Source organism: Talpa occidentalis, unplaced genomic scaffold (assembly GCF_014898055.3).
Source record: "Talpa occidentalis isolate TD23 unplaced genomic scaffold, MPIMG_talOcc4v2.1 talOcc4.14, whole genome shotgun sequence".
Lineage (NCBI taxonomy): Eukaryota > Metazoa > Chordata > Mammalia > Eulipotyphla > Talpidae > Talpa > Talpa occidentalis.
The window spans coordinates 16,646,746-17,762,594 of record NW_023601433.1 but is presented as its reverse complement, the minus strand read 5'-3'; the positions used below and the strand labels follow the sequence as shown (position 1 = coordinate 17,762,594).

General features: G+C 43.1%; 8 protein-coding genes, 3 long non-coding RNA genes and 2 pseudogenes across 32 annotated transcripts; 7 read left to right on the top strand and 6 right to left on the bottom strand.

Moving 5' to 3' along the window:
- Positions 1-23,987: 23,987 nt before the first annotated feature.
- On the bottom strand, positions 23,988-24,168 carry LOC119245434 (small nucleolar RNA U3; annotated as a pseudogene).
- Positions 24,169-37,473: 13,305 nt separating this feature from the next.
- On the top strand, positions 37,474-42,280 carry BAMBI (BMP and activin membrane bound inhibitor). Its single transcript, XM_037510149.1, has 3 exons — positions 37,474-37,604; positions 40,760-41,047; positions 41,495-42,280. The coding sequence occupies exons 1-3, from the start codon at positions 37,529-37,531 to the stop codon at positions 41,911-41,913; spliced, it is 783 nt and encodes a 260-aa protein (XP_037366046.1). The 5' UTR covers positions 37,474-37,528; the 3' UTR covers positions 41,914-42,280.
- A 132,704-nt stretch (positions 42,281-174,984) lies between these two features.
- LOC119245203 (uncharacterized) lies at positions 174,985-175,819 on the top strand. Its single transcript, XR_005125207.2, has 3 exons — positions 174,985-175,120; positions 175,227-175,580; positions 175,713-175,819. It is a non-coding gene; the product is annotated as an uncharacterized LOC119245203 (long non-coding RNA).
- A 352,203-nt stretch (positions 175,820-528,022) lies between these two features.
- Positions 528,023-537,211, top strand: LOC119245202 (lysozyme-like protein 1). The gene is made up of 5 exons (XM_037511454.2): positions 528,023-528,140; positions 529,720-529,882; positions 530,404-530,562; positions 535,516-535,594; positions 536,973-537,211. Exons 2-5 carry the CDS (start codon positions 529,744-529,746, stop codon positions 537,046-537,048), a joined length of 453 nt encoding a protein of 150 aa, XP_037367351.1. The 5' UTR covers positions 528,023-528,140; positions 529,720-529,743; the 3' UTR covers positions 537,049-537,211.
- Positions 537,212-557,470: 20,259 nt separating this feature from the next.
- On the bottom strand, positions 557,471-564,101 carry LOC119245201 (uncharacterized). The gene is made up of 3 exons (XR_005125206.2): positions 563,967-564,101; positions 560,102-560,247; positions 557,471-558,045 (listed from the first exon to the last, which is right to left on the bottom strand). It is a non-coding gene; the product is annotated as an uncharacterized LOC119245201 (long non-coding RNA).
- Positions 564,102-564,228: 127 nt separating this feature from the next.
- Positions 564,229-596,001, top strand: TUBGCP5 (tubulin gamma complex associated protein 5). Its single transcript, XM_037510148.2, has 23 exons — positions 564,229-564,393; positions 566,204-566,257; positions 566,374-566,482; positions 567,682-567,778; positions 568,109-568,188; positions 568,577-568,712; positions 570,536-570,650; positions 571,167-571,256; positions 572,285-572,378; positions 572,892-573,138; positions 574,574-574,776; positions 575,864-575,979; positions 578,514-578,782; positions 579,697-579,895; positions 580,492-580,680; positions 582,388-582,570; positions 589,219-589,303; positions 589,688-589,808; positions 590,255-590,433; positions 591,647-591,772; positions 592,363-592,451; positions 594,370-594,470; positions 595,402-596,001. The coding sequence occupies exons 1-23, from the start codon at positions 564,248-564,250 to the stop codon at positions 595,446-595,448; spliced, it is 3,075 nt and encodes a 1,024-aa protein (XP_037366045.1). The 5' UTR covers positions 564,229-564,247; the 3' UTR covers positions 595,449-596,001.
- An 18,808-nt stretch (positions 596,002-614,809) lies between these two features.
- On the top strand, positions 614,810-699,784 carry CYFIP1 (cytoplasmic FMR1 interacting protein 1). 3 transcript variants are annotated; one of them, XM_037510147.2, is made up of 31 exons: positions 614,810-614,919; positions 642,007-642,129; positions 642,203-642,292; positions 643,729-643,806; positions 644,060-644,161; positions 645,565-645,746; positions 652,293-652,389; positions 652,478-652,606; positions 653,792-653,896; positions 655,690-655,781; positions 656,800-656,917; positions 660,024-660,146; positions 661,154-661,279; positions 670,151-670,317; positions 671,478-671,625; positions 672,781-672,934; positions 673,894-674,050; positions 675,211-675,307; positions 676,944-677,020; positions 677,127-677,235; positions 678,943-679,062; positions 681,057-681,256; positions 684,039-684,126; positions 688,430-688,573; positions 690,727-690,817; positions 691,477-691,607; positions 692,901-692,973; positions 693,991-694,085; positions 694,863-695,101; positions 695,574-695,721; positions 698,363-699,784. In XM_037510147.2, the coding sequence occupies exons 2-31, from the start codon at positions 642,013-642,015 to the stop codon at positions 698,525-698,527; spliced, it is 3,762 nt and encodes a 1,253-aa protein (XP_037366044.1). In that variant the 5' UTR covers positions 614,810-614,919; positions 642,007-642,012; the 3' UTR covers positions 698,528-699,784. The 3 variants fall into 3 exon arrangements, with proteins under 3 accessions (XP_037366044.1, XP_054550782.1, XP_037366043.1); XM_054694807.1 differs by lacking the exon at positions 614,810-614,919 and adding an exon at positions 622,094-622,211; XM_037510146.2 differs by lacking the exons at positions 614,810-614,919; positions 672,781-672,934 and adding exons at positions 622,094-622,211; positions 672,370-672,517.
- On the bottom strand, positions 699,694-720,239 carry NIPA2 (NIPA magnesium transporter 2). 12 transcript variants are annotated; one of them, XM_037510134.2, is made up of 8 exons: positions 719,750-719,943; positions 718,797-718,932; positions 715,044-715,164; positions 708,644-708,875; positions 707,236-707,292; positions 705,035-705,125; positions 703,667-703,827; positions 699,694-701,881 (listed from the first exon to the last, which is right to left on the bottom strand). In XM_037510134.2, the coding sequence occupies exons 4-8, from the start codon at positions 708,780-708,782 to the stop codon at positions 701,226-701,228; spliced, it is 1,104 nt and encodes a 367-aa protein (XP_037366031.1). In that variant the 5' UTR covers positions 708,783-708,875; positions 715,044-715,164; positions 718,797-718,932; positions 719,750-719,943; the 3' UTR covers positions 699,694-701,225. The 12 variants fall into 12 exon arrangements, with proteins under 12 accessions (XP_037366031.1, XP_054550785.1, XP_037366033.1 ...); XM_037510136.2 differs by lacking the exon at positions 719,750-719,943 and adding an exon at positions 720,175-720,239 and having other exon boundaries at positions 699,695-701,881; XM_037510135.2 differs by lacking the exon at positions 719,750-719,943 and adding an exon at positions 719,700-719,743 and having other exon boundaries at positions 699,695-701,881.
- Positions 720,240-725,939: 5,700 nt separating this feature from the next.
- On the bottom strand, positions 725,940-756,103 carry NIPA1 (NIPA magnesium transporter 1). Of its 3 annotated transcripts, XM_037510133.2 has the most exons (7): positions 755,941-755,969; positions 755,100-755,296; positions 754,409-754,571; positions 745,809-745,856; positions 744,157-744,247; positions 733,614-733,774; positions 725,940-731,549 (listed from the first exon to the last, which is right to left on the bottom strand). In XM_037510133.2, the coding sequence occupies exons 3-7, from the start codon at positions 754,413-754,415 to the stop codon at positions 731,038-731,040; spliced, it is 819 nt and encodes a 272-aa protein (XP_037366030.1). In that variant the 5' UTR covers positions 754,416-754,571; positions 755,100-755,296; positions 755,941-755,969; the 3' UTR covers positions 725,940-731,037. The 3 variants fall into 3 exon arrangements, with proteins under 3 accessions (XP_037366030.1, XP_037366029.1, XP_054550781.1); XM_037510132.2 differs by lacking the exons at positions 754,409-754,571; positions 755,100-755,296 and having other exon boundaries at positions 755,941-756,103; XM_054694806.1 differs by lacking the exons at positions 755,100-755,296; positions 755,941-755,969 and having other exon boundaries at positions 754,409-754,724.
- Positions 756,104-765,264: 9,161 nt separating this feature from the next.
- On the top strand, positions 765,265-926,114 carry HERC2 (HECT and RLD domain containing E3 ubiquitin protein ligase 2). Of its 5 annotated transcripts, none has more exons than XM_037510126.1 (93): positions 765,265-765,360; positions 765,959-766,060; positions 779,518-779,632; positions 798,877-799,014; positions 799,837-800,053; positions 803,722-803,822; positions 804,290-804,446; positions 805,649-805,759; positions 806,833-807,004; positions 807,616-807,789; positions 809,485-809,673; positions 810,421-810,572; positions 811,444-811,601; positions 811,691-811,804; positions 812,492-812,743; positions 815,942-816,135; positions 818,625-818,825; positions 821,530-821,758; positions 821,859-821,983; positions 825,300-825,478; positions 830,781-830,965; positions 832,146-832,301; positions 832,991-833,176; positions 838,859-839,029; positions 839,423-839,526; positions 840,565-840,715; positions 843,190-843,404; positions 843,648-843,780; positions 843,885-844,012; positions 844,105-844,300; positions 847,022-847,155; positions 847,495-847,668; positions 847,746-847,882; positions 848,002-848,153; positions 848,906-849,097; positions 850,947-851,134; positions 852,694-852,886; positions 854,267-854,449; positions 856,096-856,277; positions 856,836-856,983; positions 857,069-857,265; positions 857,494-857,724; positions 858,893-859,031; positions 860,514-860,657; positions 864,231-864,373; positions 865,566-865,833; positions 865,980-866,116; positions 866,581-866,679; positions 867,444-867,612; positions 867,708-867,833; positions 869,966-870,074; positions 870,199-870,338; positions 875,078-875,268; positions 875,974-876,079; positions 876,164-876,255; positions 877,575-877,750; positions 881,219-881,330; positions 882,565-882,646; positions 882,752-882,895; positions 883,653-883,743; positions 884,318-884,495; positions 884,680-884,761; positions 884,850-885,021; positions 886,344-886,488; positions 887,850-888,075; positions 891,801-891,972; positions 892,869-893,055; positions 893,601-893,741; positions 895,559-895,750; positions 899,375-899,528; positions 899,839-899,946; positions 900,323-900,454; positions 900,869-901,027; positions 901,114-901,232; positions 901,769-901,894; positions 902,336-902,491; positions 903,191-903,306; positions 903,404-903,602; positions 905,056-905,270; positions 907,029-907,206; positions 908,357-908,518; positions 910,368-910,459; positions 910,662-910,801; positions 913,296-913,483; positions 913,984-914,181; positions 917,045-917,128; positions 920,504-920,645; positions 920,766-920,960; positions 921,843-921,955; positions 922,440-922,630; positions 923,475-923,580; positions 923,883-924,095; positions 925,130-926,114. In XM_037510126.1, exons 2-93 carry the CDS (start codon positions 765,989-765,991, stop codon positions 925,400-925,402), a joined length of 14,508 nt encoding a protein of 4,835 aa, XP_037366023.1. In that variant the 5' UTR covers positions 765,265-765,360; positions 765,959-765,988; the 3' UTR covers positions 925,403-926,114. The 5 variants fall into 5 exon arrangements, with proteins under 5 accessions (XP_037366023.1, XP_037366026.1, XP_037366024.1 ...); XM_037510129.2 differs by having other exon boundaries at positions 765,292-765,360; positions 838,874-839,029; XM_037510127.2 differs by having other exon boundaries at positions 765,292-765,360; positions 854,270-854,449.
- Positions 826,825-826,919, bottom strand: LOC119245457 (U6 spliceosomal RNA; annotated as a pseudogene).
- A 5,760-nt stretch (positions 926,115-931,874) lies between the features above and the next one.
- On the top strand, positions 931,875-1,112,502 carry OCA2 (OCA2 melanosomal transmembrane protein). 2 transcript variants are annotated; one of them, XM_037510125.2, is made up of 24 exons: positions 931,875-931,910; positions 937,911-938,176; positions 943,613-943,681; positions 947,049-947,207; positions 949,953-950,010; positions 952,122-952,194; positions 958,872-959,032; positions 960,423-960,502; positions 961,015-961,168; positions 974,247-974,318; positions 976,316-976,381; positions 979,377-979,433; positions 980,797-980,921; positions 982,011-982,149; positions 994,280-994,412; positions 996,114-996,261; positions 997,778-997,835; positions 1,000,598-1,000,706; positions 1,019,936-1,020,063; positions 1,046,427-1,046,486; positions 1,047,116-1,047,220; positions 1,054,566-1,054,659; positions 1,057,703-1,057,796; positions 1,111,976-1,112,502. In XM_037510125.2, the coding sequence occupies exons 2-24, from the start codon at positions 937,956-937,958 to the stop codon at positions 1,112,058-1,112,060; spliced, it is 2,448 nt and encodes an 815-aa protein (XP_037366022.1). In that variant the 5' UTR covers positions 931,875-931,910; positions 937,911-937,955; the 3' UTR covers positions 1,112,061-1,112,502. The 2 variants fall into 2 exon arrangements, with proteins under 2 accessions (XP_037366022.1, XP_037366021.1); XM_037510124.2 differs by having other exon boundaries at positions 943,583-943,681.
- Positions 981,228-991,331, bottom strand: LOC119244373 (uncharacterized). 2 transcript variants are annotated; one of them, XR_005124989.2, is made up of 3 exons: positions 991,173-991,331; positions 990,557-990,712; positions 981,228-981,479 (listed from the first exon to the last, which is right to left on the bottom strand). It is a non-coding gene; the product is annotated as an uncharacterized LOC119244373 (long non-coding RNA). The 2 variants fall into 2 exon arrangements; XR_008551676.1 differs by lacking the exon at positions 981,228-981,479 and adding an exon at positions 986,214-986,272.
- Positions 1,112,503-1,115,849: the final 3,347 nt, after the last annotated feature.

The following is a 1,115,849-nucleotide window of genomic DNA, read 5'->3' as shown; positions in this document are numbered from 1 at the left end:
AGACTTCCAAATTTTGGGGGTGCTGTAGAGTGCAGTCTGCCTGCTAGATCTCATCCAGGCCCTTGGTTTTGAGAAAACCCAGACTTTTAAGTAATTTTTTCTAAATTCCCTCCGGTCCTTTCTTCCCTGAACTTCCAATAATAGTTTAGATAATTGCCTTAACATAGCAAGCTCTCTAAAAAGGAGAAATTCCAATTTACAGTCCAATTAGCCTGTATTCCAGTCTTCCCATTTTCAGTAACTGACACCATTGTTTCCCCATTAAGCTGAGACTCAGAAATTACTTTTTTCTCTATATAAATTAATCCTTAAGACCGCAAGCTCTGCCTTCAAAATGTATTTTGCCTCTGTGAGCTTTCACTATCTGTTTATTACTCCAATCCACAATGATTTTTGAACCCACCCACTTACTCATACAACTTCATATCACAATTTCTACATACAATCTATTCTCCATATAGTCAGTAAGATGTAAATTGCATCATGTTTCTAGTGCAGCCATTTCACATTCAGAACAAAATCAAAAGCTGCATGTTCAAGCCCTCAAATACCAAGGCCCTTTACCAGTTTCTCCCTGGCTCCCCGGAGTATTAGGGATTTTGCATTTTCTCTACTGAGCGCTTTGCTCAAGAGACTTGCACAGCTTGCTCCCCATTCAAATCTCAATGAGAACTCAAGAAGCTTTTGCCTTACCACCTAACTAAAGACCACTTTTGCTATTCCTTAGTTTTCTTCGAAGTTCTGGGTTTGGTCCTCTCACCTTGGGAGATAGGAAGGGAATAACAAAATAATTGCAATTTACAACTGGTTGTCAAAACCTAACAATCAGTATCTCTTTCTAGGAAGCAAGTTTAAGTATTACTGATAATTGTCCTTTTGTGAAGACATTTTAGTACTAGGTAAATAAGTCATTAAGAAGCAGGATGCTACTTCTGATGAGATGAGCTCAGGGAAATGGGCCAGCAGGACTAGGCTGTGTCCTGGCTTTACAAAGTAGACATAAATCAGTCCATCTCTTTGGTTCAGATGGTACCTTGACATCCAACCAGGCCTTTTAGGACAGGGATTTTGTAGGCAGGAAGCACTCAAGAGTAACATTCTAAGATGTGTTACTGAGCATTTGTGCTACATGTATCTATCCTAAAGGCAGTGGATGGGATGTGAGAACTCCCAGCTTTTGTGGTGCATGGGCAGATCAAGATTGGACAGGCACTTGGCCCTGCTATATATCTTTTGGACAGCATTTTTTTTATGCCTCTTGCCCAATTTGATCAACCTGTGTGTGTGTGTATGTGTGTGAGGGTCGGTTTTCTTACCCTATTATTTTTTTTTTTAAAGATTATTTATACAAGCACTGGGTACAGTCAGAAGTGCAGGAGGGTGAGAGAATTCACCAGAGCCAGAGCAGGATGCAGAACAGGCAGACTGACGAAGTACACTGCTGAGGGGAGCAGCGGGCACGGCAGGAGAGGTCTGTGCGCCATGTGGGACCCTTGCCGGCAGCCGGGGATCGAACCGGCGCTGCAGAGGCTGCAGGCAGCTTCGCAGCCCAGCACTCTAGCGCCGCGCCACCGGGGAGGCCCTCTCTTACCCTATTTAGTTGATGACTAAGGCAGACTGGATGACTGCCTTGGATGTTACCTTGGATGACTAAGGCAGACTGCAAGGACAATGATTTTTGAGTATTGTATATCCCCATCACCTAGAAACAAATTAGCACAGAGTGGGTCCTGGACTTACAGTTTTGCATGAAGGAATGAAGTATAGTATACATTTCAAATATGACTGCGCAAACACGTATTTAATGTTTAAACAATGTTTTCAAAATTTTAAAAATACAAGCTTGAGCGGTGACTAAAACTTCAAGTAACCTCTTGCCCTAATGTCACCTTTTCAAATTTTGATGCCATGATGTCTTTATAACCTAAAGCTTAAACTGATAAAATAATAGCCATGTTTGGCAAGAGCTGTAATTTTTTCTTTAATGTCAGTGCATAGTCACAGCCTCCCTTTCTGTACCTGTTTGACAAGTACTGGCGTTCAACGATAACTAAGATTCTGATAAAGGAATTGCAGTGTTAGATACCTATGAAATAACCCCCGATTCTGAACAAACAGGAAAATCCAAAATACTATTCCGCAAACATCAAAACAATGAAAGAGGCAAAGATCTCTTCAATGATCTTTGAAAGGAAATGGCCAGAGAGAAGGGAAGATAAAAATTTTGCATCGAAATCATCCTGAATTAGGATCCAGTCAGGAAGTGGAAATCACCATAGGTATTTCAAAAGGAGAGAATGTGAAACTGGTGGAGGAACCAAGACAGGTCTGATGGGAGGAAGCGGGAGAAATGGGAATCTGGACAGAGGGGCTCCATGGGGGGATCTAGATTCGGGGCAGAGACCAAGCCACTGACGACGATGCCATCTGGCAGAGAGGGAGGGACAGGTTTTCTGTCTTCTCCTAAGGGTTCTGCCCACACTGACAGAACTAACAAAAGCAATGGCTGGAACGTGCCCTGCAATACCGAGAAGGGAAGAAAGGGAGAAAAATGAATCTGAGAACAAACAAGCAAATAACTAGCACAACTGTTGACCCCAATATCAGAACGAGGGGAGAGAGTATGCCAAAATGAACAGCATTTCCTGACAAGATAGCAGAGCACAAAGTCCTAAGAAAATGCATTGTGCTTCTACTGTTAGTTTTTAAATATATAGAAATGGAGAATCATAGCAAAAGTACCGTTGGTTATAACGGTCAGAATGATGGGAAATGTGCTACATGAGCATAGTTCTTTTTTAGTGGGGAGGTACAATGTTCTTTGATCAGGAACTAGAAAGGACTCTACTAGACACATCCAGTTTTTGCTCAAGCGTAGCTTAAATTTAAATGATAACAAAATCTGAAAAGTAAATGCACAAAAAATCAGCAATGCATTACATAATGCACAATAAATAGAGAAGTAATTGCTGTGAAGAAAATAAAACAAAGACATAAAATAGAGACAGGGAGTGGGGCTGAGGGATTTTAGATTATGCATTTAGGAAAAGCCTCTTTGGAGACAAGACCTTTGAGCTGAGACCTGGGTACAAGGCAGTCACACAAAGCACAACATATACCTCTGGAATGACAGAGGACTAGAAGCAGGCCCAGAAAATTCAAGAACAACAAACTTTCAGCGCTTTTATTTTCAGTACAATTTGGAAAATACAAATGCACTTAGACAGGAAAAAGAAACTACAAAGAATGGAAAGGAGGAGGGGGAAATTATTACTATTTTCAGCGATGTGCATCAGTAAATAAAGAAGGAAACAAAAAATAGCAGTCAGTGAGAGGGTTCATTATACGGTTAGCATGAAAACAATAGCTTGGTCACATAAAAAATAGAAGCAAAGATTTCATCTACTATTGCAATGAAGTTTAATATAATCTAGTAAATGGAGCTGGGAAAGCTGCATATACACATGCAAAATAATGAAATCGAACCTCTATTTTAAACTTCTCACAAAAATTAACTTGAAATGGATGAAAGACTTAAACATAAGACCTGAAACTGTAAAATAACTACAAGACAATGTGGGGAAAGCTCCTTGACATTGGCCTTTTTGAATATGACACAGTAACAAAAGCAAAAATTCACAGGTGGCACTAGATCAACCTAAAATTTTCCTGTGGATGCAGTGGAAGTGGCTCTCTTTGTTCTAATCACAAAAGCAAGATGACAACGATCATTGTCACTTGGAATGTGCATCAATAGGGCTACGTGTGCACTGGGGTGCTGAGGGCTCCTCTTTCCCAACTGACCAGGAGCAAACGTTACCCCAAGCAGAAGAGCAAAGATAATGAGTGCCAGGGACGAGGGATAGAAGCCCCAGAACCAATGAAATGAGGCACCTAAAAACGGCAAACCACAGATTTAGACATAGATTCTGTGCAGGAACAACACAACCCTGAGGGTAGCTGGGGCAGCATCCAATTCATCTTTTTTTTTTTTTAATATAATTTAATTTAATTTATTTATTTGTTTGTTTTGTTTATACATGCACGGGGTACAGTCAGAAGCGCGGGAGGGTGAGAGAATTCACCAGAGCCAGAGCAGGGAGCAGAGCAGGCAGAAGGACCGAAGTACACTGCTGAGGGGAGCAGCGGGCGGCAGGAGAGGTCTGCACGCCCTGTGGGACCCTCCACCGGTGGCCGGGGAGCAGCCGGGGATCGAACCAGCGCTGCAGAGGCTGCGGGCAGCTTCGCAACCCAGCGCTCAACCGCTGCGCCACCGGGGAGGCCCAGCATCCAATTCATCTTAATGATTTCAACCACTATTTGTGGAATAGATGGTCTGGCTTGGAAACAAAACAAAACAAAACAAAGCAAAACAAAAAAAACCCTGCACAGCAAAAGAATCAACAAGGAAAAGACAACCTATGGGATTGGAGAAGTTATTTGCAAACCATATATCAGACAAGAAGTTTATATCCAAAATATATAAGGAATTCAAACAATGCAATAGCAAAAAAAAGGAAAAAGAAAGAAAAATCCATTCTTTAAAAGAATGGATCAAGGCCTCCCTGGTGGTGCAAGGGTTTAAGACGCAGCACTATGAAGCAATCCGCAGCACTGCAGCACGAGTTCCATCCCCAGCCAAGGAGGTGACCCACATGGCACAGCAGACTTTTCCTGTCTCACCAGCTGCTCCCCTCAGCAGTGTATTTCAGTAGATCCTCCTGTTCTGCTCCCCACTGTCTCTGGTGAATCCTCTCACACACACCCCCCCCTACACCTCTGGCCTGTACCCCTGTTCTTGTATGCATAAATAAATAAATGTCTTTAAAAAATAAATAAAAGAATAGATCAAGGCTCTGAACTGACATATTTCCAAAGAAGACACAAACTGCCCAAGAATCACATGAAAATGTGCTCTTCGACATTCATCAGCAAGGAAATGCAAATGAAAACCCCATGAGCTGTCACCACACAGCTTTCAGAATGACTCATCAAAAAGGCAAGAGATAATGCCTGTTGGTGAGGATTTGGAGAGAAGGGGACCCTTGTGCACTGTTTCTGGGGGGTGTGAATTGGTGCAGCCACTATGGAAAGCAAAATGGAAGTTCCTCAAAAATTTGAAAATAGATCTACCACTTGATCCAGCAATCCCATTTCTGGGCATCTACCTGAAGGAAAGACGAAATCAGTATCTTGAAGAGATATCTGCACCTCTCCATCTCTTTTACAAGGTATGTGAGAATTTTATTATTCTTCGGTTGTCATTAAACATTGAGAGCAAAATAACTTCCTGAAATAAAAGAAGAAGAGCTGAAGGGGCATCTTCTCCTGGAGAAAGGGGATATTTCCACAGAAACAACATTTCCCTCATTCCATTTGCATCTGATGTCAAGCAGGACATACCATTGGCCATTTAGTTTAAGTGAAATGCGCTCCTGCACACATAGCAGGTAGCTTATGTTCAAAAAAGGAATTGGGGGAAGGGGAAAATGAAAGCACAGAGAGAAAACTACACTGCAGTAGGCAGGATGTGGTGGAACCAAACTGCATCTGTCTAATTAAAACTGCCTTCTTGGTCTGGAAGGACACAGATCTGAAGTAAAGTAGCAGGTTCCTTTTTTAGTAGATACCTCCTGTCTGCTGCGGGAACTGGTCGATTGTATCTTTTTTTTTTTTTTTTTTTTTTTTTTTTTTTTTTATAAATTTTATTGTTATATTCCCCATACAATTGCCGCCCCCCATTCTGACCCCAATCCCTCCCCTCCCGCCCCCGCCCCCCTAAAAGTGTCTCTGGGTCATAGTTTTTGTTGATTTTGATTTTCACTTTCTTATAGTTTTTATTTTCCTGGTCCATTTATTTAAGTTTCTAGATTCCTGCTATGAGTGAGACCATCCGGTATTTTTCTTTTTCTTTTTGGCTTATTTCGCTGAGCATGATCCCTTCCAGCGCCATCCATGTTGCAGCAAATTGCATGTGTTTATCTTTTTTGAATGCTGAGTAATATTCCATGGTATATATGTACCACATCTTCTTGATCCAGTCATCTATTTTTGGGCATTGGGTGTTTCCAAAGCTTAGCTATTGTAAACAGTGCTGCTATAAACATAGGGGTGCAGGTGCTCTTTGGAATTGATGTTTCTGTGTCTTTGGGTAAATACCTAGGAGTGGAATTGCTGGGTCATATTGGAAGCTCTATGTTTAGTAGGTCCAGAAATCTCCACACAGCTTTCCACGTGGTTGGACCGTTTTGCACTCCCACCAACAGTGCAGAAGAGTTCCTTTTTCCCCACACCCTCGCCAACATTTGTTGTTGCTAGTTTTTTTAATATGTGCCATTCTCACTGGTGTAAGATGGTATCTCATGGTAGTTTTGATTTGCATTTCCCTGATGACAAGTGATGTTGAACATTTTTTCATATGCCTGTTGGCCATTTGCATTTCCTCTTCAGAGAAGTTTCTTTTAAGCTCTTCTGCCCATTTTTTGACTGGATTATTTTCTTTGTTGTTGTTGAGTCTCATCAGCTCTTGCAGATTTTGTGATCAGTCCTTTATCATTAGTGTTGGGTGCAAAATGTTTCTCCAGTTGGTGGGGTTTCTTCTTTGTTTTGTTATTGTCTCTTTTGCTGTGCAAAAGCCTTTATTTGATATAGTCCCAGCTGTTTATCTTTGCCTTCACTATCACTGCTTTGGGTGATGTGTCTGTAAAGATGTCTTTGATGTGCAAATCACGTAGTGTTTCGCCTATATTTCCTTCTATATATTTTATGGTTTCAGGTCTTATGTCTAGTTCTTTAATCCATTTTGAGTTGATTTTTTGTGTATGGTGTGAGGTTGGTCAAGCTTCATTCTTTTTGCATGTAGCGACCCAGTTTTCCCAGCACCATTTATTGAACAAACTTTCTTTGCTCCAATGCATAGTCTTTGCTCCTTTGTCAAAGATTAGTTGACCATAAATCTGTGGGTTTATTTCTGGATTTTCTATTCGATTCCATTGGTCTGTATGTCTGTTCTTGTTCCAATACCATGCAGTTTTGATGATTATGGCTTTGTAGTATAGTTTGAAGTCTGGGAGTCTGATGCCTCCATTCCCTTCTTTTTTTTTCAGGAGAGCTTTGGCTATTCGGGGTTTTTTGTGATTCCATATGAATTTCATCAAAATTTTTCTATTTCTTTGAAGAATGACATTGAAATTTTGATTGGAATAGCATTGAATCTGTATATGCTTTTGGAAGGATGGCCATTTTAATAATGTTTATTCTTCCAATCCATGAGCAGGGGATGTCTCTCCATTTCTTTGTGTCTTCTTCTATTTCTTTTAACAGTGTTTATAGTTTTCTTTGTATAGGTCCTTACCTCTTTTGTTAGATTTATTTCCAAATATTTGATTTGTTTCAATAATAAAAGGATGGTCTTTTCGATTTCTCTTCTTCAGATTTATTGTTTGTGTATAGGAAGGCTACTGACTTTTGCGTGTGATTTTGTATCCTGCCACTTTACTGAAACTGATTGATGAGTTGAATTAGCTTTTCTGTGGAGTTTTTGGGGTTCTCTATGTATAATATCATATCGTCTGCAAATAGTGATAGTTTGACTTCTTCTTTTCCTATTTGGATTCCTTGGATGTCTTTCTCTTGTCTTATTGCCCTGGCTAGGACTTCCAGTATTATATTGAAAAGCAATGGTGAGAGTGACATCCTTGTCTTGTTCCAGATCTTAATGGAATTGCTTTCAGCTTTTCACCATTGAGAATGATACTGGCTGTTGGCTTGTCATAGATGGCCTTTATGATGTTGAGGTATGTTCCTTGTATCCCAAGAACTTCAAGGGCTTTTATCATGAATGGGTGTTGCACTTTGTCGAAAGCTTTCTCAGCATCTATTGATATTATCATATGGTTTTTATATTTCTTTTTGTTGATGTGTTGGATAACGTTGATTGATTTTCGGATGTTAAACCATCCTTGTGCCCCTGGAATGAATCCAACTTGGTCGTGGTGAATTATCTTATGGATACATTGTTGGATTCTGATAGCTAAAATTTTATTGAGGATTTTTGCATCAGTGTTCATTAGGGAGATTGGCCTGTAGTTTTCCTTTTTTGTGTTGTCCTTGTTCGGTTTTGGTATTAGTGTAATGTTGGCTTCATAGAACGTGTTTGGTATTGTCCCTTCCTTCTCAATTTTTTGGAAGAGTTTGTGAAGGATAGGCACTAATTCGTCTCTGAATGTTTGGTAGAATTCATTTGTAAATCCATCAGGTCCTGGGCTTTTGTTTTTGGGGAGGTTTTTGATTACCATTTCAATTTCGCTAATTGTAATTGGTCTGTTTAGGTGTTCTATTTCTTCTTTATCTAGCTTTGGGTGGTTGTAGAGTTGTAGGAATTTGTCCATCTCCTCTAGATTGTTAAACTTGTTCCATATAACTGTTCATAGTAGTTACTGATTATTTCTTTTGATTTCTGCTGTGTCCGTTGTGATTTCTTCCTCTTTCATTGATGATCCTGTTTATTTGTGCTTTCTCCCTTTTTTCCTTTGTGAGCCTGGCTAGGGGTTTGTCTATTTATTGATTTTTTCAAAGAACCAGCTCTTGGTTTCATTGATCTTTTGGATTGTTTTTTTAGTTTCAATTTCATTTATTCTGCTTTGGTTTTATTATTTCTTTTCTTCTACTGGTTTTGGGGTTTTCTTGTTGTTCTTTTTCTAGATCTTTGAGCTTCGAGATTAGGTTGTTTCTTTGCGTTCTTTCTTGTTTCTTGATGTGAGCTTCTATTGCTATATATTTTCCTCTTATTACTGCTTTTGCTGCATCCCATACATTTAGGATATTGGTGTCCTCCTTGTCGTTCATTCAAAAAATTTTTTAATTTCTTCTTTGATCTCCTCATTAGTCCAATGGTCTTCCAGTAGTGTGGTTTTTTAATCTCCATGAGGTAGGAAAGTTCCTTGCCTTCTTTTTATGGTTTATTTCTAGTTTGATGCCTTCATGGTCAGAAAAGATGGTTGATATGATTTCAATCTTGGTGTATCTGTTGATGTTTGTCTTGTGCCCCAGTATGTGATCGATCCTGGAGAATGATCCGTGTGCGCTTGAGAAAAATGTGTACTCCGTTTTTTTTGGTTTAGTGTTCTATAGATGTCTGTTAAGCCCAATTGCTCTAGGTCTTTATTTAGAGCTTTGGTTCTTTACTTATTTTTTGTCTTGTTGATCTATCCATTGTTGATAGTGGTGTGTTGAAGTCTCCCACTACGTATGTGTTTTCTCTGATGTCTGTTTTCAGAGAGGACAACAGTTGTCTGATATATTTTGGTGCTCCTTCGTTTGGTGAGTATATGTTAATGAGTGTTATTTCTTCTTGAAGTATTGTCCCCTTGATCATAATGTAGTGACCATTGGGGTCTCTTTTTATCTTTTTGAGTTTGAAATCTGTTTTATCTGATATAAGTATAGCTGTTCCTGCTTTCTTTTTTGGTCCATTTGCTTGTAGGATTGTTTTCCATCCTTTAACTTTGAGCCTATTTTTATCTTTTGTAGCTAAATGTGTTTCCTGGAGACAGCAAAAGGTTGGGTTTTGTTTCTTAATCCAGGCTGCAACTCTGTGTCTTTTTATTGAAGAGTTTAGTCCATTTACATTTAGAGTTAATATTGATATGTTAACATCTGTATTTGCCATTGTGTTTGTCTTTCCTTTGATTTTATTTATTTATTCTTTTAATAACTTTTTTTTTTTTTTTTTGGCCTTCTTTCATTGTTATTTCGTCGCTCTGAGGTTCTGGCTTTAGAACTCCTTGTAGTATTTTTTGGAGTGGGGGTTTAGTTGCAATGAAATTCCGGAGTTTCTCTTTGTCTGGGAAGGTCCATATTCTTTCTTCATAGAGGAAGGAGAGCTTTGCGGGATAGAGTATTCTTGGTTGGCATCTGTTTTCTTGGAGTCTGTTGACTATGTCCCTCCACTCTCTCCTTGCCCGTAGTGTTTCTTCGGAGAAGTCTGATGTCAGCCTGATTGGTTTTCCTTTGAATGTTATCTGTTTCTTCCCTCTTGCCAGCTTCATTATTTTTTCCTTGTCCTGGATTCTTGGGAGCTTTACTATTATGTGTCTTGCTGTATTTTTCCTTTCGTCGTGGAAGTTTGGTGTTCTTCTTGCTTCTTGTATATCAATTTTCAGCTCCTTCTTCACATTTGGGAAGTTCTCTTCAATTATCTCTTTGAATATTTTCTCTGTTCCTACATCTCTCTCCTCTCCTTCTGGTATTCCTATAACTCTTATATTTCCTTTCCTCATGGAGTCCGATAGTTCCCGAAGTCTTTCTTCGTTCTTTTTCCTTCGTACTTCTCTTTCCTTCTCTGTTTTGGTTCTTTTTATTTCTGTGTCTTCAAGATTACTTATTCGTTCTTCCATTTCATCTATTCTGCTTTCATTGCTTTTCCCAGAATTCTTTAGTTCTTCCATTAATTCTTTGATCTCCTGCATTTCTTTTACTTCCCTCTTTAGGGACTCAATTTCTTTCTTCTGACCATTGTTTTCCCTCTCTAGGGACTCAATTGCATTCTTCTGATCGTTGATTATTTTTCCCTTATCATTGTTTTCCTTTATGACTTCTGTCAGTTTTTTAATCACGGCAATTTTAAATTCTCTTTCTGGAAGGCTCAGAAATTCTTCCAAGTTATTGTCGTTGCAATCTGGGGGCTGGCTTTCTTTTTGTGGTGTGCTTTTTCTCTGGAGAGTTGCTAGGTTGCGTGTGGTTCTTCTCCTCCCTACTGTCTGTTTTCTAATTTGCCGTATGCGTTGGGACACTGTGTTGTTGGGACTTGCCGGCATCTTGGGTGGGCTTCTCTGTTCCCCTCTGGTTCTTCCAGGAGTCATCTGTCAGTTTCAAGCAGCCTTTACTGGAGAAAGGTCCCTGTTCTAAAATGCCGATGTGGGGACACACTCCCCTGTGCGCCTGGTCTGCCCCGGCGGTGGGTTCCTGCTCCCCTCTGGGCTTGGACTGCAGGCCAGAGGGGGTCTGGCGTGGGCGAACTTCCCCCGCTCACCTCTGGCTCCTGAGGAAGCCTTCTGCAGGTAGTCTTTACTGAAGAAATGTCCCTGTTCTAAAATGGTGATGTGGGACACACTCCCTGCGCTTCTGGTCTCAGGCACACTATTCTGCGCGCCTGGTCTGCCCCGGCTGTGGGTGCTCGCTCTCCCTGTGGGCTCAGACTACTTGTTCAGAAGGGGCCCGGTGTGGGCTAACTCCCCAGCTGGCCACTAGATCCTTCAGTAGCCTGTGCTGGGGTCAAGTCGCTAGGTGGCACCAGAGATCTCTCCTAGAGCCCTTGGGGAGCTGATTTTCCACCCCGTGGGACAGTGAGCAGAGCGGGGATGGTAGGGTACACCTCAACGGCTTTGGGGTGCTGTGTCTGCCTTGTGCCCCACCGTCGTGGGGAACCCACGCCCCTAATTTCGTGCCCCGGGTCTCAGTTCCAAAGCCCTCAGTTCCAGGACGCGGGCTGTAGCCCGGATCAGTGGAGCGGGAATGGCGCCTTTTGAATCCCGCTCCCCTGCCTGGGCGCCTTGTTCCTGCTCACTCAGGGAGGGCCTCCGCCCGGGTCTCAGTTCCAAAGCCCTCAGTTCCAGGACGCGGGCTGTAGCCCAGATCAGTGGCGCGGGAATGGCGCCTTTTGAATCCCGCTCCCCTGCCTGGGCGCCTTGTTCCTGCTCACTCAGGGAGGGCCTCCGCCCGGGTCTCAGTTCCAAAGTCCTCAGTTCCAGGACGCGGGCTATAGCCCAGATCAGTGGCGCAGGAATGGCGCCTTTTGAATCCCGCTCCCCTGCCTGGGCACCTTGTTCCTGCTCACTCAGGGAGGGCCTCCGCCGTCTCCCCGCAAGCCTAGGTCGCAGGCGCAGGGCCCTGGGCAGCTGCAATCCGAGCGCCGCTTTCACGCAAGCTTACCGGGCGGCCGGGGCTGTGTGCTGGTGCTGGGCTCCTCCTGGGGGGCGGGGCTCTCTTTACTGGCGCCTGGAGCTCACCTCCGCGGCGGATCCTGCAGGGTTCGCCTCAGCTCCCGTTCACGGGGTGTGGTGGCTGAAATAGTTCCTTTCCACTCACAGTCCCACTTGCTGCATCCGTTTTTCTTGTTGGGCGTTTTGGTTTGTTGTTTCCCTCGTCTCTGCCGGTCGGAGAGTGCCGCCTCTGTGGGCGGGGGAGGGGAGCAGGGTTCTGCGCTTCCCTCCCTTCTCGTCCTCTTTTATGGCAACTTTCTTCTTCGGGCAGTTTGCTGGAGTCGTCCGTTTATCTTCCCTGTCTCAGTTCTCACTGGGACCTGCCGCTTTTCCTCCCTATTAACTTTTTTTAATGGGAGATCTTACTCGCAGCGTCTCCTCGCCGCCATGTTGCTCCGCCCATCTCTCTGGTCGATTGTATCTTGATCCTCCATCTCCAACTATTCAGGTGTGTCTGTTCATTTATTGACTGCCTGTCAAATTACAATCTAATCTGCCTCATTGACAAACCCTCTTGTTCACAAGAGGCTCCCATTACTAAGACACACAAACCTGATCTTAAACTCTACCACAGAACCACCCTGACTTGCCACTTCAACTGAATATGATCATTGCTCTCAGTCCAGACTCCTTCCTTAGGTTTTTCTTCAGCCAGATAAAGAGTGTCCTCAGCTGCCACTTCACAAGAGGTCCCAAGTCTGCAACAAATGACCACGTAAGGAGCGAGAGGAGCAGCAGAAGCAAGCTCTACCCCATGTTCATTGCAGCATTATTCACAATAGACAGAACACGGAACCACAGGAATGGATAAAGAAAAGGTGGCATATATAAATCAGAATATTATTCAGCCATGAAAAGGGAGAAGATCCTGTCATTTGCAGCAACATGAGTGAAAGTTGAGGGTATTATGCCAAATGAAATAAGCCAGATTGAGAAAGACAAATACTGTCTGATCTCATATGTGGAATCTGAAACATGTAACTCATAGAAACAGACAATGGTTATCAGGGGCTGGGTGGTGAAAAAGGGAGACATTGGTCTAAGGGTTAACTTCCAGCTATAAGAAGAGTAAGTACTGAGGGTCTATAGCACAGCCAGTGACTGTAATTAACAATATTCCAGTGTTTAGCTAAAAGCTGCTAAGACAGTAAATATTCTTACTACAAAAAAAATGTTACTCATGTGAAGTGATGTTAACTAATTTAGTTATGATAACAGTTTTACAATATATATGTATAAAAACCTCACATTACACAGTGAAACTGTTAAGGGGGAAGGATGTCCTGAGCAAACTCCATACAGGCTTTGTGGACTGCACCCCCACTGCATCAAGACACTGGGAACTACAAATCCCATGACCACCAAAGGGAGGGTTGAGCGGACTTGAGGGCAGAGTTAAGCAGCCATGTTTTCTGTTTAAGATATTTAACCAGCCATGTGAGTGGGGCTCGTGTTCTTGGCCAGGCAGCGCTGGGCTTTTAGCCAGCTCTCTATGGGTCATTTGGGACTCCCAGCGGAACTGGTAGGACGCATTTACAAATTTATCTCCCTTTTTTTTCTCCCTGAGTTATTCATTTCCTCATTTCCCCTTTGCTTGTAAATAAACCTTTGATTAACCCTTTGTGTGTGCCTACAGTTTAAGTCTCCTTTAAGTATATGGGTGAGGACCCACCATAAGGCAACCCGTTTTATATTGGGGTTGCTCTGTAACAAAATTTTTACAATATCGGTGTCAATTATTTTCACTAAAGCTGGCAAAAAAAAAGACGTGTATAGGGTTTGTGTGAAAAATCTTTAAATTTTTTCTGTGGGATATAGAATATGGTTTAGATAGAAAACATGCATGTCCTTGATTGGAAAACTCAATATTTTAAAAAGTGTCAAAGTCCTCAATATATTCAATATAGTTCCAAGAAAGTACCAACAAGATTTTTTGACTGGCGTTTGCTGGAATGCTACCTATGTTGATCTGGAAAAATAAATGCACATAGTATTAGAAAAATCCTTTTTTAAAGGCTCATGGGTGGTATCTTAAACACATCTTAACACATAGCACTATAATGTTACATATATTTTATACATTAACACTACATGAAACACACAAATTGTGTAATAGTAAGCAAGATAACAGAACAGAATAGTCCAGAAAAGAGGGAAGATAAAAATAGGAACTTATGATGTGGTAAAGGATACATTTCAAATTGGCGTAGAACCCAAGGCAGTGATAGTGAAGGCAAAGATAAACAGCTGGGTCTACATCAAATTAAAGAGCTTCTGCACAGCAAAAGAGACAATAACCAAAACCCCACAGACTGGAAGAAAAATTTTGTGCACAACACTAATGATAAAGGACTGATCACAAAAATCTACAAAGAGCTGATGAGACTCAACAACAACAAAGAAAATAATCCAGTCAAAAAATGGGCAGAAGAGCTAAAAAGAAACTTCTCTGAAGAGGAAATGCAAATGGCCAGCAGGCATATGAAAAAATATTCAACATCACTTGCAATCAGGGAAATGCAAATCAAAACTACAATGAGATACCATCTCACACCAGTAAGAATGGCACATATTAAAAAAACTAGCAACAACAAATGTTGGCGAGGATGTGGAGAAAAAGGAACTCTCCTGCACTGTTGGTGGGAGTGCAAACTGCTCCAACCACTGTGGAGAGCTGTGTGGAGATTTCTGGACCTACTAAACATAGAGCTTCCATATGATCCAGCAACTCCACTCCTAGGTATTTACCCAAAGGACACAGATACATCAATTCCAAAGAGCACCTGCACCCCTATGTTTATAGCAGCACTGTTTACAATAGCTAAACTATGGAAACAATCCAAATGCCCAAAAATAGATGACTGGATCAAGAAGATGTGGTACATATACACCATGGAATATTACTCAGCATCCAAAAAAGATAAACACATGCAATTTGCAGCAACATGGATGGAGCTGGAAGGGATCATGCTCAGCGAAAAAGAAAGAAAAAGAAAAATACCGGATGGTCTCACTCATAGCAGGAATCTAGAAAACCTAAATAAGGGACCAGGAAAAAGAACAACTATAGGAAAGAAAAAATCGAAATCAACAAACAATTATGAACCAGAGACACTCTATGGGGAGGGATTGGGGTCAAAATAAGGGGGTTGCAATTGTATGGGGAATATAAAAATACAACAAAATAAAACAAATTGGCGTAGAAACAGTAAATATTCAAAAACGGGGAAAACAGGCCAGCAGCCTCAAAGGTCATAATCTGGACCTCAATCTTTCTGTTACAACAGATGCAGTCAGAAAAAAATCACGTGGAGCCGCAGCCAGACGGCTCCTCAGCGGCGTGGCCACGGGGCTCGTCCCGGGCTGTGCCACCCACTTCCGACACCAGGTGGCGCTGTTGGGCTACATGCGGCCAGAAAATGCAAACTGGGGGGAAGCTCCCCGATACTTAGGGCTGGGACCCGAGAAGGGTTCGCTTTCAAAGTAAACGTCAGCGCTGCAAGCAGACTCCCAAAGAACTGGGAAGGAAGCGGGCAACAACGGAGCTTATTTTAATGAACATACTTCTTTTGCGGGGATATGCAGAGCGCCCTCTTGGGAGTCTGACCCACCGAATTCAAACCCAGGTTGTTCCCCTTCAGGGGTGACTTACCTCGAACCCTCGCTGAGACCCTGGAAGGTCACTTTTGCTGGATCCTGGGGACACTGCTGGGAGGGCGCATGCGGCACGCAGAGGAGCCCGTAGCACAGCACCTGAGGCGGTTGCTATTATCATGATCATTTGGCTCCACCACGGAGGCGCTGGCCGCTTTATCCTCCTGAAAACCTTCTGCCTGGGCTCTAGCCAAACAAGTTTCCACCCGTACCTGGGTGTTGTGGGACAGTGTCGGTAGATGGGCAGCTCCCATGTGTTGAGAGCAGGACTGGGCAGCCTGGGCCTCAGAGCTGTAGCTCCAGTCACTTGATGGGAGCCTTCTAATTTTTGATTCATGAAATAGTGGTGCTCAATCACCTTGGAATGAATTGTATCTGGACATTTCAAGTCCTCTGGGTTGGACCTTTTACCACTCCTCTTAGTGGCTCTAAACTTTTTAAATTATTGCCTCACCGGGGATGATGCCTTTTAAGCACCTTTTTCTACCCCCCCATGAAATTCTAATGCCATCCACATACCATGTATGTTTATCTACTGTCTATATTTTTGTACAAGAGTAAGATTTTTTCATTCTCCAGAATGAATTTCCATCTGCTTAGGATGATGCTTCCCTGTTGGCAATGCCTGCTTTCTCTGCACATGGTTCTGCCTCAAGGTCTAAACCCTCGCTGTCCCTTCTGCCTAGAAACTCTTCCCCTGCAGAGCTCTATGACTTACCCTCTCGACTTCTCCAGGCCTTGCTAAGATAATCACTTTATCAAAGAGCCAAATCTTGGTCATTCAATCTTAAGGAGCAATTTGGTGACTCAGGAATTCCAGTCCCGCTTCTGGGCTCTTTTCATTACAGCAAGTATTACTATTTGGCACATTTCTGTATCTGTCACCCTTCACAACAATGTAAGCTCCAGCAGATATTTGTTGTTGTTGTTGTTTTTAAAGATTTATTTATTTATGCATACAAGAGCTGGGGTATAAGCCAGAGGTGCGGGAGGGTGAGAGGATTCACCAGAGCCAAAGCGGGGAGTGGAACAGGCAGACTGACTGAAATACACTGCTGAGGGGAGCAGCGGGCGAGACAGGAGAGGTCTGCTGCGCCATGTGGGTTCCTCCCTGGCTGAGGATCGAACTCGTGCTGCAGTGGCTGTGGCCAGCTTCACAGAGCTGTGCTCCCTGTGCCACCAGGAGGCCCCTCCAACAGATATTTGTGTTCCTGGATGAATCCCGGCCTCCAGCCCAGCTCCTGGCACCCAGCGGATGCCTGTTAGTACTTGTGTTATAGAGCAGCCCCGATATTAAACGGGTTCCTGGCTGTGGGTCCTCACCTGCGCGCTTTAAAGGGACTTACGAATACTCTACTACAGACACACACAAAAGGTTAATAAAAGGTTTATTTACAAGAGAAAAGGAAATAAGGAAAATGTACAACTCAGGGAGAAAATAGGGAAATAAAGTCTTTAATGTGTCCTACCCGATCTGACGACCTGGAAACCCAAAGTCACTCTCAGAGCTGGCCGGACGCTGCGAGCTGGCGGAGAGCCCAAAAATGGGGGATCCCCAAAGCCCACGTGTCTGCCTTTTGTATCCACCTGGCTGCTTAACCCCACCCTCAGGTCCCAGCCACCTTCCCTGGGGTGGTGATGGGATTTGGAGTTCCCAGTGTCTTTGGCTTTGGCCTGGGGTGGGGGTGGAGTCCACAAAGCCTATATGGAATTAGCTTTGGGACATCCTTTTTCCCCTAACACTTGCTGAGTGCCCTGTGCTGTGCCTGCTTAACATCCACCTGCCGTCGTTATGTGGTTCCATTTACCAGCACATCCTTTTCCTCGTTATCCACCGAGTTCTGTCCTTGCTCTAAAGTCCAAGTAAGTACCAGCTTCTTCCCTGTCCCCTTCATGGTTCTGTGTCCTCAAGAATATTCTAAAGTTCTTATACCCTGCACTCTCTACAGGGATGATAGAAGTAGAATTAATTGTTGAGCACTAAACTGCTTTTCTCCTTATCCTGATCTGCCTCAAAATTAGTCTGGAACTTCCTCGGGCACTCACTGTTAACACTACATTTTCATTCCTGGGGATGCTTGCTTAATCCTGAAATTGTGTATACTGATAGGCCATCAGAAGACGGAGGGGCTTCTGAATTGAATATGTGGGCCCAAAGAAAAGGGGAGAAAAAACCATCTAGTGTTAAGGCTGATTAACACTGCTAAAGTATGCTTTGGGTAGATTCAATTGGCCTTGAGCTACTGGAAGTAAAGAATGTATTTTTTGTTGGTTTTCATTGCATTAGATCATGTTGTTTTAACCCAAGGGCCTCCTCAGGAAATACATAGTAAATTGAAACACTCAATCAAATAAAAAAAGTATGGTTAAACTGAGTTCTAGTTGGTTGCGCCATAAATGCTAAAGTTCAAGTTGACATTCCAGGCTGAGCTCATAAGGCCATTAGTAAGGAGGCTGCAGCGGGGGAGGAACAGGGAGGATGTCAGGCTTCCACACCATGTTGTGACTTTTGTTACTTTGAGAGAAATGGAACCTTGTGATAACTGAGCTCTTTTGTGTTTATTCATTTTTGAGTGTGTTCAAAGGTCAGCTCTGGGTAGGACAGCAAGTGCTGATATCCTTTGTAAAACAGAGTGTGTGCTTGGGGGGAGGACTTTATCTGGTGTCACGGAAGTGCCTTAGGGCACTGGTCATGATAGCCCCCTGAGCCCGCCTCCTCTCTCCTGCGGTGATGAACTAAAAGGGAGGCTCTCACAGGAGTGCAGACCCTGTACCACCTGAGCAGATGCTGTGTGCGCCCCGGCACTGGCTCTTTTGGGTTACCTGTGTGTTGTCAGTCCCAACCCAGGGAATGGGGGGGCAGTGAGTCTAAAACATCTCAATTTAAACTTAGGAGGTTGGAGGTGAGTACGCCTGACACTGCACCTAGATCACATCATTTGGAAGCTCCCCCTTGTTGATTCTGAAGGGGTGGTGCAGAGGCTGGCCTCTCCCATCTGCTGGCAGCTGTCACTTTATACCACCTGTCTGCCAGACAGCTCCTGGGACTTGCTGCTAATGTACTAACTGAAGACAGAAAGGAATCAAAAAAGTGACCAGAGATTTTGAAAATCAAAAATGAGGGGCCTCCCTGGTAGCACAGGAGTTAAGACACAGCACTATGAAGCTGTCCGCAGCCACTGCAGCTTGAGTTCGATCCCCGGCCAGGGAGCTACCCACATGGTGCAGCAGACCTCTCCTGACTCACCTGCTGCTCCCCTCAGCAGTGTATTTCAGTTGATCTGTCTGTTCTATTCCCCACTCTGCCTCTGGTGAATCCTCTCACCGCCCTCCCCACACCTCTGGTCTGTACCCCAGTTCTTGCATGCATAAATAAATAAATCTTTAAAAAAAAGTAAAAATAAAAAATGAGAACTAAGTATTGAACTTCGCTTTTGACACTCTTCTTCAGGGAGCCCTTCACTCGTATATTGGACAGTGCGGAAAAATATTTTATACCACTAATGATGATGACTGAAATACAGTACAAATTAATTCATGATTTCACTAGCCTGTTTGAAAGCCACCTTCCAAGGCAAGACTTACAGCTTCCAGCTCATGTTTCTACTGGGTTATAACAAGCCAGAGAAGATGGCTTTCTGGATACTATGGCCTTGCGTGTATGAAAATGATACCTAATTAGCATGCCCCCAATAATTATTTGCTTAGAAACAATAAGAAATGACCTTGAAGAGTATTCTGAGGGGCGGCTTGGAGAAGAAGGAAGGACACAGAAGTCTCAGATGACCCAGGGAAGGACCGATGCCCCCTCCCTGCTTCTCAGCTGTGCGATGCTGAGCAAAGATCTCTGTGGGAGCAGCAACCCACACCTCCAAAGCTGAGGGTAATATTGTCTTCCCTTCCCACACGCTGGGGACTGATTCCAACAGACAAAGAAGGCAAAGCTCTTTGAAAACTCTAAAGCGCTAGGTGAATATTGGTTATCAGGTACGCTCTTCCATGAGGCTAGCCCTGGGAAATGGGTTATCTAGAAACCCAGGTCCAGGTGTCTGTCTCTTGCCAGCAGAGCAGGTTTATAATCTCTGGCTACATCTCGGAATGTCCTTTGGGGACAGGCCAAAGGTTCTCAAATTGTGGTCCCCAATCAGTGTCAGCACCACCACATAGGAACTTATTAAAATGCAAATACCCAGGCCCCACATCTGACCTACTGAGTAGACACTCTGGAGGTGGAGGCCATTGAAGTACTTTAACAAGCTCCCCAGATGATGCTGAATCTGTTTCGAGTTTGAGAACCACTGCCTAGGTCTTTGGCGCCTTTGCAGACACCAAGAACAAGGGCCGCCTTTAACACTTGGCTTCTCCTCCTACAATATGGACAAGCAGTACAAAAACAGCTTAGAATTCTAGAACCAGGTGAGATTTGAGGAGCCCGTTTTTCAGGTTGCCTCATTTTGTAGCTGAGAATTCTGCAACCCCAAGAGGCTAAGTGAGGCGTGATGCAAACCCAGCCCAGAGTTGGTGTCAAGGTGACTCTCAGTCCAGGGCTCTTCTCCTGTGGCCCGCGGCTTCTCCTCTATCCAGATCACGAGGCACCAGGCAGCTGCTACTCAGAGAAAGAGGTACAGCCTGGAGCGGCAAGGTCAGTTGGAGTAGCTGGGTTTTTGTAGACCTGCATACCTCCAGCCCAGAGGGCAACTCCCCACGGGAAGGAAGTCGCGGCTACATTTCTTGTTCCACCAGAAGGCAAAATTCTCTCCAACTTCTTTGTGATTAGTGGGTTTCCCATCCCTAGTCTTCAAAATGGAACCTGGTATGAGCCTCAGGAGCTCTGCTGTGTCCCTTCTGGGAAAGCCATTTCCCTGACCGGTGTGAGGATCCTAGTCGGTGTAGGCTGTGACTCCTGTTTCTGTACCCAGCGACCCCTGACCCTCAGGATCAGGACATTCACTAGAGCATTTTCCACAAGAGCAGGCTGGGCACTGGGAGAAGGAGCCTGCAGATCAAATGTTGGGGACACAATCACCGCCAGCTACCTGGGCAGCTGCTTCCTGCAACACAAGTGTCAATCCCAGAATGGCCCAAAAACTCATTCCCAGAAATCTTCACGCTCGTAGCAACCAGGAGATGTCTCAGAGTGTGGGCGATTCCATAAACTTATAAACAGCCCTTATCCTCAGCAGTAATCTCTCTGTCTCTGTGTCTCTGTCTCTGTCTCTCTTTCTCCCCTCTCCCTCAAATCTTTCCACTTATCAACAGTTCATTTTACCTTACAAAATCGCCAAAATGGGGGGCCCCCTGGTGGCGTAGGGGTTAAAGACAGTGCTATCAAGCTAGCGCCAGCCTCTGCAGCACAAGTTCCATCCCCGGCGAGGGAGTTACCCACAGGGTGCAGCAGACCTCTCTTGACTCGCCCGCTGCTCCCCTCAGCAGTGTATTTCAGTCAGTCTGCCTGTTCTGCTCCCCACTCTGTCTCTGGTGGATCCTCTCACCCTCTGCCCCTCTGACCTGTACCCCAGTTCTTGTATGCATAAATAAAATCTTTTTTAAAAATTGCCAAAATATTTCCAAGAAATCTTAGCTCCAAGAGACTTTCTTTTCATGTCCCTGTTCGAGAAGAAACCCGCCGCTATCTACCAGTGAATGTGACGACCCTCCACAGATTCTCATCTGTGATCTGGACCAGAAAGATAATGCACTGAACCCAGCGTCTCAGCGCCACCGGCGTGACCCTGGGAGAGCCACTCAATCTCTTCTGGGTTGAAAAGCCAGAGACAGATGTAATCATACTGTGATTTAATTTAAAGAGTGACTGACGCGGCCTCACGTAGCTCTTAGTGCACAGAGAAGCTGTTTGATTCATTTGATTAGTCTAGACTCGAAGCTCACGTGGAGTGGGGGGCTGACTTAGCCTGTTAGTTTCTCAGCTTTGATCTTGACCTGGATAAGAGTCAGATCATCATGTCACATGAGTGTGTGTGTGTGTGTGTGTGTCCAGCCCCAGACCAGACAGACAGGGTGCTGCCATGTTCAAGGAGGATGTCAGTCACCCCCCCATTTGGTGCTACGTGGATCAGGAAGAAAGGGGATCTTTGTTTAATGTATCTGTTTGGGGGCCTCCCTGTTGGTTCAAGGGGTTAAGCACAGCACTCTGAAGCTAACTGCAGCCACTGCAGCACAAGTTCGATCCCCAGCCAGGGAGCTACACACATGGCGCAGCAGACCTCTCCTGTCACCCACTGCTCCCCTCAGCAGTGTATTTCAGTCAGTCTGCCTGTTCTGCTCCCCACTCTGTCTTTGGTGAATCCTCTCACCACCCCACACCTCTGGCCTGTACCCCGTTTCTTGCATGCATAAATAAATCTTTAAAAAAATAATTTATCTGTTTGGAGGCTTTCTGCTTGTTTGCTTTTTAAAGCTGAAGTCTGTCAAAACAGACTGTGGATTTGAAGAAACACCACACACATTTAGAAAGGAGAGATCAGGGGCGAAGCCCTGTGGTGGTTCTGTTAACAGGTTTCCCTTCAAGAAGATTCAAAACCAAGGGACAAATCAGGGCCCCTCCCGCCCCCCGCAGATGAGCACCTCTCTGGGAGAAGCCCTGGTGCGCCGCGGGTGACACAGTCTCAGGCAAGAGCGCTTTATTTAGAACAACGGCCACTGTTGTGCTCCACAGCCTGACTGCCCCCACCTCCACCTTCCCCTGGCCTTACGCACAGAGAAGAACTTGTTCATTATTGTCTGAAACTCTAAAAAGATTCTGGGAACAAGGTTCACAGTCCTCTTACTGAGGTCACCCCATGACATGGGGACACGGTCATTAAAGTACTGAATCTAAATTTTCCTTGGCGTCGTGCATCCACAGCAAACAGCCACTGCTCTGTCTTCCCAGGTGCGTGCTGCTTCCGGATCACCACACGAGGGCGAGAGAGACAAGCCAAAGGGCCGCTCCCTCCGGGTGGCAGTGGTGACACCCTGAAAGTGGAGAGAGCTCGGGGCTGCAAAGAGTAATGCATTTTATCCCTTAGAAATTAGGAGTGGTAATTGATGTGAGAGCTGCAGTGTTGACTTAGGAAAAAGGGCTGCCCTGATGTTTGTTTGTTTTTTTTTTTTCAAACGTGGTTATTCTCTAGAGAATGAACTGTATGTTAAAGAACTTTAACGATGCATGTGTAACAACTCACAGGTGTGATAAAACCGGGTCTGAGGCCTTGGAACAGAGGCCCTACTCCCAGCACTTCCTGTTTCTACTCTTGTTTCCAGGTTGTGTAAAGTACAAGACATTTGGAGAAATTTACAGGGAGGACAGTGCTTTCAAGAGAAGGACAGCCAGGCTGGGTGATGAGATTCTGTTCCTGGTTCTGGGAAGTCCACTTCCAGATGCACTTCAAGGGGTACTTAACAAAGAAGTGAAAATGGTTAGGGAACTGGCTGGGGGTCTCTTCCTCCTCTTTCCCCTGCCTCTTTGGATCTGAAATTATGACATGATATGAAATGATTTCTGAGCCTACCAAGCAGGAGTTGCCTTTATTCCCATAGAAAGTTAAATCCATGGAAAGAAGATGGACGTAAGGTATTAAGACGCCTTTCAGAAAAGACAAAAAGGAAGTACCTTTTGGTAACATGCAGTACAGGTCGGGGAGAATCTTAACAGCTTAAAATGGTTTGGAGAAATTTCTCCTTGGTCTTGTAGGGAACCCAAGCCTGAGTTAAGATCTCGGTTACCTGCTGTCTTCATGTGGGCCACCTGCTCTTGCCGGCCCCAGCTCTCACTCCTACCCACGGACTAGCGCTGCTAGGTGAGTAAGCCGCGGGTCACAGGACGGGTAATGGCCCACAGTAGTCATTTTGGTGTGTGAATTAGAAAACATTCTCCCCTTGCAAAAGTCACTGCAGCTCCAGGGTATGTAGCCTGTTCTGAAAGCCTGTTTTCCCTTCTGCCCTCAGCTGGACATCATCTGGCCTCAAAGAGTCTGGGTCTGGGTTGACCCTGAGGTCCTAACTCTGCAGATGAGTTCCAGAGCCAGCGTTTTCTCTGCTTTTGAAAATTACATGGCATTGTCACCTATAATATTAAAGGAAATGATAACCAGAAGCTGGAGCTGTAATGATAGTGTCTCAGCATTGAGGGGGACTTTAAAGTGTCCGTCGCTCCCACAATTAGTTCCCATGCCTGTCGCAGGACTTCCTGGCCGCCACAGCCTTCGCAGGTGGGCGCTTGTCTCCAGACAGCAATTGCGCTGGGAAGTCCGTCCTTATTTTAATCCTTTTGAACTGGCAACACTGATCATCGCTGCACCCTCTGCAGTGATAGAAGAAGTCTCCTTTATTTTTATTTTTTTCAGCAGCCACTCAGACTGCTTTCTCTCCCTCCTACTGTTCCAAAGGAAGAGCGGAAGCCACATCCATGGCAGAGAAATTGCAGAAGCAACACTCAGCCGGTATCATGCTCAGGACAAATCTCTCTGCCTCTGCACGTCCAGAAAAACTTGTCCAGTAACGAACGATAGAAATGATCCCTGAAAACATAATTTTGAAGCAAGTGTCCTTTCAAAAAAGAATCTGAATTATTCAAAGTCCTTCCTTCACGTTTGTTGTTAAAAGTGGCATGAAATGCTTTTACCACTGAATAGCTGTTTCATCCAAGACCTTTTTAAGATGCCACACTGCCACTCCGTGGGCTCACCATTCTAGGATGGTCTGACAAGTGCTGTTTTCAGTAGAATAATCATTTTGTGCTGGACTTTTTAATGTCTATTGACACTGAATCGCCCTATCAAGCACTTGTGTTATTATTTGCATGTCTTTCAGGGACAGCATCTCTGAAAAAGTTTTTAAATGTTTTCTTTTCTTGAAAAGCAGGGACTCCACTGCATTTGACTTGATGGAGAAGCTAAGGCCAGTTGTATTAGCTTCACTTTGGACTCTCACTTCACTTTTGAGGACTTTCACAGAATTATTCTGCATTAGACACTGTGTAATCATGGAGACATTCTGTGTCATTCATAGAATTATTGAGAGGTTGTTCTACAAGTCATCTTATAGGTGATGAAACATATCTAGAGACATTTAAAGATGTTTGGCTAAAATCACACACTGTTGAGTGCCTGAGCCCCAAGCTAATGTTGGCACCCAGCACAGGGAACCACCCCCATCTTGGCTGTTTGGTGGCACCAGGGGATCTGGACTAGAAGCTACACCCGACCCAGCACAGAAGTTTCACACTTCATTTCTGTACTTTCCTTGTTTTCTGCAATGATGCATTACTTTTGTCATCAGAACAGAAACCCACAATAGTGGATTTAAAAACACTCCTCACTCTCCTACTATGTAGCTTCCTAGGCATTGTGTCTGCACTAGTAGAGTGTCAGTCAGTGGCCGCTCTCTCGCCCTTGGCCTCTGAAAAGATTCTGGGATCTCATTTTGGTCAGAAGTTAAACAATAATAAAGCTCTCTTCTGTCTAGTCCATTCATCCAGTCCCCTGAGGCTCCGCGGCTTGTACTGAAGTTCTGTAAACGAAGGGGGAAAGGAAAAGGGATAATGATGGGACTGAGAACCTAAGCCTGAACAGGGCAGGGGCGCTAGGCCCGGGATGGGGACAGCGTGGTCTCCACCTCGCCGTGCCCTAGCCTGGAGGGAAGCTGTCAAGACTGGAGTGTTTGCCTCGCCCGTGTTTTACTGTGGAGCTCGTCAGTGTCACAAGCGAGGGAGGGGAAGACGGCGGGCGGAGCGGAGAAATGCCGGGGCAGCCGGGCAGGTGAGCCCGGCGAGCACCTGAACTTGCTGTTGGCGACCGGGGCGGCCCCGGCGCGGATGGGGGCGGGGCCTGGGCGAGGGGCGGGGGCGGGGCCCGGGCGGGGCGGGGCCGGGGCGAGGGCGGGGCCGGGCGCGGGCGCGCCTGGGTTGGGGCTGAATGATGTAAAGCAGAGCGGAGCGCCTCGGCGCCTGGGCACCATTACCCTCAATTATAGTAATTGGTGCCTCTCTCCAGCGTTTGCTTCCCCGCCCCACGCCCGCAGGGCTCCCTCGCTTGTTCTCATTATTTCTCTGCCTCGCTCGCGCGCTCCCCGGCTCTCGGCCCTGCTCTGCCTTTGTCCGCCCCTGGCGGCCTCGCTCCGTCCCCGTCTGGTCTTCGGGGGCTTCTCCCGCCCAGGCCCGCCTGGAAAGACAGGGATAGATCGTTGATTGGTCGAAATGGAGCTGCTGCTTTTTCTAATTCCAAGGGAAACTTAGGCATGCATGAGCATTTATTTCATACTTAATAGCTCCAGGTGCCTCTGCTTCCATCTCATTAAACCCGGAGGCTGTGTGTTTTTTTTTTTTTAAAGATTTATTTATTTATTTATTTATTTATTTATTTATTTATTTATTTATTTATACAAGCACTGGGTACAGTCAGAGGTGCGGGAGGGTGAGAGAATTCACCAGAGCCAGAGCGGGGAGCAGAACAGGCAGACTGATGAAGTACACTGCTGAGGGAGCAGCGGGCGCGGCAGGAGAGGGCTGTGCGCCATGTGGGCCCCTTGCTGGCAGCCGGGGATCGAACCGGAGCTACAGAGGCTGAGGGTAACTTCGCAACCCAGCGCTCAACTGCTGTGCCACCCGGGAGGCCCTGGAGGCTGTTTTTTGTTTGTTGGTTTGGTTTTGTTTTTGTGTGTGTGGAGCTGGGAGTTAACTTTCCTGAAACTTCCAGGATCTGTTGATTTATTCCCTGATGTTGCAGGACTTCTGCATGATGGACACAAAAAAGACTTGGGAAGGTTTGATTGTTATAGAGCAACCCTGATATTAAACGGGTTCCTGGCTGTGGGTCCTCACCCGCGCGCTTTAAAGGGACTTATGAATACTCTACTACAGACACACACAAAAGGTTAACAAAAGGTTTATTTACAAGAGAAAAGGAAATAAGGAAAATGTACAACTCAGGGAGAAAATAGGGAAATAAAGTCTTTAATGCGTCCTACCCGATCTGACGACCTGGAAAACCCAAAGTCACTCTCAGAGCTGGCCGAAAGCTGCGAGCTGGTGGAGAGCCAAAAATGGGGGATCCCCAAAGCCCACGTGTCTGCCTTTTATATCCACCTGGCTGCTTAACCCCACCCTCAGGTCCCAACCACCTTCCCTTTGGTGGTGATGGGATGTGGAGTTCCCAGTGTCTTTGGCTTTGACCTGGGGTGGGGGTGGAGTCCACAAAGCCTGTATGGAATTAGCTTTGGGACATCCTTTTCCCCCTAACAGGATCTCAAGATATTACCGCTCACAAAATTATAACAGACACTTTCTTTGGATACTCCGCATCCATCAAGGTCCTGAACTCACCTATTTCTAGAAAAGCCAAAGGTGTTTGCAGAATTGCTCAAAGAACCAGGGAAAAAAAGGAAATGATGGCATCCTCTTCCCTCTGCTTTCTAAAAAGCTTAGTTAAAAGTTAGGCAGTGGCTTAAAAGAAGGGTGGTAGCATAATAAGCATTTTGAGGGCAGGGAACTCTGGTAATCTTACTGATCCAAGATTCAAGAGTATGAGTCACAAGTACGGTTCATGGCAAGTGCATCCATAATCAGTCAGGATTTTATTGGGAAATACTTCCCTCTGGCAGTGAGTAATCAACATCATTCTTCTCTGAAAAATGCTACTGAGTCTGAGATGGGTAATCTAAGGGAATCCTGTTACAGGGTGGAAGGTACTTCTGTTTCCCAGAAGACTAGAGAAATGAAGGATGGTTCCTTGTGAGCAGCTAAATGTCTTGCATAATAAGTTAGCTGACCAATTTGTCTTGGCTGATTCTTGCACTATCACTAGTCATGCAAGCAGACTTCTGCTGGCAAGATTCATGCTGTGTTTAGAGAGATAGTATCACCCTGCCCAGGCTGGATTGGCAAAGGCATCGTTTGTGCTTCAAGTCTTCAGCTCCAGGGAGAAGAAAATCCTGAAACCACCTAGGAAGTCCTGAAGCTACCACAAACATATTCAGATGATTTAAAAAAGTAATTTGATTAAACTCTTTGTTTCTAAGGAAAATTTCCTCATCTACAAAGTTGTTTCTTTTACATTCAAAATTCACTTATGGACATATATTCATTGATAAATAAAAGTTATCCAGGGCAGCAATGTGAAAGGCATCAAAGGGAAGAGAAAGAACGATAGAGATGATTTCTGGTCTTTATGGGTTTAGAGTCTCCTTGGGGAGCCAGAGAGAAAAGTTAAATAACCATGTAAACGATACTGCTTCTTTGGAGATCTCTTTTTGTACTGCTGTGATTTCATGAGTCACACCTAAGTGGTGTGTGTGGAGCAAAGAGGGTGGAAGTCAGAGTAGGCAAGTGGCTACTTTGACTTTTTGGTTGCAAAGTTGATAAAATTTGCTCAGATATTACCTATAGACGGGCAAACAATGTCATTTGCTCAGAGATGGGCAGAGATTTTAGCCATCTATAGTCAAACTACAAGTGGAAAGACAGATAATTATTTACCCAAATAATGATTTTTCTCAGGAAATTGATACCAAAAAAAAAAAAAAATCCTTTTAGGGCCTCCCTGGTGGCGCAAGGGGTTAAGACGCAACCTATGAAGCTGCCCACAGCCACTGCAGCATGAATTCCATCCCTGGCCAGGGAGATACCCACATGGCGCAGCAGACCTCTCCTGTCTTTCCTGCTGCTCCCCTTGTTAGGGGGAAAAGGATGTCCAGGAACCCATTCAATATCGGGGCTGTCCTATAACACCCTCAGCAGTGTATTTCAGTCTTGCCTGTTCTGTTCCCCACTCTGTCTCTGGTGAATCCTCTCAACCCCCACATCTCTGGTTTGTACCCCAGTTCTTATATGCTTAAATAAATAAATCTTTAAAAAACAAACAGAGAAAACCCTTTCAGTTGCCATAGATGACTACAAAGAAAGGCTATTCAAGATTTTTGTTTTATTTAAAATAATCTGTGAGGGCCTCCCTGGTGGTGCAAGGGGTTAAGCATAGCACTGTGAAGTTATCGACAGCCTCTGCAGCATGAGTTCATTCCCCAGCCGGCCAAGGAGCCACCCACTTTGTGCAGCAGACCTCTCCTGACTCACCTGCTGCTCCCCTCAGCAGTGTATTTCAGTCAGTCTGCCTGTTCTGTTCCCCACTCTGTCTCTGGTGAATCCTCTCACCCCCCGTACCTCTGGCCCATACCCCAGTTCTTATGTGCATAAATAAATAAATCTTTAAAAAATTAAAATAAAATAAAATAACCTGTGAATTCTTAGTTGACCCTGGAAAGGTTCTGAGTCTTTAATCTGTATGAGATGGGCTGTCATCTTTTGGTTATGTAAATTTTATTTTGGATAACAGTAAAACTCAAGTGCTGAACTCACATACACTAAGCAATTTAAAGGGCTGATCGTAATTCCACACATGAATATTTTTCTTGTAGGTGACATGCTTTATGGCATTAACCATTTCCACATATTCTTCTTGTCCTATAACATTTTTTGAAAAGATTTATTTATTTATTTATTTATACAAGAACTGTGGTATAGGCCAGATTCGCGGGAGGGTGAGAGGACTCACCAGAGACAAAGTGGGGAACAGAACAGGCAGACTGACAAAATACACTGCTGAGGGGAGCAGCGGGCGAGGCAGGAGAGGTCTGCCCAGTGACAGATGGGTAGATAAAGAAGCTATGGCATATATACACAATGGAATACTACTCAGCTATAAGGAGGGATGAAATCTTGCCATTTGCAAAAACAGGGCAAAGGGATTATAATTAGCAAAATAAATCAGAAGGAGAAAGTCAAACACTGGATCTTTTCAATCATATGTGGACTACAAACAACAACAACAAAGAAACAGACAAAATTACACCAAAATAAACTAGAAATTTGGTGCCAGAGTGGGAAGGGTGTGGGGTGAGGGGCTCAGAGGTAATGGTGACAAATGAACTCTGATGTGGGATTATGGGTGCTTTTGTGGTAGGTGTGGTGTGTTAATATACATTTGAAGAGGTATGGACCTATATCCCTAAAACATATACAATATTGTAAAACAATGTTACCTCAATAAAAAGTAATTCAATAAAATAATGTCAAGGGTAAGGACAAGAATTCTGTCACCGATGTTTTCAGTGCAACTCTGTAGCTCTCTTCACAATCTCTGTCCATAGAATAAATATTATTGAAATACATTATGTATTAGAAGATAAGGTCATTCATCTGGCATTTCATTTAGTGGACTTAATTTACATGTCAAATTTAATGTGTATCTTGATATTTTGTAAATGATAACTACTCTGTAGCTATTCTTTCCAAAATTACTATGAAATAAAAACAATGGCAGTAACAAAAAAAAAAAATGATGGCAAATTGAAGGAACTTCAAAGTTCCACTGCAAAAGAAAACTTTCCACTGCAAAGTTCCACCTCATTTTGTTTTGTCAGTGACATTCTAGTTGGAATATCCACTACCAGAAGAGAATGGCTTAGTAAGTCATTATTGGGCCATGAAAGGAAGAAGAATGGATAGAGGCAGACCACTGGAATACTCAGGTCAATATTGGGCTATGGGGAAAGATACACCACTTCAAGCAATTTTAAGCAAGAAATTAAATGTTGGTTGTTCAATAAAAATATGAAACTTACTGAATTTCAATGGTTTATATGCACTCTTTTTAAAAAAAAATATTTATTTATTTATGCATACGAGAGCAGGGGTGTAGGCCAGAGGTACAGGGGGTGTGGGATGTGAGAGGATATTCACCAGAGACAGAGTGGGGAACAAAACAGGCAGACTGACTGAAATACACTGCTGAGGGGAGCAGTGGGTGACAGGAGAGGTCTGCTGTGTCATGTGGGTAGCTCCCTGGCCAGGGATGGCTTGTGCTGCAGTAGCTGCTAGTAGCTTCCTAGTGCTGACGTTTAACCCTTTGTACCACCAGGGAGGCTCCTGTGCTCATTTTTTTCAAGTCTTGGAAAACACAGCCCAACATTGTTAGCTAAGAAATAGAACTCAAAATACTATTTATTGCATTACTGAACTAGCATTTGGGGTTAAGGATGAACTTGAGAAAGGAATTTGTTTAAGGTAATTTCTCAGTTTTAAAAGATTAATTTACCACTTTAGGTACAAAAGCAAAAGCAATCACACTGGCTATTTGGCAGCAGGTAAGCAAAACCAGGAAGTTATTGAATAATTTCTAAAAGTTTTACAGACTTGGGCCTCCCCCGTGGCGCAGCACTGTGAAGCTGTCTGCAGCTTCTGGAGCACAGGTTCAATTCCCGGCTGGCCAGGGAGATACCCACATGGCGCAGCAGACCTCTCCTGTCTCGCCCACTGCTCCCCTCAGCAGTACTTTCGGTCTGTCTGCCTGTTCTGGTCCCCACTCTATCTCTGGTGAGTCCTCTCACCCTCCCTGCACCTCTGGCCTGTACCCCAGCTATTGTATAAATAAAAAAATAAATCTTTTTTAAAAAATAAAAGTTTTACAGACTTAACTATAGAAATGAAATCTTGGTGTTAACATCAGCACAAGGGAAATTTTCTACATTTTAAACTTAGTTGCTTTAAAAATTCTTAAGAAACCTCAACTTAACAGATACTCTACATTTTTTTCCTAAGAGTCCATAGTATTTTTGCTGGTCTGTGGGAGGATGGGCAATTTGGAATATGAGCTTGACTTCCTTTCATTTTAGGTTCTATTACACTCCCGTCTGGGTTCTGCAGTCTTTATTTCCTTTTCCATTTTGGAGGAAAAAAGAGAAAATATATCACTAGACAACCATTTCTTTGGGTTGGGTTAATCACTCACCTTTCCTCTTGTTCCAATGAAAGTAAAGTTTAAATGTGAACTCCTTACACTGAAAACAAACAACTTTTTTAAAAAGCTGCTGCTGGGAATTCAAAGTGTTACCTAATCTGTGTGGATTGTTAGTAGGTAGAAGATTTATATAACAGGAAGAAATGTCAGATCCTATCACTAGGCTGCAGTGGTTGTTTATGTGCTAGCCAGGAACTTGAACACAACGGCTTCTCTCTGAACAAAATGAATTAACATTTATTGTTCATCTGCATTGTGAGAGGTATTGCTGAAAATGGAGATCACATATAACTCTGGGAAATGGCATTATTTTATTTTATTTATTTTTTAATTATTTATTTTTATACAAGAGCTGGGGTACAGGCCAGAGGCACGGGAGGGTGAGAGGATTCACCAGAGACAGAGTGGGGAGCAGAACAGGCAGAAGGACTGAAATACACTGCTGAGGGGAGCAGCAGGTGAGACAGGAGAGGTCTGTTGCGCCATGTGGGATTCTTGTTGGCCGGCAGGGATTGATTGAACCAGCACTGCGGAGGCTGCGGACAGCTTCCCAGCGCTTGGCTCAACCCGCTGCGCCACCGGGGAGGCCCTGGCATTATTTTAGTAAGCAGAAATTGAGTATTTACAGCTTAATTATAAAATGGGTTGGGACATAAAAGTCCTTTTTTTTTCTTCGGTTGTTGTTATTTACAAAATTTTTTTAAAAAGCTATTCTATGGAGTAGGATAATTATAACAATGTATCATAGTAATATGCTGTGACCCTATACACACATACATATACATACATACACACATACATATATGTCTATGAATAAACCATTAGAGGTAATAAAATAAAAATTTACCTTTAAATATTTTCATTTCGGGGCCTCCCTGGTGTTAAGCACCGCACTATGTAGCTATCCGCAGCCTCTGCAGCCCTAGTTCGATCCCCAGCAGGCAAGCTGCAACAGGGTGGTCCCCAGGAAAGGGGGAGGTTCCCTGCCCCACCCAAGGGAGGGTGGAGCTGAGCAGGAAGAGGAGAAGCTGCAGAGGAGACTGAGGAAGGAAGCAGGATGGAGCCAGGAGACATAGAGGAGGCGCATGGGGCCTAGAGACACGTGAAGAAACTGCGCTTGTCTTTTGGTCATGGACTGGGTGACACAGATGTGGGTGAGACCCATGGGGAGGTGACAATGGCAGCTTTTATCTTGATGTTGATTTTGCTCTTTTCCTTCCGGGCTTGTCTGCTTGTTTCTGACCCTTTTCTGTGGGTCCCCACTGGAAGATGCTGTAGACTCGTGGCAGGCTTTGGGGCCTTGCTCTGGGCCAATCCCATTTGGATGGACTTTTACCCACGAGGGGACGGGTAACTTTGGGTGCTTCATTTAGAAACTAGACTCTTGGCCTTACCTGTATTGTTTCCTAGTTTTACTAAAGTTCCTTCTCATTAAAGTCTCCTATGTTTTGTGTTGATGCGGCGGATGGCAGAACCCATTTAGAATAGGCAGGTTTGCGGGGTTTGGGCTGCCCCTCTCCCTGCTCTATAACAAAGCGAGAAACCCACATGGGGAGGAAGACCTCTCCTGACTCACCGGCTGCTTCCCTCAGCATTGTGTTTCAATCTGCCTGTTCTGTTCCCCACTGTCTCTGGTGAATCCTCTCACCACCTGCACCTCTGGCCTATACTCCAGTTCTTGTATGCATAAAATAAATAAATCTTAAAAAAACCTGAACCTATGAAATTAATATATCTATATTTAAAGATTTATTTATTTATGTATACAAGAACTGGGGTATAGGCCAGAAGGTGCGGAGGGTGAGGAGATCCACCAGAGACAGAGTGGGGAACAGAACAGGCAGATTGACTGAAATACTCTGCTAGGGGAGCAGCAGGTGAGTCAGGAGAGGTCTGCAGCACCATGTGGGTAGCTCCCTGGGTGGGAATCGAACTCGTGCTGCAGTGGCTGCTGATAGCTTCATAGGTTGCCTCTTAAGCACTTGCGCCACCAGGGAGGCCCTTAGGTTCAGTTCTGATAGCTAGTTCTGAGTTTATACTTCTATAATTCCCTTCCTAAGAGTAACTTTAGTTATTAATTTTATTTTTTAATTTAAATTTGGAAGTTTACTATTTACTATTTCCCTCAGTTCTCATCAACCTACATGTAGGAAAGTAATAACAATTATGAATGTAGTGCAAATAAAATTTTGTAAAAAAGCAATTTCCTAAAGCATCTTGAATAGAATTAAAATTATTGCCTATCTCTTAACTTGATATAGCTTCATAATTGCCATATAATTCCTAAAATAATTTTGATTTTACACATTGATTGAAATACATTCACTTAATTGAGAAGTCCATGTTTGCTCAAACATGATTAGGTAAAAGTGCAGGCCTGTGTGTCTTAAAACTAATTTCTAGCCATTTCAAAAGTCTGCCTAGGGACCTCCCTGGTGGCACAAGGGGTTAAGACACAGCACCATGAAGCTGTCTGCAGCCACTGAAGCATGAGTTTAATCCCCGGCCAGGGGGAGCTACCCACATGGCGCCATAGACCTCTCCTGACATGCCCTCTGCTCCCCTCAGCAGTGTATTTCAGTCAATCTGCCTGTTCTGTTCCCCACTCTGTCTCTGGTGAATCCTCTCACCCTCCCGTGCCTCTGGCCTGTACCCCAGTTCTTGTATAAATAAATAAATAAATCTTTTTTAAAAATGAAAATAAAAAGTCTGCCCATCAAATGAATAATAATTTTAAAAGTTGAAATTGTCTGAAAAATGAATGAATCACAGGTTCTTATTCTGAGTTAAGTTTGCAACAACAAAAAAGTATATATCCCAGAAGAATAAAAGCCAGTATTAACTCAGTAAAATACAAGTATCTTAGTTGGACAGTTTGGGTTAAAATTAAAAGAAATAAGAGAAAAGGGAAACTTGTTAAGGTTACTGAGTTAACCTTAATATGCAACCTAGGCACAGGCGGTGAATTCATTTTGCCTTACATCTTTGCCATTCTGCACACCTTTGTCATTTCTCTCTTTATAGATAGGCAGACTCTGAATTTGTATGTCTCGCAGACAGCGATCTCTAGAGACTGATGGGAAGCTCTGTCCAAATATCCAGAAGGGAGAACCTGGTTGGCCCAGCATGGGGCATAGGGACAGACTCCCCTAGTCTGACTGCTAATACCTGCACAATGAAAGGATGTTAGGGGGAAAAGGATGTCCCAAAGCTAATTCCATATAGGCTTTGTGGACTCCACCCCCACCCTAGGTCAAAGTCAAAGACACTGGGAACTCCAAATCCCATCACCACCCAAGGGAAGGTGGCTGGGACCTGAGGGTGGGGTTAAGCAGCCAGGTGGATATAAAAGGCAGACACGTGGGCTTTGGAGGGCCCCCCATTTTTGGCTCTCCGCCAGCTCGCAGCCAGCTCTGAGAGTGACTTTGGGTTTCCAGGTCGTCGGATCGGGTAGGACGCATTAAAGACTTTATTTCCCTATTTTCTCCCTGAGTTGTACATTTTCCTTATTTCCTTTTCTCTTGTAAATAAACCTTTTATTAACCTTTTGTGTGTGTCTGTAGTAGAGTATTCATAAGTCCCTTTAAAGTGCGCGGGTGAGGACCCACAGCCAGGAACCCGTTTAATATCGGGGCTGCTCTATAACAAGGGGACAGGCTTCTCTGAACTGGACTAGAAAGACACACAGAAAATGTGTATGATATACAACTTTCATGAGCACATTTCCCTAAGTGCTCTCCTATTAATTATCTGCATCACAGGTAAATGTAGTTATTTTCTGTTGCATCTCTGCCTTGCTTCCTCAGTTTATGCTCTAGCAACAAAGAATTGTTTGCGATCCCATCTACACACCCATTTCCCTGCCTCCCAAACCCCCATCCGTGGATTTTCTGCCTGAGTTCCTGTAATTCTCAGTGATTGCAATGGTCCCCCTCCAATGCCCTTTACTCTCTGAGAGTCAAGCTCTACGCCACTGCTTCCAAGAGAACTTACCAACTACTTTCCTGGACTTTTTTATGCATCATAACAAAGGGCACATAAATCTCTATCATCATCCAATCCCATTGTTTGTGATTCACTTCAGGTGCTGACATTTGTATAACCCCAGTCATGTGAGCCTGGCATGCTGTGGGCACTGCAAAATAGTTGAATGAATCTATTCTAAAAGTTTCCTTTTAGCTAATAATTGACTCTCTAGAGTTAAGAGAGTGTATCATTACATCAATGCCATTGTCTGCATGAATCTCTTAGAACTGTTAACTTGTCAAAGAATTAGATGTCAGGAAGTTCTAATCACACTCCTCCTCTTAGCTGTCTGCCCAGCCCTCTTTACCCCTAGTCCTAAATGAGTTTAATTTCCTTTTCATATTGCTGGGTTTGTCCCCACCCCCCTTCAGATGCAAATGTGCATGGTGCAGTAATGGTGAGAGCATCAGTTTATGAAATCATTATATATTTTTTGCATATAAATATTTTTCAAAGGATGTGTGTAACTACATCCTACAGCTCTGCGGACCTTCAACAACTTTCAATTACAAGGTTCGGCTGATTTCTCAGTTCCCCAGACACACATTTCCCCCTTAAGGATCACTCTGCACTCTGGTTCTAAGCATTGAACGTGCCTTTCCTTTTTTTGTTGTACCCTTTTGACTTTTTATCAAATAGGGAAATGTTGGCTAATCCTAAAAGGAAATTTTGCAAATGATTGACCTTTGTTAATCTCAGGTTTTGCAGGGAGGGCGAGCATTCCCTCGATAAGTATTTTAAATACTCCTAAGTAAGTAAGTGAGTGAATGAATAAATAAACGAATAAAACAGCAAGCCCCGCAGGACGGCCCTTGGGTGCGTTGGGGGTTGCAAGCCCCGCAATTCCTAATAAATGAATTAGCATCTCAGGGAGAAGATAACTGCTGGGCTGATATTGATCAGGGTCAGCCGGTGTGTTTGCCCGCGATTGTTTGGGGGTGGGGGGCGGGGTAGTTAATTGAGTGTCAGTCTTGGCCTGTGTCGTCTCACTGGCGCCGGGTGCTTTTGGATTTGCTAATTTTCCTTAAGTGTCTCTAGCTGGCTACGCGTCCCTTGTCTACCCAGGAGAACTTAGCGGCTCCTACAGATCAACAGTCTGTCTGTCTGGGCTTTATTGATCACGGGGCGGGCGGCTCGAGGCGGATGTGCTGGGGGTAGGGGAGAGGGAAGAAAGCCCAAAGCCGCTCCAGCACCCCGCCGCCCCCCTTCCAGGCTCCCGACTGGACCCTCTGCTCCGCCACAGCGAGCCAGCGGAGCCGGGCAGGGGCGGCCCCGCCCTCTGTGCTCCCCGGGGGACCGCCGCTCGTGCCAGCGGCTCCCAAAGCGCGCAGCGTGGCGGGGGGTCTTCCGTGTTTCGGGGTGACCAAAAAAGCCACAGGCTGGGGGGCGCTGGGCCGTGGCCGAGTTCCCGGAGGCGCGCGCCAGAGACAGACGCAGAGCCCGGGCTCGACCCACTGAAGGTCACGGACACGCGGGTCTCCGCGAGGGGGAGCGCGGGCCCCAGCAGTGGCCCGGCCCGAGCCGCCGCCGGCCGGCGGGCTGGGAGCCGGAGCCGGAGCCGGAGCCGGGCCCGCCCCGTCGGCGTCGGGCCCGCCCCTGGCTGCAGGGGCTGCGGGCCGGGAAGCGGCAGCCAATCGCGCGGCGGCGGCGCGGCGGGGCGGGGCGGGGCGGGGCGGGGCGGGGCGGCGGGGCCGGCTCCCCGCGCGGGGCGCTATTTACGGCGCGGGGCCGGGGCCGGCCGGGGCGGGCGCAGGCGGGAGCTCGCGGCGGCGGCGGGTGTCCGCGCGTGCTCCGGGGCTTCTGCCTTCGCGGAGAGCCGGCCGAGGGGCGCAGCCGGAGCCTTCCCACCCCGGCCTGCGCTCGGCGCGGAGCGAAGCCCCGGGGGTGGCGGAGCCGGGCCGCCCGCGTCCGTGGCTCTCGGGCGCGCGCCCCATGCGCCGGCCGCCGCGCGGCCCCCCGCCCGCTCGCTGACGCCCCGGCCCCCGGGAGCCCCCATGCGCCGCGCGCCCCGGGAGCCGTAGGCTGCTGCCGCGCCGCGTCCCCGGGAGCGGCCAGGGCGCCGCGGCCGTGGGGGCGTCAATGGATCGCCATTCCAGCTACATCTTCATCTGGCTGCAGCTCGAGCTCTGCGCCATGGCTGTGCTGCTCACCAAAGGTGGGTGCCCGCCGGGCGGCCGCGGGCGGGCTCCGCGGGGAGGGGCGCGCGGGGCTCCCGGGGCAGCGGCCGCCGAGGCTCTGTGCGCGCGGGCGAGGGCTCCCCCCGCGCCGGAGCCCGCAGGTCGCTACAAGTTGCTGTTCTTAGAAGGCGCGCGGGAGGCTGGGCGGCCGCCCCCTCGGGTGTCCCGGGCCCGGCGCGGCGCGGCGCGCAGCGGAGTCAGACCTCGGGGCAAGCGGTTGTCAAAATGTTTTTGCAAGTCTGTCTCCAGTGAACTTCCGAGCGCTCGCGGCGGAAGCCTCTCCCCGCCGGCCTCCCCTCCCCGGGGCGGCCCGCGGAGCCGCAGACTCGTGCCCCGATTGGGCTGTGCACGAGCGTGCTTGTGTGTGTGTGTGTGTGCGCTGTATGGCTCTGCCCGTGTGCGTCTGTGTGTTTTTGTGTGTCTGTATGAGTCCGTGTCTCTGTGTGTGTCTGTGAGTGTCTTTGGCGCCAGCAGGTGAGTCTCCCAGAGGGTGCAGGGGTTCAGGTGTGTATCTCAGCGCGGGGGAGGGTGTTGTGTTGCTTCTCCACTGCTGGAGGGAACAGGTTCTGTGTCTGGTCCCATTTCTCACTCCCTTCACTTTACAAACACTAGTCAGGGGAAAAAAAAAAAAAAAAAGGCAGCGGTTAGTTGTCTCTTTTCCCCCGCAGGCATTCACCCTTTAGGTCGGAAAAATACCAAACTCCCAGTAGATTTCAAGGTTCTACCCCCTCTGCCCCCCAGCCCCCAACCATGAACTCTGCTGCTCTGAGAACAGACCTTTTTTTTTTTTTTAATAGGAAGCGTTATTTAGCTTCGGTACCCCCCACTTTTCTCTAATTGCCATGTAGCAGGCATGAGGTTAAAGGATAAAGCTAGCCCAGCAAGGATGATGTGCTACAGTATTTATTTATTTTGGAAGGAAGGGTGTAATTAACCCTAAATAACAGCCCTCGCAGCCTGCAGAGGGGAGCCTCCTGGCCCTATCAAAGGCCAGCAGAACTGGGAGGGACTGGGCTGACATGAAGTCACAGATACCGAAACTATGTGCCTGATAATGATATAATTAGGGGATCAGAGATTTCTGACTGCTGCGGACTTCAAAAGCTTTAAAAGAAGCCAGCAGACTCTCCTGTAGCCATCTTGACTAAAGCAGACATTTTTGTTTAATCACTACATACAGTAACAAGAAAGGGGGGAAACAGAAGCGCATTGTTCGCTGTTTCAAAATACCAGTCCCCTCGCTGGCCTTTTGCATGCCACAGGAAGAGACTTTATGAAACGACAGAAATATAGTTTTAATACAGTAATACAAAAGTCCATTCTCCTTGTGAAAATGTGGCTCCAATTAAAAAAAAAAAGTTGTTAGAACTTGCCTAGTTACCTGTCAAAATTTTATTAGACTGTTTTAGGTCATTGAAAATACAGTATTTTTAAATAGGTTCTCATAAACATTTATGCAGTATTTTACTTGTATTCAGTTTTCTTTTTTTGTACCAGGTTGGAGGCTAATAGGATCAAAATGGACTTTTAATCTGTTTTACTTCTATTTGAAATCTATATATGGGATTTGTCAGAGTAGGGACATGTAGTCATCCCCACAGGAGACCGGTGAGCTTTATGAGACAAATCCAGTCAGCGTGGAGAGAGGCAAGAAGGCCCTCTGAAGCAAGGTTCTGACTTGAAGGAGACCGGCCCTGGGGGACTAGAGCCCAAACCCAGGATAGGGAGTGCAGATGAGGGAGAAGACCTCCTGTTTGGGATGGTTAAACTGGGTTGCAAAGATCTGTGTTTAGTTGGCTGGTGTTTTTTTTCCTCTATAGCTGAAGCCTTAGCCTGTGAAAACTGAGCATACCATACAGTGGTCTGGAATTTGGACAGATAATTAAATGAGACGCCTTACTGAGGCCTTCAGAGAGAGGGGGAGGAAAGGTGAAGTTGGGAGGAGGTTTGCAAAGCATCAGTCCCCGGGGTTTAATTTCTGCAAGACTTCAGAACTAGACAGAACTCCAGGGTGGGGGAGCTGGGAAGAAGTGTGTGCATTTGTTCAATCGGCAGCAGCCTTAGTGTGACATGTGACAATGACCTGAGTCCATGGGGTTAAGATTGCCTATTGGTGATAACTCGGAGACCCAGGGTGTATCAAGGAGAAATTGATGTTAAAAGCCTCAGATCTCCTGTTGCGACAACATGTTAACAGTGACTTGCAACTCGCAAAATACATTTTATAAAGGAAACTTTTAATCACTTCCTGTAGAAAAATTTGAGGTTTCCTTAAGGATTTTTCATTCAACCAGCAGAGGATTTTCAGTTTCAGTGGTTCCCCTTTTAGACCCCATGTTGAATTACATGTAAGACTGGAGGGTTAGGGGGAGGGGAAGTTAGCCTTGCAATTTTACACCCCCCTCCCCTGCCTTCAGTTTTATGACTTTCCATTTGGGCTGAAAGAAATTGACTTTGGCAAGCAAACCACTAATTGTAAACTGCCTAGTTCCTGTTTTACAATATACTGACTAAAAGCTCCTCTGCATGAAAAGATCTTTATAGGCAAAGTTTGCCTTTTCTAGAGAGGTTGCAAATAGCTGCCCAGTTTCATAGTTTTAAAACCTCCTGACTGGAGCAATTTCTAGATTGTTGTGTTTCTAGTTAATAACTTTATAAGGTGTTAGCTAAAGCTCTTAAATCTTGGCACAGCCCTTCCAGGTAGTAAACAATTCAGTAGTTCCGATCAAATATTTATACTGACAAAATCAAAAGCCTAGCATTTTTATGTTGTATGGTTACGTCGGATTAAAATGAATAAATAATATCATTTGCCTGGTGATGGGAGAAATTATGTCGATGATGATTTTCCTTCAAAAACCAACAGCATTATTCTTGCTTACTCTGATTCCTCAGAAATCTAAATCAAACTTTGATTCTTTGCTGCTGAGATTAAGATTCTAAAACTGTATTGCGCTCGATTGAAGCACACACTGCAGGAAGGACTTTCCCAGGCTGCAAGGACCAACGTGGCCAGCACTCAGCTGAATTGTGTCTAAAAGATGGTGCTTTCGAACTTGTTTTAGTAATTGCTTGAGTCAATGCATTACCTGGTCTCTGCAGCAGAGTTGACTCAGTTTCTCATTGTTTTCAGGTGAAATCAGATGCTACTGTGATGCTGCCCACTGTGTGGCGACCGGCTACATGTGTAAATCCGAGCTCAGCGCCTGCTTCTCCAGACTTCTAGATCCTCAGAACACAAATTCCCCACTCACCCATGGCTGCCTAGACTCTCTTGCAAGCACAGCTGACATCTGCCAAGCCAAACAGGCGCAAAACCACTCTGGCACCGCCATGCCCACAGTGGAATGCTGTCATGAAGATATGTGCAATTACAGGGGCCTGCATGATGTTCTCTCTCCCCCCAAGGGGGAGGCCTCAGGTAGGTAGAAGCCCTTTCTAGACCACATGCTTGCCCGATCTATAGGATTGTGACAGCCGCGACTTTGTATGTCTGCTATTGATTTTGCTGTTAATGTAATTAGAGACACCAGAGGGAGAAGCATGGCTGGATGCAAAGATGCATCACTATTGAGTAGCTTTTATGTCTGCTTGAGCATTAGATGTCTGTCTACATAATAGGTTTTGCTTGCTTTTTCAACATTTTGACGATATTAAAAGGCCATTACTACTCAGTAATGACAGTCTGTAAACAAACGTTTTTGTAAGCTTCTTTGAATCCTTTTGCAATATTTATTTCTGAGTATTGTTGATTTAATTGCAAGCTTTTAAAACATGGGGTTGCCTTGTTTAAAATAGATAGATAATTGTGACTATCTACTGGAGGAGTGAACGGAGAGTTTGATCTTTCTGTTTGTGCCTCCTGTAGGACAAGGAAACCGATACCAGCAAGATGGTAGCAGAAACCTCATCACCAAAGTGCAGGAGCTGACTTCTTCCAAAGAGCTGTGGTTCCGGGCGGCAGTGATTGCTGTCCCCATCGCCGGAGGGCTGATTTTAGTGTTGCTTATTATGTTAGCCTTGAGGATGCTGCGAAGTGAAAACAAGAGGCTGCAGGATCAGCGGCAACAGATGCTTTCACGTTTGCACTACAGCTTTCATGGACACCATTCTAAAAAGGGGCAGGTTGCAAAGTTAGACTTGGAATGCATGGTGCCCGTGAGTGGGCATGAGAACTGCTGTCTGACCTGTGATAAAATGAGACAAGCAGACCTCAGCAACGATAAGATCCTCTCGCTGGTTCACTGGGGCATGTACAGTGGGCACGGGAAGCTGGAATTTGTATGACCGGGTCTTATCTGAATTGAACTTTTGGACGCTTGAAGGTCTTTGAGTTCTGCTGGACAGGAGCACTTTATCTGAAGAAAAACAAACTCATGTAATCATCTTTGAGAGATAGAATGACCTCTGCAAACAGAATTTTGGATATTTCTTCTGAAGGATTATTTGCACAGACTTACATACAGTCAAATGTATTATTTGCGGTAAAATTATAAAAAGCAAAGCAAAGACTATGTACACATTGTTACCAGGGTTATTTACATCTGAGGGAGCTGGAACCGAGTACTTAAATAAACTAAAACATGCTCTATGTAAGCTCCTACATCTTGATTTATTGTAAAGATTTAAAAATATATATATATTTTGTCTGAAATTTAGCGGCGTCTTGTCATAAATTAAAAGCTGAGAGGGAAGTGTAAGAGACGACCTGTTAACTACACAAACGATGATCTGTTGCTCACAGTCGCTTCTCAACTATAGGTTGGGCTTGATTTAAAAAAAAAAAAATAAGGTCGAGATCTTGTTTATTATAATGCACATGTGTAATTTTCTACAGTGTGGAGAGTCTCTGAATGTGTATTGCCAGTCATTCAGTGTATTGCATTTTTGGTTAGGATAATTCCGGTTTTTGCTTTCATCTAAGAGAAATCTTAAACTTATTTATACCAGGTCAGATAGGATCTGTCCATTTCTGAAGTTGCCTTAGCAAAGGTAGTATTTATCACCTTGATCCCTTTGCCCTGGAATACTTTTCTAAATGTGTCTACCTCCACCAAAAAAGACGTACTATATGAAACTTTTTGTATAGCTCAAATTAGTCACTGTCTACTTTTGCTGTTGATTGATTCATCAACAGTTTAGTCTGTCTCAAACCAAATGAAATATTTTGGACCAAAAATTAGCCAAACTTTTCTGTACCATGCTCCTGGTTTTCAAACCTTCCTCACTTAATACAGTGTTATACTTTTCTTTTTTTTTTTAAATTTCTCAAGCTTTAGAAGTGTTGTCAGTAGTAACATTATATGCCAATTGAGATTTAAATAACACAGGGCTACGAGGTGTCCTCCCCAAATGATCCTTTTATTAACACAACCAAATAGAACACTAACTCTCAACCCCTAATCTGTCCAGTGACAGTGCCTCCACTCCTGCAGAGCTCTAGCAGGACTGCCCAGCCTGAATTTAAACTGATGTCACATTTGTGTATTTCCTTCCCAAATGGGTGTTTGTTATCTTAAATGTGAGAATAATTTGCCATGTAGGGTTTTTTTTTTTTTTTTTAATCTCAATTCTTTTGTATATTTCAAACTTTTGCTTAAAAATTAACCTATTGCCTGCATATCTGAGTATGGGATTTTCCTTAATGAATGTTAGAACTTTTTTTTTTTAATTTGGTTATTTTCTGATAAGCATAATTTGGATCCCTTAAGACAGATATACTGGCCAAGTTTATGGAAGACTCTGAGTTGAAACGGCTGGTCTAAAAATGAATACTTAGATTATTTAATAATTAATAGACCACAGCCCCAGACAAATTAGGCTATGGAATAAATATGCATTTCAATAAATGACACATTTGTATTGTGCTTTTTGAGATCAACAGTGCTTATATGCATGACATGATTTATAAAAGGTGTTAAGTTTGATGTGTGTCGATTTTTGAGGGAGTCAAAAAATTACTATAGTTGACAAATAATTGATGAACATCACTAGTTGGTGAAATTTCCACACTCACCTCCACTTTCTAACTCTAGAGCAAGTTAGTCATTTTGCACTACAAGACTCAAAAGATTTCTTGTTCCTTCTACATTCTTGTTTCATGTACAGCATCAGTTAAGTAGACAGTGTTTATATCAACTCTGTAGTTAATTTTCCTGCCTGGTTTTTATTCTGTTCACCCCAATTTTTCCAAATACCAGTTAATTATCAACTCTGCAACTCATTGAGAAATAAAGCAACGAAGCCATTTAAAGCCATAGGCCTTGAAACACTTGGAAATCTGTAAACTCCAGCCTTCAGGAAAGGCTTGAATCAGGGCAAGTTCTAGAATCACAGGAACTGAATGGAAGTTGGAAGCAAAGTGTCTAACCTGCTGCTGCTTTATACTGTAAATTCATGAGGCTGTTGACGCCTCTCTGTTCAGTGGGGCTGGTGGCACTGGACCAGCTCTGGTCAGACTGGGTTTTCTGGGGCTCAAGCTCTAGCCAGGTAATAGATTGAGTCTGTGTCTTTTAATAACAGCCTTTCCCCTTGTCCCCGCATTCAGGCAGTAGCTAAATAGACAGATTCTACTTTTGCTTGCCTCTCAAAGTGAAGTCGCCCAGAGCAGAGATAAAGGACACTCCATGAAACCTACCTGATTGGGTGACCTAAGAATGGTGATGACTGGTTTATTTGTTTTTCCCTCCTAGAGATGTTTACTATTTCGTTGAGGTGTCAGTACAAGGTTGGGTTAACCAGGAACAGCCCCGGTTTAACATTGACATAGAACACCCCCCAAAAAGTAATTTTTCTTCCTCAGTGGAAATTTGCCCAAACTGGAGACAAATGGGACCAAATTTGTTTTGCCACGATGTTTCTGTATCTACACCCCTTACATTCCACCCCTTTTGAAAAAATTGATCTGTACATGGTTATGTCTTTTATGTTCTTTTCCCCCCTTATTTTGTATGGCTCAGAGATTTCCTAGAAATTGACTGGCGTGTCTCTAATTTCTGCTGAATTGATTTTATTAAAAACACTGCACCATAGGGGGTTTGACCTTCTAAAATACCAAACATGTCTGCTTTAGAAAATCACAAAGCTCTCCTCTGAAGAGTCATAAATCTGGTTTCAATATGGGTTGATTATAGGCTAAAAGCTTAAAAGCAGTGGCATCTAGTATCATGAGTTTGTAACTAGCCTTTTTGGGGCCAGGACAGCTTTTTTCCCTTATAAGCTTTAATTGGTCCTCTTCTCTGTCTCCTAGTCCAAATAACTTCAAACCTCCAAAAGTTCACAGTGTGATGAGGCCCAGCCCATGTAGGTGGTTGGCAAGGGTACTTTGGAGTCTCAAAGCCTGAGTTCAAATGCTGCCTTGTCCCTTGCAGCTGTCTGAACTTGACCACATTACTTATGTCCTTAGATACTCAGTTTTGTTACCTAGAAAATGGGGGCAATAATGATAATTTTTTTAAAGATTTATTTATGCATACGAGAACTGGGGCACAGGCCAGAGGTGCGGGGGGTGAGAGGATTCACCATAGACAGAGTGGGGAGCAGAACAGGTAGACTGATGAAATACAGTGCTGAGGGGAGCAGCGGGCGAGACAGGAGAGGTCTGCTTCACCAAGTGGGTTAGCTCCCTGGCCAGTGGGGATCAAACTCTTGCTGCAGAGGCTGCAGATAACTTTGCAGTGCTGTGCTTATCCCCTCGCCCCACCAGGGAGATCCCAATAATGACAATTTATAAGATTATTGTGAGGAGGTATGTTAACCATTCCTATTCATCTTCACAAGACCCTAGACTGAGCTGAAGTTTCAAAATTTGAAACTTGTGCTTCATATACAGAGAGTGGGCATTTCTCCTTGACTTCAGTATTTCAGATCTTTCCGTATTTGAGATTTGCAGGCCCTTCAGTCACCTGCAGACTGATTTAGCATTTTTAGTATTTGTTTTCAGTATATTGCTTTTGTTGCCTATCAATTAATTATGTTGGTTTATAATTGTTTCCTTTTTAATAATCTAGATGGCCACTGAAGATAATATTTTAATTTGATGTGCCTATGTTGTCTTTTTGGTCTTCGGCAGAAAAGTTTTCTTAGAGTTTCAGTTTATTCATCAAGGACATCAAAAGAGCCAAGTTTGAAGACAGATAATTTTTCAGAATTGTTCGTTCAGTTTGTGTCTGTCTGATGGGTACGTTGTGCTGTCAGTTACAATTTGTAAGCCCTAGGTGTTACAAAGAGTTCCACAACAGTTTTTGGAGATTTTGTGAATTTGGGAAGGGGTTTCTAGTTTGTGAATAATCCTCTTCATTCTCCTCAATGAAGTTAATGGTGTTCCTTGAACTGCAGGTCACAGTTATAGTGGAAAAAAATAACTGCTCCCGACACCAGCTCACTCTTCACTACATTCAATTCCTCCTGTCAATGTTGCCCTCACTCTGTCTTAAAAGGCAGATTGTTGATCTGAGAACTTGAGATTCAACGAAATGAGGAAATTTAATGCTCTTTCAAATGTTGACTTTTAATTTTTATTGTATACTCTAAACACATCCTTGCTAATCTACTAACCCTGCATAGTTTTAGAGGGTAGTTGTGTGATTTACTTTGTCTGCCATTCTGGTAATTTGAAGATAGAATTGGGGAGGTAACACAGCTGAGTTTAACCAGAGGTTTTTTTTTTTTCCTTCCAGCAAGGCAGCGATTTTCTAGTGGATATGCTCTGTAGAGTGTTGCACTGTTTGTTAACAGGGGAGGCCTACTAGCCATATTTCTGCAAACTGGAAAGGCACTGATTAGCAGTCTTGGGAATACTCTGGGTAAGCAGTTAGACACGCTCTCAAGGCATTTTTTGGGACTTTTTTTTTCAAAGATTTATTTATTTATGCACACAAGAACTGGGATACAGGCCAGCGGTGTGGGAGGTGAGAGGATACACCAGAGACAGAGCAGGGAACAGAACAGACAGACCGACTGAAATATACTGCTGAGGGGAGTACCTGGCGAGACAAGGGAGGTCTGCTGCACCATGTGGGTATCTCCCTGGCTGGCGAGGGATCGAACTTGTGCTGCAGTGGCTGCGGTTAGCTTTGTAATGCTGTGCTAAACCCCTTGCGCCACCAGGGAGGCCCCATATTTCAGGACTTGTAGGAGATTCAGTCCATCTAGTAACCTGTGGCCGATGGCCCCTCAGGGGCTGTGTTTTTTTTTTTAAGATTTATTTATTTATTTATGCATACAAGAACTGGGGTACAGGCCAGAGTGGGACCTGAGATGATTCACTAGAGACAGAGTGGGGAGCAGAACAGGCAGACTGACTGAAATACACTGCTGAGGGGAGCAGTGGGTGGGTCAGGAGAGGTCTGCTGTGCCATGTGGGTCACCTCCCTGGCTGGGGATCGAACTCATGCTGCAGTGGCTGCGTATAGCTTCATAGTGCTGCATCTTAACCTCAGGGGCTATTTTAAATTGTGTGAAGCTACCTATATTTTACAGATTTCATTATTGTTGGACTAAAGCTGCATAGAGTTCAGGAAATGTTAGCTGACAAGTGAAAGCGCATGCCATATGTATATGTATGTGCCTGCTAGCTAAATAGTCCATAATCCTGGAATGAGCGTACATTTAGCAATTTTTAAGACAGTAGGAAAATAGATGCTGGATTTTGTGAGAAGTCAGCAATTTGTCCTTAGACATGTGAAGACTCAGTTAGCCGTGATGAATTAATAAAGTCAGGCGCTGTTGTGTAAATTCACTCTGAAAGATCTCACATTACAACCTAATGGAACAAAAATTGTCTTAGCAGTTAAAAACAAGAGAAATACACAAAGCTCTTTATCCCTCTGCTCTTCCCTTTGGAATTTCCCTGGGGAACTGATGAGGACAGTGGAAAAACACCACACCTTAGTTCCTCACTTTTGAAGTGTTACAAATTCACATTGAAGCCTTTATCTGTGCCCACTCCTGCACCCCCAGCTAAATTTAGTGAATGTGATTCTGAGACCATGACTTGAATTCATAGCTGTCTTTGTAAAATGGGGTATTTCTCACCTGGATTTAGGGATTTAGCTGAATTCCCAGTAGGGAGGAACTAGGATCAGTAAATAACCTTTGCACCTTTTCAATAATCCAACCAAATGTGTGAATGTGATGAAGGACAGATTAAGGCCCTGTCATCGGGTATCTGTCCTCAGATGGTCAGTCAACACACAAAGCTTGTCTTTCTTGTTTGTCCCTCTATCCTGAACTGAATTTTTTACACAATTATAATTTTTATATGGGAAGCTTACAGGAAAATAAGTTTCTAGTGAAGGGAGTTGAGGAGACCCAGTTTCAGTTGGGTCTGAAAATTAATGAAGCATTGCTAAGGTCAAATGCCTCAGCCCACCTTCTAGATTGGTGCAGTCTCTCAGCTAATGAATTCTCACGGAGAAGTGGATCATTAAAACTTTCATTTTTGTAGTTGTGCTTTCACTTTAGGTATTTTAAAATATACCAACTTTTCAACAAATGTTTCTCTAAGGAGGTAAGAAGTTACTGAGAGTTTTGTTTGTCCAAAAGGTAAAGAACCTGAAATCAGCAGGTTAAGTATTTCATGTTTAATAGCTTCTCCTACCCACATTAGGGTAACTTTGGCAAATTCCTTTCTTTACCCACAAATGAATCTCTGACCAGAGGCTATAATAAAAGCAACAAATAGCTTGTTGTATCTTTCATTCAAGATCATACCAAAAGCTATAAATGATCTACCCCCACAAATGCTTAGCATCTTTATTAAAAGATTACCTTCTGCTGTAAAACTAAAATGACTTTTATGCATCTATTTAAAGTCTGATAATTTAGATTTTTATGTATGTTTCTTCCATTATACTATGTATTTTTCTTAAGATTACTTACACATAGATAACTTGAAATAACAGAAGATAAGATTAAAACATAAAATTTGCCTGTGGGTGATAATTCATAATCCCCAATCCTTATATTGTTTCCAGTTTCACATACTCCTTTTATTTATTCAAAAATATTTATATATGCATTTTCATTTTGGTTATATTCCCCATACAATTGCATCCCCCCCCCTTATTTTGACTCTTGTCCTTCCTTTCCCCTACCCCCCTCCACGTACTGTGTCTCTGGTTTATAGTTGCTTGTTGATTTTGATTTTTACTTTATCATAATTAGGCTTTTTCCTGGTCTCTTATTTAGGTTTTCTAAATTCCTGCTATGAGTGAGATCATCCAGTATTTTTCTTTTTCTTTCTGGCTTATTTCGCTGAGCATGATCCCTTCTAGCTCCATCCATGTTGCTGCAAACTGCATGTGTTTATCTTTCTTGATTGCTGTGTAATATTCCATGGTGTATATGTACCACATCTTCTTGATCCAGTCATCTATTTTTGGGCATTTGGGCTGTTTCCAAAGCTTAGCTATTGTAAATAGTGCTGCTATAAACATAGGGGTGCAGGTGCTCTTTGGAATTGATGTTTCTGTGTCCTTTGGGTAAATCCCTAGGAGTGGAATTGCTGGATCATATGGAAGCTCTATGTTTCGTAGTTCAAGAAATCTCCACACAGCTCTTCATGGAATAAAGATGTAAGAATTATATAAAATAAAATACTTAAATTAAAAAATTTATATATGAAAAATATATTTATATTTCCCCATAAATTCTGGCTCAAACCATTGTCAACCTGCTTCCAGTGGTGCTTGATGAAAATCAGAATAAAGCATGGGAAAAAGAAATCCCATTTCTTTAAAAGCAGCACTGTTGTCCACATTATCAAAGGGAAACTTCTTTGCGAGGAAAGCGGACAACTTGTTTTCCCCGCAAGACCTGGTGGCGTGGATGGGGCTGGAGTGGAAGCCGGGTCACCTTGGGGGTCTCCGCGGCTGGCCACCAATTTCACAGGTTGCCAAAGCTCTGGGGGGCCGGGGGGTTGGGGTGGCTGGCGGCGGGGGCTGCCCGAAGGGGACAGTCCATCCATCCGGGCTCGTTAAACTTCAAGGGTCATTTCCCCACCGGACACTTGATTGTGAAGCAGGTTATGGGGTAAATCTTTCAAGGGGTGAGTGGACAATAAAATCCAACATCCTTCGCCTCGCATTTCACAATGGGAGATTGTTTGTCAGCATTTGTATGCAAATTGGGGTGAGTGGCTAACAGGTTGCTTTGAAATGCTCAATTTGTTTATCCCAACCTGGGAAGGCAGACCTTTTCTTCAAGGGCAGAAGATTTATGGGCCTCTTTTTCATGGCTCTTAGCCATGAATTAAGTCCAGCAGAGTCCCCCGGATTTTCATTAACTCCAGTTGGGCTTCAGGAGCGGAAGTTCTTGGCAGGTCCCTGGGCCACTCAGAGGAGGCGACCTGCTGGGGAGCTGCTGGCCCCCGACTTTCTGCCGTCCCTGGTGCTCCCCCGCCAGGGTGGGACCGCCCAAATAGCAAACAACTGAAAGGGAAAACAAAAACAAAAACAAAAAAAAAAACAACAAAAAAACCCCATCACTTAAATACCTTGTCTGGCAAAAAATAAACTGACCATTTCCTTTGGCTCATGTTCGTTCCTATTCTGGGAAAACACACCTGCCTTTTAGGTCTACAGAAGACATACTGTTGACTCTCCCGGTCAGTCGTGTCTTTCTACGAATTTATTTTGGTCAAGGCATTTGTTCATCCTAAGAGTCCTGTACTTTTTATGGCGGTTGTAGGCGCGTATGGTTTCCGTTTGCAAGGGTCCTGGGTTCAAGTTCAGATGTGACTTGTTTCTAGTAATGTGACCCCAGAGTAATTAGCCTCTGAGTTTCCTCACTTACACAACGGGGATAAAATTATCAGCAAGTTGGGTGGTTGGAAGGATTAGATGAGACTATGCAAATATAGCTTTGGCTCAATTCCTTGAAAAGTTATAAGTGTTAGTGGTTACAACTAGGTATTGTTTCTTTATAAACTCTCACAATGCTTAGAAAAGGGGGAGATGTAACAGGGAATCAGGGGGGCAGTGAGTGGAGGTGCGGGGGTGAGTGTGACCACAGCTACTTGCCGATGGGAGAATTACTCTGCATAGATTCAAAGATCTAGTGATGTTTAATCTTTCATTTGTGAGTGTCTTTAATTTGCCTGATTTAACCTTCCATGTTTATATTTTGCTCAAAAACAGTAGGAAAGCATTTGATTTTGATGCAAAAAAAAATATTGAAACTACAAGGTCCCTTGCAGGAAAATGTTACTTATAAGGAACAATTATAATGTTCACCAACACAGAGAAGTTTGGGCTAATACTCTTTTTTTTTTTATAGAGGCATGTTTTTATTTATTTATTTATTTATTTTATTTGTTTGTTTGTTTTTGGTCTATACATGCACTGGGTACAGTCAGAAGCGTGGGAGGGTGAGAGAATTCACCAGAGCAGAGCAGGGAGCAGAGCAGGCAGAAGGACCGAAGTACACTGCTGAGGGGAGCAGCGGGCGGCAGGAGAGGTCTGCGCGCCATGTGGGACCCTCCTCTGGTGGCCAGGGAGCAGCCGGGGATTGAACCAGCGCCGCAGAGGCCGCGGGCAGCTTCGCAACCCAGTGCTCAACCGCTGCGCCACCGGGGAGGCCCTGGGCTAATACTCTTAACTCAGAAAGAGTATGTTATCTACTCTTTGTTACAACAAATACCTGTTTTTGCACATCCTGTTAATGAATACACACCTGTCGAGTGTGCTAGTTTGCTCTGCTGGCTTGGTTGACACAGGGCCAAGCCACAGTTCACTGCACTAAGCACCGGTGGTACAAGCCCTTGGCACTGCCCACTGTCTTGCTGTTTTGGGGTTCTGGTGAAGGATTGACGAAGGTCACCCCCACAGGAATGCAAGAGGATAATTAAAATCTTATTCCAGATCATACCTGTAACCCATAAACTGAGTGGGGACTGTTCTCTTAAGAATCTGTGCTTCTAAGAAATTTGTTGGACTAGAAACACAAAGCAGCTTCGGTCACAGGAGTGCTAATCACAGATGCACCAACTTGTCATTTATTCCTTATTAAGACTGTTGTGATGTACATGCTTCCATGTGCACCTGTGAGTCAGCCTCATGTGTGTGTTACCAAAGATACTGACATATCAATGGGACACCTCCAAGCCCAGGAATTCATCTGTGTCCCATATCAACTAGCATCTTTAAGCAGGCACGGGCCACTTCTTGGGACACTTGTTAAGTGAGACAGAGAAGGTAGTTCAGCACATTGCTCATCAGCTGGGCAGCTCTTGAACATTTCCATCCATTCTGGGTCTTTCCCTTGCTGTGTTTATTGTACACCCTCCTCCCCCCACTATGCCCCTTCTCACACTCACACTCGAGGATTTTACTTCTGAGGTCAGCATTATATCCTCACTCTCCCCTAGACTTGAGGTGTCTTTTTTTTTTAGATTTATTTATTTATGCATACAAGAACCGGGGTACAGGCCAGAGGTGTGGGGGGGTGTGAGAGGATTCACCAGAGACAGTGTGGAGAACAGAACAGGCAGACTGACGAAATACACTGCTGAGGGGAGCAGCGGGCGAGACAGGAGAGGTCTGCTGCACCATGTGGGTAGCTCCCTGGCTGGGGATCAACTCGTGTTGCAGAGGCTGCGGACAGCTTTATAGCACCGTGCTTAAGCCTTTGCATCACCAGGGAGGCCCTGACTGGAAAGGTTTTAATCTTTCTGACTCTACAGCTCAGGCCATCTCTCTTGGTTCTGCCTCAGGCTGGTTCTGACCCCCTTTGCTCTGACTTAAATCTCATTTTGTTTTTCAATCCTGTATTCTGGTTTTTGTTTTTTTTGCCCAAACTGTCTTCCAAGTAACTTGATGGACTCAGACCTTTGACTTTGGCTTTCACTGGGTGGCATTGATCTCAGATGGCTGACCAGTTCTGCGTCCAGCCTGAGCAAATGTTACTGTCTCCACCTGGAGCCCAACTGTTTGTGTAGAAGCAACCTGGGCTATATACCCAAGAGTCACATTTTAACTCACGTCAACTCAAATTCCCAAGACACATATAGCCCTAGATTTCTTGGTGGGCATTCCTTTTCCAATAATCTTCTAGGAACCCATGGACCTAGGGGTTATGAGGCAAGCTGGAATGTTCATGGCCAAGACGGTGGCTGGGCCACTTCCTGGGCCACTTGTTAAGTGAGATGCTGAAGGCAGTTCAGCACACTTCTCATCAGCTGGGAAGCTCTTGAACCTTTCCAACCATTCTGGGTCTTTCCCTTAGTTACCATGTTTACTGTACACCCCACCTAGGATTGAGAATGCACTGCAGTTCTGGAGCCTCATGGCACCTAAGCTCTGACCTCGTTGTCACCTTAGGAGGCAAAGTTCATTCCTACGTCTTTTCTTTTTCCAGCTAATAAAGCTCTACCTATTTGGAATATTGTCTGTAATTGGATTTGAATATGGGCAAAGGTGGGTAGAACAAGAGAAAAATCCAACAGTATAATTAACAAAAATGGCCCAGCACTGTTGGGTACAGTTGGAAACAAACATGTTATTTTTTCTTAGAAGTTCCTTAATAAAAATCAAACAATGCAAAACACAAAGTTCATTGCCCCCCCCCAAAAAAGGGAAAAAGAGAAAAAAAAGGGGAAAAAAACAAAAACAAATCTTAGAAACAAACGAGCTTAAAAATAACCTTACCTTTGTACTTTTCCCCTACTTCAAAATAAATGTTATATAACAGTGAAATTATCTTTTGTTTTGAAAAATTTCTACAATTAGCTGAAATATTAAATTGAAGAGACTCTCTTCGTCAGGAACAAGAAGGAAGATGCTTGTGTCTTGTTGACTTACTCCTAAATGTTTAATATTTCAATGGAATTTCAACACTGCAAATTTGAGTGTTCTGCCTAATTCAAAGTTGAAAAAAACGGATTAAATGACTTGCCCATGGCAATGCCATGAGCAGGAATTTGTGCCCAGGATCACACAGCTGGGCAACAGTTGCCCCAACATATACTGATAATTTGTTGTGAGAAGTTTAAAATGGCAGGGCTTAGGGGGTTAGGTTACTTTATCATTTTTGAAAATTGCTCCCTCCATTTCCTTGGCCCTGCTGGGAAAACTCTAGGACTAGGTGACTTGAAGTGTGTTCTGCGGGTTGGGACTGGTTCACAAACTGTTTTTGAGCTGATTCATGATGAGCTAAGCACCAAAATTGAGAGTAAGCATCTAGATATTTTTATGGCAATTTGATGGAGTGATTTTATGTCTATTGAATCTAATTAAAAAATGAGGTTTCATTTTATAGATCATCTTTACAATTTTCATTTTGACTCATAACTTATTTTTGCTGTACTTTTTAAAACATCTGTCTGGCTGGGTGAAAACTGGTGTTGTATCACAGATAGTTTGGAGAACCAGGTGCTAGTGTTTTGGGGGAAAGCCAGCAAGGTCTTCCATATGTGAGTGGGGTTTATGAAGTGGAAAAGGGTCAGACATTTCTTACCCTAAAGAATGTGTCAGATGCAATGACCCTCTACTTTGTGACTTCTCTATTATTTAATTTATTTTTTTATTTTTGCTTGAAAAACAACTTCTTAATCAAGTGTCATGCCTGACATTAGTGAAGGTATATATACAAATATACAAGATTTAAATTTTTTTTTTCCCCTGGGGCTTCCCTGGTGGCACAGGGGTTAACGACTCAGCACTATCAAGCTATTGCCTGCTACTGTGGCATGAATTAAATCCCCGGCCAGGGAGTTAACCCACATGGCATAGCAGACATTTCCTGTCTTGCCCTCAGCAGTATATTTCAGTAAATCCACCTGTTCTGCTCCCCACTCTGTCTCTGGTGAATACTCTCACAGCCCCCACACCTGTGGCCTACACCCAAGTTCTTGTATGCACAAATAAAAAAAAAAAAATCTTAAAAAAAATTTTCCCCCCACCATTATCCCTTATATTCCTTACCCTTTACATTTTCCCTTCTCCCTCTTAACCTCAGAACCGTCACACTGTCTATTTACTTTTTAAGATTTATTTTATTTATTTATGAATATAAGAGCTGGGGTATAGGCCAGAGACGAGGATTCACCAGATACAGAGTGGGGACCAGAACAGGAGGACTGACTGAAATACACTTCTGAGGGGAGCAGCGGCGAGTCAGGAGAGGTCTGCTGTGCCATGTGGGTAGCTCCCTGCTCTGGGATTGAACTCGTGCCGCAGAGGCTTGGACAGCTTCATAGGCTGTGTCCTAACCCCTTGTACCTCCAGGGAGGCCCAAGTCAATATTTTTAGATGACTTCACAGATCTCATTGATTGATGCCAAAGGGAGGCTAGTTTCTCAGTTTTTCTGAGTATCTGAGGGTCTTGTTTTGCTTCTTAACAATGATTAATTATGACTTCAAGAATGCAGTCCCATGAAGAATGACATTATAAAATTAATCCTCACTCTAAACTTTAAAATAAAATTTCTTCTCAGGTCAAATTCATAACTCTGCTCCTTGAACATTTCAGATAAGTGAGAAATCAAAAGTATTTGTTCAATGACTAATAAGCACATGGCAGGCCGCTCCATGTGACTCGCCAAGAGGGAAGTGCTAATAAAGCTTAATGAGATATCATTCCACACTCATTAGGATGGTTATTATTAGGAAAACAAAATGAAATGAGAACTAACAAAGAAGTGGACAGTAACAAATGATGGTGAAGATGTAGAGAAATTGAAGTCCTAGTACATTACTGGTGGGGATGTAAAATGCCATGCCCATTGTGGAAAGCAGCTTAGTGGGCCTTCAAAAACTTAGTGAAAAAATTATCATATTCTTGCCATTCTTTTTCTAGGTATCTACCCTAAAGAACTGATAGCAGGGACGCAAACTGCAGATTAATGCTCATAGCAGCATTATTTACAACAGCCAAAATGTGGAAACAACCAAAGTGTCCATCAATAGATGACTGGATGGAGAAAATGAAGTGGATACATACAATAGAATATCATTCATCTAAAAAATAAATGAAGGGGGTTCACTGGTGGTGCAGGGGTTAAGTCCGCACTGGGAAGCTATCGCCAGCCACTGCAGCAAGAGTTTGATCCCCGGCCACGGAGCCAACCACATGGTGCAGCAAACCTCTCCCACCTCGCCCACTGCTCCCCTCAGCAGTATGTTTCAGTCGGTCTGCCTGTTCTGTTCCCAGCTCTGTGTCTGGGTGAATACTCTCACCCTCTGCACCTCTGGCCTGTACCCCAGTTCTTGTATGCATAAATAAATAAATCTTTTAAAAACAATAAAAAAGAAATAAAGCCCGAAACATGCTACAATATGGGTGAAACTTGAAACTATTATGCTGAATGGAGTAAGCCAGACCCAAATAGACAGGTATTGTATAATTCCACTTATGTGAGGGGCCTACAGTAGGAATTCATACAGACAGAAAGTAGAATAATGGCTACCAGAGACTGGGAATGAGTGAAGAGGAAGTTAGTGTTCAGTAGGTACAGAGTCTCTGTTTGAAATGATGAAAAAGTTCTGGAGATGATAGTGGTGATCATTGAACTATAGTGCACATGTATTTAGTGCTACTGAAGTATATACTTTAAAATGGTTAAAACAGGGCCTCCCTTCTGGTGCCAGGGGTTAAGCACAGCAGTGTGATGCTGTCTGCAGCCTCTGCAGCACGAGTTTGGTCCCCAGCCGGCCAGGGAGCTACCCACATGGTGCAGCAGACCTCTCCTGACTCGCCTGCTGCTCCCCTCAGCAGTGACTTTCAGTCAATCTGCCTGTTCTGTTCCCCACTCTGTCTCTGGTGAATTCTCTCACCCTCTGCACCTCTGGCCTATACCCCAGTTCTTGTATGCATAAATAAATAAATCTTTTTAAAAAAAATGGTTAATTTTATGTTTTATATGTTTTTCAAATAAAGAAAGCTTATGGAGACATACATTTGGGGGAAAAAGTGATTATATGTCGGAATGTTTTGCTATCTGGAGGACATATATTCATGTGATTGCCTTTATGTCATACAAGAACTGGGTACAGATCAGAGGCACAGGAGTGAGAGGATTCTTGTGCCACCAGGGAGGCCCTGAATTCCAATTTCTTTACTGATGAATCAAAAATGAGTGATGATGTCTTCTTTAAACTGCTGCACAAAAGCAGGTAAGCTAAATTCACCAGGACATAGATAGAGATTGCACAGTCACAGAGGTCAAATAGGAGCAATAGTGAGATCTCATGAGTCAGAGAAGCCAAGCTCTACTCCTTAGACATGTTGCTTAATCTTTTAAGTCTTCTATCTGCTATTGCTGAGGGTTAAATAAGAAAAATATGCAAGATGCTTGGTAGAATTCCTTGCATAGTAGCTGCTCCACTATCATTATTACTATTATGGGTACTGCTATTACTATTACCTCAGAGCTGAACATCTTTCAACCTAACTCCCATTTCAAGCTATCACAAATAGATACTATTAGCCAACATACTTCTTGAGACGCATATGAAGAAATTTCAACTTCTGATTTATTTTACATTTTTCCCCTTAAGGATGAAGCACTAAGGGGTAGGAATTTTGGTGAGTGAATAGTTTTGGGTCTACTTAGCACCAGGAGAGTTCTGACAATGCCTTTGAACCTTGTTCTGTACAAAGCCCCAGTGGCAATGATGTTCTCTCGTGATAAAATCTCAAAAGCATGAAACAGTCCATTAAAGGAAATAGGCATTAACTCTCCTCCCCAGCCTGGTTACTTGGGACATTAATCAGCCCATAAAAATGGAATTAAGTCAACTCCCAATTTAGTTTCGTAGTTCACCTTTAAAATGTAACCACTCTGTGTTTTAGTGTTGAGTGATCACGTTTTAGATATAACGAAGGAGCAAGATTATTTTCCCACAAATTTTCATGGGGATTGGTGACTACAATGGAACCCTCCCTTAAGACATAGTGAGCAATTACTCATTCGGGGGTGGGGGGGCTTTGGAGGAGTCATTCCAGTTGGAGGTATGTAAAGTGAGTCTCCTAAAAGCTGCCTATGTGGGGGACTGAAGCAACCCTCAAACATAAAGTTACCTAGTTCATCCTTTATTGCCTGTAACATCACGAGCCTATCAATTTGAAACTTTGCTCTTGCTCTGAGTCCCCGGAGGCAAACAGATGGATTTTTTTAAATCCTTCCTCTTAAAGTCTTAGAGGATTGCAAAGCCGTTGCTGAAATGTGGAGCCTGAAAATTTCCTCAATTTTAAAGCATCTTCTTCCTCTTTAAGGGAGCTGCCCCAACCCTTCCTAAAGATTTGCTTATTTTCTTTTTAAATTTTTCTTCTCTAGGATACAATCCTGGAAGGGACCTCAGGGGTTATTTCTGGCCAGAGTATCTACCACTCCCAACTAAAGAGAACAGTTGAGGCTGTAATGAGTTACCCCAAGAAATCCATTTATTCAATTTAAATTACCATACTTCCTCTTCAGATACTTTTAAAGATTTATTTATGTATGCATACAAGAGCTGGGGTACAGGCCAGAAGTGTGCGGGGTGAGAAGATTCACCAGAAACAGAGTGGGGAGCAGAACAGCAGACTGACTGAAATACACTGCTGAGAGTGAGTCAGGAGAGGTCTGCTGTGCCATGTAGGTTGCTCCCCAGGGATGGAACTCATGCTGCAGTGGCTGTGGACAGCTTCATAGGTTGTGTCTTAACTCCTTGCACCACCAGGGAGGCTCCTTCATCTTGAGATTTTATTTTCTCCCTTTTTGGTGTAAAGGATCTTTTATTAGGTGCTTTTTAAAAATAATCTTTCTGAGATGCATTTGGAAAATACATTTCCCAAAAAGAATGTAAGCATTTTTTTTTTTGTTTTAAAATCCAAGAGTGTGGGAACCAGTGGTTCACTGGTAACTTTGCAGCTTTGAGTTCAAGGGCAAGGTCACTGCACTTCCGAGAGGTAGCCCAGTGAGTTGGAGCCAGAGATGCGTCAGCACCAGGCTCTGCCCTTCAGTCTGGTTGCTTTTCCTCCATCAGGCTGTCACTTGGAAGTGGAACAGAGAAAGCCTTGCTAAGCGGACAAAGGAAACTGTGGCAACAGATCCTGGCCATGAGAAAGGTCATTAGATTTCTCCAGAGTCCAGCTTTGGGGCATAATTCTAAAGGTGGTCATGTCATGTCAAGAACAGAGACACATAAGCAGCCCCGGAGTGGCTGTGGTCTGTCGTCGGGTCGGGGCCGGGGAGGCATGCGCCTCTTTCCTCTACCAGCCTGCGATTCCACAAGCGTGACCTCAGCCCCTTCTGTCTGTGGGCCTGTGGGTTAGAATTTTCCCTCTTTAGTTTCCCTTTTTCCCACTACTGAAGAGTAATTTCCCTTAGAGTATGTCCCCATAAGCCCCTTGGGGTCATAAACAGTTTCAGAGCAAACAAGCTCATTATTTTCTTCTTTGGAAGCCAGGGAAGAGCTAGAATTCTGATGGGGAGAAAGGATAATTTTAGGCCCAGGGGAGTTCAGAATGAGAAATAAAAAGCAAACATCGATGTGCAGAGTGGGGAGAGGAAGGTGGTGAGGACAGGGATGTGTCAGGACCTGGCATGGGTGAGTGTCCCGGGGCGAGGGGCCCTACAGGCCAGGGGCGGGTGAACACGGAGGAAGACTCGGCCTCTTCTCTGAAATCCTTTACCTGGCAAGAAGGAGATCGTGAGATCTCTGAGAATTGTGCTGGACCAGGAGATTTCCAGAGCACTGAACCCCACAAGAGAGGTGGGGTTCCCCAAATCCATCAGTTCAGAGCAGGGAGTTTAGGCCAGATTTTTTTTTTTCATCTTAGACACTTTATTGCTAGGAGTCAGGTCTGAAGTTCTAGGGCGGTTCTGAATACCTTGCAGTGAGAAAATGCTGCAATCATTAAAAAACAATTGTCGAGTACATTCAGATCATGATCACAATGAACAAAGATGTGCACCAAACCCACAGAAATGACATTTGTTCAACCACCAACTTTACAAGTAAAATCGGGCTCTACCTAGGAATGACCTGAGGGTACCAGTGAGGCCTCCCAGGGATGTCCCCTGCTGTGTGGCACAGCTGAGAGCCCCCTGGCTGCTGGCGGGGAGCCCTGGTTCCCACCACCTGGCTGAGTGGAAAGGGAGTTTAGGCCAGATCTTTACTGAAAGATCCAGATCAGTATCCTGAAGGCCACCTCAAGGCACTCACGAGCAAACCTGGTAGAAGAAGCCAAGGGCCAAGCATGTACCCTTAATATGGTGGCAGTTCCCACTTGGGAAGGAGACAGAAGAAAAAGGGAAGAGCAGCGCCCTGGGTGGGGCTGGTGGTAACACTGCACAGGCGCAGGGCGCTGCCCTTCAGGGAAGCTTCTGTAAGAAAAACGAGGATGCCTTCTCCTCTCTGTGTCCTAGTAGATCTTCTGAGAGTCTGAATTAGGGATTTTTAAGGCTGCCAGCAAGTCCACGCTCCAGTTCCCTTTAAATAGCTAGGATAGGAGGTATTTACCCAAAGGACACAGAAACATCAATTCCAAAGAGCACCTGCACTCCTATGTTTATAGCAGCACTGTTTACAACAGCTAAGCTTTGGAAACAACCCAAATGCCCAAAAATAGATGACTGGATCAAGAAGATGTGGGACATATACACAAGGGAATATTACTCAGCAATCAAAAAAGATAAACTCATGCCATTTGCAGCAACATGGATGGTGCTGGAAGGGATCATGCTCAGCGAAATAAGCCAGAAAGAAAAAGAAAAATACAGGATGGTCTCACTCATAGCAGGAATCTAGAAAACTTAAATAAGGGACCAGGAAAAAGAATAACGATAAGAAATAAAATATCAAAATCAACAAACAACTATGAACCAGAGACACTCTATGGGGGGTGGGGGGCGGGGAAAGGCGGGCTTAGGGTCAAAATAAGGGGGTTGTAATTGTATGGGGAATATAAAAATAAAATTTAAATAAAAAAAGAATTAATGAAAGTTCTGTATTGTGCACATGTAATGTTTAAGTCATATATTAATTACAAATCAAAAGTAAATGCAACTAAGAATATCTGTTAACTGACAATGTTTGCTCAGATTAGGTAAGCAAACAAAACTATAAGTTAAATGTTATTTATTCTTAAGAAAATAACAAAAGTCTACATAAATAGCCACATTATTCCTCTTAATATTTCACTTATTAACTGATTCTTTGCTATATATAAAAATAAAATGATTTCAAACTTGGAAAAAAAAATAGCTAGGATAGGGGCCTCCTTGGTGGTGCAAGGGGTTAATAAGCACTGCACTATGAAGCAATCCACAGGCTCTGCAGCACGAGCTCGATCCCCGGCTGGCCAGGGAACAACCCACATGGCGCAGCGGACCTCTCCTGTCTCGTCCGCTGCTCCCCTCAGCAGTGTATTTCAGTCAGTCTGCCTGTTCTGCTCCCCACTCTGTCTCTGGTGGATCCTCTCACCCCCCGCATCTCTGGCCTGTATCCCAGCTCTTGTATGCATAAATAACTAAATATTTAAAAATAAATAAATAAATAAATAGCTAGGATAGGACTCTAGTTGGGTCAAATGTGAAGCTCTTGCAACTGCTAAGGTAACTCTAAACTACTCTAGAGTTGTTTGTTGTTTCCAAAGCTTAAGGTAACTCTAAACTACTCTAGAGTTCCACTAGACATAACTTCCGTATTATACATATATCTATCTCCACACACACACACACACAGACCTATATATCTACATATATGCATATATACCTCAAATAGATATGATTTTTTCTTGTTACAAAAATACTGTATGAATACTTAATCAAATTAGAAATTAAGATTTAAAAAAATCCATTGTATTCTCAACACTCAGAAATCTTACTATCCAGAGAAGACTACTATTAACACCTTGATATTTGTTCTTCCGTTTTTTTAAATGCATACACAGAGACACATGCATACAAACACACACACACATACACACACGCATACACGCTTGGGGGAAAACAATGGTTATGCCGAATACATACTCTTTGGAAAGCTGATTATTCAGTAATCAATGTACTATATATCTTTCTATGGAAAATATAATAGAGCTAGAAAAAATACTTAAAGATTTGAATTCACAGGATAGAATTGTTGTGGGTTTAATGTTTGTTTTCCTGGCCCGAGTTGTATGTCGAAATCCATTAGGTGGTGGTATGAGAAAGTGAGAACTTCAGGCGTCATAAAAGAGACCCAGGGAAGCCCCCTTGCTCCTTTCTGCCATGTGAAGTTGCAACAAAAAGCTGCTGACCAGAAAGTGGGTCCTCACCAGACAGTCAATCAGCCGACACTATGATCTCGGAATGTTTTACCTCTAGAACTGAGAAATAGGGCCTCCCTGGTGGCACAAGGTGTTAAGAGGCAACATATGAAGTATCCACAGTTAGATCCCTGGCCAGGGAGCTACCCACATGGCACAGCAGAACTCTGCTGTCTCGCCTGCTGCTCCTCTTGTTATAGAGCAACCCCGATATTAAAACGGGTACCTGGCTGTGGGTCCTCACCCGCGCGCTTTAAAGGGACTTATGAATACTCTACTACAGACACACACAAAAGGTTAACAAAAGGTTTATTTACAAGAGAAAAGGAAATAAGGAAAATGTACAACTCAGGGAAAAAATAGGGAAATAAAGTCTTTAATGCGTCCTACCCGATCCGACGACCTGGAAACCCAAAGTCACTTTCAGAGCTGGCCGGACGCTATGAGCTGGTGGAGAGCCAAAATGGGGGATCCCCAAAGCCCACGTGTCTGCCTTTTATATCCACCTGGCTGCTTAACCCCACCCTCAGGTCCCAGCCACCTTCCCTTGGGTGATGATGGGATTTGGAGTTCCCAGTGTCTTTGACTTTGACCTAGGGTGGGGGTGGAGTCCACAAAGCCTATATGGAATTAGCTTTGGGACATCCTTTTCCCCATAACACTCTCAGCAGTGTATTTTGGTCAGTTTGCCTGTTCTGCTCCCCACTGTCTCTGGAAATCTTGTTATCTACCCCACACCTCCGGCCTGTACCCCAGTTCTTTCTCTTTTTTTAAAAAAGATTTTATTTATTTATTTATTTATTTATTTATTTATACAAGCACTTGGTACAGTCAGAAGCGCTGGAGGGTGAGAGAATTCACCAGAGCCAGAGGGGAGAGCAGAACAGGCAGACTGACAAAGTACACTGCTGAACGGCGCACCGGGCATGGCAGGGGAGGTCTAGGCGCCATGTGGGACCCTCGCCCGGTGGCCAGGGATTGAACCAGCGCTGCAGAGGCTGTGGGCAGCTTCGCAACCCAGCGCTCAACCGCTGCACCACCGGGGAGTATCTATTCTTGCGGTATTTTGAGCTGACAGTACTGACCCCCTATTCTTGCGGTATTTTGAGCTGACAGTACTGACCCCTGCAGGTTACAGTGCTACTGCTCTGTAACCATTACGTTCCCTCTCTGCATTTGTAGGGTTAGACTTTGGGTGGTAGAAGACCTAATCTGCAATCCCTCCGCCCCAGCTCCCAATTCTGTGACCTTGGGGTCAGTCCTCATCATCACAGCTACAGTTTGTTACCATTTACTGGGTCCCTGCTAGGTTCTTTTCTGCACCATTCCCACTTCTTACTGTAGCCACACATTTACAAACATGGAAACGGAGGGCATTTACTAGGGTCTCCCAGTTAGTAAGTGGAGAGCCCATGTGAGGATTGTGTGGTGCCCAAGCCCAGGGGCCACCAGTGTGTCATGCTGCCTTTGGAACATGACAGTTTTCTTAGCTGTAACATGATGACGTAATGCAAACCTCTGACTTCACAGTTGTCGTCAGGTTCTAATGAACAAATGCATTCGAAGGCATCACACCAATCATCTAAAGCTATAAATATCTATATTTGTTGTTGAGATAGAGATTTTGAAAGCTGTGATTCTTCCCAAAAATCCATCCAAGTTGGAAAGCAAAAGTCAAAGTCTGCCAGGCTGCAGGCTAACCTAGCCCACTTACTGGTACGTTGTGTTTGGCACACACAGTGCTTAGTATTTTTAAGCCAACATTTAAAAATCAAATTTCACATACAAATTAGAATTTCCAGCATTTCTTTTTCTTTTTCTTCTTTTTTTTTTTTAGAATTTTACTAGATTTTATTTTTACTTATTTGGAAAAATCACAGAACCTATTGCAATGTTGCTGGGGGTGCTTCAGATGCCAATACCCTACATCTCCACTTACTGTCTTTGGGATAGTCGCCTTGTCCAGCATTTCTTTTAAATAGGTAAGATTTGTAGTCACTGGGTCTATCTTCTGCACGGTCCTGCTCCCTGCAGCCAGCGGGGCGTAGGGATGGAGAGGAAATTTTCCCTCCCTCTGGGTTTTTCTCTGGTGGAGCAATCACATTAACATCAGGTAGATTATTAGGAAAAAAGAACGAATTAATTACACCCACTTGAAGAATCTACATGGATTTGGATTCTAAAGTCAATGCAGCAAAATGAGTGTGTGTGTGTGTGTGTGTGTGTGTGTATACACACACACACACACACATTCTGAGTTAAGGAATGAGCTAGGAGACATCTGGGCCTTCAAGGAGAGTAAAGGGACTCCTCTGAAGAAGACCAAGTACTCTGTAATGGATATTTGACCTGCCGTATAATAGATTTCTCCAATAGAAAGGTTACTTCTGATCAAAATCCTAATTCTGGGTAATACCCCCAATTTACATTCCTCCAGGTAGCTAAGGGAGTGGTAAAGTTTCTTGTGCGGCCATGAGCCTCCACTGACCTCACCTTGACAGGGTCCACCTGCCAAAGTGTCTTGAGAAGTGCGTTCTGGACACCTGGGGGAGGCCGGTCCTTCAGCAGCCTCTCCTTCCAAGAGGGGCACATGATGCAGGGGCTCTCAGGGCATCTCCCCTCATCTACCTCGCTGGCTTCACCTTCTCATACTACCTGGCCGGCACCTACAGGTACTGAGTGTGTGATCTGGTTCTGAGAGGACCGTGTGTGTGCACATGTGCACACAAGCACATGCATGCACTGTTGTCAAGAATGGGGGTGGAGAGGGTGCTTTTGAGGTGCATGTGGGGGACAGTCTGGTTACTTCTTGCAAAGTATTGTGATCCCTAAGCTTAAACCAAACTGAAAATTTGCTGAGGCAGCCACAGCCCAAGACAAAACGATCTCAGCTCAGATTAAATAGGAAAGCCTCCTAAGTCTAAACAGAATCTTCAAGAGACCTATAGGCTCTAAAGGATCTTCTGATTCCAACTCAAATTCCAAGGAGTAAAGAAAGGATCCCAGGTGAAATGAATTGCTATTGCTCTGCAAGCACGAATTAAGAGTCTCTCTGTGATTTCCCAGAGCTCATGCTCTGGACCTGCCACCCTCCTTTTCCCTCCACCCCTTTGCTAGCATGGCCATGTTCTGTATTGATCGGGAGCCAGGTCTACCTGAGTGTGCAGGTGAATAGTGCCCAGCGAATCAAGCTGCCCGCACGTGAGAGGAACTGCAGCATCCGCACAGAGCAGCAGCAATCCGTGGCTGACTGGGTAAAAGGCAAAGGCCTCCAACAGTAAAGTTCACATAAACCCAGGGCAGCTTTTTGCTTTGCATCTGCTTGGAACAGCAGGAACAGACAAACCGATCCATTTGATGTCTGTGATTTCTAATTCAAAATTCTTACACACCTGGGAAAGCTCTCTCATGCCCAATGCCGAGTGTCACCAGGCAAGGCGGTGACAAAAGATGCAATAAGATAAATCCTCACTTAATGTGGTTGGTAGTTTCTGGGAAACCAGAATGTTAAGTGAAATGGTGTATAACCTTATCGAGGACTGGTTCATACAAACAAGAGTTAAATTCCTAGGACATATTTCTGGCTACACTACATCACCAGACTTCTAAAAAAAAGACCCCAGACACTTCCAGTATGAAGCAATTATTTGCATGCATGCATTCATTCTCCACCATTCTAGTCCAGTGCCCACGTGGCCTGAGTCTGCCCCCACAGCTCAGGGTGCAGGTGGGAACCCACTCTGGACAGGGAGCCCCTTCTCTGTGCCCAGGGGGCATCACACCCACTCCAACTGGACAGTTGAGAGGCCAGTGGACCACATGTGCACAGCTGTGGGAGGTGGGATGTGGGACAGCGTGTCATCTCCTCACAGACAGTTCCCAACCAGAGGTGGATTTTCACCGTCATCAGCATTAGCAAGAAGTGATGTTGGATGATAGAAGCCCTGATGCTCTCGCTGGTTTTCAGCTGCACCGTGTTCCCCTCAAGACAGCAGGGCTGTCATCCTGACACCCCATTAACTCATTCTAGCTAGCAGGCTACTTTTTTTTTTTTTTAAAGATTTATTTATTTATTTATACAAGCACTGGGTACAGTCAGAAGCGCGGGAGGGTGAGAGAATTCACCAGAGCCAGAGCAGGGAGCAGAACAGGAGACTGACGAAACACTGCTGAGGGGAGCAGTGGACATGGCAGGAGAGGTTTGCGCACCATGTGGGACCCTCACTGGTGGCTGGGTATTGAATTGGCGCTGCAGAGGCTGCGGGCAGCTTTGCAACCCAGCACTCAACCACTGCACCACCAGGGAGGCCCTACTTTTTGGTTTTTATTTATTTTTAAAGATTTATTTATTTATGCATACAAGGCCAGAGGTGCAGGGGGTGAGAGGATTCACCAGAGACAGAGTGGGGATCAGAAAAGGCAGACTGACTGAAATCCGCTGCTGAGGGGAGCAGCGAGCGAGTCAGGAGAGGTCTGCTGCGCCATGTGGGTAGCTCCCTGGCTGGGGGTTGAACTTGTGCTGCAGTGGCTGTGGATGGCTTCATAGTTCTGCACCTTAACCCCTTTCGCCACCAGGGAGGCCCTTTATTGTTTTTAAAGAAGGTTATTTAGAAGGCTCATCAGAAGGTCATCAAGTTTTTGATTATTGACTGGTTTATTTACTGGTTTTGAAGGTCAGGTTTCCTATGACTAGATGTGGGACTCCAAAGGAGAGCAGACAAGAGCTTGCAGGCTGGCCCTTGCCAAAAAAACTGAAATTCACAAAGTGGGTTGACGGGGGAGGGTAGGCTGTCTTTAAGAGGAAGTATGTGGGAGCAGTATTTAATCCCTTACAGTTCCCAAAGTAATTTTTTTTATGGGGCTGAAACCCTTTAGAAATAGTCCAAGATCCGAATAATGTTCTTATTTGTCGTTTTCTTTGGAAACTGTTCAGCAGTAGATATAGATGTCCAAGCACAGCCCCAGCCCTGTCTTAGAGCCATTCCCAGAGGCTGCCGGGCAGTGGGCTGTGCTTGCTGCCAGTTGCTGCCCCATCTGTCTCCCTTTACTTTCTCCAAGTTGAAACTCTTTTTATTCATGAACTTAAAAACTCCAAGTTCAAGGATGCCAATTCAGATCTGATATATTTGAACAAAGTACACCCAAATTCTTTCTGATCATTCTTTCCTTTTCCAACGAAGACAGGGACTTGAGCATGGAGGACCCGAAAATGGAAGATCATCAGGCCGCTCCAATCCAATCGTTCAAACTCCGCAGTCAAGATAGGGTTTCACAAAGCCCACTTATCTGAGCAGGGTGCATCTAATTGAAGCATTTAGCCTTCAGTATGGGCTTGTGCTTAACAGCATCCAAATGGTTGTTCTTTCTAGTTTTATTAAAGGAGCCGGATCCTTCTCATAAGTTTTCCATTAATGGGATTATAAATTGATATAATTTTAAATCCAAGAATGCAGAACTGGTATGTGGTAAACATAAACATGTGTTTGGTGTTAGATGTAAACTAGTGTAGCCAAAGTGGGCAAGTGTTGTAAACTTCAAACATAAAACAGATGGAAGGTAATTAGAGGCATGAAAGTGATGACAACAGCAGTGAACTGTAGCAATGAAATGAATTGTTAGTTTAGGCAGGAATCGCTGTGGCCCTGGTGGATTTATCACGTTTCTAGCTGCTGTATGAACTGGATGTTACCCTTTTCTAGAACACAAGAATTGCTTTTTTTATTCAGAAGCAGAATCTCTCACTTGCAATTATGGGAAACACAGTCCTTATTTTTTAAGTTCAAAAAAATTGATAGGGATTGCTTGTTGCAAAATAGATTAACTAGTTGCTGAACAATTTTTAAATTTATTTCAACTCATCCTCTAATCTTAGACCACTTCAGAAGAAGTTTGGAAGGATGGGAGGCAGAGTCAGCATGGCAGGCTTCCTCCCACCCACGTGGGAGGGTCTGTTTGCTCTGTGTGCAGGAGATGAGGCAGTATTTCAAGGAGTGCTTTCAGCTTTGGAGTAAGTTTCCCAGTTGAGTAAAACCAAAATTAGAGCGAGGACGCTCAGGGCACAAGGTACAACCCATCCTGGATAGGACACCTTCCCATCACAGGGCAGATCACACAAACTCTCACCCTGGCTGGGACAATTAAGACACACTGATGACCTTAATGGGCATACCTTTGGGATATGGTATAATCATTGTAACTTCCTGATGCCCAGAGAGCAAAATTTTAAGCCAATTAAAAAAAGATTTATTCATTTATTTATGCATACAAGAACTGGGGTACAGACCAGAGATGCGGGGGTTGAGAGACTCACCAGAGACAGAGTGGGGAACAGAACAGGCAGATTGACTGAAATACACTGCTGAGGGGAGCAGTGGGCAAGTCAGGAGAGGTCTGCTGCACCATGTGGGTAGCTTTTTGGCTGGGGATCAAAATTGTGCTGCAGAGGCTGCGGATAGCTTCATAGTGCTACGTCTTAACCCCTTGTGCCAGCAGGGAGGCCTAAGACAATTTTGAGAATCATACACCATCACTGCTGATAAAGTGCTTAATTTGTTTTTTGCATTGATTGATATAAAAACATGTCCTTTGTCTCTATGTCTGGCTCTTGAGGGCATTGGAAGAAGATAGTTATTTAGCAATGAAGATGTGGAAGAGTCTGCAAGTGCCTGGAAGGAAAACAAATAACAGATATAACATCAACTACTGGCTAAACAGAGTGGCCAAAGGCAAGAAAGGCCTGGAGTTAGAATTACCTTTTATTTCAAAGTACAGCCCTTCCAGGGTTGATGAAAGCACTGTTGATGAGATGGTCCCCTTTCTTTTATGACACCTGGATTTAGAGGTTAAGCAGCTGTGACATCCAAGCATAAACCCCTCCTGAGAGAATAACCTTAGTAAGCCCCATAAATTATGGCCCCTTCCACCATCACCAGTTTCCAACTTTGAAACAGAGAAGTTAGTACTTCTAGGAGCAACATTCTCTCTGTTTGATCAGAGGTTGAAGTCTATCTTAGGGTAAAGGAGCACTGGCCCTCAACTTAAATGGTCTGCTCCTACTGATTTCTAGGGAAATGGAATGCTCTGGACTTTATCTTCAGCATCCCGGGGAAGGGGTCATGTTAACAGACAAGACTATGTAGTCAGTTGACAGCAATAAAACAGCATGTCCTGAAGGGTGCCATTCTGTACTTGGGCATCGAGAAGCTCGGCAGAGGAGGAGATATTTTAACAGGGTCTTAAATGTTCTATAGAAGGTTCTATATCTTCCACCTCTGTAAAATGGGGCTGATAATATTTGTCTTTCCCAACTCCTGAGTTGCTCAACAAAACAATAACTGTGATAGTGCTTTTGTTAATATTATTCTTGCTGTGTGTTCACATTGTTGCTTCCATTTGAAATACTCTTCTTCCCTGCTCAATCAGGCAACCTTCTATAGAACATTTAAGACCCTGTTAAAATATCTCCTGCTCTGCCGAGCTTCTCGATGCTGCAGTACAGAATGGCACCCTTCTTGGACTTTCAGCACATGCTGTTCTATTGCTGTCAACTGACTACATAGTCTTGTCTGCTAACATGACCCCTTCCCCAGGATGCTGAGCAACTTGAGCAAAAGGACAGTGTCTCATTCACTCTGTGTCCCTGTCTTCCAACATTAGAGCTGGCCATGGTGGGTGTGTAAGACAAAGTTGTTTAGTTGCTACATCGAGGTGCATCAATTGGATGGGTCACCTCCCATCTTCATCCTTGAATGGAGATTCTGGACCCCTGCACTCCAGTAATGACACATCACATGACTCTGTGCTGTCTTCTGTGCTAGAATTAGCCCAAGGAACAAAGTATCACCAGGTCATGATCGCGTCCAGGCTACTTGGGGTAAACCTCTTGCAAAGCTTCCTTAGAACTGAAGAAAGGAAAACTCCTGAACATCCCTCTGTTGTACTTAAGTTAGATAATATATGCGGAAGGACTTTGTGAATGGTGAAGCACCAGAAAACGGCAGGATATTCTGTATGTACTTTGCCTTAACTTGATGGTGAACTTTTGAAAATCTAGAATCATGTCTTAGACTTCTTTGTATCCCCTTCGGTTTGGAAGACATAGTGATGATCAATACTTATGTATTGAGGGGCCTCCCTGGTGGCACAAGGGGTTAAGATGAAGCACTGTGAAGCTATTTACAGCCACTGCAGCACAAATTCGATCCCCGACCAGGGAGCTGACCCACATGGCACCGCAGACCTCTCCTGTCTCGCCCACTGCTCCCCTAAGCAGTGTATTTGAGTCAGTCCATCTGTTCTGCTTCCCACACTGTTTCTGGTGAATCCTCTCACCCCTTGCATCACTGGCCTGAACCCCAGCTCTTGTGTGCATATATAAATAAATCTTTTCAAAAAATGTATGTATTGAATGAATAGGACCTTAGTTTTGCCATTATAATTTTCCCTCATCGTTAGCCACCATGGTAACATTGAGGTTAGCATGAAATGCATAGTGCTCCTCCCTCACTACTTAATGTATTTTTTTCCCCATGAAAGTCAATAGATCCATTGGGTCTCACTGTAGAATATGGCTAAGGATGCAACTTTTATTGAATGTTTGTAGTTGAGAAGTCACTGGACACTTACGTACCCCCCTTCTATATCAGTCCCAAAAATTATCATTTAATTTTAAAATAAGGTTATTTATTTGAAAACCTCAGATGTTGACTTCAAGTGTCAAAAATGTTGGGAAGTTGTCTGTTATTTCTGGGTGTGTTACAATTCCCTGGATGAACACTGGTTTTTTTGTTCTTCTCCAAAGAGCGAGCTGTGGGGAGCTTGCAAAGAATAGATATGATTTTGTAACAAAGGAGTTTAAGATATGATTCTAGAGATAAGACACACAAATAAAACATAACTTGTAGAAGAAATCTATGTACAATTTATATACATAAATCTATTTATACACATATACATACATGTGTATACATGTATAATGTTAGATATATTGAATATATATATATATTTCTGATTTCAGAGATGGGACCTCTTTGAGGGCAAGTAATGATCCTTCAGTTCTAACAATAATATGGCTATTTGTGTGGGGTTTATTATTTAAAGATGTACAACATTATACATATATTTATAGAAGATAAGAAAGAGGTAAGGACAGGGAGGAAGAGAAAGAGCAATGTTTTGATTTAATAATAGGCTGCTGAGTCAAATTTCCTGAGTTTAAATCTCACTTCTGAGTGGAACTTTGCACATTTTTAATCTCTCTAAATCTGTTTTCTTTTTTGTGAAACATGAATAAGAATTGAAGCCTCATACTAGTGTAGATATTAAATGAGATAATTAATCTAAAGCAGTGGACACATGGCTTACATCCACTGAATTTAAGTATTAATGTTTCTGCAGCACTTCCATATCAGGTGGGGTGGGGTTTTACATGCATTATCTCACTCAACCCTCCCAACAGCCCTCCGGTAAGTACTAGGCCTATTTCCCCAAGGGCCACCAGAGGGGACTGCTTTGAACAGTCAATAAATGATTCATTTGTTCATTCGTTGTGAATTGCAAATTAAATGAATTACAAGCCCAAAGTACTTAGAAAAAGTACTTAGCACAAAGTGAGTGCTGTGTTCATGTTTGCTGTTCAGGGTGCACTTTTTTTTTTTTTTTTTTACACATTTGCTTTTTTTGAAAAAGATTTATTTATTTATACAAGAGCTGGGGTATAGGCCAGATGTGCGGGAGTGTGAAAGGATTCACCAGAGACAGACCAGGGAGCAGAACAGGCAGAATGACCCAAATACGCTGCTGAGGGGAGCAGCGGGCAAGTCAGGAGAGGTCTGCTGCGCCATGTGGGTTGCTCCTTGGCTGGCTGGGAATGGAACAGGGGCTGCAGAAGCAGTGGAGAGCTTCACAGCTGCACTCAACCTGCTGAGCCACCAGGGAGGCCCTCAGGGTGCACTCTTCCTACCTGGCTCCTCCTGGCTCTGGAGGTGAGGTGGAGACCCTGTGGGGAGCTGCTGGGGACAGAAAGGCTCCACTCTGAGCAAAGAGCTGCCATTTTGACAGTCTGCAGATGCTGGGAAGCTGCACATCCCTTATAATTAACCATTTGGCTGCTGAGCTGGGGGTGGCTTTGAAAGACACCCAGGTGACAGTGGGGTGCCTGTGGTCCCAGACTGTGGAATTACCCTGAGTCAAGGCTAAATGGCCTCTCATATCCACTCATTTTCTCTTAAATTACATGTGATTAGGAATATAATTACCACTCCTTACTCTTTCCCCCTAAAACACTATTTTTCTTTGTTGGTATAGTGCTTTGATAGGGATAAGGAACACCACCCGGTGGGGAGGAGGGGGGCTGAGGATGTGCTCCAAAGGAAAGCCAGGCGGTGACAGGGGGGATGGAGCCCACCCTTTGTGGCACTGGTGAGCTTGGAAGTTCAAAAACTAAAATCCCAGGGGCAAGAGTGGTAATTAGAAAATGTATGCAAAACGCTTTGATTATTGAAATCATACCTGCCCCCGGTTCCTGGGAGAGCCTGAAGTGACATGTGTGCTTACCTTAGAATTATAAAGCTCAGCTGTTGATCTTTTTATTTTTGGAATGTCTATCCCTCTAATTACTTTACAGTCCAAATGATTAAAAAAAAAAAAAAAAAAAGGAGCAGAGAACAACAGATGAGCCCAAACTGCTGAGTTTAAAGGAAGCAGGGTTGTCTGTTTGGGGGGCGCATTGGAGGGGGCACTTCTCCCTGTAAGGCTCTAGAGCCACTGCTGGGAGCTGTTTAGACAAACTCCTAAAACCGGCTCAGGAGCCCTCCAGGCTTCTAAATGTGAGGGTTGCTTTTGCCGGGCAGCGTCTGTCGGGACAGGAGGAGGCTTGGAGCTGTGTTTTGAATTAATGGGTTCAGCCTCATTTTGAGTACAAGCGGGAGGCTATTTTAGAAAAACCTTCCCCGGCCGGCCGTCACTGATGTGGCAAACTCAAGTCTCGGGCAGACAGTCTCGAAATAGAAACGTCTCGGTGTCTCGATGGCACCCGGAGCCTCCCTCTTGCGCAGCGCGGCCCTGCCCGGCCGCTCTGGCTGCGGCGCGGCGCAGCCCTTGGAGACGGCGCGTCCCGGGGCGGGCAGGGGCGCGCGGCCGCGCATCGCGCTGGAACGTGATAAGCCGAGCAAGGCCGGGCTGCTCTGGCAAAGCCAGCCTGGGCGTCCTTCCTGGCGCGTCTCTCCAAACGCCTCCTCCACGTCGCGCATTCTCGTGCCAGGTGGGACCGCGATTTGCTGAAGGTGACCTCAGCGGCCACGGGCAATCGCATCCTCGCGCTGCCCCCCACTCCTTTGGGTGAATATTTGCAGCCACTTGGGTCCAGGTTATTTTCCCGCAGAGGATCTGCTCTTAGGGCCAGGGGCCCGCAGGCCAGCCCACCAAAGAGGGACTCGCTGAAGAATTTGCGTTATTTGAGATAGCTCAGGCCTTACAGATTTTCTGCCCCTTGCACTGATTTCCTAATTAAAAAATATCTTTCCTTCCGAAAATACTGGGGGATTTTTCAGAATGGAAATGAATTTGTTCAGAGAGTTTGAAAGAGATTCCTGCTTTTTGATGACTGAAGAATAGATGGGTTCCTTATTTGCAAAATCTTTAATGTTTCTCACTCGTTCTGGAGATGGAATAGCAGATGAAGTCAATACAATCTGGCCATAAATTAATTTTCCAACTTGATGAACTTGGCCACATTTCTACAATTATAGGTTTTACTTTGATGCTTAAAGAATTAATGTTTTCCCCATGTAAACCGGATCCATATGTTATGTTATTTATATAATTATTAAGGGGAATGCTCTGACCTAGCAAACTTAGAATCCAAATGAGTGATATGCTCTCTACAGAAAATAAAATGGGCCCTCTCTGGAATATAATCCTTATTTTCACATTTAATAAGGTAATACATAAATCCTATTTTTTCCCACATGAATTATGCTTTTGGTAGGCATATGGTATCATGCTTTGCAAAGGCCAGTCATGTTTAATATTGTAGCTTCCTACCTTTTCAATCTTCTCGAAAAGTTGGTTTGTGTGTTCAATTCCAATTTATGGAGTGACAACACTAGTGTTTGGTTTACCTTCCTTACGTCTGCGGAAATGAGATTTGAAGTGACGGCGTGATCTGATCTAATGTGGTGGTGGTTGTATTTCCACTTACTTTCCTGTGTGGCCAACCCTGTCACAGGCCAGCACCTGAGCTGGTGACACCCAAGATGGGAAGCAGCTCTTCATGGGGGGAGGGGGTGTTGGAGGGGTGTGATCAGTTCCATAGGTCAATGAAATGTGTGCTGGCTGAACTCAGAAATTAACCAAGAAAGCATTTGTTATTTCTCAGCACTCTAAGATGAGGCATTTAACATGCACCATAAGAGAAACTTAAGCTTCTGAGATGGTGTGTTATCAACTACGACGCAGCAGAAATTTCATTAATGAATTTTCATAGGATATCAGGCATTATAAAATTTGAAACTGAGTACAACTTTCCCCTCGCCTCCCTATCTTCCCCAAACCAAACTGACATCAGTTCTTTTGAATAATGGTAAGAAGAAAATAGTAAGACATTAACTTGGAGTCTTGGAAGACTGGCAAATCTTACAAAATGGATCAAAAGGTGTTACTGTCACCTGATCTAAGTGACTTGGTCCTATGTGGAGAAATGTAGAGAAGTTAGTTTTTGTTTTTTTTTTTTAAAGATTTATTTATTTATTTATGCATACAAGAGCTGGGGGTACAGGCCAGAGGTGGGAGGGGGTGAGAAGATCCACCAGAGACAGAGTAGGGAATAGAACAGGCAGACTGACTGAAATACACTGCTGAGGGGAGCAGCGGGCGAGACAGGAGAGGTCTGCCTCGCCATGTGGGTTTCTCCCTGGCTGGCAGGGATCAAACTCATACTGCAGAGGCTGTGGATTGCTTCATAGTGCGGTGCTTAACCCCTTGCGCCACCAGGGAGGCCCTGTAGAGAAGTTGTTTTTTGGTAGATTTTGAATTTAAAAAAATCCCAAGGTGAACTATTCCCCATTTTGTGGGAACTGTTGTTATGCTAATATGCATGTTTTTGAGGGACAAAACCGGCCCTATCCAGCCCCCTCCAAGTCAGCACCCACACCACACCTACAGCTAAAAATCTACTTGCATATGTGGCCTTCCTCTTCACCAGAGACCTCCTCTAAGGAATTTGGAGCCTTTTTTCATAAGGGAATAGAACATACTATGGTAAAAATGGGCTCAGGTAAATATATCATAAAAGCAGGTCAGAAGCAGCTGTGGGTGACAACTAGTCTTGCAGAGTTTTGGCGATCGAGTCAATAAAATGCCAGCAAGGCTGTCCAGGGGTGCTGTGCTGGCTCTGGGGTCCAAATGGGGCATCCGTGGGTAACTGTCATGGGGGCTAATTCTGTAGGAGACGAGCCTCCTTGTGCCACATTTGCAGTTGGAGGACATTTTCAGGGTTTGGTTTTTTTTTTCTCCCCAGGGCAGCATTAATATGAAGATATTTGGAAACCTTCACTACGGAGTATGATTTCAGAAATAATGAAACAATAAACAAGAATCTGGTATTAATAATCTGTGGGTTTTAAATTTTATGCATTAAAAGATGTAAGGATTAGTAATTTCATGTATCCTACAAAGTAGAACATGCCTTAGGACACACGGATAAATGATTCATGTGGAGCTCCAACATCTGACATGAAGCACAGATTGAGTCCCTGGTGTTCTATTACGATAATACCTCATTAATTCAAACCTCGCAAAGCTGGATTTTGCAATGAATCAGGTTGAAAAGACGTGGGATTGAAGCTTATGCTTGCATATTTTTCTTAGCCTTTGCTAAGAAAGTTAAGAATTGCCCATAGTTGAGAGAAGATTGATAAAAAGAACCTGGGTCCTTGAGAGGCACCAAACACAGATAAACTGTTGAGAGGTTAGTGATCATTTATGTAATCTCGACATCAGAACAGGTTTCCTCCAGACCTTAACAAGGCAACATTTAATAACCTACAGTATGTACTAGAAAAGATAAGTGAACTGCCTTTCTTGTAAAATATTGTTTCTCCAGAGTGTCTGTACTAAAAGAGTTTTCTCTATCCATTCATCTTTTATAAATGTTACAATTAAATAAATATGTGAAGAGATTTAAATAAATAAAACTATGCGAAGAGATTTAAAAAAGGCAATCAAGGAAATTTGCTCCATTGTCTTGGTCCAGCAGAGAGAAAGCTGTTTTTCCATATCCAGATCAGCCACTGCTGGTAAAGACACTCCAGGTACAGCGCCCTAACTTGTCAGTAGTCGAATTTTAAGACCTTTTCTCCATGAGCACAAGCCTTTGCAAGTGGCTGTGAGGAGGAGGGTGATGAATGTGTCTGGACTATTCTGGATCTCTTAAATTTACCTTATAAATTTAAACCCACAACTCAACCAGATACTTCTCTAACTCAGGTAGAGGAAGAGGTAGGAGTACCTGACCCTGATGTCCTGGGGTGTACTGCCTGGTTGCCTGGCAGGCTGGTCTCCTCCCCAGCGGTAATTTGTCATGGTGTCTGTTCTATTCTCAAGAAATGTAAGAGCCTTGGTGAAAAGTTCTGCAAAAACACACCCAGCTCTGTGTTTCCAAGTTGAGGTTGAGGACACACCAAAGCCACCAACGTCCTGTGAAATAGAAGAGTGCTGAGTCTAGCACGGAGAAGCCAGGAACCTGGTTTTTAGCAACATTTCTGAAATTTAAAGTAATTTCTTTTTCCTCCAATTTCCTCCAATTTGGAGCCTAAATGTAGCTCCAAAATGCTGCACAATTGACAGGTGTCATTTTTATGCCTTTGCTGTGTGATAGCGATATTTCATAGGGAAAAACTGTCCTATCATATATCCATGTGGGCCTTTCCAGTGAATTAATTGTGCAAATTCCTGCTCTCTTAGAGAAATAAATACTTCTGCAAAACATTTACCTTACCTAATAGTCTAATCTTATGCCAACATAGCAGTAACACCTGCCAAACAGAAAACCCCTGATAATCCAGGATTGAATAACATTCATATTATTTTTTGTAGACCAGCAGGAGTGTCCAGAAGACCAGTGATAACAAGGATTTATGCATGTGGGCAGACTCTGAAGAAGATAACACCAGAATAACATTCTGTGTTTATATAAAGTGAAGGGGACACTATACAATTTAAGCAAAAGCAAAATTCAGAGTGGAAAATATTAGTACCTTGTATTTGTGGGACATATCATCACTTATGAGATGCTTTTATTTTATTTTTTTAAAAAGATTTTGTTTTATTCTTGCATAGAAGAACCGGGTATAGGCCAGAAATGAAGGGGCAAGAGGTGAGAGGATTTACCAGAGACAGGTGGGGAGCAGAACAGGCAGATTTTTACTGAAACACACTGCTAAGGGGAGCAGTGGGCCAGACAGGAGAGGTCTGTTGGGCCATATGTGGCCCAACACTGACCAAGGATTGAACTCAGGCCATGAAGATGATAGTGCTAAGACTTAATCCATAGGCCACCAGGGGCCAAGAGGCCCTTATGAGGTGCTTTTACATATGAAAACTCAAATGTTTGTCCTCCCCATCTGTGAGGATTCTTGGGTGGGTCTATTAGTCCTTTCTTATGAATGACAAAATTTAGGTTCAGAAATATTGACTCACTTAGTAGATAGGGGAACTGGGCTTAAAATCTAGATAGTCTAAGTCCCACATCAATATATTTTTTTAAATCAATTCTCCATCTTTATTTAACCTTATCATAATCAATACATGAAGTCTCAATGTACTGGTTATATTTACCACTTTATTTTTTTATTTTTATTTATTTTAAAATATTTATTTACTTATGCATAAGAACTGGGGTGTGGGCCACAGGTGATGGGGTGAGAGGATTCACCAGAGACAGATGGGGAGCAGAACAGGCAGATGTACTGAAATACACTGTGAAGGGGAGCAACAGGTGAGACAGGAGAGGTCTTCTCTGACATTTGGGTTAGCTCCCTGGCCTGGGATCGAACTCCTGCATTAGTGGCTGGCAATAGCGTGATAGCACTATCTTTAAGCCTGTCTTTAACCAGGGAGGCCCTGACATCAATATTATTTTTATTACATTTCCAGTAATAGGGAATATGTCAGAATGAGTTTGTGTTGCTATATGAGTTTCTGGTTAAGACTTTCACAATAAAATCTGCTTTGTAGAATGAAGCATCGAGTCTGTTCACAAAACCTCTCGTGGGCCTCCCAGGTGGTACAAGGGGTTGAGACACAACCTATGAAGCTGTCTGCAGCCTCTGCAGCATGGGTTCGATCCCCGACCAGGGAGCTACCCACATGGCGCAGCAAACATTTTCTGACTCGCCCCCTGCTCCTCTCAGCAGTGTATTTCAGTTGGTCTGCCTGTTCTGTTCTCCACTCTGTCTCCGGTGAATCCTCTCACTCCCATACCTCTGGCTTTACCCCAGTTCTTAAAAACAAACAAACAAACAAACAAAAAACAAAAAACAGAAAACCTCTCCTCCAAGGGCCTTTGCCTTTCAAGACCTCTGGCATGTGATCTGGCCTCAAGAAGGAGCATCTCCACAGAGTGAACATTAAAAAGAAAAGAAAAAAGTTTAGACTCAAGGCCAGGTCAGCTAGTAAATATAGAGGCTCTGTCCGGAGATGTACCTGGAGAGTCTTCCCTCGGGCCTCCTGTGGGAGAGGGAGGGTCCCTCCAGCAAGGAAGGGTTGAGGCTGCAAGGATATAGGGACTTCTAAGAATGTGGGTTTTGAGTGAAAATAGAAACTTTTCCTTACTTTCTGACTCAGGGGATTAGAAAGAGTGGATGAATTAGACGAAAATGCTTCAGTTGAGAATTTAATCCTGTTAGGCAACAGTAACTAAACTTTTCTTAAAGGTTCTCTGCCAAAAAGTAGAAAGAAGAAAAACAACAACAGTTCACCCACAGTTTGTGAGATAATTGTTTCTGAAGAGCCTTTGACCTAAGGCCCCTTGAGTGCTCTGTTTTCTCTAGTTTGCATGACTTTCTCTTTTAAAGAGAACAATGGGCTTTCCACTGGGGTGTGAGCTGATCCCCAGCCCAGGGCTCCCCAGCCACGTTGTCCAGTTTGTAGTCTGAGTCTCTGGAAAGAGCTGGGGTGGAATGGGGGAGCAGCAAGTAAGAGATTTTGGCTCCTATTTCTGTTGTCAGAGTTCAGTTATTCAGAGGAGTAAGCTGGAAAATGAAACTAAATGGTTAAACTGATTTTTACTTTTAGACTTGAAAAATGATTCAAACCCTTCCTATTTCTTTTGTTATAAGACTCTTCTTTAAAGGGTACTGACTTTGCTTAAGATCTGTTTTGTGGGGCCACCTTGGTGGCGCAAGGGGTTAAGACTCAACCTATGAAGCTGTCTGCAGCCTCTGCAGCACCAGTCCGAGGATCCCTGCCGGCCAGGGAGCAACCCACATGGCGCAGCAGACCTCTCCTGACTCGCCCACTGCCCCCTCAGCAGTGTATTTCAGTCAGTCTGCCTGTTCTGTTCCCCACTCTGTCTCTGGGGGATCCTCTCACCCCCACACCTCTGGCTTGTATCCCAGCTCTTGTATGCATAAATAAATAAATCTAAAAAAAAAAAAAAGATCTGTTTTGTTTCTGTCCTTTCTTTTGTTCAATTTGAAATGTCCCTTACAGTCACAAGGTGCAGATAAATAATTGGCATGAAAGACCCAGAGGAACACATGTTACTGAGTGGATTTTGACATCAGAAAACCCCAGAAATTTATATAGAAATTGTCCTTGTTTGGCTAGAACCCTTATATTGCAGGTAGAGCCTTCTACAGCAAGAAGTCTGAGGACAGATTTCAGAAAAGAAAAAAAAAAAACAACTTTAAATCTAAGAAATGCTGGCGTCTCATGATTGAAAGCTCCTGTTAGTTACTGAGCCCAATGTCAAGTTCTAGAAAGTTGCAAAAAGTCTTAGATGCAATGTCTTTTTGCAGGCTGTTCAGAATCTAGCTGCAAATATGACAGAACTGATTCTGTACCCACTATTCATAAATGCCGCGTTGAGTAGTAGGTTTCAAAGTCAACTACCAAATATAACAAACCACAGTGCATTTGTCCTCTTACCAGGTCACCCCATCATATTGTCCAAAGATTGCAAGAGGTTGTCCCTTGGATCAACTACCATGGGAAATATATAATTACTATTCACTCTGTGTGACGGCTAATGTTATGCATCTACTTGACTGGGCTAAGGGATGCCCATGTAATTGGCAAAACATTATTTCTGAGTGTGTCTTTAAGAATGTTTACACATCCTTGGTTTGGTGTGTCATTACACAAGAGATTAACATTTGAATCCTTGACTGATTGAAGAAGATTGGCTCATCAATGTGAGTAGAACAAAATGGCAGAGAAGCACATTTGCATTCTGCTTGAGCTGGGACATCCACCTTCTGTCCTCAAGGCTCTTGGTTCTTAGGTCTTTGGGTCTAGAATGGAAGGCCACCCCCAGCTCTCTGGGGCTCCAGCTTGTAGATGGCAGGTTGTAGGACATCTCAACCTCCATTATCATGCGAGTAAATCCCTTATAATACATTTCTTTCTATATAGCTTATTGGTTCTGTTTCTCTGGAGAACCCTAATGTACTCATTTAACAAGGAAGTATATGTATATACTGAGTTGCAGGGGGGAGGGCAGGTGAGGGAACTTCAGGATGGAGTGTGCAAGACATATTGAAGCTAAAAAGGAAAGAAACTACGATTTACTGAGTGAGTTTTACCTGCTGGATACTAGTAAGACACATAAAGAATATTCACAGGTTGGGCTTCCCTGGTGGCGCAGCGGGTTGAGTGCAGGGCTATGAAGCTGTCCGCAACCACTGCAGCACGAGTTCAATCCCGGCCGGCCAGGGAGCCACAAGGCGCAGCAGACCTCTCCCATCTCTCCCGCTGCTCCCCTCAGCAGTGATTTTGGTCCATCTGCCTGTTCTCCCTGCTCTGTCTCTGGTGAATCCTCTCACCCCCCGCATCTCTGGCCTGTACCCCAGCTCTTGTATGTATAAATAAATAAATATTTAAAAAAAGAATATTCACAAGTTGTGGCAAAAAGGATGTTTCCTTTTCATTGGCAATCTACATACAACTCTGGATGTTCATCTGCCCAAGTTTGCAGGAAATCCAGTGTTTCCTTCATTATTCATTCAGCAAATATTTTTGCTTGTTCAGAGATTCAGGTGTGCGGGGATCCCAATCCATTATCCTCAACGATTCCCAGGGATGCTCCCTCATACTGGACCCCCATCTCTTGTTAGGAGGGCAAGCACTGAGAAACAGTTCTTGAGGCTGGTAGAGTCCATAGCCAGGGAATGTTGGTCTCGTGCCTGTTACTCATGTGGTACCACTGCCACTGCTATTGCCCTGGACACTGTGTGCCTGCCTCATTCAGGGCTGGACATGGCTCCTTCCTAGTAATCTTTTCTTTAATAGGGGAGGGAAGAGGGTCATTTACTCTCAACATGTTTGCTATTTTCCAACAACCAAATATATATTTTTTCCCTTTAAATTTATTTCTGGGCCTCGCTGGTGGCGCAAGGGGTTAAGCACCGCACTATGAAGCAATCTGCAGCCTCTGCAGCACGAGTTCGATCCCCAGCCAGCCAGGGAGCAACCCACATGGAGCAGCAGACCTCTCCTGTCTTGCCCGCTGCTCCCCTCAGCAGTGTATTTCAGTCAGTCTGCCTGTTCTGCTCCCCGCTCTGTCTCTGGTGAATCCTCTCACCCCCTGCATCTCTGGCCTGTACCCCAGCTCTTGTATGCATAAATAAATAAATCCTTAAAAATATAAATTTATTTCTGTTTTTATCTTTATTAACTCCTTTTGTCTACTTTGTCTCCTGGGTTAGATGCTCCAGTTCTCTTGAGAACTGCTTGATTTATTTTTTTAAAGATTTATTTATTTGTTTGTTTGTTTATTTATTTATTTACTTATTTATTCATTCAAGCACTGGGTACAGCCAGAAGCGCGGGAGGGTGAGAGAATTCACCAGAGCCAGAGCAGGGAACAGAACAGGCAGACTGACTGAAATACACTGCTGAGGGGAACAGCAGGCATGGCAGGAGAGGTCTGCGTGCCATGTGGGACGCTTGTTGGTGGCCGGGGATCGAACTGGCGCTGCAGAGGCTGCGGGCAGTTTCGCAGCCCAGTGCTCAACTGCTGTGCCACCGGGAAGGCCCCTGAGCACTGCTTTAGATGTGCTTTGTAGATATCTTATGGCTTCATTAAAGCTCTTAAGATTCACATATATGGCCTCTTCTCTATGCATAAGTCTATCATCAGGGTGGTTGAGTGAGAGCATTGTTGAAACCCACAAGCCCAGGGAGAATGCTCAACACTGTTACTCAGCTCTTAACAAGAGAGGGGCTTCGCTTTGTGTTTTATCTCCTCCTACTTTCGTGAAAACCTTATTAACCTGTGCTCTGCGTAATCGGGGTTGGATTGGTGCTTTCAAGTCTATCAGACATATTTTACTAATTTTGAATTGCAAAGAGAAGAGATCTCTTTTCCTTCCAAGGAGCTCCTGTTTCTATCAGGCAAATATGTAGATGGGCAGAAGAGTTTTGTCTGGCTTGGCTGATAGCACTTGTGAATCAAATCCCAATAGGTTGGAGATGTGGCTGCGCCCCTCTCCCCTGTCAGTGTCTTCTTGCATCTATATAATTTTATATTAGTTCCATGATTATTTTGCAACATAGTAATTTTAAACTTTTTTAAAAAAGATTTATTTATTTATTTATTTATATGAGCGCTGGGAACAGTCAGAAGCGTGGGAGGGTGAGAGAATTCACCAGAGCCAGAGCGGGGAACAGAACAGGCAGACTGATGAAATACACTGCTGAGGGGAGCAGCGGGCAGCAGGAGAGGTCTGAGCGCCATGTGGGACCCTTGTCAGTGGCCGGGGATCGATCCAGCACTGTAGAGGCTGCGGGCAGCTTCGCAGCCCAGCGCTCGACCACTGTGCCACTGGGGAGGCCCTGCAACATAGTAATTTTTTTTTTTTTTAAAGATTTATTTATTTATTTATACAAGCACTGGGTACAGTCAGAAGCGTGGGAGGGTGAGAGAATTCACCAGAGCCAGAGCAGGGAGCAGAGCAGGCAGAAGGACCGAAGTACACTGCTGAGGGGAGCAGCGGGCGGCAGGAGTGGTCTGCGCGCCATGTGGGACCCTCCTCTGGTGGCTGGGGAGCAGCCGGGGATTGAACCAGCGCTGCAGAGGCTGTGGGCAGCTTCGCAACCCGGCGCTCAACCGCTGCGCCACTGGGGAGGCCCCAACATAGTAATTTTAATCTACATTTTCACATACAGATACAGGTGCTTAGGGAGGTAAATTTACACATAAATATGAAACAGGTGGCAGAGGTGAAGGTCAAACTCAGGTCCACCTTTGCACATAGACCTCTTCCACTTTATGGCCTTGACCAATAGGTTTAATATTCAGGCTTTAATTCTGAGGTTGTGTCACGAAGTGATGCCTCCTTTCTAAATTGCATTTCTAGATAATCAAAGCTAAGCCATTTAAACACCAACATCTTGAGAAGCCTTGTTATTTCTTGAATGTTATATATTTTTATATATAAACTATATATTTATATATATAAACTATATATAGGTATTTCTAGAATGTAATGTATTTTCTATCTTCTTATTTCTAGACTGTTATATATTTTTCTACCTTCTAAAAACTAAGGACATGGAACAGGTTTTGAATTTTGCTTGATGATTCACATCATCTTTATGAACATCAATTATTATATAATACCATAATATAAGGAGTTTAAGTATGTTGCCCCAGGCTAGACAGCTGTTAAGTAGGGAAGCCATTTAAATGCAGGCAGTCTGGCTCCAAAGCCAGAGTTCTTAGTAACCAGGCTATGATGCTTCACCAAGGGTTCCAGGGAGCTGGAGATTATTGTGGACTGGAAATTACTCGGTCCAGTAAGGCTGGCTGATCTGGTAGTGAGCAGGAGGCAGGACCTCAAGGCATCAGCAATCATTGCAGAGCGGGGAGCTGATATTTCCAACCAGAGAAGTGCCAGTTCATAGCTGAGATCCAGGAAGAATTGGGTAAGAATTACAGGAGTGCTTTATTGAAAAACAAAAAATGGATAGAAAGAAATCAGTGACTAGGAGTCAAGCTGTTAACTGGTGATTTTTTTAAAAAAAGATTTGTTTTTTTATCCATACAAGAGCTGGGGTACAGGCCAGAGGTGTGTGGGGGTGAGAGGATTCACCAGAGACAGAGTGGGGAACAGAACAGGTGGATTGACTGAAATACACTGCTGAGAGGTGCAGTGGGCAAGTCAGGAGAGGTCCACTGCGCCATGTGGGCTGCTCCTGCGGACAGCTTCAGAGGCTGTGTCCCAACTGGTTGTGGCACCAGGGAGGCCCCTGTTAACTGGTGATTTTATCATGCACAGCAACATTGCCTTGTGGCCACTTAGTTATGAGATGAAAAGCAAAGAACTTCCAGTGGGTCTCCCCACACAGTTTAGGCCGGTGTGGTGGGTGCGGAGGAGTTTGTGAGGACTAGCACCGGGGCAACGGTGAGTAGTCTCTTGGCTTTCAGACATCAAAAATATAAGAAAAGGGGCCTCCCTGGTGGCACAAGGGGTTAAGTCTCAGCACTGTGTAGCTATCGGCAGGCACTGCAGCATGAATTCAATCCCTGACCAGGGAGCAACCCACACAGTGCAGCAGACCTCTCCTGTCTCCCCCGCTGCTCCCCTCAGCAGTGTGTTTCAGTCAGTCTGCATGTTCTGTTCTCCACTTTGGCTCTGGTGAATCCTCTTACCCACCCGCCCACCTCTGGCCTGTACCCCAGTTCTTGTATGCATAAATAAATAAAAATAAATCTTTAAAAACCAGAAAATATATGAAAGGATGTTGTTCTCAGCCCCCTTCCCCCAATTGTCTCTCTGTCCTCTAAGAATCGGCACCAAGACTCAGAGTTGAGCCCTTGGATGGAGTAGGGAGCTCACTCTGAGGTTAAACAGCACCTTTGGCCCTTCCCAGGTCAAGTTGGTTGTATCCCAGGAAGCCCTAGGGACAGTCGCAGACACCTCTCTGCAGCCGTGGTCAGAGGTCTCTCTGGGCACTGTCAGTCTAGCCAGGGCCTCCAACGACCTACCCCCCGCCTGGAATTGTGATTCTGCTCCTCTGGGACAAGCTCTCACAGAGTTTTGGAAAGACCCCGGTGACTCTGATGTACCCTGGTGGAGAGTCACTGAGTACTGGGTTATTCTTGGGCTCTGAATGTCTGTGAACCATCTGGGAGGTTGGCACTTGGCTTTGGAATTAGCTCCCTTTACCTGACAACTGATTAGGATCAGCTGCCCTGGTGGGCGAGGATGGTGGAAGGGAGTTGTGTGGAGGGAGTGGGGGCAATTTTGTTACTATAGAGACAGTTAACCTGTCTCCCAAGGATTTGAGGGAGATGCAGTGGGTAGTGGGAAGTGGAGGGCCTTCGAGATCAAGCTCTGAGTCTTCCTAATTTTTCCTGGTTTCCACAGGAGATGCCTGTTAACAGACAGTGCCTTCCCTCAGAGATTCCCAGGGTCCGGAAAGAGAAAGCTGACACTTGAAGCAGTCAGCCATGTTCGATGGAGCCACCTCCTCAACTGTGGGCCACTTCAGGGGGAGATGTCTTCGGGCAGCTGGAGTAGTGGAGGGAGAAGGGGGACAGAGCGACAGTGGCAGAGAGGAAAGGTGTGGAAGTGAGAGCTCAGGAACTTGGTTGGGCCTGGTGTGCAGGGGCTGGGCAGGACCTGGCACCCTCCGCCCCAGTTCTACCATCTGTCAACCGGAGCGTCATTGCTAATTCCCTGGAAAATCACCAGCAGGTACATGAAGGAGGGAAGAACGGAACAAAAGAAAATGAACCAGACACTTCCATGCTCCAAGCTCAGGCAGACTCTGACGGAAGGTATGTTCAGGATCAAGCTGGGTTGTAGCAGTTCTTTCTACATCACAACCAATTTTATCTGATAAATATTTATTTATTCAAGGATTTATTTTATTTTTTTATGCATACAAGACCTGGAGTGTAGGCCAGAGGTGTGGGGGGTGAGAGGATTCACCAGAGACAGAGTGGGGAGCAGAACAGGCAGACTGACGGAAATACACTGCTGAGGGGAGCAGCAGGGGAGACAGGAGAGGTCTGCTGCGCCATGTGGGTAGCTCCCTGGCCAGGGATCGAACTCATTCTGCAGAGGCTAAGGATAGCTTCATAGTGCGGTGCTTAACCCCTTGTGCCGCCAGGGAGGCCCGAGGTTGCTATTTTTAAATAGGTTGATGGAAAAGAGGTTAAGTAGCAGGGGGATTCTGAGCAGAGACCTGGAGGATGTGCAGAACAAAACACAGTATAGCTAGGGGAGGGGGAGTGAGCAGAGGGGGCAGCAAGTGCTAAGGCCTTGGCAAGAGGGCTGGTGTGGCTGGCGGGAAGACTCTCTCCTTCAGAGGGGTGAGGATAAGGGGACACTAGGGGGGAAAGAGTGGTGGAAAGAAAGGGCCGCGAGGCTGCAGAGAGCCTGACCTCACAGGCCCTCGTGTAGCGAAGAAGTAGCCCCACCCAAGGAGAGGTCTGGTCTTTGCCCTCAACTCGTGGGAGGTGATCTATAAGGGCTGAATTATTTTTACCTGGGCCCTTGGATCACACCTAATAGTCTGTGTGATTTAGGATGGGGACTTTGGGTCACATGGTGTCAATGATCTTTGGAGGGGCTGGGGGCTCATGGTCAGCCATGCCTAGTCAATGATGCCTAAGTTATTGCACCCCAGTAACAACTGGGAGCACCGGGACGTGGATGAAACTGCCCTCGTGGGCCACATTCTGTGCATAATGTCACTCGTTACTGCTGGGAGAAGGCACTACTTCCACCCTTCTGGAAGGGGACAAGTGGAAGGTGTGTGTGAAACTCTCCTGGTCTCTGCCCCAGGCAGCCCTTCTCTTATTTGATTTCAGCTGTATCCTTCCACCACGCTAAAATGTAACCATGAGTTTAATAGCAAGTTCTGTGGTCCTTCCAACAAATTATTGTTCTTGGGGACCCTGAATGTGCAATTGGTTTGAGAAGGAGGGTGGCCTTGGAATTGCCTTTAAACTGGGGTTTGTCGGGTGGTTCATGGACTCTGGCTTTTGTTCTGTACGAGCTGTGATCCACTGAAGACTTTAGAACAGAGAGGTGACATGATCTGGCTTATGTTTTAATGAGCTTGCACAAGCTGCTGTGCTAATGAGTTGGGAGGGGTGAGGATAGAGGCAAGGAGAAATGTCTAGCAGGTTATTAAAACACAGTTCAGGGACTGATCGTGGTGGTTTGGACCAGTATAGCAAGAAGTATCATACTTGGGTCTGTTTGGAAGGTACTGCTAATAGGATTGATAATGGAGTGGACATGGTTTGTGAAATAAAAAGGAGTTACAATGACTCTGGGTTTGGGGCCTAGGCAGTTGAGAGTGAGCAGTTTCCTACATGTGAGGAGGCCGGCCGGCCGGTAGGCAGGGGAAATGTCACAATACCGTTTAGATGGTTTTATGAATTTTTATTCCTACTTGAAGCAATTGTTTAACAACTGCAGTTTAATTGTTCCACCCACATGGCCTGTATCCTCAAGAAAGGGGGAGGAAATACATATGTATACCAAGTACACACACAACACACACATAATACACACACATCACATGCACACATACCCCACACATATACCTGCACACACCACACACATACACATGCATAGACGCACATATGCCACACATATGTGCACATCCATCACACATGCACATCCCACACAAAATGCACATGCACCAGACACACATACATACCTGTGCGCATATATGCATACATACATACAGAGATCATATGTGTCTGTCTACAACATGTTTCCTCTAATTTAAAAGTCAGAGTGTGACTCCATCCTGGCAGCAATCATTTGTCCCCAGAAGTGACAAGAGATTGACATGGAATCCTAGAAAAGTGACCTAAAGGGTGACGAGGGCAGATTTCCCAAAGCCTGTCTGGCCAGGGGTGTGAGTGGGGCGCCTGCGCATACCCCCACTCACTGCGCAAGCCCCTTCTCTGTGTGACCACAACTCCATGTGCAGGCAGGCAGATGGAGGCTCTGGACACCAATAAGCAGAAGAAATAAAGTACGACTTAGGCTGTGGCTAGAGACAAAATACATATACTTTTTTTTCACCAGAGACAGAGCGAGTAGCAGAACAGGCAGCCTGACAGAAATACACTGCTGAGGGGAGCAGCGGGTGAGTCAGGAGAGGTCTGCTGTGCCATGTGGGAATCTTGCTGGCTGGCTGGGATCAAACCTGCGTTGCAGAGGCTGCGGACAGCTTCACAGTGCAGTGCTCAACAGCTTGCGCCACCAGGGAGGCACCAAAATACACATACTTTTAAGAATTAAAAGCAATGTTTCCAATTGCCAAATGATGTACAGGTAAGATTGTACCATGGGGGCCTCCCTGGTGGCGCAAGAGGTTAAGACGCAGCACTATGAAGCAATCAGCAGCTACTGCAGCACGAGTTCAATCCCCAGCCAGGGAGGTGACCCACATGACACAGCAGACCTCTCCTGTCTCGCCCGCTGTTCCCTTTAGCAACGTATTTCAGTCAATCCGCCTGTTCTGCTCCCTATTCTCTGGTGAATCCTCACACCCGTCTCCTCCCCTCACACCTCTGGCCTGCATCCCAGTTCTTGTATGCATAAATAAATAAATCTTTTTTAAAAAGATTGTACCATGATGATAAATACAAATATGTATTGCATGCAAACATCTATGTCCCAAATGATAGTCTTTTTTCTATCATTGCATTAGAGCAAAATAAAGGTTGGCCAGAGTCTCTGTGAAGGAGAGTTAGTTGGCAGAGTAGCTGTATTCCACCCACATTCAGTGTGTAGCTGTGACAGGAGGTGAAATAATGGGGTGATCACAGGCTCAGAGCAAGCACAATGAGTTAGGGAGGGCTGAGATCAGGGTGCTGATGGCGCATCTTGCATGGTGTGGCAATGGGCAGCTTGAATTCATGGGAAAGACCTGGAGGAAGGAGAAAGCAGATGGGCAGTCCCAGGGGATGCTCGACTAACGGTTAATAAAAGTAGAAATGGAGACGCAAAGGCTGAAGATTTGAAATGATGGCAGGGGCAGTCGTGCGCTCTTGTGTAAGCAAATGATGGGATGAAGTGGCTATTTGAGAAAGAGTAATTGGTTTCTATTTCCATCGCTTAAAATATGCAAAGGTTGAGAAAGTGATGCCGCATTTGCTCATCTCATTAGGAACAAGTCTGACTTGATGAAATGCTTCTTTTGTTAATGGCAAGAAGTTGAGTGCATTATGCACTCTGCAGGGTCAGAGTGGGGAGAAAGTGAAATTACATGAGAATACAGGGCAGACACGTTGCATAAAGATGTGATAAAGCTACTCAGCAGAGACAGGACAGCAAGCCAGGGGAGAAGCAGCCCATCTGGGGAGCCAGGCAGCTGACTCAAGGAAGGAAAAGGACTCCCCTCCCCGCCCATCCCTTCCCCTCTCCTCTCCCCTTCTCTCCCCTCCTATTTTGAACTGTCTGGCAGTTCTCTGAGGGAAAGAGAAATGAATATATTTTTTAAAAGATTGTTTGTTTGTTTATTTTTCTATACAAGAACCAGGGTACAGGCCAGATGCGTGGGAGGGTGAGAGGATTCACCAGAGACACAGTGAGGAACCGAACAAGCAGACTGACGAAGTACACTGTTGAGAGGAGCAGCAGGCCAGGCAGGAGAGGTCTGAGGTGCCATGTGGGACCCCCCCCCCCCCCCCCGCCCGGCTGGAATTGGACCCGCGCTGCAGAGGCTGCAGACAGCTCACAGCGCTGCGCTCAACCGCCTGCGCCGCTAGGGGAGGCCCGAGAAATGAAGATATTCCCAGATAAAAGCTGAGAGATTTCAATGCTATTAGACCCTCCTTAAAACAACTGCTTATGCGGAGTCCTTCAGGCTGAAATGAAAGGACTATAGAGAATGACTTGAAGGCACATGCAGAAACAGAGAACTTTGGTAGCTAAATGTCCAGTTAGATGCAATTGCTAACCAAGATGCAATTGTTTGAATTATGGACTGCTGTGGTGGGTGTATTTAGTTTTTACTTTTACAGGGAGACAAAACATATCTACATCAATGACCACCAGCCCAAGACCTCCAGGAACACGCAGGAAGTTGAGCAAAGTGAGTTTATTGACTCACTGCAATGTGGGGCACACACCTGGAGAGTCTGAGGGAGAAGGCTAGAAAGGACATTGTGAGATTTAGACTCTGTGATGTGATTTGGAAGAGGATTCCAGAAACGCTACTTTGGTCTGCATTGGGTGCTATCAGGAAGTAGAATTAGCTCTATGACTGAGCATCTTCATAAATCTTATCTAGAAGTCAGGCAGGATGAAGCCATACTGGAGTTGGGATGGGTAAAAACATAGTCACTCTTGTTGAGCCAGGATGGGGGCCAGTGGAATTTAGTGACTTGGGCATGCTTTTCTGTACTCAGCCATGAAGTCACCTTACTTTTTTTTTTTTTGTATAATTAACTTAATACACAACCCTAAAATTGAAGTGTTTATTGTTCATCCCAGTTTCCAGCTAATCATTCTTAGAATTGTACCCTTGTTTTGTTCAGTGACCTCCTGTCACTGCCTTCTTTTCTGACCTACTTTCTTGGTCTGTTCTCAGTTCTTGGAGACCTGAATCATGACTTTCTCTGTCCTCTCTGAGCGCTCCACTACATTAAAGAAATACGCATCAATGATGAAGTGACCTTACTTTCATTTACATCCTTCATCGTCAGCAGGGCCTTGTCTGATGTTGATATTTTTTGAAATTACTTATGTTCCTGGGTTAATAATGAAACCTAATTGTGAATTCCTAGGTAGCTGCTAGCCACACCATCTCCTGACTGATAGTACCAGACCAGCTAGCAGAACATAGCTATAAATAGAGCTTTTACAATCAGGTGATATGGAGCCTTCCTGGTGGCCTGGGGGTTAAGTCTTGCTGCTATCACCTCTATGGCCTGAGTTCAATCCCCAGCCAGGGAACTAGCTCACACATCACCCAGCAGACCTCTCCTGTCTTGCCCACTGCTCCCCTTAGCAGTGTATTTCAGGAAATCCACCTGTTCTGCTCCCCACTCCATCTCTGGTGAATCCTCTCACAACTTCCCCCCCCCTCCCCCTTCACCTCTGACCTACACACCCAGTTCTTCTATGCACAAATTAAATAAATAAACAGATAAAATCATGTGATATGGTAGGACTAGGTTTTGTCACATTAGACATCCCCAAGTACTAGTGGCTAGACAATTAAGATGCTTATCACTCTTTCACATATAAAATGGTTCTAGAAGTAGGTCTTCCATAGCTAGAAACGTTGAACCTGGTTGCCTCCATAAGCACCAGAAAACCAGGCTTCTGTTATCTCTGCTCCATCTTCCTCAGGTTGTGTTCCTTGGACTTAGGCTCTGAGATGGTTGTTGCAGTTCCGCCATCACGTTAACATTCTGTTCATCAGAAAGAGGCAGGGAAGAAGGTCCATTGCTTTCCCTTATGGACACTTGCTAGCATTACACTCTACCTCTCTGCTCACGTTCCACTGGCTAGCATTTGATTACAGAGCAAAGATGTTTGTGAAGAGCAATCATTTAGTTAGTTGGCAGTGGGTTCACTTGGATAATTAGGGTTCTTGCACTAAAAGAAGAGTAATAATTGGCCTTTGGGGCAGGCTACAAGTATCTGGAGTTAAGATAACACAAGGCAAGTCTACTGTGGCTTTGTTGTATGCAAATATCCTTCTCTTTGGTGAAGCAGCAAGCAGCTAATTCTGTTAAAGGATGCCTGCATTTTGGTCTTTCTTTTGTAACAATCTTAAGAGTTCAAGTTTCCAGAGTGAACACTCTTTGCAGTTGTTTGAAGCTTTGTAGCTTGATTGAAAAGAATGCTGTGATTCAGCGCCTGTGTTGCTAGGCTGCCTAACAATTTACCTCTAGCAGCAGGGAAGAAATAGTTGTGTTGTTGGAAATGCTTAACTTAAAAATGGACAGAAATAAGCTTTGTGAATTTATGTTTAAGAATAAATTCCTTTGCTTAGAAGAGCTATAGAATTTGTGTGTGTGTGTGTGTGTGTGTGTGTGTGTGTGTGTGTTTTAAAAGGAGGTAATGAGTAAGGTGAATAAAATTGTAAACAAGAAGTTCAAGTCTGCACTATAACTCTGCAGACATCTGGGCTGGAAATGTGAGAAAATTGTAAAGAATTTGGAAAGGTTCAAAGGCTCAGGTTATTAAAGTTTTAATAATCTTCTTTTCTGCAGGGCTAACCCCCTGCTATTCTTCAATGTAGTAGAAAAACAAAATATGGACAAAATTGTAGTTAATTAGAGCTGAATCTTCCTTGGAAAGCCTATGGCAATCATGGGATTTTTATGGAGGCTGAGTTGGGTGGGGGGGTGACCATGGGTCGGAAAAAGGGCAGCCTCACTTTCATTTAAGGAATTTGGTGGATTCTGTTAGATTTTAGTGAAATAGGATATATTTTTCTTAAAAAAAAAAAAAACCCATTACCTAATTCATATACTTAGTTGGAAAACACTACTTTACAAGGATTATCTATGAAAATAATGCCAAATAGCATTTAGACATTTTCCCATTGATCAGTCAGCAAAACAAAATATTCATTGCTCATAGTGATATGTTGATAAGTGACTTGTCTTCAGTCCATCACCAAACTTTTTTAATTAAAGAAACAGCACCCCTGCATAGTTGAAATGTGGTGAAAATTGTAAAAACAACTTTTCTGCTAAATAAAATACATTTTATTTTTGCCATAGACTTTTAATATCAGTATTGGTATTTTCTCTTTGAAACTTAGTTTTCTTTTAAGGTATCTTAAAAATTTAGGCAATAACAATATATTACGCAGCATGTATTTTCCTATATGTTATACAAGATTTTACTCAGTATATGAAATTTTTATGATAAATATGTATATAAATGGATAAAAATGTGTATATAAAATCACATACGTATATTTGAAATATGCAAACACAAGGAATACTTTAAATTACATTGTATCAAGGATGGTGAAAGAATTTTACTCATTAGGATCCAGCCATGAGCATTGAAATATGATTTGCAAGAGATGAAGTTTGGAGTTGTTTTAATAGGCTAAGTGGTTCCAAATGCAAGTTTAGATCCTAGACTCCCAGGCTCTTTGTGAGACTAATTGACTTTGCTGTAGAGTTTTGGCAAAGCTCTTATTATTTTTACTACATTTTCCTTTTTAATAATGTAAAATTGAACTAACTTCTAAAATTCAAGTTCCCATTTATGAGTTTGTTAGCCCTTCCTTCACCAAATTAATGACTGACTAGGCAAGACAGTCAAGAATTCGTACCGCTCTGGGCATTTGTTAATTGGTTGTTCCTTGGACTATATATGAGGGAAAATTATTGCTACTATAAAGTAAAGAGTGTAAAGAAAAAGCAGTGATATAAATATGGAGCTGGAATAGGCAGGAAAAACCAGTGATGTAAAAGTTCTGCTTTTCTATTAGATGGTTCCCCTAGGATGATTGCAAATACTGGAAATAAAATGCAGCCGAGCAAATCGTAATGTATAAATTCACTTTGGTGACTCTTAGAAAAGAAGATTCATTGTTTTGGTTAGTTTTTAAGGTTCTAATGATAAACTTATTTTGCTTGTCTCAAGAAAATGTGGGTTCATAGAGCAAATAATATTTAGTAAATTCGACTTCACCTTGAAAATTGTTTCAAAAAGAGCTTGACCCTGCACTGGGAGAGTAACTAGGAAGAAATAAAAATTTCAAGACTCTGGAATTTCTGACCCTTTAAAGAATGTGACGTATACATTTATTCCACTTCTCCAGGCCTGATATTCCTTGGAGATTTCCCTTGGAATATCTGGGGGAAAACCTTCAGACCTGAAGACCGAACCCCCTATTTCATTCCCAGAGCAAGGCTGTCTCCTACTGTTCCTTCTAAAGGCCAATCAAGCGGCTTTAACTCATGTTTTAAGCTAGGGAATGAATTCAGGAGTTTGGCTCATGTTGCAAAGGTTTCCAACAGTATCAGGCAATTCACTATTCGTTGGGCTCCATTCAGAATGGTAACCGAGACCTGAAAGGCTGCACGACTCGACTCATTACCAATTACCAATTCCCTGGGCCATCCGGTTCCCTGGCAGAAAGGCTTCCGATGAATTTGCGTTGCAAATTGAAAACATGTTGTCAACAGCAACAAATCCAAAAGATGTTTACCTCCATTTTTCCAAGATAGACGTCTCCATGTGGATGTTTTTGTTTAAGGAACAGCCATCTCGATTCCCTTCTGCTTCTGAGGTTGATGGTGACAGTTATCCAATCTGGTCTTGGAGAGAAGAATGAAGAGGCTGCATGAAGACTTCTGGGATGTGTGCTCAGGCTGTGCACATTGTGCCTTTCCAGTGGATCCTGTGACAAAACTTTGCATTGGGTGTGGGGGTGACAGAGGTTATAGCTGATGAAGACTCACTTTCCCTAAGGGCATCTATAAGGGTGGGGGAATAATCCCTTCAAAGGTCTTCTTTTGCAGATAAGTAAACTGAGGTCCAAATTAGTTATGTCAGGTTCCTGAGGACATAGGGTAATTAGCATCATGGTTGAGTCCAAAAGTTGGGGTTTTCTTGTGATGCTGTGCTTTCTCGTAATTTAAGGCCCCGGGTTGAAAAGCTGTTGATGATTGATGTTATATAAAATAATGTGTTAGACAAAAATTAATCGTAATTTTCTATCACAATTGAGAACATTGGAACACAGATCTCAAAGGAAAATATTTAGCCTTTGAAGCTTTTTGAGTCTGGTTTGCGAGGTGATATCGAGCCACTGTTAAAAAGTACTGCTGGGGGCCTACCTGGTGGTTCAAGGGGCTAAACACCGCACTATGAAGCTATCCACAGCCTCTGCAGCATGAGTTCGATCCCCCTGCCAGCCAGGGAGCAGCCCACATGGCGCAGCAGACCTCTCCTGTCTCGCCCTCTACTCCCTTCAGCAGTGTATTTCCTCAGATTGCCTGTATTGTTCCCCACTGTGTCTCTGGTGAATCCTCTCACCCCCCACAGGGGGGTGAGAAAAAAATAAAAAATTAAAAAAAAAAAATTACTGCTGGAAGTAGCCCACCAGTTCAGTGTAGGTCAAGGTATGTTTGCATGCTGGGTTAAGGTCCCTGCTCCAGGAAATATCCTTTTGGGGCTGGGCAGAGCAGGATTAAAGAAGTGTGCATAACAAGGCAATCCTAGCCAAACCCCAAGGTGTTGCGACCCTCTACTTTTCCTTTCAAGGCTTTGAAATTAAGGGTTTGAAATGAAGAGTCTCCTCTTCACGCATAAGTTAGAGCTGAGTGTGTTTACTTAGATTACACCATCAAATCACAAGTCCAATTCAGAGACAAGCATTTTGAGCAAGTGCAAAAAGCAATTTAACTCATTGTAAACTTTAGGTGAAAAACCCCTAATTTTTCTGTGTCTGCTAAGAGGAAAGGGAACCTGGCTTTGGCCAGACCAGGAAATTAGGATTCCCAGTTAAGGAGTGAAGATTTCATGGAGAGCTTACCAGAGTCCATAAACCAGATGAGTTGTGCTAAATATTTCTCTCAGCCTAGTACGTAAGTGATGGAACAAGTCTCTGAGGGGACCTATGTTTGTGAGGAGTAAGCGCCCCATGGAATTTTCCCAAGATAGAAATGAAAAAATTCAGAAGCTTAGATCTAAGATACCCAGAGGTAACATAATGGGAGAGTGCAGCTGGACTTCAGGTAAAATATTTGAGGGGTGTAGAGTGACTGGGCCAGGGGTAGGGGCTTCTTTTAGTTCTCTCACAGTGGTTCTGGTCACCTTTTGTGGTCTCCACTAGCTTTCCCAAAGAGGTTCATTTGATCAGGAATTTACAGAAAAAGAGATTTTATTTATACATAGCTGTTACACATTCACTCTGGCAAGTTGTTTAAAACTTTGGGTTCCTTATTTTGTTTGTTTACTTAAGAAAAGCAGTAAAATCTTCCTTATCACCTAGCAAGCATACTTCAAATAAATTTCCCACAGCAGGTAATTGGGAGGCAGTGAGGGAAGGTGTTGGGTTTTGGAGTCAAACAGGTTTGGGAGGATTGCATGGAAGACATTCTATCTGTTGCTTATTTTGAGCATTTCATTTTCTGATTAAAAATTTGAAGGTGTTTTTTAAAAAAAATTGAAGTTTTTTTTTTTTCAATTTAAAAAAACAAAAAAACAAAAATGGGGAAGCAAAATATTTACCTGAAAGGCCAAGGAGACATCCCTTAGGGCTGACAATTCTACTCCTACAGGGAAGGGACTGAAAACATTTTTACCAGAGGTGACAAAATTGCATGAGTAAGAAATGTGCTGACTTCTAGATGATGTTTATTCCCTACCAAGTTTGCACGTCATAAAATTTGACCTAGGCCACTTGATGAAGTGTGACTCTTGGGAAAGAGGCATTCACTAGTTCCATCCTCAAGAGGATATTTGTTATCTAGAACAAACACTAAAGGAATGTCTATCACCTTAGAGAACTGGGTCTAGGTTTGACTTCTATTTCACTCAATCAGCTATAACATATCAGCATTAGTTGACTCAGGAGTAACCATGATTAGAAAACTTGGAAAATTTTTATTTTAAGAAATGGATGGTTTTTCGGGGCCTTCCTGGTGGCGCAGGGGTTAAAGTTTCAGCATTATCAAGCTATTGCTGGTCACTGCAGCAGGAGTTCGATCCCCGGCCAGGGAGCTGAACTTCATGGCGCAGCAGACCTCTCCTGTCTCTCCTGCTGCTCCCCTCAGCAGTGTATTTCAGTAGATCCACCTGTTCTGCTCCCCACTCTGTCTCTGGTGAATCCTCTCATCCCTACATCTCTGGCCTACACCCCAGTTCTTGTATGCAGAAATAAATATAAATCTTAAAAAAAAAAAAAAAAACAAACCGGTTTTTGGAAGATTCTGTACCAAATCCGTGCTAGAACTTTTTATGCAATCCAGAGCTGGGAGCCGAGTGTTCTAGGTCCATCTTCATTTTAACTGCACTAGGGGAAGTGGCTCAGCAGACATTATTGCAGGTTGAGTAGCAGTCTCATTTAAAGAGTGTCGAAAATGGTAGTAAGATGATATAAAAGGGGCCCACTTTGGGAACTGCTTTAGATTTCTGAGGACAGAGGAATTGGTGATCTGTGGAGGTGAAAAAGGAGGCACTGAAAACAGACGGGACTCCGGCTCCTTCCTCATGCTCCTCACTGTGTCTGGCATAGATTCGCTGGCACATTTTATTTTGGGGACAAAGGACGGCACTGTTTAATCCTCCTGTCTGTGCAGGGGGTAATTACATTCTGCCTCCTGAAAGTCCCTTTGCAATTTCCATGGCCTCAATGATCTCAATGGCCCCAGGGTGCTGCGGGCTGGGGGACCCGCCATGCTTTATCCTCAGCTCGGGATTTCAGCCTGCGCTGAGTGAGCGGTGCGCAGCTTCATTTTGGCCTCAGTGTATAAGTCAGATCGGGTCTCTTGCTTTAAAATGCATCTGGCAGGGCGGCAGATACGACAGAAGCATTACGAGCCCCTGACTGTCCACTGTGCACAATTGCTTTTACTGATGTGCCAAGAGCGTACAGCCAATTGGCTATTCTCGTTTTTAGAAAGTGTAACTATTGCAGAATATTTTTTTTTAATGCATACAAGAACTGGGGTACAGAAGTGTGGGGGGTGAGAGTATTCACCAGAGACAGAGCAGGGAACAGAACAGGCAGACTGACTGAAACACACTGCTGAGGGGAGCAGCAGGGGAGACAGGAGAGGTCTGCTGCGCTATGTGGGTTTCTCCCTGGCGGGGGATTGAACTCGTGCTGCAGAGGCTGCAGATTGCTTCATAGTGCAATGCTTAACCCCTTGTGCCACCAGGGAGGCCCCAGAGCCTTTTTTTTTTTTTTGACTAATCAGTATAATATGGAATAATGGCTTTGTGTTCAGCCAAAAAGTACAGTTCAAATAATATGATTTGACCCTACTAAAATCATTAAAATTAACTGGGGTTCTCCATGCAAGGCCCAAGATAACTCAGTTTGGTTTTCTTGCAGGCAATTATTCTTTTAGAAATAGTAGTGATAGTAAATGTCATTGTATACGGTATAAAAATTTCCCAGGAAAAGATTATATATGCCTGTTTAAGTTCCTAGAACAGATCTTCATAATAGAAAGTAAATTAACCAAACTTATTAGAATGAGCTCCCGGTGAAAACATTGTATTACTACTATGAAGTTTTTGAGAAATGGTATTAAACAATAATTCCCATTTTCCCAGGGACCTAGGAAATCCTGTATCAGGTATTGATTATAATAATGATATTTCAAACTGTTCCTAACCTTAATTTTAGTACAGAAAGAAACTGTAGCCAGGGAGGGGTGTGTTTAAAACTCACCAAGAGGTTTTAGCATGAGAGTGGAACCAAGGGAAGGAGGGAATCATTAACCACAGAAGTGACTGAAGTGGTTTAATAATTATGTTATTTCAAGGGAAAAAAGGATCTGCCTAAAGTAGAAGGGGAAGAGAAAGATTGATAAATGGAGCTTATTTCTTTCCTAGGTAGTCAGCTCGTGGGACTAGTAGTGGGAAAGGTCTATTAACTAATTGATCTGCTAGGCTGGCTAGAGAGCTCCAGCTGGAGATCAAAGAAAATTCTCTGCTACAAAGGCAAGCAGCAACCTTGGACCAGATGTTTTCCTTCCAGCTCTGTCATGCTTGATAACTGTAGAGGACGGCTGAATCTGGCCATAGGCCTTGTCCATCCAACCATTGATATGAAAAGCAAGGGGTATGTGTACACACACACATGCTTGAAAAAGAGACAACAGAGCTTCAAAGCAAAAAAGCTTCAGAATATAAGATTTGTTTGGGAGTTAAGAAATTATTTCTGTATTTTCAGAGCAAAGGGAACAAAAGAATGTGTCAACTGTCAACTTTTAAAACTGTTTTTATCCCTTACTGATCTACAATTGCCATAATTATTTATACTAATAATTTATATGAGTGCATTTTATTTCTGTTACAATAAAATTAAGGGTATTTTGAATAATTGATAACATTATAGAAATTCAGCTTCTAGTGTTAGCTTATGTGTTGTCTTTTATGTTTAGAAGAAAAGTGAGAACTAAAAATGCAAACATGATTTTTCTTCGAGTCATTGTTTTCTTGTGTTACCTTAAACCTTTATCCTTTCCAGTTCCAACCATGTGTTCTAGTTCTGTGTTTTTCCACATGTGGGCAAGGTATTATTTATGAAGCAAAATATTTGGTTTAGAAGTTTCTTTGAAATGTATGTGGATTAATTAATAACTCTTTTCTATGAACTTCCAAAGATTCCTACAGTTTTTAGCATTTTGAAAAATGATATGCTTAGTATTACCTTGATGTGGTTAGTTTTGTCTGGTCTAAGTCTTTCTTAAAATACTCCATTGCTTCCTCAGCTGATAAAAAATATCACCAAAAAGTCATTAGTTCATCTGATTAGTAGATGCATTGGGGTTCAGGCATCTTAGGATTGAAACGTCATTTATCTCAGGCACAATTAAGTGCCCCACAAAAGGAAAATTTTCATTAAGTATTCAAAGGTTGATATAGTCATGGTATCTGAAATTCCCAAATGATACCCACATTATTTATAATCCTGACTTTTGTTTCTATTAAAATTTAGTCTCTAAAGTTGCCCTCTATCCTTATGAATATATTTAAAAGATTTAGGTATTAGATGAATTATGTATAATTTCCTGGAAATAAAATCTGATAGGGCAGAAGGAATGAGAGGCAGAGATGGCTCCCCAAAAGACCACTTCTCTGTACTTTAAATTTTGCTGAGTGTCTTCTTGTTCAAGATGGTAGATAGAGCATATACAGCAAACTTCACCCCTTCTCGAGATCTCAGTGAAATGACTAAGCGTCCATTGTCTTCTACGTGTGCATTGTTATGACATAAGAACAATCAGAAAACAAGAAGGGCTCTTATATATTAAAATATGATTGTTAAAAACAACAAATTCAGCAACTGGATTGAAAAATTTGTCCATCTATATATATCTGTTCAGTGAAACCACAACTATGCTGGACATCAATAAAGGAAGCACAGCGTGTGAATAAATGCTAGTAGATAGAAAGCAGATGGACTTATATGAAAAGTAAACAAAACTGAAATCAAGAAGGGGATTCCAGAGATAAGGGAGGGCTGGAGAAGCTCCAAGCTGGAGTTATCAAACACAAAGAACAAGAATGCGTGGGGTGGGGACACTCATTAGAGTGTTTACTTTTAAGTTCTGAATTCAGGTCTTTTGGATACTCTTTCTCAACCAAAGCTTCTTCTCCCCTCTTCCTTTTCTAGTCCATGTCTCCATTTCAAAAACAAAACAACGAAAACATGGTCAAATCTGTCACCTGGCTAAAACCAAGTAGCTTGTGAAGAGAGAGGTGTGAGGCAGTGTGGGTGCTGTGGGGGTAACCCCCAGCTTCCTATTGTAAACTCTGGGGTAAGGCAGCTGTGAACTATGTTTTTCACATCCTGAGAAGTTCTGGGAGTCCAGATTGCCACTCTGTACAATAGGGTATCCTGTCTGTTAACACTCCCGCTCACCTGAACACCCCCCTTTTTTTTTTTTTAACCTAATGTCCCTTTTCTGTTCCAGAATTCTATCCTGGGGCCCACATTACACTTTTGTCATCGTGTCACTGAGAGCTCTTCTTGACTGTGACAGTTTCTCAAAATTTTCTTTAAAGATTTATTTATTTATTTATACAAGCACTGGGTACAGTCAGAAGCGCGGGAGGGTGAGAGAATTCACCAGAGCCAGAACAGAGAACAGAACAGGCAGACTGGCAAAGCACACTGCTGAGGGGAGCAGCGGGCGGCAGGAGAGGTCTGCGTACCACCTGGGACCCTCGCCGGTGGCTGGGGATCGAACCGTCATTGCAGAGGCTGCGGGCAGCTTCGCAACCCAGCGCTCAACCACTGCGCCACCAGGGAGGCCTTGAACACCCTTATTAAAAGAGTCTTAAGAAATGTAGGTTGCTTGTGCTGGCCAGTTTTGTCCTTCAGTCATTGATAAAACGCTAGATATTTGACAATCTATCTACTAGCATTCAAGAATTAATATGAACAAGCAGAACAAGAGATCCTGATGAAAGTAGATTGAACTCACAGAATAAAAAAGAACCTAAAAGTTTTTCTTTTTTTAAGATTTATTTATTTATGCATACAAGAACTGGGGTGCAGGCCAGAGGTGCAGGGGGTGAGAGGATTCACCAGAGATAGAGAGGGGAGCAGAACAGGCAGACGGACCGAAGACACTGCTGAGGGGAGCAGCGGGCGAGACAGGAGAGGTCTGCTGTGCCATGTGCGTATCTTCCTGGCCAGCCAGAGATCGAATTTGTGCTGCAGAGGCTGTGGATAGCTTCACAGTGCTGTGCTTAACCCCTTGCGCCATCACGGAGGCCCAGAACTTAAAAGTTATCTTCAGCATTCTCAGAACAAAGGAGGATGATATTAAAATAAGAATCCTTAAAATAAGTTATGACACAAGGACACTCAGAAAACAAGATAATTAAAATATGATAACAATGTAAAAATAGTGTAACTAATGATATAAATAGAATGAAATGAATACTAGTGCAGATGCACAAAATTTCTTTCATACAGAGAGAGGGATCAGGAAGTACAAGTTAGCATACGCTCTTGAGTTACAACAGCCATCATCAAACGAGCTAAAAAAATCTCAAACTGGGCCTCCCCGGTGGTGCAGCGGTTGAGCGCTGGCTTGCGAAGCTGCCCGCAGCCTGTGCGACTCCGGTTCGATCCCCGGCTGCTCCCAGCCCACCGGAGGAGGGTCCCGCATGGCGCGCAGACCTCTCCTGCCGCCCGCTGCTCCCCTCAGCAGTGTACTTCGGTCCTTCTGCCTGCTCTGCTCCCCGCTCTGGCTCTGGTGAATTCTCTCACCCTCCCGCGCTTCTGACTGTACCCAGTGCTTGTATAAATAAATAAATAATCTTAAAAAAAAAAATTAAAAAAAAAAGTCTCAAACTGGTGCCTTCAGTCAGTGACAGTGGGGTAGGCATAAGGAAGATGAAGAATGGAACTTCCGCTTCCGATTTTATAGTTTGAATTTTCTATCACATGAAAGGATTACACTAATATAGAAAACAATATTTAGAAATTCTTATGAAAATTCGTTTAGGATTAGGGACTTTATTACATGGATTTCACTTAAAATTTAAATGTTTTAATCTGTCCACTGTAGTAAAGTAAATTTGTTAAAAAATAATTCTTAGGATTTTTCACTGGGCATATAAATTAAGAGAAAACTGACATATTATAATTTTTTTCTGAACTACTCCAAAATTTAATTAAACCTTTTATGCTGAGAATTTTCTACCTTTAATATGGTGAAGTTTTGCTCCAGCTACTCTCTGAACACTTATGTAAGAATCAGAGATGTTGGCAAACTAAAGCACAAGTCTGGCCATCTGGTTTTGTAAATAAAGTTTTATTGGCACACAATCACAATCCACTTATTTATGTATTTTTATGACTGTGTGTGACCCACAACTCCAAAATATTTACCACCTGAACTTTCAGGGGAAAGTCTGCTGACTCCTTTAGTGCATCAGAGTCACCTGGAGACTTTGGTAGACACCAGATGATGAGCTTCATCTCCAGGGCTTCTTATTTAGTAAGTCGATGGTGGAAGTGGAGATTTACATTTCTTTCTTTTTGTTATTATAATTATTCATTTATACAAGAACTGGGGTACAGGTCAGATGTGCGGGAGGATGAGAGGATTCACCAGAGACAGCGGGGAACAGAGCAGGCAGACTGACTGAAATGCACTGCTGAGGGGAGCAGCGGGCGAATCAGGAGAGGTCTGTTGTGCCATGTGGGTAGCTCCCTGGCTGGGGATTGAACCCACGCTGCAGAGGCCTCAGGCAGCTTCACAGTGCTGCACTCAACTGCCTGGGCCACCGGGGAGGCCCTGCATTTCTATCCAGTTGCTGCTGATACTGCTGGCAAGGGGCCACACTTAGCACAGCAAGGTTGTAGACAAACCTGGATTTGGATTTTGGCTTTACTCATGCAGGTTTGCATGAGCTCAGGCAAGTTAGTTAATTATTATGCTCCTCAGTTTATTCATCTGTGACCGCTCCTATCTTCTGGATGGCAGAGAAGGTCCAGTGAGGTAATGCATGTCAAGGACTCAGCATGGCACCTTGCACGTAGTAACGAGTCACTGAAATGTTTACTATAATTATGATAAAAGCACACCTTGCTGAGGCTGATCAGGTCCAAGAGACAAGGATAGAATGTTAGCGTCTGGGAAAATGGGTTTTGAATCCTTTTCCCAAGACTTCTAGATCTTATTCTTTGCATAAAAATTTTTCTAAGTGTGAGAACAGAAGAAAAAATAAATGACTGGCTTTAAATTGTGTTCCTTGGAATGAAGTACAAATTGAAAAGGATTGGAAAGGAAGAGTTACAGAAGTGTTTTCATGTTTATTGCTCTTGTTTGGAGGGATTTCAAAAAGAAATGTGTGATTTTTTTACATATGACATCTGGGTTTGCCTTTCTCTTTCAAGGCTTATGCTGATCATCAATTCAATCCAACAAGTGTTCACTGTGTATTACTACTCCTTTGCACAGAGTGTGGGGTAACTGATGGGGGGGTCAGGGGGTGCAGATACGACTAAGCAGAGACAAGAAGGAGGTGGAAAATGAGTATTTTTTCCTCAAAGAATCTCTAACTTAACTTCAGATAAAATAGATATTCATGAAGTAATTAAGTGGAATCCCAGGCAATGTCTAGATAGGAGTGAGGATGAGAGGTACAGGTAATATATCCTATAAGATTATCAACAGACATACTGAAAGAGCCAGAGGCCACCTGAAGATCAGGTAGGATTATATAGGAGATCCCCCAAGTGGTAGGAAAAATGGCTTTTAAAAGGTGTGAAGATGAGAATATGCGCAGAATGTTTTAAATTTAACGAGGTGTTGAGAAGAGTGATTTTCATTTTCTAAGCATGCATCTTGTGACACATTTTTCTCCTTATTTTGAACATGGTACTGAAAATGCTGGAATTTTCTTCGTCTTTTCCTCTCAAGGCAGAAAGGCGGAGATAGACCGTGCTTGCAGCCAGAGAACAAGATGTGCAGGGAAACTTGGCTTCAGGTCTTGGATCTTGGAGAGAGCAATTATCCATTGCTTGGGCTGCAGTTAGAGAGGACCGTTTCTGAGGATGGACAAGTGGGCAAGATTGAAGAACATTCCACCTCCTTGTGCTTGGATCCCTAACTATTGGTGCACAATGAAGAAAGCTGTTTTCTGTAGCATGGGTTGGGAGCCTGGGGTGGAATCCAAGCTAGTTCAAGTTTTCTTCACCACCAAAGTGGTGGGAGTTGTCATTCTGATACAGAGCAAAACCAAAATCCCTAATCTCAGTCTGTAAGAGAATCACAATTACATCAGATGATAATACTGAAGTGATTAATGAGCCTGACCTCATTAAAACAGACAGGGAGACTGCCTCCCCTGATTAGAGGCCCAGAGCTATGGCTTAGTCACCACAAGGAAGGTCTTGGTTGGGTCTGTCCTTCACTTATCTCCTTCTGGTTTATACATTGCCTGAAGAGGAGATTTATGGGAAATCTCTGTGATTTCTCCTCCTGGGAGATAATCTGGTCCACAGTCCTCCCTTCACAGCACCCCACTCTTGGGTAATTGCCTCAGCAGTCGGTCAGACAGGATTACCAGAGACCTTGTTTCTTGGAGTCATCTTTCTTTATCACAGAAAACATTATCCAGTTTGAGTGCATTTTGTTCTCTCCATGTTATGTAAATTAACTTTGATTTCAGACTTTTTGTAGGTGTAGGACTGGGATGATTTGGAATCATAACCACAGTAGCAGTTCAATGTCAGCTCATCAGTTTTATATAACACTCCTGTAACATGACAGCTGGTGAATCTCACCGGTCTGGAAGATTCCTTCCTGACCCTCGGTTTGGTTGACTTTCCTGTGGTCCAAACGAAGCTACTGTCTATCCTTTTCAACTTTTGTTGCTCTCAGTTATTCTTACTGACATCTCCACCAACAGAATGGATAGCAAGGGATGTAAAGACCATCACCTGGAGACTTTCAAAACAGATTCTTATGATTCTGTATTTCTGCAGTGTCTGTTGTAATTTTGCCTTTTTCATTTCTGATTCAATTGATCTGTGTTTTCTCTCGTCTTCGTAAATATAGCTACTGGTTTGTCATTTTTGTTTATTTTTTCAAAGAACCAACTCTTGGTTTCTGTTCTAATTTTTTAAATTAGTTCTTCCTTCTACTGTTTCTTTTCTAGTTTCTTCAATTGCAGAGTTAGATTGTTAAATTGAGATCTGATTCTTGTTTTTTTGTTTTTGTTTTTGTTTTTATTTTATGTGGGCCTGTATGCTATAAACTTCCAGCATCTTACTGCTTTTAAAGCATCCCATAGGGTCTGGTAGCTTGTCTCTCCGTTTTCATTAGTCTCCAGATATTATTTTTATCTCGTCTTTTATTTCTTCATTGACGTAAGAGTTGTTCAGAAGCATTTTGTTTAGTCTCCACATATTTTGGTTTGTTCCAGAATTCCTTTTATGGTTAAACTCTAGCTTTTAAGCATTGTGGTCTGTGAAGATGCTTGATATAATTCCTATTTTTGTGTGTTTTCTGAGACTTGTTTTATGTTCTAGTATATGATCTATTCTTGAAAATGTTCCATGTGCACTGGAGAAGAAAGTGTATTCATTGCTTTTAGATGGAAAACTCTATAAATGTCCAGTAAATGCGTCTGATCGAATACTTCATTTAGGGCCTTTATTTTTTTGTTAATTTTCTGTCTAGATGGTTTATCCCTGTCAGTGATGTGTTGTCTCTGGCAACAATTGAATTTTTGTTGATATGTTGTTTTTGGTCTGCTAATACTTGCTTTGTATAAGTGCTCCTATATTTGGAGCATAAATATTAATAAGAGTTATATCTTCTTGGTGAGTTGTTCCCTTGATCATTATATAGTGCTCATCTTTATCCCTTATTACCTTTTTTAGTTGGAAGTCTAGCTTATCAGATATGAGTACTCGAAGAGTAATTCCTAATTTGCTCTTTTGAGTTATTAGCATGTATGACCTTATCCAGCCTATTATTTTCTGTTTGTTTTTATCTTTCAGTTTTAAATGGGTCTCTTCTAAACAAAGTATTGGTGGCTGGAATTTTTGTTACCCATGTCATTAGTCTGCATCTTTATCGGTGAACTCAGACCATTCACATTGAGGGTGATTATTGATAGGAACTGTTTATTATCAGTCATTTTGTTTTTGATTACTTCTTTTTTTGTTGTTTCATTTTCCTTTTGTTTCTTCCTTTCTGGTTGTCTTTCTTTAGTGTTCCTATCAATTTCTTTGCTTCTTCATCTGTGAGTGTCTATTCTGGATTTTGGGTTAGTGGTTACCATAAGGTTTTATTTGAATTCCTATGTTTAGATCCTTTCTGAGCTGGCATCTGCTCTCCAACATTCAGCTATGCTGGTTCTATGTGTTTCTTCCTCCCCTTTAGGGCTTAGTTGTTCTTGCTCTTGCCACTAGTGTTGTGCTGCTGTTGTCATTTTGCTAGGGAGCTTGTGCTTCAGTTTTTCTTTTCCTGTAGAAGAACACCTTTTAGTATTATTTGAAGGGTGAGTCTGATGGTGGCAAACTCCATTTGCTTCCGTTTGTCTGAGAAAACCTTTGTTGCATCTTCATACTTAATTGATAATTTTGCAGGATAGAGAATTCTTGGCTGGCATGTCTTGTCTTTTAGGATTGTGATTATTTCCTTCTACTCTCTTCTTGCTTGAAGTGTCTGGGCTGAAATCCAGGGAAATACTAACTGGAAAGCCTTTATAAGTTAATATTTTTTCCCTTGCTTCCTGCAAAATTTTTTCTTTATTTTTGATTTTTGATAGTTTACAATGATGTCTGGGTAAAGTTCTTTTTCCATTTAAGAATTTAGCTGTTGTCTCTGCTTGCTGGACTTTCATGTTTAATTCAATCTGTAGTTTTGGTAAGTTCTTATTTATTTATTTGTTTATTTATTTTTTTGAATAAGATTTCTGCTCCTATTTCTTCTCCTTCCCATTCTGGGAGCCCTGTCATTCATAGGTTTCCTCTTCTAATTGAATCTGATCTTTCTCATAGATGTTCTTAATTTTTCCTTTGTCTTGATGCTTGCTTCTTTCTAAATGTGTAATTTGAGCCTCCCTGGTGGCAAAAGGGGCTAAGTCTCAGCACTATGAAGCTATCCACAGCCACTGCAGTGCGAGTTTGATCCCAGCCAGGGATCTACCCACATGGTGCTGCAGACCTCTCCTGTCTTGCCTGCTGCTCCTCTCAGCAGTGTATTTCAGTAGATCTGTCTATTCTGTTCCCCATTCTGTGTCTGGTGAATCCTCTCACCCCTGCACCTCTGGCCTGTACCCCAGCTCTTGTGTGCATAAATAAATAAAAATATTTTTAAATCTTTAAAAAAATGTATAATTTGTTCATTGAATCTTTTACAAGTGAAATCCATCTGACATTTTAATGCTATTTAAACCATTTTCTAAATTTGTTGGAGACTTCGAAGCAGGACATGATGTGGTTGGATCTGAGGTGAAAAGATAAGTCAGGTGGAAGGCAGTGTGGCAGAGACTGGAGGCAGCAGGGAGAGCTAGACTGCAGGGCACAGGTCAAAGACCTCTAAGGAGGTTATCACGATAGTCCAGGGAGAAATGATGAAGGCCAGGACCAGGGCGGTGGCAGTGATGTCACCTGGGATAGCTGGTAGAATGCAGGCATGCTCTGGCTCAGGCTTCACACTAGAATATGCTGACTCTCAAAGAGTCTCATTTTCTTTTGAAAAAAAAAATAAGCATTTCCACAGAGTATCTGACTGCATCTACCTGTTTCATGTCTATTTATTTCCACTGTACTTTAATTGCCCAGAGTGCCAGGCCACTCAAGTGTTATACTTTTCACCCCATTTCTTTTATATACAAGCAGCAACAGTTTCCTGTTTCAGGTGCAAAGATAGGCCTACAGCAAAGGGACTCCTGGTGGGTTAAGCCATGTCCTACCTTAGTTCAGCGCCAACTGCATCGTTCCTTCTCATGGGAAAAGGACTGCTACCCAACAGACAATTTGTGTGCATGCTCTTTGCATGTTTTTTGTCACTTAGATTTCTTGGCCATTCCACTTTTATCCTCGGGCCCATCTCTCCTTCCTTATCTGTCAGTCCTGGCACTGTAAGTGCCTCTTTCATCTCTTAGGGTTATCTTTCTCTCCCTAGGACATGAATGAATACTTTTTGCAAGTTCTTCTTGCAGTTCCCAGGATAGAATTCCTGCCCTTTCTACTTTTGTTTCCTTCTCAAAGACTTTATTTGCAACTTCTTGAATTATACCTTCAACAGTGAGTTGCTCATTCTGATTTATATGTTCTCAAATGATTCACATATATAGGACAACAGAATGAATTGACTACTTTCTTTTTCTCTCCTGTTTTATTTACCAAAAATTTGTCCTTGAATTTGGTGGTAGAAGTGATTTCCCTTCAGGGCCTTCCTGGTGGCCCAAGGGGTTAAGACTCAGCCTATGAAGCTGTCCCCAGCCACTGCAGCACGAGTTTGATCCCTGGCCAGGGAGCTACCCACATGGTGCTGCAGACCCCTCCAGTCTCACCAGCTGCTCCCCCCAGTGTATTTCGTTCTGTTCCACACTTGTCTCTGGTGAATCCTCTCACCGCTCCCCTCCCCCCATACCTCTGGCCTATACCCCAGCTCTTGTATGCATAAATAAATAAATATTTTTTTAAAAAGAAGTGATTTCCCTTCAGCTATATTATTACTCTATTGTACTGATTCTTTAGTGGGCTACATTAATACCCTTATTTATATAATATCGACCAATGCCTTCTCCTTTGCCACAGTGATTCTGTTGTCTATGCTTTTCTTTACCATTTGTGTGCTTTATTATCACTTCTATCACCTGGTGATTGTTTAGTGAATTTATCCAATCATAAGAGTCAGATATTTATAGTTCAACCTTAAACTCTTCACCTGAGATGTTATAGATATGATCATAGCCAGGTAAGTTCCTGTCTCTTTCTTAGCCAGGTAAGTTCCAAGTTAGAACATTTTCTTCTATTGCCTTCCTGGGAGTAGCAGAAAATGGCGGGAGAGCAGTGGTGATGGTGAAGACAGGGTAATTTTAGCCAACATTTATGCAGTGAATGACCAAATGCCCGAGACTGTGCTCCATTCATCATTTGTGCAACCTCATTTAGTTCTCATGGAAGCCTTCTGAGTTACAGACTTTTATCATGTTATTTTATAAAGGAAGAAATGGACTTGAATAGAGGAATGGATGTGCCCAAGGCTGGATAATGGCACCAGCATTGAACTACAGCTAGATCATTTGTCACAGATGTATTTTATTTAAGTATCATCAACAGATGTCTCAAAGCATTTAGTCCACTTTGTATCCTTATGGCCCACGACTCCAGGCCTTCAGCGTCTCCCAGCTCAGCCTTCCTGCTTTTTCTCAGATTAAGCTTCCATTAAGGTAAGGAGAGCATATAACCCTCCCAACAGTCTCTGTGTGCAACCGGGGTCGACATCTTCATCAGGGGGCACAGTGCTCAGGGACAGCATTACTTTTAGGGTCCCACGGTATGCTTTAATGTCTTTTAAAATCAGAAGAAAAATTGATCTTTTAGGCTAAAGACAATGTTTTAATATGTAATGCTAATGCATTTGTCCTTATGTCAATGCAATACTAAATGATCATATTTTTAATGGGATAAGAGGCCGGCGGAGGCCCATGAAAGTCTCCGTGTGCACTGCCAGCAATGAACTGGGCTCGAGACTCAACACAGGGCTCTGGGCCTCCTCCCTGTCACATCTACTCTTGGGCTCCTCCTCACTCAGCATGGCAGGGGGAGGCTCTGGAGTCAGACCAGCTCATGGAGCATGAAATTCACTACAATTGGCAAGTTCCTTATCTTCTCTGAGTCTCTGCTCTCACTAGAAGTAGTTCCCAACATATGATGGTTCAACTTAATGATGTTCAACTTCACAATGATGTGAAGAAAACACCGTACTTGAATTTTGACTTTTCTGGGTGAGTGATGAGCTGTACAATACTCTCGTCTGACAATGACCAGAGGCAGCAAACCACAGCTCCCAGCCAGCCCCGCCACTGTGAGGGTAGATAGCCCATAGCTTGTACTGTGTTGCCAGCTTTGGGATACTGCGTTTTGTGTGTTTGCATCGCCTCACGTCTGTTTTTCACTTTCAGTACAGAATCAGTAAATCACAAGAGATATTCAATACTTTATTATAAAGCAAACTTTGCATTAGATGAGTTTGTGCAACTAAAAACTCCTGCAAGTGTTCTGAGCACATTTAAGGTAGACTAGGCTGACCTATGATGTGTGGTAGGTTAGGGAGTAGTAAGTGTATTTTTGACTTAGATGGGTTTATCAAGAAGTAGTTTTGGGCCTCCCTGGTGGCGTAGGGGCTAAGTCTCAGCACTATCACCACTAACACCTGAGTTCCATCCCTGGCCAGGGAGCTAACCCACATATGGCGCAGCAGACCTCTCCTGTCTCTCCCGCTGGTCCCTTTAGCACTGTATTTTAGTACCTGTTCTGCTCCCCACTCTGTCTCTGGTGTATCTTTTCACTTCCTGCACCTGTGGCCTATTCCCCAGTTCTTCTACACAAAATATTTTTTTAAATAAAATAAAAAATTTTAAAATCCTCCTCTAAAAAAAAAGTAGTTTCATCATAATCGAGGAAGATTGTATATAGGATAGAATTCCTGTCAATGGCGAGGTGGGATTGTGGGTTAATCTGCTCTAATTCTCACCTGTCTTGTTTCCTCCTGTTGTCACCTTGCTGCATAAGCCATACCTTGGTCAGATGGTCATAAGCCATATCTGAAATCCAAACCATGGGAAAGTAAAATCCAAAAAGGAAAAAGCAGGGGAAGAGGAAATGAATAATCCAACACAACATTATGAAAGCCACCCAAATGAAAGTGCACTTTATTTTCAGACAATATTGAACTCGTGTCTGTGAATTTTTGAGTATAAAGGCTGTATAGGGTAGTGCTCTATGACTGAGTCATTTGGTTTGGAATCAGACTGCCTGGGGTTGAATTTTGATTCAGTCATGGGACCTTGAGAAGTGAGTGGACTTCTCTGCCTTCCCTGTGGCGGGAGCCTTCACTGTAGCTGTTCCAAATTTCTTTTAGGAGTTCATGTGTCAAGCAAGTAGAACTTCTAGAATAGAGCCCAGCTTGTGGTGAGAGCTCAATCAATTCCTTACATTGTTGTTATTACAGGGATTAACTAAGAAATAGGCAGTTTTCAGAGAATGGGCTCTTGTGCCTTTCCCCCGTCCTTATCTATAGATTGTTTTCTGTATCTGGTTGTTTACACATCACCAGCTTTTGCCTGTCTTGCTGCTGCTCCCCCTCTGATAGTATGTGAGCCCTTTGAGTCTAAATGTTAGGGGGAAAGGATGTCCTGAGCTAATTCCATGCAGGCTTTGTGGACGCCACCCCCACTCCAGACCAAAGCCATCAGGACATTGGGAAAGACAAATCCCGTCACCACCAAAGGGAGGGTGGCTGGGACCTGAGGGTGGGGTTAAACAGCCAGGTTGGGTATAAAAACCAGACACGTGGGCCTTGGGGTCTCTCGCTCTCTCGCTTTCCTCCTGGCTTCAAGGCTCGCGGCCAGCTCTCAGAGTGCCTTTTGGGTTTCCAGATTGGCGGATCGGGTAGGACGCATTTAAAACTTTGTCTCCCACTTTTCTCCCTGAATTGTACTTTCCCTCATTTGCCCTTTCTTTGTAAATAAACCTTTTATTAACCTTTCGTGTGTGCCTGCAGCGGAGTATTGATAAGTCCTTTAAAGCGCGCGGGTGAGGACCCAGAGTCAGGCTGCCCTGTAACGTAAAGACAAGGACCTTGGGCCTCCTGGTGGTGCGAGGGGTTAACATGCAACCTATGAAGCTATCCACAGCCACTGAAACACGAGTTCGATCCCCGGCCAGGGAGGTGACCCACATGGCACAGCAGACCTCTCCTGTCTCCTCCGCTGCTCCCCTCAGCAGTGTATTTCAGTCAGTCTGCCTGTTCTGTTCCCCACTCTGTCTCTGGTGAATCCTCTCACCCTCCACACCTCTGGCCTACACTCCAGGTCTTGTATGCATAAATAAATATATTTTTATTTATTTATTTTTATACAAGCACTGGGTACAGTCAGAAGCGTGGGAGGGTGAGAGAATTCACCAGAGCCAGAGCGGGGAGCAGAACAGGCAGACTGACGAAATACACTGCTGAGGGGAGCAGCGGGCTGCAGGAGAGGACTGCACGGCATGTGGGACCCTCACCTGTGCCCGGGGATCAAACTGGCGCTGCAGAGCCTGCGGGCAGCCTTGCAACCCAGCACTCAACCACTGCGCCACCAGGAGAGGCCCCAAATAAATAAATCTTAAAAAAAAATAAATAAATAAAGACAAGGATCCTATTGCTGCAGGTCTATATCACAAGCCTAACTCAGAAAGATTTTAATGCATTGGAATTTCAGGCTGAAGTTTTACCAGAGAGGCCTTCTTGTCAATGTAGAGAGCTCACCATTTCCCTAATGTTTTAATTTTATTATAATCCTACTTTTCAATGCCGTTCATCCAGCAGACTGCCAATGCAATGCCTTCGGCTATCTCCCTGCCTGGCTTTTGTTGCTGCTAAAAGATTTAGCCTGGAACCTACTGATTAGGGCTTGTTGTTTTGAGGGCTATTTTTCTTTTCCAGAAAAGAACTCCAAATAAAAGAGAAAGTATAGCTACTGTGTTTGGGTTTGGTAATTTTCAGTGTACCTCGCAGTATTTCATTTGAGGATTTGCATCCTTGGTTCCCTCAGCTCCAGAGGGAGCTCTTATGTTTAAGGCGCTTCCCAGAAGAGTGCTCCTCAGAGCGGGACTCTAAGAAACAGTTGCACGAACTCCAGGTGGGAATACTGGGGAACAGGCACCCATGGGCTTCCTTGCTACAGGGATGCTTCTGAGGTTTACAGAACAATATAATTTCTACCAGGAGGATTTAAGAGCTCATCAAATCTGACATGCATTTTATAGATGTGTGTTTTATCAGGTTCAGAATCTCAAGAGTGCTAACTTCCGAGAAGCAGGAGAATTTTACTAAGGACTCAAGCCAAATACATAAAACCACAATATGAATTTATTGGGGGGAATGCACATTTCAATAGTATATGTATACAATTAAGTTGGCAGCAAAAAAGGGGGGAAGGTAGTGAACTTCTTGGCAATGTTTAAGACTGTGACTAGAGTTGGGACGACCCAGTCTGGAGAGCTCTGGGAACCCGTCCATCTAATGGGGGAGGGGGAGCCGCTGCCCAGGGGGAGAGTCCTCCAGGCCTCCTGCCAAACTCTGGAGCAGCGTGAGGACCACGGGCATGGAGTTCATAAGCATCTTATATTGTCTCAACTCCAGTGTCTATATTTATGCCACTCTTCAGAGGCACTTCATCAGGAACATCTGCTAATTAGGATTTAGGCAGGGCTTTCCCACACAGCCAGGTCTTTGCCTTGCACAGGCCTGTTTATCAGTGTCTTTGTAAACAAGTGGCTGCTTTTTAATTGATAATTAAGTCGCTCTATCTCATTTGCCCGATTTTCTGGACAGTCGGGGTCATCGCAATATTATTACAGATGGCATCTTGATCATTACAATATTAACCTATGCGTGACAATGTGGACATAGAAACCCAGAGGGGTGACATTTCTTGGTTAAGATCAAATATTGAGTGACTCCCAGAGTAGGACTTGAAACCTAGGCCCCTAGCTCCCCACCTAGTGTTTTTTACATGTATATGGTCAGATAACACCATTTATATTTGTCTCCTCTTCTTTTTGATCACTGGAAATTTGTTTCTAAACTTTTTTTGGAGGGCCTCCCTGGTGGCACAAGGGGTTAAGAAGCAACCTATGAAGCTGTCTGCAGCTTTTGCAGCACGAGTTTGATCCCCGGCCGGCCAGGGAACAACCCACATGGCACAGCAGACCTCTCCTGCCTTGCCCGTTACTCCCTTCAGCAGTGTATTTCAGTCTGCCAGTTCTGTTCCCCACTCTGTCTCTGGTGAATCCTCTTACCCCCTGCACCTCTGGCCTGTACCCCAGCTCTTGTATGCATGAAGAAATAAATCTTTAAAAAAAAAAGAAATACATAAATATAAACTTTTTTTGGAATACTCCCTGCTGTAGACATTAAGTAGCCACTCTCTTTGCGATGTTACATGTTATTAGTTATCTTCGGTGGTATGTCTGGTTTTATAGAGATAAATAATATAAAAATGGACAATAAAAGTGGAGCCGTTCCCAGTCTGGGGAAAAACTAGCAGCCAAGAGGCTACTTGAGGTTGACGTTCCTGAAGTGTTCATGCAAGAAGAAAATGAAAACACATCAGCAAGCCAAAGGCAATCCAGGGTGGAAATTCACCAATCAACAATTGACAAACTTTCCACCAATCAAAACTATGCTGACTGAAACCTTTATTTGCACAAAGCAGACCTGAGTGGGGACTAGCCCTGACTTTTTGTGTATGTCAGCAGGCTCCCCAAAGCAACCAGTCCACACAGCTCAAGTGTGTCCTGTGTTTGTGTTTCCCAGAAGCCTTGCATAAAATGTCCACTCTAACCCTGTAAGTTACAGGTTTGCTGTAACTCTCAGTAAACTGAAGCATTAGAACCTTAATCTTTCTTAGCTGGAACTTTTAAAATGTTGATTTATAAGAATGCACACCTGGGGGCCTCCCTGGTGGCTCAAGGGGTTAAGCATCAGCACTATGAAGCAATCCATAGCTACTGCAGCAAGAGTTTGATCCCCTGCCAGGGATGTGACCCACATGCAAGGCAGACCTCTCCTGCCTCCCCCGCCACTCCCCTCAGCAGTTTATTTCAGTAAATCTGCCTGTTCTGTTCCCCACTCTGTCTCTGGTGGATCCTCTCACCCTCCGCATCTCTGGCCTGTACCCCAGCTCTTGTATGCATAAATAAATAAATCTTAAAAAAAAAAAAAAAGAATGCACACCTCAAACACATATATGTTACAATCCAAAGTTACTTTTGTAAAAATTAAAAAAGAAATTTTAAAAAGTCTGTTTCTAATTTTGTCTGAAATGGCACAATTTTAGATATATTTCCATGGGAGTTTCTTATCATGTTTACTGAGATATATAAAATGTACTGGGTTTGGGTCTCCCCGGTGGTGCAGCGGTTGAGCGCTGGGTTGCGAGGCTGCCCGCGAGGCTGGTTCGATCCCCAGCCGCCAGGTGAGGGTCCCACATGGCGCACAGACCTCTCCTGCCATGCCCGCTGCTCCCCTCAGCAGTGTACTTCGTCAGTCTGCCTGCTCTGCTCTCCGCTCTGCCTCTGGTGAATTCTCTCACCCTCCCATGCTTCTGACTGTACCCAGTGCTTGTATAAATAAATAAAATATTTTTTAAAAATGAGATATATAAAATGTACTGGGTTCAGGCCTCCCTGGTGGCACAGCAGGTTGAGCGCAGCCTTGTGAAGCTGTCGGCAGCCTCTGCAGTGAGGGTTCGATCCTGCCATGATCCCACATGGCACGCAGACCTCTCCTGCTGCCCGCTGCTCCCCTCGGCAGTGTGCTTCGGTCCTTCTGCCTGTTCTGCTCCCCGCTCTATCTCTGGTGAATCCTCTCACCCTCCCGTGCTTCTGGTCTGTACCCCAGCTCTTGTATAAAAATAAGTAAGTCTTTAAAAAAAAATGTACTGGGTTCAAGTTGGTGCTTGAGCTGTCAAGGTCTTACTGCACACTCTCTACAGATGGCCAATAGGCACAGGAAAAAATGCTCATCATCCCCTATCATTAGGGAAATGCAAATCAAAACCATAATGAGATACCATCTCACACTTAGGAGAATGGCCCATATCATAAAGACCAGAAACAAAGGTTAGTGTGTATGTAGTGAAAAAGGAACCTTTGCATACTGTCAGTGGGAATGTAGACTGGTCCAGACCCAGTGGAAAACAGTATAGAAGTTTCTCAAAATATTAAAAATAGATCTACCATATGATCCATTAATTCCACTCCCAGGTATCAATTTGAAGAATACATAAATATGAATTCAAAGGGACAAATGCACCTCTTTGTTCATTGCAGTGTTATTCATGCCCAAACACTTTGTTCATTGCAGTGTTATTCATACCCAAACAACGGAAGCAACCTAGGTGCCTAATGACAGATGAGTGGATAAAGATGATATGGTGTGTATAAACACAATGGAATACTACTCGGCTGTCAAAAAGAAAAATACAATGAATTCTTGTCATTTTTGAGAATATGGATGGTGCTGGAGGGGATTTGTTAGGCAAAATAAGCCGGAAGGAGAAAGATTAATACTGGATAGTTTCACTCATATGTGAAATATAACACAAAGTAAAGGAATAGGTAAAACCAAACCAAAACAAAACCTTGCAATCTGACTGCAGACCTGAGACTTCAGAGGAGTCGAGGTGTGCGTGTGTATGTTGGCGGGTGGGGAGCAGAGGGAGAGGAGGGTAGGCCAGTAGATTATGGTGCAGGATTATTAGTGCTTTGCTAGTGAATGTGGTGTGGTGACATACATTAGAAGAGGAGAGGCCCTATACCCCTAAAACATATATAATGTGGCAAACCAACATTACTTCAAATAAACAAGTAAATGAGTGACTGACTGTTTCATTATCTCAAGGATTCCATAAAATGGTAGAGGAGCAGGATGCCAACAGGTGACTCAACTGTATGAAGTTTCTCTTTCTCCTGCCCCAGGTCACAAAAGCATGTCAGTCATATGCTGGCCTAACCGTTTTCCATTCCTAAATTCCCTAAATGTCGGGAAGCAAATAGAAGGCAGAAGGAATGGGCTTTGTAGATGAGGACAAAAATTTGGGTGTTGCCAGAGCTAGGGGGTTGTGTTTTACCAAGAGTTAGAAGGTGCTCTTAGGGCTAGCTGATCACTTTCAATCATGGACTTGGCGAAAGAGCTTTTCCTGGCTTAGCTGCTGTATCCTAAGGCCTTTGATTGTGGCGCCATCCTGGCCTTGGGTTTGCTGGGGTGGACTCCTGGGATGTGGAGGTGTATGAGAAACTAACTGAAAGTCTAATGAATGGATTTCAGGTATTTCCAGGAATACATAGTCAATACACCACTTTTTGTTGAAAGATGAATAAATATAGCGTGTGGGATGAATGACGCACTTAGCGCAACGTTTCTCTATTGGCAGGGAGTTTGGACCCACGTGGACCCTTGGGGAAATAAGGAAACAAGGAGGACTTTGTGAGAAGTGGAGACAGACGAGGACGGTTCCTGTGTATCCCGAGCCTCAGCATCATCACTCTGTATTCAGCACATAGATTGTTTTATTTCCAGGAGTTTTTTTCTTTTTAAACTTGACACGGCCCTTTGAATTACGTTAGACCTCAATTTTATGGCCAAATCATACATCCTGCAGGAGTAGTTACCTTTTCTTTACTTAAGACAGAGACAACAGCAGCACACTGGTTGATTCTTGTGTTTATAAAGTGACATTTCCACATCTGTCTTGTGAATTTCTTTCTTGGTCAAGTGATCACAAACAAGAGGAAGATAAAAACCAAAAGAAATGGTAGTAATTTAAGTAAAGAATAACTTCCCTCTCATTAGGTTTAACTTGAAACCAGGTATCATGTTTGTATAAATACTGTGGAAAATATTTAACCTATTCATAAAGGTTAAGTAACTAACCGATAAGCTTTGCAGGGAAAGCATGTTTTAATGCTCCCATTAAATTCGAACTGTGCCAGGCAATTTTTCAAATTTTCTGGTATATAGCCATTAGGAAACTCTAAAGAAGTCTGTGGAACAGAAAGAATTTCTGGTGAGCAAATACAGTTCTCCATTGTAGAAACTGTTGTTACTTTATATATCAGAGGGTGCGAAATGAGTCAGAAAGTCAAAATAACAGGATTTGGAGGAAAGACTTAATGATACAATTTAGTCTTTAGTAAAAGCTAAGATAAATTCCTTCAGCTGCTGGCTGGAGGAAATCAAAGGGGCAAGATACGTTAGCAGGGTTTCTTTCTCTATAAATAACACACGAAATGATTAGAGCAGCAAGGTTGAGAGGTCTGGGGCTACAGAACTTGTAGGAGACTGGAAAAAGGTTCATCAGAATAAAAACCAGACAATGATACTGTAAAGGGCAGGAAGGACGCTGAGCAGGTTTTCTGATCCCATGCAGACCGGGTAAAGGAGGAGTCAGAGTCCTCAGTGGGTTTTTGCAGGTCTTTTATTGGGGTTCACCAGGCATATGGCAGGCAGGGCTGCTAGGGGGCCGGGAGGCTGGCAGGCCTCCCAGCCCCCAGCAAATCCTCACTCTATCTGGGCTCTCTGGCCTTCTCTGCTTCTGCTGCTTCTTCTCTGCTTCTCTCTCGGCTTCTCTTTCGGCTTCTGCTGCTGCTCCTGGCGTCCCCGTGACGCCGCCCTTAAAAGCACAGTCTTAGCCCAGGTGTACCCACTCCAGGCGCCCGCCATCAGGCATGCATTCAGGATCACAGGGTTCCCTCATCTATCCTGATGGTGGGAGGGCAGAAAAGCCTGATATTTTTCCTTACCCTACAGATACATTTGCAGATTTCTTCTTTGAATGAAACAATCATGATCTATCTCCAACCAGGATGCTTTGAGAGTGAACGTTGGCAGTTTTAGGAACTCTGCCGGGGACTGCAGACATAACGGGGGATTATCATGGGAATCCCAGCTCAGGTTATTTGTCTTGCTACACTCTGTATTCCTGAGTGCCTGACTCATGGTAGGTATTTCATAACAAAGGATGGAATTGTTTTCTCGTGGCCTGTTTTTGTCCTCTCCAACAAATCTTGTATGTTATCAGAATTATTTCTCCAAAATACAAACATAATTAGGGGACTTGTAAGAGTTGTCGCTGGTGTCCCATCACCTAGAGCAGGATTTCTTAATCTCGGTGCTGCTTAGATTTGGCCCATGTAACTCTTTGGTGTGCGGGACTGTTGCGTGCATTGTAAGTCGCTAAATAGATCCCACCTGCAGATGCCAGTAGCACCCTCCCTGCCCCAATCATTGGAGTGGGGTGTGCAAAACACTGGGGTGGATTGGCCACCAGTGGTTTATGGGAAAAAGTCCACACTCAGCATGTCACTCAGACTCTGCCCCTTGACTCAGTTTCCCGCCTCACTTATTACTGCTCCTGAACTTCCTTGCACATTGGAGGAACGTAGGAACCCAGCACTGGTGTGAAACTGTGCACTGCGCCATCGGCACTTCCTCAGTGAGGCAAGGCCACGGCCACGACACCCGGACAAAAGTCGACCCAGCTGGGATGAGACATAATAGGAATTTATTTTTGCTCACCTAGTAGCCCCGAGTGGTTGAACATGTTGGTGAAGCAGCCTTTATCCTGTCAGACTTTCAGGAATCTAGACTGGCTTAGATTGGGTATTTTTAATACGCGTTGTCTCTGGGGATCCGCTCCATTCTACCTCAGGAAAGGAGAGAAAAGTATTCAGGTCTGCATGAAGATTTTTATAGCCAGGACTGAAAATAACACACATCTTTCCTGCTTTCATTCTATCGGAAAACTGTTGCAGGGCCACACTTAGTAGCAAGGAGAGCGGGAAAATATGGTCTAGCTGTGTGCTTAGGAAAAAGAGCAGCTTGTGGATTGTAAGCAGGTATCACTCTGTTGTAATCAATTTATCAATTCAACAAAATTCTGGTTATCCTTTCAGTCCGACCTCTAATGGCATCTAGAATTATAAATTCTGATCTTGGGCCTCCCTGGTAGCGCAAGGATGCAACACTATAAAGCTTTCCACAGCCACTGCAGCACGAGTTTGACCCCCGGCCAGGGAGCTACCCACATGGCACAGCAGACCTCTCCTGACTCTCCTGCTGCTCCCCTCAGCAGTGTATTTCAGTCCGTCTGCTTGTTCTGTTCCCCACTCTGTCTCTGGTGAACCCTCTCACCCCACTCACCTCTGGCCAGTACCCCAGTTCTTGTATGCATGAATAAAAAAATTTTTTTTTAAATTTTGATCTTCCTGTTGTCACCTCTTTTACGCACTTTGCTTATACTAGTGCACATTGTAATATGATTCGTAAGGCATAGAAATCCCAAATATTATTTTCTCATTAATAGCTAGGCTACTACTTGGTATATTGTGGGTATCTTTGTTGCAAAAAAAAGGGGGGAATATTTACTTAGGTGTTTACTTTTTTCTCTCCCATCACCATCCTTTGCCGCCCCTTGTCCTGTCCTCTCCCCTCAGCTCTTCCCCTCAGAGCCTCATGGTTTTTGCCGATCTCCACTGGCGTTTGTGTTTTATATTATCAAGTTGCCTGCTTTGTAAATGTCCACTATCTGTTTTTCTCATTCTGACTTATTTTGTCTTGTTCCTGATCTCAAGGGGAAAGCTTTCAGTTTTTCATCACTAAGCATTATCTTAGCCGTTGGCTTGTGATACATGGCCTTCATCATCCTGAGGTAGATTCCTCGTTTGCCCGTCTTGTTTAGTTTTTTTCCTAAATGGGTGCTGACTCTTCTTAAATGCTTTCTCTGCATCTGCTTTTTTCCCCTTTACTCTTGCTGATATGCTGTGTTATATTGATTGCCTTATGAATATTAAACCATCACATCCCTGGGATAAATTCCACTTGATCACGGTGAATAATCCTTGTAATATATGTTGAATTTGACTTGTTAGTATTTTGTGGAAAATTCTTTCCTTGTTGGAAAATATTTAATGATATATTATTTCTCAAGGGCTCACTGAAATATTTGCTGTTGCTTTTGGTCTCTGTTCTAGGAAACTACACTAAAAGGTGATACAAGGTTCTGTGCTCCATGTTGCCGTAACTCAGCATGACATAAAGTGTAGAAAGTCTGACTGTGGGTCTTCTCTCTCTGCTAGTGCCTCCTCGCCAAATCTCCCCAACTCTCGGCAATTCAATCACCTTGTTAGGGGGAAAAGGCTGTCCTAAAGCTAATTCCATACAGGCTTTGTGGACTCCACCCCGACCCCCAGGCCAAAGCCAAAGACACTGGGAACTCCAAATCCCATCACCACCCAAGGGAAGGTGGCTGGGACCTGAGGGTGGGGTTAAGCAGCCAGGTTGGTATAAAGCCAGACACGTGGGCTTTGGAGGGTTCCCCCATTTTGACTCTCCACCAGCTCGCAGCGTCCGGCCAGCTCTGAGAGTGCTTTTTGGGTTTCCAGGTCGGCAGATCGGGTAGGACGCATTAAAGACTTTATTTCCCTATTTTCTCCCTGAGTTGTACATTTTCCTTATTTCCTTTTCCCTTGTAAATAAACCTTTTATGAACCTTTTGTGTGTGCCTGTAGTGGAGTATTAATAAGTCCCTTGTAAGCGCGTGGGTGAGGACCCACAGCCAGGCAACCCGTTTAATATCGGGGCTGCCCTATAACAACTCCCCTTCCCGTGCTGTCCACAGATTAGCTTTCCACAAGCTTCCACAAACCCTACCACCTCCCCTCCCAGCCCAATTCCTTGTGGGCTGTGACTTCATCCTGCCCCAGGAGATTTGCATTTAAAAAGGGGTGATTGCTAATCCTGAGGAATCATTGGCTGATTAGTTGTATTGGGAAAGAACTTGGACCCTGATTCTGAAAATGGCTACTTTTTAAAATCTACATTTGCACTTTAACACATTCTTAGGAAACAAAAGTAATAGGTTAAATGGGGGAAATGCCTACCGAGTTTAAATTCTTAAAAAAAAAAAAAATGTTCACAAATGGGAATTTTGTACTTAGCAGTGAACAATCTTCTTTTGAACCCTGGCTATATAATTGCCAAGGTAAATAAGAGTAAAGCCTGTGGGCCTTTGATGCCTGGTGTTCTTATTAACTAAAACGGGTAAGAATGAAAGCATTTCTACGGCAAATGTTTAGGGGATTTGAGCACCCATTTAAAGCTGTAACCAGGCCAGAATTTCCTTTTTGAGGTCAAGTAGAATCTGGTCCAAAAACATGAACACAACAGGAATGTTCCTGGTCATTTTTCTCAAATCCACCAGAGGGTTCCCACTGAATTTTCTGACAAAGTTCGCCTATACACAGCATCCACAAGACAAGGGAGCATTTATGTAAAAAAATTTTTTTTCTCCCTCTGGTTACTTGGACAATTCCAACCCTCACTTTCTCCTCTGCTCGGATTGACATCTGAGAAGCGAGACCACAACTGCATACCATTTTATAGATCTGCCTGATTAAAACCAGTTCTCCCTATAGGTCACATCATGTATGAGACACACGGTTTTTGTCAAGAGACCAGCTACTAGCAAGAAAGGGTTTTGATGCTATTGCTAGTAAGAAATTAGTAACTAGATCCTCGGTCTGTTTTAAGCCAGCTTTATAATTATACTGTTTCAGTGGTAAACCAGACCCTTGAGCCAAGGGTAATTTAGAAATTCTAGATCTCTATTCTTCCCCCCACTTTCTTTAATGTTCATCTTTACTGCCTCCCTGTCTTCGTCCTTCAAACATATAATTTTCCTCCATTCCTTCCTCGTCCCTAACTCCTTGTTTCTTTGACCCTCTGTCACAAAAGGACAGAGGTATCTGTTCCTCCTCATCATGAGCCACAATCGAGGTTGTGAGTGCACAGATCTAATTCCGAAATGTGTTGCTGCTTGTCGGGTGTTGCTGGTTTGCCTTTGGGGTTCGAGGTTAACATGGGGCCTTCACCCTGTGCTCCGGCTGTCCGTGTGTGCAGGGGTCAGCCTCTCTTTTCTAAGATGGGGAACGTGCTGGAGACTGCTCTTCCAAACTCTTGGACTCTTTCTGATTCTGTAAACCATTTGCAATCAGAACTCTTTGGCCATAGGAAAAAAAAATCATAAAATCTTAAATACTGAAATAAGAACTTCCCTAAGGAAAACTCCCCCATCAACATTTGAGTTTTGTGTCGTGTTTTCTCTTCCCAATTTTCTTCCTGCGCCCTCCCCTACTCTTTTTCTGGTGCCATTGTTGTTCTATTTAAGCTATATTTTGGGATGGTTAAAAAAAAAATCTCTTAAGTATACCTTAAAAGCCCAAATTTTCATTTCAGCTGAAAGTCATCCAAACCATATGCATTTCAGTTGAACATTCTACCAGCTGGTCTCATTCCACCAAAGACCCTTTCTTATACCTGACCGCATTTCTGTCAAACGTGGCTGGAATTATACTGGTTCCTCCAAGATCTTTATGGGATCACTGTCGCCATCTTCCAAAATATTCTTGTAGGCCGCTGCTGTAGTTGTTTCCTTAGATTAAACTGAGGAAATTTCTCTTCCAGAAACGCTGTGTCTTCTTCTTTCTTTGTGTTTCTTTGACTCTTTCTCAGTCAACCTTTGCTCCTCTCCCAGAAGAGCCACTTACTTGTCTCTCTGCCCCTGTCTCTGTTCTGAGCACTGGTTCTGTGATGAGGAATCAAGCTGGGGGCTTGCAGCCCTGTTCCGCCCCTGGCCTGGAGGGGCAGCCAGCGTTTCCTTCAGAGACAGCTGTTTTCCATTTCAGGAGTCTCAACATTGCGGCTTTGTTGGTTGTCTTTTCACCTCTAGGCTTGGTCTTATTTGTAGCTAAAACATAACCATTAACACTAAGTCCTTCAGTGACTTGGTGAAGTCCAAGTCTGTCTAAGCAGCTTCTAGCTGCTCCAGCCCTTCAGCCACCAGCCCTCTGTGTGAGCATCCTACCACCACGATGCCATTGGGTCCCTGTATGCTCCCCCTCACACACACATACACCCCAGAGGAGGAATTAAGGCAATCTCTTGAAGGCCCTCTGGTGAGGATAATTGGTTGAACTACATGGCTTTCTAATCTTCTCTTGTTCTGGGGAAAGGGAGTTAGTGCTATAGACGGTCTGAGCCTGGTGTCTGGCCCACAGACACAGCCAAGTCCGCAGGAATCCCGTGAATGGAGGGGCTTAGAGGCTGTACCTTGGAAACAAACCACACAGCCTAACGAACTCAGCAGGGCTGCCCCTTGGTGACAAATGCAACCAATTCTTGCTTGTTTTAAGTGAAAACATCCCAGGATAAGAAAGTGGATTCTGAGAATGGAATGCTTTGTAGTGACTTGTACTTGGGGAGCAGCAGCGTGTTAATAAATGAGAGTCTACTTAAAAGCCCACCCTTCCTGCTCCCAGGTGGCAGCTCCTCAGGTCACCTAATGATAAAGATCATTAATATTTTTCCTGTAAGGAAGTGAATCAAAGGGAAGTTTTGCTATCTGCTCTGACTGGTTGCCAAATTAGGCTGTACATTTATTAACTCTTTGGTGGTCTTACCATAGAGTCTTTTACAAATATACATATTCATTTATATATGCATAATACAGTTATACAGGGAGGTTATAAATATGCAAACGTATGAAATCTCTTTGTCTATTTCCATCAGTATATTTAACCTGGTTCTGCAAGAACTGTGGGATGGCGGGCGTGGCATTTTCTGCATCTCAGTTTGCCCACATGTAAAATGAAGGAGTTGAACTAGCTGGTGGGCTCAATGGAGAGGGGCTTCCCCTGCCTGTCATTTCCTCCCTCTGTCACAGTTCTCACAGCAAAACAATGGTGCTCAGTGGGAGCTGCTCCATTCCTAGGCTTACATGCAGTCCTAACATTCTATGATTCTAATATTTTTATTTTTAAAGGTTTATTTATTTATGCATACAAGAACCGGGGTACAGGCCAGAGGTGTGGAGGGTGAGAGGATTCACCAGAGACAGGGTGGAGAGCAGAGCAGGCAGATTGACTGAAATACACTGCTGAGGGGAGTAGTGGGCGAGTCATGTGGGCAGCTCCCTGGCTGGGGATCGAACTTGTGCTGCAGTGGCTGTGAATAGTTTCATAGTGCTGTGTCTTAACCCCTTGTGCCACCAGGGAGACCTGATTCTAATATTTTTAGACAGATCTGTCAAGGAATTACTGGCAGTAAGAGGGGAAACAGACATCAGGTCTGCATACATGCTATTCTGAGAGACAAGATGCTCAGAATAGTAACCCCCCTGGCTTCCCGAATGACACCCAGTCAAACAAACTTGATCTCTTCCTTGGAGATCTTGACTGGCCTGCTAGGCTAAAGAGCAGAGCAGGCTTCATCTAGTTTGACTGTAGCAAGACTTTCCATTCAGTCCTGGGTAGCATACTTTGCGATAAACCTCAGTCGATGCCCTTTCGCCTCAAACCCAGATGGCAGATTTACCACTGCTTAGATACACTGCGTGCATGCTGCTGGCTTAAACCTCTTAGCTGTTCCTCTTCTTCATCCACAGGAGTGGCTTCTCAGTTGCCTTTCTAATGATTCCTAAGACCTTCAGCTTGGCATTCAGGGTCTACTGGATTTTTGGTCAGCTTTTCCTTCAGACCTTAATTCCAGGAGACACCAACAAACCCTTCTCTCAAGGCAGAAGAGTCTTCTAATTGCTTCATCCCTCCCAGTGCCACCATGCTTGTTCTTGTCCCAGTGCTGTTGAGTGACAAACCTGCACATGCCCTGATGCAAAGCCGATGCCCCCGCACCCCCACCCCTCCTTTAAAGCCCAAATCACAACCTGCCTTCTCCACTGAGGTTCCTTGTGTGGGCCAGTGGCAAAGGAACCTGTCTTCCTCTGTTACTCCAGGTCACTTACCATCTGCATGACACTGTCATGTCCTGGTTCTTACTGGCCCGGTGACTTCATAGGATTTCCAGGCTAGTCTGATAGAACCTAGAGCATGTCTGGGGTCCCCAAGGGGGTGACGTGAGTCTGGAAACCAAGATGGCTTGAAAAGTTCAGAAAAAGTAGATATATTTTATTTGAAAGCAACAAAGTAGGAGGTAAATTTCACAAGCATCTGAGAATATGATTAAATATCAAATCTGCATGCCCGCTAACAATGAGTTAGAAACCAGAAATGATGTTCCAAGAGAGGCTGTGAAGGAAGCATACAAGAACTGGGGTACAGGCCAGAGGTGTGGGGGGTGAGAGGATTCACTAGAGACAGAGTGGGGAGCAGAACAGGCAGATCTACTGAAATACACTGCTGAGGGGAGAGTGGGCAAGACAGGAGAGGTCTGCTGTGCCATGTGGGTAGCTCCCTGGCTGGCCGGGGATCGAACTTGTGCTGCAGTGGCTGCCAATAGCTTGATAGTGCTGTGTTTAACCCCTGCACCATGAGAGAGGCCCCTCACTGTGTGTATATTGAAGGTCGGTTATATAGAGCCTGTTCCCAAACACAGACTTTTAAAAACATACCCACCTCAAGATCCATTGTAACACCAAGACTTAAGGTTTTTAAGCTATATCAGATACTTGACTTGATAGAGTAAAAATTAAGTTAAAAATTATAAATACACTGGTATTTAGAAATTAATTTCATAACCCTATAAACATTTTCCTATGTTTCTTAAAAGCTAGGAAATAACAGCAATATTTAAATTTCCTTGCAACCACATATTGTATCAATAGAAAGTTATTTATGGAATCTGTTAGGAAGACAGAAAATAAAAGTGGAAGTACTTTGACAGTTATTAAAGTCCCCTCCAAAGATAGATGCTTCTTTTTAGAAATCACCTTTTCTTGACTTGGTTTTTCTTTAACTTAACCATCAGGTAAATGATAGTCTTCCTACCTAGACGGTTAGTTGGGTCCAAACAAGTGATTAACCATTGCCCTCCTCTGTCTCCAGTGGAGAATCATTGAACTAAATCTTCCATCTCTGACAAGCGTCCTCTTAACTCATCTTTTACTGGATTCTTGGTAAAGTTTTTCTTCATCTCAGTTACTTTGCTTCCCTTTTATGGAGCACTCTACTCTGAGATCAAAGACAATCTATAGCAATTTATGAAAACAAAGGAAGTGGGAGAGGGATGCTAAGCTATTTTAAAGCTAGTGGGTGGGGGAGGGGGATGTGTTCTAAAATCCTGAATCTATCAGCATATCTGGCCTCTGCTGTGTCTTTCAGATCTGGGACAAGGCAGAGCTCCTAGATGTGTGGGGGCGGGGGGGGGGGGGGGAGCGGGGGGAGGATTGTGGGGCATGGATACATGAACTGACTCTCTAGGACTCTGGTCTTTGTGGAGTCTGATCTGCCATTCTCAAGGTTGTGTCTCAAGATGACCTGGGCTCCTTGTGAGCAGTACAGAAGTCTGGGCCTCCCAGGTGACTCAACAGGTCTCCAGCAGGTCACATGCCTCCATATTTCAAAGATTTTCTAGTGTCCTAACTCACACAGAACCGCTGATCTAGGCTCCGGATGCTTAGCAGCCTCTTGAATCTTGTCCTCTTCCTTACAAATACAATGACATCTTTCAAAAGGCCCCAAGACAAGCCTCTGGTTAATTCCAATTCCAGTGCATTCACTACTGAACAAAGGGGAAATTTTAAAAAGTGAGGCCTCAGAAATAAAACTACAGAATCCAAAAAAAGTTAAATAAACTACACAAATTAAATTACTTTGGAAATTATTTTTTCTTTTTGTACAATTTTCAGAGGGATTTGGGGAGAAACACACGCAGCCACACATGTGGAGTCAGAGATGAGTAAATAGGAAGGAAAAGATGGACTTTGATTCTTTCCTGTTTTAGGGTGAAAAGAATTTTTCCTTTATATATTGATTCTCCCCCTATTTCTCTTAGAAGGTTATCAAGTTATTTTTAGAAGGGATGGGTGCCTGGTTGGGGGAAGGGATGATGAAAAGCCTGACACTGCCATGCTGCTCAGTGGGGGAAGAAGATGGGGCAGGTTGGCTTGGTTTGACTCTGCGCATTTAGGAGCTGAATGTGTCTTTTTCCAGTTTGGTCTCGCTAGCTGTTATAGAGCGATATTAGGGTCCTCACCCGCGCGCATAGGGACCGCAGCTCTTCACTGGGGATGGGAAGGATAATATTTATTAAAAGCTAATTTGTAAACTTCATTTTCAGTTGAAGGCCTGGAATCTAAGCTGCTATTTTGTTTCTGCTGGTGGCACCCAGAGACTCTCCAAACATTTCAAAGGGGTTCAGGTCTGCACAGGCACCCCCCAACTGCCTGCCGTATTTTAGGTCAGCTGTGGGCTGTGAATTTGGAAAGTAAGTTCTTAACCTGAACTTTTTGTTGCTGATAAGGGCTCTGCGGATAGCATGAACAACGTCGTGATTTATTTAGAATTTGCAGTGCAATCTCTCCCCATGTGTGTTATTGTTAGCAACTCCTATTCTACCATCTCCCCGGCCCCCAGAGGTTTTGAAATGTTCCCTCTGAATCTTCATATGTTCATAACATTTCTTAAATAAAACTCCTCCTTCCTGCCGAACATTCAGCTTCTAGAAAGGGGTCCCACGCATCCCCTTCTCATGCCTGGAGACAAAAGCTCACCTTTGCATTATGTAAAAGCTGCCAATTATGTCCCTCATGCTGTTTTCTCAAGTAACTCAGACACCATTTTATTGTTACATGAAGCATTTTACTCTGACGTCCCTAACCTATTTATGGGTCTCTGATAGATGGTTATTTTTTTGGCAGGCTTGAGATAAGCCTGGGTCAAGGAAACAGCTTGCTCTTGTCTTTTCAAGTCTCGCTCGTCCTTGCCATGTCATTCCATGATTTCCTTTCCTGTTATCTTCAAACATTCCCTAAGGCAGAACTTGACAAGAACAGGAAGGTTGGCAAAGGTCTGGCAAGGAGGTTGTTTTTCTTTGTGCTCTAAAATGGACACTGGCCTCCCCCCCAGGCCCCCACCTTTCTTTATTACCCACTCCCGGTTCCTCTCCAAAGCTGATGGAAAAAAAGTTAAGAACTCCTTTCCCTCTTTAAAGAAGGGTCTCTAAGAGGTTTCTAATCAGCTCGCTGTCAGCCTGTTTCCTCTGATCAGCTTAAATAGGTCCACTTGAAGTTCACAACTGCCAAAACCGGCACTCAGATTGGAAGCGGGAGCATTTGAGAAGCATTTAGGCATTTCCACTCAAGACGACCTGGAGGCTGAAATCTGAGGGACAGTGCTTGTTCAACAGCCGCTTTCTTCTTGATTAAATCAGTTTTCCCCACTAACAGGAGGCGGAATTCCCATTCCACAAGCTGATTTCTTTTCTCTTTCTACCCCTCCCCCTAGTAAAATGTAAACTTGATCCCTGGGTCCTTAGCAAGCGCCAGGCTTTTGTGGCCTACATCCCTGCGAGCCCGCAATAAGCATCTTGGTACAAATGAACTTTTTAACCTCTCAGGGATCGCCTTCTGTCTTAACTATACATGTGAGCCAAAAGCAAGCAAGCAACCAAACAACAGTGGGACGCATTACCCCTGGCCACTCCAGAGGTGGTGAATGGGAATGGGGAGGGGGGAGGAAGCTGGTTTCGCCACTGAGTCCCCCCAGGTCCTTTTCTGAGCTTTCCCTGCTATGTCTGCAGAAAAGAATGGCTTTGTTAACCATTAACGACTGACAAAGAGTGTGTCCATTGCAGCAAAATTAATAAGAGATAGCATTTTTCTTCCTTCTAAATGGCGCATGTCGGTCATTAGCATCGCCTTTCATTCCTCAGCTTGAAAGCTGCCTTCTCAGGCTCTGCATGACCTTGCCCTGGCTTTGTTAAACGGGGGCCTCAAGGCTGAGAGAGACCTAAATGCAGAACTGGCACCTCAAGACCCTTGTTAGGTGCCTTGAAAGAATCGTTTGACAAATGTATATTGAGCGCCTACTGTGCGGGGCTACCAAGTTGTATTCGATGCAGATCCTTAGGGAAAGGAAAGGGTAGAAAGGATGAACTAGGAGTCGTTTAAAATAGCCCCAAGAAGCAGAACTGGTGATTCCTGCAGGCCAAGAGCAGATGACTCTGTGGTCAGGAGCAGGCTCAGAGATGATGAGGTGTTAAGTTTGATGGAGGAGATGACATTAAGGGAGAACATTAAAATGTTGGAATCATTGCAAGAAAGAGGATGTAAAGGTTCAAATGAGCTTTCCTTATCCTTTTTTAAAGAAAGGGTTGATGAGCACTTTAATAAAGAATATACAAGTTTAGGGAACAAAAGAGAATTTTTCTTCTTCTTGGTGGTCGATTTAGCTATGGAGGGGTTGGTGCTTGAAATGTTAATAATGGCACCAGATTCGCCTTTAGCCCACTCCCTCCAAAAGTGCATCAAGTGATTTCCTGTTATTTTCCTCCATCTAGTCTGTGCGCCAGGAGGATTCTTGGTCACAGAGGGAGAACTGTCGCTTTGGGGTGAATTAAGTGTTGTACTTGACATTCCTCACATGTCTAACTGCAAAGTCCATGTTTAACACAGCTCCGCACAATGTCCATGCCCAAAGGGGATGGGGTGGCAACATTTGGTGCCCCCTGTGTTAAGATTTAACAACCACGGCTGGGTGAGGATATTTACTGGTGTGTGGAAAAAGAAAAATGGTGTGTTCTTATTTTGTGAAGAACGTATACGCTGAAAAGGACAGACAGAAAACCAAACAAGAGAACATGATTTGAGGTTCTCTTTCCTGTGATTTTCAGTGTTTTCCAGATGTCTCCAGCACACATGTATTACTCTTGTAGTCAGGGAAGGTGCTGTCAAAGAATGAAGATACAAAAGGAAAATAAGTCTAAGAGGGTGGTCCCCAGGGAAAAGGGAGTTTCCAAGTTCCCTGCCCCACCTAAGAAGGGCAGAGCTGTAGTCATTTTTGGAGTCAGTGGGTTTGGAGTGCGGGGCCCTCGGGTTCCCTCTGGAAAAGGTGTCACCAGAGCTCCCGTAGCAGCGACGCCACGAGTTCCCCAGGCGAGTTTCTCTATCTTTTCAGTCTTTTGATTCTTGTCCTCCATCACAGCAATCCTGGGGTGCCTCTCACTCTGCCCTGTAACAAAGGGACTTCTTTATTAGGGGGAGAGTTTAAATATAGACGGTTATGAAAATAGCTGGGAAGCCAGTGTCTCCTCCCTTGCCACTTTGGACGTCATCAGTTTAAAAAAAAAAAATGAAAAAACCCTCAGCTACCCTGCAGTCAGGACCAAACACAGGAGTCGTTTTAAATAACAATGACTCTCGTTCAAGAAACTCAGAGAGAGACTTTAACTACTTTGGTTGAAAATTGTCAGTTGATTCTTTTAGAAACTTTTGTACTGAAAGAATTATTTCTCTTTCTGTTTCAGAGGGATCTAGCTCTAGTAGTTTCAAGGTTCTGAATTATTCAAGGATCAAAAAAATATGTTACTAAATTTGTCCTGATCACTTTTTTAAAATAATCCTTTGTTATTGTCCTATTGCTCAAGTTTTAAGATATAAAAATCTCCAGGACATTTATTTATCTACTGGTGGCATTCACAAAGGCACAACAATAAGCCCCTTTATTTTTGCCTATTTTGTAGGGTTCTCTTACTCACATTACATAAATCAGATAAGCTTATTTATTTAACAATTGGTGGTAAATGTGCAAGTATCTCATATTGTGATGCAGTTGTGTGCAGATCAGGGAGCACAGGAAATAGTTTCTACCTTTATTCAAATACTCTCCCTCATCATTTGCAATAGAAAAGCTAAGTTGGGGTGTGGGGGGTATGGGTGTTGGGATGGAGGAGGAAAAGGGAACAGAGAAATGGAAAAATGCAAATCTACAGTTTTGGTTAAAATTGGTTGCCAGTTCTTTTTGTGTCACTTCTGCCTCACAACACGAAGGAGCACTGAGTCACAGCCACCCCCTGGTGGCCCCCCCCCCCCCCCCCCCCCCCCCCCCCCGCCCCGCTGTCAGGCCTGGATTGTTTTTGATGTCTGAGTCACTCAAAATTGTGGAGGTGAAAAATATAAACAGAATAAGAAGAGCTGTTTGTCACAAACACACAACTTTCAAAACTATTTTGGGCCTTGAGACTTTCCTCCCTCTTTTCTGTTTACAAACACTCAGAAAAAGTTTTTTTAAAAAAGTAAAGAAACTGAGTTGTCTGTCTTCATGATGAAAGGATTCAGGGCCGTCTGTCCTTGGTGGCTTGACAAGAACTGAGCTGCTGGCTGAGAAGTCTGAGGTAACTTGGGGCTAGAGGAGCAGCGCAGAGCAGAAAGGCAGGAACAGCAGCTCTCCCCCAGTCCCAGGGGCCATATTTTCCAAGGCCCCCCACCCCACCCAGAGGATGGCAGAAATCGCGGTGTTATAGGACAGGGAGAGGGGCAGCCCAAACCCCGCAAACCTGCCTATTCTAAATGGGTTCTGCCATCCGCCGCATCAACACAAAACATAGGAGACTTTAATGGGAAGGAACTTTAATAAAACTAGGAAACAATACAGGTAAGGCAAAGAGTCTAGTTTCTAAATGAAGCACCCAAAGTTACCCATCCCCTCGTGGGTAAAAGTCCATCCAAATGGGATTGGCCCAGAGCAAGGCCCCAAATCCTGCCACAAGTCTAAAGCATCTTCCAGGGGGGACCCACAGAAAAGGGCCAGAAACAACCAGACAAGCCCGGAAGGAAAAGAGCAAAATCAACATCAAGATAAAAGCTGCCATTGTCACCTCCCCATGGGTCTCACCCACATCTGTGTCACCCCGTCCACGACCAAAAGACAAGCGCAGTTTCTTCACGTGTCTCTAGGCTCCATGCGCCTCCTCCAGGTCTCCTGGCTCCATCCTGCTTCCTTCCTCAGTCTCTTCTCCAGCTTCTCCTCTTCCTGCTCAGCTCCACCCTCCCTTGGGTGGGGCAGGGAACCTCCCCCTTTCCTGGGGACCACCCTGTTACAGCAGGTCGTACATAGGTTATGTTTTTTCCTATATATACATCCCTATGACAAAGCTTAATTATGGACTAGGCACAATAGGAAAGTAAAAGAAATAACTAATAATAAAATAGAATAATTACCACAATAGGCTTCACAATAAAAGTTATCTGTATATAGTCACTCTCTCTAAGTATTTTATTGAACCTAATAGTTTTGAACCTCCATTGGCGTGGGTAGCTGAAGCCCTAGGAATGGAAGCCAGAGCAAGGAGGGCTACTGTGCTTAGTCCTGAATGGTTTGGTCTCCCCTAACCTGGGATGGGGCTGGGCAGGAGGGTGTGGGGGAGCAGATGAGAGGGGCTAGAACTAATTGAGCTTGTCCTTGGGAGTCTCAGGAATTTGAAGGGAAAATCTCCTTCAAATCTGTTTTTTACCAATTAGTGTCCTAGATGCTTCTTTTCTTGCCTTATTTCCTGCGATATCAACAAATTTATAGTAAATACAAATTTAAAATAAACAGAAGCAAACACTGGATCGGGTAGGTGAGAAGAATAAGAACAATGTGGTTGATCAAGCAAATTGACCCTGAACTTTCTGGAATCAAATGCAAAAAAGAAAAAAAAAAAGCAGCTAGCGAAGGACATAGCCAGCTGCATATTTTTGTATTTTTTGTGCCAAAAAAACACATGACATGATAATAAAACCTTTCCTACCATTCAATACTGAAGAAATTTCCCTGTGTGACTTCTTTTATAGAAGACACTAGAAATATGGTTGAAAATATATTCAACAAGTTTTTCCAAGCACTTTGCTTTCCTTTTAAGCTTTCTGGCCTAAGTAACTATCTTTCCTAGGTTATTAAATTTTTTTCACTGATATTTTATACTGTAACTTCTCCTATAGAGATTAACAATACTGTTAAATTATTTAAACAAGGGAGTCATGGATACCCTAGTAGGCTATACAAGCAAACCAAACCTAAGCCTGTAAATGCCTCAAGGTCCAGAAATCAAATTGCTAAAGACAACTAATCACAAATAGCCAACTAGACTTCTCCAAATAAGGGAAACACTTTAGCTATGGCTTATCAAATAAATTCCTTGCTTTGCTTCTGAATATGCTCTCTGCAAGTCTTTTCCCTGAGCTCCTGTCAGTGGACCGCTCCTAACCCGCTCTGGTTTGGTACTGCCCAATTTGAGTTGATTGTTGCTCAAATAAGTTCTTAGAAGTTTTTATATGCCTCAGTTTACATTTTAGCTACAAAAATCGATAATTTGTAGACAATTAGGATTGCACAGCATCCCACAGAGTAAGCACTTAACAAATATTTGCTGAATGAAAAGATGAAAAATTACTAATCCAATGTGTTCTCAATGAACAATTAGAACATATTGTGAAAATGTTTTCGTACAATAGTAAAGCAATTGTAGAAATGACCCTAGTATAAAAAACTCATTAGAGTTTATGGAAGTGTTAGAGGGAAAAGGATGTCCTAATTTTGCTGGTGATGGGATTTGTCTCTCCCAATGTCTTTTGGCTTTGGTCTGGAGTGGGGGTGGAGTCCACAAAGCCTGTATGGAATTAGCTTTCGGGCATCCTTTTCCCTCTAACAGAAGGACAAAAGAAAACCTGAATAAACAGACATCTTGGATGGTAAGACTCAAGTTGTGAAATTATCAGTTTTTCCTTAGACAACTATTCATTTGAAACAATACTAAAAATAATTATGAGATTATTTTGTGAAAACTGAAAAGTTGATCTTCAAGTGTATATGGAATAGGAAATGTACAGATTGCTCAAAAGATCACTGAAAAAGAGTGAGCAGTGATCAATTAATTGTACAAAGTAGAGAGTGAGGAAAAGGATTGGGGATAGTTAGCTTTTCCATGTGCCTGAAGGCTGGTTAGTGGGGTTTCATTCTCCTTCAAAGGTAATGACCATGCTTCCTTAACAACAACAACAACAACAAACCCACAGAAAGTTACACTTGGTGGCCTGGTGCATAAATCAGTATCTCACATGCCCCTCCCCCAAATGTGAAAGCCCTCAACAGGAGACACATTTGTAGTCCCCTTGGGTATCTTTGTTTGAATGACCTTCTTTTTTTCTCCTGACCTGAGCTCTCCACACTGTATATCAAATCCAGAAGCCTTTATTTTCCTCCTTTAGGAAGCCATTTTTGTTTCATTCATTCCAAGCAATGCTTGCTTCTATGTCCTAAGCAAGAGAGTTGAGTGTCTGAAAAATAGCCCTTGAGCAAGATAGCATCGAAAGCATCTCCCATTTCATCTACCAGCCCAAGGGGTGAAGCTCTTACACTATACATAGTCATCATAACACAAAGGCTGGCTGAACCGACAGTCAATGAAGTCCCACTTGATTTATATCCCTGTGAAAATGCTTACCCAACACCCTTTGAAATGAATTTTTAAGTTAACACATTTGCTTCCTGCAATGAGGAAACTTCCTTTAAACACTTTATAATACTTGTCAAAATTTTGTGGGATTTACGTAACTATTATGCTATTCCATATCACAGAAAAAAGAATTTCAGGGCCTCCCTGGTGGCACAAGGGGTTAAGCACAGCACTATGAAGCTGTCAGCAGCCACTGTGAATTCGATCCCTAGCCAGGAAGGTGACCTACATGGCACAGCAGACCTCTCCTGTCTCGCCTGCTGCTCCCCTCAGCAATGTATTTCAGTCAGTCTGCCTGTTCTGCTCCCCACTCGGTCTCTGGTGAATCCTCTCACCCCCATGCCTCTGGCCTGTACCCCAGTTCTTGTATGCATAAATAAATAAATTTTTTTTTTAAAAAGAATTTCATTACAATAGAATAAAGACTCGCACAATGGTATCTCTTACTCTTTTTTTTTTTTTTAAGATTTATTTTTATAGAGCCTTCCTGATGGCACAAGGGGTTGATGGCACCGCACTATGGAGCAATCTGCAGCCTCTGCAGCATGAGTTTGATCCCTGGCTGTCCAGGGAGCAACCCACATAGCGAGGCAGACCCCTCCTGTCACGCCCGCTGCTCCCCTCAGCAGTGTATTTCAGTCAGTCTGCCTGTTCTGTTCCCCACTCTGTCTCTAGTGAATCCTCTCACCCCCCGCATCTCTGGCCTGTACCCAGCTCTTGTATGCATAAATAAAAATAAAAATAGATTTTTTAAAATAACAAAATAAAAATAAATCTTTTTAAAAGATTTATTTTTATTTTTATTTATGCATACAAGAGCTGGGGTACATGTCAGAGGTACGGAGGGTGAGAGATTCGACCAGAGACAGAGTGGGGAACAGAACAGGCAGACTGACCTAAGTACACTGCTGAGGGGAGCAGCGAGTGAGTCAGGAGAGGTCTGCTGCGCCATGTAGGTAGCTCCCTGGCCAGGGATTGAACTCATGCTGCAGTGACTGCGGACAGCTTCATAGGTTGGGACTTAACCCCTGGCACCACCAGGGAGGCCCCGTATCTCTTACTCTTATCTGACAGACTGTTCCATCCTTTTGGATTTTCTAGTCTTGCATTCAGTAACCTCCTGGTGGGTCAGTGAATTAAGGGCTTGTAACACCTCTCCCAATATAGGGTGACACGTGACCCAAGTATGCAAGACAGAATTTTTTTCCTGTGACGGATATGGAGGCTGAAAGGGAGTGTTCTCTGCAAGGGAGAGAGAAGCCCAGAGATGTAGAAATCATCTTTCTTACCACCTGGGTAGAATCTGAGAATGACATCAACATGGAAGAAAGCAGAACCAAGAGATGGATGGGTGGATGGACGGGTGGATGGACAGGTGGAGGGATGGGTGGATGGACGGGTTGCTGGATGATGGATCCCTTATAATGTAATGTGAACTTGGAAACAACCACACAAGCAAGAGTCACATCTCCTGACTTCCTAACTGTACATGACAAAAACTTTCTTTTATGTTTAAAGCTGGTATGAGTTGGATTTCTATTCCTTCAATATACAGAAGACTGATGAATTCAGTATATTTCGTATATTTACTGTCTATTATATTAGTAAGAGGGCTATCACTTTTTAAAAAAAATTTATTTATGCATACAACAGCTGGGGTATAGGCCAGAAATGCGGGGGGAGGGGGGTGGTGGTGAGAGGATTCACCAGAGACAGGGTGGGAAGCAGAGCAAGCGGACCAACCAAAATACACTGCTGAGGGGAGCAGCGGTGAGACAGGAGAAGTCTGCTGTGCCATGTGCATAGCTCCCTGGCCAGGGATCAAACTCGTGCTACAGTGGCTGTGGACAGCTTCATAGTGCTGTGTCTTAACCCCTTGGGCCACCAGGGAGGTCCCAAGGGGGATATCACTTTTTAAAGTTGAGTCACAAATACTGCATGCAGAGCATAAATAAAAGGAAATGCTGTGGAATTAGATAAGCTTCCAGTTAGGGGGTCCTATCATTTCATTGTTATTATTGTTGTGGTTTCTATTTTAGTAGGTACCTGATTCCAAGGGAGGGAAGCCCACTCAAACAAGCCTAAGCATAACCAGAATAAATAAATTAATTAAATAAAAAAACAACCCAATTAAAAAATTGACAGCAGGTCTAAATAGACAATTTTCCAAAGAGGATATATAGAAGGCCAATAAATATATGAAAAAATGCTCATCATCACTTTTTAAAAATAATTTTTATTTATTTATTTTAAAGATTCATTTTATTTATTTATGCATACAAGAGCTCGGGTATAGGCCAGAGGTGTGGGGGGTGAGAGGATTCACCAGAGACAGAGTGGGGAGCAGAACAGGCAGACTGACTGAAATACACTACTGAGGGGAGCAGCGGGCAAGACAGGAGAGGTCTGCTGTGCCATGTGGGTAGCTCCCTGGCCAGGGATCGAACTCATCCTGCAGTGGCTGCGGACAGCTTCATAATGCTGAGACTTAACCCCTCATACCACCAGGGATGCCCCCAAATGTTGCCCCTTTTCTCATCAGCCCTGCAGAGTGGAGAGACCAGGCCTTCAAAGACAAGCACCTGATTAACCCCAGTGGAGCAGAACGGGGGTGAAAGCTCAAGATGGGTATAAATTTAGTGCTTTTGAGTGCCCATAATGACTGGTGGCTCTCACAGATTCTCTCCAGCTCTATGTGAATTTTCAGGTTTTACTTTTCTCTGCTTGAAGCCAGGGTAATCTTCATCTGCTTGAATCCCAGGGCTGGAAGTTGGCGAGGCATGAATGTCTCTTACGTGCAGGCTAACAGAGTTAGAGAAAGACAAACAGGGAGTTGCAGAGCGAAACGGAGAGGGTGCAGGCAGGGCTGATGTTCTGAGCTGGAACTGGTCTTAATCAATGAAGAAACCTCAGCAACAACACTGGAATCCTCCCTCAGCTTAAAGTATTTAAAATGTTTTACAACTTCCCTTTGCCCTCTCCTCTTCCAGTCTCCTTTTTACCTCCTTATCTATTCTTTCCAGGATTTAAAAAGTGAGACAAACAAACCTCAAAGATATAGGATTTCTTTCCCCTTCCTCCCTTTGCCAGCCGGGAGCACATTTCTTTCTTTCTTTCTTTTTAAAGATTTATTTATTTATGCATACAAGAGCTGGGGTACAGGCCAGAGATGTGGGGGGTGAGAGGATTCACCAGAGACAGAGTGGGGAGCAGAACAGGCAGACTGACTGAAACACACTGCTGAGGGGAGCAGCGGGCGAACCAGGAGAGGTCTGCTGTGCCATGTGGGTTGCCCCCCAGTCGGCCGGGGATCAAACTGTGCTGCAGAGGCCACAGATTGCTTCATAGTGCAGTACTTAACCCCTTGCACTCCACTGGACTCTCTGCCTCTGCTTCAACATTGCGCTTTCTCCCTATTTCCCTTCTTCTGTCCCTCCCCATGTCTCTACATCCTCTGTTTTCTCTTTCTCTTTCTATCTGGCCCTCTCCCCTATAAATCTGTTGCAATGAGATGCATGGTCTGAAAACCCAGATTGTTTTACAGCATAAATAAATTTGAGGCAAGAGAGAGAAAATGTTTTCATGTCAGTTCAATTTCTATACTCTCTAATACCTTCACTAATGAACATTTTACACAGCAAGAAAATGTTTAATTCCAAGTTTTTTATTCCAAACCGGGACAGCAAATATAATGTTTTTTGTGTTTTTGGTTTTTTTAAAAAATTATTTATTTATTTATACAAGCACGGGGTACAGTCAGAAGCACGGGAGGGTGAGATGATTCACCAGAGCCAGAGCGGGGAGCAGAACAGGCAGACTGACGAAGTACACTGCTGAGGGGAGCAGCGGGCATGGCAGGAGAGGTCTACACACCATGTGGGACCCTTGCCCGGCAATCGAACTGGTGCTGCAGAGGCTGTGGACAGCTTCGCAGCCCAGCGCTCAACCGCTGTGCCACCAGGGGATGCCCCTGTTTTTTTTTTTTTTTTAACCCAAGGTGTAACTGACAGCTTTGTCCAGTACTTCTCACCCATTCAAATGCTTTCCCTAAGGGAGAACACTCACGTTTCTTCCTAAAAATCATCATTTTTCAAGGGAGGAGGAAGATGGTCTTTAATGGAATAGCCTGATGGATAATTGGTTCAGCTTTTCTAGGTTACAACCTTGTGGATTTTCTTTAAGGATGAAAAACAGTAACAGGAGGGATATAAATCCTTTTCCCAGCCCAAAATGATTTTGGCCGATGTCAGTCTAATCAGATGGTCAGGGGGTGTGTTCATCTGTCCCTTCCTCCACTCTGTCCACAATACTGTGTTTAGTGATGAGTAAGGAACAAACTATGGATCACAGAAAGATCCCCACTCTCAAGGATTGTCTCCTTGTTGGTAAGACAAAGAAGAATCAAGTAAAAAAAAATAGATGTACGGAATGATATCAAATGCAGACAGTAAAAGAAGCTGATGTGCCGCAGAGCGGGAAAGGGAGGGCTGATGCACTTGGGACAGGCAGCAGACTCAGCAGAGAAAATAGCAAAGACTTAAATGCTCCAAAGATGAAGAGTATTTACATGTATTTATCTGCTTATGGGATATATACTAGAGAAAACCAGGAGTCCTCGGGAAAAAAATTTGCAGAAATGAAATTTCTCTGCTTTACCAAATGTCTTTCTTTTCCTCTTTGCTCTTTGCTCTTCTTTTTCCTCTCTCCCTCCCCTCATCCCTGTTGCTCCATCCTGTTCCTCCTGCCTCCCCCTTCTTCTTAACTTCCTATGGCACATTCTTCCTATTTTTTTTAAAGATTTATTTATTTATGTATACAAGAACAGGGGTACAGGCCAGGCCAGAAGTGCAGGAGGTGAAAGGATTCACCAGAGACAGAGGGGACCAGAACAGGCAGACTGACAGAAATACACCACTGTGAAATATACTGTAGCCAGTGAGTCAAGAAAGTTCTGCTGCGCCACGTGGGTAGCTCCCTGGCCGGGGATCGAACTTGTCCTGCAGTGGCTGTGGTCAGCTTCATAGGTTGCATCTTAACCCCCTGCACCACCAGGGAGGCCCCATTCTCCCTATTAATTCTTCTTGGTGCTCTTTGTCATTGAATCTTGAGTCTGACCCAACAGACAAGAACTCACTACCAGAATCTGTTTAACAGGCAGGCTGCAGGTAGGAAGGCGTCTGTCTTACTTGATTTCAGGATGATCAGCTGCTCTCAAACCTCCTGGGAGAATCACCTGGTGGGCTTGCTGAAACTGTAATGTTGCTCCTTTCCCAGAGTTCTTGATTTGATGCTTCCCTGTAGGGCCTGAGATATTGTATTGCTAATAGATTCCCAGGGTACTGATGCTACTGACCTGGCCCCACACTCTGAGAGCCTGTGGATTAGGTGCCCCAGTTGACTGAGCAAGTAGGTCCAGCTGAGGTACAGGACAGGGCACCTGAAGTTCCTTTGCTCACTGGCCCAGCTATCCCACTGCTGGGATTTCCCTAGATTCTGCCAGAGGAACTCAGGATGCATTTATTTTGACCATAGATCAAATTTTCCATCAATCTGATCTCTACTGTTTTTATCTTCCAGAAATTCCTCCAAGTTTCTGGTATATTTTTAGTACTTTTGCATGATTTAAAAGCCGTGGGGATTTTATGGTGGTGGTTATTATTTTGGCTTGGTTTTTGGAGAGAGGAGAAACAAATACGTGGGCACTGTCTACCATTTTGAAGTGGAAGTTCATATACTACTTTGAAACATTGGATAAATCAAATGAAAACATTGAGAAATACAAATAAAAATTAATTCCTTCTAGGAAGGAGGCACGTTCTTCCAGTGCTTTTAGAAATTTCTTTCATGGTCAATCAAAATGGTCAAATTAGAGACTCTATATTTTCTCATTTGCTCCTGAATTTATTTTTTAAATCTTTGGACTAGGGAGACTAGGCGGGAAAGGAAAGTGGGGAAATTGAAGAAGATGCTTTAGCTCATGGTATATTGGAACCAAATAACCTGCATACATTAAAGATTGAGGTGAAACTGAAAAATTACTAGAAAAGTATAAATTATTAAAGCTGATTTAAGAAGTAATAAACACCTGAAGGATGCTATAATTTTTAAAGAATTTAGGCCAGTAGTTAAAAATCTTGACACAAAATAAACACCAATTCCAGATGTTTTCACAAGTAGTTTCTGCTATATATTTAAGGAACAGAGAGTTCCAAGATTATACAAACTCAAAGAACAGAATGGGATAAATCTAGAGGCAAGAATCCTTTAAAAAAACCAAAATTTTAAAAAGGAGGTGCATAATGATTATTAATGACTCTATACTGTTCCTCTATTTAAAAAAAAAAAAAAGCCCCAAAGAGGGCTTTGGAAAGTTGAGAGAAAAAAAACTTAAAAAAGTATTATTGTAACAGGGTGGTCCCCAGGAAAGGGGGAGTTTCCCTGCCCCTCCCAAGGGAGGGTGGAGCTGAGCAGGAAGAGGAGAAGCTGCAGAAGAGACTGAGGAAGGAAGCAGGATGGAGCCAGGAGACCTGGAGGAGGCACATGGAGCCTAGAGACACGTGAAGAAGCTGCGCTTGTCTTTTGGTCGTGGACGGGGTGACACAGATGTGGGTGAGACCCATGGGGAGGTGACAATGGCAGCTTTTATCTTGATGTTGATTTTGCTCTTTTCCTTCCGGGCTTGTCCAGTTGTTTGTGACCCTTTTCTGTGGGTCTCCACTGGAAGATGCTTTAGACTTGTGGCAGGCCTTGGGGCCTTGCTCTGGGCCAATCCCATATGGATGGACTTTTACCCACGAGGGGATGGGTAACTTTGGGTGCTTCATTTAGAAACTAGACTCTTTGCCTTTCCTGTGTTGTTTCCTAGTTTAATTAAAGTTCCTTCCCATTAAAGTCTCCTATGTTTTGTGTTGATGCGGCGGATGGCAGAACCCATTTAGAATAGGCAGGTTTGTGGGGCTTGGGCTGCCCCTCTCCCTGTCCTATAACAGATTTGGCGACCACGAAGATTTAGGACAGAGCCATCCGTGGTTAGTCAGCCCCATGGGGAAATTGGGCTTCCCTATGGCACTGGCTAACACAGGTAGATAATTAAACAAAAAACAAAAAACAAAAACAAATTTAAACTATCAATGATCAAGTAGCACCTAATTCTTGAATGAGTGATTTAACATTATAAAATACATTAGGTAATTCATCACATTTATATCTTTAAAAAGAAAAATCTTGTGATCACAATAGATTCAGATAAACATTTCATGAAATCCATCAGCCATTTATGTAAAACTTTAACAGGCTTTGGATAGAACAATCATCTTTATTTATAGCAATCATCTTATTAGAGGAGAATTATGAAAAGAAATCTCTTTAAAATTAGAGATAAAGCGGGTGGCTGCTCTTACCATGGCTAATCAGCTTTGCTCTGGAATATGAGCCAGTGTAGTAAGACAAGCAGAAAAAGTGTAAGAGAAAATATCACTATTTGCAGATGACATGATTTTCTACATAGAAAGCACACCAAAAATATACAAGTAAAAGAAATCTCTCTCTCTCTCTCTCTCTGTCTCTCTGTCTCTCTCTCTCTCTCTCTCACACACACACACACACACACACACACACACACACACACACACACACACACTCTTACATCAGCTGTTGTCTCTACCAGAAACAGCACCTTCAGCGCAGAGTTTAATGACTGGGAAGATGTGGGTGGGTGAAAGGTAACCAACAAAGGTGGCCAAACCTTCACAGTGAGTAACGTCAGAGGAGGGTGGGGTGCCAGGGTGGGGAGTGGTTACCAGAAATTGAGGAAAGTTGTGTTTCTAGGCAAGAGTGGTAAGTAGGAAGTGTTGGTTTCAGAAGAAGAACAAGCCCTGCTGACTACTGTCTGACAGAGATGGGGCTGGAGGATTAATACCTAATCCCACCCTCTTCCTGTCCTCTGCTTTCCTGGCCATTGCAGGTCCTCTATGGAGAAACCTCCACCGTTCCATTTGATTATAATAAAACAAAAAATTGGACAGGTGACCTTGTTCATGATAGGAAGTCTTAAAAAAAGTCATCTCTCCCCTAAAGATGATTTATTTCATGTATTTTGGGGAAGATTTATTTATTTATGAGGTGTAGGCCAGAAGTGGGGAGGGGGGTGAGAGGATTCACCAAAGTGAGTGGGGAGTAGAACAGGCAGATTGACTGAAACACACTGCTGAGGGGAGCAGCGGGTGAGGCAGGAGAGGTCTGCTGTGCCATGTGGGTTTCTTTCTGGCCAGGGATGGAACTTGTTCTGCAGTGGCTGGCGACAGCTTGATAGTGCTGTCTTTAACACCTGCGCCACCAGGGAGGCCCTGATTCTAAAATTTAAATAGAAGATTAAATCGGTAAGAATAACCAAGACATTTTAAAGATGAATTAGACAGGGCATATAGCTCTATACAAAACATCAAGTCTTATAATAAAGTTTCTGCTATTAAGGCTAAGCAGACATTGGGGTAGAACTGTGTGCCTAGAAAGAAGCTCATTAAACACATAAATCCTGTAGATGATTTCTGAAGAGCTGAAATTGCAGGTCAGTGTGGAAATAACTGATTATTCCACAAGCAGTATTGGGATTGGCTACACATGTGGGGTAAATCATAAAAGCTGTCCATACAAGCCGAAAAACTAGCCTTAGACAGCTGACTACAGAACTGAAGCAGCAAGAGGGGGTGGGGGAGAACAAAGACGGAAGGAAGCACAAAGGTCTGTGGTGGTGATACCTGATGGGGGTACCCCAATTTTACCCCAGTTAAAAATGAATGAATGAATTAAAAAATAACTGTTTTATGATCCATATTTAAATAACAACACTGAAGCCAGAAGACAAGGTGGATCAAAATGCAACAAATAAAGGCAAAATTTTAAAATACTTAGAAAAAAATATATAGGCAAGTAGCTATGTGATACCACAATTTCTTAAACAAATACAAAGCACAAGCATCAAGGAAAAATTAATAAATTCAGCCATAATAAAATGAAGATTCCCCCCCCCAGCCATTCTTCAAAAGACACTAATGTGAGAGTGAAAAAAGAAAATCATAATTATGGATATTTTAATACAGGACGGAAAGAAAATTAGTATTCTGAGGATACAAACACAAATTAAAAAGGAAACAATAAACACCCCAATTTAAAAAACAGGCAGGACCCCTGACTGGATCAAGAAGATGTGGTATATACTATGGAGAGCTGTGTGGAGATTCCTCAGTCTACTAAAGATAGAGCTTCCATATGATCCAGCAATTCCACTCCTAGGTATTTACCCAAAGGACATAGAAACATTCATTCCAAAGGGCACCTGCACCCCTATGTTTATAGCAGCACTATATACAATAGCTAAGCTTTGGAAACAACCCAAATGCCCAAAAATAGATGACTGGATCAAGAAGATGTGGTCCATATACACCATGGAATATTACTCAGCAATCAAAAAAGATAAACACATGCAGTTTGCAGCAACATGGATGGAGCTAGAAGGGATCATGCTCAGTGAAATAAGCCAGAAAGAAAAAGAAAAATACCGGATGGTCTCACTCATAGCAGGAATCTAGAAAACCTAAATAAGGGACCAGGAAAAAGAATAACTATAATAAAGTAAAAATCAAAATCAACAAGCAACTATAAACCAGAGACACACAGGAGAGGTGGGGGGAGGAGGGAATATGATCAAAACAAGAGGGGTGGGAATTTTATGGGGACTATAACCAAGATGAAAATGCATACATTGTACAAAAATGAAAAATGATGTAAAAAATATATAAAATAAAAAAATATGTAATTAAGAAATAAAAAAATAAAAAAACAGTCAGGAAATATGAAGAGGTAAGACACAGCAGAGGATATGAGTGACTAATAAACATATGAAAAATATTCAGCCTCATTAGTAGTCAGGACAATGAACATCACATATCCTTCATATTGGCCAAACTTAAAATATCACTTAAGTGTTGGTGGAAGTGTGGAGCAAAGGAAGTTTCAAACATTACTGTGTCTATATTGAAAACCATTTTCATAAACACTTTAAGAAACAACTTATTATTAAATTGAACACAAGCATATCCTACAAACCAGTAACTTGGTGGCTTCTGACTTATAAAAATGACAATTTCATGTGATTCAGCCTAATTCAGCCTGAAGAAAGATTTGCACTTTTTATTTTTTATTATTTATTTATTTATTTTTAAAGATTTATTTATGCATACAACAACTGGGGTACAGGAGGTGGAGGGGTGAGAGGATTCACCAGAGACAGAGTGGGGAACAGAACAGGCAGACTGACTGAAATACACTGCTGAGGGGAACAGCAGGCAAGTCAGGAGAGGTCTGCTGCACCATGTGGATATCTCCCTGGCCGGTCGGGGATTGAACTTGTGCTGCAGAGGCTGCTGATAGCTTCATAGTGCAGTACTTAACCCCTTGCACCACCAGGGAAGCCAACACTTGCACTTTTTAATCAAGACACATATAAAATAACTGATAGTATAATTACTTGGATAACTCTGAGAAGAAAACAACTTTAATGTTCACTGATGCCAGGATGGATAAGTATATTGGTATACACTGAGTAATAGGATTGGACTTTATACGATTGGAAACAGATCAAGTCAAAACATAGCATATGCAGATACCAGATCAAAACAAACAACTAAATTGCAAAAGAATTTACATATTAAAAACAGGTAAATCTTGACAATGTTATTCAGCGATAAATTCACATCTGGTAAAATTTATAAAGAACATCTAGGAGCTATTTATTTAAAGTTCAGTAGTCACCTCTGAGAAGGAAGAAGAGGAATGTGTTTAAATGGAGGCATTCAGGGTAATCAGTCATCTATGTTTCTAGAACTGGCTACATACTTCCATTTATTTTTAAATTATTCTTTTTGGGGGAAAGATTTTGTTTAGTTTTGCAGAGGATATGGGGTGCAGGCCAGAGGTGTGGTGGGTGAGACAATTGACCAGAGACACAGTGGGGAGCAGAACAGGTGGATTTACTGAAATACGCGGCTGAGGGGAGCAATGGGCTAGACAGGCAAGGTCTGCTGTGCCATGTGGGTTAGTTCCCTGGCTGGGGATCTAACTCAGGCCTTTGCAGTGGGTCTTCATGGTGATAACACTGAGACTTAACTCCTAGGCCACTAAGGAGGCCCTAAATTATTCTTTAAAATATACATGTAAGTGTATGCTTTCTTTTGTACATAGTATATAGTATAGTTGATCCTTGAGCAAGATGAACTGGAATTGCTTGGGCTCATTTATACAGGATTTTTTTCAATCCCCAGGTTCTGCATTCATGAGTCAACCAAATGTAGATGCCAATTGGTTGAATGCCTGGATGCTGAAATCCCAATGTAGAAGGGTTGCCCAGCTTCAAATGTAGGAGGGGTGGCTAAATTCATATATAGGCAAATTTTGGCTGGATTGTTCAGGGTCAACTGTATATACGAAACAACATGATTAAAAAAATAGAGATTTCGGACCTCCCTGGTAGCGCAAGGGGTTAGATGCAACCTATGAAGCTATCCATAGCCACTGCGGTATGAGTTTGATCCCCGGCCAGGGAGCTACCCATATGGTGCAGCAGACCTCTCCTGACTCACCCGCTGCTCCCCTCAACAGTGTATTTCAGTCGATCTGCCTTTTCTGCTTCCCACTCTGTCTCTGGTGAATCCTCTCACCCCCTACGCCTCTGGCCTGTACCCCAGTTCTTGTTTTTTTTTTTTTTTTTAAGATTTATTTATTTATTTATACAAGCACTGGGTACAGTCAGAAGCGCGGGAGGGTGAGAGAATTCACCAGAGCCAGAGCAGGGAACAGAACAGGCAGACTTGACGAAGCTGTACCCCAGTTCTTGTATGCACAAATAAATAAATCTTTAAAAAAAGAGAGATTTCAAGAAGAAAAATTGTATCCAGTCTAAATTATTTTTCATATAATAGTTCTTAAAATGGTTGTCTCTTCTAAGTCTTGATTTCTTCATGTTATATCTCTTGGTGTTCCATTATTATTTACATAATTTGCAAACCATTTATCTTTCTCAGTGTTTAGAATTGGTCTAGTAACTAGTAGGCAATCAATAAATTTTTTTGTTGTTGTTGATTGAGGCAACAATCTAGCCAAATGAGAAAAATTTCAATTTTCTTAATAGTCAAAACCACTGTAAGTCAAACCAATGTGTCCCTTTTACCTAGGAAATAAGCAACTTTTTTTCAGAGATCAGTCTTTAGAAGAGTATGAGAAATCACCTTTGTTGATGAAATGTAAAATATAATGATGATTAATTTGGCAATAAGTTAGGAAAGTCCTAAAACAATTGTTCTTTGATATAAAAGAGCTATCTATAAGAGTTTATCATGCTAAAACCATCATAGATATGTGTAAAATTTCCCACATAACATAGTACTTTATGTAACTACATGAAAGGCATATGCTTAACAATGACTGTTTTTAAAAAAAAGCCATGATAGGGCCTCCCCTGGTGGCGCAGCGGGTGAGCGCTGGGCTGCGAAGCTGCCTGCAATTTCTGCAGCACTGGTTTGATCCCCAGCTGCAGGTGAGGGTCCCGCATGGCGCATGGCGAGCAGACCTCTCCTGCCGCCTGCTGCTCTCCTCAGCAGTGTGTTTAAGTCCCTCTGCCTGTTCTGCTCCCCGCTCTGGCTCTGGTGAATTCTCTCACCCTCCCGCGCTTCTGACTGTACCCAGTGCTTGTATAAATAAATAAATATATCTTTAAAAAAAAAAGCCATGATACATCTTTACATTTGATGGTAAGATATATATTCATTTGGCGTAAAATAGAGGATGCAACAAAATATTCTTGATATATTATTTGGTAAAAATCAGGTTAAATCTTATGTGGAAAATAATTCTGTGTTTAAAAATATGCATTTTATATGTAGATAAAGGACAGAAAGGATATACATAGACCCTGGTCCATAATAGTCACTAAATAAATAATTGAGTAATCAAGGAATAAAGGACTGAATGACATACACCAAAATAGATACCTCCAGGTATGTACTAAGATTAGGAATGACAATAGTTTTTCCATTTTGCATATATGTATTTCCTAGAATTTTATATTATGTATTCCTGATACAATAAGGAAGGATTCTGATCATCAGAATTAAAGACTGACTAGTACACATAACCACCTTGTTTTGGCATCACAGCTGGTACAATGTTATCACATATAAGCTTATTCATGTGAGTTTTTTTAAGATTTATTTACTTATGTATACAAGAACTGGGGTACAGGCCAGAGGCCTGGGGGTGGTGGTGAGAAGATTCACCCAGAGACAGAGTGGGGAACAGAACAGGTAGATTAACTGAAATACACTGTTGAGGGGAGCAGCAGGTGAGTCAGGGGAGGTCTGCTGTGCCATGTGGGTAGCTCCCTGGCCAGGGATCAAACTTGTGCTGCAGTGGCTGTGGATAGCTTGATTGTGTTGATTAACCCCTTGCACCACCAGGGAAGCCCTTCATGTGAATCTTTAAAGTTGAGTTTTGCATTAAGATCTGCTTTTTCCTAAAGCTTCTTAAACACCCACTTCTTTAATATCCTATAGGTTCAAAAACTTTTAAAAGAGATGATAATGTGTTCATACCCACATTCTAAAAGTACCCAGTTAAGGTTATTATTTGGTCAAAACATAACCAGTTGGCTCTACTTGTATTAGCTGTTGTGAAGTTGCCAGCCCCTATCAGCAGCTGGGTTATTGCTGGTAGTGAGACAGCTCCTGGCCTGAGCTTCCAGGTTTGGAATGCAGTTCTGGATTTCCACCCAGAGACTGAAAATGGCCCTTAGACTGAGTGTGTCAACACTGGATACCCACAGGATATGGGTCTCAATTAGCACTTGGATGCTGGTTAAAAAACCTTCAGGGTCTAATCTTTCTTAAACTCTCTAGCCTAGATGGCCTTAAAACAACCTGGGTAAATCTTTCCAAGCATGATTTCTATTAACGTGGCTATTGTTTTCAAATATATTTGTGACAAGACTTGAAAAATTTTGTTCCTGTTGAGAATCAGATTATTAGAAATATTTCTGGCCTATTGAACAGATAGATCCAGGAAATTTAGCAAGTCATGGTGGAACTTAAGGGCAGTCCTTTATTCTACACTGTCCTGTGTACATCCTTGGGTGCTACCTCCTTCAGGAATTTTTGTGGGCTTGAGGCAATATCAAATATTTTCACACCACTCACAGTTTTCATGCTCATTAGTTCCATTACATTTGAATCTTCCAGCAATTTACTTAGGAGGTGAGGGAGGAAAAGACAGGGTGTTGTGATACTCAAGGTTAAGGGCTGTCTGGAGTGATAGGAATTTAAGAACCTGAAAGAGCATTATTGTTGAGTGGTTTGCTAAATTGCGCCAAAGGTTGGAGAACTATCAAAAGCTTCTGGCTTGAAGGGTTGCCCTCATACTAAAAATAGCTCAGAAAACTTGACTTTCCTTTGATGATTTTAGTGCATCCTTCCTGGGTCTTAGAACGAATCCCTAATCTGACAGCCAAGTTCAAATAAACTCTTGGAGTCCACTGATAAATTGAAATTGGTACCTAACGACCTCCTTTTGGAAAATCCAGGGATTTTCTGTTATTTGCATAGGCATGTTTCTATTTTGGACATTAAGAAGAGAGAACTTCCGTAGACAGCCTGGGGTAAAACACAAGCTGAAAAACACTTTTGTCTTAATGGCAATACTAAAATCTTTTGTCCTGAAACAGCACCACCACTTTTGGTGAATATCAGGAAGGTAAGAATGGAGTCTCCTAGGATCCTGGTGATCCATAGGGTGGTTTCCAGAATGAAAACAGCATGGATGTGGAGAACTTTCCAGAGGGTTTTGTTTAAAGAAGCTAACTTTTAACAGATTATCTGAGCCCAGGAAAACATGTTGTACAGTTCGTACAGCATGGTCTTTGCAGCTCAACAGGGAATATCATTAAAGTGAGTTCAGACTAGTGGAGACTTCCTAAGGGAAGTGTGGACACGAAAGGCTGGCCATGTGGAAATCTATACTCTAACTTTAGATATCAAAAGAAGTGGTTCTTAGAAATCAACAGATGCAGCCCTCACTGGTGGGGCCGCACAACACTATCAGGCTATTGCCAGACACTGCAGCACCCAGTTCAATCCCTGGCCGGCCAGGGAGCCACCTACATGGTGCAGCAGACCTCTCCTGTCTTGCCCGCTGCTCCCCTCAGCAGTGTATTTCACTAGATCTGCCTGTTTTGCTCCCCGCTCTCTCTGGTGAGTACTCTCACCACCCCACCCCCCCCCCCCGCACCTCCGGTCTACACCCCAGTTCTTGTATGCATGAAATAAATCTTTTTTTTTTTTTTTAAAAAATTAACGGATGCATGAATAGTCCACTTTCCTTTTCTTAATCAGGGCCTTTTCTAAATATTTTACTTTTAGTGACCACTGACAGCCCTGCTGCAAGAGAGGAGTCCAGCCTTGCCTGTAGGCAGATACTTGCAGTCACATCTGGCTTTGCTTTGCCATATTGTTAACCCCCCCTTTCCCCGCTACGTTTGTTTGCCTTTTATTAAATTTCCCGTCTGGATCCTTGCGTCTGCATTTCTAATGTCAACAACTGCTTTTATCACAGATAATAACTTCCTTTACAGAAAGGCTGTATCATCCTACATGCATTTCAAATTACATTTTATGAACAAACACTGAAATACAGTATTTGGCAGTACGCACAATTGAGTATATTTATAGTAATCTAAATCTCAGTTTTGAGAGCCAAGAACCAAGTTGGTTGCAGTTTTCTTAATAATCTATTTCTTGAGAGTATTGTTACTTCCCACCAGAACTTAATTAAGTTCACATTGGGATGTTTATGAAGTAAATTACGCGGCATGCCCCAACATGCTGTAAAAACAATTACCAAAACACCAACAATTCTTTAACACTCCAGAGTTTTCACAACCAAGATCATGAAGTTTCCAAAAATCAGTTGTTTGTTAGCAGACAGGTTGGAATGAAATTACAAATACTGAGGAATAGGAAGAATAACCCAGCTTTTGCAATCTTCGTGACACAGGACCAAGCGCGTGCCAAGGGCCTGGCTGTTCTGCAGGATTTTTTGTCTTTTCCTGGTGGAGAGGCAGGGATGTGGGAGGGTCTCAAGTTCAGTTTCTAGGATCTGCCACTTACTTGGTGGGGGGGGGTTATCCAAACTGCTCCTCCTTGTTGACCGATTGAATCAACGGAGATGACAATTTGGAAGCTATTGGCCAAAATGACATTAAGTGACTTTCTTATCCCTATTACTAAAGGTATTGAGTGTTGATTTACTACATCTTTTATTTCATCTAGTGAATCATTGCTCACAGCTGTATAGGCTGCCTTCATCCCACACTGAAAACTAAGCAAATGACAGGGTTTTAGACTGAAAACTTAGGTGATGAGCTTCTAATGGTTCTAGTTTTGAGATGTGGCCTTGACAATCATCTCACACAAGAAACACCCAGGCCACCTCAGTAAGGAAAAAGAGTTGGCAGAATAGATTGCATGTATTTTTTTTTTAAAGATTTATTTTATTTGCTTATGCATATAGGAACTGGGGTGTAGGCCAGAGGTGTGGGGTTGAGAGGATTCACCAGAGACAGAGTGAGGTGCAGAACAGGTGAATAGACTGAAATACACTGCTGAGGGAACAGCTGGTGAGCCAGGAGAAGGCTGCTGTGCCATGAGGGTAGCTTCCTGGTGGGGGATCAAACTCAGGCTGCAGTGACCGGTGATAGCTTGCACCACCAGGGAAGCCCCCAGATTGCATATTTTAATCTCAGTTACATAATAATGTTTACAATGCAGACTTCGGGTTTTATTGCCATCTTGATAGTATGCAATTCATGGAAAAACTGTCAGAGCGCATGACACTGACCTGCTCTGGCCTCCAGCATCTGTCCTATTGAAGAGGAAATGCAGCTTGGAAGGACTGTCCTGGAAATGGGAACTTACCATCCATGGTGATCAGGTTAGTTCTCAGACCCATTTGCGTGGGCTTCATATTGCACTTTAATGTCTCAGAAATAAGACCTGGCTGTAGCAGCCAATGGTACATTTTTACCATCCCATCCTGCCTCCTGAAACCACTTAGAACAAAATGGCTGAAATTTTCATTTCTTTTGCTGGTCATTCTGGGTAAATCTTTCCTGATGGGGTCTGGTGGCTGTTTATAAGGGCATCCTGTATATGTCTATGCTCTTAATAAAGAAATGAAGACATAACAGCGATAGGACTTGCATGGAGATTTGCTCACCTGGAGTTCAACTGCTAAAGAGGGAATATCTTTGTTTTGTTCTATGGCCTATGTAAGTCACAGTTATCTTTGGTTTAGATTTTAACATGGTCTATAACATAACTGAGTTAAACAGTCTCTCTTGAAAACACATTCCAGTCCACATGGAGTTCTGAGTTGGTTGTTGTAAGGAGATACAAAATAAAAATGCAGTCCCTGCCTTCAAGTTATTTACTGCCTAGTGCGAAATGGCAAAATGGATGTATGTGAAATACATGAAAAGAACCTCACATTCCTACTAAACCACATACATAAATGTTGTTGGGTGCTGGTTGGAAAATCTAAGTCAATCAACTGGATCATGATAGGAATTTGGTGGAAGGAAAGCACATAACTTGTGAATTAAAAAAAATACTACAAGAATGATATTTAATGAAACATAGAAGTACAGATATTAACCCTGGAATAAATCACTTAACCAAAGTTTCATTGTGATGATTGCAATTACTGATTGAACCTGACTTAATAGCCCATTAGAAGATTTAAGTTCAGTAGCAAAAGCTTTCAGTGCCTGGTAGCTGTAGTGATGGTGAAATTGCCTGCTGGGTTGAATTCATCTGCGCTTGGAACTTTTTACCTATCTGCGGAACCACAGGGAACATTGAATCTTGAGTCTTGTGGTGGGGTTTTGAGGGGACCTAGGAAATTCCAAAAATGAAGCTGAAATATTGAACTCTCAGCCTAAGCTAGACTAGTGTCACTCTAGGATTGGAAGCCAATAGTCTAAGAAAGACAAAGTGAGCAAGAAAAACCACTGGTGTTGGAGCTGGAAGGTTGGGAATGGAGGGTGTCCAGACACCACTGCTATAGATGACCCTTTCTTGGAGCATCATTGGATAATTTTCAAAAATTACTAATTGGGGTGTATGCTATTTTTATTAATTATAATTTCCATACTCCTTGCAATGAGTAAGGAATTACTGGGTTGAGATAAATGTACATATATGTGTTCTTTTTTTAAAGATTTATTTATTCATACAAGAACTGGGGTACAGGCCAGAGGTGTGGAAGGTAAAAGAATTCACCAGAGACAGAGTGGGAAGCAGAACAGGCAGACTGAGTTCTACTACGCCATGTGGATAGCTCCCTGGCAGGGGATTGAACTCGTGCTGCAGTGGCTGCAGATAACTTCATAGGTTGCGCCTTAACCCCTTGCACCACCAGGGAGGCCCCCATATACGTGTTTTATTTATATAAAGTCTGTTCTCAGAGAAATGATAATCTATGAGGAGATATCAAATATACTAATGTGAGAAGTAATTGTGATATATTAAGGTAACTGACTGGCTAAGTACTAAATCAGGATGCACTGGGGGTGAAAAGAAAGACTTAGCAACGTATGCTTTTGTCCTATGTCACCTAACATGTGTTCGACCTTTAGCAGATTCTAGCTTTGGCTTCCTCATCAGCCCACCTCCCAGCGTTGTTGCAAGAATGAAATGAGATGATTTATTCCATTTCGATAGATAGTTTTATTGAAACTTAGGTGCACCAGGAGTGTGTGCATTGCTGGGGTTAGAAAGAACCACGGCATGATGTATTTTAAAGTCGAAGCTTCCCATGAGGGGCAGATGCATAAAGAAAGGATTCTATTCCCAGATTAGGAGCCTGAAGCAGAAAAAGGCAGCCTCTGTCTGCAGGAGATAATATGAATTGAGACACTTTACAAAATAGATAAGAAATACTTTGAATGCTGGGAGCTGCCAATGTGTGTTGACTCTATTGGATTATTTTATAATAACATAAATGATTCTTAACATCATAAAGAAGAGGGAAGAGGGAAAATTTCCAGCTGAGATATTGCCTATTTTCTGACAGGTTTTAATGAGTCATCTATAGAAACATGTCAAAATTAACCCCACTCTGCTATTTTAGATCAGAATCTGATCCCAGCTGTCTTTTCACCTATGCGCAACCCTTGGGAAAATTTGAGGGAACACTACCCTTTTTAATTAAATGTGGCACATGTCAATATCTTGCGGTGTGCCCTTTAGTTGAGTCTCTTGATGAAATTCAGAAGAATATAAAGGTTGTTTCTTGAATTAGAAGATCTGAAACAAGAACTAGGTAGTAGGAAGGAACCAGCATTTGTATTGCAATCTACACACACACACACACACACACACACTCCTTGCCAAGTTATCAGCTCACGAGTTGAATAATGTCACATGATATCACAAGGGTCCTTTGGTCAATCATTCAAAAGATTTATTCATTCAGAAATAAGTGATCAGGGCCTCCCTGGTGGCACAACGAGTTAAGCACAGCACTGTGAAGCTGTCTGCAACCTCTCCAGCACGAGTTCGATCTCCAGCCAGGGAGCTACCCACATGGCGCAGCAGACCTCTCCTGTCTCACCCGCTGCTCCCCTCAGCAGTGTGTTTCAGTCAGTCTGCCTGTTCTGTTCCCCACTCTGTCTCTAGTGAATCCTCTCACCCCCCGCATCTCGGGCCTGTACCCCAGTTCTTGTACACATAAATAAATAAATCTTTAAAAAAAAAAAAGAAAGAAGTGATCAGCCTTGGACTTGTTGGGTCCCCTTACTTTCAAAGCTATACCATGGACATACTGCGAGCATTTCCTACGATGGATTCCAGGATGACCCAATAGAAAGTGTTAAGCTTTATGTTTTAGAAGTCATGTTAGAATACAGGGTTTAGGCTATTCTAGAGAAGCATGAGCACTGGAACAGATGTCTCTCACCCTGTGTGGGGAGAATGAAGAGGTTGTTGCTAGTGTCTGATGGGAGTGAAGATGCTCTTGTTGGCAAAGGAGCAACAATAATAATAAAATAGATTTGATCAAAGGCTGTTGCTTCTGAGTTTCCCTGGTAGGCCAGGATGTGGGTTAAACGTGCTGCCTCTATTTATGGAAAAACAACAACAACAACAACAACAACAACAACAACAACGTAGGGCCTCCCCTGGTGGCGCAGGCGGTGGAGCGCAGCTCTGTGAAGCTGTCCGCAGCCTCTGTAGTGCTGGTTGGATCCCAGCCGGCCAGCGAGGGTCCCACATGGCCCGGCAGACCTCTCCTGTCTCACCTGTTCTGTTCTCCCCTCTGTCTCTGGTGAATCCTCTCGCCCTCCTGCGAATCTGCCCTTTACCCCGGTTCTTGTATAAATAAATAAATCTTTTAAAAAATACAATGCAAAAGGGGGCTGAAGGAGGAGAGTAGCAAAAGGAATGGTAGGGACATCAAGCAAGTTTCCTCTGATCTCTCTTGGAGCTGCTATCATCTCATCAGTATCATTTCGTTACACAAACTGAGCTGCTGCCAAAAACCAAAAAAACAAAAACAAAAACAAAACAAACCCCAAAACCCAACACCCCCAAAAACCAAAACCCAATTCTGGACACAAGCTGACTTCTTGATTAGGGCTGCACTATCTGTGAGAGGAACTTCACAGGGAAATGTAGGACTTACTGTTGGAACTTGGGTCCTTGTAAACCACATCCACTGGAGCTGGGACTTATCTATCAGAATTCACAGGGCCTTGTTCCTATAAGCTTTTAAGATTTATTTATTTATTTATGCATATAAGAACTGGGGTACAGGCCAGAGGTGCAGGGGTGGTGGTGAGAGGATTCACCAGAGACAGAGCGGGGAACTGAACAGGCAGACTGATTGAAATACACTGCTGAGGGGAGCAGCAGGCTGCGCCATGTGGGTAGCTCCCTGGCCGGGGATAGCTTCACAGTGCTGTGCTTAACCTCTTGTGCCACCAGAGAGGCCCTCCTGCAAGCTTTTTTATTGGTCACCTTCTGTTTTTCTTCTTGAATGAAAGGATAGGGGAGCTGGTCTCCTGTATCCTGGAATCAAAGTTTCTCAAATATTTCTGGATTTGATGAATTTTCACTACCCTCGTGCTTGTAGAATTCTGTGGAACCAGGGCCCTGCTGTGTAAAATTACTTTTCCAGTCTTCTACGTGGGAAGTCCTGACTTGAAGTTAAGAGATACTAAATGAAGAGAACTCACAATTATTGTTGATTTAAAAATTGGAACTCCGCTCTTATGTGCCTGTTTTATTCAAATTCCATGCAAGACTCTGAGTGTTCTGTGTGCAGAGGCTGTGAGGTTGCCAAGGGAGTCCCTGACCCCGGGAACCCCGTCTTGAGGTGGGACAGACAAGACAGACACATAAGTCCTGAGTCTTTGCGAATGTGTTCCTTCCCCTCAGATGTACTTTAGAAATTCTCCATGGCCTGCATGCTGCATGCACATAAGGTCTACCCATGATGAGGAATGGATTTGAGAAATATCTTCTGATAGATTTTTAATACATTTTCACAGCTTCAGTAGGGGATAATTTCTATCTCATAAAATGAGTTTTAAAGTGATATTTACTCTTTCTTTTAAAAGGTGGAAAGAATCAATGCCTCAGGCATCCTCTGTCAGGCCCTGGACAGAGTTTATTAGGTTAAACTGCGAGTTGTTTACTGGATTTACTTTGTGTGTGTTTTTTGCTTTAATGGTGAAATAAATTTCATCACTTGGGAACTCCAGGTTGGTTCACTGTGGGTAGGTGAGTATTTATCCTTTTGCTGCTTCTGGGTGGTACATCCTACTGCCTTTGCATCCTTTGAGCAGTAGCCTTAGAGTTAAACAACCCTGTGACCTGCTTGTATATGCATCTACTGTGACTTTGTCTTGCTTGAATTTCTGAGGCTAGTCAAAGCAAATACATATACAATCTCGAGATGACTGTATATAAAGGCAACCATCTTTTGTAAAAATTACTGTTAATATATTCCTTCAGACAAAAGCTTTCGAGAATACTAGTTACTAATATTAATGGAAGGACTTTCTTAAAAGCTTAAAAGGAATGACAGGATTTTTGTGCTACTTATCCTGTAACACATGGGGTGGAGGACCTCAGTGCCTGGTAGGACTGTTTGCTCAAAGAGGCAGCATTGTATGAAAATTATAACTCTGCATTATATTGTTAAAACCTAAACAGTCTAAAATAAGCATTAATTTTGTTAGCTCATCAGATACTGTATGTGGCACGAAGTAGAAATATTTGGTTTCATAGACATTGGCAGAAACACAGTAGTGGTAAGGAACTCCAAAACCTACCTTCACTGATGGATGGATCCCTCAGACAGAAAATAAATAAGGAAATAATAGTGTTAAACAAAGAATCAGACTACATGGGCTTAGTAGACATTTATAAGGCACTGTACTCCAGAAAAGCAGAGCACACATTCTTTTCAAGTGCAAATGAACATTCTACAGGTTAGACCATAGGTTGGGACACAAAAAAAGTGTCAATAAATGCAAAAAGGTCAAAACCATGTCAACTACCTTTTCTGATCACAATGTCATCAAACTAGAAATCAATCACATATACAATAAGCAGGAAAAATTTCTGATATGTAGAGACTGAACTACACACTATTGAGTGACTATTGGGTTAATGAAGAAATCAAAGAAGAAATCAAAGCATGATAATGTGTACAGAAAACCCTAAAGACTCCACTAAAAAACTAATTGAACCAATAAATCAGTACAGTAAATTGGCAGGCTACAAAATCAGTTTATAAAAATCATTTGTATTTCCATATCAAGAAAACAATCCCATTTATAATTACAATATAAAGAATTAAACACCTAGGAGCTAACAAAGGCTTGTACAATGAAAACTTTAAGACAATTTTTTAAAATTTATTTAAAAAAAGATTTATTTATTTATGCACACAAGAACTGGGGTACAGGCCAGAAGTGCAGGGGGGAGGGTGAGAGGATTCACCAGAGAGATTGGGGAGCAGAACAGGCAGATCTACTGAAACACACTGTTGAGGGGAGCAGCAGGCAAGACAGAGAGGTTTGCTGAATCATGTGGGTAGCTCCCTGGATGGCCTGGGTTTGAACTCGTGCTACAGTGGCTGTGGATAGCTTCACAGTACTACAACCCCTTGTGCCACCAGGTTCTATAAGACATCTTTAAAAGAAATAGAAGATATAAAGAAATGGAAAGACATTCTCACTATTATGGGTTGGAAGAATTGACATTGATATAATGGCTGTCTCATCCAGTGTGTAGAAGTTAAGAGAGGCAAAGGATTACAATGTTAGGTCATGACCAGATCTAGGTGTGACCAACTGAGTAGTTATTTAAAGGGAATGAAGGTCAAGATGATTGGAGCAGAGGAGTTCAATAGAATGGGTGGGATGTTTGAAGAATTATTAGTCATGTGTATTGAGTAAGCAAAGAAAAAAATCCAGGTGTATTGAAGAAGGTGCCAATGAGCTAGGAACTGATATTGCTGAAAAAGGTTGGGGACAGTGTGGGGCAGGGGTGATATACAATGAGCTGAGATTTAAAGTGGAGGCTTCTGGAAGTGGTGGAGAGGGTCAAAGAGGGCCCTGCCCTCACCTCAGTATTGTAGTGTGAGGGCTTGGAAAGAAAATAGCCATCATGTGGGAGGGAGACAAACTGTGTCCTTGGGGAAGTGCCAATTTTTATCAGAGCAAAAAGGAATATTTGGAGACTAGATTGGTGATACAGGGAATTTAGCTGTTAATGGACCATGAACTCCAGAGGCACAGTGGAAGAGTTTCAGGATTTGGGAACAAATGGGAGAAAGTTTAAATGTGAGATGAGCAGAACCTTCCAGTGTTCTAGTTAGGGTAGGGTATGGAGTGATTTGGGAGACAGAGAGGAAGACTATGAATACAAATGTAAAACACTTAGGCCATGTCTGCAATATCGTAAGCTTTTTTTTTTTTTTTTTTTTTTGGTCACAAATTGATGAATTATTGAAGAAAAGGATATATTAGAAAAGGATCAATAAGTACACTTCTAACTTCCAACCTGTACTTTAGCTTTACATTCAATCAATGTTAGCTCAAAGGATTAGATAAAACCATTTTCTGTTCTAAATAACTTCTTAAAAGAGCTAGGAAATATAAAACCCCAGCAATATTGGACTTTTCAATAATGTTTATCTATTGACTTGCTGAAACAATCTTAGAACATCAAAAAACTTATCAGGGTAAAGGAAAATGGTTTTATTTTTTGCATTTCCCTTTGATTGGATATAATTTTTTTTTTACATTTTACATTATATTTTTTTTTACATTTTTTTACATTTACATTTTTTTTACATTTTTTTAAGAAATGGAGTACAGGCCAGAGTTGCGGGGCAGGGCAGGGGGTGAGAAGATTCACCAGTGAGAGCAGAACAGGCAGAACAGGCAGATGTATCAAAATACACTGCTGAGGGGAGCAGAGGATGAGACTGGAGAAGTCTGCTGCACAATGTGGGTTGCTCCCCGGCCAGGGATCGAACTCGCGCTGCAAAGGTCACGGACAGCGTCACAGTGCTATGTTCAACCCCTGTGCCACCAGAGAGGCCCAAATATAATTAATTTTTAAAAAACTGACAACTTTATAAGGTATTTGGAGAAATAGAAAGGTAAGGGAGACCAGTTTCTGCTCTTGGTCTCTGACAGAATCATCCTTGTGTATAGCAAACTACGGGACACTGAAAGAACCAAGCAGACAAAATGACATGGCTAGTTGACATCAGCCTGCTTTGTAATCAGTCACCCTAGAACTGGCCTAATGGGCATGTGGATGGAGTGGCCATGATGGTAGAGATGGAAAATGCTCAGCCCGCCATCACAGACTGATCTCGGTATTGCTGTCTCTGCCAGAAACAGAGATCAAAGCTAAGCCACACTAAGGCATGTTTTCTTAAAAAAACCAATCAGCCACTTGGTGACAAGTCGGCTATATTAGCCTCTTCATTTCCTGGAAAGGGCCTATAATTAGTTATCATAAAAATAAACACCTGTTGGGCTGCACCCAGTGGTGCAGCGGGTTGTGCACAGCTCTGTGAAGCTGTCTGCAGCCTCTGCAGCATGGGTTCTATTCCCGGCCATCCAGGGAGATTCCCACATGGCGCGGCAAACCTCTCCTGTTTCTCCCGCTGCTCCCCTCAGCAGTGCTTTCAGTCTGTCTGCCTGTTCTGCTCCCCACTCTGTCTCTGGTGAATCCTCTCACGCCCCCACACCTCTGGCCTGTACCCCAGCTATTGTATAAATAAAAAAATAAATCTTTTTTTAAAAAAAGAATAGACACCTATTTGGGGTAATAGGTTGCTTTTCCTATTCATAAAGTTTCAGCCAGCACCACTACCTGGTAGCTTATGGGACGACTAATCCAAACACATGGAATCCCACACAACGTAATCTCTATTAGTGAATCCTTCATGGCAATGGAAGCTGCTAACTGAAGCTTGGAGACCATGTTATGGAAGAATGGGGTGCATTTATTCCAGGCAATGCCAAGACATACTGCATCAGAGACCTCTACCAGGCACTGTGGCCCCAACAGGATGAACACAGTAGGAGCTGGAGTAGCAGGAGCAGCCCCTCTGTCATCATTCACAGTGACGCATTGGGATACTTTGTGTTTCTTCTTTTTTTTTTTAAGATTTATTTATTTATGCATGCAAGAACTGGGGTACAGTTCAGAGGTGTGGGGGTGGTGGTGAGAGGATTCACCAGAGACAGAGTGGGGAGCAGAACAGACAGACTGACTGAAATACACTACTGAGGGGAGCAGCAGGCGAATCAGGAGAGGTCTGTGTTGCACCATGTGAGTGGCTCCCTGGCCGGGCATCGAACTTGTGCTGCAGTGGTTGCGGATAGCTTCATAGGTTGCATCTTAACCCCTTGCACCACCAGGGAGGCCCCACTTTGTGTTTCTTATTCCCAGAAATCTGGGCCTGTCGGGTTAGCATCCCTTGCTAGGGGACACAGAAATATTTTATTCAACTACAAGCTATGGCTGCTGTCTGAACAAGAAAAGGAGCCCCCATCTCATCAGGGATAATTGAGCTTGGTGGAAAGAAAGAGGCAGGACTGACGCTACCCCATGGTGGCCGAAAGTAATGCATGCAGCTCTCAGGTGAAGGACTCAGGTGCCTCTTGGCAATTTTTAGTTCATTTGTGAGCGCCAATAGACAAGAGGTCCAGCCTGAGAATCCTGTGATCCTTTAGGAAAGGGGAGTTTGAGTCATACCACCAGAAGAGCCACCAAGATCAGTGGAAATGATGGCTAAGGGTGAGGGGAATCTGAAATGGGCAGTGAGTAGTGATGGCAGCGCTGAGGGCCACGGAAGGGACAGGGCTGCTGTGTGTCCTCTGACTCCGTCTTTTGGGCTCAGAGATAGAGCTCCCCTGGATATTTTGGAAAGTTGCTCCAGAAACGTGTACAGAGAATTAAATCCCTTAAGGGATGGACGGTGGCAATACTGAGATGAACGACTCAGACGTTCATTCAAGATGGATATACCAGGCAGCTGCTGCAGTCAATGGGGCCTGCAGTTGCAGCATCTTAGATATGCCTAGCTTTGGACCCAAGTCCTTTCCTGGGCAGCTTCTATTGGGAGGAAAGGATTTCCCAAATGAACCCCACAAACACAGGTTTTATGGACTCCACCCCCACCCCAGAACCCAAGAGATCGAAGATACCAAGGACTGCAAATCCCGAAATATCATCAACACCGAAAGGAGAATTGCTGGGAACTGAGGGTGGAGTGAGCAGCCAGGCTTGGTGTATAACCAGACACAAGGGCCTTGGGGGTCCTTGGTTTTCGCCAGCTTTCATCATGCTATTGAGGTCCCAGCTCAGTGGAACTGTTAAGATGCATTCCCCAATTTATCACTCTCTTTCTCCCCAAGTTATTCCTTTCTTCATTTCCCCTTTTTGTAAATAAACCCCTTATTAACCTTTTTGTGTGTGCCTGCAGTCGAGTCTCATTATTAGTCCCTTTCAAGCACACAGGTGATGACGCACAGTCAGGCAACCCATTTCACACTGGGGTTACCCTGCAACACTTTCAGCCAATGACTGAGCACAGTGGTGGACAACAGGGTGTGTGTCCAACTTGGGACACCCTCAGTGGGTGATCTTTGCTCCAGAGCTGCCCATCAGGTAGGCCCAGCCTTTGGCAGGTCTCCCATACTCTGAGGCTCTCTCCATCTCGTGTCCTAACCCCTTGCCTTTGGGAGATGTCAGATCTGAATCTTGAGCCCTTTTCATTCCTCTTTGCATGTTTGTTTATATACTTCTATATGTATCTGTGTATTTATGTGTGACATTTATTTATTTAACCAGAATGCCCACCTTCTGCCCCATATATTGCCCTTGTAACTCAACCTCGTTGTTTGCTTTCCTTGGGTCTGGCTGACACAATGCTCTAGTCAGCTGGTTGTAGTCTGTTAGGCACAGATAAAGCAGTAGGATGCAGTAAATAGCTAGCAGAGGCATGTTAACACATGGAAATATTTATGCCCATTTAAAAAGTTTATTCACAAAGTAGTACCAGATTTTCTTATTACAGTTTTTTTTTTTTTAATGTAGAGGCTTTTACAGTTAAAATATTCTGAAGGTTGAACAGGTAAACTAAACTGAAGATAAATCTAAGTTAATTACAGACGCAAAATTTTTCTTTTAAATGTAAGCATTTACCTTGCTAAAAGAACCCAGCTAGGTTAATAGTCAGTGAATTACACACAATCTTTGTGGTTTTTTTTTTTTTGGCTTCTTAGGGAATTTGCTTTTTATATTTCTGAAGGAACTAAATTCAGGGGTAACAAAACCAAACCGGCCTCACATTCAGATTAAGTACCTCCTGTGGCTGAGCCACATCCTCTTGAAGGCTTGATAGTTGCCCTAAATTGAAGACAGTAGTGGATAAACTCCTTGCATTCCATTCCAACTCTCTCCAGCCTTTCTGAGCTCTTAGTACTATTTGTGACACCACGATCTTGAACTTTCAGTGGGTTCAAATAATGGTATTAAAAATGGCACTCACTTTTTTCTGTATTTGAGATCCTTGACAATAGCGCAATCCTTACAATGCTTGAGACAAGAACGAAGAGACAGCTCTTCCCTCTCTGTCTCCATTCAGATACTTACCGGATAAAACCAGTTTACCAAATAACATTTATACAAAGAATATAATCTCTACCTCAGATCCATCATTCTTTTTTTCCCATCACTTTTATTTTTTTAAAAAATATTTATTTATGCATACAAGAACTGGAGTGCAGGCCAGAGGGGTGTGTGTGGGGATGGTGGGAGGGTGAGAGGATTCACCAGAGACAGAGTGGGGAGCAGAACAGGCAGACTGACTAAAATACACTGCTGAGGGGAGCAGCAGGGAGACAGGAGAGGTCTGCTGCGCCACGTACTTTGCTCCCTGGCTGGGGATTGAATGCATGTTGCAGAGGCTGCAGATAGCTTCATAGTGCTGGGTCTTGTGCCACCAGGGAAGCCCATGTATTCATGACCTTGTATGTACCAGCATAATGACACACGCATTGGTGGGAGCTCATTGCCTCCACTTGAGAGAAGCTTCGGGCAAATTTACCAATTTCTTCTCTTGCATAACTTTGGCCAAAGAACCCTGTCTTCATCACAAGTGTGTGAGAATATCCTTGAAAATCAACATCTAATATTTGTATAGATTGAGGAATGATTTGACTTCTTTGGATTGTACTTGGTAGTACACATTGTTTCTCTCAGAACTAAGGGCTTTATTTAAGTTAACAAGTAACTAGCTGTCTTATAAGTAATCAGAGTGCTGAGCCAAAGCCCTGTTAACACTTCCCCTCCGCTGAAGTGTCTGCTGCTGGTTTCCCTGTGGTTAAAACATACTGATGACAACAGACACTAGGGAACCTCTGAAGTCTTCATATGTTTGTATGGGCTTGTTTGCTTAGCTCCTCACTAAACCAGACCTCTGGCTTCTTCTTCACTGCCTTTGGATTCCTATTTTCCGGTACCATCAGCCACAGGGGGAGTATTTGTGTTGTCCCAAATTTCACAGTGAAATCAAATCCCCAATGGGATGGTATTTGAAGGTGGGATTTTGGGGAGATTATTACGCCTTGAGGGCACAGTTCTCATGAATGGCATTAGTAACTTTATAAATGACCCCCAAAAGCCTCTCTGCTATGTGAAGACAGAACAAGAATCTGGTCCTCTGAGAACCAGGAAGAGGGTCTTCACCAGATACGGAATGTGCCAGCACCTTGACCTTGGGCTCGCCAGTCTCCAGAATATAGGAAGTAAACTTATCTTGTTTACAAACAACTCAGTCTATGATATTTTTCTTAACGGCCTAAAAGACTAAAATACTGTCAAAATTCAATAAATGTGTATTTCTAAATTTTAATTTTTGTCTTTGCTACCATAGAACACTCATTCTTTAAACCAGAATTTTCTGGAAGTCAATTAGAAGCTGAAGGGCAGCGAAGGAAATCTAGATCCCAGAATATTACTTACAGTCATAACATCTGCATCTTGGAAACAGAAAGACTAAGTTTTAAAAGTTCTGTCAGCTGCAATGAACTGAAATGATCAGTCATTCACGGGACAGTTTGGTGGTAGCAGGGCTGAAACTGCAAAGTACACATTTCTGGTTTGTTCTTTCAATTAACAGGTCCCCATCACAGTGCTTTATAGCTAAACTGTTTTCTTCACCTTTTGGTCTATTTTAATAATTGTTGCATTGGGGAAGGACTACATTGGATTTGTGCATGTGACCTGTTTCAGGAGAGGAAATATTTCACTTTTCCTGAGAATCACCAGTCTTTAAACCCCTTAGCAGACAAAGCTTGAGAGCACATGCCTTGGAGAACTGTGTTAACAGATGATGTGCATCTAGAACAGCTGACAAAATGGGTGAAACCCTCCTATTCCACACCTACATTTTTGTTTCCCTTTCTCTTTCAGTCACCTTGAATCCTGGCTCTCTCACTTCTAGCTCCCTGAGTCTTCCCCTCCCAACTTTCAGAAGGGGAGTGGTCCGGAGAAACAAGAGGAGAGAGGACAAAACCATGGTTGTCCAATGAGAGGAGGAGAGAGGCTCAAGATAAGAGAAAAGATCTTTGAGGCCTGGCATTCTTGTGGTCCCTTTCACCTAATAGATGGGCGGGAGGAGGGGGTGGGTGTGCTGTTTCTTCTTGGGCGAGCTATTTGCATGAGTGCTGCTGGATTTGGAGGCCATGGATGAAAATTAGTCTACGAAAATTGTAGAATAATCCTCCTGATGTACCCAACCTTGTGGGTAAGTCAGGGAAAACGATCCATTCATCCCTTGAAAATAAATTCTTTCCGTTGGAAGACAGTAAAAGGCATGGGAAGACACGGAATAAATGTTTTCTGATGGTATGGGTGTGGGCCAGGAGCCACCGGCCTCTGGAGGCCTTTCTAGCTGCGTGCGCGTAGAGACCTTAAATGGGAACACATGTGCTAAGATCCGCAGCCTCAGACATGCTCACTGTAGGGGACGAAGTTACAGCGCCGGGCTCCAGCAAACTTGCTCCTTGCCAGGAACAGAAGGAGGAGGCAGAAAAGACAGCCGCGAGGGCAACCTCCACCCGCGCCCCCCCCTCCCCAAAATTGAAAAAAACAAAAAGAAACAAAAAAACGACCCTGGACTCTGCTTTGGGGCGCCTCTCTTCTTCCTGACTTCGGGACCTAAGGAAATTTGCCTGGTCTCTCTCAGCTTTCAGCGTCTTTATCAATCACCCTGAAATGATAAATCGTGGTCTGCCCACCTGTCAGGGTGAACAGCGTCAAACGATACAAAATGATGTGGCGTGTGGCCTTCCGAGCAGGTGCAAGGGACCCCTGCAGTCTCACCATGACCAGGCGGCCAGGGATGGAGGCTGCTGGTCAGCGCCTCCTGCAGGGAAAAGTTGGAACCGACACAATCTTGGGGTTGTATGTGTGGGGGGGCTTCACTTGTCAGGAGAAATCACTTTGCCCAGCTGCGCCCAGCTCTGTGCTGGAAGTTAGGGGAAGCCTAGACACTACTCAGGGTGGCCATTAATAAAGAGATGACTGCTTTACTGTCAAATTTAAGAGGGGACACTAAGTTTAATACATTTGATATTATACCCAAAAGCATTTTAAATTCAAGAATTATTTTTTTTTTAATTGTAAGTAGGCATGTTTTTGATTCAAATTCTGGTGGCTACTTCTCCCAAGTATTTTATTTCTTATATCTGCCCACTTCTGTCCATCACCACCACTGTTTATTTCATATTGACAGTCATGTCTGTCTCTGGACCCAAAATTCCAGACCCCTTCCCCCATCTAGAATCTTCTCTAGGATTCTAGTCTGATGATGTCACTTCCTTGCTCAACACCCTCCAGAATCTCCCTCATCACCTTCAGGATAAAGCCAAAATTACTTACAATGGCATCCCAGGTCCTTACTTACCTCTCTATGAGGTAAGCATGAAGCTCATCACCTGTCAGTGCATGGTAAGGCCATCCTGCATGTGCTCAGCCTCAGTCCCTCCGTGGCCTGCCTGTCTCAGATAGGGATACACACCTCCCTGCCCTGCCCTGCTGGGCCAAATCCCACCTCTCCTTCCCTGCAGAGTTCCTGTGCCCCCAACCTGGGCTGGGTTGATCCTTTGGGCTCCCAAGAATGCTTGATCTCACTCCCTCTTTACTCTCAGTGAAGGTGGCCTCACCTTACTTCTGTAAGGAGTGGGAATTCTCTCAACTTCCCACCAGATCTAGAACTCAGCTACCTTGTCTCCTCCTGCCTGCAGCTGCAGTGTCAATGGTTGACTCCTTCACTCTGTTCTGTTATCCCTTCACCTTCTCAAAGGCTTCTGCTTTTACTCTTGCCTCTGCCTCCAACCCTGTCAGTTCCTCTTTCTTCTAGATTATTCCTTCCACCAGCAGGCAAACATGATTAGTGTTCTGGGTCCTTTAGGGATTTCAGCTGCCCTTCCATTTCTCTGCATTTTATGCCAAAGTTTGTGGAAGAGTTGTGTGTGCGTGTGTGTGTGTGATGTGTGTGTGTGTGTGTGTGTGTGCTCTCTTCCCTCCTCCCCTCTCCTGGGCACTTTGCTGCCCTTGGAGGCTGTACTGCAGCAGCTCCAACCGAGGGAACCTGTAGCCTCCACTCCACACCCAGGGTGCAGCTTTCTGGCCTCATTAGGCCCTTCTCTTTGCAGAGTCCCTTCTCTGGAATTTCTTCTCTTCCTCAGTCCCCTCACTATCTAGCCAACTTCTCCCTCTAGCCAGTCTGTCTATGCCCTATGTCCTGGTCACACTCTGTGGGTGGTCTCAACTTGACCCATGACTTGAAATAACATTTATTCTCTGTTGATTCCTGAATTGTGAGCCTCAGCTTAGAAGGCTTGTCTGAACTCCAGAATCTGGCATGCACTGCCTCCTCCACGTCCCCATGCCTCTGTGTCATAAGCATCTCAAATTCGCTATGTCCCAGAATGAACTCTACACTCCTGCCACTTCAATCTGCAGATCCCTGCATTCTCCATTTCAGTCAGTCACACCTACATGCACCCGAAACCTGAACAACCCCTCTTCTCTTCTTTTCACTGACCCTCAAAATTATTTTATCACAAATTCCTACGTAGTCACCTCCAAAACATACCTGGAATCTGTCCACTGAGTCCCATCTCATCTTCACTTATAGTCACTTATAGTCAAAGCCACCCTCAGCTTCACGACCAGTCCTCTGCTTCCCCTGGGGAAGGCAGTCTGATCTGTTCTACACAACATCCAGCCAAAGAATGACAAGCCCTATTTGATTGGGCTCTGAGCTTTCTTTATTTTTTATTTATTTGTATTTATTTATCTTAATTATTTTTTACATCATTGTTCATTTTTAAATAGTATTTGTTTCTCCCCACCCCCTCAGGTGTAGTCCCCATAGAGTTTCCTTCCCCAAGGCACCCGTGCACCATCACCTCAGTCCCCTGTGCTCCTCCCTCCCTCCCTCTGATCCCTCTCCCGCCTCCTCCCCTGCAGGATGTCTCTGGTTTATAATTGTCTGTTTTTGTTTTGTGTTGTTATTTTTTTTATGCTGATGTCTTATTTGGTTCCTCTATAATTATCCTATAAGTGAAACCATCTGATATTTTTCTTTTTCTTTCTGACATATTTCACTGAGCATAATTCATTCTAGCTCCATCCACATTGCTGCAAATGGCATGAGTTTATCTTTTTTGATTGCTGAGTAATATTCCATTGGGTGCATATGCCACATCTTCTTGATCTAGTCATCTGGGATTTCTTTAAACCTTTCTCCTCCCACCATGTCCCTGCCTTCTGTATCATACACAACCCTGTCGAGCTCCCCTCCTTGTCTGCTCAGATCACTGAGGCATATTCGGCCTCTGCTAACTGCTCCAGCACCGAGATGGTGCAAGTTAATGTTTGCCTTGATTGTTGAATTTATTGCTTCGTGCTAGGTCCTAGAGGAACTAAGAAGAACCAAAGAAAGCTCTGCCCAGCAGGAGCTCTCATCTACTGAGTGGCTCAAATGTGTCCACTGAGAATAAGTACCCCTTGATGTGTTGGCTGTGGTCTTGAGGGGGAGCCAACTCTGGGGCCAGAAGAGGCTTAGGAAAGGCGTGTCGGGGAGCAGAGCATTTGAAGTGAGTTGATGAGCCTCTACAGAAACTTAAAACAGTGTATAAAAAATAACTTGACAAAGCAGAATAATGGAAAATATGCTAAAATATTAATATTGGTGGTGTCTGACTTTTAGTACACTGAATTTTTTGTTTTGATATTTTCCAATATTCCATCATGAATTTAATGCTTTTTATAATTAAAAAAAAGCAAAAAGAAAGCTTGGTAGGAAATAGTTCTTTGATATATTTATCTACACAAAACAAAACAAAAAAGACTCTGATACGTAATCTCTGGAGCAAAGCAAACACACACACACACACACACACACCTGGACACACACTCAGGTATGTGCACATGCATGTGCACACACACAAGCTCAGACATATGCACACACATGTATGCATGCTCATTCAGGCTTGTGCATGTATATGCATGTGCACACACAAGCTCAGACAGACACACGCATATGCATCATGCACACACAGGCATGTGAATGTACATGTACACACCGAGACTCAGGCATCTGCACATGCTGATGTTATCATACAAGATAAGCTGTGAATTCTCACTGTGAGTTTCCTCATCTATTTTTTTATGCATATAAGAACTGTGGTGTAAGCCAGAGGTGCAGAGGATGAGAGGATTCACCAGAGAAAGTGGGGAACAGAACAGGCAGATCTACTGAAATACACTGCCGAGGGGAGCAGCAGGTGAGACAGGGGAGGTCTGCGGCAGCAGGTATGTTGCCCTCTGGCCAGCCGGGGATCAAACTCATGCTGCAGTGGCTGGCAATAGCTTGATAGTGCTGTCTTTAGCCCCTGTGCCACCAGGGAGGCCCTCTCCTCTATTTTTGAAAGTCAGCTCCAGGTATTAGAAACAAAACTTCCTGAAATGTTCCCCTACCAGAAAAAAAGGTACAAGAAACAAATGAGGAAAAAGCTAAAAAATGTTGAAATCCTTTTACTCAATTTATGAGTTGAGTGGGTAGCAGGCAAGGGACAGGAGGAGAAAAGAAAATAGGACTTTCTTGTGATGTTCCACTTATAAAAGTCAGTGGGTATTTTTACAGGTACCAGCTAGTCCTTCCTGAAAATCCTCTAATGGGGACAGGCTGTGAAATGGCAATAGGAAAGATAAACGCTTTTCTGGAGCGTAATTTTAGTGCAGCGTGGAAAATGTGAAGAGAAAAAAAATGAAAGATCGAATGGAAAATCCATGCACAGGCCAACCCACACCACAGAAGTGTTGAGGACCATGTGTCCTAATTAGCTCCTACACCAGACAGAGGCCTCTCTGGGTGGATGCCCCCTCCCCTTGTGGGGCGCAGCCTGTGGGGGGACAGCATTCATTTATACTCATACCCTGGGAGTGCCTATCATTTGGGGGGAGTTGAAGAATTGGAAAATATAAAAAGCCCAAACCACGAAGTCATGACCCTTTCCCCTTATTCAACACTGTAAGTACAGTTTTCTTTGATGGGTGCTTTGATAGTTCTGAAAGCAGCGTTCAGAATGCAGGCGCTGGGCTGGGGGGCCGCTTTCAATGTCTGATCCTTCTCCAGCTCAGCTTCTCTTTTTACGCTAGTCAAGTCTTTCATAATAGTGGCACAGGGCACAGGGATCTCAGCACGTCGGGCTCCTCCTAGGTTTTTTTCCTCAGAAACGATCCCCATTTAGTCCTCTTCTGAAGTGCAGAATTTTCCATGTTCCTCATGGCAAGCTCTAGTGTTTCCAGTTGCCCTGACTTGTCATCTCCAGTCACCACCCAGCTGCGGGCCTCCAAGGGGAATGTGTTGTCATGAGATAAACATTGTTAGTAGGTGGAAATTCAGAATTTTCTCCCCTCTCCTTTGCTCACACGGCTGCTTTTCTCTCCATATTGGTTTCTAAGTCAGAGACTCTGAATTGCTAGAATATTCTGAAGATCAGTTGAGTGCTCTATGGTTGGACCTGACTAACATATCAAAGAGAAATGTGGGCAACTGTAAGTTTCCTTCTGGGACGGACTCCCTGGGTGATAGGACCCTGTTCCCATAATGGTGGCCGCAAACAAGATTTGGAGCTTTGCCACTTTGAGCACTGAGGTATTTCCCTTCTAATAAAAAAGAGCAGTTTACACAAGCAGTCAGTAAGTTCTAATAGTTAGCTTTTAAAATACTGAAGCAATAGGATCTAGAGGAGTAATTTCATATTTTATTGAAAATAGGAGATAACCCAACAGGACTGGGCATATCAAAATACCAAAATAGAAAGAAATTCAGTGTACTGAAAGTCAGATGCCACCAGTATTAATATTTTTCTCATCTTAAGCCACCTGTGGTAAAATAGCCCAAAGTCGCACTTTAAGGGAGATTGTCCAGGTAATGACTGGGAATGTTTGCTCCTCTTGCCTTTCAAACCCAGCCTAAGGGTTTGCTCATTCCTTTAGTTTTAATTGTTGTCCTTTGAAGGGTTTGATCAGTTCTGGTTACCATTAGAATTAAGTTGGGGGAGTGGTATTTTTTCACTTTGGCTATAATTTAAAAAGGCAGAAGGAGGTCAAGGAAGTGCAGACCAGTTTACTATCTGAGCTCTTGTTGCTAAGAGCCTGGCTTATAAGCCATGAGTAGAGATGGTTACTTTTTTTTTTTAAAGATTTATTTATTTATGCATACAAGAACTGGGGTACAGGCCAGAAGTATGTGTGTGTGTGGGGGAGGGGTAAGAAGATTCACCAGAGACAGAGTGGGGAACAGAACATGCAGATCGACTGAAATACACTGCTGAGGGGAGCAGCAGGCGAGTCAGGAGAGGTCTGCTGCGCCATGTGGGCAGCAACCTGGCCGACTGGGAATCAAACTTGTCTTGCAGTGGCTGTGGACAGCTTCATAGGTTGCGTCTTAAGCCCTTGCACCACCAGGGACGCCCAATGATTACTTTTGAAATCATGAACTCAGATAAGTTTTCCAAGGGATGAGCCCATTCTTGGTCAGATCTTATTCTTGTGTATCTGACTTAGGATGCCCAGAGGTGCCAGGGTATGCCCAGGATCGTGCCTTAGACCTGGGAAAATTGAGATGGTTGGTCACCCACTTGGGATTAAAGTTTGAATAAATCAAAACAATGAGATAACCAGAGAGACACACTTGCTATCTGCTTTCAGTTTTCTTTTTATATGTGGGATGGACTCTGTCTAGGGGCATTATTTGGGGCCCCATGTTATTGCTAAGACCTAGTACTCCCACCCACCCATGCCCCAGGGCTATCCCCTGCATCCTCTGTTGACAAGAGTCAGGCTCCTACTTAATGAGCACACAAAAGCACATATCCCCATCAGAAGAGGGGGTGTCACATTACCTACAACCGTCTTTTAGTTGCCAAAATGCTGGGCATAGACTTTTAAAAACTATAAGTGGAGAAATTAAATTGTTGTACATGTGTGACTTTATCTTACTTAAAATCAGTTCACCCATTTCTTGTGATAAATAGTATAGATGCTATGACCTTGAAAGGTTTTGGAGCTATTCAGACTCCAAGCAGACACTGCAATCTTCCTGGGTGAAACTATTTCCAGGCCGATTAGTTTCTTGATAAATTGTGAAAACATGGCACGACCAATGACCTCATCACCAAAACAAAATCATGAAGTCCTCTTGCCATTGACCTTGGGATGGGGTTGGGGTTGGGGAGGTCTTCTCTCAAGGTGGTATGTATTATTTTAAGTTCATTTAAAGATAATAAAAATATGCTTTAAAATATTAGGCTACCATTGCTTCATTGATCAAAGGAGATAGGAGTGGTTTTCAATGTTTAATCTGCTTTATACCATGTGGGTATTGTGGGTCTGCTCAGGCCAGTGATTTGTGTCCTCAGTCAACACTCCAGACACAGAAAGGGTCTGATGCCCAAAAAGAACAACAAAGTCCTCAAAAGTGGAGTGAATCTGACACCAAAACAGACTGTAGTCACGATAAGACAAAATTCATTAAGCCAGACATGTTTGAAATATGGGAAATCCCTATGGAAATTGATCAAGAGAAATTAGACAAAAGCATTCAGCGTTTGTATTTTAAAATCAAAAGTCAAGTTTGTGTGGAGACTTGGGACATAGTGGAAAGAATAGGTCACAATTTTGGATAATACCCACTAGAACTGCAAAATAATGTTAAAAAGTTAGGATTATTTGGATAAAGGAATGAACAAATATTAAGCTTCTGAAAAATTTGGGGGGACAAGTTTATTACTATTTTAATTCTGTGAGCTCTTTTATTTATTTTTTATTTTTTTCCTATGAGCTCTTTTTTTTTTTTAAGATTTATTTATTTATTTATTTATTTATTTATTTATACAAGCACTAGGTACAGTCAGAAGCGCAGGAGGGTGAGAGAATTCACCACAGACAGAGTGGAGAGCAGAACAGGCAGGCCGACGAAATACACTGCTGAGGGGAGCTGGGGCGGCAGGCCCATGTGGCACCCTCCTCAGGTGGCCAGGGAGCAGCCGGGGAGCAGCCGGGGAGCAGCCGGGGATCGAACCAGCGCTGCAGAGGCTGCGGGCAGCTTCACAACCCAGCGCTCAACCGCTGTGCCACTGGGGAGGCCCCCTATGAGCTCTTTTAAGAAAGGTCCAGTTAGGTTTTTCCTGCTTTCCTCCCTCCAAATCATTACAAAAGTTATTCACTTGTCAATTGTTTTTGTAAGTAAGGTTTTGGTTAAAATTTTAAATAACCTTTAAGAAACAATTTTGCTTGAAGATGTAGTGAAAACTTCGATGACACTCATATTTGTGCCACTTCTGGGTTCAGCAGTACCTGACTCCAGGCAGACTCCAAGGTGATTCTCACTTTTATGTTCTACATCCTGCAGCTAACTTTATTTTCATTTCTGGGCCATAGCATTTATTCTTAAAATGAACTGTTTGACATTGCTCTATAGTCATCAGTTGCTTCTGTAGAAGACACATTTGAGATTAACTTTATAAGAAGTATCTGAATTTTAAAATGAAATTTAATTTTTCATTTTCATTTATATACACTCTTTTTCTTTCTATCTAATTTACAAGTATGGAGTTGGGAGGAAAGGTAAGGTGGAGATGGTTACTTGGGAATCCCCAGCATGGATGCTGTCATCTGGGGGTGAGTGTGGATGGAGAAGGTAGGAGTGGTCTGAGAATCTCAGCCTTCTGCCTGTGCCCATGTTTCCAGCAGTGGCCTTTGCCCCAGCTGCCCAATAGCAACACCTTCAGATATTCCAAAATACATGGTGGTATCTGGACCACCTCCCTCTGCAGGGCTCCTGGCTCAGTTATCTGGTGTAGAATCTAGGTTTCAGAATTCTGTAGACACTTTCCAGAGAGTCCTAACATGCAGGTGGGAGAACTGCTGTCTCGGAAGTTAGGAAGAAGGAAGCCCTCCAACTGAGAGAGAGGAGAAGAAACAAAGAAGGCTGGTGTCTTAGAAACTAAATGCAGAACACTTTCAGGAAAGATGTATTGCTCAGCAGACACACAAATAAGACGAAAACTAACCATTTTTGTCAATGTGAAGGTCATTGTTGACCTTGGCAAGGGCTGCTCTGGAGTGGTGGAGATTCGTGAGAGCATGGGAAGGGAGAATCAGATAATTCTGTAGAGAAGCTTTGTTATAAAAGGGCAAAGAAACATGAAGAGGTACTCGGAAGTGCTTTGAAGTTAAGGACGTTTTCTTTTTTTGCTTGAAGATGGCAAAAATCACAGCATGTTTGTATACCGGTGGGAATGGTTGAATAGAGAGGGGGACGTAAAGTTATAGGAAATGCTGGGGGCCTTAGAGAGGAGGAATAGCAGCTCCTCTGTTGAAATAGGAAGGAAGAGAGCAGAGCAGTTGGGTTGGTGGTAGGGAAAGCTCATAATTCTCATAATGGTAGGAAAACCTCATAATGCGAGACCGCTGGCTGGGGGCACAGAGGAGGTGGAGGAGGGCAGGTGGACAAGGGCAGGAGGAATCAGAGTATGGAAAGAGAACATTGAGAGATGAGAGACGGGAGATGTAGCATTGAAGGACAGCTTTAAGGACTCTTTGTCATGCGTACTCCTGGATTTAAGTGAGAACAGTAAGCACACTTGAGAGATTTTTCTTCCATATGTCCCACTTCTGTTGGTATAAATATGGAGGAGGCAGAGAGTTGAATTTAACCAGGGTTGGGCTTTTTTTTATAGGTGAGTGTGAAGAAGGGCAAAAGAAGATGAGAACTTACACAAGGCAATATGTAAAATAAGAGGCATTAGAATCTAAACTGTAGAAGGAAGGATGTGAGTATCTGAGGCAGATGATGGACAAAGGAAACGTGACAGGAGCAGTGGATTTGCCAGCTCAGTGAGGCAGAAGTATTATGGGAATGAGGCCTGACGGGAGGTGATAGGTGCTTTGCACGTATAGGATGTGGTGTTTGCAAAGTGAGATGCTTAAAATTAAGATCATGGAAGCAGCACAGTGACTTACACTAACATTCTAAGAGAGGTGTTCCTGGGAGTTAACAGCTGACCTGGCCTGGAAGACAAGTTTCACTGGAGGTGAGAAGATTAAGTAAATGATAAGACAAAGCAGTGTAGGAATTGTTTCCCTACATAGGGGGGGCCCCTGAGAATTATGACAAGAGGACTGGAAAAGAGGCAGATGGTTATCCAAGAGTTTATATCTTCAAGGAGTAAGAGGGCATGAATGGAAGGCTACAGAGGAAGGTGCACCGTGAGGCAGGAGGGGTCACCGTAGTCTGGAAGCAGCACTGAGGAGGAAAAACTTAACGCCACCCAGGTCCCAGCTCAGCAGGGCAAGAGGTGAGAGAAAGATGACCATGCATGAAGAAGGCCACATTTATTTATTTATTTATTTAGATTTATTTATGCATACAAGAACTGGGGTACAGGCCAGAGGTGTGGGGGTGAGAGGATTCACCAGAGACAGAGTGTGGAAGCAGAACAGGTGGGTTGACTGAAACACAATGCTGAGGGGAGCAGCAGGCGAGACAGGAGAGGTCTGCTGTGCCATGTGGGTAGCTCCCTGGCCAGCTGGGGATTGAACTTATGCTGCAGAGGCTGCAGGTAGCTTCACAGTGCTGTGCTTAATCTCTTGCACCACTAGGGAGGCCCAAGAAGGCCACATTTAGAGGAGAATTAGAGATACAGAGTTTTGCTATGGCTGGATCAGGAGTTTCAGAAGGCAGAGTGGAAGTATTTGTGGAGCCCAGGGAGGGTGAGACAGTGGGTTGGAGTAGGAGGTGCACAGGTGTGTATGATGACAAGTGTCCAGGTGATTAGGAATGACCTTGGCCTTGTGGTCAATGAGAAAAATAGTGTTTGGGGTATGGCAGAATCAGTTCTGACATTTCTCAATGGTAACCTGGTGTTGAATTCTAGTTAGAGCCTGTTTCTGGAATTGCTGTCTTAGACTGTGGTCCTGAAGCAGCGACATTTAGGGAGAGAGGGTTTTTCAAGCCCACGCAGAACTCTTCGGCAATTCTGTCTAGCTAAGGGTGGTGTCATGATCAGGAAAGACTTAATATTACCTTAAAGCTCTATGGTGCTTTTGGAAAGATTTTTGATATTTTCCTTAAGATAAATTTTCAGAGGTAGAATTATGAAGTCAAGGATTTTTGATATTGTTGTGGCTAGTGTAGTACACTCCGCAATGTACACCCCACTTCAGGTAATTAACCTAAGCCAGTTGAATCAACTGCACAATTCATGCCAATGACTGGTTTAGGATTAGACAAGAGACCTAATCTTAGCTAGTAGATATGAGAGAAGTCAAAGGCATGGGGGGACAGGGGAGCTGTCTTGAGGGACACTTCTGGGAAAAATCCCGATATCCTTGAAAGCCATTAAGAAATAGATTTCTTTTCTTTCTCTGGATGCTTTTGTGTGTGAGTCTTGGCACAGGCTCAGCCATCTTATCTCCAGCCTGAGGTCGATGCCAGTGCACAGAGCAGATCCAGTGCAGAGGAATGTGGAGTCCTGACATCTTACCCCCAGAACACGTGCTATCTTTTGACTTCTTGTTATGCGAGATAATACATTTCCTTATTGTTAGAGCTACTTTTAGTTGTGATTTCCTATTACCGACAGCTGAAAATATCTTACTGATACCAGTAAGTACTGAAAGATTGCTCTTTGGGAAGCTGTGTAGTCTCTACACCCACACCTTAAAAATAGAATGTTACAATATATCCAACTGTCATTTGTAATGAGTATGGAAGAGAACACATATTTTTGTCAGCGTGAGTCTGATCAACTTTCTGGGTGGTTATGGACTGAATGTTTTTATTCCTTCCTCTCTCCTTTTCATAGGTTGACATTCGAACCCCCAATGTGATGGTATTTGAGGGGTGATTTGATGATGAGAGTGGAGCCCTCGTGAATGGGATCAGTGTCCTTATGAAAGACAGCCCAGGCAGCTTTCTCATCTCTTCACCACACAAGGGTCAGGGAGGAGAATGCTGTCTGTAAACCAAGAAATGGGCCCTCACCAGGCCCCTGAATCTGTACCACATTGCCCTTGAACTCCCCACCTCCGGACTGAGAAATAAATATTGTTGAAGCCACTCAGTGCAGCATCCAGCCTGACTGGATGGCAGCCCCAACTGACTAAGACCAAGGTCTTGCATTTATCAGAGGCCCAAAAAGAACTTGCTGGATGAATGTGTTTGCTGCAGTGGATACAGCCACCAAAGACAGACAGTACTGACATTTCTCAATGGTAACCTGACTTTGAATTCTAGTTAGAGCCTGTTTCTGGAATTGCTGACTTAGACTGTGGTCATGAAGCAGGGACTTTTAGGGAGAGAGGGTTTTCCCAGCCCACGCAGAGCTCTTTGGCAATTCTGTCTAGCTAAGGGTGGTGTCATGATCAGAAAAGACTTAATATTACCTTAGTGCTCTATGCAGTGGATACGGAGAAGGTTTTCCCTGTGACCTCTGCTGTCAGGGTGGAGGCAGGATGTGTGACGGCTCAAGTGGCGAAGGCAAGGCCACCCTTTTTCATCTCTTGAATCTTTTTGCTCCTTGCTATACCTTTGTAATGTCTTCCCTGGACTCTAGCCAAGACATGCTAACTGGGCTATACTCACGCTCCCTGCTTCCCTGCCGTCAGACAGCGCTTTACTCCCCAGCGCTCTCTCCTTGTAGTTCTAGTCCTTCCCATGAGGCCGGTCACATCCTCATAAAAATCAGGCGAGCCTATGAATCTGGTCCTCTGATGTTCCTGACATCTTGGACTCTTTGGGTTGTAAATCCTTTAGACCTTCTAGCTGGGTGAAGTTGACAATCAGTAAGATATAGTGTCTGTGAAAATATGCATCCATCATTAGCTCTTTCAAGACAGAAGTTGACAGCTGGAAGCCCGGGGCAGACTCCTCCCTGCATACATGCTTTTTAAAAAATGTTTGTAGTAAGGTGTCAGCATTAAGGAAGATTTTCCATTAACTAACCTGGATTTCTGACTTGCCCATTGGGCCAGCAAAGGCCCCTTGGCTTCCTTCCTTGCATGGTATTGACCCCTTCCTCAACAGCCTTTGTGTCACCAACTTGGTGTGTTCAACTGCAGCTGAAGGAACCCTCCAGTGCTTCCAGTTCTCTACTGTTATGTGCTACTGGTTGAGGTCTCCTTGTTTGGGGTGCTTCCGAGGCCATCAGCGCCCCTGTTTGAGGAGCAAACTGCCCTTTGGAGCCTGCGTGCCTCCTCGCATCCTGCGGTGGGTCAGCACTTGGGCACCTGGTTTCTGATTTCAGCTCAGCCTTCATTTTAGAATTCATCTCACCCTCTTGGGTGTCAAGGTTCTTATTGACAAAAATAAATGGTTTGGACATGACAAATCATCAGTGAGGTCCTTGACATAAGCACTGTGAACTGATTCTGAAATGCCTTGGAGTATTGATGTCCACTCCCTGGGGTCCATTTCTGAAGTGTGGACCCCAGTAGGAGCGATGCCTCTGCCGGGATGACAGCCTGTCCCCTTCCTGTCAAACCCTAGCACCAGTCAATGACTTGGCAGTGAAGGGCATTTCTGAAATACTGGACAAGCTGGCTTGGCAGTGGCTCTGTGTAAGTGTAAAATGCACACTCAACACTTGATACTTTTCATTAAGATTAAAGAAGGCTCAAGTGCAAGTGACAAAGTACGTTGATATACGATTATCCTTCTAACACTGTGCTTTTTTGTCTTCAGAAGAATGTGACAGTCGTGGCTCTAACCTGACATGCAGGCAACAAAGCTCCCTGACTATATTTAATAAGAAAATTTAATAACCCCTTTATTGTGTATTTTTGCTGCAGCCTGGGATTAACCATTAACAAATGAAGGTTTAGTTGCCACACAGTCTCAAAAATGTTCTCCCTGTGATGAATGTGTCTAAGTCTGTGTGTATTCGAGGATGCTGGGGACTGGGAGAGTCCCACTGTGGCTGGAGCTAGCTGAGCTAAGCCCGCACCACTGAAGAAGTCACGATGCTGAAATCCCAGGAGTGACTTCAAGCCCAGAGTTCCACATCATCCTCTTCCACTAAAACCCATTTTTCCAGATATTAAGTGCTGAATACATCTAAACAGCAGAACAGTTCCCCAAAGATTTCTTTATAAATGGTCATCTACTTAAAATACAGGTCTACTGGGGGGGTCACAGCAATTGAGGGGGAGAGGGGTGACTGAGTAGCTGGTGTCAGGGAAATGAATCTACATATTATAGACAGGGGAAAATGAGCAAAATGGTCCCTATTTCAGGTTGTGAATATCTCATAAGTGTTAGGAAACATTTATGTTTCCTATTTATTTATTTGTTAACAGCTGCAGATGTGCAAGCTAGAAGAGAATTTATTATAGAAGAGAATTTAAAAGAATTTTTAAAAAACCTGTAGAAAGAAAAGAGAATGCTGCAAGATTTTTCCAAATTGCTGTTGCATGTCTTTTCCCTCTGGTCTTATCAGATGCTATTACAACAAACCCTCCTACATGATTTTGCCATACTGCTCCCAGTAGATCAATAGAAATTTTGATTTACTATCATTTTTATCATGGCTTTGAAGATCAGTTAAGGAAATGAATGTGTAATGCAAATTTGTATTTTTGAGGTTAAAATAGATAAATATAAAGTTTGAGTTATGCTTAGTCTCTAATATTTTTTTTTTCATTTTTGGGTAAGCCTAGAGTTTTATGATTGACACAAAATGACAGCAAGTGCTTGCTACAAGTTTCAGTGTATCTGCATGTAGATGATATATTTTTATGAAATAAAAATGTTTTCTGACATATATGTATTTAACACTTAGTTGTTCTACCAAAACCTTCTCTCTCTTATGATATACTGGATCTCTTGTGTTAAATTTTCTCTTTGGTGCCATTGTATCTGTGCGAAATCAAGGTCTTTGGCTGCCAGATATACTTCTAATTGACAGCAGATGCAACCCTGGACATGCTGGGTAAATTATTGTTGATGGGGGGGTGTGTTCCTCTGGATTCTGCACCCAGATACCTTTATTCTGCTTCCCAGGGAGGTGGCTGGTGAGTCTTCAGAGGGACCAGCACACAGATCTGTAGGTGCAGTCAACATGGCCCAGGGCTCCCTATTTTACCAGCGAGGCAGACAGCTGGGAAAGAGCATCTAGTCCAGGAGGAAGCTGCACCTGTGAGTCTGCTCTTGTCACATAAGCCAAGACACTGTTGCTGAGACTGGGCAAGCCCTGAAGCAGAGTCCCCCTTATCTTCCAGAGTTCATTCCTCGCATCACCAACTAGGGAAATCTGCTGCTCTACTTTCACATGATGTGCAGAGATCAAGAAAAGATGCAGAGATCAAGCACTGATGCAGCTGCAGAAGGAACATGTGGGGCATGTGGTGATGCTGCAGCTCAGCCACCTTTAGGAAAAGAAAAATAAAACCTAGGCAGGTAGATAGGACAGAAGCTCTTCTGTGGAAGGTGGGCATGTGCTCTGGGCCCCAGCATCACTCTGCCAGGGTCTTTTTGCCAGTCCTCGGGGCATTGGTGTCCAGTTAGGAACTAGAAGAGAGTGACATCTGGGCCTCCCCGGTGGCACAGAGGTTGAGCGCTGGGTTGTGAAGCTGCCTGCAGCCTCTGCAGCACCGGTTCAATCCCCAGCTGCCAGTGAGGGTCCCATATGGCGCGCAGACCTCTCCTGCCACGCCCGCTGCTCCCTTCAGCAGTGTAATTCATCAGTCTGCCTGTTCTGCTCCCCGCTCTGGCTCTGGTGAATTCTGTCACCCTCCCACACTTCTGACTATACCCAGTGCTTGTATAAATAAATAAATAAATCTTAAAAAAAAAAAAAGAGTGACATCTCCCCAACCTGCCCACGCTAGTTCCAACCCCCTTACCACGTGAAGCATGTGAGTGGGGTGTGGGTGTGGAATCTCTCCATCTTCTCTTCCAACCCTTCCCCCACCCCCTTCAGGGGTGATTTGGGTTGGGGGTGGGGGGTGCTGCCCATAGCCTCCTCCCATCTCCTCTGTCCATCTTGGACAACAGTCTTCCTTCCTCCAATTGCACCTGCTGCTGGTCACACATAGTGATCCAGTTTCTTCTTCTCTTTCCCACTTCCTTTTTGAATGAGTATGTATATTATACTCATATATACTTTATGCATTTTATGCATAAAGGAAAAATGTGTTCTGAAGGCATGGGGTGACTCATCTTTGCATCTTTGGGGACATTGTCACAAGTCTGTGGGAGTTGAAGCCCCGACAGAGCTGTCTGAAGTTATTAAATGAAGCAGCCCCACATTCTCTGTGACTCAAACTGTCAACACTCCTTTCCTCAGAAATCCAGCCTCCTGAGCATTAGTCGTGGCTGCGCAGAGCATGGCCAAGTCCTTGGCAACCTATTCAGAGGCTCCGTGGAACCCAGCTGTGCAAATCCACTGTCAGGGTGTAAAGGAAACCCCATGGTGCCTTCCACTCAGCCCAGCTCCCCCCATACTCATTCCTGGCCACCCTGCTGTTTATTAAACAGCCAAATAAAGAAAGCATCGTATTTGAGCAGAAGATCTGCACAAGTCACCAGCGGGATTGTGTCAGCTTGAGGTGGTGGAAGAGACAATGAAGCAAAGCGGGAGGTCCAAGTGGACATGGCAGAGAGATTGAACAGTTGATGTTTCTTTGTAGTCAGGCTCTCTTTGTGGGCCTGGACATTCAACTGGAGCTTATTCAATGGCTTAAAGTTAGGGATTCCAGAGACTGCACTTTCAGGAGACATGTGAAAAATACCTGCTGATCAGGGGAGCACTTAAATTAACAAAGCTGATGCTGCAGTTTTATTTCAGCGTCTTTAACGTGAGGAAGACTGCATTCATGCACCGAAAGGCCTTATCATTAACTCTCCATCCACTACTGATGCAGGTTTATAATGCAGTCTGGCCAAAGTTTTGAAAATGTTTTAAAAAAGAAAAATGGTCAAAATTATGTATATCTGTAGATATACAAAGTTATGTTCCAAAAGTAGCTGCGTTTTTAAAGATAAGCTATTTAAATGGTCAAGGGCGGTCAAGCTTACTTAATGTAAGCTTAACCCCTTAAGTTAATAAATGCTCCCACAGGGGCTATGAATTGAGAGGGTGAAAGGAAGTTGTTTATTTAATAGCTAATTTGATGGCTAATGATTTCCTATTGTATCTTTTTTTGACGTTGCATCATAGCAATTGAATGCATTACCTCAAAAACTGAGGCATTTTAATGTACTGGTAAAAATTCAGTTGTAGGAGAATAAGGAAGAATGCTTGAGAATTCTCTTCACAGTCACGTGACCATTAATAAAACATTTTGACAGCACTGTTCTGAGGTAATTTAAATATAGTGAACAAATCTACAATGTAAAACTTAGTGATGTAATAGGTATGACCACCACACAGATAAAGATTTAGAACCTTTCTGTCTCCCCAGAAAGTTCCCTTCTTCACTTAATATCATTACTCCAATTTTACCACTATTTGGGTAAATTTTACCACTATTTACCATAATCTTACCACTATTTATCATTATTTGGGCTTCTTTCACAATAAATCAGTTTGGTTCTTCTTTTGTCTTTAGATAAAAGGAATTGTACACTGGCTTTCTTTTATGTGTCTGAGGCTCAGTTAACATGAATGGATTTACGTTTACATACAGCTGAATCACTTTTTCTGTGCATACCATTTCATGTAGTTTCCTGTAACTATCACCATAATCGGGATGTGGAAGAGTTTCATCAGCCATCCAAATCTCCATTTACAGTCAAATGCTCCCCGGTCCCCCAACTCCTGGCAGCTAGTGATCTGTTCTCCATTTGTACAGTTTTGCCTTTTCACCATAAAAACCATATGCAAGTAACCTTTAATACTGACTTCTTGAACTTAGCATGATGCATTTGAGAGTCTTCCATGTACAACAGTAGTTTGTTCCTTTTCATTGCTTGGTAGTATTCTATCACATGACTATCACAATCATTCATTCTGCTATTCATGTAATTTGCATGCTTACCACTTTTTGGTTTTAGAAATAAAGTTGCTACAAATATTTCTGTACACGTTTTTGGTGTGGGGACATAGAGTCCTGTTTCTCTTTGGCATATATCTAAGAGTGCAATTACTAAATGCAATCATAAGTTTAGGATTGTTAGAAACTGTTAACCAATTTCCCAAACCAATTACACCATTTTGCACACTTGCCAGCAATGTAAACATTTCTCTGCACCCTCACCAACACTTGGTATTGCCAGTCTTTTAAAATTTTTTCATGCTAGTATTTGTCTTCTGTCTCACTATGCTTTTATTTACTTTGCCGGATAACTAATTGTGTTAATAATTTATTATTGTTGATTTGCATTCTTTTTTTTTGTATTTTTTATATAAGCCTTTTGTTAAATATATGTATTGTGAATCTTTTCTCTCAGTGTATAGATTGCCTTTTCACTCACTAGTTCTAATATTTTGTAAATTTATTTAAGCTTTCTACATAGACAACCATGTAATCTTTGAATAAAATAGATTAATTTTTTCTTTGCTAATATTTACACCTTTTTATCCTTTTCCTTCATTTCACAAAAGAACTTTCAGCATCTGTTTTGTAGCAGCTGTTCTACACTCAGACTGCTCCACAGCAGCAAAAGTAGCACTGCCAAGCTCTTCCCCCAGGAATTACTTTCTACAGGCTATGTATTTATCATGTCATTCCAGCTTTTACTATATATTAGTGTGATTTTAGGTTTTATGTTTTATTTGGTACGATTTGGTAACTTATGTTTTTGAGTCTGGGAACACTCAAAATTTTTCCATATAAATTAATGGTAATTGCTTCTTTGCTTTATGTCATTTTGGCTTATGAAAAGTTTCATAAGAATGCTCTACTTTTGGATAGTGGAGGAAACTTGTATTTGATCAGATATGCTCAGTCATAGAATTAGCAATCTATTCCATGCTTTGGCAAAAATAGGCTGTAACCAGCCCAGTTATGAACTAGCATTTGGACTTCATTTTGGTACCTTAAGAATTTTGAAGGGAATTTTGACTTATGCAACTTTTTGAAAAAAGATTTATTTACTTATGCATGCAAGAACTGGGGTACAGGCCAGAGGTGCAGGGGATGAGAAGATTCACCAGAGACAGAATGGGGGACAGAACAAGCAGACTGACTGAAAATACACTGCTGAAGGGAGCAGCAGGCAAGACAGGAGGGGTCTGCTGCACCATGTGGGTAGCTCTCTGGCCTGCTGGGGACTGAATTTGTGTTACAGAGGCTGCGGATAGCTTCACAGCGCTGTGCTTAACCTCTTGCGCCACCAGAGAGGCCTGACTTATACAACTTTTGCTATAAGGAATGATTTTGCTCCTTCATAACATATGGACTCAGAACAAAGCATTATTCTTTAAATAAAATGCTCCTGCCTATGAAAAGCATATTTCATTGCCTTTGTTTTTCTCATTTTGTTGTAAATGGGTAAAATTTTCATTATGGGTATTCATCAATTCTCAGACTTGCAATAAAAATCAGTAATTAAAGGAAACAGTTCACAAATGTTCCCATTTGTGAAAACACTTGGGATCTTGGTATATGAGTTACTTCCCAACCCAAAGTCTCAGAAGTATAGGTCCTTCTTCTCTGATGTTTCTTAGAAATGGAATTAAAAGAAACAATATGTGTAAGGAAGGGCTGGGCACAGAGCTTCATCACCCTTCCTTCCTTGAACCCACTTCTAAATGTCCCAGCTGTGTTATTTGTACTTGTGGCTAGATTAAGAGATGTCAGATGATGATGGTAGAGATAGTTGCATTGACTCAAAGCGAAGGTCTTTTGGAGGTGTCACAGTGGAGAACACACAAGAGTTCAGGGTCTGCAAGGTAGGTGGAGCTGATGTCTTGAGATATAAGCCAATGGCAAACATAAGCAAGAGAAGGTTCAAGTGATGGTTGATGGTTGTTGATAAATAGGAAATAGGTGAGCAACGGAGTTCAACTGAGCACAGGGATTCCATTCAATGCAACAAACATTTTGAGAGTCTCCCCACTAAATGCTACTAAGTGCTGTAAGATTTCTGAGTGAAGGAAATTTAGCATGTGGCAAGTGTAATTGATGTTTGATTGTTGACCTTGGCCAAGGATACTCAATCTTTGCTCTGACTTTAGTAACCTGGTTGGGCAGATAAGGCTCACAGTGAGGATGCATTGGGGGTGGGGGGGTGGGGAATACTAAATCTCTGCATGTGTTGATTGTAACCAAAGGCATGACCTCTGGGAGACCCCCAATTGACATGCTCCATCTGGGTGAGCTATCCCCATTAGTGTCTCTCTCTTGTGCTAGATTTCCTTGGTTTTATGTGTTTTTAAGAAAGAATCTCTCATTTCTACTAAACTAGAGTTTGGGTTGGAAGGGAAGTACTGTTATATTTTTGGGTCACATAGGACATTTTTTTTAGATTTGTTGCAGATCGTCCCTGACTTACAATGTGTTTATGTTCCCATCCACGCCATTGTAATTTAAAAACATCATGAGTTGAAAATGCATTTAACATACCTAACCCAGTGAACACCATAGTTTGGCCCAGCCTACCTTAAAGGTAATGAAATTACCTTTAACATTAGCCTACAGTTCAATGAAATCCTCTAACCCTGGTGGCACAAGGGGTTAAGACGCAACCTGTGAAGCTGTCCGCAGCCACTGCAGCACCAGTTCAATCCCCAGGTCGGCCAGGGAGCAACCCACATGACGCAAGCAGACCTCTCCTGACTCACCCACTGCTCCCCTCAGTAGTGTATTTCAGTCATTCTGCCTGCTCTGTTCCTCACTCTGTCTCTGGTGAGTCCTCTCACACCCCCCCCCACACCTTTGGCCTGTACCCCAGCTCTTGTATGCATAAGTAAATAAATCTTTTTAAAAAAAGAAAGAAATCATCTAACTCAAGGCTTATAAGAGAGTGTTGGCTATCTCATGTAATATATTGAGTACTGTCTGTGGAGTATTGGTGGTTTATTCTTGTGATTGTGGGAATGAGCATAATGCTAGATCAAGAAAAGGTCAAAAGTCTGGAGATCTAAGGAGAGCCTCCATAAATCAGGAACCCGGTTTCCCCCCACCCCTACCCTGGTAAAGCAGCCACAGACTTCCAGACATTACAGAATATTATGCATATGAAAGAAAAGAGGTTGGTTTTCTTTTCCTTTTCCTTTTTTTTTTTTTTTTCCCCTTACTAGGTCAGTAATTAACTGCTGTGGGAGGAGTAGAGCTGAAGTAATCCCAACAGGAATTGGCATTGGGTTTCTGGGAGCCCCAGATTCAACAACCTCTTTTATATAGTGTTTGTCTAGTAATTGGGGCAAGAGAAGCTTGAGTATTGGTTTATTTTATGTTTCCAACTAAGAGTAATTTCATAAATACTAGAGATTTTGCAGGGGAAAACTCACTTTCACTAAATGATTTATCTAATAGGCAAGAGGTATTTGAATGAGTGGAGACTAGGATTGGATTCCTTATACTTTTGGCATACAAAACTTTATTCAGAAGCAATAACCCAAAGTCTGAGCATTCCTGTCCGGGAAGAAAACCCAGTGCTCGGACTAATGTCACATCCTTCACAACTGGCTGCTCGCTGGAACCAATGAGGGGGTCCTTGGTTTCCACACACGCTTGTGGAGAGCTGGTCGGTGGGTCCAAACTCGTGGGCTCCCGGGGGCTGAGAGACCTCCCTGGTGGAAGGCTGATGCTGCTCTGAGAGGACTGAGATCTGATTCAGGAACTAATAAACCATTTCAGATTATGAAAACGAAATGGAAAGAACAGCATCTGGCAGACAACTTTAATTTTGGGGAGGGGGAGCGCCTCACAAGCCCCGGGCCCTCCCTCTCCAGGCCTCCGAGGGCGATGCTCGGCCCTGGGGCGCGCGTCCTGGCGGGGGCTGGCCTGGGCTGGGGAGCGTCCTGGAACCGGCTGCCGCCCAGGGCCTCGCGCAGGCTTTGCAGGCTCCAGCCAGAGTCTGCGCAGCGTCAACATTCCGCATCCCGGTCCGCACCAGGGAGGCCTGCCGAGGGTTTCCAGGGGCACTTCCGTTTCAGCTTGTTTCTATTTTAAAGCCTGGAGACAATTAAAGACCAGTGTCTGGTGCCAGTATTATTTTTTTCCCCCACAGTTCACGCTATTCTTAGAAACAGTGAGCCAGTGTCGGTGGAGTCTGAAGGCTCTGGAATCTTTTTCGTCGTGTGGCAACAACTTATTTTTCCTGTGGAGGCTCAGTGGTGCTTTTCTTGGGCTCAGCAGTGCGGCTGATGCGGCTTGGATTGCTTGTTCCCCGGCGCGCACACACTGAGCCCTTTGGAAACGAGGCAGGAGGATGAGGATTTGTGGCAGGCGGAGAGGAAAAAGCAGGACTGGTCTTCCATAGGCACTGCTTTATTTATAGTTCTTACAACGGTGTTTGCTCAACTATTCTGAACTTTTGTGGAAGTTCAAATATGGAAATAGTGGTGATAAAAATGCTAATTGTGTTTTTTAAACATTCTTTGTCTGTGAAGGTAAGGCTTTGGTGACCCAATAGGCTGCTTTTAATATAGTCATACGGAATTTTATTTATTTTTTTTTCCTAATGTATTCTATCCTATTTATTTATTTTTTAATCTTTTTTTAATTTTAATTTTATATTTCCCATACATTTGCAAGCCCCTTATTTTGACCCCCAATCCCTCCTTTCCTCGCGCCCCAACCCCCATAGAGTGTCTCCGGTTCATAGTTGTTTGTTGATTTTGATTTTTACTTTCTTATAGTTATTCTTTTTCCTGGTCTCTTATTTAAGTTTTCTAGATTCCTGCTATGAGTGAGACCATCCGGTATTTTTCTTTTTTCATTCAGTCAGACTTTGTTGAGCACTTAGTATGTATGATGCAAGGTTATTGAAGGTGCAGTTTTTGTGTTCAAGAAGAGGAAATGAGCATGCATGCAGATTTCTATGGTAAAAATAGCCAAGGAACATTATTAAGCATATATTAGAAATGTCATTTGCATGTTGAGCAAGGAACATTCTGGAAGGATTCAGTGTGAAGGTACGTTTGCTTTTGTATATGTTTGAAATTCTCCATAATAAAAATTACAAACTAAAAGAACAGAAAAAAAAATGTATTTTGAAATAATTAAAGGAAAACTATGTAAATGATACTTTGTCAACATGTTTAATTTTAGTTGTATATATTCAAAGATGAGAAAGAATTAAAACTCATGGGCTAGGTAATCAACACAATACAATAAAAACACAATCACAGAGCCAGCAGAAAGAAAGCAGAGGAAGGAAATCATAAAGACTAGGATAGCAACTAATGTTCTAGAAAACAAAGTAAAATACAGAAAATCAACCAAACTAAGAGTTAGTTCCTTGAAAAAAGTGATAAAACAGTCTCTGGAGCTACTGTCTAGGGACAGGGCAGAGAGGGGCCAGAAAGAGAAACAGGACATAACTATAAGGGAGACTTTAAAACTTATCAGAGAATACTATGGATAAATTCCTACATATTAATGACAAAATGGATGAAACAAAAAGATTGACTATATGTATAATCAACAAGTGAGTCAAGTTAATAATTTACAGCTTTTTCTTGCCTCCGCCCCTTCAGAAAACAAAGCGGATACAGGCGAGAATAAAAAAAATCTTCAAAGAACAGGTAATCTCTACAACTCCCCAAATCATTGTATATGTACAACCTTGATGTAGGCCACTGTCAATAATGAACATAATGACATTATCATTTCAATGATCTGAAATGAAAGATTTGCAAACCAAATCTATTTTGAAGTACATTTTTGATCAATCAATGTTTATCCTGATGCTGCAGGTGCCTTACTTTAAATCTTTTCATGTAATTTACCATACTTACACATTCAAAGATGGATCACAAGTTAGTACATATGGCTTCCAGATTTATGCCTGTAAGAATATGGAACACAGGCAAGTTACTATCTACTCTGTGAATGGAGGTTGAGAACTGAAATGAGGTTCTTCAACTGTCACTAAAATACTTTATTTCTTTAAAAAGAAAAAAACTAGGGCCTCCCCTGGTGGCGTAGTGGTTGAGCACTGGGCTGCAAAGATGCCCGCAGCCTCTGCAGCATCGGTTCGATCTCTGGCCGCTGGCGAGGGTCCCACATGGCGCGCAGACCTCTCCTGCCACGCCTGCTGCTCCCCTCAGCAGTGTATTTTGTCAGTCTGCCTGTTCTGTTCCCCGCTCTGGCTCTGGTGAATTCTCTCACCCTCCCGCGCTTCTGACTGTACCCAGTGCTTGTATAAACAAATAAAGAAATCTTAAAAAAAAAAAAATTAAAGCAAAGATTCAGGTAAGGTTACTATCTCTTAGAACTAGTGAATGAGCTCATTGGTAGTAGTCATTTTTCTTCTGTTTTTTTCAGGGTTGTTGGAATAGTATACAACTAAACATTTTTAAGAAAAAAGGAAAATTTAAAACTTAAATACAGCCTAAACTGTTCTATTAACATTGTGCATTTTTATTCAGTTATGCACTAGATATGTTCAGTTTAGAATTTATTGGCTTATAAGACTAAGTTACTGAAAGGAAATGTCTTCTCAGATTTGGTTTTTCTTTTTGGTCTTCTACAAAATGTTTTATAACTGTGATTTAAAACAAAGTGATATAGATGTTTGAAATAGAAAAAATGAACCCTTTCACTAACAGCTACAATAACTCCATCGTTGGACAGAAGCCTCCCATACTCTATCCATTTGACTTCCTCCAATTCCCCAGGGTCACCAAGTACTTCTGAGGCTGGAATTTACTGCTCTCTGCTTTCTGATCCTTCCTACAATGTCATCTGCCTTGTCTCTTTTCTATTCCCAATATCCAGTCTCCTCCTTCCCTAGTGATCACCAACAGGAGGGACTCACTCCTCATATATATTACCTAGCCTTTGAGGTGAAGCTTCAGGCAAGCACATTTGTGTATAGTAGTATTTGTATATGTAAGTGTTTACAAAAAAGGAAAATTAGCAGCTAAGGAAAAGATATGATGTAATATGATAACTATATAGGATGCCCAGAGCTGTGAGGATCCATCTCTTTGCCTGGAGAAATGAAGGAAATAATGGGAAAGCAGAGACATTTGGGCTGAAGATGAAACAAGTTGGGCAGGTGGATATGGCAGGAAAGAAGTGTTCCTGTCAGGTTGATAGTGGAAACAACACGGTCAAAGCAAGAAAACAAAATGAAACAATGGACTGATTTGATCAGAGCACTGTAAATAGTTTGGTTTGAATCTTTAGGAGACCTCATTCAACTGCCCAGAAAGTCCATACTTTCTTTGTGATTGTGTTAAACAATTTCTTTTGTTGAGCCCAAATCTGTTTTCCTAGAGACGTTTGGATCTAGTCTTCAGGAACACAAAGAACTACATACAACTGGTCTGTCCTGGTCTGTCCTTCCACACACAGCAGCTCCCCGAGTCCAGACCATCTACCTCCGTAGCTTTCAGCTCTTTCTCAGATGCTTTTAGCTCTTTCTCGTGCTTTCTCATCTTTCCTGAATGCTTTCCTGTTTGCTGCTTCCTATTGTTGTGTATGCCTTTAAAAACATAACACCTTGAAATGAACAGAATCCTGCAGGTACTGGAGTGATGAAGAATGGGATCCCCCACTACATCATTTGCTGCAGGGGGCCTTGCTGCCCCAGCCAGGTTCGACAATGGCTAGCAGCTAAGAAAAAGGGTCTCACACCGCGGGGCTGAAGATTCCTTGTGCCTCACACCGTGGGGCTGAAGATTTAACATCCCTTCATTTTTTGTTCTTGGTCATATAAGAAAAAACTTCTCAGAAAATACATTGGGCAATAAAGTATATGTGTAAGAATATTATAAGCACATGGCACGGAGAATTACCTGCTTAAAAATTAAACACTGTAAATTTGGCGTGCCTGACAATGGGAAAGAATTTGTTATACATGAACATGCCTGACAAGCAACCCAGGACAACGATTATAGTAAGTCCTTCTTTTGCTTTTTTAGAAGTTTCTTAGGAAAGTTTTTAAATGAAGTTAATTGTGTTAAGGAGTTTCTAGGTAGAAAAAGTTCTGATAGCAGAGAAGCAGCTGGACTCCGGCTGAAGGCCATGTGAATAGAAGAGTCTTTTGATGCTTAGGCTTTAGCTGATAGGGGTGTACTGGCGGCTGTCAACTGTCTTAGGTAATTGTCTAGCTGAAATAATAAGTTTTAGTGTAAGGTTTGGTTTTTTAATCTATTAACCTTGAAGGCTACCGTCTAGCTGAGACCCGTAAGAGCCAGAAGTCCATGGGGATAGAATACACTAATTGTTTCTGCTTTGCACATGATGATGTAATTTCTCTGCTTGCTAAAAAATGAATAAATAAAGACCTGCTGAGTCCCTCAGTAGAAGATACTTGCACGTCATTGAGTGTCAGTGTCTCCTCGCTACCTCATCCCCTTCCCTTCAGCCCTTAACGTTTCACCGACGCCGTCTCATCCTTTCAGGGACTCCTGACACGACATTTTGCAGAAAGCTGGTCTGCGGCAATCATTCTAGATTCTAAATACCTTTTTTTAGGTCAGTGACATCACACTGCTGAGAATTTACAGTCATTGAAGGCATATGTCTACTTTTCTTTATTTATTTAAGTGTGACATTAGTGCTAGGCTCAAGCTAGTTTATATGACATTGGCATATCAATTAGAAAAAGGCACCCTCTCTGGGCAGACGATTAGGAAAAAGGCCCCAGTTTGGGCTGATGCAGGCAAAGATGACAGCTTGGCAAGCAAAGCAGGACTGGATTTGGGTTCCTGCTTGCTCCTTGTCCAGGCTCTTTTGTGCAGTGCACATCCTTCCCAACCAACCGCAGCGCCCAGAGTCATCTCCTGTGTTTGTCAGATTTTCTTCCTCCCTCCCTTTCTTCCCTTCTTCTTTTCTTCCCTACCTAACTCTTCTCACTATTTTTTATTTTTTTAATAATATGCCCATTGTTCAGCTTTCAAGACAACTTTGCGTTCTTATTTACGTGTATGTGCATTTTGTCACCTTCCTTTTACCAGTAAACTTGATTAACCTACCTTCTCTTTGTGCTTCTGAACTTTCTGGTTTTGGACTTCCCTTGTTTAAGTGATTTAAGAGCAAAGTAAATATGTTTTGAACGGAGAACATAAATTCTGTCTAAATGAGGTGCAAGGAAACGAACTTTTTAGAAAAGCTTTTTTTTTTTTTTTTTTTTTTTTTTTGCTGAGATTAACAGAAAAACTCTAAATATGAAAAGATCCAGGGGGGACAAAGTATAAAAATTTAAGAAATGGGGGCCTCCCTGGTGGTGCAAGGGGTTAAGATGCAACCTATGAAGCTGTCTGCAGCCACTGCAGCACGAGTTTGATCCTTGGCCAGGGAGCTACCCACATGGTGCAGCAGACCTCTCCTGACTCACCTCAGCAGTGTATTGCAGTCATTCCTCCGGGTCTGTTCCCCACTCTGTCTCTGGTGAATCCTCTGACCCCCCCACACCTCTGGCCTGTACCTCAGTTCTTGTATGTATAAATAAATAAATCTTTAAAAAAAAAAGTTTAAGAAATATTTCAATATTTTTACAGATACGGTTCTAGTCTCTAGTTCCCGAACTGCTATAACATAAGGCTGTCCTGATAGACTTTATTTATTTATTTATTTATTTATTTATACACGCACTGGGTACAGTCAGATGCGTGGGAGGGTGAGAGAATTCACCAGAGTCAGAGCAGGGAACAGAACAGGCATTTTTAAGGTGACTATCATCCAACTCCTCTGTTCATGGAGTGTGGAATTGATGCTGCCCAGATATCCTGTTCAAAATGCAAGTTCATTGTCTCTGAAATATTTGGTCATTTTAAGTTTTCTTAATTGGAGGCCAGTTCTTGAATCTGTGATGTCCCAAACTGAAAAGAAGTGGCCAGATCATCCGCCCTAACATTGATGACAGATAAAGCACCCACCCTTGCCCCAGGCTTACCATGGTTTTAGCAATTCTGTATTTACTTCTGATGGGTGATGATATTTTGAGCATAGTGCTAGAAGAATGGAGAAAAGAGCTTGCTGATGGTGGAAATTTGGACAAGATACTAGACACTCTCTAGGGAGAAGTATACTTTTATTTCTGGAGTTTCAAGAAAATCTGTTCTCTAATCCCAACCTGCAGCACGAGGGTGGACTCCAAGATTCTTACAAGCTCATTGTTCATAAGAAGAACCCGCCATCACTTCGGAAGAAGAATGCTGTGTGTGGGGTCAGACAAGTGCGTGAGTGCCAAATGTTTCAGCAGTGTCCACACTCCTTTGTGTCTTTGCCCTGGGAAAATGCTCTAGTGAAAGCCTTAATTCCTAGCACTGCTATTTAAATGGCTCTTGCACATATAATAGATTGTCTCCTCCCTTTAAACTTCTTTCTTAACTAATTCTGACCCACAGTTATTAATGTGATCCATTGAGTGTTTCCCAAAACTAAAATTGATTGTAAGCTGCAGACTGGCTCCTTTCTGTCTGCCCCACCTCCTTAGAGAATGTTGCCAGTCAGGGTGTTGCAATTGACAGGCTTTTTGATAATTAGTGGGCCCATGGTGTTTTCTGTGCTCCCACTCACTGTTCTGGACTCAAGATCATGGGTTTACTCTGACTTCCTTGGACGCAGGAGGGAGTAACCACCCTTAACTATTGGGTTAATGTGGTGACCGCTGCTCACCAGACACTCAGTGAAACTGTGAACACTCTTCTAACCAGAGTCAGAGGATGGCCTCCTGTGTAGGACAAGCAGGCAAAAGGAAAAGGGACATAGGAATTGGATAAATTTGAGGCATTTTCATATTTTCAATTTCCTAGCTGTTCATCTTTTCTTCCTCAGCCAATACACGGATTCTCCCAATCATTGCACTGGTTCTCCCAATCATAGCTAGGTCTCTCTGCATTTATTAGTTCTACACATCTTTCTTGAGTGTGTTGCGATTCAGATTGTGCTAGATACTGAAAATGTGGTGGAGAATAAGACTCTACCTGGTCCTCAAGGAGTTAATCCTTTTGTGGAGGACACAAACAAGCACTGAAAACTGAGGCCATCTCAGTTACTACACCTTTGTTCAGACGCCAGCTTCTTGTGAAGACTTCCCAGATTTATCTCCTCTGGGCTCCAGCATACACTTTGTTCATGGGCACATGGAGCTGGCTCTTCATTCACCCTTCATGGTTTGGAGGAAGAACTGCATGGGCAAGGGACCTGATTCCACATCCTAGCCATGTGACCTTGCTGCAACTCTAATCCTCTGTCTCTTCATCATAAAAAGGGAATCATATGTGTAACTCACAGAGCTGTCATGAGTATCAAGTGAGATAATGTATCAAGTGAGATAATGTACTCAGATTTTCTGCTGACCAGTAGTCACTCCTGAAGTACTAAATTTTTCCTTTATTTCTTTATGTCTTTATTTCTTCATCTATTAAAGGGTGTGTCATGTCTAATTTCTCGTGTGTCTAATTTCTCGATGCTGAGACTCTGACATATTATTAATTGGTTGTTATAAAAGTAGTTATCTTTTTTTCAAGCAATAGGATCTGTTTATTGAAAGTTGTTATAATTTTGGCATCCCTTACTGTGTTAAGCAGGGAGGGTTCATTGTGTATGAGTGGGCATCATTCTTCCCTGTGTCAGCATGTATCTATCACTTCTGCTAGTCTTGCTTTCATTAGGAAACACAGACTCCTTGAGAAAACTTTGTGGCCACATCCCTCAGTGCCTGGCACTCGGTGGTACACAGGGTATCTGGTAAATATCAAGGGTGGACGAGAACGCCAGCTACCCGCCAGCATAAGTTCCTGCTCTCCTGGGCAGTCTCTCTACAATTCCTTTTAAACAAAACAATTTTTTCCATGAAAACTTTCAGTTAGCGTTAAATATTCCTCAGATATTCTGTTCTGATTATAACATGATTTCCAATTGTCATCATTTTATTCATTTGATCTATTCTTAAAGAATGTGCCCATGAACTGTTGAAATTCAAGTCCTTGCCATAATTGAATTTCAAATTTTATCTCTATTATAATCTAGTATGTATTCCTACTGTGCTCTGACTCAGTAGGAATAAGATAATAATCACATTTCTGAAATCCAAATTTTACCGCAAGGGATATTTCTGTTCTAGTTAATGAATAGTTTGTGTACATTGAGCTTTTTCTGAAAAATTACAGTCAAGTGGTCCTCAGTCTCTTTGAAAACTCATTATAGTACATACTAAATACAAAACAAACAGCAAATCTTTGTTACTAGAAATTCTCCCTGAGGCTCATCTAGCTGAAACTTTCGAAAATGACACTCAGCTCTGGCTTAGAGAAATGAATTCTCTCATAATGTCTTTCCACCTATTGTTTTCCCACAGAGAAAATATGAGGAAACTATTACAGCATTTCCTTGTTTGCACTCAAATAGTAAAAGTGCTACTTCTTAAAAAAAGATCTTATCCCCTGTTAACAATTTAGTTAGTAATTATTTAGTTTAAACATCTCCTAGCACTAATCACTGGATTCAAGTAGACCCTTGGCCCCTGGTAGTCTCAAGGATATATTTGGAGCCTTTGAAAAAAACTAAAGGTTGGGAAGGCCAAAGGAGTGTGGCTGCACATGGCCTTTTCTTCCCTTTCTTTTGAAAAGAGTAACAAAAAGTTTCATAAATCATCTGATTGTATGTTACATCTCTAAGTTGCTTCAAATCACTGGGCTGTGGCAGGGATTAGTTCTGAATTATTTGGTTTCTAATGTTTTTAAGTGATAGCTTGGGAAGGCTGGCTGTGCGTGTGTGTGTGTGTGTACCATTTATTAAATGATTATGTTATATAATAGCTGCTGGACAAGTTTGAAATATTAGGGATTAATTTATGCAATCTAATTAAGCATGCCTACATCAAGTTTGCTGAAAAACAAGTGAGGTCTTAGTTATAAGATAAAAGAAAGAAAAATCCTGACTCATCTCAATCTGCCACCCCCACTTTCAGAACCCAAGCACTTTTCTCTAGGATGAAGAAAGACATGCACTCTTGTCCATGACTTGCCTGTCCTAAACCCCCATGATTTTGCTCCTCATTCTCCTTTCTTCTATGACTCCTTCTCAGAGCACCCCAGGACAGCTCTTTATTTGGTCTTTAAAAAAAAACAAAACAAAACAACAAAAACAAAAACAGGGCCCCCCTGGTGACGTAGGGTTTATGTCTCAGCCCTATCACCCACTATGTCCTGCGTTTGATGCCTGACCAGGGAGCTACCCACATGGAGCAGCAGACCTCTCCTGTCTCTCCCGCTGCTCCCCTCAGCAGTGTATTTCAGTCAGTCTGCCTGGTCTGCTCCCCACTCTGTCTCTGGTGAATCCTCTCATGCCCTGAACCTCTCTCTGGCCTACACCCCAGTTCTTGTATGCATAAATAAAATAAATCTTCAAAATTAAAAAAAAAATGCAAGCTTGAGATATATGGTCAATTAATCATAATAACAACCCTGTGTGTTAGGAATTATTATTTTCCCATTGTGTGGATGAGGGAAGTGAGACTCTGAGAGGTTAAATAATTGGCCTCAGTTACCAAGCAGTGAAGCTGAGATTTTAAAAAAGCAAATGCTGTCTCAAAGTCCCTGATCTCACACATTTTGTCATGTAACACATATCCTATTCTAGCTGAAAATATTTCTATAATGCAATTGGAATTCCCCTGGGTTCCCCACCATCTTATACCAATCCACTCCCAGAAACAACTGCTTTTAGTAGTTTTCCAAATTTGTAATATTTGTGCTATATGTATATATAACATTTGTAATATATCTACAGATGGCATGACTTCCTATTATAAAATTTAAAACTAAAAATCATATCACATAATATTCTTAATCTAAACTTGATTTTTTAAAAAAATGTAATAATATATTTTAGAGATTATTTTTCCCAATATAAAGCAAAGTTTGGCTTAATTTTTTGAATGGATGCGTAGTATCCTGTGTTACGGAAATACCACAGACTACTCATTTTCTCAGATAGTGATTAGATTTTTAAAATATAAAACAAAAACATTGTGATAAGCATCCTTGCGTAGCATCTGTGCACAGCTCCCTTTATTTTCAAGTGGACAAAATGCTGCCATTCTGTAATACGATTCCCTTACAGTCACTGACCACCTCCCCTTTGCTTGTCCTCCAACACAAGAGAAATTCAATAAGAGCTTTAGAAAGTTGTCTATACGAGTGTTTGATTTTTTTTTTAAATCTTGTTCTTTAATATCTTGGGGCTCATAGGATGGGGTTGATGTGTGTCTGACCTAACACAAGGCATACCATATTGTCACATGAAGGTGAGTCTTGCTCTTGATTAAATGCTCACTGGTTTCTACTGCTTGGAGTGGAAAATTACCTGTGAAGGAATTTCCTCCAAGATACTAGCTTTCCTTTTATCTTTCTCCTGTATCAACTTCCTTAACTAGGGAGAAAAACCCTCTTGTACAAATAGATATATTTTATTTTTAAAAAAAGATTTATCTTATTTATTTATGCGTAGAAGAACTGTGGTGCAGGCCAGAGGTGCAGGGTGAGAGGATTCACCAGAGACAGAGTGAGGAGCAGAACAGGCAGACTGACTGAAACACACTGCTGAGGGGAGCAGCGGGCGAGACTGGAGAGGTTTGCTGGGCCATGTGCGTCAGGTCCCTGACCCAGGATCTGGAGATAGCTTGATAGCATTGAGACTTAACCCCTGCACCACCAGGGAGGCCCTTAGATGTACTTTATTTATCTCATGCAAGGAGAACTGGTTTCTGAAATTTTCCATTCAATTTGTGGGTGGTCCACGAACAGCCTCTGACTTCAGTGGTCTAGGAACAGCCTCTGACTTCAGCTATTTCCATGTATCCTTACACTGACCAACCACCTCTCCTTTATTGGTTCTCCAAAATAAGAGAAATTCAATTAGAACTTTAGAAAGTTGTCCATACAAGTGTTGTTTGATTTTTTTTTTAATCTTGTCCTTTAATGTCTTGGGTCATAGGATGTCCACTTGACTTCCTTCCGAATCACACACCCAAGGAGACCATGTGTTTTTGTTCCATATCTTAAAGCCAGAACATTTTTCAAATCTTCAACTTTCACTAAACCTTTCTCCCTGAAATGAACAGTTTTTCACACCAGCTGGACTACTTACTCAAGCAGTTCCCTTTAGCACGTCTTCACACATTAATATAAAGCTGAAGCTGGATTCCTTTATATTAGAGATCTGAGTTAATTGCAGAACTTTCCAGTCCCCTCTTTATCTAAAACCCCTTGCCAATGTCAAATACATTCTAACAGCCTAGATTTGGTCAATATTCAGGGAGTCAGAGCGCTGAAGAGCGGGGCAGTCTTTCAACTATCATTTAATTGACCTAAGAAACTGAGTGGTTAAATGAGTCTCTCTCTCTCTTTTTTTTAAAGATTTATTTTAAAGATTTATTTTTTAAAGATTATTTATTTATTTATTTATTTATTTATTTATTCATTCATTCATTCATTCATTTATACAAGAACTGGGGTGAGAAGCGTGGGAGGGTGAGAGAATTCACCAGAGACAGAGTGGGGAGCAGAACAGGCAGACGGACTGAAGACACTGCTGAGGGGAGCAGCGGGCGAGGCAGGAGAGGTCTGCCCTGCCATGTGGGTTTCTCCCTGGCTGGCCGGCTGGGAATCGAACCGGCACTGCTCAACTGCTGTGCCACCGGGGAGGCCCTAAATAAGTCTCTTAATGAGGGACTAAAACTTAGATCATCTCATTCAAGTTCAGTACTCTTCCATTTCACTTATGGCAACCTGGGTTTCTGAGCTAGAACTTGGTGAGCAGTCACCGTAGAAAGAAATCCTAGAGATCCAGTCTTTGGGCCTAGGGCTTTGGGGAAGCTGGGATCCTGGGGCAAGCGGTTGGGCTTTTGGAGTGAGGGGAATAGATTTGTGGTGATTATAACACACTGCAAATGCTAAACAAAAGCAAAGGGTTTTAGTAATCAGTGGGTATTGCGTGTAGAGCAAGACCAGCCAGCTCTGGCTTATGAGACTTCCTTCCTTCTTACACACTTTGGAATCAGCAACTTTGTGTCCTTCTGCCCAACACAGCCCCAACGGGGTTCCAAGAGCCCAAAGGGGTCATGAAGTGGGGAATGTGTTTCCCCTGACTAGGATGGGGGTGAAAGGGTGGAAGGAGGAAGAGGGAGTGGGGAGAGGGATTCAAGGACAAATTCTGTGGCTGTCCTTACAGACTGGGCCTGACACACTAAAAGGAGAGTTCCTCATAGTGCCCTCCTCGCCTGCAGGGGAGGCAACATGACTGTAACCATGCATTCAAAATTTTGGTGAACAATTTCCTGACAAATTAATCCCTCGGACAGGGAACCTACATTGGTGACTACGGTTGGAGACGACACCTCAGGCAGATTGTGTAAGGTGGAGCCCCCAGGTGGGGAGGGAGGGCCAGAAGACAATCAAATCTCCTTCAGGCATCAAGTCCTTCCCCACTTCCCTCCCTTCTTATGTGCTTCCTCTTCTTTGCTAAGATGTTAGCAGGCTGTTGTGTCTTGGAACTCTTTTTGACCCCACCTCCTCCATTGTACCTGAACTTGTTGACTCAGCTCGGAGAGGTACATCATTTACTTCCAGTGCAACCCGGCCAGCTCAGCCCTGTGAACTGGGCCGCTCCAAGGACAAGGCCACTAATTAAGCCGTGTGTCGATGTACGACTGCCCTTGCACACTGAGGTGGTGGGACAGGGGCTAGGGGCTTGGGGCCAGCAGCTGTCTTTGTTCTTACTAGTGGGAAGTATTGGACAACAGTAAGTATTGAGAAAGGGTGACAAGGAGGTGGGAAATTATTTGAGAAGATGACACTAACTACTGCAGCTTCTCATTTAAACTTTGCTCTGGGATCCTCAGAACCCTGCCTCAGCAGGGATTTCTAGAAGCATCACCGCTAGGCAAGCTCTGCTGATAACTCATCATCCTAAGTTGAGGAGGCCAGGCAACAGCCTAGAGAAAAGGGAAAAGCATATAGAGTCCCTTCCAATAACTTTTTTTTTTTTTTGTGGGACCCTCGCCAGCAGCCAGGGAACGAACCGGCGCTACAGAGGCTGCGGGCAGCCTCGCAGCCCAGTGCTCAATCGCTGCGCCACCAAGGGAGGTCCCAATAACTTTATTTTTAAATCTGTACCGGTTGGCATAGACACGTGAGCATTTTCTGTTTGAAGTTGGCAATATTACAGCTGCATTGGAAGATCCATTTTCCTCCAGAATGACTACAGAAAGAAACCACTCACACTGTGATTTTAAGGGTATTGTGCCCCCTTAGCTTGCTATTCTAATGATTAACATTTATTCTCTAGTGGTGGCCACTACTCATGGTTAGGGGAAGAAGGCCTTTCCCTAAAGCACATGCTATTGTTTCAGGGCACAAATGTGGGCTACAATGAAATGTTTCTTTAATTAATATTAAACCAAGTCTGGTTGTGCAAAACATCTCCTTTTGGGCCTGCTCCGGAGTCTCCATTATTGAGTCCATTTGCTGTGGATCTTTGGCCCCAAAACCCTCTTTTTTTCAATTACTTTTTCCTCCTGTGCCCTCATTTGCAGGAGAGAGTGTGTCCTGTATTCACCAGTTATGGTTTTTGAGGTAAAAAACTTAAATGAAACATGGCTTCTCTGAGGCTCAGGGAAATTGGGTGTATTGATTTGCCTTTATCATGTGGTAAAAGGTTGTGATTTATTTACCTTCTAAATCTTCTTATCTTAATACCAATTAAAGGGTACAAAGAAATGAGCCTTGAAAGGACAGTCCTGGTTCTATAAGACAAACTGGCCCCGGCATTTTCCATCCACTTCTGGGTTGTGTTTGGATCAGAGTCCGTTGGGAATGCATCCCTCACACATGGCATGATGAGGCCTAGGACTGAGAGCAAAGCTGTGGCTAGAAGGCAAAGCAAGGGGCTGTTTAGCTCTGGAACTGGGATTGTCGGGGGCATACGGAAGAAACATTTGGGAGCCATTCTGCTCCCAAATATTTTCCTGATAGGTTCCACAGGGCTTGAAATACTGAAATTTGAGATGAACTCGTCTAGGCTAAGTGCCTTTTTCCCTGCAGGAAATTCAGATATTGAAATATATTGTCATTGATACTTTGGAGTGAATTTGTCAACCTTAGAAACGTGAAAAGAATGTACAAATTTCTCAGTGAGCCTAAAGCAGCCCCTTGTTTTCGTAAACGCACTTGTATTGGAACACAGCCAGGCCCATTTATCTATATCTTGTCGTTGGTGGTTGTTACGCTGCATTTAGCCAGCTCAGTAGTTGTGAGAGGGGCCACATGCCTCAGAAAATCCGAAATATTTGTTATTTGGCTCTTTGCAGAAAAACGATGCCAAACTTTTGGTCCAAGTTGTGATTCTATTGCAGTAGCCACATGTGGCTAGTCAAACGTAAATCTTGTAAAATTAAATATTATTAAAAAATCCAGCTCCCCATTTGCACCAACAACATTTCAAGTGCCACAGTGCACGGTGCAGATGTAAAGTATTACCATCACTGCCGCAAGCTCAATCAAAACCAATACATTAGGTTTTACATATGAACATCAATCCTTTCGATTAGTTCACTCATGATTCTACACATAGAAATGTCCTTGATCTTGCTCACTTTTTTAAATCAAAGATAAAAATCATCTTAGGAAATGATGGTTAAACTCGTTGCTTGTCTATGGCAGTAGGGTGCACCCGGTACTGGGTGAGGCCTCCAAACCCCTGGCTGCAGCCATATGGAGAGTGCAGCAAACTTGCCCAGTGGGAGTTCTAGAGATAGCAACACTAGGGAGGGTGAGCTGCTTTCCTGAGAAAAGATTTTGGAGACTGAGGAACCACAGCCAACCTCCCTCCCCTATGCTATCGTGGCAAAGGTTTGACTGTATGTGAAATGATACGATCTGCTAAAAACTGACAAAGAAGGTGGGACCTGAGGAATTCCCTTCTCATCGGATCTGAGAATTATTTCAGGACCTGTGAGGGCGAAGACTAATTGCTGTTCAAAGGGATCCAACACTGCTGTGGCTTAAGAGACAAAGAAGTTTGTTTCTCTCACAGAACAGTCAATGTGCAGCTCCCACGTGCAGTTATTTCAGAGCAGAGATTCTTCCCAGTCGAGGCTCTGCCATTTCCATCCTGCTCCCTGGAAGAACTGCCATCTGCACAGTTGAAGCTGGTGTAGATATGTCCATGTTTTCTGGTGAGAGAAGGGGAAGCTCTCCTCTGCCTCGGAAGGCCTGGGCTGGGAAGTGTGACTTACCACTGCCCACCATCGCGGGCTGGGAGAGAAGTGCCTCCTCACAAAGGCGGCTGGGAATGTAGTCTGGACTCGCGCTCAGGAAGCAGTGGGGAGTGGGCGCTGGTGGACCGCTGGTACTCTCTGCTGCCGTGTTCTCAGAACTTTATATAGTTTCTTTCAAACATCCCAACTCCGTACCCACCAGAACATATATTGTTTTTCCCCTTGTTTTTATCTCCCCCCACCTTCAAAAATAAAGAATTCCAAGAATGAAAGAAATTGTTTTTTTTGAACTTTTAGTTACTATTTTGAAGATGACAAACCCCCAAGCACATATATTGGGTTGAAAATAGATTATATTTCTACCAGGAGTAAACATCTTCTACATAAATGCTAAATCCAAATGGGAACATTTATATTTTCTGAGAGCAGGGCTGGTGTGTGATATCACCCCCCACCCCCACCCCACAACTCGTCTGCTCTTCAACAGCTGAAACACAGCTACAACCAGAATGTTGCAAGCAGGCCTCCGAGGTCCTCATTACTTTGTCCCTTTATTCCACTAGAGCAGTTCCAGGTCAAGACAACCAGTGGGGAGAATTGACATAAAATGTTCAACCCTAAGAGCCAAAGCTGCCCCCAAACAATTGCTAGATTGTCCCCAACCTATTGATGCAACCAACCCCGTGCTGGGACGTTTGTCCCGTAATTAGCAGCAGCAGCTGTCAAGTCCATCGAATGCTTTTATGTGATGGAGCGCATGAAACAAAGCAGGGTCTTCTCTTGCAGGGAACACCGTTGCTTATTGAGTGGAGCTGACACTTCTCTAAAGGAAACTAAGTGACTATGGCTTCCATTTCATTCTCCTGCTTTCTATATTGATAAGGAATCAAGAAGGCTCTTGACCTGATGGGATGGCATGGGTTTGTGAAGCTCGGGGAAAGCTGTGAATTGCAAGCCCCATCTGCTCCATGCCTGAATAACCCTTCATAAACACTGGGAATTCTCAAAACAGAAATATTTGCATTCCTTCAACGTTGAAAGGAAGTTTGATATATGATAGTTTTAACCTTGACATTGACTTTTTCTATTTGGGGAAATTTGAAATGACATAAGGTGAAACCAAAGTCACTCAGTGCTGCAAGAACACCATTCACCGTATACTGTGACAAAAATAAATGTAAACGTTATCTCACCTTTTATCAGCATTTAATGAAAATACCCTGTTGCAAGGAGACTTTGTGGCTTGGTGGGAAGAGCAGAGGATACGCAGAACTGGGTAGAAGTTGTTTAATTTCTGTGAGTCTGCAAATTGAGAACATTCATTAGATAATCTTTAGAAATTTTTCCAACCCTAAATATAATATGGATTGATGGATCCTTCAGTAAATATTGAAATATATACAGTCATGTTCTTAAAGTGATCTTAGGTAAAATCTCTCTCTTTACAAACATATGTTAATATTTATGTCTATACATGTGTTTACATGTCTATACATGTCTATACATAAACATGATAAAAGTCTGTGGATACACTGAAACACTTTTATCTATATATTCATGCAAGTTAAAATATATATGAAGAAAAAAATATTTATATACACATGATTTAAGATGTGACTCCTAGTTTCCTGAGCTAAATAACAATGGAAATAGTGACTTAGTATTATGCGTATTGCTATCCACATAGTCATGGTTATTAACAGTATCATACCTATAATTATAATGATGACTTTAATACTATTAATGAAGTATTCAAAAAGCAGATATTCTATTGATGTTTTACTTGTCCTAAAGGTGTTGGGAAATCTTTTAAAACAGAAAAATTCCCATTTACTGTAACTCTCACTATAAATTTAATTCTTCAAAAGCCTTCAGTCAATTGTATCATTATAGAATTGGGGAAAATATACTATGCATAACTGGAGATTGTTTATTATATTTTCCAAGCCATGCCAATTCTTGGTTGGGTTTTCTGCTTTAATCATTGAAGTGAAATTAAATCTTTGGCATTAACAGCACAGGATCACCTGTACAATGAATTGAACATGAATACCTACTTGGGGATTTTGTTTACATGTTTGTTTATATGTTTCCTGAGATTTCAGATTACCTAATGGCACAGAATAGTAGTTGCTACAGGACCTCTGAAATAATATGAAGAAAATGTCTTGTTTAGCTTAGAGGATAACCCAATTTGTAGGTTAAAGGAACAATTTTATGTTTTATTTTTCAATTACTGCACATTGTATAATTCAGCCTATTTAGTCTCAATGCCAGAGATGGGACAGGTAAATATTGATTGGAAATAGGTCCTTCTATTACTTCTTTGCCTTTATTTCTCCCCATTATATTCCCAGCTATGTCCTATGTATCTGGCACATAGAAGACATTTAATAAGCATTTGTTCTGCAAATAAATGAATGGAGTTGGGAAGAAGTTCCTATAATGTCTTTCTGAACCTCAATTACAATTTGATGAAAGTCTCTGAGACCATAAAAATGAAGAAATTCTAATCAATACGGGCCTTAGAGAATGAACAGTTTTACCATCAGCTAAACACAGTCCACACAAGTTTTCATTCGTGGATGGAGATTCAGATTCACTTACATGGACTTTGCAAAGATTCTCGACAAGATTGCACTGGGATTAGTATTCCCATCCTGCTTCCCCTGAATCACAGGGTTAATATCCCTATTGGAACTGAACAGCATTTGTTCATTCATTATTTCAAAGCATTGAACACCCACCGCATATCTGAGGCCACTGTGTTATCGAGATTCAGAAATGGATGATTCAGTTGGCATATTTCTACTGAAGAGCCCTCTGTCAGGGACAGCAAGAGGCCCAGTGGTGAGCAGACTGAATTTGGAGTGCAGCGCTGGTCCTTGCTGGCCCCTCGGCCACGGCTAAACCCTGCTGCAGCTTCTTCCTCCACGCAGCTGAGAGGACACCCCTGGTCACAGCTCTGGAATGGCACACACGAACCCTCATCTCTTGCAATCCTGCGTTCACCAGATTCTTTCTATTGGGTGGGGCTGTTTAGAGTGACTTGCGATGGGTTTTCCTCTTTGCCACCATGTCCAGTCTCTTCTTGGTGAGGACTGGTCCCATCATCTCCTCTGCCCCAAGCACCCCACACCAGCTTTTCAACATCCATGCGTGGTTACTGCCTGTCCCTTTACAAAGGCATCTCTCTCTCTCATCCCACTGTGAAATCAGAACACAATCCTGGCAATACTCTCTCAGCCTCCTGTATATGATGCAAATTCATAGTTCATCTGAAATTTCCAGGATTCCCCCCATAGCTGCTGGAAACAGCAGTAAAGGAAGGCTTGTGTGTGCACATGTGTGTTTAGACTTGGGTGTAAAAGCAGGTCTCCTTTGGGGGTTGTTTCTTGGTTTGGTCTTTCCTTACATGTTCATTTTTTTAAGCCATGGTGTTTTTTTTTTTTATTATTTTGTATGAAGGAGAAATCGTTAGTTATATTTCAGAGAAAAAAATAGACATAAATTCAGTCTCTTAAGAGTATTATGGTGTGTGTGTGTGGGTGTGTGTGTGTAGAGGACTTATGAAGAGATGAATTTGAAAGCACTAAGAATATTACTTTTAAAAGATGAGGCTAATAACAGAAGGAAAAAGAAAAATGTCGGATGGTTTCACTTATAACAGGAATATAGGGGAACCAAATAAGACATCAGTGTAAAAAATAATAGTAACAGTACAAAACACAACAAAGCAAAAACAGACAATTATAAACCAGAGACATCCTGCAGGGGAGGAGGAGGGAGAGGGATCAGAGGGAGGGTTGGAGGAACACAGAGGACTGTGGTGATGGTGCATGGGTGCCTTGGGGAAGGAAATTTTATGGGGACTCAACCTGAAGGGGTGGGGGAAGCAAATATTGTTTAAAAAAATTAAAAATTAAAAAAATAAAATAAAATGTCCAATTAAAAAAAAGATGAGGCTATTAAGTGTGAGAGATCAAAAACAACTGCAGATTTGTTGACACTACCCCATTGGGAAGTGGGGGGTTGAGGTTCTCTCTTTTGAAACCTGAGTGGACTTGCGACTTGCTTTATAGTCAATAGGTTGCTGCATGATTTTCACAGCTGGTTTGGGAGAGGCCATACAGCTTTCAGTTTGACAGGACACTTGTTATTGAATCTGTACTGGCTATTTCATGAGGAAGCCAGGCCACATACAAGTGTTCTGGTTGAGGTTTCAACTGGCAGCAGCATCAACCACAGACATGGGAGTGAAGCTGTCTCCAGAAGATTCCAGCCCCCAGCTATGGAGTCATCCCCAGCTGTAGAGCTTTTCCAGTTGGGTGTCTAGATATGCTGAGTAGACATGGCGATTTTCATTGTGTTTTGCCCAAATATATTTTAATTCGGTTAGAGTGTTTCTTATTACAGCTGTCTCATATTTTCTCTATCTTTAGATGCTCTTCCATTATCTCTATGTTTTTTTTTTTTTTTTGAGTTCCTTAAGTGTTATTCTGTTACTTTGAACTCCTCTTGAGTCATGTTCTGTAATTTTTTTTTTTTTAATATTTATTGGCCCTCGCTGGTCGCACAGGCAGTTGAGCGCAGTGTCTGCCTGTTCTACTCCCCACTCTGTCTCGGGTGAATCCTCTCACTGTCCCCACCCCGCATCTCTGGCCTGTACCCCAGTTCTTTATTTATGCATACAAGAACTGGGGTACAGGCCAGATGTGCAGGAGGGTGAGAGGATTCCCCCCAGACAGAGCGGGGAACAGAACCAGCAGACCGACTGAAATACACTGCTGAGGGGAGCAGTGGGCGAGTCAGGAGAGGTCTGCTGTGCCATGAGGGTTACCTCCCTGGCGTGTGCCCCTCTATCAGTAGCTGTCCCTCTATCTCATGGCTTGTGCTGCCCAGTGTCACTGTAAAAACAGTTCACGCCAAGTGTTCCCAACCCCCATCCAGCAGGCCATTGCCGCTAGTATGTGCTTTTCTTTCAGGGATTTTTGGCATTGTTCTGCTGCAATCCAGATGTGAGCATGTGGAGGAGGCGAGCTCAGCTGCTTCGCTCTGCCGCCATCTTGGTGGACTTCCTCTCTGACTGAATTCTTGATCCACAAAACCTCTGAGTATAAAGAAGTGGTTTTAAGCTGTTAGTTAGGTCTAGGGATAATATGTCTTCTAACAATAGTATGTGGAATAATGGGGCATGAGATCAGGATGAGAAGAGGTGGTAATGACTGGCTCCCTGGGATACCTTTCATTTTCCTTTGGCACCACATACTCTGCTACAGATGGTTTTGCCCTGAACAAACACTGGGGCAAAGTGAGAAGACTGGGATAAGGGTCCTGAAGAGGCCTTAGCATCAATCTCAAGGGGAAGAAGGGCTCGGAAAGGAAGTTCCTGTGGCCAACAGCTGCAGGCAGCCATTTTTAGGCAAACCAACATAAATCCAGTGTAAACATTCAGGAGGTACCCCTACAAAAGTGCCTTTATAAGAATCAAAGTCTCAATAATGGGGATTCTGTTTTTGCAAATCAGCGATATAGATCCGTTTCCTAGTCAAGATTTTTCAAAAGGAATGTTTCCATATGGACTGTGGGAATGGTTATCCCCTTGGGCATCTGACAGCAGAGAGGAATAGCATAGCTGAAATAAAACCAGAAATACTCTATCCATGCCAAATTAGGTCGATGGCACTGCAATGGTGCAGCAACTATTGTCCCAGCCTAAGGGGGGTCTAACTGTTGAGGCTTCCACTGTAGAACCCTCCATCCTGAGGTACAACATGGTTGTCTGAAGGCATTGAGATATGCTGCTACACAAATAAAGACTACTTAGAGATTTTGTGTTCACTGTACCCAGTATGAAGTTTTCCCTTAGGATATAATTTATAGATTAATCTTTTTAAAAAAAAATAAATAAAATGATCTCAACTAGGGGAGAAAGGCTTCCAACCCAGTAGGTTTCTTAAATCATTCTAATGAATAGACTGTTTTCTAATTTCTTCCCTAAGTTTGTATATGATATATTATTACACTAGAATGTAAAACTAGCCAAATGAGCCCCAGGAAAGAAATATTGCTCCAAAGTAAATATGGGAACTTGGTTAATACTACATGATCAGATATCTTGCAAATAAGACACACAATTAAAATATCATCATATATGAGATTGGGAGTTATAGATTGTATGAGATAAGTCCCACCATGTTGAAGCAGAAATTTGATATACTTGTGGAGCCCTGAGAAGAATTCTGGGAAATGGAGCTTTGACTCTATATATGGAAGAGAACATGATTATGTAGAAATACAGCTGAAAATTAGGGGGCACAGAACAATAAAAGCAAATCATAAATCTTTCATGGAGAGCAAATGTTTAGCAAACCACTGGAACTGCAGGAAGGGATGTAATACTTGGAGACATGAAGCAACTCTCAAATTTTAGTTAGCACCAGTCAGAACAAAATTGCCAGGTAAAATCTTATTAGGTGTGTACACATATATACATATATACTCACACATACACACAGACGTTTAAAATGTGGACAACTGTTTAACTTTGGACGACTGTTTAACTTTGAATTTGAATTTCTTTTCTATGAGAGGCTGTACCTATATCTTGTCTACTTTTTAAAGCAAGGCAAAGAAACATCCTAAATGAAAGAATTAAGGATACAGTGGTTTTTTTTTTTAACTCATTTTAAGACATTTTTACTTTGCAAAGAATTAAGAGATACATGAGTATAGTAGCTTCTAGCAGCTCCAGCAAAAATAAGTAAAGGTTAAGAAAATGGAAACCACAAACTAAGAAGCAATAAACAAAGTGAAAGAATGTCTTATTATTCTGTAGCTTAAAATAAGCTTTTGCCTGGGATTGGAAATTTTTTTATTGCTAAATATTTTTATATTGTAATATTATTTTACTTTAATGAGGCAGCTTAGACCATTTGGGATACACATTTAGATTAAAAGTTAGCATTGGGATATACAGTTAGATTAAAAGTTAGGAAGAGACTAAAAGTCTTCAAATAAATAAAAATTATTGGGAACAAAAGGAGATTCAAAGATTTCCCTAGAATATCCAGTCTACACCTTTTATTTTGTGAGTGGAAAGTTAATGTAAATTCTCCTTTTTATGGGCGATGATTGACTTAGTTCTTTTCTTAAAGCAGAGGGAACTCTGTCTTCCTAACATTGTGCATTTTACACATTTAGAGGGTTTTAAAGACATTACTGCTTTTCCTTCACTGAGGGTCTTACAGATGATTGACACTAGACCAGCTAAGCGGCAGACCCCGGTCTTAAAGGATCAAAGACTGAAATGGAGCTAATTTCCTACAGTGATTCAACAGCCTGGGGAGTTAGCTAAGTAGGAGAATTCTGCCTATTGCCATTTATTGAACTAATTAAAAATGAAAACATAGCTTTCAATAAAAAGTGTATCTCAGAGAATATACTAATTAGGATTTTTTGCTTTGCCAAAAAAAAAGTAACAAAGTAACCTTATCCTCTTTTGAAGGTCACCAGTGCTCAGTAAAATTTGTTAATTAGTTCATTAACTTTTCTGATCCTGGGGTAATTCAAAATTAGACTTTCTTGTATAGGCTTACATTCATATCCTAGTGTGACCTCTGATCTCAGATTGGGTTTTCTTAGTAAAGACCAACAAAGAGAGTGGAATCTGAGTTTGAAGAGAGCTTGAAAGGTTATTTGGTCTAGTCTCTGTCTTTCAGCAAGTATATATTCTAAGCTAATAAATGAAGACCTGCAGTTTATGGCTGGGGGACTGGTTGAGTTTAGATCATGGAGAGGCAGGTGAGATCTTGATGCCAGAATCTTACGCTAGCTCCACCATTCAGAAATCCATTATCTTCAACTTCAGCAGGAATAATGCCTGGGGAATATGGCATAAAGCCACGATGCAGATTTCGATCAGAATGACAGTTACTAGCATTTCTATAATCTGGAAAGTACATTTACAGTTGTAGCAGCCAGGAAGGGCGCAGAGCAGCTTTTCCAGGATCCAAGCAGAGGGTAAAGGAGAGTCGTGGAGCCCTCGGTGGCTTACTCAGGCTTTTATTGAGCTTTTACATGTAGTGCAGCAACCAAGTACACGGCAGGCAGGGGTGGGGTGGGGGACAGGAGGCCCGCATGCCTCCACGCCCAAGGGAAATTTTCACTCAGGGCTTCTCTCCCCTGTTCTTTCTCTTCTCTCTGGGAATATCTGGATACTGCAGGCCCACAGAAGTACACAACACAACTTATAACTTTGTAACAAATGCAGGTACCCACCATTAGGCAGGGCAATCCTAATAGCAGGAGGGCAGAAAAGCCTGAAAATCATTTACCCTACAATAGTGAATAAGATTGTAGATGCCTGCCCTGAAACAGCTGTGCTATGCGGGCTTCTAGACCTTTTATTCAGCTTTTACAGGAGTTTTTAGAAGATGTTTGAGTTAAGAGGTGCCACTGCTGGCCAGGCTCATCAAACCTGTTATGTTCTATCTTTTGATCTGTCATTTCTTGAAAGGCATTGCTGGTCTTGGGGAAGTCTATGACCTAATGTAATAAAACCATAAGCTTTTGAATAAAGAGTCCTCCCTAATTTTCACTCCCCAAAAGTTCCTAAGAGAAACACGTTTTCATTACCATCTTCAGTTCTAACCAAGTAGGACTAGACTCAGAAGCAAGGTTTTCAGAAATATTTGTAAGGGAGAGAGAAAATCCTAGGACAGATTTTATCTGGTTCACTGAGTACTTTTGAAGTCTTGGGTAAGACTGAACATTTTGTAGACTCCTTTGTGTGTCTGAGAAATTTTCAACAAGGCAGGCAGCTGGATAAAAGAGAAATCTGACCTATTTGGAGATGAAAGTCTTCTAACTGGGGCGTGCCGAATCCTCGGAGAATGTCGCCTCAAAGGAAATGTTTAGTTGTTGTTGTTTTTTTTTTTTTAATTCATTACTCTAAAGCCCATTGTATGATTAGGACAGTTGCGTGATTATTGAGAAACAACTAAACATAATGAATGGATGCCTCATCAAAGGTGTACTAATGCTGGTTCTTCTTTTCTTCTGAAAACATGAGATGGGTATATCCTAAGTGCCTGGCTATCTATGAAAAGGTGCAACATGTTCCCAGCAGTTTCTCTAACTTCTGAGCTCCTGAATAGCTACAGGATAGAGAAAAGTAAAGGTTTTATTTATTTGTTTGCTTTTATGCTTGCAAGCATGGAAACCATTTTACATCTGAATTTCAGAAGAAAATCTATATTTCTGGCTCTGAATTTTTGGCTCAACACGCTGATCCTGCCCTTTGATAAATGGCTGTGTTGCCTTGTTAACCCCTACTGAGCAGATTAGCCACAGACCCTGCCTGGGCTGTGGGCAGGAAGTGGCTTTTTCCCCAGGCCCAATCTCGTTTTGTGACTGAATCTTGTGAGCTCTTGAGGCATTAAATCAATAGCTCTTATTTAGCCAGCCTTGAAAGGAAGGCAGTTATCAAAAGGAACAAAGGCAGGTGACAGCAGATGAAACTTTGTGATTATTTTCCAAAGGGCCAGCAGGCTCTGAAGTCTGATGATGCTTCTCTGACACAGCCCAGACCTTCCTCTTTGAGTCTGTTTTAGTGCCAAATTGTGTCTATCATCAGAACAGACTGTACAGTTTTGCTCTTGAAACAGAGAAAAGATTAATGTCCAAGACCTAATGAAGATGTGCGCTAACCCAAAATAATTGCCTACATTGAAAAGGAAAAAAAATTAAGTTACAAAGATGAGTATTATGTGCCACTGAGCAGAGCATCTCTGATGAGATGTGACATTCTTCAAGAAATATGTTCCCTATCCCCTCTCCCTCCAAAAAAAAGCAAGGAAGGCAAACATAGACGAAGATTCTTCAAAATATAGAAAGGGTTTTGTGATAAAATATACAGAGGAAGGTATGTCCGAGAGAATATGGGATTGGAAATGGAATGATCATTTCCTCCAAGAAGTCATCCTGGATTTGGCAAGAATAGTATTGGAATTTTTCTCCTATCACTATATTTCTTCTTTTTACTGCTTGAAGGTTATAGTAAGATCTGAAAAAATTATACATCATATGGTCCTTGATTTCTAATCTTCAGGAAGCTCAGACCTTAAAATAGCAGCAGGAAAGAAGAAATGGAGCATTTTCAAAAGTCAGATAATTATCAGACCCAATATATCTAAATGGATAGTCAAATTTTCATATCAAAACAAGGCTAAGGTCTTTTTCCCTGTACAGAAAAACTTCTTAAGATAATAGAAAAATTCACGTAAATCTAGTATGTGTAACTTCAATCACATTTTAAATGTTCTTGCTTTTAAAAGAAATTCTGTGATGAATCCTTTTGTGAGAAAAGGATTTTTTTCTAACATACAAAACTCTAAAATCTCTAAAATACATAAGCATTGGGATTCTATATTCAAAAAAACTCCTCTGTCCCAAAGCTTTACCAAATGGATAAGTGCCTCTCCGATATGATGGTTTCTTTTAATTCCTTACATTTAATTCAATAATGCTGGTTGCAGTTTGATTATGTCAAAAGTATATCTACACTCAGTGACCTGTAAGATAGTGGGAGCTGAGCCTTCAGGGATCTTATAAACCAAAAGAACCATCGCATCTGCTTCTGGATTTCTGTGTCTGCCTGTGACAGGTGCACTTACCTTTAAGGACTAAATTTTAATTTAGAAACTATTATTGAAGAAAAGAGACACATGATTCATTCAATCATTAGGAGAAAGGTAGCCAAACACACAGATGAATCAATCTCATCTAGACTGATGATCATCATGCTATGTACTTTTATAGGATTTGGAAGTCAAGATAATTAGTTCAAAACCATTAACACTCAGACCACTGGGAACCGGAAGATACTGGTGCATATTTCTCAAGCATACCATTAAAGCTTGTAACTTGGTGAAGGGCACTTTGGCAACATTTCTTTCCAAATGGACCATTTCCTTCCCCAGATGCACTAGGTCAAGGTTGGGGAGAAGAGGAAGCAGGGCCTTCTCTGCTTTGGGGAATCTGGGCTTGATACTAAAGACAAGGATCTAGGACCTTGGACCTAGATCACTTGGACCTCTCTCGGATGGTGCGGCTAGCCACTGCACACTTACCCTGAAGTGCCTTAACTATAAAAACTCCAGGTCTGGGGCCAAGAGCACAGAGTTCTGACACTGTAGAAAGAGGCTTTCAACCTTCTGGAGTTGATAAGTGGAAATCATTTTTCTTTACTTCCTGTAGATTCACGACTGCAACCAAGAGAGGAATTGATTCATTCAAGGAATCCAATGGGATGTATTCTCTTTGATGAAATCTTTAAAAACAGACAAAAGAAGCAAACAACAACAAAAAAACACACAAGATCCCTGTGGTAGGTACTGGACATTGGTTTCCAGTTAGTTACTCAACCTTTACAAGTCTTGAGGATCCTATAAACTTTGAAGGTTGTAGTAAAATGTTTATAGAGCAAGTCAAAGAAAAGGCTAACAGTAGTCTAGATGAAATTTTGACATGACTAAGATTCCTTTCTACCTCTCTTGCTTTTTGATTCAGAAGGGTATTATAGGTACGTAGCAGCATGAAATATCAGTGCATTTTACCCCATAGGAGGGCTGCCTTCCACAGCTGCTGTATTATTCCATTTCTTTTCTTCCTAGTATTTTCTTGAGAAATCTAAGAGACGATTTTGATGAGAAAAATGACAGTGCAAACTCATGCTGGTGTCACAGTTAAAATATCTCAGGTCATTACCCTTTCTGAATTTTCCTGAAAACTGGCTTTGGAGCTGTTTTTATGCTGTGCATGAAACGCCCTTGAGTAGCAACTGGTGTTTCAGAGTTTTAGGGGAGATATAAAATGAAGGCCTGACTAGTAAAATCTGCCACCCAAAGCCCAAGACACTCTTTATTCAAACAGTCGTCGGCGCAGTGCAACTCCATCTGGGGAAGCCACATTTTTGCCTTTGTGCCTCCATTTCCCGCCAGCACTTGGGATCCTTCCCTTCCTGGCCAGGGTGCAGGGTCTCTAATAATAGAGCGCTATTCAGCAGATGCTGCAATGCCACCGAACAGTGGGGACTGGGCTTCAGAAAGTGATTCAGGATTTATAAACATGCAGGAGGCGGCGGCGGTGGCAGGAAAATGCTATCACATATAAAGGTGTACAATATTATTCCAGGAAAAACATATGAATGTTTTGGAAGTCATAAGGGATTTCCTAAATAACTATGGTGCATGGCAGCCAAGAAATTCTTGCTCAAAGAAAGTTCAGGATTATAACTGAAAGTGTGTTTTGAGGCAAGAAAAGGTCAAGAACCATGGGCAAAATAACGTCTTGTTCGGTCCTGCTACCATAACTCAGGGGGTGAAATTAAGTTCATATGCTGTTATGCAAAAGTATGATTATAAAGTAATGGGGTAGGTGCCTTAAAAAATATATATCTGAATGAACATGTCTAAATAAATGTGCCCTTAAAATTAGCCATGGTGAAAACCAGTTATTATGACATATGTTTGCTTAAAATTTGGGGGAAAACTCTTTACTCTGTCCCTCTTATCCTCTAGATTGTTTAATTTTTTAATTTTTATTTCCCCCCTAGATTGTGATATGCACTACTCCTCTGAGAAGTGTAAGCATTTGTATACAGGGCTGCTGTAAATTTTCCCATTTAACACTGCAATTAATTGTTTTCTGGGTTTGTGCCCCATACAGGAATGTATTCTGGCATGGAGTAAAAATGTGGAAAAAAAAAGTGTTGGGTGAATGGCCTTCAGAGCTAGTTTATGACCCATGTAAGAAAACTTGCCTCATATTTTACAATTGCATTTTGTCTATACCAAAGCAGTTTCACAGAACTTGATCACCTATATTTGCCAGCTCTCTTTTAAAATGATTTTTGGTTGATTTGAAAATTCAAATGCAACTTCTTGGTATAACCATTGAGACTATTTTAAAAGAATGTGCTCTTGGCTCTGGAGGGAAATCCAAAAGAGGAATTTCCAAAATATTTTGAGCCATGACTGCATCATTGTGTAGTGATGCCCAGTGGAAAAATATTTTTTAAAGCAGTAGAACTGTTCTGTAAAAGTTACCAAGAGTTGCTAGAGGCCAAGAAAGCAACTTACTGTTGTGGCAGACTTCATTTGCTTGGAGAAAGTCAGCTTATAGGCATGTAGTTTGTCCAAGAACAGTTGTCTGTAGAATAAGCATCAGCAAAACAACAACAACAACAAAATGACTCTAGATATTATAGGCTGAGATGTGATATGTTCTATGCAATATAAATCGAGTCTCATTTTAGTGGAACTTTGCCCTTGAAGCCTCTCTGACTATAGATTGAGATTTTAGTGATTGTTTCTGAAATTGTTCTAGGAGTGTGTGTTTGTATGACTGTGTGTATGCACATTTGCGTGAATGCATGAAAACACCTACATTTTGTTGAATTATTTATTTGGGGATATTGCAAAATTCAGAAGGTAGTCTGACCCTCTCTTTATTTCTTATTGTGGGGGAAGATCAGGAAGAGAAATTGGACCAGATTTGACTCAGTGCATAGATCCCCAGTCTCGCTGTTAGGGAGACCAGTAGACAGAGATGAAACATTAACTGTTGTGACTGGTGATTGGTGTTTGGGACCACGAAGGCTGCACTGATGCTGGTGGGTGTTTCTAGCCTTCCTTGTATAGCCAGAGGCAGCTCTTGTTGACAGTCATCTTGGAATGAAAATCAGCACGTCTGGCCCTGAGGTTTGGAACTGCAGGGCTAGCCTGGATTGAGGGGTGAAAAGATCTGGAGACTAGTTGAGAGGAGGCTACGCTGGCTCAGTCCTGTAAAAGGTAGCCAAGAGCTAAGGCAGAAGGCCTGAGTCGGTTTTGGAGCTGTGAACCTCTAGAGTTTCCACTTTTAATAAGCATGTAAATGTTTCTCTGAGTTGTAATTGTGTCAACCCCAAGCCTTCAGTAAAATTTTATTAAACAATCTGACTGTTCCTAGCTGTGCTTGGGGGAATTAAAGGCAGAGGTGGTTTCTGCACTTGGAAGGCCTTGCTGTGGGAAGGGCAGAGCTGCCTGGAGAAGCCACATTCCAGCCAGCTCAAGGTGACTTGCAGAGCTTAGGGTCAAGGCAGCTGGGGGGATGTCAAGGGGGTGCTGGGACAGATGGATGACACACCCATCATCTCTCAGGAATTCTCCAAAACATCCATGGAGGAGAACCAGGAAGGAGAATAACTCTCAAATCTTGGGGCTGGACCTCAAAGTCATAACCTTAAGATTCTGTGGGACCTTTTGCCCAGAGAATCACCCCCTCACCTCCCCTTTGTTCCCACTTTGCAACCATTCAAATCTTTTGCTGTTGTTGGGTTTTCTGCTCAGGCTCTTGTGCCAACCACTCTTTCTACTCCCTGGAATGGTTCTTGAGTTTTGGCATGAATGGCTACTTTTTCGCAATCACCTTAATGTCGCCCTCTCAGAGAGGTAGATCTATTTTGACCTTGTGTCCAACATCCTTTTCCTTCCCAATTCCCTTTTATTTCATCATTCTGCTTATCAGAAAACTAAATAAAACATCAATTAATTAGTTAATGTAACACATAATAGGGTTCATTAAATAAGTGCTCAATAAATTAGATGAATAATTAATGTACATGGACGTTGGAAATGCACAACAGAGGAGGCTTACAAAATATAATTTCCTACAGAACAAGTGCATACATAGGGTCAAGGAGGGTGAGCAGAGGGTGTCGAGCATATCCTGGGAGGATATATACACACATGCACACATGCACACACACAGCTCTTTGCTTCAGGCTGCAGCTGTCCCCTGCAATCTGGACAGTAACACTTGAGTTTGGTCCCTCCACCATAGCCAACATGTCCAGAGCTGCTCCCCAGTGGGGACAGTTGCCTCTTTATTCTCCACTCCTCTCCTCTGGGGCTCTGCTTCTATGGTTCCGTCAGGGAGCCTCTCTTCTATCCTCCAGTGTCTTAAACCATTCAGGTTAACACTTGTTTCCCTGCCCACTGTCATTCATTGTTCTATATCTTCCTGTCTTTGGCCTTCCTATTGAGTTCTCCATCATCTTTTCCTCATGTACTCTCCTGGATGGAGATGAGGGTTTGTCTCCATTGTTTGTTGGGAGAATGGGGGTGAAGGATAGCAGCTCACCACCCTGGGCTTCAGCTGAGTCTATGTGACCTTCAGACTTTTCCAACTGCCAAGGACTACTGACGCGCAGAAAAACTCAAGTGTGATCATGCCAAGTTTGCTTGTTTGTTTGTTTGTTTATTTATTTATGTAATATATTTTACATCATTCTTCCTTTTTGTATATGCTCAGTTTAAATGGTATTTGTAAGGACCACCCGGTGTGACCACCCAGAGGGAAAAGTGCATCCCACCTCACTGACATAAACACAGAAGTCTCTCAAAGGTGATAATTGCTTCCTCCTATTTTTGGTTTAACTCTCCACAAAGGTTGGCTACTCCTGAGGTGTGTCATAAACGTTATCCAATACATTGAACTTTTCTGTATCCCCAAGACCTGCAGGGCTGAGGGGGTTTTGGCAGGACAGACACCCTCTTCCCCAGGCCGGGGGAACTGACTTGCCACAGCATGGTTACACTTTTGGTAGAAGTGTGTGGGAAGTACTGCCAGCAATTTCAGAGCATAGAGATTCCCCAACAGGGAGGGAGCAGTTTGTGCATCACCTCATTTTTTATTGCATTACCAAGTCAGAAAATCATCTGGCCTATTTCTACTGGTTACTTAAAAATCCAATACAATTCAAACACCTGTTTATTTTGCAAGACACCCTTTGAGAAAACGACATCCTAGGAAGGGATTAGACAGTGGAGTCTGGAATTACGCCTGGATTCTGTTGCCCGGCCCATCCCTGCAAACGCTGCATGAAGCACTTTGTGGGGCCAAGTGTCCTACCTTCTGGGATGAGGTGGGTGGAGGGACTTGTTAGTGGTGATGTCACACTCAGGGCCCTCTTATGTCCTGATTCCCAGGAGTACCAACTTCATAAAAATATTCCTCTCACTCACACCACCCATTAACCTTTCTAGGTTGGCTAATGATTAATGTCATTAACTTGGGGATGGGAGGATAACTCCCAGAGCTGCTCTGGTGCCCACAGCGGGCGGGTCGTAATAACTCTGTAAACCTGGCTCACTGTCTTCAGTCTGTCTGGGTGTGGAGATAATGGTTTTACCCCCTCCATCAGTGCCTTTTATTGCAGTCATAATTCTGTATCTTTTTGATTAGCATCTGCCCTACTAGTGGGGAGGGAGAACCCAAATAACAATGTCAAGTTTACTAGACTTAAGCATATGGATGTCACCGAAGATGTGGTGGCGTTGTGTTTGGGAAGCAAAGGTCCTGTGGGCTGGGAAGCTGGCCTACCCATTTCTTGGGATCTGTTCTGATTTCCCTCATCCTTTCCCTAATCAAGTTAAACGTTTGTGCTTGCCACTTCTATAGGCCTCCCGTTGTCAAATATCAAAATTTCATAGGGTTCAACCCAATTATTTTGTTTTCAGTTCTTCTAGAGCAGTGATGTAAGTAACAAGCAGAAGGTAACAAACAAGAATAAATGCATGAAAAACCTCGAAGATAGGGATGGTACATCATGAATTTAAATTGCTCTAGAGAAGACTGTTGTGCACTTTTATAATAATGTTACAATACACGCGACTTTCAGCTCTTTCCATTTCTCACATTGAGACGTGAATTCATGAACGAGTGAATGAGCTCATGAAATGACATGTTATTCTAGTGCCTGGAAAAATTTCTAGGAAGTTTCACCTCAAGCATCTTCCTGTAAGCAGTTTCACTGCCACAAATATTTTCACCACCTAACTAATTGGCTGTGAGGCAATTTTGCAGTAGAGGGATATTCAGAGGACATCATGAGCCTTGAAAACTTAATAACAAAACTAAAGAGACAAAATTAAAAATATTCAAATTTGAATATATTGTGAAAGATACAAACAAAAGACACACTTGAATCCTTTACAGATGTGTGTAGCCTCGTGGCAATATTGCTCAAAGAATCAGTTCTCTGTGGGTTGTATCCAAGCCCTCATCTCCCAAATCTTTTGTTTGTTCATGTATTACACATTTTTTTTTTTATTTTTTGGTCATGGAACTTACTTACATATTGAGAATACCTTCTGAAAAATGCGTCATTAGGGGATTTCATACTTGTGGATTTCATAGCTTTAGCAGTGGATTTTGTATGCTTAGGGGTATTGATGAACAAAACAATACAAGATTAAATCTAGCATGAGGGATAATGATGCTCTCAAGAAATTGGGTAAACACGAGATTTGCAGGCTGCTGTGGTATATAGAGCTATGATGTCACACTGACTGTGATGTCACAATGACTGTGCCATTACTAGCTTAAGAATTTGGGGACCACCTTCTTTATATGTGGTCAATCATTGACTGAAACGTCATCTTTTGGATGCTGGACTATACAGTGTATAAAGTCAGAGACTGTAAAGCCAAGATCACATACTACTGTACTAGAAAATACAGCAGCTTGGAGGAGTTGCTTTCCTGTTTTGTGAATGGAGAAATAAAACCAAACTGTCAACCAGTTTTTTTTTCTCTCCTTTATGACAAAATCGCCCTATGGCCAATTATGTTTGTAGTGAAATTGCTCGTTGTGAAGATGTTCAAAGCAGACCTACTGGACACACCTGTAAATAGTTTTCCTGAAGTTATGAGAGACAAGAAGGATGTATTTACAAAAGGAGTGATTGTAGTCAGAGGCCACATGCAACACCGCAAATAACAAAGGATTCCTGCAGCCAGGAAGTCTTGTTTGGATTAATAGTACTTGAAGACAGTAGAAGTCACTACTTGTTCCAGATGTGGAGTAAAAGAAGAAAGGAAGAACTAATATTTATTTTTTTATTTTTATTTTCTTTAAAGATCTATTTATTTATGCATACAAGAATTGGGGTATAGGCCAGAGGTGGGGGGGTGTGAGAAGATTCACCAGAGACAGAGTGGGGAGCAGAACAGGCAGATCTACTGAAATACACTGCTGAGGGGAGGAGCAGGTGAGACAGGAGAGGTCTGCTGTGCCATGTGGGTCAGCTTCCTGACTGGGGATAGAAATTATGCTGCAATGGCTGCCGATAGCTTCATAGTGCTGAGACTTAACCCTTGTGCCACCAGGGAGGCCCAGGAAGAACTAATATTGCTTACTAAACCATGTGACACATCTTTTACGTGTATTTTATTTTATTTTATTATTTTTTTTTAATAGAGGCATGTTTTATTTATTTATTTATTTGCTTGTTTGTTTGTTTTGTTTATACATGCACTGGGTACAGTCAGAAGCACGGGAGGGTGAGAGAAGACACCAGAGCCAGAGCAGGGAGCAGAGCAGGTAGAAGGACAGAAGTACACTGCTGAGGGGAGCAGCGGGCGGCAGGAGAGGTCTGTGCGCCATGTGGGACCCTCCTCCAGTGGCCGGGGAGCAGCCGGGGATCGAACCGGTGTCGCAGAGGCCGTGGGCAGCTTCGCAACCCAGTGCTCAACCGCTGCGCCACCGGGGAGGCCCCGTGTATTTTATTTTTTGTCATTAAAATCCTACGAGATTAATCACCATTTTACAGATCCTGAGAGTACTGAATAAAGTGGCAAGGTCCTTATCGACAGACACTGGAGAGCCTAAATTTATGTCCAGCTCAATCTGTCTCAACCTCATTTCCTTACACCTAGCAGACCAGCCAATCTGGCTCTGTAGATGTTGGGTGTTTATGCGCTTGGTTCTGGCATACAAAGAACCTTCCCAGCTTGGGCCCAGCACATGGCAGGCCCTTCCCTTCCTCCCTGACCCATTTCTCCTGCAGTGTTCGAAGAGGATCCCTCAATTTTCATTGGCATTTTGCCTCTAGCTACTGACGCTCTAAGGTGGTGTTATCCCCCAGGGGAGTTTGAGCTTAGTAGTGAAAGAAGCATATTCTTTTCATAACATCTGATGATTTCATGGGTTGTATTTTCTTGTCAGAAATTCAGTATAGGACCTCCCCTCCTGGCGCAGCGGTTGAGCGCTGGGATGCGAAGCTGCCCACAGCCTCTGCAGCGCCAGTTCGATCCCCAGTCACCGGCGAGGATCCCACATGGTGCAACAGACCTCTCCTGTCTCGCCCGCTGCTCCCCTCAGCAGTGTGTTTCATCAATCTGTCTGTTCTGTTTCCCGCTCTGGCTCTGGTGAATTCTCTCACCCACCCGCACTTCTGACTGTACCCACTGCTTGTATAAATAAATAAATAAATAAAATCTTAAAAAAATATTAAATTCAGTATAAAAAGAATTTCTGAATCATTGTTGTATAAAGTAAAACGGAACTACACTGGAAACTTCAGCCACCAAATTCTTTTCGGATCATGTGATTGCTGTAGGTTGATGAGCCATTAAATCAAGTAACAATTATACCAGGAGGGAGGAATGTAAGAGAGGAAATAAATAGTTTTGATGCTGGCTTTTATGCTGTGCTGATTCTCAGAGTTATTCTGTTTTAATCAGTTCCCATGGTAAGGGGCATGGATAAATACTGCCTTCACATGTACATACAAGTACTGGACTTAGAAATAATTAGGACTAATGCCGTAATTTAATACATATTAATCTGTTTGCTTACTTATTCTGCATCTGTCACAGTCTATAAACCCCAGCAACCGAAAAGCTGCTAATTCTACCCTGGACATACAACATAGCATGGAAACTTAGCTTGTCTGCAGCTCATAAGTGGATCCATTATAGCTTACAATGGATTATCACATCATTCTACTTGAACTTGAGTCAGTTGTATGCACAGAATTTCCTCTGGAAGGAAAACAAACATATATTCAAAAAAGCATTTTCTGTACGTTTTTGGTCATTCGATCATGGATGACTAGCTGTGAAAGACCCTAATATATTCAATTCAGTTCAGCTACTGAGGACAGGGCTTGGTATAGTGGGAATTCAATAAACATTTGAATGATAAATGTTTTCTGGGGTCCTATCCTTGCATTATCTAGAGAGGAAGTATAAGGGACACCATTTTTATGGAAATGATGGACATAAATTAAATGGACATCAAGTATTTAGAAAATAAAGCCAGAGAAGTTCAAATAAAGTGAATTGAAGATAACAAGAGCCAAGCTAATTACTATAGACACCAAAATAATATTATTTGTCCAGTTGGCAGATCTTTTGATGGGATTTGCTTCATGAACCTGCATTCCAGAGCAGGAAGGGAATGGACCACGGTGTTGGATGACCTAGAATGGGACATTTAATGGCCTGGTATACCGCTTTTCTACTGTTCGTATAAGGCCAACAAGACCAGCTTTAAGGAATTGTTGTCGCTAAGTAAGTCATGGGGATGTTAAGTACAGCATGATAACTATTGCACATTTGAAAGTTGCTAAAGAAAATAGATCTTAAAAGTTCTCATTGCACAAAAAAATATTTTTGTAACTACATGTGATCTACGTGTGATAATGGATGTTAACCGAACTTATTGTGGCAACTATTTTGTAATATGTGCAAACACTGGCTCACACTAAAGCAAACCCTTGAAAATTGACCCTAGATCTGAGGCATCCAAGAGGGAGGGAGGAGAGACAGGGATGAAAAGGAGGGGAAGAGCACAACGGACTCTGGTGGAGGATCATGGGTGCTTTGGTTGTGGGAGAACTAAGGTGACCACACCTGAGGGGAGAAATCTGATATTGTCAAAATATTAAGAAAGATGTAAAACAAAGACACTTCATTAATAAAAAAAAGTCAATTAAAAAATAAGTATTTGTTTATTATGTTGTACCTCTGAAACTGACATAACATTATATGTCAGTTATACCTCATTTTTTTAAAAAAAGGAATGTTGAGAAGGAAACAATGGCAAAATAGTTCACAACACAGACTTTAGAGATTTTTTTGCAGATTTGCCTCCAACAGCAAGGAAAATAAAAGAATACAAACAATTGGGACTACATCAAATTTAAAAGTTTCTGCACAGTGAAAGAAACTGTCACTAAAACAAAAAGACACCCCATTGAATAGGAGAAAATTTCTGCACAGCATACATCTTACAAGGGACTGATATCAAAGATCTATGAAGAACTCATAACTCTACAAAAAGAAAACAAATAACCCAATTTTAAAAATGGGCAGAAAAGCAAAATAAGCATTTCTTTAGCAAGGACATACGAATGACCAACAGGTACATGAAAAAATGTTCCTCACTATTGTCAGGAAAATGCAAATCAAGCCATAGCGAAATATCACCTCACACCTATGAGAATGGCCCTTATCAAAAAGGTCAGGCACAACAAATGCTGGTGAGGATGTGGAGAAAAAGAACCACCTTACACTGTTGATGGGAATGTAGTATGAAAAAAAGAAAGGAGGAGTCTCAAAAGATTACAAATGGATCTGCCATATTGTAACAGGGTGGTCCCCAGGAAAGGGGGAGGTTCCAGGTTCCTTGCCCCACCCAAGGAAGGGTGGAGCTGAGCAGGAAGGGGAGAAGCTGAAGAAGAGACTAAGGAAGGAAGCAGGATGGAGCCAGAAGGAGACCTGGAGGAGGCGCATGGAGCCTAGAGACACGTGAAGAAACTGCATTTGTCTTTTGGTCGTGGACTGGGTGACACAGATGTGGGTGAGACCCATGGGGAGGTGACAATGGCAGCTTTTATCTTGATGTTGATTTTGCTCTTTTCCTTCCGGGCTTGTCCGGTTGTTTGTGACCCTTTTCTGTGGGTCCCCACTGGAAGATGCTTTAGACTTGTGGCAGGCCTTGGGGCCTTGCTCTGGGCCAATCCCATTTGGATGGACTTTTACCCACGAGGGGATGGGTAACTTTGGGTGTTTGATTTAGAAACTAGATTCTTTGCCTTACCTGTATTGTTTCCTAGTTTTATTAAAGTTCCTTCCCATTAAAGTGTCATATGTTTTGTGTTGATGCGGTGGATGGCAGAACCCATTTAGAATAGGCAGGTTTGCGGGGTTTGGGCTGCCCCTCTCCCTGTCCTACAACAATATGACCCAGCAATTCTACTCCTAGGTATCTACTGGAAGAATATAAAAACACCAATTCATGTTAATTGCAGCATTACTTACAGTAGCCAAGATATGGGAACAATTTAAATGCCCCCAAAGCAGACAAGTGCATCAAGATGATGTGGTGTGTATACATACACCCAATGGAATACTACTCAGTTATCAAAAAGATTAAACTGTTGCCATTCATGTCAACATGGATGGGACTGGAAGGGACTGTGCTAACTGAAATCAGTCAGGAGAAAGACAAATACTATATGGTGTCACTTATATGTGGAATATAGAGAAACAAAGCAAAGGGTCAGATAAAGCCAAACTAAAAAACTAACACTTGAAACCTGATTATAAAATGGAGGCAACCATGGGGGTGGGGGAAGAGCAGGGGTGCAAACAAAGAGATGAGGGAACGCCGGGAACATGGTGGTGGACTGTGTGTGCTTTGGTGGTGTGTCCACTATGGTAACACCTGAGGGCGGGAGCCTACACTTCTAAAATGCAAACAACAGTGTAAACTGATGTTAACTCAATAAAAAATAGTTTAAAAAATTTTAAAGGAAAAAAAGGGGGCTGTGGTCATAATTAGGGATCAGGTAAGCAAGGCCATGTGTGATGTCTGCCACAAAGCAGGAATCAGTTCAGGGGAGCTGCTATGGTCGTTGTGGGTGAGGTAGAGCCTGACATGGGTCTCAGAGTGGTGAGAATTTCAGGAAGTGGCTAGAGAAAGGCGTGCCCCATGCTGATGTGAAGGGCTCTTATCATTTATGCTCACAATGGCCTTTGTATGCAGATTCTACAGTTTGTTAAGTGCTCATCCTCTCTGGAGGGTTGGCTATTTTTCTGACTATGGCATAGGATGGCAATTCCATTTTCTGGGCATTACAAACAGTGCCGTGTATTCGTTTCTAGGGCTGTCGTAACAAATTACCACAGATTGGATAACTACAGACTACAGAAATTTATTCTTCCACATTCCTGGAGTCTAGTCCAAGGTGTCAGCAGGGCTGTGGACTCTGGAGGCTCTGGGAGAGAATCTATTCCTTGCCTTTCACTTAGCTTTTGGTGTTGTTAACAATTCTCAGTGTTCCTTAGCTTGTAGACCTATTCTCCAGTGTCTCTGTCTCCATTGTCATTGGGGCTCTCTCTGGCTGCGTCTGTATTTTTTTCCTCTGCTTATTGGCTTAAGGGCCCAGCCTATTCCAGAATGACCTTGTCTTAACTTAAACCATTATTTCTGCAGCTTCTTTTATTTCTGAATAAGGCTACATTCAGAGACTCTGGGAGTGCATGAATTTTAGGGGGGCGGTATCCAACCCAGTCCCTATGGCTATGGACATTCTTGGATGTACCTCCTGGTGTATCTTTGCAAGGTGCTTGTGAATTTCCCCTCCATGTGAATGTTCTTCCTCTGGGGTCACTGGGTCATAAGGTTTGTGCATCTTCAATGTTGCAGGACTAAGTCAAGTTACTTTTCCAGTTAGTTGTGCCAAATTACACTCCCACAAGCAGTGTGTAAGAGCTCTTCTTGTAGTTAGAGTTAAAATTTCTGCCAAAGTAGTACATCTGTATGATTTAATTTGTATTTCCCTAATTAATGGTCCTTATTTATGTTCTCTATGAAATATCTGCTCATAATCTTTTGCCAATTTGCTTGTTGGGTTTGGGTTGTCTTATCTATCCTTTTTCTGTTTTTGGAGGAATTCTTTGTCAATTATATCAAGTACAAACATAGTGTTCCAGTCTGGGGCTTGCTTTTCATTTTCTTTATAGTGTCTTCTGATAAAAAAATTCTTAATTTTAATGCTGCAAAACTTATCAGTCTCTCTCTTTAAGTTTGGGGATTTTTATATCTTTTTTATTGGGAGAGGACTGTCATGTTTTAAGGACACCTCTGCCTACTTTATACAATGATTAAAAAGATCTTTCTTTTCTTTTAGAAGTTTAAAGTATTTTTTATCACTACAGGCTACCAGGACGGGATTGTTAGTGACATGAAGTTGGGATTCAATTTCTTTTTTTCACATATGGATAAACAGTTTTCTCAGTTTGTCTCCTTTCCCCATGGATATTTTCTTTCTTTCTTTCTTTTTCTTTTTTTTTTTTTTTTGTGGGACCCTCGCTGGTGGCTGGGGAATGAACCAGCGCTGCAGAGGCTGCAGGCAGCTTCACAGCCCAGCGCTCAACAGCTGTGCCACCAGGGGAGGCCTTCTTTTTTCTTTTTTTTTTTTAAGATTTATTTATTTATACAAGCACTGGGTACAGTCAGAAGTTTGGGAGGGTGAGAGAATTCACCAGAGCCAGAGCGGGGAGCAGAACAGGCAGACTGACGAAGTACACTGCTGAGGGGAGCAGAGGGCGAGGCAGGAGAGGTCTGTGCCCCATGTGGGACCCTCGCCCAGTGGCCGGGGATCGAACTGGCGCTACAGAGGCTGTAGGCAGCTTCAGAGCCCAGTGCTCAACTGCAGCGCCACTGGGAAGGCCCTTGCCATAGATCTTCAATGGCATCCTGTTAGTTTTTAATGATTTATTTTACTTTTCTTATTTTTAATTATGTATTTTTTTGTTAAGGTAACATTGGTTTACAACACTGTATATGATTTAGAAGCACAGGTTCAAACCTCTTCAGATACCTGTTACTACACCACACCCACCACCAAAGCACCCATCACCCTCCTTAAGTCCATTCAGTGTTACCCTGTCCTTTAGACAAGTATCCACATGTCTAAATCTATTTTTTAAAGATTTATTTATTCATGCATACAAGAAATGGGGTACAGGCCAGAGGTTTGGGGGGTGAGAGGATCCACCAGAGACAGACTGGGGAGCAGAACAGGCAGACTGACTGAAATACACTGCTGAGGGGAGCAGTGGGCGAGTCAGGAGAGGTCTGCCCTGCATGTGGGTAGCTCCCTGGCCAGCTGGGGATTGAACTCGTGCTGCAGAGGCTGAAGATAGCTTCACAGTGCTGTGCTTAACTCTTTGAGCCACCAGCGAGGCCCTGTCTAAATCTACTTGTGTCATTTGTCATCTGGGTGGCCACTTGAGATGTTATCAGAATTTTGCTATTAGAAATGATTGTTTGATCATCAATTTTGTATGTGCATATTTGGTACAGCTCTATTATTTACTCCCTTTAAATTTGTTTGTACATGTGATTTTGCCATCCCCAAGAATAAGTACATCTAAAAAATTTTTTTCTATGTTTGGACCCTGCCTCATCCTGCTAATCCCCTCCAGGTGGATCTTCTTACCTCATTCAGGCTCCAATTCCCTGCGCCAGGCCAACCTTTCCCCTGCGGAGACCTCTTCTTGACCCCTAATGGTTCCCACAGCCTACCCTGAGTCACCAGAACTCCTTTGCGCCCCCCTACCCTTGCCTTGTGCTTCACCTTCTGTGCTTCTGTGTTCTGGAAGAAAGGAAGAGAGTGAATGATAGGAAGAGCTTAGGCACATTAAACAATTTTTTTTTAACCTAAAGTAACATTAGTTTTTAATATTACTCAGGTCTCAGGTACACAGCGTCATGATTCGATATTTATATATACTACATAGTGTTCACCACTAAAAATCTAGTTTCCCTCCTCCATTGTACAAATGATCCCTTTGACCTTTTTTACCCACTGCTGTTACGACTTTCTGACTAGTAACCATCATTTTGTTCTGAGAGTCTAAGAAGTTTGTTTTGTTTATTTTACTTTATTTGCCACAGGTGATGAATCATATCATACAGTATTTGTCTTTCTTCATCTAACTTACTTCACTTAGCATAATAGCCTTAAATTCCATCCGTGATGGAATTTAATTGAATGCCAAGATTTCATCTTTTTATGGCTGAGTAATATTCCATTGTGCATATATAACATATCTTCTTTATCCACACACGCATCAATGGGAAAAAGGTTTTTAAATAACACTCTCACAAGACTTTTCCAGTTCCCATTCCTACACCTGTGTATGAGAGGGCACATCTGACATGAGGGAAGCTCTGTGAGGGCAAAGAATTGGCTTTGTTCACTGCTGCATCTTGAGCACAGCCCCTGGTGCATAGTAGATACTCAATTAGGATTTGTTGAGTGAATAACTGTGATTCTTTGTTTTTTCACTAGCTAGTTTTAACCACTAAAAACGATCTACTTTGTCAGTTTCTAAACATACCATCTCTAGTCTAGATAGCATTCCTTTGTGGGGTAGAGCCGGGCTCAGGACTGTGAAGTCTCCAGAGCTTCTAACAAACCTTAACTTCAGTAATGCCCTCGTCATGGTCTAGCACAAAATTCTGTGAACTAAATTTCTTCAGTGATTTCCAACATACCATACCAGTGTTTGTCTTCACAAGCTTCCCAAGTAAAGCATAAGATCAAATTATGCCCAGCATGTAACTGGTTACTTGAGTATACCACAGTAACGGATCATCTTTCTACCCTTGTGCGTAAGGACACAAGCTGCAGGGTCTAATAGACCTGGGTTAAATACTGGCTCAACAGCTAAGAAACCATGGGAAGTGTAACCTCCTCCTCTCTCAACCACAATTTCCTCATTTGTGCAATGTGGATAGTAATATTGCTGTTGGAAGGATTAGGTGAGAGATAACACATATAAAGTGCTTAGCACAATGCTTGGCGCAGAACGTGCATGGCCGTGGCTTTTAGGCTCTCGTAATCATTAGCCTGTCAGGGACATTGGCTTCAGAGAGCTTAGAAGTCTGTTTGCATCAGATTTATTAACCCAGTGGAAATGGAAACACACTTCTGAGGAGCGGGGAAGGAAAAAAAAAAAGCTTTATTTTTAATTTGGTTTAACAAACTGCCTTTTAAAAGTGTTGTTGCTGTTACTATGGGCTTTGATTCCTATAAATTTCTTCTGCCTTGCCCAGGAGTCAGGTACCAGGAGGCCAGTAATGACTTCATAAAGACAAGTGTTATGATTGGGAGCAGGAGCTCAGAGACTAATAAGGCTCCTCACAGGCAGGCGGTGCCCCTTCAAAGCCCCAAATCATCTGGGGTTCATCTCCCCTCCTCCGTGGTTTTGCCTTTAAGCACATTTTGTCAAAAGCCACTATCCTGAACTTCCTGACATACTGCTGGATGATAATAAGGCATGGACAGCATAAACCAACTCAGAGACATCGCTCATTAAAGTTGAGACGTAACCTAAGAAGAAATAAACCAGTAAAGGACTCCTTGAATAGTAAAATAGATGCTCTAAGCAATTAAAGATTTTGTAAACTCTAATATCCTTAGGAGGAATTTGGGAGGGAAGGGGAAGGTGCTTTCTGAAACAATCTTTTATCTCAGGCTGAAAAAAAAATAGAAATTCTCCTTCAGTGTGGCCCAGGACCAACAAGCAATTCATTAGCAATGCCGCCTTTTTCTTTGCCTTAAGGAAAGCAGAGAAATAAGGAGATAGTGCGTGTGTGTCTGCGTGCACTTTTTCATTAGTAGAAAAGTGGTATGAGTTCTAGGAATATTTGAGTAGCTGTTGCTCTGAAGACTTGATTGACCAAAAACTCATTTTGTTCCTTAAAGATTCACTTAACTTTCCTCAATAGTTAGAAAGAATATTATGATTCGTTCCTAGAAGCATAAAAATTAACAAAGACACAATAGTTCTTGATCCGTGTTTTCGCTTTCTGTAGTTTCAGTTACCCCTGATGCATCTGAAAATATTAAGTACAGAAAGATATTTTTTTTCTCTGTTTTTATTTAAATATTTTATTTTATATAAGTCTTACATCTTTTTTCATCTTTGCACAATGTATGCATTTTCGTTTTGGTTATATACAATTGCACCTCCCCCCTTATTTTGACTCTAGTCCTTCCTTTCCCCACCCCCCCATAGTGTGTCTTTGGTTTATAGTTGCTTGTTGATTTTGATTTTTACTTTGTATTGATTAGTCTTTTTCCTGGTCCCTTATTTAGGTTTTCTAAATTCCTGCTATGAGACCCTCCGGTATTTTTCTTTTTCTTTCTGACTTATTTCGCTGAGCATGATCCCTTCCAGCTCCATCCATGTTGCTGCAAACTGCATGTGTTTATCTTTTTTGATTGCTGAGTAATATTCCGTTGTGTATATGTACCACATCTTCTTGATCATATTTTGAGTGCGAGCGAGCATATTCACATAACTTGTATTATATTATATGGCTATAATGGTTTTATTTTGTTATTGTTGTTAGTCTCTCATTCTGCCTGATTTATATTTTTAACTTTATCATGGATACGTATGTAAGGAAAACACATATCGCATATAGGGGCGAGCCATCCCCTGGGGAACTCAGGATGGATAGGAGACTGCTGTGATACTGGCTACCAGTCAGTCTGGAAGTTTCTCCAAAGATCTTCAAGACAAACAATTCTCACAACTATTCTCACATTACCTGTAGAGGTAGTAGACTTTATTGGAGGTTTGCAAGGAAAGGTGGAGGAGGGAATAGCAGTCAGGGACGTTCTTAAGATGTTTTCACACTCTATGCTCCTCCTCATGCCCGCTGGGCTCACTCCCAGCTGCCTCCTTCCCTCTCTGCTTCTCAAAGCCTTTCTCCTGAGCCGTGGTGGGGGCTTCCCATTCTGCTCTCTGCGGGATGCAGGGCCATTCAGCACTTTTCTATCAGAACTCTTAGGTTTGACTCAGTCCAGGGTCCAGGAAGGAGGCAGAAACCCCACCTGCGATTTTAATAGAATTTAACAGAAAAAATAACTGGCATAAGGTTATCTGTTAGCGTGAAAGGTAGTGTGTATCCAGGCATCCAGGACACATTCATTGCAGGGAACAGAGACCACCTTTAAAGCCTGGCGGACCAAGGGGAGGATTTGGATTATGAAAACACAGAAGCTTAAAGGTGGGTCTGGCATAGCTGGTGTCTGAGATTTGTGGAGGGCACTGAGACCCGGACTCTGGCTGACGCTGGCAAGTGTTAATGCTGACTCGGCCGGTGCCTGGCAGCCATCCATTGGGCTAGCCACTGCTCCAGAAGGAACCGGCCGGTTCTGCGGAAGCGGTGTGGGTAGTGTGCATAGACTGGAAGAAATGATCTCCCTTCTTTCGAGCCCTGCAGCCTCCTCTTGAGTGCCCTCGGTGGACCCTCACAGAAAAGAGGCAGACAGAAGTGCTTTCCAGCATCTCGTCCCAGCATAACTGTCAAGTGCAGAGGATTTGGAACTGAGATTAACAGCTTAATGGCTGCAGCTCACATCCAAAGGCATTAGGGTGCTCAGCAAAATCCTAGCCTCCCTTGAACACGGGTCACCTCTTCTAGCGTGTAGATATAGCTACAAACAGCAGCAATGCAAGATACTATTGCCCATCATTTTAGAGAAACAGAATTTTACAATTTAGTTACTCCATGTGGTATTCTGTATCAACTTCTCTCTCTCCTGCCCATCCAGTTTGCTTAATCTGGTTAGATTTAACTTCGCAGATTTCACCCTGTCACATCTCTTTACTGCTAATACTCAAGTCTAAACTCTACAGATATTTTGTGGCCCACTCTTACCTCACACTACCTACTCTCCACCTCCTGCTGATGTTCCATCCCAAATCCACCTTTCCCATACTATACTTCATAACAGGAAGATTCTGTTCCTTCCAACTCTTCCCTTTCTCTTTAGCCCCACATATTTTCTTTTAATTTGTTTATTCTTTGATTAACCTGGGTTAAGAAATCGAGTAAAAGAGAAAAGACTTCTCCCCAGGAAAATACAGAGAGACACAGTGTTTGCATGTCATTCTGGGGGAACAGAGGTACCCCGTAGAGGTCAGAGTAGGATGTCTCCTCCAGACTTCGGTACCTCGGAGAAGTCTCCCCCTTCACAGAGCTGGCCCCAGTCACCAGTTACTTAGTTCTTTGATTCTGTGTTGTATCCATTTGCCCCTTTATTTCAGCAATACCTGGTGGGTGGATTTTATCTACTAAATGTTTCAGGACTGATGCCGACTCCTCCATGAATGTGCAGAACCCCCTCCCCCCCAATTCTCTGCGCCACACACTATTTGGTTTCATGATACCAAGCAACAAATAATATGCATTTATGGATAGCCATTCCGACACTTTATGCACAGGATACAAATTTTATCACCTTACTGCAACTGTGATAGAACTATTTTATTTATTTAAAAACATTCCTCAATTCCTACTTTGGCTCACCAGACAGGCACCCCCTCCCAGTCAATAGTTCACAGGCTTTACAGTATTTCAGAGAAGGCTGTTTCTGAGTCAAGAGACTGGCATCTCAGAGGGACAAAGAATCTTTGCTCTGCTAGATTTTGTTCCTGAGTCTGTTCTGGGCCTTTTCCTGATCCCTTTCCCTGCCCACCCCCCCTTCTCTCTGAAGCCCAGCTCTGTGATTTTCTGCTAGGGCTCCTCTCATTCTTCCAGCAACCTCCTCAACCTGCCCTCCCGCCTCGCCCCCACAAGTTGGTCTCTAGTCTCTCCACTGCCTGGCACACACCCAGCGCTCCCCCTTCTGCTGCTATGGGAGGGCAGATGGCACCTGTGAACAGAGAGCCAGGGAAACAGAGACAGCCTAGGAGAACCGAAGGGAGGGGCCAGACTGTTGCAGTCTCCCGTGTATTTCAAAGGCGACAGCAGTGAAGCTGTGGCTCCTGACCTCCCCTCCCACCCGGTGCCAGTGGGCTTACCCTGTCATGGAATCTTGGCAGGCGCAGGGCTGTGGACGAACCAGCAGTGTGAAGGGGCGGGCAGGGGAGATGGGAGAGGAAGTCTTTAAGTAGGCTTCATCTGCCTGGTGGTGCAGATCCTCAGGTCTGTATGATCCTGTTTTTGAAGGGCTCTTGGCTTTTTCCCAGATTGTATGGGAAAAAAAAAAATCCACCACAGCTGTTTCTGCTCTAGGGAGAAGCATCTGAACTCAGCTCCCCTGCCATCCATTTGGAACTGTATTAGTTACTGGTGTCATCAACTCTTCTGTCTGCTGCTTTGATTTCCTCTGTGCATCCAGCCCTGGCCCTGGTCACCTGTTAGTGACCCACCGCCCCCCATCACCATCAAGATCAGGTCTTAGAGTCCAAGCCTGGGTCTTGACACTCTACGGATGTGAACTCTTTTCTCTTTCACAATAATTTCAAGTAGGACTCCCACTTAGGGATAAGGTCTTCTGAGACGCAGAGAGGTCAAGTGACTGGACTAAAATCACACAGTCAGGAGGGATGCAGTCAGGCTTTACATGCATTAAGTTTGACCCCAACACAACTACTGTCTTGTACATGGAAGGCGGCAATCTCATGGCACCTGTGCTGCGGCTGCCCCTTTCCACCCATCTCTCTGACCCTCAGATGATGTGAGTAGAGGCTGAGAGCTCTCCTTCCCTGTCACTGAATTCAGCCTCAGAAGTTTTCTTAACATGGTACTGCAGGAAGCCACTACAACTAAATGCAGTTGGCCTGCGAGATGAGACTTACTGCCCTCCTTGCCCTATGCCATCTTGTTTTAGATGGAGGGTGATGACGCCCTGGGGTTTGGCAAGCCAGGAAATGAAGCCATCTAGATTCAGCAAGGTGTGTTTCTTTGGGATGGGATTTGAGGCTTGCTGGTGCTCTCAGGCAAGCTGAACAACCAGTGGAGAAGGAGGTGGGAAGGTGGCAGGATAACTGCAAAGGAGAACATTCTGTGGCTCCCCATGCAGGTGCCTCCTGAGGTCTCCCCATGAAAGCTGTGCTGCCTCCAGTTCTTGGGCTCTGGGCAGCCCAAGCTCCCTTCGGTGAAACCCGACGCCAGCGGGTTGGGTGAGCCATCAGCCTGTTCCACTAAAGCTAGCAGGGCAGAAGTAAATCACATTCTGGCAAAGACAGGACGGGCCCCTGCCTCAGCATGGTGGGTACTGAGGAAGGTGCTATGGGAGCCTCTGGGGAGACTCAGGGGCTTTGCATTGCTCAGAGCACCCATCTGTGTGTGCCCATAGCCTCCTTGGCCAAGAGAAATAACATGGCTGGGCTGGGCTGGGCTGCGCACCTAGTGGGAACCGCAGCCCTTAACTGGAGGTTTCCAAGGAGAATTAAGCTGAGAAGCAGCAACAGACCTGCATATTCATGAGCTCATGTCACCCAGAGGTCGTTGAAAGGCCCAACCACTATTTCATTTCAGGAAATGCTGCTCTGACAACAAAGTTAGTGCCGCAAAGCCGTCTCTGATACTAAACTGTAAATCAGGCTCACGTGACTAAAGGCAGCCCCAGGCGGCTGGCCTGGTCTCAGCTTCCCAATCTGACTAGGTAGTGTGGTCCAGGACAACCTGGTTGAGTTTCGAGGTGCAGAAACAGAGGGGAAGCCCCCAATGTGGGCTGCGTGGTTTCTCAAACCCAATTTGGTGCAGAGGATCGCAGTTTTCAATAAGCTGGGGAGTATTAAGCTGGGCGGTGGTCTAGGGGAACCCAGTGTCAGGGTGCACATCTGAAGGAGCCTGATGGACTGTCACCTGCCCCTGTGGTCAGACCCGAGTTATTTATATTCCTCTCTTTGCTTTACAAGCCCTTGGTCAAGTAATTCAGGCTGGTGGGATACAAATGGGGATGACTGCATGGGGGTGTCTGTGCCGACGGTTGTTTGATGACTGCACTCTTTGTGCTTCTCTTAGAAGCTAGAGATGGTGAATAAATAACCCAAATTCCCACTACATTCCACCACTTAGGGAGGGATTGGCTTGTCACATGTGTCTGCTGCCCACCTACATAGACATGAGGAGGGTGAACATGGTCCTGGAGGCCAGCGAGATCATGAGACTCCAGGAACTGATGCAACAGTCCTCCTAACCCACCCCCACGGCCCCCACCTACCCCACCCCCCTGTAGGAAGCAGATGTGAAATATGCTTCCTCAGTGAGTTCTTTTGTCTGATAGGATCTTGTCATTGTGTTTCTTAGAATAACCTTGATCAGAGGTTATTAGAATAACCTTGATCAGTAGAGTATTTTCTCTACTGGGAGTGAAAGCAATTTGTTAGTTTACAGCTTCATAAGGAAGATATCTCCTAATATCTGATATCTCCTAATATCTCTCAGTGTCTACCTCGTTGTATGAATTTTGACAGGATTCCCAATTTGGGGGGCTTTCCTTAGCTCATTTATATATGAACTGTGTGTGTATTTATACATACAGCACATGTATATATGAGTATATATATGTATATACACACATATACACACAAGAACATGTTTGTGTATATAGTTACATGCATATTCATACCATATAAGACAGCTGCAAATGTTACTATGTAAAATCATTAAGTGAATTTGTGTTCTGATTAGACATTCAAGATTAAGAAATTTCTATATACATATGTGATATAAGCATGTTATCAATGTTTGCTGGGGATTGAGATGATGGTTCATCGTGGTTAATGATAGAAGACCAAGTCTCTAATGATCAACATTTCTGACTGCTCTTCCTTTTAGAAAATTAGCCAATGGCCAGAAAACTTATGGAGCGCAAGTAAAATATTAGCCTTGCAAATCTTATTCTTGAACTTCTAGGGCAAAGTCATTTGCTATCATGCTTGGAGAAGTAGAACCAAGCATTTTATGAGGATGGACTTTGGAGTCAGATAAACCTGAGTTTAAATCCTGCTCCTATTGCTAATAGTGTGTGACCTGGGGCAAGTCACTTAATCTATCTGAGACTAAGTTTCTTATCTTGAAGTAGATATATTAATGCTTCAGTTGGGGTGACTGGGAGCTCTAGTAGACAGTGCCACTTCTGGCTGTGATTCCTTGCACCCAAAGGGATCAAGTGGGCCCCTGAAGATGTTGGAATAGAAACATGCCAAGAGCTCAAGTCTTTGAAGCCACTGAAATAACCATCTTGAAGCCACTCAACTTCCAGACTTCTTGATATTGCATGTCATAGGACCTCTTACTGGTTTAAGTCAGTTGACTGGGTGTTGCTTGCAGGTAAAAACTTCCTACAAATACAACTACAAAGGCAGTCATCTTCAGTTTTATTTCAGAAAGCTTCAAAGAGTTGGAATTGGCAAAGGACTAAGTTCGGAAGTTTTCAGGGTGAATTGTGTGATCAGGGAAAATGGTTGGGAGTGAGTGAAATCCATCAGGGATGTTTCCCAAAAGTCTGTTGCTACTGTGCAGTGAGGAATAATGCGAGTCTGAATTGTTCTATGTGAGCGGGACAAGGTAATTTGGCAGCTTGGTATATTAAGAAAAATGTTTCTCAACTTTGAAATGAAAACCAGGAAATAAATCACAGAAGCCAACAGAGAAGAGCAGTGAGAAGTAAAGTCTGTCCCCATCATCACCTCCAGTAACATCCGAGATCAAACATAGAAGACTTGCCATGTGCCAGACGCCATCGGACTATTAACAGATGTTATTCTGTTTAATCTTTGTAAGAAGCCCATGACACAAGCCCTGACATTGTCCCCACTCTCTGACGAGGGAAGCTAGATGACAGAGTGTTCCAGCCTACTGCCCATGAGTAGACCTAGGATTCAGGGACTCGCTGTTTCTGAAACTTACTTGTTTGGGCACAGGGGAGTCCCCACACAAACGGGGATGCAGAAGGTGAACCAGCAGAGTGAGCTGGTGGGCTCAGCAGATGGTAGTAAAATTTGGGAAAAACACTACTTTTTCTCATTTTCTTCATGTTTCCCCCATCTCTTCAGGTGTCCATGCATTTCAACAATAATTTTCATTAAGAAACACTGTTGGGGCCCTCCCCAGTGGCGCAGCAGTTGAGCGCTGGGTTGCAAAGCTGCCTACAGCCTCTGCAGCATCGGTTCGATCCATGGCTGCTCCCCAGCCACCGGAGGAGGGTCCCACATGGTGCGCAGACCTCTCCTGCCGCCCGCTGCTCCCCTCAGCAGTGTACTTCATCAGTCTGCGGGCTCTGCTCTCCCCTCTGGCTCTGGTGAATTGTCTCACCCTCCCGCACTTCTGACTGTACCCAGTGCTTGTATAAATAAATAAATAAATCTTTTTTTAAAAAGAAAAGAAACATTGTGTATCTCTTCTTCAAAGAAATGGAAAGACATCCCCTGCTCATGGATTGGAAGAATTAACATTATCAAAATGGCCATCCTACCAAAAGCAATTTACAGATTCAATGCTATTCCAATAAAAATTTCAACAACATTCTTCAAAGAAATAGAACAATTATTGATGGAATTCATATGGAATCACCAAAAAACCCAAATAGCCAAAGCCTTCCTGAAAAAAAAAGAAGGGAATGGAGGCATCACATTCCCAGACTTCAAACTATACTACAAAGCCATAATCATCAAAACTGCATGGTATTGGAACAAGAACAGACACACAGACCAATGGAACCAAATAGAAAATCCAGAAATAAACCCACAGATTTATGGTCAACTAATCTTTGACAAAGGAGCAAAGACTATGCAATGGAGCAAAGAAAGTTTCTTCAATAAATGGTGCTGGGAAAACTGGGTCACTACATGCAAAAGAATGAAGTTTGACTACTACCTCACACCATGCACAAAAACCAATGTAAAATGGATTAAAGAACTAAACAGAAGACCTGAAACCATAAAATATATAGAAGGAAATATAGGCAAAACACTACATGACATGCACCTCAAAGAAGCAATGATAGCAAAGGCAAAGATAAACAGCTGGGACTACATCAAATTAAAGAGCTTCTGCATAGCAAAAGAGACAATAACCAAAACAAAGAGAAACCCCACAGACTGGAAAAAAAATTTTGTGCACAACACTAATGATAAGGGACTCTCACAAAAATCTGCAAAGAGCTGATGAGACTGAACAAAAACAAAGAAAATAATCCAGTCAAAAAATGGGCAGAAGAGCTAAAAAGAAACTTCTCTGAAGAGGAAATGCAAATGGCCTACAGGCATATGAAAAAATGTTCAACATCACTTGTAATCAGGGAAATGCAAATCAAAACTACCATGAGATACCATCTCACACCAGTGAGAATGGCACATATTAAAAAAACTAGCAACAACAAATGTTGGCGAGGTTGTGGAGAAAAAGGAACTCTTCTGCACTGTTGGTGGGAGTGCAAACTGGTCCAACCACTATGGAGAGCTGTGTGGAGATTTCTTGACCTACTAAACATAGAGCTTCCATATGATCCGGCAATTCCACTCCTAGCATTTACCCAAATGACACAGAAACAGTAATTCCAAAGGGCACCTGCACCCCTATGTTTATAGCAGCACTGTTTACAATAGCTAAGCTTTGGAAACAACCCAAATGCCCCAAAAGAGATGACTGGATCAAGAAGATGTGGTAGATATACACAAGGGAATATCACTCAGCAATCAAAAAAGATAAACACATGCCATTTGCAGCAACATGGATGGAGCTAGAAGGGATCATGCTCAGCAAAGTAAGTCAAAAAGAAAAAGAAAAATACCGGATGGTCTCACTCATAACAGGAATTTAGAAAACCTAAATAAGGGACCAGGAAAAAGACTAATTAATACAAAGTAAAAATCAAAATCAACAAGCAACTATAAACCAGAGACACACTACGGGGTGGGGAGGGGTGGGGAGAGGAAGGACTAGGGTCAAAATAAGGGGGGGGGGTGGGAATTGTATGGGGAATATAACCAAAATGAAAATGCATTCATTGTGCAAAAATGAAAAATGATGTAAGAATTATATAAAATAAAATATTTAAAAAAATAAACACTGTGTATCTCTTCTAGATGCCAGAAATACAAAAGGAATACCCTCAGGTGCTTAGAATCTAGTGACCCTAAGCATTTATTAATAATACACCTGTGCTCAATCTGAGGGGGTGGGAGGGAAGCAAATATTGTTTAAAAATAAATAAATAAATAAAAATTTAAAAAAAATAAATAAATGAATGACCACAGTGTATTAAAAAATAATAAATAAAGGACTCGGTTTCTCTCCGTTAAAAAAAATAATTATAATAATAATACACCTGTAATATATACTTGAATAAAGGTTATGTCTTACATCATTTAGTTAGGACTACGTTACAGTAAAAACAATTCCAATTTTGGGGTAGCTTAAAGGTACCAACATTTATTTCTCATTCATGCTTACGTGTCCATTGAGAGTTAGCAGGAGGCTAGGGGGGTGAGGGGGTAGCGAATGTGTTCTTCATCAATATTCAGGTATCTCCTTGGATAAAGCAGCCACCACCTTGACTATTACTGGTTGCCATGCCAGAGAGAAGAGAGTTCTGGAGGATCTCAAACAGGAGACTAAATCTTCCAGCACAGCAGTGACATGTTTTGTTTCTCTTATAACATTGGCCAGGGAGTGGGAGGTAGAAACCTACCATGTGCCCAGAAGGGAAGAGAACTAGAAGTAGCTCATGAACAGAAATCGCGATTATTCTACTTATAAAAAACTAAAAGGCCTGGTCTCTGGCCTCAAGAAGCTTGCCTGCTAAAACAAAATTTATTTCATCCACAAACTAAAAGTTTTACCTTCTCCTTAAAGGACAAGTTTAACAATGCCTTGGGGAAGTATAATTATTTAGTTATTTACATCATCATGTTGAAACCTCCTGTTTAATTGGAAAGTGTGCCCTCCACTTGCCCTCTACTTCTTCATGGAGTGTTTCCAGATTAAGGAGAAGGAGGGGTAAGAGGAATATAGAGGTTCCTCTCCCCTAGTAGCACACAATACAAAGAAGCATCTTCACAATCATCAAATTCAATTAACAGTCTGTGAACAAGAAGTTGAAGTCACTGGGTCTCAAATCTCTCTCTTAGTCATCTCATGCTAAGCAAGAGGACAGTGGCCATCCTTCCCCTTTCCCATTACAGACTGAACATTTTCCCCAAGGTCAGCAGCAGCATTGGGAGTATCAAGAGGATTCTAACTTTTCAAAAGTCCCAGAAGTGAGCTGGCATTTGCACCAAAACCATTCGTCAGCAATTTTGGCATTTGTGATTGGCTCACAGAGGCAGCAACCCAGCCAGAATCCTTCTCTAATAAACATGGAGCCTGGTTCAACTCAAAGGTGTTGCCCAAGAGAGTCCACCCCACAACAGCAGTCTCAGACATGCAAGTCATCCCACACTGGTCTTTGAGGCTCTCAATTTTGATTTAATATTAAATAGTCACTTGGTTTACCAGACAATGGACATTCAGCATCCATGGGGAGGTGGAGACTGTCATTCCAAATTCTACTAACCAGTGTCTGTAGTGACTTCCCAGTGACTTAGAATTGCTGAATCTCTTATGTAGGACTCAATATAATGAGAGAAATGTTTGCTTTGGGGGTTAAAAGTATTTTGATTTCTTGGGCCTCCCTGGTGGCTTGGGGGCTAGGTACCACACTATGAGGCAATCTGCAGCCTCTGTGGCACAAGTTCGATCCCTGGGCGGCCAGGGAGATTCCCACATGGCGCAGCAGACCTCTCCTGTCTCGCCCGCTGCTCCCCTCAGCGGTGAGTTTCAGTCAGTCTGCCTGTTCTGTTCCCCACTCTGTCTCTGGTGGATCCTCTCACCCCCTGCATCTCTGGCCTGTACTCCAGGTCTTGTATGCATAAATGAATAGATCTTTAAAATAAAATAAAATAAAATATCATTTTTGAAAAAAAGTATTTTGATTTCTTATAGGGGAACCAAATAAGACATCAGTGTAAAAAAATAATAACAGTACAGGGCCTCCCCAGTTGGCGCAGCAGTTGAGCACTGAGCTGCGAAGCTGCCCGCAGCCTCTGCAGCGCCAGTTTGATCCCTGGCTACCAGCAAGTGTCCCACATGGCTTGACAGATCTCTCCTGCCGCGCCTTCTGCTCCCCTCAGCAGTGTATTTCATCAGTCTGCCTGTTCTGTTCCCCGCTCTGGCTCTGGTGAATCCTCTCACCCTCCCGCGCTTCTGACTGTACCCAGTGCTTGTATAAATAAATAAATAAATCTTAAAAAAATAATAATAATAACAGTAGAAAACACAACACAACAAAACAAAAACAGACAATTATAAACCAGAGACATCCTGCAGGGGAGGAGGAGGGAGAGGGATCCGAGGGAGGGAGGGAGGAGCACAGGGGACTGAGGTGAGGGTGCACGGGTGCCTTGGGGAAGGAAACTCTATGGGGACTACACCTGAGGGGGAGGGCAAATATTGTTTAAAAATGAACAATGATGTAAAAGAATAAAAAAAAATTTGATTGCTAAGTGGTATTAGGGTGAACTCTTTCTACATGTAATCCCCAAGCCACCATAATTGTGACTAATAAATACACTAGCAATTCTCGTAACACCCAATGGAAAAAAAGTACCTTTCTCTGACCTTGTCTACCAACTAGGATAATGTACTCTACCCCATGCCCAGGTTTCTCCAGAGGTGGGCCCTTCTACCAACTGCCCTCTCTCATTTTATTGTCACACTCAACACATCCTTTACCTGAAACTTCCCTTACTGTCACTGCTGTGCCGGAAGATTTAGTCTCCTGTTTGATATCCTCCAGAACTCTCTTTTCTCTCTGGCATGGCAACCAGTAATAGTCAAGGTGGTGGCTGTTTTATCCAAGGGGAGACCTGAATATTGATGAAGAACACATTTGCTACCCCCTCACCCACCAAGCCTCCTACTAACTCTCAGTGGACACGTGAGCATGAATGAGAAATAAATGTTGGTACCTTTAAGCTACCCCAAAATTGGAATTGTTTTTACTGTAACATAGTCCTAACTAATACAATGTAAGATATAACCTTTATTCAAGTATATATTACAGGTGTATTATTAATAAACACTTAGGGTCTCTAGAGTCTAAGCACCTTGAAGGTATTCCTTTTGTATTTCTGGCATCTAGAAGAGATACACAATGTTTCTTTTTTTTTTTTTTTTTTTAAAGATTTATTTATTTATTTATTTATGCAAGCACTGGGTACAGTCAGAAGCGCAGGAGGGTGAGAGAATTCACCAGAGCCAGAGCGGGGAGCAGAGCAGGCAGAAGGACTGAAGTACACTGCTGAGGGGAGCAGCAGGCAGCAGCAGGGTCTGCGCACCATGTGGGACCCTCCTCTGATGGCCGGGGAGCAGCCGGGGATCGAACTGGTGCCATGGAGGCTTCTGGCAGCTTCGCAACCCAGCGCTCAACCGCTGCGCCACCGGGGAGGCCCCACAGTGTTTCTTAATGAAAGTTATTGTTGATATGCTTGGACACCTGAAGAGATGGGGAAAACAAGAAGAAAATGAGTAAAAGCAGTGTTTTTCCCAAATTTTATTTAAGCTATCAGATTCCTTTACTTCCACCATTGCTTTCAAAAGAACAGTTTTCAAAATTAAAATTTTACCAAATATTTATTCTGTTTCTGCACAATCTTTGTAGTCTTTAGCAGAATCACAGTAAGTCACAGAAAAATAATCTTTGATTGGGGAAGAGAGAGGGAATAAGGGAAGGAGGGAGAGGAACTGGCTACTGAACAGTTGAGAATTAGCTGTGTTCAAAACAAAAGTAGCATTTATTTATTTTGGATAATAGGAAAGCTTTCAAGATCTATTCTGTACATGAAGTGGTCTGGTTTTATGAATGGTGGCCTCAAATATTTCATCTCACATATTTACCACTCACAGTCACCCAATAATTACTTATGTTATAGGTCAGTTTTCCATATTTCAATCTGATTAATTTAATCAGGATCACTAATTTGGTTGCGAAGAAGAATGAGTTAATAATACCATATCAAATGGCTTTATTTCTAGCCCAAAGCTCAGAATTGCTTTAGTTAACTTTATATGCACAATGCAATTTCTGCTGAGCTTTCTGAAATATTGCAAATAAATTGAGGTTATTCCATTTCTTCCTTTGAGTAACAGCCTAGAAATTGCTGTGGTTTACTCCCTCGTATAATTCAGGTGCCTGACTATACTAACTAAAATAGCCATAACCTCACATCCTGGCCATACCTTCTTTATTCTTCTTGCAGAATTTATGATTTGAAATCATGCTAAATATTTTACTTGGCTATTGCCTCGTTTTCCCTACCAGGGTATAACCAGTGTAGAGGTAGGAAGGTCATCTCTCTTCTTCACCCCTTCAACTCTGGCACCTGAAAAAGTACCTGCACACTCTGATGGTTCAATACATGTTCAATGAATAAAGAATGAATGAATGAATGCAGGCTGCAATGAGCTGCTTGAATCACTGAGTTCACATCTCGTTAGAAGCAGAAGGAAATCTGGGTTCCTCCAGTTCAGAGCCTCATGGATGAACACAGTGGGTCATGCATGGGATCACACTCGTGGTAGGATGGCAACTCACCGTCCAGTGTTCTTTCCATTTCGACATGCGGGTGCCTACTACATAGCCACTGAAAAGTGGGTAGGTGAGATAAAGGTGGAAACATCTGGAATGGATATGGGAAATGTTGGAAACAGAGACCATCAGTTGCTTTAGCATGTTCCATCTCCCCGTGGCTGCCCAACGGCCCCATTAGTGAAGGTGGTGATGGAGGCTTGGAGATCCTGGTGGGGAGGGGAAAGACAGGGCATGTACCCAAGAGAGAGTGGGATTAAGAAGGATGTTCTACTTTTTCTTAACTTTCCATCATCAACTTAAAGGGCCTGTCCTTCTCCTTGTAGATCTTTTTAAAATTATGAGCCACTGAGTATTTTAAATGGGCTTTCTGTTATATCATAAATATTCAGACTGGGGATGGTAATTGTTCCCTGTGATTAATTCTGCTTACTTGGGAAAGTTGTGCAAGGTTTTCACTGGAGGGTATGTCTTTTATGTTTTAATGTTACTCATGTATAATGCAATTTGTCCTCAACTGCAGTTGAGACAGTGGAGTGAGGCTAAGGGCTCATTGGGTCTTTTTTTTCTTATGGCCATGTTTGGAAGTACTTAAATTAGATGGTTTGTATTACCCCTCCCTGGGCTGAGATGAAGGTAATTGATGGGGCGCGGGGCCAGAAGTTCCTACTGGCTGTTCCAGTCATATTGGTCTTGGGTTAATGGAGAAAAACGCTATGCTGAAGGTTACAGCATTTCCCTTTGCTTCCATTTTAATGATACTTGCCTGCCAGTGTTTTCTCTTTGAAGAGCAATTTAATAAACAATCACTGGCGTTTCATGTTGAGGGCAAGATTTGTAATGGCATTCATCTCCCCGGGAGTTCTTCCTTAGCATGTGATTGGATCAAGCCCTTTGCAAAGAATACAAAGTGCTGGTGGCTCTGAATGCACCATGGTTCCCCCCAGTGCAGGATGCAAATGGGCTCAGGCTGGAGGTGGGGGACAATTTTCAGGATGATTTTGGACTCTGTTTAAATGTGTTTGATTTTAAAAACATTTCTCAAGGAGGTCAAACCTGAGCTTGTATTACACTGAGGACCCTTAAAGGCAGGACCAACCAGGCAGTGGGCACGTGAAGTTCTGGAATGTGATCCTGGGCTGACTCTCTGCTGTGGGGTAAGAAGGAAGCTGAACTGCCAAGGGCTTTCATTGTTGAAGATGACAATGGAAGCTCTTAGGCTTGACAAGGAAGATTATAATCAAACGGTGCTTATTAAGCGCCCACAGGAGAAAGACACTGTTCTGGGTGCTCTCCACAGCAAGCCCAGGCAAGGACTTGGGTTGTGTGTGTCTATTTTGATTAAAATCACATGTAAATTTATACAGCCAATTAGGGTGAGCCTCGGGCTCTAAGGAGGGTGCTATGCAGGCCTGAGTGGGGTTGAGCCCAGCATATTGAGAAATGAGGAGCTTGACAGTTTTCCAGCTTCTCTGGTTCCATGATTAACAACAACTGTAGAGTTCTAGGAGCGGGGCACACCCCTGAGGGAGACTGGGCATGACGTGGGGCTGCAGATGGGAGGGCCAGCAGTCACTTATCTGCCGCGTGGGACCATTCTGTGTGAAGCCACAGGGACCCCAGCACTTGTCTCAATGACCATCACCCTGGTTTTCTGTAGATGTGCCATCTCCAATGTGGCAAGCCAGTTTCCTTAGTCCTTTTTCTTTTGGCATGCCAGGACTGGAAAGAGAGGGCTATCACTTTGGGCCCCTTGGAGAGCAAGGGCTGTGACTTTTAACCGAGGGGAGGGCTGAATGTAGCCAACACACAAGACTTCTGGGGAAAGATGATGACCAGCACACTGTGTTGGCAACTCACCCACACGGCCGGCAGTGGCCTTCCAAGTGGTTGGCAACACGCATGCGCTAAGTTTCTGTAAACTGTTTATCTTTGTTTTAATCCCACAACAGAGAAAAAAATTCTAAGCTTTAGCTGTTGATATGCTTATTGTGATAAGTAATAATATAAAATTTAATTTAGAATGACTGCAGAAGAATTAGAAGGCCCATTTGGAGATGGTGGAAATGAGTTTTGACCTGTGGGTTTGAAAGCAGATGCAGGCAGTGCAGGTGGAGGATGGAGTTACCAGTGATCTCCTGAAATAGTGTCAAACACTGAAACTTGAGGTTGCGCAGGCATTCCAGCTCTCATCCACACTGCCACATTAACCTAAAGCCAGCACTTTCCTGGCTTAGCCAGACACGATATTAGATGTAGAATAAGGAATTAATTAAGTCGGGGTAACCTAAGCATCCCCCATCTTCCAACCTCTGTCTCCACTCTCCCATTTTTATATCTAAGAATATGCATTGAGATTGTCCTCCAAGATTCCAGGTCAGTGAACAAACAATAGTTTTTCTTTTCTATGTTTCTGGAAAAGAATTAGTACTAATTCTAATGGATTCTTCTGTGGCAGTGATGAGTGATATGCTCATGAGCCGCCTGTGATAAACGGAAGACTGTTGAATGAGGATGTTCTTAGTGGGATCACAAGGGCTGAGTTTTCATGGCAAACATGATGTCACCGGGCCCAGTAGAGCAGTGGTCAAGAAGTGATTGCCGAACTACTCACCTGGGTTCTAATCCACCATTTACTAGTGGTGTAATCTTAACGTCTTCATGGCCCCATTTCTGCATTTGTGAAATGGGCAGACCCTACTGTAGGTTGTGATGAGGGCTAAATTACAAGAATTAGTGAGTGTAATATGCACTACACATTGAAACTGCCCAGCACATGTATATATTTGATAAATATCTTTCATCCAAAACATCAAATAGATGTATTTATTTCCTTCCCTTACCCCTGTTGGATGAAGCTGACTTGTAACAACAATGAGCTCTAATATTCTGCCTGAAGGGACTTTGCAAATTTACCAAAGAAACAATCTGTACAAAGCTTCATGCCTTTCATTAAAACAAACAAGCAAGCAAATAAATATTTTGTGAGAAGCTCTGTGGATTTCCTTTTCTCTAGGACAGTACATTCCTATTCCAGGTCAAGTTAATAAAGTTAATAGGGGAAAAAAATGTAGATCTCTGTATTTGTCTAGTGAATGGGGAAAGGTATGAGTTACTTGGATTTATCAAACAAACCAGTAGTTCCTCCATAGGGTCGTTCGTGCATCTGCAACAGCAGAAAAACCTTCATAAAAATAGCAATATCTGGGCAAGACCCCAGAATGTGTCTGCAGAGTGTCCCAGCAACTGTATACCTACAAGTTCTCCAGATGATTCTGAAGCACAACCAGATGAACAATGCTGGACTTAACGAACGAGTACACAGCCCACGCTAGTTTAGTTAAGCAGAAATGAATAAAGTACCTCTAATGGAACTGCTTTCATGTTGAAATAAATTATTCTAGTTAGTACATCTCATAATAAAATTAACGATTTCCCCCTGTCTCTAGAGAGGCGTACTTGGCAAAAGGAATTTTAAAGAAATCAAGTATCAAGAGGCTAGGCAGTCTGAGACTCTCAGTGATTACATATGGGTCTGTTGTTATCAACCTGGATTCACATGTTAATTATATTAGAAGTCAAAAGTTTCTCTAAGCAGTACAACATGAACAATATGAGTGGAGGGGAGCAGCAGAAACAAGGTAAATTTGCAATTAGCCAAATACTTTCAGAAAAATTTTCTCATGGGGTGTCAGAGCCCCCCAGGTGCAGGGCGCGGGAGTGTTTGCTGAGTGCAGAATGGAGATGGCCCCTCAGGCAGGTGACTTTGCTGGCCCTACAGGAAGGTGTCTTGTGCCCATGCCCCTGCTCAGCACCTCCTGCCCTAGCCACGCTAGACTTGGATGGCGGGTGGGCAGCAGGGTTGATTCCTGTCCCACTCACCTTCTGCTCCATCCTCTGGCCTCTGCACTACAAACCGTCCCCTTCCGATTTCCTAATTAATCTCCTAACATAGTTATTAGAAAAGTTCAGTCAATGGAAAGATAATTCCTCCATCCAGGAGATGACTAGGATGGCTTTAAGTCACTAAATCCAATGACAGACTCTGGAGCTTCTTTGGGAGGTGAAGCTCTGTTTGGGGGGAGAGTCCAGCTCCTTGGAAGGTTCTTCTGCTATTGTCCGGGAAGCTCCTCCCAGTTAGCTGGAGGCCACCACTCTCGTTAGGTCATGTTTACTGAAGGTGCTTGTTTTCTGTCTCCATTTAGTCGCCACAGGACACCGACAGGACAAAGCGTGTTGTAACTGACCACCAGTGGTGCTGGCTCTGGTTAGGGATTATGGTTGCCTTGGCAACCAGCTTTGCTGAACTCACCATAGCAAACATGGAATGAATGGCTGGGTCAACACCCCAGATAAAAAGAGGGTTATGCAACTGTTTGCTGAACCCTTGGCAGGATATTTTTTTCTGGACATTTCCCAGAATAGCCCCATATTCACAAATTCCAAATGAAAAATTCTAATTTAAACCCATAACCAGTATTTCCATTGTTTGCAAAAAAGAGACTTCCCTGTTGAAAATGTAAATTCATGTTTGCAGAAGGTTTGCACTGGGTGTTTCTTCGGTTTTGGTAACAACTTGAGGGCATATTTAACGATAAGCTTTCCCTAGATAGGAAATCAGGAAGGTCACTCATGTATTTCTAATCACCTACATGAATAAGTTCATCTACTTGGGTTCCCAACTTCAGTCATTAAGTGGTTTTACTCTCATCTCAGCTAAAGAGAGTCTTGAAAAATGAAGGTTAGAATGCAGAAATGAGCTTCTGGAAAAAAACCTCAGAGACAGGACGGAGCCTCTCTTTGTGGAAAAGCAAATTGGCAAACAGGAAAATTTATTTAAGACAGTGAGTACAAAGGAGCAAGGTTCTGGGAGCTCCCAGTTCTCCAAACCGTTTAATTCTACGCAAACAATTAATGTAATCTAATCCAGGTTTCCAGAGTGGTTTGTGTTTATTTTTGTCTCTGACTGGAAGAAAAGTATTGCACAGAGCAAGATAGTAAGTAACAGTTATTCTGACTTGTACCTGGCTGGTTGACACAGTTTCCTCACGCAGTTTTCCCCTGCTTTATCCCCATGAGAATTTCTCATGCTCCTGGGAGTTTCATGTCCTGGTGATTTTATTCTCAACATCTTCCTCCTTCCACTTTCTCACTTGCTTCTTTCCAACGCCAGACCTGGTCTGGGTTTATTCGTGGCAGACATGATTGCTGGTTGTTATCTTCCTAAACAGCTCATCCCAGGGGCCTAAATTGAGGTCGCTCTTCCTTTTCTCCTGTTTGCACAAGAACCAGGTGACACTGCCTACCTGTCTCTACACCCAGGCCGTCCCATCCTCAATAGCATTGTGTGTTTTAAACAACCTCCTGGGAGAATGGAACCAAAGAAGTGTCTGGAAGATTTCTATAATTTTTTAAAAATTACTTTTAGACCAGATAAATTGTTTTAAATTGAGAGATTGGTATGTATAACAAGGTCATTAATAACCAAATATTTTCCACGTCATCCTTTTTAGTGTGATATTATTTTCCATTTTTACCTGGCTACAGTTTGCTTTTTGCAAAATTCTAGAGAAAAGCGAAAGAATGTGGTTTTTTTTTTTTCTGAAGGAAATATTCTAAATAACACTTACTATAATTTTTAACATTTTTATGTTTTAATAATTATAGACTCACAGGAAATTTAAAAAAATAAAAATAAATAAATGTATAGGGAGGGCCCATGATCCTTCACCGTGTTTCCCTCAAAATTAACATCTTGTGTGACTATTTAGTATAGTATCAAAATATGGAAATCGACATTGGTACAATTCACAGTTTGTTCAAATTTTACAAGTTATACGCAGTGTGTGTGTGTGCGCGTGTGTGTGGGGGGGTGTGTGTGTAGCTCTATGCAAGGTTATCACACACATATAATTTTTCATAGCTATCATCACAAACAGGATACATAATAGTGACGTCACCGCAAGGCTCCCTACGTTACCTTTTTACAGTCACACATGGTCATTTCCACTCACTCCCTACCTCTCTGCAAACACTGACCTGTTTTCCATCTCTATGATTCTATTATTTCACCAGTGTATGTAAATAATCATGCAGCATATATCCTTTGGAGAGTTACATTTCCACTCACTCCCAATAACTTGAACTTCATTGCCTGTTGCAGCCATCCCTAGTCTCTCCCTTTTTCCTGTCAACCAATATCCATGACCCTGTTTGTCCAACCATTCACTCACTGAAGGACATTTAAGTTATTTCTACTTTTTGGCTTTGATGAATAAAGCCACTATAAATCTCGTATGAGTTTCTGTATGAAAATAAATTTTTATTTCTCTGGGATAAATGCCCAAGAGTGCTGGGTTCTATGGTAAGTCCATTTTTAGTTTTAAAAGAAACAACAAACTATTTTCCAGAGCGGCGGTGCCATTTGCATTCCCACCAGCAATGTGTGAGTAATCGCCTCTCTGTGTCCTTGCCAGCGTTTAGTGTTGAAACTATTTTTTCACCTTACCCATTCTAATAGGTATGTAGTGATGTATCATTGTGATTGTAATGTGTGCTTCCCTAATGGCTAATGTTGCTGAACATATTTTTCTAAGCCTGGCTGCAATCTCTACAGCCTCTCCAGTGAAACATCTGTGTATGGCCTTTCTCCATTCTAATTATTATTATTATTTAATATTAAGATATGAGTCTTTTGTTGGATATGTGATTTGCAAATACTTTCTCCAGTCTGATATTTGTCATTTGATCTTCTTATAAGGTCATTTACAAAGGAGAAGTTAAAAAAATTTTTTTAATCAGATAAGATATTATTTCAATAGCTCAAAGCACAAAGACACTAAGTCCATAAAATTTCAAGACCCAGTTGTAAGTATAATGAAAACTTGATATGCATAAGTGAAAGGGTAAATAAAGCTCAATACTGTAAAAAATTCACGTAACCTTAAAACCATTAGACTAAAATACTCCATTTATATCAGCTCAGAGTGCTGTAATTTATAGATACTAGTAGTTCACTGCAATCAAAAAAGGAGAGAAGTTTTAAAATTTTGATGAGGCTTATTTGATAAATTTTCCTTTTTATGGATTGTGCTTTTGGTATCAAATCTTAAGAAATCTTCACCTACTCCCAGGTTCTAAACATTTTCTGCAATTTTTGTTTCTAAAAGCTTTATATATTGGCAATTAATACTTAAATCCATGGTGCATTTTGAGTTAATTTTTAAATAAGTAATGAGATTTAGATTGAGGTGTTTTTTTTCCTCTATGGATGTCCAATTTCCTGCACCATTTTTAAAAAAGAAAGACTGTCCTCTATTTAATTGTTTTTGCTTCTTTGTTAAAAATTAAATGGGTGCATTTGTGCAGGTCTATTTCTGGGTTCTCCATTCCAATCTCTGTTGCTGTCCCTCCACTAGAACCACGTGGTCTCAATTATGTAGCCACAGAGTTGATCTTAATATCAGGAAGAGCAGCTTTTCTGCTTTTCTTCTTTGTATAATATTCAAAACTGCCATGGCTATTTTAAGGCCTTTCCCTTTCCATATAAGCTTCAGAATAAGTTTGTCTGTTTATATAAAACTTTTTTTTCCTGAGATTTTGTCAGGGATTGAGTTATTATCGATAGATCAATTTGGGAAAACTGAAATTTTTACTATTTTTTTTACTATTAATGGGTTGAAGCTGTCAACCTGTTAATATGATATACCTTGCCAATTATTTAGATCTTTTATGATTTTTACTTTTATTTAATTTTTTAAAAAAGATTTTTATTTATACAAGAACCAGGGTACAGGTCAGAGGCACGGGGAGGGTGAGAAAATTCACCCAAGACAGAGCGGGGAACAGAACAGGCAGACTGACAAAGTACACTGCTGAGGGGAGCAGCGGGCACGGCAGGAGAGGTCTGCGTGCCATGTGGGACCCTTGCTGGCGACCGGGGATCGAACCGATGCTGCAGAGGCTTCGGCTTCTCTTGATTTATCTTCAGCTTCACTGATGGTGTCCTCTGTTATCTCCATTAAGCCCATCTGCTGAATTTTTTATTTCAGTCATTGTCTTTTTCAGTTCTTTAGTTTCCAACTAGTGCTTATATTCCTTGCTGTTTTTCTATTATTTCAAAAATTTCAAGAAAATTTATACTTGGTCATAGAATCCTATTTACAATGGTTACTTCTAAATCTCCTCAGATCGTCCCAGTACCTGATTCATCTCATTGTAGTTGCTGCTGGTCAGTTGTATTTTCTCATCCAAGTTGTGTTTTTTCCTGGTTCTTCATACAAGGAGTGATGCCGGCTCACTGTATCCTGAATATCTTGAATATTATGTTTGGAGATTTAGGATCTTACTTCAGCTTCTAATTAGCAGTCACCCTCTTTAGATTTAGGTCCTGGCCTATTTTTGTGAGCTTTAGTTTCAATGATAATTTAGTTTTCAGAGTGCTTGTGATGTTTTTCTGGTTGACCTCATTCTTCTGGCACTGCTGGTCTCTTACTCAGTTCCTGTAGGGTTGCCCAGTATAAATGATGGGTGATCTGGACACATCAGGGGGTGGTTGTTGCTGCAGCTGATCCAGCCTGCTACTGCGTCAGGTATGGGGTGGGTTGGCACTCTGCACTAGGTCTCTGATGGGCTACTTCTTTCTTGGGTCTTTGGCTGGAGACACCAGCTTTTTATGTGTTGCCTGTACATGGCTCCAGGTTGCAGATTTCTTTGATGCCCAGTCTGTGATACATGAGCCACAGATAGAAAATATAAGAAACTTATTATAATATTGCACTCAACGCTTGCGGTCTCTAAGCAGTGCATCTTCCTTTTTTGAACTTTTTGGATTGTTTTATTGTTGTTTGGTGAATTTGTTCCAGGGTATTTAGTTCTATTTAGAGAGGAGGAAAGGGAAAAGTGAAGCCAGGGCATCTTGCACCTGAATGGGACAAAAATGACTATTCTAAAAAGAATTATTTATTTATGCATACAAGAGCTGGGGTACAGGCCAGAGATGCAGGGGGTGAGAGGATTCACCAGAGACAGAGCGGGGAACAGAACAGGCAGATTGACAGAAGTACACTGCTGAGGGAGCAGTGGGCAAGTCAGGAAAGGTCTGCTGCACCATGTGGATTGCTCCCTGGCTCGCCAGGGATCGAACTCATGCTGCAGAGGCTGCGGATTGCTTTATGGTGCGGTGCTTAACCCCTTGCACCACCAGAGAGGCCCCAAAACTATTTTTAAAACAGAAAGGGGAAATGCTCTTCTCTTTCATAAGAACAATTTATTTGTTGAAAAAAATGAGGAGATAAAGATAAGCACATAGGAGAAAATAAACTTAAATGCCAGTATTTTCACAGATATGTATGTAGAGAACTCACTAACATTTCAATATATGTCCCTCCTGATCCTCTTTTATGCCTTTGCAAGCTTTGAAAGAATTATAAGGTTTTGAATTTAGTTTTAGAATAATGCATCTTACATATATTTACAGTAATCATTTATTTATGTTCAGTACTTTTAGTTTGCAAAGAAGATCCCCAACTAGGTAGGTACCTTAAGTAAAAAAGCTAAGGTTAGGAGATGGAGGAATCAAAAAAAGTTGTCTTCCCAGCTGTTCATATGTTCTGAGCACCAGACTTCATGGAAAATGGAAACAATGGCCCAAATTCAGGGTCAAGGCCAGCTCGAGGGACCTCCATTTCCAGTCTGTGGGTCATTCTACCCCCTTGATGCTGAGAGTCTTTGTTCCCTGCTACCTTCTATTTCTCTAAGAGAGCAAATCTTTCACATCACTTTTGCCATGAAATAATATGGAGCGAACGTACCATGCAGAGTTTTTTTATTATTATTATTACTTTATACACAATTTTATTTAAGTAACATGTATTTAAGACTTTGTCATCTACCTTTATATCAGATTGGTCTCTAAATTTGATTTGGTTTTGAGCCATGCAGAGTTTTGAGCCCAAAGCCACATGGCAGAAGCTGACCTCCAGTGTCACTCCTTGTACAAGCGCACCTTGTCTCTTGTGGCTCCCAAGTCCAATTGTTGTAGAGCAACCCTGATACAAAACGGGGTGCCTGACTGTGGGTCTTTACCTGTGCGCTTAAAAGGACTTATCAATGCTTTACTATAGGCACACTTGAAAGGTTAATAAAAGGTTTATTTACAAGGGAAGGGGAAATGAGGAAATGTACAGCTCAGGGAGAAAAGTGGGAGACAAAGTTTTAAATGAATCCTACCCAATCCACCAATCAGGAATCCCAAAATGGCGCTCTGAGAGCTGGCTGCAAGCCAGGAGCTGTGTAGCCAGGAGACGAGCAACAGCGAGCCAGCCCAAGGCCCATGTGTTTGGTTTTTATATCCAACCTGGCTGCCCAACTCCACCCTCAGGTCCCAGCCACCCTCCCTTTGGTGGTGACGGGATTTGTCTTTCCCAATGTTTTGATGGCTTTAGTCTGGAGTGGGGGTGGAGTCCACAAAGCCTGTATGGGATTAGCGCAGGACATTATTTCCCCCTAACACAATCTGTTGTGACAGTAGTAGAGTTCACATAGCACAGTATATGGCACTTCACAGGAAAAGGAGCTGCAGATGGTCTATTTTCCCATGAAGGAGTTGTGGGAAAGGAGACACCCAGGTTTGTATATTCCAAATACATAGAAAGTTTAGGTTCATTTCAATTTTTACACATTTTGAATTATGTTGCAGCAAGTAGCCTGTGGTTTCTCTCCATACTCTTCCTTCATATCCTTGCTGACATGGGGGACTTCCAGAGGTTGTAATAACATCAATGTCAATCACAATTGCTGATATGACACAGATACTGAAAAGCAATCAGTCGAAGACATTCACTCATTTTGCTCTATTATTACAGGATTCTTACACCTGAATATCATATTATAAATGATCAACTATCTCTTTAGTGGAAACTCAAAACTATTAGAGTCAAAGAGCTGTATCCAAAGGTCCATGACTGGACTGGTGAAAATTCTAGGGGTAAATTCCAGGTCTCACGATCTCCAGTCCAGGTTTCTTGACACTATACCACACTAACTTTTTCCTCTTAGAAAAAGCATATTCTAAGAAGACTCAGGACATAATACTGTTTAGAAATCCTTCCTATTTATGGGCCTCCCTGTTGGCCTAGGGAGTTAAGTCTCAGGGCTATCACCTCTAAGGCCTGAGTTTGATCCCTGGCCAGGGAGCTAACCCATACGGTGCAGCAGACCTCTCCTATCTTGCCTGCTGCTCCCCTCAGCAGTGTATTTTCAGTCAATCTGCCTGTTCTGCTCCCCACTCTGTCTCTGGTGAGTCCTCTCAACCCCACACCTCTAATCTACACCTAGTCTTTCTATGCAGAAATAAATAAATATTACCAAAAAAAGGAAATCCTTCCTATTCACACACTCTAAAAAGACTTTCCATAATATGGTAAAGCAAAAATTCTATTCCTAAACATTTTGGAAAATTGAAGTTTTCCTATGAATGATGATGTGTATTTGGAGTCTGCTCTATACGAATCTACAGTCTTAACTGCTGTGTCCCTGGGAGGCTGTGGGACACTCCTTTTGCTGAATCATTAACTCCTCGGGCTGTATATATCCAGGAACTCTGATGCTAATTCTCTTGACTTATTCCCTGAAGTACCTGCTTTAGGAGAATCTCAGGTACATTGCTTGAGGCATAAAAACTTACAAATGAAACATTACTACCTATATTTCAACACATCAGATAGATATCCTGAAATAAAAAATTTTCTATACATGAGGCTGCGTTAATAACACATGATTCTAGCTAAGCTTTGGAAACAACCCAAATGCCCAAAAATAGATGACTGGATCAAGAAGATGTGGTACATATATACCATGGAATATTACTCAGCATTCAAAAAAGATAAACACATGCAATTTGCAGCAACATGGATGGCACTGGAAGGGATCATGCTCAGCGAAATAAGCCAAAAAGAAAAAGAAAAATACAGGATGGTCTCACTCATAGCAGGAATCTAGAAAACTTAAATAAGGGACCAGGAAAATGAATATAAGAAAGTGAAAATCAAAATCAACAAAAAACTATGAACCAGAGACACTTTTTGGGGGTGGGGGGCGGGAGGGGAAGGATTGGGGTCAGAATGGGGCGTTTGCAATTGTATGGGGGAATATAAAAATAAAATTTAATATTTAAAAAAAAAAAAAAAAAATCCTTCAGAAGAAAAAAAAAAAAAAATAACACATGATTCTGAGAATCAAATAGTTTAGCCAAAATTCATTTCTGAGAGCTTTAAGTGTTATGTAGAAATGTTCTCTCCTTATTCAGATGTTTGGTGTCCTGCGGAGTTCACCTGCTGGATGCTGGGAGAAAGTGGAGGCAATAATCCAGGTGGCACAGAGGCATTGTCAGAGACAGAAGGGGCGGGGCGAGGAGAAACAAACATTCCCTGAGCACCTAGTATGTGCTGGGACCTGAGCACTGTTATCTCACTCCACTTCAGAACCTCTCTGGCTCAGCTCTTTCCTCATCAGCCCATCGTGCAGATGAGGAAATTGAGGTTTGTAGAGGCTTGTTGGTTGCTGCAACTTTCTTAGCAATTAAGTCACAAGGGGAAGAGTAACCAAGGCCTGCATCTCTCTGAAATATGGATTTCTTTTTCTACAAAATCAAACTGCTTCCTGGAGGTCCTAGGATTAAAGCAGACTGAATTCTGGAAATCAAAGCTCCCTTCTTAAATGCATAGAGGATATATCCACCCAGGATTCTCCTTGGTTGGATTCTAATCGGCCCATCTTTAAAACACATGCAGGTTAGAAATTTGAGTCTTTGGTGTCATGAGAGCACAACAACCTGGGACTGGTTGGGTTTGTTGCAAGACTTGAGGCTAATGTGCTTCTAAATCCCTCAAAGGCACATTAGTGGGTAATTACAACAAATAAAGGCTAATGGAGAGCCACATCTGTTTTGCTGATTTGGCTTAGATAAGAACTCTGGGTTAGGAGACTTAGTCAAATTCCTTGACCCTCTGTAGCCACCCCCACCACCATTCCAAAACATGCCTGCAATGGGCCCATTGTCTCCTGGAAAGATATCTTGACCTCACGTGTGCATAGAGAAAGCACAAGCGGTCACATACCGATTCTCATCCTCTTTCTGACATAGTGACCCGGCTGATGACTTTAGACAAGCCATGTGTTTTCCTGACCCTGGAGACATTATAGAATGTGCCTAGGAGGACAAGTATCATAAATAGGTTTTTATCTTTGCTGTCTCACAAGGGACCCAAAGTACTTTCCAAATGAACTGACAAACATTCATTAGAGCGAGAGCTTTCTCTGCTTTAATGGCTCCCAAGGTATCTGTAGTCCAGGTGCAAATGGAGTGAAACTTTCCAGGTGGTCAAGTTTTCATTTTTTTGAGTTGGTGCAACCAAATTTTCACTTGGTACACAGAAGACCCATTATTAATTTTTTTTAATGTGTCATTGAAAGTCTGTTGAAAGTCTGTTCTTGTATGTTTTCCCTATTATGTGACATGTTCTATAAATTCCATTTCATCTTTTTCAACTGGAGCATGAAGTATGACTACATTTCCCAGGCTCCCTTTCAGTTAGATTAGGCCCTGTGACTGGTTCTCACCAATGGAACTCAGTCCTAAGAGTTGTAATTTAGTCCCACATCTGATATTAGATCTAATACCGCCAAACACACACTCTGTCTTCCTGACTGAGCAGTCATGGAAAACGTATGTTGAAATAACCTCATTAAAAGATGGAGGCATGATGCCCTCAGGTGATCTTTCCTATCAGACTCTGTTAAGCCACTGAAATACCACGGAATAGCCAAGCCTATTCATATGTGCTTATACTACGTATTTCAACTGAGTCTCACAGAAGCGTGGCACTTAATTGAGAGCAAAATGTCTTCAGTGTAACCATTCATCTAATGTTTGACTCTTCTCTACAAAATCCTAGTCAGGGATTTTAATCTCCTCTTATAACAGCAATACTAACTTTTATATAGTCTCTTTACATTGAGATACAGCTATGACATGGTCTCTGCTCTATGTGTGGGCCATTAAACCAGGAACATTCCCCTCATCCCCAACTAACTGCTCTCAGACAGCCCACAGAAGAAAGTTCCAACTGCTACAGGATATTTTAAGAGTTTGAAAAGGATTCCTAAGTTAATTTCACCATGTTTGAGCTTGCCCTCTTCGCCTAAAACTCTGCAAATATTAACGTGTCTGCTCTTTACTTATTCTAATGCCCTACCCGTCATTTTAGGCTGGCTCTCTGGCATTTTTTTGTTCTTTCCTTTGACTGCAGCATCTTCTGTTGTCTCAGCTTGATAGAATCTCACCCCACTGGAGTGCAAACTGGCGCAACCACTAGGGAAAGCTGTGTGGAGTTTCCTCAGTCTACTAAAAATGGAGCTACCACATGACCCAGCAATTCCACTCCAAGGGATCTACCCAAAGGACATAAAAACATTAATTCAAAGGGACACCTGCATCCCTATGTTTATTGCAGCACTGTTTACAATAGGTAAGCTATGGAAACAACTCAAATGCCCAAAAATAGATGACTGGATCAAGAAGATGTGGTACATATACACAATGGAATATTACTCAGCAATCAAAAAAGATAAACACATGCAGTTTGCAGCAACATGGATGGAGCTGGAAGGGATCATGCTCAGTGAAATAAGTCAGAAAGAAAAAGAAAAATACTGGATGGTCTCACTTACAGCAGGAATATAGAGGATCCACATGAGGGATCAGGAAAAAAAACTAATTATAATAAAGTAAAAATCAAGATCAACAGGCAACTATAAACCAGGGTCATTCGGCAGGGTGTGGGAGAAGGGAGTAGGATCAAAACAAGGGTGGGAAGAGCATAAGGGACCATGGTGATAGATCACAGGAGAATGGGGGGTGGGAATTTCATGGGGAGTATACCCAATATGAAAATGCATGCATTGTACAAAAATGAAAAATGATGTAAACAATATACAAAATTAAAAAAATTTAAATTTGAAAAAAAAAAAAAAAAAAAAAAGCGTCTCACCCCACTGCCTCCTGACCTTACTGTAGTGCCCTGGTCAGATGGCACAGGTCTGTCTGCCCTTCTCAGTCTCACTGACACAAAACAGGAACAATTTAAGATGTGAACAGACAGCTGACTTTACATGATGTCCAGAAGTCAAGTCTAGTTAGATACCTAACAAAATAGATCCATCAGGATAGAACATTAGGGCCTAGCAGAGGCTCCCTATCCTGAGGAAACCTCTTCTAAAATCATCGGGCAAAGGGCCTCCCTGGTGGCGCAAGGGGTTAAGCACCACACCATGAAGCAATCCGCAGCCTCTGCAGCACAATTTCGATCCCTGGCCCGCCAGGGAGCAACTCACATGGTGCTCCTGACTCACCCACTGCTCCCCTCAGCAGTGTATTTCAGTCAGTCTGCCTGTTCTGTTCCCCACTCTGTCTCTGGTGAATCCTCTCACTCCCCCGCATCTCTGGCCTATACCCCAGCTCTTGTATGCATAAATAAATAAACCTTTAAAAAAAATCATCGGGCAAAATTTTAGGACGTTTTTGTGCCTTGTCAGAAGTCACCTCTTCCGAGAGACTTTCCCTAACCATCTTTCCTACTTTGCCCCTTCTCAAATTCTACCTCTCTTCCCTGTATTATTTTTCTTTATAGCATATTCTGCTACTTGATATATATTTGTTTATTTTTCAACTCCCATTAATAGAAGGCAGACTTCTTTACTTGTTCACTGTTGTCCCTCACGCCTAGGACGGTACCTAGCACGTTCAGCTCAATCAATATTTGCTGAATGTTGAAATAACAGCAGGAAGTTACTCGTAGAGCTGAAAAGAAGCCAAGGTATTTTCCAAGAGTACAGCACAAAAATCACAAGGGGATAGAAAAAAATGGGAGAAAAATGAAGAGATAAGGAGGATCGTTTCTGAAGTTCCAAACACATCAAATTAAAGTTCCAAGAAGAGAAGACGGAAAGAATGAAGGGAGGGGGGGTAATTCTCAAAGGATCTTCATTGGGATTGCATTGAATTATAGATTCGTTTGATGATGAATGAAACTTTTATTGTAATGAATTTCTCATTTACATGGGTATTTCCTGTTGGTTAGTAAAATTATAAATTATTTTTCTTAAATACACATGATTTTTGAGATTTTCTTTGAAGATTTATTCCTAAGGTTTTAATAGTTTATGCCACTATTACAAATGAAAGATGCCCCCACCCATCTCCAGCTTCACTTCTCACACATTTATAGTTTTAAATGGTTGTTTTGGTGGTTTATAGTAATATCGTGGGTATTCTTAATGATGTCATAATCCTGCCTCACTGCTGAACTCCCATATTAGCTCTAATACCTTGTCCTTTGATTTTTTTTGGATCTCTAAGTGATTTTAAATGCACATAATGGTGTGGCATTTATTCTATAATATTCTTGCTCCTAATTTATGTTTGAGTGTGTGTGCATAGTATATTATTGATTGGCATTACTTTTAAAAGGTGAATAAAAATGACTGATGGCAAACATTGCAGAACTTTTTTTCGCTAGTAGGAATAATTCTAATGCTTTCACTTTACTTCTTTGATTTGCTTTTTCTCAACTTTTCTAGTCAGAAGTCTAGTTCATTCATTTCCATTCTTCTTAGTTTCAAATTAAGTCTTTGAAGCTTCTAGTTTTTAGAACTCTTTGCACCACAGAACTTTCAACATGTAATCTCATTGTTAATATCTAAATGTTTTGTAATTGCCACTTCTTTTCTATGTAGTCGATAGTAATTACGTTTTTTTCTCATTTTTAAGTATATAATTTTTTGTGATATCTGCATGTTATTAACATGCAATTATGTCACATTGTGTTATTAGACATGGGCGACAGGATAACATTTTGAAATTTGGTAACATTTCTATTGTGGCTAATATTACATGTGTGGAAATACACATTTGGAAAGGTTGTGCTGTCGTTTACATTGGAAACAACATTAGTAAGTCAAATTCTCTCTTCTCTCTTTTTTTACATAATTTTTGTCTACTGTGCCGATTTCTGGCAAATATTGTTAAAGTATCCTACTTTAATTGTAGTTTTTTTTTAAGATTTATTTATTTATTTATACAAGCACTGGGTGCAGTCAGAAGCGGGGGAGCGTGAGAGAATTCACCAGAGCCAGAACAGGGAGCAGAATATGCAGATTGACGAAGTACACTGCTGAGGGGAGCAGCGGGCGTGGCAGGAGAGGTCTGCGTGCCATGTGGGATCCTCGCAGGTGGCTGAGGATCGAACCGGTGCTGCAGAGGCTGTGGGCAGCTTCGCAGCCCAGCGCTCAACCACTGCGCCACCAGGGGAAGCCCCCGTAGATTTTTTTAATTGCTTCTCGTTTTTCTGTATGTATTTTGAATCTCTGCTCTCCAAGGCATAAAGAGTAAAACATAATTTTTTTTGGAAATACATTTCTTTTTTGTGAGTATGAAATGAGGCTGAATCACTTTTCATGTTTTCCATTCAGACTATAAGTTGAAAACCAGGACCAGCTTTTTTACCTCTTTAAGTTTCCTATAAAAAGCGTGTATAGGGACATTTCTAAAGGCACTCTGAGAGTTCCTGTATTTTTAAAGAGTTAGCTAATCTGTTCTTACTATATTTAATTTTATTTTTAAGTATACAATAAAGTGGTTTTTTTAGTACAATCATTTGGCACCCTTTGCTGAAAGACTATTCTTTACCCTGTGAAATTGTTTAGTATCTGTCTAAAATCAACTGACAGTAAATGTAAGAGTTATTTCTTGACTCCCAATTCTATTCTTTTGATCTGTATCTCTCTCCTTATACCACTACCACGATGTGTTCATTCAAAATTTTGTAATAAGCTGGAGGTCAGGAAAAGTGAGTTCTCCAAATTTTTTTCTTATTTTACAAATTTATTTTGCTATTTAGGATCTCTTGCATTTTCACATCAATTTTCAGATCAGCTTGTCAATATCTACAACAACCAGAGAAAGCATCTGGAACTTTAATAAGGATTGTATTGAATCTGTACTTCAATTTGGATAGTACCATCTTATTAATATTGAGTCATCTAATCCATGAACATGGAATGTCTCCATTTCCTCATCTCTTAAATTTCCTTCTATGATTGTAGTTTTCAGTATACAAGGCTTATAATTTTTTAATTAAATTCATTTCTAAGTATTTTGTTCTTTTGATGTTAGTGTTACTAGAACTTTCTTCTTTATATCTTTATCAAGTTAGTATAGAGAATGCAATTGATTTTTGCATGATGATCTCATATCCTGTAACCTTGCTGGCTTCATTTATTGTTGTTAATACAGTTTGGAGAGTTTCACATCTTCCTCCCCAGTTGGTATGTTTTTTTATTTCTTCTTCTCAAACAATTTCCAGTTAGAACCTTGAGTACAATATTGAATAAAAATGGTGAGAACAGACATCTTTGTCTTGCTCCTTATTTGGGGGGGAAAGCATTCAGTCTTTCACCATCCAGAATGATTTAGCTGTGGTTTTTGTAGATGTCCTTAATCAAGTTGAGGAAATAGTTCTTTATATCTAGTGCTTTTATAATGAAAGGGTGTTGAATATTGTCAAATGTACTTTCTGTTCTATTAAGATAATCATATGGCTTTTGTCCTTTATGCTATTATTCCGGTATATTACATTGATTGATTTTGTATGTTGAATCATTCCTGGGATAAATCCCAACTGGTCATGGTGCATAATCCTTTTTATATGTTCCTGAATTTTGTTTTTAAGTATTTTGTTGAGGATTTTTACATATATTCATAATATAGATCAGTCTGTAGCTTTCTTATGATATTTTTAATTTTGGTATCAGAGCAACATTAATATAATAGAGTGAGTTTGAAAATGTTTCCAACTATTGTACTATTTTGAAGGAGTTTTAAAGGATTGGTATTAATTATTTTTTAAACATGTGGTGGAATTCAATAGTGTACCCATATGGTCCTAGGATTGTGTGTACATGTATATAAGATTTTTGATTACCAGTTCAATCCCTTTACTTGTTATAGCACTCATATTACTTTAATTATTGTTTAATTTGGACATATTCTTGCCTTCTTAGTGTGTGTGTATATGTGTGTGTGTATGAGCGCGTGTGTGTGTGTGTGTGTGTTACATGCTAACTTTTACGTTGTCTTCTGCTTTTTGTTATAGGATTTGATTTTTCTTTGGTCTCAGTCTCCCTCTCTCCCTCTCTCTGTCTCTCTTTAACCCTTTCTCTCTCTCCCTCCCTCTTTTTCATCCTTTCCCCCTTCATCTTTCTCCACTCCTTCTAGTTTTCAAAGTTGTAAATTTTCAAACCTTTCTTCTTCTATAGATTTTTTTTTCTTCTATATATTTTAAGGCACATACCTAACTGTACTTAGATTTAATTAACATTCCTCTAAGACAAGAAGCTGGGGTATTTCTAATCATTCTTCTTGTTTCCTTACCATCTCCCTCTATCACTTTCCTTTACTACCATCATCAGTTAAAATTTGATACTATAGGGCTTCTACAGTATACTGGTATAGTATACTACACTGGTGGCTCAAGGGGTTAAGCACAACACTGTGAAGTTATCTGCAGCCACTGCAGCACGAGTTCAGTCCCCAGGCAGGGTGGTGACCCACATAGCACAGCAGACCTCTCCTGACTCACCTGCTGCTCCCCTCAGCAGTGTATTTCAGTCAGTCTGCCTGTTTTGCTCCCTACTCTCACCTCCCACCCCAAACCTCTGGTCTGTACCCCAGTTCTTGTACGCATAAATAAATAAATCTTTAAAAAAATTTGATACTATCTGAAATTTTGGCCCACAATTCTATAAATTTAAAAGATAATTAACCCTTCTTAAGAATAACTTCTACTGGTTTTCTTCACATTTCTGCTTCATTCTTCTTATATCCCTCCTTCCTCTTGAGTATGCTTTTCTTCCTGTTGATATTTGTTCTCTGGCAGCTCTCTTAGAGATAGTGATAATATTTCTTCCTGTTTGTACATCTGAAAGTCTACATTTTTGAATTATAAATATTTCAAATATAGCAAAGTATAATAAAAAGAGTGTAATGTACTCTTTACTCAGTACTTAGATTTAACAAATTTTAAATTTTGTCATAATTACTTGACACCTATTGTTTTTGCAAGGGAATTAAATCATTGCAGACACAGTTGGAGCCTCCCCAAATTCTCTTAGTCTCACTTACCAAATGTAATCATTTTTCCAAAGTTCATGAAATTAGTTATTATCACATATATTTTCTAACTAAACAGATACAGATAAATAGATAAATGGATATGTAGATAGAGGGATTAGATAGGCAGATGGATGGATAAAAATAGTAATCTTTGTGGATAGACAGATCCAAAAGTAACAATCACAAAAATGAAATTGATTCATGTGCTTTTTAAATCTGCATGATATTATTGGTATCATCTTGAACTCATAACTGCTTTTTCAGACTTATAATTTTCTTCTTATTTATTTCTATGCGGCATTCCATTATATATTTATTATATATTTGTTATGTATTATATATTAGTATGTAGTTAATATTGTTGTGGAACTATATTATATACTTTATTGCATATTTGTATTATGTTATTTTCTCATTTTTCTATCAATAAGTTATTTTACTTCTGTAAGTATTCTACCTCAGTGAACAGTTATAAAACATGGTTATATAATTTGATGTTAAAAAATTCAAATATTGCCCCATTTTCCCTTGCATAAGTGTCACCAAAGCCCATATAGATGCTCATCTTACTCTTCCTGCTTTGTAATTTTCTGACATTTTTCTAGATACTTAGAAGACTTGGGTTTTTTGTTTGTTTTCTTTTGAATGTTCTGGAATTTATGAGACATCTTTTCATCCTACTTGAAACTCAATGATCACTTTTAATCTCGTAACATTGATTTTTTTCAGATATGGGGAATTTTCTTTTGCAAGCGTTGATTAGTTTAGAGATCCTCTAAACAAGCTTAGGAAAATTGTTTCAACATGAATTTGGCCATATCTTAATTAATTAGTTTACTTCTCTCTACACTTCCCTCCTTTTACATCATCCTTTCTTTTCTTAGAAAATATCACCACTCCATCTGTGCTCTCATGTTTATTCTGTAGGCTTCTTCAAGACCCGTGTTAAGATCTTTGAAGCATTTCCTGGTGTCCTGCAAGAGAGTCAGGGTTATTTTCAATTTAAAATGGAAGAAAAGATGAGGAAGCATTGTGCCCAGTGTGGGAGATGTCAGTTGGTCTGCAAAAACCAGAGTCCATTTTCAATGTGAGAACTCTAAGGCAGACTAGTGTAGTTCAAATGTCTGTGTTTGGCTGTAACTAGCTTAGATCAGAACTGATGGTGGAGAGAGATGCTCAGTCAGAATGACTTAGCAGGGACTGATGATAAATTGAGAAAATTCACTCTGTCTTTATAAGGAAAATGTCAGCTTGCTTAGTAAGGACAATTCTCCAAAGGAATAGTTCATTTACCCATTCACACACATTAACACACACAATAGGTTGATTTCTATGCTAAGCACTTCTCTGAGCACAAGAAGTTGGGCCAGTTTGTGAGACATATTTCTCTTCACGAGACTTCTATTTTCAGTCTAGAAGGGCAAAATAATACACACACAGGCACCATTGAGATTGACACAGATTAAGCGAGATAAATAGCACAACACACAAGAATGTAAGATTGTGAGGGTTGTGAAGAAACAGAAATGGGCATTCATTGAGCACCTGCTATGTGCTGAGCATTGTCTTGATACTTGTTCAACTCTTGTTCTCAACCCTTGTTCAGGGTTGATGACATTCTTCAGGAATCTTACCACCATCACAGAGCAGAAGGGACGATACAATCTCTTGTTTCTCATTCATTCTGTCCCATAATTGGATCTTTATGTCATTTTTCAGGGGATTGAATTTGAACTTTGAAATATAGTCTAAAACTTTTCCATAAATATTTGTATTTATGGCATTTTATGTTTTATTGCTGATGACTTTCACATGTGTTTTAATGAGGTGGGAAAATAGTCTCTTAAAATGTTAGAAATTAAAAAATAATAGTAGGTTAACAACAAAACCTTTGGTTGGGACTCCTTTTTTTCATTTCCTTTTTTAAAAATATTTTATTTTATATAATTCTTACATCATTTTTCATTTTTGCACAATGTATTTTTGCATTTTCATTTTCGTTATATTCCCCAAACAATTACACCCCCCTTATTTTGATCCTAATCCTTCCTCTCCCCACCTCCCCAGCCCCCCGTAGTGTGTCTCTGGCTTATTGTTGCCTGTTGATTTTGATTTTTTCTTTATTATAGTTAGTCTTTTTCCTAGTCCCTTATTCAGGTTTTCTAAATTCCTGCTATCAGTGAGACCATCCAGTATTTTTCTTTTTCTTTCTGGCTTATTTCACTCAGCATGATCCCTTCCAGCTCCATCCATGTTGCTGAAAATTGCATGATTTTATCTCTTTTGATTGCTGGGTAATATTCCATTGTGTATCTATACCACATCTTCTTGATCCAGTCATCTGTTTTTGGGCATTTGGGTTGTTTCCATAGTTTAGCTATTGTAAATAGTGCTGCTATGAACATAGGGGTGCAGGTGCCCTTTGGAATTAAGTTTCTGTGTCATTTGGGTAAATACCTAGGAGTGAAATTGCTGGATCATATGGAAGCCCTATCTTTAGTAGGTTGAGGAACCTCCACACAGCTCTCCATAGTAGATGGACCAGTTTGCACTCCCACCAGCAGTGCAGCACAGTTCCTTTTTCTTCACATCCTCTCCAACATTTGTTGTTGCTAGTTTTTTTAATATGTGCCATTCTCACTGTTGTGAGATGGTATCTCATGGTAGTTTTGATTTGCATTTCCCTGATTATAAGTGATGTTGAATACTAATGATAAAGGACTGATCACAAAAATCTACAAAGAGCTGATGAGACTCAACAAAACCAAAATAAATAATCCAGTCAAAAAATTGGCAGAAGAGCTAAAAAGAAACTTCTCCAAAGAGGAAATGCAAATGGCCAACAGGCATATGAAAAAAATGTACCTTTTTTTCGTTTCTTGATTGCTCTACTGCTGTGGATTTAGACACATCCAAACCGTGACACTGACTTATTGTGAGTGGCCTAGAATTTTCAAATGCAATCTAGAGCGGTAGTGATGTAACTCTGATTCTAAAATGTTTGAGACCACCTGAAAAGAGAATTGAAGAATCACCAACTGGATGACAGCAGAGGCTCTAGAAATGGGTCTCCAACTTGGCTACATCTCCAGCCAATTAGATAAAATCTGTCATGGTGAGATACTGCCTGCAGTATTGTTTAAAGCTCCAGGTAATTCCGGTGGGCAACTGATATTAGAGAATGCCTCTAGACAAGTCATATTTATTTTTTAAATTTTTTATTTATTCATTTTTTTAAACAATATTTGCTTCCCCCCACCCCATAGAATTTCCTCAGGTTGAGTCCCCATAGAATTTCCTTCCCCAAGGCACCCGTGCACCATCACCACAGTCTCCTGTTCTCCTCCCTCCCTCCCTCTGATCCCTCTCCTTCCTCCTCCCCTGCAGTATTAGACAAGTCATATTTAAATCCTAATCTGCAAATGAATCCCCTGGATATTGTTAAAAATGCAGATTCTGTTTCAGCTAGTAAGGGTGGAGGGAGGCCTGAGATTTTGCATTTCTAATCCAAAGAGATGTTAATGCTACTTGACCATGGACTACACTTTGAGTAACCAGGGTCTGAGTGCAATGTCCCTTGTAATGAGAATCACTGGGTGAGGGACTTGCTAAATGCAGTTTCTTAGACCACACCTCATATCTTCTCAATCAGAATATCTGGGGGTGGAATGGGGAACTTTTAAAAAATGTTCATATCATGTTTAACCATTCATTCTACCACTCTCTGGATTGTAACTTAGTTGGTTGGCTGAAGCCCAGACATTTTAAATGCATTCACTTGTTTAGGTGGTTCTAGTGTGAAGTCAGAACCGAAAATCTAGGTGAAGGCAGTGGTTCCCAAACTACTCTGAACATTGGAAGTACCTAGTAAACTTAAAAATCTCCCAATGCCTGGGTGCCACCTCCAGACACTGGGATTTCATGGGCCTGGGGTGTGGTCTAGGCTCAGGAATCTTGAAAAGTTTCCCAAGGGATTCTGATGTACAGACAAGCTTGGGAACCACTAAGTCAGGGTATCCATACTTGAACACACTGTCCAGGCAATTCTCATGCATGTTAAAGCTTGAGAGTGTCTGCTCTTGGAAGGAATGTCAAAGTCAACTCTTTCATTAGTATGAGAGGAAACTGCCTGTAAGAATTTCAGTTATAATTCTATAAGCAGTCTTAGAACTATGACTAAATCTTCAAACATGTGCTGTGGAACCAGGCATAAGTATTCTTAGCCATTGCTTTGTCATTTTGTGTATAACTGCCATTTTAGAATTTTAGGTTTTGCTGTCCCGGGAATGACGACTGCATTCCAGAGATAGTTTCGACAGTTTCGACCCTCACTCCACCCTCGCCCTCCGGTCACCAATGAGGGCGAACTTGCCATAATTGGAGCTGCATCTCGGCCGGACAAAGTTGAAGAACGCGAAGTTGAAGAACACATCCTTGTAGCCAATGAGTGACTACCAGCATGATTTAATTTTCTAAATCTGCTTGTAACCCTATAAAAAAACCCTGCTTCCTTTGTTCGGGGTTCTAGATATCTGCCACTGTGTTGGTAGGTGCCATGAGCTGGGACTTGAGTCTGTAATAAACTCCCTTTTGTGTTTGCATCGGCTGTCTTTGGGTTCTTGGAGGCTATGCTCACCGAATCCACCAATCTTGGGCACAACGGTGTTTGATTCACTGGTTGTAGGAGGATGCAGGTAAGAAAAAAAAGACAAGGTAGAAGGAAAAAGAATACACATACTCTGACCCTTCCAGACAGATTTATTCTTATCTGTTTGTACTGCATAGCTGGTGGATTGCTGGAGGGAATTAATATGATAGATGATTAATCCAGAAAGTGTCTGATTGTAACTAGGTGCTTTTATTCCTTCCTGAGTTAACTTTTCAATCTTCAGATTGGAAGACAATTATCTTCAGTGATTACACTGCAATTGTTTTAGGGAAGACTTCTGCTTTTAGAGGAGAAAAATGAGAAAATAAAAGCTATGAAATATATAGCGGTTGCTTTCAACTGCCCAGGAGACCTTGCACGCTTCTGGAAAATCACTCCCTTTTTGAACCAATTGTTTTGTTTGCAGGTTTCAAGGTCACACTTGAGTTGATTACCCAGCCTTGTATCATAGAACTTGAACTCATTTCCTTAGTACTGGACTTTACCCAAGCTACGCAAAGTCCTTCTCTATGGTTTCTCAAAGCAGAGTTAGTTTCTAAAGTCAGAAGGTGATGTGCTCTGGCCACAGGGAAACTGCCTGCAGTAGGAGAGAACTAGGTCACTTCACTGACAGAAGCAAGTTGAACCCAGAAGGGAAGCGCTCCAGTTCCCATCCCCATGGTCCCTGCGAATGCCTGGCTATTCAGTTTTATCTTCAGTTCTTTCAGCCATCCTTGTAGTATCCTCTAAGTTACCTTTTGTACTTAGAGGGTTTGAATTAGGCATCTGTCACTTGCAAGCCAAAGAGTCATGCCCAGTTCAAAATGGCACTATTCCCTTAGTACATTGCTCCAGAGTGCAGGATGAGGTGCCAACTTCCCACAATCAACAAATCTTGATTACTGAAAATAGGGAGCCAGGTTATTGCAGGGCACAGGAAATTGTTTTTTCCATCAGAGATGGAAAAGGGACAAGTGACTGGAAGCAGAAGAAAAACTCTCAAAATGTGAAAAAGGAGGGAGAAAAAGCCTGTGTAGACACCAACAGGAAGTAGTCTTGGGTTTTCCATGATGCTTACCAAAGCCATCAGTTGCATAACTTGGGGTCAGAATTATTTAACAAGTGTTACTTGTGTAGCTTGCCACATGCTAGATTTTGTTGGACTTTCAAGGTAATAAGAGCCAATATTTATACCACACTTTACAAAGTTTTTTTTCAGAGATATTATGTCATCCTCCAGATGAGGAAAATCATCCGGAAAGAGACTAAGATTCCCTCATGATATCAACTCCAAAGGATTGGAACCAAACTCAGATCCAGGATATTCCAAGTCCAGTTCTGTTGGCTTTTCTATGCACCACTATGTCTTCCTGCAGGGGCTGCACCAAACCATTGGTGGAGACATGAGCAACTCACCCTACTAGGGAGATCTTTCCAGGAAAATATTTCTCCAATTTTATAATGAAGCCCAATAAGAAAACAGGAATTCTTGCCACTGTTATGTGACAGATGCATTAGACAGCAGAAGTGGGCAGTAATTGTGATCAGTCTCTAAGTGACTATTTCCAGCCTATCTGGTTCACCTGCATTATGTAAAGTCAGTGGGTAGCTTTCCAATAAGAAAGAAAACAAGACAAGGAAATTAGGGATGTGGATCTTAATCCAGGGCCATTACCTAATTGCTTGTGTAAACTGTCGTCAAATTTCTTAACCTTTCTGGACCTCAGTTTCTTCATCTATAAAATGAAAGGGCTGGACTAGATGATCTCTGAGCACTCCTCCAGCTCTATAATTCTATGTTATTTACTAGAATGCTCATAGCAAGTATGCTGCACCGGGGTTTATAGCTTGCTATAATTACAGGGTTCAGACAGGAGAGAAGTCTGAATCCTAAATCAGTTCAACGACTAATTCCTGTTCAGTCACGTCAGGCCAGATTGTTTTCATATACATGAAATTTATAGTATTGCCCCTTTTTAGAGAAGGAGGTGAGGAAACTTCGGGTAACCTGTCCAGGTGAGGAAGACCAGACAGCTATAAATAATGGTGAGAGTATGAACCCACTAGGACACCTTATACTTTCAAGGTATGCTCACAATAAATCCATCAGATAGATGGGGAAATGGTTTGCTTTTAAAAAAAATTACCTTTTGTCACATGAGGTAAAACAAAGCACAGACAGGTTTGCTTGAGTTGACCAAGGTCTCCTATATTACAGCCAGGACAGATTTGATTTTCTTCCAACAGTTGAAGAATGTTTCCTTGGGAGAGGGATAAATCATTAGATTCTCATTAGTCCAGTGCTCCTTCTGATGACTAGAAAAGGAGTTGGCAAGTATCACTTTTGCTGACAGGTGTTGGGAGAGATGTATCATTAGGGTGCAAAGACCATTCTTGAATGTCCTCACTCGATATTACGGAGGCAGAAGATATGTGCATCTGAGAGCCCTCATCACATGAGCTGAAATAAAAAGAAAAACTGGTTGGATTTATATAGGCCTATCATTATTTCAAATTGCATCTGGCCCAAAAGAAATGGGATTTTTAGAATGTCGTCATCTGCTCTATCCCTTCATTACAAGGCTTGGTTGTAACTACTGCTGACTCTTTCATCTGAGCCCATTGCAGTTTGCTTCACATGACTCACCTTGAGCTTTATTATCACAGTCATTGTAATAATGCTGGTTGACAACACTTTAAATACTTGGCTTCCCATGATACAAGGCAATTAATTTTATATAGCATCTTTAATGCAAAGTATCGAGACAAGGACTTTAAATATCAAACCAAAGAGGTAATGCTTTGCAGGAAGGGGTGGAGGTGGGGGAGTACAGGAATTGGATCCTGACAATATCAGGAAAGTTGCCATGTAAACATAATGAAAAGAGAGACAGTTCAGATGAAGGTAGTTAAGCATTGGGGTGGGATGTTGAGGGAGGTTAGTCAGGTATTTTGTTCTAAAAGCTGTGAAATGTTGGTCTGAGAGTTTTTTTAAAAAAAAGATTTATTTATGCATACAAGAACTGGGGTACAGGCTAAAGGTGAGGGGGGTGAGAGGATTCACCAGAGACAGAGCAAGGAACAGAACAGACAAACTGACTAAAATACACTGCTGAGGGGAGCAGCGGGTGAGACAGGAGAGGTCTGCTGCGCCATGTGGGTAGCTCCCTGGCCGGCCAGGGCAGGCGGCGGGGTGGGGGTGGGGGGTATCAAACTCATGCTGCAGTGGCTGTGGATAGCTTCACAGTGCTGTGCTTAACCCTTGTGCCACCACGGAGGCCCAGTCTGAGGGTTTTTATGATGATGACACTAACATTTACTTCACTTTGTATTTTTCTAGAAAAGTGATTTTTAAATGACAAAATCTAACTTACAGGGATGCTAGTAAAATGGGGAAACATGAGAGACAAAGGTATGGATTATCAATCATCCTGGATAGATGGGGATTTTAAAAGAGATTTAGGGCCTCCCTGGTGGCTGCAAGGGGTTAAGCACCGCACTATGAAGCTATCCGCAGCCTCTGCAGCACAGTTCCATCCCCAGACAGCCAGGGAGCTGGTGCAGCAGACCTCTCCTGACAAGCCCACTGCTCCCCTCAGCAGTGTATTTCAGTCATTTTGCCTGTTCTGTTCCCCACTCTGTCTCTGGTGAATCCTGTCACCCCCCGCATCTCTGGCCTGCACCCCAGCTCTTATATGCATTAAAAAATTTAAAATAAATAAAAGACATTTAAAGTCCAGTCCAGCCAGAACCAGGTTGGCCCGGGCACGGTGGCGTGGTGCTTGCTAAGAGCACGGGTGGGCGGTCGGCTAAGAACAGAAGTGGAGGCAGATGGAGGCTTGCAAGGGTAATTACACCAAACAGACGGAAAGGCATGCTTGCTAGACTCAGAGCTTTCCAAAAAGAAAGGGAAGAAGGTAGCGACATTGTCATCCCAAACACGGCATCAGTGCTACTGGGCAGGCTTAGGACAGAACCACAGCCGGACGCCTTTTGTCGTTTCAGTCACATCCCTGCCCGCTGACCTTTTGTCAGTCCCCACCTTCTCCCTTCAAACCAAGTGCCCTTGAACTTTCTCAGCTCAAAGACAATCCCAGAAGTTCCACGGTTTCATGACTAGATTTGATTCGGACTCTCTGGTTTTCTCATCTGCTTCTAAGAGCGTATTTACCATCAGCAGTTTTTATTTTATTTTATTTTATTTTTAAAGATTTACTTATTTATTTATACAAGCACTGGGTACAGTCAGAAGCATGGGAGGGTGAGAGGACCCACCAGAGACAGAGCAGGAAACAGAACAGGCAGACCGATGAAATACACTGCTGAGGGGAGCAGCGGGCGGCAGGAGAGGTCTGCGCGCCATGTGGGACCCTCGCTGGCGACCGGGGATCGAACCAGCACTGCAGAGACTGCAGGAGGCTTCACAGCCCAGCGCTCAACCGCCTGCCCCACCAGGGGAGGCCCAGCAGTTTTTATTTGAAATGTAAGGTAGATGTATGAGCATGTGCCCTCACGCAGGGGTATTCGTATTTTGATTGCATGGTTAGAATAAAGTAAAAAGTTTTGCCTCTTGTCCAAGTGACCTTCTCAGAGGCCCTTCAGTGATGCATCCCAAGTGGTGGGCGCTGCCCCCTGCGGTGATCAGAGGTGTTACGAAGCTCAGGGGTGTAGAGCTGCTTCACCTGCCTCCTGGGATGGTATCAGCTTCCCTGGACACATTCTCTGTGTGAGGACAGAGTCCCAATCGCTTGTCCCCTTGGTCTCACACTTTGCTGCATCCTCACTCACTCACCCCGCTGCCCTTGAGTTGACTTGATGTTTTGTATCTGACTCTGCCCTTACCTTGTCTATCCAGCCTTTCCTGGCGGGGGCTTTGACTTCCTCTAAGCTTCCCCTTCCTCCCTGTCCCAGCAGAGGCTTACAACCTGTCTGTGACAACACCCCCTCCCTGGAGCTCCGCCTGTGGGTGGGGGTCCAGCAGTCACCCCCATGCCGGTGGCAATGATCAGATGGCAGAGACACAGGGGTGCCCTAGCCGCCTTCCACAGACCAATTTCATGAACCCCAGTCAATCTGCGGACTGGGCCAGTGGTTTATCAGAAAACGTTTTGCGTAACAGACTCCTCTGTTCAAAGGAAACTAATTTGGAAGGCTTCATTTGTAAATTAGCAAGTGTTGATCTGCTATATACAGTACTTGAAATGGAGGGCTGGGTCTCATCTGCTCACCCCTCTCGCTCTCCTCCCCCCTAAGGCCATGACAAGTGCAGCTTTGAAAACTTTGACAAGGAGACTCTCAGACCGATCATCACTTTATATAATGTCCATCCCCCCTCCCAGGTCCTCGCCTCCCTCGCCCCCTCCCCCCACCGCCACTCCAACACCTATGAACCAGCAAAATCACCCTCTCCCAATCTTGACCTAAACTTCCAGGGCCACATTTCCAGTTCCTTGGGAGAATTTACCCTTTGAAGGCCCTTATCTTCCTCGACGTGTTCTCTTTTGTCTAATTATCCTCCTGCCATGTCTGTCCTCCACTTGCCTCTTCTATCTCTTACTTCTTATATAATTAGTGGAATTTCAAGGAAGTTTGGAATTATCCTAGAGTACTTCTGTGTTCTCCACTCCTACATAGCTGACCAACCACCAATTCTTATAATTCTACCTGCAAAATCTCTCTCAGATCTATAACCTGTAATCTACCCTCACTCCCACTGTCTGGACAGGGCTTTTGCTATCTTGGGTGGGGATCATGGAGTCCTCTATATCCTGATTTAGGGCGTCACCCTGCCTGCAATGAACAGGATGCCATCACAGTAGGGAGACTTGGAGCCCCCACTGACAGGTGAATAGGATCCATATGGAACTTTCTTTGGTCAGGAATCATGGTCTCATCCTTTTCTAAAAGTGTGTTCAGTGAGTATAAGCTCACTTGAGAACAGGTCTCATGTCAAGGGCCCTTGCAGTGAAGGCAAATATAGCTGATTGCCTCCTGTGTCTCCTCCCCTGCAGGCATCACTTTTTCTTCATGCACAGCACAGGGATGTGAAACAGCTGTTCTCGGGAGCAAGGAATCCCCTGAGCGACCCACTGCCCGTGCCGTTGTACAAGAAGACAATCTGACTGTGTTTGTGTGCTTTGTGATTCACCCACTGCAAGAAAAGCTACACACAGAAGCGATTGTTCTGTCTCCCATAGGGAGGTCCTTATTATGACACAAATGTTATTTTCTTTTCTGTGGTTTCTTAAGGATTCTTTAATTGGGTAACCCCCTGCTGACCCCTGACTATAGTAGTCTTTATATTGACATCTTTGTTCCACTACTCACAAACCAGTGCTAGAAACGAGTAACTCAGACCAGTGCAGAGTGTGAAATAATGGGGCTCCGTAAAACACCAGTATTGAAAAGACAGTGACCCCTTAAGTTCACTGGTGTTCTCGTCCATGAGGAATTTTTCTCACCTGCACATAGCATACAGGGTATCTGTTATGGCCCCATGTCCATCCTGGGTGTATTGAACTTCAGGGGCTTGAATCTGGATATCTTTGGAATTTAGTCACCTCACACACTTGGATAACAACTCAAAACCATCAGAAAAATTTGCATTTTTTCTTTGAGGAAAATCTAGAATGTGAGAAAAGAACAAAGGTTAATGTAACAAAAACTCTATTTGCACTATCTAGAATATTAATTTTTTTCAAATTTTGTCTTATTTGCTTGCAGTGTTTTATAAGGCAATAAAACATTAAAGAAAAGACTAAAAATACCTCTTTAGTCTTGACTGCCTGGCTCAGTCCCAGGCTCCTCCCCAGTGGCCAGTGTCATGGGGCTGTGTACTTATGCTGCCCATTCATTTCTTTTTTTTGATCTGTATGGAATTTATTTATTTATTTTTAACATATATTAATTTTTAAATTTTTTTACATCATTGTTTGTATGGAATTTATTTATGGCATTTCTATTCTTTTAGTGGCAATGCAACTCTAATATGCATACTGATGTTTGTCTTTCTCTTTCAAAACCTAAAATTTTTCAATGTCTATCTTAACCAGGCAACCTAACAAACACCTTCTGCCTTCAAGCTTACTCCTTCTCAATATTACAATTCACCCACAACAGTTCAAGCTTGCTTTAATCACACCAACATTACTTTCCTTTCTTTTTCTCTTGTTTTTCTGTTACTTCTCTTGCATGTATTTATTAAGAGATGTCTTCTATCTTTACAGACACATCACCCAAAGGAGTGATAGTGAAGAGAAAGATAAACAGCTGGGACTACATCAAATTAAAGAGCTTTTGCACAGCAAAAGAGACAATAACAAAAACAAAGAGAAACCCCACCAACTGGGAGAACATTTTTGCACCCAACACTAATGATAAAGGACTGATCACAAAAATCTGCAAAGAGCTGATGAGACTCAGCAACAACAAAGAAAATAATCCAGTCAAATAATGGGCAGAAGAGCTAAAAAGAAACTTCTCTGAAGAGGAAATGCAAATGGCCAACAGACATATGAAAAAATGTTCAACATCACTTGTAATCAGGGAAATGCAAATCAAAACTACCATGAGATACCATCTCACACCAGTGAGAATGGCACATATTAAAAAAACCAGCAACAACAAATGTTGGCGAGGATGTGGAGAAAAAGGAACTCTTCTGCACTGTTGGTGGGAGTGCAAACTGGTCCAACCACTATGGAGAGCTGTGTGGAGATTTCTGGACCTACTAAACATAGAGCTTCCATATGATCCAGCAATTCCACTCCTAGGTATTTACCCAAAGGACACAGAAACATCAATTCCAAAGAGCACCTGCACCCCTATGTTTATAGCAGCACTGTTTACAATAGCTAAGCTTTGGAAACAACCCAAATGCCCAAAAATAGATGACTGGATCAAGAAGATGTGGTCCATATATACCATGGAATATTACTCAGCATTCAAAAAAGATAAACACATGCAATTTGCAGCAACATGGATGGCACTGGAAGGGATCATGCTCAGCGAAATAAGCCAAAAAGAAAAAGAAAAATACCGGATGGTCTCACTCATAGCAGGAATCTAGAAAACTTAAATAAGGGACCAGGAAAATGAATATAAGAAAGTGAAAATCAAAATCAACAAAAAACTATGAACCAGAGACACTTTTTGGGGGTGGGGGGCGGGAGGGGAAGGATTGGGGTCAGAATGGGGCGTTTGCAATTGTATGGGGGAATATAAAAATAAAATTTAATATTAAAAAAAAAAAAGGCTAAGCACAAAGATACATAATCCACAGCCCATCAATCAGAGAATTTAGTGTCTAAAAGTACAGAAGAAACCAACTCTAAAATAAAGTTTCATTAACGTACCCTAGTACCCATAAAAAAGAGGACTAGATAACTAAGACATGTATATTCATAAAATGGAATTCTGTATTGCAACTGAAATAAATAAATTAGATTTATATGTAAAAAAAAAAAAAAGAGATGTCTTCTGCTATTTAAAAAATAGGTTTTTGGTTCATAGTTTTTATTGATTTTGATTTTCACTTTCTTATAGTTATTCATTTTCCTGGTCCCTTATTTAAGTTTTCTAGAGACACTCTATGGGGGATGGGAGGTGGGGAGGGGAGGGATTGGGGTCAAAATAAGGGGGTTGCAATTGTATGGGGAATATAAAAATAAAATTTATTTAAAAAAATAAAAATAAAAAAAATAAAAACAAACAAACAAATAAATAAATAATAGGTTTTTGTCCTCACCATCGCTTCTTCTAAACTATCCCTTGACTATGGATAGTTCTCTGCTGGGATGGTACATTCTTCAGTGGATGTTCTACTAAACACCTGAGAGAATATATAATCTGTCTCCTTTCATCTCTCAAATGTTTTGATCTTGTCCTCATTCTTAAAGGACAGTAGTGTGGGCATAGAATTCCAGGTTCACAGTAACTTTACCCCAGCCCTTTTAAGACATTACTCAGTTTTCTTCTGGCATTTTTTTGTTGTTCATGAGAAGTCTGCTCTTGGTGATTCTTTTGGGTGCAATCTGCTCCCCCTCTGGTATTTTCTAGTGCTTTCTCTTTCTCCTCAATGTCTGCAAATTTAATATGGTACATGTTGATAATATTAAATTTACTAATCCCCAATGGGTATTTTTATTTTGACTCACATCTTCATTTTTCTCTAAAAAATTCTCCAGTTTTAAATTTGCCTACCTTCCTTTTTTTTTTTCCTGTGCTCTCACTTGTCTTTTTGAAAATATGTTCACCAAATGCTTGTTCTATTCTCCACGTGTTAAAAATAATTTTTTCATAATTTCCATGTCTTTGTCTTCAGTGACATGACATTTTCTCAGTTCTAATTCAATTCACCATTTTTCACTTTAGTTGTGTTTAGTTCATTGGTTACAACGATTTTTCTATGGAGCAAAGATTATTTCTTGCTTTTCCTACTTTTGAATACAACTGTTTTTTTCTTGCTTGAAGTAAAATTTTTCTAAAATATTTGTACCCTTGACACAAGAGGCATTTCTACATATTAGGACCAGAAGGAAGAGGTTTAGTATATACTCAATCCACAATCTTGATTACTTTTCTGAAAAACAGTAAATTTTACCACTTCCTGAATTACTCCATTTGCTATTCTTGTGATGGCCATATTTCCCAAACTGAATACCAGGTTTCATGTTCTGGCCACAGGATTGTTTTATAAGTTGTCAATATGTTTAAATGGAAAGTTTTACAAAAGCATACAATGAAGTCACAAATGCCAATTTGTTGAAAATAGTAAAATTCCATGAACCATAATGATCCTATCAAAATCCAGACTGAAAAAGTCACAATGAATAAACATTTCTGAATCTATATTTATGATGCAAGTAGCTACAAGGCCTAGAAGATTCTTGTTCTGTTAAATTTCAGGATATAGGAAGTAAAGATGAAATGAAAATGTTCTAAGTGGACATATTTCTTGGGGAGGGGGAGCTTCTTTAAAAATCTCAAAGCAAACTGTTTGCTTAGGATTTGCTGAACTTTGCAGTTATCTGAAATTCCTCTGCAAACTAATGGCGATTCTAATGGTAGATTTTGCTTGTATTTGCAAATTAATCAAATTTATAAACCTACAAGCTGTGTTAATTTTGAAATTCATGTCTCTTCACTCAAAGAAAGTTTATAGAGCATTTATTCATCATTGCCTCAAAATTATTTTTATATTATTGCCAAGGCTCTAATTCAGTAGCATAAATAGTTAAACAAAAGGGAGGTAATTCTTTTTTTTTTTTTTTTGTAAATAGGGAAAGGGATCAGATTTTTGTGACTTTGAATACTCAAGTTTGAAAGTTTTGGTTATAAAGTGAGGGAATTATATTACACTTAAAAGCAAATATCATAGATTAATCTTCCTCTGTCTTCTTGGTTATTAATTAATGTGCTAATGATGCCAGGAAGTTTCTTAGCTGGAACTTGTGGTTTAAAGTAGCTGTTCTGGAGAAAAAAACAAACCTTGGCCAGATTCGCTTTATAGACTAAAGACTTTAGTACTTACCATACAATGAATGATCTGTCCTCATTTTGGAAAACTAATGAAATTAGTGACTTATGACTCAGGTCAGCTATATTTAAGAGAAGTTACAATAAGTTCTCAGGCACCTTTTCAAAAGACAAATTACAAAAATTGCAAACAAACATCACAGTCCATGTAATGCTTTCAACATCTCCGGGATAACAAGCTCTTTCAAATTAAAATTATTTATTGTTTAGTGTTCTTACAAGTGAGGCACCAGTCTATTAAACCTGCTTCACATGGTATATTGGGATCATAAGAGGCAACAATGCCATCAAGTCTGTACTGGGGGAGGTCAAGGAAGGACACATAATTCTTCCCAGCCCCTCAAAGTGATGAACTGGCTGCAGGTAAAATTCTCTAGATGTCGCCTTTCTGAAAGGTGTGGGGTCAGAGATCTGCTCAAAAATTTGGAAAAAGAATAAAAACCCACCAGTGGGGGTGGCATTTATGTGGGTAACAGTTCAATCTGTATTCTTGTTACATTTCACGATAGAGAATAAATAGACAGCAGAATAGTCCTTTTAAGAAAATTAAAGTGAAGCCCAAACTAGAAAGAAGGAGTCTCTGCTGATATTGATAATTGCTTAAATCTTTAGTCACTGGGGTTTAACACTAAATCACCTTAGTCACTAAGCTTTAACAGTTGATACAAACTGTGGTCTCACCCCGGCTCTTGAGTGTGGAAATCTATACAGATCAACAATACAGCTGCTGTTTTTGCTGCAGGTTCCAACCCTACAATATTCAGGATAAATATCAGCAAGATTCGATTTCCTGTGGGATATTGGTACTTTCCTCTTTTCATCTTAGTAGAAGATAAAAGTTAAATGAAAGTAAGCTAAATGTTAATATCAAGGGGAAATGCTTTGAAATACATGAAGTCATTATCTTTCAAGACTCTTAGTATTTTCTGTACATAAATCTATTTTCTGTTCCTAACTTTTTATAGATTTTTGACCTTGGGAGCAAGAAATTTCAATCTTTGGCACACATATTAGCAAGCTAGGGTATTCAGAAAAGAAATGATTTCTAAGGGGAACACCAGGATTCAGGGAAAGAGCTAAATATTCAAGTCGGGTTTCAAACACTGCATAGCCAGAGCAAAAGTTGAGAGACTGGCTCCTATGCAAAAAGAAAAGGAAAAAAAAAAGTCAGTGAGATGGTGACACTGCTACTTGCAGTATCTGAAAGCAGGTTCAATTGAAAGCATTTCATGCAAATCAACTCTACAATGAGATAACATCTCACACCAGTGAGAATGGCACATATTAAAAAAACTAGCAACAACAAATGTTGGCGAGGTTGTGGAGAAAAAGGAACTCTCCTGCGCTGCTGGTGGGAGTGCAAATTGGTCCAACCACTATGGAGAGCTGTGTGAAGATTTCTTGACCTGCTAAACATAGAGCTTCCATATGATCCAGCAATTCCACTCCTAGGTATTTACCCAAATGACACAGAAACAGTAATTCCAAAGGGCACCTGCACCCCTATGTTTATAGCAGCACTATTTACAATAGCTAAGCTATGGAAACAACCCAAATGCCCAAAAATAGATGACTGGATCAAGAAGATGTGGTACATATACACAAGGGAATATTACTCAGCATTCAAAAAAGATAAACACATGCAGTTTGCAGCAACATGGATGGAGCTAGAAGGGATCATGCTCAGCAAAATAAGTCAGAAAGAAAAAGAAAAATACCGGATGGTCTCACTCATAGCAGGAATTTAGAAAACCTAAATAAGGAACCAGGAAAAAGACTAATCAATACAAAGTAAAAATCAAAATCAACAAGCAACTATAAACCAAAGACACACTGTGGGGGGTGTGGGGAGAGGAAGGACTAGGGTCAAAATAAAGGGGGCGGTGCAATTGTATGGGGAATATAACCAAAATGAAAATGTATACATTGTGCAAAGATGAAAAAAGATGTAAGAATTATACAAAATAAAATATTTAAATGAAATGCATTTCATGTGAAAACTAAGCAAACAGAAAATTAAAATCTTTTTTAGGAGAGATTTAAAAGACTATTGGAGCAATTTCCTGCAGCCTTGATATTATCGTGTGGACCAAGACCTCCTGACTTGAATTTTATGGTATTTTTCCACCTACATGGAGTTGCTCCCACTTTAGTGTAACACCAGATTTGAACTTCCTACATGCGTAATTTTAATATATCTGAAAACACTGGGTTGGTGCAAACAGATCACTTTGTGCTGCCAGTCCCGGGTGCAGCTGAACTACCAGGGATACCACTTCCACTTCCCGTTGGTTAACCCATTGCCCAGGGCAGCCAAGAAGAGGCCAGAGTGAGCGCACAGCAGCCTGAAAGTTTTACCTCCCACAGCATAATACCTTCATTATTAAAGAGGAGCCGAATGTTTCCCAAGAGCTCGCTCATTTGTGTCCAGGCTTCACAGCGGTAGGTTGTAGAGATGGAGTGAGACTATGCCAGTGACCCCCTTAATGAGGACTTTGGAAAACATCCCCAGCCTTACATGCCACATTTATTTATTTTTTTAAAGATTTACTTATACATATAAGAACTGGGGTGCAGACCAGAGGTGCAGGGTGTTGGGGGGAGGGGCGTTGACAGGATTCACCAGAGACCGAGTAGGGAGAACAGGAGGAATGACTGAAATACACTGCTGAGGGGAACAGGGGGCGAGACAGGAGAGATCTGCTGCGCCATGTGGGTTGCTCCTTGGCCAGCTAGGGGTGGAACTCATGCTGCAGTGGCTGGCGATAGCTTGAGGGCACTGTCTTTCACACCTGCACCACCAGGGATGCCCAACATCTCACTTTTAGATGGATACTTCGAGAATAAGGATGAAAAATTAGGAAATCAGTGGGGTTAATGAAACCCATGTCCTATTATTCCTTATTTTTATAACACTTAAGGGTTGGTTTGTTTAGTTTGGTTAGGGTTTGGGTTTTATCTCATTAAGCACTTGGCCGAGCTCTCTATTACAATAGGCCCTAAGTCCAGATAGGACTGTCCATGCTCTATTTAAATTTTTGGCTCATTGGTTTTAAATGTTTCTTTAGCAGTACAAGAGTGAGCATCAAATCACCTCCCCTGGAAGGAACCGGCTTCAGGAGAAATTGTACTTAGACCACCTTTGTTTTTTGTTTTTTTCTTAAAGATTTATTTATTTATACAGGAGCTGGGGTATAGGCCAGAGATGCAGGAGGGCAAGAAGATTCACCAGAGACAGAGTGGGGAACAGAACAGGCAGACTGACCAAAATACACTGCTGAAGGGAGCAGCGGGTGAGACAGGAGAGGTCTGCTGTGTCATGTGGGAATCTCCCTGGCCGGCCAGGAATAGAACTAGCACTGCAGAGGCTGCGGACAGCTTCACAGTGCTGCGCTCAACCCTCTGTGCCACCGGGGAGGCCCAGACCACCTTTGTTTTAAGCATGAGATTTCTTAGAGCCTCCTGTATTCTAGTCATTGTCCCAAGTTGACTAGATTTGCAAATTGCCCTGTCCCGTCTGCATCCATGTCACCTCCTTCATCAGCTTCTACTGCATTCGCCTGCAGCAAAAAGCCAAGACGCAGAGAAACAGACAAGGAGCTAGGAAAGGAGAATGAGTAAGGAAGCAGGAAGGAGGCGTTGAAGTTGGAGGCTGCATTTTGTGCATTCTGGCTTTTTGTGCATTCTGCATTTTGGCTCCATTCACCTAGCTTGATTTCCTTGAGTCCCCGGGAAGGGGGTTTATGGGGATTTATGTTTTTTTTCTGTTGTTGTTGTTATTGTTAATTATCTTTAAATACATTGAGATAATTCAGAAACTCTGCTATTTCAAGACCTCAGGAATGATGGAGAAGAAATTGGGGAAGATAAACATCCACAACTCAAAACCCTGTCATTTCCTATAGAAAATAATGTGGACGACAGAGACATAAAACAAAAAGTCAGATAACACCAAGCCAGCAACAAACCCTGGAAATCTCACTGAAGAAGTGAAGTTACCAGAGGGAAGAGCCGCGTGGGGAGGGGGCACCGTGGACTGCGGCGGAGGACTAGGGGTGTCTTGGTGGCCGGTGGGGTGTGAGAACAGACACCTGAAGAATGTGATCCCAAGTCATACATGATGCTGTGAAACAATGTTGCCTCAAAAAAGGAAGTAAAGAGGTGGGGGAGGGAGGAAAAGAGGAGGAAAGAAGGGAAGGGGACTATCTATAAGCCGGGCCTTGCAGCAGCTGAGGTCCTGTCTGCTCGACTAGGCCTGCTGAATCTGCTCTCACCTCTCCCCAGAGTGTAGGAGAGGAAGCTGCCAGGGCCCGCCTGCATTGCTCACTCGCTGCACCTGCTGCTCTGGCTTTCTAAGACCCCCGTGTTACTTTCCCAGGGCTGCTGTGATCAACTACCACCAATGCATTGCCTCACATTTCTGGAGACCAAAAGACCAGTCAATTTCAGTAGGCCTCAATCAAGGCATCGGCAGGGCTGTGGTCCTTCCAGAAGGTCTCGAGGAGAAGCTGAACCCTGTCACTTCCAGCTTTGGAGCGGCCTGCATTTTTGATGTGTGACCCATCGCTCTAATCGCTACCTCTGTGGTCATGTCACCTTCTCTTCTGTCTGCCAATCTCCTGCTCTCTCTTATAACACTTGTGATTGCATTTAGGGCCCTCCCAGATAATCCAGAATAATCTCTCCATTTGAGATGCCTTCACATGATCACACTGACAAAGTCTTTGCCATATAAACTAACACTCGCGGGTTGCAGGGGTCGGAGGTGGACTTCCCAGGGGGTCATCATTCAGTCAACCATGACACAGGTTGTTTGCCTGGCACTCAGACTTCAGGGAAGTGAGCTGGTTCATCACTTCTCCAAAGAGTCATCTAATTCCAAATTTTGTGAACTCAGCTTAGTAGTTGTAGTTTTCAGGCCAGGTGGAGGGATTACATGATGATAATCTCTACTAGGATTTCTCAGGCTAGGATTTCATTTGGAGAATGTGTGTCAATTGTACTTACTGTAAGTCTCTTCCTAATCTCCTGCGTATGAAGCTGCATATTTTGAAGGATTCAGAATTATGGGAGATTTCCTGTTGTCTGGAAGTCAGTCCCTGTGCAGTGCTAAGACATGCGAGTGAGAAGGGGATACCTCCTGGGAAGCTAGAGGAAAGGTAAATGAGATGTGGAAAACAGGAGGTGGGCACAAGAAAAGGCTTCTGTGTGGACTCTGAAGGGTGGGTTTCTTTTAGGAAATGATTCAAGACCATTTTCCCACCCACGACTGATGTAAAGCTCCTTCTTCTGTACTTCAGTACCTGCCTCTGCTTTTCTCCCTCCTAATCCTCTTCACATGGTTTCCAAAGACCATTATCCTGGCTGTTTCCTTCGTCAGGCTGAGGACAGAGGCTTCTCCTATCGGTTCATTCAGGGATCGCCAGTGTGAGCATGGTGCTGGCATGTAGTAGCAGCTCCAAAAATATGTGTTGGGTTAAATGAATGAGGGAGAGGAAAAAGGAAGACATTCTGGGCATAGGGTTTGAACAGGAAAACGCTTGGAGGCAGGGCAGTTTGAAACAAGTTGATGCCGTGAAAGTCCCAAGGAGGAGAGTGGGGCGGTGTGACTAACTTGGCGCGTGGGCTGGTTTAGGCGAAAGGAAGTGAGGAAAGGCTGCTCTGTTCTCACCATGGCTGGCAGGATCCTGGCTGTTCTTGGCAGGTGTAAAGGAGATGGCGGGCCTTTGCTGGCAGGGCACACCCCACTGATGTGAGGGGCAGGGTGGCAGAGGGGACAAGAGTGTGGACCCTGAATTTCAGGGCCCTTTCTGCCACCTGGCCACTTGGGCATGTGCTCTGCCTCCCTGACATTGGCTCTCTGGACTCGGAAATGAAGATGCAGCCTGCAGCCTTGACCAGTGGATAAATCAAACAAGTCATAAGTGGAGCACAGTGCTGGGCTAGAGGTGGAGCGATATTATCATGATAAATCATCTCTGCCTGGGGGATCTTCAGTTGTGGGGGGAGGAGGTTCCTGGCTTTGTGGCTGGGGGTGTCTTAGCAACTCTGATTGGTGCTGACACCTCAGCTTATAGTCTCAAGAAGCAGAGCACAGGGGCACTGGGAGCTTGAAAGCATCCTAGTTTCACCTGAGAACAGGGGTGAAATGTGACAGCTTCGACGCTGATCTCATTTTAGAGCCAGGTTAGTTTTGGATCTAGCCCTCAGAATACGAAACCAGGGATCACAGGCAAAGGGACCTTCTCCGGTGATTAAAAAGAACATAGAAGCCCCTCCAGTCATTTTCCTGGTGTCTCTCTTACAAGCTGAAGTATAGAATTTGAATAAAAATCTGAAGCCAAGCTAGCTGGCTTTAAGGTCTCTGCCCTCAGGGCAGGGGTTATGAAGCAGCTCTCCTCCTTATTAAGGGGTTAAAGGTCAGAGGGAGCAGTACATTTCCAATGACTTGATGGACTGGGTAAAACCCATTTACTAGTTGGAATAATTTTTTAATAGACAAGGCCCTTACCAGAGTTCTAATTAAAAATCAATGTGATATATAATTAAATTCTAGTGATCACATATGCACCAGCCTGTCTCTTTAGCTTTTAGCCAGAGGCAGGAGAGGAATGCTGTTATTGATCAACTCAGGAGCCCTCCGGGCTTGTCAATATGAGATGTCTCGGCCTACGCGGTGGCTGCTCCGAGCTCGGCGGTGTCCCAGTGCCAAGCCTGAAGGACACCACGCTGACTCCAGGGTAGGGCCTGATGTCCTGATCTTTTAAGTGCTCTGCCTAGAGGACCCGGGCCTGGCCCGCAGTCTCTGCCCAGATCAATGTGGTCATTGCAGTTTCCTTTTCCCCATTCACCAGGGTCAAGCACCCCTTGCTGTTTTCAAGGAGGTGTGTCAGGTACAAAAGGGGCAGCTGAGTCAGAGTGACTAAGGATCAAACTGGGCTAAGACAACCCTGAAGGGGTGTCCATCCTGCCCTTTCTTGGTGGAAAAGTATTATTGATATTTCCCAATTGCTTCAGAGACAAGGACGTCGGTGTTGCTGTACACGTGCTCACATGCTGGGGGCACCAGGCCCAGAAATCCACTAGCAAAAGCTGCCCTATATAAAGTGTATGCTTCTTTTCAAAAGACTTCATATTTTTGAGTTTTCTCCCCTCGTCTGAGCCTGGTAATGTGAGGTACCGTGTATTGATTTATTCCTGTTCACATGAGTCTTGTCTGAGGCTTGGAGGATGAAAGAAGCTTCCGAGTCCATCCGCCCTCACACACAGGAGGGAGGAGGAACCTCCACCCAGGTCCTCACCGGGTGCGGCCCATGGAGCTTCACGCTGCCCGCCAGGCCTGCCAGGCTCTCCAGAGGCCTGTTTTTTTTTTTTTTTTTAAGATTTTATTTATTCATTTACACAAGAAACCAGGGTACAGGCCAGCTGTGCGGGAGGATGAGAGGATTCACCAGAGACAGAGTGGGGAACAGAACAGGTAGACTGACGAAATACATTACCGAGGGGAGCAGTGGGTGGGACAGGAGAGGTCTGTTGCGCCATATGGGTAGCTCCCTGGTTGGTCGGGATCGAACTGGCACTGCAGAGGCTGCAGACGCTTCACAGCATGGCACTCAACCCACTGTGCCACTGGGGAGGCCCCAGAGGGTTGTCTTTTTTAAAGCTGAAATTAGTTAATATATTTTTTTTAATTTGTGACTGTCCCCCTTTTGTCTTTAGATTTTTTTTTAGGGAAGGTACATTTATTAAAAATACAAATAGTAGTCAGTCTCTGATAACAAAATCACAGAATCCAAATATATCTAATATACATTGTAACAATGCACAAAGGAAAAAGACCCAATAAGTAACTTTTTTTAGAACTCTAGAAAGGAAAAAAGTATTCCTGCTCCTTCCTGCTAGAGATCTGCCTACAACATAGCAGGAAAGATCCTCTTTCAAGTGGTACTTGCTGCAGAATAAAATCTCAGTTTCTGTGGGGATGAACCAGAACACTAAGTCAGTGGCTCCTTCATAAAAAATATTCGTAGAGCAGTGACAAACATTTTCCAAGGTCCTCTAGTTTTTAACAAAAGGTATAGAACTATTCGATCTGGATGCGTTCACATTTTTTTGCATGAATATCAAGGATGTGAAAAAATTTATGTAAAATCTCAAGTTACCCAAAACCAGTGTCTGTCTTTAAATTTTATGTCACAGTTCTTCATGCTTAGCATGGCTGATAAATCTTTAGGGTTTTTTTTTTTTGACAAATATTAATGTATTTTTTCCTTTAAAGCATTTTAATTACCTAAGACCAGTATAAGGCACAACACAAAAGGAACCTTTCAGGCCTTGGAACGCATTTCCTCCCACTGCCTCCTGGGCCACCAGGGAGTGAGTCCTCCACCTCCGCCCTCCTCCCCCCATGAATAAAACAGGAAGACCATTTTGCACAAAGAAGATAATAGTCTGAGAAGCTTACCTTGGTGAAAAGCAAGATTTTTGTCAGTCTTTTTTTATACACAAAAGAAAAAGACTGAAGGCTGCTGGTCTCAGAATTCTCTCCTAGTATACAGATGGGGCAATGGTGAGGAGGAGGGTATGGCATAGATGGAGGGCAGGAGAAGTTCCGTGGCTCAGCCAATGTATGTGGGGGAGACATAGGGAACAAGACGAAGCCCCATGAAGCACCATGTTTACTCTCTTCTCCCCCCCTCCCACAAGCAGTCCCCCCGCACGTCTTCTCTGCTCTAGCTTCACAGTTTGTTCAGAATATGACCCCTTCCCACTACCGCCCAGATCCTGTCCCAGCGTATGGCTGTCTATCCCCTCAGTGAGTCTCAATCATGTCTCCGAGCTGGCTTCACAGAACTGATTGCCAAAAGTCCAGTAACTTCGCAAGTAGGTTGTTAGGTACAAGCATGATTAAGAATTAAATAATATTTATTGATGGATGAATGGATTTAAAAAATGAACCATATTTATGTAATGGAATATTATTCAACCATGGAAGTGAAGGAAATTCTGTCATTTGTCACAACAGGGATGAATCTTGAGGGCATTCTATTGAGTAATATGTCAGACCCAAAAAAGACAATACTGTATGATTTTACTTTTATATGGAATCTGAAAACATTGAGCTCATAGAAACAGAGAGTAGACAGGTGGTTACCAGAGGCCAGGTGTGAGGGAAATGGAGAGATGTTAGTTAGTCACAGGTTACAAAATTCTAAATATAAGATATATAAGAAGTAGGGATCTAAAGTAAAGCATTGTGGGGCCTTCCTGGTGGCCCAAGGGGTTAAGACACAGCCTATGAAGTTGTCCACAGCCTCTGTAGCATGAGTTCAATCCCCGGCCAGCCAAGGAGCTACCCACATGGCACAGCAGACCTCTCCTGTTTCGCCCACTGCTCCCCTCAAAAGTGTACTTCAATCAATCTGCCTGTTCTGTTCCCCACTCTGTCTCTGGTGAGTCCTCTCACCCTCCACACCTCTGACCTATACCCCAGTTCTTGTGTGCATAAATAAATAAATCTTAAAAAAAAATGAAGTAAAGCATGGAGACTACAAATAACAATACTCTACGATAATTGACAGTTGCCAAGAGAGGTATTCCCAGTATAACAGCAATAACAACAAAATGGTAAATATGTGAGGTGAAGAATGTGTTGACAAATCTTTTTGTAATATAATGTTAATGTAAACATTTTGTAATATATATATATGTCTAAAATCATCATCGTATGTCTGAAAGTTCTACAATGTTACAGGTCAATAAGCTGGAAAAAATTAAATAGCAAAAACATTGTTATATAAAAAGGTAATAAATAGTCAAACATCATCACTTTCAGATTTCACTCTATTTTACTCTGACCTATATGTACTCTTGAGGTTATTGGCATTTGTGTATTTGTGGTGGAAATATTATACAGTAGTGGCCTTTCTGCATTGCTTCCCAACTCTGCTTTCACTTTTATTGGCAGCTTGAAATCAGCTAAGAGTAGCAACACTGTGGAAACACTACAAATTAGTAGTAATCAACACTTATGAACAACTAGTATGACTATTTCACTCTGAATGAAAAAAGACCTCATCTTCTGAAGTAAGAATTTTTCAGACCCAAAGTCATCCCACATTCCCAGCATCTACCTGCTCTATCCTGGCTCAATTTATGCTACTTAAATCCTACTACTAGAAGTCTAGCTAAAGTCCCACCTCCATAATAAAACCACTTCATTATTTACCCTATCTCTTATCCAGTCTTTTCATTTCACAGACTGGTCATAGCACTAACCTATTCCTTTATGTCTATGACTTCACTAAATTATTGGGACAGAGTCAGTATATAGTAGGTGCTAACTAAATGCTTACCAAATGATTCAGAAGTAGGGATCAGCCCAAGAGAAAATAATATTGCCAATAGAGGTAACAACAGATTTAAATAACATCATTATGTTATTATTATCAATTGATGCAGCTAACACACTTTGTCTTTTGTTTCACTCATTTGCATGATATTCAACGCTATCTCCACTCTACAGGTGGGGAAGTTAGGAAACTTGCCCAGAGACAGAGAGCAAACAGGAGGCAGAACTGGGATCAAACCTGTACTCTTTCAAAGAGGAGGAATTTTCAGCAGACTCTACTGGAGGAAAATACCTGTAGTCTCCACAGGAAGTTGAAATGTTGAGGAATTCTATACAAATGGAGAATGATTATGCAAGGTCATGGAGGCCTTGCATTTGAACACCCTTGCTTTCCAGATAAAGATACTGCAAGGAGGTAGAGTGATTTGACTTCCCAGAGTCCCAAAGTCCAGGTAAGGCTTTCTGGGTTCCAGACATTTGTAACTAGGGGAGTCAGTCCTGTCCTATTGAGCTGGCATATTGAAAGTGACTTGCTGTGACTTCTCAGTGAGGATTTCAAATCAGGGGTAAATGACACCAGGGAAAGCATAGCCTTTCTTCCATGGGTGATAATACATGACCAAAGAAAATGTCTATTATCCCCTCCACCACTGGAACAGGGGTTCAAAGGGACTTCAAAAGTTGACTTAGATGTGGACTTAGATGGGCTTCTTCTTCTGGGCCTGTTGGAATTACACTGAGATGCTGGTGGTGGTACCAAAATCAAGTAATACAAGTCAATTCAGAACATCTCAGAACATCTCATTTGATCTTAAAATTTTGCATCTGTCCTGATAAATTTAGGTGGTGTGTTAGCACTACAGCAAGGAATTACATGACCGTTGAGATTAACAAATTTAAGCTTTAGCCTTGGCTTTGGCCCCTTCTGATTGTTGTCATGGGTCCAGTTATTTGGCTTCTCTCAGCCTCATTTGACCTTTGTACAGTGGATAAAATTGGGATTAAGTGAGACAAAGCACACAAGAGTCTACTAAAATGCCTGACCCATAGTCAGTGTCCATCAAGTCTAAGTTTTCTTCCAGAAATCCAGGCATGGTCCCTCAGCAGGGACTTGGCTGGCCACACCTGATGTCATTCTTCCCACCAGTTTCAGACTGGGCTGCTTGCCTGTGGCCAGGGAGTGTATTCCAAAGCATTCCTACTTGCCAGCTCAGGCCTCCGGGCTGCTGTGAAGCTGAAGTTCCTTTCATGGAGCTCATGTGTGTGACAGGGTGTGCCCTGCTCTTAAAGTGCTTTGATGAAAATGCCTTTGTGCTAAAAGCTCTATAAATATAAGGAGCAGACCTGGGCGTGGTAGTTCCAGAATACTCCCAGTGTTACCCATCATCAAAGACTCAGGTCATAGAAAAGTTGGAAATGGAAGTAGTTTGCCAATTAGGGGTTCTCCAAAGCAGAGATGGTTTTCTTTCTCAGCTTCTATTTCTTGACTCACTTTGCTTGATTGTACAAGGCCCATCTTGCCTTAGGTCTTCAGAGCTACAAAAAGCTCATTTCAAGTATCTTTTGAAAGAACTGCCAATTGCATATTGTCTGTCCACCCACCCTATTCCACCCAACCTACCTACCATCCAACCTCACACAACAGCACCCCCTGGTGGCCAGCGGGGAACTTATTGATCCCACAGTTCCCTCAGTAGGGAATGCAATCATCCTTTCATTCATTTAACAACACTTTATTGGTTAAGTTCTATGCACCAAACCTGGTAGATATTGGAAATTCCAATATGAACAAATGTGGGTTTTGCCCTCAGGGAGTCACAATTCAGTGAGGAAATGGATAGACGAATAAGTGATTGTAATAATAAAATGATAGGTCCCTAACAGAAGTGAACAGAGGATGCTAGAAAGGTACCAGAAGCATATTTGTCTTCAAGTTAAAGAAACTAAAGTTTCAAGGTCTATTCATTGGCATGGGCCACTTCTGAGACCCTAGAAGTATGTTCATGTGGTGATATATTTTATAAAAGTAAACTGTTTTAAAGGAATCAGTTAAAATTAGTTTTCTTCCACACTCACCTTCTTCCCATCATATTTCTCCTTGTAATAGATAGCATGGAAAGAGCCAATGATATTTTTGAAACTAGCAAAAGGAATGTTGAGTTTGGGATCTATGTTGTTTGGGTTTATGAGATATTTTTATGCGGTTGATAGTTAAGTTATTGTTAGCCCTCCCTGTGCAGGAACGCTTCCAGAAATACCCCTCGCACCCACTGTTCTGACTCACCAGAGCCGCGACAAGAAGCTTCGTAACCAGAGGTTACATCACAGTCCAAACGTGTGTTGTAGCTCCTGGCACCAGAACAATGTGAACTAAGGAGGAGAAACATGATTTAAATGTATGAAGCCAGAAGCCAGTCTCTGGAATGTTCTCCAAGTTATCAGACATGTCGTGTTGTATTAGGGGATTTGGTTATGGAAAAAATTCAGGGAGCTTTTGCCAGATTTGACAGCAATCTTAAATTTTTTTTATGCCAACTCTCATACTGAGCTGTGGAGCTGAAAGAAATGTTTGCCAACAATCTGTAATATCAACCAAATTGCCATCAATTATGTTACAGGATAGTGAATAGGTCTTTCTAGTCTCTGTGCAAAAAATAGAAGATATGAGATTGTCTTGTAAAGAGGAAATCAAAGAATATGCAGCTAAGAAGTAGAGGAAAGAAAAGTACTGCAGAGAGAAGTAAGACTTACAAAAATAGTGTAATGTATGTGTTATTTGTCAGATTTAGATATATAATCGATTTTGATTGTTTTCTCATTGTAAATGAATGTTCACAATCACGCCTAATATCTCTGTAATTTGGTGTTCTTTTCTGTTAAGAGGGGCCTCCCAAATTTTATCAACATCAGACCCTATAAAACTTGGATCAGACCCCAGATAGAGATTGTGAGTTTGCTCTGGGGAGACCAGGGAGGGCTCACAGAAGGTCACTGTAAGCAGAGAGATGGAGGAATCTCTGATCTCACCAAGCAGAAAGTGATAAGGGGAATTTCCAGGCAGAAGGACAAAGGTGAGAGGCATGTGAGAGCAAGACATTGTGACAGAGGACACAGGACACACAGAGGCCCAGAGGCCAGGTGGTAAGAACTGCTTCACTGTCAGGAGAGTTTAGCAATAAAACCACCTGAGAGGAGGGGCAGAAAACAGACAGAGCCAGATTTGGGGACTTTCTAACATTCCTCTGTTTTTGTCATTTGCAGCTTCTGGTTTATTCAACTATTTATAATCTTTCTCTCCTCTATGTACATGTCCCCTTTAATCTTCCTCCTTTCTCACACTTTTGGTTAATTCAGGAGTCTATTTCCCTGATGCACCCTCTTCTCCATCCTGTGCCCTCGAGTCCATCTCTCCCCATTCGTTTGTGATAGGAATGACTACAGTCATCCAAAGAGATAGAACAATATCAAAGAATATTGTTTCCTCCCTGTCTTAGTCAAGTGTGGGCTGCCGTCACTATGGGTTATATGCTAATATCAACGTCACAGACTGTGTTGCTTATGAACAACAGAAATGTACTTCTCACAGCTCTGGAGAGCAGAAGGCTGAGATCAGGTTGGGGTCAGGGGAATAGTGTGGAAGGGTGAGGATCTTCCTCCTGGTTCAGAGCCAGTGCCTTCTTGTTAGATCCTTGCATGGAAGAGCTCCCTGCAGCCTCTTTTACAAGGTCTCTGTCCAGTCATGAAGGTTCTACCCTCAGGACTTAAGTGCTTCCCGAAGGTGTCCAGTCTAAGACCATCACCTTTGTGGGCTTAGGATTTCAACATATGGATTTGGGAGGGGGGTGGACAAAAGCTCTCAGAAGATAATATTCAGGAGAGAGCACCACTCTGTATGAGGTGTATAGTAAGGAACTGAGGATGAAAACAATAAGGACCCTGGCTTCAGGGAGTCTGCTGTTTAGTGGCATTTAGCTAAACAAACAAACATCGGGTTTGTAATAAACTCTGAGAGAGAACCCATAGTCACCATCTGTTTATCCATTCATACTTCGAGAGACAGTTGGGCTCCGTCTGTTTATTGGCAACTGTGACTAGTGCTGCTGTTCATGTAACTGCATTTGAGTGGCCGTCTTCAGTTCTTTCGCATACCTCCTAGAAATGGAATTGCCTCCACTTGTGTTTGCTGCTTTCTTGCTCTGATTCTCTCTGGCTTATTGACGACTCCCTCTGTTTCTTCCATCTTTCCATTTCTGCTTTCCATTTCCTTCTCCCTGGTGTTCAAGCACCTTGTCGATCCAATTGGAACTAAACATTTAAGCACCTCAAAGGAAAGTTACTATGATATTTTGGTACAGGACACCTCAGTGTCAATCAAAATCTTCACAAAGGAATCTGAAAACTGTGGTGAGAATTGAAAACAAAGAAAATCTCAACAACTGCAACTACAAGAAATGATCATCAGTCTCATTTCTAGAATTATCACTGTGAAGTTTCCATTTCTGCGTTGTTTCATTTTTTACCACACTCACGGCCTTAGGAAAACAAAAGTTGCACACAGATTCACAACAACTTTTCTGTCTTTCCAGATGTGATGTAAAATCTGCATTCTGCGAAGGTCCTGCTGCCATGTGATGGAAGTACAGGGTCTGGGGAATTGCAGACAATATTCCTGGATGAACTTTGCAGAATTCAAAAATATCTTTTCAACAGTGTCCAAGTTGCTTTCTAAGGTTTCCTTCCATGTTAAAGGCATGAGATACTAACTATATTGCTGACTTTTGTCAAGTGATCAGATATAAAAGCAGCACCACACCTATCAACCTTTCTTACTCAGAATCTAAACACAAGATTTGTTGAAATATAAAAGTGCTCAGGGACACATTTCCACTTCTTAAAAGTACATTTACTTACTTTGAATTTGTAAGTTGTCCATATTTCGTGTCCAGGGTTTGGTAAAGAATGTCTCACAAAAGGGTCCTATTTTTAGCAACTTGAGGAAATTCTACACTTGAAACTACATATAGTTCTCACCAGATACGTTTTCAAGTCCTAAAGGAAGGAGGAAGGTATCGTAAAGTTTTAAGAAAACTCTTAAAATTCAATCTGGTAAAACTGCCATCTCATGCAACTACTGCATTCTTTGCATTATCTTATTTAATCTCAGCGATATTTACTTCCCTGTAAGTGACTTCATATTTTTTGGTTCATGCTAACATTTCTCTCACTTTTCCTTATTTGGATGGAAAGTCCATACTCATGATGTTTTTAAGACGCATGCTCAGGCCTGAGCTGCTTATTTTACTTCAGTACTAGGTGAATCTTTATCCATTCAGGCTTACCTAGATTGCCTATTTTCTTTGCAAAGTCAAGTCTGTTTTCAGAGACTGTCTACTCATGTTTACTTATCTTCCCTGAAGTGAATCAATCTGTTGTACCTTGTCTTAATCCTTTCATCCAATGAGACTTAGTCTTCCTGCAGTTTGTGATTCTTTCTTCCCAAACCTGTGTCCTCTGCTGTGGACACTGTTACAGGGCAAGGTAAGGGGTACCCCAAACCTGCCCACTCAAAGTAGGCTCTGCCATCTACCACATCAAAACAAAACATACTCTAGTGCATAAGACCTTTATGGAAAGAAACTTTAATACAATCCAACAAAGAGAAGATAAGAAAAAGACAAAGAGTATAGTTTTCAAATCAAGGACCCAAAATTACCCATCCCCTTGTGGGTAAATATATCCAACCAAACAGGGTTGGCCCCAAACAGGGCCTTGAGGCCCAAAAGTCTGCCACAATCTAAGGCACCTCCTGGTGGGGACCCACAGGAAAAGGACAGAAGGGACCCAGCATGTCTGGCACAGAAGGAGCAAAATCAAAATCAAGATGAAAGCTGCCATAGTTAACCTTCCCACAGGTTTCTCACCTGCGTCTGTTCAAGTGTCTTCTTCCATGTCCCCCAAGTCCCTGGGGCAAGTCCCAGGCCGAGAAGCAAGCGTGGATTCTTCACACATCTCTGTGCTCCATGTGCCTCCTCCAAACCTCCTTCTTGCTGTTCATCCTCTTTCTTTCCTTCTTCCAGTCTCCTCCTTGCTGCTCAGCTCTACCATTCCTTGGGTGGGACAAGAAACCTGGAAGCTTCCATTTCCCCGGGGGCCACCCTGTTACAATTCTACTTCACTGATCCTTTCTTGCAGAGTTTCTATCACTTCTTTATGGGCTGACTTTAAAGGGACTTGCTCAATCATACATAACATGGAGGTCTTAGTCACCTAATCATTTCCTGCCCATGTGCTTTCCAGGCTTTGAAAATGGCTGCCTTATGAGTAAACTGTTCTCACAGGGCCAGTGGTTTCCGCATCTTTAGGGGTCATCTTGTCTACCAATTAAGCCATGGAGATATTTTAAAAACGTATTTGCTTTGACTTTGCACTGCATGAGAACATAGATTGAGCAACTTGAGTACATTGATGTTCGAGTTGCCCTAGCTTTTCTACAGAATGATGAGATGGGAAAAAAATCTGCATTTTCTTATTGAATCCCAGTCAGATTTTTTTTTTTTTTTTTTTTTTTTTTTTACCAGGCCAGTTAGGTTTTTATTGTAAATCATTTCATTTAAACTTTGATGGTACATATAAATTTTAAAAAGAAAAAAAAGACATTGAAAGCAAAATTTTGAAGGAAAACTTACAGAAATCTGTCTGTCATTTGTTTTGGCTAGGCATGTAAATGTGCACAAGAAAGGGAAATAACTGTTCCATCTTTTAAGTGAGAGCATTGATACATTAATTGATATTCAAAGAATTTGAATAATAGCATACCAGAATGTACAAATACTATGCCTTCATGAGACTATTACATATACCAAGTTTTATTTATTTATTTTTTTTTTTTAAATATTAAATTTTATTTTTATATTCCCCCATACAATTGCAAACGCCCCATTCTGCCAGTCAGATTTTTTTAAATGACCAAACAGTTTATAATCTTTGAGAGTGGGGTTCTTAGGAATTGTGCATCTTGGCAATAGCACATGTGTTTCTTCACCTAAGAAGAATTTGCAAGTACAAATTCACATGAATGTATTTGCAATTTTTACCCCCAAATAACATGCTCCCTTTCTCAAGAATTTGTTCACTCAACAACTATTTAATGACAGTCCACTCTATGAGAAACTCCATGCTTGCCTTAGGCACACACCAGTCTACAGTGAGGCCTTGTGTCCTTAAAAAGCTTGCAAAGTTGCCAAAGGGAAAAAGAAAAGAAAAATGTAACTGTGGGGCTATTTGCATACAAACGCTAAGTGCCTTTGCTGGCAAATTTAATATTGGTGCCCCCAAGTTAATAGTAAACAACTTTCCAGCCCCAGAGGCTTTGCACCCCTGCTGAGGCTGGATAAATGATTTCACCACACAATATTGGATTAGAAGAAATTCATTTATGGTTTACATGGATTATAACAAAAATGTGAGTGCCGTTAGAATGTGTTTTACTAGTCTAAATGCTGAAAAAAAAATCTCTGAGCCTTTTTCTTTCAGTAAAGAAGTGAATTTTCTTTTAGCTTCTATTGGGACCTTGATGACACAGGATGATAAGGGTCTCCTCTTGTTCCCCTCTGTTCCCGTTTTCAACCTTTTAAGGAACAGAGCCATAAGCCCTTGATTAGAGGTTACTTCACCCTAGAGGGCTGGTCTGAAATGAGTCCAAGATCATTGGCCTTTAGATCAAAAGTCCCCATGAGGAAATGTAGAGAAAAAAGAGTCAAAACCCTCTTATTCTCATGGCATGAAGGCTGTCTCTTTCCTGGGCATCAATGCCACTTTCTCGGGCATCCTCGAGTTTTCTCCGCTGTTCTGCCTCCATGCCCATGAGAAATGTGATGTGGGTAGGTCAGCCGTTTGTCCCCATTTATTTTTACAAATAAATGTGAGGCAGTTAAATGTGAAGCAGTGAGATGAAGACCTCCCTTTAGTGCTTCGTTCATCTTGTTAGGGGGAAAAGGATGTCCCAAAGCAAATTCCATATAGGCTTTGTGGACTCCACCCCCACCCCAGGTCAAAGCCAAAGACACTGGGAACTCCAAATCCCATCACCACCAAAGGGAAGGTGGCAGGGACCTGAGGGTGGGGTTAAGCAGCCAGGTGGATACAAAAGGCAGACACGTGGGCTTTGGAGGTGTCCCCCATTTTGGCTCTCCACCAGCTCGCAGCGTCCGGCCAGCTCTGAGAGTGACTTTGGGTTTCCAGGTCGTCGGATCGGGTAGGACGCATTAAAGACTTTATTTCCCTATTTTCTCCCTGAGTTGTACATTTTCCTTATTTCCTTTTCTCTTGTAAATAAACCTTTTATTAACCCTTTTGCGTGTGTCTGTAGTGGAGTATTCATAAGTCCCTTTAAAGCGCGCGGGTGAGGACCCACAGCCAGGAACCCGTTTAATATCGGGGTTGCTCTATAACAATCTTATTAACATTTCTATTCTCTGATACATTAGATGTGACTTGTTGCAAATAAATTCAGTATTTTGTCATTTGCCCTGAAGCTGTATTTAGTATGCTTTATTTTTGACATACAGAAAATTTTAACTTTAATGCTGTCAGAATTGTTATTGGAGAATTCTGGAAGGATGGCCTGTAAGTGACCATTTCTGTCTTAAAGGAACCTACAATTTAATTGTGGAAATTAGATAAGTGGGTAAAATAAACGTGATATTTTAAAGCCGCACTTTTTGTGTAGAAGGGGGTGGTCACTAGGAGAGGGAGATGTCGCTTGCTGGAAATTTCAAAAATCCTTTACCCACTACAGATCACCTCTGCCCCCTCCTGAGAGGATAACCACAGATTTCACTAGCAGCCTGGGCCAGAACAAAGAGTATATCCAGGCAGCGTGTGATTAATCTCACGGGGCTCCAATAATACACTTGAGCTGACCCCCTGACAACACTAAGCTATTGTCTCTCTTCTGGGTGACTGGCCGCATGTTTGTGCCAGCACCTTTGATAATGTCAGTAATAAAGGCCGTGTTTATCTCTGGTCTGGGGACAAAATGAAAGAATGAAAATGAACATTAACTTCCATTATTTTCTGTTTTGTGACTTTCAAGTCATATTGTATCGTGTTTCTGAGTCAAGGTCTGGCTGGTTTTGGGTCTCTTTAAGCACCTCTCAGAGGACCCAACACATTTTTTTGTGAGTCTGAAGTGTATTTGAAAGACTTCATGAGTCCTCCGTGTTTGTGTGTGTGTGCGCGCGCATGCATACACATATGCATTTGTGGTGGGGAGGACATAGGGAAATAAGACCAGGATTGAACAACCTAGTTGCAGAAGCCAGAATGAGAAACTCAGAGGAGGCAGCTGCCCAGGTCTGGTGAGGGGTGGTGAGGGGTGCTGGGGGAGGCCTCACCCTGGATGGTATACAGAGCAGCAGGGGACACCAGACAGCAGCAGCATTTCCAATGTAGGTGGCCTTCAGACAGTGGGGTGCTGGTAAATATTAAACAATCAGGATGTTGGGGGAACAAAGTCCTAGCACTTGCTGATTTATCTGGTGTAAATATCCCCACTGCAAGGTACCACCATGAAGTCACTGAATATGGAGTTAGAAAGAGGTGCATGTGGGCTCTGACGAGCTGATGGGGTTCCATTTCTGTGCAACCCATCTATTCAGTCATGGTAGGACCACAGCCACTTTCTGAGATAGGGTCCAGAGGGCAGAATCCCACAAGGGATGCCACTTGCCCTGTTAGGGGGAAAGGATGTCCTGAGCAAACTCCATACAGGCTTTGTGGACTCCACCCCCACTCTATCAAGACACTGGGAACTACAAATCCCATGATCACCAAAGGGAGTGTTGAGAGGACCTGAGGATGGAGTTAAGCGGCCATGTTTTTCTGTTAGGAGATATAACCAGCCACATGAGCTGGGGTGGCCTCTTGGCCACAAGGCACTCGGCTTTTTGCCAGCTTGGTGGGTCATTGGGATTCGAGGTCAGTGGAATGGGTAGGACATATTTACAAATTTATCTCCCTCTTTTTCTCCCTGAGTTATTCATTTCCTCATTTCCCCTTCCTTTGTAAATAAATCTTTTACTAACCTTTTGTGTGTCTGCAGTTTAGCATTAATAAGTCCCTTTAAGTGCGTGGGTGAGGACCCACAGTAAGGCAACCCGTTTCATTTTGGGGTTGCCCTGTAACAGCCCCACAAGCTGGAAGTGGCGTGACCCATCACCCCTCAAGGTGCTGTGCTAGTCTGTGGGGACTGCTGTAGCTAATCCCACAGACTGGGGCCTTCAACAACAGAAACTTGTTTTCTCATAGTTCTGCAAGCTGAAAGTCTGAGATCAGGGTGCCAGCTTGTTTAGGTTCTGGTGAGAGCGTTCTTCTGGCTTGCAGATGGTGGCTTCTCAATGTTCTCACCTGGAAAAGGGGGCAGTGAGAGAAAGAAAGGGAGAGAGAGCTCCTTTTTCCACCTCTTCTAAAGTCACACAATCTTATTAGATCAGGGCCCCGCCTTTGTGACCTCAGTTAACTTTAATTACTTTCTAAAGACCCTACATCCAGATAGTCACACTGGAGATTAGGGCTTCAACATAGGAATTTGGGGAGAAGGGCACAATTCAATGCATAGCCTGTGCATTGCCTCTTTGAGCAGCAGTGATCTAATATTAGTAATTCTCAAAATTCAGTGCAGATGTGAATCACCTGAGGCTCGATGAAGCCCAGATTCTGGGGCCCCCAGGGATTCTTATGCAGTTGACCTGAATCTGATTCAGTAGGTCTGCTCAAAAATTTGCATCTCTAACAAGCTTCTAGGTGGTGATGATGCTGCTGGTCCATGATCCAGACTTCGAGCACTGAATTAGGCAATATATTCTGGTCAGTCTTCAGAGTGGAAATAGTATAAAAATAATGTAAACCACATCTTTTTTAAAAAATTCAGTGTTCTGAAGACCCTTCATATTTCAATGCCTCTGATGAATTTTACATGTCATTTATTAAAAGATATGTTTAAATGTTTTTAATGTATTTGGTGTTATTCTGGTCAAAGGGAGCTTCCCTTACCACCTTCCCTTTGAAGGTGTTTTTGCAAGTATATTGTTAACCCCCAAATATACTCCAGAATAGCGAAAAAAATAGAGAATAGCAAAAAAAATATTAAATACAGAGAAGATCAGACTCAAGATACAAAGAAACTGGTGCCTTGTAGGAACCCGTGGAGGAGGAGGCAGGAAAAGGGGTTGTCACACACAAATCTGTCCTTGTAAGGAGGCCTCAGAGGGTGTGTGTGTTGGTTGAGCAGTTTTTGGAATAAGCAATGAACCTCCTGGTAATGACCACATAGACAGGAAGTTTCCTTTTCAAGTTTCCCTTTCTGCAAAAATTAACCGCAGCTTGGATCTTATTTCTGAAACCGTGATAATCAAACCAAATGAAGATGCTTATACGTAATCAGTAGCGATTCCTCCTGGTAATTTGTAGCAGCTAACTAAAGACAGTTGTTAAACCCTGAAAGTTGTGAAGTTTAGCAACAATCCAATAATGAATTATAAAAGCTGTATTGTTTCTATTATACCACCATTTTACCTAATTATTTCTGGTATAAACCCAGTGGAAACAATGCATATTTTGTTATGAAACTCCAAAGAGAAACATTGGATCTTAGACAAGGAAACTTTGGCAAAGACTCCAGAATAACACTGTGGTATGTATATTCCCACATAAAGAAAGTGAAGAATTAACATAAAATATCATGCCAAGAACACGATACTTAATATTTGTACACTTTCTACTAGAACTTGTTTTGAGGATAACTGATTTCCCCCTATGATTCAGAAAGGTTATTTTAGTAATTGGAAGATACAACTCATTTCAAAGCTTATTATTTCAAAATTCGCTCCATTTGCAGGAGAAAACATTCTGTCTTTCACAACCAAGTATAGTGAATGTAGGTTTTTGGTCAAGTTGAGGATGTTCGCCTCTAAGCTATTTGTTTATATCAAGAAATTTAGCCAGTTGGAATATGCAAACATTATAGGAGGTTTGCTTTCCCGTTAAAAGTTTTTGTGATCTGGGCCTCCCCAATGGCACGGCACTGTGAAGCCGTCCATCAGACTCTGCAGTGTGGGTTCGATCCCGGCCGGCCAGAGTGTTACCTATATGGCGCAGCAGACTTCTCCTGTCTCGCCTGCTGTTCCCCTCAGCAGTGTTTCAGTCCATCTGCCTGTTCTGCTCCCCACTCTGTCTCTGGTAAATCCTCCTGTGCCTCTAGCCTGTACCCCAGCTCTTATATAAATAAATAAATCTTTAAAAAAATTTTTTTTTGTGATCAGGGCCTCCCTGGTGGTGCAGGGGATTAAGATGCAACCTATGAAGCTGTCCGCAGCCTCAGTAGAATAAGTTCAATCCCCGGCCAGGGAGCTACCCACATGGTGCAGCAGACCTCTCCTGTCATCCGCTCCTTTCTCAGCAGTGTATTTCAGTAGATCCGCCTGTTCTGTTCCCCACTCTGTCTCTGGTGAATCCTCTCACCCCCCACACCTCTGGCCTACATTCCAGTTCTTGTATGCATAAATAAATAAATCTTAAAAAAAAGGTTTTGTGATCAAATGGAAATTATATTTTTCAAATGTGCAAAAGAAGTTTAGTCACAGCTTCCCACTGAAAGGATGTTGAGTTGTCATTTTATCTTTTCTGGACGTGTCATAGAATGTTCCATTTACATACAGAAATGTTTACTGTCCATTTCAAGCTATCACACCCAAAGTGAAAATAAATCTCTTTCTTCATTTGATTAGTGAAGAACCCACTTCTTTGTGGCATTGGGTACAACATTTTACAGAGAAATGGCAGTAGGCTCAGCCAGGCTCTGCTCACCGAGGCTCTTCTTTGTCCAGGGCCTTCCAGGCCTGCAGAGAGTCCTTGCCCCAGCCTGTATCACAAGCTCAGGAAGACTTCTTTTTCTCACTTTTAATCTCTGCATGGCCAGGTGGCTCAGTGATGCCTTCTTGCAAGATTGCCTTCTTGCCCTTTCCTTCTAAGACAGTCCAGGCCTGAGGATTTGATGGTGCATCCACTGCCATCCACTTGACTATTACAGAGTCCCCTGGGTATGAGATTTCTGCTCTAAAAAGAGGAGCCTAAATATCAAGCTGTAACTATCATCAACTGAAAAATTAAACAAAAAATCTCCCAGATTATGCAGTTCAGCCCTGTACTGTGTATACTGTGTACTACAATGAAGGGAGAGTGCTCTTGTTCATTTAATTTGTTTGCCTTAATTATTCAGGTGTGTTATCTACATTGATCAAATCTCAGTAACTTCCAATTTTTTTTCTTTCTGTATGTCGTTGAGGTCATTTTTGTTCTCCTTTCCTATGTCATCTCTTTGATGCATCATGACCCCTATTGACATCTGGCCTTTTTAGTGACTTTCCTCTGTGAAACAGCACTTCACAGTCTTTATTCTCCTACTGGCCAATTTTATAAGCTGGAACATATACCAGGCTTGACAGATTCCATGTGTTACTCTGTATTTTCCTGATAGGGCATTTTATATAATTTTCAATGAAAACATTCTCATGCACATTAGCCTGTCACAGACAGTTTAAACAGCCCTTAGCTCTGAGAGGAGTTGCTTTTGCTACTAATATTTCCCCAGTCACTCAAAGTGATTTATATTGTTTAAGATCATTGACAGAGTTTGACTTTATCTTTGTTAATATTACTTCCAAAATACAAACAATATAAATCAATGTTACCTCAATTAAATATATATATATATATATAAAATATATGAAAAAAATTCAGAAAACCAAAAAAGCAACAAACCCCAAATGTTAACAGAGACTTCCACTTTTCAGAACTGAATAGAAATATAAAAGAAATGACCTGCCACTCTCAGTGAATACAGCTGGATAAGAGAGCTCAATGCTGGTCACTGCAACAGAGTCTTAACACCATTTGTCTCCATGAAGCGGCATCTACCAGGATGGGTAATTTCAGATGTTACTTTGCAGGGTCTGTTTCATATAAGAAGCTAATAGAAACTTTGTCTGAGTTTTAGGAGATTAGAGGGGAAATACCACTGACTTGTCACCAGTAATACATTGCTGCCTTCGAGGAAGGTTAGAGCTAAAGACAGTCCAGCTCTAAAACAAGGAACATTCTTACAACTCAGGGCAATGGAATGGTAGCCTGACATTTCTCGGTCATTGTGGCCAACTTGACCATGGAATGTGAGTCTGATGCACCGTCTATGTGGACTGGTCCTACCTTTGTATCATCAATATATTGTAATTGAACAGAAGTGATGTTAGTGGTTGACTAATTCACAATGCTGGGACAGTAAGAAGAAAGTGGCTCCTGCAGACAGCTAGTCACCCATGAGACCTGTCCATTTATCCATGTTCCTTCTACCAGTGAATAATACATAGTTATGAAAGTGGCATACAAAAAGGATCCTTGTGGACACAATTCTATCTTTGTATCAGATTTTCCATTTCTAGAAAAATAGCTGCTAAAGCTGGCATTTCTAGTGTTCCAAAGTGGGGCAGGTTGGCATCGTGACAATTCAAGTTTGTGCCCAAGTACAAAGACATAGCTGAAAAGTTTGTGAAAATAAAATTCAAGAAAGACAGAAACTTAGAAAAGGTAAAGGATAGAAGCGTGAGAAGAAATAATAGGTATACCCATCCATACTAAGAATTAGAATGCGTATCTGTCTTCTGTGAAAAGTAGAAATTACCATTGTATGTTCCATTTCCTTTCTAGAAATATACCAGCACCATCCAGAGTCTACCCATTTCTCAGCACTAATGGCTTCTCCCCTGTGTGCTGACCTTGAAATGCACAAATGAAATGGGGGCAGATTCTGGACCATGAATCTAACTCTAAAATAGACTGTTTGGGGTAGATAGTGACAGTTATATTTTTATGTTTAAATCTTATTTTTTTCTTTTTTTAAGATTTATTATGCATACAAGAATTGGGGTACAGGCCAGAGGTGCAGGTGGGTGAGAGGATTCACCAGAGACAAAGTGGGGAGCAGAACAGGAGGATCTACTGAAATACACTGCTGAGGGGAGCAGCGGGCAAGACAGGAGAGGTCTGCTGTGCCATGTGGTTCATCTCCCTGGCTGGGGATCGAACTGGTGCTGCAGTGGCTGCGGATAGCTTCCTAGTGCTGACGCTTAACCCCTTGCGCCACCAGGAAGGCCCCTTATATCTTATTTTTTCACCTATGTTACATTCTTCTTAAGGACAAGGTCAGTGTCTTTCAGTTCTTTCTACTCTGGCACTTTGCCCCCTGTAAGTGCTGATCAGTGTTACAATTGCTGATGGTTGGGATCAAAATGAAGGAAAATAAAACTGAGAATTTAAAGAAAAGGAAAAATCACTCAACCCCATTATTTATAAAATTTAATATTAAAAACTGCAGTGTGTGAGAGTTAGAATGCTGCTTACATTCTGTCTCTGTTTGGACTGTGTTTATACTGTGCCCATAAAGCAGTTTAAAAATATCACCGCTACTCCTTTTCATTAGGGTGAATGTTGCTGTATGCTTTCTGGTATGCATGCCAAGTTATAAGATCAATTTAAATGCAGTGATCATATCTTGAATAGTGAACGAGTAATTGGGGAAGGCAAGATGGCTTTGTAGCAAATGATTACAGGAAATCTTACCTGAATCTTTCCAGGTTATCATTTTCCTATGCAATATTTCACTAGCTAATTGTTAGAGAGACAATGAATGGGGAAGGTTCCAAAACAGTCAATTACTTAGTCTTGGGTAATAAAAACATTCTATGAATTGAAATATAGTTTACTTTGAAAGGAAACTGTGTCTCCCTGGAGGCTGTTAAATGGTTTGGGGAAAATGGTTCAACTGCTTGCCTCTTTGTTGCAACATTATATGTTGGAAAAATATCCTTAATTACATTTGGTTGGCTGTAAAGACTTTCTGGTGCAAACTGCTAAGATATTAACATAAGAAATACTTGCATTTGAGAGGAATACAGAGGAGAAATCTGGGTCCCAGGGAGAATGTAGGACGGTGCCCAAGTGCTTCTAAAATGTGGCAGAGCAGACCTGAGAACTTGGATCTTGACTTTGCATCTTCTGGAGTTCCATCATGCTGTGCATCATTATGTTAGGATGTAACCATGCTGAGGCCTTGGGGATTTCTAAGTAGACTGCTCTTTTTTAAAATTAACTCAACTCCTGTTTTGTAGTAGTAAAAATACATATTCTATTCAACAGTTACACTAAATAAGCACACCAAGTATTCTCCACTTTAAAAAGCAATTGAGTTGCTTTCAGGAAGGGCTCCAAATGAATCATTGTCATGAAACAATGTGGTTAGGAGGCCTCCAAGTTCCTGAAAGGTTTTCTTTGCCACTATTGTCTTATCTGTCATGCACTGAAGACAAATTCCCTCTCCTGAAGCCTCAACCACTCACCAAGCAGCTTAGAAGGAAGATTTTCTTGGGACAGAAAAGTGGTGAATGTGATGGCACAATTCCTTATGCTTTTTAGAAAAGTTAAAAATATTTCTATGTCTCTTCTTTTAATTTGCTGCTTCCTCTAACTGTAGAAGGTGTACATATAAAAATGTATGTGCACATACATGCACACATGCGCACTATAAGGAACATGGAATAACTCCAGCTCTTTTACATGGAGCAAGCAACAGATGGCCAGTAACTTGGCAAGTGCCTTGCGCTCACAACAACATATCAGTTATGAGCAGATAACTGATATGAGCATGTAACAGTAAAAAGGGTCTAGGAGGCTCAATTGCTGCCTGCCTCCCTGTCTGCCGGTCTGCCTGTGTATCTGGTCCCCTGCTTCAGTATTAAAGGCCTTTCAGATATACTGAAGACTTCACGATTCTTTTTTTTTTTTGTATAGGTTTATTTATTTATGCATATAAGAACTGGGGTACAGGCCAGAGGTATGGGGGGGTGAGGGGATGCACTAGAGACAGAGCGAGGAGCAGACCAGGCAGACTGACTGAAATACACTGCTGTGGGGAGCAGGGGCGAGACAGGAGAGGTCTCCTGCGCCATGTACATTGCTTCCTGGCTAGGAATCGAACTCCTGCTGTAGTGGCTGCTGATATTCTCATAGGCTGTGTCTTAACCCCTTGCACCACCAGGGAGGCCCTGGCTCCACAAATCTTTTTCCATTTGCCCAAGTAACAGTGTACCTGCCCTGCCTGGGAGTGTTGCACAACACACACACACGCATCTGAGCCCTGTGTTGATGTTGGACCTGAGGCTCTCTCTGCTGTTCTTTGGGACCTGGGTTGGTTGCACAGGAAGGATCTAGAACTGCCTGTGCCCTTTATCTGATGTCCCACCTAGGGTTGTGTTTGCTCAAGAGGGGTGCTGTCTACAAGTGACCTGTTTGCTTAAGGAATCAGAGGAGTTAATCTGGGCATAGAGTACATGATCCAAACTCTGCTCTCAGACTCTGTAACAGGCACGCAGCACTGCTCCCCATGGGGCTCCCTCCTCAGTGACGTATTCCGAGACACATTTTCACCTGGTGCGATAAAAAGTGCCTATTAGTCCCACCTTGGTGAGAGATCAGAACTACGCTTCCAAAAGAACAGACGCAGTTTCAAATAAATGACAGTTTGTTAATCTGATGCAATTGAAAGCAAGTGTAGCATTTAAGGCAATTATATTATTTCTCCATGCCACACCCTTTCATACTGCTGAGCACACAGTACATACTAAATTGAATGTTCTTGACATTGAGCCATTTTAAAAGTAGAAACATGTTCTATGTACAGAGTATGGCGCTTGCCACGTTTCAAAATGGTCTAATATGAAGTCGTAAGTAGATAATTAAGCCTGTAGCTCCATTCATTTATGCCTTTTGCAATGTGCATCTGCAGGTTTCCCCATCAAGAGAAGCAAAATATGTTTTTCTCTTGCTTAGCTAATGGGATGTTATAGCTGTGAAGCGAGCATATTTTGAAAGGCTCACACATTTCTGCTTCTTCCCTTGGTACTTCCTCTGACTTCCCCATGAGAACACGCTCAGGCTGGGAAATGAGACAACTCATCCTGTTGTCCCACCCAAGGCCATTCTCCCCCAGCTGACAGCTGGGTTCCCTCCCAGATGCATGTGAGAGCCCGACCAAAATCAACAGTCTCTGAGACTCGTTGGATGACAGCAAACCCAGCCACGTTCATAAAAAGTGCTCCATAGTCACCAAGACTCATGAGCTAAATGCAGTCTGTTGTACACCACCAACTTCTAGAGCATTTGTTTCCCAGTATTATTGTGGCAATAGATTACCAATAAAATATTAAACACCATAAAATCTTTCTTTGCTTTTGGAGTCCTTTCAGAATTCTTATCAGAGTAATTATTATGAAAAGTGAGTGTTTTTGTCCAGTTTTGGAGATAAGGGGAGTATAAGGATCTGAGGGGAATCTGTGTTAAGACACTCTTAACATAATGGCTGCATATTTATTTCTGGAAAAAGATTTGGGACATGTATAATAATAAGCCTAAGGGGGTGACATGGCAAAAACATTTGAATTGTGGTCAGATGCAAAAAAGCAGTTGTTCTGTATACCAAGTTACATAAAAATAAACAAACAAAAAACAAAAGTAAAATAAAAAACATGTTTTGGTTTATCATCCTTTATCTTTTTCTTGTAAAAAAATAAGGCACTTGAATTATTTAATGTTATACTTACATTGATTTTAAATTAATGGTGTACATTTGCATATTTAATATAAAAAGTGCCATGGTTCTATATTTGCAAATAGCCAGCACTGATGATGCACAGTGGGGAGAGCATGGAAGGAGAGGAAGCCTGAGGCCCAGCACAAAATGGACAGAAGGTAAAGTATTGTTTAGGATTAAGAGAGGGCACCTGCACCCCTATGTTTATAGCAGCACTATTTACAATAGCTAAGCTTTGGAAACAACCCAAATGCCCCAAAACAGATGACTGGATCAAGAAGATGTGGTACATATACACAAGAGAATATTACTCAGCAATCAAAAAAGATAAACACATGCAGTTTGCAGCAACATGGATGAAGCTAGAAGGGATCATGCTCAGCGAAGTAAGTCAGAAAGAAAAAAAAAAAAAATACCGGATGGTCTCACTCATAGCAGGAATTTAGAAAACCTAAATAAGGGACCAGGAAAAAGATGAATTAATACAAAGTAAAAAGCAAAAGCAACAAGCAACTGTAAACCAGAGACACATTACCGGGGGGACGGTCGGGGAGAGGAAGGATTAGGGTCAAAATAAGGTGGGGTGCAATTGTATTGGAAATATAACCAAAATGAAAATGCATACATTGTACAAAAATGAAAAATGATGTAAGAATTATATAACATAAAATATTAAAAAAGAGAAAGTGAATGCAAAAGCAAAAAAAAATTAAAAATTAAAAATCTACCGTATATTCTTTTGTTTTCATTTCAACTGCAGGCCCAGCCTTAGCTTCCTGTACTAGGAGGAAAGAAGGTGACTTGGTGGCTTATTGGTGATGGAACAGTCACTGGGGGTGTTGTGTAAAGGTAAAGAGTAACTAATCTTTGACAAAGGAGCAAAGACTATGCAATGGAGCAAAGAAAGTTTGTTCAATAAATGGTGCTGGGAAAACTGGGTCACTGCATGCAAAAGAATGAAGCTTGACCACTACCTCACACCATGCACAAAAACCAACTCAAAATGGATTAAAGAACTAGACATAAGACCTGAAGCCATAAAATACATAGAAGGAAATACAGGCGAAACACTACATGATATGCACATCAAAGACATCTTTACAGACGCATCACCCAAAGCAGTGATAGTGAAGGCAAAGATAAACAGCTGGGACTACATCAAATTAAAGAGCTTCTGCACAGCAAAAGAGACAATAACAAAAACAAAAAGAAACCCCACAGACTGGGAGAACATTTTTGCACCCAACACTAATGATAAAGGATTGATCACAAAAATCTACAAAGAGCTGATGAGACTCAACAACAACGAAGAAAATAATCCAGTCAAAAAATGGGCAGAAGAGCTAAAAAGAAACTTCTCTGAAGAGGAAATGCAAATGGCCAACAGGCATATGAAAAAATGTTCAACATCACTTGTCATCAGGGAAATGCAAATCAAAACTATAATGAGATACCATCTTACACCAGTGAGAATGGCACATATTAGCTCCATCCATGTGCTGCAAATTGCATGAGTTTATCTTCTCTGATTGCTGAGTAATATTCTCTTGTGTATATGTACCACATCTTCTTGATCCAGTCATCTATTTTTGGGCATTTGTGTTGTTTCCATAGCTTACGTATTGTAAATAGCACTGTGATAAACATAGGGGTGCAGGTGTTCTTTGGAATTGATGTTTCTGTGTCCTTTGGGTAAATACCTAGGAGTGGAATTGCTGGATCATATGGAAGCTCTATGTTTAGTAGGTCCAGAAATCTCCACACAGCTCTCCACAGTGGTTGGACCAGTTTGCATTCCCACCAACAGTGCAGAAGAGTTCCTTTTTCTCCACACCCTCGCCAACATTTGTTGTTGCTAGTTTTTTTAATATGTGCCATTCTCACTGATGTGAGATGGTATCTCATGGTAGTTTTGATTTGCATTTCCCTGATTACAAGTGATGTTGAACATTTTTTCATATGCCTGTTGGCCATTTGCATAGAAGTATTTATGACTTTTTGCAATAATGTTCTTGGCCAAATATTTTCAACTCTGGCTACATTCTTACTCTGTCCTTCCAATTGAGAGAATTTGGGGATGGAGGTGGTGAGCAGGGAGAATGATTGCTATCATTAAAAAAGAAGGAAGGAAGGAAACAGAGGTGGGGAGGGAGGAGAGAAAGGAGGGAGGGAAAAGGACGGAAGGAAGGAAGGAAGGAAGGAAGGAAGGAAGGAAGGAAGGAAGGAAGGAAGGAAGGAATCAAAGAACTTCCCAGAATGCATCAGGTTCAAGTTCACCAAATCAGAACTCATGTCTGGAAGACACAGTGTTGGATTGTCTCCAACCTACATCAAAACAAAGCTGTCCCTGCGTCTCCACAGAGACCACTCTTTGTGGTAAGTGTGCCCTCCCCTTCTGTTCACTCAGTCTCTCACATGCTTTCTCTCTCAGGAGAGAGAGACTTTTTAGACAGGACTTTTTTAGACAGAGGAGTTTAAAAATGTGGCAGGTATTAGTGTAAAAGCAAAGAGCTCTATTTGAGGCAAAGCTACTGAGTGAAAAGATAATGGAGCTTGGGAATTCTGGTCAGTTTAGAATCTGTGATTCATTCAAAGCAAGAAGACAGGCTCTTTCTTTAAATAAAAACAAAACAGTAATTTGCTGAAATAATGGTGTTTCTCCTTATGTGCATCGGATGGCAAGGCAGCCCAGGGGCTCTGGGGACTATCCTGACTTCTTTGTTCCACTGGTTTGCCAGGCAGCAGGGGAGTCTCTGGGCAAAATAGTAGTTAGTTTGACTTAGTTTAATTTGACTCCATATATTGGGTGTCTCAAATAACAAACTGATAGCTTCAGTCATTTAGAAAACACATTATTCGGAAGGCTCATCACCATTCAGCTCCAATCTCTTATGAATGTTAATAATAGCTAAGATTTACAAAATCCTTTGAGTGTTTATTTTGTCCCAGACTCTGGTCTAAGTGCTTTCTGGGTGATAAGTCATTCTAATACTTGGGATTGCCACAGGAGTTTGCTGCTTTTCTTTGTAGATGTATCCCAAGGGCCTGAACAGTGCAGGACAGATAGTTGGTGTTCACAGTGTGTTTGTCAATGAGTAGAAATCCCTCATTACAGTCCTGTAGGGAAGGTCATTCATACATGAGGAAATAGGGAGCTCAGGGAACTAAGTGACTGTCCCAGGACTGTGTACGTAGGAGGTGGAGGACTGGTCTGAGGCAGAACCTGGCAGTGGGCTACAGAGTCCATGACTACTGTGAGGTTCACTTTTGCTTCTCCTCAACTTGCTCCAGGAATGAATGATCCAGAAAGACTGCCTCCTGCATGGCAATTCACAGTGATGGGAAATTCCTGCCTTGAGCATATTTCCCTTCACTTTTTCCCCTCTCATCTATTCCTCCCAACCTCTCATTATTTTCTCTTCCCTCTCTCCTGCTGTTAAATCTCACCTGTTTTCCCCCAAGTGCAGACTGCCTTTGCCCTCAGGTGTGCCTCCTGCTCTCCCATGCCCAGGTACCTTACAGCCTGCAAGAGTAACCAAATTGAGCTACTCTTTTTTTTTAAGATTTATTTATTTATGCATACAAGAACTGGGGTGCAGGCCAGAGTTGCAGGAGGTGAGAGAATTCACCAGAGACAGAGTGGGGAGTAGAACAGGCAGATTGACTGAAATACACTGCTGAGGGGAACAGCAGGCCAGTCGGGAGAGGTCTGCTGCACCATGTGGGTAGTTCGCTGGCCAGCTGGGGATTGAACTCATGCTGCAGAGGCTGCAGACAGCTTCACAGCGCTGTGCTTAACCCCTTGCGCCACCAGGGAGGCCCCAAATTGAGCTACTCTTGATGAAGAGTGTGTACCTCCAGTTCGGCCACAGACTTCTATTGGACAGTGACAATTTTGGATGCCTTGCACTGGGCCTTGATCAAGTAACCACCATGCTCTCCCATAACCCCTCACCCCCACTGTGTGCTATTTTCTGCCCCATGGAAAAGAGAGATCATTTCTAGAGGTGCTGGGGACTAGATGAAGAGCTAAATAAAACTAAAGAGAAAGTTTAGTGTAGGGGAGGTGACTTAGGACAGCAGTGAAGAGTATAAATTCTGCCCTCAGTTTGCTCAGATTTCAATCCAAGAGACAATGTATTAATTATCTTTTGCTGTGTAACCAATTTCCCCAAAGCTTTGTGCTGTAAGGTCACCACAAACAAGATTATTTCTCTGGGGTCTCTCATGAGCCTACAGCAAAAATGTTAGCTAGGGTGCATTCATCTGAAGGCTCATCTGGGATGGGAAAACCCACTTTACACCTCAGTTCCCTGCTGTGTGGGCCTCTCTATAGCTTACTGGCCCCACTCACACAGTGTGTGATGGGAATACACAGGAGGCAGGGATTGTTGGGGACCCTCTTGTAGGCAGACCACCCTTCCGCCATGTATAGCTGTGTCAACTTGGATAATTTGCTTAACAGCTCTCATTGCAATCCATCGTCTAGGTTCTTCCTAACCATGAGGTTTTTGAGCACAACTAAAATAGCTCAGCACCTGAGCTTCTCCTCAGTTCTTGCAGCCCCTGCCTGTGCACATGGAGGGAGAAGAGAGAGTTGGGAACGGTGTGGATTAGAAATCTCACTGCTGTGGTGAGGAGAGTTGCGTGAGTGTAACTTAAATGTGGGTTCTTTGCATGTTGGTTGCTTGGCAGGTATTGATACAGCCTGATATCTGTCACCTTTGATCTTGTCATCACTACACCTTTTGCTAACCACACGCCTATGACTGAAATACTGTCTCTATGCCACTTAGACACGTGATCATTGCTGTGTCGGTGCCTGCAGAATTCCTGTCTTTGGGAGGACTGCACAGAGCAGAATGATGCTTCGCTCACCCAGGAAACCAGCGATCAACCACACCCACATCTGATGGCTCCATTGTGAAAACCTAAAGAGAGAGAGAGAGACCCACACACTCACAGTCCAAAAATGCCTGCCTTTTGCATAAATGTGTTTCTAAAATGCTGTGAGTTCATCAAGTGTTTTGTAAACCACATAATATATTTTTCTTTGACATTACATTCTCATTTCAGAGATAATTTATGCTGATTTATTTTCAAATGATGTTTCTTAATGTTTTGGGCTAAAAGTTACTTTCTTTAATCCTTCTTTCTCCTCTACTTCCCCCACCCCAACATTTTGTCAAGAACTTAATGATCTAAAAACACTTAAAGCCATTAGGAAGTTACCATAAGGAGAAGAATCCTTTCATAATATTATTAATTCATGGCCCTGCTGGGGCCCTTAGGTCCAGCAAGTGTTTAGAGGACAACCTTCTGGAGACAGGGTGTCTCAACGCGTGCACATCTGACTTCACAGCACAGCCGAGTTGATGATGCAGAATAGCAAACATGATTTCTCATCTGCGTTGATTACTTGATGTGAAAATTTTCTTTCTAGGCCTGGACTTACGCTGCAATTTAGAAAAGGAAGTTCTCAAAGACACACACACACCCTATATTATAGTCACAAAGATTGGAAGAGCGTCAAAGGGAAAGAGACAAGGAGTCAGGAAGTAGCAAGTTAAATTGAAACTTGAGTCCTAATTCACCATTTCATGCCTTGGCAATGTAGTTGATGCAACAATAATTTGTCAGGGGGACTTCCAATAGGGGGTGGGAGGGCTACAAATTATGGGTTAGTGCCATTTCCTTTGTACCCAGAAGGGAAAACTGGCCTCGCTTAAGGGTGATTGGCACTGTAGGTGAACTAAAGACAGTTTTATTTTGGACCCAACATGCACACATATAAAAATTGAACTTTTTTCCAGTCAATTTTCTGAGCATTTTAAACATAGTTAAGAAGAGGCTATTCAAAGACATGAGAAATATCTAAGTTCTTTTTGCAAATGGAAAAGAACATGAGGCTATCAGACATGGGAGTCCTCACAATTTGCATTTTGGGGTTCAATCTCTGTGCAGCTTCTGCTAAACAAAAGAGCTATTTTGTGTAATCACATTCCAAGCAGGAGTAGAATAAAAAATATTTATGTAAGAACTTTACTGCTATAAAGTCCTCTGGATTCCATTCATCGGTTGCCTAAAGAAATCCTAAAATTCTAATTCTGGACCCTTTCCCTTGAAGTCCCTTGGAGCAGGCTAGAGTTGGCTGAAAATCCCTTGACACTTCTAATGAGAAATGGAGTCTGTGATTTCTCCCCTTGAGCCCAGGCAGGCTCTGTTACCATTTTGACAACTAGACAACAGTGAAAGTGACACTGCACCAAATTTCAAGTCCAGGTCTTAAAGGCCCGGCAACTTTCCACTTTGTTTTTTGAATCCCTGAGTTGCCAAATAAGAAAGGTGCCTACTGGTGGAAGACTATGTACAGAGGCTCGGGCCACATGGAGAAGAAGAGGAGCCAGCTGAGAACAACCATCCTAACTTTCCTGCCCAAGTGCCAGGCTTGTGTGTACACTATCTTGGACCTCCAGCCCAGCCCATCTGCCTCTGAAAATCTCGTGTACCCCGTCAATGCCACATGAAACAGAGGAAATTGCTAGTTGAGCCCTACTGAATTTCTGACGCATAGATCCTGAGGATATAATTTTTGTCAAGAAGCAGGTATCTGAATATACATAGAGAACCCCAAAAAGTCCACAGAAAAACTAATTCAACTCATCAATCAGTTCAGTAAAGTGGCAGGATACAAAATCAACACGCAAAAGTCAGTAGCCTTCCTATACACAAACAATAAATCTGAAGAAGAAGAAATCAAAAAAAACCATCCCTTTTTTTATTGAAACAAAAAAAATCAAATACTTGGGAATAAATCTAACAAAAGAGGTAAAGGACCTATACAAAGAAAACTATAAAACACTGTTAAAAGAAATAGAAGAAGACACAAAGAAATGGAAAGACATCCCCTGCTCATGGATTGGAAGAATAAACATTATTAAAATGGCCATCCTCCCAAAAGCAATATACAGATTCAATGCTATTCCAATCAAAATTTCAATGTCATTCTTCAAAGAAATAGAACAATTATTGATGAAATTCATATGGAATCACAAAAAACCCCGAATAGCCAAAGCTCTCCTGAAAAAAAAAGAAGGGAATGGAGGCATCACACTCCCAGACTTCAAACTCTACTACAAAGCCATAATCATCAAAACTGCATGGTATTGGAACAAGAACAGACATACAGACCAATGGAATCGAATAGAAAATCCAGAAATAAACCCACAGATTTATGGTCAACTAATCTTTGACAAAGGAGCAAAGACTATGCATTGGAGCAAAGAAAGTTTGTTCAATAAATGGTGCTGGGAAAACTGGGTCGCTACATGCAAAAGAATGAAGCTTGACCACTACCTCACACCATACACAAAAATCAACTCAAAATGGATTAAAGAACTAGACATAAGACCTGAAACCATAAAATATATAGAAGGAAATATAGGCGAAACACTACGTGATTTGCACATCAAAGACATCTTTACAGACACATCACCCAAAGCAGTGATAGTGAAGGCAAAGATAAACAGCTGGGATTACATCAAATTAAAGAGCTTCTGCACAGCAAAAGAGACAATAACAAAAACAAAGAGAAACCCCACCAACTGGGAGAACATTTTTGCACCCAACACTAATGATAAAGGACTGATCACAAAAATCTGCAAAGAGCTGATGAGACTCAACAACAACAAAGAAAATAATCCAGTCAAAAAATGGGCAGAAGAGCTAAAAAGAAACTTCTCTGAAGAGGAAATGCAAATGGCCAACAGGCATATGAAAAAATGTTCAACATCACTTGTCATTAGGGAAATGCAAATCAAAACTACCATGAGATACCATCTTACACCAGTGAGAATGGCACATATTAAAAAAACTAGCAACAACAAATGTTGGCGAGGGTGTGGAGAAAAAGGAACTCTTCTGCACTGTTGGTGGGAGTGCAAACTGGTCCAACCACTGTGGAGAGCTGTGTGGAGATTTCTGGACCTACTAAACATAGAGCTTCCATAGGATCCAGCAATTCCACTCCTAGGTATTTACCCAAAGGACACAGAAACATCAATTCCAAAGAACACCTGCACCCCTATGTTTATAGCAGCACTGTTTACAATAGCTAAGCTTTGGAAACAACCCAAATGCCCTAAAATAGATGACTGGATCAAGAAGATGTGGTCCATATATACCATGGAATATTACTCAGCATTCAAAAAAGATAAACACATGCAATTTGCAGCAACATGGATGGCACTGGAAGGGATCATGCTCAGCGAAATAAGCCAAAAAGAAAAAGAAAAATACCGGATGGTCTCACTCATAGCAGGAATCTAGAAAACTTAAATAAGGGACCAGGAAAACGAATAACTATAAGAAAGTGAAAATCAAAATCAACAAAAAACTACGAACCAGAGACACTTTTAGGGGGGCGGGGGTGGGAGGGGAGGGATTGGGGTCAGAATGGGGGGGCTGCAATTGTATGGGGAATATAAAAATAAAATTTATTATTAGAAAATAAAATAAAATAAAATAAAATGTTTTTGACAACTTTAAAAAAAAAAAAAAAAGAAGCAGGTATCTGATAAGAACCTTTGAACCATCCAAAAAAACAGTTTTCCTCTTTTAGGAACTTCTTTCCCAGACACATGACTCATTTATAGCCACCTGCAGATTACCATCTACATCACAAATTCCAGGCAGCATTGGGGCATCTAAATTTGATTAGGCAGACAAAAAATTCCTATATTAAATTCTTATCTGGTTTTGAAAACTTTCTCATAGATGCCTTGAGAACAGATGCCATTCATTCTTACTGACCTTTGCTCTACTGATTATAATCACATTCCCTGCCAGAAAGTGCAGTAGATTAGAACAAGTCATCATTTTTAATAGGCGATTTCAGGAGCAATATATTAGATTTGTAGAAAACTCATTCCAGAACATCAAGGGCAGTTTTATTGAGGAAGCATAAGGACTAAGCCCTTCTACCTCTGCAAGAATGTAAAGGTATTGGATGGCTAAAGTTACAAATTGATTTGATATACATCATACTTGGAGATACTACTCTTCTGTCTAAAATAAATCAATAATTTCACTCAGTTTTTGCTCTGTCTTTAGTGTGCTCCCTACAGATGGACAAAAGTGTGCTTCCCTAAAATGGTCTATTAATAGAAAGTTCTGTTTATTCAAATATTGGATACTTAATTGAGAATTTCTATCTATACCAATTACATTGGATTTCATTTACCAGTTACAATGGAGTTCAAGTAAATGAAATAATTTATAACTTCCACTGAAAATGATTTGTTCTTATCTGATGATTCAGAAGCCCCTTGCATATCCACAGTGGCCAGGAGCCCTGTTAGGAACTTCCCCCTTCTGATAAAAAGCCAGAAACTGGGCAATCTGCTAGAAAATCTATTCCAGTTCCAGATTCCAGAGGGGTGTAGAATTTAGCCCTCAGAGCAAGTTGTTCATTTATCATCTCCTGTTTTTATAAATGGAGAGCTGGGGGAAATCTACCTGCTCCGTTCATTTTTCTTGTTCTAATTTGGCATCACTCAGTGTTTTCTATGCCTAAATAAGTGCCCGTTCACTGGAGACAATGTTTTCTGCTAAGCTTCTGGAAATGGCAGGCATATTCTTAGGGGAGCCTTGTGTGAACAGTTTAAAGACAACTTGGCAGGAGCAAATGCGCTCCTGGGAACTAAGCAGGAAAACCACCAGGGCAGCAGCAGCAAGACTGGAGGATGAGCACACGCTGCCTCTTTGTTGCTGCACCTTCGGGGGTGTTCATTGGGGGTTCATTTTGGGGGTTCATTGCTACTTACTCTGCAAAACAATACCAGCTCTCCAGGGTTCTACCCTAAGTGTGCCTGTTTGGTCTGAACTGAGCAGTTACTGTTGGGATTGTGTAATGCCACAATTCCCTTCACCTTCACAAGTGGAAATGGAGACTGGCGTCAGGAAGGCAGATACCTCTGCCCCTTCTTCTGTAGGAGGAAGTCTTTCAGGCCAAGTGGAGCCTAGAAACAAAGCCGCCACTTAGAATAAAAATCAACATGAGCTGCCAGCGAGGGGTTCAGTGAGAAGGGGAGGAATCTGGTTCCCTGCAGTCTACCCAGAGATTTCTACACACAACCATTTCCCTGATGACCTTGGCCAGAGTGTGGGAGAATCTCACACCTTAAGCAGCCTGGGAGGCCAGCCCTGAGCAGACCATTTCTGCAAATACATCCCTGTGTTCACACATTCAAAGATTCCACAGACAGGGCCAGGCAGCCAGAATGGTCAGCATTCACATTTAGGCTTCTTTTCTGAAGTTTGGGAGACAGTCTCTCCAGTTGGCATATGTAAATCCATATGGACCCAAATTTCTAAACAACCTGGACCCTCTAACATGCAAACTGGATTTGAAACACATAGAACCTTGACATTAGTTCTTTTTCATGGACATCTATTTTTTTATGCAGAAAAAATTATCAAGCCAAAATCTCCTTGTGTCTCTCAAGCACTTGCCAACATGAACTCAGAGAATGTATGAATGGCTATGAATGTATGAATGGTTATTCCATAGGCTGAGTCAGTTCCCTCTTGTGAACCCCAAAACAGCTGCCAATAGGAAGTCAGACTATGTATGAGTAAATGAACAGGTAAATGTCAGAGTGTTTAAGTCTGTCAGATGATTGAGGTGATTAGTTACTTGAATGACTTAGATCTAAAGGCACAGGATTTCCCCAGACTAAACTTTCTGAGTCTGAGAAGCCTTTTGGATTGCCAGGCACACACTTTCATTCATTAACTCATCTATTCATTATTCATTCAACAAATATTGATTGAGCACCTACCATATGCCTGGCTCTGTGTGGAGTGCTGAGGCTGAAGAATTAAAGAGATAAACAAGGTCTTACGCCTGCATTCACCATTGTCACTGGCTGTAGTCTGGGAGGCTGGGAGGCTGGGAGGCAGTCGGTCTGTATCCAGAGAAAGCATTTTAACTGACATCTCCTTGAAGTACATGCATCACCAGCTGGGCTCCATCTCTGCCTGAGAAGTCTCAGCAACAGGAGGTGGGATCAAATGGCAATATGAAGGATATGCGTTGATCATGGTAAAGAGTAAAAGCAAAGTTGAGGGCCTCCCTGGTGGCGCAGCGGTTGAGCGCTGGGTTGCGAAGCTGCCCGCGGCCTCTGCGGCGCCGGTTCAATCCCCGGCTGCTCCCCGGCCACCAGAGGAGGGTCCCACATGGCGCGCAGACCTCTCCTGCCGCCCGCTGCTCCCCTCAGCAGTGTACTTCGGTCCCTCTGCCTGCTCTGTTCCCCACTCTGGCTCTGGTGAATTCTCTCACCCTCCCCGCTTCTGACTGTGCCCAGTGCATGTATAAACAAAACAAACAAACAAAACCAGCAAACAAATGAATAAAGCATGCCTCTATAAAAAAAAAAAAAAAAAAGCAAAGTTGATTCACAGGGAAAGAATCTGACAATTCACCCAGCCCAGGGCATAGAGTCCAAGATTAGAAAAAAATTTGCCCTGAAAATATCTTTGTGGTTCTGGAAATGAGAATAATCACATTTTGCTACATCTAATAGTGACCTTTCTGTCTATTTCTGACAATCTGGACTTCCTGCACTCAGCCCCAGAGCCCTGGTCTGCCCAGGAGCAGTTGGGGTGGCATCATCAGAGAGAGTGGAGATGAGGTGGCAGGTCTGAGGCGGGTGACAGTGTGTAGATGACAGCGGTGGTCTCTGGCCCTGTGAAGCTAATCAGAGATATGCTAACTTATGGCACTAGATTAATTCTATCTTCTTTCTCCAAGTCTCACTTCAAAGGATTGTAATTTTGAGTATGAAATGAATCAAAATATTTTCAGGAACCCTTTCAAACCTAAGATAAAAAGAACATCAGTTAAAGGGAGGAGCTTCATTTTAACAAAGGATATTGGGAGAATTTCAGGCTTAGCTTTAGGTTAACAACACTTGCTCTCATCCATGCTTCAGAGGTGTCTGTGCTTGTGTGTGCGTGTGCACGTGCACACGCTTGTGTGTGTGTGCGTTTGTGTGTGTGTGTCTATAAAGCGAGGAGGAGGTTTGCAAAATTGGTTGCCCATTTCACAAGAACATCTTAGTTAATCATGATATAAGTAGGAGAGACATCAAGAATCTCTCTGACATTGAAACCCCTCTCCTGCCTTGAGCATTAAAGGCAGAGGCTGGCGGCCAATGGGACTTGCCATGAGGAGGTTTCTTAGAACCTAAGTGGCTGGGAAGGAACCTCCAAGCTGAAGCACCATGCCTCTCCCCTCCAGTCCCCACAGAGGTGTTTCCCTCTACCAACGATGAAATGAAATCTCAGGCATTAGAGTGTTAGAGCTTATATTTTTTTCTCACCTGAAGGAGAACATGGAATACTTGTTGGAGTCATTTCTCCTCAACTGTGATGTCAGGTACTGAAAAAATGATCATAAGAAGCTCCATTTTTCAGAGTATAATTGCCATTAATGACAGAAATCAAATTTGTAACACTGGGGAAATCTGGTTTTAATTCTCACCATCTTCCTGGATAGTGGGTGGCTTGGTTATTAATGCTGATCTCTCACTTCTGGAATTGGATTGCGCTCCCAAGCTGAAACATGTCTGTATTTAATTTTGGTACACTCATGTATTCTGGATCTGTGCTCTCCAAGGAGAAATGGGGCTTCTTGTACAGGCTGGGAAACATTTTAACTTGTTATGGGTCTCCTAAGAGGAGAGAATTTTAAGCTGTTGCTTTTCAAAAGTTGAGTTGATTGTGCCTTTGCCAAAGGGAGAGTGGGGGCAGAGGTGAGAGTTACCACACACACAAAAAAAAAACCTTAAAAATAAAGTTACGTTTAGCCAGGCAATTCTCTTTTTACTTACAAATCTAGCAAATAGACTAGAAACTTAGAAAGAAGCAGCATGATTACTGATACTGAACAGCTAAAAACTGTCTCCTCCATGAAGTTTGTCTTCTGCCAGTTGAAAACAAGGGAACTTATAGTCAGAGGTGGCTGTTTATATAGGAAACAAAATTCCTGATGTGTATTAATTCAGTTCATCATATGAACAGTGCTAAGAATAAAAGTTATGTGACCATCTCCAATAATGATCATAGAGCATATTTAATGAAATTTATCAATAATTCATCTTGAAACATAGGAATTGAAAAAACTTTCTTAAGATGATGTGAAAAAATAATTATATCTCAGCCTAAAGTCTGCCTTTTTCTTATCAGTGGGGAACTTAAAGACTTTTTCACTGAGTCAGTAACAAAACAAGGTAGGCCATTACTCTGTTACTATTTATCCCTGTATTGGGGATATAAGCTAATGTGACTGGACAAGAGAAAGTAATTAGAGGGATAAAAATTGGAAAGAAAGAGGTAAAAGTATCCCTCTTTACAGATGATATGATTATAATCTGGAAACCCTTAAAGAATCAATGTAAAAAATCTACTGTTAACATTTTAGTACAAAGGCAGGATATAAAATTCACCTACAGAAATCAAAATCAGACACATACACAAATAATGGAAGAGAAACACTTTCAAAGTAGCAAAAATACAAAGTGCATAGGCATAATCAGAATTAAAAATGTGAAAAATTATATGAGGAAAAAAAACTATAAAAACTCTTGAAAGCAATAAATGAAAGTTTGAAATAAATAATACAACACACTGTATAGGCATAGTTGCAAGACCCACTAGATGTCAATTCTGTCCCAACATATAGGTAGGATTCAAAGAAAACTACCCTGGTTGTTTTGCTTTATTCTGGAGCTAGATAAATTGATTTTAAAGAGCTATTTTGGATATTTATTTATTTTTTAAAGATGTATTTATTTATGCATACAAGAACTGGGCAAAAGCCAGAGGTGTTGGGGTGGGGGGGTGGGTGAGAGAATCCACCAGAGACAGAGTGGGGAGCAGAATAGGCAGATTGACTGAAATACACCGCTGAGGGGAGCAGAGGGCGAGTCAGGAGAGGTGTGCTGTGCCAGGAATCTCCCTGGCCAGGAATCGAATTCATGCTGCAGAGGCTGCGGACAGCTTCACAGGTTGTGTCTTAACCCCTTGCACCACCAGGGAGGCCCTATTTTGAATATTTAGAAGGACAAACAAGTAGAGAGGGGAAGGATGGGATGTGAAGACTAGTCGTCCAAGATAGTCAAATATTTTTTGAAGTTTTTATAATCATAACAGTATTGATGTATGAATAGTCAGGCTGATGGAACCAGATAGAAAATACAGAAATAGGGCCTCTCCTGGTGGCACAGGCGGTCGAGCACCCCGCTGTGAAGCTGTCCGCAGCCTCTGCAGCGCAGGTTTGATCCCGGCTGGCCAGCGAGGGTCCCACATAGCGCCCCAGACCTCTCCTGTCTTGCCTGCTGCTCCCCTCATTAGTATACTTCTTCAGTCTGCCTGTTCTGTTCCCCACTCTGTCTCTGGTGAATCCTCTCACCCTCCCACGCATCTGGCCTGTACCCCTGTTCTTGTATAAAATAAATAAATAAATCTTAAAAAAAGAAAAAGGAAAATACAGAAATAGATAAAAGAATATATGGAAACTTAGTGTATGATGAAAGTAGAATCTCAACAGTGAAGGGAAAGAGGGACATTTTTATATAAAGATTACTGGAAAGTCACATATGAAAATATGAAATTTAGATCTATTCTCACACCATACACCAGGATAAAATCCAACCTCAAATGCAAAAAGTAAAACCTTTTGAATACTAGGATAAATATGGGTAAATTCCTTGATAGTCCTTGAGTTAGGAAAACCTTCATTATTATACATAAAATCAAGCAGCAGCAAGAAACAAACTATATTTGACCACATCAAAATTTTAAAAAGTACTTTGTACAGGAAAAACAAATAAACAAAATAGCAGCTTTAAGTCAAGTAAGAAGATAAAACACCAACCAGGAAAATCTTTGCAACTTATGTTACATGAAAGGGCTATTCCTAATACATAGTTTCCAAAAAATTGATAAGAACATCCGCAACCCCAAACCCTAGATAAGATCAACAGTTTGCTTTGTTTGGTGGACTATAACCTTTAAGGACAGCTCTCCCTTGTAGCAAACAATAAATCCAGGTCTTTGTTTCAGATAACGAACTGTGATAAATGAAAATAAACCCATTCAAAACAATCTTTGAAAGTCTGCTAAAATCTGCAAGATTAAATTCTGGGACCTTGAACTTATATTTGTAATCAGTTCAGTTGCACTGGCCTTTTGAAGGCAAATTGTAAATGAGGCTCAGTCTTTGAACTTGAACTCCCCTCTTCCTGTTCCCTGAACAGGAAGATTCGAAGATTCGATCCGCTTGGCACTTCTAAAGAAGGGTTCCAGGGTAGAGCAAAGTGTTGTTTCATGACATTCCTTAATTATAATTTTTAACCTTCTATCCTGAAACACACTGATAATGAATGTTTTCAAAGGGTTTTGCCTTTATGTACTTTTAAATAGATTTCAGTGTGCCTGTCATAAAATGAAAAAAAGGCTGAGGCCACGCTCTTAAAATGTGCATTCCACCTGTAATTTTTAAACCAAGTGAATAAAAAAATCATGTCCCAGAACACGTTGTTTGATGTGTGACGATTCCCGAGATCTATAGTTTACAGAAGTGCATGCATAAATGTTGGAACTCCAAAGGAATTATTCTCTGATTTATGATCTGAGTAATACTTTTCATTTGAGACCTCAAACAGAGAAGATAATATACATATAAACATATGATGTAGATGACGCTTGGATGAATTCATTCAAGATATGTTATAAAAGAGCATCTTTTCAAAACTCCTTTTTATTACAGCTATCATTAGTATATTTGTTCAGGAGTCAATATCATCTGTATCTTATCAAACTGTGCAGGATTTCAGGATGGTGAATTAGGGAGTTATTATTCAGGATTGTCATATAGCACAGGACTTTGCTGCTATTCCTTAAGTAAGAACAAATGACTTCATAGATTTCTCTGGTGACTCCAAATGGAGTTGTTTTTAGTCTGCCAAATTGTTATAAAAACTTACCACCATCTTGAAGTGATAAAGTATTAAATACTCAACTACATGTAATTTGAGTAAACCACTGAAAAAACAATCCCTTCGTGAATGAATTCAGTTTAAAAGAAATAATATTGGAGAAGTTATGCTTGATGTCTTTGAACACTGATGTGTATTTGTGGATAAAGCATTCGATACTTTCTTCTGTGGTTCTATTTCTGGAAGCGTCCAGAAGGGTAACATTTCAATACGTTGTTCTCTATCTTGAACCAATGTGCCATATTCCATTTTGTTTTTAAGTTCTATTTTCTTGCACTTTGTCGACTCATAAATAGATAAATTGACCATACTATGTGTGATCATAGTACAGTTACTGAGACAACTAAACCAACCAAATCTTCCATAAGAGCATCTTAGGAGAGTCATAATGATGAGGAAAAGCCATTTTTAGACAGAGTTCTTATACTTTGGATGGAATCTAAACCTTTCAACCAATTCTCTGGATATTTATCTAAACACACCACTATTTGATAACTGGACAACTGTTTCTAATGTTTAACTGGGTATGCTAACCACTTTTATTACTCTAACATTTTCTAGATGAGGAAACTGAGGCACCTAGTGTTAAGTAATTTCTGAAAAGTCAAGCTAGGATCCAGGCTCAGGCAGTCTGATCCCAGAGTCCACTCTTTCTTAACCACTGTGCAATTTTGTGTGCCCTCAAAATACCTTAACCTCAGGTTAATATTTGAAGACTTGTTATGGCTTTTTCATTCTTTATGCTTCATGGTTCTTGGTTTCCTGTTCTAGAATTTTCTTGGCCTTTTCTGAATAAAACATTGGAAATAAGCCGATTTTTGGTGATTTGAGCAGCTTTCCAAAGAACACTATCCATTCTATAGAGTTAAAGGCTCAAAAGTCTCTTTAAATTTTGATGATTCTCTGTCTATGTCTTTGAAGTTGGCAATTCTTACAGCTCTTTATTAATTTACAGTTAAAAATAATCATCTCATGCTTTAACACTTCAAAAACTATCTAGCCCAAGTTCATAAATCCACTTAGATACCTGCCTATCTTCCAAATTATCACGGGTAATAGTCTTGCCAAGTACTTCACCATACATGTGAGGTCACCATTGTTTCAATCTCCTGTAACAATTTCTTCACCTCCTGTCACCCTTTCCTAAAGCCAGTATCATAGATGATGACTTTGGCTATGGAAGCACGCCCTTTCCAGAAGCAATTCCTATATTGGTTAGCTTTAGCTACAGAACTGTAACTCTAGAACTCAGTGGCTCAAAATTAAATAATTTATGTACACCCCCATAGTGTTGGCTAGCATATAATTGGTCAGGCTGTACTTGCCTGCACACTCTGAGGTCATGGTTAAGATGTAGGTGCAGAATGTGTACTGATCACCATGGTTTGTGAAGAAGAGTAAGAGTAGACTTTGGGGGAGGAAGATAAAGAGCTTAATTTTGGATCTATTGATCTTCTGATACTCAGGTAGAATAGACATGAGACTGGAACTTAGGACAATGGTCTTGGCAAGAGAGAGAGTGAGCGAGAGAGAGAGAGAGAGAGAGAGAGAGAGAGAGATAGCAGATCATCAGATTGTAAATTGTAAATCAGATCATCAGATCATCACCTGGGAACAGATGATTGGCGGATGATCATATAATGTGACAAAAGTTTTTGATACAAAACTTCAGGGTGCACCACATGTGAGAGGTGTGGAAAGGAAGCAAAACTCACCGAAGGCTTCCATGGAACAAAGACGTTGGAGAGAATTGTGTTGTGGAAGCCAAGGGAGGAGAGTTTCATTATTGCAGGAGCAAATTACATTGCCAAGTGCATGAGCAGACAGAAAAGAGGTTTGGGATTTGGCAATTAGGAGATGGTTGGTAGAGTGACCAAATAATTTATCTTCAAACTAGGACACATTTGAGAGTGAACAGAGGTGCTGTTAATAATTACAGCAGAACAACACACATTCTTAAGCAAACAAGGACATATGGCCACATTAGTATCTGGGGATCTTGGCCAGACAATTTCTACAGCATGAGTGGAATGTCAGCTTGATAGTCTGTAGACAGAAGAGAGAAGTATGCCTTGGAAGAACTGAGAGAGTTAGAGACACACCTTTCTAGGAGCATGTAGGTGAGGAAGTCGGAAGAAGAAAACGACAAAACCACAGGTTTTGTACAGATGTTTGAACATTTTTCTAACGGGGAGTCCTCGAACAGCTTCTAGGATTGTGTATTTATGTATGGGGTTTCTCAGAGGATTTAAAAAGTACATGAAACAAGTGAAACCCACTCTACATTTATTCTTTTTAGAAACAAAGGGGGAAGTCCTGTTGTTCTCAGAGTAACTGTGAGGATTCCAGACAATGGAAAGAAAGGAGCACCTGGGCTCAGGCTGAGATACGTTTTTGAGCCAAGAACAAAACCGTATTTAAATACATGACCTTGAACTATTCTATTCTGAGACGTTACAGCCATAAGCACTGTGGGAAAACCAAAACAGATCTATTATGATACAACAGAGTTTCATACTGTGCGGAGCATTAAAAACAATTCAGAATATTCTGTATAGCTGAAAGCCACAGAATACTTCGTTCTCTGCATTGCTAACTTCTGCTCCCCGTTACTCCACAGCCCCCTACGCTCTCCATGCCCAACCTACTGTTAAAAATTATTCTGAAACCAGACTGATGGCGTGGGTCCCGGTTTAACAGACCCTCTTTGTTAGCAGCATCGGTTGGCTCAGGAGTTCGTGTGAGCACATCAAGAATAACCCCACGATCATCTAGCTCGAGTTTTCTCGTTCCCACCAGCACAGAGAGTGAGCGAGCCTGCTCCCTCGACTTCAGGAGTCAGCACCTGCACAGAGGAAGGCTTTATCTCTGTGGTCGTGTTTCTTTGACTGGGCTCTGCAGGGAGAAAACAAAACCCGGTTCTCAGGCAACACAGTGAACGATTCTGAGTGCTTTACTTGATCTCCAATCCTATCAGCTTATTTCTGCGCTTGTTGGGTCTTTTTTTAGAACACCCTTTCAGTCCACGAGCAGCTAATAGAATAACATTACATTTTGGCTAAGTAGAATGTGAGAAGCCAACTTAGATTTGAAATAGAATCTTTTAAGGACATAAAAGTAACTGACTTAACCCACCAGGGTGAAACCACTTAATCTATAACAGAATCCCAAACATGGGAACCAAGTGATTTTAAAAATTTCTTATTTCATTGAAATTTTAGGATTTTTTTTAATTGAAAGAGATTTAAAGGCATATTTGTTTGTTTACTTGCTTGCTGGTTTTGTACTCTCTTAATTATATATTTTAAGTTCTTTCCAAGACCCTAGGAGCCTCCTGGTTCAAGTCTGTCACTAAACTTGGTCCACTGCCTTCTTGCACACCTGTCTGCCTGGGTTTTCGTTCACCCTCATTAAACTTCACGGCATGATTTCTTTGCTTATTACAGAGAAGGTAGCAGAGTCCAACATAGAAGATACATGGGAACTTCTTCTTGGAACTGGGTTTTGTTTTTGGTTTTTTAAATAATTTTTTTAATTTAAATTTTATTTTTATATTCCCCATACAATTACAACCCCCTTATTTTGGCTCCAATCCCTCCTTTCCCCGACCCCCCACCCCCCATAGAGTATCTCTGGTTCATAGTTGTTTGTTGATTTTGATATTTTCTTTCTTATACTTATTCTTTTTTCCTGGTCCCTTATTTAAGATTTCTAGATTCCTGCTATGAGTGAGACCATCCGGTATTTTTCTTTTTCTTTCTGGCTTATTTCGCTGAGCATGATCCCTTCCAGTGCCATCCATGTTGCTGCAAATTGCATTTGTTTATCTTTTTTGAATGCTGAGTAATATTCCATGGTGTATATGTACACATCTTCTTGATCCAGTCATCTATTTTTGGGCATTTGGGTTGTTTCCAAAGCTTAGCTATTGTAAATAGTGCTGCTATAAATATTTAAATAATTTTATTTATTTTTAATATATTTTTTACATTGTTCTTCATTTTTTTTTTACAATGTATGCTTTCTCATCTCAGTTATAGTCCCCGTGAAATTCCCATCGCCAATTCACCCGTGTACCATCACTACTCTCTCCTCCCCCTCCCTGCAGAATGTCTCTGGTTTATAGTTGCTTGTGTATTTTGATTTTCACTTTGTTATAATAACTTTTTTTCTTCTGATCCCTTATTTGGATCCTCTACATTCCTCCTATAAGTGAAACTATCTGGCATTTTTCTTTTTCTTTCTGGCTTATTTCACTGAGCATGATCCCTTCCAGCTCCATCCATGTTGCTGTGAACGGCATGAGTTTATCTTTTTTGATAGCTGAGTAATATTCCATTGTGCATATATACCGCATCTTCTTGGTCCAGTCATCTATTTTGGGGCATTTGGGTTGTTCCCATAGCTTACCTATTGTAAATAGTGTTGCAAGAAACATAGGGATGCAGATGTCCTTTTGAACTAATGTTTTTGAACTAATGTTTTTGTGTCCTTTGGTAAGATCCCTAGGAGTGGAATTGGTGGATCATATGGAAACTCCATTTTCAGCAGTTTGCGAGCCTCCACGCAGTTTTTGGAAGTGGGCTTTGGTAAGAACGGCCTGCATGAATGCTGATATCTCTCTCTGACTCTTCCTCTCCAGTTTCTGAAGATAAAGCAGGAAATTATCTTCGAAGATATGGATAACAATTCTGAAAAACAAACACATGCTTCCAGTGCATTGTGCTTTCAGACATTCTGGGCTTAGTTCAGATGCTGGGAGAGTTGACTGATACCTTCACCTCTATAGTCAAATGAGTCCATCTCCTTGAGGAAGCCCACTCTGCTCTTGGTAGCATAATGAGTCACTGAGAGCTGGAAAGGGTACACCTGGGATCACCTGGAATTGCTTCTCCAGGGAGGCAAGTTCATGAATGAGGTCTTCCAAGCAGATGACACCAAATTTAAGACAAATACACATATACCTTAAGGATGTTCTTTTGAAGCTTTGTTTATAATACTGAATTGGGAGCAAGGGAAATTGATTGAAAATTACAGTGTATCCAAACAATGGAATACTATTCAGCCATTAAAAATGATACCTGGGGCCTCCCCTGGTGGCGCAGTGGTTGAGCGCTGAGCTGCAAAGCTGCCCGCAGCGTTTGCTATGCCAGTTTGATCCCCGGCCGCCGGCAAGGGTCCCACATGGCATGTAGACCTCTCCTGCCGCGCCTGCTGCTCACCTCAGCAGTGTACTTTGTCAGTCTGCCTGTTCTGTTCCCCGCCCTGGCTCTGGCAAATTCTCTCACCTCCCGCACTTCTGACTGGACCCAGTGCTTATATAAATAAATAAATAAATCTTAAAAAAAAAATGATACCTGCACATTGCTGATCACGCTTGACTTTTTTTCTTCCCATAGTATTTATCTTTCAAACATACTCTGTACTTTAACATGTTTATTGTTTTTTATGCATGCCCTACAAGCATACAAACTCAGATGATGGTGATAAATGTCATTCTTCTTAGGATAAACTCCTAGAAGTCTAAATTATTAAGTCAAATACTATAAACTAATTTAAGGCTTGGCTGAGAGAAAACCTGAATCAATTTACACCTCCTCCAGAACTTATACTTTTCTTCTTGACCGGTTTAACCTCAGTTAATGCCACCATGTGATCTGGCTCTCTTCTTTCAGAACACTTGGAAACTGAAGTGATGGGTAAACAACTAGCAAACAGAAAAAAAAAAAAAAAAAAAAAACAACTGCCATGTGGCTGAGACATTGGAGAATAGAAATCATGAGAAATAACAGGAAAATTTTCTTGAAGCCTGGAGAGATATCAGTTATGTCTCCCATTTTAGCCACACTGATTAGCCTCCCTTTTGCTTCCCCTCCTACATCTTTGCTTTGTAATTCTTTGGCTAATCCCCAACTGTATTTGAAACACCGTCCAAAACAAATAACCTTGACTCCTACATGTTTAGAAAATGTCCAAGGTAAAATTTTTTTTTGTTTTTATTAATGGTGATTTTGTGCCCTTGTTGTCACTATTTGGCAAATACTGATTTTTTTTATTGTTGAAAGCAGCACATTTTATGTACGGAGAATAGATGTTACCATAAAAGAACGCTTAGCATTAAGAGTCTGTTTACCTTATGGGTAATTTACAAATCTTAATTACTATATAAGCCTCAGTTTTACTGAATTTCTTCATTCCTTCCTGCTCTTACTTAAATATGTAGTTTATTCCATGCTCATAGTTTGCCCCGTGAATGCTTCTAAAGCAAGCATGTCAACTCTTTGGGAAATAATTGTCTCTGTTATAACAACAAAGAGAATTAACAATGTAATGCAGGGGAAGAATAAAAGGGATATAATAGTAAAGATGATATGATTTTTTTATAATGTGAAGGAATTTCCACCCAAAAGTCTCCAGCAGTTTAACTTGGAATTACAGTCAACTTTCTATTTTCTAATAAAGGCAGCAAGGCATGAAGTTTCCAAACTGGCAGGTAATCCCAGACTCATGTTTCCTTGCATTGGGATATATATTATTAGTGGACATTTGCATGTCATCACGGCTGGTGTTTTGCATTAGTAAGTCCAATAAAATAAAGGCAAATGATGATTTAGGCTGCTGGGAGGGTATAGATTATGTTTCATCATATTGATTCTATCTAAGTTTCTACCTGTCACTCCCAACTACCAAGACTTTATCTCTTTGAAACTATTTCAACGAGCTCTCCCTCAAACTGTGCCTGAAAGGTAGCAGCACTAGGAATATTGGAGATTCTCGATAAATGCTGACTACTTAAATGAACTGAAACTTAAAGAGTTAACTAAGTCTGAAGATTGAATTATAGTAAAGGTAGTACGTGAAGTAAAGGGAGGAACTAAACAGGACATGCTAAGTCTTGACGGAAAGTGGTGTGTATGTGACTTCTCAGGAAAACAAACTATCAAGTGCCCACACTCCACCCTGCCCCAGGCACCCAACCTTATTACCACTTAACAGAAGCTAGTGCATGACGTCTGCCCGAAACAGAGACAGAAAATAAATCTCAGCTGTATTTATAGTCTCAATTGAAACATTTAAAGAAAATGTCTACAATTACTGGCAATTGGATTGCAAACTGGTCATTTAGTCTGCTGCTGCCCTGCCTTTGTTGGTGAGTGTACATAGCCCTTGGAAGGTGCCTCTGTCCCTGGGTATTTAAGGATGGACCCCTCTGCCATAGCTTCTCTGAGGGAGCAAAAAGCCAACCTGATTCAGGTCAAATGCAGAGTGGCTTGGCTGTGGCACCGGTCTGCAGCCAGAATCACTCGGGGCACCGTACACCAAGTACTTAACCCTTCTCTCGCTTTTGAAACTTCTTGCCTTTCCTGATTCCAACCAGTACAGGAAACAAAAGGGCTTTGGTCTAGATGACTTTAGAAATTGACTTTGAAGGGTTCTAAGCTGTCCTGATGTTCCTGTGTCTTCGAGAAAGCTTGTTTTTCTTTGGCTTCGCTCACCTGATATCCACTGGGGTATCAGAACATACCTTGGCTCCCCAAATCCTTTTCCTATCCTTGAGGGCATGAGATGTCTCCAGCCCCTGTTTTAGATCCCTCTGCTCCCAAGGTTTACCTGGAAAATGTGTCTTACAGTCCAGCCCAAACTCTGCAGGCTTAGCTGAATACATTAACTTTTATACAGGCCTTGCTGTCTTCTCCAGAAATTACTGGGGACAAACAGGTTTGTCTGGTGTCATGGGTAATTGCCAGGTCACTGGTGGCCATTCTGCTGAGGATAATGAGGGTGGAGGGTTGATAATATGACCTTGCTCAAGTTTCACCAGAAGAGGAAGATAGGCTCAGAAAGGAAAGTTAAAAAGAAGAACGTTTCTAATTATTCTGGCTAGATAAGAAATCTTTTCTCCTTTTCATGTTTTAAGTTTATTTAACATAAACATGAATATATACAGATTTATATCTACATGTACAGATATATCTATATATCCATATCTACAGCTATATATATATCAATCTATCGATCTTTCCATATTTATATTAAGGAAATCTCAGGCAAGAGTTTAAAGCAGAATGCTTGGCTCATTTGTTACTGTTTTCAGATTTAGCCTGTGTGCTGAGTATTGTTCTCTCCACCTCCACCTGTCTAGATTCTACACATCCTGAGATCTTCCATGAAATTTTATTGCTCACTGTAGGAAAAAAAAATATGTGGCGAATGTATGTAATTTTCTCCCTGATATATTATATTATATCAGTTCCTTTGTCTGTCTCCTATGGAATAAATGTACAGTAAGCAGGAGATGAATTGAGTGTGATGCTCTGGGTGGCATGAAAAGAGACTTATCTGTACATCCTGGTGGGCTCCATGTTCTTCTTCAGCTGTCTCTCATTAGTGGTTTCGCCAGTCTGGTTGCTCATTAATATAACTTGAAAAAAACAACAACTGTGTGTCCAGATGCTGCCTCTGATCTAAGCATTTGTATTATGTTCAATCAAGAAAGCAAGTGATTCTAATTTACATCCAGGATTGCAAACCTCAGCAGTAGAGAAGGAGACTGCAGAAAAGCTTCCTAAAGGTTTGCTTGGTGATGATCACCTGGGGGATGAAATGCAGCTTCTGCTACTGTAGTTCTGAGGTTGGGTCCAAGAGTTTGTGTGGTGGAAAAAATTCCTAGGTGATGCTGGTAATTCTAGTTTGCACATCAGAAGACCTATCTATACCCTGAAAATTCTGATTCAGTAATTTGAAGGGAGAGCATGTGAATTTAGATGTTTAGAAAGCACCTGAGGTGATTTATGTTATTGGACACATCTTGGAAATGCTGAATTTTAGCAGTGTTTTGCAACTCTGAATGTTCACTAAAAATCACCTCCTTGCTCATTGCTTTGATTAGCTAACCCCAACCACACTGCAGGGTTCTTTCCAGGTTCTGGGGGTAGGGGCAGGACATCTATGCTTTAAAAATCCAGAGCATCCCCAGAAAGTAGCAAAAGTGCTCTGCATTGCAAGGGACAGGAATGTCACAGGGAAATAATGAGTGAATGGAGTCTGCAAATAGAAGAAATCTTGGCACCTGGGGAATAATTGGCTTTACCACTGTCACGTTTTATAATATGGAAGGTTTGTTTTAGCACCTGTTCTTCATTAGTTAATTTCTTGGGTTATCATTCCACTGAAGTAGTTCTACATCCATCAGTTCATTTACCTGACTTTTTTTCCAATCCATTCCCTGTTGATCTATGTAAAAACAGATGTTAAAAGCCCGATAGTAACTAATGACCTATCTCAGTACCTTCTTCTGTGCAAAGTCTGATTTTATATTATCAAGTACTTTTGTAGGAACCCCTTACCCCAATGTGATGTCCAAATTAGCTGATATGGTTTCAGAATGTGATCAAAATCACCCAGTCCATTACTTCTTTCTGATGAAGACAGCTGGACCTGGTTTTGATGGAAACAGTGATCATTTTATTTTGTAGATGAAACAACTGACCTCTCTGAAGTCCCCTGGTCTTGAGGCATAAAGAGGAGAAACAAAAATAAGAGTCTTAAAAACATTTCTTCATCTCCCCTTTCTAATCATCATGTGTTTACCTACTAGATATAAATAATAAGATTATGGACTCATTGTCTTTGGATCAATTATAATACTAGGATTTCCTCCCAAATAAGAAAAATAAAATTTTTCGCTAAGAGATCATCGTTAATTATTGAAATTTTCTAGAATACTGACAAGAGCCCTTCAATGGCCAGTTGTTTAGTCTTACATTTATTTGAATTCTTTTTATACATTGATAAGCCAAATTTGACTTTGGTTCAGACTAAGATGACCTTTCCAACAATAAGAGATACTCAACACCAGAATGGCCATGCCCTTTCAAAAAAAGAGAGGTTTTCTTGCATACATGGTGCTTCATTGGAAGTTAGCTTACTGTCCTGAGATGAAGATAGATTGTGTGTGGTTTCTAAATCTGGCTATTCACCCAAACTACACAGCGTACCAGGGAAGCACAGATTCTTGGATAATATGGAGCTACTGAATCAGATTTTTTAGGGAGAATTCATTCAATTGGATTTCCCTCCCAAATGTTCTCAAACCTACCAGTGGCCTGCACCTCCGAAAGTAGACCCTAGAATATCCTTATGACTCTATGATTGTCTTAATGCTTTTCTGCAAGTGTGATAAGTGCTTCATAAACATGATATAAACAAACATAAGGTGTTAATAGTTATCACCAAACACTCCTGAGTTTTTACCCTGTGTCTATATAGGGTTGAACTTACAACCAAGGAGAAGAAATCAAGACTAAGTCTAATAAAAGGTATTCCCCTGAGTGGCAAAGCTGATGAGCCCCTGGAATTTAGGTTGCTGTGGATATAGGAAGGAAATCATAAGCAAAGCAGGTATGAGGATTAGCGGGAGATGATAACTCACCACTGGCTCTAAGACAAAGATCATGAATAAGGAAAATAATTGGACAGAAGCTCGGCAGGTGGAAAAAGACCTGAGAAGTGAGGGCATACTTCTCAGAAGGCAGAATGAGCAACCTGATAACAAGAAACCAGGAGACCCTTAGGAGAGCCATGTAAACTTGAGGTGCATGGCAAGCAAACAAAGCATTGTTCAAAATATCAGAATGAGGCAATTTGATGATTGAGGCAAGGGTTTCTCAGTGAGAGCACGCCTCCCCAAATACACTTGGTTGGAGAATTGCCAAAAAAAGTATTCAAGTCAGAAAAAGTACATACACATGCACATGTTCTGAAATAGGGGAATCCTGCTGACCAAATCTCATCGTGTCTGCTATCTTCAGGTCTGCAGGTGGGAAACCCACGCCCAGAAAGATCTGTGAAGCATCTGAGTCCCTTGGCAAAATGGGTCATTGCCTGAAATTGATATCTGGGGCAAGCAAGCTGTGCAACCTTGAGCCAACTGCATGTCACTACAAACATCTCCATTTCTCCAAGTTTAGTTTCCTCATTTTAACATGAAGGTCTAGGAAGGAGGGATGACATTTCCAGATTTACAATTCTGGAAATGAAATGGTGATTCTGTGGGGAGCATTTCATACACAGATTCTGATTCTGCCTATATTATCTCCACATCAGACAGTGGCAACATCCAGCCAGACTGAACAAAGGGAAGGAGGCGTGTCCCTCCCTAAAAGTCATGCATTGTTCATGAAATTGTTGACCATTGACTTCTCAATAGTGCATGCACTCCAGATGGCACATGAATGATCAGCCATGTTCCATCATGATCACATGATAAATTGACCTATTTACCAAGATATACAGGCAATGTAGACAGAGCATGTGTTCCAATTTCAGCTTTATAAATGCTTCATCTTGAACCTCCTCTATTTATTATTAGAAGGAATCATATGAAATTGCCAATGTTCCATTTTAGATAAAAAAAAAAACAGAAATTTCAGAGAATTCAGCTTAATCTGAAGAAAATGGTCTAACCTCACCAAGGATGGATGGATGGATCTTTCACTTTTATTGTGATATAATTGATATACAACATTCTAAGTTTAATGTGTACAGCATAATGACTCATGTAAATGGTGAAATGATTACTGTAAGTTGAGCTTAATTTTAAGTTTGTTGATTTGCTAATCAGTGACTTTAATGCAGAACCATAAAGAAGTTTCATTCTGTTTTGTTCAATATTTATTGAACTATACTTACAGGTGTAGGTTCTATACCTAGATTCTGCATAAACAACATTGACCAAAATAGTCTCAACAGCTAACCTCATAGAGCTAACCATCTACTGGAGTATAATTTCACAAATCTTTGGGCAATTAAATTTAAGTCTGATGATTAGTTGCTCCTAAGGCATCATATTAGTTACATATACGTGAGTGAAGGAGAAACCTACCACCTGGGGAAGAGTTATTAACTGTTATTCAGATTCTAATGGGAAGATAATTAATACCCTGGTCTGAAAATATAGTTCAGGTAAGAATTTCAGCATGAGCAAGCAATATCCTTGATGAATTAATTCAAAGGCTGACATAATGAGACATTTTCACAATTCAGCTCTTAGAATGAGGGAAGATTTGACATATTACTGCATTTCACTTTTGGCATGGTCAAATAAATATGAGAAAATTATTATATTGGAAAATGTGGTCTATGTGACATGTTTATTAAAGTTGTGTTCCTTTTAAAACCTAAAAATATAAACAAAAAAATGAAGCTGCATATCGACAGATATAACACTATGTCAGGAGGAAAAAAATGACAGGAATATTGGCTTTGATAAAAATTCAATGCAGGACCTCCCCTGGTGGCACAGCGGTTGAGCGCTGGGCTGCGAAGCTGCCTGCAGCCTCTGCAGCGCCGGTTCGATCCCCTGCCGCCGGAGAGGGTCCCCCATGGCACGACAGACCTCTCCTGCCACACCCGCTGCTCCCTCAGCAGTATATTTTGTCAGTCTGGCTGTTCTGTTTCCCGCTCTGGCTCTGGTGGGTTCTCTCAGCCTTCTGCACTTCTGACTATCCCCAGTGCTTGTATAAATAAATAAATAAATATTTTTTTAAAAAAAAATTCAATGCAATGAGTTTAGTCATTTATTGATGACATTTTTTAAAACTGTTACTTAATGACGTAGAAATGATGGATTATACTACTATTTTATTTCAGGCTTTTCAGAGTGATTTGTCATGACATGGAGAGCAGACAAGTTCCATGTTTTATCAATGAGCCACATGAAATTGAAGGTCTTCGACTCTTTTTAACCTGAAAAATTGACTGTTTCACATGGATCAACTGCTACCTTATATCAAAGTTCATTGATTGTTCATAGAAAGGTGATGGTATAAATTCCTGATGAGAATCCCTCTGACCAATAAGGAAATCTCAGTCATGAAACAGCTCTTAATTATGTGATGTATATATCAGACATTGCTCATAGCTTGCTAATATTTTCAATAAACTGAATGAACTCAACCAGCCATGCTAGGCTGCAACTTCATGAAACATGAAATTGAAATTGAAATTTTACACTCAACAGGGAAAAGAGAATCAATTTCACTTTTCTGAAGTTGAGTGAAAGTCTGATGGGGTTTTTTTTGTTGTGAATTATTAAATCACTGAAAATCTCATTAAGTTATAGGATACATTTGAATAATTTTTTTCTATCACAAATAAGCATATAAAATATGTTTATATTCCATCCATTGACAGTGTCTAAACTAAATACCAACAATAGAGAAGGATACTTACAGCTGAAAGTAATAGATGACCCAACGAATATCTTAAATTATGAGACTATTTCTCCCTCCCACGTAACTGAAAGTCTGGACACCTCAACACTGTGATCATGCACCCAGGTGCCTTCACTCCTTCTGCATCCTTAAGTCCTGTCCCTGAGTCTATGCAATTATTATATTATTTGCAATGAATGGAAGGGACAATTAATGAGGAGCCTCATAAGAAGGGAGGGATTGGACTGAGTGGGACAGACGCAAGGCAGACACGTGGTTGATGACAATACTGTTTACATAAGAAAAGAACATTCTTCAGGTTTAGGTCAAGCATTTACTTCCTGGCTCTGCAGAGTTCATGGTTAATAAGTTTGCTATGACTTATTAACTTATTTACATTGTCCGTGGTTACTTCGTAAATGGTGTATATTTCATTCTGTGTATGGTTCAGTTGAATTTTGTGTTTCCTTTGCAAAATCCTCAGTTAAAAAACAAAACAAAATAAACAACTCCTTCAGGGTTGTGACATGGGTTCATTGAAATGAATGTTGTGACTGCAAACCTGGGCAAAGTGGGCAAACAACTACTTGCCATTAAACGAGGCACCTACTGGCTCTGCTTTTATTTGCTTCTGCCATGGAGATACATGTGTAAATGTATAACCTGACCAAGCTTTGCATGTGAGGTTAAAAGAAGACAAATAGCCCCCCCTTTAAAGAAACTTTTAAAGAAAGCTTCCATATTACTTGGAAAAAAAAAATACTGTCATATCTAGCTTTATTCTTTGGGACTTGTATTTTAACTCATGCCTCAGTTTTCTTGCCAGGCTTTTTACAAGCTTCCTCATGCCTGTCTGACATCCTTTCACTCTCTCTTCCCCTAAGTGCCTTCTTTAGTTGTGCACGTTCTGATAGCTTTTCTGTCGTTCCAACAGCGATGAACTGATGATACTTCCATGTCTCTCCTTCACAGATGTCTCCATCCAGATTCCAAAAGGGTCAGTGCTGGCCCTTTCATGGACAAAACGATTCTTCTCAGGCTCAGCATTGTTCTTTCTATCCAACAAAATGAGACTGAATCTAGCTGCTTTTAGAAAAAAAAAATTAAAGTACAGCAATTATTGGAGTTCAAAGGGGCTATAAAGACAACGGACAAATGGAGGAAATAACATATGTGTTTTACATATAAGCAAAAGAGATTTTTATTACATGTAGAGTTATCACAAAAGATCAAGGGCAAGAGACCCAACACAAGGAACAAATGGGCAAATGTTGGGCACAGAAATTCTCAAAAAGACATGAAAATCCAAATAATAACTATATAGTGCTTTAAATCACATTATCAAGCAATGGAATGCATATTAAAGTGAGACTATTTTTACATATCTGACTGAAAGGATTATGATCCCTAGTGTTGGCAACAGTGTGATGAAATGGGTGTGACTTACACTACTGCCGAGTCTACACGTGCACAAACTTTCCTGAGGGTGTTTGGCAATATCTATCAGAACTGTAAACGTGTTTATAGTCTTTGAAGTAAGAGCACTTCCAGGATTTTATCCTAAGGAAATAATTAGAGAACCATGCAGAATCATTACGTGCCAGAAGGCTCTGTGTAGTGTTACTTGTAACATTAAAAAAAAAATCAAAACAACTAGACTCACTAACTGCAAACATGAGAGTTCAATAAATTGTGGTATGTCCACAAGATGAAAACGAATGCTTGACAAAAATTATTCTTATTTCCTTTTCAGTTTTACCCATGTACGCTTTCAGAGGTACGTGGCAACATCATTATCGGAGTTTGGGGGGCCTTTTTGGTACAAATATAGCTACCTCTGCTTTTTCAACATAAGCTGTTCTTTGGTCTTCTAAGTCAGGCACCAGTAATTCCTTTACTTCTCAGCTTGCAACATTCAATCACTAGCATTACTTTTTCTACTCCTTTTTCCTTATGCATCTTTGGAACAGTCCCTTCTCTCTCTTTTTGTGGGTGATTTGGGAATGAATTGGGTGAAATGTATATTTTCAATCTGTTATATTTTAAAAGTTCCAATCTTAAGATTTTGGAGAAGATGCTTGGCAGAGGCTGCTTGCAAGTTTTAAATGAGAGAGGTTTTCATTTTTTCATGTGTGTATTTAGTTGGAGTAAATGTTCTGGGGCTTTCGGGATACCAAGCTGCGCAGTGTGCTATGGTGGGAAAGAGGGAAGAAAATCTCCCTTCCCATTCTAAGTTAAACATTTTGCAGTAATTTTATGGGATATCTCTTTGGGGGTTTGTTTATGGCTCTCCCTGTTTACAAAGGATTCTCACATGAGTCACTGGAAGTTGGGATTCAAGAGGAAATCCAGGTGATAGAGACCATGAGTCTGGCTGATTGCATCTGACTCCTTCTTCCCTTAGGATTCTCCAAGGTTTGTTTTCCTAGTTTCCCAGACATGGCTAGTCATATTTGAGTCCCAAGAGTGGACACAATTTAGGCTGAAGCTGAGATTCCCACCACATTTATTTATTTAGAAGGAGACTTTCAGATCATCTAACCAACTCTTCATGTTACAGGAAAGCAAACTGAATTTCAGAAAGTTTAAATGACTTAATTAAGGTCACAGGCAAGTAAGTAATAGAATCTCATGACTGGAGCTATAAGCAAAGACGTAGAGCACAAACGTGACATTAAGAAAATGATATTAAGAAAACAAGGAAAGTTAACTTATAAAATAGAAAAGGCAAGAGTAAATTTGTTTAACTGATCCTAACTCTCTAAAAGCCACAAATATGACTAACACGTTTTATCCATGTCCCTCCATCTAGCAATGAAATCTTAAAAAAAAAAAAACAAAAAAAAACTCACATTTACCAAAAGTTGAAAAATTCAGTCTATAGCAGTACTAGAGGAAAGGAGGCTTTTTAAGTATTTTCTAGTCCAGGATATTTTGAGTCCTTAAATTCAGTGCCAATTGAGCTTTCCCTGTCTCTTCATTCTTCCTGATCACCCATTGTAATCCATTTTGGGTGACTTCCTTATTTGCATTTTTCCATTCATTTCTCTTCATCTAGCAATAGCTAATTTTGGCTTTGGAATTCACCTCTAAGTCTGCCCTGTCTGGGAAGCATGTAATTCAGGCATCCCTGGCAATGTTGGTTGTTAAGAGGTGGGCATTTGATGTCAACCATTACAATCAGAGCACTTAGCACTTGCACTAGTAGGGTCAAGAGATGAAGAGACTGACACATCATGCTGATGATTTTGTCTGGACTCTGGAGCAAGCCAGACCTGAAGTCAGACACTTCCAAGTTATAAAGCAACAAAATAATAAATTTACTCTCCCACTTTAATTGAGTGTTGCTTCTAGACCGACAGCATTAGCATCACCTGGCAGAAATGCACACTACTGGTCTCCACCCCAAACCTCTACAAATGACAGGGAGTGGAGGCTGCAGTCTGTGTCTGAACAAGTCTCAAAGGGGATTCTCACACAGCCAAGTTCGAGAACAGATGTCCTAAGAGCCCATAGTTGCTCCTCTTCAAGGAAGAAGGCGGCCATCAGCACCTGTGTTTTAAAACAGATTCCTTCTGAGAGAATAGCCTGATGAGTACAGGCAGAGCCACTGAGGCCACACCTGCAAACAGGCGCCAGGATCTCTTGGATTCAGGGTGACATCAGCATCACTTCAGACTCCTGGAATGAATAAGAGGACTGTTCATGATCAGAGCTTCTGGAGTTCCAATGAATCAATATTTTTCCAAACATTTCCTAAAAAAAAAAACCAAAAATTCAAAAACCTATGAAATTTGAGAAAGACAAACTCTAGTTACTTTCTTCAGTTCATCATTTAGTCCCTGGGCCTTGACTCCGTGTTAATAGTCATTTACAGTTTTCCTACTCTTGCTTCACGGAAGCTGCAGGAGGGGGATGTTAATAAATAGTGTCTCTACTCAGGTTTCTCAAATTGCGAACCTTGGACAGCTTAGATTGACCCTCTGCTGTGTTTGCTAAAATGATGAAAAGGAACTCTCCCACATTGCTGGTGGGAGTGCAAACTGGTCCAACCACTATGGAAAGCTGTCTGGAGGCTCCTCAGTCTACCAAAAATGGAGCTATCATATGACCCAGGATTCCACTCCTACGGATCTGCCCAAAGGACACAAAAACATTGATTCAAAAGAACACCTGTACCCCTGTTTATTGCAGAACTATTTATAATAGTTAAAACCTGTAAACAACCCAAATGCCCCAAAATAGATGACTGGATCAAGAAGATGTGGCATATGTACACAATGGAATACTATTCAGCAATCAAAAAAGATAAACTCATGCCATTCGCAGCAACATGGATGGAGCTAGAAGGAATTATGCTCAGTGAAATAAGCCAGAAGGAAAAAGAAAAATATCGGAAGGTTTCACTTATAGCAGGAATATAGGGGAACCAAATAAGACATCAGTGTAAAAAAATAATAAGCGCAAAACAAAAAGAGACAACCTCTGATCTAATCATCACACACTCCCAGTGAGGTAGTGATTTTATCATCTAGATTGTACAGATAAGAATCACTTATAGCAGGAATATAGGGGAACCAAATAAGACATCAGTGTAAAAAAATAATAAGCGCAAACAAAAAGAGACAACCTCTGATCTAATCATCACACACTCCCAGTGAGGTAGTGATTTTATCATCTAGATTGTACAGATAAGAATCACTTATAGCAGGAATATAGGGGAACCAAATAAGACATCAGTGTAAAAAAATAATAAGCGCAAAACAAAAAGAGACAACCTCTGATCTAATCATCACACACTCCCAGTGAGGTAGTGATTTTATCATCTAGATTGTACAGATAAGAATTTACAGGCTGCTGAGAATCAGAAAAATAAGAGAAGCAATTCCTCAACCTCCAAACCTTGGGGTCTCTGCAGTTCCTTAGAGGGCGATTCCCACCATAATGAACTCCCGCTTCCACATAACCCTGTGGGGATGCAAACGAAGCCCCTGGAGATGTGAGCTCCACAGGGGATGCACCTGTGAGGTCTCAGCCAACAGGACCCCAGAGTTGAAAGGCACCATCTGTCAGGTTCCCTCTACCTGGCCTCCTCAAATTGCAAGGTTTTTATTGCTGCAAAGGATGACTCAGCACTTTACCACTTTTAGCCAAATTAACCATGTTCCCATTATCATACAACAAGCATGTTGTCTGAAAAAAGAGACCTAAAAAACCTGTCTGACCTTTGTGGCGACAGAAGTCCTGGTTCAACATTTAATGGCCTTAGTCATTCTATAGGACATACTTTGTTTTGAATGTCAGACTCGATTCCAGCCTTAGATATGGCACCAAGGACAAGCCTATTAAAACTTGACTTGATGTGTGTTGCAAGAACTGGAATCAGTGCTTTGGGGCCCAAGAGAGCTGAGATCAAATCAAATGCCCAGGTCACTGGTTACGTCGCATGCACTGAACATGGAAAACAGTCCTGGGAAAGATCTAAATCCTTGTTTGGAATATTCTAAGTCCATTTAGGGCAAAATACAACAACCACTTCCCATGCAAACCTCTGCGGAAGACGCCTTTCACAGACGAGGCAGAGTCTAGGAATTGGAAGCAGACACACTCGATGCAAACCAGGATTCCAGATCTTTTTTGACTGGTTGGAGAAGCCATGGAAAATAAACAATTCCTGGATAATTTAATATTGCAACAAAATTAACTGTATCTTTTCTTTTCTTACAACGACAAAGCACAGAAGACAAGCTTCTCTTTCCCCTGTGGAAAAGCCAAATAATTAAAAAATTCCCAAAGATATCAGTTTCTTGGTACACAAGGGCCTTCCACAAATTTGGCTGGTCGTTTCAAAGTGCACACACAAAGTGATAATATTTCATAGGTAGGTGTGGCCATCATTATGTCAGGGTGTGTGCATAATCACCCTAAAGGTAACAATTTCCATGGAATAAATGGACTAAGAGCAATGAAAGAAGACAAGAAGACGCCCTGGTAATATAATTTTTATTGGCTCTTTCCTTCACTCACTGCCTTGAAAGAAAAATATCTGTCTAATCTCACAGCACCACTCCTGGTGGAGACCTCTGCTTAGATGAGTTGGCTCTGTGGTCTTATCTGTCATCTTCGAGCACCCCTTCCCCACCACAGCCAGTCAGGTCAGAGGGGATCCACTTCAGGATAGCAGCTTCTGGAGATTTCTTTCTGGTTCACTTCTCCTGAGAATTTAGGAGATTCCTGATCTAGTGGTCCCCACTTTGAGGGAAAACCTTGTTTAATTATGTTTAGAAAATTCTCTGTAGGCAGGAAAAGAGCATCTCAAGGATTTAGGGGGGCTTTCCAGAATCTCTAGAAACGGCCTGGAATTCCAGAAAATGTAAAGGCTGTGAAGAGACTGCTGAGAATTATTGAGTATGAGGTAAAAAATGAACCCTTGCCATGCTAACATCCATCATTAAAGCAAATGAGATGATTTATGTTTTCCAGAAATGACTTTTTGGAAAGATTTGATGTTCAGCAGTCCTGGGCCCAAACTGACATTTGTCTTACATTATAAAATATCATCTCAAAGAAACATCAGTTCATGACTTAATGGAGAAATAGTGTGTATTTAAAAGTTGAAATAATAGCAATATTCTTGCTGGATTTAGGATACATCAGAAGCCAACTGCTTGGGATATGCATTCGACTTAGGGTTGGTTAAAAAGGGAGAATTTGGGCCTCTCCAGTGGTGCAGTGGGTTGAGCACAGTGCTCTGAAGCTGTCTGCCGCCTCCACAGCACGGGTTCGATTCCCAGCCCACCAGGGAGATACCCACATGGAGCAGCAGACCTCTCCTGTCTTGCCCGCTGCTCCCCTCAGCAGTGTATTTCAGTCAGTCTGCCTGTTCTGCTCCCCACTCTGTCTCTGGTGAATCCTCTCATCCTCCTACTCCTCTGGCCTGTACCCCAGTTCTTCTATAAATAAAAAAATAAATCTTAAAAAAAGGGAAATTTTTGCTGTGTGTCGTTTAGCATTCAGCTTGGATGTCCCTTGCTCAGAGATGCATTTACTATTCACTAAATCTCAACAAGAATCCCATGTTCATCTTCTCTCTAGACTTTTTATTTTTTTCTTCATAGCAGATAAGATTTTGTATTTATTTTGCCTTTTTAATAATTTTCCTCTCTAGAAGGCAAAAATGCCCTATGAAAGTAGAGGTGAAGTTTTGTCCCCCAAATTGGCAGAATACCTGCTACATACATAGTAAGCACTCAATAAATATTCATTGAAATTAATGGTCAAAATGGAGCTGACTCTTTGGGGGTATGATAGACAAAAAGTAACTGTATGATAGTGTGTACCTTTGCAGTAATGTGTCTTGAAAAAAACATGAGAGGAATAAACTAATTACTAAAGTGAAGATTAGATCAGTTCACAAATGAAGAATAAAACTTATACAGAGCACATTTGTTTAAATCTGATTATTAACGATATAAGGAGAGACTGGAGAGTAAAATCTTCATATTATCTTTTGAGGGCATATATATATATATATATATATATATATATATAGTGTAGTGGAAAAATCACAAAATATGTCTACTCCTGGGGCCTCCCTGGTGGCACAAAGGGCTAAGCATCAACACTATGAAGCAATCCACAGCCACTGCTGCATGAGTTTGATCCCCAGCCAGGGAGGTGACCCACATGGCGCAGCAGACCTCTCCTGTCTCGCCCACTGCTGCCCTCAGCAGTGAATTTCAGTCAGTCCGCCTGTTCTACTCCCCACTCTGTCTCTGGTGAATCCTCTCACCCCTTCCACACCTCTGGCCTGCGCCCCAGCTCTTGTATGCATATAAATAAATCTTAAAAAACAAGATATATCTACTTCCTATAGCGATGAACCCATGCCAATCAAGGGCTGGCATGCCTGGTGTAGCGTGATTGCATTGCACAGCTTCTACATTCAAATAAGAGATGCAGTTTCTGTTAACAATAGCAGTTTGGGGCACAAGGAAACCACACATGACCTTTTAGGTGAACCAAGGGCATCGGACATAATTAGCTTGTCCTGAGCCAATTCGCAGTATAAAAGTAAGGAGAAGTAACTTTTCATTAAACCCATAGTGTGTGTTAGGCATTTTTACTCTAGTCATTTCTCAAGGAAGAATCTGAAGGTCATTGCCATCAGCCCAAGGCATCTCAGAATAAAGTGAAGCCTCTCTGACCCCAGTCTCTGACTTTGATTTGAGATCAAGATGAAGCCATACAGAGAAACCGTCTTTTCTGGGTGTGAGGCAGAAGGAGGCGGGTGGGGATTCACACTGTATGATTTCCAAGGAAAAGAACATCTTTACAGATTGTCTGGAGTGTTTGTTTTGGTTCTTCTAGAAGCCAGCCAGCTTCTAGCTCTACTTTTTTAACTAGTTCAATCCCAGGAAGCAGATTAGAGTCAAGCATTCAGAGAGCAGCAGGAGGAGGGTTTGGGTTTGAACTAGAAACTTTGTTTTCTCATCTCCATAATGGACACACTTGCACCCACTTCATGGGGTTCTCAGGAGGTTCAAATGAAGATAATAGGACCAAAAGAGTTTTGAAAGCATTGTGTCTTACCCAATAGCAGATTATTTTTTCTTCCATCTAAGTAATTCTCGAAGTTAATTGAAGACAAAAATACTTAAGTTTTCGTCCATTATTTCTACAGGAGATCAAAGGTTAGTTTCTGTAGTATTAAATTTGAAAAAAAAAGCCACTTTCTCATCAAGTGTCTTTTTATTTGCAGTTTTTGATTGTCTAATAAATACATGTCAGCATTTTCTTCACATTAGAACTGTTTTTCTTTTTTTTTCTTTTTTTTTTTCTGGTGGCCTCTTACAGCGAATTGTGTTTAAGGAGGAGAAATCTGATGTTCAGAAATGCTCACTGGCCCAAAATCATTAACAGGCCCTTCTTATTCTATTGTATCCTGTAGAAGAGTTAGGAGCATATATATCATTTCAGTATTCCCCTTGCTTTTAAAAAACTTTTGACAAAGACCAAGCCTCAAGCACACATTGTAGATCATCAAAAGCCAGCACCAATTTGGCTAATGGTGTGCACTTTGTTTTCAGATTCTCTTCATACTTTAAGCACTTATCTGGAGCCTCTGTTCATTCCCAGCTCCAGCCTGTGGTTTCCAGGCAGAAGCAGCCCACCTGACATTTAGTGCCCCTGTCTGTGAGTTGATAAGACTGTCTGGAGTCTCTAAACTCCTTTAAGTGCTAAATGTCAAGCTGGAATTGGGTGCCTCCTCAGAACAATGTGTGTTGTTTTAAAATGATGACTTAATATGAAGAAGTTTGCAAGCACACTAATGCTAGGGGTGTTTAAACAGGGTAGTGGGGTATCTTTAAAATGCCTTTTATTTGGCATCTTAATAATCTCCCTCTTGTTCAAATTTATTTACACCACAGTACATCTGATACTCTCTGCAAGTTAAACAAGCCATTCAGGAAAATGGGATTGAGTTGTGACAAGCTGAAGAGATGCCCTAAAATGTCTCAAGCTCATTTCTTCATGTATGGTAAAATATACCTTCTTATATCTTTTGTCAGAAGAAACAGTGAGGAATCTTAAGTGTAGATAACAGGAAAATGGACACACCCCATTTCATCTATTAGGCAAGACCCTAAATATACTTAAAGAGCAGTTTCTGCATAAAATTCTTTTTTTTTTTTCTTTACTTAATGGTCTGGTAAAGAGGAGCTAGGTGAATTACCACCTATGTGAAAATAGTCCATTTAAAGCAAAAGATTTTAAAATGTGGTGTAGAGAGAAGGCAGGGAATGCTTCCGCTCCTAAAGTCTGGGGGTGTTCAGGGAACAGCTGCAGCCTTGGAGGCCTGAGCCGTCCAGGTCTGTGGCCATGAGTGTGTGAAGCTGGCCAGCAGTTGCTGGGTCACCACCTCCTTCTGTGGTGGCCCCCACACACACTTATAGTGGTGACAACCACACCCCAAAATATGTGCTCGCTCTTAACTTTCCTCCTGAACTATTTATACTCATGTTCCATCACTCTGTGATTCCTTTTGTTTTCACTAGTTGGCTTTAAAATGTCTCTAATTAGGGAAGAAAAAGCCTTGTGATAACAAGATCAGAATATCAGAACCTAAGAGCATTTTTAGTAGAGTCCAGGAGATGCTTCAATTCTGAAATTAAACTGAAAATAAATTTCCCATCAGACTCAGACATACGTATGTATACATATATATGTATCTGTGGGTACACACACACATACAGTTGATCCTTGAACAACATGAGGATTAGGAGCACCCAGCCCCGCCCCCAATGCCCACCATCAAAAAGCCCCAAGAACTTTTAGTTCCCCCAGAACAGAAGTATCATCTCCTTCGGTATCCACAGGGGATTAGTTTCAGGACCCAGAGCTGGGCTGCACTCTAATGTGGAACCCATGTATAAAAAAAAAGAGTGTGGTTATGGATGGACCTTAAATTTGACACATCTGTTCTGTGTGTGTGTGTGTGTGTGTGTGTGTGTGTGTTTGAGTTTCAAAAGAGAAACTAAGAGTTTCGTGACACTCATTTCTATGTGAGAGGTGAGTGGAGTGTAAAGTGAAAAGTGTTTCCTATCTCTTGGGTGTTTTAGAAAGATATTTGACATTTGCTGGGCAAATTCCCTGGTGCCCTGTGGGTGTGAGGAAGGAGACATGGAAAGGAGGGGATGGGCGTGAGGGGACAAGCAATCCACCTTGGGCCTGGGATTCCCAAAGGCACATCCATGACCTTGAGGAAATCACAGGAACTTGCTTTCTTGTCTGTCAAATAAGGAAGATGGGGTCATGAAAGCACGCGCCCCCCAGTGCCTGCAGAAGCCCTCGCCCAGTGAGCACAGAAGGGGAATGCCGCGGCACATGCCTCGAAGACTCAAGGTGCATTGCTGTTTTAATCACATCCCTACTGGATAAGCCCAAGCATCTGAGGGGTGTGGACATTCAAGGACATTCAACTCCAGCAGTTCTAGGGTTGCAGCAGGTTGTAAAGATGCCAGTCTTCCTGGGAGCAAGCCACTGTTGATGTTCCTATTACGTACTATCTCCACAGGAGGTGCCTTCAGAATTGGGGTGCTTTCATACTTGCACCCTATTCATGGCCCTCCAGCCTAAGCAGACAGACAATCCCCATCATGTTCATGGGCCAGGTGGGCCAACACCCCTGGGGGTCAGGGCTTGGGTCTAAATACCACTGAGTCCCTTCCTTCACACCTGTGACTAGACAGGGAACTGGGAGTGACCAGGAGGCTAAACCCCATACCCCCTCCTCAGGTCAAAGCTCAAGGTCACTTTTCCTGTCCAGCAAATTGAAGAGACATACCCAAAGTTCTGCGTGGTCAAGACCAGGGCCCGGGTGTCCTGCTTTCCAAACTTCTGCTCTCTCCAGCTTGGCATTTATCATAGCACTAGAGTCACTACAGCGAGGACCTAAGTCCCTGTGGCCATCATCACCAGGAAGATAGGATTAACGCGGAATTGTTCATGCAAGAAAAACAGTGTTGCCTCAGGAAAGAGGGCAATTTTCTACTCTTTGGCACCTAGAAGAGGCCTCCAGTGATGGCTGGCAGCCTTTGTAAATCCTCCCCAGCTGCTGGCTGAGAATGTACCCAGCCCGCATAGCAGTCATTTGATCCTGTGGACTGGCGAAGCAATTAGGAAAGCAGTCTCAGCAGTCCTCAGGCACCAGATCTGTTTCCAGTTTGTAAATCAGGTAGGAGCAAATTCTAGGCTGGCACTGTCCCTTCCTGTAGGGAGCTGTCGCTGATGCCCTCAGCAGGGCCTAGGCCTGGCATCCGCCCTCGCCTCCTCTAACTCCAAAGATGCACATGCCCTAGTTTTGCAGGCCTGCTGTCTGTGGCCTATCTACACCTGGGCCCACACCAGTACCCACGCCAGGAAGCAGCAAGCCAGGCCGGACTCTTGCAGTTGCCCGCGGTATTCCTCTAAGTCCTTTCTGCTCGGGTCCCCAACTCCTCACAGGGAGCAGCCACTCAAGTGCCTTGTACTCAGTTCCCCACAGCTTGGGCCTGCCCAGTCCAGCCAGCCCAGGCCAGCTGTGTCCAGGCCAGCTCAGGGCCCTGGGAATGCAGACAGTCAGCGTGCCAGGGTGGCCATGGCAGGGCCGGGGTCACATTTAAGAGCTCATGAGATTGCAAAATGAGCTGTTCGGCTTGTTGAGGCACATTTCTATGTAAAACATTAACGCAGGGGTGATTTTTAACCGTAAGATACAAGAAAACATTCTATGAATACAGTTAAAAATTCCAGCACCCTTGATTCATTGCCCTGATGATGCTCCTTGGCCCTGAAAGTTGTTTTGCCCTCATCTGGACAAACAGCTCTAAGCAGGACAAGCATCACTTTCCATTCATTCTATCTCGTTGGTGTCAGCTTCTGTACCAAGGAGGTACAATGTCTCCTTTATAATTTTCTCTAGTGGCCCGACGCTGCCAGCAAGAAAAATTATAGCCTCCCCCGTCACTAAATCCAAAAGTCTGGTCCAATGACCTTTTCTTGGAGACAAAATTTCTCACCACTGCCCCAAAAAAATCCAGCAAAGGGCTTTGATCCTAAAAAGCATTAAAAGAAAACAACACGCAAAACAAACAAACAACTCAGCGCAGCCCAGCCTGGGTGAAGGGAGTTTCTTTTCATGTGGTTTCCTTTGCGCCTACATGCTGTGACAGGTTCAGGACTGCAGAACACAGAGATGTGATGTTTGAAGAGAGCAGAGCTGACCGCCCAGCACAGAGCTGTATTCAGAGTCCGTGTAAAGGCCCAGCCCTCCCTGGCAGCCCGCCTCGCCACACCGGCCGCTCCCTCCCGGGCTCATCACTGCACCAGGCTCTGTCAGACGGGCCCCAGCAGAGCAAGGCCCAGGAGGGGACAGAGCCCAGGGCGGGCATCCATCTGTCCCAGCTGTTCTGCAGCTGCACTGGGTGCTCTTGTGTGTCCCCCAGATGCTTTCTACTCCAGACCCTTGCCCCTCAGGGACTGTTCCCTGCAGAAATGAGGGTGTGGGAGGCAGGTTGATGAGGGGTTGCCAGGAACCTGAGAAAAAAATCATGAAGGAAAATTGAGAACTCTACCAAATTTTGTAATCCTTAAGTGGAGGGGAATTTCAAACTTGTGCCTGAGTTCTATGACAAGTATATGTGCTGGGATATGCAGAAAATGTTCACTGAAACCTTGAACGTTAGCTGCAGCCTTTGATTCTCATTCTAGAGGGTGAGCTCCCAAGGGGAAAAGAGGCATCTGTTCTTCCTGCTATCCACTCTACGTTGCTATCCACTCTAGGTTCCTGCTATCCACTCTAGGTTCTCAGAACCTCAAGGTGATAGGGAACCTCAAGGTGATAGGGGCCAAGGGTAAGATGCCCATTTGTGGTCTGTGCCCACCACAGCTGCTCTCTGCTGTGGCAGGACCAGTCATGCTTTCTTTCACAAACCTGAACCTTCTAGAGACTCTCAATATTTGAGGGGACTCTTCAGAAGGGGAAGGCCCTCCTTGAGCAGGCACAGCACATTCAGCAAGGTTGTAGGTTCTTATTGCTGATCCACCTGAATCCACACACACCTGAGGGCTGGAATGTGTCAGCTACAGAAATTATGTCCTGCATTTTGAGATACCATAGGCCAAACTGGGCCAGTGGATCAGCTATTTACACCCAGACCCAGAGAGCAGGCTGCGAGTGTGCCTCTGCTGCAGAAGCCATGAAGGTCCTTGACAATAGACTTGATGCCAAGCACCCCCACATCCTAGGAGACTATAAAGCTGCATTAGAGTAAAACCAACAGCAGCCTATGAATGATGAGAAACTAAAATGCTGAGAGGGGAAGACCTTTTCAGAGAAGGATGCAGTGCATACCCCCAGCATGGAGAAAGAAAGGAGTATTTCCCCTTAAGTCAAAGCAAGTGATGGGGGTGAGGAGCTTCCAGAAGACTCCTTGAAGTTGGACTCATGTCCTCCGGAGTTTGGTGGGCGTGTACTTGATTCTCCCCGCTCTTCAATCCCGAGGGATTATGTCTATGCTCAACCGCTCTGAGAAAGATGGTTTCACTGGGATGTGAGTTTACATCCATCAACAGCATGACAAAAACACTTGTTTGCCTGGAGTCCCACTGGATCCCCAAGAAGGAGACAGCTTGGAGACATCTTGAAAGGAACATGCCTTGCAGGGGAACTCTGCTGGAAGGGTGAAGGACTTGGTAGAGGAACGGGAGCTCCAAAGTCCCATGGCTGGGCTGCATGAAGGAGTCACAGGAGGAGGCTCCCAGCCACAGAAAAGGCAGACACTGCACAAATGCTCCCTGGAGTAGGGGCGGGGGAGGTGACAGACGACACCAGCCTGTGGCATTGCCCTGAGCCTAAAGTCTCACTGTTGGCCCAACAGGGACAGCACAGCATCTGAAACAGCAGCTGAGAGAACCAGGAGGGTGAGAGACCAAAAACAAAGACTAAAGGAAGGCCAACCAGCCCAGCTCCTTTGCCTTGGACTTTAAAGGGAAAGCCCTTGAATTTTAAATGAAGTTTGGAGTTTTGATGGTTCCACAAGTCTGAATATTTTAATTGCTTAATTGAAATGGTCATGGCACTAGAAAAACTTGAGAAAGCCATGAGATCTGCTTGTGAGTCCACCTGGGACATTTAAGAACAACTTCTTAGGATAAGTTGAAGGGACAAAAGTGGAAAAGAACACGTTTTTATCCTTTTGCATCTCTCAAGTTCATCTCAAGAACAGTGAAGAGAAGGCCCCTCGCCAAATCCTCACAGTGGTCATCCTGGGCAAGGAAAGAAAGAAGGAGGCTCGTTAGGTCACTAGGGGGGCCCAGTGAAGTACCACGGGTTGGGTGCCTTCAACTGTGCAAATTTATTTCCTCACACTCCTGGAGGCAGGAGGATTGAGAGAGAAAGGCATCAGCAAAGTTGATTTCTCCTGAGATCTTTTTCCTTGGCTTCTAGTTGGCCATCCTCTCCCTGTGTCCTCACCTGGTCCTCTGTGTGTGTGTGTCTGTGTCTAAATTTCCTCTCCTTATAGGACACGAGTCATATTGGACTAGAACCCACCCTAAGTGAGCTCTTTAAAGGTAAATTATGGTTCTCCCTGGTGGCCTAAATGTTAAGTCTCAGCGTTATCACCCCTAGGCCTGAGTTCGATTCCCAGCCAGGGAGCTGACCCACATGGCACAGCAGACCTCTCCTGTCTCACCCACTGCTCCCCTCAGCAGTGTATTTCAATAACTCCACTCTGTCTCTGGTGAATCCTCTCACCCCCCCTCCAACCCCACACCTCAGGTCTACACTGCAGTTCTTCTATGCCAAAAAAAAAAAAAAAAAAGAATGCATGAATACTGTATTCATTAAAAAAATAACTAAAATAAAATAAAGGTGAATTACTCTTTACTTATTCCCAAATACAGTTCCTCTCTTTATCACTACCCCCATTAAAATCATTGGTGAGTTTAATAACCCTCCAATTACATTTTTTTAAAGCTGAAAAGAGAACTTTTATAAAAATACAGAAAAAACACAACTCTAAAAGGTATTAACTTATTAACAAAGAAATCAATACAATCTTCTAGCTGATTTTAAGAATGCATTGAGGATCTGATCATATATAAATATTTGGCGGGGGGGGAATTAGAATAGGATTTCTAGGTTAGATATAAACTGGTTAATATACTACAAGGCCAGAAAACTATTATCTTTGGGGTTATCTCTTCCCTATACAGAAATCTGTAACTCGATGGGTAAATTTACAGCATCTGGGTTCTAATCAAATAATAAATAGAAAGTCAAATACAGGTACATTCTCCTAGATAAGTGAATGGTGTGTGGGTGGACTTGCTAAACATGTTCCAGTATGACCTTGAAGACATGTCACCCCAAGCCTCCTTATTTCAAGTTTTCAATAAATTACTCAACACTTGCCATGAGTGAGTCTTTGCAACTACTGGAGCCTCTAAGCCCCCTAAAGACCTCGTCCTCCCATTGGCTCAGTCTCCTCTCTGGACTGTTCTCTTTTTTAGATTTATTTTATTTATTTATACAAGCACTGGGTACAGTCAGAAGCATGGGAGGGTGAGAGAATTCACCAGAGCCAGAGCAGAGAGCAGAACAGGCAGAATGACAAAGTACACTGCTGAGAGGAGCAGCGGGCGCGGCAGGAGGGGTCTGCACGTTATGTGGGACCCTCGCCCGGCGGCCAGGGATTGAACCGGCGCTGCAGAAGCTGCAGGCAGCTTCACAACCCAGCGCAAAAACGCTGCGCCATCAGGGAGGCCCTCTGGACTGTTCTTATTTCCCAGACCACATCATAACTTATCACTGTAACCCCTCCATTAGCCCAGGGGCACAACTCCCATTTTCCCAGCTCACTCCCTCTAATTTCCCAACTCCAACCGTTTTCCAGCTTCAGTAGGAGCTGTAAGCCATCATTTCCACCACCTTTGCTTGCCTCTCCTCTCCCTCCTGTCTTCACACCTCTCCTGACCCACTTTAAGTTCCGTGATCAATCTCTATCAGCACTCCCTGTCTCAGCCCATCCAACTATTTGCTCAGTTCTCATTTTGTTCCACTCCCTTGGCACAGTGACTTCTCCCACTTGAAATTCGTGGTCATAACCTTGCATAGGCCCTTCATGTTGCCAAGTAATCAAGCTACATGTCCCAGGTCCATTCTCACCCCACTCTCCCAGGCAGGGCTGGGCCAGTCAATGATCTCAGCTTATTAGGCCACAGCTCCTCTAGAACCAGCACCTTGCTTTGTGTGTGCTGTGAAAGCGGTGCAGGCTCTAGGTAAATAAAGGGAGGTGGCTGGTCATTTGCCAACCCCTGTGCCCTAAATAGATAATTTCCTCTCTCGCCTCGAACTTCCAACACTTCCTCCCCTTGTCACTCTCAGCTGAAGTTGTATTCCATAGAGGAAATAAAGACATGGGACTTCTCTCCCTTTACTAGGAATGCACTGCCTTTGCTCCTCGGGAAGGCCACCGCTCCCCTTCCTACTTGCTTGTTCTGTCACTATATAAATAAAATATTTCTCAATTTCTTTTTTGTTTTTATTTTATTTATTTATGTATTCATTCATTTATTTATTCATTTATTTGCATAGAACTGGGGTGTAGGCAAGAGTTGGGGTGGGGAGTAAGGGGTGAGAGGATTCACCAGAGACAGAGTGGGGAACAGAACAGGCAGACTGACTGAAATACACTGTGAGGGGAGCAGTGGGCAAGGCAGGAGAGGTCTGCTGCGCCATGTGGGTAGCTCCCTGTCCGGGGATCAAACTCAGGCTGGTGATAGCACAGAGGCTAAAGACCTAGGCCACCAGGGAGGCCTCATTTCTCAATTTCTTGACCTCACGTTCCCTTCTGTCTCGTCTCTGTGCTCTCCTTTGCAGCAAAAATCTTTGAAGTCATGTATTTGATCGTCTTTGGATTTCCTTCTGTTCTCCTGCCAAACAGCTACCACCGCGTTCTTGTCCTGTCACTCCACCGAAACTACTGGATCCTTGAGCCTCCTATGACCTCCGCATGGCTAAATCCACGGCCGTTTTCAGTCCTAACCTCACTTAAGCCATCACACTACTGGCACTGTTGATGAATCCCATCGACCCAAAACACTTTTTGTTTTTCATTTGGCTTCCAGAACACAATACTCTCGGTTTTCCTCGTTTGTTTGTTTGTTTGTTTGTTTGTTTGTTTGTTTGTTTTAGCTTTTCCTTTGTTGTTGAACATTTCAGGAATATCCCTACCTCGGGTTCTTATTACCTGCATGGAGTGCTCTTTCCCAGGAATCATCATGGTCTCCCCCTCACGCTTTATTACTCCCCTGACAACTTTTTGGTGACATTTTCCTCAAACGTCTCTCCAAAGTTTCAACCCTGCCTCTCACAGAATTGCCTAGTCTTCTTCCTTGTTTTATTTATTTAATACTTAGTTACATTCAACATGATGTGGACGTTTTTTCCTTTTTTCTTAAAAATATCTAGGAAGTAATGGAGCTCTTTTCAAACATATCAATCTGGAGAGATGTAGGTTTCCTTTTATTGAGCTTCCTGATTCCCTGAATTTTTAAAATTCCTCCAGGATTCAGAGTAGCAAGAATAAGACTCTTCTGTTCAGACTCTCTTGGGGAACCAAAGTATGATCCCTGTGGCTCCTTTCATTTTCTAAATCACATGCTAGACAAGGAATTTGCTTCCAAGTTACTCTATGCAATTCTAGAATAATCTTTCTATGGCTTCAAAAAACCCATTCAGTACTCATAAACTCAGTCCATGGATATTTAAATTCCACAAGGAAATTTTGATTCAAATCAGCTACGTCTGTTTATGTAACATGTCCATCTAGGAACAGGTTTCTCTGTTTTCTCAGTTGTTTGGGGGTATGGCTACGAAGGTCTGGCTGGGACCTCTAGAGAAAGCCTATTTTCCAGTGCCATTTATATTGGCAGAAACTTTATTATGCCAATCTAAATGGGCTGAGGAAATTATTTTGAAAATAATCTTTAAAGGTGATCAGTAATACAGGTCTGACTTTATGTAGATCACTTTTCTCACTCTTCATCTAGCAACCCATGCTGTCCATCATGATGTGAAGATCATACATGTTTTTTGTACTAGTAAGAAGAGGAGCCCAGGGCCTCCCTGGTGGTGCAAGGAGTTAAGATGCAACCTATGAAGCTATTCGCAGCCACTGCAGCACAAGTTCAATCCCTGGCCAGGGAGCTACCCACATGGTGCAGCAGACCTCTCCTGTCTCACCCGCTGCTCCCCTCAGCAGTGTGTTTCAGTCAATCCACCTGTTCTGTTCCCCACTCTGTCTCTGGTGAGTCCCTCACCCCTCCCCCACACCTCTGGCCTGTACCCCAGTTTTTGTATGCATAAATAATAAATATTTTTTAAAAAAGAAGAAGATGATGATGATGATGAAGAAGAAGAGAAGAAGAAGAAGAAGAAGAAGAAGAAGAAGAAGAAGAAGAAGAAGAAGAAGAAGAAGAAGAAGAAGAAGAAGAAGAAGAAGAGGAAGAAGCCAAGTAGCAAAACAAAAATTTAAAAAAAACTTTGACTTCATTCAGGAGAAGTAAGCATCTTTTCATTCAAATATCAGCATGAGGGGTATAGATCCCATGAAAAGCTGAAAGGAGCCTTTATGTGTGTGATTTGATCCCTAACACAAGCTGGCCATCTGGCCTGTCCCAGGTTGAACTATCCCCTACTCTTTCCCATTTGGGGGTCTGCTTGTTCCTGATGTGAGAGGCCGTCTCCTCAAACACTTGCAGATGTGGTGTGAGCTGGTTTTACAATGACTAAAACAGCCAATCCATTCAGAGAAAGAATCACTCAACATGGCCGTGTGAGATTTTGTTGCCCAAAGTAACTTTTGGTTAACTGCATTTCTCCATTTTCAAGTGACTGCGCCAACAGTAATTTCCCTGAGAATTTTTAACAGCAATTTTCTGATGAAGAAAGATGGCCTTTTGGTTGAACCTGTTGGAAACCACTAACATGGTGTTTGATGGATTCTACAGTTTTTTTCTAACTCTACCACCAAAAAAAGATGACTAAGATGTCATTTGTGAGTCACATCTTCACCAACCAGATACCAAAGGTTGCGCCTCTATATTTTTTAAGGTCCTTAATAAGCAATAGAAAGCAATGCTGGGTGACTTAAATAAAAGGGAATTGTTAGGAAAGTCCTGTTCCTACCATCCACCAGGGGTGCATGTAAAAATCAAAGACCTCAAGAGGGACAAGAAGCAGGTACAAATTAGGTGTGTTGCAACACTGGTGTGTTGCAGTGTGTCTCCCACTAAAGTCGTCCTGCCCCTTCCTCCTCATGCCTGAGTCAACAGCCCATGCTCTGTATTCCTTTACCTCCCACTTTTAAAATCCTTGCTCCAACTAATATCTTCCTTTCACTATGTGCTCTCTATTGCCCTTGAGCATCATTATGTTCCAGTCTTACCTAAATTAGACACACACACACACACACACAAAACCTCTCTCAATTCTATGTCTCCTCTATCGTTTTTTTTTTATTTACTTTGGAACCAAAAATTTTGAAAGACTCTTTGTCCTAAGTATTCTATTAAGACTGCTATCACCCACCCCTTTCCAGTTTCCTGGGAGGGGCAAGCTTTTCTAAGCCAAAAAATTTGTTCCAGTTACCCCTATCTCTCAGGGGAGTGTAGACCTACTCTCCTGACATGTATGACACTGACACTGATATTATTCTGCCCAGGACAGAAAACATCTGCTTTGACATGATGGTAGCTCTCAAAGACAAACTTAGGATGGCTAGCATCTTCTAAAAACAGTCCTCTCTCTCTCTCTCTCTCTCTCTCTCTCTCTCTCTCTCTCACACACACACACACACACACACACACACACAAATCTCTTGTGCTTTATACCATCAGACTGCTCTTTTATCATTTCTTTTATCATCGAGGACTTCTGTTGATGTTTACTTTTTAAATTTGATTTATTTTTTTTAACTGAGGTAATATTTGAATATCCCCATCAGGTATTAACACAGTAGTGCATCCACCGCCAAATCACCCATAGTCCACCACCATAATCCATTGTGCTTCCTTATCTCTTTGTTCTTGCCTCTCCCCCAACCTCCTCCACACCCCTCCTCTACATTCCAGCCTACCCTACTGCACTCCAACCTCCACCCTACCCCACCTCCTGACCACTATAGGTCTGTAGTCAGTTATCAAGGGATAGTTTTTTAGCTTGTCTTTGATTGACTCTTAGTTAGCTACTTTATATTCCACATTTTGGTGACACCATTAGGTATATATCTTTCTCCTTCTGATTTATTTAACTTAGCAGTATCCCTTCCAGCTCTATCTTTGTTGCCACAAATGCATGAATTTATCTTTTTGATCGCTGAGTAATAGTCCATTGTGTATATAGACCACATTGTGTATATAGACCACCTCTTCTTGAGCTGATCATCTGTTTTGGATCACTTTGGTTGTTTCCATAATTTAGCTATAGCTTTAGTGATGCCTTTAAGGAGTCGCACCCAACAACAAGGAAAACAAGAGACTAACATCTGGGTCTACATCAAACTGCACAGTGAAAGAAACCATAACTAAAATGAAAAAACATCCTGATGTTTACTTTAACTCGTGTGTGTGTGTGTGTGTGTGTGTGTGTGTGTGTGTGTTAGCAGGTGGGAAGGAAGACAAGGACAGAAACTAACCTTCTCTAGTTGGGCTGGTCTCAATTACCCATAAAGAGGACACAGCCAGCTACCCCCTCCTTATTGAAATCTTGCTTAGCCACCCTTAAAATCTTTCTCAGGCACCCTGACTTGCACTTATCTTGCTTTAAAATCGACACACGGGAAGGAGGCACCCAGGTCAGAAACAGACTGTTGTGTGTCGTATTTATCATTTTGTGTCCAGATAGACAGTGAACCCTTTGAGAAAAGGACCATGACCTCTGCTTTTCACTCTTCCATCCTTAGCGCTCTGTCCCCAACATAGTAGGAATTTAATTAAAATATGTTGATAGATTAATTGCGTCTGTTACCTGGTGCTGTTATAAATACAGAAGCTTGTCTCTCTGTGGTCTTGCCCTACTCCAGAAGTTACCCCAGCTAGACAGTGAGAGAGGAGGCCAGAAGCCTAACTCTCAGCGACCCCCACCCTGCCATTTGGAAGACAGACCAGATAGAGGCTTGCCCATTCTCTTTTCCAGATCTGTGTCCTCTGTCTTCACCCCGTCCCTGGGCCAGACCTCTTGTGGTAACAACATTTCTCAACCCCAGGTACAAATACTGCCCCTCACCATCTTCCCAGAGCTCTGCATTCCTTCCCCTTCCTCACTGCAGTGAGGGTCAGAGCCGGAGCTCACCTCATCAGGCACAGTGGGAATCAGGAACTCAGGTACTGGCCCGAGTCTGAGGCTGGACTCAGAGACTTGTTCCTACTCCCCAACCACACGATCAAGCATGTGGATCTGTAACAGGGTGGAAATGTTTTTTCATTTGATATGGATGATGGACTATTTTCCAGTAATAAAACAAACCATCATGTTGGCTATTCATCAACAATGTTAATGACTGATTGTTGCTTCTTTTGCATACACTGAAAACCTGAAGAAGACTGTCTCCTAACACTGCACCCTAAAATCTGTGCCACCATAGATATGGTGGGATAAAAATTAAAAGGGGGGATTGTAACAGAGTGGTATTCGGGAAAAGTGACGTTCCGGGTTCCCTGCCCCACCCAAAGGAGGGTGGAGCTGAGCAGGGAGAACAAGCTGCAGAGGAGACTAGGGAAGGAAGGAAGCAGGATGGAGCCAGAAGGAGACCTGGAGGAGGCACATGAAGTCGAGAGACACGTGAAGAAACTGCACTTGCCTTTTGGTCGTGGACTGGGTGACACAGATGTGGGTGAGACTAGTGGGGAGGTGACAATGGCAGCTTTCATCTTGATGTTGATTTTGCTCTTTTCCTTCCAGACTTGTCCGGTTGTTTCTGATCCTTTTCTGTGGGTCCCCGCCAGAAGGTGCTTTGGACATGTGGCAGTTTTCAGGTCTTGCTCTGGGCCAATCCCGCTTGGGTGGACTTTTGCCCACGAGGGGACGGGGAACTTTGGGTGCTTGATTTAGAAACTAGATTCTTTGCCTTTCCTGTATTGTTTACTAATTGTATTAATGTTCCTTTCCATTAAAGTCTTATGCATTTTGTGTTGATGTGGTGGATGGCAGAAGCTATTTAGAGCAGGCAGGTTTGGGGATTCTGGGGTGCCCCTCTCCCTGCTCTGTAACAGTTCCTCTGAGAGTGTGGGAACTAGGTCCGACCTAAACACCCTTCTCTCTGCAGGTCACGTGTCAGTGCAATTCGTTGGGATCCCCAACCCTACTCTGCCTAGAGATTTTGGTTCAGTGGGATGAAGTAGAGCTGGGATTTGTGAGGATAACAAACATACAAGCCTTATCAGGAGGATTTGGGGACACTGGTGTAGATGACTGCTCTGACAGGGTCTTGCCCCAGGGCTTTGACTGGGCTTTCAGAAGCCTTCCCAGGTAGTCAGCTTTATCTACGTCTGGACTTAATAGTGGGCCTACTTTCCTTTAACAATGTTGCATTTAAAAAATCTTCTTTAGTCTGTTATCTGTAACTTACCAACTTGAGATACTGTTTCCCCCACATACATTATAATTCAAAAGCAAAATATTCACTCCCAAACCAACGTTCCACCCGGATGTGTTGTACACTTTGGAGACACTGCTTAAAGAAGGCCACCCCACAGCCAGAAGGGGCCCCCACCCCCTGAGATCAGCATGGGCAGAGCGTCCCCTGGGGGAGGGAGCCGTAAGGTCAGGACCGGGCAGGGGCCTTCCTAGCAACGGGCTGGCTTTCTTGACCTGGGTTTTGGGTACATGGAATTTACTTATTTATTTTTTGTATGGTACATTGTGTCTCATTGAGTCCCCTTTATTTAGCTCAATAAAGAAAATGTAAAAAGAATTTCTTTTAATGGCGTGGTTCTAAGAACAGTTAATTTAGTTGGTTTCCCCTAAGTGGATATTTGAGCCCTTTTCATCCTGCAATCAGAAAACTGTAGCCAATAACCCCAGGCTGGGGTGGGGGCCTGCTGGGGAGGGTGAGGTCTAGGCAGCTTCCAGAAGCTTTAAGGCACTGTGTGCTTCTGACCCTTATCTCTGGAATTAAATTGCTGAGCTTGAATGAGGCTGACACAGAAAAGCTCTGTTTGAGTGCAGTCCCCAGCCGCGGCCCTAGTGGTGTTACTTTGGGAAAAGGGGAATGTGTGCCAACTGTGGCGTTCCACACCGGTGTGTCTGATGCCGCCACATCCCTGTCTCCTTCCTGTTACACACACTCTCTCTCACACACACAGACACACACACCTATTTTTAAAAGGCATCCCAGCTAGGTAAGCATGAGCCTTTAAAAGCAAAGCCTTATCTCTGTTCTCCATCAGGCTCCCTTGAAAGAGGGCACTCACTGGCCAGTAGCTCTCGAGGAATTTGTTTTCTTTGTGGCAGCTGCTGAAGCTAATGAATCAAGCCAATAAACTATTTTGACAGCATCTGCTTCTTTTATTCTTCCCTCTCTCCCATCCTGGCCTCAATCTAAAAGCCTCCAACACCACCCCTTCCCACCCCCACACTAAAGGCAGCCAGCCTCTGTGACTAGTTAATGGCGCCATTCTCCAGCAAATCAGAAGGCTTTGGCTGGGGCCCAGAGGCCAGGGGAGGAATCAAGTTCTGTTTTCCAATTGACACACTTTATGAAGGCCTTCACAGGGCTGACCCCCCCACCCCTGGGGAGAGTGCCTTTGTGGAGTCCTGGGCGGGGCTGGCTGCCCCCAGATATGTCCTCTCCTGTTTGTCTCCATCTCTGGCATTCAACTATTTATTCTCTTGAGCCTTGTTTTAGTCATCAGTGTTCAGCCTCTGAGTTTTACATCCAAAGCTCAATCCTCTGAGAGATGTAGAAACACCTCAACTTGACACCAGGCAGGGTGAGTACCTGGCTAAGTCCCTGGGACTGAGGGGAACAGGTCCCCTGGGAAGTGGCATTCAGAACAAGGTTACTGTGGGGAGAGAAGGGGCGCACAGCACCTCTCCTGGCTCACCTCTGACAGCCTGGGTCACATAAGCAAGACTCAGTAGGGCCACCAGTGTGGGAGGATGGCCCGAGGTCTGGAGGAAACAAGAGTTATAACTGAGGTTTGCTGGTTAAATGAGTCTCAGATCCTACATACAACAGAGAGAAAAGGGGGAAAAACACATTTATACTTTTCTCAGAGACTTGCTTTTACAAATAAAGCAGTGTATTGAGTAACCTCGAGCTGAGCTCCAAGGCCAGTTGGAGTTGAGAGACACCAATCCAGAGGAGGGGGGCTTCATGAAGACAAGGGCCCCAGTTATCTGCAGAACTGCCCCTTCTGCCTCTCCATGTATGGACTCCTGTAACTGGCCAATGAACTTCAGCCAAGTCCACCTATCTTTGCTCCTAACCGTCTCCCTAGCCAATAAAATTTAATTCCTTTGTACTCAGTCCCGCCCCTAAAACCTATCTAACCTCATTCCCTTTCTTAGGGGGGTGTATTTGAGTTCACCTCCTTCCTCCTTGCCAGTGGGTTAGCAGTCCAGCTGTTTTTCTCTTCCCAAACCCTGAAGTCATGGTATTATTTTCTGTGAGCAACAATTGCTAACATTTTTTTAAACCTGAAGAAAATGCAAATCATTGTTACAACAAGAAAAGGCAAATCATTTCTTCCACTTCTAAGAAAGTCTTTGAACAAGCTAGTAAGGCAAGTCGTACATAGTATTTCTGTTCCGTATGTGAACTTACAGATTGATGATGGAAAACAAGGGGGGAAAGGGAGGAGTAAAAGGAAAGCGAGAAGGCTGGAGAGAAAGAGAGAGGACGGAAGGAAGACTAAAGAAAAAAGAGAAAAGCACATCTTATCTCAGGGCTCAAACTCAGCTGTGCCACAATCAAGGTAAAGATGCTCAGGAAGCTTGGAGAAATTTTTTTCCAAGAGGGTGGTGATGTGATGGACTTTCAGGGAAAATATATGAATTTGTTTTATCTATCGGTCAATCTATCTACCTACGTATCCATCCATCCATGGATATGTATGTGTGTGTACCTAATCATCATCTATCTATCATCTATCATCGTTATTTACCTACCTATCACTCTGCCTAACTCTGATTATGTCCTTTTCTCATTCCCTAAAGTCAGTCAATACCTTCCCCTAAAGTCCTGCATTTAATATCAAGTCAGTTAAACAAGGAGGCCATTAGGCTGAGGTAGAGCTAATACCTTAGTAGCTTGCGTAAACAAACTAAAACCTTAGCTATAAATGCCACAAGGTTAAGAAATCAAAACCAGAGGACAACCTCACAGCTCTCACCCGGGAGACCAACTAGACTTTTCCCAAGTCACATAACCTTGCAAACTTTAGCCAATCAAATTATTTCCTTGCTTCGTTTCTGCCTCTTCTCTGTAAAAGTCTCTCCCCCAACCCAATTCCTGTTTAACTCCTGTTTATGCCTCAGTTTTGACTGTATATTACACCATTTGGACATCGTTTATAGACTTTATTCTATGGTGATTTCCAGTATTTGGTCACTTCTGTTACTCCAACCAAAAGGACCCACTCTTTTTTAGCCAAATTCTATAGTCACTCTGCTCTCATCATTGAAATTCACTTTTATAAACACTTCCCATTTCTGATTTGCAAAAATTCTCTCAAACTTATTTACAAACCAGATCATTGGCCAACTCTACTTTGAAGCCTCCTCAAAGATCCCCACAAAAGAAAATTCTGTTGTTGCACCTAAAACTTCTTTTTTAATAATTATTTATGTGATATACATTTTCCCTCCTAGACCAAAAGTTCTTTGGGAGAAGGGGTTGTGATTGTCCTGTTTTTGTATATTCATATAACTTACACAGAATGCCTGATCTATAATGAACACTAAATATGTTCTTGCCAGATTGAATAAATTTCTGAGAGAATTAGTCTTCAGTTTCTATGATGGCATTAAACAAATACTCTTTTTCAGGTTCTCGTTTGATACAGACACCAACTTTCAGCTGAGTTCTGGGTACCTGGAAATCCTCACAGTAAGAGTTTCCTTGAGGAGACTGTGAGTGACATGGTGTCCATGGAGCTAGATTCCTAGACTGGGGGGACAGGAGTTGCCATAGAGCAGCCCCTTCCACATGTTAAGTCTTCCAAACACTGATGGGCGGCTATCGCATCCAGGGTAAGCAGAAAAGGAAAGAAAAGGAAGGAAACTTTGTTCTTGACGTTGAGTTCTTGACCAGTTAAAAAACTGGTCCTGCCAGTTCCAACCTTGTTGGGGCCCCTTTCTCAGGAGAACTCACCTATGGGGCTCCTGTCACATTCCAGCAAGCACAGTGCCAGGTGCAGGGTGGCAATCAAGTGGTGTGTGTTTGACATGAGAGGCCTTGAGGCCTAAAATAGATGCAGAGAGCAAGGAGGCTGAGGGAACTCCCTTTGCCTGCACCAAGATGGTCAGCACATATCTCTCCAGGACAGGTTGACCGTGGCCATTATTAAGGTATTAAAATCATCACAATCCTGCTTGTCCCCAGAGAGTGGCGTGGGCATCCATCAGCATGTCTCCTCATGATACAACTTATTGATGTAGCCCATGAAAACTGATAACATCCGTAAGGTAGAGGCCTTTCTTCTTTGTCTCGTACTCATCCAGACATCTGTGAGAGGAGGTTCTGAAACACAGAAAGTTAGTGACGCAGACAATAGCATATTTGTGCCGTGACCGAGCAGTGTCCATGTTAGGCTAACACCAAGTCTGTTCGTCATAAAGTAGTGGCCCGTGAACAACAGGGCTCGTCAGGAGTATTAGTTTCAGGGCTAAAGCCCCTCACCCCGCGTGGATGCCAAAATCTGCTTGTACTACAGTGTTCAGGTCCCTTATAGTCAGTCTTCCACGGGCACGGTAGGTTGAATCCTTGAATGAGAACCCAGCAGGCATGGAGGGCCAACTGTGTGCATTGAAAAGCATTGCCTGTAAGTGGACCTATGCTAACTCATGGTACTCAAGGGTTAACTGAAGTTATTAAGTTAAGATCATATTTCTGAACTTGGGAAGTCAATAGGCTTGGATAGAAGCAGAGCTTGGAGGAAGTAGAAGCAGGCAAGGAGGCAAGAGCACAGGCAGATTCAGCTGATATTAAACCAAGAAGGCATCCATTGCTCTTTCATGTGGCAATGTTCAGAGGGACAAGTGGAATTAGCAAAGGTGTGAAGATGACATGGCTCATCCGTCCATAGGATTGGTCGGAAGCTGAACAAGGAGAAGTGAGACCAGGTTAGGAGGTACTTTGGGACAGGGGTACACGTCCAGAGTTAACGCAATTCAAAAAAAGTAGATTCCACAGGCGTCGCCTCATAGCTGCAGTGGTTAGACTTCACCTGTTGTGCAAGACTGATGATGAATGTGGGGGCCCCTCCCAAGGGGAGCAGCTGATTTGGCTAGGTGCCTGGACCAAAGAGTATCTGGGACTTCTGTGCTCCTTGCGCTGTTACGTGATTGAATGAATCCATTTGACCAGCGTCTCCAACTTCAGAGGTGAGCAAGAGTTTCCGTCAGTCGGAACTCAGAGATGTCTCAGTCTGAGTGCTTATTTTGAATGAGAAACTGAAAGTAGATGTGTTCACTTGCTGTGGTGGCCATATCAAAATATCTCAGCCTGGGTGGTGTCACCACCAGTAAAAGTCCAAGATCAAGGTGTCATCAGGTGAGCTTCTTCTGAGGCCTCTCTCCTTGACTTGCAGCCATCCACCATCTCACTGGTCCTCTACGATCTTTCCTCTGTGCACATGTGCCCGTGGGGTCTCTGCGTGTCTCATCTTCTAAGGACACCAGTGAGACTGGGTGAGGGCCCACTCTAGTGCCTCATTTGAACTAATGGCCTCTTTAAAAACTTCATTTCCTGGGCCTCCCTGGTGGCACAAGGGGATAAGCACAGCACTCTGAAGCTGTCCACAGCCTCTGCAGCATGAGTTCCATCTCCGGCCGGCCAGGGAGCTACCCACATGGTGCAGCAGACCTCTCCTGACTTGCCCTCTGCTCCCCTCAGTCTGCCTGTCAGTCAGTCTGCCTGTTCTGTTCCCCACTCTGTCTCTGGTGAATCCTCTCACCCCCTGCCCCATATCTCTGGCCTGTACCCCAGCTCTTGTATGCATAAATAAATAAATCTTTAAAAAAAAAAAAAACTTCATTCCCAAATACTGTCATACTTTGAGGTATGGCACTATGGGAGTTATAAGGGGACCCAATTTACCCTAACAGTAGGGGGACTATGGAAGGTATCAGCTGGGCAATTATTTTCTCCAGTATCCTGCTTCTCCCTCAGGAGCTCCTTCCCTTGGTTGTAGAAAGATATTTTCTGTCTCCTGGTGAGCTTGCCCTAGACTCTCCCTTCACATGGATCCTTCCTCATGCTTTTGAAAATGGCTAGTGTTTCCAACGTTCACCAGGAAAAACAGCACAATATAAATACTGTATACATTTTGTGTGATGTGTAAATATTTTATGGAATTGAAAGTAAATAATGCATATATTTGAAATGTCAGTATAAATATTTTATAGGCTGCAGTATGACTGGCAAGTGTGGAAACTGGTCTGTTCAGGGAGCTCCCCATAGGACACGGCAGGCAGGGTCAAGGTCAAGGAAAACCAGAATAGAATGACCTGTTTGTGATGCATCAGAAAATACTCTTTTTTTCCCCTCACTCTGACCATGGACACACAACTGTCAACATTCAAATATTGTCAAATGACTTATCCATAACCTGTTCTATGCACCCCCTTATCCAGCACAGGTCCCAGTCCCCCAGGACCCTGATGTGTATCTGTGCCTGTGTATCAAAAACTACAGAGGTCAGGCCTCCCCTGATGGTGCAGCAGTTGAGCGCTGGGCTGCTAAGCTGCCCACAGCTTCTGCAGCACCAGTTTGATCCCCGGCCACCGGCAAGGGTCCCACATGGCGCACAGACCTCTCCTGCCATGTCCGCTGCTCCCCTCGGCAGTGTGTTTCGTCAGTCTGCCTGTTCTGCTCCCTGCTCTGGCTCTGGTGAATTCTCTCACCCTCCCGCGCTTCTGACTGTACCCAGTGCTTGTGTAAATAAATAAATAAATCTTAAAAAAATAAAACAACACCACAGAGGGCTCCATATGGCAGTCACCCTTTCCTCTCGTGGATTGCACTGCCCTGGTATCACTGTGAATGCAGTTCAATTAAAGTTTTTCCTGCTCCTTTATGCTGGCCCGTTGCTCCCGTTGTAAGCTGTGGTGATCTGCTTACCTTCCAGGGGGTGTTAGCTTTGTTCTGCTACAGACTAGCTGAGAATATACAGAGGATAGTCCAGCATCTTCACTCTGTCACCATCTTGCCAGACTCCTCCAATCCCAATCTTTTTAAAGATTTTTCTTTTCTCAGCTTTAAATCAAAGTCATGATTTCTCTGCACCAAAGCACCAACCCGTACTTCCTGATCACGTCCAACATGATTTCATGTTCAAAAGAGTATCTTTTCCCCACATCCAGCCCAGTGATGTTCTGAGATGGTCTTGGAATGCCGTTCGAGCAATAATATGCTTATTACACAGGTCACGCCGCTGTCAAGAGTACCCAGTGTCTGTGCCACTTTACCCACAGCTCCAGGGTGCTATAGAAGACCCCAGGGGAGCTGGATGAATGGGGAGAGAGGCACGCTGTGAAACAGTGTTCAGATGCCAGAAAAGGAGAGGGGACCCACAGAGACCTGCCAGCACATCAAACCTTTCTCCAAAGCCAGGTGTTGGGGAATAGGAAGCAAGGGGCACTGCTCCCCCAGACCGTGTGACCAGACCCTCACGTTCTGCCATCAAGTCAAGGCAGATGAAACACATTTCCTCTCCCTTCCACGTATAGAGCACTGTTCTGGGAGGGGGTCCAGTGCCTCCTTTGTGCATATTCAAATCAGTCTTAAGAGGTTCTAACTCAGAATTCTAACCAGGCACCTACATGGACAATCCACATCATTGCCAGGTGACAGAGAACCCACAGTCAGAGCAGAACTGAACTCTGTTAATAATCTGAGCCCTCAAAAATGTTGAACTCTGTTTCAATGAGCTATACTTGGAAAGCATTGCATTTAAAAAAAAAAAAAAATTTGCATAGAAGAACTGGAGTATAGGCCAGAGGTGTGGAGGGTGAGAGGATTCACCAGAGACAGAGTGGGGAGCAGAACAGACAGAGCGAGACAGGGGAGGTCTGTTGCACCATGTGGGTTAGGTCCCTGGTGGGGGATCAGGCCGTAGTGGTGATAGAGCTGAGGCTTAACCCATAGGCCACCAGGGAGGCCTGGAAAGCAATGCATTTTAATGAGATTCACTACCAAGGAGTTGAGCACAAATTGTTTTCTTTCCTTTGGGTTCTTATTTCTTGCTTTGTCTTATTTTTATTGGCTTTGTCTATTTTGTTTGTTTCACCTTGGAGGAAATTCAAGGAAGAAGAAAATTTGCTTTAGTTTGAATTAAACGAGAGACCAGGGCCTCCCCTGGTGGCACAGGTGGTTGAGCACTGCGCTGTGAAGCTGTCTGCAGCCTCTGCAGTGCCCGTTCGATCCCCGCCAGCCGGCGAGGATCCCACATGGCTCGGCAGACCTCTCCTGTCTCGCCCGCTGCTCCCCTCAGCAGTGTATTTCAGTCAGTCTGCCTGTTCTGTTCCCCACTCTGTCTCTGGTGAATCCTCTCACCCTCCCGTGCATCTGGCCTGTACCCCGGTTCTTCTATAAATAAATAAATCTTAAATAAATAAACGAGAGACCAATTTGCTAGACTTACGTTTCCTCTATGGTTCAAGAGATGAATAAAACATCCAACTGAGGCTTATATAGATAAAAATATGCATATATGAAGCAATAGGAGCAAGGACAAGAGGATACCAGCTCACGGGAGTAGGAAAGGTACCTGGAGAAGGTAGCACCAAGGTTATGATGGCTGATTTTCTGCATTTCAGTTTTTAATGTATTGCTTCTTATAGAAAATTTAGCAAAGCCCAGAGTTAGAGCTAAACAAGGCTGGGTTCAAATGATGGCTCTGTCTAGTTAAGGTAAACTCACTGCTGTAACAAGTGTCCCCTCATCTCAATGGCCTAATCTATTAAATGTTTATTTTTTGTTCAGAACACAGTCCAATGCAAGTCTGTGGGATTCTTTTCCACGTGGTCACTTATGCTGCTTATATGGCTCCTATTGTAGGGCCTCATTTCTGTCAGCATTCAGTTGCAGAGGGGAAAGAGAGAGACAGAGACACAGAAGCAGAGACAGAGAGAGGAGAGGATGCATTTGCTTTTAAGCCACCTCAGTCTGTAAGTGACCTGCATTGCTTCTGCCCACTTACTTTTTTTTTTTTTTTGAAAGATTTATTTATTTATGCATACAAGAACTGGGCTACAGGCCAGAGGCATGGGAGGTGAGAGGACCCATTGAAGACAGAGAGGGGAACAGAACAGGCAGACTGACTGAAGTACACTGCTGAGGGGAGCAGCCAGCGAGTCAGGAGAGGTCTGCTGCACCATATGGGTAGCTCCCTGGTTGGCCAAGGAAGGAACTCATGTTGCAGAGGCTATGGACAGCTTCACAGTGCTGCACTCAACCCCTTGCACCACCAGGGAGGCCCCTCCCCACTTTCTATTAATGAGACCAAGCCATGCAGCAGGCCTTGACGCACAGAGACCAGGCACTGTGCTGTGGGTCCAGGAAAAGGAGTGGCTGAATGTTAGCAATCTCTGCTGTACTAGTAGCCTCACATCAGACAAGTCGCCAAACCACTGTGAATACCAAACACTATAACTGAGAGCACAGCTTCTACCTGCTGGGTAAAGGGAGGACTATGTCCTGGGCACCTGCATGCTTCTTTGTTACCCGGGAACATGTCAGTCACGTGCTGTCACAGCTATACCCATCGGTGATTACTGCGCATGCTGCCAGCCCCGGCTGCTCTGGGAACACAGACATGGCTCCAGTCCTGACAGAGACTGACACACATCACATCCTCAGAAGAGATATAATATATTGCAGGGTGTTCTTTGTATCCTGATTTTGAGAAATTCTTTATTATTTTTTAAATTTTAATAATTTTATTTCTTTTTTTATATATTTTACATCGTTCTTCATTTTTTTTTGCAATGTATGCTTTCTCATCTCAGTTATAGTCCCCATGAAATTCCCACCACCAACTCACCTGTGTCCCATCACCATAGTCCCTTGTGCTCTTCCTACCCCTATTTTGATCCTACTCCCTTCTCCCCCTGCAGCAGAATGTCTCTGGTTTATAGTTGCCTGTTGATTTTGATTTTCAACTTGAATACAATAATGTTTTTTTCCTTGATCCCTTATTTGGATCCTGATTTTGAGAAATCCTTTAGAGTAAATTGAATTTGTATTAAGAAGCTATAAAGTATTTACCCCAGTCTTTAAGCAGATTAATCCATGATTGCCTCTAACCTTTGGACCCTATATGGGTTTGGGGGATTTTCAGAGGTTTGGATTGGTTTTTGTTGTTGTTGCTGCTTTTTTTTTTAGAGCCCTGAAATGTTATCTTTTTTTTCATGCCTGAGGATAACAAAAGACCAGGTCATGAGGAATGACCTTGCCCTGCTGTTTGCCTTCCAGTGTGAGTTCACCCAATATAAAATACTCCAGATACATTTCCTGGTACAACATGCCCTGAAAATTATATGCTTTCAACTCAAGGCATAATTGGGTACAAGAAACTAATGTTCATGCTGTTTTATAACATGTTTCTCATAGCCTGTGGCCTTTTGTCCCACTCGCCCTCCCCCTCGTTGAGTGCACAACTGTTTCAGAAGAGATTAAACCTCAAAAGAATCCCAGTGTAATCTCTGAACAACTATGGAATCGTCAGGAAAACCCTGTCTCCACAGTGGGCTGGATCCTGTTACCTGCACCACATTCGTCACCAATTCAGACTGGCAATGTTTTTACAGACAGTTGGGATAAAAAAAAGGGGAGGGGGGGGAGATAAAATTTATGGATGTCCTGGGGTCCTGCAGTAATCTGACGATGCTAATCTTTGGTGTTAACGTTGTGAAGCTAGAGTGCCCTTCTGGAAACAGAAAACGAGGACATTTAAAAGGAATCAAAGAGCAAATATCAAACAAGCGCTACCTCTTCCATCATCTGTCCCGTTGTCTATGTAATCCTCCATACTTTAGTCTGAGAGATCACTTGAGATTCTGGGGGCCTTTCAAGAGATTATCTGTATCAGTTAAGGCTTTGAAGTAGGAGCTGCTGGTATCTCATTACTGACAGAGATCAAAAACTGAAGCGGGAGTGCAGTCCCCGGTCTGTGGGGCCTCATCCGCATATCACAGAAGCACTAAATTATCAAAGTTTGCAACAATCTTTATGTGCTACCTATTTGGCCACAAATAGCCCTTCCCAGCCCCTTGTAGCCTTCCTGTTTTGTTCTTGCTTTTCTTTCAGCTTTCACTGATAACCTCTGTTTTTTTCTAATTTGAGGAAATCTTAAAGGCTGTAATGGCAGTTCTTTTCTAAGTTTTGCACATATTTTCAACATTTTTGAAAACTGAAAAATTAAGACTCCATAACATTGAATCATTTTGATGGAAAATTTGCTTTTGATAGGAAAAATGTTTTAGCAACAGGTCTCTCTGTGATTCATTGGTGCCATGGTGGGTTAGCCCTCAAGTGAAATTGTTTCCCTCATGGTCTGAACATGGCATTGCAGAAGTCCAGAGAGTACAAAAGCTCTACTTCACAATATTTGTGAAAAGAGATTGTTCATTACCACACACTCTGCTACCCCCAATACTGTGGCTGGGTAGGAAGTTTTCTGGGGTGGTAGGATTCCTAAGCAGCTCTCCTGATTGTTGCTTAGATTTTCCAGAAAACTTCCTACCTCTTGGGGAGGTAAGATGGCATGCAATGAAGCTGGAGTCATCATGAGAAGTCTTTCTCTCTCTTTGGCTTTTCTCTTCTTGACCTCTCTGTCAGTGCCTGCTACTCTTTGCAAAATGTCAAAACAACTGCCCTAGAACTTGGGTCAAATTCATTCAATAATAAGCCAAACTTAAATGAGTCCATTTACCTTCTCAAATCCCATCCCATCATTATTAATGTCATATGACTATTTTCACAGCTTCTAGTATCAGCTTGGTTTTACAGTCTTTGTGTTGATCCAGTCACATCTCTACCATTCCCCACTTTTAAAAAACTGTTCTCTCTCCTAAGTTTCCCTCTGCATCCTCCCTCTGTAGATCTTCCCACACTGTGCCCATCTTTGCTCCCTACTCTCAACTCTACCTCTGTTCTGTATCTTTATTCTGGCACTTTGAAGACACTTGATTTGCCTGTGGTCACAAGAGGAAATGATAGCGCAGAGAAGTGCACGAACAACACATCTGAATGACTAAGGGTGGACTTTGTGCCAAGAGACATGCTGGTTTACGCATAGTCTGATCTTCACACCAACAAGGTCGGTTTTATTATAACCATCTTACAAATGATGAAAGTGAGGTTAGAGGGGAGCCTTACCCACGACCATGTACATGGCAAGTCAGGGCCAGAATTGGAGACTGTCTGTTGACTCCCACAGTTCCATGCCCCAAAGTCAGCACTGACCATCACATTGATGAACCCACCAGGTACAATATCTAGGAGCAGCAATATTTTTCAATCAAATATATTGATTTTCCATTTGTCTACTTAACTATAGAACATGTGGAGGACAGCGTCACACCTCGACATGTGCACAGACTTCATTCATTTTCTACCAAAGCTCCAGCAGCAACCACCTACCCATACCCCTCTTCCCCTGTTCACTCCCTCCCTCTGGTACCCACTCTGTTTTTCACAGAGTCTAAGAATTATTTTTGTTGTTTATTTTGGTTGTTGTTTTATTTGGTCAATTATATTCCACAAATGAGTGAAACCTTTGGTAATAGTCTTTCACTTTGTCTTATTTCATGTGCATAATCATCTCTATAGCCATTATTTTTAACCCAGAAGACACTTTTCTGCTTTTTAATAGCTGAGTAGTGTTCCATTGAGTGTCTATTCCATAGATTATCTATGCATTTTGTGGTAGGCATTTAAGTTGATCCCACATCATGGCTGTTGTGAATAAAGCTGCTATGAACACAGTGTACATAAGCCTTTCCATATTACTGTTTCCAGATTCTTTGGGTAAATGCTTAGAAGTGTAAATGCCTAAGGAATCCCCATACCATTTTCAATATAGGCTTAGATGCAGCAATATATTTTTTAGTATGAGATTATGAGTTTATTTTGAAATGAATTGTTTTACCAAATCAATGCAGATTTCTTTAATTACTTATTTGAGGGAAAATTTGGGGAACCCCATCAGGAATCACCACTGTAGTGCACCAACACCAAATCACCCAGAGTCCACCACCATGGGTGCAGCAATATTAAACCAGAGGTGGGGATGCGTTTGTACTAAATCAGCACAAATGTTACTTCCTGAATTGACCTGTTCCTCTATATGGAGGGTACCAGAGAGCAAGTAAAAAAGTAAATGAAGGAGGAAGAAAAAAGGGAAGAGAATCTCATTATCAATCCTTTATGCAGTCATTCAACAAAGTCATTTATTGAACAAGGCATTTTACAAGGTGTTTGGGTGATTCAAGATGAATAAAATCCCATTCCTACCCTCAGGGATCTTGCTATTAGAAGAGGAAATAGGCAGGTATCCAGAATCACAAAATTATCGTAGGGAAATGCCAAAGAGAAGTTCAAAGGTTTTTAGCAGTAAGACAGAATTCTTCTTATGCTGTGTGTGAGCATAAGGAACTATCCCACAGAGCAAGTGCATCAGGATCACATCAACAAGAATGGAAGTGTCAAGAACATAAAACATTTCTTGTTCTTGGGGGAATGAAGAAACCATAGATGGAAGCTGGATATAGTGGAAAAGAAAATGGAATGGAAAGGGAAAAAAAGATACTGAGTATGAAATAAAGTTCTATTTTACAATAATTTCAAAATTTGTCTTTTCTCTTTCTTTCCGTGGGCCTGGAAAAAAAAGGTAAAAAAGAAAAGTCAGGGCCTTCCTGGTGGCGCAAGGGGTTAAAACGTAACCTATGAAGCTTTCTGCAGCCTCTGCAGCACACGTTCCATCCTCAACCAGAGAGGTGACCCACATGGCGCAGCAGACCTCTCCTGTCTCGCCCCCTGCTCCCCTCAGCAGTGTTCTGTTCCCCACTCTGTCTCTGGTGAATCCTATCACCCCCCCCACACACACACACCTCTGACCTGTACCTTAGTTTTTATATGCATAAATAAATAAATCTTTTTTTAAAAGTCAGAAATGGAGCACAAGGACAAGCATGATCTGGTTCGGCATAATGCTTTGGCCACAGAAGTCATGTAGCTTACAGGAGATGCCCCAGCCACTTCCTGGCTTGACTGCCACTGGGTGGGAGGAGGGGCACGTGTCTCAGGAATGTGTCACCAGGAGGAAACAGAGCCTGGCTTAAATAGCTCTAAAGCCAGATTTCATCTGAGATTGCCCTGAGGGTGCCTGGAGAAATAGGAGCAGAAGGAGATAATAAGCAAAATGGCTTGGCATTTTTTCCACCCCTTCTCCTATCACTGAGCTCAACACAGGCCTTTCTGTCCCAGCATATGTATATATTTCCTAGAGTCTAACAGGAGAAGGTGGGCTTATTAAACCATGATTGAATCTGAAGTGTATGCAGTTTCTATTGTGAAGTTGCAGGGACAATGAGGGTGAACAAAGAGGAAGATAAGGGGCATCCGGAATATTTCCTGAAGCATAAAGAAGGGCTAAAAAATATCCATACTGACTGCACCCCTGTAGGATTTGTGCCTCTATCTTAGGTCAGAGTCACTTCTGCTTATTGAACCATAAACCCCAGACAAAGTACATGCCCCTTGTCCTGTTTTGACTGCCTGCAGGGTTGTTTCCAGGATGGGGCCCCAGATATGGAAGGCACCAGCAATGGTAAGAGTAAACACATTTGCCATATTTGGACTTGATGTGCAATTTTTCAGATTAGTGGGAAAATATTTAAGTAGGGGAAAAATAGAATTCCTCCAGAGCTACATTTGAAATTGGGCCTTTTTTTTTTTTTTTTTTTTTGTATTGAGGACAGACTCTTTTTTGTCCCCACTACATAGGATTTTAGGGGGAATATAGAGGGATTGCTGAAGTATGATGGTTTCATTGGCTCAAAATTCAGCGTAGCCAATAAAAAAAAAATGAACCAATTATGAGATTGTCCTTGGGTCACCAATTCTTTCCCAAAAGAGAATTACATGTTTTGTTGCTGTCATTTGTTTGTGTTCCAGACAATGTATCACTCTGGAAGGCTCACTTTGACAAAGGTGGTTGTTCATGCCTAAACCCCTCTCCAGGGGAAGAACAACTTTTATCAAACTGTCTGATAAACAAGGCCAATCTTTGAAAACAGAACCAGATCCTCAAAGCCTCTGCTTGAATTGTGGTCAGACTAATGTGCAGGGCATTTGGACCAAAATCTAACCTCATCAGAATTTCTGGTGTGATTCCAGTCCTTCCTGCTTCCCTGAGTGGCCTCACCTGGCCACACCTCCCAGACTGAGAGCTGACTGATGGGAGTTTAGAGTGGAAAATTCAAGATCGATGCTTCACAAGGCCAGAAATCAGAGGTGGGCTTAGAAAAAAACGAGTTGTTAAACCGGCAAAGATGGAAATCAGAGGTGAGGACATGGAGAATTGTCGGTCATTACGAAGGACCACCAGTCTTTACAGTTTAACCCAACCAGACCTTAAAAATGATAGATTCTACAAAAAGTAAAATTCCACAAAAAAGATGAATCCCTCCCAAAGAACACTTTGGAAGGATGCCTCCTTGCCCTGGAAAAATGCAGCTCTTTGCCTACCTGAGTCTATGAAGGCATGTCTTTTTCTTGATAAACCTGCTTATAGAAAAGCTATAAGTTCACTCTTTCTGGCAGGCAGATCTTAATCTTCTTCTGGCAGGCAGAAGAAATACTTAATTGAGTCATGTTTCGAGTAAACTTCCTTCTTTGCTCTTCCTCCACCTTCTTCTCTTCCTCCTTTTCTTTCTTTCAATAGGGGAAGGAAGTGGGAATTGTAAGTCTGTAGTTAGTTTAAAAATTACCAAACAGGGCCTCCCTGGTGGTACAGCGGTTGAGCGCTGGGCTGCAAAGCTGCCCACAGCCTCTGCAGCACCGGTTCAATCCCTGGCCGCCGGCGAGGGTCCCACACGGCGTGCAGACCTCTCCTGTCTCGCCTGCTGCTCCCCGCAGCAGTGTACTTTGGTCACTCTGCCTGTTCTGTTCCCCGCTCTGTCTCTGGTGAATTCTCTCACCCTCACACGCTACTGACTGTACCCAGTGCTTGTATAAATAAATAAATAAATAAATAAATAGATCTTTAAAAATAAATAAACAATTAATTGATTAATTAATTAATTACCAGGCATTAACAGTATCATTTTGTACACTTTTTCTTTAGGTTTCCCCACATCTTTACCATGTCCATTGTTTTCCTTTTCCCTACATTTCCATCATTCTACTTGAGATTATTATCTAATCCTCCTTGTTATATTTTCCTTCCATTTGATTCTCTGTTCTTTATTCCATATATATTCCTCTTGGTTTATCCTCCATTTCACTGGTACTTTCTTCAGTTGTATCTAAACAACCTTTAGACCCATTCATCAAGACCACAATTATAGTTTTATGTTTTTCAATTATAGACTTTATTGGTATCTATTCAAATCTTTGCAGTTTTTCATACTTTCCAATTCTCTTCCAAATTTTTCAAGCTTTTCTTTATCATCTTGAACATGGGGGGAATACCAAACAAGGAAGAAAGACAGTGCTGTGGTATTTTAGGACCATGGTCTCTGAAATTACGTGGTTTGAGTTCAAATATACACTATCTCAATTAGCAATGTGGCAGATAACATTTTCCAAACACTGCTACAAAAATATGTCCCATCCCATTGTTATTCTCGAATCCTCTTGAATTTTGGCACTTTCCCATCAAGTGAAAGAGGCAATTTCCCTTGCTTTTGAACCTGAGTGGGCCTTTGTAACATCTTGGGCCAATTGTAACACTTTGTGACTTCTGAGAAGTCATAAAAATATTATATACTTGTAGCCTGGTCCTCTAGGGACACTCCCTCTGGGAATACAGCCACCATACTGTAAGGAAGCTATGGACAAGCTGACACAGACCCTTGGCTCACAGTCTTGACTGATCTCCCAAGTCGACAACCTGCCAGCCACATCAGCCATCTTGAAAGCAGCCATCTTGAAAGCAGATGGTCTAGTCCCCAGCAGACTTGCCCCCACTTGGCGCCACATAGAGAGGAAACAAGTCTTTCCTGCTCATCCTTGCCACACTTGTAAGCTAGTGAAAAAACAAAAATTGCAATTGTTTTGAGTCACTCAATAACAGTGGTTTGGACATAACAATACATCATGAATAAAGAGATGAGTTAATTATTCCTACCTGGCTCAGTTTTTCTGCATGGTAAATGAGAATAATAACTATTAACCTCATAGAAATTTAATTCCACTTAGTAATTATTGAACTTGTGAGAATTAAATAAGTTATTTTATTTAAAACACTTAGAAAATAGCCTCACATAAAATGTTATATAACTGTTAGTTTGAGTGAGGGAATAAATGTGCATGTGAGAGCAAGACCAAGGCACCTTTTATATATCTTGGCTGTGTGACATGTCACCACTGGCAATATTCTATTTGTCTCACTGGAACAACTCAGTGCAGTGTGGGGTGGGACTGTGCAAAAGCATAGATACCAAAAACCAGGAATCACTAGGGCCATTTTTTTTTTTTTTCAGAGGAAAAGCAATTCTTACATATTTTTGCTAACAGCATCAATTTGTACAAACTTTCAAAAAGCAACCTAATGGTTAGCAAAAAGAATTTGGATCAGGAAGACCTAAGCCACTTTTGATTTTCATTTTTTATTTTTTTTTTATTTATTTTTTTTAATAATAAATTTTATTTTTATATTCCCCATACAATTGCAGCCCCCCCATTCTGACCCCAATCTCTCCCCTCCCACCCCGCCCCCTTAAAAGTGTCTCTGGTTCGTAGTTTTTTGTTGATTTTGATTTTCACTTTCTTATATTTATTCGTTTTCCTGGTCCCTTATTTAAGTTTTCTAGATTCCTGCTATGAGTGAGACCATCTGGTATTTTTCTTTTTCTTTTTGGCTTATTTCGCTGAGCATGATCCCTTCCAGTGCCATCCATGTTGCTGCAAATTGCATGTGTTTATCTTTTTTGAATGCTGAGTAATATTCCATGGTATATATGGACCACATCTTCTTGATCCAGTCATCTATTTTTGGGCATTTGGGTTGTTTCCAAAGCTTAGCTATTGTAAACAGTGCTGCTATAAACATAGGGGTGCAGGTGTTCTTTGGAATTGATGTTTCTGTGTCCTTTGGATAAATACCTAGGAGTGGAATTGCTGGATCCTATGGAAGCTCTATGTTTAGTAGGTCCAGAAATCTCCACACAGCTCTCCACAGTGGTTGGACCAGTTTGCACTCCCACCAACAGTGCAGAAGAGTTCCTTTACTCCACACCCTCGCCAACATTTGTTGTTGCTAGTTTTTTTAATATGTGCCATTCTCACTGGTGTAAGATGGTATCTCATGGTAGTTTTGATTTGCATTTCCCTGATGACAAGTGATGTTGAACATTTTTTCATATGCCTGTTGGCCATTTGCATTTCCTCTTCAGAGAAGTTTCTTTTTAGCTCTTCTGCCCATATTTTCCACTGGATTATTTTCTTTGTTGTTGTTGAGTCTCATCAGCTCTTTGCAGATTTTTGTGATCAGTCCTTTATCATTAGGGTTGGGTGCAAAAATGTTCTCCCAGTTGGTGGGGTTTCTCTTTCTTTTTGTTATTGTCTCTTTTGCTGTGCAGAAGCTCTTTAATTTGATGTAGTCCCAGCTGTTGATCTTTGCCTTCACTATCACTGCTTTGGGTGATGTGTCTGTAAAGATGTCTTTGATGTGCAAATCACGTAGTGTTTCGCCTATATTTCCTTCTATATATTTTATGGTTTCAGGTCTTATGTCTAGTTCTTTAATCCATTTTGAGTTGATTTTTGTGTATGGTGTGAGGTAGTGGTCAAGCTTCATTCTTTTGCATGTAGCGACCCAGTTTTCCCAGCACCATTTATTGAACAAACTTTCTTTGCTCCAATGCATAGTCTTTGCTCCTTTGTCAAAGATTAGTTGACCATAAATCTGTGGGTTTATTTCTGGATTTTCTATTCGATTCCATTGGTCTGTATGTCTGTTCTTGTTCCAATACCATGCAGTTTTGATGATTATGGCTTTGTAGTAGAGTTTGAAGTCTGGGAGTGTGATGCCTCCATTCCCTTCTTTTTTTTTCAGGAGAGCTTTGGCTATTCGGGTTTTTTGTGATTCCATATGAATTTCATGAATAATTGTTCTATTTCTTTGAAGAATGACATTGAAATTTTGATTGGAATAGCATTGAATCTGTATATTGCTTTTGGTAGGATGGCCATTTTAATAATGTTTATTCTTCCAATCCATGAGCAGGGGATGTCTTTCCATTTCTTTGTGTCTTCTTCTATTTCTTTTAACAGTGTTTTATAGTTTTCTTTGTATAGGTCCTTTACCTCTTTTGTTAGATTTATTCCCAAATATTTGATTTTTTTTGTTTCAATAAAAAAAGGGATGTTTTTTTTGATTTCTTCTTCTTCAGATTTATTGTTTGTGTATAGGAAGGCTACTGACTTTTGCGTGTTGATTTTGTATCCTGCCACTTTACTGAACTGGTTGATGAGTTGAATTAGTTTTTCTGTGGAGTTTTTGGGGTTCTCTATGTATATTATCATATCATCTGCAAATAGTGATAGTTTGACTTCTTCTTTTCCTATTTGGATTCCTTGGATGTCTTTCTCTTGTCTTATTGCTCTGGCTAGGACTTCCAGTATTATATTGAAAAGCAGTGGTGAGAGTGGGCATCCTTGTCTTGTTCCAGATCTTAATGGAATTGCTTTCAGCTTTTCACCATTGAGGATGATACTGGCTGTTGGCTTGTCATAGATGGCCTTTATGATGTTGAGGTATGTTCCTTGTATCCCAAGAATTTCAAGGGCTTTTATCATGAATGGGTGTTGCACTTTGTCGAAAGCTTTCTCAGCATCTGTTGATATTATCATATGGTTTCTATATTTCTTTTTGTTGATGTGTTGGATAACGTTGATTGATTTTCGGATGTTAAACCATCCTTGTGTCCCTGGAATGAATCCTACTTGGTCGTGGTGAATTATCTTATGGATACATTGTTGGATTCTGATAGCTAAAATTTTATTGAGGATTTTTGCATCAGTGTTCATTAGGGAGATTGGCCTGTAGTTTTCCTTTTTTGTGTTGTCCTTGTTCGGTTTTGGTATTAGTGTAATGTTGGCTTTATAGAACGTGTTTGGTATTGTCCCTTCCTTCTCAATTTTTTGGAAGAGTTTGTGAAGGATAGGCACTAATTCGTCTCTGAATGTTTGGTAGAATTCATTTGTAAATCCATCAGGTCCTGGGCTTTTGTTTTTGGGGAGGTTTTTGATTACCATTTCAATTTCGCTGCTTGTAATTGGTCTGTTTAGGTGTTCTATTTCTTCTTTATCTAGCTTTGGGTGATTGTAGAGTTGTAGGAATTTGTCCATCTCCTCTAGATTGTTAAACTTGTTTCCATATAACTGTTCATAGTAGTTACTGATTATTCTTTTGATTTCTGCTGTGTCCGTTGTGATTTCTCCTCTTTCATTGATGATCCTGTTTATTTGTGCTTTCTCCCTTTTTTCCTTTGTGAGCCTGGCTAGGGGTTTGTCTATTTTATTGATTTTTTCAAAGAACCAGCTCTTGGTGTCATTGATCTTTTGGATTGTTTTTTTAGTTTCAATTTCATTTATTTCTGCTTTGGTTTTTATTATTTCTTTTCTTCTACTGGTTTTGGGGTTTTTTTGTTGTTCTTTTTCTAGATCTTTGAGCTTCGAGATTAGGTTGTTTCTTTAAGTTCTTTCTTGTTTCTTGATGTGAGCTTCTATTGCTATATATTTTCCTCTTATTACTGCTTTTGCTGCATCCCATACATTTAGGATATTGGTGTCCTCCTTGTCGTTCAATTCAAAGAATTTTTTAATTTCTTCTTTGATCTCCTCATTAGTCCAGTGGTCTTCCAGTAGTGTGGTTTTTAATCTCCATGAGGTAGGAAAGTTCCTTGCCTTCTTTTTATGGTTTATTTCTAGTTTGATGCCTTCATGGTCAGAAAAGATGGTTGGTATGATTTCAATGTTGGTGTATCTGTTGATGTTTGTCTTGTGCCCCAGTATGTGATCGATCCTGGAGAATGATCCGTGTGCGCTTGAGAAAAATGTGTACTCCGTTTTTTGGGGGTTTAGTGTTCTATAGATGTCTGTTAAGCCCAATTGCTCTAGGTCCTTATATAGAGCTTTGGTTTCTTTACTTATTTTTTGTCTTGTTGATCTATCCATTGTTGATAGTGGTGTGTTGAAGTCTCCCACTACGTATGTGTTTTCTCTGATGTCTGTTTTCAGAGAGGACAACAGTTGTCTGATATATTTTGGTGCTCCTTCGTTTGGTGAGTATATGTTAATGAGTGTTATTTCTTCTTGAAGTATTGTCCCCTTGATCATAATGTAGTGACCATTGGGGTCTCTTTTTATCTTTTTGAGTTTGAAATCTGTTTTATCTGATACAAGTATAGCTGTTCCTGCTTTCTTTTTTGGTCCATTTGCTTGTAGGATTGTTTTCCATCCTTTAACTTTGAGCCTATTTTTATCTTTTGTAGCTAAATGTGTTTCCTGGAGACAGCAAAAGGTTGGGTTTTGTTTCTTAATCCAGGCTGCAACTCTGTGTCTTTTTATTGAAGAGTTTAGTCCATTTACATTTAGAGTTAATATTGATATGTTAGCATCTGTATTTGCCATTGTGTTTGTCTTTCCTTTGATTTTATTTATTTATTCTTTTAATAACTTTTTTTTTTTTGGCCTTCTTTCATTGTTATTCGTCCCTCTGAGGTTCTGGCTTTAGGACTCCTTGTAGTATTTTTTGGAGTGGGGGTTTAGTTGTAATGAAATTCCGGAGTTTCTGTTTGTCTGGGAAGGTCCATATTCTTTCTTCAAAGAGGAAGGAGAGCTTTGCGGGATAAAGAATTCTTGGTTGGCATCTGTTTTCTTGGAGTCTGTTGACTATGTCCCTCCACTCTCTCCTTGCCCGTAGTGTTTCTTCGGAGAAGTCTGATGTCAGCCTGATTGGCTTTCCTTTGAATGTTATCTGTTTCTTCCCTCTTGCACTAGGGCCATTTTTAAGACTGGTTATCACAGTCAACCTTTCTTGAAAAGTTCTTTCCTTTGTATTCTTTTTAAGTCTCCCCTCAATGTTTATCTTAATAATACTTCATTTCTATCAAAATATGGGAGGTGAGTTAGAGGAAGCAAGAAGCACTGCATTCAAGTCACACCAGTGACTCTTCAGGGTCACCATATAATATACAAGGACTCTGACCTGGACACTACGTGGGCTGCAGAGACAGATGCTGTGATGCCTGCCCTACTAACCTGCCTTGAACTGCAGCAAGGAAGCAGCATCCTGCATAATTATGGAACAGGGAAAAATACAGCAAATATAAAACAAAGAAGTTGTGTTTACATCAAGAATGCAGTCAAGTTTTACTTATATCATTTAATTTTTAATTAGTAAATTGAATGAAGAGGTTAGACTGGGTGATCTCGGGATCCTATTTTGCTTTCAGTTATCTAAGAATTGCGTGCTAAGGACAGAGTTGAAGGAAAACCAATCCTGGTCATGATCAAGCTGCTTCCAAGCATGGCCTCCTGGCCCTCACAGAACCGTAAGTTATCTCTACGAAGAAGGAAAGAGGTCCGAGGGGTGATGGGGTACAGTTAATTCTGAAGATGAGACCAAAGTTCACAACTTCCTTGCAGTTTAGTAAAATTTGAAGTGATTTTGAATTTCATGTAGTTTCTTTGTGCCCATTTCAAAATGAAGACTTTCATTTTGAAAGTCTCCTTTTCCTTTGAAAACTAAGTTATTCTGGTGTATGTTGCTATACAGTGTCTCCTGAGGGTCGTAGTTCCCTCTTTCTAGCAAACTGTATTTGTATTACTCATCCTGAAAAGTCAATCCACTTTATTTTAAATGCTCATTTTTTGTTTCTGTCAGTGAGGGCAACATTCTGCCTGGTGGGCTCTAGACAACATCCCAGTGAAATCCATATCTTCTTCAAATTGCTTCACACTAAAAATCCAGCCAACCTGAAAATTAAGCATGTTGGGTGAGTAAAAACAAGCTGAATTTGAACTTTTTCCTTCCACTAAGCTACTATTTAAAAAAAAAAAAAGTGGTGTTTTTAAAACCTTTTAGTTTTCATTTTATTATTCCCATGTATGCAGTTTTATAATCTATTTTTCACCTCTTTATAGAGATGGCTTTAAAACAAGTAACCTGCTGCACAGGTTGTGGTCTCCAAGTGCCTTTCACTGGGTGTGAAGTCAATGTGCTCCCTGCGGAGAGAGACCCCCAGAGACTGGGACTTGGGAGTAACACAGAACTGCCAGTTCCACCCCAGACTTACTGACTCAGAATCTGCATTTCTAACAAGATTTCCAGGTGGTTACTAGGCACATTCAAGAGACTTTGTTTTAGAGCCATTATTGAAAGTATGGTTTTCTGAATGGTGTGTTAACATTCACACCTGGCTGGCTGTTCCCGGTGAGTATTTGGGACTTACTGAGACTGACGTGTATCTCCCTCCCTCCCTCCCTCTTACCCTCCATATTTCTCTTCCTCCTTTCCGGCCTTTCTTCCTTCTCCCCACCCCACTCTCTTTTTTTCCTACCATCCTCCCTCCTTGGTCCCTCCCATCTTCTCCTTCTGCCTTCCTCTCCTCTCCAGTCCTTTTCTCCCTCTCTCTCTCACCTACATCAACTCTCTTTTTATTTTTCCATGGAAATATTGAAACAATTGAGACTTGTTTTTGTTTTTCCCCCATCACTTAAAGCTGATTCTTTTCATCTTTGATTCCGCCAATTTCCTTCAAAGCTAAATATTAAACAGATCTGTCTCCTGACAGCTGACCCCAAATAGGGACATTCAGTGGTCCTCCCCCCAGGGGGTAGAGGGCTGAGCCTGAGCCGACAAAGGTAGAGGAGAGACAGGATGGAGCCAGTTCCCGTCCCCTGGGGAAGCCCAGAGTTGTGTCTCTGCCTTCACATCAGCCAAACAGCCAATAGCCAAACAACCAATAGCTTCTGGAAGGCATTCTTGTAGAAATTCCTTTTTTGCCAGAGGGTGAAAGGGTTGCTAATTGATTTTGTCTGCCTTTCAGATGGACTTAGACAAGAGTTTGAATTCGAACAAAGAGGTAACATTTTTAGATATAGGAGCAAAGGTTTCTATGTCCATCATATGACCTAGTTTTGCATGTTAGTGAGATTATTTTTCCACCAGCTTATCAGTTAAATGAAGAAGGAGCAGTAAATTGCATTAGTTTGGCCATCTTCTAAAATCATATTTATTTGAAGAATCATTACTGATTCACAGCACATCAGTGGGAAAACTAACTCTCCCCATTGAAAAATCAGTGCCCTTGACCATCATGCTCTTGCTGAACATCTCAGTCCTGAAGATTCCTGGCCAAAAAGAACCTACCTTGGGCTCTCTTTACTGCCACCAAGGCTTGTGTCTAAGGGCAGTGTGCTCTTGGCCTCATATCTCATATGCTGTATGTAAAATATATGAAAATATGGAGGAGAGAAGGTCAGTAAACAGAGAAATGACAAAATGCCACTTTTCAATCTTACCATTTTCACCTTACCATTTCAAGCTGAAATGAGAGAGCAAAAGAGAGAGATTGTCCTCATTCAGAGCACCAATTATTTGTTTTTCTACATCACCTCCCTGTGTTTCAATAATTTACATTTTTCTATATGGGCCTGACCTATTTCTGGAAGAAGCAAGAATATAAATTCATTATTTTGATAATTGCCTGTTCAAATTAATGTTTACTTTTTTAAACCTGAAGTTATCCTTGAGTTTAGTACTCCATGGCTTTGTAACTATTATTAATAAACAAGAGCTCCTCCTAGTGATACTGCTACATCAATGCAGTGTGCTAATTCTTGGTTCACTTCCTTTATTTATTATGCAACAGCTTCATTATCTTTCCTAAATATAGGCTGAGAATCTATTGAGTTTTCAGAGATCAAAATGAACATATATATTTTAGGAAAACTGCAATAACTCCTTTAGGCTACTAAGGACCTGTGACTAAATTATCTTCCCAGTTCAAGGAAAGTTCCCCCAGTGACCTCTAGGGGGCAAAAAAAGTGGGTTGTTCTGAGGCTGGTAGAGATGGACTCGTAGTATTCAATAGTTCAGTATTTGTTTGCTTATTGTTCAAAATCTCTTTGAAAGGAAAAAAAAAAAGATGTGCCCTCCATTAATTATACACTGGAACCAATTACTGTACATTATGATGCTTGTAAAAAAAAATCACTCCGGTTTATTTATAATAGTCAGCCAAATGGTATAGCATGAAAAAAAAGTCCCCTTTATCTGTTAAGTCAGATATTGCTTGCCTACTTTTTATGTTAAAAAAAGAAATGTAGCTAAAATTCCTACTTCCCCTTCCCATCAAACCTCTCCAATAGGACTCTTAATCCTCTTGCGTAAGACGAGAAGGCCTGTACCAGTTGCTGGGAGGGGGAGTAGAGGGAGAAAGTACTATTTTTTTTCTCCTTCCCTGCCTGCATGCATCTCTTAAGTAACACCATTCCAGATCGGGGCCCAGGCACCAGGCACCATTGTCTTCTTGAAATCAACTAGCAGAGTTTGGAAGACTTGACCATCCTGGTTTTGCTGATGTTGAGCACCAGGAAAGACCGCTGGACACAGCCACCTAACCCCACACTCCCTGCTCGCTCAGGGGGCTGTGTGGTGTTGGACACAGCAGGACCAAGGCCTGACTGACCGCAGCAACCTCTTTCCTTTTGATGAGACTAGAGGGTGGTTCATTTGGTAACTGGTGACAATAGTTTTGCAGGAAAGCACTGCAAAACTGGTTTGTTGTAATTGGATTTAAGTACTGTTGAATATACTATAACAGTGACGCATCTGCCTAATAATTAAAGTTGTCATCTGCTGGTTTGATTCAAAGTTTTAATCATGCTTGAACTCGCAGATTTGCCTTCAAACTTAGATGCTTCATCTCAAAAGGAAACTGGCTGTGAGAGCATCACAGGGAACCCAGGAGCAGGGTCTTTTCCAGAAAGTGCTGTGTTCTTCACTTGCAACCCTGGCCCTCTGGACTGTGTGCTCCGCCCATAGGGTGATCTGTCAAAAAAGGGTTTCAGAATTGGTGGACATCTCTCCTTCTAGTGCAAAGCGTGTTGGGGTGTCAGAGCAAGAGCTGAACTTTCTGGGTTGGAGTCTTTCTTGATTTCAGCCCTCTTATCCTGGTAAATGAAGCTGGGGGCAGGGGAGCAGGCAGGAGGAGCGGGAATCAGATTTGAGCTTGGGATGTGGACGGGAGGCTTTGCTTGTAAATTACAACAGAGTCTGAACACACGGGGCCTGGCATGAAGACAAAGTGACCACGATTGGCTTGGGCCCCTGCGTCAGGGCCCCTACAGAGCAGGAGCCAAGTTGGGGCTTCCTCCCAGGGCTACCACAGCTCTGCCTAGACTTGGATGACAGACAAGCTTTTGCTGCTTCCCCTGAATCATGGAAACAAACAGGCTGGGCCAGGATGTAATAAATGAAGGCAAAGATTAAAGAAATTTTTAAGAGGAGACATGAATTAGAGAGTTGGAGAGGCCTGGGTTTGTCTTTCCCATTTGCTTTTATTTCAAAGCATCGCCTTTTCTACCTTCTCTTTTCAGAAGCAAGATCAGGGGTGACTGGTTAAGCAGCTCAAACCCCTACAGGGGCCTCTGGAGGCAGAAGGGCAATGAGGACCTGGAGCTAGTGGGGCACAAGTGGGTCATAAAACCAGAACCTTCTCTGTAGGATTGCTTCACCCATATTGAGAAGATGCAAGTTTGATTCTGTTTTAATCATGCTTGAACTTGCAGGTTTGCCCTCCATTCCAAAACACAACTCCACCATGGTTTCATAATAGGGAATCCAGAACCAGGGTTTGTGCTTCCAGCAGCCCATCTTTTCCTGGAGAGCTGAAAGTAATCACCAGAGGAACACACTCAAGACCCATAAGTTCCCAGGTTAGTGCTACACTGCATCCCACTCCCCCCCACAAACTCTAACCCGATAGATATCGGGTTCTTCAAGATCCCTTTGAGCTCACCACAAATTGCCCAGGGCAAGAGCATCAATCCATTTGTCTCTTGAGACATCTCTGGTATGTTTATGAAATGAGCACTGGAGACTCCAATTTCACAATCAACAATATACCTAAAAATAGAGGGAAAAAAATTGTTCCAAGATAATTTTGTCTTTAAACAACAAGATCAACAAAAGATGCCTCCAGGGAACTGGTACTCCTGCTCTTGAGTCTAAAGAGGCTAGGTTGCCTCTCAGGCAAAGCAGAGGGATGTGATTCCAACATGATTCTCTTCCCATCACCTCATGCTGCCCAGCAATGAGGAGGAAGCCCTGAACAGCAGCACATTATGACTTTAATCCATGAGGATCCTCTTAACTGCCCTAGGTGGAACTATTTAATGAAGTATCTCAGCAAAAGGCAACGCACCCAGTCTAATTGGTAGAAAGCTTTTTGTGAACCCAGAATGCTGGTTGACACGCCTCTCTTCCTCAATGTTTAAATCCCTGGATAATTCCTTGGAAATGTAATCCGGATGTTTCTGACTCATGTATATTTAAGTCCATCCCATTGTTGTTTTCAAAAGACATTTGATGGAAATTCAGAGTGAGCTTTTAGTCTTTATCCAATCAAGCCTCCTGTAAATTAGACTAAAAAAGTCAACATGGGATGACGTGAAGACTGACGACTTCCGTCTTTTGTTTGCTTGCTTTGTTTTCACTGGTCTTGTTAAATTTCCTAACACCACGGGAAAGAGAGGTAACTATACCATACTATCTTCAGGGTGAAGCTTCCTCCCTCTGAGCTGGCAAATTGGAAACACATCAATAATTAGTGAGGTAGGGCCTCCCTGGTGGCGCAAGGGGTTAAGCACAGCACTGTGAAGCTGTCCTCAGTCTCTGCAGCACAAGTTCGATCCCCAGCCAGCCAGGGAACTACCCACACGGTGCTGCAGACCTCTCCTGTCTCTCCCACTGCTTTCCTCAGCAGTGTATTTCAGTCAATCTGCCTGTTCTGTTCCCCACTCTGTCTCTGGTGAATCTTCTCACCCTCTGTACCACTGGCCTGTATCCCAGTTCTTGTATGCATAAATAAATAAATCTTAAAAAAAATAATTAGTGAGGTAATATTGAGTTTCCAGCAAGTCATCTTAGGAAGAGGAATCAAAAGTAATAAAACAAAAAGACTGAAGAGAGCTAGGTCTGAGGAGCAATTCATAATTTAAGATGTGCCAAATAATTCACTATGAAGTCAGAACAATGGCTGCCCTTTCCTCTGCCAAGGACCAGGAGCAGCTTCCCCATGTTTCTCACCCATGTGTATTTTCCAAGCATCTCTTCCAAGAGTTCTTCCATGCCTCTTTTCCATGTGCTGCCTTCAATCCCTGGGTGCCAGTCAAAACCAGAAAAAGCAAGACAGTGAGCCCACCTGCCTTCCATGTTAATAGTCTGCTGAGCTCTGGCCCCAGTTCCCAGGAGTGCCCCTGCTCAGGAAGTACAGTTCATGACTTAATGGGACATGTAATCTAAAGTGACTGTATGTACATGGGGGGAAGTGAGGAGAAATGGTGCCCATTCAGTGCTCTGCAATGCTCTTCCCCATTTCACAGAGTGTCCCTGTAACAATAATATTAAATAGTAGAGAAAGCCTCAGAACTTAATTTCACAGTTTGACAACGACACTAGTAAAATAATGAGTGGAATTCAACAAGAGAAAGCATGAAATTGTGTTAGAACACACCAAACACAGCTAAGGGAGACAACAGAAGAATAATCAATGGTCATAGAAAGAGGTAGAAGGTAACCAGTTTTAAAGAAATTAGTTTGGGTTTTATATTTGAAAAGTTAATTTAATAATTATTGAGGAAAATGCTTTCATAAACCTTATTAACTTGCAAAGTGTTGTGAATGGCAGGAAATCAGTATGCAGTAAGAGACTATCTCATTCACTAGAAGAATGACTGTTCTTAGAATTTAGACAAGGAATCATTAAAATAGGGCAGCTTGGAATGAAGAGACACTAACCAAACAAAGAAAATAGTGGAATTATATAAATATTACAGACACTTAAGTCAATATGCAACAGGGAACCTCCCCCAATATACCTCTTTTTTTTTTAATGAATTCTTACTTTCCTTAGTGCTCAATCCTGGTGTACCATTGCTGAGTAACTTTGTTACACAAGATGGTAGATCATGGAAACTGAGGCTAAACTCCTTACCTCTCAACAACAGTCCTGAGTTTACACGAAGTACACAGTGTGGGCTGATAAGTGAAAAAGAAGTTTTCCCACAAATGCCAATTAAGTTAAATTTGGAGGATCCAGTCATTTTCCTCCTCTAGGATTTAGCTTGAGCCCGCAGGCAATGACCTTTTGATCCTTAGACATCTTGCATTCCCGCTGAATAGAAATAATTGTTCTCCTATGACGGCGCCATACTGCTGACGTCATCAAACTGCCGACCACTCACAACTGAGGCGCTTCCCTTTTCCATGTGAACAAATCCTGGATAATGATTTTCATTCTTTCATTACACTCTTAAAAAGAAAGGAGGCCAAAAAAAAAAAAAAATTCCAAACATGTATAATGCTGTAATTCAGGGTTCCTCATACCAATTTTATTTAAAAATAGTTCCAAAGAAATTGTTAAATATACCTCAATAAAGCTGGAAAAATAATGACTACCCACTCTAAGCAGCCCTGAGTTTTGTTTTGCTCTATCTGCTGTTTAGCTGTTCCACAGTGGGGATGTCTATTTGCATCTTCTCTCCACGCCCATGTGTGCATGGGTTTTCTCCGGGTGTTCCCATTTTCTCCCACAATCCAAAAATGTGCATGCTAGGTTCCTTGGCCTATCTCAATTGTCCTGGTTTGAGTGAGGGGGGCAGCAGGGATGTTCTGTCCAGGGTTGGTGTGTTATAGAGCAACCCCGATATTAAACCGGTTCTTGGCTGTGGGTCCTCATCCGCGCGCTTTAAAGGGACTTATGAATACTCTACTACAGACACACACAAAAAGGTTAATAAAAGGTTTATTTACAAGAGGAAAGGAAATAAGGAAAATGTACAACTCAGGGAGAAAATAGGGAAATAAAGTCTTTAATGCGTCCTACCCGATCCGACGACCTGGAAACCCAAAGTCACTCTCAGAGCTGGCCGGACGCTGCGAGCTGGTGGAGAGCCCAAAATGGGGTCCCCCAAAGCCCACGTGTCTGCCTTTTGTATCCACCTGGCTGCTTAACCCCACCCTCAGGTCCCAGCCACCTTCCCTTGGGTGGTGATGGGATTTGGAGTTCCCAGTGTCTTTGGCTTTGGCCTGGGGTGGGGGTGGAGTCCACAAAGCCTGTATGGAAATAGCTTTGGGACATCCTTTTCCCCCTAACAGGTGCACCCTTGTTCCCTGAGCTGCCAGGATGGACTCCAGTCACCCATGATTCTGATCTGGAATAAGTGGGTTGGAAAAGGAAGGGAGAAATGGAGGGAGTGAGGGAGGAATTCAAATGATTGTTTCATGTTTGATGTGTTTGGGACGTTTATTTAGATGTTTGGTGTTGTTTTTGTGACTAGAAATATGCCGGAGAAACTGAACTCTTGTTCGAATCCACTACTTCATGGGAAAATTGGTATTATTAATATTGTTTTGCTTTAAGTACATTAACTTTCGACAACGAGAACCGTATGCCAATTCAGAAAGTGAAAGTCATGATTTGGTTATTTAAAGCAAATTAAAATAAACCCTCACATATATTTAAAAAGTGATGTTAAAGATGATTCATCTTGTAGGAAATATAAATCCAGAATATATGCAGACTGGTGCCTTGAGATGGTTTTGAGAACACACCAATCTCATTCCCCCGCCCCCAACCCCCTCCTCCGCGCCCCCAGCTGCCAGGAGTTGGTAGTGCTTGACTTTCCTTTGGTGTATTTTTGGTATTGTGCTCCCACTGTTATAGAGCAGCCCCGATATTGAACGGATTCCTGGCTGTGGGTCCTCACCAGCGCGCTTACAAGGGACTTATTAATACTCCACTACAGGCACACACAAAAGATTAATAAAAGGTTTATTTACAAGGGAAAAGGAAATAAGGAAAATGTACAACTCAAGGAGAAAATAGGGAAATAAAGTCTTTAATGCGTCCGACCCGATCCGCCAACCTGGAAACCCAAAGTCACTCTCAGAGCTGGCCAGACGCTGGGAGCTGGCGGAGAGCCAAAATGGGGGATCCCCAAAGCCCACATGTCTGCCTTTATATCCACCTGGCTGCTTAACCCCACCCTCAGGTCCCAGCCACCTTCCCTTTGGTGGTGATGGGATTTGGAGTTCCCAATGTCTTTGGCTTTGGCCTGGGGTGGGGGTGGAGTCCACAAAGCCTGTATGGAATTAGCTTTAGGACATCCTGTTCCCCCTAACACCACGTTTTGTTTGGGAATGAAAAATATTGGGGAGGGGGCACTTTCTGTAAAACATGTAAGGGCCTATTGGATACAGCCCTCTCGAAATTGAGTAACAGGCAAAGTGAGCATCCTCTGAATCAGTGAAACGCTCCCCTTCACAGGGGCTGACAGCAGTGCGACTCATTGTGTTCCCTCTTTCCCTAAACTGACAGGAAGCTCTGAATTAAATTTAATGTTAAGTTACAGTAACCATTTTAAATCTCCCTTTTATAAGGTTTCTGATTTTCTAGTTTAACCACCTTATTGTGAATGCACATCTTGTTGAAACTGACCTAAAGTTTTCTGGGAAAAGGAAGAGTCTAAGTTATTCTTTAAGAAAACACAATTCTAATAACAGTGGAATGTCTGGGTTATTTCTGATGAAAATCCATAGGTCAATCGCAATGTCAGTCAGTTGGGACCTTTGTCTCCAGGTCTTCCCTGTGCCCTTCAGCATAAAAATACACACTGAAAAAAAAAGTAGAAAGGCTATTTGGAATTTGACTTCTTGATGAAAATCTACTTTCTGATTAAATTGTTTCCTGAGCATGAAGAAGAGAGAAAACTCCATCTAAGTCTCTCTGTCTCTCACTTTTTTTCCTAAGAGATTCCCAAGTAACAATGGAAACGGGTTCCTTGTCCCGGACTAGTACTTGGTGGATCCTTACATTGACCCAATTGGTTCTGGGGATGAAAAACTGAGCAAAGAGCTTATTAAATGTCTTCACCAAGAGATGCTTGTTCTACCTGGCTCCTGCGAGGTATAAAAAGTCACTGAGTTTAACTTTCAGCAATGATATTAGTATTCCAATGTCTGGTACAAATTCCAAACAACTAAAAAAATACAGTCACAGAAAGCCAGCCAAATTACTCTAAAACTTTAAAAATAAACATTTGCTTTTCAATTTGAGTAAAGGTCTGGGAAAGAGAAAAAGCTGCAAATGTCTTTAAATTAAACCAGTTTGTCCCCCTGGATTCGCATTCTTTGCCAGTATCACGCAATGTTAGGGTGCTGAAACCCTCCTCAGTGTGTGACAAACAATAATTTTAAAAGATCTTGGGATATTGTTATTAAAATTGGATGCTGAAGCCCAACACTTACTTTAAAACATAGAGTCAGGGAATCATTCTTGATAACAGTCTGAGAGAAAAATCCAGAAAGATCACACAGGAATTTGAGGAATTGGTAACCAATCAGAAAGCCTCAGATAAAAATAATTTGCATTTAGTATGATCTGGAGAAGATTTGAAATTTAATAAATCTGGAGCAAAGTTATTTGACATCCCAATAATAAATAAAATGGTTGCATTCCATTCATTCCTACATCCTTGCTATGCTGATGGTAAGGACCTTATCTGATGGTGGGGGTCTTATCTCTAAGCACAGATGCCAAACACTGAAATCTCAAATCCCTATCTATCACCCCCGGAGGGCAGGAAGGCAACAGGAGAAAGGAGAAATCTACGAAAAGTCCTTACCTTTTATGATCTGTGCTTTCAACCAAATCTGTCATCTTTTGCTTCTATCCAAACTGGAAATTAAGGATCAGGTCCTCCCAGATGGCAGGGGCTACTGATGTTGGCCACAAATATATAAATGAAACAAAAACAGAAGCCAAAAAATTAAAACAAGCTCCTGAAATATATAGCTCCCTCTATCCTCTCAAAATTGACAACAGATGTATTAATTCAAAGTAACTTGCCAGAAGCTTGAATTTCTTTTCAAAAGCTTAAAACCATACTATATATTTTAAAAATAAGAGCATTTGGTCTATAGTAAGGAATACTTCATAATAGAAACAAAGTCATTTCAAACACAACTTTATTGCTTTTAATACTAAAGTGATGCCACACCAACAAGGAGCCCATCCTTGACCATGTTTCTATTGTGATCTATAGGTGTGATTTCTCTTTGCTCTTAAGAAGGTAGTGGAAGCTTGCTCCCAGAACAAGGAGAGAAGTGGCTGTTTTCTGTGCCTGAAAATGAATTTTCTTTGACTGCCTCTTTCTCTGCTGTCCATCCATGTCCTCTCCAAGCAGGCCACTGCTGCCTTCTCAGTCACAAAGTTATTCGGAACTAGTTTGTGTCACAAATCTCATAACAGTCTTCCATTTTGTACAACTCTTTGCACCTTTCTACTTGCTGAATGGGATGCTGTCTGAGTCTTCAATCATCTACTAAAGTCACTGAGATCTTTAAATTTGCTCAGATGAATTTTGTTTTCTCTCTCTTTTTTTAAGATTGATTTATTTATACAAGAACTGGGGTAGAGGCCAGAGGCGCAGGAGGGTGAGAGAATTCACCAGAGACAGAGCAGGGAGCAGAACAGGCAGACGACCAAAAACACTGCTGAGAGGAGCAGCAGGCGACACAGGAGAGGTCTGCCCCGCCATATGAGTACCTCTCTGGTGGGCCGGGAATCGAACCGGCGCTGCACAGGCTGCGGACAGCTTCACAACGCTGCGTTCAATCTACTGCGCCACTGGGGAGGCCCAAATTTTGTTTTCTAACAAAAGTTTAAGTGGATTTTGATTCTTTGGGTAAAATTAAAAGAAAGGTGTTGCAAGTACTTTCATATGCAACCCGTAGTTAGGCTCTAGACATAGAATCCCCTCAGAATAAATTCCTGACTAGCGTTGAATAAGATATACAAGCAGTCTCAGTGTTGAGGCAAATGAACCCATGAAATGTAAGGTATAAAAAAGTAAGTCTTCATGGAAGCACCTTGCTCCTAGAGCCTCTGTAAACATCAAAGAAACTATTGGATGTTTTGAAAAGGAGACGGGCAGTCAACATTTGTACTCTGTACCTATCATTCGGCATTCTTCCCAGGCTTTCAGGCCTCCCATCACCCACAGATGCAATGCCATTACCTTCTGCAAAGTCCCCCAAGTTACCAATCACAGAGCTAAATAGGATCAGAGTCTGAACAAAGAATATGCCTCTAAGGACTCTTCTGCAAGGGGACATCTATCAACATCCGTTGTGTCCTTTGTTCTCAACCAGGTATTAACACACCTGAGTAGTTTAGCTTTCATTCAGCGATCTCTACCTCATCTACAGGACAGCATAAAAACTACTGTGACCTGCCTTAGGAAAGGTCAGGTTCACTGTGCTTGTCCCTTCACTCCTGCCCTGAGCAATGGTCTAAAAGCTTGTCTGTCTGAAAACTTGTCCAAAGTAGAAATTAAAGAGGTCGAACTTGCCCTGTCCATAGTGAACAATGATTTCTCTTCACTTTCTAAGATTCACCTTCTGTAAGAGCTTGTCTAGACTCCTTCCCTGATCGTTTAGGTAGAAGCAACCTTAAATCTGGGATCAACCTATTTTTACATGGGATTTGAAAGGGCGCTTTGTTAACATATTGGCTTTCATCAACTTTCTCTTTGACGTTTCGCAATTTTTTTTTAAAGATTTATTTTTTTATTTATACAATAGCTGGAGTACAGGCCAGAGGCGCAGGAGAATGAGAGGATTCACCAGAGACAGAGTGGGGAGCAGAACAGGCAGACAGACTGAAAGCACTACTGAGGGGAGCAGCGGGCGAGACAGGAGAGATCTGCCGTGTGGCAGACCATGTGGAAATCTTCCTGGCCATCTGGGAATTGAACCCATGCTGCAGAGGCTGTGTACAGCTTCATGGCGTTGTGCTCAACCCGCTGGGCCACTGGGGAGGCCGCCTTTGGCAATTTTAACCAGGATCATTTTGTTATAGGACAGGGAGAGGGGCAGCCCAAACCCCGCAAACCTGCCTATTCTACATGGGTTCTGCCATCCGCCGCATCAACACAAAACATAGGAGACTTTAATGGGAAGGAACTTTAATAAAACTAGGAAACAATACAGGTAAGGCAGAGTCTAGTTTCTAAATGAAGCATCCAGAGTTACCCATCCCCTCGTGGGTAAAAGTCCATCCAAATGGGATTGGCCCAGAACAAGGCCCCAAAGCCTGCTACAAGTCTAAAGCATCTTCCAGTGGGGACCCACAGAAAAGGGTCACAAACAACTGGACAAGCCCAGAAGGAAAAGAGCAAAATCAACATCAAGATAAAAGCTGCCATGGTCACCTCCCCACGGGTCTCACCCACATCTGTGTCACCCAGTCCACGACCAAAAGACAAGTGCAGTTTCTTCACATGTCTCTAGGCTCCATGCACCTCCTCCAGGTCTCCTGGCTCCATCCTGCTTCCTTCCTTCCTCAGACTCTTCTGCAACTTCTCCTCTTCCTGCTCAGCTCCACCCTCCCTTGGGTGGGGCAGGGAACCTCCCCCTTTCCTGGGACCACCCTGTTACAATTTCAGACACTCTGTGAATTGACCCCAAGAAATATCTCTATGACAAATTTACATCTTTAAGTGGGATAAATTAAAGTTTCTCATTCAGAGAATTCATGGTTTTCCCAACAACAGAAGCATGAAAACACACAAAGCACACATCTGGGAAGACAGATGTGTGTCTTCCCTCTGTATATTTACATCATCTCTCCTCCCTCTTTCTTCAGCAGGACTTTTCACTTTATTTTCCTTACCTCTCTCTCTCCAGGACCTCTCCTTACCCAAGCTCCTACATTTATTTCCAATCTTTATTGAAATTGTTGTATTGCCCTGGCTGAGTTTTTCCCTCATGCCTGGTTATTTAGCAGGGAGGCCACAGACAAGACTTCAGTCTCTTATCTACTGATTTTTATGGGCCAGCGGTGCAAACCAGTTCTTTCTTAATTTTATTTTCTAAAGATCAAGGACTAGTATCTGCTAATTTTGTTCCTATTGTCAGAGAATTTTACTATTACTTTGTTTTCAGTATCCGTTCTAAAATAAATGCAGGATTTTGCTTTTGTTTTTGTTTGGATTGGGAGTGAAATATTGTCTATTAGTATGTGAAGTTCCACGGACTGAGAAGGACAACTTTGGTTTTCTTTGTTTTTCTGCGTTTTCAACATAAATATCACTATTAAAAAAAAAAAAAAAAACAGACAAAAACAGTCTGCTAAGGGTTAATGTGCCCCTGACTCCTGATGATGCCAGAAGAAACATCTAGTGTGAGCAAGAAGCAGAAAATAGCAAAGACACCACCATCTGCCTAGATCTGGAAAATGTAATTGCACATCCCTGATCTGCTATAAGGGAACTAGCTTACCCTCCAGATAGAGGAGCTCTCCTTTTCAACTTCTTGTTTTATCTTTGTGGAATTGATAGTGCTGGTCCAGTCCATCCCAGGATCAACTTCTGAGATTTCAATGCCAATTTGGAGAGCACCACAGCAGTGAATTCCAAGGGAAGCCCTGAGGTTATCGCCAGCCCTGAGGCTGCATTATGTTGCCTTGCCAACTTCAACAGAGCTTGACCTCAGGCTGAACTCAACTTTGCCAGGCTGCAAAGAACTGAGCTGAGCAGCTATAAAAAGCACAGGCCTTCCCAGCCAAACAGGAGCCTCCTAAACAAACCTATAGCCTGTTCCCGAGATAACTTTCTGAGTGTTTATAAATAGGGTGATGGTGCAGGCCCCAGACTTCAGGTTCAGAGGGTTTGACAAGCTGTGCTATCACACTCCCAGAGAACCCCTCGAATGTTCTTTCCTTGGGCCTCCTAAGACTCTGAAACCCAGGCAGAGAGGGGAGTGACCCCAATTTACTAGTGTCTGGTGGGAGTCTGACTCTTCTGTTAAATTAGTTAAACAAGGAGACCATTAGACTGAAGTGGCTCTAAAGCTTTGGCAGGCTACATAAGCAAATAAAAATCTAAGCCTGCAAATGCCTCAAGGTGACGAAACTGAAACATTACTGACAACCAATCATGGTCAACTAGACTTTAAGCTGGAGCCAATCACTGAGTTCCTTACTCTGCTTCTGCCTCTTCTCTATGAAATTCTATGCCCAGGCTCCTGTTGATAGGAAACCAGCGACCACTGCTTATTTGGTGCTGCCCAATTCCAATCGATTTTGCTCAAATAAACTCTTAAAATTTTTAATACGCCTTGGTTTATTATTTTAACACCTTTTAACACTTCCTTTTCCCCTCTGGGGGGAAGAGTACCTGAGTTTAGGTTCCAGATCTGATGTGTTAGGATGACAACTACCCTCACTGTGTACCCAGTGCCCAATAACACATTGGCACGTAGCTAAGCACCAACAACATAGGTTGCACCAATAACACATTGGCACATATTGACCCATAGGTTGTGTTATAGAGCAGCCCCGATATTGAATGGGTTCCTGGCCAAGAAAAATTGCTTTGGGCTGGTCAACCACGGGTGAAGCTTGCAAAGCATGTTGGGCGCCAAGCTGTTATAGAGCAGCCCCGATATTGAACGGGTTCCTGGCTGTGGGTCCTCACCCACACGCTTACAAGGGACTTATTAATACTCCACTATAGACACACACAAAAGGTTAATAAAAGGTTTATTTACAAGGAAAAAAAAATAAGGAAAATGTACAACTCAGGGAGAAAATAGGGAAATAAAGTCTCTAATGCGTCCTACCCGATCTGCGGACCTGGAAACCCAAAGGCACTCTCAGAGCTGGCCAGACGCTGCAAGCTGGCAGAGAGCCAAAATGGGGGATCCCCAAAGCCCACATGTCTGCCTTTATATCAACCTGGCTGCTTAACCCCACCCTCAGGTCCCAGCCACCTTCCCTTTGGTGGTGATGGGATTTGGAGTTCCCAGTGGCTTTGGCTTTGGCCTGGGGTGGGGGTGGAGTCCACAAAGCCTGTATGGAATTAGCTTTAGGACATCCTGTTCCCCCTAACAGTTGCACCAATAACACATTGGCCTATTAGTCCATAGGTTGCACCAATAAATGCATTGGCACGTATTGACTCAGAATCATCCTCAGGGCCACCTCAAGGGCACACCACCAGAAACTCCATCCACATTTGGGGAAATTCAGGCCCAGAAAGGTGAGGTAATTTCCCTGCTAACAAGTACCAGAGGCAGAGAGTGGTTTGAATGTGACATTCATTCTATTCAACAATAGGTCACAAAGCAGAAGGAAACTGATCTCAGAATCTTAAGTAAGTAGACAAGGAAATTTCCAGATCTAGGTATTTCCAAATCTTTAAGTCCACAGGAATGGGGGGGAAATAACAAAAGGGACCACAGCAAGGACTGACCAGAATTCAGGCCAAACTAGGAGGGTTTAGAAAGTGGAGTCCCCTCCTGTTCACTATCCCATCTCCAACCCCAGCCTGCAGGCAGAATTAAATTGTAAAGGCATTCCCATTCAGAGGCTTGGCCCCAATTATGTTAAATTCCTGGTGGCCATCAATCCTGACTCATCTAACCAGAGAAACCAGCCCTTTCAGCATAAAGAATGCCTTTATTCTTTGTGATAGTCTACCTGTCCCTGATGCCTCTGCACCCCTAAACCCCCTCCCCCCTGCCAGCTCTCACTGCAGCCGGCTCTGCTGCCCCTGCCTGGAACTGCAGCAGCCAGGATGCTTCCTGTGAGAGATGCACCTCTCACATCCGTACAAAGCAGGCTGAACTTCACGAGGTGACTCTGACTACCCTGCAAGGTCTTCTCAACCCTCAAAGGCCAAAGAAATTCATTTGCAATGTCATTTTATTATTTGTAAGGGCCTTTTATTGCATTTTGAATATTCAAAAATCCTCAACATGTTCATACTCAGTGAAATAAGTCAGAAGGAAAAAGAAAAATATCGAACGGTTTCACTTATAGGAGGAATATCGGGAACTAAATAAGACATCAGTGTAAAAAACAATAATAACAATACAAAACACAACAAAACAAAAACAGACAATTATAAACCAGAGACATCCTGCAGGGGAGGAGGAGGGAGAGGGATCAGAGGGAGGGAGGAGGAGCACAGGGGACTGTGGTGAGGGTGCACAGGTGCATTGAGTGGGCGGGGAAGCAAATATTGTTTAAAAATGGACCATGATGTAAAAAAATTTTTTTTTCATTCTCAACATGTACAATACACTGAATGCAGTTGCCGGATTATTTTCTTAATCACTTCCCGCTGGAAAGTTTGTTCCTTGAGTCCAAAAACTCCCAATCAGGGAGCAAATCATGATGGAGGCTGCTTATCAGATGCTCAGAGAATGATTCCAAATACCACCTGGCCAACTATCTCCAGGTATCCCTCCCTAGCAGAAACATAACCCAGAATTAATTTCTCTATCTTAAAGGCGTCTACAAGTGACTAGGATCTCGTTAAAATGCAGGTTCTGAGAGTCTGCATTTCTAACAAGTCTCTGAGTGATGTTCCTGCTCCGGGACTACACTTCATTGTTTGGTTGTTGTTTTTTTTTTAAGATTTATTTATTTACACAAGAACTAGGGTACAGGCCAGAGGCACGGGAGGGTGAGAGAATTCACCAGAGACAGAGCAGGGAGCAGAAGAGGGAGACAGACCCGAAACACTGCTGAGGGGAGCAGCAGGAAAGGCATGAGAGGTCTGCCATGCCATGGGGATATATCCCCATGGATATATCCCCATGGATATCTCCCCATGGCCAACCATCGAACCCACGCTGCAGAGGCTGCAGACAGCTTCACAGCGCTGCGTTTAACCCACTGCGTTTAACCCACTACGCCACCAGGAAGACCCTCAGGGACTACACTTCAAGGAACAAGACCTTAGTGTAGATAAAGACCTGGTGTAGGATAAATGAAAAGTGCTCAGTCCTCTGTGGCTATCACCTGCAGCCTCTAATGCAGGAGGCACTTGGGCACATGGGCTCGGGGTACGCATGTCTGATGGTGGACACCTGGAATATGGTGTGGGCATGCGTGAGTGGGCACACCTGAGCTGAGAGACTGAGCATATAAGGGTGGCAGAGGACCATGAGGTGGAGTGGAGTGGAGAGCACCAGCTATGATAGGAAAGAGCATATAAATATTAACAGGGGGCCCAAGTTGCTGTCTCCCTGCTGACTTGTTTTCCCCTAACCTGTGGGGATAATGCCAAGGGCTCCACGATTCTTTTTTTAAGATTTCTTTATTTGTGCATATAAGAACTGGGGTATAGGCCAGAGATGTGGGGCGGAGGGTGAGGGGATTCACCAGAGACAGTGGGAAGGAGAACAGGCAGATGGACTGAAATACACTGCTGAGGGGAGCAGCGGGCAAGACAGGAGAGGTCTGCTGCTCCATGTGGGTAGCTCCCCGGCCGGGGATTGAACTTGTGCTGCAGTGGCTGTGGAAAGCTTCATAGGTTGCATCTTAACCCTTTGTGCTACCAGGGAGGCCCTCCAAGTGTCGCTTTTAAGCTGACTGAACCAACGATGAGCCTACCCGGACTGGGATGGTTGCAGAACAGTTGGCTTATCTTGAGTCTCTGCTTCTGACACTGCTGCATCAATGCATACTTCCCAGAACCCTCTGGAAGATGTGCTTTTTTATTAGGAACATTTCTGAAAAGAAAAGGAACTCATCCTGAGCTCTTTGGATGGGAGTGTCTCTTTAGATCTTGATAGTTTTAAATTTCTTGTCTGAGAACTTTCCATCACTCAGAAAATATTTCTTTTTTGGCTGTGTCTTAATATAACCATCTCCACCTCAAAGAAATGCCCTGTCTCTGGATGTAGGCAGAATAAGACTTTTCAAGGTTTGTGGTTGAGTTATTTCACAGCTCTGTATGTGGGTTACAGGAGGATACTGAATTGGACTGAAACAAATGTCCATTCTGTTAAAATTGGAGTAGTGACTGGAACAAGAACTTTAAGCTTTTTGAGGACAGCCACCTCATCTAACTCCAAGCGGACTAGCAGGATAACATGCAATAGAGCAGGGAGGTCAGACGTAAAGTTTTACAGAAACAGACATCCCCACTTAAACATGAGCTAGGGAAACCACAGGTGTTGTCTCATTGGACAAATCATCTAAGTTTAGTGTCCTTAACCGCAAGGCAAGTCTCATGAGCAAAAGAACACAGTGAGAGAAGAGGCAAAACCTAGAAGGTAAAACTTGCATCTTGACAGTTTCCTGAGCCAAAGTCATGATGGGCCCAGAAAGGAGTCCCCACACCACAGCTTGTCAAGGTCTCTTGATGAGAACCTGGTTGTTGATGTTCTTCACAAGCCTTTTTCATAGTGAGGAGAGTCTCGGTTGTGAGCTCTTCTGACAGAATCCATTTGCATTTTCTCTGTCAGCCACCTCTACCCCTTTGGCGGATGAAAGGTGTACGGACAATCACAGCCATCTTGCCATTGGCTATATCCTACATGTCCACTAGCTGCTGGTGGTTGATTGCACCTATCATAGGAGAAATATGTTTAAAAGGCCATCTTTGGGAAATGAAAATTAAAAACATGTCTCCCTGTTTAAGCTTTTTGACGGAGGGCTTCCCCGTTCCTTAGAAAATGTTTCCTACTTGTCTTTTTAAAAAACCTCAGTATAAGTATCTCTACCTCAGTGGAGTCGATTTAAGTATAGGCTGAACTTCATTCATCCATCCCACCACTTACAACCCTGCTAAAATGCGGTCTAGTTCAGTAGATCAGGGGCAGTTCTGAGACTCTACTTCCAACCAAGTCCAAGGTGACAGTGATGCTGCTGGGCCACAGGGCACACACTCTGAGGAGCAGGACACAGCAGTTATTCTTGCCAAACTGGATAGCAAATGTTTTAAGCCATTGCTCAGCACTCCCTCCAGGAAAGAGCCTTATCTGCATGTGCTTTTCCCTAATTAGGAACTCTCTGCCAAGTCCCTGACTTTAATCCCCATTTCCTGTCCCTCCCTGACCCTATGTCCTTCCTGCCTATTTATTCGGCAGTTTTTGAGTTCTCCTGACTGATTTATGGTCAATAACCTCCTCCCCCAGCCTGGCACTTGATTCAGGGTCTCACTGAAAACTCTCCATCCCAGAAGAGCTCTTCAGCCTCCTTGCCAGTGTCTTGGGCCAGCCTGTGCTGAGTGCCTAAAGAAAGTTCGTTAGGACCTCCATGGTCCCTCCAGCTAGAAGAAACAGAAAGGGGTTCTCCTTAACAGGGCTTCTAGAAGCAGGTGTATGTTTTGAACTCTAGAGGAAGAGGATTCTATGATCCTGAATATCATAGGATTTTAATATTGAAAAGATTCTGGAGCTAGTCTTTTTTTTTTTTAAAGATTTATTTATTTATGCATACAAGAGCTGGGGTACAGGTCAGAGATGTGGGGGGTGAGAGGATTCACCAGAGACAGAGTGGGGAGTAGAACAGGCAGAATGACAGAAGTACACTGCTGAGGGGAGCAGTAGGAGAGTCAGGAGAGGTCTGCTGTGCCATGTGGGTTGTTCTCTGGCTGGCCTCATGCTGCAGAGGCTGTGAATTGCTTCATAGTGCAGTGCTTAACCCCTTGTGCCATCAGGGAGGCCCTCTGGAAGTAGTCTTGTACAAAAACATCACTGTGTAGGAAATCAAGGTCAATAACAACAATAACAAAGACTTACTGACACCTACTGTGATCTTTCATCTTCACACAACCCTGTAAGGTAGAATAATTATTACGCCCATTTTACAGGTGATTAAAACTAAGGCTTGGAGTGGTGAAGTAAATTGCCCAAGATCTCTCAGTTTATAAATGATACAAACCTGGGTTTGTTTGACTCCACACTTGTGCTTCCAGCTACACTTGAGAAAGGCTTTCAATCAAGAGAAGCTGAGGGACAGTCTTTGCAGATACACAATAGTGTCTGGGACTAGGGCCCATGTTATCTGATTCAAACTTCTTTCCCCTTAACAATAAAATGGACTTAGTAAGCTTAGTGGCACCTGTTTCTAGCTCTAAACCTTGAATTGAGCACAATTACAATACTGACAAGATTTATTATCTCACAAAGCATTTAGATTTGGACATACAATGGTACAGAAACACTACGTAAAGCACATGACGACACATAAATAGCTTAATTCTACAGGTTCCTTTTTGAAAGGTCCCATCAAATTTCCTATCATGCCTGAATTTTTTCCACATGTTACTCAATACCAAATACCAAATGCCTCAATGATGCAGAATTTTTGATAGTTACTCCTCTACATAGATTATGTCTACCTAACTTCAAAAGAGTTTGAAGAGGAGAAAATTTTTCAAGTCAATGAATCACTTGTTTGATGTTGTACTAACAAAGACCTCCTTGAAACTGACATTCTAAATAAAATGGACTGGCTTTTTGTACCACCATGTCCAGTTCTTTCTTAGGAACTAAAATTCTAGTTGTAGGTGTTAGACAAACTATTGATTTATCCAGATTATTAAAGCAATTGGAGTTTAATGGGCTGGAAGGAGGGGCAATTAGGAAAAAGAATTAGAGATTTTTCTGAACTTGTGAGGAAATCCAGAACAAGAATTGTTAATCAACATGCTACAACAGTACATTTCCTTCTGAGTACCCCACCTCCTGGAATGTCCTACAGTCACTTTAGTAGGACTTGGGGGCTGCAGAGGTGGGGAGATGGGGAACAAGTATCTGAAAAGACTCTTCACCTATGCTTTCAAAAGTCATCCATTTTTTCCTTCTCAGAAGTGAAGTTTCAGCAGGAAGATGGAGTTTAATTAAGTTGTTTACTTCCTTAACAATAGTCTTCTTTTAATTCTGCTATTATCTGCCCTCAAACCTGGCTGCTTCCATTTCATTTCACCCTGTGTATCCCTGCAACCTCTTCCAACACCTAGCCTTAGCTAGAGGGTGTATCCATCTGTCCCTCGGTGAAAATTCAAGTGATACCCCAATACAATCCTTCAATACAGCTATACTCCAATAAAACTATAAGGTGAAAAAACTTTAGAATGCTAGAATGGGTCAAGACCCTTGAACGGATCTAATGCAGAAGTTTTCAAACCATTCTAGAGTAGTGTCATATACTGATGAAAAAAAAATTTATTTTTTACAAATCCTACTCAACCACATCAACAAAAAATTAAGTAGGAGAAATGTGGGGTGAACTGGAGGGTAGATAAAGACTGACCTGATCTCTGACAGCCGTGAGTTCTTCCAAATCCACTCCCTACACACACACACACACACACACACACACACACACACACACAGCTTCCAGAACACTGAAAAACTCTAATACAATACAAACTTCAAAGCCAGAGAAGGCCTTATGAAGACCCCACAGCTTGCTGGGGTCAGCATCTGAACAGCACCTACAATTCCTATCACCGAGTCCTGCGTTTATAACTGTGTAAATTCTAGTTCTCTTGAAGAACCACCACATTTCTACCCAAGGCTGAGACGGCCCCTTGTAGATCCATGGCAGCTTCCTCCTCAGCACAGTACACAACCACCCTGAGACCTGGAGCCCCTTTTGGTCACTGATGCCCAAACCATTGGTTTGAGAAGTAGCTGTTATGCTCTTGTGCCCAATGTGCAATTATTTGTTTAGTTAATGATATAAAAACAAAGCTAGGACTTTGCTAGATCCATTAGCTGATAGATACATTAGAACTATATAAGAATGTGTAGAAATGCAGAAACTTTAGTATCTCTGGATAGAACTTTTCTGCTTAAATACACGGCCATCAGCAGTGTTATTTGCAAGCTGCAAGGCAGATGTTGAGCAATGCCAGTTGACATAGATTGACCATTATTGGCACAGTGAGGAGAAAATATGTGGCACTTACGGTAAATGTTAATAGTGGTGGCTGAAACACCACAACAAACACCCTGGATGCCAGTGGGTGTGGCCCAGACAGTGGTGGAGGAGCGTGACATGCCAGGGCCCTGGGTTACAGGAAGCCAATTGTGCTTGAAGCCCCAGAGTGTTCCTTCACAAAGGCCCCACTCAGAAGGCGTTGTTTCAACACCCTGAACATTTTTACAACATATTCTGGTTTAAGACAATAACTTAACTACGTCTTTAAAGCTCGACAACAAATGCCCCCAATATCTCCATGGCTTAATAAAAGGTGACATGGCAGAGCTCTGTGTGTGAACGCATTGTCTGATCAAAGGCACTTTGAGCTGGAGCCTACATGTCCGCCCCTCACTCATGGGACATGAGATATGGCCGGGGGTTGAATTCTTGCTTCAAGGCCCAGATCCACCTCAGTGTCTCTGAGAGAGCTGGTGTCCTCAATCAAATGTGACACCTGAGGAGGTGGCAGGAGAATGGGTTGTCCACTGAGTCCAGGCAGTATGGACTCCATCATGGAAAGTTAAAGTTAAAGTGAATAACACTGGGCTCAGCATGACCAGTAGGTGCTTGTGGGAGGTTCCCAGATAGAGTCCAAGATGTTAGAATGAAGAAGCAGAAGGCATACAAGACATTGGCATGTACGATTCCTAAGTCTGCAATAAATAATTGCAGTTCTCTATACTTCCAATGCTTACAAGAGACTGAGCAACAAAAATTCAAAGTCTCCAGAGCGTCCTCATGGCCCCTTATTCCAAACTTGAGGAAGTTTTTACACTAAGAGGAACTTAGCATTCCCTTTTTGAAGGCAGCACTAATTCAGTTTCTTCCTAGGAGGAGGCAGGAAATAGGGGAGTCTCTAAGGGCACTTTTAGAAAATTGAACATAGAACCTTTTATCAGTGAATGCATAGACGGTTTCAGCCCACAACCTCACATTCATCAGAAGCACTTCAGGGAGAGAAAATTAATGATAATCCTAAGTACATAATGACTTGCTGGAGACCAGAAGTCTCCACTCTGGTGGTTTGACTGGAGGCTGGCCCCGCAGTAATGAAAGATGCCGCCTATGTTCTTGACCCAGGACTTCAGAGTAAAAAACTGCAAAGTTCTTTAGACTTCTTCATCTCTTTCCTCGTAACTGAAAGCAAGTCTGATTGGGATCACTGGTAATAGTGTTGTATTTGCTCATTTAAAAAAAAAGAAACTCCTTCCTTTCAATATTTCTTTGCAGGTTTAATATAAAGTTTCACAGAGCCCTAGGAGAATGTTATACTGATCACAAAATAACAGGTTATTTTGCAAAAAGGAATCAAACCTGGGTGCAGTCTTCCTGTTGAAGCACATTCGTTCAATAGCACGCCTGCAGACAGAAACCAATTATATCCAGCCTAGTGTGCAAGTGAAATTGATGCCTTGCATTTTCCAGAAGACGAATTTTGCAGCTATTACCCAGCAAGAGAGTTTGAAATGGCTGTATGATTCTACTGCCTCTCTCCTCGATGCTAACATGGGTGCGATTGCCTTAATTCACTTCTGTAGACCTAGAGCCTAGCGGAGTGCCTGTCACATACACTAGACTCGAAGTAAATTATTATTAGAAGAAAAATTCTTGCAGGACTGATATCATAGTTCATTCCTGAAACCAAAGAGGAAAAAAGAAGAAACCTGGAATGGGGCAAGAGCTTCATGGAGCCCTCAGAAATAATGTCTAAAGGGGAGTCTGGAGACAGGTAGGGCTTCACATTTCTGCTGAAATGGCCCTCAGTGAGGTATTTTGCTGCAAAGAAATGACCTTGGGAACAAAGGAGCCACATCCTAGATGGCCTGCAGCAAACTTCTATTGCTGGAGCTGGTTGACTCATCCCCCTCGGCCTTCCTAGCTCTGCAGAGACGGGGCGAGGCCACTTAATGTTCACTTCTAATTACTTTTGTCTGTATTCTTGTTATTAGAGTGGAAACAGGTTTATAATGGGCTTGAGTGTTCTGTGCTAAGATCAAAGACAAGCCAGTGGGGAGACGGCAAAGAGAGGGCGAGGGGAGAGGAACACAGAGGGCAGAATGGTTCTGGCACCTCTGCTCCGCGGCAGGGTCGGGCCTGCCTGCCTGGCCCAGCAATGCCAATCAGTTCTTCAGAAGCCAAGGTGCTGGCTGAGTGAGGGCCACCCTTTCCAGGGCTCAGGAGTTGGTTTTATCTGGAGCTGCTCACCTCCACCTTTCAAGCGTCAGGGTGTCTCTGAGGTGCGAGAAGCAGCATTTCCAAGAAAGGAAGAAGACAGGACAATGGGGTGGAAGGAGGGAGAGGGAGGTTAAGCTTCTTCATGGCAGAGTCCAGTGGCCAGATGTTTGGGAAATCACTGTCCATGATCCGTGCCATTGGCTGTAAGAAAGTTTCTAGAAAAGCACATCAGGGCTGGCCTGTGCTATCTTGACTCGTGATTGGGAACAGGTAGTGGCCTGCTCCAGGTGACATGCTCATGACTCTATCGTGTCTCCCTCTCCCTTCAGGAGGGCAGGGGGTTGGTACAAAGATCCTTCTTTGTGTGCTGTGCTTGTCCTTAAGTTACAATAGGGAAAGAAATGCTTCTCTCGACCATCTTATGTTTCTCAGTGGGATCCTGCCAATAGACCAACAGGAGACATGGAAACAAGAAAAAAAGTCATACAGATTTGATATGATATTGGTATTTTGATGGTTATTTTGAAGTCTCACAGAAATGCTTAAAATCAGGGGACTTAACTGCCATATGAACAAAGGGCATTTCATTGTATAGAAGAATATGGGACAAGGGGACCTCCCTGGTGGCTCAAGGAGTTAAGTCCCAGTGCTGTCAAGCTATCGCCAGCCACTACAACATGAGTTGGATCCCCAGCCAGAGAGCTGACCTCTCCTGACTTGCCCGCTGCGCCCCTCAGCAGTGTATTTCACTCAGTCTGCCTGTTCTGTTCCCCACTCTGTCTCTGGTGAATCATCTCAACCCCCAGCACCTCCCAGCTATACCCCAGCTCTTATATGCATAAATAAATAAAAATAAATCTTTAAAAATATATATGGGGTAAGGGAAAGAGATTTGGGCTTCTTGGGACAGTCAACATTGGGATGGTAAGTATTGGGGAAACAATTGGAAGAGAAGAGTGAGTTAGTAAGGTTTTGTTTAGAACATTTCCTCTACCTGTTAGTCTCCAGGTGGCCTTCTTGTCGCCCCCCATCCCTGAGCTCTGAGGTGATCACTGTTCTGCTTTCAGTTCCTGACATGCTTTGTCTACCTGGGCAGGGCTGTAGTGGTGGAGTCTCCACACTCCATCACAGAAGTGGGCCCCATCATCCACCTCTCTGTCAAGGCTGAATTCACTCAAAAATGTCTGATATGGAATAGAGTTGGGGAGAAGAGGATGGCTCAGAGAATAAATGGAAAACTAAGAGGGGACATAAAGTGCTACTGATCTGCGCGGGGCAGGCGCTGAGCTGCATTCAGATTGACCAGGATGGGAGATAGATCTTGCTTGATTCAGGAGTGAAGTGTACAGAGAAAAAGGAGGATGACCGTGAAAAAAGGCTTTCCCAGAGCAGGAGGCAGCACAGTCTCTAAAAAAAAAAGGTGAGGCTGGCCTGGCTGGGGACCCTCCTCGCAAGCTCCATGATCTTGGGATGCTCTCAAATTCTCATCAGTTAAACTGGGTTGGGCCTCCCCTGGTGGTGCAGTGGTAGAGCGCTGGGTTGCGAGGCTGCCCGCAGCCTCTGCAGCGCCAGTTCGATCCCCGGCCACCGACGAGGGTCCCATAAATAAATAAATAAATAAATAAATAAATAAATAAATAAATAAATAAAAATGAATCTTTAAAAAAAAAAAAACTGGGTTTATCAAGGATATAATAGAGTTTAAATGAGAAAATGTATGTAAAAGACCTAACTCAACTCCTGACTTATAATAGGTACTTAGTAGATACTAGCAGTCTTATTACTGCTGCTAGGTAATCCCAACTTTTAATAAATAGTTAAATTGTTTTGAGCAAGAGCGCAAGATGGCTAACAGGATACGGGTCTTCTAAGAGCAGAGAAGAGGTTCTCCTGCTTTACCATGATACATCAGAGACACTCTTTCTCTCTTATCATGGAACAAATTACATAGCAGTCACAGGATGTGCTAATTTGTGCCTTACAAATGAGTGAAATCACATGTTTCTTATTAGTATTTACTGCCACTTGAGGAAACAACTAACATAATTTTGTATAACTACATTAACCACAGTACATTTCCACTTGGCCAATTAAATGACAAATTATTTAGATTTATAGGTCCTGTTTTTAAATATATAAAAAGTCATTATTAAAGAATGTTTGTCTGTTCCCATCTCCGCTGGGCTTCCTCTAAACTTTTATTGCCACAACAGGCTACCAAGTAAAAAACAAAACAAAAACTAATGGATGTAGGGTTCAAAAACAAAACCCAAACCCCAATTAAGTAACTTAGTAATCAAATAAGACTAGGGAGACTGGCTTCTTAGAGATTGATCCATTCTGAAAAAAAGATGGCAAGGCCCAATTTCCACCCCACAGCATAAGCCAGACCAGACAAAGCTGGTTGGGCACATGGAAAGTTTTCTGGATGTTGGTTTGGTTTATAGTTCAAAATTCAGAGGGAAAAAGATGGCCATTCAATGGGAATTGCCGGGTCAACTGCAGTCAGAGACCATCACACATAGACACATAAACAGTAAAACACCAGACACAAAACCAACTTGGTGGGCAAGTTCCCAAGTAAGAAGCAACAGCCAGGGAACTGGATATGACGGCTCCTACATGTCCTTCCAAATGCAGAAATCTGTATTCCTCTATCCCAGAACTCCCAATTCTCAGGGACGTCAGGCAAACACAGCAAGAAATGGAATTTCGTCTATGACAGAAGAACCAAACGTCTGTTGAGAAAGAAGCCATTTTCATTTTTATAAAGTGGTGTTCAGAGATAGGTTTTAAGGATCTCTGTTCTGGTTAAATTGTAGAAAGGGAAAAAGGGCTGTCACTCTTGCTCTAACAAAACAAGATAATCACTGGGAAGCCAAAAAACATATGCTAGATGGTAGGGAGAAGCCCACCAATCTTGTTAAAAAATTATAATGCTGTGTGTGAGATAATGTCAAAAATGAGAAAGCCAGGGTACCCGGGCACAAGGTCAGTCTGTACTCACTCATCAACTTTTTAGTATTTGTTGTTGCCTATCAAATACTAACTGTGGTATTGAAACATTGGGGGTAAATTGCTGAGGCAGCAATTGGTGGCTACAAAAAAAGCAGCACACACTTGTCAATAATCGCAACAGGCCCACCTTTCTGAAGACTTGGCCCACCAATGATAAACAGACAAATTAACTTAAGAACCAATCCCAGGGCCTCCCTGGTGGCATAAGGAGTTGAGCACTGCACTATGAAGCAATCTTCAGCCGCTGCAGCATGAGTTCAATGCCCGGCCAGCCAGAGAGAAACCCACATGGTGAAGCAGACCCCTCCTGTCTCACCCGCTGCTCCCCTCAGCAGTGTATTTCGGTCCAACTGCCTGTTCTGCTCCCCACTCTGTCTCTTGTGAATCCTCTCACCCACCCTGCATCTCTGGCCTGTACCCCAGCTCTTGTATGCATATATAAATAAATCTTAAAAAAAAAAAAAGAACCAATCCCAAAAGTTTCACAATAAATGACAAATCAGACCACGTCCCTAATTGACGCTTTGAAACTATCTTGGGACAACCCCTTGGTTGTGGGCCAGAATCATTTTCCCTATTTTTGAATAAACACTTTCCTGATTATTTGGTATTTAGTTATTTCTATTGGGTTGACATGGTCTTTACCAAGTTCATGGGTAATATACTGAAGGTTAGAAACAGAGATCTGGGAGAACCCCACACACATACACACATCCCCCAGGCATGAGGAACCACACTCAAGTGCAGAGTATTGCCCTGTAAAGATGGCTGGCAGGGCAGGAGAGCTAACATAACACCTAAGGCATTGTGGGCTTTCAATGACCAAATGCTGGAGCCACAGTCAATTTAGGCTTTCAGATACCAGGACATCAGAAATTTGGATCTCAGCTCCAAAGAGCTCATTAGGAATCCTGGCAGCCAGGCTTTATGGCAAAGAGAGACTTCCTATGGTTTGGAAAACTGGCAGCTTTGTGTAAACATTAAGAATTTCTGGATTCTCTCTGGTGCTAATATTCTAAGACCTGCTGAAGAGAAGGAACTAACCTCTGAACCAGACTAAAATAGAAACAAAGTTCAGATCCAGACTAACTAGATCAGATAGATTCAGTCTTCCAGTTTTGAAGCCTCACAGAAGAAGGGGCAAGACTCTTCTTAGGAGTACCATTTACTTCTTTCTTTAATGTTCTTCTTTACAAAATGTTCATTATACCATAAAATTTATGAGACATTTGAAGATACAAAAAAAATGAAAAAGCCTAAGGTGGGCCTCCCTGGTGGCACAGGGGGATGAGACACCTATGAAGCTGTTTGCAGCCACTGCAGCTCGAGTTCAATCCCCTGCCAGGGAGATGCCCACATGGTGCAGCAGACCTCTCCTGACTGGCCCACTGCTCCCCTCAGCAGTGTATTTCAATCAGTCTGCCTGTTCTGTTCCCCATTCTGTCTCTAATGAATCCTCTCACCACCAACACCACCCCGCACCTCTGACCTGTGCCCCAGTTCTTGAATGTATAGGTAAATAAATAAATCTTAAAAAAAAAAAAAGCCTAAGATTAAGAGGACTAGTCAATACAAACACACCTAGAGATGGTATAGATCCGAATTTCAAAATAGCAGTGGTTAAGTATGGAAAAGGTAAGCAACACAGAAGGGGAAATGAGCATGTAAGTAGAGGGACGGGAGCAAGAAAAAGAAACAAACAAAAGAAATGCCACTTCTGACCAAGATGGAGTAAGAGTAACTATTTTACCCTCTGTGTAGAGCAACAAAAAACTGGACAAAATCCATGAAACAATGGTTTTCATGATCATTAAGCAACAGAAAAAAAAAAAAAAAGAAACAGTGATTCTTCAGACACAGAAATAGAAGAGGCAAATCCTATGAATGTCACATGCAATAAAATAGGCTATACATATATCCATTTGGCCCTGGGCCCTGGCACAGAGCTCCTATAACCTTTGTAATTTTCTAAGTAATGAGAATACTAGGAATATCTTTTGCCTTAATATATGATCTTTGACCCCAATTCCTGATATGAAGTCCTAACTCCCTTGGATTTTCGTGGGTAATAGGGGTATATTTTGTTCTAATAGGGTGCAATGGGTGGGCTCCTGGATGACTTCTGGATGGGGACTAGTCACCAGAAAGACAAGTCATGATGTAAAGTCTGGAATTTTCAACCACAACACCTACAATCTTCTAGAGAAGGGGGGGGAGGGGCTGGAAAATGGAGCTAATAATGGACCATGTCTGTGTGATGAAGCTACCATAAAAATCTCCAGCGTATGGAGTTGCAAGGCTCCATATAGGTGAATACCTCCATCGACCAGGAACATGATGTGTCCAAAATCCACAGAGACAAAGTCCCTACACCAAAGGCCTCCCACCTAGCCCAATGTATCTGTTCATCAGGCTGTTCACTTGTATCCTAAAATGCTTAGCGTTTCCTAAGTAATAAATGATAAAGATGTCTTTTTTTATGTTAATAAGGTAACTTTTGGAAGCCCTTCAGTAACCAAAAGCTATAGGGGTTGATTGCCACGGGAGTTAACTACAAGATTACAGGGTTGGAACTTTCAATACCATCACTTGACCTCCTAGGAAGGGAGAGGAACTAGAGATTGAGTCCAAAAACCAATGACCAATGATTTAATCAATCATGACTTTGTAATGAAGCCTCCACAAAAACCTAAAAGGACATGGTTCAGAAAGAGTCCAGCTTGAGGAAAACATGGCGGTTTGGGAAGAGTGGCGTGTTTGGAGAGCATGGAAGTTCTGAACCTTATCCCCATGCCATTTTCCATGCATGTCTTCCATTTGACTGTTTCTGAGTAACATGATTTAATAATAAGCTGATAAACTAGTAATTAAAATGTTTCTGTGACTTCCGTTAGCTACTTTAGCTAATTAATTGAATCCAAGAAAGGAGTTGTTAACCAGTTAGTTAGTAGCACTGGTGACAACCTGGATTTATGACTGGTATTTGAAGTTTGTGGAAGGGAGAAGGTTTTATGGGATGGAGCCTTCACCCTATGTGATCTGACACTGTCAGAGAGAGAATGTCAGGATAGAGTTGAACTGGAAGACACAATTGCTAGTTGAATTGGTTCCCCCAAGCCCCCACATTGGAATTGGGTGTAGAATCATTTCATACATATTGGCAGCTGAGTAGTGTTACTGAACTACTTCTTACCAGTAGAATTTAGGATTACAACAGTTTCCTCTTTTTTTGTCATCTGTTATTTTTAGTCCAAGATGGCAGTGTGGCTTCTTAAACAATTGAGAAAAATTGTGGGTCTTTGTGAGTCTTTCATGGATTTTCCAGGGTCCACTCCATTAGACAAAAGTTGCATCCACAGATCTTTTTTTAAAAGTCCTTTCCTATCTTGGGCTTCTGAGATATCTGAGGGACAATGGCCTTAAATTTCCTAGACTCCTGGGATTTTATTGAGATCTAGGAGACGTGCCCTTAACCTCTTGAAAAGACTCTTTGTGTGGCTGTATGCTCTGATCTTTTGATCTTTCTGTGATTTTAGCAGAAGATTGCATACCACACTCCCAACTTTTTCTCTAGGGTGCACTTATCTGAGAGTGCTTGGAAGCTGTCTCTCAATATTAGCATTTTTGCCATTTGGAGACGCTAAGGTTTTTCGAAAACATCAAGACTTGTTTCCTTTTAATTCAACAGTTTTTCCCTCAATTGATCTCTATCTTCATACATTTTATTCCGAGCAGCAGAATAAACCAATTGGCACCTTCAACACTTTGCTTGGAAATACCCATAGATGACAAAGTTCAGCTCATTGTGCTTAAACTGCCTGTTACTATTTAACAAGAATCCACATCTTCCAGTTTCCAGTAGCATGTTTCTCTCTTCCTTTTCTCACTAGAGGCAGACTTAATATCCATATTTCTATAAACAGAACAATTTAGTCTTTTTGTTTCTGCTCTTCAAAATGCTTCTGGCTTCAGCCCAGTTCCAAAACCACTCCTACATTTTTAGGTATTTGTTGTATTAGTTCTCTATTTTCATTATCTAAGTCTGTATCATTTTGCAATGTAATATTACCACAAACTTAGAAACTTAACACACACAGACACACACACACACACATTATCTTTCAATTCCAATGTGTCAAGAGGCTGGCAGTGGTTTAACTGGGTTCTCTGCATTCAAGGTATTGGTCAGGGCTAGGTTCATGCATTTGTAGGAAGAATTCAGTTCTTTGTGGCTATAAGATTGAGGAGATCGCTTTCTTGATGACTGTTGGTCAGAGATTGTCCTCAGCCCCTGGAGGTGAAAACTTTTCTGAGATTTTTTTTAGGTTTCCCTTTTCTGGAAAGTGTAATTCCAAAATGCTCTCTGGTCCTTTACTCTCTAGAACGATGGAATGCCAAATTTGACAGATTTGGGGGGAAATTTCAGAACATAGATAGCTCCATGCCTTTTCTCTTGGGAGCAAGCCTCTCCCTAGAGTGCATGAGTTCCCACTTGTTCCTGTAGTCCTTGTCATCCTGGAGCAAGACTCCCACATTGAACCGGGGACCTATACCTGTTCAGCTTTGCCTTCCTGGGGGGTAATTCTCCCTGGTTCTGGAGTTCAGTGAGTAGGTCCATTAACTCTCACACTAAACTACCTTCTCCAATTTAGTGACATCAATAATGAAAGCAATGTTTTAGATTCCATATTCAATCTATAATTTTTATTTTCCAACAAATCCTGGTGAATAGAGGGATGCTAGTTTTGAGGATTTCCTTGGAAACTCATAAACCTATATCTAACAGAAATTTGTGAAAACTCCACAGAACAGACAGGCAATACAGGTAGAGGTTAAAATTTTCTGGTATCAACTTAGCTTAGTTTTAATCTAAATTTGAGTCTTTTCTAGCTGTAAACTTTGGCAAACTATTAAGCCTCTATTCCTCAAACCTATCTGTAAAATGAAGGAAAAAATAGTTCCTGCCTGATAGGATGGTTTTGCAGGTTATAAGGATTAGTATATCTAGCACTTAGAATAGTGCCTGGCACATTGTCAGTACTCTGTAAATGTGAGTTGCCACCATTAACTATCACAGTGTAGTTATGTGCAATATCTGCGTTCTAGTACGTATCCAAGAACTTACAGCTATTACCATTACCATTGCAATGGCCAATAGGGAAGACACATTTTTATTGTTATTTACAATAAGTGAGTAGAGAATATACATATGTGGTAACAAACAAACATATCCAATGGCTAAGAAAGAAGCTTATTTTGCACCTATGTAGTAGTGCAGAGAAATGAAGACTTAAGTGCACACAAAACCTTTACATAATGTTTATGAAAGCTTTAGTTATAATGGTCAAAAACTAGAAAGAACCCAGAAATGGGTGAACGTTACACAAACTGGCACATCCATAACACAGATTACTATTCAGTAATAAAGAGGGGTGACCTGCATGGATCACTCAGTGTACTGAGTAAGGACAATCCAAAAATGTCATATTCAGCATGATTCCACTTATACATCATTCTTGGAATGACAAAGCTATAGAAATGGAGAACAGATGGATGTGAACCAGGAGTCAAGGAGGAGTAGATAGAGGAGGGAAGGGTGTGTGACTAACAGAAAGGCAATTTGAAGGATCCATGTGACAGTAGCTTTGTCAATATCCATTGTGATGTTGCATCATAGTTTTGCAAGATGTTGCTCATAATGGAAACTGAGCAATAGATACCCTGGTTACTTTATGTTATTTCTTACAGCTGCACGTAAATCTACAATTGTTCAAAAACTACTGATTTATCAATATTTCCTTTAAAAAGAGAGAAAACATTACTGGCATTTTAAACTTCTACCTGATTTTAAAAGACAGTTGAAAACTGTTTCCTTTTTTTTTTTTTAAGATTTATTTCTTTATACAGGAACTGGGGTACAGGTCAGAAGCACGGGAGGCTGAGAGGATTCACCAGACACAGAGCGGGGAGCAGAACAGGCAGACAGACCAAAAACACTGCTGAGGGGAGCAGTGGGTGAGACAGGCGAAGTCTGCTGCTCCATGTGGATATCTCCATGTGGGTATCTTCCTGGCGGGCCGGGAATCAAACCTGCACTGCAGAGGCTACGGACAGCTTCACAGCACTGCACTCAACCCCCTGTGCTACCGGGGAGGCCCCCAAAACTGTTTTTTAAAAAACTCCTCACTGAAAAGCTTATTCTCAGTGGGAAAATATACATGCGTTTGTGACAACTCGCAACCATTTTCCTCCTACTCTTCAGTATCAACACATCTGAAATCAATCTAGACTGCATTTGCTGTGTATTCAGATTACCACTCTCCAGACCAGCAATCCAGTTCTAAAAGACAGAGATGACCCACTACTGGTTTCTAGTGAGAAACAGAAAAGTGGAGCATCTACCGCTCTTGATTTTAGTGGTTGTTTTTGTGGATTTAGGGTCTTGAAGATTCTGGGAGACGTTCAACTGGAGAGAAGACTTCTGGTATACCCAAATAGCCAAGTCTGAGTGCTTGCAGCCAGCATGTAAAGACAAATTGGGGAGAAGGACTGGGTCTGACTACCTGGTCACAGGAGCCATTCCTTCCTCTTCCATGCGTCACCCTCCATAATTTTATTGGTCCCTCTTGTATCTCTTCCTTTTCATGAATTCCCTTTATATCCATTTTAACCAAGTTTTTTGATCTCATTAACTAATCATTTGTTCAAAAGATAGTCATTTAGTACCTGTATCATGCTAAGTATTGGTGAACAAGGCAATCCTTACATTTTACCATTATAACCTCCCTTATTTTCATAATATATCTTTTTTTTGAGTGATTTCTATGAGCAAAACATTATGCATATAAAGTTGGCACACTTGCTTGAAGAAACCTGTGAACATCATTGCCCTTTTCCCATCAATTCCTTATTCATATGAGTGAATAAAATGCCTGCACTACCATTTGCCAGTGTGGTAATTTTTTTTTTTAATCCAAAACTCTTCAAGAAAAAGAATGATGATAGTTAACATTTATGGAACATTGTGGTCATCCCTTACTTAATCCCTGCTCCCCTGTCCCATGGAGTCCTCTGAGATATTTACTATTGTTATCTTTGTTTTACACATGAAGAAACTGAGGTTTAGAGAAGCTATATAATATGCCCGGGATCACACAGCTAATGTCATACAGAAGAGGCAGAATTTGAATCCTGGTTTTTGGTGTTGCTACTGCATGGAACTAAGCTACCTCCGGAAAAGTGGTTTTCACCAACTGAGAGAGAGCATTGCCAAGGTCTGACCGCAGCAGCACCTTGAGTCTGCTTCACTCTTGAACTAGTGGATCAGCAGGAAGGATTACTATGATGCAGTTATTCCCTTATGGTAGCTACCAGCTAGTTTTCAAGAGCAATGATCATATAGAAATAATACACGGTAATTAAAAGCTTGGGCCTTGGAATCCAACCATGTTCACTTGAATACCCACTTCCTCTATTTACAACTCTGACTCCAAGCAAGTTACTGAGCTTTTCTACATCTCACTTTCCTTCTTTGCAAAATAGGGTTAGCAATGGTAACTCTTTCTAACAGTTGTATAAGTTTATAATTGGACTTAAATCTACCATTCCTGTAGTTCATGAAGCGTTTCTTTGTTGTGTTTTGCAAAAGGTCAAAAATGGATCATTTCATTTTCACAAGCATTTTCAAAACTCTAAATACCTTTTAATCACACCCCCTTTAACCCATCTACTTTCCAGACTAAACTGTCCTAATCTTGGAAATCTTGCTTCCCTTGGAGCTAGAATCACAAGTACTGAAGTAGAAACAAAAACACTCTTTAGCATTTATGAGGAAAAGTGCTGTGGAGTGCCTGTTCTTAGCAGAGGCTTCCTGTGAAAAGACTGAAAAAGTAATGCAGGGAAGTTCAAAGACTCAAAGCGGCTGAATAAAAACAAAATCCCTTAAAATTACACTGATGGTTCTTCCAGATAAGCAGGTAATTCTTCGAGGGAATTTGGAGAGAATTCAACAGTGTTTATTACAGGTTCACTTAAGAAAGCCAAACATTCAGCCTTAAAAGCAATTTCAAAGCAAAACTCTAAATAGTATTTTAGAATAAGGAGGAAATTATATGCACAATCTTACCTCCCAGGGGTTTTGAAGGATTAATGAGGGAAAATAGAAGCTATGGGGAGAAAATCACCAAAAGAATGGCAGGAGATAGAAGAAATTCATCATAAATGAGACAGGTTGACAGGGCATAATGTCCATAATGTGATTTTTTTTAATAGACATTAAATAAATACCTGTGGGTAGACTGACTTTCTGTCCAAAAGTAAAACAATGCACACAGACTCAAAAGTCTCTACAGATGGAAGCCTTGAGAAGTGTACAGTGCTGTCTTCCCAAAAGCGTCTGGATGGAGCTAGACCTGTAGGAGAAACAGTAACAGTAGTTTTTGTAATCTCTCATGAGAAATCTTGAAAATAAATAATATTCTTCACAGAGAAGAAGTTGGATTGCTGATCATATGTCCTATCTCAAGATGACGACAGAATCCAAGAAAGCTGCATCTCAGAAACTTCAGGCCCTTTAGGAGGGTAAAGAACAGAAGAAGAAGATTTTGTATAGAGACAGGACACTTGCATACAGAGAGGTGATTCCTTCAAGCAGGAGCTCTGCCAGCAGATTTTCAGGAAGTTCTGCTACCAGGATTCCTCTGGACCCCGGAAGACACTGACCCAGCTCAGGAGATCTACCAGCGGTGGCTGAAGCCAGAACCCACACTAAAGGACAGATCCTGGAGCTGCTGGTCCTGGAACAGTTCCTGATCATCCTACCGGGGAATCTGCAGTCTTGGATCCATGAACATTACCCGAGAGTAGATAGGAGGCGGTGACCATACTGGAGGATCTGCAGGACACCAAATTCCAGCCATAGACATGGATGAGAAGTATTTGGAAGAAAGGTGGCACCTCCTGGATGACTACTTAGTGACCAGTTCCAGTCAGTGAACAACAAAGGCCCTTCGTGGTTCTTTAGAATCCCAGATTCTGGAATGTGACAATGAGAGTAAAAACAGTGGATCCATGTCAATGCTGGACACTAGTGAAAAGAAAGAATCACAGAGAATTATGTCAGGAAGAATCTCAGGATTCATGTCAGAAGGACATGCTAAACCTCAAGATATCTCTTATTCTGCAGGGAGGATAAAAAGCAGCAATGGAAAAAAAGGACCAGGGAGACTGGGAGACCATGGTCTGCTCAGGATGGAGGTTTTAGTAAAATCCTCACCCACAAAAAGACACATAAAGATGAAATAAGCCATGATGGATGGATATGAAAGATGTTTTAATCATAGGCAAATGAATTTATACACCAGAAACCTTGTAAACACAGTGACTATGACCAAAGTTTCAAATGTAATTCAGAATTTATTTAGCATCAAAAATCTTATGCTGGAAAAAAAATTTGCCAATATGGAAAAATCTGACAAGAGCCCAAACCTTATTAAACCTTATGCAGCAATTTTCCATAGAGAGAATATAATGAATTGTTGGTATGATGAATGTAGGAATGACAGAGGGCTAAGGAGGAAGGAAAGGGCATCATACCTAGGATGGAAACCTGCACACATAACATAGGATCTATGTACACACTATCTGACTAATGATCTGTTTTCTTTAAACTAAAACTCTTGCTTTGAACTGAGATTCCTGCCCCAATGAAGCCTGAATGAATGCCGGACATCAACACCATCAGATGGGCTTATGACAGTCTTTGTCTCATCCATTATTAAAAAGCCAGTTGGAGATGAGATGTCAGAATGGTTTCTTCAAGGTATTATGCCCACCATTCTCTCAGATCACTGGCCATCTCAATAAAGGCACTTCCCATAGATTTAATTCCTGTCTCTGCTCATTAGCATCTGTAGTGACAGGCTGCAGGCCCAAGTCAATTCTGGTATCAGGAAAACTTTCAGACACAGCTCAAAGTTTATTAGGCCTCAGAGAATCCACACTGTAGAGAGACGGTGTGAATATATTGAGTGTGAGAAAGGCTTGGGGTGGGGGAATTATAATCATCTGTGTTGAAGAACCACTGTGTTTTAGAACTTGTCTACTGTCAACTTGCCAACAATGCACACCAAAGATGAGGACCCCACTGCATCAAGACTCCATGCCCTTTTTTATGACACACTTAAGGAAATTTCAGAAAGGGACATATAATACATGTAGAGTAGAAGTGTAGAACTTTATTAAATGAGATTCCTCATTTTTTAAGTGCATATTAGGTTTCTCAATGACTTTTTTTAGTTGGCCTGGTTGATGTGAAGAATTCTCATGTCCAAGTCCTGTACTCAATTACTCAGAACTGTATTATTTCTCTCTGGGAACCATACGAAGGGTCTTGACTAAACACTTCACTAGAAGGGAAAATATTCCTTTTGTGTTATAATAGTTTTTCTTTCCATTTGATTAAATATAAATATGAAGCAAATGTGATTAAGAGGTGCTTCTCAAGCCATGGCTAATTGGGAACAAAATTCTCAAGAATGAAAAATTTTTGACAGTTCTCAGCATGGGAGGTAAAGAGAAGACTGCGTGGTAATTATACTTATTTGAAAGTTACTTTTCTCTCATGCTTTCACATCTCATTTTGTTAGAATGCACACTGAATGCATAGTCTCTCTTTTGGAAAAGATAAAAGTAGCTTGTTAAAGGAACATTATCCCCTAGGATAAGACCCAGCACTGAAGCATTATCCCATGAGGAAATAAGAAAGGAAGTCTGGGGAAGGCAAGTGAGAGCCTCATGGCTACCAGTCTCATGGATTGTACTAATGTTGCTTCACCGAAGATGTCGTTGTCATTTTGTATATGACAATATAAATCTGAGAATCAACTGGTATCTAAACTCCATTTATTATATATCCACTGTTTCCTTGGGTGGCCATGGAAAATACAGTTAGCCTTTTGATGATTTAGTTTCAACAACTATAAAATGAGCTAATGACTTTTATGTTTATAATGGACTTGTAGCAGTAACCTGTAGCTGCATAATAAATTGCCCCCAAAGTTAGACAACAACAACAAATATTTATCATCTCACAGTTTCTGAGGGTCAAGAATGACATGGTTTGTTTGGGTAACTTTGCTTCAAAGTCCCTCAGAAGGCAATACAGATGCTAGCAGGGACTGTCATTTCATCTGAAGGCTCAACTGAGAGAGAATCCACCTATCAACTCACTCATGGCTTTGGATTAATTCAAATCCTCTGAGACAATTGGATTGAGGTCTCTGGTTCTCTGCAGGCTATTGGCTGGTGGGGCTGCCCTCACTTTTGGTCACATGACCTCTCCATAAGACAGCTCACAACATGTCATCTGGCTTCTATCAGAGCAAATGAAAGAGTGAGATCAGGTTTGCAAGACAAAACTTACTGTCTCAGAAGAGACTCTATTCTTAGAAACAAATTTCTGGATCCAGTCATACTCCAGGAGAAGAGATTACACAAGGAGATAGACAAAAGGGCAATACAAAAGACATAGAATATAACACATAATATTAGGGTCATCTTGGAGTCTAACTCCCATAGATTTATTCATAACCAATCTGAGGGGGCACAGGGAGTTATGCATCTAGTCATAGGGACTCTCTGAAATTTCACCCTTTCTCTAAGTAGGACAGCATATATTCATTTATTCAAAGCTATATTTTTCAAAAAATGCTTTTATTCATTTGAAAGCATTTATTTGTTCCAGTTCTTTTAAAGTCACTGGGAAGTCTGCTTTGAAAAAGCCAAAAATAAAGGAGTTAATAAATCAGTATCAGTATCGTAAAGCAACTTTTGACAGTGAAGTCACCTGCCTCAATGAAGTATAACACCCCACAGTGACAACCAGACCTGCATTAGGGCAACATGGAGCAGAAGTGCATTGATCTTAGTGCACCCACTCACTCTCCTGCCAGTTGAAAGAGAAGCTCCAGAGAGGGAAAGATGGCTGACCCACCTCATACCACTTTTAGGAAAGCTTAATGTGAAGTTTTCGACATTGTCCCTGGGTAAGTGCCAGGCGGCAGTTGTTTGCAACTCTCTTCCTCCAGGGCTGAAGAGTGGACTATAGTTGCTGTGCACTGAGAACTGCAGACAGCGGCCTCTCCTGGCACAGCCATCCATTGCCTAGTTACGTTTCTTGTATTACGTCATTGTTACTTAAGCCTGGACACATTGTTTGACTTATTGTGTCCTTCTGGCTCCTCAACTAGCGGATGACTCCCCTAAGAGAAAAGCTATTTTTTATCCTTCCTTGCATCCAAACAAGTTTCATTACTATAGGATACGCAGACTAAATAATTAATGCATGGATCCCTCTCTCAGCGGGGCCTGATTTACGCATAAAACCAATTTGGGAAGACCCAATTTAGGATTATTAGTTGAAGGGCTTCTAGAGACACAGTTTTATTGACATTGGCCCCACTTTTGATTCTTTCCTTCCTCCCTGGCTTTACTTGAGCTTTAAGTTTGCTTTTCCTTCCCTCTATCCTTTTTCTTTTTTAAAGATTTATTTATTTATACAATAGCTGGGATACAGGCCAGAGGCACAGGAGGGTAAGAGGATTCACCAGAGACAGAGTGGGGAACATAACATGCAGACTGACTGAAACACACTGCTGAGGGGAGCAGTGGACGAGTCAGGAGAGGTCTGCCACGCCATATGGGTTGCTCGCTGGCCGGCCGGGGATTGAACCCACACTGCAGAGGCTGTGAACAGCTTCACAGCGCTGTGCTCAACCCACTGCACCATGGGGGTGGCACCTTCCTCTACCCTTTTTCTTTACTAAAACATATATTTCTTTCTTTCATGCTTTGCCTGAATTCAGCCTCTCCTCTGCAGCTGCCCCCATGGGAGTGGGGGGTAACGGGCATCATGGCCTCTCCCAAGAAGGAGGGCAAAAAAGGACCATCTTCAGGGAGACCGCCCAGAGCCATATCCTGATGACAAATGTAGGCTTTTTTGTTCTTTTCTTCCCCCTGTGCTTTTTCCAGAATTTTTTTAGTTAAACATAGGGATACAGGTCTCTGATGGTAGTGGTAGGTATTTTAACACATAAGCATCTTTATCTGCTTTGGGCATGTGTTTCCTGTTTTGACTTGTTCTCTAAATATATATAATTTTTAAATTATAGGTTTACGTCAGAAGGACAATTTAGTCAAGTATAACTTTCTTTGCAAAACATGTCTTGGTTGCAGCACATAAACTGTGGAATGTGAGCAGACTCAGAGGACAGCCCTCCTAGGCCCTCTCCTCTGCCCCAGCATCCAAAATGCATATCTCTTCTTTTTTCTAATAACTATGTCTATAAATGGATCTGCTCCCTCAGCAAAGGTGGTAGGTACCAAAACCTTAGCTGATGTCGCCCAAATAGAAAAAAACTCTAAAATTCTGTCATTGAGATAGGAAGGTTTTTTATTTGTTTGTTTGTTTGTTTGTTAAGTAGGAGGATCCTTTAGGTACAGGGAATGGCACAGCAGTATCTGCAAGCCCTTGAACCATTTGATTATTGGGGATCTGGGTTTCTAAAGCAGAGAAAAGAAAGATGGCTGACTGGAGAGTGGGGCTGTGTTCTTCCTCTATGACTGCTCATGAATGCAACACAAGAACATTGTTTTTTCTGCATCTCATTCTATTTCTTCAGAATCAATTTGTGAAGTCAAAAGCAGAGTTTTTGTCTCATCCAAAGACATAGGTTTTAAAATTGGGGACACTTACCTCAAATTGGAAAACTGCCAAGTAACTTAAATGGATTTTTTATGAAAAGTTAAATCAAAGCAGAAACGCATAAATAGGTTCATGTATATATAGAACAGATGAAAGATGGGTTTCCTAGAAACAGACTCATACGTGCCAATGGTCCAGGGAACAAGACCTATAAGAGACAGAGCAGGCGGTTGAGCACCGCACTGTGAAGCTGTCCGAAGCCTCTGCAGCGAGGATTTGATCCTGGCTGGCCAGCAAGAATCCCACATGGCACAGCAGACCTCTCCTGTCTCACCCGCTGCTCCCCTCAGCAGTGTATTTCGTCAGTCTGCCTGTTCTGTTCCCCACTCTGTCTCTGGTGTATCCTCTCACCATCCCGCGCATCTGGCCTGTACCCTGGTTCTTGTATAAATAAATAAATCTTAAAAAGAGAGCTAGAGAGAGAGAGGAGCAGAAATGGGCTCCAATGTAGTAGTAGCTGGGCCCCTGGGGGGGGCCCTTCAGGGCTGTTACTCACTGGGCACAATGGCCAGACCCTGTAATCCCTTTCCCATTACCCTCACTCGCTTTGCCACTGGGCTGTTCTAATGCAGGGTAGAAGCCTTGGGGAACACAGCCCCATTTAGGCTGAGGGTGATTCCTTGAGAGGAACTTGGCTGTGAGCCAATGGCAGCTCACACTCCCAGCAGCTGAGAGAAGAATTACCTCAGTCCTGGAGGGTCAGATCCAGGCAACATACCACAGAATTTGCTACACACTCTATTTTCAAAAATAATCAGACAAAAATCTGAAACTCAAAACAGAAATAAAGTAAATGCTTATGTCATTTAAAATGTAATTATTATATAGTACATTAAAGAATTAACACATGCCCAAACAAAACTTAGATAACTAAAAAAAAAAGAACTCACAAGTAAAAAGTGAGGAACTGGAAAATCTCCAGTGATGTAGCTCTCAGTTGAATGGAGATAGTTTCAATCCCAGCCACTGCAAGCAAAGAAAAATTACTTTGGGCTGGTCAACCACGGGTGAAGCTTGGAAATCACGTTGGGCGCCAAGCTGTTATAGGGCAGCCCCGATATTGAATGGGTCGCCTGGCTGTGGGTCCTCCCCCGCGCGCTTAAAAGGGACTTATTAATACTCCACTACAGGCATACACAAAAGATTAATAAAAGGTTTATTTACAAGGGAAAAGGAAATAAGGAAAATGTACAACTCAGGGAGAAAATAGGGAAATAAAGTCTTTAATGTGTCCTACCCAATCCGCCAACCTGGAAACCCAAAAAGCACTCTCAGAGCTGGCCGGATGCTGCGAGTTGGTGGAGAGCCAAAATGGGGGGACCCCCCACCAAAGCCCACGTGTCTGGCTTTATACCACCCTGGCTGCTTAACCCCACCCTCAGGTCCCAGCCACCTTCCCTTTGGTGGGGATGGGATTTGGAATTCCCAGTGTCTTTGGCTTTGGCCTGGGGTGGGGGTGGAGTCCACAAAGCCTGTATGGAATTAGCTTTGGGACATCCTTTTCCCCCTAACAAAAGGAGAACTGTAAAAACAGGACAATGTAAGCAATGGTGGTAATGAGAGAACTTCTGAATAACGCATGTGTGTCCTTCCTAGCAACTGTCAACAGGAAAACCACTTTTTCATGCTTAAATTGGGAGAGGAACAATGAGATGCAGGTAACATAACCACATCCTCAGAGTGTTTTACAAAGAACCTTCACAAGCATCTGATCAAAGGCACAAGAGGGTACATTCATACACACAGAATTTCCAGTATTTGCAGTGATTTGTGCCAAACAGAAAAACATCAGCAATAAAAATTGAAAAGTCTGTGTCACTGGGCAGAAATTTTCTGGATATATAAAAGTTTTGAATTTTAGTAACTGCAGACTATTAGAATTCAGATGTTAGTGAATCAGGCTCAAAACATAGATGTGGGAAGAAAAGTGTTTGGACTTAGCTAAGACAGGCGCCATCAGAAGTCATCTCTGGAGAGGAATTCACCCATACATGAAAAGAAGGAGCTGGTAGTTTCTACCAGAATTGATTTAACTACTGGCATTTTTACTTATATATTTAAGAAATGGTAGTGTTTATTTCATAGAGTATATGCAATTCTTCTAGATGAGTTTTTTATCGTTCCTCTTATAATCAATAGAACTTTTGTGGGCAGATACCAAGGAAATCCACAGGCTATTGTCAGCACTATTGTCACTCTCTGGCGCCCCCTATGGAAAGAACAAAAAGTAACATCCTTTTAGAAAATGTCTCTTCATTCAACATCCCTTATAATCAGGGAAATGCAAATCAAAACCACATTGAGATACCACCAGTGAGAATGGCACATATCAAAAAAACTAGCAACAACAAATGTTGGCGAGGATGTGGTGAAAAAGGAACTCTCCTACATTGCTGGTGGGAGTGCAAACTGGTCCAACCACTATCGAAAGCTGTCTGGAAGCTCCTCAGTCTACTAAAAATGGAGGTACCATGTGACCCAGCAATTTCAGTCCTAGGGATCTATCCAAAGGACACAAAAACGTTTGATTCAAAAGAACACCTGTACCCCTATGTTTACTGCAGCACTATTTACAATAGGTAAAACAAAGTACAATCACATTTCAGATACAAAAATAAATAAAATTCTGTATCAGGATGTGACCAGGGAAAATCCCCAAATGCCCAAAAATAGATGACTGGATCAATAAGATGTGTGTGTGTGTGTGTGTGTGTGTGTGTGTGTGTGATGGAATATTATTCAGCAATCAAAAAAAGATAAACCCATGCCATTCGCAGCAACATGGATGGAGCTAGGAGGAATTACGCTCAGTGAAATAAGTCGGAAGGAAAGAGAAAAATATCGGATGGTTTCACTTATAGGAGGAATATAGGGGAACCAAATATGACATCAGTGTAAAAAAATAATAACAGTTCAAAACACAACAAAGCAAAAACAGACAATTACAAATCAGAGACATCCTGCAGGGGAGGAGGCAGGAGAGGGATCAGAGGGAGGGAGGGAGGAGCACAGGGGGCTGAGGTGATGGTGCACGGGTGCCTTGGGGAAGGAAACTCTATGGGGACTACACCCGAGGGGGCGGGGGAAGCAAATATTGTTTAAAAATGAAGAATGATGTTAAAAAGAAAAAAAAAAGAAAAGAGAAAAAAAGAAGAAAATGACTCTTCATAAGGCTATATTGCTTTGTAGGTGTCACCCACATATTATGTAATTTTTTCATACACACCCTCCAGACCAGGAAAAGAAAATCAGGACTATGTATTGGAAGTGATTCAAATTCTTATACAGCTGATATAAGCCCTGGGGATTTTCCCTGGTCACATCCTGATACAGAATTTTATTTATTTTTGTATCTGAAATGTGTTTGTACTTTGGCTAAAAGCTACAAAATAATGAATACAACTTTCAAGTTTTAAATTGTAAATAGTGTCTTATCGAGGGCTCAAAGATCTCATTTCAAACACCAGAGGCTTGAAATGAGATTCATCTCTGTCACTCTATTTTAGAGGCAAGAAAAAATGCAATAGCTTGAACTCTTGACCACTTGATTTATAAGCCAGCTCTCCTAATATTCTCCCCCATGGACTGGGAAGACCCTCCAGCCAAACTTGAACAGACTAGGATGGAGACTGAGTTCCAAATGAATGTCTTATTCAAGTAAAAGTTGGGCCTGGAGTTGGAGGGCTGACTCTGCGCCTCCAATACTACTTGTCCTCTGGCATCGTCCACTGTGCCTGCCAGCTGAAAGGGATGCCAATGTGGCCTCATGTGTGCCTAAGGACAAAATAAAAATGAAAACCTAACAAAGGCTTTGTAAATTTCAGAGTTGAATGCAAAAATGTTAATATAAATCTTTATCATTGTTTCCAGAGATACTTCGAAAATCACATGGAGGAGTGAAGGAGTAAGAAGGCCCCTTCCACCCCCAGGATTCACCCAGTTGCCTTTATCTCTCTCTCTTCTGCCTGACTCAGCACTTGCAGCATAATGAGCAGTCAAATGACTGAACCTGGGGCTGCAGTTCCAACACTTGGGCCAGCTGTGATTTTCCTAGAGCTCCTACTTCCAGCTTGCTGTTTTACACACAGGGTTCTGACTTGAAGGTAGCAGCTAAAGTGCCCATATCCTCTGACTTTCTCTGTTACAGAGTCAGCTGGGAGAGGGCACACAGGCACACAGAGAGGAGGACAGGAGCAAGAAGACGTGGAGACCAATTCACACTGTCATCCGGCCTCAATGCTCTGAGTCCAGAGACCTAGCCCCATTATTCCACAAGCAGGATGGAATTCCCAAAAATAAAGCGAAGGCAAAAAGAACTCTCAACAAGTTTTCATTTCTGATCCAGAGCAATAACCCTCACTTTGCAATATCGGTGCCTCTTAACTCCTATCATTTTACATTCATAAAAATTAGTCACTTTTAAATTTCCCTTCCTGGAAGTGTTTATATCTAAAAACTATTATTATTAGCTCTACAACACTCGTGTTTCAGGTTGGCAAAGCAGTCCCAGGGGTATTAGAACTAAAAAAGATATGTATTTCTTCTCTAACCAAAGAGAGAAGCAAGGCCTGTTCCTCTGGATCCTCCTCCCCTTCCTCCAGTGACACCCCATATTGCCTGCAGGGGCTTCGTTCACTGTGATGGGTAAACTGCTGAGCCCAAGCCCGGAGGTAGAGTCCTGGGATCTAATCCTGACTCTGTCATGGCTCTAAAGGCTTGAGCCACTGCCCTCTGGCTTGGTTTTCTTTGCATCAGGAAGAGTTGGGTTGGACTCCAGTTGTGGTTCTCAAATTTGTTTGCCCATGAGAATCACCCCGGGGGAATTTTAGTCTTTCCCAGTGCCCTACACTTTCCTGCCCAATAAATCAGAAGGCTGAGGGTAGGACTCAGGCAAGAGAAGTTCTTAAAGCTCTCCAAGTGATCTCCATGTTCAGCCAGGGCTGAGAACTATAGTTGACCCTTGAACAAAAGGGTTTGAACTGCAAGAGCCCACCTACATGTGGATTGTTTTCTTTCTTTGGTTCCAGAGTTCTGGAACCACCAAGAGCAGATGTTGGTTGGTTGGTTGGTTGGTTGGTTGGTTGGTTGGTTGGTTGGTTGGTTGAATCTGCAGGTACTGAACCCCACTAATAAGGAGGGAAGATTATAAGGAGATTAAGTATCCAAGAAATTTGGTATTGCTGGGGTGGGGGGGAGGAGCCATATCCTGAAACCAGTCTCTATGGATATCAAGAGACAATTGTGACTACATTGTTGAAAAGTCAAAAATTATATCAGATTTTTGACTGCGTGGGGTTCAGAGCCCCTAACCCCTGTGTTGTGCAAGCATTCTCCACCCTGACTGTGTAAAGAAGAATCACCCAAGGGGTTCTCCTCAGAGACCTACCACAGAACAATTACAACAGAAATCCCTGGGTTTGGCCCCAGGCTTGATATGCTGTCAAAGTTCCCCAGGTGATTCCAATGTGTAGCTAGGCTAGTAGACCCATGGGTTTGATGATCTTCAAGGATGTGTCTTAATTAAGGTTCTAAGCTTCTACAAGACTTCCCTTGTGGGGCTTTAATTATGTGTCCCATCTTTTCAGAGAACACGTGCTCCAACTTTTCTATCAGCTGCCAGGGTAAGTAACTCTGTCTGAGTAAGACTTCAGATTATAATTTCTCCCACATCTGACAGTTAGAAGACCCCTACCCTATTTACAGTCTATAAAAAGGTCACCCTAGACTTGACCTCATCCCATCACAACAGCACAGCTTTGAGGATCTCCTGAAAGATACAGATCCTCTCACAACAAAAATTCTTTTCCACATAAGCATATGTGGAATACAATTATATATGAGCATACAATTATAATGGGTCCCTGAATCCCTAAAGCAAAGAACATTTTTTTCCATTTCATCCTAATATAAAAGTCAAAAAACTATATAACCCAGGATAACCAAAATTGCAACACAGTAAAAAGAGCCAGGACTAAGATCCAAGTTCTAATTCTAACTCCACTTCTCACCAATTGACATCGACATTGAGGAGTCACTGAATCACTTCATGCCTCAGTTTACTCAGATGTCCAATCATGAATCATGACGAGTACTCTGTCACGTTTCTGCTTTCCCTTCCACTCTCCTAAGAAGGGGTACGTGCATCACATACAAATACTCTGTCCAGACTGAGTCACTGGAACCACAGCACCAAAGTTGCTTGTTTATTTGGTAAGTTATTCTGAGTGCCTGTGTTGACCAAGAGGCAGTGGGGATAGCAGTATATACAGGTCTTGGAGCCTGGAGGAGATTGGGCGAAGGGATTGCATGCCGTGTCCTTCTATTTGGAGTATGACTCAGAACCTGACCTTGGGAGGGCCAACCAAAGAGCCTTTGAGCCCCCCCATGCACCAGCCACAGTCCTTGGTGGGGAAAGGCTGGAACTGGAACCAGATGTCTGAGAAGCAGTCTCCCAGACGTCACAGTAACTGCCAAATTGGCCACTGGCTTGGCATGAACCATCCAATTGGGCAGTGCTGAGTGGTTTGGAGCAAGAGGGGTGCTACCTCGCCTCCAAGTCCAGCATTGGAGAGAATTTGTGTTCCCAGCTCACAGTCACTCAGGCTGCTCAGCTCTAATCCAACAAGCATGCTAAGGACAATGGACTCCACAGCTCTGGGTGGGATGGTTGGGGAGGGAGATGCTCCAGGTTGCATCACCAGGGGAACACAAGAATGATTGTTCTACCAATTGGCCTTTGGTGCAGGTTGGCCTCCAGAGAAGAGAAAGTACGGAGACTGTGTTCTTAGTCCACCACCACCCTCTAAGTCTGCCCCATCCCACTTTCTGACTTCTAGACAATCCTCATAAAAACACAAAGAAGGTAGCCACTTCTGTTTGGGGCACCAGGCCTCACAGAGAGTTTCCTTAGGAACAATATCATGTAAACAATAAAAGGTGTCTCTGGGGCCTCCCTGGCAGCACAAGGGGTTAAGCACAGCACTGTGAAGCTAGCCGCAGCCTCTGCAGCACGAGTTCAATCCCCAGCCAGCCAGGGAGCTACCCTCATGGAACGGCAGACCTCTCCTGTCTCACCCGCTGCTCCCCTAGCAGTGTATTTCAGTCAATCTGCCTGTTCTGTTCCCCACTCTGTCTCTGGTGAATCCTCTCACCCCTACCACACCCCCACACATCTGGCCTGTACCCCAGTTCTTGTATGCATAAATAAATAAATCTTTAAAATATATATATATATTTTTTTTTTTTTAAAAAAAAAAAGGAGCTTCTGACCAGAACGGATGATGTGTGTGCAGGTGGGGAGACTGGAGAGTCCCAGAACCCTGAGGAATAGCCGTTCAGCGGGGAAAGGGGGAGCAGAGGAAGAGTAAAGAGAGAAAAGGGGCCTAGAGTGTTGACAGAGCTCTGTCTACAACACATTAGGAGTGTGTACACATACACATTACCTCCTCCTCAATCCCTCCCCCTCTCTCTCAGGAGCCCAGTTATTAGGTATACACCACATATGTGTCAGGTAAGCACTGCTGGATAAACTGGGTGGTCTGGGAGCTGCCACGTCACTTAACAAGACAGTCCCCTACCCCTATCCGGAGAATCAGAGAAAGCCCTATGGATGGGAAGGGAGTTGTCTGGGAAGAAAAACACGTTTCTCAAGTTCTACACCCTACATGGCTTGGGTCCCTCTAGCCTTGGGACCCTCAGCAGAGCTGTCCCTCATGGTTCTCTCGCTGTGACAATCACAGAAGTGACAAGTGAGGTGACAGCACTAGCAGCCACAGCTTTTCACACCTGGCTACCCCAGGCTTCAAGGAATGACACGCCTGTGCTTTCACAGCCCTCAGGCATGTTTTCTTGTGTTCCCTGCTAGAAAGGAGTCGCTCCCGGCCCTGTGCTGTGTCACAGCCAAGCAGTGTGGCTTTCTTTTCGATTCCCTCATCATTCCTCCCTTGCTGCTCATGGACTATTTTGCAACTACTGTTTCCAGCTGGGACAGAGGAATATACACAAGCTGTATTTTTTTTTTTAAATATTTACTTCACCAAAAATAAAGATAGGTATCTCAGCGTTTCTTCCCATAAACCAAAGACTTATGTTTCCAAGCTGGGGCATTTCTGCCTTTGTATTTGACAAATGGATGCTTTTCTATCATAGATTCTTTTTTTAAAAAAAAAAAAAAACAACTCTTTTTTGGAGGGAAACTTCATGTGCTTCACAAAATTGCTTTTTGGCATATTTGAATGACAGAGAGACAACATTAATAACTGTTGATGAAGGTGGCAGGAGATGAATTTGAGGCAGCTTTGATTCCCTGTCTTTCTGACTTGGCAAAGTTCAAATGGAACAATTGGCTAGAGGAGACCAAACAAACCCATTTCTGACCCAACATCTCCCAGTTTTCTTGCTTGCAACGCTCAGCCCCACAGTTCTATGATATCTTAGCCTGGATCATTCCTTTTGTGGGGCTGTCCTGTGCAATGGAGGGTGTTGAGACCCCCACACACACAGACACTTGTAACACCTCTCCCTCTTCTTGCTCCCTCCCCAGTCAACCCAAAAGTCCCCAGATTTGCCAATGCCCCAGGGGAACAAAATCTCCCCAAACTAAAAATCACCACTCTGACCTCACCCAACATTGTCATTCTGAATTTTCTGGCCCAACAATCAGAATAACAAGATGCCTGTGCATCTGAGCACTATAGAGCTTTCAGAGCCTTTTTCTACTTTATTTAAACATATTTTAATAGCCCCCAAGAGGTAAGGAGGGACAGAGATGATAGCCTCCATTTTACAGGCTCAGAAACACCCCTAGGAAATCCCACCCAGGCAGAAGCTGCCCGACGAAGGACAGCCCTCGGCCTCAGATCTTTAGAAAGGAAAGCGGTGGTTGGTCACCTCGCTGGCAGAGAAGAGGACCTTCCCCGGCCCCGACGCTAACAATGCCGTTCCTTTTATTTTTCTTTAAAAGTGTCCAGCTTTTGCCAGGAATACCATATAAAACATCTTTATGAAGTGAACACAGGCCCCAACAGCTTATACGAGCTGGCTCTGTCAAGGGCACCAGTGTTTCTAATTAATGCTTCGGCCCGTGTTCCCGCAAGCCCCACCTGCCCCTCTCCCTCAGGTCTGACTTTTGGCTAACCTGCACCAGGCCCTGGTGCCTATGATGAATAAACACACCTCACGTTTCTCACGGGGTCTGGGAGGGCAGACAAAAAAGTCATTTCCAACCAGTTGTGCTGCAGCCTTAGCATGGACCGTCTGCAGCGGGCAGTAGGAGAAGGCCGCGCCCTGTGCCGTCCAGCTGAGCAGTCTTCACAGAGAGGCCTCTGCGTGGCTGGGCCTCCTCAATTTGGAGGTGCTCAGCATCAGGTGCGGTTGCCCTGCAGCCTTTGGGGAACTGCAAAAGGAGTTACCTTGCCGGCTTATAGAGAAATCAAAATAGTGTACGGGTATCTTCATACCCCACCCATATAGAAATTTGTGGGACTCTTAAAGGCCCAGCATGAGAGTGCTGTCACTGCATCGGACAAAATAGGAGTGGGCATAAAATTTTTTGCACACCTGTGCATGCATGTGCGTGTGTGTGCACATGTACAAATGCACGCCCGCTTACCTATTTACCCGGGAAGTCTCATGTGGCGCTAATGGAAACCAGCGCCACGGAAGAGCAGATCTCTGCAAAGCCCCTGGTCTGATTGGCTCACTTTTTGACTCATTGATTACTTAGAATAACAAGGGCATTAGAGCTCAAAGGAAACTCAAAGATCCTCTTGCCCAACCTTGTCTTCTTAGTAGTGAAGTTAAGATCCAGTGACACCAGATGGCAAATCAAGCAGAGGCAATTCATGGAAAAGCTTAGAACGAGGGACCTCTTGCAAGTGGGCAGCTTCTCAGGCCATTCCACAGGCTGTGGGCAGAGTTGACGACACTCAGACATGCAGATGCGGAGCTGGGCTCCCTCCTTCTGGGACTGAAGGGTCTAGCGCCTGCCTGAGTCCACTCCCGTCCCTCCTCCCTTCTCCCTTCTGCTGAAGGGCACTGAGTCTCACCCTGAAAGATCAGATCCTGGCCACTGAGTGAGGCTGAGCCTGAGTGAGGAATCATAATTCACAGCCCAATCTTCACATTCCTAGTGGAGAAGACAGCCATGAAAAGCACCTAAATGTGTTATACAAATACTTGGAAATAGTCAAATAGTTTACCACATGTCCCCCTACCTAGGGAAGTATTTTTTACATAAAATAAGGATTTTTTAAGTCAAATCTAGATCTAGATCTTTGCAGCTCAGACTCTCATAAGTAAATAGGAACTCTTGCTTTGGCCCACACTGGGTTATAATTTTCTTGAATTTTTCATGGCATTTAGCTTAATTCTGGAGCAGCAATTGAACTTGCCAATCAAATGGCTGGGAAAATGGTGCAAAAATAAAAAGACTAACTTTTTTTTTTTAATGTTTTTTTTTTATAGAGGCATGTTTTTTTTTTTATTATTTATTTGTTTGTTTGTTTTGTTTATACATGCACTGGGTACAGTCAGAAGCGCGGGAGAGTGAGAGAATTCACCAGAGCCAGAGCAGGGAGCAGAGCAGGCAGAAGGACCGAAGTACACTGCTGAGGGGAGCAGCGGGCGGCAGGAGAGGTCTGTGCGCCATGTGGGACCCCCCTCCGGTGGCCGGGGAGCAGTCGGGATCGAACCGGCGCTGCAGAGGCTGCGGCAAGCCTCTCAACCCAGCGCTCAACCGCTGCGCCACCGGGGAGGCCCAAAAGACTAACTTTTTAAATGGCAAATTGACATGTAGAGTCAGGTCTTTCCGAAGCAGTAAGGGGATATTCTTTATCTCACTGTTGAGGATCACAGCACAGCAGAAAGGGGTTCTGAAAGGGGGCAGGTTCCAAAAGGAAGGACAGTGGTGACCTCAGACTTGATACATTGTCAGGGGCTTAGGAGATGATCCTGAGAGACAATGAAGAAGCTTTGACTTGGAGTTCACTTCCTAACTAGGTGAAAAGGAAAATGGCAAGAAGCTTCTGAAGTGGGGTGAATCAAGTCAGCGTTCCCATCCCAAGGTTGCTGGTGATGAAAACAAGCAAGATAATGTGAGCTATTCTGCAGACTCTAGGGTACTGCCCAAGAAGAGGTCATGCTTAATATGGACTTGAGTAAAACAACCTAAATTCTGGCAAGTGGGCTCCTTTTGCATTTGAGGAGCTCTCCCAATGCCACAGGAACCGTGTACTCAGGCACAAGGTGTCATGTGATGACAGCTAGGAGGGTCTGGATTTGGGCGGTGCCACTGCAAAACAAATTTCCTAATTCAAATACAAATTCCAGTTAATGAAATCATAAAGGGTAAGGATGAATTAGCTGTGATTGGTGTGTCTGGAATTATAAAATAAATATTCTTAAACGTTCACTTACAAGGAAACCAACTCACAATAAAAAAGAGCAATTCATTTATTAAAGGAAAGAAAAGTACTGCAACATAAAAGAAAATAATCGCTCGAGTTCTAAATTCCCCACAATCGTTCCTCTTTGTTTTGGGATACCTGTTCCCAGACATGTTACATAATTTGAAATAGATTAAAAAGTAATGGCATACGTTATGCATAGACAAGGCAAAGATCATAAATGTCAGTTACAAGTGTCTGAAGTGAGGGAAATATTGGACTAGATAAAAAACCTTCTTTTATGGTTAGAAGTAAGTCAAGATTGCCTCAGTCAAGGGCGAGGCCACAAAGTGACAGCTTTCCTGGGATTAATCCCTCTACATCCACCGGTCTTGGGGGGTGGGGAAGCCCTTCCACACTCCACGCCATGGGGTACTTCTCTGAAGCATGTCTGCCTCAGCACCCGCCGCAGGTCTGTGAGCACGCCACTGGGGCACCGAAGCACTGGACAGTACTCCGTGTAATCTGTGTTAATACCTGCCCTGCTAACATGTCCTGCATTCCTCTAACACAGGTTTTGCCAACACCGCAGCCCACGTTTACTCTTTACATGCGAAGACGGTCCTTTGGAAGCACAAACTTTTTACCAAGTCCCTGAATCCAGGAGGGTGGAGAGAAATGAGGCCCTGCGAGGCTGGGCTCACCGTGGCTGAACTGCTCCCTGCCCAGCAGGATGGGAGTCACAGAGGGGGCAGGGTGGGCCCCAGTACTGTGTGAGAACCTGCTCTTTCTGCTGGAGTGGCCTTCTTCCTTCATTTGAAAGAAAGTCTCAGAACCAGAATCACACTCCAAAGAACCAGGTAATCACCTCTTTGCACCTACTGGCTGCCTGGAGTCATCCATGGCGCTGCTCCAGTTAGCACAGACAAGCGCTATCTGCTCAAGGACGACTTATTTTTCACTGTTCCAAAGGCACCAGGATAGAGAATCTGTCTTGCTTGCCTGGAGAGAAAGCAGAATAAACAAACTTAGAAAAAACAATCCAGAGAGCACATAATGACTAAAACAAAGATAAAGTATAAGACACTAAGTCAGAAATAATGTCTATCACTTTGAAGTCTAAGAATATATTTTTGAAAGACAAAATGCAAAGCAAGCAAGGGTAGGCGTAAATACTGTAATATATGATATCCAATTTGCACCAACATATTGTGGGGAAAAACTCAACAAATGGAAATTTCTCCTAAAGTCTGGCAAAAAGCCACACTCTGCTCTGATTTGGGGAAGAAGATTATAAACAATGTGGTGGTGTCTGGTTTTACATTACAGATTATTTGCAGATATCCAACTTTGATTATAGTTTAGCTTTTTAGATTTTTATCACAGAAACATATTTCAAAGAGCCCAGCCTGCAGATGATGGTAGAGAAGCTTGTAAAAACAAACTCTTGGCCTTCTTTAAGCCTAAGAAAATCAAAATAAAAACACCAGACAAGCTGAGAAGCAGCCCCGCCCCATTTATGTCCAGGGTTTTGTTCTGTGCTGTGCAGCTCTTTGTGTCCTGCAAATGGAATGCTCCTTACCAAGGATAGTTGCAGATTGCGGGACCAGCGGGATGAGGGAGGTATTGAGTAGCACCCCCAGCCCCCACCCGCTCTGGAAAGGGAAGGCCAACCTTGCTCCGTGGAGGTAGAGACGCAAGCAGAGACAGTTTTGCTCTAGTGCCGAGAGGCACAGGTCATTCACGACTGGGCACGATGCTGAGCGCTGAGGGCAAGTCACACCCGCCACTTTCATGTGTGCTGCAGAGGGCACGTGGGCCCGAGAGTAGGTCTTTCTCCCCCAGGAAGAAGGGCAGTCACAGAAACACAATGCTTCCAGCAAAAGGTGGAGGGGGGGGTGCTCCCTGTTTGCACAGGGTTAAAGACACGGTGCTGTCAAGCTCTAGCCAGCCACTGCAGCACGAGTTCAATCCCCAGTCAACCAGGGAGAAACCCACATGGCACAGCAGACCTCTCCTGTCTCGCCCGCTGCTCCCCTCACCAGTATATTTCAGTCTGCCTGTTCTGCTCCCCACTCTCTCTTGTGACTCCTCTCACCCCCCCCCACACCTCTGGCCTGTACCCCAGTTCTTGTGTGCATAAATAAATAAAAGTCTTAAGCTCAAAGATCTAGAAAAAGAACAACAAAAAAAACCCAAAACCAGTAGAAGAAAAGAAATAATAAAAACCAAAGCAGAAATAAATGAAATTGAAACTAAAAAAACAATCCAAAGATCAATGAAACCAAGAGCTGGTTCTTTGAAAAAATAAATAAAATAGACAAACCCCTAGCCAGACTCACAAAGGAAAAAAGGGAGAAAGCACAAATACACAGGATCATAAATGAAAGAGGAGAAATCACAACGGACACAGCAGAAATCAAAAGAATAATCAGTAACTACTATGAACAGTTATATGGAAACAAGTTCAACAATCTAGAGGAGATGGACAAATTCCTACAACTCTACAATCACCCAAAGCTAGATAAAGAAGAAATAGAACACCTAAACAGACCAATTACAAGCAGCGAAATTGAAATGGTAATTAAAAACTTCCCCAAAAACAAAAGCCCAGGACCTGATGGATTTACAAATGAATTCTACCAAACATTCAGAGACGAATTAGTGCCTATCCTTCACAAACTCTTCCAAAAAATTGAGAAGGAAGGGACAATACCAAACACGTTCTATGAAGCCAACATTACACTAATACCAAAACCGAATAAGGACAACACAAAAAAGGAAAACTATAGGCCAATCTCCCTAATGAACACTGATGCAAAAATCCTCAATAAAATTTTAGCTATCAGAATCCAACAATGTATCCATAAGATAATTCACCACGACCAAGTTGGATTCATTCCAGGGGCACAAGGATGGTTTAACATCCGAAAATCAATCAACGTTATCCAACACATCAACAAAAAGAAATATAAAAACCATATGATAATATCAATAGATGCTGAGAAAGCTTTCGACAAAGTGCAACACCCATTCATGATAAAAGCCCTTGAAATTCTTGGGATACAAGGAACATACCTCAACATCATAAAGGCCATCTATGACAAGCCAACAGCCAGTATCATTCTCAATGGTGAAAAGCTGAAAGCAATTCCATTAAGATCTGGAACAAGACAAGGATGTCCACTCTCACCACTGCTCTTCAATATAATACAGGAAGTCCTAGCCAGAGCAATAAGACAAGAGAAAGACATCCAAGGAATCCAAATAGGAAAAGAAGAAGTCAAACTATCACTATTTGCAGATGATATGATAATATACATAGAGAACCCCAAAATCTCCACAAAAAAACTAATTCAACTCATCAATCAATTCAGTAAAGTGGCAGGATACAAAATCAACACGCAAAAGTCAGTAGCCTTCCTATACACAAACAATAAATCTGAAGAAGAAGAAATCAAAAAAACCACCCCTTTTATTATCGAAACAAAAAAAATCAAATATTTGGGAAAAAATCTAACAAAAGAGGTAAAGGACCTATACAAAGAAAACTATAAAACACTGTTAAAAGAAATAGAAGAAGACACAAAGAAATGGAAAGACATCCCCTGCTCATGGATTGGAAGAATAAACATTATTAAAATGGCCATCCTACCAAAAGCAATATACAGATTCAATGCTATTCCAATCAAAATCTCAATGTCATTCTTCAAAGAAATAGAACAATTATTGATGAAATTCATATGGAATCACCAAAAACCCCGAATAGCCAAAGCTCTACTGAAAAAAAAAGAAGGAAATGGAGGCATCACACTCCCAGACTTCAAACTATACTACAAAGCCATAATCATCAAAACTGCATGGTATTGGCACAAGAACAGACATACAGACCAATGGAATCGAATAGAAAATCCAGAAATAAACCCACAGATTTATGGTCAACTAATCTTTGACAAAGGAGCAAAGACTATGCATTGGAGCAAAGAAAGTTTGTTCAATAAATGGTGCTGGGAAAACTGGGTCGCTACATGCAAAAGAATGAAGCTTGACCACTACCTCACACCATACACAAAAATCAACTCAAAATGGATTAAAGAACTAGACATAAGACCTGAAACCATAAAATACATAGAAGGAAATATAGGCGAAACACTACGTGATTTGCACATCAAAGACATCTTTACAGACACATCACCCAAAGCAGTGATAGTGAAGAGAAAGATCAACAGCTGGGAGTACATCAAATTAAAGAGCTTCTGCACAGCAAAAGAGACAATAACAAAAACAAAGAGAAACCCCACCAACTGGGAGAACATTTTTGCACCCAACACTAATGATAAAGGACTGATCACAAAAATCTGCAAGGAACTGATGAGACTCAGCAACAACAAAGAAAATAATCCAGCAAAAAATGGGCAGAAGAGCTAAAAAGAAACTTCTCTGAAGAGGAAATGCAAATGGCCAACAGGCATATGAAAAAATGTTCAACATCACTTGTCATCAGGGAAATGCAAATCAAAACTACCATGAGATACCATCTCACACCAGTGAGAATGGCACATATTAAAAAAACTAGCAACAACAAATGTTGGCGAGGATGTGGAGAAAAAGGAACTCTTGTGCACTGTTGGTGGGAGTGCAAACTGGTCCAACCACTGTGGAGAGCTGTGTGGAGATTTCTGGACCTACTAAACATAGAGCTTCCATATGATCCAGCAATTCCACTCCTAGGTATTTACCCAAAGGACACAGAAACATCAATTCCAAAGAGCACCTGCACTCCTATGTTTATAGCAGCACTGTTTACAATAGCTAAGCTTTGGAAACAACCCAAATGCCCAAAAATAGATGACTGGATCAAGAAGATGTGGTACATATATACCATGGAATATTACTCAGCATTCAAAAAAGATAAACACATGCAATTTGCAGCAACATGGATGGCACTGGAAGGGATCATGCTCAGCGAAATAAGCCAAAAAGAAAAAGAAAAATACCGGATGGTCTCACTCATAGCAGGAATCTAGAAAACTTAAATAAGGGACCAGGAAAATGAATATAAGAAAGTGAAAATCAAAATCAACAAAAAACTATGAACCAGAGACACTTTTTGGGGGGTGGGGGGCGGGAGGGAAGGATTGGGGTCAGAATGGGGCGTTTGCAATTGTATGGGGGAATATAAAAATAAAATTTAATATTAAAAAAATAAATAAATAAATAAATAAATAAATAAATAAAAAAGAATGCATCTAATGAGATAGCACAACATGACCCATCAGAGCTAGGAAAATACCTGAGAAACTTGCTACATTTGCAATTTATAACATTGATTGATTTATTCACCAAGTAAGTGTTGTGTCTATGTGCAAGCACCATTCTCACAGAATGAAGTGACTGAGACCCAAAGACGTTTAGTAACTGGTCCAAGCACACCAACTAATAAAGGGCAAAATCCAGAATCTAGACCATGTCTCCATTGTAAAAAAAAAAAAAAAAAAAAAAAAAAAAAAAAAAGTCTTAAAAAAAAAACTCTTTAAAAAAAAGGTGGGGAATGTGGGCCCTGCAAGGCTGCCCACTTTCCAAGAAAGTCAGGCAGGGCAACTCACATGCAGCACGCTGGCAAGGGGCACCTCGGGGCCAGCTCTCAGACTACTTCCTGGGTTTTCCATCAGGGGGTCCCTGATTCCACCAATGAATACGTCTCAGGATCTGGGGCCTGACTTCACTGTGCAAAGCACCAGGAAAAGGAGATAGGGCAGTGGTGAGCTGGGCAGGCAGGTGGCAAGATCAATTTTGGGGGCTGTTTGAAGGCCTTTCCAGACCCCTGCCCCTTACCTCTCCCCCTGCTTGGCCCTGGCCTCCCCTCCCCTATGAGCCAATGCTTTGACCTCCTTCCTTCCTAAAACCATCTCTCTGGAGACCTGCAAGCTTTCCAAAGACTCATGGATATTGGAATTGTGGATTTCAGAGAGAAGATGTTTTCTACTGGAGAGGCCCACTTGGTGTCTGTGAAATCATCAGCACAACAGAGGCCACCCTTCCTGGAGGAGCCCTGGGTAAATGTGGAGCTCAGGGGCTGCCCTGAGAGCGCTGACAGTTCATCAGGGTCAAGGAGGCCTGGGGAAATCTAAGCAATGACCAGCAACCCTGCATCTCACGTGGCTGTTCCTACCTTCTCTAGCCCCGTGAATCCACCGAGTCACTGCCCCACTCTGAGTCTTATTTTTCTCATCTGCAAAATGGAGCTGCTGATCCTGTCAGTAAGTGCATAGGAGATCGTACAAATAAATATGTAAGGGCAGAACTACAACCTATGGAAACATCAGATGTTATCAGTCACGGGACACTGAAAGGTTGAAATGTACACAGAAGGCCGCAGTGGCCCTGTGCACGAGCACAGAAAGTGGAGGATTCAGCTCAGTTGTTGTGAAAGAGGACTCTTCGCCCTTTGGGACACCCCAAAAGGGCGGGGAAGCAGCCCTCTCCAGGAGCAGGGTGGAGCGCCTGCCAAGCCCGCCACACCCACTTCCTCTCACGATTTTGAGGAAAGTGCCTCCATTTTCTGTGCAACCAGTGATGAAACACACATCACTCTGTGCCAAGTTCTGGGGGCTTGAGTTTCCTTTCCTCGGGGCAGTGCTCCCATGAGTCACTGGGAACCGGATCAGCGGGAGCTTAGTGGTTTTACTTGAGGGGAACCTACAGGAAATAATTTAAGAAGATAATAAGGGGGATTTTTCCTGTCTAGAAATGAGGCCCATGGGTCTTTGCAGATGACATTATTCTCCATATTCAGAAATAAGTGTAGAAAAAGTGCCTCAGCTGTTATTTAAGTCTGTACAACAGCCAGACACAGTCTCTCTCAGTGTGGAGTGTTGCTGCCTTGGGGCATCGGCAAAGCCCCAGGCCCCACAGACCAAAGAGACTCTCACTACTTTCTGTCCCAGCACCCGGGTGCCAGTTGCCTGAGCTTGCACCTCCCTGCTCCCCCAGTTTCCTCTCCACCCTGTTAGATCTGTCCACTTGTTCAGAACGTGGTAACCTTTGGAATTAAAATGAGGTAGAGGGCAATTACTTTGTGTGGTCCTCTTCCTCATAAATAATTTTCATTTAACAAATGCTTAATCCAAAAAAAGGGGTGATTAGTTTCAAAATTCAGCATTCAGAGCTGTCTGCCTAGGCCCCTAGGATTTTTGTCCAAGAAGGGAAAACCATTGATTGGACAGATACTAGAAAATTAAATAATCACAATATTATTGGCACATGGAGTAAAATCTAATCTAATCTCTTAATTGAATAGGCCCAAGTCCAATTCATTTGTTGGATGAATAAATGAATTCATGGATGAATGAGGGATTGGCCCCATGAACCTGGAGTTGTCCCTAAAGTTGACCTATGTTCTAGGCCAACCCCTTAATTTTCTACATGAGGGAGCTGAGGCTTAGAGAGACTGCAGCAACCCAAGTGAAATCACTCTCAGTGGCAAAGATAAGATTAAATCCCATGTCTCTGCAGCCCCAGCGTCTCTGTGGAAGAGTCCCCCCAACTCCCAGCATGTCAGGCAGCCGATATCCCAGGGAGAGGGTCCCCACAGGCTTAGAACCAGGCTTCTCTCTCTGCACCCCAGCACCATCTGTATAATATTGTTTTGAAGGCTGGCGGGCAGCTTTCATCACTCCCACGACTAATATAAGGGAAGCACAATAATATTAGTCTGGGAGAGGAGCCCCCTTGCTTGGTTCTCACGATTCCAGTTTCCGACTCCCTGGCTGCTGTCCTATCTCTGATCAGTGTCCAGTAAACAGAAAAGAGCCTGCTTTATGCCATCACAGATTAAGTGACACCAGTTAAGGACTCCATCTTTCACTCTTTCTTTGAAATAAATCCTCCCATCACTGTTTTTTGTCCCCTGGGAGGAATGCTTGGCCAGGGGGAGGGTTTCTTCACATCCAAACACAGAGAAATGGCAGTAGCAGCACTTTTGCTGCTGGCTAGGGGGGCGGGGGGTAAAGACTCAGAAAGGGTGTGTTGGGCAGACTGCAAGGATTAAAGCAACTCCTCATTTTAGAGGATTTTCATCTTTATCGTGATGTCTTTTTAGCCACAGAATGATCATCCCAGAGGGAAAGCAGCAGCCTCCAGAGCTGTCCCAGAGATCAAGCAGCAGGATGTGGGCACAGCGCTCTCCAGGGAAGGGAGGGGAGGCTGTTGGCTGCATTTCCTAGCCTGGTGCCATTTCTTCCCATCATAAATTGCCTTTGATATCCCTGGTTTCTGAAATCCCTAGTCCGAGTGGTTGCAAAGACTAGAACCTTCATTTTCCAAGTGTGGTGGGAATACCAGAAGAGCCCAACCCCCACCCCTTCGTCTTTTTAGGGCCTTGCAGCCCCCTAGGAAAGGCAACGTGCAGCTGCTGGAAGGAGCCCGAACCTCACATGCTTGGCCTGATTCTGAGCCACCACTTTCTGCAGCATGTGAAAGCAATTCCTACTTCTGTTTGCTGTTAGAGCCCCAAACTCAACTTGGTAAATTGTACATTGAATCCATTCATACAAAGAAATAGCTTCCAATTATTGCACTGCTTAACCTCACTTGAAAATTCCATTTCCGCCTGGTTTTCCCCGTTCTCAACATATGGTCCAGAAAGCATCAGCCACAGGGAGACAGGCTATGCCGAGAGACCACGAGTGGGTATTGGGAAAGCTAGAGAGGTTCGGGAAGCTCCAACCAAAGCATCTGAAAGCAGCAGCCCTGCACACAGTGACAAAGTGAGCATACTTTAAAGAAATTAGGGTTCCCTCAGAGGAAATGCTTGGAATAGGGAATATGATGGATTATGTATCACTCGATGGTCAAATCACAGCTTTAGAGCAAATGGAATTTTTTTTTCTACAAGGCAAGTTTTCATAATGTGAATTGGTTATAAGTCAGTTCGTTATGGAACATGTTTGCTCATGAGACTTACAGATACTTTATTGGCTAACAGTGTGGTTCTGGCTGGGAAGGAGTCCTAAGGGTGGCATAGACCAGGGTACACACACACACACACACACACACACACACACACACACACACACACCGCCACTGCCAGAAAGCAGTGTTATCTGCTGGCATTGTCAGCATCGCCAATTCATTTTTCTGGCCTGAGAACATGTTGATTTTTATCTGAGCTCATGTGCAATTCGGGATTTGCTCAGTGTTCAGCAATTTTTCCCTTCAGTTTTGATAAACCTATTTGTTATTTTGGGGTCGCAAAAAAACAACAAACTTAGAGAGATCTTTATTGTTAAAATTCCTGCTGAAAAGAAATAACTTGTAGCTGCCAACCTGAAACTCTTAACTACTAACCACTCCCTCCCACTACCAACAACTTTTTTTCGTTGAGATGATCCATATACACGGTAATTTAAAAACAATAAGGTGAAGTGTTTTAGGAACACAGTTATTCTATTAGAGCAGAGGTGGGCTGGGGGTATTATAACTTTGAGATTTTCTTTTTTGTAATATATTTTATATATATATATATATATTTTACATCATTGTTCACTTTTTTTTTTTTTTATAGAGGCATGTTTTTCTTTATTTATTTGTTTTTGCTTGTTTGTTTGTTTTGTTTATACATGCACTGGGTACAGTCAGAAGCACGGGAGGGTGAGAGAATTCACCAGAGCCAGAGCGGGGAGCAGAGCGGGGAGCAGAGCAGGCAGAAGGACCGAAGTACACTGCTGAGGGGAGCAGCGGGCGGCAGGAGAGGTCTGCGCGCCATGTGGGACCCTCCTCCGGTGGCCGGGGAGCAGCCGGGGATTGAACCGGCGCCGCAGAGGCCGCGGGCAGCTTCGCAACCCAGCGCTCTACCGCTGCGCCACCGGGGAGGCCCCATCATTGTTCACTTTTAAACAATGTTTGCTTCTCCCCCCATCCAGGGTGTAGTCCCCATAGAATTTCCTTCCCCAAGGCACCCGTGCACCATCACCTCAGTCCCCTGTGCTCCTCCCTCCCTCCCTCTGATCCCTCTCCCTGAAGGATGTCTCTGGTTTATAATTGTCTGTTTTTGTTTTGTTTTGTTTTTTAAAAACTTTGAGATTTTCATAAGCTAAAGTGAATTCAAAGACCATAAAGGTAGAAGGTCTAGAAATCAATTTGAGGAGCAGGAAAATGTTGGGTTCACACAGGAATCACAGGTTTGTCCTCTTATATCTAACCTGTTTCTACAGCACACAGAAGCCAGCCCACAAGGTCAATGTTACAGGACTCAGAGCTCTAATAATTAGAGTTCAAAAAAGAAATGGAGTGAGCCTATAAGGAAGTGAGCTCCTCATCAATGAAAGAATTCAAACAAAAACTACAATAGTTGGCCTCTTGCCTGGAAAGATAGAAAGGGACTCTTCCAGTAATGCTAAGATGTGACCTTCTCCAGTAGGATCTTAAGACTGTCAGGGAATGCATGGACGATGGGAACCCGTCCGAGGCAGACAACCGAGGAGGGATCCATGACAAACACCAGGCAATGGACACAGGAGCCCTGAAGCTATCTCCCACAGAGAGCCTGTCACAGGCACTCTCCTCCTGCAAGTTCAGCCTCTCCAAGTTCTCTTATCCTTTAGCCAAATACCATCATTCTCCTATGCTTCCAATTTGATTTCTACACCCTTCTGGCCACATTTTGCATTCACTTTAGCTTATCAAGTCTCTCCCCTGGCAGAGTCTGAAACATCTCCTCCACCTGGCTACCACTGAAAGCTCCATGCTCTGATCTTGCAGAACAGACCCCACTGGGGCCACTAGTTGAAGATACATGTTAAGGAAAACTTCCCAGAAAACCTGACCCTATCTCATGAACTCGGTACAAAACTCCAGCTTGGTCTACAGAAAACCTCACTGGCCTGCTTGGTGGTGTGAAAGGAAGCTCTGATGTGTCTGCATGTGACACTCCAGTGAGTGGGTTTGAGAAACTCCAACCACATAAAGGCAATTGCTTGGCCTTTAGGTTTTCTCAATCCATCTGTGCTCCCAGGGACTCCTAATCCACATGCGTCCTGCTAACATATCCTTGATTCATCAAAATATTATTTTGTAAGAGTTTTTTGATGTCTACAAAGCTTGATGTGTCTCTTAATCCCTGTCCTGTTTTGTATAATAAAATTGTGTGTGCTCATAGTACTTAATGGCACCAGGCGGCAGGGAGGCTAATGCCTGCCCTTTGTATGCCAGAAAGTATAAGAATACCCCTTGTAAACAGCCCCATACCCAACTGCAGGTCAACTGTGATTATGTCAGTGGAAAGAAGGCAAGTCACTTTTCTTTACATTACTCTTTGGGTCTGGCCTCTAGGGATGGTGCAACTCCATTAGAAATCCAGTAACTCATACAAGTTCTTCACTTTCTCCTTTAACAGCTGTTTAATGAGCACCTAATGTGCACTGGGCATTGTCCTGGTGTCAGGCATCCAAATATGAAAAATGCTCAGTTCTCTCCCTAGAATGCACATCCTAGTGGAGAAAATGATTTCATAAATACACCATTCCAAAATGGGTGGTAAGTATAGTGTGGATAGAGTATAAGGTTCTATAGAATTAGGGGCCTCCCCAGCGGCGCAGCAGGTTGAGCGCAGCACTATGAAGTGATCCACAGCCTCTGCAGCGTGGATTCAAGTCCCAGCCAGCCAGGGAGATACCCACATGGCATGGCAGACCTCTCCTGTCTCACTCACTACTCCTCTCAACAGTGCTTTCTGTCCATCTGCCTGTTCTGCTCCCCGCTTTGTCTCTGGTGAATCCTCTCACCTTCCTGCACCTCTGGCCTGCACCCCAGCTCTTGTATAAATAAAAATAAATCTTTAGAAAAAAAAAAAGAATTGAAGAGGCATCCAACTCAGACCTGGGTGGAAAAGAGCTTGTCAGGGAAGACTTTTGAGGTTGTCCAGAAACAATGAAGTTCTCTTGAAACACAAGATATAAATTCTCAGATGTTTGTTTAAGGTGTTACCTATCAGCAAATTGCAGTATTTTATAAATAAAGGAAGGAAATCAGGAAAGGAGGGACATGGAAATAACCTGGTGGTCAAGGCCTAATGTGGGTGCTTTAAATATGAGATACTCTGGTATCTAAATTTCATCTAAGTACTAGTCAAGCTGAATTTTTTTTTCTTTAAGAAGAAATTTGTGGTCCTCTCCTGCAGGGGTGTTCCAGTGCTCAGGCCAGTTCAGGCCAGGCATAGTTTTCTGAGCCAGCACTTCTGTGTTGGGGAGTTGTTGGGGGGCTAAAACCACCTGGGTGTTTCATATGCTGGTATATTTCATGTAAAATTCAAAGGTAGTTTTATGAAAAATAGTTTATTCTAACCCACATAAATTAGAAATGACAATAGTTAGTGCAGATATCAAATTACATTTTTACTCATTTGCCTCCGCTAACAGATTTTCTTAATTATTTTTTCAGATGATAAAAACAACACCTTTCTTGTAGAAAGTTTAGTCTGCTAAATAAAAATATAAAGAAGAAAATAAAAATCATCCATGTCATTGCCCAAAACAAGCAATTAAACATTCTGAATATTTGCCTCTCAGATTGCCTCTGATGAAGCAAAACACTGTCAAAGTATGTGTGTGTTTCAGGTTTCATGATAATCTGCAGAGGATTTTCTTCTAATGACCGGACCTCAGCTCTCATGGTCAAAAATTGCTCTAAACCAACCATGAATTCGTTCATCAAAGTAATGACCAGCTGATCAGTTAGATGCAACGCCAAGAGAGACAAAGCATCTAGGTAAGGTGGTCTGGGTTATAACTGTTAGATCGCTGGATCCAATCTGTGCTCTGCCCATGTAGGGACTTGAGGGAAATCCTCTAGCTACTGACACCGGCCTTTCAATTATGGGAGAACAAGAGCATTCCACCCCAGTTTAAGTACTCAAATTGTTACCAGGTCTTAAGAAAATCTAGAAAAGGAAAATACAATTTTCTATTTCAAATGGAAAGAATCATGAGATTTTCTTGTGATATATGAGGTTAAGCAGAACTTCCTCTTTACTAAAAACCAAAAGGAAAACAAACCAACTTCGCTCCTTTCAAATCATGATAAATTGCTGTATCAACTTTGTCTCAAAAGAGGAATACCATTTTCCCATGTACTAGTGTACAGGTATGCTCTTTATGGGTGGGGTCAAAACTTGAAATAGTCTTACAAATACATTTGAATTTAACAAGTTTCATCTTGTTTCACTCACATATATATTCTGAATAACTCAGAACTGAATATCACTCAATGTATATCCTTCTTTTAAAGTGGTAGGTAAATAATAGTGACCAAAGAGAGATAAAATCAGGGTTGGTGGGAGTGCAAACTGGTCCAACCACTACAGAGAGCTGTGTGGAGATTTCTTGACCTACTAAACATAGAGCTTCCATATGATCCAGCAATTCCATTCTTAGGTATTTACCCAGAGGACACAGAAATATCAATTCCAAAGGGCACCTGCACCCCTATGTTTATAGCAGCACTATTTACAATAGCTAAGCTTTGGAAACAACCCAAATGCCCAGAAATAGATGACTGGATCAAGAAAATGTGGTACATATACACCATGGAATATTACTCAGCATTCAAAAAAGATAAACACATGCCATTTGCAGCAACATGGATGGCGCTGGAAGGGATCATGTTCAGCGAAATAAGCCAGAAAGAAAAAGAAAAATACCAGATAGTCTCACTCGTAGCAGGAATCTAGAAAATTTAAATAAGGGACCAGGAAAAAGAATAAGTATGAGAAAGAAAATATCAAAATCAACAAACAACTATGAACCAGAGACACTCTATGGGGGGTGAGGGGCAGGGTAAGGAGGGATTGGAGTCAAAATAAGGGGGTTGTAATTGTATGGGGAATATAAAAATAAAATTTAAATTAAAAAAAATACATTAAAAAAAAGAAAAGAAAATCAGGGTGCTGTGTGACTCTCAATAGGATTTATAACCTCTCTGAGCCCCAGTTTCGTCTTTGCAAAATGGGAGTGATAAGAATACCTACTTGTGGTAGATTGCAAAAATGTACCCAATTCTTCATTCCTTATACCCACACACTTTACAATGTGAAATTGCAGCTCCTTCCATCAAGCAATGAAATCTATTTTTGCACCTGTAATTTGAGCTAAACTCGTGAGTTGCTTTGGACAATAAAATGTGACAAAATGACAATGTGCCAGCTCTACTTACTTAAGCCTTGAGCTGTTTTGCTGCTTCCACTCTCTCAGAACGCTGCCTAGCCACCATGTGAACAGGCCCAGGCTAGTTTGCTCAGAAATGAGTTACCCCATGGAGCAGAAACAAGTTATCCCAGTTGAGGTTGACCTGGACAGTCAGACTCCAGTCAAACAGCACCTGTCCACATACATAATCAAGACCAGAAGAACCATCCAGCTAAACCCAACCGGAACAATGGAGGAGCAATACAAGTGTGAACAAAAATATGATCATTGTCTTACACCATTAAGTTTTGAGGTAGGGATATCTCACTCAAGACTCTCTCCCCTCTGGAAACTGTTTTTTCCTTTTTAATAAATCTCTGACCTCTTCCACACACACAAAAAAAAAGAGCTTTGAGGTTGTTTGTTATTCAATAAATGCTAATTGATATACTGTCTCATACAGGCTTACTGAGAAGTTTAAAAGGTTAATATTTATAAAATATTAATAACTATTCCGAGATATATGTAAACTCAAGTGCTTGATTATTTCTCTTTCTTCCTCCTCCCCTCTCCCTTTTCTTTTCCTCTCCCTTCCCCCCTCCTCAGCTTCTTCTTCAACACTATCATCATTGTTTTCAAGTTTTAATAAGTCCTCAAGAACCCATGATCTATTTTTTTATTTTATTTTTGAAATAAATTTTATTTTCATATTCCCCATACAATTGCAACCCCCTTATTTTGACCCCAATCCCTCCCCTCCCCGCCCCCCCACCCCCATAGAGTGTCTCTGGTTCATAGTTTTTTGTTGATTTTGATTTTCACTTTCTTATAGTTATTCATTTTCCTGGTCCCTTATTTAAAGTTTCATAGATGCCTGCTATGAGTGAGACCATCTGGTATTTTTCTTTTTCTTTCTGGCTTATTTCGCTGAGCATGATCCCTTCCAGCGCCACCCATGTTGCTGCAAATGGCATGTGTTTATCTTTTTTGAATGCTGAGTAATATTCCATGGTGTATATGTACCACATATTCTTGATCCAGTCATCTATTTTTGGGCATTTGGGTTGTTTCCAAAGCTTATCAATTGTAAACAGTGCTGCTATAAACATAGGGGTGCAGGTGCTCTTTGGAATTCATGTTTCTGTGTCCTTTGGGTAAATACCTAGGAGTGGAATTGCTGGATCATATGAAAGCTCTATGTTTAGCAGGTCCAGAAATCTCCACACAGCTCTCCATAGTGGTTGGACCAGTTTGCACTCCCACCAATAGTGCAGGAGCGTTCCTTTTTCTCCACAACCTCGCCAACATTTGTTGTTGCTAGTTTTTTTAATATGTGCCATTCTCACTGGTGTTAGATGGTATCTCATGGTAGTTTTGATTTGCATTTCCCTGATGACAAGTGATGGTGAACATTTTTTCATATGCCTGTTGGCCATTTGTATTTCCTCTTCAGAGAAGTTTCTTTTTAGCTCTTCTGCCCATTTTTTGACAGGATTATTTTCGTTGCTGTTGTTGAGTCTCATCAGCTCTTTGCAGATTTTTGTGATCAGTCCTTTATCATCAGTGTTGGGTGCAAAAATGTTCTCCCAGTTGGTGGGGTTTCTCTTTGTTTTGGTTATTGTCTCTTTTGCTGTGCAGAAGCTCTTTAATTTGATGTAGTCCCAGCTGTTTATCTTTGCCTTCACTATCACTGCTTTGGGTGATGTGTCTGTAAAGATGTCTATGATGTGCATATCACGTAGCATTTCACCTATATTTCCTTCTATGTATTTTATGGTTTCAGGTTTTATGTCTAGTTCTTTAATCCATTTTGAGTTGGTTTTTGCGTATGGTGTGAGGTAGTAGTCAAGCTTCATTCTTTTGCATGTAGTGACCCAGTTTTCCCAGCACCATTTATTGAACAAACTTTCTTTGCTCCAATGCATATTCTTTGCTCCTTTGTCAAATAATAGTTGACCATAAATCTGTGGGTTTATTTCTGGATTTTCTATTTAATTCCATTGGTCTGTTTGTCTGTTCTTGTTCCAATACCATGCAGTTTTGATGATTATGGCTTTGTAGTATAGTTTGAAATCCGGGAGTGTGATGCCTCCATTCCCTTCTTTTTTTTTTTCAGGAGAGCTTTGGCTATTCGGGGTTTTTGGTGATTCCATATGAATTTCATCAATAATTGTTCTATTTCTTTGAAGAATAACATTGAAATTTTTATAGGAATAGCATTGAATCTGTATATTGCTTTTGGTAGGATGGCCATTTTAATAATGTTTATTCTTCCAGTCCATGAGCAGGGGATGTCTTTCCATTTCTTTGTATCTTCTTCTATTTCTTTTAACAGTGTTTTATAGTTTTCTTTGTATAGGTCCTTTACCTCGTTTGTTAGATTTATTCCCAAGTATTTGATTTTTTTTGTTTCGATAATAAAGGGGATGGTTTTTTTCATTTCTTCTTCTTCAGATTTATTGTTTGTGTATAGGAAGGCTACTGACTTTTGCATGGTGATTTTGTATCGTGCCACTTTGCTGAACTGATTGATGAGTTGAATTAGTTTTTCTGTGGAGTTTTTGGGGTTCCCTATGTAGATTATCATATCATCTGCAAATAGTGATAGTGTGACTTCTTCTTTTCCTATTTGGATTCCTTGTATGTCTTTCTCTTGTCTTATTGCTCTGGCTAGGACTTCCAATATTATATTGAAAAGCAGTGGTGAGAGTGGACATCCTTGTCTTGTTCCAGATCTTAATGGAAATGCTTTCAGCTTTTCACCATTGAGAATGATACTGGCTGTTGGCTTGTCGTATATCGCCTTTATGATGTTGAGGTATGTTCCTTGTATCCCAAGAATTTCAAGGGCTTTTATCATGAATGGGTGTTGCACTTTGTCAAATGCTTTCTCGGCATCTATTGATATTATCATATGGTTTTATAATTCTTTTTGTTGATGTGTTGGATAATGTTGATTGATTTTCAGATGTTGAACCATCCTTGTGTCCCTGGAATGAATCCTACTTGGTCGTGGTGAATTATCTCATGGATACACTGTTGGATTCTGATAGCTAAAATTTTATTGAGGATTTTTGCATCAGTGTTCATTAGGGAGATTGGCCTGTAGTTTTCTTTTTTTGTGTTGTCCTTGTTCGGTTTTGGTATTAGTGTAATGTTGGCTTCATAGAACGTGTTAGGTATTATCCCTTCCTTCTCAATTTTTTGGAAGAGTTTGTGAAGGATAGGCACTAATTCGTCTCTGAATGTTTGGTAGAATTCATTTGTAAATCCATCAGGTCCTGGGCTTTTGTTTTTGGGGAGGTTTTTGATTACCATTTCAATTTCACTAATTGTAATTGGTCTGTTTAGGTGTTCTATTTCTTCTTTATCTAGCTTTGGGTGATTGTAGAGTTGTAGGAATTTGTCCATCTCCTCTAGGTTGTTGAACTTGTTTCCATATAACTGTTCATAGTAGTTACTAATTATTCTTTTGATTTCTGCTGTGTCCGTTGTGATTTCTCCTCTTTCATTTATGATCCTGTTTATTTGTGCTTTCTCCCTTTTTTCCTTTGTGAACCTGGTTAGGGGTTTGTCTATTTTATTGATTTTTTCAAAGAACCAGCTCTGGATTTCATTGATCTTTTGGATTGTTTTTCTAATTTTGATTTCATTTATTTCTGCTTTGGTTTTTATTATTTCTTTTCTTCTACTGGTTTTGGGGGTTTTTTGTTGTTCTTTTTCTAGATCTTTGAGCTTCGAGATTAGGTTGTTTCTTTGAGTTCTTTCTTGTTTCTTGATGTGAGCCTCTATTGCTAAATATTTTCCTCTTATTACTGCTTTTGTTGCATCCCATACATTTAGGATATTGGTGTCCTCCTTGTCATTCAATTCAAAGAATTTTTTAATTTCTTCTTTGATCTCCTCGTTAGTCCAGTGGACTTCCAGTAGTGTGGGTTTCAATCTCCATGAGGTAGGAGAGTACCTTGCCTCCTTTTTATGGTTTACTTCTAGTTTGATGCCTTCATGGTCAGAAAAGATGGTTGTTATGATTTCAATCTTGGTGTATCTGTTGATGTTTGTCTTGTGTCCCAGTATGTGATCGATCCTGGAGAATGATCCGCGTGTGCTTGAGAAAAATGTGTACTCTGTTTTTTTGGGGTTTAGTGTTCTACAGATGTCTGTTAAGCCCAAGCGCTCTAGGTCCTTATTTAGAGCTTCAGTGTCTTTACTTATTTTGTCTCGTTGATCTATCCATTGTTGATAGTGGTGTGCTGAAGTCTCCCACTACGTATGTGTTTTCTCTGATGTCTGTTTTCAGAGAGGACAACAGTTGTCTGATATATTTTGGTGCTCCTTCATTTGGTGAATATATGTTAATGAGTGTTATTTCTTCTTGAAGTATTGTCCCCTTGATCATAGCATAGTGACCGTTGGGGTCTCTTTTTATCTTTTTGAGTTTGAAATCTATTTTATCTGATATGAGTATAGCTGTCCCTGTCTTCTTTTTTGGTCCATTTGCTTGTAGAATTGTTTTCCATCCTTTAACTTTGAGTCTATTTTTATCTTTTGCAGCTAAATATGTTTCCTGGAGACAGCAAAAGGTTGGGTTTTGTTTCTTAATCCAGCCTGAGACTCTGTGTCTTTTTATTGAAGAGTTTAGTCCATTTACATTTAGTTAATATTGATATGTTAGCATCTGTATTTGCCCTTGTGTTTGTCTTTCCTTTGATTTTATTTATTATTTATTTATTTATTTAATAACTTTTTTTTTGGTCTTCTTTTGTTGTTATTCATTCCTCTGCAGTTCTGGCTTTAGGACTCCTTGTAGTATTTTTTGGAGTGGGGGTTTAGTCGTAATGAAATTCCAGAGTTTCTGTTTGTCTGGGAAGATCCTTATTCTTTCTTCACAGAGGAAGGAGAGCTTTGTGGGATAGAGTATTCTTGGTTGGCATCTGTTTTCTTGGAGTCTGTTGACTATGTCCCTCCACTCTCTCCTTGCCCGTAGTGTTTCTTCAGAGAAGTCTGATGTCAGCCTGATTGGTTTTCCTTTGAATGTTATCTGTTTCTTCCCTCTTGTCAGCTTCATTATTTTTTCCTTGTCCTGGATTCTTGGGAGCTTTACTATTATGTGTCTTGCTGTATTTTCCCTTTCGTCGTGGAAGTTTGGTGTTCTTCTTGCTTCTTGTATATCAATTTTCAGCTCCTTCTTCGCATTTGGGAAGTTCTCTTCAATTATCTCCTGGAATATTTTCTCTGTTCCTACATCTCTCTCCTCTCCTTCTGGTATTCCTATGACTCTTATATTTCCTTTCCTCATGGAGTCAGATAGTTCCCGAAGCCTTTCTTCGGTCTTTTTCCTTCGTACTTCTCTTTCCTTTTCTGTTTTGGTTCTTTTTATTTCTGTGTCTTCAATAGTACTTTTTCGTTCTTCCATTTCATCTATTCTGCTTTCATTGCTTTTCCCAGAGTTCTTTAGTGCCTCCATTAATTCTTTGATCACCTGCATTTCTTTTACTTCCCTCTTTAGGTACTCAATTTCATTCTTCTGATCATTGATTATTTTTCCTTTATCATTGTTTTCCTTTATGACTTCTGTCAGTTTTTTAATCATGACAATTTTAAATTCTCTTTCTGGAAGGCTCAGAAGTTCTTCCAAGTTACTGTCGTTGCAATCTGGGGGGTGGTTTCCTTTTGTGGTGTGCTTTTTTCCTGAGGAGTTGCTAGGTTGCGTGTGCTAGGTTGCGTGCAGTAGGGAGTACTGTCTGTTTTCTAATTTGCTGTATGCATTGGGACACTGTGTTGCTGGGACTGGCCTGCATCTTGGGTGAACTTCTCCACTCCCCTCTGGCTCTTCCAGGAGCCATCTGTCAGTTTCAAGTAGTCTTTACTGAAGAAAGGTCCCTGTTCTAAAATGCTGATGCGGGGACACACTCCCCTGGGCGCCTGGTCTGCCCCGGCTGTGGGTTCCCGATCCCCCTCTGGGCTCAGACTGCAGGCCAGAAGGGATCTGGCATGGGCGAACTTCCCAGCTCACCTCTAGCTCCTCAGGGAGGCTTCTGCTGGTTTCAGGCAGTCTTTACTGAAGAAATGTCCCTGTTCTAAAATGGCGATGCGGACGCACTCCCTGAGTTCCCGGTCTCAGGCACACTCTTCTTCGTGCCCGGTCTTCCCCAGCCATGGGTGCCCGCTCCCCCTCTGGGCTCAGACTGCTGGTCAGAAGGGGCCTGGCATGGGCGAACTTCCCAGCTCACCACTGGCTCCTCCGGGAGCCTTCTGCTGGTTTCAAGCAGTCTTTACTGAAGAAAGGGCCCTATTCTATGGGGTGTTGGTGATTTTTTTCTGGCTGCTAGGTGGTGCCAGAGATCTCTCCTAGTGTCATTGGGGAGCTGTTCTTTTCACCCCATGGGACGGGGAACAGAGTGGGAGTGGTGGGGAAAGCCTCAACGGCTTTGGGGTGCTGTGTCTGCCTTGTGCCCCACTGTCGTGGGGAACCCATGCCCTGAATTTTTGCCCCGGAGTCTCAGTTCCAAAGCCCTCAGGAACGCGGGCTGTAGCCCAGTTCAGTGTCCACAGAAATGGCGCCTTTTGCACCCTGCTCCATTGTCCGGGCGCCTGGTTTCTGGTTACTCAGTGAGGGACATTCACCTCAGTGAGGGCCCCCCGCCTGTCTCCCCGCAAGCCTAGGTCACAGGCGTGGGGACCTGGGCAGCCGCAATTTGCGTTTGCTTTTCAAGAGCGCTGCTTTTCCACACAAGCTTCCCAGCTGGCCTGGGGCTGTTTGTAGGTCTCCGGGAGTCTTTGTTTTTCTCTAATGGCTCCTGGAGCCCTTCGTGCACCTTCTTGGCAAATCCTGCAGGGTTCTCCACAGCTCCCGTTCACGGGGTGTGGTGGCTGAAATAGTTCCTTTCCACTCACAGTCCTGCTTGATGCGTAGTTTGTTCTTGTTGGTTGTTTCAGGTTTTTTTTTGTTTGTTTTTTTCCTCCTTTCTGTTGGTCAGAGAGTGCCGACTTTGTGGGTGGGGGAGGGTAGCAGGTTTCTGAGCTTTCCTCTCTTCTAGTCCTCTTTTATGGCAACTTTCTTCTTCGGATAGTTTGCTGGAGTTGCCCGTTTATCTTCCGTGTCCCAGTTCTCACTGGGACCCGCTGCTTTTCCTCCCTATTAACTTTTTTTTAATGGGAGATCTTATTCGCAGCGTTTCCTCGCCGCCATGTTGATCTGCCTCTCCCATGATCTATTTTGAAAGAACAAAAAAGTCTCAAATGTTGGCTTTAGTAATTGATTTCTATTTTAACTCAACTCCAATAAAGATCAATAAATTAGTAAATCTAATACTTATGCTAACCAGAGTGATTGGAATCTTTTGGCATCAGAGCAAGTATTTTTTCTGAATGACAAGGCTTTAACCTTTTAAGTACATATACTTTTGCTAGAGAAATTTTAATACTTAAAATTTTTTAAAAACAAGAATCACTACTTTGATTTGCCTAGACCTCCCCCACCAACCTGAGTTAGGAGTGTACTATGTTGACACCAGACATGTCATAAGCAAAATCTACTCATTTCACTATGTATGCTGGAAATCAGCTGAGTCATTCAGAGCAAAGTTGAATATCATTTCAAAAATTTAAAAAAAAGTTCTTTCCTGCAGTAACAAGTACTTAATATATATTTATATTTTAGTATAATTATTCATAATGTTAGATTATAATAATTACTGTTTTATGAACATAACTTTCCTACAACTTGTTCAAAGTGATTGTATATGATTACCTGTATAACCAAAAATCTAGAGAATAACAAACCAGCTCAAGAAATTACATACACAGGATTGCTTTTTCATAGATTCTGGAGGCTGGAGACATCCTTTTTGCTTGTTTTTCAAAAATATATATGAATGCCAAGGGTTATTAGAATATATCTCATTTGCCTAGTCTTTCACTTGAAATTTTTTCTGTCATCACATGTTAGTAAAGCAAACTTTATAAATAATAAGACCTTATAATTGTCTCATGGGTTTTTTTGTCTATATCATGTCATCGCCACTTTAATCCCCCACCTATCTGGATAGGTAGACTAGGTTTATGTGATTAACTACATTTAGTTGATAAGTAAGAAAGTGAGAGAGAAAACTTGTGTATTCAAAGTAACCTACTAATTAAGCATAATACGTGGTATCTCATTAAGTGACATTTCTAAGTTCAAACTCAGATTTTCTGATAACAAGTGTTGGGCTCCTTCAATAGCATATTTTCTAGCTCTCCATAATGCCACTGAATGATGAAAAGACATGGTCAAAGAACAGTTAGATACATCTAATTTCAAATCCTGATTTGTCCATGTATTAGCTCAGTGACCTCGGACAAATTATTTAACCTTTCTGGCCTCATTTTCTAAACACATATGGAAAAAAGATAACATACTTCCTGGAATTTTAGTTAAGATTAAACAATCTTTGTGAAGTGCTTAGCACTAGAAACATTTAATAAATGTTAATTGTTGTTACTATTTTGGTAGTGTTATTGCTATTATTCGCCTGGTAATAAGTTGAGGTAGCTAAATTCCCACTTTAGATTTCAAGGTCTGAGATTGTTATTAGAATTCTTGTGGGCATGCCAATTTTTCCTATTCTCTTGAATTGATGCTTGGCTCACTACACAATGCCACCTCAAAGTGTAATTCATGAAGACGAAACTTAACATAGATAGTGTTTATTACCTTTTGTGGTTGGTTTGTGGGGAGTGTGGCAACAGTAAAAGGGTAATGTGCAGACATATCTCTCCTAGCTGCTACTGTTTACTTACATGAAAGATGGCATCTTCTTTTTTTTTAATTTTTTTTAAAGATTTATTTATTTATACAAGCACTGGGTACAGTCAGAAACATGGGAGGGTGAGAAGATTCACCAGAGCCAGAGCTGGAAACAGAACAGGCAGACTGACGAAATACACTGCTGAGGGGAGCAGCAGGAGAGACAGGAGAGGTCTGTCGCGCCATGTGGGACACTCGCTGGCGGCCGGGGATCGAACCGGCGCTGCAGAGGTTGCCAGCAGCTTTGCTGCCCAGCACTCAACCACTGCGCCACCAGGGGAGGCCCTGAAGTGGGCATTTTCATTGAAAATTGTGTAAATTGTCAAAACAAAGAGACACCCCACCAATTGGGAGAAAATTTTGGCACACAACACTAACAATAAAGGATTGATCACAAAAATCTACAAAGAGCTGATGAGACTCAACAAAAACAAAGTAAATAATCCAGTCAAAAAATAGGCAGAAGAGCTAAAAAGAAACTTCTCCAAAAAGGAAATGCAAATGGCCAACAAGCATATGAAAAAATGTTCAACATCATTTGTAATCAGGAAATGCAAATCAAAACTACCATGAGATACCATCTTACACCAGTGAGAATGGCACATATTTAAAAAACCAGCAACAACAAATGTTGGCAAGGATGTGGAGAAAACGGAACACTCCTGCATTGCTGGTGGGAGAGCAAACTGGTCCAACCACTATGAAAAGCTGTGTGGAGATTCTCAACCTGCTAAAGATAGAGCTTTCATATGATCCAGCAATTCCACTCCTAGGTACTTACCCAGAGGACACAGAAACATTAATTCCAAAGGGCACCTACACCCCTATGTTTATAGCAGCACTATTTACAATGGCTAAGCTTTGGAAACAACCCAAATGCCCAAAAATAGATGACTAGATCAAGAAGACGTGGTACATATACACAATGGAATAACAATCAAAAAAGATAAACACATGCAGTTTGCAGCAACATGGATGGAGCTGGTAGGGATCATGCTCAGTGAAATAAGCCAGAAAGAAAAAGAAAAATACCGGATGGTCTCACTCATAGCAGGAATTTAGAAAACCTAAATAAGGGACCAGGAAAAAGACTAACTATAATAAAGTTAAATCAAAATCAACAAGCAAAACTACAAATCAGAGACACACTACTGGGTGGGGGGAGGGCGGTATGGGTAGGATCAAAACAAGGGAGTGGGAATTATATGGGGACTATAACCAAGATGAAAATGCATACATTGTGCAAAAATGAAAAATGGTGTAAAAAATATATAAAATAAAAAATAATAAAAATAAATTTTAAAAATTTAAAAAAAGAAAATTGTATAGGTTGCAAGCAATGAAAGAAGATAGTGCTGTTTGTTTGTTTGTTTGATCTCCATCCTATTTCCCCTCTTCCTACACCTACATAGAACTTAACTATTGATGTTACTCTCATCTTTAAAATACCTTAACTGCTTAGAAAATTTTCAACTAGAACTGCTTACAACTAGACACTGTGCGTGTGTGTGAGAGAGAGAGACAGAGAGAGAGAGAGAGAGCTCATTGCTTAGAATGTTCACCCCATTCTATTATCTTGTTCGTTTCACCTCATTCGAGACAGAGTTCAGGCATCACTTTCTTTAGAAGTCTTTAGAGACATCATCTCTGTTCCCTGTCCTCTCCCCACCCTAGCATGGGTGAGGAAAATGACTTTAAATTGAAAACTTTTTTCTTAAAACTTCCTAGACCTGAATGACATTTTTTAGAATGACACCAAAGACAGAAAGTTGGACAAAAACCCTACGAAGTATTAAGGTTGAAGACCAGAACTTCAGCCTCTTCAAAGGTTTGTCATGTGCTCCCCAGAGGTAAATCTAATTTTATAAAATAATAACTCAATGTCCACAAGGGTTTTCATTTTCTGATTTTTTCTTTCAGTGAAAAAAATCTTAAGTTCTACCACCCTTTTAAATCCTACTACCTTCTTATGTTTCTAACTTGAGAACCAAATCTGAATTTTCACTTTCAATATTTCATCAGCCATCAGTAATAAAGAGCAGTTCTGTGTCTGAAATTTTGTGTCCTGATGAAACTGAGGCAATGGACAGCACGTGTGTATTTTTCTAAGTGATGTTATAGTATCTGTGACTTCGCTGGACCTTATCTGTAACTACTCACATTGAGTTCCAAATGTACTGCAAGGATGAGTTAAGAGTAATGGTCTATGTGAGAACAGCTGCCTTTTTTAGTTATTAACATCTTTTTATGTCAGATTTCCACAGATAGTTTTTTAACTGATAGATATTTAAGACTGTATTAAGAAGATTGCATCGGTACTCCAAGGCATGGCATGGAATTCTGGAGTTCATTTGCTTGGTTGTAAAACTGCTGAATATGATCATTTGAGACCTCAGTGTGGTCTAAGGTTTCAGGTCTTTTTCCCAAAAGATATAACATGAGAAGGATTCCCGGACAAAGAGAGACAGGGCTGGGATATACATAAGTTTTTACATGCAAATAATCCTTTTCCTAAAGCGTCAAATTCAGGTGAAGCATTTTACAGTTGCAATTATACTAAAAGACTCAGGCAAGGATCATCAATGAATCACAGTGGTTGGGGAAGTGATAATTACTGGGTCTCAAAATATTATCCCTCAGATTTTTAATTGTTTACAGAAAAGTTATCTTCACAATGGAGAGATCTGCTTGACAAAGTAACTAAACTTTGCAAAGGAATATATTTCATGTACTTTCTGCTATGATTCATTTGAAAGATTCATCATTACCCAAAATTTTCCTCAAAATCCACAAGCTGAATCTAATCAAGAGAACAGCCAATCAGACAGCCAAATTCTATGTGATTCTACATATCCAAATTCTATGACATGCCACTAGCCAACCATCAACTGTTGCATAATGCCAACATCAGACAATAAAAAGAAATGCAAGGGAATTTTCTGGATTAAAAGAGAATAAGAGGCATGGCATATAAATGCAATCTGTCATCTTTGATTGACCCCCCCATAAAAAAAAACTATAAAAAATAAGCCATAGATTAGATAATATTATCAATCCAACGTTAAGTTTATTGAATAATAACAGCACTGTGATTATGCCCTTACTCTTAGGAGACACATGATGAGGTGTTTAGGGGTGAATTTTCATAATGTCCAAATCTTATTTTTAAATAGTTCAGCATGTATGTGTGTGCACATGTGCGTGTGCGTGTGTGTGTGCATGCATGCACAAAGCTGTCTATATGGGGGAAGAGGAAGGAAGAGAAAGGAGGAGAAGGAGAAAATTCAGATGGAAAGGGGAAAGAGCAAAGAAACAAAGTGGTTCTGAGTGTGCCGGTGAAGGAGCTCAGTTAACAGGGTCTCCACAGAAGTGATCGGGGCTAACTCCTAGAAGTCAGATGGTCAACTCCAGCCTGCACGCTGTTTCTTCAAGATACTCTAAATTTTGCCCATAAAATGAAGCTCATGCGACATTTAATTTTTCACATATGGGTTTTACTGAAAGAAAATTATTTTATTTTCTATTATGGCCCTGGAGCCAAACTTCTCAGGTTTTCATCAAGGCTATTAACTTATTAATTGTATAGATTTGGGCAAGTTACTTAATTTCTTCTGATCTCAGTGTCCAATTCATAGCAGGGTATAAAAGTAATAGCAATCCATAAGATTATTATGAGGAACAGACAGGTAAATAATTCTCGTGGCAGAGTGTCCTGCACAAGGTAAGACTGAAGAAATATTTGTTATTATTAAAGTTGTTTCTCATGCTGCTCAGAACTCACAAGTGAAAACCACAAAGATAAAAGTAAGCAACAAACTGAATGGGGTACCTACTATGTACTAGATGCTATTTTTTTTTAAGATTTATTTTATTTGTACAAGAACTGGGCTAAAGGCCAGAGGTGCGGGAGTGTGAGCAGATTCACCAGAGACAGAGTGGAGAGCAGAACAGGCAGATAGACCAAAAACACTGCTGAGGGGAACAGCGGGCAAGACCGGAGAGGTCTGCCGTGCCATGTGGCTATCTCCCTGGTGGGCCGGAAATCGATCCCTCGCTGCAAGGGCTGTGGACAGCTTCACAGAGCTGCTCTGAAACTGCTGCACCACTGGGGAGGCCGATGCTATTATTTTTTAATGAACAACATCGAAAGACTCTTGCCCTAACGGACATTACTTTGCAGCCTGCACTTACCTTAAGCAAAAATAATTCTAAGTTTGACTCAGTTAGTTCTCAAAACATCTCTGAATCTAGAATCTTAACTCAAACATTCTGCCTAGTGACCTAACTTGGAATTTTCTGGGATTTCTGAAAAATAATTGAGTTAACATTGGTATGTGGGTGTGGATGGAGGGAGAGTTTGCTTTGCTATATTTTGTTGTTTTCCCAACTCTGTAACAGTATTTAAAGATAAAAATATTTCTGGTTGAGCCAGCAACTAAAGATTCAATAGAAATAATTGAAGAGGACTTATTTTCAGATAAATGGTATTCCTTGGGATAAGGTAGAGGCAGAAGACAATAATGGGAAATAGGTAAAAAGAATAAAATCAACTTCCCTTTCTTAAAGAGAAATTATAAGAAGCTCAGTTCACAAAGTTGAGGATTTCCATCAGATCTCCCCACTCTGGTCAATATTAACAGTTTCTGCTGGCTGGAGAAGTGAAATCATTGGCTTCTAAAGGAATATAATACTCTCTACCATATTCCAAATTCTGAATTGCTTCTCCTCACCTATTCTTGGGTCTCTGATTAAGAAGGCCATGTGTGATTTGTTCCAGCTCTTCTCCTGTGAGTCTCTACTCCACCGCACAGTTAGTGAGCACCATCATGGCCCATCTATCAGAAGGGAGAATCTATAAATGTCTGCAGTCTATCTTCACCCTCTAACCTGCAGTTCCAGACTTGAAGAAGTGCTTTTGCTGATCATTCCTGGTTGATTAATGTTGTACATCTCTAGAAACTTTCCAAGACTATCTCAAACCATTTTTACCACCATAAAACCTCAAGACAGCTTTCCAAACACATTTCCTTTTATTTTATAAACCCTCAAGTATTTCTAGGGAAATGTTACCCATATGTTTCTGCTTTATGTCCATAAACCTCATCCTACTGTTTAGTAAGAAAAAATTGTTATTATCCAAGAAAACTCATGATCTTTTCTTTCCATTGAGAGAAAGGAGGCCACAGTCTTAACCAAGTTCAATTCTGAAGATTAAAAGCCACAGGCTTTTAATTTTGCAACTATTTTTCTTCCTAATAAAAGAGGGGAGGCTGATGATCGAGGGAAGGCAAAAACATTTTAATGGTAGGATGAAAAAATCAGAAGTACCCAACAAATTAACCATCACACAAATTATGTTAACAATGTTTTCTTGAGTACTTAAAATGTTCTATCCTCTAACCCCAAAATTCTACTTCTAGGAAATTTCCCGAAAGGCATGGTCAGAGATATGCAAACAGATTAATATTGCAATATCGTTTATCATGGTGGAAAACTTTTAATTTTCTTGAAACTAAACATCCAACAATATATTATCAAAGACAAATCATACCATGTCCACAACAGGAAATACTATGATTTAGGAAAATAGTGATACAGAGAAACTCGAATAACAGATTAATGAGATAAGTTGCACAAAGGGGGCAAAAAGGTTATTTAAACTAGTGATACAGACTTAGAAAAATAGTGATACAGAGAAACTCTAATAACAGATTAATGAGGTAAGTTACACAAAAGGGGCAAGAAAGTTATTTAAAAATTAATTGAAGAGAATAAGCTGATGAACTGGGTCTTTTGTTGCCACCTGTAGGATTTTTGCTCCAGAATGAAAGGTAATTCCTCCACTCCCATGTCCCAAGAGTGAGGCAGAGCTTTTGTTTCTGGATAGTTGGGATTCTACACTCAGAGAACAGTTAGATCATTGTCTGCAAAAGTCCAGGACTTTTGGAAGGAAGCAGTTTCACTCTCCTGGAGAAACTGGAGACCCCAGGGCTGGAAGGGGACAAAAAGTAGCATGTTTGGGGCCTCCCTGGTGGCGCAAGGGGTTACATCTCAGCACTATGAAGCTACAGTTCGATCCCTGACCAGGGAACTGACTCACATGGTGCAGCAGACCTCTCCTGTCTTGCCCCCTGCTCCCCTCAGCAGTGTATTGCAATAGATCTGCCTGTTCTTCTCCCCACTCTGTCTCTGGTGAATCCTCTCACCCTCTGCACCTCTGACCTATAGCCCAGCTTTTGCATGCATAAATAAATAAAATAAATCTTTAAAAAAAAAAAAGTAGCACGTTTTTCACAGGGAGCAGGAGCTCAAGCCTTGTTGATATGTGGCTCCCAGGAACAGGGGCCAGGTGACAGGTGACTCAAGGGGCCCTCAAACATAAGTATTCTGTGCTATGGCTTATCATCACCTCCATCTCTTCTTATACCAAATTATTCCTGGTGGGATACAAATATATTCTGGTATCTCCCTCACCTGAGAACAGCCTTCCATAACTCCCTATTTCTCCTCATCAGCCTATTTCTAAAAGTTGACCAATAACAGACTACCCCATGGTCTTGATTCCACACTCTTGCGTCCACTGCCATCTCTTCCTCGCCATGCCTTCTCATAGGACGTTCAGGATCAAGCGACTCCTGGCCAAGAAACAAAACAGAATCATCCCATTCCCCAGTGGAGTCGGATGAAAACTGGTAATAAAATCAGATGCGATTCCAAAAGAGGACACGGGAGAAGAACCAGCTAGGTCTGTGGGGGGAGCCAGGCGAGGTGGCATGTGTGGCTGTGCTGCATGGCCAGGGGCACCGACCACATCACACGGAAAACCTCAGGGACATGTTTCTCTCAGTTGGCTTCCATGGCTTCTGTATCTAGCTCAGCAGTAAATATGTGAGCTCTTTGGGGAGAAAAAAAAAACCTCTTAACTCCTCCTTGCTTCTGTTCTTACCCTTCTAAAGTCCATTCAAAAAGCAGTTCATGGTTTCTTTGAGCTTTGCATCATCTCAGCTCTGAAAACATCTCTTTAGAAAGACTATCTCTCAAAAATCTCCTCCTTCTTCCCCGTCCCTGACTCCTTCAAGTAACTACCAAGTCACCCTCTTTGGGTTTGTTCATACACCTATGAAGAATTCCATAGCATTGATTGTGTTTACATATAGTCATTTGCTATTTATTTGTTTATATCTTCTCCCTTCTTAAAAATTAGCCTCATGACAGCAAGCTCCCCCTGTCCCTAATGCACGGGATACTTGGCAGAGTCTATGACCTCAGTAAATATTTATTGATTGAATGAATGACTAAATGAACATTTGTGTGGTTGAAAAGCTGCCCCCAAAATTGTGTAAGCAAGACAGCTGTCCTTAAACACTCTACCATTGCTCAGAAAAGGCAGGAGAAAATTGAGAAATGCTACAGCAGTTGGGGTTATGCAGACTGGCAGGCTATTGTTGATGATTTCAAAATCCATCAATATATTGAGTTCAAAACCTCAGTGCTGTGGAAATTGCAGTTGGCCCCTGCCTGACAACCCTGGTTAAGACGTTGGCTTTCATCTATGCTGCCCGGGAAAGAAAGACCCCTCTCCCTGCTCCCTCCCTGTTGCCTTGTTTCATTTCTCTGCATGTAGAGTGATAGCCTCCTAAGCACGTGCCAGTGGGGAGCCCATGGTGAGGGGGAGACAAGTTTCATGCCGGGGAGGAAATGCTTCAAATCCGCTTAGGCCAGTAGGTTCACCTGAGGCACAGCGATCCATTTGGCTCCCACATCCTGAGGAGGAGACCAGCCAGCTCATTTGGAGTGAATATTTCCTGCTTCAGCAATAAATTTAGGTACTGATCTAATGATGGATATGGTGGGTGGTGGGTAATATTTGGCACATGGGACCAAAAGCAAAACAGATTTATGTTTTTTAAGGAAAAGAGATTTTTCTCAATAAAGAAACCTAAAGGCTTTGTTCTTCAAAGCAAAAGAAATGAAGTGAGATTTTCTGTTCCTGATTGAGAAACAATGGTCCAAATAAAATGTTTCTGTCCTGTTCTGATAAGACCAGAGCTAGCCTTTGGTGTTAATGACATATTTAACCATTCAGAGAATATCTGATTTCTGAAGGATAAAATTACTTGAATGAAAATGTGCTTCCCACTCTGAGCAAGAGTTCCTTAGGCTGCAGCTGAGGGAGGCCTCATTAAGGAGATGTATCTCTGTTCCCACATAGTCACGGCACATATGTGTGCAACCTCACAGATCAGAGAAAGCCTGTTTATCTCATCAGGCATCACAGTCATCTGGACAGCAGTCATGGAAAATGGCCACCAGGACTGGCAGGATGAAATCTAGCTTGTGTGTGACACTTTTTCACTCTGCAGTCATTTCTCTACCTATCAAACATCAGTTGCACCTGCAATGAGTGAAGGGAAATAGGCCAGGTACAGAGTGGGATGATGACTGAGTCACTGAGTCCTCACCTGGAGCTTTTCACCTGGAGCCTCCCTGGTACCACAAGGGGTTAAGACGCAGCCTATGAAGCTGTCCATAGCCACTGAAGCATGAGTTCAATCCCCGGCCAAGGAGGGGACCCACATGGAGCAGCAGACCTCTCCTGTCTCTCCTGCTGCTCCCCTCAGCAGTGTATTTCAGTCAGTCTGCCTGTTCTGTTCCCCACTCTGTCTCTGGTGAATCCTCTCACCACTCCCACCCCCACACCTCTGGCCTGTACCCCAGTTCATGTCTGCATAAATAAATAAAAATCTTTAAAAAAAAAAAAACTACATAGAATTAAAAAAAAATTAAATTTAAAAAAAAAAAAACTTTTCCCTTAACTACAGAAGAGAAAAGTGTGTACAGGTTTCCCAGGCTACTCAGAAGTAGAGCATTCTGAAGTGGTGTCAAGTGAAGATGCAATTATACTTATTTACATGGAAAAAAAATTGGAGTATTCCCAGACCCCAAAAATAACCTACCAAACACACCAAAAAAATTAAGATAGCACTAGCAGGAATGATGGGATCAATACAAAGCCTGTGTAAAGCAGAAATAATGTATATACAGTTTCACTTATCAGAATTGGGAAGCCAGTGAGCACACTGGAAGACTGAGAGTTGGTGATGGCGGTTGTTAGGCTGAGGTTAGCTGTTGGGGTGTTAGGAGGTACAAGAGACTGGGATACAAGGAAAGAGGAAGGGTCATTAATATCTCATTGTCCAAATCCAATAGGGAAGACAGGCACCGGCATCTACACCTTCCTCAACATCTGCCTGCCTCCATGTCACTGTCTGTTCTGGGGGGTGAGAGAGGTTTGGACAGTGTGCTTGACAGCTGAGCCTCATACATTTTTCTATCTTTCTATCTTGCAATTCTTTGTAGGCACTCAAAAATTCCTGCCAACTTGCCCTAACCCCATATGCCCTTACAAAATTAAAGTCATACTTTTCTGCAATAATTGCAATATTGTCAATCGTCACAAAAATTTCATGTAAGTACTTCACATTCATTTCTTACACTACCTTGCTAAGGTATACTCTGCCTCTAGAATGACTGCTGCAAAACCAATGCTGAATGCACTTTTCACATTTTATCTCTTTGTCCTCTTCAGATTTCTTTTAGTTAGCATAAACAGTTATTTACTAAACAGTTACTGTAGGTTTTTAGCAAGATGGAATAATATTACCTTTAAAAAAGTAGGGGATATTTTTATGGATGACTGTTAAGAACTTGTGGGGAAAAATCACAGGAAAAATAAAGCTAAAAGTTTATGAAATTCTGGAAAAGATAGAACTTATTCCACCTGTTGAAAGAGGAATTGACTAAAAGGGGAGTGGAGGCGAATCAGAAAATTCTTTGTGGAAGAGGTGATATCTGCTCAGAACTTTGCAAGATGGGCAAGGCAGCGTGGGGGGAGGTTGGCAAGGAGGGGATACACTGAAGAGAAATTCCTGTCAGTGAAGGGACCCACAAACTCATCCTCAAAGCAGTATCTCCCTGAGAAGGCAGCAGGGAACATGGAGAAAATTGGTTTGATCTGTTCTGAAAAGAGCAGAGAAGCAACTCCAGGCAAAGACTTGCAATATATAGGCCAAGTCTGTGTATGTATACAGACTTACATAATACACATATATACAGACTTATATAATGTCTATATAAGTCTACTTAGAATGTTCAGTCCAGCAAAATACAGTTCAAGAAGATAAACCATAAATACCCTGAAGAGGTTTGCATTCTAGGTTCAGAATTGCCTCAAACTAGGTGTGCACTCAGCAATTTTACTGCTTCACCCAGATAACTTTTTCTGAGCTACTGGTTTCTCCCGAATAATATTAATTAAAATTCAACTCTGGGAACATCCTAGAGACTTAGAGGCAGAAATTTATGGCTTTTGAAGTTAGTTCATCCATATTTTCATCTTAACTCCTCCTCCTGCTTGCTTGGTAAACATGGACAAATGATTTAGCCTCTCTAAGCCCATTTTCTCACCTCTACAAGTAGGGATAAAAATAGTATATAGTTCATGGGCCTAATGTTTAAAGTTTAAATAAGAACATTTTTATAAAAACTTGAACCCAATTTGGGCACCTAGTAAGTTAGCTATGTGTGAATAAAGAGGTAGTGGCCCCTAATCAGAAAGTTGATCTTGTATTATACGCTCTACAGTTGAAAGCCTGTGATAAGGGTAATTAACGGACCAAAGAGAGCTAAGTCATCAATGCATCATTCAATGACAGAATATAGAATAAACCAGCATAAAATTGATCAAGGTTGAGTTGTTGTTGTTGTTGTTGTTGTTTGTAAAGATTCCATGTGAACTAAATACAGCAACCCAGAATTTCTTCAGACTTTCCCTGAAGAGTCAGGAGAGAATACATTTAGAAATCTCATAGAAAATACTCTCAGCTAGAAAATTTTAAGGAGAATCCCCCACTCTCCCATCAACATCCTGGAAAGTGGTTTCAATTTTTGTTGGGACATTAAGGTATGTTCCAGGAGTAATTATTTCACTCCTCGTTGGAAGCAGCCTTTCCAGCATTGCTGATGGGGTACCATTATTTATGTCCTTCAAATAAAAGATAAAGCTCCCAGCACTTACTTGCCATGAGTCTCTTGCGGTGATTTTCTCATCACCCAGAATGTATGCTGAATAATCAGATAGACTCTTCATGACATGGGCTCATAGAAAGTGACCCTCCAAACTTTTTATAACTCCCCACACCTGGGTCACTTCTTGTAATATTCTTTGTCACTAGAATCTTAACACTTTCATTTAAAAGAAGAATTAAGCAACTTCACACAAGATATTTTAAAACCCATAAATGTCTCACCCAACACTCTCCTTGGAATTCACTTTCTCTTGCCTATGGAAATGGGATAAAATATACAGTTTATCCAGGCAGGGACATGCCAAATGGAGGCATAGCACTTTGTTTAAAAAGCAGATATCTTATTACTTACAACCCTCACCTTCTGGCCCGGCCTAATGCCATAATTACTCTCTTAAATTTCCCTTTATTTAACATCATCCATCCTGTCTTCTTTTGTTACCATTATTTAACTAACTAAACAGACCAAATACAAAACCAAGGGCTAAAGGAGGCATGGATCCAACTTGTAGAAGCCTGCTTTTAATTTAGAATTATGGGGGCAGTTTCCTAGAAATTGCCACATTTTAAAGAAAATGGATTTTCCTTCTTTATGTCAAGAGATGACTGGTCTAATTAAATTCAGTATAATCTAATAATGAGTCCTGTTAGTGTTGTCTTCAAAATTAATATTTTAGTCCCAAATCCAAACTTTAATCATCAGATTCTTATTCTGGCTAGTCTAAATAAAAAATTGAATTATTGAATTCCCATAAGAACTTTCTCCATTCTCATAGAGACCTGTTAAAAGGTACTAAGATGAAAAGATAAAACAAAATTATACTGGCCACCAAGTGGACCACTGTGAATTATTTTCTGTTCTAAAGAGACACTGAAATTCAAAAACTACTGGGCAATTAAAAGCTCTTTATAAATGTAAGCTCCTAGAGAGAAAGTGGCCTGATTAATTCTTGCATGCCAGTTCTTCACAGTCCATCACACAAAGAGTTCAGTAAATAAGTACTAAATGCATGGGAACTTCAACTCTGAAAACATTAAGTTAAAAGTGAGATTAACCCAAGAGGGAAGACTTTACTATTATGTTCTCTATTAGACATAGCAGGTGCTCAAGAAGTATTTATTGGATGGATGGATGGATGGATGGATGGATGGATGGATGGATGGATGGATGGATAATGGATGGATGAATCTGAAGCTGACCTGATTGGGTTGCTGTATTTAGTTAATATGGAATCTTTCAGCCACATGGAGAAACCATACTGAGATGCTAAAAGACAAATACTTGAGTGGGATATTAGACCTGCCCCCCAGTGTGCTTTGTTAGGCAACCAAGCAAATAACAAAGATAATTTTGACATTAGGAAGACCAAGAATTCTTCTAAGCTTGGCTGATTTGAAAGGCAATTGGAAAGCTAGATGCAGGGTCTCTCCGGTGGCGCAGTGGGTTGAGTGCAGTGCTGTGAAGCTGTCCGCAGCCTCTGCAGTGCGGGTTCGATTCCCGGCCAGCCAGGGAGATGCCCACATGGCACAGCAGACCTCTCCTGTCTTGCCCACTGCTCCCCTCAGCAGTGTATTTCGGTCCATCTGCCTGTTCTGCTCCCCACTCTGTCTCTGGTGAATCCTCTCACCCTCCCGCATCTCTGGCCTGTAACGCCCCAGCTCTTGTATAAAAATAAATAAATCTTAAAAAAAATGAAAGAAAGAAAAAGAAAGCTAGATGCCATGAAACTAAACATAAGCATCCATATTCAAAAAAATAAATAAAAATCTAGATTTCCCATACTGTCCTGCTTGTAATAAGAAGATAGAAGGACACATATAAACATGTCATATGACTTTAGAACAGTCTATAGTTGGCATATGACCTGGCCCAGATCAAATTCATAGGGAAGACATGACTTTCCCTGGAGAGGTTTTGCAGCTCCCATGAAGACAACTTCTCTCTTGGTCTGACTTACTCAGAGATATTCTTCTTATTATTAATGTCACAGGAAAGAAAAGAGGGATACTAAGCCACAAGAGTGAATAACACAGCTCCCCAAAGATGCATGGACCTTGCAAGTTGTTTAGACCAATCAGAAGCAAAAAGCATCTTGCTTTTTGTTCATGAGATGCAGCTAGCCTGGTGGCATCTAGCTTTGTAATTGCCTTTCTAATGAGTCAAGATTAAAAGAATTCATGGTCTTCCCAATGTCAAAATTATCTTTTGTTTTGGACATACCAAAATGAAAATTCTCTACCTCCAATTTTTCTTGTCTTCCCCAAGTCTGAAGAACACCATCTTGACCTGCGTGGCATGATATTTCAGAGAGGAACTGGAAGTGCAATAGAGAGAAAGGAACATCAGAATCTTCCTAGATTTAAGCAGAGCCTAAAAACAACAACTACTACAAAATCCAACAATTATTATAGAAATGTGGTCACTGGGATTGACTCATCTATCTCAACTGCTCATTAGCAACACTGACTTTGTTTATGGAAACTGGATTTTAATAACACTAGTCCTTCAAGTGTTCAAATAATTTCATAAAGATAAAAGTTGACTAACATGTGGAATATATACATATTTTACCACATATTTACATGGATTTGTGTGCAAAGACATGCACAGCAGGAAAGGAGGCTGGCGTTCTTGGCCTCTAAAATGAAGCTGTGTCTGGGGAGAAACACAATAGACATTGAACTGAGCACATCAAAACTGCTTAATGGTTTTCTGACGTGCCTGCAGGCAGTGTGGAGCAGCATGTCCAATTGGAAGTGCAGGGAGAATTTTAAAGCAGTCAGAAAAGAAATGAATCCTTCTTTTTCTCTTTTTCTTTTTGAACTCTATAATATAATTTTTCAACATTGTCCTTTTGAAGTCTGACATTAAGATGAAAATTCCTTGAGAATTGTGAGACCCTGGAATGCATTACAAAGGAGGGCACGGAATGTCCTTTACTGCGGATCTTTAAGAAGAGGGTAGACAGCAGACATAATTTTTAGATCCCTCTCCACCCTCTAATTCCAGCATCCTATGAAAATGAATTTTAACTCAGCCTGACTAGAACAAACAGAGCAAAAAAATTTACTCCCTAATTATTTGTGCTCGTACCCCACAATTTAGAAGCAAGTTCTTAGAAGCAGGGACCATCTTCATCCTGTTCTGTTCCCCCCTATTCTTTACACACAGGCATTCAAAAGCCTTCTGAATTTTCTTGTTCCTCTTTCTGGTGTTCTTGTTCACCAGCCCCACAGCCCCAGAGCGGGGCAGCACCCAATTTCCCTCTGGGAAGCCAGCCGACCACAGACTTGGGTCTGCATCTTACTGCACAAGCTGATGGCCCATTATTTGGCTCCTTCTTGTTCAATTCTGTCTCCCAGTTGCCTTTGGGATTCTTCCAAGTCTTCTTGAGTTTTCTGGAGTTGAAATTAATGTCCAAGGGATAGTGGCACCAAGCTCTATATCCAGGTCCTGAGTATCCCCACCTCTGGGTAGGACAACATACCTTTGGTTCACTCTACTCTCACCCGGGCGATGTCCTCCCTCTTTGGAAGGAGACTGAGACCTCTAAGTATTTACTTCCTTCTCTTCTGGACTTTTCTACAAATTCACCTACCTGCATGCCAGGCCTGACTAGCTAGCAATATCAGGAAAATGCTTCTCTGCTCAAGGTCAAACAACCCCTGGGCCTGAATCCCAGCCCTCCTCCTGGACTTGCTCAACCCACCTCTCTTCCTTATTTCCCTTGATGCCCTCTCTCTTTTCAACCTCTCTGTTTCTCCATGGCTCAGCTTGTTCAAATAGATCTCTTCCATGACTCTAAAGAAATCTTGTTTCATTCGTCTTACTCCCCTGTCTTTATCTAAACCCTCTTCTTGGCCAAGCTTCATGAAAGGAGAGCTCTGAGCTTTCTGTCTTCTTTGCAGCATTTCTCACTCACTCCTCAGCCACTACTTTCTGCTCACAGGTGCACCCTCTTCTGTCCCCACAAGGCTGCCACTTCTCCTAAGGACATCAGGAATCTTCCTAATAATCACTCCTCATATTACTGAACATCAACTTCATTTGACACCATTGATTACTCCTCGTTTTTTGAAATGCCCTTTTGAGTTCCTTTAGGAACTCATGACCTGAACTGAATTTCTTTCCTATCTTTTCTGTGGGTTCTTCTCCCCTGCACCCCTCGCTTTCAATTGTGGTATTCTCCTGCTTTGTTCTTTGGTCCTATATTCACTCTATTGGTTCCTTGGCTGAGCTCACCAAATCTCATAAAATTGGGCGTCATCAATATATAAAAAATGGGTAAGTCCATATTTCTCTTTTTAAATATTTTTATTTATTTATGCATATAAGAACTGGAGTGTAGGCCGGAGGTTCAGGGCTGAGAGGACTCACTAGAGACAGAGTGGGAAGCAGAACAGGCAGATCGACTGAAATACACTGTTGAGGGGAGCAGGGGGAGAGACAGAAGAGGTCTGCTGCGCCTTGTGGGTCAGCTCCCTGGCCCGGGATTGAACTCATGCTACAGTGGCTGGTAATAGCTTGATAGCGCTGAGACTTTAACCCCTGTGCCACCTGGATGGCCCCGGGTAAGCTCATATTCCCATGTACATCTCAGCTTCACATTCCTATGTATTGATATAACTGCCTTGTGCAATTTTCCTTTCAGTGTAGATTAGCATATCAAACTCTGCATATCCAAAACTTCTCAACTCTGCTCCTCCTGTATTTTTGCCTTAATGAGTGGCAGTATCATCCCTGATTGCTCGACCTAGGAACAAGTAAACTGCACTCTTCGCTCTTCATTCCACGGCTTTCTGTTGCCACACTGCTAACCAGTCACTAAATTCTTCAGTTTACTTCTTTTTTTTTTAAATTAATTTATTTATTTATACAAGCACTGGGTACAGTCAGAAGCGTGGGAGGGTGAGAGAATTCACCAGAGCCAGAGCGGGGAGCAGAGCAGGCAGAAGGACCGAAGTACACTGCTGAGGGGAGCAGCGGGCGGCAGGAGAGGTCTGCGCGCCATGTGGGACCCTCCTCCGGTGGCCGGGGAGCAGCCGGGGATCGAACCGGCGCTGCAGAGGCTGCGGGCAGCTTCGCAACCCAGCGCTCAACCGCTGCGCCACCGGGGAAGCCCCAGTTTACTTCTTATATTGATCTCGAATCTGCTTCCCTTCCTGATAAACAATATCCTTGTTTAGGTCTACATTAGCATTTAGTGCAATGGGCTTCAAATGGATCTTCCTGAACCTAATTTTGTCTCCCTATTCATTACACCTCACCAGAAAGATCCTGTCATTCACCTCCCTATTACCTACAAGATAAAGTTCAAACTCTTCAGTTGGCTATATATGGAAATACGGCAGAGTAGTTTCAATCAGGAAAAGCTGAAGCAAACTATTTTGGGGGATCACCTCTATGGCAAAAGCCCAGTAGTCAGCACAATCCTCTGGAAATAATAATAAAATTATTTGCATAAGTGCTTATCTCCCCAAGAGACTGTCCCCAAGGCCTAGTACAGTGCCTGGGAGATAGAAGTTAACAGGTATTTGAGGTGAACATGAGAGATTTTACTGGACTTGCTAAGGTCTCTTGGATTTTTCCTGGAAATCTGAAGAGTGAAAGGGAGAAATGGCAGGCAGATTGTTGAAGTGAAGTGGTAAAGGAGACTCTGAGGTGGGAGGAAATAAAAGAGGTATGGGCATTGGGCTCCATGAGCTAAAAACAGGGTGCCTCTAATGAGTGTGATGGCATCACCTGCACAGAAGACAAAGAGGGGCAATGAGGGGAAGGGAGTCATTGCGGACGTGACCTGACCACTGACAAGGACAGAATGTGCACTAGAGTCTCTATTTCCATCACTGGTGGAGCTGACTGTCCTCCTGGTGGATTTTCCCTAATAAATCAGGTGTTTACTGTAGAGGTGTTAGTATTCGGGGAACATGATTAAGTCCAAAAAGTGTCTGCACTTAAGGAATAATCAACTGCTGGTAAGGGGACCCTCCCACGAAATCTGGAGAACCTTTCCTCAGTTGGGAAACACCTCTCCTTTCTCTTTATACCACTTGGAGAGGAGTAGAAGATACCACCTCTATCTGTGTTTACTGAGGCTCCAAAGGGTCCCCCAAAGGCCAGCAGCTTTGTCCGGAAAAGGAAGTCCTGAGCTGTTTATCACATCAATGGCATTTTTCTGCTTATCTGCATGGAAAGAGCCACATGGGGCTACTACCCTTCTGCATTCTTCTTGAGTCCATGTGAATATGATCTGGGAAGCTAAAATTGTGGACAAGAAATCTCAGGCATCATTTTTACTACTATTATCAATAGCTTCCTGTACTCACACGCAAACAATAAAAATAGACCTCTTTTGAACCTAACTACTTTTAAGAAAAGAGGTTTCTTTTGCTTATTATTTCCCTTGTCTATTAATTGAATCCTTCTATTTTTGGAATCCTGATTTTCTGATCATTATTAAAATCCTCAAGGAAGTTCTCTGGTATTATCCATAAGACCCAATTTTTATGCTACCTTAGAAAAACATTGTGTAAAGGCGACTGGATTGTTGTATTTTACACTCTGGCCTGTTTTCTTGCTTGTTTATTTCTACAGTGAGGAGTTATGTACTCATTGCCCAGATCACAGTAATTCTTTTTTATCTTGATTCCACCAAGTCGCTCCAAATTCCTAACTGAAGGTGAAATTCAAAGAAGATTCAGATGAAGATGTAGGAAGCTAGAGAAGAATCTTCGTCTTACTGATAGTGGCCGTCGCCTGCTCCTTTTACCCAGTTATAGTGTAACTGGCAGGGGGTGGGGGTGGGGGAATCCTCTGAATATGACCCTAAATATTTTTGGTGAGAGTAGCAAATGCTATAACCACTTCACAGGTTAAACTGACAATGAATAAAATGTTTAAATGCATTTATTTGTCCTTTGACCCAAGAAAAATGAGAAGAATTTGTGTAGAAGGATGTTCTTCAATCATAGCATTATTTATTTTTTAGAAGTATTTTTATTTATATATATTTTATATCATTGTTCATTTTTAAATTATTTTTTAATACTTACTTTTTTATTTTTTACATCATTGTTCATTTTTAAACAATATTTGCTTCCCTCCCACCCCCTCAGGTGTAGTCCCCATAGAATTTCCTTCACCAATGCACCCGTGCACCATCACCTAGTCCCCTGTCATAGCATTATGTATTAAAAAATCTGAAAACAACCCAAAGTGGGCACCAGTTGGGGTGGGGGGGTGAAAAAAAAACACACCAAATTCTAGGCAGTCATTTTAAGTACTGACATTGTTGTGTAAAGATCCTCATTTACAGGAGAAAAAGTGATCACAAAACCAGAGAGATATCGTAAAATTTGCTTTTTGTTAAATTGTGTGTGTACCTTCTTAAAAGTTCATAGGCTATTCAAAATGTTGGCAATATTTATCACAATTAAGTGGAATGTTAGCTTTGAAAAGTATCTTTACCTGCTGCCTGAGTATATTATCATGAGCAAATTGGGGCGGGGGGCAGGGTTGTTCTTGGGTTGTGTTTATTTTTTCTGCTTTCCTTTCCCAGTTTTATTGAGAAACAAATGATACAGAGCATGGCATAAGATTAAAATATACAGCATGATGACTTACACATATGTATTATGACATGATTACATTATTTCTCACTTGGGAAAATGAAACATTGAATTTTGATACCTACAACTTTGCAAGGGCCAAGACAGGGCATGCTCCTAAGCCCCCAAAAAGAATGCAAGAGACATGAGAGCCTTCCCATGAACCTGCTGACTCACAACTTTCCATCAGTTATCAACGACACCAAGCCACTGACATGCAGAATAGCACACCCAGTACTGAGGTCACTAGTGCCAGTGGGTTCCCCATGGGAAGGGCCATTGTCTTTGACTCAAAACCAGTGTGGATGCAATGAACTAGCTTTTGTTAATGTCAAAAGTGTCACACCACGAAATCAATGCCCAATCCAGAACTTTCCTTGAAAAGCTGAATTCCACTTGAGGCTGGGGTCCTAAGAACCTCTACTGGACAGGTTGACCTGCACCCCCTCTGTTCTTGGCCTCACCCATTGGTGCTGTTGCTGACTCCCAATAAACTCAAGAACAAACCCTCTCTGTGAGGGGAGACATCACCGGGTTTACTGGCGTACATGTTCTGTGCATGCGAGACAGCACTTTCAAAATAAAACAAAGCTTGATTCAAATAAGAAACCTTCCACTGTTGTTGATAATAAAGAAGATATATCACTAGGTCTTGCGTAATTTCGGAATCTTAAATGTAATTCTTAGCATGTGGGACTAGTTATTTTATAATAAATAAATGATTTGGGCTACTCCTACTTAGACTCCATAACAAGTTCTCTTTGGTTTGGGTTTTGTTTTAACAACAGTAGCATGACACAACTCCCTAAGACTTCTCAGTCGGCAGGAAGCAGTTGCTTACTAAATCTGGATACAACAATTCACCCCAACAATGGACAAACTGCTCATTCCCAAGGCTCTGCTTTCCTCAAGTGTGTCGATCACCATGGGTGTCAATTGTTCCCAGGTGTGTAAATTCTAAGAGCCTTTGCTTCCAATCACCTTAATGGGATGGAGAGAGTAGTATTTCAACCTTCCAGGCCAAAGAGACCTTTAACGAAAACACAAAGCTGTTGCCTACAGGATAAACTGACCTTTCTAGGAAATAGCAACGGGCCAGCTCTTAGTTATGGTGAGAAAGGGGAAGAACACCCAAGGATGAAATAAAGGATGGGCTAGGTGACCCTTGGCTGGACCTGGAGCCACACATGCTGGTCACAATGGAGTAAAGCATGGCCAGGAGCTGGGGGAAAGTATTAAGTTCCACGCTCACTTTCTATGTGTATAATGCATTACTAGTGTTGGTCAAAGCTAGCACCTACTGAGCATCTACTATGTGCCTGGGCTGTGCTTTACAAACATGACTCTTGAGTCCAGCTACAATCCTATGCGATCAGGACAATTGTGCCCATTTAACAGGGAATAAAACTAGCGCTTAGAAGTCACACAGCTAATGATTATGGAAGCAGAACTGAACACCAGTCTAAACCCAAACATTCAGCTTGTGACCATTAACTACATTACAATGCTTCTCATTCACTCTATTGGATAGTTAGACTCAAGGAGCTGAGTCTGAGAGGCATTAAGTAATTTGCCCCAAGAACCATGGTTAAAAGCAGAGTGAGGATTTGAAAGCAGATTTACCTAACACCAAACACACAGTCTTTCAGCTACATGTGCTACTTCCCCAGACTCTCTCAGTGAAGGAAGATTCTCGGCCCACTTAAGTAATGTTGATAACTTGGCATCTTAGTAACTGGGTCCAGTCTTAAACCTAAAACATGACTGAGAAAATAAAAAAAAGGATTTATGGGTTTATGTGACCATTAAGATACACTACCCAAGATCACTTTAGACTAAGTTTCAGAGATTGTAGGAAGCATGTTACAACTTTCTTGGTATTTCCCCTTGAATTTTGTTTCACCTTTTTTTTTTTTAACACACCTTTATATTGCTGACTCCACCAGCATCAATGCCAAGAAGGAGGGGAACAAATTACTAGGCCAAGAGTCAGCAAAAGGCTCAGGCCTGAATGCAAACCTGAAGCAAGGATTTTTTGCTTACTTACTCTTGCTGGGAGGACCTCCTTGGGTCCTTCCTACTCCGGAAATCAACTCACTGGCATCTTGGCCACCCCAGGGGTATAACTGATACCACAGTGTATCAACACTCCACACTGCAATGTCAGACCTCATCTCAAGTCTCCCCACTTGTCTCTGGGGTGTCTCTTTCACGGTATGTCAGGTTCTTAATGGGTGGTGCCTTTGGCTTCATTTTTGCTTTCTTGGCTTGGCTCCTGATGGTTGATGCTCGCTGGAGAAAGCTTCACCATTGTCACTAGGAGGATCCCTTACTTAGGGGCAGAAATTCCAGAGCCTCACTTTCCAATGACTTGCTACATTTTGTCACCAGAGCTAATAGGCTCTAATAGGCTGAAGTTCAGTGTCTACAAAAGGTTCTCAAACAGGGGGCCTCCCTAGGGCAAGGGGTTAAGCATCAGCACTATGAAGCGATCCACAACTACTGCAGTACGAGTTCAATCCCCAGCCAGGGAGTCAACCCACATGGCACAGCAGATCTCTCCTGTCTTGCCCACTGCTCCCCTCAGCAGTGCATTTCAGTCAATCCACCTATTCTGCTCCCCACTCTCTCTGGTGAATCCCCTCATCCCCAGCACCTCTGGCCTGTACCCCAGTTCTTGTATGCATAAATAAATAAATCTTTAAAAAAAAGTTTCTCGAACAGTTCCTTTAGTCGCTGGTCCTCATGCCTGCCTGGGTGAAAGGCGGAATCTATACCACCAACCTCCATTCTCGCTGCTCTCTCTTATTCCTCCTAAATTCTGCATGTTTCCTTCTGCAGGGATGAACAAAAGGCCCTGCCCTGCTTATCAAGAAAACATCCTTGGGCCTCCCCGGTGGCGCAGCGGTTGGGCGCTGGGTTGCGATGCTGCCCGCAGCCTCTGCAGCGCCGGTTCGATCCCTGGCTGCTCCCTGGGCACCGGAGGAGGGTCCCACATGGCGCGCAGACCTCTCCTGCCACCCGCTGCTCCCCTCAGCAGTGTACTTTGGTCCTTCTGCCTGCTCTGCTCCCCGCTCTGGTTCTGGTGAATTCTCTCACCCTCCCGCACTTCTGACTGTACCCAGTGCTTGTATAAATAAATAAATAAATTTTTAAAAAAAAAAAAAGTAGTTTCTCCCCCCTCTTTTAAAAAAAAAAAAGAAAACATCCTTGTGTCCATGTGGCTGGCAGTTACTGTGAGCCCCCCTGGGCCCTTCTGGGTCCTCCCGTCCTGTTATCTCTTCCCAGTGTGTGACAACCAGACCTCATGACTTGCTCCTATTCAATAAACTATGGCAAAAGTGACAGATTGTACATCTGTGATTTTTTTTTTGGGTTATGATATGGACTAAATGATTGTGTTCCCCCCAAATTCATCTGTTTAATCCTTTGTGTCCATTGTGTCCAATGTGATGATGTTTAGAAGTGGGGTCCTTGGGAGGTGATTAGGCTATGCCTTCATGAATGGGTTCGTGCCCTTATACATGAGGCATGAGAGAGTGCCCTTGTCCCTTCCACCAAGTGAGACAATAATGAGAAATAGCCGTCCATGAGGGAGCAGGTGCTCACGAGATGCTGAATCTACCAGGGCCTTGACCTTGGACTTCTCAGCCTCTAAAACTGTGAGAAATAAATGTCTGTTGTTAATAAGCTGCCTGGTGGATGGTATTGTACAAACAACCATTGGAATAGACTCAGACAGGGAATAAACATCTGCCCCCTGTCTCACTCTGTCCAAGTGTTCGGAGTTGGCCTGTGAAGAAGCCCAAATGACAAAGACCTGATGGACACCAGCCATCAACCCACAAGGAAATGAACCAGAAGCAGACCTTTCCAGCTGAGTTTTGAGATGACTGCACCTGCAGAGGTGCAGCTAAACCACACCTGGATTCCTGAGCTTTAGAATCTATGAGATATCAGGTTTTTGTGTGAAGACTCTAAGTTTGAAGGTAACATGTTACTCAGCCATGTGTAATTAAGATAGAGCAGGGGGTAAACCTTCTCTCAGGCCCATTAAACTTGTTTTTCTAGTCAAATTCTTTTGGAAAAAAGTCCAACTTTGTTTAGCTGAGCTGGCAGGAGAGGGGATCTCCTATATCTAGGCAAATGCAACGGAATTTATGAGGATGCCCAGGCAATGCAGTCCTGAGGATTTCCATGTAGCCATTGGCAATGGAGACCTGAAATTAGGGTGGTCCGGGAGCTGAGCAATGGTGCAGTGAGCTAGCATGTTGCTCCTCCCACCAAAATTTTACTGCCAGGAAAGTGTTTGACAGGGACCTTGTTTTAATTCCAGAGAGAAACTTCAAGTTGAAGGTGAAGATGGAGGCTCTTGATCCACTTGTTTACATCCCAGACCCTGGCAGTCTTACGGGCGAAATGGTTTTAAGAATTTGCTATATGCCAGGAATTTTGCTGCATCTGATACAAAGTAGGCATGCAATAATACTGTTGACAACTATAATAGATATGATGTTAGTTGTAGTGACAGTAAAAATCACCATAATGTAATGAGAATGATAATAAACTTTTTTCTGTGCCTCCTCTTTTGCCAGGTGATTTAGATCCTTTCAAGTGATTTGGATTTTTTCTCTTATTATTCCTTACATCCATTCTATGAGGTAGACTTGCTAGACCCATTTTTCAGTGAAATAAACTGAGCACAAAGTATGAGAGTTGTTTTTTCAAGCTCACACTGAGTCTCTAAGAGCAATAATAAGACAACAGGTTCTGGCTCCACTACCATTTTCAGTGAGACCCAGGAGAACCAGGGGTCTTTCCCAAATTCTGGCCAATGAATGGGAGGGTCATGGATAGGAGGGTGCTTCTCTAGGACTTTCCAGAACAAATAGCAAATAAATAGCATCAATAGAATAAATAACATAAAAGCTGGGTCTGTTTACATCTGTATCTTATTCCTCAACCTTGACAACTTCTTACAAAGCTTGTTAATGCTTTCTGTGCCTGCCTATTTCAAGGAACGTGTTGCTGTTTCTGCAGGTCTTGTACCTTTCAAACAGTATATTGGGTGTGCTTTGAAAGTGAATTTCATTTGCTACTCTTAATCCAGCAGGGCATTTGGTGCTTTAGATAAGTGGACCGGGACATTCCAGGGGCCATCACCATGGTTACTGACTGAAAAATCTCATTTATTTCGGTCCCTATCTATACCACTTTCCCATGTCCAAAATATCTAGAAACACGTTTAGGAAGCTGAGAAACAAAAACACCTTCTTGAGATAAGGAATACTTCTGAAGGAGCCTAAAAATAAAGTACAGTTATTATCTGCTTGTGCCCATGTGTCAGACTGACCTGTTGGAATGTTCTCTGAAAAGTACTAGCTGTGTGATGTCAGGAAAATAAGTAATTTAATCTCCAACTCTCCGTTTATTCATCTACAACTGCACCATCCATCCAATATGGGGGCCATTAGCCACTTGCAACACGTTCTAGGGGTCAAATACACACTGGACTTCAAAGATTAAATACAAAAAAAAGCAAAATAATATTATCACATTATCATGAACTACACATATCATCAATGTTATTGCTATTAACGTTCTTATTGAATATATGAAAATATAAATACTTTAAATATATCCGCTTGAAATAGATTAAAATGTTTAAATAATATAATCACAATTTGGGTTTAGATTATTCTAATGTGTTTAATACAAGATGATCCTGGCCCAGAAGGACGCTCACAGGATCCCAATGAAATGCTATGCTACTGTGCACATGGTAGATGTGATTCCTCAGAGGGGTACCTGGGGTCAGGATAGTGATTTTGCATCCTGTGGGCATATTTAATCTTTTGAATTCCTTCTGAATTCACTACCAAGTTCACTACTTGTTTGTTACCCTCTAGGCAGAAGAAATTAAAATTAAAAAAAAAAAAAGAAAGAAGGAAATCTCCAGTGGAGAAATAGATCAAAGGCAGCTGAACTTGGTCAGTGGCATGCAGGATAAATATTATTTCATGGCTCAAACAAATCTTCTGGCTGCCTGGGAAAGACATGTTGGTAAGACACATTTATGTCTTTTCTCTCCTCTCCCTGTTTCTCCAACCCCAGTGACCTCTTCTTTTTAATTCTCTGAAGGGCCCCTTGTGATATTTTAATAATCAAGACACAAAAGCAATTATTTCAGTTGTGCAGGAAGACTTGAGACTCCAGGAAGACCAAGATGAGTTTCAGGTCCCTTCCCTCCATACTAACCACCAAAAGGGTTAGAAGTTTGATGTGTTGTTAGGTTGGAAAGCCAGTTCTTTTCGGTTTGAATTTGGTTTCCCATGGGCTATGTAATTCTCTCACTCAGTCACTTTTTTTTAAAGATTTATCTATTTATGCATTCAAGAACTGAGGTACAGGCCAGAGGTGTAGGGAGTGAGGATTCACCAGAAAGAGAGTGGGGAGCAAAACAGGCAGACTGACTGAAATACACTGCTGAGGGGAGCAGCAGGCAAGAGAGGAGAGGTCTGCTGCGCCTCACTCAGTCACTTCTAAGGAGATGACTATAATGCACATTTGAAAGTACCTTGTGAAAAATGGAATATCATAAGGAACTGCCTGGAACAGCTTATGCTAATTAAAATCCTGGACACTCTAGACTGCAGGGTGCTGCACCAAGAAGTTAGTAGATTCTCCAATCTGTAATAATAAAAACCATTTCCGGAGCCTCCCTGGTGGCGCAAAGGGTTAAGACACAACCTATGAAGCTGTTCGCAGCTTCTGCAGCACAAGTTCAATTCCCCAGCCAGCCAGGGAGCATCTCACATGGCACAGCAGGCCTCTCCTGACTCGCCTGCTGCTCCCCTCAGCAGTGTATTTCAGTAGATCTGCCTGTTCTACTTCCCACTCTGTCTCTGATGAATCCTCTCACCCCCCCGCCCCGCACCTCTGGCCTGTACCCCAGCTCTCGTGTGCATAAATAAATAAATCTTTAAAAATAAATAAATAAAAACAGTTTCCATTCATTAGGCAGTTTTTTCTTTTTTTTTTAATTAGGCAGTTTTGCCAGACACAATTTTGATTGCCTTAAAGATATGTTTCAGGGCCTCCCTGGTGGCACAAGGGGTTAAAGCACCGCACTGTAAAGCAATCCACAGCCTCAGCAGCACGAGTTCAATCCCCAGCCCACCAGGGAGAAACCCACATGGTGCAGCAGACCTCTCCTGTTTCGCCCGCTGCTCCTCTCAGCAGTGTGTTTCAGCAGTGTGTTTCATCAGTCTGCCTGATCTGTTCCCCGCTCTGTCTCTGGTGAATCCTCTCACCCCCCGCATCTCTGGCCTGTACCCCAGCTCTTGTATGCATAAATAAATAAATCTTTTTTAAAAAGTAAAGATATGTTTCAATTGATCATACAACCGTATTGGGTATTGTTCTTCAGTTTTACTGATGACATTATAAGCAACTCATTCAAGGTTATACAGTCACTGTTTGACAGTATCAGAATCAGAATCAAGTCTGCCTGAACTTCAGGGCCAGGCTATGAACCATGAAGTTATAGAGATCATACTCCCAGTCCCTTGTCAGGAGCGCCTACACTTTTAGTTAAACTGTCAAACTCTAAAAGTTTTCCAGCTCTTCCTGATAAAGAAATATTTCTAACCAGGCCCTGCTCTTTTTAGAGTATTTGTTGTCATCTCACCTCATCTCACTGGAATTTATTTAAAGGTTGATAAAATCTTGGCAAAGTGAATCCAGCCATACATTAGGAAAATCATATATCTTGACCAAGTGGGACTCGCACAAGGGATGTAAGGATGGCTCAATACACATAAATCAATAAATGTAATTCACAACAACAGCAAAGGGGAAGATATTACATAATCATACCAATAGATTCTGAAAAAACATTTGACAAGATTCAACATGGATTATGAACAAAGCTCTTAAGAAGATCATGCTTTGACATAATAAAGGCCAAATATGACTAACTCACAGCTAACATCAAACTCACTGGTGAAAAACTTAAATCTTTTTCCCTGAGATCAGGAACAAGACAAGGATACCATTCTCATCCCTACTGTTCAACATAGTTATGGAAGTCCTAGCCAGAACAATTAAGCAAAAAAAAGATATTAAAGGAATTCAAATTGGAAAAGAAGTAAAGCTATCACTATTTCTAGATTATATGGTAATATACATAGCAAATCTTAATATTTCACAAAAAAATACTAAAAATAAATACAGTAAAATGGTTGGCTACAAATTAATACAAAAGAATCTGTGGCTTTTCTATATGCAAACATTAAGTTTACATATAGTTAGAGGAAAGAGAATTTAAGAAAATGATGCTGTTTATAATCACATCAAAAAAGACAAAACATCACAGAGTAAACTTAATAAAGGGGATAAAAGATACATACATTGAAAACTGCAAGACATTGTTAAAATAAATGAAACAGTATACCGCATTCATGAATTGGAAGAATAAACATCATTAAATGACCATATTACTTAAAGCAATTTGCAGATTCAAATGCAATCCCTATCAAAATCCCAGGGGTATTTTTCTTTTTTTTTTTTTAAAGATTAATTTATTTATTCATACAAGCACTGGGTACAGTCAGAAGCGCAGGAGGGTGAAAGAATTCACCAGAGCCAGAGCAGGAAACAGAACAGGCAGAGTGACGAAATACACTGCTGAGGGAAGCAGCTGGCGCAGCAGGAAGGGTCTGTCGTGCCATGTGGGACCCTCGCCAGTGGCCGGGGATCGAACGGGTGCTGCAGAGGCTAAAGGCAGCTTCACAGCCCAGCACTCAACCGCTGTGCCACCAGGGGAGGCCCCCATGGTATTTTTCAAGGAAATAGAATAAACAATTATAAAATCCGTATAAAACCACAAAAGGCCATAGGCAACTAGCCAAAACAATCCTGAGAAAAAAAAAGAAGAAAAATGAAGGAATCACACTCCCTGATTTCAAACTATATTACAAAGCAATAATAAATCAAAATAGTATGGTATTGGAACAAAGCAAACACAAAGGAAAATGTAATAAATTGAGAGTCCATAAATTAACCCATGCTTATATAGACAGTTAACCTATGACATTTGAGCCAAAACCATGCAATACAAAAAGGAAAGTCTCTTCAATAAATGGTTCTGGGAAACCTGGACAGTCACATGAAAAAAAATGAAGGAAGGAAGGCAAGGAGGATGGGCAGGAGCGAGAGAAGGAGGGAAGCTACATTATTATTTAATATAATATACAAAAATGAGTTTAAAATATGTTAAAGTCTCGGATATAAGACTTGAAACCACAAAATATGTAGAAGAAAACATAGGCAGTACTCTCTTGGATACCAACCTCACAGATGTATTTGGGAACCAACACCAATAACAAGGATAGCAAAGGCAAAAAATAAGCAAATGGGACTACAGCAACCTAAAAAGCTTGTACAGCAAAAGTTACCACCACAAGTGCCTCCCTGGTGGTGCAAGGGGTTAAGACAATCCCCAGCTGCTCCCCAGCCACCGGAGGAGGGTCCCACATGGCGCGCAGACCTCTCCTGCCGCCCGCTGCTCCCCTCAGCAGTGTCCTTCGGTCCTTCTGCCTGCTCTGCTCCCCGCTCTGGCTCTGGTGAATTCTCTCACCCTCCTGCACTTCTGACTGTACCCAGTGCTTGTATAAATAAATAAATAAATCTTAAAAAAATTAAAAAATAAATAAATATTTCAAAAAAAAAAAAAGAAATTGTAAGTTTAAAAAAAAAAAAAGACACAACCTATGAAGCTCTCCACAGCCACTGCAGCTCGAGTTCAATCTCCAGCCAGAGATAAACCCACATGGCACAGCAGACCTCTCCTGTCTCTCCCGCTGCTCCCCTCAGCAGTGTATTTCAGTCAGTCTGCCTGTTCTGATCCCCACTCTGTCTCTGGCCTGCACCCCAGCTCTTATATGAATAAATAAATCTTTAAAAAAAAAAGAGGTGTGAAGTAGCACTCTCGAAATTATATAATTTTTAAATAAATGGCAAATCACTAAAATTTGATTTATAAGGTAAGGTGAAATGATCACTATCTTAAAAATATATATCTTATTTCTTTTTTCATCACATCTGTCAGGAGAGGCTAAGACAGAATTGGAGACATTCTGCTCCTCATCACACACAAAAGAATACAAGGTAAAAATAAATGAAAATAACTACTCCAAAATGTTAAATTGTACTCTGTGGCTTGGCATACAATTTAGGACTTATGTTTAAAAACTTACTTTGAAAAGAAAAATAATTCAAAGAAGGGAGAAACCACTGAAGCAGTAGTTCTCCTGCCAGCTTTAGCTCCTGACCATCAAGATGCCTGGCAACCAAATGTTCCAGAAACTGCAAGTGCCAAGTAGTAGCCTTGCAGGCTGCCGCTGAGCTCACACGCACTGACTCGCACATTACGCACTGAGAGTAGAGCCAGGTCGTTGATGCATCCGTCACACTGGCTTCTGCTCCGCAGGCATAGGCGGAGGGGAGGAAGGGGCTGTAGCCACATCACCTGAACCCACAGGTGCACAGCCATGGGAGGAACAGGCCCTGGCGTTCCCAGGAGGGTGCCCCGGGGAAAAGGGACAGGGCTGAGCAGCCTAGTGACTCTTTCTGAATGTGCTAGGAGCCGGATTAGTGAGGAAGGCAGGCCGGTTTATGACTGAGATGGAGGTCCCTCCACTGGAACAGAAATATTAGGGGTACTTCTTTCTGACACTCGCGTGGGACAGCCTGCAGAAACTTGGAAGTGGCTCTCCCCACTTCCCCAGCTGACTGCTTGGACCAGCCCCTCAACAACATGCCTGGCCCCTAGTGAGTAACACTAAGTGTTCGTTGTTACAGTATTATCTTGAGGCCCTGTTTCTTTCTCTGCAAAATGAGCTCTTGATGTGACTTTCTCAGAGGTTCCTCCCAGTTACAGAATTCGAAAACAACTTGCTGTTTGACTAAAGTCGTTTATACAATAAATAGCCTGGAGTTTGACTAAATTAAACTCCCCCATCCCAGCCCACTTTGTATAAACACAGTCTAGTGAACCCCCACCCCCGCCATGCCTCCCCAGTTACAGTGAAGTGGTGTCTGGGAAGCTGAGAAAAAAATAAGCTGGTGCATGGGACCGATTTGGGGGACAATTCAGTATATTTGGAAATTGAATTAATCGTCTAGAGAGAAAGCAGGAAGAAAACCAGTAAAGAGAAAAGGAAAGAAGAAGGAAAACCAAAAAGCAAACGGTCAAGGCAACAGACACAGCAGCAACCTACTAGCAAGGCGCTGTGAGCAAATGAACTTGACCTTCCAGTACTGATGAACAGGATAAAAACGAGCCATTGGGTCCCTCACTGAGGACATTAACCTAGACCTGTGGCTCTCACGTGAGCTCCGGGACAGTTTGGAGGCATGTTGGGTTGTCACGCCTGGAGCTGAGGTGCCTCTGGCATCTGGTGGGGAGAGGTCAGGGAGGGTGCTCAGGAGGCTAGTCCCGACAACAAGGGGTCACCCAGTTCAAAACACCAGTAACACTGAGGTTGAGAAACTCTGGTCTAGACTGGGGCCAAACAAGAGCAAGTTGTGTAGCCTTGTAATGCCAGTGGTTTTTCAGCCTTGTCACTGCCATCCAAAGTAAGGTGTCATATAGTCATATATTCCCAGGGACCCTGGAAGATGATAGCTTCTGAAAAATCTGTTTGTGAGTCTGATTTCCACATACACAGGGTTAACTCTTTCAAATGTTGGTTTATGCCCCGCAAGGGTGATACAAAGCACACCAGATAAATGCATTCCATGAATTTACAAGCTGAAAGAGTTCAGTCTTGAAGGTGCAGGTATGTAATAATTAGTCTCTAAAATCACTTCCCTGTAGAAGGAAAAGGCTAGTGATGGCAGAAATAAGAAATCAGGAGGGTACCTTGCTGTACAAGCAAAACCACATGAGCCTGCGTGACAAGTATGTGAGTCTAAGACCCACAGCCTTGTTGGAAAAGGTCCCCTGTGCATTCTAAACTGCTCCTCCCAAAGCATTAGACAAAACTGGCCATCCGGCCTAGATAGAAAAGATTACTTACCAATGGGAGAAGGAAAAGTTCTAGATGGCCTTGATGTTACCGAGCTATCTACATATTGTCATTTCTAATATGATCTAAATATATTGCCCCAGGAATTTGAAGCATAGCTTTAGTCCTTGAATAAGCAAGAGTACACTCCCCATGGACACAGTCCCACCTCACCTTCTTTCTTGGAATAAGTGTCCCTGTATTTCTCTTTGTCTGCCTGCCCTCATGTCACCCAGATGGCAGGGTCACGAAGCAGCTGCATCAGGCAGAGCTTCCCAATTTTTCCACCTGCTGCAGAGATAGGAGCTGGGTTTGGATGGAATCCACCCCCTTAGCAAAGAAGCCTCACTCAGGAGTGCCACCTACTGGACAAAGGGGAAAGGGCAGAAAATTGCTCTGGAAAAGTTAAGCAGAGTTCTGTTTATATTCATAATTCCGAATTCTGGTCAGTCATGTTCTAAAACCATTCATATGTGCCCACATTTAGCAAAGCTTGCACTATTTTTATTGTTTAAATCATGATATGCAGCTTGCAGCAACATGGATGGAGCTGGAAGGGATCATGCTTAGCAAAATAAGTCAGAAAGAAAAAGAAAAATACCGGATGGTCTCACTCATAGCAGGAATTTAGAAAACCTAAATAAGGGGCCAGGAAAAAGACTAATTAATATAAAGTAAAAATCAAAATCAACAAGCAACTATAAACCAGAGACACACTACGGGGGAGGGGGAGAAAGTGGAGAGGAAGGACTAGGGTCAAAATAAGGGGGGGTGCAATTGTATGGGGAATATAATCAAAATGAAAATGCATACATTGTGCAAAGATGAAAAATGATGTAAGAATTATATCAAATAAAATATTAACAAAATAATAAATCATGATATGTCAGCATTAAAATACATGGGTGCAGGCCCTGAGCAGTGAACTAAACCAGAGATAGAAATGAGTGCTCATCTCTGAAGCCAAAGTGGTGAACTGACAGGGGCCACCTGGAGGCTGGAGAGAGAAAGATTCTGAAGCTTGTCCAGTGTGATTAAGAAAGACTGTGGCAGAAACAATTGCCAACCTGCAGTGGGAAGGAATGTCACTCTCAGCCCCAGAGTTCTTGCCTTACTTGAGTTGAGTAATGGAAACGCAACTGGGCTTTGCCATTTGTTTCTGCATCACGAATTTCTGTCTGAAAAGAAGATTAGGACCTCTGATCGACTTGAACCAATTCAGGGTTTGGAAAATCCGGATTTTGCTCATGTTTACGGAGGTTTCCCATTGCCGTGTAGGACTCTAATTTTAAAACTAGCAAATTTTAGAACATAGAGCTTGAAGGCTATCCTTTTGCAGCCCCAATTTATACCCAGTAAAGAAAATCAAGTCATTAAGTAGGTACTTGGCATTGAAGCCCTTATCACACCTTTTCTGGGGGAGGGGAAACTCGGGCTTTCAAATCCTATTACAAATTAGCCAACACAACAATCACTATCACTGAGTGCCATGTGCAAAGAACTTTACTAAGAAAGTTAGCTTTCTAGTATAATCCTCATACATCATCTGAGGTATTGTACCACTTGGTAGACAAAGAACGTAAGGACACCCAGAGGAGCTGAGTGACGTGCCCAAGATAACACTGGGGTTTTTGTTTATTTTTTTATGTATTTATTACATCATTCTTCATATTTGTACAATGTATGATTTCCCCATGAAATTCCCACCACCGTTTCACCGGTGCACCAAAGCACCCCTTGTGCTCTTCTCACACTGTCCAGATCCTTCTTCCTCCTCCTCCCCTACAAAATGTTTCTGATCTATAGTTGCCTGTTGATTTTGATTTTTACTTTATTATAATTACTTCTTTTTCCTGATCCCTTACTTGGTTCCTCTACATTCCTCCTATAAGTGAAACTATCCGATATTTTTCTTTTTCTTTCTGGCTTATTTCACTGAGCATAATTCCTTCCAGCTCCATCCACGTTGCTGTGAATGGCATCAGTTTATCTTTTTTGATTGCTGAGTAATATTCCATGGTGTATATGTACCACATCTTCTTGATCCAGTCATCTATTTTTGGGCATTTGGGTTGTTTCCATCTTCAAGATAACACTGTTAATAAATGACTGAGTTTTTTATAACGATGTTGTCTTGTCTCCTGCATATAGAGTCAGATTCCAGTGCTTGAAATGAGTACCTGTATGGTCTGCTCAGCAAATTGGAATTATAAGCGAATGGTCTGCTCAGCAATTGGAATTATAAGCGAATCATCAGGGGTGCTATTTCGGGGGGAAGCTAGGCTGGAATCTCTCTCCCAGAATTTGCTAAATGAGAATAACTTGACAGAAATTTTCCACTGCCCAAGACAGCAGCCACAGAGACCAGGAAAGTATCCTGTGCTTTGGACAGGGCAGGAAGCAGAGACAAGGGGTAAGTTTCCCTCTTCTCTTTTTTCCTCTTTTTTGTGGTTCATATATTTGAAGACTCATTAATAAATATCAACATAGTAAAAGTCCATTTACTAAATATTAATAACTCAGCAGATGTGTAAATTCAACCTCATGCCTTTAACAGACAAAACGGAAACAATGACGCCAAAGGGAAAGAACAGTAGATGGAGGGGAAATGTGCGCTAAAACCTCATTTTTGGGTTTTTTCCCCCAAAAGAGCACCCGGCCAGAATGAACTTCAAACATGAATACCACAAATAATGCGTTTTCTGTTCTTACCTCCACGCCTTAGTGAAAACTCCATTCACTGTTCCTCCAGTAAGTTCCTTCCTTCAACAATCGGGCCACTGTCCCTGAGATTTGGCAGGGCCTTTGACATAACCAGCAGTAAAGGAAATGTTTTAACAGCTCTGCTAATACGGCAACAGAGGTGTATTGTTATCAAATAGAGGCTTCGGCAAAGTTGCTTTCCCAGGCCCACCTGCTCAGCTCGAAGGACCCAAGACTGAAAGGGCCAAGTCCCCCCAAGGATTAACTTTTCCAGAACCATGGAACACAGAGACTTGGGGTTTGAGATTTGGCATCAGCAAGCGCTCAATTTGAGGCGAGATTCTCTCACAGAGTCTGAGAGAATCTGTCACCCATGGCAAATTATTTGATATTTTTAAAGCCTCGTATGCTTAACACTTTACCTGGCACTCAGTAAGCACTCAATAAAAAGCAATTTTTATTCCTTTAATTTTGTTTTTATAATTTGAGTTGTAATATATGTAGTACATAAATTTTAAATGTAGACTTGGATGATTTTCTACATATCTAGATATCGCCTAGATCAAAGTATAGAACATCTCCAGCCCTGGGGGGCTGCATCCTGCCCCTTTCCCATGAAATCTGGCCCCTCAGAAAAAAATACTTTCCTGATGACTATTACTAAATGTACATTTTGACTATTCTGGAACTTTCTGAAGATTTCATCGCAGAGTTGTGCTCTTTTCGTGTCCAGTTCCTTCCACTCAGCATTATAGACCAGTCAATGTTGTGTGTATGAGCAGTGGCTTGTTATTGTGTTGGACAGTATTCTGTTGTGTGAATACATCACAATTTATCCATCTTATTGGTGAGGGATATTTGGGCTATTTCCAATTTGGGGCTATTATGAACAAATCTGCTATGCACCTTCTTGTCTTAGATACAGAAATATAACGTCTGCTTGCCTCATTACTGGTAGACAAACTGTTCCCAAAATCACTTTTCTCTTCTGCCTTTCTCATCTATCACTTCAGTGAAAATATTCAAACTCTGACTGAAGCCATTCCAGTATTTTCCTTTGCTGTATCTATCCCTATACTGGGTTATGTAGCTTCAGAAAAAAAGTATCACTGGTAGCGGGAACACCTCATAAGAGTACAAAGAATTGGGGGCCTCCCCGGTGGCGCAGCGGTTGAGCGCTGGGTTGCGAAGCTGCCCGCGGTCTCTGCGGTGCCGGTTCGATCCCCGGCTGCTCCCCTGCCACCTGAGGAGGGTCCCACATGGCGCGCAGACCTCTCCTGCCACCCGCTGCTCCCCTCAGCAGTGTACTTCAGTCCTTCTGCCTGCTCTGCTCCCCGCTCTGGCTCTGGTGAATTCTCTCACCCTCCCGCGCTTCTGACTGTACCCAGTGCATGTATAAACCAAACAAACAAACAAACAAACAAACAAAGAAATAAAGAAAACATGCCTCTATACAAAAAAAAAAAAAGAGTACAAAGAATTGGGACTATGGGGGGTTGGTTTCTGACAGGAAAAGGAGTAACTACTGCAGCTAGTTTTCAAGATAGAACTGGGGTCTTTGGCACATAAATATAAAATGGCTTATTTCACTTAATGTCACAATTGTCTGTTCTTTCAAAAAATACTTCTTCAGGCAAAAGTCAACAATGAGTCTGTTATGAATCTCACCCTAAAATCATATCATCTACGAGGAGGGATGGGGTCCATGCCCAGGAGTGTGCTTGGTACAATGTGCTAAGTGCGGCCAGAGGGATCCAGATACAATCCCGCAGAAGTCACAGGACGAAATCTCAGGAGCCGTCTTTCCTAAACAAATCATTGTAAAGAGGCACACAACCCCTAGCAGGTTCCCTACCTGTAGTAACTGTGGTTGGGTGGACTTGAAATCTCTCCACATTTATCGAGCTCAAGAAGACATGTGCGAGGCCACCCGTGGCATGTTTGAGAATACAAAGAGCACAGAGTGCTTCCAAAATACAAATCTAATTAGGAAACTCTCCAACTTATTTGCCTGGAATAAATACTTTCCGTTTTATGTTGCCTTTACTATCAAGTAAAAAACCTCATTTATCTGAAGTTCTGAGGCTCCTGAGGAAGGGCCTTAGCTTTTCCCACTGACAAGGCAAACTGAGGTACAAAGAAGCTGGATGCATTTAATCTAAAGCTAATCTAAAAGCTTTATATATAAATATACATTTGGTTTAAAAAAAAAAACAAGTAAGGGATGCTGTACAGGAAGCTAAGAAGTTTTGCCTCATGTCTCAGACAGAAAGCCTCGCCTGAAAACAGTTGATTCTGTGCCAGCACCCGACAGAGAGGCAGACGCGGGGGTGGGGAAACACAGAGAAAGCCACCACTGAAATTTGGTCATTGGTTACCAGATAATTCCTAAATATATATTTTCCTGTATTCATGTGCATAAGTCTCGATGGGCTGCTATTCAAAGCATAGGGGGTGCTCAGATGTGGCGCCGAAATGCCATCGCTCCTCTCTCTCCCACGCCCCTTAATAATCAACACGATCAGCAGGCAGGGGAGCCCGCTTTACCCATCATTTCTCTGATCTTCCAGAAGTCTAGAAGTTGTAAACTAAATGTCTTTTAAATAGAAATATTTATGTTTCAGGTTTATTTTTTTAAAACAAATTTGCTCTATGAAAGGAAACAGTAATAAAGATCAAAACAGAAGCGTGCAGTCCACAGGCTCAGACAACACCAGCCCTCTCTTGTAGCAAAGCTCCCCGCTCCGCCCTGCTGTTTGAAGACTTCTGTGGGTGTGGGTGTGCGCGGGATGCGTGCCCTCCACCTGCCCACAGGGTTTCCACTGACGTCGTTAGGATCCCTGTGTCCAAATATATAACCCCAAATAGGTCAGCAAAGAGGCCGGAAGCAAAAGGGAATCTGTTTTTCAAATGCCGGTGTGTGACGACTCCCAGGACAGAAAGTCAGGGGGACCCATGTATTTAATCCCCTGCTTTCCTTATTTCAATGCTGCGGCCTTAATTTGCAAAGTCATTCGGCAGCAACGTCTTTGAGTTTCTCTCCATGGCTGTAGGGATGTTTCATCGAGAGAAATCCTTCCTACCTTGCTTCAAAAATGAAGAGATTAGCATAGCATAGAGTACAGACGTTGCTTCCAATCTGTGCCAGAAAGGCAAGGAAAAAAAATGCAAAAGCCGTCAAGGGACAATTCAACTTGTGTTGGGGGGTGCCTGTTTGTCAGATCCAGCATTCAACAAATTTGACCTGACCCTGCCACGTGCCCTGTGCTGGAAACTCGTCACATCCTCACCCCCTGCATCCCACACAGGTCTGAAATGTCACTTCACATGGAGGCTAAGTTATGTTCCCATTGAAGTGAAAGTGTCCCTTCTCAAGGTGGAGATGATGCCAGTAGGTCTGTCTCCACTGGATAGTTAGCCACAGGTAGATGTTGAAAGGAGTTGAGAGGTGGGATGGTGATGGAGAGAAAAAGTGCCTATAAAGGTTCCGTGGATTGGGGCCTCCCTGGTGGTGCAAGGGGTTAGGCACAGCTCTGTGAAGCTGTCCGCAGCCTCTGCAGCACGAGTTCGATCCCCAGCCAGGGAGCAACACACATGGCGCAGCAGACCTCTCCTGCCTCACCCGTTGCTCCCCTCAGCAGTGTATTTCAGTCAGCCTGCCTGTTCTGCTCCCCACTCTGTCTCTGGTGAATCCTCTCACTCCCTGTACTTCTGGCCTATACACCAATTTTCGTATGCATAAATAAATAAATCTAAATAATTAAATAAATAAAGGTGCCGTGTATCTGTAATTGGGAGAAGAATGCTCTAAGGAGAATGGGTGGGATCTTTCCTGTCCTCGAAACCTGACAACATCCACCCTTGCAAATGGCCTTGAAAAGGTTTACGGAGCTGAGACTTTTCCGGTTGCTGTGACACCAAGCACATCATAAACGAGATACTCATGAGCTCACTTGATTCACAAAACATCTAAAAGACAGGGATTAATCTGTTTTATGGATTAGGATTTTCAGCCCGACCTGCCCACGTGGAACAGGTGCTGAGTGGGAGCGTGTGTCCTCTCACTGCACACCACAGCAGTGCCGGACACACGCAAAGACCACGTCCAGTCATGCAAAAGCAGTGCGTGTGGGCGTCAGCCAGCATCATGCCCAGAGGAGGTGAGGAAGGAGGCTTCATCACCACTCCTGTCCTCATCAAGTGTTTGTGGTCCGTGCTGGAAATAGCGCGTGCATCGCCAGCAACAGGGTCCAGGGAACAGCAGTGAAATAAAAGAGCATCTTTGTCATCCTGCCAACCTACCACAAGCTTTCTCCCAGCCCTTTCTTCCACACCAGTAACACCATGCAATGGAACCCAGAAATAACCTCTTCTGTGTCACCACGCCCCAGACAGGACTATACCTGCCTGTGGAGGCGGGGACCCCAAATCACACCTGGGGGGCGATGAGGAAGCGAATTAGAGGGTGGAGCCAAGCGATGCTAAGTTCAACCCTGTCTTGGCTGTCACGTCAGGTATCTGATTAATCTCTCTTTTCCCTTCATCAGTAACCAGCTTGCATTGTGTAGAGCCTTAGCCCTTACAAGGGATTTAATTTATCTCTTCATTATATCCCAAGAACAATCATGAGAGTTAATTTCTGATTCTATAATTAAAGAAGACAAGGGACTGACTGTGCAGCACGTGCCAATGAGTGTCGGCATCCGCGTGGGATCTGGGTCTGTTGCATCCTTTCACTATGAATTTTTCCAAGGTAAGAACTGTGGCAAGGATAGATGGCACTCTCTGTGCCCATCAACTGGCTCTGTCATTGTTAACATCCCTCCAGATTGGCTTCAGCTAGTTTCATTTTTCTGAAGAAATTTTACAGACATCCTATGATCTCATCCCAAAGTGTTGGGTGTGAATCTCTAAAAAACAAGAACACCTGTATCTTCTTACATCCAGTCCAGCACACTTCCTAATGCCCGATGGATGGGACGCCCTTTCTTTACCTGTGCGTGCCAGCACATGGACAAGGGGAGCTTGAAGGCCTTTTTCATCCTGAACTTTCTGGTTTCTGGCTTTTGCGACCAAAGCATCATTCACCGTAGGCCTTTCCTTTCTGCACACTGGCCTCACCTTTCACAGGTATGCTTTTTCTCACTTGAGGACTTTACAACTCATCAGCAGGTGAGCCAGGAGAGTCAAGTGATGGTGACTGGTAAAATCCGAGCCAGGTTTCCCTGTATAAACAGACCAAGCACATCCTTCTGGAATCAGCAAGGCAGAAATACTAGAAAGTTTTGGAAAGAACAGATGTGGAAAATTATAGACCCAACATCAATTTATCTAGAGAAAATAAGTCTGACTGCTCTTTCTGACACCTATTTTAGAGTTCAGTGATGGCCATGTGATTTATATAATTGGATTTTCAGCAAGTACTACAACTTTTGTGGTAATTAGATCCTCGAAAGGGCACCAGTTCACACTGTATAGAGAACGAGAATTAACTATATTCCAGTAGTGTGCTGAAATTCCTACGAATTTTCTCGGTATTTGGAAATTGGGAGATGGATGGTCTAAGACAAGTGGGTGGGGTAAGACTTCCCTCCTCACCTGGCTGAGCACCAACCCTTCAAGTAAGTAGCTGACAGAGAGGCTTATGACACAGGTTTTCCTGTTTGCTGTGACATCTTCTGCCTCCCCAAACCCAGTGACATATTGTCATGATCTCTTTGCTCATGCATTCATCCTATGAGACAGGTTTTAATAGTCCCACTTGGTGGCTTAGGACTTTCAGTCTAGGAAGTTCAGGTGAATGGCACCCCAGGCTCTCCTGGGTACATCTCACAAATAAGGACAGTGGGGTGTGAGCGGTGCCTGTTTTCAGAATGTGGAAGAAGGTATCTCACTGTTCCATGGCAAGCACACTGCCTAGAAGATACTTCCTGCCTTCCTCACTTCCCTGGGCAGCAGCATCTAAAATGTCTCATGTGTGGGCACACTCGGGGTGCTGCCTCCGGGAGCTTTCACCCAGAGCCCCCATCTCTAAAGCAGGAGCGCGTGGGGAGCCTGGCCCGGTGCCTCAGCCAGCTGGACTAGAAAGCCTATTGTAAGTCTGGGCTGTTTTCAGCCAACATACTTATTACCGTGCAGAGAATCTATACCAGACGCTGTCTTGAAGAATCCAGTCTCAAGAAACAGTTTATTGATCTGGCAGATGATTAAAAGACAACAGAGATGAGCTCAAGTGATGCTTTGGTTTTTCCATCCTGAAAGTGAATCTAAAATATCCTGGGGGGATCATTAGCCCATCTGCTGCTGCAGAAGAGGCAGATGGCTCCTGGGTGCAGTCAAAGGTCACAGAGTGCCCCAGTCAGTGTCTCCTGGCTCTGTTCTGTCCTCAGCGAGACTCCCTGGAGAGTGGCATGTTCGTCCTGGACACGTCAATTCCATGCCCGTGCCAGAAGGAGACCTCATGCGTTCCATCACCCAGGCTCTGCCCTCTTCTCTCTCTCTTTATGGGATGAGGGAAATCATTACTGGAATAACTGTAAAGTTTTAAGACTGATCCAAGAGGAAAGGGAGGAAAAATTGGCTTGCACACATGGCAAAGAGCTGACCATTCCAGCAGTCGGGAGAAGGGTCGGAATTTGGACTGATGTGTATGAAGTCACCTGGAGTTGTCATTTGAAACAGACATGGCTGCTGCCAAGCCTCGGATGACCTAATGTGCTACACAGCACACTGCTTGGACTTGTCACTCAGTCGATATGCTGTGGGGTTTGGGGAGAAATGACAGGAGTTTCAATACTCAGGCAGCAGATAATTTACAACCTGTTCCTAATGTGAGAACTTTTATAGCAGTGGTTTCGTGGACAAAAGTACATATTAAAAGGCTAATGTAATCGCTCATGTTGGCAGTGAAATATAACCAGATTGGGTTTCACCAGGACACCTATAGCAATGAAGCATGCCTCAATCTGATTAGAGAGTGAGCAGCTCTGTGCTGGAACAAATTATATACTGCCCAGGCCAGCAACAGGAGAACTTGAATAGCAAACGAATCCTGACAATTAACTTCTTTCAAGCAAACTCCCCCTTGCTCCTCTTACACACTTTCTGATGCCATTGCTGAAATTGTATATGTACGCTCTTTATACAAGTCTCAGCATATCTGCTCCTGGGCTACCAAAGAAAGCTGATTCTGCTTTGGAAAACTTGAACAGCAACAACCAGACCTAAATTCACTTTCCTGCCTCGAAATTCTCTACGAAATTAGCCTATGGTAAAAATGCTTTATCCCAGAACAGCCTCATACACATAATTAGATTGTGCTGCATCGAAGGGGACTTCCTTAGAAATTTTCCTTGGGGGATGTTTTTATAGCTAAAAAATGAGCCCTCTTTACAATCCCCATGCCCAACCCCCTAATCCTGCAGCCCACTGTTTTTTGTCAAAGATAGCTGTAGCTACAGCTCATTAATCACCCAGGCAGACTCTGCCAAGAATGCTGATAGCATGGGGGTTTCAGGGGACAGCCTCAGAGGCAGGACAGGAGGGGCAGGGGTGTGGTGACTCTCTCCAACCTAGTCTGTAAAGCCCCCGGCCCAAGAGCTTCTAATGCTCAGTTATTTTTTCTAGACTGAAAGCTCATCCCCTAGTTCAGATCAGCTAGTCTAGGTGAGTGTTGAGACAATGGGATCTTTAGTACCTGAATAGTCCAGCACCCCTAGGCCATCTAATTAAAAATAATTAAAAACAGTCAGAAGTGATAAGAATCCTCTGTGAAAGGATGCTGTATGCTTTAGATATGCAGATAAATTTTTTCCATCATTCTATCACCAGTGCCATTCTATTTCTGGATATCAGAACCATTTGTAATTTATGCAGTGTCTGTGTGTATATGTGTGTGTCTTTGTGTGTGTCTCTGCGTGTGTGTGCATGTGCACAGACACATGCACTCATGCTTGTATACTCAGAGGAGGACCTGCAGAATCTGCATATCAGTCATGGTTTCTTTTTTTTTTTTTTAAGATTTATTTATTTATTTTATACAAGCACTGGGTACAGTCAGAAGCGCGGGAGGGTGAGAGAATTCACCAGAGCCAGAGGGGAGAGCAGAGCAGGCACACTGACGAAACACACTGCTGAGGGGAGCAGCGGGCGCGGCAGGAGAGGTGTGTGTGCCATGTGGGACCCTCATCTGGTGGCCGGGGATCAGCTGCAGAGGCTGCGGGCAGCTTCGCAACCCAGCGCTCAACCGCTGCTCCACCAGACATGGTTTCTTAACCCAACACTGGGATATGTGGTACAGAAGCAAGAGTAAGATTGTTTTATCTGAGAAAAATACATCTATCAAAGAACAAGTAACTTGATAATTACTTTAAATGCAAAAGGTTCCAGATCAGAAATTTCAACAAGCCAGTGATGTTTGCTCCTCTCCTAAAGAGAGAGAATATGAAGTCATCTCATTAAGACTCAACAGCAGTTTTTAAAGAAGACTAGTTTGTGCACAAATGTCCTTAAGGAGTCTAGAGAGGCAAAATTTACTGCATTTTAGAGGTGAAAATTTGAAGGCCATAAAGATGAGACGCCTGTCTCATGTCACTTGGGGAAGTCTCATTCTGCGACACCTCATTTAAAACACATTCCATGGGTTACCCTGTCAAGACCTTCATTTCCTTCCTTGGACACTGATTCTAATAGACATCAAGTTGAATTCTGGCACATGCAGACTTTATTTCCTTTACCAGTTCTTTCTTTCAGGGAGATGATGAGGGAACCCAGGCAGCAGGGGCGGGAGGCTGGGGCAGGGAGCGGCGTTTAATGCTTTAGATCTCCCTAGGTGAGAGGTCAGGGCTTGCTACCTGAAGTTCGCAGGGATCTTGTGGATACTGTGAATCAGACTAGGAGGGGGTTGTGTGAGTCATGGGATTTTTAAATATTCAATTAAAAAAAAGATTTAAGGGATAAATGTAGCTCAACTCGTTTTTCTTTATACCATTCTCTCTGTCAGTCAATTTAATGGCCTCGTTAAGAAACCATGTGACCCCTGGATACACAGCAAGCGTAGGGAGTGTCACCCACCGTGTCTCTACACAACTTACTCAAGGTCATTAAAAAAATGTTGCAAAGAAAGTCACAGAATTCAGTTTACTCAATCCCACAGAAGCCGTCTTACATAGGAGCATTTATAGAAGATCTTAGGCAAATCAGTAAGACAGCAAAAGCTGCTTGCTGAGAAGGACAAGGGATGCACAGGTGTGCCATGTTAGGCACTGCCCCCTTCGCCCAGTATCCCCTGCTTGAACACCAAAGAAGTTCTGATCAGAGGGAATTTAAATAAGAGTTTTCCAATTAAGAGCATACAGAAAGCCTCAAGTTGATGAGTGGGGTTTTTTGCCAAGGCTTCTGACAAGTCACTTTCATTAGTGTTGCTGAGCTGTACTGCCAATAGCCAGCCATTAGGCAAGTTGAGTAAATAACCTCAAAGGCATGAAGCAAAGTCTTCTCTCTCTACCTTTAAAAGGAGAAAAGAAAAATGCAGCAATAGGGTCCAGACTCTCTCCATAAATAACAGGTTGTATTTCAGAGAGATGATGAATTCTGGGCCTCTATAATCGTCCCTCACTACGAAATAAATGCTACAGCATTTGTCAAAATAAAGCTTACTGAGAAGTCAAGACTTTGCTTGTCAAAACAAGGAAATTATGTCCCAGCAACCAAGTTCAGTCTCTTTGACCTACCTACCATCAGGGCAAAGGAGATGATAAGAGACAGAGCGACAGGTTGCATGGGGTAGCTAGTGTGTGAGAGTGGAAAAGGTATTTCAATTTCTCCTAACATGTGTCAAGCCCAGGAATTTGGCACATTGATCAAAATGATGTTTTTGAAAATTCTGCCCATCTAAATGATTCCAGTAAAATCCATTGCTTCCACATGCATTGCAATGATGAGACGAGTTTAGAACCGGCTTTTGTTTTTGTTTATGATCTAGAGGTGGCAACTGTTACATTATGGCCTGCTCCCAGCTCTATCTGCTGCATGCTTTGGTTCTGTAACTGCAGATATGCTGTGCTCTGGAGTAGAAAAGGCCACGCTATGAACACTCAGCTGTCCCTTTCTCCGATGTGCTGGCAAGAAGAGCCCTGACTTGCCTTGTAAAAGTAGCTCCAAAGCAAATCATTAGCACATCTAACCTCAATATTTTGAAATCCAGAAACAACATTGAGTCATGCTGCTCATACTGTAAAGTTTTACTGCATTTTTTAAAACAGAGTCAAAAACAAACTGGAGATCATGTGAATTATCTCTTCACATGTGTCAAGCCCAGGAATTTGGCACATTGATCAAAATGATGGAATGGGCAGGGAAGCCACCAGGAATATATCATGAGAGGAAAATCTCCCAGGCCTGAGAATGTATGGCACTTCAGGAGGTGGGCTCCCCATTGTTTGAACCACACCTGGCCCAATGTCTGAACTTTGAAAAAATGAGACTATAAATACCCTTCATCCTGTACTAAAACTAGAGACTCATTTAAAGCAAAAGAATTCACAGAGAGTATTGGCCACTGCTGACATCAATGTTTGTCTTCCAGTGTCTGTGTTGTCCTAGCTGTGCTTTCTGAGCCTGTGCAGTCAGGGATCTAAGACTTCTGGAGAAAAAAAGGAAAGTTTGTGATTGTTGGATTTGTCTGTTGCCTTGACTATGGTGAAGGTATCACTAGCACTTGCATCTGTCCAAATGCATCAAATTGTTCATATTACCTAAGTACAGTTCTTTATATATTAATTGTATCTCAATTGTATATTAAATTATATCTCAATAAATATTGCATTTAGAAAATAAAGTTCAAGCACAGAATGTTAAAAAAATAAATTAATAAAATAAAAGGAAGAGGCTGTCCCACTTTTTGCTTCTTGCCTTCTTCTTGAAGGAGGATGTGAAGTCTGGAGCTAGAGCAGCCATTTTGTGACCACGAGAGAAGGTCAAGATGATCACGGAAATCATAGTGTCGACACAAAGAGCCCTCTGCAGCCCCCATTCTCCTGGTTATTTAAGAAAAAATAAGTCCCATTTGTCTAAGGTAACATAAACCTGTTTCTCTATACCTTGGTAAAAAGTGCATTCCCAAAAATTGAGGTGGCAACAAATGTTAAAAAGCATAAACACATAATATACATGCAAACCTCTATACACAAAATGAAATGCGGGGGAGTATTGCTAACCAGAATAGCATTTTTATTTCATTTTTCAATAACTGCTATTTGGAATTAGATGCTTAAAATCTAGAAATACCATTAATTTATAAACAGCCATACCTGAATAGTCTGGATACATACCCTTTTACTGAACAGCTAAGAAGCCCTTAGGATAGCCAATTGTGATCTCAAACCAACAAACACATAATAGAAACATATCATAAAATATACATTTAGGAATGTTCATTTCAATATTGTCAAAATAAAAAAGTTTTAAAATCTAGCTATCGAACTAAAGAATTTTAATTAATGAATAATTATAAGTCTATAAAATGAAATACTATGTGGCCATTATCAGATTATAGAAGAATATTTAATGATATACTAAAATTGATGCCATATAATTAAGTAAAAAGGCAAAGTACAAGATGGAATACACAGCACATAATCCTTTTTGTTACTGAAGACTGAAACCACATCAGTCTTTATCACATACTAATGGGCGCTTTTTTTGCCTTAAGTGAATTAATGTGTGAAAGAAATGTGGCAAACTGTTACTAATAGTTTCATCTTTTTACTTTGATTATTTACACATTCTTTTTCTATATTTTCCATTAAATACATATGACTTTTATAATTAGGAAAAAGTTAAAAGACAACTACTGAAATAATCCGTTCTTTCCTCCAACCCGTTGAATCTTCCTTGCTCATCTTTGCAACCATAAACATGAGATTTATATTCTTTTGAAAACTATTCCAGTTGTGAATGGGAGAACACAGAGGAACACTGGAGAACAGAACAAGGGGGAAATTTTCAACAGATTAAGGAAAACAAAGAAAGTGATTAGAGAGCACAAGTAGTCTAATTAGCATGGACCCTTACTTTTTTTGCCTCTAAGGCAATCTGGAGCCCTGGACATTAGTTTGCCAAGTGAAATGTTTTTTCTGCTCCACTATTGACCCAGCAAATTACATGTCATAGTTTTATTGAAAAAACATGTGCAAAGTGTCTCCAAAGTAGCAACAAGGATGAGATGACTTGTTCCAGTCTCTTTGAAACAACCAAGAGTGGAGAGCATGTGTTGGTTAATTAATGAAATCATGTGCATGCCAGGCTCCCTAATCATCCATTTTCAAAGCAGCAAACACTAGTCAGAATGTTGCAATGAGCCAAATATAGTATTTAGCCTGACTTACCCTCAGAGTGTCTGAGTGTGTGTCTTGTTTTTGTCCTCTGGTCCTGGGGCCCATCTTCATTTTCGGTACTTGTTTTGTTTATATTTCTAAAATGCAAATTGTGACTTTCTGCCTGGGAACACTACAAAGCCCTTCCTCACAAACATTGAGGAAACAGGAAATCAGAGATTTCCCACACAAGTTGCTTTCCACTCCTATTAGATGCAATGGTTTTCATAACAGGTTCCCACAAAATAAAATACCTCTATTGCAAAGTGAAATAGGAGACCACCTGAAAGAATAAGAGAAGCAGGGGCTGGGGTCTTTTTACTGACTTATAAAAAGTGCTTATAAAATCTCTTGAATTTCAGCAGAACTCTATAAATTTTCTAGAACTTTCTGTAAGGTACACAGAGTCATGGTATCTTTGATTATATAAAAAATTATGATTCCATGAATATTCCTTTTTTCTACAAAATAAGTTAGAGGCCATTTTTAATAGGTCTTCCTTCCTAAATAATCTTCATAAAAAGCTAACACAAGAGTCACACAAGAAGGTCTGTATTAGGAATAAATGGCATCTTCCCGGTACTGCCCCTCTTTCTCCCCACTATCTAGAAATCTCCAGCTAGCACACGTCAGTTTAGATATGTTCAGACACAAAAATTCTACTTTATTCTAGAAATGAATGTTCCACTGTGGCAGGGATATTGATAGCATCTGTCTATTGCTCTAGTATGAGGGGATTTTGTCCATGAGCTCCTTGATCCTTAAATGCTGGGCTCTGTGTTTGTATACCTGGTTTACTTTGCAGGTGAACTGAAAAGAATAGCTTAAACAACTTCCAATCAAGACTAAGTAAACTTTGGTAAGAAAGGTGAGTATTTAAGAAATGTCACCAACAGCCTCATTAGTAGTCTACTTTCTACTTGTGAGGTAATTTGAGTTCTTCTGTAATCAAAGTCTCTTCTATGCTCCTCCGTTTGGGGAGTGTGATTCACAACACTGGTCTTCCCTTCAAGGATAAATCACAGAAGACTCATTTTTAAATGCAGCTACTTTATTGAAGAGGGACCAAGATTAGTGAACCATAGTTAAACTTGAGCACGAAGAATAGAGAATAGGCCTTCAGGAAAAGACAGGGGGCAAATGTCAATACCACTTAGGCAAAAGCAGAGAGTCAAAGAATGTGGCTCTGCTGAGCCCTGTGGGACAAGGCAACCTGGGGCAGCAAAGCCATTATTAGGATGCTGGATACTTCCCCGGAGGGAGAAGGGGCGAGAATAAGAATGCTCCTAGAGAAAGGAGTAGGTAATGAGACAGTAATAAAGTAATTTAAGTATTAAGTAATTCCACCTGGAGCCAAGTTTATGTTGTTCAGCTAATGGCATTGTCTTTGAGAGTCTGATAAATCATAATTATCTATGTACAAACTTGGAGACATCTGACCCAGGAAGATGAATATGGTCCCACCACCCTTTGTACCAGCATTTACCACAGATATGGTTGTCACTTTTCTGGGATAGCCTGAAAGAGCAACAAAGAAGACATGGATGACATACCATTCCTCAACAGCTTGTTCAAGTTGTATTTCAAAATAATGAGACCCTCCAGAAATGCATAGTGCTATAAAATATTTGGAAGAAAACATCTGAGGAAAAAAATGACTTTATGCATCTAAGAAAATAATATTCCTGGCAATGCATCAAAATCTACCCATTTAAAAGAAAATATTGACATGAGAACATCAAATACTAAACAAAATGCCTTTTTTTAAAGATTTATTTATTTATGGATACAAGAACTGGGGTATAGGCCAGAGGTGTGGGGGGTGAGAGGATTCATCAGAGACAGAGCGGGGAATACAACAGGCAGACTGACTGAAACACACTGCTGAGGGGAGCAGCGGGCAAGACAGGAGAGTTCTGCTGTGCTATTTGGGTTGCTCCCTGGACATCCGGGATCGAACTCGTGCTGCGGAAGCTGTGGACAGCTTCACAGTGCTGTGCTTAACCCTTTGCGCCACCAGGGAGGCCCAAAAGAAAAATACCTTTTGAAGGAAAAAAACAAAGGCAATGACACAGAACTAAACCTTTTATGTGTTTTGATGGGGTTTTAGTATTGGGAGTTGAAGTATAAGATTTTCTCGAAAATAGTAGAATCATGATGAAGATATCTTAAATTCAGTATATTTATCTCTCAGTTGGTAAGCAGCTCCCTGAGAAAGGATGTGACAAAGATATTTCCAGTTTCAGAAAATCTACTTCTGGCTTTCCTCACTTGATATTTAATCAGCAATGAAACATTTTCCACAGATTGAAACAGATACCTCAGAATCTTATTTATAAACCATTGGGTAGGAGAATAAATGGCAGTAGAATGACTCCGGCTTCCTTAGAAATGCAGAAACGAACAAGGTTTGCCAAAGAAGAAGTGTGCTGACAGCCATCTAATGTGGAGATTCATTAGGCAGGCCAATGTCAGGCTTCAGGGTGAACTCCCAGTGCATGTTTACATATTTAGTGTGACTATACATTGTTGTAGGGCTATGGTTTTCATCATCTTCTGAGGAGACAACCCAAAAAGGTTAAAAACCATTGGCATAAAGTAAAATAAAAGTGAAAAAGCCAGTGAGAAACAGAAGAGTATTTTGGAAAGAACAACTATTGTGGAACTGAATAATTACAGTAGAGGAAGGATTTGTTTACTCCCACATTTTACTGAGGACCTGGTGTTGGGAAGGACTGAGGCAACGCCTCAGTCCTAAGGGGCTGGAGACAGTCACCCAGCAGTCTTAATATCCCTGAAGGCAGGTTTACTTTTAGAATTTTACAAATGCGTGACAGCCTAAAAGGCACTCACTGTGCCCAGAAACTGGTATGAAAGAATTCAGAAAAAGGAGAATAATGTGTGAGGGTGAAACTGGCACAGAACAATTTCCACAAAATCAAAATCTCTTAGCAAGTCACTACAAACAAATTACACACAAACACACAGAATCTTCACAAAGCCCAAGCCAGTTTTTCAACAGCAAATCTGTTATATGAAACAAACACACTGGAGAAACCAAAATCGCATTTGCGCTTATGGTAGCCAGTGCCATAGGGAAGCCCAATTTCCCCATGGGGCTGACTAACCACGGATGGCTCTGTCCTAAATCACGTTGGACGCCAAATTGTTATAGAGCAACCCCGATATTAAACGGGTTCCTGGCTGTGGGTCCTCACCCGCGCGCTTTAAAGGGACTTATGAATACTCTACTACAGACACACACAAAAGGTTAATAAAAGGTTTATTTACAAGAGGAAAGGAAATAAGGAAAATGTACAACTCAGGGAGAAAATAGGGAAATAAAGTCTTTAATGCGTCCTACCCGATCCGACGACCTGGAAACCCAAAGTCACTCTCAGAGCTGGCCGGACGCTGCGAGCTGGCTGAGAGCCCAAAAATGGAGAGAGCCCCCCAAAGCCCACGTGTCTGCCTTTTGTATCCACCTGGCTGCTTAACCCCACCCTCAGGTCCCAGCCACCTTCCCTTTGGTGGTGATGGGATTTGGAGTTCCCAGTGTCTTTGGCTTTGACCTGGGGTGGGGGTGGAGTCCACAAAGCCTGTATGGAATTTGCTTTGGGACCGCCTTTTCCCCCTAACAAGGGGAGGCCTAGCATCAAGAATGGATTTCAGACCTCCCTGGTGGCCTATGGGTTAAGTCTCAGCACTATCACCCACTATTTCCTCCCTGGTGTCACAGGGGTTAAAGTCTCAGCGCTATCAAGCTATTGCCAGCCACTGTGGCATGAGTTCGATCCCTGGTGGGAGTTGACCCACATACAGATCAGCAGACCTCTCTAGTCTCACCCGCTGCTCCCCTGCTCCCTTTGTCTTTCAGTAAATCCTTCTGTTCTGCTCCCCACTCTATATCTGGTGAATCCTCTAACCACTCCCACCCCCCATACCTCTGGCCTACACCCCTGTTCTTCTACACAAAAACTAAAAATAAAAATAAAAAAAAAAACAGGTTTCCAAGGGACTTGGACCAGCACTGCTTCATACTTCAAATCTGAAATGAGATTGACAGAAGAGAATAATTCACAAGCAAAATGAACCCTTTGTGATCAGGTTGAACTCCAGGTCTGCAACAAGATTTCAGAAGACCTGCAGATATTAATGTTAATATTTTTTAACATCAGTAAGTCAAGAGCCAAGAATAAAGATAATGCTTGACACAACCTAACCAACACCCTACATACTCACACACACAGACACTCAACAAAAACACACCAGAAAATAAAGTGTATTAGTCAGGTTCTCAGAACCAATATGCTATTTATATACTTTGTTATTTGTTATAAGGAATTAACTTATGCAGTTATGGAGGCTGGCAAGTCCCAAACTTGGGATTTGCAGTTAACAAACTGGAGACCCAGGGAAACTGATGGTATGTTTCCAGTTAGAGTTTGAAATTCTGAGAACCAGGAGAGCCAATGGTATATGTTCTAGTCCCAAGGTTAGCAGGCTGGAGACCCCCCCAAAAAAAAACTAATGTATCAATTCACATCTAAAGAGGGAAAAACCAGTTTCAACTCAAGGCAGTCAGGCAGGACCAGTTTTCTTACTCAATCTTTTTATTCTAGTCACTGTCTCCAATTGAATGCAGTCCACCCACCTTGAAGCTGGCCATCTGTTTTACTCAGTCTACCCATTCAAACACTAATAACATCCAGAAACACCCTCACAAACACACCAGAATAACATTTGATCAAATATCTGGGCACCCATGGCCCAGACAAGTTGACACATAAAATTTATTGTCACAAAGAAATTGATTATTTTTAACAGCTACACGACCTCCTACATATCTAAAAGTCAACTGTCCTCTTCAAAACTACCAATTCAGTAGTTGCTGCAGATCTGATAATAATGCTGGTCTTCTCTGAGCACTTACCCACACCAGAAATACATGAGCACATCACACAAATAGACTCACATGATCTTCACCACAGCTCTGTAAAGGTTCCATTATTCTCCCTATGTTACAGATGGGGAAAAAAGGCACAAAGAGACCAAGATTGTGTAAGAAGTAGGAAAAGGAGCTGGGATTCAATTCCAACCAATCTTGGTCTTGCTCCCACTATTATGCTCCCAACTGCTCCTCATTCTTTCTCTGGTGTCCACTCTATCCTGTAATGCTCCATGGCTCAAAATGCTTTTTGTAACTTTTATTTCCAGAAATTCAATCAGTACCTGCATGTACTAGCTTACAACTAGTTTAAATTTGACTTTTCCTAAAGGTATACACACACATATATACACGTATATATGCCAAACATAATTCAATACCTTATCTAATAAACTCTAATACTACCAACTATAACCTAACAAGGTGGGTTCTCCCTCTAAAAACAACAGAGAAGTTGATCAGTGATTCTAAGATGCATGCAATTGATCTGAAAATTTTCTATCCTAACCAAATATGAAAGTAAGAACATTTAATAATTGTGCTTCCTGGAATCTCCACCAAAGAGATGTTGTGGTGGCACATTTTAATCTTCTGTCTGTATTCCAAGCACACAGTGCTATTAGATTAAAATAAATTAATTTTTTAAAATTGTAATCATGATGAATGACTGCATGGGCAGACCATGAATAGAACAGGATACACAGCTAAGCAGAATTCAAGATTGAAACCATGAATGAAGATGGGTATCCACCACTTGGGTGGGGACTTCATGCTGGGCTGTTACAGGACAAGTAGCTACTGCCTGATCAATGGGAGGAAGTACTATAGTGTCTTGATGTGGTCAAGTGCTTGCTGACTCAGGAAAGGGAGCTGTGGCTTCCCCACAGGACACACCAAAAGAAGAAATGGTTCTGAACCAGAGACCTGGGAGGATGAAGGCAACATTAAGTGATCCACAGAGGCATCGACACAGAGACAGGAAAAAAAATCATGCCTGCACATGCCTGCACACACTCACACACACACACACACACATCCTCCTCAGCGTGAGCTTGAAAGCTAAAGCAAGAACAAAATACTATGGAAACAAGCAAAACAGAAATACTAGACTTTAAAACAGGAAAGATTATGAAAGACAAGGACTAGAACTCAAACAAAAATACATAAAGTGAAATATAATACTAAATAGAATGGGATAATAAATATTAGATTAGTCAAACTACAGAATTACAGAGCTGGAAGATTTCACTGAGAGATTCAGAGTGAAGCACAGACAGATGAAAAATGTGAAGTATGGAAGAGAAGTCAGGTAATCTGGAGATAGATTAAGACCCTCCATAATGAACTCAATGTGAATTCCAGAAGTTGGGAATATAAAGATGGGGGTTGGCAATTTTTGAACAACTGACTTAATGAGAAAAGAACCCTCATCTATATAGTGCATGCCAAGTGTGAAAGGATAAAGAAAAATAAAACCACACCTAGATATGCTGCAGTGAAACTATAGAACATCAAAGAAAAAGAGACAATTTCCAGAAGTCCTAAGGGAAGAATGACAAATTACCTACAAATAAGCAATAGTTGGTATAATGTATTAGTTTTCTATGTTCCATAAAAAATTAACACAAACTTGGCAGATTAAAACAGCACACATTTCTCATCTCAGTTTCTGTGGGTCAGAAGTTTGGACACAGCTTAACTGGGTTCTCTATGAGGCTACAATCTAGGTGGGTTATGTTCTCATCTGGAGACTCAGCTGGGAAAGGACTCACTTTTAGACTTGCTCAAGTTGCTAGCAGAGTTTGTTTCCTGGCATTTATTGGGTTCATGGTTGCTTGCTCTGCAGCCAGTTTGCTAGAAAGGCAGTCTGATATGACAGAATGTATTTCTAGCAGTGACAATCCACCTCCCTTGCCTTTCTTTTTTTTTTTTTGGAGGTGGGGGCAAGTCACCTTTGTTCAAATGAGATTATATAAGAGAGTGAGCACTAGAACACTAGAAGGTAAGATTCTAGAAGTCATCCTAAAGCCAGTTTGCCCATAGGTAACAGTGAACATCTCTCCAACTCTAGATACCAGATGACAGAGGTATAATATCCTAAAGAGATGGAGAAAGGAACTGTCAGTCTGTTCCAGATGAAAGATCTTTCAATCATGAGAATCCAATACGACTCTCATATAAAAATAGGATGCTGACCATGCACACACCCTTTCTGAATTTCTAAGGAATATATAGTTCTCAGCAAGTGACCTATATTGGTAAAATATGTTCATAGAGCTAACTATTGATAGTAAAATATTAATAATTGATGGTATTTTGTCTTTAAAAAGATAGGCCTGAAATTCCAGATGGCAATAACTAAAATCCTGTGAGTGCACTAGGGAGATAAGATGGAAATATGCAAAGCTTACTTTCCTGTTAACAGCATCTGTGTGGTCTGAGAGGTAGACAAAGATATCAGGAGGAAAATGCTACATCTGTAGTTATTTCTACCCAATTTAACCCAGAAATAAAGGATTGCAAGCTATAATATTCAAACTGAGATAAGGGAGAAAAAGGCAGATCGAAAACAACCAACACCACCACCACCACCAAAAAGCTTTATCAATTCAATAATTGTCAGGAAAGTACAAAAAAAAAAGTCAAAATAAAATCAAGGTGGTAGAAAGAAGCCCAAATGTGTCAATAAATATAAGACATGTAAAATGACCACCTATTAAAATATGTTGCTTTTAAAGAACTCATTTAAAAATTAAAAGAAAGTTAAAAATAAAAGAACATTTTAAATTCTTGAATTTCAAGTCTCTCTATTCTTTTAGCCAATGATTCTCTACCTTCTAATGAATCACTTGAAGTGTTTGCTGAAAATGCAGATTCCTAGGCCCCGACCAAGAAACAACTGATTTGGTAGCCCTGGTCTTTAAACCCAGTAACCTGGAGGTTTAACAAGTCAGCCAGATGTTTCTGACAAAAGTGATCTGAGAATCAGACTCCAGGACTTCAGATTTCTCTACCTTCAGCCTTGCCATCCTCAGACAACCTGACTTCTCTCAACTTAACTTCCCCTGATCCTCCAACAAACAGTATTTTTTTCCTCTTCTCCCACATGAATAATGTTCATTTCCAAGAGAATAGGCTTCCGTCAGGCTGAACTCTTCCAGCACTTGGCCTGGTAGGCTGAAATGTTGGGCTCTATCATTTTCTGGTTTATGAATAAGTCAAAGAAAGTGTGGGAAAAAGTAAGAGAGATAAAAGCAAAGATAAAATGCACACACACGCTACGAAGATAGGGGACTGATTGGCAGAGACTGTTGTACAGACAAGATGGGAGGAGATAAGAGGAGACTCAGGATTGCTAAGAGCTGACTGGCCTGACTGGTCTTGTTTATGGCTCCCAGGCCCCTGCTCCTCCGGGTTAGGTCCAGAGTGCTCGGAGCGCAGTCTCTGCAGCAGCAAAGATGAAAGTCAGACAAAACAATCCAAAAGTGCTGAACTATGACGGCTAAGACCTCAGGGGTTTATTAGACTTTACTTTCTTCAGACATTGAGGAAAGTCTTCAGCTGAAGTCCATTAAGCAAATTAAAAAGCAGGAGAAAAATAAACATAGATTGATGTAGATAGCAGTTTTATGAGGCAAAGGAAGCAGTTAGTTCTGACAAAGCTCCCGGCTGTTACTTATACTCTTGGATCCCCAGCCTTTAAAACTCTATTTAAGATATTATTCTTTCCAAGATACCCTGCTGGCAGTCATAAAAGAAAGCTAATAGAATTTTTTCTCCACAAAGACAAGGGCTGGTACAAAATAAAGTAAAAATATTACCCACATTGTTTCTCAGTACAGTTCCTGACACTAAGTTGTTTGACATTTGTCTGCAAGCAGGGAATTAATTTATAAATCCAACAAACATACATATGTGTGTGTGCGCACGCGTGTAGTTGGACTGCAAATGAAGCCAAACTACATTAATATGTCTTTTTCCACAAATAGAAGTATGTGTGTTAAGGAATCACTTCTAATTCATACCTTTTTATAATTATCAATAGTATCTGAATGTTCCGAATCCTCATAAGGAAAGTCAGAACAATATTTCTTGCATACACGATGTACAAAGTCAAGCTTGGACTTGTGATATAAAGAAGAGAAACATTCAGGTCACCCTCCATGCGTAAGACTTTGTGACTCTATTTTAGATACTTAAACATAAAGTCACCCTTGGACCTTGTCTCCAGGGCAAGGAACATTCCCTTGGGGCACTGACTGCTCTCTATGCATGTTTTCCTCCTCGGGGGTAGGGGTGATGCCAAGCATTAGATTTTCCACTTCATATTCTGGGGCAGATTCCCAGGCCATGCTCTTCCTCACCTTGCCCTGAGGTTATGGAAACCCAGCCCGGGGCCAGCCTAGTTCCCTAGCAGATTCACATGTGTCTCCTGGTTGCTCTCCAAGACCCAGGGCTGCAGAGGTGGAGGGAGAGTGCCTGATACAAATTTAGTCCTTGGATGGTTTAAGCCAAATAAATTTAGCATTTCAAAACATTCTTACATTTTAAAAGTCTCGGGCTTTCCAAAGACTACAAAATAACTTGACTTGCAAACTTCTCAGCATCCCAGCATTTGCTTCATACTGAGTGTGCATACACACAGCCACAGACACCCGTATGTTTCCAAACAAATTAAAGGTGTGAAAAGCAAAACCCTGAGTCATCAAACCCCCTCAAAAGTGAGAAGTATTGTTTTGCAAAAATATCACAGTGTTATTTTAAAGGGGATAACAAGTAAGTTGTGCTAATTTTTAATAAACAAAAGCACATGTTATGTTATTAGTTATGTGCAATTAGTTATAAAAGAACGTATCTTTAAAGCATAAAGGGCCAAAACCCCTTGGCCCTAGTAAGTATCTTCAATTAATCTCCCAAGCCAGTGGCTCGTTCTGGACAACGAAAAACAAATGAAATCTGATTATCCTTTCTAACAGGAAAGGCATAACCAATTAAAATCCACAGGAACCCCAAACTTCATTGTTAGCAATCATTTCAAAGTCTCCTCCTTTGAAATCTTTTATAAGAACTGCCTTAAAAACAAAACAGACCAATTTGGTTTCTCCTTTCCTACCTTTCCCACTGGTTAGTGGAAATGCTAATGACCAGGAAAATGCAGGGATGGTATAGGAACTAGGAACAGGAGGTTTAAATACTCCTCAAACCAACTTACCAAAGGAAAAAATATAAAGGAGCAAAAGTTTCCTCAAATCCCCAAAAGAAATTAGAAATAATAACCTTCTAGAAGTGCCCATGATTTTTAACATTCATGAAATGCTTGGCTGAGTTAATATCAAATATTATTACCACATCTGGGTTAGCAAATGGAATTTCCATGCAGTCTTGGATTCTTGACTTTTCTTATGCAACCTCATGTATGCCATAAATTCTACCATGAAAACCCATCCAGGTTTGCAACCAGCACTATCTTCTCATCAAATGTTAAGATATGTAAGACAAAGTGTAAAAGCCTGTGCCAGGTACTTATGGGGAGTAGTTATAAAGTGAGGAGATGGCTATGTGGGTGTACCTTATGAAATCAGTCTGCTGGCCACCGCTCTCTGAGGAGAAATGGAGGCTGGCATGCTGAGTACTCAGGGGTTCAGGAGGAGCAAAGGGTTCTAAGAAATAGTGGAAGAGGGCCTCCCTGGTAGTGCAAGGGGTTAAGCACAACACTATGAAGTTATCCGCAGTCTCTGCAGCACGAGTTCGATCCCCCGGCTGGCCAGGGAGCTACCCACATGGGGCAGCAGACCTCTCCTGTCACGCCCGCTGCTCCCCTCAGCAGTGTACTTCAGTCAGTCTGCCTGTTCTGCTCCCCATTCTGTCTCAGGTGGATCCTCTCACCCCCCACACCTCTGGCCTGTATCCCAGTTCTTGTATGCATACATAAATAAAAAAGAAAGAGAAAGAAAGAAAGAAAAGAAAGAAAGAAAGAGAAAGAGAGAGAGGGAGGGAGTGAGTGAGGGAGGGAGGAAGGAAGAAAGCAATTTCTAGGGGCCTTCCTGGTGGCCTAGGAGTTAAGTCTCAGTGCTATCACCACTATGGCCTGAGTTTGATCCCTGGCCAGGGAGCTACCCACACGGTGCAGCAGACCTCTCCTGTCTGACCCGCTGCTCCCCTCAGCAGTGTATTTCGTCAGTCTGCCTGTTCTGTTCCCCACTCCATCTCTGGTGAATCCTCTCACCCCCACCACCACCTCTGGCCAGCACCCCAGTTCTTCTATAAATAAATTAATTAATTTTAAAAAAGAAACGGCAACGTCTAATGGGGACAGAATGCTCTTAATCAAGATTGGCCACTGTGAACAAAAGTACACTTTGCAATGAACTTCTGCAAAGGGTATTGGGCAACACAAATGATTTGCCGTTCTTGCTTAGAATTCCCCTATGCTTTGCTATGTTCAGAAAAGAAAATGATGGCTGACCACACCAGTGACAGCGGCTGGTGTGTGGAGAGTGGTTTCCCTTCACAGTTCATGTCTGGATTAAATGGTAGTTGATTATTATTCATTTTTAAGCTAAACTTCCATAAATCCTACTCATTCAATATTTATTAAGTTCTGACCAGGTGCCAAAACACTGGAAAACTCTTTTATAGCAAGATACTTAATCACAACTATTCATTCAACAAGCACTTACTGAAGATTTTCTTGGAGTCAATCTTTGTGCTCCACATTAAAATGCAATGAGGTAACTTTGCAAGCTTCAGTTTTCTGATCTGCAAAAGGAGGCACTGGATTACAACATTCCTAGAGTTTCTTCCTGTTAAAAAAAAGTCTCATTTTGATTGGTTTTGTTATTTGTTTATAAATAGTTTCTCATTCATTTATAAACTTCAAGAATCCAGATTCGTTACTGTGATTTTTCCTGAATCTAAATTATACACTGAAAAGGTCAGCAGACGATCTCGTTCTCACACTAGAGTCTGCCAGTATTGAGAATGAAGATAAACGTTAACTGGAATTTTAAACACAGGCTTACAAATTACTGCAAACCTCAGATATAATAAATAAATGACAGCAAGGGAATCATGATCCTTAGAATTATTCCTGTAAAGCTTCTTTTCCACTTAATGGCAACAATATGATCAGATTCCAGCAGAAATGGGGCCCTCCTGTAGGGGGACGCGTTCCAATACAGAGGCGGGGTAGCCTGTGCCCCCTACCCTGGTTATGTGATGCACCATAACAACCACTTTGCATTGACCAGAACCAGCAGTTGCAAACCTGCTAGTTTTCTGCTTTTCGTTTTTCTGAGAGTGCACAGTTGGATTAAATGATGGAAAAAGTCATGCCACACAGACATTTTCCTTTCAAGACGTTAAGGAGAGTTCAGCCACAGTGCAAGTTCTTTCTGCATTTATCTTGGACTTTAAAATAATTGGAAATGGCTATAGCATGGCATGCTGACATAGGAGAGGAAAACTGGGCTTTGCAAAGATGATGACAAAAAAAAAGAGGTCTACCAATGGGGAGGCATTTGTGAGAGAGAAAGTAGCAAAAATGTGGTGGGATGGACTGAACACACACAGATTCTCCCAGGGTTAGAGCTCAAGCAACTAAAGAAATTCTTGGGGTGCCCCAAAGCTTAGTAAATTTGTGTTTCCTGGAGTAATCGATGTTATCCTATGGTCCTGATCCATGCCCGAAAGGATTTTGGAGTGTCTGAGAACACTGCAGAACTTTCATTGTACATTTGGCAAGTGTCAAAAATGTCGAGGGATAGAAATAGTGAGAAAGACTCAGTGCAAGATTAGTGTGACCTATAAGACAATGAAAGCTCCACGGCCTGTCCTCACACATGTCTGCAGCAGGGACAGATGAATGCTCCAGGGAGGCCTGGCTAGCCTCACTTGAGCAGACTCTAAAGTAGCAGTTCTTAGCAGTGTAGAGAAGTTCTAGATTCTTTTGAGGATTGGGTCAAATTTAGAGTCTATCCTCAAAAAAATGCATATAAATCACTCTTCATACAATTACAGGAGATCTTCAGGCCTCCCAACGCACTGGACTAAGAACTCTAACTAGAAAACATGTCAGGGCCTTTCAATGAATGAATCTTTATGTTAAATGGCCTCACATTTCTTCATCAAGATAATTATCAAACCCGCCAGATGTTTTTGCTTAGACTTCACCTTTTTTCACTATGGTAATGATAGATCATAGCAGTGATTCCTACAAATTATGTAATAGCCACTAAATTCTTGTTACTAGTTCTAATACTAGTAACTAATACTATTAGAATAGTTCTAATACTATTCTGATAGTATTAATTTATTAATAATTGCCAGTTTTGGTCTTCACTGCTGCTCTGTCAAAGCAAGTACTATTATGATCCCATTTGTTAAGATGACACAACTAGGGGATAAAGAAGCTAAAGTAATAATAAGTAGTTGGCAGGACCTAAGTTCAAAGCCTGGCAATCTGATTCCAGACTTTCTATTTTTTATTTTCCTCCTACCACCATCCCTTATAATTCTTTCCCTCCTCCATGCCTCTTACCTCAGAGTCCTCATAGCGTTTATTGATGTCCACTGAGTTTTAAAAGTGTTTTTTGATCAAATTGTCCGGTATTTGTTATTATCATTCTGACTTCTTTACCATCCATAATGCTCTCAGACTCTTTTCATTTTGTTGAAAATGGCTGCATTTCATCCTTTCTATGGCTGAACAAAGACCTTACATTCTCAACTTTCTAGTTTCTTCTACTCATGACTTTTCACACCTAGATATGGCAGAGGAAACTGTCAAAATAAACAAACATATGGTAGAAAATGATACACCAAAATTTTTTTAATTGTTCTATCCATCTTCCTTAATATTTCAAAGGAAGTACTGTGGGTAGCGGTCTTAGACTCTTGATCAAAATGTCCTCCCTTTGTGAAGCCAGGCTATTGACTCTAATTTTAGTGGCCAGTGTTCACCCAGCAAATTTAGACTGGAGTCCTACAAACTTATTTTGTGAAAATAATGTGATATTGAGCTGTGTCTATATACATAAACACACACATGTGAGTGTGTGTGTGTGTGTACTCAGTTGGAAGAGATGCCTACAGCAAGGGTGAGTTTATGGGAAGGAATCAGAGCTCCCCACTCTTCACTTGTAACTCTCTCCCATCACCACCACATGTTAAGCAACCAAGAAGCTCTCCAAACCCAAAACCCCATCCTTTTTGGGTTTTTATGAAGGCTTCATTACATAGGCACGATAATTAAATCATTCAACATTGGGAATTGAGCTCAACTCCCAGGCTCTCTCCCCTCCTTGGAAGTGTAGGGAAAGATTGTTAAGTGCCAACTCTCTAACACCCCCCCCTCCTTTCTTAGGTGCTTCCAAAAGTCATCTCATTAACATAAACTCTGATGTGGTTGAAAGGAATTTGTTCTGAATAAAAGGCACCTTTATCGTACTTACCACTTAGGAAATTCCTAAGAGTTTTAGGAAAGCTATACCAGAAATAGGGACAAAGGCCAAATATATATTTCCTATTATAAATCACCATATCACACAAGTATTTAAAACTTGCTCAACTTTTCTAAGCAGCTCTCAGTAGTATGTGAACTAACTGATTTTTAGACTCATTTTGGAATAATAAATAAAAGCGCTTCTTCTAGCCCTGGCATCTCTGGCAACAGATGCTGGCATCTTTGTCAAATGAAGAAACTGCCATAGGTGCCAGCATTGACTACAGGCTTTGTTTGGATTTACCAGTTTGTCTAATATTATCCTTTTTTATTCTAGGACCCAATTCAGAATACCTTGTATCTACTCACAATTCCTCCTTAAATTCTTCCAGGCTGTAACATTTCTTAGTCTTGTTTTTCATGAGGGACACCTTTGAAGAGTACCAGTCAGGTATTTCATAAAATACCTTCCTTCATTTGGGGTTTGACTTATTTTATCATGATTAGACTGAGTAATGGTTTTGGGGAAATAGAGTCACAAAGATGAACTGTCCTTCCCATTACAGCATATCAGGGGGTATATAACATGACTCTTTCACTGATGAGATTAAGTTTCTTCATGGATTAATGTGGGGTTCACCAGGGTGCCCCACAATAAAGATACCATTTTCCCTTTCCATAAGTAAATTATAAGCAAGTCACTAAATCCAAACCCTACTCAAAGGGAGGACAATTAACTTCCATTTCCTGGAGGGAAGATTATCTACATAGATTACTTAGAATTCTTTGGTAAGATTCATACCTTCTCCCCATATGTTTATTTATTCAATCATTTATATTTGTGTGTGCTGAAAGATATTTATAGCTACAAATATTACAACTCTGAGTTAAAATCCAATAAATATAGTTATTTATCTTGATGCTCAACTTGTCACAGCTTTAGTCATGAAATTCTTTCCATTTGACTCTCAGTTCTTTTGATATACACACCCCCCTTTTGTTTTCACTTTTTTGTTGAGCACTTTCTTAACTTCTAGCACTAAAAAGATGCTCCAGACTTGCCTTACATTTTCCTGCCCCAATCCTAAAGTAAGCCAGTTTTCTAAGGAGTCCTGATTCCCTTTGTTGAAGAATGATACTTGAAGCAAGATCTGGATGCTAGTGTACTCCTGGTTGTGGAAAGTCACACTTCCTAGGTTCTCTCAGAAGATACAGTTAAGAAATACCTGTTTTGGCATATGAAAAAATGTTCAACATCACTTGCAATCAGGGAAATGCAAATCAAAACTACCATGAGATACCATCTTACAGCAGTGAGAATGGCACATATTAAAAAAACTAGCAACAACAAATGTTGGCGAGGTTGTGGAGAAAAAGGAACTCTTCTGCACTGTTGGTGGGAGTGCAAACTGGTCCAACCACTATGGAGAGCTGTGTGGAGATTTCTGGACCTACTAAACATAGAGCTTCCACAGGATCCAGCAATTCCACTCCTAGGTATTTACCCAAAGGACACAGAAACATCAATTCCAAAGAACACCTGCACCCCTATGTTTATAGCAGCACTGTTTACAATAGCTAAGCTTTGGAAACAGCCCAAATGCCCAAAAATAGATGACTGGATCAAGAAGATGTGGTACATATATACCATGGAATATTACTCAGCATTCAAAAAAGATAAACACATGCCATTTGCAGCAACATGGATGACGTTGGAAGGGATCATGCTCAGTGAAATAAGCCAAAAAGAAAAAGAAAAATACCGGATGGTCTCACTCATAGCAGGGATCTAGAAAACTTAAATAAGGGACCAGGAAAATGAATAACTATAAGAAAGTGAAAATCAAAATCAACAAAAACTATGAACCAGAGACACTTTTTGGGGGGGGGGGGCGGGAGGGGAGGGATTGGGGTCAGAATGGGGGGATTGCAATTGTATGGGGAATATAAAAATAAAATTTATTAATTTAAAAAAAAAAAAACTTCATGCAAAGTGAAAGAAGACAGTCACAAAGACCACATATTATATTATCCTATATACATAAGTGTCCAGAAGAAGCAAGTCTATAGAAAGAAAGTGCATTTGTGGTTGCTTAGAGTTGGGAGGTTGGGTGGTTTGTGAGAATTGGAGGGGTGATAAAAAGGGTACAGCATTTATTTTTGAGATTGTAAAGTGTTCTAAATTGACTGTGGTGATGGTTACACATCTGGTTACGTACCTCTGAGAATATATTAAAAACCATTGAATTCTAAAAAAAAAAAAAAAAAAAAAAAAAAGAAATACCTGTTTTTTCCTATTGAGGATAGAAGCCAAGTATATTGTTTTATTTGCTGATATATAAAGGATATACCCATCAAGGATATCAAGCATAGATAGGGGAATAAATATAGGTATGTCTGTATACATTTATGTATGAATACGTGTATTGTGGGTGGGTGGGTGGATGGGTGGATAGATCAGAGAGAGAGAGAGAGAGAATCTCTAATTCAGGGCCACTGGGTTCATTCCAGTCTTCCTCTTTTACTTATGTGTAACTTCTTATTCTGACAGTGTGAAGTTTAGCTCCCATTATCCATAATTTAATTGCTCATTTGTTTAAACCTAGTAAACATGTAGCTTGAGAACTGCTAAGTCTTCCTCCTATCAAAAGGGTATTTACTAAATTATAATGTTGATATACACATCTTTTTGCCCTTAGACTTAAATATCTAGACAAAACACTGTTTTCTAGTTACCCAGATCAGAAACTCTTCCCTCAACCCCATTCAATGAGGTTATGTCATGCATTTGTAATACAATTAGGTTTCTTTGTCACAGTCTGCGTTCTATCCTGGCATCACCCAACATCCTGGTTTTTTGGTTTTTTTTTTTTAATTTGCATGCAACAAAGTTCATTCTTTGTGGTGCATGGTTCTATAGGTTTTGACAATCATAGAGTCATGACTCCAGTACCATAGAGAATAGCTTCATTGATCTGCAATTTCCCTTGTGCAGTTCCTTTGTAGTCAACCTCTCCCCTAACCCCTGGCAACCAGTTTCCATCCCCATGGTTCTGCTTTTCTCATAATGTCATATAAATGGAATCACATCATATGTAGTCTTTAGGGTTGCTTCTTTCACTTAGCCAAATGCATTTGAGATTTATTCATGCTGTGGGGATCAATGGCTTGTTTCTTCTATGCTGTTGAGCAACTATACTACATTTGAATAAATATTATCCATTGAATAGATACATTTTTATATTATCTTGTTAAAGGACTTCTCTTTGCTTGCAGTTTTCATTAATTATAAGTAATGTTGCTATAAATGTTGGTTAACTTGTTTTTGTGTGAACATAAGGTTTTGATTTGCTTGGAAAAGTATCTTGGAGTGTGATTATTAGTTTGATTGCTAAGTCTGTGTTTAACTTTGTAAAAACTGCTGACCTGTTACCCCAAGTGACTACAGTTTTTCATTCCGCCAGTGATAATTGAGATTTCTTGTTGCCCTGCATCTTCAACATCATTTGGTATTGTCTGTTTGATTGATTTTAGCCATTCTAATAGATACGATGGTATTTCAATTTGGTTTTAATTTACATTTCCCCAATGGTGAATGATGTTTACAACTGCTTGTTTGTCATCTTTATATTTTGTTTAACGAAACACACTTTCAGATCATTTACCTACTTTTATTTTTCTTTAAAGTTCTTTTTTTTTTTAAGATTTATTTATTTATTTATACATGCACTGGGTACAGTCAGAGGGTGAGAGAATTCACCAGAGCCAGAGCGGGTGGCAGAGCAGGCAGAAGGACCGAAGTACACTGCTGAGGGGAGCAGCGGGTGGCAGGAGAGGTTTGCGTGCCTTGCGGGACCCTCCTCCGGTGGCTGCGGAGCAGCCAGGGATTGAACCAGCGCTGCAGAGGCTGCGGGCAGCTTCGCAACCCAGAGCTGCGGGCAGCTCAACCGCTGCGCCACCGGGGAGGCCCATTTACCTACTTTTAATTGGGTTGTTTGTGTGCTTGCTTATTGGTGCAACTTTAAGACTCCTTTCTATATTCTATATTCTGGACCCAAGCCTTCCTTAAACAGGTGATTTGTAAATATTTCTAATATTGTGTTTTTCATTCTCATAACAGAATCTTTCAAAACCAAAGTTTTTAATTCTAATCAAGTCTAAATTATCCATTTTTTTTCCTTTTATGGATGATACTTTTGGTGTCATATTTAAAAACTCTGCCAAATTCAAGCTAGTACAGATTTTCACCTAAATTTAGGTGAAAATCTAGAAAAAATTTTATAGTTTTTTATATTTTATATTGATAAATTTGAGATGATTTAATATAAAATATGTCATTCAAGATATCTTGTCTTATCTTTATCATGTTATTGTTGGTTTGTTTTTGTTCTCTTGTTTTGCAACTAGACTGCCAACTTTTCCAGTACCGCTTGTTGAAAGGCTTACTTTTCATTAATTTCATTTGTACCTTTGTAAAAATTCAGCTGCCTATATTTGAATTTATCACTGGGGTTCAACTGTGCCCCATGGATCTATGTGTCTATCTTTCCACCAACAGCACTCTCTCTAGATTAGCAAAGCTCCACATTAAGTCTTAAAATCAAGGACCACAGTCTTGGAATCACAAGATAGTTGGGTCACAAGATGGTAGTGCCACAAAATGATGGAGTCACAAGATGGTAGAGACTCATCATAGTGCAGCAACAAGATGGTGGGGCCATAAGATAGTGGAGTCACAAGAGGGTGGGGCAACAAGATGGTGGAGCAATAAGATGGTAGGGCCACAAGTTAGTGGAATCACAGGATGGTGGGGCCACAAGATGGTGGGGTGGTAAACCAGTAGAGTCACAAACTTATGGGTCCACAAGCTGGTGGGGCAGCAAGATAGTGGAATCACAAAAATGGTATGGTCATAAGATGGTGGAGCAAAGAGATGGTGGAGTCTCATCTTGTGTTCTTTTTTTTTTAAAGATTTATTTATTTATTTATACAAGCACTGGGTACAGTCGGAAGCATGGGAGGGTGAGAGGATTCACCAGAGCCAGAGGTGGGAGCAGAGCAGGCAGAAGGACCGAAGTACACTGCTGAGGGAAACAGCGGGTGGTAGGAGAGGTCTGCGCACCATGTGGGACCCTCACCCGGCGGCAGGGGAGCAAACGGGCACTGCAGAGTCTGCGGACAGCTTCGCAACCCAGCGCTCAACCGCTGCGCCACGGGGGAGACCCTCATCTTGTGTTCTTAATAGATTTTTAAATGTTCACTTCTATCTCATCCTTGTTTTTTTAATTTTTTTTTATATTCCCCATACAATTGCAACCCCCTGATTTTAACCCCAATCCCTCCTTTCCCCGCCCCCCCCAAAGTGTGTCTCTGGTTCATAGTTGTTTGTTGTTTTTGATTTTTTGCTTTCTTATAGTTATTCTTTTTCCTGGTCCCTTATTTAGGTTTTCTAGATTCCTGCCGAGTGAGGCCATCCGGTATTTTCCTTTTTCTTTCTGGGTTATTTCGCTGAGCATGATCCCTTCCAGCTCCATCCATGTTGCTGCAAATGTCATGTGGTTATCTTTTTTGAATGCTGAGTAATATTCCATTGTGTATATGTACCACATCTTCTTGATCCAGTCATCTATTTTGGGGCATTTGGGTTGTTTCCAAAGCTTAGCTATTGTAAATAGTGCTGCTATAAACATAGGGGTGCAGGTGCTCTTTGGAATTAATGTTTCTGTGTCCTTTGGGTAGATACCGAGGAGGGGAATTGCTGGATCATATGGAAGCTCTATCTTTAGTAGGTTGAGGAATCTCCACACAGCTTTCCATAGTGGTTGGACCAGTTTGCACTCCCACCAACAGTGCAGAAGAGTTCCCTTCTCTCCACACCCTCGCCAACATTTGTTGTTGCTAGTTTTTTTAATACGTGCCATTCTCACTGGTGTGAGATGGTATCTCATTGTAGTTTTTATTTGCATTTCCCTGATGGCAAGTGATGTTGAACATTTTTTCATATGTCTGGTGGCCATTTGTATTTCCTCTTTGGAGAAGTTTCTTTTTAGCTCTTCTGCCCATTTTTTGACTGGATTATTTTCTTTGTTTTTGTTGAGTCTCATCAGCTCTTTGTAGATTTTTGTGATCAGTCCTTTATTGTTAATGTTGGATGCAAAAATGTTCTCCCAGTTGGTGGGGTTTCTTTTTGTTTTGCTTATTGTCTCTTTTGCTGTGCAGAAGCTCTTTAATTTGATGTAGTCCCAGCTGTATATCTTTGCCTTCACTATCACTGCTTTGGGTGATGCATCTGTAAAGATTTCTTTGAGGTGCATGTCATGTAGTGTTTCACCTATATTTCCTTCTATATATTTTATGGTTTCAGGTCTTATGTCTAGTCCTTGAATCCATTTTGAGTTGTTTTTTCTTTTTTTTTTTTTTAATAGAGGCATGCTTTATTTATTTGTTTGCTAGTTTGTTTGTTTGTTTTGTTTATACATGCACTGGGTACAGTCAGAAGCGCGGGAGGGTGAGAGAATTCACCAGAGCCAGAGCGGGGAGCAGAGCAGGCAGAAGGACCGAAGTACACTGCTGAGGGAAGCAGCGGGCGGCAGGAGAGGTCTGCACGCCATGTGGGACCCTCCTCCGGTGGCCTGGGAGCAGCCGGGAATCGAACCGGCGCAGCAGAGGCCGCGGGCAGCTTCGCAACCCAGCGCTCAACCGCTGCGCCACCGGGGAGGCCCTGTTTTTTTCTTTTTTTAAAGATTTATTTATTTGTTTATACAAGCACTGGGTGCAGTCAGAAGCGCGGGAGGGCGAGAGAATTCACCAGAGCCAGAGTGGGGAGCAGAGCAGGCAGAAGGACCAAAGTACACTGCTGAGGGGAGCAGCGGGTGGCAGAAGAGGTCTGTGCACCATGTGGGACCCTCCTCCGGTGGTCGGGGAGCAGCCAGGGATCAAACCGGGGCCGCAGAGGCTGTGGCAGCCTCGCAACCCAGCACTCAGCCGCTGCGCCACAGGGGAGGCCCCTTGAGTTGGTTTTTGTGCATGGTGTGAGGTAGTAGTCAAGCTTCATTCTTTTGCACCATTTATTGCTTCATTCCCAGCGCCATTTATTGAACAAAATTTCTTTACTCCAGTGCATATTCTTTGCTCCTTTGTCAAAGATTAGTTGACCATAGATCTGTGGGTTTATTTCTGGGTTTTCTATTCAGTTCCATTGATCCATGTGTCTTTTCTGGTTCCAATACCATGCAGTTTTTATTATTATGGCTTTGTAGTATAGTTTGAAATCTGGGAGCATGATGCCTCCATTCCCTTCTTTTTTTTTTTCAGGAGAGCTTTGGCTATTCGGGGTTTTTGGTGGCTTCATATGAATTTTATCAATATTTTTTCTATTTCTTTGAAGAATGACATTGAAATTTTTATTGGAATAGCATTGAATCTGTAGATTGCTTTTGGTAGGATGGCCATTTTGATAATGTTAATTCTTCTGATCCATGAGCAGAGGATGTCTTTCCATTTCTTTGTGTCTACTTCTATTTCTTTTAACAGTGTTTTATAGTTTTCTTTGTATAGGTCCTTTGCTTGTTTTGTTAGGTTTATTCCCAAGTATTTGATTTTTTTTTTTGTTTCAATAATAAAAGGAATAGTTTTCTTGATTTCTTCTTCTTCAGATTTATTTTTTGTGTAGAGGAAGGCTACTGATTTTTGTGTGTTGATTTTTTTATCCTGCTACTTTACTAAACTGATTGATTAGTTTAATTAGTTTTTCTGTGGAGTTTTTGGGGTTCTCTATGTATATTATCATATCATCCACAAATAGTGATAGTTTGACTTCTTCCTTGCCTATTTGGATTCCTTATATGTCTTTCTCTTGTCTTATTGCTCTGGCTAGGACTTCCAGTATTATGTTGAAAAGCAGGGCCTCCCCGGTGGCGCAGCGGTTGAGCCCTGGGTTGCAAGGCTGCCCGCAGCCTCTGCGGCACCGGTTCGATCCCCGGCTGCTCCCCTGCCACCAGAGGAAGGTCCCACATGGTGCGCAGACCTCTCCTGCCGCCCGCTGCTCCCCTCAGCAGAGTACTTCGGTCCTTCTGCCTGCTCTGCTCCCCGCTCTGGCTCTGGTGAATTTTCTCACCCTCCCGCGCTTCTGACTGTACTCAGTGCATGTATAAACAAACAAACAAACAAACAAATAAATAAAACATGCCTCTCTTAAAAAAAAAAAATACTCCTAAAAAAAAAAAAAAGCAGTGGTGCTATCTCATCCTTTTCAAGTTTAGTTTTCTCTATGTTTATCACTTTTGTAACATATGAGTGCAGAAATATGGGTTAATGTATTATCTGCTATGTACCTACTGGGGTACATGCTCAACCATCTCTACTCATGGGATTTGTGACAGTTTGGAGACTGCCACTTCCTATCCCACTTGGATGAGGAGGGACATTGAGGAGAAGAAACAAGAGAGGGAGGAAGGATATTGAGAAGAAACGTGAGGGAGGAAGGCCCAAGATACAGTTATCAACTGCATTAGAGTACATGAGTGCAAGATTTATGGCCTACAGTCCAAAGAAGTAGGGTTCTAGAATCTCTAGGAAACAAAAGAGTTAAGAATCCTTCCTTCTCTGGGGCTCTAAAGAAAGTTTCTTGGTTGAGGACAGGATTACTTGTGCCTTGTAAGAATCCGAAATGGCTTTATGGGACACAGGAAGCTCACGCCAGCTGCCAATCGCTGATTGAGTAAGTACAGTAGTGTGTCTTCCACAGAATCACCTGTGAAATGCCTTTGAGACAGGCAACAGGACTTTGACTATTTTAATAAGACCTAAATTAGTCTGGTGAAGGTGCCCATCCCAAAGAGCCACCAGTGGCAACCCCTAGATTTAGGGATGTAGAACACTGCACCAGGGGTTTCCATTGCTATAGGATTTCATTTCATTTGCTTTGATTTGTTTGAAACCTGTAAAATTCTAAGGAATAGGATGTAAATCAACTTAATTTGTTAAATCTATGACTAAAACCTTGTCTCCCACTCAGTGACTGGTACAATGCGAGGGTGTGCGATATCTCAATGCTGTACACCAGGGCCATTTTCTATGATGAGCCAGACAATAAATATTTTAGATTTTGTGGTCTGTTGGCCTCTAACATAACTACTCAACACTGAAAAGCAGCCAAACACAATAAGTTACTGAGTGGATCTATGTTCTAACAAAACTTTATTTATAAAAGCAGGTCTAGTTTCCCAATCTGTCCTATTACCAGTATATACTTTCCATACCCCAAATGGCATGCTTAGTTTCTCAAGGCCTCATAGTGAGTCTCTTCTCTGACCTTGCTCAATACTCAGCCCTGTTTTTAGCCTTGTCTTTCCATTGGGGAGCCTATAGGTAAGAGAAGAAACTAATATTTTAGAAATTTCTAGGCAGGTGCAAAAAATGATACTGGATGAAATTATGTTTGAACATCAGTATCATTTTCTGTACCTGCCTAGAAATTTCTAGGGAGGGTAAAGCAGATTATTTGAGAGGAAGCACTTCTGAAAAACCAGTAGCCAGCAAAGAATGGAGTTCTTGATCTTCCTATCATTTGAAACAATTCAGGGAGGGACCTGTATGACCTCTCTACTCCCATCATTAACACTTTCCTCCTTTGAGACCCATTATCTTCCAACCCCCCCCCCTTGCTTATCAATTGACACCAGGCTTATAGGAGAACCTCCCCATGGAGGAACTAAAAAAAAAATCGCCTTTATTGTACAACAGATATTTTTGAAGCAACACTCCCACATTTCAAAAGTATCAAGAAAAGAGAATGCAAGAAAAAGAAGGTGCTAAATCTACTCCCTTCAATAAGCCCACAAACGATAAGTCTTTAAAGTTAACAATGCAGATGCAAATATATTTCATCTCTGATTGAAATCGGGGTATCAATTTCCATATATATAGGCAATGCTTAAGTCTTTGTATTTCATCTTTTTTTCTATCCATAGAGCAAAAATGGGAATTCTAGAAATGGATTTCCCATCTGGCTGTCCATGAAGGAAAGTTTCTGTCTTTGTCTGATCCCAGGAATATAACATTTACTTGAAAATATCCATGTTGAAAAGTACTAAGAAAAGTGCCTGCACCCATTCCTTCCCTGTACCGTATATTCTCTATACTTTGTTTTGCCCTGAAGCTGGCTCTGAATGATTAAAAGTGACAAGGTCACCCATCACTGTGGATGGCACATTTTGAAGTTCTTATCAGCAATAGATTTAATCTCAGGACTCAAGACAAAGCAAGGGTGTCTGACCTGGTCTCCCAATCTCTGACAGGTTGTGCCTCCAACAGGCCTGGGGATGAGTGCTACCAGCATCTTGGTCCTGATCGGCTGCCTAGTCACAGTCACTGAGCCCAAAATCTACACTCGCTGTAAACTGGCAAAAATATTTTCAAGAGCTGGCCTGGACAACTACCGGGGATTTAGCCTTGGAAACTGTGAGATTTCTCCTTTCGCGTTCTCTTTCTATTCTTAATCTCTGCTCCCCCTCCTCCAACCACCCCACCCCCAAAATATTAAAGTTCCCACCCAAACTCCCTTCAGTTTGATTGCAGTTTTCCATGTTCTGCTCCACCAGGCATGGTTGCTAGGATTCACATGTCCTCAGCTCTCAGCGGTTCCTCTATTTCTTCCCTGACTCTCATGTCCTCATTCCTGGAATCCTGTACTAATGAACCAGCAACAAACAGAAGGAGAAAACAATGCCACTCTTGCTGCCATTGGTGGGGGCAGACCTAACCCAGTCTAGCCCAGAGTCAGCCACTGACTAGGGGTGCTGCTTCCAAGGTGCCATCCCTGTACTTCGTGTGACCCCATAGGTGCACTGCTGCCCTGACCTTCCCAGAATTTTGTTGAAAGCAGAGCATTGTCATAACATGTAAAAGAGAGCCCTCCCCACAGAATAGGTTTGCAAAAAAACAATGCTTTTCTTTGGCTGCCATTTCTGGCTTTCCCCTAGGGATCTGCATGGCGTACTATGAGAGCCACTATAACACCACAGCCCAGACAGTTCTGGAGGATGGGAGCACTGATTATGGCATTTTCCAGATAAACAGTTTCACGTGGTGCAGACATGCAAAGCTACAGGAGAAGAACCATTGCCATGTTGCTTGCTCAGGTACAGTTTCGATTTTCTAAAAATATCATTCTCATGGACAAAGACAGGAAAGCTGGTAATAGAATTTCCACCCATTTTCTGCTTTCACTAAAATGTGGAGTTCATATGTGCAAGTAGGTCTGTACAAAGCCAATAAATTATTCAATTGTTCCCTGAGGTCACGCTCACAATCCTGTGGCCTACTTGTCCAAGGAATACTTATTCTTACAGAATGGTTTTTATGAAGCCTGGCATGAAAACAGGGTGATGAACAAATGGTCTTTTCTACCCTTTCCTACATAGACATAAAATACTTAGATAAGTAGAAAACTCTTTGCCAACTAATTTCCATAAGCAATTCACTCAAATGATGTAGTATATGCTTCTTTGTACAGAACGAGACAAATACACTTTATGGTGCATTTCTTAAACACTGGAAACTAAGCTGGAATCCACTTCCAAGTCTTCTACTTCAATTACTTAAGAATAGAATTGAGGATAGCAAAATGTATCAGACATGAACTCTTGTATAGTTTTCCCCCATTGTCTGAAAGTAGAGCATTCCCATAAAGTCTTCATAAGAGGAAATGGTATAAATCAAAGAAATAATTTCCATTAATTTATATGGGAAATTGTTTGTTGAGGTAACATTGGTTTACAACACTGTATGTATTTCAGAGGTGTAGAATCATATGGTCCAGATATATGTCACCACATCACACGCATCACCAAAGGACCCAGAGTCCTCCACTACAGTCCATTTTGCCTCCTCTATTTGGGAAAATTTTTAAGCATTCTAAGATCCTTTTAGGACTCTAATGACACATGCGTTATATTACTTGATGTTGTCACTGGATGTCTTCAATTTTATGACTCATTTTCTCTTTTGATATTATATTTTCAATAGTTTCTATTATTATATTTTCAAGTTCTTTAATATTTTTTCTGAAGTGCCAAATCTATTAAATCCATCAATTAAATATTTCATTTCAGATAGCACATTTTTTAGTACAAGATAATTGTTTTATACCTTTCATTTCTCTCATTCAGTTCATGCTTTCCTTTAAGTCCTTGATATAAATAAACACATTTATAAGCATTGTTTTTAAATTTCTTTTCTGCTAATTCAATCAATTCTGCCATTAACTGATCTTTCTCCTAGACATTGGTTACATTTTCATGCCTCTTTGCACATCGAATAACTTTTTATTAGATACTAAGTACGCTGTATGTTATATTGCTAAGTGACTAGACTATGTTGTCTTTCTTTAAAAAGTATTAAATTTCATCTGGTTCAAGAGTAGTCTTTATGTTTGGATTAGCTTAATCTTACTACCAAGGTATCGCTCGTTTAGTGTCTCTGTATGCACCAGAGGTTCAGGAAGATTTCTCTCTGCCTAGTTAGAAATCAAAAGTTTTCCAATTGTGTGTGAACACTATTATTTGGGCCCCTGGTATGCGCCCTTCAGCTAGCATCATGGAGTTTCACATTTGCACACCAAATTTAGCCTTCATCCAAAGACTGAGTGGAATCCCTATACAAATTTCTACCTCCAAGATGCTATTCTCCACAAATTTTAGCTGCCTTAGCCTCTGGTATGTGTATCCTACACTTAGATTATCATCTCTTGCCTGCATTCTACCTTCCTGGTCTAGAAAGTGGCCTTGGGCAGAAATTCATGGCAAGTATAAGGCTCACTTCATTTGGTTTCTGTCTCTCCTGCATTGCCTGTTCTCTTATGCCTGAAAATAATGTTCTCATAAATTGTGTGTCCTTTTCTACTTGTTTACAGTAGAAGAGAAAATCTGTTACTCCATTATGGCCATGCTTGACTTTACATACACTTTACTAATTTAATATTGTTCAATTTAGTTCCAATTAAGGAAGTCTGGGGCAAATGTATATCTGCAAGACAATCTTGGATTCTAGGAAATTAAAATGTTGGACGGTTCATGGTTAGAGGTGAAGGAACACTCATATCTGGTTTCTCATCATAATGAACATGGGATTTTTAGGAACAGTTTTAAAATAGAAAACAGACTTTATATCCTAATCACTTCTCAGAGACTGGTCTCCCTCACCCTCAGGCCAGAGAGACTTTAACTATGGTCAGTGTCATTCTGTCCCATGTATTACAGAAGTAGGGACATTTGTCATGGAAAGGTGGAGAGACATTAGCTTCAGGGTATGTTTATGAGGTATGTGACATATCATATCTGTACAGGCTACATGTACTTCTGCCCATCTTCTGAAGCTCTGCCATCTCCTCATTCCCATACCAAACTGTATTCCTAAAATTTCTGCCTACCTTCCCCAACTATTTGAGCAGAAGTTATGTTATTTATAGAGATAGAGGTAGATAGATAGAGATATATACATATATATACACATAGGCACACACATATAATAATAGAAGCTATCTTCATTTTCCTCCAACAGCATAGACCTCATTAAAATAGGAGACATTTTAAGAAAGATGTGATTGCTGCTTCTTCTATCTAGTTTAATTCACTTATATAAATCTCTGTTTCTCATTTCTACCTGGTATCTGAGAGAGAAAAGAGATATAAACTGTGAGTATGATAGTGATATTTTAGTTGGGAGGCAGGAGGATACTGAGGAGAGACAAAGATTTTGGAAGTAGAACTAACTTACCTGAACATAAGTAGCTCTTTTTATGTAGATTGCTGCTGATTTCTATTGCTGGATGTGGAAGGATAAACTATTCAATTAAATAATACTCTGCTGTTTAACATAGTCTTTTTCTTATTCATGTTTGGACAGAACTGTTTATTTAAAGTAAATTGAGCAGAAAGAGCTCTTGGCGAGATCATAAATACTGGCTCTCAGAACTCATTTCTGCCCCTCTGCTGCCCCTCTGTGGCTATTTTACTGTGTTTTCTTCGCTTCTCGCTCTGCATCATTGTCACTTCCCAGCCCCCACCTCCTTTAATAATGTTTTTCTCAATAAATACAAAGTCATGCCTAACTAATATTTTTAAAACATCTTAATTATAAACAAAATGCTATAACAAAGTAGAAGGCTGACTTTACATGGTCTCCACCACCGGGGCCTGCAGCCCCTAATCCACTTATTGTGCTGGTGTGTCTTCCACTTAGCAAACTGTCCTATGAGCCTTGCTCCAAGCCTACCTTTTCTCTCTGCTTCCTCCCTTCCATATATGCAATCTGTGTGTTTCCCACCGCTGAAGACCCTACTGAATCCAAGTCTCCTAAGAAATTGGCCCTGGCCATTTGCAAACACAAACCACAGTAGCTCAGCACTTAGTAAGCTCTGATGTACATGAAACGAGGTGTTTCAAAGGATTTCAAACCTGTATCAGATACCAAGAACTTAAGTTTGAAAAAATCTCCCAGATGAATAATCAGTTGAAAATTAATATAGTATTTATAATTTTATTACCAGCTTCATTAGCATATAGTATTTTGTAAGATGCAGTCCTTGTTAAGTGCATCTATTGAATCAAAGATTCAAAGAATAGGGGCCTACCCGGTGGCGCAGCGGTTGAGCGCTGGGTTGCGAAGCTGCCCACAGCCCCTGCAGTGCTGGTTTGATCCCCGGCTGCTCCCCGGCCGCCGGAAGAGGGTCCCACATGGCGCGCAGACCTCTCCTGCCGCCCGCTGCTCCCCTCAGCAGTGTACTTCGGTCCTTCTGCCTGTTCTGACCCCCGCTCTGGCTCTGGTGAATTCTCTCACCCTCCCGCGCTTCTGACTGTACCCAGTGCTTGTATGAATAAATAAATAAAAATGAAAGATTCAAAGAATAGAATTTAAGCCTTAGGTTTGAATGCGACTCATTTACTAGGTGTGTGATCTTAATTTATAGGGGAAATACTGGTACTCATCCATATGGCTATTCTGAGGACTAATGGAAATAATTTATAAATCTATTGATAGAGCTAGCATATGCCTGACATAAAGCAAATTCTCTATAAAAGTTAGCTATTAGTAATAGCTATTATTATTCTAAATTTTTATCTCTCTAGAAACAAAGTGAATGACTTCTAAAGGCCAGTACAGCTTTATTTTTCATTGAGTCCCAAATGCCAATGATTTTGCATATATTGCTTCAATTTGTTATTTATAGATCATATCTTTTGCTAATTTTTTCCCAGTTAATAGGGTTTTGTTTTAATTTTTTAAAGCCACGCTTAGAATAAATTTGTTTACAAGAAATCTATTACTGGGCCTCCCTGGTGGCACAAGGGGTTAAGACGCAGCCCGTGAAGCTATCTGCAGGCACTGCAGCATGAGTTCAATCCCCGGCCAGGGAGCTACCCACATGGCACAGCAGACCTCTCCTGACTTGCCCACTGCTCCCCCCAGGAGTGTGTTTCAGTCAATCTGCCTGTTCTGTTCTCCACTCTGTCTCTGGTGAATCCCCTCAACCCCTGCACCTCTGGCCTGTACCCCAGTTTTTGTATGCATAAACAAATAAATCTTAAAAAAAATCTATTACCATCTTTATCTTCTAGTTAAGCTTATCTGAGAAAACAATGTAATTAGCAAATAAACCTGCATACTTCATTTTCAAGAGTTTACAAAATAAGTTGGTATTATAATGATCCATAATATGCAATCTTTCTATTTTCATTTATGTATTTTTACATAATTGTTCATTTTTGTACGTTTGATTTCTCCTCTCAGGTGTTGTCCCCATAAAATGACCACCACCAAGGTACCCGTGAACCATCACCATAGACTCCTGTGCTCCTCCCTCCTATTTTGATCTCTCCCTCCCCCTCCAAGATGTAGATGGTCTAGAAACAAAAAATAAATAAATATAAATGTTTAAGCTCAACAACAAGAATAACAAAAAGGATAACAAAAATACCATGGCTCAAAATTTTTCCAACAATCCTGTTCCAAAAATCAGTGAGAAAAGTGAAGAAAATGTTAATTCCTCCCAAATAGCAAAGTCTCAGCTAACCCTATATTCCTCTCTCTTACAGCCTTGATCACCGACGACCTCACAGATGCAATCATCTGTGCCAAGAAAATTGTTAAAGAGACAGAAGGGATGAACTATTGGTAAGAGTCTTTCTTGGGAGATATTGACTGCCATGGGCCAAGCCTACAGTGTATCTGTTTATCACAGCTGCAGCAGAACATGGACATATTCACCTCTGCAGAGTGGTCCAACAATTTTAGTGAGATCTTCTCTATTCCTTTTGCCATTGGTGTGTGGATGAGCAGTGAACATAGTAGAAAGGATTCTTACAGAGAGGAGAAATAATATTGAATCATGATATTACATGATTGCTTTCTCCATCTCCAGACGATGGAGAGCTGCTTTCTAATGTGAACTGAAAGCATCAATGACATCAGTGCACAATAGGAAGAAAGCTTGAGTTTGCTCGAGATTCAGAGAAGACTTTGTAGCTCAGGGCAACATTCTGTGGGAGACAGAACAAGCAGCAGCGAGAGAAAAATACTCGTATCTGCTGCATGACGATTTGGCAGGAAATTTCCCTAGGAAGTACACAGCTTCCCTCGGATTGTGCACAAGTTTAGCCACTGCTCATAGCCATCTCTGCAGCTATATTTCTCATGAACATTGCTAATAAGGTCACCCACTTGGAGAACCCAAATTTTCAGAGATTTGAGTATTTAAATGACCCATCTTTATTTTTTTAATCATTTTATTTTTTATATAGATTTTTACATCGTTCTTCATTTTTTTTTTTTACAATATATGCTTTCTCATCTCAGTTATAGTCCCCGTGAAATTCCCACCACCAAGTCACCAGTGTCCATCACCATAGTCTCTTGTGTTCTTCCTACCTGTTTTGATCCTACTCCCTTCTCCCGTCTGCAGAATAGCTCTGGTTTATAGTTGCTTGTTGATTTTGATTTTCACTTTATTATAATAACTTTTTTTTCCCTGATCCCTTATTTGGATCCTCTACATTCCTCCTTAAAGTGAAACCATCTGGTATTTTTCTTTTTCTTTTTGGTTTATTTCACTGAGCATGATCCCTTCCAGGTCCATGCATGTTGCTGTGAATGGCATGAGTTTATCTTTTTTGATAGCTGAGTAATATTCCACTGTGTATCTGTTACCACATCTTCTTGGTCCAGTCTTCTATTTTGGGGCATTTGGGTTGTTTCCATAGCTTACCTATTGTAAATAGTGCTGCAATAAACATAGGGGTGCAGGTATCCTTTTGAATTAATGTTTTTGTGTTAAATGACCCATCTTTAAAGAGTTGCTTGCTTATTGCTAAAATTAATAAGGACTAGGAAAAAGCCAGGGAGAGAAAAGCAAAAGGATGGAATCCTTGGATGTCAAAGCAAATGAAACTAAACCCTGGATGCCCTTTGTTATTTTGGTTACTATTTTTCAATCTAAGAATATTGGATTATCTTGGTTTTTTTTCTGTTATTCTTGCTTCCCTCTCTTCCTCAGGCAAGGTTGGAAGAAACACTGCGAGGGGAGAGACCTGTCTGAGTGGAAAAAGGGATGCGAAGTTTCCCTAAGCTGAGACTGGACCAAGGGCCAAGGATATTTTTGCAACAACTCATGAGAATTTGTAATGAACGTCAAAATGCTCATGTCATCTTGTCCCCCATTCTCCAAATATCCCTTCTCAAAGTTAGAGTGGGAAACTAAGCTATCTTTTAAGGAAATAAATATTTTAATTTAAATGTCTCACTTCATCCTGACTTTGATTCAAGCATTTCAAAGAAGCACACTGTTATGATTTGAAAGTCACCACAAAATGTTGCAGCCCTGAAAGGAACAAAGTTTCCCTCTTTATTATAAGGAGCCGGGTTCCTATGGCCCTGAAGTAGCTATTGATTTTTTGAAAGTATCTCTGGTCTCTCGGGCCCTGGCTTCCAAGTTGACCAAGAAAAGAAGGAATAATGGTTGTGCCAAGAAGGACTATGGACACATATAGTCCATTTGCTGTGCCACCTGCACCCAGTGTGTGCCTGAGGAAAAGTTTATCTTGGGTATCTATCCAGAGGATATGAAACCATCAACCCAAAAAACTTCACATACTACAATGTCCACAGCAGCATTGCTGACAACAGCTAGACCATGGACACAGCCTAAACGTCCATCCATAAACAACTAGATTTAGCATCGCCACACTGTGGAGTACTATTCCACCATAAGATAAAGTGCAGCCATTTTGAGCAAAGTGGTAAGAGTTTGAGAGAATTATGTTCAGCAAAGCAAGGCAGATCAGCTTGCAGATGATTTGATAAAGTAAAACATTTATAAAGACTAATGGACATTATTAAACATAGTAAGGGCATTGAGGTGAATAGGGAGTGGGAGAAAAATGGACAGGGGGGAGTAAGTAATGTTGGGGGCCAAACAAAAATAAACGAAAATCATAAACTGTTCAAAGGAGCATCATAAATATAGAGGTATGTGTTAAGACCAAGTGTGGAGAAGACTCTAGACCACTGTGGCAGGTGATGAAGTAACTCAGCAATTGACCTACCAGATCTTTTGCCTTGAGAGGAGCCTGGACTACTACAATTGATCCATCTCAATTTTGAAAAGGCAAAATGGAACCAAGTTTAGTATCTATAATAGTCCAAATAATGGTAAGGAGTTCACCCCCCATCCACAGAGGATATGTTCAAAAGCTCCCAGTGAATGCCTGAAATAGAAGAGAGTACTAATTATTACAAAAATAATAATTAGTGGCCTGAGTTTGATCCCCAGCGAGGGAGCTACCCACATGGCATAGCAGACCTCTCCTATCTCACCCACTGCTCCCCTCAGCAGTGTATTTCAATAGATCCACCTGTTCTGCTGCCCACTCTTTCTAGTGAATCCTCTCACCCCCCCACCCTGCCACACACACACATACACCTCTGGCCTAGACCCCAATTCTTGTATGCCTACATAAATAAATCTTTAAAAATATAATAATGTGACCCAAGTCGAGGAAAAGTACTAGATGAATCACCAGAGTTTGCCATCCTCTATCCTGGAGCATTAGGTTATGTTTTCTCTGATCAGTGCACACAGATTCTTTCCTCAGCTCAACACTGCCAGAGAGAAATCCCCTGCTTCCTCTACCGTCCTGCCTACACTAATGGGAGTAAGGCACAGAGCTGCTGCTCTTATCCCCAGTGGTCAAAGTTCCAAATTGATCCCAATATCCATTTAATCTATCAAACCCATAAATCAATTTTTGAGGGAAAATGAGTCTTGCTCTTCTCACTGCTTATTCTCTTCTAAACTTCACCAAAAATCTTCTATACATGTTTTCCACCAGCTATCTTTCCATAGAAGCTTTGACTGATTGGGAGATGACTTGAATCAAGACTAGAAATAAGACATCAAGCCACATTATTGAACAGTTTATGATGCATTGTCTGCCTTCTGCTCAGATATTATAAGAGAATGTTTAAACTCAATACTCTACTGAAAAATCCAAAGCATGTGGTTAACGTGTTGTTTCACCCCCTTAAAATAAGAATAGAATATTTGCCAGACACAGTCTTGCTAAGGATGAGCAACACTAGCAGAAGGTCGTGGTACAAACCAGGCTTTTAGTCAACCCCAGTTACCACTGTTCTGGTTCTACGTTTTTCTTTCTCCAGTCTGTTCAACAGGTGATTTCTAACAAGTACCACAAACACTTCAATAAGAAGAACTACATTTTGTGTGAAAGAGTGACGTTTCTGAAAGGGAAAAGGAAAGAAACCGCCAGTAAAACTGTGGCCATTTGTTCTACTAGCTCCCTGTTACTGAGATTTCCAACCTAGAGGGTAAAAAGTTAAAGTCTTCTCTAGATTTCCCTGCCTGCTGGCTGCCACGCCGCTACTGGCAACATAATTCTTGGTAAGGAAGAAAAAATAAATCTATAGTTGCCTTGAAAAGCATTCATGCAAAATAAAGCCAGGATTCATAAGTAATCAGACTTCTGCATCACTTTGCAAAACAGTATCCTGTTACTAGCTAAAGCAAACAGAGATTTTAACCCCAGAAACTGACAGGCGGTGCAGAAGGGCAGATTGGAAAAGATTAAATATTTGTGCAAAGCCCCACACCCCCCTTCACAAAGGGCCACCTTAGTCTGAATAAAAGGGATGCAGGACCTGAGAAGAGAGCTTGCTCTCCAGAGGAAGGTCTGGTGTGAGGGAGATGAAGAAGGGAGAGAGTGGGCACCAGGTGATGGGGGTACCCTGCACTGACTGCAGGCCTACACTGCGGAGCCCCTCTGTGGGGTTAGGTCATGGAGAGCAGATAAAGACAAAAATAGGATGTTGCGGGCTTTGAAGCTGCAAGGCTGAGATGGCAGCGGCCAGAGAGGAACTCTCAGGGAAACCCAGTCTCCCAGAGCACCGCGAATTTCTAGGTGGGAGGAGGAGCAGCGCCCGGAGCACGCGCCAGCAAAGCGCACTGTGCAGATCAGCAGTGCAAGGCCAGCCGTGGGATCCAAGGACCGAGCAGAAAAGGGAAATTTTAGAAAATTGTTTAAAAATTGCAGTTTTCAACCCCGTGGCACTCTACCAAAGCCAGCTTCTGCTTCTGAGACAGTCTGCCAGGAACCTCGAGCTTAGAAAAGAAAACAGAGCAAAACCTCATACAATAAAGCTTTCTGTGCACGGAGCAGGGAGATCGCTGATAAGATGAGAGTTTTTTCGGAATTGGGATTTTTCTGTGGATTTTGGAGCTCCTCGGGGCCCACCTTGAAGCCTAACACAGGCCCTCCACAGAGGAAGCGGCTCTGGGGAGGCACTTTGAACAGAGCTCAAGTGACCCACCTTGGAGGGAGAGAAGAGTCCTCGGGGAGAGCAGCCTGGGGTTCCAAGCAGGCTTAGCCACCGCTGCTTTGGTGGTTCTCAGTGCTGGCTGCCAGGAGAATCCTTGAAAGACTTTTATTAAAATACTGATACCCAGACCTGCCTCACCTGTGTTAAGTCAGGCTCCCTGAAGCTGGGGGGGGGGGGGGGCGCGCTGGGCATGGATGGGGTGTGTTTTGTGGTTCTTAACATCCCAATTAATTTGAATGCTAAGCCATCGCCATGAACCCTAAGCAAAAAACTTAAAGGAGCCCTTTAAGTTGATGGGGACTGACTTTTCTCTGGCTGCTGCACCCAGTCTCCTCACTGGGAGAAGAGCAGAAACAGCCACTCCTGGATGCCCCCTGCGCCTTCAGGAGGGTGTCCTTCTGGAAGGCTTAGAGCCGGTCCCCATGTCAGAGGAGTGGAGCCTATTCAAAGCAGACAGGGAAAAGGGAATAAATCGCCACAACATCAACACCTCTTGAGTAATTACTACTGTGGGATCGGTCTCCCCAAAAGGGTCAGGTAAGTTTTTCTAAACGGGTCCAGAATAGGCCTCTGATTACCTTGGTATGGGAACTAGAGGACATTCTTTGGGTGTTTGCTATCATTATGGACAGAATGCAGGTTGTTTTGCTTGAGAGCTGTGAGTGGACTGAAGGCTATGAGAAGCTTCTGTTCTTCACAAAGTTTTTGCCTTCCTAATGGAAGAAGAGGTCCTCATGTCCAAGCCTCTTCCTTATCTTAAAATAGCAATGACTGTTCTCCCTTTTATGACCTAGAAGAATGCAGTTTGGGGGGGGGGTCTCATCCAGTTCTAAGTTAATCAGTAAACATGTTTTGTCTGTGGAATAATACTCTTAGAGAAGGCTGAGCACTGGATCAGCAGTCAATTTTTTCTCAGAGTCTCCAGGCTTAATCCAGGTACAGGACATTATCAGGCTTGTAGTTAATTTTGGGAAATTTGAAGCAAAGCCTAGTACCAGCATGAACAGCCTAGGGATTCTGCAGTTTTAGCCCAGGATGGACTACTACTCTACCTAGGTAGACTCCAGGCTAAGCCCAAGCAGGTCTCTTGGTCCACCTCGTTAGACTCTGTCACCATGGATGGGCTCCTGGTGGACTTTGACATCTCCAGGCTGAGCCCAGGACAGATACTGGGATGACCTCAGCAGCATATAGGCTGAACCAGGACTGGGAATCCTTCTCTAATATGGAAGCCTCCAAGCTGAGCCAGAGTGGGACTTCTGGTCCACATTGGCAGCTCCAGGCTGAACACGGGGCAGGCCTCCTGGTTGACCCTCAACAGCCTCCATGATAAACCCAGGGCAGGTCTCCTGGTCAACTTTGGTGGGCTTCAGCCTGAACCTAGGATGGGCCTCCTGGTTCACCTCAGCAAGCTCCAGGATGAACCCAAGACAGGCTACTGTGCAACCTAGGCAGCTCCAGGCTGATCCTGGGGCTCCGGCTGGTCAACCTCAGCAACCTCCACATTGAATCTAGGGCTTGCTTCCTAATCAACTTCAGCAGCCTCCAGCCTGAACCAGAGACAGGCCTCCTGGTCGAACTCGGCAGCCCTCACAGGCTGAGTCTGTGCTTACCTCCTTATTGAACTCAGCAGCCTAAAGGCTGAGTACAGGCTGGCCCCATGTCAATCTCAGCATTGCCTGGTATGAGTCCCAGTGGGCTTCCTGGTCAACCTCGGGAGCCACCCCACCCCCCACCCCCTAGGCTGAGCCACAGCTGACCTCCTGGTTGATTTGGCAGCCACCAGGCTGTGTTCCAGCTGGTCTCCTGGGCAACCTTGGCAGCCCCCCTGTTAAGGCCACCTGGTTGACCTCAACAGCTCCCAGGTTGAGACCCTGCATGTGCATGGTTGACCTTGATAGCCCCCAGGATAGTCCGGGCAGGCCTAATGGACAACCTCAGCAGCCTCCAGGCTGAGTCCCAGCCAGCCTCCTGATCGACCTTGACACCCCTTCCCACCATCAGGCTGAATCCGGGCCGGCCTCCTGGTCAACCTCAGCAGCGGTTGGGGGGGGGGCATGCTGATCCCAACCAACCTAAGAGTCCACCTCCACAGCCCCAGCCTGAGTCTGGCCAGCCTTCTGGTCGAACTCAGGGGCCCCCAGGCCAAATAGAGGCCTGCTTTTTTTTTTTTTCCACTGGCAACCCCCAGGCTGGGTCCAGGCAAGCTTCCTGGTCAGGCTCTGCAGCCCCCTTACTGAGTTCAGGACCTCCAGGTCAACCTTGGTATCCCCCAAGCTGATTCCCAGCCAGCCTCCTGGCCGATCTCAGGAGCCCCTAGCCTGAGATCCACCTGGCCTCCAGGTCAACCTGGACAGCCTCCAGCTAAGCCCTGGCCAGCCTCCTGATCGACCTCAGCAGCCCCCAATCAGGGTCCTGGCTGGCCTCCTGGTCGACCTTGGCAGCTCCCAGGATGAGTCCAGGTAGGCCTCCTGGTCAACTTCATTGGCTCCCAAATGAGCTCTGGCCGGCCTCCTGGTGGACCTTGGCAGCTCCCAGGTTGAGCCCCGGCTGGCCAACTTCATCCCTCTGGCTGGTCAACTTCATCGACCCCCAGGCTGAGCTCTAGCTGGCCTCTTGGACAACCTTGGCAGCCCCCAGCTGAGTCCCTGCAAGCTTCCTGGTTAACCTCGGCAGCCACCAAGCTGAGGCCATTCCAACCTCCAGTTCGACCTCAGCAGCCTCCAGGCTGAGCCTGGAGGGCCTCCTTTCAACCCAGTAGGCTCAAGGCTGAGCCTTTGCCTGGCCTGTTGGTCGACCATGGCAGCCTCTAGGCAGAAGCAGGTAGTGCCTCCTGGTCGACATAGGCAGATTCAGCTGAGCCTGGCTGGGCCTCCTGGTTTATCCCAGGAGCCTCCATGCTGAGCCTTTAGCTGGCCTGCTGGTTGACCTTGGCAGCCTTCTGCCAAGTGCAGAAAGGACCCCCTGGTCAATCTCAGCAGCCTCCAGGCAGAACCAGGTGGGCTTTGTTTTGTCCTGGGAGTCTCAAAGTTGAGCCTGCACTCGTCCTATTGGTCAGCCTAGGCAGCCTTCTGCCTGCATCCAAGAAGGTCTTCCTGGTTGACCTCAGCAGCCTCCAGACTGAACTCAGGGTGGCCTCCTGGTCAACCTGGGCAGATCCAGGTTACGCAGGGCAGGCCTTTTTGTCAACACCAGGTGCCTCCATTCTGAGCCTGGGGCCAGCCTGCTTGTCAACATGAGTAGTCTTCTGCCTGAGCCCAGGGAGGGCTACCTGGCCTCCCTAGGCAACCTCCAGACTGAACCAGTGTTGGGCCTCTGTTCTACCCAAACAGCCTCCAGTCTAAACATGATCCTCCTGGTCCTCCTGGTCAACAATGGGAGCCTCCAGGCTGACCCTGGGGTCCTAAAGACTACAAGAAACTTCTGTTCTTCTCTATTTTTGCCTTTCCTTATGATAGAAGAGGTCTTCAAGTCCTAATCCTCCTCTTATTCTTAATCAAAAAAGCAATCACTGCTCTCCCTTTGTGACATAGAATAATGCTTTTTTTTGGGGGGGGGTCTTATCAAGTTCTAGATTTGTCAGTAAACATGTTTTGTCTATCAAATAATACTCTTAGATTAAGAATAAGGTCCCCTCCCTCCTTGTGGGTCATGTGAAGTCTGACCCCTCTGTCCTTGAAGTCTCATAGCCCAAATTGCAGGGTAAATATTCCTGGTCTGCCTTATTATTCTTTAGAATTTTCAACTATGCTAATTCTCCATATGTATTTATTAAATGGATTATTTTTCCTTTGCTAACACATCTGATGCTGTTTTGATTATTCATCCAGGCTGAGAAGAACTAGAGGTACGGAGTGATTTCTTTTGTGCCCAGCACTGTGTAGCAGGCATTATACTGTAAATGGTATGGAGAAGTAATGACGGGGGTATTCTGTGCAAGGAGTGGCAGCAGAACTGCCCAAATATCGAATGTTATCACTTACAGGGGGAAAATAGGGAAACCAAACAAAGGATCATAAAAAAAGAAAAAGTCAAAACTTGTAGGCAGCTATAGATCTGAGGCTTAAAGCAGGGGAGGGGGGTGAAAGGGATCAAAACAGGGGTGGGAAGAGCACTGGGGACCATGGTGATGGTTCGCAGGTGATGTGGCAGTGGGAGATTTATGGGGACTACACCTGAGGGGAGAAATCAAATACTTTACAAAAATGAACAACAATGTAAAAAAATTTTAAAATTAATAAAAGGCAAATATATGTATATATACTTCATAATCCACCATGAGGTCAAGATAACAGCTGCCATTGTCTCTGCCAAGAACCAGAAGCAGGTTCCCCATGTGTCTTTCACCTGCATATATCTTCTAAATATCTTTTCCAAATATCTTCACATGCCTCTCCCCTTCTTCATTCCACCTCCATTTATATATCCATCTTGCTGCTTCCCAGCTATCCCCCCATTCAGGCTCACTGTTCCTCTGACAAGATAACATTGAGGGCCTCCCCGGTGGCGCAGCGGTTGAGTGCTGGGTTGCGAGGCTGCCTGCAGCCTCTGCGGTGCCGGTTCGATCATCGGCTACTCCCCAGCCACCAGAGGAGGGTCCCACATGGCGCGCAGACCTCTCCTGCCGCCCGCTGCTCCCCTCAGCAGTGTGTTTCGGTCCTTCTGCCTGCTCTGCTCCCCACTCTGGCTCTGGTGAATTCTCTCACCCTCCCGCGCTTCTGACTGTACCCAGTGCTTGTATAAACAAACAAACAAACAAATAAATAAATAAATAAACATGCCTCTATAAAAAAATAATTTAAAAAAAAAATAATAATTTAAAAAAAGATAACATTGAGAGGACATGCTACCCACTTATTTGCCTGGTTTCCACATTTGTTAACAATTTTTCTTGATAGTGAGAGAAATGTGGCAAAATCCAGACATGGAGAAGAAAAATTGAGGAGACAGTTGCAAAGTCACCCACAGAGAGTTCACAGTGCATCAGTCACAGACTGACAATGGGCAGGTGCTTCCAGTCATGCTGGGGCCCACACTAAAGGCCACTCACACATCAGCTATGGCTACCAGCCCATTAAGCTTCAGGGAAGTTGGAGTCAACCCTTCATTCTGTAAATAATGGCATGTTAAGGTCTTCCTCAAGATTTCTAAGAATTCCTGGGCCTCCCTGGTGGTTCAAGAGGTTAAGATACAACCTATGAAGCTATCCACAGCCACTGCAGCATGAGTTCAATCCCTGGCCAGGGAGGGGCCCACATGGCACAGCAGACCTCTCCTGTCTCGCCTGCTGCTCTTCTCAGCAGGATATTTCAGTCAGTCTGCCTATTCTGTTCCCCACTCTGCCTCTGGTGAATCCTCTCAGCCCCCACACCTCTGGCCTATACCCCAGTTCTTGCATGCATAAATTAAAAAAAAAATCTTAAAAAAAAAAAAAGATTTCTAGGAATTCCTAAAGGGCTTACATGCTCATGCTTCTCGCTGGCTCTGGGCCCCTGCTTCTACTGAATTTGTCCGTTTCAGGAACCTCTCATTTCTCATTGACAGAAAATACATCCCTTTCCTTCATTTGCACAACATAAAAATAAAATAAATCCCACTTGCATAAGACACTTGTACAGGCTTTTACTATAGTGTTAGGAGGATGTGAAGATTTAGATTTCAAATGCAAACAACTCAGACATTAACAATTCTTGTTTCTAAGATGTTCCTCCTTCTGCTGCTCTTCTCCCGGTCTTTCCTTCTCTATTCTTCTTTCTTTTTTCCTGACCAAACACACTATTTGTCTGTCTTCTTTTTTAATCAGCTTGGTTGCTCATCATTCAGATGCTCAGTTTTATCTTCTCTTCAAGCAGTTGATATAAAAAGTGGTCTTAAGGGCCTCCCTGGTGGCGCAAGGGGTTAAGTCTCAGCACTATGAAGCTGTCGGCAGCCACTGCAGCACGAGTTCAATCCCCGGCCAGGGAGCTGACCCACATGGTGCAGCAGACCTCTCCTGTCTCACCCGCTGCTCCCCTCAGCAGTGTATTTTCAATAGATCCACTTGTTCTGCTCCCCACTCTGTCTCTGATGAAGAGACATCTCACATCCACCCCACTTTTGGCCTACACCCCAGCTCTTGAAAAAAAAATAAAAAGTGGTCTTAAATGAAATTTGACCTCTCCTCTATAAAAAAAGTTGGAGAGGGCCTCCCCGGCGGCGCAGCGGTTGAGCACTGGGTTGCGAAGCTGCCCGTGGCCTCTGCGGCGCTGGTTCGATCCCTGGCTGCTCCCTGGCCACAGGAGGAGGGTCCCACATGGCGCGCAGACCCTCTCCTGCCGCCCGCTGCTCCCCTCAGCAGTGTACTTCGGTCCTTCTGCCTGCTCTGCTCCCCGCTCTGGCTTTGGTGAATTTCTCTCACCCTCCCACGCTTCTGACTGTACCCAGTGCATGTATAAACAAAACAAATAAACAAACAAACAAATAAATAAATAAATAAAACATGCCTCTATTAAAAAATAAATAAATAAATAACTATAAAAATAAAAAAAATAAAAAAACAAAAAAAGTTGGAGACAGCTACACAGAAAGCAAAAATTTCCATCCACTATATGTGTGTGTGTGTGTGTCCCTTGAACAACTCAGAGGTTAGGAGTGGTAAACACCACACAGTTGAAAATCCACTTATAACTTTTGATTCCCCTAAAATTTAACTATTAATAGCCTGTTGTTAATCAGAAACTTTGCTGATATTTGTTTACATTTCTCTCAACTGTAAATGGTTCCATGTATGATCTGTAAGAGATTGTGTACATAAATTTTAACATTTTATTATAATACTCATGGATAGGGACAAGCTGATGCAGACATCCCATTGGGCCTTGGCCTCTTCATCTGAAAACATATTGGGTCTTACCAGACCATTGGTTCTCACCTGGCTGTTCCTGAGACTCTGGAGAATTTTTTTAAAGCACTGATACCCTTGCCCCTATAAAGTCATAACCTCTGAGCCTATGCCCCCAGCATCAGCATTTCCAACAGCCTCTGGGTCACTGTCATTTGCCTCCCAGGTCATGAACCCTTAGTTTCTTCCAGTTCTAATATCCTGGACTCTCTATGTTCTGCTGCTGCTTTTAGAATAATCAATAAGGTGACTTTTCTAAACTCCTGAACCGTCTTTGTATTACTGGAGGCTTTAAGAATCTGAAGAAACAATGTGCTCCCTCCTGGGAAAATGCTCATTTGACAAGTACATAATTCAGCCATGGGAAATGCAAACCTTCCTCCCCACCCCCCAAGAAACCATGGATTGGCTCTAAATTTAAAATTCCTAAACTATGATAGTGGCATCTGAAAAAATTTGAGATTCCTTCTTGTGGCCCTGTGCCAAGTGCTGTAGAAAATGATTTGCAGGGACCCCTCTCTCTCTCTCTGGAAGCATAGCTAAGATACACATTGGACCAAGATGGACTCATACTGTTGCCTTCAGCCAACAATTCTCAGACCTGCCATGGGAATCACCTGGGAGCTTTTAGAAAATACTCATGCATGGGCCCTGCTCGCAGAGCCCCCGATGTATTTCATGTGCAATGGGCACTGGCACTTACATAAAGCCAACTTCGGCAGCAGGGTCTAGATTCTCCAGAGGATACAGAAAGGCTTGCTGCCCCCCCTGCATCAGGTATGCAGACAGAGGGTGCTTACTAAGCTAATCACACCCAGCTGCAGGGCAAGTAAAATGGAGTGGTTTTATAAGCCACTTAAAGTTTAATAATCCAAAATATAGAGAGCCTTTAACACCATGTAACATGAAGAGGACCAGCCAAGGAATGAGAAATCTGGGATTCAGTCCTGGTTGTGTCAAGGCTCTTCCTCACTGGGGCCTGCCTCCTGCTTGGTAGTGAAGGCCTACCCATATGGACAGGGACAAACTGGACAAATTCAAACCCTCTGCAGTGTTCAGTAAGTCTGGCTACTACTGTTACTATTACAATCAGCCCAGCAAAGCTCCCAGAGGCATTAAGAGAACAAAGGCAGTGGTGGTTAAGTAGCTTCTGTGGGCTCTAAGGCTACTAACCTCCCGACTTAAGTTAGCTTGACACCAGCCTTGAATTGGGCAATTCCAGAGCTCCTAGGAACAGAACTTGAAGGCTCTTACTCCCACTCCTCAATACTTTCAGTAAGTTGAGAGAGTTCTGGAAATGCCCATGCTCGTGCTATCAGGAACCACCAGGCAGGTAGGCCAAGAGTCCTGTAATAGCTCACAGCTACTTTCTCATGTGACGTGGGCTGGGAAACAAGCCCTCAGACCCTAGAGGAGCCAGATTCAAAGTCAACTATGATGATTGGTAACTGAATTGGTCAAATTAGGAGGAAAAAAATCAAGTGATCACTACTTCCTTCTTAATATTTTCGTTGTTCATATATGGTGGGTCCTAGAGGAGTTGGGGATTGGGTGGGGGGGGCTCTGAAATACTTAGGAAATATAACCCAGAATCAAAATTTTCTCTTTTGTGTCTTTCCTACAAGCACCTCCAAATACACCTGGCAAAAACTACTGAATTCCCTCCCCAAGTCTGACTAGTTATAAAAAAAAAACTGTCCATTTGATCTGAACTTGCTTTATCTGCTTAATGAAATTTTGCTGTCTCTAACGACACAGTGATGTGAACTGCGCCCACAAAATCAATCATTCGAGTAGTAGCCTCCTGCCTGTTTGAACAAGGAAAAGAGAAAGAAAGGGAAATCATCAGTTTTCCAACTAATCAACGTTCCAAATGCAGCAAATCCACGGGGCATAGCAGAATAATAATAATAATAACAATAATAATAATAATAATATGAACACTTAATAGATGTTATGTTAGGAACATAGCTAACTGAATCCCCTTAACAATCCTATGAAATTAATACTGTTCTCATTTTATAAATGAGAAAATTAAAACTGAGTGTCTAATGAATTTGCCTATAATCAGACAAGCTTGGTTATCAGTTCAAGTAATTTAAGTCTAGGTCTTTCTAATACTAATCCCCTGCTCTTAACCATCACACTATTCTACCTGAGTCCATATCCCAAAACTCACTTACCCAGAATTTCAGTCTCCCAGTCCCAAGAAAATGTTAATGAACTCCAAAATTGGGAAAAAAGAGAGCTGCATTTTTCTTTCCTGTTTCAGAGAGTAAGTAGCAAGGACAGCCAAGGGCGAACAACAGGAAGAAGGGGCCAATGAAGAAATCTGAATTGATCACTAAACTATTGTCTAAAACACCCACAATTAAATTCACAAATTTTTCAGAAAGTTTAGAAACTTGAAATTTCTGAAACAATGGGTTAGCAGATTTTCCTTCTGAGCAAGGACATCCTTTTCTCCACTGTGTTCCTGACTCCTCTACCTTCTAACTTGGTAACTTCGAGATCTAAGTCAGTGATGGGGTATATGCACCTCAGGTACCTACAAGGCTTCCTGTTAACTTCTGCCTTTCTAGTCAGTCATGTAATATTTTATTTTTTTAAAGATTTATTTATTTATGCATACAAGAACTGGGGTACAGGCCAGAGGTGTGGGGGGGGGTGGGTGGTGAGAGGATTCACTAGAGACAGAGTGGGGAACAGAACAGGCAGACTGACTGAAATACACTGCTAAGGGGAGCAGCAAGCGAGCGGGAGAGGTCTGCTGTGCCATGTGGGAAGCTCCCTGGCAGGGAATCGAACTCATGCTGCAGTGGCTCAAATAGCTTCATAGGTTGCGTCTTGAACCCTTGCGCCACCAGGGATGACCCCATGTAATATTTTAAAGAATTAGAAAACCTAACACTGGGATATGAAAAGGCAAGAGAGAGTAGGAAAAGAAAAGAGACAGCAGTTTTTACCCAAAAAGTGCTATTATAGAGAAAGGCCAGGAGCAAGGCTGTCTAAAGTGGGACTGAAGTGCCCAAAAGTTCCATAAAGAGAGGAATAACAGCGTTTGTGTGCTTTACAGAAAAATCTCAAATTGGGATCCCTTGTTTGCCATGAACCATTACTCATGCCCAGGATTTATGCCCTCCCCCCCCCCCCCCCCGCCACCCGGTGCTAAAGGCCGATTAGAAAGCGCGTTACATCCTGCATTTGATCATCCAATCCACATTTCCCCCATATGTTAATAATTTGACCCTTCAAGAGGTCCTGCTGTGTGCACTGAAACTGTCCGTTACCTCTCCTGTGGACTGCTGGGTTAGGTATTTTATCTCCAGCAGGGATTTCAGAAGGTCAAAGTCCCTGTCTGTGAAGAATGACATGCAAGTAATGAAACAAGGCAGGCAAGTTCATCCTGGAGGTGATGGAAGCCTTTAAGTGTGGTTGACAAAGACTCTTAGACAATAATAGGGGCCCGGGGTGGAGCGCACCCGGGAAGAGAAGAAAATTAGCTCAGGGAGACATTCTTAAATCGGTGAGAAAAAAGGAACACACAATATGTGGAGTGGCAAGCTACTGGGACATTTGGTTTCTATTAACTGTACAAGCAATGGTTTGGGTTGTTATTGTTGATGTGTGTGAATGTGCACTATGTTTAATGGGCTTCTGGAGCAGAGGCATAATAAAAATGCAGTGGGCTAAGTATGCAAAGGAACTAAGGAATTATCCGTGTGTGGAAGAAATAAGCCCAAATATTTGCAGGTCCAGGGTTCTCCAAAGCCTGTGGTTTCCCACGCTGACAGGGAAGGCCCCCTACAGTGTCACCTTTCTCATTTCAAAGTCAAAACCATCCCAAACCAAAGGAGGGCCACGCTTAAATGGTTCCTCTCTGATTTATACATCAGTGTTTCTCTGACTGTTGATTCAGCCCGGTCATCCCTACTAGCCCCTGACAGGAGGCTTCTTCATGGTCTCCCCTGTGATACTGTCAGGCTGTCCATGGAAGAGTGGCTGTGACAATATACCCAGGCTGAATCTGAGAACACAGGAAATTACCCTTTACTTTCTCAAATTTCAGGTCGGTAACCTCTCTCCCAATACTGTCTTATAAATTGGCTTTTTTCATCAGGTTAGTAATAGATAATGGAGTTATTTGACCTTGTACAATTATACTCAGGCCACTCCTTACAGAAGAAACTGGAGAAATCAGTGTTTACCCATTGGTATGTCCACATCAGCATTTCTGTAATTGGGAGGTCGGAACAACTAAGCTACCTGAACTTCTAAGAATCCCGAGAGGCTGCTGCAGCAAAGCCATCCAGTCTCTGTTTGGAACATTAATAAAATAATAAAAATTACTTTTATGAACCCGTTAAGTCAGGCATTTTTCATGCATGTCTCTAATGCACAAACTACTCCCATAAAGGGGGACCAAGACTGCAAACACTGGGGGCCCAGGAAGATCTCACAAAAAGAGGCAAAACCACGACTCAAACACTGAACACGTGTATCGATTTGCTTTTGAAGCTCTGTCAATATTTATTGATTGTGACAATTCTGTAGAAAACTAGAAAGGAGAAATTAAAAGCCAAATAATAGAGACTTATTGCATCCAACAGAACACTTAGAGGAATGTATAAAAATGCATTTACAAAATGGGTCGCTTATGTCAACTTTTCACAGACTGTTTTCCTTTGACTTAATTCCATCTTTGTGGGATTCCCCTCCACACCTTGGTACTTGCTTTTTTTGATATTTTAAGATTATCCCAGATCATATATTTACTATCTTAGTCCCTGTATCAGCCATTTCTTCAAAGAGCCCTATTTTATTAGGGAATGGTATTAAAAAAACTTTATTATGGGAATGAAATGTGCTCAGTGACCATGCAGGAAATATAGATAGGTATATTTTCCAGCCTGGCATAGATACCTAATTACAAAGATTTCTATGTAGAGCTGTCTGCATCCATATTAAAATGTAGATGACTTTATAGTGATGTCTCTCCAAGCTGTTCTTATCCAATGCATACTGTAACCTTCTGCCTTGAGTATCAGTCACTTCCCCCTCCAACAGTGGGAAAAGCTGGCTCTCAGCATCTGTCATTCATTTAATTCATTGCTCCATTCCAGATTATAGATATAGTGGTTTCAGAATTGTTAGCTACTACCCCCATGGGAAAGAACTTCATAAAACAGTTTATGTACAATACATTTTCCATTAGCCCACAGATTCCATTCATTTCCAAACTTACTTAGGTCAGCACCTTTTCCCCCATGACAAAGAGTAAGTTTTTCATGCTTTTCTAATACAATTATGTTCTTTGTCAGATTCTGTAATTCCATCCTATGACATGCCATATCCTAGACAACATAATTTGAATAGATTATAATTTATTTGTTGGTTATAAAAGTTTGTGGGTTTTGACAAACACAGTGAAAGGGATCCATCATTAAACTATCATATGAAATACTTCAACCCCTCCCCCCATCATCTGTTTACCAAATCTATAGTTTTGCCTTTGCCAATATGTCATGTCAATGGGATCAAACAATGTGTAGCTTCTTCAGACTGGATTCTTTCAGGAAGTAATGTACCTATCTTTAAGAGTCATCCATGTAAAAAGTTGACATCTGTGAGGCCATTTTCAAAATGGAGCTTGGGAGCCATTATAAAAAAATTATATTACCTGCTTCATTTGAATAAGCCAAAGAGCTTTAGAGTGGCCCAAAAGGAATTTCTTGAGAAACCATGAAGCAAGTAGTTTTTGAGAACTGATGAATATGGAAATGCAGTGGAAGATAGACTTAGTAAATTCCAGAATGAGTAGCCAATTCTGTATAGACAAAAATAATTCATACAAATAAACTGTTTTCTTTAACTATTTGCCTCCTTTTATTCCCATAAAAACCCCTGACTTTGTCCCTCTTGTTCCTCACATTTTAGGTTTTCTGCTTGAATTTTTGAACCCCAGATTGCAAATCATTGATCTCAAATAAAAGTGCTTTGTCATTTTAATTGGCATGTGAAATTTTAGGTTGACATGTGTTTTTGCAAGGGCTAGTGGTACATTCCTTATTATTGCTGAATAGTCCATATATAGTGAGGGAAAATAATATTACCTCTACTCTTTTATGTTCTTGGCTAGATATTTCATAATTTAAAAAAAAACAGATTGGGCCTCCCTGGTGGCGCAAGGGGTTAAGCATCATACTATGAAGCAATCCGCAGGCTCTGCAGCATGAGTTTGATCCCCGGTCAGCCAGGGAGCAACCCACATGGCACAGCAGACCTCTCCTGACTTGCCCGCTGCTCCCCTCAGCAGTGTATTTCAGTCAGTCTGCCTGTTCTGTTCCCCGCTCTGTCTCTGGTGAATCCTCTCAATCCCCTGTATCTCTGGCCTGTACCCCAGTTCTAGTATGCATAAATAAATAAATCTTTAAAAATATATAAATTTAACAAATAAAAAATAAATAAATAAAACAGATTAACAAGAGAAACACAAACAGAAGTTTAGTAATATGTATACATGGGAGATATCCAAGAAAACTGAGTAACACCCAGGAAGGGCCCAAGCCATCACTCCAAATATCATCTTCAGCTAAAAACAAAATAAAAGTGTTAAGAGATAGGGAAAACCAATTATGGGAGCTCATCAGGCAAAGCACAATAAATAAGGAAGTGGTTGTTTTGTTGGTTTATGTCCAGAACTTCTCCATTGATAAGTTTCTCAGGATTTAGCCATCCTTCTATTCCTGATATAGAGAGGGAACACGCATACGAATTCAGATTTCCCTGATCAATGTAAATTTCCACCACCATAAGCAACTTCTACTCCATTTTCAGAGATGCTCTTCTGCCCGTAGTTTTTAAAACTTATTCAGACCAAAATAACTGTTAAAACAAAACTCACGAATTTTAGAGACCTCACAGGCTGTGTTACATGATTCACATCTAGACCCTGCAAGGGTTTACACAAAATACAGGACATTTATAGACAGAAAGAGGGTGGGGAAGGAAATATTATTTTTCAGGTAATGTAACCTTCCCTCAGGGGGTGGCATCATGCAGACTACATCAGTGCTGTTGATTAGGATTGATTGTTTTAGAGTTACACTTTTTTTTTTTAAATAGATTTCTTTCTTTTTCTTTTTTTTTTTAAGATTTATTTATTTATACAAGCACTGGGTACAGTCAGAAGCGCGGGAGGGTGAGAGAATTCACCAGAGTCAGAGGGGAGAGCAGAGCAGGCAGACTGACGAAGTACACTGCTGAGGGGAGCAGCGGGCAGCAGGAGAGGTCTGCGCACCATGTGGGACCCTCACCAGGCGGTCGGGGATCAAATCGGCGCTGCAGAGGCTGCGGGCAGCCTCGTACCCAGCACTTAACCACTGCGCCACCGGGGAGGCCCCTAAAGTTACACTTTTGACAGAGATTGAAACTGCAGTAGATTAGGTTTTTAAGTCTGGATGGTGGACCAGCATCAAGGACTCCATTTTGTCTGTTCTTTGTATTCTTTAACATAATCTTTATGCTAAGGAGGTATATTTTGGGTGGCATGTTATGTTCCCTCCACACTGATGTACTTCAATTTGCTTATGCGTTCATCTACTAAAGAACTTTCAGATTTCTTGAAAATTTTAACCATTATGAATAGAGCTGTTTTGCATAATTGCATGTTAGTTTTTGTTTAGACATGGTGTTTCAAAGCACTTGTCTAAACACTAACCTGGTTAGCTTTGGAAAAACTGCCAAAATGTCTTCCAAAGTGGTTAAACATGCATTATACCAGCAATGAAGCAGAATTCCTGTTGTTTTTCACCTTCCAACGATTGATATTGGCATTTTTTCATAGGGTAGCAATTCTAACAGGTATGCAGTTCTTTTTTTGTTTTATAGAAGAACCAGGGTGTAGGCCAGAGGTGCAGAGGGTGAGAGGTTTCACTAGAGACAGAGTGGGGAACAGAACAGGCAGATTTCACTGAATTGTACTACTAAGGGGAGCAGACGGAAGAGGTCTGCTGTGCTATAAGTGGGTGAGCTCTCTGTCAGGGAATCAAACTGAGGCTGTAACGGTGATAGTGCTGAGACTTAATGCCTAGACCACCAGGGAGGCCCATAACAGGTATGCAGTTCTATCTAGCTCAATGTCACTTTCATTTGTAATTCTTATAAAAGAGTAAAGGTCTCTATCCCAAAAATATGTCTTTGGAAAAAGGTTGATTTCATAAGAGTTCTGAAAACTGAGTAGAGGTTGCTCTTTTGTGAAAGATAAGTTCTCTCCCTGTGGGTATCAGCCCTCAGTGTACCTGGAAGAACTTAACTCTTCTCAATGGAGAGAGCAAGACTTCAATCTACATAACAGTCCTACCTTTGCCTACTGTGCCTTCCCTGGTAACCTCCCAGGGAGGTAACTGACCCCCTTCTGTCTTAGCTATTTAAGATGGAAATAAGTTTCTCCCCCTTTCCTGTCCATAAGCTGTCTCTGTGTGGAGTATCAGACTCAGGGGTAAACTTAAGGTATTCTCATTATTAAACTTCTTGACTTTCTCTTATCATTGTTTCTGGTATCTGTTTGATCTTTAACCAGCCTAGAAGAACCAACAGGAGTGCAGGGTGAATTCCTTTGCGCCCCTACATTCTCTATGATATGTGATGTTGATCATGTTTATTTACCTTTATATCTTCTTTGGTGAGGTGTCTGTTTAGATCTTTATCCATATTTAACGAGGTTGCTTGTTTTCTTATTGTTGAGTTCCTAGAGTTCTTTGTATATTTTGAATGCAAATCTTTTATCAGATAAGTGTTTGCAAATACATTTTCCGAGTTTGTGGCTTCTCTTTTTGTTCTCTGAATAAGATCTTTCACTGAACAGAAAATTTCCAATTTAATAAATTCAACATTATTTTTCTTTTATGGTTTGGCTTTTGGTATTTTGCGTTAAAACTCACCACCAAAGCCAAGATCATGTAGATTTTTTTAATAAGTGTTTCAGAAATTTTACAACTTTGTATTTTAAGTTGGTCCATGGATAATTTTGAATGAATTTTAATGTGATCTGTAGTTTGTTTCTGCATTCATTTTATTCAGTATGCTTTGCAATTAAATGTTTCTTTACTGTTTTTGGAAAAGACAGATGATATTCAGCTCCATTTCAGTTTCAATTTCCAAAATTTGATTCAGCAGGACTACAGGTAAGGGACCTACAGGTACTGATCTATCAACTTCCCACATCCTGCACTGCCCCTTCCTCCCTGGCAGGGGGCGCCTGAGCCTCCTAAAATATCTGACCTTTAATGCACATGTACATTCCTCCCCTAGACTTGGCTCTGCTTCCCATCTAAATAGAATTGGGTCTCCTCAGGACCCACTGGGGAGGTGCTGGCAGGACTTCAGGGTAAAGTGAGGCACAGTGACTTCCAGTTCAGGTCAAAAGTCTTTAAGGTGTTGTTGATTCCTTTCTCTCACCTGATAGTTCTTCCCTCCACTTTCCTCATTGTCCTCACTTCTCTCTCCCCACCCCTGCTTCCAGTGCCCAGTCCTCCCTAGGCCTCCTCTCACAGGGTCATTGCGTCACTCCATTGGCTCCCTGCAGCAAATTTCCCACTTTCCAGCAAACCCAAAGCACTTTCTGTAGAACTATGGTTGAACTAAGGAGATCAGAGACAGACACTGGCCCAGATAGCCAAGCCCAAAGCTCAGAGCTGGAGAAATTCATTAGCAGAGCATCCAGTTATTGGAGAGAACTCCCTTCCAAGTCCTGAGCTGGGTGAGGTTTAAGTTTAGACATCCAGAGCACAATGCACTAGTGAGGGTAGGCCTGGAAATGGGTGGGTGGGGTGAGAGTTTTGCTGCCCCATCCCCTCTCCTGAGCTTGATCCCCCCCCCCCCACTTCTTGCATGTGCCTATCTATCCAGCTTCCTTAGGCCCAGAGGACCTGTGGTCAAACCCCTGTGCGGGGTGCACTAGCCCCACCTCCTTCAGGAAGCTGACCTGATATTCCAACAGCAAGTGAGGGGCATTGTGCTGTGTGTGCCCTTCTTTGTACCATTATAAAAAGAAGTCATCACAGTAGAAGTGGCCACCTCCTCAATTTCACTCAGGAAACTAGCAATGTGAAATGACCCCTGAAGATGAATTGGGAGACCACCCCCACGCCACTTCTCCACGCTATAGTTTACCATACTTTCTCATCCTGCGAAGATGCTATTCACCCAGCCATGGACCAAAATGTTAGTGTAGAAAGGTATCACATGGTTTCTGCATTTCTGCCCTGCAATATGACCATGTCCCTTTGGTACTACAGTTGTTGTTGCTGGGGGTTTCTGTGATAACTCTTGTTATTTTCTCCATAGCCTGACTCCAAGTACAACATGATTACAAGCTTATCAGGCTGCAGCACACATGGTCCCGATTTTATTCAGGGATGACGGAAAACAGAGCGTCTGGAATATATCTTTGTGGAGCAGCCATTTTACTTTAAGATTTGGAAGAACCAAATACTTTGCAAGAACCATATACTCTCCCTCACAAACAGAAAAGATTAGGGGAAGGGAGCAGTGCCCAGGGATAGTGTAGTCTCTGAAGCTTCCCCAGGTGTGGAGAGCAGCCCAGGCACTGCTCGGTGAAGCCGGCCATTGCGTCACTGTGCTTCTGGCCCATTGAAAGTTCCTGGATTATGTCCCGCTCATAGTCCATGGACAGCAACACCTCCCTTAACAGGGGTCCTTGTAGTCATGGGGTGGCTCAATGTAAAGCCTGAGCTCTTCGTCCTGGCCCATGTTTATTCACAGGCCCCTCTAGATATTCTCTAAATACCACACTGGAGTGGAGGGTGAGGAAACATCAGCAGATTTTCACATTCTAATGACAGAAGGAAAAGAGTGTCATATTTTCTGCTCAGTATCCATTGCCATGCTCCCTAAAGTCTTCCCCACAAAGGCAGAGTCCCAGTGGCCATAACTAGAGAACAACTCCTAATTCTACACACCCACTGTGGGCGTCATAGTTTGGGCCTCAGGGCTGAGGGGGGCAGGGAGGAGGGGGCAGCTTCCACTCAAAATATTCAGTTTATGGCCCACAGTGAACTCCCTAAAGCCAAAGTCTCCAATGTGTATGTTCAGGTCAGTGCCCCCAGCAGCTTCTCTGGATCAGATCCCTGAGGATGACACTGGTGATGGTGAGACTACACAGCAGATACCTATCTGCTGGATTCTGCCTCGGGCCTCTGAGACTGTAATCCAGGACATCATCAAGCACCTCATGTCATGAAGTGCTCTAACCAGGTAGAGCGCATCTAAGGGGAAAAGTAGAAAGTGATCATCTGTGCCCAGAGAAAGTCTTAGAGAAGATCTGAGAATACCTTAAGTTTACCCCTGAGTCTGATCCTCCACACAGAGACAGCTTATGGACAGGAAAGGGGGAGAAACTTATTTCCAGAGTTACCACATTATTGGATTCAAATGGCCAGTGTTCAACAACAACAACAAAAATGAAAAAGCCTACAGAGACAGGAAAGCAGGATCCATTCGACAGGGAAAAAATTAATTTTCTCAACTATATTTGTAAATATTTTCTTTTCTTATGTGTAGACTCCAAAAGGAGGAGGAGGAAGAGGAGACAGAGTAGCCTTGCACTCCTTGCACACCGCTCTGCATGGAGCCGCTCCACCGGGGCTTCACCAGCGCTCACAACTCTGCCTCAGCCTTCACGGCCAGCCCGAGGAGATCCTGAACTCAAGTCAAGGCTAAAAGCTGAGGCTCATAGGTCATTTCTGAGATTGCGTCCTCTCCTGCATACATGCATAGCTTTCTAGATGCCTGGTTTCTGCAAATCTTTCCAAAACTCTTCACTTGCCAAAGTACATAAGGTGCTCAAAACAGACTCCCCTTCTCAGAGCTGGCCTCCTCAGGACATGCCACTTATTTGGAGCAAAAATAAATGGCAGCTCACAAGAAGTTCTTGCCTTTCCCCTAACGGGAGTATCATCCAGGTGTGGCATTTGTGCTCTCCATCTGAGAAACCCATCTTTCCCTTCAGAGTAAACATGAAGTGATCCCCTCTTCATCATGTGAAGACCTCTCCTCTGTCCTTGGCGCCCCAGGCCCTGACCTACTCATTGGGATTTAAGTTCTTGTCTCTCCAATTAGAAAGGAATCTTCAAAATCAATGTAAATAGCCTTTGCACACCTGATTAAATCTTTTTCCTTCTACCAAACTCTCTGGTGCTGTTTTGATTATGTGAACAATCTGAGAGGAACCCAGAAAGGTGGGGGAATTTTTCCCCGTGCCACAACACTATCTCACCCCCAACTTTTCCTCCTAGCCACTGTTACTTCTCTTTGAGACACTGAACTCTATCAGCTCAATAGCAAAGTCTCCTCCAGATGCTCCTTAGCTGCTTCTCTGTCCCAAGAGTCTGAGTTAGGACAAATAAAGGCAGGCCCTTTGCATCCCCCTTGAGGGAGCCCTCCAATAGACTAATGCAATTTTTAGGAACAAGATCCACTCTGCTCCCTCCAGAACCAGCAACCCTCCCAGAGAAAGCAGGCTGCCATCTCCAAGATCACTAGTGAGGCAAGGAAGCAGGTAGGGCAACATAAGTGTATGGGCCACAAAGCTCTTCTACTGTGTCACCCCCATTTTTCTTGATCAAGCAGTCATTTCATTCCTGTAAACCTTTGACTACTTTCCTGAGTTCCAGTAAGATAATTCTGACAGTTTTTGCAAGGTTTTCATTATCTGTGGAGTGATGAAACCTTAAGAGTCCCCTACTCTATTTCTATTTTCCTCTCTTCAATAACCACTCTGCTATTTAAGATTGCCTAAGTGTGTGGCAGAAGAGGGCACCCAGAACATGGGCTACATGTAGAGAAGGTGCTGGTGACTCAAGAAGCTACTGGATCTAGGCTACTCCTACCTGAACATGCCCGAAGTCCAGTTTCTCACTCAGAATCCATCAGTCCCCTCGGTTTCTCCATAACTGAGCTTACAGATCACCCATCTGTGATCCCAAAGAATCCTGATCATTGACTGCCAGGAATGTGGCACTTCTTTCCAAAGGAACTAGCAAAAGTAAAGCAAAAATGGGTAAGTAGTCAGTATTAATATGTGTTTCCCTGAGTCCCTGCTGAGCTCCGGGGAATGGCTGCCGCTTGCCCCCAGTTGGCTATGGTGTCCAGGGCTCCTAGAGGACATACATCTGCCAGGTCCACAGCAGGCTGCTGGACCTGAAAGCCTAGTGGGCTTAGAAAGGTAAGCAACGTTAAGATTTGTTTTTAAATTCAAATTATATTTGCAGATAATATTTTGTTACCGTCACAAGGGCTCAGCAGGAGCCTCTGTTTTCCATCTTGCCCTGATGCGTTACTGTCAGGTTTCTGCTTAACCGCCTCACCTTTCCCAGTGGTCAGATCGTCAGCAGCAGGTCCGAGCCCCCATTGGCTAACACTACTGTCTCTCTCTGACGCCCAAATTTGCCAATTTCCCGCCTCTGCGTTGCTAGGAGACAGGATCCTGCCCCAGGAACCGGCGACTGTAACTTGGCTTTGGTCAGCGTGCCTGGAAGGAGTGTGCTCCTTGGGGTTGGCCAAGGCTTTGTGAGTTCAGCAAGGGATTCTCATGGTCATCTGGCTTTGGCTCCACGCTGACCAGGTATCTGCAGGGGTGGGACTGTGCGGGGCAGAGGGAGAAGGTCCCTGAGAATGGCCAGCACTGCAGGGTCAGCTGTCCTGCAGAGCTCAGGGAAGACCGGCCGCTGTGAGGGCTTTGGATAAGTAAGTGCCAGCGGCGGAGGGCCCATCGGTAGGGGACCCCAGTAAATGTGTAACAGGGCGGTCCCCAGGAAAGGGGGAGGTTCCAGGTTTCCTGCCCCACCCAAAAGGAGGGTGGAGCTGAGCAGAGAGAAGAAGCTGCAGAGGAGACTGAGGAAGGAAGCAGGATGGAGCCAGGAGGCCTGGAGCAGGCGCATGGAGCCTAGAGACACGTGAAGAAACTGTGCTTGTCTTTTGGTCGTGGACCGAGTGACACAGATGTGGATGAGACCCGTGGGGAGGTGACAATGGCAGCTTTTATCTTGATTTTGATTTTGCTCTTTTCCTTCCGGGCTTGTCTGGTTGTTTCTGACCCTTTTCTGTGGGTCCCCACTGGAAGATGCTTTAGACTTGTGGCAGGCTTTGGGGCCTTGCTCTGGACCAATCCCATTTGGATGGACTTTTAACCACGAGGGGACGGGTAACTTTGGGTGCTTGATTTAGAAAAGATATTCTTTGCCTTTTCTGTACTGTTTCCTATTGTATTAAAGTTCCTTCCCATAAAAGTCTCATATGTTTTGTGTTGATGCCGCGGATGGCAGAACGCATTTAGAATAGGCAGGTTTGCAGGGTCTGGGCTGCCCATCTCCCTGCCCTGTAACAGATTGAGTGGGTGGCGAGGCCAGAATTCGTCTGTGATACCAGTGGCGGCAGCAGAGAATTGGGCTGGAGCTTGGAGCCCACATTTTAAATTTCAGGAAGGGATGAATGATTTTTAGAATTTTTAGACACCTCTGCAAAGTCAAATATCAACGTTGATTTTTTTTATTTTTTAGAGGAAAAATGCTTTTTTATTTATATTTTGTCTTTTTATTGATCAAATTTTACATCATTGTTCATTTTTAAACAATGTTTACTCTCCCCTCCCCTCAGGTGTAGTCCCCATAGAATTTCCTTCACCAGTGCACCCGTGCACCATCACCTCAGTCCCCTGTGCTCCTGATATTTGACCTTGTTAATGACTTTTATATTTTATGACCCGGTCAGACAGGTAAGTAGAAAAACACCAATGGAAAAGAAGCCTAAAAAGAAACCATGTCTGCTGCTCCAGATCCGCAGTGAGCAGCAGCAGCTCTGAGCCAGGTTACAAGAATGAAGAACTGTTGCCTAATTGGAAAGAGCCAGCATTCCAGATTGAAAAAAAAAAAAAAAACCAAAAACCAAAACCTGAAGAGGCTTCTCCTGTTTTGTATATTATGTGAATGATTCACATCTTATATAGGTTTGCACAAGTTCCTGGGACTTGGGGGGAGGGGGGAGAGGGGCGGGGAGAGAATGCTCTGTGTTTATCTCTTGGAAAATAAGAAAATAGTATTTCTCCTTTGCAATCAGTTGTAACAGATGTGAAAATAAATATCCTTGACTCTAATATGACTATACAAAAAGCATCGATGTGTTTCAGGTACTAGATGTTGCTACTATCATCAGGTGATGCCATGTTGACCTTTTTAATCATTCCTCCCTGGCAAGCACAAAGTTGAACCATTATATTTTATATCTGTAAGGATATAGATTATGAAAGTACCCATCAAACTCATTGTAACAGATCTTTTTTGAGTTGACTTCATTCTACATCAAAAAAAAAAAAAAAAAAAAAACCTATGCAATAGCACTGTCTTTACAGTAAGTTCGAGGCCAGGGCAGGGATGGGGCAGGAAAGGGGAACTTGAAACTGCTGCCACCTGCATCCCTGAGACCAGCTGGGGGGCGGGGAGGAGGGTGCGGATAAGCAGTCATGAAAGGAACAAACAGTTCGAGAGAAAAGCAACTCCTCTGAAAAGTAACTTCACTCTGCATTCTCCACCTCCGGTCAAGGCCAGCCCCCTGCCCTATGAAAGCTTACCCTCATCCCTCCAAAGGGCAGACTTCTCTGACCTCCACGCGGGTGGTGAACCGCGCCTGCCTGAGAGCCAATAAAATCTCTGCCTTTCAGAAACTAGGCTTGACTCTCCCTCCCTCCCTCCCTCCCTCTCTCTCTCTCTACTGCACCAAAACCTTTCAGTTACATTCTAATTAAAATTATTTGTCAAAAAAAAAAAAGATTAAAGGAACTCTCCTACACTGCTGGTGGGAATGTAAACTGTTCCAACCACTATGGAGAGCTGTGTGGCCGTGCCTCAATGTGCTAAAAATGTAGCTTCCCTATGATCCAGCAATTCTACACCTAAGCATTTATCCAAAGGACACAAAAACATTAATTCGAAAGGACACCTGTACCCTTATGTTTATTGCAACACTATTTACAATAGGTAAGCTATGGAAACAACACAAATGCTCTGAAATAGATGACTGGATCAAGACGTGGTATATATACACGTCTCAGCTATATTACTGAATATTACTCAGCTATCAAAAAAGATAAACTCATGCCATTTGCACCAACATAGATAGAGCTGGAAGGGATCATTCTCAGTGAAATAAGTCAGAAAGAAAAAGAAAAATAGCGGATGGCCTCACTTACAGGAGGAATGCAGAGGAGCCAAATAAGGGATCAGAAAAAAAGTTATTACAATAAAGCGAAAATCAAAATCAACAAGCAACTATAAACCAGAGACATTCTGCAGGGGGTGGGGAAGGGAGTAGGATCTAAACGGGTGGGAAGAGCACAAGGGACTATGGTGATGGGGCACGGGTGAATTGGTGGTGGGAATTTCACAGGGACTATAATGAGATGAGAAAGTATATATTGTTTTAAAAAATGCAGAACGATGTAAAAAATATATTAAAAAGTAAAATTAAAAAAATATATATTACAATAATGGTAAAAAAAAATTGCTCAGGTAGAGCACATAAATTCCCATTAGTAGAATTTGTCTTTATGATTTTTTTCCTTATGGGATTCGTGCAGTCAATGTTTCAGGTGGTTGCTAAGGCCTGAATGCTCGTGTCCCCCCAAATTCATCAACCAGCACTAGCCATTATTAGCCTGATTAATAATAACAACTCTTCGGGGACATTCCCAAATATACCCACCCAAGCGCAGCTGGAAAGAGGAGCCCAAGGGTGTCTTGAGTGATGCCCAACAATCAGCAACGGGCCCGCCAGAGCAGCTCCCCACACTCCTCCCCAGGAAGACAACGCTGGGCGCCAGCCGCCTGTCGCGCTACATCCGAGTCCCCCACTGCGCGAGCTCGAACTCTCGCGAGAGCCGCCGCAGACTCACTGAGTCGCAAAGCGGCGGGAACTCAAGCTCTCGCGAGAGTGGGCGTGACCTAATTGCTCCGCGCGGCTGTGCGCGGCCGGAGGCGGGAGTCATGGACCGTCCCGGGCCGCCCTGCGGCCGAATGGACAGACAGCAGGACCGCGACGTGCGCGAGCTCGTCCGCCACTTGGCGGGCGTCCAAGACGAGGCGGACCCCAACTTCCAGCTTGCCCTGCACTTCGCTTGGTCCAACTTCAGGTGTGGGACGCGGCGCCGGGGCCCCTAAGGGGTCAGGTGGGGCCGGGCCGCCCCGCCCACCCCCCACCCCCACCCAGGGTCCCGCCATCTCCGCGCTGCTCGGGGCCCTCGGGCGCGCGGGTCCCGTTCACAGGGGACGCGCGCTTCGTAAAACAGTGGATTGTTGTGGGTGGGTCTCCCGGGAGAAGGGGTCTGTATTTGTTGTTTGCTCCACCCACTCCATAGCGTGGGGCACTGCACGAAGCATCATTTTTTTGATTGAGTGGGTAGGTGACGTTTTGAACGAAACAGTGGCCACACCCTGCTTAAAACTCTTCTCACCGACTCCATCTCCCCTCTCGGATCACTCCAGATAGCCCCGACGCTGCTCTCGCTGTTATTTTTTACAAAAAGCCTAGCATGACACATTGGATACCTTAACCTGTAGTTGGCTGTGTGTCCTCCTCTACCTCCGGTTAGAATGCAAGTTCTAAGAGGGGAGGGATCTTGGTCAGCTTGGTTTTGAGCCCAGCACGTAGAACAGTTCTTGGCACATGGCACATTAAAAACCATCTAATGGAATTAGAAGTTAAGCAACTTATAGTTTCTCATGTAATTAATTTATAAAATTGTATCTAGATACAGGTCAAGTCGGAACTGCTTTCCTATTTTTCTTTATGGAAGATGTAGATTAGACAATAACAAGTTTCTGAAACAATAAACTCAGTTTTTAAAATGTAACATGACAATGTTGAATAGGTACTATTAGAAATTTTAATGCCATTTTCCCTAATTTTTCTATTCACATTTCCTAATAGCAGTGGGAAAATTGGTGTCATTTTAGAGTTGGAAGTTACTGTCTTCTTTTACACATTGAGAAACTAAATCATACTGGGTAAAGTGGTGTGCCACTCAGTCATTTACTGGAATAGAATTAAATATGTTATTTAATAGTGTGATTTTTAGATTGTTGGGTTTGAGACTAAAAAATGGAAAACGAGTTGAATGAGCTATACTATCTATGAACAATGCCTGTTTTCTTTTTAAAAAATTACAGTCGTGTTCTGGGCCGTAGAAAGACAGAAACAGTTGGATATAGCTTCCATCCTTAAGGCAGAGACAAAAGTTAATTACATAAATGTTGAATAGAAGTTCTTAACCAGAGTGCCTGATGATAGAATTCAAGTGCGATGAATTTGAACAAGAAAAAATGAAAATGATCCTGGCCTCTGAAAAGTAGCCTTTCCTTTCAATTGTGAATGAAAACAGCAGTATTAGTTAACCTATGAGTCTGTCATCAGTAGAAGTCCTCTTTCACATATTATGGTTGTTGCATAAATTTCTAAATATTTGCTGTTACTTGAATGGTATTTATGGACCCAATGCTACATCTTGTTATATAATACTTTAATAAAGAAATACGTGTTTTAATGTATCACAAAATTTAAAAAATATTTCACAGCCATATTTAAGTGTACTTGGTTTCCTTTGTATTTCATTTTATGATTTAAAACCATTGTTCTAAGAAGGGGTCCCTAGGCTACACTGGGCTTCAGTATGGCATGAAAAGATAAGGAACCCCTGATGTTAAGTGCTATGATGTGCTTAGGGCATTACAGGAAGACAATAGTACCACAAGACAATTTGGGGAGACTCAATATCACCTGTATGCTGCGAAAGGGCGCTTTAGCAGTCTCTGATATGTGGTGATGGTTTGCCTGGATGGTGGAAGAAATTCAGAGAGAGAGAGATGCACTCATAGAAATATATCAGTATAATTAAGTATAAGGTGATGGTGAGATACATATGACAATTCCATTTTATCATTTAGATTTCATCGTTTCTTGGATGTCAACAGCCACAAAGTAGAAAAGATAATAGAAGGGTAAGTCACTTTTATATATTTGTGTATATGTATGTATACAGAAATAAGTTAGTTCTTATAGGGCTTTTGTTTACATAGTTTTATAACTATCCGTTGATTTTTTAAATATATTTTAGAATTTATGAAAAGTTCATCATCCATTCTGATCTCAGCAAAGCTGCTAGTTGGAAGAGATTAACTGAGGAATTTTTAAATGCATCGCTTCCGAACATAAAAGAAGTAAAGGTATGTCTTCTAGTATGAGATGTCTGCTGTATATTCATCATTTCCTCTCTGATTATTGTCAACTTGTTTATGTTAATATTTAAGCATATTCTATTTCAGTATTGTCCATGGGCTAGACTATAATCTGGAAATTTCCAGCCCCAATCAGCTGTGGAAATTGAGATCAGAAATTGGCACAAATGGTAGCACTTTCTGGCTGGTTAAAATTTTAAATAGCTTCTCAGCACTTGGTAATAATAACTACCTGTTTACTACTTACTGGATACCAGGAGCTGTTCAGAACACTAATATTGAACCTTAGATTCCCCAATACCACCTATAGACTTGATGTTTTGCTAGATGGATTCGTAGAACTCAAAAAAAAAAAGCTACTATCCTCACTGTTAGGGTTACTACAGTGAATGGATACAGGTTTAAAATATGCAAATGGAAAAGGTGCATAGGGCAAGTCCAGAAAAAATTGGGTCCAAGATTCTCAGTGGAGTCACATAGAGATGCATTTAATTCTCCTAGTGATAGTCTGTAGCAACACAAAGTGTTGCAACCAGGGAAGGTCAGCCTTGGTGTCTAGGATTTTCATTGGGGTTCAGTCATATGGATGTGCAATGTCCTGTGGCTGACCTTACTAAATCTCCAGTCCCTCAGACATCAAGCAGAGACTTTTAAGCCCACAAAAGGAGGCATTTACCAGATGTCATGTTGTTGGCATAAATTGTCTGGTCACACGGATACAGCCTACAGAATAGCTCTTCGCAGCAGGATGGTCCAAGGATTCAGAAGTTCTTTCTCTAGGGAGCCAGTCAGAGGCCAGTCTGGAAGAGCTTTGAGATATGTGGGGGTTTGGGCAACCCAGACCTCCTGAGTTAACCCTTTCTGCACACAGTAACCTGCAAGGAGTATTCTGTTATTGCTAGGCATTGCTTTTGTCTACACTTGGAGGATTTGTTTCCCAAGGAAGGGAGCTTTAGATTTTAATTGCCCATCAACTTAAGGAAAGGCCACAGTGGTATCTCCTTATGTGTCCACATTTGAACTATGAAAAAAATGTAGAGATTGGATTTATTTAGGCAAAGCTCATGTTTTTTCAAATCAGGACACTTACTGAGGCTATAACTGTCATTGGGTTATCTTTACTGAAACTAGTTTAGAAAGCTCTTATCAACCTCAGTAATTCATATTGTTCATTTTTTGTTTTAAAGACAGATACACACTATTCCATACTGTCACTTCTTCTGTGTCTGTCCGATTCTCCTTCAAACAGCAATTATGTGGAAACACCAAGAGTTAAAGAAGTGGGTATGTTACCAAGTGTTTTTACATATAGCAAATGAAAGAGAAATTCGTTGTATTACTTTATTAATAGACATTGATAGTTCAAAAATAGATGTGTAACTATGAAACTTAAATAAGTTCTGACTGTAAACTATCTGCTTTCAATTAATATAAAAAAAATCACCTGGGGATCACAGATATTAGAAATTTAAATGTACTAGAATATTAATTTATAAATTATTTCAGTTATTTCATGAATACATTTTACATTTTGTTAGCCTTTTCCCTATAGTTGTAGGGTATGTTTTTGTGTGTTTCTGATAAAGCTGATGCAATTCTTTTGTTATGTTTTAGAAAAGAAAGATGATTTTGACTGGGGAAAATATTTGCTGGAAGGTGAAGAAATTAACCTTGGTCTAAATGTAGACACACCAGTAAGTAGCAGTAGCTTTACTATTGAAAATATAAATACATGTCAAGTGATACAGATGACTTTTATGGCTCTTTCTTCTGTAGAACAACTTGACTAAAATAGGAACGCTTAACTAAATGAAAGTATTTGTTATGGAAGATATATTAAGTTTTTGCACCAAATCATTAGTAGTAGGAAATTCAACAGCATGAATACAGGTATCCCTAAGGAACTATAAATCTTGAGATTTTTGCCACCCAAAATAATTCTTTCCTATAGTAAGAATTTTCAGGACATTCAGGAAAATGTAATTTGGAATAGTTTTTGCTTTTCTTCTGAAATATTTTTAATCTCAATAACTCTAGTTGTTATACACTCTAAGGGTAAGGTATATTTCCTATTTTAATCAGAATTGGTCTGAAGAAAGTGAAGATGAAGATGATCAACAACCACTGAGCAGAGAGGACTCTGGGATTCAGGTGGACAGGACACCATTAGATGAACAAGAGCAAAACAGAAAACCGGGGCCTTGCATCAGCTGGAAAGGTACTGTGTCACAGATGCTGGCATCTTTTTTATTTTATTTTTTTAAGATTTTTTTATTTATACAAGCACTGGGTACAGTCAGAAGCGCGGGAGGGTGAGAGAATTCACCAGAGCCAGAGAGGAGAGCAGAGCAGGCAGACTGATGAAGTACTCTGCTGAGGGGAGCAGTGGGCGGCAGGAGAGGTCTGTGCGCCATGTGGGACCCTTGCCCGGCGGCCGGGGATCGAACTGGCGCTGCAGAGGCTAAGGGCAGCTTCACAACCCAGCACTCAACCACTATACCATAGGGGAGGCCCCCATCTGGCATCTTTTTTAAATAGAGGAATTTTCTAGAAGGAAGGGCAAGCTTTGAGAATTAGTTCCATATGATTTAAGATGTTGATAAGTCCTGCCTTCTTTATAAAACAAATTTTTAATCCATATGTAGATTTTTTTCTCTAGTAGCTAAGCAGTAACTCTATAGAGTTAATGTTGAAACGTGTGTGGTGAGTGCAGTTTTGTTCTTTTTTTAATAATTGTAAGAACTTTGTTAGTCCTACATGTTCCAATGTATCTTTTATTGAAGAAAGATGGACTTTGCTCAAGTTAGTAACCAAATAAAAGGAAAAGAGCTTTGATTCGAGTGTCTACTTTTTCAGTTTGTAGTGAAGAAATACGAATTGGTACAATCTAGAAAGAGCTAGAAGCAACCTTATAAATTAGATCATCTGACTTTATTTTTCATTTTCTAGATAAGGAAACAAGCCCTAGTTAAGTGGTTTTCCCAGGCTCATATACCATAAAGTTCTCCCCAGAAGCTGGCATTAGTGACCTGGCCCTGTTGACTGTGCTTGAACCTTGCCGAATGAACATTAACCAACCAAAGTTGATTTTGTATCCTAATCATTTCTGGTTTTTGTTTTTAATTCCAATTGAGTTGGATCTTTAGGAGGAGTGTGAATTAGTCACCTTAGAACACATTGTCAGCAGTAGTCCCTACAGAGCCATTTAGTTTAGTCATTTTCTTCCCTCCTGCTATTTCTGGTTTCCACTCCATTTTCCTTTCTCTGCCAGCCCACTTAACCAGTTCTATTGTGTTTAATACCTGTATTCTCACATATGTTGCGCTCTTGTGAGTGCTCTTGTGGTATACCATGTTTAAAATTGCACACTGGTATAATAATAAAAAACAAAATTCACAGGCAACTCTAAATCAGAGACATTCTGCAGAGGAGGGAGAGGGAAAGGGATCAAAACAGGGGAGGGAGGAGCACAAGGGACAATGTGATGGTGCTCTGGTGAATTGGTGGTGGGAATTTTACAGGGACTACCCCTGAGAGGAGAAAGCAAGTATTATATGAAAAATGAACAATAATGCAAAATATATACAAATAAATAAATTTAAAAATAAAAAAATTGCATCCTGATATTAGGCCGTGTATAAATTTTGTTCTGTTATGCTTTTCATTTAACTCAGTTTTAAATTGGTTGATTGGCTCTCTGAACTTCTCTTCCACTGCTTTTAACTGCAGCATTGGGTTCTGTGGTTTGTCACACCACATTTCCATTGTTGCCCTCTTGTGGACAGACCCCAGTCTACCTTCACTCCCCTCTACTTAGTGCGATGCTCATGGACCTGTGCTCCCAATATCATCCCTACTTGATGAGATTATATAAATATTTTCAGGTAGCTATTATTTTAAAGAAACTTTTTTAGTTGAACATTTAAAGGGACTCATAAGTCCAAATATTGTGACAAAGATGATCAAATATATTTTTTATATATATTTTTTTTTCTTTACCTGATTCTTATAAAATAAACTTAATAAATTTCCTTCTGATAGATGAGTCAGATTGCCGAAGCTGGCTGGAGCAGCATGTGGTCCGTCAGTACTGGACAACTGGGTCATCAAGATTTCCTCATAGTTTGCATTTGCATTCCAATTTAGCTGCTGTCTGGTAAGAAGCTAAATTTCTCGTTTATTGTAATGATAGAAGAATCTGATTTTTTTTTTAATATAGGGTTTTGATTTGTGATTTAAGTCAAGTACTTCCTAGAAATTTAAACTTAACCTTCTTAACAATTGTAATTTAACCATTTGTAATTTTTTTTAATGAAATTATTATTTAACTACGTCTTTTGTATCAAGGTGAATGGATTGGTATATATTTGGCCATTTATTTGATTTCTCTCTTCAAGTATTTATTATAAAAATAGTTGCAGTTTTCCACAAAGCAAAAATACACAGTTTTAAATATTTGCCTAGGTCAGCAATAAAGGTCACAGTTAGAATTTCTCCAAAAATACTTCTCTGAGGGTATTTTGGTGGTGCATAGAAGTGAATATGGGAGGGCACTTAAAGCTCATGTTGTACTTATTTGTTATTGTTGCTAAATTGCATATATTCTCTTAGAGTTGCCATTTTGCTTAATGAGAAACCTCTTTATTGACATCTGATGTTGGCTGTCTAACAGGGACCAACATTTGTACATCAGTGACCCGTTGTATGTGCCAGACGACAGAGTAGTTGTTACTGAGACACAGGCTATTCGGGAAACCCTATGGTGAGACCTCTTTTTTTTTTTTGCCCAAGATTTATTTATTCATGCATACAAGAATCGGGTACAGGTCAGATGTGTGGGAGGGTGAGAGGATTCACCAGAGACAGAGTGGGGAGCATAACAGGCAGATTGACGGAAATACACTGCTGAGGGGAGCAGCAGGTGAGACAGGAGAGGTCTGCCGCGCCATGTGGATATCTCTCTGGCTGGCCGGGATGGAACCCACACTGCAGAGGCTGCGGACAGCTTCATAGCGCTGCGCTCAACCACCTGCACCACCAGGGAGGCCCGGTGAGACCTCTTAGCCTAACTCATGGTTGAGAAATTATTGGTGAGATGCAAAATTTTGGTTTTTTTTAAGAGAGGTGTTTAGGGGGGTTTCACATGCAAACTAGAAAAAGACCACTAGGTATGACTCCCATTGGGCACCTAAACTTGGATTAGGGGACTCTCATGAAGCTTAAACTTCAGATTTGAGTGACATTGTGAGATTTTGGTATATTTACCTCTTTTTCTATTTTAAATAGCTTGGTGCTATATAGGATTTAGATAAGCCCATCATTTTTTAAATATTTGAGTTCAGAGCAGGTTCCTAGGAAGAGGTTATCAGTAAGAGGTAGTCTGCGCCTATGTCTGGAAACCAGGAATCCAAGAATATAGATTCCATTACAAAAATGAAAATGAGAACTGCAGCGTGTCATTCAGCTGCTAGGATTTCCAGGTTCTAGCCTTCTGTGCCATAAAGTATAATATTGACATTTGTAAAGATGGGAAGATCTCTTTGGACCATCATACACATGTAGAGAAAATTCTTTGACAACACTGTTTTTAAACTTTTCTCCAAGATGATATTGAAATATCTTGAGTCCTGAGGTAATCAGATAAAAAGGATTGATATCTTCGATTTTCTTATTACCTGACCTCTTTGCTCCCCTCCTCAATTCTCAACCTTTTATTAAAAATTCAAGGCATTACTGTAGTGAAAATTTTTGTAGACTTAAAGTACACTCATCTTTTTTATTTTATTTCAGGTTACTTTCAGGGGTAAAAAAGCTCTTTATATTTCAGTTGATAGATGGGAAAGTAACGGTGAGAAACAATATTATAGTAACACACTTGACACATGTAAGTTATTTGTATTTATTATAATTAGAATTGATAGGATTTATTTAAACCATGGTAATAAAACTTTAGAACATTTGTAGTATTAAAATAAACTGTCAAATATATTGAAGATTGTAAAAGAGAAATTGAATTGTACAGCTCCTAGTGCTTAGAAAATTCTTCCAATATTATTTGTATAAGTCATATTTTGTTTTGATTTATGTTTTCTGCTTCTGATTCCTTTCCTATGTTGGGATAGTGGTGGGATGTGCTCTTTGTTGGGTTTATTTTACCTATAGTACACTTACCTTGTATGTGTTTTTTTTTTTTCAGTATAAACTATAATCCTGTATGCTGTAGAAATCAGTGCTTACACTATTTCCTTTGAATTTAAACTAAATATTTGTTTTATTACTGTCTTCTACTCAACATACTGTTTAAAACAGTCCCAAAAGTATTTTACAGTGAGGGGACTATGAGTCTCAGTGCTTAAGAAAAACCAACTTTAAGTAACTGCAGTTGTTTCTGTTATAGAGCTGCTTGCGATCATTGCTGGAACAAATCGCTGCCTATGGCCAAGTTGTTTTTCGGCTCCAGGAATTCATTGATGAAGTCATGGGGCACAGCTCTGAAAACATGTTACCTGGAAATGGTTCCATTCCTAAAAAGTCCACTGAAGCTCCCTTTAGAACATACCAGGCTTTCATGTGGGCCCTGTACAAATACTTCATTAGTTTCAAAGAGGAACTGACAGAAATTGAGAAGTCCATCATCAATAATGGTATTTACATGTTTTCCCTTTTACTCATAAAACACCTAACTCACATTTTGAGTACCATTTGCATTATTAAATGATAAAAAATTAATTACATGGCAAATAATTTTGAATGCATTCATTTTGTAAGTTATTTTAAATTTATATTTTAAACCTTTCTTGTCTCCAAAAGTACAAATAGTGCAGAAGAATTTGCAGTGAAAATTCTTCCTCCTGTACCAGTTGCCCAGCCAAGTACTCAGTTCCCCTCCCCAAAGGAAACCAAGACATCAATTTCTATGTAGCCGTCCAGAAATAGTTTATATATATGCAGGCAGTGTATGTACATGTGCACATACCTAGTAATCCATCACACAACTCTTTCACATTGTTTTCTAATTTAAATTATGAGGATCATACATACAAGTAAGTAAAGCCCCTTCTCATTACTTTTTTTTACAAATTGAGTGTTTCATTGTAGGGATGTATCATAGACCAATCCACTTGTGATGGACATTTCAGATTTCTGACTTTTGCTATTGCCAGCATTGCTATAGTGATAGCCACTTACATTTAAGTGATTTTACATGTGTGGGGCAAATTATCTGTAGTGTAAATTCTTAGGCATGGAATTGCTAGGTCAAAGGGAAAGTGGTGGGTTGTTTGTCTTTGATAGAGACCTCATTGTGCTCCAGAGGTATATAGGTCAGTAAGTTTGTACTCTTGTCATCAGTGTAAATGAACACCTGTTACTGCACACTCTTAGTGTCAAACTTTTAAGTATACAATGGAAATCCAGTATACTTCCCCCGCCCCCCAACTATTTTCAACTACTATAAAAATAGTAGAGAGGCCCCCCTGTTCTTTCCACTCAGCCCCCAATGGTAACACCTTAAATAATTACAGTATATTACCAAAATTAGGAAACTGACGTTGGCACAGTGTTTACTGCAGTTACTTGATGTGGGTTTCACACAAGTGAGTTTTGCAGGAACTTGATTTTGGTCGAGGGGAGGGGGTTTCGGGGTGAATAGTCTTTGAATGTGAATCTGTGAAATTTTATCGCATGTGTAAATTCTTATGACTACCTCCATAGTGGGGATGCAGAATTGTGCTGTCTCCATGGAAGGTGATCATGCTGCCCCTTCATAGTTACCCCTTCCCTCACTGAAACCCTAGCCCATTGTAGTCTTATTTACCGAGGGTAGTTTTAATTTACATTGTTTTATTATGAGATTGAGTGTCTCTAGATGTTTAAAAATCACGTGAATTGTTAGTTCCTTTATATATTTTTTTGTTGAATGATCTTTTTAAGTAAATTCATTCCTTTTTATATATGATAGTAAAACCTACCACTTTCCAGTTTGATATGTCTTTCCACAAATGACTTAACACTTATATCACATTTTGAATGCATGTATTTTTGTCCTTGCTAATGAGTTTGATTGCTTGCTATTTGCAGACACAACAATAACTCTTGCAATAGTTGTGGACAAGTTGTCACCTCGACTGGCTCAGCTCAAAGTTCTAAACAAAGTGTTTAGTACTGGAGTTGCAGAAGTTCCACCTGACACTCGAAATGTTGTCCGAGCATCTCACCTTCTCAACATACTGTACAAGGCCATTCTTGAGTATGACAATGTTGGAGAAGCCTCTGAGCAAACCGTATGTGGGACCCTTGTCTAGTCTAAAATGCATGCATCCTGCTCTGCCAAAGGGGAGGTGGGATAGCCTGTCATAGCTCTTTGTAAAAATGGTGCTTAAATCACAGTGTCAGATAGGTGATCAGAGTTTTTAAATTAGCTTCCAAATTCCAGGTTATAGAAAACTGGCTTTTGTTATTACTGTTAGGCTCACTGTTACTACTGTTATTACTGTTAGGCTTTTGTTATTACTGTTAGATGTTGAGACAAGTACAAAGCAAAATACAAAAGCAAGATGTGGAAAACGCCTAGTTCACATAGGTATTTGCAGTAGCCATTTCTTAAATAAAATATAACCCTATTATATGAGGTATCTAGAGTAGTCCAATTTATTGCAATGGAAAGCAGAATAGTGGTTTTCTGGGGCGCAAGGGGAAAGAAATGTTTAATAGATGAGAGATTTTGTTTTAGAGCATGAAAATGTTCTGGAAGTCTGTTTCATAAAAGTGTGAATATACTTAACATTGCTGAACTGTGTACTTAATGGTTAAGATAGTAAACTTTGTGTTATATAACTTTTTCCCACAATTTAAAAAAAAAAATCAGCTATATAGACTACCAAAAAGTTGTAGGTTTGTTTGTGTACATGTTTTAGTTGTTTTTCCTAATTTATTGGTGTACCTTTGTTTTCTTACCATTTTAGTACTATAGTTCAATATACAGGAACTTGACCTTTTTGGAGTTATACAATTTTTTTTTTCTGCTGGGAACTGTAGTAGAATTAAATCATTTTCTCATTTTTTATGGACAGTTTGCTAGTAGAGGAGATAACTGTATCCCAGCATAGACTGTCCAGGTTAGACCTGCTGTGCCTGTGTAACCTTCATTCTCAAGAAGATCCTAGTGTGGCCCACAGACTATATGGTCACTGTTGTTTTTACATGAATTTCTCATAAGGATTTTATAGTATGTTTTTTGGATTTTAATTACTTTGTTGAAGTAAGAAAAAACAGAAATATGATCACTTTTTTAAAGGCGTTTCTGAAATATTTAGACCACATTTCATCGAGAGTTGAGGGAGTTCTGAGAGGCCTGCACGCTCTCCCCAGGTCTCCCTGCTGTTCTCTCTCTGGGTGGAAACGGTACGGCCCTACCTCCAGATTGTGGATGAGTGGATCGTGCATGGACATCTGTGTGACAGCGCCAGGGAGTTCATCATCCAAAGGTAAAGGCTGGCAACTTGCAGTTTGGGAGGCATGCTGGGTGCTGCTTTTACGTCTGTCCTCTCATGTGGAGAGTGTGCACTTTCATTGGCATCAGATGATACTGAGGGAGAGCTGTTCACATGATAGCTGTTTGTCACCATAGGCAAGTCCTGTTGCTTTTTTATAGAATACACAAGTTGCTGACCAAAAATATCTTTTTCTGAGTTTTATATCACAGTTTTTATCAGGAAATTATATTTTTGAATAATAGTGTTTTTATGATTGGCTAATAACAGTAAAAGGTGTACTGCTTCCCATAAAATTAATTTAGATGATATCAAATGGTTTCAACTACTTACATTATAAATTTTCAGTAAGGTAAAAGATATGAAAATATTATAGAATATACTTCTTAATGTCCTTATCTTACCAAATTAGCTACTTTTTATTTCTTTTTTTAAAAGATTTTTTTTTTTAAGAGATTTATATATTTATGCATACAAGAGCTGGGGTATAGACCAGAGATGCAGGGAGGTGAGAGGATTCACCAGAGACACAGTGGGGAACAGAACAGGCAGACTGACTGAAATACACAGCTGAGGGGAGCAGCGGGCGAGACAGGAGAGGTCTGCTGTGCCATGTGGGTTGCTCCCTGGCCTTCTGGGGATCGAACTCGTGCTGCAGAGGCTGTGGATTGCTTCATAGTGAGGTGATTAACCCCTTGTGCCACCAAGGAGGCCCTAAAGATTTGTTTATTTATGCATACAAGACTGGGGTACAGGCCACAGGTGCAAGGGGTGAGAGGATTCACTGGAGACAGAGTGGGGAACAGAACAGGCGGACTGACTGAAATATACTGCTGAGGGGAGCAGTAGGCTGAGGAGAGGTCTGCTGTGCCATGTGGGTCAGCTCCTTGTGCTGTAGTGGCTGTGGATAGCTTGATAGTGCTGAAACTTAACCCCTTGCACCACCAGGGAGGCCCTAGCTACTTTTTCTAAAATTTCTTAGTATTTTAGTACAATGACTAAGAAAAATTGATTCATTTGTATTGAACCCCTTCAGCTAATTTATTTTCTGAACAGAATTCATGTAAGTAACAAGGTAGAGCTGTTTGTACTCTTAACTTTTTAACTGTTTTAAGTTAGGCATTTTGTTTAGTTTCATTAATTCACAGCTATCCAGTTAACTCATCAAGAAGGATAATATTAGGTCCTTAGTGCTCTAAAAAGGTAGCCCTTTTCACACAGTGCTTGTGTAAATGAATTGTCCTTTCTCTAATTGACTCTTTTGTCCTGTTTCATTGATCTCATATGAAAAGTTTTGTGAAAATGGGATTCTGACTCTTCTTAGAGGGTGATGAGTATCCATCACTTTGTTGTTAAAAGCAGTCCTGTTAAGAATCTATATGGAAATAACATCACTTGTAATCAGGGAAATGCAAATCAAAACTACCATAAGATACCATCTTACACCAGTGAGAATGGCACATACTAGAAAAACTAGCAACAACAAATGTTGGCGAGGTTGTGGAGAAAAAGGAACACTCCTGCACTGTTGGTGGGAGTGCAAACTGGTCCAACCACTATGGAGAGCTGTGTGGAGATTTCTGGACCTACTAAACATAGAACTTCCATATGATCCAGCAATTCCATTCCTAGGTATTTACCCAAAGGACACAGAAACATCAATTCCAAAGAGCACCTGCACCCCTATGTTTATAGCAGCACTGTTTACAATAGCTAAGCTTTGGAAACAACCCAGATGCCCAAAAATAGATGACTGGATCAAGAAGATGTGGTAGATATACACCATGGAATATTACTCAGCATTCAAAAAAGATAAACACATGCCATTTGCAGCAACATGGGTGGAGCCAGAAGGGATCATGCTCAGCGAAATAAGCCAGAAAGAAAAAGAAAAATACCGGATGGTCTCACTCATAGCAGGAATCTAGAAAACTTAAATAAGGGACCAGGAAAATGAGTAACTATAAGAAAGTGAAAATCAAAATCAACAACTATGAACCAGAGACACTCTATGGGGGTTGGGGGGGTGGGGAAAGGAGGGGTTGGGGTCAAAATAAGGGGGTTGTAATTGTATGGGGAATATAAAAATAAAATAAAAAAAAAAACGAAATTTCTCTAGCAATTGTCTACTCTGAGAAAAAAAAGAAGTTTCTCTTCTTATCTTCAAAAAAAAAAAGAATCTATATGGAAATAAAGATATAAAACGGAGATTACTTTCACAGGAGATGGAGAAATGGATAAGCTTTTTTATTCTACCTTTAAAGAGAACCAAATTATCACTTATTTAATTCCAATTTAAGAACTTTCTACTTGTTTTAATTTAGGCCATTCAGAGTATCCACTTTTCAATGTTAAACTGAAGTCTGACAATCCTTTGCCCCATTTTGCCTAAAGATTGCTTTGTTTTACAATAATTGGCCTTACTGTGTTTCAGAATACCTGGACAGCGTGTTCAAGATAGAATTGTGTTGTTTGGGGTTTTTTTTTTTTTTAAAGTTGAAGTTTAAAATTCTTTTGAATCTCTATAGAAACAAAAATGTTCCAGTCAATCACCGAGACTTTTGGTATGCAACGTACACATTATACAGCGTATCAGAGAAAACAGAGAATGAAGAAAAAATGAGTGATAATGCGAGTGCGAGTTCAGGCAGTGACCAGGGGCCCTCCAGCAGGCAGCACACTATGGTGTCCTTCCTCAAGCCCGTGCTGAAACAGATCATAATGGCTGGCAAGTCTATGCAGCTACTGAAGAATCTGCAGTGCTCAGAGGGCACCACCTGCCAGGCCACAGCCAGAGGTATCAGACCTTCCTCGTGTATCTTCCCCACACCCACCATTGCTCTCCCTTCTTGCTTGTTTTGAGATACGTGATTATTTTGTAGCTTAAAAATTAACAAAACCTTTTATTTTCATGAAAATTATTTAGCTGTAATAGGTAATAGGCAAAGTAATAGGTCACGCTGTTCTTGATTAAAAACAAAGATGTCCTCATTGGAAACATCACACTGTTAGAAAGGCGGTGGTAATAAATTCCACGTGTGTTTTCCTCACTGCTTAAGCATAGTCCTGACATTGCTTCATGCCATGTGGTGTGGTGTTTCGCTTTTGAGGACCATGGACTCTGACAAGTAGGAATTTGTTGATGAGCTATTCAGATTTGATCATAGATTTCAAGAAAATCTTGATATAATATCTTGTCTTCTCTAATGCAATCTGCTTTAAATTTTATCAGCTGAAAAGGCTTTAAAGGTATACATATGAACTTAGTTGTTTTGTTTGTAAATCACGTTACAATTACCTGAATTATTTTGCTTACTCTAGTGTACCTACCTTAAATAATACTGTTGTTTTTTTTGACTGAATAATAAAATGTAATGTTACTGTCATTGTGTTATTGCCACTGTCAGAAGTGTTTTTTTCCCATAAAGTTGACTCAGTTAGTGTTCTTATAGTTTAATCCACCATGATGGTAACTTTCAAGTATCCTCTTAGGTTTTCACTCTGTCCTGAAAAGTTAGTTTATATTTTGGATATTTAACCATGAACTTTGCAGTTGTTTAACAGGATACAAAAATGTTTAGTTGCACTATAATATAAAGAAACAGGGATAGACCAATGGAAAAACACAGGCTATCCTGAGATAAAATTATCTGATATTTCTTAATATTATTTACCAGAACATGATTCACATTACATAATTCTTTGTTTCAGATGCAGACAGAAAAAGCTTATATACCCTCTTTCTGGAATCTGTGCAGTCACGTCTGCGACATGGAGACGAGTCCACTGCCGTGGACTGCACCGAGCAACAAGCAACCAAAGAGAACCTAATAAAGATGCAATCCATTGCTGAGAGGCATCTGGAACTGGATGATGCTCACGATCCTCTGTTGGCAATTAACTTTGCAAGGTGACACACACCTGCAGGATTTTCAGTGACTGAAAGGGCAAGATCTGTGCAATATTTAGTAATTGTTTGTTTCTGCCAGGTAGGGCTTTCCAGTCTTAAAAAACAAAATCTTTGTTGCCTATCCTTCCTAATGGATGGAATACAAGAAGATAGTGCTTACACTTATTTGTAGTTGCCTCTCTATTTGTGGAAACCCACAGACTGCCTCTCTTATCTCTTTTCTGGATACAGGCAAAGAAGCCATTTGGAAAGCATAGGTCAGGAGGTACATCACACACACCTTTAGTTAGATCCTCCCTCTGCATGAACCGAATCTTGATGCTCAGATATTTTGGGGGCACTTCGCCAGATGAAATAAGTCAGTGCCCACAAATTACCCTATTACCTGAAGCCTAGAAAGACCTAGTCAGTGCTTTACCCTAAAAGGCATAGCAGCAACTCTGTGAATGACTGGTTCACTCAAAGGCTATTTTGAGAGACAGGATTTTCTATAATTGTTGGTAATTTTTTAGGACTAAAGGTAAAAATGGGACTCTGACATGTAAGAGAATTCTCTTGACAATAGCTGTTAAAAAGACTTATTTTTATTTTTAAAGGTTGTATTTGGAACAGAGTGATTTTCATGAGAAGTTTGCTGGTGGAGATATATGTGTGGACAGATCATCAGAGTCTGTGACGTGTCACACCTTTGAATTAACGCTGAGGTCTTGCCTATATCCTCATATTGACAAGCAGTATCTTGATTGCTGTGGAAACCTCATGCGCACTCTAAAAAAAGATTACAGGTACAGTGGAGTCCTTCAGTTTTGGAAGTAGCCAGTACTTTAAGTGTATTGTATTTTAAGAACAGTTGAAAAACTTCTTTTAATGGGATAAATTTGATTTTACTACATTTTATTAATATGGAAATCTCCCTTTTTAAAATTATTTTATTGAAATAATGTTGGCTTACAACATTGTATATGTATTTTAGGGATAGAGGTTTACACCTCTTCAAATGTCTGTTAGTTACCATACCATACTCACTACCCAAGCATCAGTAACTCTCCAACATAGCCCATTGGGTGCTCTCCCGCATTCCCTCCCCAACTCCACCCTACCAGTTCTGCAGTTGAAGTTATTTTAAAGTCAATTTTTATTTCACTTTTTATAAAAATTTAATTTTGTTTAGAGTAGGAAATGGATATGCAATAAACAGTTTTTTTAAATCTCTTTTATTTTTTAAAGATTTATTCATTTATGCATACAAGAGTTGGGGTACAAGCCAGAGATGCGGGGGGTGTGAGAGAATCCACCAGAGACAGAGTGGGAAACAGAACAGGCAGACTGACTGAAATACACTGCTGAGGGGAGCAGCAGGCGAGACAGGAGAGGTCTGCTGCGCCATGTGGGTTGCTCCCTGGCCATCTGGGGATAGAACTCGTGCTGCAGAGCCTGTGGATTGCTTTGTGGTGTGGTGCTTAACCCCTTGCACCACCAGGGAAGCCCTAAGCAGTTTTCTTTTGAGAGGATTAGTGAGCCACCAATGTCTTAACTGTGTTGTGAAATTTAGTTCTTGATTTCTGAGAATCTATCCTTGCAAATGAAATACAAGAAAAAATACAAGAAAAAGCTTATTGCAGAAAACTGGCCATCAAAAAGTTTGCTCTCAGGGCCTCCCCGGTGGTGCAGCGGTTGAGCGCTGGGTTGCGAAGCTGCCCGTCAGCCTCTGCGGTGCCGGTTCCATCCCCGGCTGCTCCCCGGCCACCTGAGGAGGGTCCCACATGGCGCGCAGACCTCTCCTGCCGCCCGCTGCTCCCCTCAGCAGTGTACTTCTGTCCTTCTGCCTGCTCTGCTCCCCGTTCTGGCTCTGGTGAATTCTCTCACCCTCCCGCGCTTCTGACTGTACCCAGTGCTTGTATAAATAAATAAACAAATCTTTAAAAAAAAGAAATAGATGATGCTTTCAAAAAAAAAAAAAAAAAGTTTGCTCTCAGAGGGGAAGCATGAAATGACTTAATGTAATAGGTGACTAGTTCTTTAAGTTATGACATATCCAAAAAATTTTACGTATTCATTTATGAACTTTGTAAGGCTCATACTAATTATGCTTCTACATAGTTTTAAGTAATGTAAATGATCTTAAAGTTTAAGATGCAGGATATAATATATATAATATGGTAGAAACTATATTTTTCCAAATGCATAGGAAAAAATATGCTAAATAGTAGCAGTGGAAATTCACCCATTTGTGGAAGGACTTGAATTAACCTTGTTACCCTTTAATAAGACTGCCCGATTTCCTACAATATTATACATTTCTTCTTGATTAAAGTAAAACGTATACTAATATTTTATCAAGTCTTTAAGCGGTGTTAGTTATTCCTAGTGTTAATAAGTGTGGAGTGTAAACCTCTTTCTCACTGTGATGGAGTATGCAAAACCTAGCAGTGAACCAGAAGCTTGTCTTAAGAGCTTAAGCTCATTGTATCGCTTATTTTCTCTCCATTCAGGCTGGTTGAGTACTTACAGGCCATGAGAAATTTTTTCTTAATGGAAGGTGGTGATACTATGTATGACTTCTACACATCAATTTTTGATAAAATTAGAGAAAAAGAAACCTGGCAGAATGTGTCTTTTCTTAACGTCCAGCTCCAAGAAGCAGTAGGACAACGCTATCCTGAGGACAGTCTGCGGTAAACTATTAGGCAGCACCTTTTATTTTAAATATAAAACAATACGTGGCAAAACTCTTCTATGAATGTTTATATTACCTTTTTTAATTCTCACACTAGTCCTATGTATTTTACTAATGCGATTTTACTATTAGAAAACTGAGGTGAAGGTAGTTGAGTGACTGAGTCAGGAGAGGCAATGAGATGGGACCATCTAGCCGGTCAGGGTCTAGTGGCCCCCCCTTGTGTGGCTGGGTTCTGCTAGCCATGACACCTCCCCTCTCCTCAGCCCTTGCCCTGCAATGAATGGCTGCCTTTTCTGAGGTGGTCTCAGGTGGTATCTGAGAGAATGAGAGCAAAGCCCTCAGCGCCTCACAGACCCTCGCTTCCATTGCTTGCTGCTAGCCAAACCAAGTCACAGGCCAGCCCAAGTTTAGAGATGGGAAATATGTTCACACTTAATAGGCGGAATTGGGGGTTTGCATACCACTGTATTAGGTCATCCCCGACCATGGAACTGACCAACCCTCTGCTCCCCTGTAGTCAGCTGCTGAGCTCTGTGGGTTGGTACTGCTATGCTAAGTCTTAGTATAGCAGAGACTTATCTTCCACTCTGTTTAATGCGCCTTTTTCCTGTTCCATGACCCTGCCGGCCTTCCTTTCTTGGCACGCTCAGTGGCCCTTCAGAAGGAGAGGTAAGAAGGTACTAAGTAGTAGGTAACATTTACTACCTACCCTTGGCATCCTCTTCCTCATAGCAACACTGGGTGACCAGCTATCCACTACTTAGCAGTAGATAAAATAATTAATGTTTAATATTATTTAATTTTTTTTTTTTTTCTGTTATTGCTCATACTATCCCATCATCACCCAAAGGTGATGAGTCCTTTGACGCGAGTGTTCTGGGATAGTGCCCTGCCATCAGGACATCAGGACTGCTGTCAGGCCATCCTGTGCATTGGCTTCCGTGGACCTGTGCCCCTTGCCCAGGAGCACTTGTCTTGTCTTGTCTTACAGATCCCCCGATCTGGGTACCGGGGCATCACCAGTACCGTGTCTTCCCGACTCTGGGCTTTCTTGGTGGATAAGCCCAGAAATATGTAGAAGGAGAAAATATGAATCTTAAGCTCATGTTGATATTTCTTTTTCTCAAACTTTCTTGATTTGCCAATCTATGTAACTATATAATTTGGGGATTACAACTCCACACCTCCATGTGTGCACATGCTTCACTCCCCTTTCACCAAGCTCCAGTGCCCAGGCCCTGTCACAGTCCCTCTCCCACCAACTCCTCCCTCCCCCAACCCCCTCTGGTAACCACTCTGTTTTTCAGAGTCATAGAGTTATTTTTGTTGTGTTTTGTCAGTTTGTTTTCTTTGATCAGTTATATTCCTCAAATGAGTGAAACCATCCAGGAACTGTCTTTCACTCTCTGACTGATTTCATTTAGCATGATCACAAGAGCTATCCGTTTGGTCCCCAAAGGCACTATTTCATCTTTTTTTTTTAATAGTTAAGTAGTAGTCCATTGTGCATATATTCCACAAGTTCTTTATCTAGCCATGTCTCGGGGCATTGAGACTCATTAGGTTGGTTCCGTGTCTTGGCTATTGTGAATAATGCTGCTGTAAATAGAGGAGTGTATAATGCCTTTGGTATTGGTGTTTTCATAACCTTTGGGTAAATATTTAGCAGTGGCATTGCAGGATCATATGATATTTCCATTTTTAGTTTTGTGCAGAATTTCCATACCCTTTTCATTGGAGACATTCCTGCCGACAATAGATGGATGTTTTTTTCTCTACATCCTGGCCAATATTTGTTGTTTCCAGATTTTTTTTTATATATATATAGGCCATTCCCACAGGGATAAGGAGATATGTCTGTGTAGTTTTGACTTGTTTCCCTTATAATAAGTGATGCTGAGCATTTTTTTCTGTCCCTGTGGGCCATCTGAATGTTGTCTGTGGAGAAATGTCTAGCTCTCTTGCCCATTTTTTGATTGAGTTGGTTTTTGTTGTCACTGCTGCATTGTATAAGTTCTTTATATGTTCTGGAAATTAACCTCTGGTCAGATAAGTGATATGCACATGTCTTCTCCCAGTCTACAGGTTGCCTTTTGTTTTTGTTTCCTTTACAGTTGGAGTTGTGTCCCCAAATTCATCTCTGCGGTTGGTGTCCAAGAGAGCATTGCCTGTGTTTTTTTTTTATGTGTTTTATGTTCTCAAGTCTTATATCCAAGTCTTTTGTCCACCTTGAATTGGTGTTTATGTATGGAGTAAAGATCTAATTTCATTGTTTTGCATGTGGCTGTTAAAGCTTCCCAGTATTTAGGAGATTTTCCTTTTCACATTGTGTGGTCGTGACTCCTTTGTCAGATTATAGGATTTTACTTAGTTGATTTTCATTTGTATCTATTCCCTTGAGTACTTAGTAGCACATTATCATAAATACATATTTGCTTTGTTCTATAATAAATAGTAGTTCCAATGAAATAAGAGTAGCACCAAGCACTCTGAGCACGTAAAGCATACTTGTGATTATTTTCCCTTTCTTGTACTTTCAAGTCATCAAAATCCTCTATTTCAAGGTCACTTGGAATGTTTCTCCATGTAATTATACCACCAACCTGATAGAGGGTTGGAGTCCTTTTTTTTTTTTTTTATTTCTACTTTTAGGAATTTCTTTGTTTTCTTTTTCCTCTTGATTCAATTTTATTTTTTAGTTATGTAACATAGCTGTATGTTTCTTAAGTTAAAATTGTTGATGCAAAGGTACTTTTAGGGAGATCTGGCTTCTAGTCCTTCCCATTTTCCCTGTTCCTTATAAATAACCATTTTGTATTAGACTTTGCTTTATCCACCTACTTTTCAAAAACACATGTATATGTATTCCTTTTCCTCCTCACATGTTACACAAAAGGCAGCATGCAGTGTACACTCTCTGACACCTGGTTTATTTTTCTTACATAAATATTACGTCCTGGACCCACTCCACAGTGAGCCTGTCCTTGCTCATCACAGCTGACTTTCCGCCTTGTTCATTCAGCCAGCTGTCCTATTGTTGGGCCTTCGGGTTTCAGTTCTCTTGCTATGCGTGTTTGCAATGACTGCTCTTATACGTCTCACTTCCCATTTGCCAGTGTTGTTTACAAGTGTATTCCTCGAATGGTACTGCTGTGTGATTCTGCCCCAGAGTGGAAAGCATGTGCGCTTCTGCCAGCTGCACCAAAGTCCTCTTCCTAAAGTCTGCATCTTTTCTAACTCCTACCAGCAATGTGCAGAGTAGCTTCTCCATAGCCTCACCAACAGAAGATGTCAAACTTTTGGGGTGTCATCAGTCTGATGGTGACAAACCACATCTCAGTGTAGTTTTAATTTACATTTTTCTCATTATGAGTGAATTCATGAGTTTAGTCATCATTCCAGAGGTTTACTTTTGCATTTCTTTTAAGCTGAACAATCCATACCTCTTGCCACTATTTCTATCAGTATCAGGTTGTTGGTCTTAATTGGCTTCATTTTTAGAAGCTTTTTACATGTTTCCCAACTTGACACTTGTCATCTTATGCTGCTGATGGATAATGATTGTTTTGTGTTACAGACCTGTTTCATTTTATGGCATACCCAAAGTTTTAATCTTTCCCAAGTTATAAAAAAAACTCACCCATTTTCTCTCTCTAATGCTTGAATGAATTTTTTGCATTTTAGATCTTGAGCCATTTGGAATTTATCCAGCTACAAACTGTGAGAAATCAGTTTGGTTCTGTCCTTTTCCAAATGACTGTAGTTGATTCCCGTGGCTTACGTATTTTTTCAAAATCCATCTTACTCCATTTATTTGAGATGCTCGTTCATCATCAGATTTTCATTGCACCTAGATCCCTTTCTGGATTTCTGTAGCCTGTTTCATTTCTGTAGCCTGATTTTTCTATCCATGTGTCAGTATCATTCTATGTTACTAACAGAGCTTTCCTGGCTATGGGTATTCTTGGTTTGTTTTTTTTTTTTGTTTTTTTTTTTGTTTTTTTTTTTTTCAGATGTATTTTGCCATCAACTTGTCTAGCTCCTCCAGTTTGTATCGAGATTGTGTTCCATTGATAGATTAGCCCAGGACAAAGGAGCTACCCTGCAGTACCCCTTCTGCTGTGGCTCCCTGGTTCATGGTGTCATCTGTGCCCTCCCGTTGGCAAAGTCCCAGCACCAATGCCAGAGCTGCTCTCCTGCCCACTCAGTGCCCCCAACTTGTATCCCTCCCACAACCTTGCTCTGAGCAGCCTCTTGAAGGTCCATCCCCCTTCCCCTGCCCTGGGCATAGCTTCTCTCTCTCCTGCCTCAGCACTTTTTCCAGGATAGTTCCAGTCCATGGTACTGGCTTCAGCAGCCCCAGTGGCCTGCACATCAATAACTTTAACCTAGGTTTTTGCATAGCCAGCAGCTGGTGACAATACACAAATGCCATGTGTCTAGAACTGAGCTCATCATCTCCTCTTCCCAAGCCATCCTTTGTTTCTTCTGGCCGAGGCACCACTGTTCATCCCCGTGCCTGAAGACAGGCTATGCCTCCCTGCATCCCTTCTCCTTCTCCCGTCCCTGACATTGAGTCTCTGCCTTCAGGCTGGTTCTGCCTTCAGGCTGACTTTCCCCATTCAGCGCTTGCTCAGCACCCTATTAAGCTACCTTCCCTCCCTTTGTATCTCAGCTCATCCCCTTCCATTTGACCTAGCCAGACCCCATCAGTAACACATTCCACCACTACTCATTCTTGGACTCTTCATTGGTGCCTCTTAACATATGCTTCTCATGAAGGAGAATGAGCTCTACTGTCTGGCTTGTTTGCCCAGCCTCGTCTCTCATAAGAAAGACACATAAAGACATGCCACTCTTCCTAACACACTTTACATCCCGGGGGCATTTTTATTTCTCTAAGAGCCATGCTCTTCCTCCCTCTGAGCCTTCCTGCTTCCTCCTGTTGTGTGCTTTTCCCTTCACATATCCTGGTATATTCTGTGCTACAGAGTTCCACACGGACTGGCTGGGTGTGGGCCTGATTTCTGCTTGATGACTGGAGCATAACTCTGCATACTTGCTCTGGGCTATGAGCCCCTGTAAGGGGTGAAGGGATCAGTTTTCTATTTCCTGCTTGGCATGCCATCTAACAATTAAGCTAGTCAGCAAGTACCTATTAAGCACTTAGTGGACACATATTTCAAGCTGAAAAAATGTCTGATCAGTGCCTGAGACGTGAAATGAGTCAGCCAATTCATAGACACTGTGCCACCTTTTATATCCCTGTTCCTAGGGCTCACTTCCTGCGTCTGCATTACCCTTTTACCTTGCCTGGTCACAACCAGCATCATGACTTTGTGCCTCTATAACCTGAGAATGTGACATAACTTCTCAGTCCACTGACAGGACTTTGAGCACCAGACAAGAACACGAGGCCACACAGTGTCCAGTGAAGGGAAATGTCTGTACCCTGTGTTTGGTGCTCTCTGTTGAGGATCACATTCAAACCAACATCCAGAAGGAGTGGATAAAGCGGTACCCCACACTTCAGAAGAGACCCATTCTTGTCAGTGCTCATGCCCCACATACCCTCTGTCCCCTCCACCTACAACACAAACTTGGCCTTCTGAGCTGGTGTCTGAGGTTTACCAAAATGAAGCATCCAGCTATTGCAGTTACATCTTTATCTCTGACTTTGTTTTCTTCCTAATTAATACAATTATTAAGTATATCTTCTCTTTTTACCAAAACCTATTTAAAACATCTTTAGGGCTTCCCCGGTGGCACAGCGGTTGAGCGCGGGGTTGCGAAGCTGCCCGCAGCCTCTGCAGTGCCGGTTCGATCCCCGGCTGCTCCCCGGCCACCAGAGGAGGGTCCCACATGGCCCGCCCGCTGCTCCCCTCAGCAGTGTACTTCGGTCCTTCTGCCTGTTCTGTATCCTGCTCTGACTCTGGTGAATTCTCTCACCCTCCCGCGCTTCTGACTGTACCCAGTGCTTGTATGAATAAATAAATAAATAAATAAATCTTTAAAAAAAAAAAAAAATAAAACATCTTTATTTCTAATATCAAGTTCCTAATCTGGAATATATGCTAGGAAATAATGCCTTTATCGGAACTGTTGCATTCTTTTTATGAAATACAGTGTCTCTCTTTTTTTTTTTTAATCTTTTTTTTTCTTTCTTTTTTTTTCTTTTTTTTTCCTAATTAAAATCTCCCGGGGATCTGGAAGAGGCAGCGCATCGAATCTGTAAATGACATTAGGGGATGTGGCCTTTTTATTTATTTTTTAATATTTACTTATGCATACAGGAACTGGGGTACAGGCCAGAAAGGTGGGGGTGGAGGTGGAGGTAGGGGTGGTGAAAGGATTCACCAGAGACAGAGTGGGGAACAGAGCAGGCAGATGGACTGAAGTACACTGCTGAGGGGAGCAGCAGGCGAGACAGGAGAGGTCTGCCGCGCCATGTGGGTAGCTCCTTGGCTGGGGATCGAACTCGCGCTGCAGTGGCTGTGGATTGCTTCATAAGTTGCGTCTTAACCCCTTGCACCACCATGGAGGCCCTACAGTGTCTCTTTTGAAATATGTTAGTAATGCTAATGATTTAAAAGATTTTTATGTGAGCACTTTCAAAAACTAAAACTGAAATTTCTTCTTGTAGTCTATCTATATCTTTTGAAAATGTTGACACAGCTAAGAAGAAACTCCCTGTTCATATCTTGGATGGCCTGACCCTGAGCTACAAGGTATGTGCTGATATTCTTTGTAAGAACATTGTTTTCAATTAATAAAACGTGCAGGGCCTCCCCTGGTGGTGCAGCGGTTGAGCGCTGGGTTGTGAAGCTGCCTGTAGCCTCTACAGCGCCGATTCAATCCCCGGCCGCCGGGCGAGGGTCCCACATGGCGCGCAGACCTCTCCTGCTGCCCGCTGCTCCTCTCAGCAGTGTACTTCATCAGTCTGCCTGCTCTGCTCTGTTCTCCCCTCTGGCTCTGGTGAATTCTCTCACTCTCCTGCGCTTCTGACTGTACCCAGTGCTTGTATAAGTAAAATAAATCTTTGGAAAAAAAAAATTAAAACATGGAAGTAATAGGTTACTTTCTATTCTAATTTCCTATTTTTGTTTTCATAGGTCCCATGGCCTGTGGACATTGTTATAAGTTCAGAATGTCAAAAAATTTATAATCAAGTGTTCCTTCTTTTACTGCAAATAAAGTGGGCAAAATATAGTCTGGATGTTTTGCTATTTGGTGGTAAGATGTATTTTCAACAGATAAATTATAATTTCATTTTAAACCTGAAAAAAGGAAGCATGTTGTCTTTGGTCATATTTTATGGGTATACAGATAACTTGTATTTATAGCAGCAGCAGATTTACAGACCTCAGAATTAACTTTCCTGAATGAAATATCCAGAAGTTGTATTAGTCTGAAATAACCTGGTAAGGAACCTAGCCAGAATAAATACTCTTCTTAGATTATGCAAACGTTTTTAATGGCAAGTTAATAGGACTTTGCATTTACATTTTAATGGCAGTGATAATGCAGATGATATAGGGAACTTTTCACAGCTTCACCTTCCAGAGGTGAAGATGGGGTCCCTCCTGCAGTGCCCTTTGCAGAATTGCCCTGTGCCGTAGTACTGGTGGGGTTTGAGAAGCTCCTCTTCCCCCCATTCTGCCTTTTCAATCTTTTTATAGAACTTGCTAGTACTGCTGAAAAACCACAACTTAAAGAAGGACTTGTATGTGAACAAGACATAGCTGCTCAGTTTGGACCACAGAAGGAACCAGTGAGGCAGCAGATTCATCGTATGTTCCTCTTAAGAGTAAAGCTCATGCACTTTGTGAACAGCTTGCACAACTACATCATGACCAGGGTTTGTATCTGTCCGTCTGCTCAACTCTGTCACCTTGTATACAGCTCACTATTCATAGAGAGTTAGTTGTGATACATTTATAAATTCAAAGGAAACCATAAAATGCTTATATACTGTTAGTGTGAAAATAGCACACCTTAAAAATAATGTGCCAATGGGGGAAATATTTTTTAAAAGTGGACGTATATCCAGGGCCTGCTGAGCCTGTTGGCCCTCCCTCCAGCAACCCCTTGGGACAGGCGCTCCCAGAGCCCCTCTTTGGGAATTGCCTTCGGAACTTGCTGATAGTCCCTAAAATTTCATCAGTGTGACAGAACTTCCCCTGGAAAATGTCTTCAGTTTTCAGTAACAGCTAAAATCTATCAGGTTGGTGTGGTGTGTAAGGAGGAAGATGTAGCCAGATTATTACACTTAATGAAAGTGTATATTACTTCTATTTTCATTTTCTTAAAACAAGAAGTAACCCATTTCAAAGTAAATGAAACTGTTTTGCTTATAGATCTTAAAAGTTGTTTTAGAGAAACACTGACAGAGGAGTTCGTGCATTTGAATAGTATCAGTATTATTGGAGTATAGTACTCATTTGGGGTTTAAAATCATTCATGAAAAAAACCTCATTCATAGTCATTCTATATGTTAAGTTCTAACACCTATCTTGTTTGGATGAATGATAACCTTTGGAGCCTGGGTTTCACACACGGTGGCCGTGGCAGAGCTCTCTGTGGCTGCCTTGGCGGTCTCAGAAGGCCAGCCGTATCCCTTCACTGTTGAGAGTTAAGCGGTAGAAGTCCAGGTTTTTGCCTCATTTGTTTTTGTTTTCTAGTTGAAGTACATCTATGTTGCCTTTAAAGAAAAAACCAATATATGAATAGTGCAACTTATAAAAGTATACATGTTTATTATAATTATCTGTACTATATTAGATAATTACAATGTCTAATGTATCTGTATTATAATATAAATTTATATTTAACAAGTTTACCTGATAATTTGTTTTGAAAATCAGTGCATTTTCTGTATGGTTTGATATACTTGCCCCTCCCTTCAGGGAACAGCCTATTAGTAAGAAGGCTAAAAACCCAGACTCTAAATAATACTTTATAAATCTGACAGATATAATTAATAAAGGAGGAATGGTAAAAAGTTTTGTGTTTGGCACACAAGTCCTCAAAGAAGTCTACTGGTTATAAACTTGCCATCTTTCTCTTCCAAGATTCTTCACAGTACCGGGCTAGAGTTTCAGCATCAAGTTGAGGAAGCCAAAGATTTAGATCAGTTGATTAAAATTCACTACAGATACTTGTCAACCATTCATGACCGATGTCTACTGAGAGAAAAGGTACGTGGCATGTTACCTGCATACTTAGCCACTGAAGCAGGAAGTGAAGTTGGCCAAGGGAGGTTGTCCCTGTGGAATTTTATACCAATTTGGCATCTATTCTACATAATAGTCTTTAAGAAAGGACCAGATCAAATGAGCTTGCAAATTTGTGCCTTATTACCAGAAATTACTTGAGATAAACAAGAACTGTGTCGTGACAGCTTGTACACACTATATTGCGCTTGTATTTATTGAAATAATTGGATCTACTTTTGTGGAATACTTGTGTTTTGGTCAGAAAGTGTGTCCAGCCTAGCTTGGTTGTATAGAATTAAATCATCTCATAGCCTTTGGGATTATGGGGAGTTTAGGCGGCGCCCCGGGAAATGGCAGGTGGCTTTTGGTCAGCCTGGGTCTCTAGTACGTAGCCATATGGCCTGATGCTCAATGCACTTTGTTGGGAGCTTCAAGCTCTTCCTTACACATAAAAGGCAGGTCGTTGCTCTAATGAGCTTTTTCTCTGACTCATTTAAATTAAGTAGAAGTTTTGGTGTCAGAGCCTAATATAGTTTAAGAACCTGTGTTGAGTCCCTGGCTTTGATCTCCAGGTCAGCTTTGTGAAAGAAGCCATCATGAAGGTGTTGAACTTGGCACTCATGTTTGCAGAAGGTTGGCAGGCGGGCCTGGGAGCTTGGCGGTAAGCATGTGGCTTGTGGAGCCTCCGTTGTGACCATCTCAGCCCCTCCTCTAACTAGCTTCATTCTGGGAGGTTGTTTGTCCATCTGGGGTAACACATCACATACCACTTATATTTCAGAGAAGGATTAGTTCATCTAAACTGAACAGCACCAAGTGTGCAAATCTTTTATGAGCAATAAAGCAATAAGAAAAACCTTAAGTTTTCAAATTAACCAGCAAATATTCTTGGATCACATTCTTATTGTGTTGTATAGGTTTTGTTAAATTTTCATTATGGACACCTGTAAACATACAGAGAAATGGAGGAAAAGGTAAAGCCTGGATGCCATCACCCCACTTCAGCAATTGCCCACATAGACCAGTTCTACTTTCTGTTGTTCACCCACCCCCAGTCATAGGTGCTGAATTATTTTAAAGCAAATTCTTGACATGCTAGATTATAATCCACAGTTGTATTTTAGATGAGCTATGAAAGATACTCTTGTGTGTTACTTTTACAACGTTTGGCATTCACATCTGTCACATAGAAAGGGTAGAGCCCTGAAGTCACAGGACAGTGAGGGTCCAGGAACTTACTCTTCTACCCAGAGCACCACCCGCTACTGTTACTTTGTGCAGCTTACACTTTGTCCATGTCTTGTTTATAAAATTAATGCAGTGATAATGCTATTTTCCCTGAAATAAAAGTGCAAGTCTGACCAGTGGGTTGTTGGGATAATAGCTTGTACATAGTCTGCGTCCATAATGAGGGGAACCTCATTATAGTGCTAATCTAAAACCTGACACTATGGCTGTGTCATAGCACTCTGAATGAAAAACCAAGTTAGTAGGTTAAACTCATAATTGCAGGGGTGAAAATTGCTGTTATTATTGTCTCATCGTGTGAGAAGCACATTTTTCTTCCCATGGCACTGTGGAGTGGAAGAGAAAATAGTAACACCATTGCCTATGCTTTGCCAAAATTGAACTGTTTCAATTTCTTCAGCTAGTGAGTTGTAAGAAAAAAGCAGGTAGTGAGGACTTAAGCATATCAACCATCGAAATGTATGGAAATTAAGTTGACCCTGATTAAAACTTAAAAGTGCAAAATAACAAGCAATGTGGAATTTGAACACTGACTGGTTATTTGATGTTAAAAAATCATTAAATAATTTTAAGTAAAGGTATTATGTCTGTGTTTTAAAAGGAGACTTTCTCTAATGTACAGACACTGAAATATTTATAACTGAAATGCTGTAATGTCTCAGATTTGCTTCTAAATAGCCTGGTGGGGCTGAGGTATTAAGTTGCTTGGGGTGGTGACAACTGTACTTCTATGTATGTTTGATATTTCATGTGTCAGAGTTTTTAAGCAGCTTTTAAATTTAGGGTATTATATCTTTGCTGTGTTCCTTATTTCCTAAAGATATATTTGTAAAAAAGAACCGTGCAGTGGAAAAGGGAATGTCCCAGTCCTAGCTCCATAGCTGTTACCATCCTGAATCAGCAGTTTTATATCCTCATGAACCTTCCCTTCAGACACTTGGAAAGTTTTTATTTTAAAACAGGACAAGATGTTTTATATTTTATAATCTTTAGACTCAGGATTCTAAAATATTAAAGAACATTTGAAATTACTCCAAAGATATTTTTTAGTCTACTGTTAACCCCTTATGCACGTACTTAAAATTTACCTTCTCGGTCAGAACAAAACAGCAAAACTAGCGGGCAAATTAAAGATCTGAGACATACAGTCGGGTACAGTGGGAGGTCAAAAACAGAATGAAAGAGCACAAGTGACTACGGTGACGTGGTGGGAGATTCACAGGGACTACACCTTAAGGGAGAAATCAAATACTGTATAAAAACGAACAAGGATATAAGGGGGGAAATTTTTTTAATTTCAATTAATTAAATAAATTTGCCTTCCTTCCTAGAATGGAATCTATAGAGAAAATGGAATCTGATTTTAAAAACTGCCATATGTTTCTCGTAACCATTTTAAACAAAGCTGTCTGCCGAGGATCCTTTCCCCATTGTGAGTACTATTTCATTTTTTCTCGAAGCTCAGTTATGTGTTACTGTTTTGATACTGGTCTCATGAATAATGAGAATTGTTCACCATTTTCAAACCTGGAAATTCCTTCAGCAGTGGTCCATGCTTTGTTTTGTCACAGTGGGGTGAATAAATGCACATGTAAAGCAGGAGATGAAAGATCATGCTTTCTAGCTAGTGCGTCATTTGTTACACTGGTGGTTTTCTAAAATGTATTAAATAAAGTACACAGCAGAATACATTTCACACATTACTAGTTCGTGTAGTCTTTGTAATTATTCCTTTTCAAAAGATAGGGCTGGTTTTGCTTTTTTTTTTTTTTTAAGCAATTTTAAAACTCCCGAGGCTACCTCTTATCATAGGGAAATGCAGGTCTGACAGCTCAGAGCAGGGTGTGAATCAGGCAGAGATCCGTGGGGTGAGTCACAGGGAGAAGAGAGCTATTTAATCTACAGAGACAAAGAACAAAGTAATATCTCTTTGTGGCGGGGGGGGGGGGTTTGGAGAAGTATGCAGGGTTAATGATCTCTTTCCTACTTTTGCATATTCAAATTGTGGATATACTCTTCAGGAGTAGCTGAGCATCCTCTTAAATACTGGGTAGAATTGTATTGGAGGAAACACCGCTGCATTTGTCTGTTTTTGCACTGGGTGATCATTATGCCAGTAAGATTCCATTGGTGGTTACAGCATGGCATTTTGCTAGGAACGGCCTCCAGATTGCTTGACATATGGGACAAATGTGATTTATTCACAGAAATGCCTAGAGTTTTTGTTTTCAGAATTAAAAGGTCTGAAATAGAAATAAATCATACTTTTTAAATTTTTGCTTAATAAATGAAGAGTATCTTTATTATACAATAAAATAATAAATATTTAAACTTGTTTTTTAAATCTTTTCTTCTTCCCACAGTGGAATCTCTAGCACTGTCCCTCATGGCCGGCATGGAACAAAGTTAAAGATCTCAATGCAGTAAACATCACAGACCTAATCTGCATTTTGACCACATGCAGAATCTTTAGTTTGGCTCATTTTTAAAACTTACCTACTATCAACACAGATGGGTTGTTACTGTCTTTACTACCTGTTTTCTCTGGAGACTATTAGAGAATGTATAGGCTGTATATATTGTATCAATAATGCAAAATGTACACAGGCTGTTGCAATTATATTTCTTACTGTAAGCTATAGCTATATGGTATTTATGCCTTTAAATGTGAATTATATCATTTTTAAGAATAGAATTTAATATTAAAAATAATTTAAACTTTTAAATTTCTTTTGTTCTCCTTTTGCTCGGTCACAGAATTTTTATAGAGAGTTTTAGATGCCATCTTCCCAGAAAGTTGTCTTAGTTTTGGCTGTCAAAAAATGTATTTTTTATATGTCTGGTTAGTTCCAATATCAAATGTAAAAGCCAACAACTTCACCTAAGACCAACTGTTGGTTATTATTTGGCACTTCTCAGCAATATTTGTGAGCTAGTCAGTTATATTTAAATAAAATTATGCTTACCACATTTTACACATCTCCTTTTTATATTTCCTGGGATGTCTAGCATTTACATCAGCACTATGTTTACCAATTTTTTTTAATGATTTGTTTATTTATGCATACAAAAACGGGGGTACAGGCCAGTGGTGCAGGGGGGAGGGTGGTGAGAGGATTGACCAGAAACAAAGTGGCGAGCAGAACAGGCAGATCTACTGAAATACACTGCTGAGGGGAGCAGCGGGCCAGGCAGGAGAGGTCTGCTGCGCCATGTGGGTCACCTCCCTGGCTGGGGATCGACCTTGTGCTTCAGTGGCTGTGGATAGATTCATAGTGCTGCGTCTTAACTCCTTGGGCCACCAGGCAGGCCCTGTTTACCAATTTTAACCATAACAACTGAATTTCAAATAGTCACAGAGCTGAGCACCACCTCCCCTCGCCCTTGAACACAACCTTAGTCGTCTTGCGGCATCAGCACATCCTGCATGCAGGTGGCCATGCCAGGGTACAGCACCTCCTGGGAACCAGCCCAGAGGGCTTTCACTCAGAAGCCTTGGAAGAAATTCACTGAGGCAGCCTTCAAACCCCAGAGGATAAAAAGCTACTTTCAGATCACAAGAAAATACTGTCTAACCTAACTAAGATTCACAAAATCTCTTTTGGTCTGGTCCTCGAAGTCAGAATCCTGTGGAAATTAATGGGCGTGTCTGTTCCCATAAAGCAGTCGTGAAGCTGAATTTCAACAGTGGTGACCTGAGTTCTCTTGGTGAGGTTCTTTATACTTGACAAAAAACATACAAACGTCTCTGTTTATGAAAGAGTGAGCCCCACCAAAAGTCTAGTCTCCATCCACCACCATACAGCTGACCCTCTTTACTCTTATTTTTTTTTTAAACCAACATACCTACCCCTTTCCCCTCTGACAACCACTCATTGGGGAATTGTGGGGTTTTTTTAATTTGTAATTTTTTTAATTTTTTACATCATTGTCCTTTTTTTTTTTAAAGATTTATTTATTTATACAAGCACTGGGTACAGTCAGAAGCGCGGGAGGGTGAGAGAATTCACCAGAGCCAGAGCGGGGAGCAGAGCAGACAGAAGGACCGAAGTACACTGCTGAGGGGAGCAGCGGGCGGCAGGAGAGGTCTGCGCACCATGTGGGACCCTCCTCCGGTGGCCAGGGAGCAGCCAGGGATCGAACCGGCACTGCAGAGGCTGCGGGCAGCTTTGCAGGCCAGCGCTCAAGCACTGCACCACCGGGGAGGCCCCATTGTTCATTTTTAAACAATATTTCCTTCCCCCCCACCCCCTCAGGTGTAGTCCCCATAGAGTTTCCTTCCCCAGTGCACCCGTGCACCATCACCTCAGTCCCCTGTGCTCCTCCCTCCCTCCCTCTGATCCCTCTCCCGCCTCCTCCCCTGCAGGCTGTCTCTGATTTATAATTGTTTTTGCTTTGTTGTGTTTTGTACTGTTATTTTTTTAACACTGATGTCTTATTGGGTTCCCCTATATTCCTGCTATAAGTGAAACCATCCAATATTTTTCTTTTTCCTTCTGGCTTATTTCACTGAGCATAATTCTTTCTGGCTCCATTCACGTTGCTGCAAATGGCATGACTTTATCTTTTTTGAAGGCTGAGTAATATTCCATGGTGTATATGTACCACATCTTCTTGATCCAGTCATCTATTTTTGGGCATTTGGGTTGTTTCCAGGTTTTACCTATTGTAAATAGTGCTGCGGTAAACAGGGGTACAGGTGAAGAGGAACTTTTACCAGAGCCTAGCTAACCTGGAGGAAGGGAAATACCCACCCCAACCCCTACCTCCCCTGTGCAGGTGTGGAAGGGGAAGATAACTGAAAACCACTTGAGAAGATCACAGCCAGGGCACAACCTCACCAAAAGACTAAATCACTACTACAAGTCTTTCCCCACCCCACACTTGGCTACCACATCAATGGGCCTTTCAGAACTGAAAGAACTGCGAGTTGAGACTTTACTCCATAAGTCTTTAAGAGAACCTAACCCTTTCACCCCCTGCACCTCTGACAAAAACAAGGACACCAGAGGAAATGTTAGCCTTTGCTATCGCAAATGGCAAGCACAGTTTCTCACCCCGATCCTGAGAAACAGCATCACACAAAAAGCCTATTTATCTCAGTTCCTTCTACCCAGTACAACATGTCCTACTGTTAACAAAAAATTACAAAGCATAATAAAAAACAAAATAGTAAAACAAAAAACAGCAAGCATCAGGACCAGAGATGTCGGAATTACAGGCGGGAGTTAGAACAGCTATGAGCAATGTGCTCGCGTTCATAGAAAAAAGATGACCTTCCCATTTTTTTTTAAATCTCCCATTCTCTTCTTTAGAAATCTAAGTTTGTTTTCTTTTTTTACATTAAATATTTATTCCACCAGAATTTATCCTGTTGTAAAGTATAATGTGTAAAACCAAATTAGGAGGTTTTCCTAGATGAAGTGAACAGCAAAAGCACCTGGAGTGGGTGATACTTGAAATGTTATTTCAGTTATAGAAATGGAGAAGGCGGGGCCTCCCTGGTGGTGCAAGGGGTTAAGCACCACACTATGAAGCAATCCTCAGCCTCTGCAGCACAAGTTCGATCCCCGGCCAGGGAGCTACCCACATGCCTCAGCAGACTTCTCCTGACTCTCCCGCTGCTCCCCTCAGCAGTGTATTTCAGTCAGTCTGCCTGTTCTGTTCCCTGCTCTGTCTCTGGTGAATCCTCTCACCCCGTGCACGTCTGGTCTTTATGCATAAATAAATAAATAAATCTAAGAAAGGAGGAAGGGAAGGGAGGAGAGGGGAGGGAAAGAAATGGAGAAGGCATGCCTCTAATGGGAAAGGAAAGGAAGGGGCTTGTGCCCAAGACCACGTGACTAGAACAGAATAAGGGGCATGTTAGGCGTCAGTGCTGGAGAAGTGGGGTGTGTCACCTGAGGGATCAAATGTTGGAGTTGAGAGGGGAACTCAAGAGGACGCCCCATGATGGGAAGCTGCTACCATCAATAAGGCTTAGACTGTGTTACTTGGCACAGTCCATTCCCAGTGGGGTGAATGTACCAGTGGGGGAAGACCCTCCACATGTTACGTGGGCATGAAAAGTTTTACGAGGAATCGCTCTTAATCCTAGACTGAGGGTTTAAAGTGACATGGTTAGCCTGAGTTAACATCTTTGAAAAATTAAGAAAAAAAAAAAGACATTTTCTGATGGGAAGTAATCTGAGTTTGCTTATTTGACAGTAAGAACTGGTTTTGTCTATTACATTAAATAGAGCGACATTTACCATAAATTATAGACATAGCTTATGTGTAGCTTTGAAAATTTAATGAAGACTAAAAGTATTTGTGATAATACTTATAGAGAATTACATCCTTTGCAAAGCTTCAAGCTGAAAAGAATGAATAAATAGATACAAACTTAAAAATACATGAAGGGATACAAACTTCTAAAAATTTTGTCTAGGAGACAACATGTTTGAAGACCACTGAGAGTATAGACTCAACTCGGTAACAGGGACCAGGACACTATCTATTCAACTTCTATTTCCACGAAGAAAATAGGAGTTCAGTCTCTCTCCCATCATGGTGCAGAGGTCAGAGGTAGGTGAGTGACTTTGCACCTGACGTTGTTCGGGACTGATCCCTTCGAGACCTGCTGTGGGCCTGTGCAGTTGCCTATGTTTGCCTGGTCAAAGCTGGCTGGCAGACTCTGTCCACCTTCCAGGAGGGAGGAAGAGAGGACAGGCAACTTTCTTTGGTGGTCAACCTATTTGCCAGGAAGCTGAAATTTTAGTTAAGGCACCTCGAGTCCTAGCCTTTTCAAATACTGAGATTTAATTTACCCACTCTTATTCACTATCAGAGATTCATCTGAGACTTGATCCAAATTCTCTCAGAAAATGCTCAAAGTATTTCCACTTTAGGCTATTAAGGAGACTAGAACCTCACTCCTGTAGTTAACAAGAAAAAACAAAGTAAAATAAACCCTGTTCTTTCTATGGTATTAGTACAGACTATCCAGAAACCTTCAGCCGAATTCCAAGAGAAACAAGGCCATCCTAAGAGCAAAGAACTGTGTGCTCGCTGAACTTGGCAGGGTGGTGGGTGAAGGTGGGTTTGGCAGCAGACCTTGTCTGCCACACATGGTGACTATAGAAGGACAAGAACGCAGCTGAGCCTTTGACGCCCAGCAGAGTAGTTGGGCAGGCTGAATTGGAATGTGAAAGCTGCTAAAACTTATATGACTATGCGAAGGCCCTAGGCTAACCAAAGCCACCTTGAGGACAAGAACAACATTAGAGGACTTGTGTTACCTCATTTCAAGACTTCCTATAAAGCTGCAGTAGTCAAGATTGCATAGCACTGGCCAAAGGATAGACAAATAGATTCATGAAACAGAATAGAGTCTAGAAATAGATTTATATCTACATAAGTCTACTGTTGGTTTTTTTTTTTTTTTTTACTAAGTAATGCCAAAAAATTTAATGGAGAAAGGAAACTTTTGAAATGGTTCTAGAACAGCTGGTGATTCCAACTATATAATTTTTTTTTTAAGATTTATTTATTTATTTATTTATTTATTTATTTATACATGCACTGGGTACAGTCAGAAGCACGGGAGGGTGAGAGAATTCACCAGAGCCAGAGCGGGGAGCAGAGCAGGCAGAAGGACCGAAGTACACTGCTGAGGGGAGCAGCGGGCGGCAGGAGAGGTCTGCGCGCCATGTGGGACCCTCCTCCGGTAGCTGAGGAGCAGCCGGGGATAGAACCGGCGCTGCAGAGGCTGTGGCAGCTTCGCAACCCAGCACTCAACCGCTGCGCCACCGGGGAGGCCCTTGGGAAAGGTAAAACTGTAAAAAGATCAAAGGTCAGGGAGAAGGTAAAGTAAATAGGTAGATTACAGGATTTTAGGACACTGACACTATTTTCTAGAATACAATAATGGTGGATACGTGTGATTAAACATTTGTTCAAACCCTGAGAGTACACAATACCAAGAGTAAACCCTAGTGTAAACTATGATCCTGGAGTGATACTATGTCACTGCAGTTTACTGTTGTAATAAATGTGCCCTCTGGTAGAGGATGTTAACAGTGGGGGAGACTGTGTCTGTGTGGGCACAGGGTGTACATGGAAAATCTCTGCTATACCTTCTGCACCCTTTTGCTTTGAACCCAAAACGGCCCTAAATGTATAGCTGACCCATATAACAAGACAGATGAATTTCAAAACCTTTATTCTGATAAAAAGTATAATAAAGAAATTCATCCTTTATGAATTCATTTATATAAAGGAAACAAACAGAAAAAGCCACAGTGATGGAAATTAGAACAGTGGTTACTTGCAGGCAGGACATGGAGTCTTAAAAAGGCAAGAAGAAACTTTCTGACTTAATGGAAATGTTCTATAACTTTACTAATTACACAGGTGTATACACTTATCCAAACTCATTGATCCAAAAATTTGAGATCTGTGCATTTTACTGTATATAAATCATATCACAATTTTTACAAGTAAATACTTTTTTAATGTCAGCAAAGTTCTTTGCCATCACACACCTATCAGAATGACAAGGCAAAACAAAACAAAGATGACAATATTGGGGCCCCCCTGGTGGCACAAGGTATTAAGTCACAGCACTATGAAGCTATCCACAGCCACTGGAGCAAGAGTTTGATCCCCGACAAGGTAGGTGACCCACAGCAGACCTCTCCTGTCTCGCCCGCTGCTCCCCTCAGCAGTGTATTTCAGTAGATCTGCCTGTTCTGATACCCACTCTGTCTCTGGTGAATCCTCTCACCCACCGCCCACCTCTAGCCTATAGCCCTGTTCTCATGTGTGTGAATAAATAAATCTTTAAAAATTTTTTTTTTAATTTTTAAAAAACTAAAACTAAGGGATTCAGGGAATGCATTCCTCAGTGGGAAAAATATCATAGTAAATGCCTACCTTAACAAAGAAGAGCTCAAATCAATATCATAACTTTACACCTCAAGGAACTAGAAAAAGAAGAGCAACTAAGTAAAGCCCAAAGACAGCAGAAGGAGGAAATAATGAAGATTGAAGCAGACATAAACAACGTGCAGAAGACTAAAGCAAAGAGAATCAAGAAAACCATAAGTGGATTCTTTCAAAAAGATCAACAAAATTGACATGCAAATTGCAGCTAGAATGGAGAGAGATACAAATAACTAAAATAAGAAATGAAATGAAGTTGGGAGCATTATGACCCTACAGATATGAAAAAGATTAAAAGAGAATACTATAAATAATTATATGACAACAAATTAGATAACCTAGATGAAACAGAAATTCCTAGAAAAATGCAAACTACAAACACTGACTCAAGAAGAAATCGAAAAAACGAAAAGACCTATAACAAGAAACAAGAGTCAAACAATAATTTTTCAAAAATCTTTCATCAATGAAAAGTCCAATCAGTTGACTTCACTGGTGATTTCTACCAAACATTAACAGATTAACACCAATCCCTCTCAAATGCTTCCAAAAATGGAAGATGAAAAATAATAAACACTTTCTAATTCATTCATTGTCAGAATTACTCTGATACAAGGTCACCAAATTAAAAGAAAACTCAACTATTTCTAATGAGTATAGATGTCAGAATCCTCAGCAAAATGCTAACAAACTAAGCCCAGCAGTATATTAAAAGAGTTGCACAACATATCTGAGTGGGATTTATCCCAGGAATGCAAAAGTGGTTTAACATAAGAAAATCAATGGTGGGGCCTCCCTGGTGGCACAGTGGGTTGAGCGCTGTGCTATGAAGCTGTCCGTAGCCTCTGCAGTGCAGGTTCGATTCCCAGCCAGCCAGGGAGATACCCACATGGCGCAGCAGGCATTTCCCGTCTTGCCCGCTGCTCCCCTCGGCAGTGTATTTCAGTAGATCCACCTGTTCTGCTCCCCACACTGTCTCTGGCGGATCCTCTTACCTCCCGCCCCTCTGGCCTGTACCCCAGTTCTTGTATGCACAAATAAATAAACCTTAAAAAAATAAGTAGGAGTTTATTCTAGTTATGTATATTGCAGTGAAGTAATGAACACTTTAATGGTAGATCAGTAGGTTTCTGATGTTCGGCTCGGTTGGCTAAATTTGGCACGAGAGAAGTGAGGGCAGCCTTCATTTTGTAGTATGCACACATCTTCGCTCACCATTCAAATACTAATCTAGATGCTGCTGTGAAAGTCATTTTATGAATGTAATTAAAGCCCTAATTATGTGACTTTTTCCTGGCGGGCCTAATTAATTAGTGGAAACCCTGTAAGGGGATGTTTTGCATTCCCAGACGCTTGACAGCAGCTGAGTCTACAATTCCTGTCTGTTAGTTGGATCTTCCCTTCCGGCCCACCTGGGACATCTGCAGCCTATGTCCGTGGAGTCCATCCTGCCTGTGGTCGTCCCTTTCTGAGAGCATGTGGACAGCAGTACAGCTTCCTGCTCCTCACTTCCAGCCTGTCTCCTATCTTTCTCCTGATGGCCTGTCCTATACATTTTGACTTGCTTAGCTTGAGACTCTACCATCATGTGAGCAAGTTCTTTATAATAAAGCTCTTTTTTTAAGATTTATTTTTATTTATTTATGCATACAAGTACTGGGGTCTAAGCCAGAAGTGCGGGGGTGTGAGAGGATTCACCAGAGACACAGTGGCGGACAGAACAGGCAGACCGACTGAAATACACTGCTGAGGGTGAGACAGATGAGGTCTGCCATGCCATGTGGATCAGCTCCCTGGCCAGGCATCGAACTCAGACCACAGTGGCTGGAAATAGCCTTAACCCTATGTCACCAGAGAGGGCCCTATTCTAAAGCTCTTAATGTGTTATATGTGCACATATATCTCCCAGTGTTTCTGTCTTTTTGGTTGAACTCTTATTCATGGATATTTTGGTGCTGGAAACAGTGGCAGAGAAATAATCTTATGACTAAATTTTCTGAATTGGTGTGGGTTTTCTGGAGTTGGTTAGATTTAAAGCCCATTAATGACCCCTATTCTGGTGATTACGACACTAGAATTCCTCAGCACGGTTGACCCAAAAGAGTTGTACAGATCTCACTGGTGGATATCTATAATTGAATAATGTTAGAAGGTGAGGTTGTAGGTGATCAAATATTTGCCACCTTAGAACATTTTAGTTAAAATAAGGAGTAAATGGGGGAGCCTCCCTGGTGGCACAAGGGGTTAAGCAACGCGCTATGAAGTAGTCCGCAGCCTCTGTAGCACAAATTCCATCCCTGGCCGGCCAGGGAGCTACCCACATGGCACAGCAGACCTCTCCTGTCTCTCCTGCTGCTCCCCTCAGCAGTGTGTTTCAGTCAATCTGCTGTTCTGTTCCCACTCTGACTCTGGTGAATCCTCTCACCGCCCCCCCCACCCCCGCATCTCTGGCCTGTACCCCAGCTCTTGTGTGCATAAATAAATAAATCTTTAAAAAAAATGAGTAAATGGAATTTAGTGTTTGCTCCTAACTGTACAGAGAAGGTGGGAAAGTAAAGAAGTAGCTGAAGACCTTGCATTCCTAGCTCAAACTGTGCATAAATCACCTACCTGCTTCTATATCTGCCCTGAGAGAAATACTATTTCCTGGAGTTGCAGACCCAGGATTTCATTTTTTTTTTTTAAGATTTATTTATTTATTTATACAAGCACTGGGTACAGTCAGAAGCACGGGAGGGTGAGAGAATTCACCAGAGTCAGAGCAGGATGCAGAACAGGCAGAAGGACCAAAGTACACTGCTGAGGGGAGCAGCAGGTGGCAGGAGAGGTCTGTGCGCCATGTAGGACCCTCCTCTGGTGGCCGGGGAGCAGCCGGGGATCGAACTGGCACTGCAGAGGCTGCGGGCAGCTTCGCAACCCAGCGCTCAACCGCTGCGCCACTGGGGAGGCCACCCAGGATTTCTGAAGATGAAACCCATGAACTTGCCATGTGAGTGACTGAATTACATCAGAAATCGAATTCCCAACCTCACTGGGTCTCTTTCATTAAAGTCAGGACATTGAGTGAGAAGAAATGGGATTCTGAACATTAGCATGGGACAAATGTGGGAGAAGCCTGATGAAACTGGGGGTGTCAGACCCCTAAATTCTGCTGCATCCTATTACCTCACTCCAGCAAGAATGGCCCACATAAAAAAAAAAAAACCGAAAACGACAAATGCTGGAGAGGTTGTGAAGATAAAGCAACCCTCTTACACTGCTGGTGGGAATGTAACCTGGTCCAACCACTGTGGAGAGCTGAGTGGAGGCTCCTCAGAACACTAAAAATGGATCTGCCATATGATGCAGCAATTCCACTCCTAGGGATCTACCCAAAGGACACAACACTCATTCAAAAGGAAGCCTGCACTCCGGTGTTTATTTCAGTGCTATTTACAATTGCCAAGATATGGAAACAACCCAAATGCCCAAAAATAGACGAATGGATAAAAAAAGTTGTGATATATGTATGCAATGGAATACTACTCAGTGATCAAAAAAGACAAACTCATGTCATTTGCAGCAACATGGAAGGAGCTGGAAGGGATGGTGCCAGCCGAAATTAGTCAGAAGGAAAAAGGCAAACACTGGATGGTCTCACTTATATGTGGAATACAGAGAAACCAAACAAAAGGTCAAGAAAAAGTGAAAACTAGCAAGATGACCATAGAACTGAGGCCTACGGTAAAGGAGGAAGCGGAAGGGGACAGACCAGGGGAGGAGTGAACACAAGGGAATACGGTGATGGCTCACAGGTGATGTGGTGGCCGAGAACTATGGGGGTGACAGCAATATAAGAAAAAAAATGATTTTTAAAAATAACTCAAAAAATAAATAAATAAAATGTAAAAAAATTCTGCTGCATCTTTATTGGCAGCAAAAGCAGACTTTCCACCCCTGCCTGAGGTCCCCTCTCCTTCGTTTGAAGTCCCTCCCCTGAGGCAGCTGCCCTCAGAGGCACTGGTGCTCTTCCCCAGGACTAACCCCACTTCCCCTCTTTCCTTCCAGGTATATAACAAGAAGGCTTCAAATGGAGAGGTGCAAGTGTGACCCCCAAAGGGGGCATATCACTATCATTTTAGATTCTGTGTTTTTTTCAAAGACGTATTTATTTATACATACAAGAGCTGGGGTACAGGCCAGAGGTGCAGGGGGTGAGAGGATTCACCAAACAGAGTGGGGAGCAGAACAGGCAGACCTATTGAAATACACTGCTAAGGGGAGCAGCGGGCGAGTCAGGAGAGGTCTGCTGCGCCATGTGGGTAGCTCCCTGGCCGGCTGGGGATCGAACTCGTGCTGCAGTGGCTGCGGACAGCTTCAGAGGTTACGTCTTAACCCCTTGTGCCACCAGAGAGGCCCCTAAATTCTGTGTTGTTGTTGTTTTTTTTTAAAATTAATAAAAAAAACCCACAACTAATGTTCACTTGGGGTCCTTCGGAACAATCTGAAAGGTCATTTAACAGTTGACTAGGCCAGGTGGGACCTGTAGAATGCTCTGCTTTGAGGTAAAAGGTCTGCGTGTCAGGCCCTTAGAGTCAGTTCCCATCCTCCTGGTGCCATTCTCCCCTGCCACCGCCCACCCTCTTTTTGTCTTCTTTCTTCCCTCATACCCACAGTAATTGTATATCTCAGCATTTAAGTTGCAATAGACAAAGGAGAAGGGAGAACAGCAACCAAGGACTTAGCGTCTCCTCCCCTGGGGTGACTATGCACTGCAGAAGGGAAATAATCTCAGTCCTGCTCATCTGGCTGCCCTTTTGCCATCTGTTCTAGCCCACCCCCTACAGAGACCTGGAAATTTCCCTTTGTGTTTCTGGGCCAAGGGCTGCTGGGTGGCATCCTCAGGTAATTGCCATGTTGTGGGGAGTGACAAAGGCCAGAACAAGTGGTTCCCAAAATTATACTCTGCCCAAGCTTCTGTGATGGAGGTGGCCCTCCATGCCAGCAGGACCAATTTCTGGGCTCCCTGGGGACATATAAAAATAGTCACAGACATTGTTCCCCATCCTGCCAGAAAGGCACCTGGGGTTACTGGGACCCCAGGGACTCAGGTGAGCCAGGGAGCCTTTTCCTGGCCTCCACCACATCCCAGATGAAACAGTCCCCTCCAGGGAAGTACTTGGAGAATTTTCAAGGTCTCATGGGGAACCCCTCCCCTTCTTACCTTCAGGACACTTGCTACCTTTGCAGATAAATGTATTCAGTGTATAAATACTAGAAGTAGGGGCCTCCCTGGTGGCGCAACAGTTGGGCACTGGGCTGTGAAATTGCCCGCAGCCTCTGCAGCGCCGGTTCAATCCCCAGCCACCAGCGAGGGTCCCACATGGCACGCAGACCTCTCCTGCCATGCCTGCTGCTCCCCTCAGCAGTGTATTTCATCAGTCTGCCTGTTCTGTTCCCCTCTCTGGTTCTGGTGAATCCTCTCACCCTCGCACTTCTGACTGTACCCAGTGCTTGTATTAATAAATAGATAAATAAATAAATAAATAAATAAATAAATAAATAAATAAATAACCAAGAGGTAGTAATAGCACTAAAAGTAACACTTATTAATAACCATGATGACAGTCACAACAAGAAGTAGAAGGGGCGGTACTGGGGGGGAGTGAAAGAACAGAAGAGGCACCCCTGGCTGCAGGACCACTGACCCACCTGGGGCCTTGCGGTTTGAAATCAGCCCCGGGTTTGCACCAGCAGTGCATTCCACGAAGGTGCAGGAGGAGAAGCAATGGAAGGACTAAAATTACCCTCGCACCTGCCCCCCACCCCCTATCCCCACTCCTGGAAGGCCTGGGCTAAGGCCAAGACCCCTGCTTGCATCCCAGGGGGTGAGGCTGGAGGGTTGTGGCATGTAAGATGCCAGGATCAGGGGCTTCCCTGATGGTACAAGGGGTTAAGCTCAGCTCTGTGAAGCTGTCCGCAGCCTCTGCAGCTCGAGTTCGATCCCTGGCAGGGAGCAAGCCACATGGCCACATGGCACAGCAGACCTCTCCTGTCTTGCTGGCTGCTCACCTCAGCAGTGTATTTTAGTGGATCCTCCTGTTCTGCTCTGTCTCTGGTGGGTCCTCTCACCCCAGTACTGGCCTGTACCCCAGCTCTTGTAGGCATAAATAAATAAATTTAAAAAAAAAATGCCTGGGTTAGTGTCCTGCAGCCCCACTGGGTGCGGCATCCACCCGCAGGGGCTCAGTTGGCAAGAATGCGGTTCACAGCTGCACCTTGGCCAAAAGCCCCACCCTCGGCCAGAAGCTCCACCCCGCCTGTTTCAGGGCACCTGCTCCACCTGTTCTCTCGGGTTCTGGTCGGGGGTATCCCAGGAGGATGTTCCGTTGGACCTCCCCGCAGGCGGGAGGTGGCACAATTGGGCAAATGCTGCAACCCAGTCCCTGGAGGGCTCAGAGACTGCACCCATGGGGTGCGCCGAGACCCAGTGGAACCCCCTCTGGTATTAGCAAATCCTGGGCTCCTGACTTAATCACTGTCTCAGGTCCAGGACTCCCAAGTTCACACGGGCTGATCCCAGCCTCCAGCGGGGGATTTGAAAGTTTGCAGGGACCCATTTGTCCCAAAGGCCTACAGGACCGTAATGCGGAAGCCAGGACCGCTCAGTACAGATGTGTATGCTGGGAAATTCTTCCTAAATTCCTACATCAATCAGAGTCACTTTGTCAATAGAGAACCTCTGTTTAATGTTTCATGGCAATACCGATAGATAATAATGACAACAATACCTCGGATTAATTATTTAATAAGGAAACGAACCAAGAGGATTTTATGATACATGGAGATCAGGGAGAGGAGTCAAGGGTGAGCGTTTTGTGAGTTGGGCACCTGAATGAAAACTGGTGCCCTTGGGTCAGATGATGACAAAGGGAGCTGAGCATACTTGGAGTAAAGGAGGTAGGGGTTAAAACTGTTTTAGAAAACATTTGGGGCTTCCCTGGTGGCGCCAGGCGTTAAGATGCAACCTATGAATCTATCCGCAGCTACTGCAGCACGAGGTCAGTCCCTGGCCAGGGAGCTACTCACATGATGCGGCAGACCTCTCCTGTCTCGCCCGCTGCTCCCCTCAGCAGTGTATTTCAGTCAATCTGCCTGTTCTGCTCCCCACTCTGTCTCTGGTGAATCCTCTCACCCCACACACCTCTGGTCTACACTCTGGTTCTTCTATGCATAAATAAATAAATCTTTAAAAAAAAAAAAAAACTTAGACTTGAGTGCCTGTGAGGATAGAAAAATCCAGGAGGCAACTTAACACAGGTCTGACCAAGAGAAATAAGGATGCAGACAGTTGTCATGGAAACATTTCAATGAGGAAAATGTTTTCTGGGTAGAGACTACGTGTCTTTCAGAAGTGTTCCACAATAAATATGTATTACTTTATAATCAGAAAACTATATACAGAAAAGGAAGCTGCAGTGGCTTGTGGAACTCGGAGCACTGTCAAACAAAGAATAGGTCCTGCTGGGCCTCCCCTGGTGGCGCAGCGGTTGAGCGCTGGGCTGAGAGGCTGCCCGGCTGCCCCGCAGCCTCTGCAGCGCCTGTTCATTCCCTGGCCGCCCGCCCGGAAGGGTCCCACAAAAGAGAGAGAGAGAGAGAGAGAGAGAGAGAGAGAGAGAGAGAGAGAGAGAGAGAGAGAGAGAGAGAGAGAGAGAGAGAGAGAGAGAGAGAACAGGTCCTGTTGATTATGGAGAGCCCTGGAAACTCTCTAGAAGGACTACAGTGCAAAAATTTTCTCCCAGTCGATGAGGTTTCTCTTTGTTTTGGTTATTGTCTCTTTTGCTGTGCAGAAGCTCTTTAATTTGATGTAGTCCCAGCTGTTTATCTTTGCCTTCACTATCACTGCTTTGGGTGATGTGTCTGTAAAGATGTCTTTGAGGTGCATGTCATGTAGTGTTTCGCCCATATTTCTTTCTAAGTATTTTATGGTTTCAGGTCTTACGTCTAGTTCTTTAATCCATTTTGAGTTGGTTTTTGTGCATGGTGTGAGGTAGTGGTCAAGCTTCATTCTTTTGCATGTAGCGACCCAGTTTTCCCAGCACTGTTTATTGAACAAACTTTCTTTGCTCCAGTGACTGATCACAAAAATCTACAAAGAGCTGATGAGACTCAACAAAAACAAAGAAAATAATCCAGTCAAAAAATGGGCAGAAGAGCTAAAAAGAAACTTCTCCAAAGAGGAAATACAAATGGCCACCAGACACATGAAAAAATGTTCAACATCACTTGCATTCAGGGAAATGCAAATCAAAACTACAATGAGATACCATCTTACACCAGTGAGAATGGCACATATTAAAAAAAACTAGCAACAACAAATGTTGGCGAGGGTGTGGAGAGAAGGGAACTCTCCTGCACTGCTGGTGGGAGTGCAAACTGGTCCAACTACTATGGAGAGCTGTGTGGAGATTTCTGGACCTACTAAAGACAGAGCTTCCATATGATCCAGCAATTCCACTCCTAGGTATTTACCCAAAGGACACAGAAACATTAATTCCAAAGAGCACCTGCACCCCTATGTTTATATCAGCACTATTTACAATACCTAAGCTTTGGAAACAGCCCAAATGCCCAAAAATAGATGACTGGATCAAGAAGATGTGGTGCATATACACAATGGAATATTACTCAGCAATCAAAAAAGATAAACACATGCAGTTTGCAGCAACATGGATGGAGCTAGAAGAGATCATGCTCAGCGAAATAAGTCAGAAAGAAAAGGAAAAATACTGAATGGTCTCACTCATAGCAGGAATTTAGAAAATCTAAATAAGGGACCAGGGAAAAGACTAATTAATACAAATAAAAATCCAAAATCAACAAGCAACTATAAACCAAAGACACACTATGGGGGGGGGTGGGGAGAGGAAGGACTAGGGTCAAAATAAGGGGGGGTGCAATTGTATGGGGAATATAACCAAAATGAAAATGCATACATTGTGCAAAAATGAAAAATGATGTAAGAATTATATAAAATAAAATGCTAAAAAAAGGACTACAGTGAATGAGTGGGACAGAACGAGGAGTTTGTGATGGAGGAGTGGCTCTGATTTCCGGAGACCCCAAAACAGCACCATGATTCTCCAGTCAGTGCAAAAGGTTGTGAGGGGCGGTTGGGGGGGTTAGTGATCTGTGGAAGAAGTTTCAGTTATGTTAGTTTTAGTCATGTTGGTTTTAGTCATGTTAGTCTCACAGTGGGTCCCTCCCCTGTCTTATGGTAATTTCCATTTCCCCTATTCTAGAATGCCTCATTGGAACAGACATAGTCAGCAGCTGCCAGAGTCTCTACATTGGCTCCCTGACCTTTGGAGCCAATGGAAATAGGAAGGCTTTTGTTGTAGGAAATGCCAAATGGAAGCTGCTAGAACTGCCTGTTCCTAGGAAAATAATAAATATTAAAGCAATATGGCTTTCCTGGAGGGATTGCAGAGACTCCGTGCCATCTTCAAGGACTTGAAAGATTCCCACTGCATCCCCATTCAACTCAACTGTTGGCCTGTGCAGAAGCCAGCGAAATCTTGTAACATGACAACAGACTGTTGTCAGCTGTTATCAGTAATCAGCTGATAACTCTAATTGCAGCTGCTGTTCCAGATGTGGTTTTGTTACTTTAGCAAATTAACACATCCCCTGATACCTGACATGTAGCTATTGGGCTGGAAAGTGTGTTTTTCTCCATATCATTTGGTAAGAATCACCAGAAACAGTTTGCTCTCAGCTGGTAAGGTCAGCAATGCACCCTCACTCCCTCCCTCAGGAGCACGTCCGTTTTCTAGCCTTACATCTTAGTGTTGTCTGCAGGGTTAAGGTTGCCTTTCCATTCCATGAAATGTCACTCTAGCCTCAGACATTGATGGTACGATGCTGATTGAACCTGGTGATGGGGAAGTAGCAACTACTCGACATATAGTAAAGCATTTGCATGTTAATAAATAGGTAGGAATTAAATCCCATGAAAATTTGGGTATCAGGCCTCCTTGGTGGCACAAGGGGTTAAGATGCAACCTATAGTTATCAGCAGCCACTGCAGCACAAGTTCGATCCCCATCTAGGGAGATACCCACATGGTGTAGCAGACCTCTCCTTACCTGCCACTGCTCCTCTTAGCAGTATATTTCAGTCAATCTGCCTGTTCTGTTCCCCACTCTGTCTCTGGTGGAACCTCTTACCCCTGGCACCTCTGGCCTGTACCCCAGTTATTGTATGCATAAATAAATAAATCTTTAAAAAGTTCAGATATCTAGTCCCTCAGTGAAATTTCTAGAGGTCTAGTGGTCTGGAGCATGTAGATATATCCCTTCTAAGTGGAAGGATGAATTGCTGCATGGTGACCCTTCCATAACACAAAAAAACAAAAAACAAAAAAGGCACAACACCTAGCGAAATACTCTAGATTTGGAGACAAGATGTTCCTCATCTGGTGTGACACTCTGTTCCAATTACTCAATGACCGAAAAGTGCTAATTTTGAGAAGTGCCAGTGGCAGATGGGCTGCTATTTGGAGCCTTGGGCAAGCTCCAAAAGGTGAGCCACAGCCCAGAGCCTTAGGATTTGGAAGCAAAGCCTGCCTCTGTGAACACCTACCATCCTTTTGAGAACCAGCCTTTGGCTTGCCAATGGGCCTAACTAGAGACTAAACACTTAATGATGGGCCCTCAATTTCCTATCTGACCTGAACTGCCCATTATGAGCTGTAGTCTGACCCATCAAATCTTGAAGCTGGCACACACAGCTGTGAACTGTCACCAGATGGAGGTGTAACTACACACTAGGACTCAGGAAGGCCTTGAAAGCGCAGCTTACTTGCATGAGGAAGTGGACAAAAATCCCATGGCCCCATCTTTGCTGCATGCCCTTCCTCTCCCAGTCTTCACCCATCACGTCATTGCACTGTCTCCAAGAGCAGGTGCCTAAGGAAGAAAACCTGGCACCTGGTTTATGGCTGGTTCTGCACTGCATGCAGGCGCCCTCTCTGGGACATTCCTGGAGTACAGTGGTGAAGGGAAATCCTTGGGCTTAGTGGGCAGAGCTTCGACTTGATTGTGCCTGGAAGGATAAATGCCAGAGGTCTGAGAATATATTGAAACTGTAGCCAATGTTTGGCTATCTGGTCAGGGCCATGGGAGGAACCTGGCTGGAAACTTGATGACAAAGCGTTGGGGGGAAGAGACACATGGATAGACATGTTAGGCTGGGCAAAGAATGAGAAGATATTTGTGTGCCAGTTATCTCATGTTCAGTGGTCACGTGACCACTTACTAAAGGGTTACCTCAATAGGAAAGGATGTTAATAATCATATGGATAGTATGATCCAATTTTCATTAATTGCTCTAGGGATTGCAATATTTTATTCTGTTTTTTAAAAGACTTATTTATTTTTGCATACAAGAGCAGGGGTGCAGGCCAGAGATGCAGGGGGCGGGGTATGTGTGAGAGGATTTACCAGAGACAGTGGGGAACAGAACGGGCAGATCTACTGAAATACACTGCTGAGGGGAGCAGCAGGCAAGACAGGAGAGGTCTGCTGCGCCATGTGGGTCACCTCCCTGGCCGGGGATCGAACTCATGCTGCAGTGTCTGCGTAGAGCTTCTGGAGACCTAACCACTTGTGCCACCAGGGAGTGCAATATTTTAATATGATCACAGCATATCTTGTATTCCATCACTTTACTTTCATGTGGGAAAAAAAAAAAAGAAAAGAACTTTTGGAATCTAACTGTAACACTTAGCCCAGGGCAGAAAGAGAGAAGCAGTGATCTGCTGACTGAAACGTGTGGGTTGGGAGCCAGAAAGTCACTCAAACAAAACCCACGTTTTGCTGGAGAGTAAGGGACCTCCAAGGGCCTCCAGAAAAAGTGTTCTCTGGTAGGTTTCAGTCTAATAATCAGAATCCACTCCCTGTAACTTTTTTGCATTACCTAGAGGGCAGCCAGTGGGTAATGCAACCTCTTGTGGTTTTCACCCTCTAGTAGCCAAATTCGAACACTTGATACCCATACCCATCAATTTTGTTTTTCATTGGGATGCGGGTGGGTGCGTAAAGAGGGAGTGGGGGGGGTGTTGAGGGACTTTAGAGCAATTTTACTTCTAAGCATTGTGACAAGTGACTCCACTCAATATTTCCTTACGATGCGTGTCCAGTTTTCTGGAACTAATTCACGTTTTCTTGTGTCAGCGTTTCCCACAAGCCCGCGCACCCGTCTGTCCTGGCTCGGCAGGGACATGGGTGGCACCCCAGGGATCTCCGCGGGGCGCTCAGGCGGCCACCGCCCCTAGCTGGCGGGTCTCCTGCGGCGCACACCTGGCGCACCTGCCCTCGCAGCTCTCCCGCCCGCGGGGCGCAGGTGAGCGCGCCTCCTCGGAGAGGTGGGGCGCCGGCCGGGGTGGGGGGCCCGGGTGTCCCCCAGCGTCCGTTCCGCCGCGATCCCGCCCACCCTGCGCCCACGGAGCAGCCGCCCCGGGACAGCGCGCAGACCCCGGCTCCCTCGACGCGCGGAGCGGGGGGAGCGCCAGGATCCGCCCGCGGCCCCGCAGAGCCGCGGGGGCCTAAGCCAGCAGGTGGCCCTCGAGGACCTGCCCCCCGGGGCGGGGAGGCGCGGCGCGGCGCGGCCGCCGGGGATCGCTGTCCCGGCGGCCGCTCCTCTCTCCCCGCCGCCGGGGTCAGGCGCGCGGCCCGGGCGGCTCCGAGGCCGCGGGAGTCGGGAGGGCGCCCGGCGCGGAGCGAGGCGCGCCCGGGCCCCGGCGCGCGCGGAGGGAGGAGCGCCGGGAGGAAGGGGCTGAGCCGGGAGAGCCCCCGCCCCGAGGAAGGGGAGGAGGCCGGTGTTTCCTGGCGCATTCCCGGCCCGCCCGGGTGAGTCACTCGGGCAGGAAACTCCCAGCGCGCGCCCGGGACCCCGAGCCGCCGCCGCGGACCCAGGTGAGGAACGTGGGCGCCCCCGCCCCGCCCCGCCCCGCCCCGCGGGCCCGGGGGAGCCGGGGCGGCCCACTGGATCGGACCGGACCGGGCAGCGGCGGCCGCTCCGGGCCCCGCCGGCTGCCAGAACTTGGCCCTCGGCGGCGCGGCCTCTCGGCGGCGCGGCCTCCCGGGAGCGCCCGGCCCCGCGGCTCCCGCGCGCCCGGGCCCGCGCGCCCCGGCCCTCGGGGTCCCCCGCGCCCCCGGCCTGCGGCCCGGGACCCTGCGCCCCCACACCCTGCGCCCCGGGACCCCGCGGCTCGGCACATGGCAGCGCGCCAGCGGGGAGGGGTGCGCTCCGCAGTTATTGTTGGAAAGTGGGGGCGGACCGCGGGCTGGGAGGGGGTGCCGGGGAGACCCGGCCGGGCTTCGCCTCTGCGCCGCCGGGGAGGGAGCGGGCGTCTGGGCGAGCGAAACCATTTTGCGGATTCTTGGAGAGAGGAGTTTGGGCTTTGTTAGGAGCCGGGATGGCTCCGCGGGCAGCGCCGCTCGCCCGGCCCTTCTGCGGCGAGTGCTTTAAGCCTGGAATGCGTGCGCTTCATGAGCCGCGCTCCGGGGGTGCAGAGAGAGGGTGCTCGGCTCCTTTGGAAGTGGGGGTTCAGGGGCGTTGGGTTCGGCCGGGAGGGGCGCGCGGACGAGGGCCACCCTGGACGCTGGCCGCTCCCCACAGGGGGCAGCGGTGGCTCGTGGGACCCGTGCGGGGTGGTTTGCGCTCGTGTGGGCGGCCGAGATTTCCGAGGGTTTATTTTCTGCCAGTGGGGGTGCGAGCCCCGTCGGGCAGTTTCTGCTGCTCCGTGAGCGCGGCGTGTGTCTCGGCCCCCGGGCTGGAGCAGCGGCGATGCCCGGGCGGCAGCTCAGGTTGCTGAGCTTGACAACTCGCCGCCAACTCGGGGAGCTGGGGGACGGCGCCCCCAAACCCCGGAGCGGGACCCACGCATGTTGCCCTCGTCCCTGCAGGTCCTCGCTGGTTTCCTGTGGAAGGAAAGCTAGATCTGCAGGCACAGGGACTGACAGAGGAATCAGCTAAATAAACGCAGACGGCGGCAGGGATGCATTTGCAGGAATGCGATCAATGGGAGGACCGTGCGGATGCGGTTTGGCTGCCTCCCGCCCACCCCCGGCCCGGCCGACTCCATCTCCGGGAGAGACACAAACAGGGAATTGTGGTGGCAACATTTCCTGTGTTAATGCATCTGTTGGTTTCCAGATAGGTCACTCAGAGAGCATGTACCTCTCGCGTTGGGATTTTTTTTTTTTTTTGGTATGTGTTTGTTTTAAGATGTACCTATAGTAAAATTTACATGTAGTAAAATTTTTTTTTAAGAAAGGTTTTTAATTTATTCAGTTTCATTGTAGTTACTCTGAAAAATAAGCACCAAACAGATACCCTAAATTGAAAATCATCATGTATGAAACTATCACTTACATGTAGTAAAATTTTTGGTGTACAGTTCAGTGAGTTGTTTTTTTGTTTTTTTTTTTTTAGATGCTCAGTCTTTTGTTTTTTGCCTATTTTTAAGCACAGTGACAATTTGTCCATGTTGTAGGTTCGATGACAGCCAAGACATAAAGCAGTTTCAACTTCTCCAAATGCCTTCGTCTGCCCCTTGCAGTGTAACACCGCCTCCCACACCCCCCACTCCTCAACTCCTGGCAACCACTGAGCTGGTCTTCATTCCTGCAGTTTTGCTTTCTCCAGAATGCCACATGTGTTCTTTGAGTCTCATTTAGTTCACTTAGCATGAGGTATTTGGGATTCATCCATATTCTGTAATTTGTCCCCAAGGGGCAGTGACATAAAGGTTTGAAAAGTGTACTTCTAGGAGACGATCTAAGAGATTCAAATAATATTTTTAAGCCATGAGAAAAATCACAAAACTCCAGCTCCTTACAGACTGTATGAAAATGAACTTCCCGGACAGTACTTCTTTTGTAGTTTATGATGGTTTCTTTGCATACATATGGTTTTTGATATTTTTGTGTGTGTCCTTTCATTAACGCAGTGAGATTATATTGTAGCTGTCATCATTTTTGACTTAATAGTTTTAGATTACTTGAAGATCTTTACATGTTAGCATGGACAGTATATGTGCGCACATTTGCCTTTTTCTTTTTTTTTTTTTTTAAGATTTATTTATTTATGTATATAAGCACTGGGTACAGTCAGAAGCACGGGAGGGTGAGAGAATTCACCAGAGCCAGAGTGGGGAGCAGAGCAGGCAGAAGGACCGAAGTACACTGCTGAGGGGAGCAGCGGGCGGCAGGAGAGGTCTGCGCACCATGTGGGACCCTCACCCGGTGGCCGGGGAGCAGCTGGGGATCGAACCAGAGCTGCTGAGCCTGCGGGCAGCTTCGCAACCCAGCGCTCAACCTCTGCGCCACCAGGGAGGCCCTCCCTCCCTTTTTCTTTTTAGTGGCTATCTAGTGTTCTCTAAGTATAGATGTAGCATAATTTAATCAGTCCTTTTTTTTTAAGATGATTGATTGATTGATTGATTGATACAAGCACTGTGTACAGTCAGAGGCGCGGAGGGTGAGAGAATTCACCAGAGCTAGAACAGGGAACAGAACAGGCAGACTGACAAAATACACTGCTGAGGGGAGCAGCAGGCGAGACAGGAGAGGTCTGTCGTGCCATGTGGAACCCTCGCCGGGGGCCGGGGATGGAACTGGCGCTGCAGAGGCTGTGGGCAGCTTCGCAGCCCAGTGTTCAACCGCTGTGCCACCAGGGGAGGCCCTTAATAAGCCTCCTATTAATTGACATTGTTATTTCACATTTGTCACCACTATTACCAATGCTTATATCTATATCTTGTGCACATACTCAAGTTTATCATTCTGAAAGTGAATTTTTTTTAAAGCATACCTAACATTTCTTGTGAACTTGCACATTGTTCTCAGCCAGGTTTGCTGGTCCAATAAAGGTCCGGAGAGTGAACATTTACAGCTCTGGTGTCGCATTCCATGCTGTTAACACCAGATCAGCAGAGACAAATGTCATCTCCAGGTTCTGATCAAACTATTTGCAGAAACAGGCGGTGGGCTATAGTTGGCTAACTCCAGAGTACTTTACCTACTTCTTATTCTCAGTCCTCAAAGGCAGGTGCAGTTTTGATTCCCACTTTACAGCTGAGGAAAGTAACAGAGATGATGATGATGATGAGCACATAACCAAGTTTACATGCATGTAAGTGGCAGAATCATCAGCTTTGAATCCAGCTATCTGATCCACACACTTCAAGTGAAAAATGAGAAAACTTGCCAAAAATACCTTCCCTTCAGCAGTAGTGCCTGGAATCTGACCCTCGCATACCTACTGCCTCACTCCCCTGGATTCTTTGAAGACACTGAGCTTGCTTAGCTACTGGTCCACCAGACCTGGCTCATGGCTCCCCAGGTGGACAGTGTTTTCCTCTGTTCTTCTTACTGTGTGACTTTCAGTGTCTTGTCTTTTTTTTTTAAAGATTCATTTATTTGTGCATATAAGAACTGGGGTGTAGGCCAGAGGTGCGGGGGTAAGAGTATTCACCAGAGACAGTGGGGAACAGAACAGGCAGATTGACTGACGCACACTGAGGGGAGCAGCGGGAGAGTCAGGAGAGGTCTGCTGTGCCATGTGGGTAGCTCCCTGACTGGGGATCAAACTCGTGCTGCAGTGGCTGCCTATAGCTTCATAGGTTGCATCTTAACCCCTTATACTACCAGGGAGGCCCCTGATTTTTATTTTTTTAAAGATTTATTTATTTATGCAAGCACTGGGTACAGTCAGAAGCGCAGGAGGGTGAGAGAATTCACCAGAGTCAGAGCGGGGAGCAGAACAGACAGACTGACAAAATACACTGCTGAGGGGAGCAGCGGGCGCTGCAGGAGAGGTCTGTGCACCATGTGGGACTCTCGCTGACGACCGGGGATCGAACTGCAACCTAGCGCTCAACCGCTGCGCCACCAGGGAGGCCCAGGCCCCTGATTTTTAAAGAAGTTTCAGCAGGGTTTTTATATAGATAAAAGGTAAACTGATTCAAAAATTTATATAACAGGGAAAATAACCTAGAATTGCTAAAAACATGTTTAAAACCAAAAATCAATAGGGGAATCACCCTACCTGATTTTTTTTCCATGATGATAAAATATAAATAATGGAACATTTATCATTTTAACCAATTTTAAGAGTACAGCTTAGGGCCTCCCCGGTGGCGCAGCGGTTGAGCGCTGGGTTACGAAGCTGCCCGAAGCCGCTGGGATGCCAGTTCGATCCCCGGCTGCTCCCCGGCCACCGGAGGAGGGTCCCGCATGGTGCACAGACCTCTCCTGCCACCCGCTGCTCCCCTTAGCAGTGTACTTCGGTCTTTCTGCCTGCTCTGCTCCCCGCTCTGGCTCTGGTGAATCCTCTCATCCTCCCGTGCTTTTGACTGTACCCAGTGCTTGTATAAATAAATAAATAAATAAATAAATCTTCAAATAAATAAATAAAGCCTCTTAAAGAGGAAGCTATTAAAAAAAAAAAAGTACCATTTGGTAGCATTAAATGCATTTACATTGCTGTGCACTCATCACCACTATTCATCTCCATTTTTTCTTCATCATCCCAAACTGGAAAGTCTGCTCCCCTTAAACAATATCTCCCTATTCTCTCATTCCCCAACCCCTAACACCCACTGGTCTACTTCCTAGTTCTACAAATTTGACAGCTCTAAATACCTCATGTAGGAGGAATCATACAATATTTGCCCTTTTGTATCTGACTTACTTTGTATAAAGTCTTCAAGTTTCATCCATGAAGCATGAATCAGAATTTAACTTATTTTTGTGACTGAATAATGTCCCACTGAATGCATTTACCACATTTGCTTTATCCATTCATCTGTTGATGGGTGTTTGGGCTGTTTCTGCCTTTTGGCTGTTGTGAGCAATTCTGCTGTGGACATTGGGTTAGGGACTCGTCTTTGAGGCGTTGTTTTCAATTCTATTGAGTATATACCCAGAAGTGGCATTACTGGGTCATACCTTTATGTTTCTATGTTTGTTATTTTTTGAGGAATTGCCATATAGTGTCCCCAACAGAATTCCTACCAGCAGTGTACAAGGGTCTCATTATACCCACATCTTCACTAACTCTTATTTTTCTGTATTTTTGAAAATAACCATTCTAATGAGTGTGAAGAGTCTTGTTTGATTTGTATTTTCCTAATGATTAGTGAGGTTGAACATCCTCGCACATGTATTTATTTGCTGTTTGTTTACCTTCTTTGGAGAAATGTCTGTTCAAGTCCTTTGTCCATTTTTCAACCATGTTTGTGTTGTTGAGTTGTAGATTTGTATGTATGTGTGTTGGTGCATGTATGTATCAACCCCTTATCAGATACATGACTTATAAGTATTTTCTTTCATTCTGTAGATTGTCTTTTGCTCTTCTGATAGTGTCCTTAGATGCATAAAAATTTACATTTTGATGTCCTGTTTATTTTTTTCTTTTGTTGCCAGTGCATTTGGTGTCATATCCAAGAAAGTCAGTGCCAGATCTGGTGACCTGAAACAGTTCCCATATGTTTTCCTCTATAAGTTTTATAGCTTTAACCCTTGGGTTTAGTTTTTTTTTAATTTTTAAGAAGATTTTATTTATTTATACATACAAGAACTGGGGTACAGGCCAGAGGTGTGAGGGGGTGAGAGGATTCACCAGAGACAGGGAGCAGGCAGATTGAAAACACTGCTGTGGGGAGCAGCGGGCATGACAGGAAAGGTCTGCTGCGCCATGTGGGTAGCTCGCTGGTCAGCCAGGGATTGAACTCGTGCTGCAGTGGCTGCAGATTGTTTCATAGGTTGTGTCTTAACCCCTTGCGCCACCACGGAGGCCCTCTTTTTCCTTCTTGATTAAATTCTTAAATTTTTTTTTTCTTATGACATTGTAAGTGGAATTTTTTTTAAATGTTTAAAAAAAAAATTTATTTATTTATTTATATAAGCACTGGGTACAGTCAGAAGCACGGGAAGGTGAGAGAATTCACCAGAGACAGAGAAGGGAGCAGAACAGGCAGATCGACTAAACACACTACTGAGGGGAGCAGTGGGCACGTTAGGAGAGGTCTGCGCACCATGTGGGACCCTCGCCAGCGGCCAGGGATTGAACTGGCGCTGCAGAGGCTGCGGGCAGCTTCACAGCCCAGCGCTCAACCACTGCGCCACCAGGGAGGCCTGGAATTTTTATTTAAATATCCCTTTTGGATTGTTCATTTCTAATGTTTAGGAATGCAACGGATTTTTATGTGTTCCTTTAGTATTCTATAGGTTGTTTATCAGCTTTAGGAGTTTTTTGGTAGAATCATTAGGATTTTGTACATAGAAGATATTACCCTCTGCAGCTTCATATATTATGAATCTATTATTAGGTGTATTTGTTTATAATTGTTGTTATTTTGCTGATAAATTGACCCTTTTGTCATGTTTCTTGGAACATTTTTTGTCAAGTCTATTTTTCCAAAATTAGTATAGCCATTTCTCATTACTCTTTGCATGATGTATTTTTCCCCAGACTTTTAGTTTTACCCTATTTGTATTTTTGAATTGTTACATTTGAATATATGGTAGGATTTACACCTGCCATTTTATTATTTGTCCTCTTTTGCACCTTATATCTCAAGAGCCTGTGGCTGCTAGCCAGAGCAGCTCTGCAGGAACCAGTGGGGAACCCACAGTCGCGTATTACATAGACAGCTCTTGACCTGATTTCTGGTGATCTAATGGGAAGACTGCAGAGCATTCCAGGGATGAGATTTGCATCTATATGAACTTCTTTGTGTCAAACACCTCTGAGAAACATGGTCTGAAGAAAATCTGGAAGTGTTCTTTTCCCTCTGTGTTGACCTGAGCCTGGTGTGCATTTGTGTTGTTCAGCAGAAACCCCCGAGCACTCATTTACCTGAGCTCTTTCCCATCTAGTTGTGTCAGACTGTCTCACCTCCAGGCTTGACTTCTGGGACAGAAATAGTGGCCCCTGACCTGTGGTTTCAGGTTTGTTAGCTGTGGATAAGACAGGTGGATGCTAACAGTTGTCCCTGAACCCAGCATCTTTGTGATTTGTATTGATAACTCAGGTACTCCACTAGCCAAACTCATCAGGTCCTATTTTCATCCTTCCCAGCACACTATTTGGGGAATTCTTTGCCCAGAGATGATAAGACCGTTCCATGTGCCCATCTTGACCTAGCCAGAACAGCGGAATGGGATTGATTCATCCTTGAATGTCTTCCCAGAAAAAGGTACACTTGGCTCTGAAGTACCACAGTTTCTCTTCAGATGTGGTGACGAGGACTTGCCTCATATTTAGGCCCCTGTCTAAAGCTTGATATACATTTAAAATAATGGTTTTATTTATTTTTTTTTATAGAGGCATGTTTTATTTATTTATTTGTTTGTTTGTTTGTTTTGTTTATACATGCATGGGTACAGTCAGAAGCACGGGAGGGTGAGAGAATTCACCAGAGCCAGAGTGGGGAGCAGAGCAGGCAGAAGGACCGAAGTACACTGCTGAGGGGATCAGTGGGCGGCAGGAGAGGTCTGTGCGCCATGTGGGACCCTCCTCCGGTGGCCGGGGAGCAGCCGGGGATCGAACCGGTGCCGCAGAGGCCGCGGGCAGCTTCGCAAGCCAGCGCTCAACCGCTGCGCCACCGGGGAGGCCCTAAAATAATGGTTTTAAATTTCAAATTTCATTTTAAATAATGTTCATTTTAGATAATGTTCATTTTAAAAGTTTCTCCATTTTCCACAAATTCTACCTAGAGGGACCAGTTTCTATAAAACCCAAGAGCTTTAAAACCCTCTGGGCCCTTGACTTGTTGGGGTCAGCTGCCCCCAGAGATCATTGTGTAACTAAGGTACATCAATTGGACCTGTGCTTCATCTCTTCACAAACTTTAACAGCTCCCCCTGCTCTGGAGAGCACACCTAGAAGGTTTTGTACACAACTTGTGTTTTTTCTTTTGCTTTGATGGGGTGGGGGGTACGTGTGTTTGTCAGAATTCTCTAGAAAAGCAGAGCCAATATGATGTATGTGTATGTAGCTTACCGTGTATGTGTGTGTGTGCATACATACGTACATATTTTTTTTAAAGATTTATGTATACAAGAACTGGGGTGCAGGCCAGAGGTGTGGGGGGTGAGAGGATTCACCAGAGACAGAGTGGGGAACAGAACAGGCAGATTGACTGAAATACACTGCTGAGGGGAGCAGCAGGTGAGACAGGAGAGGTCTGCTGCGCCATGTGGGTCACCTCCCTAGCTGGGGATCAAACTCATGCTACAGTGGCTGTGGATAGCTTCGTAGTGCTGCGTCCTAACCCCTTGTGCCACCAGGGAGGCCCCTGCATAGAGATATTTTAAGAAATTGGCTTACACGGTTATAGAGGAGGCTGCTAAGTCTGAATTCAGAGTAGACGGGCTGGACGCCCAGGGAAGAATGAAGGCAGAGCCCCTTCCGGCTGGAAGTCCTCAGTCTGTTTTCTCATAAGGCCTTCAACTGTTCGCATGAGGCCCACTCACATTATGGAGGGTTATCGACTTCACTCAGTTTGCTGGTGTAAGTGCTTAACCGCATCGCATGTTCCTTCACAGCATCATGGTGTTGGGTCACAAACTGAATCATACCATAGCATAGCCAAGTTGACACAAAATTAACCGCCACAGGGGATAATTTTTATTCTGCATTTTAACAATTTATAATTTAGGTCATTGCTTCCTCCAGCATAGATTGCTAAGTGCATGCTGATGGTAAACCCTGTGTGAAGGGTGGAATTGGAAGGGGTCCCAGCCCTTTGGCACTACCAGCCACGCAAGAGGAGGGCAGCACTGTTGGCTCTTCCCCTACCGGGGCCAGGGAGTATGTCCCACGTGGTGTCATTATCAGAACTTGCACGCAAGTGAGAGAGGCTGTGCCTACCCCCCTCCCTCCCCCGCCCGCCCCGTGCACTGGAGGTGACAATGGGTGAGCCCACTGGAGGATGCCTTTACCGAATCACCGTAGTCTGGGGGCTGGCACAGGGCATGATTCCTGCCCTGTACTGTGGTGCGGCCCTGTGCCCGGTTGGCTGTGTAGTGTTTGTATTCCAGTCACACATTTTGGGCGGCCCCAGGTTGTGTGGGTTTGGTTGTGATTCTGGAAAGGGCTTTGAGAAGCTTCTGGAACTCTCAGATTCCTGATTTTTTTCCCCAAGATCAAGGCAGGAGGGGAAATACCCTTATCAGGCCACTGGGGTGTGCATCAGCACCCCTATCCCCTGACTGGGGTGGGGAGCCCTGTGTGTAGCTGCCTCCCCTGTAAGGACAAGAGAAAGACTGCACAATCTAGTCAACCTGAAACGTGAAACCTCACATACACATACAGATGCTCTCAACTTAAAATGGGCTTACGCCCCATAGGCCATCTTAAGTGGAAAGTATTATAAGTCAAAAATGCATTTAATACACCATAACCACCCCAAAATCATGGCTTGGCCTAGTCTGCTCAGAACACTTACACATTCTTAGCCTACAGTGGGTGAAATCACCGGATGCAAAGCTTGTTTTATTATAAAGTGTTGAATATTCTGTAATTTATTGAAGACTGTACTGAAACTGAACAGCAGAGCGCCCTAATTCAGAATTCAAGGTGCAACCCTGAAGGCCTGTGGCTTTATAGCATGATGGAATTAGTAGGTGTAAGTCAAACCATAATAACTGGGGTACCCTCTGCATATCATATTGTTCCTTGTGGGGACCCCAAAATGTACAGAGGCACAGAAAACTGTCACAGTGAGGATCCTCTCTGGGGCATCTGTTCACCTGTGAGCCCTCCCGACAGGGGAGGAGCAACTCCATCACATTCACAGAGACCTGAGTACAAATCTCCAAGAGACAGTTCTTTTCAAAGAATATAAACTGGTATCTGAGTTTGCTGCTTTTTTCTGGGTCACAAGTAGAAGTGAATTTGCATTTTTGAGACCTCTCATTGTTTTCTATAAGCTGGTTTCTTTCAGTTCCTAAAAACTTGGGAAGTGTAAAATGAGTAAATAACTGAAACTAAAAATTTCAAGTTGATAGTACAAAAATGGTAGGAATTTGTTAAGTCTAATGTTACAAAAGATGTAACTTAACAAACCTAAATGATTCACTTTTTATGAACTCAAAGAATCACCACTTTGAAACCAATATTCAAGTCATTATTTTGACATTTCTTTTTTTTTTTAAAGGTCTATTTTTTATTTATACAATAGCTGGGGTACAGGCCAGAATCCTTTCTGGTGAGAGGATCCACCAGAGACAGAGTGGGGAGCAGAACAGGCAGATCTACTGAAATACACTGCTGAGGGGAGCAGCGGGCGAGACAGAAGAGGTCTGCTGCACCAGTGGGCAGCTCCCTGGCTGGCCACGGACCAAACTCGTGCTGCAGAGGCTGCTGCGGACAGCTTCACAGCGCTGCGCTCAACCCGCTGCACCAGCGGGGAGGCCCCTATTTTGACATTTCTTGAGGGGAGAATAGGCTGCTGTATTCCAGAATTAAACGCCAGGACTTGTAAAAATCCACAAAATCAAAAAACCTACTAGACTCCAGGGCTTACATATAAGAGAGAAGATCAAGCCAGGGATGGGAAAGTTTCACTTTCGGCTTCCCAGAGCCTAGAAGTTACTGAGAGCAGAATAGGCACTTGACGGATACTTAATTAAATGAACAAATAAAAAAAAATTTGGAGCTGACTATTTTCTTTTTAACAAAGGCCAGCACCCTGCAAAGATCTGAAGCGTCCTGACCATAGTAATTACAGTAGTAAAGCTGAGTTCACTCTGGGCTGACTTGCCTGGAAGCGTCTCTGAGAACGCTGCCCTTGGGTGCGAGGTTCCTGGGCCGCCTCCGAGGAGCCTATCGGGCTGGACCTTCCTTCTGTGAGTGTAGCCTCTGGGAAGCCTTCCTCCAGGCAGACACAGGGATTGCCAGGCAGGTGCTCTGGTTAGAAAGGTCCATTACATCTGAAGCAGTTGTGAGTGTGTGACCTGCCAGCAGTGAGGAGCCACCAAAAGCACACCTCCACTCAAGGAGTGAAGACACACCTTTCCCCAAGGGGGTGTGTGTGTGTGTGTGTGTTCCATTTTTCGGTTTTAAAAGTAAATTTCATACTCATAAAATGTTGCAAAAATAAAAATTGAACACAGAACACAGATCACACAAAAACAGACATGACTCTTTTCCATCTATTTGACCCCCTCCACTCCTAAACAGCTCGTGTATGTTTCTTAAATAGGAATGTTCTTTTACCCAGGAGACAGTTGCCAGCTTTGGGCCCTTTTTAGAAAGTTTATGGGTTCCTGCCCTAGGGAATATACTGTGCTATATTAATATGTGGGAATAACAGACCTAGTGAACAGCCTGCCCGTCTAAACAGCTCCTTCCGAACAGCCTGACAGTACAGACACAGCTCAGCGATAGAACAGAAGAGAGGGAGGCAGAGGGGTGCAGATAGCGTGATGACCTTTTACAAAGACTGAAATGTGCCTTTTCAGAATGTGTACAGAGGAGATGCAGCTTATATAAAGGAAAGCAGGGGCTCTGTGCCCAGTGTGTGGACAGGGAGGTGAGGTTCACCGTGGGTGTGGGGCAGGCCCCGCTTTTGTCATGCGTGCACATGGCTCACCTGATTGTAAACATCAAAGGGTTGACAGCAGCTCAGGGTCTAGGGGCAATTGTGCCTCTGAGGTTTGAGAAAAAAATTCCTGTCATCCGCCAGCTTACTGAACTTTGTAGGGATCCCGATATTACTTTTAAGTTTATTAGGTGACTTTTAAGCTTTGGGATTAGCTGTGCCTCAAAACTCCTTTCCAGACCCCAGTCATCTGATTTCTCAGTGGGCTCATGGGTGAGGAACTGCCTCCTTCCCCGGGCTGGGGCTGGCTGAGGACATTGCAAAGGGAAAAACCTGCAAGTTTGATATGGTCAAACTTTTAAACTGAAGTTTCACAGACAAAAAACGAGTGACATAAAAGAGCAGGTAACCTGGCCCCGGGGGCTGTGCTGCCGCCACTCACAGCATGGACATCTTTGCGTTAGTGGGTGGCTGTCCTCGTCCACGAGGAAAACACTGAGCTTTCTTTTTTTTTTTTAAATAATAAATTTTATTTTTATATTCCCCATACAATTGTAGCCCCCCCATTCTGACCCCAATCCCTCCCCTCCCGCCCCCGCCCCCTAAAAGTGTCTCTGGTTCATAGTTTTTTGTTGATTTTGATTTTCGCTTTCTTATAGTTATTCATTTTCCTGGTCCCTTATTTAAGTTTTCTAGATTCCTGCTATGAGTGAGACCATCCGGTATTTTTCTTTTTCTTTTTGGCTTATTTCGCTGAGCATGATCCCTTCCAGCGCCATCCATGTTGCTGCAAATTGCATGTGTTTATCTTTTTTGAATGCTGAGTAATATTCCATGGTGTATATGTACCACATCTTCTTGCAAATCAAAACTACCATGAGATACCATCTTACACCAGTGAGAATGGCACTATTAAAAACACTGAGCTTTCTAAGGACCAAATGATGGGAAACAAGCCAAGCTGGCGAGGCACATAAGAAAAAAACAAAACAAAACCCTGAGTGATTTTGTATAGAAATGTGTTCAACTTCAGCAGCAGTAAAGGGATGCAAATTAAAAGAACGTCCTGATGCTGTTCCTGTCCTGAAGTGTAAAACTGAAAGTGATGCTTGGATGCTGCTGCGGTGAGGCACAGGTACCCGCAGCTCTGTTTTTGTTTTTAAATTGAGGTGTAATTAACCTGTAACATTACGTTAGTTTCAGGTGTGTAAGAAAATGCTTTGCTATTTGTATATTAATGTGAAATGATCACCACAGTAAGTCCAGTTAACAGCCATCAGCTCACTTTTTTTTTCATGTGATGAGAACTTTTCAGATTTACTCTCTCAGCAACTTTCAGATATACGGTGTTGTTAACTCTAATCACCACGCTGTACAGCTCCGTGGCCTATTTATTTAATAACTGCAAGTATGGACCTTTTGACCACCTTGATCCATTTCCCCCACCACCCCCCTCACTCCCTACCCTGGCAGCGGCCAGTCTGTCCTTTGAATCTATGAGCTTAGCTTTCTTTTTTTTTTTTTAAAGATTTATTTTTTTTTATTTATACAAGCACTAGGTACAGTCAGAAGTGCGGGAGGGTGAGAGAATTCACCAGAACCAGAGCAGGGAGCAGAGCAGGGAGCAGAGCAGGGAGCAGAGCAGGGAGCAGAGCAGGCAGAAGGACCGAAGTGCACTGCTGAGGGGAGCAGCGGGCGGCAGGAGAGGTCTGCGCGCCATGTGGGAGCAGCCGGGGATCGAACTGGCGCTGCAGAGGCTGCGGGCCGCTTTGCAACCCAGCGCTCAACCGCTGCACCACCGGGGAGGCCCCTATGAGCTTAGCTTTCTGTTGGCCTGTTTACATTCCTCTTATCACTCTGGGCTGATATCATGCAGTCTGTCTGACTTCTTTTTTTCATTTATTTCACTTAGCATAATGCCCTTGTGGTTCATCCATAGTGTCCCATACAGTGGGATTTCCTTCTTTTTCTAATGGCTGAATAATGCCATTGTATAATATACCACCACTAAGTCCATTCATCCACGGATGGACCCTGGGGTAGATTTCATTTCTTGGCTGTTGGGAATAATACTGCAGTGGGGGTACAGGTATCTTTTTGAATTAGTGTTTTCGATTTCTTCAGATAAATTGCCCAGAATTGGAGTTGCTGGGTGATTAGCCACACTTTTAAAGACAGTTATGCAGTTTAAGAATTCCCTTTTGGGATGCGCTGCTGGAAAAGTTTTCTAAAAACTCACACTGACCTTTTTCTGCCCAAAGATAGCAATCTTAGATTTTTTTCTTGGGAAGAGAAAAATTTGTGAACTTAAGTGGTTAGCACAAATGGAAGGCTCAGAGGCATTGCTGGGCCTGAGCTCTTGGTGAGCATTTATGTGTCCGTTGAAGGGAGAATAGGCCCCGGCACAGACGGCTCTCCATGATGGAGCCTGGTGGAAGGTGTCCTGTTGATGTCTGCCGGGGCTGAGCTGGGGAGCACTGGGAGGGCAGGCCATGTCTGGCTCCTGGGTGCTGTTTCCTCTCTCAAGTGTTTGGGTGGTGCGTGTGTATCTGCAGTGGTGGGGTAGACAGGCGGGAGCTCTGTGAACTGCTGTCTGCTTTTATCCCATCGCTACCCAGAGCAGGCACTGCTTAACTGGCAGGACAGACTTTCTGCAGTCCTGGAGGGGACTGGAGGTAGCCAACTGGACCAGTCCCGTTTCTGGCTCTTGAGTAGCCTCTTCCTCCTGCGTTCCCTCCCCTTCACAAACCTGGCACTTGTAGAGTTGGTGCCTGGGGGTGGGAAGTTGGAGACTCCTGCCTGTGGGGAGGACTTCTGGGGACGGAGATTTCCTGGGATGCCAGCGTCCTGGGACCCAGGGCTCCCATACACAAGGACAACAGCAGACTGAAGCAGACACTTTTAGCCCACATGGCTTGACTAGTGATAAGTAGAAATTGTGGGTGGTAGGGGGGCACTTATAGGCAATGTGAAGTCTCCAGTAGGGTCAGTGTTCCGCAGCTCCCTCTGCCTGGGAGAATGGCAGGGCCAGCCCAGTGCACACGGGATGGGTGCTGGATCTTTGTGGGACCTGTTCCTCAGCCAGGGCAGGTCCTGCCTGTTGGAGCACATCACACGATGGGGTGGGCGGGGTAGAGGCAGGTTCCTTCCCAGTCAAGTTCAAGCAGCGGGAATGATGAGCAGCCACCCTGCTTGTGAAGTGCTTTAGGTGGTACCAGCACCTGATGTAATGCTTAGGCAGCACAGGGGCAGCTTGGGCTGCTGGCGGTGGGGGGCATATCAGCTGTGCTGTGGGGTGTCCTGCATTTAGCACAGATACAGCTGTGTCAGGTGGTCAGGTTGGAAGACTTAGGTGAGTGTCACCTGGGGGTTTCCTGGGACACTAAGCTGTCACTGACTCAGCGTGGATGGGGAGCCCTGCTGCCCATTCAGGAGGTAGGTAGTGCCCTTCCTCTGCTATGTGACCAGCCCCCAAGTGCCTGAAGACTGCCCCCCTGGCTTGGCTTCTCTTATCAGGAGGACCGTGCCGAGCTGGCTTATTTAGCCTTGATGTCTGTACACACGTTCGCACTCACTGAGTTCTGTGTGAAACATGAAGGACGTGGCCACAGTCACAGGAAGTGGTCAGTCACTAGTGACAGGTGCTGAATGTCTGCATCCCGGACTGTGGGGGCAGCAGCCACCCATCACAGAGAAACCTGCCCAGTCTGAAGGCCTTCAAATGGGGCGATGAACCAGGTGTCCCCCTGTGTGCTTGGTGTTCAATTGTGGGAGCTGCGTGGAGTGTTTCCACTTTTTTGATGGGCCCCCACAGGGGCATTTGGGACATGGCACAGGTATAGCCGTGTCAGGTGGAGCCGGGGTACAGGAGTCCTTGACTGAGCTTAGGAGTTAATGATCCCCGACCCCTTCCTGCCTTTTATTCATGGATTGACTTTAACATCATAGTAATTTTGCCATACAAATCTCAGGAGGCATCCCAGTGCATGAAACAAAGGTGGGGCCGCTCTCCTTTGCTGTCATGGGTACCCCAGGATTCCAGGGAACATGGCTTGAAAACCACAGCTGTAGGCAGAAGGCGCCTATGCAGGTGTCAGCAGGAAGAGCAGCAGGATCAGAGTCCTGCTTGCACAGCTGAAAGGAATGAAAAGGAAAGTGGCCACTGCGAGTGCAGTCTGGGGGCTCCGGTTGGTGAGGGGCTGGGGGTAAAGTGGGGCTGTAGTAGGATGCTTGGGGGGGGGCATGTAAGAAGGAGCCAGACCCTGTAATTTGGGAAGATCACCCCCAGGGGGCAACTGACTTTGGCCGCAGTGTCTGTGCATTGAGGCCAAGGGGCCAAGAGCCATGTCCCCAAGGGAAGGGCTGCCCAGAGCGTCAAGATTTCTGCACAAGGGCCTCCCTGGTGGCGCAGGGGGTTAAGCACTACACTATGAAGCAATAGCAGCCTCTGCCACACGAGTTTGATCCCTGGCTGGCCAGGGAGCAACCCACATGGTGCAGCAGACCTCTCCTGACTCACCTACTGCCCCCCTCCCCCAGCAATGAATTTCAGTAGATTGGCTTGTTCTGCTCCCTACTGTGTCTCTGGTGAATCCTCTCACCCCCCGCACCTCTGGCCTGTACCCCAGTTCTTTTATTAAAAAAAAGTGAGGGTGTGTCCTCGCTAGAGCCAGTTAGTGGAGCTGTGCACCAGCTGAAAGGAGTCATATCTTTGTTGAAAAGAGAAACTGCCAGGGTAGGGCCTCCCCAGGTGGCGCAGCAGCGGTTGGGCACTGGGCTGTGAAGCTGCCCACAGCCTCTGCAGCGCCGGTTTGATCCCCGAGGGTCCCACATGGCGCTACAGACCTCTCCTGCCACGCCCGCTGCTCCCCTCAGCAGTGTATTTCTTCAGTCTGCCTGTTCTGTTCCCCGCTCTGGTGAATTCTCTCACCCTCCCGCACTTCTGACTGTACCCAGTGCTTGCATAAATAAATAAATAAATCTTTTAAAAAAAAAAAAAAAAGACACTGCCAGGGTAGCTCAACACCTAGGTTGCAAAACGTGGTAAAATCCTCACTTGACTTTAAATAAATCTTTAAAAAAAAAAAAAAAAAGATTTCTGCACAAAACCCACCTGAGGCTTCAACACTTTATTGTCCTGATTTTCAAGCAAACCTGGTTGGCTTCTCTGTTGATGTAACAGTTCTTCTGAGGCCCAATCCCCTGTCCCTCCCTACCCCCAACCTCCCCTTACTCTGGGGAACCAGCTGGAGGCCAAGCTGGATAGCAGTGCAGAAAAGCACATTGTTTCAGCCTGGGAGAGAGAAAGAAGCAGTTCCATGCAATGTGCTTCTCTTCCTCAGATGATTTATTTTACATGTGAGCAGATTGCATGAAAAAATTGGATGTTTCTACTTTACTGGGAAGTACCATTATTTGCATGTAGAAGAGGAAGAAAATCGATGCAGAAACGTTTCCTACTTTCCACGGTTGCGCTAAACTGGAGTTGGACAAGCCAGATACTTTCAAGTTGTAAAGTGAAAAACTACGAGTTTGGAGGTACTGGGAAGACTTCCATCAGAGCCCCTGTCTAGACACAGGCCCCCCACACTCGCTGGTGTTACGGATGCACGGGGTGTTGTCTGGGGATGGCACTGCAGGCGCCTGATGGGCATCAAAGGCGTCAGTTCCGCATTTTCTGCCAGTGGTTTTACCATGTTTTGCAACCTTGGTGTTGAGCTACCCTGGCAGTTTCTATTTTCAACAAAGATGACTCCTTTTAGCCCGTGCACAGCTCCACTCACTGGCTCTAGTGGAGGACACACCCTCACTTGAGTCTGACACTGAACCTCCCTCCTCCAGGTTGCCCTGGAGGGATCCCCGCTTTGCTGGGCACCTCCCCACCTGCAGTGGTGCTGGTGTTGCCTCCCGCTGTCCCTGCCATCCCTGCTATATTGGGTTTGGGCCACCACACCCCTGAGTCTCTGCACTTGGGCCTGGCCTCGGCCTGGCTGCTGCCATGGACACCACTGCCTGCTGCTCCAACTCACTGCTGCTCACGTACACACTGCCCGACCCCCTTCTGGTTCCTATCCCCGGACATCTAATCTTTATTAATAGGCACATTCCTAGCACATTAGTTTTAATTTCATTTCTGCTTTCATGGATATTAATTTATCTCATCAAGAGGGTATCTTGGTAAGAGTTAGAGATTCTGTGAAACTACTGAGTTTCTACAAAAGAACCCACCTTCATGCTGCCCAGAAACAGAGAAAACAATCAAATCATGTGTTTTTTGAATGTTTTTATTCACTGTTCTTAGTTTCAAAGAGTTTGGTGACAGTTACGTTTTATAGACCTATTGGATTTAAATGTCTGATTCACTCAAGAGTTAAATGTAGAAGCTGCTTTTAGACACAGAAGGACTCAGAAGCGCAGTTTGCTTATTGTTCATGTTTTAAGCATTTTCACTTAGTGTTTTTAACACTACCTTCCAAGCAAGTGTCCTCCAACCGATGCCCATTTGCCCCTGGGTTCCACCTTCATTGTATTTTTCCCCCTTGTTCTTCGTTTTCTTTCTTTTACACTGGTAGACAAATGTCCTTCCAAGCACAAGCAGATTACTCAACCAGGAAGTGTTTTCAGTTTCCAGAACACTACTGGGGGGACAGTGACAGAATAGAAACACATCTCTATGGTGATAGAACTTGCTTCTCTAATCTGGTGAAACACCAGGGCCTCCTGCATGGCCCATGACCTGCCCCAGGGCTTTGCAGGCTGAGGATGTCCCTGCTCAGACGAGAGAAAGCCCGGGAGACCCCACCCCACCGGGCACTCACAGGCCGGGCCCCATTGGTGTGGCCCAGCCTTGTGGTCATCCTGAGGCATTAGCAGGGGGTGAACCGGACCAGGGCCCCCCAGGAGCAGACCCCCCCATGCTGTGCTCTTAACTCTAGGCTGTGGCCCCTCCTTGCCAGCTCCCCAGACTCCTGTCCTCTCACCCCACTGCGAGGCCCATCTCAGTGCACCTGTCTGACTCCTACGTTTGTTTGTCTTGTCTGTGCAACGAGTTTTCTGATTGTGGAGCCTGTGTCCTCCCAGGGAGACTGGCTGACCGCAGGCACACACACCTCTGCGTGCACACACTCATCCACACACAGGCACACACATTCATGCACATCTCACACTTCACTCTTCCCCTTTTAATCTCCTGGCACAGCCACACTGCCAGGTTGGGAGTCGGTCTCGCTGCTTTCATTTCTGTTTGTTCTTTGCACCCTAAATGTTCTTTCTTTTTTAAGACTTGGGTTATTAGGGACTCGTCTGTTGCTGCCTTTTCACTGAACTGCCGGCTTCCCTTTCTTCCCACCCACCCACCCTCAGGCTGCCCAGAAACAGAAAAACAATCAAATCACCTTTTTTTTTTTAAGAAGTGCTATTATTCACTGTTCTTTGTCTCAAAGTGCGGGGTGACTATTCGGTTTTACAGGACGTGACTTACCTTTCCTTACCCTGGCCCTGGCAGTGTGGGGCTAGGGGGAGGGACGGGTACTCTCTCAGCCTCTGTCCTGACCCTACCCCCCCCCCCCCCACCCCCGCAAGGGCTTCCCCACACCTGCCCCGTGAATGCCACTGTCATTTCTTGGTCTAACTCTGGCCTGGACCTTGAATGCACAAAAGGCCTGGTGCTGGGGTCAAGCTGGCTCTGTCCCCTACTTTGTGGCCAATGAGCTCCAGGCAGCTGGGGGCCTCGGAGCCTCATTCAGTTCACCCACCAGACTGTGAAGGGATGACCCCACAGCAGGGGCAGGGGGATAAGAGGACAACTTTTGGGGGCGATTTCAGGGTGAATCTGAGTGAGGGGTGGACAGCAGCACATGAGGGCAAAAGGAAGATGAACTGCTGTGGGGCCTCTAGTCTGGCACTGAGAACCCCAACGTCTTGCCCACCTGCTGTTCCCTGATCTCTTCCTCTGAGGTTCTCGGATCCCACCTCGGTCCCTGATTCCACCTGGGACCTTGACCCCATCTGCAGTCCCCTGACCCCTCTCCCTGTTTCCTGGCCCCTCTTGGGGTCTTCTGATCCCTGCTGGGCCCCTGATCCCACCTGTAGTCCCTGATGCCCACCTGTGGTGCTGAGAGCACTGTGCTCAGACCCCAGTTCAGGTCACTCAGACTCCAGGTCTAGCAAGGGGTGAGAGGAAAGACTGCTCCTGGCAGCACTGCTGCTCATGAGCCTCAGTAGCGTCTTCCATCTGCTCACACAGAGCAGGATCCACGTAGCCCAGAAGGTGGGTGGTCTGTGTCAGGCCACCAGTATGTCCAGACCCCTTATGGAGACCTGCAGCAGAATTTGAAGACTGTACCCTGTACCAAACTGAGGCTGGGTTCAGGGTGCCAATAGGTGTGGCTGCTCCTGGCTGAGTCAGAATAGACCCCTGGGCCCTGGGTGCCCCTCACCTCGGACCGGAGGTGTGGGTGAAGTCGGAAGAGGCCACTGTGCCCCTGGGAGCTCAAGGGACTGAGGGCGCCCTTTGTCACAGCATCGCCTACCCTCTCCTTTGGCCCTGCCAGGGAGGTTTGTGCCGTCCACCAGCCAGGACCCCCAAGCACAGCTCCCCTGTGATGTGGCTGGTGAAGAACAAGCAGGGAAGATGCAGCACAGTGCGGGGTGACATGCTGGCCTAGCCCAGGCTGCAGAGCTCCAGGTCCATCCACTGGCAGTGAGGGCGCTGAGCAGCTGCGAGCACAGGTGTCCTTGACCGTGTGTAAGACCAGAAATTCGGGAGGCCATAAGAAAGCCAGGGCATGTAAAGATTCAAGGTAGGGGCCTCCCTAGTGGTGCAGGGGTTAAATGTCAGCACCATCAAGTTATTGGCATCCACTGCGGCCCAAGTTTGATCCCCTGCCCGGGAGCTGACCCATAGGGTGCAGCAGACCTCTCCTGTCTTGCCCACTGCTCCCCTCAGCAGTGTATTTCAGACAGTCTACCTGTTCTGCTCCCCGCTCTGTCTCTGGTGAATCCTCTTACCCCCTGCACCTCTGGCCTACACCCCAGCTCTTGTATGCATAAATAAATAAATCTTTAAAAAATAAATAAAGATTCTGGGTAGAAACCTATGATGTACCCCAAGGAAGGACAAAATCAGGGGGTTTTATGAAAAGAGAAAAGCAATCTGAGTTAAGTGGTTAAAGAGTAGGTTAGTGTTAATAGATCTAAACTATGAACTGTTCTTGGCAATGCAAAGTTGGTTTTACTGATTCTGTCAAGGATGAAAAGGGGACTGAGTGATTCTGTCCCCCAAGTACAAGTCCATCATCATCAGTGCTCCCAACTGGATGACTTCTCAGACAGCTGTCTGTGTGGTCTCTTCAAACAATGCTTTCTGAGCTAGCCCAAAGGTCTCCGGCCTAGTTCAAGGAGATGGGTATTGCAGTTCCTCTGTAGCATCTCCTTGACTCCCTTCCAAAGATGGCTTCCCAGATGTCAGCCTTTCACAGTGGGAATCCTGTGCTCCACTAAAACAGTGTCTGGAAGAACAGCCAAGTGTGATCAGTAGTCCTTTGACATTATTTTTAAAACTCCGTAACTTACAAATTAAGTTAGTTGATGACTTGTTAAATAACAGTCTCCTAACATATTTGAATTCCTTTTTATAATAAGCTTGACAAGCTGTGGGATTTGGGAGCAAACTTGAGTCTTGGAAACTGCTGCTGGTAGAAAATCAGTCAGGGGAGGAAAAGGTCCTATTTTCGTGGCCCAAAGACGTAGACAGAGGAGAGCACGTTGTTTGCAGGCAGTCCACCCTGTGGGGAGACGGGCAGGAAGTGCTGAGGCTAGCACTTGGTGACCCAGGCTGGGGCCAGTCCAGCCAGCCTTTGTCTTGTCCCGGCCGTCTGTTTTCTGCGTTGAGCATCTTGTTGCACCATCAGAAAAACGCCAGCACGTGGCTGTTCTTACCAGGCAGTCAGCAGTGTTAGTGCAAGGGCGTAGGGGCCCTATCCTGCCTGAGCAATTCTGTTCAACTCATTCTTGGCTCCGTGATGATTTGCTCAGGCTGTCAGAACAAATACTACAGACGGGGCAGCTTCAACAACACAAATATGTGGTTTCAGTTCTGGAGGCTGCAAGTCTGAGATCAACGTGTTGGCAGGGTTGGGACTGTGTGTGTGTGGTGCATGGTGAGTGGCAGGGACTGTGTGTGAATGTATATGTGTGCACAGGGTGAGAAGCTGGGACTCTGTGCATGTGCATGCTTGGTGTGCAGCCTGGGACCATGTGTGCACATGTGTGTGAATGCATGTGCATGGTGACTCAAGTGTAATTCACATTTGTTATTCCCAAATGTCCTCAGGGTTTGTCCATGTTGTAGCCCGTGTTCAGTTTTCTTCCTTTTGAAGGCTAAATAATGTTCATCATGTGTATAAACCACACAAGTACTGCTGTGTCTATACAAAGAATAATGCCCTTAAGCACTGACTTGAAATAAGCTGGGCATTTGATGTTTCCTTGGGATGAGTCTATGGCCCTCTTCCCCAGTCTCTCTCCTGAACCAGCAACCTGGTTCAGATGCGAGAAAGGCAGGAGGGTCCGTGGGTGCTGGGTGGGGTGGGGTGACTGGACCTGTGGCCCATGTGGGAGGTCTTCGAAATGTACAGAATAGCTCTGGGAGGAGTGTTCTGTAAATCCACAGAGGTCCAGTTGGTGGTGGTGGTGCTCACCCGCTGATTTCCTGTCAGTAAGTGGCAGAGAATTGTTGGCATCCCCACTGCACTGTGGATTTACTTCTCCCTTGGGTTCTGTCAGTGCTGCTCCATGTAGGTTGAAGCTCTTTTGTCATATCCCTAGTCATTCCCTGGCTGCGGAGTCCACTCTGTCCGATAGTTACATGGTCACTCCCACTTCCTTCTGACAAATGCTTGGTTTATTGTCCCCCCTTTTACTTTCAACCTACCCATGTCATTAGATTTCAGATAAGTTTCTGTAGATGGCATGTAGTTGGGCTAGAATTTTTTTAATCTATTCTGACAATCTTTGTCTTTTAATTGGTATGTTTAGGCTATTTATGATTAATGTAATTATTGATATGTTTACATTTCGGTCTATTATCTGACCCCCTCCCCCTTTCTTTGGCTTATAACCCATTTCTTTTTTTTTTTTTTAAAGATTTATTTATTTATGCATACAAGGCCAGAGAGGTGAGAGGGTGAGTGGATTCACCAGAGACAGAGTGGGGAGCAGAACAGGCAGACTGACTGAAATACACTGCTGAGGGGAGTAGTGGGCGAGACAGGAGAGGTCTGCTGCACCATGTGGGTAGCTCCCTGGCCTGCCAGCGATCGAATTCCTGCTGCAGAGGTTGCGGACAGCTTCACAGTGCTGTGCTTAACCCCTTGCGCCACCAGGGAGGCCCTATAAGCCATTTATCACTCACAGTTCTCACAGGAGGATAGAAGCCTTAGATCTGTGTTAGGGTAGCAGTATGGTTGGGTTCTGGTGGGACCTATGATTTTGTGACTTATAGTAAGGAATATATGTCTTCCCCTGTGTCCAGCACAGAGCTCCTAACATCCTTGGAATTTAAGTGATAAGAAAGTTAGAAGTGTCTTGATATTCATAACAAACTCTTTTTAGTCGCACCTTAATTTATGTGAATGAGGTGGCTTTTGGAAAGCACCTGAGAATGGGGGCTGGTTGTCAGGGGAACCAACCATGTGATTGGAGGGTTGGAACTTTCATTCTCACCCCCATATTTTCCCTGAGAAGGGACTGGAGGTTGAACCCATTGCCGGTGACCAGTGATTTCATCAACCACACTGTGAGGAAGTTTCCATAAAAACTCAAAAGGTTGGGATTTGATGAGCTTTCTGATTGGTGGAGGTGCTGGGAGGAGGTGAACACGGGAGCTTTGTTCTCCTGTCCCGTAGCTTGCCCTGTGCTCTTCCATCTGGCTGTTCCTGAGTTATGCGCTTTCATAATAAACTGGTGCTTCTCTGAGTTCTGTGAGAACAAATTAGTCAAACCCAAGGAAGGGGACTTTGGAACCTCTGAGCTATGAAGTCAGAAGCCAGGTGACAATTTGGATGTGTCTCTGAAGGGATGTGGGCAGAGTGGGGGGAAGGCAGGCAGTCTTATAGGGCTGATCCCTTAACTTGGAGGCTCTGACTCTTTCTCTGAGGAGACAATGTCAGAGTCGAGTTGAATTGTCAGACACTCAGCTGATGTTGGAGAATTGTTGGTGTAGAAAAAACCCACACATAGAAATTGGTTACAGAATCAGAGAGAGCCCTTTTCTGGGTCTCAAACACCAACTTCTCCCTGGACCTCCCTAGTTTTCCATGGCTCTGTTTCCTTTTCATGTTCTCGTTTAGGTCATTTGAGCATTTTTTAGTATTCCATCCTAATTTATGCTAAATGATGTTTTTTAATGAATTACATTGCTTTGTATGGTACCACCACCCCACCCCCGCCCACCTTGGTCACTCTAGGAGTTGCAAAGTAGATGCTTAACTTTTCAGTTCACATAGAATCATTATTATACTATTAGTACTTTCAGTAGAATACAGAAATCTTAATACCACATAGGTTCTTTTGCCTTTCCCCCTTTGTGTTGGAGTTGTCACTTATTATACTTATATATAAGGAAAAAAACACATCAGACAATATTTCAGCTTTTGTTTTCAGCCACCACGAGTCTTTTAAAGAATTCTAGATGTATATTCTGTTCAATCACTGTTGATTTTTTTGTTTAGTTTTCTTGGGTCTTTATGTCCCAAGTCTCCATCTGGCATCATTTTTCTTGCAACTTGCTCTAGCAAGTCCGTAAATTATCTCAATTTATGTTCCTCTGGGAATGTCCTTATTTCATCTTTCTTTCCTGAAGGATATTTTTGCCCCATGTAGGATGCTGGGTAGACACTTCTTTTCTTTCAGGAGTAGAAAGTGTTGTTCCACTTCCTCAGGTCTCCCTGCTTTCTGAGCAGAAATCCACAAGCATTCAAATGGTCACTGTCTAGATAATCAAGCATCTTTCTGTGGATGCTTTCAACATCGTTTCCTCTTCTGTTTAGATTTCAGTCATTGAACTATGATGTGTATGTGTCTGGGTATGGCCTTTATCCTGCTTGGGAGCCATTGAGCTTCTTGAATCTTTCGATGAAAAAAAATTTTTAATTAATTAATTTACTTATACAAGTACTGGGTACAGTGAGAAGCGCGGGAGGGTGAGAGAATTCACCAGAGCCAGAGCGGGGAGCAGAGCAGGCAGACTGACAAAGTACACTGCTGAGGGGAGCAGCGGGTGGCAGGAGAGGTCTGTGCACCATGTGGGACCCTCGCCAGCGGCCGGGAATCGAACTGGCACTGCAGAAGCTGTGGGCAGCTTCGCAGCCCGGCGCTCAGTTGCTGCGCCACTGGGGAGGCCTTCGATGAAAATTTTTTGTCAAGGGCCTTCCTGGTGGTGCAAGGGGTTAAGACGCAACCTATGAAACTATCCACAGCCACTGCAGCATGAGTTCAATCCCCGGCCAGGGAGCTGCCCACATAGTGCAGCAGACCTCTCCTGTCTCTCCCACTGCTCCCCTCAGCAGTATATCTCTGTCAGTCTTCCTGTTCTGATCCCCGCTCTGTCTCTGGCGAATCCTCTCACCCTCCACACCTCTGGCCTGTACCCCAATTCTTGTATGCATAAATAAATAAGTATTTTTAAAAAGTTTTTTTTTGTCAGATCTAGGATGTTTTCATCCTTGTCTTCAGTTACTTTTACAACACCACACACTTGCTCACCCAGTGCGCTCTGCTGACACAGTGTCACACCATCTAGGCCCAAAGCTCCCTGAGGCGTTTCCTTGTTTTCAATCTCTCCGCACTCTGTCATTCACGTTAGGTCACTTTTGCTCTGTTCACTGAATCATTCCTCTGCTCTTGAGCTCATGCAGAGAGTTTTAAAAGTTTCACCATGATACTTTTTATTTCTAAAACTCCATTTTGGTTCTCTATGTAAAGATTTACTTTATTTGTAACTTTTACTTTTTTTAGTTTGGGAGTGTTATTGTTTTTTTAGAGCATTCTTGTAATACTTGCCTTCAAGGGTGGTACACAATTATAATGTGTTATCTCAGCGTTGGAATCTGTTGCTCATCTTTTCCCATATGAGTTAAGACATTCTTGGTTCTTGTGTGCTGACTAGTTTGGATTGCGTTTGGACATATTGGATATTATACTAGGAGACTCTAGGGCCTGTTTAAATCCAGGGATGTTTTCACTTTAGCAGGAAATCAACCCAGTCTGCTTTAGGCAGAAATTCTGACCTACCTTCTGAAGGGTTGTGATTCATAGTCGGTCTGTTTTCAGAGCCTCTTAGTATCCTGACTGGACCCGACTGTTTTCTCAGGGACTGGGATGTAGAGGGTTAGATCCATGCTTGTGCAGCTTGGGGTGGACCTCAAGTGTGTGAGCAACTTTGTGGGCTGCTCTTCTGAGCTTCTTCCTCTCTGCACTGCCCCTGGGGCTTTCCGGTGCCCTGAGGTTCTCTTTTTGGCTCTCGAACCAGTGCACCGGAGCTGTGGCCATCTTCCCCTGGTACTTCCACATCCTCTGCTTGTCTGGGGCCAGTGCTGGGAGAATTGCCTGGATGTTCCTTCCATTAAGTTTCCCATGCTGCCTGTCGGCTGCTGTGTCCTCAGAAGGCATGGAGCTGCCCTGCACTTACTGTCTGGCTCAGAGCTGCTCAGTGTGCCTTGTCTGGGGTTCGAGCTACTCCTGGAATCCTGACCCTGCTCAGAGCAGCATTCCGTTGGGACGCTCTCTCCCCTGAAGCCAATACCGAGAGGTATTGAGGTTATAGTGCCTCTGTTTCCAGGCTTCTCTACACCAGCTGAGGCATTTGTGCTTTAGATCCTTTGCTGACAGTCCCCTCGCTCCCTGCTTTACCTGCGTGTCTGTCATCTCCCCACCCCCTCCACTCCTTCATTGTCCCTGCAGGCTGCTCTGAGAGGCAGGACCCTGGCCCCCTCCATCTCTGGCCCAACAGTGTGACCATCTGAGAAGACTTGCCTGCAGGGGAGCAGGTTGCCTCCTTAGAGGCTGTGCTGGCTTCCTTGGGGTTGACGTGACCTTGGAAGGGGTGCTCCCTCCAGTCCAATGAGAAGGTTGTCAGCCCTTCTCAGAATTCCGCTAGGGGCAGCAGCCCAGAGGTGGGAAGGGTGGCAGGAACTGACTGCACATGTGGTGGTTTAGTACCTGACAACCCTGGGGGCCAGGAGGCACTACCCTGACTCACAGCCCTGCTGTGGGCAGGCCCAGGAGAGATACTCAGCCCCAGGGATGGATAGTCCGTGGTTGTCTCAGTCATCCCAGTGTCTTCATGGGAGGAGACAGCAGAGTGGGGGCCTGATGAGCTTACCCCAGAATTGTTGGGGTGCCCCTGCCTTCCGCATAGCATAGGCGGATTTGTGGTCTGTTCTAGGCCAGCATGGCGGCCCAGGTGACACTGGAGGATGCGCTGTCCAACGTGGACCTCCTGGAAGAGCTACCTCTGCCCGACCAGCAGCCCTGCATTGAGCCCCCGCCATCCTCGCTGCTCTACCAGGTGGGTCCTGGTGGCCACTGGGCAAACCGCCTGCATTGCTGACCTCCATGTGATGACTTTTCTTTTCTTTCAGCCAAATTTCAACACTAACTTTGAAGACAGAAATGCATTTGTCACTGGCATTGCAAGATACATCGAACAAGCAACTGTTCATTCTAGCATGGTAATTCCCATTCGTGTCTTTGTTTGCCTGTGGGAAGGGCACGTTTAAACAGCAAATGTGTATTTTGTGGATAATGCTGATGTCAGGTAAAAAAAAGAAAATGACTGAACTTTTGAACACTTTTCTGAAAATGTATCATTTGTGTCCCTGAGAAAAGTCTGTCAGCATTTCGAGGAAGCCCCTTCTCCCTCTTACATAGCTGCACTTAACTCGCTGTGCCTTCACACAGAAGTAAGATTACATGCATGAATTAGTTGTTATTTTAATGATTGTATTGTATGTATTTTAATGATTGTTTTTAAATGTATTTTAATGATTTCATAAACTTTTCCATGTCACTAAAATGTGCTAGAGAAAGTAATTTTTTTTTTAAAAGATTTTTATTTATTTATTTATACAAGCACTGGGTACAGTCAGAAGCGCGGGAGGGTGAGAGAATTCACCAGAGCCAGAGCGGGGAGCAGAGCAGGCAGAAGGACCGAAGCACACTGCTGAGGGGAGCAGCGGGGCAGCAGGAGAGGTCTGCGCGCCATGTGGGACCCTCCTCCGGTGGCTGGGGAGCAGCTGGGGATCGAACCGCCGCTGCAGAGGCTGCGGGCAGCTTCGCAACCCAGCGCTCAACCGCTGCGCCACCGGGGAGGCCCTAGAAAAAGTAATTTTAATGGCTGCGTGCCCATTTTGTAAATGTCCAGAATTGAACAACTTCTGCATGTTTACTTATATCCCCCTTTTTTTCCTAATAATAAAAAAATGCTGGAATGAACTTCTAAGTGAAAATCCTAAGGTTGTGAACAGTTGAAAGCATCTTAAAAACATTGTCAAATTGACCTTGATATTTTAAAGAACATCTTTGCAAATTTTTTTTTTTTTTTTTATAGAGGCATGCTTTATTTATTTGTTTGCTGGTTTGTTTGTTTGTTTGTTTTGTTTATACATGCACTGGGTACAGTCAGAAGTGTGGGAAGGTGAGAGAATTCACCAGAGCCAGAGTGGGGAGCAGAGCAGGCAGAAGGACCGAAGTACACTGCTGAGGGGAGCAGCGGGCGGCAGGAGAGGTCTGCGCGCCATGTGGGACCCTCCTCCGGTGGCCGGGGAGCAGCCGGGGATCGAACCGGCGCCGCAGAGGCTGCGCGCAGCTTCGCAACCCAGCGCTCAACCGCTGCGCCACCGGGGAGGCCCCATCTTTGCAAATTTTAGCAAAGGAAGCAATAGGAAAGAAGTAGACGCTAGAGCAGTTAAGTACTCAAAGATCTCTTTCTGCAGTATCTGCATCTTCTTAGTCGCTGTCTCTTGGCACACAGATTAGTGCTTGCTTATCTCTCCCTTAAAGAGAGAATCAAGATGCTTTCTGGTTCTTTGGATTGTAGCACTTTGACATTGATTTTCTCATGATCATCCCCCTTCTCACCTTTGATTTGCCTTGTGGATCGTTGCAGAACGAGATGCTAGAGGAAGGTCAAGAGTATGCTGTCATGCTGTACACCTGGAGGAGCTGCTCCCGGGCCATCCCACAGGTGCCTTGGGCCCGCCCACCAGCCCCACCCATCACTACTGGCCACACCCCACCGAGTCGTCTGTCCCTTCCAGCCAGCCCTGCCTTCATCTCTGCTGGCCACACCCTTATCCCTAGCTGGCCCCTCCCCGCCACTCCAGTCAGACCTGGCTGCTTCCCCATTCTGTCCCCAGGCAGCTGGTGCCAGCAACCCTTGCACATCTTCCCCTGTTTAGGTTGGCTGACATCTTTATGTCATTCCTGTTTCTTCCCAGGTGAAATGTAATGAGCAGCCCAATAGAGTGGAAATTTATGAGAAAACTGTGGAGGTCCTGGAGCCTGAAGTCACAAAACTGATGAACTTTATGTACTTCCAGGTAAAACAGCAAGATAATCCAGGGGTTTTAATGCAGAGAAGTAGGATGCAAAGTTTCACCCACCATCACCATGGCACTCACTAAACAAAGTGCAGTAAATTAAAGTCCTTTCTGAGACAGTAGGGAACTAACGCCTGTGACAGCCTAGAGCTTGACCAGCCCCTTCAGAATAAGTGCTTGTTTTGTGTTTCACTTCTCTCTCTTTGAGAACGAATTCGTATTTCCTTCGTGAAGACTGGTTCTGTCGGTTCCAAGTACAGTGTTTATCTTACTGCCAGTGTGTGCTCTTGAGCCCTCTGGCTTTTTTGGAGGCTTTCCTTCAGCCTTGCCTGACCTTCCATTCCACTGGGCCTGGCCCTGACTTCTCTGGCCTTTTGGTGAAGCAGGCTTTGGAAGGGGCTTGCTGGCTTTGGAAAGATGTAATTTGGAAACGTTGGAAGGCTTTTCTTTTTTTTTTTCTTTTTTTTTTTTTTAAAGATTTATTTATTTATTATTTATACAAGCACTGGGTACAGTCAGAAGCGCGGGAGGGTGAGAGAATTCACCAGAGCGGGGAGCAGAGCAGGCAGAAGGACCGAAGTACACTGCTGAGGGGAGCAGCGGGCGGAAGGAGAGGTCTGCGCGCCATGTGGGACCCTCCTCTGGTGGCCGGGGAGCAGCCGGGGATCGAACCGGCGCTGCAGAGGCTGCGGGCAGCCTCGCAACCCAGCGCTCAACCGCTGCGCCACCAGGGAGGCCCATGGAAGGCTTTTCTTATTGATTCCTTCTGAAGTTGAATTTTTAAGAGAGAGAGGATCCTCTTCCATAATTTTTTTTAAAGATTTATTTATTTATACATACAAGAATGGGGGTACAGGCCAGAGGTGTGGGGGGTGAGAGGATTCACGAGAGACAGAGGGAAACAGAATGGGCAGATCTACTGAAATACACTGCTGAGGGGAGCAGCGGGTGAGTCAGGAGAGGTCTGCTGCGCCATGTGGGTAGCTCCCTGGCCAGGGATTGAACTCGTACTGCAGCAGCTGCATTAAGTTTCATAGGTTGTGTCTTAACCCCTTGCGCCACCAGGGAGGCCCCCTTCCCTACTTTGACCTCAGAAAGCTAAGCCACTATTTTATAGGAACATTTTGCTCAGTAACTTTGCTGGCTTGATCAACAAAATTCTTTTACTAAAGGGACATAGTTGGTAAAGTGCAAAATAAACGATTGTGGCAGGACAGAGCAGTGTGGACTTTTATTTATAGAAACCAGCCTCTTCACCTGGCTTGTAAATACCCATTTGTAAACTCCCATTTGGTGAGAGTTTTTCAGGGAGTAGCAGTTAATCCAGACCCCGAGCTTGAAGCTGGGGGTGGGGTCAGCTCATCCCCTACAGTGACTTTCCTGCCTTTCTTTCCTCGACCCAGAGAAACGCCATCGAGCGCTTCTGTGGGGAGGTGAGGCGCCTGTGCCACGCCGAGAGGAGGAAGGACTTTGTGTCTGAAGCCTACCTGATCACGCTGGGCAAGTTTATCAACATGTTTGCTGTGCTGGACGAGCTGAAGAACATGAAGTGCAGCGTGAAGAATGACCACTCAGCGTACAAGCGGTGAGCCATGGCCAGCGCACAGGCAGTGGGGAGGCGGGGTGGTGCCTGGGGAACGGCCTGCCCAGCTCATAGCAGGTTTGCACACTATGTGTGCTGAAATGGTCACTGCTGGCCGGTGGCAGCTGTTTACCAGTTTTGGGACTGTTGGGGTATGTGCTCCAAGGGTCAGAGCCTGGGTGCTGCAGTGCATTCTTGTGGGCAGTGCATATTGTGGTTCCATGAAGCTAGTGGGGGCTCTGGTGTCCTAGTCACTTCTCAGTGTCCACTGAAGACCTCCAGGCACTCTGTGCCCTTGGGAAGAAAGATGTATACAAGAATTGTTCCTACTCATAGGGTGCTGGGGTCACTGCGGGGTCTTTGACTGGGATGGTATCTTGGCGGGGGGTAGGGGCAGATGGGTTCTGCAGCCTTAGGGGACACTTGCTTGTCACTCACTGGTAGGTGTACACTATCACAATAGTGAGAAGCACTAGCCTGTGGACTCAGGGGTTCACATGGAACTTCCAAATCCCCTGGACCACTGATAGGTATAGGCTGGGTTCATGGTGCTGCCTGTTACTACAGACGCTAGTAGCAGAGACAGGAATTGAATCTGTAAGTTGGCTTTTATTTTCTGAAAGTGGCCAGCAAATCTGAGAAAATGGTGGGCATAACCCCCTAAGAAGCCATTCTGACATCTCTTCTCAAGCTGGTCTTTTTATATTGATTTAAACAAAGTCAGTCATAAGCCAGCAGCCCATGGCAACAGCTTGTCATAGCTGATGTTTCTGGTAGTTGTCACATTCAGCCCTCAGACTTTGTTATTCCTCCTGGGTCATCTTGACCCCAGTACATCCTGGCTTGCTGAGCCTGGTTAATTTCTGATGGCATCACCAGCACTCATTTGGAAATCATCAGGGGCAGGAATCTCAAAGTGAGAGTTTTAGTTTAAAGAAAACAGGAGTGGAAAAGGTGGGTGTGGCATAGCAGTACACTTTTGGAAAACTTGAGGGGCACTTGGTGACGGGAAGAGAGAGGGTGGTGAGACAGAGCAAAATGGGTTATCTCATAGTGGACTCTCTGCAGAGAGTCTGCTGGGGCTGTTGAAGGCCTGTTTGGCTGGAATGAGATGCTGACTTCTGTTTCCTCTACTAGAGAAGGTATCGTAGCTATGCAATTATATTGGGAGGGATTTTACTTTGCTGAGTGGGCTGTAGTTATGCTGCATCTGAAATCATGTAACTTGCTGTGTCTTCAAAATAAAATTGACATGCAATTTAGCACCAGGTGCCAGAGATTTGTGCCTGACACAGCAAGAGTGGAGCTAGAGCACCCCAGTTTCAAGCCTTTTGTCTGTGAAATCAGTACTCACACTCCATCACTTAGAATCAGTTCTGTGCAGAACACAACACTAATGATAAAGGACTGATCACAAAAATCTACAAAAAGCTGACGAGACTCAACAAAAACAAAGTAAACATCCCAGTCAAAACATGGGCAAAAGAGCTCAAAAAAAAATACTTCTCCAAAGAGGAAATGCAAATGGCCACTAGGCATATGAAAAAATGTTCAACATCACTTGTAATCAAGGAAATGCAAATCAAAACTATGATGAGATACCATCTCACACCAGTGAGAACGGCACATATTAAAAAAAACTAGCGACAACAAATGTTGGCAAGGATGCAGAGAAAAAGGAACTCTCCTGCACTGCTAGTGGGAGTGCAAACTGGTCCAACCACTATGGAGACCTGTGTGGAGATTCCTCAATCTGCTAAAGATGGCAGCTTTCATATGATCCAGCAATTCCACTCCTAGGTATTTACCCAAAGGACACAGAAACATTAATTCAAAAGGGCACCTGCACCCCTATGTTTATAGCAGCACTATTTACAATAGCTAAGCTATCGAAAAAACCCAAATGCCTCAAAATAGATGACTGGATCAAGAAGATGTGGTACATATACACCATGGAATATTACTCAGTAATCAAAAAAGATAAACTCATGCAATTTGCAGCAACATGAATGGAGCTAGAAGGGATCATGCTCAGCAAAATAAGCCAGAAAGAAAAAGAAAAATACTGGATGGTCTCACCTATAGCAGGAATTTAGAAAACCTAAATAAGGGACCAGGACAAAGACTAATTATAATAAATTAAAAATCAAAATCAATAAGCAGCAAGCAACTACAAACCAGAGACACACTATGGGGGGGGGGGGTGGAGGAGGGAGCAGGATCAAAACAAGGAGGGTGGGAATTGTATGGGGACTATAACCAAGATGAAAATGCATACATTGTGCAAAAATGAAAAATAATATAAAAAATACATAAAATTTAAAAAATTAAAAAAGAATCAGTTCTGTGCAGAAGCCTAGATCTTCAAGACTAGAGATCTTGGAGTTAATCTATTTAACCACCTGAAATCAAACAGGAAGGTCTTTCAGAATTATTCCTATTTTATAATAGTGTTTGTGGGATTCAAGTACATGTGACTGGGCAGTTTGGGCTTTGTAGCAAGGAGGGTGGACAGGCCCAGCCTGGGACAGCAACTTCTGCACGTATCACTTCCTGTGTGATTTTGAGCAGCTTTCTAGACTTTCGACACACGGAAATGGGGGAGGTGGACAGCATCCTGATTTTTAATTTTAAAATAAGCATTTTTTTCCCCTTCGCAGTACTTTTATTCCAAAATCTGTCTGTTAAACAGTTTAAAGACGGGACTACTCTGTGGGAAGGCTAGGAGAGAGCACCCCTACAGCCCTTCTAGTGGCCTTTTCCCTTGACCTCTATATGGGACCCCCTGTTGGTTTGTTTTCCCAGACAGTAGCCCCCTTTTCTCCCCAGCTCTTACACCCACTCTCACATATTTTATCTGTACCCATCTGGTAGCTACCAGTACAACCTCTTCTGAGTGTCAATGCCAAGATAACCCATATGGTTATAACGAAGCTTCAGGAAAACAGAGAACAGTTTATCCTTGATCCCTTCCTTAGTCTCCACCCCCAAAGCCTCAGCAACCGTTAATACCAATAAACTGAACACTTCAATAATAATAAAGATTGTTTTACTTTAAAAAAGAGGGAAAGATGGGGGAAATTAAAACACTTTAAAAAGAAATGTCACTATAATAGTTAACATTAGGCTTAACTGTGTATGATTTAAGACCTAAAGCAGTAACAGTGACTTAAATAGATTGCAATTTCTCTCTCTCTCCCCTAGCCCCCTCCTCGAAAAGTCCGGAGGCAGGTGGCCTGTGACCCAGCAGGGCCCCGGGGGGGTTCAGGCCCCCGGGCTCCCGCCCCCCAGGGCTCTGCTGTTCATGTGTTGCTTGGTGGCCAAGATGGCCGCTTGCATGCCTGTGAGAGGATCCGTGAGGACCACCCTCCGACCCAGTGCTCATGGCCAACTAGCTGGTACAAGGTGGAGCTTATCGGGCTCCTCCCCCGACATGCAGCCAGTCAACAAAGGGGGAGCTTTTGAACTTGACCCCAAGTGGGAGCTTTTGGCACCTGAACCCCTGGTGAGGAGCCATTACAGACAGCCCTCAGCAGCCCCAGCCCCGCCCCTTTTCCCATCGGCCCCCGCGCAGGGGGTGGGGCCTGCAAAGCTCCACCTCCTGCCACCTGCCAGCCACGCCCACAGGCTGGAGGTCACTCCGGTCATCACGCCCAGGCTGTCCTGTCCGCCTTCCAGTCAGCAGGGGGGAGTGTCAGCCACCAGCAGGGCCCTTCACCCACGCAGAAACCTCTGACCCCCGAGAATGTCTTTTCACAGAGACGTTTACTCAAGGTGGCCACCCAGGGAGTCTGCGGGACTGAGCCAGTTCTCTGAATGGGGGGAGCTGGGGTTGTACCTCCCCGGGAGGAATGCAAGGATGTGCGGGCGTGAAGGGGGTGAAGGACGCGTGTTCCCAGGTCCGGGGAGACGCTGGTCTGAAGCTCCACAGGCAGGCGTCGTAAATTACGGTGTGTGTCTTATTCAGTGGGGTGGGGAGGGCAAGTATTCCTTTGGGGTGAGCAGCCTGGCCAGCCCATGCCCTTGATGTTGTCCATTTTGAAGGGGCGCGGGAAATTATTGTTGGAGACACAGCACAGTTTTCAAGGTTCCTGGGAATGGTTGGAGAAAAATACATTAGTTTCGTGTTGAAAGCTAATCATGGAATTTAGAAAACCTAAATAAGGGACCAGGAAAAAGACTAATTATAATAAAGTAAAAATCAAAATCAACAAGTAACTATAAACCAGAGGCACGGGGTGGGGGGGCTGGCGGGAGGGAGGGGAGGAGGGAGTAGGGTCAAGGTAAGGGGGGGGTGGGAATTGCATGGGGACTATAACCAAGATGAAAATGCATACATTGTGCAAAAATGAAAAATGATGTAAAAAATATATAAAATAAAATAGAAGGGCCTCTCCTGGTGGTGCAGCTGTTGAGCGATGGGTTTCGAAGCTGCCCGCAGCCTCTGCAGTGCAGGTTTGAGCCTGGCCACCGGGGAGGGTCCCACATGGCGTGCAGACCTCTACTGCTGCCTGCTGCTCCCCTCAGCAGTGTACTTCATCAGTCTGCATGTTCCGTTCCCCACTCTGGCTCTGGTGAATCCTCTCACCCTCCCTCGCTTCTGACTGTACCCAGTGCTTATATAAATAAATAAATAAATCTAAAAAAAATAAAATAAAAAGTTAATCACGGAGAGGGGATTAGGGAGAAAAGAGAACAAAGGATGGGTAGAATTTAATTCTGCTTAGTCCTATTTTTCTATTCTAAGAGGTTTTAAGCTACAAGAAGGAGTCCAGCTACAGAAGATGCATAGAGGGGCCCACATGATCCCTTATAAATAAACTTCCCAGCTCCTTACACCGCTTGGCATTATACCTCATGGGTCAGCCAGGGTCGTGTCGGTATGAGGAACATGGCTGCTCCATGGAAATTAAAGGTTTATTCCAAAGGAGGAAGGGAAGGAAATGACTTGGGGGCTGTATCAGTCTTTGCCATGGGACTTTTTCTTTAGGAAAATCCCCAAGGTTCTAGACTACACAAACATGTCCTTATATGAGCAGTTTCCACTCTGCACTAGATGTGCAGAGTCCTCACACCCCCACCTCACGCTCCTTTGCTTGACCATGGAAGCGCAGCATTTGCCTCGCATTTTTTCTGGACGTGAGTGTGCACATCCCTCTGCATGTGTCCTTCTCTGCTCAGCCCCATGGGGAGATTGGACAGCTGTTGTCAGATGAATTCAGGAGATATTGTGATATTGTGATGTATACTAAGGAAAACGTTATTTTGTCTCCTCCATTTCTGGCACAAAGGTCCTAAACCCTTAGGGCTTCCTGTGATGAGAGTGAAAAATGTGTCTTTCGTTGTTAATGAGGCAACTTTTGGAAAGCCCCTAGGTTACCTGAGGATGGGGACTGGCCACCAGAAAAATCAGTCATTCCATTAGAACTTTCACTGCCCCTTCCCCCTCCCACCTCTGCACTCCGACTTGGGGTGAGGTGCTAGAGATTGAGTTCAGTTACCAGTGGCCAGTGGTGACTATCAGTAATGCCTTTGCAATAAAGCCTCCATAACAGCATAAAAGGATGGGGTTCAGAGAAGTTAGTGGATACATGGAAATTTGGGGAGAATGGCGCTCAGAGGGCCATGGCATCTCTGTGACCCTCTCCTACTCCCTGCCCTGTGCCTCCCTTCCATCTGGATGTTCCCGAGTTACATCCTTTCATTAAAAAAAAATCCAGTGATCTACTAAGTAAAATGTTTCTCTGAGTGCTGTGAGCCATTCTAACACTAATAAATGAATCAGACCCAAGGAGGGAATTGTTGGGACCTCCAATCCGTAGCTGTGAGGCAGAAGCTCAGATGACAAACTAGACCTGTAATTGAGTCTGAAGGGTGGGGGGCGGGGAAGTACGTTTGTAGCCCCTTATTTGTAGGCTCTGATGCTATCTCCAGATAGATAGTGTCAGACTGGAGTCAAACCATAGGCTATGAAGCTGGTGTTAGAGAACTGCTTTGTGGTGTGGAAAAACCTATGCTCCATGTTGGCATTAGTGCCAGAATCTTTGGGGAGTTTGATCAAGATGGAACTGCAAATTGATGGAGGGACCAGGATTCTGTCTTGAAACCTTTGTGGAACTGGCTGTGGCCTCTGACTTGTGGGTGGCGTCGCAGCCCACTGGCTCTGATGAAGTTGAATGGTGCCAACTGACTTTCGTGCCAAGCCCTAGGAGTCACAGGGACTGTGACTTTCTCAGATTTGGGGACATGGAGCCCAGGGGTCAGGCCAGTGTGCAAGCTATCCTTTGAGGTACGCCTTTGGGTGGCGCCACCACATCTCTGAGAAAGTCCATTAATTGTGGATAGCGGAGTTGTGAGCTGTCCAGGTTGGTGAGAGACTAACCTTGGAGGCAAGGAAGCCAAACCCTTGACCAGCTTCTAATACTCACAATTCTGCATATAATTATAGCGAGAGTAAAGTCATCCTGATATTCCAGTTTTGCTTTCATTTTGTTTTTTAATAATCATTACACTTGTGAGTTAATTAACCCTATTTTTCTGCTTCCAAAGAGCTGCTCAATTTTTACGGAAAATGGCAGACCCGCAGTCCATCCAGGAATCACAGAATCTGTCCATGTTCCTGGCCAACCACAACAAGATCACACAGGTAAGACCTGCATGTCTTAGAGTGCATCTTGGGGAGGAGGGTAGGGCAGGGAGCCCTCAAGGGCATGAGTCCCCACTCTGTCTTCCAGTCTCTGCAGCAGCAGCTCGAAGTGATCTCTGGCTACGAAGAGCTGCTTGCAGACATCGTGAACCTGTGTGTAGATTACTACGAGAACAGAATGTACTTGACACCCAGCGAGAAGCATATGCTGCTGAAGGTATGTGGGGGTGGGAGCGCCCATGTCTCTTCTTGGAGGCTCCGCTTTTGTCCACTGTGCCTTCCGGATGGCACCCAAGTCGCACATACCCTCTGCTCTCAGGTTCTCAACACATTCCTGTGAGAGTGTGTCAGGCTGGACCCCATGCTGATGGGTCACACGCACACCACTGGAGAAGGTGCTGGTGGATCAGGTATTGGGTCAAGGGCCCACTTTCAGCATTAGCACTTGGTAGCTGAGGTTAGTCAGGACCTGTCAAGCATGTAAGTCCTAGGAATTCAGTATATTCCTGTCACCGTGATTATAATTGACTTTTGTTGGTCAAGAACAAGACGTTCACCATATTCTTTATTATTCTGTTTCCCATTGGGGAGATTTTCAACCACGTTCTCACAAGGAAGATGAGAGGGCATTTCCTCCTTCCCTCTGCTCTGCCCACCACCTGGCCAAGGACAGCCCCGCAGGTCCCTGCACTGGGTATTCCTCGGGCCCAGAGCCCTCCCTGCCAGTGTGCCAACACAGGCTTCGCCCAGGTCCTCTCCCCCGACAGAGCACCTTGGAGGGGTGGGACTAGAGCAGCGCTGTCCAGCGAAGTGCTCCTTGATGACTTCTTGGTTGCGCTGTCTGTGGAAGAGCCCTGGCTGTGGGTGCATGTTGAAACTGTTTAGTATTACGTTGTACTTGATGAGACTGTATGTACCTGTGGGACATTGAAGTAGCTTCAAGAAATGACCTATGTGAAAGAAAAAGGATGTGAAGGGCTATTTATTTATTAGCTATTTAAAGGTACTTTTTGGAAGAAGAGTGCTTTATCATTTCAGAATGAGCTGCGGTTCTCTGGTGGCACAGGGGTTAAAGTCTCAGTGCTATCAAGCTATCACTAGCCACTGCAGCATGAGTTTGATATCTGGCCAGGGAACTAACCCCTATGGCATGGCAGACTTCCCCTGTCTCACCCTCAGCAGTATATTTCAGTAGATCTGCGTGTTCTGTTCTCTACTATGACTCTGGTGAATCCTCTCATCCACCCACGCCCACCCCCATACCTGTGGCCTACATCCCTGTTCTTGTTTGCATAAATAAATAAAAATATATCTTAAAAAAAATTAAGAGCTGTAGCAGTATTCATACTTGGGGTAATTAACCTCAAAGGTCTGAGTTTTCTGTCCATTCTGTGACTTTCAGGTCATGGGGTTTGGTCTGTACTTGATGGATGGGAGTGTCAGCAACATCTATAAACTAGATGCCAAGAAAAGAATAAACTTATCCAAAATCGACAAGTACTTCAAGGTATGTTACATTCCCTTTTCCTGCCCTGTATCAGTTCTGCCTTGTTTGAACTGGTGGTGAAGACAATTGTGCCATGTGTGATCCTGCATCTGGCTGCTTCACTCACTTTGTCTGTGAGAATCCCCGCACACCCAGCCACTGCAGTCCTCAGGTTTTCATTGTGGCGCAGCAGTTCATTTCATGATTGTACCTGTTTATATATGCCTGCTGCTGTGGTGAAGGAAGGTGGTTTCTGGGTTTTAGCTGCTATGAGCAGTGCTGGTTTGTGTGCCTTTGCTGCTCTGTTGTACATATGCCTGGGACTGGGACCGGGGCTCACTGGCACAACTGGTTTCAGTGCCAAGAGGTAGAACCTAATGATTCTCCCACATGGCTGTGCTGATTTGAATTCCCACCAGCAGTGAGGGAGCATTCCCAATGCTCCACATACGCACCAACACTTGACAATGTCACTTTTGGAGGTGATGGGGGCTCCTGCACCGTATGTTCTTGGTGACCTAATTGTCTAGAGTTTCCCTTAGTTGACATTGCCCTGATGACCTTTCATGCTACATCAACCTTTTGTTTGTTCAGTTTTGTGAAGTTGCTTCAAGTTTCTTGTTCTTTTTTCCTATGTTAGTTTGCGGTTCTTTATATGTTCTGGGTACATGTGCTTTGGCAGATACAAGTATGTGGCTTTTCTTTTCACTTTCTTAAAGGTATTGTTTGGTGAATAGACATTCTTAATGCAGTCCAATATGTTGATCTTCATTGTTTAAGAAATTTGCAAATAGCAGACTCCTGTTTTTCTCCTGTGTTACCTTCTAGAAGCATTACTGTTTCTTTTTCCATCTAGAGCTTTAGTCCCTCTGCAGCTGGTCTCTATGTGTGGTGTGAGGTAGGGAGTTGACATACGTGGGTATTTTTTCCCCATTATGGATGTGCATTGAACTCTGGGCATGGGTGTCCTTTACTGAAAAGAGCATCTGCCCCCACCTACCCTCAACCTCCACTGCACTACACTGTTACCTGGGTCATAAAGCAGGTTTGTGTGTGTGTGGCTGTCTTAGGTTCTGTCCTGTGCTACTGGTATTTACTCATGCTCCAGGGTCACATTGTCTTGATTAGGCCTGCTTATCAAAAAGCCTTCCAGTTTTTTTCTTTAACATTTTCTTTGTTATTGTCTTTTCATATTTTGAAATATATTTTAGAATTGACTTGCTGATTTATGCACATGTACACACATACATTCACTGCCCAATTTTCCTCTGGGAAATTTTTTTCCCCTGTTGGAATATTGTTTAAGATTCCATTTACTCTGTAGCTCAATTTAGGGAGCATTGATATTTTTAAATTACCAAATCTTCCAATAGATGACCTGATACATTTCTCCATTTGCTTAGAACTTTAAAAATTCTCTAGTATTTTTGGTAATATTTGTGTTTAGAGATCTTCTGCCTATTTGGTTAGATTTATCATACATTTTTAATTTTTTTGATGTTATTGCCAATTTTTGTTTTCTAGTTGTTTGTTAGTATATAGAAATTTTTTTTTTTTTTTAATGACCATGTTTCTACAGCAAGTTAGGTTAATTTTAATATTTGAATTGGCTTTGTGAATTCTGGTTCTTAAACTGCATTTTGTTCCTCTTAAAGTAAATGTGGAGGTTATTTATTTTTTGTAGAAGTGATTTGCAGGGATTGCATTCAGCCCACAGTAATTATTAGCATTACTCATTCTTCTTGTGATTATGTATTTGGTAATTGAACACACATAATGACCCTATTTTTTTCCCTTTTGTTTTCTGAATGCAGCAACTCCAGGTGGTTCCGTTGTTCGGGGACATGCAAATAGAATTGTCAAGATACATCAAGACCAGCGCCCACTATGAGGAAAATAAATCTCGGTAGGAGGAGAGTGAGCTGCCTTCTGCAGTATTCTGATTGTTCTTTCTAACACTCTACTTATTTATCTAGAGATAATACCTTTGACATTACCACTCATCTGTAAGTGAATGCATAATAGGAATGCCTTGCTAGGTGTGTGGCTATTTACCCTGAAACTCATTTAAAAAGTATAATTTATTTCCTTAGTAGCACAGCCACATTTCAAATGCTCGGCAGTGTAAGTGGCTGCTCTATTGGGCAGCAGACCTTTTCCATCATCCCAGAGTTCTTTCAGACAGTGCAGGTCAAGAATGTGCAAGTGTAAGCAAGTTCTCTGAGCTGGTGGATGCTTAGCAACCAGCCTGGTAGGGGGTAGGTGTTTGCTCGTGTCTTGCAGTGGTCTGTTACAAAGCTATCACCTGAGGCTGGAGCCCAGGCCTCTCTTGTAAGGTTTCTGTTGCTGAGAGCATTCTACCTTTTGAAAGGGTTGTTTTTTTTTTTAAAAAAAAAAAAGGATGGGCCTCCCCGGTGGCGCAGCGGTTGAGTGCTGGGTTGCAAAGCTGTCCGCAGCCTCTGCAGTGCCGGTTCGATCCCTGGCTGACCCCAGGCCACCGGAGGAGGGTCCCACATGGCACGCAGACCTCTCCTGCCGCCCGCTGCTCCCCTCAGCAGTGTGCTTTGGTCCTTCTGCCTGCTCTGCTCCCCGCTCTGGCTCTGGTGAATTCTCTCACCCTCCCATGCTTCTGACTGTACCCAGTGCTTGTATAAATAAATTAATAAAAATAAAAAAATAAAAAAAAAAAGGATGATTCTATGACAGAGACACTTGGCCCACAAATCTAAAAGATTTAATTTCTGGCCTTGAACAGAGAAAGTTGGCCAACACCAGCTGTAAGGGCTCTATAGCTCACAATTAGCAAATGATAGTGAGCACACTTGACCCTTAAGCAACACAGTTATAACCACAGAGAGCCATGCTGTGATGCATAGCATTGTGTGGGCCCTGTCGGGTAACATGTGCATCCCCATCACCCCCAGATGGACGTGCACGTCATCTGGCAGCAGCCCACAGTACAACATCTGCGAGCAGATGATCCAGATCCGGGAGGACCACATGCGCTTCATTTCAGAGCTGGCTCGATACAGCAACAGTGAGGTGAGCCACCAACGCCCACACTCCCCCAACAACTCAAGGCCCCCCAGGACAGAGGGGGCCCTGCAGTGTCACTGTTTTCTCTGCACTGAAATGTTGACTTCTGTTACCATGAAAGCATATTTTACTATCAAATACTTAGGCCGCCCCCCTTTTTTTTTAATGAACAAGGTAGTGGGATTAGCATTGTTTGTTTCTGTTCACCTATACCAAAATTACCATTTTTTTTTTTTTTTCAGGAAAACATTAGGGATCCCAAAAGAAAGGATTGAGGAAGAGACCATGAATTATGTGGCGTTTCCTAGTCTGATCTCATGGTTCCAAGCTGCTAGGAGGGGTGCGGAGGTTCTGAGAAAAGAGGGGTGATTCTGACTCATGGTCTTTTGTATCTATAAGGAAGCTGTCCCCAACCCAGAGGCTGCATAAACCTTGGGGGTCAGTGTGGCATCTGACATCCAGAGAAAGGTCTAGAGTTGGGCATAGGGACATGTGATGTTTCCTTGGCTGTGGGTCTTTTTAATTCCTTCCCACTCCGTAGCCAGGCTTGCTATGGTGGGTTACACCCTCCCTACCTGTCACACATGGCTCCAGCTAGCACTGCTCATGATGGGTGGGTGGAAGGGGGTCTGAGTATGGGGGAGCAACAGAATATCACTTTTCAAATCCTGGTGTGCAGAGCAGTGAGGTCAGGGTCAGGGTCAGGGTTCAGCAGTTAGTGCTGCAGGACTGTCGTGTCTACCGAGAGATGGTCAAGCTGTAATACAGTCAGGAAAGGTGATTTTTCAAGAATAGGAGTCATGATTTGGGTCCGTGGCCATGGGACAATCCCAAGGCATGTCCCCACCTTGGTGAGGGCAGAGGGGAGATTTAAAGGGTCAGGCAGGGAGATGGCTTGAGGTTAGGGCTACAGCAGGATGGAATAGTAGAACAGCTGCACTTTACTTCTCTGGGAAACAGGGTCAAAGCTGGATTCCTTTGCTTTTTGTATCAGTTAACATTAAATACTGTTTTGAAATCACTCTACTTCAATTTGTTTCTTTTTTTTTCCTTCTTCCATGCTAAATCTCCTCGTTCTTAATGATTTCAGGATGCTTTGACTTAATATCTCAATATAAACTCAACAGTTTAAAAATAGCAGTACTGTCACTGCTAATAGCAATATAATTACTCAAAACAATGTAGTTCTGTATTGTGATATGTAATATTATAATGTATTGTAATAGAAATATACTTATTAGAAACAATATAGTTACATATTGTAATGCAATAGTTCCCCCTTACCTGTGGTTTCGCTTTCCGTGGTTTCAGTTACCCGACAGTCAACCACGATCTAAAAATAATACGTACAATATGATATTTTGAGGAAGAGAAAGACCACGTTCATATAACCTTTATTATAGTATATTTTTTATAATCATTCTATTTTATTGTTGTCATTAATCTCTTACTGTTCTTCATTTATAAACTTTTTCTAGGTATGTATGTATAGGAAAAAATACAGTACATGTAGGGTTAGATGCTATCTATAGTCTCAGGGATTCACTGGGGCTCTTGGAATGTATCTCCTGTGATTAAGGGGGAACTGCTATATAAAATAATATATGCTGGGGCCTCCCTGGTGGCTCAAGGGGGTTAAGACACAACCTATGAAGCTTCCGCAGCCTCTGCAGCACAAGTTCAATCCCCCCGCCAGGCTGGCTGGCCAGGGAGCAACCCACATGGGGCAGCAGAACTCTTCTGACTCACCCGCTGCTCCCCTCAGCAGTGTAGTTCGGTCAACCTGCCTGTTCTGTTCCTCACTCTGTCTCTGGTGAATCCTCTCACCCCCCACACCTCTGGCCTGTACCCCAGCTCTTGTATGCATAAATAAATAAAATCTTTTTTTTTAAAAAAGCTTTAAAATAATATATATTGTAATAGCAATGTAATTACTAAAATCTAAGATTGATTTTGCAGTTAATCTTGTCCTTAGGTTTCTAGGGATGTTAAATCATTGTTTTTCAAAGCAACTTGAAGTGGTTTTGTGTTGGTCTCAGTCCACTGATGATGCTTTTTTTATTAAACCATGCTACTGTGGCAGCCCCCACAGACATTGCCCCAGCTGGGGTCAGAGCTGTGACTAGAACAGGCCTTATAGTTCCTAACATTTGTAGTACCCACCTCTGCAACAACCGTCAAGGGCCTTCGGGGAAAAATAAGGTTTATTTCTTAGAGCTCGTGGAGGGTACACAGCAGATTCCAAGGACAGAGCAAGGTCACAGGTAGAGAGCAGGAGGGACAGCGGATCTGGGCTCTGCCCTTATTGGGGTTGAGTGCAGGGTGCTGGGGTTTTGAGGATTCATTTAAGTAGCAAATTTCAAACCTAAGAGTGGAAATTAAGTTTTGTGAGAGGAAGCTCAGGGTTGGTCAGCTACGTAGGCCAACCCAAACTTCTGATTGGGGAGCTTCATGAGTGTGGTGGCCTGGTTCTTTAGTTTAGCTGGTGACTGTCACACAGCTGGCAGTAAGTTGACTTGAGTCGGTTGTCTTTGTAACTGATGCCTCAGCACCAAAAGCCTAATGTCAGACTTCCTTTATAATCAGAAAACCTAATTGTCAGGCACTTTACTCTGTCTGATTCTTCTGTGCAGAACTGATGCCCGTTCAGTGCCCAGTTCAGATCGTTTCATTTTGCTTTTGAGTTTTAGGGATTGCTCTTTCCCCCTAATATAATTTTCTGTAGTGACCGTATAAACAGTGAGGTTCTAAAAGGCTGTACATTCAAAGAAGTCTGCCACCCCTTCCATCCTGTGCTTTCCTCTCCTTAGGTAGCCACTTTTCAGTCTAAGTTTTCATCGTTTACTGTAAGCAGATACATGCAAGGCACCTGGTTAATGTGTTAGTTTCTAATACCCTGATCAGCTGTGATCTTTCTCAGCCTTGAGGGCCCAGGACGCCCACAGTCTGGGCACTGCATTTACCAGCTTTTTGCTGCATGAGGGTGTGTCATTCTCACATCATTTCTGTGTTCTGCGAGTTGTTTCTTTGGTGTAGATTGCTCGGGCGCCAAGCACATAGTGTTTTTTTTTTAAATAAAGGGTGACTTCTCAACGTTTGTGTCTTGCTCCAGGTTGTCACAGGATCAGGCCGCCAGGAAGCTCAGAAGACCGACTCTGAGTACCGGAAGCTATTCGACCTGGCGCTGCAGGGTCTGCAGCTCCTGTCTCAGTGGAGCGCCCATGTCATGGAAGTGGTAGGTGGCTGGCACTCGCTTCTCCACGGAAGTTCAGGAAACTGATGTTTTTTCAGTATTAACTCTGGTCTTTTGGGTCAAAAGTGATTTATTCTTTTACCACTGGCAAACAAGAACACACAGCAGGTCCTCAGATAATGTCATCTCATTCAGTGTTTTTTTCCTAACGTTGATGAGAGCAAAGAAATGCTAGAGTTAAATGAAATGCTGTTACTTCAGGATAAGGTTTCCTTTTATGTCATTTCACTGAAAGTCAGTTTTCAGGAACATGTGCATGATTTAAGACTTGTCTGAATTTATGGTTCTAAGATGACTCAAAGTACATTTCTGTGTGTGTTATAATAATGGGCCTTGTCTTTTAAATATATTGATAGACTTAAGTTAGTGCCCATGTAATGATTTTTAATTCTCATTAAAAAAAAAAATTTCTCTGGAGTTCCAGCCATTGGTTTCTTTTGTTTACATTGGCATAATAGTTTCTGATTCGCATACCTGTAAATAGGATGCTTACAGATCCTATAAATAAACTTTCTCCAATGTTGTTTGTTTTGATCAGATAAAAATTATTAAACTGACTGAATACATGATCATTTAAAAGCTAACTCTTTTTAAAATAATGAAATGCCTCGAGTCTTAACTATACAACACAAAATATCCAGACCATTTTAAATGATGTATTTTCTAAACCTGAAATCATGAAATCATACAGCCAGACTCCTTTTCAGTTTTAGGGAGGTAGACTCTGTGTGTGTGTGTGTGTGTGTGTGCGCGCGCGCGTGCACGTGTTATGTAAGCATGCATGCATGGGTGTGTGTGCACACTCACTATGTACCTGTGCAGCGTGGGTACCTGCACTCATGCACACCTGTGTTTGAGTGTGCAGTTGTGTGTGTATAGGTATTCATGCATGAAAATAAGTGCCGTGTGTGGGCAGCAGGGGGCACACTTATGTGCATCAGACTGGTAGTTAAGTGCTGCCTTCGGTGTGACCTCTCCCCTCTCACCAGTATTCATGGAAACTCGTGCACCCAACGGACAAGTACTCCAACAAGGACTGCCCAGACAATGCTGAGGAGTACGAGCGTGCCACCCGCTACAACTACACCAGCGAGGAGAAGTTCGCCCTGGTAGAGGTGCGGTTTGTCTGCTTTCTCTTCCTCCTTCAACTCCAGCCTCAAGCTGTCTTCTCTTCCATCATACTTGTGAAAGTAGAGAATGCTATTGAGGGGGGTCTTCCTCTCTGAGTTGACAGCTCCCCCCAAGGGAAGGTTGATTGTGAGTGTCTGGGAGCATGGAGCAGCTTTGGGGAGCAGCTTCTGGGTCTCGGCACATAAGAGGAAGGAGACAGAGCCTGGGGAGTGAGAGAACGTGGGCTGAGTCACTGGTTCTCTGTTCGCACCCACCAGTTGACCCTTCCACCAGTTTCTCTTTCCCTCAATGGCCCTTTACCCCTGGTAACCACCATCCTGTTCTCAGAATCTGAGGGTTTGTTTTTGATTTTTCATTTGTTTCCTCATACTCCATATGAGTGAAATCCTGTGGTGTTTGCCTTTCTCTCTTTTTTTTTTTTTTTAAAGATTTATTTATTTATACAAGCACCAGGTACAGTCAGAAGCACGGGAGGGTGAGAGAATTCACCAGAGCCAGAGCGGGGAGCAGAGCAGGCAGACTGACGAAGTACACTGCTAAGGGGAGCAGCGGGCGTGGCAGGAGAGGTCCATTGCACCATGTGGGACCCTCGCCCTGAGGCTGGGGATTGAACCAGCTGCGGGCAGCTTCGCAGCCAAAAGCTCGACTGCTGCACCACTGGGGAGGCCCATGTTTGCCTTTCTCTTTCTCATTGACTTCAGTTCCGTCAAGGTCCATCCCTGTCTCACATGGGAAGATTCCATCTTTTTGTGCTTAGCTCATTTTTGTTCCACTGTGCGTATTCTTCATCCAGTCATCCGCCAGTGAGCACTTAGGTTGACTTTGTATCTCGGCTGCTGTGAATGTTGGAGAATAGTCACAGTGTTTTCTGTAGAAGCTGTACCATTTATACATCTACCAAGGGTACAAGGGTTCCTTCTCCTCCACAACCTTACTTTACTTTCATAATTCTTTTGAAGCTTGAAGATCATTAAGCTTGATAAAGGTAAGTTTATTTATTTATTCTTGGTTGTTGAGCTTTTGCTATCATAGCTAAAGAAATGGTTGTCTAACCCAGTTCACAGGTATACTCCTGTTTTCTTCCAAGAGTTTTATAGTTTTCCCTCTTACATTTAAATATATGATTGATGGCCTCCCCTGGTGGCGCAGCAGTTGAGTGCTGGGCTGCGAAGCTGCCTACAGCCTCTGCAGTGCTGGTTCGATCCCCGGCCACGGAGCGAGGATCCCACATGGCGCGCAGATCTCTCCTGCCGCCCACTGCACCCCTCAGCAGTGTATTTTGGTCCTTCTGTCTGCTCTGCTCCCCGCTCTGGCTCTGGTGAATTCTCTCACCCTCCCACGCTTCTGACTGTACCCAGTGCTTGTATAAATAAATAAATAAATAAATAAATAAATAAATAAATAAATAAATCCTAAATAAATAAATAAATAAATATGCATATGATTGATATTGATTTAATTTTTTTTATACGGTGAGTGGTGGGGTTGTGCTAGGATCTCTAAGACCCCTTGATTTACTAGAAGATCCCACCAGACTAAGTATCTGCTCTCTACTCAATTTTGTGTAATAATTATTACAGGAAAAGGACAAAGATTAAAATCAGTGAAAGGAAAAGGCACATGGATGAAGTTCAGGAGGGACCAGGTGCAAACTCTGTGTGTCCTCTATGTGCTTAATTCTCCTTGTGAGAATGGATGACAGTATGCGTGAAGTGTGCCAACCAGGGAAGCTCACCCAAGCCCTGGTGTCCAGGGTTTTTATTGGGGGTCAGTAATAGGGACATGCAGTGCCCACTTGGTTGACCTCAGATTCCAGAGCAAAAACAGATGGTCCCCATAAATTACACTGTTAGCATTTTCTTTTTTTTTTTTTTATAAATTTTATTTTTATATTCCCCATACAATTGCACCCCCTTATTTGGACCCCATCCCTCCCCTCCCCGCCCCCCACTCCCCCTATAGAGTATCTCTGGTTCATAGTTGTTTGTTGATTTTGATTTTCACTTTCTTATAGTTATTCATTTTCCTGGCCCCTTATTTAAGTTTTCTAGATTCCTGCTATGAGTGAGACCATCCGGTATTTTTCTTTTTCTTTCTGGCTTATTTCGCTGAGCATGATCCCTTCCAGCGCCATCCATGTTGCTGCAAATTGCATGTGTTTATCTTTTTTGAATGCTGAGTAATAGTCCATGGTGTATATGTACCACATCTTCTTGATCCAGTCATCTATTTTAGGGCATTTGGGTTGTTTCCAAAGTTTAGCTATTGTAAACAGTGCTGCTATAAACATAGGGGTGCAGGTGCTCTTTGGAATTCATGTTTCTGTGTCCTTTGGGTAAATACCTAGGAGTGGAATTGCTGGATCATATGGAAGCTCTATGTTTAGTAGGTCCAGAAATCTCCACACAGCTCTCCATAGTGGTTGGACCAGTTTGCACTCCCACCAGCAGTGCAGGAGAGTTCCTTTTTCTCCACCACATCGCCAACACTTGTTGTTGCTATTTTTTTTAATATGTGCCATTCTCACTGGTGTAAGATGGTATCTCAAGGTAGTTTTGATTTGCATTTCCCTGATTACAAGTGATGTTGAACATTTTTTCATATGCCTGTTGGCTATTTGCATTTCCTCTTCAGAGAAGTGTCTTTGTAGCTCTTCTGCCCTTTTTTTTTTTTTTTTTTTTTTTTAAATTTCTACAGGCATGTCTTATTTATTTATCTATTTGTTTGTTTGTTTGGTTTATACATGCACTGGGTACAGTCAGAAGCCGGGAGGGTGAGAGAATTCACCAGAGCCAGAGCAGGGAGCAGAACAGGCAGAAGGACCGAAGTACACTGCTGAGGGGAGCAGCGGGAGGCAGGAGAGGTCTGCGCGCCATGTGGGACCCTCCTCCAGTGGCCGGGGAGCAGCCGGGGATCGAACCGGCGCCGCAGAGGCCGCGTCTTCTGCCCATTTTTTGACTGGATTATTTTCTTTGTTGTTGTTGAGTCTCATCAGCTCTTTGCAGATTTTTGTGATCAGTCCTTTATCATTAGTGTTGGGTGCAAAAATGTTCTCCCAGTTGGTGGGGTTTTTCTTTGTTTTTGTTATTGTCTCTTTTGCTGTGCAGAAGCTCTTTAATTTGATGTAGTTCCAGCTGTTTATCTTTGTCTTCACTATCACTGCTTTGGGTGATGTGTCTGTAAAGATGTCTTTGATGTGCATATCCCGTAGTGTTTCGCCTATATTTCCTTCTATGTATTTTATGGTTTCAGGTCTTATGTCTAGTTCTTTAATCCATTTTGAGTTGATTTTTGTGTATGGTGTGAGGTAGTGGTCAAGCTTCATTCTTTTGCGTGTAGCGACCCAGTTTTCCCAGCACCATTTATTGAACAAACTTTCTTTGCTCCAATGCATATTCTTTGCTCCTTTGTCAAAGATTAGTTGACCATAGATCTGTGGGTTTATTTCTGGATTTTCTATTAGATTCCATTGGTCTGTGTGTCTGTTCTTGTTCGAATACCATGCAGTTTTGATGATTATGGCTTTGTAGTATAGTTTGAAGTCTGGGAGTGTGATGCCTCCATTCCCTTCTTTTTTTTTTTTTGTTTCAGGAGAGCTTTGGCTATTCGGGGTTTTTTGGTGATTCCATATGAATGTCATCAATAATTGTTCTATTTCTTTGAAGAATGACATTGAAATTTTGATTGGAATAGCATTGAATCTGTATATTGCTTTTGGTAGAATGGCCATTTTAATCATGTTTATTCTTCCAATCCATGAGCAGGGGATGTCTTTCCATTTCTTGTGTCTTCTTCTATTTCTTTTAACAGTGTTTTATAGTTTTCTTTGTATAGGTCCTTTACCTCTTTTGTTAGATTTATTCCCAAATATTTGATTTTTTTTGTTTCAATAATAAAAGGGATGGTTTTTTTGATTTCTTCTTCTTCAGATTTATTGTTTGTGTATAGGAAGGCTACTGACTTTTGCGTGTTGATTTTGTATCCTGCCACTTTACTGAACTGATTGATGCATTGAATTAGTTTTTCTGTGGAGTTTTTGGGGTTCTCTATGTATATTATCATATCATCTGCAAATAGTGATAGTTTGACTTCTTCTTTTCCTATTTGGATTCCTTGTATGTCTTTCTCTTGTCTTATTGCTCTGGCTAGGACTTCCAGTATTGTATTGAAAAGCAGTGGTGAGAGTGGACATCCTTGTCTTGTTCCAGATCTTAATGGAAGTGCTTTCAACTTTTCATCATTGAGAATGATACTGGCTGTTGGCTTGTCATATATGGCCTTTATGATGTTGAGGTATGTTCCTTGTATCCCAAGAATTTCAAGGGCTTTTATCATGAATGGGTGTTGCACTTTGTCGAAAGCTTTCTCAGCATCTATTGATATTATCATACGGTTTTTATATTTCTTTTTGTTGATGTGTTGGATAACGTTGATTGATTTTCGCATGTTGAACCATCCTTGTGTCCCTGGAATGAATCCCACTTGGTCATAGTGAATTATCTTAAGGATACATTGTTGGATTCTGATAGCTAAAATTTTACTGAGGATTTTTGCATCAGTGTTCATTAGGGAGATTGGCCTGTAATTTTCTTTTTTTGTGTTGTCCTTATTTGGTTTTGGTATTAGTGTAATGTTGGCTGCATAGAACGTGTTTGGTATTATCCCTTCCTTCTCAATTTTTTGGAAGAGTTTGTGAAGGATAGGCACTAATTCATTTCTGAATGTTTGGTAGAATTCATTTGTAAATCCATCAGGTCCTGGGCTGTTGTTTTGGGGAGGTTTTTGATTACCGTTTCAATTTTGCTGCTTGTAATTGGTCTGTTTAGGTGTTCTATTTCTTCTTTTTCTAGCTTTGGGTGATTGTAGAGTTGTAGGAATTTGTCCATCTCCTCTAAATTGTTGAACTTGTTTCCATGTAACTGTTCATAGTAGTTACTGATTATTCTTTTGATTTCTGCTGTGTCCATTGTGATTTCTCCTCTTTCATTTATGATCCTGTTTATTTGTGCTTTCTCCCTTTTTTCCTTTGTGAGCCTGGTTAGGGGGTTGTCTATTTTATTTATTTTTTCAAAGAACCAGCTCTTGGTTTCATTGATCTTTTGGATTGTTTTTTTTAATTTTGATTTCATTTATTTCTGCTTTTGTTTTTATTATTTCTTTTCTTCTACTGGTTTTGGGGTTTTTTTGTTGTTCTTTTTCTAGATCTTTGAGCTTTGAGATTAGGTTGTTTCTTTGAGTTCTTGTTTCTTGATGTGAGCCTCTATTGCTATATATTTTCCTCTTATTACTGCTTTTGCTGCATCCCATACATTTAGGAAATTGGTGTCCTCCTTGTCATTCAATTCAAAGAATTTTGTAATTTCTTCTTTAGTCTCCTCGTTAGTCCAGTGGTCTTCCAGTAGTTTGGGTTTCTATCTCCATGAGGTAGGAGAGTACCTTGCCTTCTTTTTATGGTTTATTTCTAGTTTGATGCCTTCATGGTCAGAAAAGATGGTTGATATGATTTCAATCTTGGTGTATCCATTGATGTTTGTCTTGTGCCCCAGTATGTGATCGATCCTGGAGAATGATCCGTGTGCGCTTGAGTAAAATGTGTACTCAGATTTTTTTGGGTTTAGTGTTCTATAGATGTCTGTTAAGCCCAAGCTCTCTAGATCCTTACTTAGAGTTTTAGTGTCTTTACTTATTTTTTGTCTGTTGATCTATCCATTGTTGATAGTGGTGTGTTGAAGTCTCCCACTACGTATGTGTTTTCTCTGATGTCTGTTTTCAGAGATGACAATAGTTGTCTGATATATTTTGGTGCTCCTTTGTTTGGTGAATATATGTTAATGAGTGTTATTTCTTCTTCAAGTATTGTCCCCTTGATCATAATGTAGTGACTGTTGGGGGTCTCTTTTTATCTTTTTGATAAGTCTGATGTCAGTCTGGTTGGTTTTCCTTTGAATGTTATCTGTTTCTTCCCTCTTGTCAGCTTCATTATTTTTTCCTTGTCTTGGATTCTTGGGAGCTTTACTATTATGTGTCTTGCTGTATTTTTCCTTTCGTCATGGAAGTTTGGTGTTCTTCTTGCTTCTTATATATCAATTTTCAGCTCCTTCTTTGCGTTTGGGAAGTTCTCTTCAATTATTTCCTTGAATATTTTCTCTGTTCCTACATCTCTCTCCTCTCCTTCTGGGATTCCTATAACTCTTATATTTCCTTTCCTCATGGAGTCAGACAGTTCCCGAAGTCTTTCTTTGGTCTTTTTCCTTCGTACTTCTCTTTCCTTTTCTGTTTTGGTTCTTTTTATTTCTGTGTCTTCAAGAGTACTTATTTGTTCTTCCATTTCATCTATTCTTTCATTGCTTTTCCCAGAGTTCTTTAGCGCCTCTATTAATTCTTTGATCTCCTGCATTTCTTTTACTTCCCTCTTTAGGGACTCAGTTTCATTCTTCTGATTGTTAATTATTTTTCCCTTATCATTGTTTTCCTTTATGATTTCTGTCAGTTTTTTAATCATGGCAATTTTAAATTCTGTTTCTGGAAGGCTCAGAAGTTCTTCCAAGTTACTGTCGTTGCTATCTGGGGGCTGGTTTTCTTTTTGTGGTGTGCTTTTTTCCTGACGAGTTGCTGGGTTGCATGTGGTTTTTCTACTCCCTACTGCCTGTTTTCTAATTTGCCGTATTCCTTGGGGCACTGTGTTGCTGGTACTGGCCGGCATCTTGGGCGAACTTCCCAGCTCACCTCTGGCTCCTCTGGGAGCCTTCTGCCGGTTTCAAGCAGTCTCTACTGAAGAAAGGTCCCTGTTCTAAAATGGCGATGCGGGGACGCACTCCCCTGCGTGCCCAGTCTTCCCCGGCAGTCCAGCATTTTCTTTTTTTTTTTAAGAAGTGTGGTACAGGCCAGAGTTGCAGGGGATAAGAACATTCACCAGAGAGAGCAGGGAGCAGAACAGGCAGATTTACCAAAATACACTTCTCAGGGGAGCAGCAGGTGAAACAGGAGAGGTCTGCTGTGCCAGCCTGCTGGGGATTGAATTCGTGCTGCAAAGGCTACGGACTGCCCCACCTTGCTGCACTCAACCCCCTGTGCCACCAGAGAGGCCCATTGTTGGCATTTTCTATCTGGTGACACTGGTGCTGCAGTGGTTCAAAGCCTCAGCACACGCACACTTTCTTGTGAGCAGAATATTGCAGTGGTTTAGAGTTCCTAGGAGACAACCAAGGGCCAGTTTTGAAGATAAGACTTTCTTGCGAATCTTTAGTGTTTGATAATCTTTTCCTGCACAGGAATCCAACTTTATTTTTTGCAGGTTGATGCCAAGTTGTCCCAGGACCATTTGTTGAAAAGATAGTATTTTCCTCATTGAGTTGTTCTCATGCCTTTTTCTCAGACCATCTGTCTATAAATGTGAGGGTTTATTTCTGGATACTTAATTGTATTCCATTCACCTGTAAACTGTGTGGTAATATCCCCCTTTTCATTCTTAAATCGTGTTAATTTGTACCTTCTCTTTTTAATCTTGATCCGTCTTGCTGGATATTTATCAATTTTATTATTCATTTATCTTTTAAACAACTTTTGTTGGCCTCCCTCTATAATATTGTTTCCTATTATTTTTTTTTCTTTTTTTTAAAGATTTATTTATTTATGCTTATAAGATCTGGGGTACAGGCCAGAGGTGTGGGGGGGGGGGGTGAGAGGATTCACCAGAGACAGAGTGGGGGTCAGAACAGGCAGAGTGAGTGAAATACACTGCTGAGGGGAGCAGCAGGCGACACAGGAGAGGTCTGCCATGCCATGTCGGTAGATCCCTGGCCAGGGATCAAATTTGTGCTGCAGTGGCTGTGGACAGCTTCATAGGCTGCGTCTTAATCCCTTGCGTCACTAGGGAGGCTCCTCCTATCATTTTCTGTCTCATTAATTTTGCTTTTAGACATGTTCCTCTACTTTGTTGGCAGTGGTGCTTTTGCTGTTCTTTTTAGAAATTTGGGATATTAATTTCATTTTCAGCCTTTTAGAACTCTTTCAATGTATGCGTCAAAGGATCACTTTTTCATACATCCCATACATTAGACTGCAGTATTTTCATTTTTATTCAAATTTGTTTGAATTTGAATTCAGTTGAATTTGAATTGGGGATTTGCTTTTTTTCCAGTACAAATTTTCCCTTCTTCCCCTCTCATGGAAAGCAAGAGTCATCAAACAAATCCCCAGAGCAAAAAAAAAAAAAAAATAGAAAACATGAGTGTGCAGTGAGGACTGTGTGGTCCTGATGCCATCCCAGGGAGGGACTTTAATTAGTTACACACATCAACTGTGTCTTTCATGCATGTTAATTCATGTGATATTGTTTAACAGGTAGGATTTGAGCTACAGAAATTGCAATTTCTCTTTTTCACCTGCTTACATGTTTGCTTTTCTGGATCATTTTTTTTCCTTCTTCTCCTGTTTTCTTTTCTTCTCCCCCCTTCCCTCTCCATTCTTCTGTCCTTCTGCTTCCTCCTCCACTCTCCATCTTCTTCTCCCTCAACCTCTTCCACCTTCTCTTCCTCCTTCATTTCAGAAGTCCTTTCCAAGAAGGTGTGCTGTTATGGATTTGGGACTGTTTTGAGCTTCTTACCAAACTCAAGGCCCTGTTGGCTGCAGGAAGAGCAGATCCGTCCCTGCCCTCCATGCTCCTGGAGGCCTGAACTATTGACCGAGTCTGAGCTCCTTGTTCTTAGGGAGAGTTCAAGGGCAGCTTCTGCAGAGGCAGAGTGCAGAGAGGCTCTGTGCATAGAGGGAGGCCGAGGCTCCAGCCCACATGAGGCATGTCAGAATGAGCCATCTCCTGTCACACTGGCACGCTGAAAGTCATGTGTTCCCTGCAGGTGATCGCCATGATCAAGGGCTTGCAGGTGTTGATGGGCAGGATGGAGAGCGTGTTCAATCATGCCATCAGGCACACTGTGTATGCTGCGCTGCAGGACTTCTCCCAGGTCACCCTTAGAGAGCCACTCCGGCAGGCCATCAAGAAGAAGAAGAATGTCATCCAGAGGTCAGCTCCCCTGCACGCACCTTCTGGCACTCAGCATGCAAAGTAGTAGGGTCAGTTTAGGCTTAAATAGTCATAGAGTCACATTTTCATAAATACATTCAGCGCATTTATCTTCAGCCTGAAGACAAGACACCCTCTTGGTGAATTCCCTCCACATGTGGTGCAGGGGGTCCACTTGTTAATGTCAACATGCAAGACATCAATCACAGAGTGCCTTTCTACACAGACTGGGGACCCAGGGGGCATCGCGTATTTATCTCAGGGCAGAGGGAGGATGTTTCAGGCCTGGTGACAATTCTGCTGGCCCAGCATCCCACACAAAGTATTATCTGCAGCATTTCTGCTTCTGTTCCTTTTGTCCTGTCTACATATTGGTCAGATATCACATGCATATTGCAGAGAAACCAGCATGATCTTCAGCTCTTTTCTCTTAATGTTTAGCTTTTTATATAAAGTTGTCTTTCAAAGACATCTCTGTAAAATGAAACCCACAGGACCCTACAAAGTTATTATGTTCATTTTGATACTTTATAATTGATGTATTTTTCACCTGGTGTGGTATGACTTTGAGCACTGATAAAATGTGTTATGCTGTGGGACTTTTGTTTTTTCACCTTTAGGCCTTAGTGGAGAATGTTGTAAATCATGCTTCCCATTTGGTAATAGAAGCCCCACTGCATTGTAAAGTATGCATTGCAGTCTAGAAGTAACTTAGGTTTTGATTAGAACCTTCTTCCTGTGTGAGCAGGCCTGGTGTGTGGGTGCATCTGCCCTGAGTGTGGAGCTCATGGGGTTCTCCATACGTAGAACCCTGGTGGAGACCTCAGGTTCCTGTTAGAAAACGGGGGATTGCCTGCAAGGAAGTCTCTCCTTGGGTGGATTCTGTGGCCTGTCCTCTCTCTGTCCTGCCATGAGTCAGTTTTATTCAGGAAATAAAACTTCACTTCCAGCTGATGCAAACTGGAACTACGCCTCTAGGTTCCCAAGAGAGCAATCTATAATTTAAATTTCACATTGAGTTGGTCCATTACTCCATCCTACCCCCACCCCTACACCCCCATCCCAAGAGGGTTTTGTGAGTGAATTAATAACTGTCAGGCCAGGAAATACAGTTCTGTTCATGTCCTGGGCCAGTCCCATAAATGGACTGGGCTGTTTAGTGTTCTGCAGGCCATCAGGAAGACCGTGTGTGACTGGGAGACGGGTCACGAGCCCTTCAACGACCCAGCTCTGCGTGGCGAGAAGGACCCCAAGAGTGGCTTTGACATCAAAGTGCCCCGGCGAGCTGTGGGACCCTCCAGCACGCAGGTTCTCGTCCCCCCTGCTCCCCTACCTCCCCCAATACCCCGAGCAGACTGACTCTGAACTGGGAGGGCAGTAAGCTGGGGTGGGAGTAAAATGCTGTCTCTGCTGTCTGTCAGGGCAGATCAAGTATTGCCCGTGTCTTCCTGCTCCTCAGTTCCCCTCCCGAGGCAATCTGGAATTCTCCTATTTGGCCATTTACAGGCAGAACTTAATTTGACAGCATTTCAGCTCCTGTCCTCAAAACGCGGGTGAAACTGTGTCTATATTTACACTGTGTTTCCTGATAGGTGTTTAAATGTATAATTAGGATGTTTATTTGAGGCCTAGAAATGATCATAACTAAAGAGAAGGCGTTTGGAAATAATATAGTGTTGCTTTCGTGCTTCCCTGGTCTTAAGCTGTTCTCTCCCCTGGCATGCTCGGCCCCCCGACTCCTACCCCCATTTAATATGCCCCTCTGCTATCCTCCCGTTTTGGGACCTGGTACTTCCTCCTCGTTTCTCTGTCGGAGGCTCTTATAATCTCTTCTGCCAGCCTTTTGGAGAATTAACAGCAAAGTGCATGCTGGCTCTAATACGGAACCTTGCGAAGTCCAGGGCCGGCCTCGAGCCCCTCCTGGGTCTGTCCCATCGCACGTGCCCTCCCTACCCTGCGTCTCGTGGATCCCATGTGCGGCCCCAGCCCCATGTCGTGCGTGTTTGTGACTAACGCTCTCTCCGCCTCTCCCGTCTGTCTGTCTGTGTCTAGCTGTACCTGGTGCGCACCATGGCCGAGTCTTTGAGCTCTGCCGAGCTGCTGAGGCAGCTCAAGTCTCTAGGCATGGAGAGGCTCTTGCATGTGGTACACGCGTTTCTGAGGCAGTCCTACATCTATCCGCCTCTTTTAACCTTCGGTGGTAAGACATTGTTTGTTTTTCTTGTTGACCTTTCCGGCACGGAGGTGAACCGCTCCGCAACAAGCTCTTCCTCCCAGGCAGCAGTAGCTTAGCTGGGCGCCCAGCCCCCTTTTGGGGAGCTGGCTTGGCGGGGGCTGCCCCCCAGGCCGGCTCCGGGCAGGGTGCAGCGGAGCCGTCCTTCTCTGGTGGCCAGTGGGAGTTTGGCGTAACTAATGTACCGTGTGTATTTTCTCCTCCACAAATATTCTCCCTGGATAATGCAGCTTTACATGGTGAGAACCATGCTAGAGTCCCTCATTGCAGACAAAAGTGGTTCCAAGAAAACCTTGAGAAGTAGCCTTGAGGGGCCCACCATATTGGACATAGAAAAATTCCATCGAGAGTCATTCTTCTACACCCACTTGATAAATTTCAGTGGTAAGAGACACTGCTGACCAGCGTCCGGCCCAGCATGTTCTAACACCGCTAACACCGTCCAGACGCTTCCACCTGCCTGACCTTCCCCCGCTCCGGTCCCCTCCTGCACCCACACGGTGACCTGTGTCGTAACCTTTGTGGCATTCCCTCACCTGTCGCTTTAAATGCACGGCCAGCCACAGGCTCCCTCCACGTGGCGAGGCCTGTAGAAGGGTGAGGGCTGTGGCTCCGTGGCTGGCCCTGCAACATGAATACAAAGTCTTCGTAATCCTCCGGGGTCGGAAACAGGCAAACATAATCCATTGCCTGGCTGGCAAGCAAGACAGTGATGCATACCAGAAATGGGCCCCCAGGCATGGGTGGAAGGTGGTAGGTGACCTGATGCTTGGCCAGGGTGCTGCGTGGATGCCTTCTGCCATCGTGGAGTCAGCACATTTACTCCTGTGCCGCTGCCTCGTGCGAGAGCAGGGGCCTCTGTCCCGGCTGGGCGGCTGCAGGTTTGAAGTATACAGTGAGGTTTTTGTTTTCCACTCTGAAAGAATGGGAACCTTTTTTAAAAATCTCTCAATTTTGCACGAAATAGACTTGCACTGAGTATTCATGTAATGCTGCGTCTTTATCCTAAGTAAAATAGTGTTTTTCTTCTCCTTTTAAAAGGATATTTTTTTCTCCCAATTCCACCAAGCGGCTCAGGGGGTTGGTGAGATCCCACTGGTGGGCGGGGATGTCATGCCAGGTGCCCTGTCTGCTAGGCAGGCCGAGGCCACTCTGCTCCTCTGCCAGCAGCGATACCACGATGTCTTGTCCCCCTGGGGGCATCCCCTCTCATCACGTGCCCTCCCACCCGGCTCAGGGCTGAGAGTGAGGGCGCCGGTGCCTGGCACGGGACCCCATCAGTCACCCTGCTGAGTCCTTTGTGCTTGTGGAAGATTGACTTGGTGTCCTTTGAATCCTTCAAGAAACGCTGCAGCAGTGCTGTGACCTTTCACAGCTGTGGTTCCGCGAGTTCTTCCTGGAGCTGACCATGGGCAGGAGGATCCAGTTCCCCATTGAGATGTCCATGCCGTGGATCCTGACTGACCACATCCTGGAGACCAAGGAGGCGTCCATGATGGAGTGAGTGTCCCTCCTGTATCTCTGCTCTCTGTTTGTGGTGACTGGGGTCCTTGGAGGATTTGGGAGGTGGGGATGGGGGTGAAACCATTCTCAGCATTTCATTTGAAGTCAGAATTCTTGGGGTAAGACTTCAGAGGTTAACATAAGTTAACAGGTATCTGGGCTTCAGACTGACATCGGGAGCCCAGACGGTTGGAGTAAGTGAGCCCCACTTGCCCACGTGCTGGCAAGTCCCCAGGGACTCAGCTGGGGTGAGAGAGGCAAGATGTGGCTGGCCAGGCCCCTAGGCACAGCCTCCGACACAGGTGAATGTGGGAGAGGAGCTACATTCTGAGCTCAGGACTCAGGACTGGGGCAAGGGTCAGAGACTTTCAAAATATGAAGTCTGTGCAAGGAAGTGTAATTAAAAAGGGGGTGTCTTGTGATGTCCAGATTGGGGATGGATCCAGTGGTCTGCTCATAGGACATTGGAAGCCATGCAACCTCTGCCTGCCTGTCAGCTCCCAGGCATGACTGCAGAGGGAGGGGGATGGCCTGCACTTCTCTGGAGTGGACACAGCCTCTGTTAGAGTATGAAGGGCATGAGGCCCAGTGCCTCTGTCACACCCCTTGGTTGGGTTCCCCTCTCCCCTCCCCTCTGCTGCTCACATGGCCTTGCCCCGGTGAAATGGGGGCAGCTTGGCACCCTCAGAAGGTGGCTGCTGGCTTGTATCTAGACAGTGGGCAGGGGAGAGGGGCTTTTAGCCATGCTAGGTGAGCATGTACAGTCAGCAGGACATGGACATGTGTTTTTCTTCTTAAGTCAAACAGCTCACTCTTAAAAATGAGAAAATAACTCAGTTTTGTTAGAAAAAATACTGCCTACTGGTGGTGAAAAACTTTGAAAGAAGTGAGAAGATGCAGTTGTGGGAGACCCTGTGGTCCCACCCAGTGCCCCAGGCCTGGCCGGGGTAGGCACGGCCACCTGTGGAGTCTCCCAGCTAGTGGACAGGTGCCCACAGGCCCTCGACAGTAACAGAGTTTGGGGCTTGGGGTTTGAAGGTATTGCTTTTCCTAGGCAATACCCATGTCTGGGGAAAACAGTGAAAGCTAGACTCTGGTGGCCTGGGGGCTGGGGACAAAGAGGCGTGGGAGCCGGCTGACCACACGCCCCTCCGCAGGTACGTGCTGTACTCCCTGGACCTGTACAACGACAGCGCCCACTACGCCCTCACCAAGTTCAACAAGCAGTTTCTCTATGACGAGATTGAGGCAGAGGTGAGGACGACCTTAATGAACTTTCCTTAATTTTCTTTTTCTTTTTCTTTTTTTTCCTTCAAGGGAAATACACTTTTAATTTCCTTTTTCCCTGGGTGAACCTTGCTACTTCTTCTTGACGTATCTACACGTGTTGATGGAGTCACAGCACAGACTCTGGGGGGTGATCTGCTCCTTCTTATCACAGCACCTGCTAAGACCCTGTCTTCTGTGAGCAGGCGTATTGTGCTCCATAGATGCCCTGAGCCACTCCCTATTTTTCATTTGTTTTGCTTTTCATGTTTGCTCAGTACATGTCATTTTTGATCAACCTCCTTGCATGTAATTTTTGTTACATTGGATTATTTCTTGAGGACAAATTACTGTAAGTAGAATTATTAGGTCACTATGCAAAGCTATGGAGATGGATCTTGTTCTCTAACTTAAGATGTTGGAGAATTGGTCCTCCCTGGTGGCGCAAGGGGTTAAGCACCACACTATGAAGTAATTCACGGCCTCTGCAGCAAGAATTCTATCCCTGGCCAGCCAGGGAGCAACCCACATGGTGCAGCAGACCCCTCATGTCTCGCCCACTGCTCCCCTCAGCAGTGTATTTCAGTCAGTCTGCTTGCTCTGTTCCCCACTCTGTCTCTGGTGAATCCTCTCACCCCCCGCATTTCTGGCCTGTACCCCAGCTCTTGTGTGAATAAATAAATAAATCTTAAAAAAAAAAAAAAGATGTAGGAGAATTGAACCTCAGCAGATTGCTTGGTGCATCTGTGTTCTTCCTGTGAACACCACCACAAAATTCTTCTGCAGGAGGTGTGTGGGCTCTTGAGCAAAGCAGGATGCGCCACCCTCCATGTACATGGTGTCACTTTCACAGTTTTGGGGGTAGATGTGAGCCCCATTTGCAGGGGAGGATGCATTTTGTGGGGTGAAGTCACACGACTGTGTCTCCCCTCCATCTCCTGATCTGATTGGCACAGTCGACCCCACTGCAGGGGAGGCCAGAGGTAGTGACTAATGGGGTGTTCCTAGTGGTGGCAGATGTAGCCCCCTACACCTAGTGGTGACCCCAAATGCAGTTCACATTATCCTTTCTGGGGATAAAAAGATGTTTCCATATTCCTTTGCTTTTAAGAAAACAGGAGCGGGCCTCCCCTGGTGGTGCAGTGGTTGAGCGCTGGGCTGCAAAGCTGCCCGCAGCCTCTGCAGTGCGGGTTCCATCCCCGGCCCCTGGCGAGGGTCCCACATGGCGCGCAGACCTCTCCTACTGTGCCCGCTGCTCCCCTCAGCAGTGTATTTCGTTAGTCTGCCTGTTCTGTTCCCCGCTCTGGCTCTGGTGAATCCTCTCACCCTTCCACACTTCTGATTGTACCCTGTGCTTGTATAAATAAATAAATAAATCTTTAAAAAAAAAAAAATAAGAGAATAGGAGCATTTTTCTCCAGCAGTGAGGAAGTCCCTGTCATAATTTTCAGTGGCTGCCTAATGGTCACTCTGGCCACGCCATGATATATTTGATTTGCTGTTGTTACTTGTTTCTATTTTCCAAAGAGAACCTCAGTTAGTTGCTGTAACAAAAGATTTATGTTGTGTTATTTGATCTTGATTTAGGGAATCAATATCTAACGCCTGCTTTCTTTTTCTGCAGGTAAACCTATGCTTTGACCAATTTGTTTACAAGCTGGCAGACCAGATATTTGCATATTACAAGGTTATGGCAGGAAGGTGAGTATCTGGTTTGTGATTTTGGTATGAAATCTTGCATAATTGGATATATATTTGCATTAAAATTCACAGCTCCTGAGACATGTCCTCCTTCCTTCTGTACTAGTTTGCTTCTTGATAAACGGCTACGGTCTGAATGCAAGAATCAGGGGGCTACGATCCACCTCCCGCCATCTAACCGCTACGAGACTCTGCTTAAGCAGAGGCACGTGCAGGTGAGCCCCACTGGAAGGAGCTTCGCAACAAGGAGGTGTTCGAAGGGCTTGCTGGGTTTTAGTATATGCTGTGTGTTTGTGACTGTGGAAACATCCTTATAAAACGTTAATAAGGGCCTCCCTGGTGGCGCAGTGAGTTGAGCACAGCGCTGTGAAGCTGTCTGCAGACTCTGCAGCATGGGTTCGATCCCGGCCAGCTGGGAAGAAACCCAGATGGCATGGCAGACCTCTCCTGGCTCGCCCACCCCTCCCCTCAGCAGTGTCTTTGGTCCGTCTGCCTGTTCTGCTCCCTGCTGTGTCTCTGGTGAATTCTCTCACCCTCCCGTACCTCTGACCGGTACCCCAGTTCTTGTATAAATTAATAGTCTTAAAAAATAATAATAATAAAAAATAAAATGTTAATAAGATTTTAAAGCTTCTATTGAATAACCTGAAGCAAATGGGAAGGCCTGCAGTGCCCTGTGCCTGCCCTCCCTGAGCCCCAAAGTACTTTGCTTCTCTCCAGGAGCACAGGGGCTGGGTCTTTTTTTTTTTTAAGATTGATTTATTTATACATATAAGAACTGGGTGCAAATCAGAGGTGTGGGGGTGTGGTGAAAGGATACACTCCTGAGGGGAGCAGCGGGCAAGACAGAAGAGGTCTGCTGTGCCATGTGAGTAGCTCCCTGGCCAGGGATTGAGCTCATGCTGCAGCGACTGGTGATAGCTTGATAGTGCTGTCTTTAACTCCTGCACCACCAGGGAGGCCCAGAAGCTGGATCTTAAGAACAAAGGCTTGTCCACTCAGTGTCAGAGACAAGATTTCTCTTGGCCAGCACAAAAGAACAAAAAAATATACATATAGTACTCATTTCTTATTTCTCTTAAAAAATTCACAAAATAGGGCCTCCCTAGTGGCACAAGGGGTTGAACACAGCACTGCACAGCACTGCACCACAAGTTCAATCCCCAGCCAAGGAGCTACCCACATGGCACAGCACACGTCTCCTGTCTTACCCGCTGCTCCCCTCGGCAGTGTATTTCAGTCAATCTGCCTGTTCTGTTCCCTACTCTGTCTCTTGTGAATCCTCTCACCCCCTGCACCTCTGGCCTGCGCCTCTGGCCTATACCCCAGTTCTTGTATGCATAGATAAATAAATCTTTAAAAAAAATTTCATAAAATATAATTCTACTGGCCATCCACAGATAACCACCACTGATATTTTGGGCCATTTTTTTCACTCAGATTTTATCCATATCTTATGTTGTTGAAATAATACTGAGATTCAGCTGTGCTGTTAAGTACCGTGAAATAGAGATGGAGTGATTGTATCTTATTCATCCCTGTAACTCCATGGAAGTTAGCTTTGTGAGGCTGGTATATTTGTGGGAACTGGGGCTGGACACTGTTTGAACGAGTGAAGACTGACAGACAAATTCTCCAGGGTCTCTAGTGAGGGTTGGGGTTTCTGCTTGTGATGTTAGTGTAAATTCAGTGCACACATCAGCATGTAAAGGCTTTGACTAACAAAATTTCAACTCCACGAAAGTAGGGTATTTGATCATGCGTGAACTTATAAATATGTAAAATTTTATGTAAGTATTTAAATTTCTTCTGTGTCCTTTTAGAAGCACATTTTATTTGCCTGACCATTTGGAATTGATTTCTGGAAGATATATTTCTCTACACAGTATTTTATCTTTTTGTTGTTGTTCACCCTCGCCCAGCTCCTTGGCAGGTCCATAGACCTCAATCGTCTGATTACTCAGCGTGTCTCAGCAGCCATGTACAAGTCTCTGGAACTGGCAATTGGACGATTTGAAAGTGAAGACCTGACATCAATAGTTGTAAGTACTCTCCCTATTAATCAGACTTAGCAGATTCCGGGGACATTGGTTACAAGACTAAAGCTAATTTTACTCTTGTCCTTATTGATAACTTGAATTAATGTTAAGTGCAATTCTTGCATAGGAGCCAAACAATGCACTAATTGAGCTTGACCAACCTGGACACCTTTATTACTATCCTTAGTAGCCACAATTCTAAATTGACCTCAACCAATAATCCTGGTCTTAAATATATTACACCTAATTATGACATATTTGATAAGGCAAATGAATGAAAGGAGGAAAGTTTTAAAAATCAAAAAGAAATGGAGACAGGAAAAAGAATTTGAGAAAGAATGATATAGAGGACAAGATCAACATGCATATCACTGAGGTCTCAGAAAAAGAAAATCAATGCAATGGATGGAACAAATATCATTGGTAAAATAAAAGATGATTTCTAATATATTGAAAACATATATCACAGACCTGTGGAACTGACCCAAAATCACCAACACCAAGAAATACTGCAGTAAAAGTATTGGACTGTATAAAAAAAAATCCTTTGAGTATCTGAGTAGAGCATTCAGGGAAGGGAAATGCATTTGTCCTCATAACGTTTCCAGTTCTTCATGTCAGAAGCCAGGGAAAGGAAATGCAAATTAAGGATTTTTGCCAAGCCAGACTGGTCTTCCAAGAATAACAGCTACATACAAATGGTGTTAGACTTGCAAGACCTTGCAAGATAATTATCATTACTTGAGAAGTGACTTCAGTTAGAACAGGAGAGGCCTGGGTGGGGCACAGTACCTTGCTTTGAGTAGCTTGCATAGAGACTGAGCCATGTTCTACCAGGTTGTCCTGGGGCTGAGACTCACAAGGGCGTTCTTGGAAACATAGTGTGATACAAGCTATGGCATTTGAGTTGTCATTGGCTTATATGATTTTTCAGCTGTATTTTTTAGAGATAATAATTGACAAATTAGTATACAACATACTAATTCAGATTTGATATTTATTTATGTTGTAAGGTGATCATCTTACATAGTTACAGATTTTTTTTTGTGGTGAGAATTTTTAAGATCTAGTCTCTTAGCAATTTTCAAATACACAATACAGTATTATTGCTAACTAGTGTCCATGTGTACTTCATATCCCCGTGACATACCTGGAAGTGTGCACCTTTTGATCGCCCTCCCCCATATTCTTCAACCCCCACCCCCACCTCTGGCAACCACCAGTCTGTTCTGCACAATGGAAATACAATGCAAATCATATGGGTGATTTTTAATTTATTCATAGTCATATTAAAGAGTGAAAAAGGAATCAGTGAAATAAATGTATAATTATTTTATTTAACCCAATATATCCAAAAATTATCAATTCAGTGTGTAATCCACATGGCAGTATTATTGGGGTGAATGTCTTACACTCTTTTGTCTTTGACATCTGGTGTGTATCTCTCATGCACCACACCTCTGTTTGGGCCAATCCTGTCTCCAGTGCTGAGGGCCACATATGGTCACCGGCTGTCTCAGTGGACAGCCCAGACGTAGGCAGGTTTTATGAACAATCCGTGTGAGCATGAATCCTGTGGATGAAATTGCCAGCTCTGCCTACACCATAACTCAGGTATCTAGAGAGACTGACACCTGGGGAATCAGTGTGCAGTGCAGCTGGGGCAGGGCTGGGCTTTGGTGGCACAAGCCATGGTCTCTGCCCTGTGTATGGAGGTGACGGTGGACAGTACACAGGTAACCACGGGTGGCCTGTCGGGGAGATGGTGGCAAGGAGGGGCGTTTCAAAGGCAATGGGGAGGCTGTGATAAACTTAGGTGTGAGAAACAAGCTCGTGATATCTGCCAGACCCCCACTACATCTCAGTCTTGGCCACACCTGCCACCCCGATGCAGCCCCTTACCATCCATCCCTCTGCATGACACTGCCCATGTGGAAGTGGAGGCCACTGTACTGGTCAAGTGCTGTCCCCACATGCCTGTCTCTGTGATTCCATAGGAGCTGGACGGCCTCTTGGAAATTAACCGCATGACCCACAAACTGCTGAGCAGGTACCTGACGCTGGACAGCTTCGACGCTATGTTCCGGGAGGCCAACCACAATGTGTCAGCACCCTATGGAAGAATCACCCTCCACGTCTTCTGGGAACTCAACTATGATTTTCTGCCCAACTACTGCTACAATGGCTCCACCAACCGGTGAGTGTGCTGCTTGATCCTCCCACGCTGCTGCCACAGGGTATCTAATACGGAGTCAGGACCTGCACCATGTCCAGATTCTGTGCCTCCCTCCCCATAATTTCTAGTGTATGGGATTGTCAACCTCCCCTCCCCTCATCTCCTCCCTTTGCGGGTGCAGCCCCAAGTCAACCAAGGGCGTTTGGGCCATCCTGTATATGGAGGTGAGCCATGTCCCTCTCCTCCACCCATGCGATTCAGGGCGTTCCCACAGGGGTGTGCTGCTTGCTACCAAGGTTTCACCGTTTCTAGGCCCTGTGGTCAGAGCTCAGAAATACATACCTGTGTACTGTATTAGGTTCCTGTGGTTGCTATACAGATAACCACGAACAGGAGGGGAAGCTTTAAACAACAGAAATTGCTTTTCTCACAGTTCTGGAGTCTAGGAATCTAAAAATGCAGGAGCTCAGCAGTGCTCCCTCTAAGACTCTGGGTAGACTCCTCCCTTGCCCCTTCCTGCCATCTAGTTGGGGCCAGCAAAGGCCTGGGCATTCCTTGGCTTGCAGCTGCCTCACTCCAGTGTTGCCCTCCTGAGACACTTGGCCATCTCCTCCCTGTGTCTCCTCTTCTTACGAGGAGGATGCCAGTCATTTGCATTCAGGACCCACACTACACTAGAGTGACCTCATTTTAAGAGAACAGTTAACAGAACATCTACAATAAGGTCATACCCTGAGGACTGGCGGTTAGGACTTTAGCTTATCTTTTTTTGGGGAGATACAGCTAGACTCACTCTGTGTGTGTGTGTGTGTGTGTGTGTGTGTGTGTGTGTTTACCTGTCTGTCACTGTCTTTACATTAAAACCACAAATTCATGCTAGTATCGTCAGCTCTGGTTCAGCACCACAGAGTTCATTCTAATATTCTCACTTTCCACTTTCGTAACTTCCTTCAACTTTGTATTGTTTCTTGTTTCACTGTTCTTAGCCTAATTATTCATTTGCTTATTTCTAGAAAATGTAAAATATAGTTTCAGAATTACTAATCCTTACCACTGAACACAAACCTACTAACTAGAGTTCAAAATTTCCAATTTTTTTTTCCTTTAGACTGGGAATATAAATAGTCAAAATATGGTGTATAAAAGGAGGAATATGGTGTTTTGGGAGGAATAGGGTTTGGATTGACTCTCTCAAACAACTGAAAAACTGAAAAAAAATTTTCAGACGTTGGGCGTTTCTCTAAGGGAATAGAAACAAATGGATTGACCCTGTGATTTTTCTGGCTCTGTGCCCAGAAGTGTCTTTGGGCTGTGATGTGGAAGTGGGAGCATTCATCCACAGCTTGGAAGTCTTGCTTGGAGATTTGCAAGATGGCTTGGAAATCGGGGACACTGGGACAACTGGAATTAGAGGACTGACTGAGTATGGGAGAGAAGAGAGCTGCCCAGGGAAATGGCTCCCCAAACAAAAAGGGACCCTTTAGTCTGTTTGAATGTTGTGCTGTGGGTTGTGATTCAGGAGGCAGGACAGAGAACAGCTCTGAATAATCCCCAGAGCTCACTGCCAGCAAGACCTCATTGATTACTCAACCTTTAGTAAAACTGCCAGGAGGGCCCATCTTCTGCTAGCCTGAGGACAGTGGCTACTGTGCCCACCCCCAATACCTCATGAAAGGATTCACCTGATGGGCATGTAATCTAGCAGCCAGCCTGCTCCCCAAACCTCAACACTCTTCAAAGGATAAGAACCAAATCCAGACACTTGACATCATGATGCTCAGCCTGCTGGTCGCTCCACAGATACGCACGTTCATTTCATGCATCAGCAATATTTTAAGTTACATCCCTTCTTTATATATTAAAGTGCAATGTGTTCTTCATGGATTTTAATAGTTTGCAAATCCAAATGTTTTTATTCTACTTCTTTGTAAAAGTTTTATATTTAAATGAACATTTCCAGTTTGAAAATGTTAGCCATCTGGGTGTTCCTGCTTTAAAATCCAAGCTTTATTTTTCAGTGGATTCTAATCTGTTATCATGCTGCAGTGCCTGAGTGAATGTGGTTATAAACACTTTGCTCGTTCTTCCTGTTAACTGGCCATCGATGTCCACCTCAGCCCTCCTGATCCTTTCCTGCAGGGCCACACCTGGAGGACCTGCAAGCCAAGTGCTTGGTCCTCACCACTCATCAAAAGGGCTGGTTTGGGCCTCCCCGGTGGCGCAGTGGTTGAGCGCGGGGTTGCGAAGCTGCCCGCAGCCTTTGCAGCACCAGTTTGATCCCCGGCTGCTCCCTGCCACCGGAGGAGGGTTCCACATGGCTTGCAGACCTCTCCTGCTGCCCGCTGCTCCCCTCAGCAGTATACCTCGGTCATTCTGCATGCTCTGCTCCCTGCTCTGGCTCTGGTGAATTCTCTCACCCTCCCGCGCTTCTGACTGTACCCAGTGCTTGTATAAATAAATAAATCTTTTTAAAAAAAAAAAAAAAAAAAAAAGGGCTGGTTTATACTTGAAATGGGTCTGGTACCAACAGAGCAGACTTTCTCCTGAGTTGGGGGACAATGTTTACATGGCAGAAGGACCATTGTGTTCTCATTGTGATTCTGAAGTTTTAAATACACTTAAGATATTCAAAATACTTATATCTAATTCATTCTAATTTTGATTTCCTAAAATTTTCCTGTGTGATGATCATATTAGTTAACTGAGAGCAAGATTTAATTGATGGGTCATGGAGAAGTACAGAATTTTGAAGAACAACTATTAAATTTTTGGTTTTCTTTTGAAAAAAATCTTTTCTGTTTAGGTTTGTTCGGACAGTATTACCATTTTCTCAAGAATTTCAAAGAGATAAACAGCCTAATGCACAGCCTCAGTATTTGCATGGATCAAAGGTAGGTTCTTCATTTTCATGTCAGTTTTTAAGCTCACAATGAAGTGTGTTTTGAAGTTTAGTTTAAATGAGTTTAGTGGTAATAATTTAAATGTACCCTGCCATGTATTTAATGCTATTTTTTCCTTCCTTTCCATTACCTCCTTAAAAGGTAATATTGAGCTGGACAGCTGCCAGCCATGTGGGGAGTAGCAAACCAGGTTCAGCCTCACCCGGGCACTAAAGTGAGTGAGATTGTTAGGACATTTCAAAGTTTAAAAACATCAAGCTAAGAAATAAGAAAGTATGTGGGAGGGCCTCCCCGGTGGCGCAGCGGTTGAGCGCTGGGTTGCGAAGCTGCCCGCGGCCTCTGCGATGCCGGTTCGATCCCCGGCTGCTCCCCGGCCACCTGAGGAGGGTCCTACATGGCGCGCAGACCTCTCCTGCCGCCCGCTGCTCCCCTCAGCAGTGTACTTCGGTCCTTCTGCCTGCTCTGCTCCCCGCTCTGGCTCTGGTGAATCCTCTCACCCTCCCGCGCTTCTGACTGTACCCAGTGCATGTATAAACAAAACAAACAAACAAATAAATAAATAAATAAAACATGCCTCTATAAAAAAAAAAAAAAAATTTAAAAAAAAAATTAAAAAAAAAAAAAAAAAAAAGTATGTGGAAGAGTCTCAGCCACATCTGCGACAAGATACACCAGGGCAGTCCCTCCAGGTGCAAGGAGAGGCACAGGAAAGCACTGGGGACATTCTGCATCCACAGTGAGACTTGTGCAGGTTAAAACCACACAGCCTGTCTAGAAAGATAAGACAGGGCTCCAGGCTGAGGGTGACTGGATCTGTAACTACTAAGATAATACTACGGGTTAATATTATTAGTACTTTAGGCATTCTTACAACTTAATAAGACAGGGACAGACATTGTGTAATAAAAAGAGGACAGATGCAAAGCAGAGTAAAATATACAGTAAAATTCTGACTAGTCTCTGGCCAGCTGTGTCTGCAGGTTGCTCTGCCGCCCCTGCCTCCAGCATCTGGGCTCTGATGTCCTCCTAGTGCATCTGCCATCCATCTTGGGCACAGTCTCACCACCCTTTATAAGCTAATATGCCCGTGTGAAGTGTTCAGCCTGTCAGCCTAGAAGAAAAGGGCAGGTGTCATCGTTGGAGGAACAAGCTGGAGTGTTGAGTAGAGGGTGATGGGGGTGGGTGGGAAACCAGTGTTAGTGGAAATAGAAACTGCTTATTTTGCAAGGACACATGGAACTTCAAGCTGGAAGTGATACTATTTATTTGCCGACCTTGGGAGGCCCTGTGTGCTCTGCGTGGTGTCTGGTCCTTCATGCACCCTGTTAGGCCCCCTGGGGCCTGTGTCCACTGCCCTTTCGAGGGTTTCATGAGCCATGGTGAATGCAAAGACAGAAGAGTCAGGGTTCTCAAGAGGTCATAATTCTTGCCCAGACTATGTATTATTAGGAATCTCTGCTCTGTATTCTTGCTTTAAAAAGTGTGGGGACTGCCCAGGCTCTGCTAGGAGGCAGCAGGCAGGCCTCCAAGGCCCAGATCAGCTGAGAGGGAGGTGTGGGGACTGGGAGGGTTGGAGGAAGAATTGAGGGATGAAACTGCTTCCATTTGGGGGGTTTTGTGTTTGTTTGTTTGTTTGTTTCTTTTTAAGATTTATTTATGCATACAAGATTTGGAGTACAGACCAGAGGTTGGGGGATGAGAGGATTCACCAGAGACAGAGTGGGGAACAGAACAGGCGGATCGACTAAAATACACTGCTGAGGGGAACAGCAGGCAAGACAGGAAATGTCTGCTGCGCCATGTGGGTAGCTCCCTGGCTGGAGATCGAACTCGTGCTACAGAGGCTGCAGATAGCTTAATAGTGCTGCATCTTAGCCCCTTGCGCCACCAGGGAGGCCCCTGTCTGGGATTTGAACAACTGTTTTCAAGAAGAGCAACCATCACTGTCCCATCTGCCGTGTTCTGGGACTGAGTGTCTTTTTTCTAATATTAAGTAATGTTTTTGTACGATGACTAAGTTCCAGTCACGGTCTCAGGGCTCACTCCCCTAGGACGGGGAGTCCCAGACTCAAGTCATCTGTGCCCTGCAAATGGCTGTCCAGGAGTCAGAATATCCAGACCGGACGTTGGGCTGGTGGTCAGCACAGCAGGAAGGGGAGGGAGGAGGCAGGAGCTGGAGATGTGTGGGCAGGAGCTTCCTGTCCCAGCCCCTTCTTCCCTTCCCTTGTACTCAGTTCCCCAGGAGCAGCTGCTCAGAGACAGGAGGTGGGAAGGAAAGCTCCTGGCTCACTACTGCCACTTGAGGGGCCCGGGGTCAGACAGGTGAGGGTGGGGCTGGAAGCCCAGGCAGTTAACAGACTTTGCCTCTTCCCCACACCCAGGTGACTTTCACTCTGTGGTCCCGAAGAAAAACCCATTCTCATGGCCTGGGTGCCTATAGTTGAGTGAAACTAACATTAGGGACAAACCTGGGATTCCCACCCGCCCCCTTTCCAGTGTGGGGAGGGCATGACAGAGGACATAGATGGGGAGCTAAGGGCTGCCAGCCACACACAGTGCACACCAGGACACTTTCTAAGGTACCAGCTGGATCTAAGAAGTAGAAAAAATATTTCTACCGCATTCTTCTCTAATCCTCTGTTCCTTAGAGGAGGAAGCTCTTGTGCCCATTCTCTTGGTTACCTTCCCCTCCACTCCCTATAGGGGAAATTTGAACTTAGTACTGGGGGGTGCTTATGCCTTGGAAGTGGGCAAACTGCTCCAGTTCAGGCTGGTGTATCCAGGGCTGCACCCTCCTACTCCACCCCTTGCAAGGGGCATGAGTTAGAACCTTGTTTAAAGGATTAAAATAAGCTCTATCATGCCTCCCTTCTGAAGTTAAAATTTAGTGTTTTAGCTCCTTGGAACTAAAAGAAGTTTTGTGTTTTTATGAAAACATATAGACTAAGATAAGCATTTCTTGGATACCTGATAACTGGAAGATTTGGTATAAACTTGATTCAGAAATGTTTAATCCTGCCCTTCTGCATGAATGCAGAGCAAGTTTTCATTACACCCTGATAAAGTAATGATAAAGTCCGTGGGAAGGCAGAACTGAGAAGTTAGGTGGTTCTTCCTGCTCTGCTTCCTGCTTCCTCCCCTTCACACCTTCCCCTTTATACCCCGCCCCCCAGCATTTGGAGAGGGTCACAAGGAGTCATGAAGCATTGACCTTTGAGCAAAGGTCTATCCTGGTGATTTACCCTGGGTCTGCACAGCACCTGGGCAAGGGGTTTGAGGCCAGCACCCCCAGGTTTCTAGAGGGGTGCATTCCTGGGAAGGGGGGCTCATGGGGTTGGTTCTGAATGGGTTCCCCACCAGCACTGATGTATCTGTGTGTTCACTGTGGTGCTAAAGGCTCAGGGAACACCTTTTCATTCTGCAGGGTTTTCCTCCAGGAAGCAGACAGCCAGGTTTCTGCTTACAGGAAGTTGCTGCAGTGAGCCCCCAGTTCCTGGGGGGCCTGGGTACATGTTCACAACTGTGTGTACCTGGAGGCATCTACAGAGCAGGTGCTGATTTCAGGGAAAAGAAAGATGAACTGAATTGCATTTCATTGTTACTTTAAAGCAACTACCTATGACTGAACTTGAACTTCAAAGATGTAACAGATTTTAGCCTGTTTGAAAAATGTGTCATTTCTATTCTTAAAACCCAACTGGTATTTTTGTTAGATTGTTTGAACTTGAACAGAAGTTCAGCTGAGTGACATTCACATTGCCATGCATTTTATGCATGTCATCTGATACTTCTTAAAGAAAAAGGCAGGGTGCCCAAACATGGTGTCAGAGTTGAGCAGTGTATGTGAGGCAGATACAGAGAAGGTTTTCGGACCACAACAAAATCACACTAGAAATCAGTGACAAAAAGATAACAAGGAAATCAAATACTTGGAAATTAACATACTTCTAAATAATACATGGGTCAAATAGCGAGTCTCAAGGGAAATAAATACATTGGACTGAACAAATGTAAATACCACATATCAGAATTTGTGGGATGCAGTGAAAGAAGCGCTGAGGAGGGAGATAAATACTTACTGTCTTTTTTCTGTTTTTAGCAAGCTGTTTTTCATAACTGCTTGAAGACAAACCTGGCAGGGAGGGCAGCCTTAGACATAAGTTCTCTGGATTCCTCCACTGCAGGGCTCTGTGTGTTGAATGTGACCTGGGAACAGTGGTCTTCATCTTCACGTGTGCAGGGACTGTGTTGAAAGCTGGAGGTTTCATCAGGCGCTTTTGTTCTCTGTCCCCAGGCTCTGAACCTGGCTTACTCCAGCATTTATGGCAGCTACCGGAACTTTGTGGGGCCTCCACACTTCCAGGTCATCTGTAGGCTGCTGGGCTACCAGGGCATCGCCGTGGTCATGGAGGAACTGCTCAAGGTTGTCAAGAGCCTGGTACGTGTCCCATGAGTGCCCTTCCTCCACCACAAAGCTTTGGATTTATCAGAGTGAGGGGGCAGGGAACAGGCCAGACTTCTCTGTGATCTTCTAACTGATGAAGGGTCCCTTTTTTTTTTTTTTTTTTTTGTAATTTAAATTTTTTTTTTCCATTTTTTTTATTTTAACATTGAAGGGGCTCATTTTAACTCTTAAGTGCTTCTGATCCTAAATCATTTGTTTTTTTCCTCCATCTTTCTTAGTTCATGAGAACGGATCCATGTTATTTTCATTCAGACAAGTTAACCACAATATTGCCTTACTTGTAAGAAAAGACTGCATTTTTACATAGAAGTATCTCCCCTCCTACCCTTCCCCCACTTTTCTGAAGAAACACTGCTGTTGCCCAGACTTGTCAAAAAAAACTGTGCTCTAGAGATAGAAGGTAGAAACCAGGCTGCATTTCAGTCAGCGAGTGCATAGAAGGAGACATTTCTGGGAAGATTCCCATTTCCATTTCTGAAATATCAGTTTTCTTAAAACACAGATTTCAAAGAAATACCTTTGCTGAGGGAAATGGAGCAGTACACACGGAGCTCTGAGCTGTTTCTGGGGAAGGGGTAGGTGGTTGGGCAGGGGGCTGCTGCTGGCAAAGCGTCTGACCTCAGCACAGCTGACTGGCGTTGATGAGGTGGACGACGTGTGCCCCTTGCCTGGGGGCCAAGCGTTAGGTCATGAGCCGAGGAGTCAGACACTCCTCTGTTTGACTTTAGGTTGAGGTCAGAAGTTATGTGTAGAAATTTTTTTTTAAGATTTATTTTTATTTATTTATGTATAGAAGAACTGGGGTGTAGGCAAGAGGTATGAGGGGTGAGAGGATTCACCAGAGACAGATTGGGGAGCAGAACAGGCAGACTGACTGAAACCCACTGCTGAGGGGAGCAGCAGGCGAGACAGGAGAGGTCTGCTGTGCCATGTGGGTCCCTGGCTGGGGATCGAACTCATGTCATGCCACAGTGGATATGATAGCTTGATAGCGCTGAGACTTTAACCCTGTGCCACCACGGAGGCCCCTTAGAAATCTCTTAAGTCTTTTTGAAAAGGGAAAGAGAATCATTTCTAGATTTTTTTTAAAGATTTATTTATTTATTTATACAAGGACTGGGTACAGTCAGAAGCGTGGGAGGGTGAGAGAATTCGCCAGAGCGGGGAACAGAACAGGCAGACTGACGAAATACACTGCTGAGGAGCGCAGCGAGCACGGCTGGAGAGGTCTGTCGCACCATGCGGGACCCTCGCCAGTGGCCGGGGATCGAACCGGTGCTGCAGAGGCTGCAGGAGGCTTCGCAGCCCAGCACTCAACCGTTGCGCCACCAGGGGAGACCCTAGATTTAGTCTTCTATAGGTGATTTATTTCTATTAACTAGGAGAGAACTTCATATAATCTTTGTCTTTATTTTTTTTCATTACTCATCTTTCCATGACTAAGCCCACATCTTTGACTTTATTGCCAAATATAGATTTTTCTTATCTTTCCTGTGATTCACATAGTAGCCAGGAGAAACCTTGAGACTGAATTTCTGGCAACCTCTTTAAAGCAGCTGTCCATCCAAAATGGTATGGTCATGAAGAGAGTAAAGCAAAGGCTGGTGGAATTTTGAGAAGCTTGCACATCTGTAACCATGTAGGTCAGGATCAAAAATCAATTAAAATGTAGAAGAGTTGACTCTTTGGCACAGTGGGGACTCTTTAACCACCCACACCCCCCGGCCCAGAAGGACTCCCAGCCAGAGCCTCAGTCCCCAAACACGTGGTAACTTGGAAGATGTTAGGAGCACAGGTGATGTGGTCCAAGGCTGGCACTGGACCACACCCAACAGAGGCATCTGGAACCCACAGTAGCATGTGGCTCCCCTGGGCCTCTGTGCTCATCCAAGCGCCCTGCCCACCTGCGGTCACCCCTTGCCCCCTAAAAGAGGAGGAGTGTGTTTTAGGGCGTATGGTTGGTGAGCCGTGTCGTCGCCCTGGCAGAGGTTGCTATCTGTCTGTGGGTAGGATTTCCTTTCCCAGCCAGGGCGCTTCTCAGTCCTGGTGGTGACTGTGCCCTCACCACGCGCTGGCCACAAGCTCCTGACAGTGGTGACTGGCCCTGACACCTGTGTCTCCCTCAGCTGCAAGGCACCATCCTGCAGTATGTGAAGACGCTGATGGAGGTGATGCCCAAGATCTGCCGGCTGCCCCGGCACGAGTATGGCTCTCCTGGTGAGTACAAGGGCCAGGCCCCAGCCTCCCCCTGGAGAGGGGTGAGCGTTAACAGGCCCCAGGAAAAGAAGTCAGTGCTAGGCCCATGTTGCCTGCCAAGGCTTGCGTGTACCTATCCTAGGTCATCTCAGAAAGTATCGCTCGTCATGAAATTGGGCTACAGGAACCCTGTCTCAACAAAACTGCCATTAGTTTTGTAGCTTTTTTTTTTTTCTTTTAAATGTTCATTGAAATTTTTTTTTTTTTTAAAGATTTATTTATTTATTTATACAAGCACTGGGTACAGTCAGAAGCACGGGAGGGTGAGAGAATTCACTGGAGCCAGAGCGGGGAGCAGAACAGGCAGACTGACGAAATACACTGCTGAGGGGAGCAGCGGGCGCGGCAGGAGAGGTCTGCGCGCCTGGAGTCTCATTTATTCTTGTAATGGGGTGCCTCCCTGGAAGATTAATGTTAAAAGAGAAAGAGGTGTTGGAATGGAGGCCCAGTTTCAGGAAAGGTGCTGAGGTACGGGCTGTGGCCGTCTCTGAGCATCGAGGCAGGGCCCAGCGAATGTCACTTGCCCAGCACACGAGCTCCCTGTTATGGGCCCCAGCTGCCCCTTCTGCGGCTCAGCCCCGTCAAGCCTCCCCACCCCAATGGTCACTCTGCTACCACAGGCATCCTGGAGTTCTTCCACCACCAACTCAAGGACATTGTTGAGTACGCGGAGCTAAAGACGGTGTGCTTCCAGAACCTTCGGGAGGTGGGCAACGCTGTCCTCTTCTGCCTCCTCATTGAGCAGAGCCTGGTGAGTGCTCAGCCCCCAAGCCCGGGGCAGAAGGTGCTGATGTTTATAATCCTTCCGGTAAGGGCTTTTGTGTGTAAGGTGAGATGTGGAGGAAGTTTCATTTTTCTGTCTGACATAACCAGTTATTCTTCCTCCAGTGGCTGAAGGCCCCCCACCCTTTCCTTGGGGTCACCCTGTTATTTGCCTACTTTCTGTGGATCCCCTGGTCTATCTTTGGACTTTCTGCCACATCCATTGGTCCACGTGTATGTCCGCCACATAAAAACATGTTGTCTCTCTTTATGGTTCTGACACAAGTCTTTTTATTTATTTATTTATTTTAAAGATTTGTTTATTTATGCATACAAGAGCTAGGGTACAGGCCAGAGGTGTGGGGGGTGAGAGGATTCACCAGAGACAGAGTGGGGAACAGAACAGGCAGACTGACAAAATACACTGCTGAGGGAGCAGCGGGTGAGTCAGGAGAGGTCTGCTGCGCCATGTGGGTAGCTCCCTGGCTGGCCGGGGATCGAACTCATGCTGCAGAGGCTGCGGATTGCTTCACAGTGCGGTGCTTAATCCCTGGCGCCATCAGGGAGACCCACGGATGTTAGTCTAGATAACATGTTCCCTACCTTCTTCTTCATGTTTATTGCCTGTCAGTGATCTTTGCTCTGCCTGGAAAGTTTGAGAATCTTGCCAAGCGTGTTGAAAAAGCTCACTGGCACTTCAGTAAGAATCACATTGCTCCTTTAGACCTACTTGGGGAGATCTTTGCTCTGTTGCTTTGTAAAGCAGCCTCTTGTTTTCAGGGCCTCCACTTTTGGCAGAAGCAGGGGTGTGCTCTGTGCCCACCGGGGCCGGGGAGCCCTGTGCACAGTTCAGGGCATGCCAGGCCGCTGGGGCCCCAGGGGCTGGACAGGCTACCACTGGCACAGATGAAGAGGGAAAATGCGCTGGCTCACTTGTTGGGGGTCTGAGATTGGTTGTGGACACGTCCAAGAGCTGACCACCTCCCATCAGGACCTGCGTTTCTCAATTTTCTCCTGTCATGGGGTTGCTAGGCAGATCCTGTCACCATGGAGACCCCAACTGGTCCCCACCACTCCTGAACTTAGTAGTCACATGTGGGTGGTGGGTACCGTACTGGACAGCACATACAAAGAACATTTCCACCATTCCGGAGGGTTTTGTCAGACAGTGCTTCCTAGAGGGTTTCTTTACACTCAGTGCCAAGATGCGCCTTGTTCTCTGCACCAGAGGCTCATGTGCTGTGGGATAAGATTCCTCACGAGATCTCTCTCTTTGTTCTAGTCTCTAGAAGAAGTGTGTGACCTGTTGCACGCAGCCCCTTTCCAGAACATCTTGCCGCGGGTACATGTGAAAGGTGAGCGTGCCCCTCTGACCTGGAGGTACAGGTGCATGGTCTGTGCGGCCAGGGCACTGACAGCATGTTTGAGGTTGGTGCTCTTTAGCCATCACTGGGAGTAACTGGAAGAGCATCTCTAGGCCTCTTCAAATGAATGTGGAATAGCTGAAAAAAAATTTTTTTAAGATTTATTCATGCAGAGCCTCCCCGGTGGCGCAGCATTTGAGCACTGGGCTGCAAAGCTGCCCACAACCTCTGCAGCGCCAGTTCAATCCCTGGACGCCAGCGAGGGTCCCACATGGCGCGCAGACCTCTCCTGCCACCTGCTGCTCCCCTCAGCAGTGTACTTTGTCAGTCTGCCTGCTCTGTTTCCCGCTCTGGCTCTGGTGAATTCTCTCACCCTCCCACATTTCTGACTGTACCTAGTGTTTGTGTAAATAAATCTTTAAAAAAAAAAAAAGATTTATTCATGAATACAAGAACCAGGATATAGGCGAGATGTGTGGGGGGGTGAGAGGATTCACCAGAGACAGAGCGGGGAACAGAACAGGCAGACAGATGAAATACACTGCTGAGGGGAGCAGCGGGTGAGACAGGAGAGGTCTGCCGCACCATGTGAGTATCTCGCCGGCCAGTCAGGATCGAACCCGTGCTGCAGAGGCTGCAGACAGCTTCACAGCGCTGCACCCAGCCCGCTGCGCCACCAGGGAGGCCCTGGCATTGCTGAAATATTTAGGACAGAAATGCTGTCTCTTGTAAAAAAAAAAGTGGTGGCGTTGGTCATCCTGTAGGAGATGATGGGTATTGATTACTTCTGGTTTTCGATAAGTTTTGAACAGTGACTATTGAGCAGATAATCCTTTCCATCAGTTTGAATTAAAATATCGAATGAGCCAGGTCTAGAAAGGTTTTAATGTAGAGTCTGCATATACATTCACTTAAAAATTTTTCTTCATTACTTTGCTTTGATAAAATTAAACTTCTGCAATAGTTTTTCAGACACAGGAAGAGTATAAAATATGTTTTCCACTGCAGAGGGAGAGAGACTCGATGCCAAGATGAAACGACTAGAATCAAAGTACGCCCCACTGCATCTGGTCCCCCTAATCGAAAGACTGGGGACCCCTCAGGTATGCATGCCGTGACCGCTGTCACTGGCGCCATTGGGCGTCCTCATTGGGCCATGGTGGGGTTGAGGCCAGGTGTGGGGGAGGCCACACGAGGTTGGACAGGCCACTTAGCCCCATAGGCTGCTTCTCAGGGTCAGAACAGGGCCTCTTCGTGGGGTGGTTGTGATGTGTGAATGAACCAAACGTGGGAAGGGCCCGGACCATCACCTGCACTGAGGTGTACCCAATAAAGGGTATTTGTTTCTATTGTCCATTCCTTCACGACGGAAGCTTTTTCATGGGTTTTTAGGAACAGAAGAAAGTGGGTGTCTCTGAGAAAGGGGGAAGGTGTCAGGGTAGAGTCCCGCTCTCCAGTGTCACCTGTGATCCTTCAGGGTTTCTCAGCCTCAGCGCTTTTGCCCTGTTGCACCAGGTAATTCTGTGTGCGGGGGCCAGTCCTGTGGGTTGTGGGATGTCTAGCCCTGCCCCTGGCCTCTACCCATTAAATGCCACCAGACCCACGCCAGGTTGTGACAGCCAGAAATGCTTCCAGAGTGTGCCAAGTACCCCCTGGAAGCAAGATCACGCTGTTGTATTGAACAGTTTTGACTGAAAATACCCAGTCTTGTAAGACATGTAGGTAATAGCTGACATACTTATTTTGTTGGTGCTTGTTTCTGTAAATCCTTTTCTGCAAGTAGAGATAGTTTCATGTTGAGTCAGAGACAGGACTGGAGTAGTGTGGTTCCAGCTCTTCAGCTTCCTCCCATGATCCATAATGTTCCATCCCTCATGCAGCAAATTGCAATAGCAAGAGAGGGGGACTTGCTGACCAAGGAGCGCCTCTGCTGCGGCCTGTCCATGTTTGAGGTCATCCTGACTCGCATCCGGACCTTCCTGGACGACCCCATCTGGCGCGGGCCCCTGCCCAGCAACGGGGTCATGCATGTGGACGAGTGCGTCGAGTTCCACAGACTGTGGAGCGCCATGCAGTTTGTCTACTGCATCCCTGTGGGGACACACGAGTTCACGGTCGAGTGAGTGGGTGTTCCTGGGGGCGGGCAGCAGCGGGCATTAGGCTAACAGAAGACCACATTCCTCTGGAAATGGGCCAGAAACTTGCTGAGCTGCTTTAAACCACTTCAGAGCAGTTCTTGCTTGACATCCCAAATGTGGCACAGGACTAAGCTTCTAGGAATCTCTGAAGCCAGGGAAACTTAAGCAAGTCGGGTGTGCGTTTTTGTGGAAGGAAAGTCCACACCTTCATGAAGTTAGTCATGGAGGGTCCATGATCTAAAGAAAGTTCAGGAAACAGTGCACCAGGAGGACCCCCTCGAGGTATTTACCAAACCAAGGACCACCACCGGCTGCTCAGCTTCCCCTTCCTGGCCCTTCCCAGCGGCTGCAGGGACTGGCGTGGGGGCGAGTGGCCTCTGGCTGACGGCTGGAGACGGACTCGTGAAAGACTTTGACTTTTTCTTAATCGCCATTTCGATTGCTCGTTTCCAGGCAGTGCTTCGGCGACGGGCTGCACTGGGCGGGCTGCATGATCATCGTCCTGCTGGGGCAGCAGCGGCGCTTTGCTGTGCTGGATTTCTGCTACCATTTACTTAAAGTCCAGAAACACGACGGCAAGGATGAGATTATCAAAAACGTGGTATGTGGAAGTTTCACCGAAGAGCTTGCCTTTTATTTATAGAAGTTAAAGTTTTCCTGGGGATGTTTGCCATCGCAGTTACAGAAGGTGCTGGCAGCTGACATTTTCTTCTCATTCACAAAATGATACTAACCGGAAGGGGTGGGTAAAGCAGGCTGGCGGGTAATGTATTCGTCGTTCTATTTTTCCTTTTCAAGGTACATAGATCTGTCCCACTTCATTTTTTCTTCAAAGATTTATTTTTATTTATTTATGCATACAAGAGCTGGGGTGCGGGTCAGAGTGCAGGGGGTGAGAGGACTCACCAGAGACAAGAGTGGGGAGCAGAACAGGCAGACTGACTGAAATACACTGCTGAGAGTCAGGGTGCTCCCCTTTATAGAGCTGTCCAGCATCTGCCTTCTCAGATGATGACATTCTATTGTAGTCTTCGGGCTTCCTTTGTTTCAGCCAGAGTGTTTTTTAACTGCTTTTAAAATAACGTGTGTCTTTTTGTGTATTCTTTGTAATTGTATTCAAGAAAATACTCAGCTATTATCTTTTCAAATATTTTAGCCTTTCTTGTTTTGGGACTTGACGATTAGACATGTTAGATCTTATTCTGGTCTTCACATCTCTCACCCTAGCGTAGCAATTTTCTATTACCCCCATAACAACTCTCCACAGACTTAGTGATTAAAAACACATCCACGTATTGGGCCTCCCTGGTGGTGCAGCGGTTGAGCGCTGGGTTGCGAAGCTGCCCGCAGCCTCTGCAGCGCCGGTTCGATCCCCGGCTGCTCCCCGGCCACCAGAGGAGGGTCCCACATGGCGCGCAGACTTCTCCTGCTGCCTGCTGCTCCCCTCAGCAGTGTACTTCGGTCCTTCTGCCTGCTCTGCTCCCCGCTCTAGCTCTGGTGAATTTTCTCACCCTCCCGCGCTTCTTACTATACCCAGTGTTTTTATAAATAATAAATAAATAAATCTTAAAAAAAAAAAACACACCCATGTATTAACTCAGTTTCTCTGGGCAAAAGTCTGGGTACAACCTGGCTCTGGGGCTTCCCTGCTTATCGTCTCAAATGGCCAAAATCAGTGTCCATGGGGCTCCTGGAGGCTACCAGCCCATTCAGGTGGGTGGCTGAATCCAGCTCCCTGGCAGTGGGAGGATGGAGGCCATTTCCTGGCTGGCTGTTAGCCCACATCACTTCTCTTGCTTCTTGTCCCGCTTCTGCTAGAGGAAGTTCTCTGCTCATGGGATGAGTGGATCCGCCTGGGTAATCCAGCATACGCTCCCAATCTTAAAATCCATAACCTGGGCCTCCCTGGTGACGCAGGGGTTAAAGTCTCAGTGCTGTCAAGCTATCGGCAGCCACTGAGGCATGAGGCATGAGTTCTATCCCCAGCCAGGAAGCTGACCCGTATGGCACAGCAGACCTCTCCTATGTTGCCCTCAGCAGTGTATTTCAGTAGATCTGCCTGTTCTGCTCCCCACTCTGTCTCTGGTGAATCCTCTCATCCCCCACACCTCTGGCCTGTACCCCAGTTCTTGTATGCATAAATAAACAAACCTTAAAAAAAATAAATAAAATCCACCACGTTAACCACATCTGCAAAGTCTCTTCCCTTTGTGAGAATGTGAAGGTTAACATTCACAAGCCCCAGGGGTTAGGGCACAGACATCTTTGAGGGGCCATTTTCTCTCTCACACCTTTTCCTTGACTCTCTGGGCTGTACCAAGTACCTTCTTCAGGTAGCTAATGATTTTAAAGATTTGATTGGGTTCTTCTTCAAATCTTAATTGATAATTTTATCTTCACTGAAGGTATCTCTTTTTTATTTCCTTTATTTTATATTCTTTTTTTTTGTGTGTGTGGGACCCTCGCCTGCAGCCGGGGAACGAACCGGCGCTGCAGACTGCGGGCAGCCTCGCAGCCCAGCGCTCAACCTCTGCGCCACCAGGGGAGGCCCCCTATTTTATATTCTAACCTTTAATTCTGGTAGGGTTACCTAAAACTCTTAAGTTTTGTTTTTTGTGGTTTTTTTAGACTATTTGATTGAACTTAATTTGCTTTTCTCTGATTACTTTCACTTATGTTTCATCTACGGGGGCTGTTAGTAACCTGGGGCCACTTTAGCCTAATTAGAGGGTTCTAGCTCTCTGAGGAGTTTGCATGTGTTGTCCGTCTTGCTCAGGCAGGGCCCGGAGAGCTCTGCGGGCCCTGCTGCTGTGGGAACCCGTGCCTGAGGAAGTCCTGGCTTCTGCTCTACCTCCTGCGTATCCTTTTAGAAAACCACGTGTTTTTTGGTTTTTGCTGTTCTGTGTATGTGTTCTTTACCCTGTTCTATTATAGGACAATCTGTCAAAACATCCTAAGTAAACCGAGCACTGAAACTTAGTTTACTGGTTTTTCCCCACTGACCACATTATCGTAATCTTCCCAGCTTTTAGCACAGGTTCTTAATACCCATTTGTTGAATGAGTAAGGCTGTATAAATGGGACAAACAAGACTCTCCAGTTAGTAGCATGAAACCAACAGAGAAATGTGTTCAAATGCAGAAATAGATTCCTTGTCCCAGTAAGCTGCCTAAGAGGGTAGATGTCAAGTTTGCAGTCATTTTTTGAGAAAATATTAAAATACTGATTTTTAATTATGATAGCCTTTGAAGAAGATGGTGGAGAGAATTCGCAAGTTCCAGATTCTGAATGATGAGATAATCACTATCTTGGACAAATACTTGAAATCAGGCGATGGGGAGAGCACACCTGTGGAGCACGTCCGCTGCTTTCAGCCACCCATCCACCAGTCCCTGGCCAGCAGCTGAGGGCAGTCACCTGTTCTCGAAGATTTCCCCGTACTGACTGCATTTAATAACTGTAAGGGCATGTTTTCCTTTCCGTAAACTATGTAGTGAGGTTTTTAGGGCTATTTTTCAGTATCTCTGTGCAAGGGGGTGCTTTTCAATCTAAAAGCTTAATTTTATAAAATTGACTTATTTTTCTAGACTAAAATTGTATATGCTTTTGGTAATTAGAAACTGAGACTACTGGCTGCTAATAGTTGCTGTCATGTTCTTACAAAATTATTTCCCATTTTTCTATGGAATGTTCCAAAAGCTAGCTGTGTCATAAAGTGCTGCTGGGCTCATCCACTCCTCCCATAGCAAAGGGTCAGTAATGTTCAAGGAGAGATTTATGGACTTAAACAAGGAATTTACTACCAGCTAATTGTAATGAAACCCTGTGCTGATTAGAATTATTTTGCTTCTGTTTAGGGAATTTTTTGGTGTCTTTTATGAATAATCTTTTCTAAGTCCTTGTTCCCGTCCCTTTTTCGTGTCAGTGTTTGAGAAAAGTGAATGAAATTCTTTGACTCCAACTAAACCCAGTTGTGACAAAACCTAAATTGTGAGGTATGATTTATTAAAGATTAAAGAAATAAAACTAATGAAACCTCTAGTGTTCATTTCCTCTGATCCTGTGCCCAGGACTTGGGCAGGTTTCTCTATTTACCTGAACGCACAGACTGAATGCACTAGACTCAGAGCGCAGAGTCTAGGTTACCTGCAGCCTGGAGTGAGACTAGATCCAGAGAGGGAGTAATGTCCCTATGCCTTTGGAAACAGCACTGAAGTCCAGGAACATCGCACTTGCTACAGATCACAGAATCTATGTGTTGTACTGCTTAACCTTGAGTTCTGTGAAATGGTACTTGTTTTTTAATTTTCCCTTTTTTTTTTGTGTGTGGGACCCTTGCTGGAGGCCGGGGATCGAACCAGCGCTGTAGAGGCTGCGGGCAGCCTCGCAACCCAGCGCTCAACCGCTGCGCCACCAGGGGAGGCCCTTTTAATTTTTCTTTCTAAAAATGTTGCTTTAGGTGAAGTGAACTAATAACCCTGGGGCCAGTATTCTGCTACTACAGATAAAGAGGTACTATCTGTGCTCACCCTATACTGAAAGTATAGAATGATGAAAATTTAAGATTAAGGACTAATTTAAATAGCTCATATTACTGAGTTTTGTAAGATTTAATTATAAACCACAATAAAATGTAATAAAAATTTATGTACAACACAATTTCAAGTGCTGTGAGATGGTAATTAAAAATTTATCATTATTAATCTGTGCATTCTCGATTAGGGCAATTATTACCCCCAAGGGGGTGAAAATTGGTTTTTACTCAATTCTGAACAAAGCACAGATAGAGGTACAGTACATAAATATACAATATATCTGTGGTATTAAAATTACATGAGTTGAGGCAATTAGAAAAAAAAGTCTAAAAATAATGGGGGAAAACATTTATGTCATGAAACTTAGAGACTCAACTTTGCCCTGATAAATCCAGCGGAGATCTGTGTCTGATATTAATGCCATCAGTCATCATGTGAGGACCCCATGCCCCCCCCAAACAAGGACAGTGAGGGGCCGGCAGTGGCTGGTTATAGAGCAGGGTCAAGGTCAACCACTGTGAATGACCTAGGGTGGAAGCAGTGGCGTGGGAACAGCCCGTGTTCTTCCACTACCCACGAGGACACGAATTTGGTCAACGTTTTTTTTTTTTTAAGGGCCATTAATTTGCTATGAATGGATCGTTCTGAAGTTGCTTGGAGGTCACCGTACAATGGTACATTTTTTGCATGTTTGAAGTTTTCCACTAAGTATTTTTCATGGATGTTTTTAAAAGACCAAAATACACAGAGTTCTAAACAAACTCTTAAAGTAAAATACTTGGTACAAAGAAGCCATATTTTACAAACATTTTAAGATTGTTCTAAGCATTCAGACTTAGAAAAGAACTTTACTTTCTTTATTATAGGCTAAATTTAAGAAACTCCCCCTGGTCTTCTAGGGTAGTTAGAAGATCTAAATGACGGTAACTCATGAAAATATATTGAAAAATACAAAAGTTGAAATAAAATGGTAATCAACTTTCCAAGTATCAAGCTTAGAGTAGCCAAGAAATAAAACCATCCAGGCTGCAAAGCAGGAACTCAGACTCAGGTGGGTGGGTTCCATTAGGTGCCATCTAGAAAGGCCCTCAAATGCGTCTCCTTCATTCATTCAATAACTTAAGATTCTCAAAACTGTCATTTTCAAAATTAAAATCACTGAATTGGGAGCCATTTTTCCAAGTAAGGTGTGTGACAAGATACTGTGCTAAGAAATTTCATTCTTTTTTAAATAAAAAGGCCTTAAAATGGTCAGGGATTGATGAAGTGGGGATGACAAATGTACATTTCAGACTTTCATCACCAATGAAAAAATAAAGCACTTTTATAGACTTAAAACTCATTAATGCATTTAGATTTTGGTGAAGGAAAGTTTTAAAATACCCCCCAATAACAACAGAAATTGGCCATGTACTGAGGTCATTTTAGTGGGCTACCGTCATTTAAATATAAGAAAAGTAATTTCTTGGTCCCAATTAGCGAACCCTTAAAAAAGATTGTCTCTGGAGAACATTGAGGACAGTGCTTCTCAGACACATTCTGATAATCAAATTCACTTTATAACAGAATTCTATATTAACATTACATCCTTCTCAAAAAGAGAAAGATTTCCATTTCTTCGAGAGATATTTTCACCAGTGTGTTGTTCAATTCCACAGGTTAAGCTTTCTTCATCATTATTAAGAACTTCATACATATTAGAGAGATTGCCATTCATTGCTTTTTCGTCTTTTCGAAAAGACACAGGCAGGCTTGCTAGACTAAAGCTGACGTCTTTAAAGGCATGCAACAAGAATATTCCCAGAATGATTGTGAAGAAGCCACTCAAAGTACCAATGACATCATCAACAGGCATATCTTGCCACTCCTTAAAAAGAATAGCTGAACAAGTTAAAACTGATGTTGTAAAGAATACATAATATATTGGAGTCACGATGGAAGTGTTGAATATATCCAGCGCCCTGTTCAGATAATTAATCTGTGTGCTCACACAGACTATAAGGCTCAGCAGCAGAATCCAGGCCAGGGGTTGACGCAACACAGGCTTTCCAGCAAACAGCTCTTTGATAGCAATGCCCAGGCCCTTCGCACAGGAGACTGAGAATGCCCCAATCACAGAGCAGATAGTTATGTACACGAGAATGTTTGTCTGTCCATGGCGAGGTCCCACCACGCAGATTAATATCAAGGACACAATGACCACAAGTGTGGCAAAGATCACAAAACCTAGAAAAGGCAGAGAAAATTTCTATTTAGTCAAAAGTTTAAGTGGGGCCTCCCTGGTGGCGCAGGGGTTAAAGACACAGCACTATCAACCTATCACCAGCCACTGCCATGTGAGTTCAATCCCTGCCCAGGGAGGTGACCCACATGGCACAGCAGACCTCTCCTGGCTCGCCCGCTGCTCCCCTCAGCAGTGTATTTCAGTAGATCCGCCTGTTCTGCTCCATACTCTGTCTCTGATGAATCTTCTCACCACTGCCTACACCCCAGTTCTTATATGCATAAATAAATAAAAATAAATCTTAAAAAAAAAAAAGCATCTAACACAACAGACAGAAACTGATTCACATTTAAGCACGTTAGTGGGTAATTTCAGACAAGAGCAGAGGATATCCTAACAGTTTCTAACGACAAAAGATGACAACATACAAAAGATAAAGAATCAACATAAGACAGACAATAAAGTCGCAGTAAAATGAAGATATTCTGACATACACAAACTCCCAAAAATCTCTTCTGTGTCTTTGTCTCCTATAAGAGTGGCTCAACCAAAACAAAGGGGCAAACCCAGGATCAGAAGATAAAAGATCTAAGAAAAAATAAAAGTTGAAGGGGATCTCCCAGGATGCTGGTGAAATAAAATCCATGACAACTGTGGTAGAGACCCCGAGACACCAGTTTAGACTGAGGACTGAAACACATGCTTTGGCTAAAAAGATTTCCAAAAGAAAACCTACTGTGGGCCTCCCCTGGTGGCGCAGTGGTTGAACACTGAGCTGCAAAGCTGCCCACAGCCTCTGCAGCGCCGGTTCGATCCCCAGCTGCTCCCCAGCCACCGGAGGAGGGTCCCACATAGCGCACAGACCTCTCCTGCCGCCCGCTGCTCCCCTCAGCAGTGTACCCTTGGTCCTTCTGCCTGTTCTGCTCCCCGCTCTGGCTCTGGTGAATTCTCTCACCCTCCCGCGCTTCTGACTGTACCCAGTGCTTGTATAAACAAATAGATAAATCTTTAAAAAAAAAGAAAGAAAACCTAGTGTTCTGTAAGTTAGTGACAGGAGAAATAGACCAGTGGGGAAGAGCTTCAGGATTTCTGATACATTCATAAAAAACTAAGCAAAAAATGATCAAAAGTCATGCAAAAAAGGATAAGTATTGTGTATCGAGAATGAAAGTTCTGTAGTGAACTCAACTATACTGAAAGATGAACTCTTTTTGTATAGAAAACTCCGTGGTTAGAACTGGAGGGGACTGTGCTAAGCGAAGTCAGTCAAGAAGAGAAAGACAAGTATTGGATGGTGTTTGTTACATGTGGAATACAGAGAAACAAAACAAAGGGTCAGATAAAGCCCAACCAATGACAAACCCTAGAAAGCTACCAGAGGGGGGAGAGCAAAGTGGGCAGGGAGCACAATGGACAATAGTGGAGGACTATGGGTGTCTTGATGGTGGGTGAGGTGTGGTAATGACACGTGAAGAGGGTGATCCTTTACCTCTAAATCATACACAATGTTGTCAACTGGTGTTATCTCAATGAATAAGTCAGGCAGTAAAAATAAGTAAACACCTTAAACTGAACAGACAGAAGAGGTAATGCCTAAAGTCAAGGAAGAAGTAGTAACATAAGCAAATTGTCTAGAAACACAGTTACAGACTAGAAAAAACAAGGAATTAGGGGCTAGGGCAAGGAGAGGAAAACACTGATCAGGTAAAATAACTTACCTCTTTATGTGGCTAAAGATTAAAAAGTAAAATACTATAGGACTAATAAACTTCCCTTTTAGTTCTTACCCGGATCTCCTAGCTTGTCAGACATTTCCTTTAACGTCTCGATCTCCTCCTCTTTTGGAGCATGAATAACCATAACTGTGGATCCTAAAATACTTAGCAAACAACCAATTTTCCCATGAAGATTAAGTCTTTCATTTAGAAAGTATGAAGAGAGAATGGCACTAAAATAGAAAGACAGAGAACATTAAAATTATCAGCAACTTTTTTTCATTATTAAATATCAAAGCAACCCAGAATTTAAATTACTGAACTCAAAATAGAGTACTGTGAACTTAGGAAGAGTCTGGCTTTGAGCTAAGGTAAAGAAAATGCACACTCATTCATAAAATGAAAGTTTCTCAGGGACTGCCTGCATCACTATACACCAAACCAGTAGAGTGACCATCTTTCTACCGTAGAAAGCCAATACAGCAAGGCTTTGTACAATTTTACTACCTAATTAAGATTTTTTTTTTTTTGTTGGACCCTCGCCGGCAGCCGGGGAACGAACTGGCGCTGCAGAGGCTGCGGGCTGCCTCGAAGCCCAGCGCACAACCGCTACACCACCAGGGGAGGCCCTAATTACTATTTTACATCCAAGACAATAGTTAAAATTTGTTCATCTTTAATTTATCCCTACTGCTTGATGCATCCTTCTTAATATGTTTATGTAATTCTTTATAATTTGACTACTAATTAAGTCCTCAAGTTTTAATACTTTATAGCTTATTTTAGCCAAATCTAAGAATACAGTGTAAACTTTTAAGAATGGCAAAATACACAAAAAATTAAAGGTAAAACACATGTACCATAATATATATCCTTCCTTACTTGTATCTTGAAAAATTATATAACATGTATTTTTTTTAATATATATATAAATGACAGAATGCCAGATTTTGGAAATAGTAACCAAAATCCAAATCTCACTGTGGGTTTAGTTTTTGAGCTAGCCACTAAAATAATAGAAAGTGTGTAACCGCTCCTTCCAAACAAGTGCCCAGGGTGACTGTTCAGGATCCCACCCATCAATGATTTTCTGTAGTGGGTATAGTCTATCCATCACCAACAGTCACCTACAAAAGCACACGTGTCAAATGATCAATATTTTAACAGGCACAACTTAGAATTTAAAATATTTCAAATTAAAGTAGAATTATTGCTGGTTGTAATTACAAGCAAGACAAAGCAAAAAGGAACTTTCTCCCACAAACTGGCAGCTTACCACGCACAGAAGGTAACTTTTTACAAGCAAATTATTACTCAACATTAAAAAAAGTCCTTAAGGTTGTTTAAATTATGCTGACCATGTGTAATCAAATGGCACTGAGTGTTTTTCAGATTGAAATGCCGACTGCTGCTTCTACACCAGAAGCGTGATGTCCTTACCTTACTAAGACACTGAGAGCTCCTAGTGGTGTCACTAGGGTGGCTGGTGCAAAGGCGTACGCAGCAAAGTTGGCCACCTCACCTGCTCCCACTAGGATGGACAAAAAAAAAAACCTCTCAGATATGACCATATTTACTCAAAATGGAAATGTCTACATTTACTCACATATTGTTACATAATACTTCAATTATATTAGGTACTTTCTTATTTTCTCCCACCTATTCCTAAGGGATCTCCTGTAAGTTATCAACATTCAAGTACACACCAATTAGAAATGACACAAATCTACAATTTTAATTGAAGAGATCTAATTTATGCTTGCAGGTAAGTTTAACAGAAAATTTTAATAGATATTTATATCCTTGGACAACAACTGCAAATCAATTAAAAGCAGTGAAAGTCTCAAGTCTTTTTCACTGACTCTACTTTTATTTAAAAACATCGCCCAAAATATCTTCACGGGTACCTATGTGCCAGGTGCCATTCTAGGAACCGAAAATACAGCAGGGCAGCAAAACCAAGACACTGCTTTCATGAAACTTCTATTTTAGTGAGGGAGGACAGACAAACAAGTGCATGTCCAGTGCGCACGGTACCATGAAGAAAAGCTAAGGGAGGGAAGGACTAAGGTACCTGGCAAGAGCACTCTGATGGGAACCTGACCAGTGGGCTATGATTCGGGTTTCACTGCAAGCTGTCTGGGGGAAGCACCCCACGAAAGGAGAACAGCAAGTACAAAACCCTTACTCAAGACCATGTCTGGCACGTCTGAAGGCAAGTAAGCCAGTGACAGGAGAGTCACAGCCACATCACAGAGGATGCCTGTGCGATCAGGAAAGAATTTCATCAGTTGAAAAGTCACTGGAGAATCGCATACCAGGCAGGAACTGATCTCTCTGTTTTCCAAAATGGTTATGCCAGGTTTCACTTAGCAGTGTATGACAGCTCCGCGTTCCAGTCTCCTTAACACTTGCTGTTGTCAAATTTGAACAATTGCTATGCTGTTCACAGAGAACTGGTTACTTTATTATGCTTTTAAATTTGCATTTCCCTATCTTTTCTCAGATTTATAATGAAGCGTATCCCATTATTTTTAAGTATAGCAGGTGGCAATGTAAACATTTCATTTTTTAACTGTTGATGATATATATAAGTACAACTGAGTTTTTACATGTTTACTTTGTATCTAACAATGTTGCTCAATCTTTATAATCTCTATATATATATTCTTTGGATTTTTATAACCACTATCACAAAAGGAACTTACATATTCCTTTCTAATTTCCTTTCTTCCCTTATTGTATTGGCTTGAAATTCCAGTAAAACGTTGAAAGAATGATAAGGTCATTTACTTATTCCAGTTTCAAGAAGAAAGCCTTTAATATTTCCCTATTTTGGTACTAATTGTGTGATTATTTAGTTTGGTTTTGTCTTAGAAACCCTTTATAATATTAAGGATATTTACTTATTTATTTGAAATGGTTTCTTTGTAATCATGAATAGTTGCTGAATTTTACAGAAACAGTCATGTAATTCTGCTCCTTCAATTTCATGGCTATTATAGTAATTGGTTTTCCAAAGTTATACCAACATTGCATTGCTAGGGTAAGTCTAACTTGCTTGAGGTATTATGTTATTTAGAGAAATATTCCACTTTTCTATTTCCTCTTCAGTCTTGACAGATTTTACTTTTCTAGAAATTTGTCTACTTTACCTAAGTTTTTATACTTACTGGAACAAAACTGTTCATCCAGTTAAAATCTACAACACCTGAACTACAACATGAGATTAAATCAAGTACCGCTAACAATTCCACCTTCTCTTTTTCTTGATCAGTTTAAATTTGTCAATTCTGACCATATACTAATTAACCTTTGTTTTCCACTTAAATAAATTTAGCTCTTCTCTGTATTTATTTACATCATACTGCATTCTGAGGTTTATTTTCACCATTCTTGTCCTATAATTAGATACTTCACCTTTCTTATTTTCAATTCTGTGTATTTTAAACCATAAATTTTACTGTAATTACTTCAGTTATACGCCACAAGTTAGGATATTTTGTATTTGGCACCAACATATTATTTTCATTAAAAAATAGGATTTAGTTTTAAAATACGCTAGTAAGGGGAGACTATAATTATACCTGCAAACATTTCAATATATAACTGTGTTTTCCTGCAACATTCTCCATACTTACTTGATAGCAGTCCAGCCCACCACAACCATTCTTTAAGATATGCATGGCCACCTTGACCTGCGAATGAAAAATCATTTCACTTCTTTGGAAAACCAGTAGACTCTTCTATAAATTATGCCAACTTTCAGTAATGACAGATTTAAAAGTTATCTCACTTGTTGACTATTACAACTTTAAATAAAGGTTTCATCATGATTATATGACAGAGTTTCTCAGATAATTTTTTTATCTTAGAAAAGGAAATATGAAAATGTTAAGTGAAGGAATTAAATTAATCCTTACATTCAAATCATACTTCATTCTTTTGTAAACTCAGCTTCAATAAAGTAAAGGGAATGAACCAAAAAGAAGTAGCCAAACTTCAAATTAATTAGTCTGAAAGCAGGTAAGTCATTTAGGTGTGGGGAAGCTCATTTATGAGGAAGCACACTTGGAGAATGGGGTCCTATAATGACCAGAAGTAAGACTGAGCACTGCTCATGGTCTGGGGCTAATAAGGATGCTCATCGTTCTTTCTCTCTGGAACTCCCTCCCAACTAAACTAATAATAAAATCAAGCAATCAGTACTCAAACCAGTGTTCAAAAGAGAAAAACCAGTGCAAGCAAACTGACCATGGACAATCAATGTCTGCCTTACACCCATGAATAAGGGATATACTTTTTCAAGCAGTGCATGCTAATACTCTGTTCTGTCCCGTAAACTCCAGTAAAGGCTAATTGTTTCAAGACTGCCTTAGTAAGTTTGGTCACAGAAAAGGCACTGGGGAGAGGGAAAAGTTGGTATTTTTCACTGCCAAAGCAGGTCTCCCCATAGGTCAGAACCACATTTAGAATTGAGGCAGACTAACTGATGGCACATAGCATATAACACAACAGAATGCTGGAGTTCTGAAGGCACCAAGTGAAGAAATCAGAGTGACAGTTAATCACCCCCAGTCTTGTGACTCATCAGCAGTTTATGGAGAAACAACTTGTATCACCCTTTAGAAGTTCATTGAACTGAGTACTCTTCAACCCAGGGAAGTCCTGTCTTTCCTTCCCACCCATGAGATCATCAGGAAAATTGTCTAGGATAAAAGCCAGAACTTCTATTATAGACGAAGATCCTAGCCGTTAATAAGATTGCTTCTATTCTTCCTTCCTTCTTGGAAAATACATCAAAATTTAAAAAAAAAGGCTAAATGCTACCTGGGCTTCAGTCCCTATTTCCACTGTCGTTAAACATAAACAATCTCTTTACTTTTCATTTTTCTCATTACAAATCAACACTTGATTCTCTACAAACATCTACAAGCTCTTGCACAGGCTCAATATGCACAGTAGAAATGAAGATAAGATTTTCAGTTACAGAGTCTGAGTACATTAAGACACATGGTATCATTCAGAGTCACACAGGGCACCACCTACCTGCTCTCATGGAGCCTTTCCTGGCAAGTCGCAGAAGGCCTTTTTTTTTCAAAATGAAACTCCCTCCAATGAAAATGCTGGAGCTCATAGCCAATCCCAGACCAATATAAAAGTCATATTTTCCACGCCCTTGGGTCATTTCGTTTGTTACTTAAGAAGTTCCTGTGAATCACATTGATCACAAAACAGAGAAATTGCTGGTGCTGGAGGCAAGATGACCTACTTTTCAAATCTACAATGCAAAAAAAAAAAAAAATGCAAGTTTCAGAGAACGAACATGATAGCTCACTCACATGTAATTCAATTTTTACTCCATTTTTCATAAAGGAAGAGTATCTTCTCTATAATTACAACTGATAATACACTTATTTAAAGGGCCTCCATGGTGGCACAGGGGTTAAAGACACAGCGCTATTAAGCTGTCGCCAGCCACTGCAGCACGAGTTCCATCCCCGGCCAGAAAGAAACCCACATGGCACAGCAGACTTCTCCTGTCTCACCTGCTGCTCCCCTTAGCAGTGTATTTCAGTAGATCTGCTTGTTCTGCTCCCCACTCTCTGGTGAATCCTCTCACCCCCACCCTCCGCCCCCACACCTCTGGCGTACAACCCAATTCTTGTATGCATAAATAAATAAATCTTTTTAAAAAATACACTTATTTAAATTTCATGCTAATCTAATTATATTTCTTTTATTTATGACAAAAGATGAGATCATGACATAAAAAACATCTTTAAAAACAGAAGTCGCAGACAGAGACATTGGTGGTTGCCAGAGACAGAGGGTGAGGAGTGGTGGGGGGAAGTACAGGTGAAGGTGGTCAAGGGTACAAACCTCTAATGAGATACACCTATTGGGGCACAGAGGAAGAAGGCAGATTTCACATTATTTTCTCAGCAGAGGATGAGTCTACAGACAGATGTTTGTGGTTCTGTTGGACTTTTTTTTTTTTTTAGTATGTACAAGGACCGGTGTACAGGCCAGATTCGTGGGAGGGTGAGAGGATTCACCAGAAACAGCGGGGAACAGAACAGGCGACCGAATGAAACACACTGCTGAGGGGAGCAGCGGGCGCGATAGGAGAGGTCTGCCGCACCATGTGGGACCCTGGCCGGCTGGCCGCATTTGGCCGGCCAGGATGAAACCCGCGCTGCAGAGACTGTGGACAGCTTCACAGTGCTGCTCTCAACCACCTGTGCCACCAGGGGAGGCCCTCTGTTGGACTTTTTAGAGAACATGAGGAGGACATACTGCTAGAGGGGTCAAGCCCCAATACTAGATGGAGAGCAGAGGCTTTCCAAAGACGGCAAGTTTCTTCCCAAATGGCCAATTCATGAACTCTGCTGACAAATGAACTAAAGCAAAGTGTAGGAAGCAGAAGAAAAAACTATTCAGCAGTAACCTGCCAGTCCAACTTTATGCCATGTCTTGAGATTTTCAGACCCACAATTTAATTAAAGCTAATCTGCAATTCAGGCAGGATCCTCACTGACAAGCCAGTTTTTCCATTCTTCAAGTTTTCAGGTTATGAGACTCACTTTTAACCAAAGCAACTTCACTTCCTCTCCATCTAGTCCCTCAATTACTTTATCCACCCACTCAAATGGTATTTACTGAGCATAGGCTATGGACATAAATTTAGACTAAGGTCTCTGGATAAAATCTTTTAATCTTCAATGGGGAAGCAGATAAGAACAGTTAGATAGGGGCAGTAAGTACCGTGCTTGTGGTAAATAGTATTACCACACTGATCAACATTTCAGATAAAAGAGCCATTGTTTGTTTTGCCTGATGAGATATTCAATACATCATGGTTCCAATAGCTCCCTAATTTGTGGCTTGGTCAGGTGTCCTGCTTTGTGCAACAGGAGGCAGGAATAAGTGACAGGTGCCCATTCCAAGGCTAGGTCTAAGAGGCCCCGTCTACTTCTTTGCCCCTCAGCACTCTGCTATCACCACATGAAAAGCAAACCTGAGTCATCACTGCTGACCTACTGACCTGCGAACATGACCTTATTGCTACATGCCACTGAGATAGCTGCCTGGCACAACTGACTAGCTTTTTATGGGTAAATATAAGATTCCCATTAGATTTTTAAAAAACTTGTCTGCAGAAAATGGGAATCACTATTAAAGATAGGTGTTAGGGGGCCTCCCCTCGTGGCACAGCGGTTGCGCGCTGGGCTGCAAAGCTGCCTGCAGCCTCTGCAGCACCCGTTTGATCCCCGGCCGCTGGGCGAGGGTCCCACATGGCGCACAGACCTCTCCTGCCGCCCGCTGCTCCCCCCAGCAGTGTACTTTGGTCCTTCTGCCTGCTCTGCTCCCCGCTCTGGCTCTGGTGAATTCTCTCACCCTCCCATGCTTCTGACTGTACCCAGTGCTTGTATAAATAAATAAATATATCTTAAAAAAAAAAAAAAAAGATAGGTGTTAGGCACATCAGGGCTCACTGTATTCACTTTTAGGTATATTTGGACATTTTCATATTAATATTTTTAAAACACACAGTACAGGCTCAAGAGTTTCTAGATTGGCATCCAGAAATCATTAGCAAGACCCAAAATCAAGGTTACTTCAATATCTAAATAATACTGAAACAGGGAAATTAGATAAAACGCAAGTAAAGGAAGTAGTCTAAGTTTTTATGTTAGTCACATACAAGATGGATAAGATTAAATGTCTACTTGAAGCCATTACAGATCTGATCTATCATCAATGATTGGGGAAAAGTAGATCCAATCATCCCAATGGCCTAAGGCAAGAAATACACTGAGATAAGTTCTGGGATGGGGGGGGGGGGAGGGCGGGGAGTGGAGTCCCAGTTCTGCCTCTAGCTGGGTGTATGACCTTGGAGGAGTCACAACCTTAACAGACATTGAGATAAGTAGAAAGAAAAGCTAAACAAGATATAAGGTCACTAACATTTTAATTTAACCTATGCCTTCTGGGGCCTTCCTGGTGGTGCAAGGGGTTAAGATGCAAACTATGAAGCTGTCCACAGTCTCTGCAGCACAAGTTCAATCCCCAGTGGCCAGGGAGCAATCCACATGGTGCAGCAGACCTCTCCTGACTCGCCCGCTGCTCCCTTCAGCAGTGTACTTCGGTCAATCTGCCTGTTCTGTTCCCCCCTCTGTCTCTGAATCTTCTCACCTTCCTGCACATCTGGCCTGTACCCCAGCTCTTGTATGCATAAATACACAAATCTTTAAAAAAAATTAAAAAAAAAGCTACTGCCTTCTTTAAGTGCCAAACATTGGTAACTTCAAGCCTCAACTTTGGCTTTCCTGGAGTAGGTCTAGATAGAACCTCATTGTGACAACCAGTTTGTAGAGAGGGTTAAACAAAAGCTGAGGAGGAAGTAGAGAATGTGGGGATATTTGGTTAGGGACAAGCATTATTTCTATACGCTAGTAAGCACCGAAAGTGTGCTTACCCTATCTCTATCACATGCCACATCACTTGTTTATCACTTGTGTCAACTTCCTGCACATGAGTCACCTTATTTATCCTGTGCACCTAGCTAGTTCGGTCTCAAAATAAATCTTAATATGTTTTCTGGGTGAACACAGATGAATGGAGTGGTATTTAATTGACACCAAAACATAAAGTTGCCTATTCTTCACTGGCCATTCATAGAAAACCACGGTCCATTTAAAAGGTTATTAAAGCATTCTGGGAAGTGACAGCACTACATACAAATGAAAATACAAAGATAAAAGTAATAAGGTCTGGGGGCCTCCCTGGTGGCACAAGGGGTAGAACATAGACTGTGAAGCTATCCGCAGGCCCTGCGGTGCAAGTTTGATCCCCCAAACCTCTGGTCTCTACCCCAGTTCTTGTAATCATAAATAATCTTAAATATATATATAGGGCCTCCCTGGTGGCGCAGAGGTTGAGCGCTGGGTTGCGAATCTGCCCGCGGCCTCTGCGGCGCCGGTTCGATCCCTGGCTGCTCCCCGGCCACCAGAGGAGGGTCCCACATGGCGCGCAGACCTCTCCTGCCGCCCGCTGCTCCCCTCATCAGTGTACTTCAGTCCTTCTGCCTGCTCTGCTCCCCGCTCTGGCTCTGGTGAATTCTCTCACCCTCCCGCGCTTCTGACTGTACCCAGTGCATGTATAAACAAACAAACAAACAAACAATAAATAAATAAACATGCCTCTATTAAAAAAAAAAAAAAATATATATATATTTAAAAAGTAGTAAGGTCTAAGAAAATGAGAGTAAATAAGCCTAGCTATCAAAACATTTCATCCCATGTGGCTGGTATATCAAAGGTCACCTAACTTTCCTCAGGAAGCAATGACTATTTAATATTCCAGGGTTCATAAATCTTCTTTCCGAAAATTGAACAGAACAAAATAATTTATAGTCTGAATTTTCTGCTATCAATAATGTGGAATTTTATTATCTACAAAGAAGACACCTAAGAAACAATTCAGATTTATCTTCAATTGCAACAGCAATATAATGACAGTCTCATAAATCTGAATTCAGACTTATATAAACCTGTCTTTTTAATAGCAAATATATAAGTATTTACTAGTAGTGTAACTTTCACTAAGTGCAAGTTATGTAGACATGTGGTATAATTTTCTTAAAATTAAGAACCAATATTAAGGACTACCTTTGACGTCTGGTGAAATTGGGAGGGCGCTCCCTGTCCTAATCACCAGTTCCTCTCCCCATTCTGCTCCTATTTTAGGAAGCAGGCACAGTTCCTGCTTTTTCCTGAGTAGTGGGCTTCATTGCTCTGCCAGTTCATAGGATATTAGAGCAAGTCAGTCATATCTCCCTACAGCAGTCAAGGGGCACCTCAAACTCCTTTCACCACAGAGCCTGTCTTCCAGTCCCAGGTCCTTAGCTCTGCCACATCCAGTGTGGCTCTACATGATGTGCATATCCTCCCCCAGCCGAGTATAAATGGTTGATAAACCATCCTCCCTCTCCTTTGTCCAGTGTCACAGGAAGGGAATCCCCTCTCACCAAGGTAAAAGAGAGTAATTAAAAAAGCAATTATAGGGCCTCCCTGGTGGCGCAAGGGGTTAAACACTGCACCATGAAGCAATCCGCAGCCTCTGTAGCACAAGTTTGATCCCTGGCTGGCCAGGGAGCAACCCACATGGTGCAGCAGACCTCTCTTGTCTCATCCGCTGCTCCCCTCATCAGTGTATTTCAGTCAGTCTGCCTGTTCTGTTCCCCACCCTGTCTCTGGTGAATCCTCTCACCCCCACATCTCCAGCCTGTAACCCAGCTCTGTATGCATAAATAAATAAATCTTTAAAAAAAAATTTTTTTAATCATAATTTTATCCTAAGATTACTTAAAGTGATTGTTCCTACCTTTATTATGTTTATATCAATTTTAGACTTACTTATTTTACATAAGGTTTCATGATGCTATTTAAAATCTACTTTCCTTTTTATTTTTACCTATTATGGAAATATTCAAACACACACTAGAGAAAAGGCCTTTTTCTGACCAGTTGGCTTTGATGAGTCCCCACAGTGAGAATTAAACTCCTCCAGCCCATTACATTTGGCAACACAGGATGTGGCTCCCTTCAGACAGATGTCACCACTGTGCAGACATGCCACAGACAGCCCATCCTCCTGCCCGTAGGTCACACTTCAAGTAGTGCTACAAAGACTTCTCCAACAGCTCTAGCCCACAGGTATTTTCTCTCCTTTATACTTACTTATAGCCATCCTCATAAAAGTTAATTCTCAATTACTGTTCTATCTTCAAAGACAAACTCTTTCAAGACCCTTAATGACAATTTTTTGTCTCTTTGTGTGACTTCCCCACAAAAGGCACTCATTTAGAGTAGCTAACTTGATTTATAAGATTTTTTTAGGCGGCTCTTCTCCCTGCCTGCCTGTACCTATACAGGTATCTCTTTTTCCCTTTCCCCCTTCCCTAATAAACCTAAAAATTTGAAAAAAAATTAACTTATGGGCCTCCCCTGGTGGCGCAGGCGGTTGAGCGCCGCGCTGTGAGGCTGTACGGCAGCCTCTGCAGTGCCAGTTTGATCCCAGCCGGCAGGCGAGGGTCCCATATGGCGCAGTAGACCTCTCCTATCTCACCTGCTGCTCCCCTCAGCAGTGTGTTTCGTCAGTCTGCCTGCTCTGTTCCCCGCTCTGTCTCTGGTGAATCCTCTCACCCTCCCACACATCTGGCCTGTACCCCGGTTCTTGTATAAATGAATGAATGAATGAATGAATGAACTTATAATTACATTTAGTTATTTATTTTGTTTGTTCACTGATGGAACTATACCAGTTGGGGGTGGGAAGAGGTGGGGAGAGTGCTGAGTCTTGCAAGTAACATAAAATTTGCAAGCCAAATGATAAAGCAGCCTCAGCCACAAAGTACATGAATAAATTCTCTCATTGGACTTACAGTTTGAAAACAGGACATCAGTGTGAATGTCCAGAAGGGAATGAGTTGCTTCACTATTCTCAGATCTAGTGATGTACAGCTCCCACTCCCTGTAACTGAAGGTCAATCACGCTGGGAGAGCCTGAAATAGAGATATTTTTTAATTCTTAAGGACTGCTCGGAGGCAGGGTCAGGTTTAAAGACAGTTAAACAAGAAAACAGTTTCACTTCAACAAGCTCCCCAAATCAGAAATGACAAACTTCAGGTGGTAATCTGTCCATCTCCTCTCTCAGAAGAATTAAGATAGAAGCTGCCACCCTGCCCCCAACATACACACACTTAGTCCCCAGTACTGTTACTTATCTGTGGCTGTCCTTCAGTAAACAAGTACTGAACACTTATTCTGTGACAAGCAGTGGCGTCATGAAAGTGATCATAAGTGCCTGTCCTCAAGGAGTCCACTGCTTAAGTAAACTGAAAATAACCTATTTAAATTTTAAACATACCTTTAAAGACTGATAGAAGTTCTAGCTTTCTAAATTTTAATCAACTTAATATTCACAACTGATTTTACTAATACTTACGAATACTTACAACACTAAATTTTATTAAATGCAAGTGTATCAAAAATGAAGTATATCTCAAAAAAGGTAAAATTATGACACTGGTCCACCTTCTTCTAAAATATGGAGAATACATTAATTTAAGAAACAGAAAAAGAAATGGACCAGCATTCTGCCATCTATAAGGAAAGTCTAAGTTATAATTGACTTTTACAAAATGACTAATACGAGGCAACACAATTACTAATGTTAGCTGACTTCAAAAATTTTCCCAGTCGAAGTATGTTTTTATAGTTTTGAACTTGTCATTGTACTTTTGACAATTAATTTTCACAAAAGCTTGACGAGGTATGAGGTCAGGGCCTCATAAAGAGAAAACCACCACAAAGATGCCAACGTCTCAGCAGCATGAGAAAGCTCTCAGCAAAAGCAGGTCTAGAATCCAATGCTACTCATCCTCAGCCTCCCCCACGTAGCCCCAGAGGTGGAAGATGCCCAAATGGCATATGAAACTCTCCTACCTGCTGCAGTACCCCCGTCACCCAAACTGGACACAAGGGCTGAGGACACAAGGCGGCTACTGCAGCACAGCCCTGAATCGCCTTGTTTCTCATCATTCCAAGCCAGCTTCAACACACGGCTCTCCACATTGCTCTATCAAACATTCTGCCAGCCCCTCTAACTTAAAAAATTTGGAATGGCTACCACAACTTACAGAATGACGTCCACATTTTATAACCCAGTTACTAAAGACCTTTCATCATTTATTCCATACCTGCCTTTTAAATTTTATTTCCCAATTCTACAGATTTTCTTCAACTTGCAATAGGGCTAAGTCCCAATAAACCCATTGTAAACTAAATATATCCTAAGTTGGAAATGCATTTAATATACCAAACCTGTCAAATACTGTAGCTTAACACAGCCTACCTTAAATATGGTCATAACACAACATTTGCCTACAGTTGGACAAAATCATTTCGCACAAAGCTCATTTTACAATAGTGTTGAATGTTTCATGCAATTTATTAAATATTGTACCAAAAGCTAATAGTCTGCAGAATATTAGTTGTTTTCCTATGTGGCTAAGTAATAACTGGGAGCTGCAGTTTAACCATAGCCTGAGAAAGTATTATGTCACTAGCCCAGGAAAAGACCTGTAGTAGGGTTTGTACTGAATAACTATCACTTTTGCACCATCAGCAAGTGAAACCGTTGTGAATCAGGGATTGTCTTTATGTATTTCACACACCCTGTGTCCTACCCAAGATCACACACTCCTGCCATTCTTTTTTTTTTTTTTAAAGATTTAATATTTATTTATTTTTATTTATACAAGAGCTGGGGTACAGGCCAGAGATGTGGGCGGGGGGCGGGGAGAGAGGATTCACCAGAGACAGAGCGGGGAACAGAACAGGCAGACTGACCAAAGTACACTGCTGAGGGGAGCAGCAGGCGAGTCAGGAGAGGTCTGCTGTGCCATGTGGGTTGCTCCCTGGCTGGCCGGGGATAGAACTCATGCTGCAGAGGCTGTGGATTGCTTCAAAGTATGGGGCTTAACCCCTTATGCCACCAGGGAGGCCCCACTTCTGCCATTCTTACCTACTCCTTTCCCTCCTCGTTATCTTAGTATATATTATTTCTTTCATCTTTCAGGACCCCGTTTAAAATACAATGATGCCCTGCTTTGATTCCAAAAACCAGTGTAATCAATCTTTTCTGAATTTCCTAACCTTTAATATACATCTCTCTTTGGATACTTTTCTGGCAGGTATTAAGGTTACTTATGCATGTGAGTCAGCGGTGGCTCCTATGGACAAATGGTATGTTTCTCCCATTACTCAATAAATACTTCTATGAGTTCACGCTGTATTCCAGAAACTGGGGTAGCAATAAATAAAATGGACCAAAACCTGGCCCTCGTGAAGTTTACCTTCTGATCGAAACACACATAAGGACATTTCATAGGAAGGTGATAAACGCTACGGTGAATAGTAGAGCATGTTTACAGGCATTGGGGAGTTGGCTGGAGGGCTATTTTAACTAGGGTTGGCTGGAAGCTTAGTGGCTAAGGTAACACTGAGCAAAGGCTTGAAAAGATGCGAAAAGAAAAGAGGAAGAAGCAAGTGCAAAATCACTGAGTGATCAGAGTATGCAGTGTTCTAGGACAAGAGAGAATACTAGGGCCTCCCCAGTGGCGCAAGGGGTTAAGCACAGGGCTGGGAAGCTATCCACAGCCACTGCAGCATGAGTTTGATCCCTGGCCAGGGAGCTGACCCACATGGCGCAGCAGACCTCTCCTGACTAGCCCGCTGCTCCCCTCAGCAGTATATTTCAGTTAGTCGGCCTGCTCTGTTCCCCACTCTGTCTCTGGTGAATCCTCTCACCCCCCACACCTCTGGCCTGTGCCCCAGCTCTTGTATGTATAAATAAACAAATCTAAAAAAAAAGACAGACTACTACAACAATAACTCTTACATTCTGTCAACAGAAAAGTGATTACCAGAGTGGAACCAGGAGCTGGGGTGGGAGTGGGGGATAAAACTGGCAATGGGGTTAAATGTATGGTGATGGATGGAAACTACACTTTTGGTATTGATCACAATGCAGTAAATACATATGTGGAAGTATAAGGTTGTGTGCACCTGAAACTTCTACAAAGCTACAAACCAATAAGGGAGGGAGGGAGGGAGCAAGAGAGGGAGGGAAGGAGGGAGGGAGAGATCTAAGACTGAAAGTGTGAGAGAGCAAGGGTAGGAGAATATCTCAGCAGGGTATTTTTATACAATACAAATATCCTGAAAACTAGTGTAATTATTACTATACTGTTCTGGGTGATTGATATACACTAGTTGTAATACATACAACAAGGAAAAGAAGGCATTCGTTACCCCCAATTTATAGCTAAAGAAAGCAAATCTCCCAGAAGTTAAGTCACATGCAAAGGACCACAGAGAAAGTTATACAGCCTGAAATGGTACCTAAGTGTCCACTGAATTCTACTTCTATTTGGGCTGCCCACATAATATTAAAACTTCAAGAGTTCTTAGTCTTCCTGCCTGATATCTACTGTTATCTACTTAGCTTTAATTTTTTTCCAACCTGTCATTTGCCTAATTATGTTTATAAAACAGTACTTTATAAATACTACAGAAACTAAATCTCCAACCTAATTTAGCAACATTCATTATAAATTAAAATTTAACTTACATGTAAGTTTAATATGGTCTCTCTTATGAAAAAAAGGCTGGAAGAGGTTAGAGATGATTTATTCATTCTCATTTCCTCGTAAATACTACCCTTTATTCTCATTTAAAGTTTTAAACCCTGGCAGAGTAGTTCCGGCCTGGAAAGAAGAAAATACAGAAGTAGGCAAAAAGACTAATGAAGTTACTCATTATTTCTAAAGGTTTCGTTACTAACCTCTATACTCCCTTTATTACCAACTAACATAAAGCCTACTCAATTGGCCTAACATCCTGTTTCGCCACATCATCCTGGAATGAAAGAAATAAAGAATTCCATTCTCTCATATTTCCTCTCACCAAAAAAAAAAAAAAAAAAAAAAGGACAAACTGGGCACATGATGAAGAATTTCTACAAATAGAAACCGGACAAGACGCAGTCCTGTATTAAACGAATTGGAAAAAAAAATCTAGCAAAGAGATTAAAGACACACAGAAGGAAACACTGAGTTTTGCACAGCTGTACGCACAGGAGAGGCCTCGGTAACTTCATAATAAAGCCAGGAAATTAAAACAGCACGTTCAAGCTACAGAAGACTTCCAGAGAGTGTTCAGCTCTCCGTTACTACCTCCGCAATAGCGGAGACAATCTTCCAAAACTCACCGCAGCAAAATAAAACCATTTCAATGAACTTCACGACACGCGCCCTGGAAACCAAGGGAGGTTTCCGCGGGACTTCATGACCAGCTCGTCGGCCGTGGGATTCCTCGCCGCCGCGCGCGAGGACCAGCGCTCCCTCCCCAGCACACACGTGCTCCAGGAGCCCCCGGGGAAGGCAGGGCGCCGCGGGCCCGTCCCGCCCAGGCCCGGCGGGCTGGCCCCGGCCTCGCGGCGCCGGCCAGACGCGTGAACGCGCGGGGCCCTCACCCCGTCCCGGCGGCCGCGCGGCTTCCCCTCCGCGACGCGGCCCGGGTCACCTCCGCTCACACCCCCACACAGGCCGCACGGGCCACCCCGTTCTGCGCTCGCGCGGCCGGCGCCTTCGTCTCGGTCCAACGGGAAGGGCACGCATCCGGGACCGCAGCCGCGCGCGCCGCCTCCTCCATCGGGAAGAAGCGAGGGGAGCTGCCTCCGACGACCCCCGGCCCCGTCGCAGCCCCGCCCGAGGCCAGAGCCGCGGAGATCCTGGGCGCGGCCGAGTGACGCAAGAGGCTGCGCGCGCGTGCGCAGTGCCGCCCGCGGAGTCCCGCCCCCGCGCCCGCTAGGGTGGGCTCCGGCTTCCTCGTCCCGCGCTGGTGAGTGGAGGGCGGGCCGAGGGGCCGAAGGCTGGAGGCATTGTTTTGCTGGATAGCGTTTGCGGACCCAGTGGTCAAAATCTAAGTACTCTACGTATGGCGCTTACTTAAAACGCGAGTTCTCCGGGCGGTCAGCGGCGACGCCCGGGGCCAGGGTTCCGAGAGGGCAGGGGGCGGGGCTTCCGCGCTGAGGGCTCAGGGGGCGGGGCGGGGCCGCGGAGGGGCGGGGCGGGGCCGCGGAGGGGCGGGGCGGGGCCGAGCGTGGGGCCCCTTCATCCCGAAGGTTCACTCATGGAAATCCTGGAGTAGGTGCGTTCTTGGGGCGCTTGTGGTTTTGTGGAAGTCGGTCCTTTTTCACTTGGGGCAGAGATTTATTGTTTCATGAAACACGTAGGACACCTGTTAGAAGAGGCGAGCTGGTGAGGTGGGAGTCTCATAGCAGAGTGAGCTTTCCAAACTCTGCCTCCATTTCTAAGCTACAAATATCTCAGCTATCTTGCATTATAACTGGCAGCATGCTGTGAAGAATTCCTGAAGGAGGTCTTTTGGGAACTCGGAGCAGAGCTGAGTGCCTATGTAGGACTTAAAAACACTCAACAGGGGTGCCCATGGAATGTCTGGCCATTTTGGGGTAGGAAGGACCACATCCTTGCAACTACAGGCTGGCCTATAAATTCATTCATTCTCTCGCCTGCCCTCCCTCGCTCTTTCCCACCCACCCTCTCCCCCTCACTCCCTTTTCTCAATATAAGTAAAGTGGTTTTTGCTGTTTCTAAGTATTTGCTTTTACCAGGTCATTCTCTTCTTGGGGATTTGCTCTGTTTCACACCCATTGATGGACATCCTGCCTTGAGATATCTTGCAATGGAGAAATTCCCTGGGGACCCCGCCCTCCCAACCACCACCACCATCATGATTTCCTCTAAAAGGAACAAAGACAGAGGGTCATTTATAAGAAGGAGGGAAAAGCAACTAGTGAAATAGGGTGTAAGGCCTAAAATAATACAGATTTATTTTAATATTGACAATAAATCAATGCCTTGGTGGAAATGTCTTTTACAGATATCATCCCAGCTTTTGACTAAAAAGAAAAACACCATTATATGAAATACAATCATTTCTAAAACATATTGAGCCAGAAAATGCCAAATATAATGGGCTCTTTTCAGAATGTAATCTTACTAGATTGTTATGGTCCACACTACACAGCCCCTGACCACCTGCTTTTGGTGTGATTATGCAGCTTCTAATTTTAAAGCTTTTAATCTGTGAGATTGGCAACCAGACAACAAATGTGCATTTTAGAACTGGATCAGCGGATCCTTTATTTTTTTTAAAGATTTTTATTTATTTATTTTATACAAGCACTGGGTACAGTCAGAAGTGGGGGAGGGTGAGAGAATTCACCAGAGCCAGAACAGGGAGCAGAATAGGCAGATTGACGAAGTACACTGCTGAGGGGAGCAGTGGGCAGCAGGAGAAGTCTGCGCGCCATGTGGGACCCTCGCCGGTGGCCGGGGATCGAACCGGCGCTGCAGAGGCTGCTGCAGCCCAGCACTCAACCACTGCGCCACCAGGGGAGGCCCCTTTAATTTTTTTTTTAAAGATTTATTTATTTATGCATACAAGAGCTGGGATACAAGCCAGAGATGCAGGGGGTGAGAGGATCCACCAGAGACAGAGCAGGGAACAGAACAGGCAGACTGACCGAAATACACTGCTGAGGGGAGCAGCGAGCGAGACAGGAAAGGTCTGCCTCACCATGTGGGTTTCTCCCTGGCAGGCTGGGGATCAAACTCATGCTGCAGAGGCTGTGAATTACTTCATAGTGTGGTGCTTAACCCCTTGCGCCACCAGGGAGGCCCGATCAGAGGATCCTTTCTTGCATCTTTTTTTTTGTCTCATTCAAGTTGGACCTAGATGACATAGCCAAGTAAAGAATTACATTGAGTATTGAGAAACTGTTGGCAAGTTGTTCTCTGATGATGTGATAGATTGGTGAGAAATGGCTCTGGCTTTCTACCCATCCTTGTCTCCACACATTCTACAGGACTTTGCAGCCTTACTCCATCCCCTGAACCTGCCTCGCTCTTTGGGTTGTCTTTAGCCCAGAAAATGTGGTGGTTCCCAACCTAAATCATGATGAGAAGCCTAGACGAGTTTGCAGATTACTGGAGTAGAGCAACTGGTAAATTGCCCCACTGACCCATGATTGAGGCCAGAGATGAGGCCAGTAGGTAAAGTCCTTAAAACTGTGCCAGTGACAGGGCCTCCCTGGTGGCGCAAGGGGTTAAGCACCGCACTATGAAGCAGTCCGCAGCCTCTACAGCATGAGTTCGATTCCCTGGCCTGCCAGGGAGCAGCCCACATAGAGCAGCAGACCTCTCCTGTCTTGCCCCCTGCTCCCCTCAGCAGCGTATTTCAGTCAGTTTGCCTGTTTTGCTCCCTACTCTGTCTCTGGTGAGTCCTCTTACCATCCCCTCCCTGCAAATAAATCTTTAAAAAAATAAATAAAAAGGATGTTTTAAACCACTGTTTGAAATGGGCTGGTATGTAGCAATAAATCATAACATGTAACTTTAGGAGGCAGATAATCATAATGAAAGTAAAAGAATGTCTAGAAATTGTTAGTTTAACCTAACAAATGAATTTGAATTTGCTAGGTTTTTTTTTTTTTTTCTGCCAGTATTCTCATCATCCCAAGCAAAACTCTGCCACATCTAACCATCTTTCTCTCATGTTGTAGCTAACAGGCTTCTCTTACATTCACTAACCCAGCCACTACCTGACACTTACTGTCACATTACATGCATTGCTTTTGGGTTTTTTTTTCTTTTTTAAATTTTTTTTAAAGATTTATTTATTTATACAAGAACTGGGGTACAGTCAGAGGCGCGGGAGGGTGAGAGAATTCGTCAGATACAGAACAGGGAGCAGAACAGGCAGATGGACTGGACACTGCTGAGGGGAACAGCGGGCGAGGCAGGAAAGGTCTGCTGTGCCATATGGGTTTCTCCCTGGCCAGCCGGGAATTGAACCCGTGCTGCAGAGGCTGTGGACAGCCTCATAGCACGGTGCTCAACCCCCTGCACCACTGGGGAGGCCCACACGCATTGTTTTTATAAGTGTATACATTGCTAATGATACAGGCTCCTTAAGTGCCCAAATCACTTTTTTTGAACATTTATTTTGTAAAAGAACTAGGGTGCAGGCCAGAGGTGCAGGAGGTGAGAGGATTCACCAGAGGCAGAGTGGAGAGCAGAAAAGGTGGATTTACTGAAATGCACTGCTAAAGGGAGCAGTGGGTAAGACAGGAGAGTTCTGCTGCATCATTATCTGGGTTAGCTCCCTGGCTGGGAATTGAACTCAGGCTGTAGGGGTGATAGTGCTGCAACTTAACCCCTGGGTCACCAGGGAGGCACCCAAATCAGTTTTCTAATATCTAATGTACTATATATACTGTGAATGCGCAAGCATAGATCATGAGATAGCTTAAGCTCTTAACAAAAAAAAAAAAAAAAAACTTAGGCGCCCCCCCCCCCGAGTGGTTAAGTCTCAGCACTATAAAGCTATGTTGGCAGCCACTGCCGCACCAAGTTCAATCCCAGGCCAGGGATCTGACCCACATGGCCCAGCAGACCTCTCCTTCCTTGCCTGCTGCTCCCCTCGGTGTACTTCCGTAGATCTGCCTGTTCTCTTCCTGCTCTGTCTCTGGTGAATCCTCTCACCCCTGCACCTCTGGCGTACACCCCAGTTCATGTATGCAGAAAGAGAGAGAGAGAGACAGACAAAGAAAAACCTTTTTATTTTTTTTTTTTAATAGAGGCATGTTTTATTTATTTATTTATTTATTTGGTTTGTTTTGTTTATACAAGCACTGGGTACAGTCAGAAGCACGGGAGGGTGAGAGAATTCGCCAGAGCCAGAAGCAGACCAGGCAGAAGGACCGATGTACACTGCTGAGGGGAGCAGCGGGCGGCAGGAGAGGTCTGCACGCCATGTGGGACCCTCCTCCGGTGACAGGGGAGCAGCCGGGGATCGAACCGGCGCCGCAGAGGCTGCGGGCAGCTTCGCAACCCAGCGCTCAACCGCTGAGCCACCGGGGAGGCCCCAAAGAAAAACCTTTTTAACATCTCATCTCTAATAGGCTATTTTATAGTAAGTTCAACAAAGACAGTTAATTATCAGTGAACAGCCTTCACTCCAGGCGGTTAACAACTTCTGGGAGGTGTCCCGTCTTCCCAGCAGCTCCACCTCTGCTGGCATCTGGATTGAGAGCACTTCACTCCTGGGATAGCTCAGTCTCTGACAGAAATGGCATCCATCACTCTTGCAGGCGCCTCCTGGACTGGAAAGTTAACTCAGAGCAAACAGGTCACAAGTGAAATAATGTGTGTATGTGCAGATCCCTAAACTATGTGTGGTGCCCTTCTCAGCCTCCTCCCAGCCCATCACTAGGTGTGGAGCTCAGGTTCATCACTAGCTTCACTAGCAGTTAGAACTAACAGTTCCATATTAGTAACCAACCAGGGCATGTTTTTGAGAATTTGGCACTTCACTGATTTCACAACCCCAAAAACCTGTGTAGAAAGGGTTATCTATAGAAACATTTGGTGTTTCGTGAAAATGTCTGTTCCTGATTTCTGTGCACGTATACTTTGATAAAAATTTAAGTAAATAAATATTTTCAGGGCCTCCCTGGTGGCGCAAGGGGTTAAGCACCGCACTATGAAGCAATCCGCAGCCTCTGCAGCATGAGTTCGATCCCCATCCGGCCAGGGAGCAACCCACATGGCGAAGCAGACCTCTCCTATCTCACCCGCTGCTCCCCTCAGCAGTGTATTTCAGTCAGTCTGTCTGTTCTGTTCCCCACTCTATCTCTGGTGAATCCTCTCACCCCCCCACATCTCTGGCCTGTACCCCAGCTCTTGTATGCATAAATAATCTTTAAATAAATAAATAATTCTTTGCATACAAAAAGGAAAAAATTTGCTCAAATAAAACATTCCTCTTATTTAATGAAATGACTTATAAGACATTAATGAAGATTTAGATGATTTTTGATATTTGGATATTTAAAATGAGTTATGATTCTTTAATTTTCTGTTCTAAAATAGTGTTATTTACCATAAAATGTGTAAAAGTTGGGCCTCCCCTGGTGGCGCAGCGGTTGAGCGCTGGGCTGCGAAGATACCTGCAAGCCTCTGCAGCACCGGTTTGATCCCCGACCTCCAGCGAGGGGCCCACATGGCGCGACAGACCTCTCCAGCCGCGCCCGCTGCTCCCCTCAGCAGTGTATTTCGTCTGTCTGCCTGTTCTATTCCCTGCTCTGGCTCTGGTGAATTCTCTCACCCTTCTGCGCTTCTGATTGTACCCAGTGCTTGTATAAATAAATAAATCAATCTTTAAAAAAACAAACTTTTAAAAAAAAGATAAAATATAGCTGACTTTTGGGGTCTCCCTGGTGGCACAGGGAGTTAAGAAGCAGCACTATGAAGCTATCTGCAGTCTCTGCAATACGAGTTGACCTCCCGCTTCTCCCCTCTGCAATGTATTTCAGTCAGTCTGCCCCACTCTGTCTCTGATGAATCCTCTCACCCCCAACACCTCTGTTCTGTACCCCAGTTCTTGCATGCATAAATAAATCTTTAAAAAAATATATAATGCCATCAATTCATTGTATCAGAAGGTAATCACTGGGTGGTGAATTCCTTCACACATAATAAATTTGCTCCTAAAATAGGCACAGGTGGACATTTTCTGCATAATTATGAAGACTCAGATCATTTGTTTCTACAAAGAAAATGGGAAATATCTGAGGAAGTAAGAGTGTTCTTGAACCTGAGACAAACATTTCAAGTGATGGGTAAAAAAAAACGACTGTTCAGCTAGAAATAAGTTATTTTATTTTAAAACACATACAGATTAATAAATATTATTGGAAAACTTAATAAATAGCCTATTTACATAAGGCAGTTACAACATGCTATGCCTACTTCTATAAAGCAAAATAAAAGCAATTCTTAGCCATTGACAAAATGTGTGGTATGTATGCTAATTGGAAGCTCCCCTGACACATTTACATGAAAAAAACTTTTATGCAACTGATCAACATTTTACATTTTTACCTAGTCTTCATCCTTTTTTAACAACTATATTCCATTTTAAAAGAAAATAATATTCTTTTAAAAAGGCAAAAAACACTCAGGAATGCTGCTGAAAAATACCCTTAAATTTTTCCAAAATGCAAAAACACTAACATGGGGGTGGGGGGCAAATTATTTATATTCTTCAAAAAAGAAATGTTCTGAGCTTTTCAATGACCCTTTGGCACTAGTGGTTTGGGAGCTCCTGACATTCACCTGGGGTTGGGTCATTCATGGCCGGGGTTGAGCTGCTTGGAAGCAGGAAGTTCAGCAACATTCACTACAAATTCAACCAATAGAACAGATCTGATCTACAGGTCACTGAATCTTCTACATAACACAGTCAAACCTATGCAGAATGTCAGAGAAGCTCATCACACCAGCAAAATGTGAATTTTCAGTGCAGCCTTTAAAAGTCCCTGTTTAATTTTCCATATTTTACAACAGAATATATAAAACACTTCCTCTTAAAACAAAAAAAAGGAAAATTAAAGCTTCATGGAGTCATGCAAACTTTACAGTGCTGCCTTTGCTCGCTCTGTGCTTGAAGCATCGTGTCTATAGCGTGGTCCCAAGCAGACGGGGATGCCCAGGGCAAGCCAAGTGAATTTCCACTGTGTCACTCAAGAGCAGTCCCGAACTCGCTCCCTTGGGAGACCGTGGCACATGCTACAAGTGCAAGCTCTCGATCAAAAACATAGATTTGGAGAACCATCCCACCCCTTTAGAGGTAGAGAAACTGAGGCACAGAAAGGTTAAGTGACTCACCTGTAGTTGCACAATTCAAGAGAAAATAAAGAACAAACAAATGCTTCTCCCCTGCTCATGCTCTGAGCCCTAGACTACACTTTTGATCACATGGGATATCTGAAATTGGTATTTGTTTACATAACTGAAGTTGTTATACTGAGTATCAGTCTTGTCCTAGGCATTTTTTTATGTAACATAAAGTTACATATTCTTAAAATATAATTCACTTGTTGCATTTAATAGCATGTGAGAATGTGTCTGAACAGAGTAGTGATACTGGGCCAAAATTCTCATTGCCTTTTCTATAATTTTTAATCTTTTCAAGTATATGATGGAGGTATAAAAATCTGGCCAGATGTGAAAAGGACAGACCTTTAAAATTCATCACCAGTACAATTGTGAGGCAGAAGTGAGGAATGCAGAAAATCGAGGTATTTTATATGAAAACTGTTTTATGCTGTGACTGGTGTGCAACTTGATCTTTTCTCTTTCCAACTGGAGTTAACAGACCTCTAGCTACGGCTATAAGTTAAACACCCGAAAAACTAACATGGACAAGTCTTGGGGGGGGAAAGGTTAACACTAAGGAATTATTTCTATTTTTTGGTCCCTGAGAAGGTGGCACAGCAAGATTCCTGCTTCGTGAGTGAACTACTTCTGTGGGGTCACACACAGTGAGAAGGACAACTTCTTCTGACCACTGGCCAAGCAGAAAGTCATGAATAGATCAAACCCCGAGTTTTCTCCTTTCTTCCAGTCTCCTGTTCAGTCACAGGAAGCCCCCAGGAGTGTCTAGCTGGCATCAGAGAAGAGGATGGCTGCCCAGAGAGGACATGCTCAGACCTTCCAGATTAACTGAGCAGCTTGGAGGAGACAGTGATCACCTCCTACCAAGAACCAGGCCACACAGTCATGGTCACTGTGACTGTGCTCCCAACACTCAGTCTCCATGCTCTGAAATCTCATCCACACCTGGAAGACACTACATCTCAAGCATGTACAGATGCTTAGGAACTAGCCTCAGGAGTGAGTACAGTATTCACGAGGAGCTTAGTTGTTGAAGAGACAGGAGGTGATGACACACTTTAACTACTCTCGCTTCTATCAGAAAATAACATGAAACCCAAAGAAAAAGAACAAAGATCAGCCTACTATTCCTGAAATTAACTGCTGAAGCTAAAACTGAATATAACAAATAGGTTTCAAAAATAGGAATTAAAAGACTATTTCTTATTGCTGAACCAAGTGCACCATAGCATATTTCACTAACATTCTAATGTGCAGAGACAATAAAGACATCTGTATGATGATTTTTTCCCTAGGTTCCAGCTGTGGGCACTTCCCAGCCCACAGGTGGCAGGGAGCAGACTGCCCTTCCCCTCCAAAACCTTCTCCATAGAGATGGAGCCATCTTTCAGAATGGCAAAAACACTCAGGGATAATCTCAATGTTTGACTTGTGTTAGATCCTCAGTAGGCCCTATCTCTCATCAGTGAGCAGAACAGGAAGTCACCTTTTTAAATGCAAAGACTCAGATGAGAAAACAAGGCCTTGTCCAGGTAGGAGAGAAATGGTCTATTTAAGTGTCCAAGCAGAATAAATCTGCAAACTGTGATCAGAAATGTGATTTTAGAGAAGGCATGAAATCAAGTAGTCAGGTGTTTTTTCTTAGTTTCAGCAGATATAAAACTATAAACAGTATAGGAAGGAAAGTGTTCATTTGCTTTATAACCAGGCCAGTGGGGGAGCCTCCTTCATTCTAAGCCCGCCTCTAAAACTCCCACTTCACGGCTTTTTCTTTGCAATTCAGAATGAATGACAAAACATCAATTTATAAAATAACTGTATTAAACCGTAAGTTATATGCTTTATGTTAAAATTGGGATTTAGGCTTTTAGATTACTCTGAGGCTCATTCCACCTTGAAATACAAACGATAATGTGAACTTGGTTCCACTGAAGGAATGCTGTGAATCCTATGAAAGTAATCTGCTGGACAGACATAAACTTGGTCTGACTGTTGGGGGCCAGTCACCTTCAAGAGGGGTCGAGCCATTAATACAGAGATTTTGTTTTACTCTGAAAAAAATCATAGGAAGATCATCAAGAAAATATCACCACTGAGGATTCATGGGATAATCCTGGATGAACTGTAACAAAGACCAACTCTGCTTTGAAATTAAATTCTGCTTGTAAATTGTAACAAAATACTCATGATAATTTTCCTTTATGCTTGTATTCTTTGAATACCTCAAATTCCTTACCTATGAAACTATATTTATGCCTAAAAGTATATTAATACTGCTACATTATTTTTTCAGAAAGTTCAGTTCAATAAGTTAAGGCCTGTATTCCTAAAAATACTGATTTAAAAAATAATAATCTTGTCATTTCTCATAGTTCACAAATCACTGACAAACCACAATCATTACATGTACTTTGAATTCAGAAAGGGGATTTGCTCTTTGTTAACCTATCCCCATTTTCTTCAGCCTCTGTATTCAACTCTTTAGGAAATGACTTTTTTTTTTTTCAATTTAAAAATGTTCTTTTTGCCTGAAAATAATTTTTTCCTTAGTAATTTTCATTGGATGTTACTAAATTTCATACTTAATTTCATACATAAGTTTCTACTTCACCAAATCTACCTTACCCAATCCCAGCTTTCAACGTGGCATAGCTCTCTATTTAGATAAAACACTGCATATGAAATATGTGATCACCTGATACAATATCTGCATCATTTTGTGCTTTGCTCCCAATTAATACACAGGGAAGGTTACTGTAGATAAATGAATAACCTCTTGGATCCAACTACTAGCATAATTAATGGTTATTTTCCATTTCAGAAATGTAATGAGAGGCTGAAGTTCTCTGACCTCTCAAACAACAGTGAGATAACTCAATTGATTTTATTTTTGCTAAAACTTCTTTTGAAAATTCAAAACACATAATAGAGACTAGCTTAACTGAGTCCTTTAACTTGTTTCTTTACTTTAGGAAATTCACTAAGTGCTACTGAACAGTTACTCTCTCATTTCACAGCTTTATTAATAAAATTAAATAACTTATTTCTTCTGAGTGGCAACAAAGCTTGCAAAAAGAGAAAGTGGATATATTTGATACTGGATCCCAGTTAGATAGATTAAATGTAAATAAAATACCTCATGCTACTTAAGCCAATTGTCTGTAATTGGAATATAACTACATGCTAAAAGGGTCAATTTGCTCTAATGTAGCTTTTAGTCTTGACTCTCTTCCAACAACTAAATATATATTATTTTTAACTGCTTTAAACATTTATATTTCGAATAGTGAAATATTAAAGTATAATTAAAGAGGTTGCATTATTCTATCTAAAAGAACATACACACAGTTAATAGTCAAATTAAGTGAATAGTTCAAGTGATAAAGGCACTGAAATTGATTTGAGCTATTGGAAAGTCATCTTGCAAATGGAACAGTGCAGCATATCCATTCACTTCTCTCTCTTGGCAATTAAAATTTCTTGGAGTGTGTGTGTGGGGGGTGGGAAGGGTGGGAGAGCTTGTTAGAGGAATAAAAACAATTAAATGTATATACCTATTTGGATGTGGTACCCGAATGTTACACATGCTCAATGCTTAAATCAAAATAACACAATTACAAATTTACTGTACAGAGTCAGGTTTCAGGATGACAATTTCTCCCATTTCCAAAGCAATCTTCTACATAAGACTACCTGCTCTCCTATAAAGTCTACCCAGAAAGAGCCCATCTTTATTTTCTATTTCAATATTGTTTAAAATGCTTTAAAAGGAAAGAGAATTCATGAAAGCTTCCAGGTTAATGGCAAAACATGAGATTGCTCTCTTCAGAGAGAGATGACCCCTGGACAACCAATTAGCACTTCCTCCTGCAGAGGGCCAAACCCCCACCCTGGTGCTGAACAATGTTCCCCCAGTGTTCACTGGCTTACCCATTAATATACAGGCAACTCCAATACCAGATTCAGGTCTCTTCTACTTCACATCAAATTAGGACCAGAAACCACACCCACGTCCTGTTCCCGAGCCACCCAACCCCCTGCTGCATCCTAGTCTGTTTTCATATTAGATTTGTTCATTTCCCCAAGGTTGAAATTGAACTCTTTGAACACCTGTATGAGGACAATCCCCACCGAGACAGTGGTGAACCCGCAGGCCATCCCCAAGAAGTCCACCAGACCCACATTGCTCCATTCCCGGAACAGGATAGCCGAGGCCAGCAGGACCAGCGTGGTGAACACGACATAGTAGATGGCCCCGAACACGGAGGAGTCGAAGCACTCGAGCGCCTTGTTGATGTACCTGAACTGGACGATGATGCTGCAGCCCAGCACGGCCAGGAGCAGCAGGCATAGGCAGAGCGCGCGCTGACTGGAGGGGTTGTTGTGGAAGATGTCTTGGGCTGCCAGCCCGATGCCCTTGGTGGAAGGCACGGTGAAACTCCCCAGCAAGGAGCAGATGCTAATGTAGACCATGATGTTGGTGGGCCCGTGGGCCGGGGCAATCCAGAAGATGAGCAGCAGCAGCATGAGAAGCACGATGCACAGATAACCGACGAACACTGGAAAACAGAGTACACGGTGACTAGGAGGGGTGCAGCAGGGAGCCCCCCATTACCACCACGTACAGCCACAGCTGTGACAGCACCCCGGACGGCAGGCGGGTACCCTGAGGCCTGGTGGAGCCTACCAGCCCCACTGAGTTCATTCCAAAAGATTATTCCCCACATATCAATAAAAAAGCCCTCTTTCTATTACATTTTTGTAACAACAATCCTCTGAGATGTTTTTTAAGTCATTCAAAAGATGGATTTTCTCACTTGAGAGTCAGTTCAAACAGAATTTTCCTGGGGGTGTGGGTTGAGGTGGGGAAACAAAAGGGTCATATAGGGAATATGTGGGGAAACTGCAGGGCTGCTGTGGCTGCTGCAGTCACAGGGGTCATGTCCACTGGGCAGAGGCCCGGCCCTGGGATGTGCAGACAGTTCCCCACAATGAAAAGTCCTCCTACTCTGTCGCCTCGGACTCGTAAATGAAAAATACGTTTTAAATAATTAGACCTAGAGCCTATTTTAAGTATAAAACAAAGTAACTTTTGCATGGATTTAATATACACTGAATTTTTCAGAGCATCGAGAGTTACTCTCCATTTCAGAGGATTCCCACAGTGGATAACAAGACCTCTGAGTGGTTAAATCAGTTAACACGACACCTCCATATCAGTGTGTATTTGCAGCTTCCAGATTCTCAGCAACTCCATACATGGTGTGGGGTCTGCTGGTTTTGGGATCTTCTGTGGTTACACCTGAGAGTTCTACTGGATTGTAAAGTAACCATCATGCCAATTCTTTATGACAATGGGGGCATTATGTTGACTGTGTTAAAAGTAGTGTGGACCGAGGCTGTATTCTTCACAAGTCATAAAGCTGGACCAACAGGGCTGGAATATGCACCCCAGCAAGCAGGGGATTCCTCATCTCCAACAATGACAAAAGGAATGTGAGCCCTGCTCTTGTGGAAGGTTCAGGAAGGTGCTACAGGGCAGGAGAACCGGAAGGACACGGACACTGCTTGGGAGCCGGACCTACAAAATGGGGATGGCAGTGGTGGGCAGAGAGAGAAGGGGGTGGGGTGGGTGGCAGTGGCAACAGAAGCCGCCGAAGGCAGGTGCGCGCTTCATTTCAGGAAACGCAGCTGGGCTTTCTCTCATGCCAAGGGAGTGCTGCAAAGGGCTGTCCAGCTGGGACAGAATAAAACTGGACATTACACAAGAGTCCCAGGCATTGATATGCCTTTGAGGAAGGGGAGCATGAGGGGCCACACCCCAAAGGTGAGCAGCACAGAGGAAGAGGAAGGAAAAGTAGGCAGAGTGGTGGTGGGCATGGGTGCAAAGCTGGAAGGGTGCGTGGACAGTGAGTCTCAGCAGTTATGTGAACTGCACGGCTCAGAAAGAAAAGCCTGCAGCCAGGAAAGCTGTTTTCATGGGATCAACCTTAATCTATTTTTTAAGAAAAAGCAGTTTGTACCCCTCAAAATGTTCAAGACTCTAACTTTACATCATTCTTTTTCAACCCTTTATTTTCCTCATCAAGCCCCTAAGGAATCATTTTATATTTTTCCCCCTAATGGTTCACCCCTATAAAATTTTACTATCACAGATACATATTAGACCCTTAAACCACACAGGGATTAGGGATACTCATTCAACATAGTCAAAAATCTGACTCCCCCCAAATGTAATTACAGTCCTCCCTTGTTATCTGTGGACAGTTCATCTCAAGAACATCCCCTCCCCCCCAGCCCGAACCACACTCCGACTGGGGAGGTGGAGTGGGGAAAGGGCCTGGAGGAGGCAGAGTGGGAAGGCCTGTGGGGAAGAAGAGGAGCAGCTGCGGAGGAGCTTAGCCACCCAGGCCCCTCCTCTGGGTCACAGACGCACCCGAGCTCTCGTGAGCAAGGAACACTCGTGAGCAAGGATGGGGCTCAGCCGAGAGACACCGGTGCTGGAGGGAGAACAGAGGGCCTGGAAGGGTCTCAGTGGGTCTGGAAGGCCCTCGGGTTGGCTGGGACCCCTGCAGGCTCATCCCCGAGAGGGCAGCTCTTGCTGAGATGCCAGAAAGGGTTACCTGGGTTGGTCAGTTTTTCTTCCAGCTCGGCCTGAGTGGTCACACTCTCAGATTTTGGGGAATGGATAATCAGCACGACAGAACCTGCACAGCTTAGCAGACACCCCAATTTGCCCAAGATGTTGAGTTTTTCCTTCAGAAGATAAGAGGCTAAAATGGACCTTCAAAAAAAAATTCATTAAAGTTTATTAAATCAAACTATTAAAACAGTACTGAAGGACAGTGCCAAAGGACAGTGTCATGGATGGGGACAGGTCACTGTATGTGGGGTCTCAAGACTATTCAGGCTCAGGGTGCAACTACAATGGGGTTTATCTAACAAACAGGACGCTGGAGAAACAAAGAGTTTCTAAGGCCGCAAGTTGCCGGCTGTCTCACCCCAGACAGCGCAAGCAGCCTCGGGGGAGCTCCCACAGCCAGGCTCAGCAGCCTCAGCAGCCTCAGCTCCACTGCCTATAGGCAACCCTCCCCCAGTGCCAGCTGGGTTTGAGCCCAGCATCCCCTTGGGCCACAGAGGCAGGAGTTTCCCCACCTGCCACCCAAGTGCACTGCTTGGGTACAGCGATGGTTCCCCCGTCCTGCCACACCAGGGTATGCCCTACAGCTCCCCGAGGGCTTGGAGAAGAGTGTGGGGCACCTCCCACCCACCCCCACCACACAGCTGTAGGCAGCAGAGGCCTGTGGAATAGGGGGTGTCACTGGCACCTATTGGATGGAGGCCAGGGATGATGCTGAATATTCACACAGGTCAGTCCCTCGTGGCAAAGAATTTCCAGCCCCAAACAGCAACAATGGGATTTGAGGAAGCAAACGGAGCATATAGGATAAAACATAAACCATTGGTGTATCCGGATGGGGCGTGTTTGGGTGTTGGATTATTCTTAGTTTTGTAACTTTCCTTTAATTTGGAAATAATTTCCACTAAAAGGCTTTAAAAACCGGGCCTCCCTGGTGGCACAGCAGGTTGAGCATAGCACTGTGAGGCTGTCCGCAGCCTCTGCAGCGCCTGTTCGATTCCCGGCCGGCCAGGGAGATACCTACATGGCGGGGTGGACCTCTCCTGTCTCGCCCGCTGTTCCCCTCAGCAGTGTGCTTTGGTCCGTCTGTCTGTTCTGTTCCCCATTCTGTCTCTGGTGAATCCCCTCATCCCCCACACCTCTGGCCTGTACCCCAGTTCTTATATAAAAATAAATCTTTTTTTAAAAAAAAGGCTTTAAAAACCACTTTTAAAAATGCTGTTGAGGGGCCTCCCCTGTAGCACAGCGGTTGAGTGCTGGCTTGCAAAGCTGCCCGCAGCCTCTGCAACGCTGGTTCGATCCCCACCACCGGGCAAGGGTCCCACATGGCACGCAGACCTCTCCTGCCGCCCGCTGCTCCCCTCAGCAGTGTATTTTCTCAGTCTGCCTGCTCTGCTCCCCGCTCTGGCTCTGGTGAATTCTCTCACCCTCCCGTGCTTCTGACTGTACCCAGTGCTTGTATAAATAAATAAATAAATCTTTAAAAAAATTTTTTAAAAAAAGTGCTGTTGGGGGGCCTCCCTGGTGGCCCAAGGGGTTAAACACCGCACTATGAAGCAGTCCGCAGCCTCTGCAGCATGAGTTCAATACCCAGCCAGCCAGGGAGAAACCCACATGGCATAGCAGACCTCTCCTGTCTCGCCCGCTGCTCCCCTCAGCAGTGTATTTCAATATGCCTGTTCTGCTCCCCACTCTGTCTCTGGTGAATCCTCTCACCCCCTTCATCTCTGGCCTGTACCCTAGCTCTTATATGCATAAATAAATAAATCTTTAAAAAATAAAATAAAAGTGCTGTTGGGGGGAGGAGGAGGGAGAGGGAGGAAGAGCGCAGGGGACTGAGGTGATGGTGCACGGGTGCACTGGTGAAGGAAATTCTATGGGGACTACACCTGAGGGGGTGAGGGGAAGCAAATATTGTTTAAAAATGAACAATGATGTAAAAAATTAAAGAAAACAAAAAACAGAGTACTGTTGGGATGATTACTTTATCAAACATTAAACCACTGTAGAGAAACATGGATCTACTGCAGGGTGCTCTATTCTACTTCACTGATACTCATTTTTTTCCTTTCCATTTCTATGTAATTCTGACAACTTCATCTATTTGACATTATCAAAAATAGAACTTTAAAAAAAAATATGCCAACACTGTTAGCTTTACTTTTTTTCAAATTAATTTCACTTTTTTTTTAAAAATTGGGATCCTGAATTGAACAGTCTTTTTACCTATAATATCATCTTACGTGGTTCTCTGGGTGAGAAACATCTCCTGAAGACTTGGGGCAGCGAACATATCTGGTGAGGTGACTTAATTATCAAAGTCAATGAGGACAGCTCTAAGGAAATTAAGGCAGTAAGGCATTTTATTACACAAACATTACATGTTCAATGTGCAAAGATCACAGGGCTGGTCGTTCCTTTGCCTAATTGTTTTTCAGAGGAAAGAGTTCGAGCGTGAAGCTGGTGTAGTGATTAATAGTATGAGCGCCAATCATGCAATCCAGCTTTTCTGAGGCATCCAAAATGCAAAGTGACATCAAGTCACATGCGAAATTAGGTCTATATTTGGATAAGGGCAACAAGCTACAAACATATTTTCCCAAAGCTTCACATGTGAAAAACATATTTGTGTTTTTAGGCCACAGAAACATATAGGCGATATGAATTTAAGATATATAATTAAGGGCCTCCCTGGTGGCGCAGCAGTTGAGCGCTGGCTTGCGAAGCTGCCCGCAGCCTCTGCAGCGCCGGTTCGATCCCTGGCTGCTCCCCAGCCACCGGAGGAGAATCCCACATGGCGCGCAGACCTCTCCTGCCACCCGCTGCTCCCCTCAGCAGTGCACCTCGGTCCTTCTGCCTGCTCTACTCCCCGCTCTGGCTCTGGTGAATTCTCTCACCCTCCCGCACTTCTGTCTGTACCCAGTGCTTGTATAAATAAAAAAATAAATAAATAGATAGATAGATAGATAAATAAATAAATCTTTAAAAAAAAAAAAAGATATATAATTAAATACATCCATCATGGATGCACTTCTATCCAAGAATTTGAGGGTCTGTTTGGAATCCAGCAGAATTCAAAGTATCTAGAGCTTATTTCCCTTCTAGCCTGTTTTTAAATAATTTCTTCAAAGGTAAAAACAATATAAATAGGTTCACAAGAGGCTGTGAGTTATTTATTAAATGTCTCACGAGAGACCGGGCGTGCAAGGGAGTGCGTTCCCGCATCGCCATTTTGCAGCAGGGACTTTTCTTTGGTGGAGACTGTGTGAAACAAGCAGAAGGCTCCCCGAGGAGCCAGAGGTAAGCTGGGAGGCTTGCCCATGCCAGGCGCCTTCTAGCCTGCAGTCCCAGCCCAGAGGGGAGCAGCACCCACCGCTGGGGCAGACCGGGCGTGCAGGGGAGCGCGTTCCCGCACTGGCATTTTGCAGCAGGGACCTTTCTTTGGTGGAGACTGTGAAATAAGCAGAAGGCTCCCCGAGGAGCCAGAGGTAAGCTGGGAGGCTTGCCCATGCCAGGCACCTTCTAGCCTGCAGCCCCAGCCCAGAGGGGAGCGACACCCACCGCTGGGGCAGACAGGGCATGCAGGGGAGCGCGTCCCCGGCACGGGCATTTTGCAGCAGGGACCTTTCTTTGGTGGAGACTGTGAAACAAGCAGAAGGCTCCCCGAGGAGCCAGAGGTAAGCTGGGAGGCTTGCCCATGCCAGGCGCCTTCTAGCCTACAGTCCCAGCCCAGAGGGGAGCAACACCCACCGCTGGGGCAGACCAGGCGTGCAGGGGAGCATGTTCCCGCATCGCCATTTTGCAGCAGGGACCTTTCTTTGGTGGAGACTGTGAAACAAGCAGAAGGCTCCCCGAGGAGCCAGAGGTAAACTGGGAGGCTTGCTCATGCCAGGCGCCTTCTAGCCTGCAGTCCCAGCCCAGAGGGGAGCAGCACCCACGACTGGGGCAGACCAGGCGTGCAGGGGAGTGCGTCCCCGGCACCGGCATTTTGCAGCAGGGACCTTTCTTGGTGGCGACTGTGTGAAACAAGCAGAAGGCTCCCCGAGGAGCCAGAGGTAAGCTGGGAGGCTTGCCCATGCCAGGCGCCTTCTAGCCTGCAGTCCCAGCCCAGAGGGTAGCGACACCCACGACTGGGGCAGACTGGGCGTGCAGGGGAGCGCGTCCCCGGCACCGGCATTTTGCAGTAGGGACCTTTCTTTGGTGGAGACTGTGAAACAAGCAGAAGGCTCCCCGATGAGCCAGAGGTAAACTGGGAGGCTTGCCCATGCCAGGCGCCTTCTAGCCTGCAGTCCCAGCCCAGAGGGGAGCGGCACCCACGACTGGGGCAGACCGGGCGTGCAGGGGAGCGTGTCCCCAGGACTGGCATTTGCAGCAGGGACCTTTCTTTGGTGGAGACTGTGTGAAACCAGCAGAAGTTCCCCAGAGGAGCCAGAGGTGAGCTGGGAAGGTCGCCCAAGATGCCGGCCAGTACCAGCAACACAGTGTCACAAGGAATACGGCAAATTAGAAAACAGGCAGTAGAGAGAAGAAAAACCACATGCAACCCAGCAACTCCTCAAAAAAAAAGCACACCGCAAAAAGAAAACCATCTACCAGATAGCAACGACAGTAACTTGGAAGAACTTCTGAGCCTTCCAGATAGAGAATTTAAAATTGCCATGATTAAAAAACTGAGAGAAGTCATAAAGGAAAACAATGATAAGGGAAAAATAATTAATGACCAGAAGAATGAAATTGAGTCCCTAAAGAGGGAAGTAAAAGAAATGCAGGAGATCAAAGAATTAATGGAGGCGCTAAAGAACTCTGGGAAAAGCAATGAAAGCAGAATAGATGAAATGGAAGAACGAATAAGTACTCTTGAAGACACAGAAATAAAAAGAACTAAAACAGAAAAGGAAGGAGAAGTACAAAGGAAAAAGACGGAAGAAAGACTTCGGGAACTATCTGACTCCATGAGGAAAGGAAATATAAGAGTTATAGGAATCCCAGAAGGAGAGGAGAGAGATGTAGGAAGAGAGAAAATATTCAAGGATATAATTGAAGAGAACTTCCCAAACGCAAAGAAGGAGCTGAAAATTGATATACAAGAAGCAAGAAGAACACCAAACTTCCATGACGAAAGGAAAAATACAGCAAGACACATAATAGTAAAGCTCCCAAGAATCCAAGACAAGGAAAAAATAATGAAACTGACAAGAGGGAAGAAACAGATAACATTCAAAGGGAAACCAATCAGGCTGACATCAGACTTCTCCAAAGAAACACTACAGGCAAGGAGAGAGTGGAGGGACATAGTCAACAGACTCCAAGAAAACAGATGCCAACCAAGAATACTCTATCCCGCAAAGCTCTCCTTCCTCTATGAAGAAAGAAGAAGGACCTTCCCAGACAAACAGAAACTCTGGAATTTCATTACAACTAAACCCCCATTCCAAAAAATACTACAAGGAGTCCTAAAGCCAGAACCTCAGAGGGACGAATAACATCAAAAGAAGGCCAAAAAAAAAAGTTATTAAAAGAATAAATAAATAAAATCAAAGGAAAGACAAACACAATGGCAAATACAGATGCTAACATATCAATACTAACTCTAAATGTAAATGGACTAAACTCTTCAATAAAAAGACACAGAGTCTCAGGCTGGATTAAGAAACAAAACCCAACCTTTTGCTGTCTCCAGGAAACACATTTAGCTGCAAAAGATAAAAATAGACTCAAAGTTAAAGGATGGAAAACAATTCTACAAGAAAATGGACCAAAAAAGAAGGCAGGAACAGATATACTCATATCAGATAAAACAGATTTCAAACTCAAAAAGATAAAAAGAGACCCCAGTGGTCATTACATTATGATCAAGGGGACAATACTTCAAGAAGAAATAACACTCATTAACATATATTCACCAAACGAAGGAGCACCAAAATATATCAGACAACTATTGGCATCTCTGAAAACAGACATCAGAGAAAACACATACGTAGTGGGAGACTTCAACACACCACTATCAACAATGGATAGATCAACAAGACAAAAAATAAGTAAAGACACTAAAGCTCTAAATAAGGATCTAGAGCGCTTGGGCTTAACAGACATCTATAGAACACTAAACCCAAAAAAATCTGAGTATACATTTTTCTCAAGCACACACGGATCATTCTCCAGGATCGATCACATACTGGGGCACAAGACAAACATCAACAGATACACCAAGATTGAAATCATACCAACCATCTTTTCTGACCATGAAGGCATCAAACTAGAAATAAACCATAAAAAGAAGGCAAGGTACTCTCCTAACTCATGGAGATTGAAACCCACACTACTGGAAGTCCACTGGACTAACAAGGAGATCAAAGAAGAAATTAAAAAATTCTTTGAATTGAATGACAAGGAGGACACCAATTTCCTAAATGTATGGGATGCAGCAAAAGCAGTAATAAGAGGAAAATATACAGCAATAGATGCTCACATCAAGAAACAAGAAAGAACTCAAAGAAACAACCTAATCTCGAAGCTCAAAGATCTAGAAAAAGAACAACAAAAAAACCCCAAAACCAGTAGAAGAAAAGAAATAATAAAAACCAAAGCAGAAATAAATGAAATTGAAACTAAAAAAACATCCAAAAGATCAATGAAACCAAGAGCTGGTTCTTCGAAAAAATAAATAAAATAAATAGATAAACCCCTAGCCAGGCTCACAAGGGAAAAAAGGGAGAAAGCACAAATAAACAGGATCATAAATGAAAGAGGAGAAATCACAACGGACACAGCAGAAATCAAAAGAATAATTAATAACTACTATGAACAGTCATATGGAAACAAGTTCAACAATCTAGAGGAGATGGACAAATTCCTACAACTCTACAATCACCCAAAGCTAGATAAAGAAGAAATAGAACACCTAAACAGACCAATTACAAGCAGCAAAATTGAAATGGTAATCAAAAACCTCCCCAAAAACAAAAGCCCAGGACCTGATGGATTTACAAATGAATTCTACCAAACATTCAGAGACGAATTGGTTCCTATCCTTCACAAACTCTTCCAAAAAATTGAGAAGGAAGGGATAATACCTAACACGTTCTATGAAGCCAACATTACACTAATACCAAAACCGAACAAGGACAACACACAAAAAGAAAACTATAGGCCAATCTCCCTAATGAACACTGATGCAAAAATCCTCAATAAAATTTTAGCTATCAGAATCCAACAGTGTATCCATAAGATAATTCACCACGACCAAGTAGGATTCATTCCAGGGACACAAGGATGGTTCAACATCCGAAAATCAATCAACGTTATCCAACACATCAACAAAAAGAAATATAAAAACCATATGATAATATCAATAGATGCTGAGAAAGCTTTCGACAAAGTGCAACACCCATTCATGATAAATTCTTGGGATACAAGGAACATACCTCAACATCATAAAGGCCATATATGACAAGCCAACAGCCAGTATCATTCTCAGTGGTGAAAAGCTGAAAGCATTTCCATTAAGATCTGGAACAAGACAAGGATGTCCACTCTCACCACTGCTTTTCAATATAATACTGGAAGTCCTAGCCAGAGCAATAAGACAAGAGAAAGACATACAAGGAATCCAAATAGGAAAAGAAGAAGTCAAATTATCACTATTTGCATGATATGATAATATACATAGGGAACCCCAAAAACTCCATAGAAAAACTAATTAAACTCATCAATCAGTTCAGCAAAGTGGCAGGATACAAAATCGACACGCAAAAGTCAGTAGCCTTCCTATACACTAACAATAAATCTGAAGAAGAAGAAATGAAGAAAATCATCCCCTTTATTATCGAAACAAAAAAAAAAAATCAAATACTTGGGAATAAATCTAACAGAAGAGGTAAAGTATCTTTACAAAGAAAACTATAAAACACTGTTAAAAGAAATAGAAGAAGATACAAAGAAATGGAAAGACATCCCCTGCTCATGGATTGGAAGAATAAACATTATTAAAATGGCCATCCTACCAAAAGCAATATACAGATTCAATGCTATTCCAATAAAAATTTCAATGTCATTCTTCAAAGAAATAGAACAATTATTGATGACATTCATATGGAATCACCAAAAACCCCGAATAGCCAAAGCTCTCCTGAAAAAAAAAGGAGGGAATGGAGGCATCACACTCCCAGATTTCAAACTATACTACAAAGCCATAATCATCAAAACTGCATGGTATTGGAACAAGAACAGACACACAGACCAATGGAATCGAATAGAAAATCCAGAAATAAACCCACAGATTTATGGTCAACTAATCTTTGACAAAGGAGCAAAGAATATGCATTGGAGCAAAGAAAGTTTGTTCAATAAATGGTGCTGGGAAAACTGGGTCACTACATGCAAAAGAATGAAGCTTGACCACTACCTCACACCATACACAAAAACCAACTCAAAATGGATTAAAGAACTAGACATAAAACCTGAAACCATAAAATACATAGAAGGAAAAATAGGCGAAACACTACAGGATATGCACATCAAAGACATCTTTACAGACACATCACCCAAAGCAGTGATAGTGAAGGCAATGATAAACAGCTGGGACTACATCAAATTAAAGAGCTTCTGCACAGCAAAAGAGACAATAACAAAAACTAAAAGAAACCCCACCTACTGGGAGAACATTTTTGCACACAACACTAATGATAAAGGACTGATCACAAAAATCTGCAAAGAGCTGATGAGACTCAACAACAACAAAGAAAATAATCCAGTCAAAAAATGGGCACAAGAGCTAAAAAGAAACTTCTCTGAAGAGGAAATGCAAATGGCCAACAGGCATATGAAAAAATGCTCACCATCACTTGTAATCAGGGAAATGCAAATCAAAACTACCATGAGATACCATCTAACACCAGTGAGAATGGCACATATTAAAAAAACTAGCAACAACAAATGTTGGCGAGGTTGTGGAGAAAAAGGAACTCTCCTGCACTGTTGGTGGGAGTGCAAACTGGTCCAACCACTGTGGAGAGCTGTGTGGAGATTTCTTGACCTACTAAACATAGAGCTTCCATATGATCCAGCAATTCCACTCCTAGGTATTTACCCAAAGGACACAGAATCATCAACTCCAAAGAGCACCTGCACCCCTATGTTTATAGCAGCACTATTTACAATAGCTAAGCTTTGGAAACAGCCCAAATGCTCAAAAATAGATGACTGGATCAAGAAGATGTGGTACATATACACCATGGAATATTACTCAGCATTCAAAAAAGATAAACACATGCAATTTGCAGCAACATGGATGGCACTGGAAGGGATTATGCTCAGCGAAATAAGCCAGAAAGAAAAAGAAAAATATCGGATGGTCTCACTCATAGCAGGAATCTATAAAACTTAAATAAGGGACCAGGAAAATGAATAACTATAAGAAAGTGAAAATCATAATGAACAAACAACTATGAAACAGAGACACTTTATGAGGGGAGGGGGGCGGGGGGAGGGATTGGTGTCAAAATAAAGGGGTTGCAATTGTTTGGGGAATATAAAAATAAAAATAAATAAATAAATAAAAATGAAAATAATAAATAAATAAATGTCTCACGAAATCATCTTTGTATGTAAGCCAAGTGAAATAAAGAGAAAAAGGCCATCTGTAATAAGTGGTAGCGAACAGTCCTCACACTCCTCCCTTTTCCTGCTCGCCCCACATCTGGGCAACCTGATAAAAGAAAGTCTGCTCACACCCCTAGGCCCGTCCACAGCCCCATGATACTCGCTTGTAATTTCAAACCGTCAAGACCAGCCTGAGCATGGAAATTCTACCTGTCTCACCACCTAACTACAATAAAAACCTAAAGTCCTTCCTTATGCCTTTATAATCTCACCAAACCAGGGCCCTTGTCCTTGGGCAAACCCGTCTGCTGTTGCCTACTGTGAGTCACAAGTCCTATTTCACATCCATTGGCATCCAAGCCACATTTGTCCCAAACTCCATAATTCCTGGGGGTTGGGGGACAGTGTCTGTCCAGGGGTGCCAGACAGCACAAATAGAACATCAACGGATGAATTGTGCATAATGATTTCACAGAATCACTTGCCAAGGTGCAGAAGACTCTAGTCTCTAGGAAATCTTCTAAAGACCAAGAGAATGGCACACTTTCATTCATATTCATATACTAAAGCAAATGTCTAAAAGAAAAGTTGATAATTCACACATTAAATTTAAAGGGAAAATGAGTGGAATGCTGTAAACCTAGCTTCACTTTTAATTTTATTTTTATTATTTTAACAGAAATATTCAAAATGCTTTCCCAGACCAATAACAAACCCTAGAAAACTGACTGTGAAATTGAGGTTACAAGATGAGGAAGGGAGCACCGTGGACTAGGGTATGATGACATGATCCTGTACCTTTGAATCACATACAGTCAAAAACCAATGTTACATTTAAAAGAATACAGTTGGAAGGAGGAAAAAAAAAGTTTTCTTATATCTAAAACTATGCATTAAAACTCTATACACAGAACCCCAGCTCTTACCCAAACGGCACTCCGAGGGCACCCAAGGGAGTCACCAGGACTGTGGGGACCGCCGTGTAAGCCAGGAAGTTTCCAATCTGGCCAACAGCCACTGTTGAGAGAACCACAAAGGTATTGCTTGCAGCTACACAGTTCTCTTTTGGCCCTGATCACACAGTTGGTTTGGCAAGGCCCTGCTCAAAGAGCTGGTTCTTTTCCATTACTTGTGAGGAAGGAAATATGGGGCACTATTTGCATGTTTAAGGGTCTTTAGGCAGGGAACAGCAGGCCCCACAGCTTCCCTGGACCAACTGGCTGAGGGAGTAGTTTCAATTCTCTGTGGAAATTGCCAATTTGGGAATTGGCCACCCCCAGATGTGTCAAGGTAACATATGGATTATTCTGAAAAAGAAAGTCAACCAACAAATGATATCATAAGTGATACTTTTTCCTAAAAGCTGGAATTTTCTCTGATCCTCCTCCTCCTCTGATTCCCCCTAAAAGCAGGAAATGACTCTCTAAGTGAAAGGTGCCCTCCCTGCATAGAGACAGAAAACACCCTTATTATCAGAGGCAGAGACTGGAAGTTGTGTAAACAAGTGCTGCTAAGCTAATTAAGATCTCCAACCAAAACTCTCAAGAATGTCTTTGTTCTGTGTTCTTCTAGATACAAACCAGCTGCTTTGGTCACTCACAAGGCTCCATGCTTTATGGGCCTCCATGAACACACAATTAAATTTGTCTTTTCTCTTGTTAATATTTATCTTATTATTTAGCCAGTCAAAGGCACCAAAAGCGGTGAGAAGGGAATTTCCCTGAAAATTTCTCCTACACCAGCAACGACTGGCAGTGGGTGTCATACAGAATGTGCTTACACTCTCCTTAACACATCATGGTTTCAAGTCGGTTCATGGAGAGCTGCCCATATCCACTCGCAGGTCAGGGACCAGCTCCAGTGGCTGCTGGGGCCACAGAGACACACTGCTGGCCACTAAGTGTGAGTGAGCATGCCTACCTGGCAGGCTGCACAAAGAGCCAGTTTCAGTTAACATTGACTAGATCATTTCTTGCTTCTGAGATCTGTGACCAATAAACCTCAGGGTATTGCTGAAATGCATACAATTTTTCTTTAAAATTCTGAACTCGGGCCTCCCCTGGTGGTGCAGTGGTTGAGCGCTGGGCTGCGAGCTGCCCGCCATCTCTGCCACTCCGGTTCAATCCCCGGCCGCCGGCGAGGGTCCCACATGGCGCGCAGACCATTCCTGCAGTGCCCGCTGCTCCCCTCAGCAATGTATTTCGTCGGTCTGCCTGTTCTGTTCTCCGCTCTGGCTCTGGTGAATTCTCTCGCCCTCCCGAGCTTCTGACTGTACCCAGTGCTTATATAAATAAATCTTCAAAAAATAAAATAAAAAAAGCCAACAGCCCAACCACTGATGAGTAAGCAACGACTTTTCTCATTCTTCTGGGCCAGGACCCTGTGACCCGGATGGAATTCAGGCCTAAATCACAGACAACAAGAGCCTCTGCTCCTCCCTCCCACTTCTCCGTCCACTGCCTCTGCCCTCCTGGTCCTCATTCCAAAGAATGAAGCCAAACTCATCACACCCACCTCCCCCTCCGCCAGACTGTTGACTGATCTCAACAAAGACAGAAGACAGGAAGACCAGACTTACTTGCAATTGTGCCTGCCCACCAGACAATGTCTGTTAAATAGGAGGTACCTATGAAAGAAGAGATAAAAATGTCAGGAAAGCATGGAGCAAGAGGTTTACAAGTTACTTACATAACACAGGACTTTTTTACATGAAAACCAAAATTGAAAATAATGAATGCCAGGCTTCCCTAGGTGGCGCAAGGGATTAAGCACCGCACTATGAAGCAATCTGTGGCCTCTGCAGCACAAGTTTGATACCCAGCTGGACAGGGAGCAACCCACATGGTGAGGCAGACCTCTCCTGACTCGCCCACTGCTCCCCTCAGCAGTGTGTTTCAGTCAGTCTGCCTGTTCTGTTCCCTACTCTGTCTCTGGTGAATCCTTTCACCCCTCATACCTCTGGCCTGTACCCCAATTCCTATATGCATGCATAAATAAATCTTTTTTAAATAAGAAAATAATGAATGCCACACTATGTATTCACCTTACAAAGAATGTTTCAATTAGTCTATACATAGCAGTATGTGAAGCCCTAAAGTTTTTTTTTTTTTTTTTAAAGATTTATTTATTTTATTTATACAAGCACTGGGTACAGTCAGAAGCGCGGGAGGGTGAGAGAATTCACCAGAGCCAGAGCGGGGAGCAGAGCAGGCAAAAGGACCAAAGTACACTGCTGAGGGGAGCAGCCGGGGATCAAACCAGCACTGCAGAGGCTGCGGGCAGCTTCTCAACCCAGCGCTCAACCGCTGCGCCACCGGGGAGGCCCAGCCCTGAAGTTTTGTATGTAGTTTCAAATGAGATTTGGTCTTCACAGTCCAGTTCTCTCCTACAGTCACTATGATCCATTTTTATAATACTGTTTTTTTTCTTTAAAGATTTATGTATTTACGCATACAAGAGCTGGGGTACAGGCCACAGATGCGAGGGGTGAGAGGATCCACCAGAGTCAGATTGGGGAACAGAACAGGCAGACTGACAGAAATACACTGCTGAGGGGAGCAGCGGACAGGACAAGAGAGGTCTGCCTTGCCTCCTGTCCAGACGGGGATTGAAGTCGTGCTGCAGAGGCCACAGATTGCTGTGGATTGCTTCATAGTGGGGTGCTTAATCCCTTGCAGCACCAGGGAGACCCCATTTTTATGATAATGTTATTAGCCTAGGGTTGAATGATTTGCTGTTGAAACAGATTAAATCTCCATGATGTAGACGCCTTCTGAAATGGTTCTTTTGGCAACTGAAAATAGTAGAAAGCAGACACTTACCCTCACAAAATGCTGTGACACTGGACAGAGGCCTTCCCTCGAGCTCCTCTGGGTTACCCTCATAGGTCCCTAGGGACAGGCAGCTACCCAGGCCTCCCCATCATATCTAGCCCTCCCCCTGCCTGCATGACAGGCACCTGTGGGGAGAATGTTCACAAGCTGTGAGGCACACTTTCATTCCTTTTTAGATATAAGAAAATGCACCTTTTCTGACCAGGAAGTGTTTTGGGGACCCTCACCTTTTAAGCCATATCCCTCTGCTTGTAGGTATACTAAAAAGTCATATTTTCTGGGCCTCCCTGTTGGCGCAAGGGGTAGAGTCTCAGCACTATGATGCTATCCGTGGCCACTGCAGCATGAGTTTGATTCCCGGCCAGGGAGCTGACCCATATGGCACAGCAGACCTCTCCTGTCACCCACTGCTCCCCTCAGCAGTGTATTTCAGTCAATCTGCCTGTTCTGCTCCCCACTCTGTGTGTGGTGAATCCTCTCACTCCCACACCTCTGGCCTACACTGCAATTCTTGTATGCATAAATAAATAAATCTTTAAAAAAAAAACAAGGCTGGATACCTGCCCTTCAGGTTGTGGTTGTAGACCAAAGGGAAGTTCCTCTGCGTAGTCCCGCAGGGCCTCAGTCCAGTAACCTCCCCTGTGCTCTGCCTGATGGAGGTCGGGGTCCTGCCCATCCAGCCTTTCACTGAGCTGGTACCCCAGGTTCCTTCCTCCTGCAGTCAGGAGCACCTGGGAACCTGCATTCCATATTAGTTCTTGAGCCAGCATAGATATTTTTCTCTTAGGTTCTACAACCACTGGCTTTTTCAGTTTTACTCTCAAGCATCACTGTCCACCCAGAGCAACTCAACTGACAACCTCAGGAGGCGCCTGTTCAACTCTATGGTCACGCTCCCTCTCTTCCCAGCTAACGTCTGGACTCTTCAGATCCTCTGTCCTCAGTAAGAAGAGCCTAAGAACTGTAGAGCCTGAAGAAACTGCTTGTTTGACTACACGCCTGCTCTCCCCTCCTCTCCTAGGTGTGGGCTGAAGAGGTAAAAAGAGCTAAGGTCTAGGGTCGTTTTTTCCCTCATATTGGGAATCTTGAATGTTAATCAAGAGTTGAATGGTTGTTTGTAAGAGCTGAACTAGACAAAGAAGTGCTGTGTAGATACAAAAGAGGCTTGTCAGGATGATAATATGAATTGGCAGGGATGCTATCTAACCACAGACCTGTAGTTTTTAAAGCTTCCATTTGGTCATACATGTGCATCATAAATTCTTTAAAATATGACTTCCCAGCACAAAAACACATGCCTTTTTCTAGTTTATTTACTTTTTTTTTTGAAAGTTTTATTTATTTATGCATACAAGAACTGTGGTATAGGCCAGAGGTGTGGTGCCACATGGGTCACCTCCCTAGGCAGGGATCAAAGTTGTGCTGCAGTGGCTCCAGGTAGTGCTTCATAGTGCTGTGTCTTAACCCCTTGCGCCACCAGGGAGGCTCCTACTTTCTGACTATACCACAGAAAAATTACTTTCGGGCATATTTCTATGAGCAACAATAGCGATTACTGCTAAAGGCAAAGCCAGAGTGGCTCACTATGGCCCTACCGCATTAGCTGACTATGTCCCTACCGCATTAGCTGTTGCATTGACTTTATTTATTTTTTTTTTAAGATTTATTTATTTTTTTATACAAGCACTGGGTACAGTCAGAAGCACAGGGAGGTGAGAGAATTCACCAGAGCCAGAGTGGAGAGCAGAACAGGCAGAAGGATCAAAGTATACTGCTGAGGGGAGCAGCAGGCTGCAGGGGGTCTGCGCACCATGTGGGACCCTCCTCCGGTGGCCGGGGAGCAGCTGGGGATCGAATGGGCGCTGCAGAGGCTGCAGGCAGCTTCGCAACCCAGCGCTCAACCGCTGCGCCACCGGGGAGGCCCTGCATTGACTTTAAAAGAGCCAAGCAAGGGCCTCCCCTGGTGGCGCAGCGGTTGAGTGCTGGGTTTCGAGGCTGCTGCGGCGCGCTGGTTCGTTCCCTGGCTGGCGAGGGTCCCACAAAAAAAAAAAAAAAAGAAATAAGAGCCAAGTAAATGATGATAAAATGAAGCTACATTGTAAAAAGGATACTATATTGCTTTTACAGGTTTTTTTTTTTTTAAGATTTATTTAATTTATACAAGAACTGGGGTATAGGCCAGACACGCGGGAAGGTGAGAGAATTCACCAGAGACAGAGCAGAGAGCAGAACAGGCAGACGGAACAAAAACACTGCTGAGAGGAGCAGTGGGCGAGACAGAAGAGGTCTGCCATGCCATGTGGGTATCTCCCTGGCCGGCGAGGGATCGAACCTGTGCTGCAGAGGCTGTGAACAGCTTCACAGCGCTGCTCAACACGCTGCGCCACCGGGGAAGCCCCAGAGTTCTTTAAAAGGGACTAACAATCAAGAAGTTTTCTTTCCCTACAGGACCACGTATTAATAAGACCAATTTAAGCACTGGTATTCACCAACTTATGAATGGATTTAGTACTTGGATTTCTCTAGTACATTGGCTACTAGATTTATTGAACTTATTTTTTTAAAGAAATAGTTTGGTGATCTTAAAAGAGAAGAACAAAGGACTTTATAGGACTTAAATTATCCAATTTTAAGATTTACTATAAATCTACATAATCATCACAGTATGGAACTGGCATAAGGATAGACATAAAATGAAGCAGAACAAAATTCAGAAATAGACCCACACACGTAAGTGAGATGATGGACTTAAATAGCAGTAAAATTCCAAGGGAAATTCTCTTAGCAAATGGTGCTGAAACCAACTGGATATCAACAGGGAAAACACTAAACCATGATTCTTATCTCAGTCATACATAAAACTTAACTCAAGACAGCTTGCCAACTGAAATGTGAAAGCTAAAGCCACAAAATGCCTAGAGGAACACACAGGAGGATGCCACTGTGACCAGAGGAGAGCCAAGGGCTCCTTAGGCAGAGCCAAAAACCACACAACAGAGGGCTTCCCTGGTGGCACAAGGGGTTAAGACGCAACCTATGAAGTTGTCCGCAGCTACTGCATCACTAGTTCAAGCCCCAGCCAGGGATCTACCCACATGGCACAGCAGAACTCTCCTGACTCGCCCACTGCTCCCCTCAGCAGTGTATTTCAGTCAATCCACCTGTTCTATTCCCCACTCTTGTCTCTGGTGAATCCTCTCACCCCCCCACCCCACACCTTTGGCCTGAACCCTAGTTTTTGTATGCATAAATAAATAAATGAACCTTTTTTTTTTAAAGATTACTTATGCATACAAGAGCTGGGGTACAGGCCAGAGGTGGGGGGAAGGGGGGGAGGATTCACCAGAGACAGAGAGGGGCAAGAAAAGTAGACATAAGAAAATATATATGGGGGCCTCCCTGGTGGCGCAGTGGTTGAGCGCTGGGCTGCGAAGCTGCCTGCAGCCTCTGCAGAGCCAGTTCAATCCCTAGACACTGGCAAGGGTCCCACATGGCCCACAGACCTCTCCTGCCGCCCGCTGCTCCCCTCAGCAATGTACTTCGTCAGTCTGCCTTTTCTGTTCCCCGCTCTGGCTCTGGTGAATTCTTTCACCCTCCCGTGCTTCTGACTGTACCCAGTGCTTGTATAAATAAATAAATAAATAAATCTTAAAAAAAAGAAAATATATATGGTAAGATTACATTTATATGAAGCTCAAGAACAGGCAAAACACATTCAATCCAAGCAAATGGACATCAAAAGCATGGACATTCTGGTGTGGGAAGGATAGAATGAAAAAGGAAACAAAGAAATAATCTTTTTTACTGGGGTACTGGTTAGATAAGTATATTGGTTTGTAAAAAACCATCACACTGTACCTTTAAGATCTGTGCAGCTGACACTTTGTATTTATGCTGCAATATTTCAAAAATGAAATTGTTTATGAACAGTTAAACTTCTAGGTTAGCCCACACAACACTGACCATCACACAATAAACCCTGTGATAAACTTTCTCACAGTTTCTATGGGAAATGACATTCTGTGCTTCAAAGAGAAAATAAGAGTCTAATATAAATCAGCATTCTCCATCCTTGCCCCACAGAGCAAGTTATATTCTATGTCCTTCATCTGTTTATCAAATATTTACTGGAACCATCACTGACTGTACAGTGGATGTTTTATACCCTTATGGATACAAAAACTGAAAGGAGGGCGGTCCTTCTCTTCAAGAACATCTTTCTCCTCACCCTAACTGCAGTTTTCTTTTTTTTAAAGATTTATTTATTCATACAAGAGCTGGGGTGCAGGCCAGCAATGCAGTAGGTGAAAGGATTCACCAGAGACAGAGTTGGGAACAGAACAAGCAGATCTACTGAAATACACTGCTGAGGGGAGCAGCGGGTGAGACAGGAAAGGTCTGCTGCACCATGTGGGTCACCTCCCTGACCGGGGATCCAACTCATGCTGCAGAGGCTGTGGACAGTTTCACAGCACTATGTCTTAACCCCTTGTGCCACCAGGGAGGCCCCCTTAACTGCAGTTTTCTTGCCTCTCTCTCTTTCAGAGACTCAGGCTGCCCCCACCCACCCTGAGGGCAGAGAAGCATCCTTCTGTGACAGGTACATGACAGGTATTTGTACCTGTAATAGGTGTGCTCTGTGACTTGGACAGAAAGATGCAAGATAAAGAACTCTCAACTACGACTCCTAGGCAGGAACTGCAGCAGAGGGAAACCAAAATGCCAAAAGCCTCCAGCAAATTCAAGTACACAGCTCACAGCTCTAAGAATGTATCCATGAAGCTTGTCCCAGAAAAGAAAACTCCCAACCCCCTCTCTCCCCCTACTCTGGCAGTGACCAGCTCTCTGGGCAGCTGGAGGTCCCATCCTCTCCACCTTCACCTGCTGCACTCCAGAATTCAGAGCTCTCCTGACTCGCCCACTGCTCCCCTCAGCAGTGTACTTTGGTCAGTCTGCCTGTTCTGTTCCCCACTGTCTCTGGTGAATCCTCCCCCGCCAACACACACACACACCCCTGTGGCCTGTACCCCAGCTCTTGAATGCATAAATAAAAACAAATCTTTAAAAAAAAAAATTGTTGGGCCTCCCCGGTGGCGCAGTGGTTGAGCGCTGGGTTGCAAAGCTGCACGCAGCCTCTGTGGCGCCGGTTCGATCCCTGGCTGCTCCCCGGCCACTGGAGGAGGGTCCCACATGGCGCGCAGACCTCTCCTGTCGCCCGCTGCTCCCCTCAGCAGTGTACTTCGGTCCTTCTGCCTGCTCTGCTTCCCGCTCTGGTGAATTCTCTCACCCTCCCACGCTTCTGACTGTACCCAGTGCATGTATAAACAAACAAACAAACAAACAAGCAAACAAATAAATAAATAAACATGCCTCTATAAAAAAAAAAAATTAAAAAAAAAAAAATTGTTCCAGAAGGCAGAGAAAACACTGAAAACACCAAGGATGGGACGCTTATCTGCAAGTGGCATGTGCTAGCAGATCATGCTGTTCCTCTACTTCCTAAGCAAGAACTACTCTAATTTCTATGCAATAAACCCAGCTCTCATGAGAATATACATCTCCCAAATCCCAGAGGCTTGTGCTTTGAAGATTTGGGCCTGTGGTCGTGTTATGGAGAGACTGCTAAAGACCCATACATCATCCATGGGGAAAGCCCTGTAAAAAGTCAGTGAACACCGGTAATAGCAGTAGTCTCCCCACTAAACCTCCAACATAAGGGCTGTGATCAAAACCTGGCTCCCCAAAGCTGAGACTCTCTAGTCTCACTGCTATGTGGCAATTCATCTAAAGTTGAAACTTGTAGTGAGAGAGCTTTTTACAGCAGAAGCAGCTATCAGGTCTCCCTTAACTCAAAAACTTTGCTCCTCAATTCTTAGTTACCTCCTCTTTTCCTCCATCTCCTTATTTCAGTCCTTCCATAAGGGTCAATTCTGCTGCTTGTCAGGGGAGGTGGGAAAAGGTTTTACAGTAGATTCTAAAACTGAGCATCCTCAATACCTACAGCAGTGCCTGTCTGGCACATAGTAGGAACTCATGGGTATCTTCAACAAATCAGAACTAAATTTATAGCAACAAGACTATAAGTCTGTCTTCTACCACCAGGAGCAAGCCTGCCAGCTTGAATCAGTGGCGGCGGTGGTGATGGGTGAAATATGAAATGAAGGAATATTGCATTTCCACATCCATCAACTTAAAGCATAGTATAAGTGTCAATAGCAGCATCAAAAATATTTTTTCAGGCTAATTTTTTTATTTTCTTATTCACTAATTCCCTTTAACACTGGGCCTCCCCTGGTAGCACAGGGGTTGAGCACTGGGCTACAAAGCTGCCCTCAGCCTCTGAAGGCCGGTTTGATCCCCGGCCACCAGCGAGGGTCGAGGGTCCCACATGGCGCACAGACCTCTCCTGCCGCCCACTGCTCCCCTCAGCAGTGTACTTCGTCAGTCTGCCTGCTCTGCTCCCTACTCTGGCTCTGGTGAATTCTCTCACCCTCCCATGCTTCTGACTATACCCAGTGCCTGTATAAATAAATAAGTCTTAAAAAAATTCCCTTGAACACATTAGCTGAGCTGAAGTAACATGTTTTGTTTTACGCAATAATTACTTATTGTTTGGGCCTCCACTGGTGGCACAGCAGTTGAGCGCTGGGTTGCAAGGCTGCCCGCAGCCTCTGCAGCGCCGGTTCGTTCCCTGGCCGCCAGTGAGGGTCCCACAAAAAAAAAAATAATAATAATAATAATAATAATAACTTATTGTTTTATTAACTAAAGTCTATACTCAGTTTGTACTTAGTGGCTTATTTCAAGGGTCCTTAGTTCCATCTGGCTGTGACAACCTCTCAGACTACAACCTTGACAGGACTGGTGTTCTGTGGGCTATTCTTCCATTCAGATCTGTGGGGTCTATACAATGTTTTTCTCACAGTCAGTCTGGATGGGGTACTCTGGGAAGGGTAACCACAGAGGTGAAGAGCCCTTCTCGCCCATCCTATTAAGGGCACATGTGTTCTTTATTTTTAAGTCACAGGAAATACTTCTCCCATCAGCGAAGCCCATCAAGCTAACAGGAGCACTCTGAAGAATGTGTCACTGCCAGATGTTATTGTTACCTTGGAGACACATCTGCATCCTTGGGAACTTATACTTGGTTTTATTTAGATTTTATATAAACACTGCAATGTTTTCACTTCAAAGGTGAATTCTTTAAATAACTATTTGTAAACTCATTTTCTGTTGGGATTGTCAGCCCCTTTAATCTCTTTGCTGAAGGTGCTGCCGATCCAGGGCACTCAAAGAAAGTCTCACCCGCATTCTGGAATCTGGAGTATTCATTCAATGGGTTTACCTCTCATAATCCAGGGCCTGGCGGTCTGCTCCTGCCTGGGGAGCTCTTCAAACTACTCTTGTGAGAACCCAGCTGACAAGCAAAGGAGTTTCTCAGTGCCTCTGGAAGCATCGTTGAGTTTCAGTTCCAAAGCATGAGGCTAAATCCTACTTTCAGGGCCTCCCTGGTGGCACAAGGGTTAAGTTAAAACCTATGAAGCTAACAGCAGCCTCTGCAGCACAGAGTTCGTTCCCACAGGGCACATGCAGCAAATGTTGATGCTGCTCCCCTCAGCAGTGTATTTCTGTCAATCTGCCTGTTCTGATCCCCACTCCGTGTCTGGTGAATCCTCTCACCCCCACCCATCTAGCCTGTACCCCAGCTCTTGTATGCATAAATAAATCTTAAAAAAAATAATAATAATAATTCTACTGGGCCTCCCAGGTGGCGCAGCAGTTAAGCGCTGGGCTTGCGAGGCTGCCAGCGCCCTCTGCACCGCCGGTTCGATTCTGGGCCGCGGGCGAGGGTCTCATATGGCGCGCAGACCTCTCCTGCCGCCCGCTGCTCCCCTCAGCAGTGTACTTCGGTCCTTCTGCCTGCTCTGCTCCCCGCTCTGGCTCTGGTGAATCCTCTCACCCTCCCGCGCTTCTGACTGTACTCAGTGCTTGTATAAATAAATTTAAAAAAAAAAAAAAACCCTACTTTCAGTCACCTGTCTCAGGTCTCCTCATGAGGGACAGAGGCAAAGCAAAACTCAGCTCCAGCTGCACTTCTCAGATCACAAGAGCGGTGTGAGGTGTAAGCACCCGGAAAAGACTCAGGAGGCCCACTTGGGTTTTGTTTCGTTTTGTTTTTAAATCTTCTTTGTGTTCTCCTCGCATGGAAGATCGCGTATCGGAGGGTTCACGTCTAAACCAGGGATCAAGGCCCCCCCAGAACCGCAGCCTCAGAGAAGCGGAGATCCCGCCCGAAAGGCGCGCCGCTCCTGCCTCCGCGCCGGCCTGCGCCCTCGGGGGCGCGCAAGCAGCAGGTCGGGCACCCCCGGGGGGCAGAGCGCGGGCCGGGGCCGCGTCTCCCTCTGGAGGGGCGCTGGGCCCCCGCCCGATCCGGGCGCCCCGACAGCGGCGGGTGCCGGCGACGCGCCGCGCGCGCCCCACCCCGAGGCCGGCCGGCGGCTGCAGGCAGGGGAGGCAGTGGGCGCCCGGCGAGAACTCGGCCGCGGGAACCCCAGACACCGAACGGGGCCCGTCCAGTCTCCGGGGCGCGAGGCGGCGCCGGCGCCGCGGCTCCGGGCTGTGCGCGCGGGCGGCCCCGGCCGCCTCCGGAGCTGCGGGAGGGCGGGCGGGCGGGCGCGCCGGGCGGCTCTGCGCGTCCACGCCCGCGCGCCGAGGCCGAAGGCTCCCCGGCCTCGCAGCCGCCCCTCCGGGGTGCCAGCCGGTCCCGGGGGCCGACGGCGAGCGCCCGCCGGGCGCCCCAACTTGCCGCGGCTCCCCCGGCGCGGCGCGGCGGCCGCTCCCTGCGCCCCGCCCCCCCGCGCAGCCCGGGCCCCTCACCTCGCCGCTTGGCGCGCACGATGCCCTTCTTCTGCAGCACGAACGTGGACCCGTTCACGAGGCTCGACACCACGGCCACGCCCAGGCCGAGCGACACGGCGGCGGGGCTCGGGCTGCGCGCCCCCTCCCCGGCCGCCGCAGCAGCCGCCGCCGCAGTCCCCATTCCGCCCGCGCCGCCCTCCGCGCTGCGCCTGCGCGCCGGGCCGGGGGCGGGGCCGAGACGCGGCCCCGGCGGGCCGGCCGCGGGGGGCGGGGGGCGGGGGCGGGGGCCGGGCCGGAGTGGGGGAGGCAGAGCGCGGAGGGCGCGGGTGGGGACTGGGCGGGGGCGGGGACGGGCTCCGCGGGCCGGCTGGGGGGGGAGGGGAGAGGAGGGAGGGGGAGGGGGAGGGGGAGGGGGAGGGGAGGGGAGGGGCCGGGCCCGGCTAGCCGGGACGCCTCTGTGGGGGAGGTTCCGGGGACCCAAGCAGCCCGGACGGGGGAGGGGGGACGGTTTCGGGGTACTCGAGCCTGGACCTGAGTGTGTGTGTGTGTGTGTGTGTGTGTGTGTGTGTGTGTGTGTGTGTTGAGGGGTGGGGCGGGCTCTGGGGCTCTGGGGATCGCGAGGCTGGTACTGGCATGTGTGGGTGAAGAGGGCTCTGGTACAGGGATGCGGATTTGGGGGTGCAAAGACCTAGGACTGCGGAATCAGGAAAGGGAGGAGGAGGGGGCTCGGGGCTGGCGCCGAGAGGGTTCTGAGAATCCCGGGGCGTGGCCTGGAAAGAGGCAAATGGGGGCGTTGCCTGGGGGAGGCCGTGGGGGCGACCCGGGGTTCCGCTGTTGCGGGAGGGGGTCTAGGTTCTGTGGTCCTGGGGCGCCACGGCCCCGGCCTGAAGGAGACCAGTGGGGAGAGCTAGTGAGGAGAGCGCCAGGGGGAAGGCAGGCAGGAGGAGGCTGTGATGGAGAAAGCTGCAAGGAGGTCATGTGGGGCGCTAGGGTTTCAAGATTTAATAAAATACGGGATGCTTAATTAAGTTTGCATCTCAGGTAAACAATAGATAAGTGCTTTTTTTTTTTTTTAAGATTTTTATTTATTTATTTATACAAGAGCCGGGTACAGGCCAGATTCGCGGGAGGGTAAGAGGACTCACCAGAGAGAGTGGGGAGCAGAACAGGCAGACTGGCTGAAATACACTGCTGAGGGGCGCAGCGGGCGAGACAGGAGGGGTCTGCTGTGCCATGTGGGACCCTCGCCAGCGGCCAGGGATGGAACTGTAACAGGGTGGTCCCCAGGAAAGGGGGAGGTTCCAGCTTCCCTGCCCCACCCAAGGAAGGGTGGAGCGGAGCAGGAAGAGGAGAAGCAGAAGAAGAGACTAAGGAAGGAAGGAAGCAGGATGGAGCCAGGAGACCTGGAGGAGGCGCATGGAGCCTAGAGACACGTAAAGAAACTGCGCTTGTCTTTTGGTCGTGGACTGGGTGACACAGATGTGGGTGAGACCCGTGGGGAGGTGACCATGGCAGCTTTTATCTTGATGTTGATTTTGCTCTTTTCCTTCCGGGCTTGTCCGGTTGTTTGTGACCCTTTGCTGTGGGTCCCCACTGGAAGATGCTTTAGACTTGTAGCAGGCTTTGGGGCCTTGTTCTGGGCCAATCCCATTTGGATGGACTTTTACCCACGAGGGGACGGGTAACTTTGGGTGCTTCATTTAGAAACTAGACTCTTTGCCTTACCTGTATTGTTTCCTAGTTTTATTAAAGTTCCTTCCCATTAAAGTCTCCTATGTTTTGTGTTGATGCGGCGGATGGCAGAACCCATGTAGAATAGGCAGGTTTGCGGGGTTTGGGCTGCCCCTCTCCCTGTCCTATAACAGAACCAGGGATGGAACCGGTGCTGCAGAGGCTGCGGGCAGCTTCACAGCGCTGTGCTCAACTGCCACCAGGGGAGGACCCAACAACCGATAAGTTTTTATCAGCCGGAATTCCCATGCAATATTTGGGACCAGCAGTGTGCCCAGAGGATACAAACCTGCCTGGGCTCACCTTCCTTCCAGAGCTTGGGAGGCCAACAGGAGGTGGACATTTTAATTGTGACCACTGAATGAGGTGAAGTTAGCTACCACAACACTGGAGCTGTGAACTTGTGATCAACTTAATTTCCTCAATGATTTTTAATAAAACATATCAAAATTACAGAAAGTGTGTAAATAGTTATTTAAAAATGACTCGATCCCACAGCACTAACCTAATTATTCTTAGGTGTTCTCCCACAAGTATATGTGTGTTTTTACTTGTTTCCAATAATATACAAAATTTCCTGTTTATAATCAATTTCCATGTTGCTACTGTTGACCAATAGAGGTAACTGAGGCTAGCTCAAAATTGTCAAAAAGAGGAGTTTATTTGGGTATACCAGAAGGTTTATACTATGGATCAAGCAAACTGTAGCAAGCTACAGGTGGGTCCACATTGAGGGTTTGGGATAGACTGTATTAATGGGCAAGGAATGTAAAGAGGAGACAGTGGAATTAGAGTCTGTTAAAATCAAAAACAAAGGAAGTCCAACCCTGAAAATTCCCTAAGAAGAAAAAAAAAAAAAATAAAGGTTAACCAGGTTATTTTTTGCGATCAACCTGACCTGGACCATTTCTTGTTTATACTTCTGAGAACCATAAGTAAAATTTGCAAAGTTGATATGAAATTCTGAATGGATAAAATTGGTTCAAACAGGTTTTTACGGGGTCTCCCTGGTGGCGCAAGGGGTTAAGCACCACACTATGAAGCAATTCGCAGCCTCTGCCCCATGAGTTCGATCCCCAGCCAGCCAGGGTGCTACCCACATGGTATAGCAGACCTCTCCTGGCTCTCCCGCTGCTCCCCTCAGCAGTGTATTTCAGTCAGTCTGCCTGTTCTGTTCCCCACTCTGTCTCTGGTGAATCCCCTCACCCCCGCACCTCTGGACTGTACCCCAGTTCTTGTATGTATAAATAAATAAATCTTTTTTAAAAAAGTAATATAAAGAAGCAAAGCACATGAGGAAACAAAACACAACAAAAATAGCACTTAGACTCTGACAACAAAATGGTGGCTACCAGGATGTGAAGCGGGTGGGAGGAGGTAGGAATGAGTGGAGGGGTTTGACTGGATTGTGCTGAATGATTATAGAGCTTCTTTGGTGGTGGATGGGGTAGGGATGTATTCCTGAAACTTACATAGTATTACAAACCAAAGATACAGCAATTAAAGAAAAAAGAAATATAGTATTTTCTATCTGGTTCTTCTCAGAAGAAAATTTGCTGTCCCCTGCATGATTAACCATGCTGGCAGTTTGCTGCCCCCTGGTGAAGTATATGCTCTGCCAGGTTCCCAGCAGTTGAGAGGACGGACTGCTGTGGGCTCACCACTGCCTAGTTCTCTGGTGATTTCTCTCAGAGGTAGAAGGAACCTAGTCAGAGTCCCTTTGTGCAGCCCTCAATCAAATGATTCCTTCATAAATCGAATTCTCTTCTATTTTTGAGTTGTTGATAAATAGAAATAACATTGGTCTTTAAATATTGATCTTTATTCTAGCAATTTTTCAGAATTTATTAGCTCTAATAATTTTTCATTTTTAAAATTAAAAAAAATTAGTTCCCACTCTCTAATAATTTTTTGTATTTCATAAGTTTCCATATAATCTGCTAATAATTTACTTCTTTTCACATAAGTTTCCCTGCCTTTCATTTCTTTTTCATGCCTATTTAGCCCAGCTAGAATCTCATATTGAATTTGTTGAATAGAGGTAGCAAAAGCAGATATCCTTGTCTTATTCCTGATCTTAGGAGAAAAGCTTACAGTCTTTCAACATAACTATAATGCTGAATATGTTTTTTGTAGATGTCCTTTATCAGGCTGAGGAAGTTCCCTTTTAAAAAAAAAAAAGATTCAACTATCTTTACAAGAACTGGGGCACAGGCCAGATGCGCAGGAGTGTGAGAGGACTCACCAGAGACAGTGGGGACCAGAACAGGCAGATTGACTACTGAAGGGAGCAGTGGGTGAGACAGGAGAGGTCTGCAGCGCCATGTGGGCATCTCCCAGGCTGGCCGGGATCAACCTGCACTGCAGAGGCTACGGAGAGCCTCACAGTGCTGCACTCAACCACCTGCACCACAAGAGAGGCCTGAGGAAGTTCCCTTCTATACTTAGTATAGAGGTTTGTGTCTAATCATTTCTAAGCAAACTATAGCAAGCTACAGTGTCCGGTGGGCCCATTTGACATTGTCAAATGCTTACTGAGATGATCAATAGGGTGCTTTCTTTCCCTCTCCCCATGAATAAGGTGTTTTATATATCTTTTTTTTTTAAGATTATTTATGCGTACAAGAGCTGGGGTACAGGCCAGAGGTGCAGGGATTCACCAGAGAGAGAGTGGGGAACAGAACAGGCAGATTGACTGAAGTACACTGCTGAGGGGAGCAGCATGCAAATTAGGAGAGGTCTGCTGTGCCATGTGGGTTAGCTCCCTGGCTGGGGATCGAACTCATGCTGCAGTGGCTGCAGATAGCTTCATAGGTTGTGTCCTAATTAACCCCTTGTGCCACCAGGGAGGCCCTGTTTTTTATATCTTGAAACAACCTTTCAAAGCTGGAATAAATCCCACTTCAGATATGTACTTTTTTAAAAAATAGCTGTATATGGTTTGCTAGTATTTTGTTGACAATTTTTGCATCTTTATTGAGGGATATTGGCTTATGGCTTTTTTGTGATGTATTTGAACGGTTTTGGTATCAGGATAATATTGACCTTAACTCAGGATAATATTGATGAGTTGGGAAGTGTTCCCTCCTCTTCTGCTGTTTTTTGAAAGAATTTGTGAGGTATTTGTGCTGATTCTTCTTTAAATGTTTGTAAAATTCACCAATAAGGCTATCTAGTCATGAACTCTTTGAGAAGTTTTTTGAATATTAATTCAATCACTTTGCTTTTAATAGTTCTACCCAGATTTTTCCACTCTTGAGTCATTTTAAGGTTTTTTTATATCTTTCTAGGAATTTCTCCATTCCATGTAGCTTATTAATGAATATTCATATTTAATGAATATGATTACCAATTCCAATGTTGGGTTTGGGTTTCCCCACGCACCAAGCAATGCTCACACTAGCTGCAGTTCTGCAATTCTATAAATTCTACAATTCACAAAAACTATAATTATAACACAATCTGACCAGAGATAGCCTTAGATTTCACAGTTTACAGACTGAGTTCCATAAAACTGCCTCCTAATTCAGATGCTAATTTTAAGTTCAGACTATTACCTGGGTTTCTCACTAACCAAACATAGAGGTTTGCACAGCTCCCTCCTTTGGTTTTATTATTTGCTGGAACAGTTCATAGACTATGGAAACATTTTAATAACTAGATTGTTGGCTTGTTATAAACGACTATAACTCAGGTACAGTCAGATGGCTTCAAGACATGCATAGGGCAAGATGTGGAGAAAGGTCTGAAGCTTTCATGCCCTCTCCAGGTGCACTGCTCTTCCCCTGTGGTCACCAAACCGTTTTTTGTTTTTAATGGCTGTTTCATTATAGTTGATTAAATCATTGGCCATTGGTGATTGTTTCAACCTCTAACCTCTCTCCTCTCCCTTGAAGATCAAGGTGAGGTGGCAAATGGCTTCCTTCTAATCACATGGTTCCTCTGGTAAACAGCCCTCATTTTTTAGGTACTTACCAAAAGCCACCTAATTAATATAACAAAAGACAACTTTATCAATCTCTTCACAGGAAATTCTAAGAATTTTAGGAGCTCTGTTCTGGAAATGGGGATCAAGATAAAATGTACTTGGGCCTCCCCGATGGTGCAGCGGTTGAGCGCTGGGTTGCAAAGCTGCCCGCAGCCTCTGCAGCGCCAGTTCGATCCCCGGCTGCTCCCCGGCCACCAGAGGAGGGTCCCACATGGCGCGACAGACCTCTCCTGCCGCCTGCTGCTCCCCTCAGCGGTGTACTTTGGTCTTTCTGCCTGCTCTGCTCCCTGCTCTGGCTCTGGTGCATTCTCTCACCCTCCCGCACTTCTGACTGTACCCAGTGGTTGTATAAATAAATAAATAAATCTTTAAAAAAAAAAGATAAAGATAAAATGTACTTACTGTAAATCACAACATAGTCATCTAATTTGTCGACATATGAGTGTTCATAGATTTCCCTTACAGTACCATTTATTTCTGTAAGGTTGGTAGTAATGTCCCCTCTTCCATTTCTGATTTTAGGGAGTCCTGTTTCTATTGTTCAGTTCGTTTGCCAATTTTGTTGATCCTTTCAAAGATCAAACTTTTGATTTCATGAGTTTTTCGATTTCATTTATTTCCACCGTAGTCTTTATTATTCACTCCTTGTGCTTGGCTTAAATTTAGTTTGGTCTCCTTAGCTTGTTCTTTTTCTAGTTTCTGAGCTGTTAACTTAGATTCCTATTTGAGATCCTTTTTCTTATTCAAATATTAGCATAAACAGTTAAAATTTTCCCCTTAAGCTTTGCTTTTCCTGAAGACCATAAGTTTGGGGACTTTGTGTGTTCATTTTCACTCTTCTCAAGAGTGTTTTTAGTTTCCCTTTTGATTTCTTCTTGGTAATGTGGGATTGGTCTTCCCAAATAGGATCAGATAGATTTTTTTCTAATATCTCCAGGCCTTTTCCAATACATCTCATGTTGGAACATGGAACTAAGGTTTATAAAATGAAAATATTTACTCCTCTTCAATTTTCTGGAAGAGTTTTTATAGACTTATTTTTTAAAATTAACTATTAACTATTTGGTAGAGTTAGAATCCATCGATTAAACAATCTGGGCCTGGAGATTTCTTTTTTGGAAGGTTTTAAAGTATGAATTTAATTCAATATAGTCCAGTTCAGGTGATCTATTTCTCTAGAGTGAGTTTTGGTAGTGTATAACTTTCATGAAATTAGCACACTTCATAGAAATTGTCAACTCTATATGTATTGAATTGTAACTAGTATTTCCTCACAGTGGTTTCGAAGTCTGTGTGGTGGTTAGTGCTCTTTTTTGCATTCCTGATATTGGAAACTTATTGTTTCTTTTTTTTTAATCAGTCATCACATTTTTTTAAAATATATTTAACAGACCAGTCTTTAATTTTAATTTTTTGTTTTTCCGTTTTCAATTTCATTTACTTTGGCTCTTCTATTGTATTTTCCCTCTGCTTGTTTTGGGTGTATCTTGTACTTCTTTTTCTAGTTTCTTAAAATGGAAGCTTTTTTTTTTTTTGTTGAAGGGAATTGATCTTTCTTCCTTTATAAGATAAACAGTTAATGCTGTAAATTTTTTAATTTATTTTTTAAAATAAGATTTTTATTTATTGATGCATACAAGAACGGGGGTACAGGCCAGAGGTGTGTGGGGGGTGAGAGGATTCACCAGCGACAGAGTGGGGAGCAGAATAGGCAGATCCACTGAAATACACTGCTGAGGGGAGCAGCAGGAGAGACAGGAGAGGTCTGCTGCGCCACATGGGTATCTCCTTGGGTAGGGATAGAACTTGTTCTGCTGTGGCTACGGTAAGTTTCATAGGTTGCGTCTTAACCCCTTGCGCCACTAGGGAGTCCCAATACTGTAAATTTCAATAATGAATGCTTTAGTTATATCCCATAAAATCTGATGGTATATTTTATATGCTTTCCTGTTCCTTTATGATTTCCCTTTGACCTATAGGTTATTTCTAAGTGTGCCATTTAATTTCCAAGTGGTTGGAATTGACCTGCTATCTTCTCCAGATTAGTAGTTTAATTCCATCATGACCAGAGCACACACTTTCAGCAACCTTAACGATTTACATTTAATGATGCCGGCGTGTGTAACAACTGCCGCCGCTTTACCATGAGTTCTTGTCTCGCGAAACCCTAGAAAGAAATTCACAGATCTTTTTTTTTTTTTTTTAATAGAGGCATGTTTTATTTATTTATTTGTTTGTTTGTTTGTTTGTTTATACATGCACTGGGTATAGTCAGAAGCATGGGAGGGTGAGAGAATTCACCAGAGCCAGAGCGGGGAGCAGAGCAGGCAGAAGGACCGAAGCACACTGCTGAGGGGAGCAGCGGGCGGCAGGAGAGGTCTGCGCGCCATGTGGGACCCTCCTCCTGTGGCCGGGGAGCAGCCGGGGATCGAACCTGCGCCGCAGAGGCTGCGGGCAGCTTCGCAACCCAGCGCTCAACTGCTGTGCCACCGGGGAGGCCTCAGATCTTTTGAAGTAAGTAAGCAGAGAGAGACAAATCTTGTCTTTGAAAGAAGAGTTTATTTAGGAAGAAAAGAGACAAAGAAGAAAGACTCCCAGGTATAAGGTACCTGGGAGGGGCCAAGATGAGCCGGTACGGGGATATTACATTGGCAATATATACTTTCTCTCCCTCATTATGTTTAAATTTTACTCTTTCTCTCCCTGATTGGTTAACTCCCAGAGGGTCTCACACTTACTAAGTGGGGAAATTTCACATTCCTTATCTAACAGCTTTCCCTTTCCCCATTTGTCATGCTTGTCACTTTATCTTTATGGCCTAGTCCTCCAGGTGAGCATCTCTACATTGAAGTTGAACAGCTGCCCTTCTAAGTTGTCCATAAATTAAACCACTCTCCATTTCTCTAGTCTCCACCTCCCTTTCTCACCTGAAGAAAACCAGGTCCATCGTTAACAGTATTAATATTGTGCGTGGTCCTGGGATGTCTGTTTTTCCTAATAGAGTATTACATTCCCTTGGTTGTCCTTATCTCTGAAGCCTCCCTAAATTCTTCAGAGGTCCCCTCCTGCACTGTCCCTGAAACTGCCTAATAACCCTAGCTTGCCCTGTGTCTCATTAAGATTTGTGTTCTGCCCATCGGTTCAATGGTACTTCAACTTCTGATGTCTCCAATTTTCCTGCACCAACAGTTCCATACACCTGGCCTGGGACTTCAGGTCCCCTGGGCGCAGCAGACAGGCAGAGGCTCCTGCAGACCAGCGCCGGCCTCGCGCGGTATTGCCTCCAAGGGGCTCCTCCCGCACCCCGTTCGCGCAGCCCAGGAGCGTCCAGGCCTTGGAGAGCCCCCCCAGCTCGGCCAGCGCTCCGGGAGGGCTGAGCGCGGAGCCAATCCAGAATCGGGGTGCGCGTGTGCGTGCGTGCGGCGGAAATCCCGCCTCCCGGCCCCTGCGGTTGGGCCCGCTCGCAGGGGCGCGGCGAGGAAGAAGCCGGGCCGGGTTAAAGCCCGCAGCGGAGTCCGGAGGAGGGGCGCGGGGCGCCCGTCCCCATTGGCTGTGCGCGCGCGCGTCCTCGCGGCCACTGGCTGGGCGGCAGGGGCGCAGGCCCGGCCCGCCCGCCCCTCCGACCGCGAGAGGCGCCGGGATCGCCAGCGCTGCAGGCTCCGGCGGCGGCTGGGGGGCTGTGTCCGCCGGGACGAGGCGGCCGGGCCGCGGCGCGTCAGGTCCTCCCCCGGGGCCGGCGGGGGCCGGGGGTGCAGGCCGGGCGGGGCGGGCCGGGCCGGGCGCTGCGGGCGTTGGCGCGGCCGCCGGACGTGGGCCTGCGCGGACCGCCCGCGGCGCGCGCCTGGACGGTCCCTTTCCAAGGGGTGATTGTTTTGAATTTTCCTGGAGCTGTGAATTTTGATGGATGTGTGTCTCGCTCCCCGCCCCGGCCTGGAGGAGAGCGACAGATGCATGCGGGTGTCTTTGGGCGTTGGAGTGCGCGCTGCCTGTCGGGGGGCACCTTTTGGGTTTAAGGGAAGGGATGACATTGGGGTTGGGGCTCCCGTGACCGTCTGTTCTCAAGGGCTCGCCGACGGAGGAGAGAGACCTGGGCGAATCCCATGTGTGGGTCTTACCTGTGCTTTGAAAGTAGCTTTCTCCGCCCTCCTGTTTCTCCATCTTTCTGGTTCCCTCCTCCTGTCTCTCTCCCCTCCCCCAGCTCGCCTCTCCCTCCTTTCTGTTCTCTCCTTTTTGCCGCATTCAACCTTGCGGGAGGGTCTTTGTAAAATTAAAAAAAAAAAAAAGCTGCAGGTGTTCAACATTTCCTTTTTCTTGCAGGTCTGATAACGGGGAGGCGACCGGGGAAAGATGCCCTCTGAGTCTTTCTGTTTGGCTGCCCAGGCTCGACTTGACTCCAAATGGTTGAAAACAGATATACAGGTGGGGTTTTGAAATGCCTTTTTCTTGGTGTGTTCCTGCCTCCATCTTTAAATTTCTGATTAAGGCTTTCTTTAGGATTTCTAAAGGGATGCACATTGGATCTTGCTGTATGGGAGGCCAGGTTTACTTCCTGTAACTTAAAATGGACCTTTTAGTGTGTCAGTTTTTATTGCTGTTTTTGTAGATGGTGTGTGGCTACAGTTTAATTACCGTTACTTGTGAGTGCAGGGACCTTCCCATCTACTTGTGCAATTTTTTTAATTTATTGTTTTTTAAGAAGCCTGTCATTCTTAACCATATTTTGGTGACTGTGTTATGATAGTTTTTGAGATGTTCAGTTAACGATGTGGAGCAGACATAACATGCAGTCATTTGTTGTGTCCTACTGAAACTCTCGTTTTATGGGATCTCCTCTGTGTTTCTGGAGGCACAAGCGTTCAGTTGAACCCGTTTTGTGTTTGTGATTGTTCTTGCTATGAGGAACACCCAGATTTTTACCTTGAAAACATCGATAACTGGTGCCCTTAGATTCTGTAATGTTTTGATTAAGTTTCTGCAAGCTTGTCTAGAAACTATCAAATGAATAATAAACAGTAACATACTTATGTGCTGTTCTTTACCACGAGTTAGTTTTGTTTGCAAATGGTTTGGAAAAACTACCTTTCAGAATGCCAAATTACCAGCAAAGAGAAGTGTTTGAATGTGTCTTTTCCTTTTCTCTTAGAAGAATCATTTTAAGTACTTCTCAAACTGTCTACCTTTTGTAATAAAATCTTGCATCTTGCATGATGGTTTTAATCAAGAGCCATGTATTCTTTTTTTTTTTTAATTATTTATTTATCCATACAAGAGCTGGGGTACAGGCCAGAGATGTGGGGGGTGAGAGGATTCACCAGAGACAGAGTGGGGAACAGAACAGGCAGACTGACCGAAGTACACTGCTGAGGGGAGCAGCGGGTGAGTCAGGAGAGGTCTGCTCCGCCATGTGGGTTTCTCTCTGGCCGGTGGGGATCGAACTCATAGTGTAGAGGCTGTGGAATGCTTCATAGTGCAGTGCTTAACCCCTTGCGCCACCAGGGAGGCCCAAGAGCCATGTATTCTTAAGCAATTGATAATAGATACTTGTAGTGAGGCATTATTGCCCCTCCCTAATATTTTTTGTGTTGAGTGCCAGTAGGTCTGAGAGCTGAGTTTTTAGACTTATGTTATAGATTTAGCTTGTTATTGATGGTGAGAAGTTAGATAAGAAAAGCGCACAAAGAATTGAATCAAGAATTGGCATAGAAGTTATTCTTTTGGTTTGTTTTTGTTTAAACATTTGCTTTTATTTAGCAATCACAGCATGTTTTCCTTTGTTCTGCTTTTTTAAGTGGGGTGGGGAAGGTAGTGTGAGTAATTTTTGTTTTTGAAATCTTGAGATTCAGGCAAACTAATTTTAAGGATTGTTTTTCTTTTACTGTTTATGCATTTTGAGAAACTTGTTGAAATAAAGAACATTACCTAATGAAGTTTTCCTTAATAATCATAATTGAGTAATTGCTAGGTTTGAGTTTAGCATCTTAATCTAAAACCAGTTGGATGTTGAGTGCCTACAGTGAGTCAAGCAGATGTGATGAAAAGAAACACTGTTGATACCTTAAGCTTGCTTGCCATTTTACTTCTGATTTATTCAGTGTGGTATATGATGCTTGCTAATTCTTGGATTTTGAATATTTTTCAAAAGCCTACTAAACTCCTCCTAGGAATAAATGAAGAAACCTAGGTTTTGGATAGTGCCCCAATGGAAAAATGTGGTATGGGTATGGAAGCTGTTTAATATTGTGGGGGAAAAAAATGATGGCTGACCTTGGTTTTATTCAATTTCTCTAACCTCGCTCCTTAAAGGTGAGGAATGAGTGTCCTCATTTTACCTTAAGGATTTACTTAGACATAGTTTTGGAATCCTTCCTGCAGACACATATTGCAGATGCAAGCTTTGGACCCACAGGTTTTACCCTGGTTAGGGATGTCTCCCACCTGGAATGGGAAGCATTCCATGCCTTAGAAAGCACTTTTGTATTGGAAACTGAATTCACACCTGGTTAATGAATAGTAAGTGTGTTAGAAATACATGTTTTAGCCATCTGGATTAGCAAATCTAGTAGACACAAATCTGTGACTATTTTTGTTTGAAATGCCCTTGAAATTTTTAGTGACTTTAGAAAAAAAGGATATTTGGGGACTATAAAAATTTTCTTAAAAATTAACTTATCAGGGCCTCCCTGGTGGTGCAGCGGTTGAGCGCTGGGTTGGGAAGCTGCCTGCAGCCTCTGCAGCACTGGTTTGATCCCCAGCTCCTCCCTGGCCACTGGAGGAGGGTCGCACTTGGTGCACAGACCTCTCCTGCCGCCCGCTACTCCCCTCAGCAGTGTACTTCGGTCCTTCTGCCTGCTCTGCTCCCCGCTCTGGCTCTGGTGAATTTTCTCACCCTCCCGTGCTTCTGACTGTACCCAGTGCTTGTATAAGTAAATAAATAAATCTTAAAAAAAAAAAGAATTATTATTTAAAAAAAATTAACTTAGTTGTTTACATGAAAACTTTTAATATGTGTGTTTTGTGAAGAATGCAGACAGTGATCCTAGGCTCTCTTTATCATACCTGTTTAGATGCATTGGGCCTAGAACCTTGCAACCAGCTACTTCCAATGGAGTACCTCTTTTGATGCAAGACATGACTTTTTTAAAAACACATATAGTGCTTTTTTTGCTTTTTCTATACTCTTTTCTAATTGTTTTGTGAAATACCTTGAGTCACCAATCTTTCCTTCACTGCTCTTGAAGATACGGTACAGTACAGAGCTAAAAGGTGTTGGTAACTTAATCAGCACCATTACCATTTTTGTTGACATTTAAAGTCTAAGATGATTGGTAGATTTTCATTGAACCAAAATATCGATTAAGGAAAGGAACTGTAGGAAAAAGTGCATGCAACTTTAAAAGCTTTTTATTCTTAGAACATATATGCATTTATTTGCGAGTCTTGATATAAGACTAAGGGCGTGTCTTTGAGCATGAGTCCAAGAATGGTGTTATCCTGTTCTTTCTTGCATAAGCTCTACTCAGATGAATCTCCTACAGTTTCTATTTTTGGGTTCTTTGAAGCGAAGCATGAAATTGGATATGTATGAAGCAATTTTTTTAAGTTTTTATTTTGAAATAATAATAGACTCACAGGAAGTTGCAAGGAAGGTAGAGAGGTCACTGTTTATTCTTCACCCAGACTCCTTCAGTAGTTACTTCTTATGTAACTATGGTACATCCTCAGGACTAGGAAGTTGACATTGTTAACAGTGTGTGCCATTTTATTATTTGTATCTATTTAATGTAATTACTACCACAATTAAGATCCAGGACCGTTTCATTACCACAAAGATCCCCCTCTTGCTGCCCCTCTATAGTCACATTCTTCTTTCTCCACCATTGCTGACAGCAGGCCATCACTACTCTGTCCTCCATCTCTATAATTTTGTCATTTTGTAACTGTCGTATGTTCTGTGACCTTTTAAGATTGGCTTTGTTCACTCAGTATAATGCCTTTCAGATCCATCAAAGTTGTTGGGTATAGATAGCACCTTTGGCCATTTATTTGTCTCTTCTAATCACCAGTTTAAAATGATTGAGCATAAAAGTTAGCTTTTAAAGTCAAACTTACTCAAGTGTATATACTGTCACTTTATGCTTGGAAATATCAGTAGATTGAAAAACATAAACATCTTGGTAAATTATATTCTTAGTTTATTCCAGTTGATAGATGAGACATAGAAATAAAAGAATTTTATAAGTATAGTTAGTTAATGTTCATAATGACTTCTTGTGGTTACTTTTTTGTCTGTAGGATAGATAGGTAGCATTGCTCACTTTTTTCTTCATGTTTTTGGTTATTTGTATGTTTTGTTTTTTGGATCAGTCTTGTTGGTGTTTATAAATTGCATTAGTCTTTTTAAGAAACTTTTAGCTCTGGTTCTTGGAAAAGACTAATTGTGATAATATAAAGGGAAGAAAATAACTTTACTATCTGATTTTGACAACAAGACTTTAAGCAGAAGGAAGTTGAATAGCAGTTTTAGGGTACTCAAGAAGATGTGAGCCAAGGGTTTTATGTTCCTGCAAAAGTAACTTTCCTGGTAAAGATGACACAAACTTATATATGAACAAGAACTCGGGAAATCTTGTTGCCATGAGCTCCTCTTGAAGAATGGAAGTAGTGAAAAATCTGTGATGATGGAATGACTGTAGCTTGACATGGAGGCTGGTGATGGGCAGTAAGCATCTAATCATGCTATCTAAACCAAATGAGTGTTGAAAAGGAGAAGAGTCGGTAGCATGTACTAGCTATATGCATAGACATGGTGAACATAGTGTAACTATTCTGCAGTGTCTAATCTATTAATCCTGTGCATTTAAGTTTTTATTTTAGCAATTGTTTTTCATCTCTAGAGGTTCCATTTGGGTTCTCTTGATAGCGTCCATTTCACTCATCATCATGTTCATATTTTTGTCTGAGTATGTGGAGCATATCTATTATGAAGCTTTTAAATGTGCTTATCTGCTAATTCCCTCATCTGTCATCTTTGGATTTATTTCTGTTGATTTGTTCTATCATTTCTATTGACTGATTGCGCTGGCTATGAAGCATGTTTACATTCCTGGCAATTTTTTTTTTTTTTGATTGAATGATGGACATTTTAAATAAGTTCTGCTGTGCTGGAATTTGTTTTATTTCTTAAAAGAACATTAATTTTGTCTGGCATGCATGTAAGTTACTTGGGGTCGATTGATCTTTTTAAAACTTGATCCTAAGGTTTGTCTGGACAGATCTACATAATCTTTAATGTTGCGCTAATATACCTGCCCTATTAAGACAGTATCCTTAGGATTCTGATGCTTGGCATATTGGGAGGTCTTTCTGTTTTGGGTGGTGAAACAAGCTTTCCCTAAATTGTGACTCATAGGGGTTCTGCCTTACTCTTCTCTAGTGTTTCTTTCTGTGGCCTTGGTTCTCTTCTCTTTTCTTCTCCTCTTCTCTCCTCTTCTCTTCTCTTCGATTTATCTATCTATCTGTCTATCTATCTATCTATCTATTTATTTATGCATACAAGAACTGGGGTTTAGGCCAGAGGTGGGAGGGGGTGAGAGGATTCACCAGAGACAGAGTGGGGGACAGAACAGGCAGACTGACTGAAATACACTGCTGAGGGGCGCAGCAGGCAAGTCAGGAGAGGTCTGCTGTGCCATGTGGGTAGCTCCCTGGCCAGGGAGCTTCATAGGTGTGTCTTGATCCCTTGCACCACCAGGGAGGCCCCTGTATTGTCACTTTGACCTACTTGCAGTTCATCTGTCTCCTCACGACACAAATACCTCGGTTCAACCGAGGCTGCGCAGACCCAGATACCAGAAGTACAGGCACAGTCTTGGTCCTAGAAAGGAGAGTCTGAGGGACGGATGAAGATGCTGATGCTCAACTACACAACCCCTCTCTGTTGCAGTGGGAAGCTACCTGTAGGCAGTAAGCACTGGCAATTTGTAGACCTTACTTCATTTTTCGCTTCTCAGGGATCACAGTTCTGGGCTGTCTGTTGTTTAGCATTTGAATACAACTACTTGGTGTATTCTCTCTGATTTTGTAATTGTTTAAAGCAGAGGTAATTCCTACAGAGGTTAATCCTTTACAGGCAGAAGCATGGGCCTTTCCAATCTGCTTTTAATCTCAGTAAGCTCTTAGCTTTAGAGAATTGTATTTTTTTAGTTCTAGAATTTCCATGCTTTGGTGTGAATGAATTTCACTGGGTTATGATTATATTTGATAAAATGTATCTATTTTAAATGTTGAAGTATTTGGTGGTTTAATTGTCACATTGGGTACTTTTTTACAATCATTTCCAACTCTCTGTGGACATTTTCAGTCTGATCTTTGAATTGCTTGACCATCTTAAACTTGTGCACCTCTTAGATTACTCCACTGTGCTCCCCTTCTCTTTGGGTTGACAACCCGGCATGTCTATGGGCTGCCCTCTGCTCAGTCTTAGGCGTAACAACAGTGTGTGGGTTATGACTTCCCAGCTGGAGCTGATGACAAAGTCTGGGAGGTGGAGAAAGTAGGAGCTAGCTCTCCAGAAGGGGAGCTTTCCCTGCTTGATTGGGAGAGAGATAGGGAACTGGGGATTTTAATTCCTCCCTAGGATTGTTCTGTGATGTGGTTTCTGGCTGAGAGACCTTCTGTATCTGCAGCTCTGTGGGGTGGGGGTGGTGCAGTAACACAGGAGTCAGCAAACTTCTGTAAAGGGCCAGATAGATAGAAAATGTTCCTGTGGGCCATATGTTTTCTGTAACAACTGCTTACTTCTGCTGTTGTGCAAAAGCAGCCGCAGACAGTACCTAAGCAAGCGAGTGTGGCTGGCTCTAGTACAGCTTTATAGATGTTGATGTTTGATTGTCATCATTTTCATGTGTCAACAAAATATTTTTCTTATTTTGATTATTTTCAACCATTGAATAATGTAAAAAACATGATCGGAAGGACTCTTTCAGTTCAAAGAAGGGACCCCTTTTGGGCTTGTGGCGTTTGCTGAACCCTAGTAAAATTCTGCGTTCATATGCTCCCTGCTCCTCACAGCCCTGAGCTGGCCACTGTCAAGTAAAGCATCAGCATCTTCATCTGTTCCTCAGACTCTCCTTTCTAGGACCAAGACTGCCTGTACTTCTGGTATCTGGATCTGCGCATGATCTGTTTCTGTTGATTTATTGATCTTGATTTCTCTTCTCTTTTTTTCGTTTTTTAATCGTGTGGTTTTACCTACTATTATTTTTGTTTAAGTTGTGGTTACTGTATGTAAAATGTTGTGATAACTCAAGGCCTGGGTAATGATATCCTTCTCCAGAGAGGACCCCGCTGACCTGGGATCACTCGCCATCCGGGTTACTTCAGAGCAGCAGGAACTGAAGGATTCAAAATAGGCTTCTACCTGGGGGAGGCAGTAGTCTGCTTCCACCTAAGCTGTGCTTCTGGTGTGTGTGCCCCATTGAGCATGGTGTGTTCCCCAGGCCCCCCCACTCCCCGCTCCCCTCCCCCCATTACCATGGCTCCAGTGTCTTCCTAGAATCAGTTGCCTCTGGAGAGGCCCTGAGGCTCTTAGATGATCTTCTCTGTAAGGTCTCAGGCTCACTCTTCCTCACTGCCCTGTGCCCCTTAGATGACTTTTGAATAGATCGATACACTGTTTCTTTCTGAGCTTCCCTGTTGTTCTAGAAACCTGTTATTAAAAATTTTTGGAATTGACATGTTGTCCTGCAGATATCTGCAGATATTTAGAGATTATATTTCAGCCATAAAAATAGGAAAAATGAAACATTTTCAGGCCTATAAGTCAACCAAAATGCCATTCAATTGGCATATTTTTCTGTTTTGGATTTTATTAGTGTAATCGTGCAATTCTGAAGGATAGGTGGTCTCTGGCTTAAAACTGTGGGCTTAAGACTTTTTGTCTTTACAGTGGTGTGATTGCTGTAGGCTGTCATTGGAAGCTGAACTTCAAATTTTGAAGGTTGATCTTTCCCACTGGTTAGCCATATGCAATAGGATGCCCTGTGGTGGTGCTGGACAGCAGCAGTGATCCCATGCTCCCTGTCAGCACGAGGGGAAATAGTACTATACAGTGTACTCTGTTTCCACTGTTTGGATATTGTGTTTTGTGTTTTCACATTCTCTCATGTCTACAAAATGTTCATGTATCTCCTGCTTCTGGTGATTTGAAGAGGAAGGCAAATACTCTGCGTGAAACTGAACATAACAGCTCAGGTGTAGGCTAATGTGTCTGAGCATGTTAATGGAGGCTGAGCTAAGCTATGATGTCCAGCAGGGCAGATGTGTCAGTGCATTTTTTCCTGGCAATATTACCAGCTTACCTTGGGTTTCTTGGGATGTGACCACATTGAAATGCCAGGAGCATCTGTAGTCATTTTAATAGAGACTTTTACGATCTATTGCCCTATTGTATTTGGTGTTTTAGGTGTCTGTAGCACCTGTAGGGGACATGAGTCTTCTGAGCTCCAGTGTGTGTGTATGTGTGTGTGGGGGGTGGGGGTGTGTGTGTGGGTGTGTTGGTAAGAAGAGAGCAAACTTGGGAGTTAAGCCCTTTCGCAAATCCTACCTTTGACATACCCAGGGTTTTGTGAACTTGGTCAAGTAACTGAACCTCTGAACTTCATTTCACTGCCCCCCTAAACTCCCCTGTTACTATCCACCTTGCTGGCTCCTTGAAAAACACCTTTACCTACTCTCAATTTAGAGGAGTGAGGTAAGAAAATGAGAGCAAGTTGGAAAAGGCACCTAGCACTAAACAATACTAATTAGAAATATCTGTATTCTGTGCCTAAAAGGAAACTTTAAACCCTATACCATCTTCCATTGGGACCTTTAAGTCAGTTAGCTACTAATGAAGAGAAGATACCAGTTACATATACTCATAAATAGACAAATTCAAGTGCTTCTATTTCCTGTTCAGGGTCTTTTTACATTGTCATGATTATTTTCCAGTTTTCCTGGCTTCTTTCCCTGCAGGATCCTGTACTACCTCAGTGCCCTGGAGCACTTTCCCCAGGGCCTTCATCTCTGCCTTTCAGTCTAGCTCTTTCAAGCCCCCTCTAGGGAGGGAGGCTTGCTGTGTTGCCTTGGTGATTTTCCTCCTTCCTCAAATCCTTTGAGATGCCTGAGCCATTGTGCTTTGAATAGTGGTTACTGAGGTCCACACCCACTTCCATCTTTGGGTGGTTGCACATTGAGGTGGTTTCTCCAGCAAGTCTCCCTCCACACGCCCAGTCTCCACCTTCTGCACAGCCTTAGCCCTGCCTTTTTCCCTCCCACTTGACCCAAGAGATGAGAGAATGGGTAGTGGTAATAATTATCGGTTCCATGTAAACTGAGCTTCTTCCTTGGTTTATGCCTTAAATGTTTCATCTTTGGGCAGTTTTTCTTTGTTAATAGTTCCACCCAAAGTTTCCCAAGCTATGCTGCACCCAAGCACTAACCTTGCCTGCCTCCGCCCCCGCTGGAAAGCCCAGTTTGTCACTGGGGCTGAGGACTTGGGTCTACCCTCTCCCCATGGGTGCTGATGTATCCTCCAAGCCGTGGTCTGTAGCCACTTGCTGATGACTTCCAGACTTGAGTTTCTGGCCCTGTGCACTCTGGCTCTAGATTTGTTTACTCTGTGTATGTATGTGTGTGTGCGGGATCTCCTTGTCTGTTATCTTCAGTAGTTGGTACAAATATCAGTGGTTAAAACTGAGTGAATTGGGCCTCCCCCGGTGGTGCAGCGGTTGAGTGCTGGCCTACGAAGCTCCCGCAGCCTCTGCAGCGCCGGTTTGATCCCCGGCCGAGGGTCCCACATGGCGTGACACATCTCCTGCTGCGCCCGCTGCTCCCCTCAGCAGTGTACTTCGTCAGTCTGCCTGTTCTGCTCTCCGCTCTGGCTCTGGTGAATTCTCTCACCCTCCCGCGCTTCTGACTGTAGCCAGTGCTTGTATAAATAAATAAATCTTCAAAAAAAAAAAAAAAAACAAAACAGAGTGAATTCTCCCTCGTTCCTATTCTGTTCCCTGCCTCTTTCCTCTTTCATATCTGGTCTGTCCTATTTGATCTGAGATGTTGTAAATCCTCTATTTCCCTTGGCCTGGCTTGGGCTCACATCCTTTTTTGGGAAGGGTTTCTTTGGCAATGGCTATGTAAGTTATTTTTTCTTGTTTCTAGTTTCATCTCTGTCTCCATGCATTGCCCTGCTACGGAGTTGTGACTTAAGGCTCAGAGCATTTACTTCCTGGAGTAACTCAAGATGGCTTCTGGAGCACGGCGCTCAGGGGGCTTTTTAGTCTGCTTCTGTTTGCTTTGTGTGGGCGTGTGGGCACTGGGTTGAACTCCAGCGGTCTTAGCTGGCCTCCTGTCACCTGAGCTCACTGATGAGCCGGCTCTTTCCATCCCCTTTCTAAAGCCCCAAGGCCCCTGAATGCTCATGGCCCAGTTTTTAGGGAGGAATTTACTTTCCCACCCCTGCCAGTTGATACTCTTGCCAAGAGTCATATCCTTTGGCCCCAATTATGTTTATGGCAGTTCTCTTTTAGTGATGTGAAAGATAAATATGAGAGTTGAAAGAAAGTTATTGCTTCCATGAAAATTAAGTTGGATGCTGAATTGGTTTTCTATTGCTTTGTAACAAGTCACTGACCGCGTATTTAAATGCTTACAAGAACTCATTGTGTCCTTTCTCCAGTTTCTGTGGGGCAAGAGTCTGTCATTGATGGACCCTCTCTCTCTCTCTCTCTCTCTCTCTCTCTGTGTCTCTTGCTCTCTCTCTTTTTTTTTTTTTTTAAGATTTATTTATTTATGCATACAAGTACTGGGGTATAGGCCCAAGGTGCGGGGGCGGCGGGGGAGGTGAGAGGATTCACCAGAGACAGTTGGGGAGCAGAACAGGCAGATGTACTGAAATACACTGCTGAGGGGAGCAGTGGGTGCAACCGGAGAGGTCTGCTGCGCCATGTGTGTTGCTCCCTGGCTAGCTGGGGATCGATCTAAGTGCTGTGGTGGCTGGCTATAGCTTGATAGCGCTGTCTTTAACCCCTGTGCCACCAGGGAGGCCCCTGGACCCTCTCTTTTGGATATTATAGGCTACCAGCAGGATGTCTGCTGTGCTGTGCTCTCATCTGCTGTCTCATTGTGTTCCTGATGGTAGAATTCAGTTGTTGCTGTTGTGGGACTGAGTCGTGGGCTCCTTGAGGCCATCCTCCATGGGTAGCTCTTGGCAGGGCTGTTTGCCTCTTTATAGCCACAGAGATGGGCCTGTCCTCTTAGGGCTTTCCCACTGGTAAGTGGGGCCCTCAGGATCAACTTCCTTTTGAATAACTGGAAATCAATGGATTTGGGACCTTAATTACCTGAGAAATGCCTTCACTTTTGCCTTAGAAGGAAACATAACCTAGTCACAGGTATGAGAGCTAATCCTCTTTAGAGGTGTCACCCACACTCAGAGGGTGGTGTGCAGTGCACCAGAGGGTGAGGATCTTGGGGGACTGTCTTAGAGTTTTGATAGACATTTTATTTTATTTATTTTTTTTTTAAAGATTTATTTTTATTTATTTATACAAGCACTGGGTACAGTCAGAAGCACGGGAGGGTGAGAGAATTCACCAGAGCCAGAGTGGGGAACAGAACAGGCAGACCAACGAAATACACTGCTGAGGGGAGCAGCGGGCGAGACAGGAGAGGTCTATTGCGCCATGTGGGACCTCGCTGGTGGCCGGGGATTGAACTGGCACTGCAGAGGCTGCGGGCAGCTTCGCAGCCCAGCGCTCAACCGCTGCGCCACCAGGGGAGGCCCTTGATAGACATTTTAGATAAAAGTGAGAGTATAGAACACTGCTTGGAGAGGTTAGGCGAGAGAGAGAGCTGTAAAAGATTGGGCAGAAAAAGTCTTGAGGGTCTAGAGTTCTATGCTGAGATTGCTCACAAAGTTTCCTTCAATCCTTGCTCCATTTTAAGGAAACAAATTGGGCATCATGGATGCTTCATGAGGGTGGTGTGCGCCACTGATGACAAGGGATGTGGTGACAAGGGATGAGCTAGTGAACTTGTGAACAAAGCAGCAGCCCAGGCCTGCCATTGAAAGTGGGCAGAGATGTGCCTATTTTAATGTAAAGTGCTTTGTGTCACAGAGCTGCTGCTGCATCTGCAGTTTTCAGAGGATGCCTTCAGCTGCTATCCCTCAGTTCCCCACCCCCTATTTCACCCCAACTGACAGCTTGCTTTGGGAAGCCTTTTCTGTCACACAACTTCTGCCAAACCAGGCATATTTGTTTTTTTTCCTCTTTGAATTGCACTAATGGACTTGTGTTTTTATTTGTTCTTGCAGCTCAGTATAGTTGTTATGTATTTTGCAGCTCAAAACTGTCCTAAGTTTGTCCAGTAGAGCTCCCATCAGACCGTGAGCAATTTTTTTGATGCAAAAATGAGATAATCCAGTGTCACTTTGCCTGCCCTGACCTTTGAGACTGACTTTTCCCCGAAGACTTGCTTTATTTAGTGAGATGTGGTACTTAGAAACCAATGTCTGGGTGCTGGTTGTACTTACTCTGTCAGAGTGTTATTGATTGAAGGTCCTCTCCAAAGGCAACTAGCAAATGTATTACAATAGAATTTTATATGGAGATTTCTAATCAAATTTTTTTGAAGATTTATTTATTTATGCATCTAAGAGCTGGGGCACAGGCCAGAGATGTGGGGGTTGAGAGGATCCACCAGAGACAGAGTGGGGAACAGAACAGACAGGCTGACTGAAATACACTGCTGAGGGGAGCAGCAGGCGAGACAAGAGAGGTCTGCTGTGCCATGTGGGTTGCTCCCTGGCTGGCCAGGGATCGAACTCGCGCTGCACAGGCTTCAGATTGCTTCATAGTGCAGTGCTTAACCCCTTACGCCACCAGGGAGGCCCCAGATAGTTTTTAAAATGTTCTGATTTTTATCTCTTGCACTTAAAAATCTTAGTGTCCAATAACATTAGCATACTTTATTAGCATACTTTAGTGTCCAATAACATTAGCATACTTAAAATTTTAATGCCAATATTATGATTATCATTAAGACCAATGAGTAAAATTTGATTCTCCCACCCCATAGAGTATATCCCCTTTGGATGTGTAGCTCAAAGTTCTCTTAAAATACTTTTCTTTTTCATAAACATAAGTTATACGTTTTGCTTTTTCAAGAAGACCATTTATATGTTTTTTTTTAAAGAAAGTAATGTTTTTGTTTTAAATTATTTATTTATTGCATAGAAGAACTGGGGTGTTGACCAGGGGTGCGTGGGTGGGGGGTGAGAGGATTCACCAGAGACAGAGCCAGGAGCAGAACAGGCGGATCCACTGAAATACACTGTGAGGGGAGCAGCGGGTAGACTGGGTTAGACAGGAGAGGTCTGCTGTGTCATGTGGGTCAGCTCCCTGGCCAGGCTGTAGCAGTGATAGTACTGAGATTTAACCTCTAGACCACTGTGGAGGCCCCATGTACACATGTTTTAGAAGTAAAATTATGTAAGGCATACTCAAGACTTTGTTCTTAGTCATCTCTGCTGCCCTCCATCTATATTCTCATTCCCTTCTCTACATTGGCAGTAACTGTTCATTGTTTCTGGTTTTTCTTTCCAGAGTGCAAGCATGTATATCTGTATTTTTTCTTGTATTATCATGAAAATTAGCATAGCATATACACTGTTATGCCGTGGGCCTTTTCCCCACTTACTGTATTTTTTGGGGGTGATTTTCATTAAGTGTTTAATGATTGAATAAGAGGAAATGAGCTGTTTTTCCATGTCATTCTTTAGGAACTGCAATGTGAGTATGATCGCTCTGTAAGTTTATCTTATTTATCATTGCCAGCTTGCATTCACGAGAGATGGGCTCTGTGGTCTGTGGAATGAAATGGTTAAAGATGGAGAAATTATATATAATGGGACAGAGTTAACCCAGAATGGAGAGCTTCCTCCTAGAAAAGGTAAGGTGCTTTAACTAGAATTTCTTACTTTGTAAAAACCTTTTTGAATTTGTATTTCGTAGATATTTTGGACTGTGTTGCAGGAACAACTGTGTTTGAATATAACTCTTTGGGGTTTCATTTTCACTTTGGTGATTGTTGCCTAAAATTTTTATGAGCTGCTTAGATTTTATTGTTCTGTGTGAATTGAAGACATTTTCATATAAGATTGAGTAGAAATAACTATTTCTGAAGTTTTTCCTTTATGACTCTTCTTTGGAGAATCTCATAGAACACTTTTGGGGAGCCTTGTGTGTGTGACTAGGGTTGCTCTCTTGTATATTGTCTATGTGCAGAATTGCCAGTAAAGAATCATATTTAGGCTTGTAGTTACAAAAACTCAACAAAACTGCCATTTGATTGTTCTTTACTTTTTGTGTAAGAATCACCATTGAGATTTTAAAACAAAGTGGATGCCTTTACCCACTCCAAAACTATAGACTCTGAAAAAACCCTACTTGAGACCCACTGCTGAAGTTTATTAGTCTCACTATTTGAAAGTCAAGATGGATAAAAATTGTATTTTATTTTTTATTTATTTATTATTATTTTATTATTTTTATAAATCTTTATTTTATGTATTTTTTACATAATTTAAAATTTTTGCACAATGTATTTTTTTTTTTTTAATAGAGGCATGTTTTATTTATTTATTTGTTTGTTTGTTTGTTTGTTTATACATGCACTGGGTACAGTCAGAAGCGTGGGAGGGTGAGAGAATCCACCAGAGCCAGAGCGGGGAGCAGAGCAGGCAGAAGGACTGAAGTACACTTTGAGGGGAGCAGCGGGCGGCAGGAGAGGTCTGCGCACCATGTGGGACCCTCCTCTGGTGGCTGGGGAGCAGCCAGGGATCGAACCGGCGCCGCCGAGGCTGCGGGCAGCTTCACAACCCAGCGCTCAACCGCTGCGCCACCGGGGAGGCCCTTGCACAATGTATTTTTTAAGGATTTATTTGTTTATGCATACAAGAGCTGGGGTGCAGGCCAGAGGTGTAGGGAATAAGAGTATTCACCACATACAGAGTGGGGAGCAGAACAGGAGGATCTACTAAAATACACTGCTGATGGGAACACCTGATGAGACAGGAGAAGTCAGCTGTGCCATGTGGGTTAGCTCCCTGGCCTGGAATCAAACTCAGGCTGTAGTGGTGATAGCGCTGAGGCTTAACATCTAGGCCACCAGGGAGGCCCCAGTTGATTCTATGTTTTTAAAAGGTTTATACCTCTGTTCTCAGCCCTCTGGTATTTTTTTTAAAGATTTATTTATTTATGCATACAAGAATGGGGGTGTAGGCCAGAGGTTGGGGGTGTGTGAGAGAGAGAGAGAGGATTCACCAGAGAGAGAGTGGGGAGCAGAACAGGCAGATCTACTGATATACACTGCTAAGGGGAGCAGCAGGTGAGACTGGAGAAGTCTGCTGTGCCATGTGGATTTGCTCCCTGGCGGGATCAAACTCATGTTGCAGTGGCTGGCAATAGCTTGATAGCGCTCTGTCTTTAACCCCTGCACCACCAGGGAAGCTCCCTGGTGGTTAATGAGTTCAAACAATGTTTTCTAAAATATTTTTTTCTGAAGCACTAGTTCTAAAAGATGCTCTGAGAAGAAAACCTAATTATGTGGAAAAATCCAAAGTCTATTTCTTACTTTGCATATAAAAAAGGTATAATTTATTGCATTTGATGAATCTTTTTTGATTTTTAGGAAGCATGTGTTTTTTTAAGAAGCATGTGTCTAGAAAGCAAGCATAATTATTCTTTATGTAGGTCCCAGTTGAATAGTTTCTTGGGGGTCATTTTTTGGCATTCAGAGTGGTGTAACGTGTACTTTCCATTATTAGAAAATGCTTTTTTTCACAGACAGGTTTACTCATCAAATTCCATTTCTCAGATGAGGTACATTATATGTTGGTGATATTATAGGTAGTTGTGAGGAAAAGCCAGATTAGAGTAGAAATTTTTTAAATGCAGTTTTCTTTGCTGTATTTTCCCCAAGGGCAGGTTGCTTTCTTCTGCATACAGCCATCCTGGGATGGGTTCCTACATTGCTTTATAGTTTGTTTCTGAGACATACTGGCTTCTAATAATTTACATTTACCCCGGGATAAAACTTTCCTTACTTTATTTTCCAGTCACATGTAGAATTTTCTGGGTCTAGTGCGGAGAGAAAGCTACCTCCTAGGTAGTAAGCATTCGTGTATCCTTTTGGGGTGATGTCCCTCTAAAGGCAAGCCTCAAGTGAAGGTTGGTTATGGTTTTTAGTGTCTTTTCAGGTTTTTTTGGTTAATATCCTATTTAGGGTTGTTATTACTTTGAGGTAAAATGAAGACGCATTGCATATAAAGACAGGAAAAGTAGGAGGATACTATAAGATGTATTAAGCTTATTTTTTATTTTTGTCTAGGGTTGGCCTTGTCTGAAGAATTTAAGTGTCAAGTGCTGCTTGGTTTACTGTAAATCTTTTCATTCAGCTGCAGATAGTAGAAATAATATTAAGTAATGCTTTGCTTAGCTGTGCTATTTTTTTCTTTAAAGTGATTTGTTGTTTCCTGTAATCTCTACTCTACCAAGAAATGGAGGCCACAGTTTGCACAAATAACAAGGGGCAGAGATAGAAATTGAAGTTAGACCTCTTGAAAAAGCTTGACTGTTATTTCCATTACCCTTATGGACCCCAGGACTGACTTCTTATAGTTCCATGAATCTTATTTTTAGCTTTTTCTGCCTTCATGTTGTACACATGTGTGGCAGTTGTTTTGAGTGTTTTGTCTAGCTAGTCCTCTTAGTTCTTATGAATTCCAATTTAAAAGCCTTGAGACAAAGTTTCTTATTTTTTTGGAACATCAATATTTCGCTTCTATCTTGTGTTAGCTGACTACTTTCCCGTTGGCTTTGTTTACAGTTTTTTTTGGGGGGAGGGTGGAGGAGAGGTATAAAACGTCATTTAATTTTCCCAGAACTCGTGATTATTTGGGCAGAAAAAGCATCCACATACCCAGGCATGTAAATGGCATGACCCCCATGGAGTTGAGGGTGGAGTGTTTTCTGTGGTGTGGGAAGCTGTTGGGAGACCTGGCCTGGCTTGAGAGTGGTATTGTGTAGGGCTACCAGGGGGGTGCGGGCACTGACTTCTAGGTAGAGGACATAGAAAACACAACTGATAGCGAGTGTGCAGGGGTGAGGAGGAGCAGTGACGGGGATCAGGAATAACAGGAGTAGCCTAGACCCAAATGGAAGGAAATGTACACCTTTGAGTGCCCAGCTGCATTTTAAATCCCCCTGATGGTCATGGACACATCTCCAGGGACACTTACACACAAATGTTTAACAACATAGGGGACCATGGATGTTAGGAAAAGTAGTCAGTACTTTATCTTCCTAGCAGTGAGAGTGCAAAAAATTAAATCTTGGTTTCTTCGTGCAAGGATTCTCAAACTGTTGGTCAATAGGATTGCCTGGAGAGCTGGCTCAGACACCCATGGCTGGCTCCACGCCCCTAAGCTTCTGATTCCTTAGAGTTGATATGGGGCCTGGGAACTTGCATTTCTACATGTTTCCAAGCCTCTCTGATGTTGCTTGCTTTTCTGAGGGTATGTCATGTCTGTTTGCACAGGCATGGTCTATTCCTTTGGGAGTACAGGAAGAAGAAAGGAAAAGCTTCCTCATGTGTTGCTTAGAAAACAGGACATTTACAAAACCCCATTCTATTTCGCAGCAGGTGACCACTACTAGGTTTCCCTCACAAATCTATTCTGTTCTTCATAGTTAGTTCTTACTGCTTTGGACCTTGAGTCCTGTCTGGAAAATGGAATCCATCCTGGTGTTTCGGGTGTCTGTTCCAAGCAGTGATGTCAACATTTGCTCGAATCTGTTCCCCACAGGATTGGTAATTCCACAGAGGCCCTGCCATTGTTCTTGTTTATTGAACACTCAACTTCTGGCCTTTTGTTTTGGAAGGAAACAGATGATAACGGTATGGTTGACTGCTTATACTGAAACAATGGGCAGAAGTGAAATCCTTAGCAGATTAGACTTCATGCCTGCCCTGTGAGGACTTGTAGTTGCCTCCCTACCCAGCAAGGGCATGGATGGTCTCCAGCACCTCCCACCATCCTGGGAACTGCACTGTTGTTTGTTTAAATAACATTCTACTTGTATGAATTTTATCTAGGGAGCGTAAATTTTCTCTTTTTTTTTTTTTTTTTTTTAAAGATTTATTTAGGGCCTCCCCGGTGGCGCAGCGGTTGAACGCTGGGCTGCGAAGCTGCGCGCAGCCTCTGCAGCGCCGGTTCTATCCCCAGCTGCTCCCCGGCCACCGCAGGAGGGTCCCACATGGCGCACAGACCTCTCCTGCCTCCCGCTGCTCCCCTCAGCAGTGTACTTCGGTCCTTCTGCCTGTTCTGCCCACTGCTCTGGCTCTGGTGAATTCTCTCACCCTTCCGTGCTTCTGAGTCTACCCAGTGCTTGTATAAATAAATAAATAAATCTTTAAAAAAAAGATTTATTTATACAAGAACTGGGGTACAGGTCAGAGGCGCAGGAGGGTGAGTGACAGCGCGGGGAGCAGAACAGGCAGATGAACCAAAGACACTGCTGACTAGAACAGTGGGCGAGGCAGGAGAGGTCTACTGCACCATGTGGGACTCTCCCTGGCCGGCTGGGCATAGAACCCGCGCTGCAGAGGCTGCGGACAGCTTCACAGTCCCGGCTCAATCCGCTGCACCAATTTTCTCTTTTTGATTTGATGGTTTTTTTCTATATTGTAGGCCTGAAGCACAGGGAAGCTCTAAAGATAGTGATGAGGTGTTGAGCATTGCATCAGAACTCCCATGATGGTGGGAGTCAGTGTTTATTATTCTGGTCATCTGGGAAGTGCCAATGACCACTTAGATATAAAAGCATCTTAACAATTTTATTGTTCAGAATTTGGGGTCTGATTCTGGGAAGATGGCATCAGAAGCTTCCAGAGGCCTGACTTTGGCTTTACCTAGGGTGGCTGTGCTGTGGTAACTCTTGCTTATTGATCAACTTTGTCAGTTTGACACATTTTTGCAGGAATTATAAACAAGGCAAATTAATTTCACATTTCCTCAAACCTACAATTTACTGGATCCACTCATTTCTTTCCCTCATCTTTTATGTTCTGATATAACTAAATTTTTTTTTTCAAGATTTATTTATACAAGAACTGCAGGCCAGATGTGCAGGAGGGTGAGAGGATTCACCAAAGACAGTGGGGAACAGAACAGGCAGACTGACTGAAATACACTGCTGAGGGGAGTAGCGGGCGAGACAGGAGAGGTCTGCTCTCCATGTGGGTATCTCCATGGCTGGTGGGGATCGAACTGGCACTGCAGAGGCTGTGGTCAGCTTTACAGTGCTGCGCTCAACCGCCTGCGCCACCAGGGAGGCCCTAAACTTTTTTTCTTTAAGACAGAAATTACTATCCTTCTGCCTTGCTAGATACTTTCATTGTCTTGCATGCGTATTTTTATTTCTTGGTCACCATCTTTCTGGTTTAATGTCTCCATCCATTTTTTTTTTTGGAATTTTTTTTTTTATAGAGACATGTTTTATTTATTGGTTTGTTTGCTTGTTTTGTTTATACAAGCACTGGGTACAGTCAGAAGTGTGGGAGGGTGAGAGAATTCACCAGAGCCAGAGCGAGGAGCAGAGCAGGCGGAAGGACCGAAGTACACTGCTGAGGGGAGCAGCGGGCGGCAGGAGAGGTCTGCGCGCCATGTGGGACCCTCCTCCGATGGCAGGGGAGCAGCCAGGGATCGAACCGGCGCCGCAGAAGCCGCGGGCAGCTTCGCAACCCAGTGCTTAACCACTGTGCCACTGGGGAGGCCCTCCATCCATTTTTTTTTTTTAAAAGATTTATTTATTTATGCATACAAGAGCTGGGGTACAGGCCAGAGATGCGGGGGGCAAGAGGATTCATCAGAGACAGAGTGGGGAGCAGAACAGGCAGATTTACTGCAATATACTGCTGAGGGGAGCAGCGGGTGAGACAGGAGAGGTCTGCTGCGCCATGTGGGTTGCTCCATGGCAGGCCGGGGATCGAACTCGTGCTTCAGAGGCTGCGGATTGCTTCATAGTGTGGTGCTTAATCCCTTGCGCCACCAGGGAGGCCCCTTCATCCATGTTAATTGCAACTTTTATCTAAAGTGAGTGTGACTTCTAATTTGTGGTTTTTTTTCCCCCTGACATCAAATACATTTTGTTTTCCCACACCAATTCTGCAATTCTCTGACATCAGCTGGATGTGTGGCAACTCAGTCTAGACCTGACACTCAGTTTCTGGAGGTAGCTCTGAGCACAAGTTATGATTTCACTCCCAGAAGACTACCTGCACCTCAGGTACCTGCTGCAGATGGGGCTCCCAGGCCACTCACACTTCTGCCTTCATTACTGCAAATTCAGGGGTTCCGTGATTATCCTCAAACTTGATCATTCACAGAATGCAGGACAACAGCTTACTTAAAAGTACTGGTTTATGGGCCTCCCTGGTGGTGCAGCAATTGAGTGCTGGGTGGCGAAGCTGCCTGCAGCCTCTGCAGCGTCAGTTCGATCCCCGGCTGCCAGGGAGGGTCCCACATCGCGCGCAGACCTCTCCTGCCGCCCGGTGCTCCCCTCAGCAGTGTACTTGGGTCCTTCTGCCTGCTCTGCTCCCTGCTCTGGCTCTGGTGAATTCTCTCACCCTCCCGCGCTTCTGACTGTACCCAGTGCTTGTATAAATAAATAAATAAATCTTTAAAAAAAAAAAAAAAGGTATTGGTTTATCATAAAGAATATGACTCAGGAACAGCCAGGTGGAAGAGATGTCTAGGGCAAGGTATGGGGAAGGGGTGCGGCGCTTCTGTGCCCTTTCTGGGGACTCCACTCTCCCAGCATCTCCATATCTTTACTGCCCTGGAGAAGGTCTCCAAATCTCCTAGGTTAGGTTTTTATAACTTAATCTCCAGTTCCGCTCAAATCACATATTTGGTCTATTTTGGTGACCAGCCCACACCCTGAATCAGCCCATCAACATAAGCTCTGGTGTGGTTGCCAGGGGCTCCTTATGAATAACAAAAGACACTCCTGTCCCTCTGTAGATCCTAAGGGTTTAGGGAGTTCTGTGCCAAGAACCTGGGTTGAGACCAAATATATATATTTTTATTGTAGGACAGATACAAAAAGTGAGAAGTAGGTGTAGCGCATTTCAGAAGTACTCTGGAGCTGCATTCTAAGAGCCCTATTTTACATTTTTGATGAGCAGAAGACTGAGCTCATTAAGAGGTACAGAGGCATTTTTGAATCCTGTCATTCTGGCAGCTGTAGAGAGAGACATGTGACCTGTATTTGTTAACCTGTGCTTGGTGACCAGTGATCTAGTTTTTGCTCTTAGCATTTGTTCAGAACTTCACAGACCTGCTGCTGATTAAATCACTTTAACATTGGGCCAGTGTCATTAGGTTAACAAAAGACATTAGGTTAACAAAAGTCTTGGCCTTTACTTTTCAGCTAATTCACTACAGAACAAGATTTCTGTTGCTAGAAAAGTTTAAGTCAGAGATTTGTCATTTAACTACATTATGTCTGTAATGTTGCATGTAGAGGCAGGAATGACACAGGGCAGGTTTTCTATGATCCAGCAGACCGGGTGAAGGAGGAGTCAGAGTCCTCAGTGGTTTTTGCAGTCTTTTATTGGAATTTACCAGGTACAAGGCAGGCAGGCCTCCCAGCCCCCAGCAGGTCTTCACTCTATCTGAGCTCTCCAGCCTTCTCTGCTTCTCTCTTGGCTTCTGCTGCTGCTGGTGTCCCTGTGACGCCGCCCTTAAAAGCCCAGTCTTAGCCCAGGTGAATCCCATCTACCTATACCCACACACTACTCCAGGTGTCCGCCATCAGGCATGCATTAGGACTGCAAGGATCCATCATCTATCCTGATGGCGGGAGGGCAGAAAAGCCTGACATTTTTCCTTACCCTATAGTCCACCCCCTCAGGGTTTTTTGCCATATAGTCTTCATATATAGTTTTGTTAGCAAACAAACAATGCAGCCATGGCCCACAAAAGTAAATACATCACAATATAGCAATAAAATACAACAGAACACAAGTAAGTTCAGACAGGGCCCCAACCTAGTGGCAAAAGACAATTATTGGTACCAGCAGATGAGCCAACAAATCTGCTGCCGAAGGCACTGCTCATTGGAGGGAGGGGAACCACTCACGGCATCTACTGCAACACACCAGGAGCCGTCAGGCTTCCTGGCCTTCTCTGGCTGTAGCCTCGGCTACAAGCCACACACAGCATCCACCCCCAGGATGCACTCACTCTGGGATTGGCGATTCTATACTGTTGGGGGTAATCGCCAACCCTCATGGTTTCTGTCTGCAGTCGCTCCAACATTCGGCTTTCGTAGCCACCAATGCGACTTGCAGACCCCTGCACTTAGGCCAACCCATTGCACAAGCACATGGGTCAGGTGTCCTCGGTTACAAACTCTACATTCAGCTTGGGCTCCACCCCAAGCCGAGTTCCCCACCCGTCCCCCAAGGAACGGGTTCCTCAGCTCCTTACCCTCACTCGTCAACGAGCAGGGCATCACCCACAGGTGATTTTATGAGACTCACTGGCCTTCAGCATACTTAGGCTGCTTAACAGCCTCTCAAGGCTTCCCAAACTTAGCATCAGCACCAGCTTTTGCCTTCTCAGTTGGCTTTTCTCCTCCACCTGGCTGCTGGGCATACACAGGCTGCTTTTGGCCATCAAGGCCCACTGGCCACCCCCAGATTCCCATCTCCTGGGGTGTACAAAAAATAGCATCCTCCCCAGGGTCCCAAAAACTTAATTTGCCAAAGTTCCTCCGCCTCTGGCGAGTTGTCAGTCCAAGTCCATTAGGCCTCTCCCTGCATCAGCACTGGTGGGCTCCGAATCGTGGTCCTTTCTTTGCCAATGATTCTTGCTGCCTCAGGGGTCTTTGGCTGGTCCTCTCGGGCGTCTCCTTCACACAAGGTCTCTTCCTGTAGTTCCCGGACCTCATCCATCTCCTGTGCCGCCATGATGCCTCCAGCGTTGTCACAGGCAAACACAGTGTTACTCCTTAGTCCCTCCAAGTCTTCGGAGGGCTCCATACCCGTCTGCATGGATCATCTTGCCGACTTACACCAATTGTAGAGGCCGAAATGACACAGTGCAGGTTTTCTATGATCCAGCAGACCGGGTGAAGGAGGAGTCAGAGTTCTCAGTGGCTTTTGCAGTCTTTTATTGGAATTTACCAGGTACAAGGCAGGCAGGAGCGCTGGGGGGCTGGGAGGAAGGCCTGGGGGGCTGGGAGGAAAAAAAGGAAAGCCTTCCTCCCAGCCCCCAGCAGGGCTTCACTCTATCTGGGCTCTCCGGCGTTCTCTGCTTCTCTCTTGGCTTCTGCTGCTGCTGGCGTCCTCGTGACGCCACCCTTAAAAGCCCAGTCTTAGCCCAGGTGAATCCCATCTACCTATGCCCACACTACTCCAGGTGCCCGCCATCAGGCATGCATTCAGGACTGCAAGGATCCATCATCTATCCTGATGGCGGGAGGGCAGAAAAGCCTGACATTTTTCCTTACCCTACATACATTTTCTCAATCTCAAGCATGTGGATGTCATTTCAGGTCATCTGATGTGGGAAGTTTAGGAAATTCAGATTAACTAGGCTCCTATTGAGAAAACCAACCCAACTGTGCGCTGTGTTACGTAAGTTACCATGGTAAGTTACCACGTTAGGTCAACCAGTTAGCAAGTCAGTCTAATTTCTCCAAGGGTTCATCTGGATTACATGAATTTGGATCCTGTGTTTGAAAGTGCATTGATACATAAAAGATAGCAGTTTCTAAGAAATGTTTATCCCCCTTTCCTAGCTTTTTTAAAAAAAATATTTATTTTTGCATAGAAGAACTGGGGTGTAGGCCAGAGGTGTGGGGAGGAGGGAGTGAGGGATTCATCAGAGACAGCGGGGGGCAGAACAGATGGATCTACTGAAATACGCTGCTGAAGGGAGCAGTGGGTGACAGGAGAGGGCTGCTGTGCCATGTGGGTCACCTCCCTGGCTAGACATTGAACTCATGCTGCATTGGCTGGCAATAGCTTGATAGCTGAGACCTTAACCCCTGTACCAGCAGGAGGGCCCCCCCCCGCTTTTCCCAGCTTTATTGAGATAAGATTAACACAAAACTTTGTGTAAGTTTAAAGCGTATACTGCATACACTTGGATCTGTGTACATGTTGTGAAATAACCAAAATAAGGTTAGCTAACACTTCCATCACCTCACATAATTACAATTTTTAAAATATGCAGTGAGAAAAGTTAAGATCTGCTCTTAGCAACTTTCAAGTGTATAAGATGCTATTGTTAACTACAGTCACCAGCTGTGCTTTAGACCCCAGAACTTACTCCTCTTATAACTGGAAGTTTAACCCTTTGACCAGTGTCTTCCTATTTCTTCTACTTCCCCAGCCCCTGTAGCCAGTCTGTTCTATGCGATGTTAGCTTTCTCAGATTTCGGATATAAGTGGGATTCTACAGTGTTCATCGTTCTCTGTCTGACTCATTTCACTTAGTGAAGTAAAGTGAGGCTGATTCACATTGCTGTAAGTGGCAGGATTTCCTGCTGTTTTTCTGGACATCTTTATCCTTTCATTCATTGATGAACACAGGTTATTTCCATGTCTTGACTGTAGTGAATAATGATGCATGAAACATAGGGGCACCAATATCTTTTTGACTTAGTGTTTTCATTTGTATATATACCCAGGAAAGGGATTGTTGGATGTTATTCTTTTTTTAATTTTTTTTAGAAACCTCCATGCATTCTTCCATAGTAGTTGCAGTGATTTACGTTCCCATCAACCCTGCATAAGAGTTTCACTGCCGGGCCTCCCCGGTGGCGCAGTGGTTGAGCGCTGGGTTGCAAAGCTGCCCGCGGCCTCTGCGACGCCGGTTCGATCCCCGGCTGCTCCCAGGCCACTGGAGGAGGGTCCCACATGGCGCGCAGATCCCTCCTGCCGCCCGCTGCTCCCCTCAGCAGTGTTCCTCGGTCCTTCTGCCTGCTCTGATCCCTGCTCTGGCTCTGGTGAATTCTCTCACCCTCCTGCACTTCTGACTGTACCCAGTGCTTGTATAAACAAAACAAACAAACAAATAAATAAATAAAACATGCCTAAATAAAAAAAATTAAAAAAAAAAAGAGTTTCACTGCCAAGAGAACTCCCCCCTCCTCCCTCCAAAAGGCTGGCCAATATTTAAAGTATTAGAAGTTTATTTCTTTCTGGGGATTCTTTTTCTTTTTTTCTCTCTACTTTTTTTTTTTTTTAACTTTTTACATCATTTATCATTGTTCATTTTTAAACAGTATTTGCTTCTCCCCACCCCCTCAGGTGTAGTCCCCATAGAGTTTCCTTCCCCAATGCACCCGTGCACCCTCACCTCAGTCCCCTGTGCTCCACCCTGTCTCTCTCCCTCCGTCTGATCCCTCTCCCTCCTCCTCCCCTGCAGGATGTCTCTGATTTATAATTGTCCATTTTTGCTTTGTTGTGTTTTGTACTGTTATTTCTGGGGATTCTTGATTTCTGTTTTATTAGATTATATAAGCTCACTGGTCTTTTTAAACCAGTCAGTAGGAGTAGCACCATATTTAATAGACTTCATGATTAATTTAGTAAACCCTTTCAGCTCTAAGAAAAGATACATACATAGCAAAGGACACTTAGAGTGGTATTTGATATCAACTTTACAGGTTTTCTGTTGAATGAGCCTGAATTATTATTACTATTATTATTATTTTTTTAAGATTTATTTATTTATGCATACAAGAACTGGGGTACAGGCCAGAGGTGTGGGCGGTGGGAGGATCCACTAGAGACAGAGTGGGGAATAGAACAGGCAGACTGATTGAAATACACTGCTGAGGGGAGCAGCGGGTGAGTCAGGAGAGGTCTGCTGTGCCATGTGGGTTGCTCCCTGGCTGGGGATCTAACTCGTGCTCCAGTGGTTGTGGATTGCTTCATAGGTTGCGTCTTAACCACTTGCACCACCAGGGAATTATTTTTAATCATACAAAGCTCCACTATAGCTTTTACCCTAAAACAAATCTGGTCACCATTTTGGTGTCTGGCCTTGCAGTTGGCTTGTGAGGTGCACAGACCCTCAGGCCAGCAGGGCCTTCCTAATCAGCCCAAGCCTCTGGACAGGGTAGACGCTTCTGCACAGCCAGGTGGCCAGAGTGTATTTCAGTAAAGCCTGAGATGCCTCAGAGGTAAGTTACTATTACTTATTACAAGAAGAGAAGGTGTTGCCTATAAATCTAATGCAACTCATTTGTACATGCTGAACTTTGCAAAATTTGTATCTGGCTATTGATGAAACAGCACACTTACTTCACGGAGCTATTGAGTTAATTTATGATTTCCATGACGTGTGCAGAACAGTTCCTGGATCCCAGTGTGCACTGCTGAAAGCTTTGTGGTTCTCACAGTGGTTGGTTAAATGCAGGCAGGGGGTCAGCGTCCTGTTCATGAGTTTTCTTGTCCCCATTAGCCCCCTGCACTGGGCACAGTGCCGCCACTGGCACACAGGAGGTGCAGTTCTAGCATGAATGCTGGTCACGCTCCTGCGTAAAGCCAGCTTGTGAGGGCCTGCCTGCTTTTGCTTTTGACTAGAGGAGTTGCAGCAGGAATGAATTCAAATCTTTTGTGTCACATATTTATTTTTAAATTCAGTGTTAGAACTTTAAAAAAATTTAGCTTTTAAAAATGACTCAATCTGGGGGCCTCCCCGGTGGCGCAGCGGTTGAGCCCTGGGTTGCGAAGCTGCCTGCAGCCTCTGCAGCTGGTTCGATCCCCGGCTGCTCCCCGGCCACCGGAGGAGGGTCCCACATGGTGAGCAGACCTCTCCTGCCGCCCGCTGCTCCCCTCAGCAGTGTACTTCGGTCCTTCTGCCTGCTCTGCTCCCCACTCTGGCTCTGGTGAATTCTCTCACCCTCCCACGCTTCTGACTGTACCCAGTGCATGTATAAACCAAACAAACAAACAAACAAACAAATAATAAATAAATAAATAAATAAATAAATAAGACATGCCTCTAGAAAATTAAAAAAAAAAAAAGACTCAATCTTGGGGCCTCCACGGTGGTGCATGGGGTTAAGTCTCAGCACTATCAAGCTGCTGCCAGCCACTACAGCATGAGTTCGATCCCTGGCCAGGGAGCTGACCCATATGGCGCAGCAGACCTCTCCTGTCTCACCCACTGCTCCCCTCAGCAGTGTATTTCAATAGATCCACCTGTTCTGTTCCCCACTCTGTCTCTGGTGAATCCTCTCACACTCCCCCCTCCCCTGGCTGACACCCCAGTTCTTTTTTTTTTTTTTGAAGATTTATTTATGCATACAGGAGCTGGGGTTCAGGCCAGAGATGCGGGGGGTGAGAGGATTCACCAGAGACAGAGCGGGGAGCAGAACAGGCAGACTGACTGAAATCCACTGCTGAGGGGAGCAGCGGGTGAGACAGGAGAGGTCTGCTGCGCCATGTGGGTAGCTCCCTGGCCGGCTGGGGGATCGAACTCGTACTGCAGAGGCTGCAGACAGCTTCATAGTGCTGTGCTTAACCCCTTGCGCCACCAGGGAGGCCCCCCCCCCAGTTGTTCTATGCATTAACTAAACAACAATAAAGCTTTAAAAAAAGTCATCCATTAAGAGATTTCAACGGATTAAGCAGAGTTTCAGTAAGGAGTAAGTTTCTTTCCAGGCCTGTTCTGCAGACACGGACTTTTAACATCTTTCCAGAGCTTATATATGGGATATAGTACACATATGAAATACGTAATTTATTTTGAATAAAAAGAAAACCATATAGAACTAGAAGAAATGTACAAAAAGTGTGAAAGTACAGCATTTAGCATCTAAGCCTCAACATTTGGCTTGACTTTCCTTTATCCTGTGAAATCATTAAATCTACCCTCTGCACCCAAGTCCATAGAATGGAGGAAGCTTTTGTGAATGGGCGAGGACCATGCTCAGAATGCAGCACCCGAGCCTGTGGGCAGCTGCTCGTGGCCATGAGCCATCATGGGTATTGCCGGAATCGTAACTTCCTTCCTGTCTCTGTCAGCTCTTCCAGCTCTTTCTCCCTCTGCGGTCCCAGGAACTTTGCTGAAATGTGTCTCCCAGGGAGACACTGAGTTGAGCCTTGTTGTGCAGGTCATTCATTGATTTGTTCATTGGTTCACCTGACTTGGGGGGTGTCTGTCAGTGAGGGGGTTGTAGGTACTGGATGAATGAGCCAGATGATGGTGAGTGAATCAGGCATGGCCCCCGCATTTCTGGAGTTTCTGTTCTAACTGGGGCAATGGTTGAAAGCTGGCAGTGGGAAGAAAACAGAGCAGAGTGATTCGGGAAACTTCCAGGGAGGGTTCCTGAGATCCTGTACCAGGCCCTGTGTTCAGTCCCTCATCCTGCGTGTCTCACTCACCTGCCTCATCTGCCTTCTTCACGTACCTCTCCCTGGCCCTGCCTCATTTATTATGCTTCCTACTCCTTCACCCTCCATTGCTTGCTCATGCTCCTCACCCTGCCTTGGAACAACTCTGCACTTAGCCATGACCCACGGGGGTTGGCTCTGTTGTTGTGCACCATAGCATCAAGCGGGCACAGGGCACACAGCAGGAGTCTGGTGAGCGTCTGTGTAATGAATCAGTGAGCGGCCTCCTGCTACCTCGTACCTTTAGGCCAACTGGCGCTGAGCAGACTGTCCTGGGGAGGATGGGACACTGACATGTTCTTTATTGTGTCACTCAGATGGGTGCTTTGAGCTGCTTTGCTCTACAGAGTATTCTTTGTAAATTTTATTTCTGCATCTTTTAAAAATCCCATAATTGATTTGGTAAGATGACTTTATATTTTTCATTTGAGACTAATTTTCCTATTAAATGACCTCAGGAATCTTTGTCCTTAATCTGTTGCTGCAGATTTTTTTTTTTTAAAGATTTATTTATTTATACAAGCAAATACACTGCTCAGGGGAGCAGTGGGCGCGGCAGGAGAGGTCTGCGTGCCATGTGGGACCCTCGCCGGTGGCCGGGGATCGAACCGGCACTGCAGAGGCTCTGGGCAACTTCGCAGCCCAGCGCTCAACTGCTGTGCCACCAGGGGAAGCCATGCAGATGTTTTTTGTGAGGTCATATTACCAGTGTTACATTTGTAATAAAGTGAACTAGAAATAATGAATGTTGCACTGTGTCTTTACAGTACAGATGAGTCAAGGTGTTTGAACGGCCACTTCCTTGTTTGTGTGCCATTAGAAAGTTTTCACAACCAAAATCTCTTCAATTTGTGCTTGTACTTCCCTGTAACTAAAAAACAAATTTCATTCTCCTACGAAAACATATATAATAGCTATTTTTAATAATATTTGGTTAATTATGATCCTTAGTGTGCTGGTTAATTTTATCTGTATATTGACTAGTCCATGGTACCTTGATATTGGTCAAATATTATGAATTTTTTTTTGGTGAATGTGTCAGCTGGATGAGATTCACATTTAAATCCATGGACTTGGGTAAAACAGATTATCCTCCGTATGTGGGTGGGCCTCATCCAATCAGTTGAAGAGCCAAACTACTAAATAGAAAAAACACTGACTTCTCCTCCAGTAAGTAGGATTTCTGCCAACTCACTGCGTTTGGTTTAAACTGCCAGTCAGCTGCTCTCTGGGTCTCTAGCCTGCAGGTCTGCTGTGCACATTTTGGACTTGCACCTCCACAAGACTGTGCGCCAGTTCCTCCATTACCTTAACCCATGTGTGTGTATGTATGTGCATATGTTCACACACATGCACTTGTATGTATAAATGTGTACTCACGCACACACACATGCCACCATTTTGTTGATTTTGTTTTTGTAGAGATCCTTGACTAATATATATGTTACCCATAGTTTTTTTTTATAGTCTATTTTAAGGAGCAAATGATAGTGAACATGCTTTTTTAAAGGTAGTGATTAAAGTAAAACAAAAAATAAGTGAACCTTCTTCAACAGAGGAATGCATTTGGTGGCTTTGGAGTCGTGGTGGCCCTCCTCTTCAGGCCGTGCCACTCCCTCTCTCCAGGATCAGGTCTGTCTCATGTAAGGTCACACTCACTATGTCCAGTGAGTTGTGGATGGTTGACTCATGGAAACAGCACCAAGTCGCTGCCCCTCCCCATATAGTCCCTCCACACAGGTGTAGTAACTTCATGTAGCCATTGGAGGTGGGCTTTGAGTTTTCACTGATGGCAGAATTGAGGTTCAGAGAAGCTAACTGACCTAATGCATAACAGCTTGTCTGGGGTTGAATTCTGAGAGGTTTTTTGTTTAGGACATTTTTCTCATCCTTGAGCAAAGTTAAAAAATTAACAACCCCCTGTTCTTAGTCATAAAATTCAATAGCAATTATTTCATTATTTTTAGTAAAAAGATAAGTAGTTTGTCAAAAACATGAGTGCAACGGTGACTTGTCCTTTCTCTCATTCGTCTTGTTTTTTGAAAACTTTGTAGGCTTCTGTGTGGCCTTAATTTATTCTGTTAAGAGTGGCTTTAGTATGTTAAACTTCCACTGTAGTTCAGTCAGTTGCAACGCCTTGTCTTAGTAAAATTTTTATTTTTTAGGCCAGTGGTTCTTAATCCTGGCTGAATATTAAAAATTAACATTCAATAATAATTAAAAAAATATATCTGGGAACTTAATAATGCTGCTGCCCAGACTCACTAAATCAGAATCTCAGGTACTGGAATTCAGGCATGGGGTTAAAAATATGTGTGTGTGTGTGTGTGTGTGTGAAAAATATGTGTGTGTGTGTGTGTGTGTGTGTGAAAAATATGTGTGTGTGTGTGTGTGTGTCTGTCTCTCAAAGCCCCTCACCCTGTGCTTCTGTTACATCATGAGGGTTAAGAACCTTTCCTATGTTTTAAGTAGATCTGTAGAACTTAATTTAGAGGTGCTATATGCTTTTACTTTTGTAATGTGTATTTAATTCCAAGGAGTTTGGGTATTTCTGTAAACATGAGAGGTGGTGTTAACCAGAGCTGTGTTAGGAGGGTTCAAGAATGGGACCCAGGAATGTGCTGGTGACTGAGCCTGTCTTGGGACTCAAGGGCAGAGGGTCACCTGGCTCCTCTCACTCCTCAATTCCTAGCCCACCATTTCTAAGATCCTTTGAACAGTTTTCCTTTTTAACATGTTTGTATGCCCTTCTGTTTTTATGGCTTCACATATACAATATGTGCTCTACGTGTGCTTTGGTTTATGTGAATGGAATGTGCGGTTCCTTAGCCACAGTTTGCTGCTGGTGCTGTGAAGCACTTAGTTGTTAAGTTGCACCCAGGGTATGTTAAACCATTTTGCATTTCAGTGCTTCACGCTTCTGATGATGGGCCACCTCCAAGGTACCCTGGTGGGCCTGTAGCACCTAGAAGAGCGCCTCATAACTCAGGTTGCACCCTGGTCTAATTGTGGGTTCCCCTCCTGCCAGGAGTGCTGAAGTATGTGCTTCCAAACCCATGTTTCTACCAACACCTGGCACTGCTTGGTTATTGAGCAGATCATCCAGGGCTTACTCGCTGACACATGTCCAGGCACTTGGGATAGTCAGTAAATGAAATCGGATGAAACGGGGTAAAAACCCTGTCACTGAGCTTACTTTTTAGCTTTCTAACAATCTCCGATTTGGTGAGTGTAAATTATTATTTTATTTTATTTTTTATTTATTTATGCATATAAGAACTGGGGTACAGGTCAGAGATGCGGGGGTTGAGAGGATTCACCAGAGACAGAGTGGGGAACAGGAAAGGTGCATTGACTGAAATACACTGCTGAGGGGAGCAGTGCACGAGTTAGGTGAGGTTTGATGTGGCATGTAGGTTATCTCCCTGGCTGGGGATTAAACTTGTGCTGCAGTGGCTGTGGATAGCTTCATAGTGCTGCCTCTTAACCCCTTGCGCCACGAGGGAGGCCTGTATTTTATGGTCTTAATTTATGTTTCTAAGAGTGAGTTTGAGTTATCTCAAACTAATGATATCTCAAACTAAGATAGCTAATGCTATCTCAAATAGCATTAGCTATTTGCGGTTTCTTCTTTCTATCAAATGCCTGATTTTTCTTACAGAATACAGGAATTTCGTGTCACTTGTTGGTTTAGATGCTTTTAGATATGTCTTACTTTTTGCAATATGATATAATCTCACAGATTTAGGTGTATATTTGTAATTATGTCATTTAGAAAATAATTCATATGGTAAAGGCTGCCTAGAAGGGAACATGTTTACATGTGAAGATTAAGATTTGTTCTCCCTTCACGTGGTTGTGTAAGTAGTTTTGTGGCATTTGTTTTTGACTGAAATTTTAAATTATCAGAGACCCACAGTCATAATTCTGAGTTTTTCTCTTGGGTACCAGTGCTCTTTTTTTTTTTTTTTGATTTATTTATTTATATAAGAACGGGGTACAGGCCAGATTTGTGGGAGGGTGAGAGGACTCACCAGAGACAGAGTGGGGAACAGAACAGGCAGACTGACGAAATACACTGCTGAGGGGAGCAGCGGGTGAGACAGGAGAGGTCTGCCGCGCCATGTGGGACCCTCACCATGTGGGACCCTCACCGGCCGGCCAGGATCGAACCGGTGCTGGAGAGGCTGCGGACAGCTTCACAGCGTGGTGCTCAACCTCCTGCGCCACCAGGGGAGGCCCAAGGGTCCCAGTGCTCTTGATTTCTGTCAGTGGCAGGAGTTCTGTGTAGCAGTGGTTCTAGTTGATGGTGGAGTGGGGCATTGTATAAAGCCTAAAATGATTGTTGGGTTATATTCCTGTGGACATACAGCAGTTAATCACTGGATAAAAGTTAAATGTCAAGACCAAGGGTCTTAGTTGTGACATGTAGGAAATTGATGAAATATCATTTTGCAAGCTGTTCTTCAAAGAAGAATTTGATAAAATGGTTTCTTTGTTAAAAGGGTTACTACCGGATTGTTCCTCACCTTGTAAATCACGTTGAGCCTATTACAGTGATGATTCATGTAATTTTTTTTTAAATCATCAAACTTTCTGTTAATAATATGTATTGTAACTGAATTACCATTTCTGGGAGGGTCATTTGCAGAGACAAGAGGATGTTATTTTGAAAAGTAATTTACAGATTTAAAAATAATTTAATTTTCCAGATGATGGCGTTGACTCTCAAAGTGGAACAAAGAAAGAGGATCTGAATGATAAAGAGAAAAAGGATGAAGAAGAAACTCCTGTGCCTGCATATAAGGCCAAGGCAATCCTAGAGAGCTGGGTGTGGGGCAAGCAGCCAGGTATTAGCATCTTCTGGGATTGTGGTGCTTTGGAAAGCTTGAGTGGCCCTCCTTTTCTGGTTATCAAGATGGACTTTTTTGGGTCATGGAATTAAAAACAAATTAATTCAGACTTTTTTAATATTGTGGTAAAATATGTGTAACATGCAATTTACCACTTCTCTCATTTTTAAATGTACAGTTCAGTGCATCCATCACCTCTGTTCCAGAACCTTATCGTCTTCCCAGACTGAAAGCTTACAACAATAACATCCCTTTTATTCTTTCTTTACTCCTTAGTCTAGAAGCTACTGTTTTAGGATTTTGATTAATCTGAGTATATATAAATAGAATCATAGACATTTGCCCTTTCGTGTTTTCTTTTCCATTTTTTCAAGTTTCATTTTTATTTATTTATAGTGGTTTTGAGTATACCTTTTTGTATAGCTTTTGAGTGGTTTGTCTAGGTGTAATACATACATTATATACAGAACTCACCACAATTGTATATCATAGAAACTAGGAGTGGTCTGTCCCTAGTACCACTGGGGACCTTCTTGGGGTGACCTTGAACAAGTTCTCTGTGTCTCAGTTGCCTCCTCCGTAAGTGTACAGCGCTACTGCTTGATGGTGGCAGTGAGAGGTGATGAGCTAAGATGGGTCAAAAGTTTTTACAACCACTTTTGGTACATCCTAAGCACCCAAGTGTTACCTGTTACTATTAAGCATTTTCTCCACCTTGCAACAAACTGCTGTAGATCCTGAGAGGTGGGATATCTCTGCCTTGTTTCTAGATGTGAATAAGCTGAAGAAGCATCTCTCTGTGATGTTTTCTTTTTCCAGATGTGAATGAGCTGAAAGAGTGTCTCTCTGTATTGGTGAAAGAGCAGCAGGCTCTGGCCGTCCAGTCGGCCACCACCACCCTGTCAGCTCTGAGACTCAAGCAGAGGCTGGTCATTTTGGAGCGATATTTCATTGCCTTGAATAGAACTGTTTTCCAGGAGAATGTCAAAGTTAAGTGGAAAAGCAGCATTTCTGTGCCTCCTGTGGACAAAAAAAGGTAATATTGTGAACAAGAAGAGTTCTGATACCAGCCAAATATAAAATTCAGACTGCTTTGTTTAGGAAAGCTTAATTTAGACTTTAAAAATAGGGTCATCTATGACATTTTCCTTTTCCCTTGTTTCCGTTTTCATTTATTTCCTGAAATGTGGAGAATGGCGTTGCCAATTTGCTCATGTAGTGATTTGTTTAGCTGATACATTATTTGTGCACGCTGGGCATATAGGTCATGCAGTATAGTCAGTGTCATTATTTTAAAGGTCCTATTCTGTCAGTAACTTTAGAAGCCAGCCAGAGGTTTAGATGTCTATACTTGAAAATGGGATGGGAACCTTACATTCTTTTTGTTTTGCTTTGGATAAGAAATAGATTGTAATATTTACTCATAGCTAGTTTAGGTGTTTCATTTTTTCCTTCCTAATATGGCTTTTGTATTTTATTAGATGATGCTTTTAGGCATATAGTTTTTAGTATGTTGCTATACATCAGCAGATTTTCTGAGGCATTAACTAATAGTCACCAGCATGCATAAATTAAGGCTTTGTGTAAAATTGCATTTGTTGCTGTCTACCAGACTTTTGTTCTCATGAGAGTAGACTAAATGATTTCTACATAGAACCCATATTTTATGTAGTTGGCTTTGTGTGAGTGTAATATTAACTAGCTCCCTAAGGAACATATGGAAAGTACAGGAGGTAGAAAGAAGCAGGGGTAAAAATAAAAAATCATCTTACCTCCCAGAGAAAAGAAGTGTTAAATCTAGCATATTTTCTTGGGTTTTTTTTTTTTTTTTCTTTCTAAAGCTAGTTGAAATCATATTACATGTCATATATTTGGGAAGTAGTTTTTTTTTTTTTTTTTTTTAAAGATTTATTTATTTATACAAGCACTGGGTACAGTCAGAAGTGCGGGAGGGTGAGAGAATTCACCAGAGCCAGAGCGGGGAGCAGAGCAGGCAGAAGGACCGAAGTACACTGCTGAGGGGAGCAGCGGGCGTGGCAGGAGAGGTCTGCGCGCCATGTGGGACTCTTGCCGGCGGCCGGGGATCGAACCAGCGCTGCAGTCTGCGGACAGCTTCGCAGCCCAGTGCTCAACCACCAGGGGAGGTCACCAGGGGAGGCCCTGTTTGGGAAGTAGTTTTAAGATGAATTATATCAGTGACAGGGGAGAATTCCTGCCTGTTTCACTATAGCCAGCAGCACCTTTCACTCCTTCCTTCTACTCTGGAGGGTGAGTGACTCTATGCTGGTCACTGATCATAGAGGGGTTCTGCCTATATGGGTGGTAGATTCTAGATTCTCCACCCATGCCTGTGTGTTCGTTAAATCAATAAATTTCCTGTAATGCAAAAGTGACCCAGAGCCCAGCTGATTTTCCTTTGTATCTTTTTCTTTGTGGTGACATAAAGGCCGATGGATTAATTGAAATCTATCTCTCATCAAATGGAGGAAATTTGCAAAATTAAAACATACCTTTTTATTTTGAGATAATTGTAGATTCACTTGCAGCTGTAAGAAGCCGTGCAGAGAGACTGTACCTCCTCTATCCAGTTTCTCTCATGGTAGCCACTGGCAGATTATAGCTCAGTATCACAACCAGGCTGTCTTTTTATGTGTCCTGTTCTGATTTCCCATGTTTTATAAGCTCTCAACTTTGTGTGTGTGCATGCGTGTGCATACATGTTTCATGTGATTTATCAGATATGTGGATGTCCCTCACCACAGTGATATGTAGTGATGTTTCTAAACTTTTGTGGATTTTTTTTCCTCATTTCTCAATTTATTAACTAGTGGGGAGTTTGCCATTTTTGTGGAACCAACTTTGGGTTGGATAGTTGACAGGTGCAGATGGGAGTAGGTCCAAGCTATTTCTTTTTTTCCCTCTTGCACATCTGTAAAAGAGCTGCATATTGAAGATTTAACAGTTCTTACACTGTACAGATTTGGGACTGCTCAGCTCTTCTGCAGGGGTAAGATCCCAATTATTTCAGGGGAATCTCAGTATTGTGCTACTTCTGGGGCAGCTTTTTCAAAGGGCACTCAGGCACCCTCATCTGAATAGACTGTATGTGTGCTTTCTGTCTTAAAGATTGCAAGGCTTACACATCTGTATCTTGTAATGTTTATATCTCTTACTCAGAAGTAAAATTGAAATCTCTGATTCTTGTCTCCCAGGAACTGATCAGTTTCTTGTGTCTCCTCCTGAGCGTCCCATCACTAGGCACAGAGGAGCATCTGGCTGCCACAGTGGGGTCCCGTATTCTTCACTGCTCACTTTACCTGACACTGTGCCTTGAGATCATTCCATGTCATTATCCGTTTTTTCTCTCATTTTCGTTACCCATTTTTAATAGCATTTCTTCTTCTTCTTCTTTTTTTTTTTTTTTTGTGGGACCCTCGCTGGCGGCCATGGAACGAACCAGCACTGCAGAGGCTGCAGGCAGCCTCGCAGCCCAGCGCTTAACCGCTGCGCCACCAGGGGAGGCCCAAGCATTTCTTATTTTTTCAAAAGATTTATTTATTTATGCATACAAGAGCTGGGGTACAGGCCAGAGGTGTAGGGGGTGAGAGGATTCACCAGAGACAGAGTCGGGAACAGAACAGGCAGATTGACTGAAATACACTGCTGAGGGGAGCAGTGGGTGAGACAGAAGAGGTCTGCTGTGGGTTGCTCCCTGGCCGGGAATTGAACTTGTGCTGCAGTGGCTGCAGATAGCTTCATAGGTTGCATCTTAACCCCTTGCGCCACTAGGGAGGCCCTAAATTTTTTGAAATAATTTTTAGGGTAAACCATTTGTGTAATTTAAAAACATGCAAAATGAAGCCATGTCTTTTATTTATTTTTATTTAAATTTTATTTTTATATTCCCCATACAATTACAACCCCCTTATTTTGACCCCAAGCCCTCCTTTCCCCACCCCCCACCCCCATAGAGTGTCTCTGGTTCACAGTTGTTTGTTGATTTTGATATTTTCTTTCTTATAGTTATTCTTTTTCCTGGTCCCTTATTTAAGTGTTCTAGATTCCTGCTATGAGTGAGACCGTCCGGTATTTTTCTTTTTCTTTCTGGAAGCCATGTCTTTTTAAATTAGCACATCTACATAATAAAAAAGTAAAACACTTGGGAATGATGAACATTATAGGTAGGAGAGGCAGCCTCAGCAGGGTAGGGGGAGGAAGGAGGACAAGTGCATAGGGCCTCTGTATCTGGCAGCCATGTGGACCTTTCAAAAAGGGGAAAGAACCAAAGTAAATATGGCCAAATGTCTAGATTCTGGAGACCCATAGTCTTAGACGGTTGTTCTATTTATTCTCTGAGTGATCCTTACCTGCCTTTTCTTTCCTACATGAGCTCCCCCTGCCCTTGGCTTATGTATCTGTTTACTTTCTACTTGCATCTGCCCTCACCAACCCCACACCACACCATCTCCCTGAGCTTATTTCATGAGCATGTTTCTGAGTTGTTGAAAATTCTTTATAATTTTTTTACCTTAAGGAGGAAACTTCCTTTACAAATGACGTAGTTTAAACAACAAAACTTAAAAGTCACGTGTGATTCTGTTGCCTAAAGAATACCATTGATCACCTGTGATACAAATCTGTTTGTGATCATGATTTTATTTTGGTATTTGCGCACTTCTCACCACTCCTGTGTGTCCTCTGCAGCTCCCGGCCCACAGGCAAAGGTGTGGAAGGACTTGCGAGAGTCGGGTCCCGAGCAGCCCTCTCCTTCGCCTTCGCCTTCTTGCGTCGGGCCTGGCGCTCAGGTATGTGTCTCCCTCCTCCATGGGGAGACGTGGGTTCGCCCCGCATCTCTGCACCGTGAGCCCCTGGGCCCATCCCATATGCTCTCTGTGCCTCCTTGTTCTTTGAGTGTAAATGAGAGACTTCAGAATCTATTTGACTTTCAGGTCTGTGCTTCTTTTAAAAAGAGTGTTGAATACACACACATCTGGTATACCACCGCAGTGGAGTGCCTCCTTATTGTTTTATTTTCTAGAAGAGTAGGAATTGCTTGTGTGAGAGTTATAAAAGGACTATTTTGAGGCAACTAGATTAAATTTTAGTCTCTAGAGTCTTGGAATAGCTCTTTGAGAGGAAACTAAGAGTTGAAAACGTGGCAGTGGTGTCCTCTCAGGCTGAGGGGAGGAGGCCCCACTGGGAAAGTCGGGTAGCTTGGCTCTTCCGTGCTGCCAGGGAGTGGGTGCCTTCTCTGCTGCTTGTGTGTGCCTAGGGGAGGATGCGGACCTCTGCAGTGAGCTGCTGCAGGAGTCCCTGGATGCCCTGAGAGCCCTGCCCGAGGCCTCACTCTTCGATGAGAGCACAGTGTCCTCTGTGTGGCTGGAGGTGGTGGAGAGAGCAACCAGGTTCCTCAGGTCTGTCGTGACAGGGTGAGTTCCTTCCATTCCCATCTTCACAGTCTCCTTTCGCCCTCCTCTCTCTCGAGCTAAGAGACTCGGTAGGTTGGTTCCTGCACTGTGTTTCCAGCACAACCTCAGCCCTTTGATGCTAGATCCTGGTCCTCAGCTTTTTCATGTTTGACTTTTGACACTCTGTTGGACCCTTCGGAAGGTGTCATATTGAATGGAATGGGAAATGCCTTTGTAACCTATTTTTGTCAGATATTTTATGATTTGGGGATCAGTCACTTAGAAGTGTTAGAGCACCCATGTGTGCCTTGTTGAGAATGTGGGTGCCACGGTTCTGAGTGATGGGTATTGCCTTAATAGACAACATGGAACTAAAGAGCTACTCAAGATCAAGATCTTTTTAGTGTGAAAATACTTGAATGTGAATCATTTTCCTTAAGGAAAACCGTGGACTTTGGTCTTGGGTGCTATGCATTTTGGTGATGGTTTTTAAATTTAAAGAAAATGTGTTTTCTCAATAAAAAAATTAACAGCAAAGAGAAATGTAGAGGAAAAGTGAGTCCCTTCTCCATCTCCTCATGCGAGGTCACTGCTGTGCCCTTTCCGGTGAGCAGGGACACCGGCGGTCTCTGTGCCAATGAACTGCTTTGGGGTTTAGGGTTGAGGTCCTGAAAATAGATCTGGAATTAATTTAAAAACTTCAACTGTAATGGTGATGTTGAAGGATCCTTTTTCTCCCATCTTGAGTTAAGGATACATGTTAATTTTTGTTGTGGAGCAATTAAAATGATTTCTTTAATCAAAGATAACTTAGATGTTTTACCTATGGATTCTCAGGAGGTTTTAGAACTTGGTTGTCTAGTTCTGTAGAGTAACGTTGATACTCAAACAGCCTCACACTTCATTGAAACTGGAAACATATCTAAACATTTTTCTACTTCTTTTGAAGAGTGATGTAAATAAATTTATGCTACAGAAACTTGAAATATGTCTTCTGATATAATCTATAATTATTTAATGATATCTGAATAATATTTTTAATGACAGCATCTTTATAAGTTACTTGTATACTTTAACGTCTCTGAATACATTTAAGTCTAGATACATATGAGTAGCAAGTCTCAGAAACTTGATACTGAATGGTAGAATATATAATTAACTTAATACCTTAGTATTTAAGTGCTAATGTTACCTTCTCCCTGCACCCATGGCTGTCGTTTCAGGGATGTTCATGGGACGCCTGGTATCAAAGGGCCGGGGAGCATCCCTCTGCAGGACCAGCACCTGGCCTTGGCCATCCTGCTGGAGCTGGCTGTGCAGAGAGGCACACTGAGGTGAGGCGCTGCAAGGCTGTGCTTCTGTGTTCAAACATTGCCTGCATTTTGTGGCATTTCATAGAATCTCTATTGATGGCAGCAAATGTGTCATAGTTATATAATCAAAGAACCATGTCCCAGACCTCTCTCATTTGTTCATACCTGGGCTTACTTAGCTTTTCTTCACTTTTTTTATTTTCAGTTTTCTAGTTGTATCAAAACTTCTTTTTTCCCCAATTAAAATTAATTTTTCAAATTATTATTCATGAATGTAAGATCCTCAAAGTTCCCTGTAGCAAGTGCTATTTGAGCTTCTTTTTTTTTTTTTTTTTAAAGATTTATTTATTTATGTGTACAAGAGCTGGGGTACAGGCCAGAGATGTGGGGGGTGGGAGGATTCACCAAAGACAGAGTGGGTAACAGAAAAGGCAGACTGACTGAAATACAGTGCTGAGGGGAGCAGTGGGTGAGTCAGGAGAGGTCTGCTTTTCCATGTGGGTAGCTCCCTGGCTGGGGATTGAATTCGTGCTGCAGTGGCTGTGGCTAGCTTTATAGGCTGTATCTTAACCCCTTGTGTCACTAGGGAGGCCCTGTTTGAGCTTCTTAACGGGCTTTATGCTTCTTACCAACAGAAGGTAGAAGTCTTGTGCTAAAATCTTGGTGAGATTTTACTGCCAAGAATTATTTTCATGGCATTATTTTTGCTTCCATTCAAATCTAAAGTAGTTCTTCAATTTTTCTTGGTTGTCTGATTTTATTTTATTTTTAAAGATTTGTTTATTTATGCCTACAAGAGCTGGGGTACAGGCCAGAGATGCAGGGGGTGAGAGGATTCACCAGAGACAAAGTGGGGAACAGAACAGGCAGACTGACTGAAACATGCTGTCAAGGGGAGCTAGTGGGTGAGACAGGAGAGGTCTGCTGCATCATGTGGGTTGTTCCCTGGTGGGCTGGGGATCGAACTGATGCTTCAGAGGCTGCGGATTGCTTCACAGTGCAGTGTTTAACTCCTTGTGCCACCAGGGAGGCCCTGTCTGATTTTATTTTTGACAGACCATGGCAAAGAAACTGAATCTGTTTTTCTCTTTCAGCCAAATGTTATCTGCGATCCTGTTGTTGCTTCAGTTGTGGGACAGTGGGACGCAGGAGACTGACAATGAACGCTCTGCCCAGGGCACCAGTGCCCCCCTGCTCCCTTTGCTGCAAAGATTCCAGAGCATCATCTGCAGCAAAGATGCCCCTCATGCAGAGGGTGACACCCATGTATGTATCATAAGGAGACTTGGCATTTACATCGTTCTCTTCATTTCTGTTATTCTAAGATAGTTAGAATTTTGTTAACAAGTGGTGGTGGTTGGCGTTGGTGGGCAGTGTGCTTTTGGCAATTACAGCATTATGGCAGGTGTGGGGTGGATACTGAAGGTCAGTGCTGAGTTGCAGTTGATGTGGCTAATCTCATACAAGCGCATTAGGTTTCTCCAGCGTGGGCAGCATTTAAAACAAGTGGGTTTTTGTTTTTAGTTTTCACAGCCAATATGAGCGCAGTGCTGTGTTCCTAGGAAGTTTGCTCTGCCTAAGGTCCTTGGGGGGTGAGCCTGCAGGGAGGCTGGGCTGTGTCAGTGACCCATGTGGAGTCTGCCCATGGTCTCAGTGCATGTGTGCGTGGTCAAAGTATAGACGTGCAGGTCCCACTGTGTGGTAGGTGTATAGATGAGTGGGTCAGTGCCCTAGCAACACTTAATGTTTGGTAGCCAAACGGAGCAGATCTGTAGATAATGCGTGACCGTGAGTACCAAAAATAGAATAGTTAAAGGCTAATTGTGTTATTTAATTTTTTTCACTGTTTCTGAAAATGCTTGTTCACTTCTCTTTAGCTTCTGTCTGGCCCTCTGAGCCCCAATGAGAGTTTCCTGAGGTATCTTACTCTCCCTCAAGACAATGAACTCGCCATTGACTTACGACAAACCGCGGTCGTCGTCATGGCACACCTGGACCGCCTGGCCACGCCCTGCATGCCGCCTCTGTGTAGCTCGCCAACCTCTCATAAGGTTTGTGTGTGTGTGGGGTATTTATCATGCAGTCATTGCCCCTCCCACACCTTTGTCCTGGGCCTGTGTGGAGACTCACTTTCTCTGGTATTGGGGGGCAGCTGATTTACAACATTAAGTATGTTGGAGTATAGGGGTTGTGAGTGGTCAGAGTGAGTGAGGTGCACGCTGATGCCACAGGGGTTGAGGACTTCCTGCCCCAGGTTCCAGATTCAGGAGCCACATCTCCAGAGAGCTTGCTTTTATCCATACAGCACATGCCATCCTGCCTTCCTCACAGAGGTTCTGGTGCCGTTTTGTACACTCAGAGCTCTGGACTTTCTGTAGTAATGCTGGTTATAGCAGTAACATCACCAGTAGATCAGTGTGCCTGCCCAGAGACTGCACACAAATATACCCACAAATAAACAGTGGTATCTGATTGTCATAGTGCTGTGCCATTGTATAAATAAAACTGTCAACTGAGATGGAAGAGCATTTTGCCAGGGTCACACAGAATAACTCTGGATTTGAATCCAGGTTTTCCAAGGTGAAGAGCCTGATTTTTTAACGTGAAGAGCATATATTTCATTTTGAAATTATTTTTTTACAGAAAAAATAATTTATTCACATGCTTCAGAAATCAAAATTCAATGCAAAGACACACGGTCACTTCCATCTCCCATCCCCATCTACTGGCTTCCCTACTTGCTGCTTCCCACTTGTGTGTGTATCCTTCAGTGTTCTCTGGAATGAATATGTAGTAGCAGCATGTCACACTACTTCTGTCGCTTGTTTTTCACCCACAGTATACTGAAGAGCTTTCTGTGTCAAAAGCAGAGCTTCTCTATTTTTTTTAAAAACAACCTACTTTGTCTTCTCTGTGTGATGTACCATGATTTTTTTATTGTCTTTATTGTTTTTTTAAGTGTCTTCTATTGGTGGACACTTGTGTTGCCACAAGTTTGCTACTCAGTGCTGTTTATGTACATTTGCTTCTCTGTGTGTACATTCACATGTGTACTTTACCATCGCCAAGTTGTTCCCACATGACTTGACCCCTTTCACCTTCACCGACAGTAGTGATACTTTTCTCTCAGCCTGTGCTTAGATTTCCAGGGTTCTGCATTGTTATGATGCAAAATGGTAAGCTGATTTGGTTTGAGCATTGTAAAGTGTGTTTACAGTGTGGATTACTTAGCAAGGCCTGATGAAATAAAATGCTGTGTAAAAATAACCTGTTTAGTCACTTTATCTTAGCTGTTAACTAAAGGAATATATGAGTTCTTTCAAATCAGCTTCATTCTTTTTTTTTTTAAAAGATTTATTTATTTATGCATACAAGATCTGGGGTACAGGCCAGAGGTGTGTTTTTGTGGGGGGGGGGAGAGGATTTACTGAGACAGTGGGGAACAGAACAGATTGACGGAAATACACTGCTGAGGGGAGCAGTGGGCGACTCAGGAGAGGTCTGCTGCGCCATGTGGGTAGCGCCCTGGCCGGGGATCAAGCTCGTGCTGTGGAGGCTGCGGACAGCTTCATAGGTTGTGTCTTAACCCCCTGCACCACCAGGAAGGCCCTAAGTCAGCTTCTTTCTTTACTTTGTTCTTACCTCATAGTGACTCAGTATTGCCCTTAGCATAGGATGTTCATACTTTTCACTAAGAAGTTTTCTTGCTGCTATAAAGAAAAATGTTTTCTTTTATTATCTTACAGGGATCGTTGCAAGAGGTCATAGGTTGGGGGTTAATAGGATGGAAATACTATGCCAATGTGATCGGACCAATTCAGTGTGAAGGCCTTGCCAACCTGGGGGTCATGCAGATCGCCTGTGCAGAGAAGCGCTTCCTGATCTTGTCTCGGAACGGCCGCGTGTACACGCAGGCCTACAATAGTGACACACTGGTGGGTGTCCTGAAGGTTCCCTACTATGGGTGGTGGAGACGTCTAGTCATTCTTCAAGTCCTTTGATTTCTGAAGACCTATGAGTATTTATTCGTTGTATATTATTAGTTGTGTTTAATCTCAATTGTAATCATTTTTGTCAAGATTTTGGGACAGATGAACTTCTTAGTTATTTAAGATCAGGAACTTCACACAGTGACACTCATTGCCAGTCATGGTTCCCATTGGCTAACTGACTTTTTTTTTTAAAAGATTTATTTATTTATGCATACAAGAACTGGGGTACAGCGGTGTGTGGGGGTGAGAGGATTCACCAGAGACAGAGTGGGGAACAGAATAGACAGATTGACTGAAACACACTGCTGAGGGGAGCAGCAGGTGAGACAGGAGAGGTCTGCTGCTCCATGTGGGTAGCTCCCTGCCCGGGCATTGAACTTGTGCTGCAGTGGCTGCGGACAGCTTGAAAGGTTGCATCTTAACCCTTTGCACCACCAGGGAGGCCCATGTTAACTGACTTAACCAATAGACTCGCTTGACTCAGAGGGCCAGGCGGTAACAAATGAGGGAATCTGTTCTTATGGGGCTGGTGGCAGGTCTGGGCGTGTTGGTGCTAGATGGGGCAGCTGCCAGAGGGTCATGTTCAGTCAGAAGAGGGTTTGTTAAAGTAAGAGGTGTAGTTGAGGATAGTCACTGTTTTCATTGTCCTTAAACTGATGCCTAATTTTCTTTATATTTTCACCTCTTTAGGCCCCACAGCTGGTCCAGGGACTTGCCTCAAGAAACATTGTAAAAATCGCTGCGCATTCTGATGGTCACCACTACCTGGCCTTGGCGGCCACGGGAGAGGTGTATTCCTGGGGCTGTGGGGACGGCGGACGACTGGGCCACGGGGACACAGTGTACGTGCAGGCCACTCCTGTAACTGACCTCTTTCTTTTTAGGATACTTTAAAAAAAATAGAAAGGAAAAGTGGTCTGGTGTTTTTCCAACTTTTTTTTTCTACTTTTTTCTTTATTTTTGTGTAAAAGAACTAAAGGGTAGGCCAGAAATGTGAGGGGTGAGAGGATTCACCAGAGACAGAGTGGGGAGCAGAATAGGGGTATTTTTACTGAAATCCACTGCTAAGGGGAGCAATTGGTGAGACAGGAGAAGTCTGCTGTGCCATATGTGGGATTCCCTGGCTGGGAATTGAACTCAGGCCATAGTGGTGATAGTGCTGAGGCTTAACCCCTAGGCCACCAGGGAGGCCCCGTGTTTTTCAACTTTTCTCATATATAGGGGTAGGATAAAGAGGGCTGCCAATTGTTTCCTTTGCTCCTGCTGTTTTCTTTGGGCCCCTTTGCACTCATGCTTACTCCTCACCTTTAGCTCCTGGCAGTCACTGATCTTCCAGTCACTGTGTGGTATCTTATTCCTAGCTCTTTGCCTTAGAGTTCCTGAGCTTCAGCCACATCATTGGGCATGTCAGTTCATTTCTCCCTGCTGAGCAGTCTGTCAAGTGGATGGGCCAATGTTTTGACCTCTCAATGAAGCAGTTGTGGACTTGATTGTGTGACACTGTAACAGATACTGTTTAGATATTCCTGCTGGATTCCAGGCTTGGCGTTGGGGCCCACTTAACAAAAAATGGAGGTGTTACTTGTTTGATTTAAGATATCTGAAAGACTTGTGTCTTGATGTTGATAGTTTAGCCCCGAGGTGATACATTTTTCTTTTTTTGCTAGGAAATGCCTAGAAAGGCATTCACCTTTTCCCCCTTTCTCTCTACAGGCCTCTGGAGGAGCCTAAGGTGATCTCTGCCTTCTCTGGAAAGCAGGCTGGGAAGCACGTGGTGCACATCGCGTGTGGCAGCACATACAGCGCAGCTATCACTGCTGAGGGGGAGCTCTACACCTGGGGCCGGGGGAACTACGGCCGCTTGGGCCATGGTACATCTAGTCTGAGCCTGCTCAGGTGGGAAGTGGGACATTGCCTTTTCAGAGGGACTGGCATTAATGCGCGTCCTGTCTGTTTGCAGGCTCCAGTGAAGACGAGGCCATTCCAATGCTGGTAGCTGGGCTCAAAGGATTAAAGGTCATTGACGTGGCCTGTGGGAGCGGGGATGCACAGACCCTTGCTGTGACTGAGAACGGTACGTGGAGGATGCTGCTCTGGGCAGGCTCAGGATAAGTAGGGCCCCTTCCCTGGAGGGAGTGAACTTTGGAGAGGAGTGACCCTCAAGCAGCTGCTCTGTTGTTCCTCTCTGAGTGAGTGTGGGCCGGAGTGTCCTCGGCAGAGGCCCAGAAGTTACACGCCTTGGACTTCTCTTGTGCCTAGCCAGATTGTTGGTTAGCAGCCATCATCCTTCCTATGTGGCATTCTGTTTTTATTTTTAAAGATTTTATTTCTATTTGTGCATACAAGAACTGGGGTGCAGGCCAGAGGTGTGGGAGTGAGAGGATTCACCAGAGACAAAACAGAACGGGAGCAGAGCAGGTGGATCTACTGAGATACACTGCTGTGGAGAGCAGTGGGCCAGACAGCTCTGCTGCGTCATGTGGATTAACTCCCTGGCCAGGGATCGAACTCAGGCTGCGATGGCCAGCGATAGCTTGATACTGCTGAGACTTTAATCCCTGTGCCACAAGGGAGACCCTGTGACATTTTGCTTTTTAACTAAACATCAGAGTTAAAAATAGAATAATTGATGTTTTAAAATGTTTCTGATTGTTATTATAATGTTTGCTAATGTTTAGCCATCCTGATTGCCAGTGATAAGTCCTTTAAAAGTTCCAGTAAGATGTACAGTGATTTTATACTTAAATATGTATTTTTTTAGGTCAAGTGTGGTCTTGGGGAGATGGTGACTATGGGAAATTGGGAAGAGGTGGTAGTGATGGCTGCAAAACACCAAAACTGATAGAAAAGCTTCAAGACTTGGATGTGGTCAAAGTTCGATGTGGAAGTCAGTTTTCTATTGCGTTGACGAAGGATGGCCAGGTTTATTCATGGGGAAAAGGTGACAACCAAAGACTTGGGCATGGAACAGAGGAACATGTTCGTTATCCCAAACTCTTAGAAGGCTTGCAAGGTGAGTATAAAATGTAAACCTAAAACCCTTTGAGGCAGTTTCTTTAGTACCTTTTTAAACTTTGCAGGTCTTTTTTTATTTTTTAGGTTTATAAAAAATCTTATGTAAGTCTGTTTAGTCTTCTGTCCCATGAGCACCCATCCATCCAGAGGTTTTTCTTTTTAACTTTTTTTTTAATATTAACATTTATCATTTTTTACATTTTTTTAGACAATATTTGCTTCCCCCATCCCCTCAGATTGAGTCCCCATAGAATTTCCTTCCCCAAGGCACCTGTGCCCCATCACCACAGTCTGCTGTGCTCCTCCCTCCCTCCCTCTCACCCCTCTCCCTCCTCTTCCCCTGCAGGATGTCTCTGGTTTATAATTGTCTGTTTTTGCTTCGTTGTGTTTTGTACTGTTATTATTTTTTTTAAACTCATGTCTTATTTGGTTCCCCTACATTCCTGTTATAAGTGAAACCATCTGATATTTTTTTTTTTTCTTCTGGCTTCTTTCACTGAGCATAATTCCTTCTAGCTCCATCCACGTTGCTGCAAATGGCATGAGTTTATCTTTTTTGATTGCTGAGTAATAATCCATGGTGTATATGTACCACATCTTCTTGATCCCGTCATCTATTTTTGGGCATTTGGGTTGTTTCCAGTGCTGCAATAAACATAGGGGCACAGGTGTTCTTTTGAATCAATGTTTTTGTGTCCTTTGGGTAGATCCCTAGGAGTGGAATTGCTGGGTGGTATGGTAGATCCATTTTTAGTAGACTGAGGAACTTGCAGACTTTCCGCAGTGGTTGGACCAGTTTGCACTCTGGCGCCACCTAGTGACGTAGGGTTTTTCTTTTCTTTCTCTGACATTCCATGGATGGACCATTGTGACAAACTTTTACTGACCTCTTGTTAGGTGTAGATAATAATCGGAAAGTTGTTTCACTATATTAAAAATGACTTAGAATTGTCACTAAATTTTACTTAAAACTCGTTCAGTTTTACTAATATTTAAAGTATGGATGAGGTTGGTGTGAGGTGTATCAGGTGGGGCCTGTGGTGCTTTATCTGAAGAGTGACCCGACTTTTTAGAATTTATTTATTTATTTGTTTGTTTGTTTATTTATTTATTTTTAATTTATGCATATAAGAACTGGGGTACAGGCCAGAGACATGGGGGTGAGCGGATTCACCAAAGACAGAGTGGGAAGCAGAACTGGCAGACTAACTGAAATACACTGCTGAGGGGAGCAGTGGGCAAGTCAAGAGAGGTCTGCTGCGCCATGTGGGTCACCTCCCTGGCTGCGGATCAAACTCATGCTATAGTGGCTGCAGCATGCTTCATAGTGCTGAGACTTAACCCCTGTGTCACCAGGGAGGGCCCTGACCTGACTTTTTCTTAAAGGGTCAGATTATAAGTATTTTAGATTTAAGAGCCATACTCTGTCCCATCTGCTTAGTTCAAGCTACTGTTGCAGCTTGAAAGCAGCCATAGACAATGTGTAAACAAGTGGGCCTGGCTATGTTCCTATATAACTTTGTTCACAAAAACAGACTTTGGGCTGCATTTGGCATGATTGCTAAAGTTTGTTGTTTCCCTGTCCTGGATTCTTTGTTTATGCTGGATGCTTCTTTTGTTAAGGCAGTTTGAAAGTCAGACATGTAAGTGGCATTTGTCACATCCATTCATTGTTCATCATTTTTTCTTAAAGCGTGTGAATATTTTGATGGCTAGAAATTTTGTGTGCTCATGTGGTGTTTATTTTTTTCTAAGCTTCTGAGGTAAGTTGTACAATTTGTTGTTTGTTACAGAGCTGTATTTGAGTGTCATTTGCTTTTTTATTTATATCTTCTATTTTTTTTTTTTTGAAGATTATTTATGCATACAAGAGCTGGGGTATAGGCCAGAGATGCGGGGGTTGAGGGGATTCACCAGAGACAGAGTGGGGAACAGAACAGGCAGACTGACTGAAATACACTGCTGAGGGGAGCAGCGGGTGAGTCAGGAGAGGTCTGCTGCTCCATGTGGGTTGCTCCCTGGCCGGCTGGGGATTGAACATGTGCTGCAGAGGCCGCTGCGGATTGCTTCATAGTGCATTGCTTAATCCCTTGTGCCACCAGGGAAGCCCTAGATCCTTTTCTTTAGTCAAGAAAGTAAGCTTCCTCAGCTAAATTTATTAGCTGAAGAAAATAACTTACTAAAGGAGTATTTAAGTGATTGTTGATGCAATTGTTTTGGTTTACATTTGCATCCAAAGAAATAAAATACTTACGTATAAAGCTAATAAAAATGTAGAAATCTTTATTTGAGCAAATGTATAGAATTGATGAATGTAATCAAAGAGGGACTAAATAAATGAGAGCTAGTCCATGTCATGAATAGGGAGACTCAATATTTTCAAGATTCATTTCTCCCCAACTTGATCTATAGATTCAGTGCAACTCTAATCAGAATCCTGACACATTTTATGGATATCAACAAACCGATTCTAAAGTTTATATGGAGAGATGAAAGACCCAGAAAAGCTAACACAGTGTTGAAGAAGAATAAGTTGAAGGACCCATTCTGTTCAACTGTATGACTTACTAAAGCTACAGTAATCAAGACTGTGTGATAAAGGGAAAAGAATAGAAATAGATCAATGAAATAGAACAGAGAATCCAGAAATAGACTCCTGTATAGTCAAACGAGATTTTAGAAAGAAACAAAGGCTATACAGTGTCTTTTCAACAAGTAGTGTTGAACCCTCAACAACTGATAATGGGGAGGCTATCCATGTGTTCGGGTGAAAGGTATATGGAGGTCTCTGTGCCTTCTCTTTAGTTTTCTATGAACATAAAACTTCTCTAAAACCATAGTCTTAATTAAAAGAAATGTATGCCTTTGGAACAGGAGAATTTGATCTAATAGTTAATTAAAATTACACTTGCTTTTTTTTTTTGAATGGAGATCTGAATAAGGAAGAGGCAAAATTAACTCTTTTGGAATACCCTAGCATAAATATTGCAGGTTGTAGATCTTTAAAATTGTAGTTGGTAAAACATAACAGGGCTTTTAATAGCTTACCTGAAACAGATGAATTGTACATGATAGTCAAGGAACGCATTGCTCTTTAAGAATGTTAAGTGCTTTCTGACCTGAGTGGTCTATTGTAAATATTTTCATTGCCACAGACTAGAGATGTGAAACTGTCTGCAACACTCTTTCCTCCTAGGGAAGAAGGTGATTGATGTGGCTGCGGGCTCCACACACTGCCTGGCTCTAACTGAGGACAGTGAGGTTCACAGCTGGGGCAGCAATGATCAGTGCCAACACTTTGACACCTTGCGTGTGACCAAGCCAGAACCTGCTGCGCTGCCAGGACTGGATACCAAACACATAGTTGGGATCGCCTGTGGACCTGCCCAGGTACTGTGTATATAGCTTGATTTAGTATGTTGTAGATTTTTGGTTTCTCATCATTCTTTGTTAGTATATAGAAATAACACCGATTTTTGCATGCTGACCCTGTCTTGCAGATGTCTAAACTTACTACTTCTAGGAGCTTCCTTGGGCTTTTCTTCAAAAACAATTACATTGTCTGTATGTAGCAACAGCTTCATTTCTTCCTTTCCAATATGAGTGCCCTTTATTTCTTTCCCTGGCCTTACTGCATGAACCAGAACATCCAATATGATGCTGAATAAGGGTGGTGAGAGTGGACATCCTTGCATTGTTCCTCATTATAGGGGGAAGCATTCAGTCTTTCACCATTAAGTATGATGTTAGTTGAAGGTTTTTTTTTTTCTTTGCAGGTGCCTTATTCACACATTAAGGGAGTTGCCTTTAATTCCTGCTTTTGAAATTTTTATTATTGTGAATAAATGATCAACTTTTTCAGTTGCTGTTGTTCTCCTCAATTGAGATGATCAGATAGTTTGCCTTCTTTTAGTCCTTTTCAATGGTGGAAAACAAAGATTAGCCTTCAAATAATGACCAAATCTTTACCTTTAGTAGGGAAAACCTGATTTGGTCATGGTGTATTGTTTTTGTATACATTGCTGGATTTGGTAATACAGTGTTGAGGAATTTTCTGTTGATGCTTATCAGAGATGCTGTTTTTGATGTTCTTATACGATTTTGTTTGATTTTTTAAAATCAGGATGAAACTGAACACATAGAAAGTATTGGCATGAGTTCCTCCCTCTTGTTTTCTAGAAGGCACCACATAGAGCTAGTGTTCTTTCTTTTTTTTTTTTTTTTGAAAGTTTTTTTTTTTTTTTTTTTTTTTTTGAAAGATTTATTTATTTATTTGTTTGTTTGTTTATTTATACAAGCACTGGGTACAGTCAGAAGCTCGGGAGGGTGAGAGAATTCACCAGAGCCAGAGCGGGGAGCAGAGCAGGCAGAAGGACCAAAGTACACTGCTGAGGGGAGCAGCAGGCGGCAGGAGAGGTCTGCACGCCATGTGGGACCCTCCTCCGGTGGCTGGGGAGCAGCCGGGGAAGGAACCAGTGCTGCAGAGGCTGCGGGCAGCCTCGCAACCCAGCGCTCAACTGCTGCGCCACCGGAGAGGCCCTAGTGTTATTTCTTTATTAAATATTTTTATGTGAATTCACCTGAACCTGGACATTGCTTTGTCAAAAGGTTTTTTAAATACAAAATCAAGTTCTTTAATAGCTATGGAACCAGTCAGAGTATTTGTTTCTGGATAGTAGCACTAGGTATTCTTCTATTACATCTGAGTTTTCCATTTTTTGTATATGAAGTTTTCCTTCATTTTTTTTTAGTATTTTCTTACTAGCCTTTTGAAACGTTTGCAGTGATATCTTCTCTACCATAATTGATATTAGTAATTTGTGTCTGTTATAGTAGAGGCTTATCCATTTTGTTGATCTTTTTTAAGAAGACAGCTTTAATTTTATTAATTTTGCCCTTATTTTTTGCTTTTAATTTAATTGGTATCTTCTCGTGTTTTATACTCCTTCCCTCCAAGCTTGCATTTGATTTCACCTTACTGTTTTTTTATTTTTAAGATTTATTTATTTATTTAAACAAGCACTGGGTACAGTCAGAAGCATGGGAGGGTGAGAGAATTCACCAGAGCCAGAGCGGGGAACAGAACAGGCAGACTGACAAAGTATACTGCTGAGGGGAGCAGCGGGCGCGGCAGGAGAGGTCTGCATGCCATGTAGGACCCTCGCTGGCAACCGGGGATCGAACCGGTACTGCTGCTGAGGCTGAGGGCAGCTTTGCAGCCCAGTGCTCAACCACTGAGCCACCAGGGGAGGCCCATATTTTGAGTTTCTTTAGGGAGAAGCTTGTATTATTATTTTTTAAAGATTTATTTATTTATGCATACAAAAGCTGCAGTATAGGCCAGAGATGTGGTGGTATGGGGGGTAGGTGAGAGGATTCACCAGAGACAGAGTGGGGAACAGAACAGGCAGACCGACTGAAATATTCTGCTGAAGGGAGCAGCGGGCGAGACAGGAGAGGTCCGAGAAGCTTATATTATTGACGTGAGACTTCTTCTTTTGGTGTAAAAGCTACTTGATGCTATAAATTTTTCTCTAAGCAGTAACTTTAACTGCGCGTACAAATTTTGATATATTTTTACTTTTGTTTTGTTCAAAATATTTTCTTATTTCTCTTGAGAATTTCTAATTTCTCTTGAATAATGGATTAGTAAATGTGTCCTTTAATTTTATTTTTAAGTGTTTGGAATTTGTTCTGCTCGCTTTCTGTTATTCATTTCTGGTTATTTATATTAAGAAATAGGTAGGTATTTGGGACAGTTAAAGGAATGAATAATAATTTAAGTGTTTTTTTGCCATTCGTAATAGTGAACTCCTCCTGTGGAACATTTAGTTCAACAGCTGATGTCGTAGATTCATTTTCGTGTGTTTCTTCCATAGAGCTTTGCTTGGTCATCTTGTTCTGAGTGGTCCATCGGCCTCCGGGTCCCTTTTGTGGTAGACATCTGTTCAATGACTTTTGAGCAACTGGACCTCCTATTGCGACAAGTGAGCGAGGGGATGGATGGCACTGCTGACTGGCCCCCACCCCAAGAGAAAGAGTGCATGGCCGTGGCGACACTGAATCTTCTGCGACTTCAGGTATTGATGATTTCCCTTCCTCCCCCTCCTTTTATAAGTGTCTTAAGTTTAAGTAATAATATTTACACATATTGGAATATAATGTTTACATATTTATATATATTGAATTTACTGTTGTACACGGAGAAACCAGTGGGCAAGATAAAAGGCGATTAGGAGACAGAGAGATGAGAGACCGGCTGGCTTTGCTAGCCTGTCTTTTGCCTGGACTGTGAGAACTTGACTCAGTAAGCTGGGTTTCCTCCCTCCCCAGTCAACATAGAAATGGGACAAAAACATTTCTTGTCTTACTATTTTTTCACTTACCTCCTATCATTATCATAATCATTTTTAAGAGGCTCTACTTCCTTGGTTCTGTAGTCTTTTTTTAAACCAATTTGTTTTGTCATTATAGCTTATATCCCCTACCTCCTGTGTTCCTCCTTCACTGGGTTTTCTTTGTCAGTGTCTTGAGTTATAAAGACTGAAAACTCTTCATCAGCTCTTTGATTATCTTGTTATCTCCTGGCCTTTTTGTTGCTGGTGTGAGGTCTTGCTTTAATGCAATTGTTGTTTGTTTGTATCTAATTTGTGTTTTTCTTTGGTAACCGTTCATATTTTTCTGCCTTCATTTTGTAATTTTAAGACATTATGTCTGTGTGAAAATTTATTTTAATATGTATAACCTGAGGTTATAATTCTCATTTGATGTGAGATTACCTTTGTTAAGTTTTAAAAAATCTTCAGTTTACTTTTTAAAGTGCTCCCTTCCCCCCCATCTTGGACATTTCTCTGAGGTTCCTACTGTAGGTATGCTGAACTCATTCATTTTATCTTCCAAGAAGCATAACTTTTTTGATATTTTAAAATATGTATTTTTTTAATGCTCTTTTCTTTAGCTTTCTCTTCAGCCTTCTGGGTGATCTACTCAGTACTATCTTTCAGTTCACAAATTCTCCCTTAGCTGGATATACTTTATTGTTGAATTGGCCATATTTTTATTTTTATTTAATTTATTACTTTTTTAAAGATTTATTTATTTATACAAGCACTGGGTACAGTCAGAAGCAGGGGAGGGTGAGAGAATTCACCAGAGCCAGAGCGGAGAGCAGAACAGGCAGACTGATGAAGTACACTTCTGAGGGAAGCAGTGGGTGGCAGGAGAGGTCTGTGCACCATGTGGGACCCTTGCCCGGCAGCCGGGGATCGAACCGGCGCTGCAGAGGCTCAACTGCTGCGCCACTGGGGAGGCCCCTATTTTATTTATTTTTAAAGATTTATTTATTTTTATACAAGAACCAGGGTACAGGCCAGATGCACGGGGAGGGTGAGGGGATCCACTGGAGACAGAGTGAGGAGAAGAACAGGCAGACTGAAGAAATACACTGCTGAGGGGAGCAGAGGGCGAGACAGGAGAGGTCTGCTTCGCCATGTGGAATTCTTGCCCACCGGCCAGGATCAAACTCTCTACAAAGGCTGCAGACAGACTCACAGTGCGGCGCTCAACCGCCTGCGCCACCAGGGAGGCTCCTGGCCGTATTTTTAATATACACTTTTATGAACACTGCTTTAGACATAATAATTCACTAAACTCCTGTGGCAGCCCTCTGTGAGGTGGGACCCACAGGTGCAGCGCACAGAGAAATTCCGGGAACTAGGGGTCCTGGGTTTTCACACTGCTTTTTGAGGTTTTATTCCTGTAATTATTTTTCTCATTTTTAGAATTTATATGTATGGATCTTTTTGAGGTCTTTCATTTTCGCTCATTCTCACTTCTGCATTCTGTTCCTTGTTCTTTTAGAACAATTACTTTATGGATTTATTGCATTTTTTGGTTACTGCCATCTCTTGGGGCATATTTTGCTTTTACTCTGTTTGTGACTCTCCCTCGTGGTCGCCTAGTGTGGCTTGTGCTGTCTGACTGCCAAGCCACCATCAGGGTAATGTTTGCCAGGGCATTTCTTTGTGGCAGTATCCCTGAATGGGATATCTGGGGGCTGTCACTGGAGGACAGTTTTGTATTTTTTCTCCAAGGTTCCACGAATTCTTAAGCTGTAGATGGGCTTTGGCTTCCCTTTCTTGACCTGTGAGATGGTGGTGTATATTTGATTTCGCATCTGCTTCTCGGGCAGGCTGGGTCTCTGTGGGGTGTCTCTTCCCAAAGCCTGAGTGGGCAGTGGGTCACCGTCCATCCTGGGCAGATGACTGAGCAGCTCCCGGCTCTGCAGGGTGGGCATTGTGGGTCTCAAGTCCTGAGACTCTGTCTGAGCTCAGAACTGCATGGCTCCTGCCACGTGTATCTGTGTGAGCTCCGTGTTGGCCTTTGAGGAGTTGCCTTGTGTGCTCCTTGCTTGGATGTGTGCTCTTCTGACGCCTCTGGTTATACCTCATCTACTGTTTCTGTGTTTGGTGCAGATGATTGGGGCAGGGGTGGAGGTTGCTGTTTCCACATTTTTTAACTTTTGTTGAGCTTTTTGTTCAGCTTTTCTATATACTTATTTATAATTGGGTTAAAAAATTTCCTCTTGTAAAATCCATTAATATGGATTCTCAACTGCTATTGCTCAAGTTTTTTTTAGTTCAGTGTGAAAAAGTACATATACTGGAAGGTTTTCTTTTCTTATTTAAATAATACCTCAAATTGTATTTCACTCAGTCTTTAATAAGATTTAAAAATCCACTCATTTTTAGGGCTTCTAAGTGAAAATTGTTTTTCTCCTTTCAGTTGCATGCTGCCATTAGTCACCAGGTTGACCCAGAATTCCTTGGTTTAGGTCTGGGCAGCGTCCTCCTCAACAGCCTGAAGCAGACGGTGGTGGCCTTGGCCAGCAGTGCGGGTGTGCTGGGCACCGTGCAGGTGGCTGCCCAGGCGGTGCTGCAGAGCGGGTGGTCCGTGCTGCTGCCCACTGCAGAGGAGCGGGCTCGGGCACTCTCTGCTCTCCTGCCCTGTGCAGGTGAGCTTGGGCTAGGGGTGGGGTGAGGAGTGGGTGCAGGAGTGTGCTGGAAGGGCCTGGTGCTTACCTTCATTTGGCAAAAATCCTTTCCTTTTTCCAGTTTCAGGCAATGAAGTTAACATAAGTCCAGGTCGTCGGTTCATGATTGATCTTCTGGTGGGCAGCCTAATGGCTGATGGAGGCCTAGAGTCAGCCTTAAATGCAGCCATTACTGCAGAAATCCAGGTATGGCCCAGGAGTGTGCATGTGAACTGATGGAGGTGATCTGATCTGAGCTGGCCGTATGCTGGAGTGAAACGCCATGCGCACGTGTGTGAGGAAATACCTATCACCAACATGACTGAAAAACTAAAACTTGGTAGCATTCAAGTATTATCTGTAATATACATTCTTTTATTAGTTTTAAGAAAATCTTGATGTAATTAGTATGACAGAATGAACCCACTCTAGTTCAATGAATTTGACAGATTCTCCAGTCATAGGATAATTATTTCCATGACCTCACCTTTGCTTTCAGAGGTCAGACACTTTTTATCTTGAGGTATTCTAGGTGCAATGCTATCTCATTGGTTTCAATTTTCATTTGTACTTGCTTGTTGTCCTTCCATAACATCTTTTGTTGCTTTCATTGTTGTGATAGTTGTTTTTAAAGTGCATACTGATAAAATTAGATGAAGTAAGTACAGTAACAAATGTCTTTGAGTGGGCAGGGCAAAGAACAGAGAGAGAAGGAAGCACAAAGGTCTGTGGTGGTAGAATGTGGGTGAGTTGGTGGTGGGTGCCCTGTGATGGTACTACCTGATGGGGTACCCTGAGATTTTCTCAGTTAAAAATAAATGAATTAATTAAAAATATGTCTTTGAAAGCATTCTTAAATACCCTGGTTAAATCAGGAACATTAGGAAAAAATTAACATGTAATAATGTTAGCAGCTGCCACTGCTGTGTACCTGTTATTGCCCAGGTGCTGTGCTACATATTTTTCTCTTTTAATCTGGTCAACCATCTCGAGTGGGGAAGTTGTCTTAAAATTCTATTTTATAGATATGACATAAGTACCACAGGAATTTAGATATTTGCTAAGCTGTTATGACCAATACATTTGCTGACTCCAAGACCTTCCTTCTCTTCCAGGCCCCATAGGGCTCCATGTCATAGCTCCCTCCATTGACAGTGGGCCACTCAGACATGTTGACATGGCCCAAGCAGTATTTTTAGAACCCATTAATTGACAAAATCTGTGCTTCCTGCTGTAGAGAGCCTGGTTGTTGAGTGGGGGAGGGTAGAGAGACATATGGATTATGATCTCATAATAAAAGCTGCCTAAAAAAATAGCCAAAAGCCTGTTTTATTTGAAAACAAAAATGTTTTTGAAGCTAAAGAAAGTCACAAACAAAAATAATCACCTTTTAGAATAACCATCTTTTAGAATAATATTTTTTGTGTATAGTTTTCCAGACATTTAGGAATACAAATGTTGCTAATGATATTGATTATGGCGCCAGGACTAGTCTCAGTGATAATGTTGATTTGCATCTTCACTCATCAGGCTACCATGTGTTCTGTGTTGAATATTCTGCTGTTGTTTCCATTTTTTCTGTTGCTTGGGGAAAGTGTCAGATGGAAAGAAAATCGCTTCTTTTTTTTTTTTTTTTTTAATAGAGGCATGTTTTATTTATTTATTTATTTATTTGTTTGTTTGTTTATACATGCACTGGGTACAGTCAGAAGCGCGGGAGGGTGAGAGAATTCACCAGAGGCAGAGCGGGGAGCAGAGCAGGCAGAAGGACCGAAGTACACTGCTGAGGGAGCAGCGGGTGGCAGGAGAGGTCTGCGCGCCATGTGGGACCCTCCTCCGGTGGCCGGGGAGCAGCCGGGGATCAAACCGGCGTTGCAGAGGCTGCAGGCAGCTTCGCAACCCAGCGCTCAACCACTGCGCCACCGGGGAGGCCCCTTCTTTTTTTTTTTTTTAAGACAACCTACTGTTTTTTGCCATTAGGCTTCAGATATTCTTACTATAATTTTAAATTACAGTCTTGTAGTAATATGTCATTGACTGTAAGACTGATTATTAGGAAAAACATTCTAGAAACGAAATTGCTGTGTCAAAAGCGTGGAGATTTTTTAGTTTTCTGATCCCCGTTGCTTTCTTGTCCCTGTGAGAGGATAGAGGAATTCCACTGCTACCACTGAGTTGGGACCTTCCTCTCTATACCTACTTGTCAGGATGGAGGAAGACTGTGGTTAGACTGCATTTTTGTCTTTAAAAAATTAGGTCCAGAGGAACAAAGTCTGCTTTTTCTCAATAAATTTGGTTACTAGAACAATGCTTGTTTCATGGTTGGTCTTCTGGAATATTGATTGTATTTGATTTTTGTTTTCCAAAATAATAGCTTTATGGCAATATAATTTATATGCTATAAACTTCCTCTTTAAAACTGTATAGTTCAGTGTTTTTTGTATGTTCACATAGTTGTGTAACCATCATACCACAATCTAATGTTCATCATTTCAAAAGGAAATCCTGTGCCCCTCACAGTCACTCCTTGATTCCCACTCCTCCCAGTTGTTAACTCTTCATCTCTGAAGAGTTCTCTAGTCTAAGCATTTCATATAGATGGGGTCATAGAGTGAGTGACTGAGTCTGGTTTTCTTTAATTGCATGGTGTTTAATAAGTTGATCTATGTTGTGACATCCATGTTGACCTTTAGTTTTTTCAATGGCTAATCAACATTTCCTTGTGCAGATGTGGCACATATTGTCTGTCATTCATCAGCTGATGGACATTTGGGCTGTTTCCACTGTTATTTTATTGTGAATAATACTGCTCTGAGTAGCTCCTAAGGGTTTTGTGTGAATATGTTTATCTTTTTGGAGTGAAGTTGTTGAGGTTTATGGTAACTCTATGTTGAATGTTTTGAGGAATAGACAGATTGTTTTCTTAAGTTGATACACTGTTTTTCATTCCCAGTAGCAATGTACAATTGTTCCCTTTTTTCCACATCCTTATTACTACCATATACCATTTTGATCATAGCCATCCTGGTGTGAATTCCCCTCGTGACTAATGATGTCTAGCATCTTTTTTATGTGTTTATTGACCATTTGTATGTCGTCCATTCAAATCCTTTGCCAGTGTTTAGATTATCTTTTCATTGTTGAACTAGAAGAATTATTTCATATTCTGGACAGATGTCTCTTATCAGATACATGATTTGGGCAAATACCCTATGAGTTGTAGCTTCATGTTTACAAAGCAGATAGCTTCTGTGTGGATGGGGCAGATCACATTGGCTTTTTGTATGAGCCAGGAAGATTTTTAGTACTTCATGGAGATTATCAGCCTGGACATTGGACTGTAGGATGATTGAGTTTAGAAACTGATTAATATAAGTGACGGGATTTCTGACAAGTGGGTCTGAGCCATTGTCACCAGATGTGTGACACACATCAGACCAGCAAGGATCAGGGCTTAGCCCAGGGAGCCTTCACACCTACTGCTAAGATAACTGGTAACCAGTCTCTGTTTTATGAATTACAGGATATTGAAGCGAAAAAAGAAGCACAGAAGGAAAAAGAAATTGATGAACAGGAAGCGAATGCCTCCACATTTCATAGAAGTAGGACTCCATTGGATAAAGACCTTATTAATACAGGGATCTATGAATCTTCTGGAAAACAGTGTTTGCCTCTGGTTCAGCTTATACAGCAGCTTCTTAGGTAAATAGTGTTAGCAATATTATGTTTTAACAGGAACATCATTGGTTTTTGTATTAAGATAGTGAGATCTAGCATTTAGTTTCTCAAAAATGTGTTTGGCTGAAAAGTACTTGAGATAGGTTTTAGGTAAAGAACAGACTCTTAATTATAGATGAGAGAAGTTGGGTGTGTCTGGTAGAGCTAGAGATTCTAAAGGTTTTCACACAAGAGAAATTGGTATGTGAGGTAAACATAGGAAAATATCCTTATTAGTAGGCAGGTAGATGTAAATAAAAATCATCATGCTAAGGTTAGTTTTTTAAACCAGTTGTTTCATTGTGTCATTCTGTATATTAGACTTATATATATTAATTTGTATGACCAATTTTAATTTAAAAATTAAACAAAGAATAAAAAAAAGATTAAAGAAAAAGGCTCAGAATATAAACAGGCTAACCTTGACCAGGGCTGAAGTGGGCAGATGCTGCTGGTGTGTGAGTGCCAGTCAAAAAGAGTGGAATAACCAAGGTGATTTCTGAAAGGCATTTCTTAGAAAACAGCAAACTCTTACCCACTTTTTAACAAAACTGCTCTATGTAAACTTGGCTCCTGGTTTTTCTACACTTAGAGAAAGCAGAGATCTGGTAGCTTGGCTTAGGTAGTTGAGCCCAGAGCGTAGCAGGCTCTGTGGTGTTTCAGGCTGCAAATCCCAGAATTTAGTGGGAACTTTTTTTTAAAGATTTATTTATTTATTTATTTATACAAGCACTGGGTACAATCAGAAGCGCGGGAGGGTGAGAGAATTCACCAGAGCCAGAGCGGGGAGCAGAGCAGGCAGAAGGACCGAAGTACACTGCTGAGGGGAGCAGCGGGCGGCAGGAGAGGTCTGCGCACCATGCGGGACTCTCCTCCGGTGGCGGGGGAGCAGCCGGGGATCAAACCGGCGCTGCTGAGGCTGCGGGCAGCTTCGCAACCCAGTGCTCAACCCCTGCGCCACTGGGAAGGCCCATAGTGGGAACTTTTTAAAAGAGGAAGTTTTAGAGCTAGTTCCTTACATGTTTTTTTTTTTTTTTTTAAATAATAAATTTTATTTTTATATTCCCCATACAATTGCAACCCCCCCCATTATGACCCAATCCCTCCCCTCCCGCCCCCCACCCCCCAAAAAGTGTCTCTGGTTCATAGTTTTTTATTGATTTTGATTTTCACTTTCTTATAGTTATTCATTTTCCTGGTCCCTTATTTAAGTTTTCTAGATTCCTGTTATGAGTGAGACCATCCGGTATTTTTCTTTTTCTTTCTGGCTTGTTTCGCTGAGCATGATCCCTTCCAGCGCCATCCATGTTGCTGCAAATTGCATGTGTTTAAAAAATATGGAACGCTTCACGAATTTTCGTGTCATCCTTGCGCAGGGGCCATGCTAATCTTCCAGTTTTAGTATATGTGCTGCCGAAGCGAGCACCCTTACATGGGTTTTAAGAAATATTAATTAAAAACTCTTTTCCTGGTTCCCCCCCCCCCCAATGCTGATAATGATTATTCCTTTTGGTCAATATTTCACACGTTTTGATCTTCTGTTTAACAAACTGAAATGAAGGGAATTAGTTCAGTGTAGTTGCCATTGGTAGAAAGTACTTGGGATTTCTTTCTAGAAAATTTCAGTTGTGACAGCTGTATACAGGTTGAAAGGTAAAACTTTGCTCTGCTTGGTAACTGAAGCAAGAAAAAGAACAGTGTTCATGTTGCAGAGTTAACTAAAATCAGATTGAAAAAAGGGATGCTGAGAGCTTTGTCATTAAAAGTGCAGTGTTTTACAGTGTCCAGTGTCTTGGGAAGTGCTTTTCCAAGTTCTTGAATGTTTCTCCTTGACTGAGGATGTTGTGTGGGAACCCTGGGTGTCTCTGGCTGAGAGTGGGTGCAGAATTCCCTGACCTTGGCTGTGTTGGCTCCTGTGCTCGTGGGGGGCAGTGCTCTCGCTCCCCTGTTTGCTTAAACTGCTCTTTTGGTGTGGGGAGTCCTGTGTGTTTTAATGGACTGGGCCTGTACTGCCTCCTCCTTAGTAGCTCGCCACATTTGTTGGTGAGCGGTAGAAATCTGGCCACTGTAGTTGTCACTCAATTTTTTTGTTAATTAATATCTATATAGAAAAACTTAGCTATTAGTTTTAGCTATTAGAAAACTTTGAAATATGTTTGGAATAACTTGGCCCTATCAACTTGGTTTTTCTACTGTGTTTTATGAGTCTCAGTGCAGATAATAATTTTCTTTCTTTTTTTTTTTTTTAAAGACTTATTTATTTATTTATACAAGCACTGGGTACAGTCAGAAGCGCGGGAGGGTGAGAGAATTCACCAGAGCCAGAGCAGGGAGCAGAACAGGCAGACCGATGAAGTACACTGCTGAGGGGAGAAGTGGGTGGCAGGAGAGGTCTGCGCTCCATGTGGGACCCTTGCCCGGCGGCCGGGGATCGAACCAGTGCTGCAGAGGCTGCAGGCAGCCTCACAACCCAGCGCTCAACCTTTGCACCACTGGGGAGGCCCACAGATAAGAATTTTCAATGAAAATTTAGTTATTTACATTGAGATATGTTGTATGTGTAAAATACACCATGGCTTTTGAAGACTTAATGTGGAATAAAGTGATGAAACATTTGAAATAGCTTTATATTCAGATATATCTGCATAGCATAAGCCCAAATTCAATACCTGTTTGTGGTATTTTCAGGGCAGCTTTTCCTACTTACTGGTTTCATGTTGAAGTGATAATATTGTCAATATATTGAGGCAAATGCATTTTCTTTACTGATTTTTTTACGTGTATCCTTTTATGAACATGACTGGTAGAACACATTTACCATTACTCCTGTGGCTCCTGGCATAGTGTTTCTGTGGGCAGTGTGCTCTCTGGACCCTCCTCACAGCAGGTCCTCTTCTGAATCTTCATCTTTACTGAGTATAGTTTTTGCTCTCTGGCCCTCCAGGAGGAGTTGCTTGCACAGAAGGTTTTGTAACAAAGATGCATTGTTTTAAAAACATTAAAGAAAAATTGAGGTCTGGAGGTGAACAGCACCTTAAACATTTTTTGGAAAATAGAAAAAGAGCAGTGCATCAGCAGTTCTCTCACTGGCAGGATGTCCTAAATCCAAGTTCTTTTCATACGCTAAGACATTGTGCCCTCCCCTCGCAGGGATGGACTTCACTTTAGCTTTTTTTACCTTAAGATTTTGCAACTGAAGGAGACTCGGTGTGTTGACTAAGCTGATGCAGTTGTTGAAAATAGTGTAGAGACATTTTGGAGACATTTCATGTGCTTTATTCCTTGGTAAACAGGTTGAGGAAATTACAGCTTGCCATAAAATAAGCAATGAAAACAGATTTGGGGGTAAATCATTAGTTTTATGCTGGCAAGGAGCTACAGAAAACCATTGATATTTGAAAATACAGAGCTAGGAAATTTTTGTGATTAGTGAACTCTGTTAGGATTACCCATTTCGATTATGATTCTGAATTTCATGTTCAGGAAATAAGTTAAACCTTTGTTGTATTTTATTACTGTTCATTCCTTCATGCGAAGCATCCATTCAGATTTTATACTTGTTTCCTCCCAGTAGAAAAGGAAGGTCAACTAAAGGCCCAGTGAGCACCCCCTCGGTTTTGTGTGGCCCGTGGGTGGGTGGGTGGTGCCATGCATCAGCCAAGCGCTCCTGCTGCTCTTCCTTAGCTTCCTGAATGTGAGTTGAAAGGTGTGTTGGGGCACCTAGTGTCATGTCTCCTGCTCCTGTCATCACTTACGCTGTTAGATCCTGGAATGAATCATGGGGAAGGTGCCACTGGTAAAGGCTTTCCACATGCCTGCTGTCACATTAGGACTCAAGGAAGTGTTACTGAGCTCCTGCCTGTGGCCTGGTTTTGTGCAGAGATGCCAGACTCGACCGCTGTGTGCCAGTGCCAGGAGCCAGCCAGCCCTCGCCCTCTCTCTGGGGCAGGGCTGGTGTGACAGAGCTGCTTGAACAGCAACCCTGAAACCAGACTCTGTTTTGACTCTTCTCCTCCATCCACTGACCATTTCCTTCTGTTTTCACTGACAGGGATCCAGCTTTCATCACCAGGGGCTGGACTGTCCCTGGGTGGTGGGGTTTCATCTGGTGTTCCCTCTGCCCTTTAATCTGCCTTCACACTGGCCTCAGAGTTACCTGAGGCACAGAAGGCACTTTCCTTTTGAAACTTGGTGGATCAGTGTTGCACACTCTTGCCCTAACACCCTGGCACTTCAGTCTCCTGCACTGTCCACTCCCCTTCCTTATTTTCTCTTGTCCTTATTTTGCCCTTGATCTCTGCTTCTTGCATTCTACCCTTGGAGCCAGAACCATTTACAGTTCTTCTAATTGTACCTTCCCAGAGTCAGTTTTCATACATTTTCTCTCCACTTACTGGTGATTCATGGCTCTCGCCAGACCCCAGACTTGGCACAGGAACCTCCACTCCTCTCTTCTCTGTGCTCTTTGGGCACCTGTTACCTTGACTTGGTCTGTTTGCACCCACATTGGTCTTCTTTCCTGTACTCTCTGAACCCTGGCTACCCCTCATGGGCCATCTGCGTGCCATCCTCCAGTAAGTGCTAAAGGCTGACTTGTAAGGCTGGTGCAGCTGTGGTGTGAATCTTGTCCTCAAGAATGGTGACACTTTATATTTGAGGCCTCCCCGGTGGCGCAGCAGTTGAGTGCTGGGCTGCGAAGCTGCCAGCAGCCTCTGCAGCGCCGGTTCGATCCCCGGCTGCCAGGGGAGGGTCCCACATGGCGCACAGACCTTTCCTGCTGCACAGACCTTTCCTGCTGCGCCGGCTGCTTTCCTCAGCAGTGTACTTCAGTCCTTCTGCCTGTTCTGCTCCCCACTCTGGCGCTTGTGAATTCTCTCACCTCCCGTGCTTCTGACTGTACCCATTGCTTGCATAAATAAATACGTAAATCTTAAAAAAAAAAAAGAAAAAGAATGGTGACACTTTTATATTTGAAATGGAGATTTCGAAAAAAAAATGACCCAGTTTCTCTTTCCAAGGGTTTGCCCCATTCTGTTATTTTGAACCATTCTACACGACTCTCAGGAGCACATTTGCAAAATGAAAGGGCATCATTGTGTCTTTTATGCTCCTCAACTTAGTTTTTACAGAGGCTAATGCACCAGACAGATGTTTGTGGGGGGTGAGCCATCTGTCAGCCCCCTGGGTGGATGATCTATTTCTGATTTCAGTGTGTCAGAATTTTTTTAAACTTTTTTTTTTTAAACAGACAATTTGTTTAATTTTGCAATCCTTTTTCCCTGCATAGAAACATTGCTTCTCAGACAGTAGCCAGATTGAAAGATGTTGCCCGTCAGATCTCATCGTGTCTGGACTTTGAGCAACACAGTCGTGAGAGATCTGCTTCATTGGATTTGTTGCTGCGTTTTCAGCGCTTACTTATCAGTAAACTTTATCCAGGAGAAAGTTTTGGTCAGACTGCAGATATTTCTAGTAAGTTGCTTAAAATGTATGTCTTATGTGTGTCTAGTACTTTATTATTTAGGTTTTTTGACATCCCTGTTCTGCATACCCATACTATTATATGCACTGATTTTGGTGGACTTCATTTTGCTTCCACTTTTTTTGATCAAATATTTCAAAACCAGTATTTTGTCATTTATTTCATTGTCTAAGTATTTACATTCTTCATACATGAGAAGTAGCATCCTTTATGTTCAGGATCGTTTTATAGAAAGTTTATCAGATTTATGCCATGTGTTATGGGCCTTTGGAGACAGACGTCACATGGGCATGAAAGAATGACAAAGTGTGTCTCCCTGGGAAGCCAGATTGGGTCTCAGTTATAACTCTGATTTATTAACTGCTGCACGTGGGACTAAATTTCCTGAGGGCCATATAGATTGCTTACTCCAGGATTGAGATATTACCTGAGAGTGGTTATGAGGATTAACATAGGGCGATATGCAGTTGATCAGCACTGTGTGTGACGTGGGGTTGATGGAGGCTTTTCTTGGGGTAGTGGCTGGCTCTCCATAAGGTAACTTTCTCTGCCAGGGATGCAAACGTCTGCTACTTCTATTAATATTCATAGTTATTATAAAATAACTTGGTTACTTTCTGAAAAGAGTTAGATACTTGAACATGATGGAAAATTTCAGGTTCAAATGGTTGAACTGACAGTTTAAAAGAGGTTGCTCTTTCAAAGACAAAGCCACAAGGATTGATACGCTATTTAAAACATGTAGAAAGAAAAGTTGATGATTTTGTGAGACTGAAAAATGCATAGCTAGTTAATTGGGGGTAATTTACAAATGTTAAGACATGGGCTTAGAAAGCATTTGTATAACGTATATGAAGTTTAAAACTCTGTATATTATGACCTTAGTATGTATTTATATACTCAAGATCTTGTTTTTAGGTACTATATAGTACAATGTGTAAAAACCAGATTCACTGTGCCTCAGATGATGTGATATGAAAAGACCAAGGCCAAAGGGGCAAGAGACTGCTATTTAAGACATTTATTATAGGTAAAAGATGTATAGATGAAGAGTGGAATAGTAGAACAATTTATAAAATAAAATAAATTTTTTTTTGCCTCTACCCCACCTCTGAAGTCCAAAGTAAAATATTAACAGTGAAAATGAAATTTTCTAAATCTTTCTTCAAGGTCCTGAGCTGATGGGTGTCGGCTCCTTGCTCAAGAAGTACACAGCCCTGTTGTGCACACACATTGGAGATATACTCCCTGTGGCCGCCAGCATCGCCTCCACCAGCTGGCGCCACTTTGCGGAGGTGGCCTGCATTGTGGAAGGGGACTTCACTGGTACCTTTTTTGTTTCCTCCATGGGAACGTGTGTGTGTTTTTGGAGATGGATAAAAGTTAAAGTTTATCACTTCCTGATAAACCTGCATGCCTTTATCCCATGTATTTTTTAGTCCTGTTGTCCCTTTCTTCTTCTGTGGTTTTAGTTACTGACAGTTCTGTTAAGTCACCTGGTATGGGATACATATCACTGTAATGATAATTAGCAATTGAGAATCTTCCTCCATTATTAATACTTCAATAATGACTCCATACTTCATAATGAGATCTAATATTCTAGTAACATAAAAATTAGATATCCCTTTCAGGACCTTGAAAAATGGTAATATAGGTTAATGTTTTTAAAAGTTAATTCTGTGATATCAGAACATTATTATTGAGTGCATTTTTTTCTAGTAGTAAAATTAGTGGTAGGCAGTTTTCTGCATGAAAGAGTCTTTAGTTATTGTTCTGTGTTGAAACAATGTTTTTGAAAAGTATTGCGACTCAAAGTATTCTGTTTGATAGCTATAGCAGCTGTCTCTTTCAAAATGAGCTATAAAATAATCCTGTAGAAATATGTTAAAGGACAATGATATTTTGTTGGTGATTTATCAGAATTTAAATATAGAGTAACTTTATAAATTGGCTCTATAGGATAGATGCTTTTATTAAATCTTAATCCTTTCTTTCCCTCTTTTTAAATGTAGGTGTTCTCCTTCCAGAACTAGTCGTTTCTGTAGTGCTTTTGCTCAGTAAAAATGCTGGTCTTATGCAGGAGGCTGGCGCTGTCCCACTGCTGGGTGGCCTGCTTGAACATCTGGATCGATTTAACCACCTGGCGCCAGGAAAGGAAAGGGACGACCATGAAGAGTTAGCCTGGCCTGGCATCATGGGTATGGCAACTTAACGTAAAGGACTTTCATTGAGGAAAGTTTTGTCATAGTATAACCTATTCTTGTTGTTTGTATTCTTTGCAAAGAAACGAGGGAAGAGCAATCTCTTGCTGTTTTCACTAATGGTAGTATAAGTAGAAAAATAAAGATGAATCATTAGAGACTTAGGAAGATTTTTCTGTTAGTATTGGTTGTTATATCCTGAAATAGATTATCTTAGAAAGTTCTAGAACACCCTTTCCTGGGAGTTGTCTCCAGAAGGTTTGGTTGAGGTGGGTAGATAGGGTCCAACTTTGGAGCAAACATTGACATGGAATGACTTTGTGAAATCCTTGCCCAGTACCTGACATAACTGAGCCAGGGAGTGTGTGCAGTCAGCCAGGTCCTTTGCTCTAGGTACTGTTTGTACTGCTGACAAATTGGAATGAAACTTGTCTTCTTGAAGCTTTGAATTTTGATGTTTTTTAATTTAAGTGACTATGATTCTGATTTAGAATTAATTGAAGTTATACTTCAGTTTCCACTTTATAGGACAGCTCAAAATGGGTCTGCCATCAGCTTTGTAACAGGAGAATAAACAAGAGTTACCCTTGTCCTGAGGAAAATAGCCCTGAAATTGTATTAAAAAATTTTCCTTATTGTCTCTATCTGTAAACATTTTAGACATATTTAGAAGTGATGGCTCTAACTTATATTTAAGCTTTCTTCCCCACACTTTGCATTTTGCCCTTTTTATTCTACGTTCTGTGAAAATTCGTCCACTTTATCTTCCAGAAACTAGGATAATTTTTCTGCTCATTTATTGAGTTTTTAAAATTTCCAGTTGACTTTTACAGATATAATAACTCAAATTTCTGTTACATTTACTCTAAAATTCCGTTTTTGTTTGTTCTTATAACTTTTTCTTCAAGTTCTTTGTTCTACTGAGTTTTAGGGCCCTTCTTTTACTTTGTTGGTTCTCCTGGGCTTTTCTGTTTTACTTAACTTCCATCTAACTTTTATGAACTTGAACGGTCATTTTTTATTTTTATATCCACTGAACATGGTTTATAGTTTGTATCTACTAAACATTTAATTTGATCAACAGTTCAAACTTGTTCATTAAAAAAATTTTTTTTAAATTATGAAATACAGCATATACAGAGAAGAATAGAAGTGACTCTGATCAGTCACAGAGAAAACTTTTCACATTCATCCAGGTTAAGAAATAGAAGTTTGACAGGCCCCTCCCCAGCTCTACCTCATTTTTCTGAGATTTTCCCGTGTCTTACTCTGTGGCCATAGCCTGTCCTCTCAGTCATTTCTCCAGATAGGCAATGTGTCCCTAAACAACGTATTTATTTAAACATTCCTGTTTTTTGGTGGCTTAGAGGGTATTTGTTAGTTCAGAATCCTGGGTTTCTGCAGTGCTTGTCCTGATTTCTTGACTACCACAGAGCAGGAGGTTTCTCTGTTTCACCTCTGCACCCAGAGGGCATGTGTTGTTGCTTTCCCATGGGCATTTTGTCCATAGGGCCACCTTTGGGTGAATGCACTGCCCTTGGTCTGTCTTCTTTGTCTAAATCAGGTGTCTCTGTGGTCCAGCCCCCTCTGCAATGTTGAATAGAAAAGGTATCCACATCTGTTTCCTAGAAGCTGAGGAGAAGCTGTCCAGCTTTCACATGTGAAGTATGCTTGTTGTGTAGGGTTTTCTTTGTAGGTGCTTTTAAATAGTAAAGATGTTTACTCTTTTAATTTTTCAAGTTTTATTTTGATTTTTGGGGTTACATTTTTGCTCTTCTATGTGCACATGTTCCATTTGCTCTTCATGGGATACTGTGCCTGCACCCCATCTGTCTCCCTTCCCTGGATGTTTACTTCTATTTTTGCATTGCAATGAAGTTTTCATTGTGATTGGTTACTAAATTTCATCAAATGGTTTTTCTGCATCTCTTGACATCATGCATTTTTCTCTTCTTTTTTTTCTGTAAATGCATAAATTACTAATTTTTTTTTTAAGATTTATTTATTCATACAGTCACGAACTGGGGTACAGGCCAGATGCCCGGGAGGATGAGAGGATTCATCAGAGACAAAGCGGGGAACAGAACAGGCAGACTGACTGAACTACACTGCTGAAATACCCAGCAGGTGCGACAGGAGAGGTCTGCTGTGCCAAGTGGGATTCTCACCGGCCGGCCGGGATCAAACTGGCGCTGCAGAAGCTGCAGACAGCTTCACAGTACTGTGCTCAATCGCCTGTGCCATCAGGGGAGGCCCTAAATTACTAATTTTTCAAAGGCTAAATCAGCCATCTATTTTTGAAATAAAAATGCCATGATTCAAAAAGAAGATGTCTCCCCTGCAAGCGAGCCCTGTTAAATTCTGTGCAGAGTCTACCAGTTGTTAGCCAGTCAGGAGAAAATCTGATAGTGCAAAACAGTAACATATTTAAGATTTTGCTAGAGGGAGTTAGTCTCATAGAATGAGTTGAAAAATGTCCTCTCCTCTTCTTTTGTTGGAAGAGTGTATGTAAGGTTGGTAGAATTTGCCTGATAATCATTTTGGCTTGTGGTTTTCTTTGTGAGCAAGTGTTTTGGTGGATGGAGTTAGAATAGAGTGGGAACCCCACCTTAAATTTTTTTCTACTGGAGAAAAATGTATGTGACATGAAATTGACCATATTAACCATTTAAAGTGCATTATTCTCTTGTATTAAGTCCATTTACTTTGTCTTACAACCATCACTAGCCTCCATCTTCAGAACTTACTAGTCTCACCTCAACAGAAACTCTGTCCTCTTTAAACACCGACATCCCATTCCTCCCTCCCCTCAGCCTCTGGCAACCACTGTTCTACTTCATGTTTCTGTGAATTTGACCATTTTAGGTACGTCATTTAAATGAAATCATTCAATGTTTTTCCTTTGGTAACTGGCTTATTTCATTTAGCATGTCTTCATTGCCCATTCATATTGTGGCATGGTTAGAATTTCCTTCCATTTTAAGGTTGGTTAATATTTCATTGTATTTCTTTTCTTTTCTTTTTTTTTTAAGATTTATTTATTTATTTTATGCAAGGACCAGGGTACAGGCCAGATGTGCAGGAGGGTGAGAGGATTCACCAGAGATAGAGTGGGGAACAGAACAGGCAGACTGTTGAAACACACTGCTGAGGGGAGCAGCGGGCGAGACAGGAGAGGTCTGCTGCACCATGTGGGGCCCTCGCTGGCCGGCTGGGATCGAATGGGTGCTGCAGAGGCTGCAGACAGCTTCACAGCACGGCGCTCAATCGCCTGCGCCATCAGGCGAGGCCCTTTTTTTTTCTTTTAAAGATTATTTACTTATGCATACAAAAGCTGGGGTACAGGCCAGAGATGTGGGGTGGGGGTGAGAGGATTCACCAGAGACAGAGTGGGGAACAGAACAGGTAGATTGACCGAAGTACACTGCTGAGGGGAGCAGCAGGCAAGCCACGAGAGGTCTGCTTCGCCATGTGGGTTTTTCTCTGGCTAACTGACTGGGGATTGAACTCGTGCTGCAGAGGCTGCTATTGCTTCACAGTGCGGTGCTTAACCCCTTGTACCACCAGGGAGGCCCTTCCATTGTATTTCTGTACCACTACCACATTCTCTTTATCCATTCGTCTGTTAATGGCCACTTGGGTGATTTCAACTTTTTGATTATTGTAACTAATGCTGCTGTGAATTTGGATGTGCAATGTCTGTTCAGATTCCTGCTTTCACTTTTTTGGGGTATAAACCAAAAATGGAGTTGCTGGAACTGCCATATTTTTTATCGATAGCAGCTGTATCATTTTACATTCCCGTAGGCAATGCTGATTTCTCCACATCCTCACCAGTACATGTTTTTTTCTGCTTTCGGTTGATATTAGCCTTTCTAATGGGGTAAAGTGGTAGTACACTGTAGTTTTGATCATATACGTAAAGGTTTGTTTCTGGACACTATTCCAGTGATCTAATTTGTTTATTATGAAAATTTTCTAATGTAGGTAAAAGTAAAGCATATAGTACAATGAACATAGATTAACAAATATTCACATCCCCCAAGCCTGCCTATACTTTTTATCTTGTTGATAACTGAATTATTTTAAAACAACTTTGTCTATAAACAAAAAGTTTTACCACACTTTACCTGTTAATGATACTACTTTCCTTTTGCAATGAAAACAGTGTCATTATGCTAACATTCCGGTCAGTTCTTTAATATGTCATGAAGTTCATGTTCAGTTTTTCCTGGATTATATAAAAAGCCTGCCTTATTTGCGGTTATTTTGAACCAGGATCTAAACAAGTTATGTACTTCAGTCTTTTCCCCCCTAACAGCATAGGTTCTGACCCTCCTCTTCTTTTGTTTGGTCATACTGTGTATTTTAAAAAAAAATGTCAGGCATTTGTTCCAGAGACGTTCATGTTTTCTGATCTTGGCAGCTTGTATTTCTTTTACATTAACATCTATTATCAGTTACATTTTCTCTTCACTGCTGGTTATATGTAGAAGCTTGATCAGATTTGGACTCAGTTTTGGTGAGTCAGTGTGTATCTGAGGCTATGCTTTCTGTCTCTTGGGCTCAGAGACCTGTGATTCTGGGTGACCCCACCTTCAGTTCTCTTCACATGGACCAGGGCGTTCATGTTTAGTGTATCATTTATCCAGTCCCCCACCACCCTTACTCTCAGCTGTTGGATTTGCCTGACGTATACTATAATGTGTACAGGTAGGACGAGATGCTAGCTTTATGCCTTTGCCCTCTGCCTTATTTTGCCATTTTTCATAGCATTGAGTTGGTGTCCTGTACTTTTAAAGGTAACCAGTGAGGTTTTGTTTCTGAGTATTATTATAAACTCAAAAATGTATCTATTTGATCTGTATTAATCTATTAATTCTTTAGCTCTTCCTCCTCTCCCCCCATATATACATTTAAAGGTGGAAATGCCCTCAAGCATCAACTTAACTGTATAGTACAAGTGTTGATCAATAATATTTTCTTTTTTTTTTTTTTGAAATATTTATTTATGCATATAAGAGCTAGGGTACAGACCAGAGGTGTGGGATGGGAGTAAGAGAGGATTCACCAGAGACAGAGTGGGGAACAGAACAAGCAGATTGATCGAAATACGCTGCTGAGGGGAGCAGCGGGTGAGACAGGAGAGGTCTGCTGTGCCATGTGGGTTGCTCCCTGGCCGGCCGGGGATCGAACACGTGCTGCAGAGGCTGCTATTGCTTCATAGTGCGTTGCTTAACCCCTTGCTCCACCAGAGAGGCCCCAATAGTATTTTCATTATTGCTCATTTCTCTGCACTTCTAATTTTCATAATTTTTCCTTGGAATTTGGGTTATTTATAACTTAGTTTCATAATTCTCAAATATGTAGGGAATTTTAATTTGTTACCTATTTGTAGTTTATGCATTGTAGGAAATGCACATGCTCTGTAACTTCATTTCTTTGAGATTTGCTCTACTGTCTGGCATATGGTCAGATTTGCTGTTCATGCTGCTCAAATGGTTTTGCTTTTGTTTTTTGCAGCATTGTATATATCCTTGTTGATTTTTTTTTTGTGATCTTAGTTGTGGGGAGAATGTTACTCCCATTGTGATTGTGCATTTGTCTGTTTTTCCTTTTCTTTCCTTTTATTTTATCTATGATCTATTGACTCATTGATTTTGGTTTCTGTATATACAGAGTCATTTTTTACAGGTCAGAACTGTAGAAATAATGAGGAGGTGACACTTATACGCAAGGCTGATTTGGAGAACCACAATAAAGATGGAGGCTTCTGGACTGTGATTGATGGAAAAGTATATGATATAAAGGACTTCCAGACACAGTCATTAACAGGAAATAGCATTCTTGGTAAGGCTGTGCTTTTTCACCTCATGGTTAAAAGTTATAGCATATATCATTTTAACCAGAACATTTTTGGCTTTTAAGTGATCAGTTTACTATTATTCCACTTTCTCCATATTTTTATCTATCTGTGATTTTGGTCTTTGTTCGTCAGTGAATTCAGCCACATTTGAAAAATTCTTCATCATTAATGCATTTTTTTTTGTACTAACACTTGTTGGAATTTGTTCCATGTTCTGATTTGGCCTGGTTAGTCCAGGACAGAGTGAGAGATGTTTACACTTTGGTACCCCTTACTTTGGAGTTAACCTGCCTAATTTCTTTCCCACTTGTCATTTTTACTGTAGATGTCTAGGCAAATTGTACTGAAGTCATGTGGCTTCATCCTTTTTGTTTCAGCTCAGTTTGCAGGGGAAGACCCAGTGGTCGCTTTAGAAGCTGCTTTGCAATTTGAAGACACACGGGAGTCAATGCATGCCTTCTGTGTGGGCCAGTATCTGGAGGTGAGGATGAGTGTGTGGAAGTGAGAATGTGTCTATGGGGCCATAGTGGATGTCAGCAGAGACCTTTCTCAGTGTTTGCGATAAGGGGTTCTGACCCTAAATTACTAACATCTGGGACCTTTTGAGTTGGGTGGAGGTAGGGGGATCATTAAGTGGTAATGATCTTTTACTGATTTTTTTTTTTCAATTAAGTGAGTTTGCATTTGTTCTTGTTAAGCTTTATGAGGTGTTGATCTTGAAGAGTTATTTTAAAAATTATTACTTTGTAAGAAATGCGGACACTGTTCCACAAAGAGGTAACCTTTAAGTGCTACAATTTTATTGTAAGGTTATGTAGAAATTTGGAATGGCTTGCTATCTTGAGATGCATATTTTGGGGAAAGAGCTATATAGTGGCATAATTTTTGAAAATAGAAATATGTTCTGATGTGTTCATGGGTGTTAGAGTTTTTATATTGGGATTGACTTTCTAAGTGTGGATCCAGACTCAGACTTACAGGATTTTATGAAGGAAAATTAACTATAAATTGTCTAATATGACTGGCAGAATTTCAGATTACTTTCATTTGAACTTTTTTCTAAATGTGTTTGCTCTTTGAAGAAATTTATTTCCCCCACATGTTAGTTCACTAACTCGCGACAATACTTGTCATATTTTTGTGGGTTCTTTATACATGTACCAATTCAGGATATTTCCTGAAGCATTGTATGCAATCACTTCAGAAACTTCTGTTTGATTCCCTAAGGAATTTTCTAGCTAAATTTTTTGTGCTCTGTTTTTTTTCCCAGAGGAGCAGTGATTCACTGTCTGCTTTGTGGAATGTTTCTGGTCAGAATTTCAGGTCCCTTTGGTAGCAGCCTGCGCTCACTAATACACAGTGTAGTGCCAGAGTCTGGATCACTGCCTCTCCTCATCACAGCACTTGACTTGTTTAAGGATATAAGCGATTGCTCGTTTTGGCTTTATGGGTTTTTTTTTTTTATATATATTTAATATTCTGTTTTCTCAGACTGATGATGAAACTTATTTTTCCCCAGCCTGACCAGGAAGTCGTTACCATACCAGATCTGGGAAGTCTGTCTTCACCTCTGATAGACACAGAGAGGAATCTGGGCCTGCTTCTTGGATTACACGCCTCCTACTTAGCGATGAGCACTCCACTGTCTCCAGTTGAGGTCGAATGTGCCAGTAAGAACTTTTGCTTTCTGCTAAGATTAGCCAGTTATTTTAACTGAGCCATAAGTGCCATTAAGAGCATGAGAGGAAGAATCAACACAGTTGTTGGGGTATAATAAGGAGGGTGATATTAAACCAGTTAATTAGAAATAACAGGAATGGGGGCCTCCCCGGTGGCGCAGCAGTTGAGCACTGGGCTGCGAAGCTGCCCGCAGCCTCTGCAGCGCTGGTTCGATCCCCGGCCACCAGCGAGGGTCCCACATGGTACACAGACCTCTCCTGCTTTGCCCGCTGCTCCCCTCAGCAGTGTATTTCATCAGTGTGCCTGTTCTGCTCCCCACTCTGGCTCTGGTGAATCCTCTCACCCTGCCACACTTCTGACTGTACCCAGTGCTTGTATAAATAAATAAATTTTCTAAAAAGAAAAACAAACAAAAAGAAATAACAGGAGTGACTTTTATTTGTTCTCTCAACCTGTGGCTGCAGAAGGAGGTGACAGGTATGTAGGAAGGTCAGTCCTGTGACTGATCTCACTCATGCCTCCTCTAACAGATGGGCTTAGCTTGACTTTTCTCCCTCTATGTCTAGAAGTTCTTATGATGTGGCTCACTTGTCCTTCAGGAAAACATTGTATTTGAAGATAGTGTTTTTACTATATTTAAATCAAATACATTTTGGGATGGCAACCTTTGTAATCACCTCCAGTAACAAAAGTTCTCCATATCCTGTAAGCTAGGTTCAATTTTTTCTTTATCTGTATGTTTCTTTTGTCTACTGACCATCCACCCAGCAAGCTTCTGTGTGGGGTACTAATTATCATACTAGACATCTAGCTCAGAGTGTAACAGGTGTGGAATAAGTCATACCTCTGTCTTCCAGGGCTTGCTGTGTGATAACAAGCAGGTCAGGAGACCCACTGGTACTTGGTGAAGTGTAGACATTTGTAAATGGTTCTGGTGGCAAGAAAGGCTTCATAAAGATTGCACCAATCCTGAAATTGGAATCCTAGCAAGTTGGGTATGAGAGCAATCCAGGCAGAAACATGGGTGTGTGAGAGGTCCAGTTGAGGAAAGCAGGGGTTTTGAGCGCGTCTATATTGAGTATTATAGGAGAAGGTTAATGGGTAAGCATGCCCTGGTGCCTGGTCAGCCTGCTTTTTGGAACTCTCTCAGAGCGTGTACTGGATGCTGTGCTGTGCGGCCCTACACTCCTCCTTGAAGACTTGTATTGCAGGGAAACCAAGCTTTGTGTGAATCAGCAAGTGTCAGAGTAGAGGACAGCAAAAGGTGCAGTGGATTCCAGTGGGTGGGGGCCTGATCCACTCAAGGACATCAGAACTCCCCGTGGAGCAGTGTCTTTGAGAAATGAGGGGGGGTTCTAAGTGGAGGGAGCCAGAGAAGGGTAGTTCACAGTAGTGCTTTGAAAGAATTAATGTGGCACTTTGGTGAATGCTCCTGAATGCTCTAAAATCTAAATTTTTAAAAAAATTTATTTATTTATACAAGAACTGGGGTACAGGTTAGATCCATGGGAGGGTGAGAGGATTCACTAGAGACAGAGCAGGGAGCAGAACAGGCAGACTGACGAAATACACTGCTGAGGGGAGCAGCGGGCGCAACAGGAGAGGTCTGCAGTGCCATGTGGGACCCTCCCTGGCAGGCCGGGATTGAACCGGTGCTACAGAGGCTGCAGGCAGCTTCACAGCACGGCGCTCAACCACCTGTGCCGCTAGGGGAGGCCCTCTAAAATCTAAATTTCTAGGAAAGAAAACTCCAGATTTGATGCTTGAATGTCAGAGGAATATTTTCATAACACAGGCATTTCAAAGAAATCTGCAGTGCTATACAAAACTGATTACTTATTAGTGACTCTTATTGATGAGTGTTCTGGCATGTTCTATGGGGTCTTGCCTGGCCTCATCTGATACACAGGTCTCCTTTACAGTCCATTGGATCTCCAGTCTCCTAGGATCAATTTCTTACTAAAAGAAGTGTACTGTGTGTTTAGTAGTCTCTCACTCTTAAACACTTGATTAATGGTGTGGATAGATGTGACCTTAACATGTGCTGCGTTTCTTCTGCCTGGACACTTAGCCTCTGTTTTTGTATAGATCTCAGCTCAGTTTCTGCTTCTATAGTAAAATTGAACCCGTTGCTCACCTCTGAGTAATGGAGGGCTTTCTGTCACATACTCTTGTACCCCTTGTAGAACTTTGTAGCATATAGTTGTCCCAGTTGAAATGGAATGACTCCATGTGTGCATATTCCCCAACACTGCTTTCCCCATTGAATAACCAGAAGTGTTACCTGTTATCCTAAAGAAACAGGAATGATGAGCCAATCTGTATATATCTGTTAAATGCGACTCTCTCATATGAGTGATACTGAATTTCACCTAAATTAAGTATTTAGTTCTACAGCTTTCTTCCGGTATTTATTTCTGCAGTTTACTTGTTTCTTTTTAATCGTTGTCCATGCACTTTCTAGAGTGGCTTCAGTCTTCCATCTTCTCTGGAGGCCTGCAGACCAGCCAGATCCACTATAGCTACAATGAAGAGAAAGATGAGGACCACTGTAGTTCACCTGGGGGGACTCCAGCCAGCAAGTCCCGACTCTGCTCCCACAGACGAGCCCTTGGGGACCAGTCCCAGGCATTCCTGCAGGCCATTGCGGATAACAACATCCAGGATCACAATGTGAAGGTAAGTGACGCCTCCCCACACCACCCCCTCAGTATCCTTCCTTGATTAGCTTAGCAAGACTTTGTTTACATGATACACGGAGGGCTGGTTTTGAGGCGTGAGTCTGATTTGATTTTGCGTACCTGGGAGGTTTCAGAGTCATTGCAAATTGTGATTGCAGTTCAGAAGCCGTGGCACATAGTTTATGCTTTTGACATTGTGCGAGGGTGGTTCTGAAGTTACCTCCAGCTGTTTCTGTTGCAGGACTTTCTGTGTCAAATAGAAAGGTACTGTAGGCAGTGCCACTTGACTACACCAATCACATTTCCTCCTGAGCATCCTGTGGAAGAGGTCGGCCGCTTGCTGTTATGTTGCCTCTTAAAGCATGAAGATTTAGGTATGAAGCTTGATGTTTTTTTCCCCCTGTATTCTAAATCTTTCAACTCACTTGTAATAGACTTTCTTTCCTATCTGGACCATTCTTTTCAATGTCTTTTACAGGTCATGTGGCATTATCCTTAGTTCATGCAGGTGCACTTGGTATTGAGCAAGTAAAACACAGAACGTTGCCTAAATCAGTGGTGGATGTTTGTAGAGTTGTCTACCAGGCAAAATGCTCGCTCATTAAGGTAAATAGTTTTTGATTCTCTTTAATTCTGGACTTTTCAGCCAGTTGGTAAAATATGTGTTCCTAAGTTGTCTTTTCACATTTAACTTGTAGACACATCAAGAACAGGGCCGTTCTTACAAGGAGGTCTGTGCGCCAGTCATTGAACGCTTAAGATTCCTCTTTAACGAACTGAGACCTGCAGTTTGTAATGACCTCTCCATAATGTCCAAGTTTAAACTGCTAAGTTCTTTGCCTCGGTGGAGGAGGATAACTCAGAAGATAATTCGCGAACGAAGGAAAAAGAGAGGTAGGAATGTGAAAGGCAGGAACATGCTGTGGAAGTGTGCCTTCCCTAGGGTAGCTTAGTCTGCACTTGCAGAATGAAGCGTTTGCTATTGCTCATTTCTGCTCAGATGAGGCTGTTCCACAACTGCTGTTAGATTTGTGGGTGTTTATGAGAGTCTGCGAATTCCGTCTATTTTCCAAGATGCCAGATAACAATGTAACTTTGGGTTCTGCTGATGAGATGTATGGGAACGCTTAATCTTTCAACAAACCTTGCCATCTTACAAAGACATGTTTTTCTTTGGAAATAGTGAGTAATCTGACATACACATTTGTTGTAAGAGGAAATTAAAAGAATTACTGATTATGTAAGAAGATAGAAAACTTTTGCTTTAAATAGGCAAAATTTGAGTAAAAATACATAATATACTTTAAAATTTGGTCACTGTCATTATAAACAAATCTATAGAATTTCTGATTATATTTTTTATGAATTGATTTCTTCATAGACCTGGTAATTAAGCAATATTAATAACTGAATTTTGATAAACATTATGAACAATAACATCATGAAAGACTAATTTGTTTTAGAAGCCATCCTGAATTGATAATTTCTGTGCAAACCCTGATACTCTGGATCAGGAAATCCTGTCACAAGATTCCCTAAGTGCTGGGGGCAGGAAACCTATAGCAGGAGCACAGGCTTGGGGGATGGTCATGTCAGCCTGAGGGGTGTGACCCCTCACCACCTGGCCTTACCTTCGTGAACCCACATTGCTGCCTCTGAAAGTTCTCATTGTGGTTTCTACATTTAATGGATTTTGAAGCTCTTGGGTTTTTTGGTTAAGAAAATGAAGAAACTTCTAAGTAATTTGTATTACTGTTGCTCTGTCAGAGGTTGCCAGGACCATCCTTCTTAAGTGTGGTAATTTGCTGCCATTGCTCCCGGGACACGGAAGAGCTGTTGTGCTCATGGTTGCAGGGGTGTGAAAGGACACAGGTTGGAATTAGCAAAGGGGAGGTGTGTGGAGGGAAGTCTGAGGAAACCAAACTCAAAATCATACAAGATGTGCTTAGTTCTCTTAGCAATGTCATGTGAGGGGTCGTCAGCCAGGCTGCTCACCTTGCTATCAAGGCTATCAAGGGTTGTTATTGGGTGCCTGTCACATAGTTATTCAGGGCCTTCACAGTTGCTCTGAGTTACTCAGACCCCAGCCCTGGAGCACAAACAGATGAGCACTGTATGTCACATTGTCAGCAGAAATTAGTCAGCCTAATCTGTGTGCTCCTTGTCCTGAGGCACAGGGCATGGGCTCAGAATTAAGTTCCCAGGAGTTGGTCGAGGGCTAGTGCTGAAATGAAAGTTGAGACTTTTCTAGGAATTCTCAGAATTTGAGCAACCCAGACCTGCTGTGTTAATGTTTCACTGCCTGTGATTTATATTGTGTTGGAAAGAATTAGAATAAAAACCTCGAAAGAGACCAAAAATTAGGAAGTAGCCCTCATTATTGCAAAATCAGTAGAAATTTCCCTAAGGAGGCCAACATAGTATGACATCTAGTTGATTCACTTCCACACTGTGACCAGAGGAGCAGTGCTCTAGGCTGGCGGGCAGGTGGTGAGGGGTAGGGGGGGTGCATGCCAGATGCAGCAGCCTTGCTGCTTGCTTTGCACTGCCCATGAGCTAAGACTTGGTTTTCATCTAACAGTGATTTTTTTTTTAATCTCAGGAAGAATATGTTTGACATTTGATAATTATATGAAGTTTGAAATATAACATGCATACATAAAGTTAGCTCTTTTTCATGTATCAACAGCAGAATTGAGTATTTGAAACAAACTGAATGGTTTGCAAAGATTTAAATGTTCACCATCTGGCCCTTTAAGAACGATTGCTGATTACTACACACCCCCTTATTTAAGGCTTCTCTTCATCATAGCACTGTCACTGTCTTTTTTTTTAAAGATCGATCAATCAATTAATTAATTAATACAAGCACTGGGTACAGTCAGAAGCGCGGAGGGTGAGAGAATTCACCAGAGCCAGAGCGGGGAGCAGAGCAGGCAGAAGGACCGAAGTACACTGCTGAGAGGAGTAGCGGGCGGCAGGAGAGGTCTGCGCGCCATGTGGGACTCTCCTCCGGTGGCCGGGGAGCAGCCAGGGATCTAACCAGCGAGGCTGAGGCTGCGGGCAGCTTTGCAACCCAGTGCTCAACCGCTGCGCCACCGGGGAGGCCCCACTGTGTCTTTCTGTCCCTTACATGTAGTGACCAAGTATTATTACTGTATGTCATTCAAGAATAATTATGGGGGCCTCCCCTGGTGGCGCAGTGGTTGAGCGCTGGGCTGTGAAGCTGCCCTCAGCCTCTGCAGCACCGGTTCGAGCCCCGGCCGTTCGGTCCCACATGGCATGACAGACCTCTCCTGCCATGCCCGCTGCTCCCCTCAGCGGTGTATTTCATCAGTCTGCCTGTTCTGTTCCCCATTCTGCCTCTGGTGAATTCTCTCACCCTCCCGCACTTCTGACTGTACCCAGTGCTTGTATAAAAAAATAAATAAATCTTTAAAAAAAAAAGAATAATTATGATAGCTTTTATATTTGTAGTTTTGGCCTTTTGGTTGACCATAATGTTTTCATGTTTCATTGACTATAATATTCTTGTACTCCATGCAAATTTTAATATTCCTTAATTTAAAATTATATTTAAGTGATTTTTATTACAAATGATGTTTTTAAATATAGTTCCTAAGAAGCCAGAATCTACTGATGATGAAGAAAAAATTGGAAATGAAGAAAGTGATTTAGAAGAAACTTGTATTTTGCCTCACAGCCCTATAAATGTGGACAAAAGACCCATTGCAATTAAATCACCCAAGGTAAAGAACTTTCTGTGATTCTTAGACTGGCTGAATGGAAAGACAGTGCATAGTAAAGGAATCCACAAGGACTGTCACTGTCTCCTAGAGTGTTTGTAGGGTGTTACTAAAAGTCTGAGTAAACACGACCTAATGATGCTTAATGAACTTGACTTATGTGCCTTGGGCAAACTGAGAGCTTGAAATGTGTTTCCTTTTACTTTTAGTAAAAATTAAAATATTTCAACTTAAACCTATTCGCCTTTATATTTTATTCAAGTAATAACTGCTTAACTGCTTTGGAGCACATGTTTATATCTGTAGTGTAAACTAATGGTACAAATTGTTTCCCTTTGTCAGGACAAATGGCAACCTCTGTTGAGTACAGTTACCGGTGTTCACAAATATAAATGGTTGAAGCAGAATGTTCAGGGTCTTTATCCACAGTCTGCACTTCTCAGTACAATTGCTGAATTTGCCCTGAAAGAAGAGCCAGTGGATGTGGAAAAAATGAGAAAGTGCCTTCTAAAACAGGTAAAATTTGCTAAGAACATTCTGCTTTACATTGGATAATATGTGCAACACTTAATTGTATCATTGATGTTTTGCAGTTGGAGAGAGCGGAGGTTCGCCTGGAAGGCATAGATACAATTTTAAAACTGGCAGCCAAAAATTTCTTACTTCCATCTGTGCAATATGCCATGTTCTGTGGATGGCAGAGACTTATTCCTGAGGGAGTTGATATAGGGTAAAAGTTTATAAAATATTTTTTAATTAAAAGAAGTTGTTGCAACAAAGCATTGTTCGGTTTTAGTTAAAAAAAATCTGGCAATATTCTGACTAAAATGATTTCTCTTTGCTTGAAAGGGAACCCCTTACGGATTGTTTAAAGGATGTTGATTTGATACCACCTTTTAATCGGATGCTGCTGGAAGTGACTTTTGGCAAGCTGTATGCTTGGGCTGTTCAGAATATTCGAAACGTTTTGATGGATGCAAATGCCAAATTTAAAGAACTCGGTGAGTTAAAAAATATCTGATGGTTAAATAGTTTAATTAGAATTATTATTGGAGTATAATGTAAGTGACTACATCATCATTTCATAGTTTGGTTCTTTATATGTTGTGGAAACTTACAAGTGCTGATGTTTTGCTTTTAAGAAGATGTGAATAAACTTTGTACATTCAAAGATTTGTTTATGCATCTCAGATTCCAAAATTTTCAAAATTTGGCAGGAATCACAATCTTGAAGTATAGTAATAGAGAGGTTTTTTTTTTTTTTACATTTTAACATTTTCATGTGTATCAGTTACATTCTAAAATGCTTATTTATACTTATTATATAATTTTAAATTATACAATACTTATTGTATAATTTAAAAATATACAATACTTATTGTATAATTTAAAAATATACACTTATTGTATATACAAGTATTTTTGTATATTAATACTTATTTCTTGGATAGTTTGAGTATCTACAGAGACATCTAGGATTAGTTCTCGGGGACAAAAAGTGAAATGTATCTGTTATATTTGAAATGAAATCAGTAAACCTCCAGGTGTATTTAGAGGAACAGTATGATAAATTTCATAGGCAGATGGAGACTGCTACATGGAATGATGTGATAGGATTGGTGTAAAGCAGTACAGAGTTGCTCGATTCCCACATTTTGTGAAAAACAATTTAAAATATTGCTAATGCTTTCTGCTTCATGTATGTCCTTGTATCCGCACACAAGAAGTTTATGTGGGTGCTAATGCTTTTTAGGTATCCAGCCTGTTCCCCTACAAACCATTACCAACGAGAACCCGTCAGGACCGAGCCTGGGCACGACCCCACAGGCCCGCTTCCTCCTGGTTATGCTCAGCATGCTCACGCTGCAGCACGGTGCAAGTAACCTGGACCTCCTCCTGAACTCAGGCACGCTCGCCCTCACGCAGACAGCGCTCCGGCTGATTGGTAGGTTGGCATTGCCCTAGTCCTTCATGAAAATAGCAAGACCTACCTTGATCTCTCTCTCAGTTGTTTTTGTGGAAAATGCAAATAACAAAATTTACCTTGTTAACCACTTTTACATTTCTAGTTCAGTGACCTTCAGCATACCTACAGCGTGTGTTACCACATGGTCTGTAACTTTTTCATCACCCCCAGTGTGAACCTGTTCTCATTTAGCAGTGACTCCTGTTTTCTCACTCCCCTGGCTATTGGCGATGACAGATCTACTTTCTGATTCTCTGCATGTGCCTACTTCTGGATAGTGCATATAAATGATATATAATTTTTGGCTTTTTGTATCTGGCTTTATTTCCTTTAGCATTTATTAGTACTTCATTCCTTTCCATTTGTAGAAAAATTTCATCGTTTGGAAGTACTACAGTTTATCCATTCAGCCACTGAGGGCATGTGCATCATGTCTGCCTTTTGACCATTTGGGAGTAATGTTGCTGGCGATACTTGCTTTAACACCTGTTTCAGTTCTTTTGTTATATGCCTAGCAGTGGAATGGTAATCTTGTTTAACTTGCTGTCAGACTGCTCAACTTTTCCATAGCACTGTGCCATTTTACAAATCTTTTTTTTTTTTTTTTAAAGTGAGAGAAGGAACCAGAATTCAATCTCCTTTATTTTTTTTTTTTATTTGTTTGTTTGCTTGTTTTTATACATGCACTGGGTACAGTCAGAAGCGCGGGAGGGTGAGAGAATTCACCAGAGCCAGAGTGGGGAGCAGAGCAGGCAGAAGGACCGAAGTACACTGCTGAGGGGAGCAGCGGGCGGCAGGAGAGGTCTGCGCGCCATGTGGGACCCTCCTCCGGTGGCCGGGGAGCAGCCGGGGGATCGAACCGGCGCAGCAGAGGCCGCGGGCAGCTTCGCAACCCAGCGCTCAACCGCTGCGCCACCGGGGAGGCCCTACAAATCTTTTTTTAATAATAAATTTATTTTTAATTATTTTATACATTTTTTACATCATTTTTCATTTTATACAATGTATGCATTTTCATCTTGGTTATAGTCCCCGTAAAATTTCCACCCCCACCATTCACCTGTGAGCCATCACTATGGTCCCTTGTGCTCTTCCCACCCCTGTTTTGACCCTAATCCCTCCCGCCCTATGTCTCTGATCTACAGTTGCCTGTTGATTTTGATTTTTACTTTATTATAATTAATTTTTTTTCCTGATCCCTCATTTGACATTTCTATACTAGCAATGGGCAAGGGGTCCTGTTTCTTTATATCCTGGCCATCACTGGTTATTTTCTTTGTTTTTTGGATTAAGACCACACTAATGGGTGTGAAGTGTTACCTCATGTGGTTTGATTTACGTTTTGCTAATGACAAATGACATTGAGCCTCTTTAGATGTGTGTGTTGGTTGTTTCTGTGTCTTTCATGGAAAAGTCTGTTCAAGTGTTGCTCATATTTGAATTGGGTTATTTGTCTTTGTATTGCTGAGTTGCAGGTATGCTCTATACATTCCATATACTAGACTTTTACTCTAAGATACTTCCTCCCGCCTTGTGAGTTATGTCTCCTTTTTAAAACTTTTTTAAATAAAAAAGCTGTCCAACTTATCTTTTTTGTTACTACTACCTGTGCTTTTGATACCATATCCTAAGAAATCCAGGTTGTCAAGAGTGCTGAGTTTTCTTTTGTAAATTTTATGGTTTTGGTTCTTTTATTTAGGTCTTTGCTCCATTTTAAGGTCTTTGCACCATTTAAAAAATGGTATAAGCTTGCAAATATATTGATTTTGGTTACCCAGTTGTCCCAGAATATATTATTGGCTCAGAAGCTGTTCTTGATGCTTGATAGGCCCTAGTTGTGACAATGTTGACGACGACATGAACGCTGCTGCCCGAGGAGCATCTGCGACTGTTTTGGAAGAGACGAGGAAGGAAACCACTCCGGTGCAGCTCCCCGTTTCAGGGCCAGAGCTGGCCGCCATGATGAAGATTGGAACCAGGGTCATGAGAGGTGTGGACTGGAAATGGGGCGATCAGGTACTCAGAGATTTCAGTTAAGCTCAGTAGTCACCACTTGTGATTCTCCACGTATCCTTGCTGTTAATGGGTGGAAACTGCAATAAAGAGCTATCTCGGGCTGCCCTGGTGGCACAAGGGATTAAGATGCAGCACTATGAAGCTATCCGTGGCCACTGCATTACGAGTTCAATCCCCAGCCAGGGAGCAACCCACATGGAGCAGCAGACCTCTCCTGACTCACCCGCTGCTCCCCTCAGCAGTGTGTTTCAGTCCGTCTGCCTGTTCTGTTACCCACTCTGTCTCTGGTGGATCCTCTCAATTCCCACACCTCTGGCCTGCACCTCAGCTCTTGTATGCATAAATAAATAAATCTTAAAAAAAAAAAAAAAAGAGCTATCTCAATGTGCGACGTGCCTAGCAGATGAGGTTGTTGCAAATTCCTGAGCTAGTGAATTGAATTGAATCAAAACAAGTAGAGAATAACAACAGCCTGCTGAAGGGACATCTCGGCAGGAGAAATGTCCCCAACATGTGGCTCAGCCCAGCCAAGAGCGAGAGGGAGGAGGAGAGAGGCAGTTTTGACAGAGCAAACTCCAAGGTAGTGTGTCTCTGGGAGCTTCTGGCCTAGTGGGTGCCCCAGCCCAGCAGTTGCAGGTGTACCAGTTGGGCAGTGGCCCATTTATGTATTTCTTCTTTGCTCATGCTATTCCCAGTATCTGGTATCCCCAGGTGGAGGTCATAGGGGCTGATGTCAGCGTCATTACCACAGTCACTAGCTAAGGTCAGGGTTGGCCTTCCTGTGGCATGGTAGCATGCCTGTCATCCAGGCTCTCTCAGCCTCATTTTTAAGCATGGGCCTTGTCGGCATTATCTCAGAAATGAAAGTGTCTAGGCACGGTAGCAGTGTCCTAGGAGCAGCTTTCACCCGTGGCAGTGAGAGGGAAAACTAAAGAATGAGGAGGAATGTGGAGAGGCTGTTGCTTGTTTCAGGTTTCTGAGCTCAAAAGCCTGTGAGGGACTGAAGGCCCAGGGATAGGGCACCAGGGCCGGGCTGGAGAGCCGCGTCTTTGCGTTGCCTTGGAACATAGATTATGTTTCCCTATTTATCTCTTTGGTGAGGATCATGAGCAAGTTATTTCCTGGTGTTCAGCTTAGGGTGATAGGAGCTATGCATGTTGCAGGTGGATTTGAAGCAGCCTGTGGACATGCACCATGTGCAGGTGACCCAGTCACCCTTATAGGTGACGTCTGTGTGACAGGGCAGGCAGGCACCTTCTTTTTATTTATGTTTATTTTAAAGATTTATTTATTTATGCATACAAGAACTGGGGTACAGGCCAGAGGCCCAGGGGTGAGAAGATTCACCAGAGAGAGAACAGGCAGATTTACTGAAACACACTGCTGAGGGGAGCAGCGGGCGAGGCAAGAGAGGTCTGCTGCACCATGTGGGTAGCTCCCTGGCTGGCGGGGAATCGAACTCTTGCTGCAGTGGCTGGTGATAGCTTGATAGTGCTGTCTTTAACCACTGTGCCACCAGGGAGGCCCTCCTTAACTGATCTCTGTTTTGGCTCCCCTAGGATGGACCACCTCCTGGCCTCGGCCGTGTGATTGGTGAACTGGGAGAGGATGGGTGGATCAGGGTCCAGTGGGACACTGGCAGCACCAACTCATACAGGATGGGGAAAGAGGGAAAGTATGACCTCAAGTTGGCCGAGCTGCCAGCCTCTACGCAGCCCTCCGCCGAGGACTCGGACACGGAGGATGACTCTGGTGGGTGCCTCGGGAATCTTTAGTCTGGCGGCAGGAAGGGGAGGGGGTCCCGGCAAGCTGTGTCTGAATGCTGACTGGGAGTGAGAGCAGGTGCGGGACTCACCTGCAGACAGTGCTCTGTTGCTTTGGGGCTCACCTCGAAGGTGAAGTAAGCCGCTGGTGATGCTGACGCAGGGGTGCGGCACGGCTCTGGGACACCTGCAGCCTGGTGGGGTGAGGCAGTGCAGCGCTGCTATGTGCTTGCCTCTTATGGACCCTCTGTGCCAGCCCTGAACCTGCCGAGGTAGTGAGCTGGTGGCTGGTGGAGCAGGTGCTGCCTGCCCATGCCATCAGCCCCATCAGAACTCGGCATGTCTATTTACACCTCCGCACTGTGGCCTTTCAACCAGAATGCTGTGCACAGTGTGGAATGCTTCAGTACTTTACTGCCTTAAAGACAGCAGAGTTGAGGATATGGAGTGAAACTTAAATCCAGGGTTGTGGGAGGAGGGTTTCATGACATTTTTTTAGATATGACTGGAAGACCTCAGGATGTGTGAATAAAGCTTCCTGTACTGGTTTCAGCGAGACCATCTAAGAGACCAGCCCATACTACCCACTCAGGGGCCGGCCTGTGCACAGTGCACTCAGGATCCATCGTCACTCATAGACTTAGCGCTGGAACCTGGACAACACTGAGCTCTGCAGGGCATGGTGGTGTGAGGGTGGAAGCGCTCTGCTTTGTGCCCACCATGAGTGGGAGCTGGGCCTCTGAGGTTTAAGCAGAAGTGCCTGCCTCACTGGGGTTCCATGTGAAGGAGGGCCCCTGTGAAGCCTACACTGTCAGGGCTGGTTTTGTTAGCACTGCATCTGCCTGCTTAGTGTCTAGCCTAGAGGTCCCTTCTCCTTCCTGTGCTGTGCCTGAGAAGGTCTGGGTAGGGTCAGCCATGTGATAGAATGGTTGCCCATCTGCCATGTGCCTGCTAGCCCAAAGCCAGCAACCTGAGCATGCCAGCCTTGGTTCATCACCCTGGAGGCAGGCACTGCATCCTCAACCAGGCTGTAATTGACTGCTCAGCAGCCAGCTTTTGACATTTGATACTTTACTTTTCTGAAGGAGGAAACCCTTGAAATCATTTCAGCATTTCTGAGCTATCTGTTGAAATTATTTAAAAAAAATTCAACTTAATTTAAAAGATTTGTCTTCTCTGGCGAAGGTAGGGACAGAGCTGATTAGGGGATGTGCTTAGTACATCCTAAATTCCCTCTTTTCTTCTAATGAGCTTCTTCCCTTCCCACAGTAAAAATAAAGACTGTGAAATTAGAGTCCTTAAACTAAATGCATGGACAGCTACCAGTTCTATTTAGGAGTATAGTTTCTTATTTTGTTCTTTTTTTCAGAAGCTGAACATATTGAAAAGAATGTTCACCCCACGGCGATGATGCTTACCAGTACTATTAATCTACTGCAGACTCTCTGTCTCTCTGCGGGAATCCATGCCGAAATCATGCAGAGCGAAGCCACCAAGACTCTGTGTGGCCTGCTGCGAATGCTAGTGGAAAGTGGAACGACGGACAAGACATGTACGCAATGAGTAGTTGTGGGTCCACAGTCAGAATTGGGGCCGTGAATTTGTCCAGGTGTTGGTGTGTGTATTACTAGTGTTTGAAACTGCCATGACAAATGACCACAAATGTGGTGACTGTGTTAGGCCTGTATTTGGGCTGCCACATCAAAGACTGAGAATGTAAGAATGTGTGGGTGTGAGTCTATGAGTGTGAACATATACGTGGTTGTATGTGTGTTTGTGAGTGCTATGAAAGTGTGGGATGTGTGCTTCAGTGTGTTTGTATTTGATGTGTGTATGAATGTATATGAAAGAATGAATATGTGTGTGTGAGTGGGTGGGGTTGTAAGTGTGGAGATGCATTTGAGGGCATCAGTGTGAATAAGTAGGAGTAATTGCCCATGAGCGTGTGTATGCATGCATGTGGTTGTGTGACTGTATCCGTGTGCATGTGACTGGAAGTCCATGTGAATGTGTGCAGTGCAGGTACATGAGTGAGTGAGTATATGTATGAGGAAAGGCTCTGTGGGCGAATGTGTATAGAAGAGTGTGTGTTTGTGTGAGAGAGAGTGTCTGTGAGCATTGTGAGTGTGTACTCATGCATGAAACTGCATGAGTGGTGTGTGAGTGTGAAGGAAAGACTGAGTCAGTGAAATGTTAGACTTAGTGCATGCAAGAGTGAGGGTTGTGTATGATTACAGATGGGCAGCATGATGCGTAAGTGTAATTGTCAGTAGTAGTCATAGAAGTGTTGGAGTGTGTGCATACGTGTGCATGTGAGAGTAGACTAGTGAGTGATGTGAATGGTTTAAAGTGGAGTGTGTAATGGGGTGTATGTGTTTGTATGAGTATTTGTGTTAGTGACTGCATGTGTACATGTGTGAGTAGGAGTGAGTGCATGTGAGATGCAGCTGGTGGTTGTGAACATGTGTGATCCTGCATCTTCAGGGGTGTGTGTGACATGTGGGTGTGCTCGGGCTGGTGACTGAGGATGAGAATGTATGGTTGTGGTAGGAGTGTGAGTGTGCGGTCAGTGTGGCTGGTTGGCAGTGAGTGCAGCTGGTCAGGGTTGGTCTGAGCAAGGCACACGGTGCCATTGGCCTTGGGACCTCATTCCTCTTCTGGGGGGAGTGGGGTCCTGGGGGCGCCCGTGAGTGTTGATTGGGACGCCAGGAGAGGCAGATGGTCACAGAGGCTTCAGTCAAATTGGATAAAACTCAGAAAACTTCTCAGTCATGTTTTATTAATGCAGATTTCTAACACTAGATTTAGAAATTTATGCCACAGATTAAATGGAAACAATATCACAGAGAATATTTAAAACACGTGAGATTTAAAAGAAAAGGTGCCCTCTCACAAATAACTATTTGAATTGCAGATCATTTTTCCTATTGCTTAGAAACAACAAGTAGAGGGAATTCCATATCTTGTTTGAATTATTACATGTACTTTAAAGGTTTTAAAAATGTAAAGTATTTCGAGACTAATTCTAACTTGGAAGTCTCCCTCCGCTCTCACACTGAACTGGTGAAATTGTAGTAATTTATTTATATAAAGCAGTTTATGGTTGAAATTAGCGGTGTGGGTAGATTAAAAGTAAAGATTGCACTGAGTCTTTCCTTCTCGAAGCTGGGTGCCAAGCTGGTGTGTTTGGCCCTGCAGCATCCCCCAGCAGGCTGGTGTGCCGGGAGCAGCACCGGAGCTGGTGCACGCTGGGCTTCGTGCGCAGCATCGCGCTCACACCGCACATGTGCGCCGCCCTCAGCTCCCCGCAGTGGATCTCGCTGCTCATGAAGGTCGTGGAGGGACACGCGCCTTTCACCGCCGCCTCGCTGCAGCGCCAGGTAACTGCTGCCAGGCTGGGCCTGGCTCTGCCTGAGTTTAAGGACTGTAGATACCCCTCAGAGGGACGTTAGGATGCCAACCTACCCTACTGGGTGCCTTTATTCAGTTAGGAACGCAGAAAAGAACTAGAACGGACATAAAGTAAATTTCTGGAAGCAAGGGGCTGAGGTTCAATTATTTTCAATGGGATAGATAAGTTGCTTAACCTTAGTCCATTCACTTCTCTATGAAGTGATAAATCCTGCTAACTGTTCTGTTTCATAGGGGTTATAGTGTAATTCTCTGGAGAAGAATTAAACTAAAAGGAATTCTTTTTTAATTAAGTGAATACAGGCCTTTATATTATAGCTTCTTTTTTTTAAAACCTCTCATAACTCTCATCATTTATCAACTTGGGGGTAATTATATGACACTGAAAGAACTAACACCAGTTTTCACGTGATGAATTGCGATATCTTATATATCAGGAAGGAAAACTAAAGAGAAAATAAAAGTCTGTAATCTCTTACTCTGTCAGATAATAGTTTTCTTTGGTCCTTTGAATTGCCTTTGACTAGATCTTAGCTGTCCATTTGCTGCAAGCGGTGCTTCCGTCGTGGGACAAGGGGGACAGGGCCCGGGACATGAAGTGCCTGGTGGAAAAGCTCTTTGGTTTCCTGGGCAGTCTTCTCACCACCTGCTCCTCGGACATCCCGTTCCTCAGAGGTGGGCAGCCCTTCTCCCTACCTGTCTTCTGGCCGCGCGAGCAGGAACCCCCGCAGCTGACTTTTCATGTCCTGTCTCCCTCCAGAGTCCACTCTGCGGCGGCGGCGGGCCCGCCCGCAGGCCTCTCTGACCGCCACGCACAGCAGCACGCTGGCGGAGGAGGTGGTGGCGCTGCTGCGCACCCTGCACTCCCTGGGCCAGTGGAATGGACTCATCAACAAGTACATCAACTCGCAGCTGCACTTGGTCACCCGCAGCTGCACAGGGAAGCCCGCCGAGGGGGTGCGTGCCGAAGCAGCTTGCCGTCGCTCTGCTCTGTAGAGAGAGTCAGCTCTAAAGTGTCTTCCAAAAATGCTATATATTTTGTTCAGGGAGATATTTACCAGTGTTTTGTACTGGAATTGCTTACTGAAGAAACACATATAAAAATAAATTTGGGTTCATTGTAAGTATATTAGGAGCGGGCAGCTCCTGGGCTCCCTCTTCAAGCTTGCTCTCTGTCTGCACTAGGCTCTGTTAGAGGACTACTTCCCCGACTCTGAGAACCTTGAGGTGGGGGGCCTCATGGCTGTGCTGGCTGTGATCGGAGGCATCGACGGTCGTCTGCGGCTGGGGGGCCAGGTTGTGCACGACGAGTTTGGAGAAGGCACTGTGATTCGCATCACCCCGAAGGGCAAAATCACCGTGCAGTTCTCGGACATGCGGACGTGTCGAGTTTGCCCCTTGAATCACCTAAAACCAGTAGGTTAACATGTGCTCTGTTTGTAGGTAATAAGGCCAGTGGGTTTTATTCTAGAACTGGGTTCTAACATGAGTTCTGGGAAGAACTTGGTATTTGTAGTTAACTGTTTGCCTTCTAGGAGGCAAGCAGATATCAGGAAAACCACCTGTCTGTCTTCTCTTATTTCTTTGGTGCTGTTGTCATAAATAGGGCCCGTGTCCCAGGATTATGTAGAGTAGTTAGTAGTTTGTTTTATGATCTGCAAAGACATGGCAGGTCATCAACAACTTAGTAGGGGCTGTGTAACTACGAGTTGGTTTTAATTTTTAAATATCTAAATTGTAAAGTATAGTTTTTTATTGAACAACTCAATTTAAAAAAAAAACTTAAAAATGATTCCTTTATTTTTTTTATTTTTTATTTTTTTAAGATTTATTTATTTATGCAAGCACTGGGTACAGTCAGAAGCGCAGGGAGGGTGAGAGGATTCACCAGAGCCAGAGCTGGGAGCAGAGCAGGCAGAAGGACCAAAGTACACTGCTGAGGGGAGCAGCGGGCGGCAGGAGAGGTCTGCGCGCCATGTGGGACCCTCCTCCGGTGGCCGGGGAGCAGCCGGGGATCGAACCGGCACTGCCAAGGCTGCGGGCAGCTTCGCAACCCAGCGCCCAACCGCTGCGCCACCGGGGAGGCCCAAAAATGATTCCTTTTAAAAAAAACCCTTTCTTCACATGGAAGATGCTTTTTTGTGTTGAGTCACATGATTTAGGTAGCAGCATTGTCATTTTAAATTTATGAATTAGGGATGCATTAGGAAAGGGTGATTTACTTTACTTTGAATATAAATCTAAGTCAATCTGACTGGAAAGTACTATTTTCATTAGTATAGGACTAAGTACTTGCAGAAAATTTGAAATGTATAGAAAATAACTGAGATGATAACCACTACCCTGTTGTAACCAGTGTTGACAAGTTGATAAAGAAAACAGCTGATTTAGGTTATAATTACTACACACAAAATCTCTGTCTTACCTCTTTTGTCATCTTTTGAAATTATTCTCAGATGAAAAAAAAAATTACGGAAGTGTGTGGTGTTTCAGAATCAAGACTCGTGGTTAGGATAACTTTCAAAACACTTCATTTGCTCATTTCATTAGTCACATTTTGAGGGTTTCTGTGCTCTCTCTTTAGCTTCCCGCTGTAGCATTCGGCGTCACCAACCTGCCCTTCACCGAGCCCATGCTGTCTGTCTGGGCTCAGTTAGTGAACCTTGCTGGAAGCAAGTTGGAAAAGCACAAAATAAAGAAGTCACCTAAGCAAGGCTTCGCAGGTCAGTCATGGACCTTGTAGATGAAATTGCCACGATCTGAACTGGTGGTGTTTTTTCTGTATTGTCTTTGTCACAGCAAGTTTCTGTCACTGCCTACATCTTTGGGTTCACAATTCACAAACAGTGGTGGGCATGCAGCCTTCGGGCACGATGCTGAGATGTGTAATGCAAGAAATGATGCTGTGTACATTGTGCAAACATGAAAAATGATGTAAAGAATATATAAAATAAAAAAAATTAAAAAAATGTTGCTTTAGAGGGAGCAGCACCTGACGAACCCCAAGACTTTCTCTGCTTCCTAATACTTGAGTTTCTTCTGAGCAGGCTTTGTTGGGGGTGGGGGGCAGGGCCCATGTTCTCTTCCTCCCATTTACTCGTCGAGCCCAGTTGTCCTTGGCCTCATGACTGTTGGACCCAGCAGGACCTGTTTGGACCTACCTCGGTTTGTCTGTGGGATGTGGTGAGATCAAGGACACTCTCGCTCACACTGTTCTTCCTTTGGTCTAGAATACTGCTCTTGATTTTCCTTGCATTGCCCTGGTGACTACTTGGAGAACTCTTCTCCTTGACTGTTCTTCACATCCTGTAGATCCTTATGGTTTCACCCATAACTTCTGGTTCATTCTGCCCAGTCTTCTGGAGTTTTCTCACCCATGTCTGCCCCCATACCTGGTGTGGCTGCTGCAGCATTTACACTGGTGACCACCACCTTTAATTGAATCTCGATGTCTCATGTCTGGCTGGAGGACTGCATGCCTAGAATTCAGCTGACTTTCTCCCTTCACTGGCCTTTCCCGGCTTAGTGAATAAACCTCTGCCAGGTAGTCAAGCTTGATGCCTTGGAGGTACTTGTGTTCCTTTTGTTGCACGTCACGTGCTGCCTTCTGTGACTTGCTGTATGTTTTGTTGTAGAATGCAGCTGCCAGCCTACTTCCCTGCAGTGGCGTCCTCTGTCTGCTCCTCAGTTGGCCTACAGGCATCTCAGTAGTTATTTGATTAGACAAGGCTAGGGGATTGCTTTGATCTTGAGTTAGAGAACTGTATGTTGTATTTGACAGAATTGACTCAGAGGAGTCTTGCAAGAAAAGGAGAAAGTGTTTTGTTTGTTTCAGGATTAAAATGTCAACATTCTGGGAAACCTTTTGTTATACTAATGCCAGGTAACTTGATCCTAACATGTCATCTAACCCACTGAAGTAGGTGCTTGAGGAGCAAAAGAGGGGAAGACCTGGGAAGTAGACAGTGCTTAGCTGGGAGTGCCCGCTGTAACACTGGGAGGAGTGACGGTCCTCCTGACTGACATGGTTGGTCAGTGAATTCCCCCCGGGGCAGCATGTTGTTTGTGCTGCTGGCTTACAGCGGGGGCCCTGTGCTTCAGGGAACACAGAGCAGAGACTGTCTACAAGCCTGCGCTGCTGGAGAAGAGAAGGCCCCTGGCGTGGGGGTGGAGGGGCGTTCCTGCTGAGTCCTTTTCTCCCACAGGACAAGTGGACCTGGACCTGCTGAGGTGCCAACAGTTGAAGCTGTATGTACTGAAGGCGGGGCGTGCGCTGCTGTCCCACCAGGACCAGCTCAGGCAGATCTTGTCTCAGCCCGCTGTTCAGGAGGCGACAGCTGCTCCTGCAGGTACCCTTTAAATGAAGCTCTTAGAGATTTGTTAGAAAGGCAGGTAGTAAACAGGCAAAGGTCACAAATCAGCATTCCATAAAAGAGGAAGGAGAGATGGTTTATTTTTTTTAATTAAGATTTTATTTATTTTTATGCATATAAGAGCTGGGGTACAGGCCAGAGATGGGGGTGGGGTGGAAGTGGGGTGAGAGGATTCACCAGAGACAGAGTGGGGAACAGAACAGGCAGACGGGCTGAAATACACTGCTGAGGGGAGCAGCAGGTGAGACAGGAGAGGTATAGTGCGCCATGTGGGTAGCTCCCTGGCTGGCCAGGGATCAAGCTCAAGCAGCAGTGGCTGCGTGTAGCTTCATAGGTTGCGTCTTAACCCCTTGCACCACCAGGGAGGCCCTCTCTTTTTTTTTAATGCTATGTATGTAGTTAGCACGAAATATAAGAATGGGAATGTGCAAATAATAGGAGTTAGAAACTGGAAAAACAAATTCTTTTGAGTTTCTCTCTGATGTTACTAAGTTTCCAAATCAAGTATATGACACACCAGGGAGGCCCTGAGAGATGGTTTAAATGTACAAGAATGATGTACAACCTGGCCCAGAATGATGATCTTTGTCTGAATGATGTTGTCGTTGTCCTGTGAGACAAAGACTGAGGGTCTCTGGGAGGCAGAGGGGTAACGGCACTCTCCGGCCTGGCTGTGTCAGGGTGGCCCTCGTGGACCAGCAGCAGAGGGCACAGAAACATAAGGATGTAGACTCTCAAGCCCAGCCCCAGCCCTGGAAGTACACAGGGAAAACATGAACTGTTATATTGTTGCTAATTTTGTGAATAGTGTTCCTGATTTATATTACTAGAAAGGACTGTGAATTTATTACTCAATGCAAATTCATTATTTTTCATCTTTAGTCATCTAGTCATCTGGAGCTGGTTAACTGAAGAGTATTCTGAAACTACAGAACAGGAGTTTGGAAGAATACTGCAGTTACACAGCTGTGTCAATTAGAACTTCATTGTAGAAGATACAGATGCAGATCCCATAGGGATGCTAATAATGAGCGAGTTAGTGTCAGTTCCCCACTTCATATCCTTATCCACACTTACACATGCTGATTCTGAGTGTTCTAAATTTGAAGTTACCAATTATATGGATAGAGGCAAAAATATTTTTTTTTTAAAAGATTTATTCGTTTATTTATACAAGCACTGGGTACAGTCAGAAGCACGGGAGGGTGAGAGAATTCACCAGAGCCAGAGTGGAGAGCAGAGCAGGCAGAAGGGCCGAAGTACACTGCTGAGGGGCACAGCAGGCGGCAGGAGAGGTCTGCGCGCCATATGGGACCCTTCTCCGGTGGCCGGGGAGCAGCCGGGGATCGAACCGGTGTTGCAGAGGCTGTGGGCAGCCTCGCAACCCAGCGCTCAACCGCTGTGCCACCCGGGAGGCCTGAGACAAAAATATTTTAAGAATAAAATCACATCTGCATTTTTAACAAGGTACATTGATAAAATGTACATGTGTTCAGTGCCATGGAAACATGACAATGGTGAACCAGAAAGCATTTTGCTATGAATATCTGTTTGTGAACATGCCCTATATTTACCTGCTTACTGAAGTAGTGACAGTGGAATTTGGGCTGACTTTATTTTCTTTATTCTTTTTCACATTTAGTTTTCAAAAATGAGCTCCTGTCACATTCAATAGAAAAAAACCAAAGGTGTGAAATACTTTTTCATCATCTGTTGAAAGACAATGTGTTAAGTGTTATGAGGAACATGATAGTCCTTTTTTATACTTTTTACTTTCTGGGGCAGGTCAGGGAGTGAGAAAAGAAATGCAGGTGGTGAGTCTAACATACCAGTCAGTGTGCTGAGGAGAGTGTGCCCAGCCTCACAGGCATCCTGCAGATGGTAGGGGTCTGGGGAAGGCAGCCCTGATACTGAGGGACATGGAGTCTCCCTCCTAGTGGAGGAGACAGTAGGAGCACAGTTGTAAGCAGTAAGTCTTTAGAAGGGTGTTGAAGAGTCCGCTTTACTTAAGTGTTCAGGGTTTACCCATGAAAGCCGGGCCACAGATTAGTTGAAGTCATATTTCAGAGTGCCTTGAATGCCGGGAAAACTTAAGGCTGATTTGAAAAACCGGCAGAGGAATGCATAAAGTTTGCTATTTGGGGTGACATACCTGCTGGCAAGGTATAGGCATATTTGAAGCAGGAGGTCATGAGATGTGAGAGTTACTGTTGATAGGAGTGCTTTGTTTCTTTTTCTTTCTTTTTTTAAATGTCTTTTTTTTTTTTTAACAGATTTATTTATTTATGCACACAAGAGCTGGGGTCCAGGCCAGAGGTATGGGGGGGTGGGGTGTGTGAGAGGATTCACCAGAGACAGAGTGGTGAGCAGAACAGGTAGATCGACTGAAACACACTGCTGAGGGGAGCAGCGGGCGAGTCAGGAGAGGTCTGCTACGCCATGTGGGTTGCTCCCTGGCTGGCCTGGGATTGAACTCGTGCTGCAGAGGCTGTGGATAGCTTCAAAGGTTGCATCTTAACCCTTGCACCACCAGGGAGGCCCAGGAGTGCTTTCTTAATGACAAGAGAAGAGAGCATTTTGAATTTAATTTTAATATGCTGAGTGTGAGGTAAATCAAATGAAATAGTGCAGATTCATTCAATGTTTGAGAGGGAGGGACCATGAGGTTAATTCATAATGTAGATGAGGAAACCAGAGTCTAGGGAGTCGGATTGGCTGTTCTGTGGTCACCTTGATGAGAAGATGTGGCAGAGCTGAAAGGGTTACCATCCTCACTTGGGGCAGAGGAGGGGCTCCAGACGGAGCTGTGTAGAGCAGTACTTAACAAAGTACCCACCACCACCTGCTTTTATGAAGTTTTATGAGAATGCAGACCTACCTGCTTGTTTAGGTGACCTCTCTGGCCCCCAGTGCTCTGCAGTGGAGGAGCTGAGTAACTGTGACAGACACATAGCCAGGAAATCTGAGATTTCTAGTCTCTGGTCTAGGTTAATTGATCTGTCACTAAACCAAATCATCAAACCTAAATGCTGTGCAGGACTGAATGGGCTTTGAGGTAGAGGGCACCAGGGCCTGGGGCAAATGGGCAGTGCTGCAGCCTCTGAAGCTACTCAGATAAAGGCAGACAAAAAAATGACCTTCCTGATCACATGACATATTTAGAAGTGGTGTCAGTTTATGGTCTGAACAGGAGTTAGCTGGTAAAGTCAGTACTTGGAAAACAAGCTCAAGAGTGTGGGTAGAATGGGTTACTGAAGCAGTGAGTGTGCACCAAGAGAGAGAAGGTGTGAGAACTAGAGCAAGGGCAGCAGTCCAGGACATAGCTTTTGTTGGCCCCAAGAGACAGATGAACTAATGAAGGGCAGAGATCAAAAAGCAGGGGTGGAAAATTCTTTACAAGTTAGTTTTTGATATCCGAAACTTGAAGATTTTGGTTGTCTAGTGCTTGACGACATCGAAATCGTACCCAGGCAATCAGTGCATTGTCCTGAATAGTGAAGACTTTGCAGTTGAAAATATAATGTTATGTATGTTTTGATTTTAAACCAGATGATGGAGCAGCTGCATCCCCTGACCTTGGGGACATGTCTCCTGAAGGGCCACAGCCCCCAATGATACTCCTGCAGCAGTTACTGGCCTCAGCCACACAGCCATCTCCAGTGAAGGCCATCTTTGACAAACAGGAGCTTGAGGTATAGTCTGCAGCTTGGCAGCTTCAATCCAGCGTGCTGAGCTCTGAACAGTTTCTTCCTAGATGTCTTTACTTAAGTGTATGCTGAATTTTAAATGATAAACCAAAATAATTCTTATGATTATTTAGGCTTTCACCACATGTGTGCCTCATAATACTAGTTAGAGAAATGAAGGGGTTGAAATTTAATCTTATTTTGAATTTGTGTGAATTATTTGAACAAAGTTAACTAGATTCAGCTTGGATTCAACGCTCTCCTATTCAACAGATCTTTTTCCAGGAGATGCTTTTATTAAAGGAGCCCTGTTAGATGTGGAACATCGCTCGGCTGGCTTGTTTCTTTCTCTCCAAAGCCTTTCTGTGTGCCCCAGGGCTCTCAGCCCTTGGTCAGTACCGAGCCTGTGAGCTGTGCCAGTTAGCTGGGGGTCAGGCTGCCTCTGGGGTTGTGGACATGTTCCTATAGAAATGTGACCAGATCTAAGGGTGATGGGAACTTTCATGGAGGGCTATGTTAAAAAAAAACATGCTTGGTTTAAAATAATAGCAAGTTTTAGGTGCGATGAGAGCCGAGGAGATGGGAGCAGGGAGCTGGAGGTAGGGCATCCCCAGCCACAGGTCCCAGCTACGCACGTGCTCATTGGTCCATTCCAAGTCATTTCCCAATAGCCTTTCCTTTTCCTTATTTTATACCATGTTTACCCTCCAGAGTGGCTCATTTACCCTCAAATCTTTGAGAGTTGACTTCATGGTACATGAGAGAGTCTATGTTTCTGGTCTGTTGTACAGAGGGAGGTGAGTGGGGGGACTCTGGGCCACTGCTGCTCAGGGGGACACATTCCATACTCTCGATCCCCAGACCCCTCAGTCTGCGTTCGCTCAGCTTGTTTCCCACTCTGCTTGGACCTGCTGTGGCACTTTCCTTAATGAACATTGATGATGGACGAGTTAACTAGTCTGTGTGCTATAGCAGGAAAGTTGTTTGACTGCCAAGTCTTTCCTCTGCATTAGACTATGAAATTTGTCTTTGCTGTTTTTTAATATGTTTTATCTGTTTGTTTAAAAATACACACGTGCATCTGATTTCCTTCACTTCTGCGCTGTGGTTCACAGTGGAAGTCCACACTTTGCTTCTGCACAGAATGCTGTGTCACTGGACTTTCAGAAACCTCCTGACTCCACTTTCATCTGCCCAGGCTGCTGCGCTTGCCGTGTGCCAGTGTCTAGCCGTGGAGTCCACTCACCCGTCCAGCCCTGTGTTTGATGACTGCAGCTCCAGCGAGGCCACCACGCCTGTGCCTGTGCAGCACATTCGCCCGGTCAGAGCAAAGAGGCGCAAGCAGTCGCCTGCCCCTGCCCTGCCCATCGTGGTTCAACTCATGGAAATGGGGTTCCCCAGGAGGAACATAGAGTTTGCGCTGAAGTCGCTCAGTGGCGCCTCTGGGAACGCTGCTGGCTTGCCAGGTACTGCCTGTTCCCTGAGGGTGCTTCTGTGAGTGTGCCCACCCCTATGGGCATGAAGGTTCCCCTGGAAATACTGACGCCGGTCCTGTGGACAGGTGGGTGGGCGTGGGCCTCACTGTGGGTGTACCTCGTGTGCTTGCTCTTAGGTGTGGAGGCCCTGGTTGGGTGGCTGCTGGACCACGCTGACGTGCAGGTCACTGATCTCTCAGATGTGGACACAGGGTCTGAGGACTGTTCGGACGAGGAGGTGGTGGAGGACGTGGATGACTCGGCCTTTGCTGTGGTCAGTGCTCCCTCACGACTGTCCCCTGCTTGTCCTGCGCCTGGGCTCTCCTACCTTGCAGGGCCCTTTCTGTGCTTCTGCTGGGTACCTGTGGAGCTGCTAAGTACCACCTGGGTTTTCTGTGTTTGGACTCTTGTTCAAATATCTGACAATGTTGGTATAGTCACTAGAAAGTACTTTATTAAGAAAGCATGTTTTATATGACACATTAATTTCTGACTTGACTGAATTTTCATGGGCTTAATTTGGAAATGCCTCAAAAATTTTCTGTACTTAGAGTTATTGAGATTCACTTCTGCTTAGTATACTGTTGCTACTAATCTTTTTTAAAATGAAGATTTTTACACTGGAAACATTATCTGATACTTTATTTTTTTAATATTATAGAGTTCATACACTTCTTTTTTTTTTTTAGTAGGTTTATCTGGTTCTCCATTTTAAAGAAATGTATTCATATTTTGTAGTCTACTGGTGCTGTTGTAACAGAGAGCCAGACTTACAAGAAACGAGCTGATTTCCTGAGTAATGATGATTATGCTGTGTATGTGAGAGAGAATATTCAAGTGAGTAATTGCTTTGCCTATAGCTTTGCTCAGGTTTTCATCTAGCAAATGCATTGTTTGCAGTGTTGCAGGGTTAGGTCATGTCAGCCTGCTCCCTTCATGAAGTCCTGTTAGTTGTTCCTCTCAGTGCATCAGCAGCCATTAATGCCAACGCCTAGACCCGTCATGACCGGTAAGATAGTAGTGACTTCCTGATTTTGTCAGCCCTTCTAGATTTGTTAGCAGGAGTTCTGTTCTTTGAAGAAAATGTTCTTTTCAACTCTGATCACTCTTTATAATACAGTTTACAGAGTGAAGGCAGGATGTCTTTTCTGTTTTATTGTTTGGGCTTTATCTACTTTCACTATGGTGAATTGGTATCCTGGTACTTAAAAAAGGTGACTAGGAACCTTTGTTTTGTTTATTATCATTATGATGAATGAATTGAGTGTTGTGGATTTGATGTGGTTCAACCATCATTCCTCTTGATCAGATTGTCCTTTTGGATGACACTCTGTCCTTTTGGATGACATCCATCTTAGAGTTTCAGCTTCCCTTGCTTTATGATACACATTGTTGCCAGTTCATCTTGTTTGTTTCCTGCCCCAGCTGTTTGAGCTACCTAGTTTTCCAAAGTGACCTGGTTCCATTTAGTGTAAACTGATCTCAAGAATGCACTCTTGGTGCTTAGAGAGAAATCTTTTCTTAGGAATAGAATAATTCACTTGTAATTGTTCATTTCATCTATACAATAGAGTGGTGTTTTAATTTAATTTTAATTTTAGGTGGGAATGATGGTTAGATGTTGTCGAACATATGAAGAAGTCTGTGAAGGAGACATGGGCAAAGTGATCAAATTGGATAGAGATGGATTACATGACCTCAATGTGCAGTGTGACTGGCAACAGAAAGGGGGCACGTACTGGGTTAGGTATATTCACGTGGAACTGATAGGTGAGCATATTCTTTAAGTTCCTTCGGTTTTTCTTAATTAGAGACCATTTCCAGAAATAAATGCTAATTATAGTTCATTTATATGGAATCTTTAGGCTATCCTCCACCAAGTTCTCCTTCTCACATCAAGATTGGTGACAAGGTTCGTGTCAAAGCCTCAGTCACCACACCAAAATACAAGTGGGGATCCGTGACTCATCAAAGTGTAGGGGTTGTGAAAGGTAATATCATCAAGGCAATAAAATTACAAATGTTAACTTCTCATCAGCTAACGTAAGCGCTTTTTTCCTTTAATACAAGGGCGGGAAAAAAAAAAAAAGCAAGTGTGACAAAAGTGCCACAACACACAAATAGTGTCCCTTGTGTGTCAGCGCCTCTAGACCAGGCGCACACCCATCATAGAACAGGGTCAGATTTATTAACTGCTTGCAGCTTGGGAGGACGCATACCCTGGGAATTCTGGGGTAATGCCATAATTGGGTGTAGGAAAGAACCAGTGGGATATTTGGGGGCGGATTCAAGGAAATAGGAGTGGGATAATTTGGGGTGGGTTCTAAGTGTGGTAGCATACTAAATACTATCGAGAAGGCAGTGGTAAAGAAACAATTGTGCATTTAGCTGCATGGGGGCTTAGATTTGACTTGATCAGACATTTTGCAAGAATGGTTTTGTTTTGTCTCCATTCATCACAGCCATAAGGTGTCTGTTGTTGGTGTTCTGTAAACTTGCCAGTCTTTCTGTCAAATGGCTTCTATATGGGTGTCTGGCCAGCTCTCTTGGGTCAGGGACTGGTTTTCTCTCTCTTTTTTTTTTATGCTATATATGCAGTTAGCACGAAATGTCAGAATGGGAATGTGCAAATAATAGGAGTTAGGACCCGGAAACACAAATTCTTCTGAGTTTCTATCTAATGTTACTAAGATTCCAAATCAAGTATATGACACACCTTAAAAAGAATAGTTAATCCGGGCCTCCCCGGTGGCGCAGTGGTTGAGCGCTGGGTTGCGAAGCTGCCCGTGGCCTCTGCGGCGCCAGTTCGATCCCCAGCTGCTCCCCGGCCACCAGAGAGGAGGGTCCCACATGGCACGCAGACCTCTCCTGCCGACCGCTGCTCCCCTCAGCAGTGTACTTGGGTCCTTCTGCCTGCTCTGCTCCCTGCTCTGGCTCTGGTGAATTCTCTCACCCTCCTGCGCTTCTGACTGTACCCAGTGCATGTATAAACAAAAACAAACAAACAAATAAAATAAATAAATAAATAAAAACATGGCTCTATTAAAAAAAATAGTTAATCCATTGTAACAGTTACATGAGGAAGAATTAAGTGCGAGGTGGTTTTAGTTTATCTTTAAACTCTTTCAAGACAATGAAGACATCCTGTTTGTTTTTGAACCTTGCAGGAGACTGTCTTAGCATCAAATAGCTAGTTTTGAAAATTGGCCACAATGTCAGGGCTTCCTCTGTGGGTAAGGGTGTCACAGTTTCTTAGGCTGCATAAAAATGGCTTACTTTAGTTTAACATTATTCTTTGCTAAAGACGTTCTTAAAAATTTTACAAAAGTGGGTCTCCCCGGTGGCACAGCGGTTGAGCGCTGGGTTGCGAAGCTGCCTGCGGCCTCTGCAGCGCCGGTTCGATCCCAGGCTGCTCCCCGGCCACCAGAGGAGGGTCCCACATGGCGCGCAGACCTCTCCTGCCGCCTGCTGCTCCCCTCAGCAGTGTACTTGGGTCCTTCTGCCTGCTCTGCTCCCTGCTCTGGCTCTGGTGAATTCTCTCACCCTCCTGCGCTTCTGACTGTACCCAGTGCTTGTATAAATAAATGAATAAATAAAATCTTTAAAAAAAAAAAAAAAAATTTTACAAAAGAAAACAAAGCTAAATTTTGTTTTGTTTGGAACTTGGTTTGAAATTAATGTTTTGAGTAGCAGAGTGCGCTCACTAAGGAGGATAAGAGGTATCTTAGCGTTAATATGATTTTTATTCGCTAAGATGCTGAATGGTGTTTTTGACTTGGTGTAATTAAAAACAAACTTCCTTTTTAGTGTGAGAATGTGAAGTGTATACAGAACACAGTATAATGAGCCTCCATGTACTTATCACCTGACTTCAACAGTTGTCAGCTCCTGGCCAAAGTCGTCTTACCCACATTCCCCTCCCCTCGTGACTTTTTAATCTGCCACTCACTGATATGTGTTAGTTCATCTCTTAGTATCTTAGCATGTCTCTCTGAAAGATAGGAACTCTTTGGGAAGCATAAGTAAAAGCAGCATAATATTAAATGACAAGTTGTAATTTACGTTTAATTTTAGGTTGTTATTGGTGATAAAGATGTGTCAGGTGATTTCTGCTCTGTCCTAGCTTTCAGTGCCAATGGAAAGGATGTCATTGTCGACTTTCCTCAGCAGTCTCACTGGACCGGGCTATTATCTGAAATGGAGCTGGTGCCTAGTGTCCATCCTGGGGTTACGTGAGTTTTGATTTTTTTTTTTTTTTTTTTTTTTTGTATTCCTAAGCTTGCTTTGGGAACAATGGTTTTCTCTGGAATAGATTTTTATAAATGACCTCATCTTTTTTTTTTTTTTTTTTTAAAGGTGTGATGGCTGTCAGATGTTTCCTATCAATGGGTCTAGATTCAAATGCAGAAACTGTGATGACTTTGACTTTTGTGAAACATGTTTCAAGACCAGAAAGCACAACACCAGGCATACATTTGGCAGAATAAATGAACCAGGTATGGTAGAATGGTTCTGTCCTGTCTTTCATCAAAGTTTTCATGAGATAATTATTGCGGACACAAATGGATTTAATTTTCCTCTTGCAAACTTCATATTTATATGGCAATCACTGTACAGCATGCACAGCAGAACAGGAAATAGACTCCTACCCACTGATGATGAGCTGTCTTTTTTTTTTAATTCAAGGAATGAGGATCCATAGGAATTAACATAATAAGATTTGTTGGCTTATCTTTCCATAAAGAGCATTAATAATATAGTATTCTAAGAAACAATTGGACTGGTGAGGAATTGGATTAATGGAAAGGGAGTCTTTTTTTTTTTTTTTTTTTTTAAAGATTTATTTATTTATTTATACAAGTACTAGGTACAGTCAGAAGCGCGGGAGGGCGAGAGGATTCACCAGAGCCAGAGCGGGGAACAGAACAGGCAGACTGACAAAGTACGCTGCCGAGGGGAGCAGTGGGCGGAAGAAGAGGTCTGCATGCCATGTGGGACCCTCGCCCGGCAGCCAGGGATCCAACCGGTGCTGCAGAGGCTATGGGCAGCTTTTTAATCCAGCATTCAACCACTGCGCCGCCAGGGAGGCTCTTATATATTTTTTATGGCAGAACATGTACAACATAAAATTTTAATCACTTTTAAGTATACTATTCCGGGACTGTTGCACAGCCATTCCCACTGTTCCCAAACTTTTCACCACTCCAAACAGAAACACTATATCCTGAAACAAGTCCCCTCTCCTCTCCCTCAGCTCCTGGGAACCTCTGATCTGCCTCTATGAATTTGAGGACTCTAGGTACCTCATATAAGTGGAACCATAAAAATTGTCCATTTGTGTCTGACTTACTTCACAGAGCCTTGTTTCTAGGGTTCATTCAAGTTGCAGCATTTTTCAGAATTTCATTTCTTTTTATGGCTGAATAACAATCCACTGTATGTAAATACCACATTTTGCTTATCTGTTCATTAGTTGGTATTTGTGTTGCTTCTGCCTTTCAGCAGTTGTGCATAACATGGCTGTGAATGTCAGTGTACAAATCTGTTCAAGTCCCTGTTTCAAAAGTAGGAGAGCAATGCAGGGTCATTGGTAGTTCTTTAACTTTTTGAGGGAGTGGCGAAATATTTTCCACATAGACTGTGTCATTTAATTCTTGCCTGCAGTCCTTACCATTTCTTCAAGTCCTTACCAATTTTTGTTATTTATCATTAAAAAAAATTAGAGCCATTGTAATGGGGGTGAGAAATAATATTTTATTGTGACACTGATTTGTGTTTCCCTAATGACAAATGGCATTGAATCTCTTTATATGTGCTTTTTTACCATTTATATACCTTCTTGAGAGACATGTCTATTCAGGTCATTAGCCTCTTTTCTAAACTTTGCATGTTGAGTTGTAGGGGTTCTTTATAAATAAACCCTTATCAGATATGTGATGTGTAAATATTTTATCCTGTTCTGTGGTTTATCTTTTCACTCTCTTGGTAGGATCCTGTGATTTCAAATGTTTTAAATTTTAATGAAGTCCAGTATATCAAATCTATGTATTTCTTGGGATGGGATGTCTTACCATTTACTTAGGTTTTTTTAATTTCTTTCAGCAATGTTTTGTAATTTTCCATGTATAAGTTTATTCCTATTTCCTGTGCTATTTTAAATGGAACTATTTTGCTAATTACTTGTTTGGAATGTTTGTTGCTAGTGTGTAGAAATACACAGTACACATTTTCCATATAGCAACTTTGCTGAATTGGTTTATTAACTTAGCTTCAGGCTTTTCCTGTTGAGGTGAATCCTTAGCTCATTAGCTTCTCACTTTCATCTTTTCTAACATATGAACTTAAATTTTTTTTTTTTTAAAGGTTTATTTATTTATGCATACAAGAGCAGGGGTACAAGCCAGAGGTGCGGGGGTGAGAGGATTCACCAGCGACAGAGTGGGGAACAGAACAGGCAAGACTGACTGAAATACACTGCTGAGGGGAGCAGTGGGTGAGACAGACAGGAGAGGTCTGCCATGCCATGTGGGTTTCTCCCTGGCCGGCCGGGGATCGAACTCGTGCTGCAGAGGTCGTGGATTGCTTCATAGTGCGGTTGCTTTACCTCTTGCGCCACCAGGGAGGCCCTGAACTTAAATTTTTAAGTTTCTTTTAAGGAAAACTTAAGCTGTATCTTCAGTGCAGATATGTAGTAATATTTCATTATTCATTTTAAAGTACTTTAAAAATTCCTTTTGAATTCTTTTCTTATATTCATTGGTGTTTAAATTTTCAACAGACCTGCTTTTTCCAGGTAACTTTTTTCTGATTTCTCTGCCTTCAGAAGAATCTTTGATCTTTGATATGTTTTGATCATGTGACTCAAAATGTGATGGGATTTTATTAGTGTTTCATGTGTTGTGCCTAAAAGAAAGGGTTAGGAGTTTTGTGATGTTAGTTTGCTTAGTTTATCTTTTTCTAGCATTTTACCTTTAATCTTTCTGTATTCTTTTGTATATATGTATATTTTGTGACTTGTAAATAGGTTTTATTTTTATTTCCAATATGATATTTGTCTTTTATTTGGACCATACAGGTATTTTGTTAAGGCAGTTACTGATATGCTTTATTTAACTTGATCAACTTCTAAGTGTGTTTTATTTGCCTCTTCGGTTTTCTGTTCCCTTCTCTGTTCCATCTTTTTTTGGACTTATTTTGTTTATTATTTGATATCCCCCACTGTCACTCTTTCATTTAATACCTCAGAAATTGCACGTATTTTAGTGTATATTTACATGTTCTAAAAATGTATATATTTTTAGTATTGGTTACTTAAGATATTACAGCTTCATCTTTGACTTGACAAAATCTAATGTTATTTAGTATTTTTACTCTCTTCCTAATAATGCAAGAATCTTAGATCTATTTAACTTCATTTACCCTCATTCTGATTTAAATTATCATGGTTTTATTGGAATAACTACTCAGCAATCAAAAAAGATAAACTCATGCCATTCACAGCATCATGGATGGAGCTGGAAGGGATTATGCTCAGTGAAATAAGTCAGAAGAAAAAAGAAAAATATCATATGATTTCACTTGCAGAAGGAATGTAGGAAAAACAAAGGGTCAAAAAAAAAAAAGGGACAAAACTTGCAGACAAACTACAGATCTGAGGCATACAGCAGGGGACAAGAAGGGAGTGGGGTCAAACCAGGGGAGGGAAGTGCACAGGAACTTTGGTGACAGTTTACGGGTGATGTGGTGGGAGATTTATGGGAACTATACCTGAGGGGAGAAGTCAGATACTGTACAAAAATGATCAGCGGTGTAGGAAAATAAAAAGGTTTAGTCAAAAAAATAGAATAAATTACCATGTTTTTGTTAGCATGTTTTAAAATTTCACACACAAACATTTTAGCCATACAAGATAGTATTATTGATGTATATAGCCAGTATTTGTTTCGATTTTTTTCACATGCATGACATTGTAATTTTTCTCGAGTCCCTTATGAATCTTTCATGTTTCCACTTATTACTGTTTTTCTTCGGCCTGAAAATTTCCCTTAATATTTTCTGTATTTTGTATCTGGTTATGAATTCTGATTTTGTGTGTTGTAAAATGTTTTTATTTCACCTTCATTTGTGAAAAAGATTTTTGCTGGGAATTTTCTTTCAGCACTTTCAAAACACTATTCAGTTTTAACTTGGTTTATATTATTTCTGCTGAAATCCCCTGGAAGTTATATATTTTGGAATTTTTATTATTATTTATATATTATTGTTTCATGAAAGCCAGTTGCTCTTTATCATTTCCCCTTAGTCTGCTTTTGAAATAATTCTTTTATAAATTTGACATGTGCCTAGAGATGTACTTTTTAACATTCATCTTCCTTGGGGTTTTAGAATAGCTTTTTTTTTTTTAAGAATAGCTTTTAATTTTTGTTTATTGGTTTATTTTCCAACTTTATTGAGCTATAATTGACACATAACATTGTATAAGTTTGAGGTGTTTGGTGTGATTATTTGGGGTGTGTGTGTATTTGTGTGCATGGGTGGTGAGAACATTTAAGATTTCTCTTAACAACTTTCAAAGTAGGGTGTTTTAAATCTGTGGCTTAATAGCTTGTCAGTTTTGGGTAATTTTCAGTTATTCAGTATTCTTCAACTATCATCTTCTCAGAAACTGACAATACCATCAGGGAAAAAGCAGCCCCTGATCCCTGGCCCGTACCCCTCCATTTGTCTCAGGCCTCCTCAGAGTCTAGTCCCATTAATTCTTTACCATTTTGTTAACTCTGAGAGTGTCAGGATTTATTCATCTTTAAATGGTTGTCTGCTTTTTCTAGCTGCCCTCAGTGGAAGGGCTAGATGAATTTCCAGATCTGCCATTAATGGACGTAGAAACTTTTATGAATTTGTTTTTGCTTTGAATTTATAAAAACATTTTTAACAATAATTCTGCTCCCCCAAGCTTTCATGTAGCCATGCATCTGGCAATACATGACTCTGTTACTACTTGGGGAGAGTCAAGTGGAGTATATATCATAGTGTTATTTGAATTTCTTCCTATAGGTTGGAGTGAAGTATCTTGACTAGCCATTCTGAAGCCACTTTAGGGATTTATTAGCTCCTTTAACTTGAAAACTTGCGTTTTTTATTGAAGTAGGAAACTCATTAGTGTAGTACTTTTTATTTCTTGGTTGTGAAGGTTCTGTCCCACAAATGCTAACGCTGTTTGACCACCATTAAATAGGACAGTCTGCAATATTTTGTGGCCGTTCTGGAAAGCAGCTGAAGCGTTGTCATAACAGTCAGCCAGGAATGCTGCTGGACAGCTGGTCCCGGATGGTGAAGAGCCTCAACGTGTCCTCCTCTGTGAACCAGGCTTCTCGTCTGATCGATGGCAGTGAGCCCTGCTGGCAGTCATCCGGGTCACAGGGAAAGGTAGCAGCCTCTGGCACTTCCAGGGACCCTTTCCATTAGAGGACTTTGCCTTTAGGGCTTCTGAGTGATCTTTGAAAACCTCCCAAGTTATACTGTGATGGCACCTGTCAGCTCTCATTTTATATTTTAGTTCATAATTATTTTAAAGTTATAGAGTGACATACCATTGTGTTTTTCTTGTCAGAGACTTTAAATAATAACAGATTTTATCTAACTGACCAATTGATAGAGGGTAGAACAGTATATTGGTCTGTTTTTTATAAGATGTTTGAGTTCAGATTCTGCTTCCAGTTAGAAGTTTTTCAACTATATCCTAACAAATTCATGTTGATCAAATACAGCCATGATTGTACTTATGGGTGGGTATACATTACCTGACCATGCAGGTCCGATGTAGAGAGAGGGACTCTTCCTCCATTTTCACCCTATAGCCCACTTCTTGATGGGTATAAAAGGACTCATTAGGCCAGGAATCTACAAGCATATCTTTTCTGGGGCTTAAGTGAGATTTTTCTTTAAGAAGCAAATAATGGAGTAGAATAGTCATCTCTCTGCCAACTTAAAATAGCAAATTTTATTTCTCATGCTACATTATGGATTCTGAAAATCTCATGGAGATTCAAGTTTTAGTGTTACTATCTTAGTGGCTTGAAATCTACCTGAATTTTAGTTACTGAAAGAGGTTTTTGGTTTTTTCCCCTAAAGCACTGGATTCGTTTGGAGATTTTCCCAGATGTTCTTGTTCATAGATTAAAAATGATAGTAGATCCTGCTGACAGCAGCTACATGCCTTCCCTGGTTGTGGTGTCAGGTAATCACATTTATTTACTTCCAAATATTTTATTTCTAGCAGATAATAAAAATGCCTTTGTCTAACTCTACCCTTTTTTTCTAGGTGGAAATTCCCTAAATAACTTAATTGAACTAAAGACAATCAATATTAACCCCACTGACACCACAGTGTCCCTTCTGAATGACTGTACTGAGGTAGGTATGAGTGTTCCTTTTTGGTGGTTTGCAAATGATAATGGGAGTGACCGTTTTGACTGTTTCTGTACTAACATTGAGCCTGCTTTTCACCCTTAATTAATTGAATTCATTATAAAATTTTACACACACATAACTTGAATTTGCTGCTTCTCAGGTCAGCTTGAAAAGGAAATAATAACTTTCTTCTTACTATCTTTGCTAAGAAATGGGAGTGAATGCTCCCAGCAGAAGTCACTCCCAGGCGCTCAGGCTGCCCTGTGTATCAGCAGTGTTGTTTTCATGGCTGTCCATTAGTGTGCCCAGGTTTTTTTCTGACTGTATGTATTTCACTGAAATTGCTTTTTTCTTTCACATCTGCTGGCATCGAGTGCTGAACTTGTCATGAAGTGCTGAGCTATTGGTTTGTTTTGATTGGTAATCAGGTGACTTTCAGAGTGATTCTGTGTTTAGATAGTTTATCTTAAAAGTCTGAGAGAATCAGTGACTGATTCTCGAATCTTCCCATTGAATCTTTCTACGCAGATATCAACACTATTTGAATAAATTTAGATTTGTATTTAAAATAATACAAATAAGACAATTTTTGGCACTACCTGGACTCCAGTCTCATCACAGTAGGTCTTGAGTAGATCTCAAGGCGTGGCCAGTCCCAGTTTAGGCAGTAAGAAGTCATTGATAGAGCGTTTGTTCCCTCTGTGTCATTCTGTTCACATGAAATACACAGACAGAGGAATACTGTCATGCCACACACAGGACGGGGCAGCCTGTGGGACAGAGAACTAATTTTAAAAGACGAGTGACAACGGTATACCAGGAGGGAGGTTTCAGTGATACATATTGAAGTTTTGAAATAATGTGTTGCCTGGGATAATCATCCATATATGAACAAAATTGGTTCTACATTGATTATTGTTGAACTAGCTGATGGGGTCATGGGGCTCTTTGTACTATTTTCTCTAATTTGTTTATATACATGTATATAAAAAATTTTGAAGGCTCTGTGAACTCTCTGACGTTTAATCTCTTAATAGATGTTGGTTCAGGCTTATAGTCATTCAGTCAGTCTATCATACAATTTCATTTTAGTAAGAAAAATCACCGAATCCTCTGCCTTGGGCAGATACACTCTATCAGTCAGTGACTTCTTTTGAAAGCTGCCCCTCCTCAGATGTGGCTGCTTTCGCCCTGCCTTGCTTGCTTGATGGTTCCAGAACTTGAGGAGCTCTAGCTTTCCACACATCCTGTGTGTGCCCTGATTTGCAGTAGCTGATGTGTTTGAGTCTAAAAAGTCTGTAGCTCACTGTGTTTTTTCCTAGTATCACAGGTATATTGAGATTGCAATAAAGCAGTGCAGGAGCTCGGGAATCGACTGTAAAATTCACGGCCTCATCTTGTTGGGCCGGATCCGTGCAGAGGAAGAAGACTTGGCCGCAGTCCCTTTCCTCGCCTCCGACAATGAGGAGGAGGAGGACGATAAAGGTGGTAGTGGGAGGTAAGAGCCACCTGATGCTGGTGCTGATGGTGCTAGTGGTGCTGGTGCTGCTCATTCCACAATTCCTGCTCTCTAAAGTAAATGTTTAATTAGAGTTTATCTCACAGTGAGAGTAATGTTATGCCCACAGGAATGTTTGGTAAATTTTAGTTAAGTTTTAAAAAAAGTTCTTTAATTTTAGGGAAATGGTTAATGCAGACACACATATTTAGAAAAATACCATTAAAATGCCATTACATTTCCTCCTAAATTATTACTGCTAATATTTAGGTATATATCCCTGTAGTTTTCTTTTTTATCTGTCCCTAATTGTGTTTTTCAGTGGAAATGGGATGGCATGGTGTGGTGTGTATTTTATAACTTTTTATGCTAAGTATTTTATTTTTAACTAAGTATTTTATCATGCTCGTTAAGTTAAATTTTTTTATTACGATAAAATATACATAACAAGCTTATCATTGTAACCACTTCCAAGTGTTTAAATTCAGTGGCATTAAGTACAACCTCATTGTATTTAACATTAACTTTTACATTAATATTAATATTAATAAGCAGTATATCCATGAACAACAGACTGTCCATGCCATTAAATAGTCTTCTACTGTCTACTTTTGTTGAATCAGAATTTCGTTCTCATTTACTCAACTCTTTGTTTCATCGTGGTGATCCTATTATGGTATTTATTCATGTACCAGATATCTGTTGAACACCTGCTATGGCTAAACCCTTTATTTTGTGTCCTGCAAATGTCATGGTAAGCATGCAGAATAAAATAAGACAAACCCACACACCTCAGTGTGGCCTTACGACTGTGGGACATGCACCCAGGAGCAGAGCAGGGCACTCTGAGAGTCTGCAGAGAGCACTGAGTGGTCGGGAGAACAAGGACAGCTTCCCTAAAGAGAGACTTGCAGGAAAAGTTAGAGTTATCTAAGTGCAGGGGCAGGAAGGGTGTTCGACCAGGGAGCAGAGTATACCATGGTGGAAGAAAGGTGACTGCCAAGTTCGTCCACATTTACACTTTTGTGCTAAGATGTGTGATGGAGGAGCAGCATGCAGGAGCTGTTCTGAGCCTTGTTGACATCCCCGCAGCAAATAGCATAGACAGTTGTGTCCTCATGTTGTGTTTTCCTGGAGAGGTTGCTAGAAGTGCAGTTACCAAGTCAAAAGGCTTTGTGAAATCAGTGGCCGAGTGTTGTTACTGTATTGCTGATGTCTCAGCATCTTTGCAGGTGTGATGGGAGGCAGATGCCAGTAGTAGGTGAGCTCTGTACCATTGCCCTTTACACTGAGTGCTTCCTAGTATGTTCCCGAAGTAGTCTTTTTTTTTTTTGAAACACAGGAGCTCTGTCTGCACTGCTGTAAAGCCCATTCATTGTCTTAGACATAAAGCAGGTCATTCTAGGGCTCTGTGGTACGGGGTTTGGTTTCTTTCCTGTTTTATAAAAAGGATAGTATGGGGCCTCCCTGGTGGTGCAGTGGTGGAGCGCTGGGTTGAGAGGCTGCCCACAGCCTCTGCAGCGCCGGTTCGAATCCCGGCTGCTGGGCAAGGGTCCCACATGGCGCGCAGACCTCTCATGCCGCCCGCTGCTCCCCTCAGCAGTGTACTTCGTCAGTCTGCCTGTTCTGTTCCCCACTCTGTCTCTGGTGAATCCTCTCACCCTCCCATGCTTCTGACTGTGCCCAGTGCTTGTATAAATAAATAATAAATAAATCTTAAAAAAAAAAAGGATAGTATGTGTAACACTACCTTACTAGAATGTACATTATTATTTTTTAAAATTTATTTATTTATGCATACAAGAACCAGGGTACAGGCCAGAGGTGCGGGGGATGAGAGGATTCACCAGAGACAGAATGGGGAACAGAACAGGCGGACTGACTGAAATACACTGCTGAGGGGAGCAGTGGGCAAGTCAGGAGAGGTCTGCTGCGCCATGTGGGTAATTCCCTGGTTAGGGATTGAACTCATGCTGTAGTGACTGTGGATAGCTTCACAGGTTGGGAGGCCCTAGAATGTACATTATGTTGTGCATTATAGTTCGAACCAGTTGCACCAAAACATGTTAATTTAATCAAGTGAAGAAAATGCCAGTTCTTTTAAATGAATCATTGGGATTTTTTAAAAGATTATAGATTACCATGTTCTTATTTAGTAGCTACAAAAATGAATTAGGCAAATAGAATTATTACAGGTACCAAAATTTTGAGCCTACTCATTAATGAAATTTCTTCATAAAATTGAATATATTAGCAGAAGAAATTCTAGCTCTTTGAATGTAGTGGCTCCCCCCCCACCCCCCCCCGCTATTGATTTCATTAATTAGCTAATAGTGTAAGGCTGAGTGAGTGATCCATGCAGTTTTCCAGAGGAGAGGGATCCAACTGGATGTGTCCACATTGAATGCTGGTCTGGCCTCCATTCTGACAGGTCAATACTTACATGGTGCCAGTCATTACATATCTTGAACATTCCCCTGCTATCCCATACATACATATTTATTGCTGAAAATGTGTTACAAGGTATTTAAAATGATTACAATGTCCATATATTTGTTCTCTTATGCCTGGTATCAGATAAAGGTGTTTTTCTACACTCTGCATCCCCAAACCTATCTAGAACCTAGTGTCAGAATGTCCAGTTGTACCCCTGACACCCCAACTCTTATATGCATAAATAAATAGAATAAATCCTTAAAAGAAAATAAAAATAGGAGAAAAACAAGCAAGGAATCAAAAACCCAAACACAGAAAAAAGCAGTTTCTTAGCACCTGGGATCATATGAACAGCCAAGAAAATCTAAACACTGTTCTGAGTATTTTGTGTTCTCATCAAGTTCAAGAATCAGAGTATTCTGGTGATTAAACTTCCAACCCACCAGGGGCAGGTTAGGCAATGGGATGAGCAAGGTGGCAGGAGCCAACTGCCATGTCTGTGCTTCAGGAGCCTGGGGATGTGGGGAAAGAAGTAGGGACCCCAGCATGCTCGCTCCCATAGAGTGGGCTCCTTGTGTAGGTGTGAGACCTTCCAGCTTCATTTAATAGGGTTTTTGTATATAATTTTTACAAGGGACATTGCCACAATTCCACCTCACTTGTGACTCCTGGGGCCATTTCACAGTGCTCTCCAGTTACATATGTAGTAACTGTATGTTGAGAATATGGTCAGGAATCACTGTGAGTTGGTAAACAGCTGTCGCATTCACCTTTGTATTGGAGAAGAAAGAGAACCGCAGAGTGTACTATAGAAAGATCTCTGCTAAAAAGAAAAAGTTAAAATTAAAAGGTAGTATGCAGGTATCTAGAAATTTCAGCCCTCTGGAGCACTTAAACTTCTGTATGTACTTGACATGTCATTGTATTAAAACTTTGATAGTTTCTCATAGCACACTGCATGCTTTCCTATTTACTTAAAAAAATATTTTTTATGCTGAAAGACCTCCATTTCTATCTTTTTTCTTTGGCTAGCCTTATCAGAAAGAAGGCTGCAGGGCTGGAGTCAGCAGCTACAATAAGAACCAAAGTGTTTGTGTGGGGACTGAATGACAAGGACCAGTTGGGTGGACTGAAAGGCTCTAAGGTATCTCCCTTGTGCTGTCAACCTGTCACTGCATGTCACCTGTCACCAAATGAGTGAGGATAGCTGATGCCTTTGTCCAGGAGGTGCACAACAGCAGCCAGACCTCTTTTAAAGATTTTTAATGATTTTACTTTTTAAATCTTGTTTTTTTAATTGACTTTTCTAGGTAATTTTTGACATGAAACAATAGACATCATCAAAATTAGTTTCTGAAAAACCTATGTCCTTGGAAAATAGTCTACTTTAGATATAGTTGCATTATTGTTGTTTCACAAACTAGAAAACACCCTTTTGAAAAGATATGACAAGTTCATGGATAAAAATTATGCAGTGTATTTCCCTAGCCTTCAATCCAGTAAACATTTTTGCTTACCATGAGCTAATAATATGAAAAAAATGCCCTGATGGTATGAAGGTGAACAAGATGTGATTTAAAGATTAGTTGCAAAATGATGCATTTGAACTAGGATTGAATTCATTGCTCCTCATAGCATTCAGTGTCTCATCTGGGGAGTCAAAAAACCATAAACTTTAGTGTAGGGACAGTTTCTCTTCAGATGAGTGAGCAGCTCTCATCTGCAGCCTTAAGTTTTCTTATCAGCTGTCTTGGAGAGAAGCTGAGAAGGAAAGTTGCAACTCATTAAGTGGAAATCATTTGTTCTTAAGTCTCAAGTATAAGGAATGCATTTTTATCTTTATTTGAAATAATTTAATTTTATTTGTAAATCACACCCATGTGCAATGGGAAGTTAAGCCTGTCACTTCTTAGAGATGTTGGAATCAGTGAGGGTGAGCAGGACATGACTTGAAATAAAATGTAGTTTGCCAGATGTTTATGTTTTGATGTCATGTGTGTTTTATTTCTCACCTTTAATATGGAGATGGTTAGAGGCACCTGGGTAGAAAGAGCGGGAACCTGAGCCTGGTATCCTTGGTACCAGCTTCAGCACTCACCAGCTGGTGGCCTTGCTTTTGTCTTTGTGTCCTGTATATCCTGTGCACCTATACACCCAATAGGCCGCTCACCCTCATTTATTTTAAAGTAAATCTCACTGTATCATGCTTAAATGCTTTAAAATACTTTAGTGTATATCTCTAAGAAAATAATTTTTTTTTTTTTGGTTAAAACAATCATGCAAATTAGTAGTAATTTCTTGTATCTAATAAGGTTACTTAAAATTTTTAAATTGTAAATAAAATTTTTTTTTCCTTCTTTTGCTTAAACTCATTCTAGATAAAGGTTCCTTCGTTCTCTGAGACCCTATCTGCTTTGAATGTAGTACAGGTGGCTGGTGGTTCTAAAAGTTTGTTTGCAGGTAGGCATGACTAATATTCTAATATTTTAAAATTATACTTAGCACTAAAAACATAGCTGTTATGTTGTGAAAAGTGAGTCCTGTCTGTGTTCTGCTTCTTTGCAGTGACTGTGGAAGGGAAGGTCTATGCCTGTGGAGAAGCCACAAATGGCCGGCTGGGGCTGGGCATCTCCAGTGGCACCGTGCCCATCCCCCGGCAGATCACGGCACTCAGCAGTTACGTGGTCAAGAAGGTGGCCGTTCACTCAGGTACCAGGCCACTGTGGGCACGCCTGTAGCACAAGATGGGCATTTCTTCCAGCTTCCTCGGCCCCTCTACAGAAGTTTTTCGGAAGCCTCAGTTCTGTCACACCTCTGTTACCAGCCCCTGGGAAAGGGAGGCTGGGAAGTGTAGTTTGTAGCTGAGCACATTGTTGCTCTTTATAACAGGGGTTCTGGTGGTGAGGGACAGGGAAGAATGAGTCTGGGTGCACTGGGAGCCCAGGGGCTGGCAGGTACTCTAATGTCTAACAGGAAATGCCAGTGAAGACAGTGTCTTTCAGTGCTGGGGTGGAGTGGATGAACCAGGAGGGTGGTCCTGCTGGGCAAGAGAATGAGCTGCTATGTTTTAGAAAGAGTGAGCAGAGTGCCTTAAGTGCACATGGAAAATAAGCTTCAAAAGCTAAACTTGTCACTCCATTTCATCATTTGCCTAATTACAGGCATATTTGTTTTTATTTTTTCCATTTGAATTTTGACCTCTTACATATTTAACATTTCAGGAACCCCATTGTTAAACATTGTTTTGCCTCTTCTTTGCAAATAAAACTCTGTCTAGGATTTAAACTCTGGAGCTTAGTAAAAGTACACTTATCTGAGTTGTCTCTCTGAAATGTTGATCCTGTTTACTGATTCATTCAGCACATAGTCATCCAGTACATACTGCAGAGAGAAAACATAGGGGGTGGTTACTCTGTGAATGTTTTGTAAACCAACTCCAGCAGACATGTCTATGTGACTGTTGCAGGTGGCCGCCATGCCACGGCCTTGACTGTCGACGGGAAAGTGTTTTCCTGGGGTGAAGGTGATGATGGCAAACTTGGGCATTTCAGCAGAATGTAAGAATGTTTTCTTCACCACTTGCTAATAAGATACTGTCGTAGATAATAACAGTGAATGCCCTTTGATAGTTATTTGCAGAAAATGAAATAGGATAGGCTTTTTATGGAAATACAGTTTAAAAATTACCCCCCAAATATCTGTGAAAGTGATTTGTTGGCTCATGTTCTGTTTTTTTTAAAGGTTTATTTTTATTTATTTATGCATATAAGAACTGGGGTACAGGCCAGAGGGGCGAGGTGTGAGAGGATTCACCAGAGACAGAGTGGGGAACAGAACAGGTAGATTGACTGAAATACACTGCAGGGGAGCAGCTGGTAAGTCAGGAGAGGTCGGCTGTGCCATGTGGGTTAGCTCCCTGGCTGGGGCTCAAACTCGTGCTGCAGTAGCTGCAGTTAGCTTCGTGGTGCTGATGTTTAACCACTGGCACCACCAGGGAGGGCCTTGCACATGTTCTGTTTTAAGGTTTGAGAGTTAAATTGATCTGCAGATGTTTTGGATCAGTGTAGATTTTGTTTCTTCTTCATTAAAGGCTGGGTTGATTAACGGGACGATGATTTAATCTTGCTATAGGAACTGTGACAAACCACGGCTGATCGAGGCCCTGAAAACCAAGCGAATTCGGGATATCGCCTGCGGCAGCTCTCACAGCGCAGCCCTCACCTCCAGCGGCGAGCTGTATACCTGGGGCCTTGGAGAATATGGCCGTTTGGGACATGGGGATAATACGACACAACTGAAGCCCAAAATGGTGATTATACACATTTTTGTTGCTTACTGAAAGCGTACCATCTGCCGATTTCAAGAGAAGATAAGCTTCAAGTCTAAGACAGTTCATAAAGACATGCATGTTTGACTCTCGGTCTGTTGGAAAAATTTCCCCTGCTTTCTCAGTGCCTGTGCTTGATTCTGTTTTTAAATTTGTAATTGAGTAGGTGAAAGTCCTTCTTGGTCACAGAGTGATCCAGGTTGCGTGTGGAAGTAGAGATGCCCAGACCCTGGCCCTGACTGATGAAGGTGAGCGCTTGTTCTGACTCCGAGTTTCCGGGTGGGTGAGGACTTCAGGAAGCACTGGTCTTCATGATACACTCTTTTTAAAACCTAGGTTTGGTATTTTCCTGGGGTGATGGTGACTTTGGAAAATTAGGCCGGGGAGGAAGTGAAGGCTGTAACATCCCCCAGAACATTGAGAGACTCAACGGACAGGGGGTATGCCAGATCGAGTGCGGCGCTCAGTTCTCCTTGGCACTCACCAAGTCAGGAGTGGTGTGGACATGGTACGTGAATTGTGTGCTCATGTGAGGCCGGGGGGAGGGGACGAGGGGCTGATCCCCACCCTGTTTCCACTCTGGAGGGATGATAAAACCTTCATTTTCATACTTAGCAGGTTCCCTTTGTCCTTTTATTTCAATTTGGAATGAGTGACATTATATGAAGAAATCTCTCATCATAACTGGGTCTTTGATAAAGAACACTGTAGAAATTTTTGCCCACTTGTGTCTGCTATTTGGGTGAAGTTTGTGTAAAGGGTTTCTCCTGTTTTCTTACTACCAGACACCTCTGATCAAATGGATAGAAAACAGACTTCTGATTTCTTTGATCCTTAAAAAGTTCATGTGTGTTTTTTATGAAAGCTTATTTTATTAAAGTCAAAAGGGTGGGAAGATGGGCACCCAGCTGATTTGGATGGTGTAATGGGCCTTATTTTGACCCCTGGAAGCTTGAAGAAGAATCCCACCAGAGAGGACTTTTAAGAGCTGATTGATGTGGTTAATCTCTTTTTTTAAAAAAAAGATTTATTTTTTTTAATTCATTCATGCATGCAAGAACTGGGGTGTAGGCCAAAGGTGTGGGGGGTGAGGGGATTCTCCAGAGACAGAGTGAGGACCAGAACAGGCAGATCTACTGAAATATACTGCTGAGGGGAGCAGTGGGAAAGACAGGAGAGGTCTGCTGCGCCATGTGGCTTAGCTCCCTGGCTGGCGATTAAACTCATGCCTCAGTGGCTGGTGATAGCTTGAGCGCGCTGAGACTTTAACTCCTGTACCACCAGGGAGGTCCAGTATTAATCTCTTTATATGAAAACCTGCATCAAGAACTTCTGTATAGTGGGCCTCCCTGGTGGTGCAGGCGGTTGAACGCCGCACTGTGAAGCTGTCCACAGCCTCTGCAGCGTGGGTTTGATCCCAGCTGGCCGGTAAGAATCCCACATGGCAAAGCAGACCTCTCCTGTCTCGCCTGCTGCTCCCCTCAGCAGTGTATTTCAGTCAGTCTGCCTGTTCTGTTCCTCACTCTGTCTCTGGAGAATCCTCTCATCCTCCCACGCATCTGGCCTATACCCTGGTTCTTGTATAAATAAATAAATCTTTAAAAAAAAAAAAGAACTTATGTATAGTAAAACACACATTAAGGATCTTGCTAGCAGAATTAATGAATTAACTTGAATTAACGGCACACTATTTTGTAAGATGTGGAAGGCTTTGGGTGCCGTGTGATGACAGCATTGGGCTGACTCTAAGGCTGTTAACAGGGATTGTTTTCCTGTAGACATTGGCAGAGTCACCATATATTAAAACTTTCACTGTTGACCTCCTCGTAGGGGGAAAGGGGATTACTTCAGACTGGGCCATGGCTCGGATGTGCATGTGCGGAAGCCACAGGTGGTGGAAGGCCTGAGAGGGAAGAAGATCGTGCATGTGGCCGTCGGGGCCCTGCACTGCCTGGCGGTCACGGACGCGGGGCAGGTGAGCTAAGGGTGTGAGAAGTCCTTGTCCTGTTGAAAGTGTAACTAGTGATGAAATGAGATGATACTTTGGTTTGGTACTTGATCCAGTAGGGCAGGCTTGTCCCATTTTATTTCCAGGTGTATCTGCTGAATTGTCAGCATGTATGAGGTGTGGGGGCTTAGAGGGCCTTAACTTTATAACATGACTGATACATGTTATGAAGGAGTGGATTTTCCTGCTCTGTAGTCCACCTGGAAAAGTGAAGAAATTATTATTGTTGAAGGTGCTCCCACTGCTAAAGTATTACTAACATTTCACTGTAGAAGTGGACAGCTGATGGGGAGATCTACATATACACATACTACACGTACCATATATCTGTATATACACATACCACACATACTATATATACATACACACTTCATTCTAAAAATAAAGTTATTCCTGACAAGTATTACTCATTCTTTTGCTTTTAAAGCCCAAACCATGACAGGATGTTTTATTTTAAAAATTATTTTATTCAGCAGTCAAATAAGATAAGCTCATGCCATCCGCAGCAATGTGGATGGAGCTAGAAGGAATTATGCTCAGTGAATTAAACCAGAAGGAAAAAGAAAAATATCGCATGCTTTCACTTATAGCAGGAATACAGGGGAACCAAATAAGACATCAGGGGAAAAATAATACCTGTACAAAATGCAGCAAAGCAAAAACAGACAATATAAATCAGAGACATCCTGCAGGGGAGAAGGAGGGAGAGGGATCAGAAGGAGGGAGGGAGGAGCACAGGGGACTGAGGTGATGGTGCACGGGTGCGGTGCGTTGGTGAGGGAAACTCTATGGGGACTACATATGAGGGTTGAGGGGGAAGCAAATATTGTTTAAAAATCAACAATGATGTAAAAAATAAAAAAATATTAAAATAAAAAAATTATGACAGCAAATTAGCACACTTTTTTTTTAACAGAAGGCAGCAATCTATATCAGTTTTTTTAATCAAAATGAATTAAAAATGAATTATATCTTCAAATTCCATAAAGTCAAAAAGTGAATTACTTGAAAACCAGCCATAATTTTTTGACCATTTTTCTTTGTAAAATAAAGGGAAAAAATGTTCTTGCCATTAGTTGAAGTTTCCTATAACACAACAGGTTAGATGAATTAATTGCAGTTATATTAGGTAAATAATTGTTTATAGTCAGTGACATGAACCTTTATAGTTAAATTTGCCTTATAATTACAGTACACAGATGCCTTTATTTAAAATGATGAAATTGAGGGTTAATTTATTTAAATACCATGATTTTAGACATTTTGAAGTAAATTTGAAGATGTTTTGAAATGTTGAAAAATCCTAAAGTTTTCTTTTCCCTTAACAGGTATATGCTTGGGGTGACAATGACCATGGCCAGCAGGGCAATGGCACAACCACAGTTAATAGAAAGCCCACCCTGGTGCAAGGCTTAGAAGGCCAGAAGATTACACGAGTGGCTTGTGGGTCATCGCACAGCGTGGCGTGGACGACTGTTGACGTGGCCACGCCCTCTGTTCACGAGCCTGTCCTCTTCCAGACTGCAAGAGACCCTTTAGGTGCTTCCTATTTAGGTAACACAGGTTTTGTATTTTATATGAGCTTCTTTTCTGTGCTACAGCAACCTCTTAGATAGGATGTTTAATAGGGTCACCAGACTAGACGTGGTAGGGAGATGTTAACTGCTTTCTTGAACCAAGTCACAGGACAGTCACGGGCTCTCTGCTGTGATTTTGCATGCTAGAATGAAAACCTTCACAGGAAGTGTGATGCTGGTTCTTGTATATTGATCACGCCAAGTCTGGCAATGCTGTACACATATATAAACAGAAGACTTTATAATAACATCATGGCTTGTGTGGGCACTGTACTGGCCTGCTTGATATTTTAATTGTATAATTACATACACTTGATTGTATAATTTACATACACTAAACTACTTTTTTTTAAAAGATTTTTATTTATTTATGCATATAAGACCTGGGGTACAGGCCAGAGGTATGGGGGGTGAGAGGATTCACCAGAGAAAGAGTGAGGAATAGAACAGGCAGACTGACTGAAATACACTGCTGAGGGGAGCAGCGGGTGAAACAGGAGAGGTCTGCTGCGCCGTTTGGGTAGCTCCCTGGCCGGGGATCAAACTCGTGCTGCAGTAGCTGTGGATAACTTGACAGTGCTGTGCTTAACCTAACCTTGTGCCACCAGGGAGGGCCTAAAAACTGTACATTCTTTAGGTGTAATTTCCATCCGCTTAGACATGTGACACAACTCCTCCCCTACTTCCCACAGCCACCAACTTGTTTCTGTGATTGTAGTTCAGTTTGCAGTTTTTAGAGTTTTATAGACTGGACTCATATAGTAAGTACTTGAAAAAAAAAATCTTGCTTTTTCCACTCAGCATAATTGTTTTGAGGTTCATCCATGTTGCTTATCCATTCTTTTTTGTTGTTGAATAGTATTTCAGTTTTGGATATACTGAAGTTGATCTTTTCTCCTGTTGATGTAAATTTGGGTTGTTCTTGGCTATACAAATACAATTGCTATGAACATTTTGTCTAGGTCTTCGTATGTCATACACTTGCATTTTCTCTGAGGTAAATACTAGGAGAGGAATGATTGGATCATCTGTTAGGTATATGTTTACCTTCTTAAGATACCTACAAACTGTTTTTGCAAAGTGGTGGCACCAGAGTTCCAGCTCCTCCATGTTTTTGTCTACACTTTGTGTGGTTAGTCTTTTATTTTAGTAGTTTTAGTAGTGTTTCCTTAATGACTAATGATGTTGAGCATCTTGCTGATTTACCATCCAAATGTGTGTGTTTTTTTTTTTTAAAGATTTATTTATTTATGTATGCAAGAACTGAGGTAACAGGCCAACGGTATGGGAGGTGAGAGGATTCACCAGAGACAGAGTGGGGAATAGAACAGGCAGATCAACTGAAATACACTGCTGAGGGGAGCAGCGGGCGAGACAGGAGAGATCTGCTGCGTCATGTGGGTAGCTCCCTGGCTGGCCGGGGATCAAACTCGTGCTGCAGTGGCTGCGGATAGCTTCATTGCTTGTGTCTTAACCTCTTGCGCTACCAGGGAGGCCCCAAATATGTTTTTTGTTAAAGTTTTTTGTTTAAGAGTTTTTTTGTTGAAGTGTTTTGCCCATTTTTAAAATTAGGCTATTTTCTTATTACTGAGTTTTGAGAGTTCTTTATATATCCTGGGTATAAATCTTTTGTCAGATACATAATTCGTAAATAATTTCTCCCAGTATGGCCTATCTTCATTTCCCTTCACAGGTGGATTTTAGAGTAGAATTTCTAAATTTTGATAAAGTCCAGTTTTCCATTTTTATCTTCTTTGCCTCGCATTTTGGGTGCTGCTTCTAAGAAACTTTGCCTAACTCAAGATCATAAAGACTCATTTTCTGTGTTTTCATATACAAGTTATATGGTTTTATGTATTTTTTATGCCTATGCTTGATCTTGAGTAAATTTTATACCTGGTGTGAGGTGTGGATTGAAAATTTTGGTATGTGAATATCCAGTTTCAGTTGCACTTGTTGCACTTTTTTTTTTTTTAAGTTTTATTTATTTATGCATACAAGAGCTGGGGTACAGGCCAGAGATGCGGGGGCTGAGAGGATTCACCAGAGAGAATGGGGAACAGAACAGGCAGACTGACTGAAAACACACTGCTGAGGGGAGCAGCGGGCGAGTATGGAGAGGTCTGCTTCACCATGTGAGTTGCTCCCTGGCCGCCGGGGATTGAACTGGCACTGCAGAGGCTGCGGACAGCTTCATAGCACAGCGCTCAAATGCCTGCGCCACCAGGGGAGGCCCTCTACTTGTTTTTTTTTTAAAGATTTATTTATGCATACAAGAGCTGGGGCATAGGCCAGAGATGCTGGGGGGATGAGAGGATCCACCAGAGACAGAATGGGGAATAGAACAGGCAGATTGACTGAAATACACTGCTGAGGGGAGCAGCAGGCGAGTCAGAAGAGGTCTTCTGGGCCATGTGGGTTGCTCCCCGACTGGCTGGGGATCAAACTCGTGCTGCAAAGGCTGCAGGATTGCTTCATAGTGCGGTAATTAACCCCTTGCGCCACCAGGGAGGTCCAAAATATACTTGTTTTTTTAAAGGGAATTTTATCTTTCTAATTCTAATGTAAAACTTTCCCCCTCTATCTCTTAAGAGGGGACCTATCATCTCCAAATGCCACCTTGATAAATAACTGAAATGTGGGTTTCTGGCATCACCAGTACTAGATCTATAAACTAGGGCTACTTCTTAGCCTTCTTAGCCTTCCTGTGCTAGACTGGCTGGGGATCAAACTCGTGCTGCAAAGGCTGCAGGATTGCTTCATAGTGCGGTAATTAACCCCTTGCGCCACCAGGGAGGTCCAAAATATACTTGTTTTTTTAAGGGAATTTTATCTTTCTAATTCTAATGTAAAACTTTCCCCCTCTATCTCTTAAGAGGGGACCTATCATCTCCAAATGCCACCTGATAAATAACTGAAATGTGGGTTTCTGGCATCACCAGTACTAGATCTATAAACTAGGGCTACTTCTTAGCCTTCTTAGCCTTCCTGTGCTATTTTCTTTCTAGGGCATTATTCTACCCAGTTTATATTACTCAGTGGTTCCATATTGGTATTCTTATAGCTTTTTCATGTCACATTGTGTGTATGTATTTGAGATTGCCTTTCTCCATTCAGTGTGCTTTTCTGGATATTCATCTGAGTTTTACATGGACTAGTTGATTTGTTGTTACTGAGTTCACTTCCATGGTTCACATTTGGATTATTACTGGTTTTTGGCTAGTGCAAGTAAGCCAAATATGCATATTTTCACACAGGTTTTTGAGCCAGTCTTGCATACCTTGAATAAACCTTGCTTGGTTTTGTTGCTTTTTTATTTTTTGATTTTCTCTGTCCTTTATCTTTTCTTCCCAGTTTTATTAGTTTCTGTTCTCTGTTCATTATTTCTTTATGCTTGCTATAGGTTTATTTTGCTATTCTTTCTCTAGTTTTTTGAGTTGAGAGCGTGGATGATTAATATGATACGATTCTCTTTTCTAATACAAACTCAGCACTGTAAGTTTCCTCTCTCAGCTCTGCGTTAGCTCTGTGTCTCACAAATTTTAATGTGTTGTATTTTCTTTTTGATTCAGTTTCCTGTATTTTAAAATTTCCTCTTTGTTGTGTGCTTTGGAACTAAACTGGAAGGTGACAGAAATAAAACAGAATTAGAGTATACTATGATTTTAAAAATTGAACTCAAATTTTATTTTCCATTTTCAGGTGTGCCTTCAGATGCCGATTCTTCTGCTGCCAGTAATAAAATCAGTGGTGCAAGTAACTCTAAGCCAAACCGCCCTTCTCTTGCCAAGATTCTCCTGTCATTGGATGGAAATCTGGCCAAACAGCAGGCCTTATCTCATATACTTACAGCATTGCAAATCATGTATGCCAGGTAGGCTTGTTTGCTAACTTTTGAAATCCTGCAATTGTGTAGCCTTTAGGTTTTTGTAATTTCTTATTGATCAGATGTCGCTGAGAATGTGCATTTTAAATACTGTGCATTTTAGGTCCTATACCTTTTGGTGATGGTGTCTTTATGCTTTCTTCAGTGCACTTCGAAATAGGAATCAGAACAGCAAGACAAAAGAATTTCTTTATTCTTTATGACCAGTAAATTCCAAGCATTAATTGGGAAAGAACAGGAACAATTTGTTGACATTAATTTATAGTAATATTCAAGACCACTTATCATTCTCTTCATTCAAACACATAAGGCAGAATTTTATAGTGTCATCTTTTCTAATATTTGTTGTATGTTCTCACAACCTAAGCAAACTATTATGTAGTATCATTGACACTATAGTGGATCTGATGACTAGAAATAAGAAGCCCACATCCTTAGTTTCAGAATAAAGGCCTATGAGAAACTGAGAAATCATTTAGTTCTTGAAGCCTTTTTTGAGGTACCTTGGTACACAATTTTCAGTGAACAGGCTTTGACGATAATCCAGGAAGATTCTTAGGAAAATTCAGAGGCTTACTCTGGTCTGGTTCTTAGGTTTTGCATGTTTTGTTTTGGTTTGGTTTTTGCTACTGGAGGTCCTTGGTTTAGGCCCTCTCAGGCATCTGTCATCGTTGTGATTGTTCAGATACATCAGATCCAGAGTAAACATTGTATTGAATTGCTGTTAACTGATGACTATATAGTAATAGTACTTGGTATTTTCCAAAACTCCTTTACTTGCTCTGTAAAGATGAGGGGGTCCCTTAGTGTCAGTTCCCATTTCCTGGCTGCTATCCTGCAGGGTGAGAGGCATGCAATGCAGGCCTGGTTTTCTTTTCTGACAGAGACGCGGTGGTTGGGGCCCTGATGCCAGCCAGCATGATGTCCCCAGTGGAGTGTCCCTCCTTCTCCTCCGCACCCCCTTCTGATGCGTCTGCCATGGCCAGTCCCATGAATGCAGAGGAATGTGTGCTCACCGTTGATATTGAAGACAGACTTAGTCCAAATCCATGGCAAGAAAAGAGGGGAGAGGTAAAAATAAATGGCAAGCCAGTAAAGTTCTGTTAGATCTTTACTGAGAGGGAGTTGCTGTTGTGTCTAGAAAAGTATAAGTCACTGTTTTACATAATTCAGAAAGTTTACCTACTACTATGATTTTTGGCTTGAACTGGAAAATATTATATTTGTAGGAGCTTTGTTAACATTTTAATGGAAATAGATTTATTATTTTAAAAAAATCAATAAATGCAAATCCACAGTCCTTTATCTGTACTTCTGAAGCCAAAAGTTTTTGAAAAGAATTTTTTGGGAAAAACCCAACTTGAAATGTGAGCTTATTTTAGTCTTTATGTGATCTGTTGTTAATGTTCATACATTTCCCTGGATGTATGAATTTGCTTGGCTTTTCAAGACCAAATTAGATCCCACTAAAGGTGGTAGCTGGTGAGATAACCACCTTGTTACCTCTAAAAAATCTGGAATATTCCAGATGGTCCAAGTGGTTTTATGGCTTTTTGGACTTAAGTGGAAAATATGTCATATTGAGTTTTCCCCCTTCCTGTGTATTTCCAAACTAGATGATCTCTTCTGAGGATGCTGTGACCCCATCTGCAGTGACCCCGTCTGCTTCCTCAGCTTCTTCTCGACCATTTATTCCAGTGACAGATGACCCAGGAGCTGCCAGCATCATTGCAGAGACCATGACCAAAACCAAAGAGGTCAAGGGGGTTTCTTCTTTAACATTTTCTTTTAAAATAGTCTTAAGTGTACACAGAAATTTTTGAGATAGTACATAGAACTGGAACATAGCGTGTGCTCTCTGACCCCATTCACATAAATTCTCTACTTGGTAGCTCCTTGGCGCCCTGGGGAGAGAGCAACAGAGCATGATCCTCCTCGGGGCCTGAGTGTGTGTTTTCCAAGGATCAGGACAACGATCCAGGATCACTTCTTATCCACACACCCTCAGACTTTGCGTATTGTCTAGTGGTATTCTTTCTAGGTCGAGGACCCACCCAGGGTAGAGTGTCGTCTCCTTAGTCTTCTGTATGGAGTAGTTCTTTAGCTGTTGCTTTTGTCAGGTGCACACCGGAGTGATGCAGAGTTCTTGTTTTTGTCCTGCTAGTGAGACTCTGCCTGGGGGCCTGGAAGGGCCTGGGCGCTCCATGTTCAGTGCAGAGGCTCAGTGAGTCCTGCTACCTCCAGGCCCATCCTCGGGGTTTGGCAGCTCTGGTGGCTGTTTCTTTCCTTAGCTGCACATTAATGTCAGCCTCCAGGAGGGTCTTCTGTGGTGGGCATGGGCTGTGGGCCATCTCAGGCAGGGCACCCTCAGGAGGTTGAGGCTGGGTCTGATGATGTCAAAGGCAAACAAACTGCTCCTTTCTGCTGCTGAAGAAGAGAAAGAGAGAGATGGTCCCAGGTGCGATGTTTTAGTTGATGTGCTGCGAATGGAAAGTGAAAGATTCTTTTTTTTTTTTTTTTTTTTAAAAGAATTATTTATTTATTTATACAAGCACTGGGTACAGTCAGAAGCGCGGGAGGGTGAGAGAATTCACCAGAGCCAGAGCGGGCAGCAGAGCAGGCAGAAGGACCGAAGTACACTGCTGAGGGGAGCAGCGGGCGGCAGGAGAGGTCTGCGCGCCATGTGGGACTCTCCTCCGGTGGCCGGGGAGCAGCCAGGGATCGAACCAATGCTGCAGAGGCCGCGGGCAGCTTCGCAACCCAGCGCTCAACCGCTGCGCCACCGGGGAGGCCCTGAAAGATTCTTATTTTATGTATTTTTCAAAGAACCCAAGAAATAAGAGCTGACTGATAATGTTACATGCCACCGAGTCATTTTTTTTTAAAAAAGATTTATTTATACAAGAGCCAGGGTACAGGCCAGAGGCGCGGGAGGGCGAGAGGATTCACCAGAGACAGAGTGGGGAACAGAACGGACAGAATGACTGAAAGACACTGCTGAGGGGAGCAGCGGGGGAGACAGGAGAGGTCTGCTGTGCCATGTGGGTTGCTCTGTGGCTAGCGGGGATCGAACCGGCACTGCAGAGGCTGCGGACAGCTTCACAGTGCTGCACTCAACCGCCTGTGCCGCCAGGGAGGCCCGACATCAAGTCATTTTAAATAAGATTCTAGGAAAGAATTGTGGAGAGGGTCTCGACAAAATATATAAAAATTCAGTGTACAAATTGAGTTGATAGAAATTCCCAAGCTTATCATATGGTTGGGAGGTTGATTTTACATGGTGAGAATTTATTCTGAGCCTCCCCCTATGATATAAATCTAAGACACAAATTGCTCACAGGGCTTTACTTTTGTACAGATGCTGTGGGTGATTTGTAAAACAGTTATTTGGTCTTAAAAACATAGTACCTGGTGGTAGACATTAGTACCTGTTGTTTCTTAATCTGGTACTTCACGGTCTTAAATGCCTCATGAAGTACCTTACTCAGTCAGTGGCATTTATGCATGCTTTGAGTTTATGGGTACCTATTTATCTCTTAACATATTCCTCATTTTAATTGTTGGCATTTTTTAGGATGTTGAAAGCCAAAACAAAACATCAGGTCCAGAGCCTCAGTCCCTGGATGAGTTCACCAGTTTGCTGGTCGCTGACGACACCCGGGTGGTGGTGGACCTGCTCAAGCTGTCCGTGTGCAGCCGGGCAGGAGACAGGGGCAGGGATGTGCTCTCAGCTGTGCTGTCTGGCATGGGCACCGCCTATCCCCAGGTGAGCAATGGATCAAGCTGTGACCCTTCTTTCCAAGGGGCGCTGCTATTGATACCACACCTTATATTGTGCTTGATTTCATCCTAGTGTACAGTCGTTTAGAAGGACTCCTGTAAAACAAGTGTCTTCTCTATCATAGGGGCGGTATTTTTCCTCTCATTTGCCTTTTGACATTATTTTGGTATTTTTTGGCCAGGTAGTATAATTTCTGTCTTTTAACATAGTTGGATCTGCTTGTTTTGCTTTTTTAATGTACAGTTTCTGGGTTTTGTCTTCTGCCCAATGACACTTACCCCTACATGATTCTTTTAAAAAATTCCTTCAAGTTTCTTACCATTTTTATGATTTCATTTATTTGTATTTTTGAGCAATTGTGAATTCATTTTGATGTAGGGATATTAAAGCAGGAATCCAACTTAATTTTTTCCTAAGGGGCAAATAAGTCACCCTGCCATCATTTGTTAATAATCTGTCCTTTTCTCAGTGATTTGAAAACCATGTTTAGCATATTCTTAACTCCGGTATTTTGGGTCCATTTCCACTTATGGACTCTTTTCTGTTCCACTAATCTAACTCTATGTGTTAGTACTACCAGAGTGTTTAACTACAGCTTGAAAATAGATTTTAATATTAGGTAGCTTTGTGACCACTAGGGCTTTTTGCCGCATGGAGAGGCTCTGTACTGAGCCATCTGTGTGGTAGAAATACTCTGTACTGAGCACCAATGTGGTGGAAACGCTGTGTTCTGAGCATCCACTGTGGTGGAAAGGTTCCAGACTGAGCCTTTCAGAGTGGTAACCACCAGCTATGTCAGTGGTTGAACATTTGAAATATGGCAAGTGCTCCTTAGGAACAAAAGTTTGTTTTTTTTTTTTTTAAAGATTTATTTATTTATGCATACAAGAGCTGGGATATGGCCAGAGATGTGATGCTGAGAGGCTCCACCAGAGACAGAGTGGGGAACAGAACAGGCAGATTGACCAAAGTACGCTGCTGAGGGGAGCAGCGGGCAAGATAGGAGATGTCTGCCTCGCCATGTGGGTTTCTCCCTGGCTGGCCGGGGATTGAACTCGTGCTGCAGAGGCTGTGGATTGCTTCATAGCGTGGTGCTTAACTCCTTGCGCCACCCGGGAGGCCCAGGAACAAAAGTTTTTATTCAACTTTAAATTTTATTATTTTTTTTTTTTTATTAAATTTTATTTTTATATTCCCCCATATAATTGCAAACGCCCCATTCTGACCCCAATCCTTCCCCTCCCCCCCCCCCCCCCAAAAAAGTGTCTCTGGTTCATAGTTTTTTGTTGATTTTGATTTTCACTTTCTTATATTCATTTTACTGGTCCCTTATTTAAGTTTTCTAGATTCCTGCTATGAGTGAGACCATCCGGTATTTTTCTTTTTCTTTTTGGCTTATTTCGCTGAGCATGATCCCTTCCAGTGCCATCCATGTTGCTGCAAATTGCATGTGTTTATCTTTTTTGAATGCTGAGTAGTATTCCATGGTATATATGTACTACATCTTCTTGATCCAGTCATCTATTTTTGGGCATTTGGGTTGTTTCCAAAGCTTAGCTATTGTAAACAGTGCTGCTATAAACATAGGAGTGCAGGTGCTCTTTGGAATTGATGTTTCTGTGTCCTTTGGGTAAATACCTAGGAGTGGAATTGCTGGATCATATGGAAGCTCTATGTTTAGTAGGTCCAGAAATCTCCACACAGCTCTCCATAGTGGTTGGACCAGTTTGCACTCCCACCAACAGTGCACAAGAGTTCCTTTTTCTCCACATCCTCGCCAACATTTGTTGTTCAACTTTAAATTTTAATAGCCTCACATATTAGTGGTTAGTCTAGAGCTTAAAGTCCATAGCAGAGAATCAATGTGTCTTATGACTAAGATTGCTCAGTCCCAATGTCCTTGGACTTCTCTGGGACTATAACTTTATAGTGGCCTTGTTCTGCCTTTCCATCCCCACGTGTCAGCGTGTCAGTGGCTACATGCCCTGTGCAGCTATGTCATCTGTATTCCTCTGGCCCTTGTCACCACCACTCACACAATGAAGTACTTAAGTGCGGTTGAGTGATCTGGAAAACATAGTAAATGAAGAGTGCAATTTGCAGTTTGTGAGAGGGACGCAGGACCCTCAGGATGCTGGTGGGAGAGATGGCGTTGGACCCTGAATGCTCTCAGGGCAGAGCCACATTTGTGACCCCTCTTCCCTTCTCTCCGGGAATGAAAGACTGCAGAGGAAGGTTCTGAAGTATAGAAGACCCCTGACAGGGACGACGGCAGTCTGCAGTGGGAATTTAATGATGCCAGTATTGTGGCTCAGTGACACACACCAGGTTCAAGGGGAGAGAGGAAAATATGATAATATTCAAACTGGCCTGGCAGTAGCAAGAGGCTACTCTTGTGGCCTTCCCTGACCTAATCTACATGGGACTCGTAAAGAAAGGGGCCTTTGAATTTATAATGATAATTCTATAATACCTTAGTGTCAGTGATGCTACAGTTGGTCTGTAAAACTGTATACTAAACCAATGAGTTTATTATCTAGCTATGAGAAAAAAATAGAGAAAAATAATTATTTATTCCTGAAAAGTACAGAATAGGGAATAGTTTATTTCTTTTTCTGGATTGAAAGATGTGGAGGTTAATGTATTATTGCTATTATAACAGTCTCATTTAAAAAAAAACAAGTAATTCATAATCGTTAGTACTAACCGCTTAAATGGTTGAACCCCTGAAATTTTAAAATGAAATAAAACATTATGGACCGTTGAAAATATGGTAAGGGGCTGACCCTAAATGTCCAGAGAAACCCCCCTTGTGTTGTTATTTGTAGCTCCTCGTCTCAGACCCTCCACCTGCCCTGCTTGGCCTGATGGATCCTTTCCATTCAACCTCTCCTGATGGATGCCCAGCTCTTTCTAGGATCTTAGCTATTTTTTTTTCCAAAGATTTATTTATTTATGCAAACAAGAGCTGGGGTACAGGCCAGAGGTGTGGGGGGTGAGAGGATTCACCAGAGACAGAGTGGGAAACAGAATAGGCAGATTGGACGAAGTACACTGCTGAGGGGAGCAGCAGGTAAGGGCGAATCAGAAGAAGAGGTCTGCTGCGCCATATGGGTTGCTCCCTGGCGGGCTGGGGGATTGAACTCATGTTGCAGTGGCTGCGGATAGCTTCATAGCTTGCGTCTTAACCCCTTGAGCCACCAGGGAGGCCCTGGATCTTAGCTATTTTTATCACCTGCTCTTTCCCTTGGAATTTTTTGTTCCTGAGACAGACTTTCCTCACTAGGAATTAATCTCATTTTGGCATATAAAGAAGCTGTGGCAATCACAGTCATTTTTGTTTCACCATTTGACACATAGCGAGTGGCTTGTGTGTGTCGGGCAGCGCCGGCTACTTGTCCACAGGGCACGTCCATGCTTCTGCCCCCTCTGCGAGCTCTTTACAGCCTTTATCCGTAGACAAGGAAACTGAGCCTTTCCTTCATTGAGGTTTCTCAAACTCTATAGCTCCTTCTCTCTGCCGCCCTGTCCCTGTGGAAAGAACACGAGAAGACAAGCGCACACAGGGCTCCAGGCGTAGATTTCATTTGTCTCCCACTGCCTCCCCAGGTGGCAGATATGTTGCTGGAGCTCTGTGTCACCGAGTTGGAGGATGTAGCCACAGACTCGCAGAGTGGCCGCCTGTCCTCTCAGCCGGTGGTGGTGGAGAGCAGCCACCCCTACACAGACGACACTTCCTCCAGCGGCACCGTGAAGATCCCAGGTACGCAGGCCGCCCCCGAGAGGCAGTGGTGCTCTGCCTGTGGGGCAGTTTCGCTTCTTTAATTACGCCCATAGTCACCACCATTGTGTTTGATAGGAAAGAGCTATCGAGTTATTTTAGAATCATTTTCTCCTCCCTTTCTAAAAAAAAAACAAACCTTTCTTTTGCCAAATAAAATGCGATACGGAAAACCATGAAAAGTAAGTTTGGCTTAAGGATAATCAAGCAAAGATGCCTTAGTCATCAAAACCCAACTTTGGAGGAGTCCTCCTTATGCCCCCCCTAAAGTCAGGCTCCATTTGTCCTCCAGGTGCAGAAGGACTCAGGGTGGAGTTTGACCGGCAGTGTTCCACAGAGAGGCGCCACGACCCCCTCACAGTCATGGACGGCGTCAACAGGATCGTCTCCGTGCGGTCAGGTATGAGCAGGGATGCTGAACAGGCTGCCACCTTGCATCTTTGTAGAACAGGACTGCTAACATTGCTAGAGTGAAACTGCTTCTTCATTCTTAGGTGAAACTTAAGGAAGGAACAGGAAGCTATTTAACTGTGAAATATGGTAGGTTTCACAGTATTATGGTTATAGTAAATGTTTTAATATGACTGTTAAAGTATAATGGTCTTATTAAAATGTGATTCCTCTATAGTGGTGTGGACTTAAATTTGAGGTATCTTGGGTTGGTGAAGCCAGCTGTTTTTTAGGCCTGGTGTGAATGATTTTGCTTTCTGTTTGCAATAGCTGGTGTTGATTGAATGATGGCATGAACATAACCCCAGGCCTTTTTTCTCCACTAGGCCGAGAGTGGTCCGACTGGTCCAGTGAGCTGCGTATCCCAGGGGATGAGTTGAAATGGAAGTTCATCAGTGATGGGTCTGTGAATGGGTGGGGCTGGCGCTTCACAGTCTACCCCATCATGCCAGCTGCAGGTAAGGAGAGTTGCAGCCACCAAGGCTAAGTGATTAGAACAAGGTGCGCACACATGTGCACACACACACACACACCATTGTCATGTAGTGCCTTGGTCCTGGCGTCTCCTGTGGGAACCAGCGCTGGCGGAGCCCCTACTGCAGTGAGGATCAGAACTGTCCACTGGTCAGGGGCTACCACTCTATCTTCTCACAACAGGAAAGGAGCCATTGCTGTTTGCAATTTTTAAGCTCTTGGAGTTTCACATAAAATGTCATTGTACAAAGACTTGTGTGACTTAGACAGTTGTGGTTCGAACAGGTAGCATCCAGATGGACAAGGCCCACACCTTGTTGGTCGGATGTCTGTGAATCTCCGCATGGGAGATCCCTCTCCCTGTCCACACAGGGATGTTTACAGTGCCCATTCCCTAGGACCTAAAGACCTCCTTTCCGACCGCTGTGTCCTCTCCTGCCCGTCCATGGACTTGGTGACTTGTCTGTTAGACTTTCGGCTCAATCTGGCCTCCAATAGAAGCATAGTCCCTCGCCTTGCAGCGTCACTTGCAGCGTGCGCGCAGCTGAGTGCCTTAGGTATGTGGCACCTTTTTTGCTTATATCTCTCTTATTTGTTGGGAAAATTGGTCAAGCTTCTGATGTTTTCTCTCTGCCCATTTCAGCTGCCAGTCACAGAATGTGGGCCCTTCAAAGGCTGAGGAAGTTGCTTACCACTGAATTTGGGCAATCAATCAACATAAACAGGCTACTTGGTGATACTGATGGGGAAACACGAGCTTTGGTACGGAACTTTACTGTTTCTAGATGTTTGGCCCGTTGGGAATAAAATGTAATAATTGGAACCAGTAATTTAAATACTGAAAGGAGTTTTGAAATTTCACTTAAGAAGAAGGTTGCCTTTGTCACATCAGTCCTCCTTTGCTCCACATACTGAGTCCAGACTGAACTCTATTTTAGAAATAGTAAAGTGTCGATGGCTCTGAGCATAGGCTGTCTGCTGAACTCATCACATCCCATAGGCCCCTGAGCCTAACGCTAGAAGAGGTGGAGCTCTAGGCCAGAAAGGGACTGGTCCCTAGGAGTGGCCCTACTGAAAGCGAGACCAAACATACAGGAGGTGAATTTTCAAACTCCCATTTTTTATTTTAGGTTTGTTATGCTCTTTTAGCTTTTTTCATATTGGAGTATCATTATGTATTACTTTAGAGAGAATAGTATAAATGTAATAAAACCTTTGACTCATTAAAACAAAACACTCAAATCCCCAACAGTTTGGATCCTTGTGATTTTGTTTTTTTTTTTTTTTTTTTTTTTTAGAGTTTTACAGGCAGTGCTCTTGCTGCTTTGGTGAAAGGCCTTCCAGAAGCTTTGCAAAGACAGTTTGAATATGAAGATCCTATCGTGAGAGGTGGCAAACAGCTGCTCCATAGCCCATTCTTTAAGGTAATACTTGGCATGATGGGGGCTGACTGTGGGGGGTGGGTCACAGAGCTAGCGTGTGCAGCGCCTTTGTTTCAGGCCTCGAGGGCAGGTGTAGATACTGCCGATGTGGAATGCAGAAAATTTCCAGAAAGGCCCATGTGATTTATGCCCTTGTAAGTTAAATAATAACAAGTTTTGAGAGGGGTCTCCTTGTTAGTTGGCCTAAGTGTTGTCTCAGTTGAGGACCTGAGGTCCTGTGTAGCAGATGCATCACTATTTGCTGAGTAGAAATTATCCACATCACTGGTGATGACAAAACACTTGCCAGGGGTGACAGCCTAGAACAAGGAGCTCCTGAATGAGGACCTTTAGAGGCCTTGTGTCTTTGGCACAAAGTGTTGGTGAAGTAGAGCATTCACTACATTTCTCAGTGTCCCTGTGTTTCGTTTCTGATGGATGCAGGTACTGGTAGCTCTTGCTTGCGACCTGGAGCTAGACACTCTCCCTTGCTGTGCTGAGACACACAAGTGGGCTTGGTTCCGAAGGTACTGCATGGCCTCCCGTGTGGCTGTGGCCCTGGACAAGAGAACACCATTGCCCCGCCTGTTTCTCGATGAGGTATTATACCTGGTTTTGGAATCATTTTGGAAATGCAAAAAAAATTCAGCTTTAGTTAAAAGAAAAAAATGCTAGTATTATGAGACACAGAAGCATTCATCTTGCCAAGCAATACCATAAAGTAACTCCCTCCCCCTTTTTCTTTTATTAAGAAGCATTTTATGGACCCAGTAGAGCGGGAATTCTTATTGAGCATCTCATGTACATCTCCCCTTTCTCCTGACATATTACACAAATGTGTTACAAAGAGATTTTCAGCTTCTGACTGGGGACAGACCAAGGGCCTTCCATGTGGCCTGGGCACTTGCTCTCAGAGGTGCTTTGTGTTTGCTGCCGTGCCCTTGGATGATAGTACCAAGCCAGGCTGGGCAGCTGCCCTTCCCCTCACAGACACACTCTGCAGGCCGTACTTCCAGGGAGCAAAGTGAAGTAGGTGAGAAAACCAGTGAAAAATGAGTAAATGGGCACTGAGCATTTCAGCTAAAGTTTACTTTTTAGTAAACTGAAGATTCAGTGATACTACCTCAACATTTTTAAATTTCTTAGACTTGATAATATCACATTGGCTTTGCTTGTTAGCCATAAAATCATGATCTTGGCATTCCTTGTAATCCCAGATGGGGATTCCTCCTGTCTTCTTAATGTTACATATTTTATTCTTGAGATGTGTGTTTGACGTATAGTCATAATATTATCTAGGTGGCTAAGAAAATTCGTGAATTAATGGCAGACAGTGAAAACATGGATGTTCTCCATGAGAACCACGACATTTTTAAAAGAGAACAAGATGAGCAGCTGGTGCAGTGGATGAACAGGTAATTACATCAGAAACAAGACATAACGTTTGTGAGAGAAAGGCGGCTCATGTGCAGTTCTCTCCCATGTCACTTGTTGGCTTGATGTTTGTTGTAGGCGACCAGATGACTGGACTCTCTCTGCCGGCGGTAGTGGAACAATCTATGGATGGGGACATAATCATAGAGGGCAGCTGGGGGGCATCGAAGGTGCGAAAGTTAAAGTCCCCACTCCGTGTGAAGCCCTGGCTACTCTCAGACCTGTGCAGTTAATTGGAGGCGAGCAGACGCTCTTCGCAGTGACAGCTGATGGGAAGGTAATGGTGCATCTTGTGTGTCCTGTGACCTGCAGACTGAGAGTCAGCTGTCACCATAGAGGGGCATTGCTAGGCTCGTGGGATGAGGAAGGATTCTGCTGAAACAGCATTATCTCAAGATCAGTAGTTCTTGTGCTTTGTTGGAACCAGTTAGAGGTCTGAAGTATTTCTGTAGGATCTTGAGATATGTTTTATGTGGTGTTTATATGGTGTATGTTTTATGGCTTTTACAATTTTTTATTTGGAAATGCAACCGACTGTGTAACTGTATTGCAATTGTTTGCATACCAGTGTTAGATATTTTTTATTGTTGTCTGCTATCAGTGCTGTCTTTTAAAACAAAACTGCTGGTGTGTTTATATCTGGTTACGATATTCTATTTTATGTATCTCAAGCTTTTTTTTTTACTTCATAGAGAGCCATAATCTGTGAATAGATTTTATTCTCTCCTTTCCATTCACTTCTTTCATTCCTCTCCTCCCCCCATTTGTGTGGGAGACAGGGAACTCACCTCCACACATGGGTGTCACAATATTGAACAGGAGTGGTTATGGTAGGGCCTGATTTTGTCTTGGTCCAGAAAGACTGATTAAACATGTCACACTCTTCCTGTGGGGTTTTGGTAGATACCCTTTGTCAGATTGTGAAAATTCTCTTTATGAATGGGTATTGATTTTTGTTAAACACACTTTCTGCATTAAAAGAAAATATTCTTTGGATGTTTTCCCCTTTAAGTGGATTAATATAGTGAATGGATTAATTAGTTCTGTTATATTAAACATTCTCACATTATTTGAAGAAACTCAACTTGGTCAGGATACATTTTAGATTTTTGTAGTTTGTGTTTGTTTTGTTTGGGGTTTTGGGGAGATCCGGGATTCTTGAGTGTGCTCCTTCTGGAATTCCTTGTCTGTTTGGTACAATATTAGTTTTCTGTTGAACCTAAAACATACACATGTATTAACTGGCCATTTCTTTGAACCATTGACTTAGCTGGTTCCTCCACTCCAGAATCTTCCATCAGGCTATAATCATCTGCAGTCTCTGCTGGGGAGGATTTGATTCCTCCTGAACTGTTGACTGAGGCTGCCTTCAGTCTTTTGTCAGGATAAGTGAGGGAGAAGGCAAGAGAGTGATAGCAAGGCAGAAGTCACAGCGTGTGACCTAATGCAGAAGTCACAGTCCACCCCTATTGCCAAATTCCATTCATTAAAGCCAGTCACAAGGTCTCGTCCATGTTTAAAAAATTACACAGGAGCCTTTGACAACTGAGGTATTTTTTAGAGCTTTGATAAAGTACAAATAAAGTCTTAAACATTCTTGTAATTTTTAATTTTAAATGTAATTTCTCTGTAATGAGAATGTCTAGAGCACTGATTGGGTTTATTAATTATTCAAATATAGGAGTACTTAGAACAAAATCTGATGTCTGCATTACTTTCTCTCGTCTTAGCTGTATGCCACGGGGTATGGTGCTGGTGGCAGACTCGGAATTGGAGGGACAGAGTCGGTGTCTACCCCAACGTTACTTGAGTCCATACAGCATGTGTTTATTAAGAAAGTAGCTGTGAACTCAGGAGGGAAACACTGTCTTGCCCTCTCTTCAGAAGGAGAAGTTTACTCTTGGGGTGAGGCCGAAGATGGGAAGCTGGGGCATGGCAACAGAAGGTATTATGTGCTAACATCATTTTCAGTGTTATGTTTTCCTTTTTCATTTGTTTTAATGCTGGTATAGTGTATTGGCATTTTATTTTCAGCGCAACATTCATAATAGATTATTCAAATTAAATGTTAATGACTCACTTGCCAGAAATAAGTTTATGTGCCCCTATGTGGGTTTGCCTACATGACCCCTTGTTGGGAAAAAAAATCAATTTTGAGTTTTTGATTTCTTACCATGTTGATTTCTAAGTGCTAAGTATGATAAGCTTCCTTTGTTTCTCTCCTCTGAGTCCCTTCCCTCTGATCCTTAGTCATCTACTGAATCACATTTGGCATTTTGATAACACACAATACTAAAACTATCAACACCGAGGAAATGACAGGAGTGAGGAAGACACAAGAATGACGGTTTTTTAAACAAAGCCACCAAACTTTGTTTTTAAACCAAACTAGTTCGAAAAACATAATTTTTAGAAATCAATGAGAACTCCCTCCAAGTTAGAGTAACTGGAACATTCCTATCTGAAATAACAGGAGCACCAGACCAAATACAGCGCAGTAGCGCCAAAGACATGGGCAGTAAAGTACTTATAGTGTTCCCTGAGAAATGGGAAACAAACGAGGTGCGTTGTAAAGATTGCTCCACCTTGCTGCCTGTGGAAAGCTTCCAGATGGGGGCACATTTCCAATATGTACAACTTAGAAAAGTATGCAAAAATGATTTATTGGAGAAAAGGTTGTCTTTTTAACAAATGGTTTTGAATAATTGGTTAGTGGCATGGAAGCAGTAAACTTAAATTCTTTTCTAGCACATTTAAATTAACTCAAAATTTGTAGTCATAAATTAAAATCTCAAACTAAAAACTTCTAGAAGAAACTGAGTGAAGACTTTTGTAACCTTAGGTCATGCATAGATTTGAAGATAGCACTCCAAAAACATGATCCGTTAAAGAAAAACATGATAAATTGGACTTCAAAAAATTGTTAACTTCTTTGAAAAACACTTAAGAGATTGAAAAGACATGCTACAGACTGGGAAAGTGTATTTACAACCAGATGTCTCACTAAAGTCTTATATCCAAAATCGTTATAAAGAGCTTTCGCAACTCAATAATTATTAAGTTGACATTGATACAGTAAAACCCCTTAAATGACATGCTGATTTATGGCAAGCCAGGCAGCTGGCTTCTGTAGAGGACCTGACAGTAATAAGGATTAGGCTTTGCTAGCCACATACGTCTCTGTTGATATGCCTCTTTTTTTTTTTAAAAAAAACAACCTTTGAAACTGTAGAATCCTATTCGCAGCTCACTAGTCTTTGAGAAACAGGCCTTGGGCCAGACGTGGTCCACATATGGACAGTGTCTGCTAGCCCTGATTTAGACTGGGCATCAACTCTGTGGCAGTAGGGCAACTTGTGGAAAGGGAGGTGGGTAAGAAGTTATGAAATCTTGAGTTCAGGTGTGAATGGTTATTCTTGATTGATTTAACAGTTGAGTCAAAGGATATAGATTGAGAGGCATGAATTGAATAAGTGAGGAGCAAACCCAGAGTTTGGCATTTAATACTTTAAAAGTATTTAAGAATAAAACTATGATGGTGGTGGGTGTGATAGAGTGACATACATCTGAGGAGTTGTGAACCTGTTCCCTTAAATCATACACAGTGTTATAAACCAATGTTGTCACTGTAAAAAATAATAATCAAATAAAGAAAGAAAAACAACAACTGTATTTTAGTTATATTTTATCACCTCTTTTGCAGTCCGTGCGACCGCCCCCGGGTCATTGAGTCACTGAGAGGAATCGAGGTGGTGGATGTTGCTGCCGGCGGAGCCCACAGTGCCTGCGTCACCGCAGCTGGGGACCTCTACACCTGGGGCAAGGGCCGGTATGGCCGCCTGGGGCATAGCGACAGTGAGGATCAGTTAAAGCCAAAGCTGGTGAGAAGGCACCAGAGAAGGTGCTGGAGCCTGGCGTGGCTTCCTACCCCTGGAAGGGTGGGAGCAACTTGGAATTGTCATAATTTTTAAAGCCAAAAATATTTCCTGTCATAGCCTCATGATTTACAAGTATGTTTTATTTGGGTGGAAATAAAATCCATTGGCATGGATTCCATGGATCATTTAAAGAGGGCAGTATTTGAAATATGTTTTTATTCATATTAGTAAACATTACATGACATCTTTTTAAAATTTCTTGGTTTCAGAAGGGCCTGTAGTGTTGGGGGTGAGGCGATGGTGTGAATAGGCAGCTTTCCTAATGGGTTATTGTGGACACTGGCACCTGCTTCCTGTGGTGCAGGTGTGTTCACAGTCTTCCCTCCTTACCTGAGGGGGAGCGCGTCCATGACCCCCAGCAGATGCCTGGCACCTTGGATAGTACTGAACCTGACATGTGCTGTATATGCTGTTCCCCTGTGCACACATTCTATGATAAATGCTAATTCATAAGTTAGGCACAGGAAGACATTAATAACAATAGCTAATAATGAAATAGAACAATTATAACTACATACTACAAAAAGAAGTCATGTGATTGTGGCATCTCTAAATATCTTCCTTTGCATAATATTTTTGGACTGTGGTTGATTGAGAGTAAGTGAAACCAAGGGCAATGGGTGGAGGGGGGTACTATAATTCAAATAGATGAAAGTATTTGTCTTATGGGATTATTAAAATTCCCTGTCCTTTGTAGAGGTTTAAAATAGGCACTGGGCCTCCCTGGTGGTGCAAGTGGTTGAGCGCCGCTCTGTGAAGCTGTCCGCAGCCGCTGTAGCACGGGTTTGATCCTGGCCGGCCAGGGAGATACCCACATGGTGTGGCAGACCTCTCCTGTCTCGCCTGCTGCTCCCCTCAGCAGTGTGTTTCATCATTCTGCCTGTTCTGCTCCCCGCTCTGTCTCTGGTGAACCCTCTCACCCTCCCGTGCATCTGGCCTGTATCCCGGTTCTTGTAGAAAATAAATAAATCTTTAAATAAATAAATGAAATAAAATAGGCACCCATGCACAAAAAGTATCCTTGCTGTTTCAAATCTTCCTTTGGTAAACCGCCTTCTGTGCTGCCAGGTGACCCATGACCTCTCCTCTGTAGGTGGAGGCGCTGCAGGGCCACCGTGTCATCGACGTGGCCTGTGGCAGTGGAGATGCCCAGACCCTCTGTCTCACCGACGATGACACCGTCTGGTCCTGGGGAGATGGGGACTATGGCAAGCTTGGCAGAGGGGGCAGCGATGGCTGCAAAGTGCCCATGAAGGTATTTGTCTACTCAGTGGGAGAAGGCGCTTTTCCTGGTGGGCCCGGAACCCGTGGGGGCTGGGTCTCTCTGGGGCTCAGGGCACCATCCACAGAACAGGGGGTCCTCTCGGACTGGCTCCCCCCCCCCCTGCACACTTCTCAGTCGGGGTCTTTATCTTCACAGGAAGTATGATGGGTAATTGGGCAAAAGGTGAGCAAAAGTTCCAAAGGTATTAAGATACCTGAGGGCTGTTTGTGTTCTCTAGGGAAATTATATAATCCTGTGGGGTGCCACTGAGCCTGTGGTTTTATTTAGTATGTAGACCATTAGAAGGAAAGGATAATGAGTCATTCACACCTTTTTAGTTTATAGAGGTCTGTGGCTCTGAAACGAAGTGGTGCTTGCTGAAAGGGTTGCATGTGGCTTAGCCAGATGCCGTGTTAAGTGGACATCCCTGGAGAAGTCACAGAAAGAGGCTTCAGGGATCAGATTGCTTTGCTCTGCACGAGCTCCTGCTGCTGGGCCGTTTCTTAACTGCCTTTGTAAACGGGCATTTGGCCAAAGTTAAGTTCATTGATGTGTCCAGAGCCCGTGCTGACTGCTTAGTGAACTGCAGTGTGTGAACACCACTTGGCTGTTTAGCTGAGGTGCTTTGCTGTGGACCTGGAAGCCAGTCTTATTGGGGCTCAGGAACTACACATGCAGAATAGAGGCCCATACAGTGCACAGGCAGCCCTGGGAATTGGTGAGCCGCCAAGGCCCCTCATATAGGACAAGAGTGTGAGCCTGAGCTGCTTTGCTCTTCTTCCCAGAGCTGTGCTGCTATTTAAGTTTAAATTTAAATCACTTAAGGGCAAAACTAAGTGTGCTCCCTCACAGGCACTGGCACATTATCAATACACGTGTAGCTGGTGTCCAGGAAGTGTGGGCACAGCTCTGGCAGAGGGGACCGGTCTGGGGGCACTGCAGCCCTGCTCCCTGGGCAGGAGCTGCCCTCATTCTGCTCAGGCTGCTTTGGCCGGGGACTGCTAGGAAGCCAGGGGCCCATGTGCCTCCTTGTCATTACCTCTTGCTCTTTTCCCCTTACAGGCGGGAGGTGTTTTAACCATGTTAAGGGTTACTTGGGGTTTCTGTATTTATGAAAACATTGTTGAGTGAAGAAGTTTGTAGACAAAGGCACCTTCAGGATTAGAATTTGGGCAGTGAGGGCATGAAAGTTATTACTGATGTGATCACGACAGGTTTGCCATGAAGCACATACTAAGAGAATCACTTGTTTTAATCAGTTTAAATTTAAAACAAATATAAGAACTTAAGTCTTAGGACAGCCATAGGTAGTAAGAACATACGTTGCTGGGAAAGGAACACCCATGACTAATGAAGTGAACCCTATAGGGACCCCCCAGTGCTGGCTATGAGGGGTCTGAACCCTGGTGTATATAGGGGTGGAGGTGAGTTGTATTTATTTGGATTAATCCCGGAACCCTGGTCCTCTTGGCTATCCCTCCCCTGTTTGCCTGCTGCTCTTCCTCTGTTGCCCTCAGGGAACTGAGGAGGCTGGAAGGCTTGCTGGAGAATGGGACTCCCAAGAGAAGTGGATGATGGGAAAAACTATCAGTCTTCAGCTGTGAATTTCCAGTGACCTGCCTGGGCCTCAGGGCCTGGGGGCATGCCTTCCTGGCCACGCTTCACTCCTGTTCCTCAGAGCCAGGTGTCTTGTTCCTCCTGTCAACACTGAGCAGGGTTTTGAGTTGTGCTGTATAGTCCACACGGGTCAGGGCTTCCAGTTCTTTATTAGATGGGTTCAGTCTCTGTGGTTGCAGCAAAACCTTGGTGAGTTCAATCTAACTGATCCTTTTCCTTCCAGATCGACTCTCTCACAGGCCTCGGAGTGGTTAAGGTGGAATGTGGATCCCAGTTTTCTGTCGCCCTTACCAAATCTGGCACTGTTTATACCTGGTATGCAAGATCCTGCTGGTTTACTTCCTCCAAAACCAGATTGTTAATTGAAGTTATATTAACTGTCTTTTCTTAGATGGAAATATAAGTTGTGTGGTGGGCTGTGGTTCGTGTCCTGAAGTGGTGCTTGTGGCCTCAGGATGGGACGGGGTGGTATGGAGCTGACCTTGTACTTGTAAGTTCCATGTTTCCTTGTGTGCAGGGGCAAAGGTGATTATCACAGACTGGGCCATGGATCCGACGATCATGTCAGAAGACCTCGGCAGGTCCAAGGGCTGCAGGGGAAGAAAGTCATTGCCATTGCCACTGGCTCCCTGCACTGCGTGTGCTGCAGTGAGGATGGTAGGTGTGAGGCCTGGCGTGGCAACACGAGGGCTTTAAATCCAGAGGTCTGCTCAGGGATAACATAGGCAGCTGTGAGGAGGGAGCGGCAGCGATCTGAGGAATGCATCAGACTAAGCACCCCACCCCCACCCATTGTGTTAAATGTGTCCCGTTGGGCTCCACTGGGAAGGGGCCCCTAGAATTTTGCGCCTGCTCTCCTGTAGACATCACTCTGCTTTTTCCCTTTGCCGATGCTACGACAGGGCCATAGTTCTGAGTGCGATACGTGCTGACTCCTGGGAGTTCCAGTGAATCATCACACCTGTGGATAGTCCCAGGGACCCCAACACAATGGCAAAGAAGGGACTTAACAGGAGGAAAATTAAAGTTGTTAATTTACTAACTTTACAGTATGGAAATGATTCTGGATTACTTTGTGGGCCAGTATAGTCACACAAACCCCTCAAAACAGAAGAGGCAGGTGTGCCAGAGAGGTGACAGAGGAGGCAGGTGAGATTTTTGAAGTGAAGGTTTCACCTGCCATTGCCGGCTTTGGAGGTGGAGGCAAGTAGCCGGAGAATGCAGGCGGCCCCTGGAGGCTGGGGTGGCTGTCAGCTAACAGTCGGCAAGGACGCGGGATGTCAGTCTTACTGAGAACTGAATTCTGCCAACAGCCGGAATGAGCCAGGGGAACAGGGCCTCCATGAAGGCATGTAGTCTGGTGACACTTGGCCTGGAGCCCAGGGAGGCCATGTTGAACCCCTTCCTGCGGAACTGAAGATAATGCCTGGGAGTTACTCCCACCTGGAGGGGAGGATGTTTCGCACACACACACACACACACACACACCAGGTAGTTCTCATATACCAGACTGTCTGGGAATTAGCTCTGTTCTGACACACTCGACCCAGGGAGAGCGTCAGGTTCCACAGATTAAGGATTCAGTCCCACAAGAGTGTTCCCACCTCACCCGCCCCATCGGACACCAGCTGCAAGCCTTCAGTGTGTGTGTCTGGTGTTCCTCTTTCTCAGTGCCTATTTTATTCTCACCAAATATTTAATTTATTTGTTTACAACTGTGTGGCTCTCATGGTTTCCTAATTCAGTCAGTGAGTTATATGTAATCTCTCGCTGTTACTTCCATGCTTTCAAATTTTGTCCTGCTTGGCTAGCTTTAGCTCCTGAGGAGTCCTCATCACTCACTGAGTCCTTCCTCGCTTTCTGACACACTCCGTCCCCATCTTGACCTTTCCTGCCCCAAACCTCGGATTGACTTTTTAGGAGCCTGGTGTCTCCAGAGGAGAACGGGATTTAGAAGACAAGCCCTTCGGTGGGTTCATTGCTGCTGGCCTGTTGCTCTTCCTGGGACCTCCCAGTGGGTAGAACTACAGAGAGTATGTGTGTAAATCACATGCACAGTTACTTCTGTGTTTGTTTCTGTATCTCTGTATGGGTACTGGAAACCATGTGTCCAGTTCTGTACCCAAGGCTTCTTTCTGATTTTCCTTTCCACACTCGTGGTTCCTTTCTCTGGATCCCAATGTCCCTAGTCTGATTCCAGTACTGAGTCTCCGCGGGTGGCCAGTGTCTCATCGTCGCCTTTGCCTCTCCCCGAGTGGCTTATCCTCACCCCACTTGGGTGTGACTGCCCACTCTAGGCTGCCCTCACACGTGGGTGTGTAGTCTTCCTGTGTGGGCTAACTTCCCACATCTTGCCACCCCATGTGGAAGCCCTGGTCCCTCGGGACTGTGGTCCCCTGAACCTAGCTGCACCTCTGCAGAGAGGTCTTTCTCTTCTTACTCTTGCTCTGATACCACCCAGTGGCTTCCGGGCTTAGCTGTCAAGGGCAGGACGGGGCAGGACACAAGCACAGTGCCCTGGGTTAGCCTTCATTTTACAGAGCCGTGCTGTGTCTGTGTGACACCCTGAAGAGCGTGTGATGACAGTTCCAGAAAACCTCATTTCTGTTCTAGGCACTGAGTGGCCTTACCCTTAGAAAATTTTATGGTGTCATTTCATGCTTAGGGTCCAGGATGGCACACAAGAGGAATGATTTTTCTCATCAGTGATGACTCTCGTGTTCAGCATATGAATGTAGGAAGAACTACATGTTTCTTTAAAAAACATGGATTTTGTTTAGCTAAAAATTTACCTTTTCCATTTTTCATACAGAATCAATTTGGGTTGTTAAGGATATGACCACCTGTTTTAAAGTTTATTCTGATTAAGACTCTTGAAGGTACATGCTTAGTCCTCTGAACCATCACTGTTGAATTTTTAAGATCAGACAGTCTCGTGCATCACTTGAAAAGGCACGTTGGCCTGCCCGAACTGTCTGGAGTTAGGGAAGTGGTGCCTCTGAAGGTGGTGATTCGAGATGCGTCAGTCAGACATGAGGTTGACTTTCAGGCAGTTACTGCTGACACCCAGTGGTGATTGCGGTGGAAGAAGGTGGTGGTGTTTTCATTGGCCCTAGTATGTGAGTCCTTACTCTAAATTAACTTCATTTAGGTGAAGTTTATACATGGGGTGACAATGATGAAGGGCAACTGGGAGATGGAACAACAAACGCCATCCAGAGGCCTCGGTTAGTAGCTGCCCTTCAGGGTAAGAAGGTCAACCGTGTGGCCTGCGGCTCAGCACACACCCTGGCGTGGTCTACCAGCAAGCCTGCCAGCGCTGGGAAGCTCCCTGCACAGGTCAGTACTGGTTGAACCAGTGGGCCAGGAGGTGTGCAAGTTGTGACAAAGTTACTGTTTGTGTATTAAGTTGTGCATGTACTACCACATTGTTCCATGATATTCTTACCAAGACATTCCATTGAAAATAACCTTGACATTCACACCAACCAGTATTCTGTGTCTGTCATTCTGTGTGTGTGTGTATGTATGTGTAACCTGCATTCAAGGTCTTATAAATGATACAAAGCCCTTCTGATAGTGTAGGCCCTCACATGTTCCTTTAAATATATTTCTGTGTAATTTTTTAGCATTCTCCTTGATCTTTACATTACTTGGTTCAAGTAGTCAAACCAGACAGAATATTGTACTAGAAACAATGTGGTTTTCAGGCCAAAGTCAGAAGGCATATATATGCTTCTCTGTTTTAAAAAGAATATATTTTCAAGCTCCAGCCACAAACCATGGCTTCTCTGGACATTTGACACCCAAGTTGACATCACATGGTTTCAATGTTTCAGGTGCCCATGGAGTACAATCACTTGCAGGAAATCCCCATCATTGCTCTGCGCAACCGGCTACTGCTGCTGCACCACATCTCTGAGCTCTTCTGCCCTTGCATCCCCATGTTCGATTTGGAGGGGTCTCTTGACGAGACTGGACTCGGGCCGTCCGTGGGGTTTGATACTCTACGAGGAATTCTGATATCCCAGGGAAAGGTATTGTTGCAGCAATCCTTACTGTTGGTGAAACTGATATTTCCAGTGTGCTTCAGTGGACAAAAATTCCTCACTGGGATTGTAGAGAATGTAACTTGTTCAGCAAGTGTTTATTGAGCACCTACTATGTGCCATTCTCTGCCTTGGGTGCTTTGAATGAATCAGTGAAAATCAGACAAAATTCTCCTTTGTCTCTCATTGCATTTCCCTGGTAATCTCTGCCTCCCACTTCCTCTGAAGTGTGAGGGATTCACAAAACTAAGCCTCTATTCTTGTGATGCCCTTTGCTTGCCTGGTTTAGAGGCTCCACGGTAACTGCCCACCAGCAGTAGAAGGAAAGAAAAACATTGTAATCATTTCTTCCCCAGTGATGTCCAGCAGAGGGTGCCAGAAGGCACTGTGACTTAGCAGTTCTAGGATATGCAGTGTTTCTTAGTGGAAGCATAGTTGAGCAGGCTGTGAATAATCATGAATGAGGACATCTGAACCCCCCGGGGCAGGTTTTGGCCCCTTAACATTTATAATAATTTGAGCTTTCTAGAAATGGAATGCCTGATTCAAGAGTAGGAGTTTCCTTTCCCTGGAAGACATTATGTTGCAAGCAGCTTGACAAGATATTCTAGAACTTGTAGGGTGGAAAAAAGCAGGGAGGCTGTGATGGGGACTCCTAACCCCAGAGAGTGTGATTCTGTGACTTTTGTTATCAAAGATTATGATCTGTTCTTGGGGTCCTGTCTAAACAGACTTTGTTTCCACTTAATTGAGGGAAACCACACACATTTTGTTTTAATGTGTGAGAGCACATAGACGGTGATAGGACTGTTAATAAGATCCTCTCTCTATAGTGGGGAGCAAGAAAGAACTGTGGGTATGTAAAATTGTTATGGAATGTAATTTCAACAGTTTTTCTTTCTTTTTTTTTAAGATTTATTTATTTATTTATACAAGCACTGGGTACAGTCAGAAGTGTGGGAGGGTGAGAGGATTCACCAGAGCCAGAGCGGGGAACAGAACAGGCAGACTGACGAAATACACTGCTGAGGAGAGCAGTGGGCATGGCAGGAGAGGTCTGTACACCATGTGGGGCCCTCGCCAGTGGCCGGGGTTTGAACCGGCGCTGCAGAGGCTACGGGCAGCTTTGCAGCCCAGTGCTCAACCGCTGCGCCACCAGGGGAGGCCCTCAACAGTTTTTCAATACTAAAAATTATCACACTTGATTACTTCAACATCTGTGTTATCCCTCAAAGTGGAGGTGATGATTGGCAGTGAGGGGGAGAGAGCCTTTCCCTGTAGGAAGAAAGCAGAGTGAGAGACAGGACAGAATATCCTGCAGATTGAGTGTGGGGCAGACAGTAGGAACCCAGTGAGGCAGTAGGGCATCTTCAGCTGGAGGAAATGAGCAGTTCCCCTCTCTTCTTCCAGGCAGGAAAGGATCAGCCCCTGCCGGGAAATTTGGGGAGTGGGTCTTGTGGTGACAGTGGCGAGTCAAGAGCAGGATCGCTTCAGAATATCCAGAGAGAAAGTGCCCAAAGTTACACATGGGATTGAAGTTCTGTACCAGGGTTTGTAGAGAATCCTAACTGTAGGATAATTTAATAGGCTCTGAATAATCATTAATAAGGGCATCTGAATGGGCCCAGAGGGCAGGCCAGGTGAAGCCATTCTGAGGAGGAGGGGACTGAAGCCACCTGGTCTCTGGGCTGAGTAGTTAGGAAGTCAGAGATAAGGTGGGGTGCAGTGGCAGAGTTAACTGGTGGGTACTGTACAGGGGAGAATGGTGACGGCTGCCCTCTGCAGGGCCTGCCCCAGGGATGCCCTCATTGCATCCCTTTCTACCTTTGGGACTGTGATCTTGGGCTTCCTGGGCCCTTGCCCTCCTGCCTTGTGAGATTGGAGGAGCCGAGGCCCTGCCGTGGGTCCCTCGTGCTCCCCCAGGATTCCGTTGCTGGGAGAGGGCATAGTTGTCCATGGGCGGGGTCCTGGGATTCCCTCTGATCATGCCTCCGAGTGTCTCTTGAGTCTCCCTTCCTTCTGTCTAAATGGCTGCTCCCTGTGGCCATGTCTGTATGAGTGTGGCTGGCCTGCCTGTCCCTGGGGAACACTGGGCCCACTCCTTTTCCTGCCATCTCTGCCTAGGTGTTCAAGCTTCCGCTCAGGGTGCCAGTGTGTTCCCCCCTTTGGCCTCCCCATCCCCATCCTGGCTCTCTCCCCAGCTTTGTGGCTCTGCAGTTAGTGTCTCTGTCAGGATGGCAACACTGAGGCCTAGTGTTTGAGACCAGTCCTGCCACTAGTGGACTTCAGTTTGGCTGGGAAGCCTTGGTTCTCATTGATCCTCAGAGCCTGACGTGAGACTTGAGTCAGTGCAGGTGCTCCACAGGCTCCGGCCTCCCTTCTCTGCTCAGAATGTGGGCTCCTTCTGCCTCCAGCCAGTTTGTGCTCTCTGAGGCCGCTCCCCCTTAGCCTGGCACTTGAAAGAGTTTGCAGCCTGAAAGAGTTTGCAGTTATCTGCTTGTAAGAAAATCTGACTTCTGGGAACAGAAGATGTTAAACAAAAACTATGACATGATTTGTCCTTGAGTAACACTTTCATCAGATTCTGAGTTTTTTTTTTTTTAAGATTTATTATTTATGCATACAAGAACTGGGGTACAGGCCAGAGGTGTGGGGAGTGGGAGGATTCACCAGAGAGTGGGGAACAGAACAGGCAGATTGACCGAACACACTGCTGAGGGGAGCAGTGGGCGAGACAGGAGAGGTCTGCTGTACCATGTGGGTTGCTCGCTGCCCAGGGATCGAACTCATGCTGTAGTGGCTGCACCACCAGGGAGGCCCCAGATTCTGAGTTTTATCTGTCATGTTTTAGGAGGCAGCTTTCCGAAAAGTAGTACAAGCAACCATGGTGCGAGATCGCCAGCACGGTCCTGTGGTGGAGCTGAACCGGATCCAGGTAACACGTGGAAAATGTGTTCTGTGTTTGGAGGGGCTGGTTTCCAGGTTGAGTGTCGTCCTCAAGCAGAGGGAGGAGTTCTGGGGCCAGATCCCTCCTGTGTCACCTGAGTGCCTGTCCTGTGGTGTCGAGGTGTTCAGCAGGAATGTGTGTTCCTTTCTTTATAACAGAAGTCAGACGTTGCAGATAGCCCAGAAGTAAAAAGACAGGGAAAAAAGGGAAAAGTAAAACTGACATCACATCCCACCATAGCTGCTGCTGGCCCTGGGGACTCTGAGTGCTTTGGTTAGAACCCAAACTGGCCGGCTCTCTTGACTGGCTGGACTTTCCTTTCGCGTGGTGAGCAACGCCCGGCCATACCACAGGACCGTGGGCTGCTTGTGTTTCCCAACCACTCCACTTTTCTCTGTCAGAGTCCTCTGCTGGGGTTTGGGGGTTGCCCCTTTTTTGGGTAACAGCAGGGCCTCTCAGCACAGCCCTGGGTCTGGGTGGCCTTCAGCGGTCCCCTTGGGCTGAGTCAGGTCTCAGTGCACAGTCCCTGCTCGGCCCGCCCCGTCCTCCTCTGCTCGGGAGCTTTCTGCGCCAGTTTAATGGTGAGAATCACTAATACTGTCTCAGAGATAATGGAAGTGAGAAGGAGACCATCTCTGGATGTGTGCCGCTGCCAAGGGTGTGTCAGCTTACGGTTTAAATATGTCCATTAAAGACATGGGGAGCCCTGGCCCTGGTGATGGTACTGGGCAGCTCTTGACATTTATCGTGCAAATGAAACTGACCCCGCCTCGCGGAAAAGAGACAGAAAGCAAGGAAGAACAAATTCTTTGTTCTTGTACCTTTGTATTAACACATGATTTTTGCCCTGATGTTGGTTCCATGACTAGGAATTTTTCCGGAATTGTACTTGGGGGCATTTTGAGTTAAGACTTCAAACTCTTGTCGTTTGTTGGAGAACACATGTGACCACACTGATGGAAGTGGTCCCTTCACTGACGTCAGCGTGTTCAGTGCTGAGCTGTGGGTCAGTCAGCCCATTTCACAAACAAATGAACTGTTTAATGAGGTTCATAAAAAGCTTTTATTTCCCCACCTTGGAGGATTTTGGTTTGCTCTGCATTATTAGGTCTTAAATACTAAATAAAGCGTGTAGCTGAGGAAAGCTGATGGCTGGAGATCATTTACCACAGGGGGCTGGCTGTTCCTGCACCTTGCGCCCCTGCACCCCGCAGGGGCCACATCCAGGCAGCAGCCCGACGTGCATGTTCCAGTCCGGAACTGTGGCATCAGTGAGCCCCAGTGGCCTGACCCCAAGTTTGTTGCGAGGTTTCTTTCTCTTGTGTCGGTTTTCAGTCTCATTGCTAGGTGCCTTTCCCCTCATCTTTCTGTTCCTGGCACGGCACCTTGTCTTGTGAAAATGGTCAGTTTGTGTTTGAAAGAACAGACTGGGAAGAAGGTGCACAAATTTATGGTGGGGTTTTTTTTTTTTTTTTTTTAAGTAGATAAACAATTTCAGTGCAGCATGCAGTACCCGTTGGTGTCTGAGGGGCTGCCTGCTCTGCCCACCCTGCGGCCCCCTCACTTCAGGGTTTTGAACCCCTTCCTAAAGCTAGAACTTCCAAAAGATAGAAATGGTAGTGGGTTCTTTGTTTTGTTGTTGTTGTTGTTGTTATTTGACTAAAATATAGAGCCCAAAGGGTGGAGGAGCACATTCTGTGAATCCAAGTTGAATGCAGCATGTCAGTGCTGCCCCAGGAAGGCGGGGTTGGCGCCTCCTCACCGTCAGTCCTCTGGCTGGCGGGTGTTGTGGGTGTTGGGCCTCCCCCATGGGGAGACTCTCATGCTTACTGTGGGGGAAAGTGCTTTAAGGACACATGTAGGTCATGTCCTGGAGGGGTTTTGTTTGTTTTATTTTGTCTTAGTCTTACAAAAGGATCAGTGCACATAAAGTCAAAATTTTTTAATTTTTTAGTTTATTACACAATTATTACATGCTCATTTCTAAAAATTTAGAAAATTCAAATTAAAGATAATTAAAATCACTTATACTCCTACTGCCTGTCCTTGTGCTTATAGTGTCGTAGCTGTATTGAAGCAGCTGTTGCTTATTTTCAAAGAAGCCGAGAGCACAGGTCTCTGCAAACTTGTTGTGAGTGGGGTGCTGGCATGTTCCCAGTGGGGAGCAGGTTTGCACCTTGTCCCCCTCTCATCCAGGGTCATGGCACTCTTCTTTCTGTAACTGTTTCCTTCAGAGTCTTGGGAGACTTAAATAACATTTGCAAACATTACTTGAAACTTTTATTTTCTATAAAATAAAAGGGGTTATTTGTGTGGTTAGGGGAATAGAACTAACTGAGAAGTTAAGCATGGTGAGCGTTTAGCTGTAGGTGTCACTTGTAAAGTACATTCTCAGTATCATTCTTCCCTTAACTTTTCATTTTGTTGACATTCTGTGTGATTCTGAAAGCACAGCCCTGGCTAAAAGCTGTAATATTAGTGAGTACACACTGGGTAAGGCCTTGAGAGCCCTTAGTCTGGTCTGTTGTGCAAATGTTAGCTTAAGATGAGAAATACAGTCAGGAAGGTGATCCCACTTGTGGGGGACACTCTGGCCTGGAGGTGGAGTCGGACCGTGCAGTGGGTAAAGGAAGGGAGGCCTCTGTTGTGGCTGAGATGGTGCTGTGGCTTGGGGTTCCGCATTGGTGTGAACCTCCCCAGCACTAGTAGTCTGGCTCTCTAGTTCTGGCATCTTATGCTGGAAGCTATGGTGAAGAGCATGAAGGGCGAGGAGCCCTAGGCTGTGTTGCTGACCACACAGGCCGCCACCATCCTGTGAAATGGCCACCCATGGCCTTTGAGTTCGCTTGGACGCTAGCAGTGCTGAGGGGTGCCATGCCTGGGGTGGTGGGCAGGGCCGTGCCCCAGTGGTTGGAGTGAGCGTCTGCCGGCACAGCCACCCAGCAGGCATCCTGTGCATGAGGCCTGAGGCAATAAACAAGGCAAAGGAGAGCAAGGCTGAGCTTTGAGGTCCTCAGCGAGTATGGGTGATTCCTACTTGAGGACTGTAATAGAGGAATGAGGTGCTGGTTAGTCCAGAGGCGCTTATCGCTGGCACGGGCATGCTCTGGTTGTAGTGTGTTGTTTTGCTGGGTGTCCAAAAGGGTGTGAGGTTAGGGTGACACCATGTGCCTGAGTGCTGCTGTCTCTGGACTCCACTCATGACAGTTTCTAGATCCTGCAACTGAGGCCTGGGGTCACCCACCCGGGGACTAAGATAAGGAATAAAGGTGAAGAGCAGGGTGAGCTGCCCTGGAGTTGGTCAGCTGTGGAAGAAGCAGCTTTGTTCTATGGCAGCTTCTCATAGGCTCTTTCTTTCTCTAGGTCAAACGATCCAGGAGTAAAGGTGGCCTCGCAGGCCCTGATGGGACCAAGTCTGTCTTTGGGCAGATGTGTGCCAAGATGAGCTCCTTTAGCCCCGACAGCCTCCTCCTCCCACACCGCGTCTGGAAAGTCAAGTTTGTGGGTGAGAGCATGTGTACATGCGCAAAGGGCCTGTGGCCACAGAAGGTCAGCAGTGAGCATGGGTAGAGGCTCGGTGGGCAGTGCAGGTGGCTGTGAGTGACTTACTGTCCTTTCCCTCCAGGCGAGTCTGTGGATGACTGTGGTGGCGGCTACAGTGAGTCCATAGCCGAGATCTGTGAGGAGCTGCAGAATGGACTCACCCCGCTCCTTATTGTGACACCCAATGGCAGGGATGAATCGGGAGCCAACCGCGACTGCTACCTATTCAGCCCGGCTGCCAGGGCGCCTGTGCACACCAACATGTTCCGCTTCCTGGGTGGGTGTGCTCATGCGGGCACAGTGCGTTACAAGGGTCCCGTCTCCCCAGTGTAATGTCTGCTCGCTGACCTGGAGGTGTCTGGGTATTCCTGATGCCTTTTCGCTTTATTTTTTATTTACTTATTTTTTAAAGATTGATTTATTTATGCATACTAGAGCTGGGGTACAGGCCAGAGGTGTGGGGGGTGAGAAGATTCACCAGAGACAGAGTGGGGAACAGAACAGGCAGATAAACAGAAATTCATTGCTGAGGGGAACAGTGGGTGAGTCAGGAGAGGTCTGCAGCACCATGTCAGTTGCTCCCTGGCTGGGGATGGAACTCGTGCTGCAGAGGCTGCTGATAGCTTCATAGGTTGCGTCTTAACCCCTTGTGCCACCCGGGAGGCCCTGCTTTTAGCTTTATAAGTGTGCAGCTGCAGGGATGTTTAGAGCCAGCCATTAGCAGCTGGTTGCTACTCAGAGAATCTGAAATACCATGTTTTTGCATCTTCAGTGTGTCTGAAGCTCGGGATCATATCTTAGGAGGTGTTGAGAGTTGGCCAGTTCCTCCCTCATGTTTGTTAGGGATCTGCCAAGCACTGGGGTCCTGCTGTACCTCTGCAGGCACCACACCCGACTTCCTGGAGAGGCTCCAGCCATTTGCTTCCCCATTAGAGAAATAAAGCTGAAACTTGCTCCTTGGAACAAAAAAGAGTGGTTGAACCTAGGATGGGACAGAATGGGACAGACGGTTTTAGGAGACCCTGAGTCTCTGTGAATGTGGGTGTTGGTGTATAGAGCGGAGGCCCTGGGGCAGAGCTAATCTCCTCTGCGTGTTGAGTGAGCTGGATGTTTCACCTGATTCCAAGTCTCTTCTGTGACTGGTGCTTTGCACGAGCAGGTGTGTTACTGGGCATCGCCATCCGGACTGGGAGTCCCCTGAGCCTCAACCTGGCTGAGCCTGTGTGGAAGCAGCTGGCAGGGATGAACCTCACCATCGCAGATCTCAGTGAGGTAACTGCAGTGAGGGGGGGAAATGTGACACCTGGTGTGCCTGGCACAGAGCACGGTGGGGGTCCCCTGGATCTGCTAAGGAACACACCTTGTCCTAAAGTCCTGCCTTCTTTCTGGGCGATGCCAAGGCCACTGGCCACACACCCCCTTTCTGCAGCAGAGATGGTCTTGGATATGAGACGGGTTTGCACAAGAGGCGGGCGATACCCAGTGCTGCTCCTGTGCCACCGTCCCTGACTGCAGGGTGGGCTCCATCGCTGGCGGTGGTGGTTGCTTTCTCAGCTGTTCACGTCATTAAGGACTTTGTTAAATGATGAGCTTGTCCTTCATCTCATCGGACGAATTGCTTTCTGGTCGCTGCTGCTTGCTCTGTTGTTTGCTGCCACGCGTGGCACACTGCAGCCCCGTTCGCCCCAGGGAAACTGAGCCACCCCGCGGCGAGCAGGGCCCTGTGCCAACGGGGGCTCCCTTCTTCCCCTGAAAGGTGGATAAAGACTTCATCCCCGGGCTCATGTACATCCGTGACAACGAAGCCACCTCGGAGGAGTTTGAGGCCATGAGCCTGCCCTTCACGGTGCCCAGCGCCAGCGGCCAGGACATCCAGCTCAGCTCCAAGCACACGCACATCGCCCTGGGCAGCCGCGCAGAGTACGTCCGGCTGGCGATAAACTACAGGTGCGTGGTCCTGCGGCGCGCTGCTTGGACCCCGTAAATGGCAAAAGCAGGGGAAAGTGGGTTGGCTGGATGGCAGCATTTCCTCAGGCGTGTCATGCGCAGGAAAATTCTGATGGACTTGGCTCCTACTTCTGTTTTTCGGTCATCAGAGCTTCTTTTATGATCAGGGTATTTACTGCGGGTGAGTCTTTTGGGTAAACCAAAGTCTTGCCTGAAGTTCCTGACTGGTCAGAACACTTGAGGTGGACAGAAGGCCTCCTGTCTGGGAGATACTCCTGGCAGGTGTCACAGGCCTGTTAGCTCAGAGTGTCAGGGCTGTGTCGGGCCCTCTCTGCCCCCACGACCCTCACACCAGCATGCGGTGGCCATGGTTGCTGCCTGGCAGGTTGGCGAACACCTCCTGTAGCTTCCATGGCTCCTCACAACCTCTGCCCGGTATCCCCCATTTAAGCAGCATGGTCTCTGGGGTCCTTCAGAAGCACCTGGCCAGGTATTGGTGGGCTTTGCTTGCTGGGCTTGGGTGAAGGCAGTTCTGGCTGTATTGTCCTCGGTGTCCCATTTCTGCCTGGTGCCCTGGTGCCAGCTGTGAGAGCCTCTGAAGTTCTTACTGCGGGTGTCGTGGGGCCTGGGCTCTGCTTCTCGTGTCCGGTTCGGACTCCTCCCTCCTCAGTGTCCATTATATATTGAGAATTGTGTCTTAAAGTGTGTCTAGCTCTTGCTGGTTTGTGTGTTTCTCAGACCAGCTGTGATGCTACATGCGTGAGGCACAAGCCTCCCTCACCTGTGTGTCAGGCTCGGTGTCTGTCACCCAAGATAGAAATGCAAAGTGAGTTTTTTCTTTCAGACTCCACGAATTCGATGAGCAGGTGGCTGCCGTTCGGGAGGGGATGGCCCGAGTGGTACCTGTCCCCCTTCTTTCCCTGTTCACCGGATATGAATTGGAGACAATGGTATGCCTGCCCCCCCGCATCCTGTCCCCCTGGAGCTCCCTGTTGTGTGGTGACCCACACATCAGTGCTGCTAGTTAATCTCTCAGTGAAACCTTCACTTACCCTGAGATACACTCGAGCTTATGAAATGAAGTAAAATGAGCTGGGGGGCAAATGTTCCCTGCCTGCCTCCCTCCCAGCCCTTCCCACCTAGCCCTGGTGCCTCTCACCTTAGCCCTCCCCACACAGGCCTTGGTAGAAAGAGGGGGGATTCTGTGCTGAGGGTTCTGAGTGCCCCTCAGCCTGACAGTGTCCTCCTGCAGGTGTGTGGCAGCCCAGACATCCCGCTGCATCTTCTCAAGTCTGTGGCGACATACAAAGGCATCGAGCCTTCTGCGCCCCTGATCCAGTGGTTCTGGGAGGTGATGGAGTCCTTCTCGAACACGGAGCGCTCCCTCTTCCTCCGCTTTGTGTGGGGCCGGACGAGGCTGCCCAGGACCATCGCCGACTTCCGGGGCAGGGACTTTGTCATCCAGGTGAGGGGCTGCACATGTGTAGTGTTAGCTGAGGGGCTTTCCTCCCACGCGACCCCCGTGACAGTCTGGAGACTGGTCTCCCCTGTGATGGCTTTTCCTTCTTCTTGGGACAAAGGTGAAAAACACCAGACTTCTTTCATAGCCCAGCATTTTATGACAACAGGTCTCAAGTACCACAGTCTGCTTTTAGAAAGTTTATCTAGTCACCTCCAGAATTACTGCTCTTACGTCAGTGTGTTCTAGATTTTGAACATACATGTCATAGACAGCATGTGTTTGATTTTGTGGTTGAATCAGGTGAGTCTCTAATACCGCGTACTAAGAACAACCCCAGGATACTCCATCAGTTTGGGGACAAGAATTTTGCTTTGGGTTCTAACCCTGCTGGTCAGCAGTAGGCTCTGTTTACCTGCCAGGTCACTATGGTGAAATGAACCAGGACAAGTGTGATTGTCCTAGTACTGTGGGAGCTGGGCCTTCCTCAGAGGGTCAGATGGGAGGGGAGGGGCTCACTCTCCCCAAAACCTCAGAAGGATTGGGGGACAGGGGCTCTTTGGAGAATAGCCTGACCCATGTATGGCCAGAGCTACAAGAGTTGTCATCTTTCAGGGAGATCTTTGCGAGCACATGTCATTTTTCTCTCCGAAGGTAGGTAATTCCTGATTTTTGCCTCTGTAGAGGTTGAGCGTGGGCAGGTAGGTGAGTGCGGACCTGGACTGGCTGGGCTCCACCTGTGTTGTCCTGGAGGGAGATGGGAGGGGCATATAGACCCTCTTCACAGCATTAATTCATAAAAAATAATCTTCACAATAACCAAGGACCACTTTTTACTAAAAATCCTCAGAATTAATCAGTTCTTTTTATTTTTAAAATTGCCTACATTATATGTTTTCTGGTATTATTCTTAGTAAAAAAAAAAAAAAGGTTTTTGTGAGTGAGAGCCAAGCACCTAAAGAACAGAATCATACAGGTCTGCATTTTACCCGCCCTTGTATGTACTTGGTCTCTGATTATCTCGTGTTCTCCACTGGCAGGTGTTGGATAAATACAACCCTCCCGATCACTTCCTTCCTGAATCCTACACCTGCTTCTTTTTGCTGAAGTTGCCCAGGTATTCCTGTAAGCAGGTGCTGGAGGAGAAACTGAAATACGCCATCCACTTTTGCAAATCGATAGACACAGACGATTATGCTCGCATAGCCCTCACGGGCGAGCCAGCTGCCGATGACAGCAGCGACGACTCAGAAAACGAGGACGTGGATTCATTTGCTTCAGACTCTACGCAGGATTATTTAACAGGACACTGAGGTGGAGAGGTGCCATCAGAAGACACAAAAGATCAAGCAGGGAAGCAGAGTGCTGCTGTGTGGGGTGCGGGTGGTCTGGGGTGTCCTCTCCATGTACAGGGGTGGGCAGAGAGACTGCTCGTGATTGGAACCATGAGTGGAATAATGAATGGGAAATCAGTCTTGCACGTGGGGCCCTATGTGGACACTAACATTTATTTTTGAAACTTAAGAGGGCCTTCTCACCCGTAATGCTGCATTACATGTAGGACTTCTGTGTTTACTAAAGTGTGTAAATGTTTCTATAAATACTGAATTGCAGCGTCCCAAAAATGAATAAAAAGCCTTTTTACTGTGGGTGCAATAGATTGTTTTTTCTTTCTTCTTTCTTTCAAGTGTTGTGCATTGTCTTGATTGTACATTGGAAATACTGTGTAACAATTAAATCGTATTATAAATATTTCAATTAATTTTACTCCGAATTTGTTTATTAAAAGCTTTTTGAACATGAAATGATCAGTATTACTTGAGTGCATCCAGAGGTTACTTCAACCACAACCCAAACAGAAAGGCCCTTTGGGGTCCACCCCCCCACCAGGTGCACATGTGAGCATTGCAGGACGTTACTTTCTGTGAGAGTGTCATAGCTTCTATCATGGAAAGTGTACTATATATAATGTCTGTGTCATGTATATGCCTACATTTTAATTCCCTATAAATAAAACATATGTCACAAAATTGTAAGCTGAACTTTCTTGTCCGGCTAGACTAGTATTGAAAGATGTGCTACAATCAAAAAATAATTTAGTCTTTGATACAGCAGTAGGTAAGCCATTCCACTCTATTTTAGGTTTTAGAAAAACCGAGCGGTCGTTAGGAGAAAGGAAAGGTTTCAGGGGAGCAGCTGGTGTCAGGAGCCAGGAGTCAGGAGCCTTCCGGTCCTTTTCCTGTTCTCATAGTCTTGGTTCCCAGCCATTGACTCAGGCTCTGGGGTGTGTTTCTGGCAGTCTACCATGTGATGGGATTTGAGCTGCCTGCTCTAGAGTTATGTGTGTGGCACCCCATCTGCAGAGGAAGGACAGAATCAGGAAGACTGGCGAACAGATCTAGTGCACTACAACGTGAGGTATTCACTAGCAAAGGGAAAGCGGGTTTCATGTTGGAAGACCTTTTTTTTAAATTCAGGGGCGGGATGTTTAGCATTGGAAAATCTAGAAGAAGGGAATTTTGGGGGGACTCCATGACTTCTCCATGACTAAATTGGTGAGTGCCCAGGTTAGCCCTTTTCTCAGCTTGATTCATTCATTCATTCATTCATTCAAATTTCCATTAAGTTAAGATTAAAAAAAATCTCTACCCTCTTGTGTCAGCTGGTCTCTGCCAGAGGTGTGGTTGGGGATCTGTGCACGGGGTACCTGCTACCACACCAGCCATTCACCACATACTTTCACTGTTCAGAAACGATTGCCTAAGACATAGTTGTTATGAGCTTGTTATTTTTCATTTCAGGAAGACAAAGGTTATCAATTTCCTTCGCTTTAGCTATTCCACTACTCTAAATGGCAGTTTGATTTTCACGGTTAGTTTATTCACTTTTTGCCCAAAACCAACCTTTAAGGGCTGTTAAATGTCATGTACAAGATTTCAGAATCTTCAGTTCTGCTTTTTTAACTCTCATCCTAGAGTTCCCATCTGTCTCGGAGTCTCATTCAAGGATTCCTAGCACCAATCAGCCAGGATAAGCCAACGCAATGCATGAAAAAGATTTTGACACATGGGAATTTGTGCAACAGGAACAGCAAATGCAGGCCTCATGCTGCAGCAGACCTCTTTGGCCATCCTGATGAAGGCTCCTTAATTTTGCTGGTAGGTTCCAGCTACGTGCTAAATTGCAGATTAACCCTAAGGAGGCAGTAGATGGCGTGAGGCAGTGTCTGCCTTTCTAATGAAAGAGGTTGCACGTGTAATGTGTCTACAGCTGCAATCCGCTTAGATTTAGAACTTCACCCTTAGTGTCCCTGACAAAAACGGATTTTCTCAGCGTGGGTTCCTCAATACTCTCTGTGAACTTTCCCTCCCTCCCCCAGTGCTGGCTCAGAGGGCTTCTCTGTGCCCCTGCCCCTCGCCCACCACAGCACCACAGCCAACATGGCTGTCCACAGTTTGTAATCTGCTTATCTGACTTTCAGAGCCCAAGTGCAAGCTCCAGGAGCAGGGACTGGTTTCCTCCAGCATGGAGGCTACCACAGCCCTAAAAGCAGTGTGGGGTGGATGCGGGCATGGCAACCTGTGTTCCACTGCTAGATCAGGGACCTCGAAAGTGGCTGCTGGCACTGTTGTTGCTGGACACAGGCCCAGTCTGTCAGGTCACCTACTAACAGGTGGCTGTCCCAATATTTGAGCGGGAGAGAAGATGGAGGCTGTACTCGCTGACAGGGTTCCTGGGGTGGTTCATTTTCATCAGCACAGAATAGTCTGAGGTCATTTGCCAGGAATCTCAGGGTTAACTAGAAATCTGGGAATACCAGAGTTTCCTAAGTTCATGCATGAGTGAACTCCCTAGACTGTAAAACTAGCCTAGATTCTTCATTTGGGAGCAATTGAAGGTAAGGGAGAGGTCTGAGGTAGGACATTACTTTTGAAATGTCAAAATCATTATGAAATCCCCTTTCAGTTGCTCTGAATTAAGTTACCAGTGCAGACAGGCTCCCAGAGTCCCCGGGGCGACCCCAGTTTATTCATACATGATTGGCCGCACCAGGATGGCCCCTCCAGGCATCGGCCTGGCCCTCACAGTGGGAGGGGGCATCTCTGAGTGTGGGATACTAGTGGGGTTCCCTCTGTTCAGGGACCTGGGTCTTGTGATCCCTCCTGGTTCCTCATTGTCAGTACAGCTTTAGCATTACCAAACCTGATGCAACACTCATGTATTTGGTAAGGAAATAATTTACTGCAAAGTTCCTGCTTGCAGATCTCTGTGGTTCCTGGGAAATCCACCTGGGCACCAGAGCCACGTTGGGAGAAGGGCACGAATCCTGGGCTCAGGACCTCAGAACCCGGCGCCACCAGGGTCACCCATCCAGCTGGGGTTTAGCCCTGGGTCCTTTGACTGCAGGTCCGCCGAGGTGCGCCCAGCACCACTGCAGACCAGAAAATGGGTCCACTACTTAGGACTTACACTCCAGGTGGGGGCTCTGAGAACTCTGCACTGCAGCCTGAGCGGCTGCCTTGCCTCACTCAGGTGATCCCCTCGCTCCCCCGACACTGCTGGGAGGACAGTACAGGTGGACACTCCGGTAGGGCCATGCCCCTCTCACTGCTGGCTGTGCGTGGAAGGTGGTTTAGTCTTTTCTGCTCAGGAACCACAATTGGGTGGATTCCCCAGCTCAGCTTGAGGGACATGCAGGGAACAGGATGGGATCCATTCCTCTCACTGTGCTACTCCCAGCCAGTCAGATCTGCTGTACATGGCTCCTGCCATACACTGTCCACTTCTCCCCTAGGGCGCCAATGGTCCTTGGTTCTTGCTGGATGTCATGGTGCCCACAAACATTTGGCATCACCATCCTGCCTGGGAAATTTCCTTATGTGGCACTGTTGTGACCTCAGCCTCAGCTTTGTGCTGTGCTCTATGTGCTTTTTGCCCTAGGGAGGTACCCGAGGTGGGTCCCCTGCTGTCAGCTCTTGCTCAGTTGGCTTAGATGGAAAAAGCCCTTGAGGATGTTGATTTCTCCAAGCAGTGACGAGCAGTCTCCATTTGGGACACTGGGAAACCTGCAGCTGACGCCCAGGTCCTAGCAGAGCGGCTCATGTTCATGGATGCTGGGTGTTGCCCCCTCCAGCTCACCAGGATCTGTAGGCGGCTTAGAGGTGCCTTGGGACACCCTTTTCTTGGAGGATCTGTGCAAGGGCCAGGTAGCCCCCACCCCAGCCACTTTCCAACGGTTTCCATACACAAATGAGACATCCCCTTGAGAAATTCTGCACAACAAATTGTCCTCCAGCTCATTTTGTTAAAAAAAGAGATACTTAGAGCAATTTTTAATTACCAGCCAAACTGAGTAGAAGTTACTGAGGTTTCCCATAGATGCCCACCCCCCACTCATGCATGGCCTCCTCCATTATCAACACCCTTGCCGGAGTGGGGCATTTGTTACCACCATGAACGTACATCGACAGTATTATCATCCAAAGTCCGAAGTTGGTATTAGCTCTCACTCTGGCTGTGCGTGGTATGGCCGTGACAACTTACAGTGACATGTGCCCTGCAGAGTACTTTAACTGCCCTAAAAGTCTTCTGTGCACCTCTGATCATGCCTCCCTCCCCCCAACCTTGCTCTTTTAACTGTGTCCATAGTTTTGTCCTTCCCTGAATGTCATATAGTCAGAATCATGGAGCCTTTTCGGATTGACTTCTTTCATTTAGAGAAATGCAGTTAAGGTTCCTCCATGTCTTCTACAGTTTGAGAGTTTAGTTCTTTGTTTTTTTCTTTGAAATTTATTTATTTGTACAAGCACTGGGTACAGTCAGAAGCGCGGGAGGGTGAGAGGATTCACCAGAGTCAGAGTGGAGAGCAGAGCCGGCAGACTGACGAAGTACACTGCTGAGGGGAGCAGCGGGCGGCAGAAGAGGTCTGCGCGCCATGTGGGACCCTCACCCAGTGGCCGGGGATGGAACCGGTGCTGCAGGGGCTGCAGGCAGCTTCACAGCCCAGTGCTCAATCGCTGCGCCACCGGGGAGACCCAAGAACTCAGTTCTTTTTACCATATTAAGTGAACATAATATAAATTCACTATATTAAAATGAAAGCTCATTTTTTTTTTTAAAGAATATTGCTCATTGTTTTGAGTCTGGATGTCCCATGGTTTATACACTCATCTACTAAGGACATGTTGATGGGCTTCCACGTTTGGGCAATTATGAATGAAGTTGCTATAAACATTGGGATGCAGGTTCTTCTGTGGCATATTTTCATCTCACTTGGGTAACTCCCAAGGAATAGTTTTGTAGGATGGTATGGTGAGAGTACATTTAATTTTGTAAGAAACTGCCAAACTGTCTTCCAAAGTGGCTGTACTATTCTGAATTTCCAACCGCAATGAATCCAAATCCCTGTTGCTTCTCAGCTCCTTACATTTTAAAAGATCTTTCAAGTCCAGAATTGTTCCTTTGGCTGCATGACCACTTCATTGTTGATGACACCCCTATCTATGGGGCAGTCTGTGGTGATTTAAGACACGGCTCTAATGTTCTTTTGATATTCCTCCCATCAAGATCTGGGGTCTGTGTCCTTCCCCTTGACCCTGGCCTTTGTGATGCGCTGGAGTTTCTGCGGGTAGTCAGAGGCTCCTCTGCTGGCTGCCCTGCAAAGACAGGGTCTAGAGGTGCCTTGCACTTGAGCCACACCCACAGCGAACATGCACTGCAGTCTGCACCCAGTGTCTACACACATGGCTCTGGGCTCTCCTGGGGTTGTCACCAGTGCTAGGGATTTCCGAGTTGCGGTGCTGCAGTGCCGCAGGAGGCTGGTCTCCCTGCACGTCCTTGGGCCCTGTGGTGTCCTTGGCCCTGCTCCTGGACAGTCCTGACAGTGCTTGTTATCAAGCCTGTGCCTCCCAAACACCCAGAGCAGGCAGGTCCTGAGAAAAAAAGTTTCTGCCAGAGACATGACATAGTCTCCTCCCCCGAGGGAGACCTTCTGGGGTTCTGCCTGTTACATCCTGGATGAGCCAACAGCCCCTGACTTCCTGCCTTCCAACCCGTGGGTGCTGTGGGGGATGCTAAGGCTGTGTGAGCTGCCGGACCACTGCTGGCCTGTGTGTTTGTATGTCTGTGGTCTTGCTGTGTGTGTGTCAGAACAGGTGTAGGTGTGTGTCTTTCTGTGTGCCCGTCTAGATGTCTGTGTGTCTGTCATGTGTCTCTCTGTCACATGTCTCTGTGGCGACTGTTTGTGTCTCTGTGTGTGTGCTTGCATGTGTGTGTCTGCACCTGAGTGTCTGTGTGTAGTTTGTGTGTGTGTTGTATGAGAGAGCATGCTTTCCACAGGGCACCCTTGGCGGCAGCTCCGGGCTGCAGGGGGAAGGCAATGAGAAAACAGGAGGAACGCTGCTTAGGTTTTGGTGTCCCCAGCACACCTGTTACAAGCCCTCCCTCGCTCCTACTCTAAGGCGCCTCTCCAAAGGGTCACCTAGAGCAAGTAGTGCGACTCTCAGAGCTGGGTGGGCCTCCTAGCAGGACCCCTTTCCTCATGTCCCCACTGCTCTCCTGCAGCTCCTGCGGTGAGAGCCGCAGCCTCTTCCTCGAGGTCGGCCTGGCTGCCCCAGGGAGCCCCCGCCTGGGGTGACAGGGGTGGGCGTGGCCAGAAGGGAGGCGGCCAAGCAGCGGCCCCGCCCCACAGCCGGCCCCGCCCCGAGCCCCCTCAGCCCTGCGCCCGGAGAGCGCTTTCCCGTGGGGACTGCGCTCCACTCTCCACCCAGAGCCACCAGTTTGGACCTCCGACTTCACGTCGGAGAAAGACCCAGTCTTCAGGTAAAAGCAAGTGTTTTGAGTGTTGGGCGAGAGGAGGTGAGGGGCTGCCTGCCTTGAGCTGTTGCCTTCTGAAGAGAAGGGAGTTGAGGGGGGCTGGGGGTGCAGTGCGTGACCCCGAGGCGCTGCCGAGGTCGCGCGGCTTCACTCCCACACCGAGCCTGTTTTGGCCTCAACGGGAGCGGCCCACGGGAGGCAGGTTTTCAGGAAAAGCGGGGGGAGCCTGGAGATGGGGAAGGGAGAGTTCGGAGGAGTCGAGGCTGGAGCCCCAGGGCGCCGTCGGCTCCGACCCGGCGTCTCGCGCGCGTGAGCTCCGGTCAGGCGCTTCTGCGGAATGGAATGCGCCAGGGCGAGACCTTTAAATCCCCCCCGCTTCTGCTCACTCTGGCCACACAGAGTGGAATAAATGGATCTCAATGTCGCCAGCTCTTTTGCAGGCGTCCCCGTGGCTGGGCGTTGTTGGGCTTTCAGATCCCAGCCCGAGCCAGGGGCCACGACCTGCCCCTGCTCCTCTGCTCAGGGACTGGGTGTCTGTGAAGCTCCAGGTGGTGCTTGCAACAGGGACCTAAGGGGCATGACAACGCTACAGTGAGCCGCGATGGACAGGAAGAGAAACAGGAGGTCGTTAGCAGTTCTGGGCAGCCCCTACCTCTTGAATACTGTAACCTACACCCCCTAAGGCATTGCAGCCCCCAACCCCAACTTGGCTGACCACGTGGGCATGGGGCAGGTGAAATCCTGCTGAGGGACCTAGGCCTTTGAAAGCATCTGCAAGGCTAGTCCCACATAATTGCTAATGTGGATTAAATCTAAACATAGAGGTGAAAGCTCTGGATAAACTGTAGAGGACTGCACAAAACTGCTGTATTGCAAATGTCATTTACAAATACTGAATGTAGTTACATCACGTGTAAGGGAGGGCGATGTGACAATGTCAGTTCTTTTTTTTTTTTTTTAAGATTTATTTATTTATGCATACAAGCACTGAGGTACAGGCCAGAGAAGGGGGGTGCGAGAGGATCCACCAGAGACAGAGTGGGGAACAGAACAGGCAGACTGACTGAAATACACTGCTGAGGGGAGCAGCAGGGGAGACAGGAGAGGTCTGCCGCGCCATGTGGGTTTCTCCCTGGCGGGCTGGGGATTGAACTCGTACTGTAGAGGCTGCAGATTGCTTCATAGTGGGATGCTTAACCCCTTGCGCCACCAGGGAGGCCCAACATCAGTTCTTAAAATTTTATTATGTAGGTGGAAAGCAAATGAAGATAAGTGTTCTTGTGCCTTGGGAAGGTCACAACGTCTGTGGACCTCACTATCACCAGGAGAGGGAAGCCCTGGTTGCCAGCTGAAAACAGAGTAGCACCCACACCTGTGACCCCTGGGAAAGGGGTAATCCGGAAGCCATGTGGTCATTGGGAAGCATCTCTGTGACTGGGTGATGGGGAGCAGCTAACAGGTTCTAGAAAGCCACTGACCAGTTGTGCCTGCGAAGAGGTGGCTGTATGGCCAGGGCTGAGGGGCACTTTAGGTGATGGATCTTCAGGGTGAGGAAGGTTGTTGGGGAAGGGAGCTCTTAGTTTGTGATGGATGTGCCTGGATGGAGAGTGGGACAGGGACAGAGCCCTGGGGAAGGGCCAGGAGTGGCTTCAGGACTTTAATTGGGGGTGTTTGAGCAGTTGGGCCCAGTGGTTTGGGTGTAGAGGGCAACTTGGGGGTCACTTGTCCCTCACTGGCTGGTTGGATTTTCTGGAGTTTTAATTCCACATTTTGTCTTTGTTGTTTCCAATTGTTTTGGCTGGCGGGGTGCGCCAAGGCACTTCCCAGTGCACGCGCAACAGCGGACTCGTCCCCGCCGGTAGCCCCGGAGCTGGGCGCCGGCGACCACCGAGTTCCCGGTCCCGAGAGATGAAGTTCGCTCTCCCGTGCAGCCCCTGCGCGCGCTGTCGGTCTCAGTGCTGCGGCCCCCACCCCGCCCTCCCCCGGCCCTGGGCGCGCAAGGAGGCGCGCTTCTCACCCGGCTGGAGCACAGACGGCCCCAGGGCAGGTCTCTGCTTTGGGTGGGCAAAGGACAGTTTCCAAACTGTTTTGCAGCATGGGCGAAAGCCAGCAGCACAGTGATCCCGAAATAAGCAGAACCGCTTGAATTCGGCGGGTAGCAAAGACCGTCGCTCTCGGGCGTGGATGCTGGTGAGCGCGACCTTCTCGCCGCACAGCAGGGGAGGACAACTCACAGGCTCAGAGGAGACTTTTTTAATTTTTTTAAGATTTATTTATGCATGCAAGAACTGGGGTACAGGCCAGAGGTGTTGGGGGTGAGAGGATTCACCAGAGACAGAGTGGGGAGCAGAACAGGCAGATTGACTGAAATACATTGCTGAGGGGAGCAGTGGGTGAGACAGGAGAGGTCTGCTGCGCCATGTGGGCAGCTCCCCGGCGGGGGATCGAACTCGTGCTGCAGAGGCTGCGCACAGCTTCATAGCGCGGTGCTTAACCCTTTGCTTCACCAGGGAGGCCCAGGAGACTGTTCTTTAAAACAAAATAAAGGGGATTACAAGTCTTGCAACTTGATTGAACCTTCTAGAACCAAGTTCACACGTTGCAAAAATAAACGGGGATAAACGGTCAGACTCCACAATCTGGAGGCGGCTAGGGCACGGCTCCACCACTGCGCCCGGATGGAGGATGACCCCGGGGCGGGCCTTCTCCAGCCTCCTAGCCTAGGGGCCTGCGCCTGCCGCTGCGCTGGACTTTGAAGAGAGTGAGCCAAAAGCAATGACCACGCCCCCAAACACAGCCACGCCCCCAGCCCAGTTACTCCCCCCCACCCCCGGAGACAGTTACGTCCCGGGATGCACAACCACCCCGCACGCACATCCTCGCCTCTGCAGACATAGCCTCTACACGGCAGCGCCTCTGGAGACAGCCACGCCCACAAGGCGCAGCCACGCCCCACACGAGCCACGCCCACAAACACAACCACGCCCACAAAGCGTAGCCACGCCCCCAAGGCACGGCCAAGACTCCGCCCACGCAGCCGAGCACCTGAAGCAGTCATGTCCCCAGGGACTCCCGCTGCCGCAGCACAGACATCCCTGCACCGAGAGGGAAGCTTTGCGTGGCGCAGTGCTTTCGGTGGAGAGGAACACTGGGCGACTGGGGTGTTTTCTCAGAACTTTAGACATTGTCTCCAAGAGGAGAGGCTTGGTTGTGGAGGGATTTCTTCGTGATGATGTTTTCAGGGCATACAGGAGGTATCCATACTTTTTCCGTCTATTCTTTTCATTATCGTACTATGTCAGATTGTTAAGCAGCTTGAAGAAATGTGCTTTTAAAATTGACGAAGAAACTGTTTTCCACATGATGTGTATTTCTGCTGCTGATTTATGCATCCCTGTAAAACCAACGCACCGATCTTGCATGCAGTAATTGGGCTCTTTAACCTGTCTGTGCAGTGCCAGGCACCAAGTTTTAGCCTGTCTGGGCAGCCGTGCAGTCGCTGAGGAGATGCCTGTCGCCCCCAAAAGGAGATGGCTGTTTAGTAACTTGCTGGGCTCAGGGGCACAGAGGTCAAGTTCCCTGGCCCCTTCTGGCTTTCCTGCTTCCTGTCTGTCCTGCCTTCATTTATGCCAAGCCTGGGCTCTGCTCCATAAATGATAGCAAACCTCTCCATGCCCACAACACTCCAGCCAAATTGCGTCAGAGCTGTCAGGAAGAGCTGGGGGCATTCGTGTTGGCTGGAGCAACTGGAGAACAGCTTTCTTTGATCCTGCTTTCTTGCCCCCAATGGTACGGTCATGTCCTCAGGCCACAGTTGCCAAAGACTGCTGGACCAAGTGGAGAAGAACCAGAGGCAGAGTCCTGTGCCCTCCCTTGGCCTGCTCCTGCACTGCCCCAGCAAGTGGGCCGAACAATAGCAGAGCACCTGGCAGCCTGAGGGGGCTTGGAGGGGGTTGTGGGGGGCAGCCTGAACTTAGGGTAGGTTGGTCGGGAGATAGACAACCCCAGAGAATTCCCTGAGATCTTTTAGGGAGTGGGGACCTAAGATGGAGGCTAAGAAGACAGGGAGGATCCAGGAAAGGATAATGAAGAGCCAGAGGCATGGTGAGCCCTAGGGCCAGAAGGGAGGGCGCTGCAGGGAAGGCTGCTGAGAGCCTCGGAGAGGGACAGTGTGGAGGATATGGGTGACTCCGAAGAGATTGTTTTCTATAGAGGTGGGGAGACATGAACTTGACTGAAGAAGGTTCAAGAAAGAAGGAGAAGTTCTTTAAAGGACAGGACAGAAATTGGGCAGTGCCTGGAGGACTCTGGGAATATGGGGTGGAGTTAATTGTTTTATTTTAAGTAATTATAGACATACTTACAGTTGTAAGAAGTTATAGAGAAATCCTGTGCACCTGTTGTCTAGTTTCCTCCAATGGTAACAACTTGCAAAACTGTAGTAAAATAGGACCACTAGGATATTCTAGAAGCAGAATGTCCTCACCACCAGGACCCCTCCAGTTGCCCTCTTGTAGCCACACCTACATCCCTTCTGCCAGCATCGTGTACTTACCCCAGTTCTAATCTAATCTGGTCTCCATTTCTATAATTTTGTCATTTCAAGAATGCTCTGCACACAGAATCATACAGCACTGAGCCTGTGGGATTAGCTTTTCCCCCTGACTCCTCACATTCACTATAGATTCATGCAGGTTATTGGGTGTATGGACAGGGTGTGCCTTTCCACTGCTAAGTAGGGTTTTGTGGTGTGGATGGACAGTTTGTGTAGCCAGTCACCTGATGACAGACATTTGTGTAGTTGCCAATTTGGTGCTATTATGGATATGGGCAGGGTGGCTCTGAAATCCCTGTGCAGGTTTTTGTGTGAATGCAAGTTTCAGTTATCTGATAAATACATAGTGCAATTGCTGGGGCATATGTAGTTATGATATTGGTGAAACTGAGTGGTGCCAAGGAACCCCAAACTATTTTTTTTTAAGATTTTATTTTATTTAAAGAAGAACTGGGGTACAGGCCAGAGATGCGGGAGGGTAAGAATATTCACCAGAGACAGAGCGGGGAACAGAACAGGCAGACTGACAAAATAGACTGCTGAGGGGAGCAGTGGGTGAGACAGGAGAGGTCCGCTGCGCCATGTGGGACTCTCACCGGCCGGCCAGGATCGAACCCACACTGTGGAGGCTGGAAACAGTTTCACAGCACAGTGCTCAACCGCCTGAGCCACCAGGGAGGCCTGAACCCCAAACTATTAAGAGGAAAATCCATGTTGCTCATTTTAGGGTTTGTGCCACCCAAGTACATAAAGACGAAGTAATCAAATCAGTGAGAGGCTGGAAGGTTGAGAGTTTCAAAGAAATTCCTCATTTCAGCTTAAGCAGTGGGTTCCAGCAAGGGAAGTCATGGTGGTGAAGAGATAGGAAGGCTTCCTCAGCCACTTGATTTTCTTCAAATGCCATTGCTTTTCTATATGTGGAATAAATTCTGGTTCCAGTGGAAAGTATGGCTTCTCAGGCTATCAGTGCCCCCATTTGCTGAGTTGTAGACATAATATACCAACCTAGAGAGAAAGGAGAAGCCCCAGTCACCTTTTGCCTCCACCACCCTGTGTGGTGGCTGTGTCTTTTTGGTCTTCTGTTCTATGCACATAATATATACATATTCTTTCAAGAAAAATCTCCCAGTATATCAATAGTTCTTTCCATATCCTTAACATCTCCTAATATCAATCAGTATTCCTCTAGAGCATTTTTCATGGGTGCATAGTACTTCATGCTATGCACATATCACAACTCACCTACACTGCTCTGTTGTTGAATTCTTAGGTCACAGCTAGTGTGAAGTTTGCTAGCATGCTTATCCTTGGAGATGAATATACACTGTCACCTGTGCTATATTAGAATGTTGGGGTCCTGGATAAACCATGTTATAAGAGGTTGTTCTATTGTACTGTTCAGCAGCATGGATTCCCCAAGGTGTAAAAGATACTCTGCTTTTCATCAACAGTGGCTTATTTCTGATTGATCCTGGTGAGAAGAGTGGCAACAGAACATGCATCTAGAGAATAAAAATGGCGGGCTGAGCCCAGGTATGCTGGAGATGGAGCACCATCAGACATCTGCTCCCACATGTGCTGGCCCAGGAGGTGACACCAGACCCCAACAGAGCATCAAGCAGGCCGCCTCCCTGAGTCCCTACTCTAACGGGGTGGCCAGTCAGAGCGGCTGGGCTCCTGTGGATCAGGATCTTAGCTCTTTCCTTATGGAACAGAGGTTAGTTTAACACAGTTTTATCTTATAAATGTGAAATTCACAAATGTTAGAATTTCATGAGCATATTTGCCTGTATTTTTTGTGTGAAAGACTTCCAGAAATTGCACGAATCTTTTCCAACATGAGATCACTTTCCTGGCCAATTTTGAGTACTTGTAAAATGTGGCTAAGGTAACTCTAAAATATTATTTAATGCGTTAAAAGTATTACTGATGTAAAAAAGCACGTATATAGGCATACCTCAGCCCCTCAGGCCCTGTAAAGTCCCCAAGGAAACATCTGTTGGCCAGAAGTTGCTTTTATGGGTTCTGAGCATCTTGTGCAGCCCTCTCAGCCCTGGATGGGGCCTGCCCCCCCAGAACTAGCACACTTCTCTTTGTGCAGGGGAGGGGTGTGCTGACTACACATTCATGGCTCAGGACCCACCTGGAGGGTGCAGCTGGCTTATCCGGGGAGGGGCAGTCTAATTGCAAGTTACTGTCCCTTCCTGCTTGACCTCTGAGTTTTCTGAGCACAAATCCCATTTCTGTCTCAGGATGATGGTCCTTGTTCTCATTTGTGCTCTTGAGGGGGCTGCCATGTCCCCTCCCTCCCGTCTTATTCTCCAACACCTTTCTCCCAGGGCAGTGTCGAGCCCTGAGAGCAGGGCTTGATTGGCACCTGCACATCCACTCACCTGCTGTGGTAGATGTGTGTAGGGTAAATGAGATGCTTAGGCTTTTACACTGCTGGCCTCTGTGGCTGTCACCTGGCCTTGATTGTGCTAATGCTCTTGGAACATGCCTGATGGTGGACATGTGGAGGCTGAGACTCTTAAGGGCAGCGTCACACAGAGAGCAGGAGGATGTCTATGGTGGAACAGCTACGAGAGGATGAGAGGCTATAAGAGAAAGAGACCATGAGAGAATGCCAGAGAGCCCAAAGAGAATATAAAGGTCCTGCCAGGGACTAGGAGGTCTGCCAGCCTCCTGGCCCCCTGCCCACCTGGTTGCCACATGACAATGGGGCATAAATGTTTGAAAGGAAGAGAGGTGTATATGCATTTTTTGAAAAGATTTATTTATTGGGCCTCCCCGGTGGCACAAGAGTTAAGACGCAACCTATGAAGCAGACTGTAGCCACTGCAGCATGAGTTTGATTCCTGGCAGGCCAGAGAGCAACCCACATAGCCCAGCAGACCTCTCCTGACTCGCCTGCTGCTCCTCTCAAGCAGTGTACTTTGGTCAATCTGCCTGTTCTGTTCCCTACTCTGTCTCTAGTGCATCCTCTCACCTCCCCCCTGCCACTTCTGGCCTGTACCCCAATTCTTGTAATCATAAATAAATAAATCTTTTTTTTTCAAAGATTTATTTATTTATGCATATAAGAGCTGGGATACAGGCCAGAGATGGGGGTGGGGTGAGAGGATTCACCAAAGATAGAGTGGGGAACAGAACAGGCAGACTGACTGAAATACACTGCTTGAGGGGAGCAGCGGGCGAGTCAGGAGAGGTCTGCTGTGCCATGTGGGTAGCTCCCTGGCTGGGGATCGAACTTGCGCTGCAGAGGCTGTGGACAGCTTCACAGCACTGAGCTCAACTGCCTGCACCACCAGGGGGAACCTGTATATGCATTTTTGAGCCAATATTTTAGTGGTGGGTGAACAGCAGGGCTGTTTCCAGGAAGGGAGCAGAGACTGTGATGCTGTAAGAGTTGTTATATGTGGGGCTTGGTGCCGAGGGCTGCAATGACAACTCAGTGGGACAGGTGAGAGGGGCTACTGGTCTCCAGCACGTCTCAAGGGGAAGCTATTAAGAGGGTCTTGACAAGGACAAGGGGCCGTTGTCACCTTGGGGGCCAGGGCAGCAATGCAAGGCAATGTTATTGAGTCTTATGGACCTGAATCATTACTTTTAAAAGGATGGCTTCCAAGAGCATTGGGGTGTATCTCCTACAAGAGGTTCTTGTGCATTAAAAAATAAAGAGACCCGGGCCTCCCCTGGTGGCGCAGCAGTAAGCGCTGGACTGCGAAGCTGCCTGTAGCCTCTGCAGCACCTGTTCGATCCCCGGCCGCCGGCGAGGGTCCCACATGGCGCCCAGACCTCTTCTGCCGTGCCCGCTGCTCCCCTCAGCAGTGTATTTCGTCAGTCTGTCTGTTCTGTTCCCCTTTCTGACTCTGGTGAATTCTCTCACCCTCCCGTGCTTCTGACTGTACCCAGTGCTTGTATAAATAAATTAAAAAAAATGTTTAAAAAAAAATGAGACCCACATGCACTAAAGATTTGGGTGGTTTCTCAAAGATTCCTTTTTAAAAGTATCAGTCAAATATAAAGTCCAACTGCATTCCCAGTTTCTGATTCTCTTAGAAATCAGATGTTTTGGGCCTCTCTGGTGGTGCAGGCGGTTGAGCGCCACACTGTGAAGCTGTCCGTAGCCCCTGCAGTGCCGGTTCTATCCTTGCCGGCCTCAGAGCAACCCACATGGCACGGCAGACCTCTCCTGTCTGCTTACTGCTCCCCTCGGCAGAGTATTTTGTCATTCTGCCTGTTCTGTTCCCTACTCTGTCTCTGGTGAATCCTCTCACCCTCTCGTGCATCTGGCCTGTACCCCGGTTCTTGTATAAATAAATAAATTAATTAATTAAAAAAAAAAAGAAATCAGATGTTTTGTGCCCAAATCCTATCATTCTGGAACTTGTGTTCCATTTGTACCGTTATTCATTTAGAGTGATGATTTTGAAACAGAACAAGTATGTTCAGAAAAGCAATTAAAACCCAAACACGTGGGCTCTTCTAGAAGCACAGTGTCCGCCTCACCTGAGCGGGTTGCCTCTCGGCGGGGAAGGGACTGAGAGGGCACCTTTCACACTTCAAGAATGTGCAGGATCAGGGGGCCCTGGGCAGGGCCACTTCCAGGCTGGGTGTCTCCTGCACCCCTGCCTGCTTCTCAGTGGGGCGCTTAGCATCTTGGAATTTATTATGGAATTCCTTGAAATTAAGGAATTTATTGAAGCAGCACTGAGCACTGAGGGCCTTCTTGCTCCAAGCTAGGAAGATGGGAATTGCCAGGTAGAATGCGAGCGGGACCCCAAGGGGACGGAAGGACACCTGGGCAGAGTCGGGGCTCACAGGCTGTGACTGCTGCTGTGTCATGGAGCACACATCTTTTAGGATAGTTATAAAGCAGTCTTTAGTGGGCGCAGTGTATTTCATCAGTCTGCCTGCTCTGCTCCCTGCTCTGGCTCTGGTGAATTCTCTCACCCTCCCGTGCTTCTGACTGTACCCAGTGCTTGTATAAATAAATAAGTAAATCTTTAAAAAAAAAAAAACCAGTCTTTAGTTGTTTAAAAAAAAAGATTACCTTGTACATCCATAAAAAAACTAGATGTCTAAGCAAAAGTTAACATCAACCCCGACATCTTTTTCAGTTAGGGGGCATTTACAAGGTTAATGGAATATAAATGATGAATATTTTATTATGTCAGACAACAGGGACTATTCATTTGTAAAGGATGAAATTTTTAAATTTCTTTTTCCTACTTCAACAGAAGGGAGAAGGAATCTTGGTTTGGTGATTCGTTTGAGGTCTCAGCATTCCTATTAATACCTGTTTTCTCCTTCTGGTTGCTTAAGTTTTAGGAGGTGTTTAAAAATAGATGTTTCTTCATTTTTTAGGCTAACTAGAAATGATAAATGGAAATGATTATTTATTTGAATATATAATGAAATATATTTTGAATATATCATGAAAATCTATTATTTTCATCCTGTATTTGAGACTTTCAGTGCAGCTTTACATCTCATCATTTCTTGAATTCCAATTTTTTATCTCATTATCTCCTGTGCATAATTTCCCTCTGTTCAAGTTGATAAGTTCACCTTCCTTCAAAAATAGTACATAGGGGCCTCCCTGGTGGCGCAAGGGGTTAAGTCTCAGCACTGTCTGCCGAGGCTATCTGCAGCCACTGCAGCAAGAGTTTGATCCCAGGCCAGGGAGCTACCCACATGGCACAGCAGACCTCTCCTGCCTTACCCGCTGCTCCCCTCAGCAGTGTATTTCAGTCATTTTGCCTTTTCTACTCCCCACTCTGTCTCTGGTGAATCCTCTCACCCCCCCACACCTCTGGCCTACACCCTAGCTCTTGTATGCATAAATAAATAAATCTTAAAAAAATAAAAATAGTACAAAGTTCATATGGGCAGAATAATATATGTAACATCAGTAAGTTCTGAAGTTAACTTTGACAAATCCTTGTGTGCTAAGTATCTAACTTCTCTCTAATCCTCCTTTGGTCTCTATTTAGTGAATTACTGTTATTTCCCCAGCTGAGTGTCTCATGGCATCCAGAGAAACCCCACAGAGTCTGGGCTCCTGTAGGAAAGGCAACATACTTGCATATAAAATGACATCTTCATAACTAGGAATGAAAATGATTGCTGCAACTTTTCATGAAAAACTGGTTGCTTTTAAAGCATCATGCTTCTTTTAGTGAGGTGACTGTATATGCTGGTGAGCTCAATTATGCCCGTGCAGTTATTTCCTTCTGGAATAGCTGCTGATTTGGGGCATAACTTTATGGTGGCCTTTCCTCTAGTCAACAGGCCATTACAGCAGAGGGGGGCCCTGTGCAGTGTAAGCCTTTGGCTTCAGCCCCCCTGGGACTTCCCTCCCTGCCATTCTGGGTGTCATTTCTTTATGACTCCATTGCCCTGATTTTTGCGCTTGGTCTCCCAAGGGAAGCCATTAGGATATTTTAAATGTATAATGTTTCAATATTTTGACCTTATGAAATAGAATTTTCTGATTATAAAAGGGCCCATCAGACTCTGAATGGTTTGCTTGATGAAAACCTCTGCATGGAATGGTGAAGGGGCTGGAAACCAATGTTAATGCTGAAGTGAGTTTAAAGGTGTCAGCCCCATCTGGTCTCCTCTGTGAGCTTCTGCCCTGCATTTCCAACCTGGGTTGCTCTGGAAAAAAGAGTTATTCCTAATTATCTCTTCTAAAATTCTAGATTTTTTTTTAAATAAATGCTATTAAAAATATTTAGTGCATAGAAAAAAACTGGAGTGTAGGCCAGAGTGCAGGGGATGAGAGGATTCACCAGAGACAGAGGGGGAGCAGAACAGGCAGATCTACTGAAATGCACTGCTAAGGGGAGCAGCGGGTGAGACAGGAGAGGTCTGCTGTGCCATGTGGGTTGAACTCAGGCTGCAGAAGTGATAGTGCTGAGACCTAACCCCTAAGCCACCAGGGAGACCCCTAAAACTCTAGCTTTTAACAGTTAATCTAGAGCCTTAGTAATTCATCACTAAATGTAATTATCCCTGAATCTTGGTGCGTTCTTGGGTCCAACCCCCAGTTATTGGTGAGCGCATGCATTGTTTTTGTCTTGGTGACCCCTTTTTCTTTCACTGTGCATTTCAGGTCTCACTCATCATTACCCCAATTCTCTAGCCGCAGGTCTAAAGACCCCTTGGTCACAGAAAACACTCCTTTGCTGAGGAATTCCTCACAAGAAAAAGGGTGAGTTTTTTCTCTACTTACAAATTAACAAGTCTGTGAGTGTTGCCCTTGGCACTTCTGCTGGACAATTTCTCCCTGAGATTAAATTTTTACCTGACATGTTTGGTATCTTCCAGATTTGTTGGTATCTGTCAGTTCAATGTAACAGATGTCATCATGCTAGTGCTTGTCCTGGGTGGCTTATGAATTTGTAAATAACTGGGAGCATAGTCCTGCGGTGATTAAATGACACATGGACACATTCAGGCGTGCCTACAGCTCTGACAGGCTGGGGAGGGGTTCGTGTTGTCTGGAGATAGTTTTTGTTGTCACAACTCAGGCTGGGGTGCTACTGGCATTTAAGGGCAGAGACGAGGGCTGTTGTGAAACAGCTGCAATATACAAGATAACCCCCTAAAAGACTTACCTGGCTCAAATGTCATAATGACAAGGTTGAAAAGTGTGGGAGCTAGAAGAAAATTCTACTTCCTGCATATCTGAAGTTCCTTTGGGGACAAACGTGATTCTGGAATCACTTGAACAGAGCTCACTGGGAGGATAACTTAGACTCTGTGCTAGCACAAAGGGTCCTCTAGCCTGATTTCTTCTTCTGTCTACAGACACACTTCCAGAAGTCATGTCATATCATAAACTCGGTGACATCGTCATGTCCCTCCCTCTCCCTCTCCTGCCCACTGTTCCTCTGTTCCTGTGCACCTACATCAGCAGACAGGCTGCTGTGTCTCCTGCAGTCGCCTCCCTCCTACAGGCTTTGAGAAGCTGCCCATCCTCTCTCCAGCACTCTGCACCTAGAAGGGGTGCTCACATGTTAGCGTGCAGCAGAATTCTCTGGGTGTGCTTGAGTGCTGTATGGGTTTCTGGTCTCACCCTCCAAAGAAGTTCACGGTTGCAGGGTTTGGACGGGGGTTGGGAATCTGTATTTACCACCTCCCAATGTGGGATGATCTCCAAACTGGGAGCCTCCAGGAGGCTCCTGATGAAACAGTGTGTCCCCCTGGTTTTGTTCCCCTTCCTCAGAGGAGATGAGCTCGCATCTTTGCTCTGCCACTGTCTTGCCACACCCCCTGTAAAGAGTTTTTTTTTTCTTTTTTTGCACCAAAAACTAATTGAGGTATTGATGGTAGAGGGTCTCTGATACTTGTTTTTTTGCCAACTTTTTGGTTGCACTTTCAATTTGATAAAAAGACTTATTAGGATAATATCCACTGATTTAAATATTTTCAGGAGAGAATGTGTCGTTTTCTGGGCTGTAGGGTGGGAGGTACTGCTAATGCTACAGGGTCAGAGCAAGTCCAGCGTCTGCACTAACCAGCACAATGGGCCCCTTAATGTATATGGGATGCAAAGTTAAATTACATTGAAGATTCAGTTCTTCAGTTGCACATTTCAAGTACTCAGGGAGCATGTGTGGCTGCTGTGCTGGCCAGGGCAGAGGACAGTTCAGTGCCCTATTGCACAGCATTGCTCTGGAAACACTGACACTAACACCATCTTTCCACTTAGAACAGTTTCCTTAGTTTCAATTTTATTACATTCTGTTTGTTCAGCAGTTGTGGGGTCATGACATTATTCCTTACACATCTGAGGAGTTCCCAGTCATAAAATTCTTAGAAAAGATTATTGATCATTTCCAAAATTTGTGCACTGTCAGCATCATTTGTTATCTTGTTACACATTGGTTTTATTTTATTTTTAAAATTTATATATATATATATTTACATCATTGTTCATTTTTGTACAATGTTTGATTTGTCCTCTCAGATGTAGTCCCTGTAAAATTCCCACCACCAAGTCACCCGTAAACCGTCACCATAGTCTCTTGTGCTGTTCCCTCCCCTGTTTTAATCACTGTCCCTTCTTCTCCCCTGCTGCATGTCTCTGATTTATTGTTGCCTGCTAGCTTTGTCTTTTTTTCTCCCCTGATCCCTTATTTGGTTCCCCTATATCCCTCCTGTAAGTGAAACATGCGATGTCTTTCTTTTTCCTTCTGGCTTCTTTACCTGAGCATAACCCTTTCCAGCTCCATCCATGTTGCTGCAAATGGCACGAGTTTATCTTTTTTGATTGCTGAAAGTATTCCACTGTGTTATATATACACCACATCTTCTTGATCCAGTCATCTGATTTTGGGCATTTAAATTGTTTCCAAATCTTAACTATTGTAAGTAGTGTTACACATTGGTTTTAAATTGTGTGCTCTGGAACTCTGGGCTTCTTAGGAATAAGACCACCCCCCCTTTTTTAAATGAACTAGGTCTACCATGGTCATAATGCTAAGTGTCAGGAGAATCACAATGTCCTATTGAGCTAGCTGGTTTGGAGTGGCATCATTTGGTTTTATAGATCATAGCTATTATGTCAGTTTTGTGATCCTACAAAATATCTATGCAATATATACAAATTTTGGGCCTTGGTGCTGACTTATTAGAGTGTATACTATTACTATTGTTAGATGCCCAGGGCATCAAACAAAGCAAATGGATGTATCTGCAGGTAATTAAAAAAATTTTTTTTAACGATTTATTTTATTTATTTATGCATACAAGGGCTAGGGTATAGGCCAGAGGTGCAGGGGTGGGGGCAGGGAGAGGATTCACCAGAGACATAGTGGGAAGCAGAACAGGCGGATTGACTGAAATACACTGCTGAGGGGAGCAGTGGGCAAGTCAGGAGAGGTTTGCTGCGCCACATGGGTAGCTCCATGGCCGGGACAGAACTCGTGCTGCAGTGGCTGCCGATAGCTTCATAGTGCTGAGACTTAACCCCTGCACCACCAGGGAAGCCCCATCTACGTGTAATTTTAATAGAAGTTTGTGACTTCCCCTTGATTCATCTTTTTAGATATGGGTCCCGTTCTCAGATTGGTCTAGGTGGGCACTGATATCCCCCACTTCTGCTCATGTTTGCGTAGATGTTGGGCGGAAAAGCCAGGTAGCACATCTCCTCTACATCTTGTTACAGAAGGATAACAGCAGAGAGGAGGAAAGGTCACACCTCTCACTCTGCTTCAGAACCAGTGTGACTAATTATTGAGAACTCCTGCACATTGAGAGAGAAGGGAGATACTAAAAAGAGCTGGGGCTGGCCTTAGCCAGAAACAGCTTCATTGCAAAGTTCCAAACTTGGAACAAGCTGAAATTTCTTGAAGCTCACAATTCATTTTGAAGACTTGAGCATCTCCAATTTCCTTGAGGCGACTCTCCTGTGATGTCAAGGCAGACCCATGCCTACCAGTGGATAGCACAACACCATCTATGTTTAAAAAATCAGGCTTGCTTTAACATTTCACTGAGATTCGGTGCTACCATATAACCACATGCTGTTTATTTTTTTAATATAAAAATAACCAAAGAGCCTTGCTTTGCAGGTCCTGGTGCAGGCCTGCTTACCACCCCGAGTTCATCACTACTGAAGAGTCTTGGGATAACAGCTCAGCTGAGTGGGCGGGTTCATCTGGATCTGCTTCCCCAGAGAAGGGGGAACTTCTGCACAATGCTCCCAGCAGATTCCGTCTTTCCAAGATGAGGTAGGACAATGTGGAGTCTCGTCCCTGGTGCAGGAGGACGATGGTCTCAGTTCATCCTGCTTGCCTGGGACTGGACAGGGTTATCCTCTCCGTTCATCCTATCTAACTGACAAGTAGCAGGGAGGAGGAGAGGTTTTCACATTCAGTCAAGTGACACTTTTCCTGGAAGGTTACCTTTTCCCCAAGTGCTGGAAGATATTCAAGGTGGTAATGCAAATCGGGGTGGAGCTGGTGATCTATGAGAAAGCTGGAGGACAAATCCTGTTGATGAACATCCTAATCTGTTCTTCCTGCCTGTCATGCTGAAGTCTTTCTGACCACTGGTTTGTTTCAGGGGGTCCCCCTGGTGTTTTAGAAGCTGACACTGTCATTTGTAGTTAGAGAACAAGCAGACTACTAGAAGATCTGGGGCCAGGATCAGGGCCATCCTGAGGGAAACTGAAGGCACCTTACAGCCCTTTGGGAATAGGAACCCCGAGGCTGTGCATGCATAGAAGGGGGTAGGGGTGGGTGATTGCAAGAGTGAAGGAGAGCTGAGTGGCTGGTGCTAGGTCACCTGGTCAGAGCAGGTTTGTTGTGGTCTTCCTGCCTTGTCTGCTGGGCTGCGACACCTACTTGAGGAAAGGGTTCTGTTGAGAGCATTGTGTTTGAAAGCACATCCCCAGGAATAGAATCAGGTGTGGGGACAAGGACCTCTGGGTCTCTATTCTGAACCTGCCCCCTTGTAACGGAGGGACCCTCAGGGCCAGTGCTTCCACACAACTGTCTCCTTGTTCCCTGGTGTCCCCCTTGCTCCGCAGCCTTCCATGGGTTTGTGCAGAAGCCAGTGGATAGTCTAGTAAGCCTTGTACAGCTGTCAAAGCTCAGTGCTACTTCTCTACATCAGGGGGCCTGTGTTTCCTGAAGATATCTGCAGGGCCGATTCAGAGTGCCCAAAGTGCACCCGTGCAAGGCTACCTGTTGCCAGGGCCTTGCTGGTCATCCCTCCATAGGCACCTCAGCCAGGCACCTCAGCAGGGTAAGGGTGTTAAAGCCCAAGGGCGCACAGCTTGTGAGCTGAGGCTGGTTGGCCCCAGAGGCTCACCTGCTGGACACTGGAGCTGTCTTACCCCAGCTCGCCTCTCAGCCACCTTTGTAGGTGCAGCAAACACTTGCTGATGTGCTATGGAATTATTTGAATCGTGTAAAATTGTGAGAATGGGGATTTGGCCCCATGGGTCACTAGGATGATGAGCCTGGACACCCTTAATGCCCTTCCCCAGCGGGTCAGCTCGCAGCTCCAGGGAATGGCAGTCCCACATCTTGGAAAAATAGAATCAAGTGCATTGGACACTTTACATTTATGGGTATTTTATCTTCTCTGTTTCATGGAATCATTGCCTTGAGCTTGCCACTGAACTAACACACTTAATACCCTTGTTTTTGACATGAGTACCATGATGATTATTGAAGAAACTTGTAAAAGATATTTTGGATTGTCAACTCTGCTGTGTATGTCAGTTATTTAGAAAGAAATTTGTATTTAGAATAGCTCTATTAATGCTTCATGCTTTAAGAAGAGGTGTCATTTTGATTCCCACTTAAATCAGAGCTGTTGAATCATAATTTGGAAGTGTGAAATGATTATTCATCAAATTCATTAAATCTAAAAGAATGCAGAATGGATTTTTACTATTTTGAAGAGGTCAGAAAGAAGGTTTTGAAGATGTCTCAATTTGGACTTACTTCATTCCACAAACAAGTGTGAGCATTTGTCTGTGTGCTGAGCACAAGCACCCCAGTGCCTGTGTGCACCCCACTGCAGGATGGTGATGGTGTGGGTCCTAGAGAGGTGATATGAGCAGAGAGAGGGTTGGAGGGCTTCACAGGGTAGGCCACGCCCAGCATCGCCTGGGACCCGAGGTCCAAGGTTAAGTGTGTCATGGTCACTGGAGCATAAAGGCATCAGGGGTCTTCATAGGGTGGCACAAGTGTGTGACCTGATTGTGTATTTAAAAAAAAATTCATTTTATTTATTTATGCATACAAGAGTTGGGGTATAGGCCAGAGGTGCAGGGGGTGAGAGGATTCACCAGAGACAGAGTGGGGAGCAGAACAGGCAGACTGAAATACACTGCTGAGGGGAGCAGCAGGCGAGTCAGGAGAGGCCTGCTGTGCCATGTGGGAACTTCCCTGGCCAAGGATCGAACTTGTGCTGCAGTGGCTGGTGATAGCTTCGTAGTGCTGAGACTTAACCCCTTGCATCACCAAGAAGGCCCCTGATTGTGTATTATATCATCTCCCTAGGAATCCTTAAAAGGCCCTGCCTGTATGTACATCCAGCCACAGCATTGCAATTTTTTCTCTGAACTTTTGATATCGTCTCTGTCAGTATTATATTTGCTGGTCAAATCCATATTCACATCTTCCAGAAAACTTAGGGGGAAAATAATTGATAAATATGAATCCGAGAACCCAGGTAAGGCTTGACTACAGGAAACTGGTGCCTCTAACAGGCCAGTGAGGCACCAAGCCTCACACACACATCTTCAGTAGGAAGCTGTATCAAAATGCATGGAGGTGGTTTTGTTCCTCCACTAACTGCTTTTCTGGAGGCGACAGGTTTGCAGGTGAGTGGTGGCCTCCTTTATACCATGTATGGGGAGAATTTTAAGCCTCTTCTTTCAGGTGGAGTTCTCAAGGTCTGGGGGTTCACAGGTCCCGGTATGTGCAGGCAGGACCATCCTTGTGACTCTTCTCTTGCAGGCGCTGTGCGCGGTGGCTGAAAGTCGTGGGCCTGTTTGTCTTTGTGGTGGCGTGTTCTGTGAGTACCTAGGCTGATCTCTGGATGCCCTGGGCTGGGTAGCAAGGACCGGAGGTAGGGAGCTCACATCTATCTTTGGAGAATATCTGAGGGAGTTGGGATGGCAGGCTGACTCCTCTGCTATTGTCTTCAGTCACAGGACAGAAGCCAGGTGAGCTGCTTTGCTCCCTAGAAGGTAATAGCTTGACCCCTGGGGTCTTACTTCCCACCGCAGGGGGAAGTAAATTACCAAATTCTGTACTTTTCTTTTTACTTACTTTTTAATTTTATTTTTTGCATAGAAGAACTGGGGTACAGGCCAGAGGTACAGGGAGTGAGAGGATTCACCAGACACAAGAGACAGAGTGGGGAACAGGACAGGCAGACTGACTGAAATACACTGCTGAGGGGAGCAGTGGATGAGACAAGAGAGGTCTGCTGCGCCATGTGGATCAGCTCCCTGGCCGGGGATGGAAACTCAGGCCCTAGAAGTGATAGCACTGAGACTTAACCCGTAGGCCACCAGGGAGGCCCCCAAATTCTCTTCTTAAGTACATGCCATCAACTGTCTTTATTTGTGCTGGGACGTGTCCAGCTGTCACCTTTGCAATGGTGCCCTGGGCTTCCATCCTGCTGGGCCTCCCTGTTGAGAGGAGTGGAGTTCCACGCTTGCCCCTTCTCTGAGGCTGCTTCAGTTTTACTGCCCAGACATCCCTGAAGGGTTGCTGAACTGGGGCTCCTGAAGTGACCTGAGCGTGCCCTTTGACACGGGGGTCACGTATCTCACTGCCAGCTTATATGTGGTGTGCGTCCTGATATAGTCCCCATTGGGACACATTACAGGCATGCCAAGTGGTTGAGTGTGTGTGTGACTGTGTGCATGTGCACATGGGTGTGAGGGCACGATGCCCTGTTGTGTGTGTGTACTTGTGTGCAACATGCAGGCCATGTCTCTACCATTTTGGGTAGTACTGCACTTGGAAAGTTACTTTTGGGTGAGTACAGTTTTAAGCATTGGCATAAGAGGGTTAGAGGCCATTGTTGGGGGACCACAGTGGGTGAGGCTCTGAGGAAGGACATGGTGCTTGAGTGGTGTTTCTGTGACTATGAAGTGTGGAGCCAGGGGCGAGGTGTATTCTGCTGTGCAGGCAGCCGTGGTGACAGCTGTGCTCAGCTGCAAGCCAAAGTGTCTGACCCTGTGCCACTTGGTTTTCATGATTTGTGTGTGCGAGCATGGGGAGCAGCCTCTGTGTGTGCAGGATGGTGTGTGATGTGAGTCTCCCCAGGGTGACATAGAGACAGCAATCTTGCATCTTAAACAGCAAGGGTGGTGTATGAAGTCAATGCTGGCTGAACTGAATTGAGTTCAAGCAACTCATTAATAACCCACATAGGAGGGGAGCAATGGTCCAGAGAGATGAAATCTGTGCATGAAACGAAGAACAATTACATTGAACTCTGAGAATGTCATGATTTTACTGCTTTGGCTACCAATTTACCAGAGGACTTCCTGTCCACAGAACTGTGTGGCTCTGAAGGCCCTACTGCTGGCCAGGACCTGGTGGGGAGTGCCCGGGGATTTCCAAGAGAGCAGGGTGGGCTGGGTCTCCTTTGGCGCCCCTGAGAGCTGATTTGAGCTCGGTGTCGTCTTTGGTCTTCTCCTGAGAGATGGTTTTGGTGGACTATGGACACATGGAAGTAGAATTTGGGGAATTAGTTTTGAATTTCTATAATTTGTCATCTTATCACCACTGTAGTGTACATTCTTATGGTGTATAACGTGCCCTGCAAATTCCACAAACACGGACCACAACCTTCACATAGGTTACAGCCCTTACTCAGCAATGGGGAAAGAAAGCCATGTTTACCTATTTCTGGCAATTTTGTGGCTGGGTATCAAATGCTTAAAATCAACAAATACCAATAATTAAGGCCTGTTATAGCAGAAAACAGTACAAAAAATCACAATTCTTATCTTTAGTATCTCAGAAAAGCGACTCAGAGTAAGCTGGTGATTTTTGGACACATCAGTCAGCATTATCACACCTCTATTTTTAACTGTTATCAAAATTATTTAACTCCTATCTCTCTCCCCCCACAAATCTACCATGAAATATTTTTGATTATTTCAGACTTTATTTAGCCTGTATCCAGATGAAGAAAAGTTCTGGCAGTTATTGGCTGTATCACCGGCGGAAAGCTACAGTATCCAAAACATATACCAACAGGGAGAGGCAGCCACTGTTGAGATTCAAAAAGTGAAGGGGCATTCAAGGACCATCACAGATGTTGACAGAGGTTGCTGCATAGATCTCCATTCCCACCCATGCATTTTGTTTTTCCAGGACATTTAATGAAAGAGGTAGCCCTGGCACAATAGGGGGAAGGGAGGCTAGTGGGACTGTGATGGGTGGTCAATTAAGGTCCTCACCACAGGTCCTCACCACAGACAGTGGCACATTATTTAGGGCCTGGCTTTCCCATGATTCTTGGAAACTCAGTTCTAAGCACCCTGTCCTGTCCCCTCTTCATTTGACATTGTAGCTGGGTGCTTTCTACTGAGCTGTCTTCAGCTTCATTGGTTCTTTCCTTGGCTGTGTTATCAGGTGCTGGGGATTGTTTGGGCTCTTCATAATCTTCCTCCTGCTTTTTTTAAGACCTAATAATCTTCTGTTAAAAACCAGCTGTGGTTCGTCAGCTTTACCTGCCATAACAAAACACCGTAGACTGTGTAGCTTAACAATAGACATTTACTTCTCGCAGCTCTGGAGGCTGGACATCCAGGTCAAGGTTTGGTTTCAAGTGAGACATTCTTCCTGGCTGGCAGGTGGCCACCGTCCTGCTGTCCTCACAGAACCTTTGCTTTGGTGCCTCTGGTGTCTCCTCTTACAAGGACACTAATTCTGTTGGATCTGGGCTGTACCCTATGGAGTTCATTTAACCTCAGTGACTTCCTCAGAGACCCATCTCCAAATACAGCCACACTGGGGGCCAGGGCTTCAACATGGGTCATTCAGAGGGACACAGATGTCCAGTCCATAACACTGATAAAGTGTTTAAGCTTGGAGATGCGCACATCTTAACTTCTGTAGGTGTCAGTTTGGGGTTGGTATAAGTCTAATCAGAAGTTGGGAGGTGTTGGAGTTTGTGGTTGCCATGGTAACCTCTAGTGCCCAGATGCTGGGAATTGCTCGGCCTTTCTCTGGCTGCCTGTGAGGCTATGCACTCAGGCCTCCCTCCTGAGCTACCCTCCTCCTTCTCCACCCCCAGCTGCGGGACTTCCAGCACGTTCTCAGGCTACAAGATTTAATGTGTTTCCCAAGAAAATTAAGGCTTTTGCTCCATAGGGGAGATGAAGAGATGGTCTGGGTAGAGTCTGGGAAAGGATGTTATTCCTGTCCCCAACCAAAGAGGGGTTTTGTTGGGCATCTCTCAATCTTCGCATCGGGTTCCTGGAGGCAAAGTTGATGGGAAGAAGTGAAGCCTCTATTCTGTGGCTGTGGCTAATCTGACCTCTCAGGATTGCTGTTGTGGAACCTGTCCACAGGTAAGCCGGGTGACCAGCCATCACCCCGGGGTTGGGGATGCTGCAAGGACTCTAATTAGATTTGGAGAGTGATGGATGTGGGGAAAAGGGATTCAGAGTTGACTGACTCATGGGACTCTTAGAAAAATTGGGCAATGCAGAGAGGAACTGAGAAGTTCCTCTGAGAAGTTCTGAGAAGGGACCTCAGAATCAGGTCCCTTCAGGAAGAGAGTTCAGAGGAGCCCGTGGGGTTTGGTTGAAGGGAGAAGGTTGATCCTTCCACTAGGGCTGATCTGAGCTTCCCACTGGCTTCTCAGGAAATGCACAGTGTTCACTGGATTCCCCATTGGTTTCTGGAAGCTCACAAACCCTCTCCCAAGACCCTAGACTGAGAACCCACTGTGGAGGTTTGTGAAAAGAGAGATGAGGGGTCGGAGGTCTTCCCTGGAGGCCTCCAGGGAGCCACCGGGCACTGGGCCCTAGGAAAGATCTGTAAGGGGTGGTAGGGTTGATGCAGGTGATCTCAGCACAGGGGCTTTTTTGATGCAGGCCCTAGACAGGAAGTGATGCAGGCCTGAAAAAGCCAGTAGCGATGTTCTCACAGTGGCCTTCATGGGCGGAGATCCCTTATGTCCTTCTTTCCTGTTTTCTGCCTGGGCTTGAGCAGGTGAAAGCCTGGGTGGCAGACCCCAGGGGTGTGTGTTTTGCAGGAGATGCTTTTGGGGAAAACATCGCCTCCCTAAGTGGGAGACTAACAGCTACCTCTTCCTGGTGAACTTTTATGTGTCCTTATGGGCTGCGTCATCTCATTAATTGCAGGGTTTATTTTAGCAGCGTTGCAGAACAGGAAGTGGCCGAGATTGCAGCCACCTGAGATTCTTGGTACCTGAATAACTGTCTGTGTGGGTTATGGGGGAGATCTGTCCAAGGCTTATAGACCACTGGTCAAATGAATAATGGTCAGCAAACCAGTTTATATAAAAGCAGATCCATTAAGCTTGCTCACCGGCTTTCCTCTCTCCTTCACTTCTTCCTTCATTTGTGACGTATGGTCTGTTTCTCATCACAGCTTTCACAGTAGGCCTGAATTCTCAGAGTCTGTAAAGGGAACACTGCACACATTAAAGGGTTTTGTGTCCACCCCTGTTCTTTCTCTCTTACATCCCACGTTCCTTAGAATACTCTAGAACTATGTTGTCCAATATGGTAACCACTGGCTACCTGTGGCTCTTTCACATTATATTAACGAAGTTAAGTGAAGTTGAAGTTTCACCTCCTTATGCACACCAACCACATTTCAAGTGCTCAACAGCCACATGTGGTTGTGGCTCCTGTATTAGACAGTAGAGATAAGAAAGATTTCTATCACCACAGAGCCTTCTGCCGACCAATGCCATTCTATAAATCAAGAGCAATTATTTTCTTTTTGGTCTCAAATGCCGGCACCAGATAGATTTGTTTTGTATGAATTTCTCTTTCCTTTCTCTTTCACACTTTTTCCCAATAATACTGCTCCCATTTTCATCAAGATGGGTCTACATTGGCCCCATTTTCTTATGTTCATTCGGTTACGCAAAAGGTGTGTCAACTAAAAATGGCACTGGATGAAGTTAAATGGGCAAGGAAGACTTTATTTATAAGTACTGCAATAAAGGAGAGATTTAACTCAAGTCTGAGTACAACAGAGGCAGCTGGGGATCTATATGACCAATCAGCAGGGAGAGGGAGGGGTTGGAAAATTGGGAAAATTGAGGAGGTTGGGTATCAAGAGTGGGTGGATTCTGGAAAAACTGGACTGGTCAGGTCAAGAACAAGGCCTAGTGGAGAAAAGGCTCTCAGAGGAGCCTGATTAAAGTTTGGTGAGTGAGGAAATCCTGGCTAGCTGTTAATTGAACATTTGCTTGACTCTGTAGCAAACTGGAGGATGAACCCGAAAGGACTCTACAGTCTAGGTAGAGATGAAGGCCCCTTCTACCATGTCTGGTGGCAGCACATTGCCTGCTATTCACAAGTGCTCTGTCCATATGGATTTTTCCCCACCAGGTTTGGGCTTCCAGGACAACCACCAGCACTACGACAGCCAGGATCCTATACGTGGTCATCCTCATTAGAAGGATGATGATTAGCCAAGTACTCAGGAGGAGGAAGCCTGGGGTGGGGCGTCACAGATGGGCAGAGAGTTAATGGAGGGGCTTTCAAGCTCTGTTTTGAAGTCGGCCTAGGTATAGGTAATGGCAAAGCAGGGGAACCACGGCTGATGTAGCCAAGAGGAAGGAGGCTCTTTCTCTATGTCTTCTTTCTTCCATAATTCCTTTGGCAGGACTCCAGTCTAGGTTTAGAGAACTTTCTGGATGATGCTGTAAGCAAATATTTATTACTTAAATAAGTACTTGTTAAGGAAATGTAAAGTGTTAGAATGACATTAGTCTCCAGAGAAGTAGAGACATAAATAGGATGCAGTTTCCTCCCTTGGGGAACTAGACCAATTGGAGAGAAGAATCTACAACAAACCACAGTATGGTGTGAGTACACGCTACAGAGTACCTGCAGAGAACAGAAGGAACAAGCACACCCACTGGAGTGGCAGGTGATGAGGAAAGATTTAATCCTCTGGATTGGGGGAAGGCATTTGTGGAGAAGGCTTGGTATTAGAAGCATGGCAGTTAGAAAGGGGCTGGAAGGTCAGAGTAAAAGCTGACTGCAGGACTGGAGCACAACCTAAGGCTTCTGTTTGCTGGGGTCCAGAAGTCACTGTTGATTCCAGAATATCCAGGTGGATTTGAATCCGAGCTCATGGTGGGCATCTAGAAAAAAGGAAAGGCATGAAAGAGTGTGTGTTCCTGTGTCCCTTGGATTTTGTGTGCACGTCATTGGGGTGATTAATCACAGGATGACTTAGTTGTTACCTGGTTGTCTCCCCACTAGGGCATGAGACCAGGAGGACAATGGCCTTGTTTTGTTCATTTCACTCTTGGAAGCAAGAGATGCTCCACAAATATTCATGTGAGAAACCGCTGCTCTTCTGATGCTGACCTCCAGGTGGCGCTGTTCCACCTCCTGCGTGTCCACAAGGGCTGTAGGACCCATCCTTTGCTGAAATACTTCTTCCCACTCCATTTCCTCTCCCTGCCCTGGAGACGGGAATAATTTCCGTGTGGCAGAAGCAGCACTGTCTCTTTGGGTTTTTTTTTTCCCCCTGAGTACATCCTGCCTCATGTGTAACTTCCTTTTTTCTTTTGTCCTTTTTGAGACCCAAAGCAAAGGTGGGTGGAGAAGCTTTCTAGCCAATGCCATGGATGGCTGTTCTGGGCTTCATATATACACTGTGGACAGAACCCTTTCCTTACATGAGAGCTATTGTACATTTTGCTGGAGGAGCTAGGCAATGAAAAAAGATTACTGTTCTCTGTTATCCCTTGTAAGGGCAGGAAGGGCACTGAGCAGGTCATCTATGATTCGAGCAGACCCGGTAAAGGAGAGTCCTGGAGCCCTTGGTGGCTTTAACAGGCTTTTATTAAGCTTTTACATGTAGTGTGGCAAACAGGTACATGGTAGGCAGGAGTGCCGGGGGGCCAGGAGGCAGGTAGGCCTCCACACCCCCAGCAAGTATTCAATCTGGGCTTCTCTGGCTTCTTTCTCCCAGTCTATCTCTCCTGCCCCTTCTGCTGTTGCTTCTCTTGGGTGGCTATCCCACGGGCTATCCTCCCATGGCCCACTGAAGTAACCAAGACAGCTTGTAACAATGTAACAATTGCAGGTGCCCCATCAGGCAGGGCAATCCTAATGGTGGGAGGGCAGAGAAGCCTGAAAAACTATTTATCCTACACCCCTCAAGTCTTAGTACAAACCCTATAGATGCTCTGGCAGACGTGAGGCTCTGCCTTCTCCCAGAGCCAGCTCCATTAGTCACCTGCTGCTTTTAGTGGGTTAAGGAAGAGCAAAGAAATTGGCTACTGAATCCTACTATGACCAGTGAGCTGCTGCTAAGATTTTTGGGGCCTCATACAAAGCGCAAGCTGCTTGGAGATTGGTTTTCCCACCTACAAAAGTTGTTTCTTCTGGGTCAGAATGACTGGGCCAGCACTGTGTGGGGGCCATGTTGTGCCCCCAGACCTGTGGCACGGGTGAGAGACTGTGGGGGCAGGAGAGAGGGCCAACAGCATAGTCTCCTGCATTTGCAAGACCCACAAATGTGGGCCTGTGGGAGCTAAGGGGCCAGGCTGCAATGGGGGCACAATCTCGTGGCAGGACACTGAGAGAGCAGAGGTGCCTCTTTTCTTGATCACTGCTTCCTGGTTGAGAAGCCCCTCAACATGCTTTGAAGGGATTTCTGTTCTCTCACTGCGGTGGATGGCACTGATTTAGGCAATTTCAGAATTCTTATTTCCAATTCTCTTTGTGATTTCTCACCTAACAAATAGAGACCTGGTGTCTTAGGACTCAGGCATGGATGTAGATGAGCTCATCGTCATCACGGAGCCCCCGTCTGCCGCTCACTGTGAGCCCAGGCACTGGGTGGGCTGAATAAGGGGGAAGAGACACAACATAGGGCCAGAGCCACCACCTGATGGTGTAGAATAATCAGGCTGTGGTATAATCATAAGGACCTTTATTCAAGAATGGGGATCATGACCTGGATCCACAAGCAAGGGGCCATGCCAAGGGGTGCTTCCCAGGGTCAGGGCATGGGGGAGTTTTAAAGGCGTACACACGAGTGGTCTAATTTAGCTTACTCATTGTTTGCAACTTTTGAGACTTATTTTTATTTTTTTATTTTATGCCTGCAAGAAATGGGGTCGAGGCCAGAGGTGTGGGGTGAGAGGATTCACCAGAGACAGAGTAGGGAACAGAATAGGCAGATCAACTGAAATACACTACTGAGGGGAGCAGTGGGCGAGACAGGAGAGGTCTGCTGAGCCATGTGGGTCAGCTCCCTGTCTGGGGATTGAACCCAGACCCTCGTGATGGAAGCGCTGAGACTTAACTCTTATCCCACCGGGGAGGCTCTCCCCATTGTTTTCAACTTTTGGATGGGAAGAGAGAGTCACTGTTCTTTTGTACTCACTCATGAAAACAAGACATGGAGTTGAGTCAGGCTGCCTCGGTGACCCACCCCCAAGTCCAGCATGGCAGTCAGAGACAAGATGGAGTCTATGTGATTCAAAATCACCTTCACCATGTTCAACCAGAAGCCACAAGCACACAGGATAAAAGTGCTGTGCCGATGACAGGAGGCAGTAGTGGGGGGGCAGCAGAGATGGGGAGCCTCCTTTGCAGGAAGATGTGCCTGGGCAAGTGGTGGGGGGACTGCAGGCCTCTCCTCCCTGCTCTGTGGTTCTCCTTGACATGCCCCCAGCTGTGAACCTCAGCAGCCACGTGGACGCCATGCTGCTCCAGGTGAGCCTGGATGGGGCCTTGGTGGTCGGTGGTCCGAGCGGTCCCGGGAGAGAAGAGCACGTAGTGGTGGAGGTGACCCAGGCCGAGTCTCCAGGCTCCAGGCGGCGGAGGCCGCAGCAGGTGACTCTTTTAGTTATTTGAAAGGGATTGTAAAAACTCATTTCATCTCTTTATAAATTGAGTTTCCTCTTGAATGGATTTGATGGGGAGCCACAGGCAGTGACACCATTATTAGACAGGCCCACAACTCTTATCTTCTGTTTTGTCTTTGAAAGTCTCCTTTTCCCATTCTGCAAGTCAATTATAAAACTCTCACCATTTCAGTAAAACCAGGCTGGTGAGATTTTTTTTTAAATTCAGAATGATTTCACTGGGCAATTCAGAGAAACATTGCATATTTGAAAGTAGACTTTTGTTATGTCTAAAGTGTGATTAAATCTGGGCCTTCCTTCATGGACTGGAAGTCACCCAGCACCACAGACCCCTCGGGTTTGTGGCTCCTTGGTGTGGACTTCCTGAGTGTCTTCAGCGGTTGAGACCCGCCGCAGTGCTCAGCATCCCGAGCCAGGCCTCTGGCTTGTCCTGCGAGGATGAAGAGAGCCTGCAGTGACAGTGCCATCTCCAGGGCTCCTAGCAGGCAGCCCCCAAGTGGGCCAAAGTGGCATCACTGTTATTTTTTAAAATTTTATATATTTTTTACATTGTTTTTCATTTTTGTACAATGTATGCATTTTTCTCGAGGTGAAATCCCCCCCCATTCACCTGTGCACCGTCACCATAGTCCCTTGTGCTCTTCCGGCCCCTGTTTGATCCTACCTAACCCTCTCCCTCCCTGCAGAATGTTCTGGTTTATAGTTGCCTGTTGATTTTAACTTTATTATAATTAAAAGAAGTACCGTCTGTTATTTTGAATTAGTTACTTGAGAAACAGCTGATGAAGGAATGACACTTTGGCCCTCTCTGTCTCCCCTGTGAGGGGCGCCCTCCCTGTGCCAGGAGGGAACATGTCTCATCTTTCCTGGGATGTGGAGTTGGGTAAAGGCCGCCCTCTTCCCCTTCCACCATTTATCCCGTCAGCTCCTACACCCATGGACCACATACCAGGAAAATCACTCCTGCCCCTCTTTATTCTGTGACTGGTCTCATAGTTAAATGGGCACCAGACAGATTAACCAGAGAAGAAGACTGATTTATTTATTTTTATTTTTTTTTAAAAGATTTATTTATGCACACAAGACCTGGGGTACAGGCCAGATGCGCGGGAGGGTGAGAGGATTCACCAGAGACAGAGCGGGGAACAGAACAGGCAGACTGACGAAATACACTGCTGAGGGGAGCAGCGGGCGTGACAGGAGAGGTCTGCCGCGCCATGTGGGATTCTCACCGGCTGGCTGGGATCGAGCCCGCGCTTCAGAAGCTGTGGACTGCTTCGCAGTGTGGTGCTCAACCGCCGGCACCACCAAGGAGGCCCAGAAGAAGACTGATTTAAATGGAATTTTGACTTTTCCAGGTCAATTACAATTGGACAGTGTTTTTAAACCCCAGAAGTGAGCGTGCGGTGGTGAGCAGGAACTTTGAGATTCTGAGCAGGTAGGTCCTCAGGGAGCGGGGTCCTGGGGACACAGTGCCCTATAGAGTTTGACCCGTGGGGCTCTGGGTGACCGGCCAGCTCCTTGGGCCTAGTGCTGTTTCCCACTGTCAGCTACGACCTGCCTTCCATCCTGCATGGCCCTATTCTGACCTGAGTGTCTCACATAGTTGGTTTTGCTGTTGGTAGCTGATAAAGCAGTCTGGTATGTGGTGAGGAGGCAGAGGGAAAACTAAATGGCAGAAACCAATGTGCAAGTCTGTGCTCCTGATTGTTGGACTTGTAAGATGGCACTGAGCAGCCTGCCACAGGGGGCTGTGTCCTGGGTCCCAGCCCCCTCACCTGTGCTCAGAAGGCCTGTCTGCAAGGACAGGTGTCGGGCTGATCACTCTGAGATTGGTGAGGCTCTGGATGAGTGTGGGTGGTAGGGGAAGAACACCAGAGGAAGAAGCCCTGGCTGTTGATTTGGGATCTGTCTTCCTGCCAGCAGTAAGATCTTTGCTTCATCCTGCAGAGAGACTGTGTCCATCAGGGTCCGTGCCTCCCTCCAGCAGACCCCTGTTGTGCCTCTATTGCTGGCTCATCAGTACCTCCGAGCAAGTGTCGAAGCACAGGTGACCATTGCTGCCGTCATCCTCGCTGGAGTCTACGCACTGATCATATTTGAGGTAACTTTCATGTATGAGCCCCTAAATTTATGTGCCCAGGAGTAAGTGCATTTTCATTTGTTGGATGAACTTGATGGATTCACTCCTGCTTCTTAATCAAACTGCATGTGGCTTCACTTCTAGAAAGTAGCATTTCCCTCATCAGTAGGTAAAACTGAATTGCATCAGGAGGAGGTTGGGGTCTCAGTGGCCCCCTTTTTAAGATGCAGAGATTGCTCAGTGGGGTCAGGTGACGACAATCCAGTTCTTGTTACTTTTGCTCCTAATGGTTTATTTTTTATTTATTTTTATTTTTTTTAATTTAAAGATTTTTTAAAAAAAAGATTTATTTATTTATACAAGAGCTGGGGGACAGGCCAGAGGTGCAGGAAGGTGAGAGGATTCACCAGAGACAGAGTGGGGAGCAGAACAGGCAGACTGACGAAATACACTGCTGAGGGGAGCAGCGGGCAAGACAGGAGAGGTCTGCTGTGCCATGTGGGCATCTCCCTCGCTGGCCGGGAATCAGACCCACGCTGCAGAGGCTGCAGAGGCTGCAGACAGCTTAACAGCGCTGCGCTCAACCCACTGTGCCACCTGGGAGGCCCGCTCCTAATGGTTTAATACCTACTGGGCCCAGTACCTGCCTGAGTTATTTCATTAGTGTTTACAATAAGCTTTCTAATTGTATTATTCCATCTGCATTTATGAAAAAACTATTCTGTACTGAAGAACTTTTTCCCACCCAGTTTACTAATGTAAAACACAGTTCATGCCAGAAATCCAAGATCAATTATTTTTCTTTAATTTTCATAGTAATGAATTGTTGCCTTAGCAACTTCCAGTGGTGTCTACTGAGTTTGTTTCATTTTTTCTCTTTTCTGAATCTCATTTTAGATATATAATTTAATAAGTTCAATGTGCTTTAATCAGTTATAGTCATTAGTAATTAAAAAATACATTCCATTGCCAATTTATTCTTAAAAAGACTTCTCTATTATTCTAGGGCTTGTTCATCTTTTTCTTGCATAATTGTGCACTCTTTGAAAATTACATACTTTTAAAAGCTTTATTAATCTTTCATTAATTAATGCTAGTTATTAATAGTCATTAAGAAAAAAACCTCCCTTGCTCCCAACAGCTCTTCCTAGGTTATAAAAATCCTGTAGAGAGCCATTTCAACATTGCTGCCACCTTGGTAGAAACAACAGTTGAGAAGAAACCAGATACATCCGTTGGTGTGTCCTTGTGAGTCCCTCAGAATTAGGCATCCCACCTCTGCTGCTCCACATTATAACATACTGGCTAAGTTACCTATTTGGAAAAAAAAAACTTTTCATTTTGAAATAGTTACATATTCTCAGGAGGTTGCAAAGACTTAGAGGAAAGTCCCACACACCCTTTCCAGCCTCCATCAGTGTTCATATCTTACCCAACTCTGCTTCAATATCCAGGCAAGAAAGTGGCCTCAGTACCATTCATAGAGCTGATTCTGGCTTTAGTGGTTGCATGCATGCATCTCTCTCTCTCTCTCTCTCTCTCTCTCTCTCTCTCCCTCTCTCTCTTTGTGTGTGTATGGCTATACACAACTTCATATGTGCAACCTTGCTTATCCTCCGCCACAATAAAGATACTCAACTGCACAATCTTCAAAGAACTCCCTGGTTTCCTCATTTACAACTTGGCTGCTCTCTTCCTCCACCATCCCTGGTGCTGCAAGCTACTCACCTGTTCTCATCTCTATGTTTATGCTTTTCACCAATGCTTTATAATGGAAAAATGTAGTATGTATCTTTTTGAGATTGACTTTTTCCACTCAGCATGATGTCTTTGCAGTTCATCCCAGTCGTTGCATATAGCCACCAATTATTCCCTTTTAATAGCTGAATAACATTTCATGGTATGGGAGGATGGTTTGTTTAAGCATTCATCCTGTGCAGGGTTAAACAATGGGTAGTTTTCAGTGTTGGGCTATTACAAACAGTGCTACTATGAACATTTTAAAAGGTTTAAATGTTGAAATTTCAATGTTCTTTGTATGTTCTATATATAAGGGCTCTGTTGGGTATGTGGTTTGCAAATATTTACTTTCAGTCAAGATGATCAATTTTTCCTTTAGTAGATTATACTGAATTGTTTGCAGAGATCTCTCCCAAAGATATTTTCCCCAAAGGTCTTTGTTTTAGTTTTAAAGTTCATGATCCATTTTGAATTAGTTTTTGTTTAAAGTGTGATGTTTAAGGGGAGTTCATTTTTTAACCCATGGATATCCAATTGTTCCGTTGTCATTTAGTGAAAAAACTATCCCTTTTGAATTTTGTTTGCTACTTTGTTAAGAATTGGTTGGGCATATTTGTGTTGATGTATTTCTGGGCTCTCTATTTTGTTTTATTTATTTATGTGTTTGTTCTTCCACCAGCACCACATTTTTTGTTTCAAGTGTGTTTTGGCTATTCTGTGATCTTTCTTTTTCTGTGTATGTAGGCACTTGAGAATGGCCTCCCAGTTCATGGACATGGTGTGTCTCTAGATTTTAGTTCTTCTTTGATTTCTTGTATCATTTTTCATCACATAGATCATGTACATGTCTGTTAAACTTATACCTAACTGTCTGCTTTCCTTTGGAATAATTACAAATAGTACTGTATTTTTATTTTGCTTTCCATTTTCACCATCTCTGTATATAAATGCAATTGATTTTTATAGCTTGATCTTATATTCTTATTACTTTCTTCAACTTATTAGTTCTTGGAGGGTATGTGTGTGTGTGTGTGTAGATTCCTTGGTATTTTCTATGTATACAATCATCATTTGCAATAGGGACAGTTTCCTTTTTCTTTTCAATTTGTATGCCTTTGCTTTTCTTTTCTTGCACTGGCTAAAATAAGAGTGATGAGATCGGATATCCTTGTCTGTTTCTGGTCTAAAAGAGAAAGCATCCAATCTTCCACTATTAAATATGATGTTATCTGTGGGTTTTGTAGATGTTTTCTCTGAAATGGAAGAAATTCCTTTTTTTTTTTTCGTAGTGTACTGAGAGTTTTTACCATAATTAAATTTTGTTGGTGACTTTTTGATTGATTTTCTTCACTAGCTGTTTGATATAGTGGGTTACTTGATTTATTTTAGAGTACTGGATAACCACGAGTATTTAAACAATCTCTCTTTTCTAATGTATTTATTACTATAATTTTCCCTCTCAGCACTCTCTTGGCTGAGTTTTAGTTGTGTTTTTAGTTTTTTTAGTACTTTTTATTTTTAAAAATTTCTCTTGAGACTTTCTCTTAACCTGATGATTATTTAGAAATGTTTTGTTTAATGTTTTGTATTAGATATCTTACTGCTGCTTTGCTGTTACTAAAGTATACGTTGACTCACTTATATTCAAATAATTTATGTGCTTTGATTCTTTAAATTTGTTGAAATTTTTTTATACTCCAGGCTTGTGGTCTGTCTTGATGAATATTTCGTAGATTTAAAGTACTATGATTTTTAACACTAATATAACTTACAAATAGAAACTAGGTAATTAGACCAGACAGTAACTGGTGAAACCCTAAGACTGTCCTTTGGTCGTGTCTGTAAATTTGCTAATAGAAGGTGGGGGTGGTGCGGAGGTGTTAGAAGAATGGTATGTTTGATCTTGTATTTCTGTAGCCCCTGTGCTTCCAGAATACCCTTGGGGCACCTGGGCTGGGAAAGGCCAACATTATGAGGGGAGAACTGGGGATACACCCAGGCCCTGTGGGCTTTCTGGAGCCAGGGGGAGTCACCTTACTGAATTCCTAAGATCTACTTTCTCTGTTTTTTAATTTCCTTACATCTTTGTTAATTTTTGGACATATTCGATTTCTCCCCTCAGGTATAGTCCCCTCGTTGTCCCTCGACTGTCTAGCCCACCCTTGATCCATCTCCACCATCCCTTGTGCTCTTCCCTCCCCATTTTTGACCCCTTTCTCTGCTCCCCTGCTGTGTACCTCAGATCTATGTCAGCTGCAGTTTTGTCTTTTCCTGTAGGCTGTGCTCTAGCAGTAGAATTGCCTTAGGTGAGGACTCTAAAGTTGTTCCAAGTCTTGGAAGACTTTGGGGGCTCTAGACTCTGTGGGCAGATGCCCTCAGGCTATGATGCTGCTATCAGCACCCCACTTCTCTCAGAAAGTGTGTGTGAGTATTGGGGTGGCTGCTAACCAATCCCCTTGGTGCTGCCAGCTGCTCTCCAGAAAGGCAGGACTACCCTTCCTGTTGTATATCTAGTTCACGGCTGGCCTGTGCTGACTGCAGGTTTTGTGCAGTGTTATTCCCGGTGCCTTAGTCCGTGCCCAGCCACAGTAAAGGCTTGATTAGTGTTTATTAAACAAGAGTGTTTCCAGCGTATCTTCAAATGTCTGATTAGGTGCTGAGATCCTACCCTGGGTCTAGTAGAACCTACTCCTGGGACACTGTCTACTCTGACCCCAGGAGTGACCAAGCAGAACAAAGCAGCAGCCAGGGTTCCCTTAGGCTTTTTCAGAGCTTGATGGGATATAATCCTTTCAGGAAATTCCTTGGGTTATTTAAGCATCTGGTCCCACGGGTAATCCTGATCAGCACTTTCTTACTTGAGGATTTTGGTTTGCATTTTCTCATCCTTTTAAGTAATTCTTGTTGGAATCCTCAAGGAACAAAATTGGGCCCATCTTCCTAATTCCTGAACTTTGCATTTCTAACAGGGCTTCGGGAGATTTCCCAATGCAGCATTCTAAAAATGCCATCACCACAGGTTCTGGGCCCTGATAAATACTGCATGAGATCATGTGCAAGCAGCTAGGCAGTCTTCATGAAAAATGTTTCACAACATTAAGAAAAAAAGCTCTTCCCCCAAGTGCCCTTCATCCATCCCCTAGAATTATGTTTGAAGGAGGGTTGCCTCCACAGGCTGCCTTCTGCTGCAGACACACAGCCTTGTCACCCCATTTCACCCACTTTATCTAATTGAAACAAAAAGCAGCAGGCTTTGTTTGGGACCATGTCTAATCACTCTGGTTCTTTCATATGTAGTCTAGGAACTCGTGTAGCATGTGGTACAAAAATTGACTGTGAAATGACATTCAAGAGAGATGAATAAAGAACACCGTTAGTCTTCTAGAGGGTCTCCCTCTTAATTTACAGAACTGAGATGTGCGTTTGGAGAGAGGGATGATGCTGTGTTTCAGAATGCTAAGCACGTACCACAGGGCTTTTTCTCTTCAGTGGAAACCTCCAAGTTGGGGTTTTCTAATTCCATTTTTATATTGTGCAAGACTGAATTAAATTACATGTGTGATCCATGGCTCTGACCCTAATTCTTTCCCCTTAGTCTGCAAGCTGCTTCTTATTGCTGAGAAGTCAGTATTGTGATTCACAGAGCATGTTGCTTCCTGTAGAATCTGGCAAACTTTCCCCAGTGGGGTGCATCACCTCAATCCAGAGGTACTTCTCCTATTCTCCTTTGAATCAAAGACTTTAGAATGGCGGAGGAACCGGTGAGTTAGGTAATACAAGCCCTGTGCTTAACATTGTCCTGAGTTGTAAGGCTTCGAGTGTCAGGATGGAGGGTGGAACTTTCAACGATGCCAGGCCACACTATCCATGGTTTCTTCTGACAAGCTCACTGAGAAAAAGGTTTCTCAGTGCAATTTCTTAGAAAACCAGGCAGAATTTTGTCTCAAAGGGTGTGTTGCAGTGGTTCTGATAAAGCTCCTCTGTGTGTGTTTAACTGTGCCTGGACACAAAACCAGTAAACTGAATTGTCTTGTTTGAAGCCCTGTCAAATAAGAGGGGTGTATGTGTGTGTGTGTGTGTGTGTGTGTGTGTGTGTGTGTGTGCGCGCGCCAATGCATGAAGAAGAGCTACAGCGAGACTGAGGGCTGTGGCGTCAAAGACAATGACGTGCTGCTGCCAGCAGAGCAGGCGTGCGGAGGGGCAGGCGTGTTTCTGAGAACCTTGTGTGTCAGTACGACACTCATTCCCTCCCTTCTAAGACAGACTTTATTATTACCTCCATTTTATGTGCAAGGAAATCGAAGCACAGAGAAGTAAATTGCCTGCCTCAGTCCCTGAGCTGGGAAAGATGGTCGAGATCGCTGTCCTGGGGGCTGCCATGAAACCCATGTTTCTCACCAGCAGCTTCACTTCCTAGGAGCGGGGAAGCCACACAAGGGTTGGATGAACAGCCGTTGCGTACTCTCCCTGGTGCAGCACCAGGACCGCATACATTACAGTCTTCAGTTCCAAGAGATGTGTGGGCTGGAGCATGGCACCCCGATACCCTGATGCTTCCTCACCTCCAGGACCTGTCAGTGTTGACCTGACACTGCAGCGGGGGCCGTGCGCATGTGACCGGGTGAAGGACACTGGGGGGTGTCCCTGCGTGTTAGATTGTGAGTGAGAGTGTGTATCCGTGAGTGGTTTAGCAAGGGTGAGTGGCCATGTGTGAAAGTGTGAGACTGTGAGTACGAATGAGCACGTGAGACTCTGTAGGTGTGAGTTAGTGACGATATGAGACTGAGTGTATGAGCTGAGCTGTGGGTATCTGTGTATCTGTGTGTGCAAATTAGTGAAGGTGTGAGACTGCAATTGTGAGACTGAGTGAACACAAGTGTGAGACTGCATGTGCATGTGTCAGTGTGTGACTAAGAGTGTGAGTGTAAGTGCTGAATGTGAGTGAGGACGTCTGGCTGTGTGAGTCAATTGGAGACTGGGTGTGCAGGTGTGAGTGTGAGTATGGTGTGTGCACATGTCCAGTGGCCCTCTTGTTCTCAGGGCTCTCCTCCGGGACCCCCAGTCGCTCTGAGGAGCTCCTGGTGGTAGGAGGGCGCTCAGGTGGCAGCAGACACAGGCGTGTCCCTGTGTGAGTCCTCACCTTGCCTGGTCTGCACTACTCCCCACACAACCCGCACCAGGAGACAGAGCGGGGTTCCAGTGCAGGCACCCTTTGAGGTTCAACCACATCTGTGGAGAATAAAGATAGGCTTCTCCCCCTTTTCCCTGTGTCCTCCGCGGACAAACCTTGCCTTCCATCAGGGGCTCTGGGACCTGATCCCATTTTCTCTCAAGCATGTTTGTTCCCTCCTTGCTCCTGCAGTTGGTAGGTAGTGTATGTTGCCATACTCCGTCCCCAGCATGTGGGTCTGCATCTCTGAGGACAGGATGGGGCCCCTGTGTCCCAGGGACTGTGGGTCTCCCGCCACCCTATGTGGGCTGCCTGTCTTCTAAGGCAGGGGACAGGTGGGGAGGGGTGGAAACAGTGAAGACCACCCGTGTGCACCTGCGTTCTCTTAGAGTCTGGGGAAGGAGGAACACACGTGATGTGACTTTTTCACCTGTGCTGGGAAAATGTAGGTTTGGTGCCATGGGGCGATGAGCAGTCATTCTGGAAGAATGTTCTGAAGAAATGGTGGGACCTTCAAACAGAACGTGTCATTTTAATCTCTACTTTTAGGCTATAGTCACAGGAGAAAATGGTTTTTGGTAACCTCTTGATTCCTGAAGAGGATGTGTAGAGATGGGGCTGGTTACTGCGATTCTCCAGTGCCACATGAGTTAACGACTCACATGTCCACTTTACTCCTGTAGTGAAGATTTTGTGGTTTCTTAGCAGAAACATTTGCATTATAATAGGTATTTGTGCCTTAGGAACTTAGCACTGAAATTCAGGGAAGCAATTATCCTTATTTTTATTTTTTTAATTTTTTTCAAAATAGATTTATTTATTTATGCATACAAGAGTTGGGATACAGGCCAGAGGTACAGGGGTTGGGAGGATTCACTAGGGACAGAGTGGGGAACAGAACAGACAGATTGACCAAAGTACACTGCTGAGGGGAGCAGCGGGCAAGTCAGGAGAGGTCTGCTGTGCCATGTGGGTAGCTCCTTGGCCGGGGATTGAACTCGTGCTGCAGAGGCTGCGGACAGCTTCATAGGTTGCATCTTAACCCCTTGTGTCACCAGGGAGGCCCCCTTATTTTTATTTTTGAAGAACAGTCAAGCTGCCTTCCAGCCCTCCAGAATTACCTGGCCAGGGCAACATGTCCGCAGGCCACAGCTGCTCAGCCTTGTTTCCATCCCAAACCAGAGCCAGCGGCTGCATCAGCTGGAGGGTGGCCCACTGACTTCTGGAGCTATAGCTAAGCTCTGGGATCTATGGTTCTGTGTAACATAAATCAGGTCAGAAAATTAACTCAGAATTATGCAGGCAGCACCTCAATAGAAAACACATGCAGGGCCTCCCTGGTGGTGCAGGCGGTGGAGCGCCGCACTGTGAAGCTGTCCACAGCCTCTGCAGCACGGGTTTGATCCCCGCCGGCTGGTGAGAATCCCACATGGCGAAGCAGACCTCTCCTGTTGCGCCCGCTGCTCCCTCCCCTCAGCAGTGTATTTCTTCAGTCTGCCTGTTCTGTTCCCTGCTCTGTCTCTGGTGAATCCTCTCACCCTCCCATGCATCTGGCCTGTATCCTGGTTCTTGTATAAAAATAAAGAAAACACATGCAGAGAAGGGGTGGGATGGGAAAACACCAGCATAAGCAAACAGGACCCCACAACGCAAATGTAAGGCCAGAAGTAAGTAAGGTATTGGAATCTGGGTGCCAGCAGAGTGCATTGATGTTCCGGTCTCCTCACACACTGTTCACCAAAGCATTTGAGGCCTCAAGGTGGGGGAATGATTGGGACACATTACACCACCTTGCCTAGCCCACCTACTGGCCAGGATGCGGGCATCTCCTCCTGTGCCTCCTTGGGGAATTCTCTGTCCCCATTCACCCTACACAACAGTGAGATGGGGTGGACTCTCTATAAGTCACCTCACAGCCCCCCATGTTCCAATACCTGCCACTTACCTCATAGCCCCCCAGTTTCCAGTATCTGCCTCTCACTTATGTACCCAAAGTTCCAGCCTCATTAAGTACAGCTTCTGTCTTCTCATTTGTCACAGGTGACACTCTTACTAGAAGGTTTTTAGTATAAGTTGGGTTCCCTTTTTTCTCGCCTCCTCTGAAAGCGTCCTTGCCCTTCTACCCAGCCCTGAAGACCTGTCGCATGTTTTGGGGTTTTGCATCTTCAGTGGGCTTCTTTTGAACCAACTTTCTCATTAACCAGCCTTTGCTGCGTCACCCCCACCCAGGTATCTTTTGCTTCTCTGGCTGCCCTGGGGCTGGGGCCAGGCTGGTGGTTGACCTCACTGGTCCCGCGGGTCTGATGGCAGGGCTTGCCTTGTGCACAGTGTCCTCAGGCAGAACCAGGCAGCATCAGCAACACCTCTGGACTCCGCTAGGATTGGCATTTGCTGGGGTGGCCTCAGTGGCTCAGAGGGGCTGGTGTTGACTCCAAGAACGTCAAAACTGGACTTGCAGCCCACCCAGAGACACACATTCCTTCTGTGTGTCTTGAGGAGGGATTCCCTATAGCAATTAAGGGTTCAGAAACACACATATGCCTACGTTTAACCAGCACCTCCCACATCTAGTGGACTAGGAAACCCTGTGTTGAGCTAAGCTTATCAATATGTCAAGGGACTCTGGAAATCTTTGGAATATACTTAACCCTCATGTCACATATGTGAGACTTGATAAAAGCAATGGCTGCTGGAGGAGGGAGTCCTGGCAAGGTGGATGGCACATGGTCAGAGGTAAAGGCAAGTGCTAGGCACCCAGAGATCTGGAGCCTGAAGCCACCAATCTAAAGATGGGGAGGCAGAGACCAGAGAAGTTGGATTCCAAGTGAAGATGAACTTTCGGTGCCAAGGCACTGATGCCAACCAAATACCAGTCCTGGTTCCTAAGGGGTCCTTTCATAATGTCCACTTTCTTTATCTTCTCCCTCTCCACTTTTTTTCTTTTTCTCCCCCTGTTTTGCACTAGTTTAAGGCTACATTCATAAAGCAGAATGTGTAGTATTTCTTTCTTTTTTTTTAAAAAAAGATTTATTTATTTATGCATACAAGAACTGGGGTACAGGTCAGAGGTGCAGGGGGTGAGAGGATTCACCAGAGAAAGTGGGGATTAGAACAGGCAGATCTACTGAAATACACTGCTGAGGGGAGCAGTGGGTGAGACAGGAGAGGTCTGCTGTGCCATGTTGGCAGCTTCCTGGCTGGGGATCGAACTTGTGCTCCAGTGGCTGCGGACAGCTTCATAGTTCTGCACCTTAACCCTTTGAGCCACCAGGGAGGCCCTGTAGTATTTCTTTATATAACAGAATGATAACACTTTAAATCCTTAACTAGGGAATACAATCAAAGCGGGAATTTGTCATCACCTTTGCAATTGGCCTCATAATACATCAATGAACGTGGTGGCTATGCTGACAGGTGGTGTGGCGGGCATGCTGCCTGTTGCGGTTGTCAGGATCTGCCTTGTTCAGATAGTTTAGTAAGGTTTTGAAACCACGGCGCCTGCATTATTTGTAAAAGAAACAGCTAAAAAGGTCTTGCATCACACAAAAGTAACCTCCATGAACACCACTGAGGAGTCTCATTTCAATGTGAGATTTGAGTGTAATCTTAGGTTTCTGTAGGGTATCATGCGTAACAGACAGAATATGGGATTAATTGTTGCTCGTGAAAGCTGTTTCTAAAATGATGTTCAACCTCTGAGCAGAATACGTTTCTGTTCAGATTTTACGGAATGATATGCAGTGCTTTCATTTGTTATTTTTCATGAAGCTTTCACTGATTTTAATGTCAAATACATTAAAAACCTCTTCTGACCAATTAAAAAAGATGGTTTATGTAATGCTTTTCAAAAATAGAAAAAGGTAAGAGAAGAGCAGCCTGTCTGGGAACGGGGTGGGGCGGGAGTGGAGGGGAGAAAGAGAAGAGCTTTGCTTCTTGGCCTCCTGCTTCTGTGGATTAGACCAAAGTGGGAGCCGAGCACTCAGTCCGCTGAGCTTCGTGAGGCTTTGAAGTTTGCTGCCCTGCAGTGCTTTCCCTTCACCCTTTGTCTCTGCTCTTTACCCTTTCTCTGTCGTACACACACACAGAGAGGAAACTTTTTTTTTTTTTAGCATGTACTTGGTTTGTTTGAAATGAGGAATAATGTCATTAAATGCAAACCCTCTGGAGTATGGTTCCAGTGCCTGCCCTCGCCCCCAGGCACCCTGTCTCCACAAAGCAGCCTCTTTTGTCCCTAGACCATAATTCAGAATGAACCTCTTTCCTCCTATCCCTCCTCACCTCTCTCCCTTCCTCCTTCCCCCACCCTCCCCTACTTTCCTTCCATTTCTTTCTTTTTACAACTGAAGTAACAGGGGCCTCCCTGGTAGCCTAGGGGTTAAGTCCTGAGTTTGATCTCCGGCCAGGGAGGTGACCCACATGGTGCAGCAGACCTCTTGTCTTGCCTGTTGCTCTCCTCAGCGGTGTATTTCAGTAGATCTGCCTGTTCTGCTCCCTACTCTATCTCTGGTGAATCCTCTCACACCCTCATCTTTGGCCTGCACCCCAGTTCTTTTATGCAAAAAAGAAATTGAAGTAACATTTGATAAGTAATATGAAAAAGAAAGACAAACATGGAGCCATCCCAAGTCTGGGTAGGGAGCAGAGGCTCAGGGCTATAGAGGGTGGGCTCCAGGCACCAGCATGTTTGGGAACAAATGGATGGAAAGCGCATCTGCACACCAAATTGATGCCAAGATTGAAATTCAGCCAATAGCAGCCCGACAAACATTCCACCAATCAGAACTGCACTGACTGAAAACTTCATTTGCATAAAGTGAACTTTAGCTCTGCCTTTTTGCATATATACATGCTCCCCACACCTGGCAACCTAAAGACAGGTCAAGTGCTGCCTGGGTCTGTGTCTCCCAGACTGCAGTTTTGATGTAACTCAACTTCAGTTTTTGAATTATAACATTATAGAGGTTTTATGTGTTCATCATCATAAATCAATATCATTATAAATCAACATTAAGTTCACCACTAAAAGTCTAGTTCTGTCTTTTACCATACAATTTACCCATTTTTCCTGATTTACCACCCTGATCTTGCTTCTCTTCTAATCACTAATTGGTTTTATCATTTGAATGTTCATTTTTGCTTTATTTAGTTCACCTATTTGTTTGGTTTCTTTCTGTGCTGTGAATGAGATCATGCCATGTTTGTCTTTCTTGGTCTCACTTATTTCACTAAACATTAACTAATACTCTCCAGATGCATGCATTTAAAGTACCTTCTAGGTTGAGGATGGCAATGGATTTCTTTTTTTTTTTAAACTACAGTTGAGAAGTTTTGCACTGTGTGTATATTACCTCATCTTCTTTATCTGAATGGTTTCCTCTTTTCAATTAAAAAAATCTTGCTCTGAAAGCTCCTGATATTTCAATGGCATTCATCTTAACTTTCCAAATTTAGGAAGATGATGATATGGGGTTATGGAATGAGAAGTGTCTTTAGATTATCTGATTCAAACCCTGGTGTTTTGTTTTTGTTTTTGTTTTTGTTTTTTTTTTTTACTGTGAGTGATAAGTTGAATAGGGTTCTAAAGTCTGTCCTTGCTTTTTGGGAGAAAATTGGCTCCAATTTCTCCAAATTTGTCGATGGCTATCCTACCCCAAACATGCCCAATCTCATCCAACTCCTTGCCTTTGTATTTTGTCTTAGAAATTCCACATCCACTTGAGTTACAATTAAACAGAAAAGATATTGTGATTCAGTGATAATACTGAAGTCTCAATTAGACCAAGTGTTCGGCTGTGTACCTTTGCTTTAATAAGTCTCAGTAATTGGGCAGAATTGATTTATGTTGTGGAACTAATGGTCCAGTTGCTTGGGGATTATACAGTAAATAATTAATGACCATTTACTGCAGGTTTCCTTATTGAATGTACTTACCCAGGCTTCTCCTTCTCCTTCAAGGTCACTTAATTTTTCAGGAAATGAAGGCAGTTTTCTTTAGAAGGGAGAATGGTATTGTTTGCATGTGTGTCTGGGGCATTCAGACTCTGAAACAGCAGTACCTGTTTTACTTATTCTCCTAGTAGACATTGCCCAGAATGGCCAGTATCGACGGATACTTAAACCAACACAGGTTTTTGACTACTTTAAATCCAGGTGGGGTGGAATGCAGTCATTTGCTATGTTTCTTTCCAGATCGTTCACAGGACATTGGCAGCCATGTTGGGGTCCCTTGCGGCGTTAGCAGCACTGGCTATGATTGGTGATGTAAGTCATACTGTTTCATATCATCGCTTACCCCTTGATAGAATGTCAGACTCAGAGCCCAGGAGTTAGGGGTTAGCTGGTGTTTTTCAATCTTCATCTGCTGTTTCCACATTTCAGCTCAGGAACCATGTTAGAGGCATGAACTAACAGACTTGATGGCATGGATGAGTATTTTTCATATACACACCCTATAATGTCCTTTTCCACTTCAGCAAAAAAAAAAAAAAAAAAAAAAAAAGGCTTATTTGGCCACAAGTTTGCCCAGGGCAGTGAAGCTGGGTACTGATAGGATTGGCCCTGGGTGCTGTCAGCCCCTGAAAACAGAGGCGGCATCCTGGCCAGTTCAGAGAGGTGGGAGATGGTAGGATGGGGGTTCTGCCATCCAGATATGAGGAGGCCTCTGGAGATGCATGTTGGGGAGAGGACAATGGCATGCTGTCAGGGTCTGAAGATGATCCAACTGGCAGATATAGGCACAAGAGAGCCATGTGTCTTCAGGTGAGGGAAGCCCAGAGTGCTGCGGGGGCAGTGCTAGGACTCAGCACATGGTGCACTCAAGTGGATTTGTGAACAACTGTAAAATGCAATGGGTTCTGAAAACTGCCACTGAGGTCATGTAGTCAACCAAAGAATAGTAACTGGTTTGAGAAACGATGTGGGTATCCCACCACTAAACCCATATACCCTATGTTCTTTGATATTTTTGTTAAGTAGCAGGGCAGAATGTCCTAAAGGGCCTATGCCAGCATCTGAGTGAGATTATGGGCACAAAATGTGTGTTGCAGGAAAGAGGTTCAAACAAACCTTTGCACATATGCTTAGCTTTTGTGGAGTTAATTTATTTCAAAGGCTACCCCAAAATATGTGTGATAGCTATCACATTATGGCTTTACCTGCCCTATGATTAAACAGATGAAGGAAAGCTATAGTGTAAATTATTTTGTGTTGGAGAAATAGTGTTAAGGATATTATATTATTAACATAAAGATTACGAGCTTCTTGAGGACAGGGGTCATGTCCATTTCCTCCACTAATGCATCCTCAATGCTTCACACATAATAAGAAAATAAGCAATAAAAAGGAAATATATTTATATTTATATAAATATATATGGAATGAATGAAGAGCAGCAACATTTTATAGAGCACCTCTTACGTTTAGCAGTGGATGAGTGCAATGTAAGCTAACCTTGTAGGTAAAAGATCCCAGAATCCCAAAATGTAAATATAAATCATGGTTATTTTTATTTATTCATAAGGAGAAGTGGTTATTTTGTTGTAAAAATTATTAACATTGTAATGGAAGTTGCCTATTGTGGGGAAGCTTCCTGGACCTCCAAAATACAGTCATATTCTGAGATACTGGTGGGGGGGTGGTTAGGACTTCAACAAAATAATTTGGGGGGAGGCATAATTCAGCCCATCACAGATGTTTTTTCCCCCCTCATTTGAAATCAGTAAAGGTTTTATGATTCTAGAACTTTCAGGGTGCAAAGAGAGTCTTTTCTGCCCTATATCACAACAGCCCTTTCAATAGCCGGACTCTTGGTACTCCCAATTCTTCATGCACCAGCTCTCCTTCTTCCACAAGGTTGTTAGAAAATGAAGTCATACAATGGATAATGACCAATAAATTAAAAGTATCCTTCAGTTATCATTATCCCGTCCTCAGGTCCTGGCCTGGGAAGGGCACACATGGGCTCCACTAACCTCAAGGACCAATCCTGCAACTCAGGCTGTTGTTCGCATAGCTCCCAGGGAGGGGGTTGAAGAAATGTGTCTTTCTTATTGCTAAATAAATGCAAAGTCTTGATATTAGGCTGCCTTGTGTCCTGAGCTTCTTTCAGTGGTGATATAACTGACTCAAAGGCAAGTGGATGGGGTGATCCTGACTCTGGCCCTGTGAGTGGGTTTGATGTAAAGGGCAGCACATTTTCACTGCTTAGCACCAGGCAATGATGGCCAGGATTAATTGGCAAATTTGTACTTTGATTGCAGAGACCAAGCCTGATCCATGTGGTGGAGTGGATTGATTTCGAGACCCTGGCCCTGCTGTTTGGCATGGTAATTATAGTCCTCCCCTGGGACAGGGCACCAGGCCTGCCCTAACCCAGAACCTTCTCTCTTGCTGCTGCTACTGAGAATCCTTCATTATGTTAAAGAGACTGCACCGCTTGACAATTAGGGCTTGATTGAAAAGTGTGAGTACAGGTCTAGCTAATTTCTCCCGAGGCGGAATTTAATGATTGGTGCTCTGGTTAGCTATAGAATTTCATTCTAGGGCCTGTGTGACAGTGAAATAATACTGCCAGTTAGAAAATGTAGTCATGTTGGGGGCTTATTACCCTTTCCTTAAAACAGAAAATGGTCTCACTCATAGCAGGAATCTAGAAAACCTAAATAAGGGACCAGGAAAAAGAATAACTATAAGAAAGAAAAAATCAAAATGAACAAACAACTATAAACCAGAGACCCTCTATGGTGGGGGGCGGCAGGGAAAGGAGAGATTGGGGCCAAAATAAGGGGGGTGCAATTGTATGGGGAATATAAAATAAAAAAAGATACCACTTTTAAAGTTGAAAAAAAAAAAAAGAAAATGGAATATCCTAAATAAGGAAACCATGTTTCAGTGAAAAGTGCCTCTGATTATATGCATAAAGGAAGAAATTACCTCTAAATCATGGTCTGTGTGTTTGCTGATTTACCAGACATTGTCCAGTAGCCACTGTGTGCTGCATCTGCGAAGAGGTCAACAAGTTGACTTGTAGGAGAGGAACTTTAAGATGAGCCAGTGGAATAGGAGTCATCTACTGACTTAACCGTAATAAGTGGGGTTTGACAGGGGCCTGGGCAGCAGTGGGCATGGCAAGTGTGTTCTTGAACAGACCCGAAACAGCTGAAAGGTCTGAAGGAGGGTATTCCCTCTTCAGGTAGAAGTAGTCCTCTGTGTCCAGCAGGCCACTTAGACCCTCACATGGCTGGCTAGTATGTTATGCCTCTGAAGGCTGGGAGTCATAATGGGGGGCCTTGCTGCTTACTGTGAGGAGGTCCAAGCTCTGAGCTCAGCCTTCACAAAGGAACCGATATTTGTGTTGGGTCCTTGAAAGCATAGAGAGTTTGGGCATATGGAAGGAAGAAAGAAGGTAGAGAGATGTCACCTCAGGTTTAGTTTTTTGATAACTTACATGATTGATGTGTTAGTTTGCTAGGACTGCCAAAACAAAGTACTGCAGACTTGGTGGCTTAAACAACATGAATTTCCTGACAGTTCTAGAAGCTAGAAATCCGAGATCAAGATGCAGGGAGGGTTGGGAACTCTTCTGAGTTCCCTTCCATTGACTTGAGATGACCATCTTCTCCCTCTGTCCTCACATGGTCTCCTCTCTATGCTGTCTCTGTCCTTTCCTCTTCATATAAGGACCCCAGTCATATGATTAGGGGTCATCCTAATTATCTCCTTAATACAGTCATATTCTGAGAGAGATACTGGGAGGAAGTTAGGACTTCAACAAAATAATTTTGTGGGCATAACTCAGCCCATCACAGATGGCTTAATTTTTTTTTTCTCATTAGAAATCAGTAAAGGTTTTATGGTTCTAGAACTTTCAGGGTACAGAGAGAGGCTATGTACCAGGCTCCTGCCTTTTCTGCCCCATTTCTTGACAGCCAACTGCTCATGGGGTCACTTACCCTGAGTTCCATTTCTCTTTGGTGGTTTCTGGCAGCAAATGTGGAACAGCTTCCCTGACAAGGGCAGGCCACCCAGGACCACCCAGTCATGTTCCCCACAATCTACAGACAGCCCCACTGTCACCAGCTTTAGCTATTCTTACTTTATTGAAAGACAATATTGGGCCTACTATTTCCCAAGGACTTTAGTTTAATTAATTTTATCGAATTTTCACAACCACCTAACAAGAAACAAAATATTCAGAGATGAGGTGAGAGAAATGAACTACAGTTTTAAAATTATAATAAAAAGAAAGCTTTTTTTTTTTTTTTTTCCGCTCAAGGTCAAACTACTCCTAAGTGGCAGAACCAATATTTGAACCTGAATCTTCTAACTCCACGTTCAGTGCACCACACATTGCCTTCTTAGGTAGTGGGATGGAGGATCTTCCAGAAAGTGCAGGCTGGTTGAAATGTCTGACTGATTTGATTTGGAATCAACAGGGCATTCTTGTCACTACATAGGAATGTTATTCTCACCTATTCAGTGTCATTACTGGAAAGAAAGCCCAATGAGTAGGCATTCTGGATCCATGTAGAACACAGAGCAGAATCATTTCAGTGTAACTGCCCTTATTTTCACGTCTTGATCAAATTGGCAAAAACCAAACAAAACTAATTATTTTAGGGAACAAAATTTTACCCAGTTTAAAAATCTTCAGGGTCTCTCTGGTGGTGCAGCGGATTGAGCGCCGTGCTGTGAAACTGTCTGAAGCCTCTGCAGCGCGGGTTCGATCCTAGCTGGCGGGCGAGAATCCCACATGGCACAGCAGACCTCTCCTGTCGCGCCTGCTGCTCCCCTCAGCAGTGTACTTCGTCAGTCTGCCTGTTCTGTTCCCCGCTCTGTCTCTGGTGAATCCTCTCACCCTCCCATGCATCTGGCCTGTACCCCGGCTCTTGTATAAAAATAAATAAAATCTTAAAAAAAAAAGATCTTCAAAAGGTTAGTCATTGCTGGTGTGGAAATTTCAGGGGGGTGGAAAGGCCACATTCTGGGCCATTTCCTTCACTTTTTCTAGTTTGTGACTGGGGACAAGTCCCCCAGTTTCTTGGCTGATAAAAAGGAGAGTAATAATAACACTTGATGTTTCTGGTAAATCTTGGATGGAATAATAATGTGTCTTGGGCACAAGTCCCAGGACAAAGACAGACACACGGACCCTGGAGAGAGGCCACACTTGGAGGCTGAGTGAGGATGTCCTGGGCCAGGGGTCGGCCCTAGGTGGTGGCAGCTTCCACACAGAGGCTGAGCTCAGTTGGCGTTGACCCCTCTGACATTATTTCAGGATGGTGATCTGCTAAGATTCTTTTTTCTCTCTTTCCCCCGCAGATGATCTTAGTGGCTGTATTTTCAGAAACAGGATTTTTCGATTATTGTGCTGTAAAGGTAGGCTTCATATACTTTCAGTAGTTAATATCTACTGAATTGCTATATTTATTTTTCTACTATTGCATACTTAGTGGATAAAATAAGTGGTAGTGGACAACCTACCATTTAAAGCAGATATTTAAAAATTCCATCCTCTTTTACAAAATCACTTCTGCAAGACTGGGCAAGTTGCCATGCTAAGTGAGGGGACTCTGAACAATCCTGTCAGCTTCTCACTAAACAGCTGAAGACAGAGATGGTGAGCATCAGGTTGAAGGTTTGGGTGACATTATTTCAGCTGGCAGTTTGAGAACCTCACATCAGAAAGTTTTGCATTTGGGGACTCCCTGGTGGCACAGTGGGTTAAGTCTCAGAACTATGTAGCTATGGGCAGCCACTGCGGCACGAGTTAGATCCCCAACTGGCCAGGGAGGTGACCCACATGGCATAGCAGCCCTCTCCTGTCTCACCTGCTGCTCCCCTCTGCAGTGTATCTCAGTAGATCTGCCTGTTCTGCTCCCCACTCTGTCCCTGGTGAATCCTCTCACCCCTTGCAACTCTGGCCTACACCCCAGTTCTTGTATGCATAAATTAATAAAATAAATAAAAAGTGATTTGCATTTTAGAGTATCTAATATTTCAGGTCATCAGTTTCTGAGTAATTTGCTTTTTGGTCAAATAGTTTCAATGAGTACTTCCTGAGCAGTGAGCATATAAACATCCATTTTTGTCAGTGGAACCCTGGGGAATCCACCTGCAAGTTCTGACCAGCAGTTTGTACTGGTCCCGTCACTTGAGTTGGTGCATGGCGATCCCAACAAGCCCTGTGGGTGTGACATTAAACGTTGTGCTATATTTTCTTTTTCTTTAACTCTGAAAAGCTCTTTAAAAAATCATTTACTCAACAAATCCCTTTGCAAACTTGGAATGATAGACCCACACTGTGATTCTTGCTCTCTCTGCGTGCCGCCTTGCACAGTTCCGGGAGCAGTCTGGTCTCTCCCTCCTGATATGTTGGTACTGAATGTATCCCTCAGATCCCCAAAGATCAGCAGGCATAGGGGCCGTGGGTCCAATGCGGCAGCTCTTGCTGTCTGGCCAAGAGGAAGTGGCAAATACTGGGTGATGCCAAATAGTCGGAGGCATCACCTGTGACAAATGAACACCATGGGGCTCCCAGAAGGAGAATCAGAGGAAGCCAAGTGGATTTAGAATGTCCAGGCACCACCGCCCTCACCTGACTTCGGAATCCTGGATCTAACTTTTAATCCCCCTGCTATTTATTTGGATCCCTCATTCCCAGAGCCCCTCATGGAGAGTTGCTTGTCTCCCTGAGTGCACCCCACTGACCCAGGCTTGTTCTCCCTGGTGTGCTCCCCAGGCCTACCGCCTGTCCCGCGGGAGAGTGTGGACCATGATCACTATGCTGTGTCTCATCGCCGCCGTCCTCTCTGCCTTCCTGGACAACGTCACCACCTCGCTCCTCTTCACTCCTGTTACTATCAGGTACACTGAGCGGCCCCATGTGGGTGTGGGGCCAGGCTGTGGCTGGTCTTCTGGCTGCTGGACCTTGTCTGCAACTCCCACCCCCTTGTGTGCCTGTCCAGCCACCGCTCTGGCCAGGACTGTGGTTGTGGCTGTGACTGTGGCTGTGAGTGTGGCAGTGGCAGCAGGGACTGCAGAAATGCTTGCAGGAGTCAGCAGACACAGGCCAGCTGTTGGGGAGGGGAGCAAAGCTCTCTCCAGCAGCATCACCTCCACCCTGGGACCCACTTAGCTGTCATACACTGGTGGTATGTTGGTGTGAGAACTCCCACCGGGCCTGTGGGACAGGTGACCAGGGGCAGTAGGACACCATCATGTGTTTCGAGACTTCCTTTATGTCAGTATTTCTCACTTGTCAGCTCACAGGGCCCGCTTGGAGAGCCGTAGAATGCTGCTGCCCAGGCCTGCCCCAGGGGTTGGTCTGTTGCAGGCTGGGCAGTGGGACTTTCAAGGTTCCCAGACCAGTCTAGATGCACTTAGGGTGGCGAAGCACAGCATCTGCTCCTTCTTGAGAGAAGTCTGTAGACAGCAGTGAAAAGGAAGGGAACAAGGGAGAGCTTAGGACCTCGGTATCAGAGAAACAGAATTGGGCAAGGGGCCAAGCTGGCAGGTTCTGTGGGAGTCTCTAGGCGCTGGGTGCCTTCTGCGCTGGCCCCAACCCTGACTTGACGGGGTCTGGCAACTGGTGCACACTCACCTGTGCCAGGCTGTATCCTCTACTGGGCGCCTGCACACAGGGGACTGTGTTCCCTTCAGAGATGCCAGGGGCCAAGTGGGGGTACATTTTCACACTGTGGGTTCAGGGAAATGTAATTTATTCTCAGAGAAATGTCATTCCGAGACTCCCCTGGAGTCTGTAGTTCTGTAGTGTTGCTGTTGTTCATTTCCTAGCATTGCTTTTCTCACAGGGTGTGTGTGTGTGTGTGTGTGTGTGTGTGTGTGTGTATGCCTTCCTTCTTAAAAGCAGGGGCTCTAGAAATATTTGGGTTACCCTTGGGCTTGCACAGTGTGAACAGAGGAAATGCTTTCATTTTCCTTCTTTTGTGGCAGATTATGTGAAGTGCTTAACCTAGATCCAAGACAAGTCCTGATCGCAGAAGTCATCTTCACAAACATTGGAGGTGCTGCCACCGCCATTGGGGACCCACCCAATGTTATAATTGTTTCCAACCAGGAGTTGAGGAAGATGGTATGTACCAGTGTAACTGGGTGGGTGCCCTGGCTACAGACCTCAGTTTACTTACCCACCTTGTTCTACCACCATTACTATGAATCAAGGTTTTCAGTGTCAATTCTTTGTATTAAGTGCTATAGGTTATCTTGAGAGTGGGGTTAAGAGACTAATCTTGCAATACAGAGTTACCTGGTTTGATTTACTTTCATTATTATGCTGATACACTTTTAAAAAAATGATTGAATAATAGTGTATTAGTAGGATCTGATGTTTCTTCCAACTAATACTAGGAATAAAATGATCTGTCCCCTCTCACTTCCCCACCAACTGTGATGGTCAAATTCACTGATGAAATTAAGAATTTTTAAAAGATGTGTTCAGAAATGAAGGTATTTAGAAAACTTTTGAAAACCCTTACATAAATATTAACATATAATTTCTTTGCACACTAAAGATAAAGCATTAAAGAGAGTACAAGTGGTATTTTATATATCTGGAGAGTTAGAATTATATAGTTAATCTTTATCATTTTTTAGTCATTGGAATTTTCTCAATATCTCTTCTTTGAAGTATCAGTAAAAATGCTTCCAAATCAGTGATGCTTATTGTAGATTATACGTTTATATGTGTGTCTGTGACGTATGCCAGTGTGTTTGAGTATATGCAGTCTTCCATAAAAATATTTGACTCTTGGAGAGTTGATGACTCTAAGATGTTGATGACCATTTTGTGGATTTACCAAGTTCTGCAGATTTGGGGTAGAATTTAGATACTTTGACTGAACTTTAGTCCTCCCTGTTTCCCCTGGGAAAACATGTTACTAGCTTTGCTGTGTGAGCTGAGCAGAGGCCCCATGATCATAACCCCCTGGAGCACATCAGAAAACAATAGAGCCTTGTGATGTGTTCTAGAGCTACCTGTCCCTGGGGATGGACCTCATACACACAGTACAGAACTATTTTTAGAGGAAAATATTGTTTCATTGTTTTTTTTCCTACAATATATTATGGGAAATAACCTCCCCTCCCAAATCATATAATTTCCACCATTAGGGATAATTCTCTTAATATTTTGGTGCTATAGTTTCCCAGAATGTTTGTCTATGGGTACATATAAGTAAAAAAGGGTAGCATAGCTTGTAGCTTTTGCTCTGCCCAAGATGGAGTAACAGGGACTGGATTTATCTCGAGCGTCCAAAAAGAAGATAACCCAAAACTGAAAACCAAAAACCAAAAATACTCCCAAAATACACTTTTTGGTATTAATGGCAGACTAAGCATTGCAGAAGAAAAGATTAGTGAATTTGAAGACATAATTCAAAATGAAATAGTGAAAAGATAAAAAGAAAGAATGAAAAGCATTATTGATCTATGGGGAAATCAATAGTTCTAGTCTTCAAAGGAGAGAGGGAAACCAAAAAAAAAGATATTTGAAGAAAATAGCCGAAATTTCTAATTTTATGAGTGATATAAACCCACAGATTTAAGAAGCTGAACGAAACCAGAGCACAAGAAACATAAGAAAACCACACTAAGTCACACATCATCCAAGTGTTTGAAAGCAATGAGAATGAGAAAACTCTTTAAAACTGCCAAGGAAACAAGGCATGTTACAACAAAGGAACAAAGTTGAATATGACAATATATTTCTCTTCAGAAACAATTCAAGTGAAAAGACAGAATGGAGCAACATCTTTAAAGTACTGAGAAGAAAAAAACCTGTCAAATCAGAACATTATTCCCAGTGAAAATGTATTTTTTGTATGCACAAAACAAGAGACTTCTGTTATCCAAACACTAAAAGAATTCATAAATAGCAGACCCATATGATAAGACATTAAAAAATTCTTCAGGCAGAAGGAAAATGTCACCAGTGGAAACTTGGATCTCTGCCATGGGATGAAGAGCACTGGAGATGTTAGCTATATGGGTAAATTCATATAAATATTTTCTTATTATTTAAATCACTTGAAGATATAATTGCTTAAGTAAAATAATAATGCATTAAGATATTTGTAACATAGGGCCTCCTCTGGTGGCGCAGCGGTTGAGCGCTGGGCTAAGAAGCTGCCTGCAGCCTCTGCAGCGCCGGTTCGATCCCTGGCTGCTGGTGAGGGTCCCACATGGCATGCAGACCTCTCCTGCCATGCCTGCTGCTCCCCTCAGCAGTGCATTTCGTCAGTCTGCCTGTTCTGTTCCCTGCTCTGGCTCCGGTGAATTCTCTCACCCTCCCGTGCTTTTGACTGTACCCAGTGCTTGTATAAATAAATAAATAAATCTTAAAAAAAAAAGATATTTGTAACATACATATAAGCAGGATGTATGACAATAATAAAAGTTGGAAAAGGAAAAATAAAAATCCACTAACAGGCAGTTCTTATACTACATGCAAACTGGTATAATATTACTAATTATACCATATTGGTAGAATACATCAGGTAGTCTGTGACAAGTTAAAAATGTATAATATACACCTTAAGGCAACCATTAAGGAAAAACAAAGAGTAACAGCTAATAAGCCAACATGAACCATAAATAATATTCATTTAATACAATGGAATGCAGAAAAAGAGGGAAAGGGAAAAAAAGAACAGATGGGACAAATATAAAACAAGTTGCAAGGCTTAAACCTAACTTTTTGGATAATCACATAAAATATAAATAGACTAAACATCCCAATTAAAAACCAGGATTGTCAGATTGAATAAAAAAGCACAATTTTTGAATAAAAAAGGCCCTCTGCAGATACACACTTGAAATATAACATCACAAATAGATTAAAACTAAGGAAATGGGAAAAGATTCATCAGAAGAAAGCTGGGTTCGCTATATTAATATCAGGCAAAGCAGACTACCAAAGCAAAGGACATTACCAAGATTAAAGAAAGCTATTTCATTAAAAATTATTTATTTTCTTTTATTGAGGTAACATTGGTTTACAACAATCTATGTGTAGGAATACTCCTCTTCAATGTATGTTACCACACCACAGCCACCACCAAAGTACCAACAGGCCTCTCCTACAGTCCATTGGATCCCCTCTACCCTTTCCCTTTGGTTTATCCTTTTCCTCCCACCTATTGTAACCTCAATTCTGCAGTCAGAATCCAAGGATTTGTCTGGCTTGGTTTTGTCTATTCAAGAAAGACATTTGAAGGCCTCTCCGGAGGTGCAGTGGGTTGAGTGCAGTTCTGTGAAGCTGTCCGCAGCCTCTGCAGCGCGGGTTCCATTCCTGGCAGGCCAGGGAGATACCCACGTGGGGCGGCAAACCTCTCCTGTCTCACCTACTGCTCCCCTCAGCAGTGTGTTTCAGTCTGTCTGCCTGTTTTGCTCCCCTCTCTGTCTCTGTTGGGTTCTCTCAACCTCCTACACTTCTGCCCTATACCCCAGTTCTTGTATAAATGAATAAATCTTAAAAAAAAAAAGACATTTCAAATGATAAAGGGGCAAATTCATGAAAAGCATCTAGCAACCCTAAATATTTGTGCAACTAATGACAAAGCTTCAAAATACATGAAACTAAAACTGATAGAACTGCAAGGGGCAACAGATACGTTCTCAGTAATAGCTGGAAGCTTTAGTATACCTTTTGTCATTATAAAACAAAATCAGCAAAGATAATAAAACTTCACCATTAACAACTAACTTCATTTAGTTGATATTTATAGAAAATTCCACTCAACAACAGCAGTATGTATATTCTTTCATAGTACACACAAAACATTGATGAAAACAGTTTATATTCTGGGCCATAAAACAAATCTTAATGAATTTAAAAGTATTCAAATACCACAAAATATGTTTTCTGTTTAATTACCACACTTGAATTAAATTAGAAATTAATAACAAAGATATTTGGGAAACCCCCCAAATAAATATCTGGAAACTAAATAACACACTTCTAAATAATTCAACAGTCAAAGAAGAAATTGAAAGAGAAATTACAAAGTACTTTGAATTATAATGAAAACAACACTTGTTCTTAAAGGCCATGTAGTCAATATTATAGGCTTGTGGGCCAGCATATATTTTCGGCGACAATTCTCAACTCTGCTACCATGGTAGGAAAGTAGCAAGGGCAATGCATAAGTGGGCATGGCTGTATTCCAACCTGCAAGTTTCATTTGCTGGTTCTTGCTCTAAAGCAAAGGGAAATGTATATAATTAAATGCCAATATTAGCAAAGAAGAAATTTCTCAAATCCATGACCTCAGATTCCACCCTAAGGAATGATAAAGAGTGAATTAAACTAAAAGTAAGCAGAAGAAAGAAATTAAGTAGGTAAGGGTAGAAAAGAGAAAAGCAATAGGGAAAATCAATAACAACAATGCTGCTTCTTTGAAAAATCAATAATACTAATAAACCTTTGCCAAACTGATGAGAAAAATAAAAGAGAAGACCCAAATTACCAGTTGGAGAAAGAAGATAGGATACTTAATTACAGGGCTTACAGACATTAAAGGTATTGTTAGTGAAACTAGTCTCTGCTAGTAAATTTGATAACTTAGATAAAATGGACAATGCCCTTAAAAGACACACTTTACCAAACTTCAGTGAAGAAGAACTGAGCTTGAGTACCCCATCTGTATTAAAATTGAATTTTTAGAACTGAATAGAGAGCCCAGAAATAAAGCCACACTTATATGAACAACTCATCTTTGACAAAGGAGCAAAGAATATGCAATGGAACACGGACAGTTTGTTCAATAAATGGTGCTGGGAAAATTGGACCACTACATGCAAAAAAATGAAATTAGACCTCACTGTGCACAAAAATCAGCTCAAAATGGATAAAAGAACTGGACATAAGACCTGAAACCATAAAATATATTGATGAAAATATAGGTAAAACACTACAAGACATACATCTCAGAAACATCTTTAAAGACTCATCACCCAAAGCAGTGATAGTAAAGGCAAAGATAAACACCTGGGATTACATCAAACTGAAAAGCTGCTGTACAGCCAAAGAGACATTAACCAAAACAGAGAGACACACCCCACTGATTGGAAAAAAAAATCTTTGCACTCCATTCAATTGATAAGGTTCTAATCACAAAGATATACGAAGAACTAACACAACTCAACAAAAACAAAATAAACAATCCGTCAAGAAATGGGCAGAAGAACTCAAAAGACAGTTCTCCAAAGAGGAAATGCAAATGGCCAACAGGCATATGAAAAAATGTTCAAATCCCTGATAATCAGGGAAATGCAAGTCAAAACCACACTGAGATACCACCTTACACCAGAAAGAATGGCACATATGGGCTTCCCTTGGTGGTGCAGAGGTTGAGCGCTGGGCTGAGAAGCTGCCTGCAGCCTCTGCAGCACCAGTTCGATCCCTGGCCGCCGGCGAGGGTCCCGCAAGGCGCGACAGACCTCTTCTGTTGTGCCTGAGGCTCCCCTCAGCAGTGTATTTTGTCGGTCTGCCTGTTCTGTTCCCTGCTCTGGCTCTGGTGAATTCTCTCACCCTCCTGCACTTCTGACTGTACCCAGTGCTTGTATAAATAAATAAATAAATCTTAAAAAAAAAAAAAAAAAAAGACCGTAGATTTGTTTAGGGGGGAAAAAAAGAATGGCACATATCAAAAAAAAACAAGCAACAACAAATGTTGGCGAGGATGCGGTGAAAAAGGAACTCTCCTACATTGCTGGTGGGAGTGCAAACTGGTCCAACCACTGTGGAAAGCTGTGTGGAGGTTCCTCAGTCTACTAAAAATGGAGCTACCATATGATCCGGCAATTCCACTCTTAGGTATCTACCCAAAGGACACAAAAACAGTGATTCAAAAGAATATCTGTACCCCTATGTTTATTGTAGCACTATTTACAATAGGTAAAACGTGGAAACAACCCAAATGCCCCAAAAATAGATGACTGGATCAAGAAGATGTGGCACATATACACAATGGAATATTATTCAGCAATCAAAAAAGATAAACTCATGCCATTCACAGCAACGTGGATGGAGCTAGAAGGAATTATGCTTGGGGAAGGAAATTCTATGAGGACTCAATCTGAGGGGGTGGGGGAAACAAATATTATCTAAAAAATGTAAAAAATGATAAATGTTAAAATAAAAAATAATAAAAAATAAATAAAACCTAAAAAAGTTTGAATTTTTAGTTAAAATCACTCCCACAAAGAACAAAATAAAACCAAGAAAAAAATCAGGCTAAGATGATGTCTTTGATAAGTTCTACCAAATATTTAAGGAAGAAATAATGCTATCATATAAATTCTGCATGAAGCTTTACAGCAAGTTGAACAGAATGCTTTCAGACTCATTCTATGAGGTCCTGATACCTAACTAGACAAAGCCAGTATAAGAAAACAATTGATAGATATCTCTTATGAACATAGATATAATTTTTAAAAATAATCAAATCTAATTTGACAATATATAAGATGAATTATTTATCATAATCAAGTGGAATTTACCCTAGGAATGGAATATTGGTATAATATTTGAAAAAACAATGCAGTTTACTGACAAACTAAATGATGAAATCCTCATGATCTTCTCAATAGATGCAGGAAAAACACTGGCCAACAATCAAACACTGGTTACTGATAAAATGTCCCAGTAAACTTGGAGAGAATTTCATCACCCTGATAAAGAATACTCATAAAAAGCCTCAGCTAGTATCATACTTCATTATGAAAAACTGAATGCTTTCCTTCTTAGATCAAAAACAAGGATGGATATTCTCATCATTCTCTATACAACCTTTTCCTGGAGACTCCAGCTAGTTCAATCAAAGAAGATGTTAAATACAAGACATCTATATGGATGGAAAGGAAGAATTAAAAGTTTTTATTTGCAGATGATATGATGGTTCATATAGAAAATCTGGAGGAGTCTACAAAAAGGCTCCTAGAAATAATAAATAAATTTGGTAGTTGTGCAATACAAGATCAATATAAAAAATTAATGGTATTCTATATTCTAGCAATGAACAACTGCAAATTGAAGTAAAAACATTTAAATAACATCCATAAGTAAAACACTTTGGGATAAATCTGGCCAGACATAGGTAAGACCTGTATACTGAAAAATCACAAAATATTACAGAGAATAATTCAAGATCTAAGTAGGTGAAAAAAGATACTTTGTTCATGGGCCAGAACACCCAATGTTGTTAAGATATCAGTTTGTCCAGATGAATCTACAGATTCATGCAATCCCATCAAAACTGTAATAGGTTTTTTGGTTTATTTTTATAGAGACTGATAAACTGATTCTAAAATTTATATGGAAATTTAGAGTATTCAGAATAGCCAAAATCGAGTCTTTTTTTTTTTTTAAGATTTATTTTATTTATTTATACAGGAACCGGGATACAGTCAGAGGCGCGGGAGGGTGAGAGGATTCACCAGAGATAGAGTGGGGAACAGAACAGGCGGACTGACTGAAATACACTGCTGAGGGGAGCAGCAGGCGCAACAGGAGAGATCTGCAGCGCCATGTGGGACCCTTGCTGGCTGGCTGGGATGGAACCAGTGCTGCAGAGGCTGTGGACAGCTTCACAGCCCAGCGCTCAACCCACTGCGCCAGCAGGGGAGGCCCCAAAATCAAGCCTTAAACAAAAAATTGGGAGGATTAGTACTACCCAATTCAAGCCTACCTATAAAGTCACAATAACCAAGACAGCTTGGTATTGACATCAAGATAGTAAATAGACAAAGGGGAGAAAGTCCAGAGCCCACATACAATCTTCACAAACATGAACAACTGATTTTGACAATTCAGTGGAAAAAGGATAGTGTTTTCCAGAAGTGGTCTTGAAATAATGGAAAAATACAGGGAAAAAATACACTGTAATCTACACCTCCCAATTTATCCAAAAATTGACTCAAAGTGGATCACAGACATATGAGTATTAAAACCTAACCTCTAAAAATTTCTAATAGAAAACATAATCTGTAGCAGCACATGTATAGAGGTAGCTCTAAGAGAGTGTGGCTAATTGTGTTTCATGAGATTGTTTTAGAACTAAACCTTGGAATGAAACCCAGGACAGGCCCTGAACGCCCGCCTCTCCCAGTAGCACAGAAAGGTAAGGGATGGATCATTCTGTCCTACTGTTCCCGCACCCTCCATGGCCTGCTGGTGTGCCATTGGAAAAAGCAGTTTAACTCTGACAGTGAAGTAGAAAGGTTAAGTTTTGCAAAAATGCCCAGAGGGCCATAGAGGTGAGCACCTTTTCTGGCTGCTTTGAGCCAGAGCGACATCTTCTGGGGATTAGACCTTAGGGCTGTCTTTGTTTTCCTGAAGGTGGCATTCCTGTCTTTGACTTAATGATTGCCCTTGGTATTTTCAGTAAAACGGCAGAAAAGTATCTAATGAACGTCCTTCTGTGGATAACAGAGTGGTTTTAATTAACTTTATAGCAGTTCAGAGACAAGGGAATACTTACTTGAATGGAGAAACAAAAGCACTCCTAGCTCCAAGGATAGTGTTACCAGCAGAGATTAATTTATAAAGGGTCATCACAATGATGACAGCACAGGCGCGCAGCTGTAGCACAGGAGGGGCACGCTTATTCTGCATTATTTGGTGGTTCAAACATGAACTAACATAGGACGAAAAAAGATAATAAAATAAAAATTTAGTTTGAAATTAACTTAAAATGTTCATGAATAAAATTAATCATCACGATGTAATTCAGACGCGTAACAAAAAACTAGCACTAAGCTTTGGAACAGCAAAGGAGTCACATGTGAAACTCCTCCCCATTCTGAGGGTCAGGCGGCAGCTGCAGGAGGTTGTGAGGACAGTTCTTCCATACCGGACACACTCCTCGCAGGCCTCTTGGGAGGGCTCTCTGTTGGTGGAATATCTAAGTACTGAGTGGCAGGTGGGGACGACCTTCAGGGTGCACCACGTGGAAACCCTTCACCCCTTACTCGCCCGCGCCTGGGTTGAGCACAGGTCTGCATGGCGGTTCCTACATCTTGCAAAGGCCCAGGGGCTACATAGTTGTCCTCTGCTGGTTGCATTTGCTCCTTTACATCTGTTCGAGGGAGACTCACCTGTGAGGAACACAATGTTGTTTACCTTTAAGCAATATTTGCAAAGTCTTTCTGCGTCCCAGTGCTTCTCAAAGGCATTCCCCCTCCTGCCTGCGTTCTGCACATAAGGAGAGTCTCCATCTTCTTCCCACCATGCCCCGTGCGCGGTGCATGCTGGGACATTTCTCAGGCTTTCCCATCATGCCCTGTGCTCTGTGCATGCTGGGTCGTTTCTTAGGCTTTCCCATCATGCCCTGTGCTCTGTGCATGCTGGGTCGTTTCTTAGGCTTTCCCATCATGCCCTGTGCGCTGTGCATGCTGGGACGTTGCTCAGGCTTTCCCGCCATGCCCCGTGCACTGTGGGTGCTGGGAGCCCCTTAGCTGCTGAGACACCCGTCACCCAGTTTTTGTCCAGTCCATCTCCTGACGACTTGGATCGTGCTATATGCTTTCTGCTGGTTCTTGCTCCACCTTTTGGGTCATTTACTATTAGTCTCCATTGCTGGTTTTCTCTTTCCACAGATCTCTTCAATATCTGTGGGCCCTGGGGTCTGCTTTTTGGCTATTTTTCCTCTTGAGTTGCATCCTCCAACAGAGCATGCTCTCCCCCGGCCTGCTCTGTCTTCTGCGTGCTGGAATCTCTCTGCCGGGGTGCCCTACCGTCTTCAGTTCCCCGTGTGCCCAGCCTTCTCCGCATGCTCGGAGGGATCCCTCACAAACAGGATGTCCCCCTCCGGATCCCTCCTGTCTGTCTGCACACCTACCCCTGCAGTGCTGAGAGCTCCTTTCTTGATCTGTAATATTTTACTAAAACTGCCAATAGCTTCAGCTAAATACTTTATAGGAATTGACTTGAGTTTTTAAAAATTCGTATTTATTTTTTACTGACGTAACGTTGGTTTACAACACTGTGATTCAGGGGAGCAGGTTCACACCTCCTCAGCTGTGTGTCATCACACCCATCAGCAGAGCACCCGTAGTCTCTCAGATAGACCACTGGGCTCCCTCTCCCCTTTGTTCCCCACCCACCACCCCCTCTAGCAGTCCCAAATCCTCAGCCTTATTTCTAGGGTTCTTTAAGTTTTTCACTCAGAAGAATTCAAGACACTATTTTAGCTGGAACCAGTGTCTGTTTCCCTCACCTCCACACTCACATACGCAACCATAGACTTTTAACTTGTCACAACAAGCCTTGCCCCCAGAAAGTGATATTGGTGAACCAGGAGAGCTTCATTGGGAACCCTCTCAATTACACGTAGCTCATGAGACCTGTGAATGTTCTCATCCCATTCCAGGGGGTCCTTCTTTCCTCGTTTTACAAGCCTCAAATTTGACCACTTACACTATCAAGTGAGGATATTATGGAAAATTAAGATGAGCATGACTGAGTAGAGCCCAAAGCAAAACATGGTGTAACACGGCTTAGAAGAACCAGCACCGTGCAAGCAAGGACTGCGTTTAAGCACTGTATTGATGTAGTGTCAGAGTGGGTGGTTTTGTTACTAAGAACATTAAGGAGAGGAATCTAGGAAATTATAGAGGCGTGTAAAAGCAGCAGGGCGGTCCAGATATGCGTGCCTAATAAGCTTAGTGAAAACATTTGCATTCCACTGTATATTGCATCTGCCTGTATTGTTTCTTAAAATTATTAGTTTGGATTTTTCATTCCTGCATTGTTCTTACCTTATAAATCCACCCATTAGAACTCTAGTAACAACCAGATACTTGCACTCAACACTGTTATTTTGCTGTGGAGGTATTCTCTGCATCTTTGTTCTCTTTCTTTAGACTACTCACTTTTCTCTTCAATTGTGCCATCATCTCTAGTGGGACAACTTTATATTATGTTCAGAGGGTCCCAGAATGCATCTCTGCCTTTCTAGATCTTCCAAAAACATGAATAATAGTTCATGACTGAGTTATTGTAAGTCAAATGAATTATCATTGTATTTTAAATTATTTTCTTTGACTCAAAATTCTGTTTTGTTTCTGACTTTAGTAGAAATTAAAAGTATCATGGACCCTTTTTAGCCAGATATTTGGAACATGAGTCCTATAGACAAACACAGTGACCAAGTTGTAATATCCTCCTTGAAGACATTCCAGAAAAGTGATGAATTCCCATACAGCCATTAAAAACATTCCAGAGTCCCACTTCTCTGTTGGGTTCCCTGTTACCTACATATGATTGAGCTCATCTATGTTGCCCATAATGCTATTTCCGAGGGCAATCACTGCATGTGCAGATAACTGCAAGAGATTAAGGATACTAGATTATTATACACTGGCAAGCCTCACCCTATAAGCCTTCCTGCCCTGGGGTCCTCGCATCCCTGTTATTGGAATTCCAATCCCCTTTGTGGCACTGGTTCCATGGACACTACTGAAAAGGCCTGGTATCCTCACCAGTAACAAGCTGGTTCTCACCGTCAGTTCCTTGAAGAAAGGCCTCATCAGTTGTGCTGGAAGCTCTGTGTAAGGGGTTGGGCAGGTGCTGGCACATATATCCTGAAGATACAAGCATAGAGTAAGTGAAAGAGGGACTAACCTAGAAGGGATTTTTTTTTTTTTCTCCAGAAACAAAGATGTCCTCAGAAGCTGACTCTGCCAATTATCCCCATGGACAAGGAAATTTTGAGGGGGATGTCAAGGCTCCCACTTGGGACTTGGACTAGCAGGGATGCTCTGGGCTGCCTTAGTCCTGGTAGGGAGCAGGCCCCTCTGGAGGGCTATGCTCGCCAGCTATGAAGAGACTCTTTCAAATCCATGGCAGGGACTGAAATAAGATATTTAAAAAAACCCATTTACCTTGAAATGAGTGACTACTGCCCCATAGTTTTATGTTTTATTCCCCTCAGTCTTTTTTCATCCTGAGGAGCACGTCAGTGAGTGGTGAGGGATTAGCTGTGATGGCCTATTTTGTTTCCTCCTAAGGTTACTTTACATATAGGCAAGAATTGGTTTTTCAACATGAAAGAAACAAGCTTTTAACACTTTCATAATTGTGGTGAAGAGGACCTGTTCTTCTCTGAGTGTTGTGCTGAGCTCCACACCCTGGAACTAACACCCCCATCCCTGACAAAGGGACAGCACCCGTGTGTCCACTCACTCCCCTGTCCTGTTTCCAGGGCCTGGACTTCGCAGGATTCACGGCACACATGTTCGTGGGGATTTGCCTTGTACTCCTGTTCTCTTTTCCGCTCCTCAGACTCCTTTACTGGAACAAAAAGCTTTACAACAAGGAACCCAGTGAGATTGTTGGTGAGTAGGAGCACCCACCACCTTGGAGAGCCTCAGATTTTATTACCATGATATAACTTTTTCCCCATGGGACATTGTCACAAAAAGGCAAGAGGTTTATCACACGTAGAACATCAGGGAAGGGTAAGTTGGTGGGATGCTGCATATACCACTGTGTAGTATGTACGCAGTGTGTTTTGAGGGGGTTCAAATGCATGATCTGGGCCCCGTTAGTTTCCTGTACAGTGAAAGGTGCTGATGTGTGGAAGCCACATACACTGTACACGGTTCATGTGTCACAGCATCATTAAATGGGTGTAGACAATATAGATAGCTCGATAAATGCACTGTAGTATTCTTAGATGCTGTAGTTTGAGAGTAAATGTGGTCACAAAAATGGCAGTGTCATCCAGCATGGGGAATAATGTGCCATGTCAGTCAAGAGAATATTGGTGAGGCAGCAGGAACAGGAAAGGGCTCATGACTATCTTAGGACTTTGCATTTTCCTTAAAATTTTTAGTAGATCTTTCTAGAGGTTCAGTTTTAGAGACCATTATTGGTTAGGCTGGATTAGAAGCAATAGGTTACTTGGGAGACAGCCGCCTCTCCTCAGCAGGCCCAGCACGTGGACACTGTTCAGGTTGCTTGGGTAACAGCGCATCTGCATGACAAGTGGAGGAAGGTGTGTATCACCCTCTGATTTCAGAAGACAAGGGACTCTCACCGAGCTCATCAGTTGTGGGATTACCTCTCTCATCTATGCTCGTCCTCTCATCTTGTGTTGTATATGATGTTGATTGCTTTTATTTTTAATAAAATAACCAAATCCCATTTCTATATACATCGCTGGGGATCTGGCATATTTACTGTGTCTCTACAGAGCTCACCTTTGTTTTCTGTGTTTGTTGTAGCTCTGTCACATAATACGTGGTCAGCATTTGAGTACTGAAGAGGGGGGCTGGCCAGCCTGCGGTTGCTACCTCATAGGTCTTTGGGTAGTTGTCATTTTCCCTTCCTTCCCCCCACCCCATGCTAACTGATGGGTTTGGTCTTTTAACTTCGTCTTGAATTAATTGTGGTATGTGGTATGATAACTCCATCCTTTCTTATATTCTTAAATGGGTATTTTAAGACACTTATGTAGTATCTTTAATGGTAAAATAGAGGCTAAATGTAAACTTTCATGAAATATTTTAGCACTTTAGGGACCATTTTCCTCTTCTGTACCAGAAGGTGTCTGAATTCATTTATGGTCAAATGTTTGCCTCATTCTGTTAACTGAAGCATTTTGTAAGGTTGTGTGTGTCTCTCTCATCTGTCCCTCCTAGATGAGAGCTCAACTTGGGGCCCTGGTTGGGAGGCTTTCCCCACCTCCTGTTCTTACTAAATGTTCCACTGGGGCGCCCAGGGCATCACCTACTTGTATTTCCAATGTTCTGGTACAGAAATTAGATCTGCTTCTGAAATTGCCCAAAGATTGAGCAGCATCTGGATTTTGGGCAACAGCAGAACCTGAATTACTGGCTGTGAGAAGAAATTTCCTGGGAGGGGAAGAGGGAAGATGTTGGGGACTAGCTTTGCTATGTCTGCTCAGGAGGGGATTTTGTTCTTCACCAAAAGAGTTGAATTTGCACACATGGCAATTTAAAGTCAGTTTTGTCTCCATCACAATGGAAGCTGAGGTGATGGGACACTCAAGCCTGGGCTTTCCTTTCCTGCAGAACTGAAGCACGAGATCTACGTCTGGCGCCTGACGGCTCAGCGCATCAGCCCCGCCAGTCGCGAGGAGACGGCGGTGCAGAGCCTGCTCTTGGGGAAGGTGCTGGCACTGGAGCGGCTGCTGGCCCGCAGGCTGCTCACCTTCCACAGGTACCCAGCCTGGCCCAGCCTGGCTCATGGGAGGTGGCTCTGAGAGTGATGGCATCAGCAGCCTGTTGCCTTCGCACCAACACTGTCCACAAGTCACAGAAGTACAGATCAAGTCAAGTCAAGTGATTGCTCTTCAGAATACTCCATGGTGCTGCAAAATAGCCTTGCCAGCCATACAGTCTGAGGAAGCTTCCGGTGCCAGACATGGAGCGGAGGCTGCTTGGTGCATTGTCTTCTTTAGTCCTCACCGGGCTCTTTGGAGTCTGTGCAATTGTTGGCCCTAGTTTATTTTATTTTATTTTAAAAAAGGATTTATTTATTTATACAAGCGCTGGGTACAGTCAGAAGCGCAGGAGGGTGAGAGAATTCACCAGAACCAGAGTGGGGAACAGAACAGGCAGACTGACGAAACACACTGCTGAGGGGAGCAGCGGGCGTGACAGGAGAGGTCTGAGAGGTCTATGGAACTCTCACCGGCGGCTGGGGATTGAACCAGCGCTGCAGAGACAGCGGGCAGCTTCGCAGCCCAGCGCTCAACCGCTGCACCACCAGGGGAGTGTTGGCCCTAGATAAAGCTGAGAAAACTGGACTTCTCAGAGAATTAGAGAAACTAGCCCTGGGTCACCAGCTCAGGGGGAGTGAGTTCACATGCCCCACCTCCACACAGAATGCTTGCTGTTGAAACAATAGGACAAAGAAGCAAAATATTACTCTATATTACTCTATAGGAAAGAAGGAAAACTACAAAAATATTTGTAGTATATTCAAAATATATTCTATAATAAAAGAGCAAAAGGGGCTAATATAACCAACCAACTGTACAGAGTGTTCTCCCAGTAATTGAGTTCTCCCAGCTTAAAGAGTCCTATTGAATCCATTCCTGGCATTTGTTTCAATCACAGTGGAGACGTGTAGGGTAACATGAGGGAGGTTTTCCTCCCATCAGGACATGGGGCTGTCCCCCTGACTGCACTCCAGCACTAACTGTGCTGACAGGAAAAACTTGTCCTCTCCTTAGGGTGTGACAGAGATGAAAACTGGGTGTGGAGGAGAAGCCCACCGAGGTGGATGGGGGTGGGGTGGGGTGGGGTGGGGTGCGGTGGGGGGGGGGGCGGGGATCCTGTGAACCCTGGGGCAGAGAGCGTTTATGCTGCAGTTTGTGTGCTGACCCCTGCTGGTCATTGGTGCGTCTGTCCACTGGCCTGGTCTTTTTGTGGGGCCATAGGTCCACATCCTGATGGAAGGAAAACCTCTCTCACCGTTCCAGGTTCCCCATGCTCTGCTCACACGTGCAAATACTCATGCACACTTCACAAACTCCCGTCATCCCATCTTTGCCCTTTGGAAATGTAGGGTATCTTTCCTGGTTGACTGTCTGCTGCTAGGCCTGTTTATCAGGTGGCGGTGTCACAGAGTGGGCAGTGGTCAGGCCTGGGCCCTGGCTGAACCTGCTGCCAATGGCACCCACGATCATGCTGTGCAGAAAAATAACTTGTCTGCCTCCTTTCTCTTTTAGACAAATCTCACAGGAAGATAAAAATTGGGAGACCAATATCCAGGAGCTACAGAAAAAGGTACTTTCAGGGATTTCCCACTCTCCTCTGGAAGAGATAGATTCCTTTTCTTATTGCATGCCAGGATATGACTGGAAGTCTTTTCTCACTTTATTCCTGTAATTGTACATACGACGTAAGTTATTTCCAGGAATTAATGGGGAAAATAATTTTCCAGACATGGTAGGCGTATTTTGTTTGAAATCAAAGTTAAATTTTTGCTAGTCCCTGAAGATAGGGTGATATTTTCTATGGTTAACATGGCCACAGGGAGGGGTACTCCCTGCCCCTGTGAGGGGGGGGCCTGTGGCTCCGTTGTGCAGATGAGGATGTAGAGGCTGAGAGGGTAGAGGCGACATGTGTTTGTGTGTGTGTGTGTGTGTGTGTGTTATACAGCTCTCACTTCTGACTTCTGGGAACAGAGCTCATTTTGGGTTCTTTTGCCCATGTTCCTGCCTTTGCCAACTTTCTTAGCCCACCTGGTGACACATCATGACCCCTTCCAGTAGGGAGAGCTCTTCTCCAGATCTGCCAGGACTCTTATCTGAATTTTCTAATCTGTGAAGTTTCTTTCCTAGGGAGAGGTTGAATGTCCACCTTCTAATTATGATAGGAGCATTTTGTCCTGGACTTAAGGCAACTTAGACTTTGGGATTCTGGTGGGTAAGGTGTTCTTTGATCCCCTCGTCCCAATTTCTGTCCCATTTGAACTGAATGGGTTAGGAGAGGGGTGTGGCTGAGATCCTTTTCTGGGCCCAGGTGTCTACGGACCTTGGTCACATTGCTAGACTGTGCTGCTCTGGCCGAGAGTTGGGTAAGCGCACACGAGAAGGGGAGAGGTGGAAGGGAGAAGCAAAGAACTGGGCAATGTACCTGATTGCATCGAAGAGTTTAAAAAATTTTTTTTTTGATTGAGGTAACCCTGGTTTACAACACCGTATATAATTCAGAGGATAGGCTCATGCCTTTCAGATGTATCTTACCACGCCACACCCACCCCCAAAGCACCCATAGTCCTCCACCAGAGAACATTGGGCCCGCTCCCCACAATCCCCCTTGGGTAGCCTCAATTCTAAGAGTTCTTACCATGATACACCCAAATAGGCCAAAGGAACAAATCTGACAGAGCCCAAATATCAAGCACAGACTTTGGATCATCTCTATCTACATCACCTGGATGCTGGGATGTTCTTGACATGCCTGCTTCCTCTGTTTCCAGTCCTTGAACTCACCCTGGGAATATTTTCCATGTTAACGCAGCTGCAGGGGTTTGTGGTGCCTCCTTTGTACCGAGGGAAGAGCCATCCCTTGCTGCCCTTGTTTTCCCATCACAGATTCATGTAGCAAAATTAACCTTCTTTGGAGATGAGAAGGGGAAGGTGAGTGGGAGCTGGCTGAGCCTTGTTAGGTGGCAGGGTGGAGGACAGATGCTTCCCAAGGGCAGCCCCGCAGCCTGTGAGCAAGGGGCAGCTGCTGCATGAAGGGATATGCCTGGTTTTTTTTTTAAGATTTATTTATTTATGCATACAAGAACTGGGGTACAGGCCAGAGTTGTGGGAGTTAGGAGGAGGATTCACAAGAGACAGAGTGGGAACAGAATAGGCAGACTGACTAAAATGCACTGATGAGTGGAGCAGTGGGTAAGACAGGAGAGGTTTGCTGCATCACATGGGTTGCTTCCTGGCCATCTGGGGATCGAACCTGTGCTGTAGAGCTGCAGATACCTTCACAGTGCTGTGCTTTACCCCTTGTGCCACCAGGGAAGACTGATATATGTGTATTTTTTGATAACACGTTTTACTGTGTGACCAGAGAAACTAAGAGAAAGTTATATTTTATCTTTACCTGTATCTAAATATTTATAAATATCTCTAATTTTAGACAGACAGAGAGAGAGACACACAGAGACAGATGGGCTGACAGAGCATGCTTAAGAAAGGACACAGTGTGGTTGTCAGTTAACACCAGAGCAGGGCTTCACACACGGCCTGGTTAAGTGGGGCAGGGTGACCCTGGGCCCGTCTTTTACCTACTCCTAGGGGTCCTATTCCCTGCCTTGGCCCCACACAGCCTTGAGCTGTGAAGCATAGCAAATGGGGACCCTGCTGTGTCTCAGCCTGTGGCTCAGGCCCACCGAGAGGAGGCCTGCAGCTCCAGGGCTAATGCAGCTGCTGCAGACCCAGGGTGCCTGCTAGCACCCACTCTGGTCTCCTGAGTAGCCTGCAAGGGTTCCCATGTGTTACCTTTGTAATTAGGGGATTTCCAGGATGCCCCTGATGTCCTACAGAGGTAGGGACCTCCAGCAGGATCCATGTTCCTGCAAGGTCCTGTTCCCTCAGCACTACTGTCAGCGAGGGTTTGAAGTTAGGAGGGAAAGTTGAGCCAAACAGACTGTGGATGCATAGCACCTGTGTGTTTCTGGCGGTTATTTGTTGTCTCCTTGGTTATTTGTTAACTTCTCACTGAACGCTGGCACCGGGGCTGCGGACAGCTTAACACTCTCTGTGTCATATGGAAAAGCGATTTAGTCAGATGTACTCTCAAAGGATTGTACTATATTTAAAATTTATTGTGTTTCTTTTTCATAAAGATTTTGAGTGCTGTAATCTTAAATATGTATAGTTTTCCTTGTAACACATCACTTTATTATCTTCCTTCAAGTCCAAGGTGATACATTTTCATTATAAGGAGAAATGTGTAGAGATTCAGGCATGATGGACACATGGCAGGAACTCGAAGATTGTACCGAATAAATGAGTGAGTCACGCTTTCCTCTCTCACAGCACAGGATATCAGACAGGATTCTGCTCGCCAAATGCCTGACGGTCTTGGGATTTGTTATCTTCATGTTCTTTCTCAATTCGTTTTTCCCTGGAGTTCATCTTGATCTTGGTGAGTCTCATTTTTTGTTAGCGTTGACTACTAGGCTTTGCAGTTGATAACACAGCCTGGAAGAGAAGGTTTCAAAGCTGGACCCAGATTCTGATGAGAATCTCGCCTAAGAGCTGATTCAGGTAGACTCCTGATGTAATCGTGAAGAATGCCAGAGCTAGAAGGGTAAAAATGTCTTGAGTTTTAATTGTATTTAGTGGATTACATTTGGAAGTTATTGTTGCAGTGTAATTAGCTTTAATTACACTCCAGACAGACTGTATTTTAACATCATAAACCTTTAATCATGACAAGAATGTTCAATGGTCACCACTGGTAATTAAATATCATAAAACGTGTTATGTGGGTAGGGGCCTTATATTAGAAGATTCTATTGAGTAGTCACAGATTATTTTGTTTCTAATTTTCTTTGAGATTCTGCTTTCAAAGAACATGGCATGCATTTTTAAAAACTCAGACTTTGCATACAATTTTGTTAGATTTGGAAATGATCTTTGTATTAATAATATCCTTAAAATTTAAAGTCACATCTTTAACTATATGGACTTAAAAAAATCTTGACTATTACAAAATGTTTTATTTCAGTCTGAGAAATCTACACTTTTCACTAAAATGTTGTGTCTCTTTTTGCATGATCGGTGCATCTGTATTGGGAGGTTTGTTTCTTTTCTGCTTTTAACTCTTGGTTTTTAGTTAGGGTTTGTGTACAAATGATTTTATCTGGGGATATGGGGATACATAATCTGTATATTCATTCCTTCACTGTGATACAGGAAAGTCAGGATAATGAGGAAAAAATTTGATAAGCATATAGTTTAAAAGGAATACAGTTTCCTTACAGTTACTATAACTTTCCTAATGGGAATGGGGAGAGACTGATGCACGATCATCCCAGGGCTTCTGCCAGGGAGATGTGATCATTCATCTTTGGGAACACGTGACCTGCTGTGTAAACTGAGTGTGATACAACACGGTGGCATGATACAACACGTGGAGATGTCACACCACTGAATGTGCACCATATAACAAGTGACACAGGACACACCGTGACGCCATAGAGCACAAGATGATGTCATACAATACCATGCACTGTGTGACCTGGTGTAAAATCACATAACAGCGTGATGTCATATAACACAGGTTCTTGTCATGCGCAGCCTATGAATAAATGCTACATAACACCTTCTTTCATTTAGAAATCACAGCCTAACAGCCCCTTCCCTCTTGTTCTCTTTTTCCTTATTCTTTCACTTTTTAAATTACCACAGAGAAAAGACAACCTTTCCTGATGGTTCAAAGTTCTATAAATTATAACACATATGTAGATGCGTGTCACCACCTCTACAATCAGAGTATGGAATACCTCCTCTCCCAAAACACTAGGTGTTGTCCTTTCACACTCATGACTTGTCTTTATCCTGGCACCTCCTGATCCTTCTCCTTCATTATTAAAGTTTTGTCACCTACATGGACAGACTTCCGCGGAAGGTATGGAGAATGTCATCTACATGGAGTCAGGCTCTGTGCATGCTTGGGGACCAGCTTCTCTCACGTAGCAAAGTGCCTCTCAGATTCAGCCAAGTTGTGCTTATCAAAAGTTCCTTCTTCTGTTGGGGGACAGTCTTGCATCATACAGCGGTGCCAACTTCTGTGTCCATTTGCCCACTGAAGGACTTCTGTTTGAATTGTTTCCAGTTTTTTGTGACTGAGTAAAGCTACTCTGAACATTGACATACATGGTTTTTTGTGTGAACTTAACTTCGTATTTCTCTAAGTGAAATTTCTCTAAGGCAGGTTGCTGGGTCATGGGGTGAGTGTGTATTTAGCTTTAAAAGAAACTGCACCACCACTTTCCAGAATAGCTGTACTGTGCTCCCATAGCAGCCTGGGAGAGTTCCAAGCACCCCACATCCTCGCCATCGGTTAGAACACCCCCTCCACCACCTGCCTCTGGTGTTCCATAGCATCTTACCATGACGTCTTCTGTCTAGAACTCCATGTTGTCCCAATTGTTTGTTTTACTCTCTGCTCCCTGGAAGACCCCTCTCTAGATAGACTCAAGGGCATAGCCCACTATCTTCTATATTTTTCTTTCCTCAGTTGATGTGTTAATTTCTTTTTTTTTTTTTAAGATTTATCTATTTATTTATACAAGAACCAGGGTCCAGGCCAGATGTGCGAGAGGGTGAGAGGATTCACCAGAGACAGAGCGGGGAACAGAACAGGCAGACTGATGAAGTACACTGCTGAGGGGAGCAGCGGGCGAGACAGGAGAGGTCTGTGCGCCATGTGGGACCCTCGCTGGCCAGCCGGGATGGAACCCGTGCTGCAGAGGCTGCAGACAGCTTCACAGCGGGGCGCTCAACCACCTGCGCCATCAGGGGAGGCCCAACGTGTTAATTTCTGACACATTAGTAGGTACAAGGTTCAGGTTTACAGAGTCTGTGAACAAACTTCTTTTGCATCTTACAGATTCTAGCTTACTTGTGAGAATTTCATATGTGGCAGACTCAGCTGGGATTTCTAGAGTACAAAGCCTGAGGAAAAGGCTTGTATGTGACTTCACTGGGGAGTGTGATCCCAGGGAGGAGAAATGAGGGACAGGAAAGCAGAGCAGTGAAGGGAACAAGTCAAAGCTTGCCTGTGTCATCACACAGGACACTGTTCTGGGCTGTGGGTCTCTCGGTCCCAGAGGATTGTCTGAAAAGTATGAAATGCATCTCAGGACTGTCCTTGGCTTTGTATGGGAGAAAGGGGGAGCATTTACCTGTATTCCCATTACTCATTGATCGAAGTTTCTCCCTAAAGAATGCCAACCCCACCTTGCTTTCAGCTGCCACTTGCACAAGGGTCACATAGTGCAGAAGCTCCAGAGGGGAGGCAAGTATTGGTCTCCAGGCCCCAAGGCAGACCTGGCCAGGGTGTCCCTGCATGAAGGACCATACAGGTGAGAGACAGGAGAGCCCCCAAGACTTGCAAGAGGTGGCACAGCAGTGAAGAGAGAAAAACAAATAAGAGTCAGGTTATAATTCAGGTTCATCTGGCAAAGAGACAGTCCCCTGGTCTTTATTTCACAGTGTACACAGGAAGTAGGTCCAGACTGCTGAGTTGTACACATATGTCCACAGTACCCACATGAAACGCTTGGTGCCAGATATGTTTCAAAATTCAGACATCTCTATTTGTATTCTAGAAAGACAATTCAGTGCACATACCAAATTGTATATAATATTGTCCCCCTCACCTACTAAGATTCAGGGAGAGCGCCCTGTCACTTGCATTAATATTTCTGCAGCAAAACATGAAAGTTTGTATAAGGGAGGGTCAATAAGGACCCATATAGCTTCATTTCAATTCAAGTCAGGTTTTGTTGAATTCTGACATAAAACTTACAAAAAACTTTTGCTTCTCTGAAATTTAGGATTTCAGAATTGTGGATACCTGATTATGATACTATAAAAAGAATAAGTGAGCTGGATTTAAAATGTTATCTTTGGCCTCAAAATGTCTAACCTTGATTAGCAATTTTCTGGATCTCCTTGATAATTAGTTCAGAATGTGTCCCTAGGTTCTCTCCTGATATGTTTGATTGGATTTCATTTCTGAGGTCTTTCTTCAACTGTTTCCCTGATTATGGTTTTGAAATTGCTGGTGTTCGCAGTGTCCCTGGGTGTCCTATTGTGGAGCAATTTTATTGTCCTTGTGAAAGTATTTTTAGCTACCAATAATACAATTTGCTTGATCAGTCTTAAGCAAAATAGGGAATTATTAGAATGATACTGGACCAACTGATAGACTCCATGGATTAGTGGGCCCTGGGGGCTGGGGGTGGGGGGCGCTGGGGAGGGCAGACTCAGGACAGTGAAAGGCATCCAGAGGTATTGCTTCTCTCTTCTGAACACCCTCCTTCTCTTCTTTTCTTTTCACTTCATACTTCTCCATGAACTGTTTTCTTGCCTTGTTTTCTGCTCACAGCAGAATGATGCTGATCTCTTTACTTTTCCAATGTATAGAATCTCAATTTTAACCACACACAGAGAAAAGCCTATTTTTAAACCCAAGTTACTCAGTAAAGAATCTAATTGGCCCAGACCAGGTTAGCTTCCTCTCCCAACTCAGAAATTATTACCAGAAGAACAGAGATCACATGGTAACACATGGCCTGGACTATGCGGGTATGGTTCTTAGAGACAGAGGGTCAGTCAACATGGGCTGCATGGATAATCCCTAGACTTCCTAATATGTTTGCTTAGGTACTCTAACTTCCAGTTTGTAGTTCATTCCAATGACATCATTCATTCATGCATGCATTTGTACAGCAAATGCAGGCCATGGCTATGAGGCTGGGGGAAGTGTGCTGAACATTGCTTAGTCATTGCTCTCGCAGGTCTCCCAGCCAAGAGGGAGATGGGTCTATATTGATTCGTTTGCAGTGCAGTGAGGACTACACACTAATTACCACACTGAGGTCCTCTGCTCTCAGTCTGATGCAGAGGCAGGGCAAGAGCACAGGTATAATGCCTATATGATATCTCCCATCATCAAAGCACAGATGAAATGTTACAGGACTTAAAATAAAAGAGGGCTAGGAGGAGGAGGAAGGACAATAGGAGGAGGAAGATGGAGAAGAGGGACAGGAGGAGATCACATCCAATTGAAAAGGCAAGGAAATGTCTCTTGGAGTGGCGTGTGGCCTGGACTTTGAAAAGAGAGGAGAATTTCAAAAGTCAAGGGTGAGGTTACAGATATCCACCAGAGAGAATAAGTTGAGCAAATACAAGGAAGCAAGTGAAACTTACAGAAATTCCAATAAAAAGCAGCGACAGTGAGCCCTTAGTGGCCGAAGTACATGCTTGGCTGCTGGATGGTGGTGCTCTAAGAGGGAGATCAGCAGTGTCCTTCATGTGGCTGGTGCTCAGAGCTGGTCCTCAGCCTTGGCCACAGAGGTGGCATTGCCCTGAGTGAGCAGATGCCCCCTGGTCCACAGGATGTGCGCGAGGTGTGCCTCTTCTTTATGGCTGGGAGAATTTGTTCATTTGTCCTCTAGGCCACATGTTGTCTTACCATAGACCTAGACTAGCAAAGTGAAATGTTATAACAAGGATGCCAGTGTATTAATCTAAAAGAAGGGTCGTATGTGTGGAGAGGACAGTATATTTGGATCTTGGGATGAGTCAAAAGATGTGAGGGTTTCGTAGCATCAGGCGTGCCTGTGAGCGATGGATGTGGAAACCAGACTTTGAGTAAGTCGCATGATCCCCTAGTCAACAAGGACTGAGATCACCTAGTCTGGGGTGTCTCCTCCTAGAGTCTTCCCAGAACTCTGAGCTGCTTCTTTCTAGGACCTTGGAGTGGACATAGAGGGTGGTGGCATTCCCCTGGGTTGGAAGGTTTGGGCTCAGACACAGTGAGCTGGAGAAGGGGGACAATAAATGGAGAGAAAAACTCCAGGGACAGAGACATTCAAGACACCTGATCCATCACGATGAATAAAATGAAAAGGTTATTAACACCCACAAAAGAAATTAGGAGTTCTAACTGAAAAGGCTGTGGAATAATAGATTTTACAGTGAAAAATGAAGCTCCTACTTTCAAGTATATGTAACTTAAGGCTATTCCACCTTTGATTCATTGGTGGTTTTGCAAACACTGACATGGCAGTATCCTTTAAGTTTAATCAGCATCATAACTTTTTATTTATTGATGAACTAGAATTTTTTATTGTAAAGCTGACCATTTAGCCAGTCTGCCTGACTTGGTCTTCAACCTAATTGTTAAATATCAAACCATCAAATTTAAGAATGTAGATAAATATGTGGGTAAAATGAGAAAATGTCAAATTTGTGGGTTATTAAAAATGTTGCATTATATAAATTGACTTCACTAATGTAGGTTGAATTTCTTTGTTTGCTTGAAATTATCACTGTTGTCTATGGCAAAGTTGAGTATAGTGTGCAGTATTCAGTTCTAGACTGACCATGTTCTAAATCAGAGATAATATGCACAGCCCAAGCCTAGTTTTTCTTTTCTTTTTTCATTCATTCAGCAGCTACTTATTGAGCATCAATTCTTAGCCTGCTACACTGTCTGCACATGACAGATAGTTAAGTAATGACCATCAAATACTTTAATGGAGGATTTTTTTTAATGTTTATTTTTTTATATCATTATTCATTTTTTTAAAAAAAGATTTATTTATTTTTTTATACAAGCACTGGGTACAGTCAGAAGCGCGGGAGGGTAAGAGAATTCACCAGAGCCAGAGTGGGGAGCAGAGCAGGCAGAAGGACTGAAGTACACTGCTGAGGGGAGCAGCGGGTGGCAGGAGAGGTCTGTGCACCATGTGGGACCCTCGCCAGGGACTGGGCATCGAACTGGTGCTGCAGAGGCTGTGGGCAGCTTCGCAGCCCAGCACTCAACTGCTGTGCCACCAGGGAAGGCCCCATCATTGTTCATTTTTAGACAATATTTGCTTCCCCGCCCCACTCAGGTATAGTCCCCACAGAATTTCCTTCACCAACGCACCTGTGCACTATCACCTCAGTCCCCTGTGCTCCTCCTTCCCTCCGTCTGATCCCTCTCCTTCCTCCTCCCCTGCAGAATGTCTCCGATTTATAATTGTCTGGTTTTGTTTTGTTGTGTTTTGTGTTGTTATTATTTTTTTACACTGATGTCTTATTTGGTTCCCCCTATTTCTGCCAATAAGTGAAACCATGCAATATTTTTCTTTTTCCTTCTGACCTATTTCACTGAGCATAATTCCTTATAGCTCCATGTTGCTGTGAATGGCATGAGTTTATCTTTTTTGATTGCTGAATAGTATTCCATGTATATATACCACATCTTCTTGATCCAGTCATCTATTTTTGGGCATTTGGGTTGTTTCCAGGTTTTACCTATTGTTAATAGCAGGCTATTTCTTTTTTTTTAAATAAATTTTATTTTTATATTCCCCATACAATTGCAACCCCCTTATTTTGACCCCAATCCTTCCCCCCCATAGAGTGTCTCTGGTTCACAGTTGTTTGTTGATTTTGATTTTCACTTTCTTATAGTTATTCATTTTCCTGGTCCCTAATTTAAGTTTTCTAGATTCCTGCTATGAGTGAGACCATCGGTATTTTTCTTTTTCTTTCTGGCTTATGCAGGCTATTTCTTATGTTGAAATCACATTCATTAAATTAGAGTGACGTCTTTGTGCTTTGTACTTTACTGCTGTGATGGATTCTCTGCCTGTACTATCTCTTGCTACTGGGTTGCTACAACACAAGTAGGATGAAAAGCTGGAGGGATAAGGGTAAGAGCTTTCCTTTGCAAAATATATTACATTATGTAATTTTCATGCACCACTACATTACAAATGTCAACTAGTCCTCAAATAAACATTTAAGTGCTGGAAATTTCACTAAGCTGACTTTTAACTTCAGAAAAATTGTAAGGGGATCAGGTATAATTACCTGTCAAATATTTGCCTGTTACTCAAAACGTTAAATAAGATACACATTTTCAAAGCAGAGCAGCTTTTATAGTTGATGAATATTCATTACAAACCTCAGCAGCCAACGTTGTCTTTCTATGATTCAGCAAACATTTATTGTGCTTTCTTGAAGAGTGGCTGTGACTGCAGATCAGCAAGCAGGAAAATGCTGCCAGCAGTGGCTGCTACTTGAAATCATTTTTTATAGCTACGATTTCCCCCAGGAGATTATGTGGAAATTTTTTTATCTTTGGAAAAAGTTTAGGAGAAGATAGTAAAATAATTAGGAATTTAAAATTGCTGGGAAAATATATATGTAAAATAAATATTTGTTCACTTTGCTATCAAGAAGTTCATTCTCAGATATTGATTATATAGCAGCAATTTCAATTCTTAGTCATTGCTCATTAATAGATGCAGTAAAATATTTTTGAGCCAGACATTTGGGGATTGTATGTGCATTAAAATTGTCTTTTGAACTGTGAGTTACTGTTTAATTTGAATATTTTATTAGAAGTGTCTCCCTGTGCCTTTATCATATGAAGTTGTTTCTACAACTTTTAATGATCTTAATAAAAAACACACTAAGAATTACAAAAATAAATTAATAAATAATATAACATGTAAGGCAATTGTTACATGAAGTTTGTGTTAACCTGGTAGGATCAAAATATTCAAATCTCTAGATAGCACCATAGTTCCTTCCTAGTTTTTATCAAGTCTTCATCTTAAATGAATGTAAATATCCTCATGATTATTTCAGAATAATTATAAATACATAACATAAACAAGTCTTAGATTTTAAGAATCAATTAGAATAATAACTGTTTTTTTTATTAATCTTACCAAGGGTAAAAAATTTTACCCTTTACCAAGGGTAAAATACATTCCCATAACTGAGAAATGAAATCATGAGAGAGAGAAGGAGGGAGAGAATGGCTCAGATTTTTAAAATTGAGATATAGAATTCCCATTCTATAAAATTCACCCTTTGAAGGCCTCCCTGGTGGCGCAAGGGGTTAAGCAATGAAGCTATCTACAGCCACTGCAGCATGAGTTCGACCCCCGGCCAGGGAGATACCCACATGGCATAGCAGACCTCTCCTGTCTCGCCTGCTGCTCCCCTCAGCAGTGTATTTCAGTAGATCTGCCTGTTCTGTTCCCCACTCTGTCTCTGGTGAATCCTCTCACCACCCCCTTCCCCCCACACCTCTGGCCTGTACTCCAGTTCTTGTATCTATAAATAAATAAATCTTTAAAAAAATAAAACTCACCTTTTTTTTTTTCTTAAAAGAAAATCTTTTTTTTTTTTTAACTCTTAAGAGTTCTTTATTTTTTTCATTTGCTCCATAACAGTGAATCTTACTTACAATATCTTTTTTTTTAAATAAAAGTTTTATTTTTATATTCCCCATACAATTGCAACCCCCCCATTCTGACCCCAATCCCTCCCCTCCCACCCCCTACCCCCTAAAAAGTGTCTCTGGTTCATAGATTTTTGTTGATTTTGATTTTCACTTTCTTATAGTTATTCATTTTCCTGGTCCCTTATTTAAGTTTTCTAGATTCCTGCTATGAGTGAGACCATCCGGTATTTTTCTTTTTCTTTTTGGCTTATTTCGCTGAGCATGATCCCTTCCAGCGCCATCCATGTTGCTGCAAATTGCATGTGTTTATCTTTTTTGAATGCTGAGTAATATTCCATGGTATATATGTACCACATCTTCTTGATCCAGTCATCTGTTTTTGGGCATTTGGGCTGTTTCCAAAGCTTAGCTATTGTAAATAGTGCTGCTATAAACATAGGGGTGCAGGTGTTCTTTGGAATTGATGTTTCTGTGTCCTTTGGATAAATACCTAGGAGTGGAATTGCTGGATCATATGGAAGGTCTATGTTTAGTAGGTCCAGAAATCTCCACACAGCTCTCCATAGTGGTTGGACCAGTTTGCACTTCCACCAACAGTGCAGAAGAGTTCCTTTTTCTCCACACCCTCGCCAACATTTGTTGTTGCTAGTTTTTTTAATATGTGCCATTCTCTCTGGTGTGAGATGGTATCTCATGGTAGTTTTGATTTGCATTTCCCTGATTACAAGTGATGTTGAACATTTTTTCATATGTCTGTTGGCCATTTGCATTTCCTCTTCAGAGAAGTTTCTTTTTAGCTCTTCTGCCCATTTTTTTACTGGATTATTTTCCTTGTTGTTGTTGAGTCTCATCAGCTCTTTGCAGATTTTTGTGATCAGTCCTTTATCATTAGTGTTGTGTGCAAAAATGTTCTCCCAGTTGGTGGGGTTTCTCTTTGTTTTTGTTATTGTCTCTTTTGCTGTGCAGAAGCTCTTTAATTTGATGTAGTCCCAGCTGTTTGTCTTTGCCTTCACTATCACTGCTTTGGGTGATGTGTCTGTAAAGATGTTTTTGATGTGCAAATCACGTAGTGTTTCGCCTATATTTCCTTCTATATATTTTATGGTTTCAGGTTTTATGTCTAGTTCTTTAATCCATTTTGAGTTGATTTTTGTGTATGGTGTGAAACTCACCCTTTGAATGTGTTTTTTTTTTTTAATATATTCACAAAGCTGTGCAAATGTTACCATGATCAAATTCCAGGACATTTGCATCACTCTCAAATAATATCATACCCAATAGCGGCTGCCAGCCACCCCACTCTAGTCCTATTTCTCCCTGTGTGGATACCCCTCATTCTGGATGTGCCATATACATAGGGTCATTCAACATGTGGTTGTTCGTGCCTGAATTTTTCCACTTACACAAAGCATTCAAGATTCATCTATATTGCAGCCTGTATTGGTACTTTGTTTCTCCATGTAGCAGATTTTGAAAGTCCTTACTTTACTATTCCCACTGAAATCATTCTTTGGTTGAGTTTTGAAGTGGCTATAATTATAGATATTTATTGTGTCATTATCCACAAAGACTTTCTTTCCTGAGAGGTGTGACTTTTGTTCATTAATCATTGGTGACCAGCAGCATTGCTCTTTGGAGGCTATTGAGAACCTGATTATCTGGTGAGTATTTGGCTTCCAGATTACTTGGCAAGAAAAAGACCAATAGGGGAAGATAACTTTGAGAATGTAAGGCATGATTCACAGTCTGATTCCTCCTTTCAGTGGAAGTGAGAGGCTGGCCTGGTGGGACAGTAGCTGGGGACTAGAGAGACAAGAGCCCTCACTGAGACACAAACGTTCCTATTTTTTTAAAAAGATTTATTTATTTATGCATACAAGAAGTGGGGTACAGGCCAGAAGTATGGGGGGGGGGCGTGAGAGGATTCACCAGAGACAGAGTGGGAACAGAACAGGCAGATCAACAGAAATACACTGCTGAGGGGAGCAGTGGGTGAGTCAGGAGAGGTCTGCTGCGTCATGTGGGCAGCTCCCTGTCTGGGGATGGAACTCGTGCTGCAGTGGCTGCTGATAGCTTGAAAGGTTGTGTCTTAACCCCTTGCACCACCAAGGAGGTCCCAAACTTTGCTATTATCATGTGCATTGGACCCTCCTGTCCCTTCATCTTTTGAGAAACATCCCACGTTCACTCCTGATAGCCGAATCCCTAAGCATCTGACGTATAGAAATGCTTTTCCCACTAAATCACATGTGCACATGTTTTTTCTTTTATTTGGCAATTCTGTGGTTTACAGTAACTGTAACCTTCTTTTGCTATAAATGTGATTAGCTACTGATTAGGGATCATCTTTCCTAATTCGAGTGAACCATGTTTCTTGAGCACCATGCATGCAAGCACTGTGAGATCCAAAGATGAAGAGGGGTAGTTCCTCTCTTCTAAATGCTTAAAACCATTATCATAATGGAACATAATAAAACATTTCACAAGGTTGGTCATGTTTTGGTTCTGATTGTCCTAACATGAGCTTTTATGTTGTTTGTGGTCTTACCCTTTTATTGGCACCAGTATGTTTTGAATAACACAGACAATACTGTCCCCCGAGTACAAGCAGGTCAATGAATTTAGGGTAGAGCAAACAATTTAATGACTCTTCTTCCCTTTATTTGTTCACCCCAAAATGGCTTGCATTATGTAGTTCTTTGCCTAGCAGAAAGGCTGCAGAGTTTTTAAAAAAAGATGTATAAGAGAGACCCATAGCAGCTTTTAAATCATGAATATTTCTGGAAAATGTTAGCGGTCCATTTAAACAAATTACTGTGAATTATTGGTGGGGCAGTAAAGTGTTAAGGCTTCATTTCATCATGGGAATTGTTAAAACAATTAACAATTAACAATTAACAAAGCCACCTCTGCTTAAGTGGCTATTACTTAAAGTTTTCTTATTGGTCATTAACTTTGATATTCTAAGTTGCCCCATTATATACCAACCTTGTTTTCTATGTGAAATTACATTTTCCTTTTAGCACTATTCTGAAGAACAATACTCACATTTGCTATAGAAAACCAAATCTGAAAAAAGAAAATGATATATTCCTTAATATTTTCACCAGTAGCTTCATTTACAATTACCATCTTTTAAAAATAAAATATGAAAAAAATTTGAAAAGAAAACTCTGGAAAACTCACATGCCTATAGGGCTTTAGAGGTATGGGGACCAAGAGACTAATTCCTTTCAGGGCTCTGGGTGTCTCTAACTTTGGAGTTGAAATGCTGGGGGAGAAAGTATCAAATAAGTTACTCGATTTTCTGAAGAAATTCCTTAACATCAAATAACTTGAACAAATATTTAAGAACAAACATTAATTCTGAGATTAATGCTGTGGTTGTTCATTTCTGGGACTTATCTTCAAAGTGAACCAGTTCTCCAAAAACTCATTGGTAGAAATTAGGTGTTCCATTGTTAGTGGATGAAAGTTAATTGGGATAATACTCAACAACTGACAATATGACTGACACTGTTGTTTTTTTATACCTTGCACATATAGAGACCTGAGAAACAGAGCTCCATGCGTGACTGAGTGCAATCTGAATGCCTCGTTTAGGGTGATTGCTAGGCAGCTCAGAAAAACTCAGGATAATGAAAATGGTCTTACTTTTGCTGGTTTTTAAAAGGAAACTAGGAAGTATAGGGATTTTCTTATAAGAAGAAACCTGTGCTTTCTACAGATTCATCGTGTCTTAGGTCCCAAGCACATAGTGCTATAATAGCACTTAACCCCTGCTGACTCAGCTCATTGTAATCTTCTAACCCTGTTCATCCCGTCCTGCCTGTTGTACTTGCTCACCCAGCTGAGGACTGGAAGCTCCCCAGGAGGGGGCATTGGACTGACACCCTGACAGCATGGTGCTTGGGTAAATGACAAGGTCAGTGGTAGATCTAAAACCACCCACAGACAGCCATAGTGTTTCTGTGCAACTGAAAGTCTTGAATTATTTGTGAAAAATCCCATGTGACTTATCTTGGGTAGTTGATAGCCAATGCACAGGAAACCTCAGCATAGGGAGGCAGGCAGAGATTTGGACTCAGTCAGATCTGGCCTGTTTGCCTTTTACTAGTTTGAAGAATGAATATGAGTTAGGAAATGTTGAGATATTCTCTGGAGAGGCACCTGTGTGGCTTGAAAGATACAATATGGTTATTTTTACTAATTGTTCGTGCTCCATTCCTCAGAACAGTTTTCTCTTTCATCAAAGACATCTGAAAAATGTCCAGAGCAAGGATGTGAACAATGTGTTAGTTATAAAAGGTTTCAGATAAAACAAAGAGAAGTTACATTTCTAAGTATATGGAACCCCCTTTTGGGGGGAGGTTTCATAAGTAGAATCGCCAGGTTGTTTCTTTTCTTTTTTTTTTTTTTTTTTTTAACAAAGTAGGATTTTTCCAACATTTAAGTTTGGCCAAGAGGGTCACAAATTTCTTCAAAGACTTTTTTTATTGTATGTCATTATTTCTTAATTTTCTTTTTTCTTTTCTTTTTTATATTTTTTACATCCTTTTTCATTTTTGCACAGTGTATGCATGTTCATCTTGGTTATATTCCCCATACAATTCCCACCCCCCCTTATTTGACCCTAGTCCATCCTCTTCTCTCCCCGCCCCCTAGTGTGTCTCTGGTTTATAGTTGCTTGTTGATTTTGATTTTTACTTTATTATAATTAGTTTCTTTCTTGGTCCTTTATTTAGGTTTTCTAAATTCCTGCTATGAGTGAGACCATCCAGTATTTTTCTTTTTGCCTTATTTTGCTGAGCATGATCCCTTCCAGCTCCATCTATATTGCTGCAAATTGCATGAGTTTATCTTTTTTGAATGCTGAGTAATATTCCACTGTGTATATGTACCACATCTTCTTGATCCAGTCATCTATTTTGGGGTATTTGGGTTGTTTCCAAAGCTTAGCTATTGTAAATAGTGCTGCTGTAAACATAGGGGTGCAGGTGCCCTTTTGAATGGATGTTTCTCTGTCCTTTGGGTGAATGCCTAGGAGTGGAATTGCTGGATCATATGGAAGCTCCATCTTTAGTAGGTTGAGGAATCTCTGATTAAGGCCCTTGAAATTCTCAGAATACAAGGAACATACCTCAACATGATAAAGGCCATACATGACAAGCCAATATCATTCTCAATAGTGAAAATCTGAAAGCATTTCCATTAAGATCTGGAACAAGACAAGGATGTCCACTCTCACCACTGCTTTTCAATATAATACTGGAAGTCCTAGCCAGAGCAATAAGACAAGAGAAAGACATAGAAGGAATCCAAATAGGGAAGGAAGAAGTCAACCTATCACTAATCGCAGATGATATGATTATATACATAGAGAACCCCAAAACTCCACAGAAAAACTAATCAAACTAATCAATCAGTTTAAAAAGTGGTAGGATGCAAAATCAACACACAAAAATCAGTAGCTTTCCTATATACAATAAAACTGAAGAGGAAGAAATCAAGAAAACCATCCCTTTTATTATTGAAACAAAAAAAAAATCAAATACTTGGGAATAAACCAGCTTGTTTTTTAAGTAGTGAAACCTTCCACCAATGTCTGAGCATATGAGGGGAACCTATTTTGGTGGAATGGAAAGAAATTTTCAGAAACTGGGCATTGAGTCTTGCTTTTGGTCCAGCAATCCACATAGCCTGAAGAAAACCAGTTAATCCCTGGGAGCGTCAGTTTCCTCATGGGCTGGGTTGCTGGGAAGTGACCAAAATGTCCTGTGTCAAGGAGGCCACTCAGTGAATGGCAGAGGGTCTTGTTCTGCATTTTGTTGAATCCTGCCACCCTGGGCTTTTGGGGTGGGGTAAAAGAGCCCCCTGTAGCTCTTCGTTCTGCATTGAAACTTGATTCTGTTGGAGATGTGCATGAGAGAGTACAGGTTTGGCTTTAAGGAATGGCAGAATAATACCTGTTTAAGGGGTTGACAGAAACTCAGCTAAAAGCTGCCTTTTTATCCTTATCCCTTGCCAACATAACCAGATTTTAATTTTTAGAAGAGTCTCAATGGCACATTGTTGGAATTTGTAACAGAATGTGGAACTAGAAATTGTGAGGTTCCTATAAATGTCTTTCCTTCCAGCACACGATAAAAGAGTCCACTGCTTCATCCTTAATCACCAGCATTGTGGAGCCAGCGCTGAGAGAGAACAGGATGAAATATTGCTGATAGTGACTGGGGGGCTTGTTAGAAGGTGCCACCTGGACTCAGTGAAGGTGTCAGACATTGTCAAGTGGATTTGCTTCTGCACGGGCTGCTTGATTAGGGTCACTGGCCCTGCAGTCAATGTGATTAAAATTAAGAGAGAAATTGAGGTTTTCCAGGGACAAGGTGAAGCTTCATTCAGTGGTGGGGCATTTTTAATGCAGGGCATTTTTTCTGACATGAAAAAGCTCTGTGAAAATAGAACCTATTCTGAAGTTGGATTGATGAGCGCTATGACAGGAGTTTTGGCCGGAAGAACATTCAGACCTCCGCAAATGCTAAAGGAAAATAGAACTACAAAGAGAGTTTCAGCGGCGCGTCCATCTTCCTGTCTTGATTGCAGCTTCTCTTAGGATCTCAGGAAATAACTTGTGTTGTTACTGACTCTTAGAAAGGGATTCTTCTTGCCATATAACCAGCAGGCAATGGGATGCCATTCCTGATTGTGGAAAAATGCTACTCAGGGCAAGTACAATTGGTGCAATTTTTTTTCCACTGAGGATTTAAAGAAAAGGTATGATGATCTATCTTTAATTGAGCAATCAAAGAATCAACCATTAGATGTGATGGACCAGGTAGGCAAGTGCCTATTTATTTTTAGTACTGTGGGGTCGGTGTTCTAGAGATTTCAGGGAAAAGTACTGAAGTCTAATCATGCAGATACTATCTGGCCATTCCAACTCCTCCTCTGAGAAATCTTAAGTGATTTCTCCATCTACAGGATAAGGCCTCAGTACCTATGCATGCTATATAAAGCCTTCACACATGCTCAGTGAAATGTACTTTCCAGCCAGGTCTACTTCCTTCTTATATGTTTCTACTGTAACAAAAAAAATCACAAAATTTGCATTTTATCCATTTTTAAGTGTACATCTCAGTTATATCAATTATATTCACAATGTTGTGTAGCCACCACCACCATCTGTTTCTAAAATTTTCATCATCCCAAACAGAAGCTCTGCAATATTAAGCAATAATTCCTTTTTATCCCCGCACCCCAGCCCCTAGTAACCTCTAGTATACCTTCCATCTCTATGAATTTTCCTATTTTAGATATTTCGTATATGTGGAATCTTACAATGTTTGTATGATTTTGTCCTTTTGTATTTGACTTATTTCTATTAGAGTGATGTTTCATCCATGTTGTAGATGTATCAGAACTTAATTCCTTTTAATGGCTGAATAATATTAATATAATAATATATCATAATATAATGATATATTATAATATAACAATATAATATAAATTATAATATATAATAATATAATATAATAAGATATAATAATATAATGTGTGTATATACAACATTTTGTTTATCAATTTATCTGATGATTGACAGAGGTTGTTTCTACCTTTTGATGGTTGTGAATAATGCTGCTATGAAGATTGGTGTTCAAGTATCTATTTAAGTTACGATTTGAATTCTTTAGGGTATATATTTGGAGATTGGTTCCAGACCACTGCAAAGAAATGAGTATTGCAATAAAGCAAGTCATTTGAACTCTTTGGCTTCCCAGTATGTATAAAAGTTGTGTTTATACTAGACTGCAGTCTAGTAAGTGTGAAATAGCATTGTTTTTTTTAGAAGCCATACATACCTTGATTTAAAGATACTTTATTGCTAAAAATGCTGACCATTATTTGAGCCTTCAGTGAGTCATAATCTTTTTGCTGATGGAGGGTCTTTCCTTGACCCTGATGGTTGCTGACTGATGAAGGTGGTTGCTGAAGGCTGGGGTACCTGTAGCAACTTCTTAAAAAAGACAGTGCAGTTAACTTTGTCACTGGAGTCTTCCTTTCATGAAAGGTTCTCTTTCATCAAACAGCATGTGATAATGTTTGATAGCATTTTATTCCCACAATGGAAAGTTTTTTCAAACTGGAGTCAGTCCTCTCAAACCTTATTGCTGCTTTATCAAATAAACTTATATAATATTCTATGTCCTTTGCTGTCACTTCAATAATGTTCATAGCATTTTTACCAGAAATTATTTCTATCTCAAGAAACCACTTTCTTTGTTCATCCATAAGAAGTAATTCTTCATTCATTCAAGTATTATCATGAATTTGTAGCAATTCATTCACATGTTCAGGTTCCATGTCATGTTCTAGTTCTCTTGCTATTTCTACCACATCTTCAGTAACTTCCTCTACAGGTATCAATCCCTCTACAGGTTTCAACTGTCCATGAGGGTTGGAATCAACTTCATTAAGACTCTGTTAATGTTTGGCCTCTTCAAATGAGTCACAAATGCTCGTAGTGGCACCTAGAATGGTGAATCCTTTCCAGATGGTTTTCAATTGACTTTTCCCAAATCCATCAGAGGAATCACCATCTGTGGTAGTTATAGCCTTACAAATTGTATTTTCAAATAATGAAATCTGACCGTCCAGATGACTCCTTGCTCTATGTCTGCAGAATGGATATTATATATACAGGCATGAAAACAGCATTGATCTCCTTGTACCCATCAGTACTCTTGTACCCATCAGTACCCATCAGTACCCATCAGTACCCATCAGTACCCATCAGTACTCTTGGATGGTCAGGTGCGTTATTTGTCAATGAGCAGTAATATTTCAAAAGGAGTTTATTTTTTCTGCGTAGATCTCAACAGTGGGCTTAAAATATCCAGCAAACCATATTGTAAACAGATGTGCTGTCTTTCAGACTTTGCTGTTCCATTTACAGAGCACAGGTAGTGTAGATTTAACATAATTAATAAGGGAATTTGGGACTTACAATTGCAAGGGAATATAATTATATCAACAATCCAAATGAGAAAGAAAGTGGATTCTATCCTAGAACCCTAAGAAAGGAGTAAGCCCTGTAGACACCTTGACTTTGTCTTGATGAGGCTTTAATAAGACACCTGGCTGAGCCCAAATATCTTTCTCATCTATGAAAATTGTGATTTCCAAGTTAGGTATTTTTGCAAAGACACTGCGTTTGTGGTAATTTGTTATGGCAGCTGTAGGAAATAAATACTCTCTTTGTGCCTATATAATCTGTAGCCATGCCACAGATCTTACTCTTAATAGTGGCGATTTTTGTCTTCTTATGTTTTGTCCTATTCATATTGGCTATTTTTATCAAATTTCTTGACTTTCTCAAAGAACCAGGTTTGGGTATGATTGCTTCTCCGATATTTTTTCATTTTCTATTTCTTGGAATCCTTCTTTATTCTATTTTTTCCTCTTGCTTATCTTTGATTTATTTGCTCTACTCAGTAAAAAAAAAAGCAGACTATTTGAATAAAAGTTCACAAAAGAAGGTATGCAGAGGGAAAATAAGTATATAAAAAGATTCTCAACATCACTAATCTTTAGAGAAATATAGTTTGAAACCACAATGGGATGGTACTTCATAGCCTAGAATCAAAAAGGTTGACCAAGTATTAAAGACTGGAATTCTCATATGCCACTGTTGGGATTATAAAATAGTTTAACCATTTTAGAATATAGTCTTGCAGTTTCTTAAAACATAAATATTCCATAACAATAACTTACCATGTGATCCAGACATTTCATTCTTACATATTTACCCAAGGAACTAAAAGAACAGGTCCATAAAGATAATTATGTATGAAAGTTTATAGCATATTCATTTGTAATGAATATGGAAGCAAGGTAAATGTCCATCAACAGGTGAATGGGTATATACATTGTGGCATAGCTATGGAATGGCAAACTATGCAACATTAAAAACGAATGAACTGTTAATCCACACACCAATATTGAAGAATCTTAAAATAATTGTGCTTGTGCTGAATGGATACAGACAAAAGAAATACAAAGGCTGTATGATTGTGTTCATAGAAAATATAGAAAATGTAAACTTAACTCATAGTGAAAAGAAAGAGAGGAATGGTTTCTTGGCAGTGGAATGACAGGAGGAGTTTCAGGGGGTACAAACATATGGGCTTGAGTAATCTTGGGGGGGATAATGTTCTCTTTATTATCTTGATTGTACTGTAGATTTCATGGGTGGAGACATCAGTTAAAATGTGCAATTTGCAGAATATAAATTATCCTTAATGCAGAAAGAAAAAGAACCAGGAGAATGAAAAATTAGTGTGTAAACAATTGGACTGCATCTATATGACCATTTATTTATTTTTCAGGGTGGATTGCCATTCTGGGTGCCATCTGGTTGCTGATTTTAGCTGATATTCATGATTTTGAGATAATTCTACACAGAGTGGAGTGGGCAACACTTCTGTTCTTTGCTGCCCTATTTGTTCTGATGGAGGTAAGACTATGGAACCTTTGTAATACAATCTTTTACCTGATTTTTGTATTTCATAATTTATTTAATGAATGAAGGGAGCTTAAATCTGTCTTTCCATGTGTCCTCTAAGTGGAAAATAATGGAGGTTTTATTTATTTTATTTTTATTTTTTTAAATAAATTTTATTTTTATATTCCCCATACAATTGCAACCCAAATAATGGAGGTTTTAATTAGACTATTTTAAGTTAAACCAGAATTTCCATCTTAGCCACATAAATATTCTGACAAAATAATTTATTTTGCTATGGTTATGTTGTTTTTTCTTAAGCTAGCTTTATGGTTTGTAAACTTGCTCTAATTTCATTTGCTATAAAGTATGATTTGCTCTAAGTTGGATTTGGAGCAAAATTACTTGTTATTTTACAAGTTTACAGGGTGATATTACTTTGATCTCTTCATTGTGTGTAATATTTGAGTAAATAGTCCATGTTATCATGGAAAAGACTAAACTATAAAAAAGAGTGAACAATATACATTGTTTTAATTTCAATTGCTGTTACAAAACTTTTCACAATGCTTTTCTATATTGAGACTTGATTTGTAAGCCTGTGTCTTCCTCAAATACAAACGTGTGCTGACATAGAAAAATACTAGTTTCCAAAGGATATCCCGCAAGCACATCAAATTCCTCCTATTAATTACTTTAACTTGTTGGAGACAGACTTACTTAGTTTTCATTCTTCTCTGGGTTAAACCTTGACACTATTTTTTTTCTAATTGGTTTTAAGACAGGTCTCTTGAATCTTTGAAGTCTACGTCTTTGTTCATATTCAGTTATGTAGATGTCATCAGGGTATATGCCAGGCACTTCCAGCGAGTCTCAATAGCACGATAACCCTTAGACTTCACCTGTTCCCAACTATTGCTCTGTTGGTCTTGGCAATGCACTGGGTTATAAATTTTTCCACAGGGTGATCCAACTAGATTTGCTTCCCTTTACAGGGATCATTTTTGAGGCCAGTCTTGGAGGGTTGTTCAGACCCTGAGAGAATTCTTTTTAGCTGTTTTTTCCTGGGTTTCTTGGTGAACCTAGCTGGTTTACAGCTCAGCTTCTAGGCTTGCTTCTGCTGGCATGGGCCATCCACACTGCAAGTGAGCAGGGGTGAGGACAGTCTGTGTTCCAGTACTCTTGGTAAGATGCACCTCAGGTAGAACTTCCCCCTTTTGAGTGAGGGCTGGATGGAGGAGAACACCCCTGATTTCTTGACACACATTCTCCTGAAATTAGGCTCTGAAACATGATTCTGGAGAGAGGCGGAATGCTGGCAGCTGGCTTCTCTTGGGGGGAGATAGAGTTCTTAGCTGTGGGTTGGGGGAGGTTGTCTCCTCGGACATAAGCATAGAGTCTTCATCTGCTGAATGTGAGTGGGGAGAGGTTTATATAGTCCAGTGCCACTAACTCTTGCTGCTCTTATCAAAATTTTCTTGAATAAATGTCTTGTCACTGGCAGTATGCCCTCAGGACAATTTTCAGAGATACTCATTAAAAAAAAAAAATCACCAATTTGGTTGTTTTCCTGGGGAGTGGACCTGCAGACCTGCTCGGATGGCCATTCCAAAGTTCAGCTCCTCCACATTCCTTTTCATTTGCTTCTGTATTTATATATTTTTCTCTTCTGAGGTCAATAATTGGTGGTTGCCAAAGCCAGTAATAATTCCAAAGCAACGTGAATTACTTCAGTAGCTGGGTTTCCCTTGAGGAGTCTTTCTGAGGTTATTTATCTCATGCCAACATAACAAAGTGTTCTATAGCAAAATAAAACCAATGAGCATGGTCTCTGATATTGATCGGGCATGTTTCACAAATACAGTGGTGTTTCTGACATTTTTCTCTTGTGTATGTGTTTAGACACATTAGCTTGGTAATTTTTCTTAGTGCTCATTTTATTTTCCTATTCTTCTGTGAGACCAGATTGATAATTCTAACACCTAGAGCACTCCCAAGTTGGTGGACTCTTTAGTATACATTCCAGAAAGTGATGGGAACCACCCAACCAATCCCTACTCTAGCCTACACCCCAGGCTGAAGCTGTTAGGACCAGGCTTGCATTTTTTACTACCCAATGGGTATTTGTGGGTATGATATCAATAATGGTTCTTTGAAAAGAGCTGTATGATGTTTTTATCCTCTTGGATAGTGAATTTACTTGTAGATCATTTTGGACTTTTTAATCCTTTCATTTTTCTTGTATCTTCTTTATAACTCATTTCCTTCCCTCTTATTGCCTTTTGGTTTTCTGTGGGCAATTAGGGATGTCGAAATGGGCCTATTGATTTAGTTACCTTGACACTGGGAAAGGCTATTATGTCTCCATTTCTTCTCATTATAGTGCTTGTTCTACAGCAGAGGGCTAGCGGCAAGAATCAGATAGTTTTTGCGCATGGGCACTAAAGTGGGAGAATTGTTTAGCTGTTTCCTTTAGGATCTGAATCCTTATCATTCAGATACTTGAGGCATTATGTTCTATTCCTCATGTTTATTTTGCACCACCTCTGTATGTGTGATTGACTTTTCTTTTGCAAATTTAGTGCTATTGGGGTTACTTGTTTTTTCCAAACTATCTTTATTTCATGGCACCCTCTTCTGTCAGCAGAACAAAATCCGGTACTTTTGACTTGCAGGACACTGTTGCCAGCCCTTCCCCTCTTTTCTTTCTCCTTAACTGCTCAGTTGCCAAAAGAAGCTTCCCTACAGGCTCCTGCCCGCTACAGGCCGTGCCTCCCAGGAGCCCCATCTCCATATTCACTTAGACCCCTACCCATCACCCTCCCCTCTTCTCCTTCCTTGGTCTCTGTAAAGTCTGGTGGGGGAAGAGAGAGGACCAGCCTGAGTCATAGTGGTCTGGGGCTTGGTATTATTTGCTCTTTTAGTTTATAGATATTTTGCACTTTGGTGCTCTCATCTTTAAGTTCTATGGAAGGCATGGTTTGGTGTAGAGTTTACTTTTCCCTTCTTGTTTTTCTTATCATTTGGGAAGAAAATTTTGGGAGACAGATTGTTAGAGCACTGCTGTTGTCCTCAGCTGCTCTTGTTGCCAATTTCTAAAAAGGAAACACTGCAAATCAACAAACAGTCCCTACCCCTGAGGACTCCTTCAGGTGGGGTGCTGGGAGCATGAGGAGTGGGCCTTCAGCTGCTGGCTCCCATCTTGTTACTTGCCACTGTTTCCCAGCACCAGGCCCTTTGTGGGTTCGTCTTAGGGGCTTAGCCTCCGTGGCTGTGCAGGGAAGGAATGCAGGAAGCTGCAGACGTCCCTATAACCAGTGTCAGTTACTGTCACTCCAGGGACAACAGTATCTTCACAGAGGCTTAGAGTCTGAAGGACATTAGAACCTTAGCTGTGACTGATTCACACTGAAGCCACATAGCAGAGGTGAGGGTTTAAACATCTGAATGCACCAGTTAAATGTAACATTTCATGTTAAATAGCCAGCAATCTACATTTATTTTTAAAAATTTCCCCTTGTTAAAGGTTGAGACCAATTTCTTGCATGTGGAAAAATTTCTATGCTCATGCTATTCTAAGGGGAGAAAGGGAAAATGGTTTACAGATACTGTCATATGAAATATTAATTTCAAAATTCTTCTGAAGCAAGAAAACATTCTTACATGTAAGAAATGCTCTACAAAGATTAAAATTTAATTCCTGAGCATGAGAGTGAGCCAGGGTAATGCAACTACAAATCTTCCCCAGAATTTAAAAAGGGGACCTGGAAATTCTGTGCTTCCAAAGCATCACCAAGGACCTAAGCCTCACTCTCCACTCCTCTAGGTCCTACTGACTGGCTCCTGTGTGTGTGTGTGTGTGTGTGTGTGTGTGTGCGCTCACGCACACAAGCACACATGCACATGGGCGCCAGAGAAGGTGGAGTGGTGTGACCAAGATGTTGGGAAAGGAGAAAATTTCAGAGATCTTGGTCACACCACTCCACCTTCTCTGGTGCCCATGGAGTGGGTGAGGCTGGGCTTTGCTTGAATCTTCATTTTGATCTTATTTCTGAGGCGGGCTCTTTTCTCATTGGGACACAACCGTAATGGGATCTTCACAGGCAGGAGTTCCATGAATCCTGGATTCTTTCACCAAGATGTGTGGGTGCACACTCACAACAACCTCGTGCAGAAAGGGAGCACCAGGAGTGCTAGCGACCCAACAGGCACCTCTCAGGGTCTTCACACCTTCAACCTGCTTCTTTGATATTGAGAAGCACAGGGAAGGTCCCTATCATGTGACCTCCCTGCCTAGGGATGTGCCCACAGTGTTGTTGCAGAGGTCCCCAAGATTTAGGTGGGTGATGCCAGCTTTGCAGGTACCGGCCAGGTGCCTGTGTATGCTTGGGGGTCAGGGGAAGCTACTGGACATTCAGTCAATAAAGGGGATGAGGAAGAGCAGGCCCCACGCAGGAGTCCATACCAGGAGCAGCCAACTGGCTCTTTTGAATGTTCCATCCAGATGGGGGCTTCCAAACACATTGCATTTTCTAGGTCGATGGTGGGGAGTCCCCCTGTCCTGGGGGCAGGACTCTCTCTTTCCCCTCTGGCCATCTATGATGGTCATCCCCTAGTGCAGGGCCCCTGTTAGGCTTAGACATTAGGCTCACCTGTGCTGGCCCAGCACATTTAGAGCATTGGGCACTCAAGTTGGTGTCATTCTGGGCTCATGTCACCCCCAAGACATAGGTTCCCATTTGGGCTGGGGTCTCTGCTACAGGTGGAAGAGGAGACAAGCTATAGAAATTTGCCAATGACCACTCATAGAACTTCTGCTGCCTTCAAGAAGCAAGAAGAGAGTATGCTGGATAAAGTAGTAAGGTGGTAGAAAGTACTGATTATGTCTTTAGAAAAAAAATCATCTAAATTAAATATACTCTTACAAAGAAGTAGTAGTGTCTTAGGAGTCTAGGAAACCATTGCATTGTTGAGTAGACTCTGTTGGTAACAGATTTCAGAAACTCTTGGAAAGTTCAGTGGATGAATCCTACCTCCAGGTACAAGTGGAACTGGGGTCAGAGGATGCTGTCAGGACTGTGGCCACCTACCTCCTTCCCCTCCCCCCAACACCTTGTCTCTGCTTAACTTTATTTACAGGCAGCTCCTTCTCAAGATGGGGTGGTGAAGCCTGGCTTACATTAGTGTCACTCCCTGCACCCCCTCCATCTCCAAGCCTCTGAAGCTCATCCACAGAGAGGGAGACCATCAGTGTTAGGTGCCTGTTGAGGGGAGGTGGTCCCACGTATACAGTTCATGGGAGTGAGGAGGGCCGACTCCCAGAGGCAGAAAACAGATTGTTGGAAAATGAAAATGTACGCGCACAGCTGGACTGATAGAAAGCCCTAGAAACAATCTCACTCTAGAAACAATCTGCCTTGAGGCCTTGGTGCTCAGGGGTCAACCTCCCCACCTTGTTCAGGTCTCACTCAAAGGTCACTGGCTCTTTCCTTCAGGGTCAGAGGCTCTTTCCCAGGGTCCTTCCAGAATCACTCCATTCACAGTCTGTTTTCTTTTTTTTTTTTTTTAAGATTTATTTATTTATTTATAAGAGCACTGGGTACAGTCAGAAGCGCGGGAGGGTGAGAGAATTCACCAGAGCCAGAGGGGGGAGCAGAGCAGGCAGAAGGACCGAAGTACACTGCTGAGGGGAGCAGCGGGTGGCAGGAGAGGTCCGCGCGCCATGTGGGACCCTTGCCGGTGGCCGGGGATCAAACCGGCGCTGCAGAGGCTGCAGGCAGCTTCACAGCCCAGTGCTCAAGCGCTGCGCCACCAGGGAGGACCCACAGTCTGTTTTCTTGATGCCATGTCATGCCAGTTTTTGTCTGTGTGAAGTCTGACTGCCCAGGGGTGAATGGTAAACTCCAGGAGTGTGCCACCGTGAGCCCTCGGAACCAGAACACGGTTTGTGCTCAGGAAACATTTGAGGAGTGAAAGAGTTGCTATCAGTGTGGCAGTTTGTTCTGTTCACAGATTTTTCTTTTTAATGTAACTGAAATTACCTAAGAAGTAGATTTCTTAAAATTCATCAATTTGTACTTCAATTTGGGAAAAAGAAAAGCATTAAAGAAACAAATTTAATTAGTCAGTCTGAATAAGTTCCATTTCAATGTAATGTACCAAACATGGTAATTTATTGAGTAAATCAAATATAGATACATTTTAATGCTCCTAAAGTTATGAAATCATTTGAGCTTCATTTGTTTTATCATTCGTTCATCATTTCATCCGTTTTAATTTTCCCTTGAAGTCTCTCTTTTTTTTTTTTTTTTAAAGATTTATTTATTTATTTATTTATTTATTTATTTATACAAGCACTGGGTACAGTCAGAAGCGCGGGAGGGTGAGAGGATTCACCAGAGCCAGAGCAGGGAGCAGAACAGGCAGAAGGACCGAAGTACACTGCTGAGGGGAGCAGCGGGCGGCAGGAGAGGTCTGCGCACCATGTGGGACCCTCCTCTGGTGGCCAGGGAGCAGCCGGGGATCAAACCGGTGCTGCAGAGGCTGCAGGCAGCTTGGCAACCCAGCGCTCAACCGCTGCGCCACCAGGGAGGCCCTTGAAGTCTCTCTTACCACAAAATAGAAAAAGCATTTTTTCTCCATATCTTCAAAATGTGTCGATAGCTGGAAGAACTTGGTGGGGTGGGGGTGGGGGTGGTCTCAGGCTCTTTCTACCATAGTTCTGCTGCATGTGTGGCCAGGACCATGCTGGGTCTCATGCCATCATAGAATTTCCATCTCAGGGAACGTTTGAGGTTATTTAATTGAATCCTTTATTTTTGAATAAAATTCACAGAAGTGTTGAGTAGTGCTCCTTGGGACCTCCAATCCCAGGGTATCTGGGTGGGGAACTCCAGGCAGTCCTGTCCCTCATAAACCCCTCAGCCACTGGGAACAACTCTCTGAAAGCTTGAGTCTCCGGCCCTGTAATAAAGGAGCCACAGACATACAGTGGGGAAAAGAGGATCTTTTTATCAAAGGATATGGATGATACCATCACATGGAAATGATGAAGTTGTATCACCTTCTAAATCTATGCATAAAAATAAATTCAAAATGGACCAAAGATTTATGTATTAGAGCTGCAACAATAAAATAGGAGAAGACATTGGTGATATGTTTCATGACATAAGTGATAAAGATACTTTTTTTATTTTTTAAAGATTTACCTATTTATACAAGAGCTGGGGTACAGACCAGAGGCGCAGGAGGGTGAGAGGATTCACCAGAGACAGAGCGGGGAATAGAACAGGCAGACTGACCAAAAGCACTGCTGAGGGGAGTAGCGGGCGAGTCAGGAGAGGTCTGTGTGCCATGTGGGTTGCTCCGAGGCCGGCGGGGATCCAACTGGCACTGCAGAGGCTGTGGACAGCCTCACAGTGCTGCACTCAACCCTCTGTGCCACCGGGGAGGCCAATGATAAAGATGCTTTTGTAGACTCAACCCCTATGGCAAGGGAAATAAAAATAAAAATAAACAATTGTATTACCTCAAATTAAAACGGTTTTCCACAGAAAAAGAAAATACCAGTAGATTAAAAAGACATCCCAGTGAATGAGAGAAAATATTACACATTATACAACTGACAGGGTTAATATACAGGTTACCAAAAAAATTAATTCAAGCTTAACGAGGAAAATATCATGCCACCCAATTAATAAATGGGTAGTAGATCTGAACAGACAATTCACTAGAAAGTATATCCAGAAGGCCAATAGATACATGAAAACATGTTTTATCATTGCTTTTAATCAAGGAGTTACATGTTAAAACCATAACGAGATATCATCTCACACCCATGAGAATGGCATACATTTATAAAAAGGGTCCACCAATAAGTGCTGGAAAGGATGTCAGGAAATCAAAACCCTATTACATTGATTAACAGTGTGGGCCTGTATTACAATTATCTTCCCCGTTAGGACCACTTTTGCTGTATTCCATAGATTCTGATAGCTTGTAGCCTTATTTTCATTAGTCTCAAGGTATGTTTTGATTTTTCTGCTTTAATTTCCCCTTGAATCTGCTTTAATCGTACTGTTTACTCCCTCCATATTTATGAGGATTTCACATATATAATATACTCATGCTCATAAATCAAACTGCATGTCCAGAGACGCAAGTAATTATAATAATATTTACAAGTACTGGATGGAAAGTGGCTCTCAGATGGATTCATCCAAGAAGGATGAATTTTGTAAGGATGTAGTTTATCAGAATCTTAAGCTCAGAAGAAAGAGAAAACATGCTTTTGTTATCTCTTGGCAGTATTAGGAAGCTCTGGTGATTTCTTGATTCTTAAGCATTAGGTTTTCTCTGTAGGAACTTTCCCGCTTTATGTTCATTTTCCTTGGGTTTCTGGGAGGTTTGAAAAGTCTTCCTGTGTATCTGGCTTTCTTTGTGTCTCTGCCAGTGAGACATCTTTAGCTGGGCCAAGGATCTGTCACTGAAAATAAAAGTAGTATTAATAATACGCAGATAGAAGCTATAATTTGTAGATTGCATGTAATAATTTCATGTTAATAGTTAATAACACTTGCCAAATTCTGTACCAGGCTTTACTGCAGCCTTCCAAGTTTTCCTTGAGTAGCCATCATGTGTCTAAATTGCTTTTTGGTACGAGTTACCTTTTTTCATAAGCCCTCTGGTTTATGACACAAAAGTCATATACTTTTCATATTCTCAACTGTCTTGAGAAATGTTAAGATAAACTGATAAATAACATAATGTAAATGAGTGAAAGGATGTTCCTTTGCTGGAAAAATTAATTTTGAGGATGATATAGAGCATAGTCACCTATACTGGAGGGATAGATAATACCAGTATATTTGGTTTACAAGTTCATAATTCATAAACACCAATGAATCATTCTACTTGCCTTTAGGGAAAAATTTTATATATATATATAAACTCAACCAATGAAAATATACATTAAAAATGCCATTATCACTATCAAAAAATCCAACAAAAATATATTTAATTTATCCCCTTAATAGTGTTTTGAGAAATAATTGTCATCTACAGATACTTTAAGTGTATCATTGATTCCAGCTGTAAAAAGTTTATTTTTAAAAATCAAGAGTGGCCAAACAATTTTTTTCTAGACACATGAACATGAAAGCCATTGAAATGGTGCTTTCTCTTGTAGCTGATTCTCTAAGGAAGTGCTGCTGACAAATAAGATTATTAATGAGGGGGGCGGAGCAACATGGCGGCGAGGAGACGCTGCGAGTAAGATCTCCCATTAAAAAAAGTGAATAGGGAGGAAAAGCGGCAGGTCCCAGTGAGAACTGGGACACGGAAGATAAACGGGTGATGCCAGCGAACTGCCCGAAGAAGAAAGTGGCCATAAAAGAGGACTAGAAGGGAGGGAAGCGCAGAACCCTGCTCCCCTCCCCCGCCCACAGAGGCGGCACTCTCCGACCGGCAGAGAGGAGGAAACAACAAACCAAAACGACCCACAAGAACAAACGACGCAGCAAGCGGGACTGGGAGTGGAAAGGAACTATTGCAGCCACCACACCCCGTGAACGGGAGCTGAGGCGAACCCTGCAGGATCCGCCACGGCGGTGAGCGAACGGCTCCTGGCGCCATTAGAGAAGAACAAAGACCCCGGGAGACACGCACACAGCCCGGGCTGCCCGTAAGCTGGCGCGGGAAAGCGGCGCACTCGGGGAGCTTGAAAAGCAAGTGCAGACCTGGATCGCGGCTGCCCAGGTACCCGTGCCTGCGACCTAGGCTTGCGGGGAGACGACCTAGGCTTGCGGGGAGACGCGCGGAGGTCCTCACTGACGTGAAGGTCCCTCCCTGAGTGAGCAGGAACCAGGCGCCCAGGCACGGGAGTGGGTGCAAAAGGCGCCATTCCCACGCCACTGAACTGGGCTACAGCCCGTGTCCTGGACCTGAGGGCTTTGAACTGAGACCCGGGGCACGAAAATTCGGGGCGTGGGTTCTCCACGACGGTGGGGCACAAGGCAGACACAGCACCCCAAAGCTGTTGAGGTGTACCCTATCATTCCCGCTCTGTTCCCTGTCCCACGGGGTGGAGGGGGCGAAAAACAGCCCCCCAAGGACAATAGGAGAGATCTCTGGCGCCACCTAGCGACCAGGAAAAAAAAATCACTAACACCCCATAGAACAGGAAATTTCTTAAGACTGCTTGAAAAGGGCAGAAGGCTTCTGGAGGACCCAGTGGCCAGCCGGGAAGTTATTCCACGCCAGGCCCCTTCCGACCAGCAGTCTGAGCCCACAGAGGGAGCAGGCACCCACGTCCGGGGCAGACCGGGTGCGCAGAAGAGTGTGCCTGAAACCGGAGGCGCAGGGACTGCATCCCGCTTCGCCATTTGAGAACAGGGACATTTCTTCAGTAAAAACTGCCTAAAACCAGCAGAAAACTCCCCCAGAAGGCAGAGATGGCTCCTGGAAGAGCCAGAGGGGAGCGGAGAAGTTCACCCAAGATGCCAGTCAGTCCGAGCATCACAGTGTCCCAACGCATACGACAAATTAGAAAACAGACAGTAGGGAGTAGAAGAACCACACGCAACCTAACAACTCCTCAGGAAAGAAGCACACCACAAAAAGAAAACCACTCCCCAGATTGCAACGACAGCAACTTGGAAGAACTTCTGAGCCTTCCAGAAAGAGAATTTAAAATTGCCATGATTAAAAAAGTGATAGATCAGAAGAAGGAAATTGAGTCCCTAAAGAGGGAAAACAATGGTCAGAAGAATGAAATTGAGTCCCTAAAGAGGGAAGTAAAAGAAATGCAGGAGATCAAAGAATTAATGGAGGAACTAAAGAACTCCGGGAAAAGCAAGGAAAGCAGAATAGATGAAATGGAAGAACGAATAAGTTCTCTTGAAGACACAGAAATAAAAAGAACCAAAACAGAAAAGGAAAGAGAAGTACGAAGGAAAAAGAATGAAGAAAGACTTCGAGAACTATCTGACTCCATGAGGAAAGGAAATATAAGAGTTATAGGAATTCCAGAAGGAGAGGAGAGAGATGTAGGAACAGAGAAAATATTCCAGGAGATAATTGAAGAGAACTTCCCAAATGCGAAGAAGGAGCTGAAAATTGATATACAAGAAGCAAGAAGAACACCAAACTTCCACGACGAAAGGAAAAACACAGCAAGACACATAATAGTAAAGCTCCCAAGAATCCAGGACAAGGAAAAAATAATGAAGCTGACAAGAGGGAAGAAACAGATAACATTCAAAGGAAAACCAATCAGGCTGACATCAGACTTCTCTGAAGAAACACTACGGGCAAGGAGAGAGTGGAGGGACATAGTCAACAGACTCCAAGAAAACAGATGCCAACCAAGAATACTCTATCCCGCAAAGCTCTCTTTCCTCCATGAAGAAAGAATATGGACCTTCCCAGACAAAGAGAAACTCCGGAATTTCATTACGAATAAACCCCCACTCCAAAAAATACTACAAGGAATCCTAAAGCCAGAACCTCAGAGGGACGAATAACAACGAAAGAAGACCAAAAAAAAAAAAAAAGTTATTAAAAGAATAAATAAAATCAAAGGAAAGACAAACATAATGGCAAATACAGATGCTAACATATCAATATTAACTCTAAATGTAAATGGACTAAACTCTTCAATAAAAAGACACAGAGTCGCAGGCTGGATTAAGAAACAAAACCCAACCTTTTGCTGTCTCCAGGAAACACATTTAGCTACAAAAGATAAAAATAGGCTCAAAGTCAAAGGATGGAAAACAATCCTACAAGCAAATGGGCCAAAAAAGAAAGCAGGAACAGCTATACTTATATCAGATAAAACAGACTTCAAACTCAAAAAAATAAAAAGAGACCCCAATGGTCACTACATTATGATTAAGGGGACAATACTTCAAGAAGAAATAACACTCATTAACATATACTCACCAAACGAAAGAGCACCAAAATATATCAGACAACTGTTGTCCTCTCTGAAAACAGACATCAGAGAAAACACATACGTAGTGGGAGACTTCAACACAGCACTATCAACAATGGATAGATCAACAAGACAAAAAATAAGTAAAGAAACTAAAGCTCTAAATAAGGACCTAGAGCATTTGGGCTTAACAGACATCTATAGAACACTAAACCCAAAAAAAACGGAGTACACATTTTTCTCAAGCGCACACGGATCATTCTCCAGGATCGATCACATACTGGGGCACAAGACAAACATCAACAGATACACCAAGATTGAAATCATACCAACCATCTTTTCTGACCACGAAGGCATCAAACTAGAAATAAATCATAAAAAGAAGGCAAGGAACTATCCTACCTCATGGAGATTAAAAGCCACACTACTGGAAGACCACTGGACTAACGAGGAGATCAAAGAAGAAATTAAAAAATTCTTTGAATTGAATGACAAGGAGGACACCAATATCCTAAATGTATGGGATGCAGCAAAAGCAGTAATAAGAGGAAAATATATAGCAATAGAAGCTCACATCAAAAAACAAGAAAGAACTCAAAGAAACAACCTAATCTCGAAGCTCAAAGATCTAGAAAAAGAACAACAAAAAAACCCCAAATCCAGTAGAAGAAAAGAAATAATAAAAACCAAAGCAGAAATAAATGAAATTGAAACTAAAAAAACAATCCAAAAGATCAATGAAACCAAGAGCTGGTTCTTTGAAAAAATAAATAAAATAGACAAACCCCTAGCCAGGCTCACAAAGGAAAAAAGGGAGAAAGCACAAATACACAGGATCATAAATGAAAGAGGAGAAATCACAACGGACACAGCAGAAATCAAAAGAATAATCAGTAACTACTATGAACAGTTATATGGAAACAAGTTCAACAATCTAGAGGAGATGGACAAATTCCTACAACTCTACAATCACCCAAAGCTAGATAAAGAAGAAATAGAACACCTAAACAGACCAATTACAAGCAGCGAAATTGAAATGGTAATCAAAAACCTCCCCAAAAACAAAAGCCCAGGACCTGATGGATTTACAAATGAATTCTACCAAACATTCAGAGACGAATTAGTGCCTATCCTTCACAAACTCTTCCAAAAAATTGAGAAGGAAGGGACAATACCAAACACGTTCTATGAAGCCAATATTACACTAATACCAAAACCGAATAAGGACAACACAAAAAAGGAAAACTATAGGCCAATCTCCCTAATGAACACTGATGCAAAAATCCTCAATAAAATTTTAGCTATCAGAATCCAACAATGTATCCATAAGATAATTCACCACGACCAAGTTGGATTCATTCCAGGGGCACAAGGATGGTTTAACATCCGAAAATCAATCAACGTTATCCAACACATCAACAAAAAGAAATATAAAAACCATATGATAATATCAATAGATGCTGAGAAAGCTTTCGACAAAGTGCAACACCCATTCATGATAAAAGCCCTTGAAATTCTTGGGATACAAGGAACATACCTCAACATCATAAAGGCCATCTATGACAAGCCAACAGCCAGTATCATTCTCAATGGTGAAAAGCTGAAAGCAATTCCATTAAGATCTGGAACAAGACAAGGATGTCCACTCTCACCACTGCTTTTCAATATAATACTGGAAGTCCTAGCCAGAGCAATAAGACAAGAGAAAGACACCCAAGGAATCCAAATAGGAAAAGAAGAAGTCAAACTATCACTATTTGCAGATGATATGATATTATACATAGAGAACCCCAAAATCTCCACAGAAAAACTAATTCAACTCATCAGTCAGTTCAGTAAAGTGGCAGGATACAAAATCAACACGCAAAAGTCAGTAGCCTTCCTATACACAAACAATAAATCTGAAGAAGAAGAAATCAAAAAAACCACCCCTTTTATTATTGAAACAAAAAAAATCAAATATTTGGGAATAAATCTAACAAAAGAGGTAAAGGACCTATACAAAGAAAACTATAAAACACTGTTAAAAGAAATAGAAGAAGACACAAAGAAATGGAAAGACATCCCCTGCTCATGGATTGGAAGAATAAACATTATTAAAATGGCCATCCTACCAAAAGCAATATACAGATTCAATGCTATTCCAATCAAAATCTCAATGGCATTCTTCAAAGAAATAGAACAATTATTGATGAAATTCATATGGAATCACCAAAAACCCCGAATAGCCAAAGCTCTACTGAAAAAAAAAGAAGGAAATGGAGGCATCAAACTCCCAGACTTCAAACTATACTACAAAGCCATAATCATCAAAACTGCATGGTATTGGAACAAGAACAGACATACAGACCAATGGAATCGAATAGAAAATCCAGAAATAAACCCACAGATTTATGGTCAACTAATCTTTGACAAAGGAGCAAAGACTATGCGTTGGAGCAAAGAAAGTTTGTTCAATAAATGGTGCTGGGAAAACTGGGTCGCTACATGCAAAAGAATGAAGCTTGACCACTACCTCACACCATACACAAAAATCAACTCAAAATGGATTAAAGAACTAGACCTGAAACCATAAAATACATAGAAGGAAATATAGGCGAAACACTACGGGATTTGCACATCAAAGACATCTTTACAGACACATCACCCAAAGCAGTGATAGTGAAGACAAAGATAAACAGCTGGGACTACATCAAATTAAAGAGCTTCTGCACAGCAAAAGAGACAATAACAAAAACAAAGAGAAACACCACCAACTGGGAGAACATTTTTGCACCCAACACTAATGATAAAGGACTGATCACAAAAATCTGCAAAGAGCTGATGAGACTCAACAACAACAAAGAAAATAATCCAGTCAAAAAATGGGCAGAAGAGCTAAAAAGAAACTTCTCTGAAGAGGAAATGGAAATGGCCAACAGACATATGAAAAAATGTTCAACATCACTTGCAATCAGGGAAATGCAAATCAAAACTACCATGAGATACCATCTCACACCAGTGAGAATGGCACATATTAAAAAAACTAGCAACAACAAATGTTGGCGAGGATGTGGAGAAAAAGGAACTCTTCTGCACTGTTGGTGGGAGTGCAAACTGGTCCAACCACTATGGAGAGCTGTGTGGAGATTTCTGGACCTACTAAACATAGAGCTTCCATATGATCCAGCAATTCCACTCCTAGGTATTTACCCAAAGGACACAGAAACATCAATTCCAAAGAGCACCTGCACCCCTATGTTTATAGCAGCACTGTTTACAATAGCTAAGCTTTGGAAACAACCCAAATGCCCAAAAGTAGATGACTGGATCATGAAGATGTGGTACATATATACCATGGAATATTACTCAGCATTCAAAAAAGATAAACACATGCAATTTGCAGCAACATGGATGGCGCTGGAAGGGATCATGCTCAGCGAAATAAGCCAAAAAGAAAAAGAAAAATACCGGATGGTCTCACTCATAGCAGGAATCTAGAAAACTTAAATAAGGGACCAGGAAAATGAATATAAGAAAGTGAAAATCAAAATCAACAAAAAACTATGAACCAGAGACACTTTTTGGGGGGTGGGGGCGGGAGGGGAAGGATTGGGGTCAGAATGGGGCGTTTGCAATTGTATGGGGGAATATAAAAATAAAATTTAAGATTAAAAAAAATAAATAAATAAATAAAAGGAAAAAAAATTAAAAAAAAAGAAGTTAGCTAGCATAATCATGCTTTTTGGCTAATAAAGATACATTAACAAAGCCATCAAAAAAAAAAAAAAAGAAAAAGAGTCAAATAGCAAAGGATCAATAGGGTAAAACCTTTGTGACATATGCAGGCAAACATTCAATAGCTGTTATATACAAAGAACTTCTACAAAAAGGAAAGAACAAAAATCCAATTGAAAAAACATCCAAGGGTATGAGTAGGCAAGAGACATTAGAACTCTCAACCCCACAGCATCAGGAAAAATGACTTCTTCCTCTGTCAATGATTTTCAGCAATCTCTTCTTGTGCTCAGTCGTGTGTGTGTGTGTGTGTGTGTGTGTGTGTGTGTGTGTGTGTGCGCGTGCTCTTTGGATTCAGTAGGGCTTAGTAAATCTGTGCTTGATGTCTGTGTTGGTCTAAGTTTGCAAGAAAGCAGATTTTAAGGTGGAGGGAGATACAACTCCAGAATGAGTGAAGTGAAAGGAAGGAAAAGAAACAAATGCGAGAGTGCTGACTGCAGCCCAGTGAAGAACCATTGCTGGATTCTAATTTCACTGTGTCTTCAGGCAAGCTATAGGAACAATTCATCAGAGTCAGGAAGAGAGATAAATTTATTTGCTGGTATTCTAAGTTCGTCTCTCATTATCAATGTTCCATTCAAGGGTTTGAGACCCCTATTCATCTGAGTGTATTGCCCCAGAGAGGCCATATCCCAGGCTTCTTCTGAGTTGATAAGTGTTGCAGGAGCTGGAGCTGGAGCCTCAGCCAGCCTGGTCAGGCCAAGTCTGCACATCACAGTTGAGTGGATCCTACTATTTCAGCTGTTAAGATGTAACATGGGGGGGCCTTCCCCGTGGCGCAGCGGTTGAGCACTGGGTTGCGAAGATGCCTGCAGCCTCTGCAGCGCTGGTTCGATCCCCGGCCGCCGGGAAGGGTCCCACATGGCGCGCAGACCCCTCCTGCTGCCTGCTGCTCCCCTCACCAGTGTACTTCGTCAGCCTCCTGCACTTCTGACTCTACCCCAGTGCTTGTATAAATAAATAAATAAATCTTTAAAAAAAAAAAAAAGATGTAACGTGGGGGAGTCAGACTTTACCTGGGGGTGAGCCCCAGAGAGCTTGACTCTCAGATGGGACATGTAGGCAACAAAAACTGCAGCAGTGGTGGTAGAAGCTGAGTTGTCTACAAGCAAGCAGTCAATGGCCTTGAGTCAGGAATGAATGAATGAATCTGACCAGGGGCAGGAATGACTCTCACTACAATGTCTCATCTGTTTTGGGGAATCATATCTAGTAGTTCTTCATAGTGCTTCTGTATCTGTCTATTTCTGGACAGGAACTTGTGTTCTCTTGTCTTTTGCCTTTTCTTCTGTGTTTCCAATCTGTTCTTTGTACTTTACTAAATGTCTTTTCTTCTAATCTTTATTCCCAGTCACATATTTTCTCTTCAACTGTTTCTGTTGTTGAGTTTACTCATTGAGCTTTTAATACCAGTAAGCTTATCTTTTTTTTTTCAGTTTTAGAATGCTCATTATTTTTCTTTAAAAGTTTCCAATTTTCTGCCAGGATTTTCAGTTTCATTCTTAATCTATTAGAATATATTAAGGATGGTTACTTTAAAGTCTGTGACTCAAACTGGATTTTAGAAATTATTGTTAATTTCTATGATAATAGTATAATGGGTAAATTGTTTGAATTTATATACTGAAGTTCTTAAAGGTAAAATAATATTATGTCTGGGATTATGGGGGGATTAAAATGCCTCCCAAAATATAAAATATGTAAAATTAATTTGTATATGAAATGCAGTATACTATTCTGTATTTGACAGATGCTTAAAATTTTCCAAAATAAACAGTCTGTACTAAATAAAAAAAAAAAAAAAAAAAAAAAAAAAGATTATTAATGAGTCACTGAAAAGGTACAGGAATCATTATGGGGAAAATGGACACACAGAGGCATTTTTGATGTTTGTAGCAAAAGGGATTTATAAAGAGTTTTCAAAAATTAGTATGATAGTCACTTTTTTCTAGCCTAGGTCTGCTCTTCCAGACTCCAAAATTAGAGGTGTAATTGAAATTCAATGCAAAATAATTCCAATTATAATGCATTCTGAATATTTGATAAAATAGTTGAATGTATCAGATATTAAACATGTAAGACCTTCCAATGTGTTTTAGAGGCTTTAAAAGTCAAAGATTTTTTTTTTTTGGCTCAGATAATATTTTGATGGAGACAAGGTATTATAAGAAAAGAAAAAGAATGGCAGAGCAGAGGGCACTGATTAAAGCACCCCAAAGGGAACAACTTTCTATTTGATCTTCAGAATGCCAACATACTGCCTCCACTGCTGTGGAATTGATAGTCATGGCAATATTAGACGTTTCCTTCACATTTGTGACAGAGTTGGGCTGACCACCTCCTGAGAGAGAGACTCACGCTGAAGAACACAGAGACATCTTTATTTTAATTACCAGAGCTCACGAACTTGTGTGACAATAGCAAGAAGGAGAGGAACAAGGGATTATGAAAGAAAAAACATTTTTGAAGAACTGAAGGAACGCCATAGGACAAAAATCAAAGAAGTTCAGGCCTAGATAATATCATTATCAAATTGTTAAAAAAAAAATCAAAGAAAAAAAATCTTGAAAAATAGCAAGAGAACAATGCCACACAGGCACAGCAGAACCATGATGTGAGGGCTGCTAAGGCTCTTCGAAAACTACGCAGGCCAGTAGGCAGGAGAAGAGCTTCCTAGAGCATTGAAAACAAGAAAGGAACTGTCAAAATATAATTCCTTGTCCAGCAAAGCAATCTTTCAGGAAGGAAAGAAAAAAACAAGCCAACTAACAAACAAGTAAGACATTCTCAGAGGAAGGACACTAAGAATTTACTGTCAACAGACTTGCTCTATGAGAAACGCTAATGGAATTTCTTCAGGCTGAAGGGTAGTGAGATTACAAGGAAATTGGTGTTTAGGAAAGAAGGGTGAACTACATAAAGGGTTGGGAGTTGGGAATATAGAAAAAGACAATGTTTTCTCCGTCTTATGTCTTTTAAAGTAGCTATAACTGTTGGAAGTATAAGCTATATTGTCTGGTGAGAGTTTCTGTATATATAGATGTAATGCATTTGACAACAACAGCAGAAGGGAAATAGGGGAGGTAAAGGGACTTGTATCATTTCAATGCTTGCATGTCTCATCTGTTCTAATAAAATATTAATGGAGTAGATTTTGGAAAAGTTAGGTATATACACTGTAATTCATGGGGTAACTACTAAAAATATAATTAGAACATTTATATAAAAAGTCAGCTGATAAAATAACACTCAGGTAACTCCAAGTAAAGCAGGAAAATGGCCACAGGGATTAAAAACAGAGGGGACAAACAAAAAAGAAATCATAAATTTGCTGACCCGAATGCCATTATATATAATTATATTAATAAGTACATGAGGTGCAAACTTTCAGTGGTACTTCCTACAAGAGACATTATTTTAATATAAAGATGAGATAGGTTGAAAATAAGTAAATAGAAAACTATGTAGTGTGCAAACAGCAGGCATGAAAGACTTAAGTGGCAGAGAATAAACCTCAAGACAAATGGTATTATTAGAGAAAATAAGAGACACTTAATAATGATAAAATGGGACAGCTTATCAGGAAGACACAATAATTGTAAGTGATCCTAATAAAGTCTCAAAAATCATGGATTCATCAAATTAAAACAAAACAGACAATGCTGCAATCAGAGGAGGCTTTATCACCCTCCTCTCAGAAACTGATAGAACATCTAGACAAAGAAGCTGTGAAAGCCATAGAAAATAGTGAATGACATTATTAACAATTTTAATTTAATTGACATTTGTAGAGCACTCATCCAGCATGCATAGGCACATGGTAAATTTGCCAACATTGTAATATTGCAGTGTAAGAATTCTATAGTATGACTATACCAATTTTCAATAAGAAATCAAAGTAATCAGAAATCTGAGAAAATCCCAACGTCTTAAAATTCAACAACATACTTCTAATCAGGTCATGAGTCAGATAGGAATAAGAAAATATTTTAAAGTAAATGTCAGTGAAAATACAACACATCAAAAAATTTTGGGTAGAGCTAAAGGAGTTTGAGAGGAAAATTTACAGATTAAATACTCAGATGACAAGATCTAAATCTAACTATTGTTTCACTTAAGTTGAATGGAAAAAAGAGCAAAATAGAAACAAAGTAAATAGAAAGAAATCAATAATGATTAGAATTAACAAATTAGAAAAGAGGACATTATAGAAAATAAGCTAAGTCAAGACCTGGTTATTTAAACATCCAAAACATTGACAAGCCTCTAATTGGATAGATCAAGAAATTAAAGAACATAACCAGCAATATCAGCACTAAAAAGGGGTTACCAACACAGACCCCACCAACACTAAAAGAACAGTAAGACTGGAGAATACTATTAATAAGTTTTTGTCAACAAATTCTACAACCTATGTGAAATGAAACATTTTTTTGGATAATATCTTGCCAAAACTAAATCAAGAAGCATAGAAAATCTGTGTAGACTATAATCATTTAAAAATCTTTCCACAAATAAAAACAGTTCAGGCACAGACAACTTTACTGTTGAACCTCTCAAACATTATGTAAGAAATAATGCCAGTTGTATGTAAATGTTTTCAGAAAACAATGGAGAACACTTCTCATTTTATGAGCCAGCGTTATTTTAATTCTAAAGACATAGGTATTATGAAAAGAAGGCTTTGAAAAGAAAAGAAAGCTACATACCAACACCCCTCATGAACTTAGATCCAGAAATCTTTAACAAAATATTGAATCTAATGCAAAAATATGATGTATCACAACCAAGAAGGGTTTATTTCAGGACTATAAAGTTACTTTAGCACTCCAAAATCAATTAATATAGTTTTTCTCATTGATTAATAGTATACAGGAGAAATACTATATGATCATGTCAATAAGATGCAAGAAAAACATTTGATAACATTTAAATTCACGTTAAAACTCACAGCAAATAAGGAATCTTCAAATTGAAGAGTAATATGGAAAAAGCTAGAGGCGACATCATACTGAATGTTGAAAACTTACTGTTTTTGAAACAAAGTTTCCCACTTGTACTACTTCCATTTCAACATATTGCTGGAGGGCATAGTTACTGAATGTAGTAATACAAAGAAAAAAAGGGGATAAAGATAGAAATTGTGGGCCTCCCTGGTGATGCAAGGGGTTAAGCACAGCACTGTGAAGCTATCCGCAGCCTCTATAGCACGAGTTTGATCCCCAGCCAGCCAGGGAGCTACCTACATGGTGCAGCAGACCTCTCCTGACTCACCTGCTGCTCCTCACTTTGTTGCTGGTGAATCCTCTCACCCCCTGCACCTCTGGCCTGTACCCCAGTTCTTGCATGCATAAATAAATAAATCTTTAAAAAAATAAATTGAAGAAGTAAAGCTGTCCGTATTTGTAGATGATATTTATGTAGACAATTCCAGGACAGATAATCTTAAAAAAAAAAAAAAAAGAAAACCAAAAGCCCAAGTACTCTAGAACTAATAAATGCATTCTACAAGGTCAACAAGATACAGGATCAATATGCAAAAGTAAATAAATTGTATTATCATGTACTTGCAGCAAAACATTTGAAAATATTGAAGAAACAGTTACAAAATATTTAAAAACCTAGAAATAAATCTAAGAAAACACTTTCAAATCTCTATCAAATTACTGGAAGATTGCTAAAATTCTAAGAACTTAAAACAACAAAAGCAATGTTATAAAGAATAACATTGGAACACCTACCTCACAACTTAAGTTCTCAGCACTTAAGTTCACAACTTAAGTGTAAAGCTGTAGTAATGAAGACCGAGGTGAGATATTGGCAAAAGATAGATTGACAGATCAGTGTAAGAGATATACACAGTCCAGATTTACACCATATATATGTGGTCAACTGATGTGGTCAACAAGCAATTCAATAGGGAAGGCAAAATCTTTTCAACAAATGAGACTGAATCAGTTGGATAAATGTATGAAAAATGAAAACAGTGCTATTTGATATTACTGATTTGTATTTTTTCTCCTTCTTCTGTTGAGAAGTATCTTTAGTGATCTTTTCCCTTTTCATTGCTAATGTTGAAAATTTTTGTTCTCTCTTTTTCTCTCTCTCTCTCTCTCTCTCGTATAAATTTTGTTAACATCAACTCTTAATTCTCACTTGGATATTTGTTTTCTATTTAAAAAATTCTGCTTTTAGAATTAAAAAAATTTTTTTTTGCCTTAATTTGTTGTTGTTATCTAACTTCTGAAGACGTATGTTTGGCCTTTTGATTTTCATGCTTCATATTTTCCCATGTTATGTATAAGGTTATAAATTTCCCTTTAGTGTTGATTTAGCTGTACCCCCTGGGGTTTTTTTTTTTTTTTAAAGATTTATTTATTTATTTATACAAGCACTGGGTACAGTCAGAAGTGCAGGAGGGTGAGAGAATTCACCAGAGCCAGAGCGGGGAACAGAACAGGCAGACTGATGAAATACACTGCTGAGGGGAGCAGTGGGTGCAGCAGGAGAGGTCTGCGCGCCATGTGGGACCCTCGCTGGTGGCCTGAGATCCAACCGACACTGCAGGAGCTGTGGGCAGCTTTGCAGCCCAGCGCTCAACTGCTGCGCAACCAGGGGAGGATCCCCCCCCCCCGAGTTTTGATATGCGTTTTGATTACTTTTTTTTATTCAGTCAAATGTTTAAAATTTCCATTGCGATTTCCTGATTCTGTGTTTATTTTTTCTTAGTCAGTTTTCCAAAATGATTGTGGATCTATTTGTTTTGTAGTTCTACTTATTTTTTATATATTTTCCGGCTGTTATCAATCATATATACATTTTTAATTGTTAACTTCATAGGGAACAAAAAGTTACAAAACTTTCATTTATTATAAATTGGAAGGTAGATGTTGTTTTAATTTTTGACTTTTTCAAATTTTCTGTACATTTATGTTCTAGCTGTAGCTTTGTCAAAATTTTAATTCAGTCTGACAAGCTTCATCTTTTTTGTAATTTATTTATTCTACTTATATTTAATGACACTACTAATACATTTGGGTCTAAATCTGCCATCTTTTCATTAGTCTGACTTTTTTGTATTTTTATTTTATTTTATTATTTTTTTAATTTTTACATTTTATTTTTTTAATAAATTTTATTTTTATGTTCCCCATACAATTGCAACCCCCTTATTTTGACCCCAATCCCTCCCCTCCCCATGCTCCACCCCCCGTAGAGTGTCTCTGGTTCATAGTTGTTTGTTGATTTTGATTTTCACTTTCTTATAGTTACTCATTTTCCTGGTCCCTTATTTAAGTTTTCTAGATTCCTGCTATTTTTTTTTTTTTTTTTTTTAAGATTTGCTTATTTATACAAGAACCAGGGTAAAGGCCAGATGTGCGGGAGGGTGAGAGAATTCACCAGAGACAGAGTGGGGAACAGAACAGGCAGACTGACGAAATACACTGCTAAGGGGAGCAGTGGGCAACACAGGAGAGGTCTGCTGCGCCTTATGAGATTCTCGCTGGCCGGCCAGGATCGAACCTGCGCTGCAGAGGCTGAGCGGACAGCTTCACAATGCAGCGCTCAATGGCCTGCGCCACCAGGGAGACCCTGTATTTTTATTTTTAATCTCCTGTCTTGCCTTTGAGTTGGTTGAAGAGTATTTAAAATCCCCTGCCCCTTTTTGCATATACTCTTTTAATGACATACTTTTTTTAATGGTGTGTTTTGTTCTTTCAGTACTTCAGAGATGACAACCTACATACTCATTGGTGCTTTTACATTCTTCAACGTTATTTTCTCTGTACAAAATATTTTCTTCTAGATTCTGTATTTATGGATTCTTGCTGAAGCAGGTTTAGGGGCTGAGTAAGTCTGTTTTGGTTGTTTCTACTCTCATTCTGTTGCTTGTTTTTGTGTCCTTGGTTATCCTAGGTTATAATTTTATTACCTGCTCTTAATCTGTAGGACTCCTGAGAGCCTACATTGGGATGCTTTCTTCCAGAACTGCTTGTGCCTGCTTCTGCTCAGTGCCAGGGGATAATTTTAGCTTATTTCAAGGACATCCATTCAATGTGAAAATCATTGTTTCAGTCTACGACCTTTCTTCTATTCACACCTCAGTGCTTTTACTTTATAGCTTGCCATGCATCAATCTTAAGGAAAGTCCATTACTCTGTGCTGTCCAAGTCTGCAGTTCCCAGTCAACTGCAGGAAATGTCTTCATGGGAAGAGGGATTCCTTGGAAAACATCTGGTTCATCATTTTAAAAAAAAGTCACAGCACTGATTTATTGTGTTTACCTAATTTCATTAGGACTAGGATGTCAGACCATTACTGAGCCAGTCTTTTCAACCTGCTGCTGCAATAGAACAATGATGTTGGTCTTGTTATACAATCATCTTTTTGCTACATAAAGTGATGGAAGAAATAAGTGATGTGTATAATCTTCAACCATATATAAATTTTTAGTTGTGTAGTTATAGCTTTAGACTTGATTGAGTGTGCTGCCACATCATTATTTAATTTGCCATTTTATAGAAGACTACTTTAGATATTTGCATTTTCCTCATACGTTGACATTTTTCCAATTAGGATATCAGTTACTTTGAACTGAATTATGAGATGTGATGTTCAAGTATTTTTAAGATTTTTCTTTATTTTGACCCAAATACCATATTCTGTAGTAAGCAGTGTAAGACAAAATGACACTAAATATGTAAACATATAGTTGTCTAAAAACATAAATCAAGATGCACACATAATATAACCATCTCTATTTGATATCTACGAGAAAGTTTTAATCTGATTTAGAACTCTGGCTAAACAATCGGTCATAGTATAGAACAAAATAAAAAGTGTGAAATTAAAAATTAAAAATTTCGTTTTAGAAAAATGTGGGTCATTATCAATGATTCTTAGCAGGGGATGACTTTGTGCCTTAGGTGGTATTGGCACTGTCTGGAAACATTTTTGTTTGTCATGCTGGGTGAGAAGGAGGTAGCACCTAGTGGGTGGAAGCCAGGGATCTTGCTAAACATCTGTAAAGCGCAGTCAGACCCCTGGACAAAAAATGATCTGGTTCCTAATACCAACAGCGTTGAAATTGAGAAACCCTTCTCTGAATAGATTTATCCTTGTGATTTATTGAGATAATAGCAAATTTGATTAAGAATTGTGAGCAAAAAAAAAAAAAAATGGAGCTTCCATATGATCCAGCAATTCTACTCTCAGGTATCTACTTAAAGGACACAAAAACATTAAACTCCTATGTTTATTGCAGCACTATTTACAATAGGTAAGCTATGGAAACAACCCAAATGCCCAAAAATAGATGACTGTATCAAGAAGATGTGGTACATATATGCAATGGAATATTACTCAGCAGTCAAAAAAGATAAACTCATGCCATTTGCGGCAACATGGATGGAGCTTGAAGGGATCATGCTCAGTGAAATAAGCCAGAAAGAAAAAGAAAAATACTGGATGGTCTCACTCATAGCAGGAATTTAGAAAACCCAAATAAGGAATCAGGAAAAAGGCTAATTGTAATAAAGTAAAAATCAAAATCAACAAGCAACTACAAACCAGCGACACACTGCAGGGGGTAGGTTGTGGAGAAGGGAGTAGAATCAAAACAAGGTGGGTAGGAATTTTATGGGGACTGTAACCAAGATGAAAATGCATACATTGTGCAAAAATGAAAAATGACGTAAAAATAAATAAGTAATTTGAAAAAAATTGTGAGCAAAGACCCAATATTTGGACTGCACAGCAACTAAATAAATGAAGACAAAGCCAGTCTACATATGGTTGGGGATTTTTATTTATTTATTTTTTTTACTTGAAGTAACATTGCATAACAAAATTATATAAGTTTCAGGTTGAATGTCCCCATTTTAGACATGATTAAACAAGGTCAAGCTGAGGTTTTCAATATTTACGGTCATTCAGCAAGATGATATCATAGTGAAAAGTTCCTTTCTGAGAGGTGTTCGGCAGCTGTTGCCCCACAGCTGTCTGGACCAGGCTCCCTGTCTAGACCCCTTTCTGGGGAGCAGCATACCCCCTCCCGGGCGGAGACAAAGGGGCAGCCCCAACAAAACAACTCCTGCCTTTCCATTTCCTTCATTTCATCTTCTTTCTTGTCTCTCCCTGGACACAATGTTCTAAATCTGTCTAGTACTGTGAGAAAAAGTTACATGCCTCTGTTAAAATAGATCTTTCCTACCTTTCTCTGACAGTTATAAAAAAAACCCACACTGTCTTTTTAGTTTTCTAAAACTCTGTGATGTTTAACTCTAAAAAGAAATTTGAAATGCAGTTTACTTGAAAGGGCTCCTCTAAGGAATGCATTTCATTATGTCCAGTTGAACAGTACTCCTATACAGAGCTCTGCAAGAGACGGCCTTCCTTTCGAATTTAAATGTAACATGGACATTAACTTGAATCGATGAGAAATTTCTGCCTCTGCAATTGCGCATTCTTCTTAGAGAATCTTCCGTCGGCATCTATGATTATTTATAGACTGTGTATTTGAGTCTGATCTTTTATAAGAAATGAGAACCGGGATCTACCTTATGTTCACTTATTTTCATTTTTAAAGACACGGCTTTTAAAAAGATACATACATATAGTCTCAGTTTTACACTGATTCTCATTCTATCTCCGTTTCTTCTAGGCACTGGCACATCTTCACTTGATAGAATATGTCGGAGAACAGACTGCTTTGCTAATAAAGGTACATTAAATGCTGCAATATTATGTGCTCCAGATACTGTTTCTTTGATTTAAAAAAAAAAAAAAAAACTGGCAAGAATAGGTCACATTAATTATGTAAAAAAGTACAGCAGGGAACCTATTTTATCCCGTGTAGCCTACAGATGAAGGAAGACTTTTCCCAAAGAATATATAATTATCCATGCCTGCAGTTTTGCTATTAGCCTTTAGTTAAAACCTGTCCCAAAAGGAGAGCAACAGAGACACCAGTCTGAGCTAGCGAGTGCAGTGGAGGCCCCGCTCCCGGGCTCAGCTCCCGGGCTCAACTCCAAGGCCAGGCTGGTGTCACCTGTGTCTGCCCAACCAGACAGAGTCAGGAACAGGTGTCACTCTGCTCCGCTCTGCTGCCTGGTTGGCACGAGTGTGCCTGGGAATCGCTCCCCTTAGATATTTGTGTACCTGTGGAGGCTTCAATAGGGTCTGGAAAGCCCAGGCTGGTCCCCTTGGCATGCTGGGTCTGCCTTGGTCTCCTTAGGGGTCTGACAAAAGACCCACAGTCCTGCAGTCCCTTCCTAAACTCCCCCATAGACCCTCCATGGGGGAGATTTAGCAGCGCATCTGCCATACATGGTGTCTCATGACCCCTTCCAGATGGTCCCCGAGGACCGGCGCCTCGCGGCTGCCATCGCCCTCATCATCTGGGTCTCAGCCATCGCGTCGTCCCTGATCGACAACATCCCGTTCACGGCGACAATGGTGAGTGGCACATCTCCTCCGGGTGATGAGGTCCCGCTTTTGTCCTGCACACAATTTGGGCTCACCAGAGGATGAGCAAATGGACCCCACCCCTTTGCTGCACTCCCAGGTTTAGAGACAGCTGCGCTGCAGGCCCCGGGCTGAGGGGCAGGCTGGTGCCCAGGGCCCGCAGCTTGGGCGTGGCTTGTCCTGGACTGACTGGTGGTTGCAGGGTGAGCCTGACTGAGGGCTGCCATCCATCATGGAATGTTTTTTCATGATTGCTATTATTGTTTTAAACTGGGAGACACCAAACAATAAAGACTGGTCGAAGGCGTTCATCCTCCATGCCCCTTGAGGCAGAAACCCTTCTGGGCAGCCCGCGTGGTTCTGGTGCCTGGCCTGAGCAGGGTTTTGACTTCTCTGTGTGGTCCTGGCCCCAGCCAAGATTGGGAATACACAGTAGAGGCCTTTTGCAGCACTGATGAGCCCCATTCCTGCGGTATCTTCAGACACCACAGCCGCTCAGTGTAGGTCTGGAGTGTGAATTCCTGGCATACCAAAGGAAAGGCGGGGATGGGGGTTTGCCCAAGGCAGCCTGGCTCCTGTCTCAGACAGCTGGCCTGTGAGAACCCTCTTCAGGCTGGTCTCTACCTGGGAAGGAGTTTTTTCTGTTGTGACTGTGAGGGCAGCCGCCATCAGCTGGCCCCTAAAGGAACAGAGCAGGGAAGCTGGCGGCGAGGAGGAGGGAGGCCAACACTAGTGCTTCTTTCTCACGCAGGGCCTCAGGCTGACCTGGGACTGTCACTCACCCATCGCCCGGCTTCACTGTGTCTGTCCAGGGTGACTCAAGTTCCCTTGCTATTGTTTCGTGGTCTGGTTTTGGTCATTCTGAACAAATTCTCTGGCTGTTCTTTTTTATCTCATGAAGTACTGAATTGGAGAGGGAGGGCGAATGCTGTCGAGTGCCCGCGGGCAATGTCCTCACTGTGGCTGGAGCCTGGATATCTGGGGCAGCGTCACCTCTCAGGCCAGTGGAGGTGGCTGGGCCTGTGTTCCCGGGATGCTGGTCAGCTGGCACTTGTGTCCCATTCTCACTCAGGTGAAATTGTTTCTATAGAATCCACAGGACCTGTCACTCTGCCCCGAGCTTACCCTGTCACACTCTCCTCCAAATTCTCCAAGTCTGCCTTTCTTGCAGGGGAGTTGATGGAAGAGCCTGTGTCACCTGTCTTTTCAAGATGCAAAGGGGGTGGGGAGAGTGAATTTCTTCCACCTTCTGCCTTGGAACAGAGTGTGCTCCTTGGAACAAGGAGCTCCTGAAACAGAGCTCCTTGAAGCTTCCTTCAGTGGCCCCTAAATGCCTTCTCCTCCTCAGCACTTCTTGTATTCCTGAGCAAGGTCTTGCTTGAACTCTGAGGTCCCGGGTACTTTGCACTCGACTCAGTGGAGGCTGAGTGACTGTTAGGATGCTCTGGAGCTTCAGTCTCTGATTTGCATTCGTGTCTTTATTCTCCAGCATGTGCCTGGCACCAAGAAGGTATTTAGCAAGTGTTTGCAAAAGAATTGGAAATAATAGATGCAGTAGATGAATTTTCCCTAAGGAATGTTTCCCTCATGTCACTCTTAGCTCTCATCCTCTCTGGACCTGTTACTGTTTGTAGGGAGGGAAATTGTACCCCCAGTGTCCTCAGGGTCACAGACAATGTTGTTACCTAGCAAGGGCTTGCTGCCTGACTGACAAAGAAGCCAATACTATGACATGGGCTTTTGAGGAGAGATAGAATTTATTGTGAAATCAACTGGAAAGGACAGAGACAAGGCTCAAATCTGTCTCCCTGATCTGGGGGCCAAGATTGTTTTATAGGAGTAGAGGAAGTTATGGACTTGGGAATTTAATTGGTCAGGCATGAGCTGGTTCCTATAGGAACGTCTCCTCCAGGTAACCTGACCCTTCCTGTTGAGGAACCTTCTACCCCTAAATGCAGTCCAGCTACTCTGTGGGTTTTATGTTGGTGAGAGTCCCACATGTTTAACTTTATTCTTTTCCTGAAATGAACAGGAAACCCGAGAATATTCTGTGGAAATATTATTGGGTCAATAAAGAGGTAGACTTGCTTAGGACACAGCTCTGGCCAAAGCCATTGGCCAGCTCAACAAGACATTCATGGAAATTTAACGGGTAAGAAAACTTGATAAAAAAGTGTCAGGGAGGGTCTCCTTGTTGGTGCAAGGGGTTAAGCACCACACTATGAGGCAATCAGAAACCTCTGCAGCACGAGTTCAATCCCTGACCGGCCAGGGAGCAACCCACATGGCGCAGCAGACCTCTCCTGTCTTGCCCACTGCTCCCCTCCGCAGTGTATTTCAGTCCGTCTGCCTGTTCCGCTCCCCACTCTGTCTCTGGTGAATCCTCTCACCCCCTGCATCTCTGGCCTGTACCCCAGCTCTTGTATGCATAAATAAATAAATATTTTAAAAAAAGGTGTCAGAGAGCTGAAAGATGTGGTCACCATTTCTAACAACCACAAGTGCTGTCAAACCAAACACACACAGTGGGTCTCATGGAGAGACTGAGGCAGTGTATTCTGATGAGGTTGTGAGGGGTCCACTCAGAATGCTTTCATTGGAAAATTTGGGCATCATTCCAAGGAAGTGAGTTTGAGACAAAACCTCTTCTTGGGCCATGTCTTTTTCCCAAAGTGTGTCTTTAATTTGGAGGTGTTGCTCTTCCATGCATCCTGTCCTCTGGGAGCCAAGAGCTGCAGGTAGGAAGCCTGTTCACATTTTTCCTGCTATTTCTCTTCTTTCATGGTTTGAGAACAACACCACATGATTCAGGAACTGCCAGAGACTTAGCTAATAACTGACAGGATCATGTTATTGAATTTTTGCTTATCTCACAGTGTTCAGAGTGGAAGGGACTAGATCGTAGATGGGTTTATCTCTCCAAGTCAGCTGGACAGGGCTTTAGTGAAAATCCTGACATAAGCCACACAGCCCTTAGGAGAGTACCCCAGGGCTTTTGGGGATTATATTTACACTTTGAAGTTTTCCCTATCCCTCTGTGTTGGGCCCGCCTCTTCATTTTGACCTTTTCTTATCTTCAGAGATGACATAATGAAGCCATATTTCACATCATGAGACTGTTTTAATATTGATATTTCATCAGTGTCTAGTGATCTCAGAACAGATGGGGAGAGTCTGAGCAGGAAGCTTCACTCATGCGCCAGGGCTAATTCCTCACTTCCTTGGGGCAGAAGCGCCCAAGGGGTGAGGCCGTGGGAGCACTAGAGGTCTTGGTTGATGGCTCCCCATCAACAGGTATGGAAACATTTCGGTGACAAGTACTTCCATCCAGGGAAATGCCTTTGACATCCGCCTCCTCTCCTTTCTCTTCCCCCTTCTACAGTTGACAGGGAGCTGTGGCCACAGCTGAACCCAGACCTGCTTTTGTGGGCGCTGTGCATAGACCTATGTGTGCTGCCCCCCAAATTGTGTCGGAAACCTGAAATCCATTGCTAATGACTGAGAACTCCCTGGCAGTCCTTCTCCATTTAAACCTTATCTTTTCCAGCCTCATTTGCTTGAGCAGGAAGAATTCTTAGGCAATTTTCAAGTTAAAATGTGATTATTCCTGTCCTGGATGTTGAATTCAAAGGCTGGTAATTTATGCACATAATTTTGTGGGTTTTCTCCACTGACTTCTCGATACTCATCATTATCTGTGTTATCATTCAGCCTCTGTGTGCAAGTCATTTTTTTAAAAGACTGGTTTCTTCTTCATCTTCCTCCTCCTGATTACCTTGCTGGGCCCTGCTACCACATACCCTCCAGGAGGTGCTGAGACAGAGAGCAGCCTATTATCACCCCTGGCATGGGAACCCCTAGTTCAGAATGGCAAGAGTCAAGCAATTCCCATCCACTTTTGCTTTTTTAACTTAATCTCATTTTGCCTTAACTCATCTTTTCCTTATACTCTCAGGAGCAAAGTAATATGGAGAGTCGCTAGGTCCAGTGGGCTGTGCTTCGTTTTAATAACATGAACACATTTAGAAATTGACAGCTTGGGTTCTGGAGGAGGAGGACTTGGGCTTGAATCCCAGCTTTACCACCGTGTAAGCAAAGAAAGCGCTAGCCTTATAGAAGCAGACACACAGCAGCCTGGAGCCTCCCTCAGCCAACCTTCGCTTGGAGGGCTCCTGTAGTGCATTAACTGCAGGCTCACAGGTTGTGTGGATGCAAATCTGCCTAAGAGGTGGGTGCATAGCTCTCAGGAGAACCTCCTTTTTGGCATGGGGAGCAGCCTTGGAAGGGTCCTGCAGTACAGGGTGAGGGTCGTCCATGTCTCAAGCCTTCCATAGTTGGGGACTGGCCTCTACACCACTCAGCACCTCAGGGAGCTGTGGCACATTTATTTATCTTTTTTTTTAAGATTTATTTATGCAAACAAGAACTGGGGTACAGGCCAGAGGTGCGGGGGGTGAGAGAATTCACCAGAGACAGAGTGGGGAGCAGAACAGGCAGATTGACTGAAATACACTGCTGAGGGGAGCAGCGGGCGAGTCAGGAAAGGTCTGCTGTGCCATGTGGGTAGCTCCCTGGCCAGGGATTGAACTCATGCTGCAGTGGCTGCGGACAGTTTCATAGGCTGCGTCCTAAACCCTTGTGCCACCACTGTGGCACATTTAGAAGACCAGCTGCCCAAGTGAGTAATCGTGACATGTCCCACAGACAGAGGACAGCAAACAGACCTGGGAGGGCCCATTAACAGAAGACTACTGGACAGTTCTCTAGGTTTGAGTGTCCAAGGGTAAGAGCTTTGCCTGGGGTAGTTGGCAGGTATTAACAGCAGGCAGACAGCAGCAAGAGTGTAAGGCATAGGCAGATGCATAGTGACCCCAGTGATGGGTGTAGCGGGACTACAGGTATGATGGAGACAAGGTGGACAGGTGTGGTGGGTGCAAGGGGACAGGGAGAGGAGGTGTCCTGGATTACTGGGAGGACAGGTAGGTACAGAAGGGAGACAGGTGAAGTGAGTGCAGAGGGAGGGCAGGTAAGATGGGTGTGTATGTTGGTACATTTGATGGGTTCTAAAGACCCCAAGGCAGTGCTCATTTCTTCATTTTTTTTTTTTTGTTCTTCTGCCCCTCGGTCCTGCTCATTTCAATGTCCTCTCTTCAGGTTTGCTGATTCTTTTTTTCTGTCTGCTCTTAAACTCCTCTTTCATTTCAGTTATTGTGCTTTTTAGCTCTAGAATTCTGTTTGATTCTTTTTAAATTTATTTTTATAACTGATATTCTCATTTGGTTTGTATATCATCTTCCTGATTTTATTTAGCTGTTTGTAGTTTTCTTTAACTCATTGAACTTATGTAAGATAGCTGATTTAATCTTTTGTTTTTTTTTAAGGATTTATTTATTTATGCAGAACTGGGGTACAGGCCAGAGGTGTGGATGGTGAGAGGATCCACCAGAGACAGAGTGGGGAACAGAATAGGCAGACTGACTGAAATATACTGCTGAGGGGAGCAGCGGGCGAGACAGGAGAGGTCTGCTATGCCATGTGGGTAGCTCCCTGGACAGCCAGGGATGAAACTCATGCTGCAGGTGCTGCAGACAGCTTCACAGTGCTGCGCTCAACCCCTTGCACCACCAGGGAGGCCCAGACTGATAACTCTTTTGTTTGGACTTCAGGGATAGATTCTGTCAAATTCTTTTCTCCCACTGTGACTGGGCCACACTTTCCTTATTTCTTTGCGTGTTTCGTATTTTTGTTGTTGTTGACAATGAGGCATTTTGAGTATTATGTTGTGGTAATTCTGGAAATCTGTTTCTCTCACTCCTTGGAGATTGTTAAATTTTTCCTTTTGAAGGCTGGAGTCATCATTTATGACTTTTTCAGAATTTTCTTTTGCAAAGTTTATATTCCTTGTTGTATGTGTTGTTGAAGTTTCTCTTTCATTTTTTTCTACAGTCAACCAGTATCTTGAAAAAAGATAACCCTAAGTGTTTAGCTCCCCAAATGGGGTGGGGGTGGGGAGAAAAGTACTGTCTTTTTAAATCCTCTGAAGCTGGTGCTTCAGCACTTGGGGATAGAAACAGTGACCAGATTCTATGCTAGCCTCTAGGTGACCAAAAGCAAAGATTAGCAATCAATACATGGAACCCTGGCTTTTGGAGGACAAGGTCCATATCATCTACCGTGGTAGCTGCAAGTTGCACCCTAAATGGAGCCTGCTGCCCTCAGGACACTGCCACAGGGCTGGGAGATGGAGAATGGCAGGCACTGCAAGAAGGCCAAAATTTGTCAAAAATTAACGGTCTCTTTATTAATCCCTGCTGATTCAGGAAGGCTCGGTTATACTCCAGACTTCTGATAAAGTTATTGCGATGGGTTGAATTGTATCTTGACTAAAGATTTGTTGAACTGTTACCCACAAATCCCTCAGAATGTGACCTTGCTTGAGATCATGTTAAACTTAGGGTTGGTCCTGGTCCAGTGTGACTGGTGTCCTTAGAAAAAAAGGGGAATTTGGACACAGAGGCAAGCATGCAAAGAAGGAAGGCATTGTGAAGACATGTGGGGAGAAGACCCCCATGTGACTGGAGTGATGTGTCCTAAGCCAAGGAACACCGAGGACCGCCGGTGACACAGGGTGCTAGAAGCGGCAAGAAGGATCCTTCTGTCGAGCAATCAGCAAGAACATGGCCACGCGTGGTTCCAGACTTCCAGTTTTCAGGACTGTGAGATAATATATTTGGGTTGCTTCAGGCCATCCAGTATTTGGCACTTTGTCACAGCTGTCCTAGAAAATGTATACTTCAGACAGTTCCCCACAGCTCGGTGACTGTGTAGGTCAGGTTCGGGGTGACTGCACGCAGGGCTCAGAAAAGCAGCTTAGCACGGTGCCCCTCGTGTGGTTTGGGTTCAGAGAACTGACTTGGCCACTCACGAGACCTCCTCCTCTCCCCACCTCCTTCTCCTCATCTTGTCAGGAACAAGCTCACTGAGGGACTTTTGAGGATTCAAAAGATGATACATGTATGAAGTTAGTGTGGGCTGTGGCCATTGCGGGACTCGTGAATGCAGGTGAGATAGTTGTGCCCCCAAGCCCTGGCGGGCATCTTCACAGCCTTACCTCCTTTATGAGCCACAGCAGCAGCTAGGAGAGCTGAGAAGGACAAGCTGTGTCTGGAAACCAAGACAGCAATGGACCAAAACTCACAGTATTGTGGATTCTAGAGCTCCCTTGGGGCTCCTTTTGAATAACCCGTGCTCTTTACCATTTGCTGAAAAAGTGATTTGGATTTTGCAAGTCAGTCAAGTCCCGCGGATGTGGTGTCAGCGTCCTCTCCCTCCACAGATCCCCGTGCTCCTCAACCTGAGCCAGGACCCTGAGGTCAGCCTGCCTGTGCCGCCGCTCATGTATGCCCTGGCCCTCGGTGCCTGCCTGGGAGGTAAGGGGGTGCTGATGCATGGTTGGGGGTGTGTGTGTCGGATAGAAAGTACATTAAGGAGAATGTAGATATTTCCTGAGTGAAAACCCATCTTCAACTTTGACTGGAGGGATTCTGGAATTATTCAGTTCCTTTGTAAAACCTGTCACTTTCCACAGTACAGATGGCCCCTGACGTTCCAAGCCCTGGCTGAGGATGGTCATTATTATCATTATTATTATCATTATTCTTATTTTCTTAGTTTTATTTTTTAATTTTTTAATTAATTTTTAATATATTTTTTACATCATTGTTCATTTTTAAACAATGTTTGCTTTACTGACTCCTCCCGGCTACTGTGCTCCACACCACACCTTGCCGAGTGGCTTATGATTAGAAGTAGACTCTGACTCAGGTGCTGTCCTCAGCTGCAGCTCCTTCTTGCCTCTCCCTAAGGAATGGGGCAAGGGTGGGGGTGCAGCAAATGGTGCACTCAAAGGCAGAGACTGTAACCTGTGAGAAAGAAGACAGATTGAAAAATAATATTTGTTTCAAGGGAGGTGTCATCCTTGGAGAAATTGAAAAGTGAATTAGAGAAAGTGTCAGGAGGGACTAACCTCTGGTGAGCAAATATAGGGCTGCAGACGTGATGGTCTCAGAGGGAGCTGTGTAGAGTGCCTCTCACACTTAGGAGCCTAATCCCCTTCGGGAACACAAGAGGATTGTGAGATCCTTAGATAAATACATCAGATGCATCTTAAGTTTTTATTCTTACATCCAGGCACTCTTAGATAACCCAGCTTTCTTTGTTCTTCGCTTGATGTCTAGCTATTCAATCAATAACTTTCTGGTTAGTCCATCTCCTTGTTTGTAAAGAGGATTAATGTCATCCTGTGAAATGTCTATGACTTTAGAGACGGTTAATTCACCTAGTTCAGCAATGAGACCTCCAGCTTACGAGACTGCAGACCTGTTCAAATGACCCCCATTAAGAACCAGCCTTGGGAAAAGCATTCACTGCATTCTTAGCTTCCTTTAACACTGGTGATAGAAACGGAATCCAAAGACCTGGAAATGCATCCTCTGGGGGGGATTTTGTTCATTCAGCCTCCATAAGCATCTCTTAGTACCTGACGGTGTGGTCTTGAGTGGGGGAGACCGTCTCTGAGCTAAGGTTACCCCAGAGGCAGAGGCGTCCTCACATGGCCATCTACGGCGATGACACATATATTCCCACCAATGGTGCAGTGGGGATCCTCTTTCTCTGTATCCTCTCCAACGCTTGTTGGGGTGTCTTTAATGTCAGTTTTAACCAGTTCTAAGTGTCCAGTTCAGTGGCATTCAGTGCATTCACATTGTTTCGCAACCATCCCCACCATCTTTGGAACTTTTTTATCATCCCAAACTGAAAGTTCGATGAAAACATAACTCCTTATTCCATTAGGATTTGATGCTTTGAAGAGCGTCTTAAATAGAAGTTTTAAGTTGTCTTAAGAAATGTCATTTGCTTTGTGAGTTGGATATGATTTAGTAGTTTGAAACAAACAAACAAAAATCTTCCCTGGTTTTATTTCTCAGTACTTTTTGGTTGCTCTTTCTACTGAGAGCTAAGAAAAATTCAGATACATCTTAAGAAAAAATCGTCTTAGCCCAGGTTTCTAGGAAGCAGAAGTTTGTATGTTCAAGTTTGATCAGGAGGTGCCGTCCTAATGCAGGGAGACTGAGGGAGGAAAGGAGGCAGGGCAGAGAGGAGAGAAAGCACGTACACGGCACTTTTCCAAGTAGTAGCTTCCAAAGAAAGCAAAGCCAGTTTTGAGTCAGGTGGGACATTGATGAGATGGGTCCTGTGGAATTGTTGTGCCTAGGAAGGCAGGAAGGAAGGGAGAGATTTCTCAGTTATTTCCACAAGGTCTCAAGTCTCTCATGGGTCAAAGTCAGGGCCTTCCGAGTCCAGTTAGGGAGTGGAAGGTGGCATTGTTCTCAACACAGCAGAGAACAAACAGCATGAGCTGCAAAAGCCATGGCTTACGAAAACTGAAATAATCCATGAAAGAGATTCTGGAAGTCTCCTCTAGGGGGTTTCTCCTCAAGTGGAGAAACCTCGAGGATGATGTGACCGTGAGGTTAGAGAGTCCACGCGTCTGCCTGTGCTCTGTGTTCCAGAAGACTCAGAGGCGACACCGTGCTTGGAGGCTAGAAGGAGGCAGCCGTGAAGGGGACAGCTTACCCGCCGGGCTTTGTCCTTAGTGCATCTCCTCCTGCTCTGCTCTTACCCCTTGTCCCGGCTCCCTCATGCCTCACACTGTAGACAGCCCCAGACGTGTGTCTAGTGGTTGCTGGTCCTCCGTGGACAGTTTTCTCCTGGGTGGTGTGTGCACAGGTGTCAGCACTGAGCCCTCTGGGCGGCACCTGGTTGGTCCACCCCTGTACTCTGACCTCTGTGGCAGGGGATAGAAGATGCTGGCCGGCTTCTGCAAACACACCCACCCCCCTTGACCAGCCACTGTGTCGGTGCCAGCCTGGGACCACACCCTCCCCACGTAGCCTCCCTCGTGTATCCATGTGCACCTTCTCTCCTTGCGAAGGGCTGCTGTGCTGCTGTCCAAAGGGCATTTTAATTCCCAGTTGTTTGCATCCATCTTTTCAGCTACAGAAATGTGCTCCTGGCAGGAGTGGGTCCTGGAGTCCCAAGGAAGGCGATCCCGAGACTCTATTCCATGGTTCTGAAGATGCATGTCCTCGCCTATGTTGTAGGGGTCGTACATTTTCCTCTAAACATATATGTCACCACATCCCAAGGAGATGTGCCCTTCCTCCTTCTATCACAGGGCAAAGACTAGTCCGGTCCCTAAATGAAGGATGATCATTATAAGCCCCGAATTTATTTTCTGGTTGTTGTTTTTTTCCTTCAGATATTTGCAAAGCAGTCACTTGGATAGTGCCTGTAAATAGCAATCATCATATCAAAAGCTTGTGATAGGACCCGAATTACAGAACAAAAGAGGACAGCAGTTTGCCACCAAGATAAAGCTGAGATTTTTGTCTTTAAAATTTTTGATTCCAGGTAATGGGACGCTGATTGGAGCTTCAGCAAATGTGGTTTGTGCAGGGATCGCCGAACAGCATGGATATGGGTTCTCTTTCATGGATTTTTTCAGGTACTTCAAACACTCATTAAAATTTCTGTTTGTATAGTTTCTATGCTTACTTCATAATAATAAAAAAGAGGCAATGCAAATGCATACTGCCAGACACTAAGATAAGCTTGTTTTTAACTTTAGTGAGATTTTGGCGTAGGTGGGGTTAGGTCAGAGAAGAAACATTAAACAAATGTTTGGGATTAGCTTTGTAACACAGAGATTGACTCATGGGTTCTGAATGACTCACATGGAGCCAAGGGGTCAGGAAATGGTTGTGGGCTGCTGGATATTTGGAAAATTCCAATGGGAACTGGTGTTGTGGCTATCCAGGCTGAGGGTGCAGGACCCAGCTGGGGTGTCTTGCACAAAAGCCCCTACTTGAATGGGCCCAGAGATATTGTAGTCTGGGGCCCGGGAACAGGGTGTTCCCTGTGTGGGCACTTCCAAGAGGACAGCAGAGAAGAGGCCTGGGCTAGGGGTGCTCCTGCTCAAAGGGGCTGGCACTGCTCTGTATCCCACCTCCCTGCATGCCTGTATTTCTTGCACTCTGCATGGTGGAAGCCGGTGAGCGTGCTGCAGTTGGTGGTTCATGTAAAATGGTGCTCCAAGATGAACTTAATACACACGTGGTGTTGATCAAAGTTTCTGTTGAAGTTCATAGACTGTCACCTTACAGTTGTATTGCAGCGATGGTTCTAAAAGCCAGCTCCATTAAGGATTTGCATCAGCTGCTCTGGCTGAGTGCAGAGCCTCCTGCCCTAGGCCCTGTGCTTCTGCAGGGCTCTGCTTCCTGGGCTGCACTTGGGGACAGAGCCCTGCCGGGTGAGGAACAACATTGGCCTCTGTGATCAATAAAACCCTGGCTTTTGCAGACTTACTCCACCGGCCATTTCCACTGTTCACGAGTGGTTAGTGATGTTTGACAATTTTGCTGCAACAATGATTTGAATGACACTCCTGGAGACTCGGGTGTGGGAAGCAGGCACTTGGCTGGAGAGCGAGCCACTGGGGCACTGAATGTGCACCTCTCAGTGGGACTCTGGGTACAATATTAACCACCCCCTCCCCAACTCCCTCCCCCCAAAGACAGGATCCAAAACTCAGTACTGAGCCAATTTCTTCCTGTTCAGACTCTCGTCTGCCCCTGCAGAGTAGAAAAGGAATAATCCTGTCACTTAAATAAGAATTCTTTTGATGAGAACAGTGTTCAATACAGAAAATGTAGTAATGGCCTTAGCAAGCAACTCACCGCACACCATCATCGCCTTGCCTTTGCTCTGTGGTCAGTGAGGGTGCGGCCCCAGACTACAGCTGAGAAGGGCGGTGCAAAGACGCGTGGTCTGGAGGGGCAGCAATAAAAGGCACAAACTTGCGCCCAGTGGCCACAGGACTGTGTCTTCTGGATGCACTCCCCATTTCCTGCAGACCTGAAAGCTGTCATTCAGATGCCCCCGGCCGCCTCTTCAGCCTGCTGGCAACCGTGAGCCGGGCCCCAGACTCTCATAGTCATTTAGCAAAACTGGTCGGTGTCCTTAGAATCCTCGCGGGGAAGGATTGGTGTCCGTGCTGCTCAAGACAAGCGTGGGGACTGGGGTTCAGATGCTGTGGGTGAAGCACCTGAAGATTGGGCTTTTCAAGTAAGCCTTGCATTTCTATGCCACTACTCAACCCGTGTGCAGAGTAGAGTGGTGAAAACCTAGGATATAATTTAGTGACTTGGTGGCCTCAGAAAGCTTGGGGCAAGGTCAGATGTCTCCTCCCAAAACTCATGAGCTGATGGTCTTATGATTTGAATCCATTTCTTAGATGGAGAAAAAAATGCCTCAGTAGTTTGTGGTCAAGAACCACGTCTTCCCTGCCTTCTTCACTCCCTGTTTCCTTCCTTCCTTCTTTCTTTTTGTGGTAACATTGATTTACCACCCTGTGTGTGATTCAGGGTCACATCCTTCAGATATATGTCCCCACACCACACCCAGCACAAGACGCCCATAGTTCTCTACCACAGTCAATGGGCCCCTCTCCACTTTGCTCTCCCTCACCCCCACCTGCTCTGACTGTAGCCTCATTTCTAAAGTCAGATTTCTAGGGTTGATTATTGGTTTGGTTTTGTTGACCCTTTGTTTTGTTTCTCTATATCTCACGCATAAGTGAGACTATCTGATATTTGTCTTTCTCCTTCTGACTACTTTCACTTAGCACATTCCCTTCCAGTTCCACCCAGCTTGCCACAAAAGAGCCGTGTCTTTTTTCTATCAGGTTCCTGTTCTGCTTTTTCTTATCAGGTCCTTGCTGCTTGGAAATCAGAGCAGTTGTCTCAGAAAATGGGTGTCTAATTGTTGTACGAACCTCATTTGCATAAAGTTCTTAGCTTGTAGTTGCTAGTGTACTAAATTGACTTTATCTACCACATTAAAACATTTCTGTCCTTGAAAGGTGTCTTCTTTGAAACACCTTGCAAAAATTGACTTCCTACTTAATTAAAAAAAATACTATTTTGGACTATATAAATAGGTGTCTAAAAGAAAAGGTCTGAAAGAATAAAATATAAAGGTGAATTAGTATCCAGAGATTCCCCATCATAAGTTGGTGTGCTTTCTTACATTCTCCCCCCGCCATATAATACATATAGATATAACAAAAACTTTTAATCACATTATGTCTTATCTTTTCATGATACATTGTATTACCAGGCTGTTTACTATTCTTCCAAAATAGAATATATTTAGATTACACCAGGTGGATATTTTATTATTTTATCTTTGTCTGCCGTTTAGGTTACTTCCTTTTCTTTGTTATAATCAATCTATGATGAATGTATTTATAGATAAAATAGATAAAACTTTGTCTTATTCTTGGTAATTGGAGATAAATTTCCTAAAATACACTTGCTGGCTGAGAGAACAATGTTTTAAGAATCCAGATACATATTGACAAGCTGGCATCCAGAAACATCGCTCTGCCACCCACAACTCTTATTACAATATTCAAAACACTCACAGATCATCTGGCAAGTGAACAATACACTCACGTTTTGTTTTAATCAATTCCACTGAGATTACGCTCTTATATAAGTATTGGAGATTTGCATCGCTTATCTTGCAAACTTTCTATTCATATCCTTTGTCTATGTCTCCCCGCTAAGAGATTTGAATTTTTCCTATTTTTTGAAGCTCTCCTTCCATTAAAAGCAGTCAGTTTTGGTATGTATATTATGACGATTTTTTTAGTTTATTTTTGTATTTTAAACTTTGCAAGGGGTTTTTAGATACTCTGTAGTCAAAATTATGTTTCTTGCTATGATCTTACCTCTGGTTTTATACTTAGGAGTGTCTTTTCTATCTCCAAACAGACAGACTTACCTGCATTTCCCTTAGATTTTTCTGGTTTTATTTGAAAATTATTTAATCAACCTTTTTTCTTTCAAGAGAATTGTAGATTCTCTTGTGGTTTTAAGAAAGAACACAGGGAGATCTTATGTATCTTTATGCAGATACCCCTCAACAGTAAATTCTCGAAAAAAATGATAGTATGACATCACCACCAGGTATTGACATTAGTGTCATAGGGCTAAAGAAGAACCTCACCAGGATCCCCGCCCCTCACACCGGCACACTGTCCTTAAGCTCAGCAACCACTAATTTCATCTGCATTATCTAAAATGTTCTCATTTCAAAAATGTTATATAAAAGAAATCATATGATATGTGACCTTTTTTGGTTTGGTTTTTATCACTCACCATTATTGCCTGGTGATTCTTCCAAGTTGTTTCATGTCAATATTTTGTTCCTTTTTATGCAATCCATGGGATGCACCACTGCCGCGGACCAGCACAGCAGTGAGCGATGAGGCCGTCTCAGGGTTGAGAGACTGCGCAGGGTGGTCAGGGATTCGGTTAAAGAAATGACAAACAGACACACTTCAAGAGTGAAAATCTGAGTGTAATTTTATTTGAGTTGGTGACCAGTATATATATGTTTTCTAAAAGCATAGGAATGGCGAACATCAGTGAAGAAATCAGCTTGCTTATAGGTTTAGCTTATCATTGACAGGGCAGTGATTTACATCTGGACCCAGGCGCATTCCTAAGTAGTTAGGCTATTAATTTTTCTTTTTGTTTTATACGATTACTTTTTGTTTTAACTACTCACTATTACTATTAATTAACACGGGTGAATTTTACTTTTCACAATGTAATATTTTTATCATTTAGATTAATACAAACAAGGCTAAGTATACAACGGAGAAATTATTAAGCTAGCAGTTCAATTAATACACAGAGTTTAGTAACGTTTCATTTGAATCAGCCTAGTTATTAGATTTCGTATGTTCTTTTTTAATGGGCAAACCAATGACCTTTTAAACAGAGAAAGAGAAAAGATTTTAGAGAGACAGTTGTATTAGAATAAAGTTTGTGGGTCTAGAGAAGGTGAGATAAGTTTCCGAGTGGACAGCATTCCTGTAGTGGCTCCTGGTGGTCGTTATCTTTCAACAGGCTTCCGTCTTATCTATGTCTTCAGGCGGTTTTTGCTGTTCTCCTCCTGTGCGCTGGTTGCCCAGCCGGACCTAGGGATTCCTAGAGGTCACTGCAGGAGGAGGTGCAGCAAGTATATCTTCAGGGGGTTTTGCTGTTCTCCGCCTGCGCGCTGGTTGCCCAGCCGGAACTAGGGACCGTGGCGCAAGCCATTAGCCCTAAGGGTCACTGCAGGGGGAGGTGCAGCACACCACAGTTTGTCTCATGCACCACATGGATTTACCATAGTTTGTTTCATAATTCACCCATTGGGGAACCTCGGGGTTATTTCCAGTTGAGCCTATTCTGAACAAAGCTGCTGCTACATTCATGTACAGGTTTTGAATGTAGGTTTTCATTTCTCTGGGATAAATGCCAGGAGTGAAATTACTGAGTCATATGGTAAGTGCATGGTTAATGTTTAAAGTATTGTCAAATCAAATTATTTTCCAGAGTGCTGTACCATTTCATATTCCCACATGTGATGTGGGAGAGATCTAGGCTCTGTATCCTCTCCAGCATCGAGGGTTGTCATGATTTTTCTAAGTGTGTACTGATATTTCCTTGTGATTATTAATTGGATTTCCCTAATGGCTAATGATACCAAACCTCTCTTCATGTTCTTATCTGTCATCTGTATATCCTTTCCAGTGAAGTGACTCTCTATGTCATTTAAGGGTGTCTCTTTTAAACAGTATATTGTTGGGTCTTGCTTAGTCATCAGAACAAAATTTTTTAAATTGATGAGTTCACATTTATTGATAAGGCTCACATTTGCCACATGATTTAATGATATAGCTACGTATATGATGCTTTTCTTTAGTTGCTGTGTTTCTCCATATTTTTTTTTCTCTTTTATTTTCTAACAGGGTGCTTCTCTTTTCCTCATACCTTATCAAATGTTTTTAGTCCTCTATTTTCTTTTCTTTTTAAAAAAATCCAGAGAAATTATTGCCTTGATGTTTTATTTTTTTTTATATTTTTAGTGACACAACAATAACTTACACCATTACATAGGTTTCAGATGTGCAGCCTTATTAATCAGCATCTGGGGCCTCCCCCGGTGGCGCAGCGGTTGAGTGCTGGGCTGTGAGGCTGCCTGCAGCTTCTGTGGCACTGGTTCGATCCCCGGCCGCCGGCGAGGGTCCCACATGGCGCGCAGACCTCTCCTGCCGCCCGCTGCTCCCCTCAGCAGTGTACTTTGGTCCTTCTGCCTGTTCTGTTCCCCGCTCTGGCTCTGGTGAATTCTCTCACCCTCCCGCGCTTCTGACTGTACCCAGTGCTCGTTTAAATAAATAAATAAATCTTAAAAACAAACAAACAAACCAGTATCTGTATATTCTACGTGATGTTCACCAAAAGTCCAGTTTCCATCTATTTTCTAATTTAACCTTGAATATATGGTTTTTTATCTTTAATGGTATCTTTTGATTTCTACCTACTGCCTTTATAACAACTGATATGTTTATTCTACTTTTCTCTTTCCCTCTTATTTCTTCACTTACTAATTGAATTATTTCTACTTTCAAAGCAGAAAACATTTGTATGTTATATTCTACCATCCTCCCCTTGCCTATTTGCTTCAGAACTACAATTAGTTTATTAAATGCTATTATCTGTCTTTCTTGCTGAAGTCGCCTTAGTTACTGCTTGATGGTTGAAGTTATTTTTTTTTTAAGATTTATTTATTTTTATACAAGAACCAGGGTACAGGCCAGATGAGCGGGAGGGTGAGAGGATTCACCAGAGACAGAGCGGGGAACAGAACAGGCAGACTGATGAAATACACTGCTGAGGGGAGCAGCGGGTGAGACAGACAGAATCCCACTGCTTCACCATGTAGAATTCTCGCTGGCCGGCCAGGATCAAATCTGTACTTCAAAAGCTGCAGACAGCTTCACAGTGCAGTGCTCAACTGCCTGTGCCACCAGGGAGGCCCAAAGTTAATCATGTAGGAGAGCCCAAGAAGCGTTTGTGAGTGCAGTGTGTCCCGAGCTTGGTAAATTTGCAACTGTTCTCTACAGTTTTGACATTTGAAGGAGAGCTCTGCTTCATAGCTTATAAAGTCCTTACCTTCTTTGGGTTTTTTGAAAGTGCTGACCTTCTTTGGGTTTTTTGAAAGTGCTGACCCATTGTTGCCTCAAGTGTATGCTATTTTGGGGGTGTTTGATGGCGGCTAATTCTCTCCCTTCTGTAAGGTACTCTATCCTTTTCCTTAGAGGTCTAGAGGAATTTTTTTTTCCTTTTCATCAGCAAGTTTATTAAAGAAAATTGTGTGTCGACCAATTTTCTGTTTCTTTATGTCTTATGTTAGTCTACATAAGACACATACACAGCAAGTTTATTAAGGAAAAGATAAAGAGGAAAGAAGCACACCTGCTTAGACACAGATGGGCAGTCTTAAAAGACAAGAATTGCATCTTTGAAAGGCATAGATAAGAAAAGAAACACCTGCAAGACAAGGCAGGTTGGAGGAATTTTAATTAATCTTTGAATTCTAATCATTTTACTAACATAGGCCTTGAAATTGATTGTTAAGTGTCAGCTCCCAGGTATCTTGTGGCCCCTTCTACTGTGTAGAATCAAGTCTTCTCTTAGTTTCAGAGAGGTCCAGGTGTTATATCTTCTTGGCTTATCTTCCGTTTCTATCACTTTTTTTCTCTGACCAATTTTACTAGTTAATTCACTTCTTTTTACTTCCTTGTTGCATTCCTTCTTTCAATGTTTCTTATTCAATTTTCACTTGACCATATTTTTTTCTGGAACACCTAATATCTAATCTCATTTTCTGAGATGATTGGTCTTTTTATTTGTTTTCTTCATGTTTTTACCAGCTTCTGTTCTTTGCATTTGGATTTATGATTTAGGTTTGAGACACACCCCACACACACACACACACACACACACACACACACACACACGTGCATTCATAATTGGGTTATATAATTCAGTATAGAGTTTTGTGCTGCTGTTTTTTATTTTCACTAATACATGTTCAGCTTCTTGGAAAAATCTTTATTAGCTTCAGTATTAAGATATTCATGTTCCGTTATATTCTTATGAAAGTTTTGTGTAGTTAAAATTTGCTTTCATTCATGCACTACATTGATGGGGTTGGCCCTTGAGGTCCTGTGAAGATTCCTAGTGCAAGAGCACCCTCCATGGTTAGTGCAGTGGATTGCAGTATTTAATGGACTGTGCGTGTGTGTTTGTGTGTGCATGCATGTGGTGTGTGTGTACCAATTTTCTACTTTTTTTTTTGTCTCATGTTAGTCTACATTTCCTCTTATTGCTGCCTTCCCTCCTCGTCGCCCAGTCTCCGATAGGCATGTCTTCCTTCCTGCTGTCTTCTCCTGGAAGGATGCTCTCCAGATGGGTCACTTCTTGCTCTGTGTACATTTCTCTCTTTCTCTATATTTTATGCTCTAATGGAGTAGGATTAATTTTAGTATTTTACACTTCATTTAAACTTTCTCTTTCTAGTTGTTTTTTGCTGAACTGAAGAAACTTTCTTGCTTCTTTTCTTTTTCATGATGTTTTATGTATTCCTCTAGCTCTTTGGAAAGTCTGGGGAGCAGGAACTTGAAAGATAATTCTACTGGGAATTGGTGTTTATTTCTTTACTGACAAGGGAGGGGACGTTTGGTGCTTCAGTCATCTAGTTATGTTCAAGGAATGGGATATATGTGGCTGCATTTCTATTTCTTATTGATCTGTAGAGTTTATTGTGAGCAGAGTGGAGAGATTTGTATTTTGGTAGCTGTCACTCACATGGCTACCAGAAGCCCCAGGCTCTCTTTTTTAGGTAGTGTTTTCACTCCTTCTGTGATGACTATAGGGGGTTGGTGTTTTATTTGGTTATCATTGGAGGGAATCCTTTCTGAATAGGGATGAGGATAACGTTGGATTGTCTTAATTTCCAAAGCAATTCTTACTTGCCAGAAGTATAGTTCTCTGAAATGTGCCTACCTGGGATTCCTGCATAGGATGGTCCTTTTTGGAGGCTTCTCCAAAGGACACAGCACCACGGGACACTCATCCAGTGATATTCCCCTGGCTGATCCGCCTTCATAGGGCCCCATCCCGGTAAAATACGTGTGGATCAAGTAAATTTTGTTTCATTAACCAATAATACAGCTTATTATTTCTTTCATGTTAGAGACACATCAATTATAATTTTGCTTTGGAAATTAACCCCCAGAAAGCTTTTATCATTTGCTCCTTTGTATCCTTTTGAAATCAATTGGAATATAATTAATTGTTGTAAGACTTAAAAAAAAAAACACGTTGGAATATTAAGTGAAAGAGAGGAGTATTCAGAGAGGAAGTGTTTAGAAACTATTATTCTTATTGTATTTTTGCTTAGAAGAATTGGGGTATAGGCCAGTGGTATGAGGGGGTGGTGAGAAGATTCACCATAGACATAGATCAGAACAGGTGGATTTACTGACATACACTGCTAAGGGAGCAGCAGGTGAGACAGGAGTGGCCTGCTGCGCCATATGTGAGTCAGCTCCCTGCCTGGGGATTGAACTCAGGCTATAGTGGTGATAGTGCAGAGACTTAACCCCTAGGTCACCAGGGAGGCCCCTAGAAATTACCATTCTTGACGCATCCTTTGAAAATGTCCTGGCTTTGTTTCCTGTGACTGTAAGAACATCTTGGGCCCGCATACACCCATCTGTCCATCTGCCTGTCACCCCTCCCCATCCACTCCCTGCCCTTGACCCTACCCTACTGTAAAGGCAGGAACAGACACGGTGCAGGTTTTCTGATCCCATGCAGACCGGGTAAAGGAGGAGTCAGAGTCCTCAGTGGATTTGCAGGTCTTTTATTGGGGTTCACCAGGCATATGGCAGGCAGGGGTGCTGGCTGGGGGGCTGGGAGGCTGGCAGACCTCCCAGCCCCCAGCAAGTCTTCACTCTATCTGGGCTCTCTGGCGTTCTCTGCTTCTGCGTTGGCTTCTCCTTCAGGTTCTGCTGCTGCTGGCTGGGGCTGCTGGCGTCCCCCCGTGACGCCGCCCTTAAAAGCACAGTCTTAGCTCAGCTGAATCCCATCTACCTATGCCCACGCCCTATTCCAGGTGCCCGCCATCAGGCATGCATTCAGGACAAGGATCCATCATCTATCCTGATGGCGGAAGGGCAGAAAAGCCTGACATTTTCTTTACCCTACACCTACATACCCCTGCTGCTCAATCTTGAAGCCAGCATGGGCTCTTCCTGCAGGAAGCCTGGCTCCAGCTCCTGTGCCTTGCAGGGGTGGGCGTCGCTGTTGTCTCTCCGGGCACAGAGTTGAAACAACCTGCTTCACGGGGAGGAAAGCCGACAGCTCTGAAACTGTATCTCCACTTGTGTGCTAGTGCTATTGCTTGGGCAACTGTAGACCCATAGTCCACAGGAAGATGCAGGGGAGCAGGTGGGAGGACGATGCCCACAGCTGTGTCTTCTTGATGCCAACCACGTGGGCTGCAGGGACACCTGGTGCTCTCGAGGAATAGAGCCACCAAGCAATCACTTCTCAATTAGGAGAATTACCTAGAGTCAGGTTTTCAATTTTGTCTAATGTAATGATTATGTCACGTTACGACAATATAATGATTGCTGATTGCTCAAGTCACAGATCAGGTCTTAATTAAAACTTTAAAATTCCTAATTGGTCCCCAACAGGGCCACTCACGAATGTAGAAAACAGGCATTATCCTCACTGATGGAGGGGTGTGTGTGTGGGTGTGTGCGTGCACACACGTGATCTGTGACTAACTCTGTGGGCAAGTAAAGTGACCACATGCCCCAAGCCAGCCAGGTGTGTTGTGGTCAGTCCCTCAAGGTCTCATCTGCTACTGACAGGCTGTGAGTGTTACCCTTTAGCAGACCTCAAAGGGGCACAGAACTTGGCTCATGGATGATGTGGAAAAATTGAGTAGCATTTTAGGCAAGTATCTTATGTGCAGACAAAGCTAACAGCGGGCCTGAGTCTGCTGTCCTTAGAAAGGCCTGCTTGAAGTTTGGCATCTGGGGACCTGGATTTCAGGAGGGCTCCTACTATAGCTTAACCCACAGGAGGCCCCGCTGTGACTTAACTGTACACAACTTGGTTTCTGCTGAAGCCTGATACCCTCTGGGAGTCTGGAACATGGGTCCGGGCCAGGCAGAGGTGCCTGAGTGACCTGCCACTAAAAGTCTGGGTACCAAGCCTCTAACAAGCCTCCCTATAAACAACACACCTGAGCTTAGAGCTCATTGCTGGAGGAATTTGGTGCATCCATGGACCGCCAGTGGGAGGGCAAAGCTTGCTGTTTTGCTTTGTATGTGTGTGCTGTGATAAATTGTGGCCTTGAATCTTTCTAGCAGATCATTGAACTTGGGGACCCCTGGTACATAACTTTTGAGATGATTTCAGTCTCAAATGTTTATTAGTAATGATATTTTCAGAGATTACTACTAACTAGTATTTTCTTTTGTACTGTGGTAAAATGTAAATAACAAGAAATTTACCAATTTTACCATTTTTAAGTGTCTGGTTTTTTGGTATTAAGTACCTCCACATTGCTGGGGGTACTTAATCTCCAGAATATATCTCCAGAAATCTTTTCATCATCCCCAACTGAAACTCTGTTTCCATAAAATAACTCCTGTTTCTCATCTTTCCCCAGTGTGGCCACCACCATGTCACTCCTGGTCTCTATGAATGTGACTACTCTAGGTAGTTGCTATGAACAGTCATTAGTATTTGTCCTTTTACGTTTGGCTTGTTTCACTTTGTATCATGTCCTCCAGGCTCATCCATGTTGGAGCATGTGTCAGAATTATATTCATTTTTAAGGCTGAATAATATTTCATTGTATGTACATACCCTCATTCATCTGTTGATGGACACTTGGGCTATGTCTACCTTTTGCTGCTGTGAACATGTTTATGCAGAGTATCTGTCTCAGTACTTGTCTTTTGGGTATATATCCAGAGATGAAATTGCTGGATCATGGGGTTATTCTCTGTTTAATTTTTTGAGGATCTGCCATACTGTATTCAGTAGCAGCTGTAGCATTTTATATTCTCACCAGCAAAGCACAGGGTTACATTTGTCTGCGTCTTTGCCAATGCATTTTTCCCTGTGTTTTTAACAGCATCCTAGGGGATATGAAGTGGTAGTTTATTGTTGTTCTAACTGATATTTTTAATGATATGTGGTTGTACAGATAATTATAAAGGAGAGATTATCTGGATCATTCAGTCTAACAGTTTTGCTTCAAGCGTTGAAGTATTTTCAGTGAGAATGATTTGAAAGTCAAAAGGAGATATGCTGTACTTTACACACAAACGGGGTTGCTAGATGTTTGATGGCTCATTGTTTCAGTTTTTTGACATCACACTGTTGACCAGAAAAGAACTGGTCAATAGTTCTTTTCTGTTTGACAACCTACAGTTTGACAACCTATTCTTTAATGTTGACATTTTATTTATTCAAGAAAAAATCAGTTATTGACAATATAATTTCATTTAATTGTGTGCCACTCTATTTTAATTATGTCCTTTCTTTACCCCAGTCTATCTTCATTTACTGCCTCAACTCAAAGCCATTCATAATTTTCTTATATTTTGTACATCACATTGAGGGCTGCCTATATTACAGAACCTTAATGACAAGAAAAAAATTAAAAGTAAAGCCACTGTGTAAAATGGCTTCAAGATGTATTTTGATATTGCAACAACGAGAATCAACATAATGGCACACCTAAAGCAACTTGAAAAAAGAAGAACAAATAAATCCAAAGTTAGTAGAAGGAAGTAAATAATAAAGAATGGAAATAAATAAAATAGAAACCCGAAGGTAACAAAAGACCAAGGAAACTAAGCATTGCTTCCAGGAAATAACCAAAATTGATAAACCTGTAGCTAGGCTAACAAGCTAGCAAGAAAAGTAGAGAGAAAAGATTAATAAACAAAATTAGAAATGCAAGAGGAGAAATTACCACAGATGGCACAGGAATACAAAGAATTGTGAAATTATTCTGAACAAGAAAACAACAATAAATTCAATAACTGTGAAGAAATCCACAATTTTCTAAAACAATATAGTTTACCATGATTAAACCAGGAAGAAACAGTAAAGTTGAATAAATTGGTTACAGTTATGGAAATTGAAAAATTGATAAAAATTTCCCTGAAAGTAAAAGTGCAGGTTCAGACTGCTTTACAAAGGAATTCTATCAAACCTTTAAACAATAACTTTTGTCCATCTTGCTCATTATTTCTAAAAATCCAAGAAGAGGGACTATTCCTTAATATATTTTATTATCCCAACATTACCCTAATACTGAAAGTAGATGAAAATAGCAAAAGAAGACTACAGATGATATGATATTCCTGAAGAATACTGATACAAAATCTTCAAGAAAATACTTGCAAATTGAACTCAACGGTACAGGGACTGTACATTATCCCAGGGTTGCAAGGATGGTTTGACATAGGTAAATTAGCCAATACAATACAGTACATCAATCAGAGAAAAGATAAAGATCATATACTAATAACAGATGCAGAGAGGCAGATTGAAAGTATCCATTATGGCTGAATATTTACATAATTTACATACCATATGAAACCCCAGTCTCACTCCTAGGTTTATGCCCAGGACTTGCAGAAATGCAACTCTATTTTCATTTAACAATGAGCTGGAATGTCAATGCTGGCAATGAAATTAGATATACATTGTTTAACAATATGGAAGAATCTCAAAAACGTAATGTGCAGTTAAAGAAATCAAATACAAAGAGCACATAGGACTTCAGTCACATGAAATACAGCTATAAAAAATTATCTGTGCTGCTGGGAAATAGGATAGTGATTTCTCTTGGCATCTAGTGATGCCAAAAGAAGGCATCATGCCAAATTAGAAGGCAGCATGAAGGGACTTTGGGTTCCAATAGTGTATTTTGACAGTGCTTGCTCAGTTTGTAATAATCCATTGATATACATGTACGCTGTGTACACTTAATTTTGTATTTCTATTCTATCCAGGGGTCAACTGCCCATGGGATGGTCACTGTTTATGTAAAAACAAGTTTTGTTGGAACATGGAGATGCTCATTTTGTGATGTACTGTCTGTGGCTATTTTCAGACTGTAACAGGGTCATGCAAACAGGTTTTGTGAAGACAAAGAGATACGGCTTACAAATAAATTTGTGTGCACCTGTGCATGTGTATATGGACCTGTGCATAGGTGCACGTGAGTGTGCATGTCTGCAGGTGTGTGGCTGTGAGTGTATGCAGATGTGCACACACATTAGTTTATGTGCATTTGTGAATACTCTTGTATGAGTATCATGTGTCCATGACTACTTGTACACATGTGAGCCTGAGTGCATCTCTGCACATGCATGTCCACATTCAAGGCACATGTAGCTATAACACATGTGGTTCACACATATTAATGTACATGCACAGGCACGTGAGGGTGCATGCATGTTCTTATATATGTGTGAACTACATTATGATTTTGTACACCTGTGTGAGAGTACATAAGTGGTGTTACATACACACAGCTGTGGTTTTTGGTTACATACACACACCCATGTGCATGCATGTTAATGTTTGTGCTTATTAGTGCACATGGTGGGAGAGGAACTCTGACTAACAACTGGAGTATGTCAGTTAAACTTCTGTATTGTTTTGTGCAAAAACTATCTGAATAAAGAGACAATAGCAGCATTGCCAGAAAATAAACTAATTAGTCTTGCTCATCTTGGATAAAATAAATAGCCATCTCAAGAATGTGCATAAACTTTCTTAAAAAGAACATATAAAGGGAAACTTGTGCTTCTGCAGTGTTGTGAGGTTTGGAAGGCATGACATTTGGAAGAAATTTTGCATTTAAAAATAATAATTTACAGAATATCAAAGACAAGACATTTGAGTCATTGTTCTGACATATTGATTTCTTACTGTCAGAGGGATGTAGTCTGCACTTCCCTTTAAGAACAGCGGTGCCTTTTTCTCTTGTGCTGCTTGACCCAGCAACCCATGGCAAATATACTTAGAGATAGACAGGGCTTGATTACTTAAGTAATCATCTTGAAATGTTTCAGCAGGTAGTTAGCTGCAGAGGCACCTTGCTGCTTGAAGGCTGTAATAGAGAAGAATATCCAGAATGCTGAAAAATTCTATGTTTATGGTTTACATAGGCAAGCTATTTACTTTTTTGGTTCATGGACCTTGCTTGAAACCATTTTTGAAAAAAAATGTTGAATTAAAAAAATTAACTACAGTTCATACTTCGTTATTTCTACTCTCCCCTCTACCACTGTCCTCTTCTGGCCAGGACCCACATCACATGTATATCTTGTCTCCTAAATCTCTTTGGCTCTGACAGTTTTTCAGACTTGGTTTTGATGCCTTTGGCAATTTTGAGATATACTGATCAGATGTTTTATAAAATGACACTCAATTGGGATTTGTCTGACATTATGCTCATGACAAGAATGGGATTATGACTTTGGGGAAGAAAGACCACAGCATTGAAGTGTCATTTTCACCACATCACGACTAGGCTGCAAGCTGTCATGACTTCTCACTGTCGACGTTAACTTGATGGCTGAAGTCTTAGTGTCATGTTTCTTCCTCACCATACTGTCCTCTTTGGAAACAAATCAGTGTTTGCAGACCACACTTATGAACTGGGGATTCATGTGCTCACTCCTTGAAGGTGGAGTGTCTACAAAAGCTATTTGAACATTTTCTATAGACAGATATTTGTCTATTCTCCCTCAGTGATTTGCTTATTCATTTAATTATATCACTATGGATGCTTGCATATTTATTTTATACTTTGAGTTATAATACAATATTATTTTACTCACTTATTTTTTTTACTTAAGTTGTGACAGCTTTGGCCACAGGGAACTGTTTCTGTGGCTCTCATGTTCTACTGACATACCCCCAACACTGCTTTTTGCGTGTCTTTGAAAAATTCCATGTTTCTAGCATTACAATATGCTATAGACCCATCTTGTATATATCTTGCTGTATTCCTAGTATCAGCCATTTCTCCAATGATCCTTGTATTTTTTTTAAATTGTGGGACAGTATTAGAAACCAATGTTGGGCTTTATTGATTCTAAATGATAGAGCATGGAAATAGAAGTGTGCATTCTCAAGTGTATATAGACAGAGATTTACAAATATTTCTAATATAACCACCTGTCTCTTATTAAGCTAAACATGAGTTTACCCTGATGTCTCCAAGTCTAATCATTAACAGATAATTCAGCATCTACACCTTGCTTAACTGTACTCTCCACTTCATCAGTGAGAAGCTACCACCCACCATCCACCAATAAGTCACTTAATCAGTCAATTCTTATACACATGTACAGCAACATCAGAATTCTGAGCCTGTATCCCCATGGGAAACAGCTTTATCTACTAGAGTACAGTGCTTTCGTACAGTTCCTTTTCCTTTAAGTCTTACAGACTCTACTCATTCCCAGTTATTTAGGTCATACTCCTACCCACCTTTGATGAGACTCTTTCATACATTTATAATTGTCACAGTCTGTGTTCTATCCTAGGGTGCTCTGATCTCCTAAATGATATTTTTTAAGACTTGCATACATTGTGGCGCATTCTTTGTACTGTCCATTTCACTCATTTTTGATAAATGCATATTCCATGTAATTACCATTACAGTTTTATACTGCATAGTTGTACCTCTTTAAATTTCCTGGTGCTTCATCTATATAACTTATCCTCTCCTGTTCTCCACAGCCTCAGGTTATCACTGATCTTTTCAGTACCCCCACAGTTTTGTCTTTTCAGAAAATCAGATGAATGGAATCACATAATATGCAACCTCTCACACAGACTTTTTTCCACTTAAAAGTATGCATTTAAGACTTACATCTTTTCTTGGTTTTATAGTTTATTTGATAAGATTTTATTACTGACTAGTATCCCATTATGTGTAGTATCCCATTATCCTACAGTTTGTTTATCCATCTACCCGTTGAAGGATAGTTTCATGGTTTCCAGGTATTGGCATTTGTGAATTAATTAGGAGCAAAACTGCTAGCAACTTGTAGACTTAAGACGCGTAGCTCTATATGGGTTTTCAGATCAGTTGGGTAAACACCTAGGAGCACAACTACTGAATTGTAATATGAGATTATGCTTAGCTTTGTAAAAACTGCCAAACTGTCTTCCAAAGTGATGGTACAATTTTGCAAGTGGTTGGCCATTGTCTGGACCCAGAATCCAAAGTCCTGTCTTCTGCCAACATCGATGAGGGTGGCTGGGTGTGCCATTCACTTTTAGGTCATGATCTGAGGATTAGAGAAAGCTCCTGCTTTTTTTTATAGGCCGCAGCCATGCAGAAAGCAGATGGTACCTCAAATAGGAAATCTGAGGAGAATTCATTACAGGAAATGTTTACAAGGACAAGAGAGATTCAGAGGGAGAATCTGGGGGTAGCAGGGTGTTGCTGTTTCTGGGCGGGAAGACACAGGGGAAGAGAAATTATGGGAAGAGGAAGAGGCCAAAGTGGGCACCCCTCTGAGCCAACATCTCCCAAATGGAAGGTTCCCCATCTGGAAGGCAGATGTTTTCACCAGTTTCATCTGACAGATGAGGTCCCAACTCCCAATCATCTGTTAGTTGCTCATTCTGCTCAGCTAGTGAGGAGCGCCTTGCCTGGTGTCCCTCTGTGGCTACTTTGAAGGTCATGGTGACCTCTGCTTGTGGTGAGACTTTGGCATCTGACCAGAGGAAACAGAATCAGGCAGAAGTGGAGCAGTTCACTACTCATCTCCCATGAAGGCCTCAAGGGTGGATTCGAGGGCACATGTACATCAGGTAACAAAGAGCAACAAGCAGGATAAGAACCAGGGACTCGCTTCTGTTGCACTTATAATTAAATGAAAACAGTGATGGTATGGAAAGCAATGCTTTGCCTGGGATGAAGGGGTTTCAGGAAGGCTCCACAAGTTGGGGTGGTATGTTTTTTGCCTCTTCTCCCCTCCAGTCCCTGGCAGTGTGCAGTGTTCTCTCCTTTCTTTCTTTCTTTCTCTCTCTCTCTCTCTCTCTCTCTCTCACACACACACACACACACACAAAACTATTGCTGTGTAAGACCATTGGGCCCCAGGGTTTAAAAAAAAAATTCCTCCTCTTGCCTCTTGTAGTTCTCCAGTTTTTGGCCAGGACCTGACATGGATTATCTCTGAACTCTGGAGATCAGTACCAAGTCAGTGGGTAAACACCCAGGTCACCCTGTCCTCTGGGGAGAGCTGCATCCACACTCATCCAGCTTGTACCTGAGGCCCATGGCTGGAACACATTCCCCTCTTCTCCTGACAACCTGGCACTTCACTTCTGGGGTGTCTTGTAATCCCCACTTGGTAAAACAGAGCACGAACTCTTAATATCTTAGGGTTGAGCTCCCACATTTTATGAATATTGGGTTTCCTAAGACGGTGAAGAGAGATGACCTCAACTTTAGGATATTTCTTTCCTGAAATGAGAAATAAAGAAAAGGCACTAGAACAACAGTATGCTTGGAATTTTAGTCTTTCTGAAGAGATGGAAGTAGTGACCCCTTGGGGCTACATTATAACGGAAGAACAGATATCCAGAAACACAACTTAGGTAATTCTACATGCATATGAGTGGATTTCTTAGAGGTGTTGGAGAAAAAGGTAATTTATATTTTCTAATGATTTTTCAACATTCTGAGCTTTTGCATTGATTTATGTTCTTTTTAAAAAGTTTTTCCTACCGACGTGGAGGACCCACGCTCCGAATTTCGTGCCCCGACCAGGAAAATGAATAATTATAAGAAAGTGAAAATCAAAATAAAAAAAAAACTATGAACCAGAGACACTTTTTGGGGGGTGGGGGGCGGGAGGGGAGGGATTGGGGTCAGAATGGGGGGGTTGAAATTGTATGGGGAATATAAAAATAAAATTTATTATTAAAAAAAAAAGAGAATACGAGGTGTAAAAATAAAGCTGAGTTTGTATATAAAAAAATTAAAAAAATTAAAAAAAAACAAAAAACAAAAAAAAAGTTTTTCCTTTCCTCTGTCCCTTATTTTTCTCCTTTCTCTAGATTTCCCTCCCTCAGAGATAATCAACAGTGACAGCATATAATGCACATGCAAATATATGTATGTGGAAGTATCTATATTTCTTTTAAAATATAAAAATGAGAGCGCATACGGTATATACTATTCTTGCTATAGCTGCATTACTGTTGCTTTAAAAAAAACTTAGCAATAAAACTTAAAAGACAGTTCCTCTCCATATTCATATAACTCTTTTTCTCTTTAACAGTTCCATTGTAGTCCATTATATGATGGATAATTATTAATTTCAAGGATTGTCAGTGTGTTCTAGACTCTTGCTTGTCTTCTCCATATACCTCTGGGGCATGTAGAGTTCTCCAGAGTACAGTCATAGAAATGGAATTTCCAGAACAAGTGTTCTTGGTTATTTAATTTGCTAGAAACTTCTGGCTCACTCTCTCAGGAAGTAACATTAATTTATCTTGTCTACAAGGCGTGAGGATGCCTGTTAACCCTCACCAGCACTGTATGTTCTCCTTCTATCTTTGCCAACTTGGCGTATAAAAAAAAGGTATCTCGATGTATAGCTCCTTGTTTTAAAAACTGTTGTGAGGGAGTTTATTTCTGGCTGCCCCAGCCTGCAGTTCAGGTAATGACTGCAAGTGCTTGTTCCTTTCCTGCTAGGAAAGGCCAGTCAGGAGCGAGTCTTTCCACATCGGGATGCTCACAAGTTTCACCGTGAAGTGAGGCATTTGAGCAAATTGGAAGTGTTTCTCCCAATTCAGGTGAAATCCTCAAATACTTCATTTCATTTTGGGTTGTCTTCCTGGGATTACTTGCATTGCAAACACCCTGCTCAGTGCCTGAGCGCCCCCTGAGCATGCCGTGGGCAACTCTTGGTGACTGCCACATCATCTCCTTTTTTATCCAGGGCGTCAATTTACATTTTTTTCTTAATAGGGACCTGTACTTATCTAAGGATACAATGATCGTAAAGATAGGTTGAACGACATTTGGTGCTTTAGAATTTATAATATTTGCTTTTGCTGTTGGACTTTTCCATGAATATCCAATGGATGATTGTCTATCTTAGTCATGGGGTTCCAGTTCCAGATATGTCAGATATTCCACTTGGGCCTCCTCTGTCTTTTGTCAATAAACGTCAGTCTATGTCTCAAATAATTTATTTTTATTTTATTTTTTAAATTTTATTTTTATATTCCCCATACAATTGCAAACCCCTTATTTTTTTTGAAATTTCACTTAATTTTTATTTTATTTTTTAAATTTTTTTCAGCTTATTTATTTATTATAAATTTTATTTTTATATTTCCCATACAATTGCGACCCCCTTATTTTGACCCCAATCCCTCCCCTCCCCGCCCCTCATCCCCCATAGAGTGTCTCTGGTTCACAGTTGTTTGTTGATTTTGATTTTTACTTTCTTATAGTTATTCTTTTTCCTGGTCCCTTATTTAAGTTTTCTAGATTCCTGCTATGGGTGAGACCATCCGGTATTTTTCTTTTTCTTTTTGGCTTATTTCGCTGAGCATGATCCCTTCCAGCGCCCTCCATGTTGCTGCAAATTGCATGTGTTTATCTTTTTTGAATGCTGAGTAATATTCCATGGTGTATATGTCCCACATCTTCTTGATCCAGTCATCTATTTTTGGGCATTGGGGTTGTTTCCAAAGCTTAGCTATTGTAAACAGTGCTGCTATAAACATAGGGCAACCCCCTTATTTTGACCCCAATCCCTTCTTTCCCCGCCCCCCCTCCATAGTGTGTCTCTGGTTCATATCAAATATTTTTGTTTTTTATTGTCATTCATTTTATATATATTTTGCATCTTCATTCACTATTTTTCATGAACTTTTAATATCACATCCTTCTCACATCCTCACTTAGAAAACGTGAGGTTCTTGTTTTTTAACTTTTTGAAATGAGCTTATTTTCTTCAATGCTCATTTTGTTCTTTATAGATTCTAAAAGATGCAACATGCTGTTACTAATTTCCTCTTGTTCTGGTTGTAAGAGCCTTCTTTATGATCTCAGATCAGTGCTTTCAGATACGTGGGTATGTTCTTTCCAGCCTGTTGAGTGTGAAATATTTGAGACATCTTTCTTCTACATCAGGGCATGCCATGTGCTACTGTGCGCCACCTGATTACAAATCTCAGTGATCTGAGAGATACTTCCTCCTCGTGGAAAAGCCTGGAAGAGATAAAAGAGTTTCCTTTCCTGAGCAGTGGTACCATACCTATCTCGTGGTTTTTATTCTTTTTTTCTTTTCTATTTTAAAAAGAAAAGTTTCTTAGAACCTGCGAGACTAAAGCCAAGTTCTGTGCCAGTTGGGGCTGACTGAGGTGCTCCCCGCTTTCAGGCCCTGCCTGTGTGTGCAGGAGCCGTGGTGGGAGGCCAGCCTGCAAGGGAGGGTGTCGACCTGGTTCATCACAGGGGAGGAGAGAGGCCCGCCATGGGCCCTTCTTCCTCTCCAGATGTGGGGCGCGTCTCCAGCGCCTGAGGTCCCTGCGGCCCCGCCCACCCTTTCTCTCTGCTCCAGGTCCAGAGTCTTGTTCTCAGGAGCGCCCCCTATAGACTGCGCGGAGCCTCCCCTCTCCTGCAGGTGAACACAGCGAGGCCCCGGGGCAGGACAACCCGAGCCTTTAGGCTTCTGCAGTGGGCCCGTGGGGAAAACGTGTGGAGAAAAGTATGTTCCTGACAGAGCAGCCGTAGCTGGGCTGGGGTGACTGCGAGGCACCAATGAGGACCCTGGCAGGGCAGCTGCAGAAGGGCTGGGTCTGGCGCGTCTCACCCCTGGCGAGCCAGCATCGCAGTTGGGAAGTCGCAGGAGGAAAGATAGATGCTGGCCCCTGGGATGGGGCGGCCTCGGGGGTCCTTTATATCATCTATTTTTTTTTTTTTTGTCTGAACCAGAGAGAATTTATTCTTTTGTTCTTGGTGAAATGAATTATTATTTGGACACTTTAGAAAAGGAGAAACTGACAGTTTTATAGCTTGATCTTGGAATGAATAGTAACTGCTAAAATAGCAGTCCCAGTGGAAAAATTTAGTTTATTATATAATTGCCCTTAATTGATCATTTTTTTAAATGGAGCCTTTAAAAGTGGTTTTGTTCTTGTGCCTGTCAATACTAAAACCTAGCTTGCACTTCTTTCCAGGCAAAAGTGCCACCAGCCTGCTGTTATGCTTTATGGCCATCAGTTTAAGTGAGATTAACATGGGAAGCAGGTACATCTCCCCACATCCACGTTATGTAATAGACATAATTCTCCTCTTTTAGCTAGTAACTCAACAGGAGAAAATTGTTCCTCTTATGCATTTTTCTTTTGAAAACCACCTGTATTTTAGTTACTGGAAACTTAAAGTCTAGATGTATGTTAATCTACATGGAGTTATGAAAATGAGTTTGGGTATTTTTGTGGACAGAAAGTTGTGGTGGATTTTGATAAATGAAGACTTTTATCAGGGAATTCATCTATTTGATGGTGGGTCTTTACTACCACATTGATCTCATGATTGAATCATTGACTTCATTATGCGTGTAACATCAGTTAATAAAAAGCTCACCAGTTTGTAAAAAGTATTTGTGGTATACTCAAATCCAACTTTTATGAAATGGCTTGAAATTGAAATGAAAATGATCTTGGACCTGCTTAATCACCATCAAACTCACTGGCCTCAAGGTGAAGGCAAGGGCAGGCAGAGAGAGCACCTGTACATAGCCCTGGCCTCGACCTTGGTGCCTTTTCTTATTTGCTCACCATGGTCTCATGGCCATTATTATTATTTTTTAAAGATATATTTATGCATACAAGAATTGGGGTACAGGCCAGAGGTGCGGGGGATGAGAGGATTCACCAGAGATAGAGTGGGGAACAGAACCGGTAGACTTACTAAAATACCCGCTGCTGAGGGGAGCAGTGGGTGAGGCAGGAGAGGTCTGCTGCACCATGTGGGTATCTCCGTGGCGGGCTGGGGATCAAACTCGTGCTGCAGAGGCTGCGGATTGCCTCATAGTGCTGTGCTTAACCCCTAACGCCACCCAGGAGGCACATGGCCATTATTAACTTCACCTTACATGTGAGGAAACTGAGGTCACCATGATTTTTGTGACTTGGTCATGTTGACAAAAAACTGCATCATCCTCTTACTCAAGTGACGTGGGCACTGTCAGTCCCAGAGCCTGGTGCTTCTAATTCCCTGTAGAGAGAAAGAGATGAGCTTTCACCACAGTATTGTTTCTGAGACTCTGAAACAGCACAGAGCCATTTTCTTTTCTTGATTGACTGATAAATGGAAAAAAGAAATCAATAGATCTGAGTTTCCTAAGCTTCAAAATGTGTTAACTTTTTGAATTAGAAAAGTTATACTGAAATGGGAAGCAAGGGGTGGGGGCGGTAGCAGTCAAACTTCTGAAAACACAGAAAACACCTGAGGATCCTGAGATTCGGTGTTACTCAAAGTGGAAGTTACTACAAGAAGTGAAGCCATCTGGGCAGTAGATAGTAGAAAGAAGGACCTGCATGTGCAAGAAGAGATTCATTTGAGGCAGAAAGAGGGCCATGAAGAAGAAACCGCGAGGCTGGGGATCTTGGTGGGGGTGGGAACAAGCAAATGGCATGGCGGTCCCCTGTAGAGGTGGAGAGACAAGAGAAATGAGGTGAAAAGGAGGGGAAATGATGGTGTGTTACCCAAATGGTACCTATCTGCTTGGCCTGGCAGGAAGGTGGCCTATAGGAGAGGCTGGTGCAGGAACAGGGTATCTTTTATCCTGGATGTGCATCCCGGATGCACAGGCCAGTGTGGGTTTGGAATAACATCCCCGGTGCCTTCCCTCACTGTTTCCCACCAACCCAGCTCCACTTTCTCACTGACTCTAACACCCAATTTTCTAAGATCTGTCCTCTCAGCTGGCCCCTAGCCCAGAGCACCAGCCCACCCTTCCTTCTGAGCACACGCTCGCCTTTTTCTGTCAATCTGGTACCTTTCCCTAAACATTCAGGTCAGAAACCTGAGCTGTAGAATGTCAATGCTGTACTGAAACATACAGATCTAGATCTTTCTCTGCACTCTCTCTTCCCCTTGTGTACTTCCCAATTTCAACTGCATGGCTTCCAGTGCCTAAGAAAACCCACGTTGTGTCTAGACAGTTCTATGGATGGACAATTTCTGTTAATAAGGAAGTGAATTCTTCAGGTTGTCTCCGTACCCCGCCCCCCTCACCTGTAGGTCCCTGTTTAGTACTTTTAGTCCTAAGAGAAGGCAGCTATTTCTTTTCCTGGGCAGTGTTTCAGTCAGCTCGGGCTGCTGTACAGAATGCCACTAGCTGGGTGACTTAGAAACAAAAGACATTTGTTTTCTCATAGCCTTGAAGGCTAGAAGCCTGAGATCAGGGAGCCAGCAAGGCTGGATTCTGGTGAGAGCTGCCCCCCTGATAAGACTGCCAACTTCTTGTGTCTGCCCATGGCGGATGGGCAGGGCTACTCTCTGGGGCCACTTTTTTAAGAGCATTAATCCCATCTTGAGGGTTATTTAATTACATAATTGTCTTCCAAAGGCTCCATCCCCCAACTCCATCACAATGAAGGTTAGGATTCAATGTATGGATTTGGGAGAGAGCATGCGAACATTCAGCCCACTGCAGACAGTCACGCCTCGCTGCGTTCTCACCTCCCCAACTAAAAGCCTTAATGACAGTCACATGCTTGTCCACCCCATCTGAGCAAGTGTGAGTTCTTCCATTTCCTCTGTGAAGTGTGTGCCTGCCAAAGTAGAAAGAGGCCATCTCCTTCCTTGTTTCATATGTTATACCTCTATTGATGGAGCCTGATTCTGCATCTCCTCTACCCCATGGAGTGAGGAGAATGGGAAATCTACTGGAGCAGATGATTAAGCAAATGTTTGGTTTCCATTCTCTTTGCCTGGTGAGTCCACTCCCTTCACTGCATCTTCAGAGCAGAGTGAAGGCAGGCATGAAACAACCACCTAAGTGAGTTAAGAAAATCAATTGCCTTTGCTTTCTTCTCACCTCCATCATCAGGGGAAGCCCCTAGATCCCAGGCCTGGACAGCTTGCACTTCCCATTACTTGGGTAGACAGTCTAAACCTGCTATTTTGATTGAAAGGGTAATAACAAATTATGGGTTGGAGACTTACATTGAAATAAGTGACAGAGCTGTAGATTTATAGCTTGGCCTTTTTCACTCTAAAGAAAATGGACTTTAACAATAATCTTCTCTCCCATAAAAAAGAAGAAATTCTCAGGAAAGAAAATCACTCACTCCATCCAGCTAACTAAAGGGCTCTCAAGAGCAAAACTTTCCAAATGTTCCTTTAATCTGGTTACAGAGACTGGGAATTAGGCCCCAAAGCAAGGTTCTCTGTGGAAGAGCCGTGTTTACTGTTATGAGAGGCTGGCCTGTGCGCTCCCCAAGGGCAGTGCTGGACCTTCTTACCTGCCACTGCTTGTGCACAGACAGCACTCATTGATCCCTGCATGCATTTAGGTGTGCATGTGTGTATGTGTATGCAGCGGGCTTGAACGTGTGTGTACATGCATGTAGTGTGCTTGGACTTGTGTGTGCATGTATAAGCTCATGTAGGTGAGCATGCGTGCATCTACCTTTCTAGAGGTAGCAATGAGTGCTATTGGGGAAAATAAGTCACCAGGAGGAGCTTGAGAATATCTGAGCAGGGTGAGCAGAGTGGGGTTCTATTGTAGGGGTGGCCAGCAAAGGAAGCTCTGAGATGCCATTTGGTTTGAAGGAGTGTGGGTAAGAAGAAATGAAAGCAGCAAGGAACAGGTAGAAAGGCCCCGCAGAGTGGGGGTGGCCAGGCAGGGCCTTAGTGACCTGGTCAGGAGCGTAGACTTCTAGGCCAGAGTTGTAGGAAGTCATCGGGGGCTTGGGGCAGGTTTGGTGTGGTCAGGTTCTCCCTTGCTGACCTCCCTCTGGCTGCTCTGTGGCGGCCTGGGCCAGCCTGGGTGGACCTGGTGGTTCTAGTCCTGGAACACAGCTGGGTGGGATGGGGAAAGCAGGAGCTGGGCATGGCCCGAGATATGGGTGGAGCTGGGAGACTTGTTTTAGGAAATTTCTGTTGTGATTACCTTGTGGGATGAAGCTCTGCCATTGCACGGAAGACAGGAGGAGGGATGAGGCTGAAGCACTGGAGCCCCTGCTGTCCTCTTGGTTTTGTGCGCCCTCACTGCTCTCGAAGGAACCTCTGAATCTGGCAGCCCCAAAGACTCGGCCAGTGCGTCTCTGTTGCTCTGTCTTCTGGGTCATTTGTGAGCGCCAGTGGCTTCTGCTCCCATCTGCACGCCAGCGGGAGTCACCTTTCATCGGGCCCTCACGCTCCACCTCCCTGTTTATTTAGCACCTCCGCCCCAGGCTCTCCCCTCAGACTTGCCCAGAGCACCCCTAGGGCCCGCTCTGACACTCCCAGGCCTGCGCCTGGACCTCAGGTTGTCTTTTCCCTCTTCCTCATGCCCAGTCAGTAGCCAAACCCCAAGGCAGGGCAGCTCCTGAGCGGGTGCCGGTGCCGCCCACGCCTGGCTCTCGGGCTAGGCTGGGGCTTTGATTCTCTGCTTCTGCTGCCTTGAAATTCTTAGTAATTTTTGAACCAGAGTCTCACATTTTCATTTTGCACCATGCCCCACATTGTGCAGCTGGCTGCCAGTACGTTCCTTCCGCGAAGTATCCGGAACGCCAGCCACTTCTCTCCTCGCTGTTGCACATGGTGTGCAAGTGCCTCCATCTTCACTGTGTCTCTGCAGGTAGCTGTTAGTCCACTCTCTCCCTCTGTTCACTGTCTGCAGCTTTGCGCTGCATTAAGGACCGTGTCCAACCTGTAGTCTGGTCCAGCCCACTCGGACATGGCTGCTCGTGTGTCCTGTGCCCCACACCCTGCCTCAGTGAGTGAACTTCATCTCACCGCTCAGGTGTGCGTTCTTAGGCTCACCCTCGTGCTCTCACACACCTGCTCAGCCAGCTCCCCTTACCTGACCACCCCATGCTCACCCTTGGCAGGTGCCGCATTACAGTAACTGTGCAGTGAATTGTTTAATGGCTGTGTGTTTTGCTTGAATGCAAATTCAGCCAGGGCCTTGGGTCTGGGTCATAACCATGCTGGAAGGATATTGTGCAACCCTCCCAGGCCGGGTAGCTTCATTGTCGATTCCCACCGATGAAAAGAGAATTTTGGAGCCCCTGGTATCATTTTACAGGCCTTTAATGCTGAACCAGGGGACAGAGCAGCAGGCAGGGAGACAGCAACTGAGCTCCCCCCAGCCTCAGAGTGATGCCGTCACCCCAGTGCCAGATAAAAGGGGCTTTATCTCTCGCTTCTGGGCACAGGCGTCTGGAATCACAGGTGCATGCCCCATGCCCACACCTCTTGGCAACCTATGAGGTTGCAAGACCACAGGTGCTGGCTGTAGAGGCCAGTGGTGGGAGGGTGGAAAAAAGCTGATTTAACTCCATTTTCTTTACAGAGGAGAACTTGACACAGTGCTGTATCCCCTGATTGCTAAGTAAATATTTAGGAATGAATGAATGAATAAATGAATGAGTGGTTGTCTTGAGAATAAGGCTCTGAAACATTGGCTATTCCAAGGGCGCGGGGTCACTTTGTTATCTTTCTTGGTCCAGGAAGGGAGGGGCCTCCTCCGGGGGTCCCATCTCTGAAAATCCTCATCTCTGGCCTCCACCCTATCTTCCCTTTCCTGGGCTCAGTTTACTCTCCCAAGAAAGAAGAGGTTGAGCCAGATGGTTTCTGAAGCCCTTTGCAGAGCCAGCATTTTATGTTTCTATTTTCGTCAAAGCCCCTCAGGAAATAAAACTGCAGTGTAAATAATGAAAATAAAAAAGAACATTTTACATAAAAGTGCGGTGGGCAATTTCTTCTTTATGCTCCTAAGAAATGATCCCATTTCCATCCTCATGAAATTGGGCCATTCTGACATTCTACTCCACAAATTCAAGCTGGACAACTTTCTCCCTTTACGTTTCAAGATGACAATTTAAGTACAAGGAATCCAATACTTGAAATATGGTTACTTTTTCCTTTCTTGGCTGTAAATGTTGCTTATGTGACTTATGTTAAAAGTCACTCAGAGGTCCGGCCCTGGGAGTCCCCTATCTCTGGCCTGCTTCCTGGCTCTTCTCTGCATATCTTCCCTTTTCTGATCTCAGTTTACTCAGTGAGCAAAATACCAGACTTATAAACCCTTTCTAGTAGACAAAGGTAGAGGGTTAACATTTCACCTTTCTTCTAGCAATTTCTGAGTGAAAATTATATCTGTGGGTTGGTGAGTGAATTTTTCTTAAAGATTTATTTATGTGTACAAGATCTGGGGTGTAGGCCAGAGGTGAGGTGGGGGAGGGGTTGGGGGTGTGTGAAAGGATTCACCAGAGACAGAGTGGGGAGCAGAACAGGCAGATTGACTGAAATATACTGCTGAGGGGAGCAGCGGGCGAGACAGGAGAGGTCTGCTGTGCCATATGTGTTGCTCCCTGGCTGGCCGGGGATCGAACTCAGGCTGCAGTGGCTGCAGACAACTTCATAGTGCTGGGATTTAACCTCTTGAGCTACTAGGCAGGCCCTGAATTTTTCTTTTTAAGACCTAATAGGGAAACCTTTACATTTTTTCATAACACTTTGTTATATTCTGCCATAATCTCTTTTTATTTTTCAACAGTTTTTTCAAGGTACAATTAACATACAATATGCAGCAAATATTTTAAACAGTAAAATTTGATAAATTTTGATATATATACACACACCTGTGAAACCAAACATACTTCTTCTGTTGCACTCAAAAATTCCCTCCTGCCCCTACCCCATCCCATACCCAAATAACTGCTCATCTGCCTGTGTCTCTAAGTTTGTACTTTCTAAGGTTTTCTATAAATGATATTATACAGACAGTAGGTATTCTTACTTTGGCTGTTTTTTTTATCCTAAACATGATTATTCTGAGATTCAAACATACTGCTATATCACCAGTTCAATTCCTTGTATTCCATGCATTTACCACAAGTTATCTATTCATTCATCTCTTTTTTTTTTAAGATTTATTTTATTTTATGCATACAAGAGCTGGAGTGCAGGCCAGAGGTGTGGGGGTGTGGGGTATGTGAAAGGATTCACCAGAGACAGAGTGAGGAATAGAGCAGGCAGATTGACTGAAATACACTGCTGAGGGGAGCAGCAGGCGAGACAGGAGAGGTCTGCCGCACCATGTGGGTCAGCATCCTGGCAGGAATCAAACTAGTGTTGCAGTAGTCACAGAATGCTTCATGGTACTGACGCTTAACCCCTTGTGCCACCAGGGAGGCCCTATTCATTCATCTCTTAATAAATGTATGGTTTGCTTCCAGTCAGTATTTGCCTATAACATAGAAAGCAGCTAAAAACAGGCAATACAAGTTTTTGTATGAATATGTCTGTTCTTTAGGGTAAACTACCTACAAGTGGACCGATTGGATCATATAATAAGGGCATTTACAGTTTTAGGAAATTGTCAAAGTGTTTCCCCAAATGATTACATCATTTTGTATTTCCAATGGCAATGTAAGAGAATGCCCATATCTTCACACCTTTGCTAAGGTGTATTATTGTCCATCTTATTTATTAGAGATGTTGTAGTAGGTGGGAAATCCAATCTCATTGTGTTTTTTTTTTAAAGATTTATTTACTTATGCATACGAGAACTGGGGTACAGGCCAGAGGGGTGTGTGTGTGGGGGGTGAGAGGATTCACCAGAGACAGAGTGGGGAACAGAATAGGCAGACTGATGAAGTACACTGCTGAGGGGAGCAGCGGGCGAGACAGGAGAGGTCTGCTGTGCCATGTGGGCAGCTCCTTGGCCGCCTGGGGATCGAACTCGTGCTGCAGAGGCTGCAGATAGCCTCACAGTGCTGCACTCAATGCCCTGTGCCACCAGGGAGGCCCTCATTGTGTTTTTTTTTAATTATGATAAAATATACCTAAAATCTACCATCCTAACCATTAAAGTGTACAGCTCAGTGGCATTACTTAACATTCATATTATTATGTGACCCTTGTCACCACCTATCAACACTAACTCCCCAACCTACCTTCCCAGCTACCCTCTCCCCTACCCCCGACCCCACTCTGTTTTCTGTCTCTTTGGATTTGACTCCTCTGGGTCCCTCTTGAAAGTAGAATCACACATTATGTATCTTTTGACAACTGGCTTATTTTACTTAGCATTAAATCCTAAAATTTCGTCCACGTTGTGACATATTGCGGAATTTCTTGTAAAGACTGAATGATATTTTACTGTATGTACATAGCACATTTTTCTTATCCATTCATCTTCTGCCGGACACTTGTGTTGCTTCCAGCTTTGGCTGTTGTGGATCATGATGCTCTGAACATACTGCGTTCCTGCCTCCGCTTCTCATAGATATGTACTCAGGAGCAGAGTTGCTGAGTTTTACGGTCTCATTTGGGTTTTAACTTGCATTTTCTAATGACTAACACTGTGGACATCTTTTCATGCACATATTTGCCCTTTGCATTTCCCTTTTGATAAAAAAATTATCAAAATTTTGAAAACATATTTTGTCTGTTTTTGTATGTGCTGTTTGTCTTATTTTAATTGATTTTTCAGAGTTCTTTTGCATTCTCATGTTAACCTTAAATAAGAGAACAAACTTAGTGGCACACTAAACTTGGCAGAGCATTGGAGTTTGGGGTACACAGATTCAAGTGGAATCCTTAAACATGCTCCAAAGAGGGACAAACGGTAGGGTTTTTTTTTTTTTTTTAATGGGCAGGAAAGAGGAAATAAGGTAAATGGTTAGGGAAAAAAAGTTGATTAGTGTTAACAATCAACACTCTTAAGTTACTCTTAATTACAGATAATTGGTTACTGATTCTATCCTCTGGCAAAAAGTTTATAATCATCAGTCTTTGGTCCAGTTCAAATAAAACAGGTAGTGTGGTTTCTCTGTCATGGCTGCTGGCTCCATTTTAAAAATGGTTCCACAAATGTCAATTTTTTATTCCCCCCACTTTCAATAGAGATCTTCCTTTGTAAGTGGCATTGATCAACCATTGGAAAGCACTGCCAATCAGTCACTGGATTGACAATCTCACTAGTGTTCAGTGTTTGTTCCCTTGTTGCCAGGAAGAGTCATTCTGGGTAGGTCACATCCCATGTAGGAGGGAAAAAATAGTTCCTTGGGAGCCCTTAGGCCACGTTTGCGCAATCAGAGCACCAGAGAAAGGAAAGGCTTTCCCAAAAAGCTTTCTTTAAGGGCCAGCATCTCTGGCGGTTCCTTGAAGAATCTCATGTGACAGCTCATAGCCTTAGGGATCATTTCAAAATGCTGAGCCACCACTCTTCAAGTAGTTTTCTTATAGTATTGAACTATGCTGAAAAGAGAATGTATTACAACAATGAAAATTCCTATAACCACAAACAAAATGCAAAATCCAAATTGGAGGTGCCATGGGAAACTAGCCACGGGGCCATGAGACCAAAGGGGGACTGTTGAGAATTCCCAGGAATGTGAGCACAGAACCTGGAAGGTTCACCAAAACCTGATGTCCCAGCAGATAGCAGCTTGCAGGACCAACACGCCCAGTCATGGAAACACCCACATAGCCTAAATCCTTCTTCCCGCGCAGATGTGTCTCTCCCGTCTCACGCCCTGCTCTCTTGCAGGGTATTTCAATAAATCTACCTTTCCTGTTCTCCATTCTGTCTCTGGTGAATTCTTTCACCCCTACACCTCTGACCTTACCCCAATATTAGATCAACACCAAATGTGTTCTTTAATTTCCAAGGATGTTTCTGCCATTGAATCTACTTTTAACTCCATGAGGTCAGATAATACAATATGTATTCACTCCTTCTGCCAAGGTCTCATTCCCTGGCCACTCTGTCTCACTATACTTTCTACCATTTTCCCTCCCTCCATCCCTCCTGCTTCTTACTAGAAGCTTCTTTTGAACATTCTAGACCCACTGGCACCCAGGTCATTGTACTGTCTGTTACTTCTGCTACTCCATCCACCACCCAGGCACAGGATTGACTCCTCAGTTTTCTTAGGCTTCTGATCATTGCCACCTTACCAGAGAAGGGGCCACTCCACCTACATTAGAAGCCCCCCTCCTCCCCTGCCCTATTTTCCTCCTACCGCTTCCTACCTCAGTCCACATGTATTTGCTTGTCTCTCTCCTGGAACTGGAGTAGAAGACCCCTGAGGACAGGGACCTGATGTGCGCTAGGTGCCAGGTGGGATGCGCTGTGTGTGGCTGGTGTTGAATGCACTGAGTGAATGAGTGGAGCCCAGTCGTTGAGCCCAGGGCTGCTCCAGACTTAGAACTGCCTGGTCCTTCTCAACACACGCTGTTGTCATCCGGCTGCCTCACCCAAAGAACTTCCCTGACAACTGCAGAGAAAACAACGTCCATTTTGTAGAATAATGAGAATAATCATGTTTTTCAAAGCTGCTTATTAAGAGCTCTCCCATTCAATGAAAAACATTGTTTGGTTGCCTTAAGATCCAATTGTAATGCAGATCCGCAGTGCCTGCAGCTGGTCTCGTTATTTATCTGAGAGCCCATCTGGGTTCTTCTCAAGGATGCCATATTCTAAATGGAATTCTTTAAAGCTGCAGCCTTTTAAAAAATCAAGCTACTACACAGCTACATTGTGACTCTGTCCTTACCGGCCTAACTTAGTCAAATGCTTTGTAAATTTGAAGGCCTATGGATTTGAAAGAAGGGCGGGTAATCCTGTAGCCATCCACATCGTTCTGAATGTTGAAATCTGCCTTTGGGCCCCAAACCCACAGTTTTTGCAGTAATTAACAAAGGGGCACGTTCAGTGTGTCTGGTGCTTTTTGTGTGTTATAATAGATTATTTTGATGACAGGGTCAGAAAGACTTCTGTGACTTAAGAGGGGACAGACGTCACTTTATGCCTTTTCCATCACTGAGGACAGTTCTATCTTCTGAATTCTTTACTTGGGGTCTTGATCTTCCACAATGTGAAGGTTTTTTTTTTTTTTTAGGTTTTTTTTTTTCCTTTTTAAAGTCATTGTTGTGTTAGAAAATTCTAAAATAAAAAAATAAAACTGAGAACAAAGACATTTTACATTTTTTAAAAGCTCCCCCCCACCACTGCCAAGCTTTGTTGCACCTTTGTGGGGAAAGCATCACCAAAAATTAGGTGTTCATTGTTTCACACTGACCTTGGCATCAGAACTGAGCTAATCAGAGCCCCCACTGTCAGCCTGCTGTGAACCCAGAGGAAAGTGCTGGACACAGCTTGGCCCTTTCATCTCCCCACAGGTCCTCCTCTCTGGCCTCACCTCTTGTCTCAAAAGACTTTTGTGTTTTTTCTTCTCAACCTGTTTGGTTTAAACCAAAATGCTGTAATTTCACTTTGCAATGCTTGCCCTCGTCATGATAGCACACGTGTGGTCTGTCTTCCATCATCGCTGTGCACCCCCAGTGCCTGCACATACCTAGGTGCGCACACCTCCTTGGCCTGGCACTTGCTGTGGTGATCCTCAGGTGAACCCCCAGGCCAAGTATTCACCTGTTTGGCTTTCCAGGAGAGGGCATTTCAGGCAGGCCCAGGCCAGAATCCAGAAGTGGTCTAGGGGTGTCGGTTGAACTTCTTCATGACCTTGAGGGGCGTTTGGGCCACTCCTCTGAGCTTTGTCTTCTGATCACTCCTCGGTCTGTCACCATTGTCCCTCCACACAGCCACACTCTTCAGCTGCTCTTTGTCAAAGGGAAGTTACTTTCTTCTTCTTCCGAAAAACATTTTTTTCTCTCCAGCAGGTCAATCTTATTCCAGACAATATTACCCTTTCACAAACTAAACATAATAAATGAAACTTGTATTGCTTAGTTTTCATTCTAGAAATTAAACTGAAGATTCATCACCCAGGTTATTAGTATTAAACTCCTTCCCAAGGGTGATGATATTCAACAATATGAGTGATTTCTCTTCCCTGCTTGGGTTTTTGGACTCGCCCCGCCCAGGCGCTGGAGCAGAGCTGCTGGCTCTTATTGTTGCACAATTATGATCTCACAGCCTTGCGGTTCCTCCTCCTAAGGTCAACATCGATTCTAAGTTCCTTCTCTGTGCCTAGAGTGTTAGGATTTCCGATCTTCAGAATCAGCCCCTATTGCCTTCAGGGTGGTTGTGCACGTGGAGAATCTGGGTGACCAGCCAGATTCTGGGGTTGATTGAAGTTGGGGTGATTTCAGGGGACCCTCTAGGTCTCTGATATCAATCAGACTGAATTCCTGTTTACCCACCTGAACTGACTTAAGTCTGAAGCTCCATCTTTACAGCTGGTCCTGTGGCTCAAGACTGTTCAACATCAGGGGACTGAGAAGAGACGAGAAGGAGACAGGAGAGGCGCACTTCGGCATGTGGCTTGCTCTCTAAATATTTGCTGAATGACTCAAGATAAATAATAACTAAGAATGATTATTGAGCATGAAATGGATCATTCCCCTTGTTCTTTCCTCTGGACAAAAACACCCAGAGAGGGTTAGCTGTGTGGTCTAGGCCCCAGGCCATAGTCAGTGAGGATACTGGACCCAACACTGTCCTGGGACTTGCACTTGGACAGGACACACAGGAGCAGAAGGAGATGGGCAGAACCTTCTGTGAGAAATGGGAAACATAGAGGCTTGCCCCACCTGGTCTTTGCTGGCTGGGGGAATTTTCCCTGCTTCTCAGGAAGGACCAGGGAACATCTAACAGAGTTGAAAAGGGAAGTGCTCTTGGTAATAACAGATGATGCTTCTGACATGACTTTTTTTTCAACCTTATTACAAATTGAGGGGAAACTGACACACTGAGGAACTGCCCCACCTGGCTCTCTCCTACGTGCCCAGCACAAGCTCTTCCCGTGTGTCCCCCAGGCACTGCATTGGCCCATTGTCGGAGACTGGCTGTGCTCACAGTGGATGGGGACCCACATCCTGGAAGAGGCAGGGCTGGGGTCTTCAGAGCTCTCTCTGTCCCAAGTCCAAGCCCTCTCACCAGGCTGTGGCTCTTCCCCCAGATGTTTTGGAAGCCCATGTCTTAATGAACAGTAATTAGCATGACTGTTCAGGACTTGGCGCTCTAATGAATATGACAGTAAGTGCACTTATTTCTCAAATCCAGAGAGCACCGAGTCAGTCAGCATAGATCCTGGTCCTGTGAGCCATCCATGCTCCAGACTACCTGAGTCTTTCCTAATTATTTTACTGCATTTTGCTGTTATCTTTGCCCGAGGGTCATTTACATTTATTTTCCCTACATGGCAGGAATATTACATAACGATGCTACCATGCGAATCACAATTGTATCCAGTGATGTTCCATTACGAACTTGAAATCAGCCACAGTGGGAGGATTTATGCCATTTATACTTGTTGATGCCTAGTATGCAAGGAGAATATTTTCTCCGTGAAAATCTTTGTATATAAAGCCATTTATAAAATTACCCTTTATCATTTTAAAGCATAGTGCTATCTAATATCAACTTTAAGATATTTCAAATATTAAAGACATCTCCTTGATTGGGTGATGGCTTTGCTCCTGGCTCTGTACCAGGCACAGACACGCGTGGTCTCATTGTCTACCTTGAGTTAAAATGAAGACCTGGGTCCCTGCCTTTAAATAGTAAGGTCCTTTCCAACCATTCACTTGCTTTCAGAATGCTTTTATGGCTGTCAGAGGGCAGGGAACAGTGCTAGGTTGACTGGGCGAAGGGGCCAATTGTATGTGAAGGAGAGAATTGCACTTTTAGTGGTGAACTTTACAGATGTTGATTTAGACTGATGCACACACGGAATATATATTATGATGCACTATTACTTACATAAAGAATTATATTAAAAACTCTCTTTTTAGTTCTCTAGACTTAGCTCTTGTCTTATATGTTGCGATGCTACAAATGCAAGGCCAGGCATGACAGTGGCCTGGGAGTTCCTGCTGCAGCTGCTGGGACGCTGCAGCCACACACTCTGTGCTGCCCCAATGGGGACTCTCCAGGACACGGTGGAGGTGACCCTCCAGAGGACAGCTTAGGGGGGCCAGCAGCTGGGCAGTGAGGGCCAAAGGGAAACCCACCTTCTGAGATGCCCTCCCACGTGGTGTGCTGAGGTCAGCCCTGCCCCCCTCTGGGATGCCTCACCACCGACACCTTGTCTGGGTTCCTAGACTTAGATTGTTGCTGAGGCGGCCTCATCCTCCAGCCAGTGCCAAGGTGCCAAGGTGCTGAGGTGCCACGGTGGAGGAAGCGCTTTCTTAACCTGCAGTAAGATCTGCAGGTGAGTCCAGATCTGTGAGGGGGACACACCTGGAGCATGAAGGATGTGGCTCCCCAAGCGTCCTGTGGGATTCCCTCTGTCACCAAGCCAGGTGTAAGCACAGTGCTTCTGCAGTTCCTGTGTTGGGGATGAGGCTGTGTGCTGTGTGGGCTCAGAGGGCCCAAAGCAGCGTCCGTAGCACCCGAGTCTGTGCTGCCCAGGCCAGCTGACGCTGTGCCGTGGGGATTCTCAGGGCTGATGGAGGTGTCAGCCAGCACCCACGACACTTCACACGCATGGGCTGCTTGTTTGGCAAGATGACATTAATATCTAGGAGAGTAAGGAGCTCGCCTGCTAGACTGCCTGGTGGACACAGGTATGGCATCTGAGGAGCAGGCTGTGCTGGGAAGCTGGCCAGTCTTCAGGGCAGCCAGGGGCGCCCAGCTGCTCTCCAAAGTGCATAGGTTTCATGGGAAGAAATTAGTTCCAACACTTAGTCAGCCAATAAAAAATAAGTTTATATATCTTCAGATTGAAGGTAACAGACAGGGAAACTTCAGTAGGGATAAGGTGGTAAGGGGGAGTGGGACGGGTATGCCCAGGTAGGAGCCACATCAGCAGGGCCTGTGGTTCACCTCAGGTCTCAGGAGGATGCTGGTCACTTCTGAAAGGTGACATGGTGCCTGGGGTTGCCTCTGAGGGCAGAGGTACGGTGTCTGCAGGCTCACAAATTCTTTGAGCTCTCGGTCGGCCAGCCTTTCTTCCTCGGCCTAGAAGCAGGTTCTTTGAAGATCTGACTTACAAAGGAAAGACCTTTCTTCTCTGAGGAGGGTTTTCTCTAGAAAACCTGCAAAGTCCTGCCCACAGGCTTTTGCTGAATCCCCCGAGTCCATCTGATGTACACACATCTGACTCAACTCCAATCTTGGCCACTTCTGAATGCTTTTTTAAAATATTTTATTTTATATATTTTTTACATCATTTTTCATTTTTGCACAATGTGTGCTTTTTCATCTTGGTTATATTCCCCATACAATTCCCATCCCTCTTATTTTGACTGTAATCCCTCCCACCTCCCTCTCCCCCACCTCCCGTAGTGTGTCTGGTTTATCGTTGCTTATTGATTTTGATTTTCACTTTATTATAATTAGTCTTTTTCCTGGTCCCTTATTTAGGTTTTCTAGATTCCTGCTATGAGTGAGACCATCCGGTATTTTTCTTTTTCTTTCTGGCTTATTTCACTGAGCATGATCCCTTCCAGCTCCATCCATGTTGCTGCAAATTGCATGAGTTTATCTTTTTTGATTGCGGAGTAGTATTGCATTGTGTATATGTACCACATCTTCTTGACAACCCAAATGCCCCAAAATAGATCACTTCTGAATGCTTTCATAGAGCTGCTCCAGCCACCGAAGGGGTGAAGCAAATGGGCATCAAAGGTGCGTGTGGGTGGGGCGGGGCCTCTGGGCACACTCCCCCATGGCCCAGTCAGCTTAGCTGGAAAACCTGGCTTCATAGCAAAGAGTCAGCACACACTGGGCAGCCTCTTCCCTGACATCTCAGCACTCAGCTCTCAGGAGACAGATGTGGGCTTCCTTGTGTTCCATGTATTTGCAGAGTTTGAGGGAAGGTTTTCTGCTGCCTTTGCTGATGGATGGTCCATGTACTCCATGCAGCCCAGAGGCTTTTCCTGGCCAGCTCTTGCAATAGTGACACTGGTCGAACAGGGTAGACGACAATACACACTTGGTGCATAGTTGGTGTGGTACAAGAAATGTGTATTTAGTGGAACAAGGTCCTGGCTGGTGTGTGATCTCTCTCTTTCTCTCTCCCTTCCTCCCTCTCTCTCTCTCCCTCTCTCTTTATTTCTCTCTCTTTATCTCTGCCTCCCGCAGCAACCCCCAGCTCCAAGAAGCCTTAAGAGAAGCAATGTCAGAGCAGGGTGTGCAAAGGGGGGGGGTATAATGGCACCTTGACCCTGGTGCCTTGTCCCTTCCAGACCCCTCTCTCTGCACACTGTGTGAAGTGGGGCGGGGGGAGTCGAAAGGGATCTTCTCAGTGAGCACATGCCAGGGGTGGAGTATGCAGAAGTGATCTCTCTTCTGAGTGCTACAGAGAATAATCAGAACCTGGGGGAGGGCACATCCCTCCCCGCTACTCCAAAGTCTGTGAAGGCCTTTCCCAGCAGCAACAGCTCTACCAACAAGAAAGCATTGTGGGAAGGATCAAGCTCCCTTGTGCCAAGCAGTACTTCTTGGGCAGCCACATGCATTCTATAGAATGATCCAGAAACTTACAGATGCTTTTATTTCTGTTCTGACCTCTTTCAACTCCAGGTTGCTGTGGCTGAGTGAAACTCCTATCTGTCCTGTTCGGGAGAGATCAGGACCTTTCTTTCATGGAGGTGGAGCGCACTGCTGAGTTCAGGTGTCTGGTAGAGAGGCTGCTGCAGACACTGGGGACAAGATCTGTGGGTCTGAAATCACAGGCACAGGGAGATCTGAGGGCTTGTGTGCTCTGAGAGGCCAGCGGGGGCATGGGGGAGTGTTTTCCTGGTGAAGGCCCAAAGGTCTGTCTCCACCCTGAGTTTGCTGACTTGACCTCCATCTTGGCCTCCAGTCTCCTTATCTAGGGTTTCTTTCCCAGTACCTGGGAATGATGGGTAATGTAACAGGTGAAACACACTGAGTGGGTGAGTGAATGAATGAATGAGTGCATGAAGGAGCCTGTGGGTATAAGTGGTTGCGATTTCCTGCTCTCAAATTTTATGACTTTATGCACGGAAGAGTTAAAACATTGACTTCAAACAAAGCTTCACAGCTAAAGTAATCTCTCAAAAGTTATTTCAGTAATAAATGCAGTAATGAAGAAGGGTCACTATTTTATTTTAAAAACCAAATCCTGAACATCTTGACAGGAAAAAGTATTCCGCTAAGATTTATCTGAAAGCATTATTATTATTATTTTGATGATGGAAGACTGTTTTCAACATGATCTTTTGCTAGGCTGGCTTATGATTTCTACTAGGTGGACATTGTAAACATCCCTGAAGGGTATAGATAACGTTATCATCATCACATTTTAGCAGTAGTTTGCTAAACACTCCTAGATGTGACATAACTAATTTGCCATCAACTCTGTATTTTTCAAAACCCAGCTCAGCTGCACATGCAATAAATCCCTGGTCCAATTGGGAAAAGCATCCTGCAGTAGAATGTGCCAGTTTTGAGGCACAGAGTCTGTTGATCTGTGACTGAATTAGTCACTCCGTTAGTCCCATTGCGGTTCTGCTTCATTTAGAGCTGGTTGGGTGAACAAGATAAATCAGCATTGCCAGTGATTATAGCAATAAATTTCCAGCTTTGTAAACAGCCCGGGGAGCTGACTGACCTGCAGACGCTGGGACAGTCAAGTGCCCTGGACACCCCTCTAGAGCTGTGAATGGAGACTGGGACACCTGGCCACACCCCCATCTGGGACCTTGGCCATGTTCGTGGGCTCACATAGGGCACCCCACGGTACCATCCTCTCCAGCCTCTAGTCCTTGATCAATCCTGAACTGAGATGTGGAGGGACCCATCCAAGTTACACTGAGGCCTTGGCTAAGTCAGCCCTTTCCTGGATACTCAGGAGCTCATGCTCTAAGGGAGAGAGATATGTTGGGTCTGTGCTGCAGCCCAGTGTGCCATAGAGGGGTGCCCGGTATCTTTGGGGGTGCAGAGAATTGAAAAACCCAAGCTCCTAGTATGGTTGTAGTGAGTGCATGTTCATGGGAAGGTATAGACCCCATGGAAGTTTCCAGAAGCACGAGCTGGAGGCAGGGATGGCTGTTGTGGGGATATGCAGCTTGCATGAGAAATGAGCCTGGGTGGTAGGCAGGTCCCTCAGGGAGGTGAGACGTTCCAGCCATTATCCACAAGACGTTTTGAATCCATAAAATCCATTAGCTTTCCACTGTAGTTGAAGGATAAAATAGGAAAAGGAAAGGTGGTCTTCCCTGGTGGCACAAAGGGTTAGACACAATGTATGGAAAAATCTGTAGCCACTGCAGCAGAAGTTCGATCCCTGGTCAGGGAGCTACCCACATGGTGCCGCAGACCTCTCCTGACTCGCCCGCTGCTCCCCTCAGCAGTATATTTCACTAGATCTGCCTGTTCTGTTCCCCACTCTCTCTGGTGAATCCTCTCACCCCCCACACCTCTGGCCTGTACCCCAGTTCTTGTATGCATAAATAAATAAGTAAATAAGTCTTAAAAAAAAAAAAGGAACGGTGAATCAGGCAAGCTGAACAAGTATGAGGCTTTTCTGTGGTCCTTTGACATGTCATAGTGCGCTCTCTATGTGTTAGTTGACAGAAGAATATTCTCTTTTAATGTTTCTCCTGTGAGTCACCAGACAGGTGGGACTGTGTGTGATGCTTCTTGTTTCTCAAGCCCGGGCTCCTTGGCTCCGTAATGAACACTGGGACATGGTGCGTGAGAGCGTGAATGTGTGGGTGCTTCCACCCGGGGCCGATGGGGCCACGGGGCATGGGGACAGTGCAGCCCCGCTATGGCATCTCCCCCTCTCAAATGGAAGTGATGCAGAGCAACAGGAAAAGGGGATCACGAAGGCCTCAAGATCATTCAGATTAGGCTGAATGTTCAGATCATGTCACACCTGCTTGGAACATCTGCAGATGTTTGCTCTTGTTGGAGAAACATGGTGATATCAAGAATTTGTAATTTTACTTTTCTGTGCTCTCCAAAACAAACCCATGCTATATCTCGAGCCTGATCTTAGGCCCTCTGCTGGGGTTTCCACCTGGCCCTGTTGTCTCCACAACCCACTCGCGGGTTTCCCTTCCTCCCATGGCCCTGGAGCAGACATCTCTGTCGCTGTTTTCTCTGGCTACTTCCACCAACTTCTTGGTCTTTGGTTATCAGTAGTTTGGCATTTATTCTGCTTGGTGTTTTCTGTGCTCTTTGGGATTCAGCTTGGCATCATTAAGTTTGTTTGTTTGTTTTTTTTTAAATTAATTTATTTTTTACATGATTGTTCATTTTTTTTTAAAGTTTTATTTATTTATTTATACAAGCACTGGGTACAGTCAGAAGCGTGGGAGGGTGAGAGAATTCACCAGAGCCAGAGCAGGGAGCAGAACAGACAGACTGACAAAATACACTGCTGAGGGGAGCAGCGGGTATGGCAGGAGAGGTCTGCGTACCATGTGGGACCCTCGCTCGGTGGCCGGGGATTGAACCAGCACTGCAGAGGCTGCAGGCAGCTTCGCAGCCCAGCACTCAACTGCCGCGCCAATGGGGAGGCCCATTGTTCATTTTTTTTAAAGACTTATTTATTCATGCATACAAGAACCAGGGTACAGGCCAGATGTGTGGGAGGGTGAGAGGATTCATCAGGGACAGAACAGGGAGCAGAACAGGCAGACTGACTGAAATATTCTGCTGAGGGGAGCAGCTGGTGAGACAGGAGAGGTCTGCTGTGCCATGTGGGTAGCTCCCTGGCCGGCCGGGATAAACCTGTGTTGCAGAGGCTGCGAACAGCTTCACAGTGCTGCACTCAATTGCCTATGCCACCAGGGAGGCCCATTGTTCATTTTTAAACAATAATTGCTCCCCCCCACTCAGGTCGTAGTCCCCATAGAATTTTCTTCACCATCACCTCAGTCCCCTGTGCTCCTCCATCCCTCTCTCCCTCCATCTGATCCCTCTCCCTCCTCCTCCCCTGTAAAGGCATCCTTAACTTTGGAAGATCTCTGGCTATTATTTTTTCTGCCTCAGAAAAAATTCTTTTCTTTCTTCTTCTGGGGCTTAGTTGCATGCACATTAGGTGATATGATATTGTGCCGTAATTTCTTGTTTTTTTTTTTTTCTTTTTCATTTTAAGATTTATCATTTTTTACATTTTTTTAGACAATATTTGCTTCCCCCAGCCCCCTCAGATTGAGTCCCCATAGAATCTCCTTCCCCACGGTACCCGTGCACCATCACCACAGTCCCCTGTGCTCCTCCCTCCCTCCCTCTCACCCCTCTCCCTCCTCCTCCCCTGCAGGATGTCTCCAATTTATAGTTGTCTGTTTTTGCCTTGTTGTGTTTTGTACTGTTATTATTTTTTGACACTGATGTCTTATTTGGTTCCCCTATATTCCTGTTATAAGTGAAACCATCCGATATTTTTCTTTTTCCTTCTGGCTTCTTTCACTGAGCATAATTCCTTCTAGCTCCATCCATGTTGCTGCAAATTGCGTGTGTTTATCTTTTGTGAATGCTGAGTAATATTCCATGGTGTATATGTACCACATCTTCTTGATCCAGTCATCTATTTTTGGACATTTGGGTTGTTTCCAGGTTTTCTTGGACACACTTACTTTTTCTCCTCTTTTTTTCTTGTTATGTTTCAGTGTGGGTAATTTTCATTGATTTATCTTCAAGTTCACGAATTACTTTGTCATATTTGTCAAGTCTACTGGTGAGTTATCAAGAGTATTTTCATCTCTGCTGATATGTTCATTTCTTGTGTTTGCATTTGATTCTCAGTCATAATTTCCATCTCTCTGTTCAAATTACCCATTTGATTTTGTATGTTGTCCACATGTTCCATTAGGCTTTTTAACATGTTCATCTTAGTCATTTAAAATTTCTAATTTAGGGCCTCCCTGGTGGCGCATGGGTTAAAAACAGCGCTATCAAGCTACTGCCAGTCACTGCAGCACGAGTTCAATTCCCCAGCCAGCCAGGGAGCTACCCACATGGCACAGCAGACCTCTCCTGTTTTGCCGTCTGTCAGAGCAGTCAGTCCGTCTGTTCTGTTCCCCACTCTATCTCTGGTGAATCTTCTCGCGCCCCACACCTCTGGCCTGTACCCCAGTTCTTGTATGCATAAATAAATAAATCTTTGGAAAAAAATTTTCTAATTTGAAAATGTCTTGCCTGAGTCTGCTTTCCTTGATTACATTACCTTTAAAGAGTGTGTTGTTTTTTTCCCCCTAGTTTATTCATGTCTCAAGATCTTTGTGGAAAAGTAGATGATAGAAATGAAGGAAAACCTCTATTTGCATCTGAAAGTGAATGCACCTTTTATGCTACAGGAACTTTAGTTTGGAGTTTTGATTCTCTCTAGCCAGGAGTTGACTTGGTTTGTGACTTGTTGCTATGATTACCCTCCATGTACCAGAATCAAATGCTTCTAGTGTTACGTGGTTTTTGTGGTGGACACTAATTTGCCAAAAGTTTTTTCCATCCCCATCTTTAAGGCTTCCTTTTTCACCGAGTCTCAGAGAGAGAGCATCTCTCCATACTGTTGACATACAAAGCTCTTTACGTGGTTTGGCCCTTGTCTACCTGTTGGGGGTGTGGGGGGTTTCTTTGCTATTCGAGTTAAGCTTCTGTCTCGGCAGGTACAGTTCTGAACCCAAGGTACCTTGGGTTCTGACTGTGAGGCTTTTTAGACTCCTGCCCCTTCAGGCTGTGTTTCTCAGTCTAGTCTCGATTCTTGCCTCACCTCCTGGGTTGACAGTCATATTTCACTTCTTTTCTCTTGGCTGCAGTGAATTTTTGTCAGTGGCCTTCTGTATGTCTATTCCTTGCTCCCAGCAGTCTTTGACTTTGGTCCATAAGGAGATGTTGGAGAAAGACCGAGCCTGCTGCCAGGCCTCCCTGCAGTGTGTGCTAACTAACTGCTGTGCCAGGCGCGTGCTGCCAGGGAGGCTTCCTCAGGGCCTCATCTATTCCATGAGCTCACAGGAAGGCTCATGGTGAAGCAACTGCATGTGAATGCAATTCCTCTGTTATCTGAAGTCCCCAGGCTTTCTGTGGTCTCTTGCTAGTTCATATTCTGAGCTTGCCAATTTGTTAACAGATTTTGGCTGAGCTCTTCATGGTGGCGTCTGGTCTGTGTTTGCCCAGCTGAGCTCCTGCTCACCCTATTTCTCCACACAGATCCCTGCCTTTCCCACATTGGTTAGTGGCTCCAAAATCTCAGCTCTGTGATGGGTACAAGGAAAATGAGTTTTAATTTGCAGTTTGGATTTTTTGTTACAAGATTTGGAGGTATGCATTTACTAGCTTTCTTTTGGCTGGAAGCCCTGGGTGGGATTTTGACTTGCTAGGATGGAAGTCATTTTGATACATCTGCAGGATCAAAGTATACAAGGCCTCCTTGCTTGCGCAAGGGGTTAAGTACAGCACTATGAAGCAATCTGCAGCCTCAGCAGCATGAGTTTGATCCCCAGCCAGCCAGGGAGGTACCCATATGGTGCGGCAGACCTCTCCTGTCTCGCCCGCTGCTCCCCTCAGCAGTGTATTTCAGTCGATCTGCCTGTTCTGTTCCCCACTCTGTCTCTGGTGAATCTTCTCACCTCCTGCCCCATACCTCTGGCCTGCACCCCAGCTCTGTATGCATAAATAAATAAATCTTTTCTTTATAAAGAGAATCAAAGTATACAGTGTGGGGAAGCAAGTTTCCAAAACTGACCCAAACCCTCTCTTTTTCTCTATAATGTTCCAGTAATTCACCTTCATGTGTGTTTTCATGATTTGGGCCTCACCTTCTCACCTGGAATGTCCTCCATGGCTGGTAACAGCCCCAGGCCCATGGGGATGATGCCTCTTAACAAAGTACCCAGAGATGATCACAGTAGGATGTGCAGTCTGACTGGATGCCCCAGGACATCATTCCCTGTGCTCGCACTACTTAGGATACCTTGTGCATCCCACAGGGCTACCCCAGAGCCCAGCTTAATAGAAGTCTGATAAATGAATTAATGAACAAGACCTAGTGAGAACCAGTTAAGAATAATCACACACATCACATTGTGTGATAATGGTTGTTTATGGGTCTGTTTCCTCTAGAAATTTATGAGACATTGAAAATAAGAATTACCTTATTTTCCTTTGAGTCCCTATGGGGATAGTAAACTTTCAATGCACGCTATTAAATGAGCAAATAAATCAAAGCCCTTCAAGATGGGGCACCCAAAAACACTTCAAGGAGAGAAAGGAATGAGAACCTGGCCAAGGGGGCAGGGTGCTGAGTTAGGTGCCGGAGGACACCAAGCATCGATTGTTGCTCCCCCCCACCCCCCACTCTCTCCCTCTGCTGAGTCATGACCCTGGAAGGCACACAGGGCAGCATCTCTCATCAACTTCTTGGGAGTTTTCTTTGTGTATTAGGTGGAAGCGCTGACTCCCCAGCAAAACAAACAACAGATGTGCAAAGAATATTCTTAGGAATGTCAGCTTCTATGTGACTTGATATTTTTGCTGTGGTTTTCAGTTTTGCCGATGAAATACAAAAGTTCTGGTGTGTTGCTGATAATGAAATTTGTGATAGATTGCTTCTCAGCTTGCCTTAGAAAATACCCTGGTTGATATTCTACTGGACAGGCTACACATTTTCTTCCTTTGTAGAGTGCTGTATTTTGTCACAGAAACTCATAATCAGGAAGGTCAGACTATCTCATTTTCTCACATTTCTTGTTGTAGAAGTTGCTCCATCAGGACCTGGGTTCTCCCAGAAACAGGCTTACCAGTGTGGTCCTAACTTGCTCTCCTGTGAGGAAAGTGACTCACCTGAGCACAACCAAGCCAGGGAGCATCCTTGGCTGCAGGCTCTGAGGGAACTCACCTCTGCAGATGGGACAGTGTTTCCTGATTGGATATGAATTTTCTCCTTTAATTTTTTATTATATACAAAAAATGGATGCTTTCTAACATATATTTTCTGTGTGCATCATTATAAATCAACGCCTTTCTACACTACATTAAGTTTCCCATTAGAAGTCCAATTCTGTCCTTCATCATACAAATGACCTCTTTTGTACAACTTACTCACCTTCCTTCCCCCACCCCTTTTGGTGATCACTGATTTGGTCTTATGTCTAATAATTTGTTTTATTTAATTAATTCATTCAGTTTCATCATCTACTTATGAGGAGTGGTCTTGAAAAGAGCCTGGGAAATGTCCAGAAGGTTTTGTTCCCTCCCCCACACTATGACTTCTGATGCGACTACAATTTAAAAACCTACATCCTACAATTTAAAAACCGTATAAGCAGAACCTTAAATTTCTAAACAGACTCATGAGGACTCTCCTCTTGTGCAGGGCACTGTAGTTAAGGGGTGCATGGTGAATGACAATATCAAATCAGCCCAAGCCCCCCATCAGGACACCTTGCACCTCAGAGCACCTCCTTCCTTTCTTCTCCTTTCTATGGCCGCCTTCTCCTGGCACATGTATTGGTTTAGAAATGTGTACTGCCAGAGCATGCTCCTCCTGCTGGTGCTGCAAAGCTAGAAACGAAAGCCGCAAGGATTTTAAAATGCCCAGTGGACTTAACTGGTTTCAGATTCATCAAAAGTGTTGATGCTGAAACCTAAAGTTAACTGATGATTATGTATCCCCACTGCCACTATAATCATGGTAGGCCTGAATTTTTATTTATTTATCTATCTATCTATCTATTTATTTATTTATATATTGTAAAGATTTATTTATTTATACAAGAACTATACAGGTCAGAGGTGCGGGAGAGTGAGAGAATTCACCAGAGAGAGCGGGGAGCAGAACAGGCAGACAGACCGAAGACACTGCTGAGGGGAGCAGCTGGCATGACAGGAGAGGTCTGCCGCACCATGTGGGTTGCTCCCTGGCCAGCCGGGAATCAAACCCGTGCTGCAGAGGCTGCGGACAGCTTCACAGCGTGGCGCTCAACCTGCTGCGCCGTCGGGGAGGCCCTGCCTGAATTTTTAAAAAATGAAATCTGAATTTCTAAAATGGGGTCGACTTAGTAAGAATTAATAACTGTGCTTAATGCTTTCCTCCTCCCTGGGATCATCTATGCTGAAAGTCACATCCGTAGCCCTCAAAAATAATGTGAAACATGGCCCATTGGATCCTTGTTCAAGAGTGCTCTCTGCGTTGATTTTTCAGGACTCTTCCACTCTGAGAAGAGGTGACAATGACCCCTGTGTGTTTCCAGTAGGTCTGGCTAACCTCTTCCGCAGAAGCAAATTTAGAAGAGGGGAGTGAGGTGGTCAGGCACCTGAAGGAGTGTCGTCCCCAGGGCTCCCCCTGTTGGTGGGTTATGGTGGTGCAGTGATCTACCCCCAGGTGCTTCCAGGCTGAGGACCCCAGGCCAGTTCATGGTTTATCAGCTCACCAAAGCAACATGGCCAGGGGTTCCAGCCTGATTATGTTCCAGTATGCTTCCATGTAAAAAATATTGTTTACTTTGCTTCACTGAAGTAAAATGTGCAGAAAATAAGTGCTGATGGAAATCCATGGCATTTCTGTTAGATAATGAGACTGTAAACTCCAAATTTTTGTTTTTCTCTTTTTGTTCTTAACTTACAGCTTTTTAAATAACTAATTGTAACTGCTTGTTTGTAGTCACACAAGCAATGCACAAAAAATAATAGAGGCGGACGACAGAGAAGAAGCAAGAGGAATCTCCTTTGTCACCCGCTCTCCCCGTCCTTAGGGAACCCCCATGGCACGTGGCTGCAGTTGCTCCAGCTTTTCTGTGCATTCATGATGTGCAAAGTGTTTCCAAGGTGTTAAGGGGGCATTCTCTGGCAGTATACATTCCTAAAGCAATACATGTGCAGGGAGAAGGCGGCCATAGGAAGAAGGAGAAGAAAGGAAGGAGGTACTCTGAGGCGCAAGGTGTCCTAATGGGGGGGCTTGGGCTGATTTGATATTGTCATTCACCATGCACCCCTTAACTACAGTGCCCTGCCTACTGCTATCATTCCCTGTTGCCCTGGAGTGTCCCCTGAGCACAGGACTTAGTACAATCAGCATTGAGGTGACTCCTTGAAGGGGGCTGTGTCTGCACAGGACCTGCTGTGCCCAGGTGGTGCCAGCAGCAGTGTTGGTCCATCAGGCATGTGGAAGAGAGACAGGGGCACAGAGAATGAGGCTTTCTTGGAAGAGTGAAAAGGCTTGTATGGTGGGGAGAAGGGGTCTTCAGGGGGTGGCACACTCAGAGGGACCACCTTGTGAGATGTGCATGTGTATACACACAACATACACACACACACACACACACTTTTTCCTACAGGTTCTGTTTCTGTGGAGTGCTCTAATACTCTCGAGTAACTGAGAAACATAACTGGCCCATATGCACTTCAGTGCCTGAGTCTCTGGCCAGGAAAGCTGTTTGTTCAAAGACCAGAGAAGTGAAAACTGGATAAGAAAACGGGCCTCCCTGGTGGCACAGGCAGTTGAGCGCAGCGTTGCGAAGCTGTCTGCAGCCTCTGCAGCGCGGGTTCGATCCTGGCCGGCCGGGGAGAAACTCACATGGCGCGGCAGACCTCTCCTGTCTCGCCTGCTGCTCCCCTCAGCAGTGTGTTTCGTCGGTCTGCCTGTTCTGTTCCCTGCTCTGTCTTTGGTGGGTCCTCTCACCCTCCCACGCATCTGGCCTGTACCCAGGTTCTTATATAAATAAATAAATCTTAAAAAAAAAACTGAAAAGAAAACTCTGAAACTGCCTGCTGTGAATGAGCTTCAGACCTGGAGGCCAGAGTTGTCATGTCTACTCTGGCTCAGAGGTTGCACCTCAAATACCAACCTTAGGATTTGTGATAGAGTGCGGACCCTCCTTGCAGCAGGGGGCAGCACAGTGAAGTCTCATCCTACGTGCACCTGGGCACTGGCTGGGGCGCAGTCCGGGCGTGCAAGGAGACATGCCTGTTATCTGGAGATGGACCCACGCCAGCAGTCTTGAGCAAATTTCAGGGGTCCAGTGAGAGTCTACAAGCTTGTCGATTTGGAAACACGCTCTGGGTGCGCTTTGCTCAGGAAAAAGATGATAAAAAAGGAAATAAACAGCAGCAATGAAACAAATATTACTGAAGAACATAGACTTGTGTGTTAAAAAAAAAAATACAGCATCACAAGAACTGGTTTTGGAATATGCATCCAAATATGCTCACTATGTCCCAGATAGAATTAACTGAATGATCTTATGTTATGACACAGCCTGTCAGTATTTTTAATAACAAAGTTAAAGAAAGATAACATTTCCACTAGAATCCCAGAACCTTATACATACAAGTAGAAATGACAAAGTTTTGATAGGATGTGGTTATGATCCTAGATTCCTAATTTCAAGTGCAATCAAGTTCCACCCATCTACTAATGTTTCAGAACCTTCCATGCCTTTGTTCCTAACCAGCTATGTGACCTGGATAACCTTTCTGGTCTTAGTTATGTTATCTTTAAAGATGGGAGAATGATACTATTAATCTCATAGGAGCTCATGAGGATTAACTGAGCTGATACGTGTAGACCTGCCTGCTTGCTGGTTACCACTCACAGATGACATCTGCTCTTATTATAACTGACAGGTTGTCTTCCTCCTCCTCCTCCTCAACATATCGAGTGAGTAAGGATTCAGAAAAAAACACCACCGCTATCATTTCCTGACAGTGATTACTTCAATATATTTTCTAGAATTAAGCACTTAAGCTATGTGCTTTGTGGTGAGAAAATGGTTTATCACAAACACTAAGCTCAATTAAAAACATACTTATCGAAATAAGATTCTTTTTTTTTTTTTTAAATATTAAATTTTATTTTTATATTCCCCCATACAATTGCAAACGCCCCATTCTGACCCCAATCCTTCCCCTCCCGCCCCCCAGCCCCCAAAAAGTGTCTCTGGTTCATAGTTTTTTGTTGATTTTGATTTTCACTTTCTATATTCATTTTCCTGGTCCCTTATTTAAGTTTTCTAGATTCCTGCTATGAGTGAGACCATCCGGTATTTTTCTTTTTCTTTTTGGCTTTCGAAATAAGATTCTTAATGTTGTAAACAAGCTATTCAATCAAACTAAATTCGATAGCCAGAATGTATCTAAACAGAAGCTACATATTGCAAATAATAGGAATTTCACAAACGTAACCCAAATCTCCAATCTTGTATTGAATTAATGAAGACCACAAAATGTGTTGATGGATTATGGATTATGGAAAAATTGGGAGTCCCTGTTTTCTTTGTCTTGCATAGGAGAAGCTATGGATTCATTTCTTTATCTTTCGTAATTGAAGTACATAGATTTTTAAATATTTGTATTGTACTTTTAAGTACATAGACTTTATGTATTTGTAATTGTGTTATTTTTATTGAGGTAAATAGGTTTATATTACTGTCTTAAGCACCTAAAAGTAACTGTCATAGAATTAAGTTTTTAAATCACTGGATTGATAAAAACAACAGAACTTAGATAGCTAAAACTATTAGTAAATAGGAGAAAACAAAGGAAACATCTAAAAATGCAAAGCAGAAATCAAGATTACATAAGGAAGCCAAATGTAGCTATATAAAGTGAAGAATCAACAATAGGATTATAAATCAATTTCTAACTGGATTCTACTTTAAAGGCAGAGTTCAGAGTAATACAGACAGGTTAAAAATTAAAAATAAATCTAGTTAATTGAAAAGATAATAAAGAGAGAAACAAACACATATACATGTTATATAGAAAAGTCATGTTAAAAAATTCAGGGAGATGGAGACAATATAATTATTTTTAATTGCTGAAAATATAACATCAAATATATAAAGAAAACCAATCAGGAATGAAAGGAGAAATTAACATAAACTTTATTGGTAATGGAAGACTTTTACATCACACCATTCATTTCTGAGAGCCGAATCATTAGCTATATAGTCCTCTTCATTTTCTATGGAGAATTTGATTTTTTTCAAGAGTCCACAAAACAGTTGCAAAAATTCATCATATGGGAAACCATGAAGGTAATCTCAATGTTTTAATAACTGTATTTTCAAACCATGGGCTCTGGCCACAATAATTATTTGCAAATTAAAAATAAGAGGAAAAAATGATTCACTTTAGAAAAAACAAATTGAAGCAGTAATAAAGAGTAGAAGTAGTAGTAGTTATAGTATTAATAGAATTTGTTGGTGGTGTTAGTGGTAACAAAAAAAAATGATAATGCATCCCATTTCAAAAGCATTTACAAAGTAGTAGAACTTTTAATTGGTGCTTTATGCACTTTATTTTTAATTTCTTTGCAGGAAGGATTATCTGACAGGGAGGTTAAGCTCAGGGAGGTTGCTGCTTATATGTAGCAAACTCACTTTACTCTGTCTTTTCTCTGTCTCACTGCTGCCCTCGGGGTTTACCAACAGCTTACTCAGCTCCAAAGAAGAGAGCAACACTGCCAATTTCAAGGCAGCCCTTGTTGCCAAATTTGGGGGTAAAACCCTACTTATTTTAATTGTTTTTAAATTGGGTGAAAATATTACACGAACAAATAATAATATTACATGAACAAATAACACAGACCCAAACTTACTGAACTAAAAGAGTAAAAATGATAGAATTGGTAAACCAAGAGGTGATTTTTTTTTGGGTTGGGGAGAGGTAAACATTGATATTACAGATAAAGATTTTGCATCCACCAAGAAAGAGATTATATAAAAATTAAATTAATTATATACTTAAAAAGAGAATATAGTAGCAAAAATAGAGATTAAATTTGTATATATTAGGATGGGTGGGGGAAGGAAGCTCTCAGGGGTGCATGTTCTGTGGCAAGTGGGGCAAGTGTGTGCACCTCCTGGGGCTGAGAAGCAGAAGTTGTTCTACCTGGAAACCTGTATTATTTTTCTGGACAGGTAGCAGTGAAATGGCTTTTTCTTTAGCAGCCATAGTCATGGTGAGGTAGAGTACCTTGTGGAAAGAAAACACAAACAAGAAGAATGGTTTCAGTAGACTTCATTAGCAAAAGTGTCTTTTTGAGAAGCAAGTGTCTATCAGTGCCTCCCGCTGGAAGTATGTGTGGCAGGGTCAGGGGGACCTCACTTCCCAGCACTTGGGGAGCTGGTTTCTGGGAGTGCTGTGCGCCTCCACAGGCTGGTTTTTAACCTTAAAGTGAATGCTTCTAATGTTGTCTGCGCATCCATCTGACATCTTGCATCTTGATGTGTGCTTTGATATTCAAGTGATTTTTGTCTTGTGTAACAGAACGTGATGTTTGGAACCAGAATGGAGTGAAAATAATCCCAGAGGGAGATGAAAGCATAAGGCGAAGCTGGATGTTGAGCAGATCTGCTTCTCCTAAGCCTTTTGGTGGGGGTATTGCTTTTCTGAGAGGCTTGGGGAGCAGTGCAAGTGGATCTTCGGGGAAGTGGACCAGCTCCCAGTAAACATGGCACATAAATGTTGTGTAGTCGCAGTCCTGCTGGCAGGGACAGGACATCATTGCTGGCCTCACTTCACATAAATCTCCTTCCAGCAGATGGCTGGCTGGGCAGTGAGTGAAACTTTGCAACACCCACCAAGCTTGCTGCACACCCACAGGAAAAAGCAGTGAGGACATGCCCCAAGAAGCAGCACGCCAGCCTTGGTCTATGCATCAGAAAGAGCTTTGTCACTTGCCCTAAATTAACCTGAACATTAAAGGATGCTCTGTGTGTGTGTGTGTGTGTGTGTGTGTGTATGTGTGCACGAGCGCGCATATGCTCATATGCATTCATTCACAACTTCCAAAATGTCTTAGGAAAAGGTCCCTCTGATGAGCTTCCTCGCCCAGGGAGATGCTTTTGGATGATGGTGGCACCTGCTGGCCCGTCTCAATAGGCTCTCTCTACAAAGACTCCATCCAGGGGTTCCCCTCTGAACGCTCTGAGAGGCATCTTCCATATCAGCTCACTGCACTAATCCTGCCTTTTCAAATGCTTTCAGCTGCCAATTGGAGGTCTCCTAGAGCAGATAGTATAACAGCCCCCAGCCGCTGTGGCTCTTGGACCTTGAGATGTGGCAAGCCCCATAAGGATGTTCTGGTAATAGAAAATCCAGGGCCTCCCCTGGTGGTGTAGGCAGTTGAGCGCAGTGCTGTGAAGCTATCTGCAGCCTCTGCAGTATGGGTTCCATCCGGGCCGGCCAACGAGATACCCACATGGCGCAGCAGACCTCTCATGTCTCACCAGCTGCTCCCCTCAGCAGTGTATTTCAGTCAGTCTGCCTGGTCTGTTCCCCACTCTGTCTCTGGTGGATCCTCTCACCCTCCTGCGTATCTGGCCTGTACCCGGTTCTTATATGCATAAATAAATAAATCTTAAAAAAAAAAAGAAATCCACCATGGGCTTTGCACATTTAATATAGAAAAGAATGCACATTTCTATGTTGATTATATGTTAAAATAAGATTTTGGATATAGAAGGTTGAACAGAATGTATTATTACCATTCATCTCACCTGTTCCTTTTAGTTTTGTTAATTTGTAGTACTAGCAAACTGGAAAGTACACAGTGGCTTCTGTTGTATTTCTTATTGGCAAGGTGGTCCAGGACTTGCTTGCAATTTGGGTGGAGCTGATAGGAAACTGGTAGGCAGCTCCCTCACCTTCCCAAGACTGGATGTTGGGAATGGCAAATGTTTTCTATAAAAAGTCAGATATTAAATCTTTTAGGTCTTGCTGACCACGAGATCTCAACTATTCAATTCTACTGTGCTTTGGTAGCTCTAGAGTAACTGTAGATGATAAGTAAATGAGTGTGAATGGTTGCATTCCAATAAAACTTTATTTACAAAAACAGGCGGTGGGCCAGATTGGCCTAAATGAATTCTCTTTGGGAAAGTGCATTTTCCATTTATGTGTGCATCTTTATGGGTTAAGGGATCTTTTAGGAATTTTTATGTTATATGAAAATATCTTTGTATTATTCTTTGTTAGCATAGTGTAACTCAACTAGCAAATAATGAAGGTTAAATAGAAAATACTATAACTGGCATTTAATGTCTCGTTCTGTCTTGTCTCTGTCTCTCTTTTCTTTATGTTAGGACTTATATCTGCTATTTTATTTATTATTATTTTTTGATTGCCTCTGTTTTTTTTTTAAGATTTATATATTTTTGCATACAAGAGCTGGGGTACAGGCCAGATATGCGGGACATGAGAGGATTCACCAGAGACAGAGTGGGGAACAAAACAGGCAGACTGAAATACGCCACTGAAGGGATCAGCAGGCGAGGCAGGAGAGGTCTGCTGCGCCATGTGGGTTACTCCCTGGCCGGCTGGGGATCGAACTCTTGCTGCAGTGGCTGGCAGTAGCTTGATAGCACTGTCTTTAACCCCTGCGCCACCAAGGGGGGCCCCAGATTTTTTAGCTTTTCTTCATCTGAGAATGCACTGAATTCCCTTTTATTCCCAAAGGATATTTAAAAATTTTTATTGAAGTAACATTACATTGCAAAATACAACAATGAGTCTGGATGTCTCCACACTAGCCAGTCTCCAGTCCCCACAACCCATTTCTCTTTGTGTTTCAGGTTGGGCTTCCCAGTGATGATCGTGTCCTGCATGGTTGGCACCTGCTATCTGCTTGTCACTCATGTCGTGATGGGATGGAACTGACAGATGTGCATTGTTGAAAGACCAAGGGTAACTTGATTCATCACCAACACCAGGAGATCACTGCCCAGGACCACTCTTGGTAGAAGAAAAGGTGCTTACTAGAGCTCTGGAGTGGACTTTTGACGCTCACACCCGTATGCAGGTGAATGCTGGCAAATCATGGGAAATGCAAGAAAAATTTACCAAGATCCCCCTGCAGCAGGACATGTATATTTCAAAACTCGTCTCGCTGTGTTCTGTAGGAAAAGATACAAATGCAATAGTCCACCCCAAATGGCTTGTGCTGTTTAACTGTCATATCTCCTGAGGTTATATACGTAGAGTTTTTCTTTATGGAATCATTTTTCATCAAATTGTTACCCTCTGAATATATACTCTTCCTGGGAAAAGGTCTACAGCTTGTAAGGAAACATTTTATGTTTAAAAAAAAATTAAACTCTCCCTTGACAAAAAGGTTTTGAATTTAAGTTTCCTAGTTTCTTTCATTATGTAAAATGGAATTTTATTCTCTATGCTGTCCTCTGTTGTTTTTAAGTCATCAATTAAAAATCTGGAGATCTGACTCACAGAAGTCTGGCATAATATTTGACATATTTCACAGCTGGAAGAATAATGTTTCGTTTGAAGGTGGCATGTGTCATTTCTGACAAAACCGTCACCACAGTCAGCTTCTGCACACTGGCGGGTCTGGAGTCGTGGCGATCAGCCGCCGTGTAGCGCGGGGTATGTGAGGCTGGAGAGCTGGGGCAGGAGGGGGTGACCGTTCTGCTGAGTCTCATCTTCTCTGCTTCTTTACTACCCAGCTGAGCCCCCAAACTCAGGCTTTCTTTAGTTTTTCATTTACTGTTTGTGAAACCTTGAGGTGAAGATGTTTACTGGGGATTCTACTCAGAAGTGATAGTTGCATAAAGTGTCTGCTTTTAAAAGGTAGAAGATTCCCCAGGACACTAAGAACAGGAAAGCAGCAGACCTTTGCACCCCATTTCTGTCCCTGGCACCCTGGCCTAGGCATGCCCTTCCTACAGTTTAGAATCTGTTTGTATAATGGCGCCCACTTCCTTCTTGAAAGGTCGAGAGAGAGTTTATGAGAACATTTCCTTTGGATTCACAGACCAGATTTGAATTTTTTGATAGCAAAGGGGACATAAGCCCCATCTTTATTCCAAACTCTGATCTTGGGGAACATCCCAGAAACCTCTTGTGCACCTAACTCAATGCTCCTTCCTAGCTGCTTCTACTCTGTGTCCTTGTTGGTTTGACTTACGGAATCCAGGATGCCCCTAGTTCCTTCCACTGAAATAGTTAGTTTTCTCTCCTCTCCACGTGTTTACATGCCTGGGGGTGGCTTCCTTGTGTCCATGTCTCACACCTGTCCGTGTCTCACACCTGTCCCCTGCTCTCCTCCTGGATGCCTCGTCTCTCCACCTCATTCGTAAAAGCCTTTGGCTCCTGCCAGCTGCCTTCCTCTCCCTTCCAAACTGCTCAGCATCCCGCAGATTTGATATTCAGGCCTCATTTTGCCCCAAACTTGGGCCTGAGTAACTGCCCCTCGAATTCTTCCTCCCAACACTGCAGGCCTCTCCGCCGCAGCCTCCACCGCCGCCGTGCATTCTCTGTCCCCTCGCCTTCTGCTGCTTTCCCACGCCTGTTCTGCCCTGTTTTCTATTTCTGCTCTTAAATTCCCAACTTGATCAACGAAGTGACACTGCTCTGCCTTTTCTGGCTCTCTGTCTCTAGGCACCTGAACATCAACCTGGATGGCTGGTTTTACTTTAAAACAAAGATCACAGGCATCAAACGGTGCTGGAGGCTGCCAGGCTGGCTCATTATGTTTCCCTAGCAGGAGCGTCAGAGTCCTGGCTGGAAAGACACAGCTGCTCAAATTGGGTGATTTGGAGGAAATGGGACCAGGGTGGTGCAATCCCGAGGACTTGTCAGAGGGTGAGGGAAGACAATAGTCACTGGGGCCTGTGTGGGAAGCGACCCCAACCGAGGGCTGTAGCCGGTGTGAGCCACCTTCATCTCGATCCCGTGCTCTTTCTTCTTCGTCATGTCCATTGTCCTTCCTATTGGCTGAAGCCAGGGGGTGAGAGGAAGTGTCCTCGTCGCTGTCCACATTAGTCAGCTCCCATGGACACGGAGCAAGGTGAGCAGGACGCAGAGTGCATCTGGAGGGACAGATGGAAGGTGCTCAGCTCCCTCGCCACGTTCGCTCCTCAGCAGATGGGAAGTTCCTCTCTGCAATACAGATGTTGGAAGTACATCAGCTTTCCTATCATCAGAAGGTCGTGTGCATATCTCCTCATATTGTCTCCGGGATTTGTGGGTGAATGAGCCAATGTTCATTGAGTCCCGTACCACAAGGATGGGAAAAGACCACATGGAAGGAGCAAATGGTGGTTTGACCACCCAGTTAGCCTCGTAAGTGTTTGGACACCTCATGTATTGACCCTGGGGTCCCAGCACTGTGAGACCTCACAGTCCACCACCAAAATCAAGATGAGGAGTCAATTGCCATCTGCTGCAATGGCCCCCATGCTCCCTGAGCTTGCATTAGTAACTGTGAGTGGCTTTTGATGGGACTTTTCCCCAAATGAGCTCCCCACACCAGGCACGGCCATGGCCACCACAGGTGTCTGAGCCTCCACCTCCTGCAATTTAAGTGCCTTCCACCCCTGCTTGTGCCCAGTCTCCTAACAGCCATGTCACAGAGGGCCAGTCTGCTCTTCCTACTCTGCAGTCAGCCTGTGAGAGGGGTCTTGCGGAGCATGGGCACAAAACCAAGAAACTACAAAAGGCTCAGTGACAAGGAGATAGCATTTGCAGGTGGCAGGGGTGTCCTGGGTAAGACACAGACTGGTGTCGGTGGCCTGTGGCTGCTACAAGCCCACCATACCTGCAGGGAGAAACGCCCACCCAATCTCTCCCTCTCCCAACAACTACTACTGGCAACCCTCAGGAAGTCATCCCAGAGCAAAGGAACATGAGCTGGCTCTCCTCCCTCTATCCCTCAGGCGCAATCCCTCCTGTCTCCACTCTGCTCCTGGCCTGGAGTGCAGACAGGACAGCACAGGTATTTTGCCACAGCCTTTAATTCTGATTAGGTCCATTAACACTTATTTAAAGACTGCCTTTGGGGCCTCTCTGGTGGTGCAAGGGGTTAAGATGCAGCACTATGAAACTATCTGCAGCCACTGCAGCACGAGTTTGAACCCTGGCCAGGGAGCTACCCACATGGCACAGCAGACCTCTCCTGTCTCGCCCACTGCTCCCCTCAGCAGTGTATTTCGGTCAATCTGCCTGTTCTGTTCCCTATTCTGTCTCTGGTGAATGCTCTCACCGCTCCCCCCCGCCTTACCTCTGGTCTGTACCCAGTTCTTGTATGCGTAAATACATCTTTAAAAAAAAATAAAGACTACCTTCTCCCTCCCTGATGGTCCCTTTCTCTTTGGTACAAACTGTCTCAAATGTGCAGGCTGAGATGGAGAGAGGACTAGATAACCCACATCTTCATCATTGCTTTTATTTTTCTGTCCTGTTGCACTGGCTTTTCTTTCATCTTAAGAGGAACTGAAGAAAAAAAAATGAAACACAAACACACACAGATATTGCTACATGGAAGGGCTTAAGTGGCTGCAGGGGACTAGCGTTTCCCTGACTTTTAATCTTTCTTGCGCTGTTTTGTGGATCCTGCCATGCAGGGATCAGTGAAAACGTTCATGAGAGGAAATGGATTTTATGGAAGCATCTGTGGAAAGGGAAGCAGCTGGTGAAAGATCAAAGCAGAGA

What these genes read in the sequence shown, in the direction of transcription:
- NIPA1 (XM_037510132.2), bottom strand. Translation starts at nt 756,103, where the DNA reads ATGGGGACTGCGGCGGCGGCTGCTGCGGCGGCCGGGGAGGGGGCGCGC. An exon ending in CGTGCGCGCCAAGCGGCGAG is followed by an intron (nt 745,857 to 755,940) that starts GTGAGGGGCCCG and finishes CTTCTTTCATAG; the next exon opens with GTACCTCCTATTTAACAGAC. An exon ending in GCCCTCGGAGTGCCGTTTGG is followed by an intron (nt 733,775 to 744,156) that starts GTAAGAGCTGGG and finishes TTTTTTTTGAAG; the next exon opens with GTCCATTTTAGCCTCTTATC.
- HERC2 (XM_037510126.1), top strand. Translation starts at nt 765,989, where the DNA reads ATGCCCTCTGAGTCTTTCTGTTTGGCTGCCCAGGCTCGACTTGACTCC. An exon ending in TGTGGAAGGGGACTTCACTG is followed by an intron (nt 832,302 to 832,990) that starts GTACCTTTTTTG and finishes TTTTAAATGTAG; the next exon opens with GTGTTCTCCTTCCAGAACTA. An exon ending in GTGGACTGAAAGGCTCTAAG is followed by an intron (nt 881,331 to 882,564) that starts GTATCTCCCTTG and finishes AACTCATTCTAG; the next exon opens with ATAAAGGTTCCTTCGTTCTC.
- TUBGCP5 (XM_037510148.2), top strand. Translation starts at nt 564,248, where the DNA reads ATGGACCGTCCCGGGCCGCCCTGCGGCCGAATGGACAGACAGCAGGAC. An exon ending in GCCTGACCCTGAGCTACAAG is followed by an intron (nt 589,304 to 589,687) that starts GTATGTGCTGAT and finishes TTGTTTTCATAG; the next exon opens with GTCCCATGGCCTGTGGACAT. An exon ending in GATGTCTACTGAGAGAAAAG is followed by an intron (nt 591,773 to 592,362) that starts GTACGTGGCATG and finishes TTTGATCTCCAG; the next exon opens with GTCAGCTTTGTGAAAGAAGC.
- OCA2 (XM_037510124.2), top strand. Translation starts at nt 937,956, where the DNA reads ATGCATCTAGAGAATAAAAATGGCGGGCTGAGCCCAGGTATGCTGGAG. An exon ending in ATCACCGGCGGAAAGCTACA is followed by an intron (nt 952,195 to 958,871) that starts GTATCCAAAACA and finishes ACATGCCCCCAG; the next exon opens with CTGTGAACCTCAGCAGCCAC. An exon ending in TCCCGTTCACGGCGACAATG is followed by an intron (nt 1,047,221 to 1,054,565) that starts GTGAGTGGCACA and finishes CTCCCTCCACAG; the next exon opens with ATCCCCGTGCTCCTCAACCT.
- BAMBI (XM_037510149.1), top strand. Translation starts at nt 37,529, where the DNA reads ATGGATCGCCATTCCAGCTACATCTTCATCTGGCTGCAGCTCGAGCTC. An exon ending in GGCTGTGCTGCTCACCAAAG is followed by an intron (nt 37,605 to 40,759) that starts GTGGGTGCCCGC and finishes CATTGTTTTCAG; the next exon opens with GTGAAATCAGATGCTACTGT. An exon ending in CCCCAAGGGGGAGGCCTCAG is followed by an intron (nt 41,048 to 41,494) that starts GTAGGTAGAAGC and finishes TGCCTCCTGTAG; the next exon opens with GACAAGGAAACCGATACCAG.
- NIPA2 (XM_037510136.2), bottom strand. Translation starts at nt 708,782, where the DNA reads ATGACCCAAGGGCGTGGAAAATATGACTTTTATATTGGTCTGGGATTG. An exon ending in GAAAGGCTCCATGAGAGCAG is followed by an intron (nt 707,293 to 708,643) that starts GTAGGTGGTGCC and finishes TTTCATTCGCAG; the next exon opens with GTCAAGGTGGCCATGCATAT. An exon ending in TGACAAGCTAGGAGATCCGG is followed by an intron (nt 701,882 to 703,666) that starts GTAAGAACTAAA and finishes TGCCTTTTCTAG; the next exon opens with GTTTTGTGATCTTTGCCACA.
- CYFIP1 (XM_054694807.1), top strand. An exon ending in AAGAAGAATGTCATCCAGAG is followed by an intron (nt 670,318 to 671,477) that starts GTCAGCTCCCCT and finishes TGGGCTGTTTAG; the next exon opens with TGTTCTGCAGGCCATCAGGA. An exon ending in TACAAGGTTATGGCAGGAAG is followed by an intron (nt 677,021 to 677,126) that starts GTGAGTATCTGG and finishes CTTCTGTACTAG; the next exon opens with TTTGCTTCTTGATAAACGGC.
- LOC119245202 (XM_037511454.2), top strand. Translation starts at nt 529,744, where the DNA reads ATGAGTGCTACCAGCATCTTGGTCCTGATCGGCTGCCTAGTCACAGTC. An exon ending in TTGCCATGTTGCTTGCTCAG is followed by an intron (nt 530,563 to 535,515) that starts GTACAGTTTCGA and finishes TCTCTCTTACAG; the next exon opens with CCTTGATCACCGACGACCTC. An exon ending in ACAGAAGGGATGAACTATTG is followed by an intron (nt 535,595 to 536,972) that starts GTAAGAGTCTTT and finishes TCTCTTCCTCAG; the next exon opens with GCAAGGTTGGAAGAAACACT.